This window comes from Lepidochelys olivacea (assembly GCF_965140295.1).
Source record: "Lepidochelys olivacea isolate rLepOli2 genome assembly, chromosome: 16".
NCBI classification, from domain to species: Eukaryota; Metazoa; Chordata; order Testudines; family Cheloniidae; genus Lepidochelys; species Lepidochelys olivacea.
Genome location: NC_140426.1, coordinates 11,374,088 through 12,527,520, shown reverse-complemented (window position 1 = coordinate 12,527,520; position 1,153,433 = coordinate 11,374,088). Strand labels below are relative to the sequence as shown.

The window sequence follows — 1,153,433 nt, the reverse complement described above, 5'->3', positions numbered from 1 at the left end:
TTTTCCCTTTTTTATTACAGGCTGATAATGGAAGAGACAACACACAGCCTGGATCCGGGTGCAGTTAGCGAAAAGGTCATCGAAGGCTAAATCAGCATCTTGCCATGTCCCCAAGGTGATGAGACGGGCAGGCACCAAGGCTGACGGGTAAGTGGGGCAGAAAGACTGGATGGCTGTAAAAGACAAAGAAGCCCCACTCTCCCTTTGAATCCCTTGGCATGGGGTAAATTAATGAGGCGCTATAAAGCCTGGAGATTAATGCTCGGGTTTATTAGATCAGAAGAGATTGTGGGAGATCTGGAAAGGGACAACAGACAATGTTTAAACCCTTTAATCTGGCAGACGTAGGCTGTCGTAGGCTGTCAGGGTCACGTGTTCCAACCAGCTCCATGACACTGCGGATAATGTTAGACTTTGCACTGGTTTAATTGGAGCTTTGCAGTTGACCTTGGTCAGGCTGCCGCTAATTGTCTTAATTGAAATAGCCTGCGTGTGTGTGTGATGAAGAGGAAAATACAGCCTCAGCATTTTCAGCCATTATCCGACTGTTGGTGCTGAATTACACAGTCACAGCAGCCGCTGGCTGTGCTTTAGAGAAGGTGGCTGGATTTATGGAGAGCTTATAAAGGCCACATTGGATGCATTTGGCTACCTAGGGGAAGGGGAAAAAAATAGAAAGAAAGCGGAGAGACTGTATTGTTTTGTAACATTCTTCCTGAAGCAGCAGGTCTATCACCTCGCCAGCCGATCCAGTGGGTGTGGATTGTGGATTGAGCGGGGCAGTGGAAGAGGCTTAAACATGATATAATGACTCCGTCCTCCTTAACCAGTTGGAAGCTATCAGACATTACAGTGACAGAAGCCGCAGATACTACTATAGATGGATAGACTGTAAGCTCTTTGGGGCAGGGACTGTCTATCTGTCCTTGTGTTCTGTGCTCGTACAGTGCCTCGCACAGTGGGGTGCTGACCATGACGGGGGCTTCGAGGTGCCATGATAATACAAATAAATGAACGAATGAATAAGAGATTTAGCTGGGGCTACAGCTGGTGTAAATTGATGTGGCTGTGTTGAAGCTAATGCAGTTAAGCTGATATACACCGGCTGCCACTGTGATCCTGTGTCTTTAAATAGTCAAGAGCAAGTCCTATTGTACTTCCTTAGAAGTTTTTAAGGTCAGGCTTGACAAAGCCCTGGCTGGGATGATTTAATTGGGGATGGGTCCTGCTTTTGAGCAGGGGGTTGGACTAGATGACCTCCTGAGGTCCCTTCCAACCCTGATATTCTGTGATTCTATGATTCAAACACTCCCACATGAGGAAAAGAGAATGGGAGGCCAGGCAGCTAGACCTGGGAAGGAGTGAATAGCTGCAGGTCGCCTTCCCATTACCTGAGGGCACAGAGAATTAGAAATGCAGTGGGCCCGGTGTCTATTTTGCTGTTGCAAAGCAACATTCATCTGTGGGGAATCATTTGTATCTAAGAAAAAGACATCTCCTTAATTGGACTCAGTGATGAGTCTTCCCCCAATTAGCAGGAGCCAGGCAAACTAAGTAAGATCATTCCAGCTGGTAAGAGTCCACTCCTCCTCATGACACAGATATCCCACCAGTTGCTGGCCTCCCACCAGCTGAGCTCCACCGAGTAGCCACCCCACGGCAAGAACAAGCAGTAATGGCATAGGAAGAAGGTGACAGATGGTAGCAGCAGCCAGGGCTTAGTTATAGAATCACAGAAATGTAGGGATAGAAGGGACTTCAAGAGGTCACCTAGTGCAGCCCCTTGCACTGAGGCAGGACCAAGTAAAGGTGTGTGACCGGTATGTATCTAACCTGTTCTTAAAAATACCTAGTGATGGGGATTCCACAACCTCCCTTGGAAACCTATTTCCCAGCTTAACTACCCTCACAGTTAGGCATTTCCCTTAATATCTAAGCTAAATCTCCCTGGCTGCAGCTTAAGCCCATCACCTCTTGTCCTGCCTTCAGTGCTCATGGAGAACACTTGATCCCCATCCTCTTTAGCACAGCCCTTCACATAGCTGAAGACTGTTATCAGCTCCCTCCTCAGTCTTCTTTTTTCAGGACTAGACATGCCCCGTTTTTTTTAAAATCTTTCCTCAGGGGCCAGGTTTGCTAAACCTTTTACGACACTTCTGCAGTTCCCAAGGAAAGGCCATGAGGGGCCAGGTTTCATGAACCCCAGCAGCAGTGGCCACAGTAAGGATCATTTATAATACATTAGCACTCCCAACTGAGATCAGGGCCCTATCGTACTAGGGGCTGTACATGCACATCGTGAGAGACAGTCCTTTCCCCAAAGATCTCACAGTCTCAATAAACAAGACAGAGACAGGTTGGGGAGAGGAAACTGAGCCAGAGAGAGGGAAAATGACTTGCCCAAGGTCACATAACAGGCCAGGGGCAGAGCCAGAGTGGAATAACACTCAAGTGGTTTAAGTCGTAGTCTGCTGTCTGAGTCAGTGAACCACATGCTTCTCCAAGGGGAAAGACAGGGCAGGCTAGTGGATGAATCTCCTTTCACTCAAGGGGAATGCGCTCCTGGCACTGTCATGCTGCATTCAACAGGAGAGTGGCTGTTCCTCCCCCTTTGCTCCTCTGGGGTTGGGAGCAAGGGCAGGGGCTCGGCCCCTAAGGCTCTCGCTTTCCCACACTGTGAGGATCTGGAGGCTCTCTGCCGTAAGAAAGGTTTGGCAGCCCACAAAGATGCAGCCCTTTGTGTTAATTTATAAGATCCTGGACAGCAAGAGAGTTCATTTAATTGAAAGATGTAATTATCAGGTGTTGGAGGCGAAAGGGCTCATTAATTTCACAGACATACTGTTGACTGAACTGTCCTCATTTCAATTTTTCACTCCACATCAAGGCTGAATCCACATGTCAGTGCAGCTAGAAGGAAGCCGGAGAGCTCTAGGTTTCTCCAGGGAGGACGGCCGCTCTGGTCTGTAACCCAGCACGGAACGACATGCTCCCCCAGACAGGGCAGGCTTTTATCATGTCACTGGGAGTGCTAAGCAGCCATTGGTGTATGCAATGACAGGAGGAGCTAATATGAATCCTGGTGTATTGACCCAGGTGACTTCTAGGCCTTCCCCTCGTGTGACCTGCAAGCCAGGTTAGGCATAAGGGCCCCGTCTTCTTTCCTCTGCTCCCTCTGGCTCTGGTTCTGCATGCAGGAAGTTCTACCGCTTCAGGCCAACAATCGCTCTCCCTCCCCGCTGCCATCCCTTTCAGGGTGCCTCTCTGGAGCATGCCCGGCTTCAGTTATTATGATGGGGAAGGGCACTTCGGGAAGGGGGCCAGTAGGGAAGGCAGAATGCAGCATGGGAAGCCGGAGTGCTGCTGTGTAAGGTGAGGACAGTCGCTCCTGAAAGCAGCGTAGGGAGGGGAAGCAGAGGGAAAACTCCTTCCAACCAACCCACATTTCCAAATGGAAACCCAGGGGCCCATGAGCATCAGCCTTGAAAACTGGGCCCTGCACAGCTTCAGCCACTAAATGGTCGTGGGAAAGAGCGGGTGCTTTGAGACCAAGCACAGAGGCAGCGTCCGCTCTAGAGGCTCCGCTTAGCTGTTAGTAGGATTGGGGGCCATTCGTCCAGCTCGTGGGAGTAGCTGGTTAACAGGGTCCCCTACTGGAAGGCAAGGGAAGCAGCTTGCAAACACATGCATCTTGTTCCTACTGAAGTCAATGGATATTTTCCTATTGACCTCAACGGAAGGGCCCTAAGACACGGGGAGTTCTAGGCGTTGGGGCTTGCTAGATACAGGCAGCTCTCAGTGACTTCAGTGGGACTTATCTCCACCCTGCCACAGGAGCGGATCAGAGCCTCAGGAGCGAGTACTGTATGTGAGCAGTATCCTATGCCTGCAGAACCAAACCGCTGACCTGCCCATTTGGGCTCCCTCCCTGCCTCCGCTCTCCCTTCCTAATCGATGCTGCCCTGCCATCACCCTCCCTGCATTGGTATTCTCTCCTGCTTGCCAGTCTGCACTTAGATTTATGATTTATTTAGAATTGGATTACATCGAGGCTCAAGGCCAGCACTCCCTAATCCGTCTCCATCCCCGCCACGGCCGTACACAAACATTTGTTTTAGCTGCATCAGCATCTCTGGCTCCCGAAGAAGGATGCCCATTGTTAATTGCTATAGCAACGGCAGTTCAGGGTTTGGGCTTTTTATTTATTTTTTTACGCTCCTTTCTATGCCGAACAGCCCTGGCTTCATAAAGTAATAGATATTTATAATTTAATAGAACGGTGGCAAACCCAAGTTATGCCGTCGAAATGCATCACAGCCAGAGTTGTTCTGTTATTTGTTTTTGTGCTGAACAGCAGCGTTTTAAGTTATCGGCCTCGCACACCCATAAAAAGGGAGAAGGAGGGTTATATAATTGTCACTGGTATTTATAGCGATTGGTTGCAAGGTGCCAGCAGGTCTGCTATCAACAATCTCGCCTGAGCTGACATCAGGGTCTGGGCCGCTTGCAAATATGCTGGTCGCTAGTATCTGTTGGGGTGGCAATATTTGGATAAGGTGCTGTGGACAAAATGCATCCCTGCTGTGGGCCTATTAAAGTCTGTTGAGTTACACTTGTGATCATTTGCCCCCCCATGGGCTAGCACTGGGAGCTAGGAGAATTAAGGCACAAGAAGGCTCAGAGATTGGGGTTCAGTATAAATCAGGCGTAACCCCATTGAAATCACTGGGGTTTTGCTGTGAAGGCAGAATAGAGGCCAAAGGTGTATCTCTACCTCACATCCTCCTCCCCTCCCATTCCCTGACCCTGCACCAATTTTGCACAGCAGCTGCAACCTAGCCAGACTGTTCTCACTCCATTCATCCTCTCAGGCCCGGTTTCCTATCTGCTTGGGGAGTCGCTCTGCAGCACTGCTACTGAACTCCATCCCTGCCCCCCCATTCCCAGGGCATCTCTCCATACACTGAAGGGGGAAAGCCCTAGGCCAGATGCTTTGCTGCGAGCTGTTTGGGGGACAGAAGATTGCATAGAAAGTGGCAGGAGGAGGTAGGGAAGGCAGAGCACTTCCTTAAACAGCGTCTCAAACCCATCAGTGCTTTGATTTGCTTTCCGAGAATGCTTTAGCTCAACAAACAATTGCAAATACACAGTCGCAAGGTAAAATGAAAAGCCCGCAGGCATTAATTATATATAGAGATATTAAAAAAAGAAGCTACTGCTTAATTATTGTTTGCAAATCTCGGTATTTAAATTGACTTATTTGCAAATGTCTGTTTAGAAATTGACTTTGTAATTATAAAGTCGGTGCAGGCATATCACAGGCCCTGGAGGGGTCTCTAACGAGGAATGATAATGTACCAGGCAAAGTGAACCATCCTGAGCTGCATTTTAATAACCAAGAGGTGCTTGGAGGGGGGAGGTGAAAGGTCTGCTGGAAATCCCAAAGCCAACAAATGAAGGAGCGAGAGACAGAGAGAAGAGAGCGGGGGGTGCACATGCAGAAGGCGAACCCAGCGGAGAAGGGGCTGCAAAGGACAAGCCAGGTATTGCTCAGACCTCAGTGATTGGATCAGGCTGGTAATAACCTCCGTTTGAGCTCTGAATGAGAATGAGGTTGTCTGCTGGCATGATACTGCCTACCAGAAAGAACGACACTCAACATGTACCCAGACATCCCCTGGTGCCTGGCTCTTGCCACAAAGGGGAGAGGACTCAGCTACGTCCGAATGGGCAGTGTGAAACATGCAATGGGCTGCATGTAACATGTCAAGGCATGTGCAATGCCTGGCTCTGTGAAGAACACAGAGAGCTGGGCAGTTTGTTGATGGTAAGGGCTGCATTTGTAAAAAATATTTTGCTCTGTTCAAAGCTATAATGCTCAGAATGGTAGCATGCTCCACAGGGGAAGCTATGGATCCCTCATACGTGTCCAGGGGGAAACCCCTGAAAGTACATGAAGGCAGGAGAGAAAGAGTTTGACCCGCTTTCTCTCTTGGTTAAAAATAAATGATAATCAACGACACTAATGGGGAGTGAACCTGTGACTGATCGCTGGATTTAAAAGCATGGGTTGCACTGTTTGACCCAAACAACCACCTCTGTTAGCCTTGTCGTGGCTACAGATTTATAAACCTCTGATGAAGTTCATCCGCTAGGTGGCGACAAAGGCACACACGGTCAATAACAGGTGGCGGGATGTAAAAATAAAACAATGTTAAAAAAAAATCGCAAACAAAAGCTCCAGGTTTTGACGCGTCCGCAAGTCATAGTCAAGTTATCCCTGATTCGTGAACATTCAGTGGGTCCTGTGTATTCAGACAAACGTGCAGGCGAAGACAAGGTCTGAAAATTAAACAGGATCCACGATCCTGCTGTCAAGAAGGGTAAAATTGAAGGCCCCACTGACATCAATGGCATCAAATGGCAATCCCATTCATTTAATTGGGGATGTGGTCCACCCAAATCTGAAAAAAAAATGGCATCTCTGTGCCAGCATAACTATGTTGGTCAAAGACAGTGCATAGCCCAAGCCTCAGTAAAGGCTTTTTCCATTTATCGTAAAGCACCGAACAAGTGTCCTTACAATTAATTTTAAGCAAAAGAGCAGCCTGAGTCTAGATCCATTCAACTCTTCTCTCCAATGCTGTTCATCACAGTGTTTGCAATTCCTTCCCCAGGGCTGTCTGTGACTCTTAAACGCAGAACATTATGAATAATTGTTTTGTGGTTATAAAAAAAACCCACGCATTTTGAAAGGTGCCACGAAGAATAGGGACATGTACAGTGTCCTGAAGGAAGGTCCTAGGACAGTGGGGCATCATCTGAAAAACTGGGACTGTCCAGTAAAACAGGGACAAATAAACACTGTACTCAGCTTGGTAAAACTGGTACTTGGTACTCAGCTCAGTGAGTTTCTCTTCTTCATTGTTTCACTAGCCCAATGCTTTTGCATTTAGGCTTTCAGTTATGCTGGGGAAATGTTTAGATAAAAAATACTGCTTTCATTGAATTAAGCTACTTGTCTCAATAATTTAAAACACATCTGCACGAGACCTTAGGCATTGAGTCATCCAGCAGAAAATGTTTGATTGCCCTCATGTGATGCTCGTGTTTCATCAATTGGCTCCAGTCCTCCAGTGGGATGTGCATTGTCAGTTGGGCTCTGAATAGATGTAAGAGTCTGATTGCAGGATCAGGGCTCAGTCTCATATAGTTATATTGATACACATGTTCCTCTATGGGTGGATTCTAGACAGAGCATCTGTAGCATCCTATTTACTTGTATTTTATGCTTTTCACCGTCCTTTAATTTAATTCTTCTGCTAGCATAATAACTGTTCAAAGAGGAAGTATATTACAACTCATATTCATGAATTAATTAAAGCCATCAAAGAGTCCACAAAGTCTGCCATTGATTCAGGATGAATGGGGCCCACAGATAATTAATGACTCTCAATGACAGTTTTTGAAAAATTGGTTTCTGGGAGCTCTCAGAGTATGCTGGATAGGTTTCTGTTTTATAAGCTTTATCTGTTCTGAAAGACACACACAAAAGAGAAAGCAGAACTGTCCCTTCCAATATTTATTAGACCATTATATATCTGGAAAAGAGTTGGGTTTTTTTTTTGGTGTTAGATATTTACATGTCAGCTGCTGCAAATTCCACCTTAAGTCACTTAATAGCCCATTAAGAGATTGTCTTGATGAATACTTATTAAGTACAAATCCTGAATCCATTTTCAGGTTTATTAATTAAAAGATTACTATTGGGATCTTGTGGCACACATCCCGGCATCATTTTGTGTACTTGAAATATGATGATTCTTTTACTTTCCCGTTAGAATATTTTAATGTCTGCCTACGGAGAGAAAATGGGTCTATACATTGCTCGGTATATATCTTTAGGCATTATTACTAATGATAATTAATAATAAATACTAATTATGGGCTGGAGCGTGCTTCTGGGAGGCCCTGTGCCGAAGGGTTTGTCTACACTGCACGCTCCTTACGGCGGTGTGAAGAGTTTGGATGCTGCCTGCCACAGCACGGGTATAAATACCAGTGTAGACAGCACTGCTGAGGCGAATAAAGACATGACTGACCACTGTGGGTGTGTACTCTATGCAGCTCTCTACACACCTAAGCCATGCCTTACACGCACACTGCTATTTTTAGCAGTATAGTGTCCCGCAGCCACCCCCCTGCCAGACCTTCTCACTGATGTGTGGATGCAGTGCGAACACAGCTTATTTGAAGGCTGCCCTGTCACTACACATGCCCTGCACTCTGCCTCAAAGGGTGTGCAAGGTAGACGTAACCTAGGAGAAACCCCTGTGAGACACAGTTTCCACCCTGCGTCCCCGTTGCTTCAAAGCAGTGGAGTGTTGATGCATGATTGTTGGCCACTATCACCAGTAAATTAAGATGTGCCAGCATGATGAAAGGGAGCTAACCGCGCTGGCTGTACTTGGGGGTTGGCAGAAGTTGAGTCAAGGCTCTGTCCCTTTTTCCATCCCTCTCCCACATCCCTCATCCATCAGTCCAGGGCAACCCCTCTTAAGCTTGGTCCAGGCAACCCCAGCCAAGCAGGTCTCTATGAAAGGTTCTATTCCACCCCCCTCTTACTCTGCTCCTTGGGTATATAGCCCAGGGTCCAGTCTAACCTAATGGATACTATGCACCCATGTGCTGACAATGTGGTTGTAGCATTGTATCCCGATGTACAGCCTGCAGTGGGATAAAACTCAACCCCAGCAAAATATACAGCAAAACCTGCATCAGGAGCATTCTCAGATAGGCAGCATTCTATGCTAAAAGTCCACTTTTACATATCTCCAGGGGTCTTGTTAGCATTTGTTTGACCTCTCATTAAAGAGCCAACTCGACAAGGCAACTGATCCTGGCTGGTCCCCTGGGTGACTGGCCAGTGAGGCCTGCTTTAAGCAAACAGTTAAAGAAACAAAAAACCCAGCAGTCCAGATGAATACACCAGCATCACAGCACCTACAAAACAAAGCTGTCTTCAGTGCTTTTTCATAGGCCAGCAGGGAGTGACTAAACAGAGCCTCCAGTGGGAGCCTATCCACCCTTAGTTACTGGAGTCATTATTGCAAATAGCTGCTTGGCTCTAGATTTAACAAGGCAGCACTACCAAGAGATGGACTGAGGAGTGCAGAGTCCATGGACAGAAAGCTGAGAGCAGTTTCAGCAGGTACTTGAATCCCAAACGGGTTATCTTTATTCATGGATACTGCTGTCCTTAGAATATCAAATTTGCAATTTTGCAACTATTTTTTGCAAAAACTTCATCCACTTCTTGGACCAAAATACAAAAGTGGGACCAAAAATGTAGTTGAAGCTGAATTTTGCAATTTTTCAACCAGCTCTAATAAATGTGTTATTGTCAAGAATATGTGACCACTTAGGACCTCACAATAGTCACCATCCTGCAAACTGTGGCCAAGAACCGCCCCCCACCCTCCAACCATGATTAAACAAACACGAAAAGCTTAAAAGCTTAAAATAATATGGAACTAACAAAGCATTTGCAAGCCATGACTCTGCTTGTGTATTCTGGCTGTTCCGCCTACCCATTGTCTATTTAGCTGGCAGGTTCTTTAAGGCAAGGATTGTCTCTCACCCTACGTTTGGACAGTGCCCACCACAATGAGGCCCTGCTTTTGGTTGGGGTCTCTAGGCAGTACTGCAGTAACAATAAAGAATATTAATAATAACTTGGAACTTCATGGTAATTGCAGGGCTAGAACCCATGTCTTTCCACCCCAAAAGGGCAACTCCCTGCACAGAAGAAAGGGAGCATAAAGCTCAGGCATAGTCACACTTTCAGGTTTCCTTCAATTCAAGGAACCTCACTCATTTTAGTCCCTCTGTTATCTGTGTTCCTCACATATTTAGTGTCCCCTTCATTTTTTCTATTGAAAATGCTTTGCATCAGAAAGAATGACTCACGAGCGTAAGGTTATAGAAGGAATCATTGACACAGAAGGAAGGAATATCCCATAGTATTTAAAATTTACTGATCCTAGAATACAGTACCTAAGAGCCTCTATGCACGGGCTTATTACTGACAAACCCTAAGAGCCTCCATGCATGGGCTTATTACTGACTTAAACGAAAGTCCCCGACATGAAAGGCTTGCAGAAATCAGGCCCAATTTCAGAGGTGTCTTCATGATGTCAAGATTAATCTGCTTCCTCGTCACACCCTTTTCTCAGTGCTGACAAATATGCCATTCAGGGTGCCGTTTTATTGTCAATTGCAACAGATATGGAGATAGGCTCATGAACTCCACCCCCACCCCGACACAGGATGCAGAGCGAGTCTCTTTGTTTTGGTCCTGGGAAAAAGGGGACATTTTCATAGAAGCATGGAAGAATTAGATGTTCTAGGCCAATCTCATGGCAAAGAAGTTAATCCTGCAATGAAATTGGATTTAGCACCTGAGGATGAGGCTTGGCACGTGGGTCTGGGAGAGCTGGCTGCAGTAAAAGTTACTGCCATACACAGGAGACACCTAGAATGCGGTAGTCAAAGAATGCAAGAGTTTTAGTTCTAGATAGACTGTTTTGTTTTCTTACAGATATAACACCCCAGTTATAGCTGTAAGATGGCTATAACTTGGGCTGTAAATCTGATGCTTGTCTATCAGGGTGATTCAGGAATAACTAAAGCCACCCTGCCGCAATGTGGTGAAATGGACCAGAGCCTCTTCCAACTAGAGATGGATCAAACCACATGTGGCCCAAGAAGCTGTGGGTGCCAACTGACAGAGGGCACATAGGTATATAGAGGTACAGTAGAACCTCAGAGTTACAAACACCAGAGTTACAAACTGATGGGTCAACCACACACCTCATTTGGAACTGGAAGTACGCAATCAGGCAGCAGCAGAGACACCCTTCTCCCCCACCCCCCCCAAGAGCAAAAAGAGTACAGTACTGTGTTAAAGATAAACTCCTAAAAAAAGAGAAAGCGGCAATTTTCTTCTGCATAGTAAAGTTTCAAAGCTGTATGAAGCCAATGTCAACTTTTGAAAGACCAGCCATAATGTTTTGTTCAGAGTTACAAACAACCTCCATTCCCGAGGTGTTCGTAACTCTGAGGTTCTACTGTATAGGGATCCCCTGGGTTCAGCAAAAGAATGATACGTAAGATCTCTACTGAAAGCCTGTGTCACACTGGTCATCATAATGTTTGTGTGTGTCTATATGAGGAATTATGTAGATAAACTAAAAAACTGTGTTCTTGTGGTCTGTAGATAAAAACAGGTTACTCAAACGAAGTGTCTCTTGAGACTCCAGGTCTCCAGGTCGAAGGTAGGAGACACTTATCTCCATGTTGGATATGTCACACAATAGGTGTCTATTAGCATACTAAATCAAACACTAATGAAGAGCTAGTGAGGACTTTAGAAGGAAATTAACAGGAAGCAGTAAACAGCGGGGGCTGGATGGGACCTTATTTTCATGTAAACACTAAAGGTCTGTTCTGGAATATTTGGGGTGCAAAGAGACCCCTGGCATCCTTCACTGAGGAAGTAAACTGACAGTGGGTTTGCTTAATGGGAAAGGAATCTCAGCCAGGCTTGGCTGAAAATGCTGAGAAGAAATTTGAGTGAGATACATTTCTTCAAAGAGGATAACTGGTTAGTTAAGTTTAGTCTCTAGAAAGCATGTTATAATTTTGTTTCAGATGTAACTATTTGTTTCCAATATTCTCACCCTCTGTTATGTGCATCTCTGTTCTTTGAGAATAATAATTAGTCTTGTTTTTGCTATGTGTATATAGCTAAGTGCTGTGTGTTAAGAAAAGTGGTCATCCTGAGTTGAGTCTTACACGCTGGTGTATACTACGCCTTTGGGAGTAGCACCTTCCAGAAATGCATTAAACAACACATGCATACAACTGAATATTCAGCTCCACTGCCAATTGCCTTGACTTCTACACACACATTGGCCAAGAACACATTGCAAAGGCACCTAACTCAATCTGGAGAGAAAGAGGGAACATGAGAACAAGGTAAAGAGAGAGAGATTCTGTTGCTCCAGATGCAAAAGAAAAAAAAAAAGATATAATTGAACTGCACAAAATCCTCCACATCATGGATAATGGCAGCCTGCTGCCTGGGTTACCTTTCTTTATCTGTGGATTAGAGATGAGCGAAAGGGGTCATAAAGAGAAATTAAAGCCGAATAAATTCAGGGCCAGCATTTGGTAGCGGCTGATTTCCTGTCATTTACAAAGCAGAGCACTAGGAGGAATGAAAAAGTGTGGCAGACATTTTCTCGGCTCCGGAGGGACAGTGTCATAAGCTTCTGCCACCTTTGCTCACATTGAGTAGATCCTTACCCTTCGAGTAGCCCTATTGATTCCAGTAGGACTATTCCAGGAGTAAGGGACGATTCAGTGTGAATAAGGGTGACAGACTGAGGCTCTCCATGCCCCAAGCGTTCAGGTCGAAATGCTCACGGCTCTCTGGCCACAGGCCCTGATCCTACCTCAGCTCTACACTCTTCCCAGGTAGGTAAACTGAGCACTACGGCCAAGATTGTCAAAGGTGACCAGCAACTTGGGCAGGCCTCTGTTTTTGGGAGCCCAGTTTGGGACACCTTAAAGAGACCTGATTTTTAGAAAGTGATGAGCACACACCCTGCTGGAAGTTAGGTCCTTTAAGGTGTCACAAATAGAACAAAGCACACAAAATCATGAATCACTTGAGGAAATCTTGGCATATGTCATGTGGATCTGATAAAAGCTGAGCCCTTGTCTGCTCTGCCTAGCACTAAAAGACCTCTGTCTGCTTTTGGAAGAGAAGGGATATTTCCTCAGGTCCTTGGCCAAAAGCTTTCCCTTGTGGCACAGAGGTTCCTCTTGGTTACGCCTTTGTGGGCTGTGGGGGTTTAACAGGCTTTGGGATCTTTTTTGGATGAGCAGTGCTCTCCACAGTAAGTTATGTTTGTTCTTTTCTTCGAGTGAAAAATGGTATATTTACAGCATACACAGAGAGAAAAATTAAAAAAAAATAGCTTTGCTGGAAGGTTGCAGTGTAGCACTAATTTATGTCTTAGAATGATAATACACAAGAACCCCAAAACAGAGAGAGAGAAAACAGGCTGCTCCCGAAGCAAGGCACAACTCACCTCACCGTGTTTAAGCTGGCTTTTTACAGAGTAACTTTCTCTGCTCACACTGCACACTTTGCTACAGAGCCCCCTAGCTTGCAAACAGGGCCAGGAAACACACCTGGTTTTAAAGTGATAGCATGCAATTCCAACAATCCTCAGTACACCACAAACCATTAAAGCAGCCCAGAGGCCTGGGTGAGCAAAGCCCTCTCCCTCCACCTCCTTGGGTGGATGTTAGATGCTGTTACATGTTTAGGAACAAGATTAGTCCCTTCTCCAGTCCCCTGGTGAGAGGCCAGCAGTGATGCCTACAGGGGAGTTGTACAGCCTGCCCAATCTATGTATTGCCAGGCAGTTGTTATGGTAATTGGGCCTTACAAATACCTGGCAATTCCTGAGCCAGGCAATGTCGTGAGGGGTAGCGCACAGAGTCTGACTTATAGTTAACAAAGCACTGAGCCCTGCAGCAAATGGTGTCATCCTTATTCCCAAAACCTAGGCTGCAATACAAGGACAAACGAATGACAGTGCCTGTGACAAAGATCCCAGAGCCAGGTTCAGTTTGGACAAGACACTCGGAACGTGCAGGAAGGAATACGAGGGGAGAGGGTAGGACAACTAGGAGGAATACAGCCCAAGAATGTACCACGGACTCAGGGACACTAGAGCTAGAAATGACTCATTAGGTCTTCTTATCCATCCACCCCACCCGAAGATGAATGCAGAACTGCCCCCACTCAATACAATCCCGCCCCGATTTATTCAATCCAGTTTGAAATAAAGCACTTGGTTCACGCATCTCAGGCTGCGCTGATCCTTCCCAGCCGTGACTCAGATTGCAGCGGGAGGAGCAGCGGGAGGCCACATATGGAAAACTGGTATTAGTATCGCTTTCAGCTAACAGAGGATCAGAGAGCTGGACCTGGGAGCAAATTAATACAGGGCTAGGATTCACTCAAAGGCTTTGCTGCTGTCACACACTTCTCCAGATTTCAGAGAGAATTAACACAAGGGCTGAGAATGGGATTCACAGACAGCACCCTGATGGCTGCACACAAGGCCCATGTCATTCGGACCCAGGGAGCAAGTTAATTCACGATTAATACGCTGGGATTCATGCCAGGGGTCTGCTGGCACTGCACACCGTGAAAGCACATGCTGAGTGATCTTGGGGTACATGTATACCCCAGGACAATCTCAATCGCTATTGATTACAGGAACTTATCTAAAGGCTATTGAAGTGGATGGAAAGACTCCCACTGACTTCAGTGGGCTTTCTAGCAGATCCCTGAGTGCTGAGCACATGTTTGGCACTAGACAAAACAGGGACAAGGACCCTCCCTCACCAACCTTTTGATCTCACTGGATGGACAGCACAAATCACACCGTAAAGGCACTGAGCAACCCTGGGGAAGGTTTTAACTCAGAGCGCAGCTTCTGGGGCAATGGGCGTGAGGGCGTTTTTACAGAGGTGCTGGTGTCGGGGGGTTCACAAAAGAAGGGAGGTTGCAGATGGTATTTGAATGGGGTTATGGTTGGGGTGGGGGTGTCTGGCACAGTGAGATAGTGATCATCGGTGATCTGGGCTGAACCTTTGGACTGGGACATCTTAACACTATTTATGGCTTCTTACCTGGCATCGGCGTCACTCAACGTACATTGCGGCCACGTGACCTCAGGCATGTGGCTGATTAACTTGGGAGGTTGGCTGCTGAGCCGCAGAAACTTCCCTCCTGCAATGGGAGCTGCTGAGTTCCACAATTAGCAGGGTCTTTGATGCATAAAGTTTGGTTCGGCTGAAGCAGATTCAGGATCCTTGAGACAACGCCCTCACCCTTTCCATTTCTGTGGCCGACACATCTCATGGCAACGCTGCTCTGCTGCATGGTCACTCCCTTTGCTCAGCACATTAGCCCACACGTGTAGGGCATTGCTGCAAGGCATTGCTCACACTAGAGGGACTGATGGTATTGGCAGGGCATTGGTGCATGGGAGTCCATGCAACGGGTGGGTCAGCTGGCACTGTTGAATGCAAATCCCTGATATAGGGATTGGCAAGTAGAATAAACAACTGCTTTGCTTCTATCATCTGCCAGTAGGACTTGGAAGGCAGATGGGATATTCGGTTCATGGGGAAGGGAGTATATATGTCAACTAAAAAATGGGTGTGGGGAGGAGATGGAACGCTTGACAGATAGGTAGATATTGCAGTAAACCTACTGAGTTATAAGAAGAATCTGGCCCCCCATCATTGGGAGGCTAATGATTATTTAGAATAATGCATCCCTGAACCAGAGGGGAGGGGGCAAGGGAGAGGAGGCTTTGCTTCCCCCCTCCAAGGGGCAGAGAAGTGTGGAGCCCTGAGCACAATGGCAGGCAAGTATTGTAAAAATAGAGGGATAGAGTTCAACTGAGCTCAAATCTCCACATGTTTCCAGCTCCCTGAAATAGAGAAGAAAAGAGAGAGAGAGAGAGAGAGAGAGCCCTTGAAAACAAAATAAAGACAGAGAAGATGGGAAAATCAGCACTAGAGGAAACAGCTTCAAATAATTACACTGTGTAAGTGTCACACAGACACAGCAGATGCTAGAGCGTCCCTCACAAGGGAGGGACATCGGGACAGCCAGGATGAAGGACCCCTAGGGAAACTGTGAGGATAAAAATTAAACACTCTGGGCCAAATTCATCCCTGCTTGAAAGCTGGGGAGTGGTTTCAGGAATGAATTGGATCCTGTATTTAAAACAACTCCACCCCCACCCCCCGTGGCTATTCCCACCTTACATTGTAGGTAGCTGGAAGGAGAGTACTATTGTAAAATCTTCGGGGCAGGGATTATCATTCACCCTGAGCTGGATTTGCACAACTACACCTCACCTCCAGCTCACAATGAGAGCAGGGGGAGCTGCTGCATGCTAAGCAGTTTTGAAAATCTACAGACTTAAACATTTAAGTGTTTCACTGAGAGCTGAGCTCATGTGCAGATCTGGCCTTGTAGGTTTGTACAGCGCTGAGCACAATGGGGCTCTCGGTTTGGTCTTTAAGTGCTATGCCGCAGTATAAATATGAATGAATTATTCCAGTAGTTCAACTTGCGCCATTATCCTAAACTTCCCATCCCTCCCACTCACACACTCTGTTACAAGCATGCTCTCTAAAAGAGCTATCCCTGGATATGTGTACTTAGCTGTTGTGCCTTTTGTTCTTTTTGCTACAAAAATAATACGAAGAAACTACATAGCATGGTTATTTGGGACCCAGATGTGCCTTCGCAAACACACCAGGCCTAATAGCATAAATCCTGATGCTCCCTCTGGTCTCTGTCAACCTGAGCACCACCAGAGGGCTCACAGACAGAGATGCTACTCTATTCCTCGCCATTACATTGGTTAGTAGAAAACACGCCATCTGCAGGCACATATGAATGCAACACATTGCCTGAAAGTTAGTGGGTTAAATAAAGCTGTGATTCTACATTTCATGAGTTCTGCTGTTAACGTGCCATTCCAAAGGCCCTCCCTCCTTCCATCCTCCTCCCCCCACACACCTTGGCCCCCTCCAGCCGAAATGACAAAAATATAATTCATACCGAATGCTCCTCCATTATTCTACTTCCTATCGATCCCTCGGCCATTTCATTTCAATATCAATCCCTCAGATGATGGTAATTCATGATAGATACAAGAGGCAGGAGGTGAATATCAAGTAGATCCTCTGCCCCGTTAGTGGGAAGTCCCGAGCTGTGCAGATCACAGGGCCAGTGGCCCTTCCGATTGGTTTGTTTACTGTTTGGGGGGTTGGGGGGAAGAGCCAACTTATTTTCTGCATGTTATGGTTTAAAAGGGCCAGTTTGAGCAAACAGTCCAAGCAAATCAGAGCATTTAATGTTTCTCTTTGAGTATAAAAGTCTTTCCCTGTGCAGCAAGTTGAAAGAGAAAAAGAAGGGAGGGGGGCAAACGGGGGGACTGTGCATTCTGGTGAGATATAAAAATCTTCTAAGCAGCCAAATCTAACAATTGTAGGATTTTTTTTAAAAAAATCTCTCTCCCAGATGACCTGGTATTAAATCAGGCATTAGTCAAAACATAGCAAGGAAAGTGCAACCCAAGAGGCAAAGGTTTAAAGCAAACTCCCCCAGGTAGAAATGCAACAGGAGAAACCAGGGGACAGAGATAAATGGCCCAAGGAGATGGCTGGAGTAGACGCAATGGATGTACTGAAATGTCCAAGGCTAAGAAGCATCACAGAAAGGTCGCCTTCATTAAGCTCTTCATGAAACGGGCCTTCTGCTGTCTGGGACTGCAGCCGTCTCTCTGGTGCCAGCACAGAGTTCTCGCCCCGTACTCCTTTTCTCGTCATTGCTCATCTTTATCCCTGAGCCAGCAAGGGAGACGCGTTTTATAACCCTAATGTTATTCCTCTCTTGCTGCTCAGTGATGGACTTTTAATATCGCCGTCCCCGAGGAGCCTAAGAGATACGGCTCCCACGGAATGCCAGGCACGGCTCTGAATTGAGAACTGCCAGTAGCCGCAACGAAACGGAGCGCATGAATACAAATGCAGGCCAGGTCAGGGAGGTCATTGTATCTATAGGATTTCATATGTTAGCCAGTGTTATGCAATTAAACACACAAACAAGGAAGAACATCCGCAAATCAAAGGGAAAAATAAAACCCATTCATCTCGTCAGACAAAGCAACTTGGCTACTCTTTATTTCCTGGCCTAATGGCTGTTCAATAATTGTCAAGTCCCTCCTCAGAGATGGCTGCATTGCCACAAAGTAACACATACATTTCTTCCTTCCCCTCCAAATATACCTCTCTCATTTTGGCCATACTTCTCTTGTAACCAGTCTTCTTGTGGTTTTTGCCCACACTAGATTTTGTGGACCCTAGTTGCAGTTGTCTTGCAACTTTGTGTAACCACTTCACCTGTGCAACATGAATGATTTGGTAGCATTGTATGCTCCATTTACATTGGTTAAATGACTCCCGAAGGTTGAGGGCATCGTTGTGTACGATGGGAGTCACCAGATGGCACTATGGCATGTAGTTTTCCAAGTTATTTTCCTTAGCCTGTGGGTACTGTTCACTCTTAGAAGAAATGCTGCATTGTTGTTAAGTTTGTTGCAGAATGCTTGGGGAGCTGTTGCAAACTGCTGGAGGGTTTATTCTCTGCCTTAACCTCTCTAACTAGAGTCAATTCTTGGAGCAAAGTTGCTCCCTGGAGCTTGGGTATTGGTATTTTTGCTGAGATTCCTGAAAGAAGGGTTGGGCTGCATACTGCCTGACCATCTCTGTTCCAGGACTGGTGTATATCGTGTAAATGAAACAAGATACACTAAGAAAATACCTAGTTTCTACCACACTGATTTCTCCAATGGGAAACTGACCTGCAAGGCCCTGAAATCTGCCCCCACTTCTCAAAGGGGGTGACAGGAGAATCAAGGCTTACCCTATATTAACTGGCAAACTGTCAGCAAGACAGGGCTGCATAAAAGGAAGTATAAGCTTCGTTGCTTCTGTCTTCTAAATATCCATGTTCCATGAAGTATACAGGCCATCCTGTATTTGTTTTGGATTGTGCTGGACTGTACAGAACGTAAGCTGCCCAAGGCAGGAACTTGCAATCTGTTTGGCACAGTTCACCTGTCGTTAGCACTGCAGGCACAACATAAATACGTGCCCCGAGCTTGCCCCCACACATGAACCAGGACCGAGCCAGGATTCCTGTCCCATTTAGCGATCTAAGGGAAGCAGGGTGGAGGTGACTCCACAACATCTTTTCATGACCCTACTGGAGGTTGCAACCCCTGGATTGAGAACCCCTGGGTCTTCTGATTCAGACCATTATCAACGTAGGCTAGATCTATGCCATTCAAACCTGGATCTGAGGTTTGGAGGGGCTCAGACCCCAGAGGTCTGATGTGGGCCCATCCCAGAGGTAAAGCTCTGCTTTGTCTAGGGGATGCACAGCATGAGACATTAAGGGAACTTGCTTCCTTTCCTTTCCTTTCCCCCCTCTCTCTCTGTGTGCTAGCTCAGATCCATCTCCTAGCGGTTGCCATGAGAAATTGCTCTAAACGTCCCATAAATAGCAGCAGAATAATTGTAATCTATATTCTAATAACTGCTGCTATAATAACCCCCCTCCCACCCCACTTTCCTCTTTAGGGGTGAGCTGCCAAAATGAGAAACAAAATTACTGTGTCTGTTCAGCAAATTCTTACTGACAAAATCTTTAAGCGTTGACAAGACTAATATACTGAAAATTAGTTTAGAAGTGTTTCAAGTTTCAAAAATCAATCAAAATCAAATTAAATTCTGAAGATGCTGTCTGTAGAGTTTAAGGAAAATAAAGATCAGCTCCAGCAACTCGGCAGCATGGACTCAACCTTTGAGCTGGTGACTGGTTCCTGCTCAGCAATTGCCTTGTTTTACAGTCACTCAGCTGGCTCCTGGCCTTTGGGAACGGAGACCTTGGCTGGGCTGGGGGATTTCAGCCATCGGTAGCAGATAGAGCTCTATCAGTGCAAACCCCTAAACTGAAATTTGCCATCAGGCACCTAACGCACTGCTTGAAACTAGTCTATGCTAAGGGGGTGATTCACATCTCCGCTTCGGGGGATGGGTGGTGAATCTCTGCTATTGGGTTGTGTAAAGGGACCATAACAGCCTGCAAGTGCCTGGTAGGAGAGCTCCCGGGACACAGTGAAGTAGGATGCGTGGTACCCTCCTTGCAAGCTCTGACATAGGGGCACACTGCGGGGCAAGGTCAAGCATGGGAGTGGGTGCGCTAGGGGCATGAGAGGGTGTGGAAGCCTGGGCAGTGGTGTAAGAGGGGGTTCCTCTTTCAGATGAGAATTGTAGTCCAAGTCACAATCTAACCTTGAATTAGCTCCAGTTTTATTCTGGGTCACAGTAAATTGTTCTGGTTCCGGATGATGTAAACTATACCTGAAAGCAATTATTATTTCTGAGTGGCTGGTACTTTTCTGGGCTAATGGATTGCATCACACACTCTGGATGTGCTGTCTTCCTTAACCTTCATCCATATGGTGACCAGACCCCTTCTTAGTCCAGCCAATCCAACAGTTTCTGACCTACAAATTCTCAGCCATCTGCTTTGCAAATCAACCTCCACCCTGTTATTCCAGCATTGGCTCAGGTGGATTGATTTTTTTTTTAAGTCTATATTTTTAGGCTGACGGTTATGTCATTGCTGATTATATTCCACCTCAGCTCCTGGAGGGAGAACCTTAACAACTCCCCAGCATTTCTGTTCCCAAAACTGTGAGCCGATACTTTGATTCTGTCGCCTGCATAAAGGGGCTTCAATCTGTTTCTTGGGCAAAGTTCCTTGATAAGATTATATGCTACATAAATGTCTCTAGCAAAACACATTTCACAGGGAATTTATCTCTGCACAACTTCTCCAGCTTACAGCACCTTATCGTTCCAAGACATCTCAAGGCACTATCCAAAAGGTGTGGAATAATAACACTGCCTTTTACGTGAGTACTTCAGATTGCTTTATAAAGATGGGCACTATCATCCCTGCTTTACAAACGGGGAGACTGAGGCACAAGAGAAGACATAAATGAATTGCCCAAATGCATAGTACCACAGCAGAACCTATGACAGAGCCCAGCACCCAGAAAACTGCACTCTTCAGTGGGAGAGACAAGGTGACTGATGTCCTCTACTGGACCAACTTCTGTGTAAGCGCAAAAGCTTGTCTCTTGCACCAACAGAAGTTGGCCCAATAAAAGATATTACCTCACCCACCTTGTCTCTCTAATATTCTGGGACCAACACAGCTACCACCTCTCCTGAGTGGGTGTCTCCTATAATAGAGTCTGCAATGCCCGGCTCGTGACCACTATCAGACAGCCACCAGACTGGCTCCCCTCTACATACTCTCTAGCATGTCTACAGCTCAGGGGCTGTTGTGATAATTGGGCCTACAAATTTACCCTAATTGTAAGCTCAACTGGGAAAAGTGAGTGAAAATCCATAAGATGTCACAATAACCTACAACAACAAATGTGGATGGGAACAGGTGCAAAAACGAGACTGAAAGACTGAATTACTCCAAACAAATAGGCCTTAAGGTATGCTTTCAGATCATGCTTGGTGAACAAGAAAAGCATGGAACTGGAAATCAGGGATACAAAATTGGTGTGTCTGAATTAGGCCTAATTGGTGGAGAAAATAATGAGGGAGTGGGCTATCCCACCCACCACTCCCTTTTGGGTCCATAAAGAAAGACTTTGGGAGAAAAACTTGCAATTGGTGTGAGCTCACGAAAGCTTATGCTCAAATAAATTTGTTAGTCTCTACGGTGCCACAAGACCATCATGGCTGCCACTCCCACCCTCTCTTGGGACCCAGGCCTTTCTCATCTTGATCTTGAGAGGCGTGTCCTGACTACACTGGGAGAGAAAGATCTGGATAACATCGTCCCTTTCACCAGCTCCAGCGAAATCCCAAACACCATCTGGAATGTGAGACTTATCTCCCCAGTGTGTCCTTTTCCTTCCCTACCTTATTTCTTCTCTTTCCTATTGTTCCCCTTCTGTCTAATAAGAGTCTGGCGTAGCCGGCCAAGACTGTATATTTTGCAGCACTGCTGTGAGCCTGTGACCAGAAAAAGGCAGCTGAAAGCAATGCCTAACCAGTCTGATGCTGGTATAAGTTTGCCACGTCTGAGTGGCTGATAAGACCATGGACTGTACCTGTGTTTTTCTGTGAAGTTGCAAGAGAGAGTCAACACCAGAGACAGAGCTTCACTTTCTACCTTTGCTGCTCTTTTCACTGCCCTTTTGTGTGTCTTTGTCTTGTTTTGTCTTCTAAGTGACGAGATTGGACTTTAGCAATAACAGCAGCTCCAGTCCATCTCAACCAACTTCTTCTCTTTTCCTCAAAGGGACCTTTGATACCATTCAAAAGACTGTCAGACAAGGGTTTTCTTCTTTCTAAAAACTCTCTCCAGCTAAAGGGAAAGGGAACAAGGGATGTTGTTAAAACAAAAGTCTTACAGAATACTTTACCTTTCTAATGCTTTACTTGGTTTTCCTTCTTTTCTGTATCTTTAATAAATGGTTAAAAGGATTGTTAATGGTGTGTTGGCCAGGGTACTAAGCAGGCTGAGGTCTCTGTACACCAAACCCAGAACCTTGTTTAATGCTGTATAAAGTTGGCTGTATGTACATAAATGCTGTATAACAGTGACTGGGTTCTGTTAACACCTTTGACCCTTTGGGCCTATATATTCCATCTAAATTAATATGTATCTTTTTTTTTTAAACCATTACCTGACTGCACAGATGATCTTTCAAAGGAAACCCAGGGTTTAGCTTTCAGCGTGAAAGGAAAAAAACAAGGCTCGGTCCCGTGTCCTTCTCCCACAGTACAACTGATGTAGAAGACATGAAGAGCGTTCTCAAAGGTGCTGATTACTTAGGGAACCAACTGTCTCCAGCTTGAAAGTAGACAGAAGTTTGTGATGTCCCCAGTACCCACTCTTGGCTGAAGATCAGCTGCAGTCTGTGTGTGCAGCTCAATGTGGGAGTCTGGAGATGGGCTGAGTGAGACTCCTGGTTTCCATATGGGCTAGGAGATTGGAGGCTGGGGTGCCCTTGGTATTGTCTGTGTGGAAATTGGTCACTAAAGATGATGAACTAAGGGATTCCAACAACCTGCTGGGCAATAGGTCCCTTAGTTCCTCTAGAAAAGTGCCAGACAGGGTCTTTGATTCTTAGTGGGCTAAAGCTACTCAGCAAAGCTTCCTTCTGCTCTTCACTGTGTAGCTCATGCAGTGACATTCAAAGGCACGTGTGCCTGGGGTGGGGCGCCATCTGCGTCTGAGATTGGAGGGAATGGCTCTGTTACTCTGTCTTCTCTTTTCTGCTTTTTGCCTTGTCCTGGGGTCTTCCTTTGTTTGTGCTGGACTGAGTAGCCTCTGAGGACCAGTTAGGCTAGAGGTGACAGTCAACCAGGCCTCAGTGATGTAAACTGGAGGAGGGAGGGGTCTTGCCCAAAGTCACATAGTGGGTGCTTTACTGATGATCGATCTTGTTTTCAGCAGCAAGAGCTTGAGGCTGTTACCCTCCAGCAGAACCACCAGAGACAGGGCAATGGCAGGTATCACTACCTGGACTGACTTCATCTACCTGATTATATGCCTTGGCCTATGGGCTGGCCTTGTTGGCTTTAGCTGGTGGCATCTTTCATTCCCAGTTCCTGCTAGAGACTGAGCTCCCAGAAGTCCCTTCTCCTTGGAGAGGCACGTGCAGCTGCTGCTGTAGGCATAGGGCTACAGGGGCCTCTCACAAACCATTTGCTTCTGCTGTTCACGAATTGTGTTGTACAGCTGGCCACCTTTATCACATGGTATTGATTCTGTTCCCTGATTGGATGAGTGAAAATTCTTTATAAAGGAGAACAACAAAAAGGAATGAGCGTTGTCCTGTCTGGGGTGAATTCACAGCTAAATAATCCTTGCTGCTAAAATGAGTGAGCAAGAGAGCTGGGCAAAAAAATTTCGGACAAATAGTTTATTTGCCAAAAAGTACAGTTTTGGTCTTCCCGAAACTGTTTACTACTTTGACATCAATAGTTTTGCCCATTCATAAAACAGCATTAGGAGGTGGCAGCTGCTGCTGCTCGAAACCCCCCACGCCACCCCGACCCTGTAACCTTTAACCCAGCGGCTAAGGCAGTCACATGGCTTCTGGGAGATCTCCCAGGTTCAACTCCCAGCTCTGAAACAGATCCAAAACAAACTAAATATTTCAATTCACCAACATTTAAAAAAAAAAAAAAACTTTTTTATTTTTTCTGACTTGCCACCAAACCAAAAGATCAGTTATTCAACCAGCTCTAGAGACCGAGGTCATTGCTGTGATGTGCTAGGTGGTGTACGTTTTTCTGGCTACCCAGTGTGACAGGCAGGGTAACTTCCTGCAATATCTTTGTGGTCATTTGGTTTAAATGAATAGTTTGTGTGTGACTGTGTTCTAGTCCATTGGGGAGGGCTACCCCAGTTCCTCCAGGAACTAAAAACAGTGGGGAGTGATTACAGCCAATCAGCCAGGTTGTAACACCGCCTCCTATTCCAGGAGGAACCACCACCTGGAGACGCTCATGTATACTAGTTCGAACTGGATTCTCCAGAGACCAACAGGCAGAGAAAGGTCTTTTGGATAAACTGCCTGAGTTTAAATGGACTCAGGGCCTGCTTTCTGATCCAGCAATCAGACAGGATCCTCAAGGTTGGGCGTGGGCAATACTTGCGGAGGAGTTGAAAGGGCCTGACCTACTAGGCCCCCCAATAAGACTGATCTTTGGTAAGCTTTCTAGCATTTGTATAGGAATGTTTGTTGTTTTTATATGTTTTCTTTGTAATGTTTTCACCTTAAGAATAAATGTGCTTGCTTAGTAAGAGCCGTAACTTGTAACTGCTGGCAACACACTGTTCAGAGCTTTCAGAGAGACAGCAATGTGCAGATGCTAAGCCTGTTTAGGCAGTCTGGCTTGCTGAGAATATCACTATGTAATGCAGGGAACTATGCAGCCTTAAAAAGCCTGGTCAGTGGGGAGAGAGACATGGGTCTCTGCCCAAGGGCAGTGACTACGGGAACTGGAAATCCCTAAGTGGGTGGACTATGGAGGGGGAATTCAGGTGCAGTTACACTGAAACGCCAACACCCAGCAATCCTCGTGACACTCCCAAGTATACACAGTCTTAGAAGTAACAGCAAAGTGGAAATTCATTGAATTTACTGCTCTGATTCTCATCTGCATCCTCGCCCCCTCTCACCTTGAGCTCAGCTGCCTAACTGGTGTCCTTGGCTCCTGCTTTGCCCATCACCTTCCTCTGCATTTTATCATGTTCAGTATCCTCTTTTCCCTCTGCTCAGCTCGTATCATCAAAAATCCCTTTGGCACTTTCTCTATCAGTAAACGGCCGTTTATCTGCTGTATCATTGGAGAGATCTCTAAAGCCTGCCTTGGAAATGGACCCATTTTTATTTGATGCAGGATCATCTGAAAGGAGGATGAAAAGCCATGAGAATATGTTTTCTTTGCATGGATCAATATGACTTTAACCTTCCTCTTCATCTACCATGGCAAGGCCTTTCTGCCCACCTTGTTGGTTTGTGTACGTCTCCTTCCCTCCCTCTCGCTTGTTTTCCTTCACCCCTCTGCTCCCTCCTACTGTTCAGTCTGCTTTAATGCTCTCACCACTTGGATCGTTCAAATCAAGTCACATGGGAGCAGAATTTTGCCTTGGGGGGGGGAGGGGGAAACCAATCAGATCCAGTGTGTGTGTCCAGCTGTGCGCCCCCCATTTCAATCAAGTTGCTGACTCCATCATCCAGTGGATCAAAGCTCCTTTTCAGCTTGTCCCATGCTTTAAATCTCTTTGCCATCCCCAGTATTATATTATATTGAATTCAGATGTTTTGAGTCACTGAATGAAGCTCTGTATTTGCTCAGGAACCCACCAAAGAAAGATGAATTTCTAGCACCATTGAGGTAGTGTAAATTTTTTCCTGTTTTTCTCTTCTTCTCCCCGTTGAGTCACAAACAGTAGAGCTCTTTTCTAAAACACCCTTCCTTCCCAGAGTGGCAGATTTACTCCTCCCTGGCTCCCTTACAGCTGCTGCAGCTGCCAGGTTGAACAAGAACCTCCACATTCATTTCATCTTTCACCACATTCCTTTCCAGTGGGACCAGCTACAGAGACAGCAGCCATTCGGGGCTTTTGTTGCTCTCTGAAGATGCTGGGTCAAATTTAAAGAGGTGGATGCAACTGGTGAACGTTCAAAAACTGCACTGTTTCTTTATTGGCTCCTCTGTGGGGCTCATCACTGTAACACCTGAGCACCACACAAACAACAATGAATTTAGCCTCGCAACACTCCCATGAGGCAAGGGGGGGCAGTCTTTCTGTTTTGAACAGCACCTAACACAATAGCCCAGGACTGGGGCGCTTAGGTGCTATGGCAACACACATAAATTCATTAATTTAGTATTACTTTGCAGAGTTAAGAGGAAACAAGCTGAAAAGGAACTTTAATAATAATAATATCATGATACCTGGGGAAACTGAGGCACAGAGCGGTGAAAGGTTTTGCCCATGAATAAAGACTTCCCTCACCTGCTCTGAACCAAAGTCCATGTGCTGGTCAGAGTCAAAACTTACCCCCCTTCCTGCGGTTTGGCTTTAGTAACAGAGACATTAATAATGCATTAATATAAGGTTCAGGTCAGACTCTTTGGTGACTCAACGGGCCATAAAATACAAGATCCTGTCTGCCTCCTTGTTGGTTACAGCGATATCAAAGACTGAATGGGATTGTGGCTGCACTTGGATAACTTGGGGATTGAAGCATACTAGATGATACTTATTACATAGATTTGAAGGGAGGGTATTGTTCTCCCATTTAAAAGGTGAAGAAACTGAGGCACACACATTGAAGTGATTCGCCCAAGGTCAGTGGCAGATCTGGAATTAGAAACCAGCTCCCTTGACTCCCAGTCCAGTTTCCTGCCCACTGGATCGTGCAGCTAGCCAGTGCAGCTAGATGGAAGTGTCTCCTACCCTAACTGACGAGGAAAGCTCAGACACATGTCCAGGGCAGTTTCGGGGGATGTTTGCACAGCTGGGATTTGAGATGTATCTGCTGTGTGAATAATTAGTGAGTATCATTTTCCAGGCTTTAGTCTGGCACCTTCCCCCAGCATCACACCTGCTAAAAAAAAAATTAAGAATTAAACTTTCAGTACAAAAACCACCTTGACAGTGGGAACCCAGAGAAACATCAACTCTTGCTCCTTGTCAGAACAGCTCTTAAGGAAGGTGCTATTTTTATAATTACTGACTATGGTAGCGCCACAAGCCCCTAACGAAGATCAGAGCCCAGCTGTGCTAGATGCCGAAAATACATGTAATAAGAGAGTTATTGCTCCAAAGAGCTGTCCATCTGAAAAGGCAAAGGATGCACGTCTACACTGCAATTGGGAAGTGGGCTCATAGTGCAGGGAAGCAATGGCGACATAGGCAATGGTTGCTGAAGTACGTATTAAAGGTCCTGGGGCTATCGTTACTTTGATCTAGCTAGATCAAGGCAAGCCCGGTATGTCGACACAACACGCTGCAATCTCACCTCCTGATTGCAGCGTAGACAGACCCAGAGGCACAGAGGTAAAGTGACTTGTCCAAGGTCACCTAGCAAACCACTGGCAGAGCTGGGAATAGAACCCCAGGGCGTGATTCACAAAGTTACTTAGGTGCCTAACTCTCACTGAGCTCAATGTCTTAGTCCAGCATCCTACCCACTAGGGCACGCTGCCACCTTGGCTTAGGCCTCACCTACTTAGCAAGCAGCTCTGGAGCCCCTCAGTTAGCGAAGGCAGGTTCGGAAGGCTGACACGTATTCATACAAATAAGCAAAAAGTGTTACCAACGCACATTCCATTCCAGCCCCTCATCTTTCACACAGAGCCCTCTCCCTGCGAGCAAAGGAGATGAGAAAATGTTACTGAAAAGAAGGAAAATAAAATTAAAAAAAAGCATTGATCCTGGGACCTAAGAGACGGTTTAAAGTCTCACATCAAAACAAAAAAAGAGACAGAGACAGAGACAGAGACAGAGAGAGAGCTGGCGTGTTCTGTCCATATCTAGCCAAATGCCAGGTGCTGTCAGAGATTAGACAGTTTCGCAGATAAAAGCAGGTAATAGGACCTCGCCAGATAAGGACACAAAGAAGAGAATACAGGGGAGGGAAAAACCCGCAGATGAGGAAGAGGTGAAAGGACAGACAACAGCTCTGGCTATCTGCAGATCAGTCAACCAAGCTGGCCGAGATGCTGCCTGGCCCAATGGCAGTGGGAACATCACATCTACCCCCCCGTGCGGCCAGTGGAATATCTCTGTCTCCACATTCACCAGCGCAGTAGACCCACAGATCACCTTGCCCTGGGCTCAGAGCCATGGTTCCTAAAGGCATGGGGTTGAGGGGGAATGAATAGCTTGTGCTGCAGCTGGCTGGCTTTGAGATAGATACTCAGAAAGGGAAACCAGCCGGGGTCGGATTCATCCCATGTAACTCAATGGAGTTTCATCAAGGATGCATTTAGCCCTGTAAGTTGAGGGTGTTCGAAAGGGTCCTTGACCCTCGCTGAATGCTTCCTCCACTCCTCAGGGTTACAAGTCCAGAGCATGATGTTCACTGCATCACCTTGGTCTGTCCAGTGCCGAGTTGAAGCCACTCCATTGATACTACCCAGCATCCCACGTCCTGGGCTAGGCATCACTGAGTCCTGGTAAAGGCTCTGAGATGCAAGGACAAGTAGCAGAGGGAAGCTGTGAATATGACTAGTGGGGTCTGAATATCCTGTGGGAATTTGCTGAGGCTGTGGGGATACGGTCAGTGGCTAATGCCCGTGGATTGCGGTGTCTCAGAGAGCCTGAAATGCATATGCCAAGAATCTTTGTTCATGGAAAGAAGTTACAGCTTCATTCAATGCATCTTAGCAGGATAGCTGTCTGTGGGAAATGCCCTAAATCTCCCTCAGTCCTATCCCAGCATGGGATGGATTCTTCAGGAATTGACTGAACTTTGATTGCTCCAAAATCTCCATCAGAATCACAGAGGGATTCTTAAAAGGGCAGTACCCCTAAATCTGGCTTTATTAACACTCCATAACTCAAATTAGCAGCTTGTAGGAGAGGTGCCCAGATATGCCGTGTCTTGGCTAGGCCTTTCAAGGACCAGGAATCCTCTCTACATCATTCAACCAGTCTGCTGAAGGAAATGAATGCTCCAGAAGGGGATTCATTCTTCTTCCTGCAATTCCCATGCGTAACCCTAACAAACCACTCTCCTGCCCATGGGCCAGTGCCTCTGCTTTGTTAATTATGCCAGACAAAAAATGAGAAAGAAAGAAGGAACTGGCCTCACCCCCTGTGAAACCTTCTCTGGCCACCACAAGTCTGCCAAGCACCATGGAGTAAATCAGGCCGTCTTCTCATGTTTCATTATCCATGACCCAGATATATAACATTTAACCTCCATTGATTATACCGTGCGAGGCAAAGAGGCATTCATAGCCCCTTTTGGTTCTGGTGTTTTCTCTTTGATTCCGATGCAAGCGACCGAGGCCGGATGCCAGGACTCAGTTACAGGCTTTCCTGCCCAAAGTCCAGTTAATAAACCTGACGACGTTGTCACAGCGAGACATCCGCAGTGACAGGGCACATGGTGTTTCCATACAGAACACCAGTGTTTGACTTCTCTGTCTCCTGAACTGTCATGGATGCAACCTTCTTGCTTGGTGGCTATCAATCACATGGTCCCTCAGGTCCCTGCAGCAGGAAAGTTTTCTCAGACTCCTGTTAAAGGATTCAGCCCAAGCAACAACTAAGGGCCTGGTCTAGCATGGTGCAGAGAGCCTTCAGCTCCCAGCTGGATTTAGCGGGACCTGAGAGCATTCAGCACCTTGCAGGATTAAGCGATCAGCCCCTGAACTGCATTACGCCTGTCATTTCCCTTGTATGTAGCCTCTACTGCTCGCAAGTGTGGTCTCCCCCTAATAGTAAAATAGCCACTGCTTCCTGTGATTTATCTATTGTTTGTGTGGCCTGATAATTCCCAAATCTACCATTCCTCCTCATAAATGTGGAGTCCTCCTCGCTTAATGGGCTTCTTGTGGACAACTTAATAGCAGGGGCTCTGCAGAGGATACTGAAAACCTGGAAAGATCTTGAAAAACTGGATTCCAGCAGCTGTGCTTCTGACAGTTGTGCTGGAGGAAAAACAGCTTTCAGAGGAGACGTAAAACCCAGGCCCTGACCATTTGTGGTCATTAACTATCCCATGCTGCTTTTTATAAAGATACGGCATTAAATGCAATGTCCTGGCTAAATTTCAACTCAGCTATCCTACCTAGCTACCTAAATTCTACAGACAGTTCTGAATGGGTACAACATCCTTCACTTTCTGTCCTATCCTGTTCTGTGAGTAATGTTGCCACATGCTGTTCAAAAGCTGCCCCATTCCACCCCAGATGTGGCTTCATCCAGGGGTGTAACTTCAGTGTTGTCAATTAATTTAGCCATTTGTGTGTCAGTTTTCCCATTAGTAAAATGGGATGAATAATATTGATGTATTTACCTCAAGGGAAGCTGTGAGGACGTACTAATTATCATGCATGCTTGGATCGCTCGTTGTAGTAAGACCAGGTTAATAGCTGACAATACATGGTTAATCGCTCATAATGCTTTGTACGCATGTGTTTATAACCATCTAGAACACATGCTGTAGCAGGCTTTTAACACCTATTCACCCTTTATAATCCATCTATGAATGGATCCTTAATACAACGTGTGATCCATGTTTATCAGTGGCTTGGAGGTCAAGAGCTCTAGAAATGCCCAAGATAGTTTTTCTCTTATTGGTCCTTCAGTTACGCAATGCTGAATTTAGCATGACACCCAGTCCACCAGCAGCAGAAACTGAACCGAAAATGTCTGGCTCGAAAAGCATGAGTTACCTACACCAGCTGTGTTAGCTGAGGCCTTAGGAGCTCATCCACATCTGTATGTGGTTAGAAAGGGCCACAGCAACACACCGTGTGGGTGAGAGCTACTCTTCACGGAAGAAGCCAACAGCTCCGGTGCTCATTTCAGCAGCGTTTGTAACTTTCTGCCTGCCTCTTCCCCCCATGAATAGTATTCTTTATGGTGGCACCTAAGATGTGACCAGACCTTTCCAAACACTGAGGAAAGATCAGTCTCTGCTCCAGGGAGCTCATAGTCTAAGATCATTCGGACAAGCAGATGGAAGTTAGGGGACTGACAGTCGGCATTTTGTATCTGAGTCAGCTTTGCTTCACCATGGCACGTGGGTCTGTGAAACAGACTTCAGCATGGCCAGGGTAGGGCTGTGGGAATGAGTTCAGGGAAGCTGTCCCTGGCACAAGAATTGAACATTGCAGATGGAACACTGAAGAGAGCAGAGCATGGATCCTACTGGAAATAATGACACCGCCCTGAGCCGGGCATTTTCATGGATCATAGCACAAGGTATGGTCCGAAGCTAGGCAGGAGGAAGACACCTTGTTATGAAGCAGCATGAGAGTCCAAAGCAAATGCAGGACCAGATTTACCTTCCCGAGCTTCTCTCGCTCTCTGTCCACACAGTAAAAGGAAAGCGACGTTTGCCAAGCTTGTTAGGACTCAACCGTTCCCTTCGGTGCAAGGAAGAATTGAAAGTAAGGAGGCTCATGCAGTGCTGGGAGGTAAGAGGAGAGTAAAGTGCTACCGGTATCCTCTGTGAAGCATTATATAACGCCAGGATAAGGAGCATACGTGGCCCGGGCAGTCCCTTTTTTAAGCTCTGTCCCAGCCATCCTGACTTTTTTTCTTCAAAAGGAGGCATTTGCTCTTGCTGACTTGATCAGTTAGCAAGGGCAAACGGGACAAATGGTCACTTTTGTCAAAAAGTGGGAAACGGTGCGGAGGAACATGCGGGGAATGGGGGGGGGGGATGCCAGCTCCCTGAAGGGGGCGAGAAAGAGGTCAGGAGGAGGCAGCATTCCTGTATGGCCCCCCCACAGGGTTCCAGCAATAGGCAACAGCCTCGTGTGGGGAGGGGGGCTTGGGTGAGTGGCTGGGGGTGTCCCATTTTCTCTTTGGGAAATATGGTCACTCTACTCTAGGGCTGCAGAGGACAGATTCACACTGCTGCACACTTCTGTGGAGAGCATGCTCCTCTGTGCAGCTGACATGGGGGTGGACCTCCTTCCCATCCCCCTCTGCAGTGACTCGCACTGCAGGGAGCACTCAGGAGAGCAAAGGCACTGCAAGCAGGGCCAGCGCCAAGAGGCAGAGTGGGCAAGACCCCTTGTAATCTCTCCCCCATTGGGTACCCACAGCCTCAATCTGACTGGACACAGATTAGGGCCCAATGCACAGTTCTGCTCTAACTCCAAATCTCACCTCTTGTGGGAGAAGGCAGAGTGTCAGAGCTGGACCCATCTCCAGCTGGGAAAGGGACACCCCCTGCACTGATCACCTGCACCATGCAGCAATAGACCCAGGCAAAAGCACTGTCAAACCACAACACAGCTGCAATCACTTTTCTGGGGGGAAACATGGGTGCTTTGCATAAGGCAGACACATGCTGCAGCTTTGGCACAAGGAGATCCGGTTGGCATTCGCTTGCCAGACTTTTCCCACCCTCCTCTCAGACCATCTGCCTCTGAGAAGCACTGAAACTCCCATCTGTCAATTTTACTGTAAACACACAATTACCGAGCTGCCGAAAAAGCTCAGTCGACCCCTGGAGGTTAGCGGGCAAGCCGGGGAGCTGGTCAGCCCTGACTACATGTTATCTCGCTCCTTTCCAGCAAGGTGCTCTGGCGCTTAAGAGTCTGTGCCCTCCTTTCCTGTTCTGCTTTAATGGGGCTCTCTGAATCCTTCCTCCCAGCTGGGAATCAGAGCTATTAACCTCGCTGACTTCTCGTGACGTACGGGGAGCCTCAGAGAGCGCAGGAATCACTGCTGTAAATTTGGAATTAAACACAAAGGAACAGAGCAGCACACTGGCAGTTGCAGAGCCCCGAGCATCACAGCTTCGATCAAAGCCCCCCAACAGCCCTCATGGCGTGTTTGCTGGAGAGAAGAGTAGCCAGGGATGTACACTTCCTCCCAGCAGTGCCATGCCAAGTCAGCTAGAACTCCCAGCCACGTGAATCTCCTCACGGCAATGCCACACTGATGGCATCCAGAATGCCAGCAGAATGAGCCTGGACTGTGCTTTCTGATGTCCATACCATCTTATGTCCATGCCAGCAGTGTAAGCTTCCTAGCAGCAGGGCCATAGCCATTGGGCTGGGATTGCACCAGAGAAATCGTCCTCCTATCCATGCCAGCTAGAATGCCAGCAGAGTATTTCTTTGCAGCAGTGTTTGCGCCTTGCCAGAGTGGATGCCAGCAGTGTATTTCCCCAGAGCAATGCTCAGACCATATTAGCAGTGAAAGCTTCTTCAGAACAGTGCCCTCCTCACGCCTTCTAGAGTGCTGTCTGGGACAGCTTTGCCCCAATCATACCAGGTAGGAAAGCATTGGCTGTGCGAGTAGCACAATCTCAGCACCCATCAGCGTAAGCCAGGCTGCCCCCTTGTTTGTCTGTGTTTAGCAACAAACCTCACTGCAGATACTGATCAGCCACTTCACTCCCTTCTCCTACTCTGAGCCAGAATGCAGGAGGAGAGGGCGGTGTGGAGACAGTGGGAGGTGGGGTGTTGGGGGCCGAGGAAGATGCAGATAGTTCACAAAATCAGGGCCCCTCTGGGGCATCTTCAGCTCAGGAAGGGGCTCCACCACCTGTTACATTCACCGGGAAAGAGATGGCAGAGGTGGGGGGAGCAGCTGGCATGTGTTCCAGGAGATAACATTGGGCTAGTTCAGAGGTTACTAATTGGGTTTCTGCTTGCCTTTCATATTCAGTGTGAATCAAAATGAGAATGCACAGTTTAACACACACCTCAACCTCTCCTCCTGCCTCCTCTCCCCCCACCTTCCCGCACACTCACACCAAAGAGGCTAGAACCAATGAATGAGATAGTTACTGTTCATTCACAAGCTAAAGCAAAATAGCAGCACTGCCGGCAGAGAAGCCAGTCAGTCCCCGCTCCCTTAAAACAACTCCAAAGACCAGGGTTCAACCCTTCCATGCCAGCCGACATACTAACAAGCTATTGCCTTATACAGCTAATGTTAAGCCATCCACTGACACACGCAGCATGGGGAATAGAACTCACTACTCAGGTAGCTCCCAAGTGACTGCAGAGCATGCTGGGAGTGGTATGACACATGCCAGCCAGTAGGGGACAGTCATGCATGCCCAGAAGAGCCTGTTCATTACAGCCTCTGAAGGGGTGTGTCTTCAAGCTTCAAACACCTGCATTGCTTTCCTTTCACAGCAGCGCACTTCCCCTGCCTTCCAATAGTTGTACCGTATTTCCTTTTCAGGGGCTGCCACCTCTAAGCTCTAAGCTATCTTCCCCCAATAGCATGGCAGGACCTTCAAAAAGGGGTCTCTAGTGATGGCAGCAGGAGCTGCTCAGGAGACTGATGGTGTGTTTACAGAAAGGGAGCACGGTGCAGTCATTAGACGCCCTTGGTCAAGATGTTTGTGGGATGCAAAGCCTTGGCCTTTGGCTCTAAAAGCATGAGCCTCTACTGCTTGAGCTAAAATTAACTGCTACGGTCTGTGAGTTAAGGGAAGACTCTCTATGTGGTCCAGTCACCAGAGGAGGAGAAAAACTTACATCTGCCAGCATGAGTTATGCAAAGCCCTGACCCTGCATAGTTTATCCAGCCATGGGGACAGCAGACATATGGACAACATTTCTCCCTTGGGTAAACAGCAGGATTTTCACAGCATACAGTTTGTGGTGGGCACCATATTTCGTGATGGAATATGGTCCCCTAGCCTGGGTCGGCATATGAGACTTAGGGCTCCTGTCTTCTAGCCTCGGCTCAGCTGCTGACTTCCTGCACGGCCTTGGATAAATCTCACAGAGCCAGATTTTTAAAGGCATTAGGTGCCCAGGTCCCATTGAAATCCAGATCTGTGAAAGGGGGTGCTCTGGATCTTCATTAACGTTTGTAAAGTACTTTGAGCTCCTTGAACGAAAGATGCCATCGAAATGGAAAATAAAGTTCTGAAAATGCAACCAAACAGGCCGTCATGATTTCTTTAGGAAAGGCCAATATCAAATCCAATCAATATTAGGATTAAAAAATAAGCATCTAGAGTCTCTGACCCTGACTGTCCTCTCACTTACACTGGTATTACACCAGGGGGCTCGGTTCCCTCAGGAGCTCAGGGATAGCTTGTCAAGGGGGTAGCATTAGACGTGATCAAACATTCTCCATCCAAACATGTTTCCCCATGAAAAATGGCCTTTTTCCCCAAAATTAAAATTTTCACTCACTCCAAAATGTTATTTTTTCAGCTCAACAACAACAAAAATGTTTCTCAAAATCCAAAAAGTGAAAAATGTAACCAAAAAAAAAAAAATAAAAATTGGTTTGTATTAAAAAAACAGAAAAAAAGGTGATTTTTTTTTTTTTAAGTTTTTGTCTCTTTCAAAAAGGTTTGTAAAAATGATGTCCCACTTTCTGACTTCCCACCATCAGGGTCAAATTTTCAAAAGGGCTCCACACCCAATCTGCACCCTTCGCATTGAGCCCTTTTCATAATCTGGCCATTTATTAAGCTGTCTCAATGGGAAAAAATCAGATCCAGTGTAGCTACGTTGACTGCGCTACAAGCACTCCTGATTTACACCAGTTTAAATATTCTAAAGCGATGGTATTAACCACTGGTTGGGATCAGTAGCTTCTCTCAGCAGGTGTTCACCACTGGGGGGATGCCCGGCACCATGGTGCAATTAAGCACCATGAAAAGGCAGCTTGTCGATGAATGCACTTGTGATGTCCATTTTGAGAAGCACAGGACTGGGGAGTGAGGAGGAGACAGAGAGAGGTGGATGAAAAAAGGAGGGGAGTGAGAAAAAAAGAGGGGTGGGGGAGAGATATGGCAGGAGGGAAGGGGGACAAGCTGAGAGAAGAGAAGGAAAAACCTTTAAAAGCTACTTCTCCAGGGTGGTAGCAGTAGCCTTGGTTGTGCCGTGCCACAAAGCTAGAGCAGCTTGTGGTGATAGTGAGGGTGGGACTGCTGGCAGGGGAGAGGCGAGTATCAGCAATGGGCTAGCCTGGCAATGGGCACAAAGCTCTGGAAGCAACATGTAACTTCAAGGGAAAGCAGGGAAGGCTGTGTGAGGAGGGAGCGCTGGCCAGTGTGTCCTGGGGGCTGTGTGATGCAGGAGAGGGATGGCAGGGTGGGGATGGCTCCCTCACGTCGAATCAGTCCCCTGGCTCTTTTACGCTGCAGTTAGATTCTACAGTCTTTTCTTCTCTTTCCCCCACCCCTTTCTTTTCCACCCAGACACATGCCCCGGACATAAATCACTGTCGATCAGGATAAATGGAGGCCTGTAAGTGCCGTAAACACTAATGACAACATTCATCAAAAGCTGAAGTACTCCATATTGCGCCGGTCACAGGGATGCCCACGGCCATATGGACGGAGCTCATTCCAGCAGCCTTCGCTCCCCCGCTGCCAGCCCCCCATCCTCCTGTGCCAGGCAGCGGGCCCTTGCCTCTCCTTCACACATCAGCTTGGAGCAGCATCTTAGAGCTCACATGTGAAGCGACCTCAGGCAAGAACATGCCAGCTCCTTGGGAGAATGGATGGCAGAAGGGACTGCGAATGCCCCCCTCACTTCTAAGCTTCATGCAGCCCAGATGGGGATGGCTGCTAGATGTTACCATTTGATAGCTGCTGAGCCTCCTATGTAAAATGAACTGGCCTCAGTCCAGGTCCCAACTGAACAAGTATCCACCTGATAAGAAAACACTTCGCCGCACCTGGACGGTTCAACTCAGAGCCCTCAGAGACCTCACCTCGAGAGGGGCAGGTTATGGGAAGCTCACATGGCCAATGCCTAGTTTATACCAGCCCTGTGGATGCATGGAGAAATCCAGGTGCCTGTGAGGGACAGCCCAGAACAAACTGCACTAAAAAAAAAAATCCTTTCAACAGGAAAAACAAAACATAAGAACAGCCATATTGGTCAGACCAATGGTCCATCTAGTCCAGTATCCTCTCTCTGACAGTGGCTAATGTCCGATGCTTTAGAGGGAATGAACAAAAGAGGGCAATTATCAAGTGATCCATCCCCAGTCATCCAGTCCCAGCATCTGGCAGTCAAAGGCTTAGGGACACCCAGAGCATGAGGGTCTGTCCCTGACCATCTTTCTTAATAGCTATTGATGGATCTACCCTCCATGAATTTCTCTCATTCTTTTTGAACCCAGTTATACTTTTGGCCTTCACAGCATCTCCTGGCAGCCAGTTCTGTAGGTTGACTGTGCGTTTTGTGAAGAAGTTTGTATGTTTTTAACTTGCTGCCTATTAATTTCATTGGATCACTCCAGTACTTGTGTTATATGAAGGTGTAAATAACACTTCCTTATTCCCTTTCTGTACACCAGTCATGATTGTATAGGTTTCTATTATAACCTCCCTTAGTTGTCTCTTTTCTAAGAGAACAATCTCAGTCTTCTGAATCTTTCCTGGTACGGAAGCTGTTCCATGCCCCTAATCATTTTTGTTGCCCTTTTGCAATTCCAATATATCTTTTTTTTGAGGGGACAACTGGAATTGCACACAGTATTCAAGGTGTGGGCGTACCATGGATTTATATAGTGGCATTATGATATTTTCTGTCTTATTATCTGTCCCTTACCTAATGGTTTCTAACATTTTGTTAGCTTTTTTGACTGCTGCAGCACATTGAGTGGATGATTTCAGAGAACTATCCACAATGACTCCAAGATCTTTTTCTTGAGTGGTAACAGCTAATTTAGATCCCATCATTTTGTATCTATAGTTGGGATTAAGTTTTCCAATGTGCATTACTTTGCCTTAACCACCACTGAATTTCATCTGCCATTTTGTTGCCCAGTCACTCAGTTTTCTGAGATCCCATTGTAACTCTTCATAGTCAGCTTTGGATTTAACTATCTTGAGTAACTTTGTATCACCTATAAATTTGGCCACCTCACTGTTTAGCCCTTTTTCCAGATCATTTATGCATATGTTGAACAGGACTGCTCCTAGGACACACCCGTGGCGGACACCACTATTTATCTCTCTCCATTCTGAAAACTGACCATTTATTCCTACCCTTTATTTCCTATCTTATAACCAGTTACTGATCCATGAGTGGACCTTCGCTCTTATCCCATGACTGCTTAGTTGCTTAAGAGCCTTTGGTAAGGGACATTTGCAAAGGCCTTCTGAAAATTCAAGTACACTATATGCACTGGATCACCCTTGTCCACATGCTTGTTGACCCCCCTCAAAGAATTCTACTAGATTAGGGAGGCATGATTTCCCTTTACGAAAGCCGTGTTGACTCTTCCCCAACATATTGTGTTCATCAATGTGTCTGATAATTCTTTGCTAAAGTTTCAACCAATTTTCCTGGTCCTGAAATTAGGTTTACGAACCTGTAATTGTCAGGCTCACCTCTAGCACTCTTTTTTTAAAGATCGGCATTACATTAGCTATCCACCAGTCATCTGGTACATGGACGGCTTTAAACGATAGGTTACATACCAAGTTAGTAGTTCTGAAATTTTATATCTGAATTCCTTCAGAACTTTTGGGTGAATATCATCTGGTCCTGGTGACTTATTACTGTTTAATGTATACAGTTGTTCCCTACTGACCCCTCAATCTGGGACAGCTTCTCAGGGTTGTCACCTAAAAAGAATGGCTCAGGTATGGGGCTCTCCCTCACATCGTCTGCAGTGAAGACTGATGCAAAGAATTCATTCGGCTTCTCCGCAATGGCTTTGTCTTCCCTGAGTACTCCTTTAGCACCTCAATTGTTCAGTGGCCCCACTAATTGTTTGGCAGGCTTTCTGCCTCTGATTTACTTTTTTTTAAATTTGCTATTATTTTGTGTGTCTTTTGCTAGTTGCTCTTCTAATTCTTTTTTGGCCTGCCTAATTATAGTACAGGGGGATTCGTGTCCAATGGCACACTCCAAGTGCTCCTTAGATTTGGCCTTGCTTGGGACATGTGAGTGACACACGTGTGCAATCATTCCCAGAGACCTGAGGTCAAATGCCTCCGCAGAATCAATGAGATGCTCAAGACTTTTAGTTGACATAAGTTATATCACTCAGGGATGTGAATTAGCTAAGCCCTGGAGCAACATAATTTATGCCAATTTAAGTGCCAGTGTGGACAGCACTGTGTTGCCAGGAGAGCTTCTCCAACCAACATAGTTACTGCAGTTCACGGGGGCTGGAGTAATTAAGCCAACGGGATAGTTCTCTCCCATTGGCTTAGAGCAGCTACATCAGAGAGCTGCCATAAGCTCTCTAGCATGGCCATAGCCTAGCTCAGACAGAAGTTGTGGCCTTGATGCAGAAGATACTTGGTGAGGTCAGAGTAGCAATCATAATAAGGGTTCCTTAGGGCCTTAAAATCTATGAACCAGAAGTGAAAAAAAGTGGGAGCAATCTCCTCCAGTTGCTATTTTGTTATATCATGGATGTAGGGATGGTTTGGTTCAACTTAGCATTCCAAAGTAGAGATGGGTCTCTGAATCTCTTGAGCCTCCATGAAAGGAGAAAAAAGAACAATAATGAGGGAAAGACCTAAAATTTTTTAACTCCACTCAGAAAAAAGTTCTGTTTGGCTTTCAGTTTAAGAGGGGAAGCTTGAAGGCAAAGAGGAAGGATTATCCAGTGGTTAGGGCACTCACCTAGAATTTAGGAGACTGGTTTCAATTCCCTACTGCACCACAGACTTTCTGTATGACCTTGGGTAAGTCATGTAGATCCACATCCCCAATCCAAGTGAAATCAAATGGGAGTTATGAGGCAGCTCCTCAAAGATATTTAGGCTTCTATCTCTCTGTGCCTCAATGCCCCATCTGTACAATGGGGTTAACAGCTCTGCCTTACCTCCCGGGGCTGTGGTGAGGATAAGGATTGCGAAGCACTTTGAGATCTAGTGATTAAAAGCACTACATCGAAGGTAGGTATCATAAGTAATTGTTTCCAAAGCGATGTACCCTAACATCCCTACCAAAAGCAAGTGGGGAGTGAGGTTAGGTCTAGAGAGAGGTGTATCATCAAAGCTCTGCCCTAGGAAACCTGAGTGTACTGCCTGCCTTTCAGACACCAGCACTCTGAGTCCCGTCCTTTCATGAGCAGAAAAATTCACTTGCAAATGGAAATAAATAGAAGTTTATTGAAATATGAAATTGCAAATGGAAACGGCTGGTTTGGGCCCTTTACAGCAATTATGCAAGGGACGTTCATTTCCTTGTTTTTATATGGAAGTAAAAAGATATTTTAAAGTAATTTTGTGATTTATTTACCCTAGGAAAGCTCAGCTCAGATACAGCATCTGTTTTTCCCACAGTGGAGCTGACTTCTCTTCGCTAGTTTCCTAGCTAGCTTGAGACGCAAGAAGGTCAAGTGATTTACCTCAGGTCATACAGCAAGTCAGAACCTCAGTCAGGTTTAGAAGAACTTTTGGCTATGTTTATCCCTGTCTAACCAGTCACCTCAGAGGTCCTACAGAGTAGACAGAACCAGGAGCAGTTGTTTTTAGAAATATTATCATTTATATTATGGTAGCAGCTAAAGCTAGGGAGGGAGATGACAAGGGTGGGCTGGGAATCATTTGGCCTGGAGGGAAACTGAGGTCAGATGAGAAGCCAGGACTGGGGAGACTGGGACTGCCTAGAAAAGGAGACTGGGGCTGGGAATCAGTGGGACAAGGAAACTGGAGACTATTTCTGACTAGGAAGTGGGGGTGATGTGGGAAGAACTGGGACTGGCTGGGCAAAGAATAGAGATTAAGGCCACACTGGCGCTGGGTGCTGTACCAGCTCATAGAAGAGATAGTCTCTGCTCCAAAAAAGCTCACAGTCTAACTAGACAAGAGATGAGAGGGGAACAGAGGCATAGAGAAATGAGAGTAGCCCCAGCTCACCCAACAGGGCAGAGGCAGAGCCTGAAACAGAACCCAGAAGTCCTGGCGTGACAGCGGCCTACCCAGCCAACCCACCGGGGATTGAACCAGGGTCCTCCAAAGATGAAAAAAATAGGAGCTAAAGCTCCCTAGGCAGGGCTGTAACAGACTCAGGGCACCAAGGAGGGACCTGCAACACACATCGGCTTACACTGGCTCCTAGTCTCATGCCCTAATCACTGGACCATGCTGTCTCTCAAAACGACTGTCCTGGTTCAGTTCTGCAAAAAAACCAGGGGTGAGATGGATCTGGAACGTAACTCAAGTTCAAGTGTGGAAGGACTCTGGAAGGGAGGGGTGCTGGCTAAACGATTCTGGGTTCAGGCCCATCTGTACCAAAAAGATAGTTAGAAAGGCAGCTGCCCAGCCTGTGCCTTCAGCTTACTATTCTGCTCTAAATCACGTACAGGCCCTGAGACAGATCATTCCTTAATTCCTTCATTTCATGGGTGAATTTCACGCTTGCGAAAGCGAGGAAGTAATGGCTCCAACCAGGTCTGCAGTGATGTCTCCCAACTGTAATCCTGGCTCTAAATGCAGACCTTGTCCAAACCATGTCCCATGTCCAAAGACTATGGCTCTGGCCCAACTCTTCTATAATGCAGGCCAGCTCTGTGCCTGCCTCCCCATCCCTGGCAATGCACCGTATCCACGATCCAGAGCGTCCCCCTAGTCTAGCCCTGAGCCCCTGCTTACAGCTCTAGCAGTGGAAAGCCCCCGCTCCCGACTGCCCGTCCTGCTTCTGCAGTGTGAACAAGAGTCCGCTAAGAACGGAGGCCCCCTCCACTTATCTCCACTTTTGACCCTCAGCAATATTTGAACTCAGCGCTCCAGGGATGAAAGGCTGGAGCTGGGTCATTGGTGCCAGTGCCCCGTTACTCAGAGGAAAACACACCAGTCAGATGGTCCCTGGCCAGCCCAGGGGGACCACAGGGTTCTTACTGCATGGGTGACATACCCACCTGCACTCTCAAGCCCAACAGAGCTCCCACTCAGCTGGGGGCATCCAGGTCATGCTAGGACAAGGCTACATCCCTAGTGCTCTTAATGGGCCTTGTCAGAGGATGCTCTTTGATCTGTAGGATGATTCACTGTAGCACAGAGAAATCCCCACTGACCTCTAGACAGGGGCAGATTAGGGTTTTGTGGGGCCCTGGGCCAGAGCAAGTGGGGGCCCCTCCCAACCCCTTCTGCCTTCAGTCCCCCTGCCCCCATGCTCCTGCCAGGGAAATGGGGTCAGAGCACAGGGTTTTGCTCCACTCCACCTGCCTGGCACTCCCGCAAGGGAGCGAGGGAAACCCCCACATCCCAACCCCACTCCCCGGCAGGAGGGCTGATTGGGTGGAGCAGGGCAAGCCCCCGCACCCTGACCCCGCTCCCCAGAAGGAGCGCCTGATGGAGCAGGTCAGGGCATGGGGGGGACCATTTTTCTGGGGCCCCCAATTAGTTGAGCCCCTGGGCACCAACCCCATTGGCCCAGTGGCTAATCTGCCACTGCCTCTAGACCTTCTGGCAAAGCAGGTATGTTGGGATTCGGGAACGGTACTATCTTCCTTACTGATTCTTTGCCCTTCCACTCTGTCCCCATTTGGTCTGGACCCATTGTAGCTCTGGAGGATTCTCCATGGCCACAGGCTGCAAAGGAGAATCATCTCTACGGGTATCTGTGCGTGATGGGGCGCCTGCCCCTCACTGGTATGTAAGGAGTTAAAGCAACCCTGGGGAGGCTGTGCGGGAAGCAGCCAATAAGGCAAAGGCTTGCAGTGCCAGCCAATTAGGGGAAGGTTTATTGGAGGAGCCAATCAGGGCCAGGCTGGCCCATATAAGAAGAGGCTGCAGAGCAGAGGGCAGTCACTCCCTGGGGTTTGAGGGAGGAGGACCACCAGGGACCGGACAGGACCGGACAGGACCGGGCCGGGCCGGGCCGGGCCGGGCCGGGCCGGCAGAGTAGGAGACAGCTCCAGGCTGCCCAACTGAGGCCCTGATGCAAGGGCAGAGAAGGTGCTGGGGCTGCAGGGAAGTGGCCCAGGGAAGGAGACGGCGGAGTTGGAGGAGGGGCAGTACGTGGCTGCCAGCTATAGGGTGCCTGGGTCCTGCCCCCTTTCCCCCCTACTTGCCACTGAGGGGAGTGACCAGTGCATGGACTGCAGTTTGCCACTGCGACGAGCGGCTAGAATCGGGACTGCAGTTCACCACGGAGGCAAGTGGTTGGACTAAGGACTGTCGGTCCCCCAGAAGGAGCGAAAGGACGGACTGGGACACCGCCAGAGGGCTGTGTCCAGAAGAGGATGACATGGTCCAGGGAGCGATGGGGGTCCTGGAGATGGAAACAGATGAGATGACGGGCGAGACACCACCTGAGAAGAGTGTATTGGCAACTCCCAAGGTGATTCCCAGGATGGCCAGCTGCAGGACCGCAGTGATGAGTCAAACCCCATCACACTGCGCCAGCCTGATCACATGAAACTAAGGCTGCTCCCAAATTTAGTGCCTGCTATCGGGCCACTGGGCAACTGGCCCCCTTTCACTGCTGTTGAACCCAGGCTGGCTTGCACAGCGGGTCTAGCTACATGCACAGCAAGTCACGCTGTGCAGCAAGAGGGAGATTTGAGAGCCATCTCCACGAGATTCCAGATGCCACTTTGCCTTTTACAGATTGGCCCATTTTCAAGTCAAAGACTTGGGCTTCTGCTAGGAAAACACATTTGCACCAGGAAGGGCTACAGTCACACCCACAAACATTCCAGCCAGCAGAGGCCGCGCAGGGTCTCAGGATTATTAGCTCCATGTCCAGCTTGTGGGTTGGCAGCCCTATGAGGCATCCTGGTGAGAGGAATAAAAGAACGATTCCTCATCACGCATAAGGAAGGGGCAACAGGCAAGCTTCCTACCATCTGTCCCTGAGGTCGCACTATATCTCCCCTGCTAGCCTCAGTCCATGTCTCCACTCATAGCTTGAATAAATCTAGTGCTGGCTTGGCAGACCGAGGGGCTGTGGCCCTAGCTATATACAGTGGGGGGCAGCTTGCCCATGCTGATCGGCCAGTGTCTGCTAAAGGGAACCGTGTCTGGGTCTGGAACCAATTCAGAGCCCTGTTAGCCCTTGGATTCCCTGCCCGTGAAGAAGCCCTTTAGTGCCAGTGGTTTCTGTGATGCGGAAACCCAGCTGGTGTTTTTATTAATGATGATTGTGTTAAGCCCCAACACCACATACAGGAAACAGAAAGAGAGGATGCCCAAAGAGCTTACAATGGTGCACAAGAGGCTCTAGGAGATGCAGCGGACACTCACAGTGTGTCCAGGGGATTTTTACAAAGCCATCGCTACCCCAGTGCAGGCCCCTGACTGGACACTCTGTGCCAGTGTAAAATGAGAGCTGTTCACAAATTGAATTTCCATCCTACATCGAATGTAATTTCTTTGGGGCAGGGACCATTTTTCTGTTTGTACCATGCCTAGTACACTGGACCCCCAAGTCCATGAGTCCCCGCTCTTGGGTTCTATCCCACTATGAATAGCAAAGTAAACTAATTTCAGCATTGGTGTTTGTCTTGAAACAGGAGGATGTCAAAATACCAAAATGTTCAGACTGAGCCATGCCCATAAAAGTGTAGCTTGAGAAATGTCAAAGTGCGCATCTGCCACACTTTCAGTCCAAACAAAATGCTTCAGTTTTCTTATTTCCTCCAAAAAACATGTCCTAGGAAGCTTTAGATTTTGACACAGCCTCCTGTCTTGTCCAGAATGTCTTTCAGCCAAAACATTTCAACCAGCTCTATGCCCATTCAAACCCATGTAAGCCATGCTGCTGCAAGCCCTGTTTTAAACCAGTTCAGTGCACTTACACCGGGTGAAGTCACATTGGCGCCAAATGTGGACGAGCCCGTGGAGCGGTGAGGGGGGGAGGGTTAAGGTTGTTTAAGAGACCAGCCAGTGACATCAGCTCAGCAACAGCAGTTTACAGGTGGATGTTCGCGCGACTGGACTTTGCTTTGTTCTAAGCTGGGGGCCCTGGCTTGCTGGGAGTGGGAAGCGGTTCCAGGCATAGTGGGGGAGTGTAAATGAAGGTCTGAGACTCACCACCTGCGCCTGAGAGTCAGCCATCTCTCACTGACCACTTCAACCACCTGTTCTCCCTTTCGCAGCAGTGAGGGGTGCTCTTTCCCCCAAAGGGGTTAACATTAGCATAAAAGCCATCTCTTTATAGAGGCAATTCCTCTGAGCAGAATTTCTTGTAGCAGCAGAGGCTGCAAACACAGAGCAGTCATTTCAAGCAGGGTTTGCAGTAGCGTGCGGAGGGAAGAAGCATTGCAGTGAATGGGCATGGGGTGGAAGGTAGGAGATATTGTTCCAAGCAGTATTTGCCACTGTGTAGGAAGCTGCTTAGGGGGGGATATTGCTCTGATCAAGGTATTGATTGGTCCTAGTTATTGCTTGCTGCATAGAACCACTGCTCTCATTGTGCTCACCTCTTGCCTGAGCCTTATTATCTACTCCTCGCAATTATGTTGTGAAATGAATGCCGGGCTGGAAAAATCCTATCTAACCACATTCAGTATAAATTTTAAACAAGCAGCCTTTCAAATTCGATAATATTTCAGGGGCCATTAATCACGCATGCTGCTCACTGCCATGGCAGGTGACTACGTGTTAATAAAGAGGGGGCTGGAAATAAAACTTTAAAATAAAGTGTGGTGAAAGGTAATGTTCCCTCTTCTCTCTGCGTGGAGAGATCTGGGCTATTGGGCTGGGGCTGGGCTGTGAGACACATCCCCTCATCCCGCGTTAGCAGGGGCTCTGTAGACTCAGACTTTAAGGCCAGAAGGGACCATCATGACTGGACTTCACTCTGCCTCACTGAGCCACTAACCCCTCCACCCCACCCCACACCACCCCTGAGCTCTCTGCATCCCACAACAGGACTTGAGGGGAAGCGGGGGAGATGAGTCCACATGGAATCATAGAAATGTAGGTCCCTTCACTTCTAACCACACCTACGCATATGTAGCCCCCTCTCCCTCCAGTGGAAGGGGCCTGTCTCTATGGTTGTAACACCTCCATCCCCCAGAGTCCCTGTCTCCCACACTAAATGGAGGTGTCTTGCTCTTTATCCCCTCTCTCCAGCTCTAAGACATTCAGACCTACAGCAGCATGGACGTGGCATTTCTCCTCACCCCATGGTAACCCTCACCCGGCCTACTCTCGCCGGCCTCAGTTCTACTGCAGTTTGCTCCGTGCTCACCCCTTCTAAGCCACAGTGAGTTATTTCACATCCAGCTGGGGAGGGCGAATTAGATGCAAGCCCTGGCTTCTTGTGGCAGAGTAGGCCATCTAGGAACACCCCCATAGCTACTCTTTCTGGATTCCTGCCTCACTCTCTTTCCTGTGGGGGAGTCAGAAGAAAGAAAGAAAGAAACATTCTGAGTCCTGCGAGCCTCAACTCTCCTCATCCTTGGGAACTGACAAAAAGAAATGAAAATATGAGGGGGGGGAACAGATAAGGGAAAAAGAATGAGAGAGAGAGAGAGAGAGAGAGAGCGAGCCAGCATTTTTGAATGGCACAGATTCTAATCTTGTTACCGAGTTCAGTTCAGGAGGTTGATACACCCCTGAGGACAGATTGACATTTTGATACTCCTAGTTAGGGAAAACATGAACTGGGGAAGCCGCATTAACAAGCAAATAAATTTATGATCGGCTGGCAGTGTCTCGCTGTTTGTCGGCAGCATTTAGGCAGTGATATATGAACAGGGTGAGCTCCCAGTAAAGCATCTTCCTCTCCCACTTGGAAACCAACACTCGCAACCAGGTGGGGGTGTGGATTTCCAGTGCTCCCATCATGCGGGCAGGCAATACTAAAAGACAAATCGCAAGGCAAAGCTGGGCGGGGGCGTAAAACAGTCTGAGGTTTGCAAATGATGCTGACTCAGCACCCCAGCCCAGCAGAACTAGGGAGCCTGGCATGCCCAGGGATGGGAGCAACGTCATTCTGGAGGCAAGAAGTGTTTGATTTATAGCAGACGTCAGAGCAACTGTGATTTGAAGCAGACTCGTATCATGCATAGAGAAGGGGGTTGGGGGACTCCTTCAGTATCCAAGACACAGTCTTATGCTTGAAGCAGCAGAAAGAGAGTCAGGAGACCTAGGCTCTAGCCCAGCTCTGCCACTTGACCCGCTGTGGGACCTTGGGTGAGTCACTTGGCCTCGCTGTGCCTAAGTTTCCTTACCTGTGAAGCGGGGTTAGTACTCACCAAGTGAGGGGAAGGGTTGGACTGTAAAATGATTTGAGATAGTACAGTGGAAAGCACAATAAAAGAGCAAAGCCCCTTTTAACATAGGGGTGGAGGGGGGTCTGATTATCAGGATGAGGGTCTGGATTGGAACTCACAGTAGCATGACAAGGAGAGATTTTCTGGATTTCTGTTAGGTCATCTTTTTGTTCTGGGGATGCACCTAGCACTACAGGGTCCTGGTCTATGACTAGACCTCCTAGGTGCTACAGTAATACAGATAATCATCATTGTACATTGCTCTTTTAGGACCTGATCCACAGCCCACTGGATTCAGTGGGCTTCTTTCCATTGACTTCAAGGGGCTTTTGCTCAGGCTGTTACAGTGATTTTCATTTGACATCTCACATATTTAATATGAATGAATTCAGCTTCCCAACCTACCCCCTGCAAATGAGACTGGTAAGGGATATACAGTACTGGGCTCTCCCCCCCACAACACACACCTCTGGAACACTGCCCCCTCAGGGGTGCAGCTATTTAGCAATGCCCATTGGAGCAGTCAGGAAATAATTTGGGGCTTGATTCTCCTCTCACTTACACCAGAGCAAATCAAGAATAACCCCAACTGAAACTAACAGAGCTTCGCTGCTTTAAACCCAGTGTGCCTGAAGGCGAGTCAGTCCCAGTATCCAAGGGAATCTCAAGTGGGAATTTATAGAAACAATAATAAATGAATCATGCTTTGCTCTTCTAGAGCACTTTTCTCCTCAGAAACTCAACACTCTTTTGAAACATGAATTAAGCTTCACAAAGCCCCCCTGTGAAGTAGGTCAAGGACAACTGGGGCCCTTTCCGCCCACCCTGAAATGCAGAGAATGTTTAAGCACCACAGACCAGCAATGCACAACAGTCCAGGAGAGGAGGGGAAGAATGCTGCATCAAATGGAAACTGCAGAGCACAGCAGAGGCCAGCAAAATTTAACTAGTGGAGTTGGAGTTTGGCCAAGACCCTAGGGTTAACACCCTTATTCTCACAAAAAGTACCCTGAAGTCTTTAATGACCACACATGGCTCGGAGCTCATTGGACATCAGAGATTCCAGCATCTACTAGTCCCACCCTTGGAGCATTGGTCCCACACAGACTCCAAAGAAAGATCTGTCTATGGAGTCAGCAGTACTACCTGCGATACTTTGGAGACCTGCCTTCCAGGTACTGAGCAGGCCCTGCAGGGCTTCTAGTAGCAGGACGGCTGCTTAATGAGCGCCCACTCATGGCTAGAGGTCTCTCTCTGGTGCCCTGCTATCAATTTCTCCCACTTCAGAGCCCCTTAGGAACTCACAGTCCACAGGTTAAATTAAAACATTCTCCTCCTCCGGTTCCAGTTCAAAGTCTGTCAGGCTTTACCTGGCTGGAGCTCAGCCTTCTTCAGCCACGTTGTTTCCAGGCCCCAAACCCTCCTCCAGTCAGGGTCTCTAGCAGCAGCTGGGCCCATATTCCCACGCTGTCCCTGGCTGAAGCTCAGCCTCTCTCAGCCCTCTGGTTCTGGCTTCCAGGCCCAAACCCTTCTTTGAGTCAGTAGCTTCCTGATCACAGGAAGTCCTCTCTGTCTTAGCTCCCTTGGTCTCAGGAGACTTCCCCACTCTCTGTAGCCTCTCAGCTATTCCCTCAGCATCACCCACTGCACTGCAGCCTCCTGCTGCTCTTTATAGCGCAATCACACCCAATCTTTCCATTCTGTAATCAGGCATGGCTAGCTCCAGCCCATCAGGGGCAAGCCACCCTGTTCTACTTACCCTGCTGGAGCTGACATGAGCACCGTTCAAGGCAGTGACTGTTAATGAATGCCTAGGCCCTGGTCTACACTATGAGTTTAGGTCGAATTTAGCAGCGTTAGATCGATTTAACCCTGCACTCGTCCACACAACGAAGCCATTTCTGTTGACTTAAAGGGCTCTTAAAAATCGATTTCTGTACTCCTCCCCAACGAGGATTAGCGCTGAAATCGGCATCGCTGGGTCAAATTTCGGGTAGTGCGGATGCAATTGGATGGTATTGGCCTCCAGGACCCTATCCATTGTGAGCACTCCGGACAGCACTTTCAACTCAGATGCACTAGCCAGGTACACAGGAAAAGCATCGGGAACTTTTGAATTTCATTTCCTATTTGGCCAGCGTGGCGAGCTCATCAGCAGAGGTGACTATGCAGTCCCAGAATCGCAAAAGAGCTCCAGCATGGGCCGAAGGAGAGGTATTAGATCTGATCACTGTATGGGGAGACAAATCCATGCTATCAGAACTCCTTTCCAAAAGATGAAATGCCAAAATATTTGAAAAAATCTCCAAGGGCATGATGGACAGAGGCTATAACAGGGACCCACAGCAATGCCGCGTGTAAACCGAGGAGCTCAGGCAAGCCTACCAAAGAGGCAAACAGCTGCTCTGGGTCAGAGCCCCAGACATGCCGCTTCTATGATGAGCTGCATGCAATTCTAGGGGGTGCCCCTGCCACTACCCCACCTCTGTCCGTGAACACCTGCAAGTGGGGGAGTCTCATGCAAGAGGGATGAGGATTTTGGGGATGAGGATGAGGAGGAGGAGGAGGATAGCACACAACAGTCAAGCGGAGAAACTGTTCTCCCTGACAATCAGGAACTGTTTATCACCCTGGAGCCAATACCTTCCCAACCCTCCCAAGGTGGGCTCTCGGACCATGAAGCCAGAGAGGGCAACTCTGGTGAGTGTACCTTTGTAACTATAATATATGGTTTAAAAGGAAGCATGTTTAATGACTAATTTTCCCTGAAGACTTGGGATGCATTCGCGGCCAGTACAGCTACTGGAAAAGTCTGTTAACATGTCTGGGAATGGAGCATAAATCCTCCAGGGACATTATTAAGGGGACATTCAGAGGTGGCCATTCTGTCTGGGGATGGAGCGGAAATCCTCCAGGGACATTATTAAGGGGACATTCAGAGGTGGCCATTCCTCCTGGGCTGTTTGTCTGTGGCTGAAAAGAAATCATCGCTGCTTTTAGCCATGCGGTGGTGGGGGGCGGGGGACATTCATGCTGCGTTGTTCACGTTTGGCTGGTAGGGATCTCCCCTGAAACTAGTCACATGGCGGGAGGACGGGTGAAGCGCTCATCCCAGAGAATTGGGTGTGGGGAGGGGGGGTTGCTGCACGTTAATCTGAAAACCGCAGCCCCTCCTTTTAAATGGCCAACCCAATGGGTGCTTGGTATGGGAAAGGAGGGCGCTGTTGTTTGAAACCATTCCCACATGTTATGAAGGTTGAAGGAGCCAAAAGACTGTGGTTTACCATGGCTGCCTCCAAGGCGAATTCTGTTGCCTGTCCCTGCGTGTGTGATCTCTCACACCAAACAGGGAGGCCCTCAATATAAGAGGCAAAATGCGACCTGGTACCGAAAGCACATGTGCTATGTAATGTTAACAGCTTGGTTCACCATGAAAGAGTCTACCCATTGTTCTCTAAAATGTGTCTTTAAATACTACTCTCCTTTTCTTTCCTCCCGCAGCTGCAAATGTTTCAATGCTCCCCCTATCATCTCCGTCCCAGAGGCTAGTGCAGATAAGGCGGCGAAAAAAACGCACTCACGATAACATGTTCTCTGAACTCATGCAGTCCTCCTGCACTGAAAGAGATCAGCAGAATGTATGGAGGCAAACGATGGCAGAGTCCAGGAAAGCAGAAAATGAACTTGAGGACAGGAGGGACGAGCAAGATGAGAGGTTGAGGGAGCAAGAGGAGAGGTGGCAGAAGCGTGATGAGAGGAGGCAGGATGCAATGCTGAGGCTACTGGGGGATCAAACTGATATGCTCCGGCGTCTGGTGGAGCTGCCAGAAAGGCAGCAGAAGCACAGATTGCCACTGCAGCCCCTGTGTAACCGCCTGCCCTCCTCCCCAAGTTTCATAGCCTCCTCACCCAGATGCCCAAGAACGCAGGGCAGGGGGCTCTGGGCACCCAACCACTCCACCCCAGGGGACTGCCCAAGCAACAGAAGGCTGGCATTCAATAAGTTTTGAAGTGCAGTGTGGCCTTGTCCTTCCCTCCTCCCCTTATCCACCACATCTGGTGTGTCCCTCCTCCCGCATCCCTCCCGGGCTACCTTGGAAGTTATCCCCCTATTTGTGTGATGAATTAAGAAAGAATGCATGATTTTGAAACAACAATGACTTTATTGCCTGTGCAAGCAGTGATCGAAGGGGGGAGGGTGACTGGCTTACAGGGAAGTAGAGTGAACCAAGGGGCGGGGGGTTTCATCAAGGAGAAACAAACAGAACTGTCACACCGTAGCCTGGCTAGTCATGAAACTGGTTTTAAAAGCTTCTCTGATGCACAGCGCACCCTGCTGTGCTCTTCTAATCACTCTGGTGTCTGGCTGTGCATAATCAGTGGCCAGGCGATTTGCCTCAACCTCCCACCACGCCACAAATATCTCCCCCTTACTCTTGCAGATATTGTGGAGCACACAGCAAGCAGCAATAACAATGGGAATACTGGTTTCACTGAGCTCTAACCGAGTCAGTAAACTGCACCAGCATGCTTTTAAATGTCCAAATGCACACTCTACCACCATTCTGCACTTGCTCAGCCTATAGTTGAACTGCTCCCTACTACTGTCCAGGTTGCCTGTGTATGGCTTCATGAGCCATGGCATTAAGGGATAGGCTGGGTCCCCAAGGACAACTATAAGCATTTCAACACCCCCAATGGTTATTTTCTGATCTGGGAAGTAAGTCCCTTCCTGCAGCTGTTCAAACAGACCAAGTTCCTGAAGATGTGAGCATCATGTACCTTTTCCAGCCATCCCATGTTGATGTCGGTGAAACGTCCCTTGTGATCCACCAGTGTTTGCAGCACCATTGAAAAGTACCCCTTGTGGTTTATGTTCTGGCTGCCAAGATGGTCCAGTCCCAAGACAGGGATATGCATTCCGTCTATCGCCCCACCACAGTTAGGGAATCCCACTGCAGCAAAGCCATCCAGTATGACCTGCACATTTCCCAGAGTCACTACCCTTGGTAGCAGCAGCTCAGTGATCGCATTGGCTACTTGGATCACAGCAGCCCCCACGGTAGATTTTCCCACTCCAAATTGATTCCCGACTGATCGGTAGCTGTCTGGCATTGCAAGCTTCCAAAGGGATATCACCACTAGCTTGTGAACTGTGAGGGCTGCTCTCATCTTGGTATTCCTGCGCTTTAGGGCAGGGGAAAGAAAGTCATAAAGTTCCATGAAAGTGCTCTTACACATGCAAAAGTTTCGCAGCCACTGGGAATCATCCCAGACCTGCAATATTATGCAGTCCCACCAGTCTGTTCTTGTTTCCTGGGCCCAGAATCGGCATTCTATGGCAAGAGCCTGCCCCATTGCCACCAGGATGTCCAAATTGCTGGGGCCCATACTTAGAGAGAAGTCTGTGTCCATGTCCTCATCACTCTCGTCACTCCGCTGCCGTCACCTCCTCACCTGCTTTTGCAGGTTCTGGTTCTGCACATACTGCAGGATAATGTGCGAGGTGTTTACAATGCTCATAACTGCCGCGGTGATCTGAGCGGGCTCCATGCTTGCCGTGATATGGTGTCTGCAGGAGAGCAGAGTTGCAGCGGTAGCGGTGGCTGACGGATGCCACGAGAATAGATATTTATAGAGAACGACGAGAGGACCTGCGAGGTGGATTCATGAGAGCAGAGTTGCATCGGAAGCGGTGGAGGATGACGGTTAGCAACGCGCACGTTTCCCCAGGAAGAACACATGTACCCGGGAGCCCAGGACAGACAACATGGAGAAATTCGCTATTGAGACAATAGCAGCAGAGCAGAGTTGCAGCAGAAGTGGTGGATGACAATGGTTAGCAGTCCTACTGAACCGTCTGCTGAAAGCAGAATGGCGTCCACATGGAAAAAAGGTGCAAAATGATTTTCTGCCGTTGCTTTCATGGAGGGAGGGGCGACTGACGACATGTACCCAAAACCACCCGTGACAATGTTTTTGCCCTATCAGGCATTGGGAGCTTAACCCAGAATTCCAATGGGAGGCAGAAACTGCGGGAACTGTGGGATAGCTACCAACAGTGCACCACTCCGTAAGTTGATGCTAGCCACGGTAGTGAGGACACACTCCCCCGACTTAAAGCGCTTAGTGTGGACATATGCAATCGATTTCTAAAAATCGACTTCTATAATATCGACCTAATTTCATAGTGTAGACATACCCTAGTTCAGGCCCCATGCAGAGACAGCAGGCATCACAAGATGCATTTGCCAGTGTGGCTGGTTGAGAGCTTTGGAGAAACACTGAGGCATCAGTCTAGGTCTGGCAAACTAAATAAAGCACTAGCTTTGTAGTCACTACAGTGGAGAAAACTCTCTCTTCTCTATCTTACAGATTTCTCTCCTTCTCCTGGTCTCCGTGCGAGTCCAGAGTTGGATTTCCACCTACTCCCTTCCCTCTTCTCACCCACTTCCCCCTCAAGAGGAAGACTTGGCGCTTCTATCACATCTGGATTAGTTTTCCACCACTGTGAGAAAACTCAGGTCTGGAATGGTGTTCCAAATTCAAGGCCTTCTCTTAACTGGAACATGTCAGGTCATGCCAGTGCCACGCATAGAAAGAAACATGGATGAGAGATAGCTAGAAAGTAGGAATGAGCAAAGAAGTTTGCAATCCCATGCAGCTGGTATGGCTGTCACTTTGGCCACTGCAATGACTCGTCCCTTTCAGCATCCTGCTGGGATCTGCATCATCTGACAGCCGTGACCTCGTTATAAATAAATTGCATCCCCAGGTAAAAAATCAGAATGTTTATCCAAAAAAGAACTCCCCCCACAACACATGAACACCCAAACAGACATATGCACAATCACACCCAAAGGTATCACAGATAATATATGAGTGCGAGTTTGTGTCTAACACATAGGTGCCAAACTTACCCAGGCACACAGATTCAGCCATACAAGAGCACGGGCTCAACTCACCCAGAGAGACATACAGAGCAACCCCACACAAACAGAGAAAGACACAGACAAATACATACAGACACCCTCCCCCCCCCAAAAAAAAGCAACCCGTACAAAGGCACACATACAAATCTGTGCATATATACACACACACGTGCCACACAGACATATCGCTACACATATACATTCTAGCACATCATGCATTTAGATGCATCAATGCTTTTCATGTTGGCACTTTCCCCAGGAAGGACACAATGGCAGCGGTGCTGTGTGGTTCTCTGGTACAGTCACTTGCTCGGGAAGGCAAGGCAGAGGGAAAGATGACCATACGGTTAGAAAGTTGGCCACAGTGGCGATACAGGAAAGTTAGCCCATCTCTGGCGAGCTGCCTTCTCCCAGTGCATTTGCATTCTGCTGTGAATGATTATTGCTTTCTGCCGGCACAAGCAGCCTCCCTGATAAAGTTAAGCTCGAGGGTATTAGGGAACAGACCTTCACTTGGTTAATTTTCAAGGTCCTTCATATCTCCTGCCAGCAATTCCAGTGCCTCACACCTCCTTCAAAGAGCTGCTCTCCGGGAAGGCTCAGGCAGCCTTTCCCCTGTCTTATCAGCCTCCCTCAGACTGGCTTATTTGCCTAATGGCAGTTCGGTATCTGCCATGAGACACACGGCACACAAAGCAAATGACCACCAGGTGACCTCCCAGAGCCAAGCTTCTACAGCTCCTTGCGTGACAGTACCCGATCCCAACTGCCCTTCCCTGCATCTTTTCACTCCCCCTCATGCACCCATCCCTTGACTGTAGGTGCAGAGCAGTAACACCCACTCACCCCTCGCTTCCCAATAGCTATCTTTTGGGTTGATAAACCAGACCCAGTGGCTTTGGACGCTGGGTGAAATGGGACTATGGAGAGAACCAGCCATGAGCCCGAGTCCACAAACATCACATCTGCTATGCTATTGTGGACACTGACCTGCAGAATCAACCTCTACTGGGTTTTGCCCACTTATGGCCCTGGGGTGCTCCCCTGCCTTGGGTGTCCCAGCCTCAGAAACTCTCAAGCCCCCTTGCTGCTCCAGTCCTCTGGAAATGAACCCTCCACTAAGCCCCCATGCTGTGTACGGAGCCACACCGTATGGCCCTCTCCTCCTACACAGTCCCTACCACACTTCCCGTCCCTCCTTGGCACACGGAGCCTTGGCAAGGTCACTGTGGGCCATCAAATGCCTCTTTCCAAGACTTTTCAGGTTCCCCTCCATCCGGGAGAGACCCCTTTCTTTTCCCATAAGCCACCAAATTGCTGGTAACAACTTTGGGTCTGTAATGTTCTGGGTTGGTCTGAATCAGCACCCAGGAGCCAAAAGGCTTAACAGCTCAGTGCCAACCTCCTTCCAGTCAAAGTGCGGCTGTTTTCCAACTAGCATGAGGCCCTGCAGTTCGACAGTTCTCACCATGCTTTCCACTGCATGACATGGAGTCCATTCTCGTCTCTCTCACAGGCAGGCCCAACCACATCTCAAGGGCCTGTCTCTAGACCGTGGACACCAGGCTCACTGGCTCTCATCAGAATCTCCCTCACTCGATTTATTTGTGTTGGCAGGGAGGAGGGGGGAGAGGAAACCAGACAGGTCTCTTCCGTGATAGCACCACAGCCTAACTGTGCTGGGGAGCTGGTCATAGAGGGGGTCCAGGACCGTTATAGGGATCCAGTAGGCAGAGCTGGGGAAGTTCTACATGGAGCCATCATCAGTGATGGGGAAGAGGGTAGAAAAGAGAGGAGAATATGAGGGACAGGAAGAGCAAAGACAGGAGAAGGGGAGAGACTGGGATGAGAAGAGACAAGAGGGATGAAGATGTGTGTGAGGAAAGAAGGCACAGCTGGGATTCGCTCCATGGTCTCTCTGCTCTCCCAGCACTGGCCTCGCTTTCCTTTCCCCGGTATCGGTGTGAGAGCCTTCTCCTTTGCAGCTCCCACTGCTTGGAACAGCCTCCCTCCATCATTTCATCCCCTGAGGGGAATTTGATCTGGGATAGAGATTTTAGGAAAAGTGCTATGCAGAATGACACAGCATTGCTCTGTGCTACCTGTTGCATTGTCGCGCCCTCTGCGAGCCACGTGCAGTTAGGGCTGTGAGAAGAGGCGTTCCTGGGCAGCTAACTGGAGTCTAGCTAACACAATGCCTACGTTGCCAGCTGACAATAGTTAGGTACATGATGAGCTATGGCAACTGCTCTCTATGCTAAGATATGTGTTTATTACCTCGTCCTTTTCCTCTCCCCTTACTCTCCAACCCCAGACTATTTAATCCACCTTTTGTATTCCACTAATCTAGACTGTATATTCTTTGGGGGTAGGCACTCTCTTTTTAACAAGGCTGCGGACAGCACCTTGCGCATCAGGGTACGGATCTTTGATTGGATCCCTTAGGCACTACTGGAATAATTTCTTCACAGAAACAAAATCTACAGCCTCTTTGTATATTTCATTTTGAGTCACGGCACTTGGAGCCCTGGTCTGGCCCTTTCCCCTGTATCTATTTGTTCTGAATTGAAATAAATAAAGCCCAAAGGCTAAAAAGGTGGACATGATTAAGGACTTGCCTACATTTGAAATGCTACACCAGCACACCTGCAGTGCCTCCGTGTAGATCAGAGGTGGTCAAACTACGGCCTGGCCAGCCCTTGAGCTCTCCACCAGGGAGGCTCGCCCCCAGCCCCTTCCCCCACTGTCCCCCCTCCTCCGCAGCCACGACGCTGCATGGGCAGTGCTCTGGGCGGCGGGGTTGTGTGCTCCTGCAGGGCAAGCACAGCAGCATGTCTGGCTCCAGACATGCTGCTCTGAGCAGCATGGTAAGGGGGGCGGGGCCGGCGGGTCCCAGGGGGCAGTCAGGAGGCAAGGAGCAGGGGGCGGTTGGATAGGCGGTTGGATAGGTTGGACCCCCTAGGGAGTCCCAAGGGGCCTTTCCAGGGGCAGGGGTGTGGATGGGGTCGGGGCAGTCAGAGAGCAGGGGGGGTTGGATGGGGGTGGGTATAACGGTGCTCCCCATAAGGCTTTATGGAAATATGCTTATGAATATATATAACAGAACTGAAATATGTTCTATGCTACATATGCCATGTAACATATCTATGTAAAGGTTATGATCTACAGAATCTATTACTCTTATTTGTATGCATGTATCATTTTTGTATTCGAAGTTATGAATATTGGCCGTGTACTGGCTTGATTTCTAAATAACCTTAGTAGAGCATTTGGTCAGTTCCTGGAGAAAGGAATTCGCAAAGTTAGGTGCCCAATCAAGAAGCACTTAAGGAATAATGCATCTTGGAATGCTCCAATCCACTTAAGAAGTCCTCCTGGAGACATTCAAGATACCATAAAAACAACAAGGAGTCCGGTGGCACCTTAAAGACTAACAGATTTATTTGAACATAAGCTTTCATGGGTAAAAACCTCACTTCTTCAGATGCATGGAGTGAAAGATACAGATGCAGAGATAAATATACTGACACATGAAGAGAAGGGAGTTACCTCACAAGTGGAGAACTAGTGTGGACAGGGCCAATTCGATCAGGGTGGATGTAGTCCACTCCCAACAATAGATGAGGAGGTGTCCATTCCAGGAGAGGCAAAGCTGCTTCTGTAATGAGCCAGCCACTCCCAGTCCCTGTTCAAGCCCAAATTGATGGTGTTAAATTTGCAAATGAATTTTAGTTCTGCTGTTTCTCTTTGAAGTCTGGTTTTGAAGGTTTTTTTGTTCAAGTATAGCTACTATAAGCTGTATACAGGGTAAAACAGATTTATTTAGGGTTTGGACCCCATTGGGAGTTGGGCATCTGAGTATTAAAGACAGGCACACTTCTGTAAGCTGCTTTCAGTTAAGCCTACAGCTGTTAGGGGACGTGGTTCAGACCTGGGTCTGAGTTTGCAGCAGGCTAGTGGGTCTGGCTCAAACCAGGCAGGGCGCTGGAGTCCTACGCTGCCAGGGCAGGAAAGCAGGAGCAGAAGTAGTCTTGGCAGATCAGGTGGCAGCTCCCACGGGTGTCTGTGATCCAACCTGTCACAGTGGGAGTCCCGGGGGGGGGGGGGCTGTCAGGGTGTGGAGGGTCCTGGAATGGGGCGGTCAGGGGACAAGGAGCAGGGGGGGTTGGATGGGTGGGGGGTTCTGAGGGGGTCAGTCGGGGGTGGGAAGTGGGAGGGGGCAGATAGGGGGTTGGGACCAGGCTGTTTGGGGAGGCACCGCCTTCCCTACCCAGCCATCCATACAGTTTTGCAACCCCAATGTGGCCCTCGGGCCAAAAAGTTTGCCCACCCCTGCTGTAGATGCTACCTATGCTGACGGGAGGGATTCGCCCATTGGTGTAGGTAATCCACCTCCCTGAGAGGAGGCAGCTAGGTCAATGGAAGAATTCTTTCATCCACCGAGTGCTGTCTACACCAGGGGCTAGGTTGGCTTACCTATGTGGTTCAGGGGTGTGGATTTTTCACACCCCTGAGTGACACAGCTGGGTCGACCTAATTTTTTAGTGCAGATCAGGCCTAAGGGATCTCAAGGTCTCCTCTGGCATATAACCCTCCCTCCCTTCCCCTTTCCTTCCCCAGTTCTATACCACCGTCCCAACCATAAATTTGGCCCTCAAAATTTGCACACACAAAAATTTGCTAAGTTCAAAACAACAAATGTCAAAAGGTCAGCATTGCCTACCCTTATTCACACTGCACATACCTTCCTCCCTGAGGACTGCCATTGGCTCCAGGGCGTGCACACACTGAGCAAGGGTAGCAGAATCTGGCTGTCTGAGATAACATGCTGTTTCCTATTCAAGGGAGCCATTTCCAACATACTATGGACTCAATCCTGCAAGAGATCCTGCTGATTTCAATGCGACTACTCACATGCTTAAAGTGAAGCATGTACTTGAGCTTTGCTGGATCAAGGCCAGAGCAGTCGTCATCTTGTAGCACTAAGCCCTACAAAACTAACATTTATTGCTGGGTTACACACAATGTGAAAACTACATATGCCAGCTGGCCCACTAGTTAGTTATCACCAATACAAGCCAGCAAGTAGAGCCAGTCAAGATCTTCTGATGGTACAAAAACAACGAGGGGTCCTTGTGGCACCTTAGAGACTAACAAATTTAATTGGGCATAAGCTTTCGTGGGCTAAAACCCACTTCATCAGATGCATGGAGTGAAAAATACAGTAAGCGGTATATATATTACAGCACATGAAAAGATGGGAGTTGCCTTACCAAGTGGGGGGTCTGTGCTAACAAGGCCAATTCAATTAAGGTAGAAGTGGCACTGTGAAACTGATGGAACAGTTTTCCACCAGAAAAATGTTGATTTGAGTAAATGAAAACACTGTAAACACAAAATTTCAATTCAGCACTATTCTTTTCAACTTTTTCATTTTGCTTTGACTCTTTTGTAAGGACTTTTATCATCTTTTATAATGGACTATAAAATAAGAGTTAAAACAATTAAGTCAAAACAAAATTTTCAATTTCATCAGCATGATGGAAGCAAAACATTTTGCCCAGCTCAAAACAAAACTTTTCGCATTAGTCTATTTTGCCAGAAATGCTGAATTTCTATTTTTCTTCCCTTCTGATATGGAAGAAAACAACATTCCAGAATCTGGTAATCTCTCATGGGTGGGCAATTCCACGTTTTCACTCAGCTCCCCTAGCCAGCTCTCCATGTGCTGACCCAAATCCAACCCACCAGCTGATCTACATGTCAGAACACCGGACGGAACAGCCATTCAGTTCTATTTATAGGAATATTCTTCTGCTCTGCCCACACCCTGTACTGTGAGCACTCTGCATTAATGCACATTGAGACTGCATTCCCTCTCAAAGCTTTGCTACACATTTCAAAGGCATATACCTCATTGAAATACAGCGCAGTCCCCATTATCCAAATAGCAATGGGGACAGGGATTTTATTCAGATAATTGAGAGGGCAGGAGCCATTCAGCAGTGGGATAGCATCCCTTATGGCTGGGGGCTCGTGTTCCTCTTCCTCACAGCCCTGCCCAGGGGTCTCTGCTCTGCCTGATGATAGCAGGGCTGCAGGGGACTCTCTGCACTGCCACGTATCCAGTGACACCAGATCACTGCAGGCGTCAGGTGCAAAGCAGAGACCTCCAGCCAGGACTCTGTCCCGCCAGGACCGCAGCCCTCCTTGCACCTGCAGGGACTGGCGTCACTGCCCCTGCGGCGGGGCAGGGAACCCTCCGCAGCTCCGACTTTTGCAGCCCCACTCAATCCCATGACAATGGGACTGCAGAGGGCTCCCTGCATAGCCACACGAGACATTCAGCAGCAAGGTGTCCTCCCCTGTGGCTGGGGGCACATCCTTGTCCTAGCCCTGGTTGGGGATCTCTGGTCTCTTATCCCAACTTCCACTTTATCCCAATCCCGGCCTTGTCCCCCAGCATGTAGGGGGTGCAGATAATGTGGAGATTCAGATGATAGGGATTTGGATCAATGGGAGCATACCATCGTGGGCTCCCTAACACCAGCAGGCTCCTATGATCAACCTTAATAAACCATCTATAAAACCAGTGGTGCACATCCAACAGCACTGCCGAATGAAACGATTGTCTCATTTCTTTTTGTTGTATTAGGAGCACCAAGGAGCCCCCTTCATGGACCAGGACCCCATTGTGGAAGGCGCAGATTAGAAGAGGGGGCAGAGTTAAGGTTAGATGGGCAGCATGAATCGAGGGGGAGAAGAGGGTTTGTTGCCATGGGGAACTGGCTGTTTGTTTCTCGATAGTCACTGGAAGCTGTACGCCCTCTGTAGTTAAGCGTTAGGTTTTTAAATGGGCATTGGCCAGATTTCTGTGAAATGCACCCAATTATTTGTGTGGGAATAACACTCACCGGCTGCAAAAGGCTGTGATGAATCACCATTCCATGAAGTCGTACGATGCTTTGAGATCCCTGAATGGAAGGCAACATTGAAAGGGCCAGTGTCATTAGTGCTAGTGGGGAGGAGAATCGGACAAGCAAGAAGAACTCCCAGTGCTGGGGATTAGGGGTGGGATGAGCTTCCTGGCCTGCCAGGCTGCTTTCTCAAGGCTGATCTTTCACTCGGCTCCAGACCATCCGCAGCTCCATTCAGTCTGTTCCCAGGTCTCTGCCGTGGAGCTCTGACGCCCCCTGCTGTGAGCAGCTCTCTGAATCAGAGACATTTTCCTGCCTTTTTACACCACGCAGCCCTGCAAACAGGGATCTCTGAATCCATGGGAACAACAGAATCGATACTGTCATCCGCTGGGGGAGGGAAACAACCCTTCCAGAACCCCTTCAGCAGGGAGTGCTTATCCTAGCAGGGACGGCTTTCCAGGCCACTGCTAGGAGCTGCCAGGTATGCACACAGCAAGCAGGCGTTTACAGACCCTTTACCTCTGAAGCGCGTCACAGCTCCAAACTGTTGGCTGTCCGTCACTCTGAGATCCACTAGAAGAGGCAACAGTGAGAACCCAGGGAAATGGTCACGCGGGTTCTAAGGCAACATGGCCACCTGTCCCCAAAGCTCGACCTGGACTCCGAAGGCAAACTCAATCTTCATTGAGGGTTGAAAAAGTTTGGTCAGCTAATTATTGGCTCTCGTGCTGCTGGGCATCTGCACCTCTGGGCTCCAGGAAGGGCCAGATCCTCAGCTGGTTAACCATTAACTTTGGTGCAGCTGCAGGAAGATGTGACCTGAAGTGTCAAGACAGCATGAGAGAAGCTGCTCTGTGGATCCTCAAGCCTGATGGGTTTCAGAGTAGCAGCTGTGTTAGTCTGTATTCGCAAAAAGAAAGGAGGACTTGTGGCACCTTAGAGACTAACCAATTTATTTGCGCATAAGCTTTCGTGAGCTACAGCTCACTTCATCGGATGCATTCAGTGGAAAATACAATGAGGAGATTTATATACACACAGAACATGAAAAAATGGGTGTTTATCATACACACTGTAAGGAGTGATCACTTAAGATGAGCTGTTCTGTGTGTATATAAATCTCCTCACTGTATTTTCCACTGAATGCATTCGATGACGTGAGCTGTAGCTCACAAAAGCTTATGCGCAAATAAATTGGTTAGTCTCTAAGGTGCCACAAGTCCTCCTTTTCTTCAAGCCTGATGGGAAGCCAGGGGAATGAAAATCCCTAGGGGCTGGCCTTCTCCCCATGAGATTGGGCCCACGAGGTTCACGCTGTCATCCAAACTCCACCTACAAGCCGCCGGAGGATCAGCCAGTACTGACTTGTCCTTTTGCCCCCTGCTTCCCTCCTCCACCTGGGGCAGAGAAGAACAAAGCCCTGAGGGTCTGGTGAGCAGCGAGGAAGTGGTTGCTTGCTGCAGGGCCTATTCATTGCTCTGCTGGTCTCCCTCCACCTCCCCAGCATGCGACGATGAAAGAACTGTGCGGAGGGGTCTCAGAGCCTGAGCTTCAGCCCAAGCCTCAACAGCTGCACTGCAATTTTATAGCCCCGCAAGCCCGAATCAACTGACCTGGGCTCTGAGACCTGGCGGTTTTTAATCTCAGTGCAGACGTAGCCCGAAAGTCTGCCGTGCTCCTGGCCCCATGTGCAGCTCAGTTGAGTCCAACATGTTTAACCAAGGCATTTAATTCTTGCCATCATGGAGGGGACTTGAACCGTATGTTAACCATGTTACCAAATCATTCCACCCGCTCAGCATAGCCCAGAGCCTTAGCACAACTGGTAACGCTGGTCCATCTCACCAGGACCAAAACCAGCCTGGGCACGATCAGCTTGAAACCAGCGCATCTGAACAGAGCAGATGCAATTGAACATCGCTAACCGGAGCGACTGCCATTTCTCGGTATCCTCACCCTTCCTTCCCTCTAATGGTTTGCCCCACACTCCCTTGTTGTGCCTTGCCGATTTAGACTTAGGGGCCAGATTCTCAGCTGGTCTAAATACACTGAGCCCCATTGGTGTGTGATGTCTCCAGGTGGGCATCCGAAGTCAGAGGCCCCCGAAATCATGTGTCAAGGTGATAACTCTGGGCCCAAGCCCTCCCACTGCAGGGGTATGCATATGTCCCACTGACGGCAGAGGGAAAGGACAGTGGGATTTCTCTCTCCCTCTTGCAGAGGGGGATGTGTGGGTGGGGGAGCCTGCTTGATTATCTGAGTTTCCACACGGCAGACATTCCCTTTTGATAAGGATGCTGACTGTGATGGATCAGAGGAAGTGTTACCGTTTGAAGAGGGCGCAGAAGGAAAAACACATCAGCAAAATTTCCACGTGCAATTATTAACTTCACCTCCGGAAGGAAGTGGGGGAGGTGGAGGCAGGAGTGAGTGCTCAAATTCCCTGGGGGGTGCTTTGGATCGGCTTGCTGGCTGGCTGAGCCCAGTGGAGCATATGGCGGTGAGATCTCTGGTCTCTGCATCGCCAGCACTGCGGTGGAAGAGAAACTGCAGCTGCACAATTCGCTGGGCACAGTGACTGGAGACAAGCTCCCACCAGAAGAAAACTGATGTGGGTGGGGCAGGCAGGAGTAGATCCCACCACTGGAAAGTCACTACTGACTGTTCTAGAGCAATCCTGCAGCAGGAGAATCCGAGTGCCGGATGCAATGAGAACTGGGTCAGCTAAGACAGGATGCGAAGTATGTGCCCTTGGGAAACGGAGGGGAAAGAGAACTCAGATAGGACAGGTGGTCGAGAGAGGAAGGCTGATCTAGTAGTCAAAGACTAGGTTTAATTCTTGGCTTTGCCCCAGACTCACCGTATGATGTTGGGCAAGTCGCGTCACTTGACAGGGCTAGATTTTCAGTTCCTAAGTTGGGTGCTAAGCCCTTTTGAGAATTTGATCCTATCCGTGACAGGCCCAGGGGGAGGGACAGTAGTTGGTCTTTGTTTTGCATCTAACATTTCAAGTTGCCATTATCAACAGAGCTCAGCAACAGCAGCTTCCTTTGCTGCTGGGCACTGAGGCCTTTTGAAAATCTGTCCTCGCTTCAGTACCTTGGTAGGAATTGAGGAGAGTTGAGCTCTTGGGGACTTCTGGCCCCAAACGAGGAGGCATGTCTGGTGGTTAGAGAAGGACACCATGAGCCTGAGCTCCTGCCTCCTACTCCTGGCTCTGTCACCAAGTCACTCTGTGACTTTTGGAAAGTCACTTCATTCTTATATTTGATATATTATTCTTCATTGGATGGCACTGAAAAGCACACCGGGCACTTGGGCTGGCCAGAAAACAAGAATTCTGTTTCACATAAAATTTCAAGCTGTCAAAATTTGTTTTCATTCTGCCTTGTGACAAAAATGAGATCTTTTGAAATGTTTCATGAACAAGTCAGAAAGAACAGGAAAGAGTATGCCCACACTAACCAATAACCTCATATGTGAGAGACCCAGGTTCAAATCCCTGCTCTTCCTGATTCTCTCTCTTCTGTGGTTTGATCAGAAATTCCAACCCAGACCTGAGAAACCTTCCCAACAGACGTTGTCAAAACCAATATGTTTCTGCCCAAAATTTCAGTTTTGACAAATCAGCATTTTACAATGAAAAATTCCCAGCTAGCTTTACCAGGCACCTCCCAGTAAATATCTCATCATCCTTGCTCCAAAGAACTCACCTCTACGTGTGCCCCCATATCTCTGGAGCTGATTGGAAAACGGGGGGTGGGAGGGTTGTTCCTGTAAACATTTTTGATTAAAGAAAAAGAAAGTTTTCATTCTCAAAATTCTTCAACTGTTTTCATGGAAAACTTGAAAAAAAATCACCACAATCAGAACACTTCCCATGGAAATTTCCATTTTGATGAAAAAGTCTCATGGGTTAAAAATGTAGTTTTGAGCAAAAAAATGTCAACTGGCTCTGCATATGACCTTATGACCTTTGTAAAATGGAGATAATAAACACTTCTCTGAGGGTAAGTTGTCCCGGGGAGGGGAGTGTGTTCTTAACTCAGGCTAGCTACCAGGAGTTAGAATAGCAGCAAGGACAAGGCAACATGGGTTGTAAATCAGGTTAGCAGCTCACATTAAAGTCCAACCTCTCCAATAGGCTTTACCCTGAGCTGTTAAGACTACTTAAAAGCATTTGCTGTGTCTTCACTCTTCTTTTAACCCAATTTAACTCATCCAATTGAAGAACACACACACACACACACACACCCCTTTTTCTTTAGGTGCAATGAAGTCATACTTCAACTTGCAGGCATGTTAGCTCAATTGACGTCTATAAAAGACTTTGAGCAACTTTGAGCAAGAGGCTGGATAGAAGCACTACATTAATTTTCCTAGCGCAAGGTCAGCAACGAGGTGGTCGGGACCCCATTAGCATGGGCCTGGCTAACTGGTTTGTCAGCAGGGTTGAAGAATGCCGCAACGCAATGGGGATTGCTGCTCTGATTTGCAAACGCTGATTTGGGTTGGTTAGCCGAGTTGCAGCTGCAGGCAGAAGGCGCGACCGTCTCTTCCCAGCTTGAATGTTTGCCTAGCTTGGGAGTCTGCTGAGACTGTTTGAAGTAGGAGGGGTTTGTAATTGCACATTTTGTGGTAGCTAAGAGTCCCCCTGAGCCAAGCAGGCTGCCTGCTGTAGAAGCAGAGCTTTGTGCTCAGCAGCTGGGCTGAGCCAGTGCTCAGAGAACGCCTTGTGAAAGGACACTTGCAAATGAATTCTACCCCAAGGTCTCTGTGGCAGATTTACCAGGCCATACAGATCTCTGCTGTAAACGCTTTGACTTGGAAATTAACTTGGCCCATTGCAAGGAACTGGTTCAGCAAAACAGAGCCTGTCTGGAGCAGGGTTCCAGCCACAGGCAGACTGACTTCATCGATTCAAATCCCTGCAAGGAGCACAGTTCATTCACACACATGTTTCTCTTTGTTGAGGACTGGTTGGATTGTGGGAAGGAAGCAAGAGAGGGGATAGCAGCAGCATCCTCCAAAGCTCTTCCAGACAGCCAGGAGCAGCAGAGAATGCAACCCTACAGCTAGAGAAATGGAGATGGATGCCAACACGTAGGGATTCATACACTGGTCTAGGAGCCAGGTCTCTGTTTGCTGTTCCGGCGCAGAGTAACTGCGTGAGCTTTGACTAGTCGTGTCCTCCTTGTGTGGCTCAGTTTCCCCACGTCACATGGGAACAACAAACAGAACAGAATATTAGGATTGGAAGAGACCTCAGGAGGTCATCTAGTCCAACCCCCTGCTCAAAGCAGGACCAACCCCAACTAAATCAAAAATATTTCCCTAGTTGTCAGGGGCATGGCAAGGTTGAGATCCTCCCATGGAAGAGGTCCAGTGGTGGAAGGAAGAAGTCAGAAGCAGAACTGCGAGGGATCTAGAGGAAGGTGGCAGTGCTGAAAGGGATGGCTGAGAACTCACCAACCCAGGCTCCAAGAGCCCTGAGCCTTACTGAAATAAAGGAGAGGAGAAAACAATAGAAGGCAATCGAAAGCTAAGAGATAGTCACCTGTGAAACACAAGATGTCAAATTTACATAAACTCCAGCCTCTGCTCTCTGGCTCCCTGACAGTTATGTCTGAGGGCTTGAATTCAGTACAGGATTCTCAGTAAACAAATGTAAGAGCTTTATGCAACAGAGTAATTGTTTAGCACTAAATAATTCTCTCAGATTGTATATTTCAAACCCCAGACACCCTCCATTTAATCACAGACAGGGATAAAACCAGCCGCTCTACTAAAAACCCAGCTAAATGGAACACATCTTGTCATGATCCATCCTCAGGGTGCTTGCAGGCTGCTCCTTTAGTGGGTTCTCTTCCCCCTCCATATCCTTCTACGTGCTGGGTTTCTCCAGGACTCTGTCCTCAGTGCCCTCCATATAAACCAGTATTTCCCAGCTGGGATGGGGGAACCTCATCCTCAGCCTCCCACTTCCTGGATGAGTCTAACAACAGCAGGAGGATGGAGAAAGTTACATGGTCCTGGGTCTATCCTCTCCCAAACAGCACCTGCGCTCCCCCAGAAGTTCATACTGCACTCTTTCATAATACCTTTCCTCCGGGAAGCTCAGCCATCTAGAAACATCTGTTAATCAAGCCCCACAACACCCCTGTGAGGCAGGGACATTGTATTATCCCCATTTTACAGAGGGGGAAACTGAGGCACAGAGCGGTTTAAGGCCAAAAGTTTCCAAGGCGGCCGCTGATTTGGTTGCTTCAGGTATTGAGGTGCTCAGGTTGGGCACCCAGAAAATGAAGGGACTCAAAAATCAGTGGCCACTTCTGAAACCTTTGACCCAAGTGTCTGGTCAAGGGCCGCTTAGAAAGTCAGTAGCAGGCTAGGAATAAAACCCGGCAGAGCTTATCCTTTTGTTGCCAGCTTCAAGCAGTAGACAAGCCTTGAGAATTCAGCAATAGCTTGATAGCAGGCAAAGCAACCAGGGAAATATTACACACATAAATATAGAGATTTAATGTAACACAAGTAGTATCAGCAAAACCTTCCTGCACCAAAGCAAATCACTCACCTATTTTTAGCCGTACAATTTAGTCACACACTTGCAGGAAATAAGGTCAGTTTCCTTGCAATGTGTCCCTTTTTCTCTCTTTCTTTCTTTCTTGATTAAAATTCCCCACCCTGCAGCAGAGCTCAGAGACTCGGTGAGATCCTTAGCATCTGCAGAGTCAAACTGCGTCACTGGCCCAGCAGGGCACTGTCCAGCTGTCAAGGTGTCTGGGCTAACGAAGGGATAAAGCCACACAGTCTGGATCGACAGTTGGAGCCAAACATCACCATAGGTTAGGAGCATTTGGTGTTTTTAATCGGTCATTCTCCAGCCAGGACTCATGTGGATGAAAGAGAGAGGCATGGTCCAATGGTCTGAGCACGCCCTTCAGCTGGTGTCAGAGTTGCGTTGCTTTGCACCAGTGGGGGATCTAGTGTGCGAGCTCCCAAGTTCCGATACCTGACACTGTGGCCTTGAGTAACTCACAAGTTCTGTGCCTCAGTTTCCCTATCCATTAAAAGGGGTTGATAAATACGTCCTGCCCTGAAGGAAGGAAGGAGTTGATGTGCATGAAGCACTTGGAAGGTGATAATGCCCAATACTATTACAGGCGCCCCCACCACGCACAGCACCATGTTAACCTGCCATCGGTTAGAAAGACTCTGTCAGTCCACGTGCAGGGCGGGGCAGGACCAGATGATAACTGGATGCAACAAGCTTGGCATCAGGTGCCCACTGGCTTGCAGAACCCACAGGGCAAATTGCTGGAGGTTCTGCACACTTCTCAGCTGACCACCTTAGAAAGATGGCATGGACTTCCAACAGTGACAGAAGGGTGAGATTTGCCCTGGAGAATGGGGCTCCGTGCAGAGGACAGCTGCCTCTCAATTCCCATGCTGCTGTTACTAACCGGTTCTGAAAGCTGCTCCAGGGAAACTGGCTTCTCTCTCGGGGGCTGCAGCAAATGCAAGATGCATCTGTGGGAGCAGTGATGGCTTGCCAGAGAGCAAGGAGAACAGCATGCATGGTTATGAACCCTTGCAACCCAGGGCTGCAGTCAGGTTCAATAAAGCCCAGAATTGTACAGAGCTCCAAAGCAACTTGTTATTTCCAGCTCAAAGGGAGGGACCCAGACACCTAAACAACAGTATTGCCAACAGCAAGTCTTTCAAAAATCATGAGTTACAGTGCAAATAATGATGACGGGTTGAAAAATAACGAGATTTTAAAAAACAATGAATGTACAGTTCATTTGATTGGTCTTCTCATGTTGGAGACTTTAGGGTGCAAATGTTCACGTGTTTTGCTGCTGTCATGAGAGCCAGAAATTTACTTTATGTAAATGAGAGCTGAGATTCTTGGGCAATAACATGACTCCAGCAGTTGGAGGCCTTAAAATGAATCCCCAAAATAGTGAGACTCATCAAATCACAACAGTTGGCAACACTCTGAAATTCCAGCTCAAATCCAGGCACTTGGGGCCTACTCCAAACTCCCCTGCTCCCAGATCTCTTTTTGCACTATCCCCAAAGGAGAGGTTTGGGATCTGAAGGCTGCCAACACACTGCCAGATTTCCAGGCAGCCCCATAGTGACACACCTCTGAGAAGTGCAGAGTGGGGGAAATACAAGAGAATGGGTGTTACCGCAAGGAGGGAGCAAAGACGGGGTTCTGGACGTACCCCCGTGCTTTGTGCCACTTTGATCAGCCTCTCTCAAAGGGCTGGGACATGATGCATCTGTGCCACGGATCTGTGCATCTGTGCCATCCCATCCTTCCCCTTCACTCTCTATGGTTCAGTGGAGTCAGAGGCTGAGCGTCTGCCTTATTCCTTGAAGCTTCATCCTTAACCCACTGAGCCATGTCCCCTGTGACATGTCCCCTGTGTCTCAGGTACAGAGTCCTGTGTTTTATGGAAGGTTAGACTGGATAAACTGGCTAGATCAGACCAGGTGACCTTAGAATCTGAGAATTCCGTGCCGTGCCCCATTGGTAGTCAGTGCTCCAGGGCCTTTTGGTTTCTTAACTCGTGGCCCCTGTGAATGAGCCTCCTGGTGGGATGCTGAGGTCTCTGCCCAGAGGGGAGGAGAATGAGGAGGGAACAATCTGTGTCCCACTTCCCCCCCCCCCCCCCCGCCCCACAGTGAGTCTTGTACAAGCAGGCAGGCTCAAGTGTCTATAAGTGCAGAAGTCGCTGACTTGCCAGCATTGCAAGTGTTACCGCTTCCAAAAACCCAGGTGTCCCCCGTGCCTTTGCTAGAGCCCCTGCAGTCACCAATGCTGCTGTGACTCAAAGCAGCAAGGAGCAATGCAAATGAACGCCCCCGAAACATCATCTTTCCCAGGACTCCCAGAATGCTGCTCTCTCCGGTAGTGTAATTGCCTTCAGCAATTCACTTAAAACTCTCTTGGCCCAGATCAATATTCCTCCCTGCAGCCCCCCATGCTGCTGCTTCCGCCTCTGGAGAATTCCCTTTTTTCTCCATTCCTCTGCAGAAAAAACAAACTCCCTCCATCAGCTGCTCCTGTCCTTTTCACACAATCTTCCCCCCCACCATTATTACCATCTGCAGCAGACACATTTGCAGCAAGGTGCATGGAGCTAATGGAATTTCTGTGAAGTTGTAAACGATTATTCAAAAGGAAGGCCGCACCTATTTATCTGCTAATACAGTCGGGGGGAGGGGAGGGTTAAAAAAAGTCCTTCAGTTGCATTTGGAATCTATTTTAACTATCTACCCATGTGAGTATTAAGATGCCAACGCTTTTCCATTAGTAATATATTCCCAAGCAAAATCTTTGTTAAAATAGGTTAAGGTGGTAACTAGCTGGTAAACAGACAATTAATTTCCAAGTACATAATCAGAACACTGAAGTTATGTTAAAAAAAACAAACAAACGCCATATTATTTGAAAGTCAGGATATTGAAAGGCAAGATGTAAAATGTAAATTGGCCAATCAGTGAATTTACAACCAGCTTTTCAAAAATCCCAAATGCTGAAAAGCGTGGAAAGATTTGATTAAGGTTCCAGCATTGACCCTAACTGTGCCCCACTGCTCAGAAACACCATCCTAACATCAGTTGTGCCAACAAAAACATCCACCCAAAAATATCCACGAGTGGCAAATAATATACACAGCAATCATGGCTGGACCAGGCAGCCTTTTGGAATTCAAACAAATATTTGTGAACAAAGTTATGCAAAACTCAACTTACACTAAGAGCTGAAGACTAGATTCTGTGCGACTTCCAATCAGAATCCGCAACAACTCCCACTAGAGAGCATGGAAGACTTTTCAGAACACAGCATTCCGATTTTTCATTTCAAAATTTCTTTTTGTTTTCAAGTTATAATTCAAAATCGGGGAGGGGAAAAAGTTGAAATCAGAACAACGCTTAGATTGACCCAAAATGAATATTTTTCCCCTAAAAAATTTCATTTTCTGGGACAGTTTTAAAAAATTGCTTCAGTACCAATTCAGAACAAAGACAAATGCAGAAACGTGTGAGTTGCTTGAAACTTGGAATTTCCATTCCACTGGAAACGCCTTCTTTCACATGTGTGTGGATGGGATTTACAGAGTATAAAAGGGTCTTCCAAGGTCATAAGTGGTGCAGAATTTGTATCCTCAAGATGGTAAGGCTCTAAAGCTGTGATTCTCAACCAAGGGTACATGTACCCCTGGGGGTACACAGAGATCTTCCGGGGGTGCATCAGCTGATCGAGATATTTGCTAGTGCTTTTTATGTAGCCTGTTGTAAAGCTAGGCAAAGTCAGTACAAACTAAAATGTCATACAGACACTGACTTGTTTATATGGCTGTATATACTGTACACTGAAATGTAAGTACAATATTTATATTCCAATTGATGTATTTTATAATTACATAGTAAAAATGAGAAAGTCAGCAATTTTTCAGTAATAGTGAGCTGTGACACTTTTGTATTTTTAAGTCTGATTTTTTAAGCAAGTAGTTTTTAAGTGAGATGAAACTTGGGGGTACGCAAGACAAATCAGACTCCCGAAAGGAGTACAGTAATCTGGCAAGGCTGAGAGCCACTGCTCTAAAGCACGAGCATTCCTAAAGAGATAAGCAATCAAAATGTACAGACTTAGCGGTCACCATTGGTATTGTAAGTTGTGACAAGTTATAAAATTGATAAGAAGTAACGAGATTATCTTCTGCTGTACAGCAGAACCTCAGAATTATGAACACCAGAGTTATGAACTGACCGGTCAACCCCACACCTCATTTGAAACCGGAAGTGCACTATCAGGCAGCAGCAAAGACAAAAAAAAAATTAAAATAAGAAAAAAATTACAGAACTGTGTTAGACGTAAACTACTAGGAAAAAAAAAAGGAAAGCAGCATTTTTCTTTTGCACAGTAAAATGTCAAAGCTCTATGAAGTCAACGTTCAGCTGTAAACTTTTGAAAGAACACCCACAACGTTTTGTTCAGCGTTATGAACATTTCAGAGTTACGAACAACGTCCATTCCCCAGGTGTTCATAACTCTGAGGTTCTACTGTATTGAGAAGTCTGAAGTTCAGCTGCATGTTGCTATTGTTCTGTTTGCTGGTCTGGACTTTTCCTAGTTGTTAAAGAGACAACAGACCAACTAATGCTCCAAATAGAACTGCTTGAAAAGTGGGGGGTGGGGGGTGGATTTTAACATTTTCAACAAAATTTGACCAGCTCCATAGTTGGTTGAACAAACAGGGCAAGATCTGTGAGCCTTTTGTCAATTTATTTTCCTGATTTTTTTTTTGGGTGGGGGGGGTATTTTTGACAAAATTTGGAAATTTAAAAAATGTTAACCCGCGCAGGTCCCACAGGAAGCTTTCGCAAAACCAGCCCTCTGCCCAGTGGAAATAATCTCATTTTTACTTGGTTAATTTTTTAAAATGCCGCTGACACTGGCCTAAAAACCTTCTCTCTGGAGTGTTTGCAACAGTGTTCTGAGAGAGCATGAGAGCCCGAGGGTGAAATTGATTAGGAGCAAAAGTGAAATTGACGAGTCAGTTTTCATTGTCCAGAAATGAATAAGCTTCCAAAAGTAAACAAACAGCATAAAGGATGAAAAATAAATGAGATTTTAAAATAATTTTAGTTTTAATAATCCATGCCAATGTTTTTCTAACTTGGGTACCTAGAAACTGCAAAGGACAGTACTAAAGAAATGCTCCTTTGTTAGGAGAAGTTTTTGGTTGACAAACCCCATGCAATGAAGTAATTGGGAAAGGAGCCATACAACAGGGGAACTGGGATATGCAATTGATTTTATTTTAGAAAGGCTCAGCACAAGACTGTATCTGCTTCTCTCCAACTGGAGCCATGCAGATGGAGTTATGACAACTGTGGGGTAGCACTAATGAGCCAGATCCAGAACCAATTTATCCAACAATCCTGCATCTTCCTGACTCCCCCATCCTCAGACCTGGAAAAATTGGGACTTGGTTCTGAACCAGCCTGACTGCCAAAGTTTTACAAAACTAAAGCTACATCTGGGCCAGGTCTACACGAGAAACTTTTGTAGGTATAATGTCAGTTAGAGGTATGATTCTTTGCTGCTATAAAAATGTCATAAAATGCCCTCGTGTGGACACCAGTTGTACCGGGCAAAAAAAACCTTTTAGCAGTTTAGCTTAATTAATTTGGGGAACAGATATAAACTATTTTGGCAAAAGAACTCCTTTGTAAGAGTCTAAGCCATGTTTCTACCAGGAGGGTTTGCTGGCAGAGCAAACCTTCTTAGTGCAGACCTGGTCTGGGTTTTGCCCACCTAGTAATTCTCACAGACTACAGAGCCGTAGTAGGCAGAATGTGGCCACACCCTGAACCAGGAGTGGCACTGCTCTGAGATCCTGGCCATCATGTATATAAACTCCCTCTCCCTGCATAGCTCTGCTGCTCCTGGGTGGGGAATAAGTGTATTTCTCCTCTTTTCCAGGATCTTCTCCTGGATAGGTCAGCTCCCCAGACAAGCAGCTGCAGCATATACAGCCTTCTGCAGCTTGTGCACCTCAGAAGCCATTGTACTTTGTGTTCAGAATAAGGCTCAACACAATCAGGTGCTGAATGGAATGGAAGGTTGCATGATGCCTGTGTAAGTGTGATCCATGTACATATTTGCCCTGGCTTATTGCAGAGGATCTCCCCACACACTCACAGACACCCCCACATGTCCACATGCACATGCCCGTGTCTACCCAGATGTGCAGATAAACACACCTGCATGCGCCCCACCGAATGTACCACACACCCCTGAAGAGCTGCAGCTCCCATGCCTACATAGCTTATTCCTTCCTTAAGCTCGTTGGGGCAAGGACCATCTTTTAGTCTGTTCCGTGTTTGTACAGCACCTAGCACAGCGCCTGGAGCACCTCGATCCTACTGTGCTACTGCTACCATAATATTATGCCTGTGGTCACTTGCTCAGACACGCACATTCCTACACTAAGGCGTGTGTGTGCACACACACATACTGGGGTGCACAGGTGACCCGCTTATGAGTGTTTGGTGCAGGTCTCCCTCTGTGCCAGTCCACAAAAGATGACCGTCTGGGACCATGCCCAGCTACACAGCTTTAGCTCAAGCTGTGGTAATCCCCCACGGTTTTAGTTCTGGAGGTTCCCCCGTTCAAGCCCCAGTGCATCAGCTAAGATGGTGCCTGTCACGTATGCACGTAAACATTCACAGGTGCGCCACTTTCCCCCTTGGATTGAACTGCCTCTGCCTTAACAAGGATGGATGCGCATGACCCAGAGAGGCCACACCATATGCAAGGGAAAGCCATGATCCTGTAGGTCTTTGCTGCCAAGCAGCAGGTCTGACGCCAGGGATTTCTGCCCTTGACCTTTGCCTTCCCCCCGAAGTGCAAATTTCCAAAAGGTGGCCAATTAAAGAGCAATCAAACCCTTCCAAGGGAGGAGGAGGGTAGGGGGCATAGGCAGCTTCCCTGCGAGAGGCTGGCATTAATGTCCCTGAACTAATCCATCATTTCATGCCCGCTGGACCCTCTGATTGGGCTTTTACAATTAGAACCATCTCATCTTGGCGTGTTTATGGCACAACTCTGGTGTTGGCTCGCTGCAGCTATCATCCCAGATTATATAGGAGTTTATTTAGCCTTTTACTGCCACTCCCCCAGCCTTATTTGCCACTAATGAGGGCTTTGTTCCACGCTGGGGTTTTAAGAGGGCTGCAGATTGCTGCGTCCCCACTGCCCCTCCTTCCTCTGTCCCAGATCTGTCTGTCTCGCTCGCTCTCCCCGGCTCCATTGGATTAAGATGCTATGCCATGCGACAGCTCTCTTTATATAGCAGATTGATTTTTTCTCACCCCTCCAACTCCCCCCCCACCCCCCCAATCCTCTTCCCTTCCTCTAAAAGAACAAATGGTATCGGATATGGCAGGGCTTTTCATTCCGGAGTTAAGATTTACTGTACTTCTCAAAACAAACGCATGTAACTTGTGGCCGGAAAGCAGAGTGACAGGGAGAAGGCTAAAACTCCTTCCTAGGAGGAAAGGCAGGGGAACAAATGACGCGAGAAGGCTCCATGCCAGGACCTCAGGATAAAGCATGCAGGGCCCAATCCTAGCAGGTGCTGAGCACCCACAACTCTCACGGCAGCCAATGGGAATTAAGGCCAACATTTTCCAAAGAGGCCTCCATCTAGGATACCGATATGACCTCTCTCCCCATAGTATCTGAGCACCTCACAATCTGCAATGCATCTATTCTTAGAAGTAGGGCAGTGGTATTATCCCCATTTTATAGGTGGGGAAAGTGCGGGACAGATAGACCCAGTGACTTGCCCAAGGTCACACAGGAAGTCTCGTGGCAGAGCAGGGAGATCTATATTCAATTCCCAAGTCCTAGACTCATGCCTTCGCCACCGGGCCATCCTTCTGGCATGAGGTGCCACCACTTTTGGGTGGCCACCTTGCAACACCCAGGCATCTGATGCTCAGGAAGTGCTAAGCGCACGCAGTTCCCGTCAACGTCAGCTGCACTTTGCTCAGCCCTTTCTGAGATTCAGGCCCCAGATGCCTCCAAAATTGAAGCACGTGAAATCAGAAAGTGCCTTGAAAGTGCCGACTTGTGAGCACTCAGTGTAGGACATTGCCTAGGTGCATGTGATCCTGAGCCCCTCTAGTGCCTGACTCGCAACAAGGATAACCACCTGTTGCTTGCTCGCAGCTCGCCAAGTAGCCCCACGAATACAGGCCAGGGGCTCACATCCTTGGAGTGGAAGGCCCCAGGACTGATCCCTGCTGTCAGCCCCTGGCATCTCCATGTAAGTGGCTGGTTCTGTTACATCAGCACTTTGCAGGATCAACCCTGAGTATTATTACTCAGCATGTATGTAGAGCTTTCCACACGTAGTTCTCAAAGCTCTTTACAAAGAAGTGTGACCACCGCTAGCTGCATTATACAGAATGGAAAACTAAGCCACAACTGAGGTCAAGTGACTTGCCCCAGGTCACCCAGGAAGCCTGTGGAAGAGTCAGGAATAGACCCCCCAGGAGGGGTGAAAGTCCTGGCCCTTTTGAAGCCAGTGGGAGTGTTGCCATTAGATTCAGTGGAGCCAGGATTTCATTACCAAGCTCCTGCTCTAAAACAGGCTGCACCCCTGGGCTCCAGCCTGCATCCTTGCTCCTCCCTCTGTCTGTAGAATACCAACTACACCAGCCCAAAAGCTACGCCATAAAGGTTCACACACCCCTAATTGGCCACACTTTGCCATAAGTGGCGGCTGTTATGATCACCCACATTTTGAAAGGGTCATTCCGTCCCTGACAGCAGCAGTAAAAACCTCCACTCTTGTGTTTTGTTCTATTTTTGCAGATTTATTCCCCCCCAGTGATTTTACTGCAATTTAAACCTGTACTGGTGGTTTATGAGACGCCCACCCTCCCTCCACCATCTGCATGTTTTCCCCCTTCCCTTCCTTCAAGATTTAGCTTGAGGGTTCAACCCCGGTGGTAAAATACCTGGCCCTTAAAATTTCAGCACAGCACCATTGATCGCTGCGAAGCGATTTTACCAGTCAAACTGAACAAAATGGAGTCTTTAAAACACAAAATGCCAAGCCCATAAATATGGGGCCTCGTAAGGCCCGGGACTGGCTCACAGCGCTTTAAAGTGGTTAACCGTGCTATTTGCATGTACCAGTGATGTAACTTTGCTGGGTGGTACTTACAGCCCCCCAGGACTCATAGGATAGGTTCACCCTGCACAATGGATGCAGCAAGCCATTTCCCCTAGGTAGGTCATAAATCCTACCTTTATTGCCTTTTATTATGTTGTTTCAACAGACTCTTAAAGCTGGAACAGCCACCGATTCATAGCTGCTTTAAATCTTTCAATTTTTTGCCCCTATTACTTTCCCTTCCCAGATTTGCTTTTCTTCTTTCCTCGACCCTGCCCCTTTTTCCTTTCATGAGTCAAATTTTATAGGTCTCCCCCTGAGGACTGCAGCAGAATAGACACAGTGTTTGTGATTGCGAAACAGTAACCAAGAGAGAGACAGAGACAGACAGCGTTTATTTTTCACCGTGCTACCAGGAAGAGGAGGCACATAAATTGAATTAAGCTTAAAGGGAGGGGGAAGATTGGCAGGATACGAGCCCAGGGAGGATTTATTGCCATAGAATCAAGGGAAAGAATAAAATGAAAAACTAATAATAATAATAATAATAATAATACAGTTCTGGCTCGATTACTGTGCTTCTGTTAATGGCTGGATTCACTCCCCGACATTGCTCTCAGCTGACTACTCGCTTAACCCCAGTAGGGGATGGAAACACAAAGATTTAAGCTAGAAATCAGACTGCATTTTTAGGCTCTAATCCTGCATTGAAAATCTTGGCAGAAGTTACTGATGCAGGATCTGGGCCTTCACGTGTAAGGCTGTATCTACACTTAACACTGCAGCTGCACCCACTGTCACACTTCAGTGCAGACATTACACCAACGGAAGGGGTTCTCCAGTCAGCATTGGTAATCCACCTCCGAGACCTGGTAGCTAGGTCGAGGGAAACAGTCTTATATCTGATATGTTACAGATAATATGTTGTATTTTGTTTTGACATGATCAAAAGAATTCTTCCATGGACCTGACAACGTCTACACCAAGGCTTATGTCGGCTTAACTACGTCACTCGGGCATGTGGATTTTTCACATCCCCAAGAGAAGTAACTATACCAATGTGACTTTTCAGTGTAGACCAGCTCTATGTTCTTTTGGGCAGGGACTACCTATGTATCATTGCAGCGCCTAGCACCATAGGGGCCCTGAACTCAAGTGGGGTTACGATAACATAACAAATGCAGGGATTTGCTCCAACTGGACAGCTAGTGGGAGAAGGATGGAGGTTCAAGGTGGTAATGCGTAAACCTCAGAACACTTCCACCTACTTCTTGATAGAGACCTCTGCACCCTGTGGCCTTCTTTCTAGAGCTGCCCAAAAGTTTATTTTGGGCAGAACAGGTTTCCCATCAGAAAATGCAGTTTTGTAGAAATTAAACCACTTTACGGGAACATGTCGGTTTCAATAAAGTTTTTGAAGGGAAAGCCAAAATGAATCATTTGAGATTCAGTTTGGTTTGGCTTATATATTATATTGAATTACTAATTTTATATTATATCCAATACATTTTATATTTTGTTTGGACATGATACAAAATGAAACATTTTTATCTGAGCGAAAACAAACATTTTGACATTAACAAAAGAAAAAAATATTTGAAGATGATCAAAAATAATTTTGTACCATTGAAAGGATTTATTTTGATCAGTTATTTATTTATTTGAATTTTCACTCCATGGGAAATTTCAAAATTTCAGCTTTTCAGCTGGATTTGGAATGAAAACAAATTTTGAAAGGTCAGAATTTTCTGTGGAATAGAAATCCCATGTTCCGACCAGATTTATTAACCTGGCCTTGCTACAAAGGCTTATGAACCTTTGTAGCATCCCTGGGTCTCTGAGACAGAGCCAAGGCAGAATATAGCTGGAGAAACTGGACCACAACAAGAAACTATTAGGGAACTTTTTTTCCGTAGATGGGTGGTCCTAGCTCAGGAGAGTCCAAAAGGTACAGGAAGGTCTTCACAGACCCCCCAGTAATGAATAGCTGAGCTGTGAGATCAGCCTACACCTGCAGGCACCAATTGACACTGTAAGGGAGTTTTCTGCCTCTAAAAATCCAAGATCACTCAAAATTTGCAGAATAATGGCTCTGGTGTTCAGCTCCCTCTTAGTCACCTACATAAATGGCCAATTTTCAAGAGTGCTCGGCCTGCAGGGTTCACAGTGGGAGCCGAGCCAGTCGGAAAATCTGGCCCTTTTATTTCGGACTGCAATAACAGCTGAACACTTTGGAAAAATCTAGCCCTGACTGTGGGCTCTGAGCACTTAGAAATCCATCCCTGAGTTCTAAGGAAAACTTGACTTCCCATTCAGCCCTGCTCTCCGACAGACGTAGGTCGACCTAAGGCAGTCCACCTAACTCCGTAGGTGTCTGCACTAAAAACGTCACTCCCACCGAGGTAACTCCACCTCCGTGAGAGGCGTACTGCTTAGGTCGACGCAGTGTCAGTGTCGACACCACGTGACTTACAATCGACTGTTGCTGCCTTTCAGAAGCCATCCCACAATGCCCCACGCTGACAATGAAATCGGTACAAGCGCTCCTAGTGAGGTTGTGCACAGCTGACACAAGTGTAGCGGGGACGTGCAAAAGCGATTTAATTACTGCAGTGGTGATCAAGGTTCCATCTAATTTTAAACATCCATGTGCGGAATGAATTTTGTTGTGTGCACCAATATGGAGGTGATGTGTGGCAGGGGTGGGCCTGAGGGTTTTGGAGTGTGGGAGGGGGCTCAGGGCTGGGCAGAGGATTGGGGTGCAGGGGTGAGGACTCCAGCTGGGGGGGGAGGACTCTGGGATGGGCCTGTGGATGAGGGGTTCAGGGCTGGGGCAGAGGACTCTGGGATGGGGCTGTGGATGAGGGGTTCAGGCTGCAGGAGGGGGCTCAGGGCTGGAGCAGAGGGTTGGGGTGCAGCTGGGGATGAGGGGTTTGGGGTGCAGGCTGCCCCAGGGCTGCAGCAGGGAGAGAGGACTCCCCTCAGCCCTCTCTCACCAGAGCAGCCCCAGGGCTGGGGCCAGGGGAGAGGCACCTCTCCTTGCCAGCAGCAGCTTCAGAACCCGTATCCCTCAGAAGTCGCTACCCCTGGACCAGTAGGGTACCAAATTCTGCCGGGTAAGCAAGGGCCATCCTTACATGGCGGTAACTACTACTGGTGGGAAAATGTGACAGTGGTGGCCTCTCCCCACAGTAGCCCTGCATGCCCAAACTTGCTCCCCTCTCTGCCCACCCCTTACCCCTCTCCTCTCCAGGCCTCTGTGGTTGAGTGCCTGTGCGGCTCTTTATAGCCCGCTGCACGGCCACGCAGCTTAGAGGGAACTTAGGTGGCAATACATCAATGTAACTTAGGTCAACTTAATTTGTAGTGTAGACTTGCCCTCGGTCACAATTGGGAGCCAGTGAAGACAGAGGGCAGGAAATCTGATCTGCCGTTTTCGATGGCACCAGTCTCAGCCCTTGCTAACCTTGAGTGTTCAAATATAATAAATGAGGCATCTCAGAATCATGAGATGGGCTTAAAAATTGTGAGCTGTGTAGACATGATTTTTAAGCCTATTTGCCCTCTGGTTTCTGAGTCCTTGCCTCACTTTTTCACACTTTTCTCCCAAACATGATTGCATAAGAATCTCTGCTTCCATTTAAAATGAAAACTTTAGCAATCTCTTGATGTCAGCAGCTGGGGGTTTAATCACAAGCCCTGTGATATAAACCACAAGTGTTGGCCGCACTGCCCATACAAGTCTCTTATGGCAATAACTTTGCTGACCACATGCTATGAACCAAACCACCCAGTGACAGGCTGGGGGCGAGGCATCCTTACTCACCCTTTGGAAAGCCAGTGATGTATATGATTAGTCTTTAAGGGATAGATTTTCCAGATACCATGTAGTAAGTTAGCCCCTCAAATCCCATTACCAAGTCTAGTCTGTGGGTACCGAACAGCCACATCATGTACATGCTCTGAGCTGAAACTGCACCAAGCACTTCACATGAATTTCTCCTCTCCATGCAAATGAGAATGAACACCCTTGTCCCGTATTTAATGGGGCTGGGGGTGGAAACAGACATTTTGATTGACATTCTACAGCTTGACAGGCTCCATCCCTTCTGATTTGTGTGACAGCATGCTCCATAGGTGGAGGTGACAACTGCTCAGTGTCTGATACTTATGCAAGACAAGAGGGTTGCAAATCCTACTGTGTGTCACCAGCTCTCCCCCACCCCCCGCCCCCCACTCTCTGACATCCTCATGCTAATGCTCTGTTGTTGAATTTAAAAAAAGTAGTCCAGGACACAAGCCAAGTCAATGCGTGAAAGTGTTGCTGGCATGGCTATGGTGGTTTGGGGGATGATTTTTTAAATTTATTTTTTACAAGCTAATTATGCTGCCAGAAGTCCTAATGTATATGCAGTTTTATTGGCAAAAAAAAAAAAAAGTCATTTTACTGGTATTTTGCTCACCAAATCAAACTCTACTAGCAAAAGCACTTAGTGTAGATGCAGTTATAGTGGCAAAGTGGCTTTGGCAGATGAAGCTATACTGGCAAATCTCGTAAGTTTAGGCAAGGCTAAAGTGGATTCTATTCTGCACTTCGCTCAGTTGTAGCCACCATGCTTATTAGCATGGTTCTGTGCTTAAGACTGAGTTCAGTTCCTGGTTCTGCCACAGACTCCCTATGTGGCCTTGGGCAAATCACTTCATCTCTCTGTGTTCCGTTCCTCATGTGTAGACGGAGAATAATATTTCCCTACCCACATAGGCGTCGTGAGAGGAAAAGTCTTCATGCTTGGGAAATGCTCAGGCACCATCTAGACAGAGGACCCTAGACAGCTTGGTCCTGGAACATTGATTCCTGTCATTACTACTTTGTTTAATAAATAGCTGACCTAGGGCCAAGCTCACTACCCATTTTCACCCCACCACACTATCCTTCCCACCTGCTAATGATCCCTCTCCTATTCCTACCTCTGAACTCTCTGCAATAACTGCTTGGTTTGTTACTATTTCTAACTTTACTGCACACCCCAGAAACAAAGACTGGCTAGGATAGCCCATTTCCAGTGTAACCCTTCTGCCCGTCAGAGTTGGCAACAACAAGGGCCAGGTTCAATATCTAGGGGATTCATTCCAATATCACAATGCAAACCGGCTCGATCCCCCACCCAGTGACCTGGGACACATATATACCACCCCCGCTGGGCGCCTCCCAGAGGCGATGCTTCCCCTCTCGCAAGCACCTAGTCTGAGTGTAGCAAAAAGCCTTTTAATAACAGAGAGAAACAATGTGGCATTATGTTGGGGAACCACCACCAACAGGATTCATAACACAACCCATGAGCAAAAACCCACCCCAAGCAAATTTGGGGCATGCCCTTTCCTTTTGGTTCTTGAGTCCAGCAACCCCAAATCACCCAAAGTCCCAAAAGTCCAATGACCCAAAAGTCTCTGTCCCTGGTCAGGGCAGCCCCAGAGTTTGAAAATTTATCTGCAGAGCTTTACCTCCCAACCTGGGTGGAGATGGGGGGTGGGGGGAAGAGAGGTAAGGGGCACCTTACATGAACTGAAGCTGACCGCCCCACAGCTCCATAGGCCTTCGCTCCGCCAGCTGCCCCACGAACTGCTTCGCTCGGCTCCGCTCCACATCCCACAAGCAGCTCCCGCCATCCTATGAACTGCTCCACCAGCCTGTCCACAAGGCACTCCAGCCGTCCCGCAAACTGCTCCACAGTATATCTTCAGGCTCCCCCACTACTTAACACAACGCTCAGTGATTTCAGCTCTTAGTCAGTTCAGCTCTTTGGTGAATTCAGCTTGTAGTGGGGAAGCCTCAGGGCTGGTGCATCATTAGCCCAAAGTGAGCTCAGCAGCCTGTAACTAGACTCCTAATAGAATCAAAATTAGCTCTGATATTCCACAGTAGAGAGAGGAGGAAGTGCAATTAGCATATAAGGCCCTCACCAAGGGGCCCATACCACCAAGTATTAATACTTGTCCCAAGCCTCTCTCTCAATTCACAGTTTTGGAACCCACGACCCTTGCCTAGCGAGTGCTACTTAGTTGATGGTGAGTCCCTCCATCATAACAAAAGGCCAAGTACAGTTCCAAGCACAGTTCCCATAATCAGGGTAACAACAATTTATTCTTCCTGACCCAATAACAGAGACACTGGGGATCCCACAGCAGTCAAAGTGACCATTTGGGCAGCTATGGCCTCTTTCTAGGCGGGGTGGGTGTGCCTATGCAAATGAGATCAGCCCCTGAAGTTCTTTTCCACAACTTTCCACACCTCACCACCAGATGTCAGGGTGGAGCTCATCCTGACACTGCTTACACCAGTATTGATTATGTTCCAGCCCAGACAGCCAAATGGCTCTGGATCCACAGAAGAGCAGGATGGTCAGTGGAGTTGGGAAATACTGAAGTTTATGAGCCAGTAAAAGCAAGAAGCCAGACACTTAATGATCACCCTCACCGCTTTGTGGATGGTTGACTGATAGCTTCTCTTTGGACAGTCCTTATCCATTCATTGCATCACAGCACATCAACCAGGGGCTGAGCCAGAGTACAGCTGCATACTCCTGCTCACAGGTAGTGGATTTATCTCAAGCCACGGCACTAGAAATTTTGAGTTCAATTCTCTGTGGTAACAACCCCCTGGATGAGCTACACCGTGAATGATTTTAAACAGACATTTTAATTGGGGGGTGGGGGCTTAGCATCTCCTGTGTCATGGCTACTACTGAACAGAAGGGAAATTGGAGTCTGCCTTCAGATAGGTTTCCAATGGATGATGTTATGATTTTGGACTACCCCTGCCACATCTTCTACAAAGGAAATATGGTAAAGAGAGCACTCAGTACAAAGGTGCTGCACTGGGCTGGAGAGAAATGGGCCTTCTCTCTCTGAAGCAGCCTGTTCAAATCTGGCTTAGCGCCAACCTAGCTTAGCGCATGATACGTTTTGGAGCCCCTAATCCAAGGCATTTGTGGATATTTCACATGACAAAACCCCCCTCCAATTTAGTGACCCAGTTTAGCCAGGGTGACCATATGACCTGTTTTGCCTGGGATGGTCCCTTTTTTTAAGCCCTGTCCTGGCTTTTTTGGCAAAACTGGGCATTTGTTCCATTTGCTCTTGCCAAGTGATCCGTTAGCAAGAGCAACCTGGACAAATGCCCAGTTTTGCCAAAGAAGTGGGGTGTGACCCCTAGTGTGGCATGGAGGAATGTGTGTGGAGGAGGGAGGGGCAAGGGGCAATGCCAGCCCTGCACAGGAGGGAGGGCTCAGGCCAGGTCAACTCTGCGTGGGTAGGGGTCAGGGGGTCTTGGGTTGGCCCCATGTAAAGGGGATAGAGGATGATCTTGGGCTGGCGGGCGGGCAGTAGGGGGCCTCGGGCCAGTCCTGTGGGCAGGTGGCAGGGAGGGACCTCATGAAGCAGGAGCGTGGGGGGTCTCGGGCTGGCCCTGTGCAGTGTTTCCTTTTCCCTTTGGGAAAATATGGTCACCCTCTACCCAACCAAAAAGAAAGCTAGGACTGGAACAGCAGGGAGTGGCAAAGGGCAAGACAGAGGAGGGCTGGCAAAGCTGAAAGGATGAAGCTTGCTTAGCGACCACTCTTACTGCGTCAGAGTTACTCCAAGTGACACCGATATATCGTTCCTTGCTTTAATGAGCACCAGTCAAACGTCAGTCAATTAAATAGAGCTGGGCAAACATTTTCCGTCACAACTTTTCTTCAATGAAAACTGGACTTTTTTGTTAGTGGAAAATGTCATGGAAATTTTTCCCATTCTGTGATAAAAAACAGACATTTGTCCTAAGAATGAAAAAGGGTTTGGTTTTTTATTTTTTTCCCCCCCTTTAAAAAAAAATTGTGGAAAATATCAGGAAAAAAGTTAGAATGTTGTCTGTCTTGACCTTTTTCCTGGACAATATTTATTGTTTCCAAACCTGCTCTGAATATGAAGCAGTGTTTCCCTTGCATCCTTCTCCCCTGTTTTGGAATATTCAGAGCAGCAAAGAAACGTTTGTACCAATAGCTGAACAGGAAGGTGATATCTAGAGATCACTTGTGGTCATGCAAACTGCCTCCCCCCTATGGAGGAGGAACTGCCACATGGATTACTCAGCGATAGTATGTGGCAAATCAAACCAGACTGGAAAGACCTTGAGTGACTCAGTAATTAAACAAAGGGCTTTTCTCTGAAAGCCCCTGCTGATGGATGTCCTCTGAGGCTGGGAACAAGCTTGAGTCATTTGGTTTTGTTCCACCAGCCATAAATAATAGCTCTCCTGGGAGCCGAGGAGAGGGCCAGGATGGTGCTTGACAGTGAAATCACAGCAAGAAGAGGACAGCAATGAGGACCTCAAGGAAACACCACAAGATCCAAGGTAGAGACAATTTATCTCCACCTTCCTACTGTGGTACCAAAAAAAAAAAAATCTCTACAAAATGAGCAAGCCAGAAATTAACATTTCAGCAGAATTATTTACAAGCGGAGAAGATAGTGGGGAAATGAAGCTTGTTATGGAGATGGGCCTGAATGGGAAACCTCTGCCCCCAAATCTGAATACCCCTCAGCATTAGGGAGGGAAGGAGACCAGAATTTGAATGAGGTTCTGAATTTCACCAAGAGACTCTCTCATTGTAATAAAACGACCACTATTAGTGACTATAGACCTCGGTCCACTTTGCAAACATGGGTTGAATGATCCCCAGGCTACAGATAGGGAACCTAGAGCACAGAGAAGTGACTGGTCCATGGTCACACAGCCAATCAATGGCAGAACCCAGGTGTCCTGACCCCCAGTGTGATGCCTCTATACCTTGAGGGTCAGATTTTCAGGAGCTCAGCTCCCACATTCAGAGGCTGATTTTCAAGAATGCTCAGTACCTATTTCGGCCCCGAAATAGGGGCCAAGTTTGCACCACTCTTCAACCCCCAGCAGTTCCTGCTGAAACACAGATGGCCAGATTGCCAGGAGAGCTCAGCAGCCAGCATGCACCCACTGCACAGAGCTTGTTCAGGGAACTTATTTTGCTGCCTAATGAATGGAGAGGGGAGGTCTCTGGGAAATGTAGCCCTATGTGGCAAACCTTGAAGGGAGGGGGGTGAAAACCCGCTCTGTAAATGTTGCTGCATGCATGATTCATCCTTTTACCATGGGGAGTTCGGAGTTCAGCACCATGCCTGTCTGATTCAGCCCTCACCCTTGGAGGTGAAAGCACTGTAACATGATGTGCCTTTTCACTTTCACTTTGGTTACTTAGCCTAAATTGCTTCCTCTCTTTGGCAAGTTTAAATGGTACCAGGGAAACCTCTGAACCAGGCGCAGTCGAAATCAATTTGTGCCAGATCCAACCTGAAGAGAATTTATAGCTGCACCCAAAACACCACAGTGCACTTGCCTTTATTCTTTTTCAACAGAACATCCTGAAAGTAACAGTAGCAGAGCAACGTCAGAGACAGAGAGAGTCAAGCAGAAGCTGGAGAGAAAAGGAGAGAATTAAAAGTACAGTAAGCTTTATGGAAAGCTGGAGGTGAGTAGGAGTCAGCAGGGAGGGAATTTGAGAGAGGACGGTTCACATCTTGGCTCTTTTCTCTGGTGAGTGCAGCAGTGTGAAGGGATTGTTGAGTTTTTAAACAGAAGAGATAAAGACAAAACTGGTCTCATCCGCAATGACAGCCGCAGCTTACAACTGACCCGAAGGGGAAGATGAGCAGAGTCCAGGCTTCGAATAGCACTGCCAGCTGCCTAGAGGGTACCCTTTCCTCAAAGCATCCAGTTTCCCGCTCCCCTGGATTTTGTCTTCCTGCTACTCTGATCCTCTTGGAAACATCCCTGGAGACCACACAGAACCATAGAAATGGAGGGCTAGAAGGAACCTCCGGAGGTCTTAAAGTCCAGCACCCCGCACTGAGGCAGGATCAAATAAACCTAAACCATCCCCAACAGATGTGTGTCTAACTGATCATTAAAAACCTCCCCTGATGGGGATTCCACCATCTCCCCTGGAAGCCTATTCCAGAGCCTAACGACCCTTAGAGTTGGAAAGTTTTTCCTAATACCCAACCTAAATCTCCCTGGCTGCAGATTAAGCCCATTACTTCTTGTCCTACTTTCAGTAGACAGAACAATTGATTGCCGTCCTTTTTACCACAGTCTTCAAATACGTGAAGGTCTATTATCAGGTCCCCAGCCTCCATCCTCATCTTTTCTCAGGACTAAACATGTTCAGTTTCTTTAACCTTCCCACAAAGGTCACATTTTCTAAGCCTTTTCTCATTTTTCTTATTCTCCTCTGGATTCTCTCCAATTTGTCCACCTCTTTCCTGAAATGTGGCACCCAGAACTGGGCACAGTGCTCCAGCTGAGGCCTCACAGTGCCAAGCAGAGGGGGCAATTACCTCCCATGTCTAAGGGCTTGTCCACACTTGAAACGCTACAGCAGAGCAGCTCTTCTGTTAGGCACTACCTACAGCGACAGGAGTGGTTCTCCCATCGGCGTAGGTAATCCACCAGCAAGGTCAACCAAGCTCTGTCTGTACCAGTGACTTAGGTCAGCTTAACAATGCTGCACAGATGTGGATTTTTCACACCCCTGAGCAAGGTAGTTATGTTGACCTAATCTTCTAGTGTAGACAGCCTTTACATACTACTCTCCTGTTCATACACCCCAGAATATTAGCCTTTTTTACAACTGCAGCACACAGTTGACTCTTACTCAGTTTGCGATCCACTATAACCCCCAGATCCTTTTCAGCCATACTATCTCTAGTCAATGATTTCCCTTTTTGTAGTTGTGTGTTTGATTTTTCCTTCCTAAGTGAAGTACTTTGCACTTGTCTGTGTTGAATTTCATCTTGCTCATTTCAGAGCAATTCTCTGATTTGTCAAGGTCATTTTGAATGCCAATCCTGTCCTCCAAAGTGCTTGTAACCTCTCCCAGTTTGGTGTAATCTGCACATTTTATAAGCATATTCTCCATTCCATTGTCCAAGTCATTAATTAAAATACTGAAGAATACAGGACCCAGGACTAACCCCTGCAGGACCATACTTGATCTGCCCTCTCAGTTTGACAGGAAATCATTGATAACGACCGAGTACAGTTTTTGAACCAGTTGTGCACCCATCTGATAATGATTTCATCTAAACCATGGTCCCACGTGATGGTCTCATAAGCAAACTAGGGAATATGTCAAAAGCCTTACTGAAAAAATCAAGACATACCACATCTACTGCTTTCTCCATAACCAACAGGCCAGTAACACTTTCAAAGGAGGAAATTAGGGTGGTTTGCCAAGCTTTGTTCTTGCCAAATACATGCTAGCTCTTCCTTCTAACTCTATTATCCTCCAGGTGGTTTAATAATTTGTTCCAGTATCTTTCCAGGTATTGAAGTTAGGCTGATTGATCTATAATTGGCTGAGACCTCTTTATTCCATTTTTTAAAGATAGGTACTATGCTTGTCCTTCTCCAGGCCTCTGAAACCTCACCCATCCTCCAGGGTTCTTGAAGGTAATTGCTTCAGCTAGCTTCTTAAATTCCCTAGGATGAATTTCATCAAACCCTGCTGACTTGAATAGATCTAACTTATCTCAATACACATACACAATAGATTGATCCAGCAGTATGAAAAAGGGACTGGGAGTCAGGACTCCTGGGTTCTGCTCCTCCCTCTAGTTCCAGGAGGGAGTGTAATGCTATGAACTTGGAGTCACACGTCTTTGATTTTGCTCCCTAGTTGTCCTACTGACACATAGAATCACAGGACTGGAAGGGACCTTGAGAGGTCTTCTACTCCAGTCCCCTGCACTCAAGGCAGGACTAAGTATTATCTAGACCAGTGGTTCTCAAACTTTTGCACTGATGACCCCTTTCACATAGCAAGCCTCTGAGTGTGACCCCCCCTTATAAATTAAAAACACTTTTTTATATATTGAACACCATTATAAATGCTGGAGGCAAAGCGGGGTTTGGGGTGGAGGCTGACAGTTCGTGACCCCCTATGTAATAACCTCGTGACCCCCTGAGGGGTCCCTACCCCTAGTTTGAGAACCTCTGATCTGGACCATTCCTGACAGGTATTTGTCTAACCTGCTCTTAAAAACCTCTAATGATGGAGATTCCACAGCCCCCCGGGCAATTTATTCCAGTATTATTCACTGTGACTATATCTTCACTGCAGGCTAATTACAATTTGGGCAACAGTGACATTGGGTATGCCTATACCGTAGCTGGGAACATGCTTCCCAGCTCAGACAGACACCCACTAGCTCTACTCGAGCTAGCGTGCTAAAAATAGCAATACAGCCTGTGGTAGCCTGGGTGGCAAACCGGACTAGCTATCTGAGTACAACCTGCCTAGACCCCTTGGGTGTGTAATCGGGCACCTAGCCTGAGCTGCTGTCTGTGCTCCCCCCAACACTGTTATTTTTGGCATGCTAACTCTGAGCGGGGGAAGCAGGGTCCCTGCTATAGTGTAGATGTATCCTTATAGTTACCTCACAATAATTTAACTGGCTACCGCATGAGCGCGCTCTCAGGCTCCACACCACACAGCCACCCCGGCACGGTGTCATAGCAACATAAAATTACAGACCCACAGGGTCAAAGCACAGGCTGCAAGGGACAATACAGATATCTGGGTACGTATCCTCCAGTTCCTAATGACACGATTCACTGTACTGCCCCATGCTCGTTTTCACAGGGTGCTGCAGGACAACTTGCTGGGGCAGAAATGGCCACGGCCCAGGACAGTCATCCCCTAGCAGGACCTAGAGTAGTGGTAAGCCGTTACCTCCCTGGGCTGAAGTTACGGATCCTGCTCATTGCAACATCCAGGAAGAACAACGTCTGGTTTTCATGGAGGCAGTCTCTCTCGGTGTGCCTTTGTAGAAGCTGCCATCAAGAAAGGGTGGGAAGTGTTTCAGAGGTGGCTTTTTGCCTGGAGAAGAGGGAAGCAGCAGCTCCAGTCAGGGGTCAGAGCACAGGTAGATGACAAGACAGTGTTCTAGCAGACCATCTTCTATTGCTTGTTGGGATCGGCTGTGGTTGGGCATCTTCCCTGCAGTCACTTGAGTTAGCAAAACACAAGATAAGCTAACTCAGGGTCTGGCCTTTACCTCAGGACAGTGCTGCCTCACCACACAGCAAGACTGTGGCATGGCTGAGTGGTGCCAATTTGTGCACTTGGAATATGTTCGAGGAGGAAACTCACCATTGAATCCAAGTTACATTCCCAGGGAGGACAAATCCTATTTGACTTTGAGCAAGTCATGGCACTTCCCTGTGCCTCAGTTTCCCCACTTGTAAAAAGGGCAATGCTATTGACCGGGTCTGTAAAGTGTGTAGAGCTCCTCCTCCCACGAAAGATGCTATAGAAGAGCATAGTGTTGCCATTATGACATATCTAGGCCAGTCTATCAGTGTAATACAGTCCTGACCTCCTGGTATGGCTGGCTGTGGATAAAAGCAAAGCCAGACCTCGCTTAGATGCCTTGAACACCCCTCCCTATCATTTCACAAGCAGCAGCATGTGCCAGAATAGCCCCGCCATGTTCCCCCGGCTTTGGCCAGAGCTTCAGGCTGTTTCTAGAGCCACATCCCAGCCCTGAAGGATAGCTAGGCACCGAGCAATCTGTGGCAGAGGCAAGCGAGCCCTGCACAATGCTTTCAAAGAGGGTTTCCACAAAGCACCGCGCTCCTGTTAATTTCATTAATTTTATTCTCCCAGCCTCCAGCACTTCAGCTTCATGGAGCACCAGCCCTGATTAATTGGAAGATCTCCCACTGATTCCTGATTAGCTGCTTTTGATTAGGGTTTAATGACTTCACTGGGCCCCTAATTCACAAGGACGAGCTGCAAAATGTCTACAAACTGCTTCAACAGAATTACATTTTCTCACACCCCAGAGCCATCACTTAAGCTCTGTGTACAGAAGCCTCCACCTCTCCTGAGCCCCAGGTAATTGTCCCATTCCCACCCCTCCCATCCTCCTCCTGCATCCTCATACATAGCAGCAGCTCAGAACTCTGAACTAATATGCCCGGCTGCTAGAGGAGACATTAGATGAAAGCCTATCCCAGGAATAGGATATGAGGGTGGAATTTTCAAAGCCACCTAATTGCTAAGGGACACCTGATTCCCATTAAGTTGAATGGAAATTGGATGTTCACAACCCTTAGGCATGTTTGGAAAATTCTGAACTGTGAGGTCCACTTAGGCTATGGAATAGTCACGCAAGGAAAGTAGTGGAAGCCTCATAATTTGGGACCTTTAGAACTGGACTGAACAAACCACTCCAAGTCAGGTCCACAGCTGGTTACATGAATCTAAATCCATTGATTTCAACTTCACTACACCAATTTCTACCACCTGGATATCTAGCCCACACTAGGAAACAATTCTGCACACATGCGGCATGGACAAGATGACCCAACTGTTCTTTTCTATTGATAATTTCTTGGATCCAGGATTTGGGCCTGAACCAAAACCCAGGATCCAAAGACCCCTACACCTTGGAGTGTTTAAGATCAGGGATGTAAACTCTACCCCTCAAGGTCATCTCAAATGTTCTGCTTGCCTCCGAATTGGGGAAGAATTTAGTGGGAGGTAGCTCCCCTAAGTGGGGTTCCCTCACGCCAATACATTTCTTTCTAAATAAATATCATTGTCTAAAGATAGTCAGCTCAACCCGAGTGCTTTCAACTCAGAGGGCTTGATTCTTCATTAGTATAAGTGAGCACAGCTCATGTATTCTGTAGAGCCATGCCAGTTTTGGGGTCCCCCTTGAATCTCTCAATGACTGGATATCGGGTGGGTCAAACACTATTCAGCAAATAAATTATTGCATAAATTTCACCCTATTTGACAAATTTTTTTCTCCATTAATGACCCAGCTCCAATCAGAAATTTTACCGGAAACCAAGACTCTATCAAAATCCAAACAGCTTACCCAGAGAAGAGACCCAAACCAGGATCCCTAGGGAACATTTCTAGAGTAGCCAAAAAGTTCAAATAACTCTTTCATTGTTTGTGGCAGCCCCAACATGTTCAGGTTCAAGTTGGGACCAGAAGCAAGGGCAGGTGAGATGCTGAAAGGAAAGCTCTCCTATTAAAATTTATATGATCGTACCACCTAGATATACAAACCAAAGCCAGTGTCCCATTGTGCAAAAGCACTGAACAATGGCAGTGAGGTTAAGAGTGTACAATTTGTGTGTAGACAAGCCCTACAAGATAACCCCTGCCCTGAAGAGTTTACAGTCTAAAGAAGTGCTTTGCTGGAGGTCAACAGCAGAGCTGCAATAGAACCTAGGTTTTATGAATCCTAGTTCAGAGGTTGGTCCACTGAGCCACAGTCTTCTCAAGACAGCTGTATACCCAAAGAGTTTTTTCTAATGTTAGACCAAGAATCACCTCAAGCAGAGCAGTGGCAAGAGGTCCCTGGTATTGGTCATGAGCCAGGGAGACAGAAGCAATTGAAGCTGAGAGATCTGTGCTGGGTGGGAAGATAGAGAATGTGGCTCAACATGATGCCTTCAGGAAGGAATTGGAGTGGAAAAGGGGTAGATTGTTCATATGAGAGGCAATGGGGAACCCACCTCAGCGGCACATCCAGGCTCCTGGGGCTCTCTAAACTCAGCACACAGTGGCAGGCCTTGGAGAGAAAACCATCATGGATAGGTTTTTCCCCACGCACTTTCCTCTCTTCACCTTATTGCCTCTCAGACTCTCCCTGCTCCCTCTCCTTCAGAGCCTCTCTCTCACTAGTTCCTGTTTTCTCTTTCCCTCTCCTCCATTTCAGAACTCACCCTGGGCCAACTTCTCAGCTGGGGGTAGCTTTATTGCCTTCAGTGAAGTGCTGTAAGCCAAAGATTTGGCCAGCTCTCTCATTAACACTTTCCCTATCTCCGTGCCTGAGAAAACAGTCTAGTCAGATTCCCAGGAGTTTTCCCTGCCAGGGAGCACCATTAAACGCATGCCCCAGGCAGTGGACACGTCAAACTGCATTAGTGGGAGCGCCGCTAATAACTCCACCAGCCTTGCGTCTCAGCCACCACCTTGGAGACAGAGCTGACTGAAGGTCATCTTTGGCTCCTGACAAGGCGGGAGCATGAGGGAGGTACTGAGCGCTGGCTTTCAGAGGCTGCCTCTCCTGAAGATGTGAGAGTGCATTTATCTTCCAGAGACACGCACTAATCTATCAAATCCAGGTGAAGATAAAGGGATAAAAAGATAGTCAAGGCAGGGGGAAGAGGAGCCATTTTCATCAATGAGAAGCCTTTCGTCCACTCTCTGCATCCCCCCCAAGGCACAAGGACTCAGCACTACAAGAGTTATTGATACTCGGCAAACAGCTGCCTTATCACAGCTCTCCCCACCAGGCTTGACCTGACAGCACGAGGGGACAGCTTGTGCAGCAGAAAAGTCTCCTCGGCATGCCCCAAGCCCCACTTTTCATCCACTTATCTCCGCATCTCAGTGACAAGGCAGACAAGCAACTAGACTCCCCAGAAAACATTTCCTGTGCAGTTAAAAAGACACGGTGGATTTAGTGAGGCTGTAAGGTGCCTGCCTGTATTTATGGACGAGCAGGTAAAGGCCCAGGTAGCATTAGCAGAAGTGTCTCCTCTGATGTCCCATCAATGTGGCCTACCCACACATGGAGAGCCCATGTTTAAGGGCAAGAGAAGAATGCCTCTCCCAGAAGAAGCTATGTGGGTTAGTGGACTGCAACTTGGCAGACCTGGAGTCACTTCCCAGTTCTGCCACTAGCCTTCTGGGTGCCCTAGATCACGTCACCTTGCCTCAGTTTCCCCTTCTGTAAAATGGGGGTGATGACAGTGACCTCCTTTGTAAGGTGCTTTGAGATCAACAGATGAAAAGAGCTAGGTATTAGGATTCTACTCCACGGTGCACCCTCCACTGGGGACCAGCTCAGTATCTGAGACTGGCCACTCGGTCAAAGACTCTATATGTCCACCAGAACGGGAGGCGGGGCATGGGTTTCCAGTGAAACTAACAAACAGCTTTGAAAGACGAGGATTCGATTCAGGTCCACATTAAAGGGCAGGGAAATGAATGCAGCGATCAAAGCGCCTACACTTTTAAATCTATCAAACAGATAAATAAATACGGTTAAAACTTTCAATTATGTTTGAAAGCGAGGGAGAAAAATCCCAGCAGCCCTCTGGCAGTGCGTTTATCTGTGGTCCCTTTCCGTCTGCATGCCTGGGTAATCAGAAGCAGGACATTGGTAATGAGAGAATTGTGGGTCCTAGTAAGATCAAATGAGTGTGTTTTTAATGCCTCAATTAAGGTTCATTCTGATTGGTTTTTAAAAGCAATTTAGCCCTGCTAAGCCATGCCGGGTCAGAAGCAGGGATAGACAGCGTGTCTCATTTGAAAGCTGAGCACATACATTCCCATCATTAACATTCCCTTCCCATTAATGAGAATAATATTGTTGGCTTATAACATTGCCTTCATTTAGCAAGTGGAGAAGAATGAAATGCTTTCCTCTATGCTTGGCCCAGTGCCAGAGCCTGCCTGTAAAATCCAGATAAGGGTTCTTAGCACAAAAGTTCTGATAAGGAAATTAATGGTTAAACTTTACACTTAGACTTGGAGGGAAAGAGCCATGATCTCTTCTCTGGTGCTGGCCCTGTCAGGGCTAATCCCCCTAGAACCAGCCCGCCCTGCTCACTCAACCTGCTGTCCCCAGGGTCGGTGAAACCAGTCCTTTCCGTACCACCTCAGGGCTGGGGTGTGACCAAGGAGTAGTTTCCTAGAGGACCTTCCCATTCTGCTCCTTAAGGCCTCTGGCCCACTGTTGGGGAGGGTCTGACAAAGGGCTGATGTCCTCTAGATCAATCTCCTTTCTGCTCCCCACACTGATTTTCTCAGTATTTAGTTGTCTGCACCTGAGGACTAACTCCCCATTAAATCTAGCCTGTTCCCCTCTCTCTAGAGGCTCCTCCTTGATGGTTGTCCTTCCACCATGCAACCCAGTTAGGGCTGCCTGACCTGGATCTATAACGTATCCCACTGCACCTAGAGAATAATGTACCCACATTTCCTCACATAGGTATACCTTTCAGGTGCTATCTAAGGGGACATCCTAGCCCCCTGGTGTGGATGAGAGCCCCTGAAGACAATCTGGATGAAATATTCACCATGAAAAGACTCTTTGGCATCAAGTTTGCAGAGTCCTGAGGTTTATGAAAAAAAATCCATCACATTAAAGGAATTCCATCCCAAAAGAGTAGCTGTTTGGAAAGGAGTGAACAAAACATCAGTCAGGAAGTGGAGTGCAGGTTTCTGATGAACAGTGTTGAAAGCTGCCTGCCAGTGCACATATCGCTGCATCAAGAGGACACCTAGCCTAAGATTCTGGCATCATCTAGAGGACATTCTCCTCCCACCTTTGCCACCAACAGGATTGAATGGACAACTTCATGGATATTTCTTTGGTTTTCTGACCATGGGCCAGGCACATGATCTCTTGTAAAACAGGGATAGTGTTCTTGGCTTGCTGCAGAGGGGAGCTGGGAGCCCTAACGAGTTAGTATTTTAATCCTGGTTCTTCTGACCTTGAGTCCCCTCCCCATCACATACCTAATCCTCTTAGTGGCTTCTAGGCAAGTCACTCTCTGCCTCGCTTTCTCCATAAGGAAACTGGGGATAATATTTATTTCCCTATTATCTGCCTCTCCATGTGCAACCCACACACCTCCTGGCTGCGGGGTTCTGTCCCATGTACTGGCACCGAGACCATTTAGAGATTAATAAATCTGCTACAGCTTTAACTAGTAGCCACGTGGCTTTTAGCTCATGCAATAGAGGCTCATGCATTGAGTTTCAGAGGTCCCAAGTTCGATCCCACTCGCTGATAACTAGGCTCTGTTGGTGTTACACAAGGGTACCGTAAAGCTGCACATACTAGGATCTTGCCTGTGGTACAGACATCATTGCCCCATTTCCCATATGGCAAAGGGCATCAAAGTGAAGTGACTTGTCTTGGAGGCACCATGACCTAACAGACTCTTCTTCCTTCTTTTCTCCACGGGTGGGCACCTCTTTGATCTGCTGACAAACCAACTCCTATTAAGCAAAAGCCACTGAACACACAGAACTTCACCAGAAACTCAAACCAACCCCAACCCCCAGAGCCATTCTGAGGGTGGAAAAAGTTTGGTTGACTTCCTTGTTAGCTGCTTACATTATGCTGCTGCTGGACTTCTGTATTTTAAGTGGGAGCACCAAACACCACAGGAAAGGCTGTTCCCAGAAAATTTCTGGCATGACTTGGAGCTGAGAGAAATTTCATCAGAAAGTCTGGTTCGGTGATAACTCCAATGCCAGGGTGCAAACTCAATAGCTCCTAAGCTCTAGGCATTTATTAAAACAAACTCAAGAACTACAGAAGGCCTCAAAGCTACTGCTCTTGGTAGGTTTGCCAGATGTCCGGTTTTCAACCTGATCGAAAAGGAATCCTGGTGGCACCGGTCAACACTGCCATTCGGGCTGTTAAAAGTGTGGTCGGCAACACCATGGGGGTCTGGGGCTAAGGCAGGCTCCCTGCCTGCCCTGGCTACGCACGGCTCCCAGAAGCAGCTGCCAGGTCCTAAGGCCCCTAGGCACTCCTGGGGTGTTGTGGGGGGGCTGGGTCCCAGCAGTGCTTACCGCAGCTCCCAGGAAGTAGCCACCAGGTCCCTGCGGCCCCTAGGTGCATGAGGGCCAGAGAGGCTCCACACATTGCCCCCACCCTGAGTGCCTTCTGGCTGAGAACTGTGACCCATGGGAGCTGTGGGAACGGTGCCTGCGGGCGCAAGGGCAGTGCATGGAGCCTCCCAGGCTGCCCACGCACCTAGAGGCCGCAGGGACCTGGTGGCCACTTCCTAGGAGCTGCAGAAAGCACCCCTGGGATCCAGCACCCCCCCTCCAACACCTGAACACCCTGCCTCATCCCTGAGCCCCCTCCTACATCCCAAACTCCTCATCCCTGAGCCCACCCCAGAGCCTACACCCTCAGCCAGAGCCTTCACTTCCCACCCCAATCCCCTGCCCCAGCCCTCTCCACCTCTCATTTCTGGCCCCACCCAGAGCCCTCACCCCAACCCCTGGCCCCAGCCCAGAGCCCTCTCACACACCCCAAACCCCTCATCCCTGGCCCCACACCCCCAGCCAGACCCCTCCCTCCCCGCCCACTCCAACACACTGCCCCAGCCTGGTGAAAGTGAGTGAGGGTGGGAGAGAGCGAGCAACGGGGGGGGGGGGGGGGAGGAAATGGAGCAAGTGGGGGCAGGATGTCAGAGAAGGGGGTGGGACAGGGGTGTTCAGTTTTGTACCATTAGAAAGCTGGCAACCCTAGCTCTTGAGTTTTAACTCCTCAGTTGAGATTTTAACTTTGTCCCTTTCAAAAGGAGATATTAAGATCAGGCCTGATCCAAAGTCCACTGAAATCACCAGAAAGAGTCCCAGTGACTTCAAAGGGCTTTGGAGCAGGTCCATAGTTTTTTAGTTCCACCTATAGCCAAAACTTTTGCTTATGAGTCTCAAACAGGACTGAAGACACCAAACTCCTGTTCCCATCCCAACCCCAACTCCCTCCCAAGACCTGCTCCTCTGAATCTCTTATCACCATGTACTCCCCCCAACCCTTCCTGGCATTTCGGAAGAGCTATGGAAAAGAGCTGGTTGGGGTTTTTTGTTATTGTTGGTTTTGGTTTTTTAAACACTTTTTGGCTGGAAAAAGCCAATTGTCAAAACAAACTGTTTATGGGGAAATGGTTTGAAATTGTCTAAATAGCCCATGTTAACATTTTCTAATTTAAAAACTCCATTTTGAGTTCAAAACAACTCAGTTTCAAAAAGTAAAGAAATTATATTTTTAAAAGAAGAAACATTTCAAAATTATTGAAACAAAAATGTTTCATTTGACTCAAACTGGGGTGGGTTTTTGTTGTTGTTGGTATTGTTTTGGATTGTCAATTGGTGAAAATTTGAGATGGACTTTTTAGCCAAATTCAGGACGAAGAAAATTCAGAATCTCAAAGAGTTTACCTGGATGGAAAGAACATTTCCCATCCATCTCTAATGGAACCCTGATTTTATTGGTCTGTCTCCTCTTCTGCTTCGAACTCAAACAGAGTTAACTAGAGTGATCCAAACTTGTTAAAAAACAAGAGAAACCTTTCATATTTCAAAAAGAACAGGAGTACTTGTGGCACCTTAGAGACTAACAAATTTATTAGAGCATAAGCGGCCGTGGGCTACAGCCCACTTCATCAGATGCATAGAATGGAACATATAGTAAGAAGAAATATATATACATACAGATAAGTTGGAAGTTGCCATACAAACTGTGAGAGGCCAATTAGTTAAGATGAGCTATTATCAGCAGGAGAAAAAAAACTTTTGTAGTGATAATCAAGATGGCCCATTTAGACAGTTGACAAGAAGGTGTGAGGATACTTAACTTTAGGGAAATAGATTCAATATGTGTAATGACCCAGCCACTCCAGTCTCTATTCAAACCCAAGTTAATGGTATCTAGTTTGCATATTAATTCGAGCTCAGCAGTTTCTCCTTGGAGTCTGTTTTTGAAGCTTTTCTGTTGCAAAATTGCCACCCTTAAATCTTTTACTGAGTGGCCAGAGAGGCTGAAGTGTTTTCCTACCGGTTTTTGAATGTTATGATTCCTGATGTCAGATTTGTGTCCATTTATTCTTTTGCGTAGAGACTGTCCGGTTTGGACAATGTACATGGCAAAGGGGCATTGTTGGCACATGATGCCCCATCATGTCAGGCATTGGCACCCTGACAGCAGGATTGTCTGGCTATGTGGACTCTCTCCTCAGGCCCTACGCTACCAGCACTCCCAGTTATCTTTGAGACACCACTGACTTCCTGAGGAAACTACAATCCATCAGTGATCTTCCAGAAAACACCATCCAGGCCACTGTGGATGTAGAAGCCCTCTACACCAACATTCCACACAAAGATGGACTACAAGCCATCAGGAACACTATTCCCGATAATGTCACGGCAAACCTGGTGGCTGACCTTGGTGACTTCGACCTCACCCACAACTATTTTGCATTTGGGGACAATGTATACCTTCAAGTCAGCGGCACTGCTATGGGAACCTTCATGGCCCCACAGTATGCCAACATTTTTATGACTGACTTAAAACAATGCTTCCACAGCTCTCGTCCCCGAATGCTCCTACTCTACTTGCGCTACATTGATGACATCTTTATCATCTGGACCCATGGAAAAGAAGCCCTTGAGGAATTCCACCATGATTTCAACAATTTCCATCCCACCATCAGCCTCAGCCTGGTCCAGTCCACACAAGCAGTCCATTTCCTGGACGCTACTGTGCTAATAAGCGATGGTCACATAAACACCACCCTATATTGGAAACCTACTGACTGCTATACTTACCTACATGCCTCCAGCTTCCTTCCAGGACATACCAAATGATCCATTGTCTACAGCCAAGCTCTAAGATACAACTGCATTTGCTCCAATCCCTCAGACAGAGACAAACACCTACAAGATCTCCATCAAGCATTCTTAAAACTACAATACCCACCTGCTGAAGTGAAAAAACAGATTGACAGAGCCAGAAGTCACCTACTACAGGACAGGCACAACAAAGAAAACAGAACGCCACTAGCCATCACCTTCAGCCCCCAACTAAAACCTCTCCAATGCATCATCAAGGATCTACAATCTATCCTGAAGGACGATCCCTTACTCTCAGACCTTGGGAGACAGATCAGTCCTTGCTTACAGACAGCCCCACAACCTGAAGCAAATACTCTCCAGCAACCACACACCACACAACAAAAACACTAACCCAGGAACCTATTTTTGCAACAAAGTCCGATGCCAACTCTGTCCAAATATGTATTCAAGTAACACCATCATAGGACCTAATCACATTAGCCACGCCATCAGGGGCTCGTTCACCTGCACATCTATCAGTGTGATATATGCCATCATGTGCCAGCAATGCCCCTCTGCCATGTACATTGGCCAAACCAGACAGTCTCTACGCAAAAGAATAAATGGACACAAATCTGACATCAGGAATCATAACATTCAAAAACCAGTAGGAGAACACTGCAGCCACTCTGGCCACTCAGTAAAAGATTTTTTAATTTTGCAACAGAAAAGCTTCAAAAATAGACTCCAAGGAGAAACTGCTGAGCTTGAATTAATATGCAAACTAGATACCATTAACTTGGGTTTGAACAGAGACTGGGAGTGGCTGGGTCATTACAGATATTGCTTCTATTTCCCCATGTTAAGTAACCTCACCCCTTCTTGTCAACTGTCTAAATGGGTCATCTTGATTATCACTACAAAAGTTTTTTCTCCTGCTGATAACAGCTCATCTTAACTAATTGGCCTCTCACAGTTTGTATGGCAACTTCCAACTTATCTGTATGTATATATTTCTTCTTACTATATGTTCCACTCTATGCATCCGATGAAGTGGACTGTAGCCCACGACAGCTTATGCTCTAATAAATGTGTTAGTCTCTAAGGTGCCACAAGTACTCCTGTTCTTTTTGCGGATACAGACTAACACGGCTGCTACTCTGAAACCTTTTATATTTCAGACCTCAATCTCTCTCTGCTCCCAGTGGCCACAAAAAATGCCATTAGCCCTGGAGGTTCTTTTAGTAAATAAAGAAAGGGAGGAAAAAAGATGATAGAATAGTCTTTATCCTTTTATTTTCTCTCTTTTTAAATATATTTTATAAACCATTTTCTCAAAGGCACTGAAATCTCTCTTCAGTCCAGAGAGTCAGGGGAGCCCAGGCTTTCAAAGTCCTGTTTTGAAAGGGACTAGTGGCTTGAAAGCGCGTCTCAAATGTAATTTTCTAATACAGGGCAGCTACACAATGGGATGTGTAAATGCTATGCTCCCTACAGAGTTCCCTTCAGCTTTTCTTATTATGATTGTGAGAGATTCTGGGTGAAAACAGCGCAACTCAGCACAGCCTGTAAATCTAAGACACTATTTGCACATCAATGCCCGGAAGGGGGAACTAACTCTTGCTTATCAGATCTGCCAGACTTTGAGCTTTTCACTATGCAGCTATTATTATTGTTGTTATACTATTTTTGGTTTTGCTCTGGGAGATCTGATAGGTCCTGGGGTCTTCTGCTGCCCCTTCACCGAAAGGAGCAGGGAGTTAGGGGACTCAGTGATTGTTTTTACAGACGGCTCTTTGAGGACTGTTATATTTTTAACTTTCTCTTAAGAAAGTTTTGCTTTTAAAGCCTCTGTGAAACATGACTCTGAGCTTGTGTGTACACACGTACACACAATTTCAGGACGGGTCCTACAAACTCTTATTCATGTGAGGAGCCCTTGTTTACATGTATAATTCCACCTGAACAAATGGGATGACTCACATCAGTCATGATACGTGTACTGATGATCACCCGTGTAAGCAAGAGTTTGCAGGGTCAGTGCTTTTGGATGTTTTCAAGTGAATGAAAGATTCACTAGTTCATAAAGTAACAGTAACAGAGATGGTTGATAACTGGAATTTCTATCCTGCATGAAAGGCCAATGTCTCAACACTGACACGGCCTCAGCTGGAGTATTGTGTCCAGTTCTGGGTGTCATATTTCAGGAAAGATGTGGACAAATTGGAGAGAGTCCAGAGAAGAGCAATGAAAATTATTAAAGGTCTAGAAAACATGACCTATGAGGGAAGATTGAAAAAACTGGGTTTGTTTAGTCTGGAGAAGAGGAGACTGAGAGGAGACATGATACCAGTTTTCAAGTACAGAAATGGTGTTACAAGGAGGAGGGAGAAAAATTATCTTTGTTAACCTCTGAGGCTAAGAAAAGAAGCAATGGGCTTAAATTGCAGCAAGGGAGGTTTGGGTTGGACATTAGGAAAAACTTTCTAACTGTCAGAGTAGTTAAGCACTGGAACAAATTGCCTAGGGAAATTGCTGAATCTGTCATTTGAGGTTTTTAAGAGCAGGTTAGACAAACACCGGTCAGGGATGGTCTAGATAATACTTAGGCCTGTCTTGAGGGCAGAGGACTGGACTAACTGACCTACTGAGGTCCTTTCTAGTCCTACAATTCTCTGATTTGTTTTGGTCCCAAAGTGGGATGAAAAGTTGAAATAAGTTTTTTCTCAGAATGGAGAATTCCAGAAAATATTGATTTATGAACAATATTGAAACATTTTGTTTCAGTTCAGTTCAATGTTATTTCCATGTACCCTTGAGCTGCCATAGTGCCTCATGGGAGCATAATTAGGGTGCCTCTTGCCCCCATTCTCCTCAATGGACAGGTCTACCTTTCCCATGGTGCATCTTGGTCCTGTGACTCCCTACTCCATGACAGTCCAACTGGAAAGGTGACTGCAGTGCATTATGGGGGATGTAGTCCAATCAGGAGCACTGGCCATAGAGAAATGCAGTCAGTTGATCCTAAACAAAACAGTTTTACTCAATTCCTCAAACCAAGATGTGTTTCAATTGAGGTCCACCTGACCCATAACAAAAAATATTTTTTTAGATGTTTGTGATAGAAAAATGAAAAATTTCAGCAAAAATCAAATTTCCCCCATGGATAATTTTGATCTTATAGAAACCATTTACCATTTCAACAGAAAATCCCTGATCAGCACCAATAATAATAAATAAGTTTACTAAACACTGACAAACTGCTCATTACTGTGCAGGCCACAACAAAACCAACCCTGGCTGAAGAGCTTCTGCTGTTTTTTTATATTCATTCAAGGTACATTTCTAATGCAGGAGAAAGGTCTTAGATCGACAGCACAAAATAGACGTTCTCTGTTTATCAGAGCAGTAACCACAGAGTGGAAGCTTTGTAACATTACCCATGCCCAAGTGCCTGAGGTCTGGTCTACACCTAAAAGTTGGTCAACCAGGCTACATCACTCAGGGGTCTGAAAAAGGCACACCCCTGCAGCTGGCCTAAGCCCCAGCATAGACCCCACTAGGTCGCTGGAGGAATTTGTCTGTCAACCTAGTTGCTGCCTCTTGAGAGGGTGGATTTACTAAAGAGAAAAAAATCCCTTCTGTTACAGTATTGTCTATACTATGATACCTCAACCCTGAGCTAGAAGAAGCCTCCTCAGAGTCTCTTGGCCCGTGAGACCTTGACCCCTCTAATCAAACACTACTCAACCAGGGGGTGCTGGTGACTTTGGTAACAAGGACTTCTGGCCACTAGGAACGGGATAAAAACCTCCACACTTATTTGAAACAGCTTGCTGAATGGCCACCAGGTAGCCAGGACTTCTGATTGGAAGGTGCACCCCTTACTAAGGGCTTGTCTACATAAGAAGTTAAACTGGTGTAAGAGAAGGTGAGAATTCAAACGGCTATTTTTATACTGGTATAATTCCCTGCGTGGATGCTGAGGTAATATTATTTAGTACTATTACACTCCCTGCACCTCAACTTAACGCTTTGCTAAAGCCCAGACCAGAGTTCTGACTTTTCAGACAATTACTACACAGGTAAATCTCAGAGTAACTTTACGTAAAACCTTGATAAGTATGTGTTAAAATTTCCCAGTCAACGTCAAAGAGAGAATATCATAGAACTCCTTCTTGAGCAAACATTTACAGAAAACAATTGTACATAGTATTCTGAATACTATGAATATCTTTTACACAAAAGCTGTTAGAACCTACTGGCGAGGCATATATAGACTTTTCCACTTTGTTGCTGTTACATATATTCTGAAAGAAGGTTTCAGTGTAACAAATACACTTCTATACAGTAGCACCCACACCTAAACACATTCCCCTCTGATCTCTCAAACATGATTTCTCAGGTTTTGTAACATGACCATAATACCTAGACTATGTCACCTGGACTCTTCAGAGGGTGAGAAGAACTGCAGCATCTCATCTCTTTTCCAAACACTTCAGAACCCTGGTAGTAAACAAACAGTCTGGGGAATCTCTGCAGCTAGCAGCCTTCCAGCTTGGGGTAATAGCTAACCAGGCCTTCGTTGCTGGTGAAGCAGAAATTCTTAGCTGGTCTCCTACGTGGTACAGGTGCTGGGCTCAGCATATCAAATATCCATTGCATGGATCTCTATAAGACTCTTATTCTCCGGGCAACTATCTTCCCCCTATGAACCCAGCTAAGTCAGACAAGCATTTACAAACCCTCACCTCATGCAGCACTAGTCCCATTCTCTTTAGCGGAGATGGAAACCTAGTTTTAAGCATTTCATTGATGGCTACATGTAAGTTGCCCAGACTATATAGCCTCTAGGAGTGACAGCTGCTCCTCTCCTATCTCTCCCTCTAGGTCCATAAAACCACAGCGGATGAAACATTATCCTAACAGATAGCTTCCTTAGTAAGTAAAGCTGGAATAGCACTCACCTGTATCCAAAGTGGGATCCAGCCCTCCCAACACACACACTACTCCTGGTCCTACATCAATCTGTCAGCATCCCAAGGCTGTCTAAGCCCTATATTTATAACTCTTACCCCCACCCACTTACACTCTGATTGGCTCAACTCCCTGAAGGTGATTGGCTGTGACCTGACAGGCAGATTAACTGTCTATACAGCTTCAGAAACAGCCAATGAGCTTGTTTAGTAACTGCCCCACCCTATTTCTAGATGTTTCTGGGCCTCCTGGCTGAGTTGCATTACTCTGCACAGACACAGGATAGTCTAACTAAAAGCCATGTCTCCTTCCCACAGCTTCTCTCCCTTGCTTTGGGCTGAACAAAGTGAAATGCTGCAGTATAAAGCATGTGGGTTATGGGCACTCTGGTCCTGAGCAGAGTGGGCTTTTTTGGTTGGTTTGTTTCTTTATTTTTGTTTAGTTTATGTCACATGGGAAGCAGTGCAACTGCCGGAAAAAGGCACTCTGATTCCAGAATTCGAGTGTCTGCCCTGGAAGTTAGACAGGTATAACTACAGTGGTTTAACTATAGCGGTAGATCTTCCCATCAGAAAACGAGCCCTCAGAAGGCACTGGGGGAGGGATAACATTGTGGTTCTACTGAAGTCAATGGCAAAACTCCCAGCCCAATTTTTGAGAGTCATACACCATTTCTCAGCTCCATCTCCTCGACGACGGTACTAGACCTGAAGCCTTCTTAGGGCTTGCTCCTGCAAGGTGCTGAGCACCTTGACCCTGATCCAGCAAAGCACTTAAGCACATGCTGGTGTTCAATGGGACGGCTCATGTGCTCAAGGGCTTTGCTGGATTAGTGCTAGAATGCTCAGCATTCTTTCTGATCAAGCCCTTGACTGGTCACTACCAGCCTGGATTAGGGTCAGCTTGGTGGCATGGAAGTGCAAGGATTATGCTGCTCAGTTAGCCAGCTCCCAGTATTACATATCAAGTGAGTAGGTCCAGGAGGGCTGGGGGCGCATTATGGAAATAGAGATGGGTGAATCTGGCAGTTATACCTCCAAAAAAAAAAAAAAAAGCTTCACATCAATGCTTTCACCTGCAGAAGTTCTGTCAGTTCCTGTCAGCCTGTTCTGTGCTCTCGAGGTGTACTTTTTGGGTCAAAATTAATGGTTATCTTTCCACAGTGAAAACATACAAAAATTGCACACTCTGAATTAATTTCTGGCCGAGTTTTGCTCAGAAATGAGCTCTTTTTTCCACTGGAAAATGGGCTCACTTAAAAAAATAAAGTACCAAACCTGGCAATTTTGTAAGAGAAATAAATCCATGTTTTAGCCTGGAACAAAATAAGAAGTGAAAACCCTCCCATTTTGAGTAGTTTCCCCTTTCATTGCAAATGTTTACATGCCTTACAGCTACTGGCCTCTTTCCCCAGCCCAGATCTCTTCTTGGTCCTTTCCTTCAGGTCACAGTTTATTGATTTGAACACAAACTTGCAAATTAACACAAAACAAAGCAATTTCCCTGACCAACACAGGCTGCAGGGGCCCCGAGCCACTCACTCTATTCCCCTCTCTAGGCAGGCCATTCATCCGGTTTTAAGCCACACAGTGCGGCTTCTCTAGGGTTTGTCCCCCATCCTGTACTGACACAGAATCACACATGGTTTGGTCTGGTATTGGACGGGGGATGTCATTCTGAAGATCACTCTGGCCTGTCCCCGCCAGCATGACTTCACATGCATGGTGTCCTTAAGGGGGCAGGCCATCTTGCTGCACACCTCAGTTAGAAAGGCACCTAAACCAGTGCTCCTATAAGGCAAAGAGTCTATCCCCAGACCTGTCTGACAGCAATAACAGGGCCCATCCTGTGTAAGACTTAAAACACAGCCCTTTTGGCTGGCAGAGACGTGAAGGATGAGCATTTCTTTTCTCTGGAGGCTAGGGTTGCTACTGGTTCTTACTCTGGAAGAATTCCTCATTGGATTTCCTACCACCTCCATGCTGCAATCCCTCAGCAACACGTTATGGTGTGACTCACATATGGAAAAATGCCCTGCATCCTGTGAGGAAAGATCTCTGTGGAAGAGCATTGCCAGAGAAACACAACAGGATAGTTTGGGTGCTTCCGAAGAAACTGCCGCAGAGAAAGGCATCTGCTTCTGAAATCCCTGCTGCATTTCTAAAGAACACTGGTGACACTATATTATGGGTGAAGCCCATACTGCCCTGGGAGTTTTGCAATTGAGGTCAACAGGGCCAGGATTTCATCCCACATGTGCAAGTGACAACAATGGGGACCACTGCAATTGTTTCATTGTTGACAGGGAAGGTGCAGCCAGCTGTCACTGCATTTAGCAGACAATATGTTGGACTAGTTTTGCGATCATCTCCACTAGGCAGTAATATAGATTTATTGTAAAAATAATCACCTGTTGGCTTTAAAATCTAGGGTTGTATCCAGAGGCCTCTCCAGGTGGGTGCAAAATTCCATTTCAATTTCTTCTCCTTCCAAGGACTGTAGTCAGGGTCCGTAGAAATCCAGTCTAGCGTCTTCTCCTCCCCAGGGCTGCATGCAAAGACAAGTCCAAGACTCAGGGGTAGTGTTATAGTTCTTCTCCTGCCACAAGCTGTTTTCTGAACAGAATTATTATTATTCCGCTCAGAGTCCCGACTGAGATCAGGCCCCCATTTTGCGAGGGACTGCATATGCACATGTAGCCAGAGACAGCCCCTGCCCCAAAAGAAGTTGCAATCTAAACAGAGGAGACAGCCGGTGGTCAGCAGGGGTAACAGGAGCTGTTAATTCTAGTGCCGGCTCTGCCACTGACCTGCTGTGTGCCCTTGGACAAGTCATTTTCCATCCCTGTGCCTCTGAGTCCCACTCTAGGGTGCTAGCCACTAGACCAGGGGTTCTCAATCTTTTTCTTTGAGGCCCTTCAACATGCTATAAAAGCTCCCCGGTCCTGCACGGTTTGCTGCATATAAAAGCCAGGGCCGGCGTTAGGGGGCAGCAAGCAGGGCAATTGCCTGGGGCCCCATGCCACAGCGCTCACCATGACGTTCAGTTGCTCAGGCTTTGGCTTCAGCTCCTGGTGGCAGGGCTCAGGGTCCCAGGCTTCAGCCCCATATGGTGGGGCTTTGGCTTTCTGCCCTGGGCCCCAGCAACACTGGCCCTGCTTGGAGGACCCCCTGAAATCTGCTCCCAACCCACCAGGGGACCCCGGACCCCTGGCTGAAAACCACTGCACTAGACCACCATAAGTGTTCGTATTTGCTTATTTGTATGGATTTATGAGCCACAGGGTGCACAAGTTACAATATTAAAGCTACTTCAGTGCAGATCCCTGGTCCTGTACCCGCAGGGGACCATAGCACCTCTCATGAGTAAGAAGGTTGCACAGGGGTCAGGAGCTCTGGAGACGGATTGGCAACCCCACACCATGCTGCTCAAGTGGCATTTGTGGCAATATTTCCAGATGCCTGCACTCCCAGAGTATAACAGGCCCATCTGGAAACAGCGAGGGAGCTGGAAGTGGTAGAGGCAATTCTAGGCAGGAGGAAAAATACACCTGGCTCCTAATAAAAGCCTCTTCAAGGGTGCAGCAAACGCCATGCTCATTGCGCCAGTAATGGGAGAGAAGGGATGGGGCATAGCCTGGAACCGGACACCACTTGCACCAATTAATCATGCCACCCCATTCTGTTTGGGGGGCGGGATCTCATATGGATATGATCCTCCTGCTGTTCTGTGCTCCTCAGCTCCTGGGTTGGAGAAGGAGAGACCCAAGTGTCAGAGACAAGTTGAGCACTGGAGAGGCAGTGAACTGTCATCCCATCTTCCGCCCTCTGGTCCCACCACTCTTACCAAAGATTTGCCTGTCTGCTCATAGGGGGGAGGGATAGCTCAGTGGTTTGAGCATTGGCCTGCTAAACCCAGGGTTGTGAGTTCAATCCTTGAGGGGGCCATTTAGGGATCTGGGCCAAAAATTGGGGATTGGTCCTGCTTTGAGCAGGGGGTTGGACTAGATGACCTCCTGAGGTCCCTTCCAACCCTGATATTCTATTATTCTAGGGGGGACTGGAGGAGGTGCCTTACCTGGCCAGCCTGATTTCCCTACCCATATCTCCTTGGGTTCTCCATGAGAGAGGGCAACCTCAGCAACCAAATCCAGTCCCCCATGCTGTAACTGGAGATGGGACTGGTTTGGATTTTCCAGGGGAGGTTCTGACTCAGGCTCCATTTTATCCAAGCCACTGAAGTTCAAGGGAGAGGGGTAGATAAAAGTTTCCCAGTTTGGGCTCATCTGTACTTGAAACAATTCTTGTGGCTACAGGGACAGAAGCATCCAGTTGGTAAGGAATAATGGTAGCAAGACAATCACCTTGTGTATTTTTCCATGCTCCTGTCTAATATCAGGTAGCTTCTAGGCAGCTTTTTCTTATGCTCAAGATGTCCTCTGCTTCACTGATCAAGCCTTTCAAGTCCCTCTCAGATTGGAGAGCTTCCTCACCAGCAGTCTCGTAACCTCCAGGGTTAGCTACACATACGAGCAGCCTTCCACGCCACTGATCCCAAATGGAATTGCGTGGGCACTTGTAAACACAAAGGGCGAGCGTCTCAGCAGGTGTGACTCAGCATGGCTCCACTGGGCTCTGGGCCCTGGTTTCTCTCACACGCACGCAGACACAAAACGCTACCCCAGCCCATGCTCACCTACCTGTATAGACACCGAAATAATCCCACAACTCTATGCACTCTCTCAGTCCCTCTGATACTCATACATCATAAGCAGAAATGTGTGCACAATCACACCAGCAGGATGTATACTTACATAGCACAACCAGTGCACACGCCAACACAGAATTGCATATACTCTGGCATACACATACATACACCACAGCCAAATATGAACAAGAGCACACACACGACATGCCATGCAAAGGTCACACACCCCCGACTGCTCAGTGATAATTAAAGACGGCTCTATTTACCAAGGACTTCTTTTATAGCAGTTGGATTAGGATTAAAGATAAAATCTGGAGTTCCCAAAATTTGGAGGGGCCGGGTGGTACAGATCTAGCTAGCTGGCCATTTGCAGCCATGTTGGTCCCAGGAGAGAGACAGGGTGGGTGAGCTAATGTCTTTTATTTGACCAATTTCTGTTGGTGAAAGAGTCAAGCTTTTGAGCTGCCTCTTCTTCATATCTCTCTCTCTCTTTGTCTAGGCATTTACACTGCACTCTCTAATAGCACCTAAATGCCTTTTAGTTTGGTCTATTGTAGAGATGTGGCCATCTGTTAAGCACTATTTCCTTACCCCATCTAGGCACCATTCCCTTCTAGAGGAGTCTTGTTCAGATGCTTACATTTGCCACTAGTATTTTCCTCTCTTTTATTCGCAAACAGCAACCAACTGGTTCATGTTGTGTTTTCCCGTGATGATCTATCTTTGGCTGCGGTTTCTTTTTGGGTTTCCTACAGGCATGTCCTAGTACGGAGCCACCAAATTGTCCTCTGAACTTTCCCAAAGTGCAGGAGCGTTTAGCTCCAGGGTGTTGGTTCAGGCCCAGCTCTAGCCATTTATTGTGTAAGGAAGGAAAGAAGCAAAAGAATTGTCCCAATTTTACATTCCTCTCCCGTTTACTTGAGTTATTTCCACCACAGGATCTCTGGCTGATTTATTCAAATTTCCCAGTGCTGGTCCTCTTTGTAGCATTTCCAGGAGTGGTCAACTGGCTAGTTCACACCATTTACTGGAGTTGCTGGAGAAGGGGGAAAAAAATCATATGACCTGAAAAGAAATGGATCAATGTGTGGATTTCATCATCTCTGCAGGGAATAGAGACTCAAATCCAAGCTGCTGTACTGAGAACAATCAAAGTTGAGACACAGTTGAGATACTCTTGGCAGGATTCCCTTCTCCTGAGAGCTGGAACAATCCCCTTCACACAGAGCAACCTTGAGAAGAAGGAGTGTCTTGCCAGCAGCAATATTGTTAGTTGCATTCATCTGGGTCTTTGTGTTGTGATGGACTGGGCAAAGGTATTCATTGTTTCTAGGAGTGCCAACCATCCAGGTTTGTGCTGAAAAGTTCCTTCTCCCGGCTCTGGCTCTTTAATTTATTTCGCAATCAAGCCAGTCCACAGACTGAGGTTTGATTGATAGTTAGGAGGGGTTTGTTTGGGGGTTTTTTTACCTTTGCTGATAGACAAGAAATCAGATAGGAAGAGGCCCGTTTTGTGTGCCTAGCAGAGAAAGTTTAGTGTGCTTCCCAGAGCGGGAATTTCCCAGGACAAGAAGACCCCACTGTAGCACCACCTAAAAGAAGACATCAAAGCCCCCTACAACAGCCTGCTCACAAAACATAAGAGCAATACATCCAGCTGGAAACCCCCCAGCTGCTACCTGGCCTGCTCCTTGGGACCACCTGCCAGGAGTGATCAGTGTTTACCGAGTCAATGGCTGGTTTTCTAAATTCCTTCCTATCCAGCCCTCCCTCCCAACAGTTCACTCCCCAGACCATTTCCTAAAGAGAGAAAGCCCTTTTATGGACCAGATCCCAAAGGTTTTCATCCTGCAGAGCCATCAACAATAACAACCTTCTACTTCAACCTCCAGCTGAAAGGCACCTAGGATCGTGTCCCCTGTTGTCTTACTGCCAAGGGAGCAGCCACAGGGACCCTGCTGGCTCCAGAGCAGAGGGCTGGTTCACTCCAGCACTAGCAGGGTATCCTGAATGCTCCCCTCTGCTGTTGCTGTTAAGCTGTTGAGTGAAATACACTGAAGTCCTGCAGTTCTGGTGCCACGGGAGGAAAGCGCTTTATTCAGAACTAGGTGCTGAGACAGCTGCCCTTCATCATGGCTGCCCACACCAGCAAGAATTAAAGTGTCTCCAGCTGGGATCTCCAAAAATGAGACGCCCCTGCCCAGTGGCCACTCTTGAAAATGGTCACCTTATGGTCTCTGTGCCTCAGTTTCCCCATCCATAAAAAGGTGATGCTGATGGTCACCAACTCGTGGATAGCCCTAGCTCAGGTCTGGGCTGCTGCAGTGTGCGGGACTCAAGGAAACAAAGCACATTTGCCCACCAGAGAATCCAGAGTAGCGTCTTTCCACACTGACCTGTTTCCCTCTGTCTACGACACAGGCCTTAAAGGTGTCTGTCATGCATAAAACACAGGAGAGAGGCATGAAGAGACACTCATCACCAGCAGCCATTTATAGGTCATACACGACACAAGGGTCAGGGAGGGCATCTATGGAGCATGTCAACACTAGAGCCCTGGATCGGACCTTCCCCAAAGTCTGGCTGGGAGTTAGGATCCCGCTTCAGCTCATTACTGAGCTATATTCAGAGCCAGAATTTTAGATGGGAGGAAGGAAACAGCACCTGCTCGCTGCAGATGAGGAGCACCTCCTACTGGTCAGCCCCTGGAATAGGTTTGCCGTTGGATTCATATGAAGCCACTCCTCCAACAGGTCCCTGCTCTCTTTAATAGTGTGCATGCGCTCGCCAGACACACACAGCTCGTCCAGTATTCTCACCAACCCTGAGACGCCTTCCTTTCGAAAAAGTTCCAGACCCACTCTCACATGAGACATTAGGGAGCATTACGGGGCCTGTGCTCTCCTGGATTCTGATGCAACTTCAGCCAGTGAGGAAGCGTGCCCTCCAGAACACAGGCAGGGGGAGCCAGGACTCGTGGGTTCTAATTCCACTTTTACCACTGAACAGCTGCATGCTCCTAGGCAATTCGGTTGATAACACTGTGCCTCCGTTTTCCCATCTGTAAAAGGGAGGTGGTGATAGTTACCCAGTCTGATAAGGCTATTACGAAGATGAATGCAAGAATGCTTGAAAAAGTTTTTCAAATCCTTGGAGGGGAGCAGTGGAGAAATGCAGCAATATCCAGTGTTATAAGCAACGCAAACACAATAGAAAGCTCCTGCTATTCTGGGCTCTGTATGCAAATGCTTTCAGGTCAGAGAGCTGGGCAGGGTACAGCCAGGATGCAAATGCATTTGGAATGCTGCGTGCAGCTGTGGGGAGTCGTTAGCATTCCCATAGAGTGTAAACAAGTAGGACAGCACCGCAGTAAATCCAAAGCTGGCCGGACACAGACTGAGGGCCAGATTCTCTGCTGATGTCTCACCACACAGCAGTGGAATCTCTGAGCTTCTCTCTGGCTCCAGCACTTCCATACTGAGTAGCAGTGACATTGTGGCCTGCGTTAGCCAAAGCCCCAGCCAAGGTTGGGCAGTCCTGGGATGAACTGTAGACTACACTCTATTCCTGCTTGCGTTAAAAAAAAAAACCTCAGCAAATTGGAGGGGATCCAGCGAAAGGAGATAAAGATGATTAAGGGTTTAGAAGGATTGACCTAAGAGGAAAGATTAAAGGAACTAATTATGTACTGCTCAGATAAAGGATGAGTAAAGAGGTGATTTAATAACAGCCTGCAAATAGTTGGAGGGCGTCAACATTAAGGAAAGGGGCGGAATTGTTCAGGGTGGTTCAACGGGGAATAACAAGAAGTGATGGGACGAAACTGAGCAAAGGGGAAAATTAACCAGAGTGTTAGGAACAAGTGACCTGACAATAAGGGGAGGAATTTTCAAGAGTTCAGGTGATGTAGGTGACGCATTGACATGCCACAAGATTTATGGTCTTAAATCACTTAGGGCCTGATTTACAGAGGTATTTAGGCACTCTACACAGTGCAGACAGGCACCTGAAGCGATTGACAAAGGTGTCCGAGCATAGAGGTTTTCAACCTTTTTTCATTTGCGGATTCCTAAAAAATTCCAAATGTAGGTGTGGACCCCTTTGGAAATCTTAGACATAGACCCACGGACCACAGGTTGAAAACCACCATTCTATGGTAATGATAATCTTTTGTGGATCACTTAGACACAGTCTGCGGACCCCCAGGGGTCCGCGGACCACAGGCTGAAAGCCACTGCCCGAGAAGATTGGGTGCCAGATTTCAAAAGGAGTGTGGTGCCCAACCTGCTTGGGTGCTTTGGAAAAGCCCACCCAGTGCCTATCTGCATCTTTGCACTACATGACTTTGAAAATCTGGCCCTAAGACTCTTGTCAAATCCCCCTCCAGGTCAGAAAAGGCTTCAGAACTGGACTGCAAGGGAGGGAGCCGTGATACTGGAGTTATTTAAAAGGCAGAGTGGTTGATGCACTTGGGAATGTTCTGTAGGAAACAGTCCTGCCTTGTCAGGATATTATTCATTATTATTATGTATTCATTTTCACCATCAATTTGAAAGCCAAAGAGACTTAGACTCTGTGCCTAAATCACTTTTTAAAATGGGGCTTAGGGACTGTGATAAAGTTCCTCCTCTACCTTGGTGGGTCCTGCACTTATTGGTGGATCATTTTGCTCGCCTCAGAGATTCACAGTAGCCCTCAGTTTGGCCACTTTCATGGCTCAAATCTGCCATTCACTCAGATAACCTCATCACTGGCCAGCATGAGGAAAAAAGAGTAAGAACAATCCCCGCAGTTTCTGCTGATCCACCCTGTGGGTCGGGGAACAGCTCAGAGACCTTCCCCTCTGGTGGAACCTCCTGTGTTGGGTCCAGAGTTGGGAGGTTTGGGGGGAACCCGGGCCCGCCCTCTACCCTGGGTTCCAGCCCAGGGCCCTGTGGACTGCAGCTGTGTAGAGTGCCTCCTAGAACAGCTGGGCGACAGCTACAACTAACTCCCTGGGCTACTTCCCCAGGGCCTCCTCCCAACACCTTCTTTGTCCTCACCACAGGACCTTCCTCCTGGTGTCTGTTAATGCTTGTACTCCTCAGTCCTCCAGCAGCACATCCTCTCACTCCCAGATCCTTACGCACACCTCACTAACTGGAGTGACAGCCTTTTTAAACCAAGTGTCCTGATGAGCCTTAATTAATTCTAGCAGCTTCCCAATTCGCTACAGGTATCCTAATTAGCCTGCCTGCCTTAATTAGTTCTGGAAAGTTCCTGAGTGTTCTGGAATCGTCCCTGTTATCTTACCCAGGGAAAAGGGACCTGCTTAACCTGGAACTAATGTATCTACCTTTGACCACTCTCTTGTAGCCATCTGGCCTGACCCTGTCACAGCACCCTGTGTATATTTTCATTGCAGTTAAATTGGGTGATCAGCACCTGGCTCTGAACACTGGGGTTAGCCTCACTCACTGCAAAGCCATAGCAGAGTTACTTCCTGGAGCTCCACTCACCTGTACAAGCCAAAAGCCTAAGCCCACATTGTTTCAAATACTCCTCTGAAGCTCATAACACTTCCCAGAGTTTACATTAGCCAGGTCTCCTTCCTAGAGACATTACATACAATTTCATAATAATACACAATAATAATTATTAATAATACATTTGCATTTTTAAAATAGTGAACTACTAAGATACTTAATCATAATTCAATAAGGTTTGTCCAGGATATTTAAAGCATGACTAGACCGGAAGGAGAAAGTTTTGTAAAGGATGGGAGGAGGGGATGGGGAACAGCCGAGTAAGAGCCTGGGTTATCTTTGCAATGAAGACAGATCCTTAGGATCTTTGGAAAATGCCATGCTTGGTCCCTGTAGTGGTCCCTCACTCTCAGGTAGATAGGGAGGCCATTCTGCCTCACTGCGTCAGGCAACAGTAGTTGGGCTTGGGCCCTGAAGGTCGGGGCCCCGAGCAACAAGCTGTCTATAGCTTGCAACCTCCTGGTTGGGGCAAACAACAGGTAACAGTCTGGGGCTCTGGCCCTCTAGGTGGGGCAGAGCAACAAGCAGTCTTTAGCCCTGTGTCTCCTGGCTAAGGCAGACAGTGGTCAACAGTCTAGAGCCCACAGCCTCCTGACTGGGGCAACCAACAATCAAGCCACAGACCTTCAGACCTAGAGTGAGGGTGCTGCCAATCCCCAGGTGTGGGATAATGGCAAAGGGGATAGGGAGACCCAGGCTCACCCTACTCCACCAGGTCCCAGTGGACCTAGTAGTGGCATGTGGTCCCGCCACTGGGTCGTTGGAGAAACTGAAATACACTGCTTTGCTTTCTGGATCAATGTCTGGTTCCCCTGCGCTACTTCCAACACTATGTAGTCAGCATTGCTCCATCGTGCTGGGGCTTTGTCTTCCCACCTCGCAGTCGGGGGGCAGCCACTTCAAGCAACTCCTCGGGGTCCTCTGTCTCTTTGGGCAGTAATGTGCTGGTTTGCATGGCTGCTGGGCCAGGGTCCTGCAGAAGGCTTGGCCCCCTAAAAGAGATATACGCATCCTTCCCTAGTGCAGCCACAACTGAGCTGCAGGGCCCTCCCTTTATACTTCCTGCTCCGCCCCGGCAAGAGGTGCGGGGCGGGTTTGACTCCACCTACCTGGGGGAGAGTAGTGGTCCCTTGCTTTCAAGTCCGGAGGGAGGCCATTCTGCCCTGCTACAGTCCCTGCCAAAGAGAGCTCACAATCTCGTTTCAGACATGTCATACTCTAGGGCTGGATCTGAACTTTCCTGAAGTTTGGGTGGCAGGTTGACACAGTGGATGAGTAACAAAAATTAGGGATGAGGTGGGTATAAGAGTTCCAAGAATCACGAGATCACAAGGTTATTTCACCGGGGCACGAGCAGGGCTGATCAGGAAATTTTTGATAAAACTGCTATTTGTCAGAAAATGCCGAGTCATCAAAAACCAAATCTTTTTTGTGGGAACATATCCGTTTCAATGAAATGTTCGTCAGGACGGCCTCTCGGGTCTGCAAGGGAATTTCTGGTCCAAACCAGAGAGCAAGAGACACTAGCCAGTAGCCCAGTGATTAAGGCACTCACTCAAGAGTGTCTACGGGTTTTGGGTGTCTCTGTTTTTGGGATCCCAGCCGGAGACACCTTCCCACTGTGGGCAGCCGTTATGAAGGACAAACTGGCTCATTGTCTGGGGCACTCAGGTGGAAGACCCTGGTTTCACATGCATTGCCAAACATTCCACATGAGTTTCCTAATCACTGGGGTATTGGCTATTCTGGGTTGGGTCTCTCTCTCTCTCAGAAAAATGATGCAAGCTCTTGGTTGAGTCCCAGGGTGGAATGGGAATTTTTTTTGAAATCTGCAAATTTTTGTGCGACGGGAAAACTATATTTCCCATCCAGCTCTCGTCATAAGTGCATCTCTGTGGTTCCCTGGAATCTCGGAAGGGGTGTACAGGTCTGGAGTAGCACGGTACCGCATAGTTCTTGCAAGATAATTAGGCCAATGGAAACTATAGGGCATTGTGCTGTGATCCAGCTGCGGCACAGGTGTGAAGGGAGGCAGCATGAGAGGAATCTACCTTAATGTACGGACAGATCACAATGGCTGTGGACGGAGACTGCTCAACCTTGCTCCCTGCAGGGAGCGAATCACCCAGAAAGGATCAAGGAGGAAGGGGCAGTTCACAGGGCAGCAAGAAGCAGTGAGGGGAAGCAATCTGCCCCATTCTGATGGATGATGCAACATCCCTCCTCCCGAGGAGAGACCATGGAGCACTTTCTCCTAGTGCTCTCCCTGGTCCCTACGCAGCCTCTCTGCAAACTGCACAGCTGAGCCCAGAGTGCAGGGCTTTCACCATTATGACCACGTGTGTTTAGAAACTCTAAACTAAATGCCAGTGTCACGAAAGCAAAATCTCACCTGCTACCTGCCTATTTGATTGCCATAGCCAGCGCGGCTGCGGGTTTAGATGTTCTATTAGAATGAAGAGCACAGTAATAATAGAAGAGGGGAGTGACTTGCGCTTGTTTTCCCCTGAAGAATCCTTCAGGGCAAACATTCTGCAGACAGTTTTCAATACACCACAATCCATTGTAGCCTTAAAAAAAAAATTCAAAGCGTGGCTTTAAAACTCCAGTTTCTAGCAGCTGGGTTAACCCTTTAATGCCACTCACATTGGTCTGAAACAATACCACAGGGGAAAGTTTAAACACAAAAATAAATGGCCAGAGTTGCCAGGGAAACATAAGTGGAAGGAAATTGAAAGTCAATTTAAGGGCTAACTTCATGCTTCATTTTAAAAATAGTGTTTTTATACCGAAATGGAACATTTTTCAAACCCCTGTCGGCCTGCGTCAAACAAACAAGGCTGGCTGCGGGGTAAATCAGTCGATACTAGGGTTCAGCTTATGGTAATGAAACCTGTGTGGTCCTCAAGTACGTACTGAGTAAAGACCTGCTCTCAAAGGGTTAACCGTTTATTCTGTTCCCAGACCTCCAACAAGTCTCTTATTTATAATTATCACACAGGTTGGCACAAATGCAAACACTCACATACACACACACACACACACTTAAGTCCCTGTTGTGTAATAATACTAGGTTGTTAATGACCCTAGGTCACTTCTGCTTATAGGGACATTTTGGACTGAGGGAAATATAATGCACCTACATGGTTCTATTCAGAGACTGGGAGAAACTATGTTTGAATAGAGTCAAAACCTGTTCATGAACTGCATGCCAATGGAAAACTGGGTTTTCACACAGCCTGTTTGTCTCCCTACACACACACACACACCCCTTTGTTATCTGCTCAAAGTGAACATTTGTTCAACAGTTTTGTTTTGATCATCATTAGCAAACAGCTAGTCGGTGGCCTGCAGCCACGATTCTTTTAACCAAGAAACAAGTTTTGCGCAGCAATGAAATTCATTTAGGTTGGGAGTGGCAGTAGAACGTAGAGGTTGGCTCAACCAATCACGAGACACAAAGAAGGCCATGTGACTCTAATGACCACTCCACTGCCCCTCGACTCAGAGTTTGGCAGACACCTTAATTTGTGTCTGTACAAAGGTGTTAGGGGAGGTGTCTTCCGAATGGGTCTCTTTGCACAGTGCCATAGCGGGGCGCAGAGTGACCGAAGTAAACACGGCAGCACGACTGAGAGCAGCCTTTGCCCACCTGTGTTTGAAAAAAAGCCCTGCACTGTAGCTGTGATGTCAGACTGATGCTGTCTTGACCACGCCATGTGTCAGTTTCATACCGATGCCCATTCACTCCCTCTTCTTTGCTGCTCTTCTCTCCTCCTCTGCCTCTTGTACATTACACACTGGCTCAGTGTGCGTGATCTCGCCACTCACATAGAAGGAGGCTTAATTCTACTAGCAAGCAAGGTCCATTCCTTTAGCTCAAGTGCAGGAGGTCCGTGATTTCTCAGACACGGTTCTTGGGTTCTACCACTCCCAGCACTGCACTTGTGCTGTAACTGGATTGGCTACACATTTCTACACCCCCGCTTGATCCGCCCACCTCTAAACCCCATTCATCTCCTTCTTCCACTCTTACCTTGGCATCTTCTCCATGCCTCTCCTTACACCTGGCACTCCCGTCTGGTCTTCTCAGGTATCAAACAGCCTCCTGCTTCTCATTCCAAATGATACTTTCAGCACGTTTCTCCCACAAGCCCTTTCAACAACTCCCACTGAGTCATGGAATCATAGAATATCAGGGTTGGAAGGGACCTCAGGAGGTCATCTAGTCCAACCCCCTGCTCAAAGCAGGACCAATCCCCAACTAAAGTCCAGAATCTGTATTCCAGTCCACCCTCGGCACCACTTTCATATTGTTCCCTTGACCTGGTATCATGTATGTTTGAACTAGGCATGGATGGACTTCATAGCACTCAAGGTTTTGTGAACCTCACAGGCTATTTGGGGGGATTCAGAAATCTAGCTTGAGCTTGTGACCCTTTTTCTCCAGTAGCTTCAGCCCACATTTATTTTTCAGTTAATACAAACTCAGCAACAACCACATGTATTTTTCCAGTTAAAGGAAAGCCTATGTGTTAGGGAATAGGAGAACCTTTTCTGCTCACACCTAGCCGAAAGCTTAACTGGGTAAGTGAGTGCCCCATACATGGTATATAGACTGTGGATAACATTTTAAAAATCACCTAAGACCCAGATTCTCAAAGGTATTTGGGTGCCCATCTCTCATTCATTTCAAATAGAAGTTGGATTGCAAATCTGGGCCCAAGTGACCTAGGAGCCTAAGATCCATTTACATAAGTGATGTAGGCATTTAGGAGCCTAAATCTCATTGACTTTCAGCTACTAAATGCCTAAAAGGCAGATTTTGTAGGTGCCAAAAGATACAGTGAGGTGCCTAATGTGATTTTCAGCAGGGCCTCGGCACCTAACTCCTATTAATGGGCGTTAGGGCCAGATTTTCAAAGGTGCTTAGGCATCTAAAGATGCAAATAGGCACCTAGTGTGATTTTCAAAAGGGTCTAAGTCACGCTTGAAAAAAATAGAACTTAGGCTTCTAAATCACCTATAAAGAAAAGGAGGACTTGTGGCACTTCATCCGATGAAGTGAGCTGTAGCTCACAAAAGCTCATGCTCAAATAAATTGGTTAGTCTCTAAGGTGCCACAAGTCCTCCTTTTCTTTTTGCGAATACAGACTAACACAGCTGCTACTCTGAAACTAAATCACCTATGCTCTTTTGAATAATGTTCCCTGTATCTTTTTAGTGCAATCTCTCTCTCCTTCACTCTTCTCCTTTTCCCGTAGATTCTTCAACCCAGAGCATGTTCAAGTCCAGATTTCTAACCCAAAATATTTGAGTGAGTTTGAAATTGGGCAAAATGAATTAACCAGTCCCTTTTTGGAACTCTATTACCTGGGTCTAAACAGCACCTGGGTCTAAACTCTATTAGCTGGGTCTAAACAGCACCTTCCTTTATCCTGCATGTGATGAGCACACTCTAAAGGTTCAGAAAGTAATCTGCAATAACAGCAGGATTCCTGGCATCCCTCGCAGATCCTTCATGCAGCCAGAAGGTGCTTTTAAAATTGGTTGTGTGCTGCTCTCTGAGAATTTTCAGGTGCCCTGTAATATACAGTATCTATAAGTCTAATCACGGCTCCCTCGCTGAGAGAGAAGTTCAGCGTTTAGCTGAGGGGCAGTGGCCCCATTTTCACAGCAATAGCGTCAAGGGTCCCCGTATTGCTGTCGTTACCCTACACTGCATTGTAAGTCATTTGGATTTCATATGCAAAGAGCTGTGATAAAGTGCATGTCCGTCACCCATCTGTCCCATGAAGCCAGGGGAAATTAATCCATTTCACATATCCCAAGGGATCTGCTCTCAGCTTGGTCGGGAGATAACTACACACCCACGAGCCAGCTCATGCTTGCGGCGCAAACACCGGTGACAGCAGCTGCAAAGTGGCATTTGCATGACAGGTGACTATTTGCTGTGCTGCTTACCCCTTCCTCCTACTGAACCGGCCCTGCCCAGCCTTCCCCAGCTCCTGTCACCCTGAGACTTGGGCTCCTGGAAGCGGGCAGCACGAGAAACTTAAAAGCAAATGAGATGTTTCCACCAGGATTGATCTCTCCCCGCTGCACACACTCACGCACACAAAGTCACATGTGGTTCCACGCACTCCCAGAAACACACAGTCACGGTGTCATATACCTGCACACACTCATGGCGTAACGCACACACCTTCCTACGCTCACACATACATAGTCCTACATCTATCCAAACACACACATGCCAGGCCCCTGCTCCCCGTTCCCAACATGGCAAAAGAAAGAAAATAAGCGAACAAAAAGAAAGAGCAGCACCCAGGCCTTCTGCCCTGCAAGGACCCTACCTTTGGTAGGAGACCGAGGACAGCTTGGCTTTCTGCTGTGCTTCTCTCTGGGAGCTGAGAATAAGAAGTCTCTCCACATCCCCAGGCTGAGGCCCTAGGAGCTGGGCTTCTCCCTTTCCTTCTCCAATCTGGCATGCTTCACAGCTGCAGTGGCAGGGACACCTGTGCCCACAGGTGCTCTTTAATCCCTTTCTGTCTAGTGCGGGGTTTGTATACCCCATCACACCTGGCCACTGCTGAATCCCTGTGGCTAGCAAATATCCTTAGTTCATCCGAGGACTTTCGGGGCTGTGCAATGGTCTCTCAAAGAAGGTCCAATGGCATTGCCAACAGGCCTTGTTAGGCAAGAGGGAAAGGCATTATCAAGCCATCACTAGGACAGTTGGCTTCCAGGAAGCTCAGTACCTTCAACATCACATCACTTCTCCCAGCACACAACAGTGACCCCCATGAAAAACCCGCTCACGTACAGACGGTATGCACCCAGCTATGCGTTTCCATGCGTGCCGCCCTCGTCACCTATTTGCCTCCTTAAATGCATGTTTTCAAAAATCGACCCGTGTCCACGTGCTGCGTTACACATGCATCCGCACGCGTGTCCAGACTTGTGTTTCCACAACTAGACAGCTCTGGCCACCCCACTGTCGTTGCATAGTCCTGTTGCCAGCCACATGGCCACACGTACATGTGTCCGTACACACCGTTATTTCATCTGGCACAGGACACACACAACACTGCACACATACACTGTTCACATGTTTCTCTCCTCCTCTCCCTGTGCACTTCATCCTACCAGAAAAGAAACAAAACCAAAACAACCATCTGCCTCTTGTTAAATACTATTAAAACCAGAAGCAGTTTTTTAAAAAAAAAAACAGCACACCAGCCCTTGCTGAAGGTTGAAGCCACCTTGAGCACAATCCTGGAAAAAGCAGATACTTCCCTCCGCTTCTCTGTCAACTCCACTTTGCATCAAAATCTCCTTTGTATGTCACTGAGTTATTAAAGTTGTGGATTGCGGCACAGTGTGTTAGCAACCAGGGAGCTCTCCATGAAAACTCTGCCCTTGACAAATGCTACCAGCCAAGACCCAAAGAGTCCCCGCACCCTTTTTGTGTGTGCATCCCATCATGGTTTGAAGGGAGAAAATAATCCCTCCTCTTGATGGGCTTTTGTACCTTTTATTCAGCAGCTCCAGAAGGAAGTAATTTCTAGCAGGCCAATCTGGGGGATGCTCCATTCTCACGCTCCGAGGCCTGTGGGGCCTTTGCTCTTTTTAAAATATTCCCTTTCACCTGCAGAAGCAGCTCACAGGCAGGGTAATCAGCTCCTCAGCCTCTCCCCCATCAGCTTTCAGGAAGTGAGGGGGAGGGAAGCAGCCAAACTCCAGGCCTCAAGTAGGGCCAGCTGGGTGCTAGTTAGAGGCGTGGAGGGACTAGAGAGGAGGAAACCTCTGCCCACAGCCAGAGCTGCTCCACTGAGTCTATTTCAGTCCAGTGGCTGAAGCTGCCTATGCAGGCCACTTATCCAGGCAGAAGGTGGGATGTTACATCGTTTCATGGTGGAACTGAACTAGTTCCACTGCAGAGGAGTCCTCCACAGCCATGGAGGAAGGGCTGAGTCTGCCTCAATGGGTCTCGAAAAATGGGACATTCCCTCAGGGTCTGGGAGCAGCATGTGAGCTCCAGGCCTCGCTCCATCCCAGCACCTAGCCCTGGGAGGTGCAGGTTCGGAACCCAGTTGGTACCGATAATTTCATTTGAGGGTCTAAACTCTCCAGCTAAGTGGCATTGTCATTCTCGGTTTTCATCTGGGACTAGGGGCCAGATTCTCTGGCCCAGCCAAGCTGGGCTCCTGGCCTCCTCCACAGTGAGACAGACAGACATGCACAGGGAGAATTGGGGCAGGCACAGCAGAGCTCTCGCTGGTGACTTGGTGTGCACATGACGAGACCCACCAGTTGACACTAACCGCCAGGTTAGTTGAAGCATGCTGGTGGCCTGCCAGGCCAGTTCTGCTGACCCCAGCCAAAGCAGTGGGGCAAAACCCACTGGCCATATTCCTGAGATGAGGGGGAGGACTTGGTGGAGGGAGGAGGGTTTATCAATGGGTTGTTTTTAAATATGTATGACATTAACGAGGCCATTTAGCAACTGGATAATGTGGTGGGGGCTTCTTAGCTGGGCAGCTACTGCCCTCAAAAAGTTCAAGCTTTACCCTCAGATCCTCCTGGGCAACAATCTTAAAAGCACACAGAAACCTCTCACTCAGAGCCAAGTCCTGCTCTGTATCACAGCAGTGTAAATCCAGAGTCACTCCTCTGCAGTCAGTGGACGCAATAGGATTACTCCAGATTTACACCACTTTAAGTGACACAGAATTAGACCATCCACTAACACATTCAGTTAAAGAGCTAGGACCCCAAGGCAAACCCATGCCTGAAAAGGGGACAGTGGGTTGGCTTAGTGCTCAAGAAGGGCTGATGTGAAGGGGTTTAGCCTGTAGTCACAGACAAGCAGTCCCATGCAACCGATCCTGGGACCTCAATCACAGAGGGTCAGACAACAGAGATTCCAAGAGAAGGAAAGGGCTGATTGCACGGGCTTTGCCCCTCCGCCACAGCCACTCCAGCACTGGGAGAGAGCAGGAGGAAGGGAGGGGGAGCTGCTCCAGGACAGACAGCCCAACAGTGGGAAAGTGGAGGCGAGGAGCAAAAGGTGCTGTGTTTGAGGGATCTAGCCCTCAGGCAGAGACATCTGAACAGTCAGTCTGGGCTCATGGAGCAGGAGCAGTAGCTAGACCTCAGAGCCAGTAGCATCTGAGCACCTCACAGTCCATAGCTTTCCTCCTCCCAGCACCCCTGGAAGGTCCAATCCCTGATGGGGAACTGAGGCACATTTGCCCAAGATCACACAGGAACTCGGTGACAGAGCTGCAGATTGAACCCCGCGGAGTTCCCCAGAGTCCCAGTCCGCAGCCTCTCTACTAGGCTGTCCGTCTCCCTCCATGACGGAGCCATTAGTCCAGCCCTGAGCAGCCCTGCACCTTCACAAGTACAGAGACCTGACTTTCCAGGGGATTAACCCCAGAGAGGCTGCCATTCCAGCCCCGCACCAGCAGGCATTATGATGCCGCAGTATGACAAGAAGCCACCACGCTGCTCTGCTTGTGTCCGTTCCAGGGTAATAAGCGCACCCACTGGCCCCTTGTGGTTACATGAAACGGAATAACCAGATAATAGAAAAGTCACCCACACTTATTACAGTCTAATCAGGCCTGCTCCATTGTCCTCCGGCTAATGTATGCAGCAGCGAGTCTAAGGGATCTTTGAAGGAATGAATTGTCAGCTCGCGGAAGCGAACGATGACAGGGGAATTATTGCTAATCCCACGCTGGGGCCGGACCACTCCAGAGGACTTAAAGAATGGTTTGTCTGTTTTTTTAAAAAAAGGAGAGGATCTTCTTTTCCTAAGTGCTGGTGCAGATTTGTTCCCCTCTCCTGGCTGGCATTGCACCAAATAGTGACCAGGAATCTGAAAAGAACGAAGAGAAGAGGAACAGGGGGAAAAACGACAAAGAGAAAAGATAAAGACGGGAGATTAAAATTGCACTGACGCTCCATGTTACCCACTCTGGGAGTGTTGGCTCCAATTAAATCTTCCCCTCCCAACAATACACCATTGTCATTTACCTAGTACTCAAGATATTGCGATAAGCGACCATGGTAGAGAGAGCTTGTGACTAGTACTTGATCATGTAACAGTTGGATCTTATCTGAAGGCCCAGTGGATGTGGTTATGGGGCCAGCCCCTCCATTGGTGTAAATGAGCAGAGTTACATGGAAATTAATGTGACTACTCTCATTTGCACCAGTTGAAGTGCTGGCCCCTGGTCTGAAATTAATAGCTTCAGAGCAACATTAGCAGAAGGGGAAAAAACAAAATAAAACAAAATTCTCCTTCTGGGTCCACATCCCAGATGTTGCTGATGGAAAGACACAAGCATGCCACTTTGTGTCCTGGTTTCCAGAGCCCCTTCAACACCCACCTCAGGAGTTTCTGGAGCTTCCCAGGACTTGCCTCCTTTGGCACATCAAGCAAAAAGGGGATAGGAGCAGAAGCTAGCGTGTGGTACTCCTGTAGCAGGAATTCATCCCAGCTGAACTGTACCCTTGGGCAGAGGCCCTGCACAAGCGCTGTGTGCCACTTAATCTCTAATTGGAGGTCAGAAATGGCACCTAGGCCCTTATCCTGAATTTCACCCCTTTTGCACGGTGATAACATAGGGTAAATGGAGTAGGCCTGATGCCCTCCATGTGTGGGCTTGCGTCAGAAAAGCACTTAAGCATCTGCCTATGTTTAAGCACGTCAGCAGTCCCATTGGAGTCACTTGGGGAAAAACATGTGCTTAAACTTAGGCATGTGCTTGATTGCCTTGCTGAATCGGGGCCTACCCACAACCGGTGCAGTACGGCCGCAGTGGAGCAAAGTTTCCCCGAGCTCCCCTGCAAAGGCACCTAAGCCCTGACCTGGGGAGACCAATGCTAAGAGAAGAGGGGGAGTTTGGTCTTCTGCCCTCTGGGCCACGCCCGCCAGCTGGTACTGAGTGGAAGTGTAATGTCACCGGCACCAGGCAGTGCTAAAGGTGGTTATGTCCTATGCGATGTGCAGACTAGGCCTGGCGCTGCCAGCCTCTGGAAAGCTTTCCTAGGGTCTCTTTCTTTTCCCCAAACTCTTTGTGAATTTGGTTTGATGATGGAGCCTGGATCATACCACCGGGAACACACTGGCTTGGGGAGCAGAAGGTCAGCGGAGGGCTAGAAGGATGCAGGGACATATTGTGTTCTTGGAGCTGTTTAGGCTGAGGTGGGGTTTGGCTTGAAGGAGCAGCTGTCCATCCCCAGCGGGTTTTATATCGTTGTACAATTATACAGCTGTCCTTAGAGTTTGGATGAGGTGCACCTTACGGAAAGGGGAATAAATAACTGTACTTCGACTGAGTTCTGTATGTATCACTGAGTTCTGTCTTTCTAAACGTGCCTGTGGATACTGCTGTGAGAAACCAAAACCTGAACATGCCTCAGATGGCATGGGGTGCACACCCCGGGCAATGCACAAGAGGGATTTAACAGCGACAGGCCCCGCTGGGGAGGAATGGCTTTGCCCTTCAGCACCTGGACTCTCTAGAGGACATTGGTTGTCTTTTGATTCCAGCCACCAGCCTGGCAAAGCGAGGCCTGGCAGAGATCCTGAACAATGCCATCCCCAGCATCTTCCCTGTCGGCAGAAATGGTCTTGTAACGGACGGCTCCCACCAAGCCTCAGGGATCGAACGGACACCCAGCTTGGGTTCAGGGCAACATCAGCAAGGTCCTGAAGGCAGAATCTGCTGAGAATGGAGGCACAAACGTGAAGCTGTGCGTGCTGCTTCTGCTTCTCAGATGAGCGAGAGTGATCCGATAGAGAGACAGATGAAATCATTCTGATTGCAGTTTCTGAGATCAGACGTAACAGGAGTCGGGGCAGTTCAGAACACGTGTGAGGATTTTTTGCAATGAACACAGCATGGACTGAGCACGTAAGCGGGCTTCAGGACAAGAGTTTCATTTGCATTTAAATAGATTTAAAGGGTGACTCGGTCTCTCTCTTTCCATTCACCACGTGGATAGGAGCAGGCTGATTAATGCAGGTAATGAAAAATAGCCCTGGCTAATCCATTCTGCTGTAACTGCTGATACTGATGGAGAGAAACATGTAAACCACCATATTATTTTATACTGTTTGGGACTAGAATTTATAGAGGGCATGGCCTGCTGAGACAGATATTCCAATGCCAGCCACTACCTGCAGGACTCAGCGTAGGGAATGGGGTAGGAGCCCTATGTGAACAGCTCTTAGCTCCTGCAAACTCAGCCTCTCTCAGCATGAGTCACAGGGGCGCTCTCCCCTCCTTCCCCAGCCTTTCCCTTCACAGTCACTGTAGGGTTTGATGAGAAGCCACTGCAGTCCCAATCTATGTCTACACTGCAAATTGAGGTGTGACTGCAGTTTGGGCAGATGTAGCCACACTGTCTTTGCCCATGGTAGGATGGCTAAAAACACCCATGTAGACACGGCGGGGCGGGCTTCAGCGTGGGCTACGCAAGCCGGACGGGGACCTTAGGTACATACTTGCTTTGCTAGCCTGCACTGCTGCAGCTACATGGCTCTTTTCAATAAGGCTGGTGGAGGTATGTCCATCCATGCGGCAATCACACCGCGGATTGCAGTGTTGACGTACCCTAGGAGGAGACCTCTCAACAGGGGCCCTTGCCTGGAGGGAGTTCACTACTGCAGGAACCCCCACAAAAACCCAGGGTTCAGATGAAGGCAGCAGCCCTGCTAATGTTTTACACAGCATTTCACCCAAGCCGATTACACGTAACAAAACAGAAATGAAGAACATATGGGCTTAGATGCGGCTTCATCTCTATACTGGGTTCAGTAGCACATCAGCCCTCTGCCTTGGGGTGATTTTATGCCTGGTGCGGAGGGGAGGGGCTGGGTTCTCTTCTCTACCAGTGGCTGTGGTGTCAGCATTCGGGCAGCCACAGAATCGTTACAGTTACACCGGCTCCCACTTAAATCCCACACTGATCTCTAGTGTTTAGATTGGGCTAGCCCTCAGGGACATATACAGCTTGCTCATTATAGAAGCTTCTGTTACTTTTTGAAACTTAAGACTGGAACTCATTTGTGTGTGTATGTTTACCTGCTTGAACCTTGTAAATAACTCTCATTTCCTTTTCCTATTCATACATCTGTATATCATTTATTACAGGATAGGCTACAAGCATTGTTTCTGGGGTGAGATCTAAGCTGCAATTGACCTTGGGTAAGCGACTGGGCCTTTGGGACGGGGAGTAGCCTGAATATTGCTGCAATTTATGGTGTAAGGGACCATCCATCACAAAGATAAGCTTACGCAGGTGGCGAGACAGATCAGAATACCCAAGGGACTGTCTCTGACGCCTTTGTTCAGGCTCTTCTAGTGCCTGAGTTTACACTTGATAATTGGGTGGTAAAATCTAAGTATAGAATTCACAACCAATTTGAAGTTTGTTTCCTGCTTCTTAACAGTCTGCCTAGAGGGTCGTCCTCATGCTCTGGAGCCACAGCAGGACAGCCTGACAGGTGGGCTTTGCTAAGGCACTGGGGATTCAAAGGATAAATCTGCATGAAGGACCATTCGCCCTGTGCCACTCCTGCAGCCAGCCAGAGCCAAGACTGGTCTCAAGGCAATGGAATTCTTATTGTGTAACTTCTTCTCTACAGCCTGGAGATCACAAATATTTCATGATTGCAAGGGCCTGGCTCAAATCAGAGATCTTACTAGAGAAATCACCTTCCCAGTGATGATTAGAACATAAGAATGGCCATACTGGGACAGGCCAAAGGTCCATCTAGCCCAGTATCCTGTCTTCTGACAGTGATCAATGCCAGGTGCCCCAGAGGGAATGAACAGAACAGGGAATCATCAAGTGATCCATCCCCTGTCGCCCATTCCCAGCTACTGGCAAACAGAGGCTAGGGACACCATTCCTGCCCATCTTGGCTAACAGCAATTGATGGACCTATTCTCCATGAATTTATCTAGTTCTTTTTTGAATCCTGTTATAGTCTTGGCCTTCACAACATCCTTGGCAAAGAGTTCCATGGGTTGACTGTGTATTGTTGATTGGCACAGCCCGAGCTGGCCTCAGCATTTTGGGGGTCAGGCCTGCCAAACTATTTTTGCTACTTCCTTTGGATACATGGGCAATACAATCCTCTGGGAGACAACCCAAATTTCCATGTGTGTGTGAGAGAGAGAGACACAGACAGACAGACAGACACCTACCATGCAAACAATGGCTTTGCCAGTCCACAGTAGGTGTTTGCACTGGTCCAGATACAAATCCCCAATGGAGATGAGACCTAAGAACCTAGGTTCAATGGGGAACGCTATGGGAACTCAGCGCCTGACCCTGCAGCCGCTGAAGTAAATGGCAAAGCTCCTGTTGCCTTCAAGGGTCCATGGTCAGCTCTGTAACCAGCTCATCACCAATTATTTGCACCATCTAGAACAGGGATGGTCAGCCTTTCCTGCCCAAGTGCCACAAGCACAAAATACTTTCCAGGTGTTGGGACGGGCACTGCAGTGTTAGCGGGACTATCTTCTCCTCCATTCTCATGAGATGCACCAGGAGTGTAGGCAAAACTGGAGCTGCTCTGTGAGAAGGAAAGCAAAATTAACTTGCCCTTGTCATGGCTTCAGCAAGGACCCCAGGCCCTTCTGGCTGCTCACCTGGAAAAGGGTACAGGGAGAAAAAAGTGAGACTCTCTAGCATAGCCAATAGCCCAGTGGTTAGGAGACTCACCCAGGATGTAGGAGACTCACGTTCAGTCCCTGCTCTACCTGATTCCTGACCAGCTCTCCTCTGTATGCTATTCTCTGGCCCACATGCTGCAGGTTGCTTAGTGCATTTGCAATGGATAAGCTGGTAAACCTTTGCTTGCTGTCAGGAGTCTATCCAGGGAAGCTCATGTTGCTAGCCACACAGGCTCCCTGACGTAACAGCACTGGTGTTGCCCATAAAAAAACCCTGTGATCCCCCAGAATTGAAATTAACTCCAGCCACTGAGGAAGCAGCTACCATACGCAGGGGTCTACTGTCTCCTCCACTCTCTTCAGCAAGGGAAATGAACTTGCCATGTTCTTAGAAGCGCAGCACTACTGAAGCCGTGTGATACTATGGACAGCAGTCACACTTACTGAGAGGGGATAAACAATTTTCCAACTTGCAGAAATAAAACAAAACAATCAAACAAACCCTCAAACTTGCGTGTGACGCTGTCTCGAATGCTCAGAGAGCCACAGCCTGTCTCCGGCCTGTAGCCTTTTCTGTTGGCTTACCCCTTCCAGAAGCAATGATGGCTTTCCCATGCACTCACAGCCAGCAGGACAATCTAACTGGGGTAGCCTGGGGCCACGTCCATAGCTGAGTCTGTATGGGTGATGCCACGTGTCTGGAGTGGAGGGGCATGGCAGTCACCAGCCTGCCTTTAAAGTGTGGATCTAGGAGCTTCTGACAAGCACAGCCCCAGTAACTATTCTGCCAAACTTGGCTTGCTATCCAACAAACCCTCACCGTCGAAACAACACATCTGTCCTGCACCCTTATTATCATTCCCTGGACCACTTGCAGGCTTTCAGAAACCCATCATTACAATGATAATCAAGAATCATAGGACACTGCGATTTGTACCTGCAATACATTTACACCGTGAATTGTTTGTAGAAGAGACACACAGAGACAGAGAAAGAGACCTGCAGCTTCAGTGCCATTCAATTCAGGAGCAGTAACTCCCACGCCATTTGATTTGTCCCCTTTCATTTTCTAATTTAAATTGTACCTGCTGAAAACCAGACATATATTTACTTCGTCCTCTGCGCTCTTCTTTAGCCTTGAACCGAGGAACCTTGAGACATGCCCTTGTTTACTGCACCTTGAAATCTCTCCTCTGTGCAGAAGCCCTCCTCTGGTTTCCCAGGCCTCCACCCCACGGCGAGGAGACAGGTTTGTCTGACAAAGCGCTGCGCTCCCGGACTGTCAGTCATGCCTGAAGTAAGAGACAGAGCACTCTGGAAATGACTGCAACAGTACTTAGCAAATGTAAAACGGAGAGAAACTCACTGCAGGATGCAAATGCAGCGTGAGTCCAGTTTTATTAGAGTATTTTGCACACAGTTCCTCTCTTGAAACACAAAGACACTAGAGAGGTGACTGTGTCACTGGTGAGTAATGATACAGCACAGTGGGAGGTAAAGGGAATTGGGCTTAGGCCAGCGCAAGCCACCCACTGAGACTGGGTCCTCCCTGGGAGCAGGCTTCTGCAAATATAAGGCGTGAGTCTGATCTCACGCACACCTGGCTTCAGTGAAAATATTCCTGATTTGCACCTGAGTGAGATCAGAATCAGGCCATCATTTTGACTAAATGATAAACCTGATTCCTCACGGGACCCTGCCTGGTTTACGCTGGGATAACGTCACAGATTTCAGCAGGGTTACACCACAGTCAAACTGGACTGACTCTCAGATTCACACCCAAAACCTTCCATCCAGCTGTAAAAAGAGCAAGATTCCATTGGGTAATTCGTGCCCCAGGAGCGCCACCATCATTCCTAGTCAATCGGGGGGAAGGGGGGGGGCTGTAGGCTTTGCTGGCCCCTATTTCTCCCAACAGTAGAACATATACAGTTCTCCATTGCATTCAGCCATGCACCTCTCCCCTTTCTCTCATTTCTTACAGGCCTAAGCTCTGCTACAGCATTATACTAAAGGTCAAAGCCGCTCCCGTTGAACGAAAGGCAAAACTTCCCGAACAAGGATCCACCCCATATAACTAACAACGGAATGCTGGACAGTGATTCCATATGTCGCTGTGTCGACAGGCCACTTCATCCCACCGGCTCCCAAATTCAGACGTGGGCTGAGCCGTGACATCGATGGCAGAGACCTCACTTCCTGTCCCAGTCACACCTCCCCTGCCCCAGCATAATGGGGAGGAGAGGGTGTATCAAGGCCAAGCAGAGCAGAGCGCTGTTATTTCTGATCTTCCACTGGGGTAGGGCCCGTTATGCCAGCGGTGGAAGTAAGAGCAGGCCCCCTGCGGCCCTACCTTCTGCTGGGGCCAGGTGGCTGTGGACCGGAGAGCTACCACCAATGCTCTGCAGCGGCCGCTCTTGGAGGGTCAGGGCCAATTCCTCAAAAGAGCTTACTTGCCCCCTGCCCATAACACTGTGAGTGGACAGTAGTTCAGGACTGAATCCCAGGCAAGAGCGCCCCCTTATGAAAGCACTACCGCCGGGCTGTTGCCTCTCATCCCCAGGCCAGACCAGCTTGGAATGGCTGTGGCCACCGATGGCCGTCAGGCCAGCCTGTCCATGTGGAAGCATCCCAGCTGCACCTGACACCTTAGTTCACAAGCTCTCCCTTAGAGGAGGCTGCTGAACAAAGGGCCTAGAGCAGAGGTGGGCAAACTACGGCCCAGGGGCTGCATCTGGCCTTTAAGATGTTTTAATCTGGCCTTCGAGCTCCTGCCGGGGAGTGGGATCGGGAGCTTGCCCCGCTCCGCGCGGCTCCTCGAAGAAGCGGCACGTCCCCCCTCTGGCTCCTATGCGTAAGGGGCAGCCAGGGGGCTCTGCACGCTGCCCCTGCCCCAAGTACCACTCCCATTGGCCAGCAAATGGGGCCAATGGGTGCTGCAGGGGTGGCGCCTGTGGATTGGGCAGAGGGGGGACATGCCGCTGTTTCCAGGAGCTGCTTGAGGTAAGCGCCACCCAGAGACTGCACCCCTGATCCCCTCCCATGCCCCAACCCCTTCGTCAGCCCTGATCCCCCTCCCACCCTCCAAACCCCTCGGTCTCACCCTCCTGCACCCCAGAGCTCACCCCCGCACCCGCACCCCTGCCCCAGCCCGGAGCCCCCTCCCGCACCCTGAACTCCTCATTTCTGGCCCCACCCCAGAACCCACACCCCCAGCCGGAGCCCTCATCCCCAGCCACACCCCAACCCCAAATTTCGTGAGTGTTCATGGCCCACCATACAATTTCCATACCCAGATGTGGCCCTTGGGCCAAAAAGTTTGCCCACCCTGGCCTACAGTTTCACTGGGTCCCCACTCTTGTACTTCAGAAGAATTAAATTCCTCCAGCTCCAAAGGAAACAACTCCTGGAGACCCAGCTCATGAACCCCGGCTTTCAGCCAGGGCCAGGCAGAGAGAGCAAGGAACAGGGAAGCACCATCATAGTTTGTTCCCATTAGTTTCCCCCGCTTCCTGGTTCTGTTTTGCCAGCTAGCAAGGCCGTCCTCAGCTGCCTCCAAAAGAGGTGCCTGCTTATTTCCCTGTCCTTCCACTCCAGGTAGGTGTTCCTCTGCAGGTAGCGGGACAGCCCCAGCTTGCGCCTCAGCAGCGCCTTATTCACTTCCTCCAGCACAATCAGGATGATGCCAGCTCTGCCCTCCACGAACTGCCAGGACTGGGCGATCTCAAGCTCAAAGCTGCACCACTTGCTCTCCATGAAGTGGTTGGAGATGACCGCGATGACTTTCCTGCTGCTCAGGAACCCTTCGTGGATGATGTTGGAGGCAACGGGCACCCCCGGCGTGAAGTCCCGGTAGTGGAGGCAGAGGTGGAAGGGGGGTACTCCCCCCTCCAAGGTCTCGACCAGCTCCTTTCTCACCCACTCAATGTCCTTGCTGGAGTGGATGACAAAGGCGTCGTAGGTGTCATCCCTGTCCGCATACCGCCGGCATCCGCTGAGCAGTACCAGCCCGTAGTACAGGTTGAAGTAGTATTTGTAAATGAGGAACAAGAACAGAGCTCCAGCGAGGGCCGGGCCCACATAGATGGCCATCAGAATGGGACTGAGTTGGCAGGAGGAGAGGTCAAAGTTCAGCACACTCACATTCTTCAGGTGCTCGGGGCTATTGCAGACCATCAGCTTGGTGCTCCAGAGCAGCTCCCCGTGCTCCTTGGCCCACTTCAGGAAACTCAGGTGGCTGCAGGAGCAGTCAAACAGGTTGCAAGAGATGTCCAGGTGGACCAAGCTGCTCGGCAGGCTCTCCAGAGCCTTTTCTGTCAAGACAGTCAGCTGGTTGCTGCTAAAGTCCAGGACAGTGAGGGCCTGGAGAGGCTTGTAGGCCAGGTGGTCAAAGGTCAGCAGCTTGTTGTGGCTGATGTTTAGCTTTTGCAATTTATTAAGGGTAGAAAATGCGCTCAGAGACACCTGTATCAAATTACAGCTGGAAACATCCAGGGTGAGCAGCTGGGTCACTTTCATGAAGCTGTCGCCCAGGTTGTTGCCCTTAAAGGAGTTGCCGGCCATCTTGAGCACTTGCAGGGACTCTAAGCCACAGAACGCACACTGGGACTCAACATGAGTGTTGGTGTAGGAAATATCAAGGTAGATGAGTTTCCCAAGGGAGAGGAAGACAGGAAAGGAGCCAGGACCATTCAACTTCGAGTGCTGAAAGTCCAGAGACACCAGCTCATTGACACTCCAGCTTCCAGACACGCTGATTTTGGAGTTGAAGCTCAGGTTCAAGTGCTTCAACTTTGGGGTCCCAGACAGGTAAAAGGCACAGCATTGAATGAAGCTGAGCCGGTTCTCACTCAGATCCAGGACCTCCAGGTTAGGCAGATCCACAAATGTCTGCAGGAAGCCAGTGAGGTATTTGCTTTTGGTGATCCGAAGCACTCTCAGCTCTTTGAAGGAGGACAGCTTCAGGGCAGGCACCTCACTAAACTTGCAGGTCTTGCATTCCAGCTGGTGTAGTCTGGAGGCAGTAGGGACCGCTGACACCTGGTTGAGGTAGATATCCACCATCCGAATAATGGAGGTGTTGACCAGGCAGTCAAAGAGAGTGTCTGTGCAATTATAAAACCTCTCGAAGCAAATGAACACAAACTCCTGAAGCTGCACCTGACACAGTCCATCCAGGAGCCCATTACTAAAGTCCCCCACTCTCCGAATGTTCCTGAACTCTCCAAGAACTAGTCTGTTGACCTGTAAGCCAGCAAGGCCTTGGATGCCAGCCTTCATAACACTGGTGTTCTCAAAACAAGCCCTCAGAGACAGCTCATGAAGATGAATCCCCTCAAAGGAGCCTAGCTGAATGTATTTTATATCATTGATAGAAAGCACTAATGTTAGGTTGAGGCCCTTCTCTCCTTGCAAAACATCCAGGTCTCCTGTGGAGATAGATGAGATCTTATTCGATTGAAGGCTCAGGAATCGGAGAAAAGTCAAGTTGGAGAAATATTTGGGGAGCTTCAAAGAGTCGACATTGTTCTTGGCCACATTCAGTTCCTGCAGAGTATGTAAGTGTCCAATGGGCAGGTCAGCTAGCGAGGATATGCTGTCTTCCACAGCTACCAGCTTTTGCAGGGATGTCAAACTATAGAAGGCTTTTGGACCCAGATGCCAGAGGGGATTTGCAGTCAGAATCAAGGTGAGCAAGTTATGAAGATCCTCAAAAGCATAGTCTTCAATTGTCTGGATGCGACACCTGTTACGCAAGAAAAGAGAACAATATACATGAAGCATTATCACTTCTGTCACACACACGCACATGCATATGGGTACCGCGTTACTGCACTGGGTGCAGACACAGTGTCATTATGCCAGGTGCACATGGGTATGGAGCATTACCAAGCTAGGCAGCTTTGCAGACACACCATTATCAAACCTGGGGCAATATTATCACACCAGATCTACGTGTGAGCACAGCATTATCGCCCAGAGATGCAGACCTGGCCAACCAGGCAAAAAGAAATCAGCTTAGTGGAAAGGAAATGAATGCTGACACATAGAACACATCTCTCACATCTCTTCTGCCCTGCCTAAATCTGGAATTAAATTTGAAAGCAGGGGATTTACAGAGCCATCTACAGTGAGGCAGGGTGCAGGCTTCCTTTACAACCTGACAGTCCTAATCAAAAGCACCCATTGACATTCCAGGGTTTCTTCACCACCAAAAGGCCTTAAAACAGAGGCTGAGCGTTTACAAGGCACCTAGGAGATCTGGGTACCTCATTCCAGTTAATGTTCATGGGAACTGGACACAATTTCCTCAGGGAGCTTTGACAATCTCAGCCTTCATTTCTGGAATGAAAGGAAACCTTAAACTCAGAAGAGTGCCGCGGAGTTACCAACAATCCATGGGAAGACCCTAAATCTACATCAGGGTGCGGAATGTTGTATGTGACTGAATCTGCTAGGGGCAGTCTTCAGGATTTGAACCCAGAACCTTCAGTGCTAAAAGCATGAGCCTCTATCGCTTGAACTAACAGACTAAAAATGCCACAGCCAGAAATAGTAGCAGAGTGGTAAACCTCTTACGTGATTCAGGCATGAAATGTGGAAAATAACCCACATACTCCTAGTATGGGTTAAAAGCTAACCTCCCCTAGGGAACCTCATCCTGAATGTCTAAGGTCTAGTGGGGTTGAAACCCCATGTTGAATACCCATTCTATAATAATAATACTATCTTGCTCTCCTATAGTGCTTTTCATCCATAGATCTCAAAGCACTTTGCAAAGGAGGACAGTATCATTATCCCCATTTTACAGATGGGGAAACGGAAGCACGAAGTGGTGACGTGACTTGCCTTTGGTCTCCTAGAAGGCCAGTGGCAAATCTGGGAATAGAACCTAGGTCTCCTGAGTCCTAGTCTAATGCTCCATCCACTAGGCAACACTGCCTCCATCACCAAATCTCCTATATGACCCATACACTCTAACCAATCCCACTTGGTTCAACAACCACGTTTAAGCCCAGGAGCTTCAGCACCATACACATGAACCTCTACCACTTGGCCTAAAGGATTTAGGTCTGGATTGAGCCGTCCGTCCCTATTCAGCAAAGATAAGCACAGGCTTACGTGCTTTGCTGGCTAGGGGGTGTACTTAAGCATGTGCTCAAATACTTTGCTCATTCGGAACTTTAGTTCCAGCAGCGGAGGCTTATAAGGAGTCAGGTACACGTATTTTAGTCCCAGATGAAGTCTGAGCTCTGCTTGCTAGTCTAAAGGAAACTGTCCCTAGAACAACATAGAACACAGCTTCAGCTCCTAGCATCCGGAAGGGAAGGAAAGGCCGACTGCTCCTCTAAGCAAGGAGAGTTAGTGAGGGATTAGCGTGTAGGGATACTGGATTCTACCCTGAACCTCCAAACCTTAATGCCGTGGCTCAGTCTACACTTAAAATGCTACTGCGCTTCAGAGTAGACACTCACTGCCGCAACGGGAGGGGTTCTCCTGTCGCTGTGGTTAATGCGCCTTACCGGGTGGCAGTAGCTATGGACTGGTCTACATTATAAACTAGACTGACCCAGCTACAGCACTCAGGGGTGTGAAAAGTCCACCCCCTGAGCGCCATAGTTCAGCTGACCTCAGACAGCGGTAGGTCGATGGAAGAATTCTTCCGTGGACACAGCTACTGCCTCTTGGGGAAGTGGATTAATTACGCTGACAGGAGAACCCCTCCCATTGGCACAGATAGCGTCTACACTTGAAATGCTGCATTGACACGTCTGGGCTGCTGGAGAGTTCAAGAATAGACAAGCCCTAGGCTGATGGAAGAACTTTTCCGTTAACCTAGCGCTGTCTACCCCAGGGGTCAGTTGGCATTTATGTTTCGCAGAAGAGTGGATTTTCCACTCCCCTGAGAGAACTAGCAATGCCCATGCTAGTTATCAGCGTAGATCAGCCCTGAAACAGCTCATTGGGCTGGAGGGAGACAGACAGAGAGGTGCTGGAACAATTTTTGGAGTGGGGGTGCTGAGAGCCATTGAACCAAACTGGTTTCAGAGTAACAGCCGTGTTAGTCTGTATTCGCAAAAAGAAAAGGAGGACTTGTGGCACCTTAGAGACTAACCAATTTATTTGAGCATGAGCTTTCGTGAGCTCACGAAAGCTTATGAACCAAACTGTAAACGCTGTATATAATGGAAACCACTTCAAGCCAGGGGGTGCAGCACCCCTAGTTCTAGCACCTATGGACAGGCACAGTAAACAGCTAGCTGAACTTAGAAGGGAATATCCTTGACAAGCCCAGCAGCATTCAGCAATTGCTCAGACCCGGTGTGGGATTTCTCTTATGCTGAGAGCGGAATTCATCCCAAAGCAGATATCCCTGATTCAAGGCCAAAGGCGCCACTTAAAACTTCAGCTCAGATCTCATGTGAGGCTCTAGTGGGTGTAGAGTCTGAAATGGGCCATCGGAGCTGGAGAGAATTCCATCATCAGAGGAGATGTGCCAGTAAGGACCTGGTCTTAATTACCATGCCAGGTCTGCGGGGTAGGGAGCTTTTCTTCTGACATGTCTGTAAAGTGCCGCGGGTACCAATGCCTCTATGTAAACAATAGTAATCATTATTATTAATATAATTCACCATTCCCATTGAATCTTTAAAGTGCAGGTCAGCTCTGTAGGAGTGGTGTCACTGGGTCTCCACATTTACTGTCTCTAGGTGATCTCCAGGTCAAATGTGCCCTATTTACCACTAAAAAGATGCTCATTTCTTCACTTGCAACCCACAAAATGCCACGTGACACTTGCACGGTGTACGATCTATCTTGTGCATTGTCACCCATAATGCAGGTTGTGAAAGAGAAATAAGGGCTTCACTTACTTCTGTGACCCCCTCCTCCCCACCAATCGTTTCCAGGTTATGTCCTCAGTGACACCCGTGCAACCGCTTCACTGCCCACGTGCTGTCAAAACAAGGGGTCGCTGATTCGGACTTAGGAAACAACTCTGCTGTGGATGCACAAGAAGGAAGGGACTTCAGCCCATCATCCCTTCGTGGAGTTGTCTCTGACAGTCTAACAGAAGTAGTAAAGCCGAATGCCCCACGGAATGAACACGAGTGACATGAAGTGCAGGAACTGCACCTTAGAACAATATCCCTGTGACAGCACTGGGCACGATCTTAAATTATGGTGCAGGATTAGAACCCTTTTTTAGCCAGAATCACCCGTTGAACCACACAGACACAAGAGCAAAGAGGGCAAAAATAACAGTGCCTGTCCCCGTGTCAGTGCACTGGCGATTCTGAAACAGGATTAATCAGTGTGACGCAAAAGCCCTGTCTGCATCCCGTAGGACAACACCAATGTGAAAGGTTCCATACCTAGTGAGGTCCAGAAACCTCAGTGCAGGGACTGCTGAGAAATAATTTGAGGTCAGTGACTCCAGTGGGTTGAAACTCAGATCCAAGTTCTGGGTGGAAGGTGGGATTTCAGCGGGAACTCCAGAGAGGTTCAACTCCATGCATCTGTAAGTTACGTTGGTGATCTCCTGCAAATATTCACAGAGCCAATCCACAAATCAACATCTAGATTCCACAGAGTGCCAGAAAGTTAAACCATTAAAAAACTATCGCGTGCAGGATAAATATCTCTGTAACAGACAGATCCTCTGGGCCGCACTGAGCAACAGGAAGTCCAAGCATCTGCACCTATTCTAGTAATAGCATCTCTGCTTCCTAAACCAATAACCAATATAATTACAAGTGTAATGAGGCGCAAGCCCACTGGGATGTGCCTACTTATATCAGTGGTGAATCTGGACCAGAGCTTTTAAAGACCAGATTCTTTGTGATGCTGGTAATACACCAGGGAACAGAGATACTCTCAGACAGTAACAATCCAAAATCAGCATTAAACTTAATTCTTCAAGTTAACATTTAACTTTATTTCTTATAGAACTCGTTTATTTATAAAAGTGACGTCTGGAAACAACCAACTCAGCAACAAGTTGCTGACCAGTGGCTGCAAAACCAACTCTGCAACATATTACAGGAATAACCTAAAATATTAGAGCTTACAGCAGTAATAATACGGGGTCTGAGGTCTGGTCTACACTACAGAGTTAGGTCGACCCAAGACAGCTTCCGTCAGCCTAACTATGGAAGTGTTCACACTTAAAGTTCACTCCCGCCAACACACCTGCACTGCTACGCCGACTTAATAACTCCACCTCCGTGAGCAGCGTAGAATCAAGGTTGATGTAGTTAGGTCGACACAGCATCAGTGTAGACACCGCAGTGCTTATGTCGACGGTTACTGGCTTTCAGCACGCATCCCACAATGCCCCACGCTGACGCCACAATCGATACCAGTGCTCCTGGTGAGGGCTCGCACCGCCGACACAGGGAATAAAGAACAAACGCACTCAAGCAATGTAATTACTGCGGCAGCTATATGCGGACGAAAGTTAGGTGGACTTAATTTTGTAGCGTAGGCATGGCCTGAGTCTATTGCTGTAGGAGAATGGGATCCATTGGTTAATAACTGCACCTCAGCAATACCAAGCCTATGGAAACAAAACTAAAATAGGTCAAAGCTACTTTTTCTGGTGCTGCGAGTTGGTTTAGTCCAGGATTTCCATGGTGGCGTATGCTTTCTGCAAAGCTGCGTAATACTGCTGGCAAAAGACAATGCACCCCACAGGAAGATGAGCACTCAGCACATCAGAGACACCAATAACACAGGCTGGGGAAAGCTGCTCTTGAGAAACAAAAGGATTTTGGTTATTTAGAGATCACGTACCTCCACACAGGGGTTGAGGCTGCTGGCCATTAACTGCGACAGGAAAAGTGTGGCCAAAGACAGCACAAAGCAGGTTGGAAAGGAGAGAGCTTCTCTCCCGAACATCTTCAGGAGGTGACCATCCAGTGGAGAGAACCATAAGTGAAAATAAAAGACTCTAGCAAGACTCTGACCCCACCATCACTGCTCCTCCCAAGGGCAGAGGGAGGAGAGGGAAGTGAAACTGAAAACAAGGCAGCTCTGAGGCATGCTCTGAGAACAACACTCTTCCGTTCAGTTGCTTGTAAAGAAGAGGAAGTTACAGGAAAGCATGACCTCCTGGGCAAAAAGCCCAGAGGTGCCTGGGTCCCATCAGAGCAATCATTTAATGCCTCAGCTTAAGATGGAATAAAAAGGAAAACCACCCCTTTGGAACTCATCTTTCCTGGGAGAGAAAAGACGTCCATCCCACACACTAATACATCTGAATGCACTAGGTGCATCCAGTGTTGGCACTGGGTTTACCCTCACAACCTCTGGCTGCCCGTCGTACCATACAGACTAGGGGAGCCGGGGAGATTATACTGGCATTACACAATGCTCCCATCTCAAGCAGAGCAGAGGTCTGCCGGAAACGAGCAGGATGGTACCAGGCATGTGCAGGGAGCAAAACACGCTGGGTGGGGCTGGGAAGTGACCCAGTCGGAAGGAGACTGCTGGTGTGGATTTGCACAAAGGAGCTTTCACCTGGCTGGGATGGCACTTAGGGCACAAAGCATTGGGCCCATACTTTGTTAAACACTGCTGTTTGTTCAGATGTATCTACAGCTGTTGGACAAGTTGAGAGCTCTTCATCTCATGCTGCCTGCCCCAGGCTGTTAGATGTCTTCCTCCTTCTTCCATTCCCCCAATCCTGGACAGCCCTACAGACGTGATTTGTACCAGGATAGAACAGCTCTGGCCATGCCAGCATTAAGACACTGTGCCTTCTCGGATGCTGGTTCTTGGGGAGAGTCGAAAATCAAGCCTGGCAGTGCTGCATTCAGAACATTTCTTCCTATCCTGATATAAATATACCCTGTCTGAGGACTTCACCAACAGATTTCAAAGCACTTTGCAAATACTAACTAAAGGTTTTTCTACCCGGGGACACCCAGAAACGTTAATCCAAATTAACTAAAGGTGTGAATTTGAAGTGAATTAGTTAAACCGCATTCAACCCCATTAAAAAAATTAAACTAAACCAAATTAAGGCCACGTTAATTCTGAATGAGGTTGTTCACACAGGGGTTTAATGCGGTTTAACTAATCCACTTCAAATTCACAGTTTAGGTTAATTTCCTGGAGGCCCCCATGTAGATGGGCCCAAATGGGCACAAGCCCCCTGTGAAACAGAGAAGTGTTATTATCCCCACTTTTGCAGAGGGCTTGTCTACACTACAAATGCTGTACAACTGCTGTACTGGCTTAGCTAGACTGTCAGAGACCCCAAGACAAGACGCAGCTTATCCCAGCAAAAGGAATTCTTTTGCCAGCATAGTTAAACTACTTCCCCGAACGACATAAACTGTGCCGGCAGGATGTCTCATGACGTTGTCACCAGGACGTTTGCCGGTATAGCTATCACAGTGGGGTGTATGTGATTTTTTTCCCAGACTCTTGGCTGACACAGCTGTGCTGGCAAAACCTTGTAGTTGAGATCAAGGCTCAGAGGTTATATGACTTATTCACCATCACTCAGAACATCAGTGGCAGAGCAAGGAATAGAACCCAGGAGCCCCCGCTGAGAATGGCATGCGCTAACCACTAGCCCACACTCCTCCAGATCCTGCATTGTCTATCAGTGGCTGCACTGGTAAGGCCTTTTCCTCCTTGAGAACATTTATCACCTCACCTGTCCTGAGGGTGTGAGAAGAGAATGAACGATCCTGCCACCTGGAGACCAAACGAGGGAGCGCTCCTTGTGACTGAAGCGGTGCACCAACATGTCCCTTTGAGATTTAGTCGTGTGTTTCAGGGTGCTCCTTCAGACTGAACCATCACACTGCTCTTCAATTGCATTACCCCAGAATGCCAGGGGATGGCTCACATACCGGTCCTTATTATTATTAATCATGTTTATGACAGGAGTGCCTAAGGCCCAACCGAGCATGGGACCCTGTTGCGTTAGGCGCTCTGCCGAGTAGCAGACCGGGCCAGCCCTAAAGAGTTCACAATCGAAACAGCCAGGACACACCCGGGGTGGAGGAAGGGGGCGAAGGCACAAGCAGAGGGAACAAGGACGTGGCTTTAGTGCGTGGGTGGTTTTAATTGGGAGGGGATCAGAAGAGCGAAGGGACGTGGCAGGGAAGGGGAACGAGAGGAGAAGGGAGAAAGAGGGGCAGGCGTGGAATGAAGCTGAGGGGAACAGACGGTGCGGGAGGGAGAGGATTGGAGCAAAGAGCCAGTCAGCACGGGCCAGAGCAAGTCCAGTTCAAACCCGAGAACATGGTCTGAATGGCCACAGGTCTCTGCCTTGGCTGCTTCTGCAGCTGCTCCGACTGGCAGGAATGTCTGGCTGACCCCTCTCCGAAGTTCTTCCCCATGGCGAGGGCGGAGTGGGAGGGAAGGCACCACTTGGGTCACAGTGGCCTCGGGAGGAAGGCGGGTCTCCCCTGTATGGGTCTGGTCTATCATGGTAGTGCTGGGGGGGCTGGGTGTCCCGGCAAGGCCCCAGAGCAGCGGACCGTGCTGTGTCTGTTCCTACAGTGCTCAGCTGCAGAGGTGGGCGGCTCGACAGAGGATGCGGAGATGGAGACAAGAAGTCTGCCCAGGCAGAGTGAATTATAAATACCTCTGTACACAGTGCTAAGTATGACACTCCTTTCTCCAGGGAAATCATCGTGGGCGGGAAAGCAATGGGGGAGAAAACCACTGTGGGCGTCCGGCAGGCAAAGGCGAGCTCGGCTCCAGACTTCTTGGTCTTTGGCAGGGCCACAGCTATGCCCTGCTTGGCAGTCTTTTGCGGGGAAGGGGGGAGGGGAGGAACGAACAGGCTCAGCTACACAGAGGACACCTCCTCCAGAGCTCATGGGTCAGATTCAGCCCCACACCGGCACTCGGGCTAGCGCAGGGACAGAGGGGAGGTTGCTCGTGCCTTCTCTATGCCTCTGCCACTGGTGACCACATTGCAGGGGGGAATTTCTTCCCTAGGGTCTGATCCCGAGCCCACGGAAGTCAGTGGAAATATTCTCATTGACTTCAGCAGGCTTTGAATCTGGCCTCTGGCAAGGAATCCTTACAAGGAATTTGACCGGTGACCTTCTGAAAAGAACGCAGTAACACTGAGTTAAAGGAGAATGATTTAGTTGGGGATTGGCCCTGCTTTGAGCAGGGGGTTGGACTAGATGACCTCCTGAGGTCCCTTCCAACCCTGATATTCTATGATTCTATGAATCTTCCCACGTCGGATGCATTTGCCCTATTCTTGGCCTCCAACAATGACAATCACAAGGTTTCCTGGATTCTACCCTCTCCCTGACTGTGCCCAGCTATGGCAGGAAAGCCTGGATCATCCCTGGTTATGTTTCATAGGGAGGTTACCTCCCTAATGCTGCCTATTCAATAAAGCCCTTCTGTCGTTTACCCAGTTTCCATTGTGCAATAAGCCAGGTACAAGCAGGGAGTTGTAAGTCATGGTGGACAGAGTCACTGCGGGCGCGCTGCTTCATTGGGGGGAGCACAGGAGCACGGTGGGAGGAGTTGTTGCCCAGGGAAGAGGACACACTGAGATCTCCTCTAGAATAAAGGTGCTCTGCACCCTAGCTTTTGTTTCTGTGGGGCCCTCGCAGCGAGCCAATGCTTAAACCGATAAAAATAAAACACATCCCATCATTTGCTAACAGATCCCCACCTTCCCTCCTCCAGGGCTGGCAGCTTGACTCAGCTCTGCCGGCGTGCATCCGTGTTATTGTGAGAGTCCGAATCCTCCGCTTAGCCATTCTTGGCCCTCTCCTTCTGCCTACCAGCGACTTCATCCCCAAACTCAGCTTAGCAGCCAACCTCTCAGGCTCTTCCCCCTCGCCCCCAACACAGGGCACCTTCCCCCATTTTGGTTCCGTTCTGAATCGTACAGACTCACCGCGGTGATACGTTTCAGTTCGATGGATACCGGGTACACGTCTGTACACAGCAGCTTGGCTTGCAGGGGAGAAGTAGGACCGAAAGGAAGAAAGTTAATGCTGTACAAAGTGAGATGCAGAGACACGCTGGGGCAGAAATGGAGCAGAGTCAAAGCCAGGGAAGTCACCAAGGAGAAATGGAGCGTAGACAGCCGCACAGAGAGTGCTGCACACTAGCTGCAGGGAGGGGACGGAGGAGGCTAAGGCCTTGTCTACCGGCTACATAGCTGTACCCAAATCAAAGTGTCCATCCCGGGAGATACTGGGATCACTGTATCAGTTTAAACTCACCCCTTAGGACAGGTTACACCAAGAAACCTTCCCAACCTAGGCAAGGCTTTCTAGTGAGAGCTGGAGAAAGGTGAGCGAGCAGGGTGTGGAAGCTGCACTGGGCATGGGGAAAGATGAGCCCAGCAATGAGTGGGGCTGGGGAAAGGTGAATGTGGCAGTGAGGGAGCACTGGAAGGAGGCAGGGGAAAGTGTGCGGTGGGGATGGAGGCCTGGAGGAGAGGGTGGAAGGAAGCTGTAAGTGGGGGGGATTTTGGTGTCTGAGCCAGTCGTGCACAGGAGTTTTACAGATCAGATTTGATGGAAGGAGGAATTCTGGCATAACAGGCCAGCAACTTCCCAGCTCCGGCAGGGTGAGCAATGGGGCAGGGGGTGGCTATGCAGTCATGGCAGGTTGGGAGGGGCAAGCAAAGCCATCAAGAGTGTGCAGAGAAGGGGGGCAGTAACTGTAGATCCAGGAGCAGCAAAGAGTTTGTAGTGACACTGCGTACCATCATCCACATTAGTCCCCTCCAGACAACCCCTCCCTATAACCCTGGTGCCAATCAGAGACACTCCCAGGCCCACTTAGAACCAGTTCTGTCTTTATTTCCAAACAGAAACACTCATCAGCACGGTCCCACTGCCAATAACTTTCCCCAACGTTTCAAAGATCACCTGAGATACCGGATCCTCTGAGGGTTCAGCAGAGTCCTTCTCCAAGCTAACGGGACCAGCTCCTTCTCACTTGAAGCTCCAGAGAAAGGGGCTGAGAACTGTAAGGGACCTGGCTTAAGACCACCCCTCAATGCCCTAATGCGGGGCCTTAACCTCTCAAGTCAAGGGTTAATACAAGTGACTAGCAGGCAAAGCAGGGAGGGCTGTTTCCAAAAGGTGTGGGAAGCACCATATGGCACTCTTCCTCCTCCACCAAGGAAGCCATGGATCAGTGATTAGAGGCAAAGGTCGCAGGCCATCAGAGCAAAGGCCATGCAGTCAAACGCCGGAGGACCATGGCTTACTGCCCACCAGGTACAGAACAGGATAACGCCTGCCCTGTCCGATACAGATCAGAACAACAACAAGAGTAAAAGCCAACCGTGGCCCAACACTGGTGCATGGAGCAACGGCTCCTGGAACATCACGCAGCGTCACCCCCACTCAGGGGCCCCAGGACCAGGAGGAAGGGCGCAACAAGTCGGAAATCATCCCCCGCTCCATCATTTTCAGCAGCCACGCCTGCTCCGCGCTGATGTTGTGCGTCACAAACTGCAGAGAGAAGTGCTGTTGTTATGGATCATTTCTTACAGCACCCAGAACTGTGTGCTGAATGTTGCCCAGCACAGACAGAAAGCAGGCTGGACCCACAGCTGGTGTAAATCAGTGTCAATGGAGCGACTCCAATTGAGACCAGCAGGGGATCTGACCAAAGATCCCTACCCCAGGAAATTTACAAGCTAACATCAGTATGGTGCCATGCTTCAAGCACTGAACTGGGGACCAGGTGACCTGGGTTCTATTCCCAGCACTGCCAGTGACTCACTGCATAGCCTTGGGCAAGTCACTTTGTCTCTCTATTTCCACTCTCATCCTTAGTCTTTCCACCCTGTCTGTAAGTGATTTGGGCAGGGACTGTCTCCCGTAGTGTGTGTACAGCGCCCACACAAGACGGGCCCCTTCTCAGTTACAGGCTCCAGGTGCCACTGCTATTAATGATATAACTTTAATAAAAGGGGGTAAAAAGACAGGAGGGAAGGGAAAGGGTCAGGAATGGCAAGGGTTAACAGCGCTACCGTCATGCAATTATGCAGCATGGCGGGATAAGGGTGATTGGGTTTCTGTATTTTAAACAAATGAATGGCTCAGCTGGCTAATTTCTTACAGGTGGCATGGAAAAAGTGAGACTTAAGCGGGGATTTGCATGAGATCAGGAAAGTGGCTTTGCAGGCCCCGGTGCCTGAGCATGACGATGGGCACCAGGGAGGAACTGACAAACAAGACAGTGAAGGCAACAGGAGGGGAGACCAGCTCTCAGAATCAATAGCAAGACTCCCGTTGATTTCAATGGGCACTGGATTGGGCCCATATTGCCATTCCAAATGCTGTACTGGAGTGGACAGAGTCTGTACCTGAAATCCTCTCAAAAAGCTCCCAGCAGCTACTCCAGTCCCAGCCTCTCCCAAGAGGAGTCGCTGTGGGGAATGATGAAGAAGCACCAAGCGTGGGGGGCTGCCAGCTACTCCAGTCCCAGCCTCTCCCAGCGGGTGGCATCACAAGGAACAGGTTAGCAGAACGAGGATAATCTTACCACGCCCTGGCTCAGATGCTCCGTGTCATAGTAGTGTACTGGTGTGGTATTGTCATGCTTGTCAGGGTATCCAAATCCTATGATGTTAACCTCGTGGCAGACATGGAGGGCTAAGTTCAAAGCGATGATTCCGGTGGTGGAATACTTCTGGATAAAAGGATATGACACATTTTCAAATTGCATTATGCATTTTGGTCTCAACTTTTACCACACCAGCCCCAAGCAACCTGGCTACCTCTGGGACCAACTGCCCCCTCCATGCCCCACTTGGCAGAAAAATACCAAGACAGACAGAAGGGCGGAGTTTACAGGTCTTGCCGTTTCTGTGACAAAACCACAAGGTGCAACTTTTTAAAGTGACGCTGGGAAGAGCAGAGCGGCCTGTAGTGAGAACGGGGCCTTTGGAAAAGTCAAATGTTAACCACAGTGGAGATCTATGGGCTTCTGGAAGGAATCCAGCAGGCACTGCAGGTCTGCACATACTACTGAGCAAGCATGCAATCTGTCCCTATCGGACTTCTGGGTATGCCTTGTCTGAGTATGTACTCTCTCTGGTTGGCGTGTTAGGGTTGTTCTAAATTCGAGCCCATGCATTAAATTCCAGCCTAAAAGTTACAAAACTCCACCATCAGTCATTTAAAGGCGACACTGGCCTTCACAAACGAACACCTGCATTAAAAAAAAAATAAATGAGACCAAGCAGAACAGCTACAAAGCTCAGCTCCGGAGCCAACGTAACATCTGTAGTAAGAGGCCCTGAAATATAAACCCTTGTATCAGAGGCCTGGTCTGAGGCCTAAAGCCTGAACCAAAGTACTTTCAGACATTGCTAAGCAAAGCTGGGCTGTGAGCCAGAGGCACGCCCTAATTGCAGAACATGGCAAGAAAAGGGCTCCTAGAAAGCATGCACTAATGATATAAGTAGTAATAAGAGGAACGAACGTGTGCCAAGATGGCACCTGGACATCCTGATACAAGGACACTTCCCAGAGATAACAAGGAACAGGCAAGTGCATCCCAAAGACAGGGTCAAAAGGACAGCATGATGGACAGAGCTGTTTGTTTGAACCAACATGATCAAAGGGGGAGACAGCACCCTAATGAGTCAAGGGGCTGTACCTCAGTACGTCAGGAGGGATGAGTAATCTGTCCGGTATAAAAATAGGTCCCGGAGTGCATATCTTTGTCCAGCCTAGAGGGCAGTGGAGTGAGCTGTGTCCATTGCCAGGGGGCACATATTCGTAGTATGTCCTGTAGAGTCTACATGAAACTATTACTGCGCTTCGCTGGACAATAAACCTGGCCAGGTGCCTTACTAGAGTCTGTGGTCTTTGAGGGTTCTCTCGGGGTCTGCTGTGTCAGCTACCTGCGCAGAGCTGAGGCAGCACACAGAGGGAACACGCACGCAGCCGACTGTTATCATCATCGAACCAGAGCAGAGCACCTCACCGGTAGCTACCGACAATACCATCCGGTCTCCGGTCTCTAAGTACACACTTCGCACTTTCCGCATGGACAGTAGCACTTTCAGCGAGGATACGTTGTAGCACATGGGTTTGGAGATCTGGAGACTTGGGTCCCAGTCCCAATCCCAGCCCTGGCTATGAATCACTGCCTGACCTTGGGCAAGTCATTTAGACACCCTGCCTCAGCTTCCCCCTCAGAAAATGCCAATTACAATGCTTCCCTAATTCGTGGTGGTGGCTGAATTAATTAATGGCTGCAAAGCGCTTTGAGGATCAGGACAAAAGACAAAGAATGATTATACTTATTAACTAGATAATCCTCGGTGCCCCCAACGAGTGGGGAAGCTAATGCTACAGAAGGAGTTGACAACAGAGCCAGGATTAGACTTGAGCTTTCCTGCATACCTCACTGCTTTAAGGGATGCAAACCTAAATTCCTCTCTTCCTTAGAAGCCCATTATCAGTATGGGTCCATCTGATGGGGAAAGAGAAGAACCAAATACACACAGCTTGGCTAAGCATTTACCAAGCTGGGGAGACATTGTTCAGACTCGCATGGCAAGGAATGGTGGGATGAAATTAAGAAAGGGAAATTTAGGCTGAATGTCAGTAATATCCAGACACAGACCCGGTGGATGGGGTAGAAACACCCATTGCCCATTTAGAGCAAGGTCAGCCATGGCAACAGAAATCCTGCTAAAGGCATGCACCCGGCTCTGGCAGGCAGATGGATTGGATGATCAAAGAGGACTTTCCTCTCCACCCCTCCATCTCCTTCTGCGATTCTGCTTTGGGCAGTACTGTACTGCGGTGAAGTAGGAAGGCACAGAGTTAAAGGAGGCAAGTAGCATCCTGGAGCTTTCTCCCTGTCAGGCAGTCAGGGCCATACCTTGCCCCTCTTCTCCAGCTGAAGCAATTTGTATGTTGCTTCGTAGGTGACGTAAGGGTGCAGAATCCGCAGGTGAGAGGCATTCCACTTCCATTCACTGGGAGGCTGGCGCCAAAACCCCTGTACAGTCTGTAGGGGGGAGAGAGAGAGAGAGAGAGAGAATTTTGGATCCAGCTGCAATATCCCAGCCTGTTGACTCATTAGGAAGCAGCAGAGCATAGGAGGGCAGGTGATTAGTACAAATAAGAAATGCATACATAACAATGGCTACAGGAATTAGCACAGAGAGATCACATGGAGGTAGCAGACATAAGTAACCTGACAAGACAGGTCAGTACCAACAAGTAAGGGCAAGTGGTTAGTAACTAAGGGGAAGATTTTCAAAGGTGCAAATGAGAGTGAGGCATCCAATTGCCACTGAATTTCAATGAGAATTGGGTGCCTGACTGTCGAAATCCCAGCCTGCATCTACCCTGGTGCTGTCCAGACTCTGCTGCCCATGTTCGCACTGAGTAACAGTTGGCTACAGGATTAGAATCAACCGGACTTTCTGCTGAGTAAGGATGGCGAAGTCTGGTCCCTTCTCCTGCTCCCAATGCCATCAGCCTTCTAGGATTAGTTCCCATGTAGACAGTATTCCCATTTAATGACGGATGAGTTGAGAGCCAGATTGGACCAGAAGCTTGGGGTCACCCCACTGCTCATGGCAAGCTGCTTAGGTGCACCTCGTGATATGGAAGAGCACAAGAGAGCCCCGAAACCTCTTCACTTACCCTTATTGCATGCCACTTGGCCGAGCACCTCCAGATAGCCCTTTGAGAAGCCTCACCTTATTCCTTGTCTTCAGCAGCATTTCCTTCACCCAGATAAAATCCAGGCTCTTGAATGCAACGAGCACCATCAGCGTTTCATTGTCATTGTTATCCAGAGGGTTGGACAGAGCAGACTCGGGGAAGAAGAGCCGGATGCTGGTTTTCTCACCAACGTCTTCCTTGTGCTCTTTCACTGGAGCATTGTTTAACCTGAGGGGTGAAAGACAGAGTGCTGAGAGCATGCCAGATACACAGGTTGTCACGGAACAGGTCATGTGCCACTGCCGGATGGAACCCAGGGTCAGACTTCTTCACATGTGGGGGTTTATTTTACTTTACTACTTTGTTATTTACAACACCTCGCGGCCTCAATTGATATCACAGCTCCAGTGTGCGAGGCAATGCATGCACACATAGTAAGAAATGGTCCATGATCCAAAAAGCTACATAAAGGCACACAAAGGGTGGCAGAAGGCAGTATGATTTTAGCCCCGTTTTGCAGATGGGGAATGGATGCACAGAGAAATTAAGTGACTTTCACTCAGGAAATCGATGGCATTGCCAAAAATTCAACTCAGATCTCCTGAGTCCCAAAGCAAGACCTTGACTACAAGACCATTCTCCTTTCTACTGAATGAGCAAATGGAAGAGGTCAAAGGATTCATCTACACTGCAATAAGAGACCCACAGCATAGGGGTGGCTGGCCCAGGTCAGCTGACTCAGGCTTGCGGGACTCGGGCTGTGGGGCTAAAAATTGCAGTACAGACAGGATTTTTATTGCAGTGTAGCTGTACCCACAGAGCACCCACAGAAAAGGCCTGCAATTTTGGAGGCTGTGAATTCTGATAACCATGGCATCTACTTGTGTGTTTGGCCAAGGTCATGAGGCTCCCTGAACGCAGGGGTCAAGCTGGCTATACAGAAAGAGCTAAGCACGTGTACATCAAGCCATCGGTTCCCCTCTGCGTGTTGGTCCCAGGGAGCATCCGGTACCTGATGACAATGTTGTGTGAGTCAATCACTGCCCCGAAGCCTCGGCCACGAATGGAGTTACTGTTGCCGACCACGACGCACCTTCGGCACCGAAGACTGGACAGAGGAGCCAATGGAATGCATGTGAGGCCCTGTTTGGCCCAGTTCCTCCCCCTCTAGAGCAATATCGCCCAGGGCTTGTCTGGACTACTGATGGGCCTCCCCAGAACAATGCCATGTGACTGCAGCACAGAGGAAACCTGGAACTCAGCCCGGCCCCAGGAGAATTCAGCTGCTCCTGCTGGGCTCAGATACCAGGAGTGGGCTTGGCAAGGTACGGAGCGCTGCCAGTCCAACCCAGAAAGCCCATCTATTACCTGGTTAGCCCTGCAACACAGGGATGCTGCACTCCGCTCGGCTGGATGTGGCCATGCCCCAGTGAGAGGAGCAAGGCATGGAGTCTCCCCAGCATACTAAGAAACTTGCGTGTGGCCTTGGCTAAGCTGGTGGAGGGGGAGGCAGCCATGATAACACAGTCTGTACTGGAAGGGCCAGAAGGCACTGGTGGAAGAGGGAAGCAATCCAGTGGCTAACGGATGCCCAGCAGACGGACCATGCTTCACAGCCAGTAGTGGACGAGCGCCACAGACATATGCACGTACCTCTGTGTGCCCTGAGCGGCCCCGCCCTGGGAGGAGGTAGATGGTGATGGGGGAGGAGGAGAGAGCAGGGTGTAATAGAAATTAGAGGGCAGCGGCTAGTGACCTTTCTGAGGCCCTGGGCACCAAGGCGGACCAGAAGGGCAAGCTAGAGGGGCCTGCAGGGAGAGTAGAAGGGGCCTTTTGGGAGGCGAGGAGAGGCAGCAGGGTGTCAGCAGAGGGGATGGATTGGAGGGGAGGTAAGAATGGGAGAACTTTAATGAGCCTCAGATACAATGGTGCCAAACCAAGCTGCTAAACCCTTTTTTGAGGTTTCCCCACCACTAACACCCACCATTGTCCCACCGACACACAGCCACCAGCCAGCCCCCTACCGCTCAATGGACTTTGGCATCCCCTGCTGCGGGAGGAGCTGTAATGTGTGGAACGCATGGAGAACTGGACAGAAAGGAGAAAGAGGTTAAACAATGACACGAGAACACAATAAACACAAGATCAAAAGAACTAGGGGTCACCAAATGAAATGAACAGGCAGGTTTAAAACAAACAAAAGGAAGTATTTTTCACACAAAGCACAGTCAACCTGTGGAACTCCTTGCCAGAGGATGTTGTGCAGGCCAAGACTATAACAGGGTTCAAAAAAGAACTAGATGAATTCACGGAGGATAGGTCCATCCATGGCTATTAGCCAGGATGGGCAGGAATGGTGTCTCTAGCCTCGCTTTGGCAGAAGCTGGGAATGGATGACAGGGGATGGGTCACTTGATGATTCCCTGTTCTGTTCATTCCCTCTGGGGCACCTGGCATCGGCCACTGTCGGAAGACAGGACACTGGGCTAGATGGACCTTTGGTCTGACCCAGTTTGGCTGTTCTTATGTTCTTAATCATTTGCCTGGGCCAAGTGATCCCTTCCCGAAGACACGACTCCTTGGTTTCATCCGCTCCACCTGTTTGCCGAATAGTCTCCACATCCTGTGTATGTCTACCCAGAGACTCAGGGCACGGCAAGCTGGGGTGTAAATCTACAGCGCAGTAGCCTGCCATGCTCTACGTGGCCGCGTGGACCCAGCACTGCCATGCACTCCAATGCCCGCACTGCGCTCTGATCGGCTGCTGTTTCAAACTGCAGTACCCAAAGCGCACCAGAGAACTCGAATGCGTGGCAGGAGGGTCCATACAGCCACTGAGCACCCAGCGGGCTGTAGATTGACACCCCAGCTTGCCGTGCACGGTGTCTCTGTACAGACAAGCCCTGGAGCAGATGAATGTCAGACCTCTCTATTAATTATCCTACATGTGATCACCCCCACATGTGAACAGACCTCTCTATTAATTATTGATCAGGAACAGTCAGCATGGATTCACCAAGAGAAGGTCATGCCTGACTAATCTAATCGCCTTCTATGATGAGATTACTGGTTCTGTGGATGAAGGGAAAGCAGTGGAGGTATTGTTTCTTGTCTTTAGCAAAGCTTTTGACACAGTCTCCCACAGTATTCTTATCAGCAAGTTAAAGAAGTATGGGCTGGATGAATGCACTATAAGGCGGGTAGAAAGTTGGCTAGATTGTCGGGCTCAACGGGTAGTGATCAATGGCTTCATGTCTAGTTGGCAGCCGGTGTCAAGTGGAGTGCCCCAGGGGTCAGTCCTGGGGCCGGTTTTGTTCAATATCTTCATAAATGATCTGGAGGATGGTGTGGATTGCACTCTCAGCAAATTTGCGGATGATACTAAACTGGGAGGAGTGGTAGATACGCTGGAGGGCAGGGATAGGATACAGAGGGACCTAGACAAATTGGAGGATTGGGCCAAAAGAAATCTGATGAGGTTCAATAAGGATAAGTGCAGGGTCCTGCACTTAGGACGGAAGAACCCAATGCACAGCTACAGACTAGGGACCAAATGGCTAGGCAGCAGTTCTGCGGAAAAGGACCTAGGGGTGACAGTGGACGAGAAGCTGGATATGAGTCAGCAGTGTGCCCTTGTTGCCAAGAAGGCCAATGGCATTTTGGGATGTATAAGTAGGGGCATAGCGAGCAGATCGAGGGATGTGATCGTCCCCCTCTATTCGACATTGGTGAGGCCTCATCTGGAGTACTGTGTCCAGTTTTGGGCCCCACACTACAAGAAGGATGTGGATAAATTGGAGAGAGTCCAGCGAAGGGCAACAAAAATGATTAGGGGTCTGGAACACATGACTTATGAGGAGAGGCTGAGGGAACTGGGATTGTTTAGTCTGCAGAAGAGAAGAATGAGGGGGAATTTGATAGCTGCTTTCAACTACCTGAGAGGTGGTTCCAGAGAGGATGATTCTAGACTATTCTCAGTGGTATAAGAGGACAGGACAAGGAGTAATGGTCTCAAGTTGCAGTGGGGGAGGTTTAGGTTGGATATTAGGAAAAACTTTTTCACTAGGAGGGTGGTGAAACACTGGAATGCATTACCTAGGGAGGTGGTAGAATCTCCTTCCTTAGAAGGTTTTAAGGTCAGGCTTGACAAAGCCCTGGCTGGGATGATTTAATTGGGGATTGGTCCTGCTTTGAGCAGGGGGTTGGACTAGATGACCTCCTGAGGTCCCTTCCAACCCTGATATTCTATGATTCTATGATTATACAGTGGCACAGACATGGACAACACATTGCACTGGGGGAGCCTGGCCAAACACGCAGCCCCTTGCCCCAAGGAAACTATCGCTGTAGCCTTTGCCCTCCCTTCTCCCTATTCCCCCTGCTGCCCAGGGCTTTCACTCCCTGTGTCACTGCACCAGGTAGTTGGCAAACTCTTTAGGGCAGGGATCATATTTTGCCTAGGTTTTCCATCAAGTGTCCCAGCATACAAATAATCAGGGCACACGCTGGGACGGTTCAGAACTGAGAGCCCCGATACCAGCCCATTGCGGGGGTCGATGGGACTATGACCGTGGACTGCAATGGAAGCTTTAACAGTACAGCACTCATCAATTCTATTCATGGGCCTACTGGCCCTGCTGGAGAATGGAATTAAAGAGTTTCCTCCTTCCTTCATCTCCGCCATTCCCCACGTTCATCCTCACACAGTCGTATCCAGGGAGCAAAGCCGACACTCCTCCAGCCTGACCACCTACCCAGGAAATCCTGCGGTCCAGCTCTGATGAGCCCTGGCATATTTCTATCCTAGCACCACCCGCACCTTCCATATCTCCGTGTGGCTGCGTAATGGAGAGGCTTTTCTGATGCCCAGTGGGCCCCCACAGTCCCGCGAGTTAACCGCGAGCAAAGGGTGTGCTTGGGGAGGGGGGAGACCGGTACCCGAGCTCTTCAGTCCAAAGGGAAGCATATGGAACTGGAGAAGGTAGTTTAGTTGTCTCCTGGCAGGGGTGTTGTCCTGCCAGAATAACTCCCTGCTGGTCAGGAAAGGCTTCCAGTCAGGCTCAAACCTAGCAAGAGAGAGCCTGGGTGTTAGCAGCAGGGTCCAGAGGAGAAAATGCCAGTCACAGCCTCGGCACATGGGCTGAGCGTCCAGGCTCATTTAGGGCAGTTGTTCTCAACCAGGGGTGGGTGTACCCCCGGGGGTATGTAGAGGTCTGCCAGGGGGTACGTCAGCTCATCTAAATATGCACCTAGTTTTACAACAGGCTACATAAAAAGCACTAGCGAGGTCAGTACAAACTAAAATGTCATACAGACGCTGACTTGTTTATACTGCACTAGATACTGCACACTGAGATGGAAGTGCAGTTTTTATATTCCAGTTGATTTATTTCATAATTATATGGTAAAAATCAGAAAGTCAGCAATTTTTCAGCAATAGTGAGCTGTGATACTTCTGTATTTTTTATGTCTGATTTTGTCAGCAAGTCATTTTTAAATGAGGTGAAACTTGGGGGTACGCAAGACAAATCAGACTCCTGAAAGGGGTACAGTTGTCTGGAAAGGCTGAGAGCCGCTGACCGAGGGCACTCGGATGCTTCTGTGCTCTCCCCAAGCGCTTCTAGACAAGGAACCACATCCCACCCTGTTAGCCCTGGCTGGTTCCACCCCATGTCTCAGCCCGGCCTGCGATGGCGAAATCCCCTCTGAGCTCCCACACTCAACTTCCCCAACGTGTTCCCCTTGCCTTGGCCTGCCGACGTCTTGGAAATGCTGCGTCATCTTTCAGTTGCTCTGCCCTGGGGCGGAAGTGAGGTCTGCTTTTCCTGTTGCGGTTCCTCAGCGTGTCTCACCTCAGCTTGTTCACTGACTTCACAGCGGTATCAGCACTCACAGTGGACATCTCCCTTCCAGTCTGCTGAATTCCCCACACACTGGGACTGCCCTGCCCCTCCACATACACTGGTCAGAGCGTCAAACCCTCCCTCGCCAACATCCCCAGGGCAAATCAAAAGCAACTAACAAACCTGCCAAGAATGGGATTTCTCCATGCAAAGCGCTTCCTGCAAATGTTGATGTCCTTCCTGTGAAAGACACATGGCTCATTTATTCACAGCCTTCTGACTGCCTCCACCCCCTCTCTAGCCCTCCATGAGTCTGCTCCAGAACTGTCCATTAGCACACCCCTCCGGCTCCCTCTCCACGACCTGCCAGGGATCCCACACTATGGGAAGATTTTAGGTTTAGAATTGAGTCCTTCCGTGACTTTTTCCCCCCTGCTACTTTTCTCTTCCTTTCCTCTCCTTCCACCCCATCCTCCCTGCCACACAATTCAGATCATCTCCTCACCAGGCAGAACACAGCTCTCCCAAACTCCCCATGGTTCCCCATGCCCCACACTGGGAGCGAGCAGTCTCCATTGTCCCAGGACAGAAAGGTCTGAGCTTTACAGGTGAGGTGTGTTTCTGGCTCCTGAGCCCCCGCTACGAGCCTAATGTCATGCAGATCGGGCCTGGGGAAGCAGGGTGACTTACTCAAAGGGAACATCAGGTGACATCCTCCTGCAGTACCGGAAAACTTGCACACTGAGCACTGTTGAAGGAAATGGACACAAGGCGGACACGCTGAAACAGGGAAGCAACGGCCTCATAGAATATCAGGGTTAGAAGGGACCTCAGGAGGTCATCTAGTTCAACTCCCTGCTCAAAGCAGGACCAACCCCAACTAAATCATCCCAATTTTTTCCCCTTATTTTCTTTTTGCTCTAGATCCCTAAATGGCCTCCTCAAGGATTGAACTCACAACCCTGGGTTTAGCAGGCCAATGTTCAAACCCCTGAGCTATCCCTCCCTCCTAGCAGCACCACAGCTGGGCTCACCTGCCGCCTAGCCCCCGAAACGCACATCCGACTGACGTGAGTTTCAACCACATAGGGCTGAAGACCTGCAGATACTGTTCCAGAACAGGGGAGCCCCTGAGTGGCTAGATCAGAACTAGTCCCTCACTGGCCAGGATTGAATGGGACTTTCTGTTAATAATTCCTAGTATTTCTACAGCAATTTCCACCCTGGGCCCTTGCTGCGCATTGCAAACATTACGACCTGCAGCACCCCCGTAGGGTAGGTATTATTCCCTCCTCTGTAAAATGGCAACATAGCAGCACAGAGAGGTTAAGTGACTTGTCAAAGCCCTTCACTAAGTTAGCAGCAGAACTAGAAAGAAGAAGACCCATGAGCCCTGACTCCCAGCCCACTGCTTTAAGCCACAGACTCCCTTTCAGGGCCAGGAATAGAACCCCGGAGCGCTGAGTCTCAGCCCCCTCCCCACTCTAACCACAGGCACTACAGATAGCAGCCCTGAGTTACATCCGCAACCCTGAGCATGCCCTTTGCTGGACACAGTTGGCAAAGGCTTCATTTACGCTGAGCCCAGCTCTCTCTCTTTCTCATTGTCTCTTCAACAGCCTCGTATCTGCACAGATTAGGGGATGCAGGGAGCAGGCTCCTTCAAACCTCTCATGTTTCTATTACAGGGAGCCATTCCCCCCCCCCCCAGCACATCCACCAGCGGGACCTGGAAAGAACACAAACAGCCAGAACCCCAATCCTGCCCCCCAAAATGTGGGTTAAAAACACAGGACTGCAGAACAGAGAAAAAAATCATTTTTTTGTTCTTTCTTTGTACAGCACCTAGCACAGTGGGGCTCGGGTCCATGCCTGGGGCCCCTAGTTGCTATGGTAATGCAAATAATAATGTTCCACCTCCTTGGAAACCAGTGTCCCTGCCAGGGAAAACCACGGGCCCAGCCCTACATTCCTTGTGCACCACTGAAAACAGTAGGAGTTTGAGGGGAGAAAGACAGACAGGATTGGCCCCGTCTATAGATGGGTAGGAAAGACCCTTTAACACCAAAAGAACGCTAGAAATCTTGTCTCCTTTGCGTTGCCTTTATTCTTGGCTCTCCACTCCACATGGGCAGTAAAACCCAGTCATTGAGTATGTTTATTGCAGTTGTGCCCAGGACTCAGCCAAGATGGGGGACTCCACTGCGCTAGGTGCTGTATGAACACAGAATGATAACTCTGCCTTCCCTGGGCTCCCATACCTCTGGGCTTCCGAGATGCACGAAGCTGCAGATTGAGGGGAAAGCAGCCAGTCCACCCCCTCCAAGGGCAGGACACCAGCCCAGGTGTGAGGGGTGTCTGATACTGCACTGAAGCAGGGCCAGAAATAAGGAGATATGGAGGTTACAACCCTGAAGAGTTGGGGGTAGGGACAGGGATGGCGGGGGGGGGGGGGGAAATTCCCCTCATCTCATACCATCTCCCCCATTCAAGGTATCAGTGCAAGAACCCGCACTTGTTCACACACCCCCTGGGGAGGGGAAAGCAAATCAAGCCTCCCCGTTATGTCCCATCCATCAGCAGGGAAGGGGGGGCACACCCTCTAAGTAGGAAGGATGGGGGAGCAGAAGAGATGAAGGAGAGCAGCCACAGGAGGGATCCAATCAAGGGGGACAGACACTGCTGTAATGGCCCCCTCAACTCAGCCGTTCTCAGCCCCATCGGAAGGCAAGGGGCACAGTCACAACTTCACATCACCCTCTTTCCAGCCCTGGGCGGAGCAGGGGAAATGGCCTGCAACATTTTTATGGACAATACGTGTGACTCAGTTTACCTACTGAGTATAAAGGGGGCGTGAGGCATAGCTGGATATCACAAAGGCAAGAGGCCTGTCTGGGTTGGAACCAGATACATCCGGCTGGAATCCACCCATATGCCACGGAAGGTCCTGCAGAGCCAGTGGCAGCTTCAGCCACCGAAAATTCCCTTTGAAGGCCTGGCAGCCAGAGAGAGTTCACACAGCGTGGCTACGGCGGGACACAGAGGAACGAGGTGTTTTAAAGGCTGCTGCTGGAAAGACAGAGACGCTGAGCCAGCGAGAGAGCAAGCGAGCCGAGATGGATGCCGGGAGAGCGTGGAACATTGGGACATCGCACACGCTGTCATAGGCTTGGCTTGCCCATGCTTGTTGACCTGAGCATGCGCCGATGCTGTATTCCAGCTGGCTAATAAATGGCACCTTGTGAGAAGGCTGCCCTGCCTCACTGAGAATACCCTCTAGGTGCATTGCTCCCTGAAGGGGTAGCAGTCTCTGCAGGGGTCTGAAGCACTTTGTAGGAGCACTCAATGAGAAACAGGCGGTGCAGGAGCCCAAAGGCCCAGGCTCAGGCCTAACTGCTCCCAAAGGGACCTGAGGAAGGTGGGATTGTGGGACACTGACGGGCCGCATCTCCCAGGGGCCTGCCAGCCCCCAAATACTCCACCTCTGCCTCCAGAGTAAGCTCCAGAACGGGGGAGATCTAATGGGGAAAGCCGCACCGAGCCAGCCGGCCTTTGTGTTTGTAACAGACCCTGCCAGCTCCCCTGCTGTTTGCTGCATACCCAGAATAGGAAATCAACCTGCAGTGGACCTGGCCGCTTCTCGCCTTCTGTTGGAGCCCGCGGTTCTCTTGTTAGCTCAGCACTGCCATAGAGTCTGAAGTTACCAAGCGACGTGTCCTCCCCAGCAGAACACCCCTGCCCACATCAAGCCAGGCCTAGGAGAACTGAGCAGCACAGGGATAGATGCCAAGGAAAAGGCCGAGCAAACACATTTCATGGCCACAGGCCATGCTGTTCAATCGTGGTGGCCAAGCGTTAGTTGCATTTGTGAGCGTGGGTAGCAAAGTCGCTAAGGCCATCTCTGGAGGGTGTCGCCGGGGGCTGCTGTTACATCAACTCAGCAGGAGCAAATGGCCCAGTGCAGGTGTTCCCAGGCTGACGAGGCTAATTTGGAGTGTTCGGTGCCCAGCTTTAGACACCCAGGGCCTGATTTCCGGAAGAACAGCTGATTTCTGAAAGAGTGGAGGGATAGCTCAGTGGTTTGAGCACTGGCCTGCTAAACCAAGGGTTGTGAGTTCAATCCTTGAGGGGGCCATTTAGGGACCTGGGGCAAAAATTGGGGATTGGTCCTGCTTTGAGCAGGGGGTGGGACTAGATGACCTCCTGAGGTCCCTTCCAACCCTGATATTCTACGTTCATTGAGAAGATAGCAGGACATCACGGAGGCCCTCAGCTACCACAGTAATGAGCACAGTAGGGAAATGGGCTCAGTGCTCCTGACAGTCAGGCTCTGGTGTGTGTAAATAAAGATGGGCACAAAAACCTGCAGGCCATTTTGGGAAAACTGGTCGATAAAGCTGCATGTGTGTCACAGCCATGACATCCACATGAAATCCTTTTCAGAGTGGTAGTCATGTCAATTTGTATCAGCAAACAAACAAAAAAAAAAGGAGTACTTGTGGCACCTTAGAGACTAACAAATTTATTTGGGCATAAGTCAATGGGAGTTTTGCCATTGATTTCAGCGAGGCCAGGATTTCACCCATGACCTTCACGGATCTTATGTGTAAAAACATCTAGATCTTTGACAACCCAGCCAGCCTTCTGCTAAGCAAAATTCCTCCAGGAATCTTTACAAAGCTGGCTGTAAATCATCTCCAAATGAGTCAAGTGGAATATGGATTTTCAGATTTTTTAAAAAACACCTATTAGTTAAGCCCAATTTTGATTGGAAAACAAAAGATTTTAATTTGACTTTTCTCATAATGTCCCATGTCAAATAACACAATGGTCATTAAATTACCCGGAGGATTTCTTTCAAACTGAAGGTCTGACGGATGCATTTTTAGCCCGAAAGCTGCAATGATTTTCCCCAAGACAAAAAAACAGCCTTTCTAGTGAAAATAGGACACCCTTACTTTGTGGAAGGGGTTCACAAGCACTGGTCTTCCTGGTGGATTTCATTGGACCACCCACCCATCCACTGGGGTGACCAGATGTCCCGATTTTATATGGACAGTCACAATATTTGGGGCTTTGTCTTCCATAGGCGCCTACCAGCCCCACCCCGTGCTGATTTTTCACCCTTGCCGTCTGGTCACCCTACTATCCACCCCCCCACACACACACGTTCTAACTCTAAACCTGTAGGAAGCTCCTCATGAGTACCGGGGTCTACTGAACCGAGACCATGGCTACTTCACGGCCTAAGCTGCTGTTTTCAGGTACTTACAATTTTTGAAAAAGTTACAACTTGGACTGAAATTATCCACATTCTTTCACAGCACAAAGGTAACATTTTGGGAGGAGACTACAATGACATTCCCCTGGATTATTTTGTGCTAAGTGTGGGAAATAATACAGGAGATTTTCACATTTTAAAAAAAAAAAATCTTTTCTTCCCCACCACACAGGCAAATACAGCTCAAGTGACGCAATTTTCTACAAATAACCTAGATCCAAGTATAAACATAGTCCTGCCCATGACCTGCAGTGTTACTAGGCACCCGATGATTGTAATGCAAAGGGTTATTACAGGTTCAGTGCTTACTGCTGGGAGTAGTTCCACTGAGGAAAGCATCATTGCTCGCAGTAGTAAATGCTAGGAAGTCTTCGCAAGATCGGGTGCTTGGTTTGGAAAAGAACGGCTGGCTGTGGCAGAGCCGCACAAACACAACCTTGACTAGCAGCTCTTTAGGGCCACGTGGCGGAGACCTGACTCACCCCGGGAGCACTAACCCACGCAAGTGTCCCCCTGAAGTCAAAGGATTCATGGGAGTAAAGGTTCCCCAGTGTGGGTACGGACTGCAGACTCCAGCCCTTGGCCCGGACAGTGGCGAAGGGCTGGTGCACACTGCACCATTCTCCATCCTGTCCGATATCTTTGGGCCTGATTCTCCACATATTCATTCCCATCACGCTGCCGGGAGCCAGAGAAACCTCAGGCCTGTTCTGCTTCGCCAGGAGTAGAGGTGGTTCCACAAATGTCACGGACATCAAACTTTCTGAAGCTATTTAGCTCTGCACGTAGCTGATCTATGTAACCACATTTCCTGTTACCATTACCATGCTCCAACCTAGGGTGACCAGATGTCCCTATTTTATAGGGACAGTCCTGATTTTGGGGTCTTTTTCTTATATAGTCTCCTATTACCCCCCCCCCCCCCGATTTTTCACATTTGCTCTCTGGTCACTCAACTCCAACCTCCCTTGTCCCTTCTACCCCTTTGCCACACTCACTTATTGGGTCCTGTCTACCTGAAGTGCAAGCTCTTCAGGTCATGGGCTGTCTCTCACTATATAGTGCCTGGCACAGTGGGGCTTTGATCCTGGTGACCATATGCAAATACAAGTGGGGCAGGGGACAGGATGGCAGGAGACAGCGTGAGATCAAGCTCTCTTACCCACACTCAGGAGAAGCCTCAGCACCTTCCACAGCTTCTTGAGAAAGACAAAGGTGAATCTGCCCTGCGATTTGGAGCACATGAGCCCCTCAATATTCATATCGGCAGCTTCTGCGTTCCCAGCCTGCAAAGGAAACTAACAGAGGTGACCCATCAATTCATCAATCAAAAGGACTGGTGAACCACGACATTAGACTTCGCACAGAACGGTAGGCAGGGATCCTTCTCAAGCGCTCGTGCGACAGCTGCCTGCGTTTGCCCTGGCTACATTGACCCGGCATTCCGGGTAATGTCTAGCATTTGAGTCTCTGGGACACGCCTCACGCTGCTTCATCCCCTGCTGAGACTCCCCATGCAAATGGAAGAAAGGCCGCGCCGAAAGACTCACCCACCTCCCTTTTGCTTTGGGCTGCCGGGCAAGGGGCGGGTGGGTTGGTAGGAGATGTTGTTTTTACCAGTTACCCTAAAACGACACAGTGAAAGGGGACGTCACCAACAGGAGTTACCTAAACGCTGCCCAAAGGTGAATTTTTCTCCCCATGGCCCCAAAGCTTGCTCGACCGATAAGAATGATACTTCCCTCCAAAGAGCAGAGAGCATGGCACCTTTGCCAGCGGAGCAAGGCAGCTCTGTGAGCAAGCCGCAGAGTTTGCAGCATTTAGGCCTCTGAGCTTGACTGACAGCCTTAATTATACAGGGACAGAGATGCAGCTGGAGCAGACACGTGGGAGCTCAGGCCGGTAAAGCCACAATAATGCACTCCCGCTCTTTAAGGGACGGCGCAGGAAGGAAGAGCTCCGCTTCCTCCGTCTGAGAGCGATCACCTCATTAGCCCCATTGAGCAGGGGAGACAAACTCAAGCACAGCAGGAGAAACCGGCAGCCTGTAACTGACGGTGCCTTATAGTCCTCCCCCCCTCAGCGGCTGGAAGGGGGCCTCGTGAGGCTGATTATCTGGGGCAAAACCAGCTCTTCCAAAGCTGCCCATTGGCCAACGAAAAGACCCTTCAGCTGTGCTGGCATCTCCTGCTCTCCCAGACCCCACGATATGCATCTGAGGAAGTGAGCTGTAGCTCACGAAAGCTTATGCTCTAATAAATTGGTTAGTCTCTAAGGTGCCACAAGTACTCCTCCACTTTTTTTGGTGGTTACCTTAAAAGCAAGGGCATTGGTGCTCCCCCTCCCCAGGGAGCCTGGGGTTCGCACTGCAGGAGTAGGTGAGAACTGACTGTCTCAAGCTATTGCATTGCTCCTGCCAGACAGGCTTCCGTCTGATGCAGGTGCAGGGGGCGTTTGCTTTGCAAGGCGTCAGTGGGAGGTAATCGTTTCAAAGAAGGAAGGTTAAGTGCCTCTTTGCCAGGAGTCTGAGATGCATCACGTGCGGGCGATGGGCAAACAGTGCCCCTGCAGCTCGGCTCTGGTTAAGGGCCACTCAGAATTGACTGAGCATCTGTGTTTCTTTATTGGTCAGCCACAGATCAAAGTTGCTCATTTGAAAAGAAATAATGGGGTGGGGGGAGAAATCAACCAACCAAACTGGGATCTTCCCTTCTCCTGGATCATCAGCAGGGGCTGGAGACCAGACTGTGCGTCACTGCCCTCAAATTAAGGCCTTGATGACACCTGTGCAGTGCCATCACCTCCACGGGGTTTGCAGGGGTATAACTGAGAAGGCCTTAGTACCCAAGCCTGTCGACGCAGCACGGGGTGGACTCATCTCTGCCTCACTCGCCTGCGGCTGCGTGCGTTCTGCAGGGCGAAGCGGAGTGAAGAGCCGACGAAACGTATCTGTCTGTCACTACAGTCAGGAGGCATAACGCTGAGTAAGGGGATTCCTCTTGCCCTTCGCCCTCTCACGCCCCCGTAGCTACCTCTCCGAGCAGCCTCTACCTCCAGAGTCTGGATACGCAGACCCTGCCTGGCAACAGTGCCCTGACTCTCCCCAGCCCAGAACTGTCTTGGGGGGCTCTGACCCTGCAGAAGCCTCCCTGCTGGGTGCCAGGTGCCACTACGGTCCACAGCTTATGTGCCAGGAGCCTGTCCAGTACTAAGACAAACCGGATGTGACTTTGCCCTGTATCAGACCGGGGACACCATACTGAATAGTGCTCCCCTCTGCCGGCGTGATCTTGCACATACCGTGCGTGCGAGGTCATGCTGGTGGGGGGACAGGGCAGGGAGCTCTTCAAAATGGCATCCTGCATGGCACGCACTGTGCGTGCGAGGTCACACCAAGGGGAGGGGGGGGGGGTCACGCCGTTCCTGAGGTACCAGAACGGCCGGTAGGCCAGGTACGCGGGAGTGGCCACCCTTCCTCCACCAGTGCCACGGCGTTCATACTGCTCCTTTAGCACGCTAGCTTGAGCTCTGCTCGTGCGAGTCTGTCTCCCTAGGCTTGCTCCCTGCTGCCGTGTGGACACACCCTTCGTGAGCCCGTCTGAGCTCCGCCCTACCGCCCTTGGGCCCCACTGGAGACCGGCCTCTCTCCTTCCTCCCTGCAGGGACAGAAAGAGGGGATGGATTCACTGGGGGGAGGCATCTAGTTTCCCCACCTATGCTGGCCTAAAGGGGGCCCCCTCCCCAGCCCCGTGCACAGGGCTGTGGTTTTGGGGTCCAGGTCACTCTCTGGGGAAGAGAGCTGCTGGGGTTTTCAACCCCTTCCCCTGGGTCAGCTCCTCCCCTCTGCTCTGCTGGATGGGTTCTTCTTACAGCAACTGGCCTGGGAACTGGGGAGAGGGATGGGGGGTGCCCACTGGGTGCTCATGGCAACGTGGCCATGGCTGGTTGAAGATGGTCTGCCATGTGGGGGGGGGCAGGGGCAGTTACATTAAAACTGCTTGTTGCCTTGTCCGCCCTTCCTTATGCACCCTACATATTCCCCCTTTACAAGTAATAATAATAATAATTACGGTAAACCTAGGAGCCTGAGTCATGGACCAGGGCCCCATGGTGCTAGGTGCTGTACAAACCCAGAACAAAGATGGTGCCTGCCCCAAGGGACTTACAATCTAAGCACGGCTAACTGTGGCGCCTTGCAGCACCCTAAATGATTCCTCTCCCTCCTGCTTGTTCAAACCCATCCAATCTCTGCAGGCCATTATGGTCCCATCACCGCCTTGACCCTGCAAGGAGCTGCTTTCAGGATGCTCCCCCCGCCTCGCACCTGCATGGAGCATCACTACCCTATAAGGAGTGCTGCACAGACACAGGGGGCTGTGCCGCAGGGAACTCCTTGCAGGATCGGGGGCTAGCTGCTTTCATCTTCCCTCAAGCCAATGCCTTCACCCCCTCCCATCCGCCCCACTCTGACCGGTTTTGTTGCCATTCCGGTTCGGGGATACCTTCCCAGCAATGACGTGCTCAGATCAGAATACGCCATTCCCCGGTCTCTGTAGAAAGGGGACAGCGAATCGGTGTCTCTGCGGCTCAAAGCCTTACTGAGCTCCCTAGCAATACAGTACGACTGCAAACTCAGACCTCAGTCCCTCACGTGGTGACTTCAACACATGAATGGCTCCACAGAACGTGGAGGTCAGACAGGTCAAGAGGTCATCTTTCCTTGCTTCAGAGAAATGCAATCGAGCTGCATAGCTCTCAAGATGCAACGTGTCCGGCACAGGCTGCTTCCTAGCATGGAGCAAGACAGTTTTAAAAAGAAAAAAAAAAAAAAATCAAGCAAACTACCGCCTGTCTGGGGAAAAGTCTGTCTCTTTCTCCAACGCTCCACCAGCAGGTGCTGGGCCCGGGTTTATTTTCATAGAGGGTTTTTTCATTTTTGTTTGTTTGTTTGTTTCTTCCCTTTTAATTAAAGTATTTGTTGCCGCAGCAGGAAATGTAAACTGTACAGCAGCCTATATATATAAGAGAGGGAGACATAATTTAGCAAAAGCAATGATCTTCAAGCATACACAGAAGGCACCTCCCGCCCTCACCCCAGAAACCACCACAACTAAAACCAAAAAGACTGTCCCTTTTAAAAAAAAAATATTAAATTCCCTGTATATGGATTGAGGACCTTTGGCCCACTGAAATCGGTGGGAGTCTCTGCGCTGACTTCAGTGGCGTTTGGATTGGGCCTTCTCTCTACCCGTTAGGCTCAAGCTGTCTAGGTTTCCCTTGGAACGCACATTTGCTCGTCATGGGTCTGAACGGAAATAAGGGTCTCTGACACGCTGTTAGAAGAACAGGAGGACGTGTGGCACCTTAGAGACTAACCCATTTATTAGAGCGTGAGCTTTCGTGAGCGACAGCTCGCCGCATCAGGTGCGTGACACGCTGTTTGCACCGCAGCTACCCAAAGATGCTTTCAACTGCCACTGGGGAGCTTCCTAATTATTCCCGGTTTGCCTTGCAATACAGCCCAGCGGTCCCACTCAGACGGGGGGCTCTGTTGTGTAGGTGCTGTGCGCACACACGCAGGAAGGCATGGTCCCTGCCTCTATGAGCTTGCGGTCCTGATGGGAGTTGGATACGTCTCCACAGCTGAATCTCAGAGGTCTGCTGCCCCGGACAGGAAGGAGACGAACCAGCCAGAGTCTGGCACTTAGAACATGTCACTCAATTTCAGCCAAGGGTGAGGACGCAAGGACCATCAGCCCCAGGGGCAGGCACAATGCAGGGCAAGCAAGGGCACGGCCCCCAAATAATCGGAGGGGGCACAGAGCTCCTCCGGCCCTGGGGCGGTGGCCAGAACTGACAACTCCTCCAGCCCCAGGGCCACAGCAGGAAGAGAGAGAGAGCTCCCCTGGCCCCAGGGCCACAGAGGGGGCACAGAACTTCCCCGGGACCAGCTCTCTCTCTCTCTCTCTCCCCACCAAGGCCGGAGGCGCTCTGTGACCCCACCACAGCCAAGTACTTGCGGATACATGTATTCAGATGGCTCCACGGCACGTGGATTTTCGTTGATGCGGTGAGTGTCCTGCTGTTTATTTCTATGCATATGATGTAGGTGCATATGTCGATAGGGTTTAATGTGTTTCACAAGCCCCTCCAAAAGCAGTCAAATGTGAATTCCTGTGCACACCCCTGATCAGCCGTGTATCCGACTGGAACGGGGAGGATGGAGCCAGAGAGAACAGCCTTCTCTCTAAAGCATGGGCCCCCACCAGTCCCCCAAGCGTTTAGCTTTTCGCCACTGGGTCGCCGCAATGCAGTGGAGCTATCTCTGCAGAGCACTCAGGCATCCCGGCGAGTGCGGAACATGACTGCCAGCCTAGCTCATGGCACAGTCCCTACAGAGCCCGTTACCCGTCCTCTCCGTGCAGCACCATGGCTCCCAGTTCAGATTCAGGTGCAAGGCAAAGTGTCTACAAGGGCCGATAGGATCGAGCCTTCATGGCGTGGGGTCCTGTCTGGATGCCAGCCGCTCTTCATGGGCCAGCCCAGCAGCTCGGATCAGCGGAGACCCTCAGATTGGTGGTTCTAGACGAGTCTGTCTCAGGACCACAGAGCTCTTTGTGGAAGGCTCCCTGGGCTGGAATGCAGCCGTCGCCCCGCACAGGGCCCGTCGCAGCTCGTGGCAAATCTCTGGGCTGTCCCACAGCACACAACCGCCTCATCGGCAGCCCTTCTTTTTGGAGTATTCTCTTTCTTCCCTGGATGCAGCTGCCACTCGGTGGCAACGCTGCCTCGGGGTTAAAGTTGGGCAACTGATTTAAAGTATGTACCTACATCATCCCCATTTCCTGAGTATGTCATAAGATTGCCTGCACCTATCCTCAGAGCACCACTACCAGAGAAGGCCGGGCTGTTATTCCCATCTCACCGAGGGGGCACTGAGGCACAAAGTGACTTGCCCAAGGTCACACACGAAGTCCGTGACAAAGCAGAGAACTGGACCTGGATCTCTCAAGTCCCAGGCTCATGCCCTAACCCCTGGACCAGCCTTCCTCTCCTGGAATGGAAATCAGAGCTCCTGGTTTCTATTCCTCCCTCTGCTACTCACCTGATCTAACCCTGGGCGAATCACCGTCCCACTCTGTGCCTCGGTTTCCCATCAGCGAAATGGCCATAACAATGATATTCTGCCTAGCTCAACTAATGGCTGGAAATTTACTTTGAGATCCCCGGGGGTGAGGTGCTATTTTGATTCATGGCCAGCCTATCAAAAATCCCCAGTGCCTGAGGTTGTGTGCTGTTCTCCATTGTCATGCTGGAGAAATAGCTAAATAAATCTTTATGGTCTTCTAGCAGTAACTGAGCAGGTGAGGTACACTGGGATTTTTTTTTAAACCACCTATTGCACCCTTGCAAGAACAGGCTAGTAAATGACAACAGATCCAGTCTGACTCCACTCCTCTAGCCTCCACCTCCCCCACCCCAGCCATCTCTCGCTCCAACCAGATAGAAAAACCAACTTCTCGAAAGATTGTCCCTCCCATTTCAGCACAGCAGGACAAGTGGAAAACAAATTAAAACCATTACAATAACCATCAGAACCATCCACCGCTGGGGCTGGGGGGAGGAGGAGACATACCAGCATCACTTTGGTTTAAAAAAAAATCTATTTATATTAAAATAAACAAGCACAAAAGAAGAAAGAGAAAAATCAATCAACTGCATTTAATAACCAACACACAGTGCTGCATGCCGCAAGGCGGAACGCAGCTGGGGAGAAGGACACCTAAAAAAGGCAACAATTCTCTCCCTCCACCTCTCTACGGGCCCGGTTACGCTGCAATCAGAGGTGGGACTGACATACCCGAGCTGGTTTATACCCGAGCTTAGACATAATTCAGTGAACTTTCTCTTTGCAATTCCAAAGCTGTTTCCTCTCCCGGAGGAGAGAGACTGGACCTGTCCCCAACTACCAACCCCTGGGAGAACCTGCCAGGGACCCCTGGCATTGCTGCATCCGCCCCCGCACACACCTTCCGTGAAAATCATCTCCCCACACCTGACGCTACTACACACACCAGCTCAGCCCGCGAAAAGATGCCTGGCACAACTAGGCACATGTGGCATGGACACAAGCGTGCACACGCACACACACACACACACACCCCCCGTCAGTGAAAATATCCCTCCACCGCTAGCTTTGATGCATGCACCCCTTCCACCCGTGAAAAGAAGCCGGGCACATCCGGGCACGGCCGCGCCAATGCACCCACACACGTCTCTGGGAAAATATGCCCTGCACAGCAGGCACTGATGCAGAGCAGGGCAGGCAGCGTGAACGGACCCCTGGCTCTGTCCTCACTGCAAGGCCACCTTCACCTCTGTGCCCCCCACCCACCCCCCACGCTTTCCCCCTGGAACTCAGCTGGCCCAGGGGGGTTGAAGCAACTTTGCCCCCTGCCAAGGGTTAAGAAGTTTGATCCTGCCAGACAAATGGGCTACGGAGACACCCCGGGCCCTTCGGTGGCCCTGCAATGCCATCGTGTGGCCATAGCGTGCACACCACAGCAAGCTTCAGGCTCAGAGGAGTGAAGAAGCGAAGAAGGAATCAGCCACTGTAAAGAACCTTCCAGGTCTCTGCTGCCCCTAGTCCCTAGTCTCCTGGAGTTTGACCGTAGCACGGCACTTCCCTGCTCCCACCCGGCAGTCATCCCTCTCTCCCCGAAGCAGCCAAATGCAGCCCAGAGAGTCCTACCCTCTGGGTCCCAGAGACATCAGGTCCCAGCCGACGATGCTCCATCTGGACCAGAGAGGTCTGGCTGCCTCGTGTGCTGGGGGCTTGTCATCTCTATGGCTGGATGAGGGGGACTGAAACCTTGGGTGCACGTCCCATGTTCTGGGTGACTGGCCAGCACGGCCTTGTTTCTTTCGGCAAAGCCTAGGTGACCCTGCCTTAAAAGGAGGCAGCTGCTAACTACACAGATGCTGAGTGTCCCCGAGACAGCCCAGGAGTGCAGCTCTGGGGAACTTCTAGCAGCCGTCAGCAAAACCGCAGAGGGTTCAGTTTAGGGATTGCAGCAAAGGGTTAGCGAAGCCTCTTTATTGTGTGAAGTCGGCCAGACACCGTCCAACTTTAACATCCTGCCCAGCTGTCCTGACGCCTAGCCCCGGGGGCTGGATCTAGAGAAGGGCATTTCCACTGTGTGATTTGGCCTCTGCTCCCTGCCCCTGCTGGAGCCAGGACCGGACAAGTTGTGGGGAAACGTAGCTCAGATGCCCGTCCTGCCAAATTTTGCTGAATCCCAAAGGCTCCGGTTTGAAGAAAGGTCAGGAGCCAGATCAGGCTATCTGCCCTGGTGGGAAATTCCACTCCACTCCACTCGAGTCTGCCAACTGGTCTCGCTTGCTTTTAGTCCAAGGCCCAGTAGCCCTGGGAACCAGCAGACCATTCATGCTATTCCCAAACCAGCTGAAAATCTCACCTGGAGTTTGCACTAGAGCCTGGTCTGTGACCCACAAACCCACCCGTACAGACACTTGCTGACAATTCGCTCATGCTGTCACTCCGTCATTGCCTCACATCATGAATTCATCACTGCAACGCATTCCCACCTCTGCTCTACCTTGACTCGGAGTTTATCCTTTTACAGTTGGCATTGCACGTCTTTAAGCTGCTGCGTGGGTGACAATATAAAAATCTGAGCAGAGCTGCACAAGGCAGAGGGGGCGGAAGAGACAGGACACGCTCACCATTAGCAGAGATCGCTCTCACACCCAACTGAACTGGAGCTGGGGGAGAGTGACACCAGCAGGGAATTCCAGAAATGGCCCTGAAACAAACATGGGATTTAAAGAGTCTTTTCCCTACAATGAACTGAATCAACCCCACGACCTGAAGTGGACGTTGGAGACACCAGATGGCTCACGGCAGATCCTGCAGATGTGAGATGAGATGTGAAATGGAAGCCTCCAGATGAGATGAGCTTAGCACTGTCCTGCTTTGGCCTGGTTAGCTCGCTTGGTCAAGGGGCTGCCTACAGACCACAAGGACGTGAGTTTCTAAAGATACATTTGGTAGACCCGGCAGAGTGAGCTCTTCATAGGCAACACAAGTGGGGTCTCTCTTACTGAAGGTGACTGGTCCTTTAAAAACATTCAGGGACCTTGAGGCTTTGCATGGAGTGGGATTTCAGGGCTAATCCAGGCTGCACCAGGATTTCTTTTTTACATTAAGGTTCCTTTTCTTAGCCACCTGCTCACAGCAGCCAAACTCCACCCAGGCTCAACATCTGGATCTATGAACAGATGTGCAGAGAGCACAGTCCTCCTGCAAAGCCACCCATACCTTTCCTCCTGCCCAGCAAAAAGGTGACCCCAAAAACAGAATTCCCCAGGAAAGAAATCGATGGGCAGAAAACGGTCAGGGAGGGGCTCAAAAATGTCCTCCAAGTTTTGCCCTCGTTTTGGGTTGGAAAGTTTGTTGCGATGGAAATTTCCCATCCAGCCCTTCTCTCATCTTAATAAGCCCTGATGCAGCCCTGGCAGCTCCACCACGCATGTCAGCGAGAGTCGAGCCATGGAGTTAAGCAAGTTTCCTGTGTTAATAATGGTCCCGGGGAGCAAGTGGTCATTAACAAGGCGAACAAGTGCCATCGCGGGGACCTTGACAGCACCCAGGGTGACCGCTGCAAAGGTGCCCAGATGAGTGATGGCAGCAGCCACTTGCGCTCCCAGCACTGACCCAGCAGGATTAGAGAGAGGGGCTGCCCAGGGCAGTGCTGGGAGCAGGGAGGAGAGGAATGAATGTCCTCTCACAGGATGGCTCATGGCAGACAATGCTCAGACAGTCCTGGGTGCCATTATCCAGCTCTCTGCATTCCCCTTTCCTCTCCTCTCCTTTCCTCTATTAATCCTCCCCCTGGCCTGCTGAGGCTCTGCAGGGCGTCTGGGGGGGGCGGGCAGCAAAGGAGCGAATGTCTCAACGCGCCAGGCACAGCAGACTTGCCCCTGGAGCCACCACACCTTAGCGCCTCCATTAACCCACCCACTGCGCTAACAGGGGCCTAACCCTAACTTAGGGTGCTAACGCTGGAGCCTTCTTGGGGGGGGGCATCACAGGGCACTGACACGACCCCTGCCCAAGCCCTGACCCCACCATTCTTGAGCTGACTCCGAGGAGCTGCGATGGTGCAGTTATTCTGCAAAATCAGGAGCAAACCTTCTCCCCGTCTCACAGCCCTTGCACAGCATCCCCTGAGACACGGCCCTGACTACCAATCCCCACTGGCCCTCCCGGTCTCGCTCACTGTTCCCATTATACCTTCCAGGGCCCGAGGATTCAACAGTTCCTCCAAGTACAAAACTCTGGGCATACAGCGACCGCAGGATTGGGCCCCACGTGAGCCCGGGGGAACAGGAGCGGGATTGCAGTGGGGAGGGCATATGATCCTGGAGCCTACTAACCCACCCTTGCTGCAGACAGGGAGTGAGCTATTGTTACAGGAACCCAGTGTCCAACAATGGCACTCACCCCACAGGGCAGGAGGAATATGAAGGATCCCCAGGTGCAAGGGGCACTAGCTACCAGCCCTGTTGGACATGCAGACCCTCTGCCAGCCCAGCTACAACTCCATGCAGCCATCTCCCCGGCCCGGCGTGTAGCAGACGGGAACATGCACAAGTGAACTTATCAATTGGCTCTTGCTTATCAATTGTCTCTCCCAGCACCCTGCCCTACAAATTCCACTCTCCTGCTGCAGCCCAAAGCTCTCCTGGAGCTGGCCACGAGGCACTGAGGCTGAGCGGCAGAACCGTCCCTGGGAGGGAGGCAGTGGGACTGGATCTCTGCATTTCCCCTGCAAGCAGTGACAAAACTCACGCTCCTGCCCTGCAAGCCAGCAAGATCCAACCAGCCCTATCCAGAGGAGCATGGGCAGGCTGCCAAGTGAGTTCTCTACTCAGCATCTGCGCAGGAACTATCTGGCAGCCTGGCCTCTTGCCCGGCAAAGCTCTACTTGGGGACACAGGAGTGTCTCCTCCTAATACTTCGCACTCCCCCAGTCCCCGCAATCACTCGCCAAACTCGATCGCCCGCTGTTCACCCGGCCTAAAGCTCTGCTCTGGGTGTTTTACTTAGGCTTGGAAGGGTCAGATTTCTCGAAGTAAATATTGGTAAACGTCGATTTCACTATATACACCCAAACCCAGGAAAAACATATTTCCATCAATAGCAATCAAAATGTATAGTGAGGCAAAGTCAGAGATATGCTGCTTGGGATCTTATTAGAGCTTTACTTTGTATATTTTGACATGGGATGTTGACAATTTGGGTTTCGATGGTTACAATGCTTTACATTTTTGAATCTCAGCTGTCATTAACTTCTTACCATCTGATCCCTGCATTGTCTGACCCTCTCCGCTAATTTCCCACAACTTTGAATATTTCAATGGATAAAAACAGAAAAATATAACACTTAAACCCCACCGGTTTGTGCAATTGTGAAAATTTAAAAATTGATCTTAAATGCTTAAAAATGAGTATTGATATCCATTGGAATGATCAAAAAAGAAAACTCGTGTTCTGACAAGCCCACTTTTCCTCCATCGGGCAGTGCCTGTGTCCCGAGGCACCTCCAACCCCCCATCCAGGATTTGAGGGAAGGACAGGGACCAAGCCAATGGACAGGGCCAACATCCATCGAAAGGGATTTTGTTCTGCCACAGTTTACCTGGCCTGTTTAACCAGGACTTTAGCCTGAGGCAGGAACAGGTGGTGGCTTCTGGGTAGAGGAAAAACTGATCCTTAAGGGACATGGGAGTAACCTTAGCTCATGGGCGGGCTCTGTCTCTAAGGAAGGCCACTCCACAAAAGGCCTGCTCTGTTGTCTTTGGCCTCTGGGCAGGGCTGGTTACATGGTTTCCTATCCTAAGGACTCCTCCTCCGCTTCCCGGGCCATCAGACCACATCTCGGAGTTAACGGTGCCACGGGCCTGGCCGTGTGACTCTGCCATCCTGCAGCAATGAGAGGAAGCTTTGCCTAGGGGTTAGAGCACAGGGCAGGGAGCCAGGAGGCCCAGGCTGTGCTCCCAGCTCTGCCACTGAGCTACCATGTGAGCTTGGGCAAGTTATTGTAACTACTCTGTGCCTCAGTTTCCCCACCTGTAAAGTGAGGCTACCAGTACAGTCCCTTTGCATTCTCCAGATGGCTAGGGAAGGGTTTGAACTGGGTGGGTTTCTCCGGCCTGTGCAGTGCAGGCGGTCAGAATAGATAATCATAAGGATTCCCTCCCCCCACCCCTGACTAAACGAATCTACGAATCGCTGATGTTACTGCCGCAGATCTCAGCCCCAAAGCCCCCAAGCCCCATTGTGCCTCCCCCACTCCTGTTCCGTCCTCATGGCTCAGGTTCTCAGACCACGCTAGTCACGGGAGCCTCTAGGCGCAAACACTTAAAGGCGTCTCGCTGTTAGAAAGAACCGAGCAATCTCAGAGACACGCCCTTGTAGACAAGCAAACACGGGTGCTGGAACAAGTTTCACAGTGGGGGGTGCTGAGAGCCATTGACCCCAACTGTAAACCTTGTACATAAGGGAAACCGCTCCAAGCCAGTGGGTGCTGTGACACCCCCCGCACCCCTAGTTCCAGCACCTTTGCAAGTAAATCACACCCCTGCAGTATCTACAGCCACGACACTGAGCGTACTGCAGGCCCCAGCCCCCACTGCCCCTTGGGGGTCCCCTCACCGTAGCCTTGCACCCCGGATGCTCGTCAGCAGCCAGGCACCGTGGCCAGCTTCTGACTCGGGTGCCTCTTAGACCCACGGGGCAACCAAGTATAAAAGGTTATCGCCTGGCCGGGCAGCATGGTCCTCCAACCTGGCGTGACGTCACTGGCTCCGGGAGAGGAGAAGGGCCTTACTCGGGCAGCGTTCGGGCCTGTGAAGGATTAACGGCTGGCAGAACGCACCACGGCAGAACGAGGCCGGAGGACCCGACGGCAGCACATCTGCAGCTGCCTTTGCACAGGGACCCCACTTTGTCGTGCTGGGCCCTGCGCACGCCACACAGGGCCTGTCCCGAGGTCCGTACTGTCGAAACGCCGACCAGGCAATGCCCATTCCAAAAGACAGGGCACGCCAGCCTGCCTCACCCGCGCCACCCACGCCCTGCGGAGCATACCCGTGCTGTGCAGGGGAGACAACGGCACCAGCCCCTGCTCCAAGCCACTGACGAATTAGCCCAGCCACCAGCAACTGCCCTGCAACCTGCTTCCTCCTGGGCGGCTTCCTAGTGGACCAAGCTCAGCGGGGCCAAGTATGCTGCTCAATTTGGGATGGACAGTGCCATCTACTGGCTAGCTAGCATCATTGCCTCGTTAGGACAGACCTTCCAAAACCCATGATCTGACATGGGACACATGAATTTGCTATGTGAAGAGCTAGTTGCAGGGTTCTCTAAGGATAGTCTTTTGGTTTTGGCACTAGACAAGGATGCAGGGTTCAATTCCTTCCTCTACCACAGATTTCCTGAGCTGGCAACTTCATTTCACTAAAAGAACGGGAGGACTTGTGGCACCTTAGAGACGAACAAATTTATTGGAGCATAAGCTTTTGTGAGCTACAGCCCACTTCATCGGATGCATTCAGTGGAAAATACAGTGGGGAGATTTATATACACACAGAACATGAAACAATGGGTGTTACCATACACACTGTAACAAGAGAGTGATCACTTAAGGTGAGCTATTACCAGCAGGAGAGCGGGGGGTGGGGGTGGGGTGGGGGGGTGGAACCTTTTGTAGTGATAATCAAGGTGGGCCATTTCCAGCGGTTGACAAGAACATCTGAGGAACAGTGGGGAGGGGGGAGGGGAAATAAACATGGGGAAATAGTTTTACTTTGTGTAATGACCCATCCACTCCCAGTCTCTATTTAAGCCTAAATTTATTGTATCCAGTTTGCAAATTAATTCCAATTCAGCAGTCTATCGTTGGAGTCTGTTTTTGAAGTTTTTTTGTTGAAGAAGTAAAACTATTTCCCCATGTTTATTTCCCCCCTCCTCCCCCCATTGTTCCTCAGACGTTCTTGTCAACCGCTGGAAATGGCTCACCTTGATTATCGCTACAAAAGATCGTCCCCCCGCCCCCGCTCTCCTTCTGGTAATAGCTCACATTAAATGATCACTCTCTTGTTACAGTGTGTACGGTAACACCCATTGTTTCACGTTCTCTATGAATATAAATCTCCCCACTGTATTTTCCACTGAATGCATCCCACGAAGTGAGCTGTAGCTCACGAAAGTTTATGCTGAAATAAATTGGTTACTCTCTAAGGTGCCACAAGTACTCCTTTTCTTTTTGCGAATACAGTCTAACACGGCTGCTACTCTGAAACCGTTCATTTCACTGTTACTCAGTTCCCCTGATGTGAGGCTTTATTTGTGTCTGGAAATCTTTAAGTGGGTCATGTCTTCCCTTTCCCCTGCCTGGGAAGCCTTTCTTGACAGCACTGTTTAAATTGTCCTCCCAGACAATCTGCAGTGTTAAAACCCCCTCATCGGGATTGCCAACCCCAAAGTGTTCAACAATCAAGAAACCGACTTAAAAACATGACAACTAAATGCAGGTTCTTTTCGTTTGCCTTCTGAGTACAATGGGGTCACATTTCCAGGCTTTTCTCCACAACCATGGGGGCTAGCTTCACTTTTCCTTTCAAATGAAAGCTGAGATTCAACTCCTCTGTTCACATGACTCCAGGAGCTAAAACTTTAAGGATAACAGCAAATTACAATGACTCATGATAAAATCACAAGGCTCGGCAACACTGCACCATAGAGATGAATGCAGGGAATAAACGAGCTGTTTGTTTCAGGCTGCATGTCTGCAGCATGCTGCTTTGGACTCGCCTGGCAAGGCACTCTTTGCAACCAGAAATTTGGGGGCTGAGTTTCCATTACATTATAACCGCCATGCAGTCATTTACACTAGAACGGGCCAGAAAAATGGCCCCCTCCCATGGAAAATGTCAATAAAAAAATCATTTTTGCCTGCCTTTTCCACAGAAATTTTGACTTTTTGGCGACATGAGTACCTATATACTTTGACTGAAAACCATAGCGTTCCAAGTCAGAAACGCTGCCATGGTGCTTCATGGGAGTTGCCGTTCAGGAGCCTTGTGCTCCCCATTCTCCTCTATAGGCCAGCTACCCTGGGTGGACTAGATCTCCCAGAGTGCATCACAGTTTGTTTTTCAGGTATTTAGTTTCATTGATGAAAAAATAAAATGCCCTGCAGAAAGCAGGCACTCCCCTGCCCCACTCCCCCAACTCAGTCTGGTTCGTCAAAAACCCAATTTTCTGTCCACAAGCAGTTTTGATGGAAATTTTTCAACCAGCCCTAATTTATAGCAGCGCAAAGTGGGCATACCATGCTAGTAGATCAGCATTATACGGTTTTACACTCCCTGTGCACTGGTCTCGGTGACAACACAGTGACCAGGGTAATGCAGAGTCAGACCCTTAATAATTTTTTCTCTTTATTTACCTCTCATATATTTTTTTCATAGGGCACTTTGAGCCGGAGGAAGCTCCCGGTTTCCCAGACCACCCTTCCAGGCACTGGTGCACCTCAGCCCCGCCTCTTCTCAGTCTTTGGCACCCAATTATTTTCATAATTGAGTCTCCCGAGGGCTGAAATCATTTGGTCTAATTCTGGTTGTCAGCCTGTTGTGGAGGTGGCTAGCTGGTGTTGAGAGGCGTGTGATACACAGGATGATCGGGAGGTCCCTTCTGGTCTTAAACTCCATGACTCTCACAATCAGTCTGGCCTGGGGTGGAGAGTGAGAAGGGAAGGCATGATCCATTTAACCCTCGTCCTCTCTGCTGAGGCAGCAACTCATGTGCATGTAGCAAGAATACAAGGGGGGTCCTGGTCTCCACTGTGGTAGCATTGTTTGCTCTGAGGACACCTATCATAACCCAGGCCATCTGCCAGACCTTCCTACATACCAGCCACATAGGATCAGGAACTTATTTTTTCAAGCCTTATTTGGGAAAGTACCTAAGGATGTGCTTAACTTTAAATCCCAATGGAATTTAAGCATTTACTTAGGTATTCTCCTGAACTGGGGGCCTCAATCCATCCTCCCCCCAGCCCTACTCCACCTCCTTCCCCTGTCCCACTCTCTATCCACTCACTTGCCTTCGGCTGCGTATCATCTCATTTCAATAAGAGGTGGGGGAGCAATCTTCCCTGAAGCTTAAGATAGCACAATCCAATATCCATATATAAGCTGCTGGCTTTCTAATTACCTGCTTATGTATCTGGAAAAAGTGCTGATCAATCACACAGAGAGAGCAGACCGCTTTGTGAGCTCGCTTATGGTGGGGCAAAGGCAGCGGGACTGCCCAGGCCACTGAACATCTGGTGGTCTCCGAGGGGGAAGGTACGTTCCGCTGGCTCGACTCACAGACAGAGAGAAACCGTGCTTTCATTAGCAGTAAACAGGCTGATTCTCATTCAAGCCCTTTGACGAGAGATTAGATCCAGGATCAATGTGGTGTTTTTTTCCTGGAAAAATCTTATGTACGAAACAGGAACCCAGAGCTAATAGGAACATGGGCTGGGTGGCTCCGGAACTAAGAAACCCGCCTTGGGTTTTGTCTCATCCTTGTACCAAAACAGTCAGGTGCAGAGCAGTAGAACCTGCTTCGATGGCTTATAGAAATGTGTCTTCTTGTTTGGTTTGGAGAGTTTTCTTATAAGCCAGGCTGTGGGAATTCATTTTGCCTAATTGCAAAGCCATGATGATGACTGACATACAACTTAATTCCACCATGCAAATGATTTCAGGCACACTCAAATCTACTCCTCTTACCATGGTTACTGATTCTCTGCAATATTGCTCCACCCAGTGTTTGCAGAGAGGAAAGCGTAGCAAAGCTCGTGACGAAATTGCGTGATATGCCACATCTACCGTTAATTAAAGACTCGTTTAATCCACCACATCATCGTCTGCCCTCATGGCGCCTGCTGGGGAGAAGTTTACCGGGTGAGGGATTTACGGTAGAGGATGTGTGGCGAGCTTCATGGTCTGCAGAGAAAGTGACAAATAATTCTCTTGTCTTGGACCCCATTCAACATCCACCTGGGCTTGATTTACCACAAAGGCAATGGAGCCTTCTCAACTGGTTTCATACTGGCATGGAATTTGTGCTGTCGCAGAATTTCGGTGGGATTTTAGAGACAATCCACTACGTCAACATGGGCAGCCACAACGCATGATGCACATTGTTGAGGACTGCAAAATGATTCAACTTCCTGGAGGTCTTCATGCCTTGAACGTTGTTGATAAGAATGCTGCAGCTTGGCGTGACCGGTTTGCAGACACCAAGTAATAAACAATAATTGAAACCTCATTCTAGCGCTGTGGGGCTGAAAGACTTTTTCAAGTTGATTGCTCTCTATAAATATATCAGAGGGATAAATACCAGAGAGGGAGAGGAATTATTTCAGCTCAGTACCAATGTGGACACAAGAACAAATGGCTATAAACTGGTCATTGGGAAGTTTAGACTTGAAATTAGATGAAGGGGTTTCTAACCATCAGACGAGTGAAGTTCTGGAGTAGCCTTCCAAGGGAAGCAGTGGGGGCAAAAGATCTATCTGGCTTTAAGATTAAACTCGATAAGTTTATGGAGGAGATGGTATGATGGGATAACATGATTTTGGTAATTAATTGATCTTTAAATATTCATGGTAAATAGGCCTAATGGCCTGTGATGGCATGTTAGATGGGGTGGGATCTGAGTTACGCAGGAAAGAATTTTCTGTAGTATCTGGCTGGTGAATCTTGCCCATATGCTCAGGGTTTAGCTGATCGCCATATTTGGGGTCGGGAAGGAATTTTCCTCCAGGGCAGATTGGAAGAGGCCCTGGAGGTTTTTCGCCTTCCTCTGTAGCATGGGGCATGGGTCACTTGCTGGAGGATTCTCTGCTCCTTGAAGTCTTTAAACCACGATTTGAGGACTTCAGTAGCTCAGACACAGGTGAGAGGTTCTTCACAGGAGTGGGTGGGTAAGATTCTGTGGCCTGCGCTGTGCAGGAGGTCGGACTAGATGATCATAATGGTCCCTTCTGACCTTACTATCTATGAATCTGTGAATCTAAGTTTAGGCCTCATCTAGACTGGCAATTTGCCCCTATTTCAGCCATGACAGTAGCTGCCTCAATGCAGACCTCTCATGCAGATGGGCAAATCTGCAATTTACACTGACCAGTCCTTGAAACAAGATTAAGCCGCAGCAGTGTCAATTGCAACCTATAACTGTTTAGCCCATCTACACTCGGAGTTTGCACTGGTGACAGCTACAGAAATGTAGACAAAGCCTTAGACAGGGGGCTTGTTCCCCACCTAGCTTGTTCCTAGCACCAGAATGAAGACATGGGGACAGTCTATACAGTCTGCTAGTCACCCATTTGTGCCAGCCAAGCTTTCAGCCAGGTTCTTCTAGGCCAACTACATAAAACAGGCTCACCAAGTCTTTAAAAATCAAAAGTCAGTCCCCGCCCCCGTCTCAAAAAGAATGAGTTTTAAAAAATCATAAATGTTGGGTTCTTTTTACTTTGCCTTCTGAGCCTTTCGTGTTCATGTTTTCAAGCTTTTCTCCACAACTAGGGAAGGCTAAAAATGTAGGGCTGGATTCACAAAGAGACTTAGCTGCTGCAACATGGAGCGTCGCCATGCCTGCTTCTTAGGAGCCGCCTGGCCAGAGAGTGGAATTCCCAGCCCTGAGTCAGGCGTCCTGTGCAATGCATGAGGATACCGAGGGGCCTTAGAGTGGGATTCACAGAAGCCCACATGCTGAGCGGGAAGCTGCCTAAGGGAGCCAGTAGGGAATGACGAGGAGAGGGAAGTGGTCTAAGCCCCATCCTCGAAAAGAGGGTAGGTCCCTCGCTCGACTTGGGAGTCACAGCCATGAACCTGCTCCTGGAGCTGTCAACAGTAGCAACAGGCCCCCTTGTAATCCTTAGCCCAGGAGTTAGGCCACTCATGCTGGAGACCCAGGCTCAATTTCCCCTTTTGTCTGAGGTGGAGACATAATTGAATTTGGGTTTCCCACCTCTGGTGTCAAAGTCTCTTGTGAACATAGACGTTGTTTTTAATGAAACCTCAGCTTCCCCCGTGATCACAGGACTCTAGGAGCCAGGGCTTTATGAAACACCAGGTATCTTGTGAGAAGAACGTTCCAAAACCCACCATGTAGCCCCGTGAGGGAGGTAAATATCCTCACCAGATAAGGGATGGTGCTGTTAAGCAGCTCACCCAAGGACACCCAGGAAACGTGAGGTAGAGCTGGCAATAGAATCCATGTCTCCTGACTGTCGTTCCTGTGATTTAACCCAGAGACTCAGCTTCTTCCTTTGCTACAGCTAGCTGCTCCCTGCACAGATGTGTGTGCTCCAACCCACAGTGAAGTTGGGAATACTCCAAACTGCAGTCTCAGACTTTAGAGTTACCCAAGTTCCACAGCAGGTTACAAGTACATGTCCAGGTGTTATGTCCGAAGGGAGGTGGGCAGCAGAGACCTGCTAGGACATAACACAGAATCTCATTGCAGCCCATTGGTGAGCCTGCATTGTGGGTCCCGCTCTATGCCTGACCTGCAGAGGATGTGAGTCTATTACAGCCCCATCTAGGTAGCTTCAGCTCAAGCTGTAGCAGCTCAGGGTCTTAGCCCTGGAGATCCTCCCATCAATCCCTTATGTGTTGTACAAAATGGCAGCCATCAACTCATCACTGAGGTAGACTACCTAGCTTGGGGCATCAGCACCAGTGGCTGGGAAGACCTACGTGACTCAGGAACTGGGAGTTTAAGACACTCTACAGAAGATAAGACCTTTTCCACTTCGGACAGCAAAGGAGAAAGACTCTTTTCAAGGTACAACCCAATTAAAATCTATTGTGAGGAAACTGGAATTAAAAGTAGAGGAAGATGACAGTGGGGTAGATAAGGCTGAATTCAAACTTCCTGAGGCGAAGGGCAGGTTCTTATTAAAGGGCAACCCTGTCAGGTACCATAGGTGGCAAAACAAATTCCCTTTCGTTGGCTTCAGATGCTCAGTCTGGCAGAGAGCAGCACTGCAGATTGCAAGTGTCTGTTTCCTTTTCTTTGTTTCCTTGTTGTCTTTTTCAAACAATCTGCCAATTCATCATGAAGACATTAAATATTTTATAGCTGGTTTCATGGTGATGACAGGTGCCAGATTGATTGGTGCTGGCAGAGGAAACGCGCTGCTCTTTCTTTACCCTCACAGCGATGAGCTACATGTGCTGGAGAGAGGGTGGAAATCTCCAAGCTGTCCAGGCTTGACCCAAAAAAGCGTTTTAAAAATAGGTGCAATCTGGAGGCATTTCGGTGCCAAAAAAGGTCATCTTTTTTCCATGGACGGTGTGAGCGGGAGGGGAGAATCCTTAGCATCACTATCGGCGATGTTAAGTTTGTCATGAATTTACACTAACTTCCATTTATACATCTCTGATGGGGTGTTCAAACCCCACACTGGGCAACAAGGGGTTAAGGGATTATTTTGGGCTCAACCAGCCCCAGCCAACCACACCCGTAGCAAATGCTGCACCTGCTGGAGGAATTAAAAAGCAGGGAATTGGCTAATTTGGGTGGCAGAGCTGGAGGTGAGCAGACCTGCAGCCCACAGTCCCAATAGTGCAGTGGAGAGCCTGAAGGCTCCAACACAGCTCCCCAAAGGGGCCCTCCTTGAGTGAGGGGAGGACCCACCCCAGAGACAACAGAGAAGCAAGTATCCCTTGGACCAAGATGAGGCCCAGGGAGGACAGCCTTAAGCAGCCTTGGTTGCCAGACTACTGGTAACCCAAAGGGCTCTGGGTCGGAATCCTGGTGAATTGGGTGATCCCGGGCTCCCCTCTCCACAACCCCCTTGGCATTCAGGAGTTGCAGCCGTGACCACTAGGCCACACTCCCCAAACAGACCCCAAGTGAAGACCTTTACAACATCTCACCCAGGAACAATGCCCTTCAGAACCTGCCACTATCTTACCCCTGGAGAAGAGGAATGGTTTGTGGCTAAGGAACTGAACTGGGATTCAGCAGATGTACATTCAGCTCCCAGCTCTCCCACAGGCTCCCTGGAGGACCTTAGGTGAATCACTTCATCTCTCTGGGCCTCAGTTCCTCATCTGTCAAATGGGGATGATGATAAACTCTTTGTCAGCCTCGCCTGTTGAGGTTGTAGGCTTTTCAGGACAGGACTGTTTCATTATGTGTACAGAGCCTAGCACACAGGGTTCTGACCTGAAGTGTGGCCTCTGGGCATTACTGCAATATAAATAATGATCCTTTGAGTGTTGCTGCCCCATGCACCTGGGCCAGGCTTTGGAGCACTGATGTGCCAATGGGATGCTACACATGGAAGTTGCTATGGAGACCGCCAGCGAAAGGGTTAGCAGTGCAAAGGGGTGGCTCTTGCACTTCTCGGCCATCCCGGCAGAATGAAGGAAGTCTCTTTTTTTTTTTTTTTTTTAAGATCTGTGTTTGCCTTCATCCTACTGGAGAGCCTGGGGCCTGTAACCGAGGACATGGAGAATGTCAGAGAAGCAACTCCCCTCCTCCCATCTCCATTTAAACCTTCTTTACCACTTAGGCTGCATAGGAACCCCCAACATATGTTATCGGGGGGAGTGAACTTGGGGCCTTCTACACTAAAGCTGCAGCTTGCAGATTCTCCAGTGGTGTAAAGCGGTATAACCCACTGAACAGCCCCTGCTGACCACCTGACCCACAGGGCTCCTAGAGACACGGAGCTTCAACACATTCTTCTAGAACTCCGTCTTGGCAAGGTGCTGCCTCCCTCTTGGCTTCCGTGGGAAGCTGAGGGTGCTCAAAAGATCTGGCCCCTTGCGTCCAGAAGGGAAGAATCTAAACACTCCAGAAGCCGGGGTGTTTCAAATCCAGATCCACTTTTTTGTGGCTTGAGCCCAATACAAGGGGGTGGGATGAGTAGAACCCACCCAACCCTACCAACCAATCTCTGAGCCACCCGCCACCTTCTCTGACCAACTCCTCCTTCTCGGCTGCCCTTCCCACAAGCCGGGCTCTCCTGGGAGCAATCTGGCTTATGCTGAGCCAGACCTGGAAGACAGACGAGCCACCTTCCCAGAGCTGACACACTAACTAGATTTACTACCATGGCTAAGGCCTGCAATTGGTGGTGATAACAGGAGAATTACCCTGATAAATATTGGATATGATTTGGAGAGTAATAATAGATTTTTCTAGTCCACCATATCCAGCAGCAAGGAGAAGGGGAGAAAAGAGCCGCTGAAGGAGAGTGTAATTGTAACATCATTCTTCCTGGATGAGCTGACCGCTCGCCTGCAATGGATCGTGGTTCCAAGGGGGATAGAGGAGCAACGGATGGGCAACAGGGCATCAGGCCTGTGCTTTGCAGGCAGTATCACAGCACAGGAAGGGCGTAGTGTGCAAGTGATGTTGCGTCTGTGAGCGCGTGTATGTGAGAGAGAGAACTTGGGGAAGAGCAAGAGGGGAGACAGGGAGGGAAAGAGCAAGAGGGGAGAAGGAAAAGGATGAAAGAGAGGGAAGGGGGAAAGAAAGGGAGCAAAGAGAGGAGAATGGGAGAGACAGAGAAAGGTCAGAGTGAAAGAAAGAGGGGAGCGGAGAGGGGGAAATGGGAAGACAAAAGGACAGGGAAGGTGAGTGAAAAAAGAGAGCCAGGCCGGAGGGTGCTGAGGCAGAAGGTGCTTTTCTGTGGTGCTGGTGTGTATGAGAGGGGAGAACATGACATAAGAACGGCCAGACTGGGTCAGACCAAAGGTCCATCTAGCCCAGTGTCCTGTCTTCTGACAGTGGCCAATGCCAGGTGCCCCAGAGGGAATGAACAGAACAGATAATCATCAAGTGATCCAACCCGTGTTGCCCATTCCCAGCTTTTAGCAAACAGAGGCTAGGGACACCATTCCTGCTCATCTTGGCTAATAGCCATTGATGGACCTGTCCTCCATGAACTTATCTAGTTCTTCTTTGAACCTTGTTATAATCTTGCCCTTCACAACATCCTTTGGAAGGGAGCATCTCAGTGAGAAATCCAGCCTGATAATTGGCCGTTCCCCTGCTGTATTCCCTACAAGGGGAGCATTCTAAAAATCAGCAGCATTTTTTAGGTTTTGTGGCTCTCTCCTTCTTCCACCTCCATATCCTGAGGTCAATGGAGCTATGCCAGTTACACCCACTAAGAATCTGGCCCTGGGCCCAAAGGTATCCTCTCAGGGCATGACTCTCCACTGTCTCACGGCAGTGATATGCTTGTGTGACTCTACTGATACAAATGGAGTCACGGCAGCATTAAAACCAGTGTAAGGAAGTGTAGTCACCCACTTAAATCCATGTAGCTCTCTGAAGGCCCTGGATAGAGTGCTGGAGTGGGATTCCTAGTCTTGGATCTCCATGGGCCTGCTGTGTTACCATGGGCACATCATTTCACCCCTCTGTGTTTCCATTTCCTCTCCCACGCTTGGTCAGTCTTGTCTATTTAGATGGGACGCTCTTTCGGGGCCAGGACCCCATCTCTTGCTGTGTTTACACAGCACCTGCCGCACTGGGCCCTGGCTCTCTAGCTGCCACTGCAATATCAATCAGAGGTGCTGTATTCACTGGGTGCTCAGAGCCTCTGAGACATCAAGCCACCTTTTTAAAGGTGCCCAATTTGAGGTCTCTGAATGCCAAGTGTTCATCTCATTCCCTAGTCGCACCTTCATTTTTGCGCTCAGATCATTAGTCAGACTCTGTTCAATGACTTTGGGGCAAGCATGGTTTCAGGTTAATACAGAGAAAGCATCTGAGAACTAAGATCACAGCAAGGAAACTAGCATACTGACATGTTCAAATAGCAGCTACTCCTCCAGGTAAAACATAAAGCGATTGTAATGATCTCTTCATAAACCCTAATATACATTCAGTTACTCTTAAGAGTTCCTTCTTTGTTCCTCCCCCTTCATGTCATTCATCTAAACAGGGGTCAGACAGAGAAAGGCAATAACACAAAGTAACTCCAATCCATTCTCTTAATATACCGAAGGATATTAATAGTGGTCGTGCTGGCTAATTGCACATGTCCTATCACAGAGGATTGATCACGGTAGGAAAGTATAGATCAAAAGCAATTCAGCATGGTCTTACGGCAACCCATTCAAATGGGAATATGAGGCACGCTTCTGCCCTTCTTACACTTATTCAACCTTTCTGGAAGCCAGTGGGATTAGTGTTTGAAGGTATAAATGAGGGAAGATCATGGTCTATGGTGTCAGTCCCTCAACATCCCAACATGCAGACTTAGTGTTTAAAAAAAAAAAATCAACCTTGCTGTAGGGTATGTTAATGAAAACCAACAAGAAGAAAGAACAAAAGTGAAGTCTCTAGACGAGAGCACAGTGTGTGCGTCTCCTCTGGAACAGGCTGCAGAATTTCTGGGAACAAAATGGCCATCCTCTCTGAAGGCTGGCTGGGTTCAGAGAAAAGGAAAGACACATTACACAGGAAACAAAGACACCGCACTATCATACATAAACCAACTCCACTTTTCTTTATACACAACTGGCCAGGCCGCCAGCTCGTGTAGATCAGGCTAGCTCCATTGACTTCAGTGGTACGATGCTGCGTCACATCAGCTGAGGATCTGGCCCACAAGGTTTTGCAATGCTGGTGTCACTGTAATACAGTCTTGCAGTCCTGAGTACTTTATTATTTGTATTGCAATGGCATGGAGGGTCCCCAGGCAGGGATCAGGGCCCCATTGTGCTAGGTACTGTACATACATATCATGAACAGATAGTCCCCTTCACAAAGAATTTATAACCTAAGCAAACCTCTTAAATCCCTTTTTTGATATTGGCAATCACATCACATAATAAAAATCAGACTTCTGAGAACGGATGGGGTGTGACCCCAGACTGTGGGACCCCTCTAGTCTCCAATTACAAGCCCTCTTCCAGTTTTCTCCAGGCCCCAGCAATCTTCACCGGCTCTTGGCATAAAGAACAACAACAACCACCCTTGTCCCATAGTAAAGGTTAATTTCCCCTTCAAGCAGTTGTCTTCACAAGAATGAAGAGTTTAATTTTAAGTGATAGGTCCCAGATAATACAGCTAGAACTTACACTGCCGTGCTAGAGACTGAGATAGACACAAGGTTCTGTCCCCTGTGATGGATTCATTCAAATCTAGAGAGCTGGAGTAGAAAAAAAATTAAATAAAGCCCTCTTGATTTTTTCCCCCTTTTCTTCCCATTGAGTTGTCGCCAGCTGCCTTAATTAGATATTGTTCTTAACAAGAATGGAGTACACAAATTAAATCTGCTCCACACTTCATCTCATTTGGCTAGTCAGACAATTTTACCCAACTGCGTTCTCCTGAGGGGATGGGTTCTTCTTTTAGCCACTTTCCTCACCTCCGAGGCAGCTCAGCATACAAAGTTATTGCTCCGGGTTCTGTATTTGGGCCCCAGTTTGGTTCACTCTGAGCACATGAATGGCCCCATTTTGCTCTCAATGGGATTATGCACATGCTTAAAGCTAGGTACATAATGAAGTACCTTGCTATGTTACGGCTTGGCCCATTAACACCCCAACCCTCCCATCCTCAAGGCATCCGTCCACATTCAGCGCCTCTGATTTCAATGGTTTTGCCTGTGGGTACAGAAGTCCAGCCATGTAGAAGCAGGATTGGCCCCAGATGGCAGGATTTGGGGCTACGTTTTAACCTATTGCCCTTAGGTGCCCAGAGCCCTCAGGGAGAAGCATAGCAAGAGGCACCAGCAACTGGAGCTGGGCTTTTGGTGCTTCCTGGGACACTGGAGATGCAGGAGGAGGATGGAGTCTGGGGCTACCCGAACTGCCTGGCTCCTGGTGAGGATGGTGCTCTTCAGCCTGACTGCCTCTCTGGGTAAGAGCTCTGGGCTGGGTGTGGGTTAGAGTTATCTTAGGGCTGGGTACAGGGAGCAGAGCTCAGAGTGGGACAATGGGGAGGGGCAGGGAGATGACAGGGCAGGGGGCAGAACTCAGAGCTGCATGTGGGGCAGCAGGAGGGAAGTAGGTGCGGAGCTGGGTGCAGGGAGACACTGTGGTAGAGATCTTGACGCTGAGGGCAGGGGAAGGCGAGCTCTAGGTCCCCCTCCAGAAAACTCTGGGTGCGTTCCTGCCTCTTACCAAGATTCTTCCCATCCCTCCACCTGGGGACCCTGGTATGTCCTACTTCTTCAGCCCCCGTCAGCCCTGGCCTCAGTTTATTCCCTTTAACTCACAGCACCAGCCTCCCCCTCAGTCAGACCATGTCCTTTTATACATACGCTGCTGCAGGCCAATTGTTTCCCAGGAGCCAGGTCAAACTCATTCCACTGGCCCAGGGGAGAACAAGGCTGGATGTGTAAGTGCTAATTGCCCTTGTATTGTCTTTTATCAGGTCTCAGTCTTTGCTGAGAAGTGGGCACCTGGTTTCCTGCTGACCAAAGCTCTATGGAATTAACACATTATTAGACACGTACAGTACAGTATTAGAAATACAGTATTCATAGATAATCAAAGGCAACGCCAAATCCATCACTCCAACTAAGGGTCTAGTTATCTTCCTCGACCCACCTCCCTAGTGGGTGCAGAATTCATAGGTGTCAGAACTAGGGGTGCTGCTTGAAATTGTTTCCATCATGGGTGTACCCTTTGGTTCAATGGCTCTCAGCACCCCAATTATGCAAACTGTTCCAGCACTCCTGGCAGAATTACTCCCTACACTACAGTTTCCTGTGCTTCTCCAGTCTCAGTGTTAAAGCCTCTGGGATTGTTTGCCATGACACCAGCCCACCACATTGGGACCCTGTAACAGAGCACAGCAGGGCCCCCTCAGCTTCTGCCTCTGCTAGGTCCACAAAGTCACCCTGAAATCCTCAGCTTAGTAACCACCAGTGCAGTTTATTCATACACTTGTTCTCACCACCATTTCACCAGCTACAGGAGGGACATGAGCACTGCTTCCACACCCTCTCTTTTCCCTTTCTTCCTGCTCCCACTTTGGCTTCCTTCCCCTAAGGCTTTTATACAGCCCCAGTCTAATTAGGCAGCAGTTGTCTCTGCTTCCCCAATTAGGGTCAGGTTATCTCCAGCCAGCTCCAATTTAGTCCCCTACATGGGAGCTGACCTGACAGACAGCTGAATCAGCAACCCTTTGCCCCACACCCTGTCACAGATGCACTTCTTAAACTGGAGACCATCTTCTCTCAGCCCAATCTCAGACCTTCTCTATAGGACAACCAGAGGGTTTGGCAAAACAAACAAACAAACAAACAAATTAAGGTGAGGGCAATAAGAAGATAAAACTAACCTCACTGTAGTTCTGTGGGTGACTCCGTCCTCCCATTCTGTTTCACTGCTATTTATCCCTTCTCTCTGGGTGTAGGGTTTTACACTTTTGCTGGTCCCCAATCGCTCCGCTTTGACTTTGGTCACCAACTTTCCTAATATCTTCAGGTCTCTTTCTGGTTTGCTTCTGCCTTCCGGTGAGTTCACTACTGATCCTGGTGTCATGCACAAATCTGATTGTAGTTACACGCAGGGCAGAGCTTGTGTTTTTGAGGTTGGTCAGTCAGAAAAAGCCTCTGGAATTGCAGCATGGGCACCCCAAAAATGAGGGCATCCGAAATCTCTTTGAAAATGTGGCTGTGAGAATCCTGGGACCAAATAATTTTCTGTTTATGTAACTGAAAGGTCAGGGTGTTACACAACTGCCCCCGTGCCCGATCCACAAAGGATGGCTCTTTCATTCTAGTTTAGCAACTTAAGCACTGAGTTCTGGAGGTCCCTAGTTCAACCCCTGTTGTCAGTCGAAATGGAGACTATCACACTGGCATAACAACCTTCACTTCATTGGGGTGACATCAGCAGAGAATTTGGTTCCTGGATGACATTAGAACTCGGCAGCTGCATCACTTCTTGCAGACTAAGTGGTGAAGCATTGTCATGCTGGAGATGACGCCATGGGCCAGCTGCAAGTCCCGTATGAACCACCAATGTTCTGCAGATCACGGTTTAATGTCCCTTTGGGAGGGGACTGGAGAGCACATGAAGGGCTAACAACCTCATTTCCCCTCTGCCTTACCCCTGTGTCATCCTTTGCATCTGTGCCGTGTGGGTGGGAAATGTGACAGCCGGGTGGCCTGAGTAGAGAATTCTGATTTGGTAGCATCTATACCCATGTTGCTCGGAGGTAAATTACTGCACCAGGTGCCACAAAGTGGAAAATCAGGCCCTAAGAGAACAAGGAGATGAGAAAAAGGAATCTGCTGTGTGTATTTACAGATGTCTGGGGAGGAATGGGAGAATAATTTGGCCAAGGAAAACAGAGACGGTAGATGAGGGTGAAGGTGAGCTAGAACTTTGCCTGGCGTACACTGATCTATACCAATTTGCAGCAGCTGCGGATCTGACCATAAGCGATTGTGTGTTTGCAGAGGGGGAGGCTTGTATAAGTTCTGCTGCTAAAACTGACTCTCTGAAAAGCTGCCTGCTGCCCTCCTGTCCTGTCCTGTCCTTTCTCAGCACCGCCCTTTCCATCTGTCTGTGCTTTGAAAAGGTCCTGGTGTCACAGCCCAGTCTCGCTAGAGCATTGACCTTTTTCTGAAGGAACAAATGCTGGCATTCCGAGCTTTACCCTCAGCCTGTCAACACGGCGATCCCGGAGGAAGTGGGAAGGCAGAGCAGGCTTCTGAGTCCTACACCCCGCGCACGTCAGAGAGAGGACTTCTGGCCCTTGCCCAGCTGTCTTCTGCAAGAACGTAGTCCCTAGCGAGAGCTCATCAACTGCCGCAGCAGGGGGCGGCATATAACCAGGGAAGGGGATGAATGGTTCCCAAGTGTGCATTTCGTCCCAATCCCAGGAACAAATACTTACCCTGTACTGAGACACTTCTGACTAAGGATGTGGAGGAAAGCTGTTGCTGCTAAAGCTCAGGAGACTTAGTTCTTTGTCGTGGTTGAATGAGGGTCTGAGTGTTGGGATTCCTTTGCCTTTTTCTCAGCCCTACAACAACGCCTCCGCATGACTTTGAGCAAGTCACCACCTCACTCTGTGCCTCAGTTTCCCTAGCTGCGAAATGAGGACCTTAATTTGTATCAACTTCACTGCACAGGGTATTGTAAGGGTTAATGTGTTACTGTTTGCAAACAATCCTGAGATTCAAGGATCGGGGGCGCTGTAGACATGCAAAGTATGATGCTTGTGATGACGAGGATATACTGGAGAATCCAACGTGGAGATGAATGCATGCACATGGAGGGGGAAATGTGCATGTCTGTGCAAGCATATGGGGGCTGGAAGAGAGAGAGAGAGCACAGGTATACAGGGTCAGGCAGTCCATCCATCCCACTCAGTATGCAGCCAGGCACATGGCTTCCTTTTAAAGAGATGTCAGACCACCACCAATCCCTATTACACAGCCCTCCACCTTCCCAGCTCATTCCATTACCTACTCTTGGATGCCTGGCAGCAGCTAATATAATACTCACAACAGGAGACAAAAACTCTTTCAAATTTTCCTTAAACACCCTTCTCCCCACAGTGCTGAGCATTTACAAGTAATTACAACTTGAGTGCTGCTGATCCAAACCTGAGAAGGGGCCCGGCAGGGTAACTAAAGCCCTCTCCACTCCCCTTCTCCTCCCGGAAGCATCTCACCTTGAACAGCAGTGCTGTTCCCCATTCTGATTTCATCTGTGTCACCTCCCAGATCCCAGCATGGTTGGCAGCAATAATAAAAGCTGTGACACCAAGCCCTCCGCATGGCGGGCCCATGCCAGGTAAGGTGTGAACAGTCCCTTTACATCCAAGTCCGGCTCCTACCAACCCAACGGCTATTTTCCCAGCAGCGCCTCTGAATCTGCAATTCGCTCCCCAACAAGTGCTCATCCCATTTTCATGAAATGCCTGAAAATGAGGCAAACATAAAGCACCAGGAAAATGCAAGGACCAGTTCAATAAGTTACTCATGCACAGAAGAGACTGAGGAACAGACGAAGGGGAAAAGGTGCTTTACAAAAATTCCTTTTTTTACAATGTTAACATTTTTTTTACAAATTTTACAAAAATTGCTAACATGATTCCAAACCCCTGGGTAGAAACAGTTCGAACCTTAAAGGTATGTCTACACTGCGGTTGGGAGGTGCGATTGAAGCAGGTGTTAGCATACCCAAGCTAGTGTTGATTGAACTAGCTGGCTAAAAATAGCAGTGTGTAGCCATGGGGGCATGGGCTAGCGACTCGAGTACATACCCAGGGTCCCGGGCAGGACTGCACTTGACTAGCCACTGGAGTACACAGCCAGGGTCTTGGGTGGGATTGTACTCAAGTGGCTAGTCTGTGCCTCTGTCTGCGCTGCCGTGGCTATGCTGCTATTTTTAGCAAGATAGTTTGATCACAGCTAACTCGGTATTCCTATACATGTTGCATGCACTTCTCCTGATCGCAGTGTAGACATACCCTTAGTGTTTGCTGGTCAGGTTGTAACCGAGGGATCGGGGGGAATGTCAGTTAGAATCATAGAATATCAGGGTTGGAAGGGACCTCAGGAGGTCATCTAGTCCAACCCCCGGCTCAAAGCAGGACAAAGCCCCAACTAAATCATCCCAGCCAGGGCTTTGTCAAGCCTGACCTTGAAAACCTCTAAGGATGGAGATTCCACCACTTCCCTGCCCTAAAGAGTTTGCCAACTACCTGGTGCAGTGACACAGGGAGTGAAAGCCCTGGGCAGCAGGGGGAATAGGGAGAAGAGAGGGCAAAGGCTACAGCGATAGTTTCCTTGGGGCAAGGGGCTGCGTTTTTGGCCAGGCTCCCCCAGTGCAATGTGTTGTTCATGTCTGTGCCACTGTATAATCATAGAATCATAGAATATCAGGGTTGGAAGGGACCTCAGGAGGTCATCTAGTCCAACCCCCTGCTCAAAGCAGGACCAATCCCCAATTAAATCATCCCAGACAGGGCTTTGTCAAGCCTGACCTTAAAAACTTCTAAGGAAGGAGATTCTACCACCTCCCTAGGTAACCCATTCCAGTGCTTCACCAGCCTCCTAGTGAAAAAGTTTTTCCTAACATCCAATCTAAACCTCCCCCACTGTAACTTGAGACCATTACTCCTTGTTCTGTCATCTGCTACCACTGAGAACAGTCTAGATACATCCTCTTTGGAACCTCCTTTCAGGTAGTTGAAAGCAGCTATCAAATCCCCCCTCATTCTTCTCTTTCGCAGACTAAACAATCCCAGTTCCCTCAGCCTCTCCTCAGTTGGACATCTGAGAGATGTAAAGTGGCCAGAACAGCAGGAGACAATCCAGGGCACAGGCCCATTCAAGTGTCATAAAACAGGGATGCCAGTAGGGATGTATATTCCAGCAGAAGAGGTAGGTAGATGGAGGGTGGTTCTGGGGTGTGGTGGGCAGAGAAGAAGGGGGGTTTGTGGGAAGGTAAACAAGTGTTTTGGCAGGCAGACTGTCCTCAGGTCCAGTGTGAAGGGGGATACAGAAAGCGGGACGATTCTACCACTTGTTAAAGTAGGGAAGCGCTCAGGCAGTAACAAGATGCAGTCAAGCTGTTTTGTTTGCGCGTGGCTTTTAAATGTTAGACTTATTAGCGACGGTTGTCAAAGCACCGCTTGCAAAAAGACTTGCCGTTGCAAGCAACTGCCGGAGCCCTTAATGTTAATTGGACAGATTGTCTCTGGTTTTGAAGAGAAAACTGTGATTAATGAAACAATTGGTAATGAAGCTGGAGAGAAGTGGTCCCGTCGCCTTCCTTCTTGTGAGGGGAGAGAAACAACAACAGCCCAAAACAACTTGTTCTAGGCCAGCCAAAAGAAACGGCCAGAGAGTGGCCATCATAAGACAACCACCAAAAGCTACAGGCCATGCAGAAGACAACTCAAGAAGGCTGGGTGTCCCATGTCAGGATATCCCAGTCCTTGTTTTCTGTTTAATCCTGGGACAAATCTCCATAGGTCCAGTGTAGATTAATAATGGACCAGAACCAAAGTCCTGGGCACAAAGAGATCTGAAGGTTGAGGGGGTTATGATCCTGATCCAAATTTCACAGCTCAAGCCAATCGCTGGCTCAGATAAACACCCAAAGGCTTCTCAGAACCTCCTGAGTCTGCAAACCTGGGCTAGGAATCTGGGGAGGACAGCGTTCCTCGAGGGACCTCTGGAGTGGACCCAGGGAGGGTTGGATTCTCCATTGCCTCACACCTTTTACAGTCATTTATGGAAGTGCAAAGTGGGCATAAAAAGCTACCACATCAGAATGTTGGTGTTTCACACTCACTTTGCCCTAGTGGCAAAGTTCAGAGAAACGAAGCAGCAGGCCCGAAGGCTGGAGTTTAAAGGAGGGAAACAAGCATTTGTGAAGCTCAAGAAAGGCTCCATTCTGCTCTTGGGAAAGAGTCCCGTTATCCCTTTACTGACCCTGAAGTGGTTTTCTCAGATCTAACTTGAAGGTGGTACAATGGCTAACTCGGGTGGCGGAACCAGATGCCATTGGGGGACTCCACCCCCACGTAAACTCACACATACGTGGGGAGTGGGGGGCGACAAAAGCAGGACCTGGAGTGGCCACTGTGGCACCTGGGACCCCCCGTCCAAGCCTAGGTCTGGCTCTCCCCCTGCAAGTCCCAGTAACTCCCCTCACTCCTGCTTCTACCACTTCACACACACCCCCCCAGCAGCCTTGTACATGTGCCAGCAGTCATCTTAACAAACACCAAGGACCTCCACAGCTAAAAGCACAAGCTGCTCCAGCTAGTGTGTGGCTGTAACAGGAAATGGTTTTCCCATCTTGTGAATATTTTTGAGAGTTCAGAATTTTTTCCCAACCCAAATTGTGATGAAAAACCAGGGGGAAAAATATTGTTTCGGGTCAACTGAATTTTTTTTTTTTTCATTATTTGCAAAGTGTTTCATTTGGATTTGACATTTTTTCTCTTTTTTTTCAATCTAAATTAGCTTACTGTTTTTAAACACAAAGTCGTTTCAAACAGGAAAAACAGGATTTTTCATTTCAAAAATGTCAAAAAGAAACGTTGCTCCAGTTTCAAAATTTTCTCAGCCTGTTTTCTTTTCAGGAAATTCATGGTCCCTGACCCTGGTTTTGCAAAGTCTTGGTTTGGACCAATCGGCATTTTCCAATGAAAAAGCAATGTATCGAGAACTTCCCCACCAGCTCTACTCACATCCCTCCTGGTGGATTGGAGACAGTGGGGGACATGTAACACTCACCCCCCCACCAATGGGTTACATATACAAACTTGCACAGGTTGCCAGAGAGCCGTATGTGTTTTCTCCTGGAGGATGAAAGCTGAAAAGACTTGTCTCATTCTCCTTTTCCTTATTTCCAATGGCTGGTGAACTCTGGCCAGCAATGACTTGTGACCAGAGGCCCCTGGACCAGTGCTACATCCAGTCTCAGAGACCTCCCTCACTGGGAAAAGGGTTTAAAACAGAAGCAGTCTCCACACTCCCGCAGCTGCCTGATGTTTGTGAACTCAGGCCAGTTCCACACCCACATACACACAGCAGACCAATAATTCCCATTGGTTATGGTGTGGACTAGCGATATTGTGCAGTGGAATAACTGGGGCTCAGGGCTCTTGTTTGTGGCCTCGTAGAAAGAAGGGGAAGGCAGGTTCGGAGTGTGGGCACCACCGGTCTCTTTCCCTTCCTAGAAAGAATTCACAGGGACCATTGTACGGAGCCACCCAGCCCTGCTGTCAGTTCCAAGGCTGTGATTCAACTCCAATTGTCCTCAATGGCAAAACTCCCCATAGACATCAACTGGAGCAGCATCAGGCCCTGTCTCACTCGGAGGCAGTGAGCTAGGAAGCCCTCCTCCCTCTTGTGTTCACATGCCGAGGTCTCCGGTCATTACTCTCCTCGCTGCCTCATTACCAGAATGTGTCATTAAAGTTTCGCTCACTTGAAAATGATCTCTTATTATCTCTCCATGGAAATTGCCCCAGCAACAAGCTCCTTCCTTCAATGTCTATCAAGTCAAAGAAAGCCATTAGAGAAATTACAGTGAGCAGCACGGACGCCCACAGCCCTCCCCTGGCAGGTAGCCTCGTCCAGCTCAGAGCACCCATCCTCACACTGCTCTGGCTCCATCATGAGGTGACTGGAGGAGCGGTCTACAATCCCTCTCACTCAGGGACATTGGGAGTAACAGACTGGATTTAAAGAGAAAAGAGAAGGCCTTGGAACCAGCATATGGACCCACCCATAGAGGAGGTTGCTGGGAGCCTTATAAATCCAGGAGCCCAAACTCTGCAGCAGTGAGAGTGACACAGGCCTGAAGGCCAACACTCATTCCGTTAATGAAGGAGCCTCTGTCCAGTAGCTGGAAAAGGGGCGTGGGAATCAGACTTCTGGGTTCCATTCCAGTCTGTAGGAGGCAATATGGTTTCACGACTAAAACAGAAGGTGGCACTAGGAGTCAGGATTTCTGGGTTCATTTTCCAGTCCTGTCACTGACTCACTGTGCAACTATGGGCACGTCACATGCACCCAGATTTCCAGTTTTCCTCTGCGCATGCCCCCATTTGAGACACCCTGGGCCCGATCTCCAGAGGTGCTGAGCACCCACAGCTCCCACTGACTTCAGCTGAAGTTACAGATGCTCAGCCTTTCTGCAAATCAGGCCGAAGGTGTCTCAGGCTGGGCCACCCGAAAGAGAGGAAGTACCCCAAAATCAACACCTCTGTGCCGCATTACCGCATCTGTAATGGGGGGAATATTCCTATTGCTGTCAGTGGGGGCAGGATGGAGAGGGGGCCCTAGGTTTCATTGGATCCTTTGGGGCAAAATGTGAGTCTTGATCTGTTGTAAAGAGCTGTGAAATCCCAGGGGCGGTGCAATAGAATGCCCAGTTTCCCTTCATTCCACACGCTCACGTACCCTTTCGAACTCACAGCACATGCTCACGGCCATAATATTTGCTTGTATTTTTCTCTCTTGGCAGATGAACAGAAATGGCTGCCTTCAGCAGCAGTGAAATTAAAACACCTGAGGCATTTCCAGAGCTGCTAGGGACAAACAGCAGATATGGGGCTCTGGCCTATCATAAGCATCATTAAGCTCTGTGAGCCGCAACCTTTATATCTATGGGAAAGTTGATTTACTATTTATGGCACCTTCAATGGTGAAGGAACAGGCCATGAGTTTCTTCTTCTTTCCAGTCCTGTTGCTGGAGCGGGAGATCTGTCTCACCGGTTGTTTATATCAAGCTCAACACCCTGAAATCTCAGTGCTCAGGTCTGGCTGGCTTATGTGCAATGCATGTGCATGGAAGAGGCCCATTGCCAGGGCTTAAATCTGGCCCTGAGCAAGAAATAGGACAGGGGTGAGTGGCTGTGGATTATCTGCAGGGCCATATTTGACCATAGCGCTGCCCTCAAATGGTCTTTATACAGTAGTAGATCCCTAGAGCCCTCATGCATGTGCAATGACAGAGTCATAAATTGAATGGTTGTTTGATTCTCAGCCCTGTTTTCCTTTGCTGTTGAAATAATAGTACCATCCTGTATTGTATGATAATCCTCTGTAAGTGTGTATGTTTCCTAATGTCTCTCTGCATGTGCATCTCTGCCTCTTTCAGATCCATGCATCCCCTAAAGTGACTAGGGAGTTTCCCTGTCCCAAGTGTCTTTACCCTGTGCAATGTTAGGTCACTGGGATGGCTGAGATCACAGCCTTCCCACGAAGTTCAGGTGGGAGGCAGCATGTTTTTGAGGAAGCACTGGCTATTTTTAGGCCATCTGCTGTTTCTCTGGCATTTCTCCTGACCCTACAGTCATTTGCATTGAATATTCATAACTGGTACCCCAAACCTCCCCCAGAACCCAAGCAGCTGGCCTAGCCATAGTAAATGCTGGGCTTTGAACCAAAGCACCCAGAGGCTGTGATTTTTGGAGTCACCTAAACATAACTAGAATTCCATCACCCCAGAGGTGTTTCTAAACTCCACATGAGTCCATCCATGCAGCAGTCTTCACCAAACAGCCAGAGCAAAAGTTCTGCTTCTCAGGTTGGGAGGGAGGAAGGAGAGAAAGAGAGGAAAGGAAAAAAACAAACAAACAAGTAGAGACAAAGTGAAGCAGTTGCCTGCGCTAAAAGACAGGTGGAAATAGGGCTAGAGAAGAATGACCTATAGCACATGCTCAGGCTCATGCATATGCTGTTCTTGTTCAGACCTGCTTGGGGACAGCAGACCTCTTGACAGAGCTTTTCTCTGGAGCCTGCATGGTCTGAGTGTATCCAGGCTGCCGCCCCTGTGGTATTTTAGCTGGTTCTGTGTATCTGTGAGGGGCTGTACTGGCTGTTTGCACTGGTCCCCACAGAGGGCCCTGCAGCCCTGACTCATCCTATCTCATTGGTGCCTCTAGCCAGGAACATGGATGAGATGGATTGTTTGGGGTGGTTGGGCGGGGGGGTGGGAAGGGTTGTTAAATCCAAGATGGAAACTGTCCTGTTAGGTAGCAAACAGGTACAGCTGAGCCTAGTTGGAGGCAGACCCTTCAAAGGGCCTGGGCTGGGCTAGGCTCATGGAAAGAAAGGACAGGATTTGCTGAGCACAAGCCAGGACAAAACTGTCTGGAGATGTGAACTATCCTGCTTATGTGACTTGTCTGGCACTTATAAGCTGTTCAGCTGCAGGAAGGGGATGGATAGGGCCAGAGATTTAGTTGGTTTGTTTGGTCAAAAGATAGCCAGTTAAAACTGAAACCCCAGAGAGGATTTCATTAGCTTAACCTGGACCTCCTGTGAGCTCTTGGTGCTTTCTGTGCCTGGGAGCCTTGCAATCAGACTGCGGGATTCCTGTGTAGAGTCTATGATCAATACCTGCAGCAAGCTGCCTCATCTCCTGGATCCAGAGTATTTCAGAGATGAGCGGTATGTTGAAAGGGAGTCGCCAATCAGCAGCCCAGGTTCATTTGCAGCTTCATCTGGCATGGTCTAGTTACTAGACACTAGTAGATGGAGCGTGAGGCTGGGCGGCTTAGGAGTCCCTGGGCTCCAGTCCTGGCTCTATCCCTCCCTTGCGGTGTGACCTCGAACAAGACATTTCCTTTCGTTGCTTCCCTGTTTCTCCATCAGTGAGTGAAGGACAATTATGCTCACCCACCTTTCTAAAGCACTTTGAAATCCTCACACCAACTACGCTATAAAATCACCGTTTATTAGTAGGAGTATTAGAAATGTCCTAGTTTTCTCCAGTTCACAGATGGTTTCCCATAGCTCTTCCTGCGCTGAACACAGGCATCTGCTAGGTCAGCACACTGCAGCAGACAAAGGTCGTAAACATCAAGGCATCAGAGGTGGCATGGAGGCTTGTGTTGAGCCATGATTGTGGCGTCCCAGAAAACTGATGAAGCCTGGTGCATAAGCAGAAACGTCAAACACGGTTGGTAAATGGAGAGAAGTTGCTGACTGTTTCACCTGGGGCCACAGTCATTCTGCTTCTGTGGCCCAAGACACACTGTGAGTTCTCCTTTGGCATGAGTCCGTGGAGTTACGCCAGGGTGATGAATATGCCTCACTCTCTGGAAGCCTAGTCTAGCATCATATTCATCCAAATGAAATAACCTTTACTAGTTGCTCCATTTTAGAGCATCCAGGAGTAGGGATGGCAAAGAGGCATCCAAAGTCTTCCTCGCCAGGCTAAGCAACATCCCATGTGCTGTAGAGAACCAACTCTCTAAATGCACATGATCAGTTATTACACAGTAAATTGTAAGCTGTTTGGGACAGGGGCCGTCTTTGTGTTCTGGGTTTGTACGGCGCCTAGCATAATGGGCTAGGGACTTAGAAATGCTACAATAATACAAATGGTCCATGACTGGGACTCAGAAGTGATACAATAACACAAATAATAAATAATAATATCATAATAGGATATAGTAACATGATGATGCAGTCTGGACATCCTTGTTACTATGGTACCATTTCATTAATGTGAAGAAACCCTGAGCTATGCTGATTTACATCAACTGAGGATCCGGTCCCTAAGGTTTTGTGTTTGATCATAGAAACCTAATTTTTTGTATGTCCTGTGAAGCACTGCATCTAGGCCTGGTCACTTAATATTAAGGAAGATGACAAGATGTAATTGGGATTGAAAAGGTCCAGTGAAGGGCAACAGAAATGGTTAGCGGTCTGGACAAGGTTTATATATGACAAGAAGTGACAAGAGCTGTGGTAGAATTATTTAGCCTGGGAAGAAAAGATGATGGCAGGGGTATTTAGAATTATGAAAGCTGTAGCGAAAAATGATCCATCTCTCTTCGTTCCCTGTCCCATAAGAAGAGAACCAGGGTGTTACTCCATTAGATTAATGGTTAGGTAAATTTAATACAGGTTAAAAGAAATGCCACCTAGTGTGTTGTGTAGTCAGCTTGTGTAATTCACTACGGCAGGAGGTCACAGTGTGCTGTATTGGAGTTGCAGTTAAAAAGGAGCTCTATAATTTTAAATCCATTAAGTACATATCTTTATGCCTGTGAATATGGGAGGAGGGGCTAGCAATGAAATCTTAAGCTTCAGAGTGTAAACTGATCACAGCAGCTGTCAAGAAGAGACTATCCCTCACCGCCTACAGGGCACACCACACAACCAGGTAAGGGCACTATAACAATAGACAGTTGGAAATTTTGGGATGAAAAGGTTTTTTTGTTGAAAAATGCCAAGATCATCAACACTGGATTTTTTGGCTGGAAGCTGTCGGCTTTGATGAATTTCTCAACACTCAAAATGTATGGGGAAAAAAGTTTAGAAATTGTTCAAACATTTTGTTTTGACATTTCTGACATGGTAGTTTTCTGGTTCCAAACAATTTTTCGTGTTGCAAATTAGAGTAAAAGAACTTTTTTTAAAAAAAATGATTGAAATTAAACTGAAACATTTCAGTTAACCTGTACAAAAAAAATATGTATTTTCAGTTCACAAAACTATTGAGATTGTGAATTTCTGCCTGATTTAGGAGGGGCAATTTTTTCAAAATCTTGAAAATTTTAGCAGGATAGGAAAACTATTCCCACCTAAGTCTACCCATAACAAGTTCTTCCCTTCTTCAGAACTATCCAGTAGAAGCCACTGCCATAAAGTGGAGATCTAGTTTGAGAAAGCCATGGAAAGCACTCAGTGAGGCAAATCCTATGATCTCATAATGTTTACTACACAACACTGGAACAGGGTACCTAGAGAGGTTGTGGAATCTCCATCCTCAGAGGTTTCTAAGAACAGGTTAAACAAACACTTCTCAGGGATGATCTAGGTTTACTTAATCCTGTTTCAGTTCAGGGGGATGGACTAGGTGACCTCTTGAGGTCTCTTCCAGCCCAATGGTTCTATGATTTGCCAATGGCCTATTTGCTGTGGGATTTCAGAGCATGCTTGCTAACCCAGGCTTTACTCTTAGCTGTGTTCTGAAACTCCTCAGCCCCTCTGTTTCCATGAGCTGGGCTGATTCCTATTGCTCACATCTGGCCTGGAGGATGCAGAAGAGAGGGATTGCTCACTCAACATCACTTATCACTCCCACTAATGCACCTCCTCATGTGGAAGCCCCACTGTAGTTAGAAAACAGGAACTGGGCCATGTGGATTGGGAGGAATGGTGATGGCTGCTCGTCATGACATTATCCCCATGGAAACCCACATTCTCAACAGTGCAGACTGGGCCGGCCCCATTACAGCGTAGTTGGGATAGCTGCTTGTGGGGATCACTCGCACGGATCTTCTATGAGTACTAGGAAGAGCTGCAGCTGCAGAGGGCCTCCACCCAGATGGCTCTGGCCTCCAAATATTGGGAGGTCCATCAGTTGAGGGACTTAGACTGCAAACCCTGCACCCCCCGCCAACAATGGGATTAAAACTCAAGGAGCTTCCTTTCTCTTACAAGGTCTTTCCTTGTGCAGGGGATGATATGGCCATTTATGTTCTATATTATGCCATCTAGGGGCTGAATAAATGAATAGAGCCTAGTGTTTAGATGAGGTAATCCATGAAGGGTGTCATGGGAGTGGCAGCCATGTTGCATGTGAGTGGGATGAACTGAAGCGATGTTCTGATTTGGGCAACATGTCTCCATCTCCCTCTGTTCGTGGTTCTTCTGCATCGATGTAGTATATAGGAAAGGGGTAGTAGCCCTTTAAGTAGTTAGGCAGACCTCAAGAAGACGCAACCATCTGCACCTTCCACCATCAGCAGCTCACCATAGCTTTCATCTGTATTGTATTATTAGCCTGCCTCTTCAGACTCAACTCCACCCAGCTTCGGCAGCATGCAAGCAGGTTAGCCTTTCACCATTTAGTCTGGCTGTGCACAGCAAATCTAGGGAGATTTCTGTTGATATTCAACGGGGGTTGTGGAATTGGGTGGCTGTGCAGGTTTTTGGATGGACATAGTTTGAGGTGGCACCAGGGGGTCATGAATGCAAGCTAGGCCACAAGCTGCTGGTCATACTCAAGAGCCTGAGCATGCTTGATAAAGATCTTTTTCCTACAGCTCTGCCTGTCTATGCAGCTCTTTTCCCATGGTGAAACAGGAAGCATTTTATATGCTATTGGCCCACAAATCAGGGGTCAGAGCCTCAGCTGGTATAAATTGCCATAGCTCAGTCAGTGTTAATGGATGACTTCCATTTACACCAGATGAGAATCAGGCACAATGATTACACTTTATCCTGGTGTATCTCTGTAATATGGGTGCTGCCCAATCCATCTACAGTTTCAGTGGGAGAGCCTGGCACACTTTGGGGACAGGCCTATTATAAATCAGTATTCTTTATTTCCTTTCCTACATTGCTGGGAACGGTTAACTGGCTGACCACTTCCCCTGGCTGCTTTTCAGTGGAGACACAGTTAAATATGTGCTGGCTCATGAGAGCACACTGGAACCCAACACCCTGGCCAGGCGAGAAGCAAGAGGGAGCAATGGGAGAAGTCCGTGGAGGATGGACAGCCAGCCAAGTATTGCAGCAAGAGGTCCAGGACCATTGATTTGGGAACCACTGCTCTAGCCTTGTTCCTTGCTTCCCTTTTGTTCCTGGGTCTTCTGAAAGCTAGGCAGGAAAATACACCTGTGTGCCTTTTGCATTCCGGCTGGCCAGCAAGCGGATTCTACTGTCAGCCAGCATTCCAGGATCCAAGTGGCCCACTTCCAGCTTGGCTAATCTGTCACTGCTGAAGCTGTCAGCTGGCAGATAATGTATATGCAGGAGCTCCGATCTTACTCGAGGGCAAGGGTGGAGGGAAAGGAACGGACCCAAATGTATCATGCATGAGCCTAGGGAGGAGGGGAAGCAAAAGCAGCAAGCATGGTGCCTTTATCCACCCTTTTCAGGTAGGTTCCCCCTCCAGTCACAGAGCCAGCAGCCCAGGGAACTCCAGTGATGGGGCAATGGCCTTTACTGGTCCCAGGTTCATCCTGAACAGTAGCTGTTTGTGACTGAGGGGGCTTCAAAGGCTGGAAAGCTGATTGGCTGGCAAGTACAGCAAAGCTGCCCTCTCTTCTGGACAATCAGCACCTCCTGTTCTTGCCCGGATACTGAATGGGGGTGGGGGTGGGGGTACACAGAGGGAAACCAGAGGGTGTGCACAGCTGTTCAAGAGCTCTTCTCTCTCACTCTAGTGTTGATTTGGATTGTGCTTCCTCTGAACTGCCCAGGCCTTCCGCTGTGGATGAGCAAGGCTCTGTGCTGCCCAGCCATGGATTTGCATTTCTCACATGCCCCTCTCACTCTGACCTGGTGTAACTAATCCCGGAGCTGCATGCATACAAACACCGCCATCATCGGCCAAACCACGTCCATGCAGCACCAAGGGAAGAGCATCCTGGACTGTGTACTGCTAGGAGAGACTCTCTCAGTAATGAGCAGCACTAAGGCTTATCTCGCTCTCTGTGGGCCTTTGCCAACACTTGCATAGGCTTCATCCGTTCAAGGACGCTGATGCGTGTACATGCCAGCCAGTGGCCTACAGTGAGCGTTCCCGCTGCATCTGCTAAATAAAGCCGCTTCCCGTAAAACAGCAGAACCACCTCCGCTCCTCTGCACAGCCCAGGCTGATCCTGTCTCTTTCCCCCCAACCACATGGCTTGTCCTCCTGGAAAGGGGCCCATCATATGTGGGAGCCAAACTTCTGTAGTACATAGCCACATGGTCTTCACATGCACCTATCACTTAGTGATCTCTCCCTGCCTCTCAGCAAAGATTTAAGAGCAGAGCCTCTCTACTGAAGATTCGTATTACTAGAAACAACTAGCTCTTCCACAGCCCCTTTCAGCTTCAGCTTTCCAGGCAGGTAAATCTAATTATCCCTCTTTTAAAGATGGGGAAACTAAGTCACGGAGCAGTGACGTGAGTTGTCTAAGATCTGCAAATAAGCCAGGGGCAGAGTTGGGGATAGAACCTAGATCTCCTGAATCCTAATCCAAAGCCTCACCCAACCTCCTACACTGAAATTTATAGCAAACTCCCCTAGAAGCTAATTAAGAATGAACTTGTTTCTATAGGACTTAGGTGCTGTAAAGCCCTTGTGTTGGAGCAATAAAGAGGGATGAGATACAGCCAGTGCACAGAAAGGCAGTGTAGTTTAGAGCAGGGGTTTTCAACCTTTTTTCATCTGCAGACCCTAAAAAAATTCGAATGGAGGAGCAGAACCTTTTGGAAATCTTAGACATAGTCTATGGACCCAGAGTGGGTCCACGGACCTCAGGTTGCAAACCCCTATTCTAGGGTAACGACAACCTTTGGCTGACCTCTTAGACATAGTCTGAGGATCCACAGGTTGAAAAGCACTGGTTTAGAGGACTCAGAACCAGTCCTGAGCTCCAAGCCTAGCACTGCCTGATTTAGGAGATTGGGGTATTTTTTTGTTTGGGGAGTTGTGTTTAGTTGCAGGGGTTAATGACAGCTGGTTGACACATTGTGCTGATGTTTTCATTGGAAATGCAACTGGACATTGATAACGTAGAAAATAATCAATTGTTAGAAGTGAAATGAATCAAGGTTACATCTCCATGGCTTTCTGAATACACAGGATTCCACACGTAATTCAGCCGGTGTTTCTGCTTAATGCTCTTATGGTAACATCGGCTCCACAGAATTTCACTGCATGCTTCCAGAGATGCAAAGGTGTAAATAGCAATTTGCCACCCACTCTGCTTTCAAGTCTCTGCTATGGAAGTTGGCCTTGATTTCTCCTCACTGATGCAGTAATAACTAACAAAGACACCGGCTCTGGTGTAAAGCTAGATTAAGGGAGAGGAGAATCAGTTCTTCCTTTGTTCTGTGGTGGCTCCAAGAAATGAATGCAAGGAGCCAGATCCTCAACAGCATCTCTCTGTTAAAGTCGATGGCGCTAGGCTGATTGACACCAGCTGATTATGGTAATTATATATAATCAGAACTAACCTTTCCTCTGTTCTGATCTTCCCAAAGCATCCAGCCTCTCTCTTTACTTCCAGCTCTGTGGAGCAGAGATGCTCTTCATTCTGCATCTTGCACAGAGCTGAGCACAAAGGGCCAGATCCTCAGCTGGTAAAAATAAGGATGGCTTCATGGAAATCAATGGCCTACACTGATTTTCCCCAGCTGGAAAGCTGGCCCGCAGTGTGCACTTAACAAGTCATGACTGATGGGGGTAAATGGCAATGTGTGCATGCACGGGCCCGTCTGCGAGCCCTCGGGATGCTCCTCCGGCAGAGGAACACCATTACCCAAGTTATTGTAGGGTCACTATCACAGCAGGGGCAGCGAGAGAGGGAGATCTGGCAGCATACTTAATTAAAAGGCCTGATGAAGGATAACACCCTTGACATAAGAAATGTTGCCCTACCGGGAGCTCTAACAATTGTCTGCCATGGCGTCTACCAGCCTGGCTACGACTGTGCAAAATCAGAAGCAGCGTGAAACTCACCTGATTTGGCGACAGGGCCAAATCTGCAGCTGGGGTAAGTCAGCATAACTCCATTGACTTCAGCCGAGCTATTCTGACTGACACCAACCAAGGGTCTTGGCCCAAGCTTGTGTGTGAAGTTCAGGCAGACCTGAGCTGATTAATAACCCTGGGAAAACATGCAATGCTCAGTGGCTTTAGCTGGATTCAGGGGGCTTATTTCAACTCCTGCTGAAATTGGGGCTGCAAACTGAATGACAATATTTTGCACAAACCTTCCTGAAAAGCAAAGCCCCATCTCTCGGGCCTGCTGCTCGCCAGTGCTGAGCACTGCTGCAGTCTCTCTCTTACCAGTCTCGGGAGTATGTGCTGCTCTGATTAGGGATCTCCCCGAGCCAGAACACTGTCGGCCACCCTGGCTGCTGGGATCGACCAATGCCTCCCATGCTTGGTGGGAGTCCAGATCCGGAAATATATGCCCCATCTCTTTAATGAGCCAAACCAGAACACCTGGGGCTGAAAGCCCAAAAACTCCAGGGAAGTTTGATCTGAACTTGGACTTGGGCTAGGGCTAGTTCTGGAAACATTGTCAGCGTGCAGCTTGACCTATAAACGTAGTAATGCTTTAGTGACACAGGGCTAAACCTAGGCAAAAATGTTGACAGTTCCTGCTGACCAAACACTTGGGCAAAGGGGTTCATGCCAATCTGCCCAACCTACCCCCAGCCCTCACAGTTGGTGAAAAGCCCAGCCGGACGTCTGCCAGAAAGCAAACTGGAAAGCTGGCAAGAACAGACTTTTCGAAAGAGATCTGGGTATTCCTACTTCTGATCACACCTGGAAATAAGATGAGAAGAGACCCTCTTGTGATCCTTTAGCATTTCTAGAGGTGGTGAGAGGTAGCTGGTGGGTGGGGCACTGGGAAGCCATGTTTCTGTTCCTGGTTCGACCACTCACCAGCTGTGTGACCTTGGGTAGGTCGCTTTGACTCGGTTCCTCAATCAATCCAAGTTAGAAGCCTTAATACTTCTGAGTAGCTGGGCCTACCCCTTTCCCCGCATTGTCTTCTATTTGGATTATAAGCGCTTTAGGGCAGGTACTGCTCCTTCCTATGTGTGTGTAGCTAGCACAATGGGGCCATGATGTCAGCTGGGAGTTCCAGGTGTCACTGTAGTACGAATAAATAACTAAGCGTGGAAACCAGGCACACGGACATTGCTTAGATTGTAAACTCTTCGTACAGAGAATTCATCCTCGGAGTTCGTGCCCTCATACGATTATCATGGGACAAGACAACAACCGTAGCCCTGGGCACAATGCAGCCCCGTCCAGGTCTAGGGCTCTCCGGTGCTACCACCGTTAGTTATAAAAATGGAAAGGGGAAGAATAAACTCAGATTCTTTCTGAACCCCAAAAATCTTTGATTTAAAGGATGGGGAAGGGGTCAGGTCAGTTCTTGTTCTGTCTGAACTGGGTCAGGTATCCCTGATAGACAATTAAACCTATTTTGTCCAACTACCTTGGAGACGGGGGAAAGGCAACGTATCTAATAAACGGGAAGGGGCCACAAGGTAGAACAAAATGGCAGTGGGAACTTTGGGACTACTTTAAGGTGGTCCCAGAGGCATTTGGTTATCCCGAGGCTGACGTCCCTGGGCAGCACGCGGGTTGTACAGCATGCACTGTGCCAGCCTCCCACCCTGGCACTCCCCCGGGCTACCAGGAGGCAAGGAGGATGCTGCCAGTGTGAGGTGTTGCCACTCAAGCCAAGTGACTACAACTTTGGATCAGAGAGAGAGAGAGATGTGCCAGAGACTAGAGACCATCGGGAAAGTGAGAAGGGCCAGGACCGGCGTGTTTAAATCGATGGAACAATCAGTTGGAGGCTAAAGCAATTTTGAGATTAGGGCCCCTGTATGGAAAGAAGTGATCTCTCTTTGATGAAAAAAGCCATCCCAGCCTATTGCTGTAATCTCACCTCCGCTCGCGCCAGTTTCTCTGTGTCTCACCACTGACCTACTTCCTTCATCTCCTTGGCTTGTTTGCTTCAAGTGCAGTTTTAGCTCCAAACCACATAAACACCTTGTTTAAATTGCTTTAATCTCCAAGTCCTCCTTATATTGATTTGAAACAGTTATGCTGTCAATCAGTCCCTTTGCCTCACGCTGGAGATGAGGGCAGGAAGATTAAAACAACAAACAAACAAGACGTGAGCAGGCAGGGAAGTTAGTTTGAATTTCTAAATGGATGGTGGCCCTAAATAGCCCTTCGCTGGGTGGGAGCGAGATGTCTCAGCTGGATGAAGCCTCGGGTTAGACAATTCTTTCCAGAGCTAAGGACAGTGTGTCACGTCCCATTGCTCAGTGCCTTGAGCTAATGCACTGAGACTCACGTTATTAATGGAAAGACCTGGCAGTTTTCTTGGAAATGGCCAGTCTGTCTGGACACCATATGAATTACAAATCCCAAAGTCCTCCCCCAGCATGTATCAGGGAGATGCTTTCGTGGCTGCCCCTGTTATCATTAGAACTGGTTGGGAATTTTTAGAAGAAACTTGTTTTGTGCAAAAATGTTTTCTTGTTGAAAGAAAGCTTTTCACAGGAAAATGGTCGGTTTTGTTGAATGTTTCTACTCAAAAAATTTTTGGAAAGAAGTTTGACAGCCATTGAGGCATTTCATTTGGGCATTTTCAAGGCCAAAAAAGTCAATTTTTCTGTTTCCAAACAAAGTTTTGTTTTGAAATGTGAGCTAATTACAGTAAAAAAAAAAAACACAAAACAAAACAAAACAAAAAACCACCATGGAAAATAGAAAACGGTTGAAACTAAAACACATTTTCGTTGCCCTGAATATTTTTCAGATATTTTGGTTTACCAACATTTCTGAGATTTCCATTTTTCATCTTGATTGGGGAGTGTTTTGATATCTTGAACATTTTCACAGGACAGGAAGACCATTTTCACCCAGCTCTAGTTATTATTGTTTGTGTGACAGTCGCGTACTGGTGCACTCCCATGTTGGCAGGCGCTGTACAAACACTTGTAGGAGACAGCCCCAGCCCAAAGAGTTTACAATCAAAATGGATGAGAGAGGCAAAGGGTGGGAAGAGAAACAGAGGCACAGAAAGAAGGGAAAGGATTTCATTAAGGTCAGTGGCAGAGCCAGGTACAGAATCTAGATCGTCTGACTCCTCAAACCAATGCCCCATCAAATTGACCACCTGCCTCGCAAACCTTAGTTCTGAGGGGATGGATGGTCCAGTGGTCAGGGCACTGGTTCAGAATGTGGAAGACCCAGGTTCAAGTCCCTGCTCCCACTGTGGAAGTCCTCTGTAACCCTGGGAAAGTCACTTAGCCGCTCTAAGCATGTCTATCTGGCCTGTGGCAGTGAGCCTTCCAGCCTGGGTCAATGCATCTGGGCTAACAATAGCTGTGTAAACCTTGTGGTTTAGTCCCTGAAGCTTAGGGAGAGCGATGGGTGTCAGAGCCTCACCTGCAACTTCAAAGTGCTGCCTCGGCAGCTATGTTTAGCACAATAGCCTGAGCCCTACTTGCGCCGGGCTGGGAGGCTTGCTGTCGTGGACACACCCTGTGCACCTCAGTTCCTCGTCAGTAAAAGAGGGGTGACATCTCTGCCCTGCCTCACAGGAGTGAGGTCAGGAAAAATCCGTTAAGAGCTTGCAGAGCACTTTTGAGCTCTACGAAAGAAGCAGCAGATCAGGCCAGGAGTGGGTCCAATAAAAGACCGCACCTCTGCCACCTTGTCCCTCTAATATAAGGATTTGTTGGCTTGTTTCAGAAATCTGGGCAGGAGCATGGAGGGAACATACCTACATGGTTCCAGACACAGGCTTTATCTGAGCAACGTCAATCGGCAGTGCTTCCTTTTCTGAGCTGAACCATACACGGGACCCAAAAAAACCACCAAAGCAGCCCCACTGAGCCCCCTGCTGCTCTCGAAGTCGGTGGACAATGCCTTTGCTCTTTTCGTTGCTTGGATAAAACTCCATGCCAGCTGTGCGTAAGAGAGCCCTGCTGGCAAACGCTAAGCAGCAAGCTATTATCTCATCATTAGAGCCAGGATAATGACAGGACCCGCGAAGCTCATTGCTGATGGAGAGGTGCGTGCTCAAGGAATCCAGAAGGAGAACGAAGAAGGTGTCCGGCGCTGGAGCATGGCTGGCCCGGCCCAGCTTTGGTTATACTGTTGTCGCATAACAGAAGCTTGGGGTCCGCAGCTAGAGTCCTGGCTCTTTTAAGGGGCGATGGGTCCAGCTCCACCCATGACAAGGCCCCCATAGCAGGAATGCAGGGAAGAACAGCCCAGGGGTAGTCACCCAAGCCGCAAACTCATCAACGAGTCCCCTTATACAGTGTCAACAACAGGGACAGCCACGCTTGATGCAAAGGGAGTCTGTTTTACTGTGTGGCTGCCCCCAATCCTCCCTAGCACATGGGGAGGGGGGAGAAAGCTCTCTGGCCTCTGGTTTAACAAGGGGCTACCAGTTCACCTGGGCTGCACCTTCCCTTGGGGCAGCTCATCCGCCCAAATGCCCCGAGACGCTGCCATAGGAGGGTGAGCAGGCCAGGCACCCACATGTGGGGAGGGGAAAACGGAGGGCAGGAGGAATGGAGGTGAGTGACCCCAGAAGCAAGATAATGTTTCCTAGCAACTTCTGAAAGCTGATTAACCCTTTCATGGCTGACACATGTCCTCACACTGCCCCCCTCAGATAATTTATCAAAGGATACAGCCAAATGTAAACAAAGAATGTAGATCTTCCTTCTAGGATGGGAAGCAGTGATCCAGGGATCGTGGTGGATAATCAGCTGAAACACAAGCTTCCAATGCAACACTGTGGCCAGAAGGGCTAATGCTAATGTTCTTGGCAGTATAAACAGGGGACTCTGAAGCAGGAGTAGTGAGGTTATATCATCTCTGTATTTGTCACTGGTGTGACTGCTGCTGGAATACTCTGTTGAGTTCTGGTGTCCACAGTTCAAGAAGGATGTTGATAAATTGGAGAGGGTCCACAGAAGAGCCCCAAGAACACTGAAAGGATTAAAAAAATAACATGCTTTATAGGGGGGAAAACTCCAGGAGCTCACTCTAGTCATCATAACAAAGAGAAGGGTAAGGGGTGAATTGATCACAGTCTATAAGTACTTAGATGGGGAACACAAATTGGATGATGGGCTCTTCAAGCCAGCAGCAAAGACATAATAAGAACCAATTTTTGGAAACTAAAGATAGATTCAGAGTGGAAATAAGACAGACATTTTAATAGAGAGGGCAATTCACTATTAGAACAATTTATCAAGGGTTGCCAGCATCACTGGCGATTTTAAAATCCAGATTACATGTTTTTCCTTAAAAGCTCTGCTCCAGGAATTACTCTGGGGAAGTTAGGCAGCTGGTCAGACTAGATGATCACAACGGTCCCTTCTGAATTTAGGATCTATGATGGTTCAAGGCTCTTTCTACTTGCTTCCACCTCCACCTCTTAAAGATGGGAGTTGACTCACGTGAGGCCTGATCCAAAGCCGGGTGAAGTCACTGGGATCCTTTCCACTGAATGCAATGGACCACTCAGGCTCTTGGGTTCTTTTGTGCCCCTGTCACATTTGATCATGAAAAGGATCCTAGCTGGGGGGAGGCTAAAACCAACTAACAATATAAGCACGTCTCCTTTAATAAGGTCTTAGGGAAGGGGCAGCTGTAACAATAGCTCATAAAGCCCCGCCCTCAGGACCCTGCTTCAGAGCTCCCAAACTTCACGTCTGCAAAACAGAGTCTCTGGGTCCAGTCAAGCTAGTCCCTTGGAGCCCGCAAGAGCAGTAACCACCCATAACCACCTGCATAACCTACTCCCTTCTCTCCTACTCAGCTTCCTGTTCCTGTTTAAATAGTTCAGTCCCAGGACAGGGGGTTCCCTTGATTATTCCTAGGCTGTCTTGTTTGTAGGCTCTAGCTAGCCTGTCCCTTAAAGGGGCAGCACATGCCTTCACAGATCCTTTGTCCTCTAATCCTTTGTTCTCTAACTTGTGCAGCTTCCCAAGCTGCTCTCTTAAGACTGACACAGTCTGTACAGCTGTTAGTCGGTTTCCTCCACGCTTCCGACTTCCACCGCGCCAAGAAGCTCAGTGGTGCTCTCAGAGGGAGAGGGATAAAGGATTTGATAATGAGGGAGCCAGAGATCTTGACAGATGCTGGGGAAAGCCAGCTGATTATAACCCCCTTGGTACCATTAGCCAGTGTCTCCTCTCACTTATTACTCCAATATCATTTCATGCCGCCACCAGCACGAACGAGGTCAAGATCTGGCTCCCCAAATTTGCCACAGTTAAGCAGTGGAGCCACAGAAAGCAGCAAGACGAAGGGAGGCGCTATCAGGAGAGCAGGTTGCAGGGGAAGCACGAAAGCTAAGTGAAGGGTGTTGGGGGAAAGTGTTAGGAATCCACCTGTGCAGAGGACAGCTGGGGGCCCCTAAACCACACTGTAACTGGAAAGCATCAGACTGCCAGGCTCCTGGAAAAGAAGAATGACGTGTACAAGAAGTGGCCAGGATGGCTTTGCAAGAAGTGGATGAGAGATCCTGGCTGAAACTTGGCACGGTTTTTTACTTGTATAGCACCAACACAGTGCCAAAGGGGTGGTGGGGAAGTAACCTAAGGTGAACACGCAGCTTACTGGGGGAAAACAATAGGGGGGAACAGCCAGCTGAATGGACGTTAGTCAAAGGAGTTAAGGAGAAGGAGCAAGACGCTGTATATGGGGTAATAGTAACTGGCCCATTCTCTCTCTAGTAAGGGCTAGGTTGGGCTTGACTCTCAGTGCTGTGGAAGGGGCAGCACGTAGCTTTTCAAAACAGCATTAGCACCTGCTGCCCTGTCTGCCACTGTTCCTGCCTTTAATTTGCAAGTGATGCAAAAATGGGAGCTTGTGTAAGCATTAATGAAGGCAGAGAAATAACTCAAAGGAACTCAGAGCCTGATCTGAAGCCAGTTAAGTCTATGGAAGGAGTTCCCTTATCTTCACTAAGCTTTGAATGAGGCCCCTGGAGACCTTAGAAATAGGAGCAGAAAATTGCATATATATATTGGGAAATTGGAAAGTAATGAATCCCGGGGGAAATGGATGACACAGGTATTCTGCATGGGAGGGAGGGAGCTGGGAAACAGTGATACAGAGACCTAGAGTTTAGAACAGACAGCAAATAAACAGGAGTTTGCAGTGTGAAACAGATTCAAAAATGGTTAATGCAATTTTGGGATGCATACCCAGAGGTTTCCCATTAGGCAGCTGGGTGATAGTTTTCCTAAGTCCATCGAAATGACACATAATGTCTTTATTTCTGGCCACCTCATTATCAGGAACATATGGACACATGGACTGCTGCTACGCGATGAGCTGCGCGTGTGAGCCCCAGCTCGCACAGGCATACTGGTGCTAGCTCTGATCAAACTTGCATGCTAAAAAATAGCAGTGTAGCCATAATAGCATGGGCAACGGCAAGCAGCAGCACAGGGTAGCCGCCCTGAGGAAGTGCCCACTGGGTCCAAATGGGTCGATACCTGGGGCAGCTACCCCATGCCACCACTCGCTGCTGCTGCCAGTGCCATCTCTGTTGCTATTTTTAGCACGCTACCTCGACAAGCTCTAGTGCGGGTACGTCTCTATGAGTTGGGACCACATCTGCCGCTCCAAGTGTAGACACGGCCAAGTTTCAAAGAGTGCAGAGCCAAGTTTCCAGGTGCTCAGGACCCCAATCGGGGCCAGATTTTCAAAGGGCACCTGAAGAAGTGACCAGATTTTCCCAGCAGCACCCAGGCACCGAGCCGCTCCCATTGTGACCCAAAGGACCAGATTTTCAAAAGAGCTCCACGCACTACAGCTGGGTGAAAGATTTTGGCTGGAACTTTTTTCAGCAAAAAAATGTAGATCCCGTGAAGCACTTTGTGACCATGTGTCGGTTTTGCCAAACTGTGTCAGTCAAAAAACAGCAACAACAACAAAATTCCAAAACATTTTGATCTGTTGGTTCAAGATGACTTTGATTCAAAATTTCCTTTAAGTGGTTTTTTTTTTTTAAATCAAACACATTTAAAAATGGTTGAAATCTGAATAAGCTGTTTCGGTTTTGTCAGAAAGTAATGCTTCATTTAGGGTGACCAGATAGCAAGTATGAAAAAGCGGAACAGAGTGTGGGCGATAATAGGCACCTATATAAGAAAAAGCCCCGAATATCAGGACTGTCCCTATAAAATCGGGACATCTGGTCACCCTAGCTTCACTACTCCTGAAGCAACATTCTTTTTCTGACTTGCCGACAGTCCTGGTGCCACCCATGAGTGCTGAGCCTATCTGAAAATCTGGCCATCGGACGGCATTCAAAGAAGGGCAACAATGATTGTTATAGAATCCTAGAATATCAGGGTCGGAAGGGACCTCACAAGGTCATCTAGTCCCACCCCCTGCTCAAAGCAGGACCAATCCCCGATTTTTGCCCCTGATCCCTAAATGGCCCCCTCAAGGATTGAACTCACAAGCCTGGGTTGAGCAGGTCAAGGCTCAAACCACTGAGCTATCCCTCCCCACTGGAGGGACTGAGCTATGAGCAGTACCCCATGTTCCCTGCAGCACCCTACGCTTCCTGTGTTTGGCACTGCCCCCGATTGCTGTAACCCAGAGGTGCCCAGTTCTGTGGCTGACTGGAGTGCAGGAGGATGCCTAAGAAAGCTATGCAGAAGTTCTGAACTGAATTCTACGTGGCACTAATGATCGTGTCATTCCTTGGAATGTTTTAATTAATAAAAACCTCACTGACTGCATTTTCTTTCCTCCGCACACACAGCGGTCTGCTGCCAAGTTTCCATTTTGCCTCGGGATACTTTGGTGATATGCTGCAAAAATTCTCGCTTGGTGGAGGGGCTGCTAGAGAGGTCACACCTGCTTCTCTTTGGCTGCTGTGACTGGAGAGGGTTCTACTTCCTCCTTCTGCGGGCCACTTGGAGAGGTGTGCGGCCAACAGCCGTGTGGGGGAGACACTGATCGGAGTAATGAGGGAGAGAGTTCCTCCTGTGCATTGAATGAGGCAGGAGCTCTACAGGGAGCAGCCTCCTTCACCATTCCCTGAGCCTCACCTGGCCGCTGCACTGAATGAGACAGGGGTCCTGTTGGAAAAAATAGCATGTGACCATGTAATTATAGACTGTCATAATGCACAAGCACAAGGGGGCAGAGTTAAGGTTGCACCGGCAACCTTAATTCTGGCATTTGGAATGCTCGACTTTGCAACCTTAATAACTTACTTTAAACATAGGCGGGGTTGAATGTCATTTTAGGTATGGTGGACGAGATTGTGCAGCCGACCTGCACCATCCTGGGGGAGCTCCAGGAAGGCATTATGTCTCAGGGAAGCCCAATGGCTCCTGAAGCATGACAAGAGACAAGAATGGAGTGAGGCGGATGGTGTGCAGGAGCCATTGGCACACTGCAGAAGCCCCCTTGTGGTGATAACACATGCAGCAAAGGGTTGTCCCTGCCCTAAAGTTTCCAAACTAAGAAAACAAGCAACAGACAAAGCGTGGGGAGAAAGGGAGATTGTAAAACAGAGACTTTTTATACATATAGATTTGCAAGATTTGATTTGATTTGATTTTTGTAATTACTCACCATCTTCTTTCCCCATCTGCCCTTCCACCTAGCCATGAACAGATTGCTGGTTCGTGGTAGGTATTGCAACAGAGAGAGGGAGACGGGGGGGTCTCAAGAAGGGATTTGAAGGAGGTAACGATTGTCACCTGAAACTGGGCCTGCCTCTCTGGTGCCCCTTTGCCGCCCAGTGGTGCACTCCTCATGCTGTTACAGGGTCTTCAGTGGTCGGTAGCTGCCCCTCCCAGGGAAAGGTGCCAGGGTGCTTTACCCCGCTAGCTAAGGCACCCAGGAATGTTACCCCTTCTGGGGTATTAAAGTCCCAAAATAAAGGAATGTTAACAACTCCAAAACTGGATTGCCCAATGAACCTTAGGCAGGACCCTGTCTCCTCCTCAGGGCTCCTTTTCAAGCAGCCTCCCTGGTCAGGCTCCTTGGGCATGGTCGTCCCATCCCACAGGATGTTCATCCAAGCAGCAATCTGTCTCAGACTCTTGACTGAAATGAGGCTTCCCTCCCTGAAGGAGACGCAGAGCTCCGCTCTCCTTCCTGGTCAGCCCACAAACTGAGCAAGGCCTTCTCCTTTGAACTCCCCTCCCCAGACCTGACATAATGTTGCGGGTGTAGCGGGATGGGGCTAGTTGGGTCCTCAGGCACTTATTAACCACTTCCGTGTCAGTGTAGGGCCTGTATGCCCCATCCGGTAGCCTTTGGGAACAGTTCAGGGCCAGTATTCCCTGTACAAAGGGCAGGGAGGAAGATGCTACTAAGACACCTGGGGGAGGATCAGAGAAGTAGGCAGTCAAGGCTGGTATCATTGGTGGAGTGGCAGGGATGGGGTTGAGGTAACCAGAGTGGACAAACGGTGAGGGGCAGAGCAAAAGAGAGGGGGCAGGGCAATGCCAAAGCAAGGGAACACATTGGTAGACCTGAAGAATTCCGTAGGGATGATCCCATGGGACCTCCATGCTACAAGCAACAGCTGGTAACATCTACAGAATCTCTCGATCCTCACTCTTCAGCTTCCAAGGCCTTGTCACTACGATGGGCTCTTTCCATGCCTTCTCTCTCTGCATTTCCAGTTTGCTGGAGTGATGCTCTTCAATCAAATCCCGACTTTAGGCTGTGAAGCAGGAGACACGCAGAAGCCAGGAGGAGCTGGCGGAGAGGTGTTCCACCACTTTAAGGTTACGTTCCCAGCCCAGAATTCACTCCCTCTCACACAGAGACACACACACAGAGCAAAGCAAGGAAGGAAATCAATAGTCCTGGGCTGAACTCATTTTCAAATGTGACTGTAGCCTGTGATTAGTGAGGGGCTTGGTGGAAAGCCATTATTTCCAGCCTTGCTCTGCACCTTAAATGTCAGGCTTGTGCAGGAGGGGGTGCAAAAAGCTTGCCACTGGGGAGTTGAGAATGCCAGTTCTCTTCTCTGGACATGTGCAGTGTTTGGACATAAGCAGGTGAGCGGCTGGTAGAATTTAAATGCTTTCTTTAGTCCAGCCATCTTGTCTTCCTCCTCTCATCTCTCTGTTTCTCCCGGTGTTCTCAAGTGTGAATTGCCCCATGGCACTCAGGGATTGATCCTGAACAATTCCTGCATGGCACTGGGTGCAAATGGGAGGATAGGCTGTCCTGTACCTCTGTGGGTGGGCCCAGCACCTAGCAGGATTAGGTCCTCGGAGTGTAAGGTGCTGGGCATGGTGTGAGAACTTAGGTGGGTCGACCTGCTCACTGCCGCTCTCTCTCAGGGCTGGGAGAGGAAGAGAGAGGTGGGGAGTCAGGTTCTCCACTGACCTGTGCTTTGCGTCAGCATTTATACCTCTGCACAGGGAGTGAGAAACGCTACCAGCATTCTCAACTCACTCATATCCCCTTTGTTTCTGAGGCCTGGGCTATGTGAAGTGCAAGGCACTGGGGAATCAGGCCCAGAGTGTCTTCTGGGAGGAAACACAGGAGGCAGGGTCCTTCTCCTCTCCTGGGTATTTCGATTAGGGCTATGTAGACCAGTTTGGAAAACAACAAGAGCCAACTTTGCACCAGAACCGAGCATTTCCACAAGGGCCAAACCTTACCAATTACTCCAGTATTCAGTCATATTCGCTTCGGCACCGTCTGGTCTCTGCTGAGGCGGGAAGCGGAAGCGCTGAGATCCCATCCAGGAGGCTGTTCCCCAAGCCTTCTCAGCTGTGCTGGGAGCAGGACAGAGGGGAATTCCCACCCCAGACTGCCCTGTTCACAGGAGATTTCTGCACTCTCTCTGTGAATTCCTCATTAACATCAGAGGAGATTCCGCACTTACAATGCTAAGGTAGGATACACCACGGAGCCCCTGTGGTATGGTTTGGTGGCCTTTGGCGGGACAGAGGAGATATAAAAGGCTGCAGATTGTAAACTCTTTGGGGCAGGGGCCACCTTTTTGTTCAGAGTTTGTACAGCACAGGAACATGGGCCCGGAAAGGATCAACTTGGGTCATTGAATACAGTCCCCTGCAACCACAGGCAACCCCATCACACAACCCCATTCGTAAACTCATCAAGCGCCGTCTTAAAGCAAGTTAGGTTGTTTGGCCCTCCCCCTCTCTGCTGATGGAAGAAATCTCCAGCCTCAGATTATTCATGGCCCATTTAGCCCCATTGGTTCTTCTATCAACATGGTCCTTCAGCTTAAATAACTCGTCTCCCTCCTTGATGTTTACAGCACCCAGCACAATGGGGCCCTGGTGCATGATGGGGGCTTTTAAGAATACCACACGGCCTATAATAATTATTATTCAATTAACACACTGGGGTGAAGTTCACCTCTGTGCAGAGGGCCAGCACAAGGGTTATGTCCCCTTTGTATCCATCTGCACTGGGTTGCATTTCCACCCAGGAGGGGATGCCACAATATATCCCTAGATTGTCCTGAGTGGCAACCTTTCTCTGCATTTTTTTCCTCCTCCAGGCTGGTAGGTCCCCAGGCCTCTAGCAAAGCCCAGCTGATTGAATATTGAGTTCCTGCTTCTTGCTAGCTCTGTAAATGGGTTTTAGCAACTCATCTGCTGGGAGCTCTGGAAAGGAGGGGGAGGGGGCCAGGAGTAAACTCACACAAGTCTATTCTGGTCTCTGAAGTTACAGTGATTTTTTGTTAAACTGTATTTTCATTCAATGCCACCTTGATGCTGCAACCTCGATCGAAGAATAAATTGTGACAGTGAAAGGGTGGGGGAGAGGGAGAGGAGATGATTGGAAATAAGAAGGAAAATGAGTCCCGGCCAACCAGACTCATTTTCAAAGGTGAAGGTAGCCGATGATTAGCGAAGTCCTGCTTAACCATTATCATTTCCAGCCCTGCTTGTGATATAAATGTCAGCTTCCACTAGCAGGGAATGGGCCAGCAATGACTCCTGCAATGCTGGGAGGGTGCAGAACTTCCAAATGAGCTTGACATTTTCATAACCTGAAACAAACAGAGAAGTGGAAAAGGCTGGGGAAGGAGCCCATTGGAATGACTGAGAGGGCTATAAAAGGAGAGCAGGACCTCACTTAAACACAGCCATCCGTAATGTGCTATCGGGCCGTGACAGAGCCAGAGTCGTGGGGCTGTCAGAGCACGTGCATCAGGATGGGTCTGCACTGGGCTTTGTGGGCATGTAGAAAGGTGGGTCTAAGTGGGGCAGGGACTGTGTTTGTATAGAACCTTGCACAGAGAGGCCCTGCTCTGCGACTGAGGCTGATAGGTGCTAGAGTAATACAAATTAACAATAACAATAACATCAGCCTGACCTACTGATTCAGATCCATACACGAGGCCTGGGTTAGTGGGATGAGAGCGTTGCAGAGGTTGGACCCTAAGCTAACAGAGGTCTGCACTACTCTTCAGTAGACCTGTGTTTGAAGTCCAGCCTTGGCTCAAGAGGACACCAGGAGGTCAAAGAGCTGTGATGGACCATTGGTCTGACCCAGTATGGCCACTCTTATGTTCGTATGATCCTATGTTTCAAGGTATAAGATTCTTCACAAGGGAGGATGATACTCTAGATACTCAGGCGTATGGAGGAATTTGGAGGTCCATGGGAGAGGACAGCCCATATTTTATCACAGGTTGCTTTGGAAGGTTCATTATTGATTTTAATGTGCCGGCACCAAGAACACAGGACAGGAGCAGTTTTGGAAACGGGAGACAGGAAGATTAAAGCTATTCAGTCCTTGTCCTCTGAGCACACATTTGCCTCTCCAGTTCAGTCCAATGAGCAGTCTCCCTTCCAAAGAAGGGATTTAATTTTAATAGGGCTGGCGTACATTTGTCGAGCTGCTGCTGTCCAGGATTGGAATAGTTAGAGGGTATTTCAGGAGAGCACTGAAGTCCACTGGCAGAACAAGTAGGGGCAACCCCGGATTGGAATCACTCGCTATCGGCATCACAAGGTGGCAGGGGGAAGGGGAGGGGGAGGGGAGTGCAGGACCCCACTGACATGCCCAGGACCGAGAGAGCTGCTGATCAGAACGGAGTCACTCTGCAGAGCTGTATGCAGGGCAAACATGCCCAGCGCCTGCCCCAGCCAGGGCCCACTTCCATGCTTACCAAAATCACAGGCATAAAGACCGATAAAATGGAACAGAGGTGTTTGGGCCTGAATCCTGCTTGGGTTCTCACCTGGTCCCAGTGACCCCAACAGGAGCAGGAGCACGTCCGTGGGGCTACTTTTATGTGCAGGATTGGACCCTAAATAAAGTAAGCTTCCTCGCTCCATTACTGATGATCTTTGCTCCATTCAGACCTCTGTATTCAATGTGTTCCTTCCTGACTGGGGAGCTGCAGGGTCAGCCATGCTGACCTCATTGTGAGAATGGTAGTTCTCTCCTCGCGGGTGCAGACGAGGCGGGGAGACGGGCTCTTTCCATTTTGGTGCCGAGGGGGTTGCACTGTCCGCAGTGCCCCCTCGGGTTGCACACTGAAGGGAGAAGGGTGAAGCTCATGCTATATTATCCACTAATGAACAGGCCTCCTGCGCTCTGGAGGCTGGCAGCTGGGAGGCATCTCTTGCACATTCCCAGTGCGGTGGCCCAGTCAAGCCAAAGGTTACCTTTCTCCCTGCACCCCTGCCCTGGCGCAGTTCACTCCATGCTCCAGCAACAAACTCACTTATCTCCTGCCCTTCGGTGGCCTTCACAGCTTCTTACTTCCAGTCATTACCAACCCCAGACTAGATTTAATGAGGCTAGAGGTCGCTGGATGAAATAAATGCAGGTCCCAGAACCCTCTAAACCAAAGCTAATGAAAAATATATGCTCTCTCACTCTCTCTTTCTCGTTTCCTCATCCTGCAAATTATCTCTTCTAATGCACGCAGTTCTCTGCTCCTCCGCGACTTCAGATGCTGAACTTTGAGTCTTTGTCACATCAGCCAGCGCCGACTAATTCCACACCGAAGTCTGACATTTCCAGTCCAAAAAAATAAATTGATTAAAATTCAACAGGCATGTGGTGTTCAGCTTTTAAAGGTCGGCGAATCTAGGGAACTATCAACTGTAAAATAATTCAACATTTAGAGAGGCGGGTGCAAGGGGGGAAGGAAACCTGTTGTGATCATTTACCGCCTCCATTTTACTCTCAGGGACTTAATTTAATTATAGTCTAACAGACTGGGCATCCATCTTCCCAATCATCGCCCCCAGAGTCTTCACTGCCTCCAAAAGCCCTCGGACATACGGAACGGGATGGCTGCTCTGATTGGAGGATGAGCACCCCACTGTGCTGGGGTCACCTTGCTGCAGGGATCTTGAAGAGAATGGCAGGGGTTGCTTTCTTTGTTTCACTGGGTTGTTCCTTGGAAGCGAGGCTGCCTCTGGGCTCCACCTGGTCTGGGTGGCAAGCCTTCTCAGTACTTCCAAAGGACACCCCAGAGTGTCTGTCAACTGGAGATGCTAGGCTTCACTGGAGATAGCCAGTCAAGAGGCAGCCTATGCTGCACCCTGATGCTGCCTGGCAGGGGACTGCTTCCTCATAGGGTGTGAACGGAGCTCTGTCCTTTCAGCGCTGGGTTTTTCTCATTACTGTTCTATCAATGAGCCCTAGCCTTGACTTAGAGGGACCCAAATCGACTTCCTGATAGTGAACCCTAGAGCCAAACTCTGGATCCAGATCCAAAGTTACCAAGCCACAGCCTCAGCTGGTGTTGTACATCAGCATCACTCCACTGACCGACCAGTGGGGTCAGCACAGCAGATGGGCCCAGACCCAGAGCCTAATGTCCTTGGACTTTGGGCATCTGTCCCAGCTCTCCTTGACCTGCAGTGAGAATGGGGCTTGCGTCAGAAACAAGAAGCGAGGGCCCTTTGTGCTTCTTGATGGGCAGCAATAGTGCAGGCGGACATTGGCTATAGATGAATTTCCAGCATGGGCCTTCTCCAGAAGTTGCCATATTAGTGGTTACATCCCTTCCCCATCCCCTTTACTTCTCTGTGCATGTCTGAAACAGGCTCAGTAATGGGAAGAGGGAGATCCATTGTCTAGTTCAGCCTCCTGCTCCTGCCCCGCCTTACCCCACTCTGTGGGGATCGGGGAACATGGCTCTTGAGAAATGCTGCTCTCCTGCCTGGCAGGACAGCATTAATGGGGGGCGGATAGAAAGAGAGAGGCCCAGCCGGGGCTTGCCTTCCCAGCCCATCTGACTGCGGGGACCAGGCTGTAGTCTGTGGGAGGTGGGCACTTAGCCACCTGCTGGCATACTGCAGTATAGTTAAGCAGGAAGTGGGCTGTGTAATGCTCTGATTTCCTTGCAGGAGGATGGACTCTGTTGTGCAATCCAGCTTTGCCCCCTACAGGTCTCTGAGAGGAGAACGCTGGAGGAGACGGTGCTAAGCTCCTCAGAGAGAGACACAGAGAGAGAAACTCCTTTCCTCAGAGCTTATCACAGCCTCACTATCCCGGCATATCGGGGCACGCCTTGTAATCTCAGCATGCCGAATTCTCCTCCCAATCAAACCAGGACAATCCCATTGACTTCAGTGGAGATCATAGCTGGGATTGAAAGGAGAATTTGGACTGGAAACCTCAGACCAGAGAGAATCACAGAGGAACCAGCACCCCCCCGCCCCGGGTGATAAGACCACCACAGAGTGCCTCAGGGAGCAGGGTTATGCCTTTCACAGCAAGCTAGCTGAAGAGCAGCTTATCCAGCATAGCTAAAGCAGCAGCGGCTGAGGGACAGGCCAAACCAATCATAAAGGGATGCGAGACGTGCAGGTGGTGGTGGCTGGGTGGGGATTGAGAGGGAATATTCCCACCCTTCTCTATCTATCCTGGCTGTGTTATCTCTCTTCCATGCCAGTGCTGAGACACAAGTCCCAAACCCAGTCCTAGCCACGAGCTGCCAGGACCTGCCTGTGGAGGTGGGGAAGGGAGGGATGCTCTGGGGCTGGCTGGCCTGTTCTCAATGAGGCAAACAGAAGAATGATCTCCAGAGGAAAATCTCCAGTACGTGGTAATGAAACCACTGGGCAATTCCCCAAGGAGTTCTTCCTGCTCCATGGCCAGATAGCTGTAGCCACAGGGAATATTCACTCCACATGATTGTGGTGTATTGAAATCTGTGTTAAAATTGTAGGTTGTCACTTTAAATGTCAGGGGGTTTTCCCGATCCTGCTTGCTGGCTTGGAGGCTCTGGAGGGTAGTGTGTGAAATGGGCCTAGTTAGCAGCAGTCAGTCTGCAGAATTCAAGTCTAGAGTAAGATGGGTTGAGCTGTGCCTCTCTGTTTTAGGGAGCAGCCTGCTTTGTTGCTCTCTGATTTTGTTCCTGTGTGTTATTGTTCTGAATACTAAGAAACAAAGTACCGTTACACTGCAACCTTCCAGCAGTATTTACGTTTTTATCTACTGTCTCTCTGTGTGTTCGCTGTAAATATAACAATGATGGCAGCCTGCAGTGTAGTCTGTCTGTCTGCCTATACTCCAAGCTCCCATACAGAAGGCCCTGCCACAAAAACAGCCTCTTCAGGTATTAGGAAGGGGAGTACACCAGGAGCCCTTACTCTGTAGTATTCTCTAGTTGCATACCCAAGCACTGCGGTGTTTTGGGTGATTGCTACAGAGAAGAAGGTATGAGGGTGGGAACAACATCTATGTTGCCTTTAAAATGTGTCCAAATTGCACTGATTGTTTTAAAAATTGTTTTGCAAATTCAGCTTCTTCCCTGGGTGTTTCCTGCTCTCTTGCCCCTCCCTTCATCACACCAGCAATCCAATAAAGTGCCTCCCTCCTGACCCCTGCTGGGGATTTGCTGCTGGGCTTCACTGGAACCTAAAAGACTTCCAGCTCCCACCCCAGCCTGCCTGCAGGCTCCCACTTGCGAGAGGTGGGTCTCAAATGCCGACCTTTTCCAATCTGCCCATGGTGCCTGCACTCACTGGGGGAATTGCTGTCGGATTCTCTCTCCTCCTCATCCTAGCCCTGCACTTCCCCTCTTCAAGGAGATAACCAGAGAGCTACAGACTCCAATGCTCTGGTTACCTCCCCTTTACCTGCCCCACTTTGGTCAGTGAGATCTAAAGCCCCAGACAGTGGATCTGGGCAGTACTCATGCCAGACAGCTGTTCCCAGGAGCAGGCTTTGAGCCACACACTGCCCTTGTTACATGCACAGAGCTCTGCACCCTTGTCAATGAGAAATCCCCTTCTGGCTTGCCGAGCTCTCTGGGAGGTGCATGTCTGGTCAGCATTTATAGCAAGGGCAGTGGTGGCTCGGGGAAAAGAAAGGGCTCGGGTGGGAATGATCCCTTGCCCTGCTTACAGCAATGGAGGGGCAAGATGCTGCATCAGTGTGGGATGATGACGATGCTCATTATTATTTACAAGGTGTTGTATGGAAGCACCTAGGAGCTTTAGGCATGGACCAGGACTCCATTGTGCTAGGGGCTGTACAAACACAGAACCAAAGGACAGTCCCTGCCCCAAAGAGCTTCCAGTCCAAGTATAAGCTGAGACAGCAGCTGGAGACAGATGGGGAGTACAAGGAAACAATGCAGTGGTGTCAGTGATGCTGTGACATCATTCAGTATCATGACACGGAGACCTGATGTCACCACACCATGATGCTGCTTCATCTCCACGGGGTAATTTGAGGGTACCTCTAACCCTAACATCACTGAGAGGGGACCCACAATCCTAAGCCGATGCTGTGTAAAGAGGGGACCCTGAAGGTTTAAAGTTATTATTATTTGTATTCCTGTAGTTCGCACCACATTGTGCTAGGCGCTGTACAAACATAACCCAACGGTCTCTGCCCCAGAGAGCTCAGGGTGTAAGGATAAGACAAGAGACAACAGATGGGTACAGACAGATGGAGGAATACAAGCAAATAATGAGACAATTGTCAGCATGACAAGCACTGATTTAAACACAACAGCAACCTAATTGCTGTCATGGTTTTGGCAGGTAGGAGAGCAAAGGCCAGTTTCCTAGTCAGGTATTAGCTGTGGAGCATAAAAGATGAGGGGGAAGGCATGTACCATGGTCACCCACTGCTGTCCATCTCTACCCCTTGACAACGTGCCCATCAGCTCACTTAGTGCATCACATCAGCTGGGCTGCCCGTCATGTTGTCCCCCTAATCACTCCTGGCACCCAGCAGCTGAAAACCCTGTTGATTATTCAAGAGTGGATCCTTAACAGCTCTAATCAGTTGATAATCCAATCATACACTCGCTCCCGACTCTCAGGTCCCTGTCACTGAAAGAACATTGACAGACCCATCAGGTTGATCATAACCACCGAGCAGCCAGGAGCTGAGTCCCAAGAACCCTTCCCCACCTTGCTGCCACCGCCTGCCCTTCTGCTGGGTCTGAACCATGCAGATCCACCCCCGCCCCAATTGCTCTGGCCTCTGCTTCTCCCTGGAGTGAAAGTAGTCTGCTCCGTGGACCCTCAGTTCAGGTGGTGCTCAGCGCTATCTTTGGACTGGGCTGGCTGGCGTGCAACCGTATGGCTGGGGAAATGAGATGCCCATCTCCTGGGGCCGCCCCAGCCAGCAAAGCGTTTTAAATAAAACCAATAAACCTGGAAGCACGACCTGTGCCGGGCAATTTCCCCGCCTCTTTGTGGATGGAGAGGGGCATTTTAAATGGAAGACGTCAGAAGCCACCAAGCACAGCACAGCCCACTTCAATAATCGGGCACATACTGTTCTCCATGCACAGCGAGTGCGGCGTGGACATTCAGCTCGGACTGGAGATTAAGGGAAACACCAAGGAAAGACGGTGCAAACCTGTCTGCGTATGTCTCTGTGAGAGAGAGCACAATGTGCGTGACTCACCAGCAAGAGCCGGGGGGAGGGATAGCTCAGTGGTTTGAGCATTGGCCTGCTGAACCCAGGGTTGTGAGTTCAATCCTTGAGGGGGCTGTTTAGGGATCTGGGGCAGGGATTGGGGATTGGTTCTGCTTTGAGCAGGGAGTTGGACTAGATGACCTCCTGAGGTCCCTTCCAACCCTGATATTCTATGATTCTGTGACTCACAGCACTGGCCAGGGCTTCCCACTGAACGGTGCAGTGCAGGACCAGAAAAGTGAATTGTAATATCTCCCTAACACTGACACAGCAGCGCACGCTACAAGTGAGCAGAGCAGGTCTTTGCAAGGGCAACAGGCTGCTCTGGTGTTCAAGGCGTAGGGGTGGGAGTTCCGGGTTCCATCCCCAGTGCTGCCACAGACTGCCTGTGTGACTCTGGGCAAGCCACTCCTCGTCACTGTGTCTCAGCTTTCCCATCTGTAAATGGGGATCATAATATTTGCCCACCTCTCAGTGCTGTTGTGAGGCGGAGTGTGAGATCCGCCGATGGAAGGCGCTATAATTGTGCAATATCTCATGTCAGTAGGGCTGGGCCACCCCAAAAGCAGAACATTTTAATGGGTGCATCTATTATTGTTGTTGTTTGTGTGGCATATAGAGGCCCATCGGTTCTAGGCTTTATACAGACACATAGCCAAAGACAGTCCCTGCTCCAAAGAGCTTACCCTCTAACTAGACAAGGCAGACAAAAGGCGATTAATTTCCCATTTTAAAGGTGGGAAACCGAGGCTCGAGGAGGTGATGGGACTTGCCCAGGGTCAGCCCAGAGGCCTAGGGCAGAGCTGTAAAGTGGCCCTAAGCCTCCCAAGTGCCCAGTGAACACACCCATCCTTCCTCTCTAAGGAATTAGTCCATTCCTGTCTCAAACTGTGCTCTCAAGACCAGAGCCAGCCCACTATGGCACCAGGCTATTCGGGCATCTAGACACAAGGCTGGGGGAAGAGGCTATTCCTCCCTCCCTCGTTACACCTGCTGTGATTGGGGTGTAAACGGCGTTCGCTCTATGTTCCCGCCAGCTCATTCCTCCCAGGGAAGCTGGGTTGATTGGAAGAGGAAACAACAGCAGGAATAAAGTCCATTATTGGGCTTGTTATTTATGCCTCTGCTCCCTCCTTCCGACAGCTCTGCTAACAGGTTCCCCGAGGACCTGTGCACAGGAGGAGGAGAGCTGGTGTCTCTCCTCTCAGCACATACACCATCCTCTGGCCGCACCCTCCCCATTGCCTGGCCTCTGCCACCTGCTCTCACACGCTCTCTCGGTATGCAGAAATATCCCCTTGCTCCCCTCCCGGCCCTCAACCCTCCATTTTGCTGCCTGTTCCCCCATGTGATGCATGCAGAAAGAGACCCACCTGCACTCCTTTCGTCCCCCGGGTCTGATTTCTCAAGCAGAGAGATTCTCTGGGCTCTCCCTTGCCCTTCCTTCCCCCTTGCCACCCTCAGGCTCTTCTTTCAGCTGCCTGGTTTCCCGTGTTGTTTGTGGGGGTCATTCTCATCCCATGAGCTGGGCCAAGTCTATTGCACGCTCCCCGCAATCTTGGATCAATTCACCCTCAGTCGCTCTGAAATTAGAGTTTGTTTCCCTCCGGATTGCATTTGCCGCGCAGTAGTAGTGGAGGGTCGATGTATTTCCTTCAGTCCCTAATTCCAGATTTCCTGCATTTTAGTTACCAAAGAAACTTCACTGTTGAATGGAAACAAGGGGTGTGCATGGGTGGTTTGGGGAGGGGGAATTGTACTTTATTTACAGAAACAGTTCCGTAGGCATTTGGTTAGATGGGATTAGTCACCCCCCAAAAATCTAAAACTAAATCGAGCTGAGGTACTTGTCTGGCCCTCAACACTGTAGTATCAGAACAGCTCACAATCTTTCTGTATTTATGCTCACAACGTCCCTGTGAGCTAGCCAGCAGTGCTATTATCCCCATTGTACAGATGGGGTACTGAGGCACACACACTATGGCCCAGATCCTCAAAGGTGTCTAAGCACCTAACTCTCATTGACTTCAGGGGCAGTTAGGCGCCTCATACCTTTCAGGATCTGGGTCTAAGTGACCTGCCCCAGGTCACACAGGAAGTCTGGAGCAGAGCTTTCATTTGAAAAAGCTTGAAGTGTCTCTCTAGTTGCACCGATGACTTTACAAACATAAATCAAGTGTAACCGGCACCTGAGTCTCCTGAGAGACTGAATCGATAGGTCCAAGAGGTGTGAACTACTCCTGTTTGTCTCAATCAGTGTTAACTCTGAAGCATAATGATGGTTGTTTAAATGTCAGCACTTATCTATTTCACTGCTGGTCAAGCCACACAGAAGAATAGAGAAAATAATATTACTCAGAGCTGCATGACATACAGAGAGTGTCCTCGCACCTTAGAGTCCTAGGAGGGGGCTGCAGGCAGAGTTTGAGTTGTAGATGGAGTTTGGGAGAGCATAACCAGTCACTTCTTTTCTCCAATCCAAGCCCTGTCCAAGTTGGGAAAGGACCTCCACCCTCAACCAGTAGAAGCAGGTATGAGCAGTAACCCACACCTCCTTCCTGACACTTGCTCAGAGATCTTAGACACATGGGTGAGATGGACAGAAAGACCCTCCCACTCAGCAATGACAACTCCAAATCCATGGGGAGAGGCCAGGAAGCCCTTCCTTTTGCGTCTTCTTTCCCGGGGGAAGGGAATGGCGCCAGCGTGGGTTACAAGACAGGAGCCCAGGGTTCTATCCCCAACTCAGACGCTGACTCGCTGCCAGGCACTGGGTAAGCCACTTTGCCTTATTTTCCTCATCTGTACACAGGGGGTTGTTGCTCCCATGCACACAAACAGCGGTGTTACCAGACTTAATTCCCACCAGGGTGGAAAACATTGCTTATTTTGTAGTGAAAGAGGTGACAGGGCTCAAGAAATGTTTTTTACTTTCATAACTGATGCGGCAAACCCGGAGGTACCAGGGCTCAGCCCTGGCACACATTAAGCACTGGGAGAAAGGCTTTAGAAGAGCCACGAAAGATTTGACTTAGGGTTGAAAATGAAAGAAAGAAGGAAATGCAAAACTATCCTGAGGAAACCACAACAGCAGAAGAGCAATAATGTTTAAATAACACTGGGGCCGACATGCCAGCCAGCCAGGGCAGAAGGAGCTGGGACACTGTCTTAAAGTAGCCCACTGGTGTCCAACAATAGGGCTGGAAAGAGGGAGAAGGAGTGGAGGTACCTATATATCCATACAACATGCAGCACAATGGGGTCCTCCTCTATGCCTGAGGTTCCTAGATGTTACCACCATCAAATTAATAATAAAAATTTGCTATACTGCCAGGTCTCAGGGCAGGTCTCACCTCCGTAGCCTGTGGTTTTTTAAGTCCTGACCTTTGGCGCAACTCCTGCAAAATGCCCTTTGAATGTGTATTGATTGGACTGGCGCACTGCAGCTGACAGTATTATCCCATTACATGAACCACCAGCCGCTGTGCTTCGACCGTGCAATACCCACCAGCCCCTGTTTTGCTTTGGGCAGAGACCCATGATGGCGTCCATGGCAATAAGCCAAGCAGCTTCCCCTTCTCCCAGACCTGCTGCTTCTATCGCAGATGGCCCAGACCTGGCTCAGCAGAAGGTCCCACGTCCGGAGGGCTGACTCACGCTCCTAGCCCATCTATTGTATTAAATGCTGTTATTACTTGTTTGTGCTGTAGCACTCAGGAACCCCAGTCACGGACTAGAAGTCCATCGTGCAAGGTGCTGTACAAACACAGAACAAAAGGAAGGTCCTCCCCCAATGAGTAGAGAGACCATATTTTCCCAAAGGGAAAATGGGACACCGCGTGGGGCTGGCCTGAAGCCCCCTGCTGCCTGCCTGCCCTTGTGGGGCTGGCCTGGCCCAAGCGGCTGTCCCCAGTCCTCCCTCTCTTCCACTCAAGGCTGCCGTTCTCCCCCCTCCACCAGAACACTCCTCCATGCCCCGCTAGGGGTTGCACCCCACCTTTTTTTTTTTTTTTTTGGCAAAACTGGGCATTTGTCCCATTTGCTCTTGCCAACTGATGATCACCTGGGCAAGAGCAAACGGGACAAATCCCCAGTTTTGCCAAAAAATTCAGGACGGCTGGGACAGGGCTTAAAAAAGGGACTGTCCCAGCCAAAACGAGACATATGGTCACCCTACCAATGAGCTTCCAATCTAAAGCTGATTTAGCGCTCAGGGATTGTGCCAGATTGAGGGCCAAGAAGGGCAAAGCTGTCCAAATGATCTAGCAATTGGACCCTATACACATAGTCTAGGGCTCTGTCCATCGTGAGCCGAACCAAAATGCCGGGTGTCCAACAGCTTCAGAGAACCCAGATCCTACAGTTCAGGCCAACCTTTAATATACTCACTCCCACACTAACTACTGCCGCAGTGCCTTGCCCCTGCCCTGGAGGGACTGGGTGCCATCCAAAGATGATGTAAGTTAGATAAACGCACCCCTGAGGTTAATTTAGGCCACGATCCAGCAACGTGAACCCCGGAACTGGAGTCAATGGGACTGCTCCTATATGTGCAGTTCTGCATATGCTTAAGTGCTTTGGTGGATCAGGTTCTTTTCCCTCCCTCTTACCTGGACTCAGTGGGACAACCTGCATTTTGGGGAGAGGGTGTGAGTGTAACAAGGGAGCTGATTTAATGTGCACACTGAAGGGACCAAAGGAAGGTGTATGTGTCACCAGTTAAACAACCCTGAGGCTTTCTTAGCTCCGTGTCCTATTCAATCCTTGGCCTTAACAACCAGAGGCCCAATTAGTGCCAGTGGTTTTAGAACATAACCTACTGGGCTGAGACCCCCAGTTCATTTCACATATCACTAGATATTGACTAGGCCTCAGATGGTAATAGCTTTCTCTCAGTGGCTGGATTTGAGCCGGTAGCCTTGAGGCGATAGATTTTGTATCGCATGACCAGCCTCCTGGGCCATCCAGTCCCCCCGAATGACTGCATCCTCCATGCTGGTGCTCTCTCTGCTTTCCGAAGAGGAACGGGCCATGCATATCGATGCTCGCTGGCTGCCAGGCAGTGACACCCATTGGCAGTTCATAGACATACCGCTCACAAAAGACAGATGAAGAAAGCCCAGCGAGGAGCCGCTGTGCTGATTTTCCGGAGCATTCGGGAATTAAGTGCGCATTTGTTTGCTAAGCCCATTATCAAAACTGCTCTTCCGCCACATTAGATTCAAGCCATGTTAGTCCTGCCTGCCCTGGGTCTTTTTCAGAAATCTGTTCTCAATCAATTGTGCTTCTGCTGTGTGTAGTAAAATGCATGCAGAGATCTTCCGCCAGGCTGCTACTCGGCCCCTTCTGCTACTGCCATGCACTGCTAACACCACACTGGGACACGTACTGGCTACCCAGCCTGCTCTGCTCCCTCTCATGAGCCTCCGCTAGCTTGTGCCAAGCGCTGGAAGAGGCGGAAATGGTGGCAGGCTCTCACTGAGGAAGGACGACACTGCGGAAGGTGGCATGTGTTCGGCAATGAGAGAAGCAGCAGTGACTCAGGGGAATTTCTTGCGGGCTCCAGATGAGGGTGTAATTAACTAGCGGCAAGTATATGCCCAGTGCAGGATAAGTGACAGGCTATTGAGGGTCTGGTTGCGATGGCAAGTGGAACCCAATGAGGAGTGGAAGTGTAATGCCAACGGACCCCGGTCTCGAACCTGGGGCCTCTGGAGCTTAAAGCATAAGCCTCTACCACATGAGCTGAAAGCCAATTGGCTCTTAGCTACGGCAGTAGAGCAGACTCATTTCACCTCTCTCTCTAAGTGATCTAGGTGCCACTAGATGGGACACAACACCACACCCTGGAGCTGTGGGGGTTACAGAAGCTCTTTGGTACGGGGATGGTCTCATGTGTACGTACAGCACCTAACACAATGGGGCCTGATCCTTAATTGGATCCTCTAAGTGCTATCGCAGTGTTACTGCTACCTGCGGAGCAGGCAGAGGTGGCTGGGGAGGAGTCAGCCTGGACTTCGGTTTGGGTAGCTCTGCAGGCAGATAAGGAGAGGCCAACCAGGATGAGGATCACTGTACACTGGATGAGACGATGCTGGTGGCACATACCAGGTGCGTGATAAGCAAGGTGCCTTGGAAAGAAGTTTTGTGCATTCTAGCTGAGTGTGCATGGAAGCCATTGGATGCATGCCAGATACAGACTGAACAGCAGAAACAGTCATTGCCGGGAGGGCAGGTTCATATAAGGTGGCACACAGCAGCCGGTGGGTTCGTGCCACCTGCAGGTGAATCCGAGGCTACAGTAGCAGCACAAATATTGTCTAAAATATCAGACACAGGGCAGGGAAGAGTCCTGACATATGGCCCCCGCCCATGAGTCGCAGCTCTTAGCATCTCATCTCCCAGGATCAGGCCCAGAATCCATGCTTGCTTTTGCTGGCCACATGGGTGTGGTGATACCCATGGCACTGCCCCTGCCCTCCTGTTCACATCACGCTGACAAACTGAACGCAGCAGCCAATCCCCTCGCTGCTCTGCCCCCTCCCTGCTGTCATTCCGTGACATAATGGAATCAAATTAAAGCCCCATTTACCAGTTTTATTGCCTATTATTTATAATACTCCAGCTCCAAAGTGCTGTTTTATAGAGTGCTTAAGCTGCCATTGCTGGATAGAGTTTGCCATAAATGTCTCCGCAGCCACAGAACATAATGTCCTAGCATCGCGCAGGAAAAAGGAAGAGATTCTTCTCAATTATTTCATATAGTCTGTTTTATTGTCTTATTGTAATAAACTGTCATACCCTACAACACTTTAAAATCAATAGTTTGCATTAAAAGTAATGAAAAGTAGTTATTAATCCCGCTTAGTGCTTCCACTCACCACAAAGCCCTGGAACGAGGAGAGGGTGATAATTATTCATTTTCAATCAATAGGAACATTTTCAAACACTCCTCGGTCCATCACCGTTCTCAGAGCCATTTGCGTTAATGAGAACGGGTGGAGAAGGCTTTCAGGGCTCTGGCCTAGCATGTCATTTTCCTTGGGCATAGCTTTTGAATGTAAAAACAAAACAAAAAGCTTAATTATTAAATAAATAGATAGATAAGTGTTCCTGCTATCTGCTAGCTTTAGAGCTCAAGAGTGGGGTTCTCAGAAGTTCTCACCATTGGCCCATCTCAGCTCCCATTGAAGCCCATTGCTCTTCATTGGCCTAACTCTGCTGCCATCTGAGGATATATCTACACTGGAGCTGGAGGTTACAGTCTCCAGCGTAGACATACTCTAAGTCAACTGGCAGTTTTGCCATTGACTTCAATGGTTACAGAGTTCGGCCAGTGTTGAGCATTTTTGAATTGCCCACCCTTGGAGGACAGAGATGGGCACATAGGCGTTGCCAGACTGGAGCACGTCCATTTAGCCTAGTACGCTGTTTTCGACAGTGACTAGTGCCAGCTGCTTCAGAAGAAGGTGCCAGAAACCTGGCAGTAGGCCTCAAAAACCCTTCATGTTGGTGTATCTAACATCTTTATCCAAGTTTTCCTACAGGAACTTTATACTGGGCCAAACCAAAACGCGGATCAGAACAGACCTGGCCTTTGAGGGTGTTTGAAATTGGGATCCACAGCCAAATATTGCATCTTATGGAATAATAGAAATGAAGGGCTGGAAGGGGCCTCAAAAGGCCAAGTCTAGCACCCTGCGCTGAGGCAGGACCAAGTAAACCTAGATCATCCCAGGCAGGTGTTTGTCCAACCTGTTCTTAAAAACCTCAATGATGGGGATCCCTCAACCACGTTTGGAAGCCTATTCCAGAGCAGAACTACCTTTACAGTTAGAAAGCTTTTCCTACTATGTAACCTAAATCTCCCTTACTGCAGATTAAGCCCATTACTTCTTGTCCAATCTTCAGATTTAGCCCCTTGCTACCAGAGAATGAGAACACCTCTTTAGCTACATATCAGATACTGCACTAAAGGCAGCCACACTGATAGTTTTCCCTATCGATAATACCTAGATACTTAGCTGGTGCACATCACTGTGGTATTGGAATACCTCCCTAGTATTTAAAGTTGGAAATAACAATTCATAGATTCATAGATTTTAATGCCCAAAGGGACCATTATCAACATCTAGTCTGACCTCCTGTATGATGTGGGTTGTAGGACTTCCCCGAATTAATTCGTGTTTGAACTAGAACATATCTTTTTGAAAAACTTCCAACCCTGGTTGAAAAACTTCCATTGATGGAGAATCCATTGTGACCCTTGGTAAGTTGTTCCAATGGCTAATTTAATATGCAGCCTGCATTTGTCTAGCTTTGTCTAGCTTTGTCTAGCCATTGGATCTTGTTATGCCTTTGTCTGCTAGATTGAAAAGGCCTTTATTATCAAATTTCTGTTCCCCATGTAGGTACTTACAGACTGTGATCAAGTCACCCCTTTACCTTCTCTCTGTAAAGCTAAACAGATTGAGCTCCTTGAATTTATCATTATAAAGCCTGGTTTCCAATCCTTTAATCATTCTTTGGACTCTTCTATGTCCCCTATCCAATTTCAACATCCTTCTAGATTTGTGGACACCAGAACTGGACACAGTATTCCAGCTGTGGTCTCAGTTGTGCCAAATTCAGAGATAATATAACCTCCCTATTCCTACTGAAGATTCCCCAGTGACAACCCCACACTCTTTTTCCTTCCTTCCCTACCCATAGGAAAAAAAGTTTGTTTATTTTTGTGTGTGTGAGAGTATGAGTGAGAGAGAATAATTTATTGCTAGGAAGCTAAGACAGAGATGGGATTTACATATAGATCTGATGCAATGAGACCAATGGTCCTCCTTATCTCTTCAAGAAAGGAGTTCCATTATTTAGGTACAGTTGCTAAAAAAGTTCCATCTCCCACATTTCCAGCCCTCCTTATTGGTTGACAGCTTCATTGTTCTGGTAGCATGTAGCTGTCATGAGAGGTCATGGTAGCACAGGGCAAGGCAATCTTCCAGATAATCAAAACCGGTTTACTCCTGGGGGAAAGCTGTGCCTCTGCGCGGGCGCAGAATTCATGTCCCCCACAGTTTTCTTTGCTTCCCTGCAGAAAAATGACTTTCTGACAGGGAAGCTGCAGGAGTCGTCATGCACCACTCCCTACCAGCACAGGTACATTGTTTCAGGCCCCTGGAGCAGCTGGCAGAGAGGTAAATCACCACGGGGCTGGGGACGCCCCAACCAGTGGCTCCTACCCTGAGCCAGGATCAGCTGCTAGCCCATGGGCTAGAGTCAAAAGAGGACGGGACTTCCTCTTCCCCTGCAAGAAGTGGCTGGGGCTGTGTCAGACCCACCCCCAGAAACCTCCCCCAGATGCAGGAAGCTCAGCATCCTCCCCTGCTTCCTCCCTCCATTGCTCCTCAGCTGTGGGGGGAGGGGTCACTGTACAGGGAGCTGCTCCCCCATCCACCCAACCCGCATGCATCCGGACCTCCCATACCCAGACGCCTCTGCCAAGCCTCACCCAGTACATCCAGAACTCCCCTATCCCTCCATACCTAAACCCCACACCACTGAACCTCAACCCCTGCACCTGTAGACCCCCTGCACCCTGACCCCTCCACTGAGCTCCCTGCACTCAGACCCCCACCCTCTGCACCACCCTGAGCCCCCACATCCAGTACCCAATGCCACTTATCCCCAACTGCACCCAGAATCCCACCCCACCAAGCCCCACTCCCCCAGCACCCAGAGCCCTCTGCTGAGCCCCAACCATCTTCACCTGGAAGCCTCTGCAGAGTCCCATTGCCAATGCCCATAGAACCCCTGCAACGAGCCTCTGTGCATCCAATTCCTCCCACACCTAGACCCCCGCACTGAGCTTCCTGCATGCAGATAGTCCCACACAGAACCATCTCATCCCACACCTGGATCCCCCCATACTGAGCCCCTCCACACTCGGATCCTGCCTGGTCCAGCCCGCCTCCCCCACCAGCCACCCTGGTGCACCTGGTGCAGATGGGCAGGGCACTGGGGTGTTTCTGGGGCAGGACCAGGCCTTGTGCTGTGTCAGGGTCAGTTGCAGCCTCACCACTAAGTCCGTGTCCCAGAGGGGAGGGCTGGAGGGGCTTCAGGGTGATCTCCCACCTTCATGCAGCCAGTGGCCTGTGCTCCCCACTTGCAGAATTTTTAAGTATTGTGAGCAGAATTTTTAATTTTTTGGTGCAGAATGCCCTCAGGAGTACAGGTTGGATGGAGGGCTACAGATATAGGAACCAGACTCTGTGTTCATTTGGGAGCCAGTGCAGAGCAGCTGAGTGATATGTTCATGGCTTGTGTTGCCAAGATGATGCACTGCTATGTTTTGCGCCATTTAGGGCTTTCTCAGATCATGTGGCTTCATCCCTAGATATCGTAATAAATTGCAATAATCTGGAATAATCTCAATAATAGCTCACTCTCCGTCGTCCATTCAGGCTTTGGTGATTTGGGGATGTGAATACCTGTCCACTAGGAACTGAGACCCACTAACTCATTTCACAGTGGCACATTTTCATCACTATCAGCCTGGGCTGGGTTCATATCAGCTCTGTCTCCCCATTGCCAACCCCCTGAGCCATCCAGTCCCACTCTATTGACATTACTAAAGTGCCGTTCTGTTCAGAAAAAAGTGACACCGTTTGAAATGACATCTGGGTGTTTCCAGATTCACTCTTCATCCGTGATCTTACATAGCAAATGTGCCTGGATTGCAAATCAAAGCATAGATTTCCACCCACCCCTTTTAGCTGCCAGCACTCACAAAAGCTCAACCCCATATGTGAAAATCAAGCCGTGTTCTCTTTGAACCACTTCATACATCACCAACAATAAAGGCAATTCTGAGGGTGATTCATGAGGCCATATAGTGTAGCCCTCGGTCTTCCAAGCTATAGTACAGTTGAATTCTTCTTTGTCCACCCAGGGAACCAATGTGGCTCAGAAGGTACATATATAAAGAATAGTTATGGGACATAACCAAGATGTAATAGATTTTCTTATTTTTCTAGCCATAATTTGGGCAACATTCACCATTGTCATGTTTTTGGGGCCCACTCCTCCTTTCATTCACACCAGTTTAATTCCATGGTCTTCAAAGGAATTACTCCACATTTACACAGGGGTAAGAGAGGAGAATCAGGCTCAATGAGAGCTATCCAAACTGAGCTCCAACTGCTGCAATTCTGATGTGATAGAGGTTTTCTCTCTCTTTCCACTTGTTTAAATGACTGCACAAGGTGGAGGTGAAAAGTGAAGCAGGCCCTTGCTTCAGTTCTTGCTTATAAGCCCATATCCTTAACTGGTGTAAATTGGAGGAGATTTCCTGATGGGGCCACCTGAGAATCTGGTCCATGATCTCTAGAGCCCTGAATGGAACAAGATACCTGAGTGGCTGCATCCCCTGTGCTTTGTCATGACAACTGAGACCAGCTGGGATCACTTGCTCCCTCGGACAGGTCATCAGAAGCAGAGTTGGAGGTGGGGAGGGGGCACGGCTGTAGGGCTCAGTGCCCTACGTATTTGTTGTGGCAGATTTTGAGCTGAATCCCTTGGGTTTGCCCCACATAAGCAAGGCAGCTCCCTGGGCACTGTATTTTGCAGTGTGAAAATACATGGAGGTGTGACCACCCCCTCCAGGCAGCTTTGCTATTTTAACCACGTTTTAAATATTGTAAAGATGCCTAGAAACTGCACAAAAACTAGGGATGATTTTGGTTTTACAACAGGTTGTTGGTCGGTTATTGTAAAATCCAAAGCAGGGGTCAATCAGACACAGGGCATATTCCATGCAAACCCCCAATGCCAAAAGCTAGAAAGTGTCAGATAATAACACTGAGCACTTTTCATCCACTGATGTCAAAGCACTTTCCAAAGAAGGGTAAGCATTATTATTCCCATTTTATAGATGGGGAAAAAAGAGGCACAGAGAGAGGTGACTTGTCCAAGGGATCAGAGGTGGGGAGAGAACCCAGCTCTCTCAGTCAACAGCCCAGTCCACATGGCCACTCATCTTGGGCCGCTTGGTTATGGTGGCCCATCTCCGAAGATGTCCATGTGACATGGCAGGTATTATCTGCTTTGAACAGGGTCTCTATGGTGGCCATGTCACTTGCTGAACACTGTTCCTTTATTATTATCATATCATCATCATCATTTTTAATCGCATTTCTGAATTTTTTCCAAAGGAAAGCCCAGCTGGTTGGTTGGATTTACTCTGCCTTTGCTACAATGCAGCTGCAATGAAAATAACCCAGCAGCCCATTAATTCCATAGGATAATAACATCAATTCACCCGCACACATGCACCTCACTGGCAGGCCCATTGTAATCAAACAGGAGGAGCATTTCTCTATAGCTGGCATCTCTAGCAGCTGAGGAATAAAAACAAAATAATAATGCAACAGAATGAGTTATTTTCACCTGGGATTAGAGATGACAAGAGATTTGTTTATTTTTAATAAAGTCCATTTTTCCCTTGTTTGTCAGAAGCCGTTTGGGCTAAATGTTGTATGAGCAGAGGCAGAAACAGATGTGTCTATGTTCACCCAGGAAAGCTAGAAGTAATGAAAGTACTTTGTACCTTCCATGCAAGGATTTCAAAATACTTTTCCAAGTGTTGTGTCTCCCTTCACTCTTGTGAGGCAAGTACAGTTTATTGGTCCCATTTCACAGAAGAAGAAACAGATTCAGATTAGTTAAGGCCACAGAGTCAGAATGTCAGCTGATGTAAACCAGTGTAGCAAAATGAACGTCAATGGAGCGGCCCCAGTTTACACCAGCTGAGGATTTGGGCCCAACATTTTCAATCTTGGATGCCTCAAGTTAAGCAACCAAAATGCATATTGAGGCATCTTAAAAAATGTTCTGATTTTTTGAGCGGCTGTGGACCCGCAGCTCCCGGTGATGTCAGTGAAATTCAGGCTGTTTTTTGTTAGGTGCCTAGGTGTGGACTCAGGTGTCTAATTTGTAGGCCTTTGTGTCTCACGATGTTGGTCTAAGCGACTTCCCTGGTTTCATACAGTGAGGCTCTAGCAGAGCCAGGACTAGAACCCAGATCCATAGTCCTGCATTTTATACACAAGACTGGCCCAGGGATGTGCAAGGCAAGGCAGAGAGAAAGGATGTGTGAGATGGAAAGGAGAGGTCATGAATGTGCTGGCCCCCTTAGCCATTAGACGCTAGAAAGGAGAAAGAATGACCCACCTGGTGGAATAGCCCATATGATGGCTGTGTGCACACCCTGCACCTGACAGCTACGGAGATGTGCCCTAGTGGTCCTTTGGGAGGCGCTCTAGCCTCTGAGACAAGAGGAATGTGCTAAGGTCCTCACCCCCTGAAAGTCAGCCTTTGTAGATCTTCTAGCAACAAAGGCTAAACAGAGGAGATCATCAAGGAAGAAGGAGACAGAGGAGGGGAGGCTACAACCAGCAGAGATACAGAATAGGGAGAGAAAATCCCACCCTGCCTCACATTTGCACATGCCTAGACACACACGTGCACAGAGGCACACACAGATTCAGGATTCAAAACCTTCGCACATCTACTATCTTTGGCATTTTTTCCTGCTCCGTCCCCCTCCTCTGCTATTATTCTGCAGATGCAGTGCCAGAGCTGGGTATTATCGTGTGTGTTCTCGTAGCCCTTCAGCACCTGAGGCAGGGACCACGGCCCTGCAGTGCTAGGCACTGTACAAACAAAGAACCAAAAGAGGACCTCTGCCCCAAAGAACTAAGATTCACCCCTTCCTTGGAGGTGTAAGCATCGTTTAACCCCCATCCCTCTACACTGGCATCTCATTTAACCAATGCCCATAGGCGGGAGTAGAGTGACTATATTTCCCACATCGCCCATCTCCAGGGCCTTGAGTCCCAAACAAATAAAGTCCCAGCCATGAAGGCAGTAAATGCAGGATGGGAAAGACGTGTGTATGATGAGGGGCTGCTGCTTCAGCTTTGCATACAGCTGTGCTGAAGGGAACTTGAGGGCCATGAGGTCATCCTAGCTCAGGGTCCATGAGGAGAGATGCCAGGCCTGGGAGACCCGCCCCTGTTTAGATCCATGTGTGAGGTCAGAGATGCTGCAGACAGCCAAGCGTGTCTGTGCAGGAAGAGATGTGAGGGGTTGCCGACCCGGTAGTTCAGTGCAGAGTGCCATGGGGAGGAGGGTGGGGTTTTTTACATAGATGATAGGGCTTTAATCTGGTTTTGACATTATCTGAAATTAAAATCATACCTGACATATGGACAGTGGCAGAAATGGATTACACCTCTCCTGCCGGTAGATAATCCCTGGGTTATTCCAATGCGGGGGCAGGGAGAGACATGGTTTAAAGATGAGGGGGAGCGGAAAATCTTCCTGCTGCAGATGCCAGCTGCTTTCCGGTCTGTTCCTGCCACAGCCCTTCCAGGGACCCTTTCAAAGGGAGCTGTGATCCCATTTGCAAGATCACAAAGCCAACCTTTGCACTTGGGTGTATGTAGAATCCTAATCCACTGCCTCTCCGCTCATTAAAGCAATCCTGAGAGCAAGCCGGGGGCATTGGCAGCCTCCCTAGGAAGCAGAGACCTGAGCTGTAAAGCAGTTTGCTGCCTAATGGGAACATGCCATTTGATATGCACATTCCCCTATTAACAGATGTGCACTAGCTCCCCTTACACACACTCACCCAACACCCTGTGCCAACACCCTGTCTGCGGTACGCAGGTGACCTCTGCCACTGGAGTACATGAGCACCTCACACTCTTTAATGTATTTCTCCTCACAACGCCCCTGTGGGGCAAGTCAGGGCGGCGCAAGTATCCCCATTTTACTAATGGCCAGCTGGGACACGGGAAGGCTAAAAGCCAGAAATATAAAGTTATTCAGGCAGAGGTAAAGATGCATTGCACATGCATTGATTTTAAGGGGCGTTGGGGGCCGATGTGCTAAGATAGCTTTAAAAGCATGGTCCTAAGTGACTTGCCCAAAGTCACATGGGATGTCGGTTGCAGAGCAGGGAACTGAGACCTTCCCAAGTCCAAGCTCCTGCTGCCCTAACCACTAGATCTGTGATACTCAGACCTCAGTGCTTCAGGAGCCAAATTAGTGATCAAAATTACCCAAAAGTATGATGGGGAGATATTTAGTGTGCGTATATAAAAAAAAATTCTCAAAGCAAAATGACTGACCAAATATTATTATTTTATCCACTACAGTTGGTTAATAACATACTAAAAGCCTCCTGATTGGTTATTAATTAAAATCACACACTGGTTTAATATCATGTGCTGCAAAGAGCCGCAGCCGCGGGAGACACATTCAAGAGCCACTTCGAGCTCATTAGCCTCAGTCCGAGTATCACTGCATTCGATCACCCTTGCTCTCTCTGTGTTTCCCCATTTGCATGTGCACCACTCAGATGGCAGACACTATCATAGGGCCTAATCACATCAGCCACACTATCAGAGGCTCGTTCACCTGCACATCTACCAATGTGAGATATGCCATCATGTGCCAGCAATGCCCCTCTGCCATGTGCATTGATCAAACTGGACAGTCTCTACGTAAAAGAATAAATGGACACAAATCAGACATCAAGAATTATAACATTCAAAAACCAGTTGGAGAACACTTCGATCTCTTTGGTCACTCGATTACAGACCTAAAAGTTGCAATTCTTCAACAAAAAAACTTCAAAAACAGACTCCAACGAGAGACTGCTGAATTGGAATTAATTTGCAAACTGGATACCATTAATTTAGGCTTGAATAAAGACTGGGAGTGGATGGGTCATTACACAAAGTAAAACTATTTCCCCATGTTTATTCTCCCCCCACACACACACACACTGTTCCTCACATGTTCTTGTCAACTGCTGGAAATGGCTTACCTTGATTATCACTACAAAGGGTCCCCCCCGCCCCCGCTCTCCTGCTGGTAATAGCTCACCTTACCTGATCACTCTCGTTACAGTGTGTATGGTAACACCCATTGTTTCATGTTCTCTGTGTATATAAAATCTCCCCACTGTATTTTCCACTGCATGCATCCAACGAAGTGAGCTGTAGCTTATGAAAGCTTATGCTCAAATACATTTGTTAGTCTCTAAGGTGCCACAAGTCCTCCTTTTCTTATTCCTGTTGTGTTGATCCTAGGCCCGTTCCCAGTGGGTGGGTGTCTGCACAGATGAAACTCCTCTACCACCAGGGACAGTCTCTGCGAAGAGCCTATGGGTTAAGTGAGCCATGGAGGCTGAACTAATTTCTCTGTTTCCCAGGGTAGCCCTTCCCAGATAGGGTTGAGTCCTAGGATCGTAGAACTAGCAAGAGGAGCTTCCAGGGCCACATGCGCCACTGCTCTCCTCTACATAAGCGAAGGGTGTCAAGCCAGCACCTTTCACCCCTCACTTGAGGGGTGAGGTCTGGCCTTCCAACTGAGTCAGAAAAAAACCTTCCTCCAACCACTAAATGCTATGGAAAAGAAAGGAAAACCCTATAACACACACATCAAACCACCACGGCTCTGTGGGGCAAACACTTGGTTTTCATTTGGTTTCTTTGCCCACCTCATGAAATCTTCTCCAAGAGGAAATAACTGCTGGAGATCCCTCCCCCCGGCCCTGATTCCCTCCTCCTCCTTCTCCTCCCCCGCCCATACTTACTCTTCTCTGATTCTAATGCAATCCCTGACCACAAATGAATGCGAGGAAAATGAAATGGGACTGCCAGTCTGCAGCACAATTCAATTTCAGGGCCATTCCAGCCAATAATGGCTCTAAACAAAATACCATGAGTAATTCACAGCGTAATACAGGCCTAATTACATTTGTGGAATGGGCTTTTCTCTCATTCCCCTCTTCCACCCGCCCATAGCCAGCAGGACAAAAAAAAATATGAGAAAGACATCCTTCTCCTGAACGTCACCACGGATTGAGGGGGTGGGGGAGAGGAAGAGAAACTGCAGAAGGGATTGATGAAAATTGCAGGGAATTTTAATGTTTTTATAGGACGTTGTTCTTGGCATAACCACCACCTGCTGTGTAACTGATTTTCAATGGAACTCCTGGACGCTATGTTTTCCCCAATTTCCCGCCTCTCCCCCTTCTAGAATTTTAAGTTAATTTTGTGTCATAGACAGACAGATCACGCAGGAGACTGAAGCTGAGGGTGTGCTGGAAGGAGCAGTGTTTGACAACAGCTGTGTCACAATAGTCCCTTTCTGTAGCACAATCTTTACTGAGCCCACCAGCAAGGAGTTAACTGGGAGGCTATGGTTGGCACTGTAGACAGCTGTGACTTGTCCAGGAAGAACTGGACTGAGAGTGAGCAGCCATTCCAGGATAGCAATTTGTAAACCCTAGTGGCCTGGGCTGGATTCAAACTCACAACCCAGTAAGGAAGAGGCCTGTCTCCCATTCTTAGTCCCCTGGGCCACCAAGTTCCCTTTTTGCTGCTGATGCCAGTGACTGCAGCGCCAACAGGAAGCTGGAAACAAACTCTGGCAAATCCAGCTGAAATTTTTGCCCTAAATCTGCAGGCTAACTTTAGAACATAGGAGCAAGGAGTCTCATAATCCCCAGTCTTGCATGGATTACTGAAGATCTACCACTGCACCAGACATATTCATCTAAATTCTCACATAACACAATAATGCTAGATCGTGTAGCCATGTGAGTGACTCAAGACCAAAGACAGAGTCCATCTTCTTTTCCCTGCAACTGGTGAGGGCAATAATGTATCCACTAAACATCCAGGGGTAAAGCACAGAACCTGAAACTACACAGATCCCAGTCCATGTCAGGTGATGTGGGCAGAAGTTTGTAGCTGCTGCTAAACTCAAAGGAGCTGCGTGTCCATCCCTCAGCTGGAGATGGGGTGGTACATCACATCGGCTGCAGGGAAAAGTGAGAAATTAAGAAGAAAAATACTTAGGCTGTTATGATCTTTTATTTCTATAGTGCCAGAGGAGGGCATGGGGCTTTACAAAGATGGAGGAGAAGAGGCCACTACTCCACCAAGCTTGCAGTCTAGCTTAGGCAGGTTTGAGATGAGTGACTAAGTGTCAGGTGCAAGAGTTGGAGAGAAGAATGTCGGCGAGAAAGTCAGCACTGGGGATGCTAAGTGAAGGGAGGAGGGGTAACGTTGGTCAGATGCCAGGGTGCTTCGGAAGTTCTTTGCTTCTAGGCGAGCATTCTATGTATTTCCAGGAGAAACTTTACAGTGAACCTCAAGCCCACTCGCACTCGCATTGGGTTCTGGATTCAGCATGTTTGCAAACTACAGCCCTTGCTCACCCAAGTTCTGCAGAACCGAGGCAAAGGAGCTTGCACAACTAGGAACCGGATAGACCCTCTCCCACCATAACCTCCCCCTACCCCAACAATCTTCAGGACCCTCACTTCCTAACCTGGCTGCTTTCAGGAGAGGCTCTGGCACAGGGTGGCCTGTCTCTTTAGGAGTCTGCAGGGGGTGGTTTTGTTGGGAGTTTGCCCCCTTTGAGTGTCTGTGCTTTTTCCGGTCCCGGGTGTCCTTCTCTGGCGCACGAGGAGTGTGGGAGTGGAGTTAAACAGCTAGCATCTTCTCCTTTTGTTTGCTTTCCTCTGTGTCAGCCACTGTAGCATTTTGTCTCTCTATCCTTCCCAGAGAACTGAGGACAAATGCATACACGTGGGTAAAAGCTATTCTTTGTGGTTGCTGGGCTACTAATGACTAGAAGCGTAAGATTAGCTGAGCTCTGCTGGAAGTACAGGGGCAGAAGATCAACCACTGGGCACCCCAGGGGCTTGTCTACACTCAACATTGCAGGGATTTAACTAACGGTGTGATTTTAAACTGGTTTAGCTGAGCCAATGAAAAAGGCGGTATGGCAGCTCTCCCCAGTGGATTACGCTAACTGCGATTCGGAACAAGTTTAAGCTACCCTGAAATAAGCTGCTCCTAAACCAAGCTAGTGGCCACGCAGGAGTTTGTGCCAGAGTAACGAAAGCAGGGCCATGATGAGTGTAAGCAAGGCCAAAACACATAAAATGGGCCAAAACCAGAATCACAAGAAGTAGGGCTAGCTGGGGAAGTTCTGGTTCACAGCTGGCTACTGAGTCCTCTGTTATGAGGGGTTAAGAACCTTCTGCTATTACGGACAGTAACTTTTGTTGATTCTTGGGTCCCTTCCCCAAAGTGGGAATGGCTAACTACATCTTTTACCCTGTCTGCTCTAAAGCAGGGGTTCTCATTCGTTTTCTTTCCTAGTCCCCGCCCCACTGCTGTTAAGAACTGACTACATAAAATGCCCGCAGTTTTTCTTGTTGGGCCCAGAGTGGAAGTGTTTCTGTAGAGCTTCTAGATCTCTACCTAGCCTGTCTTTCTTCCAGGGAGGGGAAGGGTCCCTCGGGGTCTCTCACAGGGTGTGGCTACCACGTCACCCCCTCCCCCAGATTACAGGCACTCGCTGCCTCAATTTCCTCCTCTGAGATGGGTCCCCTCGACCCCTCCGCACACGTGGGCTTGTGTGGGGGATGCAGTTTGATCCTCCAGCCAAGACACTAAACAAACAACTGCCTCCCAGGTAACAAAAGTGCAACTAAAAGTCCAAACAAACATAAAGATTCTTCTGCCCCTCTTGGGCTACTCTTCAACCTGCCTTCTGGGCTACCTTTGCGTCTTCTCCGCTCTGCTATAGAGCACGTCTCCCAAGCTGCCTTCCCAGGAGTCCCTCTCTCATTGGACTTCCCTGCTCTTCTCCTCTGCTCTGGGGCCCTGCCGATTTCTTCCTTGCCCTGATAGCTGAGCACTGCCTCACCAGGCTTCCTCCCAGGAAACCCTGTTCCCTAGCAGCTTCCCACTGCCTTTCCTCCAGGGGACTCTAGTAGTTTCTCCCAGGGACCTATCTGCAGATCCTCCCTCAGGAGGCCCTGGAATTGCTCACAGGGCTCTCTCAGCCCTTTCTATGAGGAGCAGGTGTTGGCCATACTAAACCCTGGCCCCATTAGTCCCACTTTCTCAGGCTGGGAGGCAGCTAATTATGGCAGAGCTGAGGCTGTTCCCCTTTAAGAGTCGAGTCACCCTGTGACAGGTGGAAGGAGGTGGCACACCCTCACCATGCTTTGGATTGGCTTAGCAACCCTAAAGCCCTGCTCCTCAAAAGGTATATAGGCTCCTAAATGCCATTGAAATCAGTCTTTGAGCAGCTGGACCTTGCTGCCTCTTTACTGGCAGCCACTGTTTGCCGATGCTGAGTGAAGCGCTGTTTAAATCTCTTCCCGTTGTCTTCCGTATTTCCAGAGGGTTTCAGCTCTGGCGGAGCTTTTCACTGCGTCGTTCTTCCGCTTGGGTTACTTTGTTTAAGTTCTGTTCTCTCCTGGTCTCGTGTGGTGATCGGGAATCACCCTGGACCCCAGGGGCTTGAAACAGATCCTCTTTATCCAGTGACACTGAGCAGGTCGACGCTTAAACCACGGCTTCGGCCCAGCGGCACCAAGGTAGCTGAGCCGCTGTGGCAGTTTAGTGAAGACGCTCTATGCCGACGGGTGTAACGAATCCACCTCTGCAAAAGGTGGCAGCTATGTTGGTGGGGGAAGCTCTCCTACTGACGAAGCGCTGTCTACACCAACACTTAGGTCAGTGTAACTACGTCCAGGGCCGTCCCTAAGGGGGTTTGAGGTCCGGGACATTAGAAACTCGGCCCCTATCTGCCGGAGGGGGTGCTCCGCCTGGCTCCGCCCAAGCTCCACCCCTTCCCCCAAAGCCCCACCCTGCTTCTTCCCACCCCACCTCTTCCCACCCCCATCCTGCCTCTTGCCCGCCCAGTTCCACCCCCTCCCCCGCGCACGCTGCGCCCTCGCTCCTTCCCCCCCCCCGCCAAGCACCTCCTTATGCCGTGAAACATCGGATCCGTGGTAAGCGCTGGGGGGGGGGGGTGCTGAGTGGCAGGGCCCGCCGGTGGACAGGAGGCACTGGGGGTCGGAGAGGTTCTGGTAAGGGGGGCTCCTCCTTATCTGCCTGCCTCCCCGTTTGCCTCCTCACCCCGCTTGCCCGCCCGCCACACCTCCCTGCCTGTGGGGCCCCCCAAAGCACAGGACCCGGGGCAGTCGCCCCAATTTGCCATACCCAAGGGACAGCTCTGACTACGTCTCTCAGGGGATGGATTTTTACACCCCTGAGTGATGTAATTATACTGAAGTAATTTTGTAGTGTAGACCTGCTCACAGTTACCACCTGTCTCTGCCTAACAGAGCATGGGCTTCTCCTGCAACGTCTCTTCCCCAGATTTCCTAAGTAGAGAAGCTCCTTCAAGGTATGGTTCCAACAACACACTAAACGCAAGAGCTGTACACACATTAATTTATTAATCTTCCCGATTGCCCCCAGTGGGGAACAAATGCAGGTAAATGAGTACTATCCCTATTGACACACTTAGAAACTAAAGCCCAAGAAGTTAATTGATTCCCCCAACACCACACGTCAAGTCCATGCCAGACGCAGGCTTAGAATCCCAGGCTCCTAGCCCCAATCACAAGCTATAGGGCCGCCCTGCCTCAAGTTTGCCCCCAAACTCCATCCCTTGCCCCAGCTCCGAGGAGTTCTTCGTAAACAGTCCTGAGTAGGCTTTGCCTTGGAGTGGCTGGGCGGGAGGATAAGTGGCATTCATCATATCCTTGTTGTTGCTTGCTTGGCTGCAATTTCCCAAAGCCATCTGACAGCTCGCTGATTTAGACAACAAACGCTAGCTCTGCTCAGCAGAAAGGGCTGGGAGAGGCATTGATTTTAAATCAAAGCTGGGATTCTCTGGAAAGCCCCTAAAAATCAAAGAGTCCACCACTTTACCTGGTGCTTTTAGCTGGCAAAGTGGGGTGTATAGTAATAGGGATACAAGAGCCCCTAGAATACCCCATATCTTTTATACCACATGCTAGGTGCTCTGGGGACATGGAACAGTCCCCCATAGGAATCTCGCATCCCCTATCTTCCTACTTTTGCCAGCTAGCCTGTGCTTCCACCACCATGTTCCCCTTTTCCAACAGATTTCTCCAGCTCTTCCATGAGCTGCTGGTCATGCCTTTCTCCTTTCTGCCATCCCCCCTTTCAGTCTTGTTTGGGGCGACCCCATGTTTGGCTTTCGCCTGCAGCTTGAGTTTGTTAGGCCAGGGAGCAGTTTAATCCATCCCTTTATTTTCCAACTCCTGCATCTCTTTTGGAGATCATCTTCTCCCCTCCCCTCTCTGCCACCCCTTGTAGGTGGGTGGGTCGCACCCTTTTCCACCCTCGGAGTACAACAGGAAGAGCAAGGTGCTGGCATTGCCCATGTTGAGGGTCCATGCCTTAGTCTCCCTCTGACTAGACTGTGGAAGTTAATTCTGCCTGATCCTTCTTCTCAGCAGCTCTTCCCAAACTCCTGACACCCCTTGCTTGCACCTGCTGCCTCTTTACATCCTTAAGCATGTGCTTTGAGAGCTGTACATGGTACCCCTGGTCCACGCTCTCCCACGTGTCACTACTCCCAGGCTATAAAGTGGCCTGGGTTTTTACTGCAGATGTTTCATCCAGCATCAGCACCAGGTCTCTCTCCAGCTCTGCAATTCTACTGCAACGAGCAGCACCAGAGTGAAATCACTTTGCACAGATGGCAAATTATCCCTCCCTGCTGCTGTCATCTGATGTAGACCTTCAAAAAGTTGTTTATTTAAAAAAAAAATTAAAATCAAAACATTTCATTCCAAAAATGTCAAACCAGGATGTTTCCACGTTGTTGGGATTTCCCCTCCCTCTCCCCCCCCTGCCCCCCAGTTTTCTTCATAAACAAAATTCCTGTGAAATGGACTCGATTTCACAAACCGTTTCGATTTCAAAGGAACCCCATATCCCGATCTCAAAGTTACTCTAGCCGGTTCTAGCGCTGCTGCCAATGGAGAGACATGGATTTACACCAGATGTGGCTCTGGCCCTCCCTGGCCTGGCATGTCTTTGACCAAGGGCTAATCCTTTCACTTAGCTTTTCTCACTCCTTGGTTCCACTGGCTCAACACCAGGGTGTCTGTGGCCAGGGGAATTAGCCTTCGAAGTCAACCCTTCTCCTGCTCCACTGTCCTAGCCTTGGACGTACTCCAGAGTCAAGATCTGAGCTGGCTGCCACATGCACCTCCCTCTGAAGCTGTTGCAGATGAGCAGCGTTGACAGCTCCCTGGCGCGTGTTTATACTGAGCATGTGACATGCCCCCCCTTTCCCTGTGTTTCAAGCCTCACTGATGACAACGCTCTTGAGAGATGGATTTAGATAACCTTGCGCTATACAAAGCATGCGCCATTCCTCCGTCGGCCTCCCATCCCATGCTCGCCTCAGTGGGGCAGAGCTCCACTCGGTGTTTACTCTGATAAATGCAAACCTTGGGAAAACAATCAAGATATGCCACTCATTACAGGAACGGATACCGGGAGCACAGGGGGTGGGGTGGTGGTGGAAATTACCAGCAAGGTGTCTTGAAAGCCCTCTCCTTTCTTGTACTTTTCTTCCTGGTTTCATACAGATTTAAAAGGTCTGTGGGAGCTAATGAACCTCAGATAGCAAAGCTGTCTCCTCTTTGTTTGTCATTTTCAGTTTTTCTGGTTGATTAAGATCCTCGCTGGCAGTAAGGTATGAAATAACAAGTGTCTGTGAGTAGGAAGAGGTTACATTTCCTACCCTGAAAAATGCTGAATTTACCAGGGGAAATGGCTAATCCCAAGCCCTGAAGGGAAAGATAACAGCCATGGAAATGAAGATTTTTTCCCCTCTATTTGAATAGGTTTCCCCCCCACCTCCTCTTTTATTATTTTCTGCTTTATTTCACATTTTTCACTATATCAGGTTTTCCGTTAAAAGAAATTGAATTCTCAGTTACAGGCATAAACTGCAAAAGAAACTCACTCGGAATAAGAGTCAGGCAGTGAACATTCATCAGGGGAAGAGTCTTCTCCAGGCCCTACCACTCTTGCTTCTCTCCTGTTTCCACCTATCTACTGGTTTTCGACATGACTCAACACTATAGCACTCCCCAAATTAATTATGGCTGCCAGACCTGGTCCCCATCAGACTTTACGGCCGGCGACTTGGCATGCCTGTTTTTGTGGTGCCAACTGGAGACACCTTTGTCCTAATTTCAGTCCTGCCACGTCTCATAATTTCATTGAAAGAATCACAATATTAAGTGTTTTTCTTACAGCCCCAGCTTTGGGAGTCAAGTGATCACATGAGAATCTCAGCTTTTATTAATAAACAAAGTATGTGTCTAGTCCTCCTGGCTGGGCACCCTAAATGCTCAAGAGCCAGAAGGCAAATAAAAGGAATCCAATTGTTGTTGTTTTTTAAACACTCATGATTTTAAAGCCCATCCCATGGGAGATTCTTTGGAATGCTGGGATTGATGTCACAGATCTAGTTGGGCTCCCCTTGCTGGCGACCCACTGGATTATTGGGAGGAGACTTGGAGTCTGAGCAATGCCCAGGCATCTACCTTGGGGTCCCTAAGCACAGACTCAAGATGCACCCCGTGTTGAGATCTGCCACCACATGGTCCCCTAGCCAGTCCCTGGAACTAACGCTGAGCCCCCAAATTCCCCGTATAGCATAATCACACCCTTTCCCTGAACTCCACCAAATCGGTGAGCCTTTTGGTTACCTCTTCAAGGGGCCACATGGTAGGCATATCATATAGCTCACACGCAGACACTTTGCACAGAAGTCCAACCCTCACTGCTCTTTACTTAATCATGAGACATACACAGATCTATTCAAAAATAATAAACCCTATACCCGTTTTCCTGCCTCAGTTTCCTCACTGGTCTAGGGCATTCTTTGGGCAGAGGTCACAGCATTTTGGGTTGTCCAGAGTCCTCCTGCTCCTGCACAAATGTTCCTAACTGTGGAGCCTTCTCCTTAGGTGAGCTTGCTTCCTCTCACCTTAGCCAGCCCAACCCCCTCCTTCCTTCTGTTGGAACTTCCTGTGAATCTCACCCCAAGATGGCTCTGAACCTGTTTATATCTCCCCTTGGTGTATTTCACGTCTTGGCTTCTTTGTTCTGTGTTGGGGAACTTTCCACTCCACGCAGTCCAGACCCCTGCAGATAGGTAAGAGAACACTGTTTGTCTCTGGGCAGGAGCCACCCTTTCTCCCAAGCAGCTTTCAATAGGTTGTGGTTGAATTCTGAAGATGCACCATTGTCCCTGGGCTGGCAGAGACCTGACACAGCCCTGCAGCTCATGGTGATTACACACACACACGGGCATTCACGATACAACAAGGTTCATAGTAACAGCTTCATAATACCAACCAGCATTCATAAATTGTGTATGTTACACAGTGACAATTTCCTGCACTCGCCTACTTTACTGAATTAAGTTTAATACCTTTGGGGGTCAGTGAAGGGGCTCAGGTGCTCCTCCTTGTGGCTAGGTCTGGGAATAGGCTCTCGTCCCATCGGGTGCCACCATCTATTGATTGCTTCTGCGGTGGCCCCATCTCGCAGGGACTCAGGGGGCTCGCTCTTCATGACTGAGCCCTCTGGCCAGCTCACTATAGAGCCCCCCTTCTGGGGTTACCAAGTCCCACCAGACAAGCTGTCTGTATGCCAATTTCAGGCAGGCTTCTTTTCCAACTCCGGGTCCTGTGCCGGCAGGTAGGGGAACCCAGGCCCATGTACTGCTCCAGGTTCCAGCCCAGGAACCCTAGGACTAGTAACACAGAGCTCAGTCTCAGGCTCTGTTGTGATTTCCCGAGGCTCCTTCCTACCCCACTTCTCTACCTTCTTACCTATCTCTGGGTTTGCCACTGCAGCTTCCTCTACTTCCCATGGCTATTTCATCCCTCTTGGCCTCTTGTCCAATTCCCTAGTCTAGGATAGTACCCCAGGGATAACTGTCCCCCTACATTTCCCTTTGTTCCTAGCCAACTCCCTTTTCTTTTAGGGAATGGCTGCAGGCCTCCTCTCGCATTGGGTTTCATCTGCAATTAGGCCTTATCAATCCCTCTCTTCCCTCAAGGTGCAGCATATAAGGTTAATTGGCCCACATTAACCTACTCAGGGCTTGTGTGGTGTAAACACACATCACAGGGTCCACTGTATTCAAGATGCCATTGTGTTGTGTTATGGTGGCACTGCCTGTACCTTCTGTAGCGGGGGGGAGGCTCTGTTACCAGCCCTCTGAAGCATCCTCTAGAGAGGGCACATATACTACATCAAACTGGATTCTCCAGGGACCAGTAGGCAAAGAAAGAATTTTTGCATCGGTAGCCCAGTTTTAAATTGATTCGGGGCCTTTTGCTTGATCCAGCAAATGGACAGGACCCCAGTCCACAGAAGCCCCCAATCCTTAGGGGAGAGTTGGAAGGCCTGGGCCTACTGAGGCCCTATAGCAGTGGGGTGCTTGTTCCAAACAGAAGCTGTGATGAACTTGTAATTGCAGGGAGTCTCCTTGGGTGGGGTGCTGAAGGACTGCCCCTGCCAGAATCCATGTTAGGGCTGGGGTGATCTCTGGTAAGCTAATTAATGTGCAGAGGTTCTTTTACTGGTTTGATATGTTTTCTCTCAGGCTTGCATAGAAAGAACTTTGTGGTAACTTATAGCTGTAGCTATTAGACCTGTTCACCATCTCTGAAGAGAAAGCCAGCAGGCGTGCTTGAGCCACCTGTCTCTGCTGGGAATAACACAGTGAAGGCAGGGAACGGTGCAGCCTGGAAATACCCCAGTCAGCGCGGAGTCAGAGGTGACTCTCCACCCGAAAAAGGCAACGGCTGGGGAGCTGGAACCCTGTTCCCCTTCCTGGACCACTGAGGGGAAATACAGGTGCAGCTGCCCTGAATTGTGGCAGGAGATTTCCCAAACCATCCCCGGGAGCTGTACTGTGATTCTCAGATGCTGGGGAGCATGCACCGTTTCTGTCAAAGTCAATGGGGGCTGTGGGTGCTCAGCCCTTGCTGAAAATCAGGCCCCTCTGTGGGCTGGTGCCTAAGTGGGAACTTTCCACTTCAACTTGTACCTCAAGCATGACAGCCTTGGCGTGAGTCTTTCTGATTGTTGTGAGACCCACCCCAGCATACCACAGTGTTCTCGTTATCCTGTCCCTCTCAGGGCACTGGCCTCACCAGTGGAATGAAACAGAAGCCACAAGTTAGCCTCCCAAGGGCAGGATTTCAAGTGACCAGCGATTCTGGGTGCCCAACGGGAGACATCTTCAAGGGGCCTGAATTTCCAAGGTTGGGTGCTCAGCACAATCTGAGAGTGGGGCCCCTTGAAGCTGTTTCAAGCTGGGCACCCCAAATCCAGAATTACTTTTGAAAATCTTGCCCCTAAATCTGAAGTGCTGAGCTCCCAACATGGCATGTCTACCCTGCATTTGGGAGCAAGCCTCCACTGCCTCTTGTTAGAGGGGTTCACACTAACGCTCAAAAAACACAGTGTGGCTCAGGCTCTGAAGTCTGGAAGTGTAGGGGGCGGAGGGAGCTTGAGGTCCCAAGTTCCAGCCCAACACTGCTATTTTCCCAGCACTAGTACCAGGCCTGCTAGCACAAATCTGTGGACCCAGACTGGGAGGCTCGCTGCCAGATGCCACGTAGATATGCCCTCAGTGACCTGAATGGAATCAGCTGGATGCTCAGCACCTCTGAAAATTAGCCTCCTCCATCATCCCCTTCACAATCTGTGGCCCCGCTCTTGCAAACGAATGCTCATCTTTGCTACCATGAGTAGAGTACTATTGAGAGAGATCATTTCCCCCCCCCCCCAACACACACACACACACCGGAATGCACCCACGCTCTGGGCGGCAGGTGACAATTGTTTGACAATGCACAAAAACACTGCACAACAGAGTTTAGGCCAGGGAGCGAAGAAGGCTATTGTGTCCAAATGAAACTGCAGGGGAGATTTCGGTAGACGGCATGCAATTACCCAAATTACAATTTAGCCAAGACATAAATCTTTCTGAAACAATAATAACACTTAGCACTTGGAGAGAGCTTTACATGTTCAAAGCTCAAGTGGTAATGAAGATGTCAAAAACATTTGAACCTCAAATAATTATTAACAAGCCCAGAAACCACCACAGCTGTGGGTTTCTCCAGCTGTAATTTACAGAGGTAGCTTTTTTCCAGGGGCACTTTGCTCAAACTTCCATCTTCCCCCAGCCTTCTGCAACTCCAATTCCAAGCTGAACGAGAAAAATCAAAAGCCGCCCCGAAGAAATACAGTTTGAACTTAAGCAAAATAACTAAAATAAAAGATAATGGTGCTAAATTTTTAACCACAGGATTCTTTTGCAAAAACATTTATTTGGCGGCTGACTCTTCAGGTATGGTGAAGCTCCACGCAACGCAGATAAGGGGCGTGGCACAGGTGGGCTACATGTCAGTTTGACACACCCTATTTCCCCAAATTCAGGAGCCAGTCAGGGACTGGTTCAGCTGCAGCACAATTTAAAGGAGCCTTGGGGCTGCTCTATTTGTGCTGGCCAGTAAAACCCCCGCAAGGAGCTGTCTGCCATCTGAGGAGTGCTGGAGCGCACAAGCCGTCTGGCCACATCCCCTTTTGCTAGCCTACACTCCCTATACCAACTGGGTGGTCGTGGTGGCACAGAGCCATGAACAGCTGTCCAGTTAAGCCAGCTGTCAGCTTCTTTACGTTGCTGAAGTAGTGATTTGCTCCTGCGTGGGCGCTCCGTTTTCACACATTAGTCAAGCTGTCAGAAGACAATATGCCCCATGGGTCCAAGGTTGGGACTCCATTAGGGTGCCCAGAACTTCTTGATGGGTCAACGTACTGAACTCCGGGAATGGTGGTGTTTTCTGGCCTGTTACATACAGGAGCTCAGACCAGATGGGGGGATGGATAGCTCAGTGGTTTGAGCATTGGCCTGCTAAACTCAGGGTTGTGAGTTCAATCCTTGAGGGGGCCATTTAGGGATCTTGGGCAAAAATTGGGGATTAGTCCTGCTATGAGCAGGAGGTTGGACTAGATGACCTCCTGAGGTCCCTTCTAACCCTGATGTTCTATGATCTGGTGGTCCCTTCTGGCCTTAAACTCTGTGACATGCCCAAATATGGCTTGTACCTAAATCCCAGTGTTTACATATGCAAAACTCAGGCAAGAGAAACCTTCTCCATGTGCAAAATAGTGGGTGACGCTGGGATTTCCGAGACTGGAGTGATGCCCCTTTGATCAGTCAGCCCTCCTTGTGACAGTCAGGGTAGCGCTGCGTTGGGTTTCTGGTTTTAAGAGAAGAGTAAACCTCTTTTTACAAAACCAATACAGATTCATTTCTCCCCACCCTGGACAATTTGCGACACATAATTCATCCATAGCACTCTGCTCTCCTAGAGCGGCAGCAGTGGCCAACATTTTGCACACCAATGGCTCATTGGCTGACTTGCCAGCAGCCCCAGGGCCTGTATCTCATTCGCATATATATTTGCATACATTTACATACTTTGGCGGGGGAAGTAAATGGAGGCATGGCTGTAATTCTCCATGCGTCTGCGGCTAGATCAAACAAGTTGCTGAGCGCTCAGGGCCTGATTTAGCAAAGCACCTAAGCCCATGGTTAAAGTTAAGCATGTGCTCAAGTTCTTTGCTGGAGCAGGGGCAGAGGGCTCAGCGCTTTTCGGGATTGAGCCCCTGGGCATGGCTGGAACAGTCCATTCTCCCTCCAAGAGTGCAGGGTTTTCTGTAACAGATGCCTCAGCCATTAGATGCCACAGTGGCTGGTGCCTTAGAAATCCACACAGAGGGTGGATCGGTTAGTAGAATGCTAGGTGGCTCCCTGGGCTGTAAGGGAGAGGGTGAAACCTATTGTCCCCTCTGCATGATGGGCACATCTGGAAGGAAAGGCTGAGTCCTCACCTTGCTCAAGCCCAGAATACACAACCTCCTGCCCACACACCTGCACAGTGTGCTCAGCCACTAGGGGGCGACACATACACACCCACACTCTGGGTTAGTGCCCCGATTCACCCCTCTTCCTGCGGTGAGCTTTATTAACAAGGGAATTCAATGAACCTGTGTTCCAGCCCAAGACTTGTCCACAGGCATGGCTGTTTCCTAGGGTTCCTACCTTTGGGCTCCCACTCCCCAGCCCTTAGGTCTTTGAGGGAGCTACTTCATATCCAGGCTGGAGTTAATGACCCACACCGGCTCCAAGAGTCAACCACCCTGCAGGGTTCCAACACCCCCAAACAAGTGGGTGCAACAAGCAACTCCTGCCTCGGGTACCGATGGCGATGCAGTGCACAGAGCGTGTGCTGATTTTAACCTATCCATGGAAGAAATGAACAGCCCTGACTCTTTCTCCCTCATGCACACACACACGCACACACCCTTTCCCACCTCCCGTCACAGCCTCCTCTCGGCTGTGGGCCCAGTACCTGTAAGAGGTAGAAGGCAGAAGGGTACTGGATTGCACTGGGGAGGAAGGGGGGAGAGATACAACAAACTCCCCTGAAATCTCTGTGGCTCTTTCAAAAACCCCTGAGCAGCTTTGAAGCAGCAACTTTGGTTAAATACCTTTGCTAGGCACAATTAACTGGAGCATGCGGCTTGAACTTTCCCTGCGGCAGGATCCCAGTGGGGTTAAAGCATTGTGAACTTGCGCAGCCTAAGTTTCTCTCTCTCTCCTGCTCAGAGCGAGAGGGGGACTGAGTCATTTGGTTAAAAATGAAAACACGGCGATCAAAACTTTAACGGCTTTGTTTCCCGTGGCTGCAGGCGGTGCTGCATATGCATTCCAAACAGCGCTTTGACTGCAAATGTACCATTTTGGAAGCTATTCCACCTGAAAAACAATATCTTTCATCTCCCTTCCCTGCATTGTCTGAAGGCCAGGAGCTCACCAGTCCTGGCTTTTGCAGACACGGGAGAGATGACTGAGTGGGGGGATGGAGGGTACGTGAAGAATCATGAGCCTCACCCGGTTTGCCACCCTCCTCCGGTGTCAATGGCTTGGCTTTGGAGAAGCTCTTGAGGCATCAGGGTGATGGCTCTAAAGAGGCTGGGGGTCCTGCCCCTGCAATCCCAGCCTGCACCCACACCTTTGCAAATGTAAACACACACACTTGTGCGCACGCACACACATTCCGCTTTCACAAATGACCCCGCACACACTCCCTCCCACGGCCTTTCTCCACCTATTTTCACACCTAGCCAATCACCCAGTAGCTCATGCAAGTCTCACAAACACACCCCAACGTCCGCCCGCAGACCCTTTCACAGCACGCATCCATGCTATCCAACACTCAGCCTCTCTCACACACGCACGCTGCCACACAATCGCCTAGACACTCACACACCCACTCACGAGTGCACAATTGCCTAGTCACCCAGACACTCACACACCTTCTTGCACTCCATGTCACACACAGCTCAGTACCCTCTCACAACAACACGCACACAAACACACATACTTTCACAATGCATGCACACAGTCTCACAAATGCACACTTGCACCCACACTTCTCCAACACACACACTCCTCTCACAAATGGACACTCACCTCCCTACAAATCCTTCACACATTTCCTGCTCCTCTGCCTAAATTTAGCCTAGATTAGAAAAGGGGAGGAGGGGGTCCAAGTTAGGCCAGGGTGACCTAACATATTGCAGGTTAACCCTGGCCTTTCCTCTAGGCTCCCCACTAAGGCTGAGCTTGACTATCTAAATCAGGGATCTCAAACATGTGCCTCACATAGTTATTTCCTGCGACCCGCCATAGGCGCCGACTCTGCGGGTGCTCCGGGGCTGGAGCTCCCACGTGGAAAAATTAGTGGGTGCTCTGCACCCACCGGCAGCCAAGCTCCCTTCCTCCGCCTGCCCCACATCCTCCTCCTCCCCCTGAGCGTGCCACATCCCCACTCCTCCACCTACCTCCCAGCACTTCCTGCCCAGCCGCTGCCAAACAGCTGTTTGCACACTCTGGTATGGGGAGGGGAGCAGGAACGTGGCGCACTTAGGGGAGGAGGCGGGGAAGAGGTGGGGCCGGGGTGGGGATTTGGGGAAGGGGTTGGGATAGGGGCGGGGAAGGGGTGGGAAGAGGCGGGGCAGGGTGGAGGTTTCAGCGATGCAGCCCTTGGGCCAATGTAGGAGTCCTCATGTGGTTTTGTGGTTATTTGAGTTTGAGGTCCCTGATCTAAATGGAAGTTAAAGGGTAATCTGTGTCTATACTAGGGGAAAGGCCATGCTGAGGTCAGGGTTAAGTAAAACCTGTTAGCTAACCACCACCTCTTTTCTAAATCTAGACAAACCCTCAGGGTCTCAACCACCAACAAGGGCATGAAGACGTGTCTCTCCCTAGTGGTGAAGGTAGCACGTGCCTGCACGTCACCGGCTCCAGCAGACATCAAACCCCCCGGCCCTCTTCCCTCCCTCCTTGAGAATGCCCTGGAATCCGATCTCATCCTCCAAACATGGGCGCAATTCAGGAGCCTTTTCTAGGATTCTGGTGCCTTGTGCGTGCTGGTCAGGTGCATTGCTGGTGGGGATTCCCTAGCAGGACGTCCTCTAGTAGTCCTTGGCATCATGCAGCATAGGTGCAAGTGAGGAGAGCTGGAGAGAGAGGAGACATTCCCACGAAGGCCTGAGGCTTACAGCTGCACTCCGTGAGTTACCAATGGGGCAGGGAAGAGTTGCGGGGTAGCATGTCCCATGCATCCCTTCTCAAGGGTGCCCCTCTGGGGTCTGATCCAAAGGCTGTTGAAGTCAAGGGGAGTCTTCCCATTGAGTCCAGTGAGCTTCGGATCAGGTCCTTGTGATACAACTAAGTTGACTCGATTTTGCCTCCCCTTTTAAATGACTTTTCCAGCCCTTCCACCCAGGGCTGCAGGCCCCGGCTCCTGCCCCTAGTGAAATCAATGGCCAGACTCCCATTGACTTCCATGTGATAGGATCAGGCCCTGCCAGGGGCAGCAAAGATGGCGGATCCGGGGGGTAAGGTGGAGCAGCTAAATAGCCAATCCTCTGAGGGGTAAGGCATGCGCTGCATCAACCACCAACTTTGTGGTGTTCCCCTGGCAACTCAAGCTGTAAGACGATGCACTCAAATTTGGGAACGATGGGATGACAAATGGCAGGTGAAAGGAAACAAAAGGAAGCAAAGTCGCTGTGGCAGGTGGGAGGCAGTGCCCGGCCCACAGCACATGTATCCTGGTTGCAAAACATTATTCCGAGCAATTACACTCAATATCATATTCTGTTTGCCAGCTAATTACAGAATCGCATTCAGAGCCCGCTGTCCGCCTGTCCCCGGCTCTGCCTGCTTCGTTGCAGCCCTGGGAATGACACTCCCATTAACCTGGCTGTGTTTGATCAGCTCCTACATCTCCACTTGGCATGGGCCCATCCCTGGTTGTCGTTTGCCTCTTCCCCCGTTTGCATATTCTCCTGCCCCCTTCAACCTCCTCTTCACACTCAGCAGTTCCAGATCTGCCTCTTTGCAGGGGCCTTGTTTCCTCCTTTGTCCCCCCTCAGAGGGGCTGCAGGAATTGGGGCCAGCACCACTCGTAGTTCAAATACTGTTAATCCCTGGTACGAAGGTATTTTGCTTTGGGTTGTTTCTCCCCCTCCCAAGAAGCCCCAGCTGCCCTTTCGTCAGCTGCGAACGGCCCAGCAGCCATGTGTAATTCAGTCCCCATTGTACAAACTGGCCCTGATTCTCCATTGCCCTGGGCCTTTTGGTGTCCCTTGCACCAGTGCAAAGGCGGGGTATAAACAGGTGCTGTTCTGATGTGTTTGCCTTTTACAACCACTCTGCACTGGTGTAAATGTCTGGGCTGGTCAAAGGGCTCTGGAGCATCCCTCCCCCCCCCCCCCACCCAGGTATGGATGTGGAACAGTTCCCCAGCTGCTGTTGCAAAGGGCACCGTGACACTCTGACACTCCTCCCATTTCTCCTCCAGCCCCTCTGGCCTTGTCTTCACTAGGGAGCAAAGGGTGTTTTTAATATGTGTTAACACACCCCTGTTCAAATCCTAGTGTAGACAAGGCATGGTGCAGTTTGAACACATAGTAGCTGGTCGTGATAAACCCTTGAGATGACCCCCTACTAGCTAACATGTTAAAACTACAACATGGCTCGTCTACACTAGGATTTTAACACGTGTTAGTTAAGATGTGTTAGCTAACTCGTGTTAGCTGATCACCTATTTTTCTCTAGTGTAACCCCAGCCTCTCTGGGTATGTCTACACTGCAAGCGAAAAGTGTGAATGCGGCAAAGGTAGGCATACCTATGCTAACTTTAAACTGGATAGTACAGGTAACAATGGCAGTGAAGATGTGGTAACATGGGCTTGTGCCTAGAGTAGCCACCTGACTACAAGCCCAATGGGGAGCCTGGGTATGTGCTCAGGTTGGTAGTCAATGCTGAGCTGTGTTGCCACATCTACACTAGTCAATTAAAGCTGGCCCAGGTCTGCCTACCGACATTACAATCACACCTTCACTTGCAGTGTGGACATCCCTCATGTCTCTGCTCCTATCACCCTGAGATGACTCTCTGCACCTCCTCCCCCACCACAGACTGTGTCTGTTGTTTTTCTCACCCCTGTTAACTTCCCCGACAGACACCAATACAATGGATTGGCCTAGGGTCATTCATCAATGACTGGGTCCCAACTGGACACTGCTGGGAGACCGGGGCATGTGTGTGACATCAACAGAAAGACCTAGCTGGCCAATCTGAGGGGGTTTAGGGGTCGGTCATCAGGATCCCCAGCCAGACATTGAGGATATTGAAATGTGGCGACTTTGGGCAACCCCTCTGCACCTCCCTGTCCCCCTCTGGGAAGTGGTCGCTGGGAAGGGGAAAGAAGGAAGTGGAGAGGGAATCAGTCAGGTAGAACTGTGTCTGCTTAAAACCTAATCCCCGCCAACACAGCCTGGGAAATCCTCTCCTCCGGGTGAGCTCATTTAGATATACCATGCGGCTGAGTGTGGGGAGAGGCAAAGTTGTAGGGGAGAGGCCAAAAGGCTGTTCTGACTTCCACCTCTACGGCATGGCTCCTCAGGAGCCATTCCCCCAGGAGGGATCTCTGCAACCCACTGCACATGTCTCCTTCCACCCCAGCCTGCCCCAATACATCCCTTCGCCTGGCGGGGCATAGGTGTGTAGATCCAGCTACACCAGCTCGACACCCCCCAGGCATTCTCCAACCCGCCAGGAAAACCTAGATGTGCCTGTCGGGCAGCACAAAGAAGCTGGAAGAGGAGCCGAAGATCAGGCCCACGTTAAGCCTTCACCACAAACATCCACCAAACCAAACTGCCTAGACCACATCTGGGCCCAAAGCGTTCAGCTAATTTCTTTCCTAACATTTTTCATACTCACCGGCCTGTGCCTTTCAGATTATGCCGAGCCCCGCCGCTCAGCATGCCGAAATGACACAAGACAGGGCATGCCCTTCTGCAGTGTCCGTAGAACGTCGATGGAGTAGATTGATTTGGTCGCCCACGCAGCTTCCAGGGAACCCTGGCAGATGCAGGGCTTGCTCCGGCACAGAACAAGTAGTTAGGAGCCCAAAGTAAACAACGCCAATCAGGTCGAAGGGTGCCGGGGCCCCTCTCTTGCATTCATGAGAGTGCTATTGGGTGTCCCCCAGATTACTCCAGCCTGGCAGCAGGATGGAGGTACCCGAGGGGAGCACATTGCTAAGGGCTGAGGTCCGTGTTTCAGACACAACCATTCTCCACTCCCATTCCTGTCACCTTCTATGTGATTTCTGTGGAGAACCTTACCCAGGTGATATAAGCACTGGCTCCATCACCTTGCTTACGCTTTCTATGTAGTGGTTTAGCCAGGTAGGTGGAGCACTGACTGGTCCCTCCTGCAACGTCTGTGTAATTCCCGCTGCACAGAGCTCTCTAATACACATTTCTCTCCCCCCCGTCCCCCAACCTTGCATCCCGGAATGAGTTGCTTAAAATGAATAGGTCTGAACTGGAATTAACCCCAGCAGGTGTCTATGAAATGCCGCGGGCCTGCAGAATTCGGACAGATAGAAATATGATAGGATGCAAGAGGAGGAGAGCTGCTGAGAAGGCAGCAAATGTAAATGGGGGGATCTGCTGTCGCCAGATGGGGCACAGGGAGCTGAGCTTAATTTGAATTGCTCCCAGGCTTTGCAGTCAGGCAGAAGGAAATCATAGAAAATCCATCTAATACAAACGAATGCGAGTCATTAGAAAACCGAATAAACTGGCACCATCTGCATCGGGGAAAGACATTAGGAGGAAGGTTTCAGAGCAGGTGTCATTGCCAGAATATATCAGTGATGAACAATTCACCACCCCATTTATTTTTTTCTTCATTTTTTTCTTTAAATAGAAAATAACCTTCAGAGAGCCTCCTTCATATTGTGGGATCATGGCCAGATTTTCACAGTGCTGACTGCAATACTGTGCCCACTGCAGCCAATAGAAGCCATGAGGCTCAAGCCCTCTGAAAATCAGACCGCCCTTTCTCCTTCTTTTGCACCAGGCGTAGTATCTGTAAGTGAAAACAATCCCTGTTTGCCAACAGAGTTGACGACAACCCCCAGCCCTGAGAAACAAGATTCCCAAAGCAGTCCTTTAAAGATGGTCAAATGGTATCTAATGGCAGTTTGTAAAAAGTAAACAAATCAATAACTCCCTTCCAGCTGCAGCCCATGTGTGAGTTCTTCTAACCCTCCTGGTTTCTAATAGAAATACAGGCAATGTGTGAAAAGGGAAGCATTATCTTGGATGGGGGGTGGGGAGGAAACCCTGCCTTATCAATAACACTTTAGATTGGTCACAAATGAACAGATGTTTCAACATTTTGAAACCATTTCTGTTGGCTGTTAGCTTACCGGTTTCACCCAGCCTATAGAAGGAAACTAAACTTGTCAATTTCTTGTCAGTTTCAGATAGGGATTTGTAGCCAGTGCATGCTGGAATAGAGGCTGATTTGAAGCCCTCCACAAAAGATTTCCAGCAAAGCCATATTCATGGCTGACTTCAGAATCAGTGACCAAAAGCAGGAAGTGGAAATCAGGAGGCACAAAGACCCAAAGAGAAAGGACTAAACCCAAAGAGAAAGGACCATACAGCCACTGTGACAGAGGATAGATAGAGACAGAATCACTTTTTACTTCAATGTCCCATATGTGAGGCAGGAAAAGAAGATTTCCTCAAATGATCAGAAATAATAAAAGACATCTCATCAAAAAGCAGGCAATGAGGAAACCCATACTGGGACCTGAGAGAGATAGCAGAGGCGGAATGGCACTACATAGCAACATAAGCCAGATCAGAATGGACAGGGATGATACATGGAGACAGGAGAGCAGTCCCCAAACACAGTGTGTGACCTCATCCTAGGTGGGTTGCACCTGCCTCCGAGAGAGATCTGAGAGGTCTGTTTCTTCCTTACACTTTGGCGATATGTGTCGAGCTTGTAGTGTTAGTAAAGTCATTACATTGAATTGAAATTGACTTTGGGAAGTGAACCTTGAAGCGGAGAGTCATCCCCGTGGGCTTTGATGAGCTGGGTTTTTAACACTGCCTGTGGGAGAAAGACCTATGGGAGAGAAGGCCAAAGAGATTCAGAACCTTTTTATTTTCCTTTAACTGTCTTGGAAAATGTAACAGAACATTATACACTACCTGTAGAGCTCTACAGGATTTTGAGTGATTTCTATAGACTTCTGCTAATTTTCTATTAAATCCCTTTGGTTTCGTCCCTATTCAATCCTATAGAACTTTTATGTTAGGGTTCCGGTAAATAATGGCCTGGACCCTGCACAAACGTAAGCTCAGCTATAAGGCCATGTCTACACTGGAGAAATTACATGGATTGTAAGACAGAAGGGACCATCTGGTCAGATCTCCTGTATAACAGAGGCCATTTAATTTCACCCCGTTACTTACATACTGAGCCCAATAACTTGTGTATTTGCACCAATATAATTTATAAGATGAAGTTGCACCAGGGCAAGTCTTGCTTTACGTTGGGGCAGCAGGTCTGCATTTGGACTAGTGTGGGTGAAAAATTCTCCAATGTAGACTGGGATTAAGATACCCAACAGAGAAGAAAATTAGCTAAGAGCAAAGGAAGGCAGAATCTGTGCAGAGTCAGAGGGCTTAATTTCCTAAGTATGTTTCCATTACCTTTCAGAGAGCAGCAGGGATTCTGAAATCATCATCACAGATTGGTATTTGGCCTCCCTGATTGTGAGCAAACAAGTAACCAGAATAGAATGACCACACACTATAATGGAAGCAATCTCGTACAGTGATTAGAGTGCAGGTGTATCCAGCAGAGGAGGCGGGGAAGAAGGATGCAATTTTAAAGGACAGGGCTAGCATCTCTCTTTATACGCAGAAGAATTTACATCCCCTCTAAGGCTTTGCAGATCGGGAGATTTCATCCTCTGTGCAGTCGTGAAATAGTTTTAATACATTCCTAATGTCTGAATTAATAATACTTTGCACATTGTGCCACTCATCCAAAGATTTCAAAGCGCTTTACAAAGATGAGTAAGTAAAACTCATGGCATCTTCATTTTAGAGACAGAATGATTGAAGCACTGAGGTGAAGACCATTGATTTCAATGGGCGTTACATGCCTAAATACCTTTGAGGATCTTGGCCTAAGAGATTTACCCAAACTCACAGAGCAGGTCAGACCACTACATTCTCCAAGAAGTGCAGATATTAGCAAGTGGGGTTTTCAGATGATGCCCTCATTCTATTTTTAAACAGAATTATGATTTCTGGCTATTTTTCTTGCTGTCCCTGCCTCTCCAGTATTTGCTACCATCTCTCTCATCAGCTCGAGTTTCTCTTTAAATAGATTGGAAGATCTTTGGGGGCAGGGACATAATCTTTTTTTTAACCTGCAAAGTGCCACAACATACATGCACCCACCTGTGGCCCTAGCACATAAGGCAAACACGCATATGTGAACAGTAACACACACCACTCCGGCACACGCTATTGCACTTTGTGATGGGGTGTAGATGGTCTGTCCAGCTGCTGGCAGGGAAGGAATTAACACATTCTGACTCAGCAGGAGAGATTTAACACAGGTGTCTGCTGTCAGTTGGTAAGCCCGGTGACTAGGCTCAGTGGTAGAGAATTATTTGATCGGGAGAGGCTATAAGAGAAAGGAGCTGAGTAGGCTCTTTCATGGCAGGTTTGGAGCTGCTTGGTTGCTCTGACCTGGGAGTAGCTAAGGTTGATTGCAGGAAGACCTTCTGATCTTGGTTAGGGTCCAGTTCTGCAGGTGGGGTTGGATTTTCAACAGTGCTCAGCATCCAGTAGAAGATCAGTGAGGAGGACAAAAATTGCATTTTGGAAAAGATGGAAAGATTTTGTCATCTGTGTTTATTCTGATTAGGAAAGAAACTGGAAACATTTGAAATTCTCCATGAATTTTTTTTTAAAGTCATTTGGGATCAGTTAATATATTTTGTTTCTACAAAATTGAAACATTTAGTTTTGATTTTGATTTTTTAAAAATTTCTATCATAATATGTAATACAGTTTTGTTTTAAATAATAAGTTTTGTTTTAAAACTTTCAAAGCAAAAAGTCATTTCAAAACAAAACATTGAAATGTTGCAATTTGAAAATGTTGAAATGGGATATTTCAATATTGTTGGAACTTTTTCCCCAGAATGAAATTTCAGCAAAATCTACATGATTCCACAAAGTGTTTTGACTTTGACAGAATGCCATTCTCTAACAGAAATTGGTCCATCAACGTTTTTCTGACAAACTCTCTCCAGCAGTTCCGATTGTGACAATTTTGGTCCGATTTTTGAGTTCAGCACTCATCATTTTGGTGCCTAAATAGAAGCTGAGCTCTCTTGAAATTCAAACACTTGATGACCTCTGGATGTGGGAATCCCCTCTGATTTTAGTTTGGCGGTGAGCCAGAACCGCAAAGTTCAGATCTGGCTCAATCTTTCCTAAAGCTTGGGGACTGTGGTTTTTTGGGTCTTGGTTCCATCTTGGGTTCATTCATTGGAACCCGAACAGCGGTTCATTGGCTTTCTTGAGCTGGGACATAGCTCTGACACAGGCACACATGTGTGATGAGAACTTTCCAACATGCCCCAAAGCCTGAACTCCACTGGCACCTTTAGAAATTCATAGATGCATTGATTCCAAGGCCAGAAGGGACCATTGTGATCATCACATCCGACCTCTGTCGAGTGGCCAGAGAACTGCCCCAAAATAATTCCTTGAGCAGATATTGTAGAAAAACATCCAATCTTGATTTAAAAATTATTACTGATGGAGAATCTACCGCCACCCTTGTTAAATTGTTGCAATGGCTAATAACTCTCATTGTTAAAAGTTTGTGTCTTATTTCTGGTCTGACTTTGTCTTGCTTCAGCTTCCAGCCATTGGGTCATGTTATGCCTTCCTCTGCCAGATTGAAGATCCCATTATTCAATAGTTGTTCGCCACGTAGATAATTATAGACTGATCAAGTCAACCCTTTAACCTTCTCTTTGTTAAACCAAATAGATTGAGCTCCTTGAGTCTGTCACTAAGTGAATCAGAATCTTTCAAAATAAACACAGAAATGGCCTGCAGCCTGGGGCACTAGCCCACATTGCGCCCCCAAGGAGAACCCCCCCTCCCCCAAATACTCGCCTCTAGAGATAGTCCACAATCTTGGAGACCGTCTCCCAGAGAGAGAAGAGCACAACCCCAGCTCTGTCTGCATCAGGCATCCTGCAACCTCCGACCCCATTTAGAGCCTTGGGTGTGGTCTCCCCGAGTTGTCTTGCAGCCTCCATTAAGTCCACGGATAATGATGCAGACAGACCCTTTGGCACAGGACAGGATGGTCCCAGCCCTTGAAGGCCGACATGAGTCCTTGCTATCCTTCCCCCACAATGATAAGCTAGAATTATATTCACTGGTCAGCCTTGTATTTTTTTTTCCTGCTGCCTTCAGATCTGCCCCCCCTTTCCTTGAAACGAGGCTTAAACACATTTTGCTGTTAAAGTACTTTTTTCATGTCTTCTGGTTCCCACTGGGCTGAAAAGCAATAAAAAGTCAGGAAGAAGTATGGGCTCCCTTCTCGGCGTTGTCATGTGGATGAATAGCACAGTAAAAAGCACTGGATTCTATCGGTTAAAGCGAACCCGCTGCTCCTCCAATATATTTGGAAGTGTTCTGATGGGAAGGAGTGGGGGGCTCGGACGGCAAAATCCTTTCCGGGAGATGGATATTTGGTCAGGGTAAAGATTTCTGCATTAAAAAGAGATTCCAGTTATAATCTCCCCACCGACAGGTCCCCCATTTTCATGTCACAGAAATAAATCTCTGGGTAACGCGACTTGCAGCCAGGATATCCATGAGCATCTTGGAGGATCTGTTAATAGAGGCCTCACAAGTAGAACTGCATGCAAAGAGCCTCCTATTATCTCGCCTTTGCAGTCTTTCCTGGATATTTTTCTCTCTTTCTCCGCTCTCATCTGTTTCTCATTGTTTCCCCGATCAGGCCGAGAGTAGGGATGGGAGAGAGGGAATGGCATAAACAGACAGCGAGACTTTGTAATATTTCACACCCTCACCTACCTGAAAAGCACTCTGCTCTGAAATTTTAATTTCCAATTGCAGATAAAGGCAGCTGGGAAGTTGCTGGAGAATTTCCCATTAAGATACTTAAGATACCCAGAAATCACTTCCATCCAGGATTTTGATCTGCTATTGTCAAACAAGCTCCAACTAGTTTGCATTAGGGGACAGCAGCCTGAATTGTAATAAAATCCTCCTTTCTGTTGCCTTTTGTGGGCTCTTTCATGCCCCTTTTCCTCTGCAAGGGACAGACATTGCTTTTGGGTTCAGTCCCAAAGAAGTGACTCTCTCCCACCTTCTAAACCCGGGACTGTCTCTAGGACAGTGCAAGATATCTCAGACAAATGTGGACCCTGTCTTTCTCATGCATGTCACTGGAGAGGGTGTAGTAGTAAAATGGTATGTTTGTATTTTATATAATTTAAAATAAAAAATAAAGAATAATAATGTAGCATGTATTAAATGTATTGGTGTATGATTTGATCATATCCTGCCAACCTCCCTTTTTAAATAGCAAAAAGGAATGGCATAATGGGCCATTTTTTAAAAATACATCAGCCAAAATCTGTCTCTGTGCTAATTTCAAGGCAGTGACAGACCTCTGAGGGTTACTACTTTGTTGTAGGTTTAGCATTTTTAAATAAGTTTAAAAATGTCATAATTGTTTCCTTGTGCATTGCAACTTAATATTTCTATTTAAAATGTTCTGTGTACATTAACTCTGTTTTGTACATAAATAAAAAATGTATATATATAAAAATTAATGTAAAGGCCATCGGTAAGCCAAATATATATATATATAAAAAAAACCCAAAGACAAATGCAAGGGCACCAGAAAGCTGCAATACGCCCCTACTGAAATGTCAGAGGAGGGCAAATTAACAACTCTAAAAATAAAACAAGCACCTATCAATAAAAACAAAATAGCTGTAATCAAAACCAGCATAAAATAACTCCCTAAAAAATCTACTAAAAAAACAAAATAAAAAATAAAATGAAAAAGTTAAAAAAACAAGCCCTCATCGAACAACAATTGATTACAGCATAACGGTGCAAAATTCATTGGTACCAATAAAAAAAATCACTATAGAAACAGGGGGCCTTGCCATGAAACTTTGGGTTCGTCCCGCCAAGACTTCCCCGGAACATTGTGTCGTGACCAACAGAACCCAGCTCCTCCCAACCCGTGATCCACCTAGCTGGCCACTAGATTGATCTGGACTCTCAGCTGGTAACTATAACATCCTCTGGTGGGACAGTGAGCATGTGGTGTGATTGAATGCATATGCTAATTGTTGTGTCTTCAATAAACACGGCATATTGCCTTTTCCCCTAAAAAATCCCGTGTGCTTCTTATAAGCATAACAAGGGGAGAATAGCATGGTTCAAGGGCTTGATAATAGTTAGGTAAGGAGCCTTTGACTTATAGCCATGACCTACAACCATTCATTCATAAAACCAGGTGCTTAGCAGGTCTCAGCAAGGGCTGTCAAAAATGTTCTGTCCAAACTTGTGCCGGGTTTTTTGAACGGAGTTTTTGACTAAATGGAAATGTTCACAAATGCCCTGCTTTGCTCGAGGAAATTAGCTGTTCCACTGGAAAACCCGAACATAAGGGGGGGAAAGGCGGGTGGTTCGACAAAAAGACAATTTTTTCCATTTCTTCTTGTCCTTCTCATGTCCTTGAGATGGACATAGGCGATGGCGCTTTCCATTGCTGCAGTGAGGTCCTCGAGAAACGATCAGGTGCTCCAGGGTCTGCACTTCACTGCACTTGCATGTCTTCGTGTCATTAGAATAGCCCATTTCATTCTGTTAGTCTGCCAGTCTGCACGTGCAGGCAGTAGGCTTTGTCTACACTGCGGACCTTACAGTGTAAGGTCTCCCATGTAGCTGCTCTGTGCTGGCAGGAGAAAGCTTTCCCGCCAGGGTAATTAACCCCCCCCCCCCCACACACACACACACAACAAGCAGCAGTAGCTGTGTCGGCAGGAGAGTGTCGCCTGCTGACATAAGCGTGGTCCACACCAGCGCTTTTGTCGGTGATACTTACGGTGGTCAGGGAGGTGTTTTTCCCGCATCCCTGACTGACAAATGTTTGCCGACAAAGCCTCAGACATCGCTACATTCACTGATCTGTATCGGCCCCTCCAGGAAGGTCCTCCTGGAGTTCCGGATCTATTTCAGTGCATCCAACTGCATGTAGTCTGTCATTCCATAACCTCAGTCGTGCCTTGCCGCCGGTCATATCCAAAGGCGCAACACTGGTTATAAAATTCCTTTGCGAGTGGGAGGGGAAGGGGCTGGGATGCCATCCAAGGAAAGTTATCTGAGTGTTGTCATCCAGTCTCCAGCTCCCCCACGGGATGTGGCCTTGCTCTTCTTAGGGAAGCAAGATGAAATTATCCTCTCTCCTTATTATGTAGTGCCCTCAATGGGGATAGAGGGGTGGTTAACAGGTCAGCTAGTGGACCCCATTATCCATTGGCATGCAGGGGTCTCCTCGTCAACAGTGGGCAGTGAAAACTGCTCCCTACCCCGCAGAGGGACCCAGCGGAACAGTTTGCAAACTGAAACTACACACCAGCTGCTCCCCCCTTCACTTCCATTTCCATCTTCCATTGATTGGGAGGGCTTCAGCCACCTGCTTATCCAGCCCCATTCAAATAGCTGGGACCAATATCTGGAAACCACACAGTGCTGCTTTGCTCTTGTTATTGATGATGTGTATTGTGGTAGAACAGAGTTCCCAGCCAAGAGAGGGCAGAGCCCCCTCGGACTCAGCTCTGAATACAGAGAGAGACAGTCCCTGCCCGAAAGATCTTTTAGCTGGTAGCTCACAAAAGCTTAGGCTCAAATAAATTGTTAGTCTCTAAGGTGCCACAAGTCCTCCTTTTCTTTTTGCGAATACAGACTAACACAGCTGCTACTCTGAAAACAGCCTAAGTAGACACGAAACAAAGGGTGGGAGAGGAAAGGTGAGTTTAGGGAGGTGAGGTGAGATGACAAGGCTACCGAGATGAGCAGTAGCAGAGACGGGAAGAAAACCCAGGCGTACTGATTGTCACATAGACGACACTGCCTCTCTCCATAGTACCACAGGTGAGAGCGGTGCTTTCTGACCAAGTAAGAAAACCAGGTCCCTATCCCAGGGAGCTTATCATCTAGCAATGCATGGCCAAGTAGGCCCTGATAACAGACTGAGGCTGGTGCAAGGGAGTGAGGAGGAAGGAGGAGCCTTTCTCCAGTAGGAGATCATAGTCTGTGTGTCTTCCTAGATCTTGTCCCAGAAATTCGGGGATTTTTTGCAACAGATACATATCCAGTTACATTAAAACTAGGGCAGGATTAAATTAACCCGTGGCACTCCCTGCCAACAGATACCATTGGGGCCAAGAGCATATCAGGATTCAAACAAGGATGGATATCATATAGGGATAACAAATATCCACTGATAAGAGGAAAAAGTGTTTAGAGAGGATATAATCCCTCCTGCTCCAGGTGATAAACCAGCCACTAACTGACAGGACTTCCGGGCAGGTTATTCCATAATTGGCTGTTATGGGGTTTCTTGAACTTTTCCCTGCGTGGTACGGGTCACTGCTGGAGACTGGATACTCTCCGGATCATTGGTCTGACCCATTCTGCAGTTCCTATGGTGCTAATGTAATTTATTGTTATGGCAGGTCTCACCAGGTGGAGCTGTTACACACAGTCTTCCATGTTCTTTTTCTTGGCGCGCAAGCAAGTTTTAACTCTTGGGAAGATATGTTTTGTTTCTAGATTTGAGCTGTGCAAGGCTTGTGTGCAGAGCTTCAGGACAGGGACCTGCAGGAGAGAGTGCTCTCTGCCTTGAGCTCTGGTTAGAGCCAATGTTTGCATTCCCTGGGAGCGAGGCACCAGTTTGGGGCTGAGAGTCCTGGAAAAGAGGATGCCTTGCCTGCTGCTTGACTAATTGCAGGACTGGTGTATGTGTGTAAATAAAATACATAGCCAGGTACCACATCACTGATTTCTCCTCCACTGCGAAACTGAATGGCAAGACCCCAGACATCTGCTCCCAATCAGCAGAGGAGCAAAGTGGGTGTCAGAAGAAGGGGCAACATTATGCTTTATTTCTCTCCTTTCCTTTTGTATAATGAGTCCTGCTGTCCAGCTGGACGTGAAAGTAGGAGACGGCAGTGTCAGAGAGAGAGAGAGAGAGAGTGAGCAAGGATGCTGATGCAGCAGTGGCCAGTTAGAGGGCGTAAAAACCTAATCTCTCTTTTCTGCACGGCTGCATGCTTTTGAAGTGCGTCACGCTCCAGCAAAGCTAATGCGCTCCTGTGATGCCCCATCCATGCAAGATGGCTCCCAAAATGTTCCACCCTTCCAGTGTAATTGAGGGAGCTCTGCTAGCAAATTCCCTCCCTGCACCACCTCTGCCAGACACCAGCGCCCGATCAGGTGACTAAAGCCGATTGAGATGAGGGGTGGAGCGGTGCCCGCACCAGGCAGGTCGGAAGGGGAGCGTTCACTGTGGGGGAGCTTTCACTGAGCCTTCACAAAGCCCTTCAGCAGAGGAGGGGAACCGTGCTCCAAACTTCGTCAGTCAAAACTGTGGTTCAACTAAATAATTTTTCCCCAAAAGGTTTCTGCTTCTGGTGGACAATGTTGAGTTTTCATGGAAAACCTGAATGCCTGAAAACTGAAATATTAAATGCTTTCACGGTGTCTCATCTAAGCTTTAGTTTGGTTGGCTCCTGTCCCTTTTCTCCAATATGGGCCAGGCTCCCCAGGGGGACTACATCTCCGATGATGCACTAGGGCCATGGGACTCCCATGATGCATCACTTCTTTCCCCCAACTGGGGAGAGTGTGATGCATCACAGGAGATGTAGTCTGACCAGGAAGCCTGGCCAGCAGAGAAAGATGGGAACATGAGGAACCCAAACTACAATTCCCATGAGGCATTTCTGCATCTAAATATTTCAGCTTTTGGTTTTTTTCAGCAGGAAGTCCCAAATCTCCATCGGGGGAAAAAGGTCCAGCCACCTCTCCCTGCCCTCCATACTATGACACAACTCCACAACCCTGCTTGCACCGACAATTTTAAGTGTTGTCCTGATGGGCTGCTGACCCCAATGACTAGGAGAAAATCCAGTGCAGGAAAAAGCTGCCCAGCCATAAGCCACCCTTGTCCCCTGGGGCCCATTGCCAGAGTGCAGGCTGCAGGAGGATGCTGGCTGGAAGACCCTTGTGCTCTGGGACCTAGCCCCTTGCCGGGCAGGCTGCAGAAGGAGGCTGGCTGATGAGAAAACAAATTCTCCACCTGAGGAAGGGAAGAGGTGAGGAAAAATGCTTGGGGCTGTATGTGGTCCTTTTCCCAGTGCACCTGGAGCTGGTCCTACCTGGATGCCCTCTCTGGGGAGGGGAAATCAGGCGGCCTCCTTTCTGTGCTAGCCCCAGGAGTTCACTGTGGAGAGGGGAGGCTGTGTCACCTCGCACTCAGGGATGGGCAGAAGGCCAGTGGGGCAGCACAGCAGAGCCGTCTCTCCCTTTATTCTCCAGCATGCTGGCAGGCCTAGCCCCAGAAATCCCTGCGCTGCTTCCCAGAGCCAGGCAGCAGAAAACGACTCTTGTCAAGTGAGCGCAGGATGGCTCACAGACAGCCAGCCTCCCATTGTCCATGTCCTAGGATGGCTGCCAAGCCTCGGCGCCTTGGCTAGGGGATGTAGAAGGAGCCCTGTTTGGTTCACATCTGTTCCGCTTGGGCTGTGGTGGAAGGGGAGGGGAGGGCAAGGGGATGCTTTCTTCTCCCCCCTCATTGCTGTGCAGTAGAGGACAGCAAGCCCAGCCACTGGGAGGAGATGCTAGCCCAGTCTGACAGTGCCTATCGCCTGACATAGGCCACAGGGCTATGCTATGACCAGAGACACCTGCCCTGCCAGGAGAAACATACCCTGGTGCGGCAGCTTCAAAGAGCCCCTCTCTAGAGGAGTGAGGGGCACCTGCAGGGGAGGGGGTTTCTCTGTCATCTGCTGGAATGGGCTGACAGCAAGATGTGTAGCCATGTGGAGTTACCACAGAGTCTGGCTGGGACTCAGACTGCACCACTCAGCTCCACTCCCACTGCACAACCAGAGGCAAAGGGTTTGCAAAGCTGGCTATGGAGTCGGGCGGCTTGGTGCAACCAAACAAGCCACAAACCCTGCAGGGGGCGGTACAAGCTGCCTCCGCAGAGGTGTACAGCCAGGAAGGGTCTTCAGAGATGTGGGTGAGCTGCCGGAGCGGGAAATAGGAATGGATCATTATTGAATACAGGAACCAAGCCTTCAAGGGGTGCCCTTGGTTCCCATTGATTTCACGCCCCCCCCCCCCCACCGGGCAGGGTAGAGCTGCTAATGTCCAGCGTACTCCCATGGCAAGGGTGTAAGGAGTCCAGGTGCAGCAGGAAATTGCGCTCGGAGCTGGGACTAGCATCCCAGGCCTCCAGCTCTCGCTGCACCCTGCAGGAAAACACTCTCGGTTCCCAGCAGTAGTAGGTGCCGCAGAGACTTTGTGCCTCAGCCACTAGAGGGCAGTATCAGTCACCGACTCCTTCACCCTCGCAAAGCCGGGGCTTTCCAGGGCGAGCTTTAACAAGTCCTAACACACCAGTCAGATTTACAGGCACAGCCGCTGGGAAATGCGCCCTCCAGCCTCCGTGGAGCAGCTGCTCTCGCCCTGACCTAGGGGCCCTGTTACAGAAAGAGCAGTTACTATGCACTTGTCACATGTAGGGGAAAGAGGGGCCCTACATCTACAGACGCTGCGTGCGGCTTCCGTCTGCCAGGGCCATGGACGGGGACACAGCCCTCCAAACAAACCGGCTCTTTCATCCAACAACGCATGGAGGCCGGGGAGGAGAGTGCCGAGGGATTCCCCTGTCGGGGACAGACAGTGCTGCTGCAGCCCTTTGAAGTGCAGCTTTCCTCTGTATAAAAGCCATGGCGGGGCTCCCCAGGCATCATCTCTCAGTGGCTTCCAGACACAGTTTACAAAACAAGAGGAGATTAATCCAGCTCTGCAAGATCCCCTTGGGAGCTGCCAATCCAGCTGGGCCCTTCCTGCCTCTTGCATCATCCCCCAGCAGTAAAGAGCTCTGCAACAAGAGCTTGGCTGACAACTTTGGCCACGATACACAAGGCGGCACAGAATTCAATTCGAAGAGGGGCGGCTTTGCAGCCTGTTGCTCCGTGGGGTGGGGACATCCCACTGGAGATGAGGCTAGCAGCAGATCCAATCCGGTTAAAGTGACTACAGTGTTTTCACTCTTTTCTCAGGGCCGTTTGGGGGGTTTGCTCTCCCCTGTGTGGGGGTTTATTCCCCGAGGAAGAGGCAAAGAGTCCCAGGACCCAGATCTACTGGATGCAAAGGCCACCTGTTTAGTGGCCCTTGCTTCTGCATTGCTGCTCTTCAGCTGAACTCCTTCCTGCTAGCAGCTGCAGCTCACAATGTGTTAGATTTCCCCATTCAGTACCAAGCTATCCCCAAAATACCCCCCTTCCCTTGGGGACTGGAGAGGAGGGGGAATAGATACAGAGGTAAACTGAGGCCCAGAGGTCTTACTCCGCCATGGCCACAAAGCAAATCATTGACAGAGCTAGGAAAACAATTCAGGACTCCTGACTTCCAGTCCCCTGCTCTAAATACTAGGCGCCATTGCCTGTATATACTGTTTGCGTTGTTATATTGGTGGCTTATAAACGATGTGATCATTTCCCTTCCAAACGCAAGTGTATCGTTTATTACTTAGATTGTCAGCTCTCTGGAGTAGGGTGCTGTCTTTTTTGTTCTGCGTTTGTACAGTGCCTAGCACAATGGAGTCCTCGTCCATACCTGTGGCTCCTGGGCACTACCATGCTACAAATAATACATAATAATAGTAGTGTCTTGGATTGTTGTAAGAGTTATCAGCTGGCATTGCCAATTGCATTACTAAAAGGTGCCAACAGAGGGCATCAGCATTTAGTTCAGCAGAGCTGCAGGACACACAAACCTATCTGTTTATTGCCTCTGTCAGAGCAAAGGTCCTTTAGATTTTTCACCCTTCCCTGGCAATGTGCGGTGTTCTCTCCATCCGACTCCTCTTTAATTTTTTGTCTGCAGTGTTAAGTGGACAGGCTTTTCCACAGGGGTTTCTGCTTTGGTTGGGAAAAAAATACAACTGCAGCATCTTGGTCAAGGCAAGATTTTGATAAACAGCATCTAAGCGAGATCCCCAAACAGCCTGGCAGAGAGAGAGAGCCGGGTTCAAAGCAAAGGCGTGGATGTTCTGATCTCAGCTCTACGCTGTTGTAAACACCATGATGGTGTGGAGGAAAGGGCAGCTGCTTTCACTGCGAATGTCCTGGCTTTTGGGGGTTTATATCCTCAGTGTTCTTTGTAGGTGGCTTTTTGGCATTTAATCTCCTTGTTTCACGTCTCTTTAAGAGGGCCGAAAAGAAATTGAACTTCTAAAGCCATGCGCTCCCCTTAGTAAATACACATTGATGTTTGGCCAATACATCAGAATAGCTCTGAGCCAATAGTGTCTAGTATTTTGTTAAGACCTATATGCAGGACATCAGGGACCAGAAAGAATCACCTCCATCAAAGACCATCCAGTCTGTCCGATGCACAGGTTTTTAATGCCCACAGCTTGCCTGAAGGTATTTGCTGCCGCAGTCAAAACTAAATTATAGACAGGGTCCCATGTGGGGGTCAGGGATAGAAGAAGTCTTTGCAGGGGATTTTTTTCCACTTTCAGAAAGAAAAGCACTGGGGGTTTAATCATCTCAGAAGAAAAAACTCCAGTCAGAGGCCCAGCACATGCAAGGAGGCAGAGGGGTAGATACAGTTAATATTAGGGACGGGGGTGCAAGCGTTGGAAGGCAGGTCACTCTTCCTCCCCGTAGTGGGGCCTGCTTTTTTTAGCTATGTGAATGGTAGTGAGTCATGGCTTTTTATTGGAGCCAGGGGAGAACAAAACTCATTTGCACCTTAGAGAGCCTTGTTACCATGCTGCCCCACAGGGCTTGAAAAATAGTAGATTTCCCATCACTGAAGGTGAATCATTATCTCTGCCCCATAAGAATAGGCTCAGGACTTGGTTTTAACCCTATGGTGATTGTAAACACATTGGCTGAAACTTTCACATGTGCCCACTGGTTTGGGGAGGGTAGGCCAGTTTGGTTTGCAAACAGGGGTGAGAGCACCTGTAAGTGCAAGATAATCAGTCTGTCGGAGTTGTGGGTGGTTAACACCTCTGAAATCCAGCCCTAAAATGTCTCAAGCTGGCCACCTGTGCAATCTGAATCTACTTTAGGAAAATGCCGGCTATATTTGCTATAGTTAATATGCTGAATGGGGCCAGAAACACACAGCTGCATTTGATTCATTGACTACAGTGGAAATTTAAGAAATTTACAATTTGATTAATCCATCCCATAGCTCTTTATCTTTGTTACCGGTAATTCATCCCATATATCTTAGTCCCAATGAGCAGTAATTTGGCTGGCAGAATGGAAAATGTCAGTGTTTTTAAGGGTTAAAACATATGTGCCCAACAGATAATAAACTATTATGACCTGATGCTTAAATGTGTATTCCTCCTTGCTGGTGTCTGACTTAAACTAGAACAAATCTATTGGGTATCAAGTGAATATGTATTTAGGACACATGCTCTTTGTAGGAGAACATCCTTGGGAAAATGCTTTGCAAAACATACTCACACTTCCACGTGGTCAAATCTTGTACAGAAGGAGCAGGGATCTGCACTATTCCGTGGAATCTATGCAGATTCTCCATAGCTACCTTTGTCAGAATGCAGTGTTTTCACTGTGTACACAGAACAAGGGGGACTGAATGGCTAAGGTCACTGGTAACAGGATATGGAATCTTTTACCTGTAGGTTTAAATTCCTAAAATCTCATGCTTCAGGGCTTCAGCCAGCCACCAGTAGGGGTCAGGAAGGAAATATTTCCCCCCATTGTATTCTGTTTGTTTTTTCTTCTTCCTCTGACGCGTCAGAGACGGTCATGGCTAGAGATGGGATACTGGACTGGGCGGACCAGTGCTCTGAGGTGGTGCTGAGAATTCTTTCTCAGATACTTGGCTGCTGGGTCTTGCTCACATGCTTGAGGTCTGATTGCCATAGGCAGGGTTGGGAAGGAATTTATCCTCTGGGATTTTTCACCCTTCTCTGTAGCATTAGGCATGGGTCATTTGTTAGGATCATCTGGGCATATCTCACCTAATCAATTCCTTGCCACGGGCATTGGTGTACCTTGGCCCCTCCTGTTCTCTGCCTGTAGCACACACCAGTTTAGTTTCCAGAGGGCTCTAATAATTTGGTCTCATTCTGGTTGTCGGGCTTGTGTGGGTGACTGAGTGTGGTTTATTGGCCTGTGATATACAGGAGGTCAGGATTAAGTAGACTGGTGGTTGCTTCTGGCCTGAAACTCTGTGTCTCTCATCTGAGAGTTGTTTGGCATATGTGAAAGCTCCATCCAGTTCTAGGAAGACATAGGATCCAAATGCCCCCCCCCCCCACACACACACACCAAACGAATACTATGAACTGAGTGGCACAATGAGCAAAAATGCCAAAGACTGAATGTTGGTGTTAACTGAGCCCAAAACAGCCACTGCAGCTGGCAAACATGGTTTTTAACACCATCATTATTTTTAAATGATCACATTCTTTTAAAGCGCGTTTAGTGCTGGCAAAAGGGTCCGGATTTCAGTATTGCCAATTCTAGCTATTCAAAAATCATGACTCAGGCCCCAGATTAGCTTAAAAAACCATGAGTTTTAAAAATAAACACGTATGGGGTTGTTTTTCTTTGCCTTCTGCTTTTTGAGCCTTCCAGGGTCCCATTCTCCAGCTTTTCTCCACCCCCAGGAGGACTAGAAAAGTGTTTAAAAAATAGCTGAGTTCTTCATGTCATCCAGTCATGTAAAACCCATGACTGCAAGAGCTGGGGTTTTATGAAATACACCCAACATTGCAAGACTTGCAATAAAACCCCGACAGTTGGCAACAGGGAGATTGCGAGACCTTCTGGAGGCCATCCAGAAAGCAGGTACAGCATGGACATCAGGTGTGATAGCTTCCCCCGCCCTTCCCTGCCAACATACCTCATCCCTGACCTGCACGTATCACTTCTAGGAGGGAGAGGGAAGTTCAGCCCCTATCACCCATTTGGTCCTTGGCATCCCTGCATGGCCAATGAAGAGGCCAATTAGCAGAAAATCTGAATCTGTTTTGCAATGCAGACTCCTGTCCATCAGGAACTGGGTTGAGACATGCATGACTTCCCATGCATGGCCACCAAGCAGCGCTCAGACAGTAACAACAATCCACTTCTATTAACTGGACTTAGAGATGACCCCGTGACGGTGATGTGGAAAGCCCTGTATCTTCATTAAAACCCCCCAGAGCCATCTGGTCCCCCCAAATGGTTTATTTAAATTAGTTTAAAAAACCAGAGTGCTCCCGGTGCAGAGACACTGTGTGTCATATTTAAGCCCAGAGCAGATTTTTATGTCCAAATTGTAAACCCCTGAAAAGAGAGATTTATAATTGAACAGAGATGCTCTAATTAACTTCTGTGGTGGATACAATCAATCCATTTATTGCCCTCCATACAGATTATATGGGAAACACTGTTATCGTTCGTTCGTTAGCAACCTGTTACTTGCACGTTTGGCCTGAGTTGTCTGGTAGATGTTATGTCCTTCATGTTTTTTTGCCGGAAACATGCTATGCAGGAAAGTGCTTTTAGACAAGCAAGGCTCCTCTCAGAGGAATTCACTTCATTCCAAGAGGCATCTTGAATGGTTTGGCATAGAAGGGGAGGAAGTCTGGCTACTGGCTACGGCACTGGGCTGGGAGTCAGGAGACGTACGTTTTCTTCCAAGCGCTGCCACTGACCTACTGTATGACCTTGGGCCAAGTCACTTCACCTCTCCATGCCACTGTTTCTCTTTGCACCCTTGGACTTGACTGTTTAGATTGCAGGGACTGTGGCCCACATCCTCAAAGATGTTTAGGCACCTACCTTGCTTTGAGGATGTGAGTCCTTCGCTCCCTGGGTTAGTACAGCACCCAGTGCAATGGAGCTCCGACTTCCTGTGGGGGTCCCAGAACACAAATGTTAACAACCACCCATGTGCCCTCACACAGAGACCCTGTCCAATGAACAGATAGGCTGCTTTGTTTTCTCTTCCTCATGTTCTCTCATACACAAGCCTTCCACATACAGCTGGTTAAATCGCCATAATAAATGAGACAGACAGGCTACGAGCTATCCCAAGGTTGTTGGTTCTCAGCTTTCTAATGTGCTCTCCCCCACTCTTCTTCACAGTTCCATCTGAGTGAAAGCCAGCTTGGCTCTTCCAGAACGGGGCTTTTACTTTTACATTCTTGGATTAGCCATGGAATAAAACAATGAATCAACGGAGATTATTTGTCATGAAAATGTAATCAGGAACTGTCCCCTTGTGTGAGTGAATCCGGATGAGCCTGTGAGATTTGGATGTGAAATAAAAATTGTCTGTCTAACAGAGGTAAGGAGGAGCGTGAGGGTACGTGTGAGCATGTTTCACTTCGGCATCCATCTACACAGACTCTGCTGAAGGATGTACTGTCTGCAGCTTCTCCTGTCAATTGCACTGTCCATCTATCTCAGCTTCTGAGCAGTGATAAAGACAATACTCCCCCATGTCATGCATCAAAGAAGTTGAAGCTTCTAATGCAACTACTGATTAATTAAGAAGTCTTACATGTGTTTAGAGTTTATCTCTGAAAGGAGAGGAGGCATTCAGCAGACACCTGCTGTTATCTCTCGGGAAAGAATTTCTGAGGGCAGGCTTTGATGGCTAGCTAGTTTGTGCATCTCTCTTGTATTGAGGGAAAGGACAATACAGTGTTTAAGCAAGTTTCCCCTCCCAGCAAAATGTACTAACAGTGTGTGAAAAGAAAAGGAGGACTTTCTTCTTTTCTTTTTGCGAATACAGACTAACACGGCTGTTACTCTGAAACCTAACAGTGTGTGGTTATTCACTCCCATCTGGGGCCTACCTTAGGCACAAGCAACACAAGTGATCTCCTGATGTTTGTGTTTTTGGCCCCTCCCTGACATTCTGTCTCTTGATTCTAATGCACCCATCCACGCAGCCTCTAGATTCCAGGCTTAGGCTAACTCAGAAAACCCTTGGTCAGACCAGCCCATTCACCATTCCCCTCTGGCAACAGGGCTGTTAGAAGTGGTGACTCAGAGCAAAACTCCTGCCCAGCTCCAGAAGCTGTGCTCAGGTCAGGTTTTCTGATTCGCAAGGCCCCTTCCAAACTGATTGTGCTACGTAAGAATAGCACAAAGTTCCTAGCCCACTTTTGGTGGCGGGTAAATAATAACACATTGCTGCAGACACAAAGCACTGCAGGGGAGCAGATGGGTAGCACACAGGACTTCTGTAGCACGCAGCAAATCAATGCTGAGGTTGAGAATTGGAAGGTGCTCAAATACCATAGTGATAGGGATGAGAAAAGGACCTGCGCAGAACTTCCCCTCCCAGGTGAACAGCAAGGTTGTGGTCTCATTGACCCCAGACTTTGCAATGACAATCTTTTGTTTCACCTTAAGAGATGAACACATTTATTAGAGCGTAAGCTTTCGTGAGCTACAGCTCACTTCATCGGAAGTGAGCTGTAGCTCACGAAAGCTTATGCTCTAATAAATGTGTTCATCTCTAAGGTGCCACAAGTCCTCCTGTTCTTTTTACGGATACAGACTAACACTGAAACCAATCTTTTGTTTATAGAGCATGTTCACCAACCCCTTTCCCTGCTACTGAAGTGCACCCACCTCTGGGCTGAAATTTAGCAACTGTTAACCGTGTACAGAAAGTCATTTAACACAGGCTGGGAAGGCGATTGCTGTATCCCATTCAAATTATAGAGGGGATTTTAGGAGGCTGGCTATACATGCCTTACCCAAGACTGGCCAGGAAATCGGGGCTAACCTCCCTGAGCTTGAAAAACATCCGCTTTCATCTGCCTTTTCTATGAAAGGCAACTGCTCTAGCAGACCTGCGACATGGGGACGGTGGATCAGTATTAACCCAGAGGCAAGAACGCCACTGACTGAATCGCCAGTGTCATTTCCCGCCTAGCCTAGCTTTTTCTCACGTGGCGTTTCACTGAATTGCTGACCCCGTTTAGCTTGTGAGAGTTGACAAAGAGCGCAGCTTGAGTGGTATGGTTGTATACCACAGTTGGATACCATCTGGCTGCAAACCAGCATTTATACACCCCAGTTCAGAGCAAAATTAATTCTGTAGTATTTCCTTTGGCGTATAAAAATCCTTCGGCTCTCTCCCTTGGCGAAGTTTTTGTTGCAGATGTGAACCTTGCAGTGTGAAACAGACGCCTCTGATGACATCATAGCTGTGTGATATGACTTATCTTTCCCCCACTCACCAACAGCGCAATTTGCCATATCCATTACAGACAATATACCTTGTTCTATATATTGTAAATACATATATAGTACATTTTAATGATGGCTGCTGTATATCTTCGGTAATAGGGCCAATTGAAAACCACTTCAGAAAGCCTCTATTGATATCTTTTCAATAGCCTCCTAATCTTCTGCACCAGCACCAGCTGATAAAAGATGCATTAGGCAAGGCTGTCCAGAACACGAGCTCACGCGATTGTTAGTCAAAGAGAATGCTTCATCTGTGGCCACTTAGACCAAACTGGCTTTCCCCCTCCTCTTCCTTTTTAACTTGGATTGTATCGACATTTTAAGTATTTCCCAGTTAAGACGTCTGTATGCAGTTACCCAGAGAGGCACAAATCACAGGACAGGCTGAATCACATTCAGGATATTGTAATACAGGGGACAATGGCAACACTGCTGACTTACCCTGCCTACGTTTAAAAATAAATCAAAGAAAATATCTCTGGGTTTCCATTTAAAATCCACTCAAGGGAGGGTATAGAATTAACGCAGGCCGATTTCAGCCCATCCAACTTCCCCATGCAGTTCTGTCAACATGCAACCTGCTTGTAAAATGTGTGCTGTCTCCCTCTAGTGGCTAGTCCACACAGTAGATAGCCTACTACTGCTACCAACTAACAGAGTTACTCTGCTAGTTACTCCTCCTTCTCAAGCAGCAAAGGTCTGCGTTTTTTGTGCTGAAAGTCCCAGATTCAGACCTTACTATCAGCCTGTGCTTGGGGTAGATATAAATATTCTCTCGGTGGGCCAAAACATCTAATTATTTGTACGACAACAGTGCCTAAAGGGTTCCATTGCAATTTTTCCATGCACACACTGAGAGAAAACTCAAACCCAATGAGTTTATTATTTAATAGTCAAGATAAGGGTGGAAAGTGAGGTGAAGTGACTTGCCCAAAGTCACAGAGCTAGGAACAGAACCCCTGTCTTCTGTTCTAGCACCTTATCTGCTAGAGCTAGACCACACTGGCTTGCTACAGCCTTACTTACTGTAACTTGTACTTTACTTGCAATATTCTCTACTGTTTCACTCCTGGGCTTTTCTTGAACAGAGGTGGCCACCTCTGTTGTGGCTTTATGTGGCAGACCTGATCTTGATGCTGTTAAAGTAAAAACTGCCACTGATTTCAAAGAGAAAAGGGTCGGGGGCCCTGGAGACTACATGGAACCCTTTCAATTAAGGCTGGGACCTAATTTAGGGTTGAAACACATCTGGGTCATGCACTATACTGGAGCGCCAATTAGTTTCTGAAACCTTCAGCTTTCAGTACGTAAATGCACCTGGCTTAAAGCAAACACAGTGTAAAAAAACCACATTGTAAGCAAACTTCCATAAATAACTGTCACTAGGACATTATTATTAAGTGAAAGGTTTTTTTGTTTTTTTTTTAAAATCCCATTTTCTTCATGCTACCCAGGCTCTGTTTCTCTTTTGAGTGGTGCTCATTTTGGTCAACAGGAATCCATGAAGTCACTTACACTTGTTTAAAACAATAATACCTAGCTCTTATGTAGCAGTTTTCATCAGTCAATCTGAAAGCACATTACAATCTTTAACACACTTATCCTCACAATACCCCTGTGAGGCAGGACAGTGCCATCATCTCCTACAGATGGGAAACTGAGGCACAGAGCGGGTAAGTGATTTGCCCAAGCTCAGACAGGAAATCTGTGGCAGAGCAAAGAATTGAGCCATGGAAATGTTTTTAATTGATGTAAATGGTTTCATAGAGATTTTGTGTTTACACTTTTTGGGCTTCGGACTTAAAGAGCCATAGTGTCTCTTTAAAGAAAGCAGTTAGAAGACAGTTGACCACCTGCACATACATACAGTAGCACCTTTCATCCAAAGAAATGCTTATCAAAGGTAGCAGCTGCACTTCACAGGTGGAGAATCTGAAGCATACTACGGTCGCATGCCTTATTCAAGGTCACATATTTAGTAGCAAAGCTGGTAACGGAAGCCAAATTTCCTACTGTCCAGTTTGCTGCTCTCATCCCTACAACATGTAGCTCTCATGGCTCGATTGTGAACAAGAGAACAGAGAGAACTTAAGTACAACTGTAACTTTATTTTTGATTGGTCAGACCTACAGCTAAACTGCACCCAGCCAATTAAGAGCTAACCAAAAACCCCTGTGTTGGGCACTCCACAGACAATCCAGATCATGCTACAGGTCTCTATGTGGTATGGTACTGATATGAGAGAGCTACCACCTTATGGGCCAGGAGAGCCAACAACGGCTTCATTCCTAGCACTAGCGGCCAAAATAATTTCTTGCCCCATAGATGAAGCCTGTTCAGAAGCAGTCTGGCTCCAAGTTTCACCACAGGATGTTTGGGTTTTGTAGTGAAAAGTTACAGAAAGAGGGACATGCTAGAGCTTATGCTCTAATAAATTGGTTAGTCTCTAAGGTGCCACAAGTACTCCTTTTCTTTTTGCGAATACAGACTAACACGGCTGTTACTCTGAAACCTGAAACAATTGTGAGTGCCTGAACTGAAATAAACCCTAGTTGAAGGGACTTTCACCGTTCTTTAAAAAATTTGGACTTAGTCACCTTTTACCAGCATGACCTTGCCATTTCAGCCCCCTTTCACTATCAGAATTCAGTGAGTATTGCACAGTTATCAGTGGTATTAGTTTCCACATCTCATCCTTTTGCAGGAGAAGCTAGGGCATCATTACTGGAAGTGAGGAAAAATTCAGTCTCCATAGTTGCTCTAATCTTTTGTTTTCTACGTTATATACACCTCAACACCACCACCCCCCTTTCTAAATAACACCTTCCCCTAGAACTACAGAGTTTTTACTACGTTACCTTATAATGAGGTGACTTTCTTATAAAAACTTTTTTCCCAGCATGCCTTTCTGGGGCTGGCCCTTTAAACTAGGCAGCGCCAAACAGCTGGTGCTCTAAAGGGGCCATTTTGTGGGTAGCTGGTGCTTCTTCCAACTGGTGAGTGGTTGGGTTTTTCCTTCTCTCTTTTCTATATTGATGAAGACAAGGTATGTGATCACATTTCCCTTTTGTAGTGCTAGCTAATTTTTATTATAAAGCTGGTTTATGGTATTGTGAATACTTCTGCACTGTTGAAAAGTTTCTTCCAAGGCCTTCAGTCTCAAGTTTGCCTGAACTAAGCTCATTATAGGCAATCTCTTCTTCTGTCTAGGGACTTGCCCATCTACCCATAAAATAGTAATAACCAGCAAAATCTCACACAAAGCACTCTTCTGTGTTATTGCATAGAGCCAATTGTCTAACAGGAATGACTAGCCTGTGGGTATATCCAGCAAGGAACTAGGTACCATTTCCAGAAAGGAGAGAGATGTGGAAGAGAGGCCTGGACTCCATGAATAAGACAGAGGAAGAAATTAGATGCAAAAGGCAGTATAGACATAAGAAGAACTTAATAACAGAGAGAAAGAGAAGGAGAGAAAAAGCCACTGAGTGGAAGGGTAAGAGAACAAAGAGCTAATCAGAAAGATTAACATGCGAGCAGGTGGAGGGAGAAGTGGAAGGCTGCTAAAGGCAGTGAGAGAACGCGAAAGATAGAAGCAAAACTGAGTTAGTAAGAGACAAGGCTGGGTTAAGGACAGAATGACTGAGAGCAGAAAAAGCAGCTGGTAAGAAAGCGGTCTGATAAATGAACTGGTGGATGGACTGGAGCAACAGACAAGAAGAGTAGGTACCGGTCCGTGGCATTACATCAGCCATGGAACTGTCTCCCCGAGACTTACTGGAAGAGGTGTTGAGGGATTTTTGCTCAATAAAGTGAAAAAGAGTGGGGTTAAAGTAAATGAGCTAAAGAGAAAAAGTGGTTTAATGGATTGGGGGAAATGAGGATTGAACCAGACTAATTGAAGGAAGGTTTAAATTTAGATTCAGGAAGCAATTAAAGGGAAGATGGGGTGAATTAAGGTGGTAGGTAGGAGGGAAAGAAGCTGTGGGGATGACATCATGGAAGATGAAAGAAGTTAGAGATTGCATGGAATAATAATTGTCAGGCAATGGAGGGAAAGCTGGAGAAAAGACCTAGGGCATGGGTGGCCAATCTGAGCCTGAAAGGAGCCAGAATTTGCCAATGTACATTGCCAAACAGCCACAGTAATATATCATCAGCTCCCCTCCCATCCCCGCTCCCACTGCCTCCCACCCACCTGCAGCCCCACCTATCAGCACCTCCCCGCACCTCCTGATCAGCTGTTTCGTGGCATGCAGGAGGCTCTGGGTGCAGAGGGGAGGAGCAAGGGCATGGCAGGCTGAGGGGAGGAGGTGGGAAGGGGTGGCGTGGGGGCAGGGCCTGTGGCAGAGCCAGGGGTTGAGCAGCAAGCCCCCCCCCCCCCCAGCACATTGGAAAGTTGGTGCCTAGACAAGGAGACGCATATTAACTTCTGAAGGGCCACATGTGGCTCCGGAGCCCCAGGTTGGCCACCCCTGCACTAGGGGGATAGAACTGGAAAAAAGAAGGGGGTGGAAAACTGGGTTGGGTTAGTGGAAGAAAATAAGAAGGCAGTGTGGAATGAAAGGTTTTGGCTGAAGTGAAAATTAGAGGGAGTGATGAACTGCAGTGGAGGGATGGGATAGAGACCAGAGGAAGGGAGATGCAGAAATTATATGGTTTAGGAAGACAGGAACACTCAGAAGCGAAAGACTTGGACTTTCCTTAGTCTACTTCCTTTAGAAAGGAGGGAAAGAACCATCCCTGAAGCTAGTTCTGGGAAGGTGAAGTAGTTCTGAGAAAAGAAAAGCAGGCTGAAACGGGGGGGCGGGCACGAAAGGGCGTGCTGGGGAGAAGGTTTGGATGAAGAAGGGCATGGTGTTATGGTGGTAAATGAAGAAAGAGAAGGGGAGCTTGGATGGAGAAGACCGAAAGAGAGTTCCCCCCAGGAAGAAGGCTAAAAAGGTGATGGGAAGGGCAGTGGGGATTCCTGGGATTAGGGGAGGGCTGGAGCGCTGGGAATGAGCAGCCAGGAGGAGGCTGCGGAACAGCCGGGAGGGTCTGTGGGGGCGGGGCTGGGAGAGGGGGAGCTGGGAAGGTGAGGGGCTGGCTCTGGTGCTCCAGGGCTGGGGGGAGCTGGGAGGGTGCGGGCCTGGTCCTGGTGCTCCAGGGCGAGGGAGGGGAGCTGGGGGGGTGCGAGGCTGGCTCTGGTGCTCCAGGCCTGGGGGGGGGGGGAGCTGGGAGGGTGCGGGGCTGGCCCTGGTGCTCCGGGGCTGGGTGGGGGGAGTCGGGGAGAGATGGGGGGTGCGGGGCTGGCCCTGGTGCTCCAGGGCTGGGGGGGAGAGTCGGGGGGAGCTGTGGGGGTGCGGGCCTGGTCCTGGTGCTCCAGGGCTGGGGGGGGGAGAGTCGGGGGAAGCTGTGGGGGGGGGTGCGGGGCTGGCCCTGGTGCTCCGGGGCTAGGTGGGGGAGTCGGGGGGAGCTGTGGGGGTGCGGGGCTGGCCCTGGTGCTCCAGGGCTGGGGGGGAGAGTCGGGGGGAGCTGTGGGGGTGCGGGCCTGGTCCTGGTGCTCCAGGGCTGGGGGGGGGGAGAGTCGGGGGAAGCTGTGGGGGGGGTGCGGGGCTGGCCCTGGTGCTCCGGGGCTAGGTGGGGGAGTCGGGGGGAGCTGTGGGGGTGCGGGGCTGGCCCTGGTGCTCCAGGGCTGGGGGGGGGGAGAGTCGGGGGAAGCTGGGGGGGTGCGGGCCTGGTCCTGGTGCTCCGGGGCTGGGTGGGGGAGTCGGGGGAGGCTGGGGGGGTGCGGGCCTGGTCCTGGTGCTCCGGGGCTGGGTGGGGGAGTCGGGGGAAGCTGGGGGGGGGGTGCGGGGCAGGCCCTGGTGCTCCGGGGCGGGGGCAGGCTCTGGGAGCCCCCGGGACCCCTGGGCAGGGCCCGGGGCCGGGCGGAAGGGGGCGGGGGCGAGCGGCGCCCCGGGCCGGGAGGGTCCCGGGCGGCGCGGGGGCGGGCAGGGGGCGGGGCGCGGCGGCGGCCGGGGGAGGGGCCGCTAGCGGCAGGCTCAGTCGGCCGGCTCGCCCCGCTCGGCTCTCCGTGCGCCTCCCGCTCCGGCTCCAGCGCCCCAGCCCGGCCCGGCATGGCAGCTCCCCCGCGCCGCAGCCGGCTCCGCGCCGCCGCCGCCGCCTCCCGGTGCCCGCCGCCGCCGCCGCCTCCGCTGCTGCCGCTGCTGCTGCTCCTGGCCAGCGGGCCCGGCTCGTCCGCCTCGCGGGAGCCAGACAGCCCGTGCCGGGCGAAGACGGTCACCGTGTCCACCCTGCCCGTGCTCCGCGAGAACGACATCAGCTGGCGCGGCTCCCCGCCGGCCGCCAGCGCCGCCGCCCCCGGCCCCTCGGGCCCCGGCCCCGCCGCCGAGTCCCGGCTCCTGCTCTTCGTCCGCAACGAGCTGCCCGGGCGCATCGCGGTGCAGGACGATCTGGACAACACGGAGCTGCCCTTCTTCACCCTGGGTGCGGCGGGGCGGGGCGCCGGGGGTCGCTGCCCGGGGCATGGGAGGCCGGGAGGGGACAAGGGTCCGGGGGGCCCGGGGTTGCCTTCGCCCTGGCACCGGCGGGATGGGCACCGGGTCCGAAGGGCGAGGCGGGGAGCTGCCGCCTCCCGGGAGGAGGGCGCACGGAGCGGAGTTCGCGGACTTCTCCCTGCTCCGTGGGGGACCGGGAGCTGGGCTAAGCCAGCTGCTTTCGGCCCCCGGGAGGAGGGAGCGCGGGGGGTCGGGGTGGGTACCCGGGCACACGCCCGATCTGCCTCTGGCCCCCGCGGGGAAGGAGCAGAGGTTGGATGGGGCCACCTCTGGCCCCCACACGGGGCTGAGCAAGGCGAGGGGCTCCGCTTTGCGGGCAGGGGGGCATTTCTGGGTGTGGGGAGGGGGCAGCTGAGGCACGGCCCTGCCCCGGGGGGGGGGGGTGTGTGGCTGGCTGGCGGGCGGGGAACTTGCCCTCCTGTTTGGGATCAGCTCGGAGGACGCGGGGGAGATGATGGATCGAAGGAAGCAGAGGAGGGCTGAGCTGCTGGAGTGACTCTGGGGGGCAGCAGTTGGGGCTAAGAAGCGGCGGTGGGAGCGAGCCGCTGGGGCCCCCTGGGAGGGCTGGCTGGTGGGCAGTGCCCCCAACCCCTAGGGCGGGCTGGTGTTTGGAGGGGGAGTGTGGAACAAAGTACCTGCCACTGCTCCAGGGAATGTGGAGCACTGAGGCGTTAATAAGGCTGGGGCAGAAGCTGTGGTGGTGGGGGCTATGATACACAACCCCTCATAGCTAATTCTCTGGGGGTCCCTGTCTGTCTTTCTTCCCCCCCCCCCCACCGCTACCTTCCCTCCCGTCTCCCTTAAAGTCCTCTCTCCTGGTGGGGTGCAGTTTCAGGGGAAGATTAGCTGGCATTATCTCTTTTCACTGTGGCTGAAATATTTATATTTATATTCATTTTTGCTCAGGAGTGGAGAGCATTTGACTTGATACAGCTCTTGTGCCTTTTTAGGTGTGTTCCTCTGGGCTTTTCGCATACCTGTAGCTGTACCTGCTTTCCTTAGTTTAAAGACTTCCTCCTAGCTTTTTCTCCCCTTCATTCCCTGTCGCAACAATGCACAGTGGTTTATGTTTGCTCTCTCACCAAGGGGCTTTTACCCTTGTCCTCTTGGGCAGGACTCCTCTGCCCTTGCAGATGTAAAATATAGGACATTCTTTATGTGGCACGATCTCGCCTCGTCACCGAGTTGCCAACCAGTTTGATTTCAGAAATGTTCTTTGCAATGATCCTGCAGGAGTCACTTTAGTGCTGTCATGTTGCCGTGGTTTGATTTCCCTCCCTTGTAATTGATAGCTTCATTATCTTTTAGAGCTTTTTAATGTTTGCCTTTTTGCACACTTTTTTTTTTCTGGAAGGGGGGAAAAGAGCTGTAGCAGGGTCTCAAGGCTGCCTGCTGGCTTGTCAAATGACCGGTTTGGAGCATATTGGATCAGCCTGCAAAGCTGGGTGGCACTACTCCTACTTAACTGTCTTCTGCAGTCCTGTGAAATGGCTGGCCCTGGAGAAGCTACCACTGAGCATAGGGTACAAGAGGAGATTTCCTTTGATTGCTTATAAATATTTTGGCTGAATGCTCTCTGATTACCCCTGCTTTGTGTGATGCTTTAGCTGTCACGGACTATTACAGCATGACTGCATGTTTCTCCATACTTTCTAGGATTTCCCGGTAGCGAAGAACAATTAAAATGGGTTATGAGAACATCTTTCCTGCATGAAGCTAGTTGATCTCCTGCTCTAACATGGGATGTTCCTCCGTCTTGTCACTATTATCCTATTTTATATATTCGTTCTGACTTGTTCTACTCCATAAAAGTGAACTGTTTCGAATTCTGTAGCTAAAGCGTGGTGTCTGCTGTGGCAGAAGACTGAAGGCTTTTGTTGATCTCAAAACATCTCCTCTTTATCCATTGGCTTTCTCCTTCTCTGGGATCTAAGCCGCCTGTAATTTGAATACCTGCTTGGCTTTATGTGTGTGGTGCTGATGAAGGTGCTCCTCTCTGTTGTGACTTTGAGTGGATTGTTTTCTATGCATTTAGCACGTCAAGCTATTCTAGCCTATATGCATGCTAACCTGGTACAGAGCTGTGTGTTTAGCCGCAGACTGTTGTTTACAAGTGACTGTTTTTTCAGGGATTGTGATATGCCACAGAAGTGAAATAACTAACTGCATCTCATGGTCTTTTAACCCCCTGGGAGGCTCTTCCAATAGAAAATGCTTGTAATAAATACTTGGATGCCTCTTAAACTGAGCTTGTCAGAACCTCACTGTGCAGTCTGCTTGCCTTCCTAGGCATCTTAAGTCAATCACAAACAACAACAACAACAAATCCAGAACTTAAAAAAACCCTGTACTCTAGGTAAGAAATCTCAGACTCAGGGAACAGCCCCTGATGTGCTGGGCTGGCTTTACCATACAGGAGAGTGAAAAAAAGGTAACAGGAAACTTTGATTCACTGAGTTGAGGTTTCAGGGCAAAATGCAGTTACAGCAGGGATCAGGAGTGGATTCTCCCTAGCCCCACTATACATCCCTAGCTAAATGCATCAGAGGAAGGCAAAAGCACCTGCACGTAGCCTTAAATATTGGTTCCTGCCATGCGAAGGGTACTAGACCTGACAGAGCAGCAGTCTGACCTAGTACGGCAAACCCCATTGCAATGGGTGACTTGGTTGAGGGACACAGTATGCCTAAGAATTGCCCTACTTTTCAGCGAGCCTGTGCCTTGACTAGGACTCACAATTACCCCAACTCTTTCTCAATGCTGGCTTCTGTTACAATCTCTTTTGTGCGCTAGACACCTCAAGGTATCCCCCAAACCAGCAGATATTGAACTTGCCGCAGAGTATAAATGAGAACATTCCCCACATGGGATGGCTTTGCCACGATTCTAAACTTCATTAGTGCCTTGCTTCTGCAGAAGGGAACCCCCTCTCCTTTCCCAAGGTCTGTCTCATGAGTTGCTGTGGATACTTTTCAGAGGAGCAGCCATGTTAGTTTGTATCTGCAAAAAGAAAAGGAGGACTTGTGGCACCTTAGAGACTAGCCAATTTATTGGAGCATAAGCTTTCGTGAGCTACAGCTCACTTCATCGAATGAAGTGTGCCCCAAGTACTCCTTTTCTTTTTGTGGATACTTTGATACTGCCGTTTTTTTTTTCTGTCTCCAGGAGTGGCAAGAGGTCCTCTCCTATTTAACTCTTTCCTGGACAGTCACTGTAAACGATTTTGCTGGTTAGTGGGATTGCTTTTTGGGCACAGCGAATAGTGGGGCGGTTAGAATAGAAGTCCGGTAGGCCTTTGTGTACTAGCAATATCTATGGACCCCGCTGTCTCTGGCTTGGTGTGACCCCAGAGTTGTCAAGGTTTGTGTGTGGTGGAGGGTGGGGAGACAGGAATGAAGTTACCAGTAAAGCTCTGTGGTAAGCTCTCTCAGGTGTGGTCCCTCGTCCCAAGGTGACTATCCCTGTAGATTTTTCCTCTGCTGCCTGCCCTACAACTCTAAATAGCAGCTGTACTTGCTGTGTGGCTTGCCAGGCTCCTCTGGGATGAAAGGTTCTTGCAAATGTAGGAAAAGGGGGAGGCCAGTAGCTCTGATCTTCTTGGGTGGTGAGGGAAATTGCCTTAAACACTTAGTCCCCTCCTCGCTGCGGTAGTGCTTGCCATTGGACGTCAAGGACTTATTGATTGGGTTTATGGTAGAAATCCGTACATAGACTTGCCTCTGTGGGCAAGTTTTCTTCTGAGCTCCGATTTTACGGGTGCCTGGGTCATTCTCTCCGTGAGAAGCAGAATGTTTTTCATCTTCAGATGGCCCCAGATGTGTCCTTACCTCTTTTCTGAGGCGCTGGTCCCAAACCGTCTCCCTGAGTAGCTTCCTAGAGGATTTGAGCTAGAACCAGCGTAAAACAGAGCTGATGGCAGTGCTGGTACCAAGAACTTTGAAGGAAAGGTCGCTGAGAACAAAACAAAGAAGAGCCTAACTTATGGGAACAGTCTCTTCATCTATTAATGGTAACATCTTTGTGGGGATGAATCGGTAACTTGTGGCGGCTTCTGTCAGGCACCGCTGTAGAATCGTGATACGCGTCCCTTTTTTCTTATCTCCGTGATTATTTCCTTTCCTGTGAATGTCCACAGCTGAAGTGCCCCTTCTTGAAGCCTAATTGGGTCACAAGACTGCTTCTTAATGCCCCAAAACTCTCCGAAGGCCACAACCGACTTATTTTGTAGGGAAGCAATTCTGCATGAGTGGAGAAAGGAGCGTGACTTCGCTAGGGTCATTGCCTACAATAGGTGTCTTTTGATTAAAAATTTCTACTGGTGGGAGCCGGAGTGTAGATAAGGCTCCCACGTCTGCTAGCATTCGTCATGCAGTGCCATCTGGATTTGTTCAAAGCAAGGCTGGGAGATACATTGCTAAAGTCTGGTGGCTGTGGGAACCTTCTCCGTAGTAGCTGTAACTGTAACAGTGGGAAACCTGCTAATAAACAAACCAACCAAACTCGAGCAGAGATGTGGGCTAAAAAGGCTGGAGAATCTGAATCCTGGGAGGAGGTACTCTACTAAAAGGACACGGGGTGATCTGCATCAGAAAGAAGCTTCTTCCCCTGTGGTTATGCTCTGTAACCCTGACCTCCGAGGACATGTTTAAGAGATTGCACCTTTCCCAGTATGTGTAAATGTTTAAAAGTTGTGACTGTGTCTGTACAGATGGCGTGCTGGAGGAGTGTTTTAGCCCACTAGGGGGTGTTGGAGTCTGGAGATACATGCTCTATAAGCTCCAAGGCTGTGCAGAGTTCTTCTGCAAGGGATTTATCTGTATGTATTGGTTTGAAACCAGCTGTGGGGTTGGCGGTGTTGCTGTTGGATCCGAGACCCCGAAAAAGGGTTAACTAACTTGAGTCCTCCTCTGATCGCCTCGGGGAATGTCCAGCTAAAACACTGGCCTAGCCTGGCTTTCTTACTCCCATGAGAGTTAGTTCCTTGCATGCCCATACACGTCATTGCATTTCTCTGTGACTCTGGCCCCAATGCTCAGCATGTTTCATAAACCTTTTCCCTGTCTTAACTTACAGCCCGCCCCAAAAAAACCCATGAAGAGACCCCCAGGCTTGCAGGGCACAAAGCACTCAAAAGGCTGGCAATGACAAGTTCAGCTGTGCCCCTTGTCCATATGCATTATGCATTGATAGATAACACACCATCACTCGTGATTTTCTACAACCTTGGATACACCAGTTACACTTTGCAGTACCTTTTCATTCTTCTATTGTTTTCACTGGCGTAATGGTCCAGCATCTTTGTTGACCTTAGATGCTCTCTGATGAGGCCTCTTCACTCTGGGGCGTGTATCTTGATTTACTCAGCAGCTATGCACTGTACAACGTCTATTCACCAGGCAACACAACCTGCTTTAACTGCAGTTCAGAGAATGAAGCAGTTAGCGACCAAGCTAAACTAGATGGCCTATATATATCCTGGCAAATTTTCACTATTGATCTGTTACTTACATTGTAGTATCTTACGTAAGAACAATTTCCTGTGTACTTCTTGTAAATGACTTCAATGGGTTCTGTGTGACTGGCATATGTAGCACTACAAGATGCTGTGTATCTGTGGGTGTCAGAAAAAAGTGTGTTTCTGCATATGTATTAGGATAATCGTTAATAACACCCCCACATGCAAGGGGCATGAGCTAAAGTGGTGTGTGCAACTTTGCTTTCACATCCCGATTTTTGTTCTTGATCCTTAGCTATGCAATCCTAACATCCTCTTAATGTCATTTTTAATGCATTTTCCTAGGTTCTTTATTCCTGGTTTTGATACACTTTGACTTTCTACTGCAGCCATCTGGGTGCTTGAGCTGTCTTTTAAAAAAACAAATAAAAAACCCCATACAGAATCTTTTTAATAGGGAGAATGTTTTTCTCCTTTCAGAATATTTGAACTGACGTCTCAGATCTCTTTAAAAAGAAACAAAAAACATCTTTTTGTTTTTAAGCTGGAATTTTTCCAAGCTTGCTGCCTGCCCAAAAGTGGGATTTTTGGAAAGTGAAAAGAGGGCAACAATGGAAATGTTTATGCATTTGCTGCTGCTTCTTTAACAATACAATACAATCTGCTTATAGCAGCTGTTTTTAGTTGGTGGGACTTTTTTTTCTTTTTTTTTTTTTTTGAAAAACAGGATCAGGTCCGTAGTGAAACCATGATGTTGAACAGAATTGCACTCCTGAGTATTTCCTTGTCACCTGAGTTGCATTTTGCACTCTGGTGCTCTGAACCAACTTTGGACCGCCAATGGCATGGTTCCCAATATTTGGGTTCCACTGCGTAGTGAGAAGTAACTTGACCTCAAATTAGTTGAAAGTATCTTCCTTTTCTATTGCACAGACCCTTTGTGTTGGGCTGGAACAAGTCTGTAGTACTCTGAGCAAGGCACTGGTTGGCATAACACTCTTCCATTGGGTGTATCCTTGCCTCCTGCTGGCTGTATCCAAAATAGCCCAGTCAGGTAAAGGGTAGCCACTTCCAGACTCACTGAACAGCCTTGCCTCCTGCAGAATCGGAACCCAGCCCTGCCACACAAAAGCACTGATGGGAATGCAATGAAAACACGACTGTTTCAGAGGAATCCCTGGAGGGAGAAGCAAGGGGGATGTCACCTGATTCAGAGAACAAGGAGCTTTCCTTCTTGAAGGATGCCTGTTTGTGTGGAACAACCTCTATTAAAACATATCCATTTGGACCAGGTAGAAATCTCTTAGGGGGTATGCTGTTTACTAGGCATGGCTGTGCAAAGATGAAAGGGAAAATGGAACAAACTTTGCGTCTGGCTGCTTCCACCTGGCTTTCATTTCCATGGTGTTACACAAAGTAGAGGATGCAGAACAGATGGAGGGTGAGAGAGGAAAGATATTGAAAGGGGCCATGGGTTGTTGCCTGTTTAAGTTAATGACTCATGGTTAAGGATACGATTTAATCACGGGTATTTTTAGTAAAAGTCATGGACAGGTCACGGGCAAGAAACACAAAATTGTGGCTCATGACCTGTCTGTGACTTTTACTAAAAATACCTGTGATTGAATCTTGCGGGGAGGCCGTGGCACCAGCTGTGTGTGGTGTGGGGGAGCCCCTGGGGGCCTGCTGCCGGGGGGAGGGAAGCCCCAAGGTCAGCCGCACTGGCCGCTGCAGAAGTCATGGAGGTCGCAGGAAGTCACAGAATCCGTGACTTCCGCAACCTCCGTGACAAACACGGAGCCCTACTCATGGTCAATCGCCTTGACACCGAAGCTCTTTGCAACTGATGTGAATGTAATGGCTCAGAGAGAGAGGGAGGGCTCGGGAGGCATGGCCTCTGTTAAGAACAGTCTCGTGGGTCTAAGTGCAGTAGATACAACTCTCTTTAAGGAGATTTTGTACAGCCAATACAGAAGGCCTGCGGGGTCTCTCAATGCCAGGGCTGGGAAGCGGGTGTGACTGGTGCCACTAGTTGTCCATGCAGCTTACTGAGAGAAGCTACCTTTAGGAGGAGGTGGCTCATGGCCTGAACACCTGTCAGTGGATTTGAATGGGCCTTGTGGGAAGAGGCAGCATCTGTTCTAATTCATTCCTACTGTTCTAAACCAAACAGCTGACTAAGATGGGCAGCTTTGCGCAGCTGCGTAATGGGCTAGGTGGTAGGGAAACCTGCGTTTTATTCCTAGCTCTGCTGCTGACTTGCTGTGTGACCTTGGGAATGTCACTTAACTTCTCTGTGCCTCACTCCTGTACTGCGTAAAGAGCCACAGATGCTCTCAAAAAGGTACTAACATCCCAACCACCGAGTCGGGAAATATGCTTGAATCTCTAGCTTTTACTCCCTCTTCAGATCTCCCTATACCCAGCTGATATTTGTTTCCTGCTTCTCTTGAAGAGGTAAAAGGATGGGGAATAATTTAAGCTTAATACTTCTGAGCGGTCCTAGAGAGAACCATAGTCTCATGAATTTTGTTAGACCTTGGCCACACAGTGGTCCCGATCACACATCTCTGCTGCTTGGCTAGTGTGCCCCATCCCCAACTGCCCCAAAGTGATGCTTGCTGCTGTCTAATGCTGAGAAATAACTTTTCTGGGGGAGATCCCTTATGCATCCCTTTCTTAAAGCATTGTCTGCAGTTCATCCTTCCTGAGGGGGCTTAGTCATCCATAAATGCCTTTTTTAATATGGGTTGTTGGAGGGGGGAACTTGGTTCAAACTACCTCTGGCATCTGAACACAAGAGCATCCTTAAAGAATTGCTGCTTTCCAAGAGTACCCATATTGACCAGCTAGTGGCAACAGAAGATTAACTATAGAGAAAGCAACCCATACTTTCTAGCTGAATTTCCAGACAGTGGGTAGGAATTACTAGAGGAGGCCTGCAGTTGTGGGGTGAGCTGGTTTAACCCTCATTTCCCGACTTTCTCTTCCTCTGCCTGCTCCCTTTTGAAAAGGGAGAGGGCAGAAGTGGGGTCAATCACCTGACCTAGATACCTTGGCACCCAAGATCTGCCTTTCCCAGGGCCACGGCACAGTGTAAAATGCACTTCTTTGCAATGTAGGCGTGGGAACTTCAGTTCCTAGTGTGTGTGTGTGTTTTTCAGGGTGGGAGGGGAGACAGAAGAGGCCCAGATGGGTGGGCCCCTCAAAATACCCATTCCGTAAAGCAGTTACTGAATGTCTCAGACTGTTTATTTTATATGCATTGCCATAGTGCAGAGGAATTGTAGTCAGAGGCCAGGTCCCCATTGTGTTAGGTACAGACCTTGCTCCCTATATCTGCTTGACCCCATGTGGATGAGACCAAATTGGCACGGACCTTGATTCTGCTTCTGGGTGTGAGGTTAACACGCATCACTGCCTGACTCCTAAACTCCAGACAGACCCGTCGGCTTTCTCCGTGTGTTAAATGATCCCTAGGTCATTGGAACGCTGGCTTGGGACCAGTGTTCTCTGAGGCAGGTGGAGAAGTTATTTCCCTGCGGTGGGTGGGTGGGTGGCTGATGGGGAGGGATTGTTCTTGTACCACCTTCCATACAGATCTAGCCCTAGCATTTTCAGATGGTTTGAAAAACCTGCCCATTGTCAAGCCAAAGGCCTGACCAAGGTGCCCAGAGAAGGGAGCGGTGAGGCTGAGAGCTCAGACTAAGTGAAGTCCTATCAAGGCATTGACGTTGGAAGCTTTTGAGATCAGTAACATTAGTTCTCACTGTGTGCAGTATCCCAAGTGCATCTAGGATGATTTGGAAATAATGAGAGAGTGTTTCTCCTCTAACTGCTGCTGCATGCACAGGGAGAGGAAACCAATATCGTCCTTTCCTTCCTCTTTATTCTCTCTCTCCCCCCTTTTGCCTTCAGCCCCTGGTTCTGCATCCCTTCCTCTGTAGGAACAGCAGCAGAGTGAAACAGACAGGAACCTTGTCAGTAGCCCACTTAGGAAGTGATGCCATGTAAACTAATCAAATGTTTTCGGGTTGCTGCTGGGGCTCTGCTAATTTGATTAGGATTCCTAGTGTCCAGACAGCATGGAGACAGCTAATTTATTGAAGATGCCAAGCATGCAGAATGTAAAATCAGTTGTTCTTGGTGTCCGATGTCTGGATACATCTTTCTGAGGGTACCTTTGAACAACAGGTATGTAACTCTTTGCCTCCCCTGGGACCAGAGGACACTGCTTGGCTCTACTCTGTATCTGCCAGGCAAGTGAGGAAGTTGGGTTACTCTGGTGCAATCCCTCAGTTACCTTCAGTATGTTCCTCCTGCTCTGATCAAGGAGGCGGCAGAACACGGCACAGAGGGACAAGTTGACTTGCTGCTAATTGCGACAAAAGGGGCTGAGTCCTGGATGGAGGCGATACCCCGTCTGTCCTGAATGAGGCTCATACAGGAAAGAAAGGAACCAGCATGTTTCCAGCTGTCTCTCATCTGCTCCCCACACTGCCTACGTCATCCTAACCCCATGCTTCCAGCCTCCCTATCTTTCTCTAAAAGGCAAGCCCTGTAGGAGCTAGGGAACCCATGACTTGGCTTTGCAAGCAGCAGAGAAAGGGAAGAAATTTTCCATTAGCAGCATCAGCAGTAAAAGAAATTTCCCAGGCACCTGGTAACTGTTGAATTTAGGAAGATTATTGCGAGTTGGCTGTATTACTCCCAAGGATATGCACAGGGGTTATCCTGTTAAGGGAGAGGAGAGGAGGCAAGGGCCAGGTTTCTTGGCTGCCTGGAGATTTGGCCTTCAGAGGAGAACTGCCCCCAGATTTGTTTCTGATCCTGATAAGTGTAGCTTTGCACATATCTCCTGTAAGGTGAGCAGGAAGTGGTGCACCGTGGTGGGAGGATGGCGGAAACCTACAGGGCCAGCTGCCTCCGGTGCATCATCTCTGCCCTTCTGATGCCCCAGAATAAAACTCAAATTGCACAGCCAGCCGCACTAACGAGCTGCAGTGAGGAGGAGGAGAGCACCCAATGGCACACCAGGCGGAGTGGCGCTGGGGAAAGTGGGGAAGGCACCCTGGAATGGCTGGGAATGCAGGGGCAGGGCGAGTTCTCGTTCATAGGCGTGAGAGTGTGAAGAGGCATGGAGGTCTTAAGCCATGCTCAGTACCAAGGACATGAGCCAATGTCAAAGCCGTGGAGTAAATCCATCTCTCTCGCCTGACTCTGACGCTCCAGGGACCTTGTGGCTTTTGTTTCCATTATTAAGTATTCATAATTTTTACAGTCCCCAAGAAGTCTCTTTCCAGAGCTCATAAAAAGCCATGATCCCTGCCATAAAGCGCTTACAGTTTAACTGCAGAGGTGATGAGGGAGGGGAAGGAATGGGACAGTAGCTCAGAGGTTAGGGCACTGGACTGAGAAGTCCAGAGGGCTGGGTTCTGCTTCCCCTGGCTTGCTGGTGACCTAGTTCACCCCCTCTGTGGCTGTTTTTCTGCCCATTGCTTGTCTGTGTTGCAGGGACTGTCTATCCAGTGCCAGCACGATGGGGTCCTGATTGCGGTTGGGGCTACCGAGTAAAGGATGGGCAAGGCTGATTTACAGCAAAGCAATCCATGTGCTGCCAAGCCGCATCTGAAGAGTTAACTGTGCCTTGCTGATGAGCTTGGTGTCGCTCGTGAGACCTCTGTTCGGTTCTTGTCTTCTCGCCTGTCCCCAGGTCCGCAGCCTGGGCTGGAGCACGGAAGGGCTCGGAGGCTGCTGCAGTAATTGCATATGAGTCAGCTGTGGGGAGGAGGGCTGGGATTCTGCTCAGCACCCACCGTGGGAAGGAAATGGAAGCCTTGTTTTAGCATCTCCTGTGTGCTGACCAGCTCTCCCTTTAGTCGTCTTCCCTCCCACCCCAAATGAACAGAGCATCCCAGGTGCCCAGCAAATTCTTCCCCCTCCCCAGCTTCTGCTGGCTCAGATGTCTCTTTCCCAGGCTGTCGATCTGTTCCCTGCCGCTTTCTAGTTCCCTGGGTTATTGCCTATCACAGGCTGTGTGTGGGACATTAAAATATGGGGTTGAGTGACAGAGTAGTTGCTGGCAATGGCGTGGGCTTTTTGCCTCTAACCAACTGTTTCGTAAGGTCATCTACATGATTCAGTGCTCCCGAGTCAATAGCCTGCTGCAATAGCAAACACCAGGCTTGTGTGGGATGGCAGGAAAGCTGGGAGCTGGGGAAGGCCTGAGCAAGGTGGATCTGCCCTCAGATATTGTGGTGCTCCTAACAGCTGGCTGCTCTCGCTGAGTTTGGGAGCCCATCGCAGTTACTGACCTGCCCCTTGGGGTGAGAGAGGAGCTGGGGGAGAGCTGCTGACATGCCGGTGACCTCGTTATCCATACGGGATTCACCCCTTGTGCTCACTCTGCTCTGCACTCCTGCCTCGTGACAGGTTCATTTACCACTGAACCAGGAATTCCCAGGGGGGCTGACCCCTGTGCAGATGCCAGTCGATTGGCCCCACTTAGTCCTCCGTTATAAAGCTGCCTCTTCTGCTGTAGGTCAGCCCTGTGGCTGAGAGGGCTATAAACCCTGACCTGGTCTTTCCGGGATCACTGCAGTCCCTTGTGTGGAGCTTTCAGTACAGTGGCTGTCAGAGGGAGTGTGGGGAGAACCAGGTCTGTCATTCCTGTTTATCCTCCCCCACCTCCTGCCATCGTGTTGCACTCTCATTCTAAACACATCCTGAGAGCAGCTGCGTGAAAGGAGGGGGGACCTCTAATCTAAATTAAAGAGACTCCTTAAATTCTCCCTCCAGCCCGGTGACCTGCCCAGGAAATTCTTCCAGGGCATCAGCACCCTGCCTCTGGGTGTTGGTTTTGGGCCTCACCCGCCCCACGGTTTGTCCCCCTGCCAGGGGAAACTGGGAGCAGAGGGCACCCAGCAAGGGGGTCCCAGGGAGGGCAATTCTTGGCTAAACTGGGGGTGGGTATCGTTGTTCTCCTCCAGCTAATGTGATTGATTGCGTGTGTTCTTTTCCTCAGCCCTCCTCCGCTGTGGACAACAGTGATCTCTCTAGGTTCTGGTACTTCCATGGCGCCTTTCTAGGCATTTAAAAATAGAAACAATGAACAATCTCTTCTTTCTCCCTTCGTAGCCAGCAGGGCAGAGGTCGACTGGTTTGTAGGGTCTGGGCCATGGAGGGTGGAGCCGAAGAGGTGACTCGGGCGTTTGTTTCTGAACACCCGAGGCCCATACTCATTCTAAATCTCTTGTGGCAGGGAGTTCCCCAGTCTGGGCCCAGCTCCTGGGAACAATCACTGCCTTGCATTCCCAAGCCTCTCCTGTTGGTTGATCCATGCCCCCCTCAACCCACCCCGTGGCAGGTTGTGCTCAAGGAGGGAGAGGTGATATTTTGGACCTGTCCCACGGAGGGCTTTGAATGTGAGACCTTGAACTCAACTTTCCCCTGGCTCCCTGTTGAGTAGAGTGGAGTGTACCTGGGTGGTGGTCAGCTGATGGGCTCACTGTGTTTGTACCAGCTGGAGCTTTCTTAGGGCGTGGCTTCATTTGGACCCTGTTCATAGGGTGGCTTCGTTCCTCGATCGTAGGCCTGAAAGTGACCAGGGTCAGTTCTGTGCCTGATGAGACGGGGCACAGTCAGCTGGTTTACGTGGCATTGGGATTCCAAAGGAGCCAGGTCTGCAGACAGACAACCACTGGAGGATAGATGCTGTTGATAAAGGGGGATGTTCCAGAGAAGGTGTGTTCACTCAAGCATGTCCCTCTCCTTACCAGCATGGCCTCCCTGTGGCTAAAGGTGAGCCTAGGCCAGGGCTGGTTTTGGGAGATGGGGCTGGTTATGTTGCGTGTAAAGGAGAGGAACGGGGGAATCTGCATAGTGCTGACACTTAAGCTCTCCCAGCAGCCTGGGGTAGGGATGGAATAATGCAGGGAAGCTGGCTGAGCCTTGTGAGAGGCTGTGGTGATGACTTTGGCACTGGAGGGACAGCTGCCCATAAGGACCCTCTGGCTTAGCCTGGGAGGAAAGACATGAACCAAGTAGAGTTTCCATTCATCCCTGGAGCATTCCAGGTGTGGGGCAGGCATATTTGGTGATCAAGTCTATGGAATGCTACTGAGACGCCCCACGGGAGGCGTGTGAATGGTAGGTCCCTTGTCTAAACAGGCAGGTCCTTGCGAGCCACCCCTAAAAGCCGCCCCTGGAAGGAGGAGTTGTTGCTCAGCCTGACTTGTTCACATCAGGGCTCTTATCTTTTCAATATCCTGTGGAGCCAAGGAAAGGCCTTGGGGGCACATTTGTCACCCAAACAGCCCCAGGCTTCAGATGAGCTCTGTTTTCTAGCAATAAAACTGGGCTAGGCACCATGTACTGTAACAAAGCCCCTGGATATCCTAAATTCCGAGAATACTGCACCTTTCATCTCGAAGGATCCAAGGCGCTTTCCAAGCTGCTGAGTGTTACAGCCTGCCTCACTGGAGCATGCTGTTAGTGAGGGCAGCAGATGGTCTCTGCACCGCATACCTCACCCACCCCCCACTCCCTTGTAACTTCCTAAAGAATTCTCCTCTCCAATCAGCCATGCCGTGGGCTGGCTCTGGACCCGAACGTGAGTTTTGGAGGAAAATACATGCTTCCATTTGAGTTCTGAAAGGATGGGCAGGGGGAACTGTTCTTCCAGGACTGTGGCAGTGGGTAGGAATAACTTTCACGCACAGCTCCAGCAGCTTTGGAGCTTGGCAGAAATAGTAGTCGTGGAGGAGGTGTGCATCCTCCACAGCCTGAAGAAATCGACGCTCAAGTTCATGTGCTTGGGGGGAAAAAATCACTCCTGGGCCATAGACTCGGTAGGAGCCCAGCTGACAGGCAGGGGTTGCTGCGGCTGGGGCCGCGCTCATGAGGGAGGCTGTAAATGTCTTGCTGAAACCTAAACGGTGCCGGTCCTTTGCCGCTCACCCTCCCTTTAAAGCGAACTCTCAGAAACAATTGCGGATCTGATTCTCCTGTGGAGTCTCCTTCAATTTTTGCAACATTCAGAAACAGATGTGCTGCTGCCCTTTTTTTAAATCCAGCCTTTCAGAAAACTCTCTCCAACATGAGTGACCGATGGAAGGAAAGGAATGCATTTGCTCCTGGACTTCTCCACTACCTCTTACCTTGTGCTTTTCATCCATAAATCTCAAAGCAATTTATCGGGAGGCAATTATCCCCGTTTTACAGATGGGAAAAGCGAGGCACTGAGACGTATAGGGACTTGCCCAAGGTCCCATCTTTGGAGTGTCAGATATAGAGCCTAGCTGGGATCATTTAAGTGCTAAAACCTATTTTAATAGAACAAGGGCACTGCATGCGAAAAGAAGCATTACGGGTGCACAGGTCGTTGGGAAATGCATTTCGTGTTGAACTTCTGTGTGCGCGCTGTAGTACCCAAGAGGCAGCTTTTGTTTAACCGTTTGTGGGATAGATTTCCTCATCCTGGGTAGCTTGTTCAATGTTTGCCATAAACCGTTAAATCAAAAACGGCCTTAACTGGTTCCCAGGAAATGTGTCCCAGTGCACAAAACATCTCTGCTGTGCAACAGTGCTAAGTGAAGGTTTCTGCAACATGAGCTCTGCATTTCCTGAGGGGTATGTTTTAGCTTGGCACCATTGTGGTAGTGAATAAGGTAATGAGCAAGCCGGGGTGTTATTTTGTATTTGCTACAATTTCTAAATTCCGGAATTGCTGCAGCTGCCCCTGGGGTGGGCAAAAGCCGTGCCTGACAGGAAGTGGAATATCCTCTCCATGGACACTACAGGGTAAGTTTCAGCGAGGCAGAATCTATTTATATATATTGAAATCTGTTAATTGGCCCCAGCACTGGAGCTAATGCCCCTTTCCCGAAGCTCCCCATGCACTGTGAACAACCACAAGCAATCAGGAAGTCTTGTCTTACCTCACCTTTGGCAGCATCTCTGCTGTGGCAGCAGGCTGGGTCATTGGCTCCATCCTGACAAACAATAGAGTGACCCACCTACTGATTTACCAACACTAAAGCTCACAGCTTCCTGTAGTCTTTAATCAGGGCATAAACTTGCTTCGCTTGTGAGATCTGGCAAAGACAGCCTGCATCAATTTGCCTGCAATGGTGTAACGGGACCGTGTTGAAGAGAGTGGTGCTGGAGGAAAGGTCATTTCCCTTTTCAGCCCCACTTTCCCTTCATTCTGAGCCTGCACTGAAGCCCCCAAACCAACTGATGCTCTGTATTTACATGGTAGCGATTGATGTAAAATTTCAGCATCCAGAACTCCCTTAGGGTTAGGGAGGTGAGGGAGCAAAGCTGTCTTAATGTTTCTTTAAACACCTCTCTTGCTGTTTTGAGTTGAGGGATCTATTACCAATCAACCCACTGGGGAAGTAAGCTCAGCAGCCATTGTATATTAGATAAGGAGTAGGGCCTGTGGTGTGGCCAACTCCAGGCATTCAAAAATCATGAGTCAATTTCCTTAAAATGAGATTTTTAAAAAGTAATACATTCTGGGTTTCTTTGTTTTTTTGAGTTTCTCTTGGGTCACATTTTTCAGATTTTTTCCCACAACCACAAGGACTAGAAACATATATCTTTGTTTTAATCACATGACTCCAGGAGCTGGGACTTGGAAAAAAAACCACCTACTTCATTAGACTACTCCACACTAATGATATTAGATCCAGCACTACTGCTCTTTTCTATTCTTCACTTCCAAAGCACCAGACAGGCCAAGTGACTGTCCTCTCTGCATTGCTGGCTTTCTGCGGCTTCAAGGGGGCAGCGCTGGACCGATCAGGACAGTGCATTATCACATGGAGTGCCAGCCAGAGAGGAGGTCTGGGACTCTGGCTGCATGGGCTGGTGTCGGGTGGCTGGGGGTGTTTCTAAAGCAGCTAGGATCCTGCAGTGGACAGACATGCAAGGTTCACTGCTGGGTGTTTGTTCTGCATTGCGGAAAGTGGCTTTCTTCTCTGCTTAACCTCTGAACTATCCTTTATTTTAGCTTGAAAGTGAAACCTGGAGCGGGGGGCATGAGAGCTTTGATCTGGGCAGGATGGATGTGCCTTCAAGCCGAGGGAGTGGGACCACTTCAGGTCTCTCCATCCAGGACCCCACCTACTGCCTTGCTCAAATGCCTTCTGCCCAAGAGCATTCTGCCGAGCTGCATACGTTCAGAACAGTCCGACCAGCTAAGTCTCACATGTGCAGAGAGAGATGCCCTCGCCCCCTGGGTTTGTTTGAAATGCAGTTTTAAAATGTCTCACCCCTTGTGCTGAAGGGTTTTACAGTGTCTTTCAATGAGCCACTTAATCCCCCTTCACTCCCCAAAACCCTTGTGCTCGTAACTTGGCATAATACTCCACCTTCCAATTATCAGAAGCCCAGTAGAATAACAGGCTGCTCCCTAGGATCAGACCTAGACCTCACCACCTTCGGGGCTGCTAAAGAAGGTGAGGGGTGACCTCCCTCTGCAGACAGCTGCTGAGTTTCTTCTCCCGACTGCATTCTCCACCCTCCCAGCTGCTCCCCACCATCCCTGGTGTGGCTGGGAGCGATCCAGGAGGGATGGGTTTGGCTGGCGTTCCTCTCTGGCAGGCTTCCCTGCTGAGTTTATGATGTGCGGAGAGTCATTCAAAAGAAATTTTTAGAACGTCTCAGCCCATAAATCCATTCTCCGGCAGGCATGGGCTCAGGTTTGATTTTGAATAACCTGCCACACATTTTTGAACACCTTCTCTCATATCTCCCCACCCCCTCTGGGGACATTGTATCGAGGGTTCAGGGTGGTGAGATGACTCTGTGTGTGGAGGGGGTTTGGAGCAGGGCTGCTCCCAGCCTGTAATGGGGAAGTTTTATAACAGGGAGGAAGTATTTGGGATAGAAAAAATATACACCCTGGCAGTCGCATAAAAGCCAAGAATGACCAGTTAACGTAGGGTGACTGTTTTATCTCTGTTGGTTCAGATTGCTGCTTCTCTCTCAACTCCTCTAAAGGTATCCAGGGGGAGACTCAAGGAGATGTTAATATCCTGCTGCTTGTCTCTGGAAAAAAGTAAATTAGATTGATCCAGCAAAGGCAGGTTCCTACGTAGTGGGACTCCTTGTCCCTTCCCTGATGCTGGGAGGGCGTGTAAAAACTGGAGACCTCTGCTCTGGTCGTACTAGCAAAGGGAGTGTGCTTTCACAGGGCTCCTCTTGTGGCCAGGGTGCACTAAATAAACTGGCCATCGACAAGTTTAGGCTTGAATTTAGATGAAGGTTTCTAACCACTGGAGGAGTGAAGTTCTGGAGAAGCCTTCCAGGGGATTTGTGTGGGCAAAAAACCTAATTTGTTTCAAGACTGAGCTTGCTAAATTTATGGAGGGGGTGGTATGTTGAGGTTGCCTACTATGGTATATGACCCATCCACAACCGCTATTAGCAAATATCTCCAATGGCTGGAGGTGAGACACTAGACTGGGAGGGCTCTGAGTTACTACAGAGAATTTTTTCCCAGGTGCTTGGCTGGTTGGTCTTGCCCACATGCTCAGGGTCTAACTCATCATATTTGGGGTTGGGAAGAAATTTTCCCCCAGGTCAGATTGGCAGAGATGCTAGGGGGTTTTCGCCTTCCTCTGCAGCATGGGACACGGGTCTCTTGCAGGTTTAAACTAGTGTAAATGGTGGAATCTCTGCAACTTGAAGTCTTTAAATCAACATTTGAGGACTTTGGTAACTTAGCCAGAGGTTAGAGGTCTGTTACAGGAGTGGGTGGGTGAGGTTCTTTGGCCTGCAATATGCAGGAGGTCAGACTAGATGATCATGATGGTCCCTTCTGGCTTGAAAGTCTAATGTCTGATTCTAGCCTGGGAGCCACAGCTTAAAATATTGGTCACTAATGGTGGAGAAGGTCTTTCCACATATTTACTGGAGAGAGGACTGAAAATTAAATCCAGAGAAACTCAGAGGTTAAAGAACAGACCTGGAAAATCCTACTTCTGATTTGGTTCATGAGCTTGAGCTCATGACTCCATTTTCCCTGTCTGTGAAATGGAGAACACCAGCTGGGAAGACGTGGTGAAGCTTAATTTATGGCTGCAAGGTGCCTTGACAGAAGGTGTAAACTTAAATATAAATTAGTCCAGAGTACTAGCTTAAGCTTTCATATAAAACTTGACTCCTCTCTCTGTGATGGCATAAAATGGGTAACGCTATCCTTTCTGCCATGATATGGCAAATGGGCCACTTGCTCCTACTGGACCTTTTCTTTCCATCCCCACAAGTGGCTGCTAGAAGCAGTTTGGGGTAGGGACAGTCTCTTCCTAGGTATCAGCACAGTACCCACATACTTTGGGAGCTGTTGTAATAGGAATCCTAGAACGGATTGGGACACCAGATTAAAAAAGTGGCTTCCAATTTTGGTTCATGTTGGGAAATGACAAAGCCAAAGCATTCTAAGAAATCATTGGTCCCCCTAACTGGTTTTAAATGGAGGCATTGCAATGGGAAAAGGTTGGATTTAAAACAGGCAACATTGTTATATGGCTGCCAACAAATCCCTGCTCTGCCCTTGTGGAATAATTTCTGTCTTCTGATATTATGTGGGGAAAATGGAGGATGGCGCATGCCCTATATTCAGGGGAGAAGCATCATCTTCCATTTCGATGCAATACCATATACATTGCCCTTTCTTTGACCTCACCTTTGCTAACAAAAATATATAGCAACATGTATGGTTTAAAAAATCCTAGACACTCTGCTCCCCTTGGAGAGCGGATGAGAGAACAAACCTATGAGATGTGTAGTCAAATTACATGACTGGAGGGTGCTCAGATACGACAGGGATGACCGTGGTATAAGAACCTATGCAGAACTGAGGAAGAGAAGGGATTTTTTCTGTTCAAAGGCTTGGTGAACACAATGGGTGCCGGCCATAAGTTCTTCTCTGTGGGCTTGTCTATACTATGGGGAAGGTACAGTTAAACATGACTTCGTCCTAGAGTTAGCTACGACCAGCTAACTGTTGAAGCACCACCAGTCTTGTCCATGCTAAGGGCAATAGCAGGTCTAATTAGACAGTGTGTTAACATGTTCTAACGCCATGCATTTTCCTGGTATGGGCAAGCCCCTGGTGTGGACCATGCTTGAGGGAATAGATTAGTGAGGGCCAGATAACCCTGAGGTAGGGAAGAATTTTCCTTAAGAAGGGAAGAGGGCAGAGTCGTGAACAAAAGCTCTGAAGAGGGGCCTGATACACTTCAGTGCTTGCTTCCTCTTGGGCGTGTCGCACTAGCTCTGTTTAGTAGGTCAAAGGCAGAGGAAGCTTGGTATGAGGGAATAAACCCGGAGGTGACTGGTGAGCCAGAACAGGCTGGCACAGCCCTGGTTGCTTTTGCTCCTCTCCTTTAACCCAAAAACGGTCATCTCCTCCAGCCTCATTACACCTTCTGCCATTTCCAACCTTGCTGCTGTTTGCTTTCAATTAAGGGAGGAGAGTTTGAGAGCTTGCAAATGAAAACAAATTTTTCACAGCTGTTTAGCAGGCACCTGCCTAATGGATTATTCAAGCAGCACAGGCTCAGTGACGAAGGGAGAAGCAAGAGCAGACGGCAACCTGGCTTCCAGAGGAGTGACCCTAAGGATGCCACAGCATCTAGCCGCTCCTGCTTCTCAGCTGTTTGCATCCTTTACAGGTATCACGCTGGCTTTGCTCGCCACTGTTCCACCTGTGTGGCTGGGAAAGCATAAATGCAACCAGACAGGCAGGTGGGGGGTGAGGTCCCAGGATCACTCAGAGGAAGGATGGTCTTGTGGTTGAGGGATTGGACTGGGGCATGGGCGTTTTGGGTTCAATTCCTGTCTCTGCTGGAGCCATTTTGCCCAACCTGGGACAAATCATGTTGTCTCTACTCCTCATCCCAATAAAAGCTGAATGAAACTTTTTCTACTAAATGATTATTTTGTGGAAAAATCCATTTTGGGAGATGGCGGGTGCTGGGGTGGACCCAGAAACTATTCGTCAAACTGATTCAAAAGGGTGTTTTTGATTTCAAATGCAGCCAGTTTAAATCCCCCTGCACAGGTGAAAACACCTGGAACATGCAAACTGAAACTAAATAAAGCAAAACCAAAATAATGTTGAGTCGACTGGAACATTTTGATAGATTTTGAAACCATTTTTTCAAGTTTTCTGGTTTGACAATTTTTTTTAAAGAAAATTGTCTTTTTTTTCGATTCAAACCTATTCTAGTTCATTTTTTATTTTGGCTTGGCAACTGAACTGAAAAACCCATTATTTGCCCAGCTCTAATCCCAGACGTGTCCTTTCTCCTGCCTTTCCGCTAGCCATCTGCTTTCCTCTTTAGGTACTGGTACTGCTGGAACACACATTGTGTAGAATGGATCTGTGATGCTCAGATGCGGAGATGGGGTGAATGTTTACCACGTCTTTTTCATTTGCTCCCGAAACCCTGTGCAGCATCTGCTCTGGTGTTGTGGGGAAAGATGAATTCCTTAGCTGGCTGCAGTCCCTCTTCTCTGAATTTCTTTTATTTCACCAATTTTCAAAGGGATTACATAAGAACATAAGAATGGCCATACTAGATCAGACCAAAGGTCCATCTAGCCCAGTGTCCTGTCTTCCAACAGTGGCCAGTTCCAGGTGCCCCAGAAGGAATGAACAGAACAGGTAATCATCAAGTGATCCATCCCATGTTGCCCATTTCCAGCTTCTGGCAAACAGAGGCTAGGAACGCCATCCCTGCCCGTCCTGGCTAATAGCCATGGATGGACCTATCCTCCATGAACTTATCTAGTTCTTTCTTGAACCCTGTTATAGTCTTGGCCTTCACAACATCATCTGGCAAAGAGTTCCACAGGTTGACCGTGTGTTGTGTGAAGAAATACTTCATTTTGTTTGTTTTAAACCCACTGCCTATTAATTTCATTTGGTGACCCCTAGTTTATGAGAAGGAGTAAATAACACTTTCTCCACACCAGTCATGATTTTATAGACCTCTATCATCGGGCTGTGCTGATTGTATCTCTTCCACACACACACACACCCCCGTTAAGTTCAGGTTTTTTTTGGACTTTGTTAGATGCCCAGACAGCTTTGCGTTTGTAGCCTAGAATTAAAAAATAAATCTGTTTCTGTCTCTGAGGGGGTTGTGGAGATGTGAGTGACAAGGCCATGAGCTCCCGACGGCAGCAGACGAGCTGTCGGGCAGTTTCTGCTAAGAGAAAAGATGCCTTCCCCAGCCCTACCTCTGTCTCCCTGCAACGTCTAGATTCCAAGTTTATTTAAGAGTGCTTTCTCTATTGCCGAGCATATGCTTTACCATGCCAGTCTGACAAGTCCCTGAGGGAATGGGAGCATGGTGGGAGTGCGATGGAGACACTGAGATGAGTGCTTGATTTCTGGGGTTCTCTCTCTCTGCGGTTTATGCTGCTGTTTCTCTTGCTGCTCTCTACCTCTTTAAAATACAGCTACTCATTGGCACTGCTGTCACCTCGGAATAGCAACAGAGTAGACTTCTCCGCTCAGAGTCCCGTCCGTTGGCAATGTGAACGTCTTCCTGTCCCCTCCTTTCCCAACAGAGAACCCACCCTGGTGGCCCAGTCTCGAGACCTCACGCTGCGCTGCTCTGGGTCCTACCCTATAACGCTGCCAGATATTAAGTCTGGCACTGGTGTAATTGGAGTAGTGGAACGGGACACTGTTTCATGCGGTTACGTTGTCCTGACCTAGTGGACTTCATGGCCTAGCATTGGCATCCGTCCTGCCAACGCTTTTCAAAGATGGGTTCTTTTCCCTTCCCCTACTTCTCAGTCCCACAAGCTGGAGCAGGAGGCCTTTTGTGTGAAAAGCTGCTCCAGGAAAAGGAATGTCTAACCATCATGTGCAGACCAACCCCAACTCGGAGTGGGTGTTTCTCTCTCTGTGCATTCCCTCTTTGTTGTGTAAGGAGGAGGGAGGGATAGCTCAGTGGTTTGAGCATTGGCCTGCTAAACCCAGGGCTGTGAGTTCAATCCTTGAGGGGGCCATTTAGGGATCTGGGGCAAAAAAAAAAAAAATTGGGGATTGTGCCTGCTTTGAGCAGGAGGTTGGACTAGGTGATCTCCTGAGGTCCCTTCCAACTCTGATAGTCTGAGTCTAAGGCAGAAGCCTCAGCTGGTCTTGTTTCTTCAGTGGATCTCTGAATTCTCTACCTTGGTGCCCAGTTTCTTTGTAAGCTAGGAAAGATCGAGGTGTGTGGGTGACACCAAGCTGAGAGGGGCTGCTAGCACTTTGGAGGCTAGGATTAGAATTCAAAATGACCTTGATACACTGGAGAATTGGTCTGAAATCAGCAAGATGAAATTGAGTTAAGACAAGTGCAAAGTACTGCATTTAGCAAAATGGAGGGAGGGAAAAGTCAAATGCATGACTACAAAATGGGGAATAACTGGCTAAGTGGGAGTGGTGCCGAAAAGGATCGGGGGGCTATTATGGATCACAAACTGGATACCAGTCAGCATTTTGATGCAGTTGTGAAAAAGGCTTATGTCACTTTGGTATGTATTAACTGGAGTGTCATAGGAAAGACAGGGGAGGTAATTGTCCCATTCGACTTGGTACTGTTGAGGCCTCAGCTGGGGGACTGTGTCCAGTTTTGGGCAGGTCACTTTAAGAGGAGTTGGGGAAGGGAGCCGTAAAGCTATGCAGTCAGCATCCCAAAGTGGCTCCCCAGATGCCACACTTTAAAAAGATGTGGACAAATTGAAGAGAGTCCGGAGGATAGCCACAGAAATGATGAAAGGTTTTAGAGGACCTGACCTGTAAGGAAAGGTTAGAAAAAGGCACATTTAGTTATGAGAAAAGAAGAGTGAGAGGGTGGGGTATAAGGCTACATAAGTCTTCAAATATGTTGAGTTATAAAGAGGACGAAGATGCGTTATTCTTCATGTCCGCTGAAGGTAGGACAAGAAGTAATCTGCTGAGTTTGAAGCAAAGGAGATTTAGGTTAGATATTAGGAAAAACTTTCTAACTATAAGGGTAGTGAGCTCTGGAACAGGCTCTCAACTCAGATTGTAGGAACCCCCACATTGGAGGTTTTTAAGGACCAGTTAGACACACACCTCTCAGGGATGGTTTAGATGTACTGGGTCCTGCCTCAGTGCAGGGGCTTGGGCTAGGTGGTCTCGGAAGGTCCCTTCCAGCCCTATGTTTCTATGCTGAGCAAGTATCCAGTTCTAGAGCCAGCCACTCTCTCTCCTTATCTGCTGCACAGTCTAGGGAATGTTCTGTAGTGGTTAGAGCTGTGATTGAGTCATTCTTGGATTCTATTCCTGGAGCTGCTACTTGACCTTGGGCAGCTCACTCTATCTTTGTGTCTCCGTTATCACTGGTATAAAACAAGGATAAGATCTACCTATCTTCACCGGGGCACGGAGAGGCTTAATGCTTTTAGAGGAGCTTGGATACTGAGGAGCTACAGAAAAGTGCTATCCAAGTGCCTGCCTTGGTCATTTGCGGTGGTAATAGAAGGAGCTGTGACCGTTAAATGAGCTGGGGGCAAGGGAATGGTACTAAACCCAAGGCAAGGCTCTTAAGGGCCCGAAGGGGAGTTTAAATGGCCTGTATAAACCAGGACTCACTGCTTCCTAAGGACTGAGACGGCTGCTGCTCCCCACTCTCCTGTCCAACAACCTCGTCTCCCTTTGTGTGCCATCCTCCAGGCAAGAGGAGACAGGATGTTGCTATAGGGTTATAATTGCTCCAACATGCAGCCCCATTAGGTGACAGTTTCTTGCCTTAGTGCTGTACAAATTGTCTGTATTTTTTTTAAAGTTTTTTTTTTTCCCGTCCTCTCTTCCTGATCTTTGCTAGAGTGATGGCTTCTGTAATTAGGCAGCTGAGTAAGTAACCTTAGCAACTCCACATTGGCAGTGGGAACCCATCTCTAACTGTCCTTGGAGTCAGCGTGTCTGGCATTAAATGGCCTCTTGGAAGGGCCAGGAGAGTGCCTGGTGCTTGTGCTGAGGGCCTCTGTCCCTGACACCGAGGTTAATGCGTCTCGCAGTGTTACCTCGCTGAAGGGCAAGAGCCAGCAGATGGAGAGACAACTGCACCGAGTCTCTGCTCGTTTCCTTCTTGCCTGATATGCTGGAGTGACAGGCTCTCTGATGCCTGCATGGCTGCTGTAGCTCTCGGAGAGGCAGGGCCCCAGTGCTGCCAAGCGAGTGGGTGCAGAAGGGAGGAGTGGCACCCAAGCCCGCTTTGTATAACTGCGCCTCTGCTCTGTGTTGAGACCCAGCAGCTCTGCTGAGCCGTTGCAGGGTGACTCCTGGAGAGTGGCCACTCCCAGAGCCTCTAGGAACTGGAGACGCAGAGACCTTCCCTTGCATCGCGTCCCTCCGCGGAGCCCGGGGTAGGATCCTTCCCTGTCCTATATTCTCCATTGCACTGTCTGGTTGAGTTAGGTTTCCATCGGTGGGGCTCCCGCTTCTTTCCTGGAGTTTTGCAGCATAGCAGCTCTCACTGCAACTTGGATTTCTCCCATTTCTGTCTGTACTCTCAGCCCCTCCCCTAGCTTCTGCAAAGGGAGCCAGGAACTTTGTGTCTTCCTCTTGCTCAATAGCCTTTCCTATGGGGCTATCTTCGTGCTCTGTCTATTTCCTCCTTCCCTGACTCCCCTTCCTCATGCAAACCATCATCTCTGGGGCACAAACCTGTGGCTGGAAGCCGGCGTGTGTACGCCTCTCCCAACATGCCACAGGAAATGCTGGAGGGACTGTTGTTAAAATCTTGCCTCCGAGGGGGTCTCTCCCTTGGAATACTGCTGAATCACCCCTGCCAGAGAGCACGTACCCTCTAGCTCTCCGTAAATACAGCTGGAGGGCAACACTTCTTGTCTTTTAGACTGGCCCAGGTTGCATGAAATTGCAGGTATTTAAAATGTGTTCCAGGGAAGGATGTAGAGTATGTCCCAGTCCTCTGCCCTTCTCTCTGTGAGCATGCACAGCCCTGGCATGTGGGAGTGAAGCTTTGTGGGATCCCCTTGAAGTATTGATCACACATCCCGACCCAGTACTGAGATACCACCTGCCAGAGGGACATGGAGCCCACACTCACCATGGTCCTTTCCTCTGCTTAGAGCTAGCCCATGCCATGGGACCTGACTCTAAATGCACCCCATCCCCATGGGCTCACGGCCGTTCTGGGCCTCTGCTACTCCAAAGCGCACTCTGAAGTGGTTCTTGAACAGCAGCTGGGGTTGAGCCAGAGTTAAAATGAGCTGGGGCCGCTGAAGGGAGATAAGCTGAGACTTAAACTGTGATTTTCTGCCCTGTGAACCCGGTGCATGGATTTCATCTTTAATGGAAGTGCAGTAAATAAAAGCTATTTTCACAATAAGCTGAGCAACAGGGTCATAAGTGTCTGAGCTGCTGAAATTGAGAGAAGTGAGCTAAGCGTAACAAATCTCCCAAAATTGCACCAGGCTCTGCTTGTATCTGCTCCCTTCCTGCATCTCTCCAATTATAGCAAACCGCAATTATTCCTGAGCCAGAGCTTTCGCTGAACAAAACCTCAGACGGGCTGGAAATGCTTTCTGTTTCCTTCTCTTGAAATAGATTTGTACTGGAGGAAAAACCCAGTGCGGAGAAATCCCATTTGAAGGGGCTTCCCTGGCTGTGCCTGAGGAGAAGGAGATGCCAGACTTGCGCAGAAGCAAGCAGCTGTACTGTGTTCGCGCCTACCTGATACGGCGCCACGGAAGGGGAGTCCAAAGCAGTCATGCTAGTGCCTCTCTCCGTGGCAGAGCATGACTGGCTGGGGAGGTGCTAGGATTCTGCCGTGTCCTAGCATGGTCCAGTCTGAGCACCGCTCTACCAGACTACCGTTGGCATGTTCCTGGCAGCGGCATCTTGTGTGGTGCCTTTATCGAGCGCTGCCGTTCTCTTGCCCTTCCATTAAGTCAGGTCTGATGTGGTGTTGGCTCTTTCCATGCCCCACCTGGGCTGTAGGATGCTGTGTACTAACGCACCTCTCCCGTTAGAACATAAACCAGGCTCTCAACGTCTTGGATTTATTTTAAATACTTGGGCTTAAAACATAAAAAATTCTTCTTCCCCGCTCAAAGTAACCTCGCCTCGCCTTGCATTATGACTATTACAGTGCAGATGGGCCTGTGACCACAAAGACAACTAAAGGCTCAGGGCAGATATTAGCTGTCACTATCCAGCTACCAAATGCCAAAACATGGCACTTCCCACACCCACCAAATTGTCAGTGGTCTAGGTATGAAATGTTCCCTGGCCCCATGGGCTAAATTAGGCCATGGAGACATATGGAAACTCTCCTCTCAGCCTGGAAGATGTTGACTTTGAAGGAATGAGGTGTATTGATTGGTCCAGGCGAGTGTATGTGCATTCGTCGTGTGCTGTTCCTGTTCTTTGTTATGTATTTCTAGAGCTCCCTGCATGGTGATGCATGAGCGCTGGGGTTTTGCAAAGAAACAGAAGGAAGTTAGATGCCCAGCTCTCAATGCATTGCAATTAGAGTTAGGCACTTAACTTCTGGATTTTCCTTTGACAATCCAACCTTCATGTATTGTGATGAAGGGCGCTCTAAAAATACCTATTGCCATTGGGTGGTGAACGCCCTTAAGTTTCTTTTCAAAATCTGAGCCCCTGAAACCTTCTTTGCAGAAATAGGGGGCTTGAGTCTGGAGGGCTGTCAGCCTGGCATCTTCCAACACTAAATTAACTGGAAGATCATCCAAGATCCAAGAGTGTTGATTGTGCTCTCCTTAAGTTGGCAAAAGGAAGTTTTTTGCTCTGAATAGCATTGCATTTGTGTAAGTGGTGAAAGTATACATGGGATGTTTTGCAGCCTTTTCAGTGGCCCCTGGGCACCAAATCTCTCCTCTGCAGGTGAGGCAAGAAATCACTAACTCGGAGTGATCAGTGTTGCTCAATGATGCATCCTCTCATGTCATGGGAGAACCAGATTTGATTGATTCACTCTGTGTTTGTTTCGCATGATGAAAAGTTTTTTTTCCTTAGTCTTGGGAATTACATTTTTTTTTCTTGGAGTATTGTTAATGAAAAGCACTGAACCAACCTCCCTTAAATTGAATTTGCTTGCATGAGCTGTCAGGCCAAGAAAAAAGTGTATGTCAAATATTTGTCCAGAGGCAGCCAGGATTGCATTCTAAATAGGCTGAAAAATGAGGCTGTACACACACATCTGATGCTAATGTGCCCCAAATACCTTGTCCTTCCCCTCCAGCAAAGAGAATACACGCTTTGAATCAGCATGTTCATGTTGTTTTCCTAGGTCCTCCTGGGTGTGAAGCATCTATGGGAACCACTGCTGGAAACAGTGATCCTTCTTTAAAGTCTTAGTACACTGTATGCCTATTATATGGGTGCTGGGATGGAGTGGCAGGTGATCTACAGGTGGCTTCATAGACTTTCTCTTAATGTTCAGACAAGCTCATGTCAGTCTTGGGCACTGAACCTTGATGACTTGGAGGAGCATGCATGTCCCTCGGGGTGTGCGACAGAGCTCCCCCAATCTGACTCAGTACAGGGAGTTTGTGTGTATGATGTGCCTAATATCCAGAGCCCAGGTATGTGTCCCTCGGGCTGAAGCCTGGCCACAGTGTTAAATGCACACATCCTTGGAGGCGGATTGTCTGGGGGAACCGGTGACGCTGGGCGAGAAGGGCAAAGTACAGGGCATTGGAAATGCCAGGAGAGGTTGTACAACAAACCGCCTCGAGGTCCCCAGGAAATGAATGGTTAATGAGCTGACCAAAGAGCTCCCCTCCAGTAGTGCGGGCTGCACTGCATTGCTCTTGTTATGAAACGATGCTATTGAAGGTCTGACCGCGATAACAGCAGAACGCGTGGGCTGATGAGGGCATCCATTCCATCTTCACCTTGTAGGTGCCCTTAGAACAAATGTCTGATTGCTCTGGTTGGCTGTGTGGTTTGTGTGATAGTCTGTCTTAAAAGAAACAGACTAGCTTATGTTGTCCTCAGACTGTGCTCATGCTGGGAGCCCAATGAGGTGTGCAGGACTTGAGAGCTTGGGGCGGGACTAGAGCAAATGATGTTGCCATGCCACAGGATATGGTCTGCCTGCACCTAATCAGACTTTGTGCAGTATTGTGCCTCTGGCAACGGCCAGTATGGGGAACTGCTTCCTATTCTATAACACTCTTAAATAAAGCTTGCAAAGCCACACAGGAGGAAGGTGGGAAGCCCTTCTTGATACACCACCTCTGTTTTGCAGGCATTTGATTACACCTTCAAGCCTGCGATCAAGTAGCTTTACTTCCTGCTTCCAGAGAGCCTTCCGTCTGGTGATCTCAGTGAACACATGTAACTTGCATGAACTCCAAACCCTGGTCAGCATTATCTCCACTGTGCAACAGGGGAAACATTTTGGTACAGAAGAGGTGAAGTGACTCGTCCCACCTCCCGTGTTAGAGCTAGGAATAGAATTCCTTACCTTAACGGGCATTATAACCGATGTTCATGGTGAATGATCTAGTGCTGTTTAAAACCCAGCCACAATAGCTGGCTCTGAGTTCCTGTAGCAGTGAATTTTCCAGGTTAGATGCCATAAACTCTGTAGTGTCTTTTTCAATTCCTTCTGAGTGCCTCAGGCACTGCTCTTCTCCAGTCATCCTTGTGTTCAGATCTGAGTTATAGTCAGACTGTGGTCCTTGATCAGTTTTCACTATCCTGGGTTACTATCTTGAACTCTTCCATTGATTCATCTGGCTCTTCTCTCCTGGCTGAATATTCTGAGTTACTTAGTTAAAATGAGAGATTAGTATCTCCATATCCAGCTATCCTTTCCCCTATCAGCATCATCAAAGGTGAAACGGCTAAATTTTAGGTCTATGGAAGAGCATTATCACTGTTCATTATCTCCCTTATTTTTGAAAATGTACCAAAAATATCCTACCTGCTTCTAAAGTTATGGGACCCACAGAGCATACATCTTCATGGAACACTGATGGCTCCTAAATAGACCTTGATATGGCCACACGAGTTCCATATCCATCGTGATAAGTTTATTTGCTTTGCCAGGGTGTATTAGCCTTACTTATTTGAAATGAATTCCATCATCCCGTTTCCCCCATTCTGCTGTAAATCCATCTGAAGATTCTCAAACTCTTTATTGTCTTTGCTAAGCAGGATGACCTAGTCTCCTGCAGATCACTGTCCATGTCTTCAAGCAAATCACTAATTTAGGCTGCCCCTATTAACCTCTCTCTCTAATTTAGGGAGCATTCTTTGTTTTCTTTTGCTTAGCAAATATTAATCCTTGACATGACTTTGCCCTTTACCCGTTGAGTATTTATTTTCCTTAATCTCTTATGAGGCACCTTTGTCATAAATTCTCTGAAAATCCACCTAAATTATTCCAATTGGGTCACCTTTATTTTTATTAACTTTTTCAAATAACTCTAACAGGTTAGAGGCATAATTTTTCCCCTTATTGAAACTGTGCAGGCTTGACTTGATCAGATTATACTTACCCAAGTTTTGTACTAGTCTGACCCTTAATTAGACTCTACATCGGTTTTCACTCCACTGCAGCTGGGCTCTTGGGTCGGTAATTCCCAGGATCCCCTCCGCTACATTTCTATGTATGGATTTTTTCCCTCTGTTTTGAAAAAGCACGTTTTTATTGACTTTATGGCTTTTTGGGAAAAGCAGCTGCTGTTTATGACAAATAAACTGCATATCCCTGCCAGTCTCCCTTATGTTTCAAGGCAAATATGGAAGGGGATATAGCCTAGGCCAATAATGAGAGGGGAAGATTTGCAGAGTGATTGAATAACTTTTCAGATATGCATGATGATTGGGAAGTGGAGTGATTGGTAGAACTAATGCCTAAGTGATCTAAGCTCCCCACACTGATGTAATGAAGGTCCCGTTTGCTCCTGTATGGTAGCTTGATATGATAGGACAGCACCTGCCAAACATCAACCAATACAGAAAATTGCTTCAAAGCTGGCTCTGTTGGCCAGTGACTTTGGGTATTTTGAAACTGTACAGAGTGAACTAGATTTTGAGAGCTCTTAAAAGCATGTTAATGAAACTTATGCAGCAAAATCCCCTAAAGTAAATAGGATTTATCCTAAATTGTTTAGATGATTCTGAAAATCTCCCACTACATATCTTGTCTTTCCCTGTAGCTGCCCAGATTCTAAGGCCGGAACAGACCACTGCGATCTAGTCTGACCACCTGTATAATACAGGCCATAGAATTTCCCCAAAATAATTCCTGTTCGAGCTAGAGCATATCTTTAATCTCGATTTAAAAATAGTCCTTGATGGAGAATCCATCACAGCTCTTGGTAATTGTTCCCGTGATTAACTACCCTCACTGTTACTTCCAGTCTGGATTTGTCTAGCTTCAGCTTCCAGCAGTGAGATCTTATTATCCTGCTGTCTGCTAGACAGAAGAGCGGTTGTGGCTTTATACAGTTGGATAGGTCCAGGGCTCAAGAAAATTCTTTTTGTCCCATCATTATTGGTGTCTCTAAAGTTATGGGGCTTTTCTAGATCCCTATCACCTATCTGGGACAAATGACTTTTGCTGTCCTTTTTGGCAGCTTGTCCTCCTCTTCCCCTTCCCCATTTCTTTGACAGGAACGGTACTTGGCACAGCTGAGTTTTGTTCAAACCAGGCCCCTGCTTGGAGACTATTTTCTTGGCTGCATTTCAAGCACTCCCATTGGACGTAATGGGAGTGGTGAGAGGTGCATTCTTGGGGCTGGTTCCTATGGCACAGCTCTGTTTGGAAAGTTTGTGGGGAAAATAGCTTTTGAATGAGCAGAACCTCCTTTGTTTGGAACGGAACCCGGAACTGACCAGACACGTTGATAACTCTCTAATCTAGCAGATAAAGGGATGACAAGATCCTACAGCTGGGAGCTGAGGTTAAACAAATTCAGGCTAGAAATAAGGCACAAATCAGTGGGTGGAGTTTTGTTGCCTGAGTAATGTGGGAGGTCAGATTAGATGATCAGAACGGTCTCTTCTGCCCTTAAAATCAATGAGAATGAACCCCTTTTCTGGGAGTCCCAGATATATGGTCTTTATCATTCTTTGATTATTTAATTGCCGGAAGGCTACATCTATTGGTATCCCATGAGCTCACTCTCACTACTACCTCTCCAAGCAGAGTGCGATCATTCTGAAGGCTTCTCTCTTAGTGTGAGAAACAATGAAAAAGTCTCTTCTTCCCTTCCTCCACCCTTTCCTTTCAGTGTGGTGACATGCTGGGGTCCTCTAGATAGTTGAAAATTGGCATTTGCTCTTTCAAAGGCTTGTGGGGCTGGGAGAAGCCAGCTTTTCAGAGTTCTCATGCCCTCCTTCTCTTGGGATGGTTCGTTGGTCCATGATGCAGTGGCACGGATTGCAGGGTTCAGTCTGTCCCCCAAGAAGTCAAGGGTCTGCATGGCACCAGCCTCCCCATATTCTGGTAATGGAGCAGGCACCTCTGGGAATAAGAAATTTATTCCCTGGCCTGGAAGAGATTTACAGTAACTTGGGATTTAAACTCAGTCGGGTTGAGGAATAAATAATTCGGCTTCCATTCTCTGAAGGGGGATATACAGTAAAAGTGTCTGATTTTATTTAAAAACAAACCTGCACAACTGCTGTTTCATTTGAGACTGCACAGGCCATAGATCAGTGAGACAGCCACAGAGCAGAGCTGTAAAAGCAATGCAAGATCAGATCCCTTCAATCTCAGGGGACAGAGGGTGGGTAGGAAGATTGCCGCCTTCCCTCCACCCCTCAACAGGATCCAGGCTGGAATATCGGGAGGGGGCTCCAGGCTGCCACTGAAGTGTTACTATTTATACTTCAGCCGTGTGTCATAGAGGTAGGGAGGTGTCACTCTATCTTATGGAGGAGGGAAACTGAGGCACGGGGAGAGGAAGAGACTTGTCCAATGCCACAGCATGCATCACTGGGAGAGCTAGGACAAGAAGCCAGGCTTCATGATTCCCACCCTCCACCACACTACACTCAGCCCTCTAGATGGCAGCTACCCCTTTTTAACGGGAAAGCTTTAACTCTGGCTGAAGCCAATGTCCTCAGGACCTCATTCCCTTAAACTGCCCCTTGCACTGGAAGTTAGATTGGGGAGCGAGTGGCACTTTGACTGTGTCCTTCCCAAAAGCACATTCCTAGCTGCCTTGCCCTGATGGAGGGAGCCCAGCCAACGGGGTTGGCATGACTCAGACTGCACTGATCTGGTGCTTTTAATTAAACCTTCCAATGCCCCTGCAAGGCAGCAGGGAAGTAATATCCCCCTCCTTACTGATGGAAAAAACAGGGCTCTGAATTCTGGCTTGCCTGGTTTTGCCATGAATCAGTGGCAGAGCTGAAAACGGAGCCCAGGGATCTCTATTCCCAGTCCCCCCTTAATTGCTGTGCCAGTGGGGTGCACCGCCTGCAGAGCAATCCTTGGGGCCAGCAGACAGGTGTAAGCTCAGCACTGCTGTGGCCTTGCTGTGATGCTTCCTCTGGGCACCCAGAACAGTCAGTAATTGTTACGCCCTGCCTCAGCCGGAGAGCTTTGCTGGAGCTTAAATTGTGCGTCAGCTCCCTGCCATGCTACTCAGTCCACCTCCCCGGTAAACTCCCGGGGATTCTGCCAGTCTTCACCTTGCCTGGTATGTAACATACGGTGAATCTCAGTTCCTGGAGGAGCATTCCTCTGCGATATCCAGCCCCTACCCCTGGACCCTCTCTCAGCAATTACCGAGTTCGCTGTCTCCAGAGAGACAGAATCCCCGGCAGCCTGTTGGCTCAGCTGAGGATGCACGCCTCGCTGAGGCATAGCAGCACTGAGATAAAGTTATAAGAAAACAAGCCGACGTTTATTAATAAAAGAACAGAGATTTAATTGACACTGAGCGGAGATAACAGAAAACGGTTCCAAATAAAATAACTGTTTCTATTGTCTAAAATTTAACAGATTACAATCCTCGTCTCGGGAAATTTCTCACCTACAGTCTTCAACACACATGGTAACGGGATCCATGTCTCAAGAGGGCTGGCCTCTTTTGTTCCTTAAGTGCTGGATAACCAAGGAGTCCCCTTGCTTCCCTTGGATAGCCCAGCAAACCTTGAATGTATTGTTTGAAAAGCAAGTCCAGACAAACTTCCTCTCTCCTGCTGCTTGCTCCCTGGAGTGCAGGTGCAGAGCCCCTTCTTCAGCCTCTCCTCTGTTCAGTTTTACGACTGACTTGATCGCTGTGTTTACTTTAGATGCAAATGTCCTTTGCTTGCAATCAAGCTGTGCTGTTTTCTCATCCACCGGCTAGCTTGGACCCATGCCGACAGGTAAATACGTTTTCCTTTGGCGAGGGCAGGCTTGTGTATCGGCTGTCTTGAACACCTATATTTGCAGCACACACCTGTAGCTCTTGATACACAACCGGTACGCACATCATGCAGTGATATTCATCACCCGCGTGTTGCCAGTTTTCAAATGACCCCTTACAAGACACTGTTTGGCTAAACATTCTGACAGTAGCACGGTGGGAGTGCCCTTTGGCATAAAGGGGTTTTTAGGGTCACACTTGCTCACATATAGATATGGGGGTAAGAAAAGTTTCAGTGCTGTGATGTGACAAATAGCAGGCCCAAAGCCCATCTGGTGGGGTGCTTAGCTGAACGAAAGTCCAGCTTGATGTGAGTAGCTTGCTATAAAGAGCTAAGACGTGAGTGACAGTCACACGCTTGAGCACAGAGGCAAGTGGGAACAGTAGCACAAAGGTGATATCTTAGGATAAGTTTAGGGGATAATTATAATGGAAACTTGCACGATTCACCACAGAATTACCATGGTAACTAATTGAGGTAAAGGCTGGTAAGAGTGAGGTGAATAGGTGAGTCAGTAACAGAGTATCCCCAAAGATATGTGGGGGGGGAGTTAAATAAGGGGAAAGGGCTGAAATCATCATAAATATGCATAAGATCCAGGGTGGGGGAGGCGGCGTCAGTGTGACACACACAAGATATTACCCTGGCCTGTGTGCTGTAGGGTATACGAGGATCACAACTGCTGGTGGTGGTGAGAACAATGACAATGAAGCTGATTGACACATCTGGTTTCCCCATAAGGGTTGATGTGAGTAATGCAAGGACGTTCTGTATGCGCTCTCTCCCCTTCGCTATCCTGTTTAGCTTATTAAATACCATTGCTACTTGGCGTAAAGGTGTTGGATAGTTTCTTGCTGGTATTGTGCTCTTCAATTCCTCATTCTGAGCACAACCTCACTGCTGCAGCTGGGGCTGAAGCCCGTCCTTCGATTCAAGTGATGGTCCCAAAGATAGATGAAGCTACAGCTTGCATCTCCTGGCACTGTCCATCCTTCATGGGCGTGCAGCGTAGGGTGGCTGAAGCGTTTAAGGGGTTGTCTGTGAAGTGTTCCTTGTTGAATAAGGCTGGACAGCCAGGTGCAGTCTGGTGAGACTAAATACCTGGGCTTCTCCCAAGAACAGTACCCCTGTTAGCTGTCAGGGAATCGGACCATAGGATGCATGTCCGTGTAAGCCGATTCGGCTGAATAACTTTGTTACAAAGGCTGGGAGCTGGCCTGTGCGTGTGTGGACTGGCTGTGAAATGGGCATCCTGCAGTGGGGATTGTGCTGCGTGAGTTCTTGTGGATTTCCGCTGGATTCTGTAAGTGAGGCTTTCTTGGAGCAGGGATAGAATTTCCTGCCTCCTCCCGTGCTCCAAATGTCCCCTGTCCTTTTAGTTAACTGCGCTGATGCTGGCTGACGAGGGCAGAGCCGGCCTGCTGCAAGGTCCATGCTGCCGACGTCGGCCAAGCCGTCTGCTGCTGTTCCTGCTCAGGACTCTAAACAATGTCAGCTGCGTTATTCTGTTGGGGATCTTGCTGACTTTCCCTTGCGTTAATGAACATTCTGCCTGATTGAGAGCCAGACCTGCCTGCCTAGTGCAGAGACTGGGCTTTGGATGGGAACCCACTTAGAGCAGGAAACTTAAGTGTTTCTCTGCCTCTCTCTGTCAGAGTAAAAAGAAAAGGAGGACTTGTGGCACCTTAGAGACTAACCAATTTATTTGAGCATAAGCTTTCGTGAGCTACAGCTCACTTCATCTGATGCATAAAAGTGGAAAATGCAGTGAGGATGTTTTTATACACACAGACCATGAAAAAATGGGTGTTTATCACTTCAAAAGGTTTTCTCCCCCCCCCCCCACCCTACTCTCCTGCTGGTAATAGCTTATCTAAAATGATCACTCTCCTTACACTGTGTATGATGATCAAGGTGGGCCATTTCCAGCACAAATCCAGGGTTTAACAAGAAAGTCTGAGGAACCGGGGGGGGGGGGGGGGGCAGAAGGGGTGGATAGGAAAAAACAAGGGGAAATAGGTTACCTTGCATAATGACTTAGCAACTCCCAGTCTCTATTCAAGCCTAACTTAATTGTATCCAATTTGCAAATGAATTCCAATTCAGCAGTCTCTTGCTGGACTCTTTGGAAGATCTGTCACTGCTGCTGCCTCAGTCCTGCCTGTGCGTGTATGAGAAAATAGATACACAATGCGATGTTTTCTATGTATCGGGTGCCTTTTCATGTAGGATTCCCTTGAAGTGCTTTGCAAACAAAAGAACTCCAGCAGACCTGAAATGCAGCCACTTCTGGGTGACAGCATGTGCATAGTGTTGCACAAGAGGGAGGTTATAGAGGGAGGGCATCATCAAGGACCCTTGTATGGAAAGTGCCAGGGGATCTTTCCTGCCCCCTCAGAGCAGACAGCCTGGAGGTGTTGGTTATTTTAAGGTCTCGCTTGTAAAAACCATACTGAGCAATCTACCTGAAACCCTTTCCAGAAAAGGTGGATTTGAATCATCCCTGGTGGTTTCTCGGGAGTCGAAAGTATTTCCTGCCCATTGCTTAGACAGCTAAGCCATCGTCTTCTCCACTCCTCCTCCTACAGAGTGCTGGAAGCCACTGCTGCTGCAGGAGAGCAGATGCTGTAAAAGTCACTTTCATGCAGCGTTTCTCCATAAATTATGAAATAATTTGCACGCTTCGTCTCTCTGCTCTGAACACGCTGGTGGCTCAGTTTTGTGATTAGTGGCTGAATGTAGCTTGTGGCAAAGCAAATCACTCAAAGTTCTGGCACTGTGCTTTTCTCCTTAAAATAAATTAAACTCCTTTACTGACCCAGGAGTCCAAATCTTCCAGGGTTTAGTTTCCAGCTGTGTAAATTGGGTGCAAACAGCCAGGTGCACTCCAAGCCCTGCTAATGCTGCTGAAAATCTGGGGGCCTCTGAGCCAGGCCGGCGCTCAGATGGGTTTAGGTTGCACATGTTTGTGTTTGGTTAGTGGATGGCAGCTCTGCTTAACCTGTTCCATAGCCCTCCCACCTGGGTGTGCTTACTGGTAGGTCTTTGTACTCCCCTGTTAGTGCTGGGGTGTACGTGAACCTGCCCTGGTGGTTCTGTCCTGGGCGTGGCTGTGTTGTTAAAGTGCCCACAGTTATCACCATATTACACAGACCATGGATCTAAGGCGGAACTTGAATAACTGCTGGCTCTTCTTGAAGTCTCTGGTTAAGGGGGGGCCAGTATCCTTCAGCTTAAGTTGCAAAACTGAGACAGAAGGTGAAATCCTGCCCCCACTGAAATCAATGGCAAAGCTCCTGGGAGGCCAGAATTTCACCTGGATCGTCTGCACTGACTGTCTGTCCCAGAAGGCTGGGGAAGAGCTCCTGGGACATGGATCTGATCTGAGTGGCTGGCTGTGATCTCTCCCCTTCTAGTGAAGGTGGGGGCTAGCGTGATGCGGCACAAGCCTCAGAGCGCAGCAGCCTGGCTGCAATTAAAAGAACAGACCCTGGGCTGGGGGAGCAGGGTGCTGAGTGAGGAGCGCTGGGCTGAGGTTCAGTATGCTGCCTACTGCCCAAGTGAACTAGGACATGGGCGGTCAGGCCTCGGGTTGGACCAGAGTCAGGGACCATGGTCCGAGTTTGAGCCAGGAACAAAGCGGGAGAAGGGCTGGGATAGGAGTGGGCAGCACAGGAGCAAGGCTGGGAAGAAGGCAGGATGGAGGAGAGTTCACAGCTGCAGACACGTGCATCGAGCAGCCAGAGATCAGGTGTTTCTGCTGCTGGGCTGAAAAGCAAGCTTGCTGACTTCTTCGGCCAGTCAGTCAGGTGGCCCGGCTGGGGCTCAGCTGTGCTCAGAGGCTGCCGGGAGGCTGGGCTGGTGCAGTTGCAAGTCCTCGTTCCTGACACTGCCGGGGGGAGCCAGTGACAAAATGAACCTCAGAAATCCAGATGCTCACGAATCAAGTGCTTCCTTCTCCCTCCCCATCCCCCCCAACTCAAAGGCATGAACTCCGCTTTCCTGGGTGAGGTCTGTCTTTCTGGCTTTTTGTTCTTGCTACAGCATTCTGGAAAGACACTGCCTTTCTCCCTTCCCTCTCCTCACAAGTGGCTGCTGATCCTAATAGTAAATTACTCTTGAAGAATGAGCTTCTTTGCTGTAACTTGCCATCACCCAGGCTATATTTTGCCTTCTCCCTCGCTCTCTGCCTCGGGTGATTGGAGTGGGGAGCATGCCTTGATTGCTGACAGACTCTGAAGTTGTGGCACAATCGAATCAGTTCCTTTTCAGCATGTAGAATCCCTTCAAATTGTAATCACAGGCCATTCTTTCCCTTGGAATTGTGTTCTGCAGACAGCTGCAGAAGGATGCTTTCCTCCCTCCCCAGCCTGGGACCACCAGAGCCCTTGCTGGCAGGCATCCCCTTGCTGCCCCAGCCTGCTAGGCTGTCCCTGGTTGGGAGCCTGAACGCACCTTACAAATGCAGTTTATGGTGGGCTTGCAAATAAGTGTGACGTGCTGGCATTGATGAACTAGGCGGGATCTATGGCTTGACCCTGAACAGGCCAGGTGTTCAGGCTTCTGGCACCAGCTGGTTCAGAAGGCTATTGGTGAAGAATTGGATTAGACCAGCCATACTCTCAGACCCACCACCCCAATCCCCATCCCCTTCCAAAAGAAGCGGCTGACATCCCACGGCTTGACGTTGAGACCTACAAAATTACCATGTCCCCAAGCACTGCAGAGAACCCTGCACAAACAAGGAGAGGGCTTAGACAGGCACATCTCAGTGTGGTCTGTAGACTCCTTTCTTAACCACTTGCTGTCAAATCCCTTGAGCCAGGAATACCCTCCCAAACAACTGGTTTGAAAGAAACATTGCTGCCCCTTCTGTCAAATTGTTCAATAAGTTCTTGAATTTAAATAGATTGTCTGTCTGCTTCCTATAACTTCCTGCCCCTTCCGTCTTTGCTGGTGCTGATGGGAGAGCTCAGGGTCTGGTGCTGCTTTTTCATTTTAGCTTTTGGAGCTGTTAAAGAAGCCCTGGAAAGTAACATGGGGTTGTGCCTTCTTTTTGATCAGCTAGCACGAGGAAGGAGCCTTTGCAAGGGGAGGGTGTATCCTCTGTCGGGGGGACTCATAGAATCATAAAAGAATCCTAGAAGATTAGGATGGAAGAGACCTCAGGAGGTCATCTAGTCCAATCCCAACTAAATCATCCCAGCTAGGGCTTTGTCGAGCTGGGCCTTAAAAACCTCTATGGATGGAGATTCCACCACCTTCCTAGGTAACCCACTCCAGTGCTTCACCACCCTCCTAGTGAAATAGGGTTTCCTAATATCCAACCTAGACCTCCCCACTGCAACTTGAGACCATGGCTCCTTGTTCTGTCATCTGCCACCACTGAGAACAGCCGAGCTCCATCCTCTTTGGAACCCCCTTTAGGGTAGTTGGAAGCTGCTATCAAATCTCCCCTCGCTCTTCTTTTCTGCAGACTAAATAAGTCCAGTTCTCTCAGCCTCTCTTCATAAATTATGTGCTCCAATCCCCTAATCATTTTCATTGCCCTTCGCTGGACTCTCTCCAATTTGTCCACATCTTTCTGTAGTGGGGGGCTCAAAACTGGACACAGTACTCCAGATGAGGCCTCACCAATGCCGAACAGAGGGGAATAATCACTTCCCTCGATCTGCTGGCAGTGCTCCTACTAATGCAGCTCAATATGCTGTTAGCCTTCTTGTCAACAAGGGCACACTGTTGACTCATATCCAGCTTCTCTTCCACTGTAATCCCCAGGTCCTTTTCTGCAGAACTGCCGCTTAACCAGTCGGTCCCCGGCCCGTAGCAGTGCGTGGGATTCTTCTCTCCTAAGTGCAGGACTCTGCACTTGTCCTTGTTCAACCTCCTCAGATTTCTTTTGGCCCAATCCTCCGATTTGTCTAGGTCACTCTGGACCCTATCCCTACCCTCCAGTGTATCTACCTCTCCTCCCGGCTTAGCATCCTCCATGAACTTGCTGAGGGTGCAATTCATCCCATCGTTCAGATCATTAATGAATGACTCTGGGGGATCCTCTCTTGGGCATTAAACAGAAAGTTAACACTGTCCTGCTGCTCTTTGGTGTATGCCAAAGGGAGCATGTGTGTGTTTGTTTTAAAGGTGGTTCAGAAGCATCCAAGCTGTAGGGACGATTCGACCCTGGCAATGTTGGTCTAGCAGCATCTGGAGTCAGATGAAATCCACCAGAGCCAAGGAACTTACACACTCAAATGCTGTGCCTGTGTGCTCACGTTATGACAACACTTGGTATTTGAATGCTCCCCAGCTTCGCGTTCTCTGCTGCTCTAGCTCATGTCTTTCGCTTGTTTGAAGCATCTGGCAGTGGCCACTGTCGGCAGACAGGACACTGGGCTCGATGGACTTTTGGTCTGACCCGGTGTGGCTGTTCTTAGGCCTTTTACCTTCTACTCTTTCCTTCTGCTCTGTCGTATCTTGTCATTTCCTTTCCTTCCCTTTGCTCTTCCTTGCTCCTTCGCTCCCATTGTATTCTCTCCCTTCGTGAACTTTCAGTCTCTCCCTCCAGACCTTGATTCTATCACTCATTGGTGCCATTGTATTGCCCCAGCCATCTTCCTTCCTTTTCTTCTTCCCATTTTCCTGCACCTTTGGACACAATTCTTCTCTTTCCAGCCCCCCTCTGCTGCCCTCTCATGTAACATGGGGCAGTACACCCTGACTCCACTCAGTGTACCCTGTAAACATGACTCCTAGCACCTGGGGCTAGGAGGAGCTTGAATTCCCCCTACCAGCCCCCATCCCTCCTGCTTTTCCTTGGATAGAGATGGGTAGACTAGAGATCAGGCTGGATCCTAGCATGACCCTTCCTCTTCATCAGAGTTGGCAGCTGCTCTTATACCCCTTAGCACAGGCAGCCAATGACCGTGTCTCCAGGCTCGTTTGGCTGAATGGGGAAGATCAGGCTGCTAGAAGCACAGGGGCTGGGTGGGGCCACAGATCAGGGTGGGGGGAGCATTCCGCCAGATGTTCTCCAGCACCATACCCATCAGTGGAGCTGTGTGACATTTTTCATTCCATTTTTTCCTGACCAAAAAAACCCCTTTTTCATCAATAGGGAAATGATTGATTAATTTCGACGAAAGCTTCTTGGGGCTTTTATTGAAAGCCCAAATCAGGGATCAAACTTAGTGGAAACTTTTTTCCTGGGCACAAAAAAGCATTTCCTGACTGGCCCTCTGCAGGAGGGCTCGCTTCTGAATGCTGGGCCTGTTTCTTCCTGCTTCGGGCCCGGAGAGGCTCACTGAGGCATGAGGAGATGCACTGCCTCTCAAAGCATGTCACTTCTTATCTGGGATTGGAAGAGCAGAGGTAAGGACCATGTCCACTGTGGTGGCAGGGGAGCATACAGAAATACATGAAGCCAGCCCCAGAAGTAACTTTGTAAAGTCCTCAGAAAGGGAGGGTTTAGGGGGTTTGAACCCCGCCAATTAATTACTTGTTTGTTTAGTCTTTCATTTCTTGCAACAGAATGAACCTCACAGTTGCAGACCATTCAAAGGCTATCTCTTTGGGTTCCCGTCATGTGACTTCACCAGTAAAGAAGAGGCTTACCTGCCTGAGGATAATAGGGAGATGTCCCCCACCTTCCAAACAATGTACACTCCCAAAATGGTTTGGAATACCCAAGATTAACCTCCTGCCTGCTTGAAGCCAGCTAACTTAACCGCCATGCCAACTTGTCAGTGGAAAATTTACTGTGGAGAAAATTAGGGCAGCAAGGCATAATAATAAAACCTATTGCAGCTGAAAGCCAGCCAAGAGAAGCTGTGGAAGGAGAGCCTGATGTCAACTCTGGGGGGAAAAGTATGATTCAGAATGCCCCTGAGCTCATTGATCTGGAGGCTAGGACAGGTCTGAGAGGAGCAATCTAATGCACGGACAGTGGGGAGTCGGCGCTGGGGTGTTTTTGTTTGTCTGCCGTGCTAGATGTCATACAAACCCAGACCCCAAGGCGCTCTCCGTCCTGGGACCCATCTCCCAAGTCAGGGCCTGTGTGTTCGGAGCACACGCTGATTCTTTGGGACGGGGGGGAGCTCCTGCCCCCATCGCGCAGGCATGGGAAGGAAGCGAAGTTGTGTCCTTGGTGTCACTGGTATGTCTGGGATTCAGCCAGGCCGCCCTTCTGGAGGGTGGGTTGCTGGACAGTTCCCAGCGATGCAGCACTGGAGGGGGCAGACTACTGCTGCTAATTCTCTTTTGTTGCCGTTTATATAGCGGTGAGGGGGGAGCCAGACTTATTGACCCCACCCCCCCGCCCCGAGCCCCGTACGGTAATCTTCAGAAGCTCCAGAACTGGGAGTGCCAGCCGAGGCTCGGGGCTCCCGCCCTATGGCGGGGGTCTCGGGAATCAGGGCTTCAGCAGGAGTGGGGCAGAAGCCCCGAGACCCACCACCCCCGGCTAAGTCTGGTAGGCAAAGAAAGGGGGAGCGTCCGGGGACTCTGCGAGCTGCACATGAACTATAAAGAGCCACATGCGGCTCATGAGCCGTGGTTTGGCCACCCCTGCTATATAGACCTGGCTTTATCTAGAGGCTCTTGGCCCATTTCCTCTTCTTTTTGACTTGCGTCTCTCCCTGCCCACCTCAGTCCACTTTAGCATGACTTTTGCCGTCGTCCTGCAGTGACAATTGAGGGGTTGGGGGGTTTCTCTCTTGATCTGTGAGCTTTGGTCCTGTTTCAGCAACACACTTAAGTGTCTGAGCCGAGTTATAATAGCATATTTGAAGTCCGTCTCTGGTCAGTAACAACTTTAAGCATGTGCTTTGCTGAATAGGAGCCCGGGGGTGTATGACACTGTGTTGTGACACCGTGTGTTGACATGATAAAATATCTCAAGGTGGTGAGTAGTAGAAAACGTGGTTTGCTGGCTAAGAAGACAGCAGAGGGCTACGCTCTTGCCTGAAATGTTACTTGGGGATTCTGACCCCAGCTGCCTAACCTGTCCCCTCTCCCCTTCTTCAAACTTACTTGCAGAATTATGGCAAGGGGCTGGTGCCTTGTTATTGAGAATAGCCTTTGTACTCTACTCAGGCTGATTTGTTCCCAGGCTTCCAAACTTTCTGTTCATACCCAGGGGTGGAGGCAAGTCATTGGCTACTGGGTCACTTAAATTCCCTGAGGGAACATTGTCCATGGCACATAAACAGGGTTTTTGTTCTGCATTAGGGTCTCTTCACACACGACTTGATTCCCTGACTGTAATTTAGTGATTATATGGCGTGTAATGGCATATCTACACTGGGAGACTATGGCGATCTTGGGGAAAGTGGATCAGTGGGCTGGCAAGTGCACATCCACATCACCTACTGCAGCTTTGCATCTTCCTTGCTCAGCGTCGCGGTGCAAACATTCTGATTTCTTAAGGCTTAGATGCCTAATAGAAGCCTCCAGGCTTGAAATGCAGCAGGAGGACCTACACCTAGTGACAGCATGACCTCCCACTTCATGCATGGCATGCTGCGGAGATGAGCAAGTCACGGCAGCTCTTGCTTCCCAGACCTTTCACTGGGGGCTGGTGCAGAGGCCATGCCTCTTGCTCATTAACAAACTTCCTGAGTCCTTCATGCACATCCTGAATAGAGGACAGCCCCAACCAACCTTCTTCCCACTCCAAACCCCAGCCAGCAAACAAATAGTCCTCGCTACCACTTAAAGCTTGCATCCGCACGTCACCTTGGGTAGAAAAGCTCATATATTCTTGTTTCCCTAAATGAAGGATGCACTCAAGCAATTGAAAACAACTTCTGGGACAATCTCGTTCCATTATGTCTAATGGAATTGAGTATATGTGGTGCACAGTGTGTGCTGATATCTTAGAGAAACAAAGAGGGATTTTCCCATTATTCAGAGAATGGATGAGACGTGAAATGAACTCCTCAGAGGCATTTTCAGTTTGTCACAATAGAACAAAGTGAGTCACATTCAGAGGATTTGGGAATAAAATGTGTGGGGGTTTTTTTTTTGTGCCTCCCCCCCCCCCCTTTGTGTATTTCTTCTCCCCTTTTTCCATGTTACTAATAAACGTGGCAACGAAAGCCCAAAATCAAGGCGCATTTGCTCAGACTTTTAAAGAGTTGTCAGTGCTGTTTTGGAATACAAGAAGCCTCTTTTGAGCATTGCATGGTCTTTCTGCCGATTGCATTGGGGCTGTTTAGAGAGGAGCTGCTTCTGCTGCTGATCAAATGAAGAGCTGCTGTCTTGGGTGCTCCTCTTTCATTCAGAAATGTTTTGGCAGCTGTGCTGCTGAGCTGTGAATAAAACTTCTCCCTTTGCAAGGCTCCTCCGCAGGAAGCTGGTGTCACTCACCTGCGCTTGCAAATCCCTTTGATTTCAGTGGGACTCTGTGCGTTTGTGTGAAGGTGGTGACTTCACTCCCATATGCCTTCTCTCCTGTTCTCTTCCTTTAAAAAATACAGTGTATGGTTGAGGTTTTCAGTATTGCCAACACCAAGCGCTCAGAAATCACAAGTTACAAAGAACACAAATTATCTCTATGTAATTTGGTTTTTGAGCTTCTAGATGGTACTCAGCTCATGTTTTCAAGCTTTTCTCTGCACTCGTGGGCTTGGAACTTTGTTTTAAATGAGAGCTGAAATGCTCTTGATTGAGAGACTCGTAGTAAAATCAAAAGAATTAGCCATACTGAATTTTCCAAGAAGTTTAATGGACTAATGGACGTATCTTAATTCCCATGAGTGCTTGGTAAATCACAGCTAGGCATGGTTGCATTTTTTCTTTTCATTTTGCATAGACATTTTCCCATTTGGAGACACGGTTTCACTGAAATAGGAAATTTTCCATGGGAAAATCTCTCTCTCTCACTCACACACTCTCTCTCACACTCAGCTTTTTGGCTTTCCAGTTGGGAGAATTGAGACAAATGTCCTTTTCATTTCAAAATATCAAATCATGGAGACATTTCTGATTAAAAACCTTCTGGCAATGATCCATTGTGTGTGTGTGTGGGGGAAATGTATATTTTTGACTTTTTATTCCAGTTTGGAGTGGAAAGCAACCTCAAAATTTCTTGCAGAAGGAGAATGCCGTTTGCCAAACAGCTTTTATCTCAATAGTATATTTTTACAGGAATGACACATTTAATGTGTTCAGCACCTTACAGGGGCCTGTGGTTTCAAAAGTGGCTAACGATTTTTGGGCACCTCTATTTTTGGATGCTGAACTGGAGATAATTTAAAGATTTTCTAGAAAGGCTGAACACCCACCTTCTGGAAGTCGGGCCTCTTTGTCAGATCTCAGAGGCAAAGATTTTTTTAATCAAAGACCTAACTTGGCAAAAGCTAGCAGATAAATGCTGTGGCAGAGAGAGATGAAGGCAGAATGTTACAACAGCAAGAACATGCCATTTGCCGGTGTTGCAGAGACTTTTGTTGCTGGTGTGAAATACCGGGGTTGGGGGGAGGGGGTTTATGTCTCATCAAACAATGGCATTTAATTCCCCCCCATAAAAATGCCACCCAAAAGTAAATTCCTCACATGGGAAATGTAACTGGAAAGTGCCCATGTTAAATCTGTTCCAGGATTCACAGTGCCCATTTCTGCCCCTAACTTGACTCTGCCCGTTGGAGTTTTTCCATGTTCCCTGCAAGAAGAGGTGACTGGGAAACTCCTGTCTTCGCCGCTTCCTGTTGGCGAGCTGTTCCTGCCTCACTCACTGAAATCTGCCGCACCTGTGCAGCTGCTGAAGAATTCTCTGCAAAGGCAGCATCTCGGCCTTTATTTTTAAGGACTGTTTCCGGACTTAACAGATCAGTGCATTAAAATCCATAAATATTTAATCAGCCGCTGGCCCTCCAGAGAAGCTCCTGCAATTAAGTCGGACTCCGCGTGCGTTTTCTTCCCCTACCCTGAAATACTCGGATAATCTATTTACTAATGAACTCCATATTAATGTGTCCATTTTTCTCCGTTAGTGTCAGGTTCCATTAGAAAATGGAGGGCTGCTGACGTTTAAAAGGATGAAAAACAGCTCTCCTGGAAGCTGTTGGAGCCCTGGAGGGGGATTTTCTGCAGGAAAAGGAATGAGGGAGCCTGTGGCCCACTGCTTTTTTGTTCTGGTTTTGATTTTATTTATTTTTTTATCCTAAGTAAATAAGGAGTCAGGCTCATTTATTTCATGCTGATCTTTGCAGGTTGGTAGGCCCTGTGGCAGGTTCAGTTGGGGGGTCATGCGGTCATCCCTGATCTTATAGAGTATGTCTCCGCTGCACACTGAGCCCAGGCTGTGAGTCAGGTTTTGAGCCTGAGTCTCCCTTCCATCCACACACCCATCAGTTTGACTCAAACACACTCAAGGCCTGGTCCTAGGACCCTGCTCGAGGGGTGGGTCAGAGCCCATGTCCTGCTGTGTCAGTCCAAGCCCTGTCATTATGCAGGTCAAGCCACAAACCCAAGTTCGAAGTGCAAGACGGATGCGTTAGCAAGGCTGTGAGACCAGGGTCCAGGAATTATAAAACCAGGTTTTCAATGCAGTGTGGACGCTCCAGCGTGTGCTTGGAGACACCAAGTCCACAAGCCCCCCGGACCTGCAGATGGAGCTTAGTGTGCAGTGTAGACATACCCATAGCGATTCAGCCTCGCTTGTCTTGAAGGTCCTGCAGTGTCGCATGGTAGTAGAGGGGGTTGCATTGTACACAGGGGCTTGTGCATGTCTGTTGTGCCCATGTTCATGCATCCAGTATACTCCTGGGGGCATTCTGCACCAAAAAAAATAAAAATTCTACACAATATTTTAAAAATCTGCAAAATTCTGCAATTTTTTGGTCAAAATAACACTGTAATCGCGCCAGTTTCAATGACTTTGATTGTTGATTTCAAAGTAGCTGTAGGCAAGTATGTCTTTAACAATAGACACATTCACAGATTCCCCCAGAAGTAGACAGTTAAAGAAACCCCTATGACACCCTTGTTTCTGTTCATTTGCACTTCCCCCGAGTCCAGCCAGGGGGCCAGACACCCACAACCTCTCTTCTCTCCCTCCGCCCCCATGCCCGCCCGCCCCCCCACCCCGCAGAGCCCAACCATGGGGGCCCCCCCAGCCCAGATAACTGCATGCCCTCCTCCCCAAGAGCCCAGCTGTTGGGCCCCCCTTGCCCAGACACCCGTCTCTCTCACCCCCATCCCCTCCCTGAGCCCAGGGATCCAGAGGGAGGAACAGCCTGATGCTCGGTCCCAGGCTTGCATGGAGTTTCCTGCTATGCCCTCTCCTTCCCTCAGGGGGTGCTGCAGCTGCTAGGAAACCTCTAGCTCCCCCTTCCGCCCCCCAGCAGTGTCTGTTATGTGAAAGCTGGGGCTTCGCCAAGTCTAGTGGCGGCTAGCATCATTGCAGCCCATTTCTGTGGGGGAAAGGAAATTCTGCAAGCACAGCGTTAATTTCTGCAAAATTCTGCATTGCACAGTGAAGCAGAATTCCCCAGGAGTAGACGGTCTAACCAGGACGTGTGTGGCTTATGGTGGGTGGGAACCCTTTTGGCTATCAAGTGACTTGCAAGCTGGGGTTGTGTTGCACTGCTGATGAACTCTCTTGTGCTGCGGTCTCCTGGTGCATCATCTTTGCTGTCGCTGGCCTTTATGAAACACGGTTTTGATCTGCTGCAGCTGTGAGACCATCTGGTGCAGTTGCACAGGCTGCAGCTAGAGCTGGGTGAATAATGGATCTCTTGGTTTGCTGGCAGTTCCTAACAATTGGGAAAAGTCGTGTTGGGTTGAATGTTTTTGTTTTAATTTCAAGCTTTTTGGTTTTGTATGTTTTGTAATAAGCTTTGAAGACCGATGAAAACAGAGTCATTTTGAACCAATAAGATAAAACTTTTGGGGATTTCTTACTTTTGTTTTGTTTTTGACCCAAGCCATTTCTGGTGAAACTGCCTCCAAGTCACGGAACACTTTGGTGTCACCGAGTCAACATTTATTTGCCTCCCCCCACAAAATCATCTAACCGATGTCACCCAGCTCTAGCTGAGCCTGACTGGAGCTGTACACTCCTCATGTCTTTACTCTCCTAGAAAAATGGGTGTGAGAAAGGCAGGGAGCAGTGTTAAAACCATGCCTGAAACTTCATGTATAGTGCTTTTCATCGGTCAATCTGGTTGTGTTACAGATGGGGAAACTGAGGCACAAGAAAGCTGAAGTGACTTGCCCAGTGTCACTCAGGAGGCCAGTGGCAGAGCCAGGAACAGGTCCCAGATTTCCTCAATCCCAATCTAGTGCTCTTTCCACTAGGCCACACTGCCTCTTGGCATGAGTGAAGAGCGCCTCAGGAGCAGCCGCGACTTTGCTGCAGGTCGTGAAGTTGCTCTATTTACGCCCCTCGTACAATGCCAAACCCATTGTGAGGGCCTGATGTAATGGACAGTAGGTAGCAGAAGAGCTCCTTCCCTGCTGTGTAGGGACAGCCTTTCGGTGCCTAGAGGGGTGCTCAGTCTCGTGCCTCTGCTGAGACTCCTAGCAAGGTGCCGTTGGAGATGGAGGCTTTTTGAGGTCAGTGTTGCCCTCTAGAAGCAGGGCTCACCCACCAGCCTCGAAAGGTCAATTGGATAACAATGGCTTCTGGGTTAGTCCCACATTAAGCTGGATTTAAACCAGCTGCCTAGAGGAAGGAACCCCTTCTTAACGAGCCAGCTCAAATGCCCTCAGGTGAGAAGGCAGAGTGGCCTGGTTGATATGGCACTTGGACTCTGGAGAGGTGGGTTCTAGTATTGACTCTGCCACTGACATTCTGGGGGACCTTGGGTAAGTCTCTTATCCCTCCTGTCCTGTGTCTTGTCTGTTTAGCCTGCAAGCTGTTCACAGCGGGGGGCCATTCGTTGCCATGTGCTCTTACAGCACCCAGTACAATGGGACCCCAATCTAGCTTGGGGCCTCTAGATGCTATTGTAGTGCAAATTAATAATAATACTTGGCTGTTTCAATGAGGCCCTAAGAAATGAGCTGCACAAAGTGGCCCCTTTCTCTGGGCTTCCCGGTGTGCTCTGCCCCCTTGCTGTAGAATGTAGCCTTTTGGGAAGGGCCTGTCTTTATTTTGCGCCTTCCACGTTGTTGGGACTTCATACATAATGAGACAGCAGTTGCTTACCCCGTAGCAGCTCTGACTCCCACTGCTGAACTTGTGCCTGACTCTGCCTCAAATGGAATTATCTTCGAAGAAACAAACCAAAATGCAACCAGTATAAGATCAGACTGCTTCAAAAAGACATGTAATTCTTGGCTTGGGATCCTTGCCCCTCCCTGGAGCTGGGCTAGAGTTACAGCCTACGGTGTGTGGTACCCAAGTCTCTCTGCTTCAAACCACACCTACAGAGCTCTCTTACTTGTTAAAGTGACAGACCGCCCCCCAACCAGAACACACCCAAATCCTCCCCCGAATAGAGATGCTTATGATGTGATGCTCTTTATCTTCAGCATCTTGAACTTCTTTTTTTACAAACTGCTTCAGGGTCTTGCATCGCCTGTCAATTCACAGGAATACGCTGTGGAGATAAGAACAGGAGTGCGTGGGGGGGAGGTAAACTTAGCTTTGAACTGCGTGGGGTCTCATTAAGGAGGTACAATTGAGATGTATGACGTGGGGGAGTGTGTGGGGGGTTGGGGGGGGGTTTGATCTATACAGTTTAAAGTTCTAATTTTAACCCGTCTGTGGAGATGGACCAGAGGACCCATGTGAACAGAGTGGCAACCTCATTGATGTCTGGGATTTTTTCCCCAAGGATCGCTGTAGAAAGGGGTTGCATGATTTTGCATATCACTTCTGCTTCTCTTAAGGAACCGTTGCAGCCCACTGTCAGTTCGTAATATGATACTGTTATGACATAATCTAGATTTTCTTTTAGGAATTGTTTGCCTAGTTGCGTGGTTTAAAAAAATCTGTCAAGTGACAAGTTTGGCTTTTTTAATTTTATATTGAGTGGAAAGGCTTTTGCCTAAAGTCCAGGCTAGGTGCTTGCAAATCTGCATTCCTGGACAGTGAGCTATTTTCTAATTTAGAGTGAGCTGTGGGGAGAGGAGATCAGGGTAGGTTTCTAATTGACCCCTCTTTCCCTTTCCTTCTCAGCCAAATTGTGTTACAGTTGAAGTTCGAGGCCCCAGCAGAGATCAGGGCTTTGTTGTGCTGGGGACTATAGGGTAACCAGCTGTCCTGATTTTATAGGGACAGTCACAATTTTTGGGTCTTTCTCATATAGGCTCCTATTACCTTCCATCCCCATTCCAATTTTTCACATTTGCTGTCTGGTCACCCTAACTGTAATGCATGAGACAGTCCCTGCCCCGCAGAGCTGCCAGTCTTAAATAGCCAAGGCGGACAAAAAGGGAGGGAATGGAAACAGAGGGACGTAGTGACTTGCTCAAGACCAGTAGCAGAGCCAGGAATAGGACCCATAATTCTTGAGTCCAGTCCAGTGACTTTTTGAATGCGGCAGCACGCGCACAACAAGATATATTTTTTTGTGGGGAATTGCGGGGGGGAATGAAGACCTCAGTTTGCTTTTCCCCTTCCAGCTCTCTGCGCCTCAAGGAAGCGGCCACACCAGCTGTCCGAGCTCAGCTGGCTCTGCGGTGCGGTGACTTATTGCTGTGTTGATCGCAGGCTCATGGTGTTTGTTTTTCTGTTGTTTGTTTTTGAAGATTTCTGGTGCTGTTCCCCTGAGTTATGGAAACAGACAGGCCTTGGAACAGCTGTGTTGGTGATAATCACGGGGGCTCGGTTTAGTTGGCAACAGGCTGTTTCTTTCACTTGCTCGCTGAATGGCTGTAATTGCTGGTGAATCTAATTCTCTTTATTTTCTCCTTCGCACTTACCCTACTGCTGGTTTTTTGCTTTGTTTCTTCGCTCTCGTGGTGCTTATGGCCTCTTTTCCAGGGACAGGGTTAAAAGGCAAGGCTGAGGCCTCTGGGATATGCCAGAAGGAGCTAGTGGACCTGAGATGGGTGGTTTTCAGATATCGAGTCAGTCTGCAGAATGCACTGATTTTCAGGGGAGGGCCACAGCCCCTCTCCACCCCCAAACCCAAGGGCAGATTGAACACAGCCAGCTCCAGCTCTGCCCACCTGCTGTAGCGTTACCTGTACCCCGTGGGAGACATTTTCCTACCCCGGTGATGGGGGGTCCCCTGTTACAAGCTAGCCCCTACCACAGACATCTGGGTGCAAGGTAATAGACCTATGCACTCGCTTGATGGTTCCCAAACTTTATTGGTTCATATGCTTAAAAAATGGTTGTGATGTGAATTGGTGGGCCATGAGGGGCTGTGGTTTGGGAACTCCTGCACTAGCAGTTCTTTAGAAGACAAGTCGCCTTTGCAATTCTAAGACTGACCGTGTTCGGACTTCTCTGGAAACGACACCGCTACTGTAGAATTGTTCCATAATGGCTGAAACTATTCATCTGTCTGACTTCCCTGCTGAAGAGACCAGCCATGGGGGGAGGATCTGGGGGAGTGTTTGATGGCACTAAGTGTCCTCTAATTAAAGCTCTGGGGTGGCTGTGGCAGGTCCATAATTACTGAAACGTGCAATATCTGGCTCGTCAGCATTAGCAGGCTCTGAGTGAGTTTGGGAGAGGAGACGGGATGTGGGTTTGGAGGAGGGAGCTGGGAATGGAGTTCTCGGAACTTGCATTAGCGGTGGCGAAGAGAGTCGGTCTGACCTGCCCCGGCTCCAGAATGCATTAATGATGGTACACGTGGCTTTTTGCCTCACGTTGAAAGCTGTGTAAAAACAGGCAGGCTCAGTCTAAGAACGTGCCGTCGCTTTTTTCTTTTCCCCAATCAGTCAATCACCCCCTTCCCATCAGCAGGCCCATCGCTTGAAGCTCCCTGTGGCTCTCCACACACTGAAGTCCATGGTGCTCCTGTGTGAGGCCGCAGCTGCCATTCCAGAGCTGTGCAGGTTCTCTGCCTTTCCCTGCATGCTTGGATGGATACTGGGCACTACATGCCCTCTGGGAAGGGGTCCGGCCCTGCACGCGTTTCAGTCACAGACCAGCAGACCCTACTGCATATTTGAATGAAACCTCTTTGTTGAGTGTTAGCCTCTGCTGGTTAATTTCATGCTCTGTGCTCGGAGATCAATGGCTCATTCTTTCCAAGACTTTACTAACTGCTCTTGAATGCCTAAAACTAACCACTGTCTGGCCAGTTAACACACACGGAGAAGGAAATCTCTCTTTGCAGCCAAATGCTCTAAGCTGTTTTTGCCCTCCTTCTCCGCCCCCATCTCTTCCCATTTCCTATTAATGGTTTAATGCTGGTCTAGGAAGCACTCTTGACATTGAGATGATTGTAGCTGCAGAGCCATACAGTTTTAGAAATGAGCGGTTATCCATGTCCTGTTTTTGTCAGGAGCTGGAGAGCCACTTGCCTTTGACATTTGCTTTAGTGACTCTGGTTTGGTTTCATGTATTGGGTCAAACCCCAGCTGTTTTGTTTTCCACCTGCTGCAGAATTGATGTCTGTTCTCATGTTGTTCGCCTCTCCGCATGGGCAGATTGTACAGATGGTGCCGGGGCAGGGGGATGGCCAGATGTGACACAATAGATGATAGATCCTGAGTGGGTGTATTAAAGCTCTGTCCCTCTGCTGCTGTCTGGTGGGAAGAGGGGAAGTCACCATCTCGGGATCCTCTGTGCATCTCCCCCTTGTCTGGTTTTCAGAGAGGTTTTCATTGCAGGGCTTGCATGGAAATGGCAGAAGTCTGAATCCCATCCAGTTTGCTGTAAAGAGCCTAGAGAGTTTCCAGACTGGAACAGATCAATGATCCATCTAGTCTGGTATCCTGTGTTTCAATGGTCAGTGCTGAATGCCTCAAAGGCAGGTTAAAAATTGTTAGAGGGCCCATCGCTCTAATGGTGTATGTCAAATGATCTCTAAGCACTTACTGATATAAACCCCACAGCACCTGGGGGAGGTGAGCATTAAACCCACTTCTGTATGGGCAAACTGATGCACAGAGATAACGGCCCCAAGTCTTCAAAAGTTTCCACTAACTTTGGGTGTCTCCATACTTTGAGTTGATGGTTTTTTGTTGGGGGAAGGGGGTTGGCCAAAGGTGCTGAACCCCAATAGCTCCCATTGACTTCAGCTGGGGTTTCTAGGTTTCAGCCTGTCTCTGAATCTCAGCATGTGTCAAATCAAGACACCTAAAATTAGTGGATACCTTTAGAGTTAAAACCAAAACTAATCAACCAACACACACACAAACTGGAGTTTACGTAGTCATTTAACAGAGTAGTGAGAGAGTGGAATAGAACCCAGGAATCCTGATCCAGCATGCCCTGCGCTAACTGCACCTAACACTCCCCTCCTCTATTGGGCCAAACACTATACTAGAATAAGGGGAATTTCTTCCTGTCCCCAGCTGGTGTGATCATCTAATGCCCTGAAGCATGAGAATAAACAACTCTTACTTATAAATCAACTCTGCAATGACGTTAGCTGGGACAAAACATTTAAGTGTCTAATCCCTTTTTTTTGTGGTGTGTGGGAGTAATTCACTTTTCTTTTTCCTTTCCCTCCCTCCCTCCCTTTCCCAATCTGCCAGACTAGTCTCTTGATCTTTCTTGTTTGCATGGAGGATAAAGAATAGTGGGTCGATTTCTGTAGCCTTAGCACGGACCTGGGATGGGGCAGAAGTATTCCACAGCTCTGGCAACCTGAATACTGCTCTGGGCAGGGGGTTAGTTTGAATCGGAAGCAGCATCTCTTCACCTAGAGGGTTATTTTACAGCTTGGCCTTAAAACCAGGGTTTGAGAAACTTACTGGACACCCAATAGCAAAAGGCCAGTTTGAAAAGGGTGTCTGTAACTCACCATCAAGGTCCAGGGATGACATTCTGATGAGAAGACTGTTGTTGTTTTTCCCTTTTTTCAGCTTCTAGGAAAAAAGGAAGGTGCTGGGATTTGTACTGAGGTGGAACCTGCTCAGGGCTCTCTTTTGTACAGTATGGTGTCTGATTAAATCTGAAGCCCTACCGTGCCTGCTTCTCCAGAGCCTCCTGACTCGTGTGTGTGTGTGTACACGTCACTCCATCCTTGCCTACCCTAGCTATGCTAGTAGTATGATTCCTCCCACCCCTGTGCCATAACTGCAGCGTTGCCTTCCTCTGCTCAGCTCTTGGCAGGCGAAAGCAGGGGCAGAGTGGAATGGGTAAGATTCATGTCATTCACTGCTGGCCACAAGATAATAAATAAAGGGTAATGAAAGGGAGTGCTGAGCTGAAGCACCGGAGCTTGTCTGCAGACTCAGGAAAATGGCACAGCTCCAGTTTGCGTTTGGAAGGTTTCCTTCATGGCCATGAGGCCTAGCGACTTCCTACTGACCGATCATTTTACTGTAGAACCTGAGTGTTTGTTTTTGCTGCACTTCACCTGGGAAAGTTTCCTGTTTGCCTCCGGCGAGGAAATTTTGCAACTCCTGCCTAAAACTATGGGCTTGGAACAAAACGTGTGCGCGGGAATGAGGATTAGTGCTATTAAAAACAATTAAGACTCTCCCTGCCTGGTACGGCAAGTGCTTGTTGGGGCTTCTGGGGGTGATTTTCCTTTTCATCCATTCTAGATTGTGAGCTCTCCACAGTAGGGGCCATCTCTGGGTGGGTGGGTTGTACAGTGATTTGTAAAAGCTACTGCTGCAAACATCGTCAGTAGCCTGCTCAGATACCTGATGGTAACACTGCCAGAGGTGGCAGCCAGTGAGTCCAGTTCATCTGACTCTCTAGTGCATGTTAAAACTGTGGCCCTCCTGTATCACTTACATTGTAGTCCAGCAGATGGCTCCTCCTCCCCCTTTCGCCCCTGGAATTAGCATACACGGTTTGTGTTTAAGTTTGATCGCTAATCACAGCAGCTAATCTCATGCTTCAGTGTGACGAGGCCTCTGAGTGTCTGTCGAACGTGTGTGTATGCACGCACCTAATTTATCCTGACCTGCCAGGTAATGAGTTTTGTATGAATGTTAAACAATGAAGTCCTTGAATGCATTGACTTGAAAAATAAACTGCTTAATAGGCAGAACGTTAGGGAGCTTTGCCCCCAGACTGGAGTCATTTACAGAGCCTCTGCACTTTGGCTGTTCTCGCCATTAACGGCTCACTTTGCCAGGGTCCCCAACAGAGTCTAATAGATGCCCGTGGACAGAGGAGGTGCAGCGGGCATGGTGCAGGCAGTGCCACAGCATTAGAATGCAGAGTCACGGTTCCTAAGAAGCATGGGAGAGGCTATTCCAGTTGTCATATTGGTAGCAAGTCCTGTTAGTGACTCCACTAAACTGGAAATCACCTGTGAGTGCTGGCATTCTTCCTCTGAGAGTTCAATAGGGGTGAAAGATGCAAGACTAAGGGTCCTGGAGACTGCCCATGGAATGGGATACAGCAAGGGCAGCTGCCCTGCCCTGCCTTTAGGCCTTACCCTGAACCAGAGAGACTAATTCTAGACATGAGCAGGAAGCCAAACCTGAATGGCCCATGAAGTCATTAGCCTCTGAGACCTACCCATTGGGAGCTGGACTGAGGCTGAAATTCAGCTCTTGTGGTCCATCAAATGACTGTTTGTAGCCGCTACCAACCCTGCTCAGACTGAAAAAGTCAGAGGTGGAATTTCCCCAAGTTTCTCCCACTCCTCATGCCAAAATGAGGACACGTTCACAGTAGATCATACAATCTCCATTGCCCCTGTTTTCTCATGGACTTTGGTCAGCCATAAAATGGTTAACAATACTGATATTGAAATGTCTGTGATTAGGTTAGAGGTAGCATCCTGTGCAGATGAATGGGGCAGTTGACAGCGGTGGGCTGCTGTGTCAGGCTGCCTGTAGATACAGGCAGATATTGCAGATTGGAAAGGTCAGGCTATGCATTCTGGTCACTTCTGACCAGAAAGTTCACCCTGGACAGACCTCAAGAAATTCCTATATAAAGTGATTAAAATTAATAACATCTCTGTGAAACGTTTGGGCTTGGATAAAAAGCACCTTTAGACTAAAATATGTTTGTCTAAAATGTTCGAAAAAGCTTTACTGATGTCCCTCACTCTGCCCTGCTAGAGAGAGAAATGGTTCATGTCCATTTCCCTTTTGTTTCAGCCCTCAATTACCCCAGGTGTTAATGAGACCCTCTCCTCATCAGTTTAATATGCAGCAGATCATTTAAAACCTCCATTCCAAACCCTGCAAAATCCTCAAGACTTAGAACTGAAAAGCAACCAACAAACAACCTTGAGATGACTTCGCTCGTCCACAGAAATTAAAATTAACTGGGCTGATTTGACTGGCCTGAGGGCAAGAAGGAATAAAAAAAAAAAGTGACAATTGAGTCAGTAAAGCTTTTCTGTCCCAGGTGAACAGAGCATTCACATATGAATCGCTTATAAATGCTTCAGCTCAGGGTTCTGGAAATTGCCATGTTGTCAGAAAATAATCTGGGATGTGTTTTGAGATGCAGTTTAAATATCAATGTCTAAAGCAAAAGAACGGGTGACACTTGGAGGCAGTATTTTTGTGACGAGAGCAGGGTGCTGGGGGTCAGTACTCCTGGGTTCTTCTCTGCCCTGACTCACTGGTGGTCTTCGATAAGTTATTAAATCTCACGTGCCTCATCATACCCATATTGTGATTATTTTATTTGTATTCCAGTCGTGCCTAGAGGCCCCAGCTGGATCAGGCTTCATTTTGCTAGGCACTGTACAAAGTGCTTACAAACTGAGCCGAGGAGACAGAGTGGGAGGGGGTGTTTATACCTCTTTGTACAGCTAGGGAGGGGAGGCTGCCCAAAGCCACACAGGGAGTCTGTGGCAGAGGTTAGATGTCCTGAGTCCTGCTCCAGTGCCCCATCCACAAGACACCTGCCAGTGAAGTAAGGGTTGGAAGGCACGTCCGGTCCTATGACGAAAGACTGATTAAGTGCCAAGGATTATCATTCTTGGTAGATCCCAGACGTCCATTTAGCACAACCGGATTCCCAGAGTGAGTCTGTGCTGCTATAATGTCACCATAACCGGGTTGGCACCCCGCTCTCGTGAACACCCCCCTTTGGTCAAATGCGTGTGTCTGCAGTCTCTGGTGGTGGTGTAACTGGGTGGCACCCACCTCTCGCGAGCGCCCCTCCACCCCCCCTTGGGCGACGGTTTCTTCGGCGGGTCTTTAGTGACTCAGCCCTCCGGCCGAGTCTCACACTTGGTCTATAGGTGGAACAGAATAAACCTTTTTCTGGGGCATACAGTCCTTACCTTCTCCCGGCCCTGGTATGGGGTCATACCCACAGGGCTTCCTCTCTGGAGACAATGTCATCTTGCAGTCCGGCCCAGGCCCTGCCCCCACTGAGCTGTCCATGGTCCTGCTGCTCTTTCAGCCAGTCAGAATCAAGGTCCTCTCTTTTCCAGCTCCAGGCAGCAACCGACTGGCGCTCTCTGCTGCTCCTTTTTATATGGCCCTCTTGGCCCCTGATTGGCTGCTTCCCCTGCAGCCACTCTAGGCCGGTTGGAGGATGTCTGTTCTGCTCCCGTCTGGGACGGGATGGGGGAGGCCCCGGGCCTACTCCTGTCACAGTCACATTTATCCTCTTGCCAGCAGGGGACAGTCCTGTCATTTTCTATCTTGCCCTTGAGTTTGACAGGGACAGTACTTGGCCCTCATTTCTTGGGAAGTGAAACCAGACCAATGAAGAGAAGACAATTGGTCATCAAATACACTGTTCTGTAGTGCACCAAGGTGTTGGTTGTGCTAACCTGGAGTGGGGCACGGAGTCTACCTCCTCCCTGATGTTAGGGGTAGGGATCTGGTGAGTGACACAGTGCAAATGCAGCCTTGGATCACGTGATGTTCATGTGTGCCTATTGAAGGGGTGTTTGTGGTTCGCACAGATGCCTAGCTACATACATGCCTGTCTGGTTACCTGACAGCTTGTCAAGCCATTTGCAGTCTTTCTCTCTTCTGCCTAGTCTGTCATGTTGGCCAAATGGGTTAGAGGTTCATGGTATCTTTCGTGCTGATCTGATAGCCCTGGCCATGCTGGCCTCATTCATGCCAGACACAGCACAGGGAGTGTCAGTGCATTTTGTACACTGCTTTTCCCATGTACCTCAGCGTTGACTGCTACGGGTCAGGGGAGTTAGGCTTCTCCCTGGGATTGCTCCCAAGGGTGCCAGTTTGGGGTGGGGGGTGGCTTAGCCACCTGGCTGTGAGCTGAGACCATCAGCCCATTTCATATAGGTCACCAAATGGTCTTTGGATGATGTCTCTTTCATTGTTGCTGTAAGGTCCTGGCTCAGAGCCCAGCCTGGTGATATGACCATCCTTCCCACCCCAAAATCCTCCAGCTTCAGTCTCCAAGGCTGCTTAACATTGACTCTGACTTGTTTGTTGCCTTTAAGGTTGGGCAGCAGCATTACCTTGACAAGGAAAGGAGGACTTGTGGCACCTTAGAGACTAACCAATTTATTTGAGCATAAGCTTTCGTGAGCTACAGCTCACTTCATCGGATGCAAGCTGTAGCTCACGAAAGCTTATGCTCAAATAAATTGGTTAGTCTCTAAGGTGCCACAAGTCCTCCTTTTCTTTTTGCGAATACAGACTAACAAGGCTGTTACTCTGAAACTTGACAAGGAAGTGTTTTAGAGCTCTGTAATCCCTGCTGGTCCATCCTCATTACTTCCCTTCTCTTTCTTCAGGAGGGCAACTTTACAGTGGTATGTCATAAATATAAAGGGAAGGGTAAACCCCTTTGAAATCCCTCCTGGCCAGGGGAAAGCTCCTCTCACCTGTAAAGGGTTAAGAAGCTAAAGGTAACCTCGCTGGCACCTGACCAAAATGACCAATGAGGAGACAAGATACTTTCAAAAGCTGGGAGGAGGGAGAGAAACAAAGGGTTTGTGTGTCTGTCTGTAGTCGTCTTGGCCGGGGACAGAACAGGAATGGAGTCTTAGAACTTTTAGTAAGTAATCTAGCTAGGTATGTGTTAGATTATGATTTCTTTAAATGGCTGAGAAAAGAATTGTGCTGAATAGAATAACTATTTCTGTCTGTGTATCTTTTTTGTAACTTAAGGTTTTGCCTAGAGGGGTTCTCTATGTTTTTGAATCTAATTACCCTGTAAGATATCTACCATCCTGATTTTACAGGGGGGATTTCTTTATTTCTATTTACTTCTATTTTTTATTAAAAGTCTTCTTGTAAAACACTGAATGCTTTTTCATTGTTCTCAGATCCAAGGGTTTGGGTCTGTGGTCACCTATGCAAATTGGTGAGGCTTTTTATCCAACATTTCCCAGGAAAGGGGGAGTGCAAGTGTTGGGAGGATTGTTCATTGTTCTTAAGATCCAAGGGTCTGGGTCTGTAGTCACCTAGGCAAATTGGTGAGGCTTTTTACCAAACCTTGTCCAGGAAGTGGGGTGTAAGGTTTTGGGAAGTATTTTGGGGGGAAGGACGCGTCCAAACAGCTCTTCCCCAGTAACCAGTATTAGTTTGGTGGTGGTAGCGGCCATTCCAAGGATAACGGGGGTAATATTTTGTACCTTGGGGAAGTTTTGACCTAAGCTGGTAAAGATAAGCTTAGGAGGTTTTTCATGCAGGTCCCCACATCTGTACCCTAGAGTTCAGAGTGGGGGAGGAACCGTGACATGGTGGCACAGTGGTGGGATTAACCTGAAATCATTTTGAGATCCAGTTGAGATTTTTTGAACTAGAAATACAGATTTTAAAAAGGAATTTTTAGGAAGTCCAGAAGCAGCTTTGAAACTGAAAGCAGCTTGGTTTCTCTCTGCTTTGTGGCCAAGCAGAGACAAAAGGGGATTATCTTGTGAATTGCAGGTTTTCTTTGCCTGGGTACTTAACTCCTGCAGGGAAATTCACAGTCTTCCAACCCAGAGGTTTTTTTTTCTTTTCTTCCTAAAAGTAAATAGGGGGTGTGTGCTCTACCCATTTGCCTGGAGACAAAAGTGGCAGGGTTTTTTTAGGATTTTGATTTTTTTTTTGTTTTACAAGGAGCACAGGTTTGAAAAGAAATTTTTTTTCTTCTTTGGGCTGGGTAAGCAGGTTTCCAAGTAGTTGGAGGTTTTTTGCTTTAATTTGGGCCCAGAGCAGAGACAAGGGAATTGTCTTTTTCTGTAGGCTGACAATCACTATCAGAGAATAGGTATTCTATTCCAGCACAGCAAAATTTTACAGCCAAGTTTTGTTTGTTTATTTCTAAACCTCGGGTGTAAAGTTAGTTAAAAACAGAGAGGTTAGAATGGCCAAATCCTCAGCTCGACTACAGCTGGAATTAGCCAAATTGCAGGCTGAGGAAAAACAAAGGGAACATGAAAGACAGATAGAACTCATGCGGCTGAAGGAGGAGGAGAAGGAAAAAGAGAGGAAGCATGTGGAGGAGATGGAGAGGATAAAGGCCCAGCAGAATATACCAACAAACCCTAGCAATCCTTCTCCAGGTACCACTTCCCATCCCAGAAGGTTCCCCACCTACAAGGCAGGTGATGATACTGAGGCCTTCTTAGAAAACTTCGAAAGGGCCTGCCTTGGGTACAACATCTCTACTGACCAATACATGGTAGAGCTGAGGCCGCAGCTCAGTGGACCCTTAGCTGAGGTGGCAGCTGAAATGCCTAAAGAACACATGAACAAGTATGAACTGTTTAAATCCAAGGCGAGAGTCAGAATGGGGATAACACCCGAGCAGTCTCGTCGGAGGTTCAGAGCCCTAAGGTGGAAACCAGACATGTCATTTACCCGACATGCCTACCACATTGTAAAACATTGGGATGCCTGGATATCAGGAGCAAGTGCTGAATCTCCAGTAAATTTGCCCTTCCTAATGCAAATGGAACAATTCTTAGAGGGTGTTCCTGAGGAAATAGAAAGATACATCCTAGATGGGAAACCCAAAACTGTAATTGAGGCAGGAGAGATTGGAGCCAGATGGGTGGAGGTGGCAGAGAAGAAGAAAACTGGTCGCAGTTGGAGCGGAGACCAGAAGGGACCACCCCAGACCACACCCTATTACCGGGGGCCGCCCAAAGCCCCACCTACCTCCCAAAGAACCTTCCAGACCCCTTATCGTCCCACCACCCCGTTCTCCAGCAACCCTCCTCGCCCCAGTGACCCGTCAGCTGGACGATGTTTTAAGTGTAACGAGCTGGGGCATGTAAAGGCCAACTGCCCCAAGAACCCCAACAGATTACAGTTCATTGCACCGGAATCACACCAGAGGTCCACAGGCCCAGATACCTCCCAGATACCCTTGGAGCGGAGGGAAACTGTGAGTGTGGGTGGGAAGAAGGTCACCGCGTGGAGGGACACCGGAGCACAAGTGTCAGCTATCCATGCTTCCTTAGTGGACCCCAATTTAATCAACCCAGAGATCCAAGTGACGATTCAACCCTTCAAGTCCAACTCTTTCAATTTGCCTACAGCCAAGTTGCCTGTCCAGTACAAGGGCTGGTCAGGAATGTGGACTTTTGCAGTCTATGATGATTATCCCATCCCCATGCTGTTGGGGGAAGACTTGGCCAATCATGTGAAGCAGGCCAAGAGGGTGGGAATGGTCACCCGCAACCAGGCTAAACAAGCCGTGAGGCCTAGCTCTGTTCCGGAAACTTCTATCAGGACCCAGTCAGAGGTGATGGACCTGGACCCCAGGCCAATGTCTGCAACAGCAGTAGTGGATCCAGTCCCAGAGACCCAGACGGAACCAGTCCCAGAACCGGAACCAGCCAAACAACCAACACCAGACCCCGTGTCAGCACTGAATCCAGTACTTGCAACCTCAACACCAGAGGGCCCCACCGAACCTGAACTGGCAGCAGCCGATAACCCTACACAAGAGGCTCAGCCGGAGCCTGAATCCCAACATAGTACACCAGCGGAGAGCGGTTCACAGTCAACAGAAACAGCTCCATCCCCTATATCGCTTCCAGAGGGACCAAGCCTAGGTCCACAATCCCATGAGGAACTGATGTCTCCAGCATCAAGGGAACAGTTCCAGACCGAACAAGAAGCAGATGAAAGCCTCCAGAGAGCTTGGACGGCGGCACGGAGCAACCCACCGCCTCTCAGCTCTTCTAATCGATCCAGGTTTGTTGTAGAAAGAGGACTTTTATACAAGGAAACTCTTTCTGGGGGACACCAGGAAGACTGGCATCCTCAGAGACAGTTGGTAGTTCCAACTAAATACCGGGCCAAGCTCTTGAGCTTAGCCCATGATCACCCTAGTGGCCATGCTGGGGTGAACAGGACCAAAGACCGTTTGGGGGGGTCATTCCACTGGGAGGGAATGGGCAAGGATGTTTCTACCTATGTCCAGTCTTGTGAGGTGTGCCAAAGAGTGGGAAAACCCCAAGACCAGGTCAAAGCTCCTCTCCAGCCACTCCCCATCATTGAAGTTCCATTTCAGCGAGTAGCTGTGGATATTCTGGGTCCTTTTCCGAAAAAGACACCCAGAGGAAAGCAGTACATACTGACTTTCATGGATTTTGCCACCCGATGGCCGGAAGCAGTAGCTCTAAGCAACACCAGGGCTAAAAGTGTGTGCCAGGCACTAGCAGACATTTTTGCCAGGGTAGGTTGGCCCTCCGACATCCTCACAGATGCAGGGACTAATTTCCTGGCAGGAACTATGAAAAACCTTTGGGAAGCTCATGGGGTAAATCACTTGGTTGCCACTCCTTACCATCATCAAACAAATGGCATGGTGGAGAAGTTTAATGGAACTTTGGGGGCCATGATACGTAAATTCGTAAATGAGCACTCCAATGATTGGGACCTAGTATTGCAGCAGTTGCTCTTTGCCTACAGAGCTGTACCACATCCCAGTTTAGGGTTTTCCCCATTTGAACTTGTATATGGCCGTGAGGTTAAGGGGCCATTGCAGTTGGTGAAGCAGCAATGGGAGGGATTTACACCTTCTCCAGGAACTAACATTCTGGACTTTGTAACCAACCTACAAAACACCCTCCGAACCTCTTTAGCCCTTGCTAGAGAAAACTTACAGGATGCTCAAAAAGAGCAAAAAGCCTGGTATGATAAACATGCCAGAGAGCGTTCCTTCAAAGTAGGAGACCAGGTCATGGTCTTAAAGGCGCTCCAGGCCCATAAAATGGAAGCATCGTGGGAAGGGCCATTCGTGGTCCAGGAGCGCCTGGGAGCTGTTAATTATCTCATAGCATTCCCCACCTCCAACCGAAAGCCTAAGGTGTATCATATTAATTCTCTAAAGCCCTTTTATTCCAGAGAATTAAAGGTTTGTCAGTTTACAGCCCAGGGAGGAGACGACGCTGAGTGGCCTGAAGGTGTCTACTACGAAGGGAAATGTGCTGGTGGTGTGGAAGAGGTGAACCTCTCCATGACCCTTGGGCGTATGCAGCGACAGCAGATCCAGGAGCTGTGCACTAGCTACGCGCCAACGTTCTCAGCCACCCCAGGACTGACTGAACGGGCATACCACTCCATTGACACAGGTAATGCTCACCCAATTAGGGTCCAACCTTACCGGGTGTCTCCTCAAGCTAAAACTGCTATAGAACGGGAGATCCAGGATATGTTACAGAGGGGTGTAATCCGCCCCTCTGAAAGTGCATGGGCATCTCCAGTGGTTCTAGTTCCCAAACCAGATGGGGAAATACGTTTTTGCGTGGACTACCGTAAGCTAAATGCTGTAACTCGCCCAGACAACTATCCCATGCCACGCACAGATGAACTATTAGAGAAACTGGGAAGGGCCCAGTTCATCTCTACCTTGGACTTAACCAAGGGGTACTGGCAGGTACCGCTAGATGAATCTGCCAAGGAAAGGTCAGCCTTCATCACACATCTCGGGCTGTATGAATTTAATGTACTCCCTTTCGGGCTGCGAAATGCACCCGCCACTTTCCAAAGACTTGTAGATGGTCTCCTAGCGGGATTAGGAGAATATGCAGTTGCCTACCTTGACGATGTGGCCATATTTTCGGATTCCTGGGCAGACCACCTGGAACATCTACAAAAAGTCCTTGAGCGCATAAGGGAGGCAGGACTAACTGTTAAGGCTAAGAAGTGTCAAATAGGCCTAAACAGAGTGACTTACCTTGGACACCAGGTGGGTCAAGGAACTATCAGCCCCCTACAGGCCAAAGTGGATGCTATCCAAAAGTGGCCTGTCCCAAAGTCAAAGAAACAGGTTCAATCCTTCTTAGGCTTGGCCGGTTATTACAGACGATTTGTACCGCACTACAGCCAAATCGCTGCCCCACTGACAGACCTAACCAAAAAGAAACAGCCAAATGCTGTTCAGTGGACCGGAAAGTGTCAGAAGGCCTTTAACAAGCTTAAAGCGACACTCATGTCTGACCCTGTACTAAGGGCCCCAGACTTTGACAAACCGTTCCTAGTAACCACAGATGCATCCGAGCGTGGTGTGGGAGCAGTTTTAATGCAGAAAGGACCTGATCAAGAATTCCACCCTGTAGTGTTTCTCAGCAAAAAACTGTCTGAGAGGGAAAGCAACTGGTCAGTCACTGAAAAAGAATGTTATGCCATTGTCTACGCTCTGGAAAAGCTACGCCCATATGTTTGGGGACGGCGTTTCCACCTGCAAACCGACCATGCTGCACTAAAGTGGCTTCACACCGTCAAAGAAACTAACAGAAAACTTCTTCGGTGGAGTTTAGCTCTCCAAGATTTTGATTTCGACATCCAACACATCTCAGGAGCTTCTAACAAAGTGGCTGATGCACTCTCCCGTGAAAGTTTCCCAGAATCAACTGGTTAAAATCGTCCTTGAGATGTGGAAAATATTGTTAGTCTTTATGTACTTGGTAGTATATTTAGAGATGCATGTGTCTTATTAACTCTGTTTTCCTAGAGCTCCAGGAAGAAATCCCAGCCAGTGTTTCACCCTAGCTGAGATTTGGGGGGCGTGTCATAAATATAAAGGGAAGGGTAAACCCCTTTGAAATCCCTCCTGGCCAGGGGAAAGCTCCTCTCACCTGTAAAGGGTTAAGAAGCTAAAGGTAACCTCGCTGGCACCTGACCAAAATGACCAATGAGGAGACAAGATACTTTCAAAAGCTGGGAGGAGGGAGAGAAACAAAGGGTTTGTGTGTCTGTCTGTAGTCGTCTTGGCCGGGGACAGAACAGGAATGGAGTCTTAGAACTTTTAGTAAGTAATCTAGCTAGGTATGTGTTAGATTATGATTTCTTTAAATGGCTGAGAAAAGAATTGTGCTGAATAGAATAACTATTTCTGTCTGTGTATCTTTTTTGTAACTTAAGGTTTTGCCTAGAGGGGTTCTCTATGTTTTTGAATCTAATTACCCTGTAAGATATCTACCATCCTGATTTTACAGGGGGGATTTCTTTATTTCTATTTACTTCTATTTTTTATTAAAAGTCTTCTTGTAAAACACTGAATGCTTTTTCATTGTTCTCAGATCCAAGGGTTTGGGTCTGTGGTCACCTATGCAAATTGGTGAGGCTTTTTATCCAACATTTCCCAGGAAAGGGGGAGTGCAAGTGTTGGGAGGATTGTTCATTGTTCTTAAGATCCAAGGGTCTGGGTCTGTAGTCACCTAGGCAAATTGGTGAGGCTTTTTACCAAACCTTGTCCAGGAAGTGGGGTGTAAGGTTTTGGGAAGTATTTTGGGGGGAAGGACGCGTCCAAACAGCTCTTCCCCAGTAACCAGTATTAGTTTGGTGGTGGTAGCGGCCATTCCAAGGATAACGGGGGTAATATTTTGTACCTTGGGGAAGTTTTGACCTAAGCTGGTAAAGATAAGCTTAGGAGGTTTTTCATGCAGGTCCCCACATCTGTACCCTAGAGTTCAGAGTGGGGGAGGAACCGTGACATGGTAATTAGGGTGGGATTGGCGAGACTTTTTTAATAATTAAGTGGTGTCATGCAAGGAGCAGGAAGGAAGGAGGATGGGGAGACCATCAGTGTGTAGGGGCCAGTGAGGTCTTCCTGGGAATGGAGAACCCACTAGCTCTCTTGAGCCATCCAATGCAGCCTGGAGAACAGAGCTCTGGCTCCCTGAGTCCACCTAATTAAGAAGTTGCACAACTGGAATCTGTAGGAGGATCACAGAGTGGGTAAGTGATGTGTCACAGCATAACTGAACCAAAATAGTGTAGCCTGGATATTGTATTAAGGGGAGCACTTGACACTCCTTAGCAATACAACATCCAGGCTTGAGCGCCAGAGGTGTCAGCCACCTGCAGCTTCCATGGCCTTCAGCTGGAGTCATGGATACTTGGCTCTTCTGAAAATCAAGCCATTTATTTCCGCTAGTCCTTCTGAGATGCAGTAGAAAGGAGGGCAGTGTGAGGAAACCCGTAGGAAATTGTCCACTAGTTGCTGTAATCCAACATGGTGTTTTTCTGCAAAGAAATTATTCTAGGTTTCTCCAGCTTTGGAGGCCAGCTGCTTCCCGTACAGTGAATGGGTAGGGAAGATGTTTGCTGTGGCAGAGATAAGACCTGGGCTGCTGGTTCAAATCCTTCCCAGGTCATAGTTACTCTAGTACTTTGCATCTATGACTGCTGTTTGGCATGTGCTGAAAAAGGCTCGGATTAGTTGTCTCCAAACACACCTCTGGCTTGGTGACTAGTGAGAGCGACAATGACTTAATTTTTTCCGCAAGGGCTTAAATCCAGCCCACCTCAACCAGAATTTAAAAGCATTCCCCTTCTGGCAGGTATTTGCTGTTTCCAATGGACAGGTGGTCCCCACACAAGTCTCACCACAGTTGACATGAACAGTATGTCTCCACTGAAGTCAGAAGTGTGACTGTAAACCAAGAACCTCCTAGTGCCGATGGGCAAGTGGTGGGGAGGGACTACAGGGATCTCTGGAGTCTGACATGTACATTCTGGCTGACCAAAGAATGTCCCATGGGATCTCAAATGAAAGCTGGTGCCACGCTGGCCATCAATATCATTGTGATACGTAAGCACAGATCTTGTTTTTGTGTAAGGAGTTGTTATGTGCACCTTCTGAAAATACAGTAGAACCTCAGAGTTACGAACGCCTCGGGACATTGGTCTTTCAAAAGCTCACAACTGAACATTGACTTAATACAGCTCTGAAACTTTTTTACTCTGCAGAAGAAAAATGCTAACCCTAACCCACCACCCTTCCCCCATTCTCCCTGTCCCACCCAGCCCCTCCTTTCTCTGCCCCATCATGGGCATTCACTGCTGTAACAGGAAATAGGATGGTGACCATGTAGGGCTCCCAGCACACATGGAAGGGGAAGACAACTGGCAGTAGGACCCAGGAGGGGGTGTCCAGCTGCAGAGGCAGCGAGCCCCCTCCATCACCTGGCAGGAGATGTGGCTCCATCCCACCCGCTCCCTCCGTTCCCTGCCCAGGCCTGGCTTGTGGGGAGAGGGGGCGAGCAAGCTGGAAACGTGCCGGGGAGGGATGTGCAGTGTGGGAAGGACAGGCCAAGAAGAGCGAGCCCTGGGCAGCTCGGTGCTTGCAGAAATCGGGGGTGGGGGCAGTGGCACGTGACCCTGTGTGTGTCTGCCCCCCCATTCCATGTCTCTGTTTGAGGGGGCAATGCCCCTGTGCCTTCCCCCCAAACTATGCCCATGTGTGTGGTTGACTGGTCAGTCTATAACTCTGGTGTTCGTATCTCCAGGCTTCTACTATATGTTGTTAAAGTCTGAATCAAGGTACCGTCTGGCATCTTTGCTGGTGACAAGTCCCATCAGACAAGAGGTGTTTATCCATCTCTCTATTTACATATAAGTGGAGTATTGTGCCATTCACAGTGGGCTTCCTGTCATCAGTCTGAACTGAAGGCAAAGAAAGGATTGTGAGAACTTCAGAAAGAAATTAACAAACAGGAAGGGAAAAACGGCAGGGGAGGGAACCTTGTCTTGTGGTGCACTTCAAAGGTTTGCTTGACTCTGCTGGGGGGTAAGAAGACACCTGGGCAGCCTGCATTGAGGGAGTTGAAAGGATAGCGATTTTGCTTCATGAAAACAGGGTCTCAGCCAGGTTTGGCTGAGAACACTGGAATGAACTTGGGGTGAGAAGAAAAGCTTCTTAAGACAAAAGAATAATGCCTTAGTTAAAGGTTTCAGAGTAGCAGCCGTGTTAGTCTGTATTTGCAAAAAGCAAAGGAGGACTTGTGGCACCTTAGACTAACAAATTTATCTGAGCATAAGCTTTCGTGAGCTACAGCTCGCTTCATCGGATGCATTCAGTGGAAAATACTTCACGTTTGAAGTGAGCTGTAGCTCACGAAAGCTTATGCTCAGATAAATTTGTTAGCCTTTAAGGTGCCTCAAGTCCTCCTTGTCTTAGTTAAAGTTCAGTCTCTAGAAAGCATATGGTGATTTTGTTTGGTATGTAACTGTTTGTTTCCAATATTCTTACTCACCGTCACTTGAATCTCTGTTTGTTGATGATAAACGTATTCTTGTTTCACCTGAGTGCTGGGGTGATGAGTTGAGTCTTACAAGCTGGCGTATACTCCTCCCTTGGGAACAGCAGGCCTGGAAATTCTGAGTGTGCTCAATGGCTGGGCGCTGCCGGGAATACACGGGGAGTGTCACGGTTCCTCCCCCACTCTGAACTCTAGGGTACAGATGTGGGGACCTGCATGAAAAACCTCCTAAGCTTATCTTTACCAGCTTAGGTCAAAACTTCCCCAAGGTACAAAATATTACCCCCGTTATCCTTGGACTGGCCGCTACCACCACCAAACTAATACTGGTTACTGGGGAAGAGCTGTTTGGACGCGTCCTTCCCCCCAAAATACTTCCCAAAACCTTGCACCCCACTTCCTGGACAAGGTTTGGTAAAAAGCCTCACCAATTTGCCTAGGTGACTACAGACCCAGACCCTTGGATCTTAAGAACAATGAACAATCCTCCCAACACTTGCACCCCCCCCTTTCCTGGGAAATGTTGGATAAAAAGCCTCACCAATTTGCATAGGTGACCACAGACCCAAACCCTTGGATCTGAGAACAATGAAAAAGCATTCAGTGTTTTACAAGAAGACTTTTAATAAAAAATAGAAGTAAATAGAAATAAAGAAATCCCCCCTGTAAAATCAGGATGGTAGATATCTTACAGGGTAATTAGATTCAAAAACATAGAGAACCCCTCTAGGCAAAACCTTAAGTTACAAAAAAGATACACAGACAGAAATAGTTATTCTATTCAGCACAATTCTTTTCTCAGCCATTTAAAGAAATCATAATCTAACACATACCTAGCTAGATTACTTACTAAAAGTTCTAAGACTCCATTCCTGTTCTGTCCCCGGCCAAGATGACTACAGACAGACCCAGACCCTTTGTTTCTCTCCCTCCTCCCAGCTTTTGAAAGTATCTTGTCTCCTCATTGGTCATTTTGGTCAGGTGCCAGCGAGGTTACCTTTAGCTTCTTAACCCTTTACAGGTGAGAGGAGCTTTCCCCTGGCCAGGAGGGATTTCAAAGGGGTTTACCCTTCCCTTTATATTTATGACAGGGAGTTAGGTTGTGCCTGTCACTATCTGTACAGAGAGAGGAAGGCCTGCCCAGGCAGCTTGTGCTGCCAGGGCCTGGTGGTTTCAGGCAGCTGAGGTATGCAGGTATGCACACGATTGCTTTGCACTAAGGGCAGGTGGTGGTGAGGTGCCCCCAGGGAGCATGTGTAGACGTAACCGAGCGAGCTGGATCTCAATAGCCGGGAAGCTGTGGCATTGCAGGCTAGTTGCTTGAATACACAGCTGGGGTCCTGGGCCAGGTTGTTCAGCCCAGCCCGCAGTCTGAGCTGCCCTGGCTTCACTGCTGCTGCTAACGACCAAGCTAGCTCAGGCCTGTCTACGCGTGCTGCAATCGCCCCTCTGGCTGTCGTATAGATGTACCTGAAGTTGCATGGTGATTGAAAGTCTCTGCAAAGAGTCTAGGGACTGACGGGTCCATGGAGATGCAAGAGGTGTCCCTGCAAAGCCAGGATTCATGCACGTTGCTGGGCAACGTGGGTGGAGATTGCATTGTGGCCATAGCTTGTTGCCATTACCCCAGCTGAGGATCTAGCTGTGTCAAATATGCTAGTTCTCCTACTCCCCCTTGAAATCGGTTGTCCTGCTGGGCATGAACTGACTCCAACACCGCTCGTGGGAGAGCATGTGAGGGGCTTCCAAGAAAGAGGTGTCTAGTGAGCTTTGCGGCTGAGGCGGCTGGGTGCTGGGATGCTTTAGTGGCGCGCTGGCTTCTGTATTTGACATCCTCAAGTGGGGGTGGAGCCGTATTGCAGGCAGAGCTGTACTCTGCTGCATCTGCCCTGTGCACCACCGCCCAGCAGTCTCGAGGGCTGTGAAGCAGACCCCTCTGTGGGTGCTAAAAATCATTAAATCCAAAGGGAGAAAGCAGGACCAACTGGAATCCTTTAGTCTGTTTCTTCAGTGCGTTTCGGACTCTCTAATTCAGTGCTAGGAAAAAACCTCACTGTTTTTATTGCGAGCCCTAAAGGCTCCTGTTTAATTGTCTGATTTAAAGCCTGCAATAACCCCTTCCAAAAGGGAGGTGAGGAGACTGCCAGAATGCTAAACCCTGACACTGCTCCCTTGGCTTGAAGATCTCTCTGAGCCCCCGCTATGGCAGCACCGCTCTCTGCTTTCCCTGCCCCAAGCCGCTCCCTTCTGCAGCTGCCTCGAGAAATACCTACTCGTGCCAGGCCTCCGGTTCTAGGTTGGCCATCTGACTCCAGCGACGGGGGCCTGGAGAGAGCAGATCTGGCATCGGTCATGATATGTAGTTTCTCAAGAGACCACCAGACTCCTTGCCCAAAGAGGAGGCTGTTGGTGAGTGTAAGCCTGTGTGAATAGCTCTAGTCCTCCCGCCTGTCACAGGGACGAGGGAAATGGAGAAGCTTCGAAAGGAGAGTGGGTCAGGCTGAGGAGAACGGAGCGTCCTTGTTATGCCTGTGGGGCGGCCTGCTCCCTGTGGCCTGGGGCTTGAGGAAGAGATCTGTAAAGGAACGCAGGGCAGTGAAAGCCAAGGGGTGGGGGGAGCCCGGTTTCCTTCTGTGTTGGAGCTGGGAGAGGGATGCTTATGCAGCAAATGGCCACCCGGTGCTTCAGTTGAAACAGTGCAGCTGCTATTCTGGCTACAGCTTCTCTCCTGCTGCCCCTGTCTTGGGGACAGAAGTTGGGGATACTGAGGGGTGTGGACAGGTCAGATACGTTGCGGCTCCTCCCTCCCGCCCCGTGACAGTGAATGCCCATTTCTCTCCATCCTGAACGCCAGGCGGATTTGCAGTCCCCAAGTGTCTAGGCAGGTGTCACGCACTGATTGACAGGCAGGGACAACTAAATACCTTGGTAACTAGCCTGTCTTGTATTCCACCTCCTGCCTGCCCTCCCTTTCCCCTGATGGGAGCTGGCTGGGGAAGGGCATTCTGGGCGGTGTTATGTATGCACACCGGCTGCCGTGCTGGGGACAGTAACCTTCTGAGGTCTGCATTTCCATTCCATCATCCGATTGCTAAATGCAAGAGACAGCTCCCGTTCAATAATTCATAACCCCGTGGAGCTTCTGTCATATGGGGGGGGGGGGAGGAGGGTGAGAACCCTCTGGTTTGCCCTTCCTCCAGGCAGAGGAGGAAGGAGAGAAGTAATGGAGATTGTTCTGTCCCTGGAGCACTGCAATTTGGCTGGGAGGCAAGAAATTATTTGTACAAATCCCTCCTCAAAACCAGAGTGAGATGCCCTGAAAGGGAACAGGGACACGGTGCAGATAGACGTCTTTGAGGGAGTAAGCCTTCAATGCTGGGCCCTTGGTGGAATGGCATTGCATCTGTGCCATGGGAACAGAGTGCTGCCCAGAATGGACTCTATCTTGCTTTCCCTGGAGACCACGGACAGTAAAGTCGCCTGCATCGGCCTTCTGGGAAGTTTGAGGTTAGGGTAGGCTGGAGTTGATCCTACTGCTTATAACCAATCAGACCCTTCTCCCCTCCCCAGCTCCTTGTGTAGCTGGCCTCCTGGTAGAAATGTCTCCCGTGGGAAAGGGAGGAGTGATCTTGTATTTGCATCCTGGTAACAAGCTGTTTGGGAAGCAGCAGTGTCTAGTGGCTTAAAGGCAGAGAGCTGGGGTTCCTGGACTGTCTTCCAGCTGCCACCAACTTGCCGAGGGTTGAGGGTGGGAACAGACAATTACGGGTATTCTGCACTGGTAAATTGCTTTCCATTAGAAGGTCTCAGAGCTCTTGAATCTGAGAATTGTTTTCCCTGTCATACAGATGAGGCAAATGGGCAGGTCCCTTCATCTCTCTGTGCCTCAGTCACAGAGCCAGGAATGGAACACAGGGTAAAATTTTTAAATGGGGCCCAAGTGACTTGGTAGCCAAAGTCCCATTTTCAAAAGTGACATTGAAAATCAATGGGCCTTTGACTACTAAGCCATTTTTAAAAGTGCCCTGAAAATCCTCCCCCAGGTCTCTCTAATTGTAGGCAAGTGCTCTCACCCCGAGAGCATCCCACTGTCTTTGGATGTGGGGAAGATTCTAAACCCGCTCTGTGCATCTGGTTTACTCTTTATAAAACAATGCAAATACTCAACTTTGCAGAGACTTTTTGAAATCCGAGTGCCTTCCAAGTGCAAAGTGTTTGCTGATTGTTTAAAAGTCACTGGAGTAGCTTGTATTCGTAATTTTAAACAATAGGATAGTGGGTTTAATTTGCTCCAGAATCATAAATGCGATCTTCATTGTGCTTTATGAAAACAATAAAGCTAAACACTAATAACCACAGATTTCCCTTGCTCTATGTGTGTGCATCCTTGGGGAGTGGGGCCTCAAGACTTGACTTGTTCTGCATTAAAACTCTCTTAGAAGCGCTCAATTTGGTCGCTGGTGGAGAGCTAGATTATGAATTTGCTTTGGTTCCGAAGGGAATTTTCTCTGCCTTGAGAGTGCTTGAGGTGAGCAAAAAGATGCCTCTGGAAAAGGAATCCATGTTGGTAGCAGAAGAGCTCAGCATTTCAGTACAAAATCAGGTTTCATTTAAATTACAAACTTCTATTTATATACAAGTAGGGGGGTTTTTTGGTTATTTTTTTGCAATGAGTAATACTTTTATATAGCAGATTCATAGGTTTCAAAGCACTTTACAAAGGAGGATGCTCTTTCTCAGGTGGGCAAACTGAGGCACTTCATCAAAGGATAGTGGACATGATGTGATGATACAGACATTTTTACAGAACAATGAGTTTTTCAGCAGATCGTGAACTTTCATATGACACCATGCAAGGCATGAATTGTATGAAATATCACAACCACATACCAGTGAGAAATATGGGGGGTTAAAGGATGCTGGTTTGAGGTATTGTGAATCACTGCACCTACCTGCATGTTTAGGTTCCTAAATACCTTTGAAAACTGGCCCAAAGTGACCTGCCCAAGGTGACAAAGGATGTCAGTGGCAGAGCCAGATGTCCAGACTCCCAGTCCTGTGCCTGATCCACTAGACCAAACAGCTGTTAATGTATTTTACTATCTAAGCACATGCATTGAGGAGTTTGTGTAAGTGATTTAATATTTTAATACATTAAGGACGTGATCTTGCAAATGCCTGCTCACATGAGTTGTCTTGCTTGCGAGAGTAATTGCATTGAAGCCAGTGAGACTATCTGAATGAGTAGGGGCTGCTCCCGTGAGTCAGAATCGCCCTACCGGTGCTAGCTTTAATTTAGTTAAAATAACAGTGGAGGTGTGGCAGCATAGACCCTGGCGTGGGCTAGGGATGGGAGCTTCTGGGCAGGTTTGTGTAGTCTGCCCCAAGCACCTGCTGCTGCATTGTCACGGCTATTTTAGCCATGCCAGCCAGATTAGAGCTAGCGCAGGTATGCCTCCCTCAGCTGCAATCACACCTCCGATTGCAGCGGAGACCTACCAGCTGTGTTTGTAAGATCCAGGGTCTTACGCTCTTCATGTAGCAGAGGGATCTGCACGCAGGGGGCCATTATACTTCAATATCATTGAAGGTCCCAGACATCCACTTGGGAATAAAGGTTTGCACTTCTCAGAGTCAGGCCCTTAATTCCTAAATTAATTGGGCCTCCCTTGGGAGAAAAGGCTGTGGACAAATGCAGGCAGCTGCTGCTGTCCCTATAAAGCAGTGGCTCTCAAACTTTTTTTTACTGGTGACCCCTTTTACATAGCAAGCCTCTGAGTGCGACCCCCCCCTTATAAATTAAAAACACTTTTTAATATATTTAACACCATTATAAATGCTGGAGGCAAATCGGGGTTTGGGGTGGAGGTTCACAGCTCACCAACCCCCATGTAATAACCTTGCGACCCCCTGAGGGGTCCCGACCCCTAGTTTGAGAACCCCTGCTATAAAGGGAAAGAGCGTAACTTGGTGGTGCACTGACAACTCTCATCTACATGTGGCTGGGATCTGGTATTTGGATTTGTTAGCACAGAGCGTCTTTTCTGGGTTGTTTTTTTTTTTTTTTTCAAAGGTTTCAGGCTGAAGTGGCTCAAGGTCCAGCCTTGAATGTCTGCACAGTCCTGCTAAAAACGCCATGCTCTCTCTAGCCAGAATGCCAGCGATCGTGTGATACATACCTGGAACTGGTAGCAAACCTTTCCCCTTAATTAGTGGGATTGTGCCTTTACCCGCAAGTGTGAGCGGTGTCCACATAAGCCAGTCTCCCACCCACAAATGGAGAGCAGAACAAGGCAAGCCACAAGGGGGGAGATTTCAAAAAGTATGTTGGGAGTGCTCGTGAAATTCTAGCTGGCTGGTTTGGTGCCTGAATGGGAGTGGCGCTCTCCTGAAAAAATCTTAGTGCTTGGGCAGAGAGAGGGAGGTTTCCGTGAGAATGGTTAGTATTGAAGTCCCCTGTTGTTGGCTTACCCTGAAATTGCAATTCTGGCCTCAAAGCACAATCAGCTGGCAGAGAAGTTCCAGGAGTTAATAGAAAGTCAGCAGCAACATGGAAGTGTAGCTCAGGAATTGTCTCTGTTTAAGCCACAGTGGCTCTCCGGCTTCAGAGCGCGCTGGGGATCTTTGGCTGCCTAAAAGGAGCTCCCCTCAGAACAGCAGTGAAAAATGTGTTTAAACTTATCGGAGCTTGTAGCCTCGTTTTATCCCAGGATCCTGAGGTGGTATTACCCGGATGGTATGTCTGGGAAAGATGCAAAGTGAATAGATGGGGAGTGGAACTGCCGGGGAATTGATGCAGGGAGCTATCACACATTTGGAGAGAGTTTTTGTCCTTCCTGCTCCCCCCCCCCGGGTCCACCCCCTTAAGCTGTGCAATTCTGTTTGTACCTTAACTCCTGCCGGGCAAGCCCATCTTCTAGGGACCGTGCAGATGTTAGAGTGCAGAAGTCGTCCCCTGTGGCTGTTGATCCTGCCCTGGGCTCCTGCCAATGGAAGGACTCCTCTGAAAGGGGCTGGAGCAGAGGAGCAGGAGCGAGAAGGTTAATGGGAGCCCCTGATGCATGGCGCTGCTAAACCAGCAGCTTGGATTCTTCTGCTGATTGAAAGTTCCAGGTGGCAGGAGGGATCGGTGTCTGTTCTGGGCATGTTGGCACAGGGATACAGTCACCTGACCTTTGAATCCGGGAGAGAGGAGATTTCCAAACATGTCAGTGCAGTCCCATCAGAAGCTGGGCTCTAAATCATTACCTTCCAGCCTGCATGCAGAGTCGTCCAGGGAACCTATTTAATTAGGGGATACATATGGAAATCAAGAATTATTTGCAGAAGCTGTTCTCCTCCTTACTTCCTTTAATGAGGAGATTGTAGGGATTAATTTCTCTGCCCCCATGATCCTGGAGTGTAGATCGAGGCAGGAATGCTGAGCGTATCTCCTCCCTATACATATATTTAGCTCATCATGGGCAGCTTCTCTCCATCCCTGGTCCAGACCCTAAATACCTGGTTAGCAACCGCAGCTACAGAATTATCTTGTTAATACACAACATACTCCCCCTTGGATCTATGGCTCAGGGAATGAAAGGGGGTGGGATGCCTCCACAGTTGATGCGTGCTTTGGCCTTTCACCTGCAAAGATCCTGGGTAGTTGTAAAACGGGTCAGGTTAGAAAGAGCTGTTGGGTCTTGTCTTAGTTCTGCAGGGAAACTGTCCCCCTTGACTTAGTCTTGCTCAGGAAAGGCCAAGGGCTTGATGAGAAGGGTTGGGAGGTTAGGGATTCTGCAAATCCCGATTGGGATGGTATTGGCAGAGTTCTCCTGGGAACTTGGCTCTGTGCTTGCCAGGCGCTATGCCCAGCATGCCAGCCCGGGTTACCAACCACCCTGCTCAGTGCTTCCAGGGCACCAACAGACATTGGAAACCTTGTGCTGCCTTGGGGGAAAAAAAATAAGCCATACTAGCTTCTTTCCCTGTCTCACTTTAGGGGGCCAGTTTTTCTCTGTAATAAAAGCCAGTCCCCTTTCTCCCCCCACACAAAACTAAAGGAAGGCCTGGCGAAACCAAAACTAAAGGAAGGCCTGGCGAAACCTTTTTGTCCGGTCAGTCCTCCTTTCCATGGCGTGGCTGCGTTCTTTGCTCCAGTATGCCATGGATGGCCCCATGGGTGTGGGAGCAGTGCTGTCGGAAGTGGGATTATAAAGGACTAGCTACTCCCATGGCAGCCCAGCTGTATTTCCCGAGGATCCGGGCTTGCATTCTTATTTCACACGGCGGGCTTGTCTGTGGCAAGTCAGAACATTTTGCAAAGAGTGGGTATGTTTCCCCCTCCTTATGCATGTTGCTCTTTCCCCAGCAGTTGCCAGGCAGGTGTTTTTTTTTTAAAACCTCCTGGTTGAAACTGTTCCCTTGAGCCTCTGGAGCAGCTGGGCTGCTGAACAGAGCCGAGCTTTAATCGCCAGAGATGCAGCAGCCATTGATCTGCTGGTCCAGAGGCTCCATGTACAGAAGGTGGCATGAGAAGCTGGCTGTTGGCACGAAGTGGAGTGTTGGGTACTATGTAACAGTGGCAGGGAAAGTGCCCCCCCCATCTCCAGGTCTAGACTTGGCCAGCCCACAAGAAGAGGGTCCCATCTCCTCCAAGGTCTGGTGAGCAAGGGAGTTGGCCATGTGATTTCCGTGGGCATTGGTTTCTTCTTCATTGCCTGCTCTGTAGAATGGGACATGCTCCAGGTAGTCTAGAGGTCACTGACTTGTTTTGTGGCCTTTAGCAAATTACATGGCCTCAATTTACCCACCTGTAAAATGGGGATAAATATCTACCCCTCAAGGGGTTGTTGAGGTTTAATGTTCACAAATGTCTTTGATATCCTCAGAGAAAAGATACTGTCGAGTTGCCAAGGCCTGTTATCTGGGGCTGATTGACAAGAGCTGTGCAGCCTCCATCCGTAGAAGGGGTGTTCCACTCCAAGGGATGCTGAAGCTGCATGACTTCCTTAGAGCTTTGCTTGGCAGTTTGTCAATCAGGAGGTGGTGCTGGAGGCTTTTAAATAGGTATTTTTGTACTCTGCGGCTCCTTCACTGGGATTGTGGCTCAGGTGAAATAATGATCTCATGCAATCGCTATAATCTTTTCCCAGGTGTCTCTTCAGAGAACTTCAGAGCAAGTATATGGGACAGATCCCTTGATGTTTATATTGATGGAGAAGGGAGGCGTGACTGGTCTCCATCTCTTCTCGAGATGGTCTCTGTGAGTGACATGGATGTCTGTAATGGGGGAATCGGGAATCCGGAGGGAAATGGAAGTTTGAGTCCTTAGGAAAAAGCATTGCCATGTGCAAACGCCTCACCCTGAGCTGACTCTTTCTTCTCACACCATGTAATGCTGCGCACAGGTTTGAAGAGCCACGGGGAGCTGAGCAGAGTGAGGGGCCTGGGCACGTTTGCCAGTGGTCTTGGCTGGCAGAGCTTTCAGAGTAACGGAGTGTAATGGTGAGGATCTTGCTGTTGGAGGAGCTCAGGAAGTCACAGAGCAAGGCCACTGTGACTGTGGGTGTTGTACAAGGATGCTCAGGGTGACTTCCAGGCCGCTATATGCGAGGACTCTGATACGATGCGCTAGGTTCCTAATGTCCTGAAACGTCTGATTTCTGTTGTGCCTGTTGGTCACTCGCACGATGCATTGGCTTGTGTCAGTCACTGACCTGCAAGGGCTTACCAGAATTGCAGAGTGGCTTTACGCTGGGCACCATTGCTCTTAAACGCTAACAGAGCGATCCGGGCTGTATGGGGTAAGTCTGGCTGTCGTACTGGGGTTGGGAGGAAGGGGGAGCAGGTGCCAAAGAGCATCTCTTGTGGCAGGGGTGTTCGGGGTCTGCGTTCACATTGCTGCGTCCTCCTAGAATCCTTCTGACATCTAGCCTGAAGTAAGGCCAGGGATGCAGCATGGGATGGAGAAATGGTTTTAGTTGACGAGTTGATACCCTGTATAGGTAACACCAGCCAGCTCCTCCCATTCCCAGCCCTGCCCAAGCTTCCACCCGTGCTTGTATCCAAGCTAGATGTCTCCTGCTATTAAAGCACAGCAACCGGTAACTCCAGGAAATCCGTTTCCTTCTCCTGTTTTGGGAAGAAGGCCCTATGGGGACTCTGCATCACCTGGGCGTACGGGACCTTGTGGGGTCAGGAGAGAGGCATTTAGTGATTGTGGGAAATTAACGAACATCTGCTCTAGTGAATGCTAAACCCAGCTCTGCCACTGCATCCCAGCCCGGGTCTGCAGTGCACCCCCCCCAGTCGAATCCAGGGCCCCGAAGCACTGCAGCTCCCCTAGAGAAGCCACGTAAACGAACTTCACGTGCGACCAGCAGAGCCACCTGCCATTCCAGTCTCCAGGTCTCTTCCTGGAGCAGAGACAGAGTGGTTTTCATAAGGGTTGTTCTGAACACTTGGCCGGGCAGCCTCCCTGCTCACGGCTGTGCTCTGTTGTGCGCACGTCCTTGGTCAATCGGAGTCTCTGCTGACAAATAAAAATGGAATTGAATGGAATGGAATTGAAAGTCAAAAGGGCTCTGTAATAATTTTAGGCTGCCTGAGGCACCGTGCTGAAGCCCTGGCATTATAAATAAGGGTAATGTACTAGAGACTGAATTACAATCAAAGCAGCCATAAGAACATGGAATGTGCGCCACGCTTATTTAAAGGATATAGAGTCAGATTATGATCTGTAGACAGCGCACTGCTGGCAAATCAATAACCACTCACTCAAATAGGGGCCAGGAGGACTTTGATTAGAAACGGGGAAGGGATGTGGGGACATTGGGTGGGAGTCCAGCCTACGGGGAGTAAGATCTGCATTGGGACGCCCCATCCCACCCGTTACCTCTGACAACTCAGAGGCGGGGGGGGAGGGGTTTGCACACTTAAGAATCGGTCTCTTCCTCCTCTTTGTTGCCTCTCTCATCTCCAGAATCTCAGCCCTGATTTCTAACTTACATCCAAGCTTACACTTACTTTAATTAAATTTAGTCTTTTTTTTTTTTTTAAAGCACGATGCCAAATGTGGGTTTATGAACTAGTCCTGGGTAGGGGGGGAATATCCAGATTGTTGGCTCTGGTTCTGAGCCCACTCACCCCAGAGTAAATCAGGAGTCACTCCATGCAAGTCGGCAGGCTTATTCTGGTATAAACTCAGTTGAAGGGACGTCTTGCGGGCTTCCACTGAGAGGATGGTGCTCAGCTGGAGGGGCTGGGATTTAATTAGGAGCTGGTGATAGAGTCTGCAGAGTCACTGTTGTGCTAATGGAAATGTCTGCAGAGCAATCCCTGTTTGTTAGTTAGAAGCTCTTGGAATAGCTGGTTCAGCTGCTGTTCTCCCCTAACTAGACCACTTGACAGCTTGGCAAGGAGGATGGCTCTTCTCGCAGAGATCCTTCTACGCTGCCTTGAAGAGCTTGCTACAGCCACCATCCGTGCAAAGAGGAGCTGTTCCAGCTCCCAGCCAGAATACGTAGTCTGCCTTGGAGAAACCAAAGGCTGAATGAACGTAGCAATAGGAATAAACACTGGGCCAAATGCTGCCTTCAGCCACGTGCAGCCCACTCCCACTGAACCCAGTGCCTGAGGGGAGAACCTGAGCAAATGTGTGTAAATCTCCAAGGTCTCACGCTAGGAGGTCTCTAGGGGTGTGGTAGCACAAGGAGGTGCACGCACTGGTCCTGCATCTCTTTGAGAGCTCAGGCTCACGCCTTCTGCAAGCGAAAACAAGCTGGGTGCTTCGTGGTTCCTCCTCCAAATGGCCAAAAGCACCAGCTAGTTCAGCCTCCTTGGTGACTCCTGCTCAGAAGAGACCAAATGCAACACAATCCTTGGCATTTCCAAAATGCTGGGGGTGGCGAGGCAAAGGATTCATGGTAAATTCTTTGCTGTGAGGGTTGGAGAGCTTGTTCTTGCAGCCGCTGAGTTTCCTCTGATACTTTGGCAATCCTATGAACTGCTTTGTGGGCTGGGTGTGTGGGTGGATTAGCCCTGTGGCCCAGCAGAGATCTTATGAGGGTGGTAGGACAGTGCTGGGTGTATCTGAAGGATATAAACATCAAGGAGGGGAAGGAAGTGTTCGAGGTGGTTCAAGGGCATATCTGCGTCGGGTGATGGTTAAAGATCAGTATTCGGTGCTGACGTTAGACCTATATCAGCTACCTTTGATTGTGACTTGGTATTGGCTTGTCTGGCTTGGAGGGTTTCTGTTCCCTTTGCTGGCAGAGCCCAGCGTTAGGTGAATTGCTCTGCTCTGCGGGGGAGAGAGATTCTCAGGGCACTGCAGTGTTAGGTGCTGTTGGCTCTTACTTGCCGTTCCAGAGGCTTAATGAGGACGTGTGGGTGGGAATGCCGGCACTGTGCTGGGGACACCCAGCTTTGTCTCCCATTAAGGAAGCTTGGAGAATGGCTGAGCGCGTCTCCTTGTCAGAATGCGAGCAATGCTCAACCCAGATAAGGTGGAGGTGATTATGGAGAGTTGGGAGAAGCAGCCAGTGGATTTGGCAGGGCTTGCATTGGGTCCACTGATTGAGGGTGTGCAGCCAGCATTTGCTGCCCAGTTTTGCAACTTAGCTACCCCTACTTCCCCTCACAGAACCTGAGATACTTTTAAAAGTAACAGCAGCAGTGCTAGGGTGGCTTTTTCCATCTCTGGGAGGTTTGAGTCCTTTCCCTTTCTAGTCGTCCGCACTTCTAGTCTGGACTTCAGCAACGTGCTGTACTTGGGGCTACAACCTAAATCCACTCAGAAGCTGAAGCTTAATGCACAAGGCAGCTCCCTGTGTAAGCAGGGTGCCTAACCAGCACTCCAAGGGGTGTACCAGCTGAACAGGAAGAGTCCCCTGTGGCCTAGGACATCACCCCATGCAATAGTTGGTGTGAAAGAGAGACCTGCCTTGATTCTGGAACTCCCTCCCTTCCCAAATAGTCAGTCATAGTGCGAAGTCTATCTCAGTGGGCCCTTGGGGAAGGCTGGGGTGAGGGGCTTCTTTAGGGATCTGAAGAGGGAGCAAAGTGTCTTTGTTGCATGGCTGCCTTTGTGTTTGGGATCTGCCAACAGGGATCTGTTGCTTTTGTTGTTAGTGGTTTGAGTGGTAAATGGTTATCAGGATGCCTAGAGGCTCGGGAGATGTCTCTAAAGATGTTAAATGTAGATACATAAATAGGGGAGATAATTAAGAGTAATGGGATAAAATGCTACCTTCACCATCTTCCTCCTTTCCTAACCTTCTGAGTTTCTCTTCCCTCTCTGTTGCCTTTTCACAGTTGTGCACCTGTGCGTACATTTCCCTGTGAAGTGTGTTTGTGGGGACAGGGCAATTTGTAGAAAGACGCCCGAGAAAACAAAGCGGAGTTGAAAGTGGGAAATAAAGGAAGGCGCAAGCTGATGAGCGGGATAAAAAAATTCCTCCAAGTTAGGCCTGTCTGTGGAATACGTCTCCCAGGGGATGTGGGGGAAACCCCGTTGCTTGAGTCATTTTGAAACTAATCTGAACGCAGCACTAAAACTCAATTCCGTAGGGAGCAATCCTGTGCTGCCAAGGGTGGGCGGAGATTTCTGTCTGGGAGATGCTGCATAATTTTGGATTATATCTTAAATGGTAGATAGCACGGAAGCACTTACAGAATAACGTTTAAATGGGGGTTACATTTGTGGGTACCTCAGTGCAGAAGAAACCCAGGGCATATAACGGGAGGCTTATTGCAGGGCAGAACAGAGCTGCGGGTGAGAAGATTCCAAAGCAGTTGACAGCGCTGGGTCTGGCTCTAGCCGGCATGAGATCAGTTCACAAGCATGGTCGTTATAAAAAATATATATACTCCCAGATCCGTACTCAGTTTCTTCTGGTCTCTTTCAATGGTGGTAACAATTCAGTCTCCTTGTGAGCTGAGTGAAATCTTTGTTGGGAGGGTGCCAGGCCAGGTGTTGGAAAAAGGGGCATAGAGGACATGATCTGTGTGCTGGAAATTCCCTGGAGCCTTTTTTCCCCTAGGGATTTGGTCCTTTGCGCAGACAAGCCTGGTGGATTCCAGCAACCTGGAAAAAGTAGAGAGCGGGAAGAAGGAAAGGAAAGCACAAGGAACGCTTGGTTATCATGGGGAGATGCTCCAGAGATGAGCTGCCTTGGGCAGATTGGCTTATTTTAATAATGACCTTCAGGAGTTAAATGAAAATACAATAAGCAGGGCAGATGAGAAAGAACAAGCCAATTAAATACAAAACATGCTTTGTAAAACTCCATGACAGATAAGGCAGGGCTGCAACCTCCAGAGTAACTGATGAATGCTAAATCACTCCACAAGGACTGGGGAGGAGGTATGTGTGGTGGGGTGGGGGAATGGGTTTAGGCTATTGACTATTTCAAGACTTGCAGCCCACTTTGGAAACCGGAGAAAGGTGAAACGGCTGTGGTTGCTTTGCTTCCCTTTCAGTAAAACAAAGGGGGCGGGAGCAGGAGGGGGTTGAGCCGGCCTGGAGCTGGAAGGCATGCAGTAACAATTCTCCAACTTTAATATCTGCTGTTTCATTTTATATTCATCATGTCAGCATAATCTGCTTTTATGGGAATCGTCTTGGTTCTCGACCAAATGCATTTAGGCCCTTTTTCTTTTAAGTTTGATAGTAATGTGACTTGAAGACTTCAATGAAATGTTTATATATAAGGATTGTAGAAACAGCAAAAGAAAAAATGGAATTACAAAGTTGGAAGGGATCTTACTTCTCGGTCTCGCCTTGGACCTTTTTCACGAACAGGTGACCTAGTGGCTGGCTCAAGCCCAGTTCCTGGGTTCTGCTATAAGAGACTGTTTACCTGTTCCCAGTAGTGGGGATGTGACAGCTATTGCTTGGTTTCTTTGGGATACTACACAAACCAAAGTTTTTGTGGGGCAGGGAAAGGCTCTGCCACTCTGCAAGGGCATAGAGCTTATGGCCAGATGGGACCTTTAGCTCACCCTAACCAGACCTTCTGCTGGGGCAATGGACACCATCTTGGATGCAGGAGAAGGAGCATCTCATCGTGCCTATGGCAATTAATAAAACAAACCCCTCGTACGTTGCTGTTAATGTACCTGTGCTTGATAGGACGGGGTGAGACTCGCTTCCTGCCCCAAAGAGCTTGCAGCATAAGGTTGAGGCGGCGAACTGAAAACGAGTCACAGGGCGAGAGTTTGGGTAAGGGTGGGTGTGGGGGGGGCAGGAGGGATGCGTGGAAGAAGGGGATTTTGAAGTGGGTGCTACAAGGAGAAGAGAGAGTGTTGGGTGGGCGAGAACAGCCAGGCATAGGTGGGAGCATTCTGAGATACGGTGCAGAGAATGGGAGGAGGCAAAAGGAACAGCGAAATTAGGCATTCTGGAGATGAGGCAGACATGTTGGTGGGGGAGGATTTGTGAAGGCCCAGGCCTCTAGGTGAAGATGCTGAATGGGCTGAGGTGAGAGATGGGAATGCCTGAAGGAAGTGGAGGTGGGGGAAGATGCCAGTGTAGAAGCAGAGAAGGTACCTTCAGCAGCAGCCTTCCGGCCACACTGGAGGTTGGAGAGGCAGTGGGGTCAGACAGCGCCTTGCTAATCAAGGTGAGAGCTGGTCAAGGAGCGCAGCAGAAGGGATAGTGAGAATGGGGTTGAGGGTGGTGACAGACCTTAAGGAGAGTCTGGCGGAGGGGGGAAGACGGAAGTCAGAAGTGATGAGATTGGGAGAGGCGTATACGAGCGGGGTTGTCGGTGGCGAAAAGGGGCAGGGAGAGGGATTAGCAGCAGACAGGAGTTCATTGAAGTCTGTGCAGCTGTGAGCCCAGGAGTACACACACAGTAGGGGGAGTCACTACCAAAATGCAGATGGGATCCTCCTGTATTGACAATGGGGGCGGGGGGGATACGAGGCTCGCTCCCAGCTGCAGGGTAGACGTACCCATAGGCTAGTGTGTTCTGAGGTTTATTAATCTGTGGTAAGTGGCACCCAAATTTTGTACCCAGCCCTTATCAGAAATTGCCTAGACACAGGATTTCCAGTAAAACTGTGGAATGAAGCGTAAGCTGAAGTTTCCAGACTAGCCGCCTTTGGGAGGAGGCTTTGATTAATACGGCACGTTTTCCTTTCCCAGGAGTCTAGCTTAGTGAGGTCTTGTATTTCAACTAACTTCAAAACTTCCCCAAAACGTTCTGCTCTGACTAAGAGGCACCACATGCAGGCATTCAGGCAGGGAGAAGGAAGTTCCTGGAAAGGAGTAGGGATTGGGGGGGATGTTGACTCTGGAGTGTTTCCAGCCTGGGAGGCAAGGCCTGAGAACCACAAAGAAGCATCAGCACAGATTCTCCATCTCAGGGCTGGTCTACACTGGAAACTTACATTGACATCGCTACGTCTTTCAGGGGTGTGACAAATCCGCACCCTGAGAGACGTAGTTAAGCCAATCTAACCCGTGGTGTAGACAGTGTTGACCGAATAATTCATCTGTTGCCCTAGCTACCGCCTTTCAGGGAGCTGCATAAACTAGAGCAATGGGAGAGCCCCTCCCGTCACCCTAGTGAGTGTCTACACACTCTACGTTGCAGGGGCCCTGTTCTAGCTATAGTGGTTTAAGTGTAGACACGGCCATAGTCCTAGGAATAAAAATGATTGGCTGAACCTCCTTTCCGAAACTTGGCAGGGACTTTTCCCTTTGGCTGCAGTGCCTCCGAGTGGCAGCAGATCGGCTCAGTGCTGATGGAAGTCCCATCTTTCAAATGACATTTAAACTGGTCCCCATCTCCTTGTGTTCATTGAAAGGGCTCGTAGCGCTTTCCCCAAACTGCAGTTGGGCTGTGTCCGGGACAAGCCCTCCTGCTCTTGTGAGATCACGTTCTGCCTCCCCAACCTCTCCCTCCTTTGACACGGCGCTGGCTTCATACCTTAGTGTCCTATAGGAGGCGCAATGCTAGGTTCCTCCCAGAGGGAGCTATGTTTCGCTTATGGGAGAGGTAAACTCTGTGCGAGGTGCTGTACGAATGTGGGATTTTAATTTTATGAGACTCCTTTTAAGTTTTATCTAACCCTAGAGTGTCCTTGAATGTGACCTCTGGGGTTCAGTTTTGTTTTGCAGGGAGCCAAATGCAAGGGCCACCTTTGCTGGTGTGTGCTGCTCCTGGAAACGGCTTTATTTATTTGCTGGGATGGGGACTGGGTTATTTGCAGAAAACCTGCTTTGGCGGCGGCGGAGTGACAGTGAATTCGTGCATCTCTGAGGTGCAAGCCTACTGTTTTGTATTCCAGGCTTGGGCAGGAGTTTATTCTCAACAGAGTGGGCAAACTAGCGGTCGCTGTGCTTGCAAGGTCAAGATATCTAGCTGTCCTCCCATTAGATTCAGGTGGTGATGCCATTGTCTCTGATATGTCGATAGAATAATTAGTGAGGAGGCGAGCAAGGGAGTGTGTAATATTGGCCTAACCTTGTCCCTGCAGACTGCAGCCAGGGATCCATCCTGCTGTGGGACAGTAGAAACCTGATCGACAGGTAAACCCAGCCCTGTGGAAAGGTTTGGATTTCTTGATGAGGCTTTCTCTTTGAGCGCGTGATTGTTCTCTTTGTCTAAAACAATGACCGTAGGAGTCCTGTGTTTTCTGATGCAAAACGTGTGTTGCTTTCAGGGCTGGAAAAATCCATTTGCCCCTGAAGAGCGGGGGGCTTTCTTTGCCGAGTGAAGGGGCCTGAATGGAACCACTGACTTCTGCAGAAACGGGTCGAAGGCTAGACGCTACTAGGTGGCTACTAGGAGAGCCTTACACCTGCGATGTTTTCCTGAGTCTGCAGACTGACAGCTGCTAATCAGCCCCTTGACTGGAGGCTCCAGTGTGAAACTGACCAGGCCGGTGTCTTTCACCACGGCTGCTCCCAACCTTATTGGCAGCTGTGAGGCTGCTCAGGGTCTTGTTTAGTTTCAGGCTGCTGCTGTCCCTGGGTTGTGCCAGAGGCTCCCTCTCTTTGGCATCTGCTTTCGGCTAGAAGGGGTCTGAATTTTCCAAGCCTCTGATTATTTATGGTCCCCGAAGTGCGCAAAGTGCTTTGCAAAACCTGGTATGATACAATCCCAGCCCCAGGCTGTTTACGGTGTAAATTTGGGTATCCGGGGCATGAGAGCAGGAGTTCATGTCAGCAGAGGAAGGCTAACAAAGGAGCCATTCTAGGTGTGTCCCTCTCGTGCAGCAGCTTGCTTTCCCACCGGCACTGCCTCCTGCTGGTGTCTCCTTGTGCTTTTCCACCGTGCTGAGGAAATGGCTGTGACTGGTTTTCTATGCCAAACATAACTGCCGTGCCAGTGAGCTAGTCCTGGAGAAAGGCGTATTTCAGGGGTGGACAAACTGCAGCTTGCGAGCCGCCGCATGTGGCTCTTTTACAGTTAAAGTGCGGCTCGCAGAGTCGTCCCACCTCTCCCATTCTCTGCCTACCAGTCTGGTAGGCAAGCTTGGGGCTTCTTGCCTGTGGCAGGATGGTGGTGCTGAATCCCCTAGCTGCACCACCCAGCTGCAGGGCAGAAACCCTGAGCCCTGGCAGGTGCGCCCAGCTCACAAACTTCTGGAAATTTGCTGAAGGCAGCTCAGAGGGTCAGTAAGTTTGGCCACCCTGGTGTTTTTCTTATAACTGTCTGCTGATCTCTGCTCTCTGGCTTCTTCCTCCAATTTGAACTAATGGCAAAACCCCTGTTGAGATAACACCTCAGATCCCTAGGAGCTACATGTTGTTCTTGAGCATCTGTACAGCTGGAGGATAGTCAAGGGACCTTGTATTTCAGGGATGAGGTCCTCTGCCTTTCATTGCATAAGAAACGTATGTGTGTGTACACCATTCCTCTCTCTCCTAGCTTGCAAAAAAGAATGACCAGGTTTACATAACAGCCCTATCACAAGGGCTGAACAGTGTTTAAAAACAGATTACAATAAATATCTTGCGTTTCTGTTGCACATCTCATCCAAAGATCTCAAAGCACTTTCTAGCCAGTAATTAATTAGGCCTCACAACTACCCCAGCCTCTGAAGCAAGGGCAGTATTCTCATTCTGTATATGGGGGAAATGAGGAACAGGCATGGAGTGATGTGCCCCAGGTCACCCAGCAGATCGGATGCAGTTTTGGGGATCGATCCCAGTTGTCCTGGCTCCTAGTCCCTTGCTCAAAGCACTAGGGTGAGAGGAGCAAGTCTCTCTCTCAGGTGGTCTGTCTGTTGTGCAGTGACGTGGGACGTGTGTTTGAACGCAACTCTCTCGTGAGTGCGGAAACTGAACCCCAGTTGTTTCTGTTACTGCAGAGATGTCTGGGACTGTGGCGGATATTTCCTTGGTGCACTGGAAGCAGCAGTGGCTGGAGAACGGCACCCTGTATTTCCACGTCTCCATGAGCAGTGCTGAGCAGCTGTCCCGGGCCACCCCGCCCACCCTTCAAGAGCCTTCTGAGATTGTGGAGGAGCAGATGCACATTCTTCACATTTCTGTCATGGTGAGTGAATCTTTCTTCCCTTCCCTGTCCAATCTGGTGGGCCAAGAGGAGCAGCTGGGAGGGACTGGTGGCTGGACGGAAGTGAGACGGGGGCGCTAAAAGGGTGATAGGCTGGTTTGCCTCAGTCCAGCTTCCGGTGTGCAAACGTCTATATCCCCAACCAACATAGCGGTCCCTGGTTACTGGGGTTTGGCAGAGCAAGACAAATGACTGAATGGGCCTGGAAAATGAGTTATTCCTGTTTCTAAAGGTAATTCTTTCCAGGGCAGGGGTGTTGCATACGGAAGCCTCCCTTGCCTCTGTGTGCTGCATATGGGAACACTTCTCACCAGTGTTAAGTTCTGACGCGAGACAAGTTGGTGAGGGCAAGTGAATGTCTTAATGCTTTTTTTTTTATAAGCTGACGCCTACCCATTACATGGGTGTCAGCAGTGGACGGATCCTGTGTCATTTTGTCATTCAAAACCAATCTGATACTTGCAGGGTTCTGCAAAAGCAGTTTCCGTCTTCCCAAGCGTTTGGATCAGTCTGTCTTCGGTACTGAGGCCTCTGTTACCATAGGATCTGGGTCCTTATTCGTAGAGCACCCTGTGAGACAGGGGAAGTGCTATTCTCCCCATTTTACCAATGGGGATCTGAGGCACAGAGAGACTCAGTGACTTAGTTGCCCAAGGAAAGTCTGTGGCAGAGCTTAGCATTGAACCTGGGTTTCCCAAATCCCAGGCTAAAGCCCTAACCACTGAGCAATCCTTACTCTCTTAGCTGTTATGGTTATGTTTGTGTTGCTTCTTCATTGCTGAGTGGTCTTGCTGGGGGGTTGAAATCACAGACTCCTGAGAAAGTGCCCTCCAACTGCATTGGACGGCGGAGAATGCACGGAAAGGGCAGTTGTAGGAAGGTATCTCCAGTCCACGCCTGTTTAATGTATGTGTTCATAGCTTTGAATTCGTGCATTGGTTCAGAACTTGTGCTTGCTAGATTTTTCTGGGCTACTTGGATCCTTGTTTTCCACTTGAGCAGGGACTTGCTCCACTTTTTTAAAAGATCAAACCTACATAAGCAAGTTCACTAAATGCATTACAGAAGTGGGTTGCGGATTTAGCTGGGACATCAAGTATATGTATCTATAAAAAGATACATTGCCTTGACACTTCCATATAGAGAGTGAATTGGCTGGGACTATAGAGAGGAGAGGAAAGAGGGCATGATAGAAGCATACATAACGAATGGGATGGAGAAGGTAAATTGGATGCTCTTATTCATAAGCAACGGGACAGTCAATGGAACTGAAAGACGACAAACCTAAAAACATGAAAAGGAAATCCTGTTCTTTCATAATACGTAATTAACCTGTGAACCTCATTGCCACAGTACATCACTGAGGCCAAGAGCTTAGCTGAATGCAGAAAAGGATTAGACATTTATGTGGCTAATGAGAACATTCACAGTTAATGTTAGATGGGATCAATTTTTTAAAAGCAATATAAACTCTCATGTTTCAGGGCATAAGCCAACTACCAAGTGGTCAAGGTTAGGAAGACACTTTTCCGAGGTGTAAATTGATGCCATAATTGCACCTTTCTCTCCTAAGCAGAGTTGGAGGGAGGATGTGGTCCTGGAGGGACCGTTGGTCTGATTTGGTGTGGTGGCTCATATGCGTGTTCCCATGTGGAATAGCCTGTAGGAATCTCGCAGAACTGAGTGAAACCCCAGTGCTGGGTTTCATTACAAACTTGAAACTTTGCCCAGTCTGGTTGAAAGATTCATTAACTTTTCAAGTGAATCCGGGCCAAGTTTTGAGTGAATGGGAGCAGATATATGGCTTTTGCCTCAAAACCATGCAAAATTTACAGCTTACGCAAAACCAGGTGAAACGCTTTGTTTTCAGAAGAGATTTTTCATCTGGGGGTGTGTTTTGCTCAAATAGCTGTAGGGCTGGTCTACACTCAAAAAATTAAATTGAGCCAGCTACATTGCTCATGGGTGTGTAAAATAAATAAATAAAATTAAAAAAAAACCCCGAGAAGTTGGCTTAACAACGCCAAAGTTCCATTTTTACAGCGCTAGGTGGATGGAAGAATTCTGCTGACTTAGCTCTTGCCTCTAAGCAAGGTGGATTCACTACATCAACGGGAGACCCTCTCCCCCCCGCCCCCTCCCCCACTGCTGTAATAAATATCTGCACCGACGTACTGCCGCAGCAGAGCTGTCGCGTTTTAAGTGTAGACGCAGCCTTCGCTATGCCCTGCCTTATCCCTGACCCCCCCCTAAACCTACGTCCCAGGGCAGCCTGACGTACGTGTTGTACCGCTTCTGCTACTCCCATAGGAGTCCCATAACTATCTCATACTCTCCCTGCAGTGTCATCGACCACCTACTGTGCCAGACCCCAGCGCCTGGGCTCACTCAGTACCTAACCTCTTGCCGTCCCCATAGATATTCCATCTTGCCGTTCTAGTTCAGACCACACCATTTTCTTCTTGCCCTCCTTGGTAGGGCCCTACTAAATTCACAGTCCACTTCGGTCAATTTCACGGTCATAGGATTTTAAAAATGGTTAATTTCATGATTTCAGATATTTAAATCTGAAATTTCACAGTGTTGTAATTGTCGGGATCCTGACCCAAAAAGGAGTTGGGGGGGTGTCACAAGATTATTGTGGGGGGGGGTTGCGTTACTGCTCCCCTTACCTCTGCAGTGCTGCTGGAGAGCGGCAGCTGCTGGCCGGGAGCCCAGCTCTGAAGGCAGAGCCACCGCCAGCAGAAGCGCAGAAGTCAGGATGGCAGGGTGTGGTATGGTCTCTGGGCTGCTGCCTGCAGAGCTGGGCCCTCAGTCAGCAGCCGCCGGGCCGCCCAGCTTTGAAGGTAGTGCAGAAGTAAGGGTGGCAATACCTCAACCCCCACCCCCCCCGCCCCAATAACTCTCCAACCCCCCTGTAACACCCCGTGAAATCTGTATAGTATAAGGTAAAAGCACACAAAAGACCAGATTTCATGGTGGGAGACCAGATTTCATGATCCATGATGAATTTTTCACGGTCGTGAATTTGGTAGGGCCCTACTCATTAGACTTGCTAAACACTCTCCTCTCTTATTCCACTTTATGCCAAAAAAATTCAATCTCCCCTACTTACCCCCTCGGTAGACGAGACACATCCTGACTGCTATGCAGAAGGGGTTCTGAGGCCACCCCTGCACTCCCCGTAGGAGATGAATAGCTACTGCAACCTCACCCCTTCTACAGACGCTATCTGTGGGTCCCATTCACCAGCAGCCTAGATAGAGCTATGATCTCACCTGCTTCACATAGGGGACAAGAGGGAACTGGCATGGCCTGGGCTTATCTTTGAATCTGATTTAAGGAGCTGTGCTGTTTACCTTTACTTGCGTGCACATTCTGTGTCCGATTTGCAGCATGGCAGGGTACAGGGACAGAGTTAAGGTTGCCTGTGGAGTATCTGTGTCTGGGATTGGGTGACCGCGCTTTAGGAAGCGTTGTGTGTTTGACTGAACACCATCTTAAAGAAACATTTTTCTTTTGGATTTGTGGTGGTGTTGATGCTGCTTATGCACTGCGTGGTTTTCTGGTAGCCTTGTTCTCTGCCTGGAGTGTACAGTGCAAGAGGATGGGGCTGGGGATACAGGTCCTGAAGGCTGAGATGCTTGCAGATGTACGTTCCGTGTTCGCTGCACTTGTGGTAAACAGGCTAAAATCAGTGCTCCAAGTCGGGAGGCGGAACCAAAAAAGCAGGGGGAACCTGTGCAATTCTGCAGTGACGGTGTGAGCTGGGGAGCAGAGTGCAGCTCACGGTGGGGGTGAGGATAACATCGTGCAAATGAGCTGCAGGAGTGACCCTATCACACCTTCCATGTAATGGTACTTGGCATCTTTCACAGTTGCTTTTCCTTTATCTTTCACTTAGTCTTCTGGTGCTCCTGGTTTTGGTTCTTTTGCATTATATTCTTAATGCAGTGAAAGCGTGAGGAACTTTTATCCTTTTAAATTCAGCTAATTGTGTTTACACTGAACTACTTCCCCTAGGGAAGGGGAGGAGAACCAGAGCTCAGCTCCCAGAACTGGCAGTAATGGGGAGTAAGAGATGCTCCCGATAGGAATGGATAAATGTCGGGGATTGCCTGGAAGGTTAAGAATGAGGATACATTCGATGGGTACACGTGGCTGTATTTCTGGTCATTGGGGTATGAGTACAAGCCATGAATACAGTACAGCAATTACCCAAATCCAGCTTCTGCTGCTAATGTTCCCCAGCTCAAGGGCATCTTTAATAGCAAAATAATACTTGTTTTTTCCCCCTCACTGTTTTTCCTAATCTCTCCCCAATGAGACATAACATTAATTACCGCAGTTAGAGGGAATTGTCTCCATTACTGTCTGCCACCCCTTTCGTCTTGGCTTGAGCATCCAAAATTCATCTCCTGAATGAAAAGGTGGGGGCAGGGGAATATGCAAATGAAGGATATTTTTTATTTATTTTTCTTTTGCGCAATGACATGTAGAAAGAAATCAATATTTTTGTCATTACACCTGTTGTGTTTTTTTCCATAATCTTAGCTGTCATTTGGGTTTAATTGTGTTGTTTCCTCTTGTGTGGAAGTAAATCTTATCTGTTTTGGATTAAAATTCAATGAAGGTCAGAGCGGCTCGAAAATTTACCAGGCTGCAGCAATTAATGTTCATTTGGCTTTGATAAATTGGAATGTTCCCCACAATAGGACTGGAGTGGATTTCACAAGCAATAATTCTTCCATTAACTCAATGATTCCATGCATGATGGAGCGTCTTGTCACTGCTCTGTTTGTCATCTGTCACTTCAAGGATCTGGGCATATGCCTGATATGATTTATCATGATTATTGGGGCTGCTTGTGTCAAAACATTTAAAACCACTAATTATTCTTGCCCTGTAAATTGCTGAATTAAACAAAACACGCAGTTCTCAGTTTGTTTTTTTTCCCCCTCCAGCTTGTTCCCCTGTTTAATTATCGTTCTGGGCCACTATAAATCCATGCCGAGAGCTGCATTTAACAGCATCTGGCTTGGAGATGGGTCTTATTTAGGGGACTCTAGGGGGAGTGCTGCAGGAGCTGGTGAAAGGAGCATGCTTAATCTCTACAATGTAGCTCTTTTGGTTCTCGGTGCTTCTACTGAGCACATTATCTATTGCACTTTGTGTGGCCTCTCTCAGCACGTCGCAATCTTTAATGTATTGATCCTGATGTGATAGGACACATTGTACATGTGGGAAGCTGAGGCACAGAGAGACTGTGACTTGCCGAAGGTTACCCAGGAAGTCTGTGGCAGAGTAAGGACTTGAACCCAGGTCTCCCAAGCTAGCTGGAGTGGAGTATCATGTATCACATGCTAAATGCCATGTAAGCAGAGCCCATCACCAAAGCCAGCATTGGTGGTTATAGCCCACAAGCCAGATGGAGTCAGGTTCCTGATGACGGGAAGTTGAAGACACTGGTACCTCCCAGAAGGAGCTGGCTTCTTTGTTGCCTGCTGGCAAGCTCACAAGAAATGTCTGAAGCCAAACCCTGACAGGCAGGATTCCTCTCCCTTTGCTGTATTATGGCCCTTCGTGAGCTGAAAAATGGATTTGAGAGTAATAATGAGTTCCTCTTTGATCAAAAGGAGGCAGGGCAAGAATCTTCCCAATGATGGAGGGGGAGCAAAGAGGTAAATCAGCCCTGCTCAAAGCCACCAGAATTGTGCTGGGTCAGAGTCTGAGCGCAAAGTTCAAAGGATCCCTGGGGAGGCGAGGCATGCACCCAGGTGTGCAGCCTCCAGGTAGGGATATGCTTCAGGTAAACACCACCGGCACTAGTCTTGCGTCAACTCACTGCCCAAAGCCTGGAGGCTAAAACCCATCTACCAACTGGACTGGTGCAATGGCTCATTCCAAGAAACTGGTAAAGCAGCAATTTCTAAACCCTGCCAGCCGCAAAAGGCCCTTGGTCATGCATGCTGTAGGCTGGATTCTGCCCTCCCCGATGCTGCTGTGAGAGGAGTGACTCCGCTGAAATCAGTGGTGCCAGGGACGTGCATGTGTAATCAGACGCTGGAACAATGCACGCAGGTGTGTGTTTGCATAGACAAATTCATCCACTGTCTCTGCTGGGTTTATTGCTGGAATGTACCAGGCTCTTATGTCTTCAGGGAAATGTAATGAGCAAATTCACGGCTTTGTTTCATCTCCTTCCTCTCTCCCGGCTATGGAATATATGAGTGTCTGGAATAAAAAGCAAACCAGCCTCGTCAGATTTCCTACACCCACTTTCTGCCTGGCTGTCATTGGCGTTAGCCAGCTAGCTGCTGGAATCCAGTTCTCCCTGTGGATTCTGTTCTACTTCAGCTCTTATTTATACGTTACCATTTTTATTACTGTTCTTATGTATCCTGATGATTCCCTAATGATCAGTCGCAGGGGCTGTGTTCTGCCAGCTTCGGAGATGGGCAAAAGGTGTGTTCTTAAACATTTCACTCTGATATAGCAACCTCTTCCTGCCTGCTGTGAAGTGTAGCCCGGGGATGGGTGCAGTGGGCCTGAGTCGACTTGCTCTAATACCAGTGTGACTTCTGTTTAACTCCACTGACTTCATTGGAGCTGCTCCTGATTACGCTGGTTAGGGAGATTAAAATCCAGTGAATGCCGATTGTCTCATATCCCTGCCTTGTGGGTCTGGCCCTGGGGTTCCTGCTTTAGTATCTGCATAGGGGTTGGTGGAGGGTTTTTTTTTTTAAGTGGCTACCACCTCATTTCAGGATCTTCCTTCCTGCAGGCTCCCTGCCAGCATCCAGCTCTATCCCTGTGCATTAATTTGCATTTTCATCTGTGTACCATATGGCAAGAACTTCCATCCCACACAGAGTGTGTTTTCTGGAGGAATGCAGCTCTGACTAAGGTTTTCCCTTTGAGCTCTGGTGGGGCCAGGTACCTTGTGTGGCTTCATGTCTGTCCTGCACAATAGTTCTGATCAGTGTTTTGAGTTTTTGTCCAAGTGCCTGTGTTTTCTGTTCTCAAATGTTGCAGGAGTCCCTTGCATTGTACATGTTCCTCTAAAGTCTGAACTATATGCAGGTTTTGTCCTGATATAACTGTGTGGTGGTGGTTTGTGATATTTTACCAGTATAACTATGCTGGTACAACCCCTAGTGTGGATGCATTGATAGTTATTCCTCTCCCTGTATGTGATGATTACTCTATACTGGTATAAGCAATTGTTACCCCTTTTTTGACACAAGTGGATAGTCAAAGTTTGGGGCCTTTCTGCTAGAAAGAGAAATTGATGGTAGAAAACAGTCTTGTTTTCCTGAGCACAGAAGGAATCAAACAGCAGGAGACCATTCCTTTGTTTGCTATTCCAAACCTGCCTTTCCAGCCAGCATGCTGTGCCCCAAAAGCCTCCTTTCTTAGCTTGCTGTCAGGGCCACGTTACCAGCACTTCTGTTCCCATCTGCTTAGCTTTCTGGTTACTTTGGTCTCTGCCCACCCTTTCTCTCTCCCGTACGCAGACAAGCTGCTCCACTGATCCAAGCTGTAGCATTGGGCCACATGGTTCAGCTTCTACTCGAGCTTTTCCATGTACCTGAATGTTGGGTCCTTCCGCTGTTGCTTCAGCCACCTCTTTACATCTACCCTGACACTGTTACCAACGTACGCCTGACCCATAGCAGCAAGGTATGACCCAGCCCACAACATGTTTATACTGGTATAACTGGGTCTGCGCTAGGGGAGCTGGTTGTTGCTTTAACTACTCTGGCTTTTAGTTAAAGTGGTGCAACTTTTGAGTGTAGACACACGCTAAGTGAATGGATCCCGAACATCCTTGATGTTTCTGGGGCGCGTCCAGTGGGTTAGCTTGCATCTGGCAAATGCTCCAGGTCGTTCTCTGCCTGAGGCTTCATTGAAGAAGTTGTACCTTGGCCGGCAGAATCCCCGAGCTTACTGCTCCCGCGTTTTGGGCACTTAACAGGTAGCCTGTTGTCTCCAGAGTCCTCTACGTTTGTTCTCCTCCTCTGAACATGAGCCCTCCCAAAGGAGACCCCCTGCCCAAATAGCTCAAAGCGTGACCTTCTCGATGTGTCCTTGGCGGCTGCGTGGAAGGGCCCAATCGATGCAGGGACACTCAAGTCCCCTCCTCTTGGGGGAGCATGTGCTTCTGTGCTGCCGTCTGGCTTCTCGTCTGTCAGCCGTCTCCGGTGGAAGAAATTGGCGTAACGTGAATAATGAGGCAATGAAGAAGGCACAACATCTGTGTCGTCATTTCTTCACCGGGAGGTCAACTAGATTCATAAAACATGCGCTTCCAGCTTGTGATATCTGTGTTGGAATTAATTAGGAGAGGGAGAGAATTGCTTCCTCAGCACATAGCCTTATCGGAAAGTTATAAAAACCAAACTTATCTCAAATAAATGAGCTTCCTCAGTCCAAAGAACCTGCCCAACACCTACCCCAGTTCAGCGCTGGCCCCATGCGAGAGTGCTGTCCCCGCTCCCAGTTACTGGGGCTGGGGGAAAAGAGCTTAGAGCCCCATTTACAGATGGGCTGAGCATCCTCCACTTCCAGCCACTGGCAGCTGCATCACTCTGCATGGTTAAAACCCAGGCCATCGGTATCTGTCCCAGGTGGAGATGCCATTAGCATCCTCATCTGGGCCCCAGCTGGGTGTGCACTTAAGTCCTTCCCTCCACTGCTTTGGAGAACTGAAGTCCAGGTGAGGATGCAAATAGGACCTCCTTCCAGACTAGATACTAATGGCTCAACTTCCAGTGGTGCTGAGTCCCTGCACTTCTTGTTGATAATAGTGGCATTAACAGGAGCCCATTGCACTGGAAGTTGGGCTATCCCCATCCCTAGTCGGTGGCAAAGCTGCTGTTGAATCAGGGCTCTGGTTGGGAGCTGTACGCAAATGGGCATAGATCTTTTTACCATGGGGTCTGCAACTAGACCCTGGTGCAGGTGGGCACAGAAATCCCATCCCAATTCACTTCTTCTTACGTGAGCTGCCAGCCCTAAAGTGTCTGCCCCCGGCTGCCACCTGATTTGTCTCAGGAGGCTTTTAATAGAAAATGTGAAGAAATAAATGGATCCTCCTGCAGATCATCCCACGGATGCGGGGAGGGAAAGCAGAAGCACTGCGGGGAAAGCGCAGATGAAATCATGCTTCAGCAGCTTGATTGAGTGAAGCAAGAAGGAAGCTGTCCAGTCTCCTCCCTCTAGTGCTGTCAGCAGCATCTCCAAATCTGTCTGAAAATTTCCATAATGTTCCATTAACCAACTTTTTGAGGGTTGAGGAAGAAGCCTCTATCTGATTTTCTGATCCTTTATGAAGACAGCATAAAACCAGCGTTAAGTGTAATGAACGAGGTGCTTTTGCATTGAGGGAATTAATTTTTTTTGATAGGTCTTTAAAGCGTCATTCTTGTGACAGAGACACCTGTTATGCTAATAACTTTGCACCAGTCTCAGCAGAGGCCTTGATGTTTTCTACTGTAGTTACGCTGAATACATTAAACACTTTGTAGCATTCTAGTCTCGCAGGTTTTTTCCCTCCGTTAAAATATGTAACTGGAGTGCTCAGTTTGCATCCCTGATAGAAATGGGGTGAATACATTTTAGTCCATCCCCCTAGGATGTACCTAGACTGGGCAGCGAACCAACTTTCTCAAGACCTCCCCAGAGCGACCACGACTAGTAGCAGCATGGGAAGCATTCGGGAGATGCTTGTTTATGCAGAGAGGAGCAAGTGGGTGGCACGCGCTCCCCGACGATGTGTGTTTAAAAGAAGCGAGCACTGGCAGAAGAATGTTATCTCAGGGTAGCTAATCAGGCAGATGGGCTTCAGAAGGGCCAGGGGAATGAAGTTGGTATGGGGCAGAGCAGATATCCTAGGAGTAGAATCAGCAGTCGGAGCAGTATTTTGACGGGGTGAGGTAGACGTTGAGATGCCCATGGCTCTAGAGAGCACTGAGAAGCAAGGATTCGCACTGGTCACTTTATAGCCGTACCTTTCTACCTACAATGCGGACTTCCTTATAACAGGCTTTACTGATACATGGTTGTTCATTGGGCTATGAATTAAATGATGCCTCTCGAACTCTAATCTTAAGTGTGGCACTCAAGTTGGGGAAAAAATCACGGGTCCACAGTGTTTGAACTGACACTTGTATTGCAGACTTTTGTCCGCAACTCCCTGACTGAGCCTCTCATCCTACCTCTGCATTTGAGTGCTCTTCATCTTGCCTTATTTATTATTTATTTATGTTATATCGCATCGGTGTATAGAGGGCCTAGCTGAGATCGAGGCCCCATTCTGCGAGGCTCTGTACAAACACACAGTGAGTCCTTGCCCTAAGGAGCTTGCAGTCTAAACAGACAAGACAAGAGATGGGGTGGATGAGGAAACAAAGGTGAAGTGACTTGCCCAAGGTCACACAGCAAATCAGTGGCAGAGCAGGGAATAGAATTTGCGTCGCAGTACTCTATCCACTACATCATGCTACCTCCCTTACCTCTGAATCTCTTCTCATTCTACCTTTGTCACCTACATTTTAGTGTATTTTGCCCTTGGCCCTCCTTTCCTTGGTCACAGTTCCTCCTGCCCAAGGAAGCAGCGGGAAAGGGAAAGGAAGGCATCACTCTTGTCACTTTCATTGGCTGCTGGGCTCATGCCTGACCAGAGCTGTGGGGCCACGGATGGAGCATACTGGTCTTGCATGGAAGGGTTACTCTCTGCCCCGATACAGGATCCCAGCCAGTTCTGCTGAGCTGCAGGTGTTTCAGAGAAAGCAATTCTGTACAGGAGCCTGGTGCTAATCGTGTGTGTTATGGCTGAGTGCAAAGAGCCTAGAGTATGTGATAGGCACCTTTGATGTGCTGGAGTAACTGCAGAAATATTCTGTAATCACTGGCCAAGACTTCATAATTTTAAACTGCCAGTCTCAAAACTCCCTGGGACATTGTCTAATAATAATAGAAAATGGAGCCAAACTCTCTGCTTAGTAACTACAGAACCAGCCACTCAAATAAAACCTTCCCTCCTCCTCCTCCCTCTCAAAAAAAAAAAATCCAGAACGGAAAAGCTGGTGGGGAAAAAAGGGGTGACGGAAGAGCAGTAAGTGTTACATACCTGCATAGATATTCCTGGTGCTGAGCTGCGGAGGGCGGGGGGAGTGCTGGGCAAAGACAGAAGCACAGGTGAGAGGTGACTACAGATGACTCAGTGGGTGGCCCAAGACCTATTCTGATATAGTCTTTGCACTGTAAACTTGGTTGGGCATCCAAATGGATCTTAGAGGCATGCTGGATTTGCAAGTCTGTTGGTTCGCCGCTGTGGAACCTTGTGTTAAGAGACCTTGCAGGGTCGAGTGTGCCCCTAAAACGACCCTTTGTAACATCTCCCTGAAATTTAAATCTGAGCAATTTCCAGTGGAAACCCATTTCTTTCTGGTGTGGTGTTGTGTGAAAATACCACCATGAGCGTCTGTTTCTCCTTGAAAAGAAAAGGAGTACTTGTGGCACCTTAGAGACTAACCAATTTATTTGAGCATGAGCTTTTGTGAGCTACAGCTCACTTCATCGGATGCAAAAACTGCAGAAGACATTATATACACACAGAGACCATGAAACAATACCTCCTCCCACCCCACTGTCCTGCTGGTAATAGCTTATCTAAAGTGATCATCAAGTTGGGCCATTTCCAGCACAAATCCAGGTTTTCTCACCCTCTGCCCCCCCCCCCCCAAACTCACTCTCCTGCTGGTAATAGCCCATCCAAAGTGACCACTCTCTTCACAATGTGTATGATAAGCAAGGTGGGCCATTTCCAGCACAAATCCAGGTTCTCTCACTCCCTCACCCCCCTCCAAAAACCACACACACAAACTCACTCTCCTGCTGGGAATAGCTTATCCAAAGTGACCACTCTCCCTACAATGTGCATGATAATCAAGGTGGGCCATTTCCAGCACAAATCCAGGCTTTCTCACCCCCCCCCCCGCCCAAAACACACACACACAAACTCTCTCTCCTGCTGGCAATAGCTCATCCAAACTGACCACTCTCCAAGTTTAAATCCAAGTTTAACCAGAACGTCGGGGGGGGGGGGAGGGGTTAGGAAAAAATAAGGGGAAATAGGCTACCTTGCATAATGACTTAGCCACTCCCAGTCTCTATTTAAGCCTAAATTAATAGTATCCAATTTGCAAACGAATTCCAATTCAGCAGTTTCTCGCTGGAGTCTGGATTTGAAGTTTTTTTGTTGTAAGATAGCGACCTTCATGTCTGTGACTGCGTGACCAGAGAGCATTCCACACAAAGATGGACTACAAGCCATCAAGAACACTATCCCCGATAATGTCACGGCTAACCTGGTGGCTGAACTTTGTGACTTTGTCCTTACCCATAACTATTTTACGTTTGGGGACAATGTATACCTTCAGATCAGCGGCACTGCTATGGGTACCCGCATGGCCCCACAGTATGCCAGCATTTTTATGGCGATTTAGAACAACGCTTCCTCAGCTCTCGTCCCCTAAAACCCCTACTCTACTTGCGCTATATTGATGACATCTTCATCATCTGGACCCATGGAAAAGAAGCCCTTGAGGAATTCCACCATGATTTCAACAATTTCCATCCCACCATCAACCTCAGCCTGGTCCAGTTCACACAAGAGATCCACTTCCTGGACACTACAGTGCTAATAAACAATGGTCACATAAACACCACCCTATACTGGAAACCTACTGACCGCTATTCCTACCTACATGCCTCCAGCTTTCACCCTGACCACACCACACGATCCGTCATCTACAGCCAAGCTCTGCGATACAACCGCATTTGCTCCAACCCCTCAGACAGAGACAAACACCTACAAGATCTCTATCAAGCATTCTTACAACTACAATACCCACCTGCGGAAGTGAAGAAACAGATTGATAGAGCCAGAAGAGTTCCCAGAAGTCACCTACTACAGGACAGGCCTAACAAAGAAAATAACAGAACGCCACTAGCCGTCACCTTCAGCCCCCAACTAAAACCCCTCCAATGCATTATTAAGGATCTACAACCTATCCTGAAGGATGACCCAACACTCTCACAAATCTTGGGAGACAGGCCAGTCCTTGCCTACAGACAGCCCCGCAACCTGAAGCAAATACTCCCCAACAACCACATACCACACAACAGAACCACTAACCCAGGAACCTATCCTTGCAACAAAGCCCGTTGCCAACTGTGCCCACATACCTATTCAGGGGACACCATCACAGGGCCTAATAACATCAGCCACGCTATCAGAGGCTCGTTCACCTGCACATCCACCAATGTGATATATGCCATCATGTGCCAGCAATGCCCCTCTGCCATGTACATTGGTCAAACTGGACAGTCTCTACGTAAAAGAATAAATGGACACAAATCAGATGTCAAGAATTATAACATTCATAAACCAGTCGGAGAACACTTCAATCTCTCTGGTCACGCAATCACAGACATGAAGGTCGCTATCTTACAACAAAAAAACTTCAAATCCAGACTCCAGCGAGAAACTGCTGAATTGGAATTCATTTGCAAATTGGATACTATTAATTTAGGCTTAAATAGAGACTGGGAGTGGCTAAGTCATTATGCAAGGTAGCCTATTTCCCCTCGTTTTTTCCTACCCCCCCCCCCCCGACGTTCTGGTTAAACTTGGATTTAAACGTGGAGAGTGGTCAGTTTGGATGAGCTATTGCCAGCAGGAGAGAGAGTTTGTGTGTGTGTGTGTTTTGGGGGGGGGGGGGGTGAGAGAGCCTGGATTTGTGCTAAAAATGGCCCACCTTGATTATCATGCACATTGTAGGGAGAGTGGTCACTTTGGATAAGCTATTCCCAGCAGGAGAGTGAGTTTGTGTGTGTGGTTTTTGGAGGCAGATGAGGGGGTGAGAGAACCTGGATTTGTACTGGAAATGGCCCAACTTGATGATCACTTTAGATAAGCTATTACCAGCAGGACAGTGGGGTGGGAGGAGGTATTGTTTCATGGTCTCTGTGTGTATATAATGTCTTCTGCAGTCTCCACGGTATGCATCTGATGAAGTGAGCTGTAGCTCACAAAAGCTCATGCTCAGATAAATTGGTTAGTCTCTAAGGTGCCACAAGTACTCCTTTTCTTTTTGCGAAGACAGACTAACACGGCTGTTACTCTGAAACCTGTTTCTCCTTGCTGACCAGATCGACAGTGCTCAGTTTCCTAGTTTAAAAAAAAAAAAAAAAAAAAAAAAAGGAATTCTTCCGAACTGCCAGCCCTGGAGGGTCGGCCTGAGGTCCCCCATCATCTCCCGTAGTTTGGGTCCTGTGGGCTAGGTCGTGCCCTCGGTTATGCCTGGGCAGCCATGTTGTTGCCAGCAGCAGGCTTGCCCTGATGTCACTGATTGGAACCTAGCAATTGTGCTGATGAAGCACGTGGAGGAATAGACTGCAGCTCTGTCTCCTGGCTGTGCTCACTCTGCAGAGCTAGTGGGCCTAGAAAGCAGGGGGAAAACCAAACTAAACCTTTCATCAATCACTAAACTCAATAGCTGAATCTAGATATGGACACAGAGCAGAGCAGTTTAGTGAGGATGTGCCTTTTTACATAGGCCTTGCCTGTATTCAGTACGCTAGTATAGTGAAAGATGTGATTTTAAAAACAAAGAAAGATTTAGTTAAGCAAATGAAAACCCCCATGTGGATGTTCTTATTTCAATTTAAACTTGACTAATTAATACCAATTTAGCTCCGGGTAAGATGAATTGCTGCAAGCCAAGTTCAAATTGAATTACAAGTAACTACGTTGGTTTAAATTCACACTGGTTGAACGTAAGGCTTGTCTACACTTGAAACGCTTCAGCGTCACGGTAGTCACTGCCTACGCTGACGGGCGTGGTTCTCCACCTCCCCAAGAGGTGGTAGCTAGGTAGACAGAAGAAATCTTCTGTCAACATACCACTGTCTAGCTAGGGCCTAGGTCAACTTAATTTCGTCACTCGGGGATGTGGATTTTTCAGACCCCTTGAGCAACGGAGTTGTGTCAACCTAAGCAGCCCTAAGGGTATAACTTGGAATATAGACAAGGCCAGTCTCTTTGGTTCAGAAATGCCCTTTAAACAAACATTCCCACTGAGGGTCTCCAATCCCTAGACATTGCAGAACGTTGCTGGTGCGTGAAGGCTTGCCGAGGAAATGGGCTAGAAACCAAAGTGAAAGTGGCTAGTGTATTTTCACTTTCCAAGCTGAGAAAAGTGTGTGTGGGGGGGAACTCCCAAACTCAAAAGTAAAGGTAAATTTTCTTCAAAATTCTTTATTTTAATGATCTGAACATTTAAACCCCTCAATAAGGGCTTTAAATAAGAGACCATGTTTGACTAGGTCTTGCTCCCATGGGAAGTCAGTGACAAAATTCCCGTTGACTTAATTGGTACCAAGTTCAGGCTAAGGATTCTTATTTTTAACTTGTTCCTGTTCAACTTTCTGTCCCCTTCCCTTTGCCTCCGATTGCAATCAGGAACCCACTCTGTTTTAGCCTTGAAAAGGTCTCTGTGAATTCGGAGGTGCAGCCTTGCGTTCATTGCATGCCACAAAGAGAGTAAACCATTAAATTTGTTTTAAAATCCAATTATCTAAAACTCCCAGAAAATAAGTATATATTTTTATGAGCACAATGGTCCAGATGGGTCGGAATTACCCCCAGCTTAGACGTAGCCCTGACTCCTCTGTCTCCTTCATAGCAAGCATTCAGCGGTTCCAAGGTCAGACGGGATTCATTAACTTACTGGCTAGGAAAAGAAGAAAGCTTTGAGTACCAACTTTCAGTCACTGCTGGGACAGACCTTAGCAGGGTCCACACAACCCCCCAATTCCTGTCAGGCTCTGACACCCTTGTGTTGAATTGTTCTCTTCGTTCAAATACGGGAAATAAAGAAGGAACTCTCTTCCCCCCTCCCTCCACCCCAATCCCCTCCTCTTCTATTCCCTCTTGCTCCTGAGCAGTTGATTAATTAACTGTCAATGGGCAGCACATCCAGGATGAGGAGAGCTGCTCTGTGTTTGGGGTCCCTTCTTACATCCCTGCGTGCAGAGGATCTGGCCCCAGACAATGCAGAGGGCTTCCAGCAGGGACAAGGGGAAATCCTTCACATGGCAAAGGGCCAGAGCCAAAGCAAGCGTGTTAGGGAGCGGCATACACCCACCTCCTGCAGATGCGGAGAGCCCATGGTCTTGTAACAGAGCTGGGACCAAGAGGCATTTGCACCTATTAGCCAGATATCCTTACTTTTCTCCCAGCATGTTTCATTCATTTTGTGTTCTCCATTGGTGGGGAGAGGCCAAGTGGGTAAAGCAGAGTCACATTATTTTGGATTATATTTTGTGCATATTTCCTTCCCAGCCTCCTGCCGCTTTGGGTTTGGGTTCTTGTATGGAACTCCCAGCAAACCTCTCGAGCAAACTTTGGTCTGGATGCATGCTGCGTCCCGGTAGTCTTGTCACACAAAGCTCCATAAAGCTGGCCCGTTTGAGTGAAATCAGGGGGAACTCGATGGCGACTGCAACAGAGTGCTGCATCAAAGGGCATTTTCTGGGGAGCAGCTGGGGTGGGGATTGGGGGGTGAGCAAGCCCCAAAGTGAACTTCAGGGTGCAAACCACTGTGCATTGAAAGGTGCAAGCTTCGCCTAGCTCCGAGAGAGGGAAGTGTGAGCGTTGTGTGGGGATGGCAGGTGGCGAAAAGGCAAAACTAAGCAGCTGGGTAACCTTGTTTGAGGGGGAATGTCGAGTGCCGTGGCGGCGTGGTGACAATTTGCAGCATGAAGTTGAAATGGGGTACGATTGGCTGGCAAGCACTTGGCCTGCGTTAATGCCCCAAAGAGGGAGACTGTAGATTAAGCTGCTGGCTTTGCTTGGCCTCTCCATCGTTGTTCATGTCGGAGCTGGGTCTGTGTCACTCTCCCTGCCACAGAAATTAATGATTTGAACTCTGTGACCTGCTTGCGCGACTGGATGAGGCTCCGTAAACCCGCACAGGGCCGTGCGGTGCGGCAGAGGTCCTGCCGGCGGTGGAGCGGGCGGAGCGCCAGGCGCAGGACAGAGCTGGTGAAGCCGGAGGGAAGAGGAGGCGGAGGGTCTTCAGCATCCGAGAGTGCTAAAGGAGTTGGTGGATGTGATTGCAGAGCCATTGGCCATTATCTTTGAAAACTCAAGGCGATCGGGGGAAGTCCCGGACGACTGGAAAAAGGCTAATGTAGTGCCCATCTTTAAAAAAGAGAAGAAGGAGGATCCTGGGAACTACAGGCCAGTCAGCCTCACCTCAGTCCCTGGAAAAATCAAGGAGCCAGGTCTTCAAGGAATCAATTCTGAAGCACTTAGAGGAGAGGAAAGTGATCAGGAACAGTCAGCATGGATTCACCAAGGGCAAGTCATGCCTGACTAATCTAATTGCCTTCTATGACGAGATAACTGGCTCTGTGGATGAGGGGAAAGCGGTGGATGTGTTGCTCCTTGACTTCAGCAAAGCTTTTGACACGGTCTCCCACAGTATTCCTGTCAGCAAGTTAAAGAAGTATGGGCTGGATGAATGGACTATACGGTGGATAGAAAGTTGGCTAGATTGTCGGGCTCAATGCGTAATGATCATTGGCTCCATGTCTAGTTGGCAGCCGGTATCAAGTGGAGTGCCCCAAGGGTCGGTCCTGGGGCCGGTTTTGTTCAATATCTTCATTAATGATCTGGAGGATGGTGTGGATTGCACCCTCAGCAAGTTTGCAGATGAGACTAAACTGGGAGAAGAGGTAGATACGCTGGAGGGTAGAGATAGGATACAGAGGGCCCTAGACAAATTGGAGGATTGGGCCAAAAGAAATCTGCTGAGGTTCAACAAGGACAAGTGCAGAGTCCTGCAATTAGGACGGAAGAATCCCATGCACTGCTACAGACTGGCTCAGCATGCAGTTCTGCAGAAAAGGACCTAGGGGTGACAGTGGACGAGAAGCTGGATATGAGTCAACAGTGTGCCCTTGTTGCCAAGAAGGCCAATGGCATTTTGTGATGTATACGTAGGGGCATTGCCAGCAGATGGAGGGACGTGATCGTTCCCCTCTATTCGACATTGGTGAGGCCTCATCTGGAGTACTGTGTCCAGTTTTGGGCCCCACACTACAAGAAGGATGTGGAAAAATTGGAGAGAGTCCAGCGGAGGGCAAGAAAAATGATTAGGGGACTGGAACACATGACTTATGAGGAGAGGCTGAGGGAACTGGGATTGTTTAGTCTGTAGAAGAGAAGAATGAGGGGGGATTTGATAGCTGCTTTCAACTACCTGAAAGGGGGTTCCAAAGAGGATGGATCTAGACTGTTCTCAGTGGTGGCAGATGACAGAACAAGGAGTAATGGTCTCAAGTTACAGTGGGGGAGGTTTAGATTGGATATTAGGAAAAACTTTTTCACTAGGAGTTTGGTGAAACACTGGAATGGGTTACCTAGGGAGGTGGTGGAATCTCCTTCCTTAGATATTTTTAAGGTCAGGCTTGACAAAGCCCTGGCTGGGATGATTTAGTTGGGGATTGGTCCTGCTTTGAGCAGGGGTTGGACTAGATGACTTCCTGAGGTCCCTTCCAGCCCTGATATTCTATGATTCTATGGTTGGGGAAAGGTCAGGGCAGGCCCAGATCCTCTGCCACTGACTGTGTGATCAGGGCTGAGGTGGAGGGGCTGCACCTCAATCACTGGGAGCCAAAGCTGGCTTTTCAAGAAAGCCGCCCTGCCTTGCAGCCTTTGACGTGTGGGGGCAAAGCCGCCTGTGATCGCTGCCTCCCTCGCTTTTCCCATCCCCCACTTGCTCCCTGTGGCTGTTCTGGGAGGGCTTGGAAGGCCGTATGCCTGGGGGAGCGCTGTGTGCTGGAAGAGGGGTGTCGGGCTGTTTGAGGAGGAGGTTAGAAGCGTTCCTAGGGTGTCACCTGTAAGGAGAACTTCAGTGCTGAGCCCTAGTCCACCCAGCTAGCGTTCATCCTGGCACCCTTGCAGGCTTATCGCTCTGGCAGCTGCAAGCTAAGAATGGTTTTTAATTCTCCTCTCTCACAGCGAATGTACTTGAACCGCTGCCTTTGCTCCACGGTCTCCAGTTGTGTGGGGGCGGGTGGAGGAGGGGTGCAATCCAAGCTGTTCCAAGGCCTGCCTCCCTCTCTCCTGGGGGCTGGAGTCTCACCTTGCAGACGGCACACTCTCCTCTCCCTCTGCTGTTCGCTTTGTACGGGGGGGGGGAAATTAGTTAGAAATGTCTTCCCCTGGCTCGTACTGTCCCTTCGCCGCCTCTCCTGGGCAGACTGTCTCCGACTTCCCTCCAGGATGTCGGGTTCTGTGGGTGCACTTGAGGCTCTCCGTAAGTGGATAGAACTGGGCGCACCTTATGAGTAGGCACTTGGCAAACTCCTCTGCCAGTGTTGGTCTGTCGTGGGCTAGCCCCTGCTTTGGACCCACAGGCCACCTGTTCAATGCACCTTGCTAGTGACCTGCCGTCTCTTTGGTATTCCCGGCCTGAGCACCTACACAGCTCGGCCTCTGCATCTCAGTCCTGAGCACAGATAGCTCCCTGTTGTTCCAGACCCGGCTCTCTCTCCTGCGTGGTGGTTAGCACTGCAGCTAGCCATTCCCCGAGGGATTAAATGAAGACCGACCACGCTTGTATAGCCTGTAACTGAAGGAAGACTTGAACCCAGGACTCCCGAGGTCAGAGATTAGTCCGTGTTGCGTGCTCCAGCCTCCGGGGTTGGATGGCGATAGCATTCCCGCATGCAGCGGCTGAGCCTGGCGGTGCGATGTGCAGAGGAGGAGGAGAACGGCATCAATAATAGATGAGCAATGTGCCGTGCATACACTCCCCCCACCCCCGTCAGCCATCATTTTAATTTAAAGCGAATACACTGCATCAGCCCGGGTCTTGCCTGTCTTCTGCCTCTCTCTGTTGGTACTTGGTATCTTGTGACTTTCCCCGTATGCACAGGTCTTTCTGTGCAGGGCTCTGGTGCACCAGGGTGCTTTCTGCCACAGAGCTAAAACAAGGCTGTTTAACAGCACGTGCCACTTGGAGCTGAGGCTATCAAAGCTGTGACCCTGGTGGGAGATTTGTGCTGCTGTGCCGAGTTCGAGTTGTCCCTGGGTTTGATTGCCGACCCTCTCACTTGCTCTCATTCCTCTCTCCTCCCCGCCATTGTAAACGACAATGAAACATTACTCTGTGTCCTTCTGTTCGAGATGTGCACTCCCGGCCGCATGCTGCTCCGAGTGCTGGGGACTTTACAAGCTGAATGCTGCCTACGGGGCATTGGCTAGCTCCATGGAGCTCCATGCTCGTCTCTGGAGGAAAGGAGTGCTGCTCTGAATGCCTGTGGTGGCTGGCTGGCCAGTTTGAGTTGCCGTGTTCTTGGTGCAAGCTCTTGCCCAGTATATGGGCTTGGCAGAGAGGCTGCTCCCACAGGAATGCTGCTCTTCCCCATGCCACCGAGGGAGTGAGGGGTGCTTGGCTCAGACAGAAGGGTTTCTCCTAGTGGGAACTCCACCCTCGCCTGCAGGCTCCTAGCTTCCGGGAGAGCTGTGTGGGCTGGAGGATAGGTCTCGCCGTTGAGATGCTGCCTTCCAAACACTTGAGACAGGCCCGTTTTAAATTCTACTTAATGCTGCTTATCCCAGGATCTAGAGGAGGTGAATCGGTCTGTGTCCCAATTTTACAAATAGGGCAGCAGCGTGACCGAGAGGTTAAGCGACTTGTTCAACTGCTCGGCCATGGGCCGAGTTGGGAAGAACCCAGATCTGTAAATTCCCAGGCCCCATTCTAACTCCTGGGAGACTTGCATTGCTCAGAGATGCTTGCAGAGGGTTAAGCACCTGATCTCCATTTATTATTGACGGGCATTGCTGTAATGCCTACAGACACCATTGGGATTGGGGTCCCATTGTGTTAGGTGCTGACCATTCACATAGCGAGGGACAGACCCTGAAGCTCTGAAAAGCTTACGCTGTAGAAAGATCAGACACAGACAGGGTAGAAAGGGAAACTGAGGCACAAAGGGAACGTGATGTGCCCAAGGTCACACAGCAGATCAGTGGCAGAGCTGCGACTAGAACACTGCTCTCTGGAATCCCAGTTCAGTGCCCTGATCCCTAGGTCGGACTGCGCTTGGTGCCTCTCAGAGACCAGGCCGGGTATGTGAACTTGGGACACAATGGCATCAGACCCCATGAGGGGCCTGGTTTTCAGATCAGTTCTCCTGTGCCCCTCCTGCCTTGAAAGCCGGCCAGCCGAGGATGCGGTCTGTCTACACGTGGCCACAGCTCGGGCCCCAGCTTGGCTGCACTAACCTCAGCTATATAAACCAATTTAAAGATGGCGAGTCGCATGTCGGCACGCGGGCCTGAGCGGGGTGGGTGGAGGATCCTGTAGCTGAGCTCTCATTTCGCATATCCCTCGGCTTTCACCACTGCACTTGCAAGTGAAAGGAGGTGGTATGGCTGCTTCGACTGGCTATTGCTGTAACTCTAGTTGCCCTTAGCCTGGGTGGCTGCCCTGGCGTAGGGAGCAAGAGCTCTAAATTAGCTCTTTTCCTTTCTCAGTAAAAACAAGAAGCCTGCAAAACACCTCATCCCTGCGGCTGCTCCTGCTCCTTTCCTTCAGCTCTGATCCCTACCACGAGGGGCTTTGTCTCTGTGTAGCACTGTAGTAGGGAACCCTGTGTGAAAGCTTCTGGCAGGTGGCTGCTCAGCCCGTTGAGCAGGAAGAGGTAGAAGCCGAACATTCAAGACAAGCTACATGCCACTGCACTGTGCCCAAAGTAAGGCCTGGCTGTACCCCACCAGCATGGCTGGTCTCTCTCTCTCTCCCCCCTGCATCCTCTCCACTCACGCATTTTTGCATGCTGCTCTTGGCACAACATCTGAGTTCTTGGCTGTGAAGCTCTGGAAAGGGGGAAGGTAGGAGTAAAGTTGATTGATTGGCCCTCTGAAGCATCCCATGAGACCAAGACAGTGGGCGGCTCTTGCCCCAAGGATGCTGCTGAGAGAGACGGAGGTTACAGCATCTCAGGGTGCCTGTCAGCAAAGACAGACTAGGGCACATGGGCCAGGTGGAGACTGCAGTATGGGGTGAATTCAAAGGGGAGGGCAAAGTCTGCTGGAGCAGAGATCTGTTTGGAGAAGCAAGGTAGAACCTGGGCTGTGACAAGATACTATTCCCTTAACCCATTGTGTGCACTCCCTTCTATCTCCAGTCCAGGGGGAGTGACCTTCACTTCTGTACCGGAGTGAAGCCATCTTGGAGGGAAGAAGTTCTGCATTCCATGGGTCTGCATTAGAGGAACTGCAGTGTAAATCCATATCACAAATAGGATGCAGGTGCACAGGCAAGCTCCCTTTGAGAGAGAATGCTGGGTAATGGTTAGAACTAGGGACTGCAAAGCTGGAGTCCTGGATTCTGTTCCGTCCTTTGCCGCTCACTTTCTGTGTGAGTTTGGGCCAAGTCATTATACTGCCGTGCCTCAGTTACCCCATCTGTAGAACAGGGATAATTCTCACCTATCTCATGTCATTCAGTTGTCTTTGTCAGGGAACTGATTTGTGAGACCAGCACACAGCCCTTCAGGGCTAACACAAATCTTAACAGAAGTGGATACCAGACTGCCGCTCACCACCATCCCCTGCGATGCTGGTGGCCAGAGCTCAAATTAGATCAGTACATCACGTATTGGAGATCTGTCATCTCTACCAAGCTGCCATCTTGTGTTCCATAATCTTGGCTTTCATATTTTTAAAGGGGGTTCTCTATCCCCATATGACTGCAAAGATAACCTTGAAAGTGTGAACCATGTGTAAGAGGTGTAGCCATGCCTGCCCGAGTCTGCAGAGAACCTGAAACAATACCTCCCAGAGGCATGAAGCCGCCCTTTTCCCTCTGAAGTGTTAACTTAAATGCCCCATGATGCTGATTTCAATGTTAACGTGAATTGGTTCACTGAAGTTCCCAGCTTGGAAGAAAGGAGAGGGGAGGATCATAATATGGAGATCTCTCAATCTCCTGGTGCCATGGGGTGGGCGGTGGTTGGCAAAGAGTCATCACTTTCTCCCTTCCCGCATTTGAGAAAGAGCCAAACCCCAGGAACCCAATGTAGCCCAGCAGAGCCTGTCTCACTATATTTAGAAGATAAGAACAGCCATACCGGGTCAGACCAATGGTCCATCTAGCTCAGTATCCGGTCTTCCAACAGTGGCCAGTGCCAGATGCTTCAGGGGGAATCAACAGAACTTGGCAATTATCGAGTGATCCATCTCCCCTGTCGTCCAGTCCCAGGTTCTGGCAGGCAGAGGTTTAGGGGTACCTGGAGCATGGGGTTGCATCCCTGACCAGCTTGGTTAATAGCCATTGGTGGACCTATCCTACATGAATTTATTTGATTTTGTTTTGAATCCAGTTATACTTTTGGCCTTCACAACATCTCCTGGCAATGAGTTCCACAGGTGCACTGTATGTCGTGTGAAGAAATATTTCCTTATGTTTGTGTTAAACCTTCTGCCTATTAATTTCATTGCCACTCCTGGTTCTTGTGTTACGTGAAGGGGTAAACAACATTTCTCTATTCACTCTGTCTACCTCAGTCATTATTTGTACAGACCTCTATCATATGCCCCTTAGTTGTCTGTTTTCTAAAGTGAACAGTCCTAGTCTTTTTAATCTCTCCTAATATGGAAGCTGATCCATGCCCTTAATCATTTTTTTTGCCCTTCTCTGTACTACTTCCAATTCCAATATATCTCTTTTTGAGATGGGGTGACCAGAACAGCATGCAGTATTTAAGATGTGGGCGTACCGTAGATTTATGTAGTGAGACTATATTTGCTGTCTTATCTATCCTGTTCCTAATGGTTCCTAACAATCTGTTAGCTTTTTTTGACTGCCACTGCACACTGAGCAGATGGTTTTCAGAGAACTATCCACGATGACTCCAAGATCTTTCTTGAATGACAGCCATTCATTTACACCCCATTGTTTTGTGTGTATAGTTGGGATTATGTTTTTCGATGTGCATTACTTTGCACTTATCAACATTGCATTTCATCTGTCATTTTGTTGCCAAGTCACCCAGATTTGTGAGATCCCTTTGTGACTCTTCGCACTCAGCTTTGGACTTAACTATCTTGAGTAATTTTGTATCATTTATAAACTTTGCCCACCTCACTATTTACCCCTTTATCCAGATCATTTATGAAACTGGTGGTCAGCATAGATCCCTGTACAGATTTTTGGGCAACTCCACTCTTTGCCTCTCTCCACTGTGAAAACTGACCATTTGTTATTACTCTTTCCTATCTTTTAACCAGTTACTGATCATCAGAGGACCTTCCTTCTTATTCTATGACTGCTTACTTTGCTTAGGAGCCTTTGTTGAGGGATGTTGGCAAAGGCTTTCTGAAAGTCCAAGTATGCTATATGCTCTGGATCGCCCTTGTCCACTTGCTTGTTGACACCCTCAAAGAATTGTAATTGAGTAGTGAGGCATGATTTCCCTTTCAAAAAGCCGTGTTGACTCTTTCCCAAGATTAGCGTGTTCATCTAGGTGTCTGATCATTCTTTATTATAGTTTAAACCAATTTGCCTGGTATGAAGTTAGGCTTACTGGCCTGGACTGCCAGGATTGCCCCTGGAGCCTTTTAAAAAAATAGTCATTCTAGTAGCTATCCTCCAGTCGTCTGGTACAGAGGCTGATTTGATAGATTACATACCACAGTAATTCTGTAATTTCACATTTGAGTTCTTTCTTGGTGAAAGTCTTGGGTGAATACCACGTGGTCCTGGTGATCTAGTACTATTTAATGTATTTAGTTGCTCAAAACATCCTCTATTGACACCTCAATCTGGCCCGGTTGCTCAGAATTGTCACCTAGAAAGAATGGCTCAGATTTGGGAATCTCCCTCTCATCCTCTGCAGTGAAGACTGCTGCAAAGAATTCATTTAGCTTCTTCACAACAGCCTTGTCTTCCTTGAGTGCTGCTTTAGCACCGTGATGGTCCAGTGACCGCACTGACTGTTTGGAAGGCTTCTTGCTTCTGACGTGCTTAAAAGTATTTTTGCTGTTAGTTTTGGTGTCTTTTTCTAATTGTTCTTCAAATTCTTTTTGGCCTGCCTAATTATATTTTTACACTTGACTTTCTGGAATTTATGCTCCATGCTAGTTTCCTCAGTAGGATTTGACTTCCAATTTTTAAAGGTTGTCTTTTTGCCTCTAACCACCTTTTTTACTCTGCTTAGCCACGGTGGCATTTTTTTTGGTCCTCTTATTGTTGTGGTTTTGTTTTGTTTTTTTAAAATTCCAGGCATACATTTTGTTTGATCCTCCTACTATGGTGTTTTTAAATAGTCTCCATGCAGCGTGCAGGCATTTCGATCTTGTGACTGCTCCTTTTAAATTCTGTTTAACTAGCTTCCTCATTTTTGTGTAGTTCCCCTTTTTGAAGTGAAATGCCACTGTGGCGGGTTTCTTTGATATTTCCCCCTACAAAGGTGTTAAATTTAATGATGTTTTGGTTGCTATGACCGAGCGATATTCAGCTCTTGGACCAGATCCTGTGCTCCACTTAAGACTAAATCAAGAATTGCCTCCCCCATTGTGGGTTCCAGGATCGGCTGCTCCAAGACGCTGCCATTAATGGTGTCTGTTTTGAGCATATACGCAGTCTACTCCAAGTAGCATGGCATTTGGGTGCCTTAAGTAGGCAGGGCTTTTTCTATGGGCAGCATTTCCAATTTGTTCCCTTCTTGTAGCAGTCACAGAGTAGGGTAATCGGCTAGAGGGGATGCTTGTGCTTGATGAGCATACTCTGTTTTCCCTGCAGCGTTGATTGGAGGTGGGAGAAGCTTCTTCCAAGGTGCTGAGCGGCAATGTACCTCATTGGCATGTTGCTGAAATGATGTTCCAGCTGACCCCCTCCAGGCTGTTCAGCTTTGCCTGTAGGTGCTTTCAGGGAGGTGTGTGTGTGAGAAGTCAGGTTGTGAAACACCACCGGAGGCACTGAGATCTGTCTTGTCTGCTGCTCGGTCCTGGTGGAGGATCGCTGGGGAAACAGCAGAGGGAAAATTCCACTCTTGGAGTCGCCTTGCGACTTTTGAAGAGACCTCTGTCGAACTTTTGGCCTTCCCCTTGGTTTGCAGCTAGATCCAAAGTGGCAGCGGTCTACTCCGCTAAAACAGCAATTAGCCTTTTTTGCTAATAAGGACAAAGAGCAGTGTCAGGGGCCCCAAAATAAATTAGTCCCCACTTTACATTTAATCAGCCAAATGCCCAGAAGGAAACAGGAATAATGGGGTGTGTGTGGGGGAATAAAAAAGCTTGTTAAAAGAAACTTGCTGAAGTTCTTAGTGGCAGCTTAAACCCACGGTGTAGTGGAGCCGTTTCCAGGAGCACAGAGCAGATTCGGGGAGTTGTGTATGTACAGTCCCATGTATCCACTACTGGAGACGAGTTTCCTTGGTGAAATGGTTTGATTCGCAGTCCACCAACCGCTTTGAAATAGCAAGTGGGCTGTGTAATCACCCACTTTCCTTCCACTGTCTGTCCTTTGAGCCACAAGCAAAGAACACTGGGATCCAGTATGGGAACAGCTGCTTTAGTTGGGAACAGCGCTTGCTTCTGTACCTCTCCTCAGCTTCTTCTCAAAGCACTTCACAAAAGCCAGAAGTATTCCCCCATTTTACAGACGGGGGAAGTGACTCGCCCCAGGGGCACAGGAGGTTGGTGACAGAGCTGGCAATAGAACCCAGGAGTCCTGATGGCCAGTTCTGTGCTTGATGGTATTATAGCTGCTGTATGAGCCTTGAGGTACATACTGCAGGGGGAGAGCAGAATGCAGAGGGAGTAAAAGCAGACATTTTGGGGAACAGCCCAGGGAGAGGGGAGTTCCGGAACTTGAGACTGGTATCTCAGACAAAGTTCCAGTTAAAATCAAAAGGGAATTCTGTCTGAGAGAGGACTGCAGGGTCTGACTAAATTGAGGAGAAAAACAGGCAAGAGCAAGATATCCCAGAAATGCTTAAGGAGAGGGGGCGATGGGAGTGGAAAGAGGAGATGAATACCTGGAGAAGCTGAGATGGGATTGGAGAAGCTGCCAGTCCAAAAACACCTGATTCTCCTCCTGCTCACGGTAGATCCTACCTCAATAACAAAATAGCCTGGGTTTATGTGGCCATGTTCCTTTCTTCCAGGTAGATCAGATTTCTCACAAGGAAATGTTGTTGTATGTATACCATTAAGTCTGATGTGGACAGCAGTTGGTGAGCAGAAATTTCAGGGATAAGGCATTCTTCTTGCAAGAGGGTCAGACTGAGCTCATGCTGGGGTTGGAGGTGGGCAGTAGACAGATCTCCGCTTGTCCCCTTTGCTCCTGTCTTCTAGGCCGTTGGCAAGGGACATCCCCGGAGCTAATTTCAGTGTAGCCGTCTGGTCAAGTTTCAGTCACCATGTCGCTGCTGTTAGAATAGAGATCCCAGCTGAGCTTCTTTGTGCTGGGTGTTAAACATGTACATAGTAATAGACACCCTGTGCCCTGAAGAGTTTGCCATCTAAATACTCAAGACAGACAATGCGTGGGAGCAAGGGAGTATCATCCCCATATATAGGTGAGAATCAAGGCACAGTAAATTTAAATGACTTGCCCACACATACAGTCTGGGATTGAGCCAGGAATTAAACCCAGATCTCTGTAGTCCTCAGTCCAGCGCCTCAACCACGAGACCAGCCTTCCAGCCTGCCACTTTAAAGCAGTTGTTCTAAGATGTTTCCCTTTTGGGCTCCCCTCTTGGCATCTTCTCCGAGACGTTTGCCCCCTCTTCCTGGCAGATGCCCCTGCGCCCTCCTCTATCTTCACCTTCATGATAGTCCCTCTGTTAATCACTCCCAGACGCCTCTCCTCTGTGCTCATTCCCACCATCAAGCTGTTCCCCTCATTACAGCACCTCAGGGCTTGTCTACATGGGAGATTGAGCAGAATAGCTCCCTATGTGGACACACTTATTCTGGAACAAGAATCTCTCTCTCCGATTTAGCGTCATCCACTTTGGACCAAGTCCTCAGTCTCCACTGAATAATCCATAAGATCCGTGGAGGAGATCCCAGACCTCTTTCACCCTGAATCCCTCTCTGGAGTCTCTCTGCAGGGTTAAATGGATGTGTCTGTGCTGGGAAATGGTTGGAGGACAGAGAATTTCATGTCTAGACAGAGAATTTCAGCAGCAACTCGTTCCACCGCCGGCCACCCTGGGAGGAGTTGTCCGTTGCTGCACGGCTGCTGGTTCCTCGCTGCGCGAGGTGTTAATGACTTTTTAACACTGTGCAGTGGCAGGCAGATCAAAGCATGGGGCGATGAGATAATGTTTGTTCTGAGCATATAAATAGAATCCCATATTCTGGCACAGGAGGGTGTCTCTCCTGGAGAGCTGGGGCTGCAGCCTCTCCGCTCACGGACTCAGTGATGTCTCTCACCTTTACAAACTTATCTCTGCGGTCTGGAAACGTGGTTCATTTTTCTGGTTGCTCTGTGTGTTTGGGGGAGGGGGGGAGCTTTCCTTCCAAGAGGGATCCCAAATGCTTTATGGACAAAACCCAGCATCAACGAAATGCGGCCAGCTCTGGGGCATCAAGCAATGAGTGAGCAGTGCATAAAACTGGGCAAACGGGGTCAAGGCCAGTAGACGAAGCCCAATGCCAAGGGATGTGCCGTGGGATCATTGATATTCTGACAGAGCAGACGCAGTTTCTGTAGAAGGTCTTCAGCACCGTTACTCCCTGGTCCCAGGGTTCACTCACAGAACAGAGGAGATGAGGGTCCCTCTTTCCAGGCTGAGTGTCTATAGTAAGGCACCGTGAACTACTGGTGCAGTTTGCAAAATCCTGGTGAGATCCTCAGGGGTGGATGCCTCGCCCCCGCCACTCACGTGCCAAGGGGAGGAGGCGCCACGCAGACTGTACAGCGTGTTCTTTGTTGGATTTGGAGACATTCTTATTGTTTCTAGGGCTCCAAGTCCTTATGGGCCAGCTCCTAGATGAATAGGGGAGTTGGGTTTGGAGGGCAGAGCCTGGCTGGGCTGTGTCACTCCTCGTTAGAGCTAGTGGGAAAACTTCCATGAAAACCCATTGGTCCAGGCATCGGGGGTGGGGGAATGTCATGGAAATGGTTTTCTCTCCTGACTGGCTCTGTTCTCCACAGACATCCTCCAAGCAGTTGCCCGGTGCGCTATTGGCTAAAACCAGCCCTGAACGCATTGCATGCTATCTGAGAGCACTGGGTTTTGCCATATCTCACTAGAGCACTGGCCATTCTAGATTCCCAGCTTGACGTTATGGAAGGATGTTGACCAGTTCACTTCTTCATACTGCCCCTCCCTGAAAACTGTACCTGGTGATTTGGGCAGGGCTGTTCAGGGGAGTTCTCCTTCCAGCATCTAGCTCACTTGCCATGTGCTTCCTTCACCTTTGCCTTTGTTAATGGTGGCAATAGACTTGAGCTAGCCCGCGTCTCCAGCCTGTGTGCTCTTTGTTTGGGAGCCAGTTGTATGTGAGTGTATTGACTGACTCCCTCTTTCCCCTTTGATGCTTTGTTCCATCAGCACCATAGAAATAAATGAAATCTCATGTCTCCATCCCACTGCGTTTATGCTGGCTGGATCCCTGCATATGTCTGCACCAGGATGCCAGGAAGAGGTGAATGAGCATTATGAGTATGGGCTGAAGTCTATCCAGAAAGGGTTAATGGATAAACGTTTAGCACAGGGTGGATTAAAATCATGATTTAAAAAAGTCAGGATTTTTTTAAAAAATATTTTTTTATATATGCATTGCTGATTTACTTCACACTTTAGCTTTCGCTTGCTAAAGTGGATGTCTGCTACTTGTTTCATAGGTTTCAGAGTAACAGCCGTGTTAGTCTGTATTCGCAAAAAGAAAAGGAGGACTTGTGGCACCTTAGAGACTAACCAATTTATTTGAGCATGAGCTTTCGTGAGCTACAGCTCACTTCATCGGATGCATACCGTGGAAACTGCAGCAGACTTTATATACACACAGAGAATATGAAACAATACCTCCTCCCACCCCACTGTCCTGCTGGTAATAGCTTATCTAAAGTGATCATCAGGTTGGGCCATTTCCAGCACAAATCCAGGTTTTCTCACCCTCCACCCCCCCCACACAAATTCACTCTCCTGCTGGTGACCACACCACACGATCCATCGTCTACAGCCAAGCTCTGCGATACAACCGCATTTGCTCCAACCCCTCAGACAGAGACAAACACCTACAAGATCTCTGTCAAGCTTTCTTACAACTACAATACCCACCTGTGGAAGTAAAGAAACAGATTGATAGAGCCAGAAGAGTTCCCAGAAGTCACCTACTACAGGACAGGCCTAACAAAGAAAATAACAGAACGCCACTAGCCATCACCTTCAGCCCCCAACTAAAACCCCTCCAACGCATTATTAAGGATCTACAACCTATCCTGAAGGATGACCCAACACACTCACAAATCTTGGGAGACAGGCCAGTCCTTGCCTACAGACAGCCCTGCAACCTGAAGCAAATACTCCCCAACAACCACATACCACACAACAGAACCACTAACCCAGGAACCTATCCTTGCAACAAAGCCCGTTGCCAACTGTGCCCACATACCTATTCAGGGGACACCATCACAGGGCCTAATAACATCAGCCACGCTATCAGAGGCTCGTTCACCTGCACATCCACCAATGTGATATATGCCATCATGTGCCAGCAATGCCCCTCTGCCATGTACATTGGTCAAACTGGACAGTCTCTACGTAAAAGAATAAATGGACACAAATCAGATGTCAAGAATTATAACATTCATAAACCAGTCGGAGAACACTTCAATCTCTCTGGTCACGCAATCACCGACATGAAGGTCGCTATCTTACAACAAAAAAACTTCAAATCCAGCGAGAAACTGCTGAATTGGAATTCATTTGCAAATTGGATACTATTAATTTAGGCTTAAATAGAGACTGGGAGTGGCTAAGTCATTATGCAAGGTAGCCTATTTCCCCTTGTTTTTTCCTACCCCCCCCCCCCAGATGTTCTGGTTTAACTTGGATTTAAACGTGGAGAGTGGTCAGTTTGGATGAGCTATTACCAGCAGGAGAGTGAGTTTGTGTGTGTGGTTTTTGGGAGGGGGCTGAGGGGGTGAGAGAACCTGGATTTGTGCAGGAAATGGCCCAACTTGATTATCATGCGCATTGTGTAAAGAGTTGTCACTTTGGATGGGCTATCACCAGCAGGAGAGTGAATTTGTGCGGGGGGGGGGGGGGTGGAGGGTGAGAAAACCTGGATTTGTGCTGGAAATGGCCCAACCTGATGATCACTTTAGATAAGCTATTACCAGCAGGACAGTGGGGTGGGAGGAGGTATTGTTTCATATTCTCTGTGTGTATATAAAGTCTGCTGCAGTTTCCACGGTATGCATCCGATGAAGTGAGCTGTAGCTCACGAAAGCTCATGCTCAAATAAATTGGTTAGTCTCTAAGGTGCCACAAGTACTCCTTTTCTACTTGTTTCATAGTTTCCTAATTGTTCGTAGAATTTCAGATTCCGATCTTTTTCCGCTAACAATGGTATACTTAAAATGCTTATCTACAATGAAAAGGACAAACCCAGGGCCTCATGAACATCCTTACTGTAAACACAAACTCAAACACAGCAGGGATAAGCAAACAGCCCGTTCTATTTTATCAACCAACACCCTCTTCAAAAAGATTGAACTTCCTCAGGTCAAGACAGCTGACCTGCTTTGACCAGGCTGTATGCCTCCATCCGTATTGCAGTCTGAAAGGAATGGAGCTTGTGCTTCTAAGTCACATGGGTGCTGTTGAGAAGGTCTCTCTTTTATATTATTATATATGGCCTTCAGAGCCTAGCACAGGGCTTCTATTTTTTTTTAAATTGTCCTCTGTGAATAAGAAAGGTCATTAACTTCATTGTGTTGAAAGTCTAAAGGTATAATCCACTCCAACTACCTTGGTCTGCATACGACACTTGAAGCTGTGGCATGGGCCAGTCGGAGACAGGATATTGGGCTCGATGGACCATTGCTCTGACCTAGTCTGGTGGTGGTTCTTGTGCTCTTATGAGTCTGAGGCACCTAGATACTTTTGAAAAACCCACTAGGTGCCTAAATATCTTTAAAAATCTGGCCCTAAATAATGTTAGTTGTTAACACAGGAACACTTTATTTTTTCTTTTGAAAAGACAAAGATTCTTTGCCATGAAGAGAAGCTGTTAATCATGATACAATTTTAGCTCTTGATGTTGCAACCACTTATGCACACACCAAACTTTAAGCACAGGAGAAATGGCACTGATTTGTCTATAGCAGTTTGGTAAAAATCAAATAAGGTTCGGTATTAGGAGGGGTGCGATATATTTGTGTGTGTAATTTAGTTCATTTTGAATTTTAACCCCAAATTGCAGTGTCACACACTTGCTAATTAGTCTTGCCTAACCTCACCCTAACTTACAGCAATGGCTTAAAAAACAAAAACAAACTATTTAAATCATCCCCCCTGTAAATCACTGCCTTGGTTTAGTCCCTTAAAGGGTTAAGAGCAGCTGCAAGCACCTTCCTCTCCTTAGAAGGCAGGAACGCTGGCTCTGCATAGTCTCAGGGCCAGCGTCCTTCTGCCTTTCTCTGTCCCAGCCTGGGGTGGGTAGGTTGTTTCATCTCCTCCCAGGAGACCGGCAGTCAAATTTCCAATGGAGATGTGCACCCAGGGGCTGATGCCAAGGTGAAGAGCCACGCAATTCAGATCCTCAGGGAGAAGAGGATGAAGGCAAGTGCGTCATGCTGCAGCCTTCGATGAGACCAAGCGGGCACAGGTGCCGGAAGCAAGGCTGCCTCCAACAAGAATAAAGGGAGAAGCTTCTTGCCTAGGACCGGGGCAGCAGAGGAGGGGAGAGAGCTCTAAAGGAGCCATGCACGGGGCTTGCCTTGCCTTACCTAGACACTTCCAAGCATGGTTCTGGCTTTTCATCTAATTGGTGTTTTTTAAGGAAAGGATCCCAGTCCCTCCTGGGTTCAGAAGGAAGCGGGGTGCTGTGCAGAAGCCCAAGGTGGCTGAGCAGGTGTTTATGCAAATAGGAAGCTCCTCTGTCTCTTCCTCCACACTTGGTCGGGACGGGAAGGGGGAGGGAAGGTCTTTGCAACAGGGAACCTGCCACTTGTGTAGCCTTTGGGGAGATACTAATCAGGGAAAGGAAGCAACCCGCACCTCGAACCAGAAGTCAGGGTCGGGGGGAGCGTATATCAGTGGCAGAGGAAGGAAGCACTTTTAAGACGAGATTTAAGCATTTCATTAATTTTCTGTCAAGGTGCCCCCCTGATAAATTGCAAACCACTGCTCCGTGTCTCCCCCCCACCCCCAAGCTGCCGGTTCCTCCAGGCTCCAAACAGAACCCAGAAGCCTCCAGGGAGCTGTTGAGGGAGGAGGGGCATGCTCAGCATGTCCCTTCAATGGATACCTTGCTGCACATAGCCACAGATCTCTTCCTCTTGGCTCAAACGGCTCTGTTTCTGCAGGAGGCTGGTTACGTGGTGCCCGAGGCAGGGAGTGGCATGCCCCGTGCTGCAAACACCATTATCACCTTTGTTCTCTGTGCTTTTTATTTTCCTCTAGGGCTCCTTTTTTTCAGTTTGTGCAGCTCAAGTCAAGCAGCTGTTCTCAACAAAATTACTAAACTCGCTGCTCTGGTGCTTCGGCACTTGGGTGTGTACGCAGCCTGGTACTATAGTGTGAGACGGGCTGGATTTCTGTGTCTGTCTGGCTTCTTGTACGACCCTCACCCGCTGTAGTAGCTGGACACATCACAGGTGAGTGGGTTTGTTCTCTCACCAGCCCTGCGAGGTAGGGAAACATTAGCCCCATGTTGCAGAAGGGGAACAGAGAGGCAGATTAAATGACTTGGCCAAGGTGAGCGAGACTGTGGCGGAGTTGGGAGTTGAACCCAGCCTCCTACATACAAGTACAATGCCTTAATCCCCAGGCCCACTTCTGTGTTAAGCCAGAAACTATGTGTTTCAGATTAAGTAATATCACAGGATGGGCTGCTCCTTTTCCCACCAGTCATCTAGGATGTTGATCTAGTGGTTGGGAAACACACACCTGGAAATGGAAGCTTTAGGATTATTTGTGTTACAGTAGCACTTAGGAACCCCAGTACGAGATCAGGTCCTGGTTGTGTTAGGTGCTGCAGAGACACGCACGCAGAAAGCCCCTGCGCCAGGGCGTGTGCCATCAGGACACAACAGGTGAATAAAGCAGATGATGATGCGGGGATGAGAAATAGGTTGTAACACTATAAACCATTTTCCCACTAACCTCTGAAGTCTCTGCTCCCGCCTCGCTGCCACACCGTGCATGATGCCAGCGCGGTGTCGTTCTGCCTTATAATTGGCATAACCTTCTCAGTCTGAGTAGCTTGTGTTGGGGGATGAGCATCCCAACTTTATGGGCTAGTCACTTCTGGAACGGTGGAAAATCTGGAGTTCGGGGTGGATTTCTACCCCTTGTGTTATAATGCCACTTATCTAGCACCTTTCATTGCAGCATGCATTATTACAGCCTGGGTCCACTCCACCAGCTACTGCAGAGCATCCATTCTTGGGGGGGGGAGGTGATTCACAGCCCCACGGCAGTGCTAGGCAACTGGGTAGGATAGGAAATAAAACAGTTTTATTGACATTATGGTCTATTGCAAGAACCATGTGGCATAAATTGTAGGAGTTAGAATAGAGCTGAGTGAATAATCTGCTTTTTCAGTTCAGCTGGTGAACCACCAAAAAAAATGTTTTGAAACTGTTCTTGTGGCTTTTCTTGCTGAAATGAAGGCGGAAAACAAAGTATGGGGTCAAAGGGAATATTTTGAATGTTGATTTTCCAAAGGGAAACGTTCAGTTGAAATGTTTTGACAATTCAAAGAAACAAAGTTTTATTTAGCTGAAGCTGTTCCTGAATTTCCTGAATTTGCAAATAGCTTCAGTGCGTTTTCCAGTGAATTTACTATTCACCCCCCAAATTTTGCCCAGCTCCAGTAAAGCGTGCCACCAGCGACAGAGTGATATGTGCAAAGGGGACATGAAAATGGAATTGGAAAGTACAAGGAAAGCAAAGTTAATGCTGAAGAGCAAATTTCCGTGTGCCCACCTGTCTTCCGCCATACCACATGGCATGACTGTTCCACTGAGACCAACCCTGGATTGGCAGGAGGAACTGCAGATTAGAACGAAGGTGTTCTGGCAGGGCTCTCTGTGCCAGCAGCCTTGCATGGTGCTTGTCCCAGTCAGACCCTCAGCCCTTCATCCTTGCATTTGAATCTGAGACGGGGTCCTTAGCTCCATGATGGCATTACAGGGGCAGTAGGGGAGGCAGTCCTCTGAGTGTGTAATTTTACTCCCCCCTATGCTCTCCAGGCAGGCTTTCCCTTTCTTTATGCTATCTGGACTATTACATTAAATTGCCTTCAGCAATTGCCTGGCTGTCTCATTGATTTTATCGGGAGAGTCCATTGGTGAGGGAGCCCGAAGGTACTGCCGGGAATGTTAAAACAATAAACTTGTTTTGCACCTGGTCGCAACAGCCTGGAGAGACCACAGGGAGTTGGTGACTCAAAGGAGGGAAGGGGTAGGGGATGGGGTGCTGTCTGGGGGGGGGGGGTGCACATTATACAGGAGGCCTAAACTGGCAGAGTCTAAACCCTTCAGGGCATGGGCACTGGAAAGACTGCAGTCGCTCGGGGGGGGGGGGGGAAGTGTCCCGTCTCCTTTCCCCCCTCCTCGATGGGAAGAAACTGAGGCACAGAAAGGCTAGTGGGAAACCTCGGGCGCCTGGCTACCCTGTGAGCCAGCGTTGGAGGTCGAATTTAGACATTCCTGTCTCCCTGGGGTTGGTCCACTAGTCCACAGCTGAGTTTTTTGTGCAGCCGAGGCGCTCATCCTTCCTAACTCCCACAGCTGCAGCAACAAACTTCTCTGGGACCATATGGATATATATTCATCTCTCACGCTCTTCCCCCTCAGGCAGAGCCCTTCCTCCATCAGGGAGCCAAGGCTCCTCCGAATGCAGAAGCAGCATGCGGGCCTGGCTTATTATGATTTAGATGTGTGTGTGTGTGTGTGTGTGTAGGAATTCAGTCCAGTGGCTTCCAGCCAGCATGCAAAGAACTCATCCTTCTGTGAAGATCTCATCTTTCTATCCCACCTGCGCATCCTCCTCCCCGTGCATTTGGATACATATGTATTGTCCATGCGGGCAAATTCAATTTTCTCCTTTCCTTCCCTCCGCACAATACGAAATTAAGGATTAAGGTGGCTCTGTCCCTGTCGTGACCCTTGGCAAGGATTTGTTTGTCTTGGGCATGGTTCATCAGAAGGACTTTGCTCCCCAGTGCGTAGTGTGTAATTAACATTTCTCCTTGCAGCTCACCTAATTTCCCTCTCTCTATTTGCCTGGCAGGCAGAGGGAATTTGTCTCGGATGCACCACATTGAGACGGGAGCTCTGAGGCTACGACTATGCAGCAAAGAAAAACCCGGGCTGGCCCGTGCCAGCTGACCCAGGCTCTTAGGGGTCTTGCCCGGCTCCTGAGCTCCTGGCCGGGGAGGCTCGCCCCCGGCCCCTCCCTTGCTGTTCCCTCTCCCCCGCAGCCTCAGTGCACTGCGCCAGCAACGCTCTGGCCCGGAGGGCGTTCAGGGAGCAGGGGGCGGTTGGATGGGGCAGAGGTTCGGGGGCGGGGGGGCAGCAGTTAGGGAATGGGGAGCGGGGAGCTGGATAGGCGTGGGAGTCATGGGGGACCTGTTAGGGGGCAGGGGTGTGGATAGGGGTCGGGGCAGTCGGGACAGGGAGCATGGGGGTTGGATAGGGGTTGGGGTCCCGGGGGGTGGTTAGGGGCTGGGGTCCTGGGAGGGGGTGGTCAGGGGACAAGGATCAGTGGGGGTTGGATGGGTTCTGAGGGGGGCAGTCAGGGCGGGAAGTGGGAGGGGGTGGATAGGGAGTGGGGGCCAGGCTGATTGGGGAGGCACAGCCTTCCTTACCCGGCCCTCCATGTAGTTTAGCAACCCCAATATGGCCCTTGGGCCAAAAAGTTTGCCTACCCTTGATCTAGTCCCTTGAGGGGAACAGTATAGAACTAAGTCTCCTTTGTTCCCATCATGGGACAGCTCACTGGCTGATGTCCAGGACTGCATGAGAATGGGGAGTACATTTCCCTTCCCTCCCTCCCTTCCCAAGCAGGGACCGTTCCCTCCAGCTTCGAGTTGGGGAGTGCACGGGTTGGTTCTGATGGCAGGCAGTCTGCAGGGAGCTAGGCAGCCACGCCGATGCGACTGCTCTTCCACATCCTTAACCTTTCGGAAATGAGGATTCTGCATTGCATGGCACCATCACAGGAAGTTTAATCTGGTCCCGGAGCTTGGTGTCAAACCCTCTCAAGGAGCCAGGCGCATTCTGGATGCTCCTTGTCTGTGACTCCATTTATGGTAATAAGTGGTGGGCAGGGAGAGACGTGCTGGCAGCTCAAAGAACGGCTTTCTGGGCAGGGTCTGAAGAGCCTTCGACATACAGATTAACCCAGAGACTGTGTCCTGGGACAGTCCATTACCACCGTGCGATCACTTCGCACAAGCTTTCTTCTCCTTTGCTGCTTCTGCGGTGCATTAGTAATGCAGAAGCAAGAGTGTTGAGGAGGCAAGAGAGGGAGATGAATCAAACAGCCACAGCGAGAGAGTAGCCACTAATAAACGGAGGACATTAGGGCCTTGAAAAACTGAAGAAGCCTTGTTAGTAAACTTCAGGGAAGAGCACCAAAATACCCCCAGCAAGCATCTTCTCAGAACTACCTAAATTGCCTCTAGTAATGTCTGAGGAAATAGTTAGTTTGTTTGTTTGCATTGATCCCAGCTGAGATCAGGGCCTCATTTTGTGAGATGCTGCATGTACACACATGGAGGCTTTGTATACACTACCACTGTTGTGGGTAAAACTTCTGTTGGTGTGGGGTGTGAAAAAACCCTCTCCTGCCGGCAAAGAACGGATACACGAGAGACCTTCTAGCTGCAGTGGTTCAGCAGTGCCGCTGTAAGGTCTGTCGTAGACATTGCCTGAGAGAGACAGTCCCTGCCCTGCAGTGTTTGCAGTCCAAATAGCCAAGAGGGTCTAAGGTGTGGATCATTATTATCCCCATTTTACAGATGAGGAGCAGAGGCCCAGAGGTGAAGGGACTTGCCCATGGTCCCCCGGGAATCCTGTGCCAGGGATAGAAGCCACAAAGGAATTCAGTTCTCACCTTCCCCCAGCATTCTAGATGTGCCCTCTGAAATATTCAGTGTGGCTACGGTGGAGTTCTGTAATAAACGTACGTGGGTCAGATAACACAGCTTGATAGTTAGATGCATGGAAAATTAAACACCCTGCCGCTGGTTATGATGGGGTTCCGGTTATCATTCATTTCCCTCTCTTTTCTGCTTGCTCTCTCATCATTCTCTTATTACCCTTTCTCCCTCTCTCCTGCTTGCCTATCACTTGCTTTGATCTCTCCCTCTCTGTTATTACACACTTCCCTTCCCCTCTGCTATGGCTTCCAATTCCATTTGTATCCCAGCTGGGTCGGCCTCCTTGTAACAATGGCCCTCCGCACCACTGCTGCTTTAGCAGGGGGAAGAAAGGGGTGGGAATGGGGGTGAATGCGAGGTAGGTAACCAGGCGAAAAGATCTCAGTCTAGCTCAAAAGCTGCCTCACGGTCCAATCACAGCCTGTTGCTGAGCCATGTGGCAGCCTGCACCGAGTGGCTTAATTCACTCCAGGAAGATTATTCACAGATGCTGCAATTACATTGACAATATTGTTTCAAAAATGGCCAGCGGCATCAAAACGGGCATGGGGGGGCTTATGAGCCTGTTGTTATCCATTTACCCAGATATCCCGGCTAATCCGCTTTAAGATGGCGAGAGTTCATTCGCTTTGTTCGGCGCGCCGGGCACGTCTAATTGAAATGAATTCTCTCCCATTTCTGAACGGATGGGTCCTCTGCCACCTGGGTCCTCTGCCACCGTTAACGACAGAGCGGGGGATGGGCCACATCGCCTAGATTTCCTATCACAGATTGTCACAGCATGGTGCAGCTGGGCTGAAGTGAGCCGGTGCCCTTGATTTCTCTCTCCATCAGGGATGGAGCTCTTCTTTCTCCATGCGTGCGCCGGTGGCCTGTTGGGATCCTGTACAAGCCCTCTGCTTTTAGAAAGGTAAAATCCCAAATGATTTCAGCCCCTCCAAACATACAGAGCAGCCTCAGTCATGGGACTTGCCAGAGCATCTGGGGGAGGGAGTGTTAATAGAGCATCAGCCCTGCAGCCTGCCTCCTCTCCCAGGCAGTCCATTATAATCCCTAATTTACATATGAGGAAAACAGAAGGCAGAGAGGTGACATGAGTACAGAGCTGGGGAGAGGAGAGCACAGGCCATCCTGGCTGGTACTCCCAGGCATTGCCTATATTAAGAATGCCGCCCCCCCCCCCCCCCGATAAGTGTAGGTGAGCCTAGTGCAGACAGGCTAAACCATTAAACGCCCTAATTTGCCCCAGTGCTGCTTGCCCCAGTTTCAAGCAGGGCTAAGCCTCCCAGGTGCAGACGGTAGCCTGGCCTGTCTGCGCTAGGGTACGTGCTGATGCAGCGATGCTGGGGACTGGACGCCGAGGGCTACGAGTGGGGCAAATCGCTAGTGTTAACAGAGAGCACCCCCGCCCCAGTGCAGCGGCACTGTCAGTCAATCCCTGAAGCAGTGCATCGAAAAATAGTCCACGGAAAGCTATTGGGTATCTCTGCCTGAGGCTCTGGGCGGAGCCCGGTGTCGCAGTCTCCCATAGCCCTCTACAGAGGTGAAGGGTTTGTACAGCTTAATTTGCTGGCATTGATAAAGTGCCCAAAGCCCATGGATGGCAGGTGCAAGGGGAAGGTGCCCCTCTGGCCCAGGCACCATCCCTGCCCGAGCAAACTCTGCGCTGTGGAGCACTCTTGTGTGTGCCAGGTGGTCATGCCGGAAGCCACCCCCCCACTCCGTCAGGGCGTGCCGATCTCCCCGAGTGGCTACTGAATTTCTGCCCGCTCCACCTGGTGAGATTTCCACCGCTGCTGCCCGGCTCCCAAGTGAAACATCCCCCGGCACAGCCTACGATCCCTGCGGGGATGGTGCCTGTTGGGAACATCTGCTCCCTCCCTCGGCCCCTGCATGGTGAGAGTGATTTCAGCGGGGGACGTTTGTGGCCATGTAGGTGGCATCGCTTCACCGTAGCTCTGTGCCCATTGCGGGGAGCTGGGGGGAGGCATTGCCCTTCCATTGCCAGGAAAGTGCCAGGGAGCAGCGGTGCAGAGGTGGGTGATAAAAGCCCATCTTGGCATGAGGCAGGGTAGGAGCCAGACTCCGAAGTGGGAGGTCGCGGAGAGGGGAGGAGTACGGACTGAGCAACAAAGGTGGGGCTGGGAGAGTCGCCAGGGAATGCCAGAGTGTTCAGGAGAAGCCTGGCAGAGTGCGTTTGCACCGTGGCTTCCCTTTGAAAGCAGATGATGTGTCGAGAATTTCTAGTGGCTCTTTTAGAAGGATACAGCTTTATTTTTGGTTCTGTAATCACTTGTTTACTTTTGCTGCCCGGTAAGGTTCTTCCGGGACTTAGTGACTCGCCAGCTAATGAAAGTGATGGAGTCTGTGTTAGCGATGGGAAGGAAGAGCCTGCGATTGGAGGAGGTCAGGGCTTAGTGCAGGAGAAGTAGACTAGAAGGTATAAATTGGGTCGCTGTATTGGACGCAGCGCTCCTCCCCCGCAGGCGAATGGAGGAGGATCTGGCTTGCCCGTTCACGGGTTGGATCAGGGAGGGCACAGAGTGTCTGTCCATGGCACGGTCCTGAAACCAGAGCCCATGCACACTGAGATCCCTGATCCCAAGCCAGTGTAACACAGAGGTGGAAGGGAAAGTGTCCTACGTCTGTCTGTGAGCGCGAAGCTCAGAGCTGATGCCCATGGAGGAGAAATGCAGCAGTTTGCAAAACTCTTGCATGTTAACAGGGTTTGGGTTATGGGTTTTTTTAAAGCCTGGCTCTAAGCCCTCAGCATGCGTGGCGGGACATGTGTGTCCCCAGCCAGCTCCTTGTAATTAAAGCTGTCTCCTCTTCGTTAGAACGCCTTGTAATTAGAGCTAGGCGTGATGCCTAACTTTAACTTCAGAGGCTCAAAAGTGAAAACTTGAAGCCCTCTCCCCTGGGAAGACGAAATGTTACTCCGGAGGGCGTTTTGCACCCAAAACCTGCACATTCTGTGCACAATATTTTAAAATTCTGCAAAATTCTGCTAGTTCTCTTTGTCAAACAAATGTGGAGCAGCACTGGGGAGCGCAGGCCACTGGCTGCACAGAGGTGGGAGATCACTTTGCAGCTCCCCTGGGACACAGACTCAGCAGTGAGGCTGCACCCAATTCTGACATAATGCAAGGACCAGGCCTACCCCAGGGCCTTGCCCCTCCGTGTGGGCAGGCAGGCTCAGCATCCAAGTGTGGAGGGGCTTAGTGTGGGGGGATGCAGGTGTGGACTGAGAGGGTTCTGTGTGGGGCAATCTGAGCGAGGCTGAGCACGTGGTCTAGCCCCCGACCCAATGCCCTGGCCGGAGCGGGGCCGAGCCGCTTGGTGCGACTTGCGAGCCGATCCGGCCCGTGGGCCGCAGTTTGCCCGCCCCTGTGCTACCACCATACAAACAAATAGCAAGGTGGAATCCTGCTGGCCCATCGGTGCAGAAGATTGGCCACTAAAGCAATGCAAGGTGTTTGCTTTCCAGGTGTTCTCCTCACCCCCAATATCAGGCAATGGGGTGTAGTGGTTTCCCCTGGCTCCCATTGCTCTGCTAGCTCAGATCTCATTCCTTTGGTAATAAGATCGCTGGGTCAGTCCCTGTTAGAACATTTAGAAACAAGCAAACAAAACTACAGCAGGGTCATTTCAGACTCTTTATAGTTCCAGTTTTCGATCAATACAGCAAGAGGTCTAGGAGCACGGGTTACAATTTTTCAGTGAGATGGTTTAGCCTTGAGTATACAGCTAGCGCACTGACAGGTGTGCTGCAGAACAAAGAGTCTTAAGATGGGTAAACAGTAACCCCAGATCTGGTACATCAGGAGAAAAAAACCCTTTCTTGCAGAAATCCTCATCCACATTGCAACACTGAGCTTCTGTAACATTTTGGAGACCTTTGATGTGGGCTTGGATAATGGGGACTGTTCCATTCACAGGTCTCAAGTCAGCAAAGTCCTTAAACATGCTTAACCTGAAGGTCCATCCTTATTCACTAAGGCCTGGTCTACGCTAGAAAATTACATTGCTCAGGGGTATAAAAAATTCACATCCCTGAGCGGTGTAGCTAAGATGACCTAAGTCCCTGTGTAGACGGTGCTGGATTGATGGAAGAATTCTTCTATCAACCTAGCTACCACCTCTATGAGAGGTGGATTACCTATGTCAGTGGGAGAATCCCTCCTGTTGGCTTAGGTAGTGTCTACACTGAAATGTTATAGCACTTAATAAACATATGCTTAAGTCCCACTGAAGACAATGGAAGTTAACATTAACTGAAGTTCTCTGTAGACCTTCGTCTCCCGCTGGAAATATACTGGATGCTATTTTATTTTTTGGGCAGTGGTGAAGGGATCATGAACCTAGGAAACACTCTCCCACCCCAGAAGGGGCTACAACTTGGCACGCTAAGCACATACTTTGCAAAGTGCTTTCAGATGCTCTGAGGAATGTGGGAGCGTTGGTAATATTTTTGATTCCTATGCATGCCTCACTTTCCCTCTGAGCTTTGCATTGCAGAGCGAATGGAGAAGGAGTTTCTCATGTAGCAGCCTGGTGGGAGATCATGGTCGCTAGCCAACTGAATACAGTCTACACATGTGAATGGAGTGACGGTGTCTTTTGCTCCCTTCTCTGCAGGGAGGCAGAGCAAAGGCCCTGAGTGGAGAACAAAGAAGGGTGACAGGTGGTTGTGCTCACAGACAGCTGAGCTCCCCAGAGGGACAGCACACACAGGCTGGGACTGAAGAGAAGGGGACAGAGACTTTCCGATTCCAGACGCCAGGTGTCTAATAAATTGTCACCATGTGAAAAGGCTGCCTGGTGTCACTGCAGATGCTCACTGAGAGCATTGCACCCGAAAGGGGTAAAGCACAAACCTCCAGCAGGAGTCTGGCGTGGCTGGAGTTGCTGCAGGGAATCTCAGAGACGGAAGGGGACTGCTGGCACTAGTATGCCCCAGTTTTGACATCATGGAGGCCTTGGGCCTGCCCCTGTGGAACCGTGTGGACCCTCAGGGTCTGGCACACTGAAGGGGTGACTCCCAAGAGATTGCTTCCCGGCCAGGGCATAGATCATACCCTGTGGATCTGTGACAGATGCAAAGGGAAATCTCCTCACAGAGCTCTGATTCTTAGTATTCTGCTCCAAGTGCCCCCCGCCCCTTTGGAAAGCAGTGACGGTAGTAAAAGTTAAACGGCAGCTTCTGCTGTTACTTTACAGAACGCTCATTATACTGAAATATTTGCACTTAAAAAACCTGCCTAAACATATTTACACAATCGGCTGGATCGGTCCCAAGGCAGTTGCCAGCTATTGGCTCAGTAATAAACCTTTTAAAAAAACAACAACAACAAAAAAAAGAAAGCTTTCCCTTCCCTTGATTTCCTAGGAGCACAATTACACCTTCCCATCAGCTCCCGGCTCCATAAATTGTTTTGAATGTCCAGAAATACATTTAAAAAATCCTATTCAACACACTCTCTTTTTCTCTCTCTCATGCCTTTTATTTACATGTATATAAGAGAGCAATATGGTAATCTGCATGCTTCCTGTGCCATCAGATATCGCTTAGGGTACAAAACAAGGCTCTGCCATCCCTGTCTGTCTTGGGCTGCTCTGCATGTCCCCTGTGTTGTGAAGTCCCATAAATTTTCTCTCTGAGTCTTGTTTTCTGGGGGTTGTTTCATTCGGCCCCTTTTGCATGTCCCTCCAGCTGCCCAATGGCACCTCTCCCGTGGCAGCTGCTGCTTCTTCACGCAGGCCTCAAATATTTCCATCTTCTTTGCTGAATTACTTTAGAGAGAAGGGCTGTTGAACTGTCTGATGAACCTTGGCATTTGACTACAAATGTATTCCATTTAATAATGAGTATTTTCCTAAGGCATTTGCTTTTGAAGGCATTTAGTCGTCTGTCTGTCCCTTTGGTAGACTTCCAGTATCACAAATAATAATGACTAGGGCTGTCAATTAATTGTGGTTAACTCGCACGATTAACTCAAAAAATAATAATCAAGATTAAAAAAAATTAATTGCGATTAATCGTGCTGTTAAGCAATAGAATACCAATTGAAATTTATTAAATTTTTTCGATGATTTTCTACATTTTCAAATATATTGATTTTAACTACTATACAGAATTCAAAGTGTACAGAGCTCACTTTATATTGTTTTTATTACAAATATTTGCACGGTAAAAGTGAGAAACAAAAGAAATAGTATTTTTCAATTAACCTCAGACAAGTACTGTAGTGCAATCTCTTTATCCTGAAAGTGTAACTTACAAATGCAGATTTCTTTTGTTACATAACTGCACTCAAAAACAAAACAATGTAAAACTTGAGAGCCTACAAGTCCACTCAGTCCTACTTCAGCCAATCGCTCAGACAGACAAGTTTGTTTACATTTACAGGAGATGCTGCTGCCTGCTTCTTATTTACAATGTCACCTGAAAGTGAGAACAGGTGTTTGCATGGCACTTTTGTAGCTGGCATTGCAAGGTATTTACGTGCCAGATATGCTAAACGTTCGTATGCCCCTTCATGCTTCAGCCACCATTCCAGAGGACATGCTTCCATGCTGATGATGCTTGTTAAAAAATAATGTGTTAATTAAATTGGTGACTGAACTCCTTGGGGGAGAACTTGTATGTCTTCGGCTCTGTTTTACCCGCGTTCTGCCATATATTTCGTGTTATAGGAGTCTCGGATGATGACCCAGCACATGTTCGTTTTAAGAACACTTGCACAGCAGATTTGACAAAACGCAAAGAAGATACCTAGTGAGATTTCTAAAAATAGCTACAGCACTCGATCCAAGGTTTAAGAATCAGAAGTGTCTTTGAAAATTTGAGAGGGACGAGGTGTGGAGAATGCTCTCAGAAGTCTTAAAAGAGCAACACTCAGATGCAGAAACTATAGAACCCGAACCATCAAAAAAGAAAATCAACCTTCTGCTGGTGGCATCTGACTCAGATGATGAAAATGAACATGCATCAGTCCGCTCTTCTATGGATCGTTGTCGAGCAGAATCCATTATCAGCAAGGACGCATGTCCTCTGGAATGGTGGTTGAAGCATGAAGGGACATATGAATCTTTAGCACATCTGGCACATAAATATCTTGCGACCCCGGCTAAAACAGTGTCATTCGAATGCCTGTTCTCACTTTTGGGTGACATTGTAAACAAGAATCGGGTAGCATTATCTCCTGTAAACTGAAACCAAATTTGGTTGTCTGAGCGATTGGCTGAAGTAAGACTGAGTGGACTTGTAGCCTCTAAAGTTTTCCAGTGTTTTATTTTTGAATGCAGTTATTTTTTGTACATAATTCTGCATTTGTAAGTTCAACTTTCATGATAAAGGGATTGCACTACAGTACTTGTATGAGGTGAATTGAAAAATTCTTTTGTTTTTTACAGTGCAAATATTTGTAATCAATAATAAATATAAAGTGAGAACTGTACACTTTGTATTCTGTGTTGTAATTAAAATCAATATATTTGAAACTGTAGAAAACATCCAAAAATATTTAAAGAAATGGTATTCCATGATTGTTTAACAGCACGATTAATCACATAATTAATTTTTTTAATTGCTTGACAGTCCTAATAATTAACTTGTGGTTCTTCACTCTGATTCTTTCTCCTTATGCTTTGCAAAGTTCATTTCCCTTTCTTACCACTTCTTCCGGGCAGCTGTCCGAAAACCAGCAGCTCTGAGAAATGCATTGGCTAATTGAGCAGAAAGCAGGATGTTCTAACATGTCGTCCAAGGGCTGGAGGCACAATCTGAATTGTGTTTATGTTCCTTCATCTGGAGATATGTGGTTTTTATTAGATTTTTTTTGTATTATTTATATGTGGAATATACAGTGGGAACAGCATTAATTTGCACTAATGAGCAGGCGATCCGAGAATCCACTGGGGTTTTTGTAAATTAACAAGGAAGCGAATAAACACAATTATGAAAAAAAAACAAACAGGCAATTGTTTTTCAACAGCAAATGTACTTTGTTCCCTGATCTGACTTGTGTTTAGTTTTAATTATTTATGATACTTCATAGTTTGCTACTTAATGTTGTGTAATATATTTTGTACAAAGTAATGAAGTCAGAGTAACTTGAGACCTTGCTTCAACATCTGTTAAAACTTTATCGGGAAGAAGAGAGAAGCTTCTGGGTTTTGTCAGTGTGAATTATGGGGTACGTGAATTAGCAGGGTTCTGCTGTAATTATTATTATGTTTTCTCATTAGCATTAAGGTCACTCTCCTGTAGGCCCCAGCTGAGATCTTGGGCCCATAGTGCTGAGACAGTCCCCGAAGAACTTAGTCTAATTAGGCAAGACAAACCAAGGATGGGAGACGGGAAGGACTGGGTTCCTCATTTTAGAGATGGGGGATTGCGGTACAAAGATGAAGTGACTCACCCAAGGTGTCCCAGGGAGTGTGTGGTAGAGCTGGGAGTCAAAGCTCTGGCTCCTGCATTCCAGTGCAGTGCCTGTAAGAAGATTGTATTTCTCAAAGAAGCTGTGTGTTTTCATTCCTTGGTCAGTCAGTTTACCCTGTGTGCTTTCCCCCCTCTGGTAGTACCACCCCTGCCACATTCATTGGAACAGTAATACTCGCTTGGAGCCAGTTTACCCAGGGTGGTGGCTGATTGTTCCCAGGTAGAGAGGCTCTAGCTTAACCAGAAGTTATGGGCTTAGTGGAGGAACCACTGGGTGACGTCCTGTGGCCTGTCTTGTGCAGGAGTTGGGACTAGCTGATCGTAATGGTGTCTTCGGGTCATGAAAGCTACCACTTCACGGCAGCGCCCTGTTGGCAATAGTTTGTGCTTCCTCCTAGCAGTGCCTGCCTGGGCTCCAACAATGGAGAGCGTCCTTCAGTGCCTGGACATGAGCTGTTTGGACTTCCAGCAATGCCCCAGCAGCGGTATCTGGGGCGTCAGAGGGCGTGATTCCCTTTGGGAGAGACCGTGGTTGAAGGAGTTCCTTTCGGGGACTAAGGAGAAGCCCTTTCTGTGCACCACGGAGGCCACCACCACCTTCCTCCCGAGCAGCATCGAAGGAACATTCAGGGGGCTCTCTGCCGTGAGCTGGGTGAAGGTGTGTGGAGTCATAATGGAGCTCTGGGATGGTAGTTAGTATCCAGGACAGCTGCTTGGTGGGAGGAAGATGATGGAGGTCCTTTCATCAAAAGGACCATCCGTCTGGCGTAGAGGGAACAATCCTCTGTGGAAAGGCTGGTTTGGGGGATCCTTGCCAAGCTCTTGTTGCCCTGAAGAGCTTCGGTGATGAAAGCCTAAAAATCCCAATCCCTGGAGCTTTTCATTCCCCAGCTCTCTCCCCTGTTTGTTTTCAAGTTGCTTGGGGCCATGCCAAGCCTCTTCAGCCATCCTAGTTATCGCTGAGCAGATACCTGGTTGCCTGTTTATTAGATGAAAGTTACTGATTTGTACCAGTTCTTGTTTGTCTGGGTTGGTGGAAAAGCATGGGAGGTAGGGCAGGGCAGGATGCCATAAATGTCTTAGAAGCAGCTCCAACAGCCTTTCAACATGTTTATTGTCTGAACTAGGTTTCATTTGCTTGGGTCAGAGGGCAGCTAGGGGAAGTGAATGTGGTTACTGTGCTGTGACCCAGTTTAATGTGTCTCTCAGAACCAAGTACAGGAAATCCGCCACTGAGAGTTCATTCATGCAATCTGCTGCCTGCTTTTCAGAGTAGCAGTAGACTTTCGTAAGTAGTCCCCTGCAAACATTATTATTATTATTATTATTATTATTTTATTTTAGAGCCAGAGAGGCAGGCAACATTAACGCTCCCTTTTGCAAAGAATAGCTGGGAAGGGACACTGAATTAGCTGCTTTTCTTCCATCTGTAGGACACTGATGTTTTCCTGACTGTTGTCCAAAAGCCTCTTAAGAAGGGGGCCTGGCCATTGTGGGTTAGAACAGCAGGGTTCCTGTGCCTACTTTTTCAAGAGGCATTTTCATTTAAGCCCTTGTTTAAACAGTAATTTAAATATTAGCCGTGTTATTTGCATAGCCGTAGCACTTAGAGGCATCAGCTAGGTCAGGCACCGTTGTGTCAGGGGCTGTACAAGTGCGTAGTAAATGATGCTTTCAGATCTGTGCGGTGTAGAGGAGCTTTACTGTTGGTATCAGACTCTTTTCTATTACATTTCAATCTTTCAGTTCTTGACTTGAGAGGACTTCTTTTTTCTTACTTTGCTAGAAGTTTATTGATCGGTTTGAATGATCAGAGTAAGAAAAATCAGAGTGTGTGCCTAGACTGCACATTTCAGGTGCTTTTGGGGGGGGGAAGGGCTTGGATAACTCAAGCTGCTTGAAAAAGCTTTGGTCTTATCCTGGACCTTGCACTCTGCTGGGCTGTCCACGTTTGGAAATGTGATCGTTAAACTGTGATAGCTAATGCATTTAAACTCCGAGTACCGATCGGGAAAATTGCAGTTTGTGCTAGCTGGTTCTGGTGAATCCTAGAGGGGAGCCAAGGGTTAACCCTAAACCGGCTGACCTGTTAAAAGCGAAGATGAACCCTGTCTAGGCTCAGATTTTAAAACACATTGGCTAGCAAGTTTTTAATAAAATCACCTTTTGTACCTAGCCCACCAAGGGCAAGTGATTTGAAGAAATGTAGCATAGAAATGGTTTGAACTGTTACCCTCCCAAGATGTGTAGCTCCAGTTAGTGGCGTGTTCTGTTTGTTCAGCAGCTGCTTTTCTTCCGATGCCTGCATATAGACTATCCCGGGGAGACCATTCCAATGAACATCACACTGTACGTTTGAATGGTACGGACTGTCTGATTGGCAGGCTCACCTTGCCATTTGTCCCCAGCAAAACAACATTCAATGTATTTTTTTTTTTAAATAAAACTATAGGGAAATGTGACTTTGTCTGAGATTTTTAATACAAATGGGTCTGGGATTTTAAAGTTTGTAGTTCCCACAGCAACTGTAACTGTTCTTGTACTTACGCTAGGCTTTCTAGGGCTGTGTATGCTATTAAATTTATGCGCTGTGTGCGTATGGGTGGGGTAGCGTATAGGCTAGATATCCATATGGCACACACATGGGGGCTGACTTAGTGTTACTGTGGGAGCCCTAATTCTTAAATTCCTGGGCCAGACTCTGCATGTGGCTGCACCAGTGTAAATCCATCTGCACCAGTAAACTTCAGTGCCAAATTTAGCCCCTTCCACTTATCTTCATGTTCCCAGCAGTAGAGCACTTGAGTATGTCACGGCTAAGGCAGTTTTGCAACCGTTTGTCGCCTCTGGGCAGGGGTAGATGAGAGCAGGATAAAAAAGAGGGTGTCCAGTCATCATGAGAGCTCAGACCCATCTGAGTGTCAGGAGAGCTATGGAGGAATACAGGAAATAATACGCTTCTGTCCAAAGCCCCAGTTCAGTAAACCGTCCCGATTGGGCAAAGCTTTGAAGCATGTGCTTAAGCCCTATTGACTTGAATGGAACTTAAGTACATGTGTAATGTTAAGTACATGCTGCAGTGGGCTTTGCTGACTCCGGGCTCAAAAGGGGATGTGGACATGTAGGTAGAACGTGCCCTATTAGTTGATTGATTTGCCTCTTATCGTGTTTCATTGGGGCGTTTTTTTTTGGAGAGGGATATGGTCTAGTGATCTGAGCTGCTGTTTGTTTTAAACCAGTTTTCTCTCTTTCACTGACTTACTCTCTGACCTTCTGATGCCTCGGTTTTCCTATCTGCCCAATGGGGATAACAATACTTGCCAGCCATGCAGTTCTAGTGTCTCTTTAGCTCATTGTGGCTCTGTGCTATGCAAGGATTACTATAACTATTTAACATGAGAGGCTAATGCTATCCACTGAAGACCACAAAAGCTGCATGCTATCAGTGAATACACTGCCAGCCAAGATGGGCAACGAATGTATCTTAGTGACACACAAGCAGAGCTAACTCTTGACATGTCCACCCTGAAATCCTTTAGGTACCGAGCTGATCGCTTCCCCTTACACCTAACTCTTCTCACTTCCTTCCCACCCACATCTCCAACATCGCCCATAAAAATCCTGCCCCATTGGCTGGCCTCCTCCCCCACAAACAGCCATGGTGAAAAGAAAGGCTTTATTTTGGATTCTTCTCTGCCACTGACTTCCTGTGTGGCCGTGAACAAGTCATTTAACCCAAGAACATAAGCATGGCTGTACTGGGTCAGACCAATGGTCTATCTAGCCCAGTATCTTGTCATCTGACAGTGGCTGGTACCAGCTGTTTCAGAGAGAATGAACAGAACAGGGCAACCTCTTGGCCTCAGTTTCTGCACTGACTTCATTTTTCTCAGATTCTCTACTATGGGGATGAAGACAATAACTTACCTTGCAGGGCGTGTGAGGTTTAATTAATGTTTGTAAATTCCTGGGAGCGCCTCAGCTGGAAGGTGCTACAGAAGGGGCAGAGTGTTGTTACCATTAGTGGCACAATGTGCTTTTCAAAGCCATTCCATACTGTTCAGAGATAATGTGGGTCAGCTGCAGTGGAGATCTGGGTGTAATTTAAGAAGGTGACTGTAGGAGAAGGAATGCTAGGATGGGCCTTTCGCCTGACCTAATAGTTCCTCTAGGGTTTGAAGGAGCTTGTGTAACAAATGTTGTATAGGGAAAAGTCCTCGGCCCAGGGGTGTGTGGAAACCACAGGATGCAAAGAAGGTCATGATACGTGGGAGCGTGTGTAAGAGAGAGAGCATTCTGCTGAGAGCAGTCTTATTTATCATCATTAGTGAGCTGAAGGAAGGAGCTAACAGCACATTAATTAAGATTTTCAGAAGAAATAGCATTGGGAGATGTCGCACAGAGGGAAGATGGAGCCATAACACAAAGGGATCTTGGGGAGGGGGCTAATGTGGGCAGGAAATAACAGATTGATGTTTGCTCTGGAGAAACGTGAACTCCTACAGTGTATCTGGGCAAAATAGTCTCTGACATGCATGGCAGTTTTCCTCCAAGCTACCACTCGGTGCAGCTCCATCAGACGTACCTGTGTTGGGAGCTTTGCTGCGGTGGCTTACCCCGCTCTGAGCAGGGTTAGATGATAGGGTGCTCGATGCCAGCAGTCCTGTCATCGGTACCTCTGGTGGAGCTGCATTGGTGCTAATGTGCTGATGGAAACTTGAAGAAAAATGCTGGTGTAAGCACGGCCTGAGGGAGGGAGAGATCTGAGAAGCAGGAGGCCTTAGGGATGAGAGCCGACAGTCAATCTCACACGGCCTTGCTGTTGTTCTTACTAATTACAGTGCCACCTAGGAGCCCCAGTCATGGCCAGGACCCCATTGTACTAGGCACTGTACAAACACAAACAAAAACACCCTTCCTGCCTCAAAGTGTTTACAACTGAAGACAAGAGACAGCAGATGGATCCAGACACATGGAGGACTAGAAGGAAACAATGAGACCACATTGGTCACTGTGATAGGAAGTGATCTCAGTACACCAGCATTGCCTAGTCTTTTTCAGCCATCTCGGCAAAGGAGGGGTTTTGAAGGAGGAGAACGAGGAGTTTTTGCAATGTGGTGTAGTGTCCAAACAAGCCGATACGATTTGCAGGTTGTGTATACAGAAGTACCACACCGCAGACCAGGGAGCTGATAGACCTCTTCTGTGGGCTTTGTCTACATAAAGCTTTGGTTGTGCTGTACCTCAAGCTAACTGGTTGCTAGTTAATGAACACTGTTGTAGATGCTCCCAAATGTTGGCATCTGGTTATGGTTTGCTCTAGGATTCAGCCTAGGACGAACTATGACCAGGAACAAATGTTTCCTGGAGCAAACATTTATGGAGTGTGAACACTGGAATTTACAGCCACGCGAGCTAGCTCTGATTAATCTGGCAATCCGTTAGCTCAAGTGACATCGAGTCCAGAAGCTTTAGTGCAGATGTAACGCACATGCACACAATGCAGCGCTTTGTTCTCCCGCCGTGGTGGCTGACACACAGATAGAAGTTGTTGAGTCTGCTGTAGTCCTAACTAAGAGGGCTGGCTGCTTTTAGGTCAGGTAGGAAAGCTCCATGTGTTAAGATCTAGAGGTGTGAGGTTCGATTTCCCTTTTAGTGATGTCCAATTCTGGACTTAGGGTATGCCTTCACTAGGTTTGTAGAATGGGTGGGGAAAGAATGAGTCTACACTACAAAGTTTTGCCAGCCTCGCTATGTTGGCTTGGAGTGTGGGGGAAAAAAATCCCCCTCCCTACCCCCCAGTAGACCTAGCTATGCTGGCCAAAACCCCCATGTAGTCACAACTGTGCCGCTTCTGTCCGCATGCCTGGGTGGGAGGTGTAGTTGTGCCAGCAGAAAACCTGTTAGTGTGCGCTGTATCTGTGCTAAGGGGCTCACGCCGGCATTGGCTCCGTAGTGTAGACAAGCCCCGCCTTTCCCCTGCAGCCCTCCGTCCAAGCACTGTCCACCTGGGAAAAGAATATTCACATGCTCCTGTCCCAAAGGTCCACTTCTCCGATAAAAATGGCAACCAGAATTCACTGTAGGTGAGACAACTTCAGGGGCAACCCTTACTCTTCCTTCTCCCTGAGCCCGGGCAGGGTTGAGAACCGAATGCCTTCAAGCCCAAGAGAAGGCAAGGCCTGGGCCCTGTATGAGAGGCCTGTGTCTATGACAATACCCAAGTTACAGTCTGGACTGATGGATGGTGGTGTCCCCTCAATTCCCCATCCTGGGGTGCCTTTTGCACTGCTTCGCTCTGAAAGCACCCACTCCTGGTCTGCTCACACCCAGCCTCCAGCATGTATATCATTCCCACCTAAACTGTATGAGTTGCTCTACCTCCTGACTTACACTAGGATACCAGCAATCTCCCAGTCCCAGACTTTCCCCCAGATATGTGCGTTTGTACTGCCCCGCACCCTCCTAGACAATACATGTTCTTCTAAAAACTGTCCTTTATTACTAGAGAATGATATATATACAAACCTTGTTATCCCAAATGGAGTTTCCCTAACCCTTCAATCCAAACACACTGGTTTAGCTAAAACAACAAAAGAGATTTATTAACTACAGAAAGATACATTTTAAGTCATCACAAGTAATGAGGCACATAAGGTGGAATTGGTTATAAGGAAATAAAAGGTAAAACACAACTAACACCTGACTTAACAAGCTAAGTGACTACAAAGCAAAGGTCTCTCTCACCGCATGTTCCAGCAGTGTTACTGGCTAAACCTCTTTCAGGCGGGATCTCTCCCCCAGTCCAAAGCTGCTTCCTTTGTTCTTCAGGTGTTGACGAGGCTGTGAGTAGAGAGCCCGGGAGAGGTGATGGGGTGTCTGCCCTCTCCTCTTAAAGCCCTTTTTCTTGCACAAGACTTGTATCCAGCTGATGTTCAGGAGACCGAAAGTCTGTGTGGCCAGGGGCCTTAAACTGCTTCTTTGTCAAAATGTAGGGTTTTTTTGCCCACACCCTCTCGCCTGGGAAAGAGTGACCACTTAATCAGGTGGTGGTCTGTTTGATCTCATTGACTCTTGCCTGAAGAGTTGGCTTGCCTTTTCTCTCTGGGGAATTGTATGTGACTGCCCTCCAGAACACGTCTTGGTAATATCATATGGCAGAATTTTATATTTTTAACAATGTTGCCACACATTTTACCAGGACAATAACGATCAGCAAATCATGAGTTTTCAAATGATACCTTCCACAGTATGCTTTATACAGAATTAAACTTATTCTCGTAAAAGGGGTGAACATAGGGGTACAGACTGTCACAGTGCTGTATTTATACTACATAGGGTTGATCTAGACATGTTATAGGATATAGCAGAGGTTACCATGGTGTTTCTAACACTGGGTGTTAGCATTGAAGCACCTTGCTATTGGGAATCTGTCAGCTATCCCTGATAGGTGTACACCCAAATTCATTGGTACCATTGAGTGTTTGTTTCTCACCCATGGGTAACAATATTGTCATCAAGGACTTTGTAGCTCATGTAAACTACACAAAGTCTCACTCCGCTTGCCAGGAAGTGATGCGGGTTTGGAGGGAGCCCTCCTCTTTCTTTAATCCTTTGAATCAAATCTGCTACCCACAGATTTCTTGTCTCCCACATCCTCCACCAACTGCTGAGTCCTGGAGCTGCATTTTGTACAGGTGACTCATTTTACTCTTTCAAACTCTGGTTCCCCTTCTGCCATACCCGCTCCCCATTTGTGTTCCCCATCTACGTGGCCCAGCGGCCATCCATGTCGCGGGAGTGGAGAAGTATTTAGCTGGTTCTAAATGGACACCTTTGGATGCCATTAAGATGGCTGGGCAGTCCTCCCAGAGCTCCTGCTACATCTGGCTGGCTTCACTTTTCCCCCTTTTCCAGTGCTAAGCAGTAGCTCTCGTGGTCTGAGTTTACCTCTCCTTTCCCTGACATCCATGGTGACGCCCAATTCCCAAGCCACCTCTGTTCCAGGTAGACTTGGCTTATGCCCACAATCCCTAGAGTCCTGGAGCAGAGGGGAGAGCGGTCCCCTGCCCTCTCTGTGTGTTGGCAACTTGCAACTGCATTGCCTTCATCCTGATCCCCTTATCCCTGGAGCCTGACTTGTGAGCACCACGACTGTACGCATGTCCATGCTCACCCCAGGCCTCAGCAGCAGGAGTTAGCATCGGGTGTTGCCTTCATGAGGGCTTCAACCAGTCCCTTGTGTTGGATGAGCTGAGGAAGCCTGCTCAGAGCACCCTCACGTCTCAGCGGTTCCATTCCCCTTCGGGACTCGGCTGACTCTGGGGGCACGGAGCAGTGCAGGGAGAAGGACATTACGTGGGAGAATATGCATGTTCACAGCTCGGAGGATTAAAGGCCTGTTCTTATCACTGCAGAACAGAGTATTATAAATCCAGCCTTAGAATACCCAATCCCCTCGCGACTCGGCCATTGTTCGGGAATATTAAAAAGCCCTGAGACAGAAATAATCAGTTTCCAAATGACACATTGTCAAATAAAACATTTCTCATATTATCCATTCCTTCCCCTTTCTCTCTCCCTCAGTTGGATAATTTAACATGAAAAATAGATTAAAATGAGGCTGGCTTCAATGTCTCCTAAGTTTGACTTTTTTTTTCAGGAAGCTCTCCCATCTGTGTGTGTGTGGTGTGTAAACCGGGGGCTGTCCGCACTGAGGTCAGGGACGGAAAAGAGAATGAGCTGCAAATGAGGAGCTCTTTTTGTTTCTTTTTTCTTTTTTTTTAAGTGTGCCGCTCAGTAGCAGTGCCCGGTGTGCGATGGATTGCTTCTGCCAAGCACTGGAAGAGCAGGGAAGGCCTGGGGAAGTGCACTGAGTCTTCCTGGGACCAGCAGCACGGCTGTGAGCAGCCCGCAGGGGCTATTGATCTGTGTCGAACTGGGGAGAGCAGGGGGCCTGTGGCCTGTGGCTCTGGCCAAGAGAAGTCTCCCGTGCAGCGATAGGGAGTGCGGTGCTGGCTCCGGGCAGCGGCCCCAGGAATGCTGAGGGTTAGTATTCCTCGTGTGTGCTCCCCCAGCAGTCTGAGTACATGAGCCACGTTTCGCCGCACATCAGTGCGTTGCTGCCCGCGGCCTGGAGCCTGGCTGCGCTCGGGGAGGGATTAAAAGGCCGCCTCCTTGATGTTTTGTGTAGGGGGAGGATTTGCACATTTCTGCCCTTTCCCAGCCGGCTTGAGTTGGTTCAGACCCCGCTGCCCAACTTGCTGCTGCAGGGGCGCTTGAGGTCATGGGGGGGCCCCCATCCCATCAGGGACTGGCTGGAGTCTGTCACAAATGTAACAGGAAACCTCTATACAGTGTTCCCCTACTTCCCTGCACAAAGACACATCCAACCTGGCCCCCCACCTGTTCTCCCCCCCGCCTCCTTGGCAGAGCAGTTTGGTGCGGAGGAGGAGTTGGAAGAGAAAGCTGTCCTTGGCCTTGAAGACATACCATTCAACCAAGTGGTTTGGCAGGGGATTCACTTGCACCAGCCCTGTAATCTTCAATGGCATAGGCTAACTCCAGGCCGGAGGAGGGAACATCAGACTAATCATGTCTGTGGCTCTGTGCAGTTTGTGATATCCCTGAAGCAGAAACATCTCGGTGGGCCCAATACAATAGACTGACAATTTTATTTGTCGTGGTTCAAGCTACTTCCCCAAACCACATCTGACTGCAGCAGCCGTGGGTGGACGCTGTGTTAATCTGGTTTGCCAGCTGCAGGCCCCTGGCAGCCAGAGTGGCTCCACTTTCACCGATGGTTCAGATCAATGTCACATTTGATCCCTTCACACTTTTCCTTCCCTCCTCTGGCTCCAGTTGGCAGGTGCTTTTCCAATGGTAGGAATGTCCATGGCTGTCCAGGGCTTTTCCCCCCAGTGCTCAGACTTTCTTCTGGATCAGTCGCAGACCCCTAGGTAGGTAGAGGAAATGTCTGTGGAGGACTGTGCCTGCAGGGGACTGTTTGAACGGGGCACTGAGCATTAGGGCTGTCCAGAAAACCAGACTTCCGTTCTGAGAGACATCCCACCCCTGAAGAGCCACTAGCCCATTGGCTAGAGCATGCTCTTGGGAGAGCCAGGTCCAGAGCTGTGCTGTGCCTGTTTCAGCCTCCTAGAAAGTCTCCACAGTCTCCCCCGTCCCAGGTGAGGGCCTGCACCAGGGTATTGGCTATTCCAGGGCGGTTAGGTCTCTGGTTTTGGCCAGTAATTGCATCCTGAACCAGAGAAACCTTCCTGGTGAACAGATACAGGGACGTGTCTGAGAAAAGCTTCATTTTTGAGGAGTTGGCATTTTCTGAGGATGATTTCACAGAAAAGTTCCTGACCTGCTCTAGTGAGCATATAAGGGGGCATGTCCCCTTTCCCTGTCTGAGGGGTAGGGTGTGTTAGGAGCAAGCAGAGGGCACTCTTCTTGGCTCTGAGTGTTAGGGCAGGGGGGAGCCTGTCAGAGCTGTGGGGGGCACTTTGAATGCACTCAGATCGCTGGGGTGTCCATCCCTGCTGTTGAGGAAACAGCCCATGACCGGTGCTGAATGGTGCAGAGCTTTCACTGGCCTAAGGCAGCCTGAACATCTCCATTCCTAGCTTTCCAGCTGCCGCTTTCACTCAGGCAGCTTGATAGGTGGGTTCCAGTCTGGCTCTGCCGCTCCTCCTAAGCGAACAGCCACGAGGCTGTGTCCTGGGGCTGGAGTGTGCAGCAGGGATGATCTCCAGCAGGCCCTGCATTTAGACACCCGAACGCTGATACACAGCGCTTGGGTAATGGAAAGCTCCTGCTGGCAAATTGCTTGTGCTTTGCGGGAGGATCTCCTGTTTGTGGCCAGAGGCTAACACCCCAGAAGAGATTCTCGTTTGCCAGCCTCTGCCTGCTCCCGCTTGGTTCTGAGGCCAGGGCAGGATGGGTGAGGGTGTTGTCTTCTAAAAATTCCTTTGCATCTCCCCCTCCGCCCTTCTTATCTGATGGAGCTCAGAGCTCTGCGGCCTCATTCCTCGTAACTCCAGCCTACCCACTTCCTACCTCCCCTTCCATGAAACTGACTGACTGGACAGCGTGAGCTCGTCCGCCGGCTGCTGCAGGAGTGTTGTGTGATGCCACAGGCAGCTCTGCTGTAAGGCCACTGGATGGTCATAGGACGTGCTGTACCTTGTCGTGCGTGAAGGCCGCCATCTTGGCTGACCTCAGGGTTGGACTGGGATGCTCCAGAGCTAAAATCTTGAGCTGCCACCGCTTGAGCTAACGGTCTGTAGTGGAGCGGTTGTAAGAACTTGTATCGTCTGCACCTCAGCACGGAGGGAGACTTTTAAGACACCCACCGGTGGGTTACACATGCAGGATTGCTGCAGCTGAATGGCCCCAGCGTCCCCAGGGGTTCCAGTCACTGCAGGGTAGGGATTGTGCATCGCCCTTATGTCATGGTGTCGCCATGTTGCCCTCCGGGGAGACCCTTGCTGCAGGGTCTCTGTGGCTGTGTGGTCGAGTGGATGAAGTGGTACAGCTGGGTGTGTCATAAATCAACAGGTGGAAACTCCCCACCCCCATGAATGACTCTCCCAAGAGGCCATGACCTGCCTGGAAGCGGAGCTCCAAGAAACATTATAATTCATATCACTGTCATGCCTTAGAGTCCCAGTCGTGGACTGGGACCCCATTGTGCAAGGCACTGTGTGCACACACACAGGGGAACAGAAGATGGATTCCCTCTTTTTCAAACTCTCTTGGGTACCCTTAGTCTCCCCTGATCCTGAGCGCCAAGGAAGAATCCTCACACAGTCTGTGATCCTCCCCTTGTGTGCCCTTCTCCCAGTCACAGCTGCAGGAGTCTTTTCTGGCCACTAATGCGTTCGGTTTCCCGACAGACACTGTCTGCTAAATTGGGAAAGTCATGCTGAGCAAAGTCATTCCGCCTCCCTGAGCCCTTCTTCCTATTAGTGTCCATTACAGAACCAAATGAGAAAACAGATGAGGCTGGGGAGGGGATCCTAATGAGAGCTGCCATATTGCGTTTTTACGGCAGATTGGGCTGGGCCAGGAAAGCTGTGGGCTCCTCAGAGGCCCCTCTCCTTATGGCAATCTTTCCTCGCCTCCTAATGCTGCTCCCTGGTGCTCCAGGCAACCAGCTGCTGGATTCATGACCAAATATACCACTGGAGAAGCAAAGGTCCAGGTGGTGCCCCCAGGACCTAGCAACCAAGGACGGCTTTGCACACTTCCCAGCCCTCTGCAACCAAACCAACACTTCCTGAGACTTCCCCCACGTCCCAGGGCACCCCATGTTCTGAGCAGACCTCTCTATTCCTGATCTCTTTCCATCTCTGACAGGGACACTGCCTCCGTTACTCTTGGTAACTTAGAGGCCAAGAGGTTTTCCATTGGGTAGGGGTTGGGGGGGATAAAAAAGCAGGTGTAACTTGTGGAAATAGGCTGTGGATGGGTACCTGTGCCTGAAGGCTGGGGGTGTGAGCGGCTTCTTTTCCATACACAACACTGCAAGAGGACCCATTCCATCCACTATACACAAGCGTGCCGGCTGTGTAGGTGTCTACCAGAAGCCACGAGGCCGGTTTGTGAACGTGAGACCGTTCTGTTGTACATGAGTAGGAGTTTGTGGGGGTGGAGGGGTGATGCTCATCCACCCCACATGGCCGTGTGGGTGTTGGGGTGCACGGGGACCCATTCACCACACTCGTGACCTTGTGGGTGCGATTGTGAGATCCACCCACCATGCATGAATGTGCAGGGGGCGTAGGGGCGTGCTAGAAGACTGCCGTGCACGACCCTGTGGGTGTACGTGGTATCTCGCCATCTGCATCACGTGTGATATTGTGTATTCCTCGGCGGCTTTCTTTTGAAGTTGAGTGTGATTGCATTAGGGTGGAACTGGCTCAGAACACGGGCAAAGATTGCACTATTGTGAAAGCAGTGAGTGAGTCTGCTGGATCCATCCCGCTGTTGTTGGCTGAGGGTCTGTCTCCCAAGCTAACTCATCTTGTGAATCGCATTTTTTAGACACTAGCTTTTTATAGATTATCCTGTTTGTGTCTCAGATCTCTCTGTGCGCTCACAGTGTTTTTACTGAATACAGATGAAATATTTACATGTCAGTTACATGGTTTGTAAAGTTCCTGGATTTGGGCATTCATTTTCCAATATAAATTCCTCCCCTGCCCCAGCAGTTACATGTCACGCTATAAAGCCCTGATTGTTCACGCCACTCCTGATTTACCTGCCCTGGGATATTTGTCTGCCACAATATGAAACTGACTGGAAGCTGCAGCGGGGATCTCAGAGCGGCTTGCAAATGGCAAGCGCATTTCTCTTGCCTGCCTGCGTTAGGTGCCCACTTGAAAGACAGACCTCCAGAACCGGTGCAGTGTGGACTGTGGCAGTGAAGACTTCTCCATTGCTGCCCAGCCTGGGTGCCTTCACTTGGAGAGATCACCTCTGAGGATGGACCTGCATTAGGAAGCACTTTTACCACTGTTCCCATCAGAGCATCTGCCAGGAGGGCGTGTGCGATACTGCTTCAGAGGGGTAGCCTTGGGCTGAGGCACTGGGCTGGGAGGCAGTTGATCCAGGGTCAACTCTTGCCTCTGCCACAGCCTCCCTGTGTGACTTAATCTCTCAGTGCCTCTGATTCCCGTCTGCAGAATGGGGAATAAAGCTTCCCTACCTGACCAGGGAGTGGGGAGGTAAGGATAAATTTAGTGATGGTGAGGTGTTCAATGTAAATAATAGATATAAATATATAAATCCATCGCAGTGATATATTTGATAAGATCGTCTTTGGCTTGGAGAGGGAAAGGCTGGGCCCCGGAATTGTCCGAGTGGTTCCTGAAGAGTGGTGTTGCTCACCAGCTGTAGGAAAGGTGGCCCAGTGGCGATGGTGCTAGTCTGAGATCCGGATTCAATTCACTGCTCTGCCACAAACATTGCGTGACCTTGGGCAAGTCACTCGGTGTCTCTGTCTCTGCTCCCCATCCGTACAATGTGGATAGCAGCACCGCCCTGCCTCCCAGGGGTGTTAAGGATAAATGCATAAATATTTTGAGGCCCTCCGCTATCATGATAATGGGGGCCAGATAGGTACGTCTTCATTGCAGCTGGAGATGTGGTGTGCAGCTCATGCAGATGTACCCACACTAACGGTAATCTTGCTAGATGGCTAAAAACATCCGTGAGAGTGCAGGCTTCATTACGGGCTGGATATGCAAGTACGTTCCTAGGGTATAGTCCAGGCTGCCTCATCTTCAGCTGCTGGTTTTATCCGGCTAACTAGGTTACAGCGAGTGCAGGTACGTCCACCTGAGCTGCGGTGTGGACGTAGCCCTACCCTGCAAGTTCTTGAAGCGTGCGCTCTCCATTCAACACCGCTGTAATGGCACCAGTGCGACCCCTCCAGTGTAGATGTGCTGGTAACCAGGATGATTCCCACTGGTGCAGCGCATCTCGTTTCGGGGGTTTGCAATGGTGGAGCACTTTGCTTTATCTTCATTCTGTTCTTAGATAATCGCCCCCTTGCTACCAGGAGGGAGTGGGAGCTATTGCAATATGTAGCTTGATATCTAATGAGTCAGATTAGCTGGATCAGCCGCTAATAGAATTGATCCTGCCCCATGGAAATTGAGTACCGTGCAGTTAGCTGTGCCGGCGTCTTTTGGCTGAGACCTTCTGACATCCCCTCTGCTCTGCTGAGACTTCAGATCTTTCCCCCCACCCCTGTTTTTTGGACTAAGTGTTGGCCCTTTGTCCTTGGCCAGAAGCTTTCCTGCCCATGCAACATGCTGTGTGCTTGTTAGGTTTCCTGGCTGCTGCCTCCACCCCAGAGGTGGCTGCATTTCAGGAGCGAGTGTGGTGGTTTTCCTGACAGCTGGCACTTTGCAAAGTGCTTTGGGACCATCCCGGATGAAAGGGTGCTCCAGAAATGGGGGAGGAGGGGAGATGGTGATGCTGTCCTGGTCCCTTGTGGGGTCTGGAGGGAACAGAGCAATGCAAACTCTGAGCTTCTGTTAATGCTTCTCCTTTGCTCTCCGGCAGGGAGGCCTGATCGCTCTGCTCCTGCTCCTGCTGGTGTTCACGGTGGCGCTGTATGCCCAGCGGCGATGGCCCAAGCGTCGCCGGATCCCCCAGAAGAGTGCCAGCACCGAAGCCACCCACGAGATCCACTACATCCCCTCGGTGCTGCTGGGCCCGCAGGCCCGGGAGAGCTTCCGCAACTCGCGCCTGCAGGCTCACAACTCCGTCATCGGCATGCCCATCCGCGAGACGCCCATCCTGGATGACTACGACGTCGAGGACGAGGACGAGGTCCCGCAGCAGGTGGAGGCTGGCGCGAGGGAGGACGAGTTCGGCAGCCAGGTGACGCGGACGCTGGAGAGCCTGGGCAGGGGCGGGGAGGAGAAGCCCGAGTTCGAGAAGAAAGGTTTGTCGCTTCCCTTCCTATTTACTCCCTCCCTGCTGGCCAAACAGCCAAATGTACCAGAGGGTCATTAGGAGGTGGTAGCTGATCTCGGAGGCGCTGGTTGGCAGCCATCCCATTCATGGCCTCCGCTCTCCTCTTGCTCAGTCGAGTGAATGCTCCGAGACACCCAGCTTCAAATGCTTTAAAAAAAAACAACAGAATCGGGCAGCAGCCTTCACGTAGGGAACCTGGCTGCTCGCTCGCTCATCTGCGACTGTACTGCAGGCATATTCTTGATCAGTGCTTCAAAGGGGGGAAACTCCCGCCAGGGCCTCTGATTCGGTGATGGTTTTTGTTCACCATAGTGCAGCGAGGTCTCTGTGCCATGTGTGCCGCATCGCAGCTTCTCGGGCGGGAGCCAGTCCTCGGTCTCGGGCGTCGTCTCCGTTAGCCCGTGGCCTGCTTTCCTGGCAAACTATCCTCGCCAGGGGTTTTCACGCTGGGGATTCTTTATGGCGTTAGCCGGGTGGGGCGCTGAAAGAGAGATTCTCATGCTTTAAAATAACACAGCCTAGCCTCTATCGAGAGCTTTTCATCTTCAAAAACACTTCACAAATGCTGATCCTCACTCCCTCTCCTAAGATTGGTATTTATGAATATTCCCCATTTCTCAGAAGGAGGGGGAAACTGAGGCACAGTTTGGTAACTTGTCCTAGGCTGAAGAGGGCACTGGTGTGAGTGCCTGTGATGACCAGGCCGTGTGATTGCACACACATTCCTCAGCTAGCCTGGCAATCTCACTTTGCTGGTCAGATGATGTAGCATTAAAGTGAAGTACCAGAGAAACCCATGTGCGTAGGAAGTTGGTGGCATTACAGCTTCCCGTGCGTTTTACTTTATTTTTTCCCCCGTCAAATCCTCCTTGAAAAATGAATGGTCAGAAACCTTCCATTTCCAACAAGCGTAAGAATTTTCACCACCGCGTGCCCTGCCGGGCTAGCGAACTTTTAGCTGTAATTCTGTGCCCGTCCAGCACAACTGGTGCCGGCAGTGGTGGAAGCGGCAGTGTGGACAGGGATCGTAGGTCTTTACTGTCATCATGGATTGTACAATATGATGGTAGACAACCCTGAATGCCTGAATCTCACTGACACTACAGCTTCTGGTGTGGCGGCCACTTAGACCGGGAGCTCTGGGGCAGGGACGACCGTTCTGGTCTGCTTTGGTGCAGCGCTTTGTACAGTGGAGTGCTGGTTCGTGCATGGGGCTTGGAGGTACAATTGCAACAAAAATAATAAATAGTAATAACAACTTTAGAGCTGCGTGGATGGTGGATTATGGCTGCAAGTCTGATGGTTATAGACAGATCTGTTAAGGCTGTAGCTTGACAGACAGACAGTAGCATCCCGGAAAGGGTGAATGTCCCACCTCAATTGGGTGTTAGCAGAGAGGCATTAATTAGGCCAGGCTGTATTCTGTAGTTTCTAACGGGGGGGGGGGGGGGTTTAAGAAGTGTGCACATCTCTCTCCACATTGAGGGAGGGGGCGAATTTCAGAATAGATCTTCGGGTCTGCACTCCAAGGGAGGTGGACATCTGAGTGCTGGAGCAAGTCCCCTAAGTGCAGTCTTCCTGGAGCTGATCTGCAGCTGGGTGTGGCCCTGCCTGAGTGTGTGTTCGAGGAGGTTTGAAGAGCCTGGCTCAGCAAGACAGGTTAAAGGGGGCTCATGCTGGCAGAACAGGTAGGCTCAGTGGTATCTCAGCGCATCAGGTGGCTTCCCAAGGGGTCCAGCCCGTCACACAGAGGTCCACAGCTGTTATGGTCTCTTGTGGGGGCAAGTGCCAAGAGAGCTACGTGCAGGCAAGTCTCCGTTGAGGCCGATGATTCTAGTGGCATGTAGCTGTTGTGGGAGGCCAAAAGATGGCCAGCGTGAGGCGGTCTCTCGGGGGTTATAATGCGGAACGATCCCATGGACAGCATTGCAGACGAGAGCCGCCCCCCCCTTGAATTTGACCCAGAATTCAATGGGGAGCCAGCCCAGAGAATGGGGCACTGGGGCAATATATTCTGATCAGCTTGTGTTATAGCTCTTTTAATGTGGTTCGTTTTGTACAGAATGTAGGGACAGAGGTACAATAACCAAGCCTGGTGGTCACCAGTACGTGGATGGCTGTGTCTGAATCGCACAGTGTTTTCGCCCCCCATCTGTTAAAAAAAGGGGCTATCTGGCAGTCGGAGTGAGCTATTGGGGTATCCAGAAGCAGGGAGGGGTCCAGGCGAGCACAGGATTCAACATAGCTGTAGTGATCTCTGGGCAGGCTTTGCCGGTGCAGGTTGAGGATACAGATGTGACAAGTTATCTTCTATTCAGTTCTGTGACTACTCCCTGGGGAGAGGATATGAGAGAGAATGACCCATGCGTGACAGATGTTAGTGATGTCATTTAATGCACCTTGGGAAGGTTCTCAGATGCTACAGTCATCAGGGAGGTGTAAAAATCTATCTAGAATAGAGCAGACTGACTCTAGTTCTGCTCTCAACCTAAGATACAATTCACTCTGCCAGACCACGTGTGTTTGGAGGAACTGAACTTGGGGAGACAATCCAGCTTTGCTCCTGCATGCTCCCTGCTAGGTGTGGGCTTTCTAGGCAGTTATTTGGATGAAGATCTGATAAACTGCACAATTGGTGGATTTGTTTCTCCTGCACAGAAGGGAAAGCGCTTTCCCCAGAGTGCTCCGGCTAATGCACATTTGATTGCCTGCATTTTTAAAGCCTGTCTCTCCAAAACAGTAACACCCACCTCTGCTTATCGCAATGTCATTTTAAAACATATAATATCATTAACCTGCAGCACACTGTAAAATGTATCCAAATAAACAAAAGCAAAGTGCATTTGTTTTACCTGCTAGCAATATTTAGGGCAGGAGTAGATCGCAATGCTGCACAAGTCCCCCTCTCAAATGGAGTGGGAATAACTTTTTCCTTCCCTAGTGCCATCATTCTCGAAGCTAGCAGGCTTTGATTCAGCATGTAAATGCTTGCAAACTCCATTCAAGTGTGAGGTCGCTGTTAATACTATAGGAAGCTCAGTTTGCAACCAAGAGCCTTTAAGGCGGCAATGCCTGGGTGTCAAGACTCCGGAGTTCTAGTTTTGTAGCTGACGTACCCTGTGACCATGGGCAAAATCACCGAGGGCCTGATGTTCAGAGATGCTGAGTCATCAAAGTCAAGTGGAGCTATGGGTGCTCAGCAGCTTTGGAAATCAGGGCCCTAGAGTCCCGGGCGTGGAGCCGGGAGCCGAATCCTGGGGCCGGCAGCTTGGATCCTGGGTATGGGGCCAGCAGCTGGGACTCTATGCAAAAACTGCAGCACCCCCGCACTCCTACTTCCTATGCCTATGCTGTTGTGCTCCAATGAGCATGTAGATACCCCAGTGCCCTTTTACAGCCCCTAGGTGCCGATCGGAGCAGGTCCTTTCAGCACCCTCCGTTGAATGCACATGCCAGATATCGGGCCTACAATGTTAACAAAATGCTTCCCTGGTTCTTCCCTCTGTGGCAGAATCTTCGTGAGCCATGCCTGCATTTGCTTTTTTATTCTTTAACATTCTCTCGTTTGTTTTGCTTTTTTATACATTATTTAGGGTTGTATGGGTTGGGAAAGACAGAAGTAACTGAATTTTCAATAGTTTTGAGAGCAGAACGGTAAACAAGATCTAGGGCAGAATATTAAACTCTGCGAGGGTTTCAGGAATTGGTGATAAAATACGTTTTACATTGACTGGTAAATTTCCCTTCTGTATGGCTTCTAATAGCCGATCTGCGTTGCCAAAGATGCCTGCAGATGTCTGTTAGCCTTGGGTTGTGTAAGCAAATGTTACCGACTGTTCAGTTTAAATTAATAAACTTTTTTTGTTTCAATTACCCTTCTCCATACCTTACTCCATGAAGTGGCCTTAGGCTGTAAGAGTGGAGCTGAGGGGAATCTAAAACTAAAAGGGGTAGGGGGAACCCGCTCAGAAATTAAGTCACTTTCCAAGTACTTTAACCAGAGGTATCTGTGGATTTGGATTGATCCTGTGATCTAGCTACTGTGAAAATGACCTTGCCGAAGACAAGGCAGCTGAGGGAAAACCTGGGAAGATATTCAGAGCAATGCGTGGATACAGCCTTGTCTTTCCCATTTGGCCTTCTGGACCCCCGTGGCTCAATCCTCATCTGTCACTTTGAAATGGAGTGCCCCAGCACTTTGTTGTCAGGATATCGCTGGAGCAGCCCTGTCCTGTGCTCTTGGCTCTCCTTAAACTCCCACTGATGTAATGGGGCTTTCGACCTCTCGGGTGATGTAAGATTTGGCCCATGATTGGTGCAATTTAATTTAGTCCCATTAACTAAAGTGGGAGTGGCAGGCGCTCAGCACCTCTGAAAACCAGGCCAATTAGATGCCCTTAGCAGGAGATTTTTCAAAGTATGTGTGCTACTTTCTTATTACAGCCACCCTAGACTCATGCCAGTAAGAGGTTTAGCTCAACTGCCCCCACTGGTACATTAGTCTGTTTTTTACTAAACAACTGCCTGTATTTGCCAGGCACTCCTGGTCTGAGCCAAACGCCTGGCACTGGGATTGCCAAGGAAAATCTTGGTGCATTAGGCCCAGATCCTCAGAATTATTTAGGCACCTAACTCCACCTGATTTCATGGATCTAGGCCAGGGGTGGGCAAACGTTTTGATCCGAGGGCCACATCTGGGTATGGAAATTGTATGGCAGGCCATGAATGCTCACAAAATTGGGGGTTGGGGTGCGGGTGAGGGCTCTGGCTCGGGTGGGGCTGGGGATGAGGGGTTGGGAGTGCAGGAAGATGCTCTGGGCTGGGACTGAGGGGTTTGAAGGGCGGGTGGGGGGTCAGGGCTAGGGCAGGGGGTTGGGGTGTGGGAGGGGGTCGGGGTGCAGACACTTACCTCAAGCAGCTCCCAGAAGCAGCGGCATGTCCCCCTCCAGCTCCTATGTGGAGGTGCGGCCAAGCAGCTCTGCATGCCGCCCTGTCCGCAGGCGTTACCCCTGCAGTTCCCATTGGCCACAGATCCCAGCCAATGGGAGCTGCGAGGGCTGTGCTCGGGGTGGGGGCAGCGTGCAGAACCCCCCTGTTTGCCCCTACTCATAGGAGCCGGAGGGGAGACATGCCGCTGCTTCCAGGATCCGCGTGGATCGGGGCAAGCCCCCAAACCCACTCCCTGGCAAGAACTCGAGGGGTGGATTAAAACATCTGGAGGGCCGGATGCGGGCCTCGGGCCGTAGTTTGCTCACTCCTGATCTAGCCCTTAGGGTATAAAACTGGCTGCCTTTTCCCCGTTCTGCCTTTCCTGCATCACCTCTCTACCCATCAGCCTGGTCCCCAACCCACCTTGTAGCAGGCAGTCAGGTCTCGAGAGGCACCGCTAGGCTGAGCGATGCTATCCCAGCTTTCCAGTGGGTAGTTTAGCATCCAAGGAAGATGGTTCTCGCAATGCAGCATTTTAACAATGCATCGGCTGGGACTTGTCCCCAGGCTGCAGACAGTGACATGACTAAAGCTGCCCCAAAAGACTCTTTTGCGTGTCAGTCCCCAGCAGTAACTGCCCTGTAGGGTGAATCAGATGAAGCTGAGGCATTTGCTATTCCTCTTACTTTCTCATACGTGGCCTGGCACTTGACAGGTGTTGTGTGCAGTCAGCGCAAAGTGATTAATTGGGGGGTAAGAGGTTTGATGAATGGTGGATGCCCATGAGCTCAGACCCATGGGTGTGCCAGCTTGGCAGGAAAGGGGCCTTGTGGCAGTGCAGGGACGGAAGCTCCCCTGTCGTTAGGAATCCATGCACACCACTCCGGGCAGCCACCAGCTGTTAGGATCAATGGCACTTTCCTGGAGGAGTAGCATTTCCCCCCCTGCTTTGTTTTCATTTGACTGGGGACGGGGGGTCGTGTTTGCCCATCTCGAGGAGGATTCTGGCTGCATGCAACATCCAGCCCGATGGAGAAACCTCTGCGAGGCTTGGGATATTATTTAGAAGAAATGTCTATTTCACAAACCATAGGTGTGCTAAGCAGAGGGTGCCGTAGGGCCAAGTGCTTTCCTGGTGCATGGCAGCTAAGCAAGCAGGAAACCAGCCCCCACGTGTGCTACTTGAACTGCTGAAGTTGGAACCCAGTGCAAACAAACACAGGCGCGATGCATGCAATGGCAGTTGGCAACAAGCACATCTGAGTGATAAAGTTAATGAAATTACAGGATCTGACCTGATATAGGGCTCTGCTATGGATAGATAAACAGCAGGGCAAAGGTGAGATATTTCTTTTTCCCAGGCAGCAGACTTTAATCTGGACACATCATACACTTCTGTCCAGGTTCCTTCCCCACTCTGAACTCTAGGGTTCAGATGTGGGGACCTGCATGAAAGACCCCCTAAGCTTATTCTTACCAGCTTAGGTTAAAACTTCCCCCCCAAGGTCCAAACTTTTACCTTTTGTCCTTGGACCTTATGCTGCCACCACCAAGCGTGTGCAACAAAGAACAGGGAAAGAGCCCACTTGGAGACGTCTTCCTCCCAAAATATCCCCCCAAGTCCTACACCCCCTTTCCTGGGGAAGGCTTGATAAAAATCCTCACCAATTTGCATAGGTGAACACAGACCCAAACCTTTGGATCTTAAGAACAATGAAAAAACAATCAGGTTCTTAAGAGAATTGTAATTAAAGAAAAAGAAAAACCTCTGTAAAATCAGGAAGGGAAATACCTTACAGAGTAGTCAGATTCAAAACATAGAGAATCTCTCTTGGCAAAACCTTAAGTTACAAAAAGACACAAAAACAGGAATATCCATTCCATTCAGCACAACTTATTTACCAGCCATTTAAACAAAACAGAATCTAACACATATTTAGCTAGATTACTTACTAACTCTTTACAGGAGTTCTGACCTGCATTCCTGCTCTGGTCCTAGCAAAAGCATCACACAGACAGACAGACACTCTTTGTTTGTCTCTTCCCTCCACCCCTCCAGATTTTAAAGTATCTTGTCTCCTCATTGGTCATTTTTGTCAGGTGCCAGCGAGGTTATCTTAGCTTCTTAACCCTTTACAGGTCACAGGGCGTGCCTTTGGCCAGGAGGGATTTTATAGCACTGTATGCAGAAAGGTGGTTACCCTTTCCTTCATATTTATGACAACTTCTATTAACATGATAACTAGTATGCAACATCAGTTTTTATTAAAAAAAAACCATGCCCCAGAGCCCCATTGCAAACCTAAAGTAAACTAAATTAGAACTGCAGTAGGAGTAGACCTGACCTGGTGACACGGCAGAGAACCCGGATGAATTTAGACAGAAGAAAATCCTGTGTATACCGCTCATGGGAGAGAAATGCAAACAGGGTTTATTTTTTTAAAGAAGCGTATCCGTTGGGAGATCGCATTAGCCAAGTAGATGGCTTTTGGGTAATGAAGGGGGGTTGATGGGATGGGATGTGGGACTCAGGGGAAACTGGGTTGGTGGGATGGGGTCTTTTCTGCATTCATCAGGGTAGCAGGTTGGGACAGTTGCCGCTCTGCATGGCATTGTAAGTTTCGGAGGTTTGGCATGACTGCAGTCTCTGGGGTTTGTGCTTTCTTTGGGGGTTGGGTGTGGTTAGGCAGTGGTGCATTTTGAGAAGTAGGCATTTTTATTCCCCTCCACATTGGGATCTGGTTCAAATTGTGCTTGTGGCCTTGGGTTTCTTCCCCACCCACTCCACCTCTTGGTCTTTCAGTTCCTTTCCTTTGCCGTCTCTCTGTGACACGTAACTCGTCTGTCCAAGCAGAGGAGGTGCCAATAATGCTTGTGATTTCTGCCCTCTTGTATCTCCTCTTACATGATGGCCAGAAGCACGCTTCCAATGGGAATTCCTAATTTAGTTGCTGTTAGCTTTTAACACCTTTATCTCTTCTCTCTACCAATAGCATCCACTCCTACAGCAGCATGAGCAGTCTGTTTCTTTGTTGCTGTTACATTGTCCAGCCAAGCGATAACCAACAAAGGTTTCTGCTCTTACTGTGACTGGGAGAGATTTGTAGCAAAGGGTTTTGAGTCCAGTCTATCACTGGGAGCAGGATCGGACCCTATGATGTGGCAGAGAAGCTGCATCAGTTACCAAGGTATGGGGCGGGAGAAGTGAGTTTGATCTAACGCTAAATGTGAACTGCGAAGCAACAGTGAGAATGGAGTGAGCCACAAGTTTCTGGGCCAAACACCCTTTGAAGAAGGCTTGGTCTGGGGGATAATCAGCACAGAAATAAGATTTTCACTAACTTTGAAAACATCCTCTGTGAAATCTTCTTGGTACTTGCTGGTTCACTGAAGAGATCCCAGAATGCAATGTCACCGGTGCACAGATATTATGGTGATGGGCTCTGTATAAAAACATAACCAGGATGGAAGAGAAGAATTAAAATATGTCAGGATTGTCACTGTAACCTGCCATGTGTTTCCTATTCAGCGCTGGCAGAGGTGCTGTTTGCAGTCCTGGATTCTTCCCCTCCCCAACATGAGAAGCCAGTGGTTCAGAAAGGAGTGAAGTCTTTGCCTGAACAGGTTCTTCTGAGGACCGAGGGAGCCAGAGTTGCTGCATGATCAATATTCATGTGAAATTAAAGGGTGTTTAGGAATAGAAGCTGCAATAGCAAAAAACAGTCATCTTCTGTTTTTTCAGTAGCAGCCAAACGTCTTGGCTCGTGTCTCCAGTAATTTTCAGGCGTGCCTTCCTGCCCACTTCACAGGCTCCAGAATGTGTGTATTGCCTGCAAGCCCAAAGATGAGTTATTAGCACAGATCCAGTGGATTGATGCAGTCAGTGTATCAGGACTGTCACCGTGCGCTGACAGCAGAGGTCTGTAACTCACCTCTCCTGGGTTCTGGGTCTGGGTTTGCTTCTGACCCACTGTGTTGCCTTGAAATATCTGTGTTTGCTTAGCTCTCTTGCGGAGGAGAGACAATACTTGTCTCCCTGCAGAGGTGCTGTGTGGCTTAACTGTTTGTAAAGCATGTGGGGGGTGTTTCTACTCAGGGAAGGGAGGTAACACATGGCACAGGGCAGCAGCAGGGTTGGGTCAGTAGGTAGTGCTGGGCTGGAAGGTGGGAAATTTGGGTTCAATTCTCTGCTCTGCTACAGATTTCCTGTGTGACCTTGGGCAAATCACTGAGTCTCTCTGGGCCTCAGTTCCTCATCTGTGCAATGGGGATAACAGGACTGCCCTGCCTTCCAGGGGTGTTGTGAGGAAGAATACACTAATAGCTGTGATGTGCTCAGATATTAGTGTGAGGGGCCATATAAAGTAGATAGATAAGCAAAAGTTTCTTGCATTCACCTGCAAACAAAAATGGGAGAGGATAATACTCAGACTTAACTCTTTCATCAGCAGATCTCCAAGGGCTTTACAAAGGAGGTCAGTATCATTATCCCCATTTTACAGATGAGGAAACTGAGGTACAAAGGGGACATGACTTACCCCAGGTCAGTGGCTAAGCTGAGACTAGAACCCAGGCCTCCAGAATCCCACTCCAGTGAACAAAGTACTAGGCCATATGTTGTGGTGTCAAAGTGCACTCTCAGGGGTGCAATGGGGCATGATCCCAGCAGTATGCAAAGTTCATTGGCAGGACAAAGACTCGGGAGCTCTGCAGGGGGAGTCTGGGGAGCTTTGGGATAGGAACAGGCTTTCTCTGAGTACAGCCTGTTCCTGGCTCGGACTCTCTGCTGAGTTTGAGAGTGTACAAATGAATCATAATGGACAGGTGGGGGGCAAAATATTAATCAGAGGCATTTTGATCCGAAAAAAAAACAAAACAAAAAAAAATTCTGGTTCCAATTTTTGCTTGGCTGCATGGGTACATAGCCACCTGGCTAAGAGGGATCAGAGCATCAGTTCAGGATCTGCTGTATCTTGGGACTCCACCCTGCTCTAGCAGTTACCAAAAAGGCCCATGACCCTATTTATATTTGACCAGGCCTGCTCTGGATCCAGTCCCTGCAAACTTCCCCCCGTATTTTATAAATACTGTTTAAAGGCACAGTCAAAATGCCTGCATGGATGGCGATTCGACTATTCTAAGCAGCCCTTTGATTCCTGGTTAAAACATCCCATTGCAAATTTCAGCCTAGAAAAAAAACCAAACCTTGGCCTCTATGGGATAAGAACTAGGCCCAGTTCATTAAAGCAAGTGCGTAGTGCTATCTCTATTCAGCCAAGCACTTATGTGCTTCACCTAAATCAGTGGGAGTTAAGCCTGGGCTGGAGTGCTTTTCTGAATAGGGCTGTTCTGTTCAATCAGGGACATTATTTGCAGGAGTTATAATGGTTGTGGCTTCGGGTCCTTTAATTTTGTAGCAACGCTGATTGAATGTAATGTTGGGGGGTTTGTTTGTTTTTGGGGGGAGGTGGGGTTTTGTTTTAACTTGCTGAAGAGAACAACTGCTTTCCAGATCCATCCACTTGGTCCTAATTAATACGTCAGTTGCCTCTCTGGCTTGAACGGACAGCTCCTGTGCTGGGCTTTTGGGTTTCTTCTCATCACCCCCTTCAGTGAACTTGATTGCTTCAGTCTCCAGTTTGGGTCGCCCTGGGGACTTGGGGGGCAGCTTGTGTTTTATTCTGGAGGGAGGGTTGAGTTCATCAAGCAAAACAAATGGAATTGGATGGAACGAGGCTTTTTTCCCCGCTTAATGAGCCAAGCAGGAGGAGAGGCGTCTCAGTAGAAATGAGGCGAGCAGCGAGGAGGCAGGGGGAAGGCTTGGGGATCCTGTGGGCTGTTAGTGCTGCAGGGTGGCATTGGCTCTTTCTCCCAGCAATCCATTCCTCATGAGGGAACAGGCGCCGGCTGCCGGGGGAGTGGTGTGAATGGTGAAACTGGTGTCTTCCCTGGAGCAGGTGTCTCCATTCCACAGCCGGGAGAGTGCCGCTCGGGTGGGGGTGGCAGCAGGGAGGAAAGGTGGGTGTCACCCTGGTGGAACTGCAACACCCTCCCCACCAAGGCTGCCCGACAGTCTGTCTTGCCATGCTGCCTAGGGCCAAGCTCTTTTAGGGACGGAGGGAGAAAGGAGCCGAGGGTGGGCTGGCTGGAAGGTGTGAGTGCCTTGTCTGCTCTAGCGTCCTGCCAGGGTCCCGGGGACACAGGGCAGCAGCCGGGAGCTTTGTGGAGCTGCTGCTGAGCCAGCGTGTCCATCGGGCATATCTGTGTTGTGCCGGTGTGTGTCTAATGGTTCATTATGGCTGGAGCAGCCCAGCGGGGACTTGCTGTGTCCCGCAGCAGATGCTGTTGTGAGACTGCTCAGAGCTTGGATTTCCTGGAGTGTGTTCCCCCCACCCCCTTCTCTACCTGGTACCCTTCGGCAATTGTATTTGACATGGAGAGCGAGGAGGGGAGAAGAAGGTGGAATGCTGACGCTGCTGATCACTTGGAGGTCACAGAAGGGTAAAGGACCATTGTAATGTGTTCCCCTTCCAGGCAGAACCGCTAGCCAGGATAGCCCACCCCCCTCCAGACATTGCTTTCTGAGCAGCAATTCAGGTATCCTTTGCTTGGTTAGTTTAAAGTGAAAGTTCTTTCTCTACCGGAAACAGAGATCAGCCTTCTGCCCCCTCCTCCCACCTCAGTACCTTAACAGGACGTACAACAACTTTGGGTACACTGGATGTGTTTTTTGAATTTCGTAGGTGAGCTCCTGGGACAGAGGCATTGGCTATTTCCATTAGCAGTGGGCTTAGCTATTCTCCGCTGGCTTTTACCAGCCAGGAGGGACATGGCTCTGTTTCACTAGTTAGCAATATATATTTTTCAGGGTTTCCTGAGTGTCAGCATAACTGCATTCTTACAACAGGTTGCACTAGCATAACTACAGGTTTCAGAGTAGCAGCCGTGTTAGTCTGTATTCGCAAAAAGAAAAGGAGAACTTGTGGCACCTTAGAGAATAAAGTGGTTAGTCTCTAAGGTGCCACAAGTACTCCTTTTCTTAGTGGCATAACGGTATCGATTAAAAATACCAGACCTTCCCCTGATGTAGTAACAAGCATGTCGACCAGGCTTAAGCCTGGTTCAAATGGATATGAGTGTCCACACACAAAGATGCACTGGTTGAGCAAAACTGGTATAAAATTCCACCTTCAGTTCTATTAGGACAGCTTAGGGAGCAGGCTGAAGAGACATCAGACTGGTTTCTAAAGTGCATACAGCTTCCCATGAGGTGTCAGCAGTAGAGTGAGGTGAAAACATCCTTACAAAACCCTCCGGCCCCTGAGTCTCTCTTGACTTCAGGTCTTGTAACAAATTAAAAACTCCAAGCGCCCTGGAAAGGCTGGAAGTTTTTGTGCCAGGGACTTTTATTGACTGTAGCATCTAGCCTGATGGGGCTCTGACCTGGTTGTGCCTGTAAGTGCTAACACAGAGTAAATGATTCCAAGCAACTGCTTTGCGAGTCAGCCAGGCGGACCGAGGCTGGTCTCGTTTCACAGTAGCACGGGGGGTACGTTCGCCTTCGAGTGGGCGAAGTGACTCCCAGCTCAAGGAGACATGCCCGGGCTAGCTCTAATAGAGCTGGCATGCTAAAAGTAGAGTGTAGCCGCGGTGGGACAGGAGCCGGGAGCAGCTGGCCGAGCTGAGTATGTACCCATCTGAGATGCTAGGACTGTCCTCGGCGTGGTTTGCTCCTCCCGCCGCTGCAGCTAGCGTACCAGCCTGCTCAGAGCTAGCGTGGGCACGTCTCCCTGGGCTGGGATTTGCACCCATACCTCGAAGTACAGGCATCCCCTAAACGACAGTCGCAAGGTCTCCTTCATTGAGTCTGAAGAGAAGGTTCTGTGTGTAAACTGAAGCGGCGTAACCTTCTTGCCAATGGAATCAGCAGCTCTTTTGATGTCTGCGGGGCGGGTGGGGAGGTCATGTCAGACCCTAGCTGCTGGTTGGGAGGCCGTGGTGATTTCGTGTATGCATGAGATAACAATTAATTCCCTTGGTGTCTGAAACGCTTTTCATCCAAGCAAAGTCAGAACTACATGGATGATAAGCTGTGAAACGTTGGCTATCTAAAGAAAACAAGCCATCAGGAACTATATAAATATAAATCCCAGGCTGGCATTGTTCATCACTATGTACATAACTATGAATGTTTGATAAAGCATTTACATTATTTATGGCCCCGTCGCTGCTGCTAGCTAGGTTGTAGGCAGAGTGTTGACCAGGACTGGCTTAGAGATGTTCTTTCCCTGATGCAAAGAATGGTATTTTCCGTCCCCCTTTGGATACGTCTACACTGCATCTGGGAGCAAGCCCAGAGACTTATGTTGCAGGGCCTCATGTTAGGGTGCTAAAAATAGCTAGGTAGATGATGTGCCTTGGGTTGCAGTTCAGGCGCTCCAACCTGGGGTGTGAGCAAGGATGGGTCCTTTTTGCTCTCTAAGTGCTTCTCTGAGGGGGTCAAGTTTCCGGGAACTCTTAAACCCCCTCCCTGTGGTCTGGCCCTGGCTTCAGAAACAGTCTTGCGAGCAGACTTTCTTAGGGGGAAGGTTACGGTGAAGGGAATGGCCATGCCAATTCCAGCAGTATCTGCTTTGCTCCCTGTCCTTATCCTCCTTCTGTCAGTCACATTTCACTTGGGTGAAGCACTGGTTCTGGGTCCGTCTTGTCAGTTCACTTGTAAGGATGATGGATCAAGGATCTACCGGCAGCTTTTGATGTCATTTACCCTGAGGCAGTGACCTACGTGAGGGACTGGGAGGGTAGAGCGCATTGCTAAAACTTGACTCCTTTCACTCAGTAGGGAGTGGTACTAGGGCAGCGACTCATCCCTATAGGGTGCCACAGGGTTCTGGTGCCCCTCTTGCTTTATGTATTAGGTGGTAAGGCATTGCGAGACACAATGTGGCTGACGCTGCTTAGATCTGGCTTCTTCTGGTAAACCTGGAAATAGTGGCTTCCTTCCCCTCACAGTCTGAGAAAGGGACCTGGGTGAAAGCTAGATCAGCACAGCTGTGTCCACCCTGAGAGATGCATCTATGGCAACCTAAGCCCCGGTGTAGACTGCATTAGCTACTACCTCTTGTGGAGGTGGATTAACTACAGTGATGGGAGAACCCCTCCTGTCACTCTAGTGAGTGTCTATGCTGAAGTGCTTCGTATGCTGGTGTATGTATAGACATAGCCTGGGTCTGGTTGCTCGAACCAGCTGTTTGTAGGCAGGGGGAAGCCACCCAGGGTATGTGACATCTCTGTGAGTGTATGTAACCACAGCCTGTCGAGGCCGTGTCCGATCTTGGCTTCTTCTGGGTTCCCAGGTTGTAGTGGTAGGCAGAAATGCTTTCATGGGCCAGAAGACGGTGCTTTCTGCTGAGATGGGGACCTCGCCAGGGCTGTCTCGAGCACAGAAGTGACAGAGCTGCCATCCTGTAACAGACCTTTACAGTCGGCTCCCCTCGCAAACCACTCTGTTGCTTTAGCTAGCGCAGAATAGATCTCCCTACTTTTCACATACAACAGACGAGGGATGAGAATGCAATACGCCTGCTCCACATGTTCTTACAACCACTTGCCCGCTGCATCTGATAAAGTTAGAAATACAAAAGACTTCTTGTTCCGTCTTCCTGCCAACACAGGATTGTTCCCTGTTGTATGTTTACTCATGTTTCCCCAGTAGGGTTTTAAACATCCAGAACAATTTGGCTTCTACTACTTCCTATGGGAGAATGCTCTTCCACTTTGGGAATTGAACAGATCAAGGGAAGATTTCTCCTGACATTAAGCGTCACTTTTCCATGCTTTAATATTGAAGAAACGTGCCAACTTGCACTCTACGAGGAACATGATCTCCAGGCATACCCAAAGCAAGAATCCTACCCCTGAATACGCAAGTCATCTCTCCTTAAGTCACCAAGCCACCAATTTCCTGTACCTCAACCTTCCTCCCACACGATGCCCCCTGTACACGGTTGAGATGGCAGCTCTCTGACTGATTGTTAATAGCTTTTACTAAGATGTTTTGCAATGCTCTTTATGGTGCTTTACTCTGTAACTTACGTGAAGAATTTTGCTGTGTGTTTGTACAGCGCCTAATGTAAGGGGTCCATGATGAGGGCTCCCAGGTTGTACTGCAACAAAAACAATAATACTTTGCATTGTATTTCTTTGAGTTACTGTCCTTCCTTTTTGACACACAGGCTTGCTTGAGCTCATCCATTCTCAGCTCCCTCCTCAACATGTGCACAGGCTTCCACAGGGCAGATGCACAGGGGGAATGGTGCTGGCATTTGTTTGCCAGCTGGGCAAGGAATAAGAAAGTTTGAAGAGCAAACTTGTTGACAAAAAGGACAAACTGCTGGGGAGCCCCTGTGCTTGCTCGTCCTGGCTTGGCTATCGCACCAGGGTCTCTGGAGCAGAAACAGAGTGGTGGCCGTGTTGCAAATGTTTTGCAGTTCTGCTGGGGAGAAAGGTGAAGGAGTCCGAGAGAGGATGAGCATGTGGGAGGTATCCTGGCGGATGGAGAGGGAGGGATGCTAAGGTCAGGCTGCATTACAGAGGGTGGCGGATAGGCGTTCTCTCTACATGAACTGTCTGTTAACCACATCAAAACCGATTAGGTGCAGGTTCACTCTGCGGATTTAGGCCAAGCAGCAGGAACCAAATGGTGATGGCCAAGCTGCTGATTCTCTTAATAGATTGTAAAGCTAGAGGGACCATTATGAGCATTTAGTCTGACCTCCTGTGTAACACGGTTTGGAGACAGTGATGACTGGTCAAGGCCTGGTAACAGCTCCAAAGGTCTCAAGACAAGGATTTGTCTTCTCTCCCCCACACATCCACCTTCCGTAGCAGGGCAGAGACAGGGCATGTGCCCGTCGGTGAGGGAAGTGCACTCCCTGGGCTTTGGCAGAAAGAAGCATCATTTACGGCTATCAAAGCAGACAGGCTGATCCTTCCAGAGTGACAAGCATCTGAGCTCCAACCCAGGTGTTTGCAGCTGCTGTGCCACCTTCCAACTGGCATAGGCCTGCTTTAGGTTTGCATTTTTGTCCCTAACCAGGAGGAACAGTCTGTTTGCTCTCCTAGCATCTCCTGGGGTGAATGGGCACCATGGGCAGCGTCTGCCCGAGGGCTGCAGACAGCTGCCTGGATTGGCACCATGGTGGGATTCCACAGAACAGAGACCCATGCTTTCAAGCTCTGCTATCGTCTGGCTCTGGCAATGTGATGCCTTTCCAGAGCCATCCTGTTGGCTCTCCTTGGGCAGTGCTGAGATGGGGATCTGGTAGGTGGACTTCTCCCCTGTGAGTCAGTCCCGAGCATGGGGTGAAGGACCTCTGGGCTGCTGCTGCTGGAGGTACCCTCCCTGAGATCCCCACCCCGCCTCTCCTTCGGGCCCTTCCTTTCCATTTCACATCCCCTTCCTCGGAGTCATCCTGTCATGACTTCCAACAGCTGTGTGCAGGGAGGCCGCTGACAATGAGACTCCACTCCACGTTAGGGGCCCCCAGGTATATTAATAAAGACCCTGAACTCGAAGATACCGCCAGAGGTCTGGATAAGCTCTAGGAAGGATGGTTGTTTCCCTTGGAGAGATTCTGCTCTGGCACAGAGCAGGCTCTGATATGGCCGGCCCAACCCTTTCCAGCATTGGTCAATGGGAAGTGCACGTTCCTTCACCTCCCGAGGATGCTGAAAGTCTCTAGTGCCGGCCACCTCATGCCCTAGAGGATCAAGAGCGCGTTCTGCAGGGGCAGAGGTGGGATTTTTCTCCCTGGCTCCACAAGGCCTAGGGGCCCTCATTCCCCGCTCGCGTTTCATGAAGATGTTCCGTTCTCCGTTTCAAGCGCTGTCATTAATAACCTTTGCTGGCTTTTGCTGGCTACCCAGGAGGGGTGGGGCGGAGGCAGCTCCTCTGTTCTCACTTGGAGATTATTGATCTCTCTCTCCCCTCTCCATGGAACATTAGGCTGGGATTTTGACACGTGCTCATTAGCGGCAAATCGGGAAGCTTCCTCCAGAGTGTTTTTATTTAACTTTTCAATTATTTTATAACTTGAGGAGCGCTGGCAGCTGCAGAGGGAAGGACCCGTTAGCCATCCCGGCTCTCTGCTCCTGCTCGCTGGCTGCGCATGCTAAAAGGTGCTCTAACAAGATTTGTGTGGGCTTCCTCATGGCCGTACCAGCCAAGGGGATGGATGCTGTGAGCGTCCTCATGAGAGTGCCCTCCTAGTGCTAGTGAGGATGCCAGCTAAGGGGTGAGCTTCCTCGCCTCAGTGCCCCATGGGTGCCAGTGGTGGGAGGGAAGGGCAGGGTGACCGAGTGCCCTGTGGATGCTGGTCGGGGAGGGCAAGGGAGCTTCCTCATCACAGTGCCGTGTGGGGGGAGTTTCCTCACTGCAGGACACGGGAGGGGCTGGGCCAAGGAGCATTCCAGACCGGGGATACAGCAGCATCTTCCAGGGAGTCCTGGCTAGGTCCTGACACCATGGCCAAAGAAGCTAATTGACTGCTTGCTTTCAATGGTGTTCACAGTGCATAGGTGTGAGACAAGGGATGCTGGACAAAACTCTCAAGTGTTTGATCTTTCACTACGTGTTTATAATTGTACAGCATTATCTTAATTACCACGATGAGAGAAAGGAAGGGGGAGGAACGCACTGAAAGCGTGCGCGGGGGGGAAATAATGGCAGTTGCCGATCGGTGGGGCTGTGATTGTGGCTGTAATTGCGAATGGTGCTATTAATACAATACTTTATTCATTCCTTACAATGAAAGGGAAAAAAAAAGGAAAAAGGGAAGTGCTTTGCAATTACCCTGTTCCAAATGAAATTAACATTCCGTGGCATTTTCCAGTAAACCGTTAGTTTGCACACATGAGTGGAGGCAATTAGCTGAGCGCCGTGACTGGAGACAGGATGAAGACGGGTCAGGGCGCTTGGCAACCAAGGGACGGGCGGCTCTTCAGACTTTCCTTCGACACTCCCCAGCTGCTGCTATGCTTCCTTCTCCCCCGCACTCTCCCCCCCGCCCTGCAATAGTCTGGAAATTGGTCTCTTGTGGTCACCTGTGCCTACGTCTCCTGGGACATGCTTGGCTGTAAGATTGGCAGCTGGAGTGAGAATGGCTTCTGATTGTTTCTACTGCCTGCCCCAGCTGGGGTTGGGGGCTTCATGGGGGGGAGGAGGATGGAGCTTCACATGCGGGGTGGAAATATGGAAGGGATAAAATAGGTAAAGAGAACTGGGGAGCCAGGCTTTGCCATCCAGAACCAAACCCTCCAGGCGTGGCTCATGGAGCCAGGTTTTGCTGTTCAGGACTGGTCTCTGGGCAACTGGGCTTTGCTATTCAGCACTGGATCCTCTGGACCGGACCTGGGTTAGTTGGGCTATTCCTACTCAGAACTGCTCCCTGAATCAGACTCTAGCCCTCAGAGCTGAGCTGCCCTGGTTTAGAGCTGGAGATAGCAGATGTTGTCCCTTTGCACTCTGCTGAAACTGCTGGGGGAAGAGATGAGATATAAGGGTTTGCACTGATTGAAGTTAAATGTTGATTTATACCTGGTGTACGTTGGTTTAGCTGTAATTTAGGTACAAGCTAAACCCCTATCAGCAAGTTCAAACCCATGTAAAGGTATGTTTGCACTGGAGATAGAAGGTGTAATTTCCAGCCTGAGTAGATGCCTGCACTAGCTTGGACTGAGCTAACGCGTTAAAAATACACAGGTGGCCACAGCGGCCCAAGTACATGCCGAGGGTCTCAGGTGAGATTGTACTCAGGGGGGCCAGAGGATTGTGCTCACAGTGGCTAGTCCATCCTGCTGCTCATGCTGCTGCAGCTGTACATCTATTTTTAGCATGATATCTTGATCAGAGCTAGCACGGGTATGTCTGCTCAGGCTGGAAACTACACCTACCAGCTTCAGTGTAGATTGGCCACTGGGTGTGTCCACATGGAGACTTGCACCGGATCCACTGAACCAGTCTCAGTGGGCATTCCCAGCCAGTCCACAGCACCTAGGAACTGCGCGTGGTTGCTTCCACAATCCCGCTCAAGGAACTTGCCTGCAGCCAAAGCCCAGCCCTGAAAATTCGCTGGGCCTTGCCTGCTGCAGAGCTCCGGACGGTGAGCGTCGAAGGACTACGTGCTCCTGCTCCAGCTTCTGAACGTATTGGCCATAATGTGGGGGGGAAAAAATTCCGCCTCCTACTTGCCTTGCATTCGTCGCCTGCAGCACTTAGATGCAGAGTTCAAAAGTTGCATCCAAATCTGACTAAAAGGCACTTATCCATTCACCCTAGTATCTGAGCATCTCTCAATCTTCTGTGTACTTCTCACAACACCGCTGTGGGGTAGGGCAGTGCTATGACCCCTCATGTACAGAAGGAGAACTGCGGCACAGAGAGCCCAAGTGATTTGGCCAAAGTCACATAGGAAAGTCTGTAGCAGAGCTGGAAACTGATCCTGCGTCTGAGTCCCAGGTTAGTGCCCTAACCAGTGGGCCACCCTCCCCTCTTAAATAAGTAAGACCAACTCTGCTCCTCCTATTTCTGAAGCTTTCCCATCATTTCAAGCATGGGTGAGGCCTGATGTATCATCCCAGCAGGCCACAGGTGCTTGGTGCCCTGAGTGACTGTAGAGCAGTGGGGGAGAACTGCTGGAGACGACAGCATCGTCTAGCGCTGAGGTCTGGGAAGTCCCAAACAGCTGATTGCCCAGTTGAGCCCTGGGCCACCCGTATTACTTGGGTACCCAGTACAGAGTGAGCACTGCCCACATTCTGCTTCAAACCCTCCCTCCACCCCTTGGCTAAATGCCTGGCCCTACGCACCCAGATCCTCTGAAGAGTGCCCAGAGCCATGGCATAGCTGGTATAGGAAAAATGGATGGGCAGGCAAAGACAGGAAGGTCGCCTCCCCGCCACACAGGAAGATTACGGTTTTGTGGGACCCTGGGCAAGTGAGAGTCCCATCCCACCCCTTCTGCCTGCAGTCTCCTTTCCCCCCTTATCCCCCTCTGTGCTCCTGCCAGGGAAATGGGATCGGGGTGCGGGGGCTTGTCCTGCTCCTACCGCCGCTCCTGCTGGGGAGCGGGCTCGGGGTGCGATTTGGATGCTATGTGGGTAGGCAGTGGCCCACCCATGGCTGTGCCCCCTGGCCCAGAGGTGGCCATGGGGGAGCTCCCACACACATGACGCTCAAGGTCACCCAGCGAGTCTGTACCTGAACCAGGAATAGGTCCCATACCCAGTCACCAACACCAGTAGTTGTCAACCATTTTTTGGTCCGTAGTCCACCAAAATGGCAAAGGAAAAAAAATCACTATGTGACCCATATATCCCACAATCCTTTGGGACCGCAAAGGATTATGGGATTTGGGTTATGGTTTCAGTCTTCAGCTATTTTGTGGGTTTCAGATCAAAAACGATGGGTCTGGGATGGCTGTCATCTTTCCGGGGTGAGGGGAGACTCCCTTCCCCCCACACCATGCTCAGCACTGCTCTGAGGGGCTGCAAAGCCAGTTGCACCCCCCTTTTCAATGCTACTCCCCCAGCCTCAGAGCTGGGTGCTGGGAACAGCAGCACTTGGGCTGAGTGGCGGAGAGAGGAGGGTGGAGCTGGGGCTGTGCGGGGCTAGAAGCAAGCTGCTGTCTCCTTTTCATGCCTCGGCTGCTGCTGAGTCCGAGTGACCTAAGCATTTTGCTGCCCTGAGCCAGTTAGTGGAATCTGCTAAGGGCATCTGAAGAGAACCATGTGTGGGCCACACACCCTCTTAGAGAACTGCTGCCCTAGACAGTGCTTCCATTTAAAACAAACAAACAGGGCCAGCGTCCTTCCCAGTCACCGATGGCTTAGCCCGTCTGATCCGTTGGCTTTCTCCCCGACTGCCGCGGAGTTCCTCTCTGCGTTACTCCCTTCCCTGATTCGGGGGTGTGCGTGGAAATGTTCCAGCTCAGGCTGCCGGCCCAGGAGCGGACCGGAGGGGTTGGATATCAGTCTCTCTGAGCATCTCCCTTTTTGCAAAGTCATCGCCCGCTCCAAGCTGTATTAAAAAGCAACTGAGACTTTTTCAGATTTGTTAAACTACTGAAAAAGCGCGATTGTATCAAGATTTTCCTTTCTCCTGCCCGGTACTAGATAAGGGCTATGCTGGCACCTAGCCCAGAACAATGAGGGTGGTGGAGACCGGGCTCGAGAAGCAACTGTCTTATGAATTTATGAAGGAGGAAAATATATTTGTTCAGCTTCCCACAAAGGAGACAGCATCTTGAACGAAGGGTCTCTCCCTCCCGCCCCCCCCAGACAAACAAAGACATTGACCATGAAAATAAGGTAGATAGATATGTTTTAATGAGATGCATCCATTTTCTATTATAACGCCAAACAAAGTGTGTGTGGGGGGAGGGAGAGGGGGGGTAAATATAAAAAGAAGAGTTCCAAATGCAATAAAAGGTTTTTAAAAGAGATATTGGAGCCATGGAGCTGTTGTAATAGAACTGGAGGGCAATGAAAATATAATTTGCATTGAAGAATTTCTCCAAGCTGGATGGATTTGCTCTCTCTCTTTGTTATTTTATGTGAGTCAGGTAGACAGGCTGGGGTGCTGGGTGTAGGAGAAGAGAGAGGAATACAGACCACGATCATGCCTTGTTTATAATCTCAAAGGATTGGCTGATCTAAGAAGTGACTGGAGACCATACCTACTTCTCAAGGCTATCATTCTCACATGTGTTGCTACAATACGTAGTCAGTTTTGCTTGTTTTTTTTTATTATTATTATTTTTTATTTGATGATTGCTTTGCAGCATTGTGCATTCAGCAGCATCATTGCGTGCTTTGGAATCTGCCCATCCATGTGTGCAAGAAAGCAATTGAAAATGGCACTGGCGAATTGTGAGAGACTGTTACCAGAACGTTGCTGAGATTTTGGTACTTTCTTGCTGAAGACAGGAGCCACATAAAGATGTCCAGTGGTTGGAGAAAGGAGACTGGGGGTTGGGGCTCCTGGATTCTGTTGTTTTTTCTGCCACTAGCTTACTGTGTGACGGTACCCATCTGTGCTTCATTTTCCCCTTCTAAAAAATGGGGATAATGTATTTCCTTGAATGCACCGAGTGTTATGCATATTAATTAGTGGATGTTTGTAAGATCTCTAGTTCTTGCTCTTTGCTTGGCAGGGTGCTTGCGCAAATCAGTCCACATTCAGCCTTTCAGGACCAATACCAAACATGGTTGATATTTCAGAAAACAACCTCTAATTAATAACTAATAATTAGTCAAAAATAGAAATTTCTACCCTGTGGGAAATTCCAACATTTAAAATGTTGTTTTTGTCCCAAATCAGAACTGTGAAACTGGCAGACCAGGTGCCAGCTCATGCCAAGGCCTCTACGCCAAGTTTAGGCTTGAAATTAGATGAAGGTTTCTAGCCATTAGAGGAGAGAAGTTCTGGAACAGCCTTCCAAGGGGAGCAATGGGGTAAAAAAACCAAAACAACTGGCTTCAAGACTGAGCTTGATAAGTTTATGGATGGGGATGGTAGGATGAAACTGCCTACAATAGCATGTAGCTGATCGGTGGCTGCTAGCAGCAAATATATACAGTAGCCGGTGGGAAGACACTAGATGGGGAGGGCTCTGAGTTACTACAGAAAATTCTTTGCCAGGTGTCTGGCTGGTGAATCTTGCCCACATGGTCAGGGTCTAACTGATCGGCAGATTTGGGGTTCGGAAGAAATTTTCCCCTGGGTCAGATGAGGGTTTTTCACCTTCCTCTGCAGGGGCCACTTGCAGGTTTAAACTAGTGTAAATGATGGATTCTCTGTAAATTGTAGTCTTTAAATCACAATTTGAAGATTTCAGTAACTCAGCCAGAGGTTAGGGGTCTGCTACAGGAGTGGGTGGGTGAGGTTCTGTGGCCTGCAATGTGCAGGAGGTCAGACTTGATGATCATGCCAGTCCCTTCTGGCCTTAAACTATGAACCTCACTGAACACTGACAAATGCATAGCTGGAAACCAGTCTGGCACCCCTGTTTGTTAGAATTGTTAAAACAGATATTTAGAATTATAAAAATGTGTATATTTATTTAAGTATTTGCTCTGAAACTGTAAACCCACATAGTCAAGGGAGAAGCATTACCAAGTGTGAAATACTAGTTAACATCTCCTGTGGTAATCTCCTGCCCAACAAAGGAAGGCCCATAGACATCAGGCAAACCATTGTGGAACATCGGGGGACAAAAGACTTTGTTGATTGCTCCCCCCACATCCCTGGAGAGGAGATGTGCAGGTGGGCTTGTCCCAACAGCTTGAACTGTTGGGGAAGGGATTAAAAGCCCTGACAAGAACACTACATGGCCTCAGAGGAGCAAAAATTGCTAAGCATAAGCAAGGGATCCCCAGCTAAAGGGCACAGAGCTTTGTTGCAAGTGTTGATATAGGATCTAAGGTACAATTGACCTGGGATAAATCATAGAATATGAGGGTTGGAAGAGACTTCAGGCAGTCATGTAGTCCCACCCCCTGCTCAAAGCAGGACTAATCTCCAATTTTTGTCCCCAATCCCTAAATGGTCCCCTCAAGGATTAGGGGATAGCTCAGTGGGTTTAGCAGGCCAATGCTCAAACCACTGAGCTATCCCTCTCCCCTGATGACTGGTCCTTTGGGTCTGGGAGTAACCTGAATATTATTGCTATTTTTGGTGTAAGGGACCATCCATCACAAAGACAGCTTACCTGCGTGCCAAGATAGACTGGAGTGCCCAAGGAGACTGTCTGTCACTCCATGTTAAGGCTGTTACAATGCTTGAGGAACTCACACTTGATACTTGGTTGGTGAAATCTAAGCCTAGAACTCACAACTGTTTGGGGTTTGTGCCCTGCTTCTTCACAGTCTGTCCCGAGGTTGGTACTCTCTCTTGTGAGCCACTCCTGACAGTTTGACAGGGACAAAAAGTCCAATTCTTGAAATATGTCATGTAATTGAAATTCTGAAATATTTTGTTTTGGAAATTTCAGAATGACCTTTGCAATTGTTGGGGCTGACCGCAAGTTACCTTGGCCTGTTGTTACAGAATGGTTTGGGGGGAGCTAGTAGCGAACTGGCTTTAACCGGCCGGGCTGGCTTGCAGCCACTCAACTAAATAAACAAGACAAGAAATAAGGAGGGCCTAAAAAGGTTAAGTGTGAAAATAGAAAACAGTCGTGTTTCCTGCCAGAGCCTGCTTGTGGATATACACCTCCCCCCCTTAAAAAAATAATAATAAAAAACGGCTATGCAAATTGCTTTAGACAAACAGTCTTACCTGCGGACCCTGGCCTTGTGGGTGTCCAGAAATTCCTCATGCTGCAGCAGCGTCTGCTACGAGCCCTCAAGGATAGGGCTGGAGGGTCCGGGACTGTCCGTAGCAGGAAGGGGCGTAAGCATTGATGCTTGCTTGGTTGGTTGGTTGCTGAATAGCACGTATTTAGTAACGCGTAAAGGCTGAAAAGCTTATTGTATTTTAGCAATAAAACCAACTATACTTATGCATCTGGTGTGGCTTCATTAAGTGTATCCGAGCCGCTTCTCCCCCCTCCCCAACCCCTCTTGGCTTGACAGCAATATGAAACATTTTAATAATGTCACAATATAATATACCTTAAACACAGTGTGTATATATAGAGAGAGATATTAAATATACTTGTACATATGTGATTGTAAACGTAATGCATGCAAGTGAATTACATTAATGATTAAATAGCATAAATAAATATAAATATGAGTCAGAAACAAACAAGAAAGTGAAAACAAAATACTCCATTTTGATTTCAAATGTTTCCAAACTTTTTTTTTTATCAAAAATGTAGTTGAATTCAGCATATTCCCAGGAAACATTTTGATTATGTCAAAGCACTTTCCGAAAACTGCTTAGTTGACATTTTTTGACCAGCTTTACTAATGATACTGTGCCATGCTATAGCACCTTCTCTCCAAGGCTTTTGGAGTGTTACAAGCAGCACCACTAACTCCAAGCACTCAGAAATCACAGGTTTAGCCTGCAACTCATGAGCTTTGTTTAAAAAAAAACCCAAAACATATTTTGGGTCTTTTCCTTTGTCTTCTAGTTTCTGAGCCTAGGAACTTCACTTGGGTCATTTTAAAGCTATTTTCTGCAACCATGAAGCTAAAATCTTACTTTAAAAACAAAACAGATTCCCACTATGCCAGGACCTGCAGCCTTAAGAAAAACATCAAATATCACAAAATGCATGAGAAAACCACGAGAGTTGGCAGCTCTTGAGCTATTAAGATTCACAGCTCTGTTTTACACACTGAAAATTGAGGCACAGAGAAATCGTCTTGTCCAGCTGACGTAGCAGATCAGTGGAAAAGTGAGGCATAGAACTCAGGAGTCCTGTCCTATTTCCCAGTTTGTTAGTTAAAATTACCTTTCAAGCAAGGCCGGAGGAAGTCAGTGGATGTCCTTAGTGTCTACCCAGTGGCTTCCATTCATTCATTTGTTGAAACTCAGGCTGCTCCCTTTCATGCCAGACCCAGAGTGGTTGGTGCCATGCAGCAGTTGTGCACTGTAAGAATGCAGGAGAGTGCCGGCCTGTCCATGGCCCAGGATTGGCCTGGCTCTGACAGGCTGCCAAATAGCGTCTCCAGAGGCTGGATCTGCCCCCTGGGCCGCTGCTCTGTGTACTGTACAGGCCTTAGTTGTTAGAAACAAGGAGCTCTGCTGTTTGAACGCTGCCAACCCTAAGGTAACTGGGACTTCCTCCCCTTTTGTCTAGGGCACATCACGGATTCCCTCACTCCTGTTCAACAGGAATCTTCCGTCTAAAATGTCTCTGATCTCCCTCTCCAGACATCACCCTTCCCCCCCCCCGACATACTTTCTGAATCCCTGCCCCCTCCTCCCCCACCCCATGTGTCTGTGGCTCAACAGCTCAGGGGCAGTCCTGGGGCAGTTTCATATTGACTCAGGGGCATTGCATCCAGGGGGCCCAATGCAATGACTTTACAGAGTGCCTGAGATGCACTTAACTCTGCTTGGGAGTTCAGTGTAGGGGGGGATGTCATGGGATAGGGGAGTTGGAGCCCAGCCTGTATGTTGAGGATCTTCTTTAAGGAGGATGAGCCCATCTCAGCTCACCTGGAAATAATCAACTGCCTACCTGGCTGGGTGGCAGCCAATTGGCTAATGAACACCTGCACCAGAACCCAGTTCGGGGAAGGTGCTCCCAGAGAGAGGAGGCTCCTAAGGAGACATGCTCCCAGGGAACAGCAGAGCAGGAGAGGTACCCGGGAAAGGCACTTTGGGAGACAGTGGCAGGAGCCCTAGCCTGCAGGGAGCCAGAGGGGACCCTGCATCAGCCACAGACTGGGAGGGAGTGGCAGAAGGAGCCAGAATCTCGAGGCAGAAAGCTCTGGAAGGTGTCGCTCCGTGAAAGGGGGGCCTGGAGGCAGATGAAGGTAGGGAGTGGCCCAGGGAAATGGCAGTCACAGACCATGGATGCTTAATACAGAGTCTGTGGGCTGGAACCCAGAATAGAGGGAGGGCCTGGGTTTCCCTAATAACCCCAAGAGAGGGGATGTAAAAACCCCCTGATGCAAGGGGACAAGGACTATCGGGGATAAGGTGGGGCTCACGTCTAGGGAGAAGGTCATTAGACTCTCCCTTTATTGACTCTTACCCTGGCAAGGGTGGGACTATAAGTGACCTGGCCAGAGAGCTGAGTCATAGAAAGGGGGCAAACCACCCCAGGCTCTGAGTAGCTGTCAATGGGGTGCCAGCTGAAGATACTGCTGGGCCATGCTCAGCCATGGGGGGTGGGGGGGCACGTACTAGCCAGTGAAAGAGCCCCCCCACTGGGCACCCTCAGTGGATGACTGAGGACAGTTCCCCACAATGCACTGCGTGAGACATCCCTGTGTCCCCAAAAGACTGTAAGGCATCGCGGCACTGTTGAGGATTCAATAGCAGAATCCAGGCAAAGAGAGTGCAAAGGCGCCTGGAATATTGCTCCTTCCAAATCCTGCCTCACGGCCGCTGTCCTGCCAGCCAGCCAATGGCGGCTGCACGTCCAAGGGATTTTGAAGGTGTTTGAACCTTGTTCTGGGCCTTTGACCATGTCCCTGGATCTGTGTATTGGAGAGGCAGGGGTGTGTGCGCGTGCATCATCTCAGTGTGAGCCTGGGGGTGTGTTTGAAAGCACCCTTCTCTTTGTTCTACCCTCAGGATCTGCAGAAGGCCTGGATTTAGCGGAAAGAATTCCCGTTAGTCTGGAAGGATTATTTATGTTTTCATTAATAAGTGACAGGTGTGCGATGTCCCTGCCATCAAGTTAATGGACTCAGCCGTATTCGGAGGTGGCTGCAGCATAGCCAGGAACGGTGCAAACCCGCTATTTTCCTTTGGCTCCGGTAACGTGGGGAAGTGGAATCGCCCCACCCCCACCCCGGAGTGCAACTATCGTGCTCTGCTGGCTGCAAGGTTGTAAATTAATCCTGTGCATGGGTTGTAATTTGTTAAACATGTTGAGTCAAATGAAATCCTGGTGGAACTCTACTGGCTGCTCTGGAGTTTCCACTGGGGATGAATTTGGCCCCTTTCTTGTCTCAGTCACATGGCATTTTTGTCCAAGGCCCAGCTGTTTCATTCTGTCAGGGGCGTTTTTTTCAGCATTTTTCTTTTGTTTTTTGTTTTTCCCCCTCACCAAATAACCTTTCTTCTCGCTGAGCCTTCTGCCAGCGGAGGGAAACGTAGAATGCATTCTCTGGAGAAAAGGGTACGGCGGTGGACTGTTCCCCGTGAGGCCTGTGTGGGAGTGGGGTAACCCGAAGGAGGGTAAATCATTTGCAATATAGCCTTGAGGGAGAATGAAGAGGAGATGGGTATATAGAAGGAACTGCTAACCTCCTTTAGGAAGGTCAGCCCTAAAGACTGGAAGCAGCCAACAAAGGAGATGAGATGATGGTGTAGAAAGGCTGGACTCAACAGTAGGGCCTTGACTTGACCTGTCTGGGAGTTGGGTTTACAGCATAGAGGTATAATACAGCATAATTCTTTAGTGAGGTGGACTAGATTGTCATAAATGTCTGTAATTCCCATTGATGCCTTTGGTTGTGTCTAAATTGCCAGGAGTTATAGATGGATACAAGCTCGACATCTTGGCTAGGCCTGTGAACCATCGGGGTAGCGAGCATGGGGGGGGTACATGCTACATAATGTCTCTAGGATGGTCCCATTCACCTCAGAAACCAGAAATGGAATGGAGCTGATGGAAGAATTCAGGAGGAGGGTGTGGGGGGCTTGAACTGGCAGACTTAGTGAGCAGTGGTTTTAATTCTAAAACTAATGTGGCCAACACTGAGAATTGTCAGGAGAGGCCTGTGACTATAGTGAGTGATGCGTCACTGGGCTGGTCTTGTCGAGATGGGCAGGACAAGAATAACGGAGGTCACGCAGGTCAGAATTGAAATGCCCAGACAGAGCTGCATGGGATCCAAGGACTGAACACAGAGGTGCTGCAGCAGGCCTTTATTCTTAAGTTCAGAGGAGATGACGCTTGCACGGCCCCTGTTATAACTCTAACTCCTTTTTATGTCTGCACCGATGTTGCCTCATTGACAGCCCTGTTCCTAGCTTGTGTGTGTGATGTGCATGGCGTCTGACTGAATAGTTGTCCTCTGGTCAGCATGGCGTGTACCCCTGGGGCCTGGTACATGAGAGTTACAGAGCTCGCTGGAGTCTTTAGCTCAAGCTGTGGAGACTCATGCTTTTTGCTCTGGGGGTCCCCAGTTGAGTCCCAGGTGTGATAGGCAGGATAGTGGCCATCACACATACTAGCCTGTGTGAAGTTTGTGAGGGGGGTTGTGGGTGAGCCCAAACTCCTGTGTGAGTGTCCCTGGAAAAGGGCGGGGGCATGTATCCTGGCACTGGTCCACTCTGCCGTGCCACTTGGCCTCGCTAGCCTCATCTGCCCTCCCTTCATCTCTGCTGGCAGCGAGCGAAGGAGCCTGGTTGATTTATTCAGATTAAGTGCAACAATCCCTCACTTCTCAATTAGAGGGTGGTTTTTGTTGTTGTTTTTTGGTCTGCCACACTACTTAGATCAAACTCCATCTGTTGAGCCCACACAAGCAATTGCTTTGCCTTGCAGTGCCTCGGGGTGTGTTGGGGGGGAGAGCCTGGCTGCCTGCCTGCTACTTGAAATGTGCAAGATACCAGAGTGGAGAGGATCTTTGAGCACTGGGATTCTTCCCCCTCCAACCCCCCAGACCCAGACAAATGAGTGAATGGGGAGGGGGCGGGGGGAGGGTCACTTTGCAAATAGCCGACAGCTGGGATTTTCCTTCTGTGAGGATAACACCTCCCTGCGCTCGGCAGCCGCTCCAATGACAGACATTCAAACAGATGCCTCTGGACTGATGCGCCTGTACAGTGCCTAGATGAGGCACAATCATGGCCTCACTGATCATGCCTGTCAGCTGAACAAAGGACATGGAAGGCCCATGACCTCTACCATACTTAGCTAGTTGAAGATTCCCTCTCATGTCTAATCTAAATCTCCTCTAATCTCTTGCCCGGCCTCCTTCCAGGAACTAAGCTTTCTCCACGCAGTTCCTAAAATCGCTGTGCTACTCGCACATGTTACATATTACACAGCCCCAAGGTTTTAAGAAATTGCCCTCTGTTCACAGGAAGGCCTTGCTGCAACAGTCTCTGTCCCCAGGCAGCTGCAAGAGGAGGTGAGAACTCAGAGCAAGGAACTGAGTCACTTGGGAAAGCAGGATAATATCCTGCCCCTTCACTTTGCTGTGGCCTGTGTATTCCCACCGGGTGTTACCCACCTGCAATGCCTCTCCCTGGCCCATGCCCCTGGAAATGGGCACAGTCCCTTCTCCCTTCCCCCACACTCTCACAAACACCTCAGCAGAGCAGTGCCTCTTAGGGCTCCCTTGAAAGGGGAGCCCGAAGCCATCTCCACTCTGACCTATTGCATCGTTGCTCCTTGATGCCGTCTCCTTTTAAATTGTATTTGATGCAGCACCGTGGTGCAATGCCTGTTGTGCATCCAGGACTTGAGAGCTTTCCTCCCAGGCTAGTGGGACGCTGCCTTTGAGTGAGTGTGTGTGTGGGTAACCCTTCACAGCTCGTCTGCTGCTGCTTGCAAGAGTCCTGCAGCTTCCAGACAGGAGTTGGAAAAGGCCTCCAGAGCCCTGGAGAGGGATGTGAGGCTGTCCAGTTATGGTGCAGCTAGCCCATGTGCATACAGATCTCTGCTCAGATGGACAGGACTGAGCATGCAGCTGGTGAGGGCACCCCCTGGAACGCAGGGGAGGTGCTTCGAGGGTTTGCTGATGTCGGGCATCTTCCACTGCGGTACCTCACCGGCTGGAGCAAATGGGGGGGTCTTGCAAAGGAGAGAGCCTTTCAGCACAGCTTAAACAGACCTGTGCTGGAAACCTTGGTGGAAGGCCCACATAGATGGAGCGCTGCCTTTGGGGGAGGGAGGGCATGAAAGCAGGTTTCCCTGTGATAGGATAACATTGGTGGGGAGGGAGGGTCACCGTGTCTGTGTTGTCCTGTTACTACAGGCCTGGCTTGGGGCTCCTCATCAGGGTTCTTGGGAGTCAAAGCAAGGGAAGGGCTTGTGTGCTGGTGTGGCCGCTTGCTTGTATTAACAGCCCAGCACTGGCCTGTAACAGACACATCCTTTCTATCCAGACTGATGTCTCAGAGCTCTAATGCTGGGGCTGCTTGCTGATGGGCAATCCCACCTCCCTTGGAGACAGCAGCTCCTGCCTGCCGGGTCTCATCCCATCCCGGAGCCGTGGCTGTCTGCACTGATAAGCCTGCTCCGGAATGGGAGCTCTTTAGAAGTTGGTATTCGGAAGATTCAGGTGCATTATCTCTGGCTCTGGTGAAACCCCTTCAAAGGAACAGGGAATCATCAACATGTCCAGCAGCTAATGGTATTAGGAACAGCATTGTCACCCCACTGAGTGTGAAATTATACTGCCAGCAAAGGAAGGGCAGAGCAGCCCCTGGTTACATCCGAGCCCAGGAGAGAGGGACCTGTCGCCACACTGGACTGGAATGAAAGTGCCCAGATGCTATATCTCCTTCCCAATCACTCACTCCCAGACCCTCCCTTTTTCCTGTCTTCTTTCCCTCTTCCTCCACTTCCTCCTGCCCACATCCTCCGCTCACAAGCTCTTGCTTCCTGGGGAATTGCCCTCTGCTCCTTGAACACATTGTGGTTGCCTGTGCAGACACGCATGGCTCAACGGATCTGTCATGGGATCTGTCACGGGCCCTCCTGTTCCCTGCTAAAATGGACTCTGCCCCATGCTGGCAAGCGAATTGGAGTCCACGGCCCATGGCTGTTACAGAGCCCAAGCTCCCCAGGTGCCAGAGTATTTCCAATTAAAATACATATCTGATGCATCTCCGCGCCGGGAAAGAGCAGCGGGTTAATGCATTAGCCTTTTAATCCTGGCCGGGCAGTATAAACTCGAAAGCACTAGCTCGAATGAGTTTTGCCAGTCCACTTCCCCAGCTGACATTTGTCCTCAGTGGCAAACCACTGCATCCTTCAGCAGAACGCAGCACGACTGGGAGCCTCTGCTTAGGAGAGGAGCATGGACACAATGCTGGCCGTGGATGCAGAAAGGCAAAGATCGGCAGAGCTGGGGGGGGCGGCGTGAAAGAGGGAGTCGGGGTGCTGCGGGTCAGGATATGACGTTTGATTGGCAGAGCTGTTCTAGGAGAAGGGCCTCTGCCTGGCATTAGCCCAGCCATTTGCCACGCGGGAGAGGCAGTGAGCGTCCAAATCCAGACCATGAGAAGGGGCACTACGATAGAGACTGTATTGCGTGTCTTAGCGAATGGAAGAACGCAACGCTAGGAATGACCGAAACAAAGCCTGAAAAGTGAGCCAATCGGGGCTTGGGTGAGGTGAGCCAACCCTATGGATGTGTGCATGGCCCAGTGAGTTGCCCAGCAGATGGCAAGGGTGGTGGTGAAGCCTTTAATGCAAAGGAGCCCCCCAAGTGTCTACAAGAGGGCAAGGAAAATGTCCTGCATGGGAGTGGTCTATGGGCAGTTTATTCCTAGGGCTGGTGACCTGTGCCAACTCCAAAGCAGGCCAGAACCCCAGGGTTTGGATGGCTTGTGGAACTGATAACAAGACGATGATGTGAAATTCAAAATGGATGCAGGAGCAGAGGCCAGTATTATATTTGAGGAAATATCAGGGAACAAACAACTTGCCCAAACCTGGGTGACTGTAGCCTTTGAAGAGGCCTGCATAAGGCTGGCTTGGTACTGGAATTCAGCATGCTTGTGGTTGCATTATTTCCCGTACTTGCCCGCTTCTCTGCAGGCCTGGCTTGCTGGTGCATTAGATGGAGCAATTCTAATTTCTTTTCATTGCAGCTTCTTCGGTGTGGGTTTAAAGGCAAAGGTCCTTTAAATACGGAGAAATGTTCCCTCGGCGTGTGCCATGGCAGAGCCCCATTTTCTACGCTCAGCCGCTGTTGCTCCCCGATGGAATTTGGAAGGAGGGGATTTTCTGCTGGGGTTAGGTGCTGGTAGCTGCAGCTGTTAGGCTTGGGAAGCCATTGTTACTCCTGGTGAGCCAGTAGAAACTGTACAGAACTTAGCTTTGGGTTTGGGTTTGCTGCACAAGCATGCCTAGCTGGGATCTGAATGTGCTGGTACCTCGTAGGCCTCAGTTCAAATGAACCTAGAACCTCAATGTGAAACATGGGCAAAATCCCTGTGTTCCACCTGGCTTGAAGCTGTGAACCTCTCATCGCTTTGCAAACCCATAAATCAGCCCCGGCTTTATGTGTAACTAGGCCCTGGTTCTCTTGGAAAAGCTTGCACATCTTCGGTTTAGCTGGAAATTCCCTAGGCTGAGCCCGGGAAAGTGCAGTCTCACTCAGGGTTTCCTATGGCTGTAGTATCAGTGGCCAGTGTTAGAAGAGTTCATGGTATAGAAGTGTGTAAGGACACCTACAAACATAAGGCAGGATTGTGCTCAGCACTAGGTGAGGGCAAATGGGGAGGGTAGCACAAAGACACTTTCCCTGCCCCTTGCTCCTCTGGTCATGGGATAGGTACAATCTGGTCCTTGTGCTCAAGGGAATGCCAGGACTCCACAAGGTTGGTACTAAACTTAAGAATGGCCACACTCGGTCAGACCAAAGGTCCCTTTATCCCAGTATCCTGTCTTCTGACCGTGGTCAATGCCAGGTGCTTAAGAGGGAATGAACAGAACATGTAAGCATCAAGTGATCCATCGCCTGTTGCTGATCCCCTGGCAGAGGTTAGGGACACCATCCCTGCCCATCCTGGCTAATAGCCATTGATGGACCTATCCTCCAGGAACTTAACGGCGCTCCCAAAATAGGTGGGTAGAAGGTGGGGCCATGATGACATCCCTCCTGCAGAATTGGTTGAGCCCCGACGGGCATGAGCTGTTCCTTTGCAGCAGGCACACTCTCTGGAGTCAGGCACATTGGAAGTGTCTTGCAGCCCTGCTGGGGAATATGGCTGCAGGATGCTCCCAATGCAGGTGTGTGCCTGAGAAGTGCAATGAATGGCCTGAAATGACTGAAAGGGTTTCAGTCTCATGCCCCTTGTCTGCATTGGGAAGCCCTGCTCGCCTGTCTGGCGTGAGGTGACTTGACAGATCTGAGCCTTTCTTTCCAAATGGCCAGTGCTGCCCACTGCCTCAGCCCTGCACGGCTCTGGGTGGGCGGGTGCCCCAGTGGCCAGCAAGGTTTAGGAAGCGCCTCAGCTCTCGATGTCCACACGTCTTTTAACCTTCACCCCCTTGCCCACATTGTAGCCGCTGAGGCGACGCAGGAGACGGTGGAGTCCCTGATGCAGAAGTTCAAGGAGAGTTTCCGCACCAACACGCCCATTGAGATCGGCCAGCTCCAGCCGGCCCTGCGCAGCACGTCGATGGGGAAGCGGAAACGCAGGAGCAGACCCCGAGGTAGGAAACCCCCCTTCGGAGTGATGTCACACTTCCTTCTCCTGTACCATTGAACTGGTCATGAGTACGGAGGCTGTTGCTTCCCAGAGGCCAATGCGCGAGCCTGTGGCAAGCCGGGACTTGCTGCACAGGGCTCTGCTGAGGCTTTCTGCTCACTTGACCACGTAAACTTAGAGGTGTCACAAAGTCCCTCCATAGCTTGATGGAGGAGATGCAGTGCCCTGAGAGGATGTGCATCTGATTGTAACAGGCAGTTGGGGTGGTGGTGCTTGTGAATGGGGTTGGCCCATGTCCCAAATCTGATTCATTCTGGGCCTGATCCTGATTGATGCTGAATGTCACTTCCAACTCAAGGAGCACTTTCAACTCTTGAAGTTGGCAGAAGCTGAGGGCACCTAGCCCCTCTCAGGATTAGGCCTATAATGTTAGTCCTTAAAGTTATGATCCCCATGGACCTAGCTGGGTGGAGGAACAGGAGTTGTAGGTAAATGAAATTCAGATTTTGTGCAAATCTTTTTGCTGTTTGGGGGCAAAATGGATTTCTGATCACCCAAAATTCACATCTTCGGATTTCCTCTGTGTTGCACAATTGCCAATCTTTGACCTAGAGAAATAAAGGGGGAAAAATAGGGACATGCCACATAGCTTCACTGGACTAGATTAGCTGGGGAGATGGCTTCAGACAGACTGGGGGAAAGTTTTTGATTGTTTTATTTTAGAATAATGGTGTGAGAATTATCATGTACAATGTAGCATGTTTATATGGATTTCAAAGCATAATACAACATGGCCTGACAGTATGGTTTGGTTTGTGGCACTGTTTGTCATGCCCCCCACACCCCTGCACAAAATGTTCTAGATTTTGACTGGTTGTGATCCTACTCTTAGAACTTGTCAGTAAGGGGTAGGGTTATACTCAACAGCAGGGGGAGATGTTGCTCTTCATTGTGGGTATTGTGTAGCACTGATGTAGGTTCCTGGTTACTCTGCAGTGTGAGACTTGTACATTACCACACATACGTTGGTGCCCAGCTGCTAATAACCCAGTGGCAGAACATTAATGCCCAGAGAAGTCACATGGCCCTTCGTGCATTAACTTCTGGCTGTTTACTAACTTGGAATGAAATGTCAAAATCTCAAATTTTTGCAAACCAAAAATCCGAATAAAACTTTGGCTCTGGTCCACTGAAATGTTTTGTTTCAATAAGTTTGAAACACTTTGTTTCAACTTCAACCATTTAAATGTTTTTGTTTTTAAATATATATAATTTGCTACAATTTCCAAACCAAACATCATTTTGAACCAGAAAACTGTCAGTTTTCATTTAGAAAATATAAAAACAAACATTAGGACAGTTTTGAAAGTTCAGGTTTTTTTCATGTAAGAAATCCTTCAAAATGGACCCTGGCCTGCAGAAAAATTTTGGTTTAGATGGATCAGCATTTTCCTACCAAAAAAAACCCCAACAAGTTGTCCAAAGTTTTCAGCCCACTCTGTTCTTAACCTCATGGCTCCAGATCCCAGAAACCCGCTCCAATTCACATGGTGCTTCAAAGGATTCCTGGCTCCTACCGGTACTGCAATTACCGCATGTGATTGCAGCTTGTGCAGACGTACCTGAGCTAGCTGTAATCTAGCTACTTTGGGTATTGGAGCAATACGCTCTTCAGAGCAGGCTGCCCCCCAAGTAATTACCCAGAGTTCTAGGTTGGCTTGTACAGGCCATGCTGAAACACGTGCTGCCCTGGCTTCCCTACTTCAGTACCCGTGCTAGTTAGAGTTTGGTTGGCTGTGTCAGCCCCATGATTGCAGTATAGACATACCCTTGGAGAAGTAACACGCTCACTCTGTGTCCCAGTGGGTTCTGGGAGCAGAGGAGATCAGAGCTTCTGGGAGCGAGGCACCTCTTTCCTGCTAGAAGGGTGGGGTCAGTCTGTGGGAAAGTTTGCCCTGCAGGGGCCGTCGGTGGGCTAGCAGGGTGTGAGGTACAGCTGGCCCCCTTCCGGGGTCAGACCCTGCTCTGCAGTGAGGAGGGGGTCTGGGTGTGCAGTAGGAACGTGGTGAGTCGGTGCCAATCCGTCCTTCAGCTTATCAAGGAGAGGTTCTGTTAGTGCAGCAATAAAAACCATTGTGCTGTCTGTCTAGTGAGAACTTTTCCTGGTGAGAACTCCAGTGGGGGCTGACTCCGTTCGCCTCAGGCCATTCTCTGCACCGGTCCCGGCGGGCCAGACCTGCTGCGACTCTGGAACTGTCAGGGATGTTGTTTGCTGTCTGGCTTCCCCTTCAGGCTCTGCAGGGTGCAATGGGCAGCATGGTCTCATTTGCAGCTGGCATTCTGGCACCATGCAGAGAACACATGGTGTCCTTGCGCTTCATTAACCCACTTGCCTCGCCATGGGGGCCTTCAGCCTTTCTGGAGAAGGTGACTCTGCAGCGAAGAGATCCTGGGCCTGTCTTTCCTACTGGCCATTAAGACCTCAGTGCTCCGAACTTCCTCCTCTAGCCTTCCCTCCCACACCTCTCTAGTGTCTCTGCTTCCTGCCCAGCCATACATCAACCCTGCACAGTACAGCACTCCTGCCACACCGTGCCCGCCGCTCTGTAATTCCGCTACAGAGGAGGAGAGACCGGCTGGGCTGTAATGAATGTAAAGGGGGTTCTTTACTTACGCTGCTGGACATGGAAAAATCCCTGTGGCTCTCCAGCTCCCATACTGCCTAACTCAGCTTGTGCTGCTTAGTGTAACACTCTCAAAGTATTTATGTCCCCCTCCAGTGGCTAGTTTGCACAGAGGATAATAGCCTGCCCGTGCTGCCAGCTAAAGGACTTCGTCTGTTAACTCACATAGTTGAAATGTGTGGCTTGGTTCTGAAGTTCCAGGGTTTGAACCATGCTGGTGGATGGCAGGGAGAGGGGGGGTCATTTTATGACTTTGACGCAGAGAACCTTCCTTCGATTTAAGTGGCTATGGTATGCTTTTCATGTGGGTGCCTAGAGCAGTGTGGGTCGGCTGCATGGCTGTTTCTGCAGCAATGTTGGGAAGCCTGGGGAAAAACGCTTTCCTCTCTGTTTACTGTGGGTTTTGTTTTTCATTTATTTATGAGCCTGAAATGTGATCTTTTATTCTGGGTACATTTTCCTGTGGTAGATGACTGGAGAGGGCTTTTTTTATTATTATTATTGTTATTATTATTATAGCTCTGGCCATAAATTATTCACTTAGTGTGAAGAAAATATTCTGACTCTTTAACTGGTTTAGATTATTTGGTTTAGTCTGCTGTGGTTACTCAAATATGCATCTCTGTATTTCAGAGAAAGGTGAAGGTGGATGACTTTGGGGTCAGACAGGCTGCCCTGTGAGATTCCTCCCCTCCACCAAACATTACCTTTTCTCTCCTTTAAAGCCCGTGGTTGGGAGACATTTTCTAGTCACCCCAGCAGCTGAGCAAAGCTAGCAATGCTCTCCACCAGTGCTGGTCTTTGGGTGGCCAGAGGTGTTCCTCAACCAACCTAAAGTGTTGCTCAGAACCCTAGGATGGAGAAACTTTCCCAGCACCCATTAGCCCAGGAGCGAGGTCCCTGAATCCAGATCTCCTGGATAAACTGCCACTTTCTAATGGCTCTCCACTGCCCTATGACCATCTGACCACCTGGGACTCGTGAAGAGATGTCAGCAACCTAACACTGTTTGCCTTTAGGAAAATGTTCCTTGTATTCAGCCGAATGCTTCCTTTTCTTAATCTCCCCACGTTACTCCTAGTGAAAACCCCGGCAGCCCTCCCTAACTAGTAACCTCCCACGCAGATGGTCTGGTAGTTGGCCGTTCTTGCGACTTGACGGCTGTTGGGGCTGCTAGAGCAACATGGGAGAAATGCCCAGCAGGCATTGGCTTGAGATCTCCCAGACTCTTCCATTCGCGCTCCCCTCAAAGGGAACAAATAATCCTCTGCTGGACTGTTCGGTTCCCTCATCCACCCCTCTTTCCCAGACATGTGCCTTCTGAATGCTCGCATTGGCTTGAGATCTCCCAGACTCTTCCATTCGCGCTCCCCTCAAAGGGAACAAATAATCCTCTGCTGGACTGTTCGGTTCCCTCATCCACCCCTCTTTCCCAGACATGTGCCTTCTGAATGCTCGTGCTGGGGCACGATGGACACTGGAGAGTGGGACGTGCTTGTGATCTTGGCCTTGGCAGGGGTTTTCAAACTGAACCCTTCCTCTTTGCTTTTCCAGTTCAGGACCCACTCATGCTACCTCCCGTAGTAACATCTCCTCACACTCCCACCAGGAAACCTTCACAATCCTCTACGGAGAGAGACCTGACCCATGCGGAATCAAAGCCCTACTCCTATAAAAATTGCCATGGCCACGTGTGGTCAGAACCTTGGTTTTGTGTCTCCAGTAATTGACGGCTCCGTCGGTGTCACAGCGCCCTTACCCCCAAACTCAATCTTCTCTAGAGGAGTCTGGTGTAGGGCTTTTCTCTCATTAGTCCTGCTGCCTCTGGCTTAAGCCAGCCTGTGAAAAGCAGGCTGATTTGAAACCGGAGCTCGCAGTTGCTTTGTCGATAAATCATCCCTGATGTGCTTTTCGTAGTATTTTGCTTTCCTGAAAGTGTCTGTCTCCTTCAGGGCGTTTGGGTGCACATCTGAAATATATTGAGTTTCTTATTTCAGCAGCAGGCAGTGCCTGGCCCAGCAGTGCAAAACAGGTCCTCACAAGCCCATATCTTGGAGGGGAGTCTGGTCTCAGGTGGTGTCAGGTGACGGGGGAAAGATGGGGAGGAAAGGTGAACCAGTCCTCTGGATGTCTTCCTGAGCTTGAGTTTAATTTTTCCTGGTGACACTGAGATGGTTGCAGCAGGCTAGAGGCATAAACCTCTCTGCTGTTAAAAAGGGGACCTTTCTAGGCCAGCAGAACCCAGGAATATGCCTGGTACTTGTGCCTCTGAGCATGTCAGCACGGGTTGTTCAGAAAACCATGTTGGTCCTCAGACTCTCCCTTGCTCTCCACTCCTTGAGGGGCTGGCTCAGTTCACTGTGGATAGGTGGGATTTGTTCTCTGTGTGTGCCCTCCACATCTGTCTCCCTGTGTCTCATTCGTTAGGGTGGAAGATTCTTGGGGACCAAGCTGAGCCATTCCATAGGGAGAGCTCTCCTCGGCAGGAAGGATAAAATCCACTCGGAAATGGGGTCCGCAGAACATAACAGCTAAAAGAGGAGAAAGGTGCATGGAAAATATGGTCAGAGATGAGATTAGGGGCTGGGAGTAGGGGCTACTGAGTTCTATTACGATGGTCACTGATGCTCTGTGACCTTGGACAACTCACTCGGTTGTCCCATCCATAAAGGCAGAATGATGCTTCTCTCAGAAGGGTGCTTTGGGGCTTAATTCATGGGTTTTAAGGAGGTGCTTTGCGATCTTTGGGTGGGAAGCAGTGTTCTTCTGAGACTCTCCTTTCATGGGAAGGGCTTTGTATAGAATGTCTCCTAGTGCCTTCTTGTCTGACTCCAATGGGTAACTCTCTTGGATGCTTTCTTTTCTCCTCCAGGGAGGAGCAAATGCAGACCTTATCACCTGTGCTCTCACCTTCTTCTGTGACTTCATTTCCTCCAGGTCATCTCCATGCTGCATAGTCACGCTAAGCCCTCCCTCTCATCACGGCACATACTCTCGGGTTCAATAGTGATGCTAGTAGGTTCAGTAGCATGCTGCCTTAGTTATTCAGAATGTAATCCCCCTCTCCCTGGCCCCCATCCCCCCTGTGATTTTCAAAAGTGATGAGTGATCTTGAGCCCAGCTTGAGATGCCTTTAAGAGGCCTGATTTTCAGTAAAGAGCTTAGCACCCACCCATGGAAAATCAAACCCCTTTATGGCACCTCAAATTGAACTCCCGAAAACTTCATGCACCTAGTTGTTTGTGGAAACCTTGGCCAGGAGCTCTGTGATGCTGCTGCAACCAGGCATGTCTTTTTCTATTCATTTCTCAGCTCCTCTCCCATTTTGGAAGTTTTTTGTTTTTATGGCTTGCGTTTAATTGCTCCTCTGGTGCGTTAGCGATCGGAACACTATTGAACATTAAGGTTAAATGATGATATCACCACTCACTATGTTTGCATTTTGCATGCATTTGCCAACACAAACCCTTCGCCTCATTAATCCTTTGCAATCCAATTTTTTTTTTCTTCCCCTAAATGAAATTGTCCGTTTGGGATGCATTTATTTCCTTTTAACAGCCGCATGACAATTTCGCTGATGGAGTTTGCATCCAACTTTGTTACTGGGTAGTGTCAACTTGGCCTGACGGATGTGTGTGTGTAATTATTTTCTCGCAGTTTGATTTAATTAATGCTTAACCTCATCAGAGTCCTACAGCTGGAGTTCTCTCTCTGCAGGAACTGCTAGTGGCAGAAGGACTGCCTTTTTCCCTGAGAACCTCTGAGCACCTGGCTGTAAAAAATTCAGCAACAAACCACCACCATCCCACTCAAGAAAAAACAAATGGCAAATAAACCTCCCTGGCTTTGCTTCCCCACACTAACTGCGTTTAAATGGTTGCCATTGTATCTGATTTTTCGCTAAGTGTTTCTAACAGCTATGGGGAAGGTCATATGTCTCTGTGAACATTTGACTTAAAAAAAAAAAAAAAGTCTTTTCCTGTATAGTATAATCTAACTTTATTTTGAACAATACCACTTTCCTACAAACTCTCTTCTGAAACACTTCTATCAAGTGTCACACATTTAGAGTTAATAAGTAGGAGAGAGAGGAAGATAGAGGTGTGGGCACAGAAGGAGGCGGGATAGGGGAAGGACCCCTTGGCTGAGGTTTGTGGGTGGGGAGCTGGCTAGACAGACAGGTTACAGGGAGGCTGTTCTAAGTAGTGTATTTGCAGGAGAGAAGGCTCTTGTGCATCGGGCGTGTGGCCTAATGAACAGGGCAATGTGCTAGGAGATAGGAGACCTATATGCTATGACCAGCTCTGTTACTGTCCTGCTGTGTGACCTTGGGCAAATCATTTAACTTTCTGTTGCACAGTTTCCCCATCTATAAAACAGAGGTAATGCTCTTAACCTTCTTTTGTAAAGTGCTTTGAGCGCTGTGGACTGAAGAGGTTGTGTAAAAGCTAAATATTTGTACTGTTGGTTGGGAGAAAGAACAAAGGGGAGTTGAGTAAAGCCTGGGTCTTGAGGGGTCATCTGAGGCAAATCCATGGCAGGTTATAACTAGAGCTGGGCATAGTTCATGGTGGTGGTTTTTTGTGGTTATTTTTTCCAGAGAACAATGCAGACTTTGGTCGATCAGAACATTTTGTGAATTTTCCAAATTGTGTTAAGGGGGTGCCAAATAAAACTCCAAATTTATGTGGGGGGAGAAATCGAAACATTTCATTTCAGCATTTTTGAAATGTTTCTAATTTTTTTTATTCAAAAGCGCTTTTCATTTTGAAATTTCCTTCAGGTGTGTTTAAAAATGTAAAAAAAACCCAAAACACACAACAGGCTCAAAATCAAATGTTTCATTCAACATACAGATTCCTCCTGCCCAACTTTTTGGTTCATCAGTTATTTTTTAAAAAATTGTTTGGGGTAAAACTGAAACAATTTTTGTCCACTATCTCCCCCCCCTCCAACTGCAAGCAAACTGAAAAAATCAGTTATTTGCACAACTCTAGTTACAGCCACAGAGATGAGTCTCACTGCTGAGATGAATGAGGAGCTGACAAAGGTGTCTGAGGCTTGGAATGTGGGGGGAGTTAATCAGGTTACATTCCTAGGTCACATTTTTCAATGACAGTGGTTGGTAAGTAGGATGGACCCCTGTGACTATTGTTTAAATATCAATACAAAAATATAATGTTTACATCTAGGTGTAAAGCTCCAATGTGTTTGATTATTAGTCTATAGTGTCTATTTGAAGGGCATCTGTTAATCAATATCCTAATTGGATCAGCCTCTGGCTGGGTTTGCCTAGCTCCACCTTTTTAGGCTGCCTGTGTAGGTGGTCGCGCTATCAATGGTCCAGTGCGATCATTCCCCTTCTCTTGCTTTTCCAGGCAGCTCCATTTTTACTTTACATTTGTATGGCACCTTTCAACACCTTTGCCGACTATGGACTGTGTTCCCAGGAAGTGCTGGGTACCCATGACGCCCATTTAGATTCACCTTCTACTGAAATGCAGCCTGCTCTGGGGTGGAACACAGAAGCTGCAGTTAACAGAACACACCCATCTCCTCTACAGTGGTTTAAAACAGGAAATGCAGAATGCCATATTCACCTGGAAACACAGCGGGTGATTTGAGGATACAGATTGTACTTGGAGTGCAGCTGAAATGTGGAACTCAATGCCCCCTGCAGGGAAGGAGCGTGACGTAGGGGTTAGAGCACAGGACTGGGAGACAGGAAAATATGCCTTTTGGATTGGGTGACAATATTCAAATACAGGTTTCAGAGTAGCAGCCGTGTTAGTCTGTATTCGCAAAAAGAAAAGGAGGACTTGTGGCACCTTAGAGACTAACCAATTTATTAGAGCATAAGCTTTCACACAAAGATGGACTACAAGCCGTCAAGAACACTATCCCCGATAATGTCACGGCTAACCTGGTGGCTGAACTTTGTGACTTTGTCCTTACCCATAACTACTTCACATTTGGGGACAATGTATACCTTCAGATCAGCGGCACTGCTATGGGTACCCGCATGGCCCCACAGTATGCCAACATTTTTATGGCTGATTTAGAACAACGCTTCCTCAGCTCTCGTCCCCTAAAGCCCCTACTCTACTTGCGCTATATTGATGACATCTTCATCATCTGGACCCATGGAAAAGAAGCCCTTGAGGAATTCCACCATGATTTCAACAATTTCCATCCCACCACCAACCTCAGCCTGGTCCAGTCCACACAAGAGATCCACTTCCTGGACACTACAGTGCTAATAAACAATGGTCACATAAACACCACCCTATACCGGAAACCTACTGACCGCTATTCCTACCTGCATGCCTCCAGCTTTCACCCTGACCACACCACACGATCCATCATCTACAGCCAAGCTCTACGATACAACCGCATTTGCTCCAACCCCTCAGACAGAGACAAACACCTACAAGATCTCTGTCAAGCTTTCTTACAACTACAATACCCACCTGCAGAAGTAAAGAAACAGATTGATAGAGCCAGAAGAGTTCCCAGAAGTTACCTACTACAGGACAGGCCTAACAAAGAAAATAACAGAACGCCACTAGCCGTCACCTTCAGCCCCCAACTAAAACCCCTCCAACGCATTATTAAGGATCTACAACCTATCCTAAAGGATGACCCAACACTCTCACAAATCTTGGGAGACAGGCCAGTCCTTGCCTACAGACAGCCCCGCAACCTGAAGCAAATACTCACCAACAACCACATACCACACAACAGAACCACTAACCCAGGAACTTATCCTTGCAACAAAGCCCGTTGCCAACTGTGCCCACATATCTATTCAGGGGACACCATCACAGGGCCTAATAACATCAGCCACACTATCAGAGGCTCGTTCACCTGCACATCCACCAATGTGATATATGCCATCATGTGCCAGCAATGCCCCTCTGCCATGTACATTGGTCAAACTGGACAGTCTCTACGTAAAAGAATAAATGGACACAAATCAGATGTCAAGAATTGTAACATTCATAAACCAGTCGGAGAACACTTCAATCTCTCTGGTCACGCGATCACAGACATGAAGGTCGCTATCTTAAAACAAAAAAACTTCAAATCCAGACTCCAGCGAGAAACTGCTGAATTGGAATTCATTTGCAAATTGGATACTATTAATTTAGGCTTAAATAGAGACTTGGAGTGGCTAAGTCATTATGCAAGGTAGCCTGTTTCCTCTTGTTTTTTCCTACCCCCCCCCCCAGATGTTCTGGTTTAACTTGGATTTTAACTTGAAGAGTGGTCAGTTTGGATGAGCTATTACCAGCAGGAGAGTGAGTTTGTGTGTGTATGGGGGTGGGGGGGATGTGAGAACCTGGATTTATGCAGGAAATAGCCCAGCTTGATTGTCATGCACATTGTGTAAAGAGTTGTCACTTTGGATGGGCTATCACCAGCAGGAGAGTGAATTTGTGTGGGGGGGTGGAGGGTGAGAAAACCTGGATTTGTGCTGGAAATCACTTTAGATAAGCTATTACCAGCAGGACAGTGGGGTGGGAATAGGTATTGTTTCATATTCTCTGTGTATATATAAAGCCTGCTGCAGTTTCCACGATATGCATCTGAGGAAGTGAGCTGTAGCTCACGAAAGCTTATGCTCTAATAAATTGGTTAGTCTCTAAGGTGCCACAAGTCCTCCTTTTCTTTTTGCGAATATTCAAATAGGGGTGTATGGCGCCCTCTATTGGGACAGATGGTTAAAAACAGCAGAACGGGTCAGAAGGTTTTTTAAGGCATGAGAACTGACAATCTAACAAAAAACAAATCAAAGTGAAAGCTGCTTAAGGCAGCTGAGGGATTCCAGCCTCTGAACATAAAGCTGTTGGTGGATAAAAGCCAGCACTGAAATATGGTGGTTATCTAAACTGCCAAAGGTAAATAAAGAGGTTCAATGAGCATCTTTCCTTTTTAAAATAAATAAGTGATTAATAGATCCTGCTGCCCAGCAGATAATTTACTGTTGATCAGGGTTGTCTTAATGCATCTAGAGGTCTCTACTGCACCATAATTTACCAGCAGTTACTGGTGCACCGGCTAGGAGGGGAAATTGGAAACCCAGAAGGAAATGAAAGGAGCATTGCAGCTTTCTCAAGCCTGCTTCCCTCGAGTACCTGCTTCTCCAGGTAATTAACCCCCCTTGGCTTCCCATCCCCACCAAAGCAGGACTGGACGTACTGCAGGGTGCAATGCGTTGGGGAAGCCTCATCAGTCTGTTTGTGTGGAGTCAGGGGTTGGAATTTCTAAATCAGCCTGGTTTTGGAGGGCAGGTTCCTGAATCCTGCTTCCAAATGTCCCATATGAGCTAGATGGTGGGGAGGGGGGGCCACGCCTGGCCCTGGCTGCTTGTCCCCTGGCACAACCTCTGTCAGACAGGAGACAGTTCCTGCTCTGAGGACTGACCCCTTTGGAAGGCACCCTAAATATATGCCAAAGCAGCCTGCTGTTGGCCAAGGTTAAAAAAGAAGTTAAACTGCAGCGTTCTGTTCAACCATTCCAGCCCTGTAACCCGGCACCAGGCTCTTCCTGCCAGGTTGTTTGGTAGAAGGACTTGGAGGTAGTTGGGCTCTTATCACTGCATGGCTTTGCTTCGGTTCACTTGGTTTGGTGCTAAAGCTTAGAAACTACCTGAGCCTAAACAACAAGGAGCCCTGAACCTAGTTCATTCACTGGAGACAGGCAGGGGAGATGGTCTAGCTAAGGTACTTCCATGACACCAGGTGTCATATATACCCTCGTATCTGAGAACTTTACAATCTTTACTGTATTTATCCTCACAACGAGCACTGAGAAAATAATTGTTTTTTCCTTCGTTTGTCTAACAAACTGGAAAAAACAAAAACAACCGCTTTGTTTTGAACAGAAACTGATTTTTTTCCCCTCATGGAAAAGAACCCCCCCCCACAAAAAAATCCCACAAAATTCTTGTGTGTCAAAACCAGGTGTTCCATGTATTGATTCAAATGGACATTTGTGAATAGTTTGCATTTTTCAGCAAATTCATTGCAGGGGGAAGTGCCCACTCCTCCTCTCAACACCCCATGAGGTGGGGCTATTAACCTTATTTTACAGGCAGGGAACTTAAGTCTACAACAATTAAGTGACTTGCCCAAGGTCACCCAGGAAGTCTGTAGCAGAGCAGGGGATTGAACTCAGGTCTTTCAAGTCCCAGGCTAGCACCCTAACCACTGGGGAGTAACTTCCTGTCACTATGGTGGGGAGGGGCCATGGAAATACCATGAGAGATGTTCCTTGGGTGGGATGGGCAGGAGAGATGAAAATTAAAATGTAGTGCCCTGGACTTAAGGATGTGTGTGCAGGGGGAGTGGAGCAGTGAAGAGATGGCTTGAAAGGGTCCTTGAGCATGGCCCGTGTGTAGGGCCCTCATCACGTGGCATGCCCAGGATGGCTCTGGTCTCATAGGGAGGGCATGTCATTCGCCCAGCCTGGAAGGGAACTTGCAGGGGGGTTGAGTTGTGTATCTTGGTGCTGAGTGAACAGGCCAGCGAGCTACTGAGTTTCCTTTCCCCTGAACCAGCCCCACTGGCCAGCTTTTCAGGAGCCCCTTGCGGGCTGTGCCTTTGATTCCATTGCTTCCTCCTCAGAGTCTTGTTCTGCTCTCTGTTGCAGGTGCCTTTTGAAGCCACCTTCTTTGAAAGTGGAGTGATGCAGAGGCAGCCAGCGGGTGCCTCTGCTCTGCCAGCCATAATGATTGCTGTCCAAGCTGGGTCAGGAGGAGAATAGCTTTCATCTCCCTCTCCCCTACCCCTCCCTTTCTCCTGGCGATCCTGTATCAAAGACTAGCTGGAGAAACTCTGCCCAGCACTGTTAAGCGCTCTCCAGAAGATGAACGATCCCTGGGAGGCTTACCTTTAAAATCTCAAAGTTTCATGCTTTTTGTGTTTGGGGCAATGCGGGGATAAAACTCACCATTTTGTTCTGGCAGCTAGAAAAGCTGATGAAGGAGGAGCAGCTGGGGGAGGGCGGATTGCCAGAAAGAGATGGACTGAGTGTGGTCTGAAGTCTGGAGTGTGGAGGACAGGACCGTGTAAGGATGCGATGCTAAAATTATTACCAGGCATTGCAGGTGCAACGCCTACAATTAAATTTGCCCAGCACTTCCCCGTTTTCAGCTGTGTAGAACTTTGTTGAGATTTAACCGGTCGAGCTGAAATGTTCCATGCTGGGTGTCTTCCTCAGGCTGAATTTCTCTGGAAACTTTCGGCTGAAATGGCTCTGCCATTTCCAAGAGTGAGGCGAGGGAAAAATGCATTTGTTTTGCCCAGGGTTAAAAAAATTCATACTGCCGTTTGACTGGGACATTCTAGTGCCCCCTTGCTTTGCAGCGGGGACTTGATGTTTGGCAAGGGGATGTCCTGGTGCTGTTTCCATGGGGGAAACAAAAACACCCAAATTTGGCCAAGGTCTAAACCTTTGAAAAATCCCAGTTCGCACTTGCTCAGCAGAGACTTGTTAGAGCTTGGCAGCCAAATTCTCTGAAGACAGCGTCTGCAAAGAGCACGCTCCCTCCTCTCACACAGCTCCTGTGTGCCAGCCAGACTATGCTTGTGCCATGCCCACAGAGTGACTGAGTGTGAGCTATCCTCCTGGGGCTGAGCGGGACTGTCCCAGCAGTTGCTGCTGTGGCACTGGGCACGGGAACAAAGAGCAGGGAGATTCTCTCCTGTGCTTTCAATGTTCCCTCTGCCGGCACCCAGGAAACATGGAGGAAGCAGTCTGCCTCAAATGCAGAGGGGACAAGAGCCAGACTGGAGGGAATAGACTGGGACAAGGAGCCTGGGGGTGAACTGGAACTGGGAGTTGCTGCAGGTGGGCAGGAAGAGATTGGGACTGGCTGGGGTAAGGAGATTAGGAGCCCACGAGGGGGAGGAATGGGTGCAGGGGGAGGGGAGCCTGAGATTGGACAAGGAGCCTGAGTGAGACTAGCTAGGTGAGGAGCCTGGGACGAAAAGCCAGGAGGGAGACAAAGGACTGGGACAGGCTGGAGGGGATGGGTCAGTTGGGGTCAGGCTTGGCGGCCATTGGATGGAGGATTCTGTGACAACTGGAGCACAGAATGTGGATTGGAACCCACAATCCCTGCGTCTCGCCATTCTTTATCTGTTGGCAAATATCTGAAACCCACTGGCACAGTGTGTCTCATCCCCTTCTAGTGCTGGTCCTCATAGAGGATGACAACCTTCTACTGCTAGCAGTTCATTAGCCCAAATGGTGGATCTAAACCTACCAACCCATCTGAGGGCCCATGTGGATGTCAGTGTGTTGCCACATGATGCAGTTAGGTTCCTCCTCCAGTTTGCTTTTTTTTAAACCTAGCAAATTACACATGCAAACTATGTTAAAAAGAATGGTAAGGTTGCAAAGTCAAACGCTCAGAAGTGAGGATATGCCAGTACTGTGGTTGCCCATGAAGCTCTAATTTAGCCCCCTTGTGCATCTGCATATTATATTATACAGTCTTTGATTACATGACATGTTGTTTTTTCCTCAAGACCCCTCCCTCATTCACCATCTACATTAATATCTCATTCAAAAACAGCAAGAAACCCTGCCCTGCTTGTCCCTGAGCTGAGATCAGTTTCAGTGAATTGATGAGCTTGTAAATCTGCAAACAGGATTAGAGATAAAAGCACCTTTATTGAGACTTCTGGCTCCTGAGGAGGATTTCAGCAGGGCTGCTTCCAGGTTTCCATGCAACTGGGGGACTTCTGCAACCCTGCAATCCGTGCTGTCTTACTGGTTTAATAATTAACGGGACCCAAGTTGTAAAATTGAGTGTAGCTCCTATGTAAGTGGGGGGATTCCCCTGGAAGTACCCCAGGGTGAGGCATCTGCTTCTGCCGGGGCTGGATTAGGTCCTCACACTTTAAATAAAGATGATCAATGGATTGTGCCTTGAACTCAGTGGGTGTCTGCAAAGTCTGTTAACACCTGGGTTGCAGAGAGATCTAATCCAAGGCAAAGTCAGTTTGTTCGTTCTTTTTCTCTCCGTCTTTCTCCATCCCTGGCCACTGCAGCTGATGTGGCTCACAGTAATTTAATATTGGTCTGGGTAGCACCTGGCCAAGAAAGCTCCTGAGGGGGGAGGACAGCTGGTGCTAGAGTATTGCGAGGAGCCTTTGTTGTGAAGGAGGTGGTGGAGTGTGCGTTGGGGGTGGCTTGCTGCTCTGTGCTCTTCCCCCCAGGAGGCAGGCTTTAAAAAACAAACAGCCCAACCAGAATGCATCTCCCCCCGCCCCCCAGGCATTTTTAAAATTAAAGCACGGTCTGGACTCTTCTTTCCAAACTGGGGGTACATGAGGGCCGCCAAGGGGAGCTTGCAATGTAGTGAAGAGACAGGTGGGACATGCGGCCACATCATTAGCTAAGTCCCAACAGGTGCTTTGTGAGGCACAAGGGAACATGTGGTCCCTGCCCTGAGCAATGTTCCCTCTAATTTTTCCCATGCATGTGCAGAATGAATTTTGTTATGTGCACCAATATAGAGTTGATGTGGGGTGGGGCCAAAGGGTTCAAAGTGTGTGTGCGTGGGGGGCTTAGGGCTGGGGCAGAGGGGTGGGGTGCAAGGAGGTGAGGGCTCGGGCTGGGGGTGTGGACTCTAGGCTGAGGATGAGGGGTGCAGGGCTCAGGGCTGGGGTGCAAGGAGGTGAGGGCTCGGGCTGGGGGTGTGGGCTCCGGGCTGGGGATGAGGGGTTCAGGGTGCAAGAGCGGGCAGAGGGTTGGGCAGGAGGAGGGTGAGGGCTCCAGCTGCGGATGCGGGCTCTGGGCTGGGGCTGGGGATGCGGGGTTTGGCGTGCAGGCTGTCCCGGGCCGGGGTGGGGAGAGCGGATTCCCCCAGCCCTCTCTCGCTGCAGCTGCAGCTGGGCTGGCGGGGAGAGGCGCTTCTCCCTGGCTGCGGGAGCTCCGGAGCTGGGGGAGAGCGTCTTTCCCCGCCTCTCCCTGGCCATAGCAGGTCTGGGGGCCAGAGCTGCAGGAGAAGCTGGTACCTTCATGCCTCCCCACCACATCCCTGAGCGCCTGCATTGCCCTTGATAGGCTGCTGCACGGCCGCGAAGCGTAGAGGGAACTTAGGCCCCGAGGCGCGCGCAGCCTAAATGGAGAAGCAGCACTGACATCCTGCAGGATCCAGGGGACAGCTCTGCCGCAAGGCAGCTTTAGGCTGGGACTTCCAAAGAAGCTGAAGGGAATTAGTGGTCAACTCCTGTCAAAGTTCAACGGGTTTTGGGTGCCTAACTCCCTTAGGCTCTTTTAAAAACCTCAGCCTGAATTCTTGGGGGGGTGTGTGTGTGAATTTTTGAGGCTGTGGGATGACGTGGATTTGAGGCAGTTACGGGCTTCACAGGAGAATCAGGATGGAAGGAAGGGCCTAGAAGAAAAGATGAGGGTGGGGAGACCTTCTGGGGTGCAGAGAGAGGGAGTTCCAGTTGTAGCGGGTGGCATGGAAGTGGGAGTGTGAGGCTTTGATGGGCTGCAAGGTGAGGAAAGAGATGGTGGAGCTCTGTGCCGAGATGAATGGGGGAGGCTGAGCTCTGAGGGAATTCTGGGTACCTGATGTCTGCTAACCATGGCTGCACTCACATCACGAATGGGAATTTTCTTGTGACGCATTGTGTTTGGAGCCATGAGCCAAGATGACCCCATTCCCAGTAACTCCCTGCATCATCACATGTGTGCTGCTGAGCGCCGGCTGAACCTTATCAATGGAGAATTTTGCATATCGGATGCTTTTTTCCAAGTGATTTACTCTGCTTTGTAATTGGTTGCAGTGATTATAATCTCGTTTCTATTACTCTGCAGTCCCTGTCTGTCTGTCCCCTCCCCGTTTAAGAGAAATAAAGGAATCGCTGACGAGGGGCAACTGTCTTGTCTTTAATCAGGTGCTCCCTATTCTCACTCTGTCAGCTGCTTGTGCTCAGATAAATCCAGCTCATATGCAAGGATCTGTCTCATCTGCCTAGGGCAGCCCACTGTTCCTGTCAAAAAGAAATGATGATGCGGCGGGGAGGGGGGAAGAAGAGAGGCTGGCAAGATTGGGGGTATGCAAGAAAAACAAGGACAATATAGTATGCAGTGTTGGTGTAGCCGTGTTAGTCAACCCAGGGAAGAGATCCCAAATCTTGAGCTACTCAGAGCAAGACTTTGGGGCCAATTTAAAAACAAAACAAAACAAAACCCAAACCTCTCCCCAGGTGGCTTGGAGTGTGATGTCAGGTTTATGTGAAGTCTCAGCTGTGCTAAGATTTTGCTTTCCTACAGATAATGTCAACTGACTTCACCCAGACTTGTATCTGGGAGTGTGTTGTGATGGGAAACCTGGAACCGCTGAGTTACCGGGAAGGTAAATTTCCACTCCATCCTTGAAGTTTTAGGCAGATCAGAAAGGAATTGCAGAGACATCTCTCTCTCTTGCCTAGCTGTTGCCAGCTGGCTAACATTTGCCCTTTCTGGGTGGGTTGGGGGAGGCATTTCTTTTCCAGCCCAGGGACCCTGATGTGGGTCTCCCAAGTCCCATATTTATACATCCTGCACAGTTTTAGGTAATCAGCAAATGCTGTCACCGGCTCGCCGAAGACACTCAGCCTGAGTAATTTTACATGTCGGCACCATCCATCACAGAGATGCAACCCACAAACATGTGAAAAGCTGCTGAAGGGGGCGGAGATGGCTTCTGGCTGTGAACCTTGCTGGTCAGTCCATTTCCCAGCGAAGAGCGTGGAGAGCATGTTAACCCCTTTTGGGATGTGGCTGCAAAAGGAACACGACTGGGCTTGTATTCCTTTCCTGAAAGCCCTAAAACCTTGGATTGCTTGGGCTTTGCTATGGCATTTACTCCTGAAAATATCTTGCCAACACAGAGAATGGCTCAAGCAGTAGAGGTGGGAGACCTTGTCTACACTACAGGTTACTTCGGTATAACTTAAGTTGCTCAGGGGCATGAATAATCCACAACCCCTGAGCGCCGTAAGTTATACCGACCTAAACTTTGGTGTAGACAGCGCTACGTTGGTGAGAGAGCTTCTCCCGCCAATGTAGCTGCTGCCTCTGGTGGAGGCAAGAGTTATTAAATTGACGAGAGAGCTCTCTCCCGTCGGCATAGAGCATCCCCCCCACAAGCACTGCAGTGGCTCAGCTGCACGGCCATAAGTGCTGTGGTGGAGGAGATGTAGCCATAGAGACTGTTGGTCAGATAACTAGGGTTTACGTGTGCTTCCATTCCCATCTGCATGGGTTCTCGCTGCCCTGAGTTTTGAATCTCGCTCTGAATCGAAGCTGCAGAGTCTCACCTGGTTTTGAGCTCCACAAGGAGCAGGAAAGCTGGCAGAACCCTCGCTCAGACCCACGCGTTGGCCCAGGCACTCCCTGTGAGCCTGGGCAAACACTCTGATGTCCCTGGGCTAAGTTTCAAGCTTGGAATGGGACCTGTAACCTCATGAGCTCCACAGGTGTTCAGGTTTCCTTGCAGACTTTTTGCACATGGCTCTCTCAAGCAGCCTTCATCTCAAAGTGCCCTGCTCTTTCCCCAGGGTAAATGCTGGCCCTTCTCGACTAGCCTGGTAGTTTGCAGTGGCATTCCCTGGCGGCATGCCCTGGTAGTCTGGTATTGATCCGCTGTGTGGAAATCAGATGCTAGGTGCTAACAGTGATTAGGACGTGGCAGGAAGGTGATACGGCTCACCCGCTTTGACGATCTACGTTCTTGGTCACAGGGTATTGTTTAAAGCCCTCTGCCTTGTTGCTATGAGCGCAGGTGGCAGGAAGCCTCGGAGCAGTTTATATAGCCATTGCCACATGCTGATAATCCTTAAACGTTGCGTTAACGCGTTCCAATCATTTGCTATCTTTTAGGACCTTAGTGGAAATATTCACCTAGCTCCAGGTAATTAACGGCTGCACTTTAGTGCCCTAAATCACACACTCGGTAAAAAATACCAAGCAGCAGGCACCATTCACCGTGGCGAGAATCATTGCAGCACCCTTAATCGCTCCTGGTGCCTTCTGGGTTGTCTTGGAGCTTTTGAGACCAGTGCCAATATTCAGCTTTCAAGCCACCTGCTTTTGAGAGCTTGCCACCCTCCACTTGCATACCCTCCGCCCTTTCCTGCCTGTGGGCTGCTTTCAGGATTTTGGAGGTGCCCTCAGCAAGCTGAGTCCTGGGAGGATCCCTAATCTGCAATCACGTGGTGACACTGGCGTCTCATGCTATGCACTTTGAGGGTGAGAGGAGCTGGATGGATGGATGGTTGTGTTTGTCTGGACACCTACGTTCAACCCCATTCCCGCTGCACCAGGGAAGGAATGACGAATAGGTCATATTCCCTTATTGATACAGCAAACTCTTAGAGGCGCAGCAAGCTGCCAGTTCTGCATTGTTCGGGGGTCCACTTCCAAACGGCCAGCAGTGTGGCCGCAGCTGAGGGCTGGCTTTGTCATCTCCCTTTAAGGAGCGGGGCCCATTCTCGGCGCCGGACTCTGGGCGGACTTGACACAGCACCCTCTCCTGGAGGGACTAGATGGCTTAATGGATTGATTGAATGGGATTCCTGGTCTTTTGCATTGCATCCATGGTCTGAATGCAACCTAGGCTGGTGGAGACCAGACTTGTTCCTACCTGAAGGCTGTTGGGTTGCAATGTGAGATGAGTTGGTTTAGTTCCTAGCTGGGGAGTGTTCCGTTCACAATATATTGCCCTCCACCTCCTCTCCCTTATTGGCAGTCTCAGCAGAGGCTAAGGTCTGAGTGGGCCAAGTGACCAAGGGCAGAGGCATGTTGGTGAGACTATGGGGGTGAAGCTGGCGCTGCTTCTGTCTGTGCCTACGTGCTCTGCTGATCGACAGACACCGGTCTCCGGGGCTGTCCGTTCTGTGCATTTCCCCAGCTCTCTCCCCCCTCCCACTCATCGTGGTGATTAAGAATTTTACAGGGCAGAAAGTGCGCTTTCATTTGCTGGACTCTTGCCAAGAAGTGTGGAAATTGTACTTCTGCATAGAATAAAGGGGGTTTTAAAGCAATAAAATATTTTAATGGCAGTTCAGAGGGCCACCGTCAACCCCTAGAGGTCTCTTTTCTTTTAATTTTCCATGAGGATTGGCAGACTCGTGCCAAGTCTATTCCTAAGTTGATTTTTCTAACTTTTGCTTCTCCTAAATGTTTAAAACCACCGGTGGGGGGGGGGGGGAAGGAGGGGGCTCTGCCTGGTCAAATGAGTCTGAGTGAATCTGGGCGCCCCTAGCTGGGGGATGTAGCAGACCAGTGGACGTGTTACTCTTTGGGCCTGGGCAGGCTCATCTTTCCACGGCTTGTTTTTGTTCCTTGGGAACATCAAAGCAAAGGGGGCGGGTGAAGTCACAGCTCCATTTTTCTTCCCTGCTGTTTGTATTGCGGTAGAGCCTAGGGGCTCCAACGGAGACTACAGCTCCCTAGGCCCACAGCAGAGACAGCTTATGGTCTAGACCCACGCAACAAAGGGAGAGGAAGCAACTTGACCATGGTCATACAGCCTGTCGGTGGCAGATCAGGGAACAGAACCCAGGTTTCCTGACTCTGTTTCATGTCCTGTATTCTGGACCACATTGCCTCTCATCTCCGCCTGCTGGCCTCTGAGGCAGATATGCCAAAGTCCATGTGGTTCACTGTGCTTGGGTCCTTAGGAGAGTGGCTTAAACTCAAGGTCCTCACTGCCATGTAGATAGAAAGCTCTTTAGGGCATTTTTTTGTTCTGTGTTTGTACAGGGCCTCGTACACTGGTGGTCCTGATCTATGACTGTGCTCCTAAGTGCTACTGCAATACAAATAATAACACCCGGACTTTAATGAGCCCATGTCTTTATTTGGAGAAGCAGGGGTTTAAAGAGATGGCAGAAGGGGAAGCTGGATAATGATTTCCTGAGTTTTGCTGAGGAGCGCACAGCTAAGTTTTGTGGGTGAGCCCCTAAGATGGCAGTACTGATTTTTCTCCTCATTTCCTTTCAGGTGGAATTGGGTTTGGACGTGCCAAGGGAAACTCTGGCTCAGAGGCAGATGACGAAACGCAGCTGACCTTCTATACCGAGCAGTATAGGAGCCGGAGACGGAGCAAAGGTAAAATAAAAGAACCTGCAGTGACACAGCAGCTGTGAGAGGCAAAAGAAACAAACACTCCAGTTTACCTCCTTTCGCTGCACCCCTAGCTAAGAGGTCTGAAATAATTTGACTCTCGGTCCATAGGTACAAATCTTCATGCCCAATAGCTAACATCAGCCTATTCATAAAGATTTCCCAGCCTGGGACTATCCCCTGCCAGCTACTAGCATGTGGGAGACATTAGCAGTTTCCTAGTGATTATATTAATTGGGTTGGTTGCTTGTTCATGGCTATTCCCTGGTTTCCAATATCAGCCACATTAAAGATTTAGGAAGCACTGATGAGTGACCCCAGCATTTCCTCCCCTTCTTTCCCCTTGATGCACCAGACCCCCAGCATGCTGGAAGTGGAGTTGGATGGATGGATGGAGCTGGTCTTCCCAGTTTTGAACAGTATACAGCTAATTGGAAAAACATCCATCACTGAAACACTAAGCTGTAGATCTGAATTAAGGAAAGGGGAGGGATGGGGAAGCACAGCCCTTCAAAAGTCTCCAGCTAAGTACCATTTCCAGTGTATTATATTGTAACTACCGTGGGTTTTCAGTACAGCCTTGCTAAGAGTATCATGGACATTATGTTTTAAGGCCTTATAGACACTAGGCATTTCAGCCACTGGCAGCCAGCCACTGGTGTCACTGCACCAGTTCATACCTCTGATGTCAACACACACAAGTGTGATAAGCCACAGCTTGTACTGGGGAAGTTTACTATCCATGGCAGTGGTGCTCAAAGTGTCTTCACTAGGGATTTGCGTTGGTAGAGCCGTGCTATTGGTCCAGCCACCCGTGACGGTAATGGTGGCGTTTCCTGAGGATATGTAAAGCTCAATTTCTGTCACTTAAAGTTTCTCAGCAAATTTCCTATTGGACTTGAATTTTCCATGCTTGTTCTCAGCCCAAAAGCAATTAAAAAACAAACACAAAATTGAGGTTGAGGCAGGGACTTAATCTCGTAAGTCACGTTGTGAGTTAAAAGAGAGAGAAAGTCTCTTCCAGGGTTTAAAACTACTTCCTACGTTTTCCCCCATTCAAATAATACCAGGATCACTTTGTTTCTAAACCTCTGATCTAGTGTGTGTTTAGCCTTCAATAGGGGAAATAGGTGACTTTTGTTGCTGCTGTTGCTAAGTCTGAAAACCACCATTAAGAAATAACCAAGTTGGAAAGTGATTTTAAGATTGCACCGGTGGCTCTGAGTCCTGAATTTGTTTTCTTTGTTAAGCCAAGCAGAGCCAGAGTGCAGCATTCTAGATAGATGCCAGAGCCCACCAAACTAAATACAGCTCCATTTATTTCCGTGATTAGGCATTCAGATAAATGCGCATAACATGTTTATTTCAATGTGAAATTACCTCCACACCTACGGCTGGCCCAGTGATTTCACGTTAGAACAAACACACACATTGCGTTTATTTATGTGGAATAGGATTTGCGTTCAGGTGTGTTCTTGTATCTTCGTTCTTTTAGAAGAAAGGGAAATCCAATGTTACATAAATTTTCACTGGAATTATACTTGCCCTTTTAAGCACGGAAAGTCAACAAAGGCTTCCCGTGGCAGCATTGCCTTAGTCTTGTTAAAGATACAGGCCTCAATTTTGGAAAAGGGGCTAGTGAATTTGGATGCTTCAGTTTTTGCTGTGAAATGAGTTCTCCCACTTCAAACAGTCGTGTAGAGAGCAATCCTGCAATGGCTGGAAGACAAGATACATTTTTCAAAAGCGTTGAAGTGACTTAGACCCCAAGTCCCATTGATTTTCAAGGAGTCACTTTTAAAAATGGGACTTAGGGTACTAAGTCATTTAGGCACTTTTAAAAACCCCACCCATGTGATTCAGTGTTTGTTTCTCAACCAGTGGGTTTGTTACCTCTAGGGGTGTGGGTAGGGAAACACACAAGGCAATCGGGGGGTCATGAGTCACTGGAGATTTTATTACAATCTAAAGCAAATAAATTCTTGCTCCTTCTTTCCCTTCCTCTTCAAATTCAGTGTTCTCTGTCTGGTTATTACTTATACTTAACAGTAAGAGTAAAAAAGGTAAAGGGAGAGGATTGCAAAATTTCATAGAATCATAGAATATCAGAGTTGGAAGGGACCTCAGGAGGTCATCTAGTCCAACCCCCTGCTCAAAGCAGGACCAGTCCCCAATTTTTGCCCCAGATCCGTAAATGGCCACCTCAAGCATTGAACTCCCAACCCTGGGTTTAGCAGGCCAATGCTCAAACCACTGAGCTATCCCTCCCCCCAAATTTGTTGAACTCAAATAAGGGGTCACCATCCTGAAAAGGTTGAGAAACGCTGAGCTAGATGATCTAATAACCCATCTGTCTCTTCAATGGAACCACAAGTCTGGTTTTGCTAGATGCACAAATGACCTTGGCTATTTCTCCATTAACCAGAGGGTTTTTTTTTTTTTTTGGGTTTGGTTTGGTTTTTAAATAAATAAGCTCCCTGAATAAAACTCCATTGCCTTTCCCTGTTGCTTGGCTAAACTTTACCTTTAACGGTGTCTTGGAAGAAATTTTCCATTATTGTCTTCGCTCCCTTGTGTGAAGAAAGCACTAGCTTAGTGGGAAGTTACAGCATAAAAATAATAATTACTGCTACAACAAAGTTCCATAATTGGACAGGCTCATCATTCTAATAGAGAAGGGTGCAGACTCAGATACAGTTTATTGTTACAATGATGTTCTAATATTGATTCCACTATGGCTGTGTGTCATTGTAGGTGCAATGGGATAGTCAATGAGTCCAATGAGAGAGATCTTTCCCACAATTTCTCTCCTTAGACCAGTTTTTGCAGGACAGAGTACAATTTCTGAAGCATTGGTGGTGCTTATCAGAGTTGATGTGGTGGGACCTCTTCAGATGTATGTGATTTGTTAGTTACAGCATGCACAATTACTTCAATTTATGTCTAAACGATCCTGTAAACGCAGGGTAACACATGGATTTTCTTTGTGCTTTGGTCAAGTAAGCTAGTTAGGTGGCTGTACATTATAATTGTTGCAAATGGCTGCAGGTTGCACACATCAAGGGATGCAGGAGGAATTGTTCGAGGGGGTAGGCCAAAGGAACATAAATAAATTGTCCATAGTTGTTTTTTTTTGTGTGGGTGAGAAGGAGGATATTCCTAACAGTGAGGTCTCTTTGACTGTGGAATAGCCTCTCATGAGAAGGGGTCAAAACCTCCCTGCTTGATTGCTTAAAACTGGAATGGACAAAGCATTGAGAATATAAAAGAGAGAATCAGTCTACATTGGCCAGGAATACAGACTAGTCGATGTAGTGGGAGTCTTCTCTCTCTAATCTCTGAATTCTGTGATCCCAGTCAGACCATGTTAGAGATCTTCCCATCTTATAGTTGCTGGATCCCTTCACTGGTAGGCACTAATGTTCCTGTGTCTTTGGAATCACCTTGGAGATGATGGGAAGAAACATGGGGAAACAAAGGAGAATTTTCCCTTGGTCAGTGGTGCAGTGTTCCCTTTCAATGTCTGTCTGTCTGCTCAATCGAGTTCGTGGTGGAAACTGGAGGCTGGATGAAGGCGTGGGGTTTGAATCCAGAAAGAACTAAAGCTCAATGCTAATCAGGAGAGGTCCTTGAGGGGCTGGCTAGTACCATCTCTTTGCCCTTGTTGGAGGGCACATGCACTCTTGTATGAAGCCTGTTGGTCATCCTGGCTTGTTGCTGACCATGAGGAATCAAACAGCAGTCACTAGAAGTGCTGTCTTCCACCTTCTTCGGACAACAAAACTGTCCTTTCCTCTCCAACGAAGACCTGGCCATGGCTGTTCATGTGTTCTTCATCTGCAGGTCAGACTGCTACATGATGCACTGTCCCATCTCCTGACCACACCACTGCGCCTCATCCTTTACTGGTGCTCCATGCCTTACCCAGTCCCATTCACTGCTCTGCAAAGCCCTTGGTGGGATCCATGTTATCTCAGACCTGCTCTTTTATAGGAACCCTTGGCAGCAGCTATGATCACCTGGTCTGCCATGCTTATAGGAAGCCATAGGCACCAACTCCATGGGTGCTCCGGGGCTGGAACCCCCTTGGGGAAAAATTAGTGGATGCTCTGCACGCACTGGCAGCCAAGCTCCCCTGATCCCCAGAGCGCGCCGTGTCCCTGCTCCTCCACCTACCTCCCAGCGTTTCCCACCCGGCTGCTGCCAAACAGCTGTTTGGTAGTGTTAGCACACTCTGGGATGGGGGAGGAGTGGGAACGTGGCACGGTCAGGGGAGGAGGTGGAGAAGAGGCGGGCCGGGGTGGGGATTTGGGGAAGGGGTTGGAATATTGGCAGGGAGGGCGTGGAGTTGGGGCGGGGACTTTGGGGAAAGGGTTGGAATGGGGGTGGGAAGAGGTGGAGCCTCATATAAGGGGTGGAGTGGGGGCGGGGCAGGAGCAGAGGGAGGGTCGAGCACCCATGGGAAAGAGGGGAAGTCGGCACCTATATTGGAAGCCACATACGGACTTAGTGCAGCAGTCAGCAGAGCCTGCTGGTTATGCTACCTAAGCCCTGTAACAGCCTCCCCAAGGAGATGAGAGTCTCCCGCTTGCCATCCTACAGTCACGCTGCAAGGCAAGGGTCCTCAGCGAACCGGACAGCGGAAAACCCACTGGCATCCACAAGCAAACAGCCCGTTATTAGCCTGGAGCAAGGCGGAGGGCTAGCATGGTGCTCAAAATCAGAAGTTATGATTAGACTTAGGCTAGGTCAGGGAATTGGCTGTCTTCCTTCCCCCAATTGTGCGTGTTTTAATACTGCACTAGAATACTCCAATGATGGGCATTTTAATAAACCCTTCGAAATGCATTTGCACCATCAAAACCCGCCAGCGCAAGTGCCGGTGCTCCCCTTGGCAGCCTCCGTGGGAGATGCCAAGGAGCAGACGAGCCACAGAAGCGAACTTCGTTGCTCATTCCAGTCAAGTGAGGGCTGGCAGGGCACTGTGGGGGAGCTCCCACGCTCTGTACCTGTTCTGCAGGTACGTAGAAGGTTCCCGTCTCCAGGGCTGTCAAACTATGCACCTTTCACCAGCACTACAGTCGTATAAAGAGAACCGTCATTGTTGTCGAGATGTGTATCCAGATCTGCAGCTGCCCACCATAGGAGATGTCAGACTCCGTGTAGTTATCACGCTCCCGTTTTCCCTCTTGCCGGGTGGGGCACATTCAGTCCAGTCCTCTTCTTTTAAAGAACAACTTTCCTCCATGCTGCTGGAATCCTAATCCTCCTTGCTCTAAAGAAGGGCTGCCTCAGCCTCCCGTCCAGCTGCGTCTGGAGCCGTTCTCTCCACCGGCCACTCACAGAGGGTTAATTTTATAAAGTGCTCGGAAGCCTCGGATGAAATCATCTCTGGCGCTGAATGTCAGTGCAAAGTATTATTATTGCAATAATGGCGGCTTGATGACTGGTCCAGTGGCCCCAGAAACGGGGAAGGAGATTGTCCCTGTGAGCTGAATAACTTGTCTCTCTGATAGGATGCAAATGATTTTTAAGCAGCCGTTTATACTTCCTGGAGACACTCCGAACAGGCCCTGCAGTGAATAAATTGTCTAGACCAGCTCCCATTGGTCCCCACCCCAGAGGAGCAGAACTCTGGCAGCTTCCCTCAACTCTGAATCTCTTCTCCACCAGCCTGGTAAGAGGGAGAGAAAAATTGCTCCTTGTTTGATTGCGTTGCTCTGGGCCAGACAACGTCTTCTCCTCCACAGTAATCTGGCTTCCTTGTCAGGATAACACACGCATCCTAGTCATCATTTGGCCTCCCAGGGGACATGTTGTTGTCTCATAAAACAGCGCAGTCTTCCCATTATGGCCTAATTAAAAGCTTGGGGATTTGGGTTCCTGTTGTCCGGTGATAAGTTCCGCATACTGCCTGGCTGAGATAAAGGCTGAGGGTGGATCTGGATCCTTCTTGTGTTGAGGGCCTGTGGACTGGGGAGGTGCAGATAGAGAGAGGCAGGGGAGTGGGCTTAGCCTACATCCTCTTCTTTTTTTGTACGGGAGGGGTCCGTGTGTACTAGATGCCCAATTGTTTCTGTAGCACACAGCGATGTTTCAGATAAATTAGCAGAGCCCAATTATCTTCCTCGGATTTGCAGCAGCCTCTGTATGTGTGTCTCTGGCTGGCAGAGCCTTCTGAGAGCTGTTAGAGGAGCAAGAAGCCGGGCTTTGATCTGCTTCTGTATTTGGTGTTTAAAACAAGGCCCTTTATAAGGGAAAATTAGGTATTCGGAATCTGTTACATACGAGGAAGCTTCCCTTTGATCCTCTCCTGTCTCCGGAGGCAAACCAGACACTTATTATTTCACAGGGAGTGAAAGGAAATGCAGAATGAAATGTAGGTAGCATTTTCCTTCCCTCGCAGCTGAAACACAGGGAAAACATAAGGGCTAAGTAAACAGGGAGCACTGGAAGGGAATCACATCACCATGTCTCAAACATGTCTCTTTGAGGCAGAGAGGCTGCTGGAGAATGCAGTGGTTTGAAATTGTCTCTCTGGGTCTGCACCTATTTCACCAGCCAGCACAGCTTGCCTCCCTGACAGCGGCAGACTTCAAACTCCAGGAGATGCCTGTCAAGAATCAAATGGGAGACAAAAGACGATAAACCAAACATGTCGTTTTTCGTTGCTTACACTAGCAAGAGGGAATAATCAGTCTCTCCAGTGCTAATGCTTTCCAGCTACGCTCAGCTATCCCCCACCCCCAGCACTGTGAATGATTTCTCCTCCCTCCCTCCCTCCCCCTCTGTGCCACTGCGCTGAACTCCTACAGTTTGACCGCCTCATCTCCTGAAGTTACTCACAAGCATCGGCCAACTTCTGACTACGTTCCCTGGGGCCAGGTGATCTTGGAACTGCCTACTGCGGGTTCCTGCTTCTGAAGCAGCTGGCACTGGCCACAGCTGGAAGCAGGCTACTGGGTTAGATGCACCTTGGCTCTAATCCAGTGCGGTGATTCCGAAGTTCCTAGTTCAGGGATGCATCACGGGCATGCACACCACCCTACAGACTTCACAGCAAACAGGATGTCAGAGCTGCATCCCTAATCACTGAAGATGGGGCTCTTCATTCCTTTGATGTAGTTTAATGTCCACAGTTGAAGCATGGGGTGGGAGAGGGTGAGGGGGAAGCTATCAGCACATTCCAGGACATCTGTCATCATCCCGGTTCTTTTCCGTGCCTCTCCAGGCCTGCAAGTGACCAGAAACTAGAGCTCTGCCGTAGGGAGAGTCCTGAGTGAGCAGACCTTTATGGGCAGAGCACCGGGGCAGAGGGTTCTAATCTCTCCTCTGATTCTGAACCAATGCTCAATCTAACAGATAATGTAAAAGGCAGGACTTTGCCATGGGCTGGTCCACCAGCGACTCTCCAGAAGTCCCAGAGCAAGGGGAACACATTGCTGCCTCTGATAGGGAGGGAATGCTCCAACGTACACGTGTGGGATTTCCCCAGAAAGGCACCCCACATTGTTAATTTCCTTACTGCTGAATATTTTTCTTCTGATCCTTTGGATGTTAGGTAAGCAGTAAATTAAGTTTGAGGCAACTGCTCTGGCATCTCTTGGAGCTTCCCTGCTGTCATAAATATAAAGGGAAGGGTAAACCCCTTTAAAATCCCTCCTGGCCAGAGGAAAAATCCTCTCACCTGTAAAGGGTTAAGAAGCTAAAGGTAACCTCGCTGGCACCTGACCAAAATGACCAATGAGGAGACAAGATACTTTCAAAAGCTGGGAGGAGGGAGAAAAACAAAGGGTCTGTGTCTGTCGGTAATGCTGCTTTTACCGGGGACAGAACAGGAATGGAGTCTTAGAACTTTTAGTAAGTAATCCAGCTAGGTATGTGTTAGATTTTGATTTCTTTAAATGGCTGAGAAAAGAGCTGTGCTGAATAGAATGACTATTCCTGTCTGTGTGTCTTTTTTGTAACTTAAGGTTTTGCCTAGAGGGATTCTCTATGTTTTTAATCTAATTCCCCTGTAAGGTATCTACCATCCTGATTTTACAGAGGTGATTCCTTTACTTCTATTAAAAGTCTTCTTGTAAGAAAACTGAATGCTTTTTCATTGTTCTAAGATCCAAGGGTTTGGGTCTGTGGTCACCTATGATGCATCCGATGAAGTGAGCTGTAGCTCACGAAAGCTTATGCTCAAATAAATTGGTTAGTCTCTAAGGTGCCATAAGTACTCCTTTTCTTTTTGCGAATACAGACTAACATGCTGTTACTCTGAAACTGGTCACCTATACAAATTGGTGAGGATTTTTACCAAACCTTCCCCAGGAAGTGGGGTGCAAGGGTTGGGAGGATTTTTGGGGGAAAGATGTGTCCAAACTACGTTTCCCAGTAAACCCAGATAAAGTTTGGTGGTGGCAGTGGAAATCCAAGGGCAAAGGGTAAAATTAATTTGTTCCTTGGAGAAGTTTTAACCGAAGCTGGTAAAAGTAAGCTTAGGAGGTTTTCATGCAGGTCCCCACATCTATACCCTAGAGTTCAGAGTGGGGAAGGAACCCTGACACCTGCCCTCAGCCCAACCCAGCATGAGGCTGCTGGGTAACCCTTTTCATACTGAAGGAATACAAAGTGCTTTCCAAACTGTGCAGACAGACAGGGACAGTTAGATGGTTTCTTCCATGGAGGCCCCATTGCTAAACAGAACACGCAAATACATTGCAAAAAGCAACCAGGGGATCTCTACCTTCTCTAACCTTCCAGTATCAACAAGGCAAAATGTGTCTTCTCTTAATGGATGGAAAGTCCCAAATCCCACTGATACTATCCCATCTGGGGCCTGGTCTACACTACAACGTTAGGTCAACATAAGTTGCTTTACGTCAACCTAGTTATGCATGCGTCTACACTGAAATTTGTCTCCCACCGATGTAAGTGCCCTATTATGCCGACACAGTAATACCACCTCCCCACTCGTTGTAAAACAATGGTTGATACAGTGCAAGTGTAGACACAGCGTTTCTCATGTCGACCTTCACAGTCCTCCAGCAGTGGTCTCACAAGGCCTGACTCTGACCGCTCTAGTCCCAACTGTGAGCTCCGCTGCCCAGGAGTCACTGAAGGGTGGCGGTTTGCACACTGGGATACCTACCCATGGTGTGCCACACTGTGAATCGACACAAGCAATCCTGGTGAGCGTGTGCTGCAGCAACGCAAGGGGCCACGTCCGCATGCACAAAGCGATATACTAACCCCAGCAACACAACTTGCGGTGGGAAGACTTTGTAGCGTGGACGTGCCCTGAGATCCCTCTTCCCCTTTTCTCCTCTCTCTCTCTCTACTCTTTCACAAATGAGCGGCGTGTGCGTGTGTGGCTTGGTCACACCTAGAAACTTTTGCCAGTATAGCAATGGCCGGTAGGGGTGTGACCTTTTTTTCATAACATTTCAATAATGGTACAAACCCTAGTGTATACGTAGTTACACAGACAAAAAAAAATCCATTTGCTTGTGTCTATCATTTCGTTCACCAAACAAGTATAAGGTAGAGCAGCAAAATCATTTATTTGCTGGTGTAAGCTACAGGTTTACTAGAAAGCTTTGCCAGCTTATCCACGATTACTGTTGCACTGCCCCAGTATAGCTGTCCTCTTGCAGCCCTCGTCCTGGACGTGTTTGTCGATTTGGTTGTAGCATGTCTGAACAAGCAACCGTGGAGCCATTGTGTGAAGACCATCATTAACCGAGTGGCAATGAACTCGGAGGGGAGGCACTGCTCGCCCACCCACCCGCTGCAATTAGGCCCGCCACACCACAGCTGCAGCCCCAGCCTCTTTAACATCCCCTGGCCTGCGATAGAGATAACAGCTTTTACATCTGTTCCTGGAGGCTGCGCTTTGCTTTTTTTTTTTTTTATTGTATCTGATACAGCCTCACTGAGTAATTGAGTGTTTGAGAGTGAAAAATTATCTCCCTGGGTTGGCCCTTATCTTGACAGCAAAGCAGCTCTTTTAATTTAATTTTGTTTGGAGCATGTGGGTAACAAATTTCTCTAATCGCTCTGCTGTCGTCCTCCGCATGGCAACAAACCTCTTGTGTCACAGGCAGTAAAATGTAAACACGTTGTTGGTGCTGGATGCAAAGGGAGGGAGTGGGGGTCTGTACCTTGGCAATAAACAGGCCCATTTGCTCTGTGCATCCATGACATGATGGTGTCAGATCATTGGTCTCCTTGCTAGAATGAAAGGAAAGGTAGGGTGACTTGTGCCCACCTACACTGTAATAGCAGCTAGTTCTTAGAGAACTTTTCATCTGTAGATTTCAAATCACTTTACCAAGGAGGTCAGTATCACTGTATCTCCATTAGAGGAAACATGGCTTGCCCCCATATTCATCCAGAAAGCCAGTGGCATAACTGGGAATAGAACCCAGATCTTCTGATTCCCAGTCCAGTGTGCTATAGCCACTTGGCCACACAGTCGCAGGTACCAAAGTAGCCAGGAGAGGAAGGACGGTTGTATGGTTAAACCACTGACATGAGACTCAGGAGACCTGGGTTCATTTCCCACCTTTGTCCCAGATGCCCTGTGTGGCTTCTTGGGTAAGTTACTCTCAGTCTACATCTGTAATGTGGGAATACATCCTCCCTATTTCACGGGGTGGGTTGAGGATATACTCCCTGACTGTGCAATGCTCACATGCTACAGCCGAGAGACAATGTTGGGGGACCTAGTTATAAGAAAGCATAGCCCCTTGGCATGATGTAGGTTTGGAGTATAGGTGGGGCCAGACAGTTTGTATCATGTTCTAACATGGTCTCTAACTAGGGTGACCAAATGTCCCTATTTTATAGGGACAGTCCTGATATTTGGGTCTTTTTCTTATATAGGCACCTATTATCCCCCACCCCCGTCCCGATTTTTCACACTTTCTATCTGGTCACCCTACTTCTAACACTTTGGTTGGTTCTATATTTTGTTCCCTGAACCTCTCTCTTTCCAGAAAGATTCTTCTCTGGGCAGTGACTGCACATGGGACATTTCATAGAGAATGATAATATTTTCCCTCTGGGACAGGGTTTAAATTATGCTTATCTTGGAAACTGTCTTCCACCTTTAAAGTGAAGGTCTCAACTCAGATTTGACCCAGCAGTTGTAATTTGTAAAAACAGGGTTGGTTTGTTTTTGTTTTCAAACCTTAATCCCAGTGGAAGAGTTTCCATTGATTTACGTGAAAGACAATTCCAGTAAAAACAATTGCTGTCTTTAAACATATAACTGCATCTCTAAAGTGATTGCATCTCAACCGATTCAGTGCTGAGAACATGAAAGTGAAACGGACTTCATTGATTTTAATTGTCCGTGGCCAGAGAAATGCAAAAAGTAAACAGCATAAAGAGTGGGAAAGCAAATTGGATTTGTAAAAAAATTCTTTCCACTTCAATACGCTAAGGCGATTTTAGTAACACAGCCAAAGGAATTTGATCCCAATATATGATTGGATTGACTGTGTTCCTTTAACTATGGTATTAGTCTGCCTGCATGCCACCCACGCAGGGAATTTTTCACACTTAATAAAATATCTCCTTGTCCTTTCCAGCAGGTTGATGATAGGTCAGGTCTGCTAACCAGGGGTTAATGTTGGGTCAGCTTCCCCTCTCCTTGGGAAGCAAAAGGACTCTGAGAGGCTGTTTCTGGGAGCGGATGCCTTTGGAAGGTCAGTGCTATACCCAAGCGTCTCAGGACGGGGCTGGATGCCAAACGGGGACAACCTTGGTTTTGCTTATGAAAAATGCCAGTGCTGGTTGTGATTGTGTCTCGCTGTGCTGAGTAATTCTGTCTGCACAAAGCCCCCATCTCAGCCCACTCCGGTCAGGAGTGGCAGAAGTTCCCTAAAAGTGTGTGTGGGGGCAACAGTGCCCGAACCATGGCCCTGCTGCCCTTTCTCCCCAAGGCCCTGCTCTCGCACCGTCCCTTCCCCTGAGGCCCTGCTCCCGCGCCGCTTCTTCCCCCCAAGACCTTACCCCCGCTCGCTCCTCTCTGTCCCCTCCCCCTAATTGCTTGTCCTTATGGCCGGAAAAAAGTGGGGGCATGCCCCCATAGCCCCCCTGTTCCGGCGCCCCAGGCTCCCATTCTTAATGTGTTGCAAGATCTGGTCTACACTGCGGAATAGCCCCAATGCAGTCAAAGGTGCAGCTGGCTCGGAAATAGCCAGCTTTTCAAACAGGCTCATTACCCAACAAAGATTCACAGATTCTAAGGCCAGAAGGGACCACTGTGATGTAGTCTGACCTCCTGTAGAACCCAGGCTTGCAAACTTCCCCAAAATAAGTGCATATCTTTTAGGGGGAAAAAATCCAATCTTGATTTTAAAGCTGTCAGTTACGAGGACTGAACCGTGACCCTTGTTAAATTGTTCCAGTGGGTAATTACTCTGGCTGTTAAAATTTTATGCCTCATTTCAAGATTTAATTCGTCTAGCTTCAATTTTCAGCCTTTGGATCATATTCTACTTTCTCTACTAGATTTAAGAGTTCGTTCTTAGATTTGTTCCCCATGTAGGTACTTACAGACTGTAATGGAGTCACCCCTTAACCTTCTCTTTGTTAAGCTAAAGAGATTGAGCTCCTGGAGTCTATTGCCATAAAACAGTGTTTCTAATCCTTTAATCATTCTCGTGGTTCTTCTCTGAACCCTCTCCAATTTATCAACATCCTTTTTTCATTGTGGATGCAGAACTGGATACCAGTGTGCCAGCAATGGTCGCACCAGTGCAAACTACAGAGATAAAATAACCTCTCTACTTCTACTCAAGATTCCCCTGTTTATGCATCCCAGGATTGCATTAGCCCCTTTGGCCACAGCATCTCACTGGGAGCTCATGTCAGCTGATTATCCACCATTGGGATAGAGTCCCCCATCCTGTTAAGTATGGCCTACATTCTTTGTTCCTGGAGGTATACATTTGCATGTAGCCATAATCAAACACATATGGTTTGCTTATGCGCAGTTTCCCAAATGATCCAGATCTTTGTATTAGTGACCTGTCCTCTTCATTATTTACCACTTCCCCAGTTTGTGTGTCATCTGAAAACTTGTCCAGTGGTCATTTCATATTTTCTATCAGGTGACTGATACAAATGTTAAATAATATGGAATGCAGAACAGATCCCCAAGGGTCTAGCTCTTCAGTTCTGTGTAAGCTCGAAAGATTGTTTCTCTCACAAACAGAAGTTGCTCCAATAAAAAAAAATTACCTTATCCTCCTTGTCTCCCTCTAATATCCTGGGACCAACATGGCTACAACAACACTGCTTATGTTATTCTATTTGCACATTATAATTGTGGTCAAACCATGATCACTTGTACCTAAGCTACCATTCATTTTTTTTAAAAAAACAAATTTTCTGCACAGGCAGAAATTGTGGAAAAAACAACATCGCTTGCCTCATAACCTAAGTCGTGCAGAACGCAATGCCATCCACAGCCTCAGAAACAACCTTGACATTATAATCAAAGAGGCTGATAAAGGAGGTGCTGTTGTCATCATGAACAGGTCTGACTACCAAAAGGAGGCTGCCAGACAACTCTCCAATACCAAATTCTGCAGGCCACTTTCCTCAGATCCCACTGAGGAATACACTAGGAAACCGCACCATCTACTCAGGACACTCCCTACACTAACACAGGAACAAATCAACATACCCTTAGAGCCCCAACCGGGGCTATTGTATCTACTACTCAAGATCCACAAACCCAGAAATCCTGGATGCCCCATCATCTCGGGCATTGGCACTCTCACTGAAGGACTGTCCGGATATGTGGACTCTCTACTCAGACCCTATGCCACCAGCACTCCCAGCTATCTCCGTGACACCACTGATTTCCTGGGAAAACTACAATGCATTGGTGATCTTCCAGAAAACACCATCCTAGCCACCATGGATGTAGAGGCTCTCTACACAAACATCCCACACACAGAGGGAATACAAGCTGTCAGGAACAGTATCCCTGATGATGCCACAGCACAACTGGTTGCTGAGCTCTGTGACTTTATCCTCACGCACAATTATTTCAAATTTGGTGACAATATACACCTCCAGACCCGTCGCACCTCTATGGGCACCCTCATGGCCCCACAATATGCCAACATTTTTATGGCTGACCTGGAACAATGCTTCCTCAGCTGTCGTCCACTCACGCCCCTTCTGTACCTATGCTACATTGATGACATCTTCGTCATCTGGACACATGGGAAGGAAACCCCAGAAGAATTCCACCACGATTTCAACAGCTTCCACCCCATCATCAACCTCAGCCTGAACCAATCTACACGGGAGGTCCACTTCCTAGACACCACGGTACAAATAAGTGACGATCACGTTAACATCACCCTATACCGAAAACCCACCGACTGCTATGTCTATCTTCAGCTTCCGTCCCGGACACACCACACGATCCATTGTCTACAGCCAAGCGCTGAGGTACAGCCGTATTTGCTCTAACCTCTCAGACAGAGACCAACACCTAAAAGATCTTCACAAAGCATTCTCAAACTACGATACCCGTACGAGGAAATAAGGAAACAGATCAACAGAGCCAGACGTGTACCCAGAAGCCTCCTGCTGCGAGACAAGCCCAAGAAAGAAACCAACAGAACTCCACTGGCCATCACATACAGTCCTCGGCTAAAACCTCTCCAACGCATCATCAGTGATCTACAACCCATCCTGGACAACGATCCCTCACTTTCACAGCCCTTCGGAGGCAGGCCAGTCCTCGCCCACAGTCATCCCGCCAACCTGAACCATATTCTCACCAGCAATGACACACTGCTCCATAGTAACTGTAAATCAGGAACCAATCCATGCAACAAACCTCGATGCCAACTCTGCCCACATATCTACACCAGCGACACCATCACAGGACCTAACTAGATCAGCCACACAGTCATCGGTTCATTCACCTGCAAGTCCACCAATGTAATATATGCCATCGTGTGCCAGCAATGCCCCTCTATGTACATCGGCCAAACTGGACAGTCCCTACCTAAAAGGATAAATGGACACAAATCCGATATTAGGAATGGCAGTATACAAAAACCTGTAGAACACTTCAGTCTCCCTGGACACACAATAGCAGATGTAAAGGTAGCCATCCTGCAGCAAAAAAAACTTCAGGACCAGACTTCAAAGAGAAACTGATGAGCTTCAGTTCATTTGCAAATTTGACCCCATCAGCTCAGGATTAAACAAAGACGGTGAATGGCTCGCCAACTACAAAAGCAGTTTCTCCTCCCTTGGTGTTCACACCTCAACTGCTGGAAAAGGGCCTCGTCCTCCCTGATTGAACTAACCTCGTTATCCATAGCCTTATTCTTGCTTGCATATTTATACCTGCCTCTGGAAATTTCCACTACATGCGTCTGACGAAAGGGGTATTCACCCACGAAAGCTTATGCTCCAATATGTCTGTTAGTCTATCAGGTGCCACAGGACTCTTTGCTGCGTTTACAGATCCAGACTAACACGGCTCCCCCTCTGATACTTGACATTAATTTTTAGTTCTGTGATCCGTTCCTCTTGATCTGTCAAGGTGAGGTCTAATATAGAATTCCTTCTGGTGGTTGTAACACTTTTTGAGTTAGGAAATTGTCATCTGTAATACTTAGAAATTCCAAGGATGTTTTAGTACTGGAAGCAGGAGACTTGCAGCATATGTCACTCAAATTGAAATCCCCCATCATCACACAGCTTTTTTCCCCTACATATTATAGGTAGGCTTGGCAGAACTCAATGTTTATTTTTTTATCATTCTGGCAGAGAATATTGATGGTTATCGTAAGCATGTTTTAAATTTTTTATAATTTTCACAGTTGCACAAAATTATGGGGTTTTAAGCATTATTTTCAATTTTTTTCTATTTATATGTTCACAGTTATGGGAAATGACATGGGTTCAGACAACAGGGAGGTGTCAGATAATTGTTTAATGACAGCTGTTGAGATTCAAAACGCTAAAGCTTCATAATGGTGAAAACACAGATTATCAACATCATATGTCAAAATATACAAAGTAAATAGTCTTAAATCAAACACTAATAAGTTCTCAATAAACATTTTTCTTTCTGTGCCTATCTGTACATTTGGATTATTGTTGATGGAAATATTTTTTCATCGGTTTGTGTGTGTACAGTGAAATCAATGTTTACCAGTAAAAATCTAATCCTTCCAATTCTAATTATAGCCAGGTATGTAAGGAGCAGGTCATGCCGCTTCCCTAGTGTGATATGGTGGTCTGGCAGGCACCAACTGATACCCTGTCTTGGGTTTTATCTGTCAGGACATTGATCCATAAGCATTTCAAGATTTTATTCTTCTGAGTTAGCAGTGACTCAGAACCGGTAATACCATTTTAGACAGAGAGAGTAATGCGCAGCTCTTTAGAAAAATCTGGACTTGGGTGTGTCCAAGGACAGGCTGGGGGCATTTGCTGATTGAGCTAATTAAGGTTTACCCCTGCTTATAATCAGGATAGACTCCAAGCAGCGGCAGCCCTGGCTTGCTCTTGTCAGTGTTGGTGCAGCTGCTCCATTTGATGGGCACTGAGAGCTGGCTTGGAGCTAGTCCCAAGTGTAGAGCCTCTGACATGCAACTGTTGAATCGCTGCTCTGCATGCTGAGTTGTTTTGGCGGGGTGGCCCCGGATTTCTGAGCTCATCTCCCCAGCCCACACGTAGGGCAGATAGTACCTGCATTAGCCAATGGGGAAGTCCAGCTTGTGCCATCCATTCTAGAGGCAATACCTCCGCTGCATCCTGCTAGCAAATCAGCTGCTCCCTCCCTGAGAGCTTCTAAGGATGCTCCTGTTAACCTCTGTTGGGTGGTGGCACTGCTGGGGGCAATGGGATTGATGCTTGGGGATAGAAAGAGGCATTCCTGTGAGTGCGGTGGAGGTCCTGGAAGCTAAAGCTGGCCCCGGCCCACCTACCTCTGCAAAATATCTCCTCCTCCCCATCTCCTCTTCTCGCCAGCAGGATCACCTCCCAAAGGAGATCAGTGCCGCAGTTGCAGTCAGGCTGTTCTCAGGGTCCTTCCCCTTAGCCTCTGGATAAGGAGAGGGGGATCTGTGCCAAAGTTAACGCCTTGTTAGCAGAGGACCCGCAGCCAGCCTGTTCTGCTGATCAGCGTCTAGCACTTTGTTGCCTTGTGTCCTCTTCGGGTAGTGTGTGAGCCCAGAGCTGTCCAGTTCCCTGTCACTGAGATTCAGCCACCCTGCAAGGGTACTGGGGTCTTCCTTGCTGAACCCTCAGGCTCCACCGACTCAGCAGAAAACACTCAGGATGATGGGAGCTTCTCTGGGGAAACGGTGATTCCTGCTGATTTTACCCAAGAGCTCACCTAGTGGTGGTGACCATGGCAAGGAACCTCTCGCCTCTCATCCAAGAAAGGAGAACAACTACCAGAGCCTCCGCTGGTTCATCAGCTGTCTTTTATTCCCTTCTCCTTACTTCCCTCTCCCTCCTGCACCTTCTGTTTCTATGTGCCCTTCCCGCCGGCTTCCTCTCCCTTCTCCCCGTCCTCCCTCTTATCCTGACTGACTCTCTCCCATGCATCTCTCTCCGCAAACGGCAGATCCCGTATTTCAAACAAGAGAATGAGAGTGAGAGAGAGAGAGAGAGAGAGGTCAATATTTGAAACTTTATAAATACTAAGTCCAGACACATTTCTTTAACGCCTCGGGTATTAAAACTCAAAGTATATAACTGGCCGAGAGCCAGGGTATTAAAAACAGATCAACAAAGGTGTCACGGGATCTTCACGCTGAATGGAACATGCAGACTGCACAGGGAAGGAGTTGGCTTCCCTATGCTGCTTAGGCGCAGGGGTGTGGATAGGGGTCGGGGCGGTCAGGGGACAAGGAGCAGGGGGCGTTGGATGGGTCGGGGGTTCTGAGGGGGGCAGTCAGGGGGCAGGAAGTGGGAGGAGGCGGATAGGGGCAGCCGCCAGCCTGTTTGGGGAGGCACAGCCTTCCCTACCCGGCCCTCCATACAGTTTGGCAACCCCAATGTGGCCCTTGGAGCAAAAAGTTTACCCACCCCTGGACTACAGACTGGCCTGGACCAACCCCCCCAGATTCTGACAGCACCAAAATGCATGGGGGGTGCGGGGGGAGGGGTGCTGAAAGCTAGATCACAATGCTGGACTCTTGTGTGAGGAGGTATAATGCCCTGCAGATTCAGCAGGGATCACACACCCTTACTTTGCCAAACGCTGGATGTGGCCCATGGAGTTAATGGCATGATCTCTCCCCCACAAACCTCCCCCCCTCATTCCCCAGTACGTACACAAACGCACAGTGCATTGTCCTGCCCCTGTGGTGAGAGTCTGGGATGTGGAGTGTGGTTGGAAGAAGGTCTCGGCAGGCTTGAGAATGCCTGGCCTGGGATATGGACGTGGAAGGCAGTGTGTGTGGTTGGCAGAAACTTGAGAAGAGAAGGTCTGCTGCTCTGGGCTTACTCTGTGGAGAGGAGGGCAGCGGACATGGGTTCAGAGGCGGCTGGTTACCTTAGGGGGGAAAGAGGACTGTCCAGATAAGGGGTGTTGGCTCAGGTTCTGGGCTGGACACTCTGGGAAGATGGGGAGAATGGTTGGGACATTCACCGAATGGGGGAGGGAAGGTTTGCTTGCTAGAACTTCGTTGGGGGACAGTGCCTTGACTGAATGTGGGTTCTGCAGCTGGGGCATGGGCTGTGTGGAGGGGTAAAGGGGAGTGGCTGGCTTGGGGGTTGGGTAGGAGCCTGCCAGGCAGCAGCTACAGAAAGCAGTGTTTCTTTCCCAGCGGGCGGTGCGATCCAGTGAGAGCAGCCTTCCAACATCGCTGTTAATCTTTAATTGGTATTTGAATTGATTTAACATGATCTCCTGCTTGTAAAACACCTTGAGATGTTTCTGTGTGTGAGAGCATCGGGAAACGCTGTTGTACTGTATTAACGAGCCTCCACTGGAACATAAAGGGAGATAATTAGAGTCAGTGAACTTACTTCACATGCACAGGACAGCTGAGTGCTTTGGAGGTAGCCCTCCTAGACCTGCAAGGAAAGCTGTCTGAGGTGTGCTGTGGGTGGGGGCAGGATACCATATCAGGGTCATTCCGCCATGTCGGTTGCGTCAAGTTTATAATCAGGTGGCTGGTGACTCCCTGCCCTCCACCCCAGAGGTGGCTGCATTTTTGTGCTGCCAAAATTCAAGCTGTAACACACCCTCTCCATGTTAAAAATGCTGCTTTCTGATTCGCGGGTGCCTTTGCATGCCTCCCACTGGTGTGCGCGCTGTAGGATTTGGAGTTCAGTTGCTAAGGAGTTCAGGAGGTTGATTTCTACATGCCCGTCTTTCCTGGGAGGTAGAAATATGTTTTAATATCCAAGCAGTCTTGAAACATTATGTATGAAACTATTATATCTTGGGGGGGAAAGGATTGAAGAGTATTTGGTGTTTAACACCCACATATGGCCAATGCTATGGGCTGTGTGCTGAGAAAGATGGAGTCATTAAAGTTTATTTTTTATAGACTAATCTCCCAAGCATGTATTTGAGCCTGATTTAGAAACATCATATTGCCAAGCAAGCAGGATTTTAGTGTTGCTTAAAATCCATACGTGTTCTGTATGTTCCTTTTTAATTTCAGCAGTGCCGCAGTGCCAGATCCGAGTTTTCTGCCCTTTATGTGCCAGATATTGGGGCTGGGGAGGAGGCAGTGGAAGGAGGAGTAATTGGCAGCACAAGTAAATGATATTTTAGATGAGACACTGGGCTGCATGTGGAGTGTTTGTTTGCAGGGGGTGGCTTTGAATTTATCTTCCTCTTGCAGTAGGTGCAAAATATTCAGGCCCTTTGCAGGCTGCTTCCAAACTCTCTGCAGAGGGGACTTGGGTGTTCTCAGGCAGACCAGAGCCAGTCTAATTGGCGCTTGGTGTCAGGATCAGAGACTTCCAAGGAGAGGTTTTCTTTTGGAATTTCTTTTGCATCCCAGTCTAATTAAGCAGTGGTTAATTGGATCGGTAGCAGGAAGAAACTCTGATGCAGTTCTGCCCTAGAACTGATTGGTTTGCTTTTAATTTTCACATTCCTCTGTCTTCTCCTTGCTCACAAGTTGGGGAGTGTGGGGTGGGAGAGGAGGGCCCCAATTCCTTCTCCAATTCAGGAGAAGTCCTTTTCCTCCTCAACCCGTCTCTTGCGTTCCCTTCCTTATCTCTTCATTTCCTGGTTTCTCCTCATAGAATCATAGAATATTAGGGTTGGACGGGACCTTAGGAGGTCATCTAGTCCAACCCCCGGCTCAAAGCAGGACCAATCCCCAACTAAATCATCCCAGCCAGGGCTTTGTCAAGCCTGACCTTAAAAATATCTAAGGAAGGAGATTCCACCACCTCCCTAGGTAACCCATTCCAGTGTTTCACCAAGCTCCTAGTGAAAAAGTTTTTCCTCATATCCAACCTAAACCTCCCCCACTGCAACTTGAGACCATTACTCCTTGTTCTGTCATCAGCTACCACTGAGAACAGTCTAGATCCATCCTCTTTGGAACCCCCTTTCAGATAGTTGAAAGCAGCTATCAACCCCCCACTCATTCTTCTCTTCCGCAGACTAAACAATCCCAGTTCCCTCAGCCTCTCCTCATAAGTCATGTGTTCCAGTCCCCTAATCATTTTTGTTGCCCTCCGCTGGACGTTTTCCAATTTTTGCACATCCTTCTCATAGTGTGGGGCCCAAAACTGGACACAGTACTCCAGATGAGGCCTCACCAATGTTGAATAGAGGGGAACGATCACATCCCTCCATCTGCTGGCAATGCCCCTACATATACATCACAAAATGCCATTGGCCTTCTTGGCAACAAGGGCACACTGTTGACTCATATCCAGCTTCTCGTCCACTGTAACCCCTAGGTCCTTTTCTGCAGAACTGCTGCCGAGCCATTCGGTCCCTAGTCTGTAGCAGTGCATGGGGTTCTTCCGTCCTAATTGCAGGACTCTGCACTTGTCCTTGTTGAACCTCATCAGATTTCTTTTGGCCCAAACCTCTAACTTGTCTAGGGCCCTCTGTATCCTATCCCTACCCTCCAGCGTATCTACCTCTCCTCCCAGTTTAGTGTCATCTGCAAACTTGCTGAGGGTGCAATCCACACCATCCTCCAGATCATTAATGAAGATATTGAACAAAACCGGCCCCAGGACCGACCCTTGGGGCACTCCACTTGATACCGGCTGCCAACTAGACATGGAGCCAATGATCATTACGCATTGAGCCCGACAATCTAGCCAACTTTCTATCCACCGTATAGTCCATTCATCCAGCCCATACTTCTTTAACTTGCTGACAAGAATACTGTGGGAGACCGTGTCAAAAGCTTTGCTAAAGTCAAGGAACAACACGTCCACCGCTTTCCCCTCATCCACAGAGCCAGTTATCTCATCATGGAAGGCAATTAGATTAGTCAGGCATGACTTGCCCTTGGTGAATCCATGCTGACTGTTCCTGATCACTTTCCTCTCCTCTAAGTGCTTCAGAAATGATTCCGTGAGGACCTGCTCCATGATTTTTCCAGGGACTGAGGTGAGGCTGACTGGCCTGTAGTTCCCAGGATCCTCCTTCTTCCCTTTTTTAAAGATGGGCACTACATTAGCCTTTTTCCAGTCGTCCGGGACTTCCCCCGATCGCCATGAGTTTTCAAAGATAATGGCCAATGGCTCTGCAATCACATCCGCCAACTCCTTTAGCACTCTTGGATGCAGCGCATCCGGCCTCATGGACTTGTGCTCGTCCAGCTTTTCTAAGTAGTCCCAAACCACTTCTTTCTCCACAGAGGGCTGGTCACCTCCTTCCCATGCTGTGCTGCCCAGTGCAGTAGTCTGGGAGCTGACCTTGTTCGTGAAGACAGAGGCAAAAAAAGCATTGAGTACATTAGCTTTTTCCACATCCTCTGTCACTAGGTTACCTCCCTCATTCAGCAAGGGGCCCACACTTTCCTTGACTTTCTTCTTGTTGCTAACATACCTGAAGAAACTCTTCTTGTTACTCTTAACATCTCTTGCTAACTGTAACTCCAGGTGTGATTTGGCCTTCCTGATTTCACTCCTGCATCCCCGAGCAATATTTTTATACTCCACCCTGGTCATTTGTCCAATCTTCCACTTCTTGTAAGCTTCTTTTTTGTGTTCAAGATCAGCAAGGATTTCACTGTTAAGCCAAGCTGGTCGCCTGCCATATTTACTATTCTTTCTACACATCGGGATGGTTTGTCCCTGTAACCCCAATAAGGATTCTTTAAAATACAGCCAGCTCTCCTGGACTCCTTTCCCCCTCATGTTATTTCCCCAGGGGATCCTGCCCATCAGTTTCCTGAGGGAGTCAAAGTCTGCTTTTCTGAAGTCCAGGGTCCGTATTCTGCTGCTCTCCTTTCTTCCCTGTGTCAGAATCCTGAACTCAACCGTCTCATGGTCACTGCCTCCCAGGTTCCCATCCACTTTAGCTTCCGCTACTAATTCTTCTCTGTTTGTGAGCAGCAGGTCAAGAAGAGCTCTGCCCCTAGTTGGTTCCTCCAGCACTTGCACCAGGAAATTGTCCCCTATCCTTTCCAAAAACTTCTTGGATTGTCTGTGCACCGCTGTATTGCTCTCCCAGCAGATATCAGGGTGCTTGAAGTCTCCCATGAGAACCAGGGCCTGCGATCTAGTAACTTCCATGAGTTGCCGGAAGAAAGCCTCATCCACTTCATCCCCCTGGTCCGGTGGTCTATAGCAGACTCCCACCACGACATCACCCTTGTTGCTCACACTTCTAAACTTAATCCAGAGACACTCAGGTTTTTCTGCAGTTTCATACTTGAGCTCTGAGCAGTCATACTGCTCCCTTACATACAGTGCAACTCCCCCACCTTTTCTGCCCTGCCTGTCCTTCCTGAACAGTTTATATCCATCCATGACAGTACTCCAGTCATGTGAGTTATCCCACAGAGTCTCTGTTATTCCAATCACATCATAATTCCTTGACTGTTCCTCCTCCCTCATCCTCAGCTGGGGATCACCGATGACTTCTTACTTTCAAGCCAAGCAGACTGCATGCAAACAGACTGTGTTCATGAACCCTTAGAGCGGAGACTTCAAAGGCAACAAGGAAAGCAAATCTGTGGTTTCTGCACTCTAACCCAGCCGCTCGGGCAGATAACACCACTGGAGGACTCCACAGAGCTGGGCCTGTGTCAGACATGAACCCTATGAAGGAGTGTTATCCAACCTCTTATAGACTGGGAAACTAAGTCACAGCGATTTGAAGTCACTTGCCCAAGGCTACCTAAGAGCTTGTCTACATGACCAGTTAGTGCGCGACAAGCTGGAGTGTAGCGTGCCGTGAACTGTCTGTGTGGATGCTGCTGCCGCACATTAAAATTTCCCTCTTGAGTGTTGACCTACTCCTGTTTCAAAGAGCAATAGCTCAAACCGCTCTAGGGAACTCTTAGTGCGTAGCAGCAGGGTCCGCGTGGACAGTTAGTGAGTGATGTGCTGGTATGCCGTAGATTTATACCCCCAGCCTGCCAGGTACTAACTTGCCTCTTGACAAGCCCAAAGTCATTGGTGGAAGGAGGATTGAAGTCCAGAAGTTCATGGCTTCCAGTCTCATTCCTCATACTCCTTCCACCACACCCTACTGCCTTGGCTTGGTGCCCTACCATCCTCCTATCTGTGACAGATGCTCTCTGTCAGCGGCAGGTTCTCCACTGGGGCTCCTGACTTGGCATGAAAACTGGCTGTGAATACTGAAGCCAACCATTTTGGCCTCTCGTACTGCCCTGCCTTGGGGTGGAGGAAAGGAAGGATTTATTTTTTGGGCAGCTTGCTTATTATTTATAAGGCTGCAAAAGTGCGGGTGGAAGGCTGAGGGTGGAGAACCCTAGAGAGTACGACATCCCTTCTGCTACCCCAGCATTGCTCCTCCACCTTCATGTGCCTCAATACTCAGCAGCATCACCCCTCTCCTCCTTCACCTGCTGCAAGGAGTCTACCCCGGGAGTGTCTGTCTTCCCTACTCAGGCCTTTACTTAGCCAGAGAAGGAGTAAGACCCCTCCTTGTCCCCCTGCTCAGATTGTGCCTTTGGCTGCTGTGAAGAGAAGAGAGGCTGTTTGCCCAATTCACCCTGTCCCCAAACCATGCATGCAAGAGAAAGGAAAGGAGACCTGATTCTGCCCCGCACCCCCAGCCAGGTGCATGGGAGTGAGTGGAGGTGGGTAATGCTGCTCTATGGAGAAGGTGATATATTTATATAATCTCGAATAAGGTGAGAGCAGAACGGGGATAATGACTCCAAGTCACAGGTCCTTCTCCGCTCTGCCACTGGGGCACTGGGTCAGCCGACAAAGGTCCGATGGAGCTCTCAGCTGGCAGGAGCTGTGTGCTGCTGCCTGGGAAGGAGGCTGACCCTCGCCTCTCTCCCCTCACCCCCTTGGGCCTCCTGCTGCCCAACTCGCAGCCTCATTCCATCTAGAGCTTCCATTCCCTGCCCCCTCCCCGCCTGTAGAGCATAAACCTGGGGCCAGCCTTTAGATGGAATTGGGATTGGCAAACTGCTGTGCGAACATCTTGGTGGTAGTCCCAGGCTTGTGGGAAGGGGTGTGGGGGGATAAATTGAGAGCAGCAAAGCCTGGGTCTCCAGCCTAAGTCACCTAAGACAATTCAATGATTGCTGACGGTTATTGCAATACCTGGGAGTTTGGACACCCCTGGGGCAAGGGTGGGGTTGGATTTTTGTTTTGTTTTGTGCCTCTCAAACAAACCCAACTGCCTCTGGCTAACCCCTAGAGGTGTGTTTAGTTAGACACAGGTCGTAACACATCCATTTCCCTGGGTTTTTCAGAGATCTGGCACTAAACTGTTTATCTCCAGATGGGTGTTTAAACGCAGCCCAGAAGTGCTTCTGCTGAAGCGTTAGTGGTCTGAAGAGCAGGCGGTGGGATGGAAAACGAGAGAAATGCCCCTCTGTTTAATGAGTGAGGGAACGAGCTGTGTATTCGGTTAGCGTTCCTTAGAACCTGGCAGCAGACTGGCCTCAAGCAATAAAGAGCTGAATCGGAAATCTAATTTCAGCTCAAACATAAGCCCCGTTGTTGCGGATCGGTTGAACAGAGCCCCCTGCTTGCCACCCTTGGGCGATGGTGTTTACTGTTTGGGATGTCAGTAATTAGATACACAAGATGAAAATGAGCAGGGCAATGGAGCAGGGGTGGAGACGTGGGAGGAGGGCCAGTGAAATGAGAACGGCAGCACATTGTTCCTTCCCTCCGACATTCAGCCCCATCTGCCGGGAGCTCGGCTGCTCAGGCCTTTGGCTATTTCAAACGTTTCGCTCTTCCGCAGGAAGAGGAGGTCGTTGGGTCTGGCGCAGCGGTTGCTTTTTTGGTCCATGTGCCGCTTTCTTTAAAAAAAAAGTTCGGGAGTGAATGGTGGAGCATCAAGAGCCATGGCACTAGTGGTACACGTAGGAAGGGTAGGAGATTGGGAGTCAGGGTCCCTGCTTTCTGCTCCCAGCTCTTCCACTGACTCACAGCGTGACCTTTGGCAAGCCGCGGTATCTGCGACTCAGGTGAATTGTAAAAGCAGAGTAGTACTTCCCTATCTCCCTAGGATTTGCGGGTTAATGTTTATAAAGCACTTTGCGATCCTGGGCTGAAAGGGGCTTTATAAGGGCTAAATAATACACATTTGCTATGCGCTCTCTAGTCTATTGTGATTCGTAATGTTTCCATTCTCACCGATATATTTCCGTTATAAAAGCACTGAGTGGCCCCAGCCAGGCTTGGTTGTATGCCCACATAGAGAAGTCTGTGCCTTGGGGAGCTTGCAATCTAAATAAACAAGACAGGGAAGATGGGCCCAGAGAAGTGAAGTGACTTGCCCAAGATCACACAGCAGGTCGGTGGCAGAGCTAGAAGTTTAGGCGGTGGGTATATTTTGGGAATGGGGAAGGTGCTTGTACGGCTCTTTGGGTACACGTGGAATGTGAAATGTGTCATGTAAATATCCCTGTTCTGTACTCTCCTCGCCTCTGTCACAGGGAGCTGTCCAGCAGATCAGCACCTCTAATTCAGTGTTGAATGCCTTCCTGAGACCCAAACTTTTACCCTGTTTGCAAACCCCCAGCACGCTGCAAAAAACTCTGCATTTTTGGTGCATATATTCCCATTAGCTTCAAAGCTGGCTCGTGCTCTGAATCCAACTTAAATGAGATTCTCTGTTCTGACACCAATATTTCTAAAAGCAGAATCGATCAAATTATGAGGTAAAGAGCACTGGAGTATCTTAGTGGATGTATTTCCCGTTGTTTTCAAACAAATGCATTTTAGGTCTCACTTTGCTGATGTGATTTGTGCATGTGTGGAGGTGGGGGTCAGAAAGGAGACCGAGTTCCAGAAATAAATAAATAGTTTTCCCCGAATTCTGAACAGAGATAGAGTCAGCTCTGCTGGGAATTCAGTGATCTGTGTCAGACTGTCACAGAGGCTGCAGTTAATTGGAGACCAGTGGTCTCGCTTAAGTGTCTTTATATTCCTGAAAAAAGGTTCCAAAATGCTACAGGGCTGCTTCCCAAACATCCCAGAATTGCTAAACGCAAGGTTGCCTTAAGTCCATTTTAGTGCTTGTGCAATCTGTTAATGGGAGAGCGAAGTCCTCTGACCGAGAGCAGCTGCGGCCCGAACAGCAGCGACTCGAGCTTCTCCAGCCTGCCCCACTAATGTATCTTGGGGCTGCTGTCAGTGAGAGGGTGATTTCTCCGCAGTGGAGCACACAATCTTTGGCCTCTCTGGAGAGGGCCAGCATGGGTGCCAGTTGGGATGGTGCCTCTTTGGGCAGCAGATGGAGACCACAGACTCCATTCAGCATAGACTGCCAAGCAGCTGGCAGATAGTAATGACATTTGGTCACTACCACCCTGGGCCCAAAAGGAGCCATTGGTACATAGTTTTGTGTCCCATGAGGTAATCCACTGTCCCACAGTGGTTCTCCATCTCATTCACTGATTCAATTCCCTTTCATTATATAGAGCTAGCAAGTTGGCCTCTTCTGCCAGAAAGCTAATGGGCCATTGGCCTAGCTTGGGCTCCTTAGCAGTGTGTTATGCTGTAGGATTTCACAGCCGGTTCTGTCCTCGGCCCAGTCTGTCCAGAGCTGCAGCCAGCTGAGTTCTTTTTTCACTTTATCCCTTTCACTAAAAACACCCAAATCAAACCAACCTTGCTCGCACCGAGCTTTGTGCCATATTCTGAGATGAGACAGAGCGTTAATCCTGGCAGCTGCAGATCTGGGCTCTCTCTTTCGCCTCAAAGGCACCACCGCTCCTGAATTATTACTGAGGTGCCAATGTTCTGTGATCCGTGGTGTTAGACAGATGGCCCACAGAGATGGAGGGAGGGATCAGTGTGACCCACATATCGCTCTGGTGTCAGGGTAGGATTGGGATCCTTCAGCATGGCGTTGGCCTGAACTGGAGTCTGCCTTCCTACTGTCAGAAAATATTTTAGCTAGCACTTGCAGGGAGTCCCTTTGTGAGCTGGGTTTTGAGAGAAACAGTAAACATCTGTGACTGACAAAATAAAACTCCTCTTGTAAAATCCACTGGCTGTGGTTTGCTCTGCACAGATTGTTTTCTTGCTCACTGAATTAACTGTTAGATGTTTGTAAGTATAGGAATATTAATAATTAGCATCTAGGTATCACTTGTTAATTAGTGCAATATATAATATTGTACCAACGTATGACACGAGGTGTAGTTAATGATAACACACTGCACACAGCCTTGAGACTTGGCTTGATATTTTTAAGACTCAGCAAGATCTGCAAAACAAGCCAAGTTTGAAGAAAATCGATTTGGTCGTTGAAGTAATGAAAATTTAGGTCTACATTTTAAAAAATGAGGAGTGATCTCTTTTGGGGGGCCCTCAGTTTGCACATTCCCAACTTAAAGCACTTTAAAGGAGTCAAATTTTCAAAAAGCCCAGAGCACCTACTCTCTGAAATTAAGGCCCCTTTAGGGTGGCTGAGGTTGGGTCACCTAAAAATTGGAGCACCCAGAATTGCTAGCCACTTCTGAAAGATTGGGCCTTAACAGGGATTGATCCGAGGACTGACTAATCTTAACAAAACGCAACCAACACCAGAAATAACAGGATGGAAAAGCTTCAGACTGAAGTCATTGAGGATATGTCTACACGACATTGTAAACCCAGCTCTGTGAGACCTGGGTTTGTGGACTCAGGGTTTCCAACAGAGGTGACATGTGGGGGAGGGCATGTGGGGTCAAGTGGTGCATCAGGGCCCCCTCCCTTCAGAGCAGCTGAGCCGGTGAGCTGTGCTGGGCAGGGAGCGGCAGAGGCAGGGGTAGAGGAAGAGCTGGGAGCTGCTCAGAGGTGCCGCTGCTTTAACTCTGCAGGGAGAGGCAGAGGAGGAGTTGGGAGCTGCACGGAGGGGTAGCTGCTTTCCCAGAGGGGTGAGGGGGCTGCTTTCCAGAAGGGGGAGGGCTGCCGGGAGAGGGGAGTGAGTCAAGCTGTTCCAGGGTTGTGCCCCCGCACTGTCAGCAGGCACGGGTCATCTTGTGCTAAAGCATCCACCCAGCATTATAAACCTAAATTTACAATTGCTGGACCCGGGTCTCACAGCCATGCTGCCAGGGCCATACTCCACTACACAGACCTTCTGACTTAGGTCTGCAGCTTAAACGCTGCATCCGCACTGCAACAGGTCAGGGCTTGGATTCGAGCTACAGTGGGACTTGGGCTTTGATCCACCTCCTCAGCAGGGTCCTAGGACGCTCGTCCTGAGTGTTGGCTGACCTGAGTCAGACTGATCTGTGTGTGGGAGTGGCTAAAACCTGAGTCAGAGCCTGGGCTTAATGTGCCAGGCAGACATCCCCTAAATGTTGGATGGTTTAGACACAACAAACCCTGCGTCTCAGCAGGGCGCTAGGCAAGACAATCCTTGCGCCCCATTCTAACCCTGTGATTCTACGTTCTTCAAGCTTTAACATGACAGAACTAATTTGTCTTCAAACATCGCTTGCTCTTAACTGCAATGCCTTTCAGCACAAGACATAATTAACTGAAACATTTTTCTAGTAAAACATACTTTTCCCCTAGCATGGCCTTCTTACAGTTACTGATGAGTTTAGCATCACAACCACCGTGGCAGGCAGGCAGGTAGGTGTTATCCTCAAGTGAGAGATGGGGAAACTGAGGCAGGTGAGTTGTTGAGTGGACAGGGCATTGGAGTGGGACGGGGGAGCCCTGGGTTTAATCTCTGGCTCAGCCATAGATTTCCCATATCGTCTGAGTAAGTCACTTAATCTGCCCCGCCCCTTGGTTTCCCCATCTGTAAAATGGGGACAGTGCTTCTCAACCTGACAAGATTGCTGTGAGGATAAAATCCTGAAGTTAGTGTGAGGTGCTCAGACATTATGGTGAGGATGGGTATCCAGAAACGGGGTAGGGCCCTAAAGAGTTAGATCGAATTGCTCTTGTTCTTTTGTGCTGCTCATGATGGGTTAGATGCAAATTGGATCCACGTCTTTCCCCTTTAGCTCGAGACGCTATTACTTCACTTTGGCCTCTGTGTATATATGCGTGTCTGTTTGCATTGCAGGCTCTCTGAAGAGTCCGGTGAACAAGACGGCCCTGATGCTAATTGCAGTCAGCTCCTGCATCCTGGCCATGGTGTGTGGTACCCAGCTATCCTGCCCTTTGACAGTGAAGGTCACGCTTCATGTGCCCGAGCACTTCATTGCAGACGGTAAGATCCCGAGAGCGACACCTCTGTGTAAGGACTTGGCATCCTGGGGCCCTGGAGCTTCCCAGTTCAATCTAGTCAGTAGAGTCCTTTGCTTTGTGACATTCCCAAGTGCCTCCTAGAACTCCCCTTTCTCAAACCACCCTTCAGGGGACTTTCCACCCTTCACTTTATTCCTCAGTGCTGGGACGGCCTAGAAAAACACCTGGGGACAATCTGTTATAGGACACTAACTCCCCCCTTTCCCCAGCACCCCACACACTAACCCTAAAACAATGTTTGACATCCCCAGCGGGGAGAGGAAAAGGACTTTTGCCATGGAGAGTTCTTTCCCCTCTCTACGTCCAGGGAGAGAGCTCTCTAGGACGGGGTTGAGGCTCACTGCTGCATCAGGCTCTGTCTGTGCATACTTATTTTTTTGCATAAAGAGAAGGCTTCATTCTCGGGGGTTTGACAATCTGGCAAGTCCTCAGCAGCACCGCATTCACTCTCACTTGAAAAGGGGGCGGGGAGGTTGTGAGGAAGACACGGCGAGTATGGAGTGATTTATGGGTTTGGTTGTGTGGGAGGGAGACTAGTCCTTTTATGTTGCATTTGTATTGTTGGCATCAGAGCGGCTCAGCTTTCCTCTGAGATTCCTCCCCCTCCCCAACAGGAGAGCTGCCGAGTGCATTATATTTGTACCTCAAGGGAAACTTCCCTGGTTCTGCATACAGAGCCAATTCAGACAGAGAGATGCCAGGCCCATGGAACTAAAACCCAAGCATGCAAAGCTGTTGGCACGAGGGGGAGGCAGAAATCTTCCCCCCACCTCTGTTTTATAACTCTGTGTCCGACTGAAATCCCTGCTTGCTCTGAAGTGAAGCACTGGGCTTCACCGGCGAACCCCGGGAAGCTGCATGGATGCTCTCCCTCCTGTCAGAGTGAAGCTGTTTGTCTCTGGCCCTCGCTGCTCCGGAGAACGTGAAATTACCAGTGTTGGAGTGAAGAGCGAGAGGCTCTGAAGAATTAGACAAAGGCAACTGTCACTATTTATTGCTTTCGCCAGCTTGCCTCCTTGTGTTTGTTGTTTCACTGACCTTTTCCATATAATGTGCAGTGAGCGTCAAGTGTAACTTTTCAGTAACATGAGGGCAAAATTCTGAAGACGGGGCCCATTATTCAGTCGGTTCCAATTCTTTAGCTCCTGCGCTCTCCTTACCGCCTGGGACAGGCTGAGGGTGGTCTTTTGTCCAAAAGAATTCGATGCTGCTTAGGGGGCTGCAGTCACTCTTAGCTTGCACCCATACTGCACTACTGGGCGTCCGGTTCTGATCCAGTCCGGGGCTGTTCGCCGGAGACTGGGGAGGTCCTAGCATTGGTGGGGAGGACAAAGGCTTATGAAGCAGCAAAGGAAGTGACCCTTGAAGGGGCCAACTGCGGTGAGATGGAATTTATGGCACGTCCGCCTCACTGGGTGAAACGGTCTGGTCCACGTTGCACAGGGTTCAGACTAGATGCTCATAATGGTCCCCCTCTGGCCTCAAAATGAATTCACAGCCATTTAATCCTGCACAGAACCACAAATGGGCTACGCATCCCAACCCTGGTGTTTATGATGACATTTTCCAAGGTTGGTACCCACAAAATTTGCACTGATCTCTAGTGCACCCCAAAACGGTACTTGTGCACATGAGCATTACATGCACTGGCTGGATTAATGTGCCTGCGGAACTAGACCTGAACCCAGTGGGACCTGATGACATGTGTTAGGTTCAGTTTGGGCCTGAAAATAACCTAACACGCTTGGGCTGGGTTGTCTCTGCTCACCTTCTCCGGCCCGGGGGCTTGGCAGAGCGGCAGCTGCGTGCCCCACTGCTGCCGGCTGCCACTGCCTCGCTGAACTGCATCGCGAATGCGCCGAGGAGCCGTAGCGCCTCTCACTCACAGCACGCATGCAGCAGCCAGGGGGCATTGCCCAGCAGGAGCGGGGCCCACAGCCTGGAGACAGATTGTGGGCATGGAGAACAGGAAGCCTCCCCTGGCCACGTCCCAAGCATGAAACAGTGACGGGGTGCTGACCCAGGTAGAGCAGCAAGTGCAAGATTCGGTTTGGGTCTGAAAATGACTTGGCACTCTCAGGCTTGGGTCAGGCCAGCTGTGGGCTAGTCGGGTTTGGGTCAGGCTTTAAAATTAGACCCAAGCAGGCCTCGGTGCAGTATGGTACGGAGGTGGGCAGTTACCTGTTTTGCAACATCAGATGTAAGTCTTGAGGGTGCTACTTATATGCTAGGCTTTGAAAATCCTGCCTCAGCACATGCTGGATAGCCTATAAAAAGCAAACCTTTGAGCCCTTACCAGCAATGCTGAGTGTGTTTCCATTTTGCAGCTGTAGGCTGAAGTTGGAAAAATTCAGGGTTGAGAACAGGGAGAGGGCGTGTGTGTGAAATGGATGTCAAAACGAAACAAGATACTTCTCCTCAGCCTTCAAATAAATAAAAAGAGCGCTTAGACCTTAGACTGGAGTGAGTGGCGTTTCCATAGAACATAGCTGATGAGTAATCGGTGACTAGGAAAGAAAACAAGCAACCGTTGCCCTGATAAGAGAGGCTGCTGCTCCTTCTCTATCCACTTGCATCCAAGGAACGTAGTGTATTTATATATTGTTATTTACTGTTTGTTCTGGTAGTGCTTGGAACCACCAGTCAGGTTCTGGGCCCTGCTGTGTTAGGCTCTGCATGAATGCATAGTAGCCAAATGCTAGTCAAGACACCCAATAGTCATGGAAGGAAACGAGTGCTATTCCTAACTCCCAGTCAGCTACATTGAAGCAGGGAGAGCTAAGGTGACTTGCTGAAGGTCACAGAACAACACGGTGGTGTGGCTAGAACCCAGGAGCCCAGACTCCTGGTCCATAATTCGAACCATCTGATGACACTGCACCCTCGAAAACTGTGATGAAATATAAGGTGGTGACTCCATAGCATTAAAGTGAAAATGGAGCCGGTTATATTCCTGTCTCCAGGAAGAGGGTGGTACTGCAAATTATGCAAATACCCAGAACATTCAAGCAGAGATGACAATGAAATACCAATAAAACAGATTAATCTCTCTGGAACTTGGGGAAAACAGGCTAATCTCCCATCCCGCCTTAATGACTTTTCTAAAGAGAAAGTGGTGAGAGGAGTGGTGAAAAGGTTTGCAGGAGAAGGGAAATGAGATTTGCAACGAAACTGTAAAATATCATTATAAACTGTGAAAACTTTTTTTTTCTTTTGTAATGGGAAATGGGGTCAAGGGCTCCAGATGGAACTGGGAGCAACAGAGACAATTTGCAGCAAAGATCTGTTTTCCTGAAATCTCATCATGAGATGCACCGGCACTCTGAGGCCCTGTCTTGGAACGGAGAATTGCTTAGAGCCATTCTTTCCTTTAAATAACAACAAATCCCCAGGTAGTGCCAGGCTGGCAGCAAAATATTATAAAACATTTAAGGAGATCACAGCATTGAGCTGGGGTGGGAAATTTTAATGACACCCAGGGAAGTGTTCTTGGCTTGGTTTCTCCCCAGCACAGATCGTTGCTAATTTCACTCTTCGGCAAAGGGAATAGCCGAGTTCAAAACCGGAGGCTAATTCTTCTGTTTGGACAGCAGCCCTTAATGTATGTAGAAAAGAGAGGGGGCAGGAAGGAGGAGAGGCAAATTTCCTCTCTCCTGCTCTGCATGGGATGAATTGGGCGGAACAGAAGGGAATTGGCTTGGGGACCAGAAGGAAGATGGAGCTAGTGGCTCATTGTCAGAGTTAGACCTTGTCTATACTGGGTTGTTTGAGCACAAGTGGGTGCAAATCACCATGTAGATGTCCTGCCCTGGTAAAAGATCGGGCTTACATAAGTGACTTGACCCTGGTTTTTTACTGGGATGAGCTGCACCACAGAGCTCTGCCCGGGACTGTTTGCAATCCCGCTCCCGTCCCACTCCGGCTATTACGCCAGTGGGTCTGGCGGGACCCACAGAATCCCAATCCTACTGCCAGGCTCTACGCTAGTTGCACACAGGGCTCTCAAGCCCAGTTTTGCACTGGTGCAGCGTCTTCATCAGGGGTGTGTGCCCCTGGAGCTACATGGATGTAATGACACCCCTTCAAGCTCCCCCAGGTTAGACAAGCCTTTGGAGCTTTGATCAGTGTTAAAGCAGAGTATTGTGTGAGCCATAAGCGTGTGCTCAACGTCTTTCAGACATTGCCATGAACATAAATACTCGAGGCTCTGTCAGCAGCACGCTCTGGTGTTTGCGGAGTGATGAGCCAGCCTCTGAGGAAGGGGAGGGCTGGTGCACTTGTTCAACACAGTCCCAGGTGTGAGGCTAGACTGGCCTCAAAGATCCCCTTTGAGGCACGGTTTCTTAATAGATGCTGTTGGCCGCGGCAAATCTCAGAGTGGAGCCGCTGCTAGCAGCATCCTCAGCTCTACAAGAAACGCTGTCAAAGGGAGAGCCTGGAAAAACAAACAAACCCCGTCCTTTTGTAGCAGATAAATGGGAGCTTGCTCAGATGTGCCGCATTCCAAAGCCAGCTTGGATAAAAGCCAAGCAGTGTGGGCCACTGGGCCTCAGGGAGAAGCCACCCCCAGAGCAAGCTGCATCATCAGGCAGCTGAGCGAATTGGAGCTGCAGAGGTCCAGAGACGGATGAATACAGGAATGGAAACAGATGTCGAACGCAAGCAAAAGGGGGCAGAGGAGAGTCTATTGCACCAGGTGGCTTTAATAACCAAACCGTCTCTATTGCTCTTTTTCTCTCTCTCTCCGTTCATTTTCTTTCTTTCATTTGTTTGTTTGTTTTCTCCTCCTCTCAGAACAATGAGCCTCAGGTTTTGTATCGCTGCTTTGTCTCAATGTTATGGGACAGCCAAATAAATAGAAGCTGGTTGCAAGCTAACATCCACCCCCCCCCCAGTACCTACTCTTGTCGGAGAGGTTGGAGGGTCCTTGGCGCAGGCGATTTGCTGCTCTCTCGATTCCCTCTGCTTTTTAAAAATATTTGTAATAGACCTTTTACATTTAAATCCCCATGTTTTGTGGGGTTTCGTCAGACGCGCCCCGCATTATAGAGGTGGGAGTTGGCTCCATTACAACTTGCCAGAATGCAGGGGAATGGTAGAGCACAGGTAATTACATTGACATAGTCATCGTGGGAAGGGGCAAGGGGAGATGGCCTGTGTGTGAGTCTGTTTCCTTCTGCACTGCACAGCTGCCTCTGTGGCACATCCCTCCCCCTCCCCGGGTAGCCTGCCAGAGTGGATCTTGGGCTTAGAAGCAGGGCACCCAGACGGAAGGTACTACTCCACCCCAAACCCCAGCCTAAGCCAGGCAGGCAACTTGCAGAAAACAACCCGAAACAAAACAAAACCCCCACCCACCTCTCATGCGCTTAAGCTGCTATGACCGTTGGTGAGATTCTTCCCAGTGCTGTGCAACCCACTTTTAAGGAGGGGGTCTAGGGGCAGCTGCCAGTGGGGGACGTCCTGTCAGTACCTCTCCAATGGAGTCATGTTACCGTGGGGTGGTGTCCCAGATTCATTGTCCTCTTGTGAATCTCCTGGGATCTGCATTATTGTTTTCAGGGGAATCCATGAGTGCTGGTGGGGAATCCCCTCCTTCATTTCACTAGTGGGCAAGCCCCAAATACTTGGGTGCCGTTCCACGAGGGGAACTTCTGGGCGTTTCCCTCCTCCCTCTTACTCTCCCTCCCCAACCCCTCAGCCTGGGACAACTTGCTCCCAAATTTCCAGCTGACACAGTCAGAAACTCCGAGATCCTACCACCATGTCACCCCATGGTGAGTGGAAGACGTCATTCTAATTTCAGAGCGGGATCACAATTATAGACTCATACAGAGTAGCTTTTGTGAGGATTTCAACCTTTAAGTGTTACTTAAAGTACCATTTATCAGCAGCAAGAAAGAAGGGAACAAAAAAAAAAATAGAAAGAGCTCCTTGGTTGAATTGTCAAAATCCCCTAAGAATATGTTCGCCACTCCTCAGTTAAGCACTCACAATGGGTCTTTCATGTAAGGAATCATTTAAAATGTAGAGATACAAGTGACAAGAGCTGCCTGTAGAGAAACCACGGCTGGAGAAAGAGACCCGGAGGACTTAGCCTCGGGTGTGTCCTTGCTGCAGAACAGTTTGAAATGGGGTATCCATTAACTCCCCCCTCCCCGTTCTCACAACCTGTGTACGGCAGGGGCATGTGTTTACATCTGGCTGTGGTAGTGGGGGAGCTTGGGGAGACTCTCTGGAGCATGAGGCGGCAGCGATGTTCAGTCTGGAGGGGGTCTTTGGTTTATAAACGATGCCCCATTGTGGAACTCAAAGCACATGTGCCAGAGTGGATTGTAACGTTTTTCAAAGAAGCTCCCCCTGCTCCTTCCCCTCTCCATCCTGTCCACTCTCCAGCAAACCTCGAGAAAAGATAGTCCTTGCTCCAGCCCTTCAAAGTCAGTGGACTTGGACTTGGTTGGGCCAGCCAGGGCAGTGAGCCAACCCCCCGCGCCCCCTCCCCCGTCCTGTGAAACTCCCTCCCACTCAAACATTTAGGCCTTGCCCCCCTTGAAGATTTACCCCAATTTCAACCCCCCGGTGTAGCTGGTTCCCGTGCAACCTCTGGAGCAGACGGGCTGAACCCCTATAAGCAGCGATTTGCACTGTGAGGCACTTTTACCCTAGTTTCAAGGGGGTTGGGGGGGACGGGGGGGCAGATTCCTCTCCTGGCAGCTTTTCCCATCTGCACTGGGGCAGCTACGCTGGTGCCTGAAATCAGGTCCAAATCAGCAGCCCTTCAATCCAGTTGCTGTTAGCTGGAGTGGTCAGCTGAATCTCGCTGTCCCAATTGTGCAGAGGGGGAAACAGGCTGAAAACCCCATGAGGTTTTCCAGGTCCAAGCCAACCCCTCGGATTGCCCCCTTACAAGGGCAGCAGGATTTTAAATAAGATGTAACTTTCCCTGCCCCTGATGAATGCCATTCCATGATTGCCATGCAGTTGATCTCTAATTGTTTCATCTGAAAATGATTTATCTCCTTCCCACATGATCATCTCCTCTACGCTTGTGGAATGGCGTGCAGCTATTAGCGGCTTTCGCTGACTTCCCCTGAAGGTTGACTGAGCTCCTCGGGCAGCAACGTTGGGCCTGCAACCACTTCTCATTTTGTTTTTAATTAAATTTGTTGCTTTAAATTGTTTGCTTTCGCTCGCTCTTCAGCCACTCTTCGAGGTGACCAGGCATTCGTTTGTTTCCTCAGACATTTCAGTCTTGTGTGCCCAGCATGCCCCGCACATGCGTTTGCATATGACATTAACATCAAACGTTAGACTCTCAATCTGGGGAACTGGCTGCATTTCCGCTGGCATTGTGGCTACATTCTACTTTTGGGGACACTGGGATAAATCTGGAATTAACCTACTGACTCCCACAGAGGAACTCCAGATTTGCACCAGTGAAACAGAGAGCAAGATTTGACCCTTCATGTAGCTGTCTCACCGCTGCAAACTGCAAGAGGGAATCCTATTCCTGTTTGCTTGTCACCTGGGACCCTGCTTAGAACCGTATTCAAATCCCATTGAAATCAACAGATGGACTCAGTGGACTTTGAACCAGGCTTTCCCTTTGGTAGTACCTGAATATGCAATCATGCTGTTGCATTTAATCATGGAAGCCCTGTACAAACACTTCACAGTAAGCAGTGTTTTCCCCTTCTAGGGACACTGTTCAGTCTGATTGACTGAGGCAATACATCTTTCTCTTCAAGAGACCATATCTGAGGGCTGCTTGTCTTGAATGCCATTGCATTTCTGTGGCTGTGTGGGGTGCGCGCGGGCTCTGAATCATCAAGTCATCGTGGTTTCCCCAATAACGCATAGCCTTGCTTCTATACCCTCGGCTTGTAAGAAACTGTTGGCAAACAGCTGGATGCTCATTCTAAATATTAACAACAGTTCGTGGGCTACATCAGCCCAGATCAAAGGCTGTTTTCCAGCACAAACACTTTTTGTATGACGAGCTAATAGATTCCGCAGACTGAAGTACATCATGTTTTTATCGTTCCTTTGACAGGCTTCTGATCCCGAGATTTTCTCTCTTTGCTTGCCTCCCTCCCCCTCCCTCCCTCCAAAAGGTGGCTTGCCTCCTGCAAGCGAGAGACAGGGCTGCCTGCAACAGGCACAGGCCACCCAGCCAGGAAGCCCAGGTTGCCAGCTTAGTTTGGGAGGGCAGGTGAGCACCTCTCGCTCTCTCCTTTGCTCTATTTTCTGGGCAAGGAGGAGCTTGAAACTGAGGTGGCGCCTGTCCTCAAATCCCCTTCAAGGCACCAGGGTGTGGGGATATATGTGCCAGGACTGCAGGCTGGGAATCCGATCAGCTGGGGCCTCTTTAAGGGGGTATCTTCAACGTCGCTTATGTCAGTTTCCATTTCAGAGTGGGGGGAAACAGAGTAGGCAAGGTGCACAGAAGGGCTTTGCCATCCTGGGGCTAAGGGGAGCTTATTGGGAACCTTAACTGGGAGAGAGGAAGAAAGGTAGCACCGCAGCATGTCCAGTGGGTGATAGATGGGGGAGGCCCTTGTGGAATACATGTGTGCAGCCGGCCTGTGGTTAATTTCTGCAGCTGATTGACATGGGGGGAGAGGGGGTGGTGGTTTACAAAATGTGGAACAAAACTTTCCCAGTTTTTGCTGGGACGTATGGAAAACGTGGCATTTTTAAAAAATCCTGCAGCAAGAAATATCCTGGATATCTAATTCTGCTCTCCTGATGAGTACAGAGAGTACATTTTCTTTTCCTTCTCCCATAGCATCTCGAGTTGGCATGTTTCACTTGCTCTGCTGTTTCTGGTGCTGTACAGCAAGGAGGATGTTTGCTCGTTGTGCCTAGCAGCAGAATCTCTTCCATTGACATGCAGATGTATCTTGTTTGAGCCTTTATCATTGCCTGGCCTTCATAAACATTGCGGAACAATGAGAGTGAGGCTGGATTTCTCTGAACTATTGTCCAGTTTCCAGAGAATGTGATTGGACAATGGCCCAAGGCTGTGCCGTGAGAGTTTGGAGGCTCTGAGAATTCAGTGGAAGCTTTCCTTTGACAATCTGATTTCATTTTCAGCCTCCACTGTGTTCAGAGGGGCCAAATTATCAACCTAAGATGCTGCTGCTGATGGTAATAATAATAATGATTAATAGCTTTGCTTTCTTATGTCATCGGGTGGCAGGAGAGTTGCGGGGGGGGGTTCGGGGGGGGAGGGAGATACAAGCCAATTTAAAGATCTGGATTGAGGTGGAATGCCGGGAAGAGCAGAAGCCTTACCTGGAAACATGCAGCCTTTTGGAGGATTTGCTGTTGTCTTTCAACCCAAGGGGGACGCTAACGAGAATGCAATGGGCAGCAGCCTGGCCCGCTCTGGATGGGCCTGAGATCAGGACTAGCCAAACCCTCTGGGTCCTGGAGAGAAGGGGTGGGACGGCTGCATCTGCCTCAGTTTCCTCAATTCCAGAGGGGAATGTGCCTCTGAGACAGACTCCTCCGCACTCAGCGGAATTATGCCACCTTGAGCCCAGCTCTGGAATCTTCATCCATGCAGGTTTCCCCAGTGCAGCTGACGTGGCGCGTTCGCCTAAGGACGGACTCTCCAGTTGGGTGTTCTTGGCTGCCTGCTTCCATGCAGAGTTTGAATGGAGGAGCTGGCAGCAGCAGCAGCATTCTGGGATGGAGGATGTTGTACGCTGTTCTTCCCCAAACAGATGGCCCCTCGTTGGGCAAGACTGACACCATACAGTGGAGCACAGCATGGGGGGCGTAGTTATAACCAGGCCACGGGGGTTCATTTGGGAAACTGCCATTGCAAAGCGCTCCATAGAAAATGTCAAGAACAGATGAATCTCCAGCAAAATTCAGAGATGCACTGCTAATGGCACAGATAATTGTCCATAAAGAGAGCTTTAACAATTAAAAATCAAACTAAGTCCCTCCCGCAGGAGAGATGGTTCTGGTGTCAGCTGTAGAAATATACAGGGTTTTAATCACTAATTTAAAACTTGTGGAGACTCTTCAGTGGCTTCGGCTTTGGCTGGCGTGCAAAATGTGATCATTAGTAACAGCCTCGAGCCGCCGAGTCCAGATCTGCCTGAGTCCCAGGATCTGAATTTCCACTGAGTTTGGGCACGTTTAGATCTGAGCCTTGGCCCTTTATGGAAACAGGAGCAAACTACAGTCAGTGATTTGGATCTGGGTTCCAAACCCCTCCCTCCCAAATGCTGGTCCAGTTCTCTCCTGCCCCCCACAGCCGTGTTCCCCGTGGAATCACAGGGAATGCTGCTCACACCATTCAGCTCGGGGATTCCATTTGGGTCCATTTCTACAATTAATGTGTGTGTTCTACACAATCAAACCCCCAGAGCTCGAGTGAATCTGAGGATTTCATTCCTCTTTCTCCCCCAGAGAGCAGGTGGACACTCTCAAGGAGGAAGGGAGACATCCCCCACCCCCATTCCAGAGACATGCAGGGAAGTCATGGAGTGAAGTGTCCCACTCTCCCATAGCGGAGATCAGATTTGATGGTATGTAGGGAAATCTGTCCACAGTCCTGGACAGATTTGCTGGTATGTAGGGAAATCTGTCCCTCCCACTCCTCAGTTTTCTCTCCTAGATCAGTGTATTTTGGATCACATGGATGGAGTCCGTTGACTGCTTCTCTGTGATGAATTTGAGAAGCAAAATGTATTTTTAAAATGTTATATGTATAGGGATGGGAGGGGGCCAGTCAGTGGAGAGTGGCTCGTGTTATCCTAGTGGGAGAAGCCCATTCCTGTTTAATAGAAATGAAAATAATAGTTTTCTGTAGAAATGTAAAAGGGTTATTCCAAGTACCCATGTGTTTGTACAGCACCTAGCACGCTGGGGTCCTGCTCCATGACTGGGGTTTCTAGGCGCTACAATAATAAATTACTATAGAATTGAACAGAGGATATGATCTCTTCTATAATTTTTGCCTCTGTTTCTTTGTTTTAACCATCCTTTAGAATTCCATAGCAGGGATCTAATTCTATTGGGACTTCCCCATAAGGGCAGAAGCATTAAGAAAGGGGTTTAGTATGACCAGCCACAGCAGTCAGGAAAGAAATGCTAATTTTAGATCAAAGGGAGTTTGGCTCGCCAAGACGTAGCAATGGGCTAAAAGAGACAAAATGGGGAAAAATAAAATTCTTAAATGGAAGTAAAAAATAATCCGTCTCTTAAAAAAAAAAAAAGAGAGAGAGCGAGAGAGTTAAAAAAGCCAACCCTTTCTAGCTGCCTTTTGGGTGCTTTGTTCTGTTCCCTTGTTAGATATCTGTGTTCTGAGCTGTTTTATCCTATTTTGTTCTGGAAAATAATTTTTGAAATGTCAAAACTTCAAGCCTCTTTTGTCAAGCTTAAACAGTCTTGTTGAACTTTGAAGGAGACCTCGGGACGAGACACATGAACTTTTGAAGCTGCCTTAGCTGGCTTGACTTTGATCAGCATTTGAGAGAGGGGGGTGGAAACCCAAACAAAACAATAGCCTCAAGTCTTTGTGGACCTTGTAGTTCTGGGAAACAGCTACGTTTGAGGCCAAAAGACATACGTAGCTTTGTGCTGAAATGCTCTGTGCCAGCCATGCTCTTTCTTTGCCTCTGCCTCTCTTTCATTCCATTTCTCACAGCCGGTGGAGCCGGGCTGCGTCAGTCACTACTTGATTTATTGGGACTCTGTGCAGACAGCTTCAGAACGGTTGCATTTTCGTTTTGTCCTTCGTTATGCAATCGGATGCCATAGCATTGATGACAGTCTGGTCCTGAGGCCTAGCATTCTACCTGCTGGGTGAATTCTATTGAATAATGTTGAGTTGCTCCGGAATAAAAGACCCTTTCTTCCTGCACGCTAGTGATGTTTGGCGTCTCTTGGACTGCAGCTGGTTAGCACTGGGAAATACCTTGATCATTTTGGTGCCAATGGCTGAGATGCTTGAGGTGAAATCCTGGCACAATTGTCGAGAATGGGAGTTCTGAAATTGACTTCGTGGGCCCAAAGTTTCAGCTCTAGACTATGAATACCTCCGCACATTTCATGCGGCTAACATGAGATGCAGCACCACTTTGGTTTGGCCCATCTGCCCCTTTGTCAACGGAGACAGAGGCGCAGACGGGCCAGATTTGATGGGCGTTGCGACCTAGTGCACAGGGTTGCAGGGCCATTCAAATTTGGCCCAGCCACCCCACTGTAGATGGAGGGGTGGCCAGACCGAACCTGAGTTGTGCTGTGACCCTGTGTGCCGAGTCACAATGCCTCTCAGTTTGGGGGATCCAGAGTAAATTGCCCCCTGTCTTCCTGGCTGTGGGTGTCCCTCAATGTGGGGAATGTTCTGCTTTAACTGGGACAGCTAGAGTTGGAGGTCAAGCAGGACACTCCCTTGAAAGCTGGGACTGTAGGGATGCCTGACTATGGTATCTCACTGTTCTTTAGAGTTCAGTGTTGTCAGCACTCCGGATTTTTCATAAGTGACGGGATTTCAGCCAGGGCTGGAGCCTAGACTGGTGATGACACAAGAAACTCCAACTTTCTTGCCCATCTCCTGAGGCAAAGCATCCAGCCAGAGCTGCTGCAGGAAGAGCTCTGTCCCCCTGCAGCCGACAACCTTAAGCCAGCCTCACAGAAGGAGAAGGGAGCAGAAAGGGCTCAGCAACTTTCTTTCTTCTTTTCCCTCCCATCCTGTGAGCAATGGGACAAGGTGTCTCCTCTGCTCTCCCTCCCTGCCATACCTGGCCTTGGAATAGGCAGGGAGGTAAAGAGCCCCTGGAGCTGCCCCCCAGTTCCTGCTAGAAGGGAGAGGGGGTCCCTGCTACAGCCACTAGCCGCAGGCCTGGGAGAGGGGGAGTGAAGAGCTGCAGGAGGGAAGGGGGGACTGAACTGTTGGGTTGGGGTCAGAATTAGCTTCTGGGCAGGGAACAGACAGATGTGGGGGTGAGAACTCCTGCAACAGAAACCAAAAGCACCTTGCCCAATACATGTGGGTCAGTGGGCAACACATACATACTTTTTGCAGGAGGGTGACTAAGTGTGAAGGTGATGAGGATACCTGTGAGCCTGTCTGAAAATCTGAGCTGGGGGAATTGGGACACACATAAATGGACAGGACTCCTAGTCACTGCACTATCTTGTGCATGAGCTGGTCCGTGAATGGACAGATAAATAAATATTCATATGAGTGTGTGGGTTTGTGAAAAGTTCTTGTGTTGTTTGAGAGAATCGATCCCCCAGTTTACATGGACATTGGCCTGAATTCTGAAAGTCCAGAGGGCTATCGGTGTCCCCCATTAGTGGCATGTTCGCGTGTTGTTGTGTATAGTGCTTGCATAAACTTCTTTTCTCTTTTTTACTTGCCTCTCAACAGCAAACACACAGTTTCCAGCTGGGTTTTTCAAAGGAGCCTGAAATCCTATGGTTATTGGATACCTAGCTCCACTTTCAACCTGCTCCCCATCCACCATCCCCCAAGACATGTCTCTATGCTTCTATACCTTTGAATAGTCTTGTTGTTTTGCTTCTTGGTTAGTTTGTTGCTCTTAGTTTATTGCCTATTCATTGTGTTTCTATTAATTTGGGGTTGGCTGCATTTTAAATCCGGGTAGAGAGCTTTGGTGAAAGTGTAATGTGCTGGTCCATGTCGTTGCTCAGTCCTTTAGGGCAGGGGGAATTGTCCCTACAGGTGCACTCATGAAATATCCCCATGTGGGTCCCAAAGCTGCCCTTCCCACCAGCTTAAATAAAATGAAAATAAGGAGCAAGATTTTTTTAATATACATATTGCATATATGAATATATAAAGTGTGTATCTGTATATTGTATAAATGTCCAATATGCAAATATAGGCACCTAAATAAGTGGCCAGCTTTTCCTAGCTACTAACCTCTTGGCAGCTCCCATTGAAATCAGCTGGAACTGCTGTGAGCTCAGCACTTGTTTCTCATGGGGTTTTCCCAGGCCACTCATTTAAGCACCTGCATTGAGACTCCTGCTTTATAAATCTTCGGTTGGTGCGGCAGGAGGAAGGTGATTGAGAGATTTCTTTCTCACTAGGCCTTGACAATCCTCATTTACATGGCAGTTAACTTCTAATTTTCCAACGGATGCATGTGCGCCGATTCTTGTCCTGATGGGGTTTCTTAATCGCTTGGCTTCCATTGGTGCTAATGGGAGACAGGAGACGAAAACCTCACACACTGTTTTCAGAAATTAAAGACTGAATCCTTTATTAATTCTTGTGAGTCTTCCGTGCTGCAAAGGGATAAACCCAGTTTCTGGAGAGGCTCCCACTCTGGGGAGTCACTTTGGAAGGCTCTGAATCCTCAAAAAATCTAGTGCATTCTTTGCCCTCTATTTTAAAGGTTATATTGAGACCTGGAATTCTAAAGGAATGAAACAAATTAGTTCCAGGCCTCTCTTATAGTCCACAAAGTACATTTGTTTCCACCATTCTTCTCTGAAGGTGTCTTCTCCCAGTGGCCTCCATGCCCTGCTTTTAGTGGCTTCTACCTGTTACTTCACAAAATGCTACGTGTAATGGCCAGGGTTCCTTGGCTCACCTCTGATCTATGCAGCACTATTACAGATGCAGTCTTCTAATCAATGTAATTGAAGATCAGAGTTAATGAGGACCTCTGCGTCTGTGAAATCCCCCTAGTGATGCTGGGCTTCAGATGTTAGATAAGGAAATGATTGGGCTGAACTGAAAATCTATTTGGCTAATTAGAAGATGCATATTCCCACAAGCTGGGGGGTGGGGTGTGTGTGTGTGGGGGAAGAATACATTTCACAAATAAAGAAACATCAGATTTCTTAAGAAAAGGGTTTTGGCAGGGATTTACTTCTCAATCACTGACCTCTGGAGGAAGGGAGTTTCAGGAGAGAGAAGACTGCTCATACGGGGAGGTGAGAAAAACAAGGTGGGTGAGGGAACATTTTTGATTGGACCAACTTCTGTTGGTGAAAGAGACGAGTTTTCGAACTCCACAGAGCTCCTCTTCAGAGGAATTAGCATATGGGGCAGGTTCATGCCTCTTGAGCCAAGAGCAACCTGGTGGTGCGTTCTGCTGCTACTGTCTATGAACGTATATGGCCCTCATCTCCCTAGAATCTGTGGGCCTCAGAAACACCACCCTCTGAGATGGGGAAGTGTTCACCCCCTTTTACAGATCAGGAGCTGGGGAACAAATTAATCCATTTGTCCAGGGGCAGGAAGTCTGGCAGAGCCGGGTGGTGAATCCAGGTTTTCTGAGTCCTGGGCTGATGTCATGTAAGCTGGACCCCTCTTCCTCTTCAGGGTGAATTCATAAAGATGTGAGCTGAATGGCAGGTTCAGATTTGGGGGCGGGGGGCTCTCAGTACTCCTCTGTGCTCTGCTGTGGCTCTCAGGCTGTTCATTGAGCTTCTGCTGCTGCTTTGGGGCCATGGACCAGCCTGGTTCTGGTGGTGGAAAGCAGCTCTGGGGGTGCACCAAGCTATGAGAGGGCATAGGATTGGGCTGATGCGATGCAATGAAGCCCCAACACCCTGTTTGTAGATCTGAGCCATAATCCTCCACCCTGAGCTCCCGCATCCCCTGATAAAATGAATGTACTGACATTGGGGCAGATAGTTCCCTCCAGCAAGCGGGGCAGAAGGGAGAAAAACAGGGGTGGAAAGGGCCAAATAACCAATGAAAGAGGGGAGTGACATCTATGGCTCCTTCCATTCCTTAGCCCCCAGAAGACCCTTGGTGTGAATATTCCTGCATCAGGGCTCTGTGTGATTTGGGGAGTGGCTGAGGATCAAGAAGACGGAGCAAGAGATCAATCATCCATTTCTGGCAGGAATAGCTCTGGAAAACCAGGGGACGGTAACTCTAGAGTGTCACAGAGGAGGTTGCTCAGCACAATTGCATCTAATTCACTACGCATAAGATTGGCAAGAGTTTGCTTTCTGCAAATAGCACAACTGGGCCAAGAGGGAAGTGGGAAGAGCAACTTCATGGTCATATGATGATGCTCTACCCACGCTCTGTGCATACCATTTGGGATCTTGTCTGATGTGTCTGTCCTCTTCTCCTCTCACCCTCTCCAGCTATGCCGAAGTGCTTGGAGTCCTGATTACACCCAACTAACAAACTGTCCCTTTCCCTGTTTTCCCCCCGACAGGAAGCAGTTTTGTTGTGAGCGAGGGAAGCTACCTGGACATCTCTGACTGGTTAAACCCAGCCAAGCTCTCCCTTTACTATCAGATTAACGCCACCTCCCCCTGGGTGAGAGATCTCTGTGGGCAGAGGACCACCGATGCCTGTGAGCAGCTGTGTGATCCAGAGACTGGTAAGTGGAAAGCGGCAGGCAAGAGACTTGGGGAAGCGTTGGAGGTGTCTGTCTTGGTATTAAGAGTGTCTGTGCTGGGGGGTTGCAGTCCTTCATAACCTACGACTGGCTGATCTACCAGCCCTTCAGCATTGGACTGCTAGTGACTGTCCCTTCCACAAGGATGCAATTTAGCTATGATCTCTCATGCAGCTCTCCAGCACGCAATTAGAAAGGAGGGTACTGTCTTTTCTACCCTAGAAACACTCTTATCTTTTTATTATGATTTGTATTGTGTTAGTTCCTTGAGCCACTGTCATAGACCAGGACCCCACTGTGCTAGACATTGATCAGCTCTCCAGCGTGACAGTGGGCAGGATGGGGAGTTACTCTGCTGTTGAGAGTTGTTTGTCATCTGAATAGCCTTCCCCTGCACCGTCGAGACATGGCATCAGGATCACAGTCTTGTTGGAGGTGGTGCTGAAACTGCAAGCCCGTGCAATTGTGTTCAGTGCCCTAATGCTTCTCAGCGCAGCTGTGAGAAACTTGTCCCCAGAGCCTGTAATTAGCGAGGAATTGAAAAGAAACCAGCTGTACAACCAGCAAATAAAGGAAAGGAATTAAAAAGAAAATTTGTCAGCAAATAAACTCATGGCTGTGGCCAACTGAAAGCTCCTTATCAGGTCACTTTCCATTGACACCTCCTTCGCTGCCAGCACTGATAATGAGGGAGCAGGGTGCTCTGTATGGGAAGATGGCTCTGTGGCTGTGATTGGTTTTCTGATGAGGGTCCTTGGTACCCTCTGCAGGGTTTGGGGAGAGTTACCATTTCCCGGTGCCTCTCCCTGGAATGCTTTGCTGGCTGGCTGGAGGGAAGTAGCCTCGGTGCTAATAAAACTCCCTGCGTGCAGCTGAATCGAAAAAGCATGCAAATGACCTTGCCTCCCAGAAGAGAAATGGGATAACCCTTGGCTCATCGAAGGAGAAGCATCGAACCTTCCCCTCCTTCCACCTCCCTCTTGTGTAGCCAGTGCCAGGGAGAGCCACAAATCCCCAGCGGCAGGGTGGGATTGTGTTTCTGCTGGCTAGATTTGAAGAGAGGCAGTTTGTGGCTGTGAAAGCCTTTCTGAGATGCCATCAGGCCCTTGAATGCGCTTCCCCCACGGCAGCCTGCGAGGAAGAAAGGGGGTTCATTTTCAACTCTTTCAGCACTTAAGGCTGTGAAAGCTTTCTCTATGTCCTCTGTCCAAGTTCCAGCTGAGACCCTCCCCCCTGAGAAACCAGACTCTCTCCCTGCCTGAGCAGGGTTGTTTCTGGCTGACATCAAGGCTGGTGCAATTTCATAAAATCATAGAATATCAGGGTTGGAAGGGACCTCAGGAGGTCATCTAGTCCAACCCCCTGCTCAAAAGCAGGGCCAATCCCCAATTTTTGCCCCAGATCCCTAAATGGCCCCCTCGAGGATTGAACTCACTACCCTGAGGTTAGCAGGCCAATGCTCAAACCACTGAGCTACCCCTCCCCCATTTCTGTCCTTTCCATCTTTTTGCAGTGACCACAATGGGAGGCGGTGGCACCAGCTACACCAGTTGGAGAGTGACTGTATGAGGATAGTGCTAATCTGTTCCACAGCTTCATGAGGGCTGAATTTTAGGTGGGGGCTCCAGACCTTGTCTCAGCTGCTCATTCATTAGTGAAGGACACTTCTCAGTGCACTATTGTGGCTGTCAGACTGTTCATGGCAGGGCACTGGAGCAGCCCAATTCTGGATGTGGAAGAGGAGCTCTGTCAACTGGCTGAACTGGGAGCAGGGGATAGAGTTGGGATGAAGCTAAATTTATTTTGCTCTGATTTTCTTTGCTCCCATCTCAGGAAGTTGCCACCCCACACAGGTCAGGGGCCGTTGTGGCTGTGGAGATACAAACACCATCTGGGATCCGGGAGGTGCTTTGTCCTGGTTCAGATAATGGGAGAAAGGAGTCCCAAAAGCAAGGGCGGGGGTGGGTGGGGGACTTGAATTCTAAAACATCAGACACTTGAGAGTCATTTAAGGCTGGGTTGTGTTCTAAAGAGTGGGTCAAATATCTGTGTCCAGGAGTAGCTTGGAGGAGATGTGTTTTATTCCCTTCTAAGTGTTTCTCTTTCTCATGGCTTGTCTGCAAAGGGAAGTTAACCAGCACACCGATAGCAGGATAATATTTCCATTATAGCTACGCTGGTCAATTTCCCTGTGTAGACAAACCCTCAGTATCACCTAGACTTCCAGGAAAAAGGGAAGAACCAGCCCAGCAAGGAGGGCTGATATGTACATAGAAGCTTTTCCTCCAAATATCTCAAAGCCCTTTGTAAACTATATAGAGAGATCATTCCAGCCGTCAGAGAAGCACTGTCGCCTCCGGGGCGGGAGGCAGCCCACTGTAACTACACCACAATTCAGAGAAGCAAGTAAAGAATTTTTCATCCGTCTGAAACTGCGGGGAGAACGTATGGAGGCAGAATGCAATTACCCAGTCAGAACAAGCCCGGCAGCTCTGCTTGCAAGCCCCATGCTGTCTGGTTTAATTCTCTCGCAGTCTCTGCGGTGTGGGACAGACTGCTGCTGGCCACATCTGTACAACGGCAGCAGCTCAGGCTTCTCTGGCTTGTGAGAGCAGCTGGTTCCTCTGGCTGGCTCCCCCCGCTCCCCGTGCCGTGCTTCACCAGAGGATGACAGAACTCAGCCAGAGGGAATGGAGCAAGGCTTGCTCTGCGCCTTTGACGTGCTGTATTCCACTTTCGCTGGCTGCCTCTGCCCTTTTGCCAAGAACGTTCCTCAGCACATCCCTCAAAAGGAGCATCCGCCCCTTACTGAGTGCAGTAAAAATCCGTGGGAAGATGGGCTGATTGGGCCCCTTTCTGATCCAAGTGTCGGCCCTCCTGGACCCTGCTGTATCACTGATCCGGCTGAGAAATAAATCAGTTAGAAGTCCCTGGCAGAGGCTTGCTGGCCATGAGCGACAGAAAGAGGATGAGCTCAGCCCTCACCTGTAATGTCTAGTCCAACCACAGGGAGCTCATGAAGGCCCAGGAATAGCTAGATCAGGAAGGGTGAGAAAGCAGATCTGGCACACAAGGTGTCTGAGTACGGGGACCTGCCATGAAGAAGTGTTCTATTCTTAAGCCTGTCCTGCTGCTCTTGACTCACCCGACTATGCCTGCGTATTGCAGCACATATGTTCTCTCTCTCTGGGGTCTTGGAAAGTGTTGGTCACAAGCACTGCATCATGTAGGCCCAGGGAGATGAGTCAAAGAGATCTCAACCTGGATATTCTTAACCTTAAGCTTAAAATCAAGGAAGGAGAGATCAAGGGCAGAAATTACAAAGCTGATCCCATCTTCCCTCCAGACCGGTTGATAAACAGGGATAGAGTGTTGCTGTTGGGAAGACGTTGGCTGCAAATTTTAAAACGGGATTAGTGATTTTGGCAGCCTAACTCTGAGACTATGTAAAGTGACCCATTTCTCAGAAAGTTCTGAACGCTCACCCTTTGAAAACCTGGAGAGTTGAGTGAGCCCCCCGAAAGTGAGACAGTCAGAATCTCTAGGCACCAGTGACAATCATGGCCAGTATGTTTGTGATATGGCTACTTGGCAAGAAAGTTCTCTGCTAGGGAAATGTTTCAGGAGGGGTGGGTGGGAGAAGAACCTGTTCATGGGTCAAGTTTATTTTATTTTTTTTAAGTGGCATTTTATCATCTTGAGGGAGAAAATCCTGGGGTCCTGCTGTGTCTGATTTCAGCCCTTTCTGGTGAGGGGTTTTATAAACTTGTTGGATCCCTAGTGATGGTTTGCTAGAGGCCTCTCCCACCTAGGCTGGATAGAGGATTGGTGGGAGGAGAGGCCCTATGGCAAGTGATGGCTGAGGTCTAGAATGGGGAAGGAGAATGACCCACGTAGCATGAGGGAGCCCCCCTTCTAGTGACAGCCCCTTGGCCTTGCGTAGCATTTCTGCTCTGAAGGTCTCAAAGTGCTTCGCAGGCATTAGTTAAGCCTCTTTCCTGCAAGGCAGCTTGGTATTGTTATCCCTGTTTTACAGGTAGGTAAACTGAGGCAGTGAGGGGGGCATGGGTTTGGCTCAAGGAGCTGGAGTGAATCATTGAGAAAGTTGGGACTGGAATCCAGAACTTCTGCTGTAACCATCCAATGAAGCCTGGGTCTGGGATAGAAGGGTAGAGCTCTGTTGTCAATCCATGGTCCCCTGGGGTGTGTCAGCCATAGGCAGGGATAGGACTCAGGCCCTTTTGCTCCAGAAGCGCAGACCTCTTCCATGTGAGCTAAAGGGGATCTCCTTTAGCTGTAGCAGTACAAGGGGCCTGTGACACATGTGAACAGGTGCATGCAGTCCATGCTGCAAAGGGCAGCAGTGCATTTACATATTAGCCTTTGCATTTCAAGTTCCTAATAGCTCTTTGGGCAGGGACTATCTTTTCTGTGTTCAGACAGCACCCGGCATGATGGGGACCTGGGCCACGACTACAGTACAAATAACACAAATTAGTCTCCTACTCACAAGCCTCAGGGTGCCCTAGGTTTTATGGGTGATGTGATTGTTACCATCAAGCTAACTTTTGGAGTGGGTGTGAGGGGGTTGACATCTCATTTTAGGGCTAATGCCATGTGATACAGCTGCCGTGGAGACCCTGGCAGGAATCCCTGTTTTTCAAAGGGATTAAGTTTAGAGTCCTTCCTTCGCCACCCCCAGATCCCTGGATACTGTGTAGCTGTGAAGTGCTGGCTGGCATTTCATCTACCTGTAACACACCAACCTTGGTTAGGTTGATTCAGGCCCCCTTTTCTGCCAGCCAGTGCCATCCATCCTTCCATGAAATTTACATGAGTGAGAGCTGCTGCTCTGTTGTCATGGCTGGCTATAAAGATTACCAACAAGAAGGGGCAATTCATGCCGTGCTTGGGACTGGATTGCTGCCCTTTGCAAACTGAGGATAAGGAGGGATTGTACTGTGCTGTGAGTTGGAGCTGAGTCTGCCAGCTCTGTGTCTCAAAGCTTTGTGTGCGCATGACAAAGCCGCTGCTTGTACCACACACTATGATGCAGTCTCATAAAATCAGTGAGGGGCTGCCTTTTCACTAGCCTCCCTTATCAGCACCAGTTACATTTATGAGGGCATCTATTTTTTTTCCCTTCTCTGTGGCATGTGCAAATACTGATTTGTGTACGCAATTACCTGCTTTGTATGCATGCAACTAATTCACTCTTACATGTTGTGGGCACATCTTAGGAGGCCTGCTGGAAAACTGGTCCAGTTGGGCCAAATGCTGAAATGTTCAAAGTTCGTGCTGGCACTTAGCAGTGCAATGAGATAAATGAGATGGAAAACGACCTTGATTAATAGGGGCACGTGATTTTTTTGCCCTCACAAATCAGACCTCTAAATTGTATCATCTGTAGAGCTGATTGCCTCAACAAAACGGTGAGCAGAATTGATTGAAGATAAAAAAAAAAGTGTAGAGACCCCTTTTAAAAATTGGCAATGGCATTGGTTTCCAGTGTCTTCCAGATGGTTTCTTTTGCCACTGTAGTCACAGATTATATGACCATCTCCAGCAAAAAGGGGACTTGCCAGCAGGAGGTTCAGGAAAGATGTTTTTAAACATATCCCATTTAACAAACAAACACACTCCCCTTTAGAGAATTTGGAGATTGCATGGTTGAGCATGTAAGTTGGGAAGTGCCCCCTCCCTTTGTGTATATTAAAACCGCCCTTTGATCCCAAGTAATGCAATTTAATATCATGCAGCTTTTCTGCAGTATCTAGTACAGTTTGTTTATTCTTGTATCCATTTGCTATTTTCATTTTCATAATGGTCCAGCATCTTTGTTGACTTAGACTTATGTATGCTGAGGTCCCTTCTCTCTAAGGTCTGTATTTTAATAACTTGGTCAGCAGCCATGTAATATCTGATTTCTTTTCATCCATCAGCACAGCTTGCTTTATGTGCAACTCAGAGCATGAGGCAATTAACTCCCATGCTGGTTTAGCTTCAGGCTTAAGCGATATAATCAAAATGCATGCACATAAAGGGGCAGAGTTAAGGTTATCTGTGCTGCCTTTGCTTTCTCATTTTCTACCATTTGCAGGTTTGACCGTGCAACCATTAATGTTGTCATAATGGAATTTTTGAGTTTGTGTAAAGAAAAAAGGATTCCATAATGTGGAGCTATTTTTGCACAGGCCCCTCTAAGCCAAACTACTTGATAAATATGATGAGATCTGCAGGAGGTAACCTTTCAGCTGTGACTCCTTAGGAGCAGTGCAGCTTTTACCCTAGATGATAAAAAGTGCCTGAGACGGGGCTCTGGCAGAACCCTACCTCCTTTGGTGTGTGCCTTCACAGCTGAATATAGGCTGGATGCAATGAGGCTTAAGCGCCTCCTTAAAGTTAAGCACATGCTTAAGTGCTTTGATGAATCAGGACCATGAAAGGTGGAGCTCAATGGGATGTAACTGGCAAATCAATGCCAGATTTCACAACACTCAAATGGGCTTCTGCTCAGGGAGGGTGCTTTCCCTGCCAAATTTCGCCCCTCTACCCCAGCTGTTTAAAGAATTGTAGCGCAAAAAAAAAAAAAAGTCTAAAGAGGAAGGTGTTTTTCATTTTAAATAGCTCAACTGTGTGTGTGTGTTTATTTATTCATTAAATCACTATTGGGAAGAGACCAGGCCTGGAAAACGTCAGCCCAGAAAGTTAGAAACGACTGGTAACCAGTGACTGGAATGGAAACGATGAAGCAACCTTTCCTGCAGCTGTCACCGCCGCTGCGGTTATTCGCGAATGCAGTTCACAGTCTCTAGCTGGTGCTTGCTTGGCCAGGAGCTCTCTGAAGACGGCACTCTTGGCCAGGAGCGGCTTTCCGCTGAAGTCAGCATTTCATAATTTATCAGGATCTCTTTCTTCGTATTTAATGTTCTGTGAATCTCCTCACCTGGCAGGGGGAGCTGTGAGATCTTGCCACGCTGTCCCATGGCGGCCTCGTTAATTATTTGGCAGGGGGTTTGACTCTCTGCTCATCAGCACAGCTAATAAGTTCTCTGGCAGCTGGCAAGCCTGGCAAGAAAGCTTGTGGACATGCATGTTCTGGCCTCATCTCCCAGGGGCTTTGCCTTCAGAGCATCGCACAGCATTCTCCATCAGCGCTGTTCATCTGGAGAGGTTGTTGGTGAATGTGAGGTGCTGGGGTCTGGCAATTTTGTCACTATGTCACCTAGACCTGCTCTGAGCAGGGTTAGGGGACACAGTGATTGAAACTCCTCCAGCAGCTTATCTATGCTGCTGCCATGATGGAGCTGGACCAGTGAGGGTTATGAAAAAAAGGCCAATGTGGAGACAGCCATTAGGTGGCCTAATGTCACAGGGCAGAGTTTCCCATCCTTTCCCATACTGGGGTCCCCCACCCATTGAGCAATACGAAAGGGCAGGTTGTTTCATACCTCCGTCAAGATCTCTTCTGAAGCTCATGACCCCTAGACTGGGAGCCCATACTGTAGAGCAGCGGTTCCCAAACTGGGGTTCGCAGAACGTTGCAGGGGGTTCGCCGGAAAAATTTCACTCATGGCGGCCAGAGGACCCCGGGTGTTGGAGGCAGCAGATGGGACCCGGTTGCAGGGCAGACGGCCCGAGCCCCAGAGAGAGCGGGGCCGGGCATTTGGGGCCGGCAGCCCGAGCCCCAGGGAGAGCGGGGCCGGGCAGTTGGGGCTGGCAGCCCGAGCCCTGCCCCCATCAGCGGGGGAGCCGGCAGCCCAAACCCCAGCGCTCCGTGTGGGGCCGGCAGCCCGAGCCCCAGGGAGAGCGGGGCCGGGCAGTTGGGGCTGGCAGCCCGAGCCCTGCCCCCATCAGCGGGGGAGCCGGCAGCCCAAACCCCAGCGCTCCGTGTGGGGCCGGCAGCCCGAGCCCCAGGGAGAGCGGGGCCGGGCAGTTGGGGCCGGCAGCCTGAGCCCCGGCAGTCAGCGGGACCTGCAGCCCAAGCTCAGTGGAGCTCAGCTGACCGGGGTGGTCAACGGGGTCCAGCAGCAGGAGCGCCACGGAGTGCGGCGCCTGCAGCCCAGACCCCGGCGCGGGGCCAGCAGCCGGAGCCCTGTGGTGGGCAGGGCGGCAGCTGAAACGCCGGGCGCACAGGTGGCAGCTCGGACACCTGTCCTTGTTGGACAGGGGAAGTTGGCATCGAGGGCAGAGTGAGCAGGTGCCGCGCTGTACCTGGGGGGTGGGCCAAGCTAATTTAAAGGAGGTAGTCCTTAGAAATGTTCATTTTTAGGAGGCGGTTCGCGAGACTTGACCTTTTAGTGAAAGGGGTTCGCGGGTTGTTAAAGTTTGGAACCACTGCTGTAGAGAGAAGGAAGAGAGGAAGGTGGGGAATTGTCCCCCTTACCACCTCCAGGGTTGGTTACCAAAGGAACTAGAGTCAGACAGCCTCATGCTATGATCTTGGTAAGTAGGGTTGCCGGTTTGGGTTGAAAATATCCCTGGAGGTTTCATCATACGACATAATCTTTCATTAGAGATTAATCTTCGATTCCTGGAGGCTCCAGGACAATCCTGAATGGTTGGCAACCCTACGTAAGTGACTAGCCTATGCCGCTGCGGCTGTTGTTAACTAACAACTAACTGCTGATGTTAGCAAGTTAGCTCCATGCTCGCTTGGGTATAGCTACATGGGCTGTCCCGATTGCAGAATAGCCACTCCCTGAGAGTTGCAGCACTCTAGCTAGCCTAGCTCAAGTGACCACGTTGTGAAACAGCGTGGGGCTATGCAGTGTGGCTGGGCTCGCAGTCGATGCATGGGCTGCTGTATCCCCACAGCATAACTAGCTCCAGCATCTGCAGCTCTGGAGCCTCAGACCCCATCAGCCCCATCTGGCTAGCTCAAGCTTAAAGCATCCCTTAACGTGAGCGAGAGAGATTCGTGTGAGGGCAGGAGTCAGGTTAGAGGCAACACTCAGATTCCAGCTCGAGCTCTGCAGCGATGACAAGCCCTTAGCAGGGTCGGTGCGGTGCTTGGATGGGAGACCCAGTAGGAAGTCGCAGGTGCTATAGGAAATGGTGCTGGAGATATTGTAGATGGTGCTTTTCCCAGTGCCCTTAAATCGCATTGGGGGTGCTGTGCTGGTGGAGGGTGTTGTGTTATAGAGGCCAAAATTCTGATTATATGGCAGGTTACAGATTCCATGGCAGTTTTGTCAGACCAGGGCTGCTAACCCCAGGGCCTAGTTTGGATAATCAAAATTGGTCTGGTTAAATCCCCCTTGTGGTTTCCGTTGGATAGGACATTTTTCTTCCTTCCCAGACCTCAACTTTTCTGTAACGTTGCTGTGTGCTGTTAAACAGCTGCCTTATTCTACCCCAGGGGTGGCTGCCTTTCAGTGATGGGTGAAGCATTTACTCTTTGTCTAGTTTCTGTGTTAATTTTAGTGTGTGAAGAAGGCATTTTCATCCAGTCTCTTGGCTTTTAACAGCACTGGCAGCAATCCTGCTCTCCAAGGCCAGTTTGTGGGTAACTCCTGCACCCTAAGTGTAGCTTCCTTGGCAGATGGGGAAGAGACAGACCCATGACCCTGTCTCCCTCAGCACCAGCCAGAAGAATTTGCAAGCCGCTCAGGGGATCCTATGATGAATCATCCAAATGGATGTAGCCCGGGCATGTTCCCCGTGCCTGCCTGGGGGCAATGAGGGCGATTGCACCATAGATCCCAAAGTTCCCCCCGGTGTCCGAGTAGGCTATTGCAGCTCCAACACCGCCCGTCATGGAGGGCTGTGGCCAAAAGCCACAGCAGAGCTCTTACATAAATTGTCCTTACAGAGCATCTTTCATGGGCCTCAGAACATTGCATGCCACGACAAGCTGTGTATGTGGAAGGAGGCCTTCTGTGTACAATAATGCATCCACCTCAGCAGTGGGACATGGCAGCACCGTTGGCTGACAGTACTGTGACAGAAAGTGAAGAATACTGTATCCAACTGAAATCACACGGGGCAGGGGGGCTTGTGCGGGCAGCACCAAGACCTGATGCTAGCCAGTGTGCGACCGGTGTTAATGCTCAGCTTGGACTGCAGGTCCCCCGGTTGGAGAGTGTGGGGCATGGGGGAGATCAGTGCCTGCATACATTGAGTCCCCCAAACCTGTTTCTGTTAGTGAGGCTCCCTATATATGATAAAATGTGGGGGAGGACAGACAGAGGGGCCTGCAGGGCTAAATCCTGGGCTTCCAATGGCAGAGCGGAGCGACGGGCTTTGACCCACCCATTTGGCAGTTGCTCAGGATGTTGAATTAAGAACTTGTTTCTCTGATGTTCTGCCTGCCACTCAGAAAGCTTCAGGGCTGATGGCAAAATTGCCATGGATTTTGATGGCCGGTGAGCACTGGCTGGGGACATGGGTTCTGGTCCTGGCTCTGGCTCTGGCACTGGCCTGATGGATGACCTTAGGCAAGTCACTTTCCCTCTCTGTGCCTCAGTTTCGCCATCTGTAAAATGGGGATAAATGCTACTGACCTACTTTGTAAAGTGCTTTGAGAGCTACTGGTGAAATGTGTCATGTAAGGGCTAGATTATGATGCTGGTCAGGGCACACCCAGACCCATTTCGTGGTGAAGCCTGGTCTGTCGTGTGTCTGGGGCAAGGAGCAGTGTGGGCTGGGGCTGCAAGAGTGTGATGGAGGTATTCCTGGTGCTGTGCCCCCTGTCCAGGCCATGCCTCGCTGGCAGTCGCTCCTGCTGTTGTCACTGATGCTACCCACAGAATGGCCTTAACTTGTATAAAAGTTCCTGTTGGTGAGCATGGAGCTGGCTTCTGGCGTCCAGCTGGGGCCTGTCCCCTCTGCAAGTGGCATTTCTAAATGGAGAGGAGGGCACCCCAGCCTGCTCCCCTGCTCCATTTCCTTTCTCTGGAAGGAGATGGGGATTGCAGTGTGTCATTGCTCTTCAATCCTACCTGTGCTCTGGCCTCACCCAGGGAGTGATTGTGCCAGGGGATGCCTGTCCTGGCAGCTTTTTCTCGCTCTAGCCTTGGAGAAAGGCCCTTTCCATAGGTGTGGGGTGGGTCAGAGATTTCTGTTGTGGAGAAGGACCCGCAGGCTCCCATAGCCAAGTCGGCCCTGTTCCTCTGCATTGTCAGCACCATGCACACAGCCAGCAAAGGGGAGAGGTGAGCCGGCCCCGCGTGTACCTGAGATCCCCTCCACATGCCGTAACAAAGAGCCTTATCCGAGCGTGATTGGAACCGCAGTGATCCGTTCAATGCGAGCCCAGAAAGGGGTGCCGCTCTCCATCCGGATCCTATCGCTGTTGCTAAAGGCAGCTCACCCAGAAAAGAAGGGCATTGTGCCCGCCTTTGTGCAGGCAATGTAGCGAACACTGGGGGCAGTCAGCCATGCTCTGTTTGGGAAATGGGGGCACTGAAAGGGTCCTTCTGTGAGCTGACTAATGCTCGACCTTGGGCCACCAATTACAGCTGGGGCTTTCTCTCTTGGGGCACTCCGCCTCCCCCTCGTTCTGCAGGAGAGGCAGGCAGCCAGGGGGAAGCAAGCGGAACTGTTACGGGGTGGCTGTGCTGAAGATTCCCCCCTGCCGTGGAGTTGCCTGCGGATGACACATAGGAATTGGGTCCTGTCTCCTCTTGGCCCTGCATGCAGCGGGGGAAACGCAGCTGCACCTGCTGGGTTGGAGCTGGCATCAGATGGGAATTGAGAGCTGCGGGGAAATGGCCTATGTTATTTCCAGGAATGCTTTCCCGCTGGCTCATTGGCTGTGGAAAGTGCTTTCCCAGGGCAGATGCTTTCTCCCGTTTTGTCCATCCATGCGTGTTAAAGCCCTTTCTTTTTGGATGTCCTCCCATGCCCAATCTGGAGCTGACCCACAGAGCCAGGGACAGGCTGCAGGAGTAAGGGGTGGAAGCTTTGCTTTAAGCTGCCACAAGGGCATTGGCTGGAATAAACACCCCTGGAGAGAGAGGGAGTGTATGTGAATGCAAATTTATAATATCAAGCCATGCAGGGGGAGGGAGGGACTCCTGTTTCTTGGCATAGAGGGGGAAATTGGGACAAGATCTTGGAAAGGAGCCACGGGTCAGCAAGCGAGGTGGCACACCTCAGCTGCAGTGCTGTGTCCAGGTGTGAGCACCACACTTCGCAAAAGATGTGAATAAACTGGAGAAAGCTCAGAGGAAAGCAACAAAAATAAGACGTTTGGAAAAGCAGACCTGTGAGGAAAGGTGGAAAGAACTGAGTGTGCTTAGTCTGGAGAGCAGACGGTTGAAGGGGGCCTGATAAGTCTTCAGATGTGTAAAAGGTTGTTGTAAGGAGGTCAGTGATCAATTGCTCTCCGTGTCCACTGAAGGTAGGACAAGAAGTACTGGGCTTAAACTGCAGCAAGGGAGATTCATGTTAGAGATGAGAGAAAACTTTCTTGCTGTCAAGGTAGTTAAGTACTGGAGCAGGCTGCGGAATCTCTGTCACTGGAGATTTTTTAACAGGTTAGGCAAATACCTGCCAGGGATGGTTTGATATATTGTGTCCTGCCTCAGCGAAGGCGGAATGGATTGGATGGCCTCGCAAGGGCCCTTCCAGCCTTACATTGCTATCGTTCGGTGATACGTGTGACTCAGAATCTTCCCCAGGACCCCAACTCGCATGGACAAACTTAGGTGCTGTCTTCGTTAGAGAAACTTTCACTAATGTCACCACATCACTGGAGTTCCACCCGTGCAGGACCCCTAGGATGGAGACACACTGCACCTGCTGAAAAAGGGGCTTACCGTAGAGTACGTTGCCCCAGTGCCAGCCCGACCTGACACTGGTGCCGCATGTCTACACTGGGGGGAGGTGTTCCAGTGTGACTCCATCTCTGTGGTTACAATGCGGCCGGTTTCTCCAGTGTGAAAAAGCCTTTAGGGCATGTCTACACAACAGGCGCAGCTGCAGCTCTGATTGTGTGGGTGCTTCCTGCATCGAGGAATGGGTGTTTCCACCCCTGTAGATAATCCACTTCCCCAAGCAGTGGTAGCGAGGATGACAGAAGAATTCTTCCATCGACCGAGCCGTGTCTACACCAGGGGTTAGGTCAGCTTAACTTTGGCGCCCAGAGTGTGAATTTTTCACACCCCATGGCGGCATAGATAAGTCCATCTAAATTTTAAGTGTAGACCAAGGCTAAGAATAGGAGATATCAGCAAAGAGTGGCCCAGCTATGATGCTCAAATACCGGAAGTGAAAAACACCGAGTGACATTGCTTTGTCCCCAGATTTGAAATGATGAGCGGAGAGAGAAGAAAATGACTGGGAAAGAAGATAGATTTGTGGAGCCTTCTGTCTGGGTGTGTTTGGGCATTAAAGGAATCCCTAAAGCATCATCACAGCAGATCAGCTGCTCGCCCTAACCAGGGCTAACAGGATTACTCTGCTGCACTGGCGGGAGGAGGAAGAATTTTCGGAGTGAGGATTCTTGACAGGCTGCTGCTCGGCAGCCTCTCCTGGGAAGGCTACTTTGGGAAGAGAGATGAACTGGAAGACCTTCAACAGGGCACGAAACTGAATAGTAAATTTTGGGGAGAAGAGTCACTGGATTTTAGGCGATGGGGTAAAATAATTTTGCAACTTTAAATGTACAAAAGAGACACCCCCCCACACCCACCCCCCCAAAAAAATCCCAGGTCTTGTTGATTTAGAGGCTGGGGCCTGGGATATTTTTATTTCTGCATGTGTGCAACTTTTGATACAGCATGTGGGGATTACTGTCCTTTGCCCTGAGAGTGTGCTTTGTAATGGATGCATTTCCTTTTTGGGCATCATCACAGGGTGCTCTGCCTCTTTAAGGGGCCAGCACCCTGTTGAGAACCAGTTGGGACCTGGTAGTTTGCAAGTGGTCACATGACTGCCAGGTGAGCACCCGATTCCTATAAAAGCGGAAAGAGCTCAGTTGAGGGCAGAGTTGCAGCAAGCAGGTTGGTTTCTCTTGCAGGTGTGTAGCCAGAGGATGGGCCCCCAGACAGATGGCCTCAGGGAGGACTGGGGAAGAGCTGTTAGCAGAAGGCAGGCTCAGGGGAAGGAACAGGCTTGATGTGGACTTTGTGCTACCAGTTTTATTTGGAAGTAAAGCTTGAAGCCCTGAGAGCAAGGGTCTGAACAGACTCTGGCTGGGGCATGAGCCCACCCTGGGCTGGGGAGATGGGTCAGCAGCCGACATGCTCTTCCTTGTCAATTCTAAAATCTCTCCTGCCAGTAGAGAAAAGAGAGACTATTTGGCACTAAAAGAGAAGGACACCATCTCCTGTTACTGCTTCTCTCCACTCCCAGGGACTCACCTGTTCCTGACAAGGTGTCACTTTCCTCCTTGCTCCCTTGCGCAGAGCCACTGTCCTCTTCCACCTTTCTGGCGCTGCCAGCCTCAGGCAGAGCTGCAATGCCCCCAGCTTCCCTAAATAGCCAATAGAGGTCATTGCCGCAGCTGCACAAAGTGGGCCAGAGCTGTAGGCTGCATCCCTGCAGCACACTCCCTGTCAGAGGTGTCCAGGGGCTCGAGGCTCTGCTTGGATCTCCACCCCCCCCGGGAGAGTGGCTCATTATTACCCTGCTGCGCTGGCTCCTTTTTGCATGGATGCACTTTCACGTGAGCCAACGGAAGCCTCCCGAGCCAACCTTCCATGGAAATTAAAAGCACAGCAGGCAGAGAGGGGTCACGGGTGTCTCTCTCTCGTCTTCCCAGGCGTGCTGGCTGAGGCAAAAGGGCATCTCCTCAAGCTGAAGTCAGCAGAGAGAGTTCAGTGTGACCTGGAATTGGTCACTGACACGCAGCACGGGACTGTTGGGGGTAGAGGTTTCTGAAGTTGGGGAATGGGCACAGGCACTGCATCCTGTGCACAGAAAAACGGGTTTCAAGGATTCTCAGTGCGCCCATCACTGTATCTGGGCCCCATTGATAGCCCAGCCAGTTTGAGAGGCAGTGTGGTCCAGGGGAGAGGACATCAGACTGCGACTCAGGCCTGGGTTCTACTCCTCTCTTTGCCGTTGACCTGGTATGTGACCGTGGATAAGTCACGTCTCTCTGTGCCTCTGTTTCCCCTCCTACCCTTTGTTCCTCTTGACTGTTTAGATTGTAAACTCATCAGGTTGGGACTGTCTTACTGTGTGTGTACCGCGCCTAGCACAAAGGGGCCCTTATCTCCGATGGGGTCTGTAGGTGCTACAACGGGCTGTGTATCCCCCCACTCTAGAGCCAGCGTTAATTCCCTGCAGGGGAGGACAGCCAGAGGAAGGGAGAGCATACCTTCTTCTCAACTGTTTGAAATGGGCCGTCCTGATTATCACTACAGAAGTTTCTTTTTTCTCCTGCTGATAATATCCCAACTTAATTAATTGGTCTGGTTACAGTTGGTATGGCAACACCCACGTTTTCAGGTTAGCTGTGTGTATATATATCTTCCTACTGTATTTTCCAGTGCATGGCTCCGATGAAGTGGGTTTTAGCCCATGAAAGTTTATGCCCAAATAAATTTGTTAGTCTCTAAGGTGCCACAAGTCCTCCTCGTTTGTTTGTTTTTTTTGCTGATACAGACTAACACAGCTACCACTCTGAAACCTGTGTTTGTCCTTGTTAATGATGTTTGACCCTGTACTGAAAGGTGAGCTAGCTAAAAACTACAGTGCTCCCCCATTCCTCTCTTCTGGTGTCACTGGGCGTCAGAGATGTGGAGCCCTGATGTGTTGGTTGAGACTAACAGCTCACTTCTGGTTGTGTGTTCTTCCGTTATTCGTGCTCCGTCTCTCCAATCATGGAACTGCATTTCGAGAGAAAGTTCCTCACATGCCTGCTGCTAGTGATTCTGTAACCAGCGCTTGGCAAGCCAGGAAAGTGCTTTGCCACCTTGGCCCCATGCTGGAGTTGCTCCAGTCCGGGGGAAGGGTGAACCAGTCATGGGCTTGCTCAGGTCTCTTAGTCCACCCTCTTTTTCTATATCCCAGTTACTCAGGCCAAGGAATCTCTGACATCAGTTAGTGGCTGAGATTAGGGGCTCTGAGAACTTAGCCCATCGGACCTGGCCTCTTAGCTGCTGATTTTCCTGCACTGTGATTGCATTGTCAACTGGGAACGAGGAGAGCTGGGTCTGAACATCAGCACTGGGTAGCAGGAAGGAGAGAACAAGGGAGCGCGCCCCAGCGGGCTGTTGGAAGTAGCTGAACTGTGAGCACCACCTGGACAGGCGATCAGGAGCTCAGTTTTATATCTCCTGTGAAGAGAGGCACCTGGTACCATGCATGCCTTGAAAGCCTTGCCAATGTCTGTCTGGTTCAGCCGCGCAGTGCTGCAGTGGGGGATGTGCAGGCCGTGTGCACCCCGCAGGGCCAGTAGCTTTCTGTGTGCTCAGAGCAGAGACGGCAGCTGCTGACTTGTCCCCAGAGGGCTCTGGAAGAAATGCAGCGGTCTGGTTTGGCAGCTGCACAGCCTGCCTTAGAGGGGCTTCACTGCTATCCTGGGCCTGTGGCTCCCCCCTTCAAAACCCGCCTTGTGTTCTGTGGGAATCACCATACCCCATTTCTGGGTTTATCAGCCGTTGCTTTGCCAGTAGCTGGTCACTGCCGAGGTGGTTTCCTCATGATATCTTCTGATAAAATAGTGACGTACTGGATATTCCTTACCCTTAGCATATGGGCGATCTGTAACCTGCCAGCCTAAAGGAATGTGCCACATCTTGGGTGACACACCAGGGAGTGAACCGGAGACCTCCAGACCTGAAAGCGTGAGCTGCTACAGCTTAAGCTAAAGTGCCAAGCCTCCTCTGTTGGGAGTGGGGAGGGCCTCAGAGCCTGGTCTCCAGCCCTAGCAGGAATGGCTGGTTTTAGCCCTGCAGCTCAAGCCTCAAAAGCCTGAGTCAGTTGACCCGGGCTCTGAGATTTCCTGCCAGGGGTGTTTTTGAAGTGGAGATGTACTCTTACAGGCTCATATCCTTTGTGAATGAGTCACAGCAGCGGGGACCTGTAACATACTCACCAATGGGTAGAAATGCATTGGAGGCTGTCTATTCACAGTTAGGTATGTGCCATCAGGGTGTGATACCCAAAGAGCCTCAAAGTACTTTCTACACACTAATTAATTTTGTCCCCTCACAATAAGAGCTGCACAGAACGCTTGTAACTAAACCCGAAGCTACCTGCAACTTGTTGCTCTGGAGTTTTGTCCCTGACTCAAAACTCTAGTCAAGTGCATGAGCCTAATCCAGACTTAGTGTGATCTTGAGTTGACTGATGATCTTGACTTCTCATTTATGCAAAATCTGGCACCTCCAGCTGAGTTTTTCTGAACAGCTTGTTTGTACCTGAAGAACAAAGAACACGGATTCTTTCAGAAGGGAGAGTTGAGGTGCAGGTCGCTCCCTGCCCCCATAGGGAATGAATCTAAAGCAAAGTTCTCGCCAGGCAGTCTGCTGTGATCAGCTCTGCTCATAACACACCTGCAAGGGAGGAGCTGAGTCACAAAGGGCCAGTTCTTCAAAGGTATTTTGGTATCTAAAGATGCAGCTAGGGAGTCAATGGAAGTTAGGGGCTAACTGGCTTGGGCCTGCTTGCAAATCCCACTAAGTACCTGTCTGCATCTTCAGGCACCTAACTACCTTTGGAACTCCAGCATGGAGAGGTTAGTGACCTGATTGCCAAGAGTTCAGTGCTGGCAGCTTCTACTGTTGTGACATTGAGGGTTTAACACCCAGCATGCTTGTCTTTTTTGAAAATCTGGACACACATGGCTTCTCAGGCCTGGCAGCAAGCCACATGGATAGACGGCGGAGGCCTGATTCCCAGTCCCTGGGTCTCTCTCATCTCTGCTCTCTGAAATGAGTTTAATATCTGGATGGGAAGGGAAGTTGGTAGTGTTGCTTGCTGTTTTTTACTTGACTGAAATAAACCTTCCGGTAAACCCTCAAGCACAACTTCAGCTGTTGGCATTGTGGGAATGGAGTCAATAAAATCAGTGTTCTTGCTGGTGGTTGCAAATAGTTAACAAACTGGAGGACAAAATAAACCCTTTAATAAACACTTTAGTCAAAGGCACCCCACACCTTCCTTGGTGCCAACCCTTAAAATCCAGGTCTATTACAGCCCTATGGATCCATCGAGGAATTCTCAGTGGGTGCACTCCAGCCTACAGCTCTAGTAATTGCTGGGGCAGGGGCTGAAGATGGAGAATGGGCCAACATCCCTGCATCCCCACAGCTCTGCTTTGCAAGCACTTTGAGATGTCTCTCATTTGCAGAACACATATTTGTTATGTAATAAGCATCAGGAATTAATGATCCACGCAGCAACTGAGAAAACTTGCATGCTAAGCACTCTTGGAAAAATAACTGCTTTTCGACTGATGGTATACGAGAATAAAACTCCATCCACCACATCCCGGGGCAAGCATGCTTGGCCTTGTTGTCTGAACTCCTGCAGGAGACAATACAACCAGCCTTCTTCCCCAAGTCCCTTTCCCTTTGGAGAGGTAATGCTTCCACCGCTCCTTATGAATCATGAGTTTAGCAGCTATGGCAGATCATCAATCAGTACTCTAGAGTCACCAGGACAAATCTTGGGATGTTTAATCTTTAATATTAGACGTGTTTAAAGCAGTGAATATTTCATGAAGGTGCTGTTGCATTTGAGCACATCATTAGCTGTCTGCTTCCTCCCCGCCCCCCCCTTTGCAGAGTGTTCTCTTCACAATCTTCGAGTTGAACCCCTGTTTCCTTCCCTCTGCAAAGAAAGCGCTTATTTCAATACCCCTAGGACATTTTGAGGTCTTCCATAGGGCCCAAAGAAAGCATGGGTATTTTGTCAGTCTGTGTTAACTCTGTCTGGGGTATCCACACCCCATTCTGCCACAACATCTTTCCTTCACTCTGGCCGTAGCGGGGTGTGGGCAGAGAGAACTAAAGGGAACGGTTTGCTTTGAACAGTCCCTCCACCACCCCCACCCCCCGCACACGCTCTGCCTGTGTTTAAGACTTAGTCCAATGCTCTGTCAAGTGAAGACAGGAGCTGAAGGGGAAAAGAAAGGGATGGGGTTGGAGGGAAAAAAAATCAACAAAAGCTTTTAACAGCGACTATATGTGCAAATCCAATTAATCTTTTATTCCACCATCTCTCGCTCCGGGTTATGTATTTCTACCAAAAAAAGAATCAATCTGGGCCAAGTGTAGTTAGGTCTCTGGTGTGGAAAAATCATGACGCCTCCACTAATGCTGTCAGGAGGGGAATGGGGTGGGGGGGAAATCGGAGAATGAGCCCTTGAGGTAAGGAGGCAGAGAGAGCTTGGAAGAAGAAGGGAGAGGCAGAATAGGGCAGTAGATCAAAAAAGACTGTTGGTACCATCATGTATCCTTTGTGGGAGGTGGAAAACGGGCAAGAACCAGGACTGCTGTGATGGGCCTGAAACCTTGCAGTGAGAGGAGGACTTCAAAAGAGTTTACAATTAGAAGCATGCCGTGGTCCAGGAGATTAGGGGGGCAGAGAGATGATTCAGGATTGCTGCTTGCCAGGAGGGGCTGGTGATGAGATAAGAGGCACCTTGTCCTAGTGTGAATCCAGCCCAGATCAGGAGGGGACGAGAGGCTATTTCCACCTGTGGAGTGGGATGCTGTTCTTTATTGTGAACTGAATTGGTCACAGAACAGCCCCTAGCATACAGATTCATGACCCTAATTGGCATCCAGTTGCAACCAGCTGACAGGGTCAAGAATGTCACAGGGGAGGGGACTTCCCTTGGGGAAGAGGTGTTGCCTGCTTAAGGGACTGGGACTTTACCCTTTGGGAGGAGTATTTCATTCCGCTCTGCTCCATGGGCCTGAGCCACAGCTGGAGTGCCTGGCTGCTGCACTGGTGAAAGCCAGCAAACCCCTGCTGTCCCATACATGTCTGTAGCAAGGAGGAGATGCAAGGTTCTGTGCACCCTCAGTTCCCAGTGATTTCAGTGTCCGCTGAGGATGCTCAGGGCATTGCAGGATTGGGCCTCAGGTGCTGCTAGCCGAGTGAGCTGTGTCTTCTACAGAATGATCAGGATCAACTCCCACCAGCGGCTATTCTGTCTCTCCCCCCCACTTTTGTTATGTGCTCAGCTGCATTGCACTGAAGCTCCAGGTAAAGCAGGAGCCGACAGAATGGCACGCTTTGGGGGAGCTAGCCGAGACTAGAGATGCTGCAGGGGTTCTCTCTCTCCCATGCGCGTCACCCTAGCTTCTAGGTAGATTCCAAAGGGCTCTTGGACCCAGGAGGGGCCGTGGATGGAAGGGATGGGGCAAGGAATGCTAGAACGGCCAGCTGTGGATGAACAGGGAGAGGAATGGTGGTGTGGGAGAGCCACATACAGTTACTCCTCATGCGCTCTCTGCAGACAGAGGTTGAATCTCTCTCCTTTCCCTTTCAGGTGAGTGCAGCTGTCATGAAGGCTATGCCCCTGACCCAGTGCATCGGCATCTGTGTGTGCGCAGTGACTGGGGGCACAGTGAAGGGTGAGTGGGGCTGGTAAGGTGGGCACTCACCCCCAGACTGCCCCCTTGGGTCCAGGCTGGCATCATCAGTGGCACACACTGCCCAACGGTTCAGTGCAGATCCAGGGTTACGTTGCTGCCTCAGTTTCCCCAATGGGCTTTTAGAGAGTTCAGTGAGGCTTTCACGTAGTGAACAATGCCCCTTCAGGGATCTAATTCATGTAACTAAACACTGAATGTGGCAGGCAGGCAAGCAAGCTTTCTGCCCAGCGTCCTAGCTGGGGGAGCGGCAAATGTCTGCCCGAACCGAGTCCATTTGCCTTCTCCATCCAGGCTCCTTACCTGTGAGGCCTTCTCAAATCGAGACCCTCTTCTGGAGTTGGGCTTCTTGCCACCAGCTGGGGAAGGGTTCCTTCTCTGGGCTCAGGGATCCCACAGAGCTTGAATTACCGCAGTGCTTCTCTGGATCTGGATCACCTGCTGCTGTCTGATAAAGTCCTTTCACTGGGACCAGCTCTCTGGATGGACTTGTCACTGATGGCACCTGCCTTTTGAAACACATCCCCTCCAGGAGTACCTTTCGTCAGTCCCCTTTCCTGGGGAGTTCCCCTCAGCAGTCCCTTTCCTCCAGAGCTTCTGGAACCTTCTGACTGAACCCTCAAGCCTTTATTAAGCCCAGGTGTTCCTTAGCTAATTAGCTGAGGCCTGGCCGCCTATGCAATTAAACGACTCACGGGTGGATCTGGCCGGGTTCGTTCTCTTTAGCAGAGCCTGTCACAGCTAGTCTAGCCCGTCAGATGGTCAGGCACCCTGTGACGGGTGCTATGAGCCCTTAATGTTAGGAAAAACAGCTTTACCTTTCTCCCAGATCCCCTTGCTGGTGTACCAATTCCTCATGTGTATAGTTGGCTCTAGACCCACCTGTTGGCATCACTAGGTGAGCTTGTCCCTGGGTGTTTACCTTTCCTTGCCGGTTGACATGCGGTGCTCTCTGTCCTCTGTCTCTCAGGCCTTGGCCCTACACAACGCTCGAAAGGGGCTACGACTTGGTCACAGGAGAGCAAGCACCCGAGAAGATTCTCAGGTAAGCTGAATGGCTAGTCAGTCAGTCTGTTGGGAGTTGGAGCACTTGGCTGCCAGGGCACATTGGGTCTCTTTGGGAACCACTCCAGCAGGCTTTGCAGTCACTAGCTCCTGCTGCCATCTTGTTCTTCTCCCTGTGCTGCACTGGCTCTGTTCGTAGTCAATGAGTTTGGAAGACCTTCGGGGGGTGGGGGGGGGGGAAGGGTTTGACCCTCCGGTCACCATCCCCTTTGGCATGCACCTGGGTCAGGAAGCAACCGAGGAAAGTGTGAGCTTCCTAGCGATCCACTCTGTCCTCCAGATTCAGAGGGGCCAGTTTGCCCACTTGTGCTCAGGCTGCCCTTCTACCCCTCTCCCTGCTCTCACCTGTTCTGGCTCCGTTCCCCAGTGTTGGCTTTCTGGAGCAAGATACCAAACAGGCTCCGTAATCCACCCCACCGTACCATCCAACCAGCCTCCAGACGTTCAGACACTGAAGAGGGACCTAGCGTTTGCCCTGTATTTCATGTGCTTACGCTACGTTCTTGCCTCTCTCTCAGGTCCACTTATAGTTTGGGTCAGGGCCTCTGGCTACCTGTCAGTAAGAGCTTCGTGGTGCCTCCTGTGGAGCTTTCCATCAACCCTCTCGCCAGCTGCAAGACAGACGTCCTGGTGACGGAAGACCCGGCAGACGTCAGGTAGGGGACCAAACTGTCTTGCGGAGATGACTCTCAATGCTCCTTGTAAGAAGCTGAGATGCAGTACCCCTCTGGTGGGATGTCTTCCTATCTCCAGATGGGACTTTCTCTTGGGCTGAGTGCGGCTTTGAGTTCTTCAGTGTTGACCTGGCCATTGGCAATCCTGCACATGAATCAGTTTCTTGAGGGAGAATGTGTTTTCCATGCCCGTGTCTTCTCCAAAAAACCTTTCTACATGCTTGAGTCAGTGGAGAGCCACCTTCATTGTAGATGATATGCATGGTGGGAAGAGGCCTACACGGATGCTGTTAGGTTGTTTAGTTCTTCTGAGCTTAGGGCTGGCCTACACACACAATTGCTCAGATTTTAACTGAAGGTGTGTTTTCAATCCATGCAGCTAAACTAGTGCAGATGTTGGATGGATTCTCTTAAATTAAACCAATTGAAACCTGACTTATACTGATGTATCTTACATCAAAGCATTCACCAGTGCGAGCTAAATAAGAATAAGGGGTCAGGGATGTCAAGAGCTCAAGTGGCTAGCAAGAATCACATGCTCTTATTTGACTGTGACAAGCACAAGTGGGGAATGCTCTTTGCAAGGCAGGGAGTGGAGGGGAGAGATTGCTTGCTTGACTTGGCAAATGGATTATTCATCTTTCAGAAACGCTCATAGAAATGCCAGCAGTTCTCCTGGGTATTAAAACATTAGGCACTGGCTCCAGGCGGAGAGAGAGAGGATTGGCAGACACGTACTCAGACTGTCTTATACCCCTATGCTGCAGCCTCCAGCACTTGGCTGTGGGGTCAAAGCTGGTCCCTAGTGAACAGAGCCCACCTTGCCTTGTCTTGTTTTTATACATTTTTCTCCTATGCTTCTCTGTAAACTCGGTGGATTTTGTTTGGCTTCCCTGGCGTGGCTCACTCTGTTCCCCAGACTTTGGTTGGTTGGTACTGGTCTAGTTCAGAAGCTGGATCTAAGGGAACCTCTGCTGGGTGAAGGAGAAGTGTACTGAGTGTGGGCTGGGAAGCAGAGGTGTTCTGTGGTTATAAGTGTTACCTTGGGCAAGTCACGTGTCCACCGTGTGCCAGAGAGAAAACTAAGTATAGGACAGGGCCTTAGAGACTGCCCCTGCTGGCGCTGTGATGGCTGTCAACTGAACGAGGTTAATCCGGGTGCAGGGCAAGTCTCACCCCACCTTGTACATGAGGGTTTAGCTATGCTGCCCTCCTAACTATGGAAGTGTGAGCTCCCCTTCTTATACCCCTACCCTCAACCATCATGAGTCTCCCAAATCAATCCCTGGGTGAGAATAAGCTAGTTGGGTTCTATTGAGACCTCAGGTTCTTTTTTTCTGGTAAGACTTTCCTCATGAATGTGAGACCTCACTTCTCTACCCCATGGATCCTCATCAGTGTTGCAACTCTATCTTCGAACATTCAGACATCCATCCATCCACTCACTCAAGAAAGGCGATGGTCAGGTGTGCATCCTCTCTTCCTTCACCGACAAGCTAGGCACAAACCCAACCTAAGGAGAGCAGTGTTGTCTAGTGTGCTGAGCAACCAACTGGGAGTCAGTACTCCTCGGTTCCATCATTTTATCACAATGCCCCTGCCCTTTCCTCTCTGCCAACTAGCCCACTTCTCCAATAGTCGTCTTTGCTCCTTCTTTCCCTTTGCTTCCCAGGTGTCTGGCTGGTGGGTCTTGCCCACATGCTGAGGGCCTAACTGATCTCCAGATTTCGGGTCGGGAAGGAATTTTCCCCCAGATCAGGTTGGCAGAGACCCTGTTTTTTTGTTTTGCATTCCTGTGCAGCATGGGGCACTGGTCACTTGCTGGTTTAAACTCGTGTAAATGGTGGATTCTCTGTAACTTTTGACGTCTTTAAACCATGATTTGAGGACTTCAGTAACTCAGCCAGAGGTTAGGGGTCTATTACAGGAGTGGGTGGGTGAGGTTCTGTGGCCTGCAATATGCAGGAAGTCAGACTAGATGATCGTGATGGTCCCTTCTAGCCTTAAAGTCTATGAGTCTGCTTATAGAACACCTCCCTTACCTTGTCTGTAAAGACACCACCCTCCCCTTCAAATCCCTCCTGAAGATCTACTTTGACCATGACACCTACAAGGCATCTACCCCCTGATGTAGCCATTGCTAGCTGTCTGTCAGGAAGAGCTGCTGTTCATTCATGTAAAAATGTAAAGTCAAGTTATCACAGAATATAGAATATTAGGGTTGGAAGAGACCTTCACAGACTGGGCAATGCATGCGCCTGGAGGTTCATGTCATGCCCAAGGTCATGCAAGAAGTCTGTGGCAGAGCCAGGATGCCAGCCCAAGAACTCCTGACTCCCCATTTTATACTTTAGTTTCTGGGCTCACTTTTCCTACAAAATAATATACCCCAGCCTTGAAGGGCTGTTGTGAGTTGCTCACTTTGTACCAAGCACTTTGTGGTGCTGGGGTGAAAGGTGCTGGGGAAGGTTTAACATGTTTGTGCACTTTAAATATCTCCCAGCACATCTAGCCAGGAGAATATTGTCTCTCTCCACCTCCAAATTTAGTCCAAGCTATTTTAATAAAAGCAAAGTCTATTAAGCTTGGTTTTCTCTTGGCGGCAGTAAATCTCTTCAAACACTGATCCCTATGGGAGATTCCTGGGATTACTTGCCACTGCAGAGGGGGTGAAAGAGCAACAGAAGGGGATGGAGGTGAGGGGAAGCTTCAGGTGCCGAGAATGTCACTTTCTCCCTGGTAAATGAAACTTGAATCTAGAATTGTGGATATAAATATTGGAGTGACCCAGGTAAAATAAAGGGAGAACAGTTCACTGAGCTTGACTCTGACATGCAGGAGGTGCTAAATTATTAAAACTTTAATAAACGTAATAATAAATATTTGATGTTGAATTATGGAAGTTTTCACAGATACAGTGGAAACCGAAAAATGATCTATTATCTCTGCATTAGAACTTAAACACTGCTCAAACAGGGATCAGGCTGTCAGCTCCAGGGCCCGGGTGTTCCATGGTGGATGACAGCCAAGGTGATGCACGCGTAGGTTGGTGTTACAGGTTCTCTAATGCAGTGACGGGTGCAGTGGAATCACGTTCCAGTGCTGGAGGTTCACTGCAATGCTGAGAATAGGTGATGGAGTTACATCCGGTATTAAGAAGGCTTGGTGCTGTCCTATCTCAGCACTAGAGGTTCTCAAGTGCTCTCTTGTAATAAGAAAGCTACTTTGAAAGCTTAGCTGTTTGGGAAATAATCAAATATATTTTCCCAGTTCCTTCACTTTGTCCTTGTGGACTGAGACACACTCAGGGCATGTCTACACGTGGAGCTAGGTGTGCGTGATTCCCAACTCGTGAAGACATCCTTGGGCTAGCACTCGGAGCTATCACACTCAAAATAGTAGTGTAGGACGGGCAGTGGTGAGCAGTGGTACAGGCTAGCCGCCCTGAGTACAAACCCATGCGGACCCCATGGGTATGTAGTTGGGGTAGCTTGCTTGTGCTACCGTGGCTACACTGTTCTTTTTGGCATGCTAGCTCAGTGAGATCTAGTGTGCGTATGTCTGCGCAAAGTTGGGAATTACCCCCCTACCTCTAAGTCGAGACATAGCCTCAGAGTGATAGTCTGGGAGGGGAGATACTGAACTTGTCTCTCAGGGCTGTAAATCCCCAATACTGACCTGTAAGACACAACCTGCCATTGGAGACTCCTGGGTATTTTACGGTAATATAGTAACCGTACAGCAGCTGGGTCTTTGCCCTTGGAGCTTCCCATTGCAGAGCTGTAATACGGAGGCAGTAGTGCAGTCGTGTCTCTGGATTGCAATATCCCACTGATTGTGTTGGAATGCATAAGCACTAATGCGGTCCCATCTCAGCGCCAGGGCTTCTCCTGTTCAGTGCCGAAATGCATTAACTGTAATGCAGCTGTGTCTTGGTGCTGGGAGAGGTTCCCATTTGCTGTACGGTAATACGGTGGCAGTAAAACAGTCATGTATTTCTTTTATGTCCTTGGTAACAAGTGTGCCACATTCCTTCAGGCCTTTGATTAGTCTGTCCCCTTTGGCTTGGGGGTCACTTGTCTCTAAGAGTTTAATGGAGGGAAATTGCAGGGGGGCTAGTTTTGAAGAAGCATGTGAAGTCTTTACAACTCTGAGGGGAAAGGTCTGAGTGTGGCCTTGTGTTTTTATGAAGACGCCGGAGAGTGTGTAAAGAATAGATGGAGATCTGCCTTTCAATGGCTGTTCAGTGAAGTGCCTACTCCAGCTTCCTGCCGGCATTCAGAGGGAACGTTGTACTCGTTCGCTGCTCTGCTAAATAGCTCAACAAGAGAGTCAGCTGCATGTCCCAGCTGTTAGCTGCAGGTCTGGTGAAAGGCCCTAGATAGCTCAATGAGTTTCAAGTTGTGACTTAGAGAAGTTGTTATCATAGAAGTTAGAGATGGAAAGGACTATCAATTTGTTTAGACCCCATCTCTTTGGCAATGCAGGATTGTTCCCCATGTTACATTTTTTTACCGGAGATGAGCTGTGATATAACTTTGCATGCATCACTTACAATGGTGTATTGTTTTAATTCTGTGCACCATAAATTAGGCACATGCCTTCTTTTATGGTTAATGAAACTTGAATGTATAATTAATATACTTGCATGTATAATTCATCAGGGACTGCATTACGTGTCCCCTCCTCAGCCACACAATATGATCCATTGTATGATGTTGATATCAGTTTCATGTCATTGCATGGCCATACACAGATTGGAATCTGTGTTATTGGGCATTTGGCCCAGTGCATTATGGGGCTGTTCACCTAGGTCTGAAGCATCTGGCATTGGCTGTGCTAGAAGCAGAGTACTAGGCTTGATGGACTCTCCCAGATTCCTCTCCACTGATGAGGCCAGCAATCAGTATTTGTCTCCCTTTCTTAAAACATCTGTTAATTTCCTGCTCTCCCGCATCTCTGTGTTTTTTCCCATGTTGCTCGCTGTGAATGAACTGACCTCCGTGCCCTGGCTTGCAATCCACATCTCTCCTCATGCTAATCCCACATTTCCCACAAGTTGCAAGTTCATAATATCCAAACCCTTATTTCTCCCCTCGGTGTCTCCCAGAGTGCATTGCCTTCTCGATCTGTGCCAGCACGCTCTGTTGGGACAGAGACTTTCTAAAGCTTTATGTATTGCACAGCGCCGTGAATGTTATCAGTTCATTATGTACCTGGCAAGCCTTGCACTCCCAATGTAATTTCTCCACTGAATCCCCCAGCTGTAGTTTAAGCTGGTCTATGGTTGGTAAAAAATGGTGTGCAGTACTGGGGCAGCATGGTGTCTATAGAATTATAGAAATAAGGGGCTGAGAGGGACCTTGAGAGGTCATCTAGCCCAGCCCCTGCACTGAGGCAGGACCACTCCTGACAGATGTTTGTCTAAACTGTTCTGAAAAATCTCTGATAATGTGGAGCCTCCCTAGGAAGCCTATTCTACTATTTAACTATCACTATTAGGGAAAAGAGTCTAACTATATCTAACCTAAATCTCCCTTCCTAAAGATTAAACCAATTGCTTCTTTTCCTACCTTCAGTGGACTTGGAGAACTGTTGATCTCCATCCTCTTTACAACAGCCCACAACATACAGGAGACCGTTATCAGGTCCCCAACTCAGTCTTTTCTCAAGACTGAACATGCCCAGTTTGGGTTTTTTTAAACCTTTCCTCATAGGCTGTTTATCACTTTTGTTGTTTTCCCCTGGATTCTCCAGTTTGTCCACATCTTTCCTACAGTGTGATGTCCAGAACTGGACACAGTACTCCAGCGGAGGCCTCACCCATGCTGTCTTACAATATAACACAGCTGTTATACACCCCAGAATGGTATTAGCCCGTTTTGCAACTGCATCACATTGTTGACGCATATTCAATTTGTGTCCCACTCCAATCCCTAGAGTCTTTTCAGCAGTACTGCCACCTAGCCAATTATTCCCCATCTTGTGGGTGTGTGTTTGATTTTTCCTTTCTAAGTGTAGTATTTTGCATTTGGCTTTATTGAAATTAACCTTGTTGATTGTTGATCAATTCTCCAATTTGCTGAGGTCGTTTTGAATTCTAATCCTGTCCTCCCAAGTGCTTGGTGTCATCCACACGTTTCCACTCCGTTATCCAAGTTATTAATTAAAAAAATTGAATAGTACTGGACCCAACACAGACCCCTGAAGGACCCCACTAGATACGCCCAGCCAGTTTGACATATGTAAATGATACTGACAGATTGTTTCCAGTAGTGGAAAGGGGAATAATTATGACCTAGAAAATGGTTAGCTCCGGTGAGCATTGTCATAGGTGAGCAGAGACTACATGGCTAAGGAGACTGAGAACGGGAGAACCTTTCACCTCTGGGATCAGTTCAAATCCAGACCAGCTCTATTGACCAAAAATCGATATATCAGATGCCAGTACTGGGGGAGGGATAGCTCAGTGGTTTGAGCATTGGCCTGCTAAACTCAGGGTTGTGAGTTCAATCCTTGAGGAGGCCATTTAGGGATCTGGGGTGAAAATTGGGGATTGGTCCTGCTTTTGAGCAGGGGGTTGGACTAGATGACCTCCTGAGGTCCCTTCCAACCCTGATATTCTATGATTCTAGGGCTGTTTGGCAACTTGTGTGGAATGAGTGGATTGTCTTCATCCAGAATTTACCGAGCAATTGTCCACATCACAAACCAAAGCAATTAGCTTTGTTGCTGACAGTCGGGCCAGAGGGGATCAAGGATTGAATGGGCCATAGAGCCTGAACTCCCCTTTTACCCCTAAATGGTCCCTGTGGGATCTGGGGTTAGAGCGGATCAAGGATTGAATGGGCCATAGAGCCTGAACTCCCCTTTTACCCCTAAATGGTCCCTGTGGGATCTGGGGTTAGACACATTGGTGGGTAAATAGGTAGGGGATTCGTGCACCTTCTGCTGCCCATGCGGTCTGGGTTGAAGCTTTTGATCTCCTTTTCTTTTCACACCTGCCGATTGTCTGTGCTCGGTTATTTATTAATATATTTTTTTATGTTCTCCCCTCTCCAAAGTGCCGGTTTCACGCACTCCGACTTTGTCACTGATTCCAAAGAAAAGTTTCTAATTTAGCCCGAGCAGCTATAAATCACAGGAGCAGAGCCTCTGCTTCCAGCTGACATGACTTACAGCTCTATCGTTATGGCAACCATAGAAACAAATAAAAGCCCTGCTTTTGCTTGACAAGCCTTTGAGGTGCCCTGATGGAGAGGCAAGTGTTCAGCAGAAGAATGAATTTTTTTTAACTCGCTGTCGATTCATCTCCATTTTGCTCCCAAGTGAGCCCCTTTGCTCTCTGAATTCTTTGGCCAATCAACAGGTTGTTGTTTTTTTTCTCTCGCTTCTCTCACTACTGCACATGCTTCTTCCTTTCGACGGCAGGACAGAGAGGGAGCTCCGTCCGCCGTCTCCGAACTTACCCAGCCGAAAAGGGGAACGCTGCAGGAGCACGTGCTGGCTGAAGCCACAGATTCTATCCCTGACTCAAGCTCTGCTGCTGTCCTGGTGGGTGACCTTCCAGCTAGTCATTTCAGGGAACGTTTTCCAAAGCACCTAAGGGTCAGATTTTTAAACGTTATTTAGGGGATACTGCACTCAGCTTTGCAGTGCCTGAGACCCGTTTTCAAAAGTGACTTGGGCACTTTGGAAACTTGCTCAAATTGAAAGTCAATGGGATTGTAGCTCTTCAGTGACTTAGGGCACTTTTTGGGTTGGGGAAACACACTCTTCACCTCTTTCTGCCTTAGTTTCTCCATCAATAATAGGAGGATTATAATGCCCACCTTGATAAAATGCTTTGAGATCTGTGCAGAAGGGTGAATGCTCTATTGGTGACAATTATTCTATGCAAATGGGCTGGGGTTATTGGATGGTGCACGCCAGTGATGGATGGGAAGGACGTGGCTGATTACAGGGCCTGCAATATCCTGCAATATCCCGCTGCCTGCAGAGACTGGGAAAATGCTGGCTGGTGTCATGTTAGATTCCTTTTGTTCGCATTTTTACTAGTATTCCTTGTATGGTACTGCCCAGGGGCCCTGACAGTGATCCGGACCCTCTTGTGCTAGGTGCTGTGCACAGACAGTCCCTGCTGCAAGGTGCTTACAGCTTAAATAGACAAGACAGGCTGAAGGTGAGAGGGGAAGTGATTTGCCCAAGGTCACCCAGCCGGTCAGTGGCACAGCCAAGAATACAGTGTAGGTCTCCTGAGTCCTAGTCCAGTGCCTTATCCATTGAACCACACAGAACTGATTCCAGGATCTACTCTTGAGCTGGCTTTTCTTGGTGCAGCATAGAATGGTTTTCCAGCTTCTTCCCAGTCGCACACTCTCTCTCTCTCCAAGTTCACTCATGCTATTCTGCATTTCCCCGTTCTGCCTGAGTGAACCATTCATCTTGACACCACCTGCTTGTCTGCAGGATCTTAAGGAAACAAGGCTGGCCAGGCAGCGTGCCAGGGCTGGGGTTATTGGATGGTGCACGCTAGTGATGGATGGGAAGGACGCAGCTGATTACAGGGCCTGCAATATCCTGCGATTTTATGATAGCTCTGTGCCCCTTGGAGTCACAGCGGGTGCTGAGGGGAAATCGAGTCCCCTGCAGCCTCCTATGTAGAAGATCTGTCTGATAGGCCCCCTGATAGAGAGGTTTGGCTTCGGGACATTCCAGGCATCAGGGGGGAAGAGGTTGCTGAGGGAGATGCTTTTCCGGTAAGAAACCATTTGCTGCTGCTGGAAGAGAGAATGGGCGAGCGCAAAGCAAGGCCTTTATCAGCTCCTTTCATCAATGGCAGCCTTGAGCCGCGAGGAGCTACCTTCAAAGGCTATTGCTCTGTCGATAATGGCAGCAGCCAGCACCAATAAAAGTGGCCCTGAGCCCCTGACAGCAGGTGCTGGTGATGAATGGACGGCTTAACGTGATGAAGCAAATTGATCATTGCATCACCGACCACAACTTATTCATTTCTGAAAAGAGGGTGATTCATTACCTGGCATGTCACGGTGGCTCTGTCATCGCCAGAGATAACAGCCGTGTTGCACGGGCTGATGGCTTTCATCAACCTGGCGGGCTCCTTATTTCCAAAGGGAGCGGGGGAGGGGAGCTCCAAGTCTTTAAAGCCGGGATAGGGACCATCTGTGGACAGCATCTCCCAAAAAAAACCACAGAACAGGAGAGGCCTTTGCTGAAAGACAACTGAGAACGCGTTCCAGTCCTGTGCTTGTAATCTCCCCTGACAGGGTCCTGGCTGCTCCTTGGAATTCTTCCTTGCCTCCCAGTTTGATTTATGAGAGCAGATGAAAAGAGCCAGCTATTTCTAGCTTGGCTAAGGGATGACTAAGTAGGGACCTACCCTTGTGAAAGCACTTTGAAGGATGTAAATGCCAAGGCAGGATAGGAATTATTTAGGGCTGTACAATGTGGTGTAATTCAGTTGATGATCAGATGATGTTAGTTAAAAAGAAAACTTATGCTGAAAGCCACCTATGAATTGCCCAGCTGGGCCAGAACCGAGGTCCATGTATCCTGTCTCTGAGTAGAGCTGCTCTGAAATTGTTTTGTCGGAAAATGCTGATTTGCTGAAGCAAAATGTTTTGCCAGCTCTGTGGCAGATTTGACAAAACGTTTGCCGGAACACAGACAAGTTTTCACTGGAAACCTGATGGTGTTCTGGGATCGAGAGCTCCACAGCAGGGAGCCTGGCAGTCCTGGGAACCCCAGCTGGAGGCAGGTCTCTGGGGGCTGCTCGGGTCCCCCTCTGTGATAGGGAGCCCTGCCAGCCCCTGGACCCCTGCCTGGAATGAAATTGAATTGGAATAAAATCCTGAATCGGGATGAAAGCAAATTGGAAATACAAAACCCCTAGCGAACCATTCCCTCACCCTCAAGTTTTGGCCAGCATCATTTGCTTCCAAGGAAGAGACAAGAAAGTTATGAAATAACCTGCACCTGGAGAAAGTTTCTTCCTGATCCCAAGCATTAGAAGTTGGTTCATGCCCTGAAACATGGGGGTTTATATCCCTTCCAAAGCTCTTGGGGTTTGTTTCTATTCTTTGTTGTTGTTGTTTTTAATTCTTGCTATTGTAACTCTTAGTCTTCTTGTCATTAGTATAAAAGTCCTTTTTAATTTTTTTTTTTAATCCTACAAAATTCTCAGCCTCTTGCCACTGAGTTGTAAAACTCCACCCCAGGAAAAGTGACAGAAGCATTCTGGGCCATTTAAAACCACTTTGGAGCAAACTTTAGCAAACCCAGTGCCATAGAGACCAACCCTGCAAAGTCTCAAGAGATGGTTTGGGTTTTCCCTGAGTCTGATTGCTGTTTGCATTGGCGCTGATGCCTCAGCGTCAAGAAGGGAAAAAAAACGAACTAAAAAAAACCTCCCCACAGATGTTGTTTAGATATTTATTGAGCCAATCTAATAAATAAAAAAAGCTCTTCAAATGTGAACGTATTTGTAATGCTCTTTTGTTTTCTCTGGATCTTTTCATTACAAGCTTTTAAAACACTGTTATTGGACTCTGCAGCTTCCCCCTGTTTTACCCCAGATCTTCAAAAGAAATGGGGGATGACTTCTTCTGTCTTTGTTACTATTCATAACGATGGACACACACTATGCTAGCATCCACAGGCTTCCCACTCTGCTCAGCTGTCCAAACACCGAGGAAGTCCTGGTTTCATTCTCCTTCAAACAGCCTCTTCGTTGTGGGAAGGGGACTGAACAGACATCATGAGAAATATACGAATACAATGTGTGCAGGGAGGGGCATTGAAGTGATGCAAATACTCAGTGCAGCTGGAGAGCTGCCCGATAGCACAATCCAAAAACTACTTTGTCATGAAAGGGGTTTTCTTCTTCTTCTTCTATTTCTTCTTCTCCCCCTACTTCCCCCCCGCCCCCCCACTGCCACCTTTAGTGGTGGTATTTAGGGATAGAAAATCAAGACAGAAAATATCATAATGGCACCATATCGGTGTTCTCAAATTTCATTGCACCACAACCCCTTTCTGATGACAAAACAATCTATATGACCCCAGGAGGGGGAACACCAAAGTTTGAATCCACCCAATCCCTGTCGCCCGGGCGGGTGGCGGGCAAAGCCGAAGCCCCAGGCAGGGGACCTGTAATCTAAGCTCGAGCAAGTCTAACACCAGCCCTAGTGACCTCATTAAAATGCAGTCACAATCCACTCTGGGGTCCTGACCCACAGTTTGAGAACCACTGCATTATATAATCCATGGCGCACCCACACCTTAAATACGATGTCCAGTTCTGGTGACCCCATCTCAAAGAGGATATAGAGGAATTGGAAAATGTTCAGAGAAGGGAAACAAAGATGATTGAGGGCATGCAGTGGTTTCCATATGAAGAGAAATTGAAATGATTAGGGTGTTCAGCTTAAAAAAGAGATGGCTAAGGTGTGTATGATAGATAGCGAGCTATAAAATCTTGAATGGTGTGGAAAAAGTGAATAGAAAAGTGTTACTTACCCTTTCACCCAGTACAAAAACCAAGAGTCACCTGATGAAATTAATAGGCCATAGGTTTCGTACCAACAAGAAGAAGTACTTCTTTACTCAGAGTGCAATGAATCTGTGTAACTCATTGCCAGAGTTGTGACAGGCATGTGATAGGGATGTTGTGCTGGCCAAAGTATAAGAAAAGAACTAGCTAAGTTCATGGAGGATAGGTCCATCAATGGCTATTAGCCAAGATGGTCAGGGATGCAACCTCATGCTTGGAGCAACTCTAAACCTTTGACTGCCTGAAGCTGGTGCAGAGAAGGGCTACAAGGATGATCAGGGGGTGGAGAGCCTGCCTTCTGAGAGGAGACTTAGGGCCTGTCTACACTCGAAACACTATAGTGGCACGGCTGCAGCAGCACATCTGTGTAGACACTACCTAAGCCGACGGGAGGGGTTCTTCCATTGCTGTCATTAATCCACCTCCCTGAGAGGTGGTTGCTAGGCTGATGGAATAATTCTTCCATTGGTGTAGTGCTGTCTTCATGGGGGGTTAGGTCAGTTTAACTCAGTTGCGCAGGGGTGTGGATTTTTCATACCCCATAGCAACCTAGCTGGGTTGACCTAACTTTTTAGCGTAGACAAAGCCTTCGGGCTGGTCGGCACTACAGCGTTAGGTCAATTTAACTACATTGCGCAGGGCTGTGGGAAGAAAAGCCCCAGCAGAGACAGTGCTAGGTTGACAGAAGAATTCTTCCGTTGGCCCAGCTGCCGCGTCTCGGAGCCACGGATTTATTCCAGCGGCGGAAGAACTCCTTCCATGGTTGTAGTAAGTGTCCACACTACAAGGCAACAGGGGCCTGGCTGCAGCTGTGCTGCTGTAGCATTTCTAGTATAGATGCACCCTAGAAGAGCTTGGCTTGCTTAGCTTAGAAAGACAAGGCTGCAATGGGATCTGATTCCTCTCTACAAATGCCTTGTGGGGTAAACACCAGGGAGGGAGAAGAGCTACTTAAGCTCAGGGACAATGCTGGCACCAGAACAAATAGGGATAAACTGGCTATAAATAAATTTAGGCTGGAGATCAGAAGGTTTCCAACCATCAGACGAGGGAGGCTTGGGAACAGCCTCCCAACAGGAGTAGTGGGGGCAAAGAACCCAACTTGCAGTAAAGTGACGCTTGATACATTTACATTGATTGAGATTATATGACTGCGTTGTCTGTGATAAGAGGGGCCTGGACTCAGTGACCCAGAAGGTCCCTTTCAGTGTTGTGTTCCCACGGCAGCTCTCCCCCGGTTCAATCACATAATGTCCCTTGGGCAATTACAGTTTTGGCTTCTGTGGGGCAGTAATGTTAGAGAAAAGATTTAATTTATTTTTCTAAGCTTCTTTTCCTGACATTTAGTAGGAAGAGCCACCACCGTGTGACCAGCCAGCTCTGTATGGACCTCAGTTTGCACCTGCAAGCTTGTCTGAATAAGGGCCAGTCCACACCAGGAACTTATATCGGCATAGTTATGTCGCTCAGGGGTATGAAAAACCCACACCCCTGAGCGACATAATTAAGGAGACTCAACCTCTGGTGGAGACAGCGCTAGGTCGATAGAATAATTCTTCTGCCCACCTAGCTACCTCTCGGGGAGGTGCATTAACTACAGCGACAGCAAAACTCCTTCTGTCACAGCAGCCAGTGTCTACGCTGATATGCTATAGCACGCGGTCACCACACTAGCTGCGTGCCACTGTAATGTTTCCAGTGTGGACAAGCCCTGAGTCTCTCTCTCTCTCTCTCCTTCCCTCCCTAGTTTTTAACCTCCAAGAATGATCGCTGGATTTCTGCAGCCAGAGGGCAAAACTAATACACTCATGAGAGACAAAACTTTCTGGGAGTTTAATAACGATGTGTGATGAGTACCTTAGCTCATATGAAGGATGGAAACAACCCACAGGGTGAGAAAGAAAGAGAGGAGAGATGGATGTGGGGAGTGGATTCCATCTCCTGATGTGCATGTCTGTCCATCCTTCGTCTGTGAGGTTCTCAGGGCAGGTATCAACTCTTGTATGTCCAGTCGGAACCTAGGGCGTGATGTATCTATTCATTGCCACATCACAGGCTGTGTCTGGTGTCCTGGGGGAAAGGAGTTGGTGGCTCTCAGTCCAGTTCTCAAAGGGTTGCACTTCACATCTCATAAAACTCTCACCATGACTAGCACCCCCATTGGCCAGCCTGAGCAGAAAGGCTTGGGCTAGATTCTCATCAGGGAGTCAATCACGACAGCCTGATCCTGCGTGTCCAGCCTAACCCTTTGAGGAAGCCCGGATGCTGAGGAATAATTTTAGCTTTTGCCACTGGTGTGAGATCCTTCGGTGCCAGTGGAAGATCGGACATAGCAGTGTCATCTCCGCTCCCCATCCCAGTCCTGACGTGCCTCTCCCTATCCCCTCCACCAAGGGAGAGCCCATAATGCAGGGGAAATGTTCTGCTGGCCACTGAGTAGCCCAGATTCCACTGGATCATCTGGCTAAGAGACGGGGGTAGGGGAAGAAAGGTGCAGTAGTGCTCTTCCTCTTGCACAGAGCGGCTCGAACTCCAGAGCTGTCTGACACCTCTCACCAGTACTTAATATCTGCTTGTGTAGATTTACATGCCCTGTGCTGGGACCTTAGCCCCGGCTGTGCCTTGCAGCTGTCGAGAGGTGATATTACAGCCAAAGCTCGTTGTTTCAGCCCTAAATCATGTGCTGTTTGGCCTTCATCAGTTCAGGTTTCACTATATTCTCCCTTTTTCTGGTTATAGATGTTTTACCAGTCCCCCCAGTATGGCTCCTGTGAAGTTGCAGGGCAATGCATCTGCTTGGTAGACCTCTTCGATAGTACAGATTCTGAACTGTTGGGGGGGTGGGTGATAACTTGCTAGGCATTGCATAGAACTGTTTCAAGCAGAATGGCATTTCAAGGAACTAAACGGAATAAGAGATGCTTGGGACATGGTGAGGAGTTGGTGGGGGAAAAAAGATGAAGGAAAACTAAGTAATACCTAGCAAAAATAATCCCATTGTGGGAATTGCCCTGATTTCATTGCCTGATGAATTACTGAGCACTAATCAATTCTACTCCAGATGTTTCCTCTGGTGTTTTTATCAAAATGAGTTACTATTGGCTTAAACCAAATGGCTTTTATTGTAATATGGATCGGTGTAGTTAGGGACCCACTACTGCACAGCAACACAAAATGTACACAAGACATCAGCTCTGGCCCCCAGAACCCATCACAAGCTGCAGGTCAAGTCAGGTAGACACTTTAGCAGCAGTGGAAATAAACAGGATAACAAAAGGCAAGAGGGATTTGATTGTTTGGAGAGGATTTGGTCTCTTATAGTATTAAGCATTGTTCATGTCATAGCTAGAAATAGTGACTTCGAGAAACAGGGTCTCAAGCCAGCTTCAGAAGGCATGTGGAGTGATAGTTAGAGCTACTACTGGAAACAGGAATTTGTAGATTCCTAGATTTTCAGGCTAGAAGGGGGCTGTTATGGTCATCTAGTCTGACCTCCTCCAGAACACAGGTGATAGAATTTCACCCAGCAATTCCAGCCTATCTAAAGTTGCGGGTTCTATTCCCTGCTATGACACTGCTTCTCTGTCACCCCTTTTTCCTGAGAGGTGCTGAGCATGTACAATTCCATTTCAAGCGAGTGGAAGCTGTGGGTGCTTGGCACCTCTGAAAACCGGGTCTTTGGATTCCCATTTTCAAATACAAGCGACTAAAATTAAATGCCTAAATAAGCGTTTAGGTGCTTAAAGATGGATTTTGGTGCCTAACTTTAGGCGTCCCTAGGATGAAAATTAGGCTCGTAACCTTTCAGTTCTTTAGTTTTCCCAGCTGTAAAATGGGTCGGATGTTACTTAGCTCTTGGAATGTGGGAGGTTTCCGAGGCTTAAGAAAGGCTGGAGAGCCTCAAACACAGGGTGTGGTAGATGGGCAGAGCACACTTGTTCTGGAATCGGGGCTGAGAACTGTCTCCCTGTAAGCGGTTGCTACTATATTTGTAGCACCATTCTCACGTGAAGGAAACATTTGTGTTTAAGACACTGAACTTCCTGTATAACTTGGGGCAAGTCATTTAGGGACTGATTCTCATTTATGCTAAGGCCTCTTTATGCTGCCCAGGCAGTGTGAAGGGGACTTAGTGGACGTAAATTACATTTACCCTTTACACCGCCAGAGCTGAACGAGAATCAGGCCCTTAAGCTCTCTCCACTCCAGTTCAACAACTCTAAAATATTTCTTTTCTTTCACTTTTTGTGTGTCTTGTTTCTTGAGTGCAGACTCTATGGGGTAAGGTCTGCCTCTTGGTATGTGTATGTGCAACGCCTGGCACAGGGGGCCCCTGATCATCATTTCTAGCCCGTAGATGCTACTGTGATGCAAATCAGAATAGTTCTCTTGCCCATTGTGGCATTTCTCTCATGTAAAATGGCACTGTTGCTCTGACACATCTCTTTTCTGTCCATCCAGTTCTTTCTTCTGATAAGGTTGCACAGCCCTGCCCCTTCCCTGCTGGGGAGTTGCACTGGTTCTTCAGCATGCATCTGTGGAAGCACCGGCCTCATGTGTGAAACCTACCTTCGGGTATGTCTTATACTTAAAACACTGTAGCGGCTCAGCGGCTCCCCGCTAGGGCTTCAGTATAAAAACTCACAGTGATGGGAGGGGTTCTCCTGTCACTATAGTAAATCCACCTCCCCAGGAGGAAGTAGCTAGGTAGAGGGAAATGTTCTTAGACCTGTTTACACTGGGCTGAGCTTGGCATAGCTAGATCTCTCAAGGGTATGGACTTTTCACACCCCTCAGAGACATAGGTATGCTAGCGTAGACCAGCCTTCAGTCTCTTCTCAGATGTGGGATGGAGTAGATCTCCAAGGCCATGTCTACACTAGCATTTATGTCAGCAAAACTTTTCTCGCTCAGGGGTGTGAAAAATCACACTCCTCCTGAGCAACATTAGTTTTGCTGGCATAAGTGCTTGTATGTACAGCGCTCTGTTAGTGGCAGACACTCTCCCGCCGACATGCTTCCGCCGCTCGTTGAGCTGTTTTATGACGTCAAATGGGAATGTTCTCTCCCATCAGCATAACGCGGCTACATGAGAGATCTGACAGCAGTACGGCTCTATCAGGACAGCTGTGCTGCTATAAGCTTGGTAGTGTAGACATGGCTCAAGTGACTTGCTCTTTGGGACCTGCACTGACCCCAGCGACACAGAATTAAGCACAAGCTAATACTTCTCCAAAAAGGTGGAAGGCTTAAAATGGCACAAATGAAGAAGCTGAGTGCTAACGACATGGTGTAAATATGTACTGAGCCTTTGCAATAAAAGATTCTTTATCCAGTTCCTTTGTATTCAATATATATTAAGTAGAAATGGGCCCAATCAAAAACTGAGCTGTAAAATCCCACAGCTCTGGATTCAGATTAGATTCTGGGTCAAACTCCATTCCATCACACTTTATATTGAGTGTTTCTTTATAAATATTTTATAAAGGGTTCATTACTGGTGAATAGATGTTTTAATAAAGGGTTATTCGATTGTTATAGAGACCAACAGGTCAATAGGCTGCCTATAGCCATATATAACACACATTACTCGTGTCTGTAACATGCTTCTAACATCTATTAATCATTTATTAGCCTTTTATAAACGAGAATGTCCCCTTGATTTAAAGTGGGACCTTTAGCAGGGAGACTTAAGAACGGCCATACTGGGTCAGACCAAAGGTCCATCTAGCCCAGTATCCTGCCTTCCAACAGTGGCCAATGCCAGGTGCCCCAGAGGGAATGGACAGGTTCAAGTGATCCACTCCCTGTCGCTCATTCCCAGCTTCTGGCAAAAAGAGGGTTAGCAACAGAGGACTTGCAAAGAGCAGGCTAGACGTGGACTGTGGGGCCTTGTTTGTGTGTCGAGCGACATTTGATGGTGTGAGAAGGATTCAGATTTAGTCAACAGAATTGGGGCTCAGATTTCCAAGGTGACATTGCTCACCTCTGTATTTGCACACGCAGAGTGATATTTTTGCTTGTGGGCTGTACAGATGTGCTCCTGGCAAGTGACTGGCACATGTAAGCTGGGTCCCACTACACACACATCTGTATATGCTGTTACCCCACTTTTATCCTGAAAATTCTGGGGCACAGTGGGTTCTCCCTTGAGAATATGGCCTGCCGTGGTTACCTAGACCAAGCAGGGCTCCTGGTGGCTGTATTGGGGGAACACTTCACAGTACTGCACCATCCAAGTGTGCTTTCTCTAGCTGCATCATCACAGTTATTGCTTGCAAGTAAATCATCCACAAGGCCCTCCTTGAGCTGCATTGCACAGTAGGTGTGAGACCCCATATTAGGTGTATCTTGTGACTGTGGCTTTCTGCTTGCTAGCTCCATCATGAGCATAGTAAATCTGCACTTAGGTATTTTCCCGAAATGAGGGTAGGTTCCTTACTCATGAGGCTGTATCATTTGGGCTAGTGATGCTAGTTACTGCAAGAACAGTCTAGCCTAGAAGTACCTCAGCCATTCATATTGGTCCCCTCCAAAAACCATGACACCGTATTATGAACAGGTTGTTTCCCAAGTTGTTTTCTTCTTGGTTCTTAGGTGATTTTACTGCATCGCCATAACAGGGCACTTACATCAACCTAACTTTATAGTATAGACCAAGCCTCATGAACACTTCTAGGTGTGCAAGCTCATGGCCATTAAGCAAGGGAGGGTACAGATGGCACATGGAATTGTTGTGGTTTCTGTTTTCCTTACCCTCCTGTTAATGAACTCAGCACCAGCTTTGCTGATGACTGATGAACAAAGGTATTTCCTGTGCCAGGATGCATACTGCTGCCCTCAACAGGTGCTTCCTTGCTGTGTATGACCAATGATCACCCTGCCAGCTAGGGCAAGTCCCCTTCTTACCCTTCCTCCAATACCCCAAGCTACACAAAGAGGCGGAGGATTTCCCAGCTTCTCCCAGCAACAAAATCAATACCAAAGGCCTCCATTAATATTCTGGGAATGGCAGAAAAGATTGACTGCCTCATTAGCAGGCATCGTGTGGAACGCTGACAATAATTAACAACTCAACGGTCTTATTGCTGGCCTATCACAGAAGTATTCAATCAAAAATGTAATTTTCTCGACGCTTCCATTTAGCATGAAGAGAATATTCCTTCAAAGTTTTAAATAGACTAATTAAGAGGGAAGAAATACAGGGGGGAAATAATATTAACAGTACAGTTTTAATGGGAAATTACTGGAGCGTATTAATAATGCAATAACCATTTTTAACAGCTGTCTGTCAGTTTGTGGGCTGGGGTAATTAAATTAGACACGAAAGGGTTATTCAGATTAGGTGGCGGTGAATGGCGCTGGGGCAGTAACGTCAGACTTAATGTTCCGGTGCCCGAAGGAGGATGAGGTGCCACCAAAGCCTGCCTGGTGAAGGTTTAATGAGGGACCCTCCTTCCCTTCTGTCATGGTCACATGTTATATGAAGCTCACTTGGCTTTAAAGGTGACCTGAAAGATGTTTAAATCCCTTCCCAGACTGGAGTTCAGGCTTTGTGCTCTTCCAGCAGCTGCTTGGGGCATCTGGAAAGAGGAGGCAGGATGGGCGTATTACTATTTGTGATAGGGTAACAGGTAGAGCTCCCCAAATAGATCACCCCCCCACCCCCTGCTAGATGCTATACAAACACACAGTGAGAGCGTCCCTGCCCTGGGGAGCTTACAGTCAAACCAGACAAGTTTTGGGAGGAAAGCAGAAGCGCAGAGGTGAAGCGACTTGCCCAAAGTCACATAGGAATAGAATCCCAGCCTCTGATTCCCATTCTATTACTCGATCCACTGGATCAGGCTGCCTCTTAGTCAAGCTAAAAACCCAGGCCCGAAAGCCAACCAATGTGAGTTCTGTACACAGCTCTCCCCACAGATGGGTGAATGCATCACTTCCCTTCTCTGTGCCTTGGTTTCCCCCTCCAAAATCACAGACGTTAACGGTTTCGCCGCCTCACAGGGGCGTTCTGAGCCTGGATCCTTGGTTTGCAAATTGCTTTGAGATTCTCAGGTGGGAGGTGCTCTAGATGTGTAGATTATTATAGCAGAGGAGAGGGTGGAGTTGGATTCCTTTTGCAGTTTTAGGTGGTAGCTGTGGTGGCAAAGGCCTTGGCTCAGTAAGTGAAGGATAAACTCATTTAATTTTCTACGTATATTTATTTGTACATTAACATCAAACACATGGGGCAGAACCTGGGCTCTGGTTCCTCAAGAGGGGACAGTTGGCCAGGAGCCTGCTGTTGACTGGTGCACCCTGGCTCAGTGAAAGAGAGGACTGGACACGTCCAGATGGGGTGCTCAGGAACGTGTAGTATGTGAATTTTGTAGGACCAAAACCTTGTGCACTGCAAATGGCGTCCAGTGGATAGCACGTCACATACAGCTCTGGGTGCAGTGTTTCCCACAGCTCACCAACTAGCCATGGCACCCTGGGGAGGACTGAGCCAGCTGTCAGAGTTCCTGTGAAGCCTGGGCGAGAACTTAAAGCTTCCCTCTCGAGGCAGAATCCCTGGAGGAACGTAGCAGTGGGACCAGACCACGCCCTTTCCTCTGGTGGGTTCTCCACCCTGGTGCCAGAATGGTGTGTGTGGTCGCCACCCCCTCTGAACATATGAGTAGATTTGTCCCTCTAATGTTAAAATACTAGGGTCTTCTCATTTTTTCCTGTATTTACTTTATTCAAATATTATGTGTATATATTATATTACAAACACCCCCTTACATTTAGACAGCATTATCAAAGTTGCAAAGTCATGTACTCAATCGTTAGGAAATAGCAGACTTAAAGTTGCCTGTGCAACCTTTAATTTATGATAGTCTTTAATGACATGAGCACGTTCTGTTTTTTGCACAGGATTCCTGCCTCATTCAGTGTTCAGGATGGACCTGTTCCGGGCTTTAACCATAGTTGTATAGTGAAGAAGGCTGTTCTCTCTAGGACCCCTGCTTCATTTGTTGTATAAATTGGAAGGTGTGTAGTGAATGAGGTAGGGGATTGCAGGAAAAAGAAAGGATGGGAAAGTCTTTCTTAGACCCAGGTTGGAGCATGCTCAGTGCAGATGGAATGTATCAGTTACGGTCCCCAAAGTCTCTATTGAGCATGTGCAAACTGATTTTTTTAGGCTTACAACTTGACCAAATCTGGATGGATTTTCATGGAGATAGCAAAAGGCACATCCATCCCTGACACAAGGCTGCTGCTTCTTCAGCGCTTAGCTAGACAGTCAGCTGTCGCAATCGTTTGCAATTTGGTCCATTCCTGCGCAAACGCAAAGGCTTGAGGGCCTGAAAGTCCAACATCGGAACAGACTTGATGAACCCATGTAATAGTGGTTCTGCCTCTGGGCCGCCTCCACCCCTCCGTTGGTGGGATTTTATCTTGGATGTCACAAGCCACCCAGAGAACGGCGTTCACTGGAACGTCTTGTGGCATCCTTGCAACATGTCTGAAAAGTGTAAGGCATCGCCTGTGGACAATGGCCCCAGTAGTCTGTGGACCCGAGTGACCATGAACATCTGCATTACAGATGAAGTCATTCCACTCTCTTCTCAATATATGACATTGACATTTTGTGTGGAAAGTCTCCAGCTTTGTCCAGTCTGAGCGCCGTAGTGTTCATGTTTCACAGCTGTACAACAGTATGGGAAGGATGCAGCTCGAATAAATCCTGAACTTGGTTGCCACACTAAGATGATGTGGATTCCATACCCTTTGTAAACGGCCCATGGCAGATGCTGCAATGCCAGTCTAATGGAGAACTTGTGTGTGAGAATTGGAGGAGCTGGTAAGTATAGATCCCAGACAGCAAAAGCTGGAAACTGATTCAATGATTTTGTTGTTCAGAGAGATTGGAGTCGCGGGTGGACCTGGTCCTGGATTTTGCATGTTTGTCTTTGACCATGAAACATGGAGACCAATCTTAGCTGACTCCTCCTCCATATGCTGGAGTGCCTCACAAAACCTGTCGGGGCTCTGTACTAAAAAAACGTCAAAAGTGTAGTCAAGGTCTGTGAGCGAGAGATCACCGATCTCAATGCCTATAGACCTGGTGGAATGCTGCATTGGGAAATCCATTGCCCGACAAAGGAGCGCAGGGGCCAGAGCGCAACTTTGCCTAACACCAGATACTGATTTAAAAGGCAATGACATCCGGTTCCCTAGATGGACACGGGCAGTGGTTCCATTATGCAGCTCTCTAATCAAGTCCAGCAAAGTGGCAGGGACACTACGCCCTTTAAGGCCTACCATAACGCTACACGGTCTACTGAATCAAATGCAGCCTTAAGATCAACATACGCTACGTTTAGGGGCTTCCTGAACTCGCGATGTATCTCCGACAACAAGCGAAGGGCCAAAATGGCGTCTAAGGTGGACCTTTTTCTCATAAATCCTGGCTGTTGAGGACGCTGCTTCCAATGTAGCAAAGGCTCCAGGCATGCCAGCAAAACATGCTCAAACACCTTCCTGGGGATGGAGAGCAAGGTGATCGGCCTGCAGCTCTTACATTCACTGCGTGGTCCCTTGCCCTTATAGAGTGAGATCACAATACCGTCCTTCCAAACAGTTGACAGGGTTCCAGTTCTCTACACCAGATGAAAGATGGCCAGAAGTGATTCTGCTACAGGATCAATAGCACATTTTAGCAGCTTTGAGGGGATGCCATCAGCACTGGCTGCACATCCATTTTTCAGTTTGGAGATGGCACACTTAATTTCATTCAATGTTGATGCATCAGTACAAATGTCTGGATCTGGAACTGCAGTGACTGCCAGATCATTCAGCTCTGAACAAGCGGCAGTTGGAGGATGGTTCAGGACACTTTGATAATGTTCCACCCAGCGTGAGAGATTGTCATTATCCGATTTACATGGATGGTCTTGGCTGTCGTTCAGGATGCTGTTTGTAGTGACTATCTCTTGACTGCTGAGGTTGCGAATGGTGTGGAATGCTGGCTTCAAGTTGCCCTTGGCTAAGCGAAATTTAACATCATCTGCCTCTTGGTTATAATATGCCACGTGATCGCGGAGTGTCAGGGTGTTAAATTTTTGCTTCAGCTGATTACGAGAGTGCTTATCACCACGCTGGCATGCTGCGGCCTTCAGTTTAATTATCTGGAAGGCCTCCTCCGATAGCCAGGCTCCTTCATCCGATGCTGGATGCCTATAGCCAATTGCCTGCTCAGCAGATTGGTTGAGGGTAGAAATGAACAGGGACCGGGCAACCCCCACATCATCTGACAGATTAGCTAGAACCGAGAATCAGTTGCTGACGTCAACACAAAACCTGTTGGCTAAACCTGGCACATGGAGCGCGTCAATGTCAAACTTCTTCATCATTGCAGAGGGCTCACCCGCTCTTTGGAGCGTCAACTACTAGATGGTGATCTGTGTTCGCTGCACATTCCACACTACAATGTACTCTACAGGAGGCTAAGAGACACCTAGCGTCTGTAATGATGTGGTCCAGCTCCTTCTGAGTGACACCCTCATGAGAGATCCATGACATCTGGTGTATGCATTGCCACTTGAACCATGACCCAAGAATGGAAAGATTCTGGAGGCACAGAATGTAAGCAAGCGGCGAGAGTTATCATTGGGTGTGCCTGAACCATAATGACCAATGACCTGTTCAAACCCAGTTCGCAGGGCGCCAGTAACTGCATTTAGGTCGCCCAGGGTCATGAGATTATCACAAGGCTAAAAATTTCAAGTCCCTGCTCTAAAGCCTCTATAAGTGCCCAGAATTTTTAACAGGGGTGAAACCACATATTTTTCTCTAGCCTCATTCTTCTAAACAGTTGAACGGTTTTGTTTGAGATTTTCCAAAACAGTATCCGTTTAAGGCAGACACCCAGCATGGGAAATTTCAGCCCAAACTGTTAAGGTCTGGCAAAGTTATAATATAAGCAACCAAAATCATGGTCTTAAAATGGGAAAGGTCAGGCAACCTTAATATGGGTGGGGCTACCAACCTCGCCCATAATATATCAAGAAGAACACAGTGGGCGAAACCCACCCCAGGCGTAACACTGTTGCAATCAAAGCAGGTACTCCAGGGATTAACTTGGTTCAACATTGATCTACTCTGGGCTGCTCCTCTGCTTGAGAACCATGGTAGGAACCTGTGCGGTCAGAGACTTGGTGGGGGGCTGTTACAGAACCATCTGAAACCTAGAGGAACTACTACAGATAGGCTTGGAAGGGTTTTTATCAGTAAACATCGGCAAATACTGATTTCACTGCGTACCCTCCAAACTGACAAAATATTTCCAGCAATGATACTCAATATTTACAAGAGGCAAAGTAAGAAAAACGCTGTTTGAGAACGTATTACAGTTCGATTTAAGGATATTTACTGTGTATATTTTGATGTGATGTTGGCAATTTGGGTTTTAATGGTTGTAAAGCTTTAACTTTTTGAATCTCAGCTTCAATTGTCATTAAATTATTGTCTGACGCCCCCCGCCCCATTAGCTGACACCTCCACAGTTTCCCACAACTGTGAAAATTCAAGTGACTAAAAATCTAAACATTGATATTATGTACTAAAATTATTTAAAAAAAATAGAATTGAATTCTGCCAAATCTAGCTGTAGAGCATTATATTTCCCTTTTAATTTGGAGATGAGCACTGTTTTGTTCACCCCACACCAGCACCCACCCATCCATCTTAGCTCATCTAGCACTGGAGATGGGCCCTTGAAAGCAGCCCTGGCATATGAAAACCCCTTTCCATTCGCCTTGACTTTGTGAACAGACCTACTTCACCCACTGTAAGGGAAGTGTGGGGAGGGTATAGGTGTGAGGGAGGATGGGGATTGGGGCAGGTGGGGAGAGGCTGGAGTTTTGTTGGTTGTGTGTGGGGGGGGAAATGGAGGGCCTGTGTGGACTGATGGGGTAATTGTGAACAGGCTGCTCTGTGTTTGAGTACTGAGGCGAAGTGTATGTGAATGCTTACAGAGTGGATGGTCCAGTGATTAGGGGGCACTAGCCTACACCTTGGAAAGATGTGGGCTCAAGTCCATACTTTGCTTCAAATTTCTATATAACCTGGGGCAAGTCACTTAGCCTCCCTGTGTCTCAGAGAATGGCCTGTCCCTTCCTCCCATGGGCGTTGTGAAGATAAATATATTTAAGATTGTAAGGCACTCGGACACCATAGCAGTTGGAACCAAGTCCTTAAGATTTGAGCTGTGTGAAATGTATTGGACAAATAGTTTATTTGCCAATAAATGCACTTTGGGGGCAATGGAAACTATTTGTGAATTCAGGTCGAATTCAATGAATAGTTTCAGCTGGAAAAAAATGAATATTTTTTCTGAAAGATCAAAACATGTAATGTCAATGCTTTGAAATGAAATACTTCAGCTTTTCATTTTGAAATTTAGATAGATTTAACAATTAATAATTAAAGGTTTTAATACAATGTGAATATAAAGAGAAAATAACAAAAATGTTTTAGGTCAAACAAAATGTTGTAATTGATGTGAAACTTAGGTTTTTTTTGTTTTTCATTGAGGAAAAAAAAAGAGAAAACTCTCCATTTTGGGTTGATCCAAAACTAATATCGATGATTTTCAGTCCAGCCACCAAACTGAAAAAATCAGTTGTTTGCACAGCTCTGCTTGAGGTACACAGTTTTGGAGCTGATGTTTCAGATTGATCAAAAAAGTACATCAATACATGCCCTGTCCTTTCAATGTCAGCTCCATCAAGATGCCAGCAGACCCTCTGTCCCAGGTAAAGCAGGACCGTCACACCACCTTCCCCCAGCAAACTGACCGTGTTTAATGGGTTTCAGTGTAAATGATCCCCTACTGCTAATTCTACCCTCCTGCTATCCGATGTGCCAGGTGAACCCACCCCAGGAGAGACAGGATAACGTAGCACAGGTCAGGCACCACTCTCTGTGACATTCGCTTTGCCTGAGCTCTCCGTCTCTCATCCAAGAGCCAGAAGGCAGCCGTGTTCTGGCTTTGCAATAGTCATTTTAGTGCTTTATATTCCTTTGGCTCCAGCCTCACTTTTCCCCCCTCCTCCTCCCTCTCTTTTTTAAATTAATCTCAGTTAATTTTGGATTCTGCGGAATCTGGAACACATCTCTCCTGCTTCCATTCTATTAAAAAATATTTACAGCTCCATAAAGCAAAGCCAGCTGTCAAGGTAATGTCCTGCTGGCTCCAGTATGTTCGGGGCAGAGGGGAGGGGGAGGAAAGTGGGTGAGGCTTTGGTGAGGAACTTGCTCATATGATCATGGCAAAGATTTTGAGTTGAACATGGAGGTTTCAGACTGACAAGTTCACTGCTGTCCGGGGGACGGTATTCATGGAAGCAGTGTGGTCTAGTAGGTAGAGCAGGGGACGGGGCATCAGGACTCCTGGGTTCTATTCCCAGTGCTGCCCCTGATTTGCTGGGTTTCTGTTTCCCCATCTGTAAAAAAAAAAAAAAAAGGGTGGGGGGGATGATAATACCTGGCTTGTGGGATGATTGTAAATGTCCCATTATCTGATGAAAGGCTGTTCAGTGCTGTGAACAGAAAGGATTTGGCAACCTTAACACAGGGGTTGTTGCTACTCCCCTTATAGCAAAATAATCCTTGTTTTCTGCTCCAGCTATCCTTCCCCCCAACTTTCTTCTGTTCTGTCCAGCTCTGTGCGAAACAGCCCACTCCCCCCACCCCACCTAGGTGCCTCTGCTCACTATTGCAGCTAGTGCCCCTGTTCCTGAAGATTGCCCAGTAGAGCAAGTTGCTCCTAACATCACAGTCCTCCTCAGCAGTGGATCATAGTGGCCTTCAATCCTCATCCTCTTCCAGGGAACTGGAATAACAGAGTTGCTATTTACCATAGGATTCCTTCTCTCCTATTTGCAGACCCTCATGGATTATTTCCACCATGTGGGAGGCAACAGAGTTCTTGGACAAGGTTCCATGCCAGGATAGTGTCCTGTTGATGATATGTCACGTTCACATATTCCCTTTTGTTATGAATGGGTTTCTAGAGCACTTTACGTATCCAGGCATCACTACACCCAGCACAGTAATGCAGCCACCGCTGGGGGGGAAAGTAGCTACTGTTTAATAGTGCACAGCAACAGTATGTAAGCTCACAGCGAGACGTGAAGAAGAATCTTGCATCCAGTTAACGCTGCAGAAAGAATTTAATAGGGTAGAACAGAACTGTCCAGATAATTGGGGTTTGGCCAGGACATGGGCTGAATATCCTTATTTTTGCAAGGAGCACCATATGGTATTTGGTGGTTGCAAACCTGCCACACCCTTGGTTTTACATCTCATGTGAAATATGGTACCTCCAGCAGCACAGCCCCTCCAAACATCATGCTGCAGTGTTTGGTCCAATAGCAGTGACTCCCGGGGGCGAGAGCCATTCACCAGACGCACTTCGAGTTTTTGGTGGCAGGCTGCCATGCAAACACTGACCCGCTGACCCTGTGTAGCTTGAAATCTGGCATGATTACACTCCCAAAGCTGTGTATGACAGTAAGCGTATCACAATGGTGAGTGTGCCTTACAAGTCCCCCTCTGTGCCAATGCACAGAAGATGCGAGTTGTTACAGCCTCCAGCTGCAGAGCCTTGGACCTTTAGCTGGCCCCAGTCAATCCCTGTTTGTCAGCCATGGGAGGGTCACACAAGCATTCACTGGGTCTCTCACCATTCCCAGTGCCACACTGCCCTTAAAGTGGTGTTCTTTTGCATCTGAAGAAGTGGCAAATGCCAATGGACTATGTTCATCTTCAGGGGAGCTACTGGATGATTTCCTTACAATATCCACCTGTGCTGGGCATGTTCTTCCTGGAGTGGAGGGCTTCCCTTGTATCCACGTCAGCATGGAATTTCTACAAGAGGGACAGGTCAAACTTCAAAGGGACACCAGAGCTGGTTGGGAAATTTCAACAAGAAATGGAAAATGGCAGGGATGGGATTTTCAAAAGAGCCAAAGTGGCTTAGGTGCCCCCAGTGATATTTACTTTCAGTGGGACTTGTGCTCCTAAGTCATTTAGGTTCCTCTGAAAATAACACCCAACACCCTTTGTGCAGGAAATGTTTGCAAATTGTTTCCTCTGGTCTTTGCAGCCAATAACCCTTTGCTTCTTGGCAGATTGGCTCCCTTTCTTCTTAAGAGAGGAAGGATGGCCGAGTGGTGAGGCACCAGATGTGAGCTCAATTTCCTGTTCTATTGCAGACATCCTGTGTAACCATGGGCCAGATTTTTAAAGGTATTTAAGCATCTAAAGATGGAGACACCAAGTGGGGTTCCGCAACTTTCTTGGTGTGAGCATGTCATTAGAATGGAAGACCAATGAATTCTGAAGCAAGTTTACCAAGGAATGCCACTACGTGGCCAGTGGTCTCCTGGGCACCCAAAGGTTCGGTGAGCACCAAATTGCCAATGATGGACAGAAAATTAATATCCAGCCCAGTGTTGAGTCCCCAAAAAAGATGCCAGCATGCAGTCCGACAGACAGGACACACAGAATGACTCATGGAGCGGTTTACTCTACAATGATCAGAAGTATCAGAATGCTCCTAAAAAAGTGCTAGAATGGCATTATGGAGCGTTCCAGCATGACTCGAGCACTGATCCAGCCAGACCGCCTTCAGGATCTAGCCAGAGATCGAGCCAGGTGGCACTTGATCTGCAAGGAAGCCTCCTCCCTTGGGGATTTGCCATGATGAAGATGATAGGTGCCTAACTCCATTTGAAAATCCCACTAGGTGCTAATCAGCATCTTTTGGAGCCTTTAAAAATCTGGCTCTGTGTCCCCATACCTCAGTTCCCCATCTGTAATGAAAGATAATAGCACTGCCCTACCTCACGAGGGTATTATGAGGATAAGTGCATTAAAGATTGTGAGTCACATAGATCCTATAGAAGCTGAAGCCATATAAGTACCTAAAATAGCTAGCTAGCCGAAAAGGACAGACCTGCAGGAGAGCAGATCACGTCCTCCCTCAGTCCTTTTCGCTCATGTGCAGCGCAAAGGCCTATTTCAGAAGAGAGCCAGCCAACCCCCTCGTTGCCTCGAGAGCTGCAGAAAACTGCATCCCCTCCCTTCCCCCCATGCTGCAGCATGGCAAATGGTAGGGTCAGGACCAGGAGCTCTCACAAAGGCAGGCTCCGCTCGCCTTCTCCCATGCTGGAGAATTACGAGTGGTATAGATTATTTTAATGGACGCATTACTTCCAACGGTGACACTGCCATCTGTTCTTCCCCAATTATGGATACAAAACCCCAGCATGTTTCTCCATTCTGGCAGTAGAGAATGAAATATAAGGGCTGTGAAAGCGTGGGTATTCTTTGAACAATGCAGTTGGCACCTGTGATATTTCCCTCCGCCTTCAGGCACATGTGAAGCCGGAAACACTGTCTGGGCCTGGTGCAGCTTTTCCTGCCCCCATCAAGTTCTGTTGCACCAGGGGCAGCTGTATTGATAAAAGGCAGAGGCTCGCATGCTGCTTGATTGGCCCAAGGTGTGCAGGCTAGCTGAATTATTAATGCAACCGAGCGTCTAAATGCTACAAAACTCGACAAGAATGTCTTACCTGCGAGGCGGCAATAAACAGGAGTGAAGCTTCTTTAGGGAGAAGGAATCAAGACAAGACATCAAAGTCCTGGATTCTGTCAGGGGAGTCACCCCCCTGCAGCTAGAGGGAGAGCCCTTAAATCTTTTATGAGGGATTTTCAGCCACTACCAAAATTAAGATGGAAGGGATGAATGACTAAAAACCAGATTAACGAAACGATAGCCCCTGAAATAAAGCTGCAGGGTACCAACCAGCGCGCCTGTACGCCGCACCATGTCTTGGCCTGCAGGTGGACGTGTCTGAGGGCAGTAGGAAGGGAGAGCAGAAACACTGTCCCACTGGAGACATGTCTGGTTCAAAATCTGCAGTGGGTATCAACTGTATCCCGGTGGCGCCTAGAGGCCCTGGCCAAGATCGAGATCCCGTTGTGTTAGGTGCTGTACGTACAGATGAGAGCCAGTCGCTGCTTTGGAGAGCTCATAATCTAAAGAGATACGGAGTAGGAGCAAAGGAGGATTGTTATCCCGGCTTTACAGCTAGGGAACCAAGGCATAAGAGAGAGTTGTGCATGGTCAAAGGGAGCAGGGAGTCGGTGGTGCAGCCAGGAATTTAATCTAGGTCTCCTGAGTCCCAGTCTAGTGCCTTAACCTCAGAACCATCCTTCCTCTTGAATGTAGGCTGCTGTCAGTTGTCTGCTAAAGTGTCTTGTCATTGGCCATTTCAGGGCCCGCTGACATCTTCAACACTACCTTGTTGGGGCATTGTGATTATACCATGGGTAGGTCCTGTCTGCAGAGCCAAGAATTATGTCACCGTCCCGATCTTCTCAGAGTAGCAATACAACCTGGTCACCTGGTGGTTATCCCCTGGTCTCCCGACATGCTCTCTTTGGTAGGGTGAGCGGACCCCAGAAGTGCCTGGGTAACCTGATGTTTATACGCTGTGCAGTGTTGTTTTGGGGTTAGAGCGTCAGGACCCCTGGGTTCAATGCCTCATTAGTGTGATTATATATTATTTGCATTGCGGCAGTGCCTAGGAGGCCCAGTCACGGACCAGGACCCCTGTGGTGCTAGGCGTCCCACACAGACCATCCCTGCTCCAAGGAATTGACAAGCCAACTGATCTAAGTGCCTTTTTCTGCCGCTGGCTCCCTCCAGTGCCTCAGGAAAGTCACTTTGCTGCCTTGTGCCCCGGTTTCTCTGTCAAAGGGGGATGATATTTATCAGCTCTGGAAGCAGGAGATTGCTATTCGTTAAGTGGTACCTTGCACTGTGATGGGAGAGAGCGTGATAGCAAACCATTAATCTGAAAGCATCATCTGGGGATAGGGTGACAAGACAGCAAGTGTGAAAAATTGGGACAGGTGTGGGGGAGTAATAGGAGCCTATTTAAGAAAAAGACCCAAAAATTGGAACTGTCCCTACAAAATCGGGACATCTGGTCACCCTACCTGGGGAGGCCTGGAGATGACTTTGTGTGTTTTTCAATCTCCAGGCTTGTGCACCTTCTGCCCTGTTTCTATAGAGGGTTTGCGCCGGGTGCTCAGCAAAGAATCTCCTGGAGAATGTGGAGTTGTTTGGTTTTTGTGTTCTGTTTTGTTTGTGTGTGTTCTTAACAGTTTCAAGGCTCTTGCATTGTAATGCACAGTCAAAATCCTGTGAATAACAGTACTGATAAAGTCACTGGAAACAATTCACAGTGAGTCTAGAAGAACACTGCTGAGGCTCACCCTTAATGGAACAAGTGGAGGCCTCATTCATAATGTAACTCTTCTGCCAGGCGCAGTTGGCTGCAACAAGGGCCGCATTCAGTATCGAGGGGTTTGTCTTAATTACACAAACAGACCTGGTTCAAGCCCCACCCAGTAATCTGGGAAAAATTAACACCACCCCTGGGTGCCTCTAAGAGGCACCTCCCCAGGGCTTCTCCATTCACAAGCACTGAGTCTGTGTATAACAAAAGAAAACTGTTATTGGAAGGTAAAAGAAACTAGGCATTAATTTGGGAAAACACCACAACCACATTCACAAGCATGAATGGGGAGCTGCTCCCCCCGTCCACCCAACCCCCATGCATCCGGACCTCCATACTCAACCCCCCTCCCCACCGAGCCTCACCCCCCGCACCCAGACACACACCCCTGCCAGCACCCTTCTCCCTCCCCACCCTCCACCCCCAAGGTGCAGAGCTTCCTGCAGCCAGGGGAAGTTTCTGGGGGTTGATCTGACCCAGCCCTAGCTGCTTTGTGCAGGGAAGGGAAGGAGGAGGGGGAAATCTGTCTCCGTGGTTGTCCTCCTCCCTGCCCAGCTGGGACTAAAGTCCCTGGGTGGCTGGGGCATCCCCAGACCTCCCTCCCCCAGTGCTTTACCTTTCCCCGACTGCCCGAACAGGTGTGTCCGAGGTGAGCGAGCACTGGTGCAGCTTCTCTTTGCTTCCCCACAGAATCCATTTTTGGTGGAAAGTAAAGAGAATCTGTGGGGGGTATTTTTCTGCGGTGCCACAGAATTCCCCCAGGCATCTGAGCGGTTGGAAATGCTAGACCAGAGGACTCTCCATAGTACAGGCATCACCATAAAATTGTTCCAGTTTCCTTCACCCTCCAAGTTTGAACCTCTTGAAGCCTGGCTCCTTCTAATGACACTGGCGGGAACGTTGACTTTACATGTCTAGAGGATGTAAAGGCAGAGTTACAGCAGGCTGGTAAAGAGAGCTGATGGACAGTCTCCCCAGGGTGCCATGCTCAGAGACTTGGGATAGGGCAACTTGAGTGGATGGACAATGACTGAGGACTAGTCTACACTTGGAATGCTCCAGTCACTGTCATTAATCCATCTCCCAGAGAGGCAGTAGCTAGGTTGATGAAAGACTTCTTCTGTCAACCTAGCACCACCTACGTAGAGCGTTGGCTTACCCGCATCATGGATTGTTCATACCCCTGAGCAACGTATCTGGGTCAACCAAACTTTTGAGTTTAGACCCAGCCTCAGATTCCAGCCTGCAGCTCAGGATAACCATGAGGGCCTTCTAGGGCCCAAAGTCAGTCTCATCTCTTCCCCCCAGGCCTCCCGTCAGTGATGAGGGCTGCATTTGGTAACTAACGTTCCTCCTGGAGGACAACTACCATTGATGATCCAACCTAGAAAACACCCTTGAATGTGGGTGGAGCAGAGAGGTCTAAGTCCCTCTTCAAAGAGGAACAGTGCTGCTATCGGGATAGCACGCAGCCCTGGGCTCTGCAACGCTGGGGAGCTTAGAAACACAGAGCCAGACAGGGCTGTTCTGTTCCGACCCTCAGTTCCTGGACCAGCTCAGTTCTGGCATCGGGACTGGAGTTGGTGGAAAACTTGTCCCTGGATTTCTCCACAAGCCCCTCAGGAGCTTGAAGGTCATGTCCATTGCTTAGAGTGCACTTATCCCTGGGTAGAGGTGTGTGTTGCTCCCGCAGTGACAGTGGATTTGAGATTGAGGGGGACTCCCCTAACGTGCATGGCTCCAGTACAGTACTGCTGCCCCTTTGGCCAGAATCGTTCTTTGGGGCCTTGCAGGGTTGGTTCCATTAGGATGAGAAATCGGCAAGTAGTCTTGTTTAGTCATAACAAAGTGTGTGCACAGCCGCCAAATAGAGTAGCAATAAAATGACAGGGAATTCCTTTGCTCAGCAACCTCCTAGTCTGCAACCCCAGCAAGCTCTATGCCCACGTAGCTCTGTCCTTGTACCTCTTCTTTGGTCTAATTTCAGCTGTCGGGTTCCGTGTGCTGGGTGGCATTGCTGGCTTGGGATATACAGGATGTCAGACTAGATGATCAGTTTGTCTTTTCTGGCCTTAAACTCTATGACTCCCTGGGTCCTGAAAACAACTATTCCTCCAGCCCTTTTCTCCCTTTAACACACACAGGCTGTCAAACCAATACCATAGCCCCAGGGCTTCCAGTCAAGGAACCTCCTGTCCTTGCTTTGACCTGCCCTGTACTTTGGGCAGTCCCTCCATTGCTTGCAGTTGCCTGTTGTACATAAAGGGACTTAATTGTTCTCCCATTGAATCTGAAAGGGTGCTTGACACCACCATTGGCTTTAATTAGGTCTCTGACTGGATCAAAAACTGAGGTGTTTGATGCCCATTTTGCTGCTTCTTCATTGTAAAGGTTAATTGTGATCAGATGCTTGACACATTTTCTATTAACAAGAAGGGGGAAGGAACACAAATTGGACTTGGGAAAGAACAGGTTAAAGAATATTTAGATAAATTAGATGTAATCATGTCAGCAGGGCATAGTGAAATTCACCATAGGGTACTTAAAGAACAAGCTGAAGCAATCTCAGAACCATTAGCAATTATCTTTGAGAAGGTCCCAGAGGACTGGAAAAGGTCAAACATAGTATCCATCTTTAAAAATGGAAACAAGAAGGACCTGGGAAATTATAGAGCAGTCAGCCTAACTTTGATACCCAGAAAAATATTGGAAGAAATTATTAAACAATTTGTAAGTACCTACAGGATATTGTGGTGAGAAGTGAAAGCCAGCATGGATTTGTCAGGAACGAATATTGCCAACCAATCTAATTTCCTTCTTTGACAGGATTACTGACCTAGTGGATAAGGGGGAAACAGTATATGTGTATGTTGATATTAGAAAAGCTTTTGACACAGTCCCACATGACATCATAAACTAGGGAAATATGGTCTAGCCGAACTTACTATAAGGTGGGTGTACAACTGGTTAAAAGATGTACTCAAAAATGTTATTTATCAATGGTTTGCTGTCAAACTAGAAGGACATATTTAGTGAGGTACTGGAGGGGTCACTTCTAGGTCCAGTTCTCGTCAATATTTTTATTCATGACTTGGATGGTTGAGTGGAAAGCACACTTATAAAATTTGCAGATGGCACCAAGCTGGGATGGGTTGCTAGAACTGTGGAGGACAGGATTAGGATGACCTTTATAAATTGGAGATTTGGTCTCAAATCAACAATATGAAATTCAATAAAGACAGTGCAAAATACTGCACTTACAATGAAAAAATCAAATGCACAATTACTAATTGGGGAATAAGTGGGAGGGCAGTAGAACTGCAGAAAGGGAATTAGCAGGGGGTTTGTCAAGGTTCCTCCCCCACTCTGAACGCTAGGGTACAGATGTGGGGACCTGCATGAAAACCTCCTAAGCTTATATTAACCAGCTTAGGTCAAAAAGTTCCCCAAGGTACAAAATATTCCACCCTTTGTCCTTGGATTGGGCCGCTACCACCACCAAACAAATACTGGTTACTGGGGAAGAGCTGTTTGGAAACGTCTTTCCCCCCAAATACTTCCCAAAACCTTGCAGCCCACTTCCTGGACAAGGTTTGGTAAAAAGCCTCACCAATTTGCCTAGGTGACTACAGACCCAGACCCTTGAATCTTAAGAACAATGAACAACCCTCCCAACACTTGCACCCTCGCCCCCTCCCTTTCCTGGGAAATGTTGGCTAAAAAGCCTCACCAATTTGCATAGGTGACCACAGACCCAAACCCTTGGATCTGAGAATAATGAAAAAGCATTCAGTTTTCTTACAAGAAGACTTTTAATAGGAATAGGAGTAAATAGAAGTAAAGAAATCCCCCCTGTAAAATCAGGATAGTAGATACCTTACAGGGTAATTAGATTCAAAACACAGAGAATCCCTCCAGGCAAAAACTTAAGTTACAAAAAAAAAAATATACAGACAGAAATAGTTATTCTATTCAGCACAATTCTTTTCTCAGCCATTTAAAGAAATCATGATCTAACACATACCTAGCTAGATTACTTACTAAAAGTTCTAAGACTCCATTCCTGGTCTATCCCCAGCAAAGGCAGCATAAAGACAGACCTACAGACCCTTTATTTCTCTCCCTCCTCCCAGCTTTTGAAAGTATCTTGTCTCCTCATTGGTCATTTTGGTCAGGTGCCAGCGAGGTTACCTTTAGCTTCTTAACCCTTTACAGGTGAGAGGAGTTTTCCTCTGGCCAGGAGGGATTTTAAAGAGGTTTACCTTTCCCTTTATATTTATGACAGGGTTATAGAGGATCACAAATTGAACCTGAGCCAACAAGATGATGCAGTTGTGAAAAAAGGCTAATGGCATTCTAGAGTGGATTAACAAGTGTCATATGTAAAACACAGGAGGTAATTGTTCTACTCTACTTGCACTAATGAAGCCTTAGCAGGAGCAGTGTGTCCAGTTTGGGGCACCACACTTTAGGAAAGGTGTGGACAAATTGGAGAGATTCCAGAGGAGAGCAAGAAAAATGATAAAAAGGTTTAAAAAACCTGATCTATGAGGAAAGTTTAAAAAACTGGGCATTGCTTAGTCTTGAGAAAAGAAGACTGAAGGAGGGACCAGGTAACAGCCTTCAAATATGTTAAGAACTTTTGTAAAGAGGACAGTGATCAATTGTTCTCCAGCTCCACTGAATACAGGACAAGAAGTGATTGGCTTAATCTGCAGCAAGGGAGATTTAGGCTAGACATTAGGGGAAAACTTTCTAACTGTAAGAATAGTTTGCTCAGGAATAGGCTTCCAGGGGAGATTGTGAAATTCCCTTCTGTGGATTTTTTTTTTTTTTTTTTAAAGAACAGATTGGACAAACACCTCTCAGGAATGCTCTAAGTTTGCTAGGTGCTGCCCCAGTGTAGGGAGCTGGACATGATGACCTCTCAATGTCCCTTCCAGCCGTATCTTTCTATGATTTTAGGATTCCAGTGTAATAGTATAATGAGTGTCTGGGAAAGGCAGAGAAAGATTCCCTTTATAACGATTTTACCCTCCAAGCTCTGCTGATCCCCCGTGGCTTGCTAAGGGGTTTCTCAGAGTTTGTAGCCCGAGCCTCACATGTCAGTGGTACTCGGTTTCATGAGAGCTGCTGGCTATACGGAGAAGAACTGTCCTTTTGCATAGGCGATACAGCTTTCAGTTGTTCCCCTGTATTCATTGCAGAGTGCTTTTAGTTTAATTCCCCAGGAACGCTTCTTTTCTCCTTTGTATTCACTCCATATCTTAGTCAAATGGTTAAGTGTTTTCCACTGCTGCAAATGCCCTTTTAGCATTGGGCAGGTTCCTGCTGCTGCCTTCTTAACGCTGACAATGGATTTCATATTTATTTCTCTAGTACCTGTCAAAGGAATCCATTGTATTCTGCACAGTCCTCTCCCATCCCCTTGGCTCTGACACACTCAGAGCCTGCATTAGCAATGAGGCCATAGCTCCTTGAATTGGAATAGGTATTAAAAGGGGGAGGGCAGGGGAAAATGATGGTGGGAGAAAGAAAGAGACCCTGAAATGGCAGGGCAAGATTTTCTTTTCTCCTCTGATCAGGTGTCTGCCGCTAAATGTGAAGCTGGAGAGCAGATTCCAAGGCACAGCTCGGTCTGATCTGTTTGACAGATCTAATCAGGCAGGAATTGTGATGCCCAAGTCCCACACACCAGTGTCTCCCCTTGCGGATTGCCGTTCAAACTGAATATCCGTCACAATTACATTGTCAACTGAAACAAACCTGATGACTGCACAGCTGTGGACATAAGGGGTGGGGGGGGGGATCCCTCCCAATGCACACCTGTCTTCAGCAGGCATCATTAACCCCTGAGTGTTCAGAACTTCTGAGAAATCTTTTGTAACCATTGCTGGGGTGCAACTCTTCTGGGTGCAATCTGCATGGTACATGGGTCCAAAAACTTATCCTAGAGTGGGGGCTGCCAGAAGGGGAGGCGTCTGTCTTGACCCTTACCAGATGCATACATTATTTTATACTGATTTTTGTTTTTGTTTTGTTTTCCTAATCAAGAATCATAGAAATGCAGGGCTGGAAAGGACCTCGATAGGTCACAGAATCATAGGATATTAGGGTTGGAATAGACCTCAGGAGGTCATCTAGTCCAATCCCCTGCTCAAAGCAGGACCAACACCAACTAAATCATCTCAGCCAAGGCTTTGTCAAGTGGGGCCTTAAAAACCTCATCTAGGAGATCATTTAGTCCAATCCTCTGCTCTGAGACAGGACTAAGTATTATCTAGACCGTCCCTGACAGGTGTTAGTCTAATTTGTTCTTAAAAACCTCCAATGATGGTGATTCCACAGCCTCCTTAAGCAATTTGTACTGGTGCTTAACTACCCTGACAGTTAGGACATTTTTCCTAAAGTCCAGCCTAAGCCTCCCTTGCTACAATTTAAGACCATTGCTTCTTGTCCTAGCCTCAATGACTAAGGGAAAAAAAATGATCAACCTCCTCTTTGCAACAATAATTATGTACTTGAAGACTGGTATCATGTCCTCCCGTGCATTCTTCTCCCTCCATCCCCCCCCCCCCAAGTTTCTCTTCTCCAGACTAAACAAACTCACTTTTTCCAATCTTTCCACATAGGTCATGTTTTCTGGACTTCTAATAATTTTTGTTGCTCTCCTCTGGATTTTTTTTTTTCAAATTTGTCTACATCTTTCCTGAAATGTGGTGCCCAGAACTTGACACAGTATTCCAGCTGAGGCCTTATCAATGCTGAGTAGACTGGAAGAATTACTTCTTGTGTCTTGCTTACAACACTCCTGCTAATACATCACAGAATGATCTTTGATTTTTTTGCAACTGTATTATGTTGTTGACTCTCATTTAGTTTGTGATCCACTATAACCCCCAGATCCTTTTTGGCAGTATTCCTTCGTAGGCACTCATTTTTCATTTTGTATTTGTGCAATTGATTGTTCCTTCCTAAGTGGAGTACTTTGCATTTGTGCTGATTGAATTGCATCCTATTTAATTTAAGACCATTTCTCCAGTTTGTCAAGATGATTTTGAACTCTAATTCTGTCCTTCAGAGTACTTGCAACCCCTCCTAGCATGGTGTCGTCCACAAATTTTATAAGTGCACTCTCTGTGCCATTATCCAAATCGTTCATGAAGATATTGAATAGAACCAGATCCAGGGTAGATCCTCTATTGTGAATCATTGATAATTACTCGCTGATTACTGTTTTCCAACCAGTTGTGCACCCACTTTATAGTAGGGTTGGCTTGGCTATATTTCTCTCATGTAGCTGTGAATCACATTTTATAAACTATTAAGGAGACAATTGTGTTCTTCTCTATCAGATAAGGACTGGTTACAGAGCTTGCTTGTACACACCAGATGTGGTCCTCATAAGATTGTGTAATGCTCTGCCAGGTATGGCTGTGGTTGGCTTACACAAGGTATTTTAGACACAACACCAACTAGTAGCTGACCAGTATAATACAGTTTACTATTAAGTTCTTCATTCCTACCATTTACACTGTCATACTGCCTTTGAAATTCAGTATGTAACAGTCTGTTTAGTGTCTCTGAATTGTACTGGTTTTCTAATTACGCGACCCAAACGCATAATAACTTGGTCATCTAGCTGTCCATTATTTGCAGTGACTGGCTGTGGTGGGTTTGAAATCCTTCAGTCTTCATCTTCTTGTTTTGCATCTGGCATCTGTAGAGTTTGCTCTGTTGATGGTTGTTTCTGAGGAACAAACTGTAGCTGTCAGTGGTTTGTGTTGAGCTCCCTGCTGTCAGACTCAATCACATATGATCTGGGCACTGAATTCTTTTTCTTTACAACAGATGGAGTTGTACATCCTTTTTCTCCATCCGATTTGACCTGAACATGGTCATCAGGTGCTCGATCCAGCAGTCCTCTATGACATCTGTTGTAAAAGTGTTCATAATCTCTTTTAGCCATTTTATCTGATGTGGCTACTGTCTTCATGTCTGGCCACTTTGGGAGCAGGTTCTTCTCCAAAGTTGGAACAGTAGTTCTGTGTTGTCTTCCCATCAGGAGTTGTGCTGGACTACAGCTCACGAAAGCTTATGCTCAAATAAATTTGTTAGTCTCCAAGGTGCCACAAGTACTCCTTTTCTTTTTGTGAATACAGACTAACACGGCTGCTACTCTGAAACCTGGTGTTGATCTGTAACTCAGAAGACCAAGGAATGGGTCTTTTTGCTGTAGGATTTTCTGTACAGCTCTCTTAGCCTTTCCATTTGCTTTTGCATAATGTGGACTGCTAGTAATATGATCAAAATCATATTTTGTTTGGAATGACTTAAATTCTGCTGCAGCGAATTGTGGTCTATTGTCAGACACTAGTTGTTCTGGAATACCAAAGAGAACAAGAGTGCACTTCAGTTTCTCAGTAACTCTATGACGTGTTATGTTTTTCAAGTACATTATTTCTATATACCTGGAAAAACTGTCCATAACGAGCAAGAAATGATGTCCTCTGAATCTACATAAATCTGCAGCTAGACTCTTCCAAGGTCTTTCTGGTAGAGGAGTTTGTACACTGCATGACCCAGCATTGTCTCTTAAGTTCATTTGTACTGGATCTCTTTTCAAAACTCCAATATCCTCAAATCCTCCATCGAGTTCTTCCATCTTCCTTACCAGGCCAATCATGTCTGCCACACTATGATTGATAAGGTTGCTGATCTTAGAGCCTTTGATCACATGCACTCTGAATGCATAGCTTTCTATGTTGTTTCTTTAATAAACCTGGTGCGTGCAGTTCAGAATACTTCCAGGGCTAGTCAGGGCTATGTCAGGTGACTTCAGCTCTGGGAGGGGTTGAAGGTAGTTGTAAGTCCCTTCCGTGACATCAGCTCCTGAGTCAATTTTAAAGTCAATAGTCTTGCCATTAATATCCAGTTTCACTCTCTCGGTAGGCTCTGTCATCACAAATGATAGATCAAAAAACAATGGCTCTTGATTGTCTGTAATATGAGTCCAACTCCCTGATTGCTTTGGTGTGACAAACTGTTGCAAAATATCCATATTTCATACATGTATTACACCAAGCGCCTCTGGCTGGAAGTGCATCCTCTCTTGAGATATGACTTTTTTTCCATACCTTGTACATGTAGGCTGGAATTTGTCCCTCTTAGCCTGGGAATTCTCTCTCCTTGCCTCAGGGATTTTATGATAATGACTTCTAACACTCAAGTGTCTGTTTATAGCTTCTAAGCTAGTTTCAGGTTTTTTCAAGGTGCTCCTGCCTTTTGTTCTGTTGTTAATTCTGACTGCTTTGCTGTCTGTATGGCTTAAATTGTTGTTCATTTGTAGCTGCTGTGACAGGTTTTTATGTGTTAACCCAATAACCAGTCTCTCTCTAATATTTTCATGTTTCCCATTCCCAAAATCACAGTTTTCAGCCAATGTATGCAGAGCTCTTATAAAACATTCAAAATTTCCCCCTGGTTCTTGAATTCTCTGGTGAAAACGTGCTCTGTCATAAACCACATTTCTCTGAGGTATAAAGTATGTATCAAACATAGCCAGAGCCCTTTCATAGTCATCTTTGTGAATGACCACAGTAAAGTCAAAGGATTTAAAGATCCGCTCTGTTTGCTTCCCCATAGCATAAATTAAAGAAGACACCTGTCTATTTCCAGTGGAGTTTGTTTGCAATTTGCAATCTGCTTCCAATCTGTCCATTGTGAAGGTTTGTCAAAGCTGAAGTTCTCTGGGACATTGAAAAGTGACATGCTAATGAGCTCTTGCAATCTTTGTTGCACTTTTTGTTCTATCTGCAACCTTTGTTGCTGTTTTCCTTCTGATTCTGGTGTTAGTTTAATCATGAGACCATGTCATTTAGGTAAGGCTGAGGTTTGTTTCAATGAAGTATTTTACATGGAGTGCCACCTAGTGGCTGGACAGTGTGATACCGTTTAGCATTCCATTGCAGCAATGGTCCATCCTGGAAAGCTTGGTAATTCCCATGGGAGTTAGGCACCTAGGTAACTTCAGAGATCTGGGTCTCTGAATGTCTAATGTTTTGTAGTTTACACGCCCCGGTGCCTGTGCCCAGTGTAACAAACATGTAATTGGCACCAGAAGGTGGCAGTTATGCTAACACAAATTCTTGTAAATTAATCTCTAAATTTGGTCTCTTAGGCTATACTAGCTTAATATTAGTGTTTGTCCTGGTTTAAAAAAAAAAAGGCAAAAATCCCACAACCCCCCAAAAAACCAAATCCACACAAAACAGGCTCCACACAAAACAAGTGCCTCATCTGGGCTGGAACTCTCCTGGCCCCCAAAACTGAGCAAAAATGGGGAGCTGAACATTGGGTTATAATACAGTCCAGGCACTTGTCATCTGCTGCTTTCTGCCTTTAACCATCTTCCTTCCCCACCCCCAAGTAAATCATGACCACTTTATGATGATCAGTTTGCCACTTAATTTATCTTGTTTATTTACCCAAACAGAAAGTCAATGTGTTCTTCATCTGCCATCAGGCATGGTGGCAACCAGCTTGGTTGTAGGAATACAAATGGATGCAACAGAACTCAGATCCAGATTCTTTTTTTTTCTTCTTTTTCGCGTGGATTATCTTTCTAGAATACACCTGGCCCCAGGTGTGACTAGGTAGCTTTTCCTGCACAGTATGGCTTCAGGCAAGGCTAAAATGCAGAGCAGTTGCCTCTGGAATTGAAGAGCTGGAAGCCAGCTTGAGGGTCAGCTCATTACAGAGAAGGAATTTCCCAGAGCTGATGCTGTCCCTGAGCTGTCTGTGGCTGTGGTTTGTTGATGGAACACTCCAGTATGAGGCTTAATCTGCACTAGAAGCTACTATTCTGCCAGGAGGGTCTGGAATTGATACTTCAAAGATGTTGTCTAGATCAGTGGCTCTCAACCTTTCCAGACCGCTGCCCCCCTTTCAAGAGTCTGATTTGTCTTGTTTACCCCCAAGTTTCACCTCACTTAAAAACGACTTGCTTTCCAAATCAGATATAAAAATACAGAAGTGTCACAGCCCACTGTTACTGAAAAATTGCTGACTTTCTTATTTTTGCTGTATAATTATAAAATAAATTGAATATAAATATTGTACTTACATTTCAGTGTATAATATATAGAGCAGTATGAAACAAGTCAGTGTCTGCATGCAATTTTAGTTTGTACTGACTTTGTCAGTGCTGTTTGTATAGCCTGTTTTAAAAGTAGGCAAATATCTAGATGAGTTGTTGTACCCCCTGGAAGACCTCTGTGTACCCCCAGGGGTACATGTACCCTGGGTTGAGAACCACTGGTGTAGATTGTACTGAGGGCTTTCCACCCACCGGGGAAGGCACAGCACCTGCCCCAAAGAGCTGATCATTTCAGTCCCTGTCCTGCCCTGAACTCCACGCCCTGCAAGCAGCCCCGCAGCAGTCAGTAGGTCCCAGCATGGGCACAGAGGTCTGCCCATGCAGTCCAAGTGGTCAAAGGGATCGTAGCTCACATCTTTATAATGGCTTGCTCTGAGTTTTTTTTGTTGTGTTTTCTTCTTCTCCACTATCTATCTATCTAGGATCTGTAGGTCCCATTTACCATAGTGTCTGAGCACGTCACAGTCTTTTAAAGAATGGGGATCTGAGGCACAACAAAACTAAGTGACTTGCTTAAGGCCACACAGGAAGTCTGTGATGAAGCTGGAAATTGAACCCACGTTTTCCGAGTCCCAGGCTAGCACCTTAACCATGCACTATCCTTTTCTGAGGTGTCTTTTGCCCTCTACACTTTCCCCAGCTGCCCCTCCCCTAAGTCCCTAAGCCTGCCCTACAAACCCAGAGTGCTTGAATCTTCATTCCACATGTTCATGCCTCTTTCTAGGTTTGCTACTGAGAATCTCCTCTTACCATGACTTCCCCACCATCCTCCCTCAGCACAGAAAACCCCTACCTCTCACCCTTCCTGCCTTCACCCTGCTGAGAATATTTCCTCTCACTGCATGTGTCCCCAACCAGTTGAGAGGTGAGGGCGTGACTGCTGAAGTTCAAGGGCGTTCTGGGTGCTCCTCACTTCTGGAAATCAGACCCCGAGGAATGGAGCTTTCAGAAGGACTCAGCACCCAATTTCAGTGGAAGTCAAGAGCCTAAATACCTTTGTGGCTCTGGACCTGAATCCTTTTGAAAATCTGTCCGTAAGGGTATGTCTTCACTGCAGAGGTAACTTGGGCCATTGGCACCTGGGTTAGCCTAGGCTGGGTGTGAATGTTCCCCACTGCAATGCCCAGCGTGCATTACTATATCCTCACGGAGCGTATATCCCAGGGTTCTTTGCTGATGCTGTTAGATTCTTTCCCAGGCAATTGTGGGAGAACTCGTGTGTCCTCCGGGGGAAGGCATTGGGAGACTGTCAATGCTCAAGTGATTTAGCCTGTGTCCTCACTACGAAGTGAGTACATTGCAGCCCATGTTAAAATGGATCCCAGGCTCTCACCCACTATCCCAGCTGGGCTGGGTAGCCCAGAAGTTTTTGTGTGGGGACAGTAGTGGGGTTTGGGCTAAAACCCAAGTAAGAGCCCAAGTTAACACTGCAGTGAAGACATACCTTAAATGTGTAAAGTTGGGCGCACTTTTGAAAATTTAGCCTTCAGTAACGTCTCTGCTTCCGTTTCCCCATCTATGGAATGGTGATATTTATTTACTTGTAAAAAGTGCCTTGGGAGCGTCTGATGGAAGACGTTCTAAAAGAACAAAGGATTTTAATATCTATTTGCATAGAAGCCTCCCTAGTAACCAGCCCTGTTGAACAGCGTTTTGTAAAGCGTGGTGCATGGACGAGGTTTGGAAGTGCCCTCTAGAAAGTAATATTCAGGGCTCCATTCCTGACCCCCTGAACTCCTTTCTGCCTCTTGTCTACAAACAATTCCCCCATCGCCACGTGTCCCCCTTTCCCCTGCCACCCCCATCCCTGTGTAAGAATGAAATTAAACTTTGGCTGTGCCTAGTCTTGAACTGCTACAGCTTTAGTTAATCCTCCTCGAGAGGCGGTAGGTTAGGTTGGCATACGTCTCTCAGCGGTGTGGATTTTTCACACCCCTGTGAGACTTAGCTAGCTGATGTAAGTTTTCAGCGCAGAACAGCCCTAAGGGCATGTCTACATTACAATGACCCAGCAGCAGCTGTAATTCTACAGTGTAGACACTTCCTACAGTGAGAGAAGGGGGTTTCCTCAAGAGTGAAGAATTCTTCCATTCATGTACCACTATCTACACTAGGGTGTAGGTCTGTTTAACTACGTCTCTCAGGGGCGTGACTTTTTTACACTTCTGAGTGACTTAGCTAGGGCAAACTAAGTTTTAGGTGTAGACCAGGCCTCAGTTTCCCAGTCTCAAAGGTTTCTCTGCATGTAGAGGGGGAATGGGGATGGTGGGGTGAGATCTCCTGATTAATGGGGCTCTGAGATCATTCAGGGCCATTCATGTGGGTGTTTGTGCTGATATTCAGCAGCCTCCAGAAAGCTCAGGGCTTCTCAGATCAGAGGCCCTTCAGGTAGCTGTCCTGTTGCCTTTCCCTACCGCCAGCCGTGAGGCGAGAGGATGTTGTGTTGATTAACAGTAGGCGTGACCCAGCCGCCCACACTGTGCTCAGGTAGATAACGAGAGCTCACTGCCGCAGGGGGTGGTCGGCGAGTAATGTAGCGTGCCGGACCTTTGGACCACCGCCAGCCTGGGGCCGGGGCCGCCTCCCCCCTTAGCTTGAAGGGAAGCGTAATCTCCAGGAAGAGTGTAGTGCTGACGGGTTCATTCCTTTAAGGACAGTTCCACCGGCGGAGAGACGAAATGTCCCCACACCTCTTCTGGAACAAGCCTAGTCACAATCTGTACACCCGTTTCCTCCCCTCCCCTGTCCCTGGGAGGAGCAGGCAGATTGTTGGAGGTGCCTCGGCAGCCTCTGTTCCCAGCAAATCGATGGGAGCGCCAGGTGCTCAGCAGCTGTGACAAACCAGGGCGTAGATGTCTGCTCCTGCACAACTGGCCAGTCCCTATTTATCCAGTTCTATCAGCATTTCTAAAGTGCTGATCACTGCTGCAACCAAGAACTTTATTTGGATTTAAAAACCAGCAGCAACAGCAGAATGAGAGCTGGCCGGGCTTGGGGCTGGGAGCTTTGGTATGTGCGTGGGCGAGAGAGAGAAAGTAGCTAAGTTCCTGGGAAAAGTGGAGGAAACTTTTCCCCTGTTTGTTTTCTACCAAATACAACATCCCATCACTTTCCTTAATTGGCATCAAATGCCAATGTATCTGTCAAGCAGCCCATCAGAACAGAAACATTTCCCACAATGCTTCTTGAGGAAGACCAGGATAATCGAGGAAGAACAAGTGACTGCTTACACCCGTACGTGGCATGAAGATCAGTGGGTCTGTACAGTAATGCCTGGCACTCATAGCACCTTTCAGCTGCAGATTATGAAAAGCTCTTTACAGTTGTGGATGGAGTGTAATTATTCCCATTTTACAGTCAGGGAATGCAAGGCAGAGAGAGGGGAAGCACGTAAAGCAGAACCCAGATCTCCCAAGGATTTAGACTTGTGTCCTCATTACTGGGGCCAACCTCATTTGGGGGTTAACACGGTGCATATGGGTTCTAAAATCGGCCTTTCCCTGGACGCTCACCACACAGCATTCCACTCTTCTTGTGACTTCCTCAGGCCTTCTTCCCATGCAGACCTCAGCTGAGCGTGTCCTTGTGGGTGAGGCGGGGAAGACCGTCTATCATTGTAAGCAGGCTGAAGCCCAGAGCTCTGCATTGGGCTTCTCATGTATTTTAGCCAAATCGCGAGCTGATGTGGTTACCATGGCAGCAGTGTGGACCATACCTCTGTGTGTGCGAACTACACATTAATCCACAGCAGGGCAGTATGCAAAGTGTCAGGAGAATATTTAGTTCTTATTCCTCCCAACCTTCACTGAATAGTAAATCGGGGCTGGAGGGAAGGCAGACAGAAAGTCCAGAGAGCCTCCTGCAGGGGGGAATGCAGAACATTAGCTTGTGACAAATGAATCACCAGCCATTTCTTTGGGCTGATGAATGAGCAGTGACCTTACATGTTGGGCTTGCTGGATGCTAATTATTTTGAGAGGCCGGAAAAAAAAATGGTGATTGGATGATCAACTCCCTTCCAATGTCCCACCTGTTTAATTGTGGCCTCGTTCGGAATAGATACATGTGAGGAGGAGTGTTGCTTGAGGATCTTGTCCGTTACCGATGACACTGATGTGAGCTTTCGCCATTGAACTATGATAGAAATAAAATTAGTCCCCTGTATAATTGGTTCTCTTCTGTTTGATTGTAGGCAGGGCTAGAAGAACAATCTATTATTAAGGTTGCCAGATACCTCCTGTTATAAAATCTTATTTTTACTCACTTATAACTTTACCAAACTTTGACTGTTCTGAAATTCTCCATGCCAGATGTCTGCCTCAAGCTAAACTTTTTAGGAAAAATTCAACCAAAACAGTTCATCCATTTGCTAGAACAGGGCTAGAGGAAAACGTTGCACTGGCCATGCTGAACAATTCTGATGGCCTCTTTTTTGAATAGCTGTAGTGCCCCCATGCTTTGGAACAGGGACTTGACTTTTGGCGCAGGGGTTGCCCTTGTGTCAGGAACGTGCCTTTTGCTGTCCCCTAAATTTGGCTAAGTTACAAGCTTCTGAAAAATTGTAGTTTGCGCCTGCTCAGTGGAGACGTCTGTTCTAGCGACAAAAATTTCCAAAGATTCCATCCTCACTGAGCACGTTCCAGGCCTCATCGAGCCTAGTGCTCACCAGACTGTGTGCACCATCCACACAGAATGACGGAGCATGCTCCAGTACAGGGTGAAGCCGGAGTGTCCCTGTAAAGGCTGCTCCCAACTGCTTTGGGCTTGAGTGGGGCTTGCCATCAGATCCGAGAAACAGGAAGACTATTTCTCCTGTGCTCTCAATGAATCCCCCTGTGGGCACCCAAACAGCATGGAGATGGAAGTTGCCTGATTTGAATGGAGAGGGCACAAGCGCCAGACCTGGAGTGGGAGGTAAAGGCATGGACTGGGGCAAGGAGTTTCATCAGAAAGGAATTGGAGCGGGGAGAGAAGTTATGACTGGGAGTGGTTGGGCAAGAATACTGGGAGTCATGCAGAGCAGTGTGGCATCTAACTCCAATTTATAGGCTCTTAAAATCCCGTTAGGCCCCATCTACATCTGTAGGAGCATTAAATATCTGGTCCAAACTGAGCACCATCCATCGTGTGCACCAGGAGTCCTGTGGGAGAACTAGTAGGTGCTCGGGTAATTAAAGACTGTATCATAATGCAGACGCACAAGGGGGTGAATTAAGGTGCCATGGCTCATTTTAATTCTGACATTTCTTAACTTTGGAGTGCTAGACTTTGCAGCCTTAAGACTGTTCTTTCCACCACAGTTTTTGGTGTGTAATTCTGCATAGGTTCTTATATCACCCTCATCCCCCCAGTGTGAGAGCACCTTCCAGTAGTGCCCTTAGTGAGGTGTTACCCTGTGTATCCCCAGGTTTGCAGAGCTACAGTTGTGTTCCTTACATCCTTCCGAGAACCCAGGGTTTGCCCGGCTGGGAGTCTGAGTCTGACTATTAATTGCTTTTGGATGTCCTACATGCACCAGCCACCTAGGATTTGGGCTTCTGACTTGCCTGAGTAGGAGCGAGGAGGGGAGCGGGGGTAGAGTTTTCTTTCCGTTCCGAGAGTCTCTGGTAAATTTGGGTTCTTGGTGAATTTCAATGTGAGTAGATAAAGAACTAGATCAACGTGGACAGACTGGCTGCAGGGGAGATGAACAGCAACCGGGTTGGGGCTGGTACCCCTCTTTCCTCCTCTCCCTGCAGGAAGTTTGTCCCTGTCTAGTCACCTGGCTTTCCTTGTGTGGGGGCTCTGAAGTGATCTGACACCAGGCACAGAGCAGCCTCCAAGTTCAATATGTGACTGTTTCTCTCACCAAAAAGAAAAGGAGGACTTGTGGCACCTTAGAGACTAGCCAATTTATTTGAGCATGAGCTTTCATGAGCGACAGCTCGCTTCATCGGATGCAGCTGTCGCTCATGAAAGCTCATGCTCAAATAAATTGGTTAGTCTCTAAGGTGTCACAAGTACTCCTTTTCTTTTTGCGAATACAGACTAACACGGCTGTTACTCTGAAACCTTTCTCTCACCAGTCACTATATGAGAGTCTTGGGCCAGAGTTTGTGCTTCTTACCAATCATTGCAACACCCTCTTGCTTTCCCTCCCCCTCAATAACCCAACTTTCACTAGGGGTGGAAGCCCATTTTACCCAGAGTTAAGTCCCTTTCCCCCATCATTCAGGATACAAGGAAGTGAATTGCGGTGAGACATCAGCACAGTTCAGTGGGGCAGTTTTGTTTCAATTGATAGGAGTTGGTTTCTTCCTTTGGGGCCTTTTCCAAAGCCCATTGAGGTTTAACTGGGGTTTGTCTACACTGCAACTAGACACCCACCGCTGGCCCGAGCCAGCTGAGTTGCGCTTGCAGGGCTCAGGCTAAGGGACTGTTTAATTGTGGTGCAGACATTTGGGTTCAGGCTCTCTGGGACCCTCCCACCTATCAGGGTCCTAAAGCCCAGTTTCCAGCCCAAGCCTGACCATCTACACTGCAATTAAACAGCCCCTAAGCCAAAGCCCAGTGAGCCCGAGTCAGCTGGCACAGGCCAGCAGTGGGTGTCTAATTGTAGTGTAGACATAGCTTGAGACATACACTTAATACACTGCAGTGCTTCAGTGTAAACACTACGGCTACAGGAGGGGTTCTCCCGAGAGGTGGTAGGTAGATCAACAGAAGAATTCTTCCAGCAACCTAGCACTGTCTGTGCTGCAGGTTAGGTTGTCGTAGCTACTCTCCTTGGGAGTGTGGATTTTTCACACCCCTGAGAGACGTACATAGCTGTACCAATGTAAGGTTTCAGTGTAGACCAGCCCATGGAATCATAGAAATGGAGGGTTGGACAGAACCTTGAGAGATCATCTAGGCTGTCCCCCTCACTGAGGCAGGATTAAGTAAAGCTCCTAGACCGTCACTGATAGGTGTTTCGTCAATGCAGTTCTTAAAAACGTCCAGTGATGGGGATTCCACAGCCTCCCTAGGAACAGTGCTTAACTACCTTGACAGAAAGTTTTTCCTGATTTCTAACCTAAATCTCCCCTGCTGTGAACTGAGCTGATTCCTTCTTGTCCTACCCTCGGCGGACATTGAGAACAATTGATCACTGACCTCTCTATAACAACCTTTGATATATGGGAAGACTGTTGTGGATGGGTTTTGGATTGAAATCTTGCCACTGTCATGAACCACGCCCATTTACCCTAGATTCAACATGTCTTCCTTTGTCACAGAGCAGCAAGACAACTCATTTTGATAGTTTTTTAGTACCCCAGTCATCAGCATGTTATCGGAGTGCTTGTTTCATAGGCTTCAGGGGAGAGAAAATGGCACAGGGCTTTTTAATTACTGAGTCCAAGCAAAACAATTATGCTACTTACTAAGATTTAGTTTGAACTTAAAATTAACATTTTGAGAAGACGGATGGTGGGGGGAATTGCTTGGCAAATTTAATACTAATAAAAATATTAATAAGCAAAGAGAAATCACTTAGTAATTTTCATTTACATTTTTTTTTAATTATTCATTGCTTCAAATTACATATAAACCTCTGCCATTATAGAAAGAGAGGGTTTTTTTTTTTTTTTGGACTGGGTAAATACATTACTCAGTAAATGAGTTAATTAGTGTTCAATTACCATCAGTTACTAAATATTACTACTGCCAGTTATTTGTTGAATGGACACATCTTTTTTTCTCATCTTAATGATTTAAATTATTAATATTGTGCAGCTACAGATAACCTTTCCTGCAAGTTTTCCTAAGTGATCATTGTGGTTTAGGTGAACAGGTATCTCACTGCTCCAAGCTGTTCCTTTCACTACCCAGCATATGTAGCTGAGCCAGTGTCACCACCCTGAAGTGTTCAAAATTCACAAGCCAGGTCCCTTCAAAATCATAAGATTTAAAACAACAATAATTTTGGAGGTCTTTTTATTTTCTTTATGGTTTTGAGCATTTAGAGGGTCACATTTTCCAGCTTTTCTCTGCAACCACGAGGACTGGAAACATACTGGGAGAAAAAAATGAAAGCACAGATTCTCACATAATCACATGACTCCAGAAGCTGCAGCTTTAAGGAAAACAACAAGTATGCAAGACGTGATCAAATTATGAGCACTGACAATACTTGATTTTGAGCAGCTCTGTCTGGATGGGTAGGGAATAATTCTTATTAACATTAATCAATATTTAGATTGTGATATCCCTCAACATATGGTAGGCACTTTCCAAACACAGAGGAAGACATGTCTCCAGCCCCAAAGAGTAGACTTTCTAAGGCTCTGATTCTGCCAAATAAGTTCCTCAAACATGTATGGGTGAGCAGCAAGGATATGCACCTATTTAATTGTGACAGGATTGAGTTCTAAGAAGCTTCTTATGTCTTCTTCAAACCGTGGCCATCCTTATGCCAGATCTAACTCTGAGGGCCTGGATCTCCTTTATACTGACTCTAGCAATGTAAAGCGGTCAGCATTTGAGTAATTTATGGTTACTTTACATTTCCAGGGTGGTATAAAGGAGCATTAATGTAAATGAGAATCAAGCCCTAAATATGTTCCTTATGATCCACTGGGATCTGGGTTAAATGCAACCCTTTTGTACCAAGAAAACCAAGGTTTGTTCCGCCCTCACCACCCGTTTGCCAGGGCTCTGGAGCAGCCTGGAGAAAGTGATAAAGTGATCTCTGTGGATGTGTGTGTTCTAGGATGTGAGTAGGAATAGAGAGAGGTCTCTGAAATCCCATCTCTGTGTTCTTGACCGTCATCCTCTGATGTGGTTAACCCTAGCTTATCGCCCTGACAAAAGCTGGAATTTCCTGTGCTCTGAATCAAGTATTCTGTGTTTTATCATCTGGCCACTGGTGTCTGGAAATGCACAACCTTTTAAAAAAGATGGTTCCACCCATGAAATCGAACGTACTGAATCTGGGAATAATTATACGCCATGAGAGCCGCAGTGAACTGGGAACTGAGACATGCAAATCACAAGGCTCTTACTGAATGTGGTTTATCATCTATATTAGATCTAATGTGCCTCTTCTTAAATCTCCCCTAGCAAAGGTTGCCTAGGAGACCAGGCATGTGTCAGTGTATAGCTAGGGCATCTTACTTGCACCTCACTTGTTCAGCGTTGAAGAGGGGATCATGATTCTTTGCTAAGGCAAAGGGGGGAAAGAATAGTTGCTTACCTTTATATGGCATCGCTGATTTGGCCCTACTCCTTGCATATGGCATCTCTGAGCTCTCTCCCCTTCTGTGTGGTTGTTACTTTACCATGAAAGAGGCCACTGGCCTGATGGGAATTCTTTATGCAGAGCATCATAGGATCACTCCCAGATAACTAAACACATGTCAGTTTCACCCCTAGATTCTGGGATCCCCAAGGATGAATTTGATGTTTCCTACAGACTCGGGGCGCTTTTTTTTTCTATTTTAATTAAGTTTCTGGTTGCCAGGATAAGCTTCTAAATGCAGCCGATGTAGCGCTGGATTTATTGAATCTCTAGTATATTACTGCAAACTTGTAGGGAACCTGTCACACTTTGAATCATGGTTTATATATATATATAAATTTTGTCATATTGGGGCTTATAAGGTCTACTATCATAAGACATGGCAGTACTAAGGAAAATTCATATGAACTAGCTGCCGACTTGCATTGAAGTTAATCGTCCAAAGTCAATGGGGCTACACTGATTTCCCCCAGCTTAGGATCTGGCCTGTATGGCTGATCTTTTTAAAACCACCTGTGATATTTGGATGCCTACTAAAATCAGTGGGAATTGGGTTGGCAGCACTCCCCTCGGCAGCTTTGACAATATCGGATATATATGGGAGAGGGGGGTGATACGTAAACATTAAGAAATTCCACAGTTAAGGTTGCCTGTGCCACTGTAATTCGGCCCACTGGCATCTGCGTAATCAGGCGTCTGCGGTGTCATAGAATCATAGAAAGTTAGGGTTGGAAGGGAACTCAGGAGATCATCTAGTCCAACCCCCTGCTTGAAACACGACCAATCCCCAATTTTTGCCTAAATGGCCCCCTCAAGGATTGAACTCACAACCCTGGGTTCAGCAGGCCAATGCTCAAACCACTGAGCTATCCCTCCCCCAAGGGTCTTTCATTACATGAGCATATTCTATTTTTGAAAGTGAAAGGTGATGGGCTGGTGCAGTAAGGCCCTGACCCCAGGTGCTCATGTGGAGATACCACGGAGGGGTCTGCTTTTTGGAAGGTAGATGTGCTGTGCATTCTGAAAATCAGGCTCTTTTAAGTCGTCTCAAATGGACACCCAAAAATGGAGGCATATCAAACCACTAGGTGCTTGGCCCTAATCACTGCAGGATTGTCACCTGCCACACCTCATCTTTGTGCATACCTGCCATCGCCACCAGTGAGAGCTCCTCTACGCACTGCACTATGGAGTCCTGGAGCTATACCCCAGATCACAGACCACTGTCACCAGTGGAATTCTGCCTCCTGCCCACAGTGGTTGCCACTTCCCTGCCCCAGTGGCTAAAACAAGTGAGCTGTAGCTCACGAAAGCTTATGCTCAAATAAATTGGTTAGTCTCTAAGGTGCCACAAGTCCTCCTTTTCTTTTTGCGAATACAGACTAACACGGCTGTTACTCTGAAAGTTGTAGGAATGGCATTGCCGGCATTCACGGACTGTGCACAGGACACAGCAGCCCTCCTCCCCAGCTGGGACAGAGCTCCATGTCAGCTGTGTGCATTAAGCTGGTGTGAACACAGTTGCCCCAGGGCATGGTTCATCCCTGCTGCTCATTGATAGCCAATTCAACCGCTGCCCTGGGTCAGTCTGGTTAATTTCCACCTCTAACCCATAGCCTGGCTGCTTCCTGTCATTCCGTGGATCTGCCAGTTCCCTGCTGGGGAATCCACGGAGCAGCTCATTAGAAGGCAAACCACAGCAGCGGATAAAGGTCATGTCCCATGGAGCTTTCCCTGTTGGGGTGAGGGGACAGCAAAAAGCTGCCTTGTATCCAGAAAGGGAACAGTGGAAGGCAACTCCTCTCAGTGTGTGTGGGAGTAACATAGGGCTGGATAGCACAGGGCACCCTCTCTGGGAATGCCCAGGGCTGGTAAAGGGGGTGGGGGGATGGACAGTGGAGAGCATCCTCTCTGGGTCTGGCCAGGGTGGGGAGCACCCTGTCTGAGTATGGCTGGGGTGGGGAGTGGCAGGGGGTTGGGCAGTGGGGAGCCCTCTCTGTGGGTATAGTCGGTATTGGTGGGCTAAAGAGAAGACAGCTCTGTGTTTGGAGCCAAAGATGTCCCGCTCTCTGCTTGGGCCTTTCCTTTGTTGTCTAGTGTATGGGGATGGGGGTGTGCAGTTCCCTACACAGAAGGGAGGGATGCTGAAGTTCACAGAACATGCAGCGACCCCATTTCCACTCAGCGTTCACTGTCTCTGGGACTCGTGAGCAGCAAGGCTGTAGCTTGATGCCCCTCTCCAGTGCTGTGAGTAGATCACAGGGCAGCCGATGCCAGGGATGTATCAGGGTCTCACTAGTGGTTAGGTCCGTGGGTTGGGGACAGAGCAGGTATAGAGGAGAGGGCAGCTGAGGGGAATCATCCCCAGCAGCCCCTCCCAGGGTCAGCCCAGAAGACAGGGTTGTTGTGAAGCTCAGGAGACTGGCGTGATGCAGTGTGGGATGAGTGCTTTGGGGCCTTTTAGAATTGCTTGACACTGATATTTCATGAATAAGTAACCCTCAGCAGTATTTGTCACTGATGCTGTTTTATTAATGATGGGGCAAGGGAGGAGGATGCGGAGCAGTGGGGAAGGAGAAGAGAAGAGTATTTACAAATGAGTAGTCAAAGCAAGTGCAGGCTGTGGGAGATGACACGCAGCACTCTGACTGACTCAGGAACCATTGTGAAGCCTGGACAAAAACGAGTGTCTCTGGGTATCATGCAAAGAATGTATTGCCATAAAACTAGTCAGAGAGCCTTGTTTTACAGGGGCTCGCAGCAGGGTTAGCAGCGAGGCAGGCATATTTCATTTAAACGTATGCCTTTTGTGGTAGGGAGAGGTCTCAGGAAACAGAAATTTGCTCACAAACTCTGAAATGTTCTTCGCATTGGGATCCAAAATTTGCTCTGTGTATCAGATATTTCTGACCCACACAGCACGCAGAATTCTCAGCATAGGTGTAGCATTCTGGGAGCTGGGATACGGTACGGGCATGGTGTTGCAGTGGATGGTTAGGGCCCAAGCAGAAATTGACATACATGAGAGATTGCATAAACTAGGGTTATTTTGCCTGGGCCAGAGAGGAGTCAGAGGGCACTTCCTTGAAGTTTCTGAGATACAGAACGACAGAGTTCAAACTGAGGAGCCCCTCTTTAGTATCCTTTCCTGTTATGAGAGATCATGGTGTCACTCAGTGAATTTAACAGCAAAGGTATAACAAAGAAGAGAAACATTTTTCAAGGCAACCTATGGAACTCACTGCTGCAGAGAGTCAGAATCAAACATCAAGGATAATCTAGTCCCATGCTGCTGATCTGAGGTAAAGAGGGATTATTTCCCCTAATGTACAGTTATACACAGTTGGCTAGACTCCCCGGCCCCCCCATCTCCCTTCCACTGTCCTCTGAACCAGGGGTGTTGTCGCTCATCAGAAGCAGGAGGTGAGACATGATGGCCTGGTGGTCTGATCTGATGTGGCAACCCCAGATTTTCACATGGCCGGCAGTGGAATGTAGCCACCGCAGCAGTCACGGGAGAGAAGCCAGCAGTGATGTGGTTAACCAGGGGACAAACACAGAGCTATACGGGAACAGATGTGTTTTGTTCCCTTGGGAGCACAGAACCCTAAGTGCTGGAAGCAGACAGGCACAAGGATCAGTGCATATGCTTGGGCAGCCGGACAGCATGGTGGTATGAAGTGCAGCAGTCAGAGATTCAGTTTGCAGTGGCTGCATGAGCTCTCCTGGATGACAAACCCAGCCCCTCTTGGTCAAGGTGACTAGGTGGTCTGGATTTCAGGTGTTCAGGCAGAAATAAATGCACCTCTGGCTTCAGGGGGTGCTACAGTGTCTGTCTTTGGGAAGGAGAAAAGGTTCTTGCTGAAACCTTCCTGATTTAGAAGATGCATTTCCTCTCCAGCTGCTCAGAGAGGGACTGTTCCCTCCCCTCTCTGCCCATGCTGCTAAACATTCCAGATCAGACACAGCTCTTGCTCTCCATCTTGACTTGAGCATTAGCATCTCTCCATGAGTGACACTGACCTTAAAGGGCATGTGTTAACAATGGGACATGTCAGAATCTGTTATCTGTATTTATTTCCAGTGTAAATCCAAGCATCTGGCTCAGACTGACAGGGTGAAATGAGTTCTGGGCGAGATGTCAGTTCTACAGAAACCAGCCGTAGGCCGGGAGGGGGAGAACAGGCTTTTGATCTAAACCTCAGTCAGACAGGAGACGTCTTGCTGAATTGCCCATGAAGCCAACCGGTTGGATTTGTCTTTTAGTTAATACCCTTTGGTGCATTACCACTGACGATTAACGTTCACGATGGTCCTAGACGGAAGAGCATAGTTGGTGGGGATCAGTAAAATGTTGATGAAGAGGTTGAGTGGTACAGCATGTCAGAGCACTAGCCTCTCTGGCATGCTTAGCGTTTAGATAGTGGCTTTTCACCTGCTGCTCTCCACGGTGGGTGAGCACGGCTAGCCACCACCCTCCCTTTATGATTGACTGGGGCTCAGAGAGTTTAATTGACTTCCCAAGGTCACTGAGCGAGTCCAGTTAGAGCCAGGAATACAATTAAAGATTCCGAGTCTTGGGCCCCATCTAATGACTCACAGAAGAAATGGGGTTGGCGATGTCAGTCAAGGTCCTAGTCAAGGGCTTTTCCAGCTCACAATACGCACTCTGCAGTCTCTGTTAGGGAAACGCCTCGGAACAGACTCCCAGGTCAGTGCAGAGATGCACGAGCAGAGATGCGTGGACGTGTGTGATTGCTCGGGGTGGGGAGGGCTGGGCAGTGGGGCTCGACCAGATTAGGCATTTGGTGATAAAGGCTGCAGGTGCATTGACACAACTGTGAAGAAGTCTGGACTTACAATAGCAGGGGGTGCTGTGGGTCAGCAATGAGGTACATTTGCAGAACCATTGGAGCAACCAAGGACTGGGATAAGGGTGGGGCATTAGGGCAGAAAGAAGGTGAATTGGCAAAGGTTTTGCGGAGCCCCGATCTGGAACAGTAGGAGGTGCTGTTGAGAGGGGCTAAGGAAACATTGGAAGATCTGGGTGGGGGTCCTAGGACTGGAATAGCAGGGGGCTGCAGGTCTGGATTGAAGGGCATTGGCAAGGTGGGGTAGGGGTCCTAGGACTGGAATAAAGTGGGGCTGCAGGTCTGGACTGAGGGGCATTGACAAGGTGGGGTGGGGGTCCTAGGATGGGAATAGCAGGCGGCTGCAGGTTTGAATTGAAGGGCATTGGCAGGGTAGGGTGGGGGTCCTAGGACGGGAATAGCAAGGGGCTGCAGGTTTGAATTGAGGGGCATTGACAGGGCAGGGTGGGGGTCCTAGGATGGGAATAGCAGGGGGCTGCAGTTTGAATTGAGGGGCATTGGCAGGGCAGCGTGGGGGTCCTAGGACAGGAATAGCAGGGGGCTGCAGGTTTGAATTGAAGGGCAGTAGCAGGGCAGGGTGGGGGTCCTAGGATGGGAATAGCAGGGGCTGCAGGTTTGAATTGAGGGGCATTGGCAGGGCAGGGTGGGGGTCCTAGGACGGGAATAGCAGGGGGCTGCAGGTTTGAATTGAGGGGCATTGGCAGGGCAGGGTGGAGGTCTTAGGACGGAAATAGCAGGGGGCTGCAGGTCTGGACTGATGGGCAGAGGCAGAGCTCTCTGTGTAGAAAATCACCCGCTGCCTATGACCCCGTCTGCCCCTGTCTTGTTGTGTGAGCTGGTTAATTAAATATTGCGGCACTGAAATCCACCCCAACATTACAAAGAAAAGCTGAGTGTGTCCTTGTCTGTGGAGTGCAGTCTGGCTCCGGAGAGCTGAGCAGCCCCTCTCAGATGCAGCAAAAGCAAAGTTTGCTCCCAGCTCCCTCGGAGCTCGCCGCCCATCCTTTCCTCTGTGTGACATTTCCTCCGGTCAGGCCTTGGTGTTGTAGCAATGTTCCACCAACGTAGCAAACGTTTATGAGGAATCGATGCGTCAGGAGCCAAACAGCTCCTCTGTCTGGAGAAGGTGCTGTCACCCCGCTCGTCTCAGAGGTGACATTTAAATGCTTCCCTCCATCTCTCTCCCTCCCGCCCCTGCTTCCGAGGAGGTTAATATTTTAATACACGTAATGGCTCATTCAGGCTCATCAGCTGCTGCCCCTGTTTTGTCAGCGATGATCCATTACACCAGGCATAATTTCAGAGAGCGCCGTTCCCCTCCCCTCTCTCCTAATCGCTGCCAGCAGAAATCACTGGCCGTACAAGAGGCACAAAAGCCTCTTTCATTCGGTGTTTCTAGATTTAATTAAAAGAGAGAATTGATCCCCCCTCTCCAACTCCTAGCTTGCACTCCGTCCTCATTGCTCTGGTTCGAGTGCAACACAATAGAAGGGCCATCCCAGCTTTGCACACCTGTTCTGCCTCGAGTCATTGGAGCTGCAGTGATTTACACCAGCTGAGGATCTGACCCTGGAATCCCAGCCGCACTATAGCTGTGAGACATCTCCTCCTCTTTCTCTCCCTACACCCAGACACACACTTGAGAGGAGTTGTAAAGCCTAGTGAGGACAGAGCACCAATGGTTAAAACAGTTAAAACGCTACAGTGTAGACACTCAGGGCTTGTCTATGCTTAAAATGGTGTAGCAGTAGGGCTTTAGTGAAGATGTTACCTACACTGATGGGAGGGCTTCTCTCATTGGTATAGATAGTCAACCTCCCCATGGGGTGGTAGCTAGACTCTCCCATCGACCACGTGCTGTCCTCACCAAGTATTAGGTTAGTTTAACTGCGTCACTCAGAGATGTAGATTTTTCACACCCCTGAGCGATGTAGTTATACTGACCTGGTTTCCTAGTGTAGACCTGGCTTCACTACAGCAATGGGAGGGGTTCTCCCCCAGAGGCAGTAGCTATGTCAGCAGAAAAATTCTTCGTCGACCCAGCACTGTCTACACCGGGGGAAAGGCCAGCATAGCCTTGTCTCATAGGGGTGTGACTTTTCATAACTCTGAGGGACATAGCTTCGCTGATGCAGTGCCCAGTATAGACCAGCCCTAATACAAAGAGACCCAAGAGGTGTATGAAACATGGGCAGGAAATAACAGAGGGAGTGACTCTGTGACCTAGGGTAAGTTACTTCACCTCCCTGTGCCTCAGTGTCCCGTCAGTAAAACAGCATGATCATATCTATTTCCCCAAGATGTTATGGGGATGAGTTAATATTTGGAGAGCGCTTTGAAGAAGATAAACATTCTATAAGTGCTTAGTGCTCTCAACAAAGATCCCAACCCCTTTTGACAGGAATCGAATGTGAAGAACACATTCACCCCTGAATTCTTTGCTACCTGCAAAATGGACTGTGCATGTGGCTCTAAGAGGTGAGATTTTCAAAAATGCCTTAGTGACCATTGAAAGTCAGTGGAACTTGTGCTCCTAAGTCACTTAGGCCCAGATTTTCAAAAGTGTTTAAGCACCTAAAGATAAAGACAGGTGCCTAGTGAGGATTTCAAAAGCATTTTAGGCATCCAGGTATTTCTGAAAATACAACTAGGTGCTTATCTGAATATTTAGAGGCCTAAATACCTTTGAAAATCTGGCCTTCCTGCACATTTGAAATCCCACCCTTTTGTCTTCCCCCTAAAATGGATTACTGAACACTGCAAGCCACACAACCAGTCACTGTAGCATTGGAAGCAGAATTCCTGTATGGTGGGTAGGAATTATGCCCATAGGGTGGAATTCACCCCTGTACAGAGGACCATAACTAGGCCAATGAAATATTTTAGCTTCAATGACAAAGCATATTTCACATAAATATTTCATGTAAAACGTTCCATCCAGTTACCCCCCTTTTACCCTTTGGCCACCCATAGACAAGCTGTCTCGAGTCTGCTCGGTCGCCAGTTCTAACAGTGCCTTTTCTCTCCAAGGGAAGAAGCGATGCTGTCCACCTACTTCGAAACCATCAATGACCTGCTCTCTTCCTTTGGGCCGGTCCGAGACTGCTCACGCAACAACGGTGGCTGCACCCGTAACTTCAAGTGTGTGTCGGACCGCAAAGTGGACTCCACAGGCTGTGTGGTATGTATGCCACCGGGTGACTAGCACTGTAGAGAGATGGCGTGTTGTCACGGCTGCCCTGGGTAGGAGTTACTAGTTCTTTGTCCATGGATTTGGGTAAGGGAATCTCTGTTGCCTTTTTGGGCAGTGGGACTGTGTGTCTGTCTATCTCTCTTTCCTTTTCTCTCCCTCTCCTCCTTGTCCCACCTTTGTCTTCTCTCTCTCTCTCGCCTTGCTCTGTGGGAGCAGACTGCTCTGGCCTTAGCTGGAGAGATGCCCCGAGGGTCCTGTGGAATGTTAACAGGGCAAGTAGAATGGTCTGGGGTGGGGGCTCCTGGGGAATGCCGCAGGTGCGAATTCTGCCTCAGTAATGAGCAACCTGTTCTCCAGCCCAACGGAGTCCCCAGAGGTCCAGTGGGAGCTCAAAGGCACACTGAGCAATGCAGAGTCGATTGTCACGTACTTGCCAAAGTGTTGTGGACTAGAAATGGACTTTGCTGTCTCCTCTGTTGCCCACATGCTTCCCAACTTTCTGGGAGCTCCTCCCTCATGCACTGTGCCCCTCCCAAAGCCCTGTGCCACCTCTTTGGCCCCAGTGGGTAGCCGCTTCTTCAGGGTTGTTTCCCTTCGGAGGAGAAACTCCTGATAGAGGGAGGTGTTTCTTTGGTGCAATCCTGTCTGTTTTCCAAGAACGCACAAAAGTCCTGTTTCCCCAAACACAGTAGGAACAAATAACAGGCAGTTTCCTGGCTCAGAAATCCAAGTCTGCCTCTTCAGCAAGTTCTGCGCCAAAAAGTAGCTCCATCTCTCAGCCTCCTCCAAGGGTCACGCTCGCCCCGGCATCTCTCTCTTTCTGCTTCTCACGCACGCACATTCACAGCTTGCCAAACAATACCCTTGTCCCTGTATTTGCAGCCAATCCCCTGGAAATCCCACGGACCACACTGCTTAACTCTGCCCAGGTTTTGCCAGGCTGCCCAGTGCCTTGGGCAGTAGCTTCTTCTTCTTTCCAGCTTTCATTACATGAAGAGGCATAAGCTTGAAAGAAGGGTGCTTAGCGCAACTATTGACTTTATCCAGGTCTGTGATTGATGGCAGCCATTAACACCTTCCAGCATCACAGTCATCTCCAAGGGAATTTTGTTGCTGTAGGTTGATTTTTAATATGAATAAAGGAACACCACTGCAGGGGATGGGGAGGTTTCCTTGTGCAACAGAGTCACTTGGCAACCTTGGAGAATCCGTCCTCTTCTTTCTGTAAAAAGAGCCTGGAAAAAACAAGCTGATTAAAGTGGGATCCTTGTCCTGGTGCTCACTGTTGAGCTCTTGCATCATTACACACTTTACACAAACACACACTCACTGACAGTCTCTGTCACTGGCACACAGGGCCAATCTGGAACTCATCTCACACACACACACACCAGATTGCCAGTGACAATGACACTCCTCTATGTGTATACACACTCTCTGTCACCTCAGCACATGTGTACACACACACACTGTCACCTCCCTACACACACACACACACACACATGCTGGTTTTCATGCACGCACGTCTTTCTCATAGTCACACTCAGCCTCTCTCTCATGCACACGTGCACAGCCATAGATGCTTCTCCCAGCCCCTCCACCACCCCTTCTCCAAACCCGCCCTATTCCCTGCAGGAGCGTTCTCTGGCCCCCTCCTCAGCTCTGCAGAAGCAGGAATGAAGTGTCTCTTTCTTTATTGAAGATGTTTATACACGGGAGCCAAGTAAGGTCAGCCTGGAGTGGTGCCGTCTCCGGGTGGCTCTTAACATTACCCCCCTGTCAGGGTTCCTTCCCCACTCTGAACTCTAGGGGACAGATGTGGGGACCCGAATGAAAGACCCCCTAAGCTTATTCTTACCAGCTTAGGTTAAAAACTTCCCCAAGGTACAGACTTTGCCTTGTCCTTGAACCCTATGCTGCCACCACCAAGCTTTTTAAACAAAGAACAGGGAAAGAGACCACTTGGAGATGTCTTCCCCCAAAATAACCCCCCAAGCCCTACACACCCCCTTTCCTGGGGAGGCTTGAGAATAATATCCTAACCAGTTGGTTACAAAATCATCAAAGACCCAAACCCCTGGATCATAGAATCATAGAATCATAGAATATCAGGGTTGGAAGGGACCCCAGAAGGTCATCTAGTCCAACCCCCTGCTCAAAGCAGGACCAATTCCCAGTTAAATCATCCCAGCCAGGGCTTTGTCAAGCCTGACCTTAAAAACCTCTAAGGAAGGAGATTCTACCACCTCCCTAGGTAACGCATTCCAGTGTTTCACCACCCTCTTAGTGAAAAAGTTTTTCCTAATATCCAATCTAAACCTCCCCCACTGCAACTTGAGACCATTACTCCTCGTTCTGTCATCTGCTACCATTGAGAACAGTCTAGAGCCATCCTCTTTGGAACCCCCTTTCAGGTAGTTGAAAGCAGCTATCAAATCCCCCCTCATTCTTCTCTTCTGCAGGCTAAACAATCCCAGCTCCCTCAGCCTCTCCTCATAAGTCATGTGTTCCAGTCCCCTAATCATTTTTGTTGCCCTTCGCTGGACTCTCTCCAATTTATCCACATCCTTCTTGAAGTGTGGGGCCCAAAACTGGACACAGTACTCCAGATGAGGCCTCACCAATGTCGAATAGAGGGGAACGATCACGTCCCTCGATCTGCTCGCTATGCCCCTACTTATAACAGGATCTTGGAACAATGGAAAAATCAGACAGGTTCTTAAAAGAAGGATTTTATTAAAAAAAAAAAAAAGGAAAAAATCATCTCTGTAAAATCAGGATGGAAAATACTTTACAGGGTATTCAGATTCAAAACACAGAGGATCCCCCCTCTGGGCAAAACCTTAAAGTTACAGAAAACAGGAATAAACCTCCCTCTTAACACAGGGAAAATTCACATAAAACAAAAGATAAACTAATCCGCCTTGCCTGGCTTACCTATACTGGTTGCAATATTTGAGACTTGGATTAGGATGGGTTGGAGAAGATGGATTTCTGTCTGGCCTCTCTCAGTCCTAAGAGAGAACAACCACATAAACAAAGAGCACAAAACAAAAGCCTTCCCCCACCCCAAAATTTGAAAGTATCTTGTCCCCTTATTGGTCCTTTGGGTCAGGTGCCAGCCAGGTTAGCTGAGCTTAACCCTTTGCAGGTCACAGGATGTTGCCTCTGGCCAGGAGGGATTTTATAGCACTGTGTACAGAAAGGTGGTTACCCTTCCCTTTATATTTATGACACCCCCCATCCCCGAATGCTTGTTAAGCACATTTAGCTTGGCCACCTAATAGCACTGGTGCGTTACAGGCAACACTTTACAATGTGGGTCCTTACACAGTTGGTTTTCCTTCCTCTTGTCTGTCTGTCTGTCTCTCTCTCTCTTTTGCCATTTCACCCTGAAAAGTAACGTGCCTCCCAGATATTGTCAGAAACAATCCTGGCTCCGATTGCCGTGCGCCACAGAGAAGCACCACCAAGATGCCGCCTTTTAAAAGATAGAAATTGTCAATAAATTACAGGCCTGGCTCTCCCTGCATGTGCCCATGAAGCGGTGGAAATTGAAATCCATGTCACTCAGGGAAAATGGGGCTTCTTTCCTTTCCTTGACCCTGCTCCTATGCCTAAATGTAGGCTATAATTAATGGGAACGAAACACAGGGGGGTCGGGGATGGGATGGAGAATCAGCGTGAGCAGTCACCTTGGAGTGCAATCCTGGTCCCTGATAGCTACGGGGGAGAGACAGAGCAGCCTCCATGTGGGTGTAAGTTGCTGCTAGGTGGGAGTGGGGAGCTGGAAGGGGCGGGGTGCTTGCTGTTTTTAGGCTGCCCAGGGCCGCCCCTCCACACACACTCCGGGTTGCTTCCTTTGTTTTTTGCTACCAGTGTGCGGCCCTGGTGTGGGAAAAACGGGGCTAGCCTTGGACTGGTGAGTCGCCAGGATCCATGCCACTTCCAGGCAGAAAGTGGAGTTCTTTCTGCTCCCCTCGCCAGTCTCATGAGGAAAAGCTGGTGCTGCAATGGGAGGTGCTCGAGGCATAACACTTTAATCTCCTCACCCTCTCTTTCGTTCCTCTCTCTTTTCATCTCTTCCTCTCTCCCTCCCACTTGCAGAAATAGAACACCAATTTATGCGGTGTTGCAAAGGGAGGGAGGACTCCATGCTATGCCAGGGCGTGGCACTGATCCTCCTTTGTCCAGACAACTTTCCTACTTAGCAAGGGAGGTGGCCGTGGTTCTGGGGCAAGCGCAGACTTTCTAGGTCTGGACTGTCTCATGCTGCTCCACTCGGGGCGCTGGAGCAATGTGTGTAGTGGGGGTGCTGAGAGCCATTGAACCCAACTGTAACCCCTGCATATGATGGAAACCGCACCAAGCCTGCTGCAGCACCCCTGCACCCTTAGTCCCAGAACCTATGGCTTCCCGCATGGAGCCCAGCTGTAGCCCAGTGGAAGCCCTGCTGAGCTAGTTGCATGGGGAATGCAGGGCTGGTCTTGGCCTGATGTGATTTCGGTCAAGTTGTTAGAGTTCCCCCTTTGGGAGACATTTCAGAGCTGATTCTCAAATGGTCACTCCCTCGACCTTTTTGGGAATTGTCTGTCTTCTTCTCTGTTTAAATATCAATGGGAGACTAATGTGGGATTCCGCAGGAGAAGCAAAACTGGGTCAATGAGCAGGCAAATTGGTATCAGCTGACGAATGATCTGGAAAGCTAAGCTCTGTTGTCAGAAATGCTGAGGGACAGAGCATCCGTGACTGTTGGCGGGTGGTTGACACTGTGATCAGCGATATGTGCCTCCCCGGAGAATTCTGGTGAAAGCAGAGCTGTGAGATTTCTCCCTGGCAAAGGGCTTGGGCTGCAGTACTCTTGCCAAGGATGTTACTAGGAGAGATTTCAGGACTGGAGTGCAGAGTTGGAGATCGGCTGACAAAGCCCACAGAATTTCAACTTCATAGTAAGGGGAGGCTGGTGAGAATCCCGCGGCTGAGCAGATAGAGATATGCCTCTAATAATCCCCTCTCTGGTTTCTCTTTCACTGAGCTTTCCCCTCTGTGAGAGGTTATAAAAGGAATGTGATGTATCTTAACCCCAGAAATGATCTCTTTCTGCCATACCAACCCCTGTGCAGCTGAGAGCACAAAGATTTATGGAGACAGTGAAGGCCAGTCACTCAGACATGTAGGGAGGGGGCCAGATGGGTCACCATTCACAACTTGCTGTTGATTGTGGAAGAGGAGAGGATGTTCTTGTGGTTAAGGCACTGAGCTGGGACTCAGGAGAGCTGGGTTTAATCCAGCCCTTGAGCTCCCGCTGGGGAGCGGGGTTTCGGGCTTACCCTGCTCTGGTGCTCCAGACAGGAAGCAGCGGCATGTTCCCGCTTTGGCTCCTATGTGTCAGGGCAGCCAGGGGGCTCTGCTCTGCGCGCTGCCCCCTCAGCTCCCATTGGCCAAGAACTGCAGCCAATGGGAACTGCAGTGGCGGCACCTGTGGATGGGGCAGCTTGCAGCAGAGCTGCCTGGCCCGCACATCTGTGTCGGAGCTGGAGGAGGGACATGCTGCTGCTTCTGGGAGCTGCTTGAGGTAAACGCTGCCCAAAGCTTGCACCCCTGAGCCAAAGCGCCGCCCGGAGCTTGCACCCCTGAGCCACCCCTCCGCACCCCAACCTCCTGTCCCAGCTCTGATCCCCTCTGCTGCTCTCCAACCCCCTCATCCCATGAAGCACCCTACTGCACCCCAAACCCCTCATCCCCAGCCCCAGCACAAAGCCTGCACCCCCAGCTGGAGCCCTCACCCCCTCCCGCATCCCAACCCCAATTCCATGAGCATTCATGGCCCAATGAACAATTTCCATACCCAGATGTTGCCCTTGGGCCAAAAAGTTTGCCCACCCCTGTTTTAGACAGAGAGGGAATTGGTCCTAGTCTCCTGGTAGACATACAGGCCTTTGCTCAGCCTGTCTTGAGCTACCCCTTCTATTTTCATATCAAAATGATGCAATATTCCTGAGGTGCTGGAAGGCAGTGTTGCAAAATAGTTTGATTTAAGAATGTAGTTGTTGCATTAGGGATATAGGCTGTGCAATACAGGATCAGATCAGTGGTCCATCACATCCGGTCTCTTCCTTCCAGCACAAGCTAAAGATGAAGTTCCAGTGGAAGGTGGTGGGGGCCTGTAGATATGAATAGAGCTGGTTGAAACATGGAATTTCCATTTCACTGGGAATACCTGACATTTCATAATTTCCCAAATCAGAACCAGATGTTGAAATTTCAAGTTTTACCATGAAATGGAAATTGTGAAATAATTTTGTTTCCAAAACAGTGAAATAACCTTGTTGAAACATTTTGTTTTGACTCTATCATTTCACATTTTTACGTTGTCATACCATAAAAGTCTAAATGACAAAGTGGAAACAAAACATTTTGATAATTTCCTTTCAAAATTTTGTTGAAATTGATACATTCCTGAGAAAACTTTCAATTTTGCCAAATCACCATCTTCCAGTGGAAACCTGTTCCATCAGAAAATATTCTAGCAGCTCTCCTTCCTCCAGCACGAGCTAAAGATGATGATTCAGAGAAAGGTGGGTTGGGTTTGTAATTATAATGGAAGAAACTTGGATTTTCAGTTCCTTGGAAATTCTGGCATTTCAAACTTGTCTTTCATCTTGAATCAGAGCGAAATATCAACATTTCAAAATTTATCACAAAACAAAAATTCTGAAACATTTTGTTTCAGAAACATCAAAGTAATCTCCTTGAGGTATTTCAGTTTGGTAAGGTCAAAACGTTTCATTCTGACGTTATCGTTTTGACTTTTAGTTGGTATCATTATATTGCAACATACGAGTTGAAACCATAAAGTGGAAACAAAATGTTTCTGTCAAAATTTTTGATGAAATGGGACATTTCCACAAAAATGTTTTGATTTCTTTGATTCAGCATTTTTGGACAGAAAACAGTTCAGTCAGCAAATTTTCTACTAGTTCTAGTTATTATGCACCTAGCCAGTTATGCAGAGATGTACATGCGGGCAGTGAAGGATTCCTTCCTGACCCCTATAGTGTTCAGCTAATACCCTGAAAGGTGATTATTTAATTGTATTGTGGGAGCACTTAGGAACCCCAGTCATAGACCAGAACCCCATTGTGCTAGGTGCTGTACAAACACAGAACAAAAACACGCTCCCTGCCCCAAACAATTTACAATCTCTGATTCCTCTTATTTTCCTTATTAGCTACCAGTGTTAGAAATATTGAGAAATGTGGCCAAGTAGGAGCTAAAACCAAGCCTAAATTTACAGTAGCTATGGCAAGCATGTGTCAGAGCTCCCAGATGTTGCTGAAAGTATTTCAGAACAGTAATGAAATGGAAAGAAGCATCTGCTAATCTGAGGTGTCTCACGGGTGATGGGTGGCCATTCCCCAGGGGGTTTGAACCAAGGGACTGTCATCACAGGGATGAATAGCAGCTGAAGACCGGGCAGAGGTTGGCACATCACAGTGCAGCAGATGGGCCTGGCTCAGTCCCTGATGCACATAGAAGTGTGACGAAGAAAAGGGATTGTGTGGCATGGACCTCACTGCCAGTTCAGGAAAGGGCTTGTTAAATTAAAGAGTAAATACAAATAAATAGCTGGTAAATGCTGAAGTATGGGAAGTTTCCAGCCTGCTCTGAACAGAGTGCACACATGCTTTATGAATCCAAGCGTAGCCCCTTTCTGGGCTCTGCCTTGACTGATAACTTTAACAGCAAAGCAGACGTTTTCTGCTCAGCTCTCCCAAGGGTTTTCTTTGCCAGGGTCACTTTGTCCCAGAGCCACCTCTGTCTGCTCCTGAAGGAGGCTGCAATCCTGCACACGTTCAGACTGCAGCTCTTTGGATCCACTGGCTCAGTACGATTCAGCAGAATTACGGTGCATCTTGGTGCAAGGTTCGAACACCTGCTCTCAGGGTGACTTAGCAGACGAACACCGTATCCCCAGGCAGGTTCTTAGAGCCAGCCAATCTCTCCCATGCTGGCTGTAAGCAAACACAACCCAGTGCATTACAGCTGTCACTCTAACATCTAGACGGACCATTTTCTGGTCTCCAGAAGGAAATCTGAGCCGGAATTCACAATTACCTAATTTCTTTTGTTGGGGGAACTCAGAGTGTGTTACACACATGTTCATTAAGCCTCAGAACATGTCTGAAACAGGAAAATATTTTTATCTCCAGTTCAAAGATGGGGAAATTGAGACACGTGTAGTGCGGAGTGGGATAGTGATTTGCCCAAGATCACATTGGACGGGTCTGATCCTTAGAGGTGCTCAGCAACCACAGTTCCCACTGAATTTCATCCTGAGATGTCATGGACTTTCCCAAGCCCCTTTTGGTAGCTTCAACATATGCATACATTAGCGACCCAATAGTCTGCCAATATTGGGGGCCCAATCCTGCAGCTTTCACTCATGAGCCGTTCAGTGAAACCAGGGGGGCAGGATCCATTCAATGGATCTGTCAGTGTTCAAACTCTTAGGATCATTCCTGAAGTCAGTGAGAGCCAGCCACAGTACCTACGAGCCCGGGCTCCTAGTCATCCACTCTAACAGGTCCATAAACGATAGCATGAACATTTTAAAATTATATCTATATCTATATAAATATAGATAGATATATAAAAATAAATGTAAGCTAGGAAGGAATGTGTCATTCTGTTTAATTTCCAAATCCATTACTGATTTTCCTGTGTTTGTTGTCGCTTGGGAGTATTCTGGGAAAGGCAAGATATTGCAACGTGTGATTAGAAGCTCGAGAGACAGATGGATTTGATCATCTGAAACTAAAATAATGACTGATCATCTTGAAAAGGCGGGGGGCGGGGGGAGAAAAGTATGGAAAATAGTGGCTGTTATTTCAGAAAGCAGTTGCAACTTATTTTGCTCTGGCAAGAGGTGTTACCCTCCCGGAGTGTCCTGAGTATTAGTGTAAAAGCTGCAAGTGGGACTGCCACAGCCAGTGAAGGTGATGATAAGCTCTGCGGACATCATTACTCTGGAGAGGGAGAAGCAATGATCTTCACTGAATAGAAGGGGAAGAGCAGGGGGATGGCAAAGAGAAAATGAGATTGTTTGCGCCCCTTACAGATGTGGCACACTCCATTTCTAATTTTCTTTGGTGTTGAGTATCTTCCTTTCCTAGCAACAAGAGCGCTGGAAACAGATGAGATCTGAGTGGCTGGGGAATGGAGGGAATAAAGACTGGAGTTCAGTCACAGGAAGCTAGAGAGGAACAGCTTTTGGTCCTAAAACGGGAGAGCTTTTGTGGGGAAAGGTCTTTCACGCTCATGCATGTATGGCTGAGAAGAGACGGGATTAGGGGAGAAGGTTTGGGGTGTCCTCCTCACTTGCAAATAGTGCCAGGGCAGAGCTGGGACACAAGTGGGTCCTTTCCTAGTGAGGGGATTCTAGCCAAGCTGACCGGCATCCCAAATTCACCTGCATGAAAGCAGACCCTTTCATCCCACTGACATGGAAGTGAGGAAGGACGGTGTAGTGTTACTAGCCTACTACTTGAAAGGCCTGGGTTCAAGTCCCTGCTATGCTATGGACTTTCGGCAAGTCACTAAGCCTCTCCGTGCCTTGGTTCCTCATCTATGTAAGGGGATAATAGCACTGCTCCGCCTCCCAAGCCGGTTTTTGAGGGGTAAATATGTTACACAGGGGGAGGTGCTCAGATACTATTCTAATGGGAGAAGTGCAAGTAGCTATGATAAACAGGCAGGAGCACCTCCAACTCAGTGTTCTTGCGGGCCGGCTAGGTACTGAGGTTTGCAAGAAAACTGCTTTGCCTGCTCACAAGCCTGGACCAGGATGTCAGTAACTCAGCCAGAGGTTAGCGGTCTGTTACAGGAGTGGGTGGGTGCGGTTCTGTGGCCTGCAATGTGCAGGAGGTCAGACTAGATGATCATGATGCTCCCTTCTGACCTTAATGTCTATGAGGACATTGGTGGGCTGGGGGGAGGAGGGGTGATCTTCCCACCAACGGAGGAGGCTGGAAGAGAGCTTCTCATCATCGGGAAGGGCAGGCTCAGAGTGGCCACAGGTGGGTCCCTGGGCTCACCCTGTGGGGGATCATCATGGTGATGGACATGTTTCTACCATGGCACAAGCCCGTGTGGCGATGCAGCTTTTCTGGCCAAGGGAGTCCTGCCTTTGTGGTGGCTGGAAGATTGAACCTTTACTGCTGGCTAAGGAAACTGAGCTTGTTGTTTGGTGGCTACTTGGCTGAGGAGCTGGGTGTCGAGGTATTTTCCGGGCAGATGGAAGATACGTTTCAGTGTTAGACAGATATTAAAATGAGAGGGATGTTAAAACGATAAAACGAGGTCTGATTAATTCTGATGATTCTTGGACACTGTGCCTTTGCTCTCACGGATACGTGAATTATAGGCCTGCAGTTTTAAAGGGGCCTTAACCTGGCCTCTGATTCTGTGGCTGCAATCGATTGCAGCCACAAATGATGGCATATGGCTCTCCCACTGCATGATCTGCAGGCGCCATCAGCCAGCGAGATGTCTGAGTGCTGTGATTTGCAGCGACTGCGAACTGTGCTCACGTTTCATTGCAGAGGCAAATTTAGAGGCGGTTCAACATTTGGCCCTAAAATATCTTGAAATCGTTGTGGAAGTGCTCCTGAGAACTCTGTCACCCTGTGAAAATCAATAGCAGAGACGCGTACTGCTAGGAGCACTCAGGAAACCGGGCACCACAAGTACAATGGAAGGACTTTGGAAAGCAAAAATTCAGCCTCTCAGCAGCCATTTCCAGCCAAGTGTCTGAGGCCGACATTGCTCCTGCAGCAGGGCCGCACTGTACACAGAAGTGGCTGATGCTGTCTGTATGTTGCGGTGCCCCTCCCAAGGTGTGTTTTTTTTCTGTGATCACTTTAGTCATGTAAGTTATAGTTGGGCGAGATTTTCTAAAGAGACTAGTTCTCGTGGGTTAGCTCCAGTTCTGGACTCCCCACTTGAGATTCTTTAAAGGGCCCTGATTTTAAAGCTGGGTGGATTTTTCTCTGCACATTGGTTTTTTTACACACACACACACAATTTTGGGGGGATCTGAAACTTTTTACCACGTTTAGATTGAATTCAGCAAATAGTTTTGCTTGGGAAAAACCATTTTGAAAAAGTCAAAATATGTGTTTTGATTTTAAAACTGGCCAGTTTAAAACATGCTCAAAAAGTTGAAAAATACCCAAAATCCAAATGAAATACTCAGGGGCGGGGTGCGAGGGGTGGAGAAGGGGAATAGTTTGGAATCAATTGAAACTTTTCCATTAACTGAAAATGAATTAGAAAAAAAATAATGTTGTGTCAATTTGGAACATTTTTGGTTGACTTTCAACATTTTTGTGTTTTCCAATTCGATATTTTTTTAAAAAAAATTGTGTCCCTTCAAATCTAATCAGTTTTTTTTAAAATTTGGTTTGGACCCTGGAATCAAAAACTCCATTATTTGCTTAGCTCCAGTCCTGAGCACCCATTTTTTGAGGTGTCTCATGTTGGACACGCAAAATTTGGAGTCACTTATGAAAACCTTGGCCATTGGGTTGCTTTAATGACTTCACTGCTGCCCAAAGGTGCTTACACTGACAGCCTTGGAGACCGACACTCTCCCCTCCATCCCCCCTCCCCCGGTCTGTCTACGAGCACAGCCCTGGCTATAGCAACGCAGGCTCTTCTGAGCCAATAGGGGCACCATTTTGCACAAAGAGGTTCGTTCCATTTCAATGACTCATTGAGCCCAGGAACTCAACAGCAGTGCTACCTGTGGTGATGGATTTATAGCATGTGGATGTGTAGCCACTGAGAACTGGACTGAGACCAGCAACTCGCCTCCCATAAGGGGTCAGGAAGGATTTTTCTTCCCTGATGCACGATTGGCCAGACGTATTGTGGTGTTTGTTTTTTGTTGTTGTTTTATTTTTTCGCTTCTTCTGAAGCGTCAGGGATTGGCCACAGCTGTATATGGGACACTGGATGGGGCGGACCAGTCTTCTCAGGGGGTCTAAAGAATCCTCTTTCTAGATGCCTGGTTGGTGTGTCTTGCTCACATGCTCTGGGTCATACTGATTGCCAGATTTGGGATCTGAAAGGAATTTTCAGGGTAGATTGGCTGGGACTCTCCCCCACCCTTTCCATGCAGCATGGGGTCTCGCCTGCTGAGACCATCTGACTCCATCTCACCTAATAAGTTCCCTGCCTTGGACATTGGTGCACCTTGGTCTCTCCCATTCTCTGTCTGTGGCACACAGTTTATTGCCCTGAGGACTGATATGTTTAGTCCCAAGCCTGTGGGGTTAATAGAGGGGTAATTGGGTGGAAATGAACGGCCAGTGATATACAGGAGGTCTGACTAAATGATCTAATGGTCCTTTCTGGCCTTAATATTGAACTCTGAAGACACTGGAAAGTCCTTCGAGGCAACAGCTGGTCACCCTCAACCTGAGCTGCACTGAAACTGGTGATCTAGACACTGGATCTTCCACTGCCAGTCTCCAGAACCATTCGTGCATCCTGGAATGCATGCCTTGTGTGGCTAATAATACAGATATCCTAGACATAAGCGTCTAAATAGACGTAGACACACAGACATACGATTGAGGCATTTGCATTGCATTTCAGAGCAGATCAGATGCATGTCAGTGCGTAGCTGAGATCTCAGTACAATGTTGTCGTGTGACGGAATGACAGGAACACCGAGGGTGGCTGCTTGTCTTGGGGCTGTGGGTGAGGGAATGAATGCCTCCAGGGATTAATTATAGTCTGTGCCGTTTCTCACCACCACTGAAGCTTGTCTCCAGTCCAACTCAGGTGGGCAGAGAAAGTTGTTACCATCTGGTAGCTCTTGGGTGGCTTGTGCGAAATGAAAGTTGGTGGCTTCAGTCCCGTTCCCAGCCCTCAACCCCCGTTGGTAATCTTGGCAAGGCGTGTGAGAGTCTGAGTTCACCCTATAGATGGAACTCCCCATACTCTCCTCTAGAGGTCAGGGTTGAGTCACATGGGCGGGGGGAAGATTGCCCTGCCGCCGTCTGTGTCGTGCCTGTTCTGTGAAATATTTTAGTCTTTCAGGCTGCGAATCTGGCACGTTTCACCAGCCCCAAATCAGGAAGCCAAAGATTAGTAAAGGAGGAATGGTGGGGTTGGATGAGCGAGGTGCATAGAGCAGCCGGTAGAATAATTGAAACTGCATTGTCTCGAACTTTCCTAGCCTTTGCATTTAACCTCCTCCAGGCCCCTTCCAGCAAAGCACTTAAGCACATGCTTAACTTTAGACCCACTAACATCAGTGCTTAGACTTATATGTCTAAAGTTAAACATGCGCTGGATCAGGACAGAGTGCTCAGCACCTTGCAGGATTGAGCCAACCTTTTGCATAGCCTCAGTCCAGCAAAGCACTTAGGCCCCAGTTCAGAAAGCAGTGTAAGCACATGGCTAAGTCCTTTCTTATTCAGGACAGCACTTCAGCGTGGGCTTACCTTTCAACAGATGTTTAAATCTCATTGATGTCAATTATTCAGAAGAGGGGTTACTCACATACTTATAGTCAGACATGTGCTTCGGTGACTTGATGGATCTGGGAGCCAATTCTTTGCTATCCCATGCACCACAAGCTAGGTGCAGGGCTTAAGAGCAATGTCAAATTCCCCAGAACTGTTTTGAAAAGAGTGGAGACCCCAGCTCACCTCCATGCTGCTGTTTGCTTCCACTACTGCCAGGCCATCCCTGGACACCCGCCATCCTCTGCACAGCACTGAAGCTTTGCTGGGAGAATCTGGGCCTTCATCTCATAAACATCTCCAACAAAAAGGCAGCTGATATTTAGAAAATACAGCAGAATAATAAAAACAGGCAATTTACTCTCTGCAGAACCACTTCATTAAATATTCTTTTTTTTAAACTTCATAATAAAAAAGGGAAGCCGAGCTGCAAAAACCCCATCAGGCAATTTAGCTGGAGAGTCAGTTTCCTCTCATTCGTGTCAGTAATGAGGCATTTCTGATGTTTCCAGTGACCCTGGCACCCATCTCCTTTCTAAGGTGCTTTGCGAGTGTGGACGAAAAGCATGCCTTTGCTTATTGAAATAAATAGGGACCGGTCCATACACTCATTTCCCTGGGGAAACAGTCCTCTGTGGCTTTCAGCTGTCATTTCTTTAATCTCGTCTTCAAAGAGCTGCATCTCTTCTGCTTTGGATTTGATTATGCAGGTGAGTCTAGACAGAGTCTTCCTTCTCAGAGTCCTAGCTGGCCAGTGGATTGAGCTGGGACCCAGAGAAAGGACTTGGCAATTTGCACAGTGGTGAGTCACCTTAATGTTACCGAGGTGAATGGGCCTTGGTTCTGGACCTTGTTCTAGCCTTCAATTGATCAATGGTTGGCTGCTAATCTGCAAAAGGTGTTTATTGTTGTTGGTATCATGCTAGCGACATAGAATGTCAGTGAGGTTGGTTAGTGTGGTCTAGGGGTTAGAGCAGAGGCTGGGGAGGCAGGACTCTTGAATTCGATCCCCATCGTCTCGCTGTGTGCCCTTGGGCAACGTCATTTAAAAACAGCAATTCTACGCCGAAATGTACCGAAGTAAAAATAGCACCTTCTTATTCAGCATCTCTGCTCCCCATGCACACACAGAGTTCTTTCTGCTGACCGGAGTGACAAAAATAGACGAGCTTCTCCTCCTGCTATACCTGCAGAGCTAAGGCATCTGAGAGCGAGTGAGCTGGAATCTATTCCACTGTTCATCTTCCGCGGGTTGTTTACCGAGTTGCAATCAATGCCACCTGTGCAAACCTCTTGATGGCAGTGGGGTTGCATGGGAGTAGTTGGGGGTCTAATTTATCCAGCAGAATATTTATTACTAGTTACGTTGCTCCAGAAGGCAGGAATCTAACTTGACTCTTGGATCCCAAGTGGAGTTTTTAAGGCTGGAGATCAGAGGTGGGAGGGAACAAAACACATTTGTTTGTTCTATAACCTGAGCAGTTTGGAGTGACAATAAGCATGTGACATTTGCTGTCGCTTTTTAACCGTTCCATGCCTCAGTTTCCTGCTCTGTAGAAGGAGTCAGATAGTTGAACTACCTCCTGAGTTGAGGTTTAATTATGTAAATGTTGTTAAAAAGACCTTAGAGCATTGTTCATCCAAGGATCTAGAAATTTCAAGTATTCCTCTTATGGTTAGTGATTTCAAGGGTTCTGTTCCCATCTCTGCCACCGGCCTGCTGGGAGGCCTTGGGCAAGTCACACCCCATGCCTCAGTTTCCCTGTATGTAAAATGGTGGTGATGATACTGACCTCCTTTGTAAAGTACTTTAAGATCTTTGGCTGAAAAACACTATAGGAGCTAAGAAGGCATTAGGTGATTTTGTTGGACAGCTAGTGGATTGCAGAAGCTATTAGTCTACATGGAGAAAAGAGTCAGAGTAACTACTGATTTGTTCCAGGTGTTTAATGGCATTATCTGGCTAGCAGGATACAGAGTGCCATCCCCTGCCTACCTCCACCCTTCACGGCGTGGTCACAGCAGGGGAATTGGTGAGGGCTGTGTCGCCAAGGATTGCCCAGACAGAATTATTGGCCGAGTTAGCTATTGATTTTCTAATCATTTTCAGATGATGTCCTCCCTCATCCTGTGTTACTGCAGAGGAGATTGCAAATTGAACTGCAGCTGGATTGATGCTGGATTGATTAGAACGCACAGTAATTATTGGGTCTCTGCTGCTCAAGCCAGACAGATGAATGTTAGCAATAATGGATATGGTTCTTTATCAAAGCGCAGAAAATGCACACCAAGTACCATGCACATAAGTCCCCCTGGGTGCAGAGACCAGCCCTCCAGAGCAGCTTATCCTGTGCACAGAGGTGTCTAAATACAACCTGTGGACACATAATTTATGGTCCACAGCTGCTCTTCCCATAGAACTGCTGGGTAAGGACAGTTTTGGGGTAAGGGCAAATTCAATCAGCTGCAGTGTTTTTATTGGTGACAGGCAAGCAACAAAGTTCCATTCCTCTATCAAGGAAGATAAAGTACAGTTATGAGGGCATGATCCTGGGAGGTGCTAAGTGCCCTGTTGACTGCAGAGAAACACCCACCTACTTTCCCTGGAAATCCGTGATACAATGACTAAATGCATTTGAGGTCATCAGGTTTAAGGCCAGAAGGGACCCCCCACTCACCCAGGTAGACTTCCTGTATACAACAGGCCACAACACACCACACAGCCACCCCCACACCAAGCCAGCCAACTAGAATTAAATCAAAGCATGACAGCCCTCAGGAGACTAAACTATTGCCTACCACAGGCAGAGAACAAGAGGTAAATATAAAAAGCTAATTTTAAAAATAAGACAGCAACAGAGATCCATGCGTATGCTGCCGTCTGGCACATGGAAGGTTGCTACACTACGAGCCTGCCCTCTCCCTGAATAGAATATACCAACACATTCCCTGTATCGATTGCCAGCCTGACCCTTGTGATCTCGCTGGATGGAGATCAAGAGACCAAGCTTCTTGAGCACTGCCTGCCCGGAGACCATGCAAAGCTGAAATTACAGCACTTAGGCCCTGAGTAGGGGTCTCCATGAGGCATTCTGGAAACCCAGGTGCATTATCCTGGCCAGCTCCATGGTCCCCTCCCTGCTGGTCCCTGCTTGGTAGATTCGGGCCAGAGCCTCAGTTGCTATAAATTGGTGTGTCTCCCTTGAAGTCAGTGTATTTACACCTGCTGAAGATTTGACCCTCATGGTCCTTGAGCAATCTTGAGCCCAGAGACTAATGGTGTCCCGCCCCCTGTGTTAACCCACATTAACCCTTTGTGGCTTTTTGACCCTCTGTAAGTGGAGAGGTTTATGATTCTTCTATCCCCTCCAAGGTGGAGGAGTTGGTCCGTTAGCTCAAGCAACAGCGTCTCATGTGTTTAGATCCAGAGGAACCAGGTCCAGTCCCTGTGGACGAACCATCATAATACAAGGAAGGGGAGCTCCTTGCAGCTGCCTCTCCCTAACTTGCTGCATCCAATCAGGGTTCAGAACTGACGTTGCTCTCAGACCCCTCCTGCTGAGCTCTGAGGCTCCTAGACTTTGCAAGTGACTCCGAAACACTTTCAGGGACAGGTCTGGTGTACACTAAAGAGTTAGGTCAGCCCAGCTGCATTGCTCAGGGCTGTGAAAAATCCACACCCCTCAGCTACGTAGTTAAGCCGACCTAACCCCCAGTGTAGACAGCGCTAGGCTGGTGGAAGAATTCTTCCATCGGCCTAGCTACTGCCTCTTCAGGACGTGGATTACCTGGGCCTCTGGGAGAACCCTTCCCACTGCTGTGGGGAATGTCTGCACAGCAGCTGTGCTGCTGTAGCATTTCAAATGTAGATAAGCCCAAAGACTGAACATGCCCACATGCTAAGCAGTTTGCTACATAGGGAAAGGTTTAAATTGAAGTACAAAGTACAGCCAAGATTCCCATCCCCCCAGCCCTCAGGCTTGAATTTATTGTTGCCTCCATGTCTGTGTGTCTGTCTTTTAAACAGCCTGTTGCTAATTGCAAAGCTGACCGGCCCCCTTTGGCTGTTGCCCATCTCACTGTGTGCTCCGAGGAGGGCTTGTTATGCCTCTGACCCTGCCAGGGAACCCCCCAGTATTTGTGCAGTGTCAAGGAGATCTTCTTCCCCAGGGGTACTCTCTGCTGCAGTGCAACAGCTGGCTTGTGAGTTACTTCCCTGGAGATGGGGGCGTGGAGGTGAGGGAAGGGGACTCTCTTTTGCAAATTTCACGCTGGAGCAATTTGCGTTCAGTATTTAATGCACATTGCAATGCATAATTACAAACAGAAACAAAGCACGCTTCCTGATGATTGAAAATCAAGTTGGGGAAGTATTCCAAGGGGCAAACCTCTACCAGAACGTGGCTACGAACCACGGAGAACGCTCCGGGGTGAGTCTCCATCAGTCCAATCCACTCTGAGCTACCACAGGGTGCCAGCCTCTTCCGCCAGAGACAGAAAAGGGTGCTCCCATCTCTCCATGATACTGTCTTTCTTAAAGCCAACTTGCAGCTCCTGAATCAGGCCATGTCTATACTGCATGGTCTAAGCAGCATAGCTGCAGAGCTGTATCTGTATCAGCATTACCCTATACTCTAGATACAACACACAGTGACTGAAGGGGCTTTTCCATCCCTGTAGGAATGCCAGCTCCTCAAACCATCCTAGTTAGGCCAATGGAAGCATCACTCTTCCATCAACCTAGCTGTGTCTATACTGGGGGTTAGGTTGGTCTGGATTTTCATACCCAAAGCTCCAGAGTTATATTGACCTAAATTGTAAGTTTAGGCCAGGCCAAAGTCAACAGAATCTATGGGTGTGACCCTAAAGCAGGAGCCCCGCCAGTTCCCCTGGAAGTCAATGGAAGGATCCTCATTCACCTCAGCGGAAGCCCTGTTGTTATGGTCCGACCCCTTGGAACGAGAGGCATCTCTGTTTCAGCTACACAGGGTGCTGTCCATGCTCATCAGTGGCTGAAGAGCAAAGTCAGTGCGGAGATTGAAGCCAGGGCAGCAAGGAGAAACTTTGACCATTACTGCAGTCAATGAATCTTTTCCCCTTTTGTTTCTGCCTGTTTGCACAGCTCCTGTTGCTCTTCCATTGATCAGCGCACAGACTAGAAATGTGGCTTGTATCTATACAGCCACAATTATTCTGAGCCTTATTTGTCCAGAGTGTTTAGCAATAAAATGTAACACGCGCAAGAGGCATCTGTCCCCTCTTTATATCCATGCTGGGAGTATGAACTGAAAAAGCTTGCCGCAGGTTGCTGCAACCTCCTCTGATGCCTTATGGGTGAGACTCGGAGGTCACAAAATCTGCGATTTCCGATTTCCAGAGACCTCCTGACATTCTCTGCTTCAGCCCCAGGGGCTGCAGGACTCCAGCTGACAGCCAGTGGGGCCCTGGCAGGGTTCCAGCAATGGGCGACAGCAGCGACAAGTGACAGGGTTCCCCTGCAACGTTCCAGCCACAGGTGGCAGACTCCCGAGGGGGCCCTCCTCAGGGTTCCAGTGACAGGCAACAGCCTCATGCGGGGAGAGAGGGACGTCTCGGGCGAGCGGTTGGGGGGGGGAGTTCCGTTTTCTCTTTGGGAAATATGGTCACCCTGCAGCTCCTGGCTGCTGTGGGGGGAAGGGGGAACCCTGCAGAGCCACCAAGGTGGTGGGGGAAACCAGGGAGCCGCAGCAGCAAAAGTCACAGATAGGTCACAGCTTCCATGAATTTTTGTTTATTGCCCATGACGTGTCCGTGACTTTCATAAAAATAACCATGACAAAATCTTAGTCTTACTTATGGGTATCAGAAGCTTCGGTCTCCAGTGTGGCCAGTCCTGGCCCTTTCCCCATGGCTAGACATGCCCTCACTCTCCCTGTCCTGTGAAAAGAGATGTCGTCATTCCCTTGCCCGTCTCTTCTGGACAGAGAAGCCTTCTGCCTCTCCTGCTGTTCCTTGTTCCTTTGCACGGCCCGTGCTCCAATGGCTGAACCGAGGATCCCAGGCTCTCATGGTCCATTCCACCTAGTTCGCAGCTCAGCTGGAGAGGAAGAAGTGGCCTTCGGGAGCTCACTGCCTGTTGCATCTGCATTTGCCCTACAGGGAGGCTGCACCGCCTGCGGGAATGACAGCAATCACTCAAATGAATTAAGTTTTATTTTAAGGAGCTAGCGCAGCAGAGGGGAGGGACTGAGGCAGGTGACAGGAGCTTTCCAGCTGAGAAGCTACAGGACTATCCTGGGCCTTTGTGGCTTTGCACCGAGAGCAGCCAGAGTTCAGCTGTCATCGTACAGCTAATGGCCTGATGCCCAGGCATCCATCAGACCTGGCAGCTTGGGTCTGGAGTGGCACCTGGCTGGGTAGCCAGCTCGGGAGGAGGGATCTCCTGGACTTTTATTACATGTATGGCATTTTGCTCGCACAGAAAATTGATTTTCTTTTTTAAGCACAAAATATAGCAGTTTTATAACCTTTCTTCTGCTTGACAGAGGCCATTTATAACCTGCCTTCACTGCTACATGGGCAGGCTCTGAGCTAACTCATCTTCAAGAACTCAGTAATGCATTTTTAATTGTGAGCTGTTCCTAGGTGAGATTTATTTTTTCCGAGGACTGGTCCTTTTGTTGTGTTTTAGGTTGGTTTTTGTGGTTTTTTTTTTTGTCCTGGTTTTGGATAAAAGAAAATAAATAAATAGCAAAGGTGGACACGGAAAGCACTTTAATCAGGGTGGCAGATGATTGATGGCATTAGGTGCCTGCTGTTTTTAATCTTTTGGGACAGGGAAAGCCAGCTGGAGAATTGAAATTAAAACCCGGAGCAGAGCTGGATCCCTAGCTTGTGCAAAGTGGCCCGGCTCTGCTGGCTTCGGTGAGGATCTGTCCTTCTGCAGTTGCCTGCTTCATTGTCAGCCAGGAAGGCTGCCCCCTGCTGAGAACTGCTGCCGAGCCTCACCTGCCTACTTCAAAGAGGCACTGGGCTGCTTTTTGGGAATGATTTTAAATGGGGGGTCCGGGGGGGGGGGGTTGAGATCCCCAACCATGAATAAAATGCATCGGCAGGCTTAAACAAATGACCGATACCCAGCCAAAATCCCCACTGACTCCAGGAGGGCCAGGATCAAACCCACAGGAGTCCATTTACTTGGGATGCCTTCCATAGTCTGTGCTTCCCATTCAGCGTCACGCGTTGCCATTCCCTAGCGCACAGACGCTGCCCGGGTAAAGGACTCCAGGGAGAGAGGTAGGTGGGGCTCTGCAGCAGGCTCTGAGTGGGGTGTGCCGTGAAGATCCTTGCAATGGCTCTTTTCACCAGAAGATCCCAAAGCCCTTTGCCAAGGGGGTCAGTATCATTAGCACCATTTGCCTGAGGCACAGAGCAGGGAAACAGGCCAGGGGCAGAGCCTGGAGTAGAACTCAGCTCTCCTACGTCCCAATCCGGTGCTCGTCCTAGTCCACACCGGCTCCCCAGGTGAACTTGCACCTGTGGAGACCTGAGGTCGGGTTTTCATGTGTCCTCTGTTAATGCCGACAACAGACCTGAGTTCACCAGTATAACGCCGTCCACTTTGCTGGAGTGGAGCCTGCTTCCACTAGGAATGAATGTGGCTTCCCAGGGCGGAGAGCTAACTCACAGCAGGGAGCTGCGTCCCTGGCACTGGCTTACCTCCAGTGGTCACACCGTCACCTCCTACAGGGAAAACGCCCCCAGCCCTGGGAACCAGCAGGGTGAAGCATCCCACTCGCCTTAACATGTCCCCTCTCTCTGCAGTGCCCGCAGGAGCTGAGGCCCATGAAGGACGGCACTGGCTGCTACGACTATTCCAAGGGGATCGACTGTTCGGATGGCTTCAATGGTGGCTGTGAGCAGCTGTGCCTCCAGCAGACCCTTCCCCTGCCATATGACCCTTCCTCCAGCGCCATCTTCATGTTCTGCGGGTGAGTCTCCTGGAACCATTGTGTCAAAGGGGTTCTGCAGCTTGAATGGAAGACTTGAGCAGCTGGTTCCTCCTCCGCCCTCTTCCCTCCCCCTGGATTCCTCTGAGCCATGTCTGCGTCTGTACTCGCATGTCTCTCTGCCTGCGTGGTTGGACCTGTCTGGCATGGAGGCAGTAGAGAAGTTTATTAGCTGAGAGCAATGGTGGAAGTGGCCTGTGTGTATGCATGTGTGGAAGCATAATTCTGTTGTAGCTGCACATCCATGCAAGAGCTTGATGACCCAGTATGCATCTGTGAAAATAAATGAGCCACTGTATGTGCTGCGTGCCCCCATGGGGGGAAAGATTATTCACATGGGGGCAACAAGTTGCGATCGCATACACATGCAGTTTTTGATGGTGAATGTACGTGCCTGCTGGCCTGCAGTCTAAGCACATGGGAATGATCTGTGTGCAGACGGACAGTTCTCTCTCCTACTGGAGTCTGTGTGAGAGAGAAAGAGAAAAGGACTGTACAAGTCAGTCCATGTCTTGTTATATAAATCCCAAACTATTTTGTGTCGGGTTGTTGTGGTTTTGCTGTGCCTCTCTTTAAATAGAGTTTCATCCCAGAGCTTGGCCAGGATCCTAGAATCCGATGTGATTGAGCATTTTCTCTAAGGAAAATCTCCCCAACTACAGAATGCTCCAAAGGGAGCTCTGTGATTATCTGGCTTTATGCAGCACGGCTGCAAAAATAGCCATCCATCACACAAGCCGCCCTATGCAGTGCCCTGGTTTAGGGGCGGGGCAGATTGCATCCCTTTGTAAAGAAATCAAGAACATAGAGAGAAAGAAAGAAAGACAAATCATAACATCACACAATAAATAAATAATAAAGTAAGATTATTGGCTGCACCTTTGCTAATGCATATCTGCATTTCCACATAATTGTGAGCACATGCATTAACCTACTTCAGACCTTCTAGCTACAGGGGAAGAGGTGGTAATGGGAAGGTGAGGGAAGGGAGCAAGAAGCCATTTAGTGAATGAAACATCTGGGCCCAGTCGTCCCCTGGAGGGTAGCAAAAAAGTGCAGAGGAAGAAGGATTTACAGCAGAATGCACTGAAATGGAGGGGTGCATCCGTTCATCCTGCACTTAGCGCTATGGCATCTGAGTGCCTACATGCCACCGTTCCCTAATATACATGACTGCAGGCTGACACGCAAGGAGGAATGAGAAGGGCCTCTGGGCTCACAGCAAACTCTTACATGGGAGAGGGGACAGTCACAGCGCGAGAGTAAAAGCCATTACCCGTGCCCAGCCTTGGTGACAGTGAGGTTCCAGAGGCAGGGACTCTGAGGCATCTCAGTACCCAGCCTGGCTCAAGGCAAAGGCCAAATGGCTCCCAGGCAAGTGGGAAAGTAGCAGGATACCCCATCAGCAGATGCAGAGGCACAGAGTAGAGGGAGAAATGCGGCATCTGGCTAAAACTGGTGGGTGGTGGAGAGTAAGAGGGCACTGAGGAACAGGAAAGCCATGTCCCTAACTAGAAAAAAAACTGCAGGGAGCATTGATGGACGCCTGCCCTGTTAGGCCTTTGCAGACATCACTGCCCTTCCAGCCAGGGGTGGGGGGGGAGTGTTGTGCTTGGTAAAGGCAGAGTGGCTGCACCTTCCTGAGTTTATAATAGCCACTGTTCCGGTTTGGGTTTGTTTGGATGGAGGGAGAGAGCCTGGGGTTTGTGTGTGTGTGTTGGAAAGGGGCGGGGGGGGATTTCTCCCAGCACCTGTGCTTCTGGGGTCCAGCCAGAATCTACAGGCAGGGAGCTGGTGAATCCCCTCTCCCCCAGTGCTGCTTATCTGGAGAATGCTGCTTTCAGGCCATAAGCTGCATTACACACAAAGCCTTCATGCGTCACTGCCCTGAAGTCACGTCAGATGGAGAGGGACTGGCAGGACAGGCCCAGAGTGTATGTGCGCAGCCTGGTCTATCACCACCTTCCTCTGGCCCTGCTCAGACAGCACAAATCTCTTTTCCTCTCAGTGCCCAGGGAAAAGTGGCCTCACAATGTCCACCATTCTTCCTGTAAGCACCTAGGGGTCCTATCAGCCAGCAGCAGGAGCCTGGCTGATCACAATCAAACGGGGATGTTTCCAATATCCCCTGTGCATTAGGGTCCCAAAGTGGAGTTCTCCACCAGCTCTGGCAGGCAGAAAAGGGAGCATAGAGGTTATATAACAGGCTCCCCCAAGCTTCCCAGACACATTCCGCCTCTTGCCTGGTTGCTGCCGCCAGTCAGAAAAGCACTTTGACCTTCAAGGAAATGTGAGTCACAGTTCGTGAAGTGAAGAAAAAAATTCCTAAAAGTAACTCCGAGGAACATCTGTCTGCTCCTGACACATCCAGGTGCTCAGACGGCAGAGATCTCGCTGAGCCCCAGCTATTCACAGCTCTCAGGGGACCCAGCTTTCTCAGCCAGTTTCTTTCCTTTTATTTTTTTCCCCTTTCTTTATTGCTTTGCTACTTGGAATGATTGTGTTAGAAAGAGAAAACACCCAGCTTCCGCAGCTGCTATGCAGGAGTTTTGGGAAGCGGGGCAGGTTCGGCAGGGAAGGGGATAAACAGCCAGGCTCTGCATTCCAACAGAATGTGTTACGTACACGGGGAAGGCCAGCAAAACTAGTTCAGCTGGGCCAAGCAAATACCATGGTGATGAGTACAGGGTAAAGTCATATTTGTGTTATAACTACACCTCCAGGGCCCCACAGTGCTAGGTGCTGTACAAAAAGTGACCGGTAGGCCCTAGCCTGTAGTATAAACAAGAAAGGCCAAAAAAGGGTGGAAGAAAGACAGCACTATTATCCCCATTTTACAGCTGGGAAACTGAGGCGCAGAGAGATGACTGACTTGCTCAAGGTGATGTGGAGTTTGTGGCAGAGCTGGGGATTGAATGCAGATCTCCTGGCCCCAGTTCAGTGACTCCTCCACAAAATCATCCTTCATGTCTTGTGGGAGCAGAAATTCGGAGAGTTGTTTTTTATTTCTGGCTGCACAACAGGAATCCCTGTGTAACTTGGGGGCAAGTCACCTCACCCTTTCCGTGCCTTGGTTTCCCCATCTATAAAACAAGGATGATGATACTTTCCTTCTTTGCGAAGAGTTTTGCCAACTAGAGCTGCAAAGTTTTGTAGAAGCCCTGGAAATTAACAGTGGGAGAGAGGAACAAAAAACCTTGGATTCACATCTCTGGGGACAGAACAGCTAAATAAAAACAGGGGCAGTGTCTCTGGCTTACTTGTGCTGTTGGCTGGGGGGACGTTGGCGTGGGTGTTTGTACTAGTATTGGGAGGGAATGTGTAAAATAAAGCAGCTAAATAGACAATATGCATTGGCGCCCAATTCTGCCATCAGGCACAGGGCGTCATTCCCATGGATTTGTGAGCATCTGCCCTGGTAGATGGGGACTGGCTCCCTTGGGAAGGAAAGCATGTTTGAGCTGAATTCTCTTTCCCCTGCCACCTGACCGAGGCAGCAAGAACATTTGCCTTGTGACCCTGGTACTGGCATTTCTACGCTGCCAGGCCTACCCACAGGGAGGCCCAGAATACGCACTGCTGGCACCAGATGCGGCTGGCAGCCAATGTGGATGTCAGCCCTGCTGCAGCTGTCCGTGGTGCTGAAGAAAGCTGTTACTGAAGCTGCAAGAATAACAAGCATTGGTAACTCTCAGGCCTCAGCTGTTAGTCTCCAGGAGCTCTCCCCAGCCTAGGTTTTGAGTGCCAAGCCTGGAGCTAATACTTTGTTGGCTCTCCAGGCCCAGTGCACCCACCCGGTGCAGGTTTTAAGTGATGTGACTCCCTGGAGTAGTTTGCTGCACTCTGGTTCCCCAGATCCTCATGGAGTGCCTTACAGTCAGCTGGCTTGTTCTACTTCGATTGTGTGCATCACCCTGACTCTCCTATCTTGAGAAGAGTCTTTCTACAGCAGGGTTCATGTCACTACAAGCCCTGTTTGCGGGTTGGGTATTGCATGCATGTGGCTCTGTCTTTCTCTCTGACCTAGTTTGTGTTGTTTCCCAGCTGTGTCGAGGAATACAAACTGGCTCCAGATGGCAAATCCTGCCTCATGTTGTCTGACATCTGCGAGGGCCCCAAGTGCTTGAAGCCAGACACCAAATTCAACGACACCCTCTTTGGCGAGATGCTGCACGGGTACAACAACAGGACCCAGCATGTCAACCAAGGCCAGGTGTTCCAGATGACCTTCAGGTACTGCCCCATCCCCTAGCTGGGTCAGGTAACATGGTAGATTTGCAAGATGTACCCTGATGATATTGCAGGTCGGAAGGGGGGGTGTCAAAGGTGAGGGTGGTGGGAAGCTTAGCTGTCAAGAGCTGTGTCTTGTAACATTGACATACAAGAGCTGGGGGCAACACAAAGTAAATAGAGGAGGGGAAAGAGCTGAGAGGTTGTTTCTGTCTGAGGTATGTCAAATAGCGGGGCCAGAATTTCAGCTGGTGTAAACCAGCTTAGCCCCATTGACTTCAAAGGATCTATGCCGATGTGTATCAACTGAGGAGTGACTCCACATTCCGCCCGACCACTGCAGGGTCTGATGCAGGGTTGTTCTACACAAAGTGTTCTCCAGTGGCCTCATTCTTCTAAAGCCCTGAGGCTGCACAGCTGCCATGGACGTCAGTCCGAGTTGCGAGTGGTCTTCATCTCTTACAGTCCAGCCCTGCGGCTTTCTCCAGTCGTTTGTAAAATCTCCCCAGTGATGTATTGGTGCTGAATTCTGACCCTTTGCTATGACGATGGGGTCTGTAGAACCAGTATGACCGACAAGGAGCTGCTCTGCTCCTTTCTGCACCCAGAAAGCATTGGCAAACCAAGCACTCGGGGGTTCTCAGCAGTGCACGCTTTGGCCTCTGTAGATCAGCAGCCTTTGCCGGAAGTGAGAACTGACTGTGTGTGGAGACAGTTTTCCTAGGGCCGCCTTCTTCAGTTCCCCTCCCCTTGTGGCAACCCTTGGTGGGGCCTTTTGAACAGAGACAGGAATGCAGATTGGAAATCTTTGCCATGCGCTTTGTTTCCTGATGGCCAAGCAGGACTGGGAGTTTCATGAAACCTGCCCGCCTAAAGAGCCCCTTGTGCGATGGCTGCAATCTCACATAAGCCCTCCCTGCATCCTAACCAGCTCCCGCCTCTGCTGCTGTCCTCTGGGCTCCAAGCCGCCTCTTGTTGGGGCTTTAATTTCCTCTCCCGCTCCTGTAATAGTGTGGCCTTTCCTTGCACTGCGCTAGGGCTGAGGGATTTGTTTAAAGGCAGCCTTCTCCTTGCCCAGACAGCAGCCTGATTGAGGGGGCTGTTATTGCAGCATCAAAGGAAACGCGGGGCTCAGGGACTCCAAGGCAGACGGGTTTCTTCCTTTGCCGCTACTGCAGCTAGGATGGATTCTGGTTCTCAGAGGAAAGATGCTTTAAAATAAAAAAACAAACATGAATCCTTGGGGGGAGCGCTGCCTCCCTCCCATCCCCCGACCCCATTCAGTGTGTTTGAGCCACTCGGTCTATACTGGCCCTAGACAGCACCGGGGCTTCCTTTATCTGACCCTGCCAGGTGCTTCCAGTTGGTGTGGGGATTAAAAAGCAGGCGAGAAACCATCTTCCAGGCTAAATACCAGCCATAAATCCCGCAAGATTTTATAACTCCATTTTCGTTTGGGAGACGCTTCACTTCATTCCTGGCTTTGGTGGCCAGCTGGCTTTGGGCCCAAGCAGTGCAAGAGACCACGAAGCCTCGGGGCTTTGTGCTAAGAGACTCTTCCTGGTCCAGTGCTGATTCAGCGTCATGCCCAACCCAGTTTGTCCCCCCGGCTGGAGGGCTGGACGGGGAGACCCGATTTGGCTCCCTTCTCCCGTGGGCCAGTAGTCACGCCCAAATCCAAATCATAAGGGCATGCCTGGTGTACCGTGAGCTGATCTCTCAACCAAAGAGGGTGCACCTTGCTGTTCTGGGTGTGTCAGGCCCTCTGCGATAGCAAGGTGGAAGCCCCCCTCCCCCGACAGTTTTGCCTATGTAATATTTTCCATTTATGGCTGGAGTTTCCACCACACTCTCCTAAGCACTCCACTTAGCCCCAACACCATTGGGGATTTTTCCCTTCATACTGTTGCATGGTGAGTGATGCCACTGGGCGAAATTCCCCCTTCTCCACTCGGTCTTCATCAGCAGGTGCCTTCTACCTCAATCCAGATCTGTGCCACTTTCATGGCCCTGGACTCCAAGGAGTGTGGTTTATTTGCTTGCACCTGCTGAGACATGCCAGGATTTGTGTGCTGCAGCTGAAGTTCTCCCAGTCATCTGAGGGGACCACCTGTCCCCTCCCCCCAGTGTATGACACCTGCCTCCCAAAACTTCCAGGTGTCAGAGTCCAAAAAGCCACTGACCAGTGGAGAGTCTGAAATACCTCAGCTGGTTCCGGTAGCTCTAGCTACCAGGCCGAGATTCAGCTGGAGGTTCCCAGGCGAAGGAAGGATGCCGGTGGGAGGTGAGACCATAAACACACTTTCCCCATCTGATGTGAAACCTGCACAGAATTCTGTGCGCTCCCCTTTGTAATGCTCGCAGCTCTGCATTGAGACAATGACTGCAATCGAATCTCATTGCGTCAGGGCTTCAGAGAGTTGCTTACTGGGGTCAGGAAAGATGTATTCTGGGCGGGAGGGGGTGGCCTTCTTCTGAAGCATCAGGCTTGGCCACAGATGGAGACAGGACCACGGACAGGGAGGGTGAGTGCTCTGAGGTGGCACAGGAAAGCTTCTTCCTTAGGGTATGTCTGCCCTTCCAGCCGGGGGTTGTAATTCCCAGCTCAAGGAGACGTAACTTGTGCTAGGTCTCATGGAGCTCGGGTGCGAAAACCGGAAGGTAGCTGTGGCAGTGCGAGTGGCAGGAAGGGCTAGACACCCTGTGTACGGACCTAGCGTCTCCGACGGGTACGCACTCGGGACAGCTAGCCTCTCCCGCTGCCACGGCTCCCTTCTAGATTTAGCACCCGAGCTCCGTGAGACCTCGCACAAGTTTATGTCTCTTTGAGCTCATTTCCCTGGCGTTGCAGAGGCCCTGGGGACACCTGGCTTGCTCCTGTTCTCTGCCTGTGGCCCACACCGGTTCAGTCTCCTGAGCAGCGGAATGCGTTAGTCTAACCTGACCTATTGGGTTATAGACAGGAGGTCAGACGAGGTGGCCTTAAACTCTGTCTGCCTCTTGGGCATGTGAGTTGTGGGTTTCCAGCCCCACTGGCATCACCGAGAGAGCTCCTACACAATCTACATGGGCTATAACGAGGGGAGATTAGCTGATATCCAAATCAGGACAAAAATTGGCCTTGTGCCTTGCATGCAAGGAGCCAGGTCCTCAGCTGGTGAAAATCATCATGGCCTCATTGAAACCAGCAGAGTTATGACAGTTTGACTGGCGGAGGATCTGGCTCTGAGCCCAGCCGCTGTATAGGACAGGGACAGAACAGCTCTGGGGTGAAAGCAGTGCCGGAGGGGCGGGAGAGCTGGCAGCTGTGGTGGCTGAATAGGAGAGGAGGGATTGCAGGATCCTCTGAGAACGGAGAAGAGAGGTAGCACCCGGAAGGGATGAATGCCTGGGGAAAGGCGGGCGGGAGTCCTGCTATCCTCTTTCCTGCGAACATCTATACTACTAGCTAACATCCGTGACTCGGTATAACGTGCAGCGTTTTCAGCGCCCAGGATACCAGGGTCTTGGGCTGTAGAGATTGTTCCCTGGGGTGGGGAGGCCGGCGCTGGCTTTGTTGCCTATTCAAAATGAGACTGTTTGTTCTGAGAATATTGGCTAAAAATGGGAGGCCCCTGCCCGCCCGCACACAAATTTATTCAGCCCCCTCCCCTGGAGTTCCTCTGCCTGTTCTCTGTGGAGGGTTATGGTGTCAAAACACCATTACATCATCCTCTAACAAGGGCCGGAAAGGAGGTTAATGGAGAAGAAATTATTAACTAAAAGATGTAATTTGCCTCTGATTTTCATATATATTCAAGAACCTCTCTGAGCATTAAGGCGCCAGCTGTTCAAGAAGCCCTTAATTTGGTGCATTTGAAACATAGCAGGAAACTGCCTAATACCAGGGATTAAAAACCTGTTTCAGCAAAGTAGGAGCAAGAACCTGCTATCGGAACAAAGGGCTGAGTATTTTAAAGGCATTTATCGGGGCTGGGATCCCTTAGTTATGGAGATGTAACAGTCCTTTCAATGCTCCCCACTTCTCATGTTGTCATCTCTTCAGTGTCCTTAATAAAGAGTATAGTCTCCATCCACTTATCATGGCAGCCCAGTGTTGGGGGAAGGCGTCGTGCAGCTAGAAACTTTGTCCTTCACGTCTTAGTCTGGATGTCCCCATTAGTCCCAGTTTCAGGGTCTGGTGGTAAGTGTTGGAGTGTCCCACTGCCACCCAGTGCTTGGCAGTAGGCCCTGCCCGTTAGTTGCTGGATATGCCTTTCCATCCAACGTGCAGCATGAGATGAGGGGCTGTGCGGGAGTACGGGCAGGCTCCTCATATGGCGCTGAAGGACTGGGATGTAAAGTGGCCCCCTTTAGAACTAGAACAGGTAAAGGATTTGGTAGGATTACCCACCCGGCTGGAGCAGGTGAATTAGATTATTCCTGAGATCTTAGCCCTGTCCCTTAGTATCACCGTGTTACAAGCTCTCTTGCCTGCACATCCGCTTCCCCGTTCACCTAGCCGCTGAGGATATGTCCTGTTCATGTACATCAGCGATGGGTAAGCTAATGTGTGAGCATCAGCTGAGCAGCTCACATCATCCAACTCTTAGGAGCAGCAGGCATATCTTACCCCACAGGAATTATTATGTCACCCTCACTGTGTGTGCCATGGTGATGAGCATCTGTCCCTGTCCCAACATCCTTGAATGCCACCTTCCAGTTCATGGACAGTGGAGAGAAACAGCTAACAACCCTGCACATAGCTCATTCATTGCATAGCTGGGCTATCATTCATTAATTATTACTGTGTGTCATTGCATAGCCCTGTGGGTGTGCACAGCACTTAACAGACAAGTTAGAAGATGAGGTTCCTGCCCCAAAGAGCTTATGAGTACAGCTGGATGACGTTTGGGGGTTGAAAACTTGATGTCAACAATGACTTCTTTTGTGGAGCAAAATACAGTAAAAGCTTTGTTATCCGGCATGTTGAGGGAATGGGGGGGAGGGGCCGCAGGTAAGCCAAAAATTCCAGTTAACTAAGAGGGAGGAAGTTTGGGTGTGGGAGGGGGCTCAGGGCATGGGGTTGGGGCGCAGGAGGGGTTGCAGGGTGCTGGATCTGGGTGGCTCCCACAAGTGGCGAAATGTCTCTGCTGTTCCTAGGCGGAAGCGCGGCCAGGTGGATTTGCACCTGGCCTCCACATGCGGGCCCTGACCCCGCAGCTCCTATTGGCTGCGGTTCCCGCCAAACGGACCTGCGGAGCCAGCGCTCAGGGCAGGGTGGGGCAAGGGCAGCGTGCAGAACCGCCTAGCCATGCCTCCACCTAGAAGCAGCAGGGACATATGGCCAGGTAGGGAGCCTACCAGACTGTAAACCAGATTTTCAATGAAGATCAGAAATGCCAGTTTATAGAGCTTTCCAGTTGGTCCAGGGCCGGATAACACAGCTTTTACTGTATTTTGGATGCAAATATTCCTTTTTTTTTTTTTTTTGACAAAACCTGGGCATTTTCAATTGAAAGCCCAAAATCCAAAACCCCAAATACCCTTTTTTTTTTTCATATGGGAGGGAAAAAATAATTTCCCAAAGAGCTCTGTCTACAGCTCAGGGGTGGGAAGGGCACAGAGTCCTGTCCAGTGGCTGAGCTGTCACAGAGTTCCTTCACCTGCCGGTTGCCTCTCACTTCGCTCCTGACACCTGCTGGACTCCTGATTTCCAGCTTTGTGCTCTTCATTTAAAGTAACACACACGGATTGCAGGGGGGCATATTGAGCCTCCCTCAGCCTTCCAGGAGCCTTGCTGTGAGCGTTTGAAAGAGCGAGGGCAGTGCCCTAAAGTGACCCACTTACAGTGTGTTTCCCTTCCTCCTTTCTTTCCCTTTGGCTGAATGCCAGGACGGCAGATGAATGCTCTTTAACCACACTCCAACAGTCCGCTTTGCTCCCCTCTTGGAAGTTCCCCTAAGGGATTGTGAGCAATGAATTCAAAACCACACTTTCCTCCCACCCAAAATGTTACATTTATGGAATATTCATAAATAAGCCTAATTCAAGAAAAATATGTATCTATTCCAACACATGTCTCTCAGTTTGGGTGGGAGGCTTAGCAACAAACCCAGCTCACTAAAGGCTAGATTAACAGTGTTTTTGTGTCGCAATGGGGCCCAACCAAAAGCTATTGTTGTCCTCAAATTGCAGGGGGATTATCTTCCAAATGGCTTGTTTGCCAGTCCCGTCTGTGTTTTGCGCCATCTCTTTGCCCCAAGGGAACAAAGATTTTTGTTTAAGAGTTGTTTGGAGTTTCAAATGGTTGCTTTTATGCAATTGGTTGACAGAAATCCCAAATTACTGCTCATGGAGGGAGCTTTGCTTGCTATATTCTTGGTAGGTGGAGAATGGGATGTCAGCCCAACATGTAACTGTCACATAGGAAAAGCGCTCCCTGGGGAGTGGATTGGAAAGACCCTGCTCAAGTCGGTTGACCCTAAATGTGATATTTCTCTTTCCCTTATCTTCTGCTGTGTCTCTTTTTTCTTCCTCCCTCAGCTCCAGGTTGGGGTGGGCCCCTTGCTCGCTTGCTCTCCTGTCTCTGGGGCAGTGAACTCAGGCTGTTGCGGATTCTTTGGGTGGTGGGGATGTAGCCAGTGCAGTTTAGGGGAGGAAGTGACACATTTTGGAGGTGGGGAGAAGGAAACATTTCTGTGGCCATTTGATTGATGTGAGTGCAAAAAAAAAAAAATCTGGTTGAAGCAGTTTAGGTTGTTGCGATGAGTCCTTGGCAAGATAAAATCCACTCGTGATTGAGAGATGCTTGGACAGCAAACAGGAAGAGAAATGGGGCTGGGCCCCTAAGAATGGGGAATGGGGGTCAAAACCTTAGTGTGCTTGCTCAGGGAGAAGTGGGAACGGCTCTGCCTCACCTGCCTGTTAACCTTGGGCACCAGGCAGCAACGTTCCCCAGGAGAAGGGCCTCCCGAAGCGCAGGCTGGCTCCCCCTGTGCTGACGTGGTCTCACCGGGACAGCGTTTTTGCCTGAGGGCGCAGCCGCACGGGGGAGCCCTGTGCGGGAAATGCTGATCAAAGAGCACGGCGAGAGTGAGGGGCTTCCATCTTCAGCAAAGAATTGCCCACTGCCATCGTCAAAGCGGAGGGCCCGGCGAAGGGTTTCGTTTCAACAAAGTTATGTTAATATTGTCAGGCAGCGCGCCGGGTCACTGAACTGATGTGGGGAATTGTCATAATATTGACGGGGAGTTTGGCAAGTTAATTTTAAATCTGTCACTCCTTCCCCTCGCATTCTCTCGTTCCGTAATAAAACTCCGCCGTGATTGCGGGGCTCTGCTGACAGCTCCGCTGGAGCCTGCCTGAAATGACTGGTTGCGCTCCCCCATCACCTTTTCCCTCCTCCTCCTCCTCCTCGCCCCCCAGCAGCACACACGCATGCACCAAGCAAACCCCGGATAGAGTGTTTAGGCACCAAATGTCAGGGTGCTCAGACAGCAGTTCTCCCTCCCGTTCCCCCGAAACAACCTCGTCTCGCTGTGACTGCTGCAGTATGGAGTGGGGACGGGATTTCAATGAAGGGGAATGCTGGAAGTAGGGAACCTTTATTTCTTGAAGTCCAGGATAGCTTCCGAAGGAGCTGCTGTCAGTAATGAAGCTTGGCTCACCGAAGGTCCAGTCACCATTCCCAGGGTTGCCCTCTCCCTGGGATCTATTCAGATGGGCTGGATGTGGAAACACCTTGAAGTTTTCTGTCATGTCTAAGGTCTTACTAATTAACACCCTGAGACTCCCTGCAAAGGGAATGAGCCGGCAGGTTCGCTGAATAAGTCTGTCTGAGCTGGAGAGCTGCAGAGAAGTCACTGAAAGTTTTCTCCCAGTTTGCACTGGGTCCGGCGTAAGGCCTTGGGTGGCTTCACTGTCAGTCATTGCAAAGTTCTGCCTGGGGACTCCTGGGAAATACCCCCTGCACCTCCCAGCCTCAGCTGACAGCTGCATGCCAACAATCTCTCCTGCCCAACTTCCAGGCTCCCCCTCCAAGCTGGCTGCAGAGCTCACTCCTGACCCTGGATAGGTAGATGTGAATTGCCACAGGCCTTTGAGGGACTCTGCCAGGGGATGTACACAAGCCCAATGCTGAGTGTGTGTTACAGGTCCCGCTCTGTGCCAATCCAGTTTGTTACAGCCTCCAGCTAGGGAGCTTTAGCAGCTCATGCTCCTAGCTCTGCAGGTCCCCAGCTCCGTCCCTAGTGTGCTGGCTGAGATGGTGGCAATCGCACACGCAGGTGTGATTTTAAAATGAGCTGGTGTCAAGGTTCCTCCCCCACTCTGAACTCTAGGGTACAGATGTGGGGACCTGCATGAAAAACCTCCTAAGCTTATCTTTACCAGCTTAGGTCAAAACTTCCCCAAGGTAACAAATATTACCCCCGTTATCCTTGGAATGGCCGCTACCACCACCAAACTAATACTGGTTACTGGGGAAGAGCTGTTTGGACGCGTCCTTCCCCCCAAAATACTTCCCAAAACCTTGCACCCCACTTCCTGGACAAGGTTTGGTAAAAAGCCTCACCAATTTGCCTAGGTGACTACAGACCCAGACCCTTGGATCTTAAGAACAATGAACAATCCTCCCAACACTTGCACTCCCCCTTTCCTGGGAAATGTTGGATAAAAAGCCTCACCAATTTGCATAGGTGACCACAGACCCAAACCCTTGGATCTGAGAACAATGAAAAAGCATTCAGTGTTTTACAAGAAGACTTTTAATAAAAAATAGAAGTAAATAGAAATAAAGAAATCCCCCCTGTAAAATCAGGATGGTATATATCTTACAGGGTAATTAGATTCACAAACATAGAGAACCCCTCTAGGCAAAACCTTAAGTTACAAAAAAGATACACAGACAGAAATAGTTATTCTATTCAGCACAATTCTTTTCTCAGCCATTTAAAGAAATCATAATCTAACACATACCTAGCTAGATTACTTACTAAAAGTTCTAAGACTCCATTCCTGTTCTGTCCCCGGCCAAGACGACTACAGACAGACACACAAACCCTTTGTTTCTCTCCCTCCTCCCAGCTTTTTAAAGTATCTTGTCTCCTCATTGGTCATTTTGGTCAGGTGCCAGCGAGGTTACCTTTAGCTTCTTAACCCTTTACAGGTGAGAGGAGCTTTCCCCTGGCCAGGAGGGATTTCAAAGGGGTTTACCCTTCCCTTTATATTTATGACACGCCCCCCAAATCTCAGCTAGGGTGAAACACTGGCTGGGATTTCTTCCTGGAGCTCTAGGAAAACAGAGTTAATAAGACACATGCATCTCTAAATATACTACCAAGTACATAAAGACTAACAATATTTTCCACATCTCAAGGACGATTTTAACCAGTTGATTCTGGGAAACTTTCACGGGAGAGTGCATCAGCCACTTTGTTAGAAGCTCCTGAGATGTGTTGGATGTCGAAATCAAAATCTTGGAGAGCTAAACTCCACCGAAGAAGTTTTCTGTTAGTTTCTTTGACGGTGTGAAGCCACTTTAGTGCAGCATGGTCGGTTTGCAGGTGGAAACGCCGTCCCCAAACATATGGGCGTAGCTTTTCCAGAGCGTAGACAATGGCATAACATTCTTTTTCAGTGACTGACCAGTTGCTTTCCCTCTCAGACAGTTTTTTGCTGAGAAACACTACAGGGTGGAATTCTTGATCAGGTCCTTTCTGCATTAAAACTGCTCCCACCCCACGCTCGGACGCATCTGTGGTTACTAGGAACGGTTTGTCAAAGTCTGGGGCCCTTAGTACAGGGTCAGACATGAGTGTCGCTTTAAGCTTGTTAAAGGCCTTCTGACACTTTCCGGTCCACTGAACAGCATTTGGCTGTTTCTTTTTGGTTAGGTCTGTCAGTGGGGCAGCGATTTGGCTGTAGTGCGGTACAAATCGTCTGTAATAACCGGCCAAGCCTAAGAAGGATTGAACCTGTTTCTTTGACTTTGGGACAGGCCACTTTTGGATAGCATCCACTTTGGCCTGTAGGGGGCTGATAGTTCCTTGACCCACCTGGTGTCCAAGGTAAGTCACTCTGTTTAGGCCTATTTGACACTTCTTAGCCTTAACAGTTAGTCCTGCCTCCCTTATGCGCTCAAGGACTTTTTGTAGATGTTCCAGGTGGTCTGCCCAGGAATCCGAAAATATGGCCACATCGTCAAGGTAGGCGACTGCATATTCTCCTAATCCCGCTAGGAGACCATCTGCAAGTCTTTGGAAAGTGGCGGGTGCATTTCGCAGCCCGAAAGGGAGTACATTAAATTCATACAGCCCGAGATGTGTGATGAAGGCTGACCTTTCCTTGGCAGATTCATCTAGCGGTACCTGCCAGTACCCCTTGGTTAAGTCCAAGGTAGAGATGAACTGGGCCCTTCCCAGTTTCTCTAATAGTTCATCTGTGCGTGGCATGGGATAGTTGTCTGGGCGAGTTACAGCATTTAGCTTACGGTAGTCCACGCAAAAACGTATTTCCCCATCTGGTTTGGGAACTAGAACCACTGGAGATGCCCATGCACTTTCAGAGGGGCGGATTACACCCATCTGTAACATATCCTGGATCTCCCGTTCTATAGCAGTTTTAGCTTGAGGAGACACCCGGTAAGGTTGGACCCTAATTGGGTGAGCATTACCTGTGTCAATGGAGTGGTATGCCCGTTCAGTCAGTCCTGGGGTGGCTGAGAACGTTGGCGCGTAGCTAGTGCACAGCTCCTGGATCTGCTGTCGCTGCATACGCCCAAGGGTCATGGAGAGGTTCACCTCTTCCACACCACCAGCACATTTCCCTTCGTAGTAGACACCTTCAGGCCACTCAGCGTCGTCTCCTCCCTGGGCTGTAAACTGACAAACCTTTAATTCTCTGGAATAAAAGGGCTTTAGAGAATTAATATGATACACCTTAGGCTTTCGGTTGGAGGCGGGGAATGCTATGAGATAATTAACAGCTCCCAGGCGCTCCTGGACCACGAATGGCCCTTCCCACGATGCTTCCATTTTATGGGCCTGGAGCGCCTTTAAGACCATGACCTGGTCTCCTACTTTGAAGGAACGCTCTCTGGCATGTTTATCATACCAGGCTTTTTGCTCTTTTTGAGCATCCTGTAAGTTTTCTCTAGCAAGGGCTAAAGAGGTTCGGAGGGTGTTTTGTAGGTTGGTTACAAAGTCCAGAATGTTAGTTCCTGGAGAAGGTGTAAATCCCTCCCATTGCTGCTTCACCAACTGCAATGGCCCCTTAACCTCACGGCCATATACAAGTTCAAATGGGGAAAACCCTAAACTGGGATGTGGTACAGCTCTGTAGGCAAAGAGCAACTGCTGCAATACTAGGTCCCAATCATTGGAGTGCTCATTTACGAATTTACGTATCATGGCCCCCAAAGTTCCATTAAACTTCTCCACCATGCCATTTGTTTGATGATGGTAAGGAGTGGCAACCAAGTGATTTACCCCATGAGCTTCCCAAAGGTTTTTCATAGTTCCTGCCAGGAAATTAGTCCCTGCATCTGTGAGGATGTCGGAGGGCCAACCTACCCTGGCAAAAATGTCTGCTAGTGCCTGGCACACACTTTTAGCCCTGGTGTTGCTTAGAGCTACTGCTTCCGGCCATCGGGTGGCAAAATCCATGAAAGTCAGTATGTACTGCTTTCCTCTGGGTGTCTTTTTCGGAAAAGGACCCAGAATATCCACAGCTACTCGCTGAAATGGAACTTCAATGATGGGGAGTGGCTGGAGAGGAGCTTTGACCTGGTCTTGGGGTTTTCCCACTCTTTGGCACACCTCACAAGACTGGACATAGGTAGAAACATCCTTGCCCATTCCCTCCCAGTGGAATGACCCCCCCAAACGGTCTTTGGTCCTGTTCACCCCAGCATGGCCACTAGGGTGATCATGGGCTAAGCTCAAGAGCTTGGCCCGGTATTTAGTTGGAACTACCAACTGTCTCTGAGGATGCCAGTCTTCCTGGTGTCCCCCAGAAAGAGTTTCCTTGTATAAAAGTCCTCTTTCTACAACAAACCTGGATCGATTAGAAGAGCTGAGAGGCGGTGGGTTGCTCCGTGCCGCCGTCCAAGCTCTCTGGAGGCTTTCATCTGCTTCCTGTTCGGTCTGGAACTGTTCCCTTGATGCTGGAGACATCAGTTCCTCATGGGATTGTGGACCTAGGCTTGGTCCCTCTGGAAGCGATATAGGGGATGGAGCTGTTTCTGTTGACTGTGAACCGCTCTCCGCTGGTGCACTATGTTGGGATTCAGGCTCCGGCTGAGCCTCTTGTGTAGGGTTATCGGCTGCTGCCAGTTCAGGTTCGGTGGGGCCCTCTGGTGTTGAGGTTGCAAGTACTGGATTCAGTGCTGGCACGGGGTCTGGTGTTGGTTGTTTGGCTGGTTCCGGTTCTGGGACTGGTTCCGTCTGGGTCTCTGGGACTGGATCCACTACTGCTGTTGCAGACATTGGCCTGGGGTCCAGGTCCATCACCTCTGACTGGGTCCTGATAGAAGTTTCCGGAACAGAGCTAGGCCTCACGGCTTGTTTAGCCTGGTTGCGGGTGACCATTCCCACCCTCTTGGCCTGCTTCACATGATTGGCCAAGTCTTCCCCCAACAGCATGGAGATGGGATAATCATCATAGACTGCAAAAGTCCACATTCCTGACCAGCCCTTGTACTGGACAGGCAACTTGGCTGTAGGCAAATTGAAAGAGTTGGACTTGAAGGGTTGAATCGTCACTTGGATCTCTGGGTTGATTAAATTGGGGTCCACTAAGGAAGCATGGATAGCTGACACTTGTGCTCCGGTGTCCCTCCACGCGGTGACCTTCTTCCCACCCACACTTACAGTTTCCCTCCGTTCCAAGGGTATCTGGGAGGTATCTGGGCCTGTGGACCTCTGGTGTGATTCCGGTGCAATGAACTGTAATCTGTTGGGGTTCTTGGGGCAGTTGGCCTTTACATGCCCCAGCTCGTTACACTTAAAACATCGTCCAGCTGACGGGTCACTGGGGCGAGGAGGGTTGCTGGAGAACGGGGTGGTGGGACGATAAGGGGTCTGGAGGGTTCTTTGGGAGGTAGGTGGGGCTTTGGGCGGCCCCCGGTAATAGGGTGTGGTCTGGGGTGGTCCCTTCTGGTCTCCGCTCCAACCGCGACCAGTTTTCTTCTTCTCTGCCACCTCCACCCATCTGGCTCCAATCTCTCCTGCCTCAATTACAGTTTTGGGTTTCCCATCTAGGATGTATCTTTCTATTTCCTCAGGAACACCCTCTAAGAATTGTTCCATTTGCATTAGGAAGGGCAAATTTACTGGAGATTCAACACTTGCTCCTGATATCCAGGCATCCCAATGTTTTACAATGTGGTAGGCATGTCGGGTAAATGACATGTCTGGTTTCCACCTTAGGGCTCTGAACCTCCGACGAGACTGCTCGGGTGTTATCCCCATTCTGACTCTCGCCTTGGATTTAAACAGTTCATACTTGTTCATGTGTTCTTTAGGCATTTCAGCTGCCACCTCAGCTAAGGGTCCACTGAGCTGCGGCCTCAGCTCTACCATGTATTGGTCAGTAGAGATGTTGTACCCAAGGCAGGCCCTTTCGAAGTTTTCTAAGAAGGCCTCAGTATCATCACCTGCCTTGTAGGTGGGGAACTTTCTGGGATGGGAAGTGGTACCTGGAGAAGGATTGCTAGGGTTTGTTGGTATATTCTGCTGGGCCTTTATCCTCTCCATCTCCTCCACATGCTTCCTTGCCTCCATTTCCCTCTTGTGGGCAGCCTCCTGTACCTCCTTCTCCAGCCGCATGAGTTCTATCTGTCTTTCATGTTCCCTTTGTTTTTCCTCAGCCTGAAATTTGGCTAATTCCAGCTGTAGTCGAGCTGAGGATTTGGCCATTCTAACCTCTCTGTTTTTAACTAACTTTACACCCGAGGTTTAGAAATAAACAAACAAAACTTGGCTGTAAACTTTTGCTGTGCTGGAATAGAGTACCTATTCTCTGATAGTGATTGTCAGCCTACAGAAAAAGACAATTCCCTTGTCTCTGCTCTGGGCCCAAATTAAAGCAAAAAACCTCCAACTACTTGGAAAACTGCTTACCCAGCCCAAAGAAGAAAAAAATTTCTTTTCAAACCTGTGCTCCTTGTAAAACAAAAAAAAAAAATCAAAATCCTAAAAAAAAAACCCTGCCACTTTTGTCTCCAGGCAAATGGGTAGAGCACACACCCCCTATTTACTTTTAGGAAGAAAAGAAAAAAAAAAAAAAACCTCTGGGTTGGAAGACTGTGAATTTCCCTGCAGGAGTTAAGTACCCTGCCTCCAGGCAAGAAAACCTGCAATTCACAAGATAATCCCCTTTTGTCTCTGCTTGGCCACAAAGCAGAGAGAAACCAAGCTGCTTTCAGTTTCAAAGCTGCCTTCTGGACTTCCTAAAATTTCCTTTTTAAAATCTGTATTTCTAGTTCAAAAAATCTCAACTGGATCTCAAAATGATTTCAGGTTAATCCCACCACTGTGCCACCATGTCAAGGTTCCTCCCCCACTCTGAACTCTAGGGTACAGATGTGGGGACCTGCATGAAAAACCTCCTAAGCTTATCTTTACCAGCTTAGGTCAAAACTTCCCCAAGGTAACAAATATTACCCCCGTTATCCTTGGAATGGCCGCTACCACCACCAAACTAATACTGGTTACTGGGGAAGAGCTGTTTGGACGCGTCCTTCCCCCCAAAATACTTCCCAAAACCTTGCACCCCACTTCCTGGACAAGGTTTGGTAAAAAGCCTCACCAATTTGCCTAGGTGACTACAGACCCAGACCCTTGGATCTTAAGAACAATGAACAATCCTCCCAACACTTGCACTCCCCCTTTCCTGGGAAATGTTGGATAAAAAGCCTCACCAATTTGCATAGGTGACCACAGACCCAAACCCTTGGATCTGAGAACAATGAAAAAGCATTCAGTGTTTTACAAGAAGACTTTTAATAAAAAATAGAAGTAAATAGAAATAAAGAAATCCCCCCTGTAAAATCAGGATGGTATATATCTTACAGGGTAATTAGATTCACAAACATAGAGAACCCCTCTAGGCAAAACCTTAAGTTACAAAAAAGATACACAGACAGAAATAGTTATTCTATTCAGCACAATTCTTTTCTCAGCCATTTAAAGAAATCATAATCTAACACATACCTAGCTAGATTACTTACTAAAAGTTCTAAGACTCCATTCCTGTTCTGTCCCCGGCCAAGACCACTACAGACAGACACACAAACCCTTTGTTTCTCTCCCTCCTCCCAGCTTTTTAAAGTATCTTGTCTCCTCATTGGTCATTTTGGTCAGGTGCCAGCGAGGTTACCTTTAGCTTCTTAACCCTTTACAGGTGAGAGGAGCTTTCCCCTGGCCAGGAGGGATTTCAAAGGGGTTTACCCTTCCCTTTATATTTATGACAGCTGGTTGCTGTGGGTGAGAGCATGCCATGAGCCCTCCTAACCCACTGAACTGGCATCTCTATTTCCTGGTGCACCGTCAGAACCCATCGCTATCATTACCCCTACTGGCCCAGCCAAGATCATGGCCCCATTGTGCTCAGTGTTCTACGTCCCCATTGTCAGAGACAGTCTCTGCTCCAAAGAGCCCACAGCCTAGCTAGATGGACAGGGGAAGGGGAAATTGGTGGGAGGTGACTTGCCCAAGGTGACACAGCAGATCAGTAGCAGAGTCACGGGTAGAACCCACATCTCCCAAGCCCAGCTCAGGTCCCTTTCCACTGGATCTTGTTGTGTGTGGCTGTCTGACATGCGTAGATCTGTGGGTCAGGTTACCTGTAGCTCCTATGCGAGTGAGTAAGGGGGGTGGAGCATGGGTAAGGTGCCAATAGGTGCCGAGCCCCAGGATCCAACAGGGGGCACTGTTTATGTTTTGCACACCCAAAACAACATGGCTGGCATGGCCATACCACCCCATTCCCGGGCGCCTTGCAGTGACTGAACTGTGATGCTTGGGTCTGGTTCACCTGGCAGCTCCTTGGCGAGCACTTCCCCAGTCCCCGTAGCATAATAAATGTAAAGTCTGTAACTATGTTAAATTAATTTCATTGATCCTTTCCCCCATCTTCTCTTTGAAACACCTGAGTGCGGCGGTTATAATTGGGCTGTTTATTATTCCAGTGCCGGAAAGGTCCGCGCCTCCCCGTACCCCAGTTGGCTTGTTTACCTATTACCCTTCAGGTTTGGATAATGGATAGAGCTCCTTTTCGGTGGCTGGCTTCCATTTCATTCCCTTTATTATTTGTTGCTGTGATTCTATTACCGTTCACGACTCGGAAGCCGCAGATGTATTGGTGACAGCCCAGCCTGATGCCACAGGCACAGCATCTAAGGACTGGACCAAAGTGTGCTGGCTGAGGTGGTAAATGCGTCATTAGCAATTTAGTGCCATTGTGCTGCCTGCAGAGAAGCCAGCACTGTTGAATCCCACGCTCGAAGGAGCCTTGTGCTGCAAACCCCACAGTCCTTTTTTTTTTTTAAACAGAACCCTCCTGCGATCCCCCCATTTTTAAATGTCCAGTCCTGATGCCTAGAGGAAAGGTGATAATCTGGCCTGCATGCCAATGTCTCCAGCAAATGAGCTCCCAAGTCCCCCTGACACAAATCCAGGCGTAATACGGGGGAACAAAATGTCACAGTAAACTCCGTCTCTGATCAGGCTGGACAATTTGTCAGCAGTCAGATCTTTGGTCCATCTAGCCTGGCATCCCAGCAGTGGCTAGTATCTGATTGTACAGTGGTTGGCCAGCACTGCCCCTCCTCAATAAAGCATGTAGACAATTAGCATCCTGCTTGGTAACCTAGGGCAAGTCATATCACCGCCTGGTGCCTCAGTTTCCCTATCTGTAAAATGGGGATAATGGTACTGCGTGCCTTTGGAAAGTGCTTTGAGATCTATGGATGAAAAGTGCTATGTAAGTGCTGGGTGGTGGTATTTATTTATTTATTTATTTATTATGCAATGTTATACACATGGGAAAGAGTAAGAGGGGGAGTTCCTTCCCGACCAGCCCCAGGAGAGTCTAGTGTTCATGCACTTTGATTACTCTTATTAACCTAACTCTCACAGCTAGAGGTTTTCTCTCCCCCCACCCCACTCTCCTGCTGGTAATAGCTTATCTAAAGTGATCACTCTCCTTACAATGTGTATGATAATCAAGGTGGGCCATTTCCAGCACAAATCCAGGGTTTAACAAGAACCTCTGAGGAATGGAGTGGGGGGGAGGAATAAACAAGGGGAAATAGGTTACTTTTTGTAATGAATCAACCATTCCCAGTCTCTATTCAAGCCTAAGTTAATTGTATCCAATTTGCAAATTAATTCCAATTCAGCAGTCTCTCGTTGAAGTCTGTTTTCAAAGTTTTTTTGTTGAAGGATAGTCACTTTGAGATCAGAAATGGAGTGACCAGAGAGATTGAAGTGTTCTCTGACTGGTTTATGAATGTTATAATTCTTGACAGCTGATTTGTGTCCATTTATTCTTTTACATAGAGACTGTCCAGTTTGACCAATGTACATGGCAGAGGGGCATTGCTGGCACATGATGTCATATATCACATTGGTAGATGTGCAGGTGAACGAGCCTCTGATAGCGTGGCTGATGTTATTAGGCCCTGTGATGGTGTCCCCTGAATAGGTATGTGGGCACAGTTGGCAACGGGCTTTGTTGCAAGGATAGGTTCCTGGGTTAGTGGTTCTGTTGTGTGGTATGTGGTTGCTAGTGAGTATTTGCTTCAGGTTGGGGGGCTGTCTGTAGGCAAGGACTCGCCTGTCTCCCAAGATTTGTGAGAGTGTTGGGTCATCCTTCAGGATAGGTTGTAGATCCTTAATAATGCAGTGGAGGGGTTTTAGTTGGGGGCTGAAGGTGACGGCTAGTGGCGTTCTGTTATTTTCTTTGTTAGGCCTGTCCTGCAGTAGGTGACTTCTGGGAACTCTTCTGGCTCTATCAATCTGTTTCTTCACTTCCGCAGGTGGGTATTATAGTTGTAAGAATGCTTGATAGAGATCTTGTAGGTGTTTGTCTCTGTCTGAGGGGTTGGAGCAAATGCAGTTGTATCGAACGTGGATTTGTGCTGGAAATGGCCCACCTTGATTATCATACACATTGTAAGGAGAGTGATCACTTTAGATAAGCTATTACCAGCAGGAGAGTGGGGTGGGGGGGAGAGAAAACCTTTTGTAGTGATAAACACCCATTTTTTCATGGTCTGTGTGTATAAAAACATCTTCTGTATTTTCCACAGTATGCATCCGATGAAGTGAGCTGCAGCTCATGAAAGCTTATGCTCAAATAAATTGGTTAGTCTCTAAGATGCCACAAGTCCTCCTTTTCTTTTTGCGAATACAGACTAACACGGCTGTTACTCTGAAACTTGTCACAGTTTGGCATCCACCGTATTTACCTGGGGTGGCCCTCTTTTATGAGGCCTGTTCAGGGTGCTGCAATGGTGGACAATCTTGGGACAAAATGTTGACAGTACCCGGCTAATCCCAGGCATCATTGCGCTTGTTTTTGTTCACTGAAGGGACGGGGCAGCTCATTAAAGCATGGACTTTGTCCACCAAGGGTCACAACTGGCCACCTCCTATTGTGTACCCTAGCTATGTAACTCCGTGGGTCCTAATCTTGCATTTTGCCAGATTGGCTAACAAGCCTGCACTTGCAAGGGATTGAAGTACTGCTGCTACCTGTTTCAGGTGGTCCCTGCAATTCTGGCTCTAGGTGACAATAGTGTCCAGATAGGCAGCATCATATTGTCCATGGAGTTGCAAGATTTCATCCAACAACCTCTGGAAAGTGGCAGCTGCACCATGGAGTCCAAAGGCCATGGTATGGAACTGGTACAATCCATAGGAGGTGGAGAAAGCTGACTTGTCCCTGGAGTCGGGTGTAAGGGGAACCTACCAGTACTCTTTGGAAAGGACAATAGTAGATATATACTCGGTTGATCCTAATCGTTCTACCCTTGGCATGGGACAGACCTCAAATTTGGATATTGCATTGACTTTGCAGAAGTCTATACAGCAGCGTAGTGGCCCATCTGACTTAGGGACCCAGGTGAGGGGGCTTCTCCACTCACTGTAGGACTCCTCTACCACTTCTACATCTAACATTGCTTGAAGCACCTGACGGATTACAATCTCACACTTTCCGGGGCAGGGAGAGGGCTTTCCTTCACTATTTTTGTCCTGGTGCAGTTTCAATACGATGAGTGGTTTGTCTTCCATACAAGATCTCAAAAGGTGAAAAGCTCATGGAGGACTGAGGGACTTCCTGGATGGTCAATAACAGGGGTGGGTGTAGTTGGTCCCAATATTTGGGGTCTGCAATCACAAACTTCCTCAACATTTCTTTTAACATTTTATGAAAACATTTCAGTAGGCCAGCTGTTTTCTGATGGTAGACTGATGGTCACAGTATCTTTACTTTCAATAGGTTGCACAGTTCCTTCATCAACAAGGATGTGAAATTTGAGCCTTGGTCTTTCAGGGTTTCTTTAGGAAACCAGTTTCCTGAGCTCAGTTGCTATGGGGGCTGCATTAGTCAATCGTAGTGGAATGGCCTTGGGGTATCTCGTGGCATGATCCAGGATGATGAAGATGTGCCGGAAGTTGGCAACACTCTAATCCAGGGGTCCCATCAAGTCTATTCCTATCATTTCACATGGTACATCCACAAGAGGAAGTGGAAGGAGAGGTGCCTTGGGGATGCCCCTGTGGCCAGCTGACATTCTGGGCAGGATCTGTAATAGTCACTGACCCACCCTGGAGCCGAATGTCCAAAGTGCTATTTTTAGTGCCCTAGTTCAAGCAGAGCTAGCGCAAGTCTCTCTACCTGGGCTGGGAGGCTCACTCCCAGCAGCAGTGTAGACGTACCTGAGAAGTTTACCTAGGCCTCTTAGTTGCTCCAGGTGGGAACTGGTACATTTCATGGAATCTGCATCAATATTCACCCCCTGCTGTCAAGTCTTTTCCCAGAGTCTAAGCTTCCATTTGAAAAATTACGTTGCCAGTCTGCACGGTTGCAAAGAAAGCTTTAAAAACACGACCAGAGGGTAACCCAACATGGGCCGTCCCCACCTCAGAATAAAGGCGGTTTAATTTTTCCTGCCTTTGCCAATAGATTTCAATGAACACTTTTTAAAACACCCAATTCACACCACCATGGGAGAGGGGGAGACAGGACAAGCTCGCGGAGCTTAACCAGATCCAGCAAACTGATTTTTTTAAAGGTGTTGAGCCCTGACTACTGGAGGTGGTAAGTGGTATGTAAAATCATGTTAATTAAAAGGTCAGCGAGGATTTTTTTAAGCACCTTTTTTCTTGAGAGCCACTGGTGTTGTCTTCTGGATTACACGACACTGGATTTTTTGAAAAAAAAGTCTAGTGTAGACACACTGTGGTGTCTGGAGACAGCCTGAAATAATAGCTCCGAGAGGTGTGATCTGCTCCCAGTCTTCTCCACGGGGTGTTAATTTTGAAACCCTGAGGGGCAGGACGCGATAAAATGAGTGTAATATTAAACTGAACGATAGAGGGTGCTGTGCTGACTCCATTTTTCATTTTCCTATTTAATGCCACGAAACCTCCAATAGGGAACCTGCTCAAAGCAGATGTGGGATTGCCTTTCCGATGCGTAATTTCAGCTCGCTGCAAGCTCCACATTGCCTTGTCTTGAGCCCGCTGCTGCAACTAACTCTGCAAAAGGCTTGAGGGAGGCGTGGAGAACAACGTCCCCTTGAAACTGCAGTGACGCCCCGGTGCTTGAGGATTTGTATAGAGGATGAAGGTGAAGAGGCTCTGGGGCGCAGTTCCCTGCCCTTCCCACTGAAGGTGGGGGAGAATTTGGCAATGCAGGGGGACATAGAGGGAAGGGACCTTGTTCCACTCTGGCCAGTGGCTAGCATAGATTGAAATATGAAGGGGGGTGGGCGAGAGGAGGGCCTTCTCGGCCACAGCGGTGTAACGAGTCAGCCCTAATTAAACGCCAGCCTAAAAGTGAAGCATCCCAGACAGCACAGCTAAGGCAAGCAGAGTTTGTCAGAGTGAGACCTAAAGAGCGTCCTGCCTCTTTCCTTCTGTCAGAACTAGCCTGCTCCCTGCCCAGCACTGAACAACAACCTCCAGTGCTCATCCGCTTTGCTCACCCCATTAAACGTAGCGGTCCCTGCAAGGGACCCAGGAGCAATGCAGAGAACCTTCTGTTTCTGACTACAGGGCCATGGTCTGCTCTCACAAACCAGAGATGCCACTAAAGCCAGCAGTGGGGAGGGGAGGAAGGTGCGTAAATGAAAGGGGCCTCCTTCTGGTTTAATTCCATTGGCTTCAGTAGCATTACTCCTCCTTTACGCTGGTGCAACACAGCAGAACCAGGGATGACCTTCCCCAGCTGTGTCTACAAATCGCTGGGTAATGTCATGGCCACTAGCAGGATCCGTAGTTGTGAGAGTTAGGTTAAGAGTAATCAAAGTGCATGCACACCAGACTCTCCTGGGGCTTGTCAGGAAAGAACTCCCCCTCTTACTCTTTCCCATGTGTATAACATTGCATAATAAATAAATAATAATAATAATAATTAATCATACCACCACCCAGCACTTACATAGCACTTTTCATCCATTTGTAGTGATAAACACCCATTTTTTCATGGTCTGTGTGTATAAAAACATCTTCTGCAGTTTCCACGGTATGCATCCGATGAAGTGAGCTGTAGCTCACGAAAGCTTATGCTCAAATAAATTGGTTAGTCTCTAAGGTGCCACAAGTCCTCCTTTTCTTTTTGCAAACTGTGACAAAGCCTTTAAGACACTCAAGGAGTGTCTATGTAGAGAACCTGTCCTTTTCAATTTGGACTGGAGGCACCTGTCAGCAGCTTGAGAACTGTGAATACAATAAAATACAAGAGCAGTGAAGAAATCTGAGGATCTGCTTCCACATCCAGCTCAGGGCCCTGCTGACTTCCCAGCCCCGCTCACACTTTGCTCTCTTGAAATGGTCCTCCTCCGTGCCAAGCCCAGGTACCATGGACAAGGAGAATAAGAAACACAGAGCTGCTCTCAGTGCCAAATGGTTTTATCCTGACCCCCTAGGGAACCACCTCTTTAGTCTGTCCCCACTGGACAAACTTGTCTGATGTGATCCTGTCACATTTATGTCACTGCGTTGGGCCGCTGCATCATGATGTGACGGTGCTGCATCAAAACGTCACCCTGCTGCAGCGCCGCTCTGTACTGAGAGAGCACCCAGGGGCCAGAGGCATGGATTACGAAATTCCCTGCTGCTCGCCGAACAGCGTGATCTCCGCAAATATCGCCAGCGTTGCAATGCCATGACTATTATAATGGGCCCGGAATGGCATTCCAAGATCCATGAATGTTCCAGTCTGTGCGTGTTGAGTCCGTGATGATGAAACCAGGGGCTCAGATACTCAGGTGACCGGGGCCATAATAAGCAGCCAGGTAGACAGAAATACCAGGTTAGTTGTGACCCTAGCTCTGGCTCCAGCTGCCACATAGAATCATAGAATCATAGAATATCAGGGTTGGAAGGGACCCCAGAAGGTCATCTAGTCCAACCCCCTGCTCAAAGCAGGACCAATTCCCAGTTAAATCATCCCAGCCAGGGCTTTGTCAAGCCTGACCTTAAAAACCTCTAAGGAAGGAGATTCTACCACCTCCCTAGGTAACACATTCCAGTGCTTCACCACCCTCTTAGTGAAAAAGTTTTTCCTAATATCCAATCTAAACCTCCCCCACTGCAACTTGAGACCATTACTCCTCGTTCTGTCATCTGCTACCATTGAGAACAGTCTAGAGCCATCCTCTTTGGAACCCCCTTTCAGGTAGTTGAAAGCAGCTATCAAATCCCCCCTCATTCTTCTCTTCTGCAGGCTAAACAATCCCAGCTCCCTCAGCCTCTCCTCATAACTCATGTGTTCCAGTCCCCTAATCATTTTTGTTGCCCTTCGCTGGACTCTCTCCAATTTATCCACATCCTTCTTGAAGTGTGGGGCCCAAAACTGGACACAGTACTCCAGATGAGGCCTCACCAATGTCGAATAGAGGGGAACGATCACGTCCCTCGATCTGCTCGCTATGCCCCTACTTATACATCCCAAAATGCCATTGGCCTTCTTGGCAACAAGGGCACACTGCTGACTCATATCCAGCTTCTCGTCCACTGTCACCCCTAGGTCCTTTTCCGCAGAACTGCTGCCTAGCCATTCGGTCCCTAGTCTGTAGCTGTGCATTGGGTTCTTCCGTCCTAAGTGCAGGACCCTGCACTTATCCTTATTGAACCTCATCAGATTTCTTTTGGCCCAATCCTCCAATTTGTCTAAGTCTTTCTGTATCCTATCCCTGCCCTCCAGCGTATCTACCACTCCTCCCAGTTTAGTATCATCCGCAAATTTGCTGAGAGTGCAATCCACACCATCCTCCAGATCATTTATGAAGATATTGAACAAAACTGGCCCCAGGACCGACCCTTGGGGTACTCCACTTGATACCGGCTGCCAACTAGATATGGAGCCATTGATCACTACCCGTTGGGCCCGACAATCTAGCCAGCTTTCTACCCACCTTGTAGTGCATTCATCCAGCCCATACTTCCTTAACTTGCTGACAAGAATACTGTGGGAGACCGTGTCAAAAGCTTTGCTAAAGTCAAGAAACAATACATCCACTGCTTTCCCTTCATCCACAGAACCAGTAATCTCATCATAGAAGGCGATTAGATTAGTCAGGCATGACCTTCCTTTGGTGAATCCATGCTGACTGTTCCTGATCACTTTCCTCTCATGTAAGTGCTTCAGGATTGATTCTTTGAGGACCTGCTCCATGATTTTTCCAGGGACTGAAGTGAGGCTGACTGGCCTGTAGTTCCCAGGATCCTCCTTCTTCCCTTTTTTAAAGATTGGCACTACATTAGCCTTTTTCCAGTCATCCGGGACTTCCCCGGTTCGCCACAAGTTTTCAAAGATAATGGCCAATGGCTCTGCAATCACAGCCGCCAATTCCTTCAGCACTCTCGGATGCAACTCGTCCGGCCCCATGGACTTGTGCACGTCCAGCTTTTCTAAATAGTCCCTAACCACCTCTATCTCCACAGAGGGCTGGCCATCTCTTCCCCATTTTGTGATGCCCAGCGCAGCAGTCTGGGAGCTGACCTTGTTAGTGAAAACAGAGGCAAAAAAAGCATTGAGTACATTAGCTTTTTCCACATCCTCTGTCACTAGGTTGCCTCCCTCATTCAGTAAGGGGCCCACACATTCCTTGGCTTTCTTCTTGTTGCCAACATACCTGAAGAAACCCTTCTTGTTACTCTTGACATCTCTGGCTAGCTGCAGCTCCAGGTGCGATTTGGCCCTCCTGATATCATTCCTACATGCCCGAGCAATATTTTTATACTCTTCCCTGGTCATATGTCCAACCTTCCACTTCTTGTAAGCTTCTTTTTTATGTTTAAGATCCGCTCGGATTTCACCATTAAGCCAAGCTGGTCGCCTGCCATATTTACTATTCTTTCGACTCATTGGGATGGTTTGTCCCTGTAACCTCAACAGGGATTCCTTGAAATACAGCCAGCTCTCCTGGACTCCTTTCCCCTTCAAGTTAGTCCCCCAGGGGATCCTGGCCATCCGTTCCCGGAGGGAGTCGAAGTCTGCTTTCCTGAAGTCCAGGGTCCGTATCCTGCTGCTTACCTTTCTTCCCTGCGTCAGGATCCTGAACTCAACCAACTCATGGTCACTGCTTCCCAGATTCCCATCCACTTTTGCTTCCCCCACTAATTCTACCCGGTTTGTGAGCAGCAGGTCAAGAAAAGCGCCCCCCCTAGTTGGCTCCTCTAGCACTTGCGCCAGGAAATTGTCCCCTACGCTTTCCAAAAACTTCCTGGATTGTCTATGCACCACTGTATTGCTCTCCCAGCAGATATCAGGAAAATTAAAGTCACCCATGAGAATCAGGGCATGCGATCTAGTAGCTTCCGTGAGCTGCCGGAAGAAAGCCTCATCTACCTCATCCCCCTGGTCCGGTGGTCTATAGCAGACTCCCACCACTACATCACTCTTGTTGCACACACTTCTAAACTTAATCCAGAGACACTCAGGTTTTTCTGCAGTTTCGTACCGGAGCTCTGAGCAGTCATACTGCTCCCTTACATACAGTGCTACTCCCCCACCTTTTCTGCCCTGCCTGTCCTTCCTGAACAGTTTATAACCATCCATGACAGTACTCCAGTCATGTGAGTTATCCCACCAAGTCTCTGTTATTCCGATCACGTCATAGTTCCTTGACATCACCAGGACCTCCAGTTCTCCCTGCTTGTTTCCAAGGCTTTGTGCATTTGTATATAAGCACTTGAGATAACCTGTTGATCGCCTCTCATTCCCAGTATGAGGCAGGAGCCCTCCCCTCACATGCACAGGGAGGAAAGTGAACTTTGAGCTTTTCCTGACTGGTGACTCAGTGACACTCACCACCAGACCACAGGTGGGCAGCGAAATCTGGAGCCAGTCCTGGGATTTCCTGTCCTGAGGAGCAGTTCTGCCCACAGTCATGGGATACTCTGCTCAGAGCAACAGTCTGCAGTGCAGCCCAGAGGTGCGATTGGACTGCTGCTCAGGCGTGTTGATTCCCAGACCTTTGCAGCTAATGGAGAGGCATGCATTGACTTCAGTGGACTTTGGATCAGGCTTGTGCTTAGGAGAATTTGCCTTCCACAAAGCAGTGAAGCATCTGTTTTTCCCCCCAAAGCCACTGAGACGCGGCTTCCCCTCCGCCACTCCTCCATCTCCACCCCTGATAGCATGTCTGTGCAGATGTTTGTATTCTCTGCAGCTGATGAAAATATTCATTATCTCGTTAGCGGCTGTGGCGAAGAAAGCTCGGATTTGCATTTCCACAGATAATCACCCAGCACAAACAGAGCCTGTCACCCGGTGGCACTAATTGGGCAGAACACTAATCTGCCAAGGAAGAGGAAACCCCCACAGAAAGGAGGGGAAATGGCATTCTTCCTCACTCCATGCAGTGGGTGGCCAGGAGGGGAGGCAGGGAACGATCCCCACTCAACACAGGCCGAGCATCAAGAGGGAAGGGGAGCTGGGGCTCCGGATGGAATTACTCTGAATGGGCTGAGCACTGGGGAGATGGACTGGGTGGACTCCTCCCTCTTTGCTGGGGAAAGGGGGCAGGAGTCGGAGCGGATACCTAAAATGGATTTACTCCACTTACATGGACTGAGTATCGGGGGGGGGGGTGAGGTTCAGAACAGGAGCAGATTGCCCATTCTGAGGGGGGCAGGAGAGAGAGAGAGAGAGAGTGAGTGTGTGTGTGTGTGTAAAGGGTTGGGGAGGATAGAGCAAGGGCCCAGCATGGAATTGCCCCTCTGTGCAGCCTGAAAACTGATCAGATGGAGGGGCAAGAGGGAGCAGAATTATTCCCTCAGAGTGGCGAGGCACTTGGAAGCCGGGCCCAGAGCAGATGTAGAGGATGAATTACCTCATCTGCGTGTGGGCTGAGAACAGGGAAGGGGATGGAGTGTGGTCAGAACAGGAGCCTAGACTGGAATTGCCTCTTCTGTGTAAGCTGAGCAGCTGGGGTGGAGAGGGCACAACTGAGGTTATGGTACATCTTGGGGAGCTGAATTTTCAGTCTTCTCTGGAGTTAGTGCAATGCAAAGGTGGGCGTATGCCTCCACACTCAGCGCCTGAGTTTAGGGAGCACTCGTGAGACAGGGGGCACAGGTTGTATGGGACAGGGGGATTCTTACAACGCTGAGCTGGTCAGGGAATGCCCATCCCTCGAATGACATGATTGCGACTGGACATGGGGCTGCTCCCCCGAGTAGTGTTGTTACTTTCCCAGCAGAACTGTTTCTCTGCACACTTGTTCTTTGATTTTTGCACCTGACTTTGTGGGAAAGGCCAGCACGTCCCCATGAGACAGTCCCTCTCCCAAGCCAGTCAGCGTTCCTAGAGCGGTGTGGGATGATGCGCTGCTTGAAACGAGAGGGCTTCTGTATCCTAACTGGCTGATGAGGACATAATTTACCCCCTGCCCAGAGTCCTGAATAGCCTAGTAGTGTCCATATGCCATCAGGAAGTGAGGTGGAATGAGTGGGAATGAACCAGAAAGAGATGGGCAAGTGAAACTAGAGAAGGGCCTTGGACCCAGGCACTGGGCTGATGAGTGTATAATCCCCCCAACACCACATCGGTCTCTGTCTCCCCCTCTAGTGGTCAGCCCATGTCAGAAGGTATGAGCTGACTACAGTTACCAACTAATGAAGTTACTCCTTTAGCCAAAGCAATGAAAGTAGGTGCAGGATTCACACCCCAAGGCAGTAGGGGACCAGTATAAATGCTGAAGCAGACTCCTAGATGAATAGAGGATTGCAAGGTAGTGGCTTGTGGATTTGCTTTTGTTCACCTTGCTGTGTTCTCAAACACTCGGTGATTTCCCTCGTCCCTTCCCCGCAGCACTGCTGTTCAGTTTCGGCTCCTCTTTTACTAGCTCCCAAGATACATGAAGGGTTCCCCCCCTACCGCCTTTCATTATCCGGGTGGGAACATTCCAGATTCTGGCTAGAGATTGTCTAGCTGACCTGTTAGGTCTTTCTCATCTCTAACGTTTATGCTTCTCTTTATGCCTGGGATTATTGCATTGTTCATATAGCCCTTTTTGTCCCAAGGGACCCAAAGTGCTTTATAGCCTTAAAGTGATACCCAGACTTATCCAGAGGGATTGCTTCACCCACGTGCTGGAATTCAGCTGCCTCGGGTTGGGTGCAGCAGATTGTTCAGCAGGGCACAGTGATGTGGCACAGCACTCGAGGATGAGAAGTGAAGAAGAGTCCCCGAAAATACAGGGGGCGTGGGGGAGGGGGAGGGAGGCAAGATTTGATCACCAAAAATGGAACTGGGTCAGGATACTGGGGTTAACACCCTGTATCCCTGCAAACCATGTTGTGGAACCATCAGTGACAAGAAGCGGTCCGTTTCGTATGTCATCTCCTACATGCCCCTGCCAGCACCACGGACATTGGTTCTATAGTAACGCTGAGAGAAGACGTACCCACTAGATCATTAATGCTACTTCTTATGAGCACCAAGCTGGTCCTCAGAGAGCTCCCATGCAAGGGCTAACCTAGTGTGGCATTGCGTGGCTTTGGAGAATCATTGCTCCAGGCAGTGTGCCTGCAGATTTCTGAGCCCAACAGTGTTGTCACTGGACCCTGCCAGGTGTCAAACGATACCTGCTTCCAGACTGTGTGGCTCTTGGTTGAACAGATTGGATGGATGACTAGAAAGCCCTTCCCCATCCCAAGCTATCATTTCAGAGGCCAAAGAATAACTCTTGTGCAGGTTACACTTTAACATGGACAGTGGAGTTGTCAAGCCAAGCTCTGGGGCATTCTTCATGGGTTAATTGGACTGGCCCTCCACCAAAGGCTAACAGTCACAGAGAACATGCTGATTGTCCTTCCTTTCTTATTGTCACATCCCAGCCCCAGGGGGTGTATGAAGAACTGTAGAAATATAGGGCTGGATGGGCCTTCAAGAGGTCATCTAGTCCAGCCCCCTGCTCTGAGGCGAAACCAGGTAAACCTAGATCCTCCCTGACATGTGTTTGTCTAACGGATTCTTAAAATCCTCCAAAGATAGGGATTCCACAAACTCCCTTTGTAGTGTGTTCCAGTGCTTAACTCTCCTTATAGTTAGAAGATTTCCCCCCTAATATCTACCCTAAATCTCCCTGGCTTCAGATTAAGCTGATTATGTCTTATCCTACCTTCAGGGGACATGGAGCACTATTGATAACTGTCCTCTTTATAACAGTCCTTAACATATAGAAGTCTCTTATCAGCCCCCCTGTTTAGTTTTCATTTCTCAAGACTAAACATGCCCAGATTTTTTTAACCTTTCCTCATAGGTCAGGTTTTCTGAACTGTTTGTCACTTCTATTGCTCTCCCCTGGAGTCACTCCAGTTCACATCCTCCCTGAAACGTGGTGCCCAGAACTGGACACAGGACTCCAGCTCTGGCCTCACCGGTGCTGAGTAGAGTGGACCATGACTTCCTGTGTGTTACGCACGACACTCCTCGTAATACTGCATCACATTGTTGACTCATTGAATTTATGATCCACTGTAACCCCCAGCTCCTTTTCAGCAGGACTGCTGCCTAGCCAGTTATTCCCCATTTTGTAGTTGAACATTTGTTTTTTTTTTCTTCCTAACTGTAGTACTTTGCGCTTTGTTGAATTTCATCTAATTGATTTCAGACCAATTCTCTAACCTGTCAAGGTGGTTTTGAATTCTAATCCTGTCCTCCAAAGTGCTAGCAACCCCTCCTAGCTTGACGTCATCCGCAAATTGTATAACCTTGATGTGCATCGGACACCTCCCATCTCTACACTAGGAGGTTAATGCCCAATGTGAGACTGCATGGCCACAGCCCGGTGCTCAGAAATATAGGTCCAGACGCCCAGCACTGATCCAGGATTCCCCTCTCTTCTTGTTGATTTCATACCCACATTCTGTTCTGCCTTCCATATTTTCCCAGCAACAATTCTAGACTGTCTGAGGGCTGGGACAGGTGCTGGAGTCTCCCCACGAGCCTGCAGGCTCTTTAACAGCATCCCTCGAGAAGGAAAGCTCGGTGCACATTTGTCACTTCATTTCCCCTCCTGTCTGCCATGCTGGCGGCTGGGAGCACAGCTTGTTTGGTGAGGTGGATGGCGCAGAATAGCAGGACACAGCACCTGTCCCCACCTCTGCTTTCAGGGGGCTTGCACCCGGATACCAGATGTCTGATTACCTGAAGGCAACAAGTGAACACCTGGAGGCACGACTGATCTTGCCACTTGTCATTAAGAAGCCGGGCCCATTGATGCAAATGGACAGGTCCCTTGCAGATGGCAAGTAGCGCAGAGAGGAGCTGACCTCAAAGAAAGCCAAGGCAGAAGGGATGTGCATCTACCCACATGATCCTAAAATGGGGGTCTTTAGCTCTCGCTTGGCTGGAGAGCAGAGTTGTTAACTTCACCCAGTGCTGTAAGTGCAGCCACTCTGCACTGGCTCAGCGAGGGCAGCATGTCACGGCTTCCATAATTAACTTCACACACAGCAATGCAGCATCGCAGAAGCCGTCACAAATTTTAGCTAATTAACCATATGGTCTGGCTGCCTGACATGCTGCCTAATCGCTGGTTTTCCAAGCACTCATTCACAGGTGCTGCTTTCTGTGCCGACACAAAGATGCAGGAGGCTCCCAGAGAGATTCTCCGTTCTTGGCTCCTTCTGTCTTCAGACGCATCTAGGGGCTCACCCTTCCAGTGGAAACACCCCACAGCAGCGGGCACGGGGTCCCAAACTAGAGGTAGAAGTGAGCACTGCAGGAGGCAAGTGGTTTGCATTGATTCTGAGTATTAGGAGACAGGCTGGCAGCTAAACAGACAGGACATGGCACTGCTGTGAGGAAGCTTGCTCTGCTGTATGCCCAACTGGCATAAGCTGCCCTAATGGGCACTGCTGCCATGAAGCTCAAGCTGCAGCAGCCCTGGCTGGCATAAGGGGGGGCACTGGTCTGAGGAAAAGTCGGCACATTAGCTGTGTTGAAATGACTTTGCCAGCATATGAAATGTGTGGTGATATTACAGATCTGCCACTGCCCGTGGCTGTTTTTCCTCTCCTAATGACTAAGAGAGATAAGACAAAACCTTTTCTATTAGTTTCTCCCACACTGCAGTGGGTTTCTTATTTTCCAAACCTCATTAGCGTTTGTAATCCCATGGTGGTAGCCAAGAGCAGCCCAAGTTGCCCTAGGGCGGGAGGAGAGCAGAGAAGAGAGCAAGACAGCTGTGATGTATAGCCCAACATTAGCACTGATATTGCCTGGCTTCCAGAGCCCCTTCTCAGTCCCTTCCAAACTCTTATGTCTCCTCTGAGCCTTAAAGGTAAACGACAAAGCTTAGAAGAAAAAATTCTTGAGATCACGAGTTGTTAAGGGAATCTATGTGCGTGCGGCGTGGAGACCTGCCAGCGCATTTATATTGTAAAGACAGATATTTAAAAAGGAGCTCCCCACCTGCCTGGCGTCACGGTCCAGGGGTTCCCATTTTCCTCAAACAGCTGCTGACCCTCAGTCGATGGAGAGAACCGTGCAGGAAGATGTCAGGTGACAGGTGTCCGGCATGATAGCTCTTGGTAGTCCCCCACTGACACAGGGGAAAAAAATACAAAGGCTGACATTTTGAAAGGTGCCCAAACCACATCGGAATTCAATGCAAGATGGGCACCAAACTCCCCTAGGCTCCTCTGAAAATGGCAGCCACAATCTGGGGTGAAGTTCTGGCTCCACTGAAATTGATGGGAGCGGCTCGGTCCTGCTGCAATACACGTAATAAAAATTAGCAACCGATCAGAAAATTGCTGAAGCAAAATCATTTTGAACAGTTGCAAATAGCGCCCATGCATCCATGAGATCAAACCCTTTGACTCGCGTCACCACCAAAGCAAAAGCTTGGAGGAGGAATCGAACTGGTTTAATCCACTTGACTCTCGCATAAAGCGTTGAAATACACATACCCCGGTCCATTTCAGAGCAGCTACAGTCTAGCAGGCATGTGTGCTGTTCTGCAGACTTTGCCTTTGTTCAGTCTCCCATCCAAATATTCACGAGGCTGAACCTTGCTTGGCTTATGAGAGCCGACAGGGTCGCTCCCCTTTGCTGTCATTAACATAATGGAGCAGGAGACGTTGAATACCAGATACCCCCTCAAGTACCAAACAGCTTCAGACCTTTGAAAACAAGCCCCGCTAGCCACATCAGCTGCTTTGAAGCATCCACAGTCTGCCCCTTGGATAAGACAGCCAGAGCATGGTGCTGGGGTCAGGATGCTCAAGTTGAATCCCAGTGCTGACACTAACCTGTTCTGCTAAGGAAAGGCAGAGTACACCGAGTACATCGGTCAAAGTACACCGAGTACATCGGTACAAAGGCAGAGTACATCGGTCTCCCCTCCTGTAGAATGGAGCTGTCACCTGTTTCCCAGGGACACTATGCAGTATAGTAGATCAATTGGGTTTGTCATGCACGACGGGTCAGACCGAGAGGTGTCTCATCGCTGGACCCAGCCACAAAGCAATTGCTGCCCTGCTTGCTCCTGGCGGCAAAGGGAGTAATTGACTGCAGACCTGAAAGCTTTGTGGTTTATTTCCTTCCCTGTTCCTCTGCCTGGGGAATGAGGGACAGGCGCCTTGCCCCCAAGTGCAGTGGGGGGAATAGCAGAAGTGCAGAGGCTCCAGACCTAAAACCAAACTCCCGAGCCAAGACTGTGCCGCACCAGAGCTGGATACAAGATCCAGAGGGGTCTTACTTGGCTGAGCAGGGGAGTGAGTCCCTCATACTGCCCTGCATGACCAAGTAAAACAAGGGCACAGTGCAGCCCTGAGTGTTCGCTTTAACTGTCCCATGGTTAAACCTCCTCTGTTTTACGGCTGCCAGGTAAGCCAGGAGTTGAGCCGGGCTTGCTCCAGGTTACAAAGTCCAGGCTCTGCAGATGGCACATCAGCCTTGCTGGAGGAGACCTCTCTCGTTCTGAAAGATGGGCTGGTCTCACGCTGAGCTAAGGTTGGTAGAGGCTCGGCATGCATGGTGGCAGGGGAGGGAGCCTTTCCACAGTAGTAGTCATAGATACTGATTTGGTGCCTATGCTGGGAGTAGTGAGTGGCCCTCTCACTTCCTAACATTGGGTCAGATCCCAGCACTGTTAGGCTGTCTGCACTGCAAGTGAAGATGAGACTGTAGCATGTAGCCATACCCAGGCTAGCTTTAATCCAACTAATGCTGGTAATGTAGACGTGGTGGCACAGGCTTCAGCGCGGGCTAGCGACCCGAGTACGTACCCAGGGCCCCCAGTGGATTTGTACTTGGGTAGCTGGCCACGTGTACAGTACTATTGTTATCACGTGCTACCTGGATTAAAGCAGTCTGGCTACCCATACTACAAGCACACCTTCCTTTGCAGATAGACGCTTGACCCTGGCGAGCAGAGAGTGACACGAATAGGTCATCAAAACCGATCGGACTCAATCAGTGTAAGTGTGGGACTCGTGGTCTGGCTCACTGAGAGAGAGCTACCTTGGTGCACGTTATTGTACCCTCCACTCTGAGCTCTGGTGCAGCTAGGAAAGGTTAACCAGTCTGACCACTAATAATCATCCTTATTTCTCCACCAAATCTCCCCCGGTGTCACACGCACGTGCCCTAATGGAGGATTGAGAGTCTGACAGGCGTGAACTTTGAAAAGCAAGTTGTGCCTGTGTTACGGGTGAGCAAAATAAAGGTTGCAGCTTTTTTCTTTTTTTTTTTTTTGGCTACACAGAAAGCTGTCCATTTTTCATTTCACTCCTATTACTCAAGACCATTTTGCCCGATTTCCTTGAAACCCTCAGTGAGAAATTGACTTGGAGCCAAAGCAAAGCATAGGGAAATTTTAGCCCCAAAGGGTAGGATCTATTTCTTTGCAGAAGTTGTACAGGGGGCTGAAACCACAGAGGTTAGCGTGGAATTCCTCCAGCAATCATGACTCCATAATTAAGGTATAAATCTAGTGCCGTATACATTAACATCACACACTCCATATGCACAAGGCGTTGCTGTGGGAACCATAGCTTTTCGAATCTGCTTTTACACCGCACTGTGTTTCAGTGCGTTCCCAGCAGACACTCCAGAGGAAGAAAGATCCATAGCCTGCTGCAAGATTTTGCCCATAGGAGAGAGAGTTTAGTAGAATAAATAAATAGCTGCATAATGGGGGGAGCGGGGAGGAGAAGCAGAATGTAATAAAAAGGAAGGGGCGGGGGGTCGGGCTGCCTTGTTGGAAAGCCAGTCTGCCTGCACAGCTGAGACCAGTCCTCCCTGGCATGCGCTGGGATGGCTGGGCAGCTGAGGGTGTTCTTGATTTGATGGTTTTGGTGCAGTGCAGGTGAGAGATGGAGGAGTGACGATTCTGGAGACTGAACTTGGGTACTGCAGGATAGCGCAGAACCCCATGCAGCAGTGGGCCTCAGCCCTGTTCCAGGGGAGTCGCCGCTGGGAACGACATCAGCAGTGCTTTTAGCGGTATTAGGAATACTGCATATTCTCCACTGGCAAAGCATGACCCAGTGTGGACTCAGCTGTATTGGCAAAGCTGTGCTTTGTATGAGTGTCATAAAGCCACTCTCCCCCCACCCCCGAGCGAAACAAGTCATTCAGGCAAAAGCAGTTTTGCTGGTTTACTGCGTTTACACAAGTGGTGTCTGTCAGCACATCTCTCAGTCAGGGATCCGACCTTTTCACACGGAAGCCTGTAGTATAGACATGGTTTGAGACTGCATGGCCCATTCAGTCCTTTGGCTTCTCTACAGAGGTTGAGGGTGCCAGGTTGTTTTCTTTGTGGTGTGTTCTCGTCTAGTGGGGACTTGGGTGAAGCCCCCAGGGGCTGTCCTAGCCAGGGAAGAAGGGAGTCTGGCCTTGTCTCGAGAGGATTACTTAGTTACTGCTGTGCTCCTGCAGATCTGTCGTCAGCCTGAAGATGTTGGGATGGTCTCATCAGGAACAGGCGTGAACCTGAGTGCACTTTTTCCCCTCGGATCCTTTCATATGCATGTGGTAGGAGCTGTCAGCCGGGTTTCTTTCTGCACTTGTCTTTTATCCAGCTGCACGAAGGGTGTCCAGACCTTGATGCTTTTCATCTGCTTGCCCGGCACTTCTGCTAGGGAGCTGTCTCTGCCCAGCCTTGTTTGCTGACCCAGCTCCCGTTGTCCTTGATGCGCTGCACAGAGGATGGTGACAGCAGATGGAACCCGGGGTCACAAGGTTGTGGGGTTTGGAGAAAGGGATGAGGATTGTAGAGGCTCAACTAAACTGCCTTAGTGCACTAGAAACCTATGGCAGGCCCATGTGCATAGGGCAGGGTCTTCAGCACAAGGAGGGACGGCTGGAGATCGCTGCTAGGAAAATCAAGTCTGAATAATGCAACATTTCTAGAGAGTGATGCTGACCGACTTGACCATGCCATCCAGCCTGCTGGGCAGCGCTGACAATCTCTCCCTTCATCGTCAAAGCACTGGTTGGCCCCAACTGAGCCTCCCAAGCCCACTGCTAAGATGGGCAGGGGTACTGTTGGGAGATGTGTCCCGGCCTCAGCATTTGGATCCACACTAAGATTTCAAACACCACACAGTTGGGGGCAGCTGGACCTTGGGGCTTTGGCTCACACCCATGTCTGGTAACCAACCTGGCTTGACGGATGGGGATGCAGAGATGCAGGGGGGGAAGTGATTTGCCCAAGGAAGTCACCATCAGAGCTGAGATTAGAAACGTGGCCTTTAAATTCCCTCCATGCTGAAGGGATTGTGGGGGGTCTAGGGCTTACAATGGGACCCAACCCCCCAAAGAGAGTTTGGGATTTCCTTCTCTGCACCAAGAGTTTTCTACTGGCTTCAGAGAGCCAGGGCTGAAAGGAGATGGAGTGGAAGTGCTCATGCCACTGCGGATGGAGAGCACTGCGGAGACAGAGATCTCTGGTGAAGAACCAACAGGGGGTTAATGGTGCCTGATACTTAGCAGCTTTCCACAAGTGTGTGTGAGAGTGTGGGTGAGTGTGTACTCCTTCAACTTGTCAGTTTCACTTCCCCACGTCTCCTGGTCCTCCCTCATCCCCACACAGTCTGGAGCCAGCTGGGCCTCCCCTAGCCCCGGTGCCATACCTGGAGCCAGCTGGGCCTCCCCTCGCCCCAGCGCCGTCCTGGAGCTGGCTGGGCCTCCCCTCGCCCCGGCATCATCCTGGAGCCGGCTGGGCCTCCCCTCGCCCCGGCGCCGTCCTGGAGCCGGCTGGGCCTCCCCTCCCCCTGGCGCTGTGCTGGAGCCGGCTGGGCCTCCCCTCGCCCTGGAGCCGGCTGGGCCTCCCCTCGCCCCGGCGCCGTCCTGGAGCCGGCTGGGCCTCCCCTCGCCCTGGAGCCAGCTGGGCCTCCCCTCACCCTGGCGCAGTCCTGGAGCCAGCTGGGCTTCCCCTCGCCCCGGCACTGTCCTGGAGCAGACCGGGCCTGCCCTGGCCCCAGTGCCATCCTGGAGCCGGCCAGGCCTCCCCTGGCACTGATGGAGTTTAGTGGTCCTTGGACTCCACTGAAAGAGAGCTCAGAACAGAGCCCCCATCTCTAGGTGTCAGCGAAGGCCATGCTGTTTCCATGCTCATCCATTGTTGCCATGTGTGCTGCTGTGGCAGTCTGGCCTTGAGAAGACTGGGGAAGACAGTTGATGCTGTTTCTTCTTCACGAGCCGACCTCCTCACTTCCCCAGTCCCGCTCCATGTAGGAGCTCATGCATTTTGCAAGTGTCGTTTCTGTCAGGGCTCTGGAGTTGCTTTCTCTCTGCGGACAGCTGCCTGTTTATTTCCCCATTCCTGTGGGCATGTGTCATCCCTGCCATGCCTTTGTGTTCTCAAATCTCATGCTATTAGGGAAGAGGAGCCCAGGTTAGGCTGTCTGGAGGCTTCCTTGGCTGCGGTGCCGAGCGACATCGGCAGTGGGAGAGTGGCAGCGTGATTAGTATTCCACGGCTCGGATCAAAGAGCTGTCAAGACAGAGCCCAAGGCACTTGGCCAGCTCTGATGGACTGAATCATTTTCAGCACCTCACAGCTATGGTGCAGATAACTTTATATCAACGCACTGTAACCCCTGGGGAGAGGAGGAGGCAAGGAGCGTGTGGGGCAGGACTACGGCACCACACCCCCACCCGGGACCTGGTGTGGGTGACAGGAGCAGGAAGGTCCCGGGCAGCTTTCTGCTTCCTTTGATCCAAATGGTCAGGGTAACGTCTCTCTTGCTGCAAAGCACCCCATGGGCTGGCCCTTCCAAACCGGTGTGTGCTATTGAGTTTGCAGCCTTTGCAACTGCAGAGCCATTGGCCCTTGGCACCTGCCGCCATGCACCATGCACTGATGCAGATCCAGCTGTCCAACCCACGCCCCCCCTTTTAGGGGTCAGTCTCAGGCCATCTCAAGTGTGCAGCCCTGAGCGCCTCCCTGGGACCGGTTCTCCTTTCGTAGCAGGTGATGGACGCACAACCAGGCAATCTGTTTGGAGCCAGAGGATTGTGTGTGTACACATACCCACGCAGCGCCGCATGAGCTGGGAAGCAGCCCTGGCAGGCGAGGATACGCTCCCTTTCTGGCGCGCTCATGATTTACCTTCCTGAAATACCTCAATTTAAATGCTAATTTCCCCAGAACTGAGGGGGGTAAAGCAGCTATTGAATACTGCTGGGCTGTTTCTTAATGGAGCTAAAACACTGGCACATATTCTTAATGTGCCAGGGAGGGGCAGGGAATGGAGTGCAGGCAGAGTTCTTCTCTCGGCTGACAGCATCCGGGGTGAGTGACTGACTGAATCTCCTGTCACTTCTGCCTCCCCTCCCCCCAAGTGTTTAGCGCTGGAGCCCCAGACTAGAACGGGAACAGATGTTCCTGTTTCCTTCATTCAGTGTCAGTGTGCTTCACAGCCACTCTGCCCCCGTGCCGGGACACCTGGGCATCAGTCTGTCTGCCTCATAGCATCACGCGGGATGGAGCTTCCCCATGATGCTCTCCTTTGGCCCTGATGTGGGCAGCTCCTGGAAAGGCCCTTTCCTTGCCTTGGCACATCGGCCCAGGAATAAAACCTGCCTCTGCCCCATATGCTGATTGCCCCTGAAATGAGACACATTTCCAAGAAGCTATGTCAGATCTGATCTCTCTCACCACCCCGCACTCCCTCTCTCTGTATTTCCATTGAGCCCCGAGAGTTCTGCTCTCCTCAAGAGAAGGAGGGTTTTCTTCCCTTTCCTGTACAAACCAAATGGTATCATCTTGCCGCCAGAGGCTGTCATGTTGGCCCTCTGATCTAATGCAGTGCACCATCTGTGTGCTCCGCTTCCTACCACAGGAGCCGGGCGGGAGCTGGCTTGCAGTGGAAAACAGCTCATGCCTTGGAGCAAGGGCATCTCCAGCCGGCAGCTGAGGGATTGGAAAGCTCAGGGCTCATAGCTCACTGTCCTTCAAGGCAGCGTGCCAGCCCGGACAATGGGCTGCCACTGTACAGCAACCGGCTGGAGTCCTCACTCTCTCCGGGGAGCGGGCTCTCTGTTCTGCTAACCCGCAGGGTCCTCTCTGTCCCACATGGGGCATTGAGCTGTCTCTGGACTTCTGCTCCCCAGAGTCTTCTAACTCCTTGCCCTTCTTACTCCCACGCCGGTCTGTCTATCCCCTTGTCCCACACTAGCTCTGTCCAGCCCACTCACTCCGGTGGTTTGGCACGTTCAGCTGGGCTCTCTCCAACTAGCCCCAGCCCCAGTGTCAGAAGCCCGGACCTTTCCAAACTGTGTGTAACCGACTGCAGTAAGGGGCCAAATCCATCTCTGGTGTAACTCTAGCAAATCACAGCTCTCCTTGGAATAGGAGAATGTGAAGCTGGCTTCCTTCACCTTTCGCCAGGGTTAATGAGCCTTCTGGGGTACTCCTATCTTCTGTGCCCAGGGCTCTGCTGGACCATGAGACACTGCAGATACTCAGGCTCTTGGGCTTAGCAAGTTAGGGAGCTAGAGGGGACTGAAGATTGTGAAGGACACTGTGAAAACTGATTAGTCTCTTCTTTTTACCCTGTCTCATTATACAGGAACAGGGACTCACTCAAATTTAATGACCAGTAAATTCAGAATAAGTAATGCTACTTCACGCTGCACATAATCAGCCTGTGCAATTCACTGGTGCAGGAGGACAGCGAATCAAATTCTGGGGTTAGATTTACCCTCTCCAAAGTGACTGTAAAAATAGGACTCCCTGTTTACTGTCTCCAAGTGCCTCTAGATCCGTTGTGCCCTGTTTACAAGTAAAAAGAGATTTCCAGCCCTACAGCCTCAAGCAGGGATTGAAAGAAAAGTGGGCTCTTCTGAGCTTGCACAGTGGTAAAGATCCTGCCACTGAAAGTTACTTAAAAATTCAAATGATGCCCAGGCCAGGCTAGAATGTGGCTCACTCTCCCCAAGCTAAGAGGAACCAGAGCATCACCCTACTCTTGTCATTCCACTCAGCGTGTCAGATTGGTACAGCAGCTCTGTGGTGTGAAAAGGTGCCATTTTCACGGCGTTTCCTGGACATGACCACTCTGGCTGATCATTTGATTCTCATTAGTAGCTGTGCCAGCTAAGATAAGGGTAATTAAATCTTATCCTTTGGGGCATCAGCTAATGCACTATGCACAGATGCACTGGAGCGGGGTGGAGGGGAATGATGGCTGCTGTCCTCTGAAGCATCCCCTGCCTACCACTGCTGGAGGCAGGATACCCACATGGTGGCCTGATGGTCTGATCTAGCCCTGGAAATCCTGTGAGAAGCAAATAGGTTCATAATGAGGATGTCAGGAGAAAGTCTCAGTTCCCAAGAATGAGGGAAGAAGTGACAGTGCCCATCAAACCCCAAAAAAGGGTTTCTCAGCAGAATATTTTCCGAGTGGAAAATGATATTAGCGTGAGGCTCTGGCTGTCTTTAAATGTAATCCACTCTCAGTTATATCCAGCTTGGGCCATGGTACATCAGGCCTGTTGTTCAAACATCTGCACAGGATACCTCATGTTGTAACAGAATTGCACCTTGAGACGATGCATGATGGATGTAGCCCTGCCCATGACTACCTCTCACAAGCTTGCGTCATCATATCTGCTCCAAAAGCGCACACCTGGGGCTTTACTCCATCTCCCTAGTAGGGTAGTGAGGAGGGCAGGGGGCAGAGAGGAGTGAGTGGCGGGGCAGCCCCACTCAACAGCTATGGGGCGGGACAGCCGCTGAAGAGCTGATGGGGGCGCAGGGGCAGCTGCTGAACAGCTGATTGGCAGCCAGCCCAGTGGGTGCTGAGCACCCCCTATTTTTTCTCCATGTGCCCCTGAGTACCCCCAAGGAGATGATGGCTATGCTCCTCCCTCACACCAAAGCCAACCAACAGCTCACCCAAGCCCCTCACCCACTGCCCTTCCTGGCCACTCCCCACCACCCCTGGCTCAGTGCTCCACTCCCGTCCTGGGCCCTGGCTCTGCCCAGTACCTGCTGCCCAGCAGCTCCCCTTAGCCTCCCCTCACTCCCATGGCGTGGGCCAAATTTGAGGGAGCAGTGTTGCGACCTGGTGTGTGGGGTCACAATACCACTCAGGTTTGGCCTGTTGCAACACCACCTACCCAAATCCGGTGGTTTGGGGCCCTGCGCAAGTGCACTGCATGTACGTTGGTTAATCCGGGCCTTGTTGTGAGGATGAATGAGTTAATTCAAAGTCCACCACTTTGAGGAGATGCAGCACTATTATTACTAGAACTGAGTATTAACCATCTGCTCTGAAAAACAGAAGCATTAGGGATCGAAGTAATGGGGGGGGGGAATGTTCTGTTGTGGGGTGTTCATAGGCGGCAGATATTCTGGACTCCGCATGGATCTGATTGGAGCCAAGTTTGTTCCACAGTTGGTAGAAACCGTGGAGTTGCTCACTCACAAACCTACGCGGTCACAGACACACACGTGCACTACCCGATGCAGATACACATATTCCCACGCCCGCCCGCATACAGATGCCCATGAAAACACATGCATGTGTATATGCATGTAAACACCCATGTACATCATGACACAGATGCCAGCAGACACACACACTCTGTCCCTCACCTAGACGTATGTGCACACGCTTTTCCGCCTGCACCGCTGGTAATTTGGAGTCTTTGAATCCCTCCTGAATCCTTTCCTCCCCTCTCTGATGTTTCTGTTCCTTGCACAGAGTTCAGCAGGGCTTCATGTGGGGGCTTTGATCAGTGCTTCTTAAGAGCACAAAAGCCGGGCGGAAACTCTTTCTTATGCATTTACTTGAGCAGAAGCAATACGGTTATCGTAACGGACAGATGAAAAGGAGCGACAGCCCTCTGCTGGCTAAAACCTTAATCTACAGCTCTGGCCACTCCAAACCAAATTCCAGGGGATTTGAAGGGGAGGAGAAAAGAGAAGAGATTTTCATGGTCATTCTCCTTCGTCCCCAACTCTCTCTCCTCTTGCCTGTAAGAGCAGATATCAGCTCGGTCCTGGGCCCACTCCCAAGAAAAGATCATCTAATTAATTGTCCGTGGAGAAAATATCTTTGAAAAGAGGAACAAAGAAGACCTGGGGAACTATAGACCAGGCAATTTAACATCAATACCTGGGAAGATAGGGGGAGAAATTATTAACCAATCAGTTTTTGGATGATTATAGGGTGATAAGTAATAGCCAGCATGGATTTGTCAAGAATAAATCATGCCAAACCAACCTCATTTCTTTCTTTGACAGGGTTACTGACCTAGTGGGTAGGGGGGAATCAGTAGATGTGATCTATCTTGATTTTAGTAAGGCTTCTGACACAGTGCCTCACAACATGCTCATACACCTGGGAAATGTGGGCTAGATGAAATGACTAGAAGGTGGGTGTACAACTAGTGGAAGGATCGTTTTCAAAGAGTTGTTATCAATGGTTCACTGTCAAACTGGGAGGATGTATCTAGTGGAGTCCTGCAGGGGTCCGTCCTGGGTGCTGGACTATTCAATATTTTCATTCATGACTTGGATAATGGAGTAGAGAGTACCTTATAAAATTTAAAGATGGGACCAAGCGGGGAGGGGTAGAAAGCACTTTGGAGGACATTACTGGAATTCAAAACAACACTGGCAAATGATAGAACTGATCTGAAATCAACAACATGAAATTTAATAAAGACAAGTACAAAGTACTTCACTTAAGAAAGAAAAATCAAAGGCACAGCTACACAATGGGGAATAATCGGCTAGGTGATAGTATGGCTGAAAAGGATCTGGGGGTTACAGTGGATCACAAATTGAATATGAGTCAACAATGTGCGGCGGTTGCGAAAAGGCTCATATTGTGAGGTGTATAAACAGGTGTGTCGCATGTAAGACATAAGAGGCAATTGTCCCATTCTACTAGCATTGGTAAGGCCTCAGCTGGAGTCCTGTCCGCAGTTCTGGGTGCCAGACTTTAAGAAAGATGTGGAGAAATGGGAGAGAGTCCAGAGGATAGCAATAACAATGATAATAGGATTAGAAAACCTGACCTATGAGGAAAGGTTAAAACAGCTGGGTGTGGTTTTAGTCTTGAGAAAAGAAGACCGAGGGGGGCCTGGTAAGTCTTCACTATGTTAAGAGCTGTTATAAAGAGGACGGTGATCAATGGTTCTGCATGTTCACTGAAGGAAGGATAATAAATCCTTAATCTGCAGGCTTAATCTGCTTGCAAGGGAGACTTAGTTTAGATATTTGGAAAAACCTTCTAACTATAAATTCTGCAGTAGGCTTCCCAGGTACGTTGTGGAATCCCCGTCCTTGGAGGTTTTTAAGAACAGGTTAGACAAATGCCTGTCAGGGATGATCTAGGTTTACTTGGTTCTGCCTCAGCAAGGGGGGCTGGACTTAATGACTTTTTGAGCCTACTGCCAGCCCTACAATTCTGTGATGGAGGCCCAGGCTACTCTTTTGCCTTGCCCTGTTGCTCTTCTTCTGAATTGCTGTGTCTGGTATGCATTTGAGTTTGAGGACCGGGCACGCAATAGTGGCACAGGCAGGGTTTGTGCCGAAGACGGAGCTGAGGGCAGAGAGGAGGGAGGAGTTACAGAAAAGCTAGCAAAGAATGTATCATCAAAACTGCCCACTTAGACACACAGCAGCCAGATGTAGCCATGCATTGCGGCCATTCGCGCCACCGTGCACGGGCACAACAACATCAACGCACAATCCACACACCACAGACACACACACCTTCCCTTGCAACCACAAGCACCAATGCAGCTGGACCTGCTTTTCTTTAGCTCCTTGATTACAGGACAAAACCTGCATTACAGACCAAAGCTTTTCAGTGAAAATCTTTTTATAGATCCCCTGCCTCAGCTAGAAACCATTGCGTTCAGATTACCCTCTCCAAGTTGCCTCTGCTTTCTTCTTCTCTCTCCCCAGGTGCTGCCCTGGCACACAGGTTGCCACCCCGTTCCAACCCAGCGGTTGTTTTGCCAAAATCCTACTCTTACACCAAATAAGTTGGTGCTGTGCCCAGATCCTCTGGCTGCATCTGTGTAACCCTCCACGTGTGCTCTGTATAATTACATGGTGTGTGTAGTGCACAAATAGTTGTCACTGGAAGTGCAATACGCATGCAGAGTGATATCAGTATTTGCCCAGTTGCCATACATGTGTCTGAGTCATGAATAAGGGATGATCATCCTCCGTTATACAGCTTTGCACAGTTAACTAGGTGCATTTTGTAGGGAAGGCTGTGGGGGGAGTCATTTTCCTTTATTTGTGTTTCCTCTGGTGCTGGAGGCGGGACACCAGATTTATGTGGACCAGGGCTCACATCTGGTATGGCAAAGCCTGTGCCACTCTCGGTATTTAATGCACCTAGGCTAGCACATTACCCAGACATGCATGGCCCCCTCGGTACGCTCGCTGCTGCAAGGGGAGAGCTGATTTTCTGAACACATGAGGCAGCTCATGCCACAGACTTTCCTCTGCTAGCCAAGAGGGCAGAGAACTCTGTGTCTCCCATGCTGAGCTCGCTGTCAGCGAAAGGAGTGGGAGAGGCAGCCAGCATTAAACCAGAGTCAATGGAGAATGAAACAGGCCGTACATGGGGAGATAAAACGCTCAGCTCCGGAAGGTGTTTGCAAGGCAGCCTTTCCATGAGCAATGACCAAATCCATTTAGATGTTGCTCTTCCACGGCTCAGCTTTCAACAAGTGTTTCTCTTGCCCGTGAGTTTGGTTCCCTTGCAGAGGTGCTCATGGGGGCTGAGCAGCCCCATCATCACCAATAATCCTCAGCCCCAGTGGTGTGATGGCTAGTCATGGGTACAAACAAACCAGAGCCTAAGCCGCTGCAAATGGCCTTCAGTGCAGCTGCACTAGGAAAGGGCCTGGCCCAACACTGTTATTTCATGGTGCTGTGTGGTTTCAGCTGTCTTGGAAATTAGCTTCATTGTGGCATGGTTTCCCTCTATGCTGAGGCTGTACTTGCATGCTGGAAAGAAAGCTGAATAAATTGATCGTCTCTCTCTAGGCCCGCAACCTCTCTCCCTCCCCTGTCTCTACCCATCCACCCAGGCTTGAGGCTGATGCAGTAATTGCTAACCCGTTTGCACTGCTAAGACAGGGAAAGGCTGAGAACGGCAAATCACCCCTTAGCCACCCGAGATCAGGAGCGGAGTGTGGTCAATATTAGATCTGCGTGTGAGTGACAGGAAAAGAGAGATCTCTCCCGCCCCGCAACCAGTAAAACGTCGTTGTTGCTTGAAGCGAAACCTCTGAGATGCAATAAGGTGCTGGGTCCTTTGCTGAACAGGACGCAAGGTGGCTGAGAACACAAGCAGCTGTTAAATCCACAGCCAGACCCCAGTTCCTGTCGCCGTCGTGCAATACCCTTTATTATCCTGACTCTTGCCCTGCACTTCACTGGCTCTGTCCCCCAGCCCTCACCGTCGGGTCCAGGTTGGCAGGACAGCTCAGCTCCCATCTTGGCACCCAAGTTTTCAGTTTCCCAGGGCGTGCACTTTGGGAGCTGAGCTGCATTGACAATCTGGTCCCGGTTATGGCTCCCAAAGAACCCAGCCCCTGGGTTTCCCAGAAAGCCCCGTGGTGTTTGTCACCACAGCAGCATGCCTTGTCTGTTTTCAGCGGGCAGCATATGCTTTCCAGTAACATCCATCAGCCAGGAATATAAACGTCACTCGTCACAGCCGTAGCTTTCCAGAGGCCTGAGCAAGCCAGCAAGGGCAGAGTCAGCAGTAGCCAGGCTCGCTATCTGCACCAGCCCTTAAAAATCCCCAACAATGATCGAGAGCTTTCCCAGCCCCCTCCTCCTGCCCTTTGCCATGAAGACTTGTCCTCTCTGTCTGCAGGGAGCATAGACCTCAGGGCTAAGAGATCGATTTGTGTAGCTCAGCTCTGCCATGAGATACTTGAAGCCCTTGGAGGCAAGTGGGGGATAAAGGAGGTAGAGTATGGGTCCTGGGTGCAGAGAGCGGGCTGGGCTTCCTCCCTCGCCTTGCACTAATGGGCTTGTGACTGCCTCCTCCCCGCACTCCATGGAGTTGCGGTTGGCTCTCCTTTCCTGCCCTGCACAGATCAACATGAGTGTATTTGGTGGAGCATCTTTCATATCAGCGGTCTCTCCCGAAGCGCTTTGCGGAGTTCAGTAAGGGAAAACAGCAGAAGGGGAGAAGGGGCACAGACGTGGAGACTAGGGAGGGACCCCCCATTCTTTGGCTGAGACTGGGAACGGACTGGGGAGCTGCTGGAGTGGGGAGGCCGGAGGGCTGATTCCTTCAGGAACGAGGTTTTGCCTCGGGTGAAACAGCATGGGGGGAGGGAGAGCAGATTCGGGGAGGTTAGCAGGGAGGGGAGCAGGTAAAGAAGGCCCATGTTGCAGAGTGGACCAAATCCAAGAGGAAATTAAAGGTGAATTGGCTGGTTTGGATGGGAACCCCGATTGGACCAGGGTCAAGTGGGGCTTTTTGGAGGGACCTGGGGATGTAAGAGAGTCGGGCCTTGTGGTATGTTGGATCAGCACCAGCAGGGGGAGCTGTGGTGCCTGGGTTGTTCAGGATCTTGATTACAGCCCTCCAGGTTGTCAGTTCGAGTCTCACTACCTCTTCCCCTGGAACATCCCCTCCGATGCGGTCGGTCGTGGTGGTGGCCACACCATGCTCTTGTGCACCACTGGCCAGGAAAACTGATGTGCCTTTGCCACGGCAGCCCACTGAGCCTTTGGCTTTGGTCCTGTGGGAGTGTGGAGAGCTGTGGACACGCCATCGAGAGGGGGAAGGGATGGCCGCTTTGGGGAGTTGGGCGAACTTAGAGCTGGAGGGGGTGCCATGGAAAATAAAGAGAAGGGTGAGGGACAAGAGTCGAAGGTGCTGCTAAGTGAATCTGCCCTGAGGCTCCAAGGGCTGCATCTGTTCCACTTTGTTATCCCCTCTGTTGCTCCAACAAGGGCTCTGTCTCTCACGCATGAGAACCCGCAGGGGACCAGCATCAGAGGCAGTGGTGTTGCACCAGGGATGAATTTGGCTCTTTGTGACCATCGAGGAGAGGTGGATAATGGAAGGTGGCCAACCCTGGGGAGTTGCCCCATTGCCTGTGTCCCAGTCTGACACCTTACACCGCTGCGGCACAGCTAAACTGCCAGAGCGGAAGCAGCGAATGCATCCTCGGGCCTGACAGGCAGACTCTTCTATCATCGCCACTGCCAGGAAGCTAAGAGGGATAACAATGAAGCAGCCCCCAGGGGAACTAATTAGTGACTCACCTTCCTTGGAGGGAAACGTGGGATTGAAACTGAATGGCAGCACATGCGAGAGAGTCTGATCTCAAAGCTGTCTCCATCCGCCGGGATTCATCTGCGGGCGTTCCAGGACATGGCTGACAGCAACTGTCGCTCCAGGCAGAGGCTCTCTGAACTCTCTTCTGCCGCCTGCAAGCACCAAACCTGCTTCTTACCGCTGAGAGGTGCAAAAACAATGCTAAGTCTGTGGGCATCTGGCCTAGAGCGCTGAGATCCCCGGGCCTGCAGAATAATAATGCCTGGCTGTCCTGTAGCATTTTCATCTGTAGATCTCAGAGGGCTTTACCAAGGAAGTCAGTATCATGATCTTCATTTTACAGAGGGGGAAACTGAGGCACAGAGAGGGAAACAACTTGCCTATCGTCACCCAGCAGGCCAGTGACAGAGCTGGGATTAGACCCCAACTCTCTTGAGTCCTGTACAAGTGACCCATCCAGTAGGCCACACTACGTCCACTAAGAGGGAGGGGTGGAACCTGGTTTGTAGCACTCCCTAGTGACCCCTGCAGTGTGGGGCTTCAGAGGGTGGAAATGGGGAGGCATTTAGGGGAGAGGTGGACACTTTTATCTGCTCTTCAGTAAGCCATCAGGAGCTGTGGTGTTCAGCTTGGCACAGAGGGATGGGGCAGGTCCAGGGACCTAAAACCATGGTATTATGACAAAAAGCCTCATGCAAACTTTGTGCTGGTGACAGGTGCTGGCTTGACCCCGTCGCTACGTTAAACTCATGTGCACTCCCACCCAGAAAGCATGGCTAGTGCCTCCTTAGTGCACACTAAGGTGCTTCACGATTCAACCGGGACTCACCCGCAAGCCCCATTGGGTCCCTGTTAATTGCCCCATGGCGATGTGTCTTAGCAGCACTGCCTCTGGGGCAAAAGGGGCAACAGCAGCGCCCTCTGAGGAACGTGCCGTGGCAAGCTGAAGTCTGGGCTGTCGGCCGAGTGTTGCAGTCCCTGGTTGGGGTGGGGCGGCTGTGGGCTCCAGAGGAGAGTGGCTCCCCAGGGGGACAGGACGAGGTGAGGAATGAAAATCCCATCACACGCTGTCAGTTGGATCTCGGGGATTCAGTTCCGTCCGCAGATCCGTGCCCCATGGAACTTCAGTGGGAGCAACAGCCACAACGTGCCCACACCCCATCCATCCCTGGGTGTGTGCCTGTCTCCCACAGAGCCCTGCCGCCAGCCGCTCAGCCTCGCCGCCAGGAGGTCCCCTGCATCGTTGCTTTGGAATTTTCTTTTTTTCTTTCTTCAGGGAGAATAACTTCATCAAGGACTTCCCCCAGCTGGCCGACGCGCTAATGGTGATTCCGCTGCCCGTGGAGGAGCAGTGCCGCGGCGTCCTTTCTGAGCCTCTGCCTGACCTCCAGCTGCTCACGGGTAAGCAGCCCCTGTCCCGGCAGCCTTCCTGGAGGTGGTATGCTCTCAGCCCCCAGGCAGGGCTGGGCTTTCACAGCTGCCTGTCAGAGAACAACACCCTAAAGAGGTGTCTGGGGTGTGCTCAGAAGTAAACCCCCTCTTTTCTGTCTCCCTGTCTCTGACCCCCATGTTTAAATCCCTCCCCCCATCTCCCCACATTCCCCAGTGGTCCTGCTCTCCTCCTCAGTCTCAAGGACCTTCCATGTGTCCAGCTGGCTAATGTCTGTTGGAAATAATACACTGGCCAGCCCACAGTCACGGTTGTTATGCCAACCTGCATCCCATCCCTGTGAGCTTCCTCCCAGCAGTGCCCTGTCTGTGTCAATGCCAGCTTCTCCAGCAGCGTGAGCTCATGGAAGGTCAGCCTCCTCATCTCAGCCCTGGCCGTGCAGCCAGCGCTCCGGCAGTGTGATCCGTCTGGGGTGATGGTCTCTGTTATCCTTGTGTCTGTAGCCACAAACCACGCAGCAAAAAATACAGTCAGAGTGAAAGTAACTCTTCCCAGGGTGCATCCTTCGCTGTCTCCTCCCCACTCTCTAAGCCCTGGCTTCCTTTTTACAGGAGACATCAGGTATGATGAGGCAATGGGCTACCCCATGGTGCAACACTGGAGGGTCAGAAGCAACCTGTACAAGGTGAAGCTCAGCACCATCACCCACGCTGCAGGTGAGAGCTGCCTTTGTTATGAAAACAGTTCTAGCTGGGAGGAGAGTGTGTGGGTGGGCAGCAGGCACTGGCTCTCCCATCACTACCCATGCCTTAATACCGAGCACTTATCCAGCACTTTGCTTCTCCAGGCCCTGTACAGACACTAATGCTCACAATCCCCTCCCCCAGGAAGGTCGGCCGAGAGAATTATCTGCTTTCTATATAAGAACATAACATAAGAATGACCACACTGGGTCAGACCAAAGGTCCATCTAGCCCAGTGTCCTGTTTTCTGACAGTGGCCAATGCCAGGTGCCCCAGAGGGAATGAACAGAACAGGTAATCATCAAGTGATCCATCCCATGTCGCCCATTTCCAACTTCTGGCAAACAGAGGCAAGGGACACCATCCCTGCCAATCCTGGCTAATAGCCATTGATAGATCTATCCTCCATTAATTTATATAGTTCTTTTTTGAACTCTGTTGTAGTCTTGACCTTCACAGCATACTTTGGCAAGGAGTTCCACAGGCCGACTGTGCATTGTGTGAAGAAATGCTTCTTTTTGCTTGTTTTAAACCTGCTGCCTATTAAAAGACAGAGAGGGGAAACTGAGGCAGAGAGTTCACGTGATTTGGTCACGGTCACAGATGGAGACAGAGCCAGGATGAGGGTAATGAAATAATAACCTCCAGCCCTTACTGTTCACAGAGCTCTGCATCCGAGGAATGCACAGCTCTTTATAGTGGGGGATAAAAACCATTGTTCCCATTAAACATGGGGGGAAACCAACACAGGGAGAGGTTGAGGTCAGAATTGTCCATTTTGGGTGCCTAAAGTTAAGCACCTAAATCCCTACTTAGGCACCTAACTGAGGGACTTGATTTTTCTGAGATTGTGAGCACCTGCAGCTCTTGTTGGCTTTTGGTGGCTGGCTTTAAGCAACCACATTTAAATGTTTTGTGCTAAATGATTTGACCAAGAAGACACAGCAGTGGCAGAGGAATGGTAGAGGTTCAGGTCTCCTGGCTCCCAGCTCCCTTGGTCATGTTTCCTTTTCAGAAGTTTCTGACTCCCCACCGCCTACTCATGCCACAAGGCACTGCCTCCCTAAACTAAACCCCGCCTCCTGTAACACATACAGACTTGTTCCACTGAGACACGTCCTCCTTGCTCTGCACTATCAGAATAGTGTGTGTTCAACGGGATTAGAGTTACCTCCCTTTCCCCATTCACCCTGAGCTCATCTGCTGTCCCTCTTGCACCTCTCGGAATGGTGGGAGCTCGGGATTAACCAGGGAGGTTAATGACCTAGACTTGCTAGGCTTCCAGTTGCACGACTGTTCTTGAGCAATCTGGCTAAGCATCACTGTTACACAAATCCTCGAGATCACTGTCTCAAGAGCCTTTTTCAGCAGCCTTTCTGCCGGTGCACAGATACTCCAGGGCCAGGTGCTTTATGAAAACCTGGAGAGACTGGCCCCGTTGCGATCTGGTTTGTATTTGATCATCTGGTATAAAAATTTTCCCCATTGGACAAACTCATTGTATCCGAATGTCATGTCTGCATCAAAATGTCTTTGCCTTGTCATGGTTCTCCAAGTTCCATCATGGGGCAATGTTCCGGCAAACCTGATGCACCAGCTCTGAAGAAACAAAATACAGATGAAGTCTGCAAGGGCTTTTCTTCCCAGGAGAAAGTTTGCAGCCAAAAGACTTCCCCACCCTCAAGTCCAGCCCTGTCCTGTGATCCCAAAGCATTTCCCCCTACTGTCTGCCAAGTGACCAGTGAGCACCCCTGAGCACCTGTGCAAAGGAGTGGGACAACTGAGTTAAGGTTAACCCCTTTTACCTCTGTGCACTCTTTGTGATACACTGGCCCAGATTCACAAAGGAGCAGAAGACATCTAACTCCTATTGAAATCAAGGGGAGTTAGGAACCTAAATTCCTTAGTGAATCTGGGCCGGTGTGCTCAAACCAGGACAGTGGCCTCACATTTTGCTGCCACCAGGAGACACGTCAGGCTACTCCTTGCCTCGTTCCAATGGAACTTTTCCTGTGACAATCCCGAGAGCTGGGACACCTGCCTTAGGGTTACTCACTTTCAACTGGGGCTGCTGGCAGATTGCCAGGAAATTCACATGACCTGCAGTCCGGCTATCTGTGTCCAGTTACTTTCTTCCCCTCCCAACCATCCAGGGCACTCCAGGGGCACTTTCAGCTTTTTTTTTTTAAATAAACAAACATGCCCAGAATATTAACTCTGGGGATGCTCCACTGTATGATCTGGAATAAATTAATCCCTACGCTAGGGCAACGTCTCCAGCTGTGATAACTGCAAAACGAAGCTGAGACATACCCTCCGGTGTATCTTGCAAAAAAGGAACGGAGCTTCAGTTGTGTAACACATGCATGTGTCTGCACTGCAGCACTGTCACCAGTGACTTATATGTGAAATCCCTGATGGGGGGAAGCCACAGAGAGGTCCAAAAGCTGCAGACCCAGGTAAACAGCATGTGTTTAGCAAACCATAATGTAAGCCACAGAGGCAGGTAGAGGAGAAGGAAATGCAGCTGGCACACGAGTGTTCAGGGATCAGAGAGTTTGGAGCAGGAACTCTGTGAGTCCCCACTGCCCACACCTGGCTGCCCTGTCTGGTGTGTTTACCAATGAGATGCTCACTCTTTCAGGATTTGCAAATGTGCTGAAGATCCTAAGCAAGGACAGCAGCCGGGAGGAGCTGTTGTCATTCATTCAGCAGTACGGCTCTCACTACATCCAAGAGGCACTGTATGGATCAGAGTTCAGCTGCACCATCCACTTCCCCAGCAAGAAGGTCCAACAGCAGCTTTGGCTCCAGTACCAGAAAGGTAAGGGGACCCCAGGGAGGAGCTGCTGCCTCGGGCACGCCCACTGCTGCAAAACCATCCCAGCCCTTTTGACCCAGTTCCCTCCCAGCCCTCTCACCACCACCCTGCAGGAGCTTTGGGCCATGCCTGTAATTAGAAGCAAACTGAAGGCCTGGGTTGACCCAATGGCCAGCGACACAAGCCTGCCTGTGTTCCGAAGTCAGTCCAAAACTCCAGCTAGGCCTTGGATCGACTATTTACCTGTTCCTGCCATTGCCTTTCCTCAGACGCACACCCTCCCTCATGTAACCTGGGCAGCTGCCCACCGGGCTGTCGCCTGCAGGCCCTGTTTTGAAAAGAAGTACTTGCCATGATCCTTGTCATTTGCTTTCCTACCCTGTTGTGGTAGCCCCTGGAATGCCCTGGGTGATTTGGGTTGTTTTATATAAATGTGACATAATTGAGCTGTCTCAGAATGGCTTTGTTTTATTGCTTGTGACAATGACAGTCTTTAAGGAAGTGTATTAAATCAATAGCAGACTCATTGTGCTGCACTATAAATAACGAGACACATCATTAAGCAGGGCAATAAACTTCAGGCCTTTGAAGTAATACAATTAGGTTATGTTTATAAAAACTCCCTTATTGCTGTAGCCTTCCGTGTACCAGTTCATTTCCCTCCTCTGGAGAACCCGCAATAGTCCCTTGACTTGATCTTTCCCCACTCAAAGGGACCACAGCGTATGTATGAACACATGGGACATATTATAGGATTCACAATAGCAGAGATTGCAAAGGCACTTTCATTCTATCATCTCTACATACTGAGCCTGGCCTGACATGCTATGATTGAGAGGAGACTAACGCATACCCTGGGGTTCTGTGAACCTTTGGCTATGGCCTTTAGCTATTTTTCACCTGCATCCCAGCCGTAGTTGTTCCTGTGAGTTATTTATAACATGCTGTTCTTGTTTGTTTTATTTTTAAATATTGATAAATGGACGTTTGCCATAGCAATGCCATCGAATGGGGAGGAAAATGTGGAGATACGTTGTATACGTATGTGTGAGGCTATTAATCATTCAGACTGTGCAGCTTCCTGGAATCCCTTTGAAAATGGGATAGTGTGAAATACTCAAGAGGGCCAGATTCTGCTCCCAGTTATGCTGATTTAAATCCAGAGAGACAGTGGAGTTACTCCAGATTTACAAGGGCATAATTTAGAGTAGAATCTGGATTTGATGACTAAAGTAACTAATAGCAACAGTGCTGTCAGTAGTACTTTTAATCCATAGCTCTCAACACAGTTTAGAAAGGTGGGTGAGTAACATCATCCCCATTTTACAGATGAGGGAGGTGAGGTACAAAGCTATCTGTGGACTTGCTCAAGATCACAGAGCAGGTCAGTGACAGAGCCCAGGTCTCTTGACGTCTAGCCCACTGCTTTAGCTCCTAGAGTGCACTGCCTCCCCCACCAAACAGGTGCATTAAGGGAACAAGGTTGGCCCTCACTGGGTGAATGGCTAGGAGATCTGTACCTTCAGCTCTTTCATTTGGGGCAGCAGGGGAACCTTGGTTCCATAGAGCAGCTGCCTTCTGAAGGACAACATCCCACTGAGTTAATTTCACCTGAATGTGTCCTCACAGACAGGGCACTTTATTTGCTATTCCATGCAGTGCCGTTACCAAGGCTTTTCTGTGTAGGCTCTCCCTCCCCTCCAGCTGTCGTACATAGCACTGGGACTCACTGCCCAAAAGCAGTGGGGAGAAAGTGAACACCTTACCTGCGTGGTTCTAAGACACTCCCTTGCACTGTTCTGATTCCTTTCCTATCCAGCTCCCTTATCGCCTCCATCCCATTCTTAGTAGCCCTGGCCACGGCATTCACCTTCCACGTGGAACAGTAAGTCATCATCCACAAGGCTTCAACTGCTGTTCAGCAGCCTAGGTGCTCAAGTGAAGCCATTATGGTCTCCTCCACCAGGAGGCAGAAAGCATCCTCTCTCCAGGAGTGTCTTCATTCCAACCAGGCCAAGGCTTCTAGCCCTTTGGTGATTACGTCCCCCCACTGGAAGACAAGCCACACAGGTTGCTTGTATTCTGGAGCGTTATGGCACATTATTTATCTGAAAAATGGACATGAAACCTGCCTAAGGGGTTGCTTCAAGGAAAGGCTCTAAAACGCAAATTATTATTGTTTTTAAACAATGAGGATGACATGACTAAAGTGCCCCAACCCAGACAGTTTGACTGGGTACCTGCTCAACTCAGAAACATCTCTGGCTTATCACTGCCTTCCTGCTAGCCAACCCGTTTCCTGCCTGCACCGGGAACACACATGTAGCACGTCTATGAACTATATGAAAGGGGCACTTTCCCTGTAATCTGGTAGCAGGTGAAATTGATAAAGGAGAAAAAAAATCTCATGCTGACTGGAATGGCCCCAAAAATAATAAAATTGAAGTTGTAGCACATTTGCAGCTTCCTGACCAAAGTCTCTTAATATTTTAATCAACTTCACAAATAAATCTGGAGGCCCCAGGAAGAGGTGCCCGCCTACAAAGTACACAATCTGTGTGTTTGTGTTCTAATTGAAAACATTGTCTCGAACATAAAACCGTACTGCTGGCAGTCCGATTTCTTGTAAATTGCTGGGCCAGACGCGGGCTAGTTGCCAACGTTGGAACTGTTTGAATAACCACGCTAGCAGACAGCAGAAAGGAACAGTCATGGGAGCCCTGGAAGGGCGTAGGTGTTTGCATACGGATTTACTCCAGCCAAATGCAAGACACATTGATTTGGTTTTGTGGAGAGCCAGCAGAAAGCTTGCCCCTCTTGCTCCGAGTGCTCAGACACCCTGGGGACGAGCATGATACGAAAGCCGAGAGAGAGATTCCACTCTGCTGCATCTTCTCTCATTTGTGCTAGTGACAGAGATGAGGTGTGCTCTGGGGTTGATGGACAGCTTGGTTTCTATGTCCATTAACAAAAGGGGGGAACTACAGAGTTAATCTTCCCTCATTAAAAACAAACCCTGTACGTTCAAGATGAACATCGTGCTGATGACAGCTACTGGATGGACAGGCCTGGAGACAAAACAGAGGCCAGATGAGGGCCAGTTTTCCCTACTCTGCCCCTATATAGCATGAGCAGCATCACCTTACACCACCTTAACATTGCTCTGGATCAAGCCCCTCAAAAGGCAAGAGGAGCATACAGCCTCCTGAACCCCTCCACTGAAGGGGTGGAGTGGGGGAGGTTTAGATTGGATATTAGGAAAAACTTTTTCACTAGGAGGGTGGTGAAACACTGGAATGCGTTACCTAGGGAGGTGGTAGAATCTCCTTCCTTAGAGGTTTTTAAGGTCAGGCTTGACAAAGCCCTGGCTGGGATGATTTAACTGGGAATTGGTCCTGCTGCGAGCAGGGGGTTGGACTAGATGACCTTCTGGGGTCCCTTCCAACCCTGATATTCTATGATTCTATGAGACTGCAAGCAAGAGAACCAGTTATGATCGTTTTGGAGGTATAGACATGTCATCCCTGGAAACTGAACTGATGCCATCCAGGAGCCTTCCTGGGATAAGGATTTTCAGTCACATAAAATATTTGGAAAGAGAGAGAGGGGAATTTTTGAGTAGACATTACAAATCAGGAGTTGCTTTTCTTTTAGATCTAAGGCAAATATTGGAAGTTTGCTTTCTTCCAATCTCCCCTCTGGAGAACGAGTTAGATTGTGGGCAAACAAAACAACCCCTCCCCCCCTTTTATTTAATTGAAAATCATTAAAGGCCCTATTCCAGGGGCTCTTTGGCTACGGTTCCACGTTACCTAGCAACACTTTAACTCATCAAGGGCAGATGTGGGCACTGATCCGAGGCTTTGAAATTGACCCTGCTGTTGATCCCTTTCACTGAAGCCTGCATCGGTTTTCTCCACCATTAGAGCCTGTGTTTAACGCTGACAGCACGTCATTAGGTTCACACCAATTCTGCGGACATCTTTATTTGGCAGTTTGTGGACACCTGTGGACTCCATGCCACGTCCTGTTGCTTTTAAGGCACTGTCACAACACATGCAGGAGGAAGTAGGGGAATCCTTCCAAGAAGGGCTCTCCCATTACAGCAAATGCACCTGCTACTGTCCGGTCCATTCTCTGCAGAATAATTGTAATAGATCTATTTGCTCTGCACCTCCCTTCAGTCTGACTGAATGGAGGGAGAAAGGCAGCTGTAAGAGGAAAGGGGAACAGTTATTCAGCAAGCCAACTTTGACATCCCAGGAGGAACTTCAAACAACTAAGCTTTGTATCTCCCTCACTTCCAGCGAGATAAACAGACCACAGACAATGCATGTGCATTTGAAAATGTCATTGGCCCAGATGAAAACGGAGAGGTCATCAGCAATACTGCAGAGAATCTACTAGCATTAAGCCCTTTAGTAGCACTCTTCCTAACAGCACTGTGCAGACGGCAACTAAACCTTCCACCTTTCCCATAAGGCAGGATTACCTCTGCTCTACAGCTGGAGAGACTTGAGGCACAGCAGTTAAGTGACTTGCCCAAGGCCACGCAGCCAGAGTTTGATGAAACCTCAGATGTACCCAGTCCTAATACTCAGATCACTCTTCTCCCTCACAATGGAGATGGGAATAAAAAGATTCTAACAGCCAGAGAAACAGCTGCTGCTGAGGGGTTTGGAGTGGTAAGGATGTGAGGGAAGTGTCTGGAGAAGCAGAGGTTATGTTCTCATTGTCAGACAGCATTTTCCTTCCAACATTGGGTTAATTTTATTTTGCTCTTTTTACACCTCTCCTCCCCAAATGGCACACATGTAGATTTCCCCTGCCTGAGCCAACGTGGCCCAGTTATGTGCCCAGCAAACCAAATGTTGCAAACAGTTTCAGCGTCTGGAAACAATGCACCCCTAGCTAATAAAGGAGAACAACGGCCATACTGGGTCAGACCAGTGGTCCATTAGCCCAGTATCCTGCCAGGTGCTTCAAAGGGAATGAACAGAACAGGCAATCATCGAGTGCCCATCATCCACTCCCAGCTTCTGGCAATCAAAGGGTATGGACACAACCAAGAACATGGGCTTACGTCCCTGACCATCTTGGCTAATAGCCATCGATGGACCCATTCTCCATGAATTTAGCTAATTCTTTTCTGATCCCCGTTATAATTTTGGCCTCCACAACATCCCCTGGCAACAAGTCCCACAGCTTGACTATGCACTGTGTGAAATACTTCCTTTTGTTTGTTTTAAACCTGCTGCCTATTAATTTCATTGGGTGACCCCTAGTTCTTGTGTTATTTGAAGGAGTAAATAACACTTCCTTATTCACTTTCTCCACACCCATCGTGATTTTATAGATCTCTATCATTTCCCCTCTTACTCATCTCTTTTCCATGCTGAAAAATCCATCTTTTTAATCTCTCCTCATATGGAAGCTGTTCCATACCCTTAATCATTTTTGTTGCCTTTCTCTGAACCTTTTCCAATTCTAATATATCTTTTTTGAGAAGGGGTGATCTGAACTGCATGCAGTATTCAAGGTGTGGGTGTACCATGGATTTATATAGCAGCATTATGATATTTTCTGTCTTATTATCTATCCCTTTCCTAATGGTTCCTAACATTCTGATCGCTTTTTTGACTGCTGCTGCAGATTGGGCTGACATTTTTAGAGAACTATCCACGATGACTCCAAGATCTCTTTCTTGAACGGGATCAGCTAATTTAGACCCCATCATTTTGTACTTATAGTTGGGATATTTTCCAATGTGCATTACTTTGCATTTATCAACGTTGAACTTCATCTGCCATTGTGTTGCCCAGTCATCCCGACTGTGGTGTGTTTCTCTGGCATTTTTCCCTGTACAAGGATGTTAAATGTAATTATATTATGGTCGCAGTTCAGCTATATTCACCTCTTGGCTCCACTGAGGATTAAATCAAGAATTGCCTCTCTCCTTGTGGGTTCCAGGACAAGCTGCTCCAAGAAGCCATCTTTTATGGTGCCTTGAAACTTTATCCCTGCATCCTTTCCTGAGATGACATATAGCCAGTCAATATGAGGATAGTTGAAATCCCCCATTATTATTGTAAAGGAGGACTTGTGGCACTTTAGAGACTAACCAATTTATTTGAGCATAAGCTTTGAGCATCTGATGAAGTGAGCTGTAGCTCATGAAAGCTTATGCTCAAATAAATTGGTTAGTCTCTAAGGTGCCACAAGTCCTCCTTTTCTTTTTGTGAATACAGACTAACATGGCTGCTACTCTGAAACCTGTCATTATTATTGTGTTTTCTACCTTTATAGTCTCTCTAATCTCCCTGCATTTCACAACCGCAGTCACCATCCTGGTCAGGTGGTTGGTAGCATATTCCTACTGCTATACTCTTATTGTTCAAGCATGGAATTTCTGTCCATACAGATTCTATGGTACAATTGGATTCATTTCAGATTTTTACTTTATTTGCCTCTCTTTCTTGCACATAGAGGGCCACTCCCTCACCAGCGCAACCTACTCTGTCATTCCTATGTATTGTGTCCCATCGATTACCCTCATTCTACCAAGTTTCCGGGTTGCCTATTATATCCTAATGTAATGTCATGCCCTCTAGTTCACCCATTTTAGTATTTAGGCAATTGGGATATAATACTTTCCCCCTATACCTGGTTTTATTGTCTGGTTACAATATGAGCCTATAGAATTTTATAGCACTTGGAAATCTGTTTCTACCAACAAGCACTATATTAAGTGTATATCTCTTTACAGCATGCAGTTTCTGTCCTGATACATGTTTTAAAACCACAGATTTAACATACTGTTCAGGCTTAAAAAAATCTAGTCAGTTGCTGTGAAATTTTGTTTAGACTAAACTGCACATGCGATGAGTCAGTCTGCTAAATGACCTTATGCCCTGCTCATTGTAATCCAAAATTGCCAGGCGAGTACAGTAATTAGTTGTGCAAAATGAAATAACTTTAAAGCCTCACATTGACTAATGACCCAGAAAAATCACTTAAACTATACAATGCAAAGAACCTAAAAGTGCCTGTATTTTGTTTTTACTTTTATAACCCTGCCCTCTTTGATTAAAAAAATAAAACTTTATTTTTAAAAATAACCTCCCAGCCTCAAACGTCACATGCCAATTTTGAATCCAGAATAAATGCTTACAGTGAAATTATAACTGCCGTGAGAAATCACCTCTTTTCATGAAACAGTTGATCAGTGCTAAGTCTAGCAGGGACATTATGACTATCATTCTTCAAAGTTCTTTTTATTTTATAAACCAGCAACTGCTTAAAGCGCTGTCTCACATCACAGGAAGAGAGTCTGGGTAACAAACTGAGCTGGTAACAAGGAAATCAGAGGCTGTGTCTCCACTGATGAGATGTTGTCCTCTAAACCGAAATGGCAAATTGCTTGGCTCTCTTGTGGCTTCCCCTAAATGAGATTTTCTTAAAAAGAATACTGATAGCACTTATCAGATTATCCCAGTTTAATCCATAACAACTAGTTGAACCTCATGCCACACTGGAGTAATATAAGCAGTCCTGTCCCAATTTTGCAGATGGATAAACTGAAGCAGGCAGTGGCTAAGTGAATTGGTGGCAAATCTAGGATTATAATCCAGGATTCCTGGCTCTAACCACTTGACACACTTTCAACTATTTTTATTTGTTGCACGACGAAAGGGTGAGGGTTGTTAGGTACAACATACATCACGAAGATACAGGCCTTGAGGGCCTATTGATCTGAGCGTATATGACAAATCCTAGTATTTATGTTTGTAAGGTGGGGAAAGAAGTGTGACATACTTATTGTAGACCTGCCAGAGAGTGGATTTATCCTCCAGGTATCTTGCAGTTAATATGTTAGCAAACCTAATTCCGGATGGCCATGGAAACCAGTCTGCCACCAAAGAGAACATAAGGAGAAATGTTTTTAATAATGAGATGAGCCATTTGTAATGCACTTTTAATTGGATCAATTTTCCCGTTATTACACAATCTTTAAAAATCAAACACACTCATAATCAGACATGTTCCATCTCCAGGTGAAAAGCAGAAGCTAAACTATTTCATCACAATCTTTAATTACTCCATTTCATCTCCTTTGGAGCGGATCACAAGGGTGGCAAAAAAGCAAAACACTACGGCAAAAGATGCAGCTCTGAGAAACTAGTTTATAGCCAATTCTGCTTTGCCAGCTGCAGCACGTATTCTAGCTGGGGACAGCCCATTTCTCTTCTCTTCCCCCGTCTGCCTGAAACCCCCCCCACAAGAACAGTATAGCAGCTACAGGCTAAACACACACACGGGCACCAATCCCCCCCACCTTACTCTACAAGTGCTTCACAGAATAGTGTCTCCTTTTCTTGGAATCTGTAATACAGGATGGAAGAGATGATGGAGAACTTAATTTAAACTGTGGCCACCAGGAGAAACCTAGGCAACCAACTGCTCAGTCAGCAGAACAGGCCAGGTTTTAAGTCCACTTAATGTATCCAGTTGGCCTCTAGGAAATATTCTCTCCCAAGTTTGATGCAGATGCTCATTAGGAAAGATAATATTGCTTCATTTATTCAGTTCTACGGAAGCTGCCTGCAGAAAATGGCTCTTAGGAACAGGTAAGATTTTTAAACATGAAAGATCAGTACAATAGGAACTGTCATCAGTGTAATGTTTATAGAACAGCTTGGGTTGCAGCAGAGTTAATTATCCAAACGAAGTCCAAATACAAGTAGATCTATCTAAACAGCATGCACACCAGAGTGCAAGTTACTCTCCAGACTGCTACTACACACCCTAGGCAAACTTGCCCAGAAGACAGCTGAGTGTGTAAATCCATGTTTGGGGTTTGTATCTACAGCAAATCAACACACCACAGTTCATATGGTAAGGGCTGAATTTTTAAATTCCCTCAGAAGCCACAGTGTCTTCCCCTCTACAGATCCATTGCTTCCCTCTGTACCTGCTCCCTTCTCTCCAAAGTTCTCCTAGCTCATCACTTCATAATACAGTAACACGCAATTGCCCTGATCAGCATTGTACTCCCTGTGCTAGGCACTGTACAAACAGCAAAGATGGGTCTAGAGTAGTTGGGGCTAATGTGCTGGTCCTGCTCAGTTCTTTGGCAATATCAGGGAATCCACAAATCAAGATGGTTCTGCTTTTACCACTAGGTCTTGAAGCCCTGTTACAGTCACACAGCTGGCTGGAGAGGCACAAACAACAGCAGCTGCTTTTAGGAAGCTCTTATTTTTACTGCTGCTTAGCTAAGAAGGGACAGACAGCTTGTGGGAATTTAAAAACTCACCTGTTACAGACACATTGTAGCACAGATTTGATACTACAGCAAATACAGTTCGAAAATGCTGGACAGGACAGATAAAGCCAGTTTTTTACGTGGTCTATTGTGCCCCCAAATTTGCAACTACATTGTTGATGGTAACACATAGTAATTACACTGCTGTGTAACCATGATCTTTGGCAGATTAACATTCTACAACTGTGTCCTATTTAAATGTTTCTTTTCTTCAGTAAACTATTTTAGAGAAGCAACACCACACTGAGATATGTGTTTATCAGCCAGGATAGGCACACTGCGGGGGTGTTAACTCACACAGCTGCAGTTTTGTGCTTCATCTGACCCAAAGCTGAGATGAACATGCACCTGGTGCCTGCTGGAGCCATAAAAAAGGCCAAAAAACGTCTCTAGGAATGTAGCTTTTTGCTGTGCATGGAGAAAGATGCAAACCACCAGAGCAAGAGCTTCCAAGTAATAAAATAAGATTCCCTCCCCACCTTTTTTCCCCTTATATCATGAACAAGTAGCTTTCACATACAAAGTGCAGACTAATGGAAACCTATCAGTAAATGCAATGATCTGGATGCAAAATATTGAAGTGTGCAGAAGAACATACCATTTGTCACATTTGATCTTGTTTACTTCAATTTCTCTCTCCCCTGGCAAAGCTTTAAATACCAAACATACCCTTCAAAGACAGGTTCCAAGCCAGATTTAATAGTAAAACAACTGTGAATACTAACAGACTGAAATTTATTCTGTTAAATAGGTTCTCCTGTCAATTCCCCCCTCTCACACTACACTTTTCTCATGCTAATCAAACTGTAATGAAATTCTCTTTGCCATCAGAGGGCAGTTCTCTGGCTCGATCAGTCTTCCATGATTGCATTGTACTCACTTCACATTGAAGAGACTGGTGGACCAAGTGGGATTCACTAATGGCACCATGAGGATAATCTCCTAACTACTGCAAACAGGGAGGGCCACAGCCCTGCCCTTTAGTTGTATGCAAGCTGCATCTTCGTGCAGTTTAGGGAGGCTGTGTTGTCGTATGCAACTACAGCGTTGCAATCAGAAATAGCTTTCCGTGGTTGTCTGTGAAGAATTGTGACTGAGATCTTTGTGAAGACTGTGGTGGTAAGAAGATCACTTCACAAGTCCCCTAAAGAAAGGTCATATAGAACAGTCAGTTAATATTTATGGCACAAAGCTGCTTGCAGTGGTTGAAGCTGGGAGTATGAGCTAGGGTACAAGGCAGTAAAATGTAGGGAGAGATCAGTCACTTAACCCACAACCAGTACTCCATAAGTATCCTTTGCTCCATGGAGGTGGGGGTGGTGGGTTTTTTTTTTTTTTTAAATTACACAAATAAAAAAGGCTATTTTGTTTCTAAACACAAAATAGTGACACAGCTCGGACTAGGACATAATCCACCTGCTAGTGCAGCACTAACTTCTGTCAAATGATGATAAGGCGGGGAGAATCTATAATGAGAAGAGTAGCTTTATCCAGGGAAACACCCTTATGGTGTGGAATACCTCCTCAAATGGTAACTGTAGATCTTAATGCAGTGATCCCAACAATCCAGCACTAGGAGCTGCCCTTTAGGGGTAATGGCTATGCCAATAGGACAGGTGAGGCCTTCCCTGATTAAGATGTTGTAACCACCTCCTTTAGGAAAATGCAGGATTTCTTTACGGCTGCTGTCTGCAACTATCAGGTCTCCCCTAGCATCCACGCACATCCCAGCGATGCACCTGAAATCCTCATTCTCTGAGAAGAAGTGGCTGATCTGGCGGCCTAAGTGCCCATCTGGACCTACAGAGCCAATTGAAAAGCCCCCCTCGAGGTGGTGCTCATGCTGACGGTTCTCCAGATTGAGTCCCAGCCCCTGAGTGAAGTATACAGTCCCTTCAGAATCACAAGTGACAAACTTTGGGCGCACAGCACTACATAAGCAACTGTACTTGACTACCCCAACACCACGGTCCACTGTGAAACACCAGAGCTTTCCCCCTTCCACATCGGTCACTACAAACTGCCCTGAAGGCAGAGCTGTGATACCCCAGGGCTTGCTAAGCTGGCTCCTGTGACATGCAACGCAGTGTCCATCCATGGTATACACCTTTAGTGAGTTATCATAGCTGTCAGTCACTCCTATCAGGCCATGGCAGTTCATGGTGACACATAGGGGAGTCAAATTGGGTAGATCTGCTCCAAGGAAACTCAGCACAAAGCTATCAATGCCACTAGGGCTCCGCCGGATCTCCTTCAGAAAACCCTTGCGGGTAAATACCTGGATTCGGAAATTGCCACGATCTGCCACAAGCACCTCTCCCTGTACGGTGACATGTACGCTGACAGGAAGATTGAACATCCCTGGCATGCTGCCTTTGGAGCCCATCTTCTTGAGGAAGTTACACTGCTGGATGCTAGTGGCTGTTTCAGGCATCCTTGGTTTGGCAGGTGAGGAATTTGGGGTCAAACTAGTCTCTTCTTGCACCACATCAGTTTCCCTAAATGTAGCCAATGAGGATGCAGCAGTCTCCATCAGAGATTCCTCCATGTTGACTGTCCGAGGTTTCTTTGCCACCTGCCCAATCTGCAGAGGTCCCACATGGCCCACCTTGAGGAGCTCCACCTCTTGCAGAGTCAGCTCTCTTGGTAGGTTGTTCGTCAGTTCTGGCTCTTCCTCATCCGCTGCCTCCTCCAAGAGAGCTATATCTCCCTGCTTAATCTTGGCAAGGAAATAGTCACATCGAGATATGATCTGCACCTCTGCTATGTTCAGCAAATAAGCCTGTTCCTCCATTACCTGGTTATTTACTTTCTCAACTTCAGACAAAGAGTTTGTGAAGAACTTCCGTGACCTTGCCAGTTCTTCCTGGATCTTGCGCTCTTCCTTGCTGTAATCCTGAAGAACTGCTTTGTATCTGGATTGTACATCTTTGGAGACCCCTTCCAGCAATGCTTTTCTTTTCTGCAGATCCCCCATGAGCTCCCGAAGTCTGCCAAGCTTTATACCAAATTCCCTCCTCCGTTCATCAGCAGCCTCTTTGATGGCAACAACACCATGTCCTTGTTGCTGATGTTCCATCTCTTTGCATGGGTCACACAAAACCAAATTACAGCTCTTACAGAAGTGCCTGGGTAACCTTCTCCCACAAACTTTGCACATGAAAAGGCCCACAGCCTCACTTAATCCTGTGGTGTCTATGATCTTCAGCACCGTGAGATTGTCGGTCAGTTGAGCCAAGTTTGTGATCCGAGTGACCTTGCTGCAGAAGGGACAGCGTATCCCATTGATGCTGTTTGCTAGGAGTTTCTCCAAGCACTGCTTGCAGATGGTGTGCCCACAGTGTAAGAGTTTGGGCCTCAGCTGGTCCTCAGTAAAGGACTCCATGCAAATAGGACATTCCAGAACTTCCCGAAGTGCATCCGAGTTCAGGTGAGAGGCAGCGGCCATGGCTTTCCAAGGTGGATTCAATTAGTGTAAAACTTGTACTCACATTTATTCCAAGGTGCTTTGATCCTGTTCAGAAAGAAAAGAGAAAAGTGATTTATTTCCTTACCACCTCCGGCTATACATACACATGCAATTTATTTCTGATTTATCAACCAGCTCTGGCGAATAAGCAATCCACTTGGCTCTTCCACATTCTGAAGGGGCAGATTAATTTCAGCTAATCTCACAGTGGGCAAGTTCTAACACTAACTTGCAGTTTCTGGTACGCTGAATGATTCACTTACATGATTTATAAGTAAAACTGAAAGAAGTCTAATGGCAGCAATAAGGAAACCCAATAGATATTGATGACTAAATCATCTGCTCATGATACCCAACTACCACTGCCATGCCTCTGAGTTTACACAATTTATGGATACACAGGGATAGTAAATCAAGCATTCAAATATTGCAGATCAAAAGGGGGACCAGATGGTGCAGTGCCTTAGGACATTAGTATATTACTTCTGGAGACCAGGATTCAGATGTGACCTCAGACATGAGTGAAATGAATGTGGTTGTTCTGATCTACCTTCCTGGATGTTAATCAACCAAAATGATAAATTTCCAATATCCCGTCTGTTTGTCAGAAAGATAAACTAGAGTGAAAGATTTGTCAGTTTCTGCTGTTTTTTTGTGCATTTTTTAAACATGCAATCATTCACAGCTAAGATTCAATCCAGTATATTTTATTAACCTCTTCAGTGTTACATCCCTCCCCCACACATGAAACAAAATACACCTTTGATGTACCAAAATTCCAGTGGGCACTGGCACTGAACAGGTTAATAATTAGACATTTCCATTCACTTGTAAAAACTACTTGAATTCAACTGCTCATTATTCGTTCTGGAGTTTGGTTTTAAAATGTTTCACTTTATAGATTTAATAATCTTGCAGCATCCATCTTGCTCTTACATTTTGGTTCAATCTAATACTACCTTTATTACCAACCTCCCTTATCCAGGGGTTTCTGTATCCTTCAGCATCCTCACATTATTTCTCCATACTGAATTAAAGAATTGCAGTAGTTCTCTCACTAAAGCAGGCATCCACTCAAAAAGAACACAAGAGTTCACATCATTAAACCATTATTCAGTGGACTTGGTTTCCATACCTTTACTATTGCAAGGCCTGGCCATTAAAAGAAAGAAATCCCTATTTTTTTTTTTTTTTTTTTTGTCCCGAAGATGAAGAGAGAGTGAGCTGTGAGACCTGTACAGAAAAGTAACATACCCACTGTGCTCTGAATCACGGCTGCCTGACCATAGCACTCTCCTGCTTCCCTGCTGAGCTTGCCTGCTTCATCCTTGGGAGCATCTGAGACAGAAGGATTTTGTATACTTCAGTAGACCATTTGCTCAAAGGAAGGGAGCAGACAACTGCTGTGGAGGAAAGTGCTTTGTGCTCATACAGAGAGAAAATGTGCATCAGTAGGTTTCAACCAATGCCCTGTTTGTTATTCTTTGGAGCCCTCATTTTCAGGGATTGAGTCAGTGGTGTAGGGGAAAATCACAGTTATCTACCAAGTGAGGACCTGATCCTTTACTCCTAGGATTTGCAGTGTTGTGGATGTAATACTCAAGAGCTCCTGGGGAATTTTGGCATCATAGTGTTTAAAGCCAGAAGGGACCACTAGGTCATCTAGTCTGACCTGTATATCACAAACCATTACATGTCCTACTTACCCTATAGCCCAATAACTTGGGTTACACTAAAGCATTTCAGTCTCCAGAAATTAAGCTGTGTTATCCAGCAGCTCCTACCGCTAGCACTGAAATAGAAGATTTGTCTTTATCCTTCGCATACATAGGAGCTGTAGGAACAGAAAGCATTGCTCAATAGCCAGGACACTGCCAAGTAGGCCAGAAATGTTCCTCAAAGTAGTGAAAATCAGTATTTAAGAATGATAAATCCACAGTGTAAGACCTATTATCTATATATATTCTCCTTAAAAATATACGAGAGGGCTGGCTTTGCTTGGAGGGATAACAATAGGGAAAGATGTCAGGTGATTGGAGTGGGGAGGAATCCCAGTTTAGATAAAAGGTTGCCGACCACCTTTAAAAAAACAAAGCAGAGAGAGCTCTGTTCATTAAAAATAAACTGCTATTCATTTTGAAGTGGCTCAAATATTCAGCAAGCTGAACTAAACAAGGTCTTAAATCACAAAAACACCTGTTTATGAGAATGATACTGTGGGTCTCACTGAAGTAAAACAATTCAGTGATCGCTGTAATTGCATCCTTAACTCGCATGAGGGCAACCCTTAGGAGAGGTTTCCAGCTAACAGGTGCTCTTGTGCATCATAGTTCAGGCAGTTCATTAAGCACAAGGGGTTAAAATTAGAGAAAACCTTAGGTGAGGGTCAAGTTAGAAATATATATGTGATTTTTTTTAATTACTGTATAACTTTGCACTATCAGTTTTTGTTTTGTTTTTTGTTTCTCTTAGCATGCACTGAGAGACTAAACTAGTTAGTTTACTAGGTACTTTTGTATTTTAGTCAACTTTACAATCAGATTCTGGCACTAGGACAAAGCTTCAAAATTTAGGCTACAAACACTGCAGGGAAATTGTTTAAGAAAATATTCCACTGGAATGAATAAATAATAATAATAATGCATCCCTGTAACTCAGAATTTTCCTGCCTTTGCTTTTATTTGCATTAACCCTTATCTGTATGTGTGTTCAGAGTGAATATACAGGCTACTAGAAACATTGCAGGATTTTTTTCAAATCAGCACTGTGGGAATTGAAACATACAATGTGATCACAGGAGAATATTTTTCTATAAAAAGAAAATAATGTTTATGTCCCAAGAAGCAAAGTTCCATGCATGCCTCTAAATGTGTTTTCTTTCCATCGATTAACATTTTTATTAAGCAAATGTAAGTCCTGAGTCAAATGGAGGTGCCCTTGGGATTGTTAAGAATACGCTTTGTGAACACAAGCATGTCAAGCATGGGCTGATGAACGCACAGTGGAAACTATCGCAAGTGATTCAGTTCAGTGATGCCCTGAGACTCTTGCACAGCCATGTACAAGTTACTTAAGTTTGATTTGTAACATGGGTACAACCGTCTCCTTAGCAAAGACATGTCTGCTGCAGCAGGAGATAAATTCATTAAACAAGGGGCTCTGTTAACATGGGAATAACCACAAATGGAATTAACTGCTGATACAATTAAAGCCATATGTAAACATAATAAAGCTGCCTGCTAACAAGCCTTAGAAGAAAGACAGCTGTGGCTGGGAGAACTTTTTGGGGGGTCAGGAGTGGTGGGAAGGGACTTCAAAACAAAGCCATCATCCATACACAGGTCATATCTAAAACCTAGCCTGTAACTGCTCTGCATCCATGTTAACTAAAATTATAAGAATTTCCACATTCTCTTCTAAAAGCTTCCAGCCTCTCCCAGGAGAAGGAATGCTGCTCTCTGTGTAATATGGTAGGCAGGAAATGCTACAGTCCCACACTGGCCCTGGAAATCTTACAGAGATCTAGTTGCCCCAGGCTTTATCTACATGGGGATATGTCTACGCTACTGAGACTGTGCTGGAATAGCTACATCAGGCTACACAGATAGAAAGGTTTGTTTTGACCCCCATTAGCATAGGAACCCCACCTCCTTGAACAATGGACGCTCCCTTGCTGGAAGCATTCTTCCATTGACACAGCTGTGTCTACGCTGGGGGTCAGGTTGGCATAGCTACGTCCGCCAGGGATGTGGATTTTACACCCTGCCCGTACGTTGACCTAACTTTTAAGCGTAGACCAGTCCTAGAATAACAAATCCTGAGTGACAAAAGGAGTTAAGCAGACATACTAACCTCCTTCAACTTGGATTGAAAATGTTTGTCCTGTAGGTGGGGATGTGGTCAATAGAGCTTAATGCCCATTGCTAGCCGAGTACGCTAAGGTATGTCCACACTACATGTATTAGAGCGACAAAGTTGTAGTGCAGATGCTTGTAACCGTGAAGAAGGGATTTTTCCATAGCTGTAGTAAATCCACCTCCTTGTGAGGCAGTAGGTAGGTCAATGTGCTTAACTATACCCCTGAGCAAGATAGCTAACGGACCTAAGTTTCAGGTGTAGACTTGGTCCTAGTCATCATAATCCAGGGAGCAATGGTGTGTCTATTCTTTTGCTATCCCTCCATTTTTCCCCTTGGTCCTTCTTGCTCCCCGCTTCTGCTCCCCTACCCATCATCCCAGAGCCCATCCTGCCATTGCGTCCCTCTCCCCTGGGGTTGGCACCTTCCAGAGAGAACATACTGACCTCACACAGCACCAGGCCAGTCTGGTTTAGCGCCTTTGAAAGCGACACTTGGCTTTTATTTATTGTATTCAAATAGGGGGCGTCTTTCAATGGCTTGGAACCTGGTCGTACCAGCCGGAAGGAAAGAGACCGAAGCAAGACACCCCCAGGTGCCCATCCCAAGCCTGGCTCTGCCCTGGGAGCTTTTCCCTCTCCCCCTACATCTCCATCCCAAATTCAGATTTCTCCCCCCACTCTTTCTGCTTCCCCAGCCCATACTGCCCCCCTTTCAGTATGGGGTCCCATTACCCCTCAGCCACCCCGTGCCTGCCCCTGGGGGCCCATTACACTCTCCCCCCCCGGGGGCCCGTTACACCCTCTCCCCCCCCCGTGCCTGCCCCCGGGGGCCCGTTACACCCTCTCCCCCCCCCCGGTGCCTGCCCCCGGGGGCCCGTTACACCCTCTCCCCCCCCCCGGTGCCTGCCCCCGGGGGCCCGTTACACCCTCTCCCCCCCCCCGGTGCCTGCCCCCGGGGGCCCGTTACACCCTCTCCCCCCCCCCGGTGCCTGCCCCCGGGGGCCCGTTACACCCTCTCCCCCCCCCGGTGCCTGCCCCCGGGGGCCCGTTACACCCTCTCCCCCCCCCGGTGCCTGCCCCCGGGGGCCCGTTACACCCTCTCCCCCCCCCGGTGCCTGCCCCCGGGGGCCCGTTACACCCTCTCCCCCCCCCCGGTGCCTGCCCCCGGGGGCCCGTTACACCCTCTCCCCCCCCCCCGGTGCCTGCCCCCGGGGGCCCGTTACACCCTCTCCCCCCCCCCGGTGCCTGCCCCCGGGGGCCCGTTACACCCTCTTCCCCCCCCCGGGGGCCCGTTACACCCTCTTCCCCCCCCGGGGGCCCGTTACACCCCCCCGGGGGGCCCGACCGCTCCTCTCCCCCACAACAAAGTGCGCGGCCTCCCGCCCCCCGGCGATCCCTGGCTCCCGGCCGCGAGCCCCGGCGAACCGCCCGGCGCGGGAGGCGCGGCCCATCCCTACCTGCCCCGGCCCCGACCTGCTCCTCCGGCCGCCGCCGCCGCCTCTCCCAGCCTGCTCAGCGCGCCCGGCGCCTCCCCCGCCCCGTCCGCGCCGGCCCGGAGCATGCTGGGAGCTGTAGTTCTGCCCGCGTCCAGCTGCGCCGCGGGCCGGGAGCCAGCGCCAGAGCGCGCCCGCGGGGCAACGCGCTCAGGGTACCCCGCTCGCAGGTCTGTGTTTGCGGGGCTCCCCCGAGTGTCCCCCCAGGGTTGCCTTTTGGGGGCGTCCCCCTGCCCCCCCCCACCCAAGTTTGCATTTCCAGGGTTGCGTTTTGGGGGGCCTTGCTGACAGGAGACCCCCCCACCCCACCCCCCGTTTTGTACTTTGGTAGCTTCCCCCTGCCCCGTTCCAGGGGTTGGTTGGGGATCCCTGGTGCCCCCTGTTTGCATTTTGGGAGCATGCCCCATTGTTTCCCTCTGCTTGTACTTGGGGGTGATTCTCTGATGTTCCTCCCCCCCCCCCCCAGTTTGTGGGGCCCGTACTCCAATTGCAGGACACCCACCGCCGAGTGGGAGCTGTTCCCAAGGACAGACAGAGCCTGAGAAAAAATAACTCAGGTAGAATAGCTAGAAAAACATATGCATGACGGATGTATCAGACGTGGGGCTTTCAAGCTTTTCCATAGCCTTTCTTCGAAGAAGTAGTTCACGCGATCTCATGGGCACCTCACTTCTCTTTCTCTTCGTGCAAGTCACCCTCCTAACATCCCCAGGGTGATTATGGCAATTGCTTGTTTTTGGAAAGGGTTCAATGGGAGTTAAGTTTCTTTTTACCACAATTTGGCAGCACATGGGTTCCAAGGGTATGTCTACAATGCAAAAAAAACTTTAAAGGGGGGGGGGGGCTGTTCTTAACGTGGGTTAAAATAGAGAAGACATAACAACTCTGCTTTGAACTTGAGAGAGCAGCTTGTGTTAAAGCCTGGGACTGTACTCATGCTGCTAACCTGAGTTAAAAGCTGGGTTGTCTTGCCTTCACTGCTATTTTCACCTGAGTTAGCTAACCGGAGTTAAGAATAAGCTTTTGTTTGCAGTGTAGACATATAAGAGAGAAGCTGGAACCACATGACCGTTAGCAAATGCTCCACAGACCATCAATGCTTCTCCGGTCACTGTTTGAGAACCACTGTCTTAGGACAGATCTACATTAGAAAATTAGGTTAGTTTAACTGTGTTGGTCAGGGATGTGAAAAATCCATACCCCTGAGCGGCATAGTTAAGCTCATCTAAGTCCCTGTGTAGACAGTGCTAGGTCAACGAACAAATTCTTCTGTTGACCTACTGCCTGTCAGGGAGGTGGATAACCTGTGCCAACAGGAGGGGTTCTCCTGATGTATGTAGTGTCTGTACTGAAGCTTTCATCTGTGCCACTGTAGCGTGTTAGGTATAGACAAGCCCTTAGACAGGACAAAGCCCTGGGGAACACACTGTAGGTCACAATCCTGGCCTGGCCTGCGCAAGGTGGTCTGGATGATTTAATAGGCGTTTTCCATTTCTGATGTCTGTGGCAGCCTACAGATGGGTGGAATTGTGCTGTGTGAGCAGGACAGGCATGTGGCTGCTTTTAGGAGCATTACATAAGGCTCTTTATAAAGTCCAGCTGCCTCCCAGCTTCAGGTTTGATGCAAGACAGTGCTATAAAGACAGGGTAGAGCAGTGGTGGGCAACCTGCGGCCCGCGGGCCACACGCAGCCCGTCAGGGTAATCCACTGGCGGGCCACGAGGTAGTGTTTACATTGACCGTCTGCAGGCATGGCCGCCCGCAGCTCCCAGTGGCCGCAGTTTCACTGGTTGCTCACCACTGGGGTAGAGGCTGCTTATTACAAGGTTCTTTCAAAAGACTTTTAAAAATAGCCCACCTAACTTTCTATATCTTGATGTTGTTAAGGTGTTTGATAGTCCCCATATGACGTTCCCATAAGCAAACTAGGGAAATGTGGCCTAGATGAAATCTACTGTAAGATGGATGCACAACTGGTTGATATTACCTCATCCTCAACCTCATCTTGGTTGATATTACCAAGATATTACCTCATCCCCCACCCCCCTTGTCTCTCTAATATCCTAGGACCAATATGGCTATGACAACACTGCACACAACAATGATTAAATGCTATGGTTAATAGGACCTCGAGGTTGTAGGGACCTCACGCTGTTAGGAACAGGGAGACGGAGAGAACTGGCAGCCCAGAGCCAAGGTCATGTTGACTCGCCTAACCGAGGCTGGGGTGACTCATGGTTGGGAAGCTGCCTTTTCACACTAGCGGTGATTCAGGCAACCAGGCAGGATTTGGTGAGATGGCTCAGTAAACCATAGGAATCCTAGGGGAAATTAGTCATGGGGAGGGAGAGGAGTGGGTGAGACATTGGACTTCTGGTGTGGAAAGGGTGGTCCTTGACTTGCACCCCATAAGATAAACTCCAGCACTGTCAAGGGGTTTGCTGAGCTACAGAGGGGCCTCTGAGGACCTGTAACTGCTTGGGGAGGGGAGGGCAATGAGAGAGGCCCAATCTTGCAGGAGGGCAGGTCTGCAATCCTTCCCTTAATGAGCCAGGCACAATAGCGTGCACAAACTGTAAGGTCACAGTGCGGGCCTCCCGGGTCTCCACAGAACTAACACCTTGTAAAAGTCAGCTCAGCAAAGATGCCTGCACTTTCCTCTTTTATAGGGTTTATTAGTGCAATTTAAAAGCCTTCCCCAGCTTTTTCCCAGCCTGGATATGCTGTTGGGCTGCTGTTATGGTTTTGGGAAATTTTCTTGCTAAATTTAGTCCTCGTGTCTGAGCCTGACATTAACTCAGAACAGGCCTGGACAACCCGAGGGTTGTGGAATGACTCTGCATCCCAGATGCCTTCAGGACCAGCCCAAGGAATGTTGAAATAGGGTGCCTGCATCTGCCACTAAATTGTGAAAACCTCGAGTCGTGCTTCTGCCCAACCCATCTCAGTATCAGGGTCTCCCTGGCCCCAGTCCCAGCAAATGCTTAGCACCCAGCCTGTTTACCACCCAGCCAGGTCAGTGGTCAGAGGAGCAAGCATAACATTTCCCACGAGCCATTGGGGCAGCCTGCCCCCTTGAGAAGTGTGGATTTTCTGTGGGAGCCAGCCCACACAGTCCGACCACGCTCCCCACAATGGGCCTGCTAGAGGGAAGCAGGGTTCCTCTGGTAGATTCCTTTGCTAGGAAGTGTTCAGAAAAGGTTGTGGAGGACTAGGGGGTGGAGAGATTCCACCACTGCCTCTTTCCTCATGCCCGGTTCAAGAAGGGGAAATGTGAAGAATCTGAAGCAAATTCAAAATATGCCTTAATCCTAGACCATGCCAAGGGACTGTATAACCCCCAGGATAGCCCAGATACTCCTCTCTGGTGGAGGGACCATGGCAGGAGGCATTTCTGCCAGACAGAACCGTGGGGAGAGCAACCTACATCCCAAGTTCCTCCACGATCTCCCATACCTTTGCCAGCTTGGAACCCGGCTCGTGCCTGTCAGTTCCTCAAATCAAGCTGCCCCTGAACCTTCCCACACTGCAGGGCTGGAACCCACGTGAAGGCGAGCACTAGAGGGTCTTTTCCACGTGGCCCTGCAGCGTTAGCTTGACCTCCACACCAGTTACGTGGCTGAGCAGGAAGCCACAGCCCCGATTGATCGTAGATGGTGCTGAGTGTTCTCTGCAAGGCATTGTCACGTCCCATTGAGGTCAGTCGGAGTTGAGGGGGCTCAGCACCTTGCAGCGTCTGGGCCTGGGTTTGTATCAGAAAAGGGGCCAGGAGGGAATTTCCGTGGCAAAGAGTCTTTTGAGAGATATCATCCAAAACTAGCAGGAGCTGAGCTGTCGCAATCAGGCCCTCAGGGCTCCCTGCTGAGTGCTGGCCGGGAGGGGTTCACCGTGCAGATTTCCAGCCCCACCCCCCCGTAAGATGCATCTGTGATGTTGTTAGGCACATAATGCCTCTGTTGCAGCAGTGGCCTTCCGACTGAGTGCCGCAACTCTGTCTGGAAAAGGAAAGCCCGGTGCAGCAACTAAATGCAGCTCCCCACCTGTGCCTTCAGGGACTCATAACACTGGGCAGCTTCACCCCCACCTCGTTATCCCCGCCTGCCTTGTATCCCACTTTCCTTCTGGATACAGTCAGCTGCAGCCCTCTTCTTCTGAGCAGGAAGGCCACAAGCACCTGCCAGAGCTGTAACAGTCTCTGTGTCTGCACATGGTCCCTTGGCTGCATAGGAATCTCTGAGACAAGGAGAAAAGGCTCCAATCCACTAGTCTCTTCCTCTTGATCATCAGACAGAGAGTCTAGGCTCATTGCAAAGGGCTTGTATTGGGAGGCAGGGAGCCAGTAATACATCTTTCTGACCTTTCTCCCCACCAGTTCGATCTGGGAAAGCAGCCTCTTCTCAGCTGACCTATCAGCATTTAGTATGGGGAGTTTTCTGCAGAAAGTCCCACACTCCGTGATCAGGGGCTCCACCCTAGTTCACTCTTGGGGAAGGGGTTCTGGATTCCCCTAGTTTTGTTTTTCCCCACATGCCCTATCTCTCCAACAGGCTGCACCAAGCCGGGCTGCCTTTCTTTTTTACTGTGACTGTCGTGCCGGAGTGGCACTCTCTAACTCTAGGACAGCTGCAGCACCCCTGTAAATTTCCACCCCCACATGGTCTTCAAAGGAAACCTGCACAACACCTTTAAAAGACGAGCCTGGGACCTTAAATTCATCACTTTGGTAGACATTAAAAATCATGGACTGAATAGAGACCCTGGATTTATGAGTTATTACAACAATCTGTAACCCTACTCCCCCCCGCCTGCAATGACTGGACAGAAGTTAATGGGCAACTTCACCTTGAGTGGTCCCTTGAAATGTGTTAATTACTTATGCTAAACAGTCTGTTCCACCTTGTATTTAGCTGTGATGTTCTGTGTACCTTTGCCAGACCTGAAGAAGAGCTCTGTGTAAGCTTGAAAACACGTCTGTGTCACCAACAGAAGCTGGTCCAACAAAAGTTAGTACCTCACCCACCTTGTCTCTCTAATATCCTGGGAACAGCATGGTTACAACCACACTGCACACAATCTAGCTTGGGGGTTTTTTTCCCCCGAGAGCCATTGCTCTGGAACACCACTAGAGGGCAGCAGTCACTCGCAGAAAGCAGATTCTTTAGCCATGTGCCCCACCTGATACACTTGAGATGAGGCTGGTTGCACACACACACACACCGTCCCTCACATGAGCATAGCACACCCCATTCTCTCTCTCACACACACACACACACACACACACTCCTGGCTTCATGTGCTTAGGCTGCTGCACCCACGTTTCCACAATACATGCTCACACTGTTACATGCATACACGCATGGTCACACACACACACAGCTGGGACAGATACTGCCGTGGACCAGTTTAGCTGCTGTATAGCCCAGCGGCCCCATCCCATGGGAGATTCTGCAGTGCCCAGCTCACGCTGGCTGTATGTATTCATGCTCCGTTCAATACAGTGCAGCCTTGCAATGCATTTCAGCCGGTATAAATATTGTGCGTTCTTGTTGTTATTTACTGAGATCCAGCAGTGTGCTGGGCATTGGGCAGTTATTGTACAGGTGGATACATAGCACGGAAGGTGCCCTGCTGAGGTCTTTGTGGATATTGCAATCAGGCTTTCATGGCAGACCTGAGTAATATTTGCCCATAACTAATAGCAGGCAGAGTTAAAGCTGTCAGACTACTTCAGAGCTCTGTTGTTTACTGCTCTAACAACGTCTTGATACAGGAGGAACTCCCAGGCAAATACTATGATTGATTTTCTTTCTAACTGCCTTTGGAGGAACCGGCAAACAAATGGGATATTATTGCACTAAGTAATAAACTGGCAACCCCAAGAAACTACAGCTGGTGCAGTGAATACACATCATCCAGACATCCCCACTCCCCTCTCTCACAGTAGCAGAATGTCTAAGCCCTGGTCTACATTTAAAAATTAGATCAGCCTAGCTATGTCGCTCAGGGGTATGAAAAATTCCCAGTAAGCCCTAGTTAAGCTGACTGAAGCCCCAGCGTAGAATTTTTCTGTTGATCTAGCTAGGAGTGCTCTGGGAGGTGGATTATCTACGCTCCTGGAAAAAACCCTTCTGCGGATGTAGGAAGCATCTACACTCCAGCACTACAGCTGCAGCCCTGTAGACACGCCCCTGTGCTGTGCTGCCAGCTGTCCTGCAATCAGTGCGCGGGAGACTTGCCTGAACTTTCGGATGAGATGTAAAACTGAGGTCTGAATCCTCAAAGATCAAGTGGCTTTTCACAAGGGTTAGATGTGTTCCTCCAGTTACCAGGGGAGATTTCGTCCTGCATAACTTCACATCTGCCTCCCTAAATGCCTCTTGCAGTTTCAGTTGGATACCACATTTTTCTTCCCGTTCTGTTCTAAACTCTGCCATGTTACACCCCTGAGGTTGCTGCATTTTTGCAGCAGTGATTCCTAGTTTTAGAAGGATTTTGGATCCTTAAAACAAAAGGCATGATATGAAATCTCAGGGCCATTATCAAGGTCGTTGTCCTCTCGGAGTCTCCAGATGAAGAGCACTGTTCAGGAACTAGGTATTGTTATTATTTTAGTAGTAGCAGTATTAAGCTCCCTCTGGCATCCAAGCACTACGAAGCGCTGTCCATAGAACAGAAATCCTCCTGCAATTTTAACTTATCACATCACAGCCAGTGACTCCAAAATGCTGTTCTCATTTGCCTTTCAGTGAGGGGCTGCAGAAACGGCTTTAGGACTGTGCAGGCAAAAAGTTCTGTCCCAGAATGGCCAATAGGTTACCTCTTCAGATTCCTAGGTGCTGTGCCTTGCTTCCTTCAGAGAAATACCCTAATAACTCCCACAAGTTGCCGCGATGCATCTATCGTGTGGGGCTTCTAAACAGATGTTGCTTGATTTCACTGAGTCACTGCAGCACTAGCAAAAGCCCATACTGACAAAAAGGCAGATAAGGAATCGCTCATCCATCACAATGGATACACTGTACTCCCGCTCCCATTGTCATGTCCTGCATGTGCCCCGCCCATCCCTTAAAGGTTTTTTAACAAGGCTTTGGATCATCCCAAACGTGACCACCCTAAAAGACATTGTCCCACTGGCCCCAGGACACTTTGAGAGAGTATTTGTGTGAGTACCTTGGGAGACGATATACTGTACCTTAGAAGTACCTACGTAGACCTGCACTGTAAAGCTGAGTTATTTTGGATCTGCCCAACTTTCGTTGAAGACAACGGAAGTGTTACTATTGGCTTCACTGGAAGCTGGTGCTGGCATTTCAGTGTTACATTGTAGGATCTGGTTTTGATCCTTTCTAAGCCACTGGGAAAACTCCCATTTATTTCACCAGGTACAGGGTTGGGCCATAAGCGTTTCAATTCAAGAAGCACCCATTTGTTGGGCCCTTGCACTAATGGCATTTGGGAATATCACGCAGAGACTGGTGACAAAAACCAGACTGAGCTCCCAGCAGTAAGTCAGTCTTCTCCAAATCAAAGTCAAGTTCACCCTGCAGAGATAGGGCCAGGCTGTGAGCCCTTTACTCACACAGATAAGGAGTGAGTAGCCCCATTGACCCACGAGAGTAACTTCCGGAGGCAAACCTTCTCAAGTCACCTGTGCTTCATGTACAAGGGATAAGCCTGTTTTCTAGCCCTGTTGCAAAGAGACCATTACAGGTTGGGTGGGTTGAGGAGTCTTGAGATTTCTGCATCAGGGTTGAAAATGGTCCATCCCCTCAACACCAGATTTCAGCACCAGTGGGAGGAGGAACAAGGTGGGCCTGTTGACAAGCAGTGTCAGCAAGGGGTCATTTCCCTCGTATAGAAGGGCTCCAAGGGAAGAAAATATTGGAAGCCAAGACCTGGGTCTTCTTTCTCTCTTTAGCCTCCTCCATCCTCAGAGGCATAGGACATGCATTAGTTTCCACCATTTATTTCAGTCTTGTGCTGGTCTGTTCAGGCTTCTGAATATCATGTGGCAGGATATGGCTTCTCTCTCTGTTGTTCTACATAATGTTTCTCTAGGCCATCCTCTTTTTTTTTCTCTTGTCCATCATATCACTTGCTGTGAAAGTTGTGTTGGTTGTATCCTTCAAGGGTGTCCTAAATATGTCCATCGTTGTTTCCCCACCATAGATGATGTTTTAGATTAGTTTGCTCTACTTAGAATTTCTGATGTTGCAAGCCTCTCTTTCCAATGAACTCTGAAGATCTCATGCAGACATTTATTTGGAATGAGTTCATCTTCTTATAAATTTCTGTTGTAGATTTCCATGACTCTGCTCCATAAAGGAGGACAGACATGATGCCAGTATTAAAAATTCATATTTCTGTGTCGGTGCCAATTATGCTATTTTTCCAAATATTTTCAAGCTTATGGAAGTTGTTTGCTACTCTTTATGTTCGTTGCTTAACATCTAGCCTGGTGTCACCACGATTGCACATCTCACTCCCTCGATCTGTAAAATGACATTTCTTCTAGTGTTTCTTTTTCCAGTCTAATGGTTGCTTTTGGAACATTGAAAGCCATATATTTTGTCTTCTCCTTGTTAAGGAACAAACTTGTTTTGCTGTATCTGCCAAAAGCTGGGTCTTTTCTTCCATTAAGTGATGTGTTGAACTAAGTAGGACAATAAGAAAAGCATAAGGTTTCGTGAGCTACAGCTCACTTCATCGGATGCTGTAGCTCACGAAAGCTTATGCTCAAATAAATTGATTAGTCTCTAAGGTGCCACAAGTCCTCCTTTTCTTTTTGCGAATACAGACTAACACGGTTGCTACTCTGAAACCTGTAAGTAGGACAATGTCCTCAGCAAAAATTGTACTTTATCATTTGCCCATAAAATTCTTTCGTCGCCTTTTGCAATTATTTTCCTCACGACATAATCAGTGACTAGCGCAAATAATAGTGGGGACATAATACACCCTTGTCTTATTCCAGTTGTCACTGCAAGCTATTGGCTGATTGTCACCGTCTCTGACTGCACAATCAGCATTATCACATAGATCCTTGATTTTTTTAATTATTTTTTCCTGGTATTCTGTAGTATGCCCTAATGTTCCAAAGTCTGTCTCTGTGTATGGTGTCAAAAGACTTTTGGAAATCTATAAAACTTACCACAGTGGCTGCTTGCCACTCCTCACTTTGTTCTATAACATTTCCGAGAACAACAGTATGGTATGCTCATGAGCTTAATGGTCTAAAACCTGCTTGCTTCTCTCTAAGTTGAAGAAACAGCTTGTTTCTTGATGAGTACCTGGATGATTTTGCTTATGCCTTTTTTCCAGGAAAACAGAGTAACTTTTTTTTCATTGTAATATCTCCCAAATTAATATCAAGTTCTAGTGGTAGGTCTTCATAACATATTTCTAGTAATTTGCTTGACCTGAGTCACCCAGCTTTGAATACATTTCCACTCTAAATAAGGCATAAAGGTGATCGGTCCCCTCTCCGCGTTCCTTCTCATGTGTGAACCCACATCAGAAAGACCGCAGCCTTTAGGCATTGCACCCTGATCTTCTCAGACAACTGAAACTCCTCAGAGAGAGAGGCCCAAGGAGTTCACTTCCCCCTTCTTAGTTCCTCTTCGGACAAAATTAATGGCAAGTTTCAGCTGTGAGGCAGGACTGTTTTAGAGGGACGATATGGAGGGACCAACTCTAGGGAAGTTGATTATTCTCCATGGCTGGTTCAGTATTCTTGTTTGACTGCTAAGAAAGGGGGAAGTTGGTCGGACAATTTTTTTTGTGATGTGGCTTCTAGGAACTTACCTGAGATCCCACCGGCTTGTTTCACAAAGGCTCCCCAAAACTGCCATCCACTGCTGATGTCTTTGGAGCACTGCCGTCCTGGGCTGGATGGGAACTGGAGATTTAGCACCGAACAGTTCTGTAGCCCTTTCTTAATCTGCCGGGCTGTCTAGTCTTCCAAGCCCTGTCGCTTGCAGTTGTGCCCCATGTCTGTGCAGTGCAATGGAACACCAAATATTGATTGAATCACATTGCACTATTGATCTAAGAAACAACCACCCCTGAGACCAAAGGGAGCCCAGTCTGAGAAACGAGCCCACCCTCCAAAGTGTTTAGGGATTCAGTTGTAATAAAGAAATGGCATAAATAGCCCAGTTCCCACCTTGCCCCAAAGAATGCTTTGTTAACAATTCTAGCATGACTCGCCTGAGTCCCTGAAGAATCTGCCATTACTGAGAGCCCAGGGTGAACTAGCCACATAATCAAAGCTCGCTGACCAGTGAGGGACCTCCCTGGTCTGCACAAGTATCACAGTCCCCTTGTCCTTTCAAGGAACAGTTGACCTAGCACCTTGATTTTGTTTTTTTACATTGATAGGTGAGATCCTAGTACTTCCAGCAGGAATGCCTTGCTCTCGTCTCAAAGAGAAGTCATTCTGACCAAGGTCCATGGTACCAAATCATTCAGAAAATTTGGGGAAGACGCGGGTAGTTTCCATTGGTCACAGGTGAAGGGGAATGGACGGCACTCCCGTTTGAACTATTTGGCTGTTAAACAAGAAATAACCCATTTTCCAAAAGGAGCCAAGGTCAACCTCTCGAGGTCCAAGTCAAAGTCCTGAGATCCTTTGTCTATCGTCAAAACTGATGCAACCTCTCTCTATGCTGCCCCGCCAATGTGCTCTAATCCTGAACAAGCTGGGACCCCATTCGAGGGCAAAAGGGGAGTTCATGGCCCATTTGCTCCTTGGCTTCTTCAGGGATTGCCTTGGTCTGCATACAAAACATAGACAGGGCTTTCTTCTACCTATCCACATTCTCTCCTTTGAGGGTAAGAGAGAGAGGGATAATCCCAGAAGGGTCCCACCCTGGGAAGGACCTGTCTACATGCTTCCTCTTGTCCCTGGAATCTCCTTTGTACCACACCTCCTAAGCCTCTCCCCCTGCTTCCAAGTGCCCTCTGTCCCACACTGGCACTTTCCATTGGCTGGGGCGATGAAGGTCAGCATGATGGAATTTGACCTGGAAGGAACACAGGTTAATGTTTGTTCAGTCCAGTCATTATTTTCTGTGTTATGGTAGCACCTAAGAGCCCAACCACCATTGTGCTAGGCCCTGTACAAACACCTAGCAAGAGGCAGTCCCTGCCACAAAGAGCTTACAATTTAAATAGACAAAACAGACAAAAGGCAGGAGAGGAAACAGAGGCACAGAGAGGGGAAATGGCTTACCCAAGTCACTGGCAGAATTAGGAAATGAACACAAGATTTCTGATTCTCAGTCCAGTGCTCTATCCACTGGACCATGTTGCCTCTTAATGCTAGGCTATTTTCAAACATATTTCCTGAAGGGTGCATTGTAGAATGCAGTTGCTCTGTGGGGTCCGGCTCTGGGAGGGTGTTTTGGTGTGGGAGGGGGTGAGGGGTCGGGCTCTGGGAGGGAGTCTGGGTGCAGGAGGGGGTGTGGGGTCCAGCTCTGGGAGGGAGTTTGGGTGTAGGAGGGGGTGAGGGGTCGGGCTCTGGGAGGGAGTTTGGGTGCAGGTGGGGGTCTGGTGTCTGGCTCTGGGAGGGAGTCTGGGTGCGGGAGAGGGTGTGGGGTCCGGCTCTGGGAGGGAGTTTGGGTGCAGGCTCTGGGCTGGGGCAGGGGGGTTGGGTGCAGGAGGGAGTGAGGGGGCGGTGCTTACCTCGGGCGGCTCCCGAAACTGACTGGCACATCCCTCTGGCAGTGGCTTCTGGGCAGGGGGTCGCCGCAAATCACTGCCCACAGGCATCGCCCCCACAGCTCCCATTGGCCGCAATTCGTCGGGATGGGGGCAGCGTGTGGAGACATTCCCCCCTCCCCCGAGGCCACAGGGATGGTGCTGGCCACTTCCGGGAGCAGCGCGGAGCCACGGCAGGTAAGGGACCCTGCCTTAGCCCCGCTGCCGCGCTGGACTGTTAGCGCCCCAAATCTCCCAGTTTGGCTGAAGTAGCCACCGGGAGATAGAGCATGACTCCAGGAGACTCCCAGCGAAAGCAGGAGGGTTGGCAACCCTACCTTGACCTCTGCTGAGACTGGCCACAGGAGGCCAAGAAACACACAAGAAGCAATTTGTGTGTTTGGGAGATTTGGACATCGGCCTACTACTAGACAGTGCCCTGAGACCACTGTGGGCCTGATCTCCCAAATGAGCGCCTACAACATCCATTGACTGTGTCTCTTACCAGGCTTTACCTCAGGCCACCCACAACCTTTAGACGTTGAGGCTTTTGGCCAATACCCATCAAACCATAGATGCCAGGAGGGAAGGCTCCATATCCCACTGTAAATGCCCTATGTCAACTGGTTCCCCTTCTCTTCCACTTCCATGCACCTTCCAGCCTCCTCACATGCCCTCCCTCCCCTGCGCTGTCTGAAATCTGGAATGTAGCCTCCCCTCGTGATGCCTTTCCTGAGGGTTGCTGCGCTCACTCGACATTTGCTGTTACACGTGCTCTTTGTTTGGCTACGTAACACAGATCTGTTTCAGCTGTATCGGCTTCCTGAAAGCAGACAGACTCTATCCCCTGGATCATCCCACCTGGGAGCCTCTTGCAGCCCTAAAGCTGTGATCTTAAATTGTGTTTCAGACTCTTTAGGTGAGAGACCACTTCTGCTGTCAGAGAAGAGGCCGCTCACTGGGAGAGCAAAAGCCTGAAGCCTGTTCTCAATTTTTCACTCAGATCTTATTCATGCAAAGCTCTCATTGATCTTGGCAAGAGTTTGGCTGAAGCAGGACCTCTGGATTTATCTGCTTGGAATTAGGGCGGCCAGGAAGTTGCACAGTGGTTGCAAACACTTGAATCTTTTTCAGAAAAAAAAAAAAGCATTGTGCTAATGTTGTAATATTAATTAATAACACATCTCCTTTCATCATCGTATCTCAGAACACTTTGTAATGAGGATTGAGCGTCGGACCCCCCCCACTCCCCCGCTTGGGTAGAGAATGTTACGATCCTCATGGCAGGAGCAGGATTTTCTTCTTAGAAGAAACCTTTTCCTCCGACTTACCTTCGAAAGCTCCTTTGCCTTGTGTCGGGTAGGTTCTCCCCTTGTGTCGAGGGGAGGGGTTATCGAGATGTGTCAGCTTGGTTCTGGAGGAGAGACCTTAGGAGGTGGCAACGGTAGAACTCCATGCTGCAGCCGGCTCCATGAGCAGCAAGAAGGTCATTCCAGGTCCCAGTCACCCTCACTGCAGAGAAACATATTTCTAACATTCAATGTATTTCCCACCCCCTTTCTAGTCAGTTTCAGTTCCCTACTCCTTACTATATTCTCCACAACAGATAGGTAGGGGTCACAGTTCAATAGTGGGGAGGGAACAGGATTTGAACCAGAGTTTGACATCGCCTCTTTGGAGATGGAACATTTTTTGGCTCAGGGACTGTCACATACTATCTATTTGTGCAGAACCCAGCCCCAGGGAGCCCTAACGTGATTGGTATCTAGGTACCACCCTAGTTTAAATAATAATAATAATAATAATTAATTAATTAATTAATTAATACTCAATTATAATGATCACAGGGCTTGTCTCACACCAGACAATGGGGCTATCAGGCCAGACAGCTGGTTCATGTAACCTAGAATCTTGCCCAGTACTTGATGAGTAAGAGTATATCGTGATGCTCGCCAACCCCAAGTGGTGTGTTTCTGTGCATTGGGGAAAAACGGGAGGTTGAGGGGGCATCATTACTTCCTGACCTCAGCTGCCTGAAGCTTTCTGTCTTTGATCCCCACAAAGACCGCACCTCCCATGGTTTGATGCACCCAGAAACCCACAGCAAAACCCCATTGAAAGTGCTTCACGTGGTTTTGCATGTCCGAGACCTGAAATCCCACAACAGCCACAGTCTCCCTGCCAAGTTGTCTGAAAGGGTCATGAGCCTTCCAGCAAACCTGGTTTGGAATTAAGGCGCTATGTCTGGGTGAGCTTCCATTAGTGTTGGTGGTGTATTGGACCACACCATTCCTAAGCAGTAGAGCTGGTCCACTTTGATTTTGTTGACATTTTTTTTCCCAATGAAAAATAGTGTGTGTGTGTTTGTTTTATTTTATGTTTTCCTAAATGAAAATAATTTAGATAATGGCATAGAGAGTACACTTATAAAGTCTGTGGATGATACCAAGCTGGGAGAGGTTGCAAGTGCTTTGGAGGATTAAAATTCAAAATGATCTGGACAAATGGGAGAAATGGTTTGAAGTCAATAGGATGAAATGCAATAAGCATAAATACAAAGTACTCCCCTTAGGACGGAACAATCAGTTGCACACATACAAAATGGGAAATGACTGCCTAGGAAGGAGTACTGCGGAAAGGGATCTGGGGGTCCTAGTAGATTACAAGCTAAATATGAGTCAACAGTGTAACGCTGTTGTAAAATGTGGAAGTGTAGTACTCATTTTGTGCTAGGCAAGAGCCCTGCAGAAGACAGGCTAACCTTATTGTTAATAGTGCGAGATTTGTAGAAGTGGGGCTTGTGCTAGGCGGCTGGGAAAATTGTTTGAGATGCTGTTTTTTGACCTTGCTTTGATAAAATTGGAATGTAGACTGTAGCAGAATTTGTTGAGAACAATAAGATAGCAGGTAGGAATATGTATAAACAAACTGCAGCTGTGATCATTATTGCCTGTAGCAAAAAGGTATAAAGGCTTTCCTCAATTGCTTATCTATGGAGCCCTACCTGGAGTGAGGCAGATTCCCTGCCCGGGTGTGTAGTTCCCCTCTTGCAATTGCTTGAGAATAAACGGTCTCTGATTTGTTACAACCCACCTAAGAGTGAAGACTCTGTTTTCTTCCACACAAAAAAGCAAACATCATTCTGGGATGTATTACCTGGAGTACTGTGTCCAGTTCGGGGTGCCACATTTCAGGAAAGATGTGTACAAATTGGAGGGGAGGGATAGCTCAGTGGTTTGAGCATTGGCCTGCTAAACCCAGGATTGTGAGTTCAATCCTTGAGGGGGCCATTTGGGATCTGGAGCAAAAATTGGGGATTGGTCCTGCTTTGAGCAGGGGGCTGGACTAGATGACCTCCTGAGGCCCCTTCCAACCCTGGTATTCTATGAAAGTCTGGAGAAGAGTAACAAAAATTACTAAAAGTCTAGAAAACATGACTTGTAAGGGAAGATTGAAAAAATTGCGTTTATTTAGGCTGGCGATGAGACGACTGAGAGGGGACATGATAAAAGTTTTCAAGTACATAAAAGGTTGTTACAAGGAGGAGGGAGAAAAAATATTCTTCTTAATCTCTGAGGATAGGACAAGAAGCAATGGGCTTAAATTGCTGCAAGGGCTGTTTAGGTTGGACTTTAGGAAAAACTTCCTAACTGTCAGGGTGGTTAAGCACTGGAATAAATTGCACAGGAAGGTTGTGGAATCTCCATCAGTTGGGATATTTAAGATCAGGTTAGGTAAACACCTGTCAGGGATAGTTTAGATAATACTTAGTTCTGCCATGAGAGCAGGGGATTGGACTAGATCACCTCTCGAGGTCCCTTCAAGTCCTACGATACTATGAAAAATTTCTTTTCTGATGGGTATGTTCCCTTTTATTTCACTGGAAAAAGGGGCAGGGAGGGAAGAAAATAAGGGAGACAAAGGGGAAAGGGCAACTGAAAACCTTTTATTTTTTTTCCAAAGACCAACATTTTTTGGTTTTCATTTTATTGAAAAATCAAACAAATCTGCAAATTTAAACACAGAAATGTTCATTTCTTTAGAAACATTTCACTCAAAATACATCCCATTTTTCAACCAGCCACACCAAACAGCAATGTGAAAATCTCATGTTTCTCTTTATCTCCCTTCCCTTCTCTTGTGCCTCCATCCTAGCCTGGTCCCACACGACCTGTGCTGTAAGCAGCTGCGTTTATCCTGGCTGCTGTGGTGTTCGGTTTGGCGACAGAAAATGTTTGATTGGGCTGAAATGTATTTTCCACTGGTCTTCTCCCCCCCCTCCCCATTCCCTAAACAGAAACGACTGAACTCGGTACCAAGAAGGAACTCAAGTCCATGCCATTCATCACCTACCTCTCAGGCCTGCTGACAGCTCAGATGCTCTCGGACGATCAGCTGATCTCAGGCGTGGAGATCCACTGCGAAGAAAAGGGCCGCTGCCCCTCCACCTGCCATTTGTGTCGGCGCCCAGGCAAGGAGCAGCTCAGCCCAGCCCCCGTGCTGCTGGAAATTAACCGCGTGATGCCCCTGTACACTCTGATACCGGACAATGACACAAAGGAGGTGAGTGAGGTGGTGATGAAGCCTGCTCTGGAAACTCCTCTCTCTCTCCCTGCTTTCCTCACCTCTTCTCTTCTTCCCGTCGATCTCTCTATCCAGTTTGGAAGCTCTTTGGGGAAATTTTTTGTATTTTTGTTCTGTGTTTGTACAGCCCCTAGCACAATGGGGCTCTGGTCTATGACTGGGGCTTCTAGCCACTACCGCAAAACAAATAATACCTCTCTGTCATAGCCATTGATCCTGCACTAGTCGCCACAGTATCTGAGAGCCTACCCAAATTATCCTCACCACCACAGAAAGGCCAAAACATGGCATTGTGTCCATGTGTCTCAAGCAGCCTGGGAGCATCCCTCCCTCTCCCCCCAACTCCCGACCCCCCTATCACTCCTTTTCTCACTGTTTCTTATGAATCCCTCTCTCTCTCCTTCTCCCCTTTCCGTATCCAAATCATTTTCCCTTTGGATGCAAAGCAGAACAGTACCGGCAGCGTGTGTGTATGTGTGTGTTGGTTCTGTCCCTATCGGTCATCCACGGCTGAAAACAGAGCTCATGGTCTTTCCCATGGACGCCCCTTGAATTCAACAAACCAGGAAAATGGCTGCCTTGTATGTAGGATCAGGACCTGGAGTGGCACCCCTTAAATGTGCCTGGGGAATCTGGTGGAGATTCTCAGTGCCCTAGGACTTTGCAAATAACAACCTACATCTCTACCCATCCCTTGCACAGGGAACAGGGCCTGGGAACAGGCCCCTGGGATTCACCCAACCAGCCACTGGAGGTCACTGTTACTCTAACAGGTGCAGGCAAGGCTAGGATCAGCCTTGCTTCTGGCACTGGTTTCTCTCCTGTCTCTTGCTCTCTGCAAATCCTGCAGGAACGTAAATGTTAATCAGATGTAGATTTATTTGCTGGTTTCCCCGGTCCCTGCTCCCCCCCACCTTCACCCCCGGCCCCCAATCCAAAAATGACAGACCTGTTTAAAGTCACTTATTAGCACCAAGCCTGCACTTGATTAAGGGGCTCAGAGCAAGCCAGCGCGCGGCAGCTGTGGGTGGGACGAGGGGAGCTGCAGGTCTGGAAACAATCCCAGCCCCGAGTAGAGGTGTGGCCACCTAGTGCGATTCCCCCGCGCTCTCCCACACCCTCAGAGGGCAGAGCACCGATCTCTCTCTCTCTCTCTCTCTGCGTCCTCCCCTCCTCCTGGGCCTGTCCATCCTTCTTTCTGCCCCTCACTCTCCTTCCGTCTCCTCCACCCCATCTGCCTGCCCCTCTCCGTGTAGCCATTTCTCAATCCTCTCTCAGTCTCCCTTGTTTCTCTTCCGTCCGTCTTTACCTGCCCCCCCAATCAGTCTGTCCCTCTTTGCCACTACCGCTGCCTCTCACAATCCCTCCATCTCTCTCCAACCTCTGCTTCTTTCCATCCAGAGGAAGAGTCTGCACTCCCTGGCAAAGGCTCTCCATTCCCCTCTGTGCCCTGGATTGGCCCAGCCGGCCCCTGATCATGGCTTTTAAAGCTGCCCGTCCTTTAACCAGGCTCGGGAGCTCCTCCCGCTTGTGGCAGGTGAAGTGCAGGAGGATTGCAGTCTTCCGAAGCTGGCGGAGCCCTAGCTGGCCCACTTGGACCTGGAGACCTCAGACTGGCAGACTTCATGGCCCCGATGCAGCCATGATACTAGCCTGGGCTGCGCCGGCCCAAGCTTCTTCTCCCCCACCCCCCTTTGCAGTGAGGGAGCATAGACGATGGACATTGCTGGCTCTTGGTGTCAAAGCAACCTCCATGCATCCACCACCAGCACCATCCCATCAGCATGCCCTCTCCTTCCATGTGAGAACTTCTGCTGGGACACTGACAACCCCTCTTCCCCCAGCCTGACCCAGGAATGAACAGGGCGGGATTTCCTTTAAGAGCTGGGAGAGACGAACGGGAGGCTGATGCACACACTGGCTTCTTCCCTGGCCGCAAGACAGGACGGAGCTATTTGCAGCTTCTCGCAGGCAGCCAGAATAACCCAACAAGACAATGGCGTCTTGGTCTCCGGAGCGCCCTCCCTTACTCCTAGCAACACATCCACAGTCAGGGTGTTGGGCAGTGACAGACAGTGAAGGCTGCCGAAGGCCAGGGTGGATCCAAGAAGGATTCGGGAATCAGTAGGCCGTGTGTGTGTGTGTGAGGAGGCGAATAGCCTGGAGTGGGCACTGAGCCACACTTATGCCGTTTGGCAGGTTGGGATGTTACTGCGATGGGGAGTGGGGGCAGGGTTGTTCCCTCGGGATGCTCTGCAAGATGTCAGTTTGTTTTGGGGAAGGGGAATGGGTTCACCAGCAGGCAAGGGGTTAATGGAGGAGAAAAAAGAGAGAGAGAGAGACCAAGCCAGTCTAAAGAGCTCCTGCTGCTACTGCTCATCCACCAGGAAGTAGGACAGCTTCTCCGCCCCTCCCTTCCCCATACGCTCGCTTGTGCAAGGGGGCAGTGTGGCCTTCCAGTCTCCTCATCTCACTCTCCTCCTGCAAAGCGCCCCATCACCCCTCCCTCCGCCGCTACCATGATGCAGCCATCCCCTCCCAACCGCCTCCTCCCTCTGGGTGCCCAGAGATCAGATCTCACTCTTCCCAGGCTCCGAGCAGAAGCAAAGTTCCCATGTGCCCTGCCCTGGAAGGGCCTCCGGTTTGGCTTGTGAGTTGGACACGGGCTGCGTTTCTCCAGCAGCAGCGTCACTCCCTCCCTCCGTCCCGCGGAAGAGAGACTGTCCCACCGGCCGCAGCTGGAACCGAGCCCCGAATTGTACTTTCTGCTGAGGCCCTGGAAAAACCAACCACCCTTTTACGAAGACTTTGATTAATGCGCACGTGCTCCTCCCTGCACCTGCTAAATTTGCACGCAGAGAAGCATGCCCCCAAAGGGAGCCTGTCTCTGCAGGCGGGGGTTCCATGCATGTGCATGCAAATTTGAGGGAGAAAGAGCCTTCCCTCCCTTCCCCCAACACTTTCTGCATCAGCAGCTGCTCCTGCCAATGGCGGAGCTTGGATCTGAGCTGCACATTCTCTTGCGCCTGTGCATCCCATGCCAAAGAGAGGGGGGAGGCTGCTCTGAGAACGGCAGGAGAAGGAGTCGCAGAGGCGGAGGGGTGCAGGAGAACGCTGCACGGAAGGTCAGGGAAAGTCGATGCGTATGGTGTTGGCGGATGGAGTTCAGCTGAGTACATGTTATGTGCCAGACGGTGACCATGTGGCACCATTGCACAGCAGCTGTAACCCGGCCTAGGCCTCCTCTGTCCGGCTGGAGTCTCTGATGCTTGCCTTTGTTACAGGCCCCACTTACCCACCCACAGTCCTGCTAGGGGCCCTGTTTTTGTCTGGGGCAGGACACAGGTAATTAACTCCTTTTGTCTTCCATGTCCACCCCCCACCACAGCTTGCCCTCTGTCTTTTGCTGTCAATCTCTCTGTCTGTCAGTTATTTCATATCACTTCCTACTTTCTTCTGTTCCATTCTTTTCCCCTTTCTCTCTTTCCTCTTTTTCATTTTTTCTTAAAACCTTTTTTTCATCTGGTCTGCCCGCCCCTTTCTCCCCATTCCTTCCCTCCGCTCCTCTCTTTCTCTGATCCTCCTCTCCTTGTGCTTCAGCAGGTTATTCCCTCCCCCCCCCGCCCTTTAGCTCTCCATCCTCTGTTGAGTGAGACAGCTCCCGATGTCTTCAGAGCCAATCAGCTGTAATTCACAGCCGCCAGCCAGGAACCCCCAGTAAGAACTTGCCGTCGCTTCTGTGGGAAACTGAGTCAGGTCTCTCCGTCCCAGTGTGGGGAGAGAGCCAAGATGTTCACGGCATCGCTCTTACAGCAGGCTCAGTGCCCTCAGCATGATTTCTACTGGGGAGAGCGCAGCGTCCCCATTGACTGAAAGAATTGGGGTTGGAATGACGCAGGCCCTCTATTGTAAAGAATCCTACAGGGTCAGGATTGCTGGTAGGAGAATAGGCAATGGAAACTTTCATGACACCCCTGGGCTAAGTTCACTACCTATTGAAATTGATCCTACCAAATTGTCACGGCCAGGGTATGGGCAGCCGGGCCAAGTGGGCAGGGCTGGAGTCGGAAATCAAGAACCGACGCCAAGGTCAGAAACCAAGAACCAAAGCAAGGCGAAGGAGCAGGGTCTGTCATAGACCCAGATGGGGATCCACCTGGTTGCACAGACCACTTCTTGGGGTCCCCACCAGGCTTAAATAGTGTGCCTGGAGCAATCAGGGCCCCTGTGAGCACAGCCAGACAGGCCCTCTGTGGGGAGCACATTCTGTGGTACTTTGCTCCTCCAGGCTCACAGCCTGTCGGTCGCTGCTGGCCCACAACTGTTGGGTGGTGACATGGGTACGGCAGCTGCTCAGTGTCCAGCAGACCTAGGTTCTAGCTGCTCCGTACACTGACAATTCCTACTCCTACAGCGTGCTCTCAGTCCTCCCCAGGCAGAGAGGCAGTGAGCTAGTTTCAGGGACTTCACTAGCTGATAAAGGACCAAACTGAGCCCTGGATACCAAGTCCCCATCTCACTAGAGGAGTTCACCATAGTATCTGTTCATGGGGTTTACCCTACACGGCAGAGGTGTAGGGCAGATTTAGTGACTTGCCTGAGGTCACACAGAGATAGTGGCAGAGCCAGGAACGGGACACAGGTTCTTCTGAGTTCTAGTCTACAGGCCCAGCTACCAGGCCATTCTTCGTCTCCACTGGAGTCACTGGGAGCAGTACCCTCCCCAGCCAGAGCTGAGTTATGCGCACATACAGATGTGCACCATTCTTCTGCCTGTCCCTCCCCTGCATTGGGTCTTTGCCCTGTTTTGATTCTTTGAAAGTTTCTTTCCTGTTGAGGGCACAATTGTGAGCTACTTTACACACCAAAGCAAGGATGCAAGAGGTCACCAGCTTCCCCCTGCGCATGCTACCCCATATCATGGGTCAGTGCGTGAAAGGGACGGCAGCTTTCAATGCAGGGTTACTCCGCATCCTGCATGAACTGGCAGACAGGGGCCTGCAATGGGAAGAGCCTTGACTCCTCCCTCCCTCACCATGCACCAGTACTGATGGGGAAGTGATCTGTACCAAGCATAAATCTGGCACAGATAACTTCCCCCACTCCAGAGTATGGGGAGACCAGGAGGAACCAGGTGACTCTCGAAGTCGCACTGCGGTTCCTGGCCTGCTCTCAGGGCAGCGTAGCTATGTGCTGCTCCTTATGTGGCACAGGCTGTAAAATGACACACTTGCCCTAGGTGATGATTTGCTCTAAGGAACAGCAACTCTGTAAGAGAGCAGAAGGGAAAGATAAGAAAACATTGACCGGCAAAGCATCCTCTTCCAGCATCAAGCTTGAGGACTGGGGCTGGTCTCCACCAGTTGCGGAGGTAGAAATATTTATTGACCTTGAGCACAAACAACAAATGCAGGTGTCTAGGACTCCCACTCAAACTCCAAGATGTCCAGCCTGGTGTGAATACTCAGCCCAGAGAGATAGACTTCACTGCAGCAGCCATTCAACACGAATCACCCACAAACTAGTCTCGTGTTTTCCTCCAAGCACAGGATCCACAGTTATTCCTCCAAAAACTCCCGTTTGCTGTCTGCTGTGGGAGTGGGTAATACTCAATTGATGTAGCTATTGCTCTCCTGTGGAGTGTCTGCAAGCAGATAATGAGTTCTTCGCAGTTATTTAGTAAATAACCTGTGGGTTGACTCTTTCATAGTGAATATTTGAATTTTCCTGTGTGTTGCCAGGCTGCAGTGGATCGAAAAGTCACATGCTGGACAGTATTTCTGATTGCAGATTGGATGCACAAGCACTTATGCGAGTGCTTGGGTCTGAGGATTCAAACTTTACTTCCTGCAAATACTTGCACACATGGATCTTCAACGTTCTCTTTCCACAAACGTTTCCCCAGCGACTTAACTGCTCCAGTGTCCGCGGGACTCAGCGACAGGTGGGGTGAGCCCGGCCCAAGGAAATTCATTTCAAAATTCAAACACCTATTCCTGGCCGTCTTTGGCTGTCTGTGCTGCGATGCATGGGCTGTTAATGAAGGTTTCTGCAATGAAAGGACGCGCTGTTCTCCACTGAGAACTCCTGCTCTACCAGTCAAATTGATGCGACTCAACTGTCTTGGGTGGAGCAGGTGACTTTGTTGCCTCTCTTCAGTTTATAACAGCTACCCAGCATGGTTTCGAGTGAGCTCCAGTCCTCTGCTTCCTGTCTAAGTCGAGCCTGATGCAAATAGGCAGAGGCTATGACTAAAGCAGGGGCAGGCAAACTTTTTGGCCTGAGGGCCACATGGGGTTCCGAAACTGTATGGAGGGCCGGGTAGGGAAGGCTGTGCCTCCCCAAACAGCCTGGCCCCTGCCCCCTATCCGCCCCCTCCCACTTTCTGCCCCTCGACTGCCCCCCTCAGAACCCCCGACCAATCCAACCCCTCCTGCTCCTTGTCCCCTGACTGCCCCCTCTGGGACCTCACCCCCATCCAACCCCCCTGCTCCCTGTCCCCTAACTGCCCCGACCCCTATCTACACCCCTGCCCCATGACAGGCCCCCCGGGACTCCCACGCCTATCCAACTCCCTGCTCCCTGTCCCCTGACTGCTCCCCGGGACCCTCCACCCCTCCTCCAACCCTCTGGCCCTGGCCCTCTTACCATGCCTCTCAGAGCAGCATGTCTGGCAGCCGTGCCGCCCGGCCGGAGCCAGACCAGTTGCCGCACTCCCCTGAATGAGTGCGCAGCCCCGCCCCCCAGAGCACTGCCCATACGGCAGCATGGCTGCAGGGGAGGGGGGAACAGCAGGGGAGGGGCCGGGGGCAAGCCTCCCGGGCCAGGAGCTCAGGGGCCGGGCAGGAGGGTCCCACTGGCCAGATGTGGCCCGCGGGCCGTACTTTGCCCACCTCTGGACTAAGGCATGCAGTGCGGGGCATCGTCTCACTAAAGGTCTCTGGGGACTGTCGCAGCGTGTAGACTAGTCTGCTGTCTCTGTCCTGCTTCCGTCTGCTTGTGCATCGTAACACCACTGGCACTGAGCAATGGTCCATCCATGCCAGGATCCTGTCTCTGACAGCGACCAGTCAGCGCTTCAGGGGGAGGCGCAACATGCGCTTTCCTGTCAATTTTCGGAGGTTTCTCCCTCTCCTCCATCATTTATTGGTCAGTTCGGCTCATGCAGTGAAGCACAAAGGTTTCTGCCCATGCTACATCTTTGTTCTGTCTTATGGAAAAGCTCCCTCTCCCCGTGACCCTTGGCACAGAATGCAATCAAGTGAACACAGCAGCCATCAAACAGCCCCACAGGAAGAGACATGTAACAACAGCCTTTCTCAGACAGGCTCCAGTGCCAAGGAAAGGAATCACTCCACCCTGCCTTCAGGAGGGTGCGGTTTAGATGTCTGCCATGGTCATTTGGTCTCCTGGGCTTAGCCCATGCTATTCCACCAATGTATTCCTGCCCTGCATTGGCCTCACATCCACCTCTTGGGTCAGGCAAGGTGATTCTCATTGCACCTGGAGTTTCCCTGGCACTGCTCTCCAACTTTGAGCCGGGGGAGCATCCATCTCCTGCAACGACCGGGCAGGGGGAATTCCTCCAGCTCTGAGTGCAGCCAGGAGAAAGAGAAAAGAGGCAAAGCCTGTAATATTATCATTCTCACCTTTCTGCTTCTTTGACTTCTCAGCTCTCTGCAGCTGTGTGATTGACTAGCAGCCCCGCTCGTGATAATCACCCAGAGGCACAGGCTGAGAAAGCGAGAGACATCAGGTTTGCGTACTCTGTAAACCTCCAAGTCCCCTGGAAGAGGCGGTTGGAAAATGAGCCAGCCCGCTAACCCAGAGAGGCAGCAGGAAGAGAATGGAGCTTACGCTTCCCCCCACACACTCTGAACATCACAGTATTGAGACCTAGAAGATTCAGTGCATGCATAGTATGCTGGTTACCTACAGGAATCCACCTTCTGCACCAATAGCAAGCCAAGGGATGCTGGTTTGAGGGGGGGGGTCACACCTGACTGGCTGGGATCTTCCTCTTGCAAGATAATAATTTCATTTGCATTGCACTTTCGCCCATCAAACACACACGCACACACAAGCTCTCCCAGAGCAGCTTGGCCAGCTGCGGAAACGCTTAGATGGTTGCTGGGGAAGGGGAGCAAAGGGAGATTAATCTCGTCTCCTGCGGGAGATTGATTCAAAGCTCTGTTTGAATGTAAGGAGATGAATTAACTTCTAGTTAGAATTTTAGGAGACCTCTGGGACCTTTATTTAATTTTAAACGTGAGTAATTTCAGCATCAATCGCTCGCCGTGTCGCCCTCACAGCAAAGAGCACAGCACAGAACCTGCAGGAAGGGCTTGCTTCGTGAGTGGAGCTGCCAGTGCATGGTCAAAAACACCTGTGGCAGTCTAGGGACCATCACCTCCCACGTGGCCTCAGGAAGAGGAGAGGCCAGGCTTCCTTCGCACCCTTGTTCTTCCTCAGCTGAAGGAGATGCCCAGGGTCCAGTGAGCAATACTGACCTTTGGTGGACTCTATGGGGGCGTTTCTTTATCTCCCCCGCCCCAAATGGAGACCTCTCACTTCACCGCATGTGCGAGTCCGGTGAGAGATCCTCCCGCATACACAGTACCACTGTGTGTGTGTGTGTGTTGCGGGAGGGGAGGTTTCTTTAGATGGGAGCACAATTCTTCATTACTACCTGATGCCGCTGGCTGCACTTTGCAGTCTCTTGTTGCCAGTGTTCATCCAGCCCCCCTCCCCTGTGTCTGTGCATGGATCTGGCCTCCCCTGAAAAGGTTCAGCCGAGCCAACACTTGACACTTCCCCGTGTGCCAGAGGCCTTAAATGATGGCCTTGTTTGTACTCCCCCTTCTGATCAAAGGCGCTTTCCTGGTAGCGCTAGAGAGGCCTGTATCTATGCTTATTACCTTCTCTCCCCTTACACAGGCTTGTATGGCCAATATATACTTTAAGGAGGGGACAATACCCACCTGCTTCTCTGCACAAACAAGGCTGCGCTGGGAACTTGATCAGTAAATGTGCACTGAGGTTTGTCCCCTCAGAGCCAGTCCGTCCTCTTCATCAGTGCTTCACCCACCCATCCTCGGCAGCTGTAGGAGTCTGCCCATCAGTGCTGCCTGTCTGGGAAATGCTCCGGCTCGCGGAGTCCTTGGAACGCTGTGGCTGGTGGTGATGGGTTGCAAAGGGAACTGCAAGCAGCCCCACCGATGAAGCCAACTCTGCTGGAATCCCCAAATGCCGCTTGCTGCCCACCTCCCTTCCCCCCTCCCCTTCTCTCTCTTACTCTCAGTTGCTGCCCGGAGCAGATGGGATAAACAGAAGGAAACTCAGACACATATTGGCCATCTGTCCTCCTTAAATCTGGCCAAGTAAACGGCCAAGTGGAAAAATCCAACTGGGAAGGCTCTCACTGGCTCTTCCCGGCATTCCGGTTAGCAGGTGCCCCTCCGATGGTACCAAGCCTGAGCACACTAGCCAGCCAGGCTCGGCCATGGGGCCTCCGTGCCGGAACAGAAGGAGCTCTAGTCAGCATGTGAGATCAGGCCCATGGCCCTGAGGGGCCGAGGGAGGCACGGCTTCAGGACTGAGGAAGCGCGCAGTGTTTGCATTGAGCCTGACCCACAGAGGCAGTCTGGAGTTATCCCCAACTAAGAGACCCCCCTCAGAGACCGCAGGGTTGTCTTCGTTTGCTTGGCTGCGCTGCCTGAAAGGTTGTGGCCCGCTGATGAAAATGAGGCCATGAAAGGAGAGACGGAGGGAAACCCCTTCGTCACACGCTCCACTCCCCCATCCTTCCAAAGCTCTTTTGGGTGCTGGGCTGGGTGGGGGGGCTGTAATTGAAAGTTACGCACCCCCCACAAGATGTCTCAACTCTGTGACAGCGTTTGCACGAAGCTTTCTCTCAGAAGTTCCCCGTCCTGCTGCAGACAAAGAGCCGGTGTCGTTACTGCTCTGAGCAGGTCTAGACGACACAGTGGCAAAAGCAATGGCAGCCTGTCTAACCTGCCCCTCCCAAGGCCTGTTGTTTTGCAGCGTGGGCGCAGCTCCAGCGGCAGACCGGAGTCAGAGAGTCTGTGTGGCGCAGTAGGGATACGTTAGTACAGGTGTGAGACCTGAGTCCAGCAATGGTAAACGCAGGTTTACAGTGCAGTGTGGATGCTCAAGCACTGGCTTGGAAACACATGAGACCACAAGCCCAGGTCCAGTACATCTGGGTTTGCAATCTAGTGTGGACATACCCTAAGTGCTACTGTAGGACAGCTAATAATAATTAATAGGCATTTGAGAATGGGATTCCAACTGGGCTTTGGCTCTGATACCTGCCTTTAAGCTGATATCACTATCACACATCCATGCCCAACTATTCCCAAGGCAGATGCTCGGGGTGGAGGGGGGAATCCATTCTGTTTGGGTTCTCATACTGCACTCACCTGCATGGTATTTGAGCACCTGGGCAAAGAATTTACTTTCCATCACTGATGGTTGAACCCCCTGTGCCAGGGTGGCCCACCCCTTTAAGGACCAGGAATCCGTGGGGCAGTCAGCCCAGTTCACTTAGCCCCACCCTGCTGTCATCTGCTCTGGATGTGGGGCGTATGTTGAGGAAAGCCCAGCAGTGGGGATAACTGGCTGGGGAGGAAAGAAGAGGAGCTGACTGCAGAGGAAAGCCCAGCAGCTGAGTGTTGGCTGGGAGGAGAGCAGACAGATTGCTCCTGCCTGGGGGTGTGAAGCCTGGGTGAGGGCCACGAGCTGTTTGAGGACTTTGGCTGGCCAGGGCCCTTGGTAGGAGGATGCAGTTTGTTGGGGTGACCAGAGCCCAGGTACCTGTTGGTGGATGTGAAGACTGCCATTGCAGCTGGGACCTACCTGTAAGGAAGGGGGCTGGACATTGAGCCCAGCTAGGACAAAGATTCCTTTGGAGTTTTTTTTGGGGGGGGCAGGGGGAGGAGGTTGGGAGTTTGTCCAAAAGATACTGTTACCATGGAAAGGTGGATTTGCTGGGGGGTCAGGTCAGCTCTATGCCGGGAATAGGCTTAAGATCATTGTGGGGAAATTGAGGCGGGTGTGCTGCAGTGCTGGGTCTCACTGTGAGGGGGTGCGCCAGGACAGCGAGTCTTGGTGTGCTCCCCGCAGCCTCTGTGCCAGAGTTTCTGCCAGGGAAAATGGGAGATTGAAAGGAGCTGCAAGAAACCCCGTAACAGTGTGATCCAAAGGCCCAATTGGATAACATGAGCCGAGGCGCAGGGATGCTTTGTCATCATGGGGAGTTAGCACACGTTTCCAGCAGGGATTTGCTTTGTAACATGATGTTCAGGTGGAGCAATGTGCAAAGCAAGCGTCCCCGAGGAAGGTGCGCTCCGCAGGCTGAATTGGAGTGAAGTGCACATCTATGTTTGCTGGGAAAAACCCTGGGAACACTGGTAGTGTAGCATCTCCCCAGATCCACAAACACACATCTTGGGATGCTCTGGGGCAGAGGGGAAGCAGGAAGTGATGACAGGTGGGAGAGGACAGGAGGGTTTGTTGACAGTCAACTATCCAAGCACCTGCAGATCAGCTTGGGAAGGTCTCTGGAAGGCTCACAAGCCAGTGTAGGTATGGCCAGCTTGGCCAGGCCACCCCTTGCCATCTCTGATTTCCATGAGTTAATCACTCTCTCTGATGATGTCACAGTTTGCCCTGGAGGCAGAGCAAACCTGGACCTGGGGAAGTCAGAGCCATGGACTGAGAAAATGAATCGGGATGCCGTAGTGCTGAGAGCCTCCGCGAATGCAGGGAGGAATACAATCAAAGAGGAGCTAGAGCATGTCAAATGTGGATTTACTCAGAGCACTTTCTGACCTACAGCTGGCCAGGAGGCACTGCATACAAGGTTGTGATATTTTGCTCTTATCCCTTGAAGTCTGTTCAAGCAGACAGACATTTGTGCCCCTTCCCATTGGTCACATTTTTCAGGGTTGTTTCTCTGTGGTATCCCAGAGCTGCTTGTTTTAGGGGAGGGGAGGGGAGGAAAAATCTGTACCTGTGACTGGCAGCAATGCCAGGGAAACTGGCATTCATAGGGCCTTGGTTCCAACACTGCAGCTCTCGCCAGCTTCTCCAAGCACTCTTGGGTCCTAGTCCCGCCAGACTGTGCAGAAGTGGAAGGCCAGGCAAGCTTCTGAAAGAAAAGAAAACATTCTGTGCACGCAGATAATTCCCCCAAAGCAGAGTCTGAAGACATGGAAGGTCGGTGCCAGTAATTTATTTTTCCATGGACAAAGTCGCAAGGGAGCCAGAGCAACTGGGGACAACGTTGTTATTGAGTGGGGGGGGGAGGGAAGGCCGTTTATATCTGTTAATTGGCACTCATCATTCTTGCATTAATACGCTGTGCAAAGTTTAGCCACTCGGGCCTCTTCCTGATATGGATCTCGTCCACATCCGACTTGCATTAGTGAATAGGCCCGCTCTGATCTGACCTATTGTGCTGTAATAGGGAGCTTTGTATTCTAGGTGTGAAAGCAAAGCCGACTCGCCTGAACGGGACTGTTGCTACAGTATGAATGTTGTCTGATGCTGCCAGGTTTTCCAGTTTCCTCTGCTGCTCCCTTGGTTCCCATCAATAATAGAAGCCAGTGCATTGCCCATCCTGGATCCTTTCCAGCACCCTGAGCTTTCTGGCAAAATGTTGAAGTCCCTTCACAGGATGAACGGCAGGAGATACTGCTCCCCAGGGAGAAGCAGCCGGAGAAGAGGAGGGTGTGAGCACTAGAAGATGTGGTCGCCTGCCAACAACAGTAGGGAAATTTCACCTTCCTTTGCTCTGAATCTGGAACAGACTTGCAGACGCAAACTCCATAATCCTGGAAAGAGTCCCTGGTCTGGGAAGTCCTTTATTTTTATCTCCTCTATTAGATGTTGTAACTTATATGGAGTAGCATTTATCTCCTGCTGAAGCCCATTGAGCCATGCTGCTGGGTTTGAAATGCACTGAAACCGAGGTCTGACCTGAGATTACGGTTCTGTCTGTCTAGGTGCTTATATGGCCCTAATCCTTGCAGAACCTTCACTCGCCAATAAATGAATGTCGATGAATAATGCCCAGGGCATTATTTGTATTACTGTAGTGCATAGGGGCCCTTGTCATGGATCAGCATCCCCTTGTGTTAGGTGCTGTAAAAACTTGTAGCATTTACCTGCACAGGATTTGCCCTGTTATCATGATAAAGGTATGAACTGGCTGCTGTATCTGAAGGGCACTCCTTGCTCCACTCCCCACAGCCGTAGCTGTATTTGACAAGGAGGATTGTGTGGTTAATGAACCCCAGTGTCAAGTTAGTGGTACAGAAAAGCAGGATGTTAGTCTTGGCTGTGGGACTAACTGCCACCAGAGATCAAGCCGATCCCATGTTTTGGCTAAGTTAGCAGCTTCAGAATGGAAGAATGGGGCCATGGCCTTGGTTCTTCTTTCCAGAGGGATGTGACGTGACTTTGGAACTCATGTAGCGTTGCCTAGAGATACCTTTATTGATGCCTTGGAAATGCATGGAGACCACATAGCCAGGTCACAGGGTGCACCTCGGAGACCAGAGAGTAACAGATGGGGCCTAGAGGCAGTCAGACTACACAGTAGAAACAAGGCATGTATGATGCACAAGAGGGAAAGCAGCTTTGAGTAACAGCCCATTGAATGGAAGGTCACAGTGGAAAGTCTGCTATCCCATAAAGGATGATGGAGGCATAAGAAAGATCAGATCTGTATCTAACTCTTTTGGGATGATCCACAATGTCCTAGTAGATGGGTGCTCCTTTCTCAATGCCCTTTGCAATCAGCTGCAAGAGAATAAGTCTTCTCAGCATCTTGTTCAGGTTCACCATCATGAGAGCATGCACTCAATTTATATATAGGCAAAATGGATAAATGGGCATAAAGAGAGGAACCCCATGACTTCCTTTTAGCGTCACAGGCACTCCGATGTGATAAAGAAGGATTATTATCCCAATTTTACAGGTGGGAAAACTGAGGCATGGGGAGGTGAAGCAGGTTGGCCAAGGTATCCCAATGCACGAGCAGCAGAACTGACAATGGAACCCAGGCATCTAGCACCCTGCTGCCAGATGCAGAAAAGACTCCATGATTGCATACATCGTTTGGTTAGAAGCTCCTCTTGGTTTTGAGAGACATGCTGATTTCGAGCCCTTTACCCATTCCTCCTGGCAAAGGGGCTGTCCCCTGTACTGTTTGAAGGAGGCCATGGAGTAACAAGAAAAAGATGGAACTCTCATTTATTGCTGAGATTGGTCTAACCAAGAAGTTAGTCACTGGGGGAAAACAGAGATTAAGGTTTGAGAGGCTTATCCGGGAAACCAATGCAAGACACACAATGTACCAGAATAGCCAATTTCTATTGGAATAATCCATCCAAACAGTCTATAGCCAGATTCCCTCACAGAAATTCACTTCCGCATTCAACCTGACTTCATTTTTTCCCCCGATCCATATATTCCCCTCTGTAATTCTTCCTGAAAATGAGGCATGTACTAACCACAAAAGTTCTTTGATCCAAAGAATAAGTAAGGCCAGATTTCCAATCCTTAGCAGCTCCAGTTGAGGCCACATTTTCAGACATGCTCAGCGCCCAACATGCACCCAACCCTCTGAGCTCTTTGGAAATCCTGAGCCCCATGGTGGGTGTTGAGTCCTTATGAGAAGGCTGGCCTGAAAGCTCGGGCACTTGAAGTAGATTCTCCCTCCCCACTATCCTGCAGCTGTTCCTCAGTCAGCCCTGGTCGTGGAACTTTCTTTGTGTTCAAGGTCCTGGGAGCTGGACTGGGGCCCGCAGGACATTTCCCAGCAACCACCAAAAAGCTGTAATACAGGAATGACTTTCCATCCTTCCCTTTCTCACCCGGATTTGAGCTGTCAGCAGACTGTTAAAATGTTTCTGTATTCAGTTGCGGAGCCTCTGAGCCATGAAAACTAAGCAAGCCCTGTGTTCACCGTGGCACAAACAAGAGGGGAAGAAAGACCCATCTGCACTCACGTCAATGATAGATGGGGTACGTGGGTCATTCATTTTCCTAATATTTGTTAAGAATAGACTCAATGTATGGCAAGATGGGGTTTTACGGCCCTTTATCTCTTGTTCACGTCGAAACAAACAAAGTAGCCATCTTGGGGGGGGAACCATCAATCCATTATATGGGTATGTGTGGGTGTGGGGTGTCAGTCTTATTATACCTTTAAGAGCAAATTTGATGCTGTTGCAGTGATTCATAACGCTATATATCTAATGGCATGATTCCTCATCTAGAAAATAAAACTTCTGAGCCAGTTTCTATTCTCATAAATCTTCCTCTGGCACTGAAGGATGTAAACCAAGTGCCCTGACTCACAGGGAAGCCATACAATTTGAATACTTTAAAATGAAGGAGAAATTTGCCTGAGGACTCAGAGCAGGGTCGGGGTGCTGGGGAGTGGTTAGCTCCCACAGGACAAGCAGCCTGTTCAGTGCATTGTGGGAAGGGAGTTACTCTGCCATCCCAGGCGCCTCCAACATGGAGGGCCCAACCCTGTGAGGTGCTGAGCACCCTCACGTCCCTTGACTTGCCATGGCTCAGTACTTAGCCAGGATCGGGCCCTAAATCAGCACATCCAGGGTTAACTTTATGGTGCTGTGGGCCTCCCTTGCCAATGTCCTAAGACGGTGATGTCGAAGAGAGAGAAGGGTTAACTTTGGGTATGGGAGCGGGGAGAAGTACCTTTCAATCACAGACACCAAAGCAATGAGGTAGCTGTGTCAAGGACAAGAAAGGGTAGCCTTCCGGGGGATTAGCCCCCAGTCACAGACGCCCTAATGCCAAAACAGGGAACAGAGAGTCTTCAGTCGCCCAGGGTCAGGGCTGGATTAAAGGTGTTTTGGGCCCGAGCACAGCTGTGTTTGAAGATACACTCGATAATCAAAGATGGATATATGACAGATCTCTCCCCCTTCATATGTGTCCCACCATTGCCATCTGCAAGCAGTCTTTTTCCCCCTGAGGGTCACTGTTTGGATTACAGTGATTGCAGTTTCACCTTTGTCTATGTAAGCGGGCTCTGTGCAGCATCCCTTCCTTCTTTACGATGCTCAGGAGAGGGAGAAAGCAAGCAGGCAGCCGGGTTACGGTGACAGCCCAGCTTGCAGGGTAGCAGATAGCTCTTGAGCATTACCGCTCTCTGAGACTGAGCCCCTCCAAGAACCAGATAGCACCCCCAAAAGACACATTCGTACCCAATGAGCCAGGCAGGTCCCACTCATCAAGTACTACGTCCCTACCGGGCAGCAGAGAATTCCTGAAGGTTACTGGGTGGTCCCACAGGAGGAGATACTGGACTCCTACAGGCTACGGCAGAATCAGCTGGGCACCCCACTTTGCAGCAGGGGCACCCAAGCACAGTGCAGAGCCCTGAATGTTGTGGCAATGTCCCTTGAAGGCATCAGGGAACCCCTGAAGGTTACAGTGGGTACGCTAAGGTAGACACGGAGCTCCGAGGGGCAAGGCGGTGGCCCCAAAGGGAATTTGGAGCCCCAGGATTGTACAGCGGTGTCCTGGAAGGGTAATGCAGCTTCCTGGAGGCTGCAGGATTCTGCTGGAATCCTGCTTTAGGAACTGCTTTGACCTTTGTCGCGACCTGTTTTTCCAAAGCACCTGACTTCTTCCCTTCCTCTGATCCCCCCCTCCGCCCCAGCTCCCCACGCACACACTCCCCAGCGCACACACTTACTAGAAACCCTGATTAAAAACAAGCAACGCGCAGCTCTGCCGAAGCCTGCCCACTGGCTGTCTGCTGAGCCCGACGCCCAGCCTCTCCTGGCTCGGTTTGACGTCAGCCAGCTGCTCCTCTATAAACAAATGTCAGCGAAATTGAATAGAGGCTGCTGTCAGGGCCGGGGGCCCATTGTTTCTCGTGTAACTCTGTTACTGTGCGTAGGTGCGCTCAGCCTAATGAGTGGAATTGAAGGACGCATCGATGGGCTAACCTCGTTTGTGTAAAGGTTGACACAAGGCAGATCAGGGCTCTGTACCTGCAGGATCGAATTAAAGTGTGTCGGGTTGCGGGGGAATGGGGCGGGGGGAGCATGTAGTTCCTGTAAACAACAAAAAAGAAATTAACTCTTGGATGGGGCTAAAGGGTATGGCCATTGGTGGATGAGATTACATCATTAGGTGGCCAGGGTATCCAGCAAGGAGCGAGCCCAGGCGAGGGGGAAAGAGCTGCAAAAGCACCGATCTCTGACTCTGTGGAAGCCTCGCGCATGCGTGTTCGTGAATACCAGTGACCATGCACCCACTGCTGCACCATCCTCGGGGCAGTGTGAGTGCACGGCGACATGACGCAGATGGAGGATGTACGGGCATGTTGTGATGGTGCCAGGGTGTCTGGCATGGCAGGCGTGCACCACACGGGCAGTGTGTAGGGGGAAAGTGCAAGGGGGCGGCAGCATTTGGGGTTGAGGTTGTGAGGCTTTCGGATGATGGTGTGACAGCAGACTGGGCACGGGTTCGGATGGGTTGGCAGAGACAGCAAGGGCCATAGATGTGAAGAGTAACGTATGAGAACAGTACAGGTAATGTGGTGGCAGCTCAGTGGGGGTGGCAGGCGGCAGTGTGGGGTGCGGGGGTCGCAGGAGGGTGGTGTGCGGTGAAAGGGGTGGTAGGGAGCAGTGTGAGGTTCGGGGGTGGCAGGAGGGTGGTGTGCGGTGAGGGGGTGGTAGGGAGCAGTGTGAGGTTCGGGGGTGGCAGGAGGGTGGTGTACGGTGAGGGGGTGGTAGGGAGCAGTGTGAGGTTCGGGGGTGGCAGGAGGGTGGTGTGCGGTGAGGGGGTGGTAGGGAGCAGTGTGAGGTTCGGGGGTTGCAGGAGGGTGGTGTGCGGTGAGGGGGTGGCAGGCGGCAGGGTGCGGTGCAGGGATGGTAGGGTGCGGTGCAGGGGTGGCCGGGGGCAGTGTGGGGTGCGGTGATGGCAGGAGGGCGGTGTGCAGTGAGGGGGTGGTTGGGGGCAGTGTGGGGTTTGGGGGTCACAGGAGGGCAGTGTGGGGATGGTAGGGGGCAGTGGGGAGGGTGCGCAGGTGGCAGAAAGGCAGTGTGTAGTGCATAGGGTTGCCAACTTCCTAATCGCGCAAAACCAAACGCCCCTGCCCCGCCCCTTCCCTGAGGCCCTGATCCCACTCACTCCATCCCTCCTCCCTCCATCACTCTCTCCCCGAACTTCACTCACTTTCACGGGGCTGGGACAAGGGGTGTGGGCTCTTGGGGTGGGGCCAGGGCTGAGTGGTGTGGGGTGCAGGAGGGGGCTCAGGGTCGGGACAGGTGGTTGGGGTGCGGGAGGGGGTGCGGGGTGCATGCTCTAGTCAGGTGGCGCTTACCTCAAGTGGCTGCGGGTCAGCGGCGCAGCAGGGCTACGGCAGGCTCCCTGCCTGCCAGCTCCAGCTCTGCATGGCTCCTGGCAGAGGGGCCAGGGGCCTCTGCGCACTGCCCCACGCCCGCAGGCACCCCCGTCACAGCTCCCATTGCTCACGGTTCCCAGCCAAAGGGAGCTGCGGGCGCTGAGCTAAGGGGCGGGGGCATCGTGCGGCGCTTCTCTGATTGCCGGCCACTTAGGGGCCGCAGAGACGTGCCAGCTGCTTCCGGGAGCTGCGCGGAGCCAGGCAGGGAGCCTGTCTTAGCCCCACTTCGCCGCCAACCAGACTTTTAACGGCGCGGTCAACAGTGCCAACAGGAGCTGCCACGACCCTTTTTGACTGGGTATTCCGGTCGAAAACTGGACGCCTGGCAACCCTAGCGGTACGGGGGTGGCAGGAGGGCAGTGTAGTCACTGAGAGGAAATCCATTGCTTAGCAGACCTTGCTTTGGGCCCAGGTGACTTTCCTGGGCAGCCTGACACAGCTGTCTCTGCAGGCTCCCACCCCATAGGCGCTAGCGGACGTTGAGCTCAGAGAGCTGGAAGCTATTTCCTATTGAGTGGTTCAGGTGTTTTCTCTCTCTTCGGCTCCACCTGGTGCTCTGCTCCGACATGCTGCACATGGCCCCGCTCACTCCAGCAAGCTCCCCGAGTCTCCCCTGTTGGCTGGAGATGTGAGGGGAGCCCGCACCCATGTGGGCCAGCAGGGAGCTGTAAACAGTGAGTCTATTGCAGGACACATAACATGGAGCAGGAGGAGCAGTTCAAAGGCCAAGGATGATCTAATGTCTTTCCTTCCCCATTCCTGGCCTGGCTGGAGAGTACTCTCAGCTCCATGCCCTTCAAATCCTCTTGGAAATCCAACCTTCTCTCTCTCTCAGGCTCCCTCATGCTTTTCTAAAATCCATGTGTCAGTTTCTCCTCTTCTTTCAAAACCATCAGGAAATCCCATCCAAGCTGTGGCCCCATTTAGAAAGAATCATCCTGGGCAGCCACCTATGGCATCGTACCTAGGTCAGCAGTACAGCCCCCCACATCCCCCAGTTATGGAATGGGACTGATGTATTTTTGCTTATGTATTTTTCCTTTTCATTAATTCCTGGTCACATTAGTTATAGCAGACCCTCTGGGTAATACAGAGGTTGAGAGATTATTATATGGTTGCAACATGAGACAATTCATTCTCATGTATCTGATCTGTCTGTCTGTCTGTTCTAGACATTCTCTAATTGTCTAAAAATACCCTTTCCGCTTTTAGGCTTTTACTTAGGATCTAAAGAGTAATGATGTATTTTCTCTCTCTTTTGCTCTCTTTCTCATCCCCTTCCCTCCCCCCGCTTTTTATTTTTATTTTTTATTTTTATTTTTTGAGTGGAAAACATTTAATAAATGCCTGGAAGCAGAAATATTGCAGACTTGGGTGACTCAAGGCGCTTTATTATAAAGGTGGTTGCGTGTTTGGGGAAATTGTCAAAATCCCAAACAATAGAGTAAAAAGAAAAGGAGGAGTTGTGGCACCTTAGAGACTAACCAATTTATTTGAGCATAAGATTTCGTGAGCTACAGCTCACTTCATTAGATGCATTCAATGAAGTGAGCTGTAGCTCATGAAAGCTTATGCTCAAATAAATTGGTTAGTCTCTAAGGTGCCACAAGTCCTCCTTTTCTTTTTGCGAATACAGACTAACACGGCTGCTACTCTGAAACAATAGAGTGTGACGTATGTCTCTATTTATACCCTTTTTCTCAATGGTTCGAGGAAGGTGCTTTTACTACAGTGTTGTGTTAAATACCAAATCTGCTGAAGCCATTCCTGTCCCCTCCAAGGGGTGATTTCAGGCTTTAAGGTGTAGCCCTTAAAGTTAGTCTTCTCACGTGGGCCAGGCAGCTGCGGTCGGGCACTTTTGGAGATTTGAAGGGGGTGAAGTAGTGCTGCTTTAAGTACTGGGGATTTGTCAGATCAGAGCTGGCTGGGGCGGGAAAGCCAAGAGAGCTGTTAGGTATATAGGGGACACTGCTCAGAAGTTTGGGGTCCAAAATGTAGGTCTTCTAATACCTTGGGAAAGGAATTGCAAAAGCTAATAGAAGCAGATTTTAAAAAACAATTACAGTGAAGTCAGAGTTTCATTATTGCCATATCTCTTAGAAACCTAAATGGAGGCTGGAACACCTGGGTGCCAGGTGCTGTACGTTCACATAGTGGGAGACAGCCCCTGCCCCAAAGAGCTAATGGTCTAAGTAGAGGAGACCGACAAAGGAGGAGAGGGGCAACAGAGGAGAAGCAACTTAAGGTTATGCAGCCAGTGGGAGGGACTCCTGTCTCTACAACCCGGGTTTCCTGAGACCCAATTACAGAGCTGAACCACTAGACCGGGTGCTGGTTTTGTTTTAAGCGTTCCCCTGCGGTATTAGCAACTCAGCTCCAGCAGCCTGGGGCTAGCGCGTGAGAACCAGGCAGTGAAACTGACCTGCTCTGTCTCTCTGTCCTAAGCCGAGTGAACTGCAAAAAGTGAACAATCATCAGGAATAGATTCTAAGCAAGTTAGATTTTTTAAAAAATGATTTCACCTTTACTAATCTAGGGCCAATCATGCTGTCTGATCCATGAGGATCATTATTGCTTCTGAGGCTTATATTGTAGTATCAGTCCTCTGAGGCGGTAGCAACCGCAGTGAGGAGTTCTTGTCATGTTAATGGCAGTGCATAGGTATTAATAATTTCCATTAGATGCACTCCCTAAAGTGCTTTTACAAACTCTTCTGGTTGTACCTACTAGGGTACCTAGTCCTGCAATTCTTACTCTTGTGAGTAATCCTTACTCAAGCAAGTAGCACCACTCACTTCAGCTGGACTGCTCATATGAGTCAGGAGTGTGTGAGTACAGCATGCATGATGGCCCCTGGGTGCTTTTTATTCAAGAGTCACTCTACTCACCTTTGAAATGCAGTCAGTTCTGGGGTGGAGCATAAGAAATATTAAAAGTTGGAAGTAAAGAACAGTAGTACATCCTACTGAAACTTCAGGTCAAGTTAAGGGAGCCCAGACTTGTTGGAATTGGGTTTATCCCTGTCCTTCTGCAATAAAGTCCCAGGGGACCACATGGGCCCTTTTACATCTCAAAAGACTCCCTTTGTGGTCAGCGCTGTACAGATACATAAAGAGATACAGACCCTGCTGGAAGAAGTGTACAGTCTAAACAATCAAGACCAAATCATTATCCCCCATTATCCCACAGACGTGGGAACTGAAGCACAGAGTAAATGACTTTCTCAAGGACACATGGGAAGTCAGTGGCAGAGCTGGGAATTAAACCCAGGTCTCCTGAGTCCCATTGCATGCAGAAGCCCCTACTTCATCCTTTCCAGATCTAATGACATTGACATTGATAATTGGGGCAGGGTAAGGACTAGGTGTTAGCTGATTTCCCTGAGCTTTCAGCGTTTACATGTTTGTTTCTTTTTAATAAAACTTTCCAGGCCTTCATGGGAGCCCTGATGAGCTCATACTGGTGCTCAGGGAAAGGAGACGTTATCGAGGATTGGTGCCGATGTGACCTGAATGCCTTCGACGAGAATGGACTCCCAAACTGCAGTCCTCTCCCTCAGCCTGTGTATGTATCTCTTGGTGAATAACTTCCATGTTGTGGTGTGGTCAGCACATACTCAGTCCCCTTCTGGTTTGCTGAGTGGGGTTACGGTTTTGCCCACAGGTGCCTCCTGGCTCCTGCATTCAAACTCAGGTCCCTGGCCCAGTGCATCTTGCTGTGTGACTGAGGCCTTTCAGATATCCTGATGCTGCCTGCGGCCCTGGGAGGTTTCTTTGTTATTTTTCATCACCTTATTAGTACGGCTTGTAGAATGGGATTTAAAACGGTGAAAGAAATGGAATTACAATGCAGTTCATTGTGGCTTGTCAGAGCGAGAACAAATCAGGAGCAAACTGATGAGGAATTAGCTGAAACAGCAGGAAGAGAGACTGGCTTCAGCTCTCCACTAGGAAGAGAACATCGTTTTAGTAAGCCAATACCCTCAGATGGCATTGATTTCCCATCCTGAGCTCAGCAAATACACTGGTACTCTCAGAGCCTAGTTGTTAATAGCCCTGCACCTTGTGTTGTCATTGACTACAGTCCTAAGGGGGCGCAAAGTCGGCATGATTCTGACCTGGTGGCACTTTATGCTCTTCTTTGCACTGGTGTCAGTGATGGTGATGGTGTCCTGCCATGTGTGCAAGGGGCTGAGGTAGATGACTTCTCAAGAACCCTTCCAGTCCTACAATTCTATGATACAAGGCACATACCATGAAGAATCAGACCTCTCTCTCTCCTCACACATACACTCCCGTTCTCTCTCTCACACACACACGCTCTCTGACTCACACTTCGTACATATTCATCCCTCTCTTTCTTTTGCTTACACACATTTCTGAGACTCGCTCACAAGCCCTCTTGCACACACACACACCCGTACACACTCTTGGACGTGCACACTCTTGCAGTCCTTCACTCCCATTCAGGCACAACCTGAGCTAGATTCTCTCTTCACTTATACCCCGTCTGGGTATAAGCTGGGTAGCATGGAGACACACAGAGGGAAAGTTTGACCTTCTTGCTCTCCTCTTTCACTCTCTCGTGCTGCTCGATATCCATTCTCCATAGGGTCACTGAGCTGATCTGAGATTGCAGGGACGTAGTTATGAGGGTGTTAAATGAAAAGGTGGAGAGCCCTTCAGGTGGGATGAGTTTAGCCACTCTCAGTCGGCAGTAGGTGCATAGCCCAGAGACGCTGATGCAGGAGTCACGAGAACAAGGTTCTTCAGGGAGCAGGTGGAGGAGGGAACAGCATACAGCAGGATCTGACTCCACCTGGCTGAAAGTTTCCTTTTTTGTTTTTTTTCTCCCTCCGCTTCCTATTGTCTCCGTGTTTCTTGTGTTCATGTGTTTGTGTCTGAATGTGCGAGAGAGCCCATAGGCATATGTTCAGAATCTGCTTTAACAGGCTGCCTTTCCTCAGAGTGCAAGCTGATCTCCAGGAGTTCTGCTTTGTTTGTGCCCTGCCCAGGTTGCGCTTATCCCCCAGTGTAGAGCCCTCCAGCACCGTGGTCTCTCTGGAGTGGCTGGACGTCCAGCCTGCGATCGGGACAAAGGTCTCCGATTACATCCTTCAGCACAAGAAGGTTGATGAGTACACGGACACTGACCTCTACACAGGTAGGTGAGGACAAAGGGCAGCAGCTCCGGAAATGCCGCAGCAATGTTAACTGATTCTGTGCCCGAGATTGCTGGCCACAGCAATCCGAGCTTTGTCCTTGGGATTTTGTTGGCTTTGTGCAGAAGGGTACGGAACACAGACACCAGCTGGAGTGTAGTGCCAAAGCTCCTGCAGCGGGAGTGGCTGCTGAAGGCCTCTGTAGAGTCTGTTACTTGGAAAAATGAGAGAAAAGTGTTTGGTAACTACAAAGAAGTTATTTGCATTTCAAAAGTTTTGTAGCAACTGGGCAACCTACAAAACTGAGACCTCAGCTAGAGCTGTGCAAAGCTTCGCTAACAGCACCTGAAACTCACCTGGTTTTGGAGTTTAGCTATAAACACAGAACGTGGACCCAGTCCCCTGAGGCTCGTCAGTGTTTTGGCTGAGACTCAGAGCATGATTCAGGGGCCTGCAGGTCAAGGTGGAAGGATGTGAAACTTGTCGATGGGTCTGGATGAGTAATTAAAAATGATGTATTCTAAAACATAGCACCAAAGGTGTTGAAAGCTGCTGCTCAAGCTCTGCTCAGTGAGAAAACCAGGCAAAACTCGGTTCCTTATCTTGCAATTAATGGAGGATTTGGGGTTCATTTAACTATGAAAGTTCAAAGTTATGGTGCAAGTGGGTTTCTCTCTCTCTCTCTCTCTCTGTACATTACAGGTTCTTTCTTTGGAACATTGTGTTACAAATCTCACAGGCTAGGTGGTTTACATGTGGGCGGGGTTGCTTACATTTGTTTTTCCTGGCGCTATCTGTCTCCCCATCCCATGCTCATTGCCGTGCTGTCTGAGCGCCTCCTAGAGGCTACACATGTCAGCGCTAGCAGGGGCTAGGCTCCACCACTGTATGCATTACTAAACCATGCTCTGCAGAAGCCTGAGGAACGGGCCCGGCTGGTGGGCGTCACTCTGAAGTGCTACCAGACAGATTGAGCCTCTCCATGAGGTCTGCACAGATGTGCCCACAGCATCTGCGCTGGTGAGCGTAGCCCGCCAGAGGCCTGCTGGTTCTGAGACCGTTCCCTCACTACTGCTCTCTCTTTGGCACAGGCTCAGCGCCCTCCGGATACTCTTGTGATCGTGTAACACCTCGCTCCAGTCGCAGTCACTTTGACACACCTCTGTATCCAGATGGGTAGCACGGAGGTGTGTGTGCGCCAAGCCACAGGCTGGTGACTCGTAGAGGCTCCTCTTCAGAAAGGCTTTCCGTTGCTGTTGTTGCAGACTAAGCAGGAGCTGGCCATGCGCCTTTTCAGTGCAGGGCAGGGTGCTGGCACCCGCACCAGGGTGGGGCAGGGGGACATTAAAGTGCCTCTGGCTGGCAATGAGCAGAAGACTCCTGATCGTGACTGACGGAGGATGAGTCCTGGGAACCTGGGACTCTGAGTGTGTGATGATTCCGTCAGAGGCGCTATCTCACTGTGATCATTCATAACCAATTCCTTCTCTCAGCTCGGCAGGGGCAAGCCAGGGAAATGCAGGCGAGAGAAGAATTTGGCTATTAGTGGTGGGTGGATTTTTGTGGGTTTATTCACTCTGTAACTTTCTGAGTACCTATGGGCTAAATTCTCTTCTGGTGTAAACTGGAGCAACCAAGGAAGCTGCACCAAATTATACCAGCAGGGATTTTTGGTCCCATCTGTTCTTCCTGTCAGATTTCTCTCTCAGGTATTTATATGACCCCCATTGTTAAGCATCTGTGCTACAGAGGCTAGATTTTCGTTGTCAGGGGAAAGATCAGCGCATCCTTCTGAGGCCTCTGATCATTTGCAGGGGCCTCCGCTATGGGCAGTCAGAATTGATGCCCCTCATTTGTTTACACCTCAGTCCCGGTCTCAAAGTAAGTTTCCCTCCCTCCCTGTCACTGACTTCCATTTCCAAAGCTATCCAATGCCGTTGCAATGCCTGGGTTACGGTTCCAGTTTCCAAGCATGGCAGGTTTGTTCTTTGCCTTGGAGGGGCACCCTCAGTATGCAAAAGGAAAGCAACACGGTAAAGGAAGCACTGTGTTTTGGATGGAGATTCCAGATTGCTCACACATTTGTCAGGTGAGGCCAGACGAGGGAAACATGGGGTTTCTTCTCTGATGTGGCTGGACCTCCGTGTGACAGCTGCAGCAGGAAATACAGATTATTATTATTATTTTCTTTTCTTTTTGCCATGTGTTTGACGTGCAAAGAAAATCACTCCCGAGAGCCGCATGCCCCTCACTCTGAACACAAAAACAGAAACAACGAACAGACATTAAAAATAAATAAATAAAGAGCAAACCCCAAAATTCTCTCTTCCGTCAGTTGTTTGTATCCAAATGTTCCCTCCTTTCTCAAGCCTGTGGAGCTACTAATTTTAGATGCCTTGATTTTTGGACGTCCAACTGGAGACACCAAGGGGCCTAATTTTTCCAAGGCGCTGAGCTCCGCTGGTTCCGTTGACTTCATTTGGATGTGTGGATGCCCAGCTACTCGGAGAACGAGCCCCTGGGTGCCTCCAGTTGAGTATCTCTCTCTTTCTCTTGCTTTCTCATACTGCTGCCCGTCACCAGTCTCTGTGTGACTTTTGCATAAAATCAATAGCAAAAACCTAAAAACAGGAGCCCCCTGGAAAAGCTATGCCTCCGTTTTGGGGCAAGTTGAGGTTTTTCACTCTTCTTCTCTCAGTAGGGCAGCTGGCCATGCCCCCTCCCACAGAGAGACAGCAGGGTCATTCTGGCAGCACAGCCATACCATCCAAAAACCAGCTATGGTCTTGATGCTGCTGGAGTTTATTCCTGAGATCTCCAGGTCTTAAGAGTGGGAAGATAATCTGTATTTTTTAAAGAAAAATTAGAGTTATAACCTCCTAATATTGTGATTCCTGGCAATGCCCTCTGCTAGCACTGTGCCAACCCACCCTCTGGCTGCATGGCAGGATTTGCTCCTGTATGGCATCTGGCCCTCTGCCTGTCCCCCAAAGGCTCCAGCATCTAATCTCGACAAAACCCTTGGCCTCCTATTCTGCTGGCAAGTGGAAGAAGCCCTTTTCCTGAGCCAAAAATAATTTTATCCTCTTCTTCATCCAGGAGCAGGGTCAGGAGCCAGCTCTGCTTTTTCTTTGTCTCGGTGTGCAGGACAGAGGTGCTGGGGAGTGAGGGTGAGAGAAATGAAGGCCTCTCAGGGAATACCTGCCCACCCAACTCCCTGGCTAAATACACTTTTAAAGGCTTATTACTGGTGCTTAGAAAAACACAGCCCTCAAAACCTTGGATGTTACCAGGACTGTTCTCAAGGTGAATTTGTGTGCGAAGCAAACCATACTTTCAACACCGTGCAACGGCGAGAGAGTGGCTCTCCACTCAGCAGCCAGAAAAGAAGAAGGAAGAATCGCATCCCGAACTGTTCCTTAAAGTTTGTGGGAATTACTCACAACTCCATGTGCGTGACAACTTGGCAGATGAGGGATACTCTTTGTTCGAACATGAGCTGTTCGAAGGGGGAGAGCGCGCGAGTGAGCGCGCACACTGGCGGGGCTGCTAGCAGATTATGTCATAGACAAAGCAGGCTCTGCACTTGAAAAAAAGAGAGAGAAAATGTGTTTTACAGAGTGAGGTACAAACCAAAATGTCTGTGAACATCTGGAACTAATATTAGGTTTGGAAAATGTTTTCTGTGACTTCAAAACTCCTCTGGAGGAAGGAGTGTAAAGTTAAGAACCTCCGAAGTGGGAAGAAGAGCAGAGCAGCAAGAACCCTGTGCTACGTACTTTTCATTTCTTTATTCTGGTTCCACTTCAGTCCAAATCCCCATCTGGTTCAGACTAGGGTTCCAGGTTATTATTATCGTTCATTGTTATTACAGTAGTTCATAGAGGCCACAACTGATATGGGGGTCTCATTGTGCCAGGTGCTGTACATAATGAGGGACAGTCCCTGCCCCAAATGACTTGCAGTCCAACTAGGCAAGGCAGACAAAGGATGGGTGGAAAGGAAGGACTGTTGTCTCCCTTTTAGAGATGGAGAATTGAGGTTCTGAGAGATCACAGCTGGGATTGCCATGCCCAGCTCTAATGGAAAGTCGATGGAACATAGGGACGTAGGAATGGAGGACTGGAGTCTCTTGAGTCCTCAAATCTAGTCCCCTGTTATTGCAGGCAATTCTGTCATGTAATCTTGTTCAGAAATGTATCACGCTCCATTTTAAAAGTAGATAGGCTCTTTGCCCCCTCCTACTCCTGATGGGAGGCTGTTACAGAGCCTCACTTCTCTGTTGGTTAGATGTCCCCTTCTGATCTCCATCCTCAATATATTCAAGTTCAGGTGTACCCCCATCGGTTTCTGTGCCATTAGATGTGGTCTCCCTGAGCTGCTTTAGAAGATCCCATGCATAGTGATGTCCCCCGGGTCCCACAGCAGCCTGTGGCAGAACCAGGCGCTCCAGAGTTTCAGTCCAGGACAAGACCATCCTTCTTCCCAATCCCTGTATACGATGTACCTTGTGGTAGTGCCTGGCCACCTCAGTCTGGATCAGCGCCCTGTTTATACTAGACACTGGGCAAGCCCTTGGGAACAGCATTTCCTCCCACCCCCCCCACCCCCAAGTTTACAGTCTAAGAAGGGGTGAATGGTGCAATTGCCCCCATGCACAGGGGCCAGTGCAGGTCCATGTACCAGTTAAGTCCCACCTAAGCCCTCAATCTAGGGGAGACGTGGGTGCTTAGGCCGTTTGCAGGTCCTCTCCACAGAGGTGAATTTCACCGTGAAGAAGGTTCTTCTCACTCCCCCTACCACAGTTCAGAGATGCAGGGACAGGAGACCAGTGGGGTAGCTTGGGTTTGTAAATGGCCCTAGTGCTGGTGGATGGGGTCAGGCTGGCCGCCCTGGAGAGTGACGTGAGCCCTCTGATTCTCTGCACAACAGGTGTGGCACGGGCAGTGGTGAGGTATCCTTGCCACTTATCCCAAACAGGGCAACCCCTTCAATGGACGAGGGACATTCAGTCTCCAGGCCAATTCAGTGCTAACCAAGGGGCCTCCTTTCCCATCTCATGTAGGCCACAAACAGCCAGAAGATGGTAACAGTCTTCAGTCCCACATCTCTCGTATCTCTCTCCAGGATGGAAACTCTGTAGTTTGTCCAGGTCGGGTACAGAAGCCTGACCTGCAGGTTGCAGCCCTGCAATCTACTGTGTACAAGGAGTACCTGACAGTCACTCTGGCCATGAGCCGAGTGTTCAATCCAGCAAGCTCGGGGAAAGGCTCCAGAGCCCACTGACAATCCTGAGCCATCCAGGGTACGTCCACACAGCCAGAAAAACCAACCCATGGCAGCTAGTCTCAGAGCCCAGGTCAACTGACTTGGGTTTGTGGTGTAGAGCTAAAAACAGAGCAGACATTTGGGGCTCTCCTGCCTGTGAAGGGGGAGGATCTTGCAGCCCGGCCTCCAGCCCGAGCCCGAACATCTACTCTGCTATTTTTAGACCTGCAGCATGAGCCCCATGAACCCAAATCGGTTGATCCGGACTCTGAGGGTTGCTGCCATTGCTCTTTTTTTGCTGTTGTAGATCTACCTCTCGACTCCTTTTCTCAGGCGCTTGTTTTTAATCTGGGTGAATGGACTCACCAGATCCTGTGACCATCTTCCAGGTCAGGCCTGGGCACTGTAGCAGTCTAGGGAGTGAGATGTCGGGCTTTGAATGCCCACGTGATATCCCATCACAATCTGAAGAACCACAAATAAGGCCCCTCTTGTGTCGGGGAACCCTGACGTCTCCCGCACAGTTAGAGCAGTTTCCTGCCTTCATATTGTTAGTTGTATTGCAGTCGCACCTAGGAGCTCCGGTTGTGGACCAGGGCCCATTGTGCTAAGTGCTGTACAAAACAGAACAAAAAGATAGCGAGAGTTGGAAACTTTTGGATTCTTTTTCAATTGGTATGTGTGGGTGAGTCCTTGTAAACCTCCCCCACACACGCTTCCTGCTGCTGGAGCTACTGTCCCACTACAGGACTTTGTACATGCTTGATAGTTCATGCACCTCCCCTCAAAATCAGTCCCTCCATGAAACTGCTGCCCCATGTCAGCCTGTCTGTGACTGAGGGCTTCTGTCCCTGTAGCTGCTGTCCCTGTAGCTGCTGTCCTGGCATCAAACTGTTAGACCTTGTGACTCGTCTCCTTTGCAAACAGGCTGTTCAGTGCTGAGGCTTTCAGAGCTCTGTGGCAGAATAGCATCAGTGCATTACACACCTCCATGCCAAGTAACTCCAGCCCCTAGAAGAATGAGAGTTCAGCATTGTGATCCCCTCAAAGGAGGAGAAAGGAACAACCCTTTGGCTGCATGCTCCCTGAGTGACACATGGGTCAGAGAGAAGAAAAGCCTCCTTGTTAACCAGCCCCTGTGTAGGAATAAAGGGGATGATTAAATGTAATGTCACTAATCCCATCTCCTGTTTACCTCATCGGGGGAGGACATTTGGGTGGATTTTTAGGGCTTCAGATAAAAATAGCCACATTAGTAAAGGGTTTAAAAATAAAATAACAAAATGTACTTGTGATGCTGGCAGACCAAGAGCCAGCTCACGCTAAGATCCCCAGGTCTCCACACAACACTGACAAATGTGTAGCTGGAACCAGTCTGGCTCACCTGTGTGTTGGTATTGTTAAGGCAGGCGTTAGAATGATAAGAGTGTGGTTAGTATTTAGACTGTATGGAACACTTGTGATTTCCTGCCTGCATTTATCTCACTCATAACCTCTGTAGCCCATATTTTACGGTAATATTTGAGTGTTTTTGCATTGTAAGCCTCTGTAACCACATATAACACCAGACAGAAGAGAAACATTATCTAAGTGTGAAATGCTGGTCTCCGACACAAGGTGTGGTGTCCAGCCCGACAAGGAAGGCCCGTCAACCTCATGCGGTCTAGAGTGAAACATTAAAAGGGACCAAAGATTTTGTTGTTTACCCCCCTATGCTCCTTGAACTTGAGACTTGCAAGGGAATTCCTGCCATCAGCTGAGTTTGCAACTCACAGCAGAAGGGGAGAAAGGAATAAAAAACCCTAACCAATACAAGATCATCCTTCCTCCTAATCCCTGTATACTATGTACTATAAATTAGGGCTCAACTGGAGTATTGTGTCCAGTTCTGAACGCCACATTTCAGGAAAGTCCAGAGAAGAGCAACAAAACTGCTTAAAGATCTAGAAAACATGACCTATAAGGGAAGATAGAAAAAAACTGGGTTTGATTAGTCTGGAAAAGAGAAGACAGAGAGGGGGCAGGATGACAGATTTCAAGTACATAAAAGGTTGTTACAAGCAGGAGGGAGAAAAATTGTTCTCTTTAACCTCTGAAGACAGGACAAGAAGCAAGGAGCTTAAATTGCAGCAAGGGAGGTTTAGGTTGGATGTAAGGAAAAACTTCCTGTCTGGGTGGTTAAGCACTGGAATAAATTGCCGAGGGAGGTTGTAGAATCTCCATCATTGGAGATTTTTAAGAACAGTTTAGACAAACACCTGTCAAGGATGGTCGAGATAATACTTAGTCCTGCCATGAGTGCAGGGGACTGGACTAGATGACCTCTCGAGGTCCCTTCCAGTCCTGTGATTCTATGTACCTCGTGGTAGTGCCTGGACACCTCAGTCTGGATCAAGGCCCTGTTTATACTAGACACTGGGCAAGCCCTTGGGAACAGCATTGCTTCCCCGCCGCCCCAAGTTTACAGTCTAAGAAGGGGTGAATGGTGCAATTGCCCCCATGCACAGGGGGCAGTGCAGGTCCATGTACCAGTTAAGTCCCACCTAAGCCCTCAATCTAGAGCAGTTGTGGGTGCTTAGGCCTTTTGCAGGTCCTCTCCACAGGGGTGAATTTCACCATGAAGAAGGTTCTCCTCACTCCCCCAACCACAGTTCAGCGATGTAGGGACAGGAGACCAGTGGGGTGGCTTGGGTTTGTAAATGGCCCTAGTGCTGGTGGACAGGAGGATGAACTGTATGTTTATGCTACTTGGACACTAGGGTGGGGCTGGGGGGCAAAGATTACTAGGCATAAGCAAAAGATCCCTAGTGTTTAGCCTGGGGTAGCCCTAAAGGACATCTAGAGCTTGCTTACCATAGAAGCTTCTGTTCCTTTTTGAAACCTAAGGCTGTAACTTGTTTGTGTGTGTTATGTTTTCCTGCTTTAACCTTGTGGATGATTCTTGTTCCTTTTCTTTAGTTAAAAAATTGTAGTTAATTTATTATTGTGTTGGCTACAAGCGTTGTTTTTAGTATAGAATCTATGATGCAATGGACGTGAGTAAGTGACTGGTTCTCTGGGACTGGGAGTAACCTGAATATTGCCGTGATACTTGGTGTAAGGGATCATCTGTCACAAAGGTAGGCTCACCTGGGTGGCAAGACAGATCGGAGTACACAATAGGACAGTCTGTAACTTCATATTAAGGCTGTTATAGCACTTGAGGAGTTTATACTTGATACTTGGTTGGTGAAATCTAAATGCAGAACTCACAACCAATTTGGGGTTGGTGCCCTGGTTTTGAGTAGTCTGCCCTGAGGCTGGTACTCATGCCCTTGGGCACTGTAGGGCAGCCTGACACTGTTTATAACACACACACTGCAGGCCAGAGAATGGGGGTTGCTGTTCTGTGGCTGTTGTGTTGGGATGTGGAGGGTCACGGCCGTGTCGCTGTGCGTTGGCGGGCATGGGTGTTGTTGTGTTGCTGTGCTTTGGCAGATGTGGGGGTTGTGTTGCTGTACGTTGGTGGGTGTAGGGGTTGTTGTTGCGCTACCGTGTGCTGTGCGTGTTGTGTTGCTGTGAGCAGGCATGAGGGTTGTTGTGTTACTGTGCTGGCAGGCGTGGGTGTTGTGTTGCTGTGCAGGATGGGGGTGGTTGTTGCATTACTGGGTGCTGGTGGGCATTCTTTCACATCCTACCTTCCTGGGCAGTTTGGTTTTGGCTCCTGCCATCATCTCCGAGCGCCCTCACAGCCCTGGCCTGCCAGTGAACATGAATATACCAACAACAATTGGTGCATCCTCCCAGCAGTGCCCAGCGTTGGCCAGCTGGGACTCGCATCATGTGAACATCCATCAAATAGTGTCCTGCCAAGAATAAGGAACATTTCCCCAGCATGAGCTTCCTCACAGTAGTGTCCCCTATGCTTGCCAGGTAGTATCTAGCTGGGTGAGCTTCCTCACAGCAGTGTTGTGCCAATGACAAACAGGAAAACAGCTCTGGGAGCTTTCCTTGCTGGGAGTAGCTCCCAGCTAACAAAGAGCAGAGATCTCCTGCTGGCCACAGCCTCTCCCTTTCAGCATTTGCCAGGCCTCCCTTGGCCTCCTCACAGCAGGCTTCTGCTATGACTATAGGTATGTCTACACTGCAATAAAACACTTTTGTCTGGCCCATTTCAGCTGACCTGGGTCTGCGGGACTCGGGCTGCAGGTCTGTACAACTGCAGTGAGTTTGGGACCATATACACGGCACATTTAAAGCCCCACGAGCCCGAGCCAGCTGACATGAGCCAGCTGTGGATGTTTTATTACAGTGCAGACATACCCTCAATGTCCTGAACCACAAGCACAGCAGAACATGAGCAGGAAACTCCTACTTCTGGATCATCACCTCTGGGCAATCTAACCCTAGGGACAGTCCCCTTTCTGGAAGCTAGGTGGAGATCCCCCAGTCCTGGAACAGTCTGAATCCACTGTCTCTTCAGCTCCGGACTCTGCGATTGGGTTAAGTTTGACCCCTCTCTCTCTCTCTCACACACACACACACCCACACACGCCTCAGTCCAGAAATTTGGGTGCTGTGTTCTGTGATCTAATCTACTCATTACAAATCACCCAGGTTCCAGTAAGGCTGAGGGCGCTTACACAGTCTTATTTCTCTCTCACGGTCCCCCCCCCCCATCCCCCCAAATGATCAGTGGCTGCACAGGAGAGCGGGTTTGTCAGTGTCAGTATAAGGAACAGGAGCAGCAGCAGGAGCAGACTGAATTGTGCGCAGCATGACCTCCTGTCAGGCTCACATGGATCCAGAGGAAGCTGTGTCAACCTAAGGCAGAATAAATGGGGCCTCTCCAGAAAAGAGCTTCCCTTTTGCATGGTGATCCTCCACCAGTGAAGCTTAATAGCCCTCCTGCAGTTGTCATGGGTGGAGTCCCCGGGCATCCGCAAAGGGGTGATGAGAGGGGTCTGGTGCACATGCACTCATCTAAGAGCGCGCTTCGAAAGCTCCATAGGAGGAGAGGTTAAAAAGATGGAGACAGGTCAGCTTAGAAAAGAGACAGCCAGTGGGGGATATGAAAGAGGTCTCTAGAATCATGAACTTCGCGGAGAAAGTGACTAGAGAAGTGTTATTTATCCCTTCGCATAACACAAGAACTCGGGATCACCAGGTGAAATTAATAGGCAGCAGGTTTAAAACAATCATAAGGATGTACTTCTTCATACAGTGCACAGTCAACCTGTGGAACTCATTGCCAGGGGACACTGTGAAAGCCAAAAGTATAACGGGGTTCAAAAAAGAATGCAATAAGTACATGGAGGATAGCTCCATCAATGACTGTTAGCCAAAATGGGCAGGGACACAATCCCATGCTCAGATTGTCCCCAAACCTCCAACTCCCAGAAGCTGGGCCTGGATGACAGGGATGAATCACTCAGAATTGCCCTGTTCTGTTCACTCCCTCTGAAGCACCTGGCATTGGCCATTGTTAGTGACAGGAAACTAGGCTGGACCATTGGTCTGACCCAGTCTGGCCGTTCTTATGCTTTTACGTGCCACAGGAAGAGCTCAAAGCACTTTACAGACATTCATAAATCAATCCTCAGCACCTGGGAGGTAGGGAAGTATTATCCCTATTTTACGGATGGAGACTTGTTAATTGATCTCCTCCCCTCCCCAGTCATGAAGAGCAGACATGCATGTGGACTCGTCCCATCAGCCTGAACTCTGTGGGAAGGGAATAAAAATCCTTGACAAGAAGAAATTGTATTTCTGTGCTGCTTGGACTTTAGGAGGGCCATGTCTCTAAGCATAAGCAAGGGATCCCCAGCTGCTTAGCATGGGTTAGTCCTAGAGGACATATAGTGCTTGCATATTACAGCAGCCTCTGTAACCTTTTGGAACCTAAGACTGTGATTCATTTGTGTGTGTATATTTATCTGCTTTAATCTTGCCCTCCTAAAGTCCAAGCAGTTAACACACACTTTTGTCCTCTGATGTTCCACAATGGTTTGCCTGGTGTCTATGGGCTGCCTTTTTTTTGGGCAGAGGATAACACCTCCTGTGGTAAACTACCATTTCACACTTGGTAATGCTTCTCCCAGACCATGGGGGTTTACAGTTTCAGAGCAATCACTTTTACATTTACAGAGCAAACACTTAAATATTACTTGATGGCATGGGATAGAGATATTATAAGTGAGATTAGTGCGGGCAAGCAGCTCACAAGCATTTCATAAAGTCTAAACACCAAAACCTAATACCTGTTTTAACAGTTTTAATACACAGTTGAGCCAGACCGGTTTCCCGATATGCATTTGTCAGTGTTCAGTTGAGGCGTAGGGGTCTTGGCATGAGAGGGCACCTGGTCTGCCAGCATCACACAGGCCCTCAGCAATATTCATTGTTTTTTTTGAGGGGGGCGGGGGGGCATAAAAAGCTGGTGCCCATTCACACCTGATCTGCAACAACTCAAACCCTGGCCGAGGACCTTAGCTAGCAAAGCCCAAGCAGTGATGATGGGGAGGAGCTAACAGGTGGGAGGAGCATCTGGGGTCCTTCCCCTGGGGATTTGTGATACATCAGGTGCGATCCCCTGCATTCACGAGACACTGAAAGTATTTTGAAACAAAGCCTCTAGATTGTGATTTAAAGCCACATCCAGTGCTGGAGGGCCGCGAGCAGGAGTCCCAAGGGAAGAGCAGGCTGGGTCACACTAAATTCCTCCCGGGGAGGAAGACGGAGAAGCAGCTCCACCACCACATGAGAGCATGCAGCACGCACTGCTGTCAGTGCCTTCCCATGCTGGCTCATGCCGCCCTCATCCTGTCCCTCCCAGCTTCTCTGGCTCCAGTGGTAGAGCCAGCAGTGTGTTATGTCCAGCTGCATTGAGCTGGTCCCCAGGTGCAGGTAAATGGAGGAGGCTCCTTGGTCACCAGCTTTTTATGCCTCCCCAAAAAAATTAAACGTGGGCTTTACGTAGTGATTTTGTACTAAAACCAGGCTGGCTGCAGGCTCTCAATAGATCGGTCGATCGGATTTGTTCTAAATTTACCTGCTGCTACTGTTCTCCAGTGACCCTTTGGTCTCCTGTCAGAGGACAGGCTTGTAGCTGCCATAGGATTCTTTTGCCTTAACACGGTTAGGAGAATGTGCTGGCACTTCTGTCATCAAGCCTGCAGGCTGGGATTCTCAGTGGATGGGTGCACTCCCCTGTGCTGACACAGGATTGCTGTGAAGGGGATATTCCTTAGCACGTGCAAGGAAGACTCCAAGTCCCTTTGCACTGGATCTTTTTGTGCGGGTACATGTGTATGACAAGCCTGCCTGGGTAGCTGGGAGGAATTCCAGAGCATCAGGTGAAGTTTACACCTGGTTTTGCCTTACTATGGCAGTCCTGCTGTGCACATTGGAAGGTGCCCCCTTCTGCTCAGAAGATAGGCATTCAACATCATAGCTCCCCATTATTATTTTTATTAAGGTAACACTTAGAGGTCCCAGTTAAGACTGGGGCTCTGTTGTGCTAGGCATTGTACTCAGCACAGTAAGAGACAGCCTCTGCCCTGAAGAGCTTGCAACCCAAGTAGACAAAACAGAGTAAAGGGCGGGGAGGAGCAGAGGGAGGGATGGGACTTGTCTAAGGTCACGCACCAAGTCAGTGACAGAGCTGGGAATAGAACCGTCAGGCCAGGAGTAGGGGGGGCCTGATTTTAACAGTTTGCACAGGGTCAATCCAGCCTTCTTTTGTGCTGACGCAGCCCAGCTGACATCAGCCGGGTTGTGTCCACATGAGTAGGAGAAGACCTTGGCTCATGGATTGAAGGCGGTATGTTGGGCAGTAGACCGGGACCAGTCAGGATTATTTGAGGAGAGTGAGGTCCCAGCTTTGTTGCAAACTTTTGGCAGAAAGTATAGGATTGAAGCCTTAAAATTCCACCTCTCCTCTAGAATGCCATGTCCTACAAGGGGGCGTCCATTGAAAAACACCGGCTCTTGTAAAGAAAGGTGTGTGCCTTCATGCTGGACATGGAAAGCTTCCTTTTTGGTCAGTTCACAAGGTACATTTTCAGTTGCGATTTTGAGAGGATCTTACTTGAATCGTATTTACAGCAGTTTTGGTGTGCTCATTGTGAATCGTTTTAAAACATCGTCACTGCTTGGCTATGTAAATATAATTATGGTGACCACCATTTTCCAGCAAAACATCTTCTTCGTGGATGCTGTGCAACTGGTATTATATGAACATCTGTTTACGGACATGAAGGAATAAAGATATAGCCAGAGTGAACGCAGTGAAGGTCACAAAGGGATTAGAAGTTGTCCCTATTGCCAAGATTGCCTGAAGTTAGGTTCCTAGCTGCATACTAGATCAGAGTCCTGATTTCTGAAAGTGCTGAGCAACCAGCATGTTCCTCTGTGCCTCAGTTTCCTCATCTGTGGCATGAGCGTAATGATACCGACCTCCATTGTAAAGTGCTTTGAGCTCTATGGCTTTATTAATATCTATATTTCTCTCTCTCTTTCTCAAAGAGCTAACAATTAATAATTTAAGTACTGTCTTTTTTACAGTCTTGGCCTGTAATCACAGCTGCGTGCAGCTCGGACTCCTGGCTGGTTCTGGTCAATAGGCTGGGGTCTTTTTTTTTCTGGTTAGGAATGGAAGAAAATACTGTTGGCCTTTATTGGTTTTAAGGAAGTTGTTTGTATGGTGCACCAAGGTTCTGCTTGTCTTCCTTATCATGGTGCTGTTGGAGAGCTTGTCTCAGAGGAGACTACCGTAGGTGATAAAATCTAGGAGGTTTAGACTTCACAGTCCGGGAGTTATATGTAACTGTTTCATGGAGAGTCTGGCTGTCGTGACCTCTCTTAGGAAGTCTTTGAACATCACTGGAGTAGAGGAAGACTGGTGGCTCTGGGGAATGGGTGTTGGCATATTGAGCCTTCTACCTCGGGTCAGTACCGAGCAAATGTTATGTTACCATTTGCTAGCTTCTTGTGGCTTACATGAAATAGGCCTCCATCCACTTCCTAGTTGGCAGCTATGCACATGACATAAAACACCATCCCAGTGAGCACTGACTGTCACCCTTGTAGATAGTGTCAGTAGAGAGGCCAAGAACTGAATGGAACCTGAACTACCCATCTCCAACACAAAGCGAGTCCATCCAGACTTTGGTTAGTGTGTGTAAATTAGCACAGCTGCTGCCTCTGTTGTATCCATTGCATGGAGAAATAGAAGACTTCAGTTCCCCAGGTGCCTTTCCTGAGCACTAACACACTTAGCTGTTGGCTTGTATAAAAAAAAAATCAAAAACAAAGGGAAGTCTTTGAAAAAAAGGTCAAATTTTTGGAAGACGCTTTCTGGAAGGTGTTATGAAATAATACCTAGCAAGTAGTTAATTCTGGGGGTTGCATTCATCTGGGGAGCACTGATTTTCTCCCGCTGGGATAGCTATAGTTGTTTCTACCTACCAATGTCATTTTTGAATCCTAGAAAGCAAGAAGGAAGAGGAGATTCTTGGCCAATGTTGAACCACGTGCCTCAGCATTTAATTGAATCATGTTTCCGTGGGGCAGTTCCAGTTCATTATCTTGTAGGAAGGCCTTTGGGACAGAACTGGGATTAGGGCATCACCTCCACTCCTCCCAAATGGTTCTGTAGTTTGAGAAGTAGGAAAATCCATCAATACACTTCTGAACTAGGAAACTGAAAAGTGTGCTGAATGGGACAGAGCCAAGAGAATGTCATCCACGTCAAGGTATATTGTTAATCGAAGGCTTTGTATTGCCTGTTCAGACCACACTGGTTCTTACTGAAGACAAGGATAGTGGGTAAAACGGCAGCTGTAGGATGTTCCCGCCTCACCAAAACGACTCTGAACTTACTACAATGGAGGTTAATGAGGTCACACATAGCGTTTTGTCCAGGTTTATAAAACTATCCCCTAGAATAAAGGTCTGGAGTAGTGAGGTCCCAGAGTTGTCTAGAGTGAAGGCTGCTCCTGGAATTTGGACTGAGTGATTGTAGCGTATGAATGCAGGTCAGTAGTCATCTATATAAAACCCTTTATGGACCAGTCTTTATGGAAAGACACTGTTCTGGACAGTAAAATGATATGGTTGGAAACTACCCGGGGCTCCAGATTTTCAAATTAGTTCACCTCCCATTGAGGTACTCAAAGATGTGCCCACAGTTTTGAAAGTGCTAAGTTCATTGGGTGCATGTCGGGATCTTGGCTCCTGTGAAAATCTGACCCCACTGAGTGCTTGGAAATGCGCCCTGAGCTCTTCAGAAAATCCATCCCTTAGAGCACAGTTAGGTGCATATGGCCCCGATCCAGCAAAGAACTCAAGCATATGAATAACTTTAAACACATGAGTAGTCCCTTTGGAGTCAACCGTGCTACTCATTTGCTTGACAGTACGCACATGCTAGACTGCTTTGCTGGACTGAGGCCATGGTGAGGCTTGTACATGTTCCTTGGAAGCATATGGTCTTAGCCACTGCTGTGGGAATGGTGCTGAAGTTGGTGGATTTTTGGTACTAAGGTTATCCTTGTATCCTTGCTTTAGAGTCTTTTGCAAGGCTGTTGGGCATGACTATGTCTTGGATTATTTCCACTGATGGGAAAAGAATGCATCAAAAAGGAAAGTACCTGGCCCCTGTCCACCGCTCTGGCTGCGTACAGAGGCTATAAAAGGGCTGCCCCAGCCTGGTGAAGAATTCCTTTGGCACAGAAATTGCATAGAGCTGGCATATGCTGCCTGACCTCTGAGCCTCCAGCATAGGAGGCATGCTGGGGGCAAAGCCAGAGGCAGGAAGGAGAGTAGCCGTAGTGCTGAGTGTTACAGCTCTCCTGGGCTGTGGAGCTGTCCCTTGGTAGCTGCAGCGAGACCATGGTAGTAAAGCAGTGCAGCCCTTGGGGCTGCTCTAATGTACACCAGGGGCTGCTCTGGCCCCTGGGCACAGACAGGATCTGGGTGCTGCAAAGCTGTCTTACAGTCCCCTTTGCCCCTGCTCCTCCTGAGCTGTACCCTGTGTGTTGCATCTGTCCAAAAGCAGAACTCAAAATCTCTCTTCCCCCTCTTCACCCCATATACCAAGACAGTGTGCTACCCCCTCGTTGAACCATGGCTCCACGCACTGCCCTGCATCTGCCCTTTCCATCGCTTTTTCTTTCGGGGAAGCGGGTACTGAGAGTTAGAGGCACTTGCCAATTAAAATAGCTACTCCTCTGTCACATTTCACATGATACGGGAGTAGGAGAGATCCCCCCGCTCCCCGGTGGCCCCTCCCCAGTTTGTTCAGCTTGCTGTGGAGGAAGATCTGGTTCTTGCAAGGAGGCTACGTCACATTTCATGCTGTTTAGACAGGCTAAACCTTTCCTCCTTGTAATTGGGTGATTGAGTCCGTGTGCTTTCCCAGATATTAATCTGGGGGCCCTGGGGGCGGTCAGATTAGGTTATGGAGACATAATAGGAAATACTGCTGGGGCAAGTTTGGGTTATGGGGGATGAATGGATATTCTGTAGCATTCCCCTGATGCCTTTCCCTGTCAGGGGGCCTGCACTGTGGGGTCAGGGAGGGGTCTTTCCACAAAATCAAACTGGTTTTGACCTTTGCTGGGAGAACCTCTCCTTGGTCCCGTTCAGCTCATGTAACTGTGCCCTTCCAGAGCATCTAACTATGATCTCTTCCTTGGGACTGACTCACTCCCCTCCCCTTGGTGCAGAGGAGAGGAGTTGCCTGGCTTTCTATTTCAAACGGGCATCACATCAGCAGCCCCACTTCGATAGAGAATGCCCAGGGGCCTCCTACACTGGGGCAGCATTGCTCAGAGAGAGAAAGCTATGAAAATCTCCCCTTGCAAGCAAGCCCTTGCCTTGCCCAGTTCCCCCCAGCTTGGGCGGGTTTGTGTGCTCCAGAGGGGTTGGCAAGCACAGGGATAAAAGGAAGGAGTATATTTCTCTTTTTCATCAGGAACAAGCGTCTCTCTGCCTACAAATCTCCAGCTTGCCAGCCCACCGGTGCTTCCAGGCCCCAATTCAGGACAGCATTTAACCTCATATTTAAGTCCATCTGTGGTGGGTTGCTCACCCCATACCAGCCCCTGAAGGGTTGGCTGCACCTGGAGGAGGAGCCAGGGAGCAGTGAGGACTCCTTAAAGGATGAAGCTCAGCTGGATGGGAACAGGCAGGGCTGGTATAAAGCCAGGTAGCTGAGGGCAGAGGGGGGCTGCAGGAAGTTCTCCAGATGCTCTTTTTGAGGCTAGGGGGAGCGGAGGCTTGGCCCAGAGGGCAAGGTGGGCGAAGAAGGAGTCGGAGCCTGAGAAGGGCAACCTAGGATTCAGGCCAGGGAAACAGGAGCAAGGTGTGGGGTAGTGCTTTACATCCAAATAAGGTCAGTGAACCTGAAGCATGTGCCTGAAGCAAAGGAGGTGCTTCCCGGCTATCTTGATTAGGGATGCTTTCCTGAATGGAGGCCCCAGGGACGTGAAGAAAGACAGCAGTACAGCCACGCTGATGCTAAGGAGGACCCCTCTTGTGTGCCCGGGAGCATGGAATCTTGCCCTTTAACTCGCATTGGCTTGTTCAGGCAGGTGATTTTGCTGGGCTCAGCGCCATAAGCTCTACTGGCGTAGAGCTGCCCCAGGTGCCAGCCCACAGCACTCACTCCAGCCCTTCTTTTGTTTTGTTGATTACAGGATGTTAGTTGTGGGATGGGCATTCACTTAGGAAGTTTCTGATCAGTAAGGTTAAGTGGTGGCAAAGGCCCAATGGCTGGAATGGCTGTTAATGGTAATTGTGCAACTCTCCAGTGAAGTAAGGTTCTGCCTCGTTTGGACTCTGCGTCTGCCAGCAGCTCCTTTCCCATCGCCTTGCAAGGAGTGGGGGATGCATGCGGGATATATTCCAGCCTCCTCAGCCAGGATGTTCTTAGCATAACCTGGGAGTGTATTTGGAGTGAGGTTAACGTGAAGAAAGGGCTTTTTCCAACCCTCTTTAGTGATCAGCGTTTTGACCCTCGAATGTGAGTTACCCGTGAACCTGATGCAAAGCTCACTCCAGTCAACGGCTCTCTTTCCATTGACTTTAACCAATGTTGGATCTGGCTCTGCCACCTGCTCGCATCCCCTTCTCAAGAAACTACAATGGACTTGTACACTGTTTCAATAAAGCAGAGGGACCAGTGTTCCTGCCCCCTTCCATATCCCCCTTGCCAACTCTGTCCCCCTTCCTCCAAACTGTGGTGGATTGATGCCAGCAAGGAATGACAAACTAGCTGTGCAGCCCTTATGCTGGAGGAGAGTTTGCATGTCAATCATTAATAGTGCTTTGCATTTACACATGACTGCGAAATACTTTACAAAGTTGGTAACTTTTGTGAACCACATTCTGTAGCTTAGGAAAGTGGGGTGTCGAGAGGTAAAGGCACAAATGTTCATAGATTTCTAGATTTTAATTGTGATCAAGTAGTCAGCCGTCCTGCACAACACAAGCTAAAGAGTCACCCTGCAATTCCTGCATCATGCTCAACAGCTTCAGACTTGGGTTCAAACAGCTTCAAGTCCTGACTCCCAGTCCCTGCCCTAAGGCTAGAAAACACCTCCTGTTGTCTTTGTGCTGTAAGACCGCCACAGCATTAGAAGGAGAGGGGAGGAGTGTAGCCAAATCCAGGAGATAGAGCAAGAGCAGCAGGAGTGCTATCCTTTGACAATCAGGATCCAAACTCCAGCAAGGGAACAGTATGGGAAGGCTGTCACCCTGGCATGAAAGCTCAGGGCTCAGTGGGAGACATGGAGGTCCCATACTCAGCACATTCCTTTCAGATATTCCCTTTCTGTTAGTTGTAAACCGTATTTCCCTCTGAGGTCACCTTCCAGGACCTTCCTGACACTTCCTAGACACCTACACAGGAGCTGGCTGCAATAGCTGCCTTGTCTTGGAAAGTGAAACTCTGGGACAGATGTGGGAAGAGGAGGGAGATTTTCAAAGGTACAACTGACATTTACATGCCTAACTCCTCTTGAAAGTCCATGGGAGTCAGGCGCCTCACTTTTATTTTGTCCTTGAAAATCTGCCCCGGGATGTCATCAATACTGAATTATCCCCTCCCCATCCCAAAATAGTGGATCCTGAGGTCTTAAATTAAATTTCTGGTTGCTAGTTATGTTTGTCCACAGAAGGCACTTCCTTCCCAGGCCTCTTTGGATTGAAAATTCCATCCCAGTTCTGGATAGTAATATAGGTGTTGGCATACTAGACTAGATGAATGGTTTATCTAGACTGGCATCCTCTCTCCTGCAATAGCTAATGAAGGATGACTCAGGGAAAGGCATTAAAAACTCCTACATGGTATCAGACCAACTGTGCAATGCCAGAACCTGGGGAAATTCCTTCTTGGCCCCAGCTGGTATTGAGTTTATGACCTGAAGCATGAAGCTTGATAGTCCTTGTCTGTTTTACTTTAGCTCGTGCAACTGCAAATGATGTTAATTAAAAAAGCAAGTTTCTACTGTAATAACCTGCAGCAATGAGTTCCACAGATCAATTAAGCACCATATGTTCTATAATGTTCCTTTTTAAGTCAGTTGCTGTTTAATTGTTCTAGAGTCCTCCTTACTTGTGCCTGGGGACCAAGGGAAAAAGAACTCCCACGGCACAGCAAACTTAGCAGAGAGGATGACATTAGTAGTTTCTTGGGCTAGCTGGTAGAGGATGACGATAATTACCATTATTGTGGTAACACCTAGGAACCCCAGTCATGGATCAGGACCCCACTGTGCTAGGTGTTGTGCAAGCATGGAACAGAAAGACAGTCCGTGGCTCAGAGAGCTTGCAGTCTAAGGGTACGTCTACACTGGAACTGGAGATGTAATCTCCAGCTTGGGACCACTACCCACACTAGTTTTGATCAAGCTAGTGCTCTAAAACCAGACAGACTAGCTTCCCCGAGGACGTACATTGGGTTTCAGACAGGATCAGACTGAGGGGCGCTAGCCTCTTCTGTGGCTGGGGCAGATGCAGCCACACTTCCGTTGTTAGCACATTAACTCGATCAGCGCTAGCGTGGGTGTGCCTATCTGAGCTGGAAATTATATTTCCAGCAGTAGCGTAGACATTCCCTGAATAACATCTGCTATCGAAGCCTGACCTAAACTCTAGCATAGACATAGGGAGAGACCCTGAACTTTGAGTTGTAACCTAGGTCTCTTGCCCAGGCCAGAACACTACTTTTCATCCCCTTGTCTGTTGTTTGAATGCATGTTATGATGGGAGATAAAACAGGGATGGAAAATGCATGCGGAACCTTCCCCAGCACACACACAAAATCCCGTCCCCCAAGAGACTCGGCCATGAGATTTTGGGTAACTATTAAAATAAAATAATAATTAATAATAATAAAGAAAAGGAATAAGGGGCGGCCCGATGGGGCACCATACAGGGAGCGAGGAAACACAGCCGGTTGATTTAGGGGCTTTTCGGTGGGAGTTGGCACCCATTAAAAGCTGTTGACTTAAAAGTGCGTGAAGCAGAATCTATGTTCCGACCGCCCAGGAGCAGAGCCCCTGTCCGGGAGGAGAGACACAATGGGGAGCTGGCGCACGCTGTGTAGTGGTGCAGCCTGCTTGCCTCTCCCCCGGCTTGTTCTGATTGCAATCTCAGGCGCCTGGCTGAAGAATGGCCATTCTTGGTATTTCATTGCCGGTGCAGCCAAATAACCTTGCACTTGCTTTCTCCAGATCTCTCCTGAGTGGGGGAGGCAAGGTGATATTAGGACATTGGTGGGGGTTTTGTGCTGATAAAAGTGCACCATAGTCCTGACATGCAGCCTCCTCCTATTCCAGTCCTGAGACCCAGCTCTGCCAATGCACCTCATTTCTGACCCTTATTCCCCTCTGCTATTCTAGCTACAGCACTTCATCCCTGAGAAGCAGCAGCCACTGCAGTACAGATCCAAAGTTTCACCTGGTGAGCCGGTATTAGGAGGAAAGAGGGTCAAAAGGGAGTCAAAATCTTTCACACACACACCCCCCACACACATATCCCTGCACTCTATAAGAGCCCTTTACATCGCCAGGCATTTGTTAAAGCCCCCCTTTGCATCATCTCGACTCAGCCACATCCCAAAGGCTATTTCTTCTCCTAGCAATTGTCTTTTTTTCTTTTGTTTTTTAACTTTTTGTTACAGCAAAGTTACAATAAAATGTTAACATGCTACATTGTATATTACTTATTACTCATTCAGGTTCAGGGCAAAATTCAAGGAACCTGGCTAGAGATTCTGGCTGGATGGATGAAATTTTAGGAATTAACATCCTGGAAAAGGTCAGAACAGATTGTTGTCAGCTACATACATTTAAATGCATAAAGGAACCTTTAAAATAGTTAGGGATAAATATTGTGGAGAAATGTAATAAAACACTTGGACGAATGGAACAAATATGAAATTTGGGCATTTGCTAGGGCAGTGGTTCCCAAACTTGTTCCGCCGTTTGTGCAGGGAAAGCCCCTGGTGGGCCGGGCTGCTTTGTTTACCTGCCGCGTCTGCAGGTTCGGCCGATCGCGGCTCCCAGTGGCTGCGGTTCGCTGCTCCAGTGAGTAACCTCGGGAAAGGCGCATGCCCTCCCGAAGTTATTTTTGTTTCAGAGCCTCCACATTGGTATCCTTGATATGACATTAAAAGCATGGCAGGATGCACTATTCGGGTGCCCATTCATGCATTACTGCAATAGTGGACATTCTGGTACTTCCGGGAATGGGGTGGGCCTGCCCCCACCGCTGTGAGCTCACGCATACAGTGCGTGTGAGGTTATGCCACATGGGGAGTGCCATTTTGAAGAGTATGCCGCCCCGCCCCCGCTGGTGTGAAATGCGTGCAGTGTCACGCCGGCAGGGGCAGAGCCACACACTCTACAAAATGGCATCTCCGGTCTGATACTGGACAAATGCACATCAGGTTTTCTCTCAGTACCGGGCGGGGGATGAACCAGCTAAAAAGAGGACCGTCTGGGTCAAAGCCTAACAAGTGGCACCTCTGTCCATTAAAATTCACATAGACATATCAGAAGCCAAGGGTGAATTCTGAAGTTCTCTCTAGGCCTACAAAGAGGGGTGGGCTGGCTTCCCTTGACTTGACTTATCATTATTATTATCTATCGCAAGTAACAGATGTGATCAGCTGGGTCAACAACAGAACCATCGAAACACTGGGTAAAACACGAACATGTTCTCTTACCCCGGGACACCTTGCTTCCTGGAGGCGAGAGCAGAAAAGAGACAATTGTGTCCTTATTTGGCCCTTATGCCATACATTGAACTCTCACAGACCAGATCAGAGGGAGTTCGGAGGAATAGCAACAGCTTCTTAGTGTTGGATACAGAGACCTCTAGGAGTTAGAAGTATGCCAGGGAAAAAGCCCCCTTGCCAGTGGGAGATGGAGGGAGCTGGGGAGGACTCCTTGGAGTAGTTCACTCTGCCTCCTCTGTCCCCGCAGCTTGCACAGTGCTCTCATTCTTTATTAGCCGGGGGAGTCTGGCGAAAGCAAGTGTCTGCAGGCAGCAGGCATGTCTGGGCTTGTCGGGAACACGCCTGGCCGGGGCGGCTGGCTGGTTTAACAGTGTGTGTTGGAGAGGGTGCCTGTGGAGGGGGAAAGCAGGGAAACAGCAGGGTTAGTTTGGGCAAGAGTAGGAAAGCCCACACCAGCCGTGCACAGCAATGGTGCTGCTATTCATCTGCATCCGAGCTGCACACGCACTCAGCTGGTGCATTCAGCAATCAAACCCAGCACTGGATGGAGACTGACCAGGCATCAGCATGTGCAGGGTCGGTCAGCTCCATCTGTCTATCAGCCCATTGGCTGACATTGCACAGTGGGGGAAAAGGGAACTTTGCCTGCCTGGCTACAGGCCCATGTTCCACTGCAGCATCTACTAAGGAATATACTGGGTCAGCCTTCCGGGGGCATATTAGGGTTGCCAATCCTCCAGGATTGCCCTGGAGTCTCCAAGAATTAAAGACAGATCGTTCATTAAAGATTATGTCATGTGATGAAATCTCCAAGAATACATCCAGCCAAAATTGGTAACCCTATGTCATAGAGATAGATTAGGTTAGATAGCAGTGGCCAGTGTTTGATGATGCAGAGGAGACTAATGCATTTAAGTCCAACTGTGCAACATTGTACATGGAGTGGGGAAATTCCTTCTTGCCATTCCCCCCTCCCCCCCCCGACATCCTACAGCATGTGGCCAGATTCTCCTTATCTAATAATATTAGTCATAAAATGATCCAGCCCTTTCTATAATCCTGTTATAGTCTTTGACTCTTGTTCTGTGACTCCTGAGGGCTCTAATTACAGATGCCCGTAGATGTGATGAATGTCTCAATTCATCTTAAACGGCGTCGGTTTTTAGGACAGCCCCCCACGCTCTAACAATTTATGAAAAAGGGAACTAACCCTTGTTAAAAAACCAACAGCTTTGTTATGCAGCATTGGCTTTTTGCCTTCGTCTGGCCAATCTGCATCCAATCCATTCCCTCACTCATCTCCTCTCTGCTTTCCATCCCTTAGTTATCAAGAGAACAACCCTAATTGCTGCTCATTCTAATTTTGCTGCACGGTAACTCATAAATCACTCTGATGTGTGGAGTATTTTCATGCTCCGTAACAAAGGAAGCAAGATTTTCTTCTCTGCTGCATGTTTTTCAAGAGACTAATTCTATCAAGGCACCTTTGAAACAATGACTTCATCAGTCACTCAGACGTCGGCCGCGCCACCAGTTATACAGGCACGATCGGAATCTTACATTTATTAGGATTAATTTATTCTCCAATCATGGTTCTTGTGCTGTAAGGACAGGGAAGTTGAGTGATGTTACTGACTTGGATTGGCTCAGCTACGTAAGCATGATTTCCTGCCTCATTACTGAGCTCGAGATATTTTTGTTGCGCGCTGAAACTTCTCCGAATGAAAATGAATAATGTTATGTGTCAGATGAAAGTGCTTCCAGGACTCTGGAGAAAGTAGAGTTATTCAAAGGTGCATACAAATTGCCTTTAGACCCTCTGCTTTTTTGTTCCTGATTTCCACTCTTGTTTGTCATGGGGCACGTGCCCCTGTGCAGGGTGGGGAGTCCCGATGGCTTTGTACAGTGGGGGTCCGGGATGGATATGGGCCTGTATCACCCAGCTAGGGAACAGCCGAGTGCAGGGGTTCTCAACCCGGTAGTTGGGACCCCACAGGTGCCACAGAGGGCTGTGACCACCCTGCCCTTGCCATATTGCTATGTAGGAGAGGCACTGTGGCTAGATACTGGATGCATAAGAAGGATTTTCTTTCGGGGGTCCAGGCTGGAAAGTAGTCCCACTGTAGAAAAGTCTGAGAACCACTTGCATAGTGGCAGGAGCTGCCGGTAGCTCACAGCTACTCTGGTCCCAGCCTCTCCCAGCAGGAGTCTCTGTAGGGGATGGTGTAGTGCAGTAAACAGTGGCTAGTACTCAAATGTATTTCAGATTTTGGGGTCAAACAATTGGCTAGAAATAGGAATAATTCTGGATATCTGTTGCCAGAACCCACTTCCCATCCTCAACTCAACCCCTTGACTCCCTGCAAAAACCCTCTCCCCTTTGGGTAGAGTTGAAATTGCCTCCATGTTGGGGGTAATTCTGCCGCTGGTGCATCCTGCGTGACATTTGGCCATTCTTATGCCATGCAATGTATTGCTGGCCCCAGTCGCTGCCCAGAGAAGAGCTTGCGACAGTTCACCAAGTGGGGTCGTCGGCCAGCTTGGCGGGTTCTCAGCACTGGGGAAAGCCTGGCTTTGGCAAGAAGGAACGTGGCGACGGGGGGAGACCCTATTGCCATGTGTACTCGTCCTGGAGCCTGATTCTGGAGAAAAGCCGGCTTGGAGCACTACAGCCATGGCTCTTTAGTTCGCGTGTGGCAGCCTGTGCTGGCTCAGTTCCATGACAACGGACCTCCAGGCGGGGTCGGGAGGAGGCAAGGGGGAATGGAAGAGGCTTGACAAGGAGCAGGGGGAGACTGGTAACTCCAGTGCTTCCCCGACAGAGGGGGCTCCTGCACCGTCCAAGGCCATGCAGGAAAGAAAGCAAATCCGAGCAGGGCTGCTGAGGCTGCCAGCTGACCTTTCTCAAATAGTTCATGGGTTTCCAGAGCAGCCGAGGTGTCGGCGGTGTAGAGCAGTCACAGCTTCCCAGTCACTGGAGGAGGAAGGCAGGGGGCACTCGAAAGGGGAGGAAAAAAGGCTCAATCCTGGCCCGCTGGAAATCTCACAACCTATTAATCGTTTCTCAGCAGAGACAGGAGATGGGAAACAAATAAGGGTGCGCTTTCCTCCCTCCTCCTTGCTTTTTCCCTTGGGGGGGCTGCTGTTTTTTGTTCTCCCTCTTTTCCATCCCTGGCTCTGCCACCAGAGCAGCACATTGAAACCCAGGGAGCAGCCTCCAGGATGTAGGCAGCACCTGTTCTTCCCCTCCAAACTGAGTAAAGCTAAACAGGCTGGTATGCTGGCCAAGCATGCTCCCGAGTAGATCCCTCTTGGAGCTTGGCTGCAGAGAGCACAAATCACTGCCTACAATACCCCTTATGGGAAGCCATTACACATCGATGCCCATAGCCAGCTTTGGTGGAGTTTGCAGCAATCCGATTTAATTAACGGTCGCCAAAATCTTCTGCTTCTCCTCAAAATTATTTTTAAAGTGGGGCCTTTCATTGTTTTGGGGTTTATTTATTTTATCTTATTTTATTTTAATGACATTTCTTTTGAGCCTGGGGCAGCTGGTCAGTCACCAGCTAAAACCAACATACAGTCCCTCACAAGCACCAAAATGGAGAGTAAATTAGCCAGTGGGTATTGTGAAAGGAGCTGTTTCCTTAAATGTTTCCACGAAGCTTATTAGTTTGTTGGTGTTGCTACCCTTGAGTTAGTCCATTGTACTGGGAATCAGGACTTCTGGGTTCTTCCTGGCTCTTCCAATAAATAGCTTTTAGTGTGACCTTGGGCAGGTCGCTTCATGCCTCCATGCCTTAGTTAGCCCATCTGTAAATGAGGACAATAATACTGACCAGAGCAGTGATGAGGCTTAAGTACTGAGTGTTTATAAACTATTTTAAGACCCTGGGATGAAATAATGTATAGAAAGGCAGGTTAATATTCTTGTATTTAGCTCCTTGAAGGGGAGAGACTACAAAATGAAGCTACTTGGTTTTAATCATTATTTTATTTTTAAATTATATTTAACCACCAATTTTCAAATCAAAAACAAAACCCAAACGTCCATGACCCCCAAATCCCACCCCCTCCTCACCTCCCCGTGCATAATAACAGCCCATTTCTGTTTGCTCTGGAAACTAGCAAGGAAAAAAACAATCCATTTGCCTCCTCCCCGTCTCCCTTAAGAATGATCACTGTTTCAATCAGCTGGTCTATAACCATGTCCAGTAATATTCAGGGATGTCATTTGCCAGCCAGCACTGGAGTAAAGAAGCTATGTAATGGCAAATGTGTAATGTTCAAGGGAGCATTTTCCACGAATTTCCCCCCTCGAGTTCCTAGGAGCCATTAATTATTAGCAGTACTTGTGTTGCAGTCAAACATAGAGACGCCAGCCGAGATCAGGGCACCATTGTGCGAGGTGCTGTCTACAGACAGCGATAGGCCCTGTCCCAAAGAGTTTACAGTCTAAAGAGAGAAGACGGAAAAAAGGGTGGGATGGGAAAGGAGCACAGAGGGATGACGTCTAAGGTCGGCTCAAAGCGGTGAGCGAATGTTGGCAGCATCGGAGGATGAGCGGCCCCATTTGAGCTCATGAGTGCTCCGGGGGAACTTCTATGCGAAACACCCTCCCAGGGTAACCCAGTTTGGCACCTCCAGAAGTAGGAACAGCTGTTACAGGACAAGGCAGTTCTCAAAGATACTACTGTTTATACGGATGGGCTCAACCTGGATTCCTCCATCTCCAGGACTGGATGGAGCTGGCAGGGCCCTGACAGGGAATTCAATCTCCCTCTTGTTGTTTCCGGGCTGGTTGGCTGTCCTCTGATTCCTGGTCTGATTCCTTCAGTGCCCACACGCTTCAATCTGCCACCTCAGCTACTACCCTCACAAACCTGCCTTTCCCCTCCCTCCCTCCCTGCATTTGTACCATCTTTATAGTACCCATCACTATAGATCTAGGCGTCATCTCCAGTAATGCTGGTAGTGGCACTGGATAGCCCCCAGAGACCAAAGCCCAGACAGTTCTCACTTTGTTTTCTCATCACTGCCTGCCTATCTGCACAGACTATGTAACTCCTCCCCAGCACTGTCCACATACTGCTTCCCTAACCCCCTTGTGACGACAGCAGCTGTCTTCTTATACCACCCTCCCTGCCTAAGCATCCTCCATATCACTCAGTCCCTGCCCCATTTCCCTTCAGCATCCAGCACATCCATTTTTGCGTGTGCTCTTTGCGTTCCTTCCCTATTCGATTTCCCTCCCTTGTTTGGCTGGGCATATTCCATGCTGCAGCAGCCTTTGCATCTTGTAACAATGTTCACTATGATTCCATGCCATGCTGCCAGACATGGATGGTTCCAGAGAGGAGCAGACAGTGAGCACTCCTTGTAGAAGAGGACAATGCAGGGTGATGGGCTGCCGGGTGCTTTGTTGTAGGTTTCCAAAGGGGTTGCATTTCGTAAACAGGCAGGTTGTCTTCTCTGCTGGTCTTTGTCCCCACTGTGGTGTCTGTGTAACACACTTGTAATAGGCGTGTTGTATCTCCATTCAGTGGTACATCCGGGAAGAGGATAACAGCCTTTTACCATTGCCAACTAATAGAGTTTCTCCTTTAGCTCAAGCAGTGCTTTGGCTCTGAAGATCCTAGGTTCAAACCCTGCTGATGACCTGTGTTAGGGAATATTATTAGAGCTTAATAGGAAATAATTTTCCCAGCCTGTGAAAAATTTCCTGTTCCATATCAAGATAAAACGATACAGACAACCCAACTCCAGAATAGTCCATACCTTGCTGGTTTGGGGACTTGCCTGGGCTGTGAGTGATCCATGTTCAGGTCCATACTCTTCCTGATTCAGACGGGTACTTTCACCTGGTATCCCACAAACCCAGGAATGCCGTGACCACCAGGCTATTGGCTATTCTGCAGTGACCATTGGCTATTCTTTCTGAATAGAAATTCCCCCCTGCATCTGAGAAACCTTTTTTTTTTTCCAAAGCTGGCCCACTCCTGCAAAACGAGTGGTATTTTTGGATGAGAAATTTTCATCACAATTTTCCCAAACCACTCTAGTCATTAGGTTTGTTTCCACTGGCTATCTAGGATCTATTCCAGTGTCCAACAGGTAGAACTTTTCATATATTTAAATCTCAGTATATTTATGCTCCATGCGTAAGACCAGAGTTTGAGCCCCTATCCTCGACATGCCATTCCTGACAAATATTCTCCTCAGGGACATTTAAAACAAGGCTAGACAAAGCATTAGAAAATGTACCATGAGGGACAGCTTTACACTGTCAGGAGGATGGACTAGATAGGCTCTAATAGGCCATTTCCTTCACTGGCTTTTACATTCAATCATGCTGTCTTATCTATCAAGTGGTTTTTATATAGCATCTATCACTGAAGTATCTAAGCACTGATCATCCATAGACTCCAAGCACTTACCCGCAGAGGGCCCGGCTTTCTATGCCTATGGAAATGCAGACGCTTTGTTCATGTACATGCAGACCTGAAATGGAGGGGATGGGGGAAGATGGAATCACCTGGCGTTTCTAAAGTGGCTGGTGACCCATGACGCATTATCCCATCAAGCCCTAAGGGCTGGCCACTGATGCCAGCTGTGACTAGAAGAGTCAGGTGGAAAAAAATGTTATTGTTGTGCAAGCCCCACTGTGGTGTTCAGCTTCCCTGGCGTACACTGTCTGGCTTTCCTGGGCGGGGGGCCCCATGCCAGAGGAACCCATGCACTGCATTCCCAGTTGGTGCAGATCACCCTATATGCAGAGGGCCAGCACAATGCCTGTGCACCACTTAAGACTTCAGGGCTGGTGCCGACCCTTTGCAAGGGGGGGGGTGAATTTCACCCTTGATCCCATTTTATTTTCAACTCTGAAACCCACATGCAGCTCGATCACTTGTCTATTTCAGCCAAAATAGGACGCTCTGTTTACTGCTTGCACTGTCCGGTTCGTTTTCTGGCTGCACCGCTCTCCCCTCAGCACGTGACTTGCACCAGTTTAAACTTCCTACCCACACTGGGCCTCTGAATGGGTCAGGGAGTCTGCAGGGTATTAATGCCCCTCCCCTCTCTTCCCCTTCGCTTGTTATCTCCCCCTCTCTCTCTGGAGGCAAACGGCTGCATGGTTTCCACAGGGTGCACTGAGGCTCCCATCACCCAGCTCTCTCCCTACCTGTGACAGACGCAAGTGGGAGGCGGGTGGCTGGACTGTAGACTAGCTGCCGTGCCGCTGGTCCATCCAGCTGGGGACTATTTCTCCCGCAGTGCCGAATCCTGTGCCAAGGCTGCACTTTGGCCACTTCCACCCTGTGATACAAGGTTGCTGCTGCGGCTCAGCTCCCAGCTCATGCACGTTACAGTGTCATTTTTATAAGTTTGTTAAGCAAACGAAGCAATTCTGTGAGAGGGGGAAGTTGCATCCCAACCACCAGCGCCTCTGCACTCATTGTCACACTCAGCTATATATGTGCCCTGTAACGCCCCCATCCATCTGCAGTCACACACACCCATACTCACACAGCTGCTCATCTTGAAAAGGCTGCACTCCCTCTGAGTGTCAGCCATGTTCATCACACAAGGAGGGTTGTACCCTGGCTACTAACAAGTTCCTTGTCCCAAGCTGTGGCTACAACTCTGTTAGATCCCATCCTGGGCCCCCTCTTTCCTAAATCACTGCAGCTTTCCAAGGTAAATTCTTCCAAGCCTTTCTTTGCATTAGCACCAGGGGGGTGGGGTGGAACAGGGCATCTGTGCAAACCCATACTGCAAACCATCCATCAGTTGCAAGGTCCTTCTGCACAGACTTTGTTAATGCTGCAGTTGGAAGATGCTCTGTTTCTGTCTAGTTGGATCAATTTGGATATTTTAGGTCAGCGATGGGGCATTCTGGAATTGGAGTTATCTGTACCATGCTGCAGTAGAGGGTAAAATGCTTGTTTGCTCAGCCTCTTAATTACCTACAGTATATTCAGTGATGAGTATCTGAAAAGGCTGCTTTTACACCCTGCCTTCCCCTCCCCCCCACCACCACCACTTGACTACCCCTTGTTTTTGTTTGTGCTGGCCCGGCAGTGGGTTGAAGATGGAGCCCTATCTTCTGTGGCACAAGAGAGAACCAAACTGGTGGGGCTTGGATGTAGCTACACCTTAGTGAGGAAGTCCCAGCAGTACCATGGGCCACAAGAGCAAACAGAACTGACGTTGGTACGTGTAGTCATCACCCTCTGGAGGAGCTCAGTGACGTGAGTGTTTCAGGGTTTCCCAGAACAGGGGTGGCGGGGAGCGGGGTGGGGCGGGGAGGAAAGGGACATACCTGCGAGTAAGCAGCAGCCCCAGGCTGTGCTGGGTCAGGGAGATAACAGTGGTTCAACTGGATCAGATGTCTTGGGACAGGGAACCAGGTCTCATCTCTAGTGTGTAAAAACATGGTGTGGATTTACCCAGCTACCATCTGTAAACGTTTTAGGATTAATAATGGAGAGGGAGATGCTGATGGGATAGCAATCATGATACTGTCTGAGGAGCTCCGTGCTGTCTGTACTAATTACACCTACAAGCCTCTGAGATGTAATTATAATAATATCTAGCTCTTAAATAGCACTGTTCACCTACAGAGGAGGTCAGTGCTGTTGTCTGCATCTGTGTGTTCATTTACAGCACTGCATAAACAATAGTAACTGGGCTGCATTGACTGAAGTATATCCGTGTACTTTGACGTGCCTGCAGATTGCCCAGACCCTCCTGGGTACCACAATAGAATAGCAGGCAGGCATTGTCCTGGACCAGAAGCCGCTTGCTGAACATACCATGTGTGCTAGTATCCTTGTGGTGCCCTGCATTGCCTGTGCACAGCTGGGGTCTCTGCATGCAAAACAGCGGCTGCACGCCCCTTTGGAAATCTTGCCCCCCAAGCTCTTGCTCCCTGTGGGCAATTTCTGGTTCGTTGGAAGAGGCCTTGTCTTCCCTTGGTTCTGCAGAATATGTGCCTATTCAGCAACTCTGCAAAAACCAAGAGGCCCACTCTCCAGCCTTGATTGTCTTCTGTCTTCCCCCTTAAACCGGCAAACGACAGTAAATCCTGCAGGTGACTGGTGAAGAGATCCTAAGACTGAGAAAGATGCATTCTCCTCCTCGGGTAGCTCTTATTCTGCCATCATGTCCTGTATTGCTATAGATATCACATGCTGAGATAGCACCTTTCATCCCAAATGGCTTTAAAGTCCTGTAGAATGCATACACACAGGAGCTGCTTAACCCATCACAGCAATGCTGACTTGGCCACAGAACAGTTTAGGACAGGAAGTGAAGACAAGTCCCGTATCTGCATGGTCCAGTCAACTGGGAGTCAGGAGACCTGAAGATCTATTCCTGACCTGCGTGTAACTTTGAGTAAGTCACTTCCCCTCTGTTTCCCTCCTTATCTAATTAGTTGGCATGCTCTTTGGGGTGTTTCACCGTATGTTTTTACAGTGTCAAGCACCCTGGGGCTCTGATCTCAGCTGTAGCCTCTAGGAACTACCAGAATATGAAATGATAAAATACAGCTGTACATCAAAATGTCATGTTACATGAGTCTGATCTTTCCAAACAAGAAGGGATTGGTCTGTGTCTGTGTTCGGGAGCCAGATTGTTTCTTGTTGCCAGACAGACTTTGATACAGCAGTTCAGGCTGCATAATTAACGAAGGGAAGGGATGGATAGGTACATTCTGGGAGCTGTCTCAAGGTGTAATTTCCCCACACCCGTCCTTATATAGCTGAGTGCTGGGACTTTCTCTGTGTGAGCTCCTAGCTGGAATAAAGCTCTTCCCCTTTTTGACCTTAAATGATGTTTCAGGATCACTTTACGGGTGGAACTTTTCCTTGGCACCTCACACTGTCTGTCTCTCCAAAAAAGAATTGTGCTCTTCCACTTCCAATGCCAAATTGGAATGCCTGTATATTACCAATCTGGATCAGTAAATAGCTCATCTGATTTAATAATACTTAGCATTTATATAGCGCTTTCCATCTTCAAAGCCCTTTGCCAACTCCAAGTAATCCCTTCAGCACCCCTCCGAGCTATGGAAGTGAGAATATTAATCCCAGGCAAAGAACTTTAATATGGAGCTAAGGCTGTAATTTAAGGGTAAACAGGTATAACCAACAGCCCTGTAATGAAGTGATATTTATTTAAAACCACCAACCAACCATTAGAAACTAAAGTTTAAAAGAAGTAACTTGAAAACACAAACACTGGTAACTTACATGTCAAGTTGGCAAGACAGTAAACACATGCTAAAACATGTTTATACAAAACCTAGGATGTGCTGTTTTGAGGTATAAAACATACTTCACCGGAACATCTTGTCTATAACATAATTTCACTAAACATTGCCTTCAAGTTTTGTTAATATACTAAACTTAATTTATACTTTTGTCATCTTAGTTTTCTTTTTTTAAACAAAATGGCAAGCTTCTTAAAGCTTCTTTCAAATGAAACAGAAGCTCTTAAATTTCTGTTTTTATTTATTTGTAATAACTCCAGCATGGCTTTCAGCACTCACTCAGGTAGGTCACTGCTACTGAATTTTCAAATTTAATGCCAGCTTTTGCAAAGTTCCCACCTGATTGCTCCTTAGGTTTTTTTTGTATGTATTTAATTATTTGTTAAACTGGTTCTATGGTAGGCTGGAGGAAAGCCATGCCACTGCAGGCTCTAGGAGTGTCTCAGGAGAAGAACAATGATTTTGCACCTTTGTAAGTGTTTTGAAGTGGAGGAACGCACTCGTTCCTCCCCACTGTGCTGTTCCTTCAATTTTCTGCAAGCCGCTCTGCATCCAGAGAGGAGCCCTGCCTCTGTGAACCTCCTATTGGCTACAAGAAGGGAGAGTGTTGTTCTGCACTTGGGCATTTGCTTTGGTTGCAGTTCTTTCACATTTTAATTTAGTTTCATAATTCCCTACCCTGCATACAGAGCAATAAGAAGAAACACACACAAATACGCGTGCACTCCCCCCTCCCCCCGATTGTTGGCACAGTTCAGTGTAAATCACCAGTGCATAATTGTTAAGGCAACAAAATGCATTTCCACTTAAGATACTTGTTTAATCCTGATCAACACTGTCTTAAGAGTTCCTTGGTCCCCAGATGGTCTCCTAAAATTTTTGCAAGAAAAGAATAGCAAAGTTCAGAAGAGTCTGACCTGCAGTCATGTCCCCGGTCTTCTCTGAGGGTATGTTGGGAATGCATTTGAGTCTCTGCCCAGCAAGTTACTTTCTCCCTGTTGTTATTGTTAATATTCCTCTAGCACCTTCCGGTTACAGGTGGGCTTGTACCTGGCCACAGCTCATCCTGCTCCCCATGTTACTAAGACTACACAGCTATTTATGCTTTCCCTAGCTCCAGTTTTCTAAACCTTTTATCATTGTTGCTCTCCTCTGGACTCTCTCCAGCCATGTCCACACCTTTCCTAAAGTGTGGTGCCCAAAACTGAACACAGTACTCCAGCTGAGGCCTCACCAGTGCCAAGTAGAGTGGAACTATTACCTCCTGTGTCTTTCCTACGACACTCCTGTTAATACACCTCAATATTTGCCTTGCAACTGCATCACATTGTTGGTTCATCTGATCCGCGATAACCCCCAAATTCATTTTGTAGTTGTGTGTTTGATTTGTACTTTTCCCTTGTTGTTGTTGAATTTCATCTTGTTGATTTCAGACCAATTCTCCAATTTATCAAGGTCATTTTGAATTCTAATCCTGCCCTCCAAAGTGGTTGCAACCCCTCCCAGCATGGTCTCACTCACAGATTTTGTACACATACTCTCCAGTCCATTATCCAAGTCATTAATTAAAATATTGACTAGTATCGGACACAGGACAAAACCCTGTGGGACCCCACTAGATACATCCTCCCAGTTTGACAGTGAACCATTGATAATGACTCTTTGAGTATAGTTTTTCAACCAGTTTTGCACCCATCTAATTTTAATATAGACCGCATTTCCTTGGTTTGCTTTTGAGTATGTTGTGTGTCAAAAGCTTTTTCTAAAATGAAGATATATCATGTCTACCGCTTTCCCCTATCCACTAGGCCCCAGTAACCTTATCAAAGAAGGAAATTAGGTTGGCTTGGCATGTTTTTTTCTTGACAAATCCATGTTGACTATTACTTATTATTTTGTCCTCTAGGTGCTTACAAACTGATTGTTTAAAAATCTGTTACAATATCTTTCCAGGTATCAAAGGTATCAGGTCCACTAAGATTCTCTTTTAAAAGATAGGAAATACATTTGCTGTTCTCCAGTCCTCTAGGACCTCGCCTATCCTCCATGGGTTCTCAAAGATAATCACTAATGGTTCCAAGATTGCTTCAGGTAGTTCCTTAAGTTAGGGTGAATTTGTCAGATCCTGCTGACTTGAATGCATCTAATTTATCTAAAAATTCTTTAATCTGTTCTTTCCACATTCTGGCTTGTGTTCCTTCCCCCTTTTTGATCATATTAATTGTGTTCAGCATCTGATCACAATTAACCTTTTTAGAGAAGACTGAAACAAAATAGGCATTGAACCCTTCTGTCTTCTTGGTGTCATTGTTCTTAGCTCTCCTGTCCTGCTAAGTAGTGGACCTACGCTTCCCTTCATCTCTCTCTTGTTCCTGATGTATTTATAGAAACTCTTCTTACTATCTTTTATATCTCTTGGTAGGTGTAACTCATTTTGTGACTTAGCCTTTCTGATTGACCTAATGACTGTAAAGGGGATTCTTTATTGATGCTGCTGGATACAGACAGACCTTGTGGTTCTTTTCGACCCCAAGACTGAGTAAGGCCGCCTATGCTGCCTACTGTCAGCACACAGCACCTCCTTCAGTCCTAGCCTGGACTCAGCTCCTGTGGAAGAGACTGCTTACTACACGGAAGTACCACCCATTCAACAAGGAATAACCTCACCTGCAGCTCCACACATCAATCTCCTTTCAAGCCTTCCTAGCAGCAGTAAGATCAGCAGGGCACTCTAATGCCTACTCAGGCAGCCAAAGCAGGAGGACAGGTGAGTAACCAGCTGCGAATGATGCACAAACCCTTTCCTTGGAGCATCAATCATCAGTTTCTTTCTCTTTGCAGTCAGGCCTGGAGGCTCCCAACAGATACTTCAGTTTCACTTTCTCTTTAAATGCCTCCTCACAAGGTCCCTCCTGTCAAGTCGCTCCTCTTAAAGGGAGGCAGTGTCATCTAATGGCTAGAGTACTGCACTGGGACTCCGGAGATCTGAATTCTATTCCCGGGCTGCCAATGGCCTGCTGGGAGTCCTTGGGCAAGTCATTGCCCCGCCATGTGCCTCAGTTTCCCCATTTGTAAAACAAAGAGTGATACTGTGACCTAATGTGTAAAGTGCTTTGGGATCTACTTATATAAAATACAATAGAAGAGCTAGATGTTATTATTTTATTATTAAAGTGACAATAACTCAATACCCTGGTAATTAATTTTTGCAAAATATGCCCAAGGGTTACATTCTCCACAACATCTGACACTGCAACAGAGCTCAGTGACTAACTGAGATCTAACTGAGCTCAAAATTATATGCCATTAATGTAGTTGCTTTTGATACCTTTCTACTAAGAATCTACTCAGAGTTTGCATAATTGAAAATATTTGTGGTATGTTCTAAACTTTCCTTGACATGTGAGTTTCTACAGGTAAATTCATTTACTTTACATAGTGAGACAACAAAAAACCCTCTAGAAGACTCTATGCACTCTCATGAATCGCTGTATTTAAATGTCTACTAATGAATGAACCTCTTGTCTAAATTATTTTAAAAATTCCACCTTGGCCACAGACGGCACATAACAATTTTGAGGCCAATATTCCATTTTTTGATAGATTTTGAGAGAGGTGGCAAAATTGGGCTCCTATTGGAAACTGAGTTCCCAACCTTAGCTATGGGATAGTGGCTTCTGCCCTGTATTACCCCCATTGTATAGATGGGGAAACTGAAGCAGAGTCTTAAATGGCTCATCCAGGATTACAGAGAGAGACCTGGGATTAGAATTTGGTAGTCAATCCACTGGATCATGCCTTTACTCTCCAACAGCCTGATCCAGTGCCCATAGGAGCCAATGGGAGCCTTTCCATTAACTTCACTAGCATTGGATCAAGCCTTAATTGCCTAGTAATGCGTGCTGTAACACTTGTATTTGTGCAAGTATTTGAGTGGACCTGGACTGACAGATTCCTACAGGTGGCTCCCTTGTATATGGTATCTTGAGGCTAGTGAACAGCAGTGTGCTGTTCAAGCGTGGCCTACCTTTTTGATGATGCATTGTTCCCTTTCTTTGAGTATCGCTTCGAATGATCATTGCTGTTGATAATGGACTTTATTACAGCCCTATAGACTTTCAAACTTCAGAAGGGTTCTTTCCCCAGTCTTCACTGCTGCCCCAGCATTATCCACTCACCAAACTAGTTATGAGAGATCAAGAGAAGTGGTACAGAATTAAGGGCATCGAGGGAACCGAAGAGGAGAAACTTTAAACTCAAGAAAAAGCTGGAGGAAAAATAAGCCGCTCCCATCTGGAACCCGAGCTTTACATCCTCTGCTGAGATGACAAGTGGAATGATTTATATGTCCATATCTTATTCCTAACTGGCTGGATGTTTCTATCCCAAAATCACCAGACATTCAGATGTGACTGGGGTGAGCGCAAAGGTCTGGAATTTCCCAGGTGCCGTAGGTTGGAATTGAGGTTTTTTGGCAAAACTATTGGGATGGACTGAAATAACAGGGTCTGATGTGCTACATTGGAAGAGGTCTGGCAAGGCTCCAGAATGGAAGAACAAGCAATGCCGGTCAGAACTGAGGTCTGAAGAGAGTGTTGTGTGTCAGCTCAGGACTGGACGGGGACTGCAGGTCTGGACTAAGGTGGATTGGCAGAGCTGCGTGTGGGCCAGAATGCGATCGGAGGGGAGCTGCAGGTCAGGACTAATGTCCATTGTTAGAGCTGTAATGGGGCCCAGGATTGGACTAGCAGGGTGGGTCCTGGGTGCATTGACAGAGCTGCGAAGGAAGCTTGCATAACATCTGTCTGCACTCTATTTGCTGGAAGCCAAAAGATATCATACCCACTTAAAAATGTATAAGAAATAAAATACCCGCCCAAACCTTCTCCTCCTCCCCTGTTTTGCAAGGAGAGCAACTAAGACATGCCTAAAGAGCGCTGAGTGTGACCATTTATCCTCGGGATTTCGCTGTGGGGGAGAGGTTAAGGGAGAAGGCAGAATTGAGAGCAATTGGAATGACTAAAGCAGGCACACTCAATGCACAGAGCTCTCTGGCTCCTGGGAGCCATATAGCTTCTTTCCGCCCTCCACGCCTCTTCCCCCCCTCCCTCGCCCCCCGGCAGCCTTGCCCTTCCATAGCAAACTTCTCAAGTCGTAAGAACAATAAAGGTTTGGCAGGTCTGTCTGCACTGCGCGAAATCGAATTAGCCGTGGTATGTGAGGAACACGGCTCGATTTCCATGGGGATGAGGATTAGCCTGTGCAGCACAAAGCCCCCTCTGGAGCTGGCACATAGGCGTCCTTCTGCGCTCCTCTCTGGGTAAAATCAAGGCAGTGTCCTCTCTGGCCCTGAACTGCCGGTGCTGACTCCAGACTCTACAAAGCCAGGGATTGGGGCAGAGGTGAAAAGGCTAAGGCAGTATTATTCTCCTGCAATGTGTCCAAGCAGCCCTGTTGAGAAAGAGGCACTCTTCCTCTGGGACAGAGGTGCCTCTTTAAGGACTTGATCCTGCAAGGTGCCAGGCACTCATTTTAATGGGAGTGGAGAGTGTGCAGCCAGTCTTCAGTCAGTGCACAAGGTGCTGGGTCAGTAAAGGCAGCTAGCAGTGGCTCAGAAGCCTTAGATTGACGTTGGGCGTCGGATAGATGGCAATGCAAATGTCACAGTATTAATGTCACCGGAAGAAAGGGAAATAAATGTCAACTCTAACTCAGAGATATTGCTTCGGCTGATATGGCCAAAGTGTATTGTTATTTCTGTAGGCTGTACTGGCTTGGACAATGTGTCTGCATAAAAGAATGAGAGAGAGAGGAGAGACTCGCCCACACACAACCCTACATGGGCTACCCAGACTTTGGGACCAGGCACGCAGGAGTAAACAGCCTGTCTTGGGCACAGGGGGAACAGGAAATGGATGGAGTCTTGGCCAAACTTCCCCTACTTGCTGGCCGGTACAGCTGAGCTGGTGCAGATGTTTACATAATTTGCTGCTGGTAGAGGCGGTGGGGAGAGACCATTTGTTATTTGGTGTGGGAAGGGCCATGTAAGAGGGTCCCTGCATGAGCAGATGCAGCAGAGAACAGATTAAGGGTGTGTCTACATTGCAATTCAAACCCCACAGCTGGCCCCTGTCAGCTGACTCAGGCTCAGGGGCTGTTTCATTGCAGTGTCGATGTTCAGGCCCAGGTTGGAGCCCGGGGTCCAGGACCCTGTGAGGTGGGAGGGTCCCAGAGCTCGGGCTGCAGCCCAAACCCGGAATGTCTGCACTGCAGTTAAACAGCCCCTTAGCCTGAGCCCTGCAAGCCCGAATTAGCTGGCCCGGGCCAGCGGGTGTCTAATTGCAGTGTAGACCTACCCTTAGAGCCGGACGCTGGCGACTGTAACTGGCCGACTGTCAGAGCAGGTGGGTGTCAGAAGGGACTGGAAGTTGGCAAGGCCTGATGTGCCTTCATTTGGAGGCTGTCCCTCTGCGGGGAGGCAGCATGAGAGATGGCGCAGAACCGAGAAGTAGGAATCAGAAGAAAAGGCTTGCCAGAATGGAAGGGGACGTGGGAGGAAGCGGGGGTCCCCAGACAGGCAGGAGAGGGAAAGTTCGCCATGCATGTGGAAGAAGGGGGAAGGCCAGTGCAGAGATTCCCAAAAGAGGAGGCAGGGCGGAGCTGGCTAGACTGCAGGGTGGGTGATATGAGAGATGGGAGGGCAGAGCAGCAGACCACCTCTGTTTTTTCTCCCGTCGATCAGGTGGCCCAGTCTGCCATTCTTTGCATCTTTTCCCATCTCAGCCTAATTTGTCTGGGCTGTGCTTTGGGGAATGATCACATTCAAAAGGCTTCTCACGATCCCCTTGCTAGATAGGCCTGCAAGGGCCTGCCCATCTGAGGCTGGGAAAACCTGGCCCAAAACACCACGTGTTGAACAGATGTCCCCTTTGGAGTCACGCCCATTCTGAACATCACAGACCGGGCTATGTCGGGGCAGCTCTGACCCATGTGTGGCAAGACTACCTCACAGGTCTTTGACAAAGCAAGCCCACTCTATCTAAGGTACATATATGGCCCTCAGTACTGTTGTATCTGAGTCATAACACTCCTCTGAGGTAGGCAGTGCTGTTATCTCAATTTTACAGGTGGGGAAGTGAGACACAGAGAAACTAAGGGTCTGTCTGCACTGCAACCCAAGGCACCACTGAAGCTCAGGTAGACTTACCCATGCTAGCAGTAAAAAAGTAAATAAGGAAGTGTTATTTACTCCTTCTCATAACACAAGAATTAGGGGTCACCCAATGAAATTAATAGGCAGCAGGTTTAAAACAAACAAAAGGAAGTGTTTTTTTCACACAACGCAGAGTCAACTTGTGGAATTCCTTGCCAGGAGATGTTGTGAAGGCCAAGACTATAACAGGGTTCAAAAAAGATTCATGGAGAATAGGTCCATCCATGGCTATTAGCCAGGATTGGCAGGGATGGTGTCCCTTGCCTCTGTTTGCCAGAAGTTGGAAATGGCCGACATGGGATGGATCACTTGATGATTACCTGTTCCGTTCATTCCCTCTGGGGCACCTGGCATTGGCCACTGTCTGAAGACAGGATACTGGGAAAGATGGACTTTTGGTCTGACTCAGTATGGCCATCCTTCTGTTCTTATGCTCTCTGCAACTGCCTTGCAGTACAGCCAGTTGGTGACCGTGATCATCAGAGTCTTCGCGAGGCACTGCAGTGGTCTTACTTAGATGTACGCTTAGGACAGCTGAGTATTATGATTGCCCGCAAAGAGGGACTCAGAGTCTGTTACATCCTGCAAAGGGTTCCAAACACCCTTCTTTGCATTGTTTCTGTTGTGTTCATCCCCTCTGAAGCACCTGGCTTGGGCCACTGTCAGAAAACAGGCTACTGGGCTAGATGGACCTTTGGTCTGATCCAGTCTGGCCTTTCTGATGTTATGGTCTAGCAAGGTTACAAATAGCAGTATATATGTGGTGTGAGCCCCACAAGCCCCCCAGGTTCTTGTATAGATCATGCTGCCACACCTACCTGGCTATTTGTACCCATGCTAGCACAGGTGTGCCTACCTGATTGCAATCATATTTCAGACAGCAATGTAGACATACCCTATGTGACTTGCCCGAGGTCATGCAGTAAGTCGGTGGCAGAGATCAGGTTGCCTGACTCTCAGGTGAGCAGGCTAACCAGTGAACTATCCTTCTTTCCATTTTCAGCAGGTGTGGAGCCCTCCTTCCCTTACCTGTGTCACTGCAGACAAAACTCCTCATTTGTCAGAAACGGGGTTCCCAAAGCAGGGACCATTTTTGAGTGACCCTGGCCCAATTCATGGTTTCAGGTACTGGGTGGTGCATGGTTTCTATCAGGTAAAAGAAAGTGGGTTTGTCTGGGCTTCTCTTAGAGATGGTAGGTCCTTGCTGATTTTTCTGGCAACTCCCACTGGCTGCTGGATGTTTGAATCCACCCCCTCTATCTCTCCTCCTCACACATTCACTTGTCACTGGAATAGCAGCCTATTCCTCAAAGCAGGATCCTGCCTGGACAACCTGCTGCAGATAACCCTGCTCTTACCTTCTACAGTGTCTTCTCTTTGAGGATCACCCCGGACTTTACACACATTAGTGACTAACCTCACAACCCTCCTGAATGGTAGGGAAGTATTGGCAGCCAGGGTTAGAGCCGCTGCAAGTGGCCCTGGCCAAGTCACTTACCCTCTCTGTGCCTTTGTTTCTCTCCTGTAAGATGAGGACTGTGATACTCACCTCTGAGATAATCAGATGAAGAGGGCAATAGACGTGTACTTCATTTCCCCTTGGTTTAGCAATGGGGAAACTGAGGCACAGAGAGGGGCAGTCACATAATGAGTCGGCAGCAGAGCCAGGAAGAGAACTCACACCTCCCAGTACCTTGTTTTAACCTCTAGATCATGTTACCAACTGCCATCTCCTCTTAAAAGAACAAGCATCCCCCAATATACCCGCCTACGGCCTCCCAAACCCACCCACCGTTCTAAACCTGGCAGTTTTTCCTTCCTGTGCAGTAACCCACTGGCCCGGCTGGAAGACTGATTACCATTTCAAAGCTAACAAGGGGTTAATTATAACCAAGAGCAAACATGAGGATATATGTGTACACCCGGGAAAAATACAAGTCTCCAGTGGCTGGTGAGGTGGCACTGGTTTGACCTCGGTGTATCTTGGGTACTGCATCTCCCCTGGCTGTTGCTGGTATGGCACAGCCAGATCCGTGCGTAGCTGCAGCTCCTGGGGATTTGTCTGCAACATTAAAGCTTGCTGAAGCCCTTTGTATTTTTGCACGCACACACACACACACTCTCTCTCTCTGTCACTGGGAAGCAGATCTTGGGGCCTTTTTGATTGCCGTCTTTTTGTTCTGTAGCCAGCCTCTGGTTACTGTTCTGAAAAGGTTAAAGTAGTTGGGGGAGGAATCTATCTTCCCCCTTTCTAATGAGAGTTTGGGGACCTTTTCCCTGATGACGTCAGAGTCGTCTCCAATAGCCCTTTCAGTGAGGCCTGATTTGCAAAGGATACCCTAGGGTATAGCAGAAGCCTTGGTGAAACCTTAAAAAAAATCCCTTTGAAATGATTCTCTGTTTCTTTTACGTCCTGATTTCACCCTTTTGGGGGGAGGGGGGAGTTGGGGTTTAAAGCAGGGGAGGGTAAAGTTTGTAACCCCCTCCCCCTCTCTGCTCACTCTCTGCTGGTTCTCTCTTCCAGCTGCCATGCAGGAATAGGCCAAGCCTGAACAGCTGGGTTGCTCCATCCTTTCTTGGCTGAGAAGGCGAGGGGGCCCAGTCTGGGTCTCTCAAAACTCAGGCAGTCCCAGCCCTTCCAGTCTGTGTGTGTGTTTCCTTTCTTAACGGCTGGCTTGTGACTTGGACTCTGTGCCCACACTAGGGAATCAGAGCCCCACTCCACACACACACATATACAAACACAGGCTAACCAGGCCTCAGGGTCTGGAACAGAGGAACAAATGGGGCTCCTCGCCTCCCTGGAGCAGGAAATGGGCAAGGAATGGGTGGAGTCTTGGCGTCACTCCTCCTGCTGGCTGGTCGATGTTTTGGAGCCAGTGTGAGGGGTGCTGTGAGTGGCGGTGGGCATAGGTGAGGTGTCCTCCAACTACCCGGCCACAAGGGGAAAGGAGGGACAGATTTGTGTCTTAGAAGGGGCGCAGTGTCTCCCAGGGGTACTCTCAGAGCGGTGCATCTTCTGAGCTGTCCCCTGCTCAGGGCTGCGCCCAAAGGCACAATCTCGCTCTTCATTTGCAGAGCTTTTGTATTGCTAGGGGATTTGCTCAGTTCCCAAACGCCTGATACAGGCAGGACACTGATTCTGGAGAAATCTGAATGCAAAAGAATGGCAGGTTTTGTGCCATCCTGTTAGTACATGTTGTTCCCGCAGGGAGAGGGTGATGTGGGTTCTGCTTACTCCCTGAGGCCTGGGGGCTTGTTACCTAATCTGGATATAGGGGAGGAAAGAAGCACTCTCTGAGAAGTGAGGATCTAGAGTGTGGACTGAGCAGGCCTGAGGGAGGAACCATAGGAGCAGCCATGCTCTGGGAGAAAGCTTGAGCTGAATTTTGTTATCTTATTGTTGAGGATTTTGTAAGCCAAGTCCCAGGAAAAGGGGAGTATTTGACTCTTTGGTGTGTGGACATAGTTGTAGACATATTGAGAAAAAGCCTGCTCTGAAGTTCTTCAGTAATTAGGCAATTACTCATTAATCAAAAGCTACAAATAGCCTTTTTTTCACCTTACCTGGAGCTGCCACTTCTGAGGCTTAGTCTCCACTATAAAGTTTTGATGACGTAGCCATGCCAGCTAGGAGTGTGAAAAAAATCACACCTCCTCGCTGCCCTAACTGTCATGCTCTGTCAGCAAAGCCCTCTATGTAGATGCAGCTATGCAGACAGAAAAGCTTCTGTTGATGATCACGGAGGTGCTGTGAACTATGCCGGCAGAAGAAATTCTTCTGCTTGCTTACACTGTCTCCACTATGGGATTCTGCCAGCATAGCTATACTGCAAAAGCTGTGCCCTTCAGACAAGCCCTGACAGGCTGAAATATGGCAGTTCAGGTGGTCTGCTTATATGCCAAGTGACGTGTGTTTGGTGAGGTCTCATCCTAATCCCTAAAAGTCATTGTTTGTCACGGTAAAACTACAGCGTGGATGAAATTCTACAGCGGGAGGTCAGATTAGCGGACCTTACCTGGCCTTAAAATCTATGAATCTGTGAGCACAGGTCTGTGCAGCTGGCAGTATTCCTATGGGATGCAGTCTTGCTTTTCAGAGTGAGACTGGCAAGAAGGGAGACAAGGAAACACAGATGCTCATGAGTCTGTTGGACATGGTTTTATGCCACCTGTTTGTTCTTTTGTGGGTGTGTAACAGAAGAGCGTCCCTACCCTCCCTTATGCCTGAGTCCTATCAAGCTCAGCAGGCCCCCAGCACAGACATTCTGATAGCTGGGGAATGAAATTGGCACACGTTCCTGCGTTAACAAGCAAAACAATTGGGAGTCTCTATCTCTTCCTGCTCTCTCCAAGCATCAGCATTTTGGATTTTAAACTAAGGTGGCAACACTGTGAATCGGGTCAGATGCCAGTGTCTGCTAGCCAGAGGCTAGGACTGGAACAGCAGGGGATAATGTCAATCTGGATCGAGGTGGACAGGCAAAAGAGGGTGGAATTTACAATAATATCATATGTCCAGCTCTGGCCAGATTCACCCTCCTCAAAGACTACAAGACATGTATTTTATTCAGGGAGAGTGGGCACAACTGCTTTAGATGGGCTTGAACCCAAACCCCGTGACCTGTCCTGAGGAAGTTTAGTTCTGGGTCAAAATTTTACAGCAAACCAACCCTGAATCCAAAAGTATCCAGCATTTGGGCAAAGCTGGATTCACATCTGGATCCTGATCCAAATGTTGCAAATTAGGCCTATCTGTACTTCCTTCTCTTCCTTAATTCTATGAATGTTGTGGCTCTTTAGCTGAATCAAAGATCTAGCAATGATTAGGGCCGCACCTTACTGAGATTCTGGGCTGCAGTTCTCCCAGAGATTTCTGCTCTCCTGCAACCTGATACAACTGCCCACATTCTGCTCTCCTGGCCCTAGATATTCCCCATCTGATGCCAAACACTCTAGGCTCTTCAGGGCAGGGACTGTTTTCCTGTGTGCAGTGGAGCCCTCTCCCTGGTTGTTTTAGGGGGTTGTACTGTAATGCAAATCAGTATAAATAGCACCATCGTGTCCTATGGTTGCTGACTGCCCACTGCCTCATTCTTAAATAACCTGTGGCAAGAACAAACCGGAATTTTGTTCACCGGAATTTTGATTGCTCCTGCAAACCTTCTGCACTTTGCTCATCCCCAGGGCTCAGGCAGCTATGTCATGAAAACTAGAATAAAGGAGGGGTTATTTATTTATTTGTCTTTGTAAAGAAACCTCCATATCATGACACTCAGATGCCATATAAATGGGCTCCCTAGGAATGGATTAGATAGAGCTGCAACCTCAGAAATGCTTGTCACATGGCAGTGTCAAGATGGGGAAAAAACAGACTTTACAAGAGTCAAAGAAGAATCAACGGAGAATCAGGTGTACAGTGGCCATGAGGTGCCATATATGTCTATTAGAGCACGATTTTCTCTCACCTTCCTCTGAAATGGCTGGTTCTGGCCACTGTCAAGAGAGAGGAGATTGGCGAGACAAATGGTTTGGTCTAGCAAGGCAGGTGATAGGATTGCATAGCGTTTTCATGGCACTCTTGTCCCCGGCACATAAAATGGTGCTACCCATCCCCATGCTACTTTGTTCTGGTGTTGGTGGGTGTCAGGCTAAGACCAACCTTTTCTTAGCATCTTAGAAAAATAACCGTAACCCTTTAAATGTCTCTATATCTCTGGCTACCTTCTTGCCCATTGTCTGGATGCCTCTTGCTCTCAGAGCTGCTCCTGCCTCTGATTCCCAAGCCTTTCCAGTGCCTCTCTGGGGTTCATGGCTATGAAGGATGTGCATGCCCTGCTCCCATGGCTTGTGCAATGAATAATGTGGTTTATCAGCAACTGCCCCAGGCCACAGCATCTGAGCAAAACCGGTCAGCCCATTGCTCCCTCTTCTGTTTCCTTGTATATGTCCCCGTGGGGCAAAGAGTCAGGATAGCCAGTGGAATGTCCCCAGCTGAAGGTGATGAAGTGAGGAGAAGTTAATGCCTTTACCACTTCTCCTAGGAAAGCTGCCCTGAGTTTGCAGATTCCTTGTGACCTCATGACCTGAGTGGGTCAGAAAGGACCAGAAGGGTCTCTAAACTTAACCTCTGTTTCTCTGCCCGTACGGGACAGAGTCATCCCAAACTGCTCCAGCTCCAGCCCATGATGAATTGCTTCGCCTGGCATCGCTATCGCCAGCCACTGGCCAAGTTGTTGGGCAAGAGACAGCAGAGCTTGCCCCCGAACAACTGGAGTGGAGGCCACCTCCAAGAAAAACATCCAGCCTGCTCCCTCGATTGAGCAAGAGGCTGGAAGAGGAGAATGAGCCAGTGTGATGCAGACAGGGCTGGGAGGGTCCCAGAGAAGCCTGATGCCGCGCTCAGAACCTTGCTGCAGCCCCAGCTGTTCGGTCGGCGCGCCTCTTCGCAGACTTCTCTTGAAATGCTTTGTGCAGCCAAGTTTGTTTCAGACCAGCAGCGAGATGCTGTAAATCATAGTAGTTCCTCTCCCCCCTCCTCCTGTCTCACTCTCCCCTCCATCGCTCCTTCTTTTTCTTTTTTCCTTCTGCTGCCGCTTCTCCTCACTTCTGAATTACCTTAAGCAAACACCACCGCATCCGATCCGAGCCAGGCGAGAAAGCAACACCGACCCCTTTGCCAAATGCAGGCTTAGAGGCACGGCACAGACACAGCTCCATTAAGCCAGGCCAAGCCTTACGGGAATCGTTCCTGGCCCTGGCTTGAAAAACAAATATAGCATGTCGGTTTTCTTTGGCCGCTTCGGAGGGGGAGGGGGCTGGGGGGGTCATCCGAGGACACAGGTTTGCTGTTCTGATCTGAAGTAAAGTCCAAAAGAGGAGCGTCATAGCCTGGAGAGTGGTGGCAATGGTCTGTCGTTATTTGCATGCCAGGGATACATCCAGCGACTGCTGAGGATGCGCTTGTTTTGGTGGTGTTGTACTGTCACATGTGGGAGAGGGGAAGAAAAGGAGAGAGGCTGGGAGCTGTTTCAGTCATGCGTCAAACCAAAGCTGAGCAAACCTGTAACAGGTAAAAACTTCACCTTCCCTCTGCATGGGCAAGGGACCGTGCATACATGCCAAAATGCCAGGGCATGGCCACTGACACCCATACAAGCATACAGTCACGCCTTCCAGTTTGCACATGCCTCTGTGTCCACTCACTTGATTATTTCAGAGCACCCGCAATGGGTGCTTGAAGCCCTGCAGAAGACGTAGGCACATATGGCCCCAGCCCAGTCTCATGTACACACCTTTTCACTTTTCTACCTCCTGATCCAAATTCACAGCTGGTGTAAACTTGACTCCAGCGGCACTGCACTCCCTCTACATTGCGTCTGATTTCAGTAGTGTCTCCTGAGAAGCAGGGGCTGTGAGTAAGGGGCAGGGTTGAGTTCAAGACACTTGGCTTCATTCCTCCAGCTCTGCCACATACTTCCTGTGTGACCCTGGGCAAGTCATTCAATTTCTCTGTGCCATCTGTAAAACAGAGATGATGATTGTTTCTTTCTCCCACTCTTCATAGGTCTTATCTGTTTCGAGGGTAAGCTCTATGGGGGAGGAGCTATGCATCTGAACAGCACCTACCACAGTGGGGCTCTGTTCTCGGTAGGCATTTTGATGTGCAGCTGTAATACAGATAAATAATAATAATTTACATTGGATCTAAATTTGACCCTTGGACTCTAGGGAAGCCAACCTGAAAAAAGAAAAAATTGCTGACAACCTCCAATATGTGTACTGACATTCCAGGTTTTTTTTACTGGCAAATTTCCAGACTGTAAGAAAGGTCAATAAACTATCATATATATTTATATATATATAATCTAACTTATACCATATACATATTTATCATATCTGCACACACACAGTCATACAATAGCCTGGAAAATTAGGATTTCCAAACAAGTTTGTATTTATATAACTTCTATTTATGGCCATGTGTGTGCTTTTTTTCTTTTCCTTTTTTTCAGAACCCACCTTTTCATTCGCCAAAAAAAAAAAAAAAGAAAAAAAAGGCAAAAGGCCATAAATCTAGATTATATATTAAAACTTCTTGTATACTCCGAAGTTTACACTGGAGTAAGGGGGGGGAAATGTCTCAAAGTTAATTTACCGTTTTTATAGCTATGTTACAAAAAAAAAATACTGACTTTTACTGAGACTAGACCTTTGATGTCTTTTTTTTTTACTGCCAGTCAGGAAATTCACTGCTAGTTGCTCACCCTGTCTGGGATGGAGACGTATGCATGCTCATACACACACACACAAGTACACACAACTTTCTCTGCGATGCACTCGCATCCAAACCCAGATCTTCACTGGTCCTGGGACGGCTCATTTACCGCCTTCCCAGTGATCTTTCTGGAAAAAAATACATGGCTCAGTGGATAAGGTACCACACCCGTACTGACTTAAAGTCAGGAGAGCGGGGCTCTATTTCCTGCCCTGCTACTGATCTCCAGGTTGACCTTGGCCAAGTCTCTTCCCCTCTGTTTCCCCTCCTTCCAATTGTCTGTCTTCTCTATTTAGATTGTAAGCTGTTTAGGACAGGGACTGTCTCTTACGATGTTTCTGTACAATGCCTAGCACGAATGGCTCCTAATTTGAACAGGGTGAGGACCGACTTTTCCCTTTCGTGGGAAATTCTGTGATTTCAATTTTTTTTTTCTGTTCCAAAGTGGAACAACAACAAATAGACATTTCCTGCAAAAGTGGAATTAATTTGGGTTGACTGAAACATTTGATGTTGATAAATCTGAAACGTTTAGTTCACTTGACCTTTTTAAACTATATGTGTAAAAAACACAAGGAATTTTGTTGTGAAAAGTTATTTTGAAATGAAAAAGTGAAACTTGCCATTCTGAACACGCTGAAACAGGACATGTCAGCATCATTGAGGTGCTTCGTTCCCCAAACATGAACTTTTGTGGAAATGTATACAGTTTTGAAAATGTTGTTTTTATTTGAATGAAAACTGCATTTGTCCTCAAAACCCCATTGTGACGCAAAGTGCCTGAATAGCTCTCTCCCTAATCACAGTTGGAGTCCCTCAGCAATATTGTCGTATCGGTAATGAATATGTAAGGGGACTCTGTTGGCAGCTCTCGAGAACTCAGCATTCGGAAGAATCTGTTTCACATTTTCTGTTACATTTCAGTACATTTTAGCCCAGGGTGACCCTTCACTCCCAAAGCAAAGGATTAACTGCCTCCCTCAGCAGTTTGTCCAGTGCCTTCACTCTGGTCTTTACCAACTGGCAAGGTGATACCAGCAGGGTTTCTGAGACCACCAAGCAACTGGTCCTTCTCAGCAGGAAATCCTGCAGAGGCTTAGCATTCCGATGCTGATATCGAGGGATGTGATCATTCCCCTCTATTCGACATTGGTGAGGCCTCATCTGGAGTACTGTGACCAGTTTTGGGCCCCACACTACAAGAAGGATGTGGAAAAATTGGAAAGAGTCCAGCGGAGGGCAACAAAAATGATTAGGGGATTGGAACACCTGACTTATGAGGAGAGGCTGAGGGAACTGGGGATGTTTAGTCTTCAGAAGAGAAGAATGAGGGGGGATTTGATAGCTGCTTTCAACTACCTGAAAGGGGGTTCCAAAGAGGATGGCTCTAGACTGTTCTCAGTGGTAGCAGATGACAGAACAAGGAGTAATGGTCTCAAGTTGCAGTGGGGGAGGTTTAGGTTGGATATTAGGAAAAACTTTTTCACTAGGAGGGTGGTGAAACACTGGAATGCGTTATCTAGGGAGGTGGTGGAATCTCCTTCCCTAGAAGTTTTTAAGGTCAGGCTTGATAAAGCCCTGGCTGGGATGATTTAATTGGGGATCGGTCCTGCTTTGAGCAGGGGGTTGGACTAGATGACCTCCTGAGGTCCCTTCCAACCCTGATATTCTATGATTCTATGATCACAGCAGGGGCAAGAATCTTCTTGATCCAATCAGGCCTCTTCCCAAAGAATGAGGGAATGATTAGGGGTATGGAACGGCTTCCGTATGAGGAGAGATTAAGACTGGGACTTTTCAGCTTGGACAAGAGACGACTAAGGGGGGATATGATAGAGGTCTAAAAAGTCATGACGGGTGTCGAGAAAGTAAATAAGGAAGTGTTACTGCTTCTCATAACACAAAAACTAGGGGTCACCATTTGAAATGAATAGGCAGCAGGTTTAGAACAAACAAAAGGAAGTGTTTCTTCACACAACGCACAGTCAACTTGTGGAACTCTTTGCCAGGGGATGTTGTGATGGCCAAGATTTTAACAGGGTTAAAAAAAGAACTAGATACATTCATGGAGGATAGGTCCATCAATGACTATTAGCCAGGATGCATGGGCGCCGATTGCATGGGTGCTCCGGGGCTGGAGCACCCATGAGGGAAAATCAGTAGGTGCTCTGCACCCACCGCCAGCCAAGCTCCCCTCCCCGCCCCACCTCGCCTTTGCCTCCGCCTCCTCCCCTGAGCGCGCCGCATCCCCAGGCCTCCGCCTACCTCCCAGTGCTTGCCACCGCCAAACAGCTGTTTGGCGGCATAGCAAGCTCCAGTAGGGAGGGGGGAGGAGTGGGAACATGGTGTGCTCAGGGAAGAGGTGGGGCCGGGGTGGGGTTTGGGGGAAGGAGTCGGAGTTGGGGCGGGGACTTTGGGGAAGGGGTAGGAATGGGGGCGGGACACAGGCAGGAGGGGGCGGGGTGGAGTTGGGGCAGGGCCGGGAGCAGAGCGGGGTCGAGCACCCACCGCCGTGAACAGAAGTCATCACCTATGCCAGTATGGGCAGAGATGGTGTCCCTAGCTTCTGTTTGCCAGAAGAGGGTAATAGGTGACATGGGATGGATCACTTGATGATTACCTTTCTGTCGGAAGACAGGATACTGGGTTAGCTGGACCTTTGGTCTGACTCAGTATGCCTGTTCTTATGTTCATATGCTCTCTGCAACTGCCTTGCAGTATAGCCAGTTGGTGACCGTGATCATTAGAGTCTTTATGAGGCACTGCAGTGGGCTTACTAAGATGTATGCTGAGGACAGCTGAGTATTATGGTTGCCTGCAAAGAGGTACTCAGAGTCCGTTACATCCTACAAAAGGTTCCAAACACCCTTCCTTGCATTGCTTCTGTGCAGAGGGGTTGCAGAAAGCACCAGACTTTTAGCTCTCCTCACGCTTCACCTTGGTTTATGTCTACTTGAGAACTGCCTGGCTTTGTTAAAGCTGTGATGAGAAACCCACTTATGGTTTCAGGACATAGCTACCCATCACAGGAATCTCAGTCCCTTGTGTAATCTCTCCACCCCCATGCAGCCTTCCAAGGTGTGGTCCACATCCAGCAGCTGTCCATGCTGCAGGTGGAAATGCAGCCGGTGATAGAAGCCAGGCAAACTGGAGGGTTCAGCTCATTGTGACAAGCTGTCACACTCTATAGCTTTATCTAGTGGCCGGGGCAGGAGGAGAGCATTAGAGCTAGGAGTTTAGGGCCCATCTCCAGGACATCAGCAAGTGGACACTTGAGAAATGAGACTGGAGGGAAGCGATTGTCTGTGTTCCCATCAGCAGCAGTACATGCGGTGAGCGTGCGGGAGGGAGGGAGGGTGATGGTAAGAGAAGGTTGGTTGGACACAACCCAGAGGAGGGGAAAGAAAACACACAAGGCCCCTAACGAGGTGACGACGGAGAACTCTGGATTCCAGAGCAAAGCGTCAGTGGGGAAGGAGGGAATCCTTTAGCTGCAGCCTTTACGGGCATTATTTCATGTACTTATTTATTTACTTTTTAAAGGGACTTAGCTTCCTTGTGTCAGCCAAGAAAGTGTCTTTCTCCTTCTGTGCCATGGTTTCCCATTGGCTTGGCGCCGGGCAGGGTTTTCCTGTTTGCTCCTGTGGTCTCTCAAGGCAAAGAATTGGAATCTCTCCAGGCCTGAGTTGGTGTTGGTTCTCCCCCCACCCCCATTATCCTTGCAAGGTGAGTCGCTCCAGGTGACAGGATGGTGGCCTTCAGAGTGCCCTGGATCATCCCTGGTAATGACCCTGGGATTCTTCCCCCTGCACCATGTGTCTGAAAGATGCTGTCAGCTAGGGAGCCCCACTCAGCTGCTCTCTGTCCTGTTGCAGGAGCACGCTTGGAAATAAAGCCAGCAGCACCTTTCTTAAATCATGTATATTACATGCAGCCTCAGTGTTCATCGGGAGGCCACTGTGATGACTGGGAGGGATTTACCAGGTCCAAATTCACTTGACAGAAAAACAAAATTCCAGCGTAATTTTAACCAGCTGTGGTAGGAGAGAGAGGGCAAGAAAAGGAGAACTCTGCATGGGGAGGGGGAGGGAGGAGAAGAGAGGTGGCTGTTCTGAATGGACTGGATGTGCGCAGTCTTTGTATTCAAAGAAACACACTGTTGCTGGAGACAAGGTTCTCAGGATGCTCGGTAGTAGACACCACTAACTGGGTGCTTCCAGACATTGCCCGTAACCCTAATGGTGATATGGACTGCGGAGGTTGCTGCATCTGGGCCTTCACCTTCTGTAATGATCCCTTTCCCCTGGCAGCGGTATATAGGTATATATCAGTGAGCCACTCGGTCCTTGAGAGCCTTCTTCATAAAAAGTAAATATTCAGTGGAACCTCACTTCCATTCCAAATGTCACCCGCCTGCCAGCTACTCTGCAATATTTCTAGGCACCCAGACCCTGCCCCTAGGTAGCATGATTTAGAGCAGTCTGCAGCTCTCTCATCCTTTAACACCAAGCTCAGTGCTGGCTCAGATCATGTCCTAGGACCTGTAGTCACCATGAGCCACACCTCCATATTAAAGGCGACAGCTGCCGTGGGTTGCATGTAGAACTCCTTTGGTCTGCAGTCTGCCCTTCAGACACCCCTACCATAAAGCTTTCATCTCGCTAGGGTGAGCCAGGGATCCTATTAAAAGCTGTTCCTCTGATACACTTTTTCTTCCACCCTCCAGCAGGCTGCATTCTCTTTGAAATGCGTTGCTTTGTTTCCATCTTCATGTGGCCTGCCATGTTTTTTGTTTCTGTGGCTGCTTTTCTTCTTCCCTGTCTACTCCTTAAAGGGTGGAAGAACATTGGCTGTATTTGGGAGGCACAGGCAGCTGGTACATATGTCAAATAGGGCAGCAGTTTTTTCACTTAATTGTGGCCACCACCTACGGTTTAGTGGCAGGAGAGAGACAGATGGCAAAGACAGAGAGGGAATTAATGGACACGTATGTGCATTTAATGCTGGTCTTAGCAGTGCCTCTGAACCCATTTCCCACTGGTTCTTCCTGTGTTTGCATTGGGCAGCAATGGCATTGTGATTCCTGGAGCTGATGATTTAAACATGCCTTGGCACAAAGTGGCCACGGCCGGATAATAGCACATTTCTAGAGGGGACCACCTTCTCCCGGGCCATTGACTGTCCCTGATCTTTCAGTGCTGGGCTCCCACACATGGACAGGCCCAGTTCTCCGCCAGCAGGTTGTAAGGCTAAGCGTCTCCTGACGTGACAGGAATCCTGAGTGGCATTGTTCAGCTCATATGGAGGCTGATGTACCTGTGGCTGGAAGGAACCTTTTGGCAGGGTGCAGGGGGTAAGATCGTGTTGCACCAGCAAAAGTCATGAAAAAAGCCCCCAAACCCCCACTCAGTAGCAGCAGTTATATTAGTGCCCATTCTGCCAAGTACCGAGCCACCCGTCACTAGCATCAACTTGCCCTAGCAGGATGCAGTTGCTACGTCCAAGGAGCAGCAAGGAGCAATGTGCTCGCTGCTCCAAACCATTGCAATCCTTCCTCCTTGTACTCGGGGCCTAGACACCACAGCGCCGGGTGCCCAAGAAACGTTGAGATAAATCACACAGCTATGGACACATTCTCACCAGTATCCTGCATCGATCCCCTTCCCCTCCCCCTGTCCTGTCGAGCTGTGTGTGTAAAACACCTATCACTCCCATGCTTTAATGACTTCCACATGGTGCCGGGCCTTGTGGACAAATTCCCTTGAACAGTAGGAAACATTCCTTGGTCTCTCATCGTGTCTGTCTTTGGGAAGGAGGGGGAAGAATGAAGATGACGGGCTGAGGAGCTCTTAATATTCCACTCAGAGAGCTGATTAATTCCATCCTCCCCAGCCGCATTTGACCATCTCCAACCCGCCCCTCTCCTTCTGGTTCTTGTTGTTCTCTCCTCTCCACCTGGCTCCGTTTGGCAAGGAAACTGATGGGACTTCACGCCGTGTGGTGCTCCCGATGGAAAACCCAGATGGCAAGAAGCTCTGTCCCCCGCACAGTCCAGGGCCTGGGCTCCTGCTGTTAGAGGGAAGGCTACATATTCCACGTGGCAGAGACCAAACAGATTGGGGATTCAGCATTCCTCTGCAGCAGTTCAGCCCCAATCAGGGAAAGGAGGAACCTTCCCACTCCCCCATCCCACCACTCCAAGGCAGGTTAGTGTGCAACCTTAAACGGTAGAAGCAGTCCCATATGAAGAAAAGGAGGACTTGTGGCACCTTAGAGACTAACCAATTTATTTGAGCATAAGCTTTCGTGAGCTACAGCTCACTTCATCGGATGCAAGCTGTAGCTCACGAAAGCTTATGCTCAAATAAATTGGTTAGTCTCTAAGGTGCCACAAGTCCTCCTGTTCTTTTTGCGAATACAGACTAACATGGCTGGTACTCTGATTCCCATATGAAACGCTGAAAACAACTGAGCACGGTGAACTCTCTCCTCATACTCACACTCATCCATATGTGCATGCGCACACTCCTACTCACACCCTTGCCCTTACACTTTCACTCACCCACCCTCTCGCACACTCATACACATCCTTGAAAACCCCTATGCTCACCCACTCTTTCCGTACCGTCCCCATCTGTCGTCACGTGGAGCCCTGGCCATTCTGTCTCCAGACGTACTCTCCAGATCTTGCTCAGCTGTGATGCAAGGGAGAGGGGGAAGAGAGAGACGGGCATTTTGATTGCAATTATGGACTTGATTGATGAGAATCATGTTAGAACACACAGCCATCTGTGTGCCTCTCCCCTGTCCAAGACGTATAAAAAACCAAACCAGCCATCTGACCCCCAGCTCTCCCTCCCCCTCCACTCCCTTCTTCCATACTCATCAGTGACCTGCTTGCCAAGACACTTGCCCATACTTAACTCTTCTCCCAAAGAGACCATGCTTTGCATTCTTGTATTAGAAGCCAAAAAAAAATCCTATTCTGCCTGCACTTTGCAGCCTGATCCTTTAAGCTGCTTTCCTGGGATGGAAACAAAGGAAAAGAAGGAGGTGCTAGTGAAAGGTGCTCAAGTGACATCCCTGGTAAAGTTCTCCTTCACTTCACCTCTGGAACAGACCAAGGATGGGCAGGGCACGCTGCCCCACACTGCCCTCCAGAGTGACCCAGGCCTGTTGGGAAGAGATCCCCTTGAGGGACGAAAGGAGAGTGTGGTCTCTGTGTCCCATTCCTTCCTTCCCCTTTCTTCTGAGGCTGCCAGCAAAGGTCCCCATTGTCAAGAACTGGGGGGTGCTGGGAGTTTCTCCTTCCAGGATGTTCTCATGGCTAAAGCCCAGGACAGGAACAGAACTGAGGTGTGAGTCTCCTCCCATGCTAGCGTAAGTCAAGTCAATGGAGTCACATGGGAGGATGTGAGAAGAGAATCAGTCCTCCCCTTGTTTCCATTCTCAGTGCTGCTACAGACTCCCTGGGCCATTAAGGTCAAAGAAGCTATGCGGATTTACACCAGCTGGGCATATGCCCCTTCTTGTGACCTCGGGTAAATCATTTCACAGCTCTGTGCCTCAGTTTCCCCACACCTTAGATGTCTTAGGCATTTGTAAAGGCACATTGACATTACAAAAGGAACGGTGAGCCAGTATGACTAACTAACAGCTGTGGGCTTCCACATTATACCACAATCTTTTTATCATGCGTGCAGATGGGAAAGAACAGATGCAGCACTGGGGATTTCCCATCTGAAAAAACAAACACAAACAAGTTACAACATGGCTTCCCTTTCCTTGGCATAGAACCACGGTAGCCCAGAGTTTGCCTTGAGTAGGAAAAGCAGTCGCGTTTGAGTCGGGATTAGCTAATGCATTCTAGCTAAGCCCAACCTACGCTCAAGAGCAGAGAGGAAGTTTGATTTGTATTTATTTATTTATTTGTTTGTGCAGAATTTTGATTTTCTGGATAGTTCTTTTCAACTTCATATTTAACCCTAGCAAGATAAACCTTATTGTGATGGGGCTATAGGAGTAAAATCCCACACAGGACCTGAGAGTGCTGGACCTGTATGGAGTATGGAAGCACTTGCAATCTGCTAATGAGGGTTAATGGGATAAGCAGGGTATATGTGGGGGATGGCAAGAGACTTCACCTCCAACTAAGGGACTGTCCTCACTACAGAGTTAACCAAGGTTCTTACTTGGGTGTTGCCCCAACTTCTTCCCATCCACACGCAAAACCCTCTCAACTGAATGTGGTGCTGCTTTTAACCCAAGCTAGCTGGCTCCTCTGGGATATAGGCTAAAACCAAAGAGATGCTTTCACTTGGGTTGGTAATCTGCCCATTTTGCAGTGTAGACAGGTGAAATTCCACAAGTGCTGATAGTCCTCCATGCCTTCCCGTAATTTCCTTTGTGTGTCAAGAAGAACAGACAAGTTCTCCCACAGTTCATTGGGAAAGAACCACAGAGCGACTCGTCTTCCGGCAGAACAGAGAGCCAAATGATGTGCCCCCAGATATTCTAGTGACACCCAGAGGGGAGCACGGCACCAGTGAGGCTGCCATAACTCAGTATGGCAGCTCACACCCCAGCTAGGGAAACCCAGGCGCTGAGCCCCTAAGTTAACTCTGCAGTGAAGACAGATCCCTAGAAGAAACAGCCCTGCTCAGGAAGGTGCTTGTCAAATGAGACTGAGGACAGCCAATAGGGTGTATCTTAGGTGCCTGTACACCCAGATGATAGTGGAAAGAAAGACACTGGATTTTGGCTGAAGAAGGACTATTCTGACCTCGTGACTTTCCACTGTAAATAATATACCATTCTCCCTCTCTAAAATTTTCCCTTCGCCAGTTTTTCCAGCAGTCCCCATGCTCAGCTGCTGTGTCATGCTCCAAGCAGCTGCCACATCCCACCCTGGAGACAGCAGCATACGAAGTGCCTGGATTCTCCCCTGGGATCATGTCAATCAGGAGTTGTTCCATTGAAGTCAGTGGAATTACACTGGCGGAAAAGCGGGATGAGAGAAGGATCAGGTGCAGATCTTTCTGGATGTATGGTGCTGTGTCCATGCCAGATTGTTGCTCTAACTTCCTTCATGCTTCACATTCAGACTCTGGTGGAGAGAAGCCTCTTGTTTTGCATTGGTGGTTTGGATTAAGGGGCCTTAAGGGGGCCAGACATTTTTTTTGTGCTCTCTCATGCCCTATAAATAAATTGCACCTCTTCGGTGCTCAAAATCCACCCTACACTTGCAGATTCCATTGTCTAGCTGCCACCACTCGACATGGCCTTTCACACTCTTTATTTTATTTATTATGGAAATATTAGTAAACCTCACAGTCTGTGACTGGCCAAAAAAAGTATCCAAAGGAATGCTCTTCTCTCTCCCCCTCTCTGCAGACAATCCCTTTCCATCCACAGTCATCTGGTTTGCTTTGTTTCCCTTTCCCTGCATCTGCAAGTGCCGCTGGATTGTCATGTAACATAGCTTAACGTGACCAAAGAGTTCCCAGAGCCTTGTTGCTGACCACAAAGCAGAGCCAGCATTCCAAAGCAGAGAAGCTGGGGACATCTCATTAATGCCCAGGCATCATCGTCACCTTTGATGGGTTGTGTTTTCCTAATAACTGCTGCCATGCCGAGCGCAAGGAAGAGATGTAACCTCCTCGGCGTATCTGGGAAGTATGCATGGAATCTCTCAGTGGCTGGGTCAGTGTTCTCTAGGTTGCTTTCAACAGCATACTCACCCTGCCAGGTTCCACCTCTCCTCCCCAGGTCTCGGGAGAAGTCACCGGGTGCACCCTTTGTGCAGGAGTGTCACATCAGGGTTGTCTCCTTCTCACGGATGTTATTAATAGAGTAACGCTGAGGCCAGATCCAGGGTGGGTTGGTTTCTATTAGTCTTATTTATTTTTCCATTTTTTTTTAAGCGTGGGTGAAAGATACAAGATGAATAGCCCTGAAGACTGAAGTCATTTATTTAATCTCCGAGCAGTACAGCCAGAACTCCAGCTTTCCCTGCACTGGGCTCCACGAAGTACCTCAGTCCTAGTTGTGGCTACGCTTTCATCCCCACTAAGCCAATGTAGGATTTTTCAATGTTGGCAGAGGAAAGTGGGCAACTGTCGTAGTAGTTGAGGGGTGTGGCTTTGTATGCAAGCTCTGTTCTCTCTGAAGTACTTCTGTGGCCCCCACACTGTAGTATTTGAACACTTCACAAGTCTTTAATGCATCTATCCTCACAGGCCCGCTGTGTGGTAGGGCAGAGCTGTTATACCCATTGTACAGATGGGAAGCTGAGGCACAGAGAGACTCAGGGTGTGTCTATACTGCAGCCAGAAGTGTGAGGGGCAGCTCCTGCAGATGTACAGAAACTGTATCTGGATGCTAGCTAGCTAAAAATAGATATGGCTCCCCTGGGTAGGTACTCGCTTGTGCAGCCACCACTGGAGCCTACCCTGCAACATCCTCGTTGCTATCTTTAGCAAGCTAGCTAGAGAGCAGCTGGTGTGGGTACGTCTACACGAGCTGCAAATGCCACCCCTGGCTGCAATGTGGACAAACCCTGAATAACTCGCTCAAGGTCCCATGGGAAGTCTGAGGTGGGGCAGGGAATTGGAGCCAGGTCTCCAAGGTCCCAGTGTAACACTCTGACCCCAGCGCCACTTTCTCCCCTAACGCCATGTAAATTGGAGTGGGCCACCAAACCCTGTAGTGGTGCATGTTTGTGGTTAACATAAAATAGTGTGTTAATCCAAATGGTGATTCATTACTTGGAGGAAACCCTGAGGTTTTGAAACAAATAAGCCACTTGATTTTGCTTGTTGGTTTACTCAAACAAGCCATTTTTTAGCCACTATTACTGAAAGAAAGTAGCGACTCTTTTTTAAAGTGTTCCCCATTTTTCACCTGATGTTTTTCTTAAAATATCCCTCCCCCCCAGAAAAGAAGAAGAGGAAGAAGAAGAAGAAGAATCTCTTTATATTTCAGGTTCAATCCAGCCCCATTGAAGTCAATGGGAGTTCGGGCATTGACTTCACTGGGAGCTGGATTACGCCCTGTCTGTGCTGATCAGGCCTCCGCTGGGGATGTCTGGGTGGCTCCCTAGAAGAGCTAAAGCAACCAGCTCAACCCCTAGAAGAGCCCAATCTGCAAACCTCAAAACTATCCTGTTCCTGAGGTGGCAGGAAGTTCAAGAGGAGGGACGGGAACCTTAGGCCTCAGTCATGCCCTCAGATTGGTGCGGAGCCCCACTCATACTAGTGAGGCCTTGTGCTGGTGAAAGCGTCTGCCCGCATGCCTCCAGTTGCAGGATTGGGGCCTAAGTCACTCGTCCCCACTACGTAGTTGCTAGCATTTGAAAGTTACTTTCAGAAGACAGACTTCTGAACAAGCCCAGGGGCTAGAGGGGCCCTTGTTCCTGGCTGCCATAGGGACAAGTGTGTGTTGTGCTGAAGCTTGAGATGTATTTTCTATTCCTTTCCATTGTCCAGGCCTCTAAGCTGCTGCTGTTCACAGGCTGTCGTTGTGATCCCCACTAAAGCAGCCATTGGCTCACTTGCCCCCGTCTCTCGCCGTGAGGGAGGACTCAGCATGTTGCTATACCCCCCATGCCATCTCCATGGCAGACAGGTGGCCTGATCCCCAGCACAGGTATCTTGGGAGCTGCCTGCCACAGACTCCTCCCCTTTCACATTTGTGAGTGTTTCTCATCCCTCTCCCCACCCCTATTAAGCTCCTTTCCTCTTGACATCCACCTCCTCTCTCCCCCTTCCAAGGTTCCCCTTCTCTATGTCCTTCCTCTCAACCTACCTTTTTATTCCCCTGCACAATCCCGCTACCCCCCTTTCTCTTTGCTCCTCCATCCCTCTTTCCTCTCTCCTTCCCAACCTCTGTATGGTCGCACCCAAGGGATCCCTTCTTTCTGCTAGAGCTCCCTCTTTCCTCCTGTCTGTCCTGTGGCTGCAGAGAGGGCAGTGAGAATTAGCAGCAGGAGGAGCCTCTTCAGCTCTCTGAACAGCCCTAAAAATGGAGAGTGAAATCCTGTCCCTACTGAAGTCGGTGGCAAAGCTCAGATAGGGCCAGGGTTTGGCGTTGAGTCCCCAGGCAGAGAGGCAAGTAAATAAGACCTAAGACTCAGTATAGAAATTCAGGATTTATAGACTTTAAGGTCAGAAGGGACCATCATGATCATCTAGTCTGACCTCCTGCACACTGCAGGCCACAGATCCTTGCCTACCCCCTCCTGTAATAGACCCCAACCTCTGGCTGAGTTACTAAAGTCCTCACATTGTGATTTCAAGACTTCAGGTTACAGAGAATCCACCATTTGCACTAGTTTAAATCTGCAAGTGACCCATGCCTCATGCTGCAAAGAAGACAACCCCGCCCCCCCCCCCAGGGTCTCCACCAGTCTGACCCGGGGAAAATTCCTTCCCGACCGCAAATATAGTGATCAGTTAGACCCTGAGCATGTGGGCAAGACCCACCAGCCAGACGCCCTCCCCATCTAGTGTCTCATCACCAGCCTTTGGAGATATTTGCCTCTAGCAGTTGCAGATCAGCTGCATGCCGTAGGCAGTCTCGTCATACCATCCCCTCCATAAACGTATCAAGCTCAGTCTTGAAGCCAGTTAGGTTTTTTGCCCCCAAAACTTCAGGACAGCTTGACTAGAGCGGGGGAAAGAACTCAGATGGAAGCCGCCTCTCCATCACCACCACTCCCTTTCTCTAGTGGTGTCTTATCGCCAAACAGGGATACTGGATTCTCTACTCCCTTGCACCTGCTGAGTGTGCCTAGCGTTTGGGAAATGCTTAGCAACTGTTTCTAGTTTTTGAGCAGCATCCAGGAGGAACAATGGGTGGGAATGTCCTGCTCAGCCTCTGGAACACGCTCAGTTTGTGTTGTGGGATTGGTGTGTATGCAGTTTGCTCACACACAGGGATTGTGAGGGGCTGGGACATGCTCAGTCCAGATGGAATCTTCCGAGAACTTAGCTTCCAAACTCAAAAGTCTCTACTGAGCTGGTGCATACTAAGATTTTGTGGAGGCTTGTAGCTTCACCAGATTTGGGCAGATTGTCACAGGGATGGCATAAGGCACATCACTGGCACCAGGGTGACTCCCATGCCAAATTTCAAATCCCTGCCCCAAGGCATGGGTCTGCTAGGGCTTCTCTACAAAATCACTGTAAGTTTCTTCTTTTAACATGGACGACACAACACAGTATTTCCCAGGCTCATTCCTAGAAGTGACTGAAACATTTTTAGCTGAAACTTTCCAAAATATTCCACCTGAGGCAGATACTTGGCATGGAAAATTTCAGCCCAAATGGTTAAAATCTGGCAAATTTAAAAATCATTGAAAACATGTAATTGGAAGTGTTGGCCAAGCTTAACTTTAGGTGGCATCCCTGTAATGTATATTGTTGCTGGAGTCCCCATCTCAGACAGTGAAGCACGGGGACAGAGGAGCTGGCTGCAGAGAGATGTAGGGAAAGTTTAGCCCTCGTTGACAGATGGAATAAGGAACAGAAATTTCTATACACCGTTCCTAGAGTCCACGTACCCAGCAGCAACACAATTGTCTTTGATGCTAACTGGCTTTCTTTCTGGGAGCTGAAGCAGAGGGATTATAGACTGAACAGTCGTGGAGGCTGGATTACACTTGCTGTGTTACCAGGGGTGCTTAGCACCTTAGCTGGGAACAGTTGGAGGGAAGCTTGTATGATTTGCATTATGAGAATGTGGGACTTTGTCTACCACAGCGGCTGGCTAGCAGGGTTATTCCTTTAACTTTAGTGGTAGAGACTCGTGATTTTAGCACTGAAGGTCCAGTGCTAAACCCCCCTGCTGGTGGTACAAGCGTGATCAGTTACACTTTGGAGGTTGGTGTAGGGGATGGCTAGAAGCTTTCAGGGGGGCAAGGATGTTATGCTCATTGTACCTCACTGCAGTAATAGCAGATTGAACCAGCAAAGTGATGCTACGGCCCCTCCTGACACAGGTGATGTCCACAGAAACAGAGTGTGAGAGGAGACAGAAAGGAGAGTCTCAGCATCCTGGCCCTTTAACTGGCCTTCAGTGTGCACTGTCTTTAGCCTTGTTCCTGAGCTGCAGAGGAGACTTCTCTGGTCTGTGCCAAAAAGACCTGCTCTTCAGAAAACCAATTCAACAAAACTTGTAAAATTCCATCTCTGCGAGCCCCAGGACTCCTGTTACTCCAATGTTATTGTTGGGTTGGGAAGGAAGTTTGCAAGCCTAGAATTTTTTTTTTTAAAGACGCCTGTAATCTTTTGGGAAAGAAGCGAATAATGTAAGAGCCTGTTTGGGTTTATTCTTTGTCTGATCAGGGTGGTACGAGTTGGATAATCATTGCTGTCTTACCAAGTGTGGCAGGATAGGAGAGGTGTCACAATATTGTCTCTGCCATCTGCTTTTCCCACTTCACGCTGCTCTCCAAGAGAAAAACCATAACCAGGCACCGTGTGGCAAACCAATCTCCCCCTGGAGCTCGGAGAGCTTGCCTCTCCCCCCTCCCCATATCCCCTCTCTGTCGTCAGTGCCACGTGCAGTCCTTTTGCCTCTTCCCGCATCAGTCACATGGGGACGATCCTACTTGCCAACCAGAGGTAATGCACCAACCCCGCATCAGCTCAAGCTCTCGCTTTTTTTAAGAATAAATCCAATTCTTTCTATCTATCTATCTATCTATCTATCTTAAAAAAAGAAGCATGTGGAAGAAAACAGCTCACACTGTAAAATCTGCTCCACACACGGTGTGACATCAACATGGTTTGTTTCCTTTGGGATGGTGCTTTACATTCCGGCTGAAATTTTGAGGGCCGGTTTTCATTAAAAGTGGCTTTTGAAAACGGTAAAGTAATAATTTGCTAAATCAGGCCCTGGACTGCTCAGTTTAGCAAATGATTCCTTTTTCTTTTTTTTAAAGACCGTGTGTAAAGGGAAGTCCATTTAATGAAAAACAGCCAGGTTAGATCAGGTTCAGGTTAATAATTGTTTGATCTGGCAAAATAAATAATATTAATTGATAAAATAATCATAATGTTCCTGTCATACACTTCTTTATGTGTTAATAAAACTATGTGGCAGTAAGTGTAATAAGTCATTGCTTGACTTCTTGCTTATCTTTGCTTTTTGTTTTAATTCTCTTTCAAGGCACAAAATAGTAAAGGAAAGTAAAACTGACATACCTTGTACAGTGTAATTAGTCAAATAACCAGGTGTAAAGTAATACATTGATTTCCTCATAACTTTTATTTAAGATGCTTCATTTGACTAGCTTGAGCAAATCTGTGCCCCCCAAAACTTCATGCCTGCACTGTGTTGCACACCATGTAACAGCCACGCTAGAACTCAGATGTTCTCACTACCAAAGCACAGACTGCTACTACTTGAGCTAAAGGAGAATTTGCACTCACTTGTTTGCAGTCTGGGACATGGCATAGCAGTGAGCAATTCTGATTCCATCCAGTAGAGGGCAGTGGTACACATGCACAGTCTACCTAGGCTTGGAAAGATTAGATTTTTATCGGTAAATGTTGCTAATCGTCGATTTCATCATACACACCCAGATGAGTGAAAAAAAAATTCCGTCTATAATAATCAAAATTTACAGATAGGCAAAGTAAAGGAAAATGCTGCTTGAGAACTTCTTAGCATTTGATTTCCTTTGTGTATTTTGACATGAGATGTTGACAGCTTGTGTTTTAACTGTTGTAATGCTGTAACATTTTTCATCTCATCATCATCTGTCATTAAATGATTGTCTAGCACTCACACACCCACAGTGTACCACAACTGTGAACATTTAAATGGATAAACATAGAAAAAATGTGTAAAATCCATAATTTTGCACAACTGTGAAAATTTAATTTATAAAAATAGAAAACGTTGCTTGAAATAAACACTGATGCTAGCCATCGAAATTACAATAAAAATAAAAATCTTCCAAGCCTAACTATCCTGAGAGAGATGTGGTCTGAGTACGGAAGTGGGAGACAAGAAGTCCTGAGGTTCTGATGCCTCTTGAAGCTGTGTGCAAGTCTTTATTCCTCTGTGCCTCAGTTTCTCTATCTGTAAAATGGGATTAATTTAACCCTAATGGGAGGCTTGATGGATTAATTATTCAGGACTCTCTTGTGCCTTTGCAAGGCGTAATGATGCTGGAGATGTGTCTGCTCCAGTGGGGGCGTTCAGCCAGGAGAGTACACAGGAAGGAACTTGCTGAAGAGTGGCGCTTAGAACCCCACAGTGCTGGCTGTTGCCTGTCAGTCAGTGCTGAGGTGCCCTGCATCCTTTCGTTTGCTTGGTTCCGTTCTCCTTGTTTTTTAAACTCACGGAGTACAAGGGCTGGGATGGTGGCTGCTCCCAGGGCAGAGGGTTGGCACAGTGTCTTGCGCCTTTGCTTTGTCCTCCCGCACCATGAAGGGCAACGAGTAATGTGGGCTTTTAGACCAGATTCTGAGCTCCCATTTAGGCACCAAGATACAGGGCAGATTTTCAAATGAGCTCAGCCTCTTGGGAGGCAGGTCTTATCTGAAAACCTGTCCAGAAGTGCCACAATGGAAGTTGCTGGGTGCTGAGTGCTGTTGAAAACCTGCCCCCTCTCCCCAACTTCCTCGCAAAGCATGTAGAAAATGTAAAACTTTCGAAGTGCTACTGCAATTAGTATATCAGACAATGAGCTCTAAATTAATTGTGGTTAATATAGTCTAAATAGAGCTTCCACACATCCTCCTTCCTGTCTAAATTATCTTGTGCACTCTCTATTGATCTCCTGTTTGCTGTATGCATTCATCAGGGCCCTTAACCACAGTGTATGGGAAAGCTTGCTTGTTTTCTCTTTCTTTCTTTCTTTCTTTCTTTCTTTCTTTCTTTCTTTCTTTCTTTCTTTCTTTCTTTCTTTCTTTCTTTCTTTCTTTCTTTCTTTCTTTCACTAATTTGCAAGAACCATTTATACCAAGAGGCAAAATGATTAGCTGGGTTTGCACAGTGTCTGGGGAAGTGATTTCAGCCGTTGTGTTTGCATGTGTATTTAAGAAGGTGATGCTGCTGTAGTAGCCTTCAAGATCCTGTTTCCCATGGGTCTTGCAGGGCTGCTGTCATCCCTCTAGCTCAGTGGTTCTCAAAGCCGGTCCGCTGCTTGTTCAGGGAAAGCCCCTGGCGGGCCGGACCGGACCGGACCATCCCTTGGCCCGCGCCGCTTCCTGCAGCCCCCATTGGCCTGGAACAGCGAACCGCGGCCAGTGGGAGCCACGATCAGCCGAACCTGCGGACGCAGCAGGTAAACAAACCAGTCCAGCGCGCCAGGGGCTTTCCCTGAACAAGCGGCGGACCGGCTTTGAGAACCACTGAGCTAGCTGACAACAGCTACACACAATGCCACTCTGCATTTGGCCTCGCCACTTTGAGTGCCAGCCACAGGGCTGGGACAGAGGCCACATAAGAAGAACCAGAAAAGGTTTCAGCAGCAGCACTCATAGGCATAGTTGGCAAAGGCCCATCAGATCATCCGGTCCACTCTCCTGCCAAGCAGGGCTAGAGACTTTCAATGTAGCAAGGCAACACCAACACTAGACAGTAGGCAAAAGAAAGCAGAAGTGAGTAATAGAGCTTGCAAATGGGTCTTGTCTTTACTGCAGCAGTGAAAGGCACAGTTCGGTCCAGAATCCGGCTTTTATCCAGACTGAAATTCTGTCTGTAAATTATTATCCGGATGACAGTAACTCCTGAAGGCCCCAAATGAGATCAGGGTTCCATTGTATTAGGTATTAGCACAGAGGAAGAAACCAGCTCTGTAAGAGCGAACACTCTAAATAGAAAGCTGGGAGGGCAAGCAGAGACAGAGACTTGCCCAAGGTCATGTCACAGATCAGTAGTGTAGCTCACAACAGAGCCCGGCTCTCCTGAATCCCCGCTTAGTGCTTTATTCACGGGCCCACACTGCCTCCTGCCGAGCTGTCGTGTGCCTTGGCTGCAAGCAGAACACTCCCAATTCTTGAACCTTTTCACCCCACCATATGCCGCCCAGCTGTATGGGCGATCACTCTCTTTCACTGAGTGTTTATGCTTGTGTCAGTCTCTATTTGTTTCTAAGCTCTGATTCTCTCTCTCTTTCTCTCTTTTTTTTCTGCCACGGCTGGCGTGAGGAGTAGAAAAACAGTGGCATCTCCCCCAGTGCTCTGGCCCTACCAGGTTTCCCCTAATACATCTGAATAAATAAGAAAAATCGAATAAGAGCTCACTGACAAATTCTGCCAATGTTGGCCTCTGCGCTCACTTTCAAGCCGCCTGGCTCCCAGAGGAAAGTTTTGCCCTCTCTCACACCGGGGCTTGCAGGAAGTAAACATTCATTTTCGTTTCTTGAAGGAGAAGGAGAATGAAAATAACATGACGGTGCCTGAACCCTTCAGATCTCGGTGTGGGTGGCTGCCTAGCTGCTGAGGCAGCCTCAGGCCATTTGCTTTCAGGCTAGCTCTGGTTCTGAGTGTCTGTGTGATAGGCTGGGGCAGAAGTGCCCAAATGAGGCCCATATGACTGCCATCTTTATATTAATTAGTAGTATAACACCACAGGGGCTCAAGATGCTTGATAGAATCAGTAATGTCGAGTGCTGTACTCAGAGGAGCTCTACAATGCCTCAAGGAGCGAATTTCCTGGGGGTGTTCCGGTTCTACAGAGGACAGTCGCAGGCTGCCCTCTGCGAGCCCCCTTGGAAGCCTGAGCACAGGCAACCTGTTGCAGGCAGAGCCAGGGGTTGAAGGGGAATCCCTGTAGCTTTGGGGCAGCTTTGGGGATTCTCAGCAGCTGTGGTCTTGCAGACCAGCTCATAGGAAGCCTAGGGGAGTAGGGGACACCATAAAATAGAGCAGCTCCTGGCTCCTCTACTTTATGTTGGGAGTTGTTCCGGTACCGGAACAGGCCTTCCCAGGCTGCACCTCCTGAAAGAATGGCACAGTATCTCAGCCATCATTTGTAACCAGTTTTTGAGGATGGAGTAAAAGGAGGAGAGAGGTGAGATGTGCTGACTGGGGCTAGGAAAGAAGTTCCATGCACCGGGGATGTGTTGAAAGGAGGCATGGAAGTGGGCATGGGACAGAGACATAAAGGCTGGATCCAGACAGCTGAGCAAAGATGGAGAGAGGTAGAGAGGTACAAAGGAATTAAATCGCCAAGGGCCTTGAATTCAAGCTACTTGTTCTTACCTTTGATGCAGGAGAGAATGGGGGACATGTGGAGGTGAGGGGTGGATTGAACAAGGCCACAGTATCAGGCAAGGAAGGTGATTTTTGCCCTAGAATGTTTGATGGATTGGATCAGGGGCAGTGACTTGCCAGATGCCAAAAGCTGGCACTTAGTTTGTGTGTAATGGAGCAGATTGCACTCATCCATGTTGTTAGAGGATATGTTCCTCGGGGCTGGCAGACACTATCAGACAACGGTCTGTGTTGACACGAGTGGCCAGGTATCCTTATCTGCTTCCTGTATCTACTAGCCCGGATGCCCAAAGCAAATTTCATCTTTGCTCAGAGCTGCTTTCACTGTCTTCTGTGTTATTGATAAAGATGACCACCAGTCCTTTAGTGTCGGTATCTGCCAGGTCGCATTTGCCATCTGTTGCACTCTGGCCTTCCCTCTGTAATCATATAAAACTTCTTCTAACAGACACAAGTTGGCGTATCTCTGAATGTTCACGTATGGGACAAGTGGAGTTGCCAAGTCACTGATGTAAATCCTTCGATCTGTCTGCTTATTTGGAGTCTACCCATTTAGACACTGCTCATCACTGTAGTTTCTGAGCATCTTCCAGAAGTATGTAAGAATGGCCTGGTCCCTCCTCAAAGAGCTGTCAGGAAATGGGATATTTCACACAAATGTTTTGTGTCTTTTAAAAAATTTTCATGTCCTTTTATTTTAAATGTTCACAAGTTTCAACCAAAACAACAACAAAAAAGCAAACAGCAAACACATAAAAAGGAAAGTAGAGAAAGGGGAGAATAACTAAACAAAAAGATTTGGTTTCGAGAACTGAAACGTTTTCAGTTTTTCAATTTCAGGTTCTTTTGCATCAAAAAAGGGCAAACATGGACACATCTCACCACAAATGTTGCTATTGGGAAAAAAAGTCCATTAAAAAAAGATTGAAACCGTTTCAAACAACAAATTTCCGCCAACTGTATTACCATCTAAGGCTTCAATCCTGCAACCACTCACACACATACGTGACTTTAGTACCAGGACTTCTCCCAGTGATTGCAGTGGGACCACAGATGGTAGGAGAGTAAAGCAGGTGTGTTTTCAGGACCAGAGCCTTAACTTGGAAATAATAGACCAGATCCTCAGCTTGTTGTAAATCAGCATAACTCTACTGAAGTCAATGGACCTACACTAATATACAGGATCTGGCCCAATAGCAATAACAAATGAAGGATGCGTCAGACAGAGAGATGACAAAGGAGAAAATATGCCCATGCAATTGTGTTAGATTTCATTGTACGCCACTTGATGGCGTTTGGTGGTGGTGTTGCTGTTACTGATTTATCCTTTGTATGTGAGCAGAAGGGAAGTGATTGGGGGAGAGGATGGGGGAGGAGAAGAGGCACAATGAGACGGTGGCAGGGACTGAGGAGGAGTCAGGAGCCTTCACTGCAGCTGTTGGACTGGTTATATAACATCGACTGCAGGCTCACTGCCACTGGCCTGTCTCTGTGCGGATAAATCTCAACTCCTCCAGGAGGTGAAAACACATCACTGAAATCTGGAGGGCTCCGGGGGATGACTGGCTGGTAGGAAAGTTGACAATCAGGAGCTCTTCCTCACTAGTATCATTCAAACATCTGCCACTGGAGGGGCTTCCTGGAGAGTGACACAATTCAGAAGCTGGGCATGTTCCCCTTTTTCTTACAGAGCTCCATTGGAAAGCTACTCCAGGAACCCAAACCCAGAGCCAGATGCTCTGCTGGCGTGAAAATCACAGGAGTTCCACCGAAGCCATTGGCTCTGTAGTGATTTGCATAAATTGGGACTCTGTCCCTCAGCCTCACATTGTCCCTTCCTCTATCTGCTGCTACCTCTCCTTCCTCTGATCTCAAGTGGGGAGTGTGAATTGAGCTGTTGGCCTCAGAGTGCGCGGTGTCTGTGGTGGAAGTGGGCCTGCTGTGTAAGAGTCTGTGTATGTACATGGTTATGGGGATGTTTGCCATATGAATACACTGGTTCAGTTTAATAGCAGGCTGCTGGAAAGACAAGCAGGAAGGGAAACAATAGTTCGAGATAAGCCAGCTCCCAGTAAACCACTTCATGGCCATTAAGAGACAATGCCTGACCCCATTCACTGTGAAGATTGGACCTCCCAGGCTCCAGCCAGCTTACAAAGCTTGTTTGGCCAGTGCTGGGGGCCATCTGCCCAGAAGGACTATAAAGAGCTAAAAAAGACACTCTCTGTCCAGAAGTCAGGGGCACTTGTAGCTGAGGAGCTGTGGCACCTATGGGGATATCTGGAAAGCTTAGGCTTCCTTCAGGAAGTAGTCAGTAGAGCTGGTAGGGAATTTGTCTTCAGAACGTTGTTGGTTGGCAAATGCCAGCTCTTCAGATCTGAACCTTTTCACAGAAACGCCTCAGTTCCAGTGACACTCTCATCAGGGAAGGTTTCTCGGATCCAGGATGGAATTTGTGGTCAAAACAGAGGGAGGCCCCAGAAAAGCTGCTGTTCCTTATTCAGAGCACGTGAACCGTGCACATGCCACGTGAGTGCGCGAGCCACCAGCCTATTGAACTGACGGCACAATTGCTGCTTTTGGAGTAGTTCCGCTTTGTATAAATATTCAAATAGTCACTGGGCCGGAGAGCAAGAGAATGATTCGACAGCCTGGTGGTTGGGCCCTCCCCTGCAGTGCAGGGGACCCAGGGTAAAGTTACCTGCTCTGAATCCAGCTGACTAGTGGCTATTCTGGGACGATGTTCTCTCCTTACTTCTTTTTTTTCCCCAAAAAGTGTGAAAGCTCTCATTTTTATTCCAACGTAGAACAAAAACAAATGTTGAAACTTCAACATCTTTTGTGAAAGAGAATTCTTGTTTTCTGGCCAGCCCTGCCCTAATGGTAAGCAGCTAGATAAGAGAGACATGCATATAGGCTGCTTCTCGTTTTGAAATCCTGTTTTTCTTATGCCTTGTTTTATTTCTACTGTTTAGACATTTAGAAGGTTGTTCTGGTCACTCTAGTCACAGACTTCGGAAGGAATGAACTGCAGGCACTGGACAGCTGGACCTGATGGCTAAACACAGTGGATACCCAGGGTACTGTAGCCCAGGGGCCATCTAAGAGTGGAAGAAATCACTGCTTCTACCCCAGGAGAGGTCATGCCTGAGCCATGCAGTTTATAGCCTGACACCTCCAGGGCTGCGCTCAGAGAGACCAGACACCGCTAGCTCTGTAACCGTGACAGTGTCCACATGACAAACTCCACCAGCACAGTTGCCCCCCTTGCTGGTGGACATGGCAGAAAGACCAGAGAAGAAAAGGGCTCAGTGACCCATATAGATGGTGCCTCCAAGCCAGTGCATAGGCTGGGCGTGTGTCAAGAAGCGTGCAATGTCTCTGCCCATGCTGATCCAGTTCTGTGGATATGCAGAGGACATCAGAACCCATGGCTGTCCATTTGGATACCTTTCCCTCACACTAAAATGCCTGCCCTTGGATTCTCTATAATGACCTATAACAGCTATAAATGCCTTGCAGACAGACGGCATGTATGCCTGGATTCCTACCTCTGGTACACAATAGAATCATAGGACTGGAAGGATCCTCGAGAGGTCATCTAGTCCAGTCCCCTGCACTCATGGCAGGACTAAGTATTGTCTAGCCCATCCCTGACAGGTGTCAGCTAAGTGTCGCTAAGGCCATCCCCACTTCCATCGCACCTCTATGGGTCTGCCTCCATCTGTGTCCCAGGGACAGACCCTTGCTCTGGACAGCTTGCTGGGCAGCAGGTGGACAGAGCAACTCCTCTGATACCATACAGTGGCATTCCTCCTCTCTCCAAACAGTAAGCAGTGATTGTTCCAACTCCCTTAATGAGACTGACTATTTATTACAAAGGAGATTGCAGGAATCGGGAAAGGAAACAATTCCTCAGCCTGGCTAGCTCACACCTCACTGTGTCAGGCTGCCTTTGGTACTGAGCACATGTCAGAGCGATCAGAAGTGCTGCTGTGGAGTCATGGCTATTTTCTTTTTTATTTTATTTTATTTTTTACTATGTAAAGCTATCAACGGTATGGGTTAGGTATGAATTAGAACCTTATAAAATGTGTTTACTCATTCTGTAACTCAAAGAGGGGATTAAACAGTAGGAAAAACTGAGTGGGAGAATTTTCCAAACTGAAAAAGCTTTACAGCTTTCATTGTGGACTGGTGAGAGAGGAATTTATTTATTTATTTAAGATAAAAAGAAGAGGGTGGGGATGGGCGAGGGGGAGATAATGGGTGGATGAAGAAATAGACTCAGGGGTAGCGAAATTAGCTCACACGGTCTGAACCCCCAATGGTCCCGTCTCCCCGCCGATGGCTTCCAAAAGGGCCTTCTCCCCACAGTACGCAAAGCTCCTAAGCAGGGCCTGCTTTTCTCATCTCCTTGAAGGCATCTTTTATGGGGAAAACAGAGTCATGTAGATCCGTGGCTGCTCAAGGGGAGAGGTGGGGGAGTGAAGTGACAAGATCGAGGGAAGACGCAGCTGTGCTGAGCGCCCCGTGGAAGGGTTGAGGGTGTGGGGGAGCGAAGGACATGGGTGTAGTTATGGTATTATAGCCTACGTGCTATTAAAGCGAAAGCACTGGGGAATAACTGGAACGGTCAAGGGGGATGGATATAGTGGTCAGTTCCCACGCGGTGTTGAGTGGCTCCCTGATAAGGAGCAAGGCGCATGTAACCTGGACCCTTTCCAGCTCTCATTTTCTCCCCTGCTTGAACACAACTTTCTTTCTTGCTCTCTGGGGCTCTGCCACCTTTCAACTCCCGCTCCCTTGTCCGTGAATCATCCCCCCTCTGTGGAATGGTGATCCTCGCACTATTAGTAAGCCTGACTCACCCTTCCCCTCCACACATTATTTCCACAGACCTCAGAGGGTTTTTTTTCCCCTTTTTTCTTTTTTGCCTTTTAATTTTTTCGCTCTGCTTTACGAACTTTTTCCGGGGGATAGGACGGGGGGAGAAGAGAGAGTGGGCTCGTTTGGGTAATTTTCCCTCTGGCTAAATGTCAGCATCCTATGCTTGGTGTCTGGGGCCGGGGGAGGGTTACAGGACTGCCAGGGGTTTTATTTCAGGCTTTGCTGGGAGCCAAGGGATTTGGGCCGGGAGAGACTCTCCCTATGGTTTTGACAAAGCCCCAGCCATCAAGCTGTGGTTGGATTCCATAGAAGGGAAGGAAGCGATGACATCGCTGTGCCAGCTCGGAGGCTTTCACTGCCAGGCACATGCTCCCTCGTTAGCATGGGTCTTGGAGCAGCTGTGGAGTCCATTCCCCACTTGGCTTAATCCTTCACTGCTCGCTCTGGGAATCTCTCTTCCCTCTCCTCCCTTCTCTAAGTGGTGGGATATTACTTGGCTGCTGGCTACGACCCATCTCCGTATGACAGTGCAGCCGTCTAAGAGTGACTGGTGTTACTGGGGATTATGAGCACGCATGGAGGATTTCAGTGACTCAGCCAGAGGTTAGGGGTCTATTACAGGAGTGGCTGGGAGACGTTCTGTGGCCTGCAATGTGCAGGCGGTCAGACAAGATCAGTGGTTTTCAACCAGTGATTTGCGAACTCCTAGGGTTCCTCAGACTACGTCTAAGGGGTCTTCAAAAGGTTGTCATTACCATAGAACAATGGTTTTCAACCTATGGTCTGTGGACCCCAGGGGGTCTGCAGACTATGTCTAAGCTTTCCAAAGGCACCCGCGCTTCCATTTAAAATTTTTTAGCAGTCCACAAATGAAAAAAGGTTGAAAAACACTGGACTAGGTGATCATTATGGTCCCTTCTGGCCTTGAAGTCTATGATTCTGATTCTGTGAGACATTTAGGAAAACAACTCAGACATTCCACCATGTGAATGCCATCAGCACCTTCCTCTCTCACGTGAAACAGACTCCCAGGAACTATTACATTGAGGGACAGCCATCCCCAGAGCTGCCCCCTCTGAAAATAGACTCTCCTGATGCGGTCACTCAAGATGCCATAAATTTGCCTTGGTGGCTGAGGCTGTGTTGTCTGACATTCAGAGCTGGGGGCATTCCTGCCTCTGCCAATGTCCTGCCATGTGATAATGTTGCTTAACCACCCCAGTGCCTCAATCCCCCCATCTGTAAAATGGGGTTAATGCTACTTATGAGCAGGGCATGATGGCAGATTACATAGAGTGGACTTGGAACCAGGAGATATGGGTTCTAATCCCAGCTGTTTAGCTGTCCTGCTATGTAGTGTTGGACATGTCATTTTTCTGTTCCCCTCTCACCCTTTGTCTGTCTTCTCTATTTCGATTAAAGGCTCTAAGAATGGGAGCTGCCTGTTACACTCATAGACATAGAGTTTAAGGCCAGAAGAGATCACCAGATCATCTAGTCTGACCTCCTGCATATCACAGGCCACCAACATCACTCAACACCCACACACTGAACCCAACAACCATGTGTATGTAGCACAATGGGACTCAGGTCTAGCCTGGGGCCTCTACACACTATCACAATATAAATAATAGCGATCTTTGTGAAGTGCTTTGAAATCTTTGAATGGCAAATGCCATATCAATGCCAAGTATTATCTCTAAGTGAGTAAGTGCTCAAGATTCAACATGGCAGAGTCTATTCCAGTGGAAATAGTAATGGAACAGAGAACATCCTGATACAGTCAATGGCAAGGAGAGGACAAGACATGGAAGAACTTCAATCTGAAGAGAGATTGAAAATGTTGAAATTGTTCTCCATAGAAAGGAGTCAAATGAGAGAGGACTTGAAAGATGCAGACAAAACAATGAATGGCACAAGAACTAGGAGACAGTCAATGAAATTGTAAGGCAATAAATTTAGACCTGATGTGGGGAAATCCTTTTCCAAACAGTGCACAATTAGCCTGTGAAACTCATGGCTTGAGTTAAAGTTGAGCATTGTGCTTAAGTGCATTGGTGGATCAGAGCCAGAGTACTCAGCACCTTGCAGAATCAATCCCTATTATAAAAAAAGTTTTCCTAGCCACCTCTCTTAGGAGAACCAAAGGGAAAATGATGCCCTGCTTAACACATTGTTTCGTGCAAAACTCTGAAAGCCTCAGAGAGCCCAGAGTCTTGGCAAATATGGCTGGCTGGAAATCAAGAATTCCTTTTTAGCAAAAAAACACTGAGGTTCTGGCATTTGAGTTCATTCCGCATCGCCCCGAAACTGAGACCTTTCAAAAAATTTCATGAAAAATAGAGTGGAGCCCCATCCCATAATAGCCCATTGGTTATGGCACTCCTCTGCAATGTGGAAGACTCAGGTTCACATTCCTTTTCTGCCCATTTCGGAGCAGATAAAAAAATGTTTTGCTGGGAAAATCTTGACCAGCTCTATTAGTTAATTCGCTTGAGGCTGTAGCCATGAAGACTTTAGGCAACCTTTCTGCTAGTACAGTGGTAGACAAAGCTGTCTCTGAAGAGCCAATCTATAATTCTCTATGTGCAGGTCATTAGAGGTGCTTATTCTGCTGATGTTGTCTTCTGCTCTTTATACAACATATATAATACAAAGGAACCACATGAGCATGATGGGTTCAGATAGCCGTGTTTATGAACTACATACAACATGCAAGGCCTGCCTGCACATACATACAACATTGCAGCTCTGGCAGCCTTCTGGTGGCTTGTGAAACATAGAAGACAGTGAAGGTCACTAGAGGGCTCACAAACTATTTAAAAGGATATTACTCAGTCCTCATACATTACAGATGGGTTTCATGGAGGAGATGCATATGGCATGTGTACTCGGAAAGGTCTAAAGGAACTTGCCAGTTTTGGTATGGGATGCAGGACAGACACTGCTGGAATGGAGAGCTACACTAGTCACACCAGAAATGGAATGGGGGCAGTTGGCCATTATACTAGTGATGAAATAAAGTCATCCTCATTCAGAGAGTTCCAGCTCCAGCCTTCATTCAACCCAGTCATTCATTAAAAATAATCAGAATTATAAAAGAATGAATCACTTTGATCACCATTAGATCTGATTTGAAATCTTGGTTATGAACTGACCCTAATTACAAACATAGCCCTCGTTCAAGAACTGATCTCCATCCTTGCGCTTGCATTCACGAAGGGCTTGAATGGGTGATTTCCAGCCTATGAGTTCTTTGTGATCTGTCTGCTTCTGCTATGCATTATTTGTGTTGTCACGGCATATGTAGTTGGTCTCCTAAGTCACATGGCATGGCTTCTTCTCCCTGATTGGATGACTGAAAGTTTGTAAACAGGAGAATAACAAATTATATACTTCCTGGTATGAATTTTCGGTTGAAAAACATCTGTGATAAAATGTTCAGGATTCACCAATATTTTCTCAAATTCTCCAGTTGTCAGGGTACTCACCAATTATTGCCTTGGTTCTGCAAACACATACACACCTGAGTAAAAAGAAAAGGAGGACTTGTGGCACCTTAGAGACTAACAAATTTATTTGAGCATAAGGTTTCGTGAGCTACAGCTTGAGTAACTATATGCATCTGAGTAGTTCCATTGAGTTTAATGGAATGGCTCACATGAGTAAATTAAACGTGTGTAAAGGTTTGCCTGATCAGGATCAATAATTCCTCAGGAATCATAGTGAAGCAACTCCACACTGTTATTTATGAGAGTGTTCACTACATTCCTATCTTTTTTTCCAAATCACTCATCGGTCTGTAATAACCAGTATGGCACCGTTATTCCAAATCACTCACAGCCAGGGTGTAGATCATCAGAGGTTGTAAATTGACATAGCTCTATAGTCTTCAGTAGAGCTAGGACAGTTCATACCAGCTGAAGATCTGACCCCCGGATTTTCAGGTGTTCAAGACCCTAGTGGGAGGCCAGATGTTCCAAAGAGCTCTGCTCCCATTGAGGTAACTGAATAAGGTCCAGATTTTCAAACATGCTGATAATCCAGCCTGAGTTGTGAGTGCTGAGTCCTTCTGAAAATCCTGATCTATGACATTATCACTAGCACACTGCAGAAATCAGCGTCTGACAATATCACCTGGCTGTATTCAGAAGAAAATTGGGCTGGACACAGAGTTGCTGCTTTAAATTGGCCACTACTGACAGTAGTGAACTTGGGTGCATTAGTCCAAGCCGCTCTCCGGCACTGAGCCAGGAAGTATCGGAAGGGGCCAGGAGGGGGGGAAGGCAACTATGATGCTGTAGAACTAATTTTTGGATCTTGCAGAGCTACAAAAGGTCCATTTACCCAAAAAGTGCAAAGAGAAGTGAAGCAGAGAGCAGGGGATTGCTTTTTGGCATCAGTTTACAGTGATTTGATTTGACAAATTACCCAGGGCAATTGTGTTTTTAGAGATTAATTATACACTCTGCGTTTCTTTCTAGGAAATGCTTCCCCCCGTCCCCCTTCTACCTTGGGATTTGAGGCCAGGGTGCATGTGTAGAGAGGAGGATTTTTTTTAAAAAAGCTAAGGATTCGGTACTGCACTGAATTGCACCCAATCAGTGAGGTCCCACAGGGTGTTAAGTCAATGGAGAATTTGGCCTTTAAGAGCTGGTCATAAGGGGGCGTGATCAGTAGAGTTGAAAATGAGGGATTGGCAGCACAACGTTTGGCAGGCTCTCTCTTGCTCCCTCGCTGGATCAAAGTCCCTACTTGCATTCTGTGGTAGGCCAGATGGTATGTTAGACCCAGTGGTGGAATTCAACCAGGGCTGGCCTTCCATCCACTAGGCTTCCTCCTAGTTCAGCAAAGATCCCCAGTGCCCCTAGGTGAAAGCTGGTCCGCTCTGCATTTGGGCACCCACCAACCAGCCAGAACCTCCCAATACCCTGGATAGACAGAGCGAAGCTGCACGGGGCTATGCTTGGGTCCATGAGAGCAAGGGTCTGAACCAAGCGTGGGGACAAACCCACCTGAGTGGTTTTGTGACCCTTTGTGAGCAATTTGGTAGTGAACTTCTCACAAGACTTTAAGCTCCTGGAGGTAGGGACTGTCTCTTTGTTATAGGTTTGTACAGAACCTTACTGCATGAGGCAGAGGTCTCTAGGTGTCACTTCACTACAAATAATAATGAGATGGATGCTTCTCTTAGTGGGAGACTGTCAAGGCCAGAACTCTTCCAGTCCGGGAGCAAGAGGACTTCTTGTGCTACCCGCTTAGCAACTGGCTTCATGAGGATCACTAAGGATCATTTCATTAAAGAAGGAGAAGTAGGGAAGTTTGCGGATGACACTAAACTGTAGAGAGAAGTACATATGCTGGAGGGTAGGGATAGGGTCCAGAGTGACCGAGAGAAATTAGAGGTTTGGGCGAAAATAAATCTGATGAGGTTCAACAAGGACAAGTGTGGAGTCCTGCACGTAGAATGGAAGAATCCCATGCACCGCTATAGACTAGGGACCGAATGGCTCGGCAGCAGTTCTGCAGAAAAGGACCTAAGGGTTACAGTGGACGAGAAGCTGGATATGAGTCAACAGTGTGCCCTTGTTGCCAAGAAGGCCAATGGCATTTTGGGATGTATATGTAGGGGCATTGCCAGCAGATCAAGGGACGTGATCCTTCTCCTCTATTCGACATTGGTGAGGCCTCATCTGGAGTGCTGTGTCCAGTTTTGGGCCCCCTACTACAGAAAGGATGTGGACAAATTGGAGAGAGTCCAGCAGAGGGCAACAAAAATGATTAGGGGGCTGGGGCATATGACTTATGAGGAGAGGCTGAGGGAACTGGGCTTATTTAGTCTGCAGAAGAGAAGAGTGAGGGGAGATTTGATAGCAGCCTTTAACTACCTGAAGGGGGGTTCCAAAGAGGATGGAGCTCGGCTGTTCTCAGTGGTGGCAGATGACAGAGCAAGGAGTAATGGTTTCAAGTTGCAGTGGGGGAGGTCTAGGTTTGATATTAGGAAAAACTGTTTCACTGGGAGGGTGATGAAGCACTGGAATGGGTTACCTAGGGGGGTAGTGGAATCTCCATCCATAGAGGTTTTTAAGGCTGAGCTTGACAAAGCCCTGGCTGGGATGATTTAGTTGGGGATTGGTCCTGCTTTGCAGGGGGTTGGACTAGATGACCTCCTGAGGTCTCTTCCGACTCTAATCTTCTATGATTCTATGAGTGAGCCTTAAAGAACAACCTATTTGGAAATCCCAGCCAATCCCTAATGAAAGCTAGGGCCCAGATCCTCAAAAGTATTGAGGTGCCTGACTCCTGTTGAAATCAATGGGAATTAGGTGCCTTAATATCTTTTTGAGGATCTGAGCCAAGTGATCAGAAGAACCAGCTCTGACAGCCTCTGCATGCCATGGGTGAGTCTGGAGAGGCATTAATGACAGGGCTAAATGCATTATCTCCCATCTCACCCCACCCCACCCATTGGATGGTGTGTTTTGCAGTTTGCACAGGCCAAGCGGGCTGGGTGCACGTTTTGTCTGGATGCTGGTTTCTTGGAGGACAGGGATAGTAATGCTGGCTGCAGGGTGGGCTGGGTCACGTCCAATGGAGGGCTGTTTTCCAGAAGGTCTTTGCTGCAGCTATCAGGTTCTGCTGTGAAGAGCAGAGTGTCCAGAAGGCATAAATACTATGGTTCTGGGTGCTGTAGGGAATCCTAAGACAGACAGATACAAGCCTTTGGAAGTGTGCCATTTAAATCAAAGGGATTCATCTGAGAAATTAGCCATGCACACTGTGTTCCTGATGAGGGGCACTATGTGCTGGGCATTGCAGCACCTTCAAAATAAGACCATTTCCTTCAGCTGAGAAAGCTGCTATTGATTGCGGTCAGCAGTGCACCCTGCAATCTGGTGTGGGGTCTGCATCCATTGACTCCTAGACTCGGAAGGCTCTAACAGAGCCATCCTTCCGGTTTTTCGGACTCTAGTCACATTGGGAAATGCTGTTCTTGTCATTTTAGCCATGCACAAATGCCAGCTGCCGTCGCTTGAGGGACTGGAAGACTCAAGGGACTGGATAAAAGATGGAGCCTTTTGTTATTATTCATGTATTGGTGTAACAGAGGCACATAGGCTCTGTATTGTTCTGTGCATGTGCAGCACCTCTTGCACTGGGGTCTTTCTCTCTGTCTGCAGCTCCTGGGTGCTACAGAAATAGAAATAATAACTAATATAATAATACCCACACAGTAAGAGACAGTCCCTCTCCCCCAAAGGGCTTATGGTCTAACTAGACAAGACAAAGAATGGGAGAAAGGAAGTACTGGGGAACTGAGGCACAGAAAGATTAAGAGACTTGTCCAAAGTCATAGTCTCAGTTAGCTTCCATGTTCCACTCTAGAAGTGGCTGCATCACAGGTACAGGCAAGGTGATTCCCGTATATAGTGTGCAGAGCACTTGGAGGTATTCCAGGACATAAGGAGCTTTTCGTAGACTACACGCTCTTCAGGTCAGAGGCCCAGTCTTCCTGTGTTTGGCAATGGGAACTAGCACATTGTGGGCGCTGCTGAAATATAAAGAAGAGCTAATCATTTTTTGTGAATTCCCTTTGTGCCCCATGGCAAGAGACGTGAGGTGGAAGGAGGGATCCGACCTCCCGTCCCCAGGAGTGAGGACACAGTTTGATTGACATGATCAATGGGTTGGACCCTGTACATCAGAGTAGTTCCACTGACTGAAGTGTCCGCACACTGATTTACCCCAACTGAGGATCTAGCCGAGCCTCTTCGAGAGATACCTCCCCTCACATGGCGGGGGTCTGATCTGAAAGCCCATTGAACTGAAGTGCAGCCTGTCTCCCGAAGAACAACCCTGGGCCTGCGCTCGGCATCTGTCGCTCCAAACAGAGCAGAGCGAATCTCAGGCTCCCAAACTTGCCCTCCCCTCTTTGCCCCAGCGCCTTGAGGACAGACCCTGGCTGCAAGGGAGGGTGCAAGGAGGACCCAGAAAAAAGCGATGCGTTTAGAGGCCTCGCCGCATCAGGTGTTTCTTGCAATCAGAAAACAAGACTAAGAAGGAGCAATGCAGGGGCGGCCTCCCTTCCCCCTGCTCCCATTGGCACCGCTCCAGAGGGCACCGCCGGGGACGGATGTCCCAGCAGGGCCCCACCCGCCGCCTCTGGGCGCCGTCATTGGTGCCTGTTTGGGCTTCTGACATTCTATTCTGTTGTTCTTTCCTTGAAAATGGACAGGGAACTGGGAGCTGCTCTGCAGGCCTGTGCCTGTTCCCCATTACAGCTCCACCGGGGCTGTAACGTGAGAGCCTCTGCGCCATGCCCACATGGCTATTTATTTGTCCATACCTACTTTCCCCTTGTTTTCATTAAGTTAGGCAGAAAAGGTTAATCTTCCTTCTGCTGAAGCTTCAAAACGAACCAAACTAAATTAAAGATGATTTTTAAGGACTTCCCCCCGCCCCTTGTCTTCCCCCCTCTCTCCACCCCCCGAGCACCAGTTTTGAGTTGAGGTCACAATCAGTGATAGCACAAGAATAAATTAAAAACAGGTTGAAAGAAAAAGTAAGAAAGAAAGAGAAAAAGAAAACCACACTCAGAGGAGAGTGACTGGGAAGTTCATAGGGGTGGGTTTAGTCTAGGCCAATAAACAAGCTGTCCGGCCTGAGTGACAAATGGACAGCTGAGAGTTCTCTTCCTCCTTTTCTTTCTAGGAATTGCAGCAAACCGTTCTTATAGAGCCTCCACTCCCTCTTGTTCATCTCCCTCCTTTGCCACTACGCCACATCAGGCCTGCCTGTGCCAGAAAGAAGAACCACAGCGCCCGGGGCTGAACCTTTGTGCATCCGCAAAGGAGCCTGGCTGAGTCATCCTCTCCCCATGCTTTATGTGCTGCCGTTCTCTCCATGACATGGTTTCTGAGCACGGGGGGCAATCTGGTTAAACAGGCAGGCGTTCCCTATGGCAAAAGGGCTTCCACATTCTTCCCCCAAGGAATCTCATGGGTTGATTCGCCTCTCCCCTCGTTTGGCTCTGCACAGCCAAGGAAGTCCCGTTGACGTGAGTGAATCTGCTTGTGATTTACACAGCTGTCGGTGACAGGAGGATTAGGCCATCGGTGCTGATTATAGTTCATACCAGGACGTGTGACTCAGAGCCTGCTCACAGCTAGGCCGAGAGACCAAGTGTTCGAGTCTCCGAACGGGATGCTGAGTCTGGTACAGGGTGGGGTGATGGCCTTCGGATGAGGCATTAAACTGAGTTCCCCTCTAAGGACTGGCCAGGTGGGCGTTAGAGAACCTGGGGCACTTTCAGAAAGATAACTCTGGTGGCCTACCCAGCCTTCCCTCTTGCACTGAACAGAGCCTGTAATCTCAGGGTGGCTGGGTGGGTAAGTTATTGCTGACCTGGTGCTTTGATGCTGCATTCACAAGCCATTCTTGAGAGAGGAGATTCTAATGAGGAACCTTGTCCTAGCAAGTTCTAGGATCAAAGTCCCTGGGGAACCTTTTGTTACCACCACAGATCTTGGTCCAGAGACTAAGAAAGGCTTGTGGAGGCTCACAAACCTAAGCTGAATCCCCTGCAACCCACTCCTACATACGCCATCTATTTTGCTTTGAGTTTTACAAGTTGGTTCAAACTGACACCTGGGGGTCACGGAGGGCGGACTATGAACAGAACCTAAATAGGTTTGTCAAATCCTAATCCAGTTTGAATGGCCAAGTTTCACATAGCTCTATCAGTGGATACAATAATAAGGGGTCCTGTAAAGGCGCTTTGAAATGTACTGCAAGGCAGAGTGGGCTCGTGCACGAGCCATCGTGTAAAAATCACCCCAGGGAACTGGATGTTTATGGAGAGGCCATTCCCTGGTAGTACGGAGGTAGGAGAGGGATAGGGCATGTAATCTGTGACATCAACTGGTGTTATTAGCCAACTGGATTGTAAAGAATTTGGAGCCGGGACCATCTTTTACTCTGGGTCTCTGCAACATCTAGCACAATGGGGCCCGATCCTGATGAAGTTATCTTGGCCCTAAGTGATAAGCCCAGGTGGGACATCCAGATTGGAGCTGGTCATTACTGACTGTTGCTTTATCAGTATGGGGGGGGGATTTTTTATTCCTGCTAATTAAAGACACACCAGGCTGGCCTGTCAATACAAACCTCTCCTGCTCCAGGGAGGTGACCTAATTAGCTGTCATGTACTCAGCTAGGGATCTTCGTTTTTTCTTTGAAGGCCAATAATGCAAAAAACTGCCACAGTTAGGCTGGGGTGTCTGTGCTTCAATACTGTTTTAGGGGGCTGACTTCCTTCTTTAGATTGATGGGGGGTCTGGTTTCTAATGACCTGCCTCATCCGATAAAGGATATGGGCAGCTTTGCTAAGGAAGCAGATGGGGGGCAATTCAGTATTCACATTATTTCAGCCCCAAGCTTCCTGTATTGTTCCACTATTGGAGGCTAACTGTGATATAGAAGGAATGCCATCTCTCAAGTCAACAGAGGAATTTGGACTCCATGTTCATCCAGGCCTCCTGGCTGCTGAGCTCCTCCCAGACTTCAGTGGGGTTTGTGGGTGCTCAGCACCTCATAGGTTGTGGTTCTTGGACAGGAAAGTCCACCTCTTTTTAAAGCATTGATTTTCTGCTTCATCTGTATGCAAAGTCTTGGTGAGGAACATCAATTGTGGCATCAGATTAAGGTCTAATATGTTCTTCGGGGGGTGACTGTATCCTGCTGTTGGAGGGAGATGATATTTTCCATATCTAATGGCTGTGGCCCTTGCGTGAATGAGTATATTAAAGACACTGTGATGGCCAAGATTTTAAAAAATGATGAATGATTTTGCATGCTTCCAACTTGAGACATCTTAAAGGGGCCTCATGTTTCTGAGGATTCAAGTTGGAAGCACCCAAAAATGGAGGCACTCAAAATCACTAGCCATGTTTGAAAATCTGGCCCAAATGTGCTGCTTTCAGAGGCTCATAACTTTCCTAAACTTCTATTTTGGGGGTCTGGTTTTGTGTTCATTTTTTCCCCCACACTTGAACTCTGGTTTGTGAGGATATTACGGAAAGTTTGAGCAAATTCCTTTCAGCTACTCCTGGTTTATGAGAGGGTGAATAAAGAGACTTCCCCCCGCCCCACATGTTAAAGAAAAATCATGGTTTGTTTTTTAATTGTGGGAGAGTTCAAAATGCAGCTGTGCCTTTAAGCTGAAACTTGGTAGATAGTTTGACCTTTAGGTAGCCTATGGGATAGCCAATTTTCCCTTGAGCTGTGTTACACCTGCGGCCATACCTGCCCCCACATCTGCTGCACTTGTGAACCATAGGCATTGGCTTCCTGGCTACTACCTACACATAAATGCTCCTGGCCTCCAAGCTGCCAGGGCCCAATGTGTGTGGGGGAGGGATAGGGGAGGGGGGTGGCGGCGGTTGTTGAGAGCACAGGAGTGCTAGGCTCCCTGCTCTCAGTTCAAGTGGCTGGCCCCAGCCCTGACACATCTGGCCCTAGCCCACAGCGACTGTTGAAGGGAGAGTTCTGCTCAGTTTTAGGCTGGAGTGTACCCAGGGCAGATGGAATCCTCCAGGAATTTACCTGCCCAGCTCTAGTAAGTCTCTGCTGATCAAGTGTGAACTGCAGTATTTCAAAGGCTTATCACTTGGCCAGATGTGGGCAGATTATTACAGGGACGGCAAAAGGCACATTCTGTTTCACACAGCAGTAGGTCAAAGCGCACTGGGGAACTTGCATGTGCAGTGGCAGGCTCCACCTGGACAGTTAGTGTGTAGTGCACTGGAGAACTGTAGAGGTACACCCCAGCTTGCTACACGCTATCTTCTCCTCTAGAGAAGCCCCCTGCCAAGTTGCAAGTCCCTGCTCCAAAGCATGTGAGCATTTCAAAGAAAGGTTTCCAAATATTTTTAACATGTAAAACAACATATTTTCTCCCTAGCCTCATTCTCTGAACTGGCTGAAGCACTGCGGGTGAAATATTCCAAAATCATTCAGCCAGAAGCAGACATTCAATGTGTGCATTTTCAGCCCAAATGGTTAAACTCTGGCAAAGTTATAAGCAAACTGAAAACAGGGTCTTAAAATGGGAAGTGTCAGACAACCTTAGTAATAGGTGAGCCTACCAGCCCTGCCTATTATACTACAGTAAACATCTTTCATTCCTACTCCACCCCCATCCTAATGCGAACAGCTGTGGGTCAGTGTGATAAACTTTGTCAATGATTATTTGCAGAATGGTTATTTCTGTGGATGGGGTTTTTGCATTCCAGGTGGCCTTGCTCCACGTGCTGGGTCTCGGTCCCACAACGTTGTCCCTGCAGGTTGGGCCTCTGCGTATGTCCCATGGAAGCAGGGAGCTTGCAGCTAGTCTTAGCCGCTCATGTGCCAGCTCTCTTGAGCTTAGCTTGCCATTCCTCTAGACCAGCTACGCTTCTGTCTCACTCCCCTTCTTGCCCAACCTCCTGCTGCCAGGCTCCATGGAACAGTGCAGGGCGAATTCACTGGGATCTAGATAACTAGCCATGGTGGCAAAAGCTGGAGAGAATGGGATGCAGGGGATGAGTCCCAGCAGACAGAAAACAAAATGTCAGAAGTCTGGTTCCAGCAAAATGGTGACTTCCGCCGCATAAAGGCTAAATTCTGCAGCATCTTGGAAAAAAGCCATAGGCTATAAAATTGTAGAGTCTACAGGGTAGGTCACATCAGACCACACCTCCCAGCGTTATTGTTCTAGGCTTTCTGCAGGCATCACTCCGTCAATTTATATTTGGTCAAGGTTATTTTTGTAAGCATGGGTGTGATGGATGTTATAGCGAGGATTGAACTAGGGTCCTCCAGAGCTGTAACTGTAAGTTGCTATAGCTTGAGCTAAAGCTCTATAGGCAATACTGCTAATTATTCCTCTTTGGTAGATTGCCAGAGATGAGGCCTGCACACGCTCACCAGCAGGTTACACTAGAAAAATGTTTTATTTTATATGAAAGCAGAGATTCCGAAGCACAATTCTGCAGCAAAGGGATATTCCATGGCAAATTCTGTGGCTATGAAATACGCAGGACTTTTATCTAAGGTACCTTTTCACAGAGCATCCTGGCTTCTGGTCAGCACAGTTCTTATGCAACTATTTATCTGCCAACTTGAGGACGTTTTTCATGTTCATGCGCTAGATTGGGTCTCAGGAGACGTGGGTTCAATAGGTGGCTTTGCCACAAACACATCTCTCTGTGCCTCAGTTCCCCCAGTGTATCTGGGGAACATTAGTGCTCTCCTGCCCCAGAGGGGTGTTGTGGTGGTAAATTCATTAATGTTTGCAAGGAACTCAGATATTGCAGTGGTGGGGTCCAGAGAAGTAACTAGACAGATGGGTCCAATTTTCAAAAGTGCTCAGTGCCTGATGTTCTGGTCTCTTTAGAAAAACCCAGATGGCGTCTGTTGGTGTCTATGTGGGTGCTGTGCTGGTCTCAGATCCACCCCACAGTGCCTGTTGGAGCAGTGTGAGACTCCTGGCTCTGACTTCATCTCAGAACCCAGCCCATCCTCTGGCTTGCCCGGGTCACCTCTTAGGGCTGGCAGTGGAAGTGCCAGGGCTTTGGAATCCCCTGCAGAGTGAAAGCAGCAGCCTGATAAGAGATCCCTGCCTATCACATGGCTGGGTTGAGGGAGGACGGGTGTGTTCTTTTTCTCTCTTGGGGCTTGAGGTAGGGAAAAAGCTTTTGGGGGGATTGTAACCAGCATTTTCAGGTTTGTTATGTTCATGCCCATTGTTCAAAGGCCCTTACAAAGGACTCGGGCATGGAGTTTGCTTCCCTTCCCTTGCTGGTTGCACTAAAGCACTTGTATGCTCTGCCCATCACGTGCATTTATTAACTCTCATTGTGAATGCAGGTGCTTCCATAAATCCTCAGCTAGACATAGCTGTGTTTCCCTAAAACTCTGCAACTGCAAAATAACATCGAACCAGATAATGAGTGACTGTTGTTTTAAGTCAGGAGAGCATTGGCTGTGCAGCAAGCAGTGATAATCTCTCTTGTGCCCAAACATTTGCACTAGACTCACTAGAATGTGCTGTGTCACCTCAACCCCAAACATCTTCTGGTTATCCTCAAGTAACCTGTGACCCTGTATTCAGAACAGGAACTTTCAAGACATCAGCAGCAATTTCAGACAACAAAGCTGTAATGGTGGAAGGTCAGTTTGTATCTGAACTATAATGGTAACCATGCCTATATGCTCGGGTGCATTGTGTCTGTTCAGAGGTACAGGGCATCCGGTCTCAAAGAACAAGGTCTAAGTTAAGCAGTAATGAAACCACAATTGAATGAGGTGGGCACCAAGATCATGAGGAATAACATAGGAATTGCCAGACAGGACCAGACCTGTGGTCCTTCTACTCCTGTGTTCTGCCTTTGGCATTACCTCATGCCAGATGCTTCAGAGGAAGTCAAAAGAACCCACAGAAGACAGATGTGGACTAATCTGCCCCCACATTAAGTCTCTTCCTGATCTCTAATAGTTAAAGATTGATTTAAGCCCTGAAGGATGCAGTTTAATATCCCTCCCAAAATTTCATAACGTTAACTATTCTTTCTCTAGATTTTCTTGTTATCCATATAAATGGCTGACCCCTTTTTGAATCTTGGTAAATTCTTGGCCTTAATATCATCCTATTGCAATGAATTCTACAGTCTGGTTATGTATTGTGTGAAAAGGGCAGGAAGTTAAGGTTGGAACCAAGGGCCAATCAGTTCAAAGCTGGGTTTGTTTTTTTGTTTTTAAATCTGCCCAGAAACCCAGAGAGTTTAAGTGACTTGCCCAAGGTCACAGAGGAAGTCCATGGCAGAGCCAGCAATTGAACCCAGATCTTCTGCATCCCAGTCCTGTGCTTTACCCAAAACCTTCTTTTCAATCAGAATTCCTCAAAATTTGGTTCAGGTCCATCTCTAATAACAATGTTAAAATATGGAGAGCAGTAATGGATCTGCCTGAAAAATTGTTTGGAAACAGCAAATCATACCGAGAGCCTGGGCCTGAATGGTGCATTAAGATGAATAATTAAGAGTTGGATTCCTTTAGGAAAGGAATAAATTTGTTGCTGCTCTTCTCTCCAGTCAAGGGGGACATTTGTTATTGAACTGTGTAATTTGTGACAAGACACAATTTTTGTGTGTGCTATCTGGGTAATCAGCCTGCGGGAATTATGCATTCCGTGTTGATTACGCCAATGTGTTGCTTTTCACATTTCATACCAAGAGTTTAAAATTTATGTTCCATTTCTGTGGTCCTTAATCAGATTTACTTTCAGTTAAAAATGCAAAGAAAGAAATATGGTCAGAACAGAATTCTCTTCTGATATAAGCCATAAAACCTTGGCACTTCCATACAAGGTGCCCTGGCACAAGCGGGAATGAAGAGTCTGATTCTGAGCTCACTCACACCAGTGTAATTCAACTAATTTCAATGGAATTACTCCCGGTGTACATCAATAGCAAGGATTGGGTCTGATTTTCCACTGCTTTGCCTGTGAAAAATCCAAATAGTAACTCACTTCGCGCTGGTATAAATAACGGTACGTAGGGGAAAGCAGTGAGGAGTCAGGTCCTAGAAGTGTAATTAAAGGGATGCTGTCAACTTAAATTGGGTCATGCTGTAAAAACTGAGTGGTGTAGTAGTAAAAATAAGCTTGTATAAAACCTAAGACGTACAAAAATGTTCCTGCGTGATTATTATTTATTATTATTTTAAATTATAATAAAAACGGTGGCTTTAAAAGAAGCAATCATCTCCCTGCAGTGTTTGAACTGCAAGTTCTGCGGCGTTTAGAACCTGACGGGGAGACGGTCTGTGAATGGGAAGTCATTGCTTTTTGTTGTCCAGCCAGCCTGAGAGAAAAAGCAACAAATAAAGAGCGTAACCGTGACAAGGACATGGCATTTCTAAAATGTCCTTCAATGCCGGTCATCTAAGGTGTTAGTAGTAGCCAAGGTGAAGAAACCTGCTTGACTGTGACAGGTGCTTTTTTGAAAAAGTGATAGTGTCACTTTAAAAACAGAATCGGAAATCAGAGATTTTTGAGGTGGAAAAGACCAACCAAAGCACTAAGTCCGTTTTCTTCCAAAGAAGGATACATTGCCCCATTAGAGGACGTAGGTTCAGGGTTCAACATTTGCAGGGTCATCCCTGGAGTGAATCTGTGTGTTGCCTATATGATCTATGAGTGCTCATATTGCCCAGTCCAAGCTGTGAGTCAACTCGGTCTGGATTTGACTTGCAGTGTATGGGCCCTGCAATGGGCTTGTATACTGTTGGTGGCCCTGCACTGTGTATGTGCAATGTACCCTATAGGAGCCCTTGGTGCAGCTTCTTCTTTTCTGATTACCTGCAGGCCTGTGCTGTATATGAGTTACTTTAGGGAAAGGCTCAGGAAACAATGAATGCCAGGGCTGGAGACTGAGCATGGGGTTGCTTAGCTTTATTAATCTTGCCCTTCTGCTCTTTGTTCTTCAGGAGAATCCTTGAGCTTTGCTGATGATTTGCTCTCTGGACTCGGAACTTCCTGCGTGGCAGCTGGCAGGAGCCATGGAGAGGTCCCAGAAACCAGCCTTTATTCGGTCATTTTCAAGTGCCTGGAACCAGACGGCCTGTACAAGTAAGAAAGTGATGGATGTAGGGTGGGATCGGGAGGAGTGTTGAGAGATAGCATATAATGCAGTTATTGGTTAACATTTTGATTGCAGTAGTGCCTAGAGGGCTGTACCAAGACAGGGCTCCGTTGTGGTTGGCACTGTACAAACAGGTTTGTTGGGTGCGTATGTCTTGACTGTGCATTAGGAGCCGAGACAGGCTCAGATCATGAAACTGAGATCCAGTTGTCCAGCATTGGAGAGACTGGGGCTGTTTGGATCTGGGAGTTTGGTTTGGTTCCACGAATGGGTAAGTGGGATAAAAGAGATCCCACTGAGGTAATCGCAACTCTCTGATATCATGTGCATGATGGGATATGGTCTGCCTCACTCTGATGAATTGAGCCAGCATCAGGGAGATTGGAATCTGACCCTAAAGGGAGTTCCTCAGAGGCAGCAGATGGGTTTGAGTCCTTGCCAGATTCTCCCCTCTCCATTTCCCCGCTTAGCAGGCAGGGCAACCAGAGGCAGTATTATGAATGTTACAGAATGGCTTAGAGTCCTCAGTGTGTTAGACACTGTGCAAACATGCTGTGAGGGACAGGCTCTGCCTTGAAGAGTTTCCAAGCCAAATAGACAACGGAAGTGTCATTGTCCTCATTTTTACAGAGGGGGGACTGAGGCGCTGAAGGACACAGTGACCTGTCCAAGGTCACATAGGCCCAATTCCCTTGCCTGTGCTTTACCTGCAAGACCACCCTTCCTCATGTCTGTGCTTTCCGTGCGCTGCATCCCCCGCGTGGCTCAGTTGGCGTACAGGGGACGGGGAAAGGTAGGAGAGCAAACGTAAAAAAAAGAGAAAGAGACAGAAAAAGAGTTGAGAGAGAGAAACACCCAGGCCTTAACGTCAGAGCGGCTGTAATAATTAAAACACGTTTTGTAGTGAGTAATGAAACTTTTTATGGGACCACAAAGGCAGTTAAATTGAGAGCTGGCAAATGGACTGTCAACGAGAACTTTTTAAGATCTTGATTAATACTTTCCCTTCACCTCCCGCTCCGCCCTCTCTTCCCCACCCCATTAAGTACGTTGACAACCTCCAAAGAGGGAAGAGCTTTTATTGCACAACTCTGGTGCTGTGCTGCATCTGGGAGCAGGCTCCAAATGGTGCTTGCCATTGAATAACTCTAAATGTTTCCTTGTTAAAATATATATAGGTATGTAATATAATTATTAATATCACTGGGAATGAGCAGATGCCAGGAAGAGTCTGGAACGGAGCTGGCTAATGATTTGCCTCCAGTAAAATCTCGTCACTTGCGAGCTATTGGCAGCTTGGTCCTTGGTTGTCAGAAGGGATGAGCAATTCTATTGGCCTTCCAGTCTCTGGGGAGGCTAGTCTTGAGGTTAAAGCATTGGGCTGGGAGTCAGGAGAACTGGGTACTGGGTCCAGACTCCCTGTATGACTTGCCAAGGCACCTTTATGACTCAGTTTCCCCATTTGCAAAATAGGGGCATGATCCTTGCCTGCCTCCCAGAGAGCTGTATGGCTTAATTCACCAGTGTTTGTAAAGGGTTTGGGGATTCTCAGGTCAAAGATGCAGAGCTTTACCATTTGTCCAAGGGCATGTAGACAAAGTGTTGTCCTCTCCTTGGGCCAAAAACTCCTCTCTGCCGCACAGCACTGAACCCCATAGCAATGGAGATGGGGAGAGGTGGTCCTCAATTAGCGAGCAGCCACCAGCATCCCTGCTAGCTACTCTCAGGTAGAACATGTGTGCATTAGGGAGTGTGTGGCTGGGTGGATTTGGGAAGCTGCTGCTCTGTGCAGTCCGCCTTCAGGGGAAGTGGGCCAAACCTCCGTGACCGCTTGATGTATACAATGATGCAGCAGCCTTCTGTACTAAAAGCCTGAGCCACCTCCCGTTGCAGTCACTGGGAGTCTTTCCACTGACAACATGGGCTTTGGGTCTAGCTCTCTATCTCCTCTCTTCATGCCTTTCAAAGACAAGTTGGAACTGGGAGAGCTAGCAGATGTTCTGGGAGTATAGGTGGGATTTGGGAGACACACAGAGAGGCTCCATGCATCTGACTAAGGATCTGTGGGGCTGGGCAGCCATTTCCCTGGGGATCCCAGAATACTACGTGCACACCAGCACATACACACAGATGCTAGCATCTGTGCACACACCCTGGTCCATACACACGTATATAGGGGCTGATATGTGTATACATCTAAACATACCCATTCACACACTGGTACCTGCACACGTCAGTACGCGCACACACCTGTCTGTAAACATACATGTTCACATGCAGTGTGTGCGTGCACACCCCCCCCCACACACACACACACACGTAGTGTAATCCTAAGGACTGTTCTCTGCAAACACCCATACAGTTGTGACACAGAACGCAGAAAGTCAGGGCAGTGACCTGTGAGGCTAATGCTCTGTTCTGAACCCACGCAGACACGACTAAAACAAAACCCTGGGCACAAGGTTGGGTTTAAAATTGAATTTCTTCTTGTTGTTTCGCTTTTTTTTATTTTTGTGGAAAAATCTCTTTCTTGGAAGACTCTAAAATGGGCAAAATCCAGTTTGCAGCAATTCGGTCAAGAGCTGAGATTTCTTTCAGGCTGTCCGGTGAATGCACATGCACTGTGCTGCATCGGTGTTTTTAAAAGGCAAACCCTTTTGCCGTCTGGACAGTTGGAGGGCATCATCTAAAGAGAGCGACAGACCTGTGCGATCACACAAGGCTGATCAAATCCGTAAATGTGGATCTGACGTCCTGTCCATTTGGCTTTTCGTTTTGAATCACCTAAAGCAATTAGGCAACACTATTGACGAATCGCTCAGTGCATTTCTGTCCTTAGATCAAAGCCAGGATTCAGTTTTTTAAGAAAAACAAAATCTTTGAACAAACAAGCTAATTGATTTTTCTGGTTTTGAGGTTTCTGTAATTGAAACAAATAAACTAACAAAAGCAGAACTAATTTGTATGTCTTTCTTCATTTTCAGTTTGATGAGAACAAGTTGCCTTCCAGCTTGGGCTGTTCTGCCTGTAAAACATTAGGGTTGTTACACCAATCCTACAGCACGAGCAGATATAATACACACGTGCCTGCCTGTAAACACATACACATGCAAGTGCGCATACACACAGATACCTGTGTACAAATGTGCACACACAAATGCATGCATGTACACACAAATCCATACTGAAAACACGTGAACGCCCACTTAAAAATACACAGCGGTATTGCTTGTGGGTGTTTTTTTGAGAATACAGTATTTGGTGTATGTCCCTTAAAAAAAAAGAGAGAGAGAGATGAACTAAATATCCTGCTGGCAAAATGTGCCATGAGCAAGAATTCCTCTCCCCATAGAACAGCAGAACTCAGGCAACCCACTCACTCCTCCAAGCCTGGTCTGGCAGAGCCACTTCCATGTCTGGTCAATGCTTGGCTGCTCCTGGGACAACCAGCAAGGGGCGTAATTAGTGCCAATTGTACTGATGGTTTTGTGATAGTGCTGAGACCCCGTAGCTCATTGCACAGCAGCCATTAAATGGGAAGGGCTGTCCATTGCATCTGACCAAAGGCAAAGATCAGCCTAGAGGTAAAAGGGTCCATCACCCATAACCCAACCCCAGAGGTCCACCAGCTTCCTTTATTCCCCTCTCCTAAATGGGACTTGTTGGGTTATCTCCTTTTGCACACCGCAACCTCCCTACCCCTGCAACCAACCTCCCCCGTCTCATCTCCTTACCTAGCTGCTCTCCGAGCACTTAGGACACCAGTTTACTGAGCTGTAAAAGCCGTCCGCATCCAAGTGCTGTACCTGATCAGATGCTGGAGAGCGGGATTGCTAGCCAGCATGTTTATTTCAAAGCACTTGGGGAGAAGCCACTAGCTGGGGGCCAAAGGGAGATTTTGGAAAAGGAGATGAAACCTCTTCTGGCTCTTCTATAGATCGGCTCTGCGAAAGCAGGAGCAGCACCAGCCGCTCTTTCCTCCACCAGAGATACTATAATTATAGATTAGATTAAATCCCAATGTTTCACTTTATTTACATTCCTGACCTAGCCTATTCATTTCCGGTGTTTGTGCCAAGAATCAGCACAAAATTTACTGGAAACAATATGGAAGTCATCAGGAACCCCTCCAGAGCCTCTTCCTTGGAGCGTGTCCTTCTGCCGAGAAGGAGCCTCCAGCCTCCCGCTGAGTTTGCTTTTCCCCTCGCCATGCCAGATAGGCTACCTTGGTGTGTTGCTGACCTGACCCGAAGCCTCTCACCATCCCGAGCGTGCAAATGTGTCAGAGGGGTCATGGGGAGAGAGGTCGCTGTGCATCATCACCTCAAGGAGACAGAAACTTGGAAGCCAGAGGAAATGGCTCGTTGTGTCTCGAGCTCTTGATGGGGAGCTGCGGAAGAAAGGTCAGTTCCCTTGGATGGAAGTGAATTATAGCCATGTGACTACAATCAGACCTCAGAACAGCAATAAACTCTACTCCATGGGGCTGCAGCCACAGCCAGCAAATCCTGCTAGCCAGCTTAATCCGCTAGCTGGCACAGCAGCTGTCTCCAGTGCAGCTAGGCTTAGCCTGTGCAAAGTGTATATGCCTTTTTGACGGCATGTCTGGCTATTTATATGCATACAAGAGCCTGCTAATGCTGGCAAATGCCTGCTGCTCTTTAGTTGGTAGGGATTGTTATTGTTCGTATATCAGAAAGACACATGAGTGAGCTCAGTAGCCAGCAGCAGCAGCAGATCCTCAAAGGCCACGTCTACCCTCCGAGCGAGGGGTTTGATTCGTACTGGGTAAGAGCTGGTGTGGGTGTAGAGCGCCGTGTCGCCAGGATAGTGCCGGCGATGGCAAGCTATGCCAAGTCCATACTCATGAGGGTCAGGCACGTTTGTGCTCAGCATAGCTAAGCTGGGCCACCTACTACTTATACTCGTGCTAGTTCTCGCCAAGTACGTCTACACAAGCAGGGACTCACCCCCAGCTCGTAGTGTAGACGTAGCTGAAGACGTAGCAGAACAGGTTGAAACTCAGCCCTGGCTAAGCTTCTGCCTCTGGACAGTCACCAGGCTGCAAAACTGGATCCTTCCATTGGATCCCATGTGCTTTTAAGCCTATTGGGTCTGAGCAGCATCCAGCTACTGTCCCTATATCAGGCCTTTTAAACATAATCCCTGTTCGGCACCCTTCACTGGCCAGTGGGACCCTCTGGTCCACTGCCCTGTGCCCCAGGATCAGTGCTGACTTCCCAAGTCTCCCCGGTAGCTTATGTATGCCATTAGTAGTGTCGCTGTGGTAACCTGGGCAGCGGTGGCACAGGCTAGCTGCCCTGAATACAGACCTGCCTGAGCCCTGTGGGTACATACTCAGGGCAGCTAGCCCATGCTGCTGCCCCTGCTACCATGGCTACAGTACTAATTTTGGAGCAGGTTCTTCACCCTTACTGAGAGCCGATAGGTCATGATTCTTCTGCCCTCTCTCATCTCCCACCCACTCTTGTCTTTTGGCTTTGCTCTGCCCTCCCTTGCTAGAGAGTGTCTCTTTAAACAGCAGTTTCTAACACCTTTGTCTCTTCCTGCCCTTACCCGTTTTCCTTCCCCATTCTCCAATCTCACTGGATTTGTTACAGCAGACCAGAGTCATTCGCAAGTCCATAGTCTTTGGCCAGTTGTCGCCCCTTGGACTTGGGTAAAACAGAAACGGCTCAGTTGTGCCTCCGTTGAACAAGGACACCTTCAGCTGCTCTAGACACCTGTGCTGTTTGTTAAGTGTCCCTGATGGAGCTATCTACAACCATTGTCTGCCTTCCTGCCAGTAACACCCCCACCCACCACTCCCCAGCATGAAGTTAACTCTTTGCACCCATGTAGCAGACATCACAATAGTAATAGAGGTCTAAAGATATTCATAAAGGAATAATAAACGTAGCCCCCATTTTCTTCATGATACTATACATCTGTCTTGCATGCATTACCGTGCTTGCTTACTTATCAGGGCATCAAGGACTGGCAGCATGTGCAGCAAAAGGGGGACAGATGTCATGGAGAACTAAGCAGAGACTGAGTGTTTGTGTGTGTGCATGTGATTTCCTCCCCACCCCCCAGCACTGAACATTAAAAATGCCCATTAGTTCTACTTTCACTCTACCATAGACACAAATACAGGATTCTTGGCAATGTCATCTCAGAGCAGAGCAGTTCCAATAGATTGTACAGCCTGGCTAGCTAATACTTGAGTTTTATTTTTATTTTATTATGTTACCAAAGGACCTAGGAGTCACAACCATGGATCCAGAGTCTCCTTTTGCTAGAGGCTGTGCAAACAGCCCCTGCCCCAGAATGCCTACAGTCTAAATACATGAAGGTCAGTCAGAGCTGCGCATATAGGCAATTCCTGTTACATATTTTTAATATTTGTATTACAGTGACACCAGGGCCCCATTGTGCTAGCTGCTGTACAAACACATAGTAAGAGACAGACCCTGCCACAAAGAGCTTGCAGTTTAAATAGACAACGCAAGAAGGAAGTATTGTCATCCCCATTTTACAGATGGGGAACTGAGGCACTGAACGATGAGGGGACTTGCCCAAGTTCATCAGGGCGTCTGTGGCAGAGCCAGGAATTGAGCCCAGGATTCCTATGTCCCAGACCTGAGCTTGAACTGCAAGAACCTCCTTCTTTCAAGATCTTAGAGTTGCAGCAAAATCAGGCTCTCCAAAGGTAGGCCTAGGTGACATGAGTTTGTAGGGGTTAAGTCCAGCTCCCAGTTGACAGGTGTCCACATTACCTACCAAAACATAACTGCAGCAGGCATTAATGGACCCCTGTGAAAGGTGATAATTGCAGATGGGCCCAGGACTGAAAGGACCATGAGGCCTGGCCTCCCCTCACTAGTACAGGTGATACCCCCAGGCTAGGGAGAAGGTTGGGCTGCTACTGCCCGGACTGTCCGTATCATGGTGGTACCCATAGGCAGCTTCCAAGCCTGGCTTCTTCCACCAGCATTAAAATCATGCATGTACTTTTGGGAAAGGATTCGCAAATGGAAACCGTGTGAAAGAAAGCAAGGTGCTTCTCTCCCTACCCAAGCAACCAACAGGATGGACCACTTCCATCTCCTCTCCCCGCTCATCACCCTGCCACTTGTGGATGGAACTGTCCTGTCCATACAGCAACAGCTGGGTCTTGTGACAAGGGGCCTCCTTCTGTCCCTCCCTGTGCAGCCTTCCCTTGCCCACGAGAGATGGGCCCAAAGCAAAACCCCTTTTCCAAAATTACCTGGTCTTGAATGAAGTTCAGATTCCACTCTCAACTTCACAGCAGCTCTATGGTGTGCCAGGCCCAGCATGCTACAGGAGAGGCAGCGTAGTGTAGTGGCTAGAGTGCTGGCTCAGGAGACATGGGTTCTGACCCCAGGTCTGCTGTGTGATCTTAAGACAAGCGCTTCCTGTGTCTGTCTTTTCTTTTTAGCTTGTAAGCTGCTCAGGGCAGAGGTTGTCTCTGACTGTCCTCGACTTGGACATGTGGGCCAGGTTCTCATGTGGTGTAAACTGGGGTAATTCCAGTGCTTTCAATGGAGTCCTGATGATTTACACTAGCTGAAAAGCTGGTCTTTTCTCTCCTCTTTTGTTGGGAAAGGCAAAATTTCCCTCCCTCCCGCCCCCATTTCTGACTACACCCCACACTGTAAACAGAAATAGAGCAAGCATTATAGATTCCCCCCACGCCCAGCCTCTTCCCAACCTTTCCTCAGGATGTCAGGAATGAAATAACATTCTTTGCATTTTTGCTATAAAGCTCCTGGCATCTGATCTGTAGACCCCCAGCCGTCTCAGCTTATTTGCATGGGTCCATTGGGGTCGGCTGGAGGAGGAAGGCAAGATAGGAAAGTTGAAGGGGGAGCGAGGAGGAGGTGGAATTCTTAGATCATTGTGTAAGGTATTACAGACAGGAACGTAAAAATTGATGATTCTGCCAGGAAATGTTAACAGAAAAGGGGGGGGAAAGGACCCTATCAGCTTGATCTGTTGATAGGCTGGTGGGGAATTGGCCCTTACTGATCCCACCAGTTTCCCATTGCAGATTTACTAACCCTTTTCATCTGTGTGCTTGAAGGTTATTTTCACTTCTGAGTGTGTAGTAACCTAATACTAGTAAACAGGTTTTTTTCTCTAACCTTATCTCTCTGATTGTAATGGAAGAGACAGTGCAAGAGACCCAGGGAGCTACAGAAATAAACACAAACAGAGATGTTATTGGCTTTGGTCCGTTTCTAAGCCAGCAAAAGCTTCTTTGTGCTCCTAAGTCCTCCACCGTTGCTTTTATATTGATTCTCTGAACTCTACAGCCTCTTTCACCTGGTGATTGTAATGCCCAGGACAAACGCTAATTTAACTCTGAAGCCAGCCCTGAGGTTTGATTTCCCCTGGCCACTGCCGGACACATGTAACTCTCACTAATCTAAGCAGGAGAACACTGCAGGGGAGAGCTGGCCCTAGAAGGAGGGGAAGTGTTATTTTTATTAGCCATGTTTCAGAGTTGCAGCCGTGTTAGTCTGTATCCGCAAAAAGGAAAGGAGTACTTGTGGCACCTTAGAGACTAAATTTGTTAGTCTCTAAGGTGCCACAAGTACTCCTTTTCTTTTATTAGCCATGTCACAGTTGGGGAAACTGAGGCAGAGAGAAAGGCAGTGACTTCCCGAGGTTGCCCAGCAATTTGAGAGCAAGACTCAGAATTGAACCCAGGAGTCCTGCCTTACAGTGCTCTGGTGTAGCAACATGACCACACTCTTCCTTTTCTAGCAATCATTTTTCCTCACTGCCACCCGACTGCAGTAAAGCACTTGCATGATGCGCTTTGCTGGATCGGGTGTCAGACAGCACCCCCTGCAAGAGAGAGAGAGGCCGAGAGCTGCATGGTATATAGAATCCCAGCAACAGTTTGCCAACACCTTTCTTTAGCGCAGCGTTTCCCAAACTGTGTTCCGCACGATGTGACTAGGTGTTCCATGTTCCCATTTTTAAAAAGGGTCTTTAATTTTTTTTTTAATTTTAAATTTGGCATATTTGAAGCGTAGTTTACAACTCTTTTTGAATTACTATAATTTAACATAAAACGCTTTTTCCGGTTATTGATAGATCTCGTATTGAATATTGTGGCGTAAACAGAACGCGGCACGCAAGCCTGTTGGCGTCTACCCCTTTCCAGCACATTTCAGTTATAAGTGTTCCGTAAATATATACCAGGCTAAAAAGTGTTCCGTGGCCAAAAAAGTTTGGGAAACGCTGCTTTAGCGGATAGTCTCCCCATCCTCTTCTTTCCCATTTCCTGAGTGGGGATAACATCTGGGTACTCAAGGGGCTTATGTGGGGGAGATCCAGGTTGTTATGGTGCCCTAAACTCTCCAACCTGAAACACTCTCTTGCTGTTAGCCTTTTTTCTTTCCTCCTGACAAAGACAGTCCCTTGGTGAAGGGAAAGGTAAGAGGGGCCCCACTCCAGTTGTTTCAGCAGCGGCTCTGGTGCCCCACCTATTCCTATAGGGAAAGGAACGTATTGTAAGGCCAGTTCCTTCCAGCTGGAATTATAGATGCTGTAAACTCTTCCTGGGGCCACTTTGGTTGTTGGTGGACCTAAATGGTGCTTGGTAAAGGTTGGCAAGGGATAAATCAAACATTTAATACAGAGACATAGTACTGCCTCATGGCCTGGGAGTCGCCATCTGAGTCTTGGACTCTATTTCCAGCCCTGCTGTTGACTCACTGCATCCCCTGATCTCCTCATTTCCCTATCTGCAAAATGGGTGGTGATCCAGCTGCGGTGTGGAGTCATTCATTGTTGGTCAAATGCTTGGACTGTTTAGGATGGAAGTTTCTATAAAAAGTTCAGCCTGTTATTTACAGCTAGCTACTGCTTTCCAGGGAATGCTAGGCTGGTCCTCACCCCTGAACCTTCCAGCAGTTCATCAGGATGTGTAAAAAGTGACTCCAGTTTTTAATAGGATTGTTCCACCCATGGGGAACTTCAAACCCAGGGCTCTTAGTCTCTGCAGCAACAGCCTCTGTACATAAATGTGCTGCTGATGAGGATGGATCTGGATGAATTAAGATTTCCAAATGCTCAGCATTTACAATTAGGGCTAGAGGTGCAGAAAGCACAGCTCCAGTCTAGGCCTCTAAAATTCCACCCTGATCCAAAGCCTCTTGAAATAAATGAAAAGCCTCCCATCGACTGAAATAGGCTTTGGACTGGCCCCTAAAGTGGTCCTGGTTCAAGGAGCAAGTTAAGCCACAAATTAATCCTCCTGCAGTTGTCAACTGAGTAAGCCCCCTCCGCACGCTGTGGTGCATAGCTCCGACATTACAGTGACAGGTGCCACGTGAGAACTTCTGGAGACATGCCTGCCTGAGACCTGAAAGCTCATCACAGTAGTAGTGTCTGTCAAACTGGCGTGTACGTCTGTAAAACTTTTTTTTTCTTTCTCCAGCTGACACCTGCAACAACTCCCCCTCATCCCGCTTTCTTGTAACAACCACAAAAAAACCCAAAACAAAGGCACACAAAGTCCTCGCCAGCCTTATCTCCAGGAGGGTGCTTCATATTCTTCTTTTAATTTATTTTTTTTAAAATATTTCTCTCCTAATCTCTCATTTACGCAAAGCATTACGTCATAGGCACCCTTTCCAAGCCTTGCTGCTGCCTTTTATCAGGGTTTGATTCCACCAACAACCCATCCCAGCTGTGCAAGCCATTCTTACAACTCAAGGTTTCAAGACAAAAAATGTTTCCAAGTCTGCCAATGTGGTTATCTTGGGGGCTGCAAGGGAGAGGTGGATGGATGCAGGAATCCTCCACAGAGGGGTGAGTTGGGAGGGGGTTGCTGGACTCAGCTGCTTTCCAATATACATTAATTGAACATTCACTCTCTTATTGTTTTTCCATATAGTTTGCCTGGTTTTCTTTTTCTAATCCTTGGCTGGGAAGTTTGAGAGGGGAACTGAGAGCCCATGTGTAATCGCTCCTGGACTTTTCTGAGCTGTTCCATCACTGGATCCTTTGCTTGACTTTCTTGGTCTGATCCAAAGCCCCCTGGAGTCAATGCAAGTCTTTCCACTGACTTCCATGAGGTTTGGGTCAAGGCTTTGGAGGAAGTATGTTCAGGTGGATTGGGTTGAAACTCTCCTGTTCTAGACTCAACCATGCCACAGATTCTCTGGGACTGCTGAGGCACGTCACTGAAGGGCAAAATGATCAAAAGTGTTCACTAATTTGCAGTGCCAACTTTAGGCACCTGTAGTAGGGCTGATTTTCACAGGCTCAGAGCTCCCACAGTTCCTGTTGTAGGTACTCAACATCCTAATGTGGGGCTTAAATGGGCAAAAGTAGCCAATCATTTCTTGGTGCCTAACTTGAGACCTCCCTAGGATTTGATTTTCAGAGGTGCCAGCCACTCGCACCTCCCAATGACCTCCACTGAAGTTGTGCATACTCAAGGTCTCTGAAAAAAATCAAGCCCAAGGTGCCCAAATTTGGCCAACCAAAATCAGGCGCACCCCACATGAGTGAACACTTTGGAAAATATTGCCTTAAACCTCCCAGTGCCTCAGTTTTCCCATCTGTAAAATGGAGATCACAAAACTTACCTGCCTGACATTAAAGTGTTGTGAGGGTTAATTAGTGAATGACTGGAAGGCAACATGAGGACGTAAGATTTACTGGTGCATCTGTCCTTTCCTTGGACAAGATGGGAACGCCGTCTCGGTATGCATTACCCTCTCAGCTTCCTCCACGTAGCTCCATCAGTGATCGCCCCGAACTATGCCCTGAGTACCCTCAGCAATGATCGCCGTTGATAAGTTCCCAAACGGTTGGTTCCTTAGCAAGAAATCTCACAAGAACAGGCCCTTGTCTAAGATTTATGGTGCTTCCTGCTTTAGTATTTCAGTCCTTTCACAGCGGGGAAGCACAGGAACATGTGCACCAAATGAAAAATAAAGGGAGGTAACATTATCTGGACATTTTCTGAACTTCATTAAAGACTCAGCACAGCTTTTGTTTAGTTCTGATTGTATGCAAGCCATTCCACCATCCACCATTGTTATGCGCCGGGATTGCCCTTGCAAGGCAGTTCGAACTGAGGATCCTTTGCATGACCATCCAAGCTCAACATTTGACCTTGGGGGCCAGTTTTTCAAAGAGTTCAGCACCCAACTCAGCATGTCCAGCGCATGTTGAATGACGAGTTCTCTGCAAAAGCTGCTACAAAGGGAGCTGAGCTCTTTGCATAATCTGGCCACTTCTTTGGTGCTTAAATGGATGCAGAATATTTGAAAATCTGGTTTAGAGAGCACAGTTCATGGTCTTAAAGCTGGGAGTGTGGAGGGGGCAGTTATCATCCATGGTGTCTGAGACAAGATCCTGAATTCCTCACACTCTAGTGGGGTTTACTGGAATCTGATGGTCCTTTAATCCATTCACTTGGAAAAGGTTTGTCCAGCACTGGATGTGTTGGCTTCTCCTTTCTGCTTGGAAGACACATCTTGCTGGAGCAAGATCTAATCCCTGCCATGGGAGTTTAATGTGGACTGGGTGTATTGCACCCCAGTAGGCATGTGTGATGAGCTCCAGCCATGTATATGTTGATGGACATCCCACCTAGCCCAACAGGTGCTGTCTTCAGTGGATAACTGAGGGGCCAGGTTTCAGTTCTCTCTAGTCATGCGTTTACACTGTGCTCCTGACTATAGTCTCTGAGCTTGCCAGACCCCTGAGATCTGATGACACATTACACAGCCAAGGTCAGGAACACTCACCTCAGTTGTTCTCTTTGAGGAAGGAGATGAGGTACCTTTAGGTTTTTCCCCCCTCTGCTTCTGATCTCTTCCCACATACTCCCCTCCATCCTTCAAGAGCAAGATGAATTGATTACACAGCAATATGGTTTCTGTTATGAAAAGGGGGAAATAAAATACCCTGGCATTTGCCGGAAACCCACAGAGCCAAAGCGTATGTCATAATTAAAATGCTTCTTAAAAAAGGAGGGGGGCAGGGGTGGTTCTTGTTCAGAGCTGGAGCTGAGCACACTTGGAAGGATCCGGGGGTGAGCCAGTCTATTAGCTTCCCTCTCCGGGGCAGGGTGGCGGACCAGCTGTGGATACCTGAACCTCCAAACTGGGACGAGCGAGAGTGGGGGGGAAGGAAGCCCAAATTCAAGGGGTTCATTGCTGAATCAGTGATAACCCAGCAAAGAGTCCTGTGGCACCTTATAGACTAACAGACGTATTGGAGCATGAGCTTTCGTGGGTCAATACCCACTTCGTCAGATCCATGATAACCGTGTCCCCAGCTGCCTCAGGCACTGGAACTGCAGCCGGCCAATCCTCAGACCTTCTCCCCTCTGCACACCTGAGAGCATGGCCAGGTGCCCCCCGGCCTGACGCCCCCCTTCTGCTCAAGAGTAGGAGGTGACAAGTTCAGTCTTACAATCCCAGAGAGTTGGACTTGGGCTCAGGGTTCTCCCCCGCTCCCTTCCCAAACTCATTCCCTGAACCAGTACCCATTTCTCTGTGTTCAGCTTTCCTGGCCCTGGCTTTACTGGCCCTCCAGAACCCACCAATGCTCCTTCTAACTCTGCTGGGAACAGCCGCTCCCTTTGTCCTCCCAGCCTGGGCTGGAGGAACTCCCCCGCTTCCTCTGGAGCTGAAGATACCAACAACCCAAGAATGTAGCAGGGAGACTAGGAGCAGCCCAGCAGGGAGTGTGATCACCGCTGGCCACTGGGCAGCTCCCAGTGATCCTGACTGGCTGAGCTCAGGGCCCTCAGGCATTGGGATTCTCGCCAGCTCCCCAAGGCATGAGGCAGCATACCTGGCTCAACCTCAGGGGGCTGGGGGCTCTGCTCTGTTGACCACAGGATGTTCAACCTGTCCGAACCCTCTCTCCCCAGCAGCCAGTTGAGGTCTTGCAGCAAGGCTGCACTTACACTGTGGGACCACACAAAAAAATTCTGCATCTAAATGACCCTGCAGGGGGAGCTCTGGGTTGGGGAATGTAATGCTCTGTCTCTGGTCCCTGCGGCTAAGACTCTGTTCTTGAAAAGAGTGTGGCATGGAGGCTGTGTGGGTTAATGGACAGAGCATTGGCCTGAAATTCAAGAGGGCTGGATGCTACTCCCAGTTCTGCCACGGAATGACCTGGTGCAAGTCACTTCACCTTTCTGTGCCTCAGTTTCCCCCTTTTGTAGAGAACTGCAGAGATAGGTGTTGTTATTAGGGGATCTTTCATGAACAAAAGCTCTCACTGCCTCAGCTGAAAATCAGTCCCTCCACTAGCATGATCCTGGAGAATAGGTTTAGTACTGACTCACAGGGAGAAATGCAACCTACAGTATGTACCACCTTGGGTTTCCCTTGGGCAGTGCAGTGTCTCTTGCCAGCACTAGATGTCTGGAGCACTCTGACGATCACATGGCCAGGAATGACCCAGGTTGCTGGCTCCTCGTAGATGAGAGCTGGTGTTACTCTCTTCTCCCCTCTGACCATGTCACTGTCATGGTTTTGAAATCGGTTCAGCTCTCTGTTTTGTGATGCCGCCACAAAGAGATGTGTACACAGCCAGGCTGGGCGCATTCTTGCTGGGATTGCATCTCCTGTGGGTTTCTCTTTTCAATCTGTCTGGGCTGCAGAACTGCACAATAGAATCCTCCAAATATTTCCTTTGTATAACTAGGAGGCATATTGAGGAGGAAGGATCGGGTTGCGGGGAATTACTCAAACAAGATACATGATCATCAATGGGCTGTTGTTTCTGTTGTGTAACTGAGGGCGTTTGAATACTCTGGAGGCAGAGCTGGTCTGAGCTCTTCCGCTCTCCCCATAACCCCTACCCTACCATGCAAAGAGAGACATCCACGCCAAGGGTCACTGCTGGTGATGGGCCAAACTCAGGAGGGCTGGAGATCCCGCTCGGAAGAGCACCCACAATTGAGATGAATAGCTGGGGGCACACTTGCTTCTATGCTTTGCAGCGCAATCGCCAGGGTGAAGAATACAGGGTCAAGCCTATTTTGTTGCTACTGTGAAGTTCCCTGAAGATGCACGGTGGAGAATGATTGGCAGTCCCTGGTGCTGGGTTCCCAGGTCAGAAAAACTTGCCAGCACTGCGAATAAAGGCGTGTCCTGGTGAGTAGCCTTCACTGAGAGAGGGCAAGGATAGAATGGGCTCTGAAGCCTGAGCTCACCTCTCTCCTCTCCCCACCCCACATCCCTGCTGCCGGGGTGGCTAGGGGTTTGTGTGCCTAAGGTGGGACAGAGTCAATTGGGCATAGGCTCCTAAGCCACAAATTTTGCCAATGGCGTGTAACCCTTCTGCCCATCAGAGTTGGCAGCAACAAGGGCCCGGATTCAATATCTAGGGGATCCATTTCAATAACACAATGCAAACCGGCTCGAGCCCCCACCCAGTGACCTGGGACAAATATATACCACCCCCGCTGGGCGCCTCCAAGAGACAATACTTCCCCTCTCGCAAGCACATAGTCTGAGTGTAGCAAAAAGCCTTTTAATAACAAAGTGGCATTATGTTGGGGAAACACCACCAACAGGATTCATAACACAACCCATGAGCAAAAACCCACCCCAAGCAAATTTGGGGCATGCCCTTTCCCTTTGGTTCTTGAGTCCAGCAACCCCAAATCACCCAAAGTCCCAAAAGTCCAATGACCCAAAAGTCTCTGTCCCTGGTCAGGGCAGCCCCAGAGTTCGAAAGTTTATCTGCAGAGCTTTACCTCCCAACCTGGGTGGAGATGGGGGGTGGGGGGGAAGAGAGGTAAGGGGCACCTTACATGATCTGAAGCTGACCGCCCCACAGCTCCATAGGCCTTCGCTCCGCTCCACCAGCCGCCCCATGAACTGCTTTGGTCGGCTCTGCTCTGCGGCCCACAAGCAGCTCCCGCCATCCCACAAACTGCTCCACCAGCCAGTCCACAAACTTCTCCGCTCCGCATCCCACAAGCAGCTCCCGCTGTCCCACGAACTGCTCCACGTCCTACAAGCAGCTCCCACCATCCCACGAACTGCTCCACCAGCCTGTCCACAAGGCACTCCAGCCATCCCACAAACTGCTCCACAGTATATCTTCAGGCTCCCCCACTACTTAACACAACACTCAGTGATTTCAGCTCTTAGTCAGTTCAGCTCTTTGGTGAATTCAGCTTGCAGTGGGGGAGCCTCAGGGCTGGTGCACCATTAGCCCGAAGTGAGCTCAGCAGCCTGTAACTAGACTCCTAATAGAATCAAAACTAGCTCTGATATTCTGATATTATGGAGAGAGGAGGAAGTGCAATTAACATGTAAGGCCCTCACCAAGGGGCCCATACCAGCCAGTATTAATACTTGTCCCCAGCCTCTCTCAATTCACAGAGTTTTGGAACCCACGACCCTTGCCTAGCGAGTGCTACTTAGTTGATGGTGAGTTCCTCCAGCATAACAAAAGGCCAAGTACAGTTCCAAGCACAGTTCCGATAATCAGGGTAATAACAATTTATTCTTCCTGCCCCAATAACAGAGACACTGGGGATCTCACAGCAGCCAAAGTGACCATTTGGGCAGCTATGGCCTCATTCTAGGGGGGGTGGGTGTGCCTATGCAAATGAGATCGGCCCCTGAAGTTCTTTTCCACAACTTGCCACACCTCACCACCAGATATCAGGGTGGAGCTCATCCTGACACTGCTTACAGGCGCTTAACTACATTGCCTTCCTCCCCTGAATATCCCTCCCTCCGTGGCTGGAGAGGGAAGGAACACTATCTAGGGACCTGGTACCACAGTGGAAAATCCAGTCATTTCTCCCAGGGCAAGGTAGCCACTGCCTATGGCCCACGGCTGATCTCAGCTGCCGTGGTGTAAATCTAGAGTAACCCCACCAGAGTCAAATCGGTGAAGATACTCCGCATGCTCCTGGTCTTTATTCTATCACCACCCTCTGCCCAGGCCACACTCCCGCACCTGCCCTGAAAGGTTTGCAGCAAGAGGGGGCAACATTGAACCAGGAGAACAAAAGTAACAATGCAGAGTGAAGCCCTTGCTGTAGTGTCAGCCACGCGTACCCTGTAGCAATGGCAGGTGAAGGGGGGGCTAGAGGCAGACTGGGTTTGCCTTTGGAAAGGTAGCATCAGGTGGTGACGTTCCTGGGATCAGAGGAGGGATTTTTTGTCTCAGGGTCCTCTCCAGTGGGTGGTGTGGCTGGTGAATACATGCGCCCTGCAGTCATTGGGGTGAGTTTTCCCAACCCTCTCTCTCTCTCGCCCTCACCCTGAGATTCTGACTCCTCATCTCCAGCCTCCTAGCTTTCCGCTCCTCACACACTTGCTGGGGGTAGCAGCGATTTGGAAGCATAGTCCAGTCCCAGAAGGGGAGGCGGGTGTGGGGCTTGTGTGTTGTTCTTGCACATCTTTGTTCTCTGTAGTCATTCACAAACCAGAGAACACAGAGTCCGGGTAATCTAATAAAGTCCAACCTTCACTACACCCCTGCTCTCTGTAATGTGTTTATCCGAGCCGCAGCCTGGCTCAGAAGCACATAATCACTATCAGTGTGACCCCAGCCATCCTCTCTTGTCCTTTCTGCTTTCAGCTGGGGTTTGTTTTGGTGTTTGTTTATTTTTCCAAGAGCGTGCAGTTCCCCTGGGGCCCTGCTCCTGTGCTGGCATGGGCACCTGCAGCCCTGTGAGAGGGGGCAGGTGGCTGGGCATGTGTTTGAGGGGGTGTGTGGTGTCTGTGTGGGTAGGGGTTAGCTCATAGATGTATGTGTTGTGTGAGTGTGGATAGGGATAGGTGACTGGACAATGGAGTTTGTGTATGTGGGAGGAGGCTGTATGTAACTGTGAGTGCTGGTGTGTTGCTGGGAGTGTGGATGCCTTGTGTGAGTGTGGATGCAGTTTGCACATAGGTATGTTAATCTATGGCTATGCATACATGGGTATATACACATATATACTGAATATGGGTGTGTGTACATGTTGGGGTGTATAAATAGGGACTGGATATGTGGCTGGTTGTGTGCATTTGTGCATGGTTGTATGGGTGGATAGAGGAGTACATTTGTGTGTAATCAGTTGGCCCTTTGTGCAGAGGTGTGCGTGTCTGAAAGCCCGTTTGTGTATGGGTGGGGAAGTGTAGGAGCTCTCGGAATTAGTGTGTGGGCATGGGGACATACCAGTGTCAAAGAGTATGTCTACACTACACCATGGATGCGGCTAGCCCGGGTCAGCTGACTTGGGCTCGCAGGGCTCAGGCCCCAGAGCTATAAAACTGCAGTACAGAAGTTTGGGCTTGAGCTGGAACCTGGGATCTGAGACCCCACAAGGGGCGAGGGTCTCAGCACCTGGGTTCCAGCCCGCACCCGAGCATCCACACTGCCGTTTTTAGTCCTTCAGCCCAAGCCCTGCTGTATATATCTGTGCTGGGACGGGTGTGCAAGGTGTGGGGGGGTGTGTATGTGAGAGGGGCTGAGGTGTTCTCAGTGCTGACACCGCAGCTGTCTTTCATTTGTCGATCTGGTCAGCTTCCCCAGCACATTTGGTTGCTATTATTTTGTTGTGTTTGGTCCTCATACCACAGCCCTGCGCTCTGACTGAGAGGCCTGAGGTTTATTATTATTATTGTTGTTTTTAAACAGCCCGTGCAGGGCCTAGGGAAAAGCAGAGGAGCTAAGAGGAGAGACGGTTCCTCGGCTAACATGAGTGCCTCTTTGGACTGGGATCTAAAGCCAAGATTTAAAACCCAGTGCCATGGACGGGGCTGGGGTATCCCTGTTCAGCATTCGCTCTTATGTCAGTTGGTTTAGGATTGTCCTGTGTCTTGTCAGGAACCGTTCCCCTTTGTGCCAGGCACCCCGCCTGCACCCTGCAGCAGCCACTGACAGCAATGATGTAGGAGCGCTGGCTGTGGTGGGAGCTCCCAGGTGCTAGGTCCAGCCTCATCCAGAAGGAGTCACTGTGGGGAATGGTGTGGCAACATGGGCTGGGATGGGGTTCTCCGAGCTCTTGGCTCTCATCCCTTTTCAAGTGCGCTGCTGTAATGCCTGTGTATTATAGACTAGCAATCACACGTACTAGGCCAAGGATAACACTGCAGAGGACTACGTCACCTGAATGCTATTGAAAGCCGACAAAGCGTAGTACCTTTGGTTCCCCTAGCTCACGCCCCATGGCATCCCATATTTACTGCACTTCATGCCATCCCCAGGGGAGTAGCTGGCGGCGGATGTTTCTCTTTCTCTTGCACGTCGGCTCAGAGCCTGCCCATGCGCGACTCCTGCAGAACGTCCCTCTGCAGCGGACCATCATGCGTGCCCTCAAATCCCTGCCTCCCCAGCTTTGTGTAGCCCTCCAGACAACCCCAGTCGGCCTTGACCAGCCAATCCCACCAGTCCATCGCAGGCATCCTGACCCTACCCCTGGTTTATGCCTGCTGCAGTGCCACCAGATGAGATATTTTCAAAGTGGAAACGTGAGTTGGCGTGTTAACTCCACAAGGGCCTTTCTGTGCAATGCGCCGGGATTAAATATTTACGTTGGCAAAAAGCATGCAATAGACAGCTCCAGATCGGAGATAATGAAATTGAGGTGTGTGCGGGGGCGGGCAGGGCAAGGAGGGGTTTGTGGGACCAGTGGGGAAGGGGAAAGGGAGTTTGGGTTATAGCGGAGTGTTGTATGACTTATCTCACACCTGTGCACGGGGCTTTGCCCCAGCTCCAGGCCTGTAAACGCAGAGCATGGTGAGTGGGTGGGGTAAGGAGAGCATGGAGATGAGGCAAGCGGCACCTGAGTTTCTTTCACCTTAAATCAGGAGTAACTCCAGGCAAGTTATTCTGGTGTAAAGGCTGTTTAAGGCAGAACAGCCATGAGCAATCCAAGGAGAGGACTGTGGGGGTGGAGAGAGGGATTGGGCCCCCTAGCTGTCATCTGCAGCTCTTGCACAATCCTAAATCATTAATGGGTTCTGATACAGGATCCCTGGCTTTTCTGACCTCTAGCGTCAAGGTTATTTACTGGGGACTCTTATCTAATCAGGCAGCAGTGTGGCTTGATTTGGCTTATATGGAGAGTTTCCCATAGGCTCAGGAGGGTGAGGATGATGATGATAGAGGTAGATTTGCACTCGCTCTTTAATTCATTGCAGGGCAATCAAAGGGGAGGCCTGGCCATAGGAAAGAAAAAGACTCCTTAACATTGTTAAGACATGTGGGGAAAATGGGTATGGCAAGGGAAGGAAGAAGGGTAAAGAGAGATGCATGCAGAGGTGAAGGGGTGAGGTTTGTGAGAGAAGTGGGGAGAGATAATGGTGGGGATCAGGGAATATTCTTTTGCAGTAGCAGAAAATACAGCAGTCAAGATGCAGAGTACACTGTTATTTCTGAATTCTAGTAGACTCCAGAGAAACCCCTCCTGAAACAAATAGTGGAGAACAACAAATAGCTCTCTGACTTCCTAGCTATGCTGTGGAATTGTGTCCACTCACAGAACCACCAGGAAGGTCGGGAATGAGGGGCTGGAAGAGAATGAAATGTCTCTGCCAGCTCCAAAGCGCTTCTCCGGGGGGGTTCTTCCTGACAGACAGAAATTTCTTCATCCTCATTTCTTTCTCTTTCTTGTATGATGTGCCAGACTGCGCTGGGAGTCGGAGCGGGTCCCGAGGAGATGGGAACGCATCATATAAAGCTTCCCACTATGCCACCAGTGAAGAACTGAGCAAGATTTTTTTTTTAAAATCCCCAAACAAATCGGGATGTCTCTCTTACTAACTGTTGTGTGTTAGTATCACTTAGCACCTCGAGGCCCTTCAAGATTGGGAGTCCCTTGTGCTAGGTGGCTGTACAGTCTCTGCCCCAGAGCGCTTGCCATCTAAACCGACAACACAAAGGGTGGGTGGGAAACCAGAGGTAAAGTGACTTGCCCATGGTCACTCCGCAGGTCACTGGAAGAGCCAGGAATAGACTTCTGACTCCAGGTCTGTCCACTAGGCCACCCTGCCTCTCAATATATTTAAGTTACAATGGTAGAAGAGAGACATTCCCATTGCTTGTACCCACCACTGGCCAGATTCTGCCATCCCTAGGTGTGCTGAGGAATACTCAGGTACTTAGGTGTGCTCCATGAATACTTCTAGATTGTGATTTGGGCTGCTCACCTACACAGGGGAATAAGGGTGCGGTGGGGGGGGGGAAACCCCCTTGTACAAACACCCCAGTGCAGGTTCCCTCGCAGTGTAATGTGCAGAAGGGGGTAGGCCCTGCATCCCCCACAGAGCGAGTGGGCACAGAGTGATTGAGGAGGGGCAGGGAATAGAGCATTAGCAAATTGCTACTCCCCTGCCTGGAGCAAGGAGGAAGCAAGGCTAGGAACGGTGCCTCACAGGGGTGTCTTTGAGGGAAGGTGTCTCCTTGGAGTGGTGCAGCATATGCATTGCTCCCTCCTCAGGGCAGTGTCTAAAGCCACAGCCTAGCCCCTAGATTTCACTGGTGGTGACTAGTGAGACACTATGCTTTGTGAAGAAGGGTGGCGACGTCTGGTTGAGAGTTGGTAGCCTTGCAGCCCCGTTCGGAGTGGTAGGGCTCTTGGTGATGCTCCTTGGGTACTTGTCATTTCAATAAAGAAAGGATTTAAAAAAAAAAAGAACAAGAAGAATAAAAACATCTGTTTTACTTCAAATCCGAGAAGATTCCTTTGCTTGCAAGGAATGTGTAATTCACGGCAGGCTGGGAGCTGTACATAACCCTTCCTGAAAGCTCCGCCGGACTTCAAACGAATTCTAACATGCTTACTGGGATTTTGTTTTTATTATTTGTTTCTCACTCCCTGCCCTCTCCTGCCTGCCTGTCAGATCCGTGAGAATTTCTCAGCAGTTGTTAACCTTGCCAGTGCATTCCCTCCTCTGATGAAGGGCTTGGGGGGCAGAGGCTGGTGGGTAAAGGAGACTGCAGGCCTGGCTGGATTTCTCTTGCCTGCCTGGTACATACCTGCTTATTTGCACATGGCACTCCTTCAGCCAGCACCCAAAAGAGCTCCCACTGGCCAGCCTTGTTCTTCTCCATCTTCTCTGTGCCATCCAAACATGGGCCTCTTATGTCCCATCTCTGTGCCATGCAGATGTGGTCCTCTTCCCTGCTGCTTCTGTGCCAGCCACGTGTGTCTCTCTTCCACTCCATATCTGGTGCCATCCAGATGTGGGCCTCTCCCCAAATCTCCTTGTGTCATCCAGATGTGTGCCTCTACGCCTCCATCTCGGTGTCATCCAGATGTGAGCCTCTACCCCTGCAACTCTGTGCCATCCAGATGTGAGCCTCTGCCCTTGCCATCTCTATGCCATTCGTTTGTGGGCTCTACAGTACAAATATCCAGAGTACGGTTCAAAGACTGATGTTGGGCTGTACATTGTTTTCCATTCCAGCGTACGCAGCTGTTGCATACTAGTGCCAGGGGATGGGGATGGGGGGACGGGGGTGATGCCCCTTGTCACGGGATGGGCTCGCACTGAGACTTTCCCTGTCCGGGACTTTGAGAATGAGATTAGCAGAGGCTTCCCAGACTTAGGCTTTGGCTACACAGCGAGTTACTGTGCAGCCAGCCAGGGGGTGTGACTCTATAGTGCACCGGCTTTCCGGGCCGTAACAGCCTGTTTGGGCACTCCAACGCAGTGTCCGCACGGGACATGCCTGCGCAGCAAGCTCGTGCTGTAGAGTCACATGCCATGCCGCCAGTTGCCATTTAGACAATCCCCGAGCCTCCGCAATGCACGTGTTTCCTTATCGTTGTCTGGGGTGAATTTAGCGCTGGCAAAAGGTGCCGGAGTAACAAACCTGGGGACCGAAGCCCCCGATCAGTGCTTTTCAAGGGCATGAGTAGCAGCAGGGCAAGCTTCCCCCACACCGCTGTGCTCATGTCCTCTGGAGTGTACAAACAGAGCCCACTCCCTGTGCTTCAGACTGCCAGCCAGGAGCCCATAGTGTATAAATAACATAGGGGGCTAGTTGGAGCCGAGACCCCTGAACTCACTGAATGACAATACCTATGTCTTCTCATCTGCAGCCCTCCGAGTGCTTTACAAAGGAGGTCAGTATCATTATCCCCACTCTACAGATGGGGAAAATGAGGCACAGAGCGATGTAGTAACTTGCCAAAGGTCACCCAGCAGGCCAAGCAGCAGAGCTGGGATTAAAAGCTGGGTCTCCTGAGTTCCAGTCCAGTGCCCTACCCACTGGATCATGCACATAAACCACTCCATAGTCCTCAGGTGGCAACATTTTTAGTCATTCCCAATCTGGGCTACAGCCAAGATTTAAACCGAGCACCCTGTAGGATGAGAACAAGCCCTACCAAGCAGACAGGAAAGCTGATCTCCTGGGGGCAAACTCATGCTGAGTGTCTGTTTCTTGTTTGGCACCACTGTTAGGTTGGAAGGGGCAGAGGTTTCCCAGTTTAGCGAGGGCAGCAAAACCCCTAGAGCCCAATCTCCACAAAGAGTGTGCAGGTTAAATGGATAGTGTTGTTATATGGGATTGTTTCTGCTGTGGAGCCGGCTGCAAGGTTTGAAGGTCTCTCTGGCCTCCCTTGTTTCCCAAGTGCTCCAGGAGAGAGGTTGGGTTTTTCCCTCTCCTTCACTCTGAATAGCCTTCTCCGCTCTGTACGCACGCAGCCACCCGCAGCCTTAATTTGCCCCATGAATCGCCCCACATAGAGGAAGGCACTAAAAGTGACCTCTCTGGAGACCTGTCCAGTACAGTGGCTTGCACTTCAATGCCTTTCCACGTGGCTCAAAGTGATGCCGGCATTAGACTTGTGAAAAGCAGATAGGCTGTAACCTTTGACTAATGGCTTGACCGTTAGCATGTAACCTTCAGGGCGCCATGGCTGGAGGCTTGGGGATATCTGTCAGGCTGGGGGCTAGTTATAATTGTTTCTTTTTCTACCAAGGCAGTTGCAAATAGCTTGAAGCCAAGGTGGTGATTGTGTTGGGGCAGCGTGCAGAGCCGAGCCCAGATTCTAATGGTGCAGCTGGTCCCCAGAGCATCATGGTGGCATTGACGGTAGAGAGCAGTGCTCTGGCAAAGACCCTATTTGACTCCTGCCAAAGTACTTCATTTGGGGGTTTAATCCGAGTTGCAATGGTGCTTTGATGCTTGAATGAGCTGATTGGTGCCCCATTATCTGTGAGACAGAGAGATCAGGCAGTGGTAACCCAGTGGCAGCCCCATGTTCAGCCAAAAGCACAACAAATGGCCTCTGAGCTGCTGCTAGGACCTCACCGGCCCATACCAGGGCAATGCAGAGAGCAGCTATTCAGCCCAGCTCCATCTGCTCCGTGGGAGGTCAGTATAATGCCAGTAGCTGCCTGTTTGCTGACCACCCTCACTTCCATTGACCCAGCCAGGGGAAGGAATGAGGAGACAGCAGCCAAGAGGTAAGGAGGGAGACAAAGGACTGTCCCGCTGTACCTCCATGGTTACTCTTTAATGCTCCTCCTGTCTTTCCTCTGCAGGGTTTCATGTGTCCTCAGTTCACAGCTGGGGCTGGCAGACCGTCCAAGGGAACGCTCCCTCCTGTTCTGCTCAGCCCCCTTCTGCATTCAGCGCTTTGTCTCCACCATGGCGGTGGCTTAGGGTTGAGTTCTCATCTCGGAAGTAGCCACTCGGCCCCATCCCTGACCATGTAGGTGTGGTATGCTTATACGGTGCCAGCCCTGGCATTACATTCTGTGCTCTGGGGCAGCCTTTCTGAAGGGACAGGGCAAAGGACACTGCAGTGTGTGGGGGTCAAGAAGAAGGCTCCTAGAAGACCCTGCTGTGCTGAGTAGTATGAGTGTGGCACCTAGCATTGCCTCCTCCTTCTGGGGTGGGGAGGGGACATGGCACTCGGCACAACGTCCTCCTTCCGGGGTGGGGAAGGGAGGGGTCCACCTCCTTCCAGGATGGGAAGGGAAAGTGACATGAGATGCGGCCTCCTCCTTCCGGCGTGGAGAGAGGTGCATAGCTGCACACAGGTCCCTAGCCTCTGCGTGAGCACCCATCCAGTCCTGGCTTTTCAGTGTTGTTCAGAGGCCCCAGCAGCACAGGGAGGGCAGCAAAGTTAACACAGAGCCTAGACCACAACGCGATCACCATCTCCCTATGACTGTATCCCTTCCTGCCCCTCCCTACCCTCCGAGAGGGAAGTAAACCCTTTCAGAAGAGCGGGGCTGCCTTCCCCTTTGGGCATCCCCAAACTCTACTGTGACCCTGCTTTCCCAGCCATGCCCATTATCTGCATAGCTCCATTCCCATCCCTTCGGAACATCCTTATGACATGATGGGCTGCTTGTGATTGATAAAGACCAAGACTCTTGCTCCTGGGAGCAAGCTTAATTCCAAAAGCCCTAGACCCTCGGCATAAGCTGCATTAATGTTATCTCATGTCAGGGCTGCTTTTTGGACGAGGTCTCCTGTTGCCATGCCAAGGAGCTGTTCTCTGGGCCACGTTTGCTCTCCGTCAGAGGGCTTTGTATAACACGCCAGCCCCCCTCTGGGGAGGCTCGCTCTGCTCTTTCTTAATCAGTGGTGCAAAGCTTTTCTGAAAGGACATATTCAAAATGTAACGCACACACTCAGGAAATGGAAACCTTATCGAGTGTGAGGGATGAGGGACAAATTATCTGCTTCTTGCCAGTGGCCCTGAGGACCAGGGGTCAGAAAGGAGAAAATCTGCAAGACTGAGAGAAAAAGGAAAGATGACTTAGCCAGGACTTCCCTAGGGTGAAATCCTGGCCCCATTACAATCAGTGGGAGTTTTGCCATGGATTTCAATGAGGCCACCTAGAGCACTCCGGGTGTGTTGCCAAGGCACTGCCAGCAGCGAGATGAGCTAACTGGGGGGGGGGGGGAGGGTTCTTTGGGGGAGAACAGCTCCCAGACACAGATACCCTACAGGACCCAGGGAGCAGGAAGATCGGGGTTCCTGGGGGTTCCTGCTCGGTCCCGGACATTGCCACACTGGGGAAAGCAGTTCTGGAGGGGATTAGAGAGGTGGTTTCCAGGAGATCAGCCCTGGGTCACTGGGACTTTGGAACTGGGGGGCAGGACGGCTGATTTCTTTCCTCGGAATCAGGGGCAAGAAGAGGGGAATTAGCTCTGTCTCCCAGGGCGCGTCTACACTTGGGTCTGTGGGTGCAATTCCCAGCATGACTGGACGTGCTGGCAGTAGCTCTCATTGGGCTAGCTTGCTAAACGTAGAAGTTTCCCTGTGGCAGCCCAGGCTAGCCAGCTTGAGCACACATCCGCCTGGACCCGGTGGGGGCATACTCGGGGCGGCTAGCCCCTGCCGCCACTCAATTCCACCTGCGCTGCCAGGGCCACACTACTGCTGGTAGCGTGTTAGCTCAGTCACATCCCTAGCACCACGAGCAGGCATAGCCTCCCCACCGTCACCGGAATGGCAGATTCAGGGAGCAGCAGGAGCCGATTTCTTTCTCTCCCTTCCATCCTTTTTGGATCCCGGCCAGCGGGGATATGGAACCTAAAGAGATCAATGAGGTGTTGCGTAGCAGGGCGCTCACCCCACTCCGGTTTGGAAGTGGTTAAAAACAGCCCTGGGAAAGGGCTGCCCCAGGGAGCCAATCACGAGCAGGCTTGAGGCAGCCAATCAGGGCCCAGTATAAGAAGGGCTCCTGGGGAGAAGGAAGTCAGTCTTGCTTCAGCCATGGAGTGAGAAGGACCTAGCTACATGGTAGAGACAGGGGTACCTTGGGCTGGGCAGGGGAGCGGAGCGGAGCGGAGCTCTGGCCTGGTGACCTCCCAGGCTGAGGCCTTGCAGCAAAGGCCTGAGGAGGTACTAGGGCTGCAGGGAGGCAGCCAGGCCAAGAAAAGGCAGCAGGTTGGGGGAGGGATATGGGGGGAGGGATAGCTCAGTGGTTTGAGCATTGGCCTGCTCAACCCAGGGTTGTGAGTTCAATCCTTGAGGGGGCCATTTAGGGATCTGGGGCAAAAATTGGGGATTGGTCCTGCTTTGAGCAGGGGGTTGGACTAGATGACCTCCTGAGGTCCCTGCCAACCCTCATATTCTATGATTCTATAGGTCCAACCCCCTTGCCAGTGATGAGTGGCCATTACAGCCTGCAATTTGCCCCTGAGAGAAGGGGCTAGATGGTGACTAGCAGTAGCCACTGGGGCACGGTGGGTATAGGGGGTTGGGGTTCCCATGAGGAAGGGAGACCCCAGAGTGTGGGGGGAACTGCTGTGGGGCAGCACCTCAAGGTAAGGGTCACTGGAATCTGGGAAGGATGTGGGGTCAGAGGTCGTGGAGACAACAGGCTAGGTAACCAAGGGCAAGAAACTGGCCAGAGGAGGGAGCTCCTGAGCTGGATGAGCTAATTCCTGGACTGACCAGCAGGAGGTGCCATGCCGGTGAGTTGGTGGCACCGCTACACGTTGTAACAAGCCCAAGCAGAGTGAGTGTGCCCCATAGCTGAGCTAAAACATGTTGCATTCAGTGGAAGGGACCAAGAAGGAAGGTTTATAGAGCTCTTGTACCCTGTTCTCTCCACTTGATGGCTTTGCCCCCGGATTCCCATAGAACCCCAGCCTGGTGGAAAGAACCCAAAGCCTTCCCTTCCCTAGAGGTATCCCAGGGGCTGTGCCCCTGTGGGGTCATTACCTTTTGCAATAAAAAGCTCCCTCATGTTAAGAGTCAGAAAATCCCCTCATGTGACCCCTTGCTTTCCCCCCCAGTTGGTTAATTGTTGGGGATCAACAGCCATTGTCTGGAAGGAATCCAGATTCTGCGTGGGAGGGGTTATGAACTACAGGATTTTGAGGTTTCCTTATCTCTGGCGTCTCTTGCATTGTGGGACACATACTGCAGCCTTTGTGGGAACCCCCACCCTTCATAGAAATGGAGGATGTTCCCATTGTATTTTATTTTATTTGGATCACCCTGTAGAACCCAACAGAAAATAACATCCCTGCACTAGGTTTCCATAGGATGGGATCAACGTAGGCCTCCTTTCTTCCCGTCGCACTTCATGGCCAGCTGCCTTTCCTCAGCCTGTTACTGATCAACAGCCAGGTGGCCCTTCTTGGGGGGTTGATTCTGCAGGATCGGTACCCTTCTCTTCCCAACTGCCTCTTACAAGAGCCCAGCACATCGTCTGCCCTCTGAGGGCAAATGCCAGTGACTCTACCTCATAACTGTCTCTGACTCAAATGGCCGAATTTCAGGCCAAGATTTTATTAAGAATAGAGTGGGGGGGGGGATCAAATTACCCCCACGAGAAGCACTCTGTGAGATGTACTAGCCTCATTCTCAGCAAGAGTTACATGAGAGAGATACAAGTTTTTACCATCTGTTTATCATTACAGTGGTGCTTAAAGGCACTGACCAAGCTGAGGGCCCCGTTATGGTAAGCGCTGCACTGACCCAAAGTCAGAGGCTGTCCCTGACCTAAAGAGTTTACTAGCTAGATAGACAAAATCAAAAGTATTATTATCTCCACTTCGCAGAGGGGGCACAGAAAGAAGAGGATTGCGTCTTCGCTGCCCAGTGAACTTGAGTTAGCCTAGTTCAAGGCAGAGCGGCCACGCTGCAAAAGAGCACTGGAGCGGCCCTCGCTGGTGCATGGTACTAGAGCTCTGGGGGGAACATCCCGTGGTGCTTTGAGCTGCAGTGAGCTGAGCAGCTCCATGTTTCTTCCCCTGTGAATTGTAGAGGACTTGTTTCTCCTTCCTGGGCACATGGCAGGGGACTGTGGGAAGGCACTGGAGGACTAGCTGCACTTGGAGGGGCGTTCACCTGTGTCCTCTCTGCAGAGTGGTGGTGGTGGCAGCTGGGGAGCGGTGCAAACGTGAGCTTTAGCCTGCACCTCTGAGGAGCCAGCCAACTGGATTTACAAACGCCACCACGCTCAAGGGCCTTTTTGGGGGGGTGGGACTCAAGTTAGAGGCACAACTTGAATTATAAATTGAGTTAATTTTGCAGCAAAGACAAGCCCCCAGTGACTCGTCCTAGGTCACACAGGAGAGCAGGGAATTGAATCCACCTTTTTGGAGTCTCTCACCAGTGCTTTAACCTTCTCACTACACTGCCAAACACAGCAGCTTATTTCTCTGCTGCTCCTTTCCCTGCATTTCCTTTTGCAAGAAAGCCTTTCCTATCCAGAAAAGGAGTACTTCATTCAATGAAGTGAGCTGTAGCTCACGAAAGCTTATGCTCGAATAAGTTTTTAGTCTCTAAGGTGCAACAAGTACTCCTTTTCTTTTTGTGAATACAGACTAACACGGCTGCTACTCTGAAACCTTTCCTATCCAGGTAGCTGCTGTCTACCCTCCCCGCTCATTGTCTATTGTACTTTCCAGCATTCATTCAATGTGCAAAACTTTATGCCAATCCAACCCCCCCCAGACACGAGTTGATTCTCAGCTCAGATTTGTTTTTCCCCCACCCTCCAGTCCGTGGTCTGTTCTTGGAACAAGTTTTTGGGGAATGCTGGTTAGCCTGCTTTAAAATGTTTACCGTCCCTGAGGGAAGGCGTAATCTTTCAAAACCACTTGCTGGCTGCCTTGGATCTGAGTTTAGAGATAGGGCTCCAGTATTCAGAGACAGTACTTCCATGTTAATGATCATTCATTTCTGTATCAGATGGGAATGGCTGATAGAATCAAATCCAAGATGGTTGTGTCAGATGATTTTTAAAAAAAAAAACCCTGAACGCAGATAAATCTCTATTCAATTTGATAGTTTTTTGGAGTATTTTATATAGAACTGTCACACATTTCTAGTGGTTTTGCCCTTTATTAAATTCTGTAGAATTTTTCCATAATAGCAATATTTATCCACTTATCCATCCATCCGCCTTAACGTGTTCACTGTGGAAACGCTAAACAACAGACCATGGAAATGCTAAACAAACACCTTCACAGCTGTTCCAGGATGTGTTTTGGGTACATACAGTGCAAGAAGCAGACCTGGCGGGGCTGGTGTTAGCAGCTGGGAGTTGCATGTGTCAGTTGTGTCACCGTAGGCCGTACTACTCATAGATATTGCACAGATATTGCCCCTATGCACAGCACATCTCCCCCAGCCCAGCATTGTTGGTGGCCCAACAGGACCATCTTGTCGCTGCAAGGTTTTTGTGGCGCCAGCCATAGGGAAGTCAAGGCCAGCCATGTGGCAGGGTTGGAATGTGCAGTGGATCTCTTGACAAGGCATTCCGCCTGCTTGGGTAATGGCACTATAAACAGGGGCATAGCGTGACCAGTCAGGCAGGAATTCAGGGCCCGACAAAAGCAACCGAAAATTCCTTCCCTTCCAGGGAATGCTCCCTTCCTATTGTCTGCTTGTTATTCTCCACAAAGTGGCTGGGGGGTTAACAGTTTCTTAATTGCAGAGTCACCATCAAGCAATACACTGAAATGCATTCTTGCGGCTTGTGTCGAGGGGCTGATTTTTATTTTTTTATTGTAATGGTTTCTGAATAGGAACACTCACAAAGACACCCTTACAGACTCTACATTTGGCAGATAGCTCCCACTCCACTGAAGCCAGTGGGAGTTTTCCATTGACTTAAACGGTAGATCAGCACCGTCGTGAAGCCATGCTCACCCAAACACACAGGACACGTTTCTCAGGAAATCCCTCCCCTGTGTACTGTCATTGGGCACCTCCGCCAGCGGTAGCGACGGTGGAAGCACTAGTGTAGACAGGACAGCAGCATATTTGCCACCAGGGCATCTAACCTTGCTCAGAGTAGGTCTAGAGGGACAGCAGTAAACATGCTGGCTCTTCCCAGAGCTTTGTCCACACTAGCAGTCTCATGCCCCCACGGGCGATGCCTTGCTAGTGCAATGGTAGGAGGTTTCCTGAAAAGACAAAGTGTAGACAGGCTTTAGAGCCAGTTGCACACAACCTCAGTCTCCTTTTCAAACTCATGCATAGCACATTTACACCCAATCTTAAGTAATTAGACACAAACACCCTCCGTGCTTAGATTTGTTCACACAGAGGATGCCTACAAACCAATGCAGAGACACCCTTATCTTGAGATATACCAATAATACTTAGCATGTATAAACACTTTTCATGTGCAAAGCACTGCAAAGACATTAATTGTCACACACAGACATCTTGAGGTACAGGCAAGTACACAGCTCTGCTCACACAAAAATGCACCCATACACGCTCGTCCACACAAAATCCCTTAAAATTTCAACACTTTCCCCTATAAGCACATCAACACTTACTTGGAGTCAACCCCGTGTACGTACACAAACTGTATTGGGAGAAACTGGGTTGTCTGTCTATATCTCTGTCTATCATAGTCATTTATAAAAGTGCCTGTCACCTCAGTAACCTAAGTGCTTAACAAAATCATGAAAAAGCACAAGCCCTGGGAGAGAATGGTGTTTTTTCACTCTGTTTCCCTGAGTACAACACACAGCCTGTGCAACTCGTGGTCAGGGAATGTTGTGAAGGCCAAAAGTATAAATGTATTTAAACAAGAACTAGATAAGTTCATGGAGGATAGGTCTATCAGTGGCTATTAGCCAAGATTGTCAGGGCACAACCACATACTCTGGGTGTCCCTAAACCTCTGACTGCCAGCAACTGGGACTGGATGACAGAGGATGGGTCACGCAATAATTGCCTGTTCTTTTCATTCCCTCTGAAGCATCTGGCACTAGCCCCTGTCAGAAGACAGGATACCGACTAGATGGACCTTTGGTCTGACCTCATAGGGCCCTTCTTATGTTCTTATGAGGTGTGAAGTGATATGTACAATGATTTTATTTACATATGTATTTATTTATGGGCATTGTTCCTGGGGTGTGCCTCACACTTCATTCTGAACACACTCAAGTTTGGGCACAATCTGATCTCTTCTGGCATTGAGTCCCATAGCCTGTGTCCTGCAGCTAAGAACACTCTGGTCCTAGCTGTTGGGGTCAGTCCAGCTGCCTCATCTGAGGGCAGGGGGGATTGTCTTGGAAGGTCATGAAGGGTGAAGCAGATGGAGATAACCGAATCCCTGTCCATTGAGGGCTTGTAGAATAGGACCAGGGCTCTGAATTCTGTTCTAAAGCGAATAAGGCGCCAGAGGAGCTGGCAGAGCGCAGGTGGGATGTGTTCACATCAGCACTCTGCACTGGCCTCAGGCATTTTGTGTTGGTTGTGTTCAGACCCAGAGAGAGTGAAACAAAAGCCTTGCTCACTGTAGCTGAGTCTTCTCCTGAAAGCAAAACACAGTCCTCTAGCTAGCCAAGCAGCTTTCATTGGGAGAGCATTTCCAGAACCTGAGCGTGGATCTGATGATCTATTGCTCCAAAATTGAGGAGTGTAATTATGAGACTGTAATGGGTTAGAACTCAATAGGCAGAAGGTTCAAATGAGAGTGTAATACAGGCATTGATGGACTCCAGGCATACAACAATAGTGTCATACGTGTGACAGGGTAAGGTTGGTAGAAAAGCCAGTCAGTCATTTTTCGACGAAATGTTTTTCATCGCAACCTAAATATTTCGCAGAATCAAGTTGGTTTGGATGAAAATTTCTTTGGGAAGGTTTCTCAGGTCCAGGATGGAATTCTGAGAGAGACAGATCTATCCTCCATGGTAGCCAAGAGCCTGGTAGTTAGGACAATCACCTGAGATGCGGTAGACTCACGTTCAAGTCCCTGATCCAAATCCAGTAGTTCCGGGGTGTGAATGCGGGTCTCCCCCATCTCTCGCTGAGTGCTCTAACCTACAGAGTCAGCATCTCGTTCTCTGGGCCAATGAATATTTAATTATTTATACAAAGTGGAACAGTGCCAACAGGAGAGACTGACTCTATAGCCCAGAGTTTTGGGCCTCGTTCAGAGGAGGGACCCCTATATCCCCAACCACTGGGCTGTTGCTATTCTAGATTGGGACTGTCTCTCAATCTCTACTATTTTTTCTTGAAGCATGTTGAAAGGTCTAGTTTTGATGCTGAGGTGAGACAAATCCTGAAACCTTGACATTTTTTGACTAAATGGAATTCTTTTCCCGCCAGTCCTCGTCGGTGATCATCCCATAACTGAATATCCAGTGTGTCCATATACCTACATGGTTACTTAGCATTGCTACATGGCAAATGATGGGATTGTTTATTGGCACTCTTTTCCCATGGCCCAGGCAGTTAGGTCATGATATCCGACAGCATCTAGCAGTTGCGAGAACCCAAAATATACAGTAAATAGCAGAGGCAGGAGAGAGCAAGAGTCAAGCATGTGGAGTGTCAGAGAGATGCAGTGGTAGGTTGGGCCTGCATCCATGTCATCATGTAACAGAAACTGTTCAGCTCCCACACAAAGTGTGGTTACGTTGGGTCAGTTCTTGGCTGAAGCACTGCCCACCCCAGCCACCCAAAAATCATGAAATTGACTTTAAAATCATGGGATCTGAAAACATAATAATATGTTCTGAGCTCTGTTTATTTGCCTTCTGTTTTTTGAGCCTTTCGAGTTTTGCATTTTCAAGCTTTTCTCTGCAACTACTAGGCCTAGAAACTTACTTTTTGTTTTTTTATTGGAAGCTGAGATTCTCCCATAACCATAGGACTCCAGGAGCTGGGGGTTTAAGAAAAGCACCAGACGAGTGATAGAACTGCAAGAGTTGTAAATTTTGGATGGGAAACCTATCAGGAAGATGTCATAGCATCTCTCAGGTGCTACAGCAACTTACCTTATGTTTCAGCAGAAGTGGTCTTCCATCTAAGTCATGAACTAGTTTCCCAGCATGATGGCAGGGGGCACTATGCTGCCGGGGCTGCTATCTTTTGGGAAAACCAGATATTCTAGCCTCACGTTTTTAAAGGCACCCTGGCAATTTTTAAGAGCTGGGTTTTTAACCCTGATTTCCTGGACAAATCTAAATCAGGAAATTGCATTCTGTTATCCTGCATGTCCCCTGCAGCTCCAGCAGAATATACATGATAAGTCTTGAGAGGCATTGCTGTGTTTGCCATTCAACAGCTGCTGCATTTCACCCAAGAGGTGAATAGCAGTGCATGGATGGAGCCAAATATTTATTATTTGTGTAAAAGTATTGTTCATATTATTCAACCAAGAGCATCAAAGAGGAAAAGAGCCAGGTGTGTGATGCAGGCTGGGTTGCCTACAACCCACTGGAGACCTGGGAAAACATGAGAAGACCTGTTAGAGGAAAGCTTAGCATTAAATGCCTCTGTGCTATGTTGCAAGCCCTGCCACATCTTAATGTAAGGCATTTCTGATTGGCGGGCATGTAGGGTAATGCCTTGAGCATGGGGCTGGGAGCTGCTGAGTTCTGACCCTGACTCTACACCTGTTGTCTTGGGCAAGCCACTTAGTCCCTCTTAGTCGGTGGACTTGGGTTGCCAAACCTCCAAGATTGGCCTGGAGTCTCCTGGAATCGTCATTGATCTTCCAGCGATGATTGAAAGCTATCCGGGAGATTTGAATAGGATATTTTAAGAAAATGACGTTACATTATGGGGGGAATCTCCCGGAATAGCTTCAGTCAGAGTTGGCAACCCTACCATAGACTTCAGTGGAGTTGCACCCATTTCCATCGGGTCTGTGTTTGGCCCCAAAAGTTGGTGATGGCCTAAGTAGTCGTATTGTGTCTCTCCACTCAGCCTAGGAACATACAGTGTATATCACGTGTCTGCCTACATTATCCTTCCCCTCCCCCCCATACACTCAGAACATACACTTGGAAAGAGCCTTTCTGGGTTTTCTCCTGTTTCTAATGTCTCCTTTGCACAGGGTGGTGAGATGCAGATGGACAGTTTAAACAAGGCTAGGTTGGGCTTGGCAGCTGCTCCAGGGAGCCTGGATCTGAGAGATTCCCCCTAGCCATGCACTCCAGTGGATGAATTGATGGCTAAGGAAGTGTTGTGGCTGATTTACTCAGAGCTGGACTCCAGGGCGGGGTGTTCTCTGCTTGAGTCCTTCCCTTAGCCTTGCTTCCCTTTTGTTTTCCTCATGTCTACGGTCCAGACAGTCCCCTCCACCAGGCCAGATGCAGTCATCTTGCTGCCTGCCCTGCGGATTGCCCTGGTGTCTGCGTGCCTTAGCAGCTTCATTTCCTCCCAGGGCAATCCTCATTCTCTGGCACCACCAGGGTCTCCTTACATCAGCTCTGCCAGGTCAAAAGCTCTGCAACAACTTGGCATGAAGTTGTGCTCTGGTTGTGTGGCTGACTGGCAAGACAGCAAGTCTCACTGGTTACAGCAGGTTGGCTGGTGTCAGCGGTGGGACCCTTGTGAAGGTGATTAAATACAGGTCCCATCTGAGGTGTCTGATGGAAGGCGTTGACTGGTGTCAAAGGGAGTGCTGGTGCTGGATCCAGGACCAGTGGTGGGAGATCCCTGTGTTCCACCCCAGACCCAGGTGATGAGATACGTTCCCAGTCAATCTACTCCTCCACGGGCTTTGAGGCGGACACACCGTTGCGTTAACCTATGGCAGCCCAGCCTTGTTTCTGCTCTCTTCCCCTAGGAGCCCAAGTGAAGATGCTCAGTTGCAGTGATTGGCTACTTTCCAAGTCTTTGAGGTGATGTCTGGAGACATCTTCTCCACCCAGGGACTGGTGTAGTTCAAAGCCCAGACTGATACCGCCCCTAGCCAACCATCACCACTTTTTGCCCTGTACTGGGGGCGCGCCTGAAAGCTTTTGTGCCATCTGTCCTCCTCAGTCCCCATAGAAAGCGGCTGCTGTTAGATGTCCGTGGTCTGCACCCTAGAGGGGGAGGGTGGGGAAGGAGAGGGAAACAGACACACAGTTAAAATCCCATCCGAGAGCTTATGGAAAAGTTTGAAAATTTCCCCACCCCTGTAAAAAAAAAAAAAAAAAAAATGAAAATGTTTGTTTCCAAAAATAACTAAAAACTCTCCCACAATAGTTTGTTGTTCAGTTGTTTTCAGTTTTTCATTCATTAAAAAAAGAAAGGAAAATTTAAAATTTCCATGACAACAATTGGGGGAATCGTTTTGTAAAATTCTTTTGATGTTTTTCATGGAAATCCTGCCCCTTTCATCCCTTTGCTTTTCCTCTCATGCAGGGACCTCAGACTCCCCTCCCCCATGCAAAATATGCCCCTCATTCTATCTGCTCTTGGTTCAAGACTGATATCAGAACAAATAGTAACACCTAGCCCTTCTAAAGTGTCTTTGCATCTTTAGATTTCAAAGAATTTTACATTATCAGTAGCATGATCCCCATTTCATAGATAGGGAGACTGAGGCACAGGGCAGTGAAGAGACTTGACCAAGATCACCCACAAGGCCAGAGCAAGGAATTGTACTCTGGTCTCCTGAATCCCAATGTAGTTCCCTCTCTACTAGGCAACACTTCCTTCTGTCACCTTGCCCATAGAGACAACCAAACAGGGTCAAACTTACTAAAATTTTCCAGAGCTAATTCAGCAGTTCCTGCTGCTCTCTCCCTGTGGGAGATTTATGTTCTCATGGGGATGCCAGGGGTCAGGGGCTCTCATGGCTCCTCTGCCCACATGAGGGGCTGTAGAATGACCTCATGGATGGTCCTACCCCAACTTGTCCCACAGGTCCCATTTATTTTCAGTGTGCATACAGCATCCCTTCACATCATGATCGGGAATTGCATTGGCATTCATTTTTCAGTGCAAGTAGCTGGTTTAGTTTAGTCGGAGCTCCCTGTTGCTCCCCTAAGCAGTTTTCTGCACTCCTTGGTGTTCACAGCTCCCCAGCGATAGAGCATGATGGTGCAGGGAACTGGAGGAAAGAAAAGGGAATTCAATCCGTTTCACAGCTCACCCCACAAGGCAGCTTTTTATCCCCACCTCTTCAGGTTACTTCCCAGCGAGTTCACTCTCCTTTGTCTCTCCCCCAGAAATGCACAACGCGTCAATTCAGTTGTTGCCACAGCAGGAGGGCTGTTTTACTGATGGCAGCGGTGTCTTTCCTATGAGAAGACACCCACATGCCGAGCCAAGTGCAGAGAGGAGCTTGGCAGGCTACCCAGAGGGGTCTCTTGGGTTTGCAGCACTAAATAGCAGAAATAAATTCAGTCCTGTAGTTGCCCGGTCCTCTCAGTGGTGGCATTTACCAGTGGGTCCCCAGTGCTCTGCTGTGCCACCCAGTCTTGGAGAAAATGAAATTGTAGGTCGGGGGCATTTTCCTGCTTCCAATCATAGTTGTGTCCGTGAGAACAGTAGAGTAGGCTAGACAAGGAGAGAGGGTGAATGGGGATGGCTTGTGTGACACGGGCCTCGGGCCAATCACTGCATCACAAAAGCCACCAGCACAGTTAGTGCCCATAGGCCCAGCTCAGGAAGAGGCCCTTGTTGCAAGCCCGACCACCTAGAAGCTGTCCTAGCAGGTCTGTGACATGGGACAGCTGGCAAAATTTTCCCCGCTGCTGTCTCCTGTTATAGGGATCGTGAGTTTCACTCTCCAGCCCTGTCAGTCCTGCGCCTTTTGAATTTATTTGCCGACTTTTAAAAGAGGGACCAGAAAAAAGAGAGTCACTGCGGAGCAGAAAGGAAAAGAGAGAGAGAACCAAAGGGGAGAAATAAAGTTCAGGGAAATGGAAGCGAAGCACCTTTCACCTCTTGCCTCCCTTTCCTGCTGGGGTCTCCACGGAGAACTAGATGTGGTTATTTTGCTAGCATTGCATGCCTGCAGAGCAATTCTTTCCATCACTGAAGTGGGTACGGAGCCGGGCAGCCCTTCCGAGCACTGCATGTAGGCGCTACTGAGGATTTCGAGGGCTTTAATATAAACCCCTTTGATAAGTGTGAGTGTAAGAGCCAACTGTGAGTAAGGGAAGGAAATGGGCTACTCCCCATGCAGAGCAAAGAGAACTGGAGGTGGAGGCAAAAGGCCGAGTTCCAACATTTCACCTGGGACCTTGCAAATCAGGAGCCAACGCAGTGACAGTTCTGGAGAGCTCAAAAGCATGAGAACAGGAGATTAGCTGGCAGCTGCTACTTACTAGGGATCTGGGAAAGCAACCTGCTTCGGCAGTGTGAGGCATGTTCATGCAGAGGTCTTTTTACCCTGTAATCACTGGCGGATGTGTGAGCGTTACTGGCCATGCCAAAAAAACAACGGAAAACCTGGGAAACAGAATTGAGATCTACACTGTATGTGTGCACCTCTCGTGGCCTGGAAGGCTCAGGCGATTTGCACTGGGATGCAGAGCCTTTCACCTCCAGGTCACTAGATCTCATCCAGTCCCATGTTGATCATGATTCAGTCGTTCCCACCTGACAGCCATTCAATAACGTGTATGCAATAGGCTGTTGGATCTCAGTCCAGTTAGCATTCGTCACACCCTTATTGGCAGTCTCTTAGCAGAGACGCCAAAAACTGAATGAGTCTGGCGACCAAACTAATCTCTCAGCCTTTGAACTGCAAGAAGAGGTGGAGCCTGTCAGTGGGTCACGTAGAGAAGCTTATGTTCCTGCTGCCCAGGTTGTATTTGGACTATGACTAAACAAAGAGCGCTCCCAAGCTCAGCCACTCACCAGCACCAAATTGTTGCACAATTTGGGCCTAATCCAAAGGCGATGTGTAATTTAGAGTTTCCTACACTCCATTAGAATCCCTCAGACCGACTTACATGTCAGTATCTGAGGGAGAGAACGTTGAGCATGTCTACACAGTTTGGGCACCAATTTAATTAAATCAGTTTAGAAACAGCTTGAGATAAGTTGTCACCACCACCACCACCCATGTGTGGACACTCTTAAACCTATTAAAGAATGATTGAATTTGGTTTAGTGTAAATCGTTTACACACCACCACACAAAGTTGCACCAGTTAGACTCGCTTGTTTCCAGATCACCCCTTTGGCTACGCCACTGCCACTGTGTATGTGTGGAGCAAGCCCTAGTGTGATGTGCATGCTGGGAGGGGCGAGGAAGGCAATGGAAGTGACACCAGTTTAGGGCACGGATACACTAGAGAGTTTGCAGCGGCACAGCTGTAAGCTCTCTGATGTAGCTGCTCTAAGCTGACAGGAGAGAGCTCTCTCATTGGTTTAACTCAGGATTGGGCAAACTATGGCCTGGGGGCCGCATCCGGCCCTTCAGACATTTTAATCCGGCCCTCAAGCTCCCGAGAGGGAGCAGGGTCTGGGGCTTGCCCTGCTCTGCATGTGCCATGGCTCTGCACAGCTCCCAGAAGCAGCAGCATGTCCCCCCTCCAGCTCCTACGCGCGGGGCAGCCAGAGGGCTCTGCACACTGCCCCTGCCCCAAGTGCTGCTGCCGCAGCTCCCATTGGCTGGGAACTGTGAGCATTCATGGCCTGCCATACAATTTCCATACCCAGATGTGGCCCTCAGGCCAAAAGTCACCCCTGGCTTAACTATTCCAGCACCCATGAGCAGCAGTAGCTATGTTGGCTGGAGAAGCTCTCCTGCTGACAAAATGCTATCCACACCAGTGCTTATGTCGGTGTAACTTACAGTGATTTATTCTCACACACCAAGCGACATAAGTTATGCTGACGTAAGCTGTAGCGTAGACATAGCCGTAGACTCCCTCTAGAATTACTGAGGTTCATCTCCGAATTTGGCCCTTTAACTCAAGAACATCTGGCTCCCCTCTACAGAGTCTTCCCTTTGAGAATGACCGGAAATACAGGAGATTGCAGTAGCTGGATGGCTACAGGCTAGAAATGTTAACAGCTGAACTTAACAACCTGGATGGTGGAATAGCCGGCGTGGGGCCACCTTTGCTCCATGCAGCGGACGTGAAGTCACAGAGTGGGAATGCTGCTTTCCATCCTCTCTATAGTAAATGAATCACTCCCTGGTTTAACAGAGGGTCACATGACAGGGGACTTACAGGCTAGAGCCGCTGGCAAATTGTGTCCATGACACAGGAGCTTTTTGCATTTGGGGGCTGCTGGACATTGTGAAGGCCTCTCAACAGCCAACGTTGTTGGAAAATGATGTCTTTCAGACATAACAGTGAGGTCCTGGCCACTCATTAAAGATGCCACACTGATGTGTTCTTAGCACTTAGAGCTCTGCTCAATGTCAGATACTGGCCTTTCTTCTCTTTCCATGTCCCATAGGAGCAAATCATTTCATCGTTGCCCTGTGGTACGGTGTCACCACCTTCGTTATTGTGACATACCCTTATCCCCTCAGGAATGCCTGGATACATTCTGGCCTCCTTAAAATCACTCACCAACTAAACTGAGGGTGGACCTTGAAATCAGCACAGGTGGCTGCTGTGATGCGAGTAACAGATTGCCAGAGGTATTGACAGAAATGCTCCTTTAGACACAGTGAGGCCACTCTGCCCAGCAACTCCAGACAGCCTAGTTCTAAATATCTGAAATTTGGTTGCCCCTACTTCCTTTGGAAGACTATTCCACAATATGAGCTCTCACTGTCAGGCATCTTCCCGCCCCCCCCCCCCCTTCGACATTCAGCCTCAGGGCTTTTTCCGTAGCTAATTCCTTTGCACCTAATTTGCACCCTCTTGGACCACACCCTGAACAATTCCTCTCCTCTCCCATCTGTGTAGATCTTCTTTTCCTTCTGTTGTTTATTTACCTTATTATAGCCCTGCTGCCATGCCCAGCACTGTACCCAACAGAGGAAAACACCCCTGCCAAGTCAGAGGTTCCTGTTGAGTTTACACTCTAATGCAGGGCTGGCCAACCTGAGCCAGAGAAGGAACCAGAATTTACCAATGTACATTGCCAAAGAGCCACAGTAATACGTCAGCAGCCCCCCATCAGCTCCCCAACCCCTCTCCCAGCGCCTCCCACCCACCAGCAGCCCTGCCGATCAGCGCCTTCCCCTCCTTCCCCGCACCTCCTGGTCAGCTGTTTCGTAGCATGTGGGAGGCTCGAGGGGGGAGGAGCGAGGGCACGGCAGGCTGAGGGGAGGGGGCAGGAAGGGGTGGCGTGGGGGCAGAGCCTGTGGCAGAGCCAGGGGTGGAGCAGTGAGCATCCCCCTGGCACATTGGAAAGTTGGCTCCTTTAGCTCCAGCCGCGGAGTCGGTGCCTAGATAAGGAGCCGCATATTAACGTCTGAAGAGCCACATGGGGCTCCGGAGCCCCAGGCTGGCCACCCCTGCTCTAATGTGTACAAGGGGTAAGAAACAGGCAGTTAATACAAAGCCAGGCAAAAAAAGGGACGGCGGGTTCCAACCTTTCCCCCCCCAGAAGCTATGAGGGATTTCAAGGGGAGCAAGAGTCAAGCCCTTTCTGGGATTGGGCTCATTATGCCCAGGATATTCCCTATGATTCCTGAGGTGGAATTTCAGAACATCCTTGAAGGGCTGGAGAGTTGTGGCTTAGTGGATGTGGATAGTTTGGGGTTTTTTTTAATTCTGACACAGCTAACCAGAGCCAGGTTAGAATGTGTGGGACATAGGGCCCGCTGCCCACTGCAGCATAGTATTGAGGGAACCCTGCTGTAATAAACCATGATCCAGGAGGCTGTGTACCTTTTCTCAATTAACCCAGCCCTGCCAGTGTTCCTGGAACTGGTGACTGAATAACTTTCCCATTGTGTCAGGGTGAGCTCAGTGACGAGTCAGGCGTGGTGCCGGTCTGGGCCTTTGACATCATCCAACGCTGCTGAAATATTTTAAACACTCTTCCAGGCAGAGACGCCACCTTCTGACCCCCCTTGCGGTCGAAGCGATTATGTGGGCACTAATTACAAAGTGCTGTAATTATGTGCTGATAAAACCTCTCGGCTTTAAAGGAAAATGCTGTGGCACAGATTGGAGCTTGACTGACTGAATGACTACAGCTGGGGCAGAGGTTAGGGATTAAACTTGTGTTCACACATTACAAAAATAAAAAATAGCACATGCAGAAACAAATGACGCCGGTATTGCACTGAACATCAGCTGGCGGGAGAACTGTGTCGTTCGTTCTTTTTGCAGCTTGTCACCTTTGTGTTAAGCTGGTTGTGGAGAAGGAGGAGTGCTGTCCAGCAGTGAGAGCCAGGGACTGGGAGTCAGGACTCCTGGGTTCCACTGCCGGTTTTAACCGCTGCCTCACTGCAAGTCGCTCAACCTGCAAGTGTCACAGTTCACCCCTCTATAAAATGGGCCTTATCATTCCTGTGGGCTGCAATGGTTTTCCATATGCTCTGATGCTTCCAGTCTAAACAACTTCAGTTTTAGATGAAGGGACCACAATAACAGGGTAAAAGCAGTGTCTCCGCGAGAGGGCACTGCGTGGGCTTCTTCTCCGAAACATGCTGTATCAACTGAGCTTCACAAAATGACAACTGTCCCTGTGGGCAGGCAGACTCCTTGGCGATGTATAGACAGAACTGTGCCCATGCAGACCCCAAATATAGCTAAGAAAAGACACTGTTTGCACTGATGGAGCGTATCCCTTGCTGTGAGCTGCCTTGGTGCAAATGACAGAGTTCCTTGTCGACTCTGGAGGTGGGCAGGACAAAGCTACATAGCTCGATGGCCCTCGATGGCTGAATTGGGGCTAATCCCAATCCCAGACAAGGCCAGTGTGTGGAAAAGAGCAGAAGCCAGTTAGTACGTTGTGTATGCGTGGGTAGTACACGCTGTAGCTGGAGGGATCCATTCCCAGCCCAGGCAGATGTACACGTGCTCGCCATGATCGACCTTGGACGCTACAAGTAGCAGTGTGCCCAGTGTGTCCTGGCTAGCCAGAGCAACGTGGCCCTGACGGCGAGCCTAGCCAGAGCAGTGTGGCCAGAGCGGCATGGCTAGCCAGAGCGGTGTGGCCCTGACGGCATGGCTTGCCAGAGCAGTGTGGCCCTGATGGCGTGGCTAGTCAGAGCAGTGTGGCCCTGATGGCGTGGCTAGTCAGAGCAGTGTGGCCCTGACGGCGTGGCTAGTCACAGCAGTGTGGCCCTGACGGCATGGCCCTGACGGCGTGGCTAGTCACAGCAGTGTGGCCCTGACGGCGTGGCCCTGACAGCGTGGCTAGCCAGAGCAGTGTGGCCCTGACGGCGTGGCCCTGACAGCGTGGCTAGCCAGAGCAGTGTGGCCCTGACAGCGTGGCCCTGTCGGCGTGGCTAGCCAGAGCAGTATGGCCCTGATGGCGTGGCCCTGACGGCGTGGCTAGTCACAGCAGTGTGGCCCTGACGGCGTGGCCCTGGCGGCGTGGCTAGCCAGAGCAGTGTGGCCCTGACGGCGTGGCCCTGACGGCGTGGCTAGTCACAGCAGTGTGGCCCTGACGGCATGGCTAGTCACAGCAGTGTGGCCCTGACGGCGTGGCTAGCCAGAGCAGTGTGGCCCTGATGGCGTGGCCCTGACGGCGTGGCTAGTCACAGCAGTGTGGCCCTGACGGCGTGGCCCTGACGGCGTGGCTAGCCAGAGCAGCGTGGCCCTGACAGCGTGGCTAGTCACAGCAGTGTGGCCCTGACAGCGTGGCTAGTCACAGCAGTGTGGCCCTGACGGCGTGGCTAGCCAGAGCAGTGTGGCCCCGATGGCATGGCCCTGACGGCATGGCTAGCCAGAGCAGTGTGGCCCCGATGGCATGGCCCTGACGGCATGGCTAGCCAGAGCAGTGTGGCCCCGATGGCGTGGCCCTGACGGCGTGGCTAGCCAGAGCAGTATGGCCCTGACGGCGTGGCTAGCCAGAGCAGTGTGGCCCTGATGGCGTGGCCCTGACGGCGTGGCTAGCCAGAGCAGTGTGGCCCTGACGGCATGGCCCTGATGGCATGGCTAGTCACAGCAGTGTGGCCCTGACAGCGTGGCTAGTCACAGCAGTGTGGCCCTGATGGCATGGCCCTGACGGCGTGGCTAGCCAGAGCAGTATGGCCCTGATGGCGTGGCCCTGACGGCGTGGCTAGCCAGAGCAGTGTGGCCCTGACGGCGTGGCCCTGATGGCGTGGCTAGCCAGAGCAGTGTGGCCCTGACGGCGTGGCCCTGATGGCGTGGCTAGTCACAGCAGTGTGGCCCTGACGGCGTGGCTAGTCACAGCAGTGTGGCCCTGACGGCATGGCCCTGACGGCGTGGCTAGCCAGAGCAGTATGGCCCTGATGGCGTGGCCCTGACGGCGTGGCTAGCCAGAGCAGTGTGGCCCTGATGGCGTGGCTAGCCAGAGCAGTGTGGCCCTGACGGCGTGGCTAGCCAGAGCAGTGTGGCCCTGACGGCGTGGCTAGCCATCTGAGCACAAACCTATCTGAGACTCCTGGTACGTACTCAGATCGCCAGCCTGTTCGCCCACCTGTGGCACCGCCGCTACGCTGCTCTTTGCAGCTCACAAGCTCAGTCACAGCAAGTGCCTGTACGTCTACCCAGGCTGGAAATTGCCCCTTCGGCTCTGTATGGTAGAGAGACCATCTGTGGGGATGGTACTTCTGAGACAGCCAAGGCTGCTGTGGACTCGGACCACAGCGAAAAGAACATACAGCACAGTCCGGATCCCACTTAAGCTTCAACAGCTTTTAAAAGAACAATTTTCACTCTCTCCCAAGAGCTGTCAGGTTTGACATTAAGATAATAAGCTGGGCTGTGCTATTTAGTGGCCCGATCTGGCTTCAGTCAGCGGGTGCCCCGTCCCTGGGTCTCTCAGACCTCCAAGGAGGCCAGGTAAGCTCCTGCACTTTGTCAAAGCCAGCCCTGGAGACGTGTGTTGCACCGCCTGGCTCTGAGTGGATAAATATGGAAAGATGCCCACTGAGAGCCGTGCAGAGGATTATGCTAGGATTTACCCGATCCCCAAGCTGATAAGAAGCTCTCTGTGTTTTACACTGTAAGCCTCTGATTGGGACACTCGTTGCTCAAAACCAAAAAAAGAAAAAGGCCCACGGCCTGTTTGATCAAAGGTTCTTCCTTGCACAAGTGCCGTATTTTACTGTCAGATGCTCTCCATTCATTTCAAGTGTGAAATCAACACTCTCAGCCTTTCCCAACCCCTCTCTGGCTAGAGAATGGAGAAAAGACAACCTCCAGGTCTGTTCAAAGGATGCATACAAGCTGCTGCCACCACCGCTTTGGGCATTTAAGAGAGGAATTAAAACCTCTGTTACTTAAGGATGGAGGTAGAGGCAGTGTACTTGGAGAAACTAGTCTCCTGGCACAGTTGCAGTGCGGCAGGGGAAGCAGCCCCCATAGGTGAGTGACTTTATACAGCTGCAGTGCAGTGGGACAGCTCTCCAGACACCAGTCCCCTTGCATAAACGCAGTGAGCAGGGTAGTGAGGCCCCAGCAGCTTTCCTTCTTCGTCCTCTTCATTATAAATGCTACTGTTCTCCTCTAGCCCACTCAAGCTGTCGGAAGTGGACGCAACGAACTTGGACCGAACAGTTCATTGCTCTTTTGGAGCTTTTGTCCATGTACCGTCGCGGAGCTGGTGTGGCGGCTATCACAGCTGATCTTCTCTCTGCCTTCCAGATTTACCCTCTATGCCGTGGACACCCGAGGGAGGCATTCAGAGCTGAGCACTGTCACCCTGAGAACAGCCTGCCCACTAGTGGATGACAGCAAGGCAGAAGGTAAGAGTTCAATCTCCTGATTCCCCTGCTCCCAGACCCCGGAGAGCTCTCCTGTTAATCACCCCTGACCCTCCTTTTTCCCACTTCCCCTGACCTCTGAGACACAGCTGATTGCCGTGCAGCCAATGTGCAGCCAATGATGCAGCAGGGGTGAGGAGAGAGAAAAGAAAAGGAACAACGGTAAGAGAAGGGGAGAGAGATACTGAAGGAGACGTTAAAGGAGAATGAGGGCTTATCTACACAAGGACACTTCGAAAGTTCATTGAAATTCAGTATTAAAGTGGCCTAAATTCGATTTTGCTTAATTCATTTGAATGACAGCATCAACACAGGGATTTAATTTGGTTTAACTAATCCACTGTAAAAAATAATTTGGATTAGCTTTCTTGGGTGTCCCTGTGTAGACAAGCCCTGAGAGAGAAAGAACGAGGGGTGAAGCTGGAATAGCCAGACTGTTCTGAACAGCAGTAAGAGAATGAAGAGCCAAAGAGGGACATGCAGGGTACATGCATAACCAAAAGCTCACAGTCTGTCTGATGAAAAAAGAAAAGGAGGACTTGTGGCACCTTAGAGACTAACAAATTTATCTGAGCATAAGCTTTTGTGAGCTACAGCACACTTCATCGGATGCAAGTGATGTCTGATGTGTGTGATCTGTTACCTTTTTCCATTTGCGGACCCCTACAAAATTTTGACTAGAGGTGCAGACCCCTTTGGAGCACACACCCAGAAAAATGAAAGTCGGGGGTAACTGCACCCCCCCCATTGGTGTGTCGCTTCTTTTGTACTGCTGTAAGCTGAGCCGCTCTGTGATGCTTTCCCAGCGAATTGTGGGAGGACTTGGGGGATTGGTGGGAAAGCACTGGAGGGCTGGCAGCTTTCGAGGGGGTTAGCCGTGGTTCTTGCCGCAGAGTGGGCAGATTACGAGCCTGAGAGAAAGCAGCAGTTGAGCTCTACCCCAGGCAAGCCAGATTGCCTGCATTGAAAACACCAGCCAACTCACGCGCAAGGGCTCGTATGGGGATGTTAGGGGCAACACCCAAGTAAGAGCCTGGGTTAATTCTGCAGTGAAGATGACTCTCATGGAGAGCTGAGCTCTTGAAAATCTGGCCCCTGGTGCCTAATGTTTGAGCAAGCAGTTCCCTCTACAGCGGTGCTTCCCAGCTCTGGGGTATAGGTGAGCACTACGGGTACTTTAGGCTTTTGTGCCTGGTATTCTGGCATCTCCTTCCCTCTGTGCATCACTATTTGCCAGCTCCCACTCAGCAGCTGCAGCACTTTGGCTGACTGGGACTGGATGCAGGGGTTTAGAGGGTGCATCACTGAATGGGAGATGGCAGAGTTGAGGTGTCAAGCCCTGATCCTGCAAGTGGTTCTGCAGGGGCAGACTCCCTGCACCAACTTGGAGTTGTTGAAGTCACTGGGTCTCTGTGGGGACTCTGGGTTCCAGCCATGTAGGGCCTCAGTCTGGTTCAGCTGCCCAGATAGATGGCTGTGCTCTAAAGCCAACTTCCAAGCTGCTGTGGGTGAGGTGGCCACCCCAGTCCCACAACGTCAGCCCCACTGGCCGGTTTTCCCTTCCCGCACTCCCATTCCCTTGTAAACTCCGCCTTCCCCTGCTTCTTTGCAGAGATAGCCGACAAAATCTACAACCTCTACAATGGCTATACCAGTGGGAAGGAGCAGCAGACAGCCTACAACACGCTGATGGAGGTCTCCACGTCCATGCTCTTCCGAGTCCAGCACCACTACAACTCACACTACGAGAAGTTTGGAGACTTTGTCTGGCGCAGTGAGGATGAGCTGGGGCCCAGGTAGCTGTGCTTTCCCATAATCCTTTGTGGTTAGTCCATCCCACCCCATTAGACTGGCCTAGTGTCTTACACTGCTGAGTGCATCCTGTTTAGGTGGCCATTCAGATGACCCTGATGATCCCCTAATACCAGAGAGGTAGCGTTTTGTAAACCTCACCAACCAGTCCCATCATCTGCCCTGGATTGGGACAAGGGGTGCTGTAATTTAGGATTTAAGTGATTTGTAACAGTTGTTTGGGAGACCAGTCCTGGGAATAACAGGCAGTGCTGCAAAGTAGGATCTGGGCCTAAGTGAACTGATAAAGCTGTGTGGACACAGTGCTATACATTAGGACTGAGGTGAACTGCCAAGGCTGTTATAAATTAGCACTGATCCCCAGTCTTTTTTACATTGGAGAGTCTTCATGGCAGAGACTGTGACTCTTCCAGGATTCAAATGTGCCCTGATACTTTCAGCATTATCACAGTATACACTGATTCGATGAATGAATGAATGTGGAAGTACAGAGAGTGATACAAATTAGGACTGAGGTGCATTGTGTCAGGTGTTTGGAGAGCTAAGGACTAGAATAATAAAGGGACAATTTACCCTAAGGATGTATCCAGGACTCTGCCTCAATCAGCACATCCTCTAACAGCTGTAGCATTGGTATGTAGAAAAAGTCCAGGTGATGAAGGAGAGCAGCAGACCACCGTACTGGGGCACTGGCAGAGGGAGACTGTTTGGGATTTTGACAAATCAGCACGTTTTGACTGACAAACACCTTTGTTGGAAAATCCCTCCCCAGCTCTGTGTCATGTGTTCTTGAGAAGTTTACAGTGGATGTTCTACCACTTAGATCCTGCCCTATTGTTCTGAGATCTCCGGAGTGAAAGTGGCTGTCCCACAGTGATCGTCTTTGCTTGTGTTCTGGTTTTGAACAGCAGTAAAATTAACTGAGGCGACAGTGAATGCTGGAGTTGCAGCTTCATCTAAACCATTAACCCAGCTGTGGCCCACCAGCCCACTACAGATGTGAAGGCGTAAACAGGCTCTTTCTCCCCCTTTATTTTGGAGGCACAAGGCATGAGGGCCTCATGTAGCTTTTGTTTAAGGGGCAGGGGAGAAGGTTCACATGCATAAACTGTCTTGACACCATGAGAGAGTGGAGATAAAACTTCCATTTGTTTACATGTCTCACAAACAGCAGATTTTTTTTTTTTTTGAATCTGTAGTTCTACCCTTGTGATATCTCCTTAGGGTTTGGTGCATGAACTGTCAGCATGTGATAGACTGTGACTTTGCAGCACAATATCTCCTAAACCCCTGCTGGTGAATTAATCCTCTCTCTCTCATCTGATTGATGGAGAGACAGACAGATGCGGTGTATAGTCTGTCTGTCCTTCTAATCAGCCTAATGAGACATATTGATACGTTGCCCCTCACCATGGTTACTGGGCACTTTGCAAGGTATAAATACTCTTAAAGATCTTAGATTTCTCTCCCTCCCTCCCACCTAAAACAATAACATGGCATTACAGTGGCCTCCCCAAATTCTAAACACAGTGCGTACTAAAACCATGCTGCAAACTGAAGCATGCCCAGGCTATGGCAGAAAATGTATTTTACAAACCTGTGTTCCCTTTTCCCTAATTTCGTGCTAAGAGTGGGAATTAGCAGCTGGATAACTCTGAGATTGTGAAGAACAACGGTTCCAGCAGTAACAGCCCCCCGCCCCAAATATTGTTTTGGCGTATTTGCAAAAGTATATTACTGGTGAACATGCAGGTTCAGAGAGACTACAACTGTGGAATAGAGCATACACGGAGTATGCCATGTCAGAGTACTGGGAGAGTAAGCTGGGTTGTTTCCTGGACAAGGTGTCTTCTTACGACCTTTTTGCCACTGCTCATGAGCTGCTACCATAACTCCTCACAAAGAACATTCCGCAAGTGACATGAAGCTCCCTCAGGTTTCTAGATTCGGCCAGGATGCTTAGAGATGTTTCACAAATGCCATGTTGTCAGCAGTCTGTTTCAGAAATGACCTTTTCTCTGAGTGCTAGAAAGAAACAGAGAGAGAGAACTGGGAGGTACAGATGATGGGGGGAGCAATTAACCACAATAAACACATAATAACAATAGATTATGCTTTTTTTTGCCCACCCTGCATATTGGGCACAAGCAGGGATCCACTCCTGACTCCATGCCACAATTTCTTGCAACAATTTACGACCCTCCTAGACATAAATCCAAGTTAGCCTGTGACTGGCCCTCCTTCAGAGGTGACCTAGATTGTAATTTTTTTGATAGCTCATTAACCTCTGATGTGCAGCCACTCTCTTCCCCTCTCCTTGATGGCACTGCAAGATGTTTGTCATTTTAAGTCGTCCCTCTCTGTACAAATCCATGGGGCCACTGGCTTTCTTTATGTTTCCCCGGTAACTGCATCTGTTACTTGGGCATCTCTGGAAGCTGAGTGACGATGCACCTATTTGAAGGCATTATCCAGCAGGAAAATACAAGCCAGGCAAACTTGTCTCTCCATGTCAAGCAAGGAGATTTGGAAAGTGCTCTCCAGCATGTCCTTGACACATCGTTATACAGAAAGCAATGTCTAGAGACATCCATGGATTCCGCAGTTGTCCTTTCACACAGAGGCAGGGATCTCCGGTTGAACTTTCAGCAGCCCCTCATGCATCTGAGTAACCAGCATCTCCTAGCCATGGGGAAGCTTCTAAAAATACCCCTGCTGCTTGCAAGCAGTTCTAGTCTCTTGACAAGAACGAATGTCTGTCCTCCAGCCTCATTTCTCAGGTTGCTCTGGCAGCGATGGACCTCCTGACAGCGGGAGAGGTGACTGAGGATTTCCCAAGGGAACATCTCGTAATGAGATTTTAATTGACAGGCTGTTCTCGTTCCCAGGAGGGCATTCATTTTCGTACCTTGAAATGTTTATCAGATGAGCCTCAGATCCACCGTAAATGTTCACTCATAAAACTTAGTGACAAGAGGGGAGTCTATTGCCTCTGTGTAATAAATACATCATGCTGGAGTCCTTGAGAGCCCAATTTCCATGAAAGCCACAGGTTACTGCAAACAGCTGCTTGCGAGAAGACACACTGACAACCAGATGTCTCAAACAGAAGGTTTACATTAAGGAGACATTAAAAAACTTAGCTCATAGGTGGCCCTAGACCAGGACTTGCTGTGGTCAGGACTTGGCTCCTGGTTTGCTTCATCCTGCTAGTCTCCTCTAACAAACCCCATATAACCCTAACACACGCAAAAAGAGACGCTTTCTCCAAATTTACAGCAACACTTTGTTCCAACTAAAGAGAAGAATCTGTCTAGACCAATAAAGGCCTGATGCTACTATGCATTTGTTCGATCCTTCCCAGGCTTGTGTGGTGCAGGGACGGTGCTTTGTTATGTCACAGGCTCTTCTTTTAACAGCTGTCTGGATTTCTGGGGAGTTGTTGTGGCCATTGCAACAGTGTCTGACTCTCAGCGAGAGGTGGAGGAAATAGACATGGTTAAATTGTCCCCACCCCCGTGCTCATCAGGTCAGGATGTGACATCAGCATGGGGCTTTAAGCCCCTCCTTTTCTTAAAGCAAATAACAGACCCCTGCTGACCGCAGCAGCAGGAGAAGATCCTTTTAAATGCAGGCGTCTCCACCAGCAGCTGCCTTACGGTAACTGGAGGGAATACGATGTACAGATGAGAGGCTGTGATAGCAGGGTTTGGAGTGCTGGACTCTCTATCCTCCCATCTGAGAGCCTGACAGACCTGGGTCAATTATCACTTGGGCGGAAAATCTGAATTTATAGCAAAGAAACCCCACAAGAGAACAAGACAACCAGGCACTGACCCTCTCCCCCACCTCCCGTCAGAGTCCTGGGGCGAGACCCTGCTCCACTCCAACACAGCTGTTGTTCCCTGTCTGCTCTGTAATCCTGCGTTGTACTTTCCTAGTGCCTTTCATCCTAGCATGTCAAAGTGCTTTGCAAGCAGCTAACTAGGCCCACGGCAGCCTTGGGAGCAAGGTGAGTATTGTATTCCCAATGCAGATGGGCAAACTGAGATGGGGAAGGGTGAAGTGACGCACCATATGGGGCACAACTGGCCCGGGGCAGAGCTGGAAGTAGCCAGTGCAAGACACCCAGCTCTCCCAAGCTCCCTGGCAGCACAGGGAATAGAACCCAGGAGTCCAGGTCTGCTACTCTAACTACTGTATCACACTCCCTTACGACAGTGCCTTTATCCATGCATGATCACTTCGAACGGCCTGAACAGTCACACCTTCCCATCTCTCTTCAGGCCCCAGTAACACGAGAGGGGAAAATGGCAGCAGAGGGCCATTACTTTTAATCCCTTCCATCATTTTTACCGCAGCATCAACCTCCTAAATCCTTCACTTTCACAGCAAACAAGATCAGTCCCAGGCTGGCACCAAGTTTAAACCAGCTGGCCGCAAAGTGCGCTGTGGCAGGCGAGGTGGAGCGGGGATGACATCATGTGGGGATGGGGTGGGGAAGAAGCCACTAAGCTTCAGTGGGTCAGGGGGCTTAGTGCAGCCAGTGTCAGCCCTGGCTGTAGCCAGCCCGGGAGTCTGACTTCTGCAGCCATCCCCTCCTGATCCTGCCCTTTCATAGGGGAATAAATGATTGTTTCTGGCAGCGACGGGGTAGCTCGGCATTAGGAAGATTTCATTTCCAGTCTTTGAAAAGGTGGTCGCTCTGGCCTGACATCCCCCCGCAGAGAGCACTTGGATGGTGGCCAGAATTTGATTGATGGCGTTAAATTGGCAGCCCAAGAACTGCTTCTGTAATTTATTACCCGGCCTTCACCAGCAGGCTTCTCTCTATTTTTCTCTCCTCTCCCCTGGTCTCTTTCTCTCCTTCTTCCTTTTTTTTTTTTAATAAAGAAAAGATGTCAGCCAAAAGTCTAACATTTAAGCATGACTTCATTAACCCTCTCAAACAAGTGAGCCACACCAGCTCCCCCCAAGAGAGCCAAGCAACCTGGCCGTTGCTGAGGGGGTTTGTCATCAACCCGGGGATAGCAAAATCCAGGTATCCACTTCCCTCCTGATCCTCCACTCCAGCATGTTCCTCCTTGGTTTCTCCTGCATGGAGCTGTTGCCTCCTCTGCTTGTCCGTCGGAGCACTTTGCAGCTGGTGCATCCCCTGGGCCATTCCATCACCTGCTGCTTCCCATGGTTGCACTCCCTAAGGCTCCCCAGCCACTGAGCAGAGCCAGACCCAACAAAGCAGCTGGAGTGAGACGGAAAGATGCTACCACATGTCTGCTGGAGGACAGAACAAACCCACCAGTTGTCCCCAGGAGATGATGGATAGAGGGAGTGGCATGGGTTTGCCCTGTGCTGCCATAACAGCAATGGCCCAGGACAGGCTGGAGGAAGCAAGCTGTGTGAGGGAGTTTTCAGTGGTGTCTAAAGGTAAAGGGATGGAGAGGGGGAAAGAGAGAAGAGGGGACATGGGAAACTATAGAAGGGACAAGAAGGAAATGGAGAGGGAGAGATAAGCAGATGGCACAAAAGAGGGAGAGAAAAGATGAGGGAAGCAAACACAGGGTATAGGAGATGGAATGGAGGAGAGATGGGACAGGAGGCACATTTAGGCATGTCCTGGAGATCTAGGCCTTCATCTGAAGCATCTGGCATAGGCTAGGGGCAGGATATTGGACTTGATGGACCATTGGTCTGAATCCATCCTTGGGGATCTGGGGTTATGAAGCTCAAGGCATGACCCTATTTGCACCCATTTTGATGCAGGGGATGATATTCATGCATTGTGCACTGCCCTAGAGCAAGTGGAGGGGACTCACTTGTGGGTAAATGCAGCTTCCCTTTACTGTAGCACGTAAGGGACAAACTCCCAGCTATTCCTGCCCATCCACACATCCATCTCCTGTTTGCCTTCTCAGCAATAGAGTGAGTGTCACCTCCCGCCAGTCTCTCCTGTTGCATCCACTTCAGTAGGCAGTTCCAAGGCAAGCAGAATAACACAGGTCGTTCCATTTGCAACTTCAGCCCAGAGTTGGACCACCCCCTCTTCCCGAATCACCCAACGGGCAGAGAACACCACACAATATTACTGATACCAAGATAGCTATGACACCTCCCTCACACACTCTGTCCTAACTCACGCCAAACACCAGCTGTCTCCAGAGCAAGCCCAGTGTAGGTATCAAAGTGTTGATTCACCCTGCTTCTTAGGGTCTGTCTACACTGCAGTCAGAGGTGTGACTGCAGCACAGGTAGACGTAAGTGAGCTAGCTAGCTTGAATAATGCTAGTAGTGAATCCACAGCACCAGGAGCTGTACAAAACTCTAGAAGCTGGACAGATTTAGACTGCAAATAAGGCATACATTTTTAAAAGTGTGAGTGCAATTAACCCAGGGTCGTGATGGATTCTCCACCACAACCATTTTTAAATTAAGACTGGATGTTTTTCTACAAGATCTGTTCCAGGAATCTCTATGGCCTGTGCAATACAGGCGGTCAAACTAGATATCAAGTGGCCTTGGAATCTGTGAATCTGTGTAGTCCAGTGGCTAGCCCATGCTGCCATGACTTCACTGCTATAGTTGTTTGAGCTAGCTAGATCAAAGCTAGCTTCAGTCATACCTCTGATTGCAGTGTAGACATACCTTCAATCTTCCAAACAAGAAAGTGTTTCCAGATGTGTGCTCAAAATAGGTTGGTCTTTTCTTTCTTTAACTACCTTCCTGTTTTCTTTCCTTTCATTCAGACAGACTGGGTAGTTCCCACCCATATAAGCCTTTCCATTCTTTGGCAAGATTTGACCTTTGAAGCAAACACCCGACACATGGTCCCCTCTCCGAACACACTGTAAAGGGTTCATGAATGTTAGTAGATCTTGTCTCCCTAAACTCGACAGGGAGAGCTCACAACTCGGGGCCCAGCTCACAATCCAGCTGGCTTGACTTTGAGAGAAGCTCAATGGGAATGTCGTTAGCATGAACTGGAAATGGCCATTGCTGTCTGACTGGAGCTGGTGAAAACACAGAAAGCTGGTTTCACAAATAATGTTGAAATTTCAAAGTTGTTTTCATTCTGTTGAACTAGGCCCACTTTTCTTCATTTCTTTTTAAAAATTGTATTTTTTTACTGTCATAAAAAATTCAAAAAGTATTTTCACTCTTTTTTGACAACTATTTTGGGGGGAAATTAGCCCCCAGAAAGAATGAAAAATGACAAAATTTGGACAGTGTTGAGAAGGGTTCATGAACATTTTTGTTCCTCCCCCCAAGAATAAGGGTTGTTTTCTGACGAAAACTCGTCATTCAAAAATGTGTAACTCATTTTATATCTACCCATTCCCGTCTACATTTAGTAATAGCAGGCATGTCCCGATGCTGTGCTGCAGACACAATGTTCAGAAGCACTGGACTCTTTTAGACATGAGTCTAAATCCTATGCTTGCTTACACCCAGTGCAATCCACATCGAAGTTAATGAACTCTATGCAGTGAAAGTCAGTGCAGAATATGACTCCTTGGTGTGCATTGTTTTAGCTATGGCATCCTCACTGAAAATATCAACTTCCATAATGGGAAACCTCCAAAGTGTTTCCCATTTTAACAATCTCTGGCAAGGATTGGGGTGGGGCGGGGCGGGCGGTATGTCACTGGTGAAGTTATGCATCTTGGATTGCAGGGAGAGGGAGCACCTCTCTGGTAGGGTGGTGGCTACTTAATGGAATTGTGTTAGCGGGAGTTGGAAGGTGTTGGTCAAAGCTCAAGCCATCACATCGAATGTATGTGCCTCCCGAGAAACAGAGAGTCGTACCTGGTTGTGGAGGCTTGATTGGCTCTAGTCACTGCTGTTTTGGCTTGTCGCTCTGTCATGCACTTCTGTCTGTACCGCACTCTTTTGTGACTCACGGTGAATTCTTACTTGGAATCTCAATTAGTGAGATGCCTCGGAGAGAGCAGCCGCATCAGAAAATAGCCATGCTCCCTCCCAAAGAATCGGGGGCTGAAGCACCAGAAAGCTTTCATAATCAAATAATCCCTATGTTTATACCTAGCTGACTGAGAGCGCTGCCCCTGACATGTCATTATTGGGAATTGACATTCCTTCGGTAACTGTAACAAACCCCAAGCCTAATTCCAGAGCTTTGCTGCGGCACCAGCGGGAGAGGGAATAATCTGTGATCTTGAGACTTTCAAACCACTCAAATAAACCCTCTTTCCCCACTTTTGATTTAGCACTTTGCAGGCTCTCACTAGGGGAGGGTTGGCCTCTAACTACTTAATTTTGTTTTGTCTTTTGGGTTTGTTGCACGTTTCCTTCTCTGCTGTTACAGAGTTGGGTTCTTCCTAGCCCGTTCCCCCTCTGAAGACTTGACAAATTGCAGAGAGGGCGGCTGTGCTTGGGTTCCTCCCTGGCGTAAGGCATGAGTGGGGGGAGGCAGGTATTCTGGAGAACTCCAGATAAGTAAGGGAAGGAGAGGGCAAGGTATTCCCATTTGGCTTGTCACTTCTCCACTGGCTTCCTGTAGCAGTGAGTTTGAGGGTTGTGCCATGGTGATAGATAGATGGCTAAAGGGATGGATAGGTGGATGATGGTGGATGACTTATGATGAGAGGCTGAGGGAACTGGGATTGCTTAGTCTGTGGAAGAGAAGAATGAGGGGGGATTTGATAGCAGCCTTCAACTACCTGAAAGGGGGTTTCAAAGAGGATGGATCTAGACTGTTCTCAGTGGTACCAGATGACAGAACGAGGAGTAATGGTCTCAAGTTGCAGTGGGGGAGGTTTAGGTTGGATATTAGGAAAAACTTTTTCACTAGGAGGGTGGTGAAACACTGGAATGCGTTACCTAGGGAGGTGGTGGAAATTTCTTCCTTTGAGGTTTTTAAGGTCAGGCCTGACAAAGCCCTGGCTGGGATGATTTAGTTGGGGATGGGTCCTGCTTTGAGCAGGGGGTTGGACTAGATGACCTCCTGAGGTCCCTTCCAACCCTGATATTCTATGAGTCCATGTTTCATCAGCTTCTTAAGAATCGTGATCAACTTGTTACTTCACTGGAGTTGCACCAGTGTAACTGAGAGGCAAATTTGGCCCCTGGGTTGGGGGAGGAAGCCCAGCTTCCAACAGGATGTTTGCTTCTCTCTCTCTTTCAGCCAACTGAGAAATAAAAAAAGAAGGGAGCATACATTAAACTCCGGAGTCCCCAGGGAGTTATTGGAGGAACAGTTGTGGTTCAGGAATGTATTGCCAAATCAGTCATATATATCTAGTTTACTCTAATTGCCAAAGATTCCGGTAAGGGTTGCTTTACTTGAGCTGCTCATACCACCCAAGCCCTAGCCCCAGCGGGAGTTTGCCAGTTTTGAAGCCATAGGGCAGGGCTCTGGAAACTTTCTGTGATAGGTCAGTACTACTGAAGAGGCTGTTACTGCCTAGAGGGCAGCCTAGGTTAGATGACCCAATGCAGTTGAGAGACGTGATGAATTGTATTCCCAACTTTTTATCTAGAGCAGGTCACTAAACCTCCTTGTGCCTCAGTTTTCACATCTGTACACTGGGAATAATAGTATAGATGCCATAACCCTTAATTCATTGTCATAGAACCATAGGACTGGAAGGGACCTCGAGAGGTCATCTAGTCCAGTCCCCTGCACTCATGGTAGGACTAAGTATTATCTATCCCATCTCTGACAGGTGTTTGTCTAACCTGTTCTTAAAAATCTCCAATGATGGAGATTCCACAACCTCCTTAGGCAATTTATTCCAGTGCTTAACCACCCTGACAGGAAGTTTTTCGTAATATCCAACCTAACTCTTCCCTTGCTGCAATTTAAGCTCATTGCTTCTTGTCCTATCCTCTGTATCATCTGTAAAGCATTTTGAGATCCTTGCATAGCAGGAGCTATGGACATTTAATTACAGTAAAAACTGTGTTATCCAGCCCTGTACCAATCGGAAAGCTCTATAAATCCGGCATTTCTAATCTTCAGAGAAAGTCCGGTGTATAGTCCAGTTGGCGAGGGGCCGCGGTTCCCAGCCAATGGGAGCTGCGGAGTCAGCGCTCGGGGCAGGGAGGGGGCAATGCACAGAGCCGCCTAGCCTCGCCTCGCCTCCACCTAGGAACAGCAGGGATAGGTCATGGCTTGCGGGGAGCTGCTTCAGGTGAGCGCCCCCCTGGATCTGGCACCCTGAAACTTCTCCCGTGCCCTAACCCGCTCCCGCACCCCGTCCTACATCCGAACTCCCTCCCTCTTAGTTAACCTGAATTTTTCTCTTACCAGCACCCCCCCATTTCCCAACATGCCAGACAAAAAAAACTTTTACTGTAATTAGGAATCAGAAGACAGACTCTATCAATCTATCTGCTGGCAACTGTTAACAGAACTGTTTTGTGTATGTGACAGGACAAACTACCAACAAAACCTAGGAGCCCTGGCTAGAGCTAAGTGAATAATTGTTTTGGGTTTTTTGGTGGTGGCCGAACCAAAATTGATATTTTTTTTCTTGCCGAAATAAAAAACCGAAAAAAATTTCAGTCTGGTCGAACAAAATGTTTTGGATGTTGAATCAAAACAACATCTTGAAACAAGTTGTCTGTTCGAATTGACATTTTCTAAACAGAATGTCAGTTCCAAGGGATTGTAACAGCTCATTTTGTAACAGCTCATGTTGAAAATGTCAAAACAAACCATTTCAACATTTAAAAAAAGATCTTTTTTGTTTGATTGGTTGGTTGGTTGGCTTTTGGTGGGAGGGTTATGCACAACTATTGGCTAAATTCAACCTGAAAAATGAATTTTTCGGCAAATTTACTATTCCCCAAAACAATGTCACCCACCTCTAGTCCTGGCTCCTAGCTCCCTGGTCTAACTGCTTCCACCTTCTTGCTATGTCTCCGTCTGCTATTCTCCATTCCAGGAAAGCTCACCTGATCTTAAGGAGGTTGGAGAAAGTTAGCAGCCACTGTTCGACCCTGCTCCGCAGTGCCTATATCCAGAGCCGCACTGACACCATGCCGTACCTGTTCTGCCGCAGCGAAGAGGTCCGGCCAGCCGGCATGGTCTGGTACAACATCCTAAAGGACACCAAAGTGACGTGCGAGGAGAAGATGGTCTCCATGCTGCGCAACATGTACGGGGAATCCAAGGGGCGGTGAGGGACGATGTTGGCCTGGAGCTGTGGAAGGGAACTCCGAGGAGTCATGGACGTGTGATAACCTGAGTAGCTGGTGGGCTTAGAGGAAGGGTGACATTCAGATGGAGGGGACAGCGAGGCCAAACTGGACTTTTTGACATGGGCGGTGGAGAAACAAGAAATCAGCCAGTTGGACTTTGATTTCCCTTTTTATTTTATTTTTTAAAATGAAAATGCCTAATTTGACTCAGTAGCACCGTCTCTCCTTTTTAATCTTTTCTTACCGAATTTCCTGGACTACGCACTCCAAATCTGAGAGGAGGAGAAATCCAAAAGAGCCAGGTCAGGGCACAGGAGAGCTAGCTGCGCCCTCCCCTGCTAGCTTTGGAAGCGGATGAGGTGGGAAAGGGGGCCCGCTGCCTTAGAGCGTCAAGGAGCCAAGGCGAAGCGTCTCAGTTCTGGGAGGCGACACCGGGAGCTGGAGGCACCATCCTGAAAGCGAAGATCGTGGAGATTAACGCCAGCCGGGCAGGTGCAAAGACATTGCAGGCAAACTGGGGTTTTTTTAACACTCTGAGTTTGCAGAACTGCTGCTTGTGGAGTCTTCGTTTGCAGGGCTCCTGACAGGTTGTTCTGTGCATTAAAGATTCATATGAAGTCCACTTTACCCGCCTGCTGGGTATTTTTTGCCAACACACGTCTCTGCCATGGCCTTTTGCAGGGTCTTTTTGCAGAACTACCTAGGGAGGAAACGAGTCTCTTCAGAGCTCGGGTAAAAGAAATGCGAGTGTCGGGTAGAGGATTAAGAGAAGAATCCCAGTAAGTGGAACAATAAGACACTTCTCAATGCTGGATTGGGGTGGGGGTGACGGGAGCTAAGCATTTAAAGAGGGCGGGGAGGGCCTCTTTTTGTCTGCAGACTTCTTCTATAAAGCCAGATATCTCTTTGTTCTCAGCTCCTGTTTTTGTAAGAGTTCTGTGCTCGTGGGAAAACCCTATAAGGCAGCCAAGAGCTAGATAGACATGGAGACTCTATCATCTTTTAGCATCTGAGATGGATAAGGTTGGCACACGCTGATGGAGCAAGGTGGGAGGCTGAGGATAGAGGATAGAGGAGAGCCCAGTGAAGTAAGTGGGAGCCTTTCAGTGGTGCCAGTGAATTCTTCTTTCAGTCCAGAAGAGGAGTTTGATCTGGGCCTGAGTTGGTATCTGCTGAAGAAGCAACTCAAGCAGGCCCAAGACTGAATGGAGACAGAGGTTGGAATTTCTCATTTGTGAGGTCCCACAGTGTTCACTGCAGAGCAGATGGGGGCTGACCAGTCCTCTTACCTTAAAGAAAGAGAGGGTAGGGGAAGGATCATTAATAACACAAAGGAAGAACACCCCTTCTTCTCAGCTCTTCTGGGGCTGTGAAAACACTATGTGTTTGTACAGCACCTAACACCAATGTGGCCCAGTCCCTCCTGGGGCCTCCAGATGCTACCACCAGACAAACAATAAATAATAGCAATAACCTTCAGAGAGTCATCTGTGGTAAGCTCCCCCAGCAGCCCTCCCGGCTCCCCTGAGTCCAGACCCAAATTTGCTTAGATACAGACCTGTAGCATCTTGGAGCTGAGGTCCTGCCTGCTGCTGTGCCGCTGAAGGGTTAATCCCATGGCACCTAAAACACCCTACACTGTGATCTTCCTTCTCCCTCCCATTGGGCCGTGCTCCTGCTTTGCATGCCGTTAGGCCTCAGGAGATTGTGAGTTACTGGTCCCCATTAGTCAACCGTTCCCTTTGCCGTCGGTGGGGCCACACTGAGAGAATGCGAGAAGAGATGAAAAGGTCAGAGAGCCTCTTCCCCCTGCCCCTCCCCATGCCCGTGCATAGGGGCCAGCCACAATATGCAGGCCCTGTCCAGTCCGAGTGCATCCATGGACAGAAGTCGACTCTTTTTCAGAAATGCCGAGACCGTGCAAGCTTCCGCTGACTTTGCGAGGCAGCTCAGTACCTCCTGAAATCAGGCTAAAGCTGAGGAGGCAGTGTGCATCCACACTGTGGGGGGGGGTGGGGGGGGCACGGGGGGGGGGGTGATTTCCAGCACGTATCCCTGCTAGCTTTGACCAAGGTAGCACACTGAAAAGCACAGCATCGCCACCACAGTGCAGGCAGCTGCGCTGGCTACTCACCCAGGTACGTACCTAGGGGCTCGGGCCGGATGGGACTTGGGCGGCTAGCTCATGCTGCCGCAGCTACGTTGCAATTTTTAGTGGGCTAGATTGATTGGAGCTAATGGCGGGTACATCAAAGTATACCGCCAGCTGCAGCAGAGACATGCCGGTAGAGGGCTGCGAGGTTGTCCTGGCCAGCCACACGCCCCAGAGCAGGCACTTGACAAGGAGCACACTGCAGCCTCTCCAGTGATGCTGCAGCGGGCCCACTGGTTTGTACTGGCCAGCGGGAATTCTGGTTGCGTTTCAGCGGCTCCTCGTGCAGGCAAGCCCTTGGGACCCTTTCCAGCTCCTGAGCCTGCCAGGGATGCCAGCCAGGATTGAATTGCTCGTACAGCTCCTTTTAAATATACACCCCTTGTTCCGACCCTATAGGGTAGCGGGCGGCTCAGCTGCCCCGGGCATCACATGTTCATTCTGGACATGGGAGACAAGGTGAAGGAACTATTTGTTGCAATCTGCTATTGTGACACAAACAAACTTCGAAGTGCACATGAGGTCCTGTTTGATGCCCTGGCTGGTGTTTTGGCACCGCACTGCTGTGCTGTGTTCCGATTGCGTGTGCTGCCATGAAAAATACCAGCCGTGGCCGTGAGAGAAATCTGTTGGCAGCCCTAGCACCCAGCTGGCTGGGCCAGAGTCTTCCCATCCTTACACCTGGGTAATCCCATCAGCTTGTCTTGACTGTGCCTGGTTTACAAGGGGGTGAGCGAGAGGTGAATGGGGACCCCGTGATTCACGTGTGATAGCATGTGACAGCTCTTGGGGGGGCGTGCCTGGCATGTGCATGACCAGCAAGTGTATGTGCAGGGGGTGTATAACCTGGGCTGTATCGCTGACACGGCGTGTCTGTGTCTCATCATGCGAGCTGGGTGAGCCGGGAGGCGTTGGAGGTTTTACAAATTTCATTCACTTTTTTTTTTTTTTAGGTGCACAGGGGTTTGGACCATTTCCTGTCCCTTCCCCATATTCGACACACACAATTTTGCTTGGTTTTTCAAGGAGGAGTCATTTCTTGCTTTAAAAAAAAAAAAGGGCTTAAAACCAACCTGCAAGTGCCAAGGGGGAGAGGAAATCTGTGGATTAACGGTGGGAAGGAGGCAGTGTTGGCTGTGGACAAATCAAATGCTTTGTCTGTAATCCTAGAAAAGTTGGTAGATACCAGCAACAGCATAGGGCTACTGCTAGACGGATGGGCTCTCTAGCTAGAGCTGCGTGTCCTATGAATTAGGATCTAAGACTCACTCCAAAAGCTGGGCTGGCTTGAGTGGGTGAGTCAGGGCACATTTGGTCATGACAACTTTTTGCACACGTTTTGCCTCTGATTGTGCCATTTGCACGTGCCTTCGGTGTAGGGTTCAAGTCATGGCAGGAGGTAAAGAGTGCACAGTGCCCATCGAAAGCCAATCTTCAGTTACAACAGCACTGAGGCTGCTCAGACTTACACAGCAAGCAGAATAAACGGTGCAGAAAGATGGCATAAAGTCACCTTAACTCCCAGCCCTCCGTAGCCCAAGCGTCAGGACAGAGGAACTGAGAATCAGGCCCAGTGTACGAAACACACATGTACATCGTCGGATCTGGGTGTATGAGCACAGCAGGTTTGTGAGTACAGTACACTGCAGCGTGTAGATGTGCCGTGTGGGCCAGTTTCTAGCAGTGAAGGACAGGGAACAGACTGTTGGGAATCATTAGGAAAGGGATAGATAATAAGACAGAAAATATCATAATGCCGCTATGTCAGGGGTGGGCAAACTTTTTGGCCCGAGGGCCACATCAGGGTGTGAAACTGTATGGAGGGCTGGGTAGGGAAGGCTGTGCCTCCCCAAACATCTTGGCCCCCGCCCCCTATCCGCCCCCGCCCCCTAACTACCCCCCTCAGAACCCCCGACCCATCTAACCCCCCTGCTCCTTGTCCCCTGACCGCCCCCTCCCAGGACCCCCCCCAACCCTAGCCCCCAGAGAGCCCACCCCCTATCCAACCCCCCTGCTCCCTGGCCCCTGATTGCCTCCGGGCCCCTATCCACCCCCCGCAGCCCCCTGACGGCCCACTGGGACTCCCATGCCCTATCCAACCCCCCCCCCCCCGTTCCCCATCTCCGACTGCCCCAGAACCTCCGCCCCATCCAACTGCTCCCTGTCCCCTGACTGCCCCCCAGGATCTCCTGCCCAACCCCTGCACCGCCCTGCGCTCCGCCGCCACCCCCTTACCATGCCACTCAGAGCGGCAAGAACTCGCAGCCCACTGCCCGCATGGCTGCAGGGGAGGGGGAACAGCAGGGGAGGGGCCGGGGTCTAGCCTCCCAGGCCAGGAGCTCAAGGGCCTGGCAGGACGGTCCCATGAGCCAGATGTGGCCCACGGGCCATAGTTTGCCCACCTCTACTCTATGTAAATCCATGGTACACCCACATCTTGAGTACTGCATGCAGATGTGGTCGCCCCATCTCAAAAAAGATATCATGGAACTGGAAAAGGTTCAGGAAAGGGCAACAGAAATTATTAGATATATGGAATGGCTTCCGTAGGAGGAGAGATTAAGAAGACTGGGATTTTTCAGGTTGAAAAAGAGACTGGGGGAATATGATAAGGGGGGATATGCTAGAGGTCTATAAAATCATGACTGACGTGGAGAAAGTAAATAAGGAAGTTTTATTTACTCTTCATAACACAAGAACGGGCAGGGGGGGTCACCCAATGAAATGAATAGGCAGCAGGATTAAAATAAACAAAAGGGCGTATTTCTTCACACAACACAGTCAACCTGTGGAACTCTTTGCCTGAGGATGTTGTGAAGTCTAAGATTATAAAAAAAGAACTAGATAAGCTCATGGAGGACACGTCCATCAATGGCTATTAGCCAGGAAGGGCAAGGATGATGTCCCTAGCCTCTGTTTGCCAGATGCTGGGAATGGGCGACAGAAGATGGATCACTGTTCATTCCCTCTGAAGCACCTGGCATTGGCCACAGTCAGAAGACAGGATACTGGGCCAGATGGACCACTGGTCTGATCTGATTGGCTGTTCTTATGAACAACTTCGATTTACCCCAGCAGAGAATCTGGCCCCATATGTCTGTGTTTATGTGCCCAGCAGGGCTGTGTGTGTATGTATTGTTGGTGATAGAAACAAGGGAAGGGAGGCTTCCCACTTTGACAGCATATTCAGCTGTGATGCAATGTGCATAGCCCTCAAGATCAAAGCTAGTTAAAAGCAGTGAGCCATGGTGAGTGCTGTGAGGGTACCCAAGAGTTAGGTGCCCGAGCCAAACAAAACCCAGGAATGATTTGAGGTGGCAAATAAAACATCTCACAACTGAAAGGAAGCTTCTGGATTTCCTCACTGGAAACTTTGGATGATGTTATGCGCAGGCTTTCAAGCCAATCTGTTACACTTTCCTGTCCCACAAGAGCTGACAGATCGTAGCATATGTACAAAAGTGTTCCCTGCCTACCAGGCTGCCCCCCTGCCTGAGCATTTATAAACGCCTTCTCTCTGCAGGTTACAGACTTTCCTTAGAGGAAACCTTATCCTAAGTCCTCCCCCTGTGCACAACACCCCTCTCTTCCCCCTAAAGAACCCCCCACCTCCTGTAGCGCCTTCAGGAAACTCACTGGCCAAGTCTCCTACTTCTCCAAGTCACTGCTTTGTCTTCAGCATGAACTACTCATCTGTTTAGGGGGGTGGAGGGATGTTGGCAAGGATGTAAGGACACTGGAATCGATGCTGGGAATTGGAGGTGAAGACAAGGGGATTGAATCATGGAAGGAGGATGGGAAGAGGGGAATGGATCATTTTTAACTTAAAACAGCAGTATAAGCATGTAGCTACCAAGCCACATAGCTTACATCACACGGAGCTCCTCGTACATTGCATCCATATCTCCCAACCTTGGTGTGGCTTTGTTTGGGATTGGAAGTTCATTTGGGACTGTTTTCCTCTGTGTTGGGAACATGCCTAATAGATGCGGCCACTACTACAATGTAAATAATAAATAGCGGTGCAATTTTTGTCATGCCAACAATGCCCTTTTCCACCTGGGCTGGCTAAGCCTTGCATTTCTTGTGGTGGGTGGAGAGGGTAAACAGGAAGGAGTTCTTAGGAGGAAGCATTTCAGAAGGACTCAGCACGATGGGTGCGCATTGAGTGTTGAGCTCACTGGGAAATCTGCACGCATGTCAAACAAGCTGGGGTAACTGTTTTAGGCGCCAAGTCCCACTGATTTGCAATAGGACCTAGGCTCCTTGGGTGATTTTGAACTTTGTACTCTGTGCCTATTCAGTTTCATCTGTGTGAAAGGGATAATGAAGGTTAAAGCTGACGATAAAGGGCCTGATTCTTATCTCACACATAGGTGTAAATCAGAAGTAATATGACCTGTACCACCCTGCTCTCCTATAGGGTGTTTCATCCACACAGCTCACAGTGCATTACAAAGGAAGTAAGCATTGTTAGCCCCCATTTTCTTTAGCCACTTGCATTTTCTAAAATTAAAATAAAATAGCCCAACCCGCCTTTCCCATCCTAAATCCAGGGCACATAGTGGGGAGGGTTCTTCCGGCTGGGATCGTCCAAGGAGCTGTAAGGGAGCTAAACAGCAAGCGCTCACTGAGATTCAATTCAATGGGGCCATGGCTTCACTAAATCGTGTGATTGGCACCTGGATCAGCCTAGCTGGGTGTGAGCAGTCACCTTGCAAATCCCTACCTGCATCAATGACCACGGGGGGACACTAGGACATCTGGCATCAAAATCCCATAGTTCTTTGCGCTGCCATCGGCAGAGTCACACTCTCGTTCTTTCCCCGTGACTTGTGGGAGAACTTGACGGTCCTTCTGGGCACATGCAGGGAATTGTGGGAAGGGGCCGGAGTGGTTTTGCCTGTCTCCTCACTGCAAAGTGGGTGGGTTGGTAGGTGCTGGAGCTAAAAGTACTGGGGGTACTGATACACCCCTGGCTTGACGGGGTATCTATTATATCCAGGGCTTACAGTTCGGTTCAATGGCTCTCAGCACCCCCACTATAAAAAATGTTCCAGCCCCCCAAGTGAAAGACGAACATGGATTCTAACCTGAGTTTAAAGCACCAGCAACTTCAGGTGAGATGGTTGTGAGAGTGGATTGGGGCAGGGCAGAAAGATTAGGGGCAGCAATGTAAAAGCCCAAATTTACTCTGCACTGTAGATATACGCTGGGAGACTACATTGGTAAGTTTGAAAATCCAGGCTAAGATAACCTTGCGACCTTCCTGAAACTCCCTTTTGGGTCAGGACCCCCCAATTTGAGAAACACTGGTCTCCCCCGTGAAATCTGTACAGTACAAGGTAAAAGCACACAAAAGACGAGATTTCACAGCGGGAGACCAGATTTCACAGTCTGTGACGTGTTTTTCATGGCCATGAATTTGATAGGGCCCTAGCTTTGGGCACCATCCATGGCTCTCCTGCCACTCTACGTCTTTGCCCGATCATACCCCTGCCACGGCTATGCCCGCTCTGTACCTTTGCTACTGTCTCTGCACCTTGCCCTCTTTCAGATTCCACGCACACCACATTGGATGCCTGGCAACTGTAAAAGATTTGGACTGGTTCTGCTCTTTTTTATGCCAGGGAGGTCACATGAAATAAATGAACCTGCCTTCACACTGCCTGAATAATGTGCTCCCAGTTTGTTCATCAAACAGAGATACCATTTTACACCAGGAGATATTTTCCCAGACGTCACAACTGTAACTCTGGTCTAGCCCTGGGGGCTTTTATTTTTATCTTCCAGGGCTGCCCCCGACCTCTCTACTTCAACCACCACCTGGGAGCATTGGAGACATATCCAAGGCATTGCAGGAAACCTTCAGGGCTATTCAAAAAAACCAAACACCTTTCCAATGATTTGCATTATAATTCCAAAAAGTTTTTATGGTTTTCCAGATTTTTTTTATTGTTTTTAATGATCCGGCTCTGACGTAGCTGCCGCCAATCTGACCCTCTGGCTCTGTTCTTTTTTAATGATATAGCATAGAAGGTGCGGCCTGCATAAAGGCCACTGGGATGAGTAAAAGGGAAGGGCGAGGTTGAAAGATAAAATGCCACGTCTTTGCTTCATAGTAAACAGCAACTGTTGTCAAAAAAAAAGTGGGGGGGGGGGGGCAAAGGAGTGCTGATCAGGACTTTGTCAAAGGGCATTCCACGCAAGACACAGTGTGAACGTAGCACTGTATCTAAGGCCCGTCTACGTGAAAAAAGTTAGGTCTACCCAGCTACTTTGCTCAGGTTCCCACTTGCAAAAAAACCCCAAGCCCTGGCTCAGACCAATTGCACCTAGATGTTTGCATGTCAAGTGTAGACAAGTCCTAAGGGGAAATTGCTAGGAGCTACTGGTCTGAGCCAGGGCTTGGGGATTTTTTGCAAGTGGGAACCTGGCAATGTATGGCAAACAGGGGCCTGGCTGGTCCAGCGCCCTATCTCCTTGTCTTATCTGTGGCTGCTTTAGCAGTGGGAATTTTCTCATTAACCTTGAACTGGCTTTCAAGGAATCTCCTGACCTGAGGTTCTTACATCAACAGCCTGGTGGGCTGGGTGGGGTCTGCTCTAGGTCTGCTCCTAATGTATTGCTGGAACACAGGCACAAATGTGGGCATACACAGCTACTGAACTCCCTTTGGGTTCCTTGGAAGTCCCAGCCCGTGTTTCTGTCTCAGGCGCTCCCCACCTCTCGCCGCAGAGTGACAATGAGCGGCAGAACCAAAGCTAGAGATGATGACGTCTACGCTCGTGTGGTGGTGCACGGCAGGGTGCCCAGCTAGCAAGTGTGAAAAATGGGGACACTTTTTTGGGGGGGCGAGGGGGGGTTAGTTATGTATATAAGACAAAGCCCCTAATATTGGGACAGTCCCAATAACAGCGGGACATCTGGTCAACCTAGCGCAGGGCAAGGCCTGTGCATCATTTAAGCCCGAGCTCAAGAACTTCTGCCTGGGGTAAATGTCACCCATAGAGAAAAAAGTATCATCTAACACAAATTCTTTCACCCATGGATTTCAAAGGCAGCCGGTATCATTATCCCCATTTTACAGATGGGGAAACTGAGGCATGGAGAGGCGAAGCAACATGCCAAAACCTACAATTAAAGACAGGAGTGGAACCCAGGTCTCCTGATTCCCAGGCTAGTTAGTATAGCTACTGCACAAAACAGCCCCCTATTGTTATGCTGATGGGGGGGGGGAGTGCTGCATAAGTGGGTCCCATCCTGAAGTCATTTACCCAGGCCAAATGCTTGGATTCCTGCCGAGGGTCAGGCCCCTGAGTACAACTTCCCTGTAGGCTGGACTGCAGCTCACTCGCTGGCTTGCTTTCTCAGGCAAGCACATCACTGCCAGAACTGTCCCTCGGGTAGGGCGCATTAGGGCAACCGCTCCGGGCCCCGCGCTTTGGGGGGAACCCATGGGCCAGTGCGATTGGCAGGCGTGGTCGGTCCCAGAAGAGACGAATCCGTCACTTCCACCCCCCCCCCCCCGCCCCATGCTCCCCCCGCGGGCAGGTGCGATTGGCCAGCCCAGTCAGTCCCGGATGAGACGGAGCTGTCACTTCCTCCAGGGGCCGTGCCCCCCCAGGGACGGCCCTGGTCATTGTTCAGCCTTATGGTGGGGGCCCAAGCACTAAGTGCTGGCCAACCTCTGCTCTCCTCGAAGTCAAAGCTAAAAGCCTCCCGTTGACTTCAATGGGAGCAAAGTTAGGCCAAACGCTGAGCACTTTTCGGAATGCCACGCACCATGACATAAGGCCAAATACGCCCAGTGGCGGATTAAAGATTTTGCCGCCCCTTAGGCCCTGAAATAATTGCCCCCACCCCAGAAGCCCCCCGCCCCCGCTCACCTCCGCTCCGACTCAGCCTCCTCCCCGGAGCGTGCCACCGAATCCTGCTTCTCCCCGCTCCCTGCCAGCGCTTGTGTGCGAAACAGCTTCATGCGGCTGGGAGGGAGGAGGAAAGAGGGGGGAACGCGGCACACGCAGGGGAGGGGGCAGGGCCGGGGATTTGGGGAAGGGGCTGGAATGGGCGCGGGGAAGGGGTGGAGTTGGGGTGGGGCCGGGGGGGGTGCAAGTGCCCACCGGTGCCGGGGGAAGTTGACGCCTCTGGTTGCTCTTACAAATTTGCCTCCCCTGCAAATTTGCTGCCTTAGGCCTAGGTCTTGTTGGCCTAGGAGTTAATACGCCGCTGAATCCACCCCGTTCTCAGTGGGGTGGCAAAGCTGCATGTGGGAGCAGACGGGGGAAAGGCACGACCCACCGCGAGGGTTGCTTGGCACAGTTGTAATTTAGTACATTTCTCACCCGCCTTAGGGTTTAAAATCACACCGCAGAGGTTGACAAGCCCTCCCCCCCCCCCCACGAGGTTTTGCATGACTGGATGGAAAGTTATAGTGTTGAACTACTAATAAACTGTCCAATAAAAAGGATTCCCTTCCCCTTTCTTTCCAGCCTCCCCCTCCTCCTCCATTCCCCTCTTGTAAGGTCATTTAACAGCCTCTGTGATTTGCAGCATTCTTCCACGGTGGAAAGAATGGAGAGTCTCACTTACCACAGTTGGGAAGAAGGTTACTGTTCATGCCAGTGCCCCAGATGAGGGCAGCCCAATTTGGACGGAAGGGGTAGGGAAACGACATCATTTCCTAGGAGGAAAGGGCTCTTCTGCACTTTGATCTACAGTCTGGAAAGAAGGGGTGGCTGGGAATATCTAGGAGAGAAAGGCTGTCTTGTAATGACCATGGTGAACCAGTCAACAGGCTGGGAGAGGAATTTGGTCTGTCATGGAGACACTGTGTCAAATTCATCTTGGGTGTAATGCTATTGAACTCAGTCTGATCTGGTCCCTGACATTATCCATCCTGAGTCTCCCCTACAGATGGAGGATGCGCCAGTGAAGGGAATAGAGACTCTCCAAGAAACAGGCCGCCCTATTCAGCAAAGAGCTTTTGATTTCGTGTCGCAAGTTGGGCACTCAAAAAGCAGAGGTTGGGCTTTGAAACCGTTGGCCCCAGGATCCCCACATATCACTGCTTTCCAAGGCTCCACTCTGAGAGCCAAGAATTTCGCTGGACTGGGCCAAATACGCTGGAAGAGCCAGAGAGATATTGCACTCAGTTAAATATTAGGCACATTTCCATGTTGTACTCATTAAAGATCTAGAATTATGGGAGACATGGGAAACTGTGCAGAGATGACTTGTCAGGAAGGTAGACAAAAGGATAGAAATTAACAAAACGCAATCAATTTGCGCCAAGCTGTTTATCTCCTAGGAGCAAATCAATCAAACCATTTTTTTCTTAAAATAATTGGGGACTGCTCCAATGTCCGCAGAAATAAATGGAAAGATATCTAGAAGCTTAGGCGCTAAATCAACAATCATGTGGCTGACTTTAAGCCTGTGTTTACGTCCCTTGCTGATTCAAGCCCTTCATCATGACTCTTACATGGCTCTCACCGAGTGAGAGAAGCCCAAACCCTCTGTTCATTGGCCATCTCACTGCACTTCACAACCCAAGTACATCACTTTGAACCTGAAGATCTAAGAGACGTTTGATGAATTTTGCTTTGAGTAGTTAATGCCAGATCATTCGACGTTTCCTGTTTGCATGTGTGTGAATGTATGCATGTGCCAGGGTGCGCGTCTGTGCATTCATTTGTTCAGCATGTGGCCTTGTTTTACACTGCAAAGGCATGTTTTCTTTGTAGTTAGGACTTTCAGCCTCAGTCACCATTCATAGTCCTGAAATGCTCCAACTTGTTGAGCAGAATTAGGCTCCTCCCATCAGCCCCTATGACCTCTTTGAGGAGGTGTTTGGTCCCTCTTGGGGGCACTATCTGGCTGGAGTTTTTGCAGTGAATGTGACAAACCCAGGCTTACCTGGCTTGGATATGGCCTCATGCCTCTCAGTGCCACATACTTTGACTCTCCTTGGAGAGCAGTGTCAGAGGACCCTATGGAGAGGTTTGGGATTTTCCAATTCATCTTAAATTGGTTTTTTAGGGCGACTGCTGTAATTGCACAGAGGCAATATGCTCGGGGTTGTTATGGCTACAGATAGTTTGATACTAGTGCACTACTATATCACCATTCGTGATCTGCAATACACCTAGTAGAGGAGATTTAATTTATGCACAAGTCATGAAACAAACATGATTGAAAGGGTTGCAGGTGTTCTGACGTTAGCAGGAGTAAGGCCTCAAAGGTATTTAGGATCCTATTGAAATTCATGGCAATTGGGCTCCTAAATACCTTTGAGACTCTGGGCCTAAGCAATTTAGGAAGGTCTTGCTTGACATAGGAGGTGTAAGCCTGTCTCAACTCAATTGTCTCTGGGGGCTACGAAGATACTGTCATCACCATGATGGCGCAGTGCACTGGGGGTCTGGCCAGGAACATGAAATGAGCCATGTCACTAGTATATTGGACACACAGTTTAATTATCTATCCTTGTGATGCTGGTGAGAAAAACCAAGATAAGCAGGAACCAAAACTCCAGATCCACATGTTGAAGGCATTTAGATCTATATATAATCTATATATATTTATGGGTCACCCGTTATATTAAGGCACATCAAGGGTTAATAGATGACTTTTATAAATGACCAATGATTATAGATCGTTATAGATTCTAACCAGTCATAAGTCGCTTATAGCCATCTGCAAGCCCTTCTACTGATGTGCTTATAACCAACCATCTATAACACATGCTGCTCGTGTTTATAACATGCTTATAATAAACTGTTAATCATTTATTAACCTTTGCAACGGGGTATATAATATATAAATTGTGACCACATTATCTATATACAGAGAGGGAGAGACCCATCCCCATTTAGTTGGTGTTGGTCCTGCTTTGAGCAGGAGGTTGGACTAGATGACCTCCCGAGGTCTCCTCCAACCCCAATCTTCTGTGATTCTGTGCTAGTCTGTGGAGCAAACTTGATCAAAATTGGACAGCTAGACCTCCAGCTCCAGGTAGCTTCCTGACTTAGCCCACTCTGATTTCTGCAGCAGTTTTAGAGAATTAAAAAGCTGAGCTGTTCTTATTGACTTATGTATGACACCAAATGGTACAATCAATGTTATTCATGGTGACATGCCAGTCTATTTTTTTTTCTGTTGTGCCCAAATGTTTCCGTGTGCTGTGTGCTGCAGAAATTTATAGGCAAAATCCCTCATCGCACAGGTGAAGAAGTTGGCAGGTTATGGACTGGATGATGCCTTTGGCACCTGGGTGAGACTGGGAGGCAGTAGGAGATGCTTGGTAGCTTGATGTCTCTGCTTGTACAGCCATTAGAGAACAAGGTTGCTATTTAATTGGTGATCATTAGGGTTAAGAATCAACCCCATTAGGATCAAGAGTTAACATCCCATTGCCGACTTCAACCGTTAACGCCTCTCCTGTGATTGGCTGCAGTTTTTTTATTAGTGAACAAGATTGCTATTTAATTGGTGATCGTTAGGGTTAAGAATCTACCTCATTAGGATCAAGAGTTAACATCCCATTGCCGACTTCAACCGTTAACGCCTCTCCTGTGATTGGCTGCAGTTTTTTTATTAGTGAACAAGATTGCTATTTAATTGGTGAGCATTAGGGTTAAGAATCTACCTCATTAGGATCAAGAGTTAACATCCCATTGCCGACTTCAACCATTAATGCCTCTTCTGTGATTGGCTGCAGTTTCAGGATGATAACGCTGCTGCTGTTTACATTTTGAATGTTTTCTTAACCACGGGGGCTTGAAACACATTTCAGGTAAACAAAAGTGCAAGTTTAGCATATGGCACATGCTTGTGAGACAAGGGTGTACCTGTGTCCAGAGGCTGCAGGCAGAGCCAGGGCCCAGAACCTTGGGAGGCACGAGCAGTTCTTTGACACGCTGAAGCTAAACGTGAGGACTGCCTTCAGGAGAACTGATACTCTCCAGCTCTCCTGGCACCCTGCTGCAGCATGGACTGGCATGGAGGTTGCGGGGAGGGTGTGTGTGTGTGTGTGTTGGGGGGGGCGGGGCGCTCTTCACAGCAGCTCTTGTGTATGAAAACACACGCGCCTGCTTTTGTTTGCTTATGTTGCCAATCTGGGTGGGGTTAAGAAGAAAGCGAGGCAGCGAGGTGGGGGGGGCCCTCTCTGAGTGAAAAGAATGGAGCCTTTTGCCTCAGGAGTGGGAAGCTCTGAGTGGCACAAGCAGGCTTGTGTCTTGTGCCAGGGCAGCGGGTCAGGGTGAGAAAATGCAGGCCATGCGACACAAGGGCTCTATTGTTAATACCCTCACTGCTCCCCGTGGGGTGCTTTTTGGCCTGCAGCCAGCCGGGGGGGCCAAGTGGTTTTTGCACGCTAGGCAGGGTTGCGTGTGCTCAGAACTTGGCTGGGAAGCTTCGGGAAGCTGTATCAATGAATCAAAAGATGCTTTTCCTTGAGAGACACTGCTGACCCATTGCCCCAGCATGGGGCCAAGAAGTGCTGGAGGGTGTTGTCTTTGACATAAGATGGAAAAGGAAGAGCCTCGTTATTTCTCAGCATTAAATAAACTCAGTGTTATTTGCACAGGGAGATGCATTAGCTGTGACCTCCTGGCCAGTTTCCTATTCTACCTCACTAATTGCCCACATCAGGCTTCTGCACTTCCCGTCCTGAACTGGGCCCACTCAAATTCCCACTGCTGTTAACGGGCGTCTTCCCATTGACTTTACAGGGCATGGGATTGGTTCCCTAACGAGATGCATGTCCCTTTGAGGTGCTGAGAGCTCTCAGTGGGTCACGCCTTGACAAGAGCGGATTTGTGTTTGTAGGGCCGCTTAGCACTGTAAACAGCTGCTGTGTTCCAACCCAGTGAACAGACAAAAGCTGAGATTTCCAGAGCCACTGAAGGGGCTTGGCTTGCCATTTTAATGAATGGGGATGCCAAGTCCCCAAGCCAGCTTTGAGAATTTCGGTAGTAGCCTGTAGGCTCGCTTAAGCTAAAGGGCACCCCATGTCCGTCTGCTAATACTACCTGAGTGTGCATTCCTGCCTGTCAGATTCTTCACCGCGTTGTGTTGCAGGAGAATGCTGACAATCACCAGCCCCTTGCTGGCCTGACAGCCCACCTGCAAAGCTCATTGGGTAAACCAACACTCTCTTTCCCCACAGTTGAGAGTGATGATGGCCATTACTACATGCATGCAGAGGGGAAAAGAAAATAATTAGCCCCTTGAAACATTTGAGGACATTTTAATGTTGTTTGAAAAGTCAGGCCATAACTAATGCTGGTCACTTAACTCCCATCTTGATGGATCTGAGCTGTCGAAGCTCCTCCTTGGTGCTATAGTTACCAATGATGAGATGTAATATATAGATATCAGCTGTCCCCCAGGCCTGGCTCTCCCATTTAGTACAACTTACAAAGACTAGCAGGGTCCGTTGCAGGGCAGGTGGGGCTGAAGCAGGTTTGGTTAGGGCTAAGGTGCACAGGGCAAGAGGTATGGAAGGCTTGGTCTACAGGTGAGTGCTGTGTGCTCTGGGAAGCCGGCGCAAGACTGGCCTGGCACATGGTGCTGACCGTACGGCAGCAGAGGCTGCGGTGGGTCTGCTGCTCTTCAGCCAGTGCTGTGGGTCTCTCCTGTCCACCAGCAACGACAGTCGGGATTGTCAACGCTGCCTGTCTATGGCCCGTTGCCGTTAATTGCTAAAGGGCTTTGGGTGGCCAACCCCTTTGAAAACCCACCCTGACTTGCGCTGAAAATCCCAGCCTTTCAAACACGATTGGCTTTGTTTGTAAGACGTGAAGCTGACCGGGTTTCTCTGGCCAGCGAAGTATGGAGAAAAACACATCCCCTGAGTCAGACACAGGCCTGGCAGTGGCACCTCCATCCGTGAGACGCTCGGGAAGGTGGCCAGTCTGCCCCATGCTCAGCAAAGTGGAGCCAGTCGGTGTTTGGATGCAAGAGCTCCAAGGAACGTGCTGCAGAAAGTGGTGAGTGGGACATGGCTCCAGCTGAACGGGTGCCCCAGGGTGGTGTGAGTGGGCAGTTGCCTGCTGGCTATGCTGGATTTTTTTAAAGATGAGCTGTATAAACTGGAGGTTCTCGTCCTTGCCAATCAGTAACAAGCCCATGGCAGCCTGGGTGTTTGGGCAGTTGGGTTAATGCTGCCAGTGTTTACTAGCTAAATTCCCCCTCCACTTTCAACGGCTTGAAACTTTGCGTGAAAAATTGGGACAGAGGTGGTGGTGGGGTAATAGGCACCAATATAGAAAAAGCCCTGCATATCAGGACAGTCCCTATAAAATCGGGACATCTGGTCACCCTAGTTTCCTAGCTTGTGGGGGATGTAGCATCCCTGGGCACTGCTATGCAGTGGCCATATGCCACTGCTGACGTGATTCCTGAGCACAGGGGGCTAGGCTTGTACCCTTAGCCAGGACCGTGCGTGTGTGTAATTTATGCCAGCCCAGGTGTGGCTTGGGGAGACAAGCCTCTCAGTCACTAGGAGGGGTATTAAATTGCTGCAGGCCTATCACAGCAGACAGTTACAGCCCCCTCCATCATCCTGCCAGCTACAATTTCTCTGCCCACTGCCTGCCTCCATCTGCCCCAGAAGTGGGGCATCAGCAGCACTGCCTTACTCCTACGGGCCTGGATCCACGAGCTGGTAATCCCACAGGGGGAAAACGTGGGTGGGAGGGGTGGTCTTATGCCTTTGCAGGAGGCATAGCTCAAGTCACAAGCGAGCCTGTAATTTTTATGGTGCTTGCGAATCCTTGAAGCCAAATAGGGGCACCATGTGGCTGCCCATCACTTTACACTCGTTCCCCAGCAAAACAAATGCTCAGTGTTTGTTTTTATTGTGATTTTAAAGTTGTACCTTTTATGAAAGAGCAAGAAACTACAGTTCTGTGGGGGTTTTTTCCTGTCTTCTTGGACCTGAGCAGCCCCTTGGGCATGTAACTGAAATGTGTCCAGTTATGCACAGATGAAAACAATTTTAATGGATTGCAGAATCTCATTCTTTAGGAGGTAAACGAAAGGCATGTTCTCGCCCTGTAAACAATGGAGCAAGATTAAAATGGGAAGCACTATGCTCAGGCAGGACAGCCACTGAGAACAGGACTCTAATGTGTGAGTAGCCTTTATCTGCCCGGGGAGGTTTCAAAGTGCCTTGGTCAGGCGTGAGGTTGCAGGCCTGGCTAGCGCCTGACCCATTGAGAATGACGCTTATCTTTAGCTGAATGTTTTCTTGTATGGCCACAGGCTTGGTGCCTAAAGAATGTCTGGAGTTTCCAGCTTTATAACTGCATTTAGGCAGCTCTCAGCTCCCTCCCCCACCTCAGCCACACCTTTGCATCGAGGGTGGCCCCAGTGTGGAAATGATTTTATGGTGGCCACTGTCTGGCTTTGGCGTGAAAGGGGGGCAAAAATCCCTTTGCATTTTTTAAAAGACTAGAAAATTGGGCCTACTGGGGGGGGGGGGCAATCGTCTTATGTAATGGGGAAGAAAAGAATCCTGCCGGGGGGTCACCAAGAGGCAAAAGAGGGAGTGTAACTGCACCTCAGTCATTCAGTGATACTGTGCGGAAACCATGCTTAGCCAGCTATCGGCAGCAACAGTTCCTCCCTGCCAGACCTGCAAGGGGAGTGCTAATGCTGAGTTATGACCATAGAAACACTGGTGGCTCATGGTAGCAACCAAGGACCAGCCCAGGTGTACCCTGATATGCAAGCCATGCTGGCTTTTGCTCAAATTTAAGTATCACTAAACTAGGGTCATACACAGGAGTAAAAATTTGGCTGCTTTAGAAGGGCCCCCTGCAGCCAGAGAAGCTAGTTCTCGGCCCCCCCTCTCTGTTCCCTCCCCCCTCCCCTCCCCCGTGGCAGAAAACCCAGTTCTCCCCACTGCGGCTTCAGGGCTGGTGGAGCTGGCTCCCCCTTCTTCCCCCAGCGATTGGGGGGCATGGTCTTTTGCCACCCTTGTGCATGCCCCTGCTCTAAACACAACCGTGTTCTCATCTTTGCGCACACTGCTCTGCTGACTTCAGCGACCAAAGTTAAATTGTTACTATCCTATGAGTTCCTGCCATCAGCTCTGCTGAGCCCAAGCAGCTATGTGAGAGAGAGCCACCTTCTCTGCTGGCTTGTGTACAGGCGAGACCACAGTTGGCTGGCGTCCCCCTGCGGAATCTTCACTGGTGAGGCATGAACCACAAAGGACCCAGCCTGACCTTCGGGTCCCAGGGTGCTCTTGGGGCACTGGCAGTGAGGTGAGCCATTGTTTCACTTATCCTCTGATGTGGTCTGGGAACACTGAGAGCCAATAGACAACGCGAGACTATAGCTGTAGAAGCGCTTTGTAGGGACCCACACTTTGTTATCTTAAGGGTTATGCCTTAAGTAGTCACACTTACCATGCTGTTCATAATTTTTTTTAAGTTACTAGCAGGGATGCTGGATTTCAAGACACCATCTGATGTCACAGAGCCTGCTCTTTTGGGGGCAATTTATGTTTTTGCCTGATGAGCAGTTACTGATGAAACCTCACTTTTCCATGCAACTATGCAATAACCTCGAATAGATAACTGCTCTGCATTTAGTTATGTGAAGGACCCTGGCCCCAAATCAGGCAAACATCACTCTGCAGGAAGAGCGTTTAAGCATGCACTTAACTATAACAATTGCTTAAGTTCCATTGGAGTCAATGGAACTTGATGTAAGCACATACTTAAAGTTAGGCACATCCCTAAGTGTTTTCCTGAATAGGGTGGACTTAAACATGTAAAATGTTTTCCTGAATGGGGGGCACCTACCCCTAACATGCATGACACCCTCAAGGTCTTAATTAATTGGTGCAGCAGGGGCCAGTGTGATTTGGTTGGAGGCTACTGTCCCAGTTCTGCGATTGCAAAGACACCAGGTAGCAAGGGAGTAAGACTCCATACTATTGAAAAGTCACCATATGGGCTGCTTCTGTAAGTCATAGAATCATAGAATCATAGAATATCAGGGTTGGAAGGGACCCCTGAAGGTCATCTAGTCCAACCCCGTGCTCGAAGCAGGACCAATTCCCAGTTAAATCATCCCAGCCAGGGCTTTGTCAAGCCTGACCTTAAAAACCTCTAAGGAAGGAGATTCTACCACCTCCCTAGGTAACGCATTCCAGTGTTTCACCACCCTCTTAGTGAAAAAGTTTTTCCTAATATCCAATCTAAACCTCCCCCACTGCAACTTGAGACCATTACTCCTCGTTCTGTCATCTGCTACCATTGAGAACAGTCTAGAGCCATCCTCTTTGGAACCCCCTTTCAGGTAGTTGAAAGCAGCTATCAAATCCCCCCTCATTCTTCTCTTCTGCAGGCTAAACAATCCCAGCTCCCTCAGCCTCTCCTCATAACTCATGTGTTCCAGTCCCCTAATCATTTTTGTTGCCCTTCGCTGGACTCTCTCCAATTTATCCACATCCTTCTTGAGTGTGGGGCCCAAAACTGGACACAGTACTCCAGATGAGGCCTCACCAATGTCGAATAGAGGGGAACGATCACATCCCTCGATCTGCTCGCTATGCCCCTACTTATACATCCCAAAATGCCATTGGCCTTCTTGGCAACAAGGGCACACTGCTGACTCATATCCAGCTTCTCGTCCACTGTCACCCCTAGGTCCTTTTCCGCAGAACTGCTGCCTAGCCATTCGGTCCCTAGTCTGTAGCTGTGCATTGGGTTCTTCCGTCCTAAGTGCAGGACCCTGCACTTCTCCTTATTGAACCTCATCAGATTTCTTTTGGCCCAATCCTCCAATTTGTCTAGGTCCTTCTGTATCCTATCCCTCCCCTCCAGCGTATCTACCACTCCTCCCAGTTTAGTATCATCCGCAAATTTGCTGAGAGTGCAATCCACACCATCCTCCAGATCATTTATGAAGATATTGAACAAAACTGGCCCCAGGACCGACCCTTGGGGCACTCCACTTGATAGTCTTTCCGTTCCCTGTAGTGCAATCATTTTGCACGCACACACACACACACACACTCACGCACACAGAGGCAGCTAATACACAAACATGCCTGTGGTAGCCGGCTCTCGGATCCCTGTAACAGATGTAACCAAGTGCTTACTAACAGCCAGTGTTCTTTTCAATGCATATTAGGTAGTAATACGCCCAGTGTCCACTTGCCACAAGAAACCAAACAAGATGGGGCACAAGAAAACACTCTTGTTCAGAACTCTTTAATACAAGCTTATATTGTTTGTGTTTTTGATTCTCTGTTCTCCCGGCATCAGGGGACATAAACCCTCTTAGATGTGTGAGCATGTGTATGAAGATATATACAAAATCACACAGTTAAATATTTAAGCATACAAGGTATTATATATTTATATAATATAGAACTTTAAAGTATAGGAATCAACAATGGCAAAATATTTCTTATGTCTTTGACATAGCTTTTTTTTTTTTAAGTGACACGTGACCTGTATTTGAAAGACCAGAGGAATTTGGTTTTGTTTTTTTTTAAAAAACCTGTATAAAGAAATTCTGTGAAAATGGTAAAAAAAAAAAAAAAAAACCCTCATGAACCAAAAAAAAAGGACAACTGTTAAAAACTGTATTGAAAAAAAGAAATAAATTAGATGAACAATTGTGTAAATATAAATTAAAAAAAGATGACAATCTTAATAAATAAGCTTTACTATTTACATCTTTATATATTGCTTGGAGACTTAAATTAGATCCGTTAAAAACAAACGAATGCAAAATAAAAACCCAAAATAGGAGCAGCAAACGTACAGGCGTGAGGTACAGAATTAAGGGCTGAACTGTATTTTATCTGTTTCTTTCTTTTTTTTTTTCTCTCATTTTTCTTGTATACAGTAGACCAGTAGAATTCTTGTGAAAATACATCCTCAGCACTTCCTTGGATTATTGGTTGACGTGGCTTCCAGAAAGTGCCAGAAAGATTCCATAATAATAATAATCATAATAATAATAAACATAATAATTATAACAATAATAAAAAGATACAATATGATACATAAATATGGAAGAGCAGTTGGTACTATGAATACATTTTTTCTCTAGATGAGATCACAGTTTTATTTGTAAATATTACACACATATATATAATATTACACATATAATATTATATATATATAGCATATATATCTCTAATATGGCTCAATCCTGCTCCCATTGAAGTCAATAACAAAAAAAAACCCAACTTCTTGTTGGCATTGATGGGAACAAGATCCAGCCCAACATCTACAGACAGGTAAATGATTACAGAGGCCATACAATGCAAACTCCACAATGGTTCCAATTCCTCCCTCTTGAATTTCTGGAGAAAAATGTCTCATTACAGCCCTGGTTCTTTGTACTCAGAAGATCACAATGGGTGGCTGAATTGTGACCTCATGGATTGAAAAAAAAAAAACGGAACCAAAAACATTTTCAGAACTGAGTTCTTTTGGCTCAAACGCAACCCTCATTAGCTCCGCCGCCCCCCCCCCTCCCGCCCCCACAAGGCCAATATTGCACAGGTAGCACCAAGACTCTCTATCTGATGCTAGTCAAGCCAACTCATGCACTTGTGCTTGGCCAGAGAGGAAGCAATTAGATTTTAACTGAATCTCAGAGTTGTAGAATGGGGCCAAAAGGGGGGGGAAACGGTTTGCTACAAAATATTACTACAATGAAAACATCATCCCCATCCTGGTCCCACTATACTCCACTGAGTGTTTGAAAACTGGGCTCACTGGGAACAAGAGCAACCCATTAGCCTTTGCATTAGTCCCTATTTGCCCTAATGAACTGGAGCTCAGAGGGAGTACAGCTTGACAGATTTGGGTCTGCTCTCAGTAAGTCCTGATCAAGCCCCCTTGAGCACAATGGTTAAACTCCATCAATGCTCAATCCAACAAGGTGCAGAACACCCTCAAATTAACTGGAATTAAGGGTGCTCAGTGCCTCTTGGAGGGACTCAGCACTTCACAGGATTGGGCCCCAGGATGGTGTAATGCGGAAGTAACTCAGTTGAAGTCAATGGAGTTACACGACTGAGATCAGAATCAGGCCATGTAACTTGAAGCTATCAAGTCTCTGCACATGGCTTTCTCCCAGCGACAGACTGAACACACCTCTAACTCTCACTGGAGTCTGTGGGAGTTTTGCAGGTGAGAAGACTGCAAGATGAGGCCTTAAGGCAAGGATTCTCAAAGCTGCCCAAGGGAGTTAGACATCAAAGTACTGGCATCTAACGCCCTTAGGAAATCCCAACCTAAGTGTCAGTTTAACCCATTCAGTCACCTCCTTGTTTTCTAGTTTGGACGCAAATGGAAATCAAGGGATGGAATCTAGGAAATGGGGAAAAGTTTAGTGCCCCTAATCCCAACTAATTGGAATTACCTGTCTGATCATTTAGCAGCTTTTCTTTTCTTTTTCTCTCTCTCTCTCTATCTTGTTGTTCTGAATTCAGACTGTGCAGTGATTTTTGAGTGCAGTAATTGGAGCACAGTGAAATACTGGATAAATGTATATGTACAGTTGGATAATGTAAAAAAGCACAAATACACATGTTAAAAAAATCTGGAAAAGATAAATGCAATGAACCCACCCACCCCCACCCTCCAAAAAACAACAATATACCAACCTCCCGCCCCTTCCCCCGCAAGAAACAGAAAACATATCAAACTAGCCTTATTTCCTGGACTTGTCACAAAGCACAAGGGAAAAAAAAAACCAACCCAAACCCCGAAAACCCTCCAGACAATGCAATAAACACTTCACTGTATTTCTAGGGAAATCTACACATAAGTGTCTAACTCTCTACTCAGTTGGCAGAATAACACACAAAACTAGGTTTTGCTCTTCTCAGGTTTGGATCATGCATTTTTTTTCCTTTCTTTTTCCCCCTCCTCTTTCTCTTCTCTCCATAAAGTCTTGTTGTTATTTTTTCCCCCACTTGAATCAGTTGCAGCAAGAAACCGTTGTTTGGTTTTTTTTTTTTTTAATATATTTTTTTTAAACACAGGTAAAACCTAGAACAAACCGACAGTTACAACCAAGTGAAACCAAAACCGGAAGGGAGGTAGCTGGAACCTGACTCTGAACGATCCTCTGGCACAACCCTCCTGTCTCAGCCTTGGGGGGTGAGGGGCAGCAGAATGTGCAAGAAAACATGGACACCAGCGCAGTCCGTTTGGGGGTGGAGAGTAGCAGCTGATCGGGTTTTTCCACCCCGTCACGCACGATTCGCCACTTTCTGATCTAGCTCTCCCTCTTCCTAACCATGGAAGCCATCAGCAGCTGGAGCCAAGCCTGGGCAAAGGCTGCTCCAGGCGAAGATGATCGCCTCACTCAGGGCTACTGTGGGGTGGAGTGTTGGCCCCACATCTCTGGCAATCAGGCAGGTGCCACGGGACCTGCACCAAGTGAGCAGCTGCCTTCAGTGGCTTTATAACTTTTGATTTGTGCATTCGCTTGGTGGCTCGTGTCCCTCCCGCCTGATCCAATGCCCACTGACATCAATGGGAGTCTTTCCACTGATGCCAATGGGGGCTGGATTGGACTCTGAAAGAGTTAACCCCTTATACACCAAAGATTAGATTAACCTTTTCCTCAGGACCGCTGCACAAGGGAGAGGGAGGTTGGGAAAGGGCCCACTGTGGCCCCTCCACTCACCCACCTACGCACAGAGGCAAGGCACAATGGGAGTCTTGTGTTCAGGGAGCGCAAGTGGGCAGAGCTGGGAATCAGCAGCCCCCTCACGCACATGCCAACCCAGGTTTTCTTCTGGTAAACCCCATGGGAGGGAGGGAACGCTGTGCAAAACAGCGCTGACGTCCGCTGCTGGTGCTGTGGGCTCCGTGGGAGGAGATGCACCGCCTAGGCATGCCAGAGGGGAAAATAGCAGCATGGAGGTTCTGCCCTGAAGAGGGGACTGCCACTGCTGGCAGACCGGGGACTGCAGTGCTGTAATTGGCATGTGAGGCTGTGTGGGTGAGAGGCCACACCTCCTTCCACACTAGCCTCTCCCCCGAACGCAAGGAGGACTCAAATCTCTGTGAGCAGCAGCTTGCCCTGTCTTCTCCGCATTGATCCCTCTCTATGCAAAAGGGGGCTATTTTGGCCCTGAGTTCTCAGGAGCTCACAACGAGCACGAGGCAAGTATGCGTCTTTGGGACTCTATGCAGGGTGGCATTATAACTGGGAAAATTATATATATTATATATATAAAATTATATATATATATATAAAAACCAAACCCATATTAATACACATCACTGAAAAGTTAGAGCTGCCCCTGGCCTAGCAGCTCTTTGCTCTCTGGGAGGTGCAAGTAGGACATGGGGCACAAAGCAGAGCTCCTGCCAACCTGTTGCGGGCGTAGAGGACACAAGCCGGTCGATAACTGGGGCTTGTGAGCTCTTTTGACGACACGTGAAGCAAACCGCCAGCATGGGGGAGGGGCAATGCCACTGTCTCACATGTATTTTCGTGTGGATGGCGGCCTCAGAAGAGAGGCAAAGGACTCGAGGCTGCAAGCTGCAGGGGATCTCTGTGAGTAACCGCAGCTCCCAGTCTACTCAGCTGGATTTGAGGATGCTCAATATAAGCCCCCTGAGAGAGCCATGATGCCTGACCAATCCTTTTGTCCTTGGGAGGGCAGCAGTGAGCGCGTGTGTACAGGTGGGTGGGACGCCTGCTTGACAGCCAGGACCGGACCTGTTCTCTGAATCAATAGAGGGCTTTGGAGGTGGGACTCTTCAGCAGATGTACGACACAGTCACTGCCCCTGCCCTCCCAGATTGGAATTGTTTTGGGGCCATCCCTAGTTTAATTGCCATAGCTTTAACGGAGTGAGTCCAGGGATGTGTTTGGCCCTTTATCTTTGAATTCTTAATCTTGACCCCAGTTTCTACAAGCCTGTTGATTTCCCATGTCGAGCCATTTTTACAGCCTCTGGCAGCTCCCCAAGTGCGCCATGGCTAGGGAAGGGAGATGCAGCCTCTGTAGAAGGCTGGGCATTGACTATACTCGACAGAAATAAAGTCTAGGTCTAGTGAGAGGTCCTAAGGCCCCTAAATCAGTGAGTGCCACTGGGATGCCCAATCTGGGCAACGAAGCATTGGGGGATTTTGGTGTCACTGAGTTGAGGAAGAATTCCTCTTCTGGCTTAAAATGTTCCCATGGATTTGAATTTTTTGCTTCTCCCCCACCCCCCAAAAAATCTTTTTCCTTCCCCAGAGTCTAAAATATCAGGCAAGCAGGACAGTTCATTCTGGCTGCATTGGTTCAAGGGATTGCAGCCGGTTCTAGGATGGCTTCAAGGGGAGCCGTGGCCCTTGTGAATGCACTTAAATGAGCTGCCCAAGCTCTAAAATGCCGCGGCCATTCCCTTGTCAGGCAATGTCAGGCCCACCTCCCGTCTGAGCCCATTTTAAAGCCCTGCAGAAGGGGGAATTAACCCTTTCAGGGAGGCATTATTGTCAACAGGAGCCCTAAACTACGGGATGCCAATCCAGCCGTTAGTGTGCAGACTTTAGGGATATGTTTGGAATGGGTTGTAGCAGCAATGTCTGCACTGGCTCCACTGGGTATCAGATTGACTCGATGGGATCTGAAGCAACCAGAGGATGCTGAATCCCAATTAAGACATGAATGAGCGGCTGGTGGAAAGTGCACCTTTCCGGACCAGAACTGGAGGTGGGGAGGAAGGGGCAGATGGGAGGTGTGAGGGTAACCTCTCTTCATGCCCTTCCTTTTGGAAGATTCAAAGCAGCTGATCTCCTGCTCTGAAGTCGCTCTGTGGGATGTATTGCCCACAGGCCTGGGAATTTAACACTGACAAACTGGGTTCAAAAGTCTAATCCTGTCCCCAGCCATTCTTTCCACTTGGCTCATGCCTTTGCACTCTCTCCCTCTCCTCCGGCCTCTCCTGTGCCAACAGGAACACGAAAACGTTGTTCAATATAATATACCAAAGGGGAGGGGAGGAGGTTTAAGCAGAACCATTGGCTAGCTGGAGGTGAAGCAGCAAATCTCTTTGGCTGGCTGGTGTCCTGATTTCTTGCCCCAGTGCTGAGGAGAAAACCAGAGGGTCTGAAAGGCAGGTTGTAGGTAAGCTTTAAGGCAGATTGTTTGGTTGCTTGGGGTTGTTGTCACCCTGTCCTGACACAGTAAAGAAACTAGTTGTATGGGACATAGCAGCAGGAGTAGCAGCAGCAGACATGCTCAAACGATAAGTATGGGGGTTTGATTTACCCTCCCTATTCCCTCAGGAGCAATAATCTCCAATCCTCAGTGCCAGCCTAACTCATCAATGCCAGTCCTCAGCCCATCCACCCGCTAGCACCCTCCTTTGCTTCACCACGGGACGGTCTGCCGACCAGCAAACATTTCGGAGTTCTCCCATGTGTAGGCTGCAATTTGCAAGCTGGATGGAGGCCAGTGCAGCCGCGCAGAAAAGCCCCGTACAGTTTGCAAAGCTCCTAGCCTGGGTGTAATATTTTCATGATAAGATAATGCAACCCACTTTTCAGCCGTCTGGCCATTTGGAAAGACATTCGCCAAGATGCACGGTCCCGTGGTGAACCCATCCTAACCTCAGTTCCCTGGGCATGAGATACCTTGGCATTCAGCATCAGTATAGGCTTGGCCTGGTTTCATCCGAGAACTCAGCCTCTTCCATGAATGGTCTGAGTTATGAGCGCTGGAGAGGGGAACGTGTGTTTGCTTTGATCTCAATCTCTCTATTTATCTCTATAAATTTGTATATATATATATATGGCTTGTTTCTCGCCTTAGATCTAGATACAAACAGTTCAAATTAGGTGGGCGCACAACTGCATAAACACATGCTGTTTTGATACTTAAAAGTCTTGACTCGACTCTTTGTTTTTGCTTGTTTGTTGTTTTTGCTATTTAAGATATACTTAATACATAACCCCCCACTTTGAGTTCTCCTTGGACAAAAATTAAAGGCAGACTGGTTGAATTCTAAAGGTCCCTGGTGCAGAAATGCCATCCAGTTGAGCAGCTAAATGTTAAAGACAATACCAAAAAGGGATGTGGTGTCTCTCCGAGCCTGCCTTTAGCGGTGTGATCGTCCATTCCATGTTGCCGGACGTTACCCACGACTGAAGCTGCGTACATCCTTCTGACTGTTCTCTTGAGCGTTGGGGTCTAGGCAAGCACATTCTGCTTGTAGGTCACAGGACATAGGGAAAGGAATAACCTATGGGATAGAGGCAAAAACACAGGGAAGTGCACAAGGAAACACACTTTTCGACAGTCATGTGGATAATTTCATGCCCCTAGTCTTGAAAATCTTGGGCTAAATTCCTCGGGGCAGGCCCTGTACCCCACCCATCACTGAGCACTTAAACAATGATGAAAAGGTGCCTGGGTTTCACCAAGAGCGAGCCTTTAAACGTTTGGTGTTTTCAAAGTACAGAGGCCCAACAACTGAGTGGGTGGGAAACTTGGAAGGAATGGGAGCGGGAGATATTGCTCTGTGCAAATAAAATCTCCTCATTGTCTGTTTAAAGAAGAGCGTGCAGTAGTCGAAGTAACAGCCTGGAGTGCTTGGCTAACAGACGTTGATTTCAGCCTATTGCATCATGGCATTTACATAAAGAGAAGGGGGTGGGGGAGAGTCCTGCTTGCCTGAAGTGAATTCCCAAGAGTCTCTCCCATCTGCGCAGACAGAGTTAATGACCTAATTCCCCTCCCCCAACCCTTTCCAGGACAGTGCTGCAACCTGTTCAAATGTTCTCGGCAAGTACAGCAAGCATTTGCTCACTCTCATTCGCTTGGCTCTGCTTCCACATGTTTGCTTCCTTGTTTTATATGCACTTTTCTCCAGGCCATACAGCTCGGATCTGTCTGTTCCCTATCTGAATCCATCCATCACTGGCACATGGAAGAATGTGGACCATGCACTTACACACATAGTTACCATTTCTGTCCATGGAGCTATCCCTTCCGTACGTGTGGCTGCGTGTCTGTGTACAATGTGCCTTTCTCTTTACACACACGCACAGGAAAGATGGGTGGGTGGGGCGGAGGGGTGGGGGGGTGGGAATCTTTATTTCACAGCGAGGCAGCCTGAGATGGGGACACAATGCAGCTCAGAAAAGAGCTCAGATAGCCAACGCCGGGCACGGATTCAGTGCTCTCCAGCACCTCCACCCAGCACATCTGACTTCACCTTCACAAACCTTAACCGTTCAGGTGGAGTCAGGACCCGGTTTGGGGTCAAACTGTGGCACTGCCCAAAGAACTGAATCAAAGACTGAGTGACTGCAACACGTGTGAAGGGAAGAGAAATGTCAAGAGTCTAAAAATAAATAAATTCAAATAATAGAAATCAGAGAATTTGTAGAAACTGGAGAAAACAGGAAAAGCTAAGAGGATACTTTGTAGCCTAAAGGTATAAGTATTTGCTAGGTAAGGCATAGGCACAAGTTAAGGCAGTAAAGCAATGAGCTTTCAGGCGTGTAAGGGTGTATTAATTATATTAATTACTTAAGAATTCCCAGTTAACACACTGAGGTTTGATAGTAAATACCTTTACCCATAGTCTACAACTTGGTCCATCCCTAAACCAGTCAGGGCAGGACTACTGCAAACTACAATGTCCCAAATATTCTGAAATGAGATGGTGGAGTCTATTGGGTAGAGTGAAGACCTGAAGTTCATTCCTGACTGCTGCTGACTCACTGTTTTGCCTTGGCCAAGCTCTTCTGTCTCTGTGTTTCAGTTATTCTCCCTGTAAACTGGGGATAATGCTCCTTTAGAGATACCATCAGTGCAGCATTGTCACTCTTTGGAACTCCAGAGTCAAGAATGAGAACCCTGGAAGATGATGTCTTCAAAGAAGCATGTTACAGGTATGTAATTTCCCTGTATGCACCTCACAGGGCTGTGCCGAAATATTGACTTTTGAACTTCCTGGCTCTCTGGAGTTCGTTACAGTTTGATGTCAGTCTGGTGTTCTTTTGAAATGAAGTCAGTGGGCCTCTCCTTATAGCCTTCCCCCCTCCATCGGCCCCTCCTTCTTTGCTTTCTAACAACAATTACAAGGACGCGTGAAATCAGAACTGGACAATCTCAGGTCTCAATACAGGGTGAAATGCAATGGCCAGCGATATACAGGAGGTCAGACTACATGACCTAATGGTCCCTTCTGGCCTTAAACTCTATCAATCTGCGGAAAGAGAATAATCCCTCTGTACCGTGAGAGCCTCTGGAGAGGGAATGTCTTCCTCTGTGTTGTCCAAAAAGAACCCTACAGTCTGCCCTATAGGATTCTATACTGAAATAGTCCAACTAGGCCAGTAGTCTGTCCCCAACAGATGCTTCAGAGGAAAGTGCAAGTTCTCTGCAGTGGAACAACATGGCTATAAGGGGACTTTCCTCCTAATCCAGTGAACGGTTGTGTCCGTCTCTTTATACCCCTTACATATTTTTATCCTATCTAATGTAATGTTCCCATTGTCTAATCTTCACCACAATGATATCTTAACAGCAGCGAGACTCCCGGGATAATTATACATTCTATAACGATGTACTGGACATTTATATGGATAAAGAGAACATCCACAGTCCTATCTGACAGGATACAAATCTTTAAATGCTCATGCTTCAGGGCGTAAGCCAATCGCTCATTGATAGGGAAGAAAAAGGCAATGAGGACAGGTAAACTCAAACACGCATGGCTAATCTCATGACTTCAGCACCAAAAGAGCAGAGGAGCAAGGCTTGCATTCTCACAGAGAAATAACAATTAAAACATATGGTTGTTCCAAGCCCCCAAGATTTTCACAAGTATTTAGGCACCTAAAGGTGCAGAAAGGCACCAAGTAGATTTCAAAAAGTTACTAGCTACCTAATTCCCACAGACATTTAAAAATCCAGCCCTAAGCTCTTTGGGAGCAGAGACTATCTTCTCCTTCTGTGTTTGTACATTTCCTGACACAACAGAGGCCTGGTCCATGACTCAGGCTCCTAGGTGCTACAGCAATACAAACAAACAACATTAAGAAGAAGCTGCCTTCCATTCCTTGTTCACTGAGCCATGCTCCGGTTAGGTGCTTGAGCCCAGAAAAACACACTCTAAAATGAACTGGATTTTTTTTTCCAGATAGCTCTTTAAGGTCCCAAGTCATTAACAGAATATATGACTAGCACTGACATGTCCAAATATATGCATTTAATCTAGACATTATACATTTAAAAACGAATCTGTTTTCCTTCATTTAGCTACCAAGACCTGCGCTCCCTTGTGTCTCCCCTTGCAACAGTTGATGCCTAACACCCAGGAATGCTGCTGTAGCAGGAGAAAGACAGAATGTTAAAAACTCAGGTCTTGGCTCAGTGATTGTTGTGAAACAGACAAAGATACTGTATCCACAAACAAACTGATGTAGGCAGAGAACACCACAGCCCAAGAGGGGACATGGAAAAGGGGTTAGGGGAGAGAAATGAGAGCGCATAACACATATACACACACTAGCATATGAGAGATGAGCCAGAACCAAAACCAAACGACCGAACCACAAAGAATTCCAGGGACATATGGATCAAAACCGGAATGCTGGTCTTTGAGCCCATCTTGAATGCACACACACATGCACAAACATCTGAGAGATGGGCCAGAACCAAAAACCACAGGACGGATTAGCACAGAACTCTGGGGAATTTTGGGTCAAAATCTGTATGTTGGTTCTTGGGTCTGTCTTTAATGCACACACACAGTTAACAAAAGGAATCAAAGGCACCTTGTCCTCATCATGCACATAGGCTAAGCCTGACAAAGAGACATGGAGAACACAGAGCAAACATTATTCTGGAATTAGAGCATCCACACACAGCTATTCAAGAATCAATATTGCATTTTAAATTCACATCCCACCTTAATCCAAATTATCTTTCAAATGTAGATAAATCCTTATGTTTCTAATCCTTTTCTGAATTTTACCGAGCATTCGGTCTCAATAAAATCATGTGGCAGTGAGTTCCACATGTTAAATGATATGATGTGTAAAAACTGCTTCCTTTCATCAGTTTTAAATTTCTTGCCTTCCAGCTTCATTGGAGGGGGAGAGGACAGACAGACATAGAAAAAGAGAGAGACCACCTGTATGAGGACATTTCACCCTTTCAAACCTCTCTGTCAGCTCTGTGACACCAAGGCTCAGAGGATCTATTTGTGGTTCACAGCTAGAAGTTATTTTTTGTTTGTCCCCCTTTCTTTGAGCTAAAAACTCCATATAATTTGTAGCCAACTTTACATCCATCACAGGCTATAGAAGGGATATAACCCTCTTAGAATCATAGAATATCAGGGTTGGAAGGGACCTCAGGAGGTCATCTAGTCCCACCCCCTGCTCAGAGCAGGACATAATCCCCAACTAAATCTCTGCAATCTCTGATCTAAGAGCCTTATCCAGAGCCTGCTGAAGTTAATGGGAATCTTTCTGTTGACTTCAGTAGGCTTGCGATCTGGCCCTTAATTTATGCGCCCATATATTACATGACAGGTCCTGTTCCGACGGTGAAGAAGCATGGCCACTCTGAGTCCTAGAGGAGACAGCACAAAGACAGGAGACACTGATGCACGGCTGGGATCCAGTCAACTAAATGGACCAGAGGCAGCTTGTCCTCCTCACGGTGCAGCTACGGATTGACACACAGCTAATGCTATCCAGACTCAGATAACCCACTGAGAATCACTGAGAAAGGACAATCTGGAGGAAACAGATGGGAATGCGTTTGAGGGTATTACTCGCCTCCTTCCCAGGGTGAAATCCCAGGCAGGTACCGAGAGGGACGGGAGAACAGTAACACAAATAGCCTGATTCTTAGCCCTCCACACCCTCTCCCCCACCCCCGCTTCACACTGTGGCTTCAATGCACTTACGGCTGATTTACACTGGCATAAGTGCTGCTGTGGGGGTGGGGAGGAGCGTCGCATGTCGGGAAACAGCGTGTTGCTAGATAGAAGTTGAAATGTTTGCAAAATCTCCCTGATGTGACTAACTCTGGAAGTATGAAGAACCCCCACGTCCATCTCCCCTCCTATGGATAAAAGTGCTGGGTCAAGATAAGCATGGCAGGCTGCGGCAAGCCGTTCTCAGTGGCCGCTCACCTCCCCCCGGTACCCTCAGAGTTCACACACCAAGTGGGGGCTTTGTTCCCTAACAGGGCTCTTAAGCACAAACACGTCTTGTACTTTTCTTCTCCCTGGTTTTTGGCATTTAGGTCACCAGGGCTTTTCTAAGATGACGCAAAAATTGACTTTTAACTCTTTGGGCTGGTATGCTGGGTTCACTCCCAAACCAGGTCAATGCACCCTCAGGGCCTGGGAAAGGAGAGATTAAAGTTCCTCAGAGGCCCAGTACAGGACGGTATGTAAGGTTGAGAAGGCCTGACTTGCCTCTCCCACAGTTGTACATCCAGAGCTATCCCATTGATGTTCATGGGCCTGACTCTCTTCTCACTCATCCTGATGTAAATCAAGAGTTACCCCATTGAACTCAACAGGCCCGATTCGCCTCTCATTCACCCTGGGGTGTCAATCAGGGGTAACTCCACTGAAATGAATGTAATTACATTGACATAGACCCAGCATGAGAGTAGTGTCAGGCCCTAGAGGGTATGTCTACGTGGCAAAAATTGACTTTTAACTCTTTGGGCTGGTATGCTGGGTTCACTCCCAAACCAGGTCAATGCCCCCTCAGGGCCTGGAAAAGGAGAGATTAAAGCTCCTCAGAGGCCCAAAGGACGGTATGTAAGGTTGAGGAGGCCTGACTTGCCTCTCCCACAGTTGTACATCCAGAACTATCCCATTGATGTTCATGGGCCTGACTCTCTTCTCACTCATCCTGATGTAAATCAAGAGTTACCCCATTGAACTCAACAGGCCCGATTCGCTTCTCATTCACCCTGCGGTGTCAATCAGGGGTAACTCCACTGAAATGAATGTAATTACATTGACATAGACCCAGCATGAGAGTAGTGTCAGGCCCTAGAGGGTTTGTCTACGTGGCAAAGAAAAACCCATGGGTGGCCTGTACCAGCTGACTTGGGCTCACAGGGCTCAGGCTATGGAGCTGTTGCATTGCAGTATAGACTTCCGGTCTTGAGGTGGAGCCCAAGATCTGGAATCCTCCCACCCCGCAGGGTCCGAGAGCCCGGGCTCCCGCCCAAGCCTGGAAGTCTAACTGCAATGAAACAGCCCTCAGCCCGATCCCCACGAACCCAAGTCTGCTGAGACGGGCCAGCCGCAGGTGTCTAGTTGCTGTGTAGACATCCCCCTAGAGTAGGGGAGGATGAAATAAGGAGGTCAGTAACTTACTTTAATTCCCTGCTCTTCATCTGCGTTCGTAATGCTGACAGTCGAGGGGCTGAAATGAGCAAGGGAGCCAGTTTGGCAAACCACACGGAGTGTGAAAGCAAGCAGCTCTGCCGCTCCGCAATCAGCTGTGCTTCCAATCCGTGTGCTACTGATTGTGAAAACATGAATGTAATTAGTCTAAATAAGCACCAAAGATTTCAGAGCAGCCTGACCACCCAGAGGCAAATAGCTGGTGTGCAGAAAGGAAAGCCCTGTTCCTTGGTTTCTGTAACACTTGCTAATGAAGCAAGGTTGGGTGGCTGAGCAAACAGTTAGCAGCTCTCCAGGGATTGCTGTGTGTTGTGGGGTACCCACAAACATACAGCATTTCTCATACCAACCAAGAATTTGCTCTCAGGATAGACAACACGGGCTGCAACCATCACTGCGTTTAATGTATTGCTGTCTGGAAAAGGATCCTTTTGGTGTTAGGCAAACCAACTCTGAGCCCTGAAATGGCCACTCAACCACCCATGACCAAAAATGCCCTCACATGTCACACAACCACTTGCTAGCCAGGACCAAACATAACAAGTAAGCAAGTTCACCCGAATGCCTGGATAACACAGTGCACTTGGAGCACATACTAAACACTGAACCATTTCCAAACAAAGGAAGTAATGCTTTTATATTGCATCCTCTGTTCCTTCATGCACCCTATATTGTACCTCTCTAGCTAATTACAGTGAACGGGAACAGCCTGCCAGGGGCACTGGAGGTGGCATGTCAGGGAGATCCACTCTTCTGGATAAGCATCGTTTCCTCAGTGGCAGCTAGACCACTGGCTGTGTGAGCTTTCTCATACCCACGTTCTAAACACTGCCAGTTAGGACTGTTGGCTTCAGGCAGAAGAGCAGGAATAGGAACATTGCAAGAAAGCACCATGTTTCAGAGATGATCAGACTTGGGTATTTACATCTCCAGAGTACTCACAGATTGTCACTTTTACTTTTGGCCACAGAAGATGGGTAGGGATCCACTGGATCCCACTTTGGGGTGGGGGGTGGGATGGACGCACTCCTTGGAAATCAATGCTGATACTACTGCAAATTAAAGCAATATGTCTGCTCAAGGCCCTTTGCTTTATGTCCTGGTTTCTTGAGTGAAGAGGCTCAGATAAGTTTCCATGGGTTTTGGATAAACAAAACGTTGGATGAACCTTGCCAGGTTCTCCATCCAGCACTAGGCCTCATTTGTTTTTCACTGAGCCACTTTGTGGTTTTTTCTCCATGGTGTGCACCTGTTTCAATGGAACATCAATCGGCGGAAGATTTGGCATTCTAAATGGAGATTTGTGCCAAGGTGATGTATCCTTGGCATTAGGGCAAAGTAGTTGATGTCTAACCTGAGCTGTGAAACTGTCTGAGACAGATTCTCCTTTCAACTGCACTGTGGCTACCCTCCTTGTGATGAAGTGGAGTGGCCGGGATGTAAGTGAGAGGAGAATGTGGCACTACAAATACCGTCCAGTTTTGCGGAATTTAAAGAGCTTATTCTTCTGGGTTAGATTCAAGTTGTGTACCTTGAACAAGTTGCAGGGACTGGGATGCAGAATATTTAACACAGAGTGTCCGTAATGATAGTTTAGAATGAAATATGTGACCAGGGCCCATTGAGAAATGATTTTGATCTGCACAAGTTCTTTCTTGCCATGCTTGTCAAGCGAAAACTCATAAAATGGAAAGAAACGAGGAAAGTAGTGGAGGAGAAAGGCAACTGGACAGGAGAAATCCTGGGGGAAGAAAAAAAACACACCCACAACAGGGGAGTAGTTACACTGCAAGGAGTTGTTAAAGTTCCCTAGGGAACTTTTGGAGGATCTCTGAAATTAAGTCATGGAAGACAGGTGAGATTCCAGAGGACTCAAAAAGGGCAAATATAGTGCCAATCTATAAAAAGGAGAATAAGAACAACCCAGGAATTTACAGACCAGTCAGCTTCACTTCAGTACCCAGAAAGATAATGGAGCAAATAATTAAGCAATCAATTTGCAGATACCTAGAAGATATTAAGGTGACAAGTAACAGTCAGCATGGATTTGTCAAGAACAAATCATGTCAAATCAATGTAATAGCATTCCTTGACAGAATAACAAGCCTTGTGGATAGGTGGGAAGCTGTAGAAGTGATATATCTTGGCTTTAGTAAGGCTTTTGATACTGTATTGCGTGGCATTCTCATAAACAAAGTACAGATATACAACCAAGGTGGAGCTACTATCAGGTAGGTGCATAAATGGTTGGAAAACCATTCCCAGAGAGTAGTTATCAGTGGTTCACAGTCAAACTGGAAGGACATATCAAGTGGGGTCCCACAGGGATCAGTTCTGGATCCGGTTCTGTTCAATATCTTCATCAGTGATTTAGATAATGGCATAGAGAGTACACTCATAAAGTCTGTGGATGATACCAAGCTGGGGGAGGTTGCAAGTGCTTTGGAGGATAGGATTAAAAATCAAAATGATCTGGACAAACTGGAGAAATGGTCTGAAGTACATAGGATGAAATTCAATAAGGACAAATACAAAGGACTCCACTTAGGAAAGAACAATCAATTGCACACATACAAAATGGGAAATGACTGCAGAGGAAGGAGTACTGTGGAAAGGGAGCTGGGAATCACAGGGAATCACAATCTAAATAGGAGTCAAGAGTGTAACACTGTTGCAAAAAAAGCAAAGATCATTCTGGTCTACATTAACAGGAGTGTTGTAAGCAAGACACGAGAAGTAATTCTTTCACTCTACTCTGCACTGATGAAGCCTCAACTGGAGTATTGTGTCCTGTTATGGGCGCCACCTTTCAGGAAGGATGTGGGCAAACTGGAGAAACTCCAGAGAAGGGCAACAAAAATGATGAAAGGTCTAGAAAACATGACCTGTGAGGGAATATTGAAAATATTGGATTTGTTTAGTCTGGAGAAGAGAAGATGCAGAAGGGACATGATAACAGTTTTAAAGTACATAAAAGGTTGTTACAAGGAGGAGGGAGAAAAATTGTTCTATTTAACCTCTGAGGATAGGACAAGCGGCAATGGGCTTAAATTGCAGCAAGGGAGGTTTCGGTTGGACATTAGGAAAAACTTCCTAACTGTCAGAGTGGTTAAGCACTGGAATAAATTGCACAGGGAGTTTGTGGAATCTCCACCATTGGAGATTTTTTAAGAGAAGATTAGACAAACACCTGTCAGGGATGGTCTAGATAACACTTAGTCCTGTCTTGAGTTCAGGCGACTGGACTGAGGTCCCTTCCAGTCCTATGATTCAATATGATTCTATAAAATGAGGGGATAGGAAAGGAACAGACACTAACTGTTCAAAGGAGCCCTAATAGTGGGATTTGAGGCAGTCTGCTGTTGGGGCTAAATCATGCATTATCGAAGGTGAGGCTGTTGTGCGCATTTGGCCTTACATTTGGAAGGATGCCAAGAGCTTTAATGTTCGGTATTGAAAGATGCAAATAACCCCAGCAAGATGGGCGTGTGGGAAATTTCTATCACTTCCTTGTGCTGCTCCTTCGTTGGCCTCTGGGGCCTAATTTCTCCCTCAGCTCTACCCAGACCTTTCTACTTACTCCAAAGAAGTTGCACAAATGGAAGCAGGGACAGAATTTGGCCTTAATGTTTGCTGTCTGGGATCCCAGAATGCTATCAGCTTGGACTGTTACACCGACCAGGAAGTCCTTCCAGACAACAACCAGTCTAGAGATGTCCAGTAAATGCCTGGGTAGTTGCTTGTTTACTTTAACAATGTGCCATATTTTTCTAAAACATGTTTTATAAATACCTTACTTCTGTGTGTTGTGGGATGCAAAGCAAAAAGCAGTTTCATAGCGCAGCTGGGCAAAGAGCAAGCTGGCAATCTGTGCCAGGTCAGGAGGTTGCAGACATTAAAAATAAATGAGATTTTATTTTGTCCTTAATGGAGGACCTTGTTCCCGCTGGATCCACAACAGAAGCCCTTTCTCCCTCGAGGACATGCATTGTGGTGACCTTCCTTTGGCCAAGGGGAGTTGGGTGGCCTTCCCTATGGAGTCCTTCAAACCCACTCCCGGGTCATCAATGGGGCAGGCAGCCCAGCAGTGCCCCATACTCTTTCCCTCAGGGGCTTACCATGCTGTCTGTACGTGTACCAGTCCCTACTAGACTAGAAACTGAACCTGAGTTTTAGGTGCACAACCTTTGATTGTTAACTGCCAGGCCTGTCGGCTGGTTCCATAAAGGGTGCTGCAGGAAGTGGTGTTGATGATTCATTAGGCAGTGCTCTTCTCCCAGAATCTTTTCCTGGGCATGGTGCTGTGGGACACTGCAGCTGATCCAGGAATGCACAACAAATCATTTATCTGACGAATGTATCCTTTCCCTGCTTACTAAATACCCATGACAGATCGCAATCGCCTCAAAATGTATTCACCTCAATATTACTGAACGTGTTCACTGAATATCAAAGTATTCCATGCAGTTCTTTCATGATTTATTTTAAACTCTGTGGACTGATGGTGAGCAGTTCTCGGCAAGTATTCACTATTGATTATTTCAGCCGAGTTGCGATTGGTCTGGTAAGTCATATGGCATTGTTTCCATTCCTTGACTGGAGGAGCGCACAAGGCCATGTTGTTCTAATAGATGTGTGGACCAATTTAAAATTTGGTTTCTGCCAATCCTTATGCATGCAAATTTAATTGCCTTTCTGTGAACTTTCATACCAGTGTAACACGATTGCGTGAACATTTGTGGAAAGTGAACAGAAAAGGGGTCAATGTTCCAGGGACTTTTTGGTGGAACCTTTTATTTCCATACTGCCCAGCTCTATGTGGTTGCTTTGCAGCTGGAGATACCACTTTTTTTTGGTTTCAGAGTAATAGCCGTGTTAGTCTGTATTCGCAAAAAGAAAAGGAGTACTTGTGGCACCTTAGAGACTAACCAATTTATTTGAGCATGAGCTTTCGTGAGCTACAGCTCAGAAGTGAGCTGTAGCTCACGAAAGCTCATGCTCAAATAAATTGGTTAGTCTCTAAGGTGCCACAAGTACTCCTTTTCTTTTTGCACTTTTTTTGGAAGAGACATAAAACCAAACTTTTGACCGTTTGTGGTCAATAAAGACCTCAGTTCGCCTTCGGCATGACTGTTAACACCTGCAGCTTCAACCGGATATGCAATGATTCTTTACTTCCTTTTTAAAAACAAAATGTGGTGGCGGTGTGCACCGCTAAACACTCAGAGGTGACTATATTGCAGTGAGGACTGAAAAGAGGGGACTGTATTTCAGTGGGGACTGTAAAATGTCTTGGGATCTTTGGGGATGAAAGGTGCGGTGCAAATACACAATATTTTACTAGTCCTCTTTTAAGAGCCTTGTGAGACTGCAGTGTGTGAATTTGACACAGCAGGCAGCAGAGGTGGGTGTCTCCCTCAAACGCTTGAACACTTTCTAACAACTGCGTAGAAGTACACCATCATCTGGTACTGGAATTAAAAGAGCTGGGTTTGCCCCTCCCTATAACTCCTTCAGGTTTTGGCCTTTACACCCAAAATGTGTTTTAAGGCTGTGGCTTTTAAGTGGGTGACAAATTGTGCTGGAAGGATTTGGTATGTGGAATATTTTTATGCATCTCTCTTTTCTCTCACCTTTCATTGTTTTTCCCTTTGGAATATCTCCTTTAACATTCCACTCATAATGCTCTTCAAAGGAGGAGACTGTATTTGAATAGCTATGCCTAAAATCTGTTCTCCAGCCAAGGGCCCTTAGACCGGAAAACAACTAACTTCCCCATATGGCTGAGTGTCTGCATGGGAATTCAAACAGGTGTCTGTGAGCTGGTGGCCATTCCTTTGAACTGCATGAGACACACTGCTGGCCTCAAACGACCCTTTTCCTCTGAAACTTTTACATCATGCTATGTGCCTGGCTGCTAGATTATTATGCCATAAATTTAATAAACTAGGCACTGGCCATCTCACTTTTGATTTGAAGAGCCTAGGACTTGGTTGGTTTTCTCATTTCTTTTGTGTGTTTTGTTTGGTTTCTGGGTTCTTGTTGTTGTGTTTTAAAAGTCTTTGAAAGCTGAGTGCATGTGTCTGGAGAAAACACTTCATTTGAGGAGTTGGCCCTTGTGAATGATTAGGAAATACTGAGGATGGGATTTTCAAAAGCCCTCAGTGTTGGCCAACTCTGTTTCCATTGAAGATAACGGTAAAACTCCCACAAAAGCCAATGGGAACAGAGCCAGGCCAATGCACAGTAATTTGCAACCTCTCTTCCCTCCCCTCTTAGTATCTTATATGGAATAAGTTTGGAGGTCTTAGTCCAGTTCCTTGTGGAGACGTACCCCCTCTTAAACCTACTGCCACATTTGTTGGGCTATACCAGCGGACAGGCCAATGACTGACTAGGCCATGGAAACTGAACACTCCCTTACATCCCAAGAGGTGGCCCGTTCAGTTAAGGGTTGAGGGATATCAATTGGGAAGCAATTGCCCATGATATCCTCGATCATGCCCATGCCACCGCCCAGGCAATACGTGATTTGTGACTAAAGAGAGAACTTCCCTTGCCAGGGCTGCCCCTTTGCCTGCACAGTTCACACAAATCATTTTAAAAACAAAGATATATTGAATATCTGAAAAGAGGCACTATTAGGAAAATTAAAGCACTACCCCCATCCCTTCTCTGCTGCTACCAAGAGATGACATTAACCTATCACCAGTCATTGCTCACTGCCCCTTTCCAATGATCCCTGATATACCAGAGACATGCCACAGCACAGAATTGGTAGACATGGCCAAATGAACCAAAGGAGAGATGAAAAAAGACCCTCATGCTGAGGGTCAACTTAGAAAAGACTGTGTTCCCTGCAGAGACATCCTCTTTGTCCTCCAGGTATGGTATACAGACTGCCTTTCCTTAGACAGGTATGACTGGCCTTGAAACACACTAAGCCTATCATACTTCCATCTAAGATACCTCCCTTGTTAGTATCAAGATTTTTGGCTTTCTGTCCCAACCACAAATCCCAAAGAAGAGGTAAAGAGCTGTGCAAAATTCAGTACGTAAGCATGAACACGTGGCTAAATTCTCTGTCAGTCCCTTAGTGAGTGACCTTGGAATCTACACTGTATGCAGCAGATCCTCCTTTCAGTGTGCCTGTCTGTAATTCCCACAAGAGTCAGGGTCAGAACTGACGTCGGATCACTTTACTGATGACACGCCAAACCAGTCTCGAGGGGGCGCCAGCAGTTGTCTGTAAAGCAGCCAGGGAACCATTGGTTTAGAACAAGAACGAAGGAGGTAAAGCAATATCCCTGTGTAACAACACCTGCTGTACGGGCCTAAGGCAGACTATGATGGGGAACACAAAGGCAGACCAAAGGAGAATGAGAGCACTTTCAAATGAACCAGCAGAAATTCAGTGCCTTTGGTAGGACAATGTTCATTGCCCCTGGAAATGTTTGTGCAGCTGAAGATCTCTCCACATCCTGGATCTCCAGCTGGACACCAATTACTGTCCAAGCCTAAGCCTGCATTGTTGGGGAGCTCTGGGTAAGAGAGGGGAAGGCAGACCTACCTTTTTGGTCTTGACCGTTGAGGTGCAGCAGTCCCCTCCATCATAGTTGCAGAAGGCTCGGTTATTGATGGCATCACAGTAGTTGTCCCCCATGAAAGGCTAAAAAATAAACAGCATGAAGAGGCTGAGCATATGGATACAGTCCTCAGTGAAGGATCTAGCACTACTGTTGGTAGTGCCAGACACATCCTCTTTAAAAGCCATGGCCATGTTCATAAGTATTCTAAAAAGACACCACAAAGCAGCTTATACCCAGACTTATATTACTGTTGCAAATTTAAATATTCTTTTGAAATGTTGGACACCCAAACATAACAACGCTGTACCCATGTAGGAAAATCTGGAAGTAAAATTGGCTAGTCTAGTTTCACCTTCCAAATGAGCTTTGTGCAAAGAGTAAACAAAAAGCATAACTGGTGGTAAGAAAATTAGAATTGTTGGGCAAGATGTCTACTTGGTGTAAATGGGCTTAACGCATTGACTCTCATTGAGCTATCGTGATTTACACTAGCACTGGCTTTGGTCCATAAAAGCTTTTCTGTTTTATTTATTTAATGTGCTAATAGTTATACAGGCAAGGGCTTTTTTTAAAAAAAAGATATGATTTTATTTCGATAAGGTCACTTTAAAAATATGTAATATTTGGGCAATCTCCCAATAAACCTGCCAATCCATTTACTTATTCGACATACCTTTCCACCCTGGAAAGCTGTCAATAGGGACTTTTTGAGGAGTATGCCTTTTACCTCCATTGTAATACATAAGAATAGGGGGCCTGTCTGGAGGGACAGAATGGGAAAGATAATAAATATTTTGCTTTGGTAAGAACATTCTCGGTTGAATCATCTGGGGGGACTGAACCGAGACCTCTGTATTTAAAACCATGTGCCTTTACTGCTTGAGCTAAAAGACCAGGTCTACTAGTTCAGCTGCAGGGGTAGACTCATAAAACCTCTATACATGCCACTAGAAGGGGACAAAAAGTCACACTGCATTAGCCTGGGTTACACTTTGAAAAGCAAAGTCAAGGAAATCATCTTCTTAGAGCCTTTACACAGGTAAAGCTCCCATTGCTATCAATGCAGAATCATGTTATTACTGGCTTAGAACACTGCCTCCCCATGGCCTGGGATAATGGGAAAGGTTGCTCAACCCCCTCCATGCAGGAAGGAGGGGACTCCATACTGAGTGTTTCCTCCATAGCCCTATGCTGAAGAACATGGCCTGGCCCATTCTTGGCTAACGCCCTACATATTGGAAGGATCATTCTCTGCACAGATGACATGTTTTATGCAGTAGCCCACAACCAATAGCATGGTAAAGATTTCGATGGAGAGGCTATGACACTACTGAAAGAATGATGATGAAGAAGGTTTCTATTGACACAGAGGGATCTTGGCAATTAGCAATGATGGGAAAGAAAAAGCAGAAAAAAGGCACGTCAGTAATAATAGCTTCTGGTAAATCATTACATCATTTCAAAGTCTGCCTGAGTAAGAATGCTTCTTAAATAGCAGAGGAGTTGGTACCCAATGATTCATCAGCACATAACTGGCATTTCTTAATGGTCCCTGGATGTTTAGCTCTCTCTAGAGAATAGAGGATGAGCCAGTAGACACCAGAGCCCTGGAGAACTCCTGAATCATGAAGCGTCCAGGATTGAGAGACAAAGTAGGTCTGATGCTGCCTGGTACGCTATTGGCGTAGGGCCGATGTGGTCAGTACTGGACTCAATGGATGCCCATGACCACAACCAGAGTTGACAGTACTGGGCTTCACTGCCCTCGGTGCTGGGCCAGGGAGTGGCTGGACAGACCTGCTCACTCCCACATGCCTGTGCTGGTCAGCACTCCTCTTAGAAGAGGAGGAGGAGGAGGAGTCTCCCTGAGCCCTGGAATGGTCCTGGTTTGTTTTATGGGACCTTTTCCTCGCTGACCAAAGGAGGATGAACAACCCTTTTCCGCTTGGGGCAAACACCAGAGCCTGAATGCGGAATGGCATCACCTGCCAGGTCCGAAGGCGGCTGCTGAGCAGATGAGGGCCTCAGTGCTGAAGCGGGCCTCGTGGCCTGCTCCAGGAGGTACTGCTTAAACAGCAGATCTCACGCCATCAGGGTCCTCTTTGGGAATGACTTGCAGATGGAGCCACTGTCTTTAACGTGTCCCTTGTTAAAGTGGGAGTCGATGCTGGGGATGCCCCCCCTACACACTGGACAACTGGTGAGGGCATCAAACAAGTCAGCCAAGTAGTCTAGCTAAAATTAAACTAACGCTTAACTAAACCTAAGGTACTCCTACTATTATATACAAGCAACAGTTCGCAGAAAATGAGATGAAATTGTGAGGTGAAGACACCACACAGATCTCCAACTCTTGGCCATGGGCGGCGAGAAAGACCTCAGGGGGTTAGCCACCCTTATATAGCCAGGGCAGGATGTGAACGCTGCCCCTATAGGTAAAGTTCTTTGGCTCTGGCGCACAGGGTGCGCACACCCGCGCAGAATACATGGCTATGTCTACTCGAAGAAGAACCTGTCTTTTACCACGTGAAAGTTGTACTGCACAACATCCACACAGGAGGAGGCACTGTGGTCTAGTATTTAGTGTGGAAGTCAGGAGACCTGGGTTTCGTTCCAAGCTCTGCTACCTTGGGGAAGTCACTTCACTTCAGCGTACCCACCTGTAAAACTGGAGTAATATCTACCGATGGGATGGGGGTGCTGAGAGTATTATCAGTGCTTGGGATTCTCAGTTAGGTGCTAGCGGAAGGCTCAGAGGAGCAAAGACATTCTTAAGGATAATGCACCAGCATGGAACTCAGGAGGCATGGGTTCAAATCCTGGCTCTTCTATAGACTCTCTGTGTAACATTGGGTGAGTCACTTAGGCCCAGATCCTCAGTGGTATTTATATCCCCAACTTCCATTGGAAATTAGGGGCCTAAAGACCTTTGAGGATCTGAACCTTAATCCCTCTATGTTTTAGTTTCTCCCTCTGTAAATGGGGATAACGCTTCCCTGCCTCACAAAGGGGCTGTGAAGTTAAGTTTGTGGAGTGTTCAGACAACACAGCGGTGGGGGGCAAGTCAGCACCAAGACACACAGAGAGGTGCCCAGTGCTGCTTTTACACAAAATATGTCAAGACTTCTACAACTGTTAAAGGAAGCAGCCAATAGACATTTCATACTTCCTGAAAATCATTAATTATTAATGGCACATGAGACTAAAAAGCCAGAAACAAGCCTTAAACTGCCTCAATTTGCTCAAAAATGGGCTGAGATTCAATGGGGAGGTTTGTTAACCTTTCAGTATCTCAGGGCAGAGGGCTGAGTGTGTGACGAAACCAGGAGAGTTTAATATGTTTTTTAGGTTTCATTGGAAACGCTTTCCATGGCTCTAGATCTGACTGGATGCTTGTTCAGATAGAAAGGGTACGAGATGCTAACAATGTCTTGGTTTGAACCGTTTGCTGGGTGGGGAAGGGCCTTGAGGCATAAGTCCTTCATAAACAGGATGAGTTCAGTGCCCAGAAAACCTGTCTGGCAGGGTTCATCAACACTGTTTCCTTTAGGAGGCAAAACTTTGGCTTGGAGGGGCCACTTGGTGGGTTTTTACTATCAGTGGCCATTTTCCCTGTTGTATTGGGTGACGTGTGTCCGGGTTTTTGAACAACTCAGAAACTAATTCAGGCTGGCAATTCCAATGAAGTCCAAAGGTGTTAGGCCCCCAATTCCTATTGTATTTCAATGACAGTTGGGTGCCTAACTCTCTTAAGCCCCTTTGAAACATCCCAATCTCAGTATTTTAAAAGTCCGCATCTCCGGTCCTCCTTCCTCCAGCCATTTCCCAGTCATTCCTGCCCTAGCTCCACATCTGGGTTGTTCTTGCTCCCTTTCTCTTTCCTAACGTTGATCTCTTCTCCAAAGTTCAGGGGAGAGGAGGTGCCCTGGACTTTCAGAGAGTTCAATTTCTAGTCAGACAGAGCACCCTTAAACACCTTCAACATCAAGGCAAACAACTGGAGGCTTTTGCGACTGTCCAATGATGACTCGCCAAACCCTGAGAATGCCCGAGTGAAGGGAATCAGGCTTGTTTAGTAGCAAAGAGTTGTCCACCTTAGTTAGACACTCTAAGGCTCGTCCAATCATCAGCTGTCATTGAGCACTGCTCTGCACTAGAAAAATGACTTTTTCTTGCCAATAGGTGTCAGAACTGGTATAGCTGAAGACCATTTAACTGCAAGTAAAGACAAGACCAAACCGGATTTGGCCATTCCTTAGAAACAGAGATTTAAAACTGATTCATCTGCATCCGTTGTTACCACCCACCCTAGGAAACCAAAGTGGATGGGCTTAGTTAATTAACTCTAATGCTCACGTCGCAGGCTTTGATGCAGTGAATCAGCGCTGGGTGCGGATACCACTTGAGTCCTGCTGTGCAGACAACGCTCTGGAGAAGGAGAGAGAAAGAAATGGGCTAAGACAAAGAAATCAGTGTGCACAAAGCGAATGTGCTTGCATACATGCCCCCCACCCCACCAAACTCTCCCAATGTAGTCCCATTCCTAACACCTCTTGAATTTTCAGGATCTGGCAGAACTCCAACTATTTACAAGATGTGTTGGACTTGACACTTGCAATAACAGAATGTTTGGGATTAAAATAATACTTAAGGTTCTTCTGAATAGTCATGTTAAATATTTCACTCATGGCGGGGAGATGTGGCAGGGAAAGGGAAAGGTTCTAGCCAGGCTCTAGCTCTGGGAAGTGTCGGGGAGATATTTCGGAATGGCTTTAGGGGGCTTCTTTGGAGCCACCAGGTACCACTTTTTATGGCTGCCTATCCTTCCCATGCTGCATGAGGAGATTGCTGGGGCGAGTGCTGGGGGTGGAAAAAAGCTCTTATGGAAAAAAGTCTTTTAGAATTGAATAGAAAATGGAAACCTTTCTATAAGTCTTTTGCACCCTCATATAGATTTTAAATAGCACTGTATCCCCACAAGACCACTCAGAATAACCCATAAAAAGGGCTATATCCGCTATTACATTTAGAGTCATTTCAATAGAACCCTATTTATTTCAGCTTCATCAAATACTACATGACTTTTCCGTAAGGCAAAGCTGGGAAGGACTAGTTATGGGCAAAACACAGATATTTCAAAAAGTTCTTCAAACCCGACAGGTCTGCGGAAGGGAGTGGGAGACTCATGAGAGCAGGTATATTTCTGATGACACTCTCACTTTGAGTCCCCAGTCGTCACAGGGGCATTGTCTTCATTAGGAAAAAAGGTACATTCTTACCTCATGTTAACTGACACATGGTAACTAACATGGGGTACAATCCCAGTGAAGACAAGGCAGTGTGTAGTTTTATCATGAGGCCTTCCCCATAGTCTTTACCTTGACCTGCTAATTCGTGTAAAACTACAATCTGCCTTGTCTTCACTTGGGTTTTACCTCACATTAGTTACCGTGTCTCAGCTACTACAAGGTAAGAATACACTTTTTTTCCCTAGTGGAGGCACACGCAGCATGGTAATGGTACCCACAAACATGGAAACTATAGGAAAAAGAAGATTAAGCCAAACTCTTTCAAATATCAAGAAATGGTTGAGGGTTTGGATAGTCTTTGGGTGGAGAGAAGAGGAGGGAAAGTCCAAAGGAACCAAAGAGGATTATTATTTTATCTAAACCAGTTCTCCCCTACTTAAGAAAGACCCTACCGGAAGCGAGCTTAGTAAGGAGTACTGCGTGGACTGCATGACAGCTATCTCTATGCTGCCTTCTCATCCCCACCCTCCCTGAACGTCCATCAGTCACAACACTCATTTCACAAGGTTGGTTTCCTTTACAGAGGAGGGAACAATCGTATTAAGATAACAATGGTGACACAACCGCTGGTTTTGTGAGGTGTGCCAAGGGGCATTTTCCAAACGGTCAGGATTGTGCTAGAGGCTTAGGAAAGAAAGGAATTAACATTTAGAAGGGACTGTGGCATGAGCCATCCCTTTCCCTACTTATCTGAGGCCTAATTTAAGCCCTCTGCAGGGGAACCTCAGCATGTTTGTACAGTTTCTGTCATTTGAGGCTTACCTGACGTGCACTAGGAAAAAGGACTTTTATACTATCAGCACAGGGCTGTTTATCTTTCCGACACCCTCGGATTTTCCACTATTAGTCAGGCCTGGCCTGCCCCACCTGTCTCACAACAGGGCCCGTCTATGTGAGAGGGGAAGAGGCCGGGGAAGCTGGCGGGGGCGGAGGGAGAAACCAATGTTGTTTATCCCATCAGCGAGGGAGACCGCAAGGCGCAGGGGCCCCACAGCATCAAGTTTGCTCCCAATGAGCTCTTGACAGACATCTGGAACTTTCAAGGCCGCCACAAACGGTAAGACTTTTTTTCCCCCTTTTATTTGCTGCGCTTCAGGGCAAAAAAGAGAAAACCTTTTTAGGTTTCAAAACACAGAAGCCCAGGGATTGGGGAGAGGCAAGGACTGCCTCCAGGAGCTTTTGAACCCAGGGCTAAACTGAAGGAGAACTGAAGAAAAATACAGGCCTTACCCTTCTCCATACCCCGACCCATCCAAATAATATGAGAAAAATAATTGCATTTCCAAAGAACTTCCTCTGCTCCCTGGGACACCAACATTAAAACCAAAAAACCATTTGCTGCCAATATACGTGACTGAGTATGTGGATTTGGAGCTGGAGAAAGAGACTGGCCCGGCCGTCCTGGAAAGGGAAGGACTGTGTTTATCCACAGAAGATGTCAAGCACTCGCAGCAGCAGGGCAAGCACCCAATCACCATGTCTTGTTGATATGCACCAGCCCTGACTGGGAGACTCCTCTCCACGGCCCCTTCAGTTCTCTGTCTCTCTGTTGAGATGGACAATTGCTACAGCCTGAGAACTGCCCTAACAGCACCAAACCTATCCCACATGACCGCACTGAGCAGTCACCTAACTGATCCAACCACCTGGGCTGGATTCACACCAACTGCTTAGAGATGATAGACTCCATATCCCATTACAAACAGTCCTAGCAAGAAGTCAACTGAAAGGAAGAATTAAAACACTGGAAGTGATAGGACAGTGGACAGTTTCTGTGGGAAAATTCATGGGCTGAAGTGGATGTCCAGTCTATAGTTGCTCAAACTTTGCAAAACTGAGGTTCTTATGAACAATCCTGGCTGGGATGATTTAGCTGGTGTTGCTCCTGCTTTGAGCAGGCGAATGGACTAGATGACTTCCTGAGGTCTCTTTCAACCCTAATATTCTATGATTCTATGAATTTGCCACGAGCATCTAATTGCATAAAAACATAGATACTACTTAAATTCCCAAATCAATGCACGTTGCCATAACATTTGTTTACTGTGCTTTAGTGGGTGAACAACCCTAGTAAAGACCTAGCATAGGCCACCACTCAAGTGCACAGACCAGACCGGGGTGCTTCAGGGAGGTGGTGTTTAAATAAACGGGGAGGGAACTTGTTCTCAGTAAGTTTGGAGGCAACTTTGGAGAAGCCTCTTCTTCAGAAAGGCTGTTGCCAAGTAAAGTTGGTTCTCTGTAGAGGATCTATTGGTTATTTTCACTGAGTTCAGCAGTAGAGCCAGGAGAAAAATGGATTTGTCAGTTCACTGGCCATTCTGAAAAACTTTAAAAAAATCGTTTTGGTTCAATCTGAAAATTATTATTTTTTTTTTTTAATTTTTGGTGAAATGACAAGCCGGAAAAGAATCATTTCAGATTGAACAAAACATTTCATTCAACCATAATGACATGTTTCAACTATTATAAACCATTTTAAAAATAAAAAAAATAGAATTAAAGGAAATTTATGAACAAAAAATAATTTTGAACTGAAAAGTCAAAACCTTTTGATTTAGGGGGAATATTTTTCCCCATTGTTTTTCGACCAAAACAATTCAGTGAAAACTACATGAATTTGTGAAACGTGTATGTGTCTCTGAATCTGCACTTTTCACCCCCCAAAAAATTAGTGTGAAAAATGTCTCCCAGCTCTACTTACCTGCATTAAACCACATCAGCTGTTCAGCTTTGTCTTCTCCCTGTAGCTATATACAGAAGGTGGTATCCACCCCCCCAGTCAAAGGGCTAACAAAATGCCTATGCCCCACATAAGCCCCAAATGTTAAATGGTGGATAGGTTTTGTGCTGGCCCTTAGCCTAGGGGACAATTTCACCCAGAGGGAGGGAATGCAGCCACTGGCCACTTTGCCATATTGTAGGGCCCTGTAGGATGCCTTTGGCTGATTAGCCCTGTATTGAATTAATTAGGACCTGACCAGGGGCTTTTGAGCTGTGACTGGAGAGGGACATGGGGGGTCCATATTACAGTGAGCAGCTTGGGGGAGTGGGTGTGGTTCATGTTGCAGCAACTGCTCTGCCAACCTTTCTGCTGGCCAGTCTGGGGAGGTGGGACCCTAAACCCACCCACACCACACTTTTCCCTTCTCCATGTTAGTGATGGAATGCCCAAGAGAGCAGGGTCTGGGGCAAGGCAAGCAGGGGACTGCACCCAGATTAAACAAGGGGTGTTGTGGGTGTGTGCGTGTGTGAAGGCCGTTTTCACCTCCCACAATCCTCCTCAGACATGCACAGTCCAAACACACCCAGAAATCAGCTGGTGCAGTAGAACATACAAAGTTGCTACTTGCACAAAGCACAGTCCACCTGTGATCTGCATTGGTTCCAGGTCATTTCCAGATGCGATTTAAGGTGGTGGGTTTAATAACTGGGAGATTTACATGGGCTCAGTCCTGGTGACTTCAGAGACCAGCTCTCGCCCAGTGTGATACCTTGGCAGATGAGATCATTGCAGCTGCTCCCGCTAACACCTGACACTGCTAATATGCAGGAGGCTGGGAGCAGGACCCTCTCAGAGAAAGGCCATCAGCTATGGACTTGGCTTTTCTTGCTGGTTTGACAAAGCCTGAATTCCCAATGCAAGGGTAGTTTGTTCCGCACAAGGCTTTTCCTCATGGGTGAAGAAGGGGCAGGAGGAATGACTTGATGGCCAAACCTTGGCTTACACTTGAGCCCAAACCTTGGCTTACAATAGTGTGCCCTTGTTGCCAAGAAGGCTAACGGTATTTTGGGCTATATAAGTAGGGGCATTGCCAGCACATCGAGGGATGTGATCATTCCCCTCTATTCGACATCTGGAGTACTGTGTCCAGTTTTGGGCCCCACACTACAAGAAGGATGTGGAAAAATTGGAAAGCGTCCAGCCGAGGGCAACAGAAATGGTTAGGGGGCTGTGGCACATGACTTATGAGGAGAAGCTGAGGGAACTGGGATTGTTTAGTCTCCAGAAGAGAAGAATGAGGGGGGATTTGATAGCTTCTTTCAATTACCTGAAGGGGGGTTTCAAAAAGGATGGATCTAGACTGTTCTCAGTGGTGGCAGATGACAGAACAAGGAGTAATGGTCTCAAGTTGCAGTGGGGGAGGTTTAGGTTGGATGTTAGGAAAAACTTTTCACTAGGAGGGTGGTGAAGCACTGGAATGCGTTACCTAGGGAGGTGGTAGAATCTCCTTCCTTAGAGGTTTTCAAGGTCAGGCTTGACAAAGTCCTGGCTGGGATGATTTAGTTGGGACTTGGTCCTGCTTTGAGCCAGGGGTTGGACTAGATGACCTCCTGAGGTCCCTTCCAACCCTGAGATTTTATGATCTTTCTGCACTGCAAAGACTCCAAAGGATGGTCTGTCCACAACCTCCCTATATAAACCATTCCAGTGTTTCACAGCAGGTGGGGTTTGGAGAGGGAAGTGAATGTGTCATTTTCTTTCCTTTTTTTTTCTCTTCAATTTTTAGAACTGATCAGAAATGACCAAACTCTGACTACAGACTGGCCCCACGGCCAAACACTAACACTGCTCACTTGCAAAAGTTACTGCTTTCTTAACTGCAGGCCTTCCAGAATTATGCAGAGACTGATACCAAGTGACGAGACGGTAAGATGTTTTCTAAGAACAATCCCCTAGTTGATCCAACCAGAACCTGCTCTAGGGAGATGCTCCATCCTCTCCATTTCTAAAGAGGTCTGTTTATTGAGGCTTCAGAGTGGATTAATTTTCACTTGGTACTCAATGTCCTATCCATCTTTTAACATAATTTTAGAAACTCAACCCTTTAACCTGCTATTCACAAACCAATCCTTTTTGGTGTTTGTGAGGGGGTCAAACTCCTAACCAGTCACAATCTAAAGATCTTATAAGATCACTGCTGTAGGGGCAAAATGGACCCAGATTTTTCCACTGTGCTCCTGGAAACCATCAACTCCCCCCCTCTTATACCGCACTCCCCTGTTCTCCCCCTTTACTACCATTTTTCCCCCTGCTGCCTAATGAGCCCTCCAGAGACCCTAAAGCATCCACGCTGCATTGTAAACCTGGGCTTACAATTGCCCATTACAGCTCCCTCCAAGTCCTGGCATCAATAAATGAGGGCAGCACAGCAGAGATTGGGAGGGAAGCTGTGGTTTTATTTCACCATGAATTACAAAACCTCTTTGAACTCCAGAGCTCAGGACAGAGCCAGTGAGAAATAGCCTCTCATACAGAGATAAGGTTTCTACAGATATGTATTTCACACCAGCAGCTTGGCAAAGCTTTGGCCGGGGCCGTAATGTAATCAGAGAGTATGGAGTGAATGAGGAGATCAGAGGGACAGCCTGTGATTGTGATATCCTCCAGTCACCTCCCAGGAGCGTTTCTATCGCTCTGCCTGCTTGTTGGTGTGCAGCACACAAGCACGGCACAGCCAGCGTCTTCAGAAGGGCTCAGTACCCACACTCAGGGCCAAATTTTCAAAGATGCTACATGTAGACACCTAAAAAGACGGATTGTCAAATATGCTCAGCATGCTGGTTGTCTGGTGGGTGCTTAGCCCTTTTGAAAACCTTGCCCTGGATATGTAAAATGCAGGGCCAGATTTCCCACAGAACTCAGGGCCAGACTTTCAAGTACTCAGCACCCACTACTGGGGAGACATTTAAAAAAATGGTTTCCAATTTAGGCATGAAAAAGGGGCCTGATTTTCAGAAATGCTCTGCACCCACCCTGCACCCCAGGTGCACAGTGCTGTTGAAAATCTGGCACACAGGGTGCATTTCTGTGTTTATATGCCTACAGTAACTTGTATTAGTGAGTGTGTGTATGTAAGTGCCTATTTATGTGGTTTCTATGCAGGAGCTTATATTTACATATGTATGTGTAGCATGAGTGTGGTTTTGGATGAATGTGTGTGCTTGCTTGTCTAATCTACACACGTGCATATGTGTGTGTGTTTCCAGTAGTGGTTGAATGTGTGTGTGTAAATGTGCACTCTTTGTGTAGGTGTGTTTATGGGTGACAGTAAATATGCATTTGTGTACATCTGTGAGTGTTTACTTGTGTGTGCGCATCTGCAGGTAAGTGTGCCAACCAATGTCCACCTGTTTGTGTTTTCATGGGTAGATATAAGTGCATGTGCATGATCGGAGTGTTTGGCCTGTGTGTGTATCGGAGAGTGTGTGTTTGCAGAGCGCAGAAGGAGAGAGCAGTGACCTCTGAAATGGATGCTGTGCTGAGCAGACAGACGTCTGTCACATGGGGATGTAGGAGAATCAGTTGCCTCAGCCAATTTGGGAAATTATATACTCATCATATCAGGTTCTTCTGCTGCCCGAACACAGACAGTTCCCTACCATGCAATGTGCACAGAAAACTGAAGAGTAGTAAGAATTTAAAACCTGATCTGTGCAGTTTTACTTGTCCCCCTTTGTTTTCTCCTACAGTTAAGTATGTAAGTGCATTGTCTGCACTCCCCATGGTGCTGGTGCAAGGGGTGAAAGTCCCACCAGATCAGAACTGTTAGTAGCTGTGTGGATCAGAGGGCAAGGACGTGGTCCCTTTAGCTCAAGGTGGAAATGCCCAGAGGTTGGTGCACTGGGAAACCGCAGAGTTAAATGGGCAATGGTAGAGCAAAGGAAAAGGGCCGTGGGGTAAGCAAGAATCAGGTTTGGAGTCCCTATTGATGACAACCTTGTCCAAGGAGGGAAGATGTCTCGCTACACAGACAGATATGAAATATTGCTGGTCCTCGCTATCCTCTGCATCCCTAATCTCTGCTTTGTGGGTCAAGCTGCATGTTCTCCTATTCTGGAGGAACATGAAAGTCTGTGGGTCTGGGGAGGGGTACTTAGTAACATGCCCCCCACTGACCTTCACTCGTTGAGGATTCATCCAGTGCTGGATGTCTTGTAAGGTCTCATTCACACGCAGCAGGATGGGCTCGTTGTGGTCCGTACACGAGGTGGTGCATTCGGCTCCTTCATGGCACATGCAGAGGGGAATGAAGGAAGAAAGCAAACACCATGTCACTCTCCTACCATCATTTCAGTTGTCTGAATAGCCTCCATCTTCCTACTCTGCAGAACGATTATTACAGCCAACCCATAATGGAGCTCTTCATCACCATGCACCTCACAACCTCCTGGGATTTACACTGTGATAGGATTCTGATCACACCCCACAGCTTGTGACCCTAGGACCAGAGTGGGGATATACATAAGGGCTTGCTTCTTAACGTGACCAATAGATTACAGTATCGAAATATCACTGTGGCTACTAATCCATGGATTGAATGGGGGATTTATTCATTTCCTGAAGCAGTCACGGAGAGGCAGAGGCATTGAAGGCAGTTCCATTTCAAGAGCTCTTTCTGAAGCCGTGAAGCAACTGAGCAGATGCCACCAAATTCCTCTCACTTCTGACATGGACAACAAGCCAATGGCCTGATTTTCCAAAATTAGAAGACCCTGAAATAATGGTGATAAAGTCTAATGATGTTGCAGGCTGGTTATCACCTAAGCCCCATGCTAAACAAGAAGTAAGAGGAGAGGTAATGATCAATTTGTTCACGTGTAAACCGGTATTTTCTCTGATTAACTGCCATGCCCTGTGGGAACCCTATCCTTTCCTTGTTAAAACACACTGCGGTGCTCTGCAGTAATGTGGTGACACAACCATAAGCCTTAGCGTGTTGGACTATTACCATTTCCCCCCTAGCAAATCACTGCTGAAAGGGGCAGCTGCTGTAAACCCTATCATTAGGAATCCTGCACTCCAATCAGCGTGAGGGGGAGTTAATCTGTGGAGTGGTTTGGATGGCTGTGCCTTTGGCTCAAAAGTCACTTCAGCCTGGAGGAGCAGATTAGGTGTCTGTGGAGAAAAGGAAAGGTGTTAGGGTCACACTGACCCTGGCTGGGTACTTTTCCCCCCAGCCTCTGTCTTTTTTCTTTTTCTCACGTGGCGGAGCCAGTTGGAACAAAGCAGGAGCCAGTTAGTTTAATTAGGAAGGGTTTGTTTCTGTTTTTCTCCTCTAGTTTGAGCAGTAGTGACTCCATTGATTGTACTGGATATCTGCCAGGTTTGGCTCGGCCCATGAGTGGAAGGAAAAGATCCTCTTTTGAGGGACATCCAGATGACTTCCAAAATACGTGACCTGATCCTGAAAAGTGCTGATGTGAGACACTCACAAAGTGTGTGTTAATTTCTCCAGCTAGTGGCTGGTCCTCTAGACCAGGAACCTTTTTCTTTCTGAGCCCCCCGCCCAGCTGTGCCACAACGATTGCTTTTCTGCATAAAAAAGCCAGGGCTGGCGTTAGGGGGTAGCAAGCAGGGTCATTGTCCAGGGCCCCACATCACAAGGGGCACCGTGAAGCTAAGTTTCTCAGGCTTTGGCTTCAGTCCTGGGTGGTGGGGCTCAGGGCCCCGGGCTGCAGTCTGCTGTGGCAGGACTTTGGCTTTGTGCCCTGGGCCTTAGCGAGTCTAACACTGGCCATGCTTGGCGGACCCCCTGAAACCTGTTCGCGGCCCCACATGGGGCCCAGGACCCTGGGTTGAGAACCACTGCACTGGAGGAAACAGCTTTCAGATGCTACTATAAGAGAGTTACCCCTTTAGCTGAAGAGGTTAAGGTCCCAGGTTCAATCTATGCTGTGGGCCAGTGCACTGAGCTCCCTTGATTCCTACTGAAGCTTTTCTGAGGGTGTGGGGGCCACTCAGGATTGGCCCCAGGGATCTGTCTTCTGGACAAGGCTAATGTAAGCTAAACTAACAAGCATCCATTGGAACGGAGGTGAAAAGGGCCAGGAGTGCACAAAGAAGGGCTGAAAAGCCTCCTTGCCTCCAGCACAGAGAGATGTTCCCTGGGAACACGCAATCAATATTTCTTCTCTGAAAAAGTGGCAACCCCTGGTAGGTAAGCAAAGGTCGCCTCATCTCAAGGGTAAAATGCATTGTCAAATTAAGAGTCGCTGCTGCCTGCTCACAGGCCACTCCACGGTGCTATTTACACTCAAGGAAAGGAGCAGGTCTCCATTGTTTTGATATATGATCCGTAATTGGCACCATTAAAGAGCAGTGATCTCATCCAGGTTGTGTTCCTCTCCCCTGGGACGGGACTGGAGCAGGCTCCTGGTACCTTACAATGGTTACAATATAATGAGAGATCTGCACAACAGGGAACACTTTCTCCAAGTTCAAAGGGACAGCAGTGGGGGGAGGAGGTTTAGGGAAAGGGGCCTGGAGGGGGAGGAAGGGGCCCAGGGTTTCTCTCCAAGCTGCATCTAATACAGCTCACATTCGAATGCTCCAGTATGGAGCTCGGGCGGTGACCTTGGGGAAGGGAGGTGCAACCCGGTGCACGGAATGGTAAATATAGCCCGTCCCCCAGCAATCTGAACCTGGCCTACAGGACAAAGCATAGCAGACCACGCTGAGTACTTAGGGACCACGGAAGGCAGAAGTAAGACAGGCCTTTACGAGGGTGCCCAAAGAACTTATTGGTATGCGTGTTTGTCACTCTTACCGGATGCTGAGCCGGGGGTTATAACTGTCATGAGAGGAGGGCTGTATTTCTCACTGAACTGGCCCACTACCAGAGTGCCTCCTCCCCCACACTGGCTTCTCCGTCTGCATCAATGCTCTGCTCTGCCCAGGCCTGCATCTCTGTCCCTCATTCCCCTCCGCCTCTTTTGTGTGCTACACCCAATTCTCTCTCTCTCTTTGGCCCCGTCTACACTAACCATTTTCTTCAAATCTCCCACATCACTGGTGTGTCCCCATGGGTGGTAGAAATGGGGGCAGGCGGTGGGGCACCAGTGTAAACAGAGAACGAATGGCTTTGCCACTGGGTAACGTAGACCTGCTCTGAGCAAGGGTCAGTGACACCGCCAGTCCCTGGTACCCCGTCGCTGCGGGCAGAGCTGCATTAGAGCTACGGCAATGGTGGGAGATGGCCCTAAAGCACTAGAGAAGACACAGCCTTTGTCTCCTTCTCCCACTCTTGACTTTGTGCTGTTTTCACACGGCCCCTGGGCCTGAGGCAGTCTCCTTTATTCTTATTATTGTTATTATTATTTGTATTCTAGTAGCAACGAGGAACCCCAGCTGAGATCAAAGCCCCGTTGTGTGAGGCACTGACCATAATAAGAGATAGACCCAGCCCTGAAGAGGTTCTCTTCTAAACAGACAAGACAGACAGAGGGTGGGTGGGGAAACAGAGGCGCAGCAAGGGGAAGCGACTTACCCAAGGTCACACAGCAAGTCAGTGGCAGAGCTGGGGATGGAACCTAGCCCTCCCGAGTCCCAATCCAGTAACCTATGCACTAGACATCTTCCAGCCAAGTGCACAAATTATTCTTCACTTATTTTGGTTAGCCTGTCACCATTACCCACACTCCCAACCTTTTGCCTCTATACCTTCTGATAAATTCTTTAAATAAAATATGTGGAAGAATATAAATAAATAAAAAAGCTTGGCGCTAACACGGTCGGTTGGAATCACGCACCCACATGTGCACAAACACAGCAATCATATGATTTTTGTTGGTGAAACCCTCCAGCTATTCCATCCCTCCCCACTCCCTGCCATTGTCTGTGGTCAGGGCTCACAACATGACTATGTTCTGTCTAAGACAGATGATAAACTCCCCAGGGTAGGGATCCTGTCTTCCTCCATATCTGTAAAGGGATATAGGTTTCTATGAGTCATAATAACTGATAATATGAGAGAGTGCACACTGGTAAGTGTTTTTGTGTGCCTTCCGATGTCTGAGCATGTGGCTTTGTGCGTATGACAAAGAATGTGGTTGGATGGGTGAATTTATATTTGAAGGGGAGTATTTACGCATGGGGGAGTGCGCTTGTGTCTTTGTGAACATGCATGGGTGGGAGAGCATGTTTGTGTGTGTGCATATATACGCGTGTGCGTATCTCTGTGTTGGTGTGGGTGAGACTATAGGGGTGAGAATATCTGAGCGTATGTGAGTTTTGTATGTGTGCGTGAGCATGCGTAGCTGAGTGGGAATATTTGCCCGTGTGTGTGTGTGTGTGACCATTCACCGAAGGCTGAGAGGAAATGTGTGTCTATTTCTTCATTTATTTTAAAAAAGATCATATTGGATTTGTCGCTCTTATAGTTTGATCCTGGGAATTGCTCATTAAACTCAGCAGGACAAGGGACGTGGTGGAAGTGGAAATGCTGTGGGGGAGTAGGAAAGCAGCATATGTTACCTGGTGTGTGGCAACTGAAAGCTTGATGTTCTCTGCAAATCCTCTAATTAGCTGCTTCCCACTAGGGCAAACTGGCCCCAAAGACACGATGACCCAAGGACTCCTGTCTCCTTCCTTTCCCTCCTCCCCACTGGCAGGCAGACCAGCTGCAGCCCTGGCTTTAGCTCATATACCTATTCCATAGCCGTGCACACAATGCAGCTTAAGGTTGCTGTTGAGCTGAGTGGGAAGAGAGCACTGGCCCTGCATCTCCCTGCAGAGGTGAAAGGAGCCGCTCCAGGTGCCATCCTTCCGGCAGTGAATCACGTTGTTACCACGTCCCTGAGAATGGGAAAAGCAAAATACAGTCAGAAAAGTGACAGAAAAAGAATCAGAATCGAATCAAGGGCTGATGTTCTCTGGGAGCTGCGAAGGTCTAGGGGTTGGGCTTTTAGCTTAGCGAGAAACAGAATCAGACTTCTTCAAAAGGACAAAGAAAAGACAGACTGTATCCTGCCCAGAGAGACAGATGCACACTACCGTTTTCTATGTAATATTATGGCCTGTAAAGGATGCTCTCAAAATGGACCCAAGCTAACTAGAATAAGGGAACATTCACCCAATGTTCCCTCTTTCTTGATTTTAAGGTGTTTGTGCGGAGGACAGCCAACCTTTCTCTTCTTTCCCTTTTCTAACTAGTTACATCATCCTTGTATGGAAGAGAACAAAGAGTTCCCTATGCCCATGTGAAGCAGAAACAAAGGCAGGACACTTCTCTGTGAGGTTTTGCTGGGGCAATCTTTATAGCTTGCCTGCTGTGACTGACAGCAAAGAAAGAAACTGCGATAGAGAAGCACAGAGACAGAGGTAGAGAAAGAAATCATCTTGTGTGTGTGGATGCGTGTGAGGGTGGGGGAGGGTGCGGGATATCACATTTGTCTTACAAAAAGAGACCCTGTGGAATATTGGAGAATGAATGAAAGTCCACGGGGAAATATCATGCCCTTTTAAAACAACAAAGAAGTGCACAAGGCTTCTTTCATCAGATCTATGCACGCAGCACCCAGGGAATTCTGCATGAGCTGCTCTGCAGGATCCACAAGCCTAGTTGTTACTGGGTAGACAGGGGATATTCTGCACCAGGATATTTTGTGGGGCTAGGTGTCTAGCTCCCAGCGGTGTTCTACATTGGATATGTTATGGGATCTGGCCATCTCACTCCCAATCCCTGGCATGCAAGGGGGGTTTAATGTAATCCCTGTACTTGTCACTCAGCGGAGTGTACTGGGCATTCTCTGTGAGCTATCTTGTGGGGTCTATGTGCTTAATAGGAAGTATTTTCAGACAGAGCCGTCAGCAGGCAAGGGGGATATTCTCTGGGACCCGCATGCCTCACTCTGCAGGTGCCTGAGGCATCTTGTGCAGGTTGCATAACAGGATCTGCACACTATGTCCCCAGCACATCCCTCAGTGTTTTGCTTGTGCTGCTTGTCACCTTTGTTTTGCTCTTGGTTCCAGGAGGAAATTTGTTTTTCTCTTTGACATTCTTATCCTTCCCTGCTGAGCTTGTTGACGAACACGATGTTCGGGGTGATGCAACTGGTGTTCTCTGCAGGCTACTGGGTTGAATTTTCAGCCCACTTGTTTGTGTGATGAATGATGATGATATCATTTGAATTTTACAGTATGGCAGAGACCAGTACCTGTGACTCTCAGTGGCCCAAGGGTAACCATGCAAACAGCATAAAAGTCCAGACTAGCTGAAGAATGTTAGGTGAGGGATCAAAACCTCAACTCCCTGCTTTGGTTTGCTGCTTACTGGACTCTGGGTGTCAGACAGCCCAGAGCACCTACATGCAGGGAACATTTTCCCCTGCAGCAAGAAGTTCTTGTGGTATGGTGGGAAGAGAAGGGATTTGAGTGGAAGAAACTTTATTTCCCCAGATTTCTTTGTGAATGAGTAATCCAAATTAGACATGGAGACGACCTACTAGGTCATAGAATCATAGAATATCAGGGTTGGAAGGGACCCCTGAAGGTCATCTAGTCCAACCCCCTGCTCGAAGCAGGACCAATTCCCAGTTAAATCATCAAAACTTAATCATAGATCATAGAATATCAGAGTTGGAAGAGACCTCAGAAGGTCATCTAGTCCAACCCCCAGCTCAAAGCAGGACCAATCCCCAATTTTTGTCCCAGATCCCTAAATGGCCTCCTCAAGGATTGAACTTACAACCCTGGGTTTAGCAGGCCAATGCTCAAACCACTGAGTTATCCCTCCAGGGATATTTTGTCCTTCCCCCCTAAGATATTCATGTTGTCCATCCCCCCTAAGATTTGTACCTATAGCACATTATGGCATTTCCTATGGCTTTATGGCAGCCCAGCCTCTAAACACTATAAGAAATTTCCATAAACAGCCTTGCTTCTTTCTTTTCTGTGAACTTGCACCTGCAAGCTATGAAGGGTCTGAATCTGATGCTGTGACAGTGAACTAAATATTTCATTCAGGCTACAAGGTTCTGTTTGCCTTCTCTGGGCATTAAGGTATTGTCAGAGATAGCAAGAGAAGCATCTGGTACTGTTAGTCTCTAAGGTGCCACAAGTACTCCTTTTCTTTTTAGTACTGACCACTGACCAAAGACAGGGTACTAGGTTCAATCTAGTACGGCAACTCCTACCTCATGTTTGTGGTGGTAACTTTTCTCAGGTTTGCAGAGACAGCTTAGATCTGATTTTCATTTGGGGCATGCACGGTAGCTAGAGAAGGAAGAGATTTGTTGTCTTTGTGTGAGTATTTGTGTGTACCCGCTTAAACAGTCACCGCACACCTGGTGGTCAGTCCATTACAGACTGAGATATCATTTGGGCTAGATTCTCAAGTGAGTTACACTCCTGTGCTCAACTCGGGTAGAAAATTCCAGCAGAGAACTCCCCTGGTGTAGAATTCTGATGAATGTTACTTGGCCTCTGCATCTCCCGTAGAGGGCATAGGGGCCATGTTAAGGCAGGAAAGCTGTGCTGTGTGGTCCATTAAGGACCCTAGGTCAGTGGTGCAACTTAGTGTTGACCGAGAGCAGCTCTGAAGGTATATCTACGCAGGGATAAAACACCCGCGACTGGCTCGGGTCAGCTGACTTGGGCTCACTGGACTCAGGCTCCAGCACTGAAAAATTGCTGTATAGATATTCAGGCTCAGGTTGGACCCTGCGAGGGTGAACGGTCCCGAATGTCTATACAGTGATATCTACCCCGCAGCCCGAGCCCTGTGAGCCTGAGTTGTGAGCATGCCTGCCATAGCAATGCTGCGGATCTTTTATCCCTGTTCAGACATACCCTAAGTGTCACGAGGGTGGGGGTGTCAGAACAGCGTCACCAGCTCCCGGACAGCCTCCCCCTCCTCCTGCAAGAAGCAGATCTGTGGAGCAGGAGAAAATCTGGCCAACTTGGCAGGACCCCCCATTGCCTCTTGAGCAGAGGATAAAAATCCAGGTACCACATGCTGATCAGTGATAACTGAGCATGGTTTGTTATTGTAACACGTGGGTTGTACTTCCGTTGCAATTTTCAAAATACATGTGATAGCAGTGTTCAACAGCGACTTTTAAAGGTGACCCAGAGTTATACCCATAGAGCTGGCTGTGCTTGGGTTACTGTTGTATTATATTTGTAAAGTACTCCCAGATTCCAGTACTCTGGAATGCTGGAATATGGAGGAAAGCCGATGACCAAAAGATTTTGACTGCAGAAACTAACTGCCTGAGTGGAATACTGAGAGTTTCAGGACTACAGAAAATAAAAATAAAGTGATAAGAAAAACAGCTTGCGCTAGAAATAACTCTGTTACAGAAGATTCAATAAAGACAATTGTGATGGTCTGGAAACAAGTCAGGAATGGACCCAGAAAGGATACCATACATGGCGATACATACCAGAGTGCTAGTAACTAGAAACAGAAAGATTGAGGATGCATTGGATAGACACAGTGAAGAATGACATAGAACAAAAAAAGGTTTCTAGATGAAGAAAGCCGTAAAGCTGGTGCAAGACAGAAAGTGTGGGCAGACGTCATTCAGCCCCATGGTCGCTTGCAGAGCTGGTTGATGGGAATCAAAGAAGATGATGCCAAGTTCCCAGGACATCTGCTGCTATAGTAATATCCTGTCCATCATTCCCTACCCTGCATAATCTCTTGTGAAAATCCCTGCTGTTTTTCTTGCTTGGATGAAGCATGCATTATCACCTTGTATATCTGAGAAAATCTTAGTGGGTTTTATTCCTTAGATAATTAACACCTCTCAGGCAGGTCAGATGAGGTCAGGGGTCCTGTCTCTCTCTCTCTCTCTCTCTCTCTTTTTTTTGTAATCTGTTTTCCGTTATATCTGGAAATATCTTTCCCTGGAGGTCCTTTTCCAAGCTGCTTCTTGCACATTTGTTTGAGATGTTTTCTGAACTGACCACCAGAATCTTACTTTAAAGTGCATAAGCACATCCCTAATGTGTTGCAAAGAGTCTCTGGTGTCACCGTTGCAGCCTCATTAACTCAGCTAACTCTTACTCCATTGCCCATTACACCTCACTGGCCTTGTAAAAATGCACAAACCTTGTAGCACCATTTAGTCTTCAATATTATGCACAGCCCTTGTTATACTGCATAGGCCTCATAAGGCCATACTTCCCCGGTGGCATCACCACCTTTCCCCCGTTCCGCCCCACAGGTCTCATAACACCACACAGACCTTGTAACCTCCCGCATCCTTCATCACATTGCACATTTGTAACACACTACCCAACCCTCCTTTCATAGCACAGACCTCAGAGTGCCACACAAGCCTTGTCATGCCAGCCAGGCCTCTGCACCATTCTGGTTAATGTCACATCAAAGCACAGGATTCAGTCCTTCTCTACTCCTCGCCACGAGAGCAAGTCAACTCTGAGAGAGTTGGGGATGACAAGAAACACACTCTTACTTTCTTGCAGAACTGTCACAGTTTTAAGTACAGAAAACCTGACTGGGCCCTCTTCCAAGGCTATGTGTTTTTATTATTTGGAGCAAACATCAGCAGTGTCCTTCAGGCTACTTGCCTGATGGCAGATGCAGTCCATGTTCAATAGACCCTCAGAAATTTCAATTATAATAAAAAGTATTTTGGCAGGGTATTCTCTGTTCTCCGAACTGAGTGCACTCACCGTAACTTCCAGGGCCTCCACCTTCTCTTACCAAATTTATCAAGCAGTAGCACTTTTAGGATAATTTAGTCATTTCACAAACTGAAATTACGCTCTGGTTCAGGAAACCAAACAGTTCAGACTAGCTGTTGAACTTTATAAAGACTAGAGCCTCCTCTGCTGTAAACCAGCTTAGTTCCAATGAAGCCAATGGAGCTACACTGATCTACATCAGCTGAGGATCTGACCCTAACTGTTTAATGACATCTTATAGCCAGAGAAACACTATAGCTCAGTGAAGCTGAAGTATTGCTTAAAGTGTCGAGATCCATATAAAAGTAAACTACTATATGATAGAAATGCCTGGACTGCACAAGGAAAAGAAAACCCAAGAACCAAACTTATGTCTTTAAAAACAGACAAAGTCACCCAAACAAAAGCCATGTAACAACCAAGACAAGGGCTAAACTTCACTGCTCCGTCAGTTTCTTTTACTGTGTCCCATCTCTCTCCTGTATTAGTATGCTATTATAGAATGTCTCTCTAGATTACAAAACCTTTGAGGCATAGACCCTGCCCTCTTACCTGTCTGTAAGGCCACCAGCACACACCATTAGCCCTCCACACATAAATGATGAATACAGTTATCATCCTAATAAAATATTTCCCAACTAATAACAGTACTGTTTCTCCTTCACCCCCTACTCCCACATTTTCTCCTTCTTGGGCACTTGCTCTCCATTCACAAAGACACTTTACAGAAGCATACTCGGTTTTTTCCATTGTGACCGTGAGAAGCTTTTAATGAGCATGATGTTACCAAGGACACTGCACGGATCATCTGTCAGAACCCGGAGGTAGTGATTAAGACAGTGCATTACAGGTAACAGCCTAGCACACTATGCAGCCCGGTGCATTCTCTAACATCCATGGAAGACTGCTCCTGAACCTGGGACGGTGACTGCTCACGTGACCACACAGCACGACCACTACCATACGCCCATGCTGCAGCAACCTTCTCACCTATCTTAGGGAAGCTCAATGCAAGCAATCACTGAGACCTCATACCAGAAAGACAGTGGCCATTCTCTGCAAAGCTGAAGGGACTGGTCTGATCCAATGAAGATGGATTTATACGGCCACATCCTAGAAGGCCCAAAGCATCCTCAAATCCCACTGATGCCCATAGGAATTGCAGGTGCTAAGCACTTCCCAGGAGGTGTGCGGCCTCTCATAGATTTGGTTCCTGAGGCAGCCGGGCGGCACATACAAGACTTGCCAGAATCTAGTTCCTGTTGGCTTAAATTATTCGGACACAAAAGGAACTCACTGATTGATTGTCATCTTCCTCACACTTGATCCTGCATTCGCTGTTGAACTGGAAGCCGTTGGTGCACTGGTACAGCCCATGGAACTTTGAGGGTGGCGGATCGCAGGTGACGGGCATGCACGCTCCAGCTAGCCAGGTGCCATCTTGCATGCACTGGATCTTAAAGGCCCTCCTTCCATGTGGAAACAAACCAGAATATTTAGTGAGTGGCTATGTCAGCTACAGCTCTGAAGAACCCGAGCTCTGTTTAGCAAGCTGCAGGAAAGGGCTGTGTTTGCGCCTTTCACGCTAGGGACCAAGTTGTGAATTTGCATCGTGTGGTCTTAAAGCGAAAATAATGATGAGATGCAAAACCAACATTCAGTCTGCTCATCTAATCCTCTCTTCTGCCTTTGACACATTTCCCAAAACACTGCTTCTCCAGTTTGTGGGCTGCGGGTAGTGTGAAATGGGTTGAACAGGGTCAGAAATATGACAGTAGTAAGCCTTCCCCAGAGAGTTTCAAAGGGGGCTCCCCAGGTTGAATATCAAAGATATATTTCTAAAGTAGGTCCTTAATGTAAACTCATGGGGAACACAGGATGGAATTGTCAAAGGATAGTGATTGAGTTAAGCGCCCAAGTCCCATTGACAGTTGGGTGCCTACTTCCCTTTGGTTCCTTTGAAAATACCAGGTGTGCTATCCCCTGTCCTTGTAAGATCGCTAATAGGGAGAACTCCCATGAGTCTGTGTCAAGAAAAGATCTTCTTTCTCATGCCTATGGGATCTCATCTGCGTCCTACCCTATCCTCATTCTGTACTCATAGGATCTCTAGTGGTACAGCTGGTCCAATTATTCATTGCAGATAAATTACCCACTGAAGTTAACTGTCTTTTCTGTTGGTAAACACACTTTGTGATATTTACTGATTTAGCCACTACTTTAACTGTTTGACAAATAGTTTATGTGAATTAATTTCAGCACGTGGATTGTGAGTTAATTATTTTCTTGGACTACTCAGTATTTATTATTCATTATTAGTGGTGTGTTACTAGTCACCTAAGTCATACAGCCTTGTTTTTGCTATCTGATTGGATGACTGAAGCTTTTTAAACTGGTGAAGAATGAATCATGAACACCAAATAATGAATACTCCTTCTGGTGCATAAAAATATTTTTGTTTGGATGTGAATATGGGTATTTGTATGAAGAACGACCATTCCCCAAACATTTGGATGAACAAAAGTACGTTCGGGAATAATGAATAAAAATGGCATCAATATGGTTGAACCAAACAGCTGTTTGGAATCTGAGCAAATGGCTCCAAACACTGTTTTTACTGTATACAACTAACTTTGTCTATGGGCTCTCATCCCTCTCATTCCATACACCTGGGATATCCTCTATAACTCTTCTCTTTTCTGGGATCTTTGATAACGTTGCGTTATCCACAACTGCTGGCATATGTGAGTTGCCCCACAATAGTCCCTGCTACTCACACAATCCACTAGTACCTAGAGATCTTCCTCTCCAGAATTTTTTTTTAACCCACATCTCTCTGGAATATGTTGTCTGGTTGGTGTTACTGTTTTACTTACTTCTTTGCTTTCCTGGAGGAGCCAGGAACATGGTAACCCGGTTTGCATTTGTACTTGCAAAAGGAGCCCACTTTGTGCTTATCTTCACGGCAACGGGCAGTCTGAAGATCTGCATTAGGAACTAGAGATGGAGCTCGACACATCAGCTCACAAAGGGCCTCGGGGAAGGACCACAGCCCGTCTTCCATACATGTCAAGTTGCTGTTGTTTCCTGGAAAGGACAGTGGAAAGGGTTAACAAAATCAGGCATGGCTATTTTGTTAGGGTATCCTAACTCATACAACAGATCAAAAGATTCCTTGGTTTGCATGTCAAAGTGAGCTATGTATATTTTCTTCATTTATCTTCTGCGTCTTCTACCTTTAAATAACTAAGAACTCTGCTGTCCACAAAGACAAGGTAGCCCTTCTGTGCTCTTTTCAGGAAAGGCTGTGACACAAGAGACATACTGACTGTCTGCTCTTGCATGGATACTTTACTTTGTTCTTTCCTGTTTTGAGGTTTCTCTTAATCTAAAAAAACCAAAAAGGTCTTTTCTGTTTGAAAATATCCATGCATGGAAAGTCTGCTTGCTTGTTTGCAAAATCATTCAGAAGCTACCCCAAAACATACACACATACCCCATGGAACTAACATGATGTTGCTGCCATCCTTTCACTCTGCTTGGGTGTGATACCCCTTCTCCCTACCTTGTGTCTGTCCTGGCTATTTAGATTGGAGATTTGGGGGACTAGGGACCATCTGTATTGCATTACAGTGTCTAACACAATGGGTTGGTCCTTTGGCACTAGTACCTGAACATGATTAGCATTATTTGTTATTAATTATTGTCATTAATAATAATAATAATAATAACAACAACAACAACAACAACTAAAGTGTTGTTTTCCTTTGGAAGCTTGCTTGGCCAATATCTGAAAGGTAAAAGATATGGTAGGACACATTCATCCCCGGTGTGGCTTCGCTGATTTCACTGGAGTTACACCAGGAAGAATCAGGCTCAGTATGTTTTGTATTTCTTTGTCATTTCATGTTGTATGTAACAAAGGAACAAGCTTTGTCCAAAAAAAAAAAAATCCCACAGCTGTGAGCCAATAACCATTCAAAGACCTAACAGTCAATCAACCCCCCAACCCAGTGCTTCAGAAACAGTGTGGGGAGCTTCACTCACGTTGACAAGTCCCAAACTGAGTCCCATATGGTCTTTCTCATCTGGAAGGATGAGAGCTGTGACATGAGATGTCAAAGCTGGTATTCAAAGAGAGGAAAAATGGAGGAATTCCCAGAGCACAGCAAGGCATGCGGAGGAGCCCTCCTCCTTCATTAAACCATTGGTGGCTTTTTTTTTCTTGCCTTCGTAATTGCGGCTGATTGCTGAGGTATTTTTGTGAAAACCAAAGCTCTTTCCTATAGCACCAGCCTGCTCCTCTTGTCTGACTCATGCAGCAATTCTGCAGTCCTGCACTGGTGGGACCCTGCTTGCTACTGCAAAGTGATGAACCGTGACATTACAAACCGCGGCTTCCATGGCATCGGTGACTGAATTACGTCTGAGTCATTCAACGTCCATCCTCCAGAAGCTCAGTGGCAATGCCTATTAGTCACCATCTGAGACTGTGCAACAAATGATTATTTTATTGCAGTGGTCCCCAAACTGTGGGGCATGCCCCCCCCTAAGAGGGCACAGAGGAAGGTTTCAGGGAGTATCGGGGGGGGGGGGCAGCCCCCACAGAGGGTGGGGAGAGAGCACCACACAGACCCAGTTCCAGCTCCACTCCACTCCTTGTTCCGTCCCCAGCCCAGCTCCTCCCCCATCCCCAGGTCTGCCTTCAGCCCAAGCTGCTCTGGAATGGAGGGGGGGGTGCGGACAGACCCCACTACTGATAAGGGGGGGGCACAACAGGAAAAGTTTGGGTACCACTGTTTTGCCGTATTGTTTTGAAAGCTACACTCCAAAAGTACAGTGATACTAGCTGTGCAAAACTAAGGGCCAGATCTTCAATTGGTGTCCATTAGCCTAGCACCACTGTGTTCACCAATTGAGGATCCCGTCACTTGTGACCTATTTTCTTCTGCAGTGTTCAGTGTGACCATTTTCACCCTTTGTGGTGGACAAATTTGCGCCCCTTGAATTTGACTGTCACAGTTAAAACTTATTCCACTATTTTTTCCCCAATTATTTCCAATTAGATGCCACCTTCCTCTTGGAGAGGATCCCACGTTAGTGCAAAATAATAATAAAAAAGACATTTTGATAAAAATAGGACAACTTATAACAACAGGGGAAACTCATGCCTTTTGAGCAGTTTTATCTTTTACTATGGAAGCGTTGGCTGTGGATACATAGTTAAGGTTGAGCTGAGTTTTGCACTTAAAGCAGGGATTCAACAATTTTGTCATGAATGGAGAATTCAGTCCGCCCTCCCACAAAATTAAGGGCATTTCATGCACCTCATCTGGAATCCAGAATCAGCACTAGCAGATGAGTTGACATCATACCTACAAAAAGCCTTGCATCTCTAGTGTACCTAAATATACAGTAACGTTAGGGATTAATTCAGTGTTGGTGGGTGACAAGCCAACCCGCCTTCAAAGTTCTTTCAAGTTAGAAGCCTTCTTGGTGTACTGACAAGATCAGATCAGGCAGTGGTGAGAAGGGTAGAGATTGCAGGGATGAGCACTTTAGAAGCCACATGAAATTGGGATAGGCACTCATCAGAGAAAGGAAAGCAGTAGCAGGAGGAAAGAAAGGAGCAGCATGTGTTACTTTGGGGAGTATCATTTAATGGACTCAGGCAGGGAAGGCAGGAGAGAAGGGGACAGGCTGGGATGTGCAGAGGGCTGGGAAAGAGGATGGCAGCAGGAGATAAGTGGATCAGGAAAAGATCCCTCAGGGAACTGAGTGTGCGCCAATGGGAGGTGGGAGGCTAAAGTCTTCTGCTGCCTTCAAAAACAAAGGGAAGGAGCATAAAGGGGAGACTGGAATAGGAAGCAGAGAAGACATGGGAAGGAAGAAGACGGAGCAAGGAAACATGCTCCATTTGGACAACATTTCAGGGGCCAGATCCTCAGCTGTGCTTCAATCAGTACATCCAGTTAACTCTGGGATGTTCAAAAGCCCCAGGGACCATTATGTCCAGTGCATTATGTTAGACTGTGAGATGAGCTGGGCCAAAATCATAAGCTCTGAACTCTCCAAAGTTCAGATGCAGTGTTTTGATTGGGTTTCATCCAATGAAGTTCCTTAAAGTCTGAATTGGGTCCACCCCTAATTATGAACGATCAAGGTCACATGCTGTGCTTGATGGGGGCAGGAAGGAAAAAGTAAAAGATGGAGCTGAGATCACATCTGCGACATCTGCTTTAGTGATCCATCTAGCAGTACCCCCCTCACAGGGGTGCGGATGCAAAGGCAGACCAAATGTACCTCAGTGAACAAGACAGACGAATCCTGAGATTCTCAAATATTCTATTATTGACACAGGGTCAAATCTTGAAAGCTTCTGAACATCAGCAGTTCCTACCAAAGTTGGAAGGGGTTACAAGTGCTCAGCACCTCTTCAGGATTCAGCCCCTGCAGAACATTTTGGGTAACTTAGAGGTCTTTTTGGGGTGTGTTTGTTCCTTTCATTGTTTACTTCCAACAGTCTTGCCATCTGCTCTGAGGAATCCCCTCGCCTTTCTCATTCCAGACAAAGCCCTCCCTACAGCTTCTGTCTGTGTGGCATGTGTGAGCCTGATGAAAACTTTGGAGAATTTCTTTAGATGTCAGTAATAATAATCAATGCCCAGAGGTTTCCTTTTGTCAGGCTGGATTTTGATATTTACTGACACTGAGTACCACTTTGCTAGTCTAGTAGGAGTTGACGGGACCACTTGTGGAATAAGGTGCTATTCAACATGAGTAAAGGTGTCAGAAACTGGCCCTTGGTTTGGACTCTCATCACGTAGCTCAGAATGAACGAACACAGCGCTCCCAGCTACATAAGTCATAGCTGGTGCTGGTGCAAAATTTTCAAAAGCGCCTGAGCGACTTAGGAGCCTATGTCCCATTTTCAAAAGTGACACAGGAATTTAGGAGCTTGAGTCCCATTGAATTTCACTGAGACTTGGACTCCTGAGTTTCCATGTCATTTTTAAAAATGGGATTTAGGCATTTTGAAAATCCCACCCTATGTCTATAAACACCTTCCCCTGCACACCCCAGGAAGAGATACAAGCTTTACATTTCACTGATGGCATTAAACATTCTCTGCTCCCTCCCAGTGAGGGGAGCCAGCCTGGAGGAATCACGGTTCTGATTCTATTTATTCCTATCACTTTTTAAAGTTTTGATTTTATGGTGGTAATTTTTGCGTTCATTGTTGTTCCCAGCCCACAGTCATCAAGGGACAAGGTATTAAATAAACCCTCACAACATACAGAAAGAGAAGGGGAAATTAACTTCCAGAATAAATAAAACCTGGCCGGTAACTTTCTGCCCTCATTCTTTTTCATGCTTCAACCCCATAGAATAATAAATAATAATAATAATGACTTGTCTGTGTCTTTTAGAGACCTAACCTTAACTTGCAGCAAAATGCCCTCCATACCTTTCAGCAGCGCCGGAGGTCGGCATCTGAAGGAGCATGTCTTTCCGAAAGTCGTACCCTCGCTGCAGTTGAACGTGGCTGGGTAGACATGGTACTGGTCTGGGATGCCACAATCCACCGGTTCACAGGCCACCTGTTTGTTCCATTTCCCGTCCGTGCAAGTCATTGTGATGCTGGACTCCAGCTGAAAGAGACGCATGGCCAAAGACATCAAACCTAAGAATAACCAAATAGCTCCCAGTACCCACTAAGAGCCACCCACAGCCTAACTGCTGCTCATGTTTGCTATCCTATCAGGTCTCGAGCCTGATCATCAGCAGAGGCTTCCAAAGAACATCCAGATGTTAAGGAAATGGTGTCAGTGAGTCAGTAGGGGATATTTCCCCCTCTGAGTTAGCACCAAACCAGTGCTCCCGAAGTGCTGTGTTGCTGGTGATGAGACTTAGAAGGGAAGTCCTGATAACCTGTGGTTGTTATAGAACCGTTGGTGATTTTTCTGCTACTAAGATGTTAACCATGGCATCCTGGCTGAATGTGAATTGGAGGTATTCCTGTTTGCCAACTTCAACTCACTCTCCGGTTTTCACCGTATGTGAATCTCTTCTTCACTTCCGCTCCTTAGATGCGGCTGTATGTGCTGTGAAACAGCTGCTGTGCCTGACCCCAGACAGGGCTGAACATCAAGCTGTAAGGTGCTCTGGCACCCAAGGGACTGCGCTTTGTGATCCATTTCCTAGAGATGCTCACATTTACTCTGAGAACACCGTCATCCATTAAATGTGGCTATTATTATTTACTTGTACTATGGCAGTGCCCAATGGAATCAGGGCCCCACTGTGGTAGGCACTGGACATGCCCCTAGTAAGAGACAGAAGAGCTTACAATCTCAACAGACAAGGCAATATTATTATCCCCATTTTTCAGATGGGGAAACAGAGGCACAGAAAGGTCACATGTGGCAAAGGTTGTACAGAGATTCTGTGGCAGAGCTGGAAATTCAACTCAGATCTCCTAAGTCACACCTAGTGCCTGGGCCACAAGACCATCCTGGAGTGGTTTGGAGGAATGTCCCTCAGAGATGCAGCAGATATCCAGAATCGCTAGATAGCAGAGGACACAGAAAGTGAGGGAACCACCCTTCCACTGCTAAGACCATGAATTTACTACAAAGCACAGGCAGGTAGGGGTGAAGACCACAGAACAAATAACACAGCCAATATTTTAAATGTTCTTTTAAAGCATTGTGGTTAGAAACCAGGGAAGGCCAGCCCAAGAGTATGACTCCTTGCAGGAGAATACAGAGTGGGATAGAGAGGAGAAATAAGAGAGATGTAAGAGACCAAAAAGCAAGAGGCAGCTAGAGCAGGAAAGAAAAGCTACCTGCACAAATCTGCCTGAACTGTAGCAGTCCTGTCCCTCCAGGGGATATTTTATTCAGGGCTGGCACAGTCACAGGAGATTTGCAATGCCAAGCATTGATCTGGGTTTATAAAAGCCAGGGAAATTTTTCTAACACACATCAAAGGGACCTGGAATTCCCTTTTGCCAAAACACCCTAATGGTTTCAACAGAAGTTCGAACCTGTCTCCCTTTGATATATGGTTGTATTCAGAATGGAAAAAGCAGTCCCACAGACTGGAGACTTCCCAAGTGGGCACAAAACCCCTTTTCCAGGTCACCAAGTTTCTTTAAATAGGAAGCATTGTTGACAAAAACAAAACAAAACAAAACAAATTCCTATTGATCCACAGTGTAACATACCAGGATCCATGGAGAGCCTAAGGCAAACTGACATTATGGACATCACTTTCAGAGGATGTGTTTCCCAGGGACTTTATCTTCATTGCTTTCCAAATTGTCTGCACCATTTTTAAATTGTTTATAGACTGCAGATAGAAAGTTACTTGGAGATGTCTGTACTTCAGGAAAGTTGTTTTACGGTGTGAGACTCCACAGAAGAAAAGTGAAGAGATGAATGTTCAAGTATGTAACATCCCTGCCCAACCCCCTCTTGCCTGCTTCTGGTGCACTCCTTGGAGCAGAAGTAGAAATTGGGCATTTCTCAACCACTGAGATTTCCATTATTTTCAATGGACAACACATGGGTTAATGAAGGAGTTCAGGGCCTGATTCAGAAGCTGAGTGATGCCAGCTCCCATTCCATATTTCAGTCGGAGTGGGTGTTCAGTGCTTCTGAAAATCAGGCCTTTTACCTCTGTAGATCAGGGAGACATGCAGTCTTCCCTGCTACCACAATGCAGCATGTGGTTTTGCACTCCAGGCTGTGTGGCTCCATGGTGAGCAGAAGCCGCTGTTTCCCATAAGAAACATTATTATTATCTGCTAATTTCCACAGAACCTATGGCCATGGATGCTCGGCACGTCAATTTCAGAGATTAAAACACAAAATAAAAGCTGTTAATCAAATGCTAAACCAAATACATGCCTCTTGCACTGTGCCCTGAAGGACACTGGACTCAGGCTCTGATAGAAGGCACAGGGAAGCGAATCCCAAAGGCGTGGGAGTTCAGCTCAAGAAACCCAGCTGCTGGGTATGGAGTGTTCTAATGTAGTAACCAACTTCAAGAACTTCCCAGTTGACCTTTGCTTCTGGGAGAGGATATAGAGGAAGAGACAGCCTCTCCAATAGAATCATAGACATGTAGGGCTGGAAAGGATCTTGAGAGGTCATCAAGTCTTGGCCTCTGTGCTGTGGCAGGACCAAGAAAGCCTAGACTATCCCTGACAGGTGTTTTTCCAACCTGTTCTTAAAAACCTCCAATGATGGGGATTCCACAACCTCCCTGGGAAGCCTGGTCCACAGCTTAACTCCCCTTATAGTTAGAAAGTTTTTCCTAATATCTACTCTAAATCTCCCTTGCTGCAGATTAACCCCATTACTTCTTGTCCTAGTTTCAGTGGATACAGAAAACAACTGATCACTGTCCACTTTACAACAGCCCTTAACATATTGGAAGGCTGTTATCAGGTCCCCGCTCGGTCTTCTTAAGACTAAACATTCCCATTTTTCCCCCCTTTCCTCAAAGAACTCATGTTCTGAGCCTTTCATCATTTTTGTTGCTCCCCTCTGGACTCGCTCCAATTTATCCTCATCTTTCCTAAAGTGCGGCACCCAGACCTGGACACAGGACTCCAACTGAGGCCTCACTAATGCCCAGGTGAGCAGGACAATTACATAGTGTAGCTTGCATATGACGCTCCTGAAAAGGATTATTGTGGCTCACAGGGCGTTAAATAACCCGACAAGTCACATCTGAGCGAGCGTTAGGCTTGATAAGGATGGAGTCCAGCTGAGCAGGGAGCAGGTGGGGCTAGTATAAAGCCAGGAAGTATGCAACAGACAGGGGCTGTAATGTGGAAGCCTGCAGTCACTCTCTGGGCTTAGAGAGGGAAAGGAGGAGACCCAGGGGGAGAGCAGAAGCCCTGGGATCCTGGCCCTGAAGGATGGGTTTACCCAGAAGGTTGGTAGAGCACAAAACTGATGGGGTGGAGTAGGAAGAAGCTCAGGGAAACAGCAGCAAGATTTGGGACAGTACAGACATTGGCTGCTGATTCAAGGATTCCTAAGCTGGAACCTGGAGTAGTGGGTAGGCCCGGGTTCTCCTACCAGCCACTGGGGAAGTTGCATTGCCTTGGATTGGAGGACTGCTGGGTAGAACACCTGATCAGCCGGTCCAGCGAGACTGTGACACTCTGGAAGGTGGTAAACACATAGTGACCTGGCTGGAGAGCCCAGCCATGAAGAGGGAGTATCCTGACTCACAAAGAGGAAGCCCTGCAACTCCTGGAACATGAAAAGAGCTGTAGCATGAGCAAGACACAGAAGGGGGCATCAGATTGGGCAGAGCTAACCCCCAGACACAGGTGCAAGGAGGCACCCCAGTGATGAGTAGTGTAACCCATGACAATCCCCCAGAATATTAGCCTTTCTTTCGCAACTGCATCACATTGTTGAGTCATATTCAATTTGTGATACACTATAACCCCCAGATCCTTTTCAGCCATACAACCACCTTCCCATTTGTCCCCCATTTTGCAGTTGTGCATTTGATTTTCATAAGTGTAGAACTTTGTGATTGTCTTTATTCAATTTCATCTTGTTGATTTCAGACCAATTCTCCAATTTGTTAAGGTTGTTCTGAATTCCAATCCTGTCCTCCAAGTGCTTGCAACCCCTCCCAGGTTGGTGTCATCCACAAATTTTAGAAGCATGCTCTCCACTCCATTATCCAAGTCCTTAGTAAAAATATTGAAGAGTACTGGACCAAGGACTGACTCCTTCGGGACTCCCCTAGATACATCCTCCCAATTTGACTAGGAACCATTTATAACTATTCTTGGAGTAGGGTATTTCAACCAGTCGTGCACCCACCTCAGAGTAATTTCAACTACACCACATTTCCCTAGTTCGCTTATGAAAATGTCATGTGGGACTGTGTCAAAAGCCTTCCTATAATCAAGGTATATCTACTGGTTCCCCACATCTACTAGGCCAGGAAACCTATCAAAGAAGAGAATTAGGCTGGTTTGGCATGATTTGTTCTTCAAATTTATGCTGGCTATTCCTTATAACCCTATTACTCTCTAGGTGCTTACAAACGGATTGTTTAGCAATTTCTTCCAGTATCTTTCCAGGTATTGAAGGTAGGCTGAATGGTCTATAATTCCCCAGGTCCTCTTTCTTCCCATTTGAAATACAGATACTATGTATTGTGACAGAGTCGGGCCAGATGGCTACAGGAGAGTGATAGAAGGCAGATATATTAGCCCCAAGTTAAGTAGTTCCCTTTTTCCTGGGTAAGGTAACATGGAAGATTCCAGAACAATCAGGAACTTTCTGGAAACAATTAAGGCAGACAGGCTGATTAGAACACCTGCAGCCAATCAAGAAGCTGCTAGAATCAATTAAGGCAGGCTAATCAGGGTACCTGGGTTTAAAAAGGCTCTCACTCCAGTTAATGAGGTGTGCGTAAGGATCTGGGAGTGAGAGGACGTGCTGTTGGAGGACTGAGGAGTACAAGCATTAACAGACACCAGGAGGAAGGTCCTGTGGTGAGGACAAAGAAGGTGTTGGGAGGAGGCCATGGGGAAGTAGCCCAGGGAGTTGTAGCTGTCGCACAGCTGTTCTAGGAGGCTCTCTACACAGCTGCAGTCCACAGGGCCCTGGGCTGGAACCCAGGGTAGAGGGCGGGCCCGGGTTCCCCCCAAACCTCCCAAGTCCGGACCCAACACAGGAGGTTCCACCAGAGGGGAAGGTCTCTAGGCTGCTTCCTGACCCACATGGCGGATCAGCAGAAACTGCGGGGATTGTTCTTACTCTTTTTTCCCCATGCTGGCCAGTGATGAGGTTATCTGAGTGAACGGCAGATTTGAGCCACAAAAGTGGTCAAACTGAAGGCTACTGTGAATCACTGGGGTGAGCAAAATCCGCCAATAAGTGCAGGACCCACCAAGGTAGAGGAGGAACTTTATCACAGTATGTTTACCTTTTTCCATCCCTCTGGGACCTCACTCATCCTCCAGAAGTTCTCAAAGATAATCGCTAACAGTTCCAAGATTGCTTCCGCTAGTTCCTTACGTATTATTTAAACATTCTTTAACCTGTTCTTTCCCTATTTTGGCTGGTGTTCCTTCCCCCTTGTTAATATTAATTCTGCTGAGTATTTGGTCACCATTATCTTTTTTAGTGAAGCCAAATGGGCATTCAACACCTCAGCCTTCCTGATGTCATCTGTTATTAGCTCTCTTCCCTGTTAAGCAGAGGAACTACACTTTCCTTTTCGTTTCTCTTGGCTCCTAATGTATTTAAAGAATCTTTTCATTAACCAGGCCCCCAGCCCAATCAGAGTGTTCAAAGCATTTTCTGAACACCTTGAACTGCTCCCACAAACAGGGAAGTAATACAGAACCTTGAGCCCCGGCGTTATACATTTATGCAGGCCCACCCACTCAAGAAATAGTCAAGTGTGCACTGCACTATTCCTGAAGGGCTTCAGCAGTAGCTGTGTTGTATATTAGTTGAATAGTATAGGTGCAATCAGCTGCAGCCTGTTGGAAATGGTAAGTGACTGTGTTATTGCCCTGTAGCTTAGAAGACATCATGTATCAGCAGTGCACTTAATCTGCACTTATTGCTGCCTCTGTCCTGTATCCTGCTATGGCATGATCATTCTCTGCTGTGTAACAGGAAAATTCAGTCTCTTGTTGCATTCGGCCCTAGGCTTCCCTCCAGTCCTCTTCAGGATAAGAAGAATCACTAGGATACTTCAAACCCTTCAGCCAGTGCACATTATCAGTGTTCCATTGCAAAGAAATAACATATCAGAGTGTGAGATCATTGGCTTCTCAAGCAATTGGTTCCCTACATTGTCTGGTGGGGGCTCTTGGTTTTCAAGGTCATTGATACTGTACTCTTTAAGGCATATCGATCATCTACCATCGTCACTTTAATTAATACTGAAACGCCCATACCTTTGTGGCAGAACATCACAGTCATGGCTTTCAGCAAAGAAAGTGAAAGCTAACTTATTTGTTTCAATGTGCAGGGGGAATTTAGATTGCCAGAGTTATAGTAAATGTATCCAGGGAACCAGCATTCATAGCCCTCCTTTTGCAAAATGTGCTAAAGGCTCTAGGAGGGCTGCAGGTGGCCAGGACTTCGTCCAAAAGATGGCAGATCCAGCAACAGAGCATTCCTTAATTCCACAGTGGGACATTAATCAATCCTGCCTCAGAGGGAGCAGCACCACCCCCTGAATCATCAGCTGCATCATATCCGGAAGCACCCATGCTTTTCCTTGCAGCTCTCCCACTAAAATACTGACCAGGCACAAGCCTGCTTAGCTGGGGAGACCTCTCAAGGCCACACAGCCCAAGGCAGCATCTGTGCAGCACTTGGCTTTTGCCTGGGGTTTATTAGCTGTCACTCTGGGCACTTTGTGTTGCTTTGACTGGCATCCCCAGCAACTGCTGCCCTCACTCCTCTGCCTTCCAAAATGAGCCTTATGTAGGGAGAGATTGAAAAAATGAAACACAGTCACCCAGTGTCTGGTGCAGATTAAAGGAACTAAAACTCAGCCAGTCTCATAAAAGTTGTTTCTTGGGACTTCTGACAGCTTGTGAGAATCCACGTCCCCTTCCCGCTACCCGAGATCTGTCTGCTCCTTCTTCAAGAGTCGTTTCACGTGTGAAGTTTCCCCTCCTTAAAAATGAACAGCTGTGTGCTCTCCTCTAAGTACTCTTCCTCTGCTGCCCACTTACTGTGCCGCTAATTGAACCCACATGAACTGTGCTTTCTTTGCCTGGCATGATTGATGATGCCTTTGCACAACATTAAGGAGCTGCTGGGTTTTAAGTAATACCTCGCAACCACAGCCGCAGCGGCAGTGGCATCCAGAAGGAGAGATGACAACAAATAACCAAGCGATGGGGGCTTTTAGGGAAGGCAGGACAAAAAAGGGATGGGGGGAGTGGAAGCAAGAGAAAGGTAATGAAAGAAGAAGAGAGGAGGGAGGAAAAGAAGAACAAGAGAGATTACGATGGGAGAAAAAGAAAGGTGGGACAAAATGAAATATGGCTAGAGTAAGAAACAGATGTAGTGGGTAATTTAAAACGGCCCTATGTGGGGAAAGGTGCATTGAGGATTTAGCCCCCATCCGCACACTGAGCTTCTTTTGTCGTCAATATAGTTAGGTGAGGTTGAGAGACAGTTACAGTAAATAGCCAGGCCACCACTTCACTTCTGTTTACTGCACATGGCTTCGCTGTATTCAGGGTTCTGTCACCTGACGGAGTTTGCCCTTAGAAGTCCCCCGCCCAAAGAGCACTGATTGAATGGAAAAGGTTCAGAAAAGGACAACAAAAATGATTAGGGGTATGGAATGGCTTCCATATGAGGAGAGATTAATAAGACTGGGACTTTTCAGCTTGGAAAAGAGATGGCTAAGGGGAGATATGATTGAGGTCTATAAAATCATGACTGGTGTAGAGAAAGTAGATAAGGAAGTGCTGTTTACTACTTCTCATAACACAAGAACTAGGGGTCACCAAATGAAATTAATAGGCAGCAGGTTTAAAACAAATAAAAGGAAGTATTTCTTCAGACAATGCACAGTCAACCTGTGGAACTCCTTGCCAGAGGATGTTGTGAAGGTCAAGACTATAACAGGGTTCAAAAAAGAACTAGATAAGTTCATGGTCGATAGGTCCAACAATGGTTATTAGCCAGGATGGGCAGGGATGGTGTCCCTAGCCTCTGTTTGCCAGAAGTTGGGAATGAGTGACAGGGGCTGGATCACTTGATGATTACCTGTTCTGTTCATTCCCTCTGGGACACCTGGCACTGGCCGCTGTCGGAAGACAGGATACTGGTCTAGATGGACCTGTGGTCTGACCCAGTAGGGCTGTTCTTATGTTCTTATCTTCATGTCCCAGGAATGGGTAAGCACCGGGACTCAACACAGACCGAAAGGCTGAACAGTCTTTAGCCACTGAGATGGAGATTTTCAGAAGTGCCTAAAGGTTGATAGAGATTGACTTTCAAGGGTACTTGTGCTCCTAAATCTTTTTTTTTTCTTTTTTTAAATCTGCCCCGGAATTCTCTCTGTTCAGTCCCTAAAAAAGCCTCACCCTGAAATGTCTATGAGAAATTCAGCTCTGGTGCTGAAATCAGGGCATGATCATCAATCATTTTCATCAGCATGGCAGTCCTCACTGTCCCTCCTGCCAAGAAGGCTATAGATCTTCATGACTCTCTTTCAGATGCCTGATTTCCTTCCCTACCCAACACTATGGAATACCAGCTTGTGCAAAACTGCTTTCCTTCTCCCTTTCTCCAGTTTCCTTCAGTTGAATGAGTGGAACATGTTTCCAGTTCTGCACAAAAAACCACTGTGCAAACACAGAGATTCCATCCTAACCCAGGGCAAAAAAGGCCATTGGTTATAGATAGTCAACAATCAATACATCCTATTTTACTTCTGAACTACTGTCATCAGAAGAGAAACTGGAAGTTGGGAAGCAATTGAGGAAGGACAAAAACAAATGAAAGGAATCTAAACTATGATAATTAAATTCCAGGATTTCACAGAGATTTTATTTCTTGTGTGAAAATAACCCAAATTCCAGCCTGAAGCACCTGACTGCAATGAAATAGAGAGCCCCTGTGTGGAGCATGGTGATATCTCCTAAGCACATGCATAACTTTAAGCATGTGCTTAAGTGCTTTGTTGATGAGGGATGGACTTAAGCACATGCTTAACTCTGCTGAACTGGGGCCTCAAAGCCCACATACACACTATAATGAATGCACAGAATATAAGAAAGACAGAGAGCCTTTGGCCTAGGGTGGGTGGGTTTTTTAGTTTTTTTTTTGGCTCTTTGGGAGAGGATTGTTGAGAGCAAAGTGCGGGATGGATCAGGGTTCGGATAAGAGCATTGTGACAGACAGTGAATCTCGTTGGCTAGTGGAATTAACATCTCAAGTTGTGTCATATGAATCAGATCAAGTCCTGAATGCTTTGGGGGCGGAAAAAAAGCACACTTTGAAACCAGGGTTCTCTGATCAAAACCATACAGTAATAATTGGCTTCAATCTTCCCCATTAGGGACTTTTCCCATTTAAGTGATACGGTGTTGGTGAAACAATTTTAGTTGTTTTATTTGGTTTGTGGATTCCTGTGTTCTCAATGTAAAGATCTAGTCCAACTATTTCCCTGGTCAGTCATTCAGGCTTGTTTGAGACTTTGTTTTCTAGTCTGCAAAAATGCTCAGCTGGAGCTAGGGTTCTGGTGCTGATGCCAATTAAGATGGAAGAGGCCCAGCTCATGGGGTCCTGTATTTGTTTTGTAATGGAGTTGAAAGGGCTGACTCATTCCCCTCCACTCTGTCTCCCCCTCAGTGATCTTATGAAGAGCCCAGTATTTTACAAATCCAGACAAGCTGCTGAGTGTGGCTGTTTTCCTTTACATCCCCCACAACACCATGCTTGCTGCCCCTACCACAGAAAACAGTGCCTATGTGGAACACCTGAACTAAAGCACTCTTGGTCTCACGGACAGGTCCCAACTGGTTTTACGTACACAAGTCTGAGATGAGGGAACCAGCGTGTGCGTATCGGAAAACTCCAAAGCTTTGCCCCCAAACTTAACACGAATCCAGGGAGGTTCTGCATGTGAGAGTCATGGGACAACTCCCCCTCCCCCACATTAACTCTCTCCCTGCAAACTGCAGGGAAAGCCGGAGTGATTTTCACAGCTCTGATGGAGTTCAGCCCCCTCTCCGGGCACTGAAAAATCATCCCTGCCTGGGGATGACTTATGCCTGGCGCGCACAAGAATCCTTCTGAAGAGCAAATAGTTTGGCTTTGGAATGCACCAGATTGTAGCAAGTGTCAGGTATTTGGGGGTGGGAGTGGGGAAAAAAGGATTCCAAGGAGGGTTCTCCAAGGTTTCCTCTAAAAGGTCTTTGCACACACTCCACACTTCCTGTGACACACATGAACACTCTGCCATGCTATCAACACACACCATAGATTTTCCAGGAACAAAGTATAAATATTTCCAGCACAAAATGAATGTAAAATTTGCTAAGTGGTGTTGCCTTCCCTTCTGGGTTTTGTTTAAACAGGAAAACAAATGAACAGTTCCCCTGTCCCTTGCCCTCTCTGCCAACAAATGCACTTGTGGAATGGGAGGCTTAGCTCATCATTAAGGGGAGGCAGCATATCAAGGTCTGACCCCCCCCCCTTTTTTTTTTAAATCTGAAAAACCCGGGTACACTTTTCCCCTTGTCGTCGTTCATGTTTGTGCATCTCTGCACTGTCAGGTTCTGTCTGGAAGCGGATGGAATGAAATGCTGCAAAAGAGGCGTGGCCTGTGACATTATCAGGCCAAGACAAAAGAGAAAACACCAGAAATCTCACCAAAAAGCTCGTGCTCATAAGATTCACAGTTCAGCTTTGCAGACCTAATAAGATCAGATAAGGTCAGAATAACCATCTAAATGTTTGGGAATTCTAAATTTCAGAAACATCTGAGGTTCACCCATCATTAGAACATGTTTCTATAGAATTACCCCTTTCTCAAACAAGAAGACATATAGAAGCTACAGATTTATCTAATCTTGCTATAGCTGTTTGGATGTTGGGAAGGAGTGTAGTCTACAAGCTCAAGCATAGATTTGCGGATGAGGATACCTGGATTCTATTTTCAGTCCTGACAATGCCTACCTGTGTGATCTTGTGTGAGCCATTTGGCCTTTCCGTGCCTCAATTTCTCCAACTGCAAAGGAAGGTAGTAATACTCAACCTCTCTCTCTTGCATTTTATGAGGGGCAACAAAATTGTTTGTAAGCTGGTTGGAAATACTTTCATGAAAGGCTTTCTACAATAAGACCCAACGTTTTATCATCCATGTGATGATGAAGGAACCTCCAAAGCTTTGGACTTTCTATTCTGATCAGCTCTCACAATTTAAGAACTTCCTGTGAACCCATTCCAACTTTCTGGGTTGGTAAAAGTGACCTTGAAATCTCGTGAAAACAGGATTTCTTGTGACACTCCTGGTATGTCCTACTCCTGGATCAGACCAGAAATTGTACCATGAGAATGGACTTTCTTATGGTGTTCCAGTATTTCCTCTGCTGCTGAGCCTGGGAGGGACTAGGAAGTGCAGAGGCATGTTTGAAAAAGATTTTGAAATGTAGATGAAAGTGTGGGTTAGTTCCTATTTTATCCAGACTTATATTTACCCATCTCTCCTTCTGGAGAACCCCCAACACACCTGGCTCTTGACAAGGTCATCATCTCGCTGTACTTGCAGAATGTAGCCCATCTTGCAACTCACACTGCACTGGGCACCGTCGTAGAGCTCCCCACTGGTGCAGTTCAGCACAGCATTCTCAATCTCCAGCTCTTGACAGTCAGTGGCTTCGCAGGAGTAGTGGACACAGCTAGTAAGGAAACAAGAAATGGCCCCTTTAGTTCATTTTTGCAGAACAAGGCTACACTGACAAATGCTTCATTGGTAGGGCAGCACGTACAAGTCACACAGCTTGCATACTGAACTAGTTTTGCAAAAATCATCCGGGAACAGTAGGCACCATTGTCACACTTCCTGCTGAATGAGTGCATGCTGGCAATGACACCTGCAGCACATTATAGATCTTGTGCGTGTGAACAAAATGCTGGTGCAAGGGGCCAGGTCGTCAATGCTTGAGAATGACATTTGGTTTTTGTCCAGGATACACAGAACACGAACAGTGTGCAGTGCAGCATCTCAGGCTTCCCTTCAGCGCTCCCCCAAACCTTGCCAGAGAAGAACCATCTTCAAGGTTTAGGGATGTTGTTCGGTCTCCAGGCGCCATCCCATCTTTGGTCTCTGCTGAAATTACAAGGGTCGGACCATACCGATAAAGCCGGTGTTTTTGTGATGCTGACACCTGTTTTTGGGGAACTGGATTGAGACTCAAAGGACACAACTCCAGGTATGTAGCTAGTGATAAGCTCTTATCAGTTTGAACAAGCTCAGTAGCATGCTGTCTTTTCAGATCACTCCAATGCTGCCTTCCTGTCCACAAAGCATTTGAACAGATGGAACCTCTCTGTTTCCTCGCAGGAAGTGATATTAACATTTAAAACAATTTGCAAAATAGTGATTTCTTTTTTAAACGACACATAGAGGATTGTGTGCAGCAAAGTCTTTCAGTCTATGATAACCCAGACACAACAACTACTGAAAACATATCCAGCTCAGGAACTTGAGCATTTACCCAGTGGTTCTCAACCTATTTAATACTGTGGGCTGCATATGCAGCTCTCTGTGTGTTACGTGGGCCGCACCCACACAATAGAGATACTACCTGTATGGCCTTGAGAATGTCACATGGGCTGCAGCTGGGGGATGATTGGGCTGCAAGCTGCCTGCGGGTTGAGAAACAATGATTTACATGACATGCATCCGACGAAGGGGGTATTCACCCATGAAAGCTTATGCTCCAATACGTCTGCTAGTCTATAAGGTGCCACAGGACTCTGCTGCTTTTAATGATTTACATGACATTTTTACATGGTCAAAGTGTCGTATGGACACTAAGTCAGGGTTCTCAACCTGAGGCTCTCCCTCCCCCCCCCCAATACTATAAAAACTCCACAGCCCACGTGTGCTACAATAACTGGTTTTCTGCATATAAAAGGCGGTAGCAACCAGGGCAACTGCCTGGGGCCCCATGCCCGTGAAGCTACATTGCTCAGGCTTCGGCTTCAGCCCTGGGCGACGTGGCTCAGGGCCCTGGGTTTCAGCCCCATGTGGTGGGGGTTCAGCTTTCTACCCTGGGCCCCAGTGAGTCTAATGCTGGCCCTGCTTGGCGGCCGCCCCTGAAACCTGCTCACGGCCCCCCAGGTGGCCCTGACACCTGGTTGAGAACTACTGCACTAAGTAACTACCTCATGATATCCCTGTGAGGAAGCTGGGTCAGTGCAATTAATCCCATTTTAGAGCTGGGAAAGGAGATACAGAAAGGGGAAATGACTTGCCCAGAGCCACACAGAGAGTCAAAGGTGGAGCCAGGTTTAGAACTTGGGACTTCCTGAGTTGCAAATCAGACTTGGACACAGTATTCTGTCGCTGTATCAAATCATTTCTCTTCCAACTAGGAAATAACCCCGCCTGGGAAGTAACCTACGCTTGGAATTCAATCATCCCTTGCTTCTTGGAAGCCCTTCGCTGGAATGAGTTGGGCTGCTTATATCCTCTGCATTCGGACGGACTCCATGGGCCCAATTCCCATCCCTTTCCTCTAGGTTGGTGCTTCCCAGCCTAAGTAAGCTCACAGTATTGGAAAGACGCTGCCACAATTCCCACTTAGGACCAAACTGTGAACGAGTAGTATCCTACTCCATAAGCCATCCCACTGAAATCTCTGGTACTGAGTCTTTTAGAAGCACTCCCTCAACTAGTCCTAGAGGCAGCCACCCTTACTTAAAATTGAGCAGCATCTTACTTTGCAAGTAGTCCTGTTGACATGAGTGGAAGTAATTACCGAAAAGGGTCCCACTTAACATTCATAAGGCTGTTGAATCTGGCCACTAAAAGGGAATGGATATTGAACCATGATGGTTTGTCCAATCCTCACTACACATTCCAACTACACCTGTGCACTGAGGCTAATTGTTATTTTGTTTTCCTCCATTTTTGGACAGTGATGTTTTGTATGTGAGTTTCTTCTGCCTTGGTGCTTCACTGAGAAGTAAGTTGTGTTGTTGAGGAACAAAGTGAACATTACTGATATTTCAACATATCGAATAAGGAGAAATCTGATCTCAAAAATACATGTTGTGAACCTTGTAAACCTTGCAGGAAGAATTAAACCCTTCTGCACAAAAGTCAGATAAAAATAAATAAAATAACAGATCCTTTTCAGTAAATATCTGATGTGCACCAATGTACAGCATATTGATGCTACCCTGAATTCAAGCCTTGAAGGATATCATAGGAAGGAATAAACCTGAGAAAAATTAGGGCCAAATTCTGTTGTCCTTACACCAGTACAAATCTGGAGTAACTCCACTGAAGTCAACAGAGCTAGTCTTGATTTACATTGGTTGATGTGAGAACAAGAATCTGGCCCCCAGATGACCATTGATAGTCGTACAGAACTGAAACACCAGAGGCAAAAGCATTAAATAACACTTCTTGTGATGTTCCTCTTTCTGTTTACAAGTCCCCTTGTGGTCTTAGCAAATGGCTGGGGAACATTTTTAGCAATCCCTCGAGGCTCCAGATTATGCTTTGGTTAGCAGGCTCATCCAAGCAGCTCTCTCGGCATGTAACTCTATAAGAATGACTTCATAAAAAACAATACAACCATTCACTTTTTGTAAAACAACAACTACCACTACCAAATGTTTCCAATTTAAATACTTTTGGCTCTCTTGCTACTAGTTCCAGTTTGGTATCAGCTACTGTCAGCTGTAAATCCCAATGACTTTGGGAGTCACCATCCTGAACCGAGTGCTGCAAGTACAGAATTAAATAGGCGAAACAAATATCAACAAGAAAAAACATCCAGACAGAACCCATCATGCCCATAAGCACAAAATGGTGGGCTGCACCATTCCTTTCTCAGGTACTACCACGTAGGAATGGGAAAACACGACATGTTCAAGAAACCATACATTCCTAAGGAACGAAAGAGTAAAAAATCTGAGAATGAAATAATTTTTTTACCTTAATCCACCTTCTTAAGTGTGGACAATAGTTTTTCAACGAATGACTGAATGAAACTTTGCACTGTTCAACGGAGGGTCACTAAGCAGATTTCAAAGAAGGGGATGTTACAGACAGGGAAGCCAAGGTAGAGAGAGGGTATGACTCAATATTTTCAAAAGTGGTCTCTACATTTGGGTGCCCAACCTGAGACCGCTTCAGTGTGATTTTCAGAGGTGTTCCGCACCTGTAGCACCAGCTGGAGTCAAAAGCAGCTGCAGGGGCACTAAACTCCAACAATCCGGCCCTATGCATTTAAAGCTGTGCACCTAAAAATTGGGACACCCACAATGAGAGACCACTTGGTTTTGATCTTCACTATTAACATTTTGCATAGCTTGATTCCTCCTGACTCATCTCTCTGAAGATACCACTGGTTTGGAAACATAAGGACGGTTGTATTACTATCTGTATCTTTTCAAGTACCTTGTCTCCAAAGCTCTCTAACCCCTGACACTCAAATCTGTGATGCTGGCTTTCAACATTTCTGGACAAATCAGGAAAACCTGGAAAAGTATGGGGGGAAGGGGAACTATGCACTCCTCCAAACTCATCCACATCTTTGCAGACTGGAGATCTTGAGAAATACGAGATTGTGAGTTCTATGAGATTTCTAGTGCCTTTTGCTTTCAGCCATGTTGGAAATAATACTGCACCGACAGGCTATCTCACAGTGTGGCACCAACTGAAACTGGGAGGAGAAGAGACACGTGACTTTGTTAAAATATATATTTAACCAAAGTATTTTGAGCTTCACAGAAAATTTGAGTTCAGGTCATATCTATGCTGAAGTTCTGAGTTAGTCTTTATTTTATCTTTTATCTTATTTATTTTATCTGAACCATTTCGCCAATCTCTAATCTAGATATGCTCAAAACTTGAGCTCTAATTCCCCTCTTCTAATATTGGCCCTGATTCAGCAAGGCACTTAAACATGAGCTTATCTTCAAACATGTGCTTAAATCCCACTGGAAGTATATGACATCAATGGGACTTAAGCATGTAGTTAAGTGATCTGAATGGAGACCCCAGTAACAGAATCCTGGAAACATCTGTATTGTTATGTGTTTGTACAAAATTATGACAATTAAGAGGAACTATTCCTTCCTTACATAAAAACAAAACAACACCTCCTGCTTTGTAAAGCTTACAGCAGCCAAATATCTTTTCCTAATCCTGAGGTCAAACACTTTTTTCCAAGAACTCATCCTAACACTGTGCACCCTCATTATTTAAGTAATTTCCTTAATGATCTCTCTGCCAAATATACTTGTATAGGCAAGCACAAAGACACACAAATGCACCCTGACATACAACAGAGGGTCAATTCTGACCTTATTTTACACAGATGTAAAATAAAAGATGTACCTGTGTAGTTGAGGATAGATTTGGGCCTTAGATCTTAAACATTTCTGTCTACACTGATTCTATGACAGTGCACATAACACACACACACACACACACACATCCTCTACCCATGTTTCTAATGTTCTCATCATCATCAGGTCTCACTGAGGTGGACACAAGAAAGCAGAGATGGACATTTCTTCTGGTCTGTCTGGAGGGCACTTGTCAACCGAGAAAAAGCAGACTCTCTCTCTTTACACAAAACAAAGTAGGCTTTGATGAATGCTTTAGAAAAGCAGATGCATCAGGCTACTTCCAGTTACACTGCTGGTTGCAGTTATACAGTTCAACCAAAGAAAGATTTGAAAATCTTGTTGTCTGTTTAGTTTCTTTTCTCCAGCTTTCTGCTAACATCTTGTCGATTTCTTTGTTCTGAAGCAGAAGTTCTGAATATGTGTAAGGCAAATATCAGAATTTATTAGACAGAGGGGATTGGATGGGTCAGGGGATTTGGAATGGGGTTCAGAGCCTTTCATTTTAGGTTCTCTGCTTCAAATCCTATCCCTGATAGTGATCAGAAATAGTTACCAGCTGTTGGGTATTCATTCAACGACTTGGGTGAAACTGACCTCAGCCCAGTTCCCAGAGGGACCTCAGTGGGAATTGTGAATGTATATGTTGATAGGAGTGAAGTGCAGAAAGAAAGAAGGTGCGCGCGTGTGTGTGTGCAGGCATGTATGTGAGAAATAATTACCTGAACACTTCAGTGCTTTCTAAAAAGTTTGGCTCTAAAACTGAGTGAACTGAAAGGAAGGAGAGGCATCGCCTACTGATTAGAGCCATTAGACTGACTGGTTAGCCAGACTCCTAGGTTCCATTCCCTGCTTTGGAAGGGGAGTGGTTCACAGTGGTTAGAGCAGGGTGGGGCAGGTGTCAGGACCCCTGAGTTCCACTACCAGGACTCCATGAAAATTTTTCCACCTGGTTCTCCTGCTCTGTGAAATATCATGTCCAGTGAGACTTCTGCTGAAATGAAGACCTCAAAATGCTCAAGCTTTCAAAACACCTCTAAGATCTCAAGGCAGCTAAGCAGTGTTTGGGAGGTGTGTGTTAACAACTGAATGCCTTGCAGTTTCTCCCTGTGAAAATGTGTTGAAGAGAAAAAAAAAGCGCACCACATTCTAGCTTAATAAAAGCCAAATGATGCTGTTTGCCAATTACCAAAACAGGGTGAAGGTTAAAACCCCATTGAATTATAACCCAAGTCACGGGCCAAGACTTCTATGATTAACAGCTCTCTGAGAAATTCAGTAATTTCACCAGAAGCAGATTGACCGCAATTGCGTAAAATGAAAGAAAGCAGAAGAGTTGGAAACTATAGCAGAATGAGTTAAGAAAAGGAGCATTAAATAACAAGTCTGAGATCAGAGGAGGAGGAGATTCTTTTTTTGTTTTCTCTTTAAAAAAGTCACAGGAGGGACTACAAAAGATGATCAGGTTTGTTATGCTTTTGCAGATGATTGTCTCCTTAGTAATTTCTTCTTGGAGACAGAGAGAGCAGGAGAGAATTGAGCGAATGCTTGAAAGGAGAGAGAGGCCACCTTTCTGAGAGGGTTGTGTTGGCCCATCGAAGAGAGAATTCTCAGATGGAAGGAATTTTTTTAGGGCAGGGGTGAGGGGAGGGGATTGCATGTTGTTGAGAAATGGTTTATGCTGGCTCAGGTATGCCAGGTCATGCACTTCTGTGGAAGGAGCTGAGGGTGCGTGGTTTCCAAACCATGTCTAAACAAACTGTAGGTCTGTTATTCAGATCCCGATTATTGCACTCAGGGAGCTGAGAAGCAGTTGGGAGATGCTGATTTTATTTTAGTTTATTTTGCCTACAGCCCTGTCCATGACATAAAGAGTTGTTAAGTGTGTATCTGTGTATACAGGCAGAGATTTATATGTATATGTGTATCGTTACATAGACATAAGTCAAAGGAGTAAAAAACACAGCCCACCCTGCATAAGCTGGTTCTTGGCTGCTACAGTGAGGTTGATAGTAATAAAACAAGGTTCAATGGAACTGGGAAAAGCAAATGTACTTTCTTCAAACTATAAAATACACACAGTGGTGACATAGTTATGTAACAAGAAAACATGCAGTACCTGTACCAGAGAACCACATAAAACAGGATACCATTGGCCTTCCCACAAAGGGGAAACTTATCTTCATTATAAACAAGGAGTCAGTGGAGAACTGTAAAGCTGAAATGCTGTTGGGAAACCAGGAATTCTAGCAGTTGGACCAAGGTGTCTGCCTAAGCTGTGAAGCTGCAGTTTCCATTAGAGTAACAAATCCATGACAAATTGAAGGAGATGCCCAGCTCTTCTTGTGAACAAGGCATACAGAGGTTGCCATGAAAATGTCAGCAAGCAAGAACAGTGGACACGCAAGAGATCACATTGACTCCCTGCACCATGAAAAGGAAATAACCACAGTATCTCAAACCCAGGTCTGGCAACCACTGATTTTCCCTCGCAATCACCGCACACACATCTTCATGGAAATATAGTGTCTCCTGGGTGGAAGCAAATGCTTATATGGGCCTGTCTTCGATCTCTTGTGCACTACTGTAAATAAGGAGTAACGTCACTGAAATCAGTGGAGCTGTACAAGTGTAGAACTAGTCTGAGAGGAGAATCAGGCCCATGGTATCGGCTCTGAGGGTGTCATGTCACAACCGCCCATGTCATTTTGACAGCATGTCAAAAGTCCCACTGTCAGCTGCACTGGAAAAAGAAAATCAGTGGAAAAATAAGGAATGCAATGTTATGAACACTCCATAAATGTCTTATAAATTAAGGTTGGAATTTCCAAAGTGCCTATGGACATTAGGAGCAGAAATCCTAATGAATTTCAATGGAACTTGTGCTCCTAATTTCCTTAGGCTCTTAAAATACCACTCTAAATATATACTTTTAAAAGGGAGAGGGAATGCATGTTTTATTCAGTCATCAGGGTGACCAACTCGTGACAATGGGAAAGATGAATTCACACCCAAAATAAAAGCTGTGTGAACCTCTAAAAGGAGGTATATTCCTCTTCTCTCTCTCCTCCATATTCAGACTCTCACCCAAGCTTATAAGCATCTGTATATCTGAGGGTACAATTCTCCCCAACCAAAATAATTCTCCTTGTGGGGTGGGAAAGAATCTTTTCTTGCAGACTGAAGCCAAAATTAGAGGCAAAAATATCCACTTTTATCTAAGGAAAACGAAGGAGGAAAATCTTATATTTGGAAAGCAAATTTCAAACAAAAGTCACCTCATCAAATGAGACCTGGGCCAATGGGAAAGAGGAGTAGAGAGACAGTTCCTGGAAAGAGAATGCATGTGTGCATGCTTGTATGAGATCAGCTGGAGTCTACCATCGAGGACAGCCCAAATGGGAAATACATCAAGACAGCTTGGCAGGCTCTGCAGAAGGGAACAGGAAACCTACATGCAGGTTCTGATCTGGTTAAGAATTAATTTAAAATTAACCCTCTTTCTAAGTTCATCTCAGATTGGGTAAATAAATGAAGCAAGAAGATAGCAGCTAACTCCCAGAGGTCTGGAAAGTTGCTCATTTCTTGGCCTCTTTGATGCCTGTCTTAACACTCCTTTCCCTATAACATTCACTCGTTCAAACTATTTTATGGAGGGGGGTGGGCGGAACTATATATGGTCACCACAAGCAGTCTCACCATGCAGTGATTTGCATTCCCACCATTAGGGCCTGATTGAAGGGAATGGAAAGGCTCCTGTTGATTTCAATCCTTCTTTCAGAAAGTCTCTAAATCCTTACTTGAAATTGGAAGCTTTATTCATAATCCAGTACTTAGCCATAACCCGGATGTCTCTGAGTTTTACTATTTTGAATAGGTGAGACTCTTACTTTGAAAGTTTGGGATCCAATGGGCTGCGGCTTAAAGGGGGTCAGCCATGTGTCATTAAAAACATGGAGAGAAGACAGAGTGGGCAATTGTTATTATTGTTAAAGAAATGTTTCGAAAGGTTAGTTTGCTCTGTTGCAGCTGAGGTCTTGCCTAAGGGGAAATGTATTTTTTTAAATCAAGGAAATATCTTTTCTAAACACACAGCACTTCTAATTTCACAATAAATGGTTCAATTTTACTGAAAAATAGCGAGAGAGAGAAATGGGGCACTGTTTCCGAACCCTCTCAAACTCCACATTGCTCCTAGCTACTTCCTTCTGACGGGTCGGTTTCTCTCTCTCTCTCTACCTCCTGCACTGGGAGTTGGCCAGACTTCCAAACTAGACCTCTCATCTGAAACTTGATCTTGCTGAGTTTGGGCCTCTGAATTTATACAGCTTATTGCACAAAATGATTGAATCTAGGTCAGAACACACTGACTGAATTGATTTAGCTATAGATATACTCCCCCACCCCTCGGAATAAAAAGTGAGGTCCTAAAAAACCAGCCAGGAGTGCTATCAAAAACCTGAGAGTACTACTAGAATCCTAGGAGGCAGAGCAGGGGCTTGTGAGGGAATGCAACTTGCTTGTTTTATTATTGTACTCTACTCAAACTGCTGCTACAATTTGACTATTACTTGCAGCTTTGAGCATAGTGAGAAAAAAACCCATGACTTTTATGTTTTTTGCTAAGTTCTCCCCACATCCTTTCAGTGCCTTTCTGAAAAGATCCATGAGACTGTAGAGACTGGACTGTGAAAGGTCACAATCTCTTCATGATGCTGCAAAGCAGAGATGGGGAGGGATTGGTGATGACCTATTGATATGTATCAATAGCAACAATAAGCTTATTATAGGGCCTATCATCCTACAGGGTCCCAAAAAGCTTTCCAGACCATGGGAAAGAGCCACAGAATGTTCTGGGGGCCCTTGACTCACCTTATAATCAGTAGAAGTGATAGGTACTAAGCACTTACCATGAGGTGCTTTTCAGAATCAGGCCTAACAAAGGCACAGGAATCCCTTAATTCACCATGGAAGTGCATCCATAGTAATGCTAATGCAGTTTAGAGCAAGGACTATACTTGTGAGAGGCTAACTCCACTCCTTATTGGAGAATGCGTATAGAGCCAGCTGGCCACAATTCCATCTCATAACAGAGGAGGGAGGAAAAAGGAGTAGGAAATAATTTACTAACAGTGTCCCGTGTGGGTTAAATGTCCCATCCATCCTGGTCAATGAGAACACTGCTGTTTTTACCAACAACACAAAAGGGTCAGCAGAGTTCATTGGCCTTGCCCCTCCTATCTCCTTTTAACCTCTTGATCAGACCCACTGGAGCTAAAGTTGGTGGGTGGCTAGGGGAGGAGGCGGCGTGCTGACAGGCTCACCTCTGCTCTGCCGGGCTGTAGGTCTGTCCTCTCTGACAGCTGCTGATGGTGATGGGGTCGAAGTTGTGGAAGGAACGGAGGGCCACCCCAGAGATGGCCACATACGGGGAGCTGAAGCTAATGAGGACAGCCTGGGTGTGGTAGAAGGGGTGACTGAGGTCATGGATCACAGGGATAATCAGGGGATTGTTCCTGCAGCTCAGAACGTGGACACCTGTCAGAAGACACAAGACCGGGGAAGATGGGGGGGATCAGTACTTTGCACAATTACACCCACATGCCATCAGCACTTCAGAAGCATTCAGCCATTATGGAAAAGCCCTACAGAATTTAACAGTTAAAATACAGGAGGTTTTGGGAACCATCTCCTAAAATTTTACAGAGAAGTATATCTCTCCTGAAGAATCAGATAGGATGGTCCAAATAACCCAAAGAAAGGCTTCCATTCTCTCCAGTAATTTCTGTAGGTTTTTAGAATAATTTCTATTAAATCTTACTCCACTTCTATTAAACCCTATTAAAGCAGAAGCAACTATATTAAAGGCAATGGAGTTACACTACTATTAAAACAGCATAAGCAAGCAAACGATTAGACTTTTTGTGCTATGCACCGAAACATGTAACTGCACAAACAGAATGGGTAGCTTTGTGCAAAATGGGCAGTTTACCAGTGGTTTCTTTGCAGCTGTGTGCAATTCCCCACTGGATGCAGGACATACACCAGTTTGTTTGTTTGGTCATTTGATTTTTTTTTTTTTAAACAAAGTAGCTTCTTGCTTTTCCCAAACAGGGCAATACTGTGCTGATGAGCCAGGGGAGAGATACAGGTGTGTGGTGGGAGAAAATGAGGTTTTAAAGGTGACCTTGAGGTGAAAATAAGCCAAAGATGCATGAAGTCTGTCCATTTCAGGGAGGTACTGTGCACCATCCTCAGAGATGCTGAGCACCTCTCTCATCCCATTAACTTCAGTAGGACAGGAGGACACTCAGTAGCTGCTCAGCACCTCCTGGGATCAGGCCACAGTACAGAAAGTCTGAACTTAATGGGCCAAATTCATTCTTGCAGTAACCCTACTGATTTCATTTGAGTTACCCCAGGAGCCAACTGGACTGCAACTCCATTCACTCCAATTTGTTGCACCAGCAATGAATGTTCAGCCCTTACTCCACTGACTTCAGAGCTGCATAAAGGATGAATTTGGCCCCAGGTCCATTCACCTCCCTGGAGTTCTACCAGCGATGGATTTGGCCCAGTGCCTTTGGTGACACCGATACACTGACAAATTTGAGACTAAATTCTCTTTGCGTGTTTAACTGGCTCAGAGATTCCCCCCACCCCCACCCCGTTCAGGTTTCTTGACTCAAGGTTGGGGGTGTGGGGATATTTTTTTTTCTTAGAAAGTGATTTCCAGTTAATTAAGACAGGCTTCTGATCATTCTCTTTAAACCTCTCTCTTTGAAACTGCCCTTTTTTATGTGTTGATCTCCTTGTCCTTCTTCCAGCAATAATAAATAAAATAAATAAATAATAATAATAAATAAAAGGCTTCTCTTCTCCTTTGGTTCCTATCTGACCCTGGCATAACCTCTCTGTCTGCTTGCCTCCCAGAGGTCTTTTGATATGAGCTCCCTGAGGAACGGTGCAGGTTTCGCACTTAGAAACAGGTGCAGTTAATTCGGAAATTGAGCCCCACTGGAATCCCAGGATTCCAAATCCCTTGGACGTTTCTGCTGTCTTTGATGGAAAGCCCCAAAGTCCTCACTGTTGGGCTGGTTATTCATTTTGATTCAACTCCTAGCAGTCAGGTATCTGCAACAAAACAGATCACTACCACGGGCGCTACTAATTGGTGCTTCAATTCCCAACAAAGGAAAATGGGTTATGGACACGGAACTCTCTCTTTCTTCCCTAGACGGAGCCCATCCAAGACAGGACTAGGCCATACTGGGCAGACCCACATGGGTGAGAGCTATCTGCATGGCTGTCTAATCTATCTGGTTGCATGACTTATATTTTTCACATGCTGTCTTGGTGGGTAAAAATGCAATCCTCCTCACATTCTCTCCTAGGCAAGGCACCATGGACCCCTGACCTCATTTTTTACTAAGTCCAGAAGACACAATAAAAACATGTTCTAATAAATGTCGTGAAATCTGTTGTCTCTTTCTGCCTGTTATACCTAAGGCTCACTGTCTGTACATAAAAGGCCAGAAGGGGCAACTGTGACCATCTAGTCTGACCTCCTGTTTAACATATGACACAGAACTTCCCCGAAACAATTCCTCTAGGCTCCTTTCAATTTAGGTAGTTAGTCTGTCTTTATTCATGTAATAACACACCTCACAAAGGCACAGAATGGGCCTGATCCTGCAGTCAGTAAAACAGCCACTGACGTAAATGGTAGCTGAGTAAGAACTGCTGAGCTGAGTCTTACATATTTCTCCCTTCCATTCAGCTACAAAAAGCAACCTAACCTGGGGTGGTCCACGGGGCCTTTCCATGATGAAGAGAGTCCCTTGACTGTGAAGATTTGCAGGCATCAGTTTGGAGAGTGCCAAACTCATGTTGCAACTTCTTGCAAGATTTGCAAAACTTCGCCCTTGATCGCTGCTTCTCCTTTCTCTCTCCTGCGCCCTCTCAGTCTGTCTGTCTCTCCATATAGTTGTATGTTATCTGTTAGTTACCATGGTTAGCTCTTTGTCATTTATATTTGAGAAGGTGGCCACCATAGGAAGACTACAAGTCACTCTGCTGTGTAAGGAGAAGGATGCTGCTGACTTAAGGTGTGCTGTATACTCCGGGACTGTTGCTTAAGGAAACCCGCTCAGCTAGAGCAATGCGCTGGGCTTATCTGGATACATTTCATTCAGTGCTAAATGGGAGTCACCCACATAAATTTCTGTTTACTCTGCTGCGAGTGAACCCCTAGAGACTTGCCTTTGTTTCAGGCCCAGTTAATTTTGAGTGGGAAACCTGTCAAATATCCTTTCTCCTGCCCTGGTCTCCTTCCTCCTCCTCTCTACAGACAGAGAAGGGTAAGAAAATCCAGAAAAGGGGGAATGATTTAGGAGAGCGTCTGACAACAATAATAATTCCTCTGTACTCCAGCCATCAGAATACCTGCAAAGGCTACTCCTCCTCCCTGCCACACACACACACCTGGTGTATGGATAACAGCGGTGGCAAACGGGCTTCTTCAGGTTTTGGGGGCTGCAGCCTCAACAAAAGCCATCTGCAAAGGCTGCAGGGATGGCAGCAAGAGGCTTTATGATAAATATTCAGAAGGGCTCAGCTCCCATCATCAGGGCCAGAAGCTCAGAAGAACTCAGCACCCAACCTGCTACGGTCTTTTAAAAACCTCCCCATTGGAGCTCCTGGGTGATGAGCACTTTTGAAAATGTGGCCCTTATTTTGATGCCTACAGGGGAGCTGAGCACTTCAAGAATTCTAGCCCACTGTGATTAGTTACTGTGTAGTCTCAGTGGGCATGACAATACTTGACTAGCAGCACAGACTTGCAATAAACCCCAGCTCTTGGAGCTTGAAGTGGGTACGTCTTCCTGCTGGCGCTCTACTCCAGCAACACCAGGCTGCTGGTGGGAAAGCTCAACAGCGGTACCGGCCTTCCTCTGAATTGGGGTGGAGCAAACAGAGGAAACCGATGGAAGAAGAAAGGCAAAGCTCATTGCAAAACTGTCTTACCAAGATCATGGTTTTGCTTCTTGGTGTCAAACAGTTGCACAGTGATCGTTTCCTGCTTCTGATCCAGGTAGTGTGTTCCATCAGTGACCAAGTGGACAATGATAGCAGCAGCCACCATGGGCTGAGAAAAATATGCCTGTGAGAAGGAAGCATAGCAAATCAGGCGCAGAATGGGTGTGGGTCATGGGTTTTTACGTTTTTAAGATACAATGTCTGAAGCATCACTTTTCAGTCGCAGTTCCTGTCACAAACCACACAAAAGTCTTCTTTTGTCCGTGCTCACAACGTTGTGGTTTTTAATTTTGCAAAAAAGGTAAGACAAAAAAAGGAAAGTCACTGCCCTGGTATGTGTGTATCTCTTACCTTGAGCCAGAAAATGGTCTGAGCCATATGGGAATATGGTAAGTTGGCTGTGCAGGGATACCAGGCATACTCAGACACCACATCGCTCAGGTCCATCACCTTGGTTCGGCATACCTGACCGACACAGGGGAAATGTAACAATGGATTCAGATTCAAGTATGAAATGGATATGACTGTCAAAAGAGGTGCTGGTGTCCATAAGAACTGAAAATGCTACTTTTAATACCATTAGGTTAATAGACATCATTATTTTTAGGTCATATACACCACTGGATTATTCCACAATGACACCATGAACAGGAACACCAGACTCATAGTGGCCCTGTGTTTGCCAAAAGAAAGTTTCCTTTTGTGATTAATTGTTTAAGGGTGGAGTCTTCAAAAGTGCCCAGTCTAACTTTGCTCCCATTGAAGTCAAAATACTAAAATAATAGATGGATGGAGAGATATTTGCAGTGTTGTTGTAGCCATATTAGTCCCAGGATATGAGAGACATAGTAGGTGAGGTGATATCTTTTATTAGATCATCCTCTGTTCGTGGAGGTCCCAGCTTTCGAGCTTTTGAAGCACTCCTTCCCTGGACCTGGAAAAGACTCTGGGTAGTTCAAAAGCTTGTAAAGAAGTTGGGCCAATAGAAGATATCATGTCACCTACTTCGCTTCTTAGATACATAGACAGATAGGATATTGTGGATGCAGCCAGCATTCTCTACACACTGTGTCTTTCTATTTAAACCCTGCATGTTACTGACAGTTACTAGCTGTCTCTCTCTTCAGGATGGCTACAGATGACCATGTGAAATTGAAAATACATGCCATCAGCATTGCCTCCACAACCTAACCTGAAATGGGCCCTGATAGGAAAATGGTAATCTTATTAATTAGTTTCTTTAATCAAAATCACCTTCTTCTCACATCTACAATTCATCCCATAGCATACAATTCCCATAGCAACCCATACAATTCCCATAGCATCCCATATAATTCATCCCCTGGTGAGGCAGAGGTGAAAATGAGATGGGATTATCTGCAAACCTCTCCATTCTGCTCAAGAACAAATACGGCATATCTGAAATGGTGGGACAGGTGAAAAGGGCTAGGAAGGGTACAGGGATTTAAGTGCATAAGAAATGCAGAGCACAGTCAGTATGGAAGACGTGAAAAATAATCTTCAGGAAATGACATGGATTTTCTCTTGCAATATCATAGCGAAGTGAGATAGTTTTTTAAATGTATATATGTAGCTGTGAATTATTAGCCCCCATAGTGCTGCCTCTGGAGAAAACTGAATGGAAGAACAGCAAAGCTGCAGTGCTTTGAACATTAAAACCACAACTGCATATGTAGGATGCCTTCCATTCAAGGATCTCAATGCCCTTTACTGATGCCCCTCTGCAAACTCAGCAACATTATTATCTGGAGAACACGAGGCACAGAGAGGTGAAGTGTTTTCCTCATGGTCACACAAGTTGGTAGCAGAGAGAAGAGTCCAAACCTGGAGGCCAAGGCACCTCGATTGTCTAAGGCCCTGACTCTGCAATTGGGACCACAAGTGCAGAGGTCTGCATTGGGCAGCGCTATGTTCCGTTGGGTGCAGTGGGGGGTCTGACTGCAAAAGTGGGGCCTCAACGGAGAGCTCCAAAGTCAATACATTGCAAATAGCCCATTCCCTGAAACTACACCACTGTTGTTGTTGTTTTTAAAACAGGAACTGAGCATATTACAAGAGCTATTTTGATAGTGAAAAATACAGTGTCCATTCAGTAATTGTGCACCGAACTCTGTTCCCGGTCTCGGCAGGCAAATGCTGAGAGTGCTTGGAATGCCTGGGAATGGAGCAATCGGATTGGCCAAAAGTGAGGTAATAGCTTCTATAATTTGAATCCCTAAAGGCCCAGCGCTGAGGAATCTATGCACAAAATATAAATCAGCTTTAATGGGCTGGAAGAAGATTTTTAGTTTTGTTTTTTTTTAAACAACTGGGACCAAGCTTCATTGAGGCTAGCCAGTGGATAGTGTTACATTTTACAACAGTGCAAGACTTTACATAAACTATCTTTGGCATTTGAAATCCAGTCCAACAATTCAACATGTATCATTTCACAATTCTCCTTTCTTGCATTTTCAGCAGCCTGTCTCTTGTTGGGAGCATGGGTTTTATTTTAATACTGTACCTATCCAGTTAGGAAATGTATCTTACCCACATCTGCAATTTAAATGGTCATAGAACTCTTTGACATGAACAAAGATCTCACTGCTTTTATATTGTTTTGTTCTTTTTCTTGTTTCTCTACTAACTATCAGCACAAAAAGCTGGTTGAGAGAAACAGGAGAGCTGGGGTTTGGCTCATTTTAAATGCCACTTAAAAGATGTGTGAGAACCAATATTAAAAACAGGCCCAGACCTTCACCAAAAATTTGAACAAAACCCAAAACAAACCATTGTTGAGGATCAGAAAAACTTTGATAACTTTTAAATAGCTAGTTTTCACTTTTTGTGAACTGTAGCTCTTTCTGGTTCTATCTGGGAACATAAGCAGAATCCTTAACATCTCACAAGAAAGTCTGCTCCTAGGAGATTTCTACTTCAATTTTGCAGACTCAGTAGATTTGGCTAGTTTGAAAAAGGTTCAGATAAGCACCCCAACCTTTTGAGGCTGACCTGTCACTACTTATGCAAACAACTCAGAACATTGCAGGTGGAGGGGGAGGGGTAAAGATCAAGGGGAAAGCTGTGATTGACAGGGGTCTGAGCAAATCTAATCCATGTGGTGTTAAGAATGGCTGCAGGAGTTGTACCATTGTTAAGGCTGGAGTTAGCAATTGATAACAAATTTCCCTAGTATGGTCAAGTTCCTTAAGGGTTGTGCCATAACACCTGATTAGATTAACTGTCCCACTCTCTGACAGATTTCACCATTTCAGTAGTCCTTCTAATGCACATGGTGAATGTATCCTTTCCTCAGTTCTAGCCAATTACTGATTGCCACAAAGCAACTGCAAAGTATCTCCATGAATTACTTGCTAGGAGCTTCCCCATGTTTCCCTTTCAAGCAGCCCTGCCAGAGTATGTGACGGCCAACAGCACCAAAGAGCTCTAGCTTCAGACCCTTATTACTAGAAGCCCAACAAGTTTAATCTACAAATGAGGGAACAATTCCCTATCTGACAGGGTTTCTGTGAGGATAAAATCCATGAAAGACAGAGAGGCACTCAGAGGATACCATGATGAGGCCTATAAACACATGAAGGATCTGCCTCTGCAAGCAAGCATGTGTCGGTCGTGTACCATTCAACCCAGCCAAGCAACCATTCAGCCCAGACAAAGCAACCCCCAAGTGAAGTCAAGCAAAGCTCCTATTTGCACTGATGGGACTCACCCCTACTTGAAACAGACAGAAGGAAAAATCTGCAATTAATAGCAGCTGAGCCTATCTATACCAGGAGTTTGAGTCAGTGCAGCTACCCAGGTAGGTGGCCTCAGATGGCTGTAAGTAGGGCAAATCTCCAGTGCATAGATAAGACCATAGTGTATGATCTGGTCTGTTCTCACTTCCTCCAAATCAAGCCTTGCTGCTGATCATCAGAGCTGCACCAGTGTCTCATCTGGTGACAATGAGCAGGGTGGCTTTCAGGTGAGACAGTTTAAAGTGGATGTAATGTTTACGTATACAATGCTGATATGTGGCATTGTGGTGTGTTGTTAAGGGCCCACTGCTTCCTGCTGTAGCAGGGGGCTGCGTTTCAGCACTGGCCAAAGCAATTCCTATTTGTAGGACTACAGTAATAAAATTGCTTTGGGATCCTTTGTGATGAAACATGCCGAACACAGTACTGTTTGCGAAAGAGCAAGCCCCAAATGAGTACAATGGGTTCCTCGGTTACAATTCACCGTGACAAGTATATTTGTGCTGGGACACAAAGTCCTGCACAGGAACTGTAGAAGGTGTGATGGATCTGCTAAGCAGGAAACTACGATTCCCAACAACCCCCTCCCCACAGCACATTCCCCCTCTCAGTGGGCCAGGTAGGAAGAGAGGCAGACACCCCATGAAAAGACCCTGAACCAGCATGAAGTTCAAGTGACCTGGAAACAGCAATGGCATGGCTAGCCAGGAGTTGCAGGGAAGAAAAACCCAGAGTGCACTGCATACAGAGTACGTTGCAGCAGAAGCTAAGGCCCAGGTGTGGAGCAGGGTGAGACTGTCAGACACTCAGCTGGGACTCATGCTGGAAGGGCAGAAGCTGGGCAGGGAGCTGGTGAAGAGGGGCCCCAATGCGAGAGACCAACACCACTAAGGGAGCCTGGCCTGGAAATCTGCAAACTTTGCATAGAATCTGGACTACAGAAGGCATCCCCAGGGAAGAGTATAAAAATATTGCTCGGGCATGCAGGAGTGAAATCAGGAAGGCCAAATCACACCTGGAGTTGCAGCTAGTAAGAGATGTTAAGAGTAACAAGAAGGATTTCTTCAGGTATGCTAGCAACAAAAAGAAAGTGAAGGAAAGTGTGGGCCCCTTACTGAATGAGGGAGGCAACCTAGTGACAGAGGATGTGGAAAAAGCTAATGTACTCAATGCTTTTTTTGCCTCTGTCTTCACGAACAAGGTCAGCTCCCAGACTGCTGCACTGGGCAGCACAGCATGGGTAGGAGGTAACCAGCCCTCTGTGAGGAAAGAAGTGGTTCAGGACTATTTAGAAAAGCTGGATGAGCACAGGTCCATGGGGCCGGATGCGCTGCATCCGAGAGTGCTAAAGGAGTTGGCGGATGTGATTGCAGAGCCATTGGTCATTATCTTTGAAAACTCATGGCGATCGGGGGAGGTCCTAGACGACTGGAAAAAGGCTACTGTAGTGCCCATCTTTAAAAAAGGGAAGAAGGAGGATCCTGGGAACTACAGGCCAGTCAGCCTCACCTCAGTCCCTGGAAAAATCATGGAGCAGGTCCTCAAGGAATCAATTCTGAAGCACTTAGAGGAGAGGAAAGTGATCAGGAACAGTCAGCATGGATTCACCAAGGGCAAGTCATGCCTGACTAATCTAATTGCCTTCTGTGACGAGATAACTGGCTCTGTGGATGAGGGAAAAGCGGTGGACGTGTTGTTCCTTGACTTTAGCACGGTCTCCCACAGTATTCTTGCCAGCAAGTTAAAGAAGTATGGGCTGGATGAATGGACTATAAGGTGGATAGAAAGCTGGCTAGATTGTCGGGTTCAACGGGTAGTGATCAATGGCTCCATGTCTAATTGGCAGCAAGTATCAAGTGGAGTGCCCCAAGGGTCGGTCCTGGGGCTGGTTTTGTTCAATATCTTCATTAATGATCTGGAGGATGGCGTGGATTGCATCCTCAGCAAGTTTGCAGATGACACTAAACTGGGAGGAGAGGTAGATACGCTGGAGGGTAGGGATAGGATACAGAGGGTCCTAGACAAATTAGAGGATTGGGCCAAAATAAATCTGATGAGGTTCAACAAGGATAAGTGCAGAGTCCTGCACGTAGAATGAAAGAATCCCATGCACCGCTACAGACTAGGGACCGAATGGCTTGGCAGCAGTTCTGCAGAAAAGGACCTAGGGGTGACAGTGGACGAGAAGCTGGATATGAGTAAACAATGTGCCCTTGTTGCCAAGAAGGCCAATGGCATTTTGGGATGTATAAGTAGGGGCATTGCCAGCAGATCGAGGGACGTGATCATTCCCCTCTATTCGACATTGGTGAGGCCTCATCTGGAGTACTGTGTCCAGTTTTGGGCCCCACACTACAAGAAGGATGTGAAAAAATTGGAGAGAGTCCAGGGGAGGGCAACAAAAATGATTAGGAGACTGGAACACATGATTTATGAGGAGAGGCTGAGGGAACTGGGATTGTTTAGTCTGCGGAAGAGAAGAATGAGGGGGGATTTGATAGCTGCTTTCAACTACCTGAAAGGGGGTTCCAAAGAGGATGGATCTAGACTGTTCTCAGCGGTAGCAGATGACAGAACGAGGAGTAATGGTCTCAAGTTGCAGTGGGGGAGGTTTAGGTTGGATATTAGGAAAAACTTTTTCACTAAGAGGGTGGTGAAACACTGGAATGCGTTACCTAGGGAGGTGGTGGAATCTCCTTCCTTAGAAGTTTTTAAGGTCAGGCTTGACAAAGCCCTGGCTGGGATGATTTAGTTGGGGATGGGTCCTGCTCTGAGCAGGGGGTTGGACTAGATGACCTTCTGAGGTCCCTTCCAACCCTGATATTCTATGATTCCATGATTCCTACTCGCTTTGCATAGAAACTGGACTGCAGAAGACATCCCCAGTGACTAGCCCTGAAGAGCCTAAACCCTTGACTGGACAGCCCAGGGGCCCAAAACAAGAACGGCTATTGCTCATTTTAGACTGTAACTGTTAAAGCCTCTGTACTTACAGTACCTGCCACCTTTCCCCTTCTTGCCAGCCCTAGTCAAACACCCTTTCACTTTAGCCATGGGTCTTAAGCTATGCCTGCACTGCAAAGAAAAGCCCCTTAGCCGAAGCCCTGCAAGTCTGAGTCAGCAAGCAACAAGCCAGCCGCAGGCTTCTAACTGCAGCGTGGACTTATTCTTAGTGGTTACTGGGACCCACCAGGGTTAGTGACTAAAAGGCCTAGTAGCTGAAGCGCCTTCAGCACTTGGCTCCGAGTCGTTGTACACCTGGCACACTATTGGTAACTTAGGGTATGTTTACAGAGCAACTAGACACCCGTGGTTGGCCCATGCCAGCCGACTCAAGGCTTGCAGGGCTTGGGCTGCAGGGTGGATTCGCTGCTGTGTAGACATCTGGGCTTGGACTGGAGCCTGGGCTCTGTGACGTTGCAAGGTGGGAGGGTCCCAGAGTTTGGGCTCGAGCCCGAGCCTGGACGTCTACACAGCAATGAAACAGCCCTGCAGCCCAAGCTCTGCAAGCCTGAGTTGGCTGACCTGGGCCAGCCATGGGTTTTTCTTTGCTGTATAGTACATAGTCCTTAGCGGTTTGGTTTACCCAGCGCTGAGCAGATATAATGATTGCAAAGGGCAGGAAAACCTTTTTGATCAACATATGACCTGCTGAAGGACCAACTGGATGCATTCGGTTCCTTTGGGAGCTAGCGAAAGAATTGCCACAAATAAATAATAATAATAATAATTAATAAAAACCAGCTCCATTCCTAAAGTTTCTAGCTGGCCTCACTGCAGAATGTTCTTTACATTCACCCCAGCAAATTTGTCTGCAGGCCAGCTTTGGAAAAGCGGAGCCAAAGAATCTCAAAGGCAGACTTAAAAAACATCGTTGCATATCCCTCCAAAATGAAATATTTAACCCTTTGATGTCAGAATTGGGGGTTGTCCTCCGCAGTCACCAAGAGGACATATTCTCCAGTATATATGTTTTTTTACTGACCTAGGATTAATTTCATCCAATAAAGCTACACACAGATGCAGCAGACAGTTTTCAGAAAGGCTCCTGCCTGCTTATTACCTAAAGCCAGGATGACTGCCACATATACCTGACATGATTTCCCTACTACTGCACAGTGGGTCCAGTCTGTACTAAAGGCTCCAAACTGCTGCTCTTTGCTCCTCATTTAAGCTAGGAAATGGGACTTGTGGGTTACAGGAAGGTGAAACTGTCTAAACTAGTGATGAGTGAATCATTAAAAGGGTCAGAGTTTGGGTTCAAACAAACACCCAATAATCTGGCAGTTTATCTGAACTATCCAAACCTCAGGAGTCTGCAAAGCTGTGATGGCAATCTCACAGGAACAGGCTTACTCATGAGGTACCCAGCAATTCAGTTTCAATTCCAGTCCAGAAATACCCAAAGAACAGCCTTTCTCCTGGTGAGGAGAACCTTTAGTTCTTGTCCTGTTCTGAACTAAGAAGTACTGAGGCAAAGTTTATCTGAACATCATAGAAAGTCAGCAAAGGCTCAGTTCTAGTTTGCTTGTAAACCTCCAGCTGAAGATTGAGGGTTATTTTATTCAGACTATTCAGTCCATTACAAATCTGTGCTACCCTGGCCTATTTCTCTTGTACGTTCCCCTGCGTTTTCACAGAGCTGGGGCAAAGGGAGAAAAACCCGCAGCATGGCCACTGTCCTTTGCGCCAAAGAACTGTATGCAGCTCATCAACAGTCCGCTTAATTCACTGGAGGCTGTTCCACCCTCTGGGTGAACACACTGATTCTATATTACTCCCAGATTCTGTTGGCTCAGGAGCAAGATGAAATTTCATCTGTCAATTTCACCAATGTAACTAAGAATTGAATTTGGCACTGGGACTGGGAATCAAACCTATGTCTTCTGCACAGCAGTACAAAGTCCTAGCACCAGACTGCTGAGCCAGTTCTCAACAAGAATAGTTTCCATTTGAATCTGGTGCAGCCGATGGCATCTGTGGCTTGAAAGTTACTGTGCAATTGGTCTGTCAATACATACTCTCACTGCTGTCTTGGTTGATTGCCCCTTTGATCCATATTCTAGCAGTTTTCCTAGTGATGAATCCCAGTTTTCCATTGCAGGGTTTTGTTTTGTTTTTTGGTTAATTGAAATGTGATCTTTACACATGTTCAAACACTGTTACGGGTCTCACTTGCATTGCTTTCAGAGTTGTGTTACTGCACTGGCTTCCCTGGAGTGACTTCTGAATTGTACTAGTGTAACTGAGATGTGGATAAGTGCCCTTTATGTTAACAGCAACAACAATGATAGTATTTGTTCTTATGGGAAAATGGCATTATGAAGTGTACTGTATATAAATAGAGATTATGAAAAAGCAGTATCTAATTAGCAGATCCTCCACGGCTGTAAAGTGGTGTAGCTTCACAGAAGTCCACTGGGGTTATATTGATTTACATCTGCTGAGGATCTGGCCCTGGCTGTAAGAGTGTCTGAAATAACTACATGACTCAAGGTGTTATTAATTACGGCCTTATGTAAAATGTGGTTATTTCACTTCCAAAAGGTTTGTGTGAACATTGTGTTTGTTTTTTTAATCCATTTTGGTTTGCACATTCTGAGCTTTGCTTTGTCTTTCTGGTTCTAATGTACCCCCAAACTCAAAGCAAATTCATTAAAAACTTAATGAATTTCAAATCAAAATCACATGAAACCATGAACTTCATCTGGTATCAATACAAAACCATAACTTAGTCCAGATTGGCTCAGAACCGGGCCCAAATTGGCCTGGATCCACACCCAAGTGTTCACAAGAGGTGAGTGATCTTTGCCGAACCTTTCAGCAAAGCTCATTTGAGTTCTGAATTTGTAATAAAACCCCAAACCTGGTGATTTTGCATTAGTCAGAGATTCATTGCAAACATTTCATTCAGCCCTACTCAGTCACTAAAAAAATTAAAATTGCAATAACCTTGTTTAATAAATTCAGTTATGCCACATGCCAGAATTTCTTGGTTAGCTAGAGGCACCCAAGTGTGATGCACTAGTACCCTGCACCTTATGCAACCATTTACATTAGTGCAAAGTGAGTGTAGGTGTAAGTAAATGATGGCACAAAGTGCAAAGCAACAGAGAATCTGAACTCATCTGAAGCATGGGGGTATCCCGTGTAACACAATTTTGCCATGTGTTCCTGTTTATATATATCACAGGGTTACTGTTTATTTAACAGAGTACTTTGGAATAAAGCGGTTGCATTGAAATAGTTGCATCACCTATGCTAGCGCTGTTAGGAGCTGTTCCAGTGTGACAGTTCTGGTAACTAGAGGGTAAATAATGGCTGTTTTCCACTAAGAAAGGGCATTGGTTCAAATGTCTAAACAGATTACAAATGCCAGCTATATACATAAAAAGGCCATGAAGCATGTAGGATACAGCTTAAAGTAGGACCTTTGTGCCTTTAGCTTCAAAAACCTCAGGTCACTCCCATTAAAATGAAAATAAATTCTCAGCTAACTCTCAGCAGCAGTAGCTCTTGCATCCACCTTTCACACCACCGCTCACAAAAGTGTGAAGTCGTCATAGATTGCTAAGTGCTTTAGCAGATTTTACATCCTGTCCACAAGGAGGCAATGGTAAACAAAAGACACTAGCCAGAACATCACCGTTGGCACAGTTGGGTTCCCAATTTAAATGTCTCTAAATTGGACCAGCTAGCACAGCCTATGGCAAAACAGTTGTGTAATAGCTCTCAGGGGTTGTGGTATTAGTGTCACTGTAAAGACAAACAACCTCATTCAACAGGCTTTTACGAACACTGGGCAGAGCAAAGAGTCTTTTAAGGAGGAACCCATCTGGCATCAAGTGCCAATATGAAGTCAAGTTGCCAACAACAGAGAAAAGTGACATGAATTTAGGCAGACAGAAGGGCAAAAAAATGATCTCAATGGTCCTGGAGTGGAGTGATTCGATGGAGTGACACTGTTGAGGCACTCATGCAAGTCTGAGCAGAATCAGGCCTGTTAAAACCTACCCAACAACTTTCCCTCCCTATCCCCACACAAAAGAATAGCAAAGATGGACTTGGATGGATCAAATACACATCCAGCTGTAGAAAGACAGGCAGCAACAACAATTCATCCAAAAGGAGCTCTAGTATGAATATTAGTTACCCATAGTAAGAACATACTGACTAAGAAGATACTTGGGCAACAAAGACACTTGAACCAACCCAGACAATGAGCAAAATTTCAAACAAAAACAAAATTAAGATACATTTTTAAAGTAGTAAAGTAAAAGTGCAGGGCCCAATTCTGCAATACTTAGTCAAACAGAACTCCCATTGGCTTCGAGGACTGGAGCTCTGGACCCTAAATAGCTATCTGGCCATCAATCTCTTTCCCTTAATAGCTCAAGTGCACAGAACCATCAGTGGCAGCTTGAGGGTTACGATGAGACAGGAAAGGTGCTCCACGTGTTCTCTGAAAGTTTCTGTATAAGCTTAGCCTGTGGGTACAACCAACAGTCGTGCAGCAGTTAATGTCAGCTCTGACCACACGGTCCCATTCAGGAAAGGTCAAAGGAGTGATTTTTCACTTAAAAACATCTGCGTGTTGAAAGAACAAAACCTTTTCATGTGCTGAAAACGATGAGTTTCCAGGCCTTTTGTTTTCAGAGTTAGAATCATGTTTTTTCAGTGGTGTGTAGGGTTATTTACCAAGACAATATATTGTATAAACGACATACAACCCCCAACTCTCTGCAATACTCAAGTAGGAAAGGAGGCAAATGCCCAGTTACTTTCTCTGGGTATGTGAGAACTTAAATATGCCTCAAATTTTAAAGGGTATCAGGAAAGAGGGACACACTTGCTCTGGCCTGTCACCAGGCTTCAATTGGCTACAACATCCAGGGAGAAAATACATAGAGAAGACATACCCTGGCGGGCAGCAGTGGTAGGGGTGGGGGAGAGGAATACATTTGTACTTTAACAATCAAAGTACTTTGGCCTCATCTCACTTATCCAGCAATACGTCAGCAGGCACAAATTGAAATTAAATGGTCTTGTGGCTTGTTTTTCTTAGCACCCGAAAGGATGGCTTGTGGGGTGTAAACCGGAAAGAGCACACGCGCTTCCCAGGGCTTCTCTGGCGATCGGACGAAAACTGCTGACTAACAAAACTGCCGCCACATAAATGAGTTGGACCATCCAAAGAGACCCTTCCTAGAGCAGCAGCCAGTTGCTTCCTTTGGCATGCAACCGTTCACATCTGCATCCAAGTGAAGTTTTACTGCAGGTGTCTGGGAAAGCCCCTCACTTTTATCAGGCTGCAGAACAGCTCCGGTAGCTCTGATGAGCTTCAAACTTTGATTAATGAAACCAGAAGACTGTTTGGAATATTTCCCCCTAGAACTTCCCAGGATAGTGAGGGAGTTCACAACTATTCCAGTCCCTGTCTTTCCCAACAGAAGTCACAGTAGGGAATAAAGCAGGAGTGAACTCTGTGAGAGAGAGCTCACAGCTACCGCAGTCTCAGTCTCTCTCAGGCATAGTCCCTTCAGAAGATAGAGTAGGACTGCTCACAGCTGTGGCAGGCTCAGCCTTTCTCAGAAATCGCTGCTGGGGATGGAACAGAAACTCCATATTCCAATACTGTTCTTTTCCAATAGTTTATGGTTGGGAATAGTGCAGGTCTGTATCAAGGAGGGAGCTACTTGACTCTGAAGGCTGGGTTTTCAAAGGTACTGAAGTGCCTGAAGATGCAGATAGGTGTCTAGTGGGATTTTCAAAGCTCCAAACCAGGTTAGACATCTAACTCCCATTGAAACTCAATGGGAGTTAGGTGTCTAACATGCATTTCTTTAAGCACCTAAATACCTTGGAAAATCTGCTATTCCTTGACTTCTGGGGCCTGCATTAAAACACATGCACAGTTAAACCTTCACACACATTTCATTTATATTGGAAGCAAAGGCCACATCTTTAAACCTGAGATGTGCAAATTGAGTTCACAAATAATGTGCATGTGCAACCAGCTCCCTGTATGCACAAATATATACATACTTTCGTAGGTGATCACCAGTTTTGTATGTGTATTTACCTACTTGCTCACAAGCATGCGTTCTTTATGGCCACAGTTCAAGCATGCCACTGGGAATCAGGATATGTAAGTTTAATGCCTGGCTCAGACTCACTGCATGACTGTGAACATGTCACCTCTACTCTGGGCCTTAATTTTCTCATTATTGCTCTGCCTCAAAGGAGTGATGTAAGGATTAATTAACAAGTGATAGTGAAGTCACCTCTGCTAGAAGTGCAAAGCGTTATAACAACTTAGAGTCATGCTGTGAACCCCTTACTCACATTTGTGAGTAGTTATGCACAGGAGCCATCCGACTGAAATCAGCTGGGAAGGAGACCAAAATGTTCTGCTGAAATGTGTGCCACCATCTCTTACCCACACACACAGACGGTGGGACTGCTCGTGTCAATAACAGCAGCACTGAGTGAGAAGTTCACAACATGCTCAAATAAATTGGTTAGTCTCTAAGGTGCCACAAGTACTCCTTTTCTTTTTGCGAACATGACCTTTAGGCATCCATGATTGAAAACTGGGTCCTGAAGGCCTAGTTGTGGTATCAGATACGTTGCACAGCTTCCACTGATACCAATGGGCTTTGCAGCCATTTATCTGAGTGGAGAATTAAGCCTGCTTTTTGGAGCTGCTGAGCATCCAACACTCCTAAGGAAGTGACTTCAAAGGGAACAGGGAAAATCAGTCCCTAAGGCCAACATTTTCAAACATGGTCACTAATTTTGGATTCCTCAGTATTAGGTCACTGAGTTGAGGAACCAGTGGCCAATGGTAATAGGCCAATTTATACCAGCTGCGGATCTGGCCCCAAGGTCTCACATTTTCAAATCCAGCAAGTGATCTTGGGTGCCTGACACCTCTTCAAGTGGCTTGACTTTCAGACACTGGCAGAGTGAGCACCCATCCCCTGAAAATCATGCCTCATTAAGGTGCCTCAAGTTGGACACCCAAAAATTGAGCGATACCCGGCCCTTTCTGACAACGTAGGCCTAAATGCCTACAATACTCTGGACAAGCAGCCCAGACAAGCCTTCATTTAAAGAAAAACATAAATTCTCCACTGCTGGCATGAGAAAGTTTACTTTCAGGCTTAAAGAAATGAGCGTGTGGTTTTGAGGATGGCATTCCGTTCTGCTGAAGAATAGCACCCTGCCTGTCTGTGTATCTGTGGCTTTGTAGCTACATTACAATCTTGGAGAGCTCTGTTTACATATTTTACATGTTTTCTCATGCAGAACATGAAACCAAATTACATAGTAAAGGCCACGCTGGCATCACTCCTGCACCCCTCTTCATCATCTTCTTATTATTATTATTTTTAAATTCAATCAAAACTAATCTACAAGCATATTTTTAACCTAGCTTGATTGACTGGCAGTGCTTTAAGCAGGTTTTATTTCCTGCTGCAAAGGGAAATTATGCAAACTACGGTGAAGCTGCATGGGGGAGAGAGTCAGACGAGGGTTGGGGAGGGGGCGGGAAGAGAAATGCTGTGATCCCTTCATGCATGAACAATGCGACCGTGGTGATGCATTTATGTCCGATCGTTCTGCTCGGAACAGAGAGAGACCTGAAACAAACAATCCAGATTGGATGTAGGGGAGCTACCCCAGGTTTACTGCTGTACACGTTGCGAATCACAAGGGTACAGCAGCCACAGGCACAGAGACCAGCAGGTGGAGTGGCAAGAGCAAAGGAGGGGAGATGTCTCCATTCACAAGAGTTTATGCTAGTGAGCACTCTGATTGTACCAGGTACCCACTTTCCATCTCCCTGATGAGAGGGGGGTGCCAACCAGGCCTGTTTTCTGTTCTCTGTGTGTATAACAGGCAGGATGATTAAATGATGTACTGTACTGGTTCCCTGAAAATGCAGACGAGGTTTTTCATTAGAGACAACCTACCTACCTACCTTCCCTCAAGTTCTGGCCTTAATTTAGTACCAGTGTTATGGACTCCTGATCGTGTTTTGCTAGTGGTAAATGCCTCCAGGTCTTAGCCAGGCAGCAGCAGTTTCCAGTACCTGAGGACTTTCAGTTTGATCTTCATTTCTGAAAAAGGTCAGATTAAACCTCTCTGCAAGTCCTGATGGTGGCATTGCTCACTGCATCATCCTTTGTTTCTTTTATCTATTTTCTGAACAGTACACAAAGGGAACACAGTGTACCAGCCCCTGGTCCTCACTGTTCTGTTTCCTTTAGATGACTTGCACATGTGCGCTTGAAAAATTGTTCTGAAAACCAAAGGATGGAAGGGAATCCCTCCAGTGTTTGGTAAAATAGCTTGGAATCTCCTCTGACATCTCACTATGTTTCCTCACTGTCCTCCTCTCAGGAATTGGCCTGAGACTACTACATTCAGCATGCGGGCTGGTGTTTACTACTGCAAAGATGAAATAAATGCTTAAGGAAGTGAGTGGGAGACAGACCATTGTTCTAACAGGTTTCAGAGTAACAGCCGTGTTAGTCTGTATTCGCAAAAAGAAAAGGAGTACTTGTGGCACCTTAGAGACTAACCAATTTATTTGAGCATGAGCTTTCGTAAGCTCATGCTCAAATAAATTGGTTAGTCTCTAAGGTGCCACAAGTACTCCTTTTCTTTTTGTTCTAACAGGGAATGCAGTCAAGTGCTTAGCATTCTACCCTTTTTACTATCTAATCCCTGATTGCTCATTAAGATAACTGTCTTTTCCAATCTTCTCTATTCAATACAGCCTTTTCATGCCGGTCAGCACACATGGAAATCCTACTTCTCATTCAATTTTACTTTGAACTGTAGATTTCCTCAAAACACCAATCTGAGTTATGCACAGGAGGGATGGTGTCATTACTGAGGGACATCCTTCCAGCCTCCCAGATGAGCCACCTCCAGCAGGGGACAGAAGATCAACAAGACTAGGTGGCTGGCGATACACTTGTTGGACTGCAGCAGATTGATGAAAAACACTTGATCACCCTTAGCAAAAGAGCTGAAAAATCATGTTTTCCCAGAGAGAGGTGATAAGAACAGACACCCACGAATTTGAACCAACCTTTCTTTAAGATTTGAAAATACCAGGATAACGTCTTTCATTTATGAGGGCCTCTGAATTTCCTAGTTCTGGGAAGCAGGACAGTCTAATCCTAGCCAGTGTGGCCCAGTGGACAGGGTACCAACTAGGACTCAGGAGGCCTGGGTTCTATTACTGTGTACCTGCCGGGTAACCTTAAACAAGTGACTTCACTCTCTATGCCTCAATTTCCCCATCTGTTAAACTGATAAGAAACCCCCCATCTCAGAGTGGGGCTGTGATGAGGCTAAATTAATTCATATTTGTAAAGCAATTGAGATCTTCAAATGATGCACTAAGTGCCACTATTGAGCCATGGAGTGGAAGTGCCAGAGGTCTCCTGGGAAAGATCATTCTTTTGAGATTTCCAGCCCAGTTTGGCACAGTGGCAAGAGGCCAGCTCCTTGGCAGACTCAAACCTGCTATCAATGGCCAACTGAGGATTCCCTTGGAGTGCTGGAAGCTTGGGTGGCATATGGCCACTGTAGTAGGTCCTGCATCAGACCATTCTTGGCTCTGGTGCAGGTGCATGGCTGGTGAAAAAAGGGGTCTGGCCACAATGCTGCTATGTTAAGTTAATCTGAGCTGCTGGACTAACCACTGGCAGATGGCGTAAGACAAAACAGCCTTTAGGCCAGGGACCCAGTTATCTGGTCAGTAGACTCTGGGCCAAGGTCTGGTTTTAAGGACTTACTGAACCGAATTCAGGCACTCAGGAAGATCAGTACTAGAAATCCATCTACATGAGCGGAGCATAGGCTTGAAAGAGAAACAGACAGTTCTTTTGCAACAGAAAGCAACTAGGACCCAGCTCACTGTTTTCCAGAACCAGCCTGTCATAAATATAAAGGGAAGGGTAACCACCTTCCTACATACAGTGCTATAAAATCCCTCCTGGCCAGAGGCAACATCCTGCGACCTGTAAAGGGTTAAGAAGCTCAGCTAACCTGGCTGGCACCTGACCCAAAGGACCAATAAGGAGACAAGATACTTTCAAATCTGGGGGGGGGAGGGTTTTGTTTGTGCTCTTTGTTTACGTGGTTGATCTCTCTTGGGACTGAAATCCATCTTCTCCAACCCATCCTAATCCAAGTCTCCAATATTGCAACCAGTAAAGGTAAGCCAGGCAAGGCGGATTAGTTTATCTTTTGTTTTATGTGAATTTTTCCTGTGTTAAGAGGGAGGTTTATTTCTGTTTTCTCAAAAAGAAAAGGAGTACTTGTGGCACCTTAGAGACTAACCAATTTATTTGAGCATGAGCTTTCGTGAGCTACAGCTCACTTCATCGGATGCATACTGTGGAAAGTGTAGAAGATCTTTTCATATACACACAAAGCATGAAAAAATACCTCCTCCCACCCCACTCTCCTGCTGGTAATAGCTTATCTAAAGTGATCACTCTCCTTACAATGTGTATGATAATCAAGTTGGGCCATTTCCAGCACAAATCCAGGTTTTCTCACCTTTCTGTTTTCTGTAACTTTAAGGTTTTGCCCAGAGGGGGGATCCTCTGTGTTTTGAATCTGAATACCCTGTAAAGTATTTTCCATCCTGATTTTACAGAGATGATTTTTACCTTTCTTTTTTTTTTTTTTAATAGAATCCTTCTTTTAAGAACCTGACTGATTTTTCCATTGTTCCAAGATCCAGGGGTTTGGGTCTTTGGATAATTTTGTAACCAATTGGTTAGGATATTATTCTCAAGCCTCCCCAGGAAATGTGATGTGTAGGGCTTGGGGGGATATTTTGGGGGAAGAGTCTCCAAGTGGCCTCTTTCCCTGTTCTTTGTTTAAAACGCTTGGTGGTGGCAGCATAGGGTTCAAGGACAAGGCAAAGTTTGTGCCTTGGGGAGTTTTTAACCTAAGCTGGTAAGAATAAGCTTAGGGGGTCTTTCATGCGGGTCCCCACATCTGTCCCCTAGAGTTCAGAGTGGGGAAGGAACCCTGACACAGCCTCTGCTCAGTCATGGTTCCACGACTAATGGTTCCTCTTAGGGTATATCGGCACAGCAATTAAACACCTGCGGCTGGCCCAGCTCAGCTGACTCGGGCTTGGGCTATAAAAATTGTTTGGGCTCCCTGGGAGGAGAGTCCCAGAGTCCAGGCTTCAGCCTGAGCCCAAACGTCTACACAGATTTTTAGCCCTGCAGCCCATGCCCCATGAGCCTGAGTCAGCTGACCTGGGCCAGCCACGGCTGTGCCATGGGTCTTTTATTCCAGTGTAGACATACCCTTAGCAGGATTCTGTGTCAACCAAGAGGCCAGCAGTTCAAAGCCTGGATGTGCTATCAATAACCAAGACATTTACAAAGCAAATCATCTTATTAAAACTGGGGATTGTTTCTCAATCCAAGCACAACAGACATGTCACTGCTGACGAGCAGGAGCACGCGGCTTCTAACAGGGAAATTCGGACACGGCCACTTGCAGGGCCAAGAGACAGACACCTTCCCTTTTCTCAAGCAGGTCACCTCAAAGGAAGTGGCGGGTTTCCTCTTTTCCCCACCCCCATCCAGGATTATTATATTTATTGGCATTGCCAGATCTTTGGGGAATTCTCTTCTGAGCTATATTTATTTGTTGAAATAAAACTATGTGGCAGAAACCTGGGAGTGGATTCTTCATCCTTGTCAATGTCATTACCGTAATTGCTCTACTCCCCCCACCCTCCCAGATCCCCATTTTGCAGTGCTGTTATTTCCTTTATGCAGGGGGCTCTCTCTCTCCTAGCACACACAATATCAGCAGGTCAGCGGTTCTGTAATTCTAGAAAGGCTTTTGCAGCAGGGAGAGTGATGTGCTTATTGCTTATACACATGGGTTTGTAGAAGTGTAAGAACTGAGAGAGGGTACAGAAGTAACAACAGAACAACAGTCCCTTTCCATGACTTCTTACTCCAGTGGGAGTCCCTGTGTGGTGACCCTAGGCAGCACAGGGTATATGAGTCAGTCTGGGAGCTTAAAAGCCAGAAAGAACCACAGGGTCTCTCTGTGTCCAGCAGACTCAATACAAAATCTCCTTTAGATTAGTTACAACTGAGCCCTGCTTCCTTTCCATCCAGGGGACAACACAGGTACCAGCAGCAAACATAAACTGAATATTTACACGGTGACTTGCTGTAATCAGCTTCTGCACAATTGGGAGGAAATGCAATCAAGGCCTGCTAAGCTATTTAGGGGCTGGCACTGAAGGTCGCCAATGCAAACATCAGCTTCTGGGTCCTGCACGCCATGTTGATATAAGTGGGATAATAACAAGCAGGGCTTGCTGTAAGTGCAATAGTAAGCTATCCAAAGATTCTCTTTTTATTCCTTTATTAAAACCACTTAACGGCTCAATGGGAATTAAACCACAAAAGAGTTAGCCATCCACAAGTGGGAGCGATGCCAACCAGAGGTGAGGCGAAATGGCCTCCCAGGCCCCCTGTGGTCACTCCACACACGCGAGCGCTCCATCTGCTTTTCGCTCATAAAACAGTGGATTTCCCTTCAGAAGATCTCCAAGGTAAACAATCCTTCCTGAAACCAGCCTGTTAGCATTTGTGTGGACTTCCCATAAAGGATATTAGCAAAGGCAAAGCTGTGCCGAAAGCTTGCTCTAAAAAGCAACAACAACAAAAACAAAACAACACCCCCCCAAACACAAGAGTGTGATTTGATGCAACCTGCTCTAAAAACAAACAAACAAACAAACCCCTCTGTTTGGTGCTGTTGGAAAATAAGGGAAACACATGCACAATGAGAACGCTGACCGAATATGTAGCCTTCTAGCCAAACCTGCCTCCTCAAATCCCAGTGAAAAGCAATGTGGCCTCCCATTCGCACTCTGTCTAGTCCACAGCAGACTTTCTTCCTTAAAACTCTCCACTGGTGCACCTTTACTCATGGTGGCGGTGGCAGAGGTCCTAGAGTGGACTGGGAGAGCCGGCATGTTAACCACTGTGTCGTCTAATGCAAGGGTTACTAGTGTGCGGGCTGGGGGATGCATTAATCTTGCCATCCCATATTTCTAAACGGGACCCAGCAAGGTGCCAGCTAAATGGGAAGAGGGGGCTCTCAGGGGCTTCCAGTATGGAAAACGTTCTAGCCTTCTCAAGGTAGGTCTCTATGGCACAGTGATTAAAGAACCCCTGGCCACACTAGCACTCCCACTAGAGTATCACCTACAGTGACAGCAATAAGGAATTGTAAAAAACAGGGCTAATGCAGACGTGGGGTCCTATCTTCAGCTGCTGTACATCGACTTAGCTCCACTGCTGTTCGTGGTGTTTCACTGACTTACACTAGCTGAGGATCTAGCCCAGGTCCTGTAAAGAATGACACCAGCCTCAGCAACCTCCAGCACACGAAAAGTTCCAAGGAAACACCACATGCATAAGGCATGTGCCTGGATAATGATTCTCAAAGCATTTATGGAAAAGAGAAGATCCTTAAAAACCTACTGAAAGATTTGTAGGTTGAAGAGTTGCCCGACAGTGTGTAGGTTGCCCAGAAACTCCTTGTCCATCAGTGACGGATAACTAGTTGCCCCTGCATGAAACGTCATCAGAGGATGAGAACTTAGAAATCAAGAAAATACGGTGTAGGTACAAGTAGCTTGGCATTTGTGCAGTATTGCTGACTGGTCCAATTTGGCTTTAAATGTGACATTATTAGTTCTGAGAATATTTCTTAATCAGCTCTGAACAGTGGCTGCCAGGAAAATAGAAGTGGCCGGTCTATCATTTTTGCCTCTGTGGAAAGTGTGACTACTTAAAAGGTGAGGGGAGGTTTGGCCTCTCCATTTTTCAAATTTATACCTGTGTGCCAAGATGGTGTCATTCTTTACAAGCATTTTGGACACTGGATATCCAAAAAACAGACTGGATATTGTAGCTTCTCTTTTTTTCTTAGTATTTCAATATTTATCAATCTAGTACTCATGAGTAACCCTACAATAACAAAACACATGCAATCCAGTCCCACGGGTAATCTTAGAACATCAAACAAACTTGTGCAATACAGTTCTCATGAACAACCAGCCCTACCATAGCAAGCAACTGGGCTCAGTACATTGCTTGTAAACAAACCCAGAATAGCTAACAAATGCGATCAGGCCAATACTCAGAAGCCACTCTACAATATCAAGGAAAGACACCGAGCCCAAGACTTATGAATGACATGACAGTAGCTAACTAATGTGAACAAACTGCTGCTCGGGAGCAGCCTTGGACAGAAATAAAGTTGTGGTGAGAAAACAATTTCAAATATCCAAAGATGGGGGGGAGGGGGAGAAACACCCGAAGTGACTTTAAAAAGAAAGTACTTAAAATGTTTTTAAAGCACCTTGACAGTGCCATTTTAATTACGGAAAGCATGGATAGTTAGCAAACAGTGAGCTTACGTATTTTGTGTATTATCATGTGCCACACTCATTTCAGGGGATTCAGATGGGGAAAGCCAGCACAAATGCCTTTTTATTTTCAAGCAAAAGACTACAACACCATGAAAAACTATAACTGAAAATACACACACACACACACACACAACTCTGAATACTGTTCTGATGGGGAAAGGCATCCCTTCCACCAGTAATCTCCGTAGGAAAAAGAAACCACAGGCTTGGGTGCTTTGGGCAGATAATGAAGCTGGAGGAGTCAGCGCTCCACTGATTGTCACATGCAGTGATTAGAGGGGGGTCTTAGGTTAATTTTCACCCTGTCAGGGCTTCTTGTTAAGATGCTGATGGCGTACTGCCTGGTCTAAGTATCAGGGGGTAGTCGTGTCATTGTTTTTGTGGATACAGACTGTGGAGTCCGGTGTACCTTAAAGACCAACAGATTTACTTGGGCATAAGCTTTTGTGGGTAAAAAAAACACTTCTTTAGATGCATCCGAAGAAGTGGGTTTTTTATCCACGAAAGCTTATGCCCAAATAAATTTGTTAGTCTTTAAGGTGCCACCGGACTCCTCGTTGCCTGGTCTACATGTTCCACGGTGATATGTAATGAGCTGTTCTGCAAGTTATGAAGCTGCCTTGGTCATGTGGAAAACAATGGCGCCATACACATATGTCTTTAACTTCAGAAGGTCAATGAACTTAATGCACTAGTGCAATGGGAACATGGCCACATACATACAGACTCCATGGTTGTTAATGGGGACACACCCTGGGCCCTTAAGCACCAAAAGTACAAAGGCCTACCTGTTGAGCTAAAGGAATATCCTTTATCTGGGAGTGTCAGCTCTTAGGGGCACTGTGGCCAGTCACAAGGGGGAGACATGTTTACATGCATTGAGCCTGTGTGATGCAACAGTGTCCCTCCCGTATGTATATTTTCTTCATGAGGCTGTGACAACCTCGTCTCAGCTGGGTACAACAAACATGCTTGACTTGTGGCCACACAGTAGGGTTTTTTTCCACAGCATGATCGTATGTCCCCTACTTCACTGCCTACGTGTATTTGTATTAGTACACTACGAAAACAGATCTGCTATCCTGCAGTGCCTCAGCTGGGATAGAGTGCCTGGGGGACACGCACACTGAGCAGTGCCAGAAGCATATTAGGCCATGCATTTTGGAATGTTCTAATGCACAGAGAATGGAGAGGGAGGAGGAGCAGGGGCACCTGTGCACAGAAAGAATAAAAGATCATATCAAACAGGTAACCACAAGGCAACCACATGCAATCCTAGGCTGGTAGTAAACTTGATGCTGCCATGGTACTAACCCAATACTAATGGCACTTTATGTTTTTGGAGTGGACTTTGTCACTAACTGGTTACAGATTCATGTACAATATAAACTGGACCAAGTGGTTTGGTGAAAGTTATTCTCACTTGCAGGCCTCTTGGAAGTGTTTAGAATGTATAATTCACAGTTCAATCTTTTGCTGTATATGTTGACATTACACGTCCCTCTACACTGCCCTTCCATGACCCATTCTAGATAATCATGGGTAGTTCTACCAGGGGAACAGGTAGTGAGGAGCTGCTTACTTTAGAGAAGTACTCATGACGAAAGTATACAAAGTAATGAATGGTACAAAGCAGATCGATTGATCCCCACTGTTCACCCTTTCTCAGAAAATAAGAATGAGGGGACATTCAATGACACTGAAAAGTGACAAATTCAAAACTGTTAGAAGAAAATATTCCTTCATACAACACACGGTTAGCCTTTGGAACTCATTGCCACAAGATAGCATCAAAGTCAAGAGATTCCAAAAAGGATTCAATATCAATACAGATAACAGGAATATCCAGCCTTACAAGCAATAGATATGAATAAACAAATGCTTTGGAAGGGATATAAATCTTCAAGCTTTGGTACATAAGGTAACTTTAACGAATGGGCTTTAGGAGGAAACCTTCCTTGCGGGCAGATTATTTTACAATGGCCTCTTGCAGAGTTCTTCCTCTGAAGCAGCACATACTGGCCACTATTAGATAGGATTCAGAAGCAGAGAGACCAGTAGTTTGAGCCAGTTCCTACCCGGTCATTAGAGGCAGAATCTGGAGCTCGTTGCTGCTTGGCAGACTCATACTGAAGACAGCTAACCTCAGTAGCTTTCCTGATCCAAGTTGCAAGTTAATTGGATGGATCTACAGATGGAAGTTTTGCATTGTTGGACTTAGCTTTACAGCAGGTGAAGAGGGCTTGGGTCTTTCTTACCTGAGTTGCTGCTGGCTGACCAATGACCACCCAGCCTGGGCACCCCTGGTCACTATGATGAGAGACTGACGCATTGGAAGCCCACTGGTCTAGGAAGCCTTTGGGGGTATAAACCCCACAGTCTTTGATGCTGGTCATTTGCTCAAACTCCTCACATACCCCATCACCATCATGGAAGTAGCACCTGCTGGGCTCGTCTGCAGTGAGAAATCAAAGAGGAATAATTACTAAGGACTTCCCACACTCACCTGTGTCCCCAGTTGCTTGGGTCACAATAGGCCAGGCAAAGGAAGTGGTAATGCATCCCCCATCCAGGTCCATGTGCCGTAATGGCAGTGGTCATTTAGCAGTGCAAGATGATATGATTTTAAGAAAGCAGAACAAAGAAAGAATGCAGCTCTTCTGCCATATGAAAGTCCCCAGGATACTTCCTAGCCCGTGTCTTCCCTGCATATTTTTACCTGTATCCATTTTTAAAGGATCTTACTAAAGCTTAGTGCTGAGAAAGAAAATGCACTTACAGGGCCAAATTCTTAGCTGGCAGAACTTCATTGACTTTGATGGAGTTAAGCCAACAGAGAATTGGGTCCACAATGTTTCCCTTTTTTGTTCTTAAATGACACTTGCAAAACGACAAAAACTAAATTCAGTGATGGTCAACACTGCCAAATGAACAGCCCTAGGGAGAAACTAAAGGCCAAATGTATCTGTTTATTCAGATACAGCGTGGGCAGCGGAAGGGTAAACTTGCCACACACATACCGCCCCAACCGATGTGACTTAGACTTGACCTGGAAGGATCAGAAGCAAGAGGGGACTTAAATCTCTTTATTCATTTATTCTGTGGCTTCTCTAATGAGACCGCCAGCAAAGATGCCCATTAGTGCCAGATTTTTGAGGTTGCGTCTGTGACGCTCACCCAGTAGGAACTGAACGGAGACCAACCCTCTTCTTTTAAACAGACTTCAGACCAGTAATGACTTTCAGTCACTGAAGGCCTCACTGAGAATTAAATCTCTGACCTATCAGTATCCCAGTTTATATCATGTTATCATTGCCAAGCATCCAGTCCCAACATGCTGTTGTATTTTTGTCTGGTAAAGAAGTTACTGCAAAAATGGTAGGAAATTGGCATGAGCGGCTAGTTGGAATGGTGGAAGTGACCCCGGATGAGAATTGAGTCCTTTCTGAAGATAGGTGTCAGAAAATTCAATAGTCACTCAATTTTGAGTCACTTCCAAAATACGAAACCCCCTGTTTATTTTTCCTCATAGTTTACACAATGAAATACCATTGCATGAGCCAGAATAAATCAGTTTATTATAATTCAATTATGTAATGAGTTTCTCTCCCCTCCCCCCACCCACCCCAATGTAAGATTCTAATCCCTTAATATCAGGCCTGGTCAAAAGAGTGGAAGGTAACAAGAAGACAATGAACACTTGCATGCTGCATTCCCTTGCTTCTGACATCTGTGGTCACCTAAAGAAGAACTCCACCATTTCATGCCTCTTCAGCTCTTTTTCTATTTACCTTTCCTTCACATGTGCACTAACGCTTTTAGACATCTCTCTGACATGCCTGGGTAACTCTGGTATCAAGCGGCCAAAGCTGTGCACGGTTTTTGGAAAACGACATCCCAGATTAGGGGAGGATCTGAACAGAAATCTCCAAGAAATATTCAGGTCTGGAAAGATGGTGGTAAATAACCCAAAGAAAAACACCACTTATTCTTTGGAAAAAGGGTTTTATGTTCTCTTATAAAGAGACCGATTTCCTTTAAAAGTACAAGCAACTAAAGACCGCCAAACTTAAAAAAACCCAGACTTTCCCTTATAGACAGACACATGGCAAGTACAGACACTCTGAGGCAGCTTGCTCACGGACACACACTGACTGAGACACACATTTATTGACAAACACATGTACGTGCAAATGCACGCACATACCCGCTCATAGCCCACCAATACTCATCCATGCACACAACCCCCATGCAGGGATAGCCCCACTAACAGAGACACACTCTCCATCCACACATCCATCCTACACATACACATTTATACACAATCTCCACAAACAGACTGATTTGTCACTATAGGCACTGGAGTAAGCACAGAATTTATATAACCAATGTTCTCCTGTACTGTTTCCAAATGTTCCCTCCTAATGCGATGATAAATGTAATGGGCCTCTGATAACATCATGTGTTTGGGATAAAAGAATACTCAAGACCTGCTCCAATCAGATGACTTAATTCATATTCACATGGAGAGGAAGCTGCCTTCGAATAGCTGTGATCCAGGCCAGTGTGTGATTCTTACAGAGGCTAATTTGTTCCTGATTATGTTTAAGACCCCAATAAATCTGTCTGCTCGGAGTCTGCAAAACCCAAGGGAGGAACAGAATGGAGAGACAGAGATGTCTGAATTAAATGGAGACTGCCCAGATGATTAGCAAACAGCAATGTGGTGTGTGTGTGTGTCCCATCTCCAATTCCAGTCCCAATGAGTCAGTGTGCTCTGCCCTTTATTACCTGTCGGTAACACTGGCTGAATGGCATTACTTATGCGAGCCAATAGAAGATCAGGTGTTCAGTCAATGATGTAAGCTTTGAAAAATGAGGGAGGAAAAGTGGTTTTACAACGGCATTTTGCTTTTTAAGGGAATGTGTTCTTGCCACTAGCAAATCATTCTGAAACATTTAAAGATGTCCTTTTATGGGGGGAATAAATACTGGAAAGTTTCCAACCTCATGGCTCTGAATTTCAATATGCCTCCAAACCTCATCACATAAATACTCTCACATATGAGCGAACCCCAAGAGGCTGAGCTTTCCGACCTCTTTCCAAACTTTGTAGATGCAGAAGGGGTGCACATCAGAATCAAGATGCTAGCCGGTGCCCAAACTAACGTCACATGGGTGACTGAAGGGAAACCAGAGGGACTGATTTTCAGAGGCGCTGAGTAGCTGCAACTCCTGTTGACTTCAGATGGGGCTTTGGGAGCTCAGCACAGCTGAGAATCAGAGCCACAATTTTCATACCGCACTTGGGTAATGTTCTGGTCAGGTCTTCCTGAGACTTCCCTCACTACTTGTGAAAATCTATGGGCTTGACTGTCGTCCCTCCGTGGTGCGCATCCAGCATAACTCCACTCAGTCAATGGAATTATATGGATTCAGAATCAGAAAGAGGAGAAGTGGGCCCTATATTTCACAATAGTCAGGACAATACGAGGTACTCTCAGCAGTAACAAATACATCCAAGCTTTCTTTACCCCATCCTTATCAGCCCCAAACATCCCCTTCAGCATGGTTCCTGTCCATTCATACATCCACTCTTTCGGGCAATTTTATCACATTCTAAAATAAAGGACTCTTCAACACTGCTCTTGTCCATCATTCTGAGAAATCTGGCAAGAGCCTTGGTTGGCCAGAATGTACTGGCATAGCGTGAAAGACTTTACCCAGCTCCAACCACCAAATCTGATTATGTCAGGGACTTCCATTCCTAGTGGAATAGGACAGCAGTTCTTTGTAAGACCCATGGCTGATGTTTCACCGACCTTGGAAGCAATGTTTCCAAAGTCAGAAGGACAGCAAAGACTGGATGTGTGCAAAGTAAGGCAGGGAAGGAAGCAGGACGTGACGCTGAATGCAATCACATTTGGCCAAGCAATAATCTCTTCTCCTGCGAGATAACCGTGATGATAACCTGGTGTTTTTTTAATGGATAGTTCTTTTCCAACAGCCTATTTCACCCTCCAGTCTACCCTGCTAGGCCTCAGTCAAGATCAAGGCCAATTGTGCTACGCCTATATACACATAGGTGAGGGCATGGTCTACAGTTGCATGACCTGACGCTGCAACGAGCTCCATGTGGACACTGTGAAACTCATCACTGGATCAGGACTAAGCTAAAGCACAATTTATGAAGAATCTACAAGCACGGGCCTTTAGGACAGTGGACACTTCCCCTGAATTATTTGCAGTGGACTCTTCTTTTTGTTTTATTTATCAGGCACCAAATTAGGTGGAAGGTAGAAGGCACTTGGATAGGAGCTACTGCTCTTACCAGACCCTGTTGTGCACTCCCTCACTGTACAAACCAGGCCAGGATTTAAAGAGACCATGTATGGTGGCAGTAGGCAGCACCCACTATGTTTAACCACTTGAGAGCCAGAGAGAACCTAGACTCTAACTGTGTCTAGAAGCCTCAACAAAAAATCCCCTTTATTTTACTTACATCTGAGTCTGGTCTCCTCCCTAACACAAGGGATACTGCAGGCTCCATCTGCCATTTCCTGACATTTCCTTTCTCTGGATTGGACCCAGATTCCTTTGCACAGTAGGGTTCATCTCACCTCCTGGTACCAGTTGCATTTATAAAAATAGTTTTGCTGTGGTGCTTCTCTCTATTGCTAGTTGCTTGCTCCTTGTACTGTGTCAACTAACGGAGTTGCTTTTCAGTTTGAAATTGTGTCTAATTTTAACTGCTCAACCTGGAAGGGGTCCTGAAGCGGAGCAGCTGCTGACTGTGAGCAAGAGTGACATAAAATAATTAATACAGATGCCAAAATCAAATCAAAATCTGGAACAGCAAAACTGTTGCAGGGGCAGCAGTTGGGAATGGGAGATGGAGTCTCTCTGGACGTTTTGATACAGATGCCCAAAGACCTGAGCTGAACTCTGAAAGAAACCAAAGTAATAATCCAGGCAATCCAAGTTCCCTTCCCCCTAGAAAACCGTCAGTGCAGGCACTGGAATTTTTAAGCCAAACCTTGCCCCTTTTTCTATCTGCTGACAGGTTTGCCCCGGAACAGGACAGTCTCTGAATGGCACATGCAAGCTCTCTGCTAAGCTCTGCGGACCCTGGTGTAGGTGATGTGTCTGAGGAAAGAGGTATGGCAAGACAGCTGTTGCTTTCCAGTGAACCCCAGCTTTAACCAGACTTTGCAACCCACAGCAGCCCTGAGTCTCGTCTCCATCATACAGGGGCTAACATGTTGGGGTGAGGACGGAAAGCCACCTTTAGCATGGGTCCCCAAGCACAGCTCCCCACAGCAGAAAATTCAGCTCTCAGCATCCAGTGTTCCCATTTCTCACTGGGTTCAGAGATAAGGGAAAGTACAAAGCAAGGCAGGTGGTAGAAAACCTTTTTCGGAAGCTGCTAACATTGCTAATATTGTAGTTCACAGAAGGATTGTGGCTACCTGTTCAGGGAGAGGCTAGAGCTTTACTCCAGTGAAACTGATTAAGTTTGGGACACATCAGGAAGCAGACATGCAGGATACAGACTTATCTGTGATGGGCAGCCTTCCACACTGTGGGGAAAAAAATAAGATCTACCCAATTCACGGCACAGAACACATCCTCAGACAAGGCCTTTAATGTCCAAGCAGAATGGTCAAAGTGCTGGGGACAGACACCCAGTGCAGCTTCCTGTTTTCAGCTCAGAATACAGTGATTGGCACCAGAATAGTCTTCTTTTGTACATTAACTACTGTTTTTTTAAAAGTCAGGACAAAAAAGAAGTATTTTTAAGCTCAGCTGTTTATTTAGGGACAGTTCCAACTACAACAACCCTCATGCCTCATAGCTATTCCTCCCCTCTCCCCCCCAAAAAGGGACAAAAATGCACACACATTGTCTCAGAGTAACGGATTCTTGGAACAGAGTGGGCATTAAATCTTAACCCCTAAAGGTCTGTTTGACCCTCCCAGGGAGATGACAATTGGCATACGGGTCTTCCCAATCACCAGAGGAAATATTCAGACCGATTAAGGCCAAATCACGGTCTCTACAAAGTCAGTGGGGAAAAAACAAACAAAACCCATTGACCTACATAAAGCCAGGATTAGACCCACAGTTAATAATCTGCACTAGATTATTTAATCTGCAGATCTGGCTTCAGAACTCGCATTAACAGATGAGCAGGTATTTGTTCAGAGGCTCCCATATCAAAATAAGAAGTGGTTCCTCTGGCTACCCTTTGAAGGTGGGCACTGGAGGCCAGTTTCTGCACCATTCAAATCAATGGGAGTTTTACCATTGACTTCAGTGGGAGCAGGATCAAGCCCTCGGTGAGGAGGCTTGAAATCCAGGATGTCTGTTATCCCTCTCATTCATTTTGACGAAACTGGGGATAGTTACATTTCTTCTGTCAATACAAGGTTTCAGATGAATTTTCCTTTCTGTAAATTTTAACTGAAGAGAGGAAAAATCGTTGACTAGGACACATGGAAACTGCACTGAATAAAGTCACATCTCAGTAACTTGTGGCATTTTTCATCAGTGAAATAAAATGGGTAGATAGACATTCTTGGAAATGAAGTAAATGTGGATGTCACGCTCTACGGGGGAATATTCAGAGGCTTGGAGGAAGGTGACAATCATCTTGGAGCGTCTTCTGAACTGAAAGGTCAAACACAAGGAGTGTGTAGTATTACCCTTTGATCATTCAGCGACTTCCTATAAACTCAGCCTGCCATCCCTGGGCTTCTCCTTTGACCAAGGTGACTAGGATCTTCAGTACAATTTAGTGGCCTTAGCTCAACATAATAACTATGTAATTCATCTGTGTGCCACAGATTGCAGATAAAATGACAACTCACCTGCAGTGAGTGGGACTAAAATCTTGATACTTCACCTCCAAAAACACAAACCTCTGTCATTTGAGCTAAAAGAGATTTTCCATAGTGAGCCAGCAGTAGTAAACTATTTATCTTTTCTGTAAACCAACTACCCACGTACTCATGAGTTCTAATCTTGCTTCCACCTCTCACTCTCTATCTGCTTGGGCAAGTCACTGAAACTCTTTGTGCCTCTATCCGCCCATGAAAAGGGAGTTGATGATACACCATTACTTCAGAGAGGATTAGTGCAGATTCATTAACTGGTTTTTGGAGATCACACTGAAAAGCTAATTGGGTTTCCGGTGGAAGTGGGTGATAGCCACAGGGGAAGGAGATGTTTTGAACATGAACAAAGTTAGCAGTGTGGATCTTTCAGAAGCTTGCCAATTTGCTTTAGAGGCAGGGAAGTAACCTTTGCGAAAAACCAAGTGGCATCATTCACAAAGAAAGTCAAACCACTGGTCTGCATGCTAAAAACTACCCTGTTAATGATGACAGCCCCTGAAAATTGACACTAGTATTATTGCTAACTTGCCAAATGAGTAATTACACACCTTGGAACGTGCAGCCACATGCTCCCAAGGGCTGCAGAAAATGTTGAGCTTCAAAGTATTTACTGGAAGCTGAATATTGGGGTGTGTGTGAATTTTGGCCGAAGAGCTCCAGTTAGCAACATTCATTTCCATTTACTATGAGGTTCTACTACAGACCCACCTTAGTTTGTTAGCAGCAATACTCATTCCCCAAGGTACTTGGGTCCACATTTTGGCCTTAGGACACCACTGCTCTTATGTAGCCTGATCCAGTGAGATACTGAGCGTGTCCTGGAAGGGGCTAAGTGCCCTCCACTCCAGTGGTGCACTCAGCCCCTGGCTGGATTTGTAAAGACCTTTTTACCATTCTCAAAAGAAAAAAAAAAGCACCATTAACTGCTGTACAGGGATGTGGAGTCAGCTGTCAAAACCACATGTTCCTATGCAGGAGTGGGTGTGTGGGTGATGGTGGGGAGGATGGGAGCTCAGTCTCCTCTGAATACCCACAATGAATATGGATGGTCATCCATCAATTTATTTTAAGCACATTACTTCTCTGTCAAAAAAAAAAAAAGACATATAAAATTAGTTTTATGTCACTCACTTAACATTGCATTTTCCCTAGAGGCTCATGCTCCAAATAGAGATAGCAAGCTCATGAATATTAATTATTTCCCTGAATGCAATACAGTCTCCAGACAATGAGACTGGGGAGAATGCTACACCTAATGTATGGAAAATTGGCGAGGTAAATGATGGATCCTCCACATTTGCAGTTTCCAACTGCAAGGAGAGGCTTTTCCAAACAGGGAAAGACAGACCAGGGCGACAGAGGTAGAATGATAAAGTTGATGCCAAAGCATAAGCTGAAAAGCAGTGATATTAAAACGACATTAGCAACTTAAAAAACACACATCTCTCTGAACGTTTTTCACCTACCGCTGTGCCAAGCAGCCCCGAAAATCACTCTAGCTGAAAGAGATCGGGGATAAAAATTGTCCTCTTTGTTTTCCTGGAGTTTGTTTCCTTTTTGGCATTTGACAGCACGAGGCCCTGATCCAGCAGATGTGTAATGAGGATTTCAATGGGACCGATCATGTGCTTCAAGTTATGGTCGCACTTCAAAGCTTTGCTGGCCTTGGTGTGCAGTTGGTTTCCTGACTTGTTTACGTGGGCCTTTCTCACCATGATGTGAGGGGGAAGTTAAGTAATAAATGTGATTGTAATAACCCACAAATTGCCAGGCAGACTCAGGGGTAGATGCAGGACCTGAAACTCCTTTAAAGACATTTTTTAACTAGTCTTTCAGCCTTTACTATGCTCCTGTCATAATATCTTCTCACAGGTTTCTTTGGTATTCTTTGGTGTCTTTTCCAATATAGCCTTCTCTTTCTTCAGAATGGTAGGAGAATGTGCATCCCACCACTGTACGCCTTTACTCGGGCAAGTAAGGACCAGTTGGATAAGTAAACTTTTATTAAAAGATGCTCATGGAGACTCTCATCTTCAGGCAATTGGTTTGAACCTGGCTCTGGTCCATAGTGACCCCAAATCATTTTCATGCCATGAGGCCTCATTGTCAATGTGAAATGAATCAGGGATCTCCATCCAACTACAGGACAGCTGTATGGGTGTGTGTGTGTTGCAATGGGGCAAAGCTCGGATTTGCTTTTCTCCTGCAGCATGTTGTTAACAGGAGAGGAGAAACTTTCATCCAGGGACCGAATTCCAAACTCCGTGGCGAAAGAACAAGGGCTCCATGAGCAAAAATCCACTAAGCAGAAACTAGTGGATGTGGGCATAGAATAAAATTGGGGCTGGAGAAGGACTAATGACATTGCAGTATCACATTTAAAAGGAAGCACTGCCAGATGCTTTAATTAATTAATTTATTTATTCCACATGTCGCTCTTCAGTTTGGTGTGAGAGCATCTTGCAAGAACTAAATGCTATTAATCTTATCTGTTTTCTTTTCTCGGCTTTCTGTTCTGAGAAGGCCAGGGCAGCCTGACAGTAAAGACCACACAGCTTTCTCCCCCGCCTCTCTCCTTGGTTCACCCCACCCCTCCCATGGCAAAGCAGATTGATCACAGCCTTATCTGATTATAAGGGGGAGGATGAGGGAAAACAAAAACAAAACAAAAAAAGAGAAGCAGCCTAACTGAGTTATAGGCACCAGTGCAAAGCGTCCTGAGAGCTGCTGTGTGCCATGTACACAAAACAAAGTGAACCTGTCAGAGACAAAAATAAAAGGCCCTGATGGCAAGAGATGTAGAGGGAAAGCAGCAGATTTAAGCTTGCTAGTGTTTGCTTGCTTAATTGCATTTCTGCTCTAGCAAAGAAGGTGAGGAGAGTCGTCTCTCCGGAGGTGTGAATGTGCATGCCTGTTAAACCTCCGATCATGGAGACCTCAGAGTATCTTTTGATTCTGAAAAAAGAAAAGGAGTACTTGTGGCACCTTAGAGACTAACAAATCTATTTGAGCATAAGCTTTCGTGAGCTGCAGCTCACTTCATCGAAAGCTTATGCTCAAATAAATTTGTTATCTCTAAGGTGCCACAAGTCTTCCTTTTCTTTTTGCGGATACAGACTAACACGGCTGCTACTCTGAAACTTTTGATTCTGAAATGTTTAGTGATCACTTTGTATAAATTAGGGACCGGATAATGCTTACTGCCAGCCGTATAGCTTACTACTGTGAGTAGACCTGCTGACTTCTACAGAACTGCTCACGGTAAGTAAGCACTATGCCTGGTGGTGTTTGGAAGATCAGACCTTTGCAGTACGGTCTACATTGCTTCTGGGAGTGAACGTTCCAGGCCACGTAGACAAACTCACACTAGCTCCGCTCAAGACAGCATGCTAAAAATAGCAGTTTTGATGCTGTGACCTGGGCCGTGGCTCAGGCTAGCTCTCCTTGTCCAAGTCCTCCCAACCCTCTGTGTCCAAGCTTGGGCGGCTAGCCTTATCTTCTGCCTGTGGCACAATGCCCACACCGCTATTTTAGCATGCTGTAGTATCTTGAGAGGAGCCAGCTTGAGTCTGTCTTGGGAGGCATGCAGTGTAGACATAACCGTAGGCCCCAAAGAATTTAAGCATGTGCCTAAATTCCTCTAAAGGCTTTGGTAAACAGGGGTTGTATGCTTCACTGGTGCTAAAGAGAGCTAAATATTATCACAGTAATGTCAGTATAAAAGTAGTACAATGTGAAATGATTATTTATTATTCTACAGGGCCACAACATGTGCTAGTCTCGTAACATTACAGATCAATTGCACATGTTTCTCTGCCTCTTTTCCATTCCTCAAGCCCTGGGCCCAATCATTCAGTCATTTCTCAAGCAAAAGACCCGACTGAAGTCAAAGAAGAGTTTTGCTTGACTAAATCTGGCAGGATCTGGTTTGATGTTATCAGGCTTTCAAGAAGGGGGCTACCTGCTTTGTTTTTAGTTATGCATTTTTATTAGTAGTAAAATGTGTTTTAAAAAATAACCCCTTCCCCCACCGCAATGGTTTAGTGGTTTCTAATAAAGTAATGCCTTATTCTGTGTTAAAATATGTCTGTCTGGCTGAAAGACCAGTATTGTGTCTGTCTAGACACTCATCACTGGTAATCCAGAGCCCCTGGAAGCCAACTGGTGTCTTTCCGTAGATCTCAGTGAAGTCGAATCAGGCTCTTATTGAATCCACATATTAATGATTTCACCAACAACTGGGTTCTATTTTGATTTTTTCTAAAACTAGGACCTATGCAAAACACCGGCTTTACCTCTGCTCCTGCCTATGAAAAATGAACAGCTTTACGCTGCTCTGAAAACTAAGTACATTTTCACAACCCCCCTGCTGAAAAAAAAAAAAATCCACCCTAAAACACCACCAAACACAGAAGACAGACTGAAAATACTTCAATCTGCAAAAATGGGATTTGCACTGTATTTATTTTGACTTTTTGTCCATCGTGTTAGAGGACACGAATGTTGTGCACTCACACGCAGCTCTGCTCTGATTCCTTGAGACGAGCTATGTGCCTGGGATAAAAAAACCCCAAACACCCACCACCAAACCTGTTGGAACTAAACCTTTCCGGAGCTCCTAAAAGGTTTGGATAAGAATTGTTTCACTTCCAGTCTGAATGGGTAGTGTCAAAATACCAAGCTTGAGGCCCTGGTTCAGCAAGGTACTTTAACCTGTGCAGAAATGTAAGTATGTTCAACTTTAAGCCCAGGTGTATTTTCATTGACTTCAATGGGCTATTCGTGTGCTTAAAGGTACGCACACACCCAAGTATTGCTGAATCAGTGCCTTGGATCCTTAGGTGTAGGTTGCTATATCAAAATCTTAAGTAGATTAAATAGACTGTGGTTAGATAGATTGCTCTCTCAGTCCATCCAGACGGGACCAGCTATGGAACTGCATAACATCACCTGAGCACATCCGTTCTCTTGGGATCTGCAGCCTGATTCTGCAGATTCAAGAAGTCTAGATAGGTCAAAAGAGCATCAAAACCAAATGCTCACAGAGGCTCGTCCCCAGCCTAGGCCATAACATGATTCCTTGTGCCGTATGTCTACACATACTGTGCTGTAGTGGTGCAGCTGCATCACGGCAGCATATCTGGTGAAGACGCTCTATGCTGATGGGAGAAAGCTCTCCCGTCAGCATAATAAAACCATCTCTGTGAGTGGCGGCAGCTATGTGGCGGGAGCTCTCACGCAGACATAAGTGCCAGTGTGGACAGTGCTATGTCGGGGTAACTTATGTCACTCAGAGAGGGGGGGAAGATTATTCACACTCCTGAGCAACATAAGTTACACCACCATGAACTATAGTGTAGACCTAGCCTTACACAGAAGCTGCAGTGTAGATGGGCCCTCAGTTGCCCTTCTCTGCCCCCTCTTCGCCTCAAGGATTTAATAAATATGTTAAGCTCACAACTGCAACCCTGCAGTCCCCAGAGAGCTGCAACATCTTCTGGCCATTGTGTTTACATTTCCTGCTAATCAGGGCAAACCAGGCTTGCAAACAAAATCTGATTAAGTAGTTTTCACCTCTGAAAAAAGGGGATTAGCTGGTCCTTTGATCCTCAGATATTGATTTGCATCTCAAAGCAGGTGTGACCTCAGCTAGGGCTGCTTCTGTTCCAAGTCCCTTCCCCTGACACTCTTTCCTCTGTTTACCAGAAGGGATCAGTTCATATCCTCACATCAAGCCTGATCCAAAACCTATTGCAGGGGGTGAAAAGCCACCCACTGACTTCAATAGGCTTGGGATCAGGCCCTAACACAGCTGAAAGTCCAAGCCAGTTACAAAACCACCAGAATCAATTTTCCATCCAAATGACTAGAAACTGGGAAGGGACACACGCCTGTCAATCCCACAAATCCCACCTTTTCCCTTGCATCTAGGGCGACCCATCGGCAGGTCGCTGAGGTTGCTGTTTATTTTTTACTTGCACCACGCACAGAGGCGCTGCCCACTCTGGGTGGAAGGGGCTCTGGACCAGACTTACCAAGGCAATTAAAGGATAGCTCCTGCTGACAAAAGAGGGAGCAGCCATCGCCGTTGATCTTATTCATGTCATCACATTCTTCCCCCAAATCTCTGCAGGCAGGAGACAAAACGAGGGATCAGATGGAAAACAGCTGCATTTCTCAGACCTCTCTCAGTTCCTGTCTCATAACCTGGAGATGCTTAATTCAGTGCCGTGCTGGCCCTCAAAACATCTGTTCTCTCTCCTCCATCTCCCAGCTTTGACAATTCCAGGGTACAAGGTTTCCCCTCCAGTTCCCTCGCAGGTAGGTGGCACTATTGCTTCCGGGCTAAGACATGAGCACTTTCCTTTATGGCTGCTGCTGCTGGCTCAGCAGGTGGGGGAAAGACAGCAGCTATGGGATCAGAGGAGAGCCTGGAAGGGCAGGAATTCTGGAAGCTCTTCATGCTCTGTCTGAAAGGGCCAGATTGTGGCTCCAGCAATGCGCCCACACAGGGGGATTAGGAGGTGTAAGTGCCTTCCATGTGCTCAGATTTCAGGTAGCTGCATGGGATGGAGAGCACTTGGCCGATAGTGGATGGAGTCCTGGCTTTGCCCCCACAACCCACCAGCCAGTGCCGTTAAGCCCGCACAGAGGGGGAAGCAACTTGAACCACAAAAAGAATGGGCGTGGGTGACTCTCTCCCCCCACAAACCCCACAGGAGCAAGTGTGGCAAGGAAGGACCAGACTTTGCCACAGTCTGGTTCCGGGTCTGCTCTTGGGGCCATGCCACTATGTGCTACCCCTTACTCAAGCCATGTGGCAAAGCCACAATGGATGTCTAAAGCATTTGCAGCATAATGGCATGAGAAGTGGTACACAAAGTACAACCGATACCTCTATCTTTCTCCTCCCAGCTGCCCCAGATGTGTCAATGGCTTGGTTATTTTAATTTGAATGCATTGGCTTTAGGGCCCGATATTGCAAACATGCTTGAGACCATAAGTAGTCCCATTGTTTTGACAGGAAGCTCTGCTTCCCATGAACAGTGTTTGCAGGACTGGACCTGCGTTTGTTGTTAATTTTGTTGTTAATTAATTACATTTTGTTAAAGTGCCTGGAGACTTTTGAGCAGGTCCCATTCACGCTATAAAAACAATACAGTAAAAATAAACTACAATTGTTCATAATTATTTTTATTATTAGTGGTCTGTCGATCAGCAGGCAAGGAGAGGGAGGAGTTGATTGAGAACCTGCAATGACTAACACTCTCCCTTGGAGCCCAAATCTGTCACCTCCAAATGCATCCCAGCTCCAGCGGCCTGCAGAGCAACCTTGCCCTGAGGTTGCCCTGGAAACCTGGCCTCCCATGTGCCAGCTGTCCATCAACCGCCAGCCTGCCTGGGACTTCTCACTTAATGACAGCACCAAAGATGTTGTGAACATTTCTTTTTTTGTCAGCAATTAACACTAAGAAATTTATATATATATATATGTGTGTGTGTGTGTAAATAAAGGTGTCAGGACAGCAGGACCAAACTAAGTTCCAATTAAATGTTATCATCTTGATAATAATCAGAGACGTCGGTCCTTGTCTCTCTACTTCTGAGAGTCAGCCTAGGCTATGGAGACATCAGGTGATCAAAGACAAAAGCTGTAGTGATTATGTATGAGAGGCAGTAATTTCCTTTCTAGCCCCAATCTCTGGATCAATGGAAGCAGCACAGCTGTATCTATTTGCTTACTCCACACTTACTTTTGGATAATCCCATCTCCACAGTATCCACTTCCATGAGTATATACAGTCATGGGGGAGGGTTCACTCTCCTCTGTCCCAGAAATAACGGCAACCTGGTACGTGTACACGATGCTGTCACTCAACTCCCTACAATGCAAGAGAGGAAACAGTATGTGAGCAGCACAATACAGTCAGTAATACAGGTCAGAGAAGGGGCTGCTGAAAAGCAGCTAGGCTTCTCAGAAAACATCCTTAATTCAATCAGGCTCCTAGAACATTCCTGAGTCACTTGATTGGGATTACATGGGACTAGTTTTCAGAAAGGCACCCTCCTTTTTTGTGGGAGTAATCTGTGCCCACATTCTTCCACGTTCAATTCGAGAGCAAGTGCAAATCTGAGTAGCGGCAGCTCTTAACTGCAGGTACAAATCCAGGAGTGAAATAGCCTGCTCCCCAGATTTGCCCCAACATCTGATTTTGTGGGTACAAAAATGTGGGTGCATTTTGCGGATGTAAATGATTACGGATAATTCTGCCTGTGCTCTGCTAACCAAGAAAGGCACAAAATCATTTGTGAGCTAACAGTTCAGGCAGCTGTAATAACCACAGAGTCACTGCAGAAAAGTGAATGTGCCACTCTTTGTGAGCTTGAACCTCCCCAAAAACAGTTCACACAGGTTCTGCTCTTGGGCACACATGCAATTCCTACTGATAGCTGAATGCACATACATTTGAGAGCAAAGTGCAGCCAATGTGTGTATGTATCTTCTCTGTGTGCGCACATTCGCATGGGTAAGCAAACTGAAAATACATTCAGCAAAGGAAAATTTTGCTATAATAGAAATTCCATAGGAAAACAATGAGTTACAAAGTTCATGTTTGTTTAACTATGGGATGGGAAATTGGTCCTAGAGTGTCATAACAGAGGGACTGGCACTACATTAAGCATGGGGTGAGGATTATGTTTATGAGTTAATGGGCTGCAGAGGACTGGGTTTGTGCGTGAATATGACCTGGAAGACTGGAAAGGAAACTTCATACGGAGGAAGGACTGAGTGTGCATAATTATGTGGTCAACGACTGAATGCACGAGTTAATACAGGGAGAGTGTTCTGTGTATGTCAGGGAAGAATGACTGCTGGGCTGGTTTGTCTTAGTGTGCTTTGGCTTAATCCAGCCACCAGTTACACAATGAGGTGGGAGAGTTTTCCAACTGCAATCTGCTACCCATGTGATCCGACAACAGATGGCTCCCATCACAGCAAGTGATTCTTACAGTTTAGCTATAGGGATGGAGGCAGAAAGGACATTTCTCTACTGAAACACTTCCTGGACCTCTTTGCTAACTGTGGAGGACTAGGAAATATATAACCATGCCTCAGGCACAGAAAGATTAAGTAGTTTGCCTAAGGCCACAGAGGAAAATGGAGGCTAAACCAGGAACTGAACACAGGTCTTCTAGTGCCCAGAACTGTGCCTTAACCACAAAACCAATCTTCTTCCCGATTTCCATCGCTCCGGCCCTTTCAGAAGGTTCTTCTGTGCATACTACTGCTAGCAAATTTAAGAAGCCTCCCTACCTTAATAATCCACCACAGAGAAGAAATTTCAGTCTGTCAGATACCTCTGTGGTCTAAGGTAGATTGAGCACTTCCAATTAAAGGAAGGCTAGATTAGAGTGACCCACAGAGGATGGGAAATGGGAGAGAGGGCAGCTCCAAGTGACCCTTCCAATTGGATGCAACAGGTAGACGCTGGTTACAGATGTTCCTGAGGTGGAGCAACACCTGGGCTACAAACTCTAAGACTATGTCTACACTATGGAGACTGCATAGCCCCTTAGTGTAGATGCAGCATACACCAAGAGGAGGAGTATTTCTGCCAGCGTAAGAACACCACTGCCCTGAACGACATTAGCTATGCTGACAGAAGCCCTCTTCTGTGGCATAGCTGCGTCTACATTGAGGTTTTTTGTTGGCATAACAATGTTAATGGGTGTGTGTTTTCACTCCCCGACTGACATTGCTATGCCGATATATGTTTTAAAGTGTAGCTCTGGCGTTTTAAGCTCACGTGACTTAGGGTTTGCAGCACTAACCATGCCAAATGCTTTGCAATTAATGGCAAATCGCCTACTCAGTTTGGCTTACCAAAAGTGGCCTTTCAGAATCTCCCACTTGGGACTTAAGTTACATTAACTCATCCACTGCTGTTTGTCACAAGCTGTGTGTGGTTACTTAATGCTCTGGCATTCCTTTAGAGTGCCAAACTTGGAGAGAAACATGAGTGTTTTAAAGTGGATAAGCCTAGTATGTCGGGCAGTAATATGCAAAGCCATGGTGATAAGCACAGTGTACACATGGAAAAACAGATAGATTAACAAAAGAATGAGCGAAAAATGCCATTGCATTTTCTTCCATGTGTCAGGTACATTAATGAGCACTCAAGTGGATATTAGAGTTTGTGTATCTGGAGTTGTCAACAAGACAGGCTTTTTGGGGGGCACTGATATAAGCAAGATTTTGACCATTTATTTTTCCATCTGCCTTCCCACTGACCCGATGGGACAGTAATAATGATAATGCACACTTTCCACTCCTCCGTCAATCGGTTCTGATGCATGGCTGTTTCACATGATGGTACTTAAGGAGTTGAAGCTGAAGAGCATCTTTAATATTAAGGATACGAGCAACTGCTCTTTCAAATTTATACATATGGTCTTTTAATGACCTTTTCCAGAACTGAGTAAAGGGTATTGATCACTCTGGCTTCCGCTCGGGGGAGGCACTATTACTGAAAAGCACTGACTCAATTCCTCGGTTTAGAGGAGGAATTAGAATACACCATGTGAAATACCACAAGGGCTGCTTTTCCTCTCTCCAGCAGCAAGGGAGATATTTGGATATTGAGATATTGGGGTCTTCTATTTCTTTTTCTCTTTCTATTGGGGAGGGTGAGCAGCTGAGTTTTTTTTTCCCCCCTGTGTCTCTGAGAAGTGACCTTGTCAGCCACGTTTCCTGTTTTGGTTTCAGCCAGTGTTCCTATAACATTCAAAGGGCTCCACAGTGCCACCCGGATGCTGGGGCGGAGCTCCCTCCCCAAGTAGTGGTGAGATAAGTAGGGCCCTATCAAATTCACAGTCCATTTTGGTCCATTTCAGGGTCATAGGATTTTTAAAATGGTAAATTTCACGATTTCAGCTATTTAAATCTGAAAATTCATGGTGTTGTAATTGTAGGGGTCCTGACCCAAAAAGGAATTGTGGGCTGGTCGCAAGATTATTGTAGGGGAGGGTTGCGGTACTGCTACCCTTACTTCTGTGCTGCCTACAGAGCTGGGCAGCTGGAGAGTTGCGGCCGCTGGCCGGGAGCCCAGCTCTGAAGGCAGAGCTGCAGCCAGCAGCAGTGCAGAAGTAAGGGTGGCACGGTTTTGTGGGTATAAAAATGTGGGTGCATTTTGCAGATGTAAATGATGAAGGATAATTCTGCCTGTGCTCTGCTAACTATGCCACCCTTACTTCTGCACTGCTGCTGGCTGCAGCTCTGCCTTCAGAGCTGGGCTCCCAGCCAGCAGCCGCAACTCTCCAGCTGCCCAGCTCTGTAGGCAGCACAGAAGTAAGGGTAGCAGTACCGCAACCCTCCCCTACAATAACCTTGCGACCAGCCCACAATTCCTTTCTGGGTCAGGACCCCCAATTTGAGAAATGCAGATCTTCCCCATGAAATCTGTATAGCATAGGGAAAAAGCACACAAAAGTCCAGATTTCGTGGGGGAAGACCGGATGTCACGCCCATGACATGTTTTTAATGGCCATGAATTCGGTAGAGCCCTAGACATAAGGGACTGTGGATTTTAGAGTTGCAGTGCACACACCCCTGAATGCTTGCAGGTGTGCAGGAGCTGGGTTGCACCCTAGGCATGCCCGGGTATGCCCCTGTTAGGGTACTCGGCACCTTTGGCCAAACGAGCTGCCCCTCCTACTCTGCAAGTGAAATCAGCTCCTTTCTAGATGTCTCCTGTTTGGTACATTGGGGGAAAGCAGCTCCCTGCACCCTTTCTTCCCACTGCAAGGGCCAGTGTGTTTTTAGTAGCATAAGTGATAGATAGATAGATTAGATTTTTAATGATAAAATTCCCCCTTTGTCATGAAATTGAACATCTTCTTAGAGACCATCCCAGCTTCTGCCCCTAGAGAGCATGATTTCCGTAAAATAATGAATGCTGCAAGGAAGGCTAGCCAGGTGCTCCTATCATGTAAGGAGAAGGTTGAGAGCCACTGCCACGCAAATGTCTTGAGTACCTGCAGCCAAATTATGGCTGCCTCCAGCAAGGGTGCGTGGGAGGGGTGAAGGAAATCTCTGTATCCTCAACACCTTCAGTGTTCCCAAGAAGGCCCAGGCCCTATTTGTTCCTAAATGGGGATGTGGTCCACCAAAAGTTTGGGTCCTGCTCCCCCTAAGACTTTGTTCTCTGAACAGACTCTCTCCTTCAGCCCTCCTCTCGCCCCAGAACCAGCCCCTCCTTCCACAGGTCCCAGCTGAATCCTTGCTTTCCTCCAGCACCTTTGCCCTTGTTTTTCTTCCTTAGTGATGAAGCCTAGTCCAGCAAAGCAAGAAACCAGATGGCAGCTACAAGCTGTGGCCTTGACTTTCTCTGGCTGCTATACCTTGGACCAACTGCTTGAGGGTGGGCCAACCATGGTCACAAAGCCTGAATCCTGAGCAGCTGAAGATCTTGCCTTATTCCACCTCAGTTCTCCACAGTCATAGAGCTGCCAAGTATTTTGCCATTTTAATTAGCTCACCGGTGTGGACCCACAGGGGGAGGGAGTCCCTCTCCCAAAGAGCTGACCTTCTAAATAGGCAAGAAAGATAAGGTGATGGGAGGAAAAACAGCGACACAGAGAGAAGTGCTTTGCCCAAGTTCACATGCTATTTCAAACCCATATTTAGGCACCAAAATAAGAGGCCTTATTTAAGTTAATGGGAGCTGAGGGAGCTCTGTAGCTCAGAGATGATGCTCCATGGGATTGGTCCTGAGCTCAGGGCAAGAAATGAGGGTCAATAAAGTAGCTGAGAATCAACTACCTCTTTTTCTGCGGTCAAGCGTGCTCCTGGATTACTGAGAGCTGCCCCATCCTTTCTTCGAATCTGCTTGAAGCTAGGGTCCTTAGACTTTACTTCCGCTGCAAGGGGAAGAGCACCTAGGAAGTGTCACTGTAGCTTTTCATGTTCCCATAGCCTATGGTGCTTACAAAAGCTCTTACTATAACAGATGGCCCCAGGGGAGAGGGTCACTTTAGGACATATTGATCACACTTGTTATTGACTATACAAACAGAGCTGCTTTCCCCTCTTCCGTAATCTCTCTCTCTCTCTCTCTCTCTCTTTTAAATAAAAATGGCATGAGAGTGATGGTAGAAGACAATGAAGAGAATTCCTGTCTGATTTTGAAACTGGGAGGGGATGTGTGGAATTTTGTAAACAAAAGAAGGACGTCAAAAATCTCGAGTTCTTGCACTTGTCTATTATTTCAGCTGCCGTCAGATCTTTTGCTGTTTGCATAAGCCAAGCGACATGGCAGATGCAAGGGCCTCAAAACAACCCTCCCACCTGTCTCTTTGGCACAAAGTTGATTTAGAAGAAACGATCGCCCAGGAGGCTGCCGCTGAGATTCTTCTCTCTCTACGGAAGATAGGCTAGGCTATGATGGGAGGATTGGGCTTATGTGCCATCCTCGGGCTTTTACTGTTCACCAGGGAGAACAAAACAAATTAGTGGCGGGATTAAATAAACCTGACAGGCCCTGGGCTGTGTTCCCTCTGGATCAAAGGCTGGAGATGCCAGGATGGATTTTACCTTGTCCCTCTGCCTGAAACTCAAATTAAACCTGAACAGATGGAGAGTTTCACAAAATGGCAAGGATGAATACTGGCTAAGTTTGGGCTGAGATTCGCCCAGGAGTAGCCTTATTATTTATTTATTATTAGTAGTAACGTTATTATTACAGTAGCATCAAGAGGCCCCAGCAAAGATCAGGGCTGGGTGCTGCACAGACAGAGCGAAAAACAGTCCCTGCCGGGGAGAGTTTATAATTGAAATAGACAAGAGACACAAAGGTTAAGTTGGGAAACAGAGGCACCGAGATGTGAGGTGACATGCCCAAGGTCACAGAACAGCTCAGTGGCAAAATGAGGCATAGAATCCTGTCTCCTGAGTCCCAGCTAAGTGCCCTATCCACACTGCCTTTCCTGTCCCCAACCTATAATGTGCAGCATGCACTTGCTACGGAACCAGACGGGTCTCCTTAGTAATTACCCTAGAGGTTATGGGGTGCTGTGTTCCACAGAAAGCCAGTTTGGAAGTGAGAATAGGGAGCAGGAAGGAGAGATGGAGGGGTACAGACTGCTTCCCCACCCTAAAGTCTCTAAGTACTGGGGGAAGCCAAAACCATGTAAAGCATCTTTCATCCTCACTCCTGCAATGAACCAGTTTAGGGAGCAGAACAGTCACACACACACATACACACACACCCCTCCGAGGTCTCGGGGAAACTCAGGGGGGATAGACAGGTCACACAGGACCCTCAATACAGCAAACATACGTTGGCTGGAGAGGGTCCCAGAGTCCGTGGGATTCCTCCTGGAAGAGCAGTGGGAGGAGGACTAGGGGTTGTTTGCAACCTGATCATCCTCAACTGATGTTTATAAACCACTCACGAACATGGGCAGACGTTTGCAAATACCAAAGTACCCAACTGCACCAGCCCTGCATCTTTGGGGAAAGTCCTGCCAAGCCCTACCAGCTACCTCATCTCCTACCGGCTTGCACAACGTGTGAGGTTTATGCATCAGAGGCAGTTTGTGCAGAACCATATGCCACTTCTGAAATTTAGGTAGTTGCCATTTCAAAAAAAGAGTCCTCACTTATTCCATTCCCCAGCCTGATTGTTTCTCTGCACCATTCCTTCCAAATGGCTAAGAACTTCAAAGTCTTCCCCAGCAAACTGCCTGATCAACTCGGACCTTTTGGACATGGAAATGTTATATCTTTACCAGTCCTACCTCCTGTCTCCAAAGACTGTGTTCCAATCTCCCCTCCCATGGTCACACTTACACAGGCAGAGTTCGATTTGGCTGACACTCCCCTCAGACCCCACACAAGTGGATATACAAACAAACTTCAAGTGGATTTTTGTCTAACCTGATAGACATTAATTAGTCTAATCCATTTGCCTTTTATTCTATTCCTGGGCACCTTGCTGTGAACTCCATCAATCAAAGTTTGGGTCCAGATCCCCAACTGGCATAAAGTGTCATAATTCCATTGAAGTCTACAGCATTCTGCCCATTTCTGCCAGCTATGGATCTGGCCCTTGGATTCTAACTTGTTTGCCCATTTGACATGGACAGTGGTTTTCCATGCAGTATATAAGAGATGCACATGTCCTGCTCATCAGCTCAGCAGTTGGTATTAACCATAGCCGGAGGAAATAACAAGTATGCCTCAAGTTTTCATCTCAGCTGAGTGCTTTGTGTAGCATATTTTGTATTACCAAGTGGTTCTAGCAACCCAGAGTCTGACCTTTCCATTGAGTTCAACAGAAACTAGACCAGACCCTCAGCCAACTCTTTTCTAACTCTGTCTTGGCAAGCTAGTTCTAGTACCACATCAATATCGACATCTTACCCACTTCCACAATGCTAGGGAGCCTACACATCTCATCTATGATGTCCCAGATATTAATGATAAAGCAATGATCAAATAAATTAGAATTTGCACGTAACGTGCTTTTGTATACCACTGGCAACAATGACACCCGTGAATACAAGATTAAAATACACACCTATGGTACAGTTTCTACTGTCAATTACACTGGCATCAATCTGGAGTAACTCCACTTATGTCAGTAACCTTACTCCAGATTTACACTGGTGTAACAAAAAAAGAGTATGAGACGAGTCCAATTTCCAACCTAGGTTAAAATGTCCATTCTATACTTGGTGCTCAGATCAGCACATAGGTTCCCATAATAGGTAACTGGTGCTGTTCTGAGAGGTCAAAATGCAGAAACGCACACGTTAATATAGCAACCTAACTCTGAAAATTGAGCCCCATGTATTTTTCTAGCAGATAACTTGGACATTAAACTACTGAAAAATTTTCCTTTAAATAGATCATTTTCTTCCTTCATGCAAATGCATGACGTTTTAAAGTAGCAAACATATATATGCAACTGATTAACTCCAGCAGACTTTGATATAATCATACAAATATTTGCCCTGGTACCAATTGAAAACACAGTAGCAAATTTAATAAAAAACAAAGTTTGCAGCCAAGGTCGCAAAGATATTTCTTGTTTGTGTTTGAAAACAAACTTTTTAACACTGATGGACAATTTTTAAGTTTCTTGGTTAAACAAAATAAGATTTTTTCTTTAGAAGGATGACAAGCTCCTTCTGAAGCTTCTTAATGGGATCAAGTTACAAATTCCACGATAAAGTAACTATTAGAGGTCCACAGTCTTAAATGGGAGTTTGTACCCGAGAGGCAGTTTTATGGACGTATATAGGTTAAGGGGCTCAGCACCTGTTGGTTATTAAAAAAGCAGGGAGGGTGGAAATCTGTTTTGTTCGTTTCCTGAGCACGGTTTCAGGTGATGTTCATTTGAGGTATGAGAGCTTCTCAATTAGAAAAGGCTCCTGTGAAGTTCTGTCTCAGCAATTTCAGAGAGAGGGGTTTGTTAGGAGTTGATCCAGCACCAAGGACTCTGGAAGCTAAAATGTATCAGGATGCATCTTCAGTTGGTATAAACCAGCTGGGGATCTGGCAAATAATCAGCTACCCAACTACAGTGTGTCAGTTTGAGATGGGAGCAAACCAACCGGGAGGCAGGTTGGAGATCGGAAGGGCCGTCATCAGCAACAGTCACTGCTGAACCTTAGCCTTGAGCCATAATTTTGAGATATTAAGGACATGAACAGGATCAAGCCTGAGAGGTTGTCATAGGCCCCTCTCTTTGTTCAGAATATTTGTAAGCCATTATATGCCTAAAAGGGTTTCTATCATGCCCATCAATGTCCTATCCAAATGGGGTATTAAGGGAAGAGCAGCATTGCAATGCCAGTCTAGCTCTGTTTTCAATTCCCATTTGATTTGACTCTGAGTTCCAACTTTATCAGAAGCTTAAGAATATAGGAATGTCCATACTGGGTCAGACCAATGGCCCATTTAGCTCAGTATCCTGTCTTCTAACAATGGCCAATGCCAAATGCTTCAGAGGGAATGAGCAGAACAGGGCAATTTATCAAATAATTCATCTTCTGTTGTTCAGTCCCAGCTTCTGGCAGTCAAAGATTCAGGAATACCCAGAGCTTGGGTTTCCATCCCTGACCATCTTGGCTAACAGCCACTGATGGACCTATCCTCCATGAACTTATCAAATTTTGGTATTTTAATCCCACACAAAAGATATTAAAGATATAAAACTAAGTGCCCAGCAACTGATTAGGCCAATAGTTACAAAGGTAATACCAAAAACTAGACTAGCTGATGCTGCTGATAAAAAATCAGGTAACACATTTCTGCCTCTCTTGTGGTATTCAAGGCTCAGTCCACGTTTTACAAAGGAGTTATTTTTAAATTGTTGCATAACACATGCCTGTGCAATATTTCTTTCCTCAATCAAGCAAAGAACATGCATTTGTTACTCTTGGGAGATTCCTGGGGCTTCTTGCCTTATTTAGAAGCCCAAATAATAGGTACATAAGAAGGGAAACATCAGCTAACAGTAATTATCCATGAGTAACGTACAGCCAAATTCACTGCAGCTCCGAGACTGTTTCACCTGCAATAAATTATTTTGCCTAATGGGAAAGGTCCCGTTTAACCTTCATATCACCTTGCAGCTAAAAACCCTGTTGCCAGGTTGCCAGTTCAAATGCAACCATGGCTGGTAGTGACTGAAATCAGTCATCTTCAACTAATGTTTGCTTGGTGGCCAATATGGCTTGAGTTGGTGGTATCAGTTCACGTTCTAATGGCTATCTGTCTACAGCTCAATAGTGGGCCACGTCCTTGCCCCCTCTATAGCCTCTTTGTACGGCTCTGGCAGGGCATAGGGCTGCAAATCCACCTTAACATGCCTCCTGAGGATTTTCTTTGCATAGTGGCAACTCTCCATCACTACTCCCAGCGCCTGGAGAAGCAAGTATCTCTAGGGAGGAAATAGTCATGGTCAGAGTGCTTCTGCATTCTACCTATTCTCTGTGGTTGGAACCACCCCATGAGGCACAGACAGCTGTGAGTAACTTACAGCAACTCTGAAGCTCCTCTAAGGTAAGGTTTCCACCAGAGCTGAAGGTGTAATTCCCAGCTGAGGCAGATGTACTCATGCTAGCTCTGCTTGAGCTAGCATGTGGAAAATAGCCATTCAGGCTAGCCACCTGCGTACGTTCCCATACAAGATCTTAGGTATGTATTCAGGCAGCCGGCCTGACCTGCTGCTGGTGCCATCATAACTACACGGCTATTTTTGGTGTGCTAGCACCCGTATTTCTACCCACGTCGGGAATTACACTACCTAGCTGCAGTGTAGACATACCCTAAGTTGAATCTGGGGCCAAAAACGGTCTCGGCCCTGTCTCAGGATCAGCGCACTGCTAAGGCATAAGCCCACCTTTGCTCTCTCATTCCTAATCTTACATCAAATGCAGCTCAGCCAGAACAGAGACTCTGGAGCTGTGTGTTTTGTCCAGTGCCACACGAAGCTATGGTGTTACGTAAGTAACCACAACAACTAATAATCACGACCCATCACCATAGCTAATGCACCTTTGTGCAGATTTAACAGGAAAACTTCCTAGTGAGTGGAGAACGAACATGCCCTCTTGCTTCTCCAGGTCAGGACTAGAACGCTTTGGCAGGGGGTGGTACAGGGGAAGCTTGCAATGCCTATTCTGTAGGTGGTGGGAAGCAGATTTCATTCTCTTGCAAAAATAACCTGGCATTTTTAAACCAGTACTAAACTAATCAGAAAAGAAAAGAAAAGAAAAGAAAAGAAAAGAAAAGAAAAGAAAAGAAAAGAATGTGGCTGCCAGCTGCCAGCTCTGATCAGCTAAATGGAGATGTATAATCCCTAGCAACAGCAGCAATATTAGCCTCGAACATTTGATTGTATGCTCTTTGACGCAAGGACCTGGTTTACTTCTTCTGTAAAGTACCTAGCACGCTATTGGAGGTTGTAAATAATCGCAACATACACTTTAGCTTTTAGTAGCATTGCATATGTGAAGGAAACACTCCAAAAGGAATATTAAGGAGAATAGTAGAAAGGAAAAAAAAAAGTGGATTTTCTCTTTTTGGTTTCTCTCTGCCAGGCACTTGGTGTGCTGTGTGTGGGTGAGCAATGGTACATATTCATACCTGGAATGTGTGACTAGAATTAGTCATCCTCCCTGCCCAGTCTAAGATGTATGTCAGAGGTGTGGTGGTGAGAAAATAATTCCCCGCCAGGGCCTGGTGGCAGTGATCTTACCGGTGCTTGAGCATCTCTACTTCAGCCAGAGTCCTTTGTCTTGGACTAGCAGTCTCATTCATGCTGAAGAGGAATCTGGAGCTGCTTACTTTCAAGTGTTCTATGACACCTCTGGAAGCAAACTTAAACCAGCCTCCAAGCCTCAGAAGTTTTACTAACAATTTGTACAGTTCTCCATGACTAGCCTCAGGCTTCTTAACAAGAATACACAAGCAACAGATGGGATTCAAGAGTCCTGGTTTGTCAATGTGCAATTTGGACCAACAATATCTCTCTTGCTCAAGTCATCTGTATGCTGTCTTCTGATTAGTTGCATCATACTTTTTTTCTTCACATTATTTTCAACTGTATCATTGGCTAATGGCCTGCTCCATGCCCATTGACTGTTGCCTTCAATAAGCTTTGGATCGGGCCCTAAATGCTGAAGTCCTTATTCAGTAGTTGGCTTTACTGAAACCTTTGCTTGAGGACTGAATGACAACTGACGAAGGGAGATTCCAAGACTTGGCCAAAAGAGAAAAAGCTTCAAGCACATTTGGTCCGTGTCTAGGTGGTTAACAGTCTCTAGCTTGCCGCAAAATGTAACCCTAGACCCACAATACAAATGATTTCTCCATCCAAAACCGTGGGGATGGGTGTCACAGGCAGGAAAGAAGTAAGGCTGTGATGAAGCTTGGGAGTCTGATTCTCTCCCTTGCATCACTTCAGTTCTACACCAGTAAAGCCCCACTGAAGACAATGGAGTTTCACCAGTGTCAAACTGGTATAGAAGAGTGAAGAATCAAGAGGGTTTTTGCTTTGGTGGTTTTTTTTTTTTTTTTTTTTTTTGCTACCACATACAAACCACGCCACATCTACAAGGCCTCTTACCATTTAAAGCAAATAACAGGAACCAAAGCCACATGTACCTTCTCCCTATCCTGGGCACTCCTGCAGAGCCAGCTACAAGCCTTACATTTGTATCTAAACCCTAACAGACTGATTGATAAAAAACAGTGAACATGTTTCATGAATGACCTGCCATGTAGCTAAGGATATAGCTAAACTCTCTGTTCTGTAACCTGAATGGTTGGCTTAGACCCAGTTTACATCACTGCCACATACAGACATAAAGGCAGGAGCCCAGGTTTCTAGGGACCCTGTGAAATCCCTATTGTATCCCTGTGGACTCATGTCCCAATTTTACTGTGGGATCTTTAGTGAGGGTCTGAATTTCTTCTCCATGGAGCCAAGTGCCACTGACTTCAATGGGAGTTACGCATGCCCCATGGCGGGAGGACCAAGATCCCAGGATTTTAGTGTGTATAGGAATTCACAGGAACAATACAACCCTGCTGTGGACTCTTCAACGACAGCTCAGTCTCCCCAGAGTTCCAGCACGCACGTACATACAGTTGTACAGCTATAGTACAAATTAGAACTTTGAACAGACCACCTCTGTCTGTACGCTGCCCATTGCCACCAATGCACAGGGAGAGCCGGCTCTGTGATGGCTTCTCTTCGCCAACATTTGTTCCTGATAAAAAGGCTGCACTCATGAAAAGGGGGTGACAAGTGGAGACTGCTGTGGCTATGAAACAGGACAAGTCTTTTGTGAGTGACATCTACCCATGTTCTCGACATGTTGGAGGAAGCTTCCCATCCCAGGCTTTCTCTACTTTATAAACTCTCCCTAAAAATTCAAGGGTTTTTGCTCCAGAACAAATGTTGAGCTACTGATTACATGGCAGCTCTAACTAGGTCAGCATACCAGGCTACAGCTGGGTTCAAAAGGTTTTGTGTTAACTGGTTTGACCATCCCTAATTATTTCTAGTGATCAGCCTGAATGAAAACCCCAGAGCTGAACCCCCAGGAGTATTGGGGAACTTTGGATCTGGATGTGCACTCAGATCTGAACTTTGCAGGCAAGTCCCCTCTCTACTTATTCCTAGAGCTGTGAAGAACTCAGCATTTTCACACTGCAGCTGGTTCGCCTATTTTATTTATTTATTTCCCCCCTATTTTTGGTTTATGTCAGTTCATAGCTGATGAGTTTCCCTTTATTTAATGGATTCAAGAAAACCTGGACATTCAAAGTCTTCTGAAGCTATTGAGATTTGCCTGGTTACTCTATAATCTGCAGGGATGAAGGGGCCATTCAGATCTCAGCCCCATCCTTTTGAAACGTTCCCTGATCTCAGCCTGCTTGAGAGCTGAGATTCTAACTCAACCTGAGAGAAGGCAGGGTTGGGATGGGTCTGTGTTCCTTAATAAAAGGTTTGCCTTACTCTAGCTATTTTCTCTCTCCTGTAAGAGCACCTAATGCTGACTAGGCAAGAGCCATCAATTAAGACTGTCTCCCCTTTCAGCTTAGGGGGATGTTCTCTTCACCAGCAGGAAGAGGGTATGAGAAATTAATTTTCCTTTCATCACTGCCACACCTGGGGAAAAGATCCTCCTCAGAGAAAACAGAACAAGCAAATATTTTCTTTAGGAAGAAAAGAGAAAACAGAGACCAAGGTCAGAGGAGGCAGGGGAAGAGATGTGCAACTTCCTCCACAATATTTTTATATACATGTGTGGATGCCACTCTAGTCAATCTGGAAACATGCAAAAACAATGAGGAGGGGTAACTGGGCTGGGGTTTACGGAGAGACAGATGGGCTGCACTGTCAGCTGGTAGCGGGATGCTGAGTTCCACGTATACAGAATCAAACACACAGGCAGAAGAGAATCTGGGCTCAGAGATATTTCAAAGCGATATTTTATGTACGTGTTTACATAGGGACATATTCTAGCTTCTCTTTCATGGGTGCCTTGGTGAGGGGCCACCAGCAGCCCTCTCCTTTCTGCTTGGTGAGTAAAAAATACTCTGCCCAGACTGATGATGGAAAGCTTATCCTGCCTCAATCTAGCTCCTAACTGAGAATACAAAGGATTCGGCCACATGACAAAAGAAAGAACCAATCAGATTGTGCACTTACACAATCTACCTAGGGATCTATTTGGTCCTCATCACTATAGTACCTGAGCTATTACCCACTGCCCACCCAGGAGATAGGGCAGTGCTATTATCCCCATTTTACAGAGAGGGAGGCACAAAGAGCCCATGGGTAAAATTGTCAAAAGGCTCTAAGTGACACAGGAGCCTAAGCCCCATTTTCAAAAGGGACTGGTGAGACTAAGACACATTGACTTTCTGTGGCACTTAGGAGTCTAAGCTACTTTTAAAAACAGGACTTAGGCTCCTAAGTCAGTTAGATACTTTTGAAAGTTTTATCCCCCATGACTTGTCCAAGGTCACAAAAGAACCTGGAGCAGAGCTGGGAGTTGAACCTTAGGTGTCCTGAATCCCTGGACAGTGCTCTAATCGCAAGATCATCCTCCTTCTCTCAAAACCAGTTAAGAGGACTATCAGATAGAGGTCTGAAAAATATTCAGAACAAAGTTTGATAGAACAGTGCTCAGAATTCAAAGGTTTTTTCCTCCACATTTCATTATGAACTCAGAATTCGGCCCATTTCATGGAACTTGTGCTAAGGAATGCATATGTTTCAAGCAAAACCAGTCCTTTTTTCCAACAAGAATGGGCCAGTTTTCTGGCAAAGATGCTTTTGCAGCAAAAACCATGGGAAAATTCACAATTTCCCATATTTCCAAAAGGCCAATGGCCTTATTTACTGTAAGTGCCAGCAATATTGCAAATTAAAGCACCAGTCCAGGAAAATACTTTAGCGCATGCTTAACTTTAAGCATCTGAGGAGCCCCAATGATGTACATTTTTTGGTTTTAATAATTAACCTGGATTCTCATGCGCTCAGAGACTATTTGCATTCTCTCAGTTGTACAGTTGGGCTGCCAAAGTGGCAGTATCTTATAATTACTGGATTGTTAATTATTCTGTTTTATTATATTTTAAAACTCTTTAGAAAGCTGTAACGATGTAGTCTTCCTTGCTATTAGCTATTAGTAGTAAGATTATATTTTTTTAAAATTAGCATGTGCTTTCCTTAGCAGCTTTGTTCCTTTTATCTGATGTTAATTTTCAAAAGGGCTTCATTGTGTTGCTAAAGGTGAGTGAATAATTACTAAAGAATACTTTTATTAAACAGTTTTGCTTTTTTCTGTTTGTGGAATGTCTGTGAACAGAGCATGAATTACTTTGAAGTTATTACACTATTTTACTTTTCCTTTGGTTTAAGTTGTGCATAGCTGATTGGCCTAATAAAAGTCACATGGTAATGTTTATGTTCCCTGATTGGATAAGCATAACCCTTCTAATCAGGCTTTAGGCTAAAACCCAGTGTGAAATTCACCTGTGTACAGAGAACTTGCAAAAGGCACGTTTCATGTAAGTCCCACTCAAATCTGCAAACTTTTGTGCTAACAAAACTCAGCTGCAGAAAGTGATTATAAGAGGGATGCAAATGTAGCTGAAATAAATTAATTAAAAATGTAAACAAATATATGCACTTCTCTCTCTCCCACCCACCTGCCAACCTCAGCTTTGGGTGTTCCCAATAAGAGCATTCCAAATGGTTTCCCACCACAACACACATATTTCTTACAAAAGATATTCTTCTGAGTGTCGCTATGCAAGTCCCAAAACCCTCTCATGGATTCTCTCACAAAGTTCAGAATTTGGATAAGTATTTGGTAGTCTGGGCAGTAAAAAAAATATCTGAACTTCTTGTGCCTGCAAATCTAGGCTGGAAAGCCCACGAGGTCCGGCTGTCTCATGTGATTTTGGTACCTCCAGTTCCAGACATATACCCTGAGAGTGCCCTCTCTTGCGGAGAGTCAGCCTCTCTAAGTATTTCAGAACCCTGCCATTCCAGTGTAATTTTATGGGGAGAGACGTTTCCAAAACCGTGTGTCCATCCTTCTGACTAGAGATACTTACGTGTCCATGAATCTCCTGCTGAGGTTTGAGATGACAAATGGAGAACCAGTCTGGAAGGGAGGGTCCCGGATGACCTTGTACCGGATGGGTCTGCAGTCTGTACACAGCAGGCTTCGCGGGATAGAGCTCAGCATGGCCGCGTCAATCTCCAGGTGCTCATCCAAGGTATAGATCTGGATGCCGTACACTTCCTCGCCCACCTGTTTGGCATTCAGCTTGATGGTCAGAGGGATGTCGCAGAAGACGTTCTGGGGCCCCAGAGAGATGTTCTTCCCGCCGATGGTCAGCAGCTTGATGTCATTCACTGCTCCGCTGGAGTCCCAATCCGTGGAGACAAATGTCACCCAGACTGTGAGGGACTCTGGGATCAAGGGATAGCGGAACTCCAGCTCCAGATAGCAACCCTGGGGCTCGGGACAGACTGGCGGTACTGTGTGCTGGTGGACCCCTGAGTTGGGACTCCAAGTCCTGACACTGGGTTTACAAGGTTGCTCTACATCAGGGTGACCTGAAGGAAAGGCAGAAGCAAAGAAGAGAGATAAAGGATGTTAGAGACTATGGCTTAGCACTGATTTTACAGTCTTCTGAAATACAAACCTACAAGCTAAGAGTAGAGCAGGCCACCTCCAGGCAGGGAGATAAGCTATATATTTAGATGGAAGGATGAAAGATATCAGGACTGAGAGACTGTGGAAGGAAGTAGGAGGCTACCTAGAACTGTACCCTACATTTCAGAAAGGTTTTGTGTGACACAGCAATTGGGTGAGAAATGAGCTCTTAGGTAATCTGTCCTGTCCAACTGCTAATGCAAGATTGTTCTGTACTGTACAATATGAGCTGGATTTGCCAGCACATCATGGCCATGCAAAAGAACCACAAACACAGTTTCATTGGCTGGCTGAGCACAGTTTAGGGCTGCCTTTCATCACCAGAGAGGCACAAAACATCTGGAGGTATCAGTAAACCTGGCCCCGTATTTTCAATCTCCAGTTTCAAGTGAAGGTTGCTACCACTGTGATGATTCCACAGTCTGAAAGAGCTCAAAGTGGCAAATGATTCTTTCCAACAATCAGCCTCAATTCTCGTTACTTTAATTTCACCTCATTGCTGCTAACTATACCCTCTTGTGGCATTTTATTATATAATTAGGAAGAAAAAGAATCCTTACAATGTTACTGGTCCATAAGTGGATGGAAATGGAAGAATTATCAATAACAACACAGAAAAGGCGAAAATGTTCAATAAATACATTTATTCCATGTTTGGGGGGAAATGAACAGATGATGCTCTCTCATCATATGATGATGATGATAATGTTCTGTCCATTCCACTAGTATCTCAGTAAGTTGTTAAACAACAGCTACTAAAGTTAGTTATTTTTAAATCAGCAGATTCAGATAATTTACATCCAAGAGTTCTAAAAGAGTTGGCTGAGGCGATTACTGGATGGTTAATATTGATTTTCAATAAGTTTTGGAACACTAGGAAAATTCCGGAAGGCTGGAAGGAAGATAATGCTGTACCAATATTTTAAAACAGTAAATGGGATGTTCCGGGTAGTTATGGGCCTGTCAGTATGACATCAAGCTGGGACAAGATAATGGAGTGGCTGATATGGGACTTGATTAAAGAATTAAAATAGGGTAATATAATTCATGCCAATCAATGTGGCTGTATGGAAAGTAGATCTTGTCAAACTAATTTGATTTTTATAAGATTATAAGTTTTGTTGATAAAGGTAATAATGTTGATGTAATATACTTAGATTTTATAAGGCATTTGACTTGGTACAGCATGACATTTTGATTAAAAAATGAGAATGATATAAAATGAACATGGCACACATTAAATGGATTTAAAGCTGGCTAACTGATAGGTCTCAAAATGTAACTGTAAATAGGAAATCATCATCAACAGGGTGTGTTTCTAGTGGGGTCCTGCAAGATTCTGTTCTTGGTTCTACGTTATTTAAAATTTTTTTATTAATGACAAAGTAAACAAAAAATCAATCACTGATAAATTTTGCAGATGACACAAAAATTGGGAGAGTGGCAAATAACAAGGAGGACAGATCACTGATACAGACTGATTTGGATTTCTGGGTAAACTGGATATAATCAAACAATATGTATTTTAATATGGCTAAATGTAAATGTATACATCTTGGAACAAAGAAAGTATTTCATACTTAGAGGATGGGGGAGCTCTATCCTGGGAAGCAGTGACTCTGAAAGGATTTTGGGGTTGTGGTGGATGATCAGCTGAACTTGAGCTCCCAGTGTGACACTGGAGAAAAGGGCTAATGCAATCCTTGGATGCATAAACAGGGGAATCTTGAGTAGAAGAGAGGTTATGTCGCTCTGTGTCTGGCACTGGTATGACCACTGCTGGAACACTGTCTATTTCTGATGTCCACAATTCAAAAAGAATGTTGAAAAAAAGGAGAGGACTCAGAGAAGAGCCAGGAATAGGATTAAAAGATGAGAAAAACTGTCTTCTAGTGACAGACTCAGGAGGATCAATTTATTTAGCTTAACAAAGAGAAGGATAAGGGGTAACTTGATTACAGCCTATAAGCACCTAAATAGGGAATGCATATTTAGTACAGGGCTCTTCAGTGTAGTAGAGAATGCTATAACATGATCCAGTGGCTGGAAGCTGAAGTTAGACAAATTCAGACTGGAAATAAGGCATAATTTTTTAACAGTGAGAGTGACGGGGAAGTTCTCTGGCCTGTGTTAGACAGGAGGTCAGACTAGATGATCACAATGGTGCCTTCTGGCCTAGGAATCTATGAATCACTTTCAAATAATCTATTTCTCTCCAAAGGACACAAAGAACAAATAAAGTGCATTTGATTACTCTGAAGGGCAGCTACATTGTGCTGTTAAGAGGTTGACGTGTTCACAAGGGCTCTTTGGGTGAAATTCACTACTGTGCTGAAGGCCAGTACAAGGCTGATGCCGTGTGATGGAAGCCCAGGCTTTTGGATGGAAGTGGTGCATAGACCTTGTGTTGGCTCTGTGCTGTGTGAATTTCACCCGTTGTGATGAAATAACGAGAAAATGTGCTCTTAAATTTCTCACCACTGGCTTTGCTCTACAACACAGGAGGTATTACTAAAAGCTAATGAAAGCCACAATGCTTGCTGGGCTCCCAAATAGTTGGTAACATTACAATCTGGCATGAAATCATGTACTGAAAGATCCAGAGAGGTCGGATGGGTGGAACAGTCGGTAACAGAATCCAGTGCGAGCTATAAATTCCCTCTTCCTTCCCAAATAACCACACGGAGAGGGAGTCAGCTGGACAGGGAGAATACAAAGCAGAGGAGAGAAGGAAGGGAAAGTAAAGATAAAGAGAGAGAGAGAGAGAGAGAGAGAGAGAGAGCACACAGCCGAATGTAACAGAGGAAGAAAAGAAGGGAAACAAAGCACTGGTCAAACACAATTAAGAGAGGACATGAGTGTTAATTTAAAAAGAAAATGCCAATATGTGAGTTTTTCTCATGGTCTGCGATCCTCTGAAGTGTTAGAAATATGTTTTATTATTTATTATTTATTTCCCTGAAGGTTGGCTTGTAGCAAAGACTCTCCAGTTCAGTCAAAAGGAGTCCAGATGCAGAATGATTTCCCTACAGCAAATGCAGTCCTGGCAGAGGGCCAAACGGTGACACCCTTTCCCCATTAGCCCCCTCCACACGTACCCTTTCTACCCCTCACACACATCCCTGTGCAGCAGGAATGCCACTTACCTCAGGCATGGAAAGAGACCCAAGCTCAAGTAGCAGTGACATATTTTGAAGGAAGCCAGGGCTCTGTTTCAAGCTCTGTACTATTTCTTTAGTTAGCTCTCCCTTTCTCACGATTCCAGCAGGGCAACTGCTGAGCCCCCCATCTACTCCCGCTGCCCCCCAACCTCATTCCTGCTAGGCTTACAAGTATTGAGTGTTTGATCAATCTGAGTAGCAAATAATCCATCCAGCTCAGATTATCTCAGAACATTTGCTGCAGTGTGTATGCGCGGTCTGGTCCAACGGTTACACTGTATCTGGTACACTGAGCTCCTGAGAGCAGCCCAAAGAAAACGTTTTACCCACAGATCCCCAAGGACTTTCGACGGGGGAGGGTAAGTACCATTTGGCAAATGGGGAAATTGAGGCACAGAGTGGTTTGGGGCCAGGCCCAGGTTTTCAAAGGTGGCCACTGGCTTCGGCTTCCTGTTTTTGGGTGCCCAAACTGACACGTCGGGCAGGATTTTCGGTGGTGTGCTGCACCCATGGCTCACTTTGGCTTCACTGGGAATTGCGGGCACTCGGCGCCTCTGAAAGTCAGGCTTGAGATGGGGCTCTTTTAAAAAGGTCACACAGTGCATGAGTGGCAGAGCCAGGAGTAGAACCCAGGGTTCCAAAAGTTAGCGTCCCATCCACTGGACCACATTGTCTTTCTTCCATTCACCTTCCCTCCTTCTTCCCCCTTTTCTTTTCCCAGGTTTTCAAATCCCAGACAGTGCTGCAATGCAGACTCCTTTGGCACAAATGAGAGACGTCCTCAGAAAGGGTGCAATCCACCCAGCACAACGCTTGTGCAACACTTACACAGCCAGTGGGCTAACTCCCCCACAGGGGGTGAATTTCACTCCAACTGCAGAGAGTTTAATACTACAAGACATTTATCCATACTAAGCAACAGCCGTTCTGAGTAGCTACACTGTATGCTTGACCACGGCCCTGCATAGACTGAAAGTCTGAGCAAACTACAGATGTTACTACTTTAAAAAATTTCAGGTAGCTCGATTTATTTAATTTAACAAAGAGAAGTTTAAGGGATCATTTGATTACAGTTTAAAAATACCTACATGGGGAACAAATATTTGATAATGGGCTCTTCAGTCTAGCAGATAAAGGTATAAAGCAGGTAAAGATCCAATGGCTTGAAGTTGAAACTAGACAAATTCAGGCTGGAATAAGGTGTACATTTTTAACAGTGAGAGTAATTCACCACCAGAATAACCTATCAAGATTCATGGTGGAGTCTCCATTACTGACAATTTTAAAATCAAGACTGGATGCTTTTTATAAAAAAGATTCTTTTGGGGAAGTTCTAGGGCTTGTGTTATGCCGGAGATTAGACAAGATGATCACAGTGGTCTCTTCTGGCCTTGGAATGTATGAATTTATGATTAGTCAGAAACTGTGTTGAGCTTAGATAAAAGTTTATATTTAATTGTGGAGAGTGTGAAAAGTCCTACTCCATGCACCTTTGGGTTTCTATGGCAAAAGGAAGAAGTACCAAACACGTGGCAGCATTTTTAAACAAATTTGCTTTGTGCCCCTTTTACACTCGTCTTCTGCAAATATGCCAGTAAATGAGTCAATTGGCAGGAACAATCGTAGCAATGTCAGATCCTATGCAAGCAGTGCAGAACGGACACGAAGAGAGCATTTTGGATTTGCAAGCATGAGTGACCACACTAAACCCTGATTCACTGAGTTGCACTCATTCATTCAGGGCAAAAAAAACATACCATGTGACCTATGTGTCCAATTAAGACAGCTCAAATTCGAATATGGAATGAACCGCTCTTGAGCAATGTATTTGGCCATTGCCAGAGGCAGAGTACTGGATTTTTCAGTGGTCTGATCCATCGTGGCTATTCCATGTTCCCAGCTTCCCTTAATCAGTATGACACAGGCAACCACAACCTACCCTTGACTGACAAAGAGAACTTAAGGCTTGAAATTGCACAAATTGGGTTCATTGTAGCTTTTGATCCATGTGAGAACTGTGGTTTTCTGGTAAGCTGGAAGAGTACCACAAAGTATTTCCCATGAATATTGGCTCAAACTTTAAGATGAGCTTGTTTTGACCATGCTTTTTCCTCTTTCAAGGCTGCTTCCTATGACCATTCAAGTAGTGGAGTGTTTACACACATGAATCATTGCAGAAAGTGGTTTTTAAGCTTGCTGAATACTCGCAGAGAGACAATTAACGAAGTCAGGCAATGATCTAACTAGGCTGTCTGCAACTAAGACCAAGTGTGCAAACACAAACACACACAGTTACTGTATGCCAGTGACTGGGTGGTGATGACGGAAAATTACAGACCAGCAAATGCCATCCACTTGGTAGATCTTATATATGGGAGAGGACACGGATGATTAACACAGTAGCCAGACACGGTTTCCAAAACCCCTCGCCATAGCTATGGTCCAACTGCAATTGAATGAGATAGATAAGGATCTGACTGCACATTTCATAGCTAAGAATATGCAGGCACACACTGTGACAAGAGGAAATTAAATGTAAACTCTGCAGCCCGCTAATAATATCTTACAGTGGCCCATTTTTTCTAGCAATATTGCCTCTGGTTAGGCCTGTGTGATCCAAAAGGAAAAGGTGGTTTCAAATTAGCGCTAGTTGGAGACATTTAGACAGAACCAGATATTCCGATGCATTGTGCGGGTCTGTCAATATCAACATGCTTTGCGGAATGCGGTTGATTTCACCAGAATTTCATTCTGGAAGAAAACGAGGGGGTGGAGTGGGGGGGTAGGAATGAGTTTTGACAATGTTGAAACATTTCAATCTTTTGTTTTGAAATGACTTATTGTTTTAACAGTGTTTATCTTTTGTATTATATTTATGATATATTATAAAATGTATATATATAACTTCGACATGTAAACAAAATGAATAGAAACAAAATGGCTTGACTGAGACCCCCAAACTAATTTGGGGGGAGAATTTTCCTTCGTGGAGAATTTAGAAATTTTCTATTTTTGGTCCAATTCGGAATAAAGCCAGAGTTTGAAATCTCAGAATCCTTTGTGAGATGAGACTTCCATCCTCTAGCCAGCTCTAGATCCAGATTTCTCTAATCCTGCTTCTCTGCTCCCTCACCCTGAAAGATACAAAGCCCCACTGGCTTCTTCCTACTGCCTCTAGATTATAGTAGTTACAAGTCAACAAGTCAAGGAACAGAAACAATGGCATGGAATTTATACAACCAATCACAATGCATGTTTAATCTTTTGAGTATCATCCATTCACTATTTGTGATTAAGACACAGACTTAAAAAATGGGAACAATCTGTCAGGTGAACTTGAATGGGGAATGCATCTGAGGGCACTGAGATCTGCTTGTGGACATTCAACAGACAGGGGAAAAAAAAGAGGCTAGATACACTGAATAAGTTATTCAGTGTGAATTATTCACGCAATCTATTTTCTGGTGAACGGTTCATCTGTCTCTCATGCTCTTTAAGGAGACCAAAACCTTTGACAGCTGCCTTGCCCATTTCTGATCCCATGATCATCTTGATGAGATGAAACCAACAATGGGTCACAGCTTTTTATGGAAAACCAGTTCAATTTCTACGAAGCTCAGAAAGATATTTCATACCATGGTTTGTGTCTCAATTGCAGTGTTTGTAAAATATCCAGCTTAATATCTAAATCTAAAGCTGGAATAATCAGTGCTTGGACAAAAATCTGCTTCATATGGATGAAAAGAGGGAAAAGGAAATATATCGCAAGGATTCCTGATGAAAAAGTTTTTCTTCTAAACTATGGAAAACTATGCAGTCCCCAGAAACCAATGAAGGATCCTATATTAAGATACACTAGGAAGGTAGATTATAAAAATTTGGGGCCCAATTCTCCATTGTCTTAAATCAGTTCTACACTGGTATAACTCCATTGAAATGGACAGAGCTACACCTTATAAACTAGGTGTAACTGAGTGGGGAATCAACTCTCCCAAGCTTTTCCTAACCTTGTTGAGCTAAAACTGCATATCTAGCAGGTAAACATTTAAACTTGTGCTGTGTTGTTGGTTTGTTCGTTTTTTAAATTTCTTGGCATTAACTGCTATGCAGGACTATTCATAGTAACACCCCATAAGTCAGCACTTGCCATTTGGGATACATTGAAATTAATCAATCATTAATCAATCAAGGAACTGATTTTGCCTCCCTTATTCCTGCTGCTGGGTACTTTGCTCTGTAAGTAGTCCCCACTGCTTTCAATGAGGCTACTCCTGGAGTAAGGTACTACTCAATGCAAATAAAGATGGTAGAATCTGGGCCTCAATAAATAAAATTAAATATTGCATTTTTGTGGGTTGGAGTAAACAGGCCTCTCTGTCGGCACCTATTTCACTTCACGTTACAAATCAGATTAGTTGGTTTCTTGGTACAGTTCTGCTCTCAGAAATTCATGCTCAACTCCCACTGACTTAAATGGGAGCTGTACAGGTACGTCTGAGCACACAGATTTCAGCTAATGAGCTATGCCATGGTGGAAACCGGTCCTGTGTGCTTATCTGCCCTTTATTTTCGTTCATGCCACATGAAAAGATAACCAGTGTTAACTTTATCTCTTCCTCATTTTGCCCCTTTCTCCCTTCTTTCCCATTCTAGTGTTTCCACCCATCCCCCACCTTTTCCCTTCCATGGCAGAGCCATCCCTCCCTCCGACTCACCTTCTGCTTCCCGTGGACTCCAGTGCCCAGATGGATCACATGGCATTGGTGAAGAGGCACCGAAGGCATATTGCACCAGGACTCTTCCTTCTGTACACAGATCACATGCTGATCCCACTTCTCTAGGAAGCCAGGAAAACAGAAGGACACATCAACTTAGTAACAGCTGAATGAGCTGCTTCTCCTACAATACTAAAAGCCACAAGATTTAGAATTCAATTCCACTTAACCCCCTTTTCTTAGGGCATTGGCAAACTGCACTTTTCAGCATGACCTTCTGTAGGGTTCAGCTAATAGCCTGTGAAGACTGCATCTGTGTTTTTAAAATGAATACAGAATACAAAATGACAGCAACTTGTAAAACCATGCTGGGTTATTTATTTTTTCTTCTCTACAACTGGATCAAACCCCAATGAAAGAAAACCCTGTCTAGTTGTTAAAGCAGAGAAATAGGCATCAGGAGAGTGCAGTTCCATTCCTGGCTCTGTCATGGACTTCATGCATGACATTAGGTAAGGCACTTCTTCTGCTGCAATTTCCCCCTCTGTAAAATATGGTTAATAACAGCTACCTGAATAAGGTTCTGTGAGCAAAGATGGTAGAGTATGGGGAAAAAAAACAAACAATCTCACTGATTCACAAATATTTTTACTAAGTGCACAGGGCCAGAACCTCAACGGGTGTAAATTGTCTTACCTCCATTGACTTCAATAAAGCTATACTGATTTGCACCAGCTGAAGATCTGGCCTGCCCGGCAGTTTGCAATGACTCTGGGTCTTATTCATTTGGAAGTATTTTTGAAAAGTGTTTGCAGACCATGAAGGTATCACAAATTTTGGCACAAATAGATTATCCATTCAAAGATGTGGCATAGAGAGACTACATTTATAGAGTTTGTGGATGACACCAAGCTCAGAGGGGCTGCAAGGTCAGAGGGTAGGATTAAAATTCAAAATTATCTGGACAAACTGGACAAATGGTTGCATGCAAATTGGATAAAATTCAATATGGACAAATGCAAAGTACTCCACTTAGGAAGCAACAATCAATTGTAAAAATACAAAATGGGAAATGACTGCCTAAGAAGGAGTACTGTGGAAAGGGATCTGGGGGTTATAGTGGATCACAAGCTAAATGTAAGTCAATAGTGTAGCACTGTTGCAAAACAAGCAAACATCATTCTGGGATGTATTAGCAGGAGTGTTGAAAGCAAGACATGAGAAGTACTTCTTCTGCTCTACTCTCAGCTGGAGGGTTGTTTCCAGTTCTCCAGTGGCACCTTAAAGACTAACAGATTTATTTGGGCATAAGCTTTCGTGGGTAAAAAAAACCCCTCTGATACTTGTTTCCAGTTCTGGATGCCACATTTCAGGAAAGATGTGGAAAAACTGGAGAAAGTCCCGATGACAGCAACAAAAATGATGAGAGGTCTAGAACAGTGTTTCTCAACGTTTTTTGTTACCAGTGACCAGCTTACTGCCTTCCTAATCTGGGTCAGGGAGATCTCAGGGACCGGCGTTGATCCATGGACCAGTTGTTGAGAAACACTGGTCTAGAAAACATGGCCTATGAGGGAAGATTGGAAAAAACTGTGTTTGTTTGAAAAGAGGAGACTGAGGGGAGACATCTTTACAGTTTTCAAGTACATATAAGGTTGTTACAAGGAGGAAGGTGAACAATTGTTCTCATTAACCTCTGAGGATAGGACAAGAAGCAATGGGCTTAAATTGCAGCAAGAGAGGTTTAGGTTGGACATTAGAGAAAACTTCCTGACAGGGTAGTTAAGCATTGGAACAAATTGCCTAGGGAGGTTGTGGAATCTCTGTCACTGTTTAAGAATGGGTTAGGCAAACACCTGTCAGGAACCGTCTAGTTATTACATATTCCTGCCTTGAGTGCAGGGTACTGGACTCGATGACCTATTGAGGTCCCTTCCAGTCCTACACTTCTATGATGGGTTACCTGCTATTCAGCATTTGTGGGTCTTCCATTCTAAAAAGTTGACCACCCATTCAGGGAGCAGAAGAATATTATGTGACTTCAAGTGACCAATTGCACAACACGCTGGTTTAACTCCACTACAGTATTTCATAGGACATGTTAACTATTGAGTTAGTCATGGTTTGAGTAAATAATAGGGCTCAACTAATTACCATTTGTAAAATGCTTTAAGATCCTAGGATGAAAGATACTAAGTAAGTGAAACACAGAATTATCACCAGGCATTTGTGTTAGACCCTAATGGTAATTTGTTTACTAGACCTCAATAGCTAATAGTTCTCAGTCTCTCTACAAAGAAACTCCTGCAGCAGCACTTGCTCCTGGAGGAACACAGGGCATGGAAATCCAAGTTTCCACATTTAGGACTGCTTTTTACTTAAATGAGCAGCTATAGTTTCATCATAGGTTATCATGGTGGAAAAAGCAATAGTCTTACAGAAAAAACATTTTCCTTTCTCAGCAATGACTTGGAGGTAAGAGAAATCACAAGGAGCATCATGTGGGATAGGCTGTGAACAGATATTCTCCTCTTACTTTTCCATACTGGGAGCAAAACTCAGCCCCTGTATAACTCCATTGGTTAAAAAAGGAGCGTTACGCTAGGGACGACTCTTGGGTTAAAGCTTTCGGTTTGTCTAATCATGCACACGTGGCCACACAAATCCTGTAAGCAGACATGGGCACCAGAACTGATTAAGAGTTTGCTATTACAGGTTTGTGAATCTCGGAGCCAGATTCTCCACTACCCTGCAAATGAGGACAAAGTGGGTTTAAAATGTTACTAATTCAGAATGGCAATAATTTATACTGAATTTGTACATGTATACTGGGTGTACAGGGTAATGGAAAATCTCGCCCTCCATGTTTTTTGAGAAACGAAGTACTGGGCACATTTCAGTGTATGAAGTTGATGGCATAGAGGTGATGTGCTCCCATAATTACACATTTGAGTGGAATGGATTCAGTAGCCTATACTGAGACAAACCTTATAGCAGCCTATTTAAAATGAATTTGCAACTGAACAGTGGAGAAATGCCATCTTCTCCTGCCATGGCTGGCTCCATCCAGATTAAAAGTTTTTGAGGATAAAAACACATATATAGCTTACTTGGAGTTCAGAATCTCTTCCCTGTCCTTGGAGACATTTAAACTGTCAAGGGTGATTAAAGCAAACAAACAGCAACAAAACCCCCAGTTATCTATATCTAGGAATTGTGCTGCACAAAATATTGTATTGCAAAGAATGAGATATCAGCAGTTCCATGGAAATTAATGCAGTTGTCTTGATGAAGAGTTGGAAGATCAGATGCACTCAGTCCGTTCTTGCCTGAGCAAGCCACACGACCCAGCCCCATAACAATAACTGTTTATATTCCAACTGTGCATATCAAGCAGTAGCCACATGAATGGATGCTTGATAACAACAAGATTAAAATAGGTCTGAGACAGTCAGGAAATGAACAGGGTTTCTCCCTCCCCCTTTGTTTCCTCTTTTTTATTTTTATTATTATTTTAAACACATATGTTTGACATCAGATTCTGGTAATGCTTTTATTCCATGAGACAGGTCTTCTCTGCAGAATACATGGATGGCAGGTACAGCAGATCTGAGCTGTGTGAATAACCCATTTTTCAGTTTGGGTTGACCCAAAATCCATTGCCCCAATTTTTTGGTGAAACAAAAAAAAAAAAAAGGAAGTAAAATTCAAAATGAAAAGTAATTTCAAATAAAAAAATCAAAACGTTTCCTTTTGAAAATATCTAAACTAAACATTTCAATTTTTTTGGAGTTTTTCTTCCTTTATTTTCTGGATTTAAAAAATGGGCAAATTCAACACAATTCACAACATGTTTTGGTCAACCTGAATATGTTTCATCCCAAAAAATTCTGCATAGCTCTATTCTAGACCCACGTGACTGAGAGGCACTATTTACCCACAGATTTGAGTGTTAAAAGACTTAGGGGCTCAGTAACCTACTAGAATTTAGGGACATTCATTCAGATTTCACCCTGGCATGGCACACTAGCCATACACTACATAAAATACAAAGCTATGGAGTCATTGGATTGACTTAATGTACCAATAGTGTAGGTATCTGGTATAACTATGTTTGCTGAGGTTATAAATAAATAACACTCTCCTCTCCGCGTATATTATAGAAAAATAAGATCACAGAATCACCAACTCAAAGCTTTCTAAAATCACAGATCAAGGCGCCCAAAATAATTAGATTAATTCGTTTCTGGCTCTTTTTATTTTCTTTCTGGTTTTGAGCCTTTAGGGATCACATTTTCAAGATTTTCTCTGCAACCATGAGGGACAGAAACATGCCTTTTTTAAAAATGAAAGCTTAGATTCTCATGTAATCACCTGACTCCAGAAGCTGGGCCTTTAAGAAAAACAATGAATATTGCAAGACTTGTGACAAAATCACAAGAGATGACAATATGAATTTACACTAAAATGTCTCCTAAAAGACACCTAAGGAACTTGGCCCTTGGTGTCATCCTTTGTGTCTCACCAAACTTATGAAACTTAATGGCCTCTAGTACAGCAGCATTACATGCCTTCTGTTCTTTGATAATATATGGCTAGGTTTTATGGGCCTGATTCTTATTTATACTGAGGCCTCCTTATATTGCTCTGACAGTGTAAGGGGGACTTAAGGTGAGCATAAATTATACTTATGCTCACTTGAAGGCCCCTTTATGCTGCCAGAGCAATGTAAAAGGGCCCTCAGTCTAATAAGAATTAGGCCCAAGGTGCATAGCAGTGGAGAATCAAACTCCTGAAATTTACATGAGTAGTCCCATTGAAGTGAATGCTCTCCTCATTTCAGCAAAGGAAGCAAGATTTGGCCCATGATTTATGCTCTGAGGAAAAAAGCCCTTCACGACAGCCTTTTCCCACACACGAGACTATGACCAGCCTCACTTTCTAGTTCTCTTTCACTATGGCGCAGAACCTGCAAATGCTTACATGTGCTCATCTTTGGTACTTAAAGTTAAGCATATTTGTAAGCAGGTGTAGGATTGAGCCCTATGATGGCACAAGTGTGCTTGGTTCTCCCAACATATAAGAAGTGGTATTTACCTTTAAGGGAAAAAAGATTGTAGCTAAATGTATTTGTTTAAAAGATCACAGGAAAACTTTGCTTTATATTAGGATGGGAAACTTTTAAAAGATCAAAAGTTGGACCTAAGCTCCTTGACAATGTCTCTTTAACTATCTATAGTAATATTGATCACATAAATGTCAAGCCCCAAAGGATATGTTTCAAAGAAATCAGTATTTATTTAATATGTGATAACTTTGTTATGACATTCTAGACTAACAGGCTATCCATTGTGTAACATTTAAGCACCAACTAGCAATGAGTTATTAAAAACCTACTGATAAAGTTTTAGAAATATGTAATAGAGACATATTTTGTTACATAACAATTAATCCCATATCAATATGTTTTTTAACAGTCAGATGGTATTTATTTAACATACAATAACTTCCTTATGAAATCTAAATTAAATGGATATTGGGAAAGCTTAATTTAATCTCTTTATGATGAATATAGACCAAAACTGCCTGAGAATTCTCAATGATTCATATAAGATGCTATACATTTTCAGAAGTACATTGTCAAAGCAGTCTGTCTTGCTGCAAAACTACAGTTAAAGTAATGGAGAGTTTACAAAACTACAAGCAAATACATGTGAGCTAAAACGCTCGAGATCAGATATTGATCTGATCTGGTATGGCATTTCCTACATTACCATGCAGAAAGGGTGAAATTCACTCTCTTTGCACAGAGGGTCAGAACCATCGCTATACACCACTTATAGCCACAAAATAGAGTGTAAGTGAGTCTTAAATGGTGCACAGTTCTTGTACTGATGCTCTACACAAGGCGGGAATTACATCCACTGAATGCCCCATATTTCAAGGTGCTCTCCTTTAAATAAATATGAGTGTTCAGATAGATATTCATGTACTGATATGCTTGTATCTGGAACACTGCACTTCAGTCTCATACACTGCAGATTGCATTGGTTCCAATGGGAGTTCAATAAAGTTTTCTCTTTTATAAAAAAAGCAAAACAAAAACCATGGAAATTCAATGCAAACAAAGTAGGCTATTACAAAAGAATGGCTACACTGGGTCAGACTGATGGTCCACCTAGCCTAGTATCCTGTCTCTGACAGTGGACAGTGCCTGACGCTTCGGAGGGAATGAATAGAACAGGTGATCCGCCTCCTGTCCTCCAGTCCCAGCATTTGGCATTGTATTATTTTGGCATGTTTACTGCAATGCTAAGACTGAGACTGTAAACGTGCGAGGAAGTTCAGTTAGGCTTCCCATGGCTGCCACCACTCAGCCAATCTGCATATAAATATATTTTAATGGCATACACCTTGAGGCTACGTCTCACTACACACCACTTCTGCCAGTGGGTCTTCGTAGCTACCCACCGCAGTGAAAAGCAAGCTACGTCCACACTGCAGCCTGTAACTACATGGGTCAGTGAAAGGCTCTGATGGGAGGGAGGCAGCGGGGAAAGGATGAGCCTTTTCCCATTGCTGGAGCCTTTCCCTGCAGAGAAGAAGGGTTCCAGCGGCCAGGAGCTGTCAGAACCTTCCCCACACCGCTGTAGCAGGAAGGTGCTAGCCGTGGGGAGCTGCCAAAGCTTTTCCCCATTGCTGGAGTCTTTACCTGCAGCGGGGAAAGGCTCCAGCAGCAGAGAGGCAGCGGGATGCTCCATGGCTAAAAACAGAAGTGTAGACAGGAAAGCATGGCTTGGGCAAGTCGAGAGCTGTGGAGGGCTGAGTTATGGTAGCTGTAACTACGAACTGCTTGACTGCTGCGTGTTGAAATGATCAGCCACGGCATTGCATTCATCTTGGTTCTGTATTAAGGACAGACAGCCAGCTGCATATGCACACGTCCTCTTCTAGACAAGTTCTACTTGATATATAGCCAGGGGCACACGTCAGGTTTATAGGGCCAAATCATACGTGCCACTTACAAGCCTGAGCAGCTGGTCCGTGCACTGACTAATTGTTCTGTGGGGTGGGGAAAAGAATCCACCCTCCCAGCGGTCGTGTGGCTGCTGAGATGTTCTGCAAAGGCTATTGGCTGAAGTAGCCCTACTGGTCATTTTGGCAAGTTGCAGAGCAGAGAGGAGCTAGGATCTCCGGCTCTGCCCTTGCACCATTTCCACCTGCTCTGCTACTTTACAGCAGATGCGGGGTGCTCTTCCAAACACTGCTGCCCTCTTGCAGAGCTTCCACTGCTAGGGAAGCAGAGGCAGGATCTGGGCTCTGAAGCATGGAAGCCAGGCAGGATTTGCCCTGTTTTGCACATGGGAGTAGGAAGGACTTGCCGTCCGAGGTGAAGATAATAGAGCTGTCTGTGAGTATCTATTTGTGAATGGGCAGCAATAACAGCAGAGATCGCAAAACCAAAATCGCTGCTTTAGATCAAATATGGAGGAGATTTGCTCTTTAAATGCCCAATCAAAGGACCTAGAGAGAATGCTCCAGACCAATAAAGGAACAAAGGGACTGATAGAGATGGTGAAAATAGATCAATAAGCTCTTATTCAGGAATAAGCTCTTATTCAGGAAAGCATCTCTATTCAGGACAGCACTTAAGCATATGCTTAACTGCTTTCCTGAAGTAGGGCATCTGGTTACTTCCATGTTCCCTTTCCCTGACTCTTTCAGGTTAAGGGCTGCAGCACATCAAAGCTCGTGATCACCTTTCAAAGAAATGACCGTCAACGGGAGGAAACCATTCCAGAGTGATGGAGTTCAAAGTTCGGTCCACGATCTGAGGGGCAATGGCAATTGGAGCGGGTTTCTTGACAGGCTGCCAGCTCTGGTACACCAGGTCCAAGTAGCAGTGCATTCTCGCCATCTGATTGGGCGTGAAGGAATTGGTGCAGTCGTCGTCTGAAAACCAACAAAGCGAGAGATAAGGAGAGAGAGAGGAGAGAATTATGATGTGGCAAACGTGAGCTCCCAAGCTACTTGCAGATGTTGGAATGGGCTCTCCCTGCTCTCGGGAGTTAATGGCCTGTGAACAAATTAGTACAGTCATCACTTCTGGAGACAGGTGAAAGGAAACAGAAGTAAAAAAAAAAAAAAAAACCAAAACAACATCAGCCCTCCTCTCTTGCTATGGCCTGGGGCACACAGGAAGATCCTGAAGGTCACCCCAAGGAGGGCAGTGATGCATAGAGGTATGAAAGGAGCCAGACAGCCTGAGTGCAGCACCTTCTGGTCAGAGCTGGGTCTACACTTGAATGTGAGAGCAGAAAAAGGTTTTGTCTTTAAGGAAAGGTGGGCAGGGAATGGAACGAAAGCGCAATTCAGAGCACGACTCTCCCCCACGCCTTCCTTATCCTGCCTCTGTTTCTTCTTTAGCTCCCTTTCTGTTTGGACTGACTCCCCACACATCCTCATCCTCCAAGTCCTCCCTTTCCCACCACTGCTGGCTCTGCATTAAGCCTCGGGGAAGGTAATGCCCATAAGGCCTAGGGTGGTAACAAGGGAGTATGGCAGAGAACTACTTGCTCCAGTGGAAATACAGAACCATTTGCACCAAGAGATGGAGGTTCTCTCTCTCCCCTTTGAAGGTGAGGGAGTGGGTGTCAAGCTGCTTCTTGGCCTCTCCAAAGACAACTGGATAAGTGAGTTTAATGGCCCTCTCCCCAAAGGTAGAAAATGTGGGATCAGCCACTTGTTACCCCTCAGAGGCCCAGAAGGCAGTAGGGAATGCAGAAGAAACAGTCTCTACCCACAGGCCAGTTGGCAATAGTAAGTAGGGGGGTCCTGGGTCTGCAGTAGTGATGGATTGAGGCTGGGTAGCTGAAAGTTTGAGGTGAGCAGGTGGTTGTGAGCATGGAAATGAATTTCACCAGGAACCTAGCACATTTTAAAACCAGGCTCAGTTAGAGGGGGTTGACGGTTTTGTCACGTGACCATTTATGAAATCTTTTGATATCTTCAGATCAAGACTGTATGCCTTTCTGGAAGATAGGCTTTCGTCAGACACAAGTTACTGGGGTCACGACAGGGGTAAATGGGGAAATGTAATGCCCTGTGATACACAGGAGTTCTGACTAGATGATCTAATGGTCCTTTTTGGCCTTAAACTCTGTGAATCTAAGAAGGATGCTCTTGTGGCTTCAGCACGGAGCTGGGACTCAGGAAATCTGTATTCAAGAGAACTAGTCAAATTTTTTTAACCAAATTGTTTCCCCCACCAGTAAATGTAGTTTTCCCAAAAGTCAAAATTTTCCATGGGAAAAGATCAAATTCAATTTTTTTTAAAGTTATGCAATCAGGGGAATACAAACAAAATTCTGTTGAGTTTTGAAATGTCTATTTAAAATAAAAATTTCATTTCAAAATGTCGATTCAGAATGAAACATGTCGTTTCAGCACGTTAATAATGTCGAAATTCGCCTCTTTGATCCTTGATTTGAAACTTTTCAGAAAGTTTCATTTCATGAGAATTTTCTGACATTTCAACTTTCTGTTCTGAATCAGAATGGAAAGTCATCTTGAAATGCTGACATTTTCGGTGACAGAAACATCCATTTTTTTAACAGCTCTGCAACTCCCTGGCTCTGTTGCAGATTTCTAGGGTGATCCTGGGCAAATCACTTCATCTGCTTTTCCCCATGCATAAATGGAGATAATTATCTATCTAGCTATCATAGGTACTTACATGCCCCCAGTTATCATAGCATGAGTCCCCTGACCGCAACTTTTAGTGTATTCCTCCTCATAACATTGCTAAGAAGTAGGGATTTATATATCCCTATTTTACAGATACACAGGGAGACTAAATGAGTTGCCCAAGGTCCCAGAGGAAGTCTCTGGTGGAGCAGGGAATTGAAGATCTTACAGCCCCCAGGCTAGTACTTTAATATCTATCCTTGCTCTTGCTTGCGCCTTGTCTATTTAGATTGGAAGCTCTTGGGAACAAGGACTATGTCTTATTATATTATATGTGTATAGACTGTACCTAGCATAACAAGGCTTCATTCTCATACAGTGACTTTAGGCATGACTGTAATACAAAAAACAATGATGATTTTACACAGCTCTTGTGCATTCGGTTTTGTGTGGGTGATGGGTTACTGAGGACAGTTTGGTTGCTTGCTTGGTTATTTGAATATGTTGCCAGTTTGATATTTTGGGGATTAGTTATATTTATTTGTAGGTCCCAAGATGCCTTCAGTTCTGAGCATTGTGGAGCACAAGAGGAATGAGAGAACGTGAAAATGTTCTAAAGAAAAAGGGAACTTGCTTGCTTAGTGGGGTCCTTTCCACCTCATCGTCCAGCAACAGCACAAGGAGGGTGCTTTGGTTGGAATCAATGCTTCAAGTTCCAGCCCCAAACCCTTCCAGGAGATGTGTTGCAGGAATTAATGCTGCCAGGATGGCTAGAGGATCATATCCTCTCCAGTGCATCTCCTTTGCTAATTCCACAGAGTAACTAACTTCCCCGCATCAAAGAAACAAACAAACTGAGCAGGTGCAGTTGGTTTCTAAATATCTATCAAATCCCAGTGGCCAGCTCAAAGCTGCTGTGTCCATGCAAGGAGCCGCTTTAATCCTTGGATTTCCTCGATAATTATTGACAGGCTACCCCTGAACATCCTGTAAAAGCCATAAATATTCCTTAGGGAAGCCCAAAAGTGCACAAAAGGCTTTGAATAGCCACCATAAAGGAACAATAAAATATAGATAGGACTCAATCGTGGAAAGAATGGCAGAGGGGGAAGATGACATGTAGTCTATGCTGCAGCTCAAGTGTCTCTCTAAACACCAGCCTCGGCTGCTCTTTTGGGGGTGGGGGAGGGGAGAGAGAGTCATTAGCGTTCAGGAAAGGCTCACAAATCCACAGATGATATAATGACCAGAGAAATGAAACAGGCTTCATTAGGACTTCTGCTCTCATTGAAGTCAGAGGCAGAACTCCTACTGGCTTCAATGGGAGTGGCCCTAAGGAAGTAATGTTTTGTTTACTTGGAGACAACATGACTCTGTTTGACAGGCGAGACAATGCAAATCACCCTCCTCCGGCTTCTAGCTCCCCTGAATTCTAGAGAGATATGAGGTTGCCTGTACGGGTACATCCTATAGAGACAAAGTAAGAAACAGATAAGATAGATAGACCAATATAGACATGAGAAAGAGAGAAAGCCAGTCGTTCAGAGCTGTATGACCTCAGCCTAGAGGCTTCAAAGGTATTTCTACAGTGATGTGATATCCTGATATGATTTTTATTCCACTGGGAACAACAGAAAAGCAAACAGATTCATGCATGAGCTCAAGAGATGCCTATCGTGTTACTTCACTTAATTTTACAAGAATAAATAGTCGCTTTTGTTCACAACACCAGCACCTCTTTAGCTCTCACTAGCAGATAGGTATCTCGGTGTCCTGCCTGGCTGTGTCAAATCTGTTGAGAGAGCTGGCGAGCGTGGGACAGAAGAGCTCTCTGCATGTTGAAACATTCCGGGCCCACCCCAAATCTTCTGCCCTTGTCCACACACACAAACACATTGCTGGGAGGAGTGTAACAACAGGTGGCCTCTACATGTAGGTGTGAGATTATCATAAGAATTTAGTGGGCAGGAATAGTTTCTGGCTGTAATCTGTATATCTGCGTAACGACAATGTTAGTATACAGGCCAAATCATGAGAAGTGCACAGTATGTACTAAAAAGCTAGGTCACCGTGTGTATACTTGTCCTTGAAACCAAGAGCGGGAAAATATGAGAAACAGCAGCACCCATTAGATCCGGCAGCATCCAGGATATATCTACCGCGGTGTTATAAATCAACTCAGCCTCTGCCCCGGATGATATTAATCATTTGCTTCTCTACAGATATATTAGCACTCATGTGGCACTTTGCATGGACAATCTGTTTCTGCCTTCTCTGCAAAGGTACCTTAAAGTGGCTGTACATGTAATAGGTTTCAGAGTAACAGCCGTGTTAGTCTGTATTTGCAAAAAGAAAAGGAGGACTTGTGGCACCTTAGAGACTAACCAATTTATTTGAGCATAAGCTTTCGTGAGCTACAGCTCACATCATCAGATGCATCCACAGTACGCATCCGATGAAGTGAGCTGTAGCTCACGAAAGCTTATGCTCAAATAAATTGGTTAGTCTCTAAGGTGCCACAAGAACTCCTTTTCTTTTCATACATGTAATAGTTCAGGCTAAGATTTTGTCACAGTTATTTTTAGAAAAGTCATGGACAGGTCATGGGCAATAACCAAAAATTCACAGAAGCCCGTGACTTGTCCCTGACTTTTATTAAAAATAATTATGAGAAAATGGGGAGGGAAGCACCCACCACTGCTGGGGCTCCAGGGTTCCCCCACCCATGATGGCTGAGAGTGCAGGGTCCCCCCTGCCACCGGCAGCAGCTTGGAGCTGTGGGGTCTGTCCCATGTTGGCTGGGAGCTGCAGGGACCCCCACCACAGCCCACATGACTGGGAGCTGCGGGGTCCCCCTCGCCGCCCATGTAGCTGCAGCTGCAGCTTGGGGCTGTGTGGTCCCCCTGCCGGCAGTGGCTTGGGGCTGCACGAGTACCTGCCGCACATGTCAGCTGGGAGCTGCAGGGTCCCCCTGCTGCCCACGGTGGTGGCTTGGGGTTGTGGGGTCCCCTCATCCCCTGCAGCAGCTGGGAGTTGTAGGGGGGACCTGCCCGCTGAGACAAATTCTGTGACTTCCATGACAAAATCTTAGCTTTAGTAATAGTTTACACTCACTTTAAGACACCTTTATATTGCCAGGGTGATGTAAAAGAGGCTTACTGCAACTGAGAATCAGGCCCTAGTACCCAATCAAAGGGGGAATGCTGTGAAGACATCTGTCTCTATCTCCTACTCTCTTCCCAAAACAACATGGAATCCTTCATTGCCCATTGGACTGCCAAGGGAGAGGGGCAGGGATCCCACCCCTATGTCTTATCTGAAGGATAAGGGCTCTGGTAGCTCAGCTCTCCCTACATTGCAATGTCAGCACAGAACCCAGCTCATGATGTAGGACTTGAACTTCTGACGTGACCCAGAGATGAGAGCGCTAACACCCGAGACAAACCAAACTCATATGGTTTGCTCACATCTTCCAAAGGAGACAAAAGGGGGTTAGGAACCCAACTCCCATTGAAATTAAAGAGGAACTGGTTGCCTACCTCACTTTGGAAATCCCAGACTAAGTTAAGCCCCAAATCGCCATATCTAGATGTGAAAAGTGTCATTGGAACGTCAGTGACCTTGGGATAATGTCTCATCTGCAACAGAATGTTAAAAATCAAACCTCCCTCTCTGCCTCCCTCTTCTATCACGGACACCTCTGGCAAAGCCTGAGTACCTGCGTAGCTCATGAAGTTGCTGAACGGTGTGTTTAGGAAACTGTGAAAACCGCATGTGTCATTGCCAGGTCCAGGGTCCCCACACAGTTTGTGCTTTGGAGCAGGGTTGGTGTCGCTGCAGAGGTCTCCAGTCTCAAAGGAGGGCTCCGTTTCCATGCACTGGTCACTGCAGGAGAGGATCTCAGAGATTCCCCGGAAGACATGATAGAGCCCCAGGCTGTGCCCGATTTCATGGATCATTGTGTGTGTGTGGCCGGGGATGCCATAGAAGGAAGGGTTCAGCACGATGCCACCTGCATGGAGAAAATGAGAAGCTGTTGCTTTTGTCTCATTTATCCTGGAGTTGGGGGAAGTGGAGAAGTAGGTTTTTTACCCACAAAGGCTGATGCCCAAATAAGTCTGTTAGTCTTTAAGGTGCCACTGAACTCCTAGTTGTTTTTGTGGATACAGACTAACATGGCTACCCCCTGATATTTAGATCCTCACTGTGCATCTGAGCCTTCCAGGTGCTGAGCAGGGAGCTCAGAGTGATCTGCACCCCACACGCGGTGCTCTGCCTTTTGCAGGAGCAGACACTGTTAAAGTCTAGGAGGCATGTTGCTTATTGTTGGTATTTCTAAATTAATAACTGGACAAAAAGGTGAGAATATTCCACATTACAAAGGGTGAAGCTTTAAAATCAACTGGAATTGGTTGTCCTAATCATCTAGGCAGCTTTGAAAATCTCAGATGAAATATACTCTGCTCATTTATTAGCCACTCTAACTTTAATTATCTGAAAAAGTACTGCATAGTACACTAGTAAAGGCATGGGATCTAATTTGTAAAAAAATATGAAATCTTAGTAATGTGATAACTAATTTGCTTGGATATTAAATCTGTAGAAAAGTGAGTGGTGATCAGGTTTTGCATGTGAATTAGAGCATGTGTAGATAAGCAAATGGTAAGCTAGCGAGGTTCAGCAGCCTACTGAAGGGATGGTTAGAATTTTATTTTTAGCTGAGCTTCAGCTATGTTTGGAGTTAGTGAGAAGTTCCATATTTTCTTTCCATAGTTTGTTAAACTCATCTTTTCACAAGCCCTTTTATTTTAAAGTGTTTACCTACCTTGCTGGTGCCTTACCCAGGTAAAGGAAAACTGTTTTACGAAAGAATACCGGCAAAATAAAAAATGGATGCGATGCACTGTTAAGTTAGAGAAGATGAGGAGCAAAAAGGTTTGGCAGGAGGAATTTTATCAGAGGCTGTAGCACTGTGAGGATGAGATCATTACGTTATGACACACCACAGATACTATTCATGCTCATCTGTTCGTTGACTCTTGTTGCAACAATAAAGGGGTGCGTGTGAATGAGCGAGGAGAGGGAGTGTGTGTGTGTGGGGGGGCAGTGTAGAAGGGAGAAAAGAGGAGAGTGAGCATGTGAGAGAGAAGGCAAAAGAAACACATTTTTATATGCCTATAAAAAAAGGAGAGATACAAAGTGGTGTGTGAATGTGAAATTCTCCCTGAGAGCACAAGGCCCTACACTCCTTCAGTCATGCATGGGGTTGCACCAGGAGTCAGCCCCTAGCAGTCCTATAGGGGTGGCTGCGCATCTCCTGCATGCCAGAGGACTAGTCTCTGTGCCAGCTTTGCATAAGTCAAACTGAGGGGCTGTGGATCGGTGGTTAGGTGGATCCTGCTATCTCAGCACCCTGGCTCTTTGTCTGAGGGAAGCATGTGAACTTCGCCTTCCCATCCTCCCTGCACTACATCTACACAGCTCCCCGAGTGTTTGGGCTCATGTGGGGTAAGTGAATTTCACCCAGGGAGAATCTCTGTTACATAATTCGTGACACCTCCCTCCCCCTTAGGAAGCACACATTTTGGGTTTACCATCACTGGCAATCTTGGCAATGCCCCAAAGTTGGAGTTGCAATCACAATAAAGGCTGGCTCAAGAGCCCTGGAGCTGGGCAGAGTTGTTTTATTTTTGCCTTTGTTGAAGATGTCTCTTTTTCATAGCTGCCAAGAGTCTAAATCAATTGTAGTTTTACAGAAAAGATAGTTACCTCACCCAGACAAGCTATGTTCCAGCACTTAGATCTGGACTACAGAGCATATTTCATATTTTTTTATTAAATACATATTGGACTTATGGAAGAGAGAAAGAGAGAGTGAGAAAAGAAAGATTAAAATAGCATTCTCACAAACCAAGCATGGGGCAGGAAGGCTGTTAAGACAGGAAATTATTATTATTACTTTTACTGTGAGTCAACCTCAAACGGTCAGTTAAAGGCTTTCTTGCTCTCTAGTGAGCTCTCCCTCTGGTCAATGAATTCAGTCAATAAGCTGTAGAAGCTGAATTTAAGCTGTTTTGTTAAGACACACTATTGACAATCAGTCTTAGAGAAGTGAAAGGACAACTAATCAAAATTACAAATGAGCGCCACCATCTCTCTGTGTCCAGCAGGAGGCGCTACAAGGACTTTTTACCAAGCAGAGGAATGCATGGGTTCATGCATTCTCTGCCTCTCTCCACAGTTATAGAGGTGGGAGCTTTAGGAGCTATTCCAGTCCCATCTTACCCCAGCAAGAGTCATTCTAGGAGTAGTGGCACAGGCTCTTAAGGACAATCCAGGCTACTCCAGTCTTAGGCTGTCAGAGTCATGGTAGAGAATGTTGTGGGAGCGTTGGTGGAGGGGAACTTGCAGCTCCACTAGACCCAGCCTGTCCTGGAAGAAGTTACAGAAGGAGCACTGGCTCTTAGGAAGGCTCTGTGCTGTGTCAGTCCTAGCTTCACCCAAGAGGACATGATGAAGGGAATGAGACAGGAATGCTGACTATGGGGCATTCACATCTACTCCAGTCCCAGTCCCTCTCAGCAGGAATCACTGTAAGAAATGGCATAGGAGTGATGGGTCTTGGGGGAACTCTATACTGGTACTTAGCTAGCCGTCTTCTGTAGTATGAGCGACCCTGATGAATGCTGCATGAAATGCTGGTTGCCTGTGGTGAAGCAGCCAGCTTCAACCAAATTGTTTGACTAGGGAGGGTGGTAACCTTCTGTTTTCTGTGGATTGTCCTTTTGAATGTAGAGGAGACTCCCTGACCACGCTGCACAGCCAGCAGTGAGGCTGCCATTGTGTAGTTCAGTTCACATGCAGAATGTTACAGAGGAAGGAACACTCACACTGTGCTCTCTCTAGATCTCTCACAGAGACTTCACATTTGCCACTTCTTTATTGTTTTTCTTAATCTGAAGATGGTCTGGCTCAGATAATATCAGAATTGATCCAAATGGCCACACCCAAACCTCCATCTAATCTAAACTGGACCTTATTCTTGGTCCAGAAAAGTCTGCATGACAGTACTTATTTTCTCCACTGTTGTTCATTTTGACTTACTCTGCATTTGCTGCTTCCAGGTGACACTGGATGCAGGAAGCTCTGGAAAACATGTGATCAACATTGTTCTTGTGAGATCTCCAGTCCAGTTTTGCTGCCCCCAGGAGGTTTGTGTAGTTCAGACAAGCATATCCAGATTTTTTGGGTGCTTAAGTGACCTGTCCCTCTGTCTCTTTTGAGGCTCATCCATCATTTCATAAGGATGTAAGGACGTTCTCTGGCACTGTAAGCATCCAGGGAGTGATTCATCTGCTAGGTTGTGTGGCTTCCTCTGGATACCTGGGGCTATAGCAGCTATATTCAGCAATCTTAGCTAAGAAATACACAGGCCAAGCTGCAGGGTAGCAAATTCTCTCCAGTTCCACTCAATTTAACATTAGAAACATGGGGATTTTGCAGGTTGCTTTTTTGCAAACTGATATAGAACAACAACAAACCTGTACTGCATTTTAAGAGGAAAATTAACTGCACACATTCTAGGTAATGGGCTAAGGTTAATACCGTAACGGGCAAAGGTTAATAATTCAGTGCTGTCCAGCATTCTCCCTTTGCCCTCCCTACAACCTCCTCTGCAAAGTGCTCCCATGGGGCTGATGCCCTGTAAAGTAGCTTCACTTAAAAGGTGAAATATTTTCAGCTTGACATCATCTAGAAATACCATAATATGCTTTGGCTTTATAATCTAATATTTTCCTGGTTGTGAGCCAGGAGCTGGGAATCATGGAATTTTTTTCCCCTTGACTATTTATTAGTGGAATGATAAGAAATCAAAACTGGGCTTAATGCATAATTGTCTTCCCTTCTTGCTCCCCCTGAGAAAACTTTTCAAAAGAGGCAGCGTCTCTAAGACTGACCTAGATGCATCAAGGCTTCCTTGTCCCAAGGCCAGGTTGCCACTCCAGCCAGCTCTTCCTCAGAGGAATTAGCGAAGAAGATGTTGAGGTGAGTGGATCCGTCGAGTTTGAGTATATTCTTCAGTTCGTTGACATCCAAGTATGCTCTGAAATAGATAAATGAACTATTACAAACAGCATTGCCAGCACTGGCAGAGTACTAGGACGCTGAAAGCCAGGTAAAGATCCTCATGAACCCATGAGCAGCAAGCAGTTGAGAACATTTTAACATCCTAATCCTCAAATCCTAAATATGGCATAATAATTTGCATTTATATAGTGCCTTTGATCTGGGGAGCTCAACTCACTGAAGTATTGATCAATGAAGGCTCACAACATTCAAGGTAAATACCCAGAATTGTCTACCTTCCTGACACAGCCGCAGAATCTTTATTATTATCATCATCATCATCATTATGGCTGGTAAATCCAGTTATGTAAATAGTTGCCTTTTATACGTGCTCTAAATTTGTTATTGCTACCTATATTCCTGCTTCCATAACACAACAGCAAGGAGTCTCATATCCTCACTCCAGCAACAGATGGTAACAGATTATTACTGCTACCAGCTTCTGGTGTTATTCCTTTAGCCCAAGTGGTAGAGGTTCATGCTGAGGTGCAGAAAGTCTAAGCCTGACTGAGGGCCCTGGTTATGGTACGTTGTTACATCCAGATGGAAACTAGTACCACAGAGAAGGAAGTAAATACAACAAGGTTAGATTTTGTTTATTAAAACACTGCAAAGAAGCAAAGCAAAGCAATGTTTGACAAATGGAGAATGATAAGATCGGCAGGGAAACAATTCAGCGGCAAGCTCCTGAGAGGTTATTATAGACAGAATTTAGAAAATAGGACAACTGGGAAGAAAAATTGACCTAGTTTATGGTGTTGTCAGAGGAGGCAGCTATGTGATACCCGCTTCTTGCCTGTCTATATTACATGGCAGAATGGAAAATCCACACTTAGCCTGAATGTGGGGGTTCTAAAGCTGAATTAGTATTCATATGTGTTTGGGTGAAGAGGGGAGCTAAGCCGTTACAAGTGCATTCTCCTCTCCCTCTGTCCCCACATAAGCCCTGGGTGGTCAGGTCTATGTGGGTTTAGCAGATAGCAGGGTGAGAACTGTTCTACATGGCATCATCCCCACTGAACCAGCATCTACTCCCACAGGTTGTTGGTCCCTTCTATCTACCTTCTTGGAGAAGGAATAGGCCTAGTAACCACTGACAATGGGGCTTCTGAGGGAGATGTGCTCCATGAGAGAATTAGGACGAGCTCATTGAGTAAATTCCCCAGGCCTGTTTCCCCAAGAACTGTGGGATTTCCTCGTGAATCCTGGGATATCTGCAGGGTTGTAGGAGCACACGACTTTGAGGAGGCAAATCCAGCCCCCTGAACTCAATGCCTTTTCTGAGTATCTTTAGCTCTCCCTTGGGGTATTCCAGGAAAGGTGTGATATGGCCTTGTCTGGGCACAGGCACAGATATGTTGCCAAAGAATATGCCATGCTACCCATTAAGTTCCCGTCATACCATAACGCTCTAACCCAATGGAGTGCAGCTGTAAGGAGGTGAAGGGAGGGTGAGGAAATCAGGCAGTGTTCTAACAGAACAGAAACAAACAAAAAATCAAGGGAAAAGTTGATGTCGAAAGTGGTGTTGTTGGCACAAAGACACAAACTTGCTTTCCTCTCTTGATGCCTCATTAGCAAAGCAGCCAGTACCTCATGGGAAAATACTGAGGGTATCAGATACTGTACATTCAGACTCAATGAATGCACTGCACCAAAATAAATCTATAAGAAATGAACTAGTTTCACTGCACTCAAAGGATGCAGGGAGTCAAAAATACAAGCGATAATCAGGATATAAAGCTTCCAGGTTTACTTGTACTACTTCCAATTCGACTTCTTAATGCACCCTCACCTATCCCCTTCCCAGCTCTCCTGAGAAACAAGCCGACATGTGGGAGTTTAGCCATTCAGCCCTGCTGACAACTCAATAGAAAGAGTTATCATTTTTTCTTGTTCTTCTCTTCCCCCATTTCCCAGTGTACAGAGGAAGGTGAATTAGATTATCAGCTTTGTTATTGGCTCATTGTGTGAACATGGTGATACTATTTTTGTGCCTCGGTTTCTCCATTGGTAACAATGGAAGCTGGGATTTTCAAAGGACCATAAGGGAATTAAGTGCCCAAATCCCACTGAGAGTCAAATGAAGTTAGGTACCTAACTTTCTTAGGCTCCTTTGATAATCCCAACCAGAGATGATACTTCTTACCCAGCTTTGTAGAGTGCTTTGAAATTCTCAGATGACAGCAGCGGTGTACATGCAAAGTAGCATTATGACTAGAACACACTGACGCCTGGATTTTGTTCCCTGAGAGTTCCCCCCAACTCAATCCCTATAGGCACCATTAAGGATACCATCATCGTTTTCACACCAACCACGTTGTTTGTGACAGAGGAAATGAGGCTGTAAGAAGTGAGAGAAAATGAGCTCATAACAACACAAGTTTTCTTTGTAAGCATCCCTAGAAATGTAAAATAGATCAGATTAGAAATACAGAAAATGTGTTTCTGAGACGGTCAAGTCCTCAAGGTGCTTAGCACCCACAACTATTCTTATCTCACTTATACCAGTGCAAATCATGAGTAGCTATCTGCAACCAAGTCAGTGGGGTCACATTGGTGTAAAACTCACCTGAGATCAGAATCAGCCCATTAATGGGGGGCTGCAAGAATACAGCCATGGCACAACTCTTTCCATGCAGAAAGTTTTACAATGTTTAAAAGTTTTTAGAAGGTTTGGCTCAGTTTGGAGAAGCAATTCAAATTTGCAGATTCATAGATAAGGCCAAAAGGGAACCCTGTGATCATCTAGTCTGACATGTTGAATAACACAGGCCATAGGACTTCCCTGAATCAATTTCCTCTTTGAACAAGAGCATATCTTTTAGAAAAACATCCAATTGATTTAAAAAATTCCAATGATGGAGAATCCACCGGAAAAGAAAAAAACTTGGTAAGTTGTTCCAATGGTTAATTACCCTCGCTGTTAAAAATGTGCCCCATATTTCGAATCTGAATTTGTCTAGCTTCAACTTTCAATCATTGGATCTTTTTATACCTTTGACTGCTAAACTGAAGAGCCCATTATCAAATTGTTTTCATCTCCATGAAGGTACTTATAAAATGTGACCCCTTAACCTTCTCTTTGATAAACTAAATAGATTGAGCTCCTTGAGTCTGTCACTAGAAGGTAGGTTTTCCAATCCTTTAATCATTCAGCATGCTTCTTGAATTATGAATACCTGACTTGAACACAGTTTTCCAGCAGTGGTCGCATCAATGCCAAATACAAAGGTAATATAACCTCTCTACTCTTACTTGATATTACCCTGTTTATATAGCCAAGGACTGTATTAGCCCTTTTGGCCACAGCGTCACACCGGGAGTGCATGTTCAGCTGATTATCCATCATAGCAAATGATATGATTTCCTTAAAGACCTGCCAAGAGTAATATTACTCCCTTTCCCTTGTTTTTGGTTCTCTAGCCCCACTCCACATGACCTCCTGTTATTAACCGCTGTGCCAGGAAATATGAAATGTGAATGAGCATCATTGCTCCCATTTGTCAGATGGGATAAATGAGGCACAGAGATTCCTAAGGTTGTCACCAAGTTAGAGTTTAGAACTCAAGTGGATAACTCCTTGTTCCATGCTCAATCTACTACACCACAATCATCCTTGGTTTTAAGACCAACATGGACAGGGAACACTCTGAGAATAAAGCATAATTTATTAGGGAGTAGGGCTGGCCAGAAAACAAGACTTCCATTTCATGAATAATTTTTAGGTTTTCACATTTGGTTTTATTCTCATGCAGAACAAAACTGAGGCCTTTCAAAAAAATTGTGAAAAATTGTTCAAAGACAAGTGTCACTTTGCAGCAGGAAAACAAGGAGGCTGAAATAATGAAATATCCTCAGGACACCACACAAAACAGAGAGGAGGGCCTTTGTACTCCTCTGTCTTGCAAGTCCAGTCTCCAATTGCCTGCTCTCATTGCTAGGTTTAAAAGGAATGCTGCTCATCTCCAGAAGGAGGCATTCGTTAGTCTATCTTTCCATGTAGGGGGAAGGGGAGTCAGTTCAGTGGGTAGGACATTTATCTGGGCTGTGGGTTCAAGTCCTTGCTCCATATCAGGGAGAGAACCCTTCTCTCTAGTTCAGCTAAACTTTTGTAGGGAAGGTTTCTCAGGTCCAAGATGGAATAACTGGTCAAAACCAGACAGCCACTAAACCTAGAACAGACAATAGTGTGGTGGTTAAGCCTGGGATGTGAGAGACCCAGGGATGTGAGAGACCCAGGTTAACTTCCCTGATTTTTCTCTCACACCAGAAATTTCATACTGAACCTGAGAAACCTTCCCAAGCAAAGTTTTGTCAAAAACGATATATTTCTGCAAAAACGTTTTTGACAAATTGGCATTTTCTGGTGAAAAAAATGTTTTGTTGAAAAGTTCCTGACCCATTCTAATAGGGAGTTGAATACTTCTGCAAAATGACTGCTCCCTGTCGTCCCTCTTTCCTTATGAGTGTGCGTGTGTGTATGCAGCTCTCACGAACTCAATGCACTCACATTCAGTAAGCAGGGTTCCTTGCATACTTGACAAGGCTTCCATTCCCAGAAGGGCAAAAAAACCCCAAAAAAACCTAGGGGAGCTGGCTCAACACCAAGATCTTTCTGTCCTTCCCTGGAGGACACCCCAATGGAAAACAGACTCACATTTCCGCAATAGTTTCCTTGCCACTCACTGAAGTCACCATCTCCAAAATAGCTCGAGGCCGGGTGTCCCCAAGCCCCCGCTGACTCACCGAGGAAGACATGCTCTTTGGGGACATCAGTAAGAGGGGCTTTGTTTCCATTCCATGTAGCGTTTATCTTCAAATCAATGGTTTGTGATGTGGCTGAAGTTCTGAAGGACAGGCCAACACTGTGACCCTTTGCACATTTCTCATCTCTCCACTGTTCTCAGTTCATCTCTCATAAACACACAGCCCTCTCCCTCCCCCCCGCCCGTTCTGCAAATATTTGCACAATGGTTTGATTCTATATGTTAATCTAGTGCCAGAGGGTTCTTCATTTCTTTGAAACGTCTTTGCTGTGCACTGTTCATCCTGGTATGACCCATGTGTGAGAGTGTGCAATTGTGCAGGTGCACACACGCAGGTCTAAGTATGAGAGTGGGTCACATCGTGTGAGGGAAAGCGTATGTACAAGAGCACGTGTGAGATGGTATGTCAGTGAATGAGAGATAGCAGGAGAGCAGCATTATTGGAGTATGAGAAAGTGTAAACAGGCGAGTGTGTGTATTACTGTGTGAGACCCTGGAGAGAGAAAGTTTTTGGGTTTAAGGGAGAGGGGGGCTACTGCTGCTCATGCTAGAAGCAGACAGAGTGTAGGGCCTACGTGAAGCCCTCACAACTGTACATTAGAGCAGCAGTTCTCAAACATCATTGCATTGTGACCCCCTTCTAACAACAAAAATTACTACACAACCCCGGGGGGGGGAGGGGGGAGACCAAAGACCTGAGTGGGTGGCATGTAACCTTAGCCCTGGGTGGTGGGGCTTGGGCTTCAGACTTGCTGGGGCCCAGGGCCAACACCATCCTTGGTCACCCTATTAAAATGGGGTCGTGACCCACTTTGGGGTCCTGACCCACAGTTTGAGAACCCTTGCATTAGAGCATTCCAGCAGTTGTATCCTCATTCTCCTGTAGTTCCAAAGAAGCTAAGCTGTCACCTCCTTATTCTTAGCTACCTTTTTGCCTAATATGTTCACAAGCCATTCACCAGCTACATCCCATTCCCATACCCCCTAGCACAATCTTCCTCTGTCTTGCATTCACAATATACTCTTTCAGCTTCTGGGATGGTTTGTAAATGGAATATTACCATAGCTAACCCATCTCCCCAAGGCTGAGTGCATCAGCCTCTGACTAGCCAGGGCTGTTTGTACCTCACTGTAGGCCCTGTTCACATCTGGTGTAACTCCACTGAAGTCAGTTGAGTTGCACTGGCTTACCTTTGCTTGGAATTTGACCCATAATGTGGTACAGACTCACCCAGGGGTTTGCAGAGCATCTGCTGTTTTATATAGGGAGCTGGTCAAAGTCAGCCAATAAGGAGATTAGGATATGTAGGTGTGAGGACAGGATGCGAAAAGTGTTTTTGCAAGGGGGCTGAAAGTAGCCAACCGGGACAAGGGCTGTCTAGCCTGGTGGTCGGAGCGGGTGTTAGGGCTAGTGGTCAGAGGGGGTGCCAGGAATCAAGAAGTAGGGTCAGAGCTGGAGTCAGTAGTCAGAAGACAGAGCCAAGGGTCAAACCAGAGGACAGGCACTTGAGCAAGCAGAGTATCAGGCAAGGAGGGGTGCAAGGCAGGGGCAGGACAGAGGAAAGGCTGGGTGCAAGGCAGGGGCAGAAGGAACAAGGAGCAGGTATAGCGGTGGGCATGAGCACTGAGTAGGCATTGAGTAGGCCCTGATTCCTGACCCTGGACAGGACTGGACATAATAGGTGGGTGTAACTGGGGTGTGTTTGGACAGTGTGTGTGTGACTCCCCTGGCACGTATATACTGTGACCTTTTGCATATATTCATGAACACTCAAGATCATGTTCAGGCCAGTCCCTTGGGTATATGTATGTCTACACACACACACACACACACACACACACGTAAGTTTGGGAGTGTGTATATATGCAAGATGATCAGAGCATATTTGTGGGGCTCCATGCAAAGCTTTAGAGTGGGGGGGACAGAACAAGAGAAAATATGGTTTAGAAATCTATTCCTTCCTTCCTCCCCATGTTTCTAATAATCTCCCGTCTATATCCCTCATCACCACATTAGTACACACATACACAGACACAGATTAACTACCTTTGCAGTTCTTATCCAGGCACTGGACCCTACCATTACGAGGTCAGAACAGTTTTCGGTTATTGTGTTGGACTGATTTGACTCTCCTCTGGCTGCTGCTGCTTCTTTGCTATCAGTCCAGAATATCTGATTCAGTGCAATCTATGAGCCTCACTTACTCTTCTCAAGGTTATGTGGGTCCCACTATAGAGGACGTAATGCCTGTCACGTGGGCCCATGCCAAAGAGAATCAAGGAACCCAGCCTCTGCACCGGTGCCAAGCTCGCATTTCAAAGACATGAGTGCAGTTTTGGAAAGGGATCAAAGCCCTTCCAACTGTCATTAGAAATACTCCTTTATGCATCTCTCTGCGAGTGCCAGCAACGTATTTCATAAATCCATTGGCTCGAGATGGTACCTCCAATATAAACCTGAATGGGGGAACTGTCAGGGCAAGTCTGTGTGGAAAACAAAACACAACGCAACACAAGGCATATGTAACCCCTGTAATGGAAAAAAACCCTGTGACGCCTTGAGTGTGCTAGCTCAAAAACACACGATGAGATCATTAGTACATTACTAAAAGGTCTCCCCTGCTAGAATCTGTTTTAGACATAGAGCTGCTGCAGGCTGCTTTTGACCACTGGGGACACTGAATCGTATTGGATTGCGGGCACATTCCCACCCAAATGTTCGCACAGGCATATTTGTCTAATGCACAGTTTTAGCCCATAGAGTGGAGAGCACTCCAGAGCTGCATTGTACACCAGCTTCATCTGTTTCCAACAGACTCCATAGCCCAACCAACAGTACATTTCCTATACAACAGCTCCATCCCCCATCCAGCATGCACATCATCTCCCATATACGGAGATCGATCCATTTCCCTCTCCTGTCTGTCAGGCCCATCTCCTATCTATCTGGGTCCTGGGTCCTAGAGAGCAGGCCCATTTCCTGTCAGTGAGGCCAGTCTTCTGGACAACTGATCCATCACCTACCGATTGATCCCTATCCCTGATACGGTGGACCCTGTCTCCTGTACGGTGGGTACCACTCTGCTGAACTCCGCTTTGCTGGATATCAGTGCCAAATCATATTAGCAAAATGTGTTGTATTTAGATACAGTCAAGTTGACCGATAGCTTTTACACTTGATTGTGGCTCAGTCATCGGGGCTAGACCCAGACAGAGCTAACCTGCATGGAGGGCCTAAAACAACATGTCTTCACCAGGCAGAGATCTGAAATAGAGCAGTGTTTTAACCTGACGATTCCATGGCTTGATCCTTTTCACATGAGCTGGGTTGCAGTCCAGTCCAGCCTAATAACGGTTCTTAAATGTGGTTGTTTCTGTGACGTGAGAGGAGCCTTCTAGCTCTCACTGTCAGGAAATGTTTCCCGACATTCGTCCTTAGGTTTTTCTTCACTTGACTTTGTTTTGCTTTTAAAGTTCAAAGACAAGTGTCACTTTGCAGCAGGAAAACAAAGAGGCTGAATAACGAAATATCCACGGGACACCACACAAAACAGAGAGGAGGGCCTTTGTACTCCTCTGTCTTCCAAGTCCAATCTCCAATTGCCTGCTCTCATTGCTAGGTTTAAAAGGCATGCTGCTCATCTCCAGAAGGAGGCATTCATTAGTCTATCTTTCCATGCAATGGGGAGGGGAGTCAATTCCTAACCACCAAAAGCGCAGCTCTTCTCTCCTTGTATGTAAGTTCGGCCTTTCACAGAGGGGAGGACATTTGCAAGGGATAAAGATATCCCATCGCTGAATCAGTTGCATAAGCTGGCTTTGATTGGTCATTGGTCCACTCTGTTTTAAATTTTGTGTGAATTTGATGCTCCTCAAAGGAATTGGTAGGTGCTGATTTGAACCAGCTATAGACTCAGGCAGGCTCAGAGCACCCTTCCCCCAATACCGTTGCCAGTGCAACTCAGTTCTGACCTGAGCCTGTTCCAAGCCAGGTACCCAGTGAGGCGATGCTGATGCACCTCATTCATGACCTATACATTATAGACTATAACACACTCTGGTGTTCTAGTCTTGGGGCCTATCTTGGACAGTGACCGCCAGTAATGTCAAAGCATGCTGTAGTCTGGTATGTGAACGAGTGTCTGCTACGTATTAAAGAACAGCCACCAAAGTGGTTTTCACATATTACCCAAATCATAATTTGAATACCCATCTTCTGGGGTAAACAACCATTGGGATAACCACCCACAGACATTACAATGCCAGACATCATCAGCAATGATCACTCCAGGCCAAATCTTGGTCCCATTGCATGGCAAAATTCCCTGATGTCAATTAAACTAGCATCTGGCCTTTATATAGGGCCATTTGGCAGACAGATATACAGCATGGGGACCTGGAATTATTATATTTTAACTTTTCTTTCCATGGGGTTTCTCAATCCTAAGTGGCCAGGAATGGAGCTCTCTTTCTCATAGTACCTACATACTCAACTGTTGCAGAGAGACACTTTTCACTTGACTACACTGCACATGTGCGTGTAAGCAAGTGTGACAGTTTGGTTTTATTTTTGTCCTCAGCTCTGTTCCCAAGCGCTTTCATTCCTCCTCCACTATCATGCTTTAAACCTAAATGACAGAGACCCTAAGTCTCTGACATACTGATGGCTCTCTTCACTATTCCTGTTTGGCAAGGAGCATTTTCATTTATTAGGATCCTTATTGGGTGTACTGAAATTTCCTAGCTTTTATCTTTAGAACATATTGCATTTGGAGATGCAGTGGAAAGATGCTATAGTAAAACAAGGCCTTTCTGATCTTCTGTCACAACTAACAGTTACACTATCTAATCTATTCCATTTATCACATCACCTGATACACCCTTCCAAAATACAGGCATTTTCTGGGCTTTTACTTTCTTCTATTTGAAAGGGTGATAGTATGTGCATATTAAAAACCTGCACAAAATGATTACATCCTATGAAGAGGTATAGTCTCACAGGGTTTCCAGTGCAATTTTGTCTGACCTTACAATAAAGACTCACTTCTGGTAGTAAACTCAGTATTCCTAGTCATTTAAGACAGAATCAATAAATCCTCTGAAGCAGGAAACATGTCTCATCTATGTTTAGAGCAGCATAAATCTGTGACACTGGTCATGTGTTTAATAATAAATCATGAGGATGATGATAATTAATAGAGACTAAGGCTTTCAGAGCTACTTTGGATGGTTTGGAAGAGGCAGATGTTTGAGGTATGGTGTAACCAAAATGTTGCAAGAACAGCAAAGTATTTGATTCCAATTTGAATACAGCCCACTGCCTATACGCAAGTAGAAATCCAAACCTGAAATTGTAGTTCTGGCAGCAACCAAAAGAGGAGACAACTGGCTTCAATCTACAAACATACGTTCCAAGTATTGTCCCACTTACAACTTTGAAGCTGTTTAGGAATTTTGGTTTGTTTACTGCAGCAAAATGTCCTCAAGACTTCCTAGATCTGCTCTTCTGTCTGAAGAACAGAGAGAAACGTTTGGAGAGGATAAAATAAATTAAAGGACTCCAAGGAGATGATGTAAAGTGATGTAAACAACTGGATAAAAACCTGAATGTTTATGAGAGGTGTCTGTGTTTTGTTTCTGCTGATACAAGGGTGTTCTACATAATAAACTTTCCACAAACTGAGTTTATCCTAAGGTCGTATTGGCTTTTCTTATGGTTCTGGTGATTCAAGCTTGTCATGTTTTAGACCATCATCAAAAGTCTCAATAGTAATTGCAGCAGTGTTGTAAAAATTGGGTCGAGATACAAATTACTTATTATTTGGCCCCAATGGAGAGTGTACAGTATATAACACAATGGGTTGCCAAACACATGGTAAAAGACAGTCCCTGGCCCAAGGAGCTTACAATCTAAACAAATATGCAGCTGAACTAGCTAACATTTTGAATACATTTGGATTCTGGATTTTGTTTTGGTTTACTATAGGGACCAGAGCCAGAGTCAGACTGGGGAATTTCTGCAAACTTTGGGCGGATTTAGTGTAAACTCATCCTTACAGAAAAATACTAGAGCATTTGATAGAAAATTATAGCTTTTCTACAGGACTTTTGGACCATTCTACAGAACTGAATAAACTAAGAACTGAATAAACATATTCCTGCTATAAGAAGTTATTCTTTATTAAATTACAATAGTCTGGAGTAATTTCTATAGAATCCTACTGGTTTCATCCCTACACTACTCTACTGGACTTTCCCCTAAGGAATCCCTAATACAAAATACAGCTGTATTTTACACAAATGCCCATAAGCAACTTCTGAATGTTCCAAATGGCTAATATCTCTTTAATGGTCTGAAAAAACAACCATTAATCTGAATAATCCTGGATTCTGGTTTGTTCAAAATCTAGAATTGGATCCAAGTTTTGAGGACTACACTCACTTTTCTTTGTCTTCTGGCTAGTATTGGTTTGTACTCTGGGCTGATTTCTGTTCTCATTTACATTGGTGTAAATCCAGAGTAACCCCACTGGCTGTAATGTAGTTATGCCAGTGTAAATCTAGCATAAGTGGGAATAGAATCAAATTTTACTTTTGAATTCAAGTTCAAAGACTCAAAGCAAACGTCCCCCCAAATTACCAGTTTTTGCCTAATTTCTGGCCAACTAAACCCACTTTTGTAAAGAGGGAGGAGGGCTTGCTCAAATCTCAGCATAGGTTCTCTTGAAAGTTTCATAAATCCTCACCAAATCCTTTCAAAAACTTGGGCTGAGATTCAGAAATACAGTGAGAACAGATATTTTTTACACTTCTGCTGCTGGTCCTGGCTGGGATGGGGAACAGTAGAGGCTCAGGAAGAAATGATACAAAAGGTTACCCAATATATTTCAAATGTCAAAGTTTCAGTCTGAGCTGTAGGCAAAGATTCACAGTGACTTTTAATACATCCAAAATAATTCACCCACCCTAACAGCTACACTGTCCAGTCTCACAGGGAACTACACCTATGGGTTTACATAGTATTGTGCTGCTGAGTAACACAAATGTGTTATCTCGGTAGCTTCCTCCTCTGTATGGTTTACTATTAGCAGTGGTACAAAGCTTTGAGCTCATTATTGCAGTGAGAGTGGTGGCTGCTCAGCAGCTTGAAAAACTGGAGCCATAGTCAACCTGTGGAACTCTTTGCCAGACGATGTTGTGAAGGCCAAGACTATAACAGGGTCAAAAAAGAACTAGATAAATTCATGGAGGATAGGTTCACCAGTGACTATTAGCCAGGATGCGCAGGGATGGTGTCCCTAACCTCTGTTTGCCAGAAGCTGGGAATGGATCACTTGATGACTACCTGTTCTCTTCATTCCCTCTGAAGCACCTGGAATTGGCCACCGTCGGAAGGCAGGATACTGGGCTAGATGTACCTTTGGTCAGACCCAATATGGCTGCTCTTATCTTCATAATCAATAATTAAGCTGACCGACTGCGAATTAAGCCAACTAACTATAAAGAACTGTGAGAATTTATCCTGGATGGCCAGCTTTTGGGAGGAAAAAGGAGGATGTGGGGTGAAGGCACGATGGTGAAGTTCTGGCAAATTGAATTGTGCTCTTTCTACACAACAACCTTTTTAGACTGGAAGTAGGACTAATTTACAGTGAATTGCAAGGAGGACACATTTTCAAAGAGCAAGTACGTTCTGGGGAATAAATTGCACCATACTCTATCATCAGCAACACTGTCTGGTTTATCTGTTTCAGTTGTTTCTTTTCTTTTCTTTTATTCCTATTTTTTTTCTTTTCAAGACTGAGGCTAAGTGACCCATGAGAAATATACAGTAATTTGCCTGTTATCCATCCGTCATCTCCATCTGATATTCACTCTGCCCTCGTTACCCTGATGTTTTTCCAGACTCTACATGCTGAACCATTGTAACACAGAGATAAATCAAATAATAAAGAAAGAAGTGGTATAAGGATATTTTCCACAAACCAGTTCTGTTAAAATTGACGTCCCTTGCTGCTCCTTCAAAGCCCTTTTGGCTGTAATGAGTCTCGTTCTTATATCCAAGAATTTAAAACAATATATTAATGTATGTATGTTTTAAGCAACTTAGCTAAAGATCCAGTTATACTATTTAGCACTTCTATAGCACCTTGCATCTGAGTCTCAAAACGCTTCACAAACATTGAGTGAAATTCACTTGGCACAAGGCCTCTGCATTCGATTTAAGTTCTATTTGGAGGGCTTAAGTGGGACTGGAGTGTTGCAGAGGCCTTGAGCTGGATGTCCTCTGCAATAGAGTGAATTTCACCATAATTGCTTAAGCCTCAAGTCCCCCTCCACCCTCTCTGAAGAAGGGAAATAGAATCATTATTCCCATTACACATCTGGGGAAACTGAGGTGCAGAGATAAAATGACTTGGTCAAAGTCACTCAGTAAGTTAGTGTGAGAGCTAAGATTAGAAACTAAATCCCTTGAGTCTAAGAACTGTGAGCTAACTACAAACCCATACTACATCCTTTCTCCAATTAGATACCTTTCGTTAGTCATGCTCACATGTTCTTATGCATGCAGTATTTGAGGAGCAGGTGCCAGCATTCTTATCTCAGTGTCAGAGTACCTGGGAGACCCACCGAAGCTCTCCTACGCTACAGAGAGAAAGTGAGTGGTCACTTGAAGAAGTCAGCCTTCCTTTGAATCCAGCAGCTTAACCATTTCAGAAGGAGCTGCAGGTAAACTTCTGCCATGAACAGACTCTCTTATGGAATCAGAACTCTGCTTCTAATGAATGAGTGGCTCCGATTCTAATAATATTTGACAGTTATATATCACCTTTTAGTCCAAAGAGCGTCCAGGAACAGCCAGGCTGACAGAAACTGTACAGCGCATTACACAACAGTTAGGTGTGAGAGAAGCTTTTATGGCCTAGGATACCAGAACAGACTCTTGATCTTAAGGGAAGCACTGATGAATGTCTAGTGTCCCGACAGTCCTTCCCATGATCCAGGCCAGGACATAGGTAGATCCCCTGTGGTGACAGTAGACAGCAAAGGTGGTGTTAATCAGACTCAGAGCCAGAGAGCAAGAAAGAACCACAGGTTCTGTTTGTTTCCAGAAGTCTCCACAGAATCCACTATTATAGAGAGAGCTGGTAGTGATCCCTATATTTAAGTTGCCTAGTACTTTCCGTTATAAATATTAATTACAGCCAAGTCCTATCTCTGGTTCTTAGTTGAAACTACAAGCCGTATCATACATTTGACATCCTTCAGGTGCACTGGGGTGTGTGAAACACACTGGGGTGTGTGAAACCACTGGGCTGACACCGAACACCCTAAAAGGAACTGTGATCAAAAGACTCAGATTTCCTCTCCTTCTGGTGGTCCTGAGCAACATGCACTGACAAAAAAGCTATCACATCGGCTCCCTCTTTCCATGCCCAAACAGCTCTTTGAACCCAGGAAGCGGGAGGCAGAGACTCTGGCGTGCCCCGTTGCTATTCTTCAACACCCGGTCAGGCAGATAGCAGGGCAGGGTCTGGGCCTCCAAGCTACACTGTGGCTGGTCCCTGCATAATAGTGTTGGGTGTATGTTGATTCAGTCTGTAGTCACCAGCCTCCCCGCTCAGGTTGACAGACTCGGGCTAGAGGGGCTCCTGCTAGTGGTCTAAAAATAGCTGCGTAGACAGTGCTCTGAAGTTGAGGCTTGGACTGGAGCTCAGGCTCCAAAGCCCACCCCATCTCCAGACGTCCAGGCCTGAGCTCCAAGCCCAACTCTGTCGATCCAGGCTGGGAAGCTCACTGCCACGCATTTTGTAGACGTACCCAGAGAGGGAGTAAGAGGCTTCTTGCACCTTGCCATCCATCCCTTGTGGCCTCTCACCCACCCTCTGTGCATCTGGCCATCTCTGCCTAGCAGACAGGACCTAATGTTTTAAGATCTTCCATGACAGACCCACCCAATCAATGGCCTGATACTCTATTTGTCTTTCTCAGTTGAGTTGACCCCACTGGGGTTTGCAGCTGGGGGGTCCAGGGAGCCTGGGTGTTCCCTACCTGATGCAAGACCTTTTAAACCCTCTCTCTGGTCTCTATCCTAATTAGCATTCAGTAGTAAAAACTGAAAAGAAAAGAGAACAAGCTCAAGGTCTCTGCTCCTCTCATCTCATTTTTTGACATTAATCCCTGCTGAATATTTACAGAGACCTCCTGCACATAAACTCCATGCAACAAAATGAAATACACATTTGCTGTTGGAAAAAGAAAGGCTTGGAACCAGGCCCACAACATCAATAAAACCCCACATATATATTCACAAAGGAGCTAGGTTTGTTACAGATACTTCTATACTTGATGGGCCAAAATAACCAGCTCAGCTCGGTCTCTGGCAAAATAACACCTTTGCTTTGCGGATCCTGTTTCTCTTCTGCTTTTGTTGTAACACCACAATGAACTCTGAAATCTTGTCTCTTAACTTTCTAGAAGAATTCTACATTACGTTGATACCTTGTTATCAGGCAGATCATCAGTGGTTTATGTTTAGGATAATCTCACCTTTCCTCAGTTCTGAGGAAGAGCTGAAAACCTGATTCCACTGATATTAAGGCTGAATTCTCCTCTCAGTCCATATTTGGAACCAACTGGTAGAAGAGGGTGGAAGGAGATCAAGATGATAATATGAACATAATTTAAAGAATAAGGCCTCAATTCAAGAGCACCAAGAAGGGTTGCCAAACCTAAATGTTCAACTATCACAAGATTTAAAAAAAATTGGGTATTTTTATTTGCCTTCTGGTTTTTGAGCCTTTAAGAAGTCACATTATTAATCTTTTCTCCTCAACCATGCGGTCTAGGAATTTACTTTAAAAAAAAGTAATGCTGAGGTTCTCAGATAATCACAGGACTCCAGGAGCTGGGGTTTTAAGAAAACATTAAAAGATCCTTAAAGAGACTCAGAGTTGTCAACACTGAAAGAGTGTTGGCTGGAAATTTTTCAACAGAATGACTTTCCACCAGCAAAACTGACTTGGGAACATTTCAGTTCCCAGGCTCCCAGGCAGCTTGCCAGGTGAGCTACCATGGATCTGGAGCTCCTCAAGCTCCCAGGGCTTCCATGCGTCTCAGTACCCTGCCAGAAGGGCTGCCACAGAACCAAAGGCCCCAGTGCTTCTGCAGCACATTCCTAAAATAGAGGGGGATGGCAGAGTGGCACACAGGATCTTGAGGGGCAGAATGAAGGGATGCAAAAAGCCTAGGATTGCCAAATTCCTGAAAACTGGACCCCCCTGCTCTGCCTCTTCCCCAAGGCCCCACTTCCTACTCCATCTCTTCCCTTGAGACCCCACCCCCACTTGCTCCTCTCCCTCCTCCTCCCATTGCTCACTCCTCTCACCCTCCTTTTTCCTCGCTGGATCCTCTCCACCTCCCTCTCCCCCCTATATGGGCTCCCTCTGTTCCAGAGCTGGGATGGGAGGTGCAGCCTGACTCAGAGCCTGCTGCCTGCCTACAAGCAGGAGATGTCCCCGGCTGAGCAGGAGCTAGTGTGGGTTAATGACCCAGTGACTCCCCCCACCCGAGTAACCGGACTTCTGGTGTCCAGTCAGTACAGCTGACTGAACAATGCCAGGTCCCCTTTTTGACTGGAATTTCTGGTCAAAACCCAGACACCTGGTAACCCTAAAGGAGCCCCTGGTGTGTGCAATGAGCTTGGCCAAGAGAAGCAATGAAATGTGCAACCTCCTAAAAGTGCAAAACGTATTTCTAAACACAGGTACAAATAACGCCAAACAATGCAGCAAATGGCATGAATTCACTTCAGCAGGTATTCCTGGACCCTTTCCTTCACCTCCTTCAACCATTGGCACAAATCCAATTCACATTTGCTTGTCTATTTGCATTCTTAATTGTACTGTAAGCAGTCACTTGGACAGCCCTGGATGGAAACAGAAATAACAAGAGCATTTAACCAAACAAGCAGCATCAACAGGGAATTAAGAACAAGGCTTAAATGAAGAGTTTGCAAGCACAATCTATAGGCTGGAATAGGTTCATATAAAGAACCAGTTGGACAATTTCACATAATGAACTTGTTTTTGGATAATTCATGAACAGACAAAGGTCTAAAATTGTCAAATAAGCCAGCAAATAAAGAGCCCTGGCCCACTATGAGTTCCTAGGCACTACCAGAATACACATAATAAATAATAATAAATAAATTCACCCAGTTCTAGTCTTCACCTTAAGTAACCCTAAATGCCACTGACAGAAAGAATGTTTTTACCATGGTTGGGAGGGGGAGCATATGGCAGGAAAGGTGTTGGTGGAGGTAATCTTTGTACGACTGGGAAACATTGCTAAAATAATTAATTCCCTAAAGTCAAAATCCTCCCTCCAGATCCGCAAGTCAAGCCTGCGATATGCAGCAGAACGAAAGACTTTTCTGCATTACTGGGTGGAAGTGTGTCGTCTTAGACACTGCCAGTTTTTACACCTGACACGTGCATGAGACCTAATGGATCTTCCAAAAAGATGTATGGCAAGGCAAAAAATAGTTTGCACGTGTGTTTACAGATTAGTTGAACTGAAGGATATGTCATATGGAAAAGATATTCTACTCCTTAAGTAAATGACGGACAGCAGCCACATCAGATGCTGAGGCATTAGACAGATGGAAGGACATATGTGTACCCTGTCATATGGATCTGCTAATGTAAAGATCAGAAAGCAAGCATTAGCAGTCCAGATCAAGCTGATTGTGGATATTCCCTGGGGGATGCATTTCCTGAAACCCCACAAAATGGGACTGGCAGTTTATGAAAGATGGAATAATGCGCCTACATGTCATGGAAAACTATAGAAACTACGCACATCCTCTCTGTCAGCCCTCAGACATGACAGTTGAAAATTGCCCCTTTCAGCACCAAGGAACTTATATGCAAATGACCTGCCTTAATCTACTACAAATGCAGACTTCTAGTAAAGAGTAAGTACAACAATCAAATAATTTTTCCATTGGTGAATAGCACTATGAGAGAGGAGAACCACATCACTCTAATTTTCATCTACAGGATAACAGACCCATGCCACACTTTTGGCAAAAATGGGAATGTGTATGAATGGAAAGGCATATGGTAGACTGGCTCATAGCTATCCCCTGCAGTCTAGGTGTTATCCTTGTCATGGCATGAGCCGATTGTATCATAGTACGATTTGGTTGCCGTATACCAACCACGTATCAAGTGTGTCACGGTGATTCCCTTTGCAGGCCAAGCTGTAAAATGCCACTAAATGACAACCCCCTGTCTTCTACAGAACCTAAGCTTTTGGTGACTGTGAATCTGACTTTTGATGGTCCAAGCAAAAAGTTTTATAAAGTCGTTCTTTGGCCTATCATAGAAGATTAGGGTTGGAAGAGACCTCAGGAGGTCATCTAGTCCAATCCCCTGCTCAAAGCAGGACCAATACCAACTAAATCATCCCAGCCAGGGCTTTGTCAAGCTGGGCCTCAACAATCTCTCAGGATGGAGATTCCACCACCTCCCTAGATAACCCATTCCAGTGCTTCACCACCCTCCTAGTGAAATAGTGAAATATACTACATTAGACCTCCAATTTTATAAAACCGGAACTTACAACACTTATTTTAATCTGAAATGACTTCATATCCCCCTCAGAGACAGAATGGATTCTCTCAATTTCACAGTCCCAGTGTAATAAAATCTTGAGAACTTTGTAAAAATGGGATCCCACTGTATAACTTTTTGGGGGAGAAAATTATCTGAGACATTCCATTTGGAGATTTTTTTTTATCAACTGCTGCAATGGGGTATACTAGCTTAACTATAACATGCTTCAGATAATATGAATCTCAGGCAGGTAGGCTGATACTCTGTGAACATTCAAGTCAAAGAGATCTAAATGATTACGTCTAGGTTTGCTAGAGAAAACATGGGACTTAGAAGCAAAAATCCAGATGGAAATCTAGCCACAGCAACAGCTCTATCAGATGAATGCTGAACATATGAAAGGGGTACTGGAAACCTGGAACTCTCAGCCTCTAGACAGATCCAACTGGCCTACAGGGAAAGATTCAAAATGTCCAGAGAGCCTCAGGCAAAATGGGAGAAATATCAACTGCATCTGCCTGACAGAAGCATTTTGTGTTATGTTTGGTGCAGTGTGCTGCTTTGCACTGGCTGCCCTCTTGGCTACTGTCTTCCCCACCCCAGAAGTGACTTCTATATTAGTGCTACTATATGAATCTAGGGCCTGATCCAAAGCCTGCTGAAGTCAATGGGAGTCTTTTTATTGATGTCAGTGGGCTTTGGATCAGGACCTTGGTGAAAGCCCATGCTTTGGAATCCCCGTCTGGATGGAAAGTAAAACATACATGCACAATGTATGTTTTCAATGAAAACAGTGAAATGAATGTTTAGGAATGTGAAGTAAAGGGGAAGTCTGCTCTAGACAAAGGGGCTAATCCTGCAAGGTGTTGAGTGCCTACTAACAGCTGATGAGCATCTTCAACTCTCACCGAAGTCAATGGGAGTTGAAAGTGCCCTGCACCTCACAGAATGAGGCCCTAACAGTAAGCAAGTCCTACATGCAGATGAAATAAAAACCCTTCACCCAAAATATTGAGCCAAAACCTAACCTGAGCTTCCTTGACATTACAAAAAGGCCATGTAACTTTCTCCTTTACTTTTTCTCAGGTTTTCCTACACCTCTCCACTGCAGGTTCCTGGTGGGATTGAAAGCAGAAACATGGCATATTGCAAGGAAAGATGTTACTGCAATATTCCAAGCCTCAAGGGAAACAGGAAGCCCTGGAGTTTTCAGGAGTTTTCCTGTAAGACCTGTTTGCAGACCGAGACAATTCGGATAAGTTTCCCAACTTTGTGGTGCTTTGTTGAACCAAACTAAACTCTGGCTCTGTTGAGGGTCGCCCTCATGTATTATACAATGTATTTTATTTATTTATGTATTTATTTAATTGTTGATAAATCAATCTGTCTCTGTCTCATTTCCATTTTACACAAAAAATCCAATATAAGGGCAGCTTTTCAAAGGGACAATGGAGAGTTAGACACTCATTTCCCTTTGAAAGTCAGTGGGAGTTGGGCACATTTCTTTTGTGTCTTTGGGAAGCAAAATGTATAAGGAGTTGGAATAATAAGTCTATTTCCTGATGGACTTTGCATCTTTATCAGTAGCCTACCACTGTCTAAAATAGGTATTAAATTGGCACCTTTGTCCCCTTCTGCTCCTTGCTTACTAATCAATCCTTCTTGGTACACCTGTAAACGTGACTGCGTGGCCAAAAAGCTCACACAATCTTATGAGGAAAATCATAGATGGAAAAAAATTTCTAGTCCTCTAGTTCATACCATATTAATGCACAATTCTCCACATATGTCTTCCAGTCTAAATTTAAATGTCTCAAGGGGTGGAGATTCCAATGCTTCCCTTGGGCAATTATTCCACAGTCTAAGTTGTCTCCAAAAAGTAGACATTTTCTACCCATGTTTTTGTTAACTTTTTTCTCACTACAATTTTGTTCAAAAGGAGACAGTTCAGAAATAAATCCGTAAGGTCAGGGCAGGTCATTAACAAAGGAGAAGAAATGCTATCACAGTGCAAGGAACAGATTCAACCCTTTTCTCAGCGCTATTCATTTGACTTTATCTTTTGGTATAATTTCAACACTGAATTTTCCTGGCATGAATCCCATAGCTTCCCTGCTTCACCCTCACCCCCCCCCCAACATACACACCTCCCCAAGCTTTTCAGTGCTGGGTAGTTCTATGTTTTGGTAAACTTATTCTATTAATAGTCGCCCTCTGTGGCTATAAAAAATCCCTCAGTAGTCAAAAGCCAACCCTTGCTCACTAACAGCTGTGGATGTCTGAATACACACAAGACCCGACATCACCCAGCAGAGCCCCTTCTTGGCTCCACGTCAGAGCAAACTGATTAAATAAGGCCGTTGCCAACTTGAGAAAACGGAAAAGGAGGCCCCCCATAACAGAGGAGGGAGGGAGAGAGACTGACTCCTGCACTAGACTGAGGAAATAGGAGGGTATTTCCATTTGCTCACTGGCTTTTTCACTTAGCAACCCCTTTCTCCCCCCCCCCCAACTCCAATAAACTCTTGAGTCTCAGAAATAGAGACAGAACAAAGAGCTGTTCAGAGATAGAGTCGAAGGTGGTAGGTAGAGTTGCAGTTGCAGGTTTTAAAGTCTAATCTGAGTTTTCATTTGGTTGGTTTAACTGAATTAAACATTTCTGCTACTCCAGTCCTATTACTGGTCCTGGGATAACCCTATGGCAATTTAAACCTGTCACCTGTGGTCAGTGTTAATAGTCAATGGTGAAAACGCACATGATGATGCTGATTAGGCAGAACAAGACTCAGGGAATTAAAAAACAAAAACGATCCATCTGCATCCTGTAAAGGTGATGAAAGAGCTTTTATCCATCAGAAAGGGAAGAATTTGGCTTCTCAGAGGGTAAAGGGAATTTCCCATATTCTCAGTATTTCTAAGGTATTTTCCTAAATGTAGTTTCTGCTAAGCGACGAGATGCCTTAGCTATGTGTTTGACTAACAGAGTTCCTATGTTATGTTCACTGTCCTTTAGCCAGAGTTTCACTCTGATGTTTGCATGAACCCCAAATCTCAAAGAAAAACATCAGGAATTGCAGAGATTCCACTAGTTGCATGTCAAATCCATGTGAAACCACAAGTGTCACAAGATGTTGAGGTGAAACAATATGTCTAACGTGTTCATTTGAAACTAGGCCCAGAGTCTCACACCTTGTAATAAACCTGACCCAAATTTTGAGTCAGTTACAAAACCAGTAGCCAGGCAACTCAGGAAAATTTTCAGATTTCTCTATGAATGCTTCATTCTGGTGAATTCTAGCTAAACAGCTGATGGGAGTGAATTTTTAAAAATGTATTCAATACTGGGGAAAAGTGCTGAAATTACAGCTCCAGGAGACTGAAGTCCTCTGTTTATTCACACAACATGGACACACACAGGAAGCATTGGTGCAAGGTTCTCCTATCAATATAGCTCAGTTCTGACCTGCAGGACCCATCTCTCGGGGTCAGAAGGGAGCTCACTCTCCAAAGCCTTTCTAGTCCAAGGTCTCTTTGCTGACATGTAACCAAGTGGGCCAACTTGTGCCAGCCACAAAGGTAGTTTTCACACCTGACTATTGGCAACGAAACTGAGATATTCCAACTCATTTCACTCAGGTGTCAGTCACTAATGATCACCAATCAGCTCTGTCCAGGATTTAAACCAGTCATTTAAAGGTTCTGTGTCCCATTACATACCTCCAGAGCCATCAAAGTCCCTTGTAAAATAACGTCTCTGAACTTTCTTTCTCTCAGGTGTCTACTGGGACTGGAGCGGCTACTGAAGCCCATTAGCCCAATGAGAAAAGAATTTTGCTTAGTCCAGTTTTCCCAAATAGTTTCACTGAGAGCAGATTGGGTCCAAAGAAACTGATCCAATCTCAGTGGAGTCCCCCTAGCTGTCATTAATTAGAAGGAAAAGGAAATTTAAAATGAAAAACTACAATAGGGAAAAGTTAAGCACTCGCTTCCAACTTGCACATACCAGGAAATTCAGAGTTGAAGGTTAAACTCCACCCTCAGACCACCTCTGCTGTTCCCTATATTGCAGGCTTCTCAGCAAACTAACTGAACACACGTGCTAGAATACATAGACCCCGTGCATTAAATATGGAGTTTCAGCTTTCACTCTGAATTTCCTGACTTTTTAAGACTTTTATTAGATGGTTATGCCCCTAAAATGGTACATGTTACATGAAGTTTCTCCAACACAGCTGCCTTTTGGAAGCTCCGAATTGTCAGTTTATCTATTCATTATTAATGAACCTGGAACTACTTTCATGCAAACCTTTCTTAATTTAAGGTGTTGTGTGTTGAAATGGGATCCAAATGAAACCATCGCAATTGAGTTTCACTAAGAACTTGGGGGTTCATACAAACTAAAAACCCAGAAGGTGTAAACTTGCTTAGCTCAAAACTGAAGGAAAGATTCTTATAAACCTCTGCCAAACAAGAATTCTGAATTTTGCACAGATCTAGATGAGCCCTATGAATCCTCGAAGTGCATCCTCTCATGCATCTCTTGGTATATTGAGCAAACTGAAATGCTAATGACAAGGTTCGTCTCTATTTCAGGTGTGACCATCCCACAGCAGTGGGACTGGATCCTAAACATCACACTTCTCACTAGATCCGGCTCTAAATTTTAAAAAACAGTAACTGTTACAAGCCTCATAAATTATTTTTATAATACATCTTTAATAAGCACGTGTTATAAACACTGCAACAGCCCTGCGCTGCACAGGGATAACGCCATCTCATAACAGCCCTTAAAGACTTGTTACAAGGCTTTGTGTCACAGGCCTTCGTGATAGCATTAAAGGAGCCATTACTGTCAAATGCATCAAAAAGCACTTCCAGATTTTTTTATAGGCGTTTCAGTGGGTGCTATCATGACATATGGCCTATTGGGGAGACATCACATGCACTTTAAAGATGATCTCAACTAATAAATATGTGCTTCCTTCACAAAATGGAATACCTGTGGAAGGACCATGTATGTCTCAATATCTGATGCCATATATTTCTGTTTGTGCATGTTAGACTGCAGCAGGCGCCTAGCCATTGTTTCTGAACAGGAAAAAAAAGCCCCTGCCTTTTCCAGCAGTGGATTTTGTCTTCTGATCTATTTAATATTTTTATTACTAAAGTAAAAAGCTCTTAAAGGGCATTTTCCCCAAAGTGGGGCATCTGATGTACACACAGAGGGACAGATTCTTTAGCTGGGGACAGAGAGCAAGCAGCACAGATTGCACCTGAAGGGGTGGGCGCAATGGTGAACAATAGTTGTGGTAATGGGGTTGCTGCTTCCAGAGAGCCTCCCTCGTGGCATGGGGTTTGCCCTGCAGCATTCCTGCCTGTGCTTCCCTCTCCTCAGAAATTTCACAGAGGTTCTTCTCATAGCCAACAACACCCTGGCTTGGGCTGGCTTAGTATCAGAAACAGTTCCAAAATAAAGTTCTCAAAGCCCCAGGGAAAAGTTCTCATTTTACGGTTTATATAGTCATCTTTCCCCACTCTTCATCAAGCCCCTCCCAGATCTTCCTGCCCAGAGACTTCCCTGCCTTGGCAATCCACTTCCAGTCTTACTTCAGTTGGAATCTTTTCTCCCATGGCATCTTGGGGTCTACTGCAGGAGCCTTCTTGCTCTCTGCAGTCCTCCTGTCCCCCATCTTGGGCCTTTCTGCCCGGAATCTCTCCCTAGGCCTCATCCTGAAATTACCCACTGGGACCAGACCTTCATTTTCACAGCCTGGGGAGGAAAGTTCCTTGAAAAGAGCCAGCCAGCCTGTCAGAGCTGTGCCCTCCCCTGGTTCTGGTGCCACTGTGTGCCAGGGAAAAGAAATGCAGCACACAAGTGGTGTGAACAGCGCAACAGTTTGCTAACTCGTTAGTGCCATAGACTTCCAAAGGGGCCTGGCTATAAGGAATGAGGTTTTGTAACCCACTTGTGGTCTCCCAAGGGCTTGAATGGGGACTCCATGAGCTTTGCAAATACTAAATATCAACCCCGCATGGTAATAGACTCCTCTGCTGAGGGAAAGGTGTCGGCAAAGTCTTTAAAGAATCAGTTAACATTCAAAATAATTCAAATAATACAAACAAAACAAAAAACCCCAAAAACCTTCTAACACACAAAACCAAACCATACAGAAATCATGGCACTAATGTGTTGTGATAGGTTGTATAGAATCAGTTAACTGTAGAGTGAGAGACTTATGTAGGGGCTGGCACTATGCTGAAATTGCAAGTAAATAACCTTCAGGGATGCCACAGATAAGTCAGTTTCCTCTAAGTGTCACACAGACTTGCAGAACACAGACTTGCAGAAATGGGAGGAGGAGGCTCTAGAACAAGTCAGCTATTACCTACCCTCAAGGTGAAATGTTTCCACTTTTGTCTATAATATTTTATGACTGTAGGTTTCCTTGACTTACTCTTACAGAACAAGAGAGGTCAGGCCCCTTTGGAAGTCTATCATCTAGGCTGCCAGGAATAGGGACTGTAGATTTGGGTGGAGAATTCTCCCATCTGCCTGGGATATGGGATCCAGGGATAAGGGCGGATGATACAGTGGAGTTTGAAAGAATTGTAATAGGTTGGCATATCAGTGTTGTCTGGGCCAACCTCATGCAACCAGAAGAGCTTTCACCCCGTTTGGGTCTTGTGTATTATTCTGAGTAGTAGTGAAATGGGTGGTGGTATCATGCAGAAAGTCCCGGCTCCAATCTGTTAGAAATTCTAGCTCAGAAGTGATGAGTCTTGGTGCTCTCCTTGGTGGCAAACACATCTATTGAGGGAGTTCACCATTTGCAGAAAGGTGCCGAGTCCCAGAGTCCTTCAGGAACTTTTTATGTTGGTCTTGGTTTAGTCTGCTTGAGAATTCTCCGCTCCTGGCAGCTGCAGAGCGATTTGGTGTGTTCAATGAGGAATGCACTGCAGCCAAAGCTTTACTGCTTCCAGACACCCCATGGGGGAGTGAGCTCCACCTGGTGTGTTTACATCATGCCTTGCGGCAGTGCTGTCACTTAGTATCTGTACTGTGTTCACCACCAGGGAAGGCAGGAACGACTCCAATGCCCAATGTGTCACTCAGTGTTCCAGAATTCCTAGGGATCGCCTGGATCCCTGCTGACTGTACAGACCCGGAGGTGAATGTGGACTCCCCAGCCATGGCTGGAGAGGCCCACAGTGACTACAGCTGTTGGAACTGGAGGACTGAATGCAATTCCTGCTTTTCACTGTCTCCTCCCATCACGAAAGATTCTTTAACAGCTCTGCTGGGATAGTCCATTGTTCTTGAAGCTGTCCACATTTGGAGTGTGTGCATTCAAACTAGCCAGCGTTGCAGAGATCTCCTATGACATTTCCCATGAAGGATGACATGTGGAAGAAGCCATAAGTGCAACTACTGGTGAAGTAGACTGTGCTAGGAAGATTTCCTTAGCAAGGTCAAGCAGACCCTTACGTATGAACGTTGTTTCAGAGCCTGCAGGTCTTGCATGTATGGAAGAATCACTCCTCTAGTAGGGAGGTGCTGCCCACAGTCGCATTCAATAGTGCACCTATAAACATCAGCCATCAGATACAGAAACACATGACATTTTATAAACACCCTAATGGATGATAAGCCAATGGGGAAGAATTCTGCATTTTAGATGCTGATTCTGTAGGTGAAATCACAGATATTTTTGGGTGACTGCCTGATCCCTGTGACAGCGTAATGATCTTTGAGGTCAAGAGTTGCATACCAGTCTCCTTGGGATATGTGGGGAGTTATGCTCCACAAGGAAAGTGTCCCAAACCTGAAGACTTTGAGGTGCCTGTTCAGTCCCCTTAGTTTAGGGCTGGGCAGAGGCTGTGTCCTGTTTTGGGAGTCAGGAAGTAACTTGAGTAGAAGCCCCTTCCCTTCAGGTTTTGAGGGACTTCCTCTACGGAGCCCTTTGCCAAGAATTAGTTGACTTCTCCCTATAGAGTTGTGGTGTGAGCAGCGTCCCTGAGGAGGGGTAAGATGGAGAATAGGGAGGTAGTCCAATGGAAAGGAACTCTATAGAGTAGCTGCAATCTACTGTATTATACAGCAATCTGATGTGATTCACATCAAGTTTTATAGACTGCACAATATGGTCTCGAGAGGGAAAGATGGAGGAGGCAGTAGATGAAGGGTAGGATTGCCGAACACTGGAACCTGACTCTTGACTGTGATATTAAACCTGCAACCTCCAGGCTGATGAAGCAGGCTGGTTTACAGACCTTGGATGGTTCATTCTTGTCTTTCTTTGCTGTTTGGCAGAACGGGAGGTCTGCTGACACTTTCAGTACTATGCATAAGTATGAATGGACGCTGACAAGCCAGGTCTGTGGTATCAGTTGCACATCATGGCTTTCCACCTTGAATGGCAGTGAAGTGTGAGAGTCCAAGAGAGCTTGCAGTTGCTCTGGTGGCTTTGAGTTTCACCTGTCTTTTCACTGAAAAGACTTTTGCCATCAAGGGGAAGATTTTCATCTGTCCATGAGACTCTGCAGTGAGGTCTGATGGGCAAAGCTATGAGTACCTGCAAAACAGTGATTCTGGTGGCCATTGTATTAGCACAAGACTCTGATGCACCATATGCCACATGCAGGGCATGATGTACAGGGATTCTAGAAATCCGTTTGCCATGGGAAAACATGGAAAAAACCACAGAATTTGCATTTGTACAGAGAATCTTTCATTTTGACATCTTGTGAAAAAAATATATACACAGTAAAACCCTGTTTATTTGAGCCTCCATTATCCTGCTCTCAGTATTAACCGAACCACCAGCTGCCTGGCGTGGACAGCAGTGGAGTTCTGTGAGCCCCAAGAAACTGGTGGTTCAGTTAATACAGAAAGCTGGATAATGGAGGCTCAGATAAATGGGGTTCTACTGTATCAAGAAAGCATTGTGTTCAACTGATACCACTATATATTGTGGCTAGGGAAACTAACGTTCAGTGTTTCATTTTAATCGTGGAAAAACATGGATTTTTATTTTTTTTAATTGGAGAACTTTGGTTTTTTTATCACAGAAAACTAGGATCCCTGGGTGATGTACTCTGATTTTTATTCAGCAGCCAGATCCTTTGGTGAAGGATAAGAGTTATGGTTTCCCAGAAGTCAAACTGGTAGTATGCCATCACTGCCTGATAACGGATGCTGTGCATGTCCAAAGATCAGAGAAATATGTCTTCTGATCAAGTACACCTTTCCTGTCTCTATGGGCAGAGTGGGTAGATGACTGGGAACATCCTGTCCCCTTGCCGTGAAACTGCTGGAGAAGACTGTGTCAGGCAGATTTCCTTGGCTGGGTCAATCAAACCCCTGTGTAGGGGTAGTGATATCCTATCCTTTGGTTTCCCTTGCAGAACATCAAAGAGAAGGGCAGATGCTTCAGTTGGTATGGCACCAGCGTCCAGTTGTAGCGTATAAGCTATTCTGGTCAGCAGCTCCTGGAATTGATGAAACTTGTTCAGAGGGTACACAACTAAGGGATCAGTATTGTCATCTGGTGATATGCCATCCCTTGGGACATCCCCCATTTGTACGTTGACATCATCCTGAAGAAGTCCTCTGTCACTGTCTCCACTGCTATCTGCAGGTGCTGTGGCGTGTTGGCTCTTTGGTGGAGAAGTCTGTAGATAGATGCCAACTCTGTGGGTGCTCCAGGGCTGGAGCACCTGCAGAAAAAACATAGCGGGTGCTCAGCACCCACTGGCAGCCCAGCGGATCAACTCCTCCCCATCCTTGCCAGCGCCTCCCACCCGCCGCAGATCAGCTGTTTAGCGGTATGCAGGATGTGCTGGGAGAGGAGGAGTGAGGGAAGGCGCAAAGATGGCGTGCGCTCAGGGGAGGGGATGGAATGGGGCAGAGTGGGGATGGGAAGAGGCAAGGCAGTGTGGGGGTATGGGCTTGGGGCGAAGCGGGGGTCGAGTACCCCCGGTAACTCAGAGACGACACCTATGAGTGCCAGAAGGGAAGGAGGGGGAGCCAGTGACAACAGTAGTGCTGGAATTGGCACCAGTGACCTGATGGCTGCAGCAGGGCCAGTGACTGAAAGGGCAGTGTTGAAGGACTCGAGGACCCTGCCAATTGTGCCAGAAGGAGATCCCAAGGAACCTGTAGCAGAGTTGGAGGCCAGTGCCACGGCAGCCCTGTTGGTTCAGGCCGAGCAATGTCTATTACTATTATTATTTGTATTACCACCCTCAGCACTTCTTGTAACATGGGACATAACAATTCTAAGGGGCCATGGAATAAATGCATCAAGTCTGAGAGGACCAATCACGGAATATCCCTTAGCTAGAAGAGTGAAAGGAGCCTGCTCAGTCTCCTCCCAGGGGGGACGGAAAGGAGCTGTTCAGTGGCATGCAGGAGGAAGTGCTGGAGGACAGGGGAAGGAATAGGGGCAGGAAGAGGCGGGGGAGGGGCGGAATGAGGTGGGAAGGGGCTGGACAGGAATAGGCAGGATGGGGGGCAGAATGGGGGCAGAAAGAGGCGGGGCAGGGGTGGAGACTTGGGGGAAGGGGTGGAGTGGGGGCAGGGCTTGGGGTGGAATGGAGGCCAAGCACCCCCCGCGATCTAGGGAAGTTGGTGCCTCTGCTGGGGATGCTAGAATGCTATATGGCACCGGACTGTCCAGTATAGGTGATGTTGAGGTTGGGTAGGGAATATAAATCAGTGAAATGTGGAGCCCTATGGTGCTGAGGAAGACTAAGAAGCTGAGAAGCTCCTCTTGACACACTGCCGAGGAATCATCATGTGACTGGCACCATTTCCTTTTCTCCCGGGAGCCCTCGGAGGAGTCAGAGTTCTGTTTCCCTTTCCTCAGCATCTTATGTGACGTTGAGCTTTGACAGGAGTCAGAGCAGAGCGTGTAGCGGACAAAGAGATGTTCTCAGCAACAGGTGCTGAGGCCTCCAGCAGAGGGCCTGAGGACTCAGCAACGCCATACATGCTGCCAGACGTGGTTGGCATGGGTGCAGAATGGGTGGGGTCAGTGCTGACTGAATCTCTGACTTTGGAGCAGTGGTGATGGAACCTTTCTGAAAGGAAGCACCAAGGCCAAGTACCAAGGGGGTGGAGGCTTTACCCATTCCATTGATAAGGGCTTCAGTGCCAGGTGGCTTATTGCCGATTGTATTGTTAGCCTGAACCCCTGATGCCCGAGGCCTGTACTACAAGAGTCTTAGTGATCAAGGATGCCTGTAGCCCCTAATAGTTGGTTTTGATGCAGTCAGAGTGAGAATGCCCAACAGATGGAGCGCTGAGATGAGGTGTGAGCCTTTCCTGGACACATCCAACTTTCACATTAGATTCGGGATAGACATTTACACAGGTGAGGTTTCTCAAAGACCTTCTTAGCCGCACTGCTGGCCTTCAATGAGAGTGTTGCAACCTCAAGGCGGTGCTGAGGTCACATTATGTTTTCTCTCTTTTTGATGATCTAAGCTAAACAATCATGTTTATTAATTGTGGGGGGCTATATGCATCTGCTAAGAAGATCCAACACAGAGAAGTTCCCAGTGCTTATCGCTGTGGAGAAGGACCTTGGGCAGTTGGGGCTGCACTCTCTTAAATACACTGGGACCCCGAAGTCACTAGGGGGCGCTCATACAACTGCAAAGGCCACGGCTTTGGTAGATGTTCCGTGAGCACGATGCCGGGGGCACCAAATCCACAAATAACAGTGCACAGAGGTACCCGAAGAAGAATAAACAGCTGCACATGAAAAAACAGTGTGTAGAAATGCCTGTTTTGTCCATGGAACTGCATATTTTGCAAATGACATTTGACTTACTTGAACTTCTACATGTACATTTTTTGTGCACAACTTTGGGCATGCAGTTTGGAAAATTTGGCCCTGAAAGTTTCTGAATGTTAAGGAACAGTCTTAAATATGGTCATGTGATTTTAAATTAAATAATAAATAATAATAATACCCAGCTTTTATATAGTACTTTGCATTAGTTGATCTCAAAGCAATTTACAAAAGAGTTAAGTATCTTTATCCCTATTTTACAGATGAAGAAACTGAGTTAGGCTTTTCTTATTAGGTTGAATTTAAAAGGTTTGTGCACGTTTGTGATGTTGGATACAGTAAAAATGTTAAAAGGGCACTGTCAGATTAAAAATCACATTTTAAAAAATTATCTTAGCTATATTATTACTAAAACCATGGGTTATGAAAACTGCAGATTTAAAAAAAATCCAATTTACATTTCTCTACTGATGGTGTTTGCTTAGTTGCATTTTTCTCTGACTGGACAATGAAAGTAGATTGGTCAGTTTCCTTTTTTTTGTAATTGGTATTTAATCCATTTCACTGTCTGACTCTCCTGCACTATCACAAGGATGTAGTGTTTGAGCTGAGCTGCAAAGGAATATTGATTTGTTTATTTTTGAAGAGATACATTGGATTTATATAAACAAAATCGAAGAAGCATTTCTCAGATGTTTCGTAAATTTGGAGCCCAAACTGAGCTGAAAGTGTCCTTTAAAACTTCTCTCTGCTCAAAATGTTAAGGAGATGGCTTGAACCAACACAATGTAGGGAATTCTCTCACAGCTGACATTTTCCTTCTTAATCTGCTCTGTGGTGGCTGGTAACACAGGGTGTTCTGAGTGCTGTGTGGTTCTCCCCCCTCCTTCCCCCCTCCCATAACCCTATAAGCTGCAACACTAAGTCACAGTGTGTGAAGGACAGAATTTCACCCTTACCTTCTATTTAATGTAGGTTTAAGATAGACCATAATGACTTTAAACCATAGGGTGAGGGTTTTTTTGAATATACAAGGGTCTGATTCTACTCTCACATATGCTGGTGTAAATCAGGAGCAACTCCACTAAAGTCACTGGAGTTAAACTGGTGTCAAACCAGTGCAAGTGATTTGAGATTGACACCCTGATACAAAATAAAAAATTGCATTTATGTAGACACGTAGACCCTTTCATCCAAAGACCTCAGACTATTTTATAAATGTTATGTAATTAGCCCACACAGCTCCCCTGTCAGGAAGAGAAGGGATACTTTCCCCGTTTTTCAGTTGTGTAAACTGAGACAGTTAAGTTACTTGCTCAAAGACACAGAGCTCATACAGAAGCTAGAAGTCCTGATACTCATAAGAATGGCCAAACTGGGTCAGACCAAAAGTCCATCTAGCCTAGTATCCTGTCTTCCGACAGTGGCCAATGCCAGATGCTTCAGAGCGAATGAAAAGAACAGGTAATCATCCAGTGATCCATCCCCTGCCCCCATACTCAGACCTCTCCTCTCTGTAACTGCAGAATGACATTCCCTCCCTATGCGTGCACAAAAAAAGCTGCGTTGACATAACATTAAAGGGCCCTGAATAAACTGTCTATCCTTTAAAGAAGTCTCAGTAAACTGAAGTCTGCCTAAAAGTATTTAATCGCTCTCAACTCAGAGCCTCACCAAATGCGACCTTCCTATGGTTTTGACTCCCACACTCTGAGAGCTTGTGGCTAAAATCAGCTATTCAGCACTCTAACCTACAGCTGATAACCTACAGCTTGTGGATTTCCCTGAGTTGGCCGTCTGAATCTTTGACAATCTGATCTTCGGTGGTGAGAGGGTAAATTTGGATTCAGTGGCAAGGCAGGTCTGAGGACTTGTGCTGAGACAGGTTAAGTGTGCGCCAATTACACACACACACAAACACACACACAAAGGAAAGAAAAAATACAAGAGAAGCAATAAATATGGAGGAATGGACAGCTGGCAGGACTGCCATTAGTTTGATGTTCACAGGTATTATTATAAATACCTCATTTGTTTAAGAAGTTGCCTACCTGTAAGGAGAATCTGGTTCAAAACATGTCTTGGTTACATCAGTTATCTCCGGGTTACAGCATTCCCCACCATCAAAGTTGTACCTCTCATAGTTACAATCCATGTCACACACGCCGTTCTGCTTCTTCTTGTGGAACAGGGCATGACGTACGTGCCGGCAGTCCCCTCCATCGTACCCAGTCAGCGTGTGGTTGCACTCGGGGTCACAGTTCTCGTCTCCAATCTTGCTGATGTCGCAGTTGGCTAGGATGAGGCGGTGGCGGAGGGATGAGTTCTTCACGTCCAGCACTTCCAGCTCCCAGGTGATGTTGTAGCGGCTGAAGGCCTCATTCAGCTGCTGGTGCTGGAACTCAATCTGCTGCCGGCTGACGGTGGGGTTCTGATATGTGTCATCATAGAGGTTCATCACCCGGTAGCGCACCACCTTATTGCGGCGGAAGCGGGGAAGCTTGTTGTAGCTGGTGATCACCTCCACATTGTCGCAGACTGTCTGCCCACAAAGAGGAGGGTCCAGACTGGTATCCAACAAGTAGCCATGGTGATAGTTGAATTCGATCTGAGGACTGCTGCCATCCTTCATGGGAGACCAGGTGTTTTTCACATTCAGTAAACTCTCCTGAAGAACTAGCTGAGGTAGAGGGGTGTCTAGTTCATGAACCACCTGGCCCATGTCAAACAAGATCTCCTTCTGGGACCGGGCTGTCCTCCAGAGATTGAAGTGTTCTATGTAACCCCGATAGTTCTGATTCAGGGCATTTCCTCCAATCATGAGCACTTTACACTTCAAGGTCAGAAGGCTGAAGATGCTGCCCACTTGCTCCCCACTCGTGGCCACCTGGGCTCCGTTCACATAGAGTTTCATCAAGTGCCCATCGTATGTGGCAGCCAGATGCACCCACTGGTTGGGAAGATAGCTGCGATGAGTAGCAATGGTGGTGACCTTGCGAGCACGGTCCGTCTTCAGCGAGAAGAAATAGCGGGGGTCTCTATTCCCCTGGTCACTGACGGTGTTAATCCCCAGGACCCATCCTCGGTCACGGGAGGTGTAAGAACATTTGTCATATAATCCTATGGGCCCCCAAAAAAGAAATAGGAATAAATAAGGGTGACAACAGATTATTTAATGTATTTACTTTGTCATTAAAAATATAGAGGTATTAAGAGGGTTGGCGTAGACCAGTGGTGTTAAACCATCTGGTGGCCGCGTGGCCATACAAGAGAACTTAGCATCAAAGGTCAAGGACTGCCAGAGGCATGCAGTGTGAATGGGACCCCCATTCCCTGGCCAAAGACCAGAACTGTTTTGCAATTTCAAAGCAGTGGAGAGCTGTTCTGTGTAGTCTCATTAACTTCATTTGAGCCATAAATTTAACCTCACTGGTTTAAACCAAGTAGAGTCTTATGAAATGTCCTTGATTGCTAATTCTCTCTCCCTCTTTGCCTCCCCCACCCCGGGTCCATTCTCCCCCTGAAAAAGGAGGAACAACCTGTATGCAAAGTTTAGCAGGAGAAATGAATATGAGATCCAATCTTAATACAGCAGGAGAAATGCTAAATGGATGGGATTTCCACAGGAACCTAAGGGCTAAATGATCAAATCCTGCTGAGATTGATTTGGGTGCCTAACTTCCATAGGCTCCTTTTAAAATCCCAGCCAATGAGAACTGGTGAGAGAAACATACACACACTTATATTGAATCTGATGAACAAGTTGTATTCCAGATCCCCCACACATCCAAAGATGTGTATCCATTTACTGCACCATAACAGAACAGATACTAATGATCTCTCTCATACACTACATATCCATGCTTCTACTCACCTACATGCAAAGCGCTCTCTGGTTCATTGTGTGTCCAAATAGCTCAATTTAAATATATAAGGGAAATGGAAGGGAGGAAGGAATGAAAAGAGAAAGCATGCTCTAGAAGTTAGAGGAATGAAGCAGTCCCCCACCCAGGGTTACAGGGAGCAATGGGGTGGTGGTGGGGGGAATAGAGGTATGGAGAAAATCACTTCCCAAAATGGGAGAGAGAGCACTCTGGGGGTTAGAGACCATAGTCACAGTGATAAAGTCATAGAGTTTAAGGACAGAAGGGACCACCAGATTATCTAGTTTGACCTCCTGTATGTCACATGCCACCAACACCACCCAGCCAGCCACTCACACACTAAACCCAACAACAGAACTAAGACTCAAGTATACAACCCACAGGAGACACAACTCTGCCACAGGCAGAGAATAGGAGAGACCGAGGTGCACCAGTGCCCAAGGCCGCCACAATGGCAGGGAAATCACTCAGTGAGATAGACTCAGATAATCCTGGCAAGTGGCCCGCACCCACACATTGAAGAGGAAGGTGTAAAAAAACCAACCAAGCTCATTGCCGATCTGACCTGGGAGAAAATTCTTTCCCAACCCCACTCATGGTGATCAGTTAGACCATGAGCATGTGAACAAGAACCGGCCAGTCAAGCACCTGCGAGAGTGTATGCCCAATGCCACCTCAGAACCCTATCCCACCCCGTCTTAGAGAAAGTCCTTTCCCAGTGTCAGATACAGGGATTGAGGAAGATAAAGGAATACAGGTTTCCTCCCCTCAGCTCTTAATAGTAGACACCTTGACTGAAAAAAAAAGTAAGGACTTCTGTACTAAATGGCATTCTAGCCCTAACGCATTAAAACAATCTCTTTCCCACCCTCTGCCACCAAAAGACCTGACTTGAAATCATAAATCTTTGACAGCTCTATCTCCGTGAAAAGACTAAATATCCCTCTACCTCACCTCTGCACCCTAACCCTCCCAGCACCATCACCACCAAATGACAACGTCTTTTGCTTCTGAAGCTGGACAAGTTGCTCAACAGCCATCTGTTAACAATCACTCATTAACAGTGTGGTCTTGTCTAATATCAACAGAGCAAAGGTTACGGGAGCAGTCACTGTATTTTTTCCCTTCCCCCACTTCTGTCACCCACCTTTCCCCCCCAGCCCCAAAATCCTCTGATGGGAAGTCTGAAAATTTTTAAACAGGCCTTTTTTCTGCACACTGTTATTTTGCCAGGGGCTCTAAGCTCCCCCTTTTCCTGTTTCCTTTGGAAGAGAGATCCCAGGGTTAGGAAGGTAATGTGTTTATTCATCTGTAGGGCGCACTCAGTTCAAAACCTTTACAAGACCAGCTTCAAGCTTATACTGCCACTTCTGATCATGAGAGGGAGGGAGAGAGAAGGGAGAGAGAAGGGAGAAGGAAAACAAGTAGGTTTAAAAATGACATTTTCCAGTCAGGCTAAGGTGAATGTTTACCCAGGAAATGAATACTATCAAATTCAAAGCTGCCAATGATGTTTTGGTGTCAGGGCTCCCAGCTTGCTTTATTTCTTTACTATATATATATGTGTGTGTGTGTGTGTGTGCGCGCATGCATGTGTGTATATACACACACACACACACACACACACACTCATTTTCAGATGTGCCCTCTCTTCTGCACTTCCTTTTAATGTGCTAAGTGAAATGTTACTTCCAATGGAAGTACCATGTAATGGTGTTGGGTAAGTAATACTGTAATGAATGATGGGAACACTGGAAAGACAAGTTTCATCCACATAAGAGGTTCTCGGGACTAGAAGTCCAGAATGCATCCCCCCCACTCCAGTGTGGGATAGAGGGAGCCCTGAGGTGTGTATTGGTATGGAAAGAGTCCCTCCCAGACCGGAGGGACACCTGGGGGATAGAGAGCTGCAAGACACACCTTTCCTATAGTAAGATACAGACTTTTATGGGCGTTTGCTAGAGGAACAGTTAAGAAGTTGCACATAACAATACCGTCTCCATATCTGCCGAGACTGAAAACCGGGGCACAGGGACACTCAAAAAAACATTCACACAGAAATCTTAAAATGTAAATATCTGTTTCTGTAGCCTTGGTTTTTATTTCTGAAATAGAAAATTTTCACTAACTAAAGTGCAAGGATATCAAATCCTAGCAACTTTGGATCTCAGACGAGTGAGGTCCCTCAAAATGAGGGACATTTGAGAGGAAAGTTAGAATGGTCTCTTCATGACCATGATAAGCCCTCTTCCTCTTGTTCTTATGTGCTGCATGGGGCTAGCAACTGACCTCAAACAGACGGAGCTGCTGCAGGAATACTATAGAAATGTACCAAACCTCCTTCTTCCTTTGTGCAATGAACTCTGATGTGATGCAATGTGGCTTGAGTTTGCCTCAAACAGCTGCTATCAATTCAAGATTTATAGCCAACAGAGGACACATAAGTAGTGACAATGGGGACACTAATGAACCAGCCTGTGTGAATGCTGCTGAGATGGAACAGTTTAATATTCTGATTCCTTATGTTCTCTGGTTTAGGGCAAAGGCCAATCAGTCAACCCAAATGACCATATCTCTCATGCAATATTCCTTTCTCAAGCACTTACCATCGCAGGTATCCAACCACAGCTACAAGGCTAGAGTGGACCTGTTCCATTCCAAGACAGACTAGCTTTATGGATGTATAGAATATTTGTGTGCTGTTTATTTTTAAGGGAGAGGGAAAAGAGGGGAAAGGAGAGGAAAACCCTACAATAGCTGTAACTTACAAAACTGTGCCAATCCTTCACAATATCCATTTGTTTGTATGTTACATCCACATCCCCTACCTTCATCTGCTTTTCCCTTCGGTTTATACATCTTTTCAGGTAGGGGACAATCTCTTTTTCTGTTTTTGTCCAATGCCCAACACAATGAGGCCCCAGTCCCAATTGGGGTCTATGAGCTCCATCAAAATATAAATATTTATCACTCCCACTAATAACAACAAAGGAAAGGGCTCTGGAATAGGGACATGTGAAATAATTTCCATACATGTGGAAAACGTCAAAATCAGAGGTTTTCACAGTTTATTTTGACTTTGTAAAATGAGTCCATCGGCGTGAGTTATCGCTTAGAAATCATTAAAAACATTTTGAGCAAAAAGTGCCCCTTTGCATCCCCAAAATCAAGCCTGTTTTTGAGCAAAATGACTGAAATTTAAATTTTATAAATGTAGTTCTCATGATCAACTTTCACATAATTTATACTCTTATTGTTACTATTATTAATTATTTGTACTGTGGTTGTGCCTATGAGATCCTGTCATGGACCACAACCCCACTGTGCCAGGCACTGTACAAATACAGGACAAAGAGCCACTAAGGCCCCTTCCCACTGCTCTGCTACAGTAGATTTTCACCTACTTTAAAGTCCCTTTATACTTCAAGAGCGGCGTAAAGGGGCCGCAGAGTACAGGAAAATTAGGCCAATGATTCTGCAGATGATTCAGTGCAATACCGGAATTTGACAAACACATCTTGAAAAGCAAAGTTTCTCAGCCATGAAATGGTGTGAGATCAAACCAAAGCCCCTCCTCCCGCCACCGAAAAAAGTGCACAATTTTCACATTGCCGTTCTTCCTCATTTTTGCCTGCCTTGAGTTGCTAGGGATGGATAGCACTTTAGGTGAGATGAGCACTGTCGGTGTTGCCAACTCACAAGTCTCATGATATCTGTTGCTTTCTCAGAGCCACAGCTCTTGGGGTTAGGGGATTAGGTCAGAATCTCAGCTTTCATTTACAAAGAAAAAAATAAGTTTTAGCTCTTGTGCTTGCAGATGAAAGCTTGAAAATGTAAGCCCCAATGACTCAAAACCTAGCAAGCAAATAAAAATAACCAGAAGTCTATTTTTTTTTAAATCTCACAATTTTTTAAGCCAAACTCATGATGTTTGAAGCCTTACCCATGATTGCTACAGTATACCTCTGCTAATCATAACTGATCCTTGCAGGAGGCCATGAACAAGGCCTGTATACCACTTAAGTCCCACTTTGTTTTAGGGGACTGTATGGGACTGAAATGGTGCATTATCTTTGTGTGGGCCCTTTGCACAGGGGAGAATTTTGCACTGTGCATATAATATATGACACCGGTTGCTGAACTTTTGGAAGAAAGGTCATTGGGGGAACATTCTGTCTTGGATGGTTTAGAGACAAATCCTGCATCTTAGCAGGGGGTCCCTTCTAACCCTATGATTCTATGAGGCGCTGCTGTAACCAAACTCAAGATGCTGAGGTTGCAGCAGATGGTGATCAGGAACGGCTACAGAGAGGCTGGGACACACAGCTAGAAGCTCTCCGTGCCAAAGTTATAAGTAGCATTCTCAGTGGGCAGTGTTCACAAGGAAGGGAGCTAGAGTAACCTGTGCAAACTGCTATAATCCATTTTCAAATGATCAATAACAAACTCCAAGCCTCCTTCCATCACTTCAGCACTATTTCTTGTGTCTCTAACAACAGCTTCCTGGTAACCAACCCAGCCGGTGAACTAGCTAAGGTTTGAAATCTTTACTTCAAAGCAGGTTTCTCACTTTACTGTGCAATGGGGGATGGGAGCTTGTGGTGTCATTTTTTGGGGCGGGGTGAGCTGACTTTGAACCCACCAGGTGTGCTGTAGAGTCCACGGGAGCCTTGAAAAGAAGTGGGCGGGGAGGGAATAATACCTTGCACTTCTGGAAGTTGGCCACGCCTGCTGTGCTGGGAGACTACAACCAGAGGTGACAGGACTCCGTTATGAAAGGGGAATTTAGGTCAACAATCAAAGCTGCAGTCAGGGGCCCAAGAAGAGGGAGCTAAAGGTTGGGGCTGTTTTTTTCCCCCTAGCATGTTTTAATCGTTTAGTATCAAAGCCACAGAGGAATGCTTGACAGAGCAAATATTCTACAGGAACCTATAGAAAGCTTTTATCTGTCCAGAGGAAACTAATTAAAACAGACAGATTTGGGTTAAGTATCCCCATGCTCCATGCTATTGGGTAAGTCAGGGAAGATCCACTGGAGCAGCTTCTCGAGTTCTGCATTGGATATTTCACGGTACAATGTTGAACCCAATATACTTTTATGAAGGGAAGAAATAATCTCTCCCTTCTCTCCCAGCCTCCACACACTTTCCTCCAGAACAGTTAAATAATTCAAACTCCAAGGTACTTAAGAAAACAACTCCATCTGTACCATTTCCGATGCTGCCAAGCAGCCTTTGGGGCACTCCCAGGGGCAAGTATTGGCTCAAGCAAAGCACCTCAGAATTGCCCAGGTGGCAGTTTACTGCTCAGGCCAGGAACAAGTACTTGTTTTTCTGCTGCTGCCTGCCTTGCTGAATTCAGATCGGATACTTGCCATTCACCTCACAAGCAATGCTACAGGATTTGATTTAGGCCCCATATGCTTGATATGATGCCTTGTAGTATCAGGGTTGGGAGGCATGAACAGCACAGCTAAATATGAGATATATACATTTGCAGTGGCTGGTTAGTTATGAACTTTATAAAAGTCCTGGCTTTGTGATAACTAAATCATTTATGCTGTAACGGGGCAGCTACTGGCCTGGACCTTGGAGCCCCAACAATGGGCGTGAGACATCACTGAGCTTCACTGTGACAATAAACCTGCTGTCTGTATGCAAGATGCCTCCTACAGACTGATCTCGTGGGGTAGGGACAGAGATAATTTACTGTATTATGAGAGATTATGAAGAGTAAGATCTCAAAGCACACAGCAAGATCCGACAGCACAGAAGAGTGTGCTTCAGTACTACACCTGGCTTCATTGTTTAGAGTATCAATATCAAGGAGTACTGCTCCTTACCTAAATCTCCCTAAGCATTTCACAATTGCTGCAGGATCTGAGGAGAGTGGTGCTCAGTTAACGAATTGTAACTGTTCGTGATTCAGATTCCTCAAAGAGACAATGGATCATTAAACATCAAACAGCTGCTGTGGTAATGACTTGATTTTTTTTCTATACTTACACAAAACCTAAATGATATAGGCCACATTTGGGCAGATTCTCACAGGACAGTAAAAGCCACATCCATGACACAAAGTTTATCTCTACCTCCCAGCCCCCAACCAAATTTCAGATCCCTGCACAAAATCACGGGGGAGTTAGAACATTTTTTAAAAAGTCTCAAGGATTTTTAACATGGGCAAATCAACTTATTTTACCCTAGTCTCATTCATGGAAATGACTAAAAATGATTAAGGGTTAGAAAACCTGATTTACAAGGAAAGACAAAAACTGAGCATGTTTTTTCTTGAGAAAAGAAGACGGGGTGTGTATGTGCATGATAGGTTATCTAGGGAGGTTGCGGCATCCCCATCATTGGAGGTTTTTAAGAACAGGGGTAGACAAACACCTGTCAGGGATGGTCTAGGTTTACTTGGTCCTGCCTCAGTGCAGGTGACTGGACTAAATGACCTCTTGAGGTCCCTACCAGCCCTACATTTCTATGATTCTATTATTCTAAATAATTTTGGCTAAAATTCTCAAAATTCATTCAGCCCCAGCAGAAAACACCCACCATGGAAAATTTCTGCTTAAAGGGTTAATGTTTGGCAAAGTTATAAGCAACTGAAAAGAGTCTTATAAAGGGAAGTGTTGAGCAAACTTTAAAATGGGAGGTGCTACCTAAATATGAGGGTGGAGCCCTGTGGAGATGAAACAGTATGTGGTCATGTAATTAAAGACTATCATAATGCATATGCACATGGGGACAGAGTTAAGGTTGCACAGGCAACCTTAATTTTGGCATTTCCTAAATTTTCCATGCTTGCCTTTGCAACCTTAATAATGTTTTAACGACTTTATTTTTTGCATGTAATAAATATATAAGGCTAAATCTTGAGGTTTTTCCTCAAGTTTTTCTCAGGCAAGACTCCAATAGGAGCTTAACAGAATAAGGCCTATTATTGATCTAGCCCACCAATCAGAGAGCTGTGTTTGTTATTTATGAAAGGCTGCTGTTCTATAAATATAGAAAACGAGACAAGACATTCATGAGTTTGGCTCAATTCGAGTACAGCACCCACAGGTTTGGATGCTCATCCAAACTAGCTGAACTTCTAACTGGGTCAGCAAAACCTGGCTAGGAATCAAATGTGAAGAAGGTTTCTTATTGGACTTCCAGAACTTCCTGTTTCCAACAAGCCAGTTTTGCTGAAAGAACAGATTTTCTCCTGGGGTTTCATCATTTCTGCTTGCAGCCATTGTCATAATCAGGAAGCAGAGAGTCCCACTGCAAAAATGAAAAGTTCTATTCTATATCCAGCTCTTTCTAGCCTCAAAATATTTCTTTTGAATTTCACATTTGAGTGAATTTTGGGCAAAGGCTCTCAACAGTTCCTATTTTACTTCACATAGTCTCTAGGAGAAATTCAGTAGTAACATTACATTGACTTTAAGGGGGTACATAGCCAGAGTCCCAGACACAAAGATACACACACACATACACAAGTGGGCAAGGAGCACACACAATAAGGAGAGGTATATACACAGGGATGCATCACACGCACACACTAACAAATTTACCTACACGCCCATGGAGAGACATATATAGCCAGGTACACACAAGGATTAAAACAAATAATTTATACACACACACATAAGAATCCACACACATGAACATCTCTGCTCCCACAGCTCTTACCTCCCCTCTGTCTTAGACCGAAACATTGCTTAACCTTCAAAGGTCTATAGGAAAATAACGTAGCTTTGTTTCTGCTAACCCAGTGGCATCTCCTTCTCCATTCTGAGGGCTAACACTAGGCAGCCAGCTCTGTACAGAAGCTGTATCATAATTCTAGTGTAATCTAAATAACAAAGGCCTCGAAATTTCTGGGCTTATATTAGACAACATGGAAACCTGGTGCATAAATTGGGTCAAGAGAGGTCACAGAACTTCAAAGTAGATCAGACAGCCAGAGAGTCCCCAAAGAAAACATCCTTCTGGAGGGATTATGGAGTATATCTGTCACTGGACAAGTGCACACAATGCCCATCAGCTGACCGGCAGTTCCAAATGCTATTTAATTTCATAAACTCGCACCAGCTCCTGTGCCTGATGTGCTAGGGAAGTAAATCAGCGGCAGCACTGGCCAAGCTAGTAGCTGAAGAGGAAAAGGGCCAGACATTCTGCCCTGAAAGAGCATTCTTGCTGGCCAAGACAGCAGAGCAACAAGGTGGGGATGTATACAAGTGAGTTTGGCTGTGATGCAGCCAAAATTCATGGTGGAGAGTGGGGGAGGGGCAACCTAACTTGTTTTGCTCTTCAGAACTCCCTTTCAACTGACCTTTACACGGGCTCCAAGGGCAGCCCTGGAACCAGCTGAGCAGTCACTACTCCCAGCTGCAAAGGGGATGGCTTTTACACCACTGCACAAAAGGAAGCGTGGGGGTGGGGATGAAGAACAAAGAAGGAAACACGAGCAGCCCCTAAACTAAATGGGAGGATCAGGATGGGGGCAAGTGGAGACCCGGGGGGGGGGGGGGAGGGAGGGGAGGGGACAACCTTGCAACCATTCCTTCCGGCACCCGACAGATGGCTAAAAAGTCTCCATTAAAACAAAAAAAATCTTCCATCAGGGCTAACCAGGACACCCAGCTGGGAGACTGTAAAAAAAAAAAAATCACATCAGTGTTAACTGGGAATTTCGTTGGTAATTTAGGGGCATTTCCATGTGAAATGGGCATGCTGGTTATATAACTGGACTGTGAGGCTATGTGGAGCAGATTATCACCTGATGTAAATCTGCGTAGCTTCACTGGAGTCAATGGATTTACACCACCTGAAGTTCTGGCCCTCTGTGGGAAGCTACAGTCCTAATCAAGAGTTAAATATTATTTTTCCATGTTTTTTTCTATGTATAGATGCTAGAGAGGCAATATGCAGACTTTAAACTAAACTTTTTAGGTCTGATTCACACAGAAGGACACAATAACCATTCTGCAGACAGAATGGGATTGATTGTGTTCGTTTCCTGCTGTCACTCTTGAAAAGCATCCTGCCCTCTTCTAATCACGATTATTTCGTGACTCAAATTCTCCCCTCTTCACACACGAGTGTCAAACCGATACACCAAACCACAGAGACACTCCTGCTTTCTAGGAAACATCCTTCTGAGAAAAGAAATGCCTCTTTCAAGTGATCTAACTGCTATAGTATATGTTCTTCATAGGATGTAGCCTCCATATATTAACTGGAAGAATGTAGTTTACGAGCCAGATTTTCAGTTTGGTGTTAATCCAGTCTGATATTTTTGGGTATAATTTTCCTCCTGCAGATAACCAACCCTGTAATTTTGCACACATTATGAATGTTGAGCACAATTAAGTAATTTGACTACTTGATTTGCAAACATAAATAGTTAAATGTTTAACGTCCAACAGTTATGCCTGCAATTTATTACAGATGCAAAATGTGGGCCCAGATATTTGCAGAGGGAAAAAAATACACCTGCAAAAGTGATGGCTACTGCGAAAATCTGACCTTTTATTCTTAACAGGCAAGATGTGGAAGTGATGGCCAAACCTCCAGAAGATCAGAATTCTAGTTTGGTTTTGCACAAGCCTCTCCAAAGTAGCTGGCCCTCATGAGTTTCCAAGATTGGGACAAAAATGTTATGAGTAGAAGCTTCCTTGGAAGATTTCTGGCAGTTCGTGTGTTTGATTGGGCAGTGGGAAATATAATTTATCCAAGCTTTCTTATGCTATTTTAACCCTTCAATTTCTGGTTGCATCTTTGGGCAAAGATTCTTATTTGACCCAAACCATCCTCAGCTACGGACCTATCTCAGGACTCTAATTAGCATCATTAACTCTTTGCCCCATTCTTTGCGCCTGCAGCTCAGCTGAAGTCACTAGAACAGGTCATTTCAGCCTTCGGCGTACATACCACAGTGACTGTTGTTGTGCCCTGAGACTGAGGCAGACCACCCAGAAAGAAGCTGACCACCAAAAGGGTTACCACCAGGGGTTTTTTTAAAACCCTTTTGCATTTGCTTCTTTATTCTCAGAGGATGTCTGACAGCCTAACAACCCCCAAAGCGTTAATGCTGCAGCTTTTGAGATGAGACCTCTGATTCACTCCTTGAAGGATACACTCCTGGGGGGAAATCCTGGGCTCCCTGAAGTTAACAGGACCAGCATTTTACCGCTGTTCTTTCACCTGTCTGGGGCAAGGGTCCTGGGGTCTATGCTCCTATGGTGAAAGCATTAAGCACAGTCTGATGCTAATCAGACGATGGAGCTCCACAGATTAAAGTGCCAGAGCCATAATGGGACACTGATCCTGCTCTGCTATTTGGGAGGATTTACAAGACAGTCCCTGCTAAGCACCAGGGTGGGCAGAACTAATTACTATTGCCGTCTAAAGGAGGACTCAGACATTGACGCTTTGGTAGAAGTTGGTACGGGAGGAAAATTCAACGGTCCTAAGCTTGTAAAAGAGTTTTCTTAAAGACCGTTTTATTACCTGAGCCTGAGATCTGGTTCCCATTTGTGCCTGACTGGAGTGGGACTCCATCTGACACTCCATCCCGCAGCTGTGTGGGGTCAGGAAAGCCCTGGTCAGAGGAGTCCCTAACACCACCCGCCCTCCCCCAAGCACAGAGGGCCCTATGTTTTTCCATTCTTAACCTTTTACCCACCAGAGAGCTAAATTCTGTGCCTTACTTGGGGCACAAGTGAAAATGAATTTGTCAGCCCCCGTCTAGGCTAGTCCTTAGCAGTTATTGGTAGGGCCCTACCAAATTCATGTCCGTGAAAAATGTGTCACGGACCATGAAATCTGGTCTCCCCCCTGTGAAATCTGGTTTTTTGTGTGCTTTTACCCTAGACTATAGAGATTTCATGGGGTAGACCAGGGTTTCTCAAATTGGGGGTCCTGACCCAAAAGAGGGTTGCGGGAGGAGATTTGTAAGGTTATTGTAGGAGCGTCGCAGTAGTGACACCGTTACTTCCTCACCGCCTTCAGAGCTGGGTGGCTGGAGAACAACGGCTGCTGGCCAGGCACCCAGCTCTGAAGTCAGCACCCTGCCAGCAGCAGCCCAGAAGTAAGGGGAGCAATGCCATACCATGCCACCCTTCCTTCTGCACTGCTGCCTTCCGAGTTGGGTCAGGACCCCTACAGTTACAACGCCATGAAATTTCAGATTTAAATATCTGAAATCATAAAATTTACAATTTTTAAAATCCTACAACCTGAGAAATTGACCAAAGTGGACCGTGAATTTGGTAGGGCACTAGTAATTGGTCAACACCACTAAAGAAGCTCACATAGTCTGGACATTGTAGGCAGTGTGACTACAAGAGCAGGGAGTGTTACTACTCACCAGCATGGTGCACTGGCAAGGCTGTGTGAGGATCCCATGAACGGAACATTAAGAATAGAGGATGGAAAGAGTACCAGTTTGGATTGAGGTTTTTTAGCAGAGCTGTCTGTTGCAGATCATGAATGAGGTGAACTGCAGGACATGCTACAGGTCAATATTCAGATATATCATCAGCAGAGAGTTTGAATGGGTGAAAATGGTATAGTGCGCGTTTACATTCAGTTCCACCTTTCCATCCTTCTCTCTTTGAAATCAGGACTTTTGCTCTTACCCTGAATTTACCCCTGCCTCATTCTTCACAATTATGGGATTCTGAAGCCTAACCATCTCCAACCTCTTCCTCTAAGTACAATCAGCTCTCTGTCCGCACCCACATCTTAAACCCAGTGACTCCTAATCTCTAGCCACACACTGATGTATCATCCCTTTCCCCTACCCACTATCCCCTTTCATTCTGCCACTACATCTTCCTTACCCAAGCCAAAGCCAGTTTTGACACCCCAGGAGGCCAACTTCCCTTTACTGGTAATCTGCCACTGGAGTGGGTCTCACTTGATCTGGCAGTTTCAGCTGGACGGGCTGCTGTATCCAAACTCTGTATGGTTCCAACGGGCTTTCCTGTGTCACTGGTGAGACAGAATGATTTGTGTATCTCTGAGATTAGAGAGCAACTCTTGAAGCATGAGATTTATGAATAGCAGCCATCCCAGAAGAGGCTGAAATGCAGCAGGGATTGGCTGAGCTATATTAGCAAAAGTACAAAGGAGTCTTGCTGAGTGTTGAACGTTCCTCGGATTGAATCAAGGATAATACTTGCCCAAATTGATCATGTTATTTGAGTCTGGTGCTTGGTTTGAGGCTAGTTCTCACTTTCTTTCTCACTACTGCTTTGTCCATCTCTGGTAGAGCTGTTTGTGTCAGGAAGACTTAGATGTAGGATCTCCAAATGCTACCCGATACCATCTCACCAAAGATGCTCTCATGGTGTCTTCTCATTTCAAATATTCCTTGGCAGAATTCCCTTTAGCAAGGCACTATTGTCGAATGCTTAACGCCGAGGACTGGGATTTAGGACACCTGGATTCCTGGCTCTGCTGCTACCCTGCTTTGTGACATGGGGAAGTCTATTCACCTCTTTATGCCTGTTTTCCCTCCCACCCATTTGTTTGTCTTGTGTATGTAGATTGGCTGCTCTTTGGGGGCAAGGACTATTTTTTACTAGCAAGTTGAGTCCTTTGGGCCCTACTATAATACAAACAACAAGTTTGCAAATAATCAGCTTTCCCTGAAAGTGCACCATCTCTCCCCTCCAAACACTGCAAAATAAATATAGCAAAAGATTGGTCTTCCCTATTGTGACAAAGTTCCTGCTCTACCTTGGTGGGTCTTGCGCTTATTGGTAGATTTGCTCACCTTGGAGCTTCACGGCAGCCCTCAGCTTGGCCGTTTTTCTGAATTCACAGTCCAGGTCGACTCCTCCTGTGTCTGACCAGGAGTTGGGAGGATTTGGGGGGAACCCGGGCCCGCCCTCTACTCCGGGTTCCAGCCCAGGGCCCTGTGGAATGCAGCTGTCTGGAGTGCCTCCTGGAACAGCTGTGCGACAGCTAAACTCCCTGGGCTACTTCCCCATGGTCTCCTCCCAACACCTTCTTTATCCTCACCATTGGACCTTCTTCCTGGTGTCTGATAATGCTTGTACTCCTCTGTCCTCCAACAGTCCGCGTTCTCACTCTCAGCTCCTAGCGCCTCTTGCTCCCAGCTCCTCACACGCACACCACAAACTGAAGTGAGCTCCTTTTTAAAACCCAGGTGCCCTGATTAGCCTGCCTTAATTGATTCTAGCAGCTTCTTGATTGGCTGCAGGTGTTCTAATCAGCCTGTCTTAATTGTCTCCAGAAGGTTCCTGATTGTTCTGGAACCTTCCCTCTTACCTTACCCAGGGAAAAGGGACCTACTTAGCCTGGGGCTAATATATCTGCCTTCTATTACTCTCCTATAGCCATCTAGCCCAACCCTGTCACACTATATACAATACTTGAATGCTTAGCACATATGGAAACATAGGCATATGCACGTGTATATCACAGACTGTCACATGCTTCTCTTATTAAAAATAAAGTACAAAACTCTACCAAGAGAATCACTAGTACAAAATGTAATGCTTTAGAGCGTTATGGACGGATACATGCATGCATGTGAGTGGAAACATTCACAGACACATGTCCTACACATGCAGACCATGGGCAAGTGTGGGCTGGATGGTCTCTTAAATTCAATGCTATCTGAGCTGTGGATGGTCTGTAAATATTGTGAAGTGCTACTAAAGGCAGCGTTATGAAAGAAAGAAAGAAAGAAAGAAAGAAAGAAAGAAAGAAAGAAAGAAAGAAAGAAAGAAAGAAAGAAAGAAAGAAAGAAAGAACGAAGGTTGAAACCTTTCCTAGCTACAAATGGGAAAACCTGCTGTTATGGAGTGGGGTTGACTATAAAAAGCATCTATTACTGAAAGTTACAAGGCTGGGAATATTTAAGTCAAAGATGTCCACTAACTGGTCTGATGCTGTTCCATTGTGCAGGACACATATAGGACCTGACCTTGCCGGGTAATGAGTACTTTCAACTTCCATTCTGTATAATGTAAGCTAAGGGTGCTCAGTCTCTCACGGGACTGGGCTTACAATAAGGATATTTATTTTATATTCTAGTCTATTAATAAATACCACTTTGCACTTCCACAGTGTTTTTCATGAGAGGATCCCAAAGCCCTTTACAAAGAGGGATTGATATTATCTTCATTTCGCTGGTGAGGAGACTGAGCATAGGACCAAGTTACATGGATATTTATACTGTATGCAACCGCACCATGGCCAAGGAGATCCTGCGGGATATAAATGAGAGCAGAGATTAAGTGGTGAGGCCAAGGTCACAGAGCAAATCAGTGGCAAATCCAGGAATAGCATCCAAAAGTCCTAACTCCCAGTCCCTGTCTCTAGCCACTAAACCACAGTGTTAATTATTAAAGAAAGATGCTATTTCAACTAGACAATTTGTGGCGTATATATTTTTGCAGTGATAGCTGCACGGCAATAGAGTTCTTTCACCTCAGAAACACTCAGATACCGTCATAATGGTGAGGAATACATGGACAGATGGGTAGATTAGATAGAGGCTTTGGCATAACAAATGCAGAGATATTTCAGAACTCTTAGTGCTGCAATATTCCGCCAACCAAGAAAGAGATCGAGATGCAAATTTCATCCCAAGAAGTCTGCATAATGCTGAATGCAAAGGAGGATTGCTTGAGTCACTCCATTCAGACAACAGCCTGCCATTGAACAAGGGGAACAAATGCCTGAGAGACAGGCTGCTGCACACTTACACAAGAAGCAAGAGTCTTTCAAAAAAAGAAGACGGGAAAAATAGATAAGGATGTGATATGCAAGATATACTGCTGTATTTCTGTCTCCTGTACATTCTGTAACCTGAACACTACTGCTACAGCAGAGAGAATAGCGCTGTGAGGATACCTTGCACCTACAGCAACCCTGGCAGAAAGAGCTCTTCTTCCATCCATTTTGAGCACAATAAAATGAACCAACGCTTTACATGTCCAAAGTATCGCGTGTATACTAACACTGCCGTGAGGATAGGTCTGTATTATTATCCCCATTTTACAGATAGGGAAACAGACAGATGAAGTGGATGGCCCAATGTCAGAGGTATAGCCAGGATTAAAACGCAGGACATCCCTCTACCTATCACTGGGCTCATTCCTCCACATCACTTTGTCAGGGGAGAAAAAATTACTTTTCTCCTAAAGAGCAGTTTTTACATTTTCATTCACAAACATCCTTTTCTCTACCCCAAGCCCCTCTAAATTATTAGTAGAGAAAAATCTCTGTTCTTTTCCCAAATTCATCAGCAAGGAGTCTCCATCTCCTTGTGCTCCAACCAGGTTCTTTATCTCTCTTCCTTAAAACACACTTCGCAACCCTGCCCTTTCACGATGACATCTCCAGGAAATCTTGTGCTGCTTGGAGCTTACTCTGTCACGCAGTGTCTGATAAATGCCTGAACCGTGGTGTTTCTGTATGAACTAAGCTGGAAATTCTTTAGGGCAGAGACAGCATGTTCTGAGCACAGTGATGGCACTCAAACAACATTACAGCTGAATGGCAAATTGTGTTGATTGGCTTTTGAAGAATGTTGTGCACACAATTTACCTGTGATCACTCTGTCATGATATACAGAAGAGCCATTAACATACGGGAGTGGGAAGAGAAATAAGCTACTGCCAGAGGGTAGTGAAGTATTGCTAAAAATTACAGAAGAGCACAAACTTCTCTAAAGGTTGGGGATCCAGGATTTCATCGCAGTCCGTTACAGAAACAAGGGTGTATTTGTATAGTTTGTATGTGGAGTTTTGCTTTAGCCCCATCTCTTGTGCTCTTTTCAGTCACATTTCTTGTTCACTGACCAACGCTCACCCACAAATCAGCATATTTTGCCAGCGGCTTTCAAAAGACTCACCCCACAGAAACAGCACTGAAAATGCTGCTTGCCAAACAAATGAGTGACTGTCCCCCTCTAGACCATTCATTACTTTGCTTTTAATTCTGGGCCAAAAAGGCACACCACAGCAGGTCACCTTTGTGCTGCCTGGATTCTGCCTGCACTGGGAGCTGGTGTGGTTCCTAGGGCAAGTGAAAGTCGTCCCAGGGGCTTTTCTAACTTATGATAGCCTCCCCAAGCTTGCCTGTGCCCTGCTCAACAGTCTCCAGTGATTGTAGAGCTGACTGCTACATCCGCTGCCCACCTCCACACCCCATCCGATGGAGGGTGAATGAGGGGGAAGTGTAGGGCCATGTATGCCAGCCCTTACGCTATTGGAATTCTCTCCAGAGTTGTTGTGACCCCTTTGAAGTCCCTGTACACCAACAGAATAGTTTAGAGCGGCTGGGACAGAGGCCAGAATCTAGCCTTCAGTGTTTCAAAAGGAGTCACTCCAAAATGGAGCTCCAATGGAGTGATGAGCTAGGAGTCCTGCAACCTCCACTCAACTGGACTATGTATGTGACCAAGAATTACTCACATGACTGAGGGTTGCAGGATCAGGCCTTAACTTGACAGCAGGACTATATTTACCCAAAAGATTTTAGTAGAAGATGATCCCGAATCAGAACTCCAGATTGATCCCCTTCAAACTCTGGGGATGTTTAGATATGAACCCAGACACAACCAAAAATGGCCTAGGCCCATCTTGAGACGGGAACCAAGCCAGAACCACAAACAGTCCTAAATTGGAGAAAGTTTACATCTAGCCCCAAAAGTTGAAGCTTAGTTCTGGAGATCTCTGAAACCTTCAGGTAAATGGGATTGCAGATAAGCTCAGTCCCTGTGGTGGTGAGTGTAGTGTAAATATATTGATTGAGAAGGTAGACAGAAATGCATGATGTACATTGATGTTGAGGGACAGAATAAACCTTTGGTTAAGCATGAATTTCAGTGACCCAAAGCTGGTTGAACAGAGTTCTACATAGGCTACTACAATCTCAACAAATATCTTTTTTTTCTTTTTTGGGACCTTGAATGGTTATTGGGTTGACACATCTTTAAAAATGAATTGATGCTAGAAGCAGCTTGCTTCTCTCCTCCTTCCACATCCCGCATAAATACACTGGTAGACATACTGTCAAAGAGACGTCCATAAGCAGATGCACAGTAGGAAACATCCAGTAACCTTGCTGGTTCCAACCCCCAGCCTCGGGACGAGTCTATGGCTGCCTTTCATTAACTACCTTCTGGACTTCCTCCTGGGGTTTGTGTTTGTAAACAGAAGAGGCAATATTATTACTGGATTTGGGACATTAGAGAGGGAAAACAGTTTGTGGCGAGAAGACTTGAGAGCCGAGTTTACATGTGTTTGTTGTCAGCGACACAACGGGCTTATTGTGTGAACTGTATATGGTGTGATTTTACAAGGCTAGGGGGAATACCATAGGTACATGAAGAAAATACTTCAGAAAGAAAAGCAACCCCGTGCTGTACAAATGCTTCCCACTGCATCACCAGAACGAACACACACCCTGATTAAATCATCCTCAGCAAACAGAGTCTCAGGGAGACCCCGGGGTGGGGTGGGGGGAGACAGACTTTGGCACATTGTTTCCCCATTGACAATTACACCTCTAGGCTCAAAACTCTGCTACACAGGTGTAAATCTAGAGCAACTCTATTGATCTCCACTTCAATGGAGTTCTTCCAGATTTACTTTGATGTACTCAACAGCAGAATCTGGCTCACCCTGGTTATCCTTTCCTCTGCCAAACACACATTTCAAAATCCTGTGCATAATATACTCAGTGAACATTCAGCTTTGATTCCCAGTTTTCCATCTCTTCCCTAATGTTGCGTTCAAGAGCTAAGTTGTGTGAAGGCTCCAATTTTTGTTTTGTTTACATTGAAAATGATAATTAAACTATTGCTGGTGAAGGGTGTTGTTTTGACAACCCCAGAGACAGAGTCCTTCTGTTTATCCACAGAACACATGAATTCTACAATAAACAGTAATAATGCAACTGTCCCCTGCGTCTACCTGGGCACCTCAGTTCTAACTGGTCTGGTCTCATGGCTCATTCTATCCTTAGCTTCCCTGTTGACACTGCCTACAAAAATGCAGTTGTTCATGGGGTTGTGGACATTTGATGTAACAGTAAATCATGGAACAACCATCAGAAGGAAACACCTTTCTGTGTCTATTAACCAGACCCCTATTCAAATCGATGACAGGCAGTGAAATGCTCTAACCCACTGACAATCCCCTGAGCCATCTCTGTCTGGATTTCCAAACTGCTCACCACCCAACACGTCCCACTGTGAATAATGGGAGCTGCTGGGTGCTGAAAATCTGGCCCATAATCTGAGCTGATTTGTTTAGAATAAGGCTCATGAAATGGGTAGATGGCAAACACTTATAGCCGTTTTTTTTCTAAAAAGCTTATCAGCAAACAGATGTACTCTCTGATACACAGAATAAACCAATGGTTTCCCCAAAGTATTAAACTATCCTATTTTAACTAGAGATGGGTCTGATCTGAGAAGCTTGGATTGGATCTGCACTTCTCCCAAGTTCAGGGGCTGCTCCATGTTAGAAATAACGGCAATTAATTTGGATCTAAACATCCACGACTTTCATGGTCTTTGGATCTGAGATTTTAATTTAAAACAAACAATCTCTGTTTTTATGTTACCCATTCTCCAAACAGTGAATATAATCTACACTTCCCCCTTCCCTTTTCTCAGTTGTTGCCACCATACTAAACTAAGTGATGTTAGAAAGAACGATTTTGCACCAGTCTCCACTGGAACTGCACTGCTTACCAACAAGTATAGTAAGACCTAGTAAGATCTGAGCAGGTGCAGGGAAAAGTCCTACAGGAATTTAGAGACCTAGCCTTGACTTTAAATGAACAGAACCCAGATTATGGAGTAACATATGCTACCACTAGAGAGAGCTAAAGCTGCAGACCAGGAGACAAGACTGCTGGGTTCTATTCCTGGACCTGTCATTGACACCCGGTGACAGCACCTTTCTACCTCAGTTTCCCTGCCTGTAAAATGAGGACAATACCAACTTCACAATTGTGGAGTATATCATTGTTTGAAGAGTGCTTTGAGATCCCTGAATGATCGGGACAATGTATAGAAGTGCAGTTATTGTTATTATAAAAAAATAACTCTAGAATAATCAGGGTCAGTGAAAAATCCCCTGCATTCAAAAATAAATAAAACTGACAGTAATCAAACACATTCGCACATCTCCCTGAGTAATAATTTCCCTCAACCCTTGCTCCCTTAAATATTAAAAAAAAAACCAAAACCTGAGTTATTTGAGTCCTTTCCTGACTCTGACTGCTTGAGCACCAAGAGAGGAGGGAAAAACAGGAAGAAATGGAGCCAGCAGCTGATGCACTTGTGTCTGGAACAGGCCTCCTCTTCTCCCAGTTGCACAGAAAACCCCTGGGAATCAGATGGAGCTGGAGGGGATGAGCAACGGGGAGGGAAATGTGTATGAGAAAGTGATCTAATGCATATATATATAAAGAGAGAAAGAGAGAATAAATCACTGCAGTAGAACGGAAGGGCAAGAGATAAAAGAGACCTAAATCTCACTCAAGAGAAGCAGGTGAGGAAAGCCTACCAGCCCTCAGGAGTTAATTGGCCCAGGACAGATTGGGTTTCTACTCTAAAACAGTAATCTTTTTGCTTTTGTGAGCTGGTACCATATCATTGTGAGCTGGTACCTAATATCGCCTCTGACTCTCCCTCAAACCACATCCCATGCTTCTCAGTTTCACTTCACCCCCATTGTTGGAAGGGTGCAGGCAATTCAAGTGACTGCTTGTTCCATATTCATATAGCAGTAGGGTGGATAGTAAACTGGGTAAGATCAATAATTCCAGGAAGACACACACATGCACTTGCCCGCACCCACCCACCATGTAGATTTCAAACAAGGAGTGGCAAATACTCTTAAGCATCAACCAAAGAGTTGTCCCTCGAGGCATATGGTGCACTACCATCATGTGGTGAAAGATGAACAGAACTTTGAAGAGCTCAAGGTTATTCAACAGATGTTTTTTACTTAGAGAGACCAGGTAGGTGAGATAATATCTTTTATTGGACCACAACTTCTGTTGGTGACAGAGACAAGCTTTCCAGCTTATGCAGAGCTTCAATAAAAGATTTTACCTCCCCCACTTTGTCTCTGTAATATCCAGGGACCAACACAGCTAAAACAACACCACATACATGGTATCTGCTGGTCAGGCAAAAGGCAAAGAGACTGAAACTCTGCCTATCAGGAAGGAAGGAAATAAGGGGGAATCAAGGACCCCAGATAGTCAGGGAAGAACCCAGAATATGATGGTCATATGAGAGGGCAGAGGGATTGATCAGGAAAGTTACACACTTACATCATCCAGCAGACCTGAAAATTGGATCGTGTATTTTGAATAAATACTTATTTTAACCATGAAAAAAATAGCTTGGAAGAGACAGAGGCCATAATGGGATTTGGATTACAACAAAAACCACTTCTTCCTCTCGCCAATTATTCTGATGTTGAGGGCTTTGTGATTTTCTCCTTCTAGTCCAGCTCCTATATGCAAGATAGGGCAGGAAACCAATGGATGTTAACTCTCCTGCAGAGATGCAGAAGGGGAACAAGACACAAAAGGTTCTCTTTACAATCCTTGTGCCTGATCGAAAGCCCACTGATATCAATCTTCCTGTCTTTCCTTTGACTTCAGGTCCCTCATGACAGATCCTCAGCTGGTGTAAACAGAAGTCAATGGAGCTATACTAATTTGCACCATTTAAGCATCTGGCCGATCATATTTATACACTTTGACAATCTTGATGATAGAATTTGTGTCTATAGGGTCAGGGTCAGTCAACCTTATTGAGATGGAGCAGTAGTTTACTCGGCGAGAAGTTCTATTACGATCAACCTGAATAAGCGTGGCAGAATCAGTGATTCTGGGAACCGTCTCAAGCTTCTCTCTCGTTTTCTTTTCATCCTTTGGGCTAACCCTCATTTTCCCCCCCCCCACTGCTTTTACACTCTTCACAGATTTTCCTCCCAATGGGCCATTGTAATAATGCCTTCTTTTATGTATGGCTTTGTGGAGCTTGAAATGTATATCAAACACATGCATTAAATGAAACCCACGGAGTTTACAGGATCCTTCACTTGTGTCAAACAATTTAGAAGAATAAACAAGCTTTCTTTCCTTTATGACTGGAGTTTAAATGCTCTATTGATCCGAGAAAAATCAAAAGGGCTTTGGGAATTGTGTGTGTGTGTGTGTGTGTGTGTGTGTGTGTAAGAGAAAGAGAGAAGAATAGAAGGGGGTTAAAGGTGAGCAGGAATTAATAGAATAGCCAGGAATTTTTCCCCACCTACAGAAAGCTGTGATAAAAATAAAGAAATTCACATCTCATTTACACCAATGTAAGGGAATTACTACAGATTTACACTGGCATCAGTTCAGAATCAGGCTGTGACACTTATTTTTAGATGTTACACTTATAAAAAAACAAACACTGGAGCAGTCTTCATTCATTGTCCCAAACAAAGCAGTAACAAACCTGTAGTGTGCAGGGCCATGGCTGTAAAATACTGCAGTATTTTTTTTAATACGTAGAATAGAAGGGTTGTTATTTCCAGGCTAGTATTTAGTAGAAAAGATGGAAATGAAAGACATACAATGCTACATGAAGCATTGCTTCAGGACTATTTGGGATATAATGAGTGATTTCAGGAAGAAAAGACATTATTCATATTATTGATTTGTATTACAGTGGTGTCTAGAGGCCGTACCAAAGAACAGAACTTATTGTGCCAGGCTTTGGACAAATCCATGACAAAGACTGCCACAAAGAGCTTACAATCTCTATAGAGAAGACAGACAAAGGGGCAGGAGAAAGAAAATAATATCCCCATTTCACAGATAGAGACTAAGTGACTCCCTTATACACGAAACTCTCCCAGGGTCCTTCTGCCTATATGGGCCTGCCAGCCCTTGTCCCTGCAGCTCACTTTCTGCAGACCTCCCTCTCTCAGGGTATGCCTACAAAGCAAAAGCTGTGCACTAGCGAGCTTGAATCCAGTTAGAGTGGGTAACAGCAGTGATGACAGCGCGGCTTGGGCTTCAGAGCAGGAGTAACAGCCTAGCGTGGCCCCACGAAGTCACGGGACCTCCTTGTCAACCTCCTCCTAGCCCTGGCCAAAATGGCTATCTACAAACCAGGGAGAGGAGGTTGGCTTACGGAGTCTCCTGTGACTGTGGGGCCTATTTCTGCTCCTCTGGCCGCTCACGCATCCGGGCGGAGTTCCTCTGGGCGGCGTCCGCTGGCTCCCTTGACACCTTCGAGGAGCAGTGGCGCTGTCTGGGGTTCTCTGCTCGGTGTCCCCGTCCGGTTCCCTTCATTTAGCCCCATGACCTCACTCCTGTCCCTGTTTTATCTTTAGTTGCCCCGCATACTCACTTGGAATCCCGGACCTGTGGATACTCCCCTTAGGCTGGGGGGAGGTCCTTTAGTAGCGGGCGGGCTTCCGCTTCCTGGATCCCAATAGGATAGACCCTGGGCATGTATTTGGCTCACTAGCCTCCTCAAAATCCGGCATTGTGCTCTCTTCACTGCTCTTGTTACCCATGCTAGCTGGATTCAAGCTAGCTCAGGTAAGCTAGCCTAAGCACAGCATTTGCTGTGTCGATGTACTCTGAGCCACAGGCTTGCCTTACGGAGTGTAGTCCTGTCACAAGCTCTGGGTACAAATCCTATATGGGACTTGAGGGAATCAGCTCACCCTGTGACAAACCTCAGCATTTGGGAGCCTTAATTTACCACCCTTTACATATGCACAGCCCTCCCTCCCCTCCACTCACGCACCACCATGACCACCATTCCTCCTTTATTTACAATTACTCTATTTATTAGCAAAGCCAGAATTGTAAACTCTTTCCTAAACTGCTCTCCTGAATATGGTGGTCTGACCGCTTGAGTAGCCAGCAGAACCCAAACGTCAGGACCTTTAAATACTCTCTGGGTTCTAGAACTGAAAGCCTTCTCAAGCTTTGGCAAACTTTCCTCCCTTCCCCGGTTCTACCTTGCCTCCACTAGGGGAGGTGAGAGACAGGTGGAGGGGAAAAAGTATTTTAACCCCCCCATGGCTTTCCCCCCAAACAAGTATGAGGTTTTGCAACTCCCCACCCCAATGTTGCTGTCTTCTCCCATCCCCCATCCCTATTTCTGCTCTCAGAATGAAATAAATCACAAAAGCACCGAAGTGTTGCTAAAATGACAAGCCATCAGTGGCTATTTTGAAATGAGTAAGTAATCCTAATCTCAGTGGCCAGATATCCATGGCACAAAACTGCCACCAAAATTGGCACTACCGATTTGAACCCTTGAGCCGAATGGCCAAAAATACAGTGCACTATGGAGTCAGACCGATTTATCCTCTCACCCCACAGGTGGTTGATTCAGGTCAGGGTTTAGCAGCATTGGCAGAGCATCTTGGTGGAAGACTGTGTTACCACTGCTTGCCAGGCTGCACCTATTATGCAGATAAACAGAAAAAAACACAGTATATTGGTGCCCTACCCAGCCCTTTCTGTTTTATTCCTTATACCATGCCCATCACCTTGGTATCAGAGCCCCTTCCAGCAATGCAGTAAGTGATGGGACTCACACATGTCACACATGGTTCTTTCTTTCTATGGTAATAAAAAAAACAGAGATTTGATTTTTTAAAAAAAACCCAATTACAAATCCATGCAAGTGAAAGACTGCAGGCTGTTGAAGAACAAAAGATGCGGCGTTATCTGTCCGTTTTGGTACTACATTACCTACTTATCTGCTTCGTATGGGGGGCTATCAAGCATAGCATCTGTGCAGAAGCAGTCACTCAGCTGAAAGTGCACCTGCTATAAAATTGGCTGGCTGGAAAAGCACCACCATTTCACCCCACTCATGGAGTCCAGTGAAAGTGGATCAATCTGAGAGCAGATTAATAATTATAGGAGGAAATTCCATGGATATGAAACTGCTTGTCGACCTGCTTTGATGCCGCTGTTTGAACGCTGGAGAGCTACTGTGTATCCCTTGTGTACCTTCAGATTAACCCATTTGTTGAAACCCTGCTGGAGGCATTTCTCAAATGGCTTACGGCACACTGAGGCTGTGACTTTAAAAGAGCTCCACTGTGCGCTGATTTTGGCATTTCTTTCCCCTCGGATTCTGCTGCAGTTGTGTGTTCACCAAAGAGGGAAGCTGGGAAAACACAGGCACTCCCTTACATATGAAGCGCTATTAACTTGGGATCATGCTCTCTGTTGGCAGCCAGAGGGATAGAGACAGACAGAGAGAGAGAGAGAGAGAGAGAGAGAGTGTATGTGAGTGAAGGGGAAAAAAAGAAAACAAAACACAAATAACTTTTACTCTTCAGAGCAGGCACGCCTTTTTACTCCAGCTCCCACGTCTGATCATTCACACAATCCTCTCAGCTCCTACCTCTTAAAGAGTCAACGTCACACTGCTAGCAAAATACAGGTCATCCAACTCTTGAGCTTTCTACCAACAACACACACGCAGGAACAAGCCAGGAGGAGCCCATTTCTTAGCAATTCTCAGGGTGGAAATGTATTTCCATTGTAGAACTGGACTATCTTTGAGTCCAACAGAAGCAGGGTCAACTGCGCATTGCAGTCTATGTATTGTGTTGATTTTAGGTAATCCAACCGGATTAACGGTCACCCCGGTTTAACCTGGTTAAATTAACTCCTTCGTTTATGCACGAGAAATACATCCCGTCGTCAAAAGGGTTGCATTAGAGATTATTGCAGCCTTTGAAAGCAATCATAAAGCATTGTTTGAGCATGTGTGTGTGAATGCGTTTGTGATGCAGGATGTGGGGGAGGGGGTGTCTCTGCAACCACTGTGCGACCTGACTGTGTGGTGTTTGTGAGGTCACCTGTGCTGCATGTGTGTATGCTGTATGGGCTGGCATAGCGAAGGGATATTCCATGCTCTGAGTCTATCTCTGGGCAATTGAGGCTGGGGTTTTGCACCGCACATATTCGTGGGTCAAACTGCAATTTTCTCCACAGCTTTGCTTCGCAAAATGCCAGAACTGATATCCATGAATCCAAGCAGGGCAGAAATAACATCGCTGCAAAGCAGTCTGAAAATCGGCAGACTCTGGTACCAAGGGCCACCTACCATCAGAGACGGGGGTGAGAGGAGGTGGCTCAAAGTGATGACTAACCAGTATAGTAGCTCTATAAAATTAGGCATTCATAAAAATAAATTGAATATAGCAGCAAAGGGTGACACAAGGAAATTTGGCTTCTGAGCAGCACGGAAGCTCCCTTTAGCCTGAAATACAGAAGCTCCTTATCTCTCAGGGCTCACTTGGAGAAACTGATGGCAACCTGGCTTCTACCTGAGATCTAGAATGAATGAATTCAGTGCACATCCAATCTCCCCTATGGGCACGTTATTGACCGTGGCCTGCAAATGGAGCAATGAATATTTTAAGATCCGGGATTGAACTAGTGGGGTGCGGGGGGAACAGGGGGGGTGGGGGGCGAAGAGAGAGAAGAGAAGGTTTGGTGAGGGAGGGCAGAGGAAGTGATAGGAAGGATACTAAAGAAAATGAGAGGTTTCGTTTCACTGAGGTAATATTCTGCCCTTATTTACATCCTGTGCAACCCCACTGACTCCCTCTCCTCCCCACAACATATCAGTAGTAAAGACAAGAATAGACTGAAGGGGCCAAGACTGCCACTTATACCAGCAGTGAATTTGGCCCCATCTCTGCTCACGTTTTAGTGGCTAGACAGACTACTGACTTCCGTGGGGTCACACCAATGTGACTCGTAGGGCAGAATCAGAGTCCTAAATCTGTCACATCCAAAACGAGTGAAAATGAGAAAGCCAAGTTTCTGGGCACCTGGAACCCTTGATTTCCTCATTCAGGGAAGAGTCTAATCTCTCCCTAAGCTTGCTGCAGGTCTGGGAGACCGTTAGTGTGTGGAGGATACTCCAGGCGAGTTCCTCCTTGGATCTATTCCAGGTGTTTACACACACAGCCAAACCTGGCTCCTCTTCGGGGGGGGGGGGGGGTGGAGTTTAAAAAAAAAAGAGTCAGCATTCTCTGGAGTAAAGCTACAAGCTTTATGGTTCTAAACTGGGGCATTTCTTTTCTAGTGGAAGGTCATTTCCGTGCATAAAACAGGTCAGGTGTTTTATACAAGCAAGAACTTAACCTCCCCTATCCAATTAAAATAGTTTACTTTACTACGAACAATCTTTGTGCGTGTGTGTATCTAGCTCCCTCATCATGTGGATTACACATTCTTGTGAAACAGTGCTTCCGGGGTTTGATTAAATAAATGTATGTATTTGCTTTGCATTTTCATTGACAATATCAGTGTAAACCTAGACTCTGTCTTTCTCCACTTGAAAGGGAAGCAATTTCAGACCTACTGTTGTAAATCAAGATTAGGAATAAGGGAGGAGGGGGAATAATAAATAATGGGGAATGGTGATAATCTAATCTTTTCCTTGCCTGAGATCACTCATCTCTCCTTCGTAGTTGGACTCCAGCTTTTTTCCTTACCATAGGCAGAAGGAAATACAATCTATGCTCAGGTTTCAGAGTAACAGCCGTGTTAGTCTGTCTTTGCGAAAAGAAAAGGAGTACTTGTGGCACCTTAGAGACTAACCAATTTATTTGAGCATGAGCTTTCGTGAGCTACAGCGCTCAATGTCTCATACTCTGACAAACGCACCGCATTCACCTCCTTAAAAGTGAACACAACAGCTGGACACAGGGGAAAATTAAAGCAATTTGCTGCCGAGTCTGCTTTGTTTTTGTTTTTTTCCTGAGAAGGAAGAGACTTTCTTGAGTGACAACAATCCCATAGGTCAAGTATAGTGCAGTCAAGAGAAAGGAAATAAAAGAATGGAATGTGGCAGGGGAGCAGGAGGAAAGCAGCCCTAAAGGCTGATCAGTGACTATATCAAGAAGAAGAAAAGCATCCGCTGGTCTCTTGTAGGAAATGACTCTAGTTAAAGGGGAAGGGAAAACCCTCACTGTCTCTTTAAGGCATCCTACGACATGGAAAAATTGTACTTTCAGGGAATCTCCTTGCCAAAAGAACTATAAAATATGTCCTCCTCTCTGCACCCCCCCCCATCCCGTGTCTCCTCCCCTGTTTGGTTTTGTTTTGTTTAAAGGGCATTTCCATTTTCTACAGCTTCCTTCAGAGCAAAGATGAATGTTTCAGCGATTATGAGTGTTTATAAACCTTCTACTTTGTCAAAAGTATCCAATTTTATGGCAGCTTCACCGCACTTTAGCACTAAAGCAGAGGGAGGGAGGGGGAAAGAAAAAGAACACAAATCCCTGATGGGCTCATAAGTTTTAAATAAGAAAAGTGCAATACTCCTCATTATTGTCATGATCGGACAGCTTAGCTCAATAACTGGTCTCAGCGCTAAACAATTTCATAGGGCAATTTGACCTTACAATTATGTGTGTTACACTTGTGATTTCGAAGGGGAGAAAAAAAAATACTAAAAACATCCTCTAGATGCTGTGCCAGTCAAGTACTAGCTGAGTGTTGAGGGGCTGGGAACTTTATGAACTAAATTTGACTACTGAGGCTTCACAATAGCCAAAAGTTCCTTTACAGCTTTTTGGAACCACATGCTAACCTAGTGTCTAAAAAGGTAACAGCAGAAATAAACGGAAAAGCTAATAAAATCCAAGGAAATCAAATAGGATCCTCACATGCACATCCCCACACAAACAAATTACATATGCATGAATTGTGCACACACACACGCACACACACTTCCTACAGTTCTATTTTTCCTTATCAAATTAAATTAGAAAAGTATAGAAAGTACTCGCCTTCCCATTTGTACATTGATTTAAAAATAAAGAGGCTATTTGGAATAATGCCATCGCTACTGGCAAAAGTTTACTTAACTGTATATATATATATGTATACACACACACATACACTTTTAGACAGTTTGCTGAGTTTCTAGTTCATCAAATGTAGAGATATCTCTAATAAACACACAAACGTGTATACATACATCAGTAAATGTATATGTATACGGAGGTACACACACACACACGTATATATACACACACACATTTAAACATACGTTCAAACATTATACACACGCGCGTGCCTACAGTCGGCTGTTCTGCAGACGTGTGAAATATAAAAGGGATGCTACAAGCACAGGGAACTACCTACCTGCAATGACAGCTGGTGATCTCTGTCCTCCTTCAGCTCTCAGCCACACTTGCAAAGTGAAGGCATCTCTGGGCAGCTCAATATCTGCTTTCAGCCGCAGCTGATCACCTTGTCCACTGAAATAGAGCGCCCTGCTTGGGGTAAGGGAATCCTCTTCGCCCTTTACCTCCCGCTGTTGCCTCCTGCGGGGGACAGGCAGAGGCTCCAGACGAGCAGTGGAACGCCTGCCTCGGGCTAGCCTGGTGGCACAGGTGCCCGGGGCGGTGTAGCGGCTCTGGCGGGTGTGCCTGGTGTCCCTCCTTGCCCTGCGGGAGCGCTCGTCCATCCCACATTCGGGTCCACTGGCTACGGCTGTACAAAGAAGCGCAAGAGGCAGCAGCAAACTCCAGAGCTGCATTTCCAATCTTCCCCCCCCTTCTCCCCTGCAAATCCTCCCGATCTGCCAGCTTTGGGCTCCTCCTTGCCTTGACTTTCTTCTCCTGTTCACCCTTCTTGGGTATTTGCTCTTTTTATAACCCTTCTCAGTTTCTTTTTCTTTTCTTTTTTTCTTCCTTTCTTTCTTTCCTGGTTGTAGATTTTTTTTCCCTTTTAAAATAAAATAAAACAAAAAAACAAAAACAAAACTCCTCCTGGGTTAAAATGTATTTCTCTGTTCTTCCTACTCTATCTGTCTTCTTCTTCTCTATTCCTCCACAGCTGGAATTCCTCTCTCTCTTCTTTTCTCTGCTGGATTTTGCTCCCTTTATTTTTTTCTTCTTAAAAAAACAAAAAAACAAAAAAACCCAGCTTTCTCCAAGACACAGACCCACTGATTTCCCTCCCCCCCAAAAGATGCTCTAATCTATTTATTTTTGGCTCCTTTATAACATAAGCCACAACCCCCTCCTTCCCCCCCCCCAACCTCTCCCCCCTCCCTTCTTCTCTACAAAACGAAAGAAAAGAGAAAAAGCCCCTCAGAAGATGAGTAAACAAGAATATGCTAATCTACTCAAGGGTGCTCCACCTTCCCAATTGAATGATTCCCATTAAAACTGCAGGGATCATGACTAATCAATCAGCTTGAAGGGGCAGATAGCTCCAGAGTCTCAAACACTTTTGCTGATTTCTTCCCCCCCCACTTCTTCCCTTCTGTTCTTTTCCCTCCCCTCTTTCCTCTTTTATTTATTTTTTTAAAGAGGGCAATTAATGTGAAGGTACCAATGTGATAAAAATCCTGCACCCCTTTCTGCAATCTCCCCAGCTTTCCTCCTCAGTCCAGCCCAAAACACACATTCCTATGTTTTCTCTTGGCAAAAGAGTAAGCTATTTCTCCTCTCAGGCTCCCCTTTGCACTTTGCTGGTAAACCTCATGCTCCTCTGCAGCACATAAAGAGTCTTGAAACTTGATTCTCAGATTTTTTTTAAAAATTGCTTGCTTTCTTTCTCTTTTTCACTCTCTCTCTCTAATTCTTTCTTTCCCTCTTACTATTTTCTTAAAGTTATGCAATCAGCCAGGCTCCCCCTTTTGTGGTCCCCCTCAGTGCAGTTGTGTGCAGCTAATCCAAATGTTGCATCAAAGGTCCCCATCCGATCATCAGGAGCAAAAAGGAGTGAAGCTGTTTGAAGAGCATTTGCTTTCCAGAAGCTGTAGCAGCAGAGCAGGGTTTGCCTTTTGAATGCTCCCAAAGACTCTTGGTTTGGGTTTTTTTTTAAATAATAAAAATTATTAATTTTATTTTTGATTGATTAAAAAAATCCTCTCTCAATTGGCTGATTTTTCAAATCTAAGGAATTCAGCTCCTCTGGTTTCCTTGGCTTAGTTGTAGCCAGGTAAGATTCTGGCTGCTTGCTGGTTTGTGGATCTCTGTTTCTGAGCTGGGACGTTTTTTTCTTTTCTTTTTTTTTTCCCCTCTTTTCTTTTTTTTTTTTAAATATATATATAGTCACTCTTGAAAGATCTCAAAAGCTCCCCCTGATGGCAACAAAAAGGATTTTTCTAAGTACTTAAGTGGAAATGAGTTAGCAGTAGTACATTATAAATCCATAGGCTACTATTCCATTCACAAAAAGTATGCTACAGCCTGGTTACCTCCCACTACATTAACTCACAAACCCAACAACTCTCACTAACCTCCCCCAAAATACTAGCCGCCTTGTTCTTCTGCAAACATTTAAAACAGAGTCGCTGCAGTGAAATCTCCAATTATTATGACCTCGTTGCTTCGACATATTATACTACTAGTATAAGAAGAAGTTTCACGATAGATGATTACATCTAGAATACATATGTAAAAAGTAACTAAAATCAATTCTTTCAGTCAGTAACCTAGATGTTTTAAAAATTATTATTAATGTGAATATATGCGAGGATTTTTTGTTTACGTGCTAATTTGCAAATATTCAGGAATATACAATGGGGACCAGAATTTCAGAGGTGCTGGGCATCCAAAGGGTATCATGGAAGTCAGTATGGCACTGCAGATGCTCAGCACTGCTCTAACCAGGTCAAGGGTCTCCCAGGCATTAGCCCGAATTGGGATAATTATCTAAAGGAAAAAAAACAACCAACCAACCAACCAACCACCCTTGTAAGTCTATATCATTTTCCATGCAAGGACCTCAAAATGCAACACAGGTACTTGTGAATTAAGCCTCACAACATCTGTGTATGGCAGATACAGATTAGCAATTACTGATCAAAACACATGCTATGGTATAATCATGCACAAGTACTGCAATACAAGAAATGACAGAAAAAGAAAGGGCACATTCAATTACACGCATACTTTACAGAGAGGATCTGGAGCTGAATCTGAGTACCTTATTAAATTATTATTTATAATCTGGACTGCAGTAGCACCTAGAGGACCTAATAGAGACTAGGGCTCCATTGTGCAAGGTGCTACACAAACCCATACTGAAAGACAGTTCATGTCCCAAAGAGTCTACAACCTAAATAGACAAGATGGATGGTGGGAGGGGAAAACAGAGGTATAAAGAAATGAAATGAACCTGCCCAAGATCACACAGCAGATCAGTGGCTGATCCAGGAATAAAAAACAAGTCCTCCAGATTCCCAACCCAGTGCCCTATCCACTCGGAAAACTCCGACAGACGTCAATGGGAATTTTGCCTGAGTAGGGTCTGCAAGGGCAGTACTTAGTAATAAAAGGCCTAAGTAGAGCTGGTCACACAATTTCCAATGCAATAATTTTCCATCAGAAAATGGTGATTCAATGAAATCAAAACATTTCACATGAACGTATTGATTTCGCTGAAATATTTAGATGAAAAAGTGTCGAAATGTTCCATTTCAAATTCATTGTTTTGATGATTAGATGAAAATATATTATATAAAAGTCCAAATAATAAAGTCAAAACAAACCATTGCAGCATTATCAAAATGAAACCTTTTGTTAAAGTTGTTTCAATATTTCTGAAAAGGAATTTTCATTTGGTGGGAAATTCCAAATTTTAACTTTTTTTTCTAATTTGGAAATTCCAAGTATTGACCAGCTCTACGACAAAGACTTAAAGAAAATGTAAACAAAAAGTAAGATATAACAAATACGCATGTTCCAGAATTTTTTTTAGAAAAAGCAAATGAGTAAACAACCCATCCAAACCAAACCAAACATCTTAATAGGATTCCCTTAGCCTATGCATCAAATCCTGCTTCCCTTTCTCACAACAAATGAAATTCAACCTTGTGCACATGAACAGCATCAGAGCTGTGCCATACTTGAAAGCTCTGAACTATAATCTGGGCTAGCAATCTCCTAAAAATTGCATTTCTCGTGAGATTTTGGCTGCCAGTTGGGCCAGAATCACCGGAATAGAAAAAGCCTCCTTCCTGAGATTTGGACATTTCCAAATTTGATCCCGGTGGAACCAAGAAATACAGAGGCAGAGCAAAAATGAAAACAATGGCAAAAGAACACTGGGAGTGGGTGAGGCTGATGTGGGCTCATTGCCAATTTTTCAAAAAAGGGATTCTAATTTTTCTTCTTTAACAAGTTGTCCATCTTTACTTAATCTCCATATTATTTGAAAATGAGTGCATGTGACATAAAGTTTACACCCTGCCTTAGTTACCTGCATACAATTCACATCAAAGTTCCATTGTTATGGATCCTTTACTGCCTGTTGCTGTGTATTCAAAATAGTGTATAAATATGCTAACCTAAAACATTAAGCTACTGCTATTATATTCCCGTTTTTACTGGATATTACTAAATTATGTATGAATACTCCTGTAATGCTTTAAGAATTGGAGAAAAAACAGGCAACTGGTTCAGGTCAAATTTGGTGTAAAACAAGGAAGCATGGAATCCCATCACTTTTTGTTAGGTTCTTAAATTGGACATTAAGAATGGTAGATGAGTTGGAGGGCATGACATTGAGAAACCCTGCTCTAGATCATCCCAACTTCATTGCACCATGACGCACTTCTGACAACAAAAATTACTACATGACCCCAGGAGGAGGGATCAAAACCTGAGCCCACCTGAGCCCCGCCGCCCCAGGCAGGGGGACCAAAGCCAAAGCCCGAGGACTTCAGCCTCGGTTCGGGATACCTGTAACTTGAACCCCAGCACCCAGGGCTGAAGCCAAAGCCTGAACCCCGCCACCCAGGGCTGAAGCCCTGGGGCTCTGGCCCCAGGCAGTGGGGCTCAGACTTTGGGGCTTCGGCTCCAGCCCGGACCCCAGCAAGTCTAACACCAGCCCTGGTAACCCCATTAAAATGAGGTTGGGCCAACTTTGGGGTCCCAAGCCACAGTTTGAGAACTGCTGATCTAATGGTAAGCTCTTTATCTTATGCACACAACATCATACCACTGGCAGACATGTCTTCATTAATGATGATCTTCTTCATTACTTTGAAAAATAGGTATACTGAATGTGGACTGATAAATGCCAAGACGACAAAGTGGTTGTATCTTGGAGGAGAAACTGTAGATAAATTGTTGAAATGCAGCAGCTGTGACGTCACTGAAGAAGTGAAACCTTGTGCGCGTCTAAGAAGTTTGATCATTATCGATGGTTCCATCACCAAGGAGGTTAAAGGAAGACGTGCCTTACCAACAAGTGCTGCGCAGAAGTTGATGAAATTATGGACTGATAAAAATATTAGACTTTGTATCAAAGTGAAAATTTACCAAACCAGTGTGCTAACAGTATTACTCTATGGTCTGGAAGCAGCTTCATTAAATGAAACAGACGTCAGAAGGCTGGAGGCAGTAGAGATGAGAGTTCTTTGGAAGATGGCAGATATAAAGTGGAATTATTTTAAGATGTCAGAAAGAAAGTAGGATGTAAAATCAGGGTACTGAATGGGCTGCAATTTAAAAAAAAAGATTATGATGGTGGAGACACTGTAGAAGACAAATAGATGATAGGATGCCAAAGAAAATGATGCAAACACAAAAAAGGACATTCAGACCTAGAAGCAGATCTCTGAGTAGATGGCAGGACATTGTATACCAGGACATGCCCAGTCTGGGCTTAGTGGCCGAACAAGCCATGGACAGGAATCAATGGCACCACTATACTGCTCCCAGGCTCGGCAGAGATGCTTTGGAATGAGAAGAAGATTCCTGGATAAAAGACTCACCAACTGTAATTTCCTCAGTTACTCCATATACAAATGCACACATGCCGTTTACTTTATATAGCCTCTTGTGAATTTTAAACATGTTGCTTGAGCTACAAAACAATTAAGAATTGCAATAAATTACAAAGTTAAAAACTATATTGATCACTTTATAAAGGGGTCAGTCATGGCTGCAAACTTTTACTTTAAACTTCTCTCCTGCAGAAAAGTACATTTCCCTGATATGCTGATCAGCCTGTTTGTTTGGAATTCAGTTACTTTATCCTTCAAATTTCTCTCATGAAATATCACATTTCCAATGATAGTATGTATTCTCTGTTTGTTTTTTCTTCATTACATTCATTAAATAAATTCTACAGTTTTTTGGGAGGTAGAAGGGTGAGTAATAAGTTGAATTCTATTCCATTGTGGTTATAACGAAAAGAAATTTTGATTGCCATAGATTATATAAACGATGGGCCAAATTCTGCCCTTAGTACACCAGTGTAAATCCTGAGCAACTCCAGTAACCTCCAGGAATAGGCCAATCAAAACTGGCAACCCTAGCTGTGGGATTATTCTGCATTTACACTGAAGTAACACAACAGGGGATGATTCTGAAAATCATTTTAAATCAAAGATTCTCCTTTTAGTTTTATGCCACAGCTTTTAGCAATATTCTGTTCAGTATGGACTCAGTAGGTGAAATCCTAGCTCCAATGAAGCCAAAGGTAAAACTACCAAATGACTTCAAGAGGGTCAGGATTTCACTCAATATTTGTCTCCCTTCTGCACGACAAAATACCCGTCAATATCACCTGGACATGTAAAGTCAATTTCTGAAACTCTTCCCTATGAGAGAGCCATCCCTGACAGTTCAGTGAGCTCAATGGGAATATCTGCATACATAACGTGTGATCCCTTTCCCATGGATTTCAGTGCACAGGATGGGGGCCACACTAATCATAACAGGGGTTGCGGAACTGGGCCTTTAAGGAGACTAGGGTATTGGCTTTGAGATGCAGCTTCTGGGATAAAAATGTTGCCCTAAACTTGGGAATTTCCTGCTTCTTTCTGTCCCATAGACAGCTAAAATAAGCTTTAAGAATACTACAGCATTCTACAGTCTTCTTCTTTGTGTTAATCCTACCAAATGGGTCTGCTCTACAAGCCCTCCCCGCTCCAAAGAGCTCTGTTCAATGCCATAAACTACAGCAATGACCTCAAATAACTTTCAAGAGTTTGGTGTTTTGGACTTCTATGGTAGGATACAGGTAGTAAGAGCTTTGGCTGGCTGTTTTTAAAGTTGTGTGTACTAGCTGAGGGCAGAAGGCAGACTCAAAAGGGGCTCTTGTTCTGTTGCAAAAGATGTTTGCATTGCTCTGTTCTCTGATAATCTCAAGAGCGACAAAACACCAGCAAATTGTTCCAGAAGGAACCTTGTGTATCCTTTATTTAAAGCCCCAGGCTAACACTGATTCCCATCTAACTAGATCTTATTAGCACTGGGTGGGGACTATCTCAAGCAGGGCTACTGAAACTCATGTTAAAGCTCCAGTTGATAGAATCAAGAAAGGGACACACTGAGGGGAGAGACAAGGTGGGTGAGGTAATATATTTTATTGGATCAATTTCTGTTTGTGAAAGAGACATACTATGCTTTCAAGTTCCATAGAGCTCTTCAGGTCTGTAGAGGAGACATTTTCAAGGCTGTCTAGGGCATACAGACTCCCAGTTGCCGTTCACTTCTACACAGAAGAGAGTATAGAGATCCCCTTAAGGAGCTTTGTATCAGGGGGTAGCCGTGTTAGTCTGTATCTACTCCATCTGATGAAGTGGGTTCTATCCCACAAAAGCTTATGCCCAAATAAATCTTAGTCTTTAAGGTGCCACCGGACTCCTTGTTGTTTTTAAGGAGCTTTAAAAATCCACATTACTCACCCTTACTTTAAAAAAATAATAATGTGGATTTTTAAAGCTCCTTAAGGGGATCGCTATACCCTCTTCTGTGTAGAAGTGAATGGCAACTAAAATAAATAACCTAAAAATCTTTGGGGGCAGATCCTCAGCCAGTTTAAATGATCACAGCTGCATTGACTTCAATGAAGTTATGACACTTTACTCCAGCTGAAGATTTGGCCCCTTTTTAGCGTGTACTGGAGATATAGGACATAACTGGGATTCAGGTGTCAGGGCTCTATTCCCATCTTGCCTATTAAGTCACTGAAGTCACAATCACTTTATACCTCACTTCCTCCTTTCATTTAACAAGGATAATAATATTCACGTACCTAAAAGTGTGTTCAGTGTAGGGTGACCAGCTAGCAAGTGGGAAAAATTGAGGCACTTTTTTCTGGAGGGGGAGAGGGGTATAGTGGTGTATATAAGACAAAGCCCCTAATATTGGGATGGTCTCAATAATACTGGGACATCCGGTCACCCTAGTTAGTGAATTACCTGACTGTTGGCACAGAGATTTGAGATCCTCAGATGGAATTTGCTACCAAAAGTGCTACATATTAATCACGATGATCACCCCCACCCCCCTTTTGTCTAATAAAGAATTTCCAGATTGCATGAAGACATCGTAACATGTATATCACTTTAAGAAGTAGGCTAAAGGCAGCAGACTAAACAAGTGGACTACATTCCGGGGTGAACTAACTGGATATCTGGTATTCCAGAACAAAACTGAGATGAAGTCCCAAATTGTCTCATCAGAAGATTTTAAAATCTACAGGATGTCTGGCTTCAGGTCAAATGCTGAGGAAAGAAATCTGGTAAATGACTACTCTGCCTGCAAAATCTGTTTATCTGATCATTAGGATAACATGGGCTACTACTGCAAGTTTCTGGGGTGGGGGCAGTGGGCAGGGAAGATGTCCAACTGTCCATGAACATAAATGAAAGATGACAAAAATGTGTTCTTCGTCCCTGGACTATTAGATTATTTGTTTTTTGACTTTCACAAGGAGGACTATCACATGGCAGCTGCTTTACTCATCAATATTCATACTCACTCTGTACGGACTACTTTGTGAGCAGCCTCCTTGCTTTCCTCCAAAGACTGCAAGACTCTTAAGGCCTGGTTTCCAGAGGTGTTGAGCACCTGCAGCCCCTCCTGGAGTCAGTGGGAGCTGTGGAGATGCTATACCTTTGAAAATGTGGCCCAGGATGTGCAAAGTATGCAGCCTCCCAATACGGAGATAAAGGCTGTCTCAGATTGGGGAAAAATACCTTTATGCTAAACCAAAGAGCAACTCCTTATTAGCCAGCACTGGGCAGCCAAACAACTGCAAGACGGAAAAGACAGGGGGCTTTTTTTTATTACACAAGGGTCCCCTGTCTTTGTAAATATATTAGTAGATATGTTTAATCCAAATGGGCTTGTAGCCATAACACAAAACACAGCACTACAGTTGCTGTTAATTAGCAACTCCCCCCACCCCAGGCCCCCCTGCCTTTTGGCAGTCTCAGCAGAGAGGTCAAGGACTGAATGGGCTATGGAGACTGAACTCTTTTCTTAGCCCTAGTAATGTTTTCTCTACAATATAGATAAAGCACAGTGGTGCGGGGGAGTGGGGGAAAATTATACGGCCTCTACTGATTCTGTACCTGTTCTGTGGATACATGGAAGACATCAGTCTCCAGGGCTGTCAATCCAGCAACTTTCTCCAGCCATAATTCATTTAAAAAAGAAAACAGAAAGAATGGTATGTTACTGACAGTCGTTCTGGAGGGGATACTGGGAGCCTAGGGCGGCAGAGAAGTTGGGTTGCCTTCGCGCCGAGATTCTGGTGGCTGGCTCAGGACAGCATGGCATTGACAGCTGTTCTGGAGGGGAGCTGTGTGTCCGGGAGATGGGGAAGCAAGGAGTGGTGCTCCGCGTACCACTCGCTCGGAGCTCCTGAAGGCTGAGTCAGTACGGTATGGCATGACAGTAGAAGAGCTGAGTGAACTGGTCTGAAAGCCGGAAGCAAGGTGCTATGCTGGTTAATGCGTGTGCATGAGGTGATGAGGGTAGGGTCAGAGATGGATAGAAATGTACTCTGGAGTACTTGGCTCCAGAATAACCTGGAAAATTCAAAAGCCACCTGGAGAGGCCTTTAGATCAGGTCAGGCCAGGGCATATTATGCCATCTATCAGGTCCCAGGACTTTCACAAATGAGTCAAACACACCCAAGTATTTTTTTCCCAGAATCAATTTTCTAGTCTGAATGGTGATGCTGATAGGATCAAAGGGGAAAACCAGTCTTGTCTTGCTGCTGATGAAGATAATCAAGTAAGTGATAAACAAACTGATCAGGAGAAAGACACTATTTCAATAGAATGAAAGCCAAGAGAGAGAGCTCAGGAGAAAGGCCTCACTCTGCTCCTCAGAAATTCCCTTACTTCTTTCACTCAAATGGCATTTGAAAAACGCAACTGCAATGTCCCATCCACACGAGATATGGGCCCAAACTGAACTCCCTGATCCAGACTGCCCCAACTTTCACAATCAGATCTGAACTTAGCAATTGCCCCTATTTCTACAGTGCAAGGGGCTAAATCAATGCCCTGGATCTAAACACCCCAAACGTTAGTAAAGTTCAGATCCTGATCCAAACTTTGTGGCTTGGGTCCATCTACAACAAACCAATGGGTAGATTAAACTTACATTCTCCCACATGCTCCTAACGCCTGCCCCAGACCGATTTGTCCTCTAATCCCAGCCCCATTCCCCCCAGGACAGATACCTTCATAGCTTTCCTGATTAACTCCTGTCTTCTTCCCACCGATGAGCCCTTAATCTTCCCCCTAAGTGAGGCAGGTAGTGCCGCCCACCGCAGTAGCAGCTGGCTGGCAGCAGTCAGCTATCAAC

At 47.9% G+C, this 1,153,433-nt stretch overlaps 5 protein-coding genes and 3 long non-coding RNA genes across 16 annotated transcripts in view; 3 read left to right on the top strand and 5 right to left on the bottom strand.

Annotated features, from left to right (window-relative positions):
* The window catches only part of LOC311532095, an 11,186-nt gene extending 10,212 nt beyond the window's left edge, over positions 1-974 (top strand). Inside the window, exons 2-3 of the long non-coding RNA XR_014714336.1 lie at positions 21-147; positions 722-974. This is a non-coding gene — a long non-coding RNA (uncharacterized lncRNA). The remainder of the gene's footprint in view (positions 1-20; positions 148-721) is intronic.
* A 131,374-nt stretch (positions 975-132,348) lies between these two features.
* Positions 132,349-140,007, bottom strand: TLR4 (toll like receptor 4). The gene is made up of 3 exons (XM_084650562.1): positions 139,868-140,007; positions 138,448-138,614; positions 132,349-134,819 (listed from the first exon to the last, which is right to left on the bottom strand). Exons 1-3 carry the CDS (start codon positions 139,970-139,972, stop codon positions 132,569-132,571), a joined length of 2,523 nt encoding a protein of 840 aa, XP_084506688.1. The 5' UTR covers positions 139,973-140,007; the 3' UTR covers positions 132,349-132,568.
* Positions 140,008-145,306: 5,299 nt separating this feature from the next.
* On the bottom strand, positions 145,307-156,316 carry LOC311532235 (CMP-N-acetylneuraminate-beta-galactosamide-alpha-2,3-sialyltransferase 4-like). Its single transcript, XM_084650521.1, has 9 exons — positions 156,264-156,316; positions 155,757-155,813; positions 154,669-154,796; positions 151,755-151,818; positions 150,743-150,838; positions 149,766-149,958; positions 148,937-149,065; positions 146,582-146,728; positions 145,307-145,542 (listed from the first exon to the last, which is right to left on the bottom strand). Exons 1-9 carry the CDS (start codon positions 156,284-156,286, stop codon positions 145,435-145,437), a joined length of 945 nt encoding a protein of 314 aa, XP_084506647.1. The 5' UTR covers positions 156,287-156,316; the 3' UTR covers positions 145,307-145,434.
* Positions 156,317-287,991: 131,675 nt separating this feature from the next.
* ASTN2 (astrotactin 2) lies at positions 287,992-904,664 on the top strand (the record flags this gene model as incomplete). Of its 4 annotated transcripts, XM_084650529.1 has the most annotated exons (23): positions 287,992-288,361; positions 376,034-376,221; positions 438,210-438,594; positions 472,442-472,591; positions 493,287-493,394; positions 523,078-523,224; positions 539,441-539,608; positions 560,028-560,112; positions 561,101-561,175; positions 561,714-561,851; positions 621,106-621,256; positions 642,610-642,776; positions 646,839-647,027; positions 694,769-694,893; positions 695,494-695,598; positions 698,270-698,449; positions 732,589-732,854; positions 754,787-754,920; positions 756,371-756,519; positions 845,429-845,570; positions 890,949-891,049; positions 892,680-892,863; positions 903,787-904,664. In XM_084650529.1, 23 exons carry the CDS (start codon positions 287,992-287,994, stop codon positions 904,022-904,024), a joined length of 3,945 nt encoding a protein of 1,314 aa, XP_084506655.1. In that variant the 3' UTR covers positions 904,025-904,664. The 4 variants fall into 4 exon arrangements, with proteins under 4 accessions (XP_084506655.1, XP_084506657.1, XP_084506656.1 ...); XM_084650531.1 differs by lacking the exons at positions 287,992-288,361; positions 376,034-376,221; positions 438,210-438,594; ... (2 more) ...; positions 523,078-523,224; positions 539,441-539,608 and adding an exon at positions 559,521-559,542; XM_084650530.1 differs by lacking the exons at positions 287,992-288,361; positions 376,034-376,221; positions 438,210-438,594; ... (2 more) ...; positions 523,078-523,224; positions 539,441-539,608 and adding an exon at positions 559,597-559,741.
* On the bottom strand, positions 706,401-716,625 carry TRIM32 (tripartite motif containing 32). 6 transcript variants are annotated; one of them, XM_084650374.1, is made up of 3 exons: positions 716,556-716,589; positions 712,495-712,578; positions 706,401-711,285 (listed from the first exon to the last, which is right to left on the bottom strand). In XM_084650374.1, the coding sequence occupies exon 3, from the start codon at positions 711,217-711,219 to the stop codon at positions 709,276-709,278; it is 1,944 nt and encodes a 647-aa protein (XP_084506500.1). In that variant the 5' UTR covers positions 711,220-711,285; positions 712,495-712,578; positions 716,556-716,589; the 3' UTR covers positions 706,401-709,275. The 6 variants fall into 6 exon arrangements, with proteins under 6 accessions (XP_084506500.1, XP_084506501.1, XP_084506499.1 ...); XM_084650375.1 differs by lacking the exon at positions 716,556-716,589 and adding an exon at positions 712,947-713,324; XM_084650373.1 differs by lacking the exon at positions 712,495-712,578 and having other exon boundaries at positions 716,556-716,625.
* Positions 848,499-853,155, bottom strand: LOC311531914. Its single transcript, XR_014714308.1, has 3 exons — positions 852,854-853,155; positions 849,809-849,973; positions 848,499-848,608 (listed from the first exon to the last, which is right to left on the bottom strand). It is a non-coding gene; the product is annotated as an uncharacterized lncRNA (long non-coding RNA).
* Positions 904,665-930,249: 25,585 nt separating the features above from the next.
* Positions 930,250-937,541, top strand: LOC311532242. Its single transcript, XR_014714355.1, has 3 exons — positions 930,250-930,317; positions 932,962-933,091; positions 935,744-937,541. It is a non-coding gene; the product is annotated as an uncharacterized lncRNA (long non-coding RNA).
* PAPPA (pappalysin 1) lies at positions 930,311-1,144,660 on the bottom strand. The gene is made up of 23 exons (XM_084650528.1): positions 1,144,197-1,144,660; positions 1,143,000-1,143,584; positions 1,112,959-1,114,027; positions 1,080,550-1,080,695; positions 1,076,310-1,076,603; positions 1,070,665-1,070,857; positions 1,062,905-1,063,026; positions 1,054,421-1,054,928; positions 1,038,021-1,038,149; positions 1,036,302-1,036,393; positions 1,023,628-1,023,824; positions 1,000,445-1,000,558; positions 1,000,082-1,000,217; positions 996,379-996,592; positions 986,193-986,361; positions 974,392-974,575; positions 969,800-970,010; positions 968,221-968,392; positions 961,916-962,063; positions 957,387-957,493; positions 949,536-949,607; positions 945,161-945,259; positions 930,311-931,434 (listed from the first exon to the last, which is right to left on the bottom strand). Exons 2-23 carry the CDS (start codon positions 1,143,394-1,143,396, stop codon positions 931,327-931,329), a joined length of 4,881 nt encoding a protein of 1,626 aa, XP_084506654.1. The 5' UTR covers positions 1,143,397-1,143,584; positions 1,144,197-1,144,660; the 3' UTR covers positions 930,311-931,326.
* Positions 1,144,661-1,153,433: the final 8,773 nt, after the last annotated feature.

Coding starts and splice junctions, on each gene's coding strand:
- TLR4 (XM_084650562.1), bottom strand. CDS start 139,972: ATGTTCGGGAGAGAAGCTCTCTCCTTTCCAACCTGCTTTGTGCTGTCT. Junction 138,615..139,867: donor GCCTCAACCCCTGTGTGGAG/GTACGTGATCTC, acceptor GAATATTTGCAG/GAGATCACCAACGTAACTTA. Junction 134,820..138,447: donor AGGTTTCTGGACCTCACTAG/GTATGGAACCTT, acceptor CTTGCGTAACAG/GTGTCGCATCCAGACAATTG.
- LOC311532235 (XM_084650521.1), bottom strand. CDS start 156,286: ATGTCACCTGATGTTCCCTTTGA. Junction 149,959..150,742: donor TCACACAACATTGTCATCAG/GTACCGGATGCT, acceptor TTCACCCCTCAG/GTTAAACAATGCTCCAGTGA. Junction 145,543..146,581: donor AGCATCTGAGCCAGGGCGTG/GTAAGATTATCC, acceptor TTCTCTCTGCAG/TTTGTGACGCACAACATCAG.
- TRIM32 (XM_084650373.1), bottom strand. CDS start 711,219: ATGGCCGCTGCCTCTCACCTGAACTCGGATGCACTTCGGGAAGTTCTG.
- PAPPA (XM_084650528.1), bottom strand. CDS start 1,143,396: ATGCAGCTCTGGAGTTTGCTGCTGCCTCTTGCGCTTCTTTGTACAGCC. Junction 1,054,929..1,062,904: donor GAGTCCACGGGAAGCAGAAG/GTGAGTCGGAGG, acceptor CCTTTCCTTCAG/GTCACCCTGATGTAGAGCAA. Junction 945,260..949,535: donor ACTGCATCAAAGCCTGCGAC/GTGAGCATTAGA, acceptor TTTATTTTTTAG/CCTTTCATGGGGGACAACTA.